Source organism: Rhynchophorus ferrugineus, unplaced genomic scaffold (assembly GCF_030347505.1).
Source record: "Rhynchophorus ferrugineus isolate W39M unplaced genomic scaffold, kcgeb_rfMv2 rfM5, whole genome shotgun sequence".
In the NCBI taxonomy this organism is placed as follows: Eukaryota; Metazoa; Arthropoda; class Insecta; order Coleoptera; family Curculionidae; genus Rhynchophorus; species Rhynchophorus ferrugineus.
In genome coordinates, this window is record NW_027472584.1 from 6377133 (window position 1) to 7212500 (window position 835368).

General features: G+C 30.1%; 2 protein-coding genes and 1 non-coding gene across 5 annotated transcripts in view; 1 reads left to right on the forward strand and 2 right to left on the reverse strand.

The window, feature by feature from the left end:
- Positions 1 to 30368: 30368 nt before the first annotated feature.
- LOC143197617 (zwei Ig domain protein zig-8) lies at positions 30369 to 684234 on the reverse strand. Its single transcript, XM_076406184.1, has 5 exons — positions 684185 to 684234; positions 217241 to 217395; positions 146714 to 146924; positions 72015 to 72126; positions 30369 to 30726 (listed from the first exon to the last, which is right to left on the reverse strand). Exons 1-5 carry the CDS (start codon positions 684231 to 684233, stop codon positions 30450 to 30452), a joined length of 804 nt encoding a protein of 267 aa, XP_076262299.1. The 5' UTR covers position 684234; the 3' UTR covers positions 30369 to 30449.
- On the forward strand, positions 574523 to 574629 carry LOC143197827 (U6 spliceosomal RNA). Its single transcript, XR_013006079.1, has one exon. It is a non-coding gene; the product is annotated as a U6 spliceosomal RNA (small nuclear RNA).
- Positions 684235 to 799228: 114994 nt separating the features above from the next.
- puc (dual specificity phosphatase puckered) overlaps positions 799229 to 835368 on the reverse strand; it is a 48840-nt gene continuing 12700 nt past the window's right edge. For 2 of the 3 annotated variants that reach the window (XM_076406180.1, XM_076406181.1), the window contains exons 3-5: positions 807779 to 807948; positions 807492 to 807666; positions 800306 to 800733 (exon numbers count right to left, since the gene is read on the reverse strand). In XM_076406180.1, the coding sequence (XP_076262295.1) occupies positions 800444 to 800733; positions 807492 to 807666; positions 807779 to 807948 (635 nt within the window). In that variant the 3' untranslated portion in view covers positions 800306 to 800443. Of the gene's footprint in view, positions 800170 to 800305; positions 800734 to 807491; positions 807667 to 807778; positions 807949 to 835368 lie in introns of those variants that run through there. The other variant, XM_076406182.1, reaches the window with a different exon arrangement.

Sequence of the window (835368 nt, forward strand, 5' to 3'; positions counted from 1 at the left end):
TCTAATAACCGAAAAAATATTACAGTAACTACCAAAGAAGGGGGTAAAAATATTAACATTTATATTCAATGCTATATTATGAATTAATTATTTTCCTAGCATCTAGAAAGTAGCTTAAATAATAATGATTCTCAAACCAGGGAAAACTATACATAAAGAGGCTCAATTGTATAATAGAAGAAAAAATCATTCCTGAAGACCAATTTGGGTTTCGCAATAAGCATGGAACAATAGAACAGGTGCATAGACTTGACCATCTTGCAAATTATAGGGTATGCCTAGTCCCTAAAGCGTTGCAACAGAAACTTTATCCAGCACTGAGAGAAAAAAGAAACTTACAGCCACCAAGACAGCCTATACCATTTAGCTCGCCTAATGTACCAATACAACATTCTCTTATATCATATTCAAACGCAGTAACCAATAGCCAGATCCAACCTAATACGCAGAGAATGCCAATCACCACTGAACCTATAAGTACTCTTAGTAAATTAGAGGAAATGATGGGTAAACTTATGAAGCAAATGAGTACAATGGTGAATTTACTCACCGTCGTCGTTACCAAGCTAGCCTAATGACTGATAGCCTTTACAGTAAATATAAAATACCCATCTGGAATGCTAATGCACTCCAGCAACATGCCAGGGAGCTTAAAATGTTCTTATATGAACAAAATATTGATGTCATGATGGTATCCGAAATATATTTCACAGATAAAAATTATTTACGGATTCTGAAAATACCCAGATGATAAAGCCCATGAAGCAACAGCCCATGAAGCAACAGCTATAATAATTCGGGAAACCATAAAACACAATGAAAGAGAGAAATTCAACGAGGAATATTTACAAGCCACCAGTGTAACCATTGAAGAAGTGCACGGGCCATTAATAATGACTACTATCTATTGTCCACCTAAACACAACAACAAGGCAGAACAATACCACGGTTTTTTTAACGCGCTAGCTCATATATTTATTGCCGGAGGAGACTATAATGGGAAACATGTAATGTGGGGTTCTAGATTAATAACAGCAAAAGGCAGAGAATTGGTCAAAGCAATGAAGGCACATAATTTACAACATATCTCTACTGGTGAGCTAACATATTGGCCGTCAGATAGAAATAAAATTCCCGAGATCATTGACTTTGTGTTACAAAAAATATTGACCAAAACGTGCAAATGCTTTGATCAATCATCTGATCACTCACCAGTTATTATAAGAGTCAACTCAAATATTATCAATAAAACAAAACCACCTTCTTTGCATAACACCAAAACTAACTGGCCATTATTTAGAGAGAAATTAAACAGTTTAATATCTCCAAATTTACCTCTCAAAACAGAAAGAGATACAGAAATAGCAGCAAAAAATATAACAAATACTATATAAGAGGCTGCATGGCAGGTCCGTGTGGTACAATGGACTGCATGTTAAATTGAAAAAGCTTTTGCCCCATGCGCACTTTCAACTGATGAAAACATACCTCACAGACAGACATTTTATTGTTAAATAGGGTGACGAATACACTGACCTTCACCCAATATGTTCGGGTGTTCCGCAGGGCAGTGTTCTTGGCCCATTGTTATACCGATTGTATACTCCTGACCTACCGACCTCAAGAAACACTACTGTTGCAACATATGCTGACGATACGGCGATTTTATCATCACACGAGGATCCAATATCAGCTACAAGAAACCACCAACTTCATCTTAACAAAGTCGAATTGTGGTTGAAAACGTGGCGTATCAAAACAAACGAGACAAAATCTACCCATGTTACATTCATCCTTTATAGAAAAACATGTCCCTCAAGCAGACAATGTTAAATATCTAGAAATGCGTTTTGATGGACGTTTGACTTGGAAAAAACATATAGCGACAAAACGCAAACAGCTTGGGCTTAAACTAAACCTAAACTATGTATTGATTGATAGGGCGTAAATCTAAATTATCATTGGATAACAAGGTTTTGCTGCATAAGTTAATACTTAGGCCCATTAGGACCTATAGTATTGAACTGTGGGGTATAACTAGCAAATATAACATAGCTATCCTCCAGAGGTTCCAGAATAAAGTATTGCGTCGATGCCCCATATTACCGTCTCCAACAAACTGATTCAGCGCAATATCCCCTTAGAACCCGTAACAAGTGTGATTTGAAGTGTTAGTGCGAAGTACTCTGAAAGGCTATTAGTGTATCTCAACGCACTTTCCAAAAAGTTAAATGTGAGCTATGACAGTGTAGTGCACAGGCTCAAACGCACAATATGAAGTGATTAATAGACACATAGAGTGATATTTAATAATCTCCAGAATAAGTTAAAATAGTCTTTGGAATAAGTTAGGATAGGCTTTAAAATAAGTTAGAATAGTATCTAGAATAAGATTTATATTATAAGTTGTACATCAGATCACTTAATGAAGTGATCTTCTACATGTCAGGATAGTTATATTATATAACGGCAATCATATAATAATACTTGTTGCCCATTGCTAGATTGTTGAAATTCTAACGTGGTAGGTTGACCCACTCATCAAGGAGGAAATTACGAAATTGAGACACATTTGGGTGTGTTATCCATTCTTGTTGAAAGCATTCAACGAACCAGAAGCAGAAAGGATATTTGTGCCAATCTATTAAACTATCATCAGGAACCTGAGGGAGAACTGTTTGATCTTTCAGAAGTTATTTAACGTTTTACGGGTGATACTATACATGGTAATGACGGGATACACAAAACATGGTAAAACATTATCGGCGAATAGGAATAGTCATAAGGATTGTGGCTAGACGGCCTAAAAGTAATGCGGCAACAGAATGATAACAGTATTCAACACTTACTTAGTGTTTTGACAAAAACAGTACAGTGGGAACTCCACAAAGATAACATTAATGGAAGGGTTGCAGTTGCGAAGCCCTTTTTAAACGAAGCCAATGTTAAGTTGTAAAACAAGTGGTGCAACGATTATAAAACTTGATGATTGGAAGAATGTGGTATAGTCCGATAAATCATCGTTTATAGTGTTTCCTATAAATGGTCGGGTTTATGTATAGAAAATCCCAAAATAAGACTGCAATCCGAATTGTTTGCTCCCTAGAGTCAGGCATGGGGAAGATTACGTTATGATTTGAGCGGCAATATCGTGGTATTCAACTGATCCTCTCCAGCCAGCACAATTGTCAGGCGTCAACATAATTGAACCGTTATGGAGGGTTTTGGAGGTGAGAGTGAGGAGTAGATTTTCATCTCGGAGAGCAAAATATCACGGAAGCAATTTCCGGGTATTTTGGTACAACAATGAGACAACATTCGTTTAGAAACTATTCAGTTACTATTTCGTGAAGAATTGCTACTATTTTAAAAGCAAATAGTGGCTTAAAACCTTTTTTATAAATAAATATTGTGTATATGTAACGAGGTCTTATTATTTTATCTATCTCCAGTATATCGGTAATTCAGTATCTATCAGTTCTATTCAGTAATTGTTTTTAGTTATATTCTCTGTTGTTAATCCTATAAAATTAAAAATTCCTTTTAATACATATCTTACATATTTGATAAATTTAATTAAAATCAATAAATTCAGTTCAGTTAGCGTGAAATATTATCGAAAAATTAGTTTATATATTTTCAGTAATTTTTACGGATTGGTTCAATTCGTAAATCTCTCAGTTCTGAGATTTTTTGCGTTCATTTTGTTAAAGCCGTTGAGATTTTTGGGATGTATTTTTTGCTGCGAATAATACTGGCTACATATAATCCAAAACTGTTCGATTGGGTGGGCTTGTGACAAATTGAGGGTATTTTTTATTTTGGGGACGAATCCTAATAAATACTAGTTGTGTGGGTCTGTTTTATACTCTTCAATATATCGGGATGTTATAATGTCAGCTTGGTTACATATACTTTCCATATTTCTCTTGATTGTTATATATAGCACAATATATAATATCTGTATATTATTATTATTTAATTTTCTGTTTTATAAAAAAGAACAGTTTTCTGTGTATTGGTGTGGCCATGGAAAGTGGATCTACTGCGACGCTCTCAATCAAATGTCATGGGTTGGTCCAGGAGAGCCATCTATAATGGCAGATGCAATAAGAGTTTCTCAGGATGTTTGTTTTCCTCATTTTTCTTTCTCGCTGTCAAAACAAGGTTCTTCGATTGATTACCAATACCTATCGCTATGTAAATAACGAAGAACTGCACGATGACCTGGAAATCTAATGGATTTACGAAGTTATCCAAGATTTCGCCTTGAAACACGAAAGAAGATTACTAAATCATACTAAGGTGAAAATTGTCCTGATGGAGTGTTGTCAGTCTGAGTCATCTTCTGCAGTAGTGATCATTTGTTTTATTAATTATTAGAGCTAGATCAATTAGAAGTATCTTGAATTGAATTTAATATTGCGCATACGTCTAACACATTCTTAACACACCTTTCCGTTAATTTTAGAAGTCTCATTAATATATCAACTCCCTATACAACAAATCATTTGATCACAGGTTCTCATATTCTAAAGACTGGAACAAAATTTCAAAGTTCAAGAAGGAGGCATATAAAACATAATTATTATATTATATATAATCTATATGACTAGTACTGCACTGAATAAGGACTGCACTGTAATCTGTTAAGAATGGTGTTATATGTAAGATATCTAAAAATAGACGCTGGGATGATTTTCACCTGTTTTTACCTTTAGTGTCATTTTGTATTTCCGTTCAACAAGTCGTCCTTTCTTTTAAATAAAATAGTTCTTCTGAACTGAAGTTTCTATGAATTAAAATAGTCTACTGACATTTGGACAGAAGTTAGCAGTTCAGGATGAAGTGCCACCACAGGGGATTGCAGTAGCTTAGTTTTTTAGCCGTAGACTATTAGAGTCCGGAGTCACTAAAACTTGGAAAACCATTCCATAGAGGGAAACCATGGAAATTTGAGTAGAAAAAATGCTATTTCGAAGATCTTCAGAAGCAAACTGGTGGGTGAATGTATTATTAGATCTATTCAGACGGGACAACGGCCACATCTATCGTTGTAGTCTTTTCTTTAGGACGGAGGTGTAATATCATACCACTAGTACTGCAGTGTTACGAGTGTAATATCTAAAAATAGACGTTGTGATGATTTTTACCTGATTTTATACTGAGTGTTATTTTGTATCGACAAGTCGTTCAACAAGTCGAATTTTCTTTTTTTTAAATAAAATATTACTCACGGGGCCTAGACTTCGTGCTTGGGTTCGGGGAGTGGCGCCCCCGGGGCCCGAGTCTTCCACAAGGGGTTGTGTTTGCAGAGTGTAGGCTATGGTCTATATTCTTCCACAGTATAGGTGTGACAACCCGTATGTTCCGTGAAAACATTTTTTAATATGAAAAGATACCATAAAGAGAATTATGTTACGGTGCAGGGATTCGGAACCCCAGTGCCGGTCGAGAACGCAGGTGACCGCGCAGGCACCGCTCGAGCGTCTGTGCAGCACTTCCGGCAGGTGACCAGGCCGGAGTGGAGGAAACAATTACTAGCACCCCAAATGTTGGCCTGAAAAGACCCAGGATTGCATATATGCCATTAATCACATATAGCACCATCGAATATTATAAATACTTTTTAATCGTAACAAAAGATGTTTTGTTAGCAAAACTGTTACCTTTTGTTATACTTAAATTTTTGGTTGCGTCTGTTAGTGAACTTAAATCAATTAAAAAATTGAGGAATGGTTCGTTACTAGCTATCACCGCCAATTACAAATAATCGGAAAGGGTTATGAAAATAACCAAATTTCACAATAGCGAAATAAAGGTATCCCCTCACCCATCATTGAACTCTTGCAAAGAAGTGATATCCAGTAATGATTTGCTGGTTTGTACAGAGGAGGAAAGCATAGATAATCATAAAGCGCAAGGAGTAATCTCAGTGAAACGCATCACTTCTAAGAATAATGGAGTTAAAGCCGTCACAAACAGCCTCAGTAGCAAAAGACATTCCCTAAAATTTGTCTTCGAGAAGGAGTCCGAGCGAGTTTAAGAGTTAGGCAGTATATATTCAAGCATTCCCTTTACGATAATGTCAGCGCCAGAGATTTGGACATATCTCGCAAAAATGCGCTTTTGTGGAAAAGACATTCATAGTGAAACCGAATGTATATCACCATCAATTGGTATTAATGGTGGCCTACTCCTAGATATAGAGGATGTCCGGTACATAAGGAAGAGTTCCTAGTTCAAAAGCTGAGAATAACCGAAAAGATATCACACTTTGCAGCAAAATATAAGATTAAGAACCAAATAAGAAACACCCAATTTAATTATGCAAAAGCAACAAAAATAAATAAAACTTATTCTACATCAGCAACACACTATGAAGAAACACACCTCAAGGTACCAAAAACCAATAACGCAGAACAAAACCTCTTATTTAACATTTAAACCCCCTATAACTAAAGAGGGCATTTGGCTACAACCCCCAACCTCATCACAAAAATCAGGGGTCCTATCCTACCTGTCCAAAATCCAATCACCCTCCAAACCCAGACCTTAACTAGAGGTGCGAATCATCAAACTATCCCCATCACTTCCCGGCCATCCCACACCTCATCCTCCAACAAAAAGGATGATTCCTACACTAGAGACAAAGGCAGCGGCAGCTCAAGTTATAAAGACAAAGGTAGCGGTGACTTGACTGCTAGCTCCTCTCGTACTTCTTCGCTTCTCCTCCTCTACAGGTGACATGGACTGAAATCTATAAATAAGATTAAGATACCATATCTACTGAAACAATAACAAATAAAATTATACAATTGAATTAGACTTGCTTCAAAGCCAGAAATAGTGAACTGCAGCTTATAGTGGGATTCTACAGGCCCTCTGTTTTGATCTTTCAGGAAATCATTCTAAAGAACGCAGATTCTCTCTTAATCAAAGGCTTCCGATCTATTAGAAAGGAAATAATTGATAATAGAAGATCATCGGAAGGAGTAGCCATCTATGTCAGTAATGATATGGCCTATGAGGAAGTTGACTTGAGTAGAAACCTTCAAACGGTAGCCATCAAAATAAATTTTGCAGGCAGATTTATTACTATCTGCAATTTGTATTTATCTGCATCGATAATTGTCACCCGAATATATATGGATAGGCTAATATTAGAATTGCCTGATCGAATAATAATCATGGGAGACCTCAATCCCACTCCAGAGTGGGGTTCGCCATCCTATAATCAAAGGTGTCATATCATAGTAGAAATGATGTAAGATAATGGACTTCACATACTTCACGATAACTCGTCTACATTTATTTCCTCTTTAATCGGAAACCGCTCCTACCTTGATTTGGGATTATGCTCCACATCTCTACTAAGCCAACTACAATGGTCGACCATACAAGACCTACATGTTAGCGACCGCTATCCAACGATAGGTGAATTGGAATATCTCACCTACACATCACAAAAAACATTTACAAACAACATACAAAAATAGATTGGAATATGTATAGAGAATCCATCTTACTGCCTTCTCCCACATTGAATATAGATACATTGGTTGAAAAATGTACGGAGGCTATTATTAAACGAGTTGGGTTGAGAACTGTAGGAGAGCCATCAAGGATATGAAACGGGTACTTGATAGGTCCAAAAGCCACCTAACAACTCAACATTTTGTGGAAATAACATTTAATGCATATTGCTAGGAAATCGATAAGGCACTCTAAAACCAGGTCATGGATGGAGTTTACCAGCAACCTAAATCCACAAACCACATCCCAAACTATATAGAGAAATATCCGGAAGCTGAAGGGTGCCCCACCATCAAACATAACAACAAATGTTAATAATTCAGATAACATATGCGACCCTTTAAAAATATCGGAATCTTTTGGTAATCATTTGCATTTAATGTATTCCAAAAATCAAGATGATAATATTGCTGAAAATATACCAGAAGTGGAGAGAGACGATGCTACCCTGGACTGTCCCATTACCTTCGAATAACTTTCAGATGTTATATCGAAAAACAAGGACTCTTCCAGCGACCCTGACGGTATAGGACAATCTATATTAAATAACTAAGTATAAACCAACACTTATATTTAATAAACATTTATTACTTAATATGGAATAAGGGACAGATGCTATTATTGTGGAAACATTCCATACTAGTTTCGATTCATAAATCTGGAAAATCAAGACTCTCTCTCAATGGGTATAGGCCGATATCTCTAACCAGTCATCTATGCAAAATACTGAAAAGAATTGTTAATAATAGACTAATGTATATTATACAGAAATACGGACTGCTATTAGTTAGGGGCTTCTCTATGTTGGACTACCTGATGGACTTTGAGAATAATATTGTGGTTAGATTTAATGACAAACAAACAATTTAATGAATGGAAAATAGGAGGCAACATATACCGCTTAAAACTATCCTTTTTAAGTACCGACCCTTCAGGATCAGATTTAATGGTGCGCTGTCATCCTCATATCCTCAACTTAATGGAGTACCGCAAGGATCAAGCATAAGACCAATCTTGTTCCTTATAGTTTTTAGCTCGATCAACATGATGGTACTAACACAAATCAAGGTCGGACTTTTTCCGGATGATATTGTCATTTACCATATGAATCGGGATCACAAACTAAGTCAAAGCCTATTGTAGAAATGCATTGACTTCTTTCCTTTATGGGCAAAAACAAATGGATTATCGTTATCTCCCGACAAATCTAAAAGCGAAAAATAGTTGTCCTAGAGTGACCACGTTATCGATTGATGGAAGTAACATAATTAATAACACTGAACACAAATTCTTGGGGCTCATATTTGACTCTCGCCTCAGTTGGTTCCCACATTTTAATTATATTAAAATTAAATGCTTAGCAGATATCAGCCTGCTTCGAACATTAGCCAACTATAATTAGGGTGTTCATAGGATCACAATATTAAATATCTATAAAGCCTTAATAAAGCTTTGAGCAAATTAGAATACGACAGTCAACGCTTTATTTCTGCCGCCCCTTCATACATAAATAAACTGAATACAATTCACAATACAGCACTGATAATCGCCTTGGGGGCTTTCCACACCAGCCCAATTGACAGCTTGTATTGCAAAGATCCCCTCCCGTGAATCTAGACGCGATTTTTTTTGTTATATTTTAGAGTCTCCTTTTTACCAACGAGGGTTTATCTGGATTGGACCTACAATGTAACGTGGGCTCCGAAGCACGGTCCTCGGCATTAAGCCCACTGACTGGCGAGTGACCAACTTGGAGATCATCCCAGGAGACATCCGGTTTTACCCAACCTAGTTAATGGCGTGACTGGCATTATTTTTCTTGTCGAATTTTGCACTCTTGCCTAAGGACAATCACAAACATAAATTTACGACCATGCCACTACTATGCTCTTTAGACAATTAGACCGGCTCAAATGGGGCCTGATGGAGTGCCAGGGCCTTAACATTGTTGATATTAGTAGACGCAAACTGTGTATATTTTCGCGACTTCGAATAGGCCACTGCAGATTGACACATTAATTTCTCCTTACGGGAGATAATACACCGTTATGTAAAGAGTGCGGATCGTCGCGGACTGTTATGTCTTTATATTTCTTTATTATATACGTTTACACTATTTTTATATCTGAAATGTTATAATTTTTCATACATTTGTTCATTATGGACTTATATTTTTGATGTTTTTATAATTTCATCATTTATATTCTTGTATTTCTATATTTTTATGTAACTTTATATATGTAGTGATATAATTTTATATTTGAACTTAATATTTACTTTTTGATATTCATTTACTCATTGAAAAAAAAATTTTTATTCAAAATATGTTTATATTTCAGAAACTGTTCAGTTATTTGTTTATTTTTTTTCGATTTCTTAAAAGAAGCTGGAAAGGGCACAAAATCAATCTATAAAACTTTGTTGGGGTGTGGAAATGGTCTTGACATTCAACAGGGTGAAAATATATTTTTTAAAGGAAAACTCTGGGAACCAAAACCTCTGGATAACTAATAGTCCTGTTTTTTATCAGCGGCATTGCTTTCAGATTATTAAAAAGATATTCGTGACCTAAGAAACAGATAAGCAATTAATGGAAATAAGCTGAATTTTGTTTATTATTTTTAGAAAATAATGTATCGTGTTTTATTATTATTATTAAGTTTAACTGATTTGGCAGCACGGTTTTTTCTTATTCTGCTAGGTTCGCGGGTTCGAATTCCACTTAGGAGTTGTTATAACGGAGATTCAAGTATATATCTTTATATACAATTCTTCTGTTCGTGTGTATGTAATTGAACACCTCTTAAATGGTTGGACCGATTCTGATGGACGTTTTCGAGAATCTACACATCAAGAGACTCAAAGTAATTACATAAGAAAGAAATATTATTGTACAGCATTAATTTGATTTCCGTAACAAACACGGAATAATAGAACAATTTCCCAGACAAGCCAATCAAACTTAAAAAACTTAAAGGAAAAAAAAATGCCCATCTGCATTCCTCGATATATGTCGTTTTTGATAAGGTGTGGATTTCACATTTATTTAAACTGAAAAATCTTTCGCTCCATTCACACTACTACTGACTAAAGTCATATCTCACAGATAGACATTTTATTATGAAATAGAGTGACGAATACCTTCAGTGTATTCAATATCCTGTATCTTTTGAATACAGCTGATGTATCGACCTCAAACACCACTACTGTGGCAACATATGCTGACGATACGGCGATTTTATCATCTCACGAGGATCTAATATCAGTTACAAGGAACCTCCAACTTTATCTCAACTAAATCCATTTGTGGTTGAAAACATGGCGTGTCGAGGCAAATGAGGCAAAATCTACTCCCGGTTCACCCTGTGTAGTAAATCTTAATAACCATGAACTGCCGCAAGCAGATAATGTTAAATATCTGGGAAGGCATCTAGACCAACGCTTAAATTGAAAGAAACATATACTAATAAAGCGTAAGCAATTTGACGTTAAACTGAATCAGATATATTGGCTCGTAGGGCGTAAATCCGAATTATCTTTATAGTATATTGCTTTATAAGTCAGTTATTAGGCCCATATGGACGTATGGCATCGAATTGTGGGGACATCCAGACATCCAATCCAATATAGACCTAAAGGAGGTCAAATAAGATTTCAAAATAAAGTACTAAGTGCCATCTTTGACGTCCCATATTATGCCAGTAATAACCTAATTCAGCACCATACCCTCCTGGAAAGTATAATGAATGTGATTCAAAGTGCCAGTGTAAAGTATTCTGAAAGAGTGTCAGTGCATCTGAATGCAGTTACCAAACAATTAAATGTGCGTGATGTCAGTGAAGTGCGTAGGTTAAAGCGTTTACTACCATCCCATCTGATTAATACACATGAAATAGTTTTTATAATAACATAGAATAGTAGTTAAATTAATTATAATACTAGTTTATATTAATTATATACGAGTTTGTACACAAGATCATCTACTGAACCGACCTTCTGTATGTTATTGTATAACATAAATTTTATCAAATACTCATTGCCCATTGGGCAGACTGAGGAATATTAAGAGAATAATAATAAAAAAAATTGTGATCATCTTACAGAACTTGCTTTATTGGCGAAATAAATGATTTCAACCAAACAAAAATGTATAATTAGAAAAAAATGGTGTTATAATATTTTTACATCGTGTTGCCTCCTTGAGGTTAAACAAATGTTTGTTTTGGAATTTTAGAGAATTCCCATGGAAATAATAGGAATACTTTTTTTTGTATTTAAATTTGAATAGTAATTTGGTTTTGGTAAAATTTACCATTGGGGAATATTTTTAATTCGTTTTCGATTAATCCCTCTCAAACAAGTTCGAGCCTAAAATTTCTTGAATGATTTTTAAAACTCGACCCAATCAATTAGCAATTATGTTTAAAGGCTATAATTCAATGTCCCTTGGAGAAAAAACGGATAAATCTCCGGATTTACGGTTAACACATTTCAGATCGATAAATTCTGGGGAAGCGCAAAGTTATCGAGAATTTAAATCCAGAAATTATTTTATTACATTTCACGGTCTCCAACAAGAAAACATTCCAAATAATCGAGTGGATCTTTTCATTCTTGAAAAACGATTATTGGATACCTTTGGCTTCCGTTTATAGTTTGATTTTTCTCACTAGATAAATTTTACGGTTGAATTTTATTGAAGGCGATATTTTTTTATCAGCGTTTCTGTGTATTTTATCACTAGCGGTGGAATGGATTGGTAATAATAGTTAACCAGGTTCTTTGTCTGTATCATATATTAATTTATAGCATTGATTTTGTTATATTGTTAACAACGATGTTTTATGATTGATTTCATTTTTATTTGCATATATGTATAAAACAATGACACGATGAGCATCTCGAATGATGGAGGGAACTTGATGCAGCTCTACATTCATGACCCATCTTAGGGCTAAGCAACTCTGCCAGTAATTGACATTCCAGAAACTTTATTTTAAGACTTCATAATAAGACCACTGGAGTTAACCAAGCAACGACAGAAATTATTAAGACCGGACAGGAAACATTATTTTAATGACACCATGGAAGAAAGTTCTGTTTCTAATTGAATAAAGGTGATAGTAAACATTGTAAAGATTATCGAGGTATCATATCAGTTGCCAAGTGTCATTTAATAATTGTAATGTGGCTCATTTTGGACAGCTTTGGAAGCTGAATAAGTTGCCTTATAATTATTAAACTTTTTCAGACACCTTAGGAAGGTTCCATGGGAAAGCACACAGCTGCGAGTGCGATATGATTTCTTAAATCAATATGAGATTCGAACCGGTGTTCTCTAAGGAAATATCGTCTCTCCATTCTGCGGCTTTTCAACATAGTAGTGGATGAAAATATGCGTTTTTACAGTATTTAAAAAGATACATGGAGTTCAATATACTACAAACTTCTTAACCAATCTGATGGTTGCAGAAGATAGAGCTATATTCGCTGTTATAGATATAGAGGCTCTCAATAACTACTGACTTATTCATGATATAATTCGCATTGCAGAGGTATACGGCTTGAAAATGAATGATCAATATATTGACAACTAACGAATTGCCTGCTAATATGAATCTCAATGGGATCTAGTTAGGACAAGTGCATGATGTAAGTACTTGTGTTCAGTAATATAGAAGAAAGTTGAATCTACTGCCGATGTAATAAGCTGAATCGGCTTAGCTGCAAGAGCTTTTTCTTCTCTAAGATCGAGTTTGTAATACTAAAATACGCCTCTACGTAAGTTCTACATGTTTTTCTTCGTATTAGAAATGAAGTTATTTGTTTAAGATTCGAAGGGCAGTGGATATTTGAGCAACAACTTCAGAGACTTTATGATTACAATAGCTTGGACATATCTGTCGAGTGAAAAGTGAACGAATTTCTCAGACCTCTGTAGTGGAAACCTTCTTTTGGGTGGAAGATGTAGTGAACATAGAAAGCGATTCTGTTTCATCAACAGCATCATATTGGTTGAGTAGACATTCTCCTCAAGCGCTGGCTATGGATTGATGGTGATCACGATGATGAAGTGATACGTGCTAAAGATAGATTAAAGCCAATAATCTTCGTTAATGAAAATATTTGAATTTTTACAAGCTATTTAAAGTTGGTGAGTTAGTGCCTTTATTTAACCATTTTTGTAACTAATTAAATTCTTCTTAAGAAAAGGACTAAAGGTTATGGCAATTCATATTGAAATGATAACGTGTTATTTAGTTAACAATTATTTGCTATAAGTGAGCTGTTTCGTTGACAAATCTTGAAGATAATTTACGTGTAGGATACCCAAAAACTGCAACATCAGAAATCATCTCAAAAATTCAGGATATGGATTTGGAAAATGGTCGACCATATGAATGTTGAATCATGAGGGTGATATGAGCACCATATTTTATGGAGTGCAGAGACAGCTTTAGACCTTTATGTGTAAAACTATGACTAAATGTTTACTACCATTTGATCTAATTAATGTATACATATAGACTTGAAGACATATAGATACTGAAGTGGTATTCTTCATGTGTATTCTATTGTTTATTGATCAGATTGGGCAATCTAGTACATTAACACTAATAAGCCATTTCTTCTTCTCTTAATTTACTACGATTTTATAAAAATTTTACTACGTACTTTAACTTCACAAAGTAGTTATTCTATGATAGACACTTTGGGATTAATATCTATGTCACTAGTTTTAATATGCACTCAGTTTTACAAATAACTTTAGTGAATTAGATCAAATAGTTTCATTCTCTTTGATCTTCTGACTAAGCCATCGTTATCTAGGAGCTGCTCGCTGCTGATGAACCCTCTGTTCATGTATTTGGGCATAGTCCTTGATAATGTTATAGACAGTTTCTACCTTCAGATCCTTATGCAGGTTGTTATTACGAATGTACCATGAATCATCAACAATATCTCCCAGTACTTTGTTTACGAGTCTTAATTAGAAAAAATAAAATTTTTAAATAATTAAATTTGATAAAACTATATTTAAAACTAAATTTACGGTTTTCATAATAAATACTGTAATTTTTACAGTACATGAAATACAATTTTCGGATTATATGCTTTCTTATAGTCCTTAACAATGACTCTTAGCTGACAAGGTAATGAGTTGGTATTGATTAATTAATTATATCACAACTAATGTTATGTTAAAACACATTCTACAACCACTAAACTTTTAAATTATTTTAATAGATTAATAATCGGTCGGAATACGTTATATACTGATGTAGACATGGATTATTTTATTTCCATTTTAGATTAAACTGTGGACATTTTAAACAAGGACCTCAGCCTGACCCTAGCTGAATTAATATTTGAAATATGGAAATCACGAAATATACATTTATTGTTCCTTTCTCGATCACGTACCACTGTGGCTTTGCAGTTTTATGCATTTCCGACAGAATATTCCTTCACCTGCTCCATGTAGATACTTTTATGTCTGATTCTTTTACAGAAACCGTTTGCAGATTAACTTGAAATAAAAATTGCACACTTTGGTAGCCCTTTCTATAATTTGCTTCGTAATATTGGATTTCAATTAGTTTATTTTTATTTTATGGACATTTTGAGGATGGACAAAATAATATGAACACCTGATATGATATAATATTTATTTGTTAATAAGGTGTTGAACTAAGATTTGCTTTCTTCTTCGCGAAATAGATTCATAGAGCATCCGAATATATAATGGAATGTTGTCCCATTATTGCACGAATTGCAATTGCTTCAATGATATTGGAGATGGAAATCTACTCCTCACTGTCTCGTTCTAAAACTCACTATAACTCACTGTTCAATTATGTCGAGGTCTGGCGATTGTGCTGGTTAGGGAAGATGTTTGATGATATTCTGATGCTCTTCATACCAAGACTTAACGTTTTGGGCTGTGTTTATGGGCGCATAAACTATGTGGTAGAAATATGCTAGTAATAGTAAGAACTTCATCTTAGAGGGTGTCGAGATATTCATTCGCAGTATTCTGGCTAGTGATGTGAATGAAAAGAACACCTATTTTGTCTGTCTCCTATATTTATGACGAATTTTTACATATTTAAGCTGTATAGTTGTTGTTTATTAAAAAAATATTTAATGAAAACAAGAAATACAAAATAATATTGAGTAATTAATTAAAAATTAAACAAAACTCAATTACAATTTTATTTATTGTGGATGTATTCCTACTTGAATTGATTAGTAAACTTCTCATTTCTATTAATAGCAACTAACACAGGTATATCCCACGGGATTGTGGTAAAACACCACGTGTTTCCGAACTAGAAAAACTTTGGCATTTGTTAAGAAAATCGATTCATTCATTATATGGCGCAATCTTTGACAGTTTCTTCCTGTTGTTATATTAAGGGAGATAATAAAAATAAAAAGAGACACATCCGTTTCCTTTTTCCTCTCGAATAATATCACACTCGCGATTACACCAAGTTTAAAATGAAAACTCGTCGGATGTTTATGAGGTAACAATTAATTTTTAAAGCAACCGCAGGCAAATTGAAAATTTTCGTTCAGATTTTTTTTGTCGTTATTGTTGATCTCAAATTAAGCATTATCAAGGATGATAAATGGATAATATAAAATCTGGACATTTTTTTGTGTACAAAGTGAAAAATTCGATACATTGATTATTGTTGTGTTAAGTGATAAATTATATAGCCCTTCAAGCTCTTATTTTGTATATTTATTTAAACCACTAAAATTTATAATAGGTTTGGAAAAGAATAATTTCTCTTTTTCTTAATACTTATTTATTGAAGCCATGTTACACCGCGATTGAAAGGTAACAGTCCATAGAGCATTCTAGATATTAAGATAATTATATTCGTGTACTCGATCAAAAGTTATTGCGCTTTGAAAATGTAGATTCCGTATGGTTATTTTCTTCATGTTTTTATTTTTTTACAGCTGAAATGGCAAAAGGTGAGTGTAGGTTCATAGAAAACTGTGCGGTGTTTTTAGCGGTTAGTAATGTTAAAACTAAATATCGATAATAAAACCAGCGTTGCCAAGCTGGGGGGAATTTCCCAATCTGCGGAGAATCTCATGTTGTTTGAGGGTTTATTGGGGATTGGCATTATGCGGAGAAAATATGGGGATTTTGACAACTCATCGTTAATATAACATTGGGTCGAAATATTTCTACAAGAATTCCAAATACTCTATATTTCAATTGTCTTTATTGTTCAAAACCATATTTGAATTCTATAAAATATTATTGTTCATTTTTCCATGATTTTCAACACCTTGTTTTAATCAGAAACATCCTTTCTTTACAAATTCAAACCGACAGAGGTAGAAAATCTTTTGAAACCCTGTCTGCAGTGTTAACATTTTAAACGCTGATTTCAGCAAATCAACACATTTTCTAGTTTATACGAAATATTCGTTAGATTAAAAGCTGGAATATGGAAAATAAAAAAAAAATGAAATTGTACCTCGTATTGTTATTGGAAATTTGTATAGAATACGCCAAGAATTTTAATGACGTGAATTGACGTGAGACATTACTAAGCGATTTAATTTCAGTTCAGATCCTTTATTTTCTTTTATATCTGCTGTAAATCTATTAGAAGCTCAACAGCTACAAATTAAATCAGTGGTGCCAGTGCTGAAGTGATTTACAGTACTTCATAAATCTGTGACAGCACAAAAATTGATGGCTAGTGGCGAGCTTTTACTATGCTGGATTTTAATCAATATGGGCTTGAACTTCATGAAGATAACATTGAGGGTGAATGTAACTGGGGTAAAGTGATTCGTTTTAAAAACACTGCGGGAGAATACTTATTCCCAAACATAAAAATTGTGATTTCGGACAGCAAATTTTTATCCCCAATTTGGGGAATTACACTTGGATTATTGAGGAATGTCATAAATTCCCTTGGCAACCCAGCATATAAAAGTTTTGAATCATTTGTAATAGATTTGATAGAAAAATAAGCTTGATACTTGGGTTCCACATTAATTAGCAGTGGAACATTTGATTGACATAGTTTCCATTGATGAATCGTTACTGAATCAAGTCGTGATTGAGCCATTCTTGAAGCGATCGATTACTGACTATGGGAACTGGAATTGTATATATGAAAGGAATTGTTTAGTGACTCGTCAAAACGTGAAAAAGTGAATGAGAATGTGAGCTTGATGCGTGAATGATGCGTCCACCATATAGACCGGACTTTGTCCCATCCGACAACTATTTTTGCAAAATTATTTGCTGTGAAAATGACTTGATTCAGTTTTTAGCTTAAAATTTGTTTATAACTGAAATAAGATTTTGAACGTAAGCGTTTTATCAGGTAAGTGACAAAAGGGCATATACCAAAAAGATAACACATATGTCATTATTGATTACTGTTTGATATGTATAGGAATACATTCGCATTGAAAAAAAAACATGTATTTTAATTTACTAATTTAGGTTTTATATAGACAGTGCGTATAAAATTTTAAATGCAGGTTTTCTCCTTATGGCAGCAGAAAAGTTACTCGAAGGACCATGTGCTCCTTTCTAAAAAAAAGTTTGTTCTTGCAATTTGTTTCTAGTGGATGTAGATTGATTCATAATCGAGCTTTTTTCGAGCCTTTTCTCGACCCTTATTCTTTCATCATTTTAAACATATTAAAGGTTTCGTTGTTATACATGTATATATCAATTTCTTGACAGTTTTTTAATAACTATTTTCTTTAAATTAAATAGAAATATTTAAACTTCAACAAAATTTATTTGTTTTTTATTTTATTAATATTTTTAACTAACTTTCTAATTTGAAGATGTCGAATTACTAATCAATAAACTATCATTTTCAGAAGATGTTACCGTTTCTGCTTAATTCGGGGAAATGTTTTGCTAAAAGTTATAAAATATTGTAGGAAAGGTACAGTAAACATAGTCGCTCGTTATATATGGTGAAACGTCACTGCCGGACTGAGCGTTTATCATATTTACCATATTCGTTAAGCCATATCTCATTCGCTCTATCGACCGGACATTGCCCTGGTTGATTATCACTTGTTCCTATTAATGTTATATAGTTTATATAACCAGTCTTTCATAAAACATCCAAAAATCAAAAACTAGTTGAAATTGAACTTAAATATAGTCATTACTATTTTGAAATATTTGTAATTTTTCACTTGAAAATTAATATCCAGATAAAATTGAATATTGCCAAACCTTTTTTTCATTAATTATCGCATTGCATTCGGCAATTAATCAAGTGATAATCATTTTGGACATTTTTCAACAGTCGGATACTCAAAAATGTATCGATGTATGTATTTTTTTTGGAACCGAATCGCAATAATATTGTTACAGGTTCAGTTAGGTCCGCAAATATTCATTTAAACATATACATTCAACTTTTAAATACGAATAATTTTAACGCTTTTGTCTTGTTGATGTTACCGTTAACTGTGGCAATAAACGTATAATAAAAAAGTTTATGTCTCCCACTAACAATTCCCGCAGTTAAACGTATAAAGTTCACGTTAAGCAACACGAAGTCATCAAAAGCTTGAACATTTTGATATTTGATGTTTATTTGGTAAATTCTCGCATAGCTAATTCAAAATTAAAGTGAATATTTAGATATTTTATGGTTAGTATGTGTCGTCGGCCATTTAGTCTTAAAATCACAGGATAAAATAATATATCTAAATTAAATTATTTACATCTGTTTTTATAATTATTTATTTTTTATATGTTTAATACAAATATATTTTATGACAAAAAATGTTCTGAAAAACGATATTTATTGGAAAAATATGAAACCCATGTGACAGGTTTCGTACCACGGATCTTGGGGACGATTGATTAGATTAGCTATTTGGTATTTATATGTATGTAGTTTCGTCACCTATTACATTTTTTACTACCAAAAAGATACACCAGATAGGCCGTATCATGGTCCGTTTGATTACCATTTGGTTGTACCATCATAAACGGCTCTAACGATTTCAGCGAAATCTAGATTAGAAGATTTAAGGGACTAGAAATCGATTTGTCATGGTTTTATTTTCGAATAAATTAATTTTAAATGGATATCTTAATGTGTAGTATTGTTTTTTCTATGGCTCCATCTTTTGGCTACTAAATATCAGTACTAGTAAAGTACATATAGTATATTCAAAGAGGTTTTGTACATACGTCATAAAGATGTTTATGTTTGCCTGTCGCAATTTGTAAATTCGTTTTGGAATCAGACAATGTTTTCCTTCCCATCTTATTCTAGTTAAAAAGAGACACAATGTTCTGTGATAAGTTCGAACGTGTAACCGAACTAGCCTGTCAAAGTCGTCTGGTTGTCGAACGTTTTTCTTCCAAACAAGTGTGATAAGAGGTTGTAAACCGGTAAATGTTTTTTAATGCTTTGCTTGTTTTGATACATTTCAAATCGCTGCCTATTATTACTCTGATTGAACTTTCCCAAGCCAGACAGAACAGATTGCGTCTCTAATCAGTTACTTTGAATAGGAACAAGATAATGGAGGCCCCCTCTTGCCAGTAAAATTCGTTAGAGAGGTAAGCATTAAATATTAATTTGCTGCGAATTTTATTGAATATATTTTTTAGCATGTTGCAGTTTCACTGGATATTAGTATGGACACTTAAAACGTATCAGGAGAGAAAGAATAGTAACTGTTTTGCAGATATGGCAAATGCATTAAGGAGAATGTAGCGATTAAATCTAGTTTTATCAAGAAAGATATATACATGTATTAACAGAACAAACTAAGGAGAAACACAGTAATATCAAAATGTCTTTATAAGAAAACACTGTACCGACGGACACAAGAACTAAGCGTAAAAGGTAAATATGCTCTCTATTGAAAGTAAAATATATTACAATTGTTAATTAGGTGAATTAGGACATACAGCTACAAACGCGCCTAGAACTCTACCTCATTGCCACCAATGAGAAAAGAGGTCAATATAAATATAATTAAGCAACCCACAATCTAATATAACTGTGTACTTAATTGTAGTTTTAAGTCCTTCGATAATATAAGCATTAGATTGACTATAATGTTAAAATAATTTATATTTGATATCGTTTTGATTTCATTAGTTTATTTAGATTAGAAATTTGTTGTATTTGACATACACACACACAAGAGACTGACTGTTGTGTGTATAACAGCCAAACTGAACTAAAACTGAGAGTTGATACGGCAACACTGCGACGTTTTGGCACCACAAATTTAGATGACGTATGTACAAAACTTTTTTGGATATATTATATAGTCGTTCTAATAAAATAGGCAATGCATGTCATAAATGATGTCGAATATATTGACAAATGAAATTTGTAAAAATGTAAAATTCGTTTAAAATTTGGCACGGATTTTTCTTTCTCACTTTACATTAGTTAAAAAGAGATAGAATGCTGTCTGATGCTTCGAAACATGTAACTGAATCAGTCTAAATAAAATAAGTTGACAATATCGTCAAATGTCTATAAAATTCTTCAAAACATTAGTGATAATAATTAGAGGTTATGTATCGATAAACGTTGTAAACTAAATGAACAATATGATGTGGCAACATTGTGACGTGCTGATATTATAAAATTTGACGACGTGTATTAGCTGTTTTATTGGATAGACTATAAGTAAAGTTATTGGTACTTATATAGTTAAATTTTATTTCCATAATTTTCCATAAACTTTCTTTATATATGTATTAAACAATTAAATATTTTGTTTATTAGTCATTTTTTTGTTTATTAAACTTATGGTAATTAAGTCTCATATTTGTTGGGGAAGAGGAAAAGTGGATGAAATAAAACACTGTCATGCCTATTATTTTTTAATACAGTATGATACATTTATAAACAATGTTCTACACAAGTATCTATAGATAATTGAAGGTATTTACAATAAGTAAGTCCATTTTCTTTGTTAAACATCACATCGAAATAATAGTAATACATCTCATTGGGTGTATTTGATTTATATCTATCGGTTAAGCACTAGACTAAATTAAAAAAAAATGCTTATTCTAGAAGGGGTCGCTATTTTAAATAGTTTTAATGCGAATATGATTTTGTCCCGGCAAAAATGTTATTATGCGTTTACCGTTATTCTTGAAACAAGCATATGTTACCTAGAAACTAATTTAATAAATATTTTATTTATATACTAGTGTTTATTTAAGAAGCATTTTTTTGGAATGATTAAAAATGTTTTATATGTTAATATATTAATGATATGATATAAAACAGATTTTCGATTATTACTTGGGATAGTATAGATGCATTTAGACCAATTTTGTCGTTTCCATGATAAAATGCGGTGATAGTTTTCCACACATCTATTGCTATCCTCTTAAATGATAAATGATACATTAGTAGAAAGATCTTATTTTGTACATCTCTTTCAATATGTGCGAATACATCATTAGAATAATTGTGAAACGTATTTTGCTCCAATATATTTACATTAATGGTAATAATAATTGAATTATTATATAAGGGGTTTTAAATATAGCTAAATGTACAACTTGGATTTTTTTTGACACCAGCAATGGGATTTTTAATTTTTTTTTGATGGCCGTTAAAGTCATAATTCGTGAGTTATTTAGCGTGTGTGATTTGCATCCAAACTGTACATTGCTGATCTATACTAGATCTATTTCCATATTAAGCTGTGTGTTTTTATAATAGAAAGAAAGGAAAATTGACGTTATATAATGATTTCTTTAAAATTTAATCTTTAAATATTGTCTTGTTTCAAATAGAAACTGCAGTCGGTGTTGTAACATCTACAATGCTTAGTTCTATGGTATGTGTTTAGTAAAACATGGTTGTTGCTATCATGGGCGCCACCAGGATTATTAAATGGAGTAAAAGTTCAAAAAATTTGCGAAAAACTGGATGTTGAATTAAAGGGTCCTCGAGTAGAGACAAAATTAATTTACAGATCTAATCAACCACCTGAAAATGTGGAAGATGTTTTCAAAATATCTGTATTTATCCAATACTGAGATTCTACTGTTGTCTTCAATACACAGAATAGCATTTACGCACATACAGCGTAACTCAGAAATTATGAGAAAATTGGACAAATCGGCATTTTTAGCGATAGTAGAAGATATAAAGAATCTCTGGGGGTCTGGTACGACATGATGAAGATAATTAAGCGAATAATGCTGTTTTAAATGAATATGTTGTTGAATATGCAGATTCAATTCTTCAAATCAATTTTACCAAGCGGTATGTGGGGCAATAAAAATTGGTTGAATAATTCCAGCGGCAACATGTAGTATTGAATGTATGTTTAACACGTTAAGACGACGTGTACATTAAGTATATCAACATATGAAACCGCTCAATTATGGGAGATTTGAGGTTAAGCGGCATGTACATGTTCAAAAGAAACGTTCACAAAAGATTAGTTTACTTTTATCCGTTTGTTTATTGAAATATTACGGATATTGCAAATTTTGTTTTATTATTTGAATATATTAAAACATTGCTGTTTTATGGTTATTTATTGAATTTAATTTGTTGTTTTTGTGTATGATTTATGTAGCGAAAACCACTAATTATATAGCTAAGCATTTCTCTAGAGTAAAATAATATATCTCATTACTATTGATATATTTTTGCATAAAAAAGTTTTCCTTCTCTTGAGATTATATTAAAATAAAAATAAATCTATATGAACGAATTCAAAAAATTATATATGCTCGAAAGCCGAAATATATTAAAAGTGGAATTCACAAGCAACAATATAGGGGGATTTTTTTATCAAAGGTTTTTATACATTTGTGATACTCTTCTGATATCAGGCGAAAAATTCGGAGGGAATTTTTTTAATTAAATTAAAATCCATTTCTGTAGTTCGCGAGAGGGATTTGATTTATATTGTCATTCAAAAGTTTTATCCTCAATTATTCTGTTGATGAATTAAAAATACTGTTATCATAGCAAGTCGGTTTGCGAACCAGACATCGGAGGGGTATCGTGTTTTGATACTGAAACTGTTTGTTTTCAGATTTTACTCGGATCCTGCATTATTTACGTTTCAATTGTGTTTTAATCCGGTTGACCTGTGGAAAGTTTGATTCTCAACTATCGGAAAAGTAAGTTTAAAGGTTCACTTAAATTTAAACAACGGGACGCCAGTGGAATAAAATATGGCCCGATGGTGATTAGGTCCGGAATAACTGACTCGAACCAGGAGTTGCAAACAAAAATGGAGCCTCTGCGCTCTGGCACAGGTCTTTACTACGTTCGATTCTCTAGCGATTTAACTTTTAAATTGACAAAAGACAAAACTATCCGAAAGGTGAGGCTTTAGTAAACCCTTTAAATGTTACACTGTATAGTGCTTTCTATTATTTGCGATTAGAAGAAAATACTATCTTAGTGAACACGCCGACAATGTATTGTTGATGAACTAAATGCTTAAATTCTTAAATAAACATACAGCAATTGACCAGTTGCATAGAACCACAAACTTACGAACAGAAAAAAGTTTGATAAAGGTGGCATAAAAGGCTCATGTATAAACTCAAAAATTAGTATTTTAAGGCTATCTTGTCTACTGAGCAAGAGATGTGTGATGCTATAAACAATGACAGTGCAATAATGACTTTCTTCTTAAAAAAGTTGACCAATAAATGTTTAGTTGAAGACAGAAATTTTGTTTTTAATTCTAACAAATATATTACTTGTATAAAATATAAATATTAACACTATTGTTATAATTCCAATTGGAAGTTGATTTGCGTTTTATATTCAATTCGTTAATAACTTAATCTTATCCTGTCTTTCACCCCTGACGGCTGACATCTACTCTACGGCACTGATGAGATGATTAAATGATTAAATAAAGCAGTCATATCTTTTTATTAAATATTTTTCCAAAAAAAATTGATATGATTTGCATAATAAAAATTTATAGTGTATTATTGCTTAAATAAAAATAAATAAAAACATTTAAAATGCAATAAAGAACATAATAAAAATCTTGACGCTTTATTTTTGTGTCATTTAGCTGGATCAAAACAAAAACAGGATAATCGAGACTATATAAAATTATTTTTTATTGTTTCTATTTATCTGACTGATTTTATTATAATCGTTTTTATTAGTATAATAAATAATAAATTAAATCAGAAGTGAGTGAAATCAACAATATATAATTATAAATTATATGCGATGTATTTGGTATATTCGCTATTTAGAAAATATTGTATTATTTACGATGGGAATGGAGTTAACGTTATTTTATGATTCACTTGCTGTGCAGCGTTGAAGCTAATAATTTTGTAAAATTAAACGTTATGCGTTCGTAAATTAATTGCTAATTTATAATAAAACATGCCAAGTCTTCTGTGTATACAATATAAGCTTTGCATATATAATTAAAATTAAAACTAGAATAAAATATGATTCAGACACGGCGAAGAAATGTTAAACTTGCTCTAATTACTTAATTCAAAATTAATATTATGTGCCTTTTATTAATTTAATTAGTGGTTCTTTATTAATTAATCTTTCCCTTATAGTTATGATTTCGAACTAGTCTCATTGTAATTAAAAACAAAACAATTCAAAATAAATAATCGATTGCTATATTTCGTAAAAGTTTCAAAATTAAACAAAAAATAATTTATAGAACATATATGTTCTCATGTAAATAAATAATGTAAAAGTTCAAAAACTGTTTAGAGCTTTTCGTATTCCTCTTATAGTCGATTTTTATTTATATCGTACTTTTCAGAAAGTTTCATTGGATTGTGTTTTAAACAAAAAAAAACATTTAACTTAGAAATGCTGTTTTCGGAACAAAAATAACGTTAAAAAGCATACCGCTTACAGCTTATTATGTAGAGAGGAAAACGTACAAAATTTGTTAAAAAACTTTTTCAACTTTCATATTTAATTCCGGGAAATTATTATAAGATTATATAAAAAAATTGTTTTTTTTCTCCGGACAAGTTTGCCTTCATCGCTTCTGAAACAATATCTTCTTCATCATAACTTCCACGTCACATGTGTAATTAATAGTAATATGTTTTTGGAGTGTTTTGAATATAATGTTTTGTTCGAAATGAATGATCAAGAACTAATGCTAATTAATCTTTGGTTTAGATATGTGGACGATACTTTTGTCATCATAGAATAGGCCATCAGTTAATTCTGTGTTAATTTAAATTAATTCTCAACAATCAAGCATCTTATTCACCATGAAAGCTGAGAGAAGCAAAAAATTTCGAGATTCTTTTTGACGAAAGGGCAATGGACAACTAAGATACCAGGTCTACAGGAAACCATCACATTACCTATGCAAAAAAATAACCCTTCTGAATTTACAGGACCTTTGATCATTGCCCTGAAGAATATGGAAAACTTAGCTCACGGGATATGGATAAAAACTGACATAATATAAAAATTTCCAAAAAATCCCAGATACTACAGAATGAGAAACAGAAGAAGACATAGGAAGATGTTCCAAACTAGAAAGATACTAGAAAAAATTAGAAGAAACTAGATGACATGGATGATGCTGAAAGTTTAAAATAATTTAATTAAAATAATTTTGTTTATAATTTTAGTTTGTTTAAATTAAAATAAGATGGCTATATTTGTAAATATAAACCTGCTTATGTGGAAAACTTCATTTATATATAATGAGATAGTAACAATTGTCAATTTAGAGACCCGGCCAGAAATTATATAGTGGTAAATAATTTAGAGGGTTTTAAACAAGACAATAAAATCTTAGATTAGGTTAGGCTTATCCTTGAGGAAAAACATTTACAGCTTTGTCATGGTCATGGTCTTCCTTTTGTTTTAATTTAATTAAAATTAGTCTAAAATACATTGTTGTGTAACATGGGCTATTTTATGTTCAAACTAGCAGTTAGGATCTTAGTAAAACAAGTATTAATCTTAACTTAACTGTTGTAATATACAAGATGTTATGTATTAAGTAATATTTTTATAATAGTAAGCATGTAATAAATGCTATTAATATTTATATTTATTTAGGCGATTGTTTAAATCTAAAATAAGATAATTATGAATTATTTTAGTCAGTATCTTGATCTATAACATTTCTTCTTTATATTTGGCGATAAAAAAATATTTAGCATTCATTGATTTGGAAAAAACATTTGACAGTGTAAGAAGTTATATAATATAGGTTATATTAGAGCAAAGAGGTGTAAGTGATAACATTGTAATAATAATTCAAGAAATATACAAGAAAAATACCAATGCCGTCATAGCAGACAACATGAAATCAAAAAAGTTAAAAAAAACCCATCTAGATTTAGATAAGGTGGAAGTTTAAGTCCAACCCTGTTGATAATAGTAATGGTTGAAATAATAAAGAAATAGGAAACATATTTTATATTCTTATATAAGATATAAGGATACAGAAAAATATACATGTTGGTAATAACTTTTACAAATGACGGAATAATTAAACTTAGGCCAGAACATTTCAAGCAGATGGATTGTGACACTAAGATAATACAGAATGATGATTGGAAAAATGAGAAAGTGGTGATGGAAGAGTTAGAAGTAATAAATATACAAATTGAAAGTGTAAAAATAGAGCAAGTAAATTCATTTAAATATCTAGGTATAGAAATCGAAAGTAATTGAATCAGAATTGGAAAAGTCATTAATTTGTACTTCGCTAGAAGTAACAAATTCAGAAAGGACATATAGTTGGTTAAAAAAATATTGGATAAAATAAAATAATACAACAAAACTAAAGAATTTACGAAATAAATATAGTGATGAAATAATCATTTACCGGATTCCTTTTTTCAGGATATACCAAGTTCTCTAGTGGCAACTGTTCCCCATTTATAGCTTACATTAAGCTTTAAAGGATTTCAGGTATTGACTCGGTTAAACTTCGGTTTCGTTTAAACTGTGTTAAAAAAAAGCCTAGAATAGTTTTCGTTTCTCTTACTGATGCAATGCCCATTTGAAGTTTAGCCTTTGTGTATTGGTTCTTTTTGGTGCAACACAGCAAAGTTCTGATAATTAAAGAGTCATTATGTCTTTTATCTTATATAAAACAATATATAAAATGGTGGGAATTGTTATGTTTTCTAAATTTATTGGAATATTAAACTTATATTAATTTCATAGTAACAATATTTTCGTATTAACTTCTTGTAGAACAATTTCGTGGTTTATGATTAAAATGACACACATATCTTTGTAATTTATAGTATCTAATAATTCTCGAAGATGTTCGAAAACTTTTCCAGTCTAATTAATATTAATAATGCAGCACAAATTAAAGTGTAAAATCAAGTTTTACGTTAGAAAATTGTAAAATAAGCTTCGGGAACTTGTATGGAAACTTGCACCTTGTGAAATCAGATACCCATCTAGCGACAAACTTGTTAAATATCTCATGAACTTAGTTTATACTATATCCTCGAATATCGCAGGGATCCGAAACTTTGTCATATTACATATTTTTGTTGAGAATTTATCCCACAAACCTTCCAAACTGTCGAAAAAATCCGCGAGGGCATAAGTAAAAATACAAAAACCTTCTAAATGGATGATGTTTATTTTAGTTTAAGTATATTTGTTTTGTATGGCATTTATTGTATGCTTTCCTATATTCGATAATGTTGATTACTGGAAAATATGTATATATATATATATATATATCATTAGTATAAAAATTAAGAAAAAAGACAAATTCTATTACACCGAATCATATAAATAAATAATTAACTATAAATTTGACGCAATTATTAACGTTGTAATTGTAATTGGATATACTAACAAAAACAACATTCGTACACCATATACCCTCACATCTGTGTTAGTTTTCGGCAATTGACAGGTTATTGTTAATTATGACAAGTTTTACACTTACTAAGCAAAATTTACAATTTCTATTTTGGATTCAATATACTTGAGACCAAATATAAATAAAATAATAAAAACATTTAAACTAACTTAATTTTTTTGTAAGAATTTATATAACTTAAATTTAATAATTATCTCAAACCTATAGTTTATTTATTATTTGTATGATTCGATGTAATGGAATTTGTCTTTTTCTTCCAAAGAAAACAGGTGTTTTTCAGGCACGTATTTTATGATCTTATGCCAATGCGAGAAAAAGAATCAGTTGCACATAACAGCAAAAACATAATTCTTATTGACCAGTGTAATTATATATGAATTCGAATTAAGGGGAGATGTATTCATATTTGAAGATCATGACCAATATTCATACTTTGAGCAAAATGAGCTCTAAATTTTAAACTACAACATTAAGAAGCATTTATATATATTACCATTACTGAGCATTATTTAAATGTAATTGCTTTAATTTGTTTGTTGTTTGAGGGTGTGAGTGGGACAATATTTAAGATTAAAATGAGCTCGAATGGGGAGCTCAGAAAATAGCATTTTGCTTTTCGCTACCACAAATTAGAAGCCAATAAATATTTATTGTCAATGACAGTTTAAAATGGAGGGATGTTGAGTATTATCATGCAATAAAATAATTTGTCACAGTGTTATTTTAAGATTACGAATAATTCGAGTATATTTTTTGAAGATATATATAATACACATTTATTATTAATGTATCTTAAAAAACACTAATTGTTTAAAAGGTAGTAAAAGCTGGTATGTACATCTAACGATTAAGACAAAGACGTTATTGCTTATACCTCTACAAGACTTAGAACTATAAGCACAGTCTGTCCTTAATGCATCTAACATTATTTATTATTAATGCTCACAAGATGTGCATGGAAATCTATAATAACATATTAAGTTTTGCAGGGTTTCTTATAGACTAAACACTGATAAATATTACCTTAACACTGTCTGATTTTAATGTTATATTATCTTACTATGATTACCTCCTTAATTAATATTGGTTCAATCATAAGTAATCATCAAGTGCTTCTCATTTTATTTAATATATAAGAATTACATTCTAAGACATAAAAACATCATTTACTATATACACGTCAAATTTCTCATTACCATTAAAGAAATGTTGCATAAATATAATCGTTCAGATCAAGAAGAGTTTATCGATTTTCTTTTTTTTGCCAAAGCATACTTAAAATATTTATATCACATACATTTCGCTTTCATTCAAGTAAATTTGAAAAATTTACACCCCATCATATGTAAAAAGTCTTTTACGTTACATTCCAAAATAAACAGAGATAAACGAATAGTTTTATATATTATCCAGCTCGTATTTCTTGGTTTGTTTTTTAAGTTTGTTACATGAAATTAATCATTTTGTACCCTGTATCAACAACAATTTTTATTATTGACTTAATCATTGTAAGTCATAATTAATTTTTTCATTATAAGAGATATATTAACAACATGTATTTTTTCAATTCAATTAAAAACCATGTTGTTTAATATTTCACTCATGTTAAAACATCATGATGGGCGATGTATCTTCATGGTAAACTGGAAAATAACAAACCAAGATATACATCGAAATAGTGCATTTCCCAAGTGAGTGTCATATTTCCACATAAGAAGTTATAATATCCCCTAATAATTATTTGAAAAGAAAAAATTATCATAAATTCGCTTGTTATCTACCATTTAAAAAAAAGCTCGATAAATTATGGTTAGAATATATTTTTTAGAGATGTTAATTCTTTAGGCCGGTTGTATTAGCATTAACTGATTTTAACTGTTCTCAGTCTTTTCAGCAATTAATTCTGTGTTAAAAGGGAAAAAATTAAGTTAGCAATTTTATCATAAATACCGGTCTAAAGTTTTTTATTTTTTGAATTTGAGTCACTTGCCTTTATACGAGCAATCATCATTGTTTTATAATGGAAATGGGAAGATTCACCTGACCAATACGAAGCATAGTAGTAATATCAGTAGAGCGAGATCCATGGTCAGGCATATGGAGATGCTATGTTGCATAGCTGCTGGTATTTCGCCTTGGAGCACGTGGACTAGGACACTGGCAGCGTCGGAAGAGCTTGGTGAACAGGTGTAGTTTCCACTATCTTCGGGAGTAGCACGAGAAATCAATAAACGACTTGTTCGGGTCTGTTTTTCGGTTACCACGTTGATGCCACCACGTTGAGAATAATTGATCACGTTCCCTCCTCGATACCTGGAACAAAAATACAAATATTTTATTATCCATCAATTAAAATTATAATTACAGCACTTTATTTGTTAAAAACAAATTGGAATATAATGAATTAGGTGCAACACTGCTGTTTGGTTGTTCTGTTGTTGAACTAATTACTATGTTATTTTGTCTGCAGAATCCGAAAATAATAATAGAGTAGCAGGCAAGACAAAACTTAAAAATTATAAATTAAAAATGGTGTAATAATACATAATGGAAATACTTATGCTTCATTACCTGTTGCTCATTCAGTCCATATTCAATTCATATTTCAGACAAAACTCATCATTGTTTTATGCTTCTTGATAAACAACATTTATTTATAAAGATTATATGTTTTATATGTTGATGGAACAGTGGGACAAAGATTATTGACACAAAACACAAAACGAAGGGCTTGATGATGGTAAATTGATGTTCTATTCTAACTTCAAAGTAGATTTGTATATGATTTAAAGAAGTTTTTGAGCAATGTAAAAGTCATAACTATACATTTTTGGTAGTTATTATAATAAACGAATTTAAAACCTTTGGTTGTTTGATAAGTCCTAAAATCCAATTTTTGTACAACCATTTTAACTTTTTTCATGAAAACTTAATATGAGTGAAGAGCAAGGGATGGAGAAATGAAACTATAGACGATGAAATTATCATGTTGATGATGGGTAATGACTCTTGGGTGCTTGATAGAAAACAAGAAAAAACATTATATCGGAGAAAAAGCTATGCAAGAAACTTTACAGAGAACGAGAAAAGAAAATATTAAAAATAAGCACCTAATATTTGCGTTTTATAAATTTAACATTATTCTGAGTAAAAAATGGAAAATTAATGATTTTTAAATATCGGGTTTTTCTTTTTTTGATATATAATTGACAGAATTGTGGGTAATTAATAAGAACTAACCAATTGACCAAGTAAGGTTTTAGCATCCAAACACTTATGTTTTAGGTAAATTGGTTTAAAAAGTTTTTTTGTTGGCTGTGTAACTAATGAAATATATTTGTACTTACTTAACGTATAGTATTTAATTATGTGGTCATTAGTTTTATATTAATTATTGGTTGTTTTTTTATGTCATTGAACAACAGAGAAATCAATTTAGAATCCAAATGATAAATTGTTATTAAATTGTTTAATTAAAATAATTAAATTTATTTTAATTTTAACATTTTTATAAAGCAATTCGAAATTTTATTCGAAAATTGAGTATAGCATCCATTATGACTAAATAATCATATTTATAATAGTGTTAAACAGGATATGCATATCATTATTTGTTTTTCTATCGAGAAGCATTTTTCGATGAATTAAATAGATTGGAGATTAATCAAATTGGAGAGATAATAATGCACAAGAGGTACATCAGTTAAAAGGTCACTGTTTGCTGATCATCAGTGACTAATTTTAGAATGATTGGGTCTCGTACTTCTTTCAATAATAATATATCTATTTTTATGGCATAAATTGGAAGTCCAACAGCTTTTGAAGAAAAAGCCTAGGGAAGAGCAGGGTTAAAAGTTTGCAGGGTAAGTTGTTGCGATTGACATAACTCTCTGATAAAAAGAGATAAATACATAAAAATTGAAGTTGAACATAGTCAGGATCAGTGATTTATATATGTTTATAATATATCATAAAATTTGTTTTTTAAAGAGATGTGTTATTGGTGCTAGATATTCTGCCATTAGAATAATTTTCACCAAATTATCTCTAACGGTATACAATAAACAATAAAAAACAATGAGAATCGCCGATGAAAAATAAATCTGGATGAACCAGAGCTATCAAGGATGCCTTAGCATATACTGGTGTTATGTAAAAATTACTTGGAAAATCGACTGAAGCAATACCCTTTTTCTTAAGGCAACACCAAACAATATAGGGAGCAAGAGACGTCTTAGAATGCCCGATGTGATAAGTTCAGACATTCTGAGAAACAAGCACTAGCAGAAGAGCAAAAGTAAGCATCTACAATGAAGAAGTAATAAGAAATAAAGGAAAAGGTTAGAACAAGTTTGTTCGATGGCTCGCAGGGCTAAAATTAGATTTTTATTAATTGTAAAATAAAATAATGATGAAATAAAATTTATAGATGCTGCCATGAAAGAATCTTATAACTGCTGAATGAAAAAAATCGATTATATTCACTACAACCATAAACCTAATGCATCCAACCTTATAAAATTATTATTAAAAAGTTTAATATCACCGATAATCAAATGGAATGAACTGGATTTCCCTTTAAGTAGTGTTGTTTTTAATGTTTCGTTGAAAACATAATTTTACTAGATCTGATTTAATTAAATAAGACGTATTACGGAGAGTTTATAATATTTTTGTATCACGCTATCAATTTGTTTTCTAAATTACTTCATAACTCACTGCTCTGGCATATATTTATACGAATATCAATTTTACCGGAATATTTAATCAATATATAAGTCATTTGATGGTTGACATTTGATTTTTTGTGAGTTTATATTTAAATAATAATAAAAAAAAAATAATATTAATACATTTTATTTTCAGAATATTTTTAAAATTTATTTATTTATGAAGAGGAAATGCGTTTGATTCGTTTTATTCCTAAACTAACTTAAACTAATAGATTTGTATGCAGTCTATGCAGATTTATGGTTCAAATTTCACGTTCAGAGTTCTGAAATTTGTCAAAATTGAGGATTAGAACTTCAATCATGGAGCATGACCTTATTTTGCACTCATATAATTCTGATTTGCAAACGAAGGATTTGATTATCATTATTTCATTAATATATTATTTTATAGATTAAGCTAAATAATACTTTTCATTTTTTTTATTTGCCATTGCGTTTTTTGCTTTTTATTTCTTGTTGTAAACTTTTACGAGAAATATAATTTTATCTAATTTTTAAAAAATCTTAAATCTAATACATTGATCCTCTTTTAATCTATACTATGTACAATTCAAAATTTAAAAAATATCATCCCAATCCCTGTATCCCTGAAACGTATAAATGTGTAGTACTGTTGTATCCCAAGAAAATGTATAGTGCAATTTTCAGCAAACTTGTCTTTTTCTTGTGTTATTTATGTTGAAGTATTTTATGGGATTTTATCGTATTTTTAAGTGTTTGATCTAATTATTATTAGTTTTTTACTGAATTTTAGGTAGGCAGAATTCTTTCATCTGTGCCATGTATAAGATAACTAAAAAAACATTTATTTTCTAGAAATATTGTTATTCTGCTTCTTTTTTCCTTTTATTTTTTTTTTGTAAAACGGATGTTTGTTTTTTCTAAATTCTATTCGCAAGATAAATCAATCTTCATTAGTAAATTCCTTTTTCATTCATATGTCAATTCATATATATATATATATATATATATATATATATATATATATATATATATTTATATATATGTTTTATTGCGACATCCTTAACAGAGCAAAACGTGAAAAGTCGATATAAAGCTCATTGGAATGCATAAAACGTAGCTTGCTTCTTACATTTAACTTGTCTTTTCTTTGATTAGCATTAACTTTGGCGTCTACTAAATTACAACTCTTCGAAAGAGATTTACCAGGAGTATATAATCAACTAGATATTGTATACAGAATAGGAAGCTAAATAATGCATTTTTATGAGGAACAATATAGTATATAATATAGAAATAAAGCTTAATTGAGTATAAAAATAATACTTATTGTATAAAATGTGCATATTGTTTTGAGCCACGTCAACTTTCTGGATTTTTAGTGACTGGACCTACAGCTTAACGTGGGCTCCGAACCACGGTCCTCGGCATTAAGCCTACCGACTGGCGAGTGACCAACTTTAGAAATCATTCCAGAAGACAGCAGGATTCGAACCCGCGGCTATCGAAACAGTAGGAGGACCGTAATGTCGCCCTTACCACTACGCCACCAAGCCGCCTTATTGTATAGAAATTCGAATCGAATATGATAAAGTGATTCATTTCGATTTAGTGAATTATTTATAACATTTTCTCAGACTACTTAATATTAACAAAATCAATTAGTTATTGTTTAACGTTTAATTGATATTGTTTAACTTTATTTATTATTTAAAGCTGAGTCTCCCCTTGCCATATTTAGATAAATCAGGCTGTAATTCTATTCTGTCAATATACAGCAATTTTACTTCTTATCTACAGCTATTTTTATACTGGGATGTAATTTTATGCATCAAAGGTATATACTGATTTGTTTTGTCATCTTATGTGATAATTTTCATTCAGATGCAGAAACAACAACATATTTTAGATGATTTTTGTTAGCAACACAGCGCAAATAGTATCCTTATGCTCAAATCTTCTGAGTATGTTATTGTCATACTCACTATTAACCTTAGAACAATGATAGGCACACATTTTCTTTAGCACAATCCCGAAATATAAAAGACAACAAAAAGTACCCTTTCCTCGATTAAATTAATTTAAAGTTTTGTGAGTTATTCCTCTGTTTGTTATATACTTTATATATACGAAAATAGAACTATATAAAATAGAGCTCAAAATAAGATATTATATATTATATCCTATATTACATTATATAAAATAAAATATTATATATTATAAGTATATTATATATATTTTTGTGGAATTTTGAATGAAAATAAAAAACAATAACGATAAAGATGACGTTAAATTTATGATGGATATTTCATCTATAATAAAACGTTTAATTGTTACTAGGAGCGTATACCGAAATTTGGAAAATGAGCATGGCAAATAACCACGATATTCATTTACAAGAGTGGTATTTATGTTAGAGTTTCTAAACCGTTCAGCTCTTCATGCTTGGCGGCTTTTATGGCACTAAAATATCTTGTTCGACTATTTAGGTTCACTGAAAAATAATAGTCGTTTTGTTTCACTCACAGACATGATCAATAATTTGGATGATTTCAACTTTCAGAGTTATTAGCATCATTATTTAGACTTCATGGAACACAACTGTAATAAACATAAGTGCAATATAGTATAATTGATAACGATATGACAAGTATGTATGGACATATCTCGAAAATATAAATATTAAAGTGTAATAGACGTTAACTTATATTATAATTAGGATTAGAATGATTAGAATCTTTATTTAAAAAAAATTTTAGATATTATTGCTCTTCGCTAGATATCACTTTTAGGATATTTTAGCTAAAGGACTAATACTACGTCAGACGGAGCAATATCTGGGGAATATGGCGGATGTAATAGAACTTTTGAATATTTTGAAATAATTTTAGACTTACCTTGATACTGTATTCGTTTTTTTTTTCAATGCAAAGGTTAAACACATCAATTGAAATAGTAATAACTAATTATGGTTTCATTTAGTTTTAGCAGATCCATAGATCCTATCAAACACATAGACTGTGTGTTTAGGTGTTCGGATACTCTTAATAAGATAACTGTTGAATGAATCTTTATTAAGGGATTTAAGGTGTTAACTCAATTAAACTTCGGTCTTGTTTAAATTGTGTTAAAAAGAGGCCTAGAGTAGTTTTCGTTTTTCTCACTGATGCAATGTCCATTTCAAATTTAGATTTCGTGTATTGGTTCTTTTTGGTGCATCACAACAACGTTATGATAATTAAAAGAGTCACTATGCCTTTTTTATTATATAAAACAATATATAAAATGGCGTTAATTGTTGTTTTTTAAATTTGAGATTTATTAGAATATTAAACTTATATTATAATTTCATAGTAACAATATTTTCGTATTTACTTCTTGTACAACAATTTCGTGGTTTATGATTAAAATGACACACATATCTTTGTAATTTATAGTATCTAATAATTCTCGAAGATGTTCGAAAAATTTTCCAGTCTAATTAATATTAATAATGCAGCACAAATTAAAGTGTAAAATCAAGTTTTATGTTAGAAAATTGTAAAATAAGCTTCGGGAACTTGTATGGAAACTTGCACCTTGTGAAATCAGATACCCATCTAGCGACAAACTTGTTAAATATCTCATGAACTTAGTTTGTGCTATATCCTCGAATATCGCAGGGATACGGAACTTTGTTATATTACATATTTTTGTTGAGAATTTACCCTACAAACATTCCAAACTGTCGAAAAAATCCGCTAGGGCAATAGGTAAAAATATAAAAACCTTTTAGTTGAATGATATTTATTTTATTTGTAAGTATATTTGTTTTTTATTACATTCATGGTATGCTTTCCTATATTCGATAATGTTAATTACGGGAAAAATAAATAATTATTAATTAAATTATTTCTAAGCAGAAATTAGATATTTTTTGCCATTATATATTTTCAGCATCTCTTGTAGTATAAATATTAAGAAAAAAGTCGTATTTGTGTTTGTGTTATTACATCGAATCATATAAATAAGTAATAAACTATAAATTTTACACAATTATTAACGATATATGATAACAGGTATTGTAATTAGATATACTAACAAAAATAACACTAGTACACGATATACCATCATATCTGTGTATTGACAGATATGTAAAGACATATCTCGAAATTATAAATATTAAAGTGTAATAGACGTTAAAATATATTATTATTAGGATTATATTGATTAGAATTATTAAAATTTTTTAAATAAGAAACAATAATTTATTTTAAAACATATTAAAAGTATTGCTCTCCCCTATATATCACTTTTCGGACATTTCAGCTAAAGGTCGAATACTCTGTCAGACGGGACAATATCTGGGGAATATGGCTGGTGGAGTGGGAATTACTATTTGAGAATTACATTTTGAAATAGTTTAGGCTTGTTTTGATACTGTGTTCATTTTTTCTTCAATCGAAAGTTCAAACGCATCAGTTGAAGCCGGTAGTAATAACTAATTATGGTTTCATTTGGTTTCAGCAGATCATAGATCCTACCAAACACATAGACAGTGTGTTAAGATATTTGGATACCGTACCGATAAGGTAAGTCTTGAATGAATCTTCATAAATAAATTCCTACACATTTTTACTCGTTTTCAAAAATTTTAAAGTAACAGCTCCAATAGGCTATTTCTTATCGATTTAGTGCTACCAGATTATTTTAATGTTATTAAGTTATCAGTTTGAGGTGAATACTAAGTAGGATTTTAGTTTTTTAAAATTTAAAATAAATCATACATATATATTAGGCTATTATCAGTAAGAGTGTTGATATAAATATTGTTAGGTTTATTGTTACTGATGACATTTGACTGCCAACTTAATTAAATTTCTACAATAATGAAAGATACCTTAATTTTTTTCGGATTACATAAAGAAATCTCAATCGCTATAGAAATAATTAATGGAGATTTATTTTTGTAACGGCATATAATTATCAAGATCACTGGTTGAATTTGAAAGTTCAAATAATAAAAAACTACAATAATGGATTAGCTAAATAAAGAATGTGCTAAATGCAGATACTAATAAGTGTCCTTTGGAATTTAAAGAAAAAATGAGAATAGAATTATTTAATAAAAAACACGAAAAGAAAAAAAATTGCTCACGTAGATTTATTAACATCTGTCAAAGTTTGGATAAGGTTTGGCATGAAGAACTCGCATTCTTTGAAGGACTTTGACACTAAGTAATTCACAAAAGTGTCATCAATTAAATAAATTAATGCAGATGTCCAACAAAACAGTGTATTGGGGGCAATTCTTCACCTACTCTACAGATGTGATTTAACACCACGGCTACATTTGTTGATGACGCTGCGATATATATGTTCAATAACGGGACTCATACTTAGATTTTATGTATTTAATAATAAATAATTAAATAAAAATAAAAAAGTTAAAGTGTTGGAATCACTGCATATAGGTATATTGGATATTATAATTTTTAACATTAGAAAATTATTTTAATATTACCTAAATATAATAATGTTATGGTTATTTAGAACTTAAGATGTTAATAATTTTCTTAATTAGTATACTGTTATGCAATGGTAACGTGGTCTATGTCTTGATATAAATAAATTATTAGTGGAATTTACATTGATATGGAAATTCAAATTTGGAATATAATGGAACGAGGAAACAGCTGTAAATAATTTAATACAAGTTAGAAGCTTCAAGCTCAAATTTTATACCATCCACAAGGACGGGGTTAAAATTATGACGAACAATTTGGCTATAATAAAGTAGTTTTAATTAATATTAACAACGTATACCTACGTTTCGAAAATAAGCACTGCAAATAACCGCCATATACATTTACTAGAGTAATATTTAAGCAGGTACTTCTAGAACATTGAACCTATACTAGATATGTTTAATAATACTAAAACATCTTGTCTATGGTTGTTTCATTTAATATCGGAAAGTATAACGGAAACCGTTTATTCTTTTCGTACAGGTTTATATCAACCATTTAAATCTTGAATTTTAAATATACTATATAACATAAAAAAAAGATAATTTAGCTTCAAATTAGGTGATTATATTTGAGCTTACTGAATGTATATTCATTTTTAATTTGTTCATCAATCGTCAAACATACTTCATAAAAACTCTATTGCTGTTTTGTTCGACGTTTGTTTCGAGATGAAAAATCAGTATTAACTCAGATACAGTAACTGTGCTTACATCTTTTAGATGATCTTGGTTGGTAATACAGTCAGCAAGAAGTAGTGTGTTTGTGTTGAGTGTCAACTTTGGAATAGTAGTATAAATGAAAGAAAAGTTAACACTATCTTTAGTTAATCCCGAAATATAAAAGATACATTCATTGAAATTTTTAGTTAGTTATATTATATTGCTAGACTATCTATTATTAACTATTGGACATATTCTTGTATAATTTAAAATGATTTCTGAGAATACTATGTTATTTATGTTAATACTATGAACAAATGAATAAATGTTTTCGAAATTTTACAACAATCAAAGTCATTTCATTTGTTGCAACCAGTACTAAGTAATCAGTAACTTTAAAGTTTTTTGTCCTTTTTTATTTCGAGCTCAAAAACACATTTCTTTACCAAATATGCCATTGTTGATGACAAATCATGTCGATCATGAACTAAAAATCTCTTTTTTATAATATTAATTTTTATCTTGAAGAATTTCTCTTTTGGAAGCAATTTGTTAAATGTCGTTACTTAATTTCTACGTTTATGACTGTATATCATATTGTCTATTAAGTCTATTGCAGAATTTTTGAATTGAGTGTTGAGGTGAAAATCGTTAATATCAAAATAATATTCTGGATATATCTTAGTACTAATGTAAAGTTTACCATCTAGGGCATTATTTTGTTATCAAAACATGGTATCAGAATATAATGTCACAGTGACTGAGGAAGAAAAAACGAGTTAACTTTTGCTCTTGTTATCATTTCAAACCATAAAATAATCAACTGTGCCAATCAACAAAAGGCAAATTGTTCAATATCAAAATGTTTCATCAACCAATCGTTCCAAATTAATATATTTTATTATAGCATATTCCTCACACTCATTATAGTTATTAACTTTAAATAATTAACTGAAACTAAGTAACGGTTGTTTATTTCTGTGCGAATACTTCAATATTCCTGAAGAAGTTCATTCCACTTTAAAAGTATTACTTTGCGTTAACAATCCAAGAGTAAATACAAATATTTTTGTGACGAGATCCTTCCTAAATTTTTGAAATTAATTATACTACATAGGAAGTTAAGCTTAGACCCGCATTTCCCCAGAACAATTAGCGCGATTATAATGTAAACATCAAAAACTGAATAATTACACTAAATTTCTAAAGGTTAACGTGAAGGTAAGAGAAAATGTTTTCCTAAAAGGGACGCGTTCGGAGGAAGTTTCCGAAACTTTTTCTTCTAGGCGATTCGAACTTTGAAATTACATCGTTTGTTTTAAAAATTCTTCGTCGTTCATGTCAATTGGTGTAAAAGTTTTAAGCATTTTTGTCTGTAAACTTAATATCTATTGTAACAAGTTACTTTTATGAATTTTCTTATATCTAGGAAACCAATTCATTATAATATTTAATATAGAATTCGGTTAGCTCGATTCGTCATATTAGAGAGATATTGTAAAACTTTATGTAAAGAAAATATTATGAATTTAAGAATAAATTTTATCAGAGCATTCTGCGAGTCGTATATTTTATACAAACTTATTTAGTACAAATATAAAAAGTAATAAACATTGTTAATTAAATAATTCAATATAATATTTGATATTATTTTGATTTAGGTTATATTAGAGAGGTACCGTACTGTAAAGTTTTATGTAAAATATATTAATTTAAAGCTCCAAATTATTAACGAAGAAAATAATAAACCTAATTATATTTTAACATTATGTAATCAATATTTCATCAGAGTAACTTCTATTTGCTTGTTGTTAATGAGTTATGGTATAAACTCTCTTGCCAATATGTTAAAATAAACTTTAGTTACAGTTTTCATAATATACTAACTATAATATATTTTAATGATATTCCCTGTTATTATTTGAAGTTTATTTTAATGCAAGTTGGCTTTCATTCTTCGCCATTAAGGCTGCATGCATTATCGTAATTTGTATTATCGCTATTCATAAAATTTAACGACTATTTTACAATTATGTGCTATCAACTGATATCATTTCTATTAAATCAAAACGCAAATAATGTTGAGATAATAGCTACAACCAAGAATATTATATATTATATTTATTAACTGGTTTATATGTTTACTGATTCTTATTAATAATAAAGGTTTTATGTGTAAAATGACATTTTCATTTAAATATGAATGCAATCGCTGGGAACTATTTATTCTTATTTTTCTGATAATATTTCTTTGGTGGGTTCTCAGTAGATTTTTGTAAAAGATGTAAAAGATATGTAAAAGTGATTATCGATGAGATTAATGTCTGGTAAATGCAGCGGGAATAAACGGTTGTGTGTTCAAACATTATTGTCTTACTGTTCCATTTTTATTCTGTGTTTGTTTATATAACATAACGACCACTTTTTCAATTCTTCGTTTAAACGAGATAATTGTTGTTTATAAATCTTCTAATCTTTAAAACGTCGAAACTAATTCCTCACACTTTTTTTAATGTAATATGGTACGTAATAATAAAGCTTTGACATGCATATTGCTATAGAATTTAAGAATATATTTATGGTATCCGATGTGATATACATATGAGGGTAGATCGATATGAAAAATATTTATGTATATTTATTGCCTACTACTATTCCAGAAATTGAATTCAACAATTGCTTTAAAGTCTGGAAATAATGTTGCTATTAAAGTGAGTGAAATAAACTTGGGAAAATAAATAACCTTTTTTAATTCTATTTCGAAATTTTGAATCATCAGCCATGTACTGCAATCTCAAATTGATTTTCCTTGAAGACCTGGAAGGTAATGCGTTGTCATTCAGTTATAGACGGTATATACAAAATATCAGCGTCAGATTGATCTCCAGTGGGAAATATTTTTTAAAATGTTTTAAATAAGTATGTTCTTAAGATGATGACATTTTATGAATAAGAACCTAATTTTTTTGAGAATATATAGTTATTTTGCAGTATGAGGGTCCATTCGGTCAATGAGGAATTCGTTCAGCTTTTTTTGAACAATATTTCAACAGAATTATGGATCAGATTCAATGCAAATATAGCATTTGAAATACTTCAAGCTTGTAGAGAGTCAGATAATTTCTAAGTCTCGGAAGAAATTTGATGAAGCCTTTATAAAGAAACAAGATATTTATAGCACCATCCTTCAAATTTTCTACGAACTTATTATATTGTAATTGTAAAGAGATGTTGTCAATTCAATTCAATTCATAATATTGTAAATGGTTATTAATGATTACATAAAATGTTCGATTAAATAAAATAATAAATTTTATTGAGATCGTTTGTTATATAAAAGCATATTTTTTAGTTGTTATATCTGTAGAGCCTCATAATGCGAATTTAAACAACAAACTTATTAATGCCAACAAAAGGCGGCTTTCCCAGCCTTGAAATATATTCCCTCACTACCCAAAGCTAGTGTAGGCTGGAATATAATAGTTAATCTTCCACTTCCATGGGTGAAATCAGATAACTGATAATAAACGTTCCTCCTTAAATGTACACAGATAATTTGCTCCTAAATATAACGGTTTTCAACAATAGGAGTGTTAAAATAAGTGGAGTATTGATGATATATTCAATACAATATCGCAAAATACTAGAATATAAAAATATATTTTACATAGGAATAGAAGAAAAGTAGCACAGTTCCTATTGATCTGCGTGGTGGGAAAAGAAAAATATCTTTTTAAAATGGTCTTATTTTCTCCTGATTTTAGATGAAAAAAAAGTCGGCCATTCTTTCCGATTTCGTTTTTTTCCTCTGTTTTCTTGTAACCTCATTTTCCGACATAAAAATTCAGCGAGGAAATTGACAAAGCCTAAAACGCCTGATTTGTGTAATATTAAAGAGTAATTTGGTAGATACTAAATTGTGAAAATCGATAAGAAAGCCTTATACAGTTTTTTTTTCATATCTGCTTTTAACAGCTTTTCACATTTCCGAGCAAAAATTTTATTAAAAAGTTATTTCTTTTTACAACTTAACTTGGACGCTTTATGAAATGTAACGATAGTATAAAATTTAAATGTTACAAAGTTCATAAATAAAGGTTTATCCAAATTAAGAGTCATAACTTTGAACAGATGGCGCCATAAAACGGTTTGAAACTTAGTCTTAATTTCTGTTAGACTTCTTTGAACCCCATACAGGGCACGAAATGAAGGAAAAAATAGATGGAAAGAGTCCCTTTGTGTATTTTAATTATGTTGCACAAAATTAAACGTTCTATAAGTATTATAACGACTGTAAATTAATTTTAAGTATTTTCTTTTTCTATTACATTTTAGAAATTTGTGTTCATTATTATTTTTAAAAATATAGTCCATAGTTAGCAACTATTTTAGTAAGAATTTTCTTAACAATTTATTGATATCATGCATTCAATGTACCTAAAGTTCGTTGATAAATCTAAAACTTTTTAATTTTTGTAAATTGATGGTGTACTAACTGCTGATGGTAAAATTAAAATAAAATTTATTATAATTACCAAAATTAAAATCTAAGTTACAAGAATTCAATCTCAATGGACTGGTGGAAAAAATAATGATGTTCTTTCACGATCATCTTCACTGCTGTAATATTTTCGGTATTAACAAAGACTAAACTTTAGCAATGCTTCTTTTTTTTTGTATAAGTGAGATATATAATCTTTACATTTTTTAATTTTATGATATCATATTAAATCATTATCCAAATTTTTTGCCATGACAACTACATTTTCTCAGTGATTGACGAATGTTTAAGACTCACTGAGTGTTCTATCCAGAATTTCATAAAATAAATTGTCATGGATATATAGAAGATACCATAAATATATAAACAACCCGATCTGATACCTGTATAGCAATACATTTGTAATTGAGCTGTTGCTACCATTTCTTCATATCTCTATCACTTTTCATACATTTTTGCTGATATTGCTCTTTAAAGGTCAAGTTTATTACTAATAAAACTGTTTCTATTTTAAAATTTATTCTAAATTTAATAATTACCATGTTTGCTTTGCACTGTTACGTTATGATCAGTAATGGAGGAAATAAGTTAAGGAGTATTTAGTTGATATTTAAATTATCAGAAATATCTTTAATCTTTTAAGGCTTGTGGATCCTCCAGCAAAACATCTTATAGCTTCTTCATATACTAGTTCCTGAGGTTGCTGGCCTACCGTTGTGATAAGAGATAGTAAAATTTCTTATATAAAACTAGTTTTTCTAAATAGTTATTTTAAAAATATTTTTTGAATTGTTTTATATGTTTTTAAAATGGCCACAAAACAATGCCACTGAAGTGGTATTTTGAGTTTAGAGAATAAGAGAAGTTTGATAAAGCTAATTCAGGCGAATAGGGTAATTGAGGAATGGCATGAGTTGAGCGAAAAACTGAATGCTTGATAGAAGAGGCATTGTTATGATGAGTATACACATATAATACTCAAATAATATTTTTCGAATTTTTGTAATTTAATGCACCTAACTGGTAACTAAAATACAGTTCGAAATAATCAGATTCTTTTCAACAGCTTATGGGTCAGTATTTAAAATACATTTTAACTAAGCTAAGGTGATTTTAATATAAACGTCCCTGCTTTTTGTGTAAATAAAAGTATAAGAATATTCTACACGTACTAGCGCCTGCTTGAAAACTGAATATCTGAAAGAGTTCAGAATTTAATTTAATAGAAAACCGCTCGTGTGTGCCAGGAGACAATGCATTTAAAATTACTCGGTCATCTACAGGGTGTTCAAAATTAAAATTTAATAATAATAAATGTTATAAAATACATTTTTAAAGATTTTTTTTTATATTAGACAGTAGGCACTTGTCTATTGTTGATAGCTTAATTATTGGTGGCTTAGATAGATTTCATTTGTCAGAAACTACTGACTCATTCCATCATCTAATAATTAGAAAGGGAACAACATTCGTTCATTAAATTCATGGAAAAACTCATTAACTTAAAAATGTCGACCAAAAATTATATTTTTTAACTGTATAATAAACCAATTCAGATATTTTGGATGTACTTTATATGTATTCTTTTTTATTCATATCCCTGTTTCTATTTTTGATGTCTGATGGCAATGATACACTCGCAGATAAAAAAACAACTCCAAAGAGTTTATAGCCAAAACATCTAATGTTTTATTCACGATAAAGTTGAAAGATTCATTCTGTGCGTGTATATATATATATATATATATATATATATATATATATATATATATATATATATATTTGAACCGATGTTTTCTCTATACTCTAGAAAGTAATAGTCCATGAAATATTCAGACGGTTTTAATTTAAATTATATTAAAATAATTCAACCTATATAGAGCTCAGTACGAATATATATCTCCACTTTCTCAACTGACGTAATACAGCTGTTGTATTAGTTCTTTGCATATTAATTTGATACAGATAATGATTTCAAAATCTGTTTTTGTCTGCTGTAATATTAACATTTCAACGTTAAAATATATTAAGCAGTATACTTCATTCTATTTACTACATATTTACAACTTCCTACTACACCAAATTCAAGAGTTACGTAGAGTTGGACGTAGAAAATAAAGAAAGCGTGAAAGACCAAGAACTTTGTAAAGCTTGATCAGTATCCCATGACCCTAATTTTGAATGAATATGAATGATGAATGATTTCATTCGAGAAATTTATTTGTCACAGTAAAAAATAGATCTTGTAGAGTTGTTTTGTTTTGAGAGAAAAACTAATGGTCTGGTGGAAAGTTTGAATTTAAATAAATAGTCTAACTGGGTGGCTATTCAAAGTTATGTTGAAAGCTGCCTTACAATAGCAATCGTTTTATCTCTATTCATATCGGTAAAGCAGTTCAAAAGAGTGAGGCTTATATAATCATATCAACTCTCTTCGACATAATCAAATATATCGAATAGAAGTGGAAACACATGAAAGAAAAGTTTCCTACATCATGTTGTTATTAGGCTAAAAATACGTCAGATTGTATATTGCATTCGATTTAGGTTTGGAGACAAAAGAAATGGAAACTTGGGTGGTTCTTAACAACATGGATTTTTAATAAACAGAAAGATTATAACTATGATTAAATCACAGAACACATTATTATTTATGTTGGTCAGAGAAGGAAGAGGATGAATTAAAAAACCCATGGCAGTATATTCATTCGAAAAATGAATAGTGAAGAAGACAAGTATACAAAAGATGAGGGTAAAAGGGGAAAGTCAACTAAATAGTGAGAGAGTCCAAATGAATTGTATTTTAATGTTACAAAGAGTGTAAAATAGAAACCCAAATATTGAAGAAGCAGATAAGAGAAACTCAAACTAGAAGATGTGCTCATTGCTATTATTGAATATTTTAAAGGAAGTATAGTAAGAATTCAAGGAAATAAGGGAGGAATCAAAATAATATAGAGAGGAGCTGAACGAGGTAAGATAAGAAAACAAAAAATAAAAATTAAACGAACTGAATGAAAGGTATAATTCATAATGGTAAATGGATGATGGAATGAGTGATAATTGAATAAATAGTTATGCAGGGTTACGCCATATAAAAATAAATTGAGAATGAATTGAAGAATGACAATAGTTAATAACAGATGGGCGGATGATGATGCAGTGGAACACGGATTAATTAAAAAACATGATGTTAAATACACAATACAGGGATATTAGATATAAAAATACCGAAATAATAGAAATGTCTGTAGGAACTTTTGCAAATTATGTAAAAATAGCTGATAGACCTGATAGAACATCTACAGAAAATCCTAAACAGATGGAATATAATACTAAGATAATGTGGAATGCTAATGAATAAAAGCAAAACGAAAGAGGGAACTGGTTATGGGAGAGTAATAAATATCCAAATTGGGGTGGTAAAAATAAAACAAGTAAATCCGTATAAGTATCTGGGTATAGAAACCGAAAGCAATGGTAGCCTAGAGATGGAAATGAATGTCACAACTGAAAAAAACAGAAATTGGAAAAAATATAAGTAAAAGCTAAACATCAAGAAAAACTGAAATAAAAGTGTACAAAGCAATTTACAAGAGACCAGGATAGATAGATGGGAAGTAAAAAATGAGAAAATACCTTAATATTGAATCACGCAATTAGAACACATAGAAGAAATGATAAAAATCATGTTTTTGATCCAAAATTGGTAAGAATTAGCGCAGCAAGCGAAGGAATCATTCAGTTTTTTTTGTTGGACAGTGTTCAGTAAATAATTTGTATAAAATGAAGTCAATTCTAGAATGTATTTATACAGCTTAAGTAACAGTTTATCGAGTACTATAAAATTAATAAATAGCACTGAATAGCTTCCGAATTTTATATCGATCTAATACCAAAATGCTTTTTTTGTGAATCGGTAGAAACAAAAATTGTTCAGGCGTATCCTGCATCAAAAGCAGAACGAAAAAGCGAACGAACGATGAAAGTTGGGATTCGAAAAATTAGATTCGGTGGCAAAAGCTTAAAGCTCAACCGTAATTACACACCCTCAAAGTTTGAGTTTTGAATAATTTTTTGCTCTCGGTTAAGGTTTAATTTTAGCGGAAAAAAATCTTCGGCATGCGCAATTTTGGCTTTAACATATCAGTTATATCAAGATATTTTTTGTTAATTTATGGAACAAAACATCAAATTTGTTTTACCTATTTCAGTTGTCGGACTTTTGTTAATTATATACATCATGCATCTTGCGAGATTGAGTTCATCAAAAATGATTTGTTTGGTATTTTTACAATATTCCAGTTTTATGATTTCAGGTTTCTTAACACGACGATTCTGTAAATATTTCCTGAAACTGAAATATCGGAAATGTTTTGAACTTGACAGGAGTGATATAGCCGCTGTGCTGCTCATACAGCATAGAAATAGGAAAATTATGGATTATATTTTTTCACAGAATTTAAGTGATTCGACTATGGTAAATTTGTTTTGATTTTGTTATTCTTAATAAAAAAATGATTCTTTGATAATAAATATGTTTAATAATGGTATTATATAGGGGCTGAACAAAATAATATGAACATATGACATATATACAATATTTAATTATTAATAAGGTGTTAAACCATCCTTTGGCGATAGAAATCTACTCATCATTCTCTGTTCTAAAATCCCATATAACCTTTCAATTATGTCGAGGTCTGGCGATTGTTCTGATTAGGGAAGGTTTTTGATGATATTCTGATGCTCCGCAAAACAACATTGACCATTTTTGATTGTGTGTCTGGCCGTATTATCATCTTGGACCATCGTAGTGCTTGGCAGCCATATTTTAGTCATAGTAAAAACTTTATCAATAAGAACGTCGAGATATTGATTCGTAGTGAGTGATGTGAATGAGAGTACCAGTTGAATACCATAATATTGCTGCTCAAATCATAACAGAATCGATCCCATGCTTGATTGTAGGCAGACAGTCTAGATCGTAGGCTTTTTTTGGGGTTCTCCATACATAATAACGGCCATTTATAGGAAACAATGTAAACAATCATTTATCGGACTATACCATATCCTTCTAGTAATCAACTGTCCAGGTTTTATGATCGTTGAGGTTTGGTCTACATATTGCTTTGACAGCATTTTGTTTCGTTTATATATCAAGTCCTGGTGTATTACGCGTAGGAAAACTGCAGAGCATATTTGTTTTTTTTTTCCAAGAACGCTCAAACATATTCTATTAACCTGGTCGATTGTTGAATTTTTTTTGACGGAATATAAACTGGTCCGGAATTAGGTTGCTATGTTTTATTATTGGACACAATTGTTAGTAGAAAAATAGGTCTATACGATTTGACTTCATTAGGTTGTTTACCAGGCTTTACCAGCAAGTTGTTCACTTCCGCCACTTTCCAATATGCAGGCGCATATTTCAGTCTAAAAGCTGCGTTAAAGATATTAGTAAGCGGTACTATGGCTTTGGTTTTACTTTGTTTTACAACTTCTGCAGTGATTAAATCGAATCCCTGTGACTTGTTTGGGTATAGGTTTATTCCTATCTCATTTGTTAGTTCTCTCGGGGTTACTGTTGTGATAATTTGTGATTTTAAGTTATCAGTACTAGTTATGACCCGGTTCGTGTGTTCTCGATTGGGATTGTTGACTTCAGTTAGATGTTCAGCAAAGAGCTTTCCTTTTTGTTTAGTTTGTTGTATCTTATAGGTGGTATAGATGTGATATGTCTCTTAGTCTTCTTGATTGCTTCTCAAAGTGAGTCCTTCCATGAATGGTAGTTTTGGGGAGCTCTCCCCATACTATTTTCGTCGACACAGTAGTATTACTCAAGTGAGTGTTGAAAAAATCCCTTTTACTGTTCCTCGGTCTCTGTCAGTTAACTTAGGGTTTCCTAAGTATAATTCGTCTTTGTCGACGATGTTTTCCCATGTTTTGTGTATGCTGCCATTGCCGTGGATACTGTAGCTTGTAAAACATTAAACAATCATTCAGATATTACACATCGATCACCGATTCACCGAGCGCTACGATACGCTAAATATAACCTACAAGATTATATATATATATATATATATATATATATATATATATATATATAATGTTATACCTTGGGGAAAGTTTTAAACTCAATTGGTATTCTTCGGACTTAGGTCTCTTATGGTCAGTTTTCGTCTCATATATTTTCACCTAAAAATATTTATTTCGGGATTTCAGAAATACGGACTGCGAGAGGATGAAGCCGAGGGGTCTTCTGTCAAAACATTTAAAGAGGCAGTTTTTTTTCTCGGCCAGGTGGGAATATATATTTCCCTTTCGGACAATTTGATCCATTTTTGCCTAAGTTTAAGATCTTTCACAACAAACTTTTGATATTTGGAAAAACATATTATGATTAATGTATAAAAACTAAAGGTTTATATATGGAGGTCATATATATAAATAGGGGTGAAATGAATGGATTAAGATAAAGGAGATTATGAATGAGAATAATAATATTATAGATAGCCTTTTTAAATTTAAATGTCCATAATGTTATTAAAATTCAGGTATAAGATCTCAAACATTAACTAGCTCTTCTAGTTCAAAAGATTTTTGTCTTTTCAAGCATCGAATAAGTTCACTGTCGTCGAGTAATTAAAACACTTCGACGTTCTTCTTCCTCTCGATTAAAATATGCCATGGAGCGTTGATAATACTTTGAAGGATTTTGTCTTATATTTATCTATGCAATAGTGTACAATTAAATTTTTATTATTTGAAAGATTTAAGTATGATGCAATGATGCATCAGCAAAAGAGAAATCTGCATGTCCAATTAAGTATAAATCTAAAATGAGTATAAATTATATGTCAAAACATTGAGAATTGTTCTAGATAATCATATTGGATTACTCTGTGTATTTATAATAGTTCGTTTGAATGAAATTCTTTTGCAACCTATTTTTTAACCATTAGTAGTGTTAATTCCCTTTGTCAGGGGTATCAAGTATATTATTTTGACACTGCACTTCTATTAGAACATCTGGACAAGATTCGCTTTTTATTTCACGCTATTTTTTTATCTAGATTAGGGTGTTGTGGTCATGCTCATGGTAAAACAGATGTAATCTATCTAAAACAACAATGAACTCACGTCATCATGATGTCGAATGTATTGCCTATAGCTATTTATGATATTTTATGATATGTTACTACTCATTTTATTCTAGTTAAAAAGAGATAGAATGCTGTTTAGTACGTCTGAAAATGTAAGCGAATCAGCCAATAAAATTCGTTTGGTTGTTAAATATCTGCAAAATTCTTCTAACTAGTAGTGATGATTATCAGAGGTTATAAATAATACAATTATTTTAATACAATACAATATATAATTTAATACAATTATTTAAGATGAAAACGGTTAGTAGTCTTAAAAGTATTCACAGAAAACTTGTAAGTGATCCCTTAATACACTGTTAGTGAACATAGTATTTAAATGGTGTAAATAGAGATAACTCACTCAAGATGTCTAATAGAACCAGACTGCTTTTAAAAGCAAATAATAAAATCAAGGAAGATTTTTTATTTCAATTTGTGTATCTAGATGATACCTAGATATTTAAAAAAGGAGCATTGGCCACTCTTGCAGGTGAGAAGGACATGCAGGTGAAAACTGACTCAGAACATGACAGTGATTCGACCCCCGACAATTACCAAGACCAGGCGATGAGAGTGAAAACAAGTAAACGCGTGTATATAATTAATAGAGGTTAACTGTAAAAAATCGTATTGTGGAGTGTGAAAGATTTCTGTGTATAGATATGCGTGTAATTGGTTAGAATTAAACATGAGCATTAGGTTAGATAGTATGAGAGGATGAGTACTAACTGTTTTGCAGATATGACAAATGCATTAAGGAAAATGCAGTGATTAAATCTAATTTTATCATGAAAAATCTACATAAGTAGTAACAGAAGAAACTAAGGAGAAATATGGTGATATAAATAAATATCTTGATTAGGAAATACATTAATGAAGGAACTAAATGCTAAATATGAAACTAAAGTACATTAGTTAGAAATATAATTGTTAATTGGGCGGATAAGGTCTTCAAGGGATACTATTGCATAAAAAATGCGCCTATAACTCTACCTCATAGGTGGTGTGGAAAAGAGTTCAATGTAAAAGTAATAAAACAACTCTAAACTATGAACTATTGTGTCTGTATAATTAACTGTAGTTTAAGTCCTTATTTATTGATACCCATGTCTACGTAATTTCTCATATTAGTTTAAAAGAATATTTAATTAAAATTAGGTTACTTACATTACATTTGACTTTCACAAAGGTAATAGAGGCTGTAAAGTTTCATTTACGGTTTATTGAATGTATAGTTCATAACTATCGATGGTAATAAAACTGCGAGCGACCTCTCTGCGTCGCAAAGCAAAAGATATAAATTGGAATTGGGCAATTTTTCTGACAGTGGTCGTTCGTAATAGAACTACTATTGAATTTAAAAAGTGACTGTAAATTGCCTCCTTTAAAACGATGGAATAGAAGAAAATTTTATTTCTAAAATGGAATTTACGTAACGTTGTTTAAAGTGGTATTTTGGTTCTCCGATCTCATGGTCCTTGATCAAAATACGTAACATATACACTCTCTGTGGGAAGTTTTCAATTTTATTGGCCGAAATATAACGCTTTTAAGGAGTAGAAATCTTAAAATATAGTATCAAATGGAAAACATTATTCATCATCTTTATATATATAATTCTTCTATCAGTGTCTATGTCATTGAATTTATCTTAAACGGTTGAAGCGATTTTAATTAATTTGTGTTAATCAATTAATTTTAATTAATTAATTTGTTATGTGGATTCGAGAATCTTTTATAGTCACATTTATACACGGTAAGTGGGTGAGATAAGGTTTCAGAAATTTTTAAAAATATTTTTGATTTCTCCTGGTTTATATCTGTCACAGTGACATTTTCATGATAACCACCGCAATAATGGCGATTGCTATGTGTAGAATAAATTAAATATTATATCTGGATACATCAAGCTAAACTAAACTTAATTCCTATAAAGCTCATGGGATATAGTTTTTGAAAAAGTGTCATTGTCTCTTTTATTCCCAAAATATTTATTTATATTGGCAAAATTTTGTCTACCACATATTCTTAATAATTTTTACTTTTTTTGTCGCTTTGGCGGATGTCATCATTTTGCGACTATACAACAGTACTGTGTTGATATAAAGGGGATAGGGACAGATATAATGTGTATATATAAAATAATAAATTAAAAAATTGATAACACAAACAGCAGGGGCTAAAATTTTAAATAGTGTATATACAATTTAAAAATGGACACAAATAAAAAAAGACTACAAAAACACAACCATAACGAACTAGAGGCTTTATCCTACAGTACATATTAGCACCTATACAGAGGTAGTAATGGTTATCTGGTCAGTGACACTTAACTTAGCATAGGCTAGATTCTACGGAGAAATCCGAGGAGTATGTCTGTATTTTCTCCTGTTAAGACATTTCTAAAATTTTGCAACCCATACATAGCTCTAGTATAGACGAGACGTGGACAGTCCTTCAGTATGTGGTAGAATGAAATAAGGGTATGATGATAATACTCATTCTCAGAAGGCGGGCTCGAAGTCATCAAGTAACCGTTCAAGAAACGACAGTGGCCCAATCGCAGTCTATTCAGAGCTACGGTATGATGACGAAGGGAAGGAACGTGAAGAAAGGAGAAAAAATCAGCTTTAATCTCAAAGAGCCTGTTGTGGTTGGCCTCCTGGGCCCAACGACGCTGTACCTCGTTCTTGGTGAAACAAGAAACGAATGGTATAAGGTCAGTATAGATACAAATATTTGTAATGGGGAGTGGAGAGGAGGCTGCCGATTTAGCCGCATTATCCGTACACCCCTTCAGATAGAGGGTACGGATGATTGATAGTGAGTCGGTGACCAGGGGATGATTGAACTTCTGTTCCAGCAAACATTTGAGAGCATTTCGGTAATCGGTAAGGATTAGAAATTCTTTGAAGGATTGTGTTGTGATGTAGGATAAAGCTTTGAATATCACGAAGAGTTCAGATGTCAATACTGAACCCTGTTCAGAGAGTTTGAAACGGAATACCCGGTTGCCCACCAGAAATTCACATATGAATATACAAAAATAGACAACATAAATACACAAATGAGTCATCGGTACATATGTGCTTGCGGCCAGATTAAGAGTGGAGAAGTTGACATAACTTGGACCGAATGAGGTAAGGAAAATGTTTTCTTTTTTAAAATTGATATAAAGATGTGTTTATGAAGGGGGTAGTGAAAGTCCAAGGGGGAAAATTGGGGTAGTGGATAAGGAGTGAATGCAACAAGCTAACTCCAGCCCTAAAAAGAAGATCAGCAATTATATGAGAGGTACGAGTGGAGTAGTTAGGGATAAGACAGTCCAGAACTGGCGGATGACTCCAAATGGAGGTCAGATTTAAGGAAGATGGTGGAGCAAGCGATCTCATAGTGAACTTCAGTGAAAGAAAATCCCTGGGATAAGAAAGAGGCGGAGTGGATGTAAGACTGTACAAGTTAATTGCAGGGGAGGATCGAAAGGCATTCAGCGATATTCTAACTGTAGTATAAGCGAATAGCAGGAAGTTATAGCTTAGGAAGGAGTATGGAGGAATATATTTTAAGTATGGTTTCCTGGTCTGCACCTGTGCGTTGGCTAGATAGCCACCGCAGCTTTTACATGTCTCTGGAACATCGAGTTTGAAGTTCTTTGATGTGATGCTTCCAGGACAGCCGGCGGTTGGGATTGGAGTATTATTAAGGGAGAAGGAATGGAGAAGTACAGTTACTATAGAAGTGTACTACAGAGGACTTTGAAGGAGAGATAAGGAAACCTAATCATTTATTTTCCCAATTTCATTTATTTCATCCGTCTATAGTAAAAAATATAAATTGAAATAGGACCGATATTATATCATCTTCGTTAACACTAAAACTGAATATGTACATTAATATAAATGGTATATTTGTATAAGGTAAAATAATGTTGTTTACTAATACAAAATGTATAAACAATTGTTTTTTTATGTTACCTCAAAATGTAAATATTTATCGGTAACATCATACTATATAAATAAAGAAAAATAAATAAAAAATGAGACCCTTATTTGGAATAAGCTCATAAATATTTGTTCTTGATATAGTAAACGTACAGATATGTATGATAATATAAATTATAGCCATTACGCCGCTAGTATAATATCTTTTCTATCTATATATTTTTTTTGTACGAAAACATTATTGTTCCTAACTTTTATTCCCTTTAGAATTTTAGCCTGCCACATTCTTACGTGCTTGGAAAGTATATAAATGTAAAAGAGGGTGATAGCAAAATAGACGATGATACATGCATTAAGGGTCATATCTCGATTTAATTATATAGAATATTATTGGTGGCGTATGGTGATTATTATCGATGAAAATTACTGTATGATACGCGATATGTTTCAAACTGTAAAAATCTACATACAAACGTTGACGTGGAAAGTTCTATAACAATCGTCATATTCAGCATATATTGCTCGTTCATATTATCAGTTTTTTCAACCGAGGCTAATCGATCATTTGTATAACCTATAATAAATATTAATGTAATTTAATTAAATTTTAAATCGTAATTACTAGAATACAGCTTTAAATTTATTTATAAAATTCCGCAAATTAATATAATCCTTTAAATACTGTAAACTGTAACTGTGACTGTAAATACTGAGTGCAACTAAAATTATATTTTTGCATCATTTCATCACTATGATTGATGATATGAGGATGAGACTTGGGTTTACCATCATGAGTCTGAAACAAAACAAGAAATTGATGGGTGGTGCGCATCCCCTTCTTTGGCGTCGAATATTTATTCTGAAATCGGCTAAGAAAGTGTGAGCGTTAGTTTTTTGGTATGCAAGAGGAAGATTAAAAAATAAACTATAAAAATAATAAAATCTTCTTAGCAGAATCATTTGGAAGCAAAAGTTCGTGAAAAAAGACCCTTCACAGCTTCAAAGTTTCACTATCCAGCTTATTCAGATCTCTCCAACTTTTAATTGCTCTCAAACCTCAAAATCTCTTTTACGAAGAACAATTCTCATAAGAAAATATTTGTAACACTACTACAGTGATGAATATGTTTGGAATTACAAGTTTGGATCGCTGGAATGAGTATTGGAGTTTAGAGAAATTATATTGGAAAATAAAGTAATTTAATCACACTATGTTATATTTCTATGTTGTGTTACATTGGCATTGAAGAATAACATTGTTATTGACATAAGCACTCTTTTTATGTTACATCAGAAATATTTTATAACAGGAAAATACATGAAGATTAACCCCACTTGTTAAAGTTATTGACAAAAATTCAGCTAATCATCAACCTTCCCGTCTGAAATGTCTGTAGATGAAGAAAGTAATATTATCAACTTCCCAAAATCCCCAAAAGCGTATAAAAAAATTAAGGAAAATTCATTATTTTTAAGTCATTCATTATTCATTAAGTTTGTGTATCTAGATTAAATATGGATATTCCAAAATGGAATATTGGGTCACTAATAGCAAGACGCTCATAAAAAAGTGTAATGACAACACAAGTTGATGGAAAGCGATAGAGATTAGAATAACATTTGACTATGTTTTGTTAGACATAATATTGTAAATAATTCATAGCAGATACATTGTTCGTTATGTTGGAAACAGGAGTTGTTTCATTCCTGGAACAGAGTTAGCATTTTCCTCCAAGTCCAGAAGTTTCACTAACATGTTTTTGCTCTGGTTTTAAAATAAACATTTTAAGAACTTGGAAAAACTACGAGTTATTTTTATCGACAATGCACAATATCATAGCACAGTGGTGGAAAAGATCCCAACAAATGGATCGACAAGTAATTAAGGAAAGGCTTATAAAACTTATATGTAGAGTCAAAATAAACCAAAAGTTAATTTTGATGCAGCAATACTGCGACGTGCTGACATCACAAATTTGCCGTGCATTGGCTATTTTATTGGACGGGCAATAGCCAACATTTAACGGTTTCAAAATAAAGTGTTGCGTGTTATGGTGGATATCTTCGAAAGCCTGTCAGTGCACGCAATGGACTTGACAGTTAGAGAAATATTAGCGATAACAGTGAAGCGCGTATATTAAGACTTTTACTGTCATCCAATCTCATTAATAGACATCAGTGATCTTATATATGCCATGTATATAATAATTATAATAAGAAAATACATAATCAGTTCATAATAAGTTACTGTATTCAAGCAAGTATATAAACATATATGGACATATATAATTGTGAGGATGTTCCGCTAAATAAATGTACTATAAATACAAGTTTCCCTGAATAAAGTTCTGAGTATTGTTGAGTGTTGAGTCTAAAGTATTGTTGGTGCACCCAAATACTATAGAACTGATTACTTACATCGAGATCTTCAATATTTTATTCGAGATGATCAAGATAATGGCAAGAAGACATGACGAAAGACTCCATTCTCATGTTTATATCGAAGTAATACACTCTTGGATGACACCAGAACAGGACATAAATTTAAAAGAATCAAACCATTTGATCTTGTGTAGTGTAGTGAGGTGCATTTAATATTAATAATAATATTATTAATAATAACTTTAAACAGCAAATTTAATATATAAACATTATTAGAGAATAAGATGTATACCTAGATTTAAGTTATTGTAAAGATAAATTGTAGGTTAGTCGACAACGACTAGAAGCAAAGTAATAAATAAATTTAAAAAAAGTACTTATTGCCCATTGGGCAGACTGTTGGACCACTAAGGGTAATAAGAAACAATTCGAGCAGTAGTAGTTGGATCGTTGTGGAACAACCTGTGTAAATTAATTGTACACTGTATTATTATAATTAAATTTAAAGCAATTACTGTTAATGTTATTGCGATATTTTATGACTTATACATGTATAAGCTTAACTTCTGATGATGCAATTGTTATTAGTTTGTGAACTAAATAATTAATAGTTTACTATCTAAAGCTCAGTTATATAAACAAACACTGAATTCATAAGCCGTTGTGTATTTGACATTAGCGGTAATACTGTAGCAATTCCGATTATTTTGTATGCATTATAGAGGCCCTAGACTATCGTTGGCCACGTCATTGGCCAGTAACGCCTGAAGTAATGAAATTTAACTGCAACTGCATCCTGTCCATAAAACAGGAATATTTCCCCCATGAAATTTCCGATGGTTATTAAAAAGATAAGGGGGATGGCTAGTGAAAAATACCGGCAACAAGAAAGCGGGTTAATTTTAGAAGCGTCTTAAACGGTATCGATTTCGACGATCAGAAGATTACCGTGGAAGAGAATTCCTAATGAATACTAATGATAGTTGGGTTAGTTTACGACGTTGTGGAGCTTGGCTATAAGTTTATGCTGGAACTCCATAAAATATAACTCTTTATAGCTAGTCTGTCTTTTCAAATTGTTCGGTTCCGTTCATACTTTAGTTTTACGCAAGAAAATAAATACAAACTACAAGCAATTTTCTGGTTAAACGCGTTATTCTAAAACACCTTTTTAAGTGGTACAAATACAGCTGAATATAAAAGGAATATAACCTGCAGAATATCTTTGAAATATTTTCAGCTATCATTCTATATCCCAAATAAGCAAGGGTTTATAAATAATTTACATTATCTGTAATTTATACTTTGAATCTGTATATTTCTTACACGTTATAATGGGGTGACTAAGCCCATGCTAATGGATGCTAAGTTCTATAGTTTTTGTGAATCTTGTATATTACTTGAAGATCTGTTTGCTAATGATAAAGAAATGTATTTTATCTCTTCATAATATGTAATAGTTAATATGATGCCTTTTGAATGTAGCAAATTCTGCTTCAGAGATAAATAACTAGATATGGTTTCTCTTATTTGATTACAGCAAAGGAGTACGTGAATACTGAAACTGAAAATATATTGATAGTTTTGGCCCACTGTTTTCATGGTACTTGATTAAAATATGTAATATATAACAGGTCAATTGAAAATTCCTCAGCCTGACACACAGATGGCGCTACTAGAATTAAATCCGTATGTTTTTTAGTTAGTCCTAAGCCTCAAAAGATGCGTGTAAATAGCTGTTGGATCATTGGCTTGTGAATTATAGCATTTTGAGCGAAGCAACTTTTATTATTGTTAAAAAATGCATAAAAAAGAATTTCGTGTGTTGATTAAATATCGTTTTTTGAAGGGAAAACATACAGTTGAAGCAAAAACTTGGATGATGCCGAGTTTGCGGACACTGCCCCAGGAAAATCAATGTGATTTCGAACCAACAAAATGAGTTTGAATGACTGTAAATTGAAATTGAATGAAACAGCAGACACTCTAAAGATATCAATTCAACGTGTACATCAGATAATTTACGAATGTTTGGGTATGAGAAAGCTGTGTGCAAAGTGGGTGCCGCGCGAGCTCACTTTTGACCAAAAACAACGACGAGTTGGTGATCCGGAGCAGTGTTTGAAGATGATCAAGCGTAATAAATTCGAGTTTTTGCATCGATATATGACAATGGATAAAACATAGCTCCATTATTTCACTCCGACATCCAATTGACAGTCATCCGAGTGGACTGCACACGATGAACCCGCTCCAAAGCGTGGGAAAACGTAACAGTCGGCTGACAAGTTTATGGCGTCTGTATTTTGGGATGCGCATGGAATAATTTTCATGGACTATCTTGGAAAAGGAAGGACTATTAACAGTGACTATTACATAGCGTTATTGGACCGTTTGAAGGACGAAATCGCCGAAAAAACGGCCGCATTTGAAGAAAAAGAAAGTGCTGCTTCACCAAAACAATGCACTGTGTCACAAGTCAGTGAAAACGATGGCAATAATCCATGAATTGGGCTTCGAATTGCTTCCTCTTCCACCGTATTCTCCAGATTTGGTCCCAGCGACTATTCCTGTTCTGAAGTCTCAAAAGAATGCTCGCAGGGAAGAAATTTTCGTCGAATGAAGACGTGATTGCCGAAACTGAGGCCTATTTTGAAGCAAAGGACAAATCGTACTACAAAAATGGCATCGAAAAGTTAGAGGGTCGCTATAATCAGTGTATCACACTTGAAGGGAATTATCTTGAAGAAAAAATATAATTTTGCCAAAACAAGTATTTTTATTGGTCGAAATATAACGCTTTTCGCGAGTAGACATCTTAGAAAATTAGTATGTTGTTCTGATATGTTCTTATAAACGAAAAATATTTAAAACATAAAAAAATCCTGGAACTTTATCGCAGCTCCACCGGGTCCGGTTCTGAATCTATAAAATTCCACATAAATAAAACGAATCCACATAAATGCACACAAGAAATCCAACTGTTTCTACAACACGTTCTAGACAGGATTCAAACCTGCGACTATCACAATTGTAGTGGTTATTACTATTACACCTACTATTGTCCTGGCGCCTTAACCACTGCATCAACCAAGCCGAATATTTAAATGAACTGATCTTAAAGAATTAAAAAATCTACACAATTCGAGTGTAATAAGTACGAGTTTTCGAGTAATTGGTTTTCCTAATTTATAAAATCCTCTAATAGAGACTATAAGTTGATCAGTAAGTTTGCGGGAAGAAAATGGCAATTTTCGGGCTTTATAATTGTAAAATAATTATTTCTCAGTTTAGTTTTACTCTATATATTCTGTATGTTATAAATATTGCAAAATACCTCGCCACACATTTTGTTTGATGAAAAAAGGGTGAGGGGAGTTAAAAGTCCAGAGGGTGTTGGGTTGGAACATACATGGATTGTTAAGTCTTCTCCTGATGAATTGATGATGTTATTGTTCATGAATTAGTTACAAAAAATGATACCATGAGTACTAAAAAAATATAATAATAATATATATGAACCAACCAACATATGATTTAATTTTTATATAAAAAGATGTAAGAAGCTTTTGGAGGACGATGGTATTTACGAAATAGCAGAATAACAAAATTCAAAAAAATGGATAGGAGTAACGACGTTAGGTGAATTTACTTTTTTCCTTCTTTAGCTGGGCGAAAAAGTTTCGTATTTGAAAACAGATTTGCAAATCGAGCATCGAAAATATACTTATTTGAAAAGCGGCCGATAAACAAAAAGCCAAGAAATCCTTTCGGAAAATATTAGTCTTGGTTTCCCATACGCGGTTTTTACCTTTTATCCCTAATCGAATTTTTATTTCTTGTTTTCGACACAAATAGATTTGGTGGATAATAAAAACGTTCATATTTTACTGCAAATTTTAAATTTTTTATAATGAACATTTTTGTTTTTTTTCCTTCAATAATATAATATTGGAAATATGTTCAAAATAATTTTTGCAATTACTATTATTTCTTTGAGTTAAATCTATTACCTTAAGCTACTTCTTGGAATATATGAATAAATGGTAATAGCAAGTGGTGTCAATTATGATGAATTTCTAACATCCAGTCTACTCAATAAAGGGTATAAAGAAAAATAAATTTTCATACCAACTAGCAAAGAAAGAGTTCCAATAAACAGAAAAAAGGTGGATGAAGCATGGCAGATATACAAGAATTATTTGAAAAACTATATTCAATAACTTCCGTTAAGTAACAGAACATTGAATTAGAATTAGTCTTTTTATTATGCAATATGTAAGGCTGAGAACTATTGCACATTCCTTAGTCTATCCACAACTAAATTTCCACTGGGCACACTCCTCCACATTCACGCCAGCACAATATATAGAAGCAAAAATTAACATCATGGAGGCAAAACAAATGTGTAGAAAATATAGATACATAGTTAAAACGCAGTTACATAGCGTGATTGTATAAATGATAATCTCATATTAATAACTCGATGATATAATATCGAGTAATACGTTGGAGAATATAAGAAACTACAAAGTTTGAAATCGAAATGGAAAAAAGTGTCGAGATACAAATCTGAGTGATATCTGAAATATTTGGAAATTTCGTTTTCGAAAGATAATGTTAACTTATAATATAAAATTATTTATTACATTATGAAAAGAATAATGTAATGTGTACATAAAAATTTATATATAAAAGTCTATTGAACGAAAGCAAATTTAACGGTAAAAACGCAACAATTACTCACTAAAATAAATAACTTCAAAGCTTGAACATTTTCTAATCGATTACAAAGAGTCGTAAATCTATAGCAATATTAAAATTAATAAAAACCTGTCATGTAAATTGGTGTATTCCGCGTAGGTATAAAAACGATTTACAGTATGTACATAAAAGGTATGTATCAGATATCTATAAACATCGCGTTATATAATAAATATTGCTGCTACTTGCGATAACGTTGAAATAAATCCGAACGTATAAATTTTCCGTCATTCTCAATAACTTTTCTTACGTATGGTACAAGCTGGCATATCCTCTATAGCGATTTATTGTAACAAAGAATCAAAACTTTAAAGCCATTTTATATATCGCGTGTTTAAGAAAATATTAACTTTCGACGGTTAAATACAATGCAGAAAAACAATAATTAATGTTTTTTAAAGCAAAAAAACACGTATTTAAAAATGCTGTAACAATGGATTGTAAAGTTCCAGAAAATAACGACTACTCGATCCGTTACTTAATGAACTGATAGCACTTTTAGCTTCTGGTTTTGATTCAGAGTCATAGTGGTAGACCCAAATCTCATTTTCCAATTCGATTGTTAGCGATTCTTTTTTATAAGTATTTAACCAAAATGTCAAAAAGGTCTGGATTGGAAACAAACAAAATATAATATATGATAGGCTTCAGCACATACGCACTTAAATAAAGTGAATTCAATTTCATTTTAGTTTGGTTATATATGATTTAGTTTTTATGTTTTTTTTTATTTTATTAAGGCCAATATTTGGTTGATAATGAAATTTAGTTAACAATGTTGTTTATATTATTATTTAAGCGGTTTCTCTTTGAATAAAAATTCATTCCAACGTGACTATAAGTTGAAAAATTTAAAATAAATTAAATAAAGCCGGCTTGGTTGGCGTAGTGGTAATCTTGCTGGGGAACGGTCGTAAATGTATGTTTGTGATTGTTTTGATATTGGTGATGGTCCTAGGCAAGAGTGTAACATCCGACAAGCAAAATGATCTCAGTCATGCCAGTAACCAGGCTGGGTAAGACCGGATGTCTTCTGGGATGGTCTCTAAGTTGGTCACTGGCCAGTCGGTAGGCTTAATGCCGAGGACCGTGGCTCGGAGCCCACGTTAAACTGTAAGTCCAGTTCAGATAAACCCTCGTTGGTAAAAAAGGAGACCTTTACCACTGCACCAAGCCGGCTAATATTAATATTAATATATACAAATTTAACATACCCTACCAAAATAATGTCACATAACTATTTATTTACATTTTACATTCTCATATTTATTCTTTTATTTTGTCAGTTTTTAAAATTATAATTTTTATTGATATTTTAATATAAATTATGCTTTTCAATTTGTACTAGTAATATGTAGTATATTAATATATACTTACTGGGATTAATATATACTTAATTTTATCTCTACTCTCGTGGTCTCAGCTTTGCTATATATTTTGTATTTCCTCGATTATCTATAAAAGCTAGTATTTTTTATGAATTTCATCAAATTTTAAAAATCCTATAACAAATTAATAAGCAAGCAAAACACAACCACAGATTTAGTAAATAATAAACATAACCAGATGCTTGTCATATACTACACTTTGTTGGTTTCCCTGTAGTTTAGCTGACTCAAGTAAGAGTTAATTAGGTTATGTTTTATTGTACTTGTATGTTATGTTGAAAAGAATAATCTTAAAACAGTTTTCTTATCAGGATACAGTAACTCCATAACGACATGATTAAAAAAATCTACTTAGACATTGTTCGGTTTTCGATAAAATATTGTGGTTTAACATATTTTGAATAAGGAAGCGATAATGCTGTTTTAATCGATATACAACACTTGATGTTTATTATCAAGACTACGACTTTTCTTCCGTCATATCGAATTTTGCACCCTCGCATCAGATTAAATTCTATTACGCCTTTAATTATAAAGGGAAAATAAAATAAACATAATCAAAATGAAGAATATAATGGAAGCGTTAATGGTCTAAGCCAGGGAAAAGCTTCTTATTTTATTTTAAGGCTAAGCAACGTAAATAATTTCCCTTTTAAAATTATGGATTTCTTTGCATTCCTGATTTTTCAAGATTTTTAAAAACGGTAAATATTTTCTGTAAAAAAGTATTTTTTAAAACCATACTCTCTAGTTGCAAAGGTAATCACAGTGAGTTATCTTCGCTCACACGATTAATTCTCTTTTATTTTATTTACAACGGTTACCTTTTATATTTCGGGTTTTTATATCAAAAACATATACTGATTGTTTATTAACGCTAATTTGTTATTTTTATGTAAATGTATCAATTTGGTTGTTCCATTTCGAATGAAATAATTCTGAAGGCAATAACCTCTTGAGATATCGAATTTTTTTTTATAACATCTTTATTAGATACGCTTAGTAAAATCGTAATTTACAATTAATTTATTACTACTTTTCCTATGTACTTGGATTAATTAACAAGTAAGACGAGTGCGAGAAAATGCATCAGTATGTATTCCTCAATTATAAAATTATAATTATTTATAAATTATTAACTTATAGCTATAGTTTACACTAAATGTACACACTTTATATAAGTTCGTATGGTTTTGTTCGTTTCAATCTCCTGACACCTGCGCGCTGTCCAGCAGTTGTGTCTTCTTTCGTGTTTCAAGGCGAAATCTTGGATAACTACGCAAATCCATTTGATTTCCAGGTCATCGTGCAGTTCTTCATTAGTTACATAGCGATATGCATTGGTAATCAATCGAAGAATCTTGTTTTGACAGCGTTGTATGACTAGTTGATTTGAATTTTTAGTGCAACCCCATATTTGTACCCCATAGGTCCAAGGTGGCTTTATAATTGTATAGTAGATCAACCTCTTTGATTTTAGATCAAGTTGAGAGTATCTTCTGACTAACCAGTATAGTTGTTTTATTTTGGTTCTAATGTGTTTTGCTTTTTGTCTAACGTGATGCTAGTATATCGAAATTTGGCTCTAAAGATTTATTTTGTATGTGCAGGAATAAAGAGATGACATTCGGGATTTGTTGTGTTGTAATGAAGAATGATTTGTTTTTAACGCTGAAATATTTTTTTATATTTTTACGACACGTCATGTTATGATATTGTAGCATTACTATATGACACTAATCTTTAACAGAATTACAAAAGGATTTGTAGGACTCTAATGAAGAAACCTTAGCGAATTACGAATATATTGGCAAATCATTGATGAGCATTAGTTATTGATAGTAGTTGGTAAGAAATTCACTTTGATTTCCATGTTATTATTGTTGGCTTACTTCTATTCGAAGCATAGCTTCGTATTTCACTTCTAGTTAAGTTCTAGTTAAGATCAATATTCTTAACATATCCTTATATTAATAGGTAAGATTAATAGCTGCTAAAGTTTTATTCATTCATACATTTCGATAAAGTATTTTTATGTCTGCAGAAAGATTGTTCAATACAAGCATTCCGGAGGAAGCCCAGCCAAATACCTATAAATAAATAAATATATAAATCAGATGTGGCAGTAATTCCTTTTCATTTTTCTTCGTTAAAGAATATATGTTAATTACAATGGGTAGTTAAAATATCTTTATTCATTATGTTGACTATCTGATTCTATACATGTTGACCATCTCTCAGACAATTTATGGATACCATTAGAAATGAACAGTTTCTCCTTTGAACTAAACGAATCTCGAAGCTGCCCTACAAGCGTGTGTCCCATCGATCTCAGAGCTAAAACCTCTCATCCAAGTAGTTTTAACACTTCTTTGACTGGTTTTGTTGTATGAGGTAGTTGTGATGCTGCAAAATCGCCTTACTATGTCTTTTAGCGAATCCTGGATGGTTTTCAATCAATGCACAGTTCAAATTAATCATTTGATGTCTTAGCAATCACTATGAACTAATTATTCAGGTTTCAACAGTTCATAATATACGACATCCACCTGGTCCAACTAGACACAGAACATAGTCTTGCAAACAAAATGATTTGACCATCTTTCCATTTTTACCCATTTTCTACTTCTCTGCTAATTGTTTTTGAGTTTGTATAGGGTCTTCATCTTCGGTCTGCAATTTGGCATCTTCCATCGTTTTCGGCCTACCAGGACATTCGTTGTTTTGAACGTTGAATGTCGAAAAAATATATTATATTTAAGCTAATGTTGTTATTTTGACGGAACGTAGTTTGAGGTTAATGTCAATAAAATGACCGACATTATATATTTAAGCTCTGATTTTTTTGAACTATGAATTTATAACATTATATTTTAAGAATATATAGTTAATGAAACTATTATGACTTTTAATAATGATAACAAACCTATCTAAGACAATATCTACGTATTTTAGTATTTTATGATTTGTAAAATCCGTGATTATTGTTGTTCCCTCGTTCAACTCGGAATTATCGAAGTTGTTATTATCTTAAACACGCGAGATATAAAATGGATTAAAAGTTTCGATTCTTTGTTACAATAAATCGCTCTAGAGAATATGCCAGCTTGTACCATACGTAAGAAAAGTTATCGAGATTGACTGGAAATTTATATATTTAGATTTATTTTAACCTTATCGTTAGTAGCAGTAATATTTGTCATATAACGTGACGTTTATGAATATAATATACTTATATCCACCTTTGGTATATAAAGTTGGTCATTTATATGTTACTACTTTTAGTTTTACTGTTAATGGTTTGTGTTAAATATAAAATACTTGATATGGCTTTGTAATAACGATTTATAAACAATTGGTATATGAAATATTAAGGGCTTATACTAGTTTCAATTTTAATATTTTTTGTGTTTAAAGATTATTTTGGGGAAACATTGACAAAACAATCATAGTCTAATAATAAATCTGTAACAAGCAGTATCATGTGCTACTCCAAGTTATGCTCTCATCTGCTTTAACTTAAAACTTCTTATGTAGTTTCCTCTACTAAAGTGAGCAAGGGAGTGTATAATTAGAAAATAGGAAGAATCTATTCTTGGAATTCTAGCAAAAAAGGGATAGTTCCTATATTCATTTTTAGACAGATATTCTATTCTGTTCAACAAACTTATGAAGGTGACAGGAATACATCTTCTCTCCCATTGCTTGGGAATTTGAATGCCCTTAACTTTATAATAATATTATAGAATGATGGATATTGTCGAGTGTTAGATATTATAAGCAGCAATTCAAAATTAACTTATAAGTAAATTCATTTATAGATATTCAGAAGATAAATTATTAAGAAACCTGGGCACCTTTACGGAAAAAGTAATGAAAAAATAAAAAATGTGACTTTATGTATAAAAATATTTGTTCCAATTATTTAGCTCCATGCCATTTTGTATTTGAAATGTGTGTAAAAAATGTTGTATGCAATCCCAAAGGCAAATATTGACGCCTTATTGAAATCTATTCACTATAAAAAAATCTCAAAAAGATTTTTCAGGCCATGGTTTAACTTCTTAAGAGGATAAGCTGTTTTTCTTGAACTATTTAAACATATTTTCGGGTGTAGTTTCTAACGATTGTAATCGAATCGAATATCTCGATTGTTCGTGAAAATATGATTAATAAATTTTATTAAGTAATTTAGATATTTTGGTAAGTTTTGAATTGTATTTGTTGGCTTATCGAAATTGTTTATTTTATAGCCTATTTAATTAGCTATATACAGCTGAAAATAAATTTAACGTTAAAAAATATTTACTTTTAATTTAGGGACTGTTGCTTGCTATAATTTTTTTCAATTTTCTTCTTTCAGTTTCTTTCTTCAAACTTGTAAATTTTGATTAAAAAGTAGATGTGTTACCCCGCAGCGTTGGCCCTTCAGAGTTTCAAGACGTCGACATTAGAAAGATCAAAAAGATTTTCTCGGTCCATGGGGAGAAAGCCATTCGTTTCTTTTTTAGGACGTGAGATTTCAAATGTGTTCTGGAAAACTTAATTTTAAAGCGATGCATCGTAAAAATTCTTCATTTTTATTTCTTTGCTTTCTAATTAATATTACTGAAAACACTTATTAATGTGAACTATTTCAAACCAAGTGTAGTTCGCATTATAGAAATGTTTACATTAACGAACGTGATTTGAGTGATTTCAATAATAATACGTTATATTAAAAGAAACGATTAATACATACTAGCAATCTAAGAACAGAATATATTTTGGAATTAATTCCGATAATAAAGTAAAGGCAATAATTAAACAAATATTTATTAAGATAAGTAAGATTACTTTCAGGACTGTTACATACTTCAGAGCATCAAATATAAGTAAATACGATTTTTATTTATTTTTCCGTTATAAACATAAACATTGAATATTAAATGAAGTAATACATATTTGTATATTAATTAAACCAACAATGAACACAATTAGACATTTTACTTTTTACGATGCGATTACGATTTTGCGAAGCATTGTATATATAATCATTAAATGAACTATTGACTTCTCAGAACTTAGGCCCATAAAGTAAATAACTAAAATAATTGATAATAGGTTCAAATAATAAATTGGTAGATAATTACATATGTTAATGTATTAATCGTTAAATATTTTAATCACAAGTAATTTAATTTTAAAGTTAATTTTTTATCAGCGGTTTAAAATAATTACCAAATTACTGTTAATTCATAATTTCTTCTTCGTATATATAATCATTAAATGAACTATTGACTTCTCAAAACTTAGGTCCATAAAGTAAATAACTAAAATAATTGATAATAGGTTCAAATAATAAATTGCTATATAATTACATATGTTATTGCATTAATCGTTAAGTATTTTAATCATAAGTAATTTAATTTTAAAGTTAATTTTTTATCAGCGGTTTAAAATAATTACCAAATTACTGTTAATTCATAATTTCTTCTTCGTATATATAATCATTAAATGAACTATTGACTTCTCAAAACTTAGGTCCATAAAGTAAATAACTAAAATAATTGATAATAGGTTCAAATAATAAATTGCTATATAATTACATATGTTATTGCATTAATCGTTAAGTATTTTAATCATAAGTAATTTAATTTTAAAGTTAATTTTTTATCAGCGGTTTAAAATAATTACCAAATTACTGCTAATTCATAATTTCTTCTTCGTATATATAATCATTAAATGAACTATTGACTTCTCAAAACTTAGGTCCATAAAGTAAATAACTAAAATAATTGATAATAGGTTCAAATAATAAATTGCTAAATAATTACATATGTTATTGCATTTATCGTTAAATATTTTAATCATAAGTAATTTAATTTTAAAGCTAATTTTTTATCAGCGGTTTAAAATAATTACCAAATTACTGTTAATTCATAATTTCTTCTTCGTATATATAATCATTAAATGAACTATTGACTTCTCAAAACTTAGGTCCATAAAGTAAATAACTAAAATAATTGATAATAGGTTCAAATAATAAATTGCTATATAATTACATATGTTATTGCATTAATCGTTAAGTATTTTAATCATAAGTAATTTAATTTTAAAGTTAATTTTTTATCAGCGGTTTAAAATATTTACCAAATTACTGTTAATTCATAATTTTTTCTATTTGTTCTATGTGTTCCATCTAGGCAAACTATATGGTTCATTTTATCTACGAATTTTCATTACTTTATTTATGTGTTAATATAATTTTTATCTTTGGTATATATTTTTCATCTAAAATATATATTAAAAAACAATAAATTGAATAAAAAACCAGGCTTTACTGATAAAAGAAAAAATGAAATAAAAGAAAAGAAATTGTTCCTACCTTTAAAAATGTGTCCGATGTACTAGCTTAAATTCAAAAATCAAATATACTTAAACCCAAGTAGATATACTAATACCATCATGAGTTACATAATTAATTTTTAGTTTAGCGTTTATTTTCAATTTAAGAGCTGTAACTTTGTTGTGAAAATGTATTTCATTCAATTTTTTCTCCACGTCGTCTTTCTGTTAAACCTGTAAATTTTGATTAAAAACTAGATACGTTACTTCGCAACGTTGGACCTACAGAGTTTTAAGGCGTCGGCATTAGAAAGATCAAAAAGGCATTCCCGGTCCAGGGAGAAATCCGTTCGCTTCTTCTTTTTTAGAAATCCAGATTCCAAATGTGCTTTGGAAAACTCAATTTACAGAAGAGATGTATTGTATCAAAACATTTTGAATCTGTAAGTACTTTGTTTTACTTTTTTTGATTCGCATTAGTTGTCCTAATTCAAATAATAAATGTTAAAAAGTTTTAATTAAATATGGATAACGTAAAAATTTTCAGCGTATTCAAATTTTAAACACCTTACAAAGAAAAAAATATTCCCAGTCTACAGAAGGCACAAAATTCGATTTTCTTTTAGTAAAGTATGAGATTTCAAATATATTCTGGAAACTAAATGTGATGGAATAGTATATAAAACTCCGCTTCTCGTTTTAAATTAAAGCAGTTTCGTGCTCTATTATTAATTTTTAGTTCAATATCACCTTAGTTCTACTTCTATTAAGGTACGTTTAAAGTTTTTGTTTTCTTGGTGTAAATTATAACTGAGAAAATTTTTTATGTTTTAAATACAAACATTTGATGTTGATTTGAAGATACATATTTTTATATATTTCCTAATTTTCAAGTAGTTTTCTCTTTAATTTATTATACAATTACTTCAGTTTCAAAGCATATTGCTACATTCTGATAAAGATTAACATTCATCACACTAGTAAGGCCAGTAAAGTTAGTAGTTTATCGTTTTTTGGGTATATAGATCTCTTAGAGTTTTAGAGTTTTTCTAATAGAAATCTAATGTTTTCGTCCATATACAACTATATAAACCTGACCTGAAATTTATTTAAAAAACTTTGAAAACTTTATTTAAAACCTGAAGGAGTAAATAGAAGTACAAGTCAATTCTTTATAATGCTTCAAATTCTTTTAAATAATAATTTATCATGGGTGTTGAACATAGGACATTTATATATTTTTTTCATAACGAACGGTTACTATTGCAACTTAACTATGACAAATTTTATGGTCAAACTGAAGTGCGTGGAATTTTACGTTACTCCGGAAGAAGGTATATAGAAACAAGATATAGATAAAATTCAATATTGTGTTAAAAGTTTTAAGTCAATCTATTAATTATTATTCTAGTTTTATGAACACGTTTTTACACACATATAAATTATTAAATAAACAACAGGTGGAAGCATATTATTAAAAGAATTATACATCAATATTCATCTTTCTCATCATTACTATCTTTAACTTTGAAATCTTTATTTTTGAAGCATTTTGAAAAATACATTTATCTGTTATCTCAAGCCGAAACCAAATTGATATGATATATATGTTTACACTTTGAGGACATAATAATAAATACTGTTGCTTGTAATATTGAAAGCAGTAGAATATTATGCAATGTCTTATTTAAAAGAAGGAATAATATGAAATTTTAAAAAATGTATAAAAATTAACATAAAATATATGCGGGAATTTTAAAGAAGTAATTAAAGATCATGATTGCTGACAATATAAATCTGTTAGTAAGAGGATGATTGTTGTTAGTGCCATGGTTTAATAAATACTTGCCAACACAACATCCATTTTACTATTTTTAGCTTCGAGAATTTCATTTTGTTACTAAATTAAAATAAAATTATATCTAATCATCATTCTCTGCTGTAAGAAACAGCTGCATAATAAAAACCAAAATTTAATGAAGTAAAAAAAATAAATTAATATAAAACAGATTGAATGATTCAATAATCCATTAATGTTCAGACCCCTATATGTTTATTAATTTATAATTACTAATGTTTAATTAGGATACGACCTACTTAGGGTTCTATCTTTGGTAAATATCAATTAATATATTAATAAGGAATCGATATCACGGAATGAGTAGAAGAAAAAGGCAGGGAACATATTTTCCGAGGCTGTAAAATAATGGTTTTACTGTTGGGCGTGTGTGAATTGTGTCCAAAATTTCGTCGTTTTTTCGTGAGAAACAGTAATTAATCTTACCAGTATATGAAGCTAGGGGGATCTGGTGTCTGTAGTACTTCACATGTTAGGTTTATGTCACTTCCACTCTTGATATGTAGCTCAGGATTACCGATTATCTTTGCCTTGGATACTGAAACAATTAGGAAAATTTTGTTAAACAAATATCATCACCTAAGTATAATGGTACTATGAATGCCTTAAATTTTCATATGAATCATAGCTTGACAATGATTTATTATGTGAATATTATTTTTAGTGCAATTAAATAATCTTAATATTATACTTTACAGGCATTAAAAGGTAGTCATTTATACTGTATATATTATTATATTTTAAATTAATATGGACCTATAGTGGCAGCAAAACAGAACTATAGTTTCTAATTATGTGAGCGTCAGGGGAATTGTATTCTGGTGTACCAGAAATCTATTTATCAGTGAGTTACACAAGAAATTGGAAATAAACAGCCAGGAAGACAACCAGTAAATTCCAGATCTAGCCATCCAGTCCTTCGACAAGATAAAAAGACCCAAGGGTATAAAATATAAAATATAAATATAAAAATTAAATAATAAACGTATTTTCGATAGTTATTGATATTTTAAATTAATTTTTACGATATTTGCCGGCTTGGCTCCTACTGTTGCGATAGCCATGGGTTCGAATCCTTCTGGGGCATGGTCGTAAATTTATGTTTGTGATTGTTTAAAATTTGTGAATGTTCTAGGCAAGAGTGTAAAATCCGACAAGGAAAATGATCCCAGTCACGCCAGTAACCAGGCTGGGTAAGACCGGATGTCTAGTTGGTCACTCGCCAGTCGGTAGGCTTAATGCTGAGGAGAGGGGTTAGGAGCCCACGTTAAAACTTTAGGCCCAGTCCAGATAAACCCACAGTGGGTAAAAGCAGACTTTAAAATATATAAAAAAAAAATTATGATATAATTATTCGATAGCCCCACAGAGTAAAAGATAAGATCGAGAAACACCTCTGTAAGTGGCAATAAAATCTGCAACGATAATTGCATGTGGCAGTAAATAATGAAATAACTAGCGTTTCTTTAGATTGCGCTAAAAGCCCATGTTAAGTGTAAAAGTAGGAAACTATGTATTAGGTAGTGCAAATTTATTAATGTTCTTTGACAGCAACTGTACATTTAGCTCACGAAAGGCAAAGCGCCAGAGAAAATAAACCTAACGTGGAACTGAAAACAATTATTACTAACAATGCCACGCAGTCATTTATCATAACACTTTGGCAGAGACATAGCATTTTTTTATTGCTAACGATAAATTAAACTACAATCATGGACAGTTGGTAATCAAGCCATTTTTCAATGCCAATGTTCATAAAATGTGAAATAATAATACATTGATGCTCACACCTTTCATTTACGAGGGTTCAATAGAAAGGTATTTTGTTACAGTTTATTTAACTTAGCTCTAGGTTTAGTTTAACCTTAACAGTCAAAAACAAATATTTTCTTTGTTAATCCATAAAATCAATGCAAATGTTTAGTAAATTGTATTATTTTTTTAAATATACATTACCATTAAAATGTTTGGAAACAATAAGGTAATTAATAAAGAAACAACAATTAAACATATAAGTTATGATTTATTACACTCTTAATAAAGCGTTAGACTAACAATTTGTTGAAGTTAAATATAATTGAAAACTGAATACATTTTTCTTTAAATGTTGGCCCCGTCAAATAGTCTAATAATTTAATCTCTAATAATTTTTACCAATTTTTACCATTTAGTTACCAAATAGTAGGGAAAATATATTTAATCTAATGTGATTGTTTTAGTCGTACAAGTGTGCATGAAGTCGGTATATATCTCTATAAGATTCGAATGCCAACCAGACAGAAGAAAATAAAGGCTTCTAACTAAACTCACTGAATATTCACTGCTGTTCACTAGTGAACGACTATATATATTTTTAAAGAGTCAATATCAAGTATCTGGTCTCTTGTACATGAAGTAATTCGATGGTCTATACTTCATCAGGTTAAGGGTAATTAATACATGTTTGATTGAACAATGTGATTTTATCAAGTTTTTACAGCCTAGTATGTGTGTGTTATGAGAAAAAGCAGTTTCATATATTTCATGTCTAATGTTGTCACTGAAGTTAAGTAAAGTAAAAGAAACTAAGCACAGATCTAGTTTAAGAATTCATACGAGAACTTAGAAGATGTTAAAGCATGTCCGACACAGATTTTGTAAATTACTTAATGAAGTATTGTAGTTACATATGCTTATAAGTTTGTAAGGATATTATTAAAAGAAACTTCAAAAATAAAACTTGTGCATTTTATTCACATAAATAATTGTACAATAGTGGATACACTTTTTCGTTCTACAGAGCTGCTAACAGTTTAAAAAAATCAAAAATCTATCATGAAATATATTATTTAAACCTTATTTGTATTGTAGTTACTATGAACTATGTAAAATTAATATTAAATACATTTGTACTTGAATCTTCAAATTACCATCATAAAGTTTTCTAGTAAGTTTGCTATCGATACAATTTTGATTTGTCTTAGCAAACATAGAGCACTTGATTTCAGTAATACTATTCTCACAGTTCCCAAATAGCGATTGTGCTATTATTGCTTACCCTTTCGAGTTATTACCTGCACTTAACAATTTTCTTGCCAGGTGTTATAGTGATAGAATTTTTGCTTAATGTTCGTCAATATTCTATCACATTTCATGGTTAGTGTATTTTCAATACTCACTCATTTCAATTCTATAAAATTTATAGTATTCTTTTTAAAATTATTATTTCAGTTACTGTAACACCGTAACATAATCACTACCGACGAATAGATTATGGGCAAATTTAGATTGTTTTTCGTTTATCTTTTCTTTCCGTTAGTAGTACAAAACCAATTTTTTAATTGTAAAATAGAAGATAGGTAATTCAAGTAGAAATGAAGTGCACTAAAATCTTCGAATGTTGGAATGCGGAAATGATGGTTAGGAAATTGTAAGTGACGTCAATATTTTGTAGCTCTTCGTATTGGCACTTGACGTAACATGCCGAACTTTGAAATGTCGTGTTTTATTTCCGGTAAAATCTTGGTAATCCCACTTTTAATTCTAATATAAATGTGTTTTTTTATATATATATTTTAAGTCTACTTTTATCAACTATGGTTTTATCTGGTCCGGGCCTAACGTTTAACGTGGGCTCCGAATCACGGTCCTCAGCATTAATTAAGCCTACCGACTGGCGAGCGACCAACTTTAGAAATCATCCCAGAAGACTTCTTACTTCTTCTTATAGGTCTTACCCAGCCTGGTTATTGGCGTGACTGGGATCATTTTCCTTGTCGGATTTTACACTCTTGCCGAGAACATTCACAATTTTTAAACAATAACAAACATCAATTTACGACCATGCCTCAGCAGGATTCGAACCCGCGGCTACCACAACAGTAGGAGAACCGTCCCATCGCCTTTACCACTGCGCCACCAAGCCGGCTAAATGTGTTTTTGATAATTTATTGGCGGCGTAGTAACTATTGTGTTTATAAAACACGTACGTCGGTTTTTTAAAGTTGGGTTCGAATCCCGCAGGGCATAGATGTAATTTATATAAATGTCAATGTCCTTAGGCAAATATATTCTATATTTATAGTGAAAATAGAATAACGTAAAAATAAACAATTAAAATTCAATAATTATAAAAATAATTATCTATCCACATATATTTATATAATTAATTCAATAATACGGAAACAGATATATATAAACAGAAACAGATTTATAAACATAAAATATTATCTATTTTTAATAAAATTTAATACGAAATTATATTTCCCTATCATGACAACAATATGGAATTAATCATTGTATTAAAATTAATTCTCAATTAATATTTTGATCTCCAAAAATGTTTTATATTAATTTCAAATAGTATGCAATAATATAAAATTCAATCCTTTCGAACGAATCGAACACAAAAAAGGCCATGGAATACTGGCCGGATTTATCGGAATAAAGCACACCCACATTAATGTTTTGTTGGTCGCAAAAAATGAACATAATCAGCTTTGATATAATGCGGTGGCCATCTTATACTCCGATTACCCACTTCCAAAAATGATGCCCTTTTTTCCTTTCCGTACAAGACACGCAGCCTCTGAACAAAAAAATGGTGTACAAACCAGATAACGTAGAAATGATTACAGAACAGTTTCAAAACGAAAATACAAGTTAGATTAATTCGTATTTTTTAGTATATGTCTTTAATCATAAATAAATATATAGATTTCTTTTGATATAGAAAAAAAGTATTGCGATTTTGTGGTAGTAAATTTACCCAAATATTTTTTTAAATTTGATTGATGGGTGATTGGGTTTGGGTCTCCTTGTTTCTACAAGAAACTATTACTAAGGATGTTGATCTCGGAGAAAAATATCGACATTTCGGTAATTTAAAAAATATTATGTCAAAATATATGAACGATAACGTCGATGTTACTTTTGCCATTATCGATATTTGTTCACTCCGACCCCATTTTTCCACGCAAAATAAACTTGATGACAGAGAGCGGAGAAATCTCAACACAAAAGTTCGATATGCTCATTCTAAAGCACTAGGTTATCGTATCTAGCTTTTTGAGCTTCAGTTCTACTTTTCACAAAACTTTTTTTGATGACTAAGGGGGAAAAATCTCAAAAAAAGTTCGATACTGTCTTTGAAAAACCATATCAATGTTTTAATTTACAATTCAAAAGTTCGATACTGTCCTTTACAGCTATCGATACTTTCTTGAAACAAATATCGATAAAATCGATATATCGGCAAAAAAATATCGCCGAAAAATATCGAAAGTTAATACTGTGACTGGATATCTTTGTTTAATGTTTAAATGGATATTGCAAAGTATCGTAAGAATGATAATTATTTTGGATCATGTGCACCGTGTTATCTCTGAGTTTTATACGAATATATCGATATTTAAATGGGCTGCCAGCTATAACAAATTTAACTTCATTAACAGTTGGTTCTGATGGTATATTCAACAATGAAAGTGAATCTTATCCTGATGCGAAGCAAAAACTATGTAGTTAAATGCATGACAATGTGCATTTCTTTCATATTGCCGATGACAACTGACAAAAAATCCTGGAATCTTATAGCTACCTCGTATACTACCATTTTCTAGAATTAAAAAGCAACAGTTTTAAAGTAGAAATAAAAATCGCTTCGTTAAAATATTTAAATAAATCTTTAACATTTTCATCAAGCTAGTAACATAGTCATTGAGACCTTTTCGCATAAATTTATTACAAAACTACAATACATGCACTGTTACCGTTTAAATGCTAATTTAACATTGAACGCGTTGTGGTCTCTACAATTCTCGATACGGTTGCTGGTTACCTTATTCCATTCTCCCTAGCAATGAACTATTTGCAGATTTCATATTATTCTCTATAATATTAAACAGGCTTTTTGTTTCGAGTCTTCAATAAATGTGCAATAATAGTATGGATATAGATCGAGATGATAGTCTCCTTATGATTGCTGACTATTAGACATTATTACACATATTTTCTGGGTGTAAATAAAACTTATAAATTAAAATATTTTTAGATTGATGAAATGATGTTCGTTTTTATCCATGGAATACTAATCTAAATATCTAACCATCGTATTAGAAATTAGAGTTGAAACATCATTTAATAATTATTCAAGTTCTTAGCTTAAATATATACCCGGCGGTTTACACTTTAACAAAAATAACAATTGTTTATAGTTTCTTATTACAACTTGCTTCTGAAGATTCACAATCTAGTTTATGGTTTAAGTTCTGAAACCTTGGTTTCTATTAGACTATGTTTCTTTATAAATAAGTACCGAAAATTGGACATACAAACTTATGTTTGGTTAAATACCTAAATTAAAACTATTTAAAAATAAACCAACAAACCAATCAACATTTTGTAAAATCTGAACTGAATGAATTTTGATGCCATTTAAGCATCCCACAATAATGCGAATATTACACTAAAAGAACGTTATATCTTTCAAGAAAATCCAGTAACATATTTGGGACAAAACGCTGACATCTATGACCCTTTTTAACAGGACAGATACATAAAAAATATAAAATATCTAAAATATTCATAACAGTTACCATTGATGTATTAAAAAGTCACGAACAGTCAGAAAAATTAATTTATATTCAGTCAAGTTAGTTGCTCACTGTGAATTTTTTGTTATTTTTCTGGAAAAAAATAGTTCGATCTAAATTTTGAGCTACTTTTTCGGTTCTTTGATAAGACTATAAGTACTATGGTGATAGTCAAGTGAACTGATGGTAAATAAAGCAGATGAGGTAGGACATCTCAGTGTAGCGCTTCCAGTACATCATTACTCTAGTACTTACTCTTACTACCTCAATATTTGACCTAAATATATTAGCATATTTTTTGGTATAAGCAAAGATAAGTTTTAAGTTTTTCGTAATAAGTTTGAAGTTTCAGACATACGGTATTTAATTCCTCAAGTATAAACCATCTTTAGCTAAGGCTTCTCCATAACTGTCAAACATGATAGGGATTCCTTGATTCCTGAATTTCTTCTTGTCATTGAAGGCGATCTAAGAATCGAGATACCTTAATAATGCTGCTGCGTCATATCAAAATGTTTATTTCAGTTCTAACGATTTTAAAGTGGTGATTTTGATGTTAATGACAAAGAATAGGCCGGAGGAACAAACATTTCGAAGACAGTCAATTGCAAGACTTATTAAATGAAATCCTATCTCCAACTCTCAAAAAACTTTCAGACAACCTAACAGTTGATGTTTACATGCAGCACGAATTGACTGGAAATGCCAGTTCGAACCGTTTTAATATCACGGTTTCGTTGCTTGGCAGGCAAAAAAAGAAATGTTTTCTGTGAAGAAGATGGGAATTATTTTGACTGATATATATTGTATCACTTTCTTCCAGTAAATGCTACTTAAAGTGAAAAATGATTATAGTACATGTAAGCGTCATATATTTGAATACTCAGTACTTATATATCTATAAATATATAAAAGCAAAAGAGAGAAACAATTTATTGCTAGTTGAAATTTTAATTCAAACAAAGGCCCACATATAGGGAAAGTTTAGTATTCGTAAGGCGAGGGAAATGATATAACACGTGCACCAAAACCCTTCAGAATAAACTTGTCACAAAAGTACATAAACAAACAATAAATTCTCGGTTGCCGCATAAATGCTAATTTAACGTTGAATGGATTGCGCCTCTTTTGAGTTCTCGATACGGTTGCTACTTACCTTATTCCATTTCTACTAATCAAGTATTTGCAGTTTCAATATTACGGGCTGGCAGAAGTGAATAGACAATTGTTTACTCCCGCTATAATTGTATTTACTGAAAATCATTGTGTAAGGTTTGAAGAAAAAGACCCCATCCTGTGTGCTGATTCGAAATTTAACACTTGAGTAAGATTGTTATTTGAGAACAGTGAGAATGTGTATTCGGTGTTAATGAATGTGGATGGTTTTACTGATATCATCCAGGATGATTATGTATTTAAATGATGAATTAATTACGTATTTTAATTCGATTATGTTAGTTCGTTGCTTCAGAATTTTGGTACGATATTTTAGAACATTTGGTACAATTATTTGATTATTTCGTTTGGTATATTCACAATAAAACTTTATTTCTTTTCGTGGAATAGTGGTTTAATGGTTGTAGATTGCTTCGTGGTTAGCAGATTTGGTTCCAAATAGTTTTCCGTGGGTTTGTTGAGTTTACTGCAGTTTTAGCCTTTCAAGGACTAGCTTTTCAATTTTTTAGTTATACCAACTATTTATGTTGACCTGGAATATTTTTACGCCATTTCTAAAACTATAATAAATCTTTGAAAGATCAATTACCGATATCATTAACTTGATGAAATGAAAGTTCATAGCCACTTGATTGATTCGTTTAGGTATGCTTAAGTTGCTGTGTTGTCATTGCTTTGCATTGCTTTATATTCTCGATCTGTTCACTGCTGTTTTACTCAAGATGGGTGGCGCTATATGAATGATATTAATCTATGATATATAGGGTCTATATATCCATCCTAATCATGTTATATTTTTTTCCCATGAAGATAGTTATTACAGAATAGCGCAGACACGCTTTCTTGGTATACTTTGCTTTACTTGGTAGTCCTTGATTTATATTTTGATTGACAAATTCAGCTACACGATTGATTTCCAATATACTTTAATTAATACAGCAATGGCTCGTTTCTAGTGTTTAAAATCTACTTGCTGTTCACAGCCTGTTTATTATATAACTTCCACGAATCCTCTTCCTCATCCTTATTCCATCGTTATCGCTAGATAAAAAAACTTAAAAGAAAAACCGACAGACTAGACTTTAGTAGGGTGCTGAGGAAATATAATATTAAAGTAATCTTGTATTACTACATAGGAAGATGTTTCAAGTATTCTCAAACCCTAAACTAACAGGATTCCATTACACATAAAATAGAACTTTCCACAATCGCTTTCCACAATCTCCTGAAATTGAGAAAAAGGAAAATCCGAGAGACTGATAAGTAGATAAATCAAGAAACACCAATGGTAACACTGGGTGACAGCATTTAGTTCAACAAGGTCGAGCTCCTGGCTACCCCACAAAATTTTGAAAGAAAAGTCTTGTACCTGCTTAAATAGAATAGTGCCCTTATCAGAGTTCTTGCTTTGAGAATGTAATTATTGCCAACTATCAGTAAATGAAAAAATTCGACTTCAAAACATAATACATACAGGGGATGTATAAAATTATATGAACACCTGATATATACAATATATTTATTTATTACTAAGGTTTTGAGCCACCAATTGCTTCTAAAGCAGCTACAATTTTTCGCGGAATAGATTCGTAGAGTCTCTGAATACGAATATTTTTCGATTATTGTACCAAAACATCATCAAATTGCCTTAGTGATGTTGGAGATGGAAATCTATTCACTCTCTGCTCTACAATTCACGTTTCAATTATGATGATGTGAACTTGGTTTTTAAGCTCTAAAGTACTCTTGTTCAAAACTCGACAGTATTAGCCCAGTTCTTTGGGATGAAAAAATTATTTTCTTCGTGGATACCTGTAAATAGTTAAAAGAATAAACGAATATAATCTTTGGAACCATTTGGATGCAAAAATTCGTTTAGAACCACCCTACTTACAAAATAAAAAACATTATTAATTTTAAATTAATTTAATAACATTTTTCAGTCATTTTTATAATTATACATTAGTTTCATTTCTATGAATTTACTGAAAAACATAAGTAATCTGAGTTATTTTTCTTGTATGTGTGTACTGGTTTATTCGATTAAAAATTGGTTAAAAAAAGCTGATACGGCACTGGATAAAACAAGCAAAATTTCGCAATGGCAAAACGGTTTTTGTTAGCTTACGACAAACCGTGACCGACAATGAATTGTCTGATTATTATTGTAACTCCACTGTCAGTCAGGTGGCATACTAAAGCCCCTTGAACAGTGACATAAAACAGTATTTTCTCTGCTACGATGTTACAGCCAGTCAAAACAGTTATTAAGGGTGATTTGTAGATAGGGAATTGATAAAGTGACCATGCTAATGATAAATGGTCTGACCGCAGTGTAACACTAATTGATATGCCTAGTACGCCTACAGTATTTCCACCTTTTCACTTTGGGTTATTGAATTTGTAATTTTGCAGGCACGAAACATAGGCCTTCACGATCAGAACGAGAAAATCCTTATATATTATCCTGCCTGGCGAATAATTGCCTTCTGTCTAATCGATTTTTGCATTAATATTAACCAATATTCTTATATTTAACATAATTTGTTATAAATATAGAGCATGAAATTGGCAACGAAACTATGATGTCACTTTATATTTTAAAATGTTAGGGTTGTGAGTTCATTCTGAGGGTATTAAACATTTTTTTAGCAACGTTAATGTCGAAGTTTGTTTTTTTATCACACGTTGACGTACCGCAAATTGAAAATGTTACTACAGCTATATTTGCTGATGATACTACGATAGTTCCTGTTGAAGACTATAGCGATCAAGTATTCAGAAAAATGCAACGCGTAAATAATAAATAAGTGGAGCCAGATAGTTGAGGATAACATTTATTCTGTTCATATACCACTAAATATAAATATAAACTAAATATAAATAATACTATTACCTTATGCAGTAACAATGAATATGAATGAATTGGTATGAATCTCGATGCAAAACTTCGTTGGAAGGAGCACATCAAAAAGTCAAGAAAATCCATTCCCATGTAAAAACCAAAGTGTTGAAACTCTTGGACAACACTGAACTAGGATTCAAACTCAAGATAACTAAACCGTATGATCGTATCTAGTTATGTAGTAAAGTAATTTAAATGGCAAAAACTCTGTGAAAAGTGCTATTAACCTTTATTTTATTAGAGACTAAGTGAGGACGATTGGACCTTCCTAGATAAGTACCTAGTTTTAAGTTACTGTAGAAAAAAAGTTAGTCGGTAATGACTAGTAGCAACATACTAATAAATCAAAATAAAAAACAAAACAATCATCAAGTCATCTAGTACTGGATGACAATTGAAATTTATATAGCCCATTATGTCAGTATAGGTTTAAATGTATTTGAAGTGATGACTTCAATAGAGTTCACAAAGAACATAAACTTATAACTTAGATTTAAATAAGAAGTTCTAACTGGTATTACTCCTTCTGATTATCCCTAATTCAGATTGATGTCTGAGTAACTCAAAATTTTTACGAAGACTTGAAAATCCAGTCTGCTGTCTTAAATATAGCAAATTCAACAATTCTATTGATAGTAATATAATATAATATAATTCTATTGATCTCCTTTTAGGTAGGTTTATGAATATTTCTTGTACTGGTTTATCAAGTTTTTTAAAATAAAATTCCTGGCACTCATATAATCGAAATTATCGCAAAACGTTCATATTGTTCAATACTTTTGTGAAACTCCATCTAGCTGTAAACAGTAGAACTTGGTTGGCGCAGTGCTAAAGGCAATAGGGCGGTCCACCTAGTGTTGCGATAGTAGCGGATTCAAATGCTGCATAATGTATGTTTATGATTGTTTAATATTTGTGATTGTCCTAGGCAAGAGTGTAAAATCCGATAAGTAACCCGATGAATGTTTTTTGGGATGATTTTTAAGTTGATCACTCGCCAATCGGTAGGTTAAATGTCGAGGACCGTGGTTCGGAGCTCACGTTAAAGAGTAGGTCTAGTCTAGATAAACCCTCGTTGGTAAAAAGGAGACTTTAAAAAATATATAAAAAAAGTAGAACATGAAAGTCGAAACGATTTTAATATTTCATATTTTAGAGAGTGTTCACAATGGGTAACTTTAAAAATTAATTTTTTACCTTTTGTTATCAGTATAGGTGAAACTTATTCTAACTCAAAACAAGAGACTGGCTGTGGTAAGAATGGCGTAAACTTGCTATTATGGCGTCGAAGTGAGTTTGCGTAGAGGAGCAGACCACGAAAATGTCATCTTAAGTTTTTATGATTTAAAAAGTTTTTTTTGTGAATTACCTCCAAACTGCTAAAATAACAAACTCTGGATGTTACTGTAATTTTTTAGATCAATCATATCAAACATTCACGAAAAAAGAACTAGTTTACAGAACATAACCATTGTAAAATGAATGAATTAAAATACGAATTGTTTCAACATCCAACTTATTCGCCAGATCTAGCTTACCTAATATCTGGATTTTCTCAGATTTCAAGAGGAACGAGGAGATAATAATTGCTGTAGAGGGATATTTTACAGGCCATGGAGAACAGTTGCAATAAGTGTTGAATTTGGGGGAAAGTTTGATGAAAACTAAAGTCATTTTTAGAAAAATAATAAACTTTTTATAACATATGTCATACATATGAGAAATTATAATAGAGCAGCTAAAAATATTAGTAATGCGAGGGTAGTTTGATAACTCATTTCTCGTTAACAAAAAAGCGTTTTATTTCTCAACGTAGTCTCTGTTTAACTCAAAAAATAAAGTTAAGAAATTGAGAAACGTTACTCCCAATTTTTTCCAATTTTATTATTTCTTCCAAATAATAGGTTTCCTCAAAATTCTCAAAAGAGGACTTTTGTATCAGTGACGACCTCTTTATTCGACCCAAATCTCTTACCATCCAGCTATTTTCTCAAGTATGTAAACAAGAAATAATCTCAGGGGTGCTTTTTCGGATAGCTTTTTCATATCCAAATATTACTGTAAAATGTGTTAGAACCTCTCAGTTCAGATGCCTATAACATCGCCTCATGTATATTCATTCTCCGATCTTCTATATCAGTCCATAGATTTTATTGACGATTATTGGTGTTATGACCCCATTTAGTCGACCTGGTCACTTTTTCAGTAAATCATTTCTAAACTATTGAAATGTATGGTGCAGAGTCCCCATAGTACCTGTCAAGCCTCTCCTTCGTTCTATAATGCCTTTTGTACTAAAAAATAATGCCAAATCAGCAAACTAAAAACACTTTTTTCCATTTATGTTAAAATTGGAAAGATTGTCTATTGTCAATAGCTGTCAAATACAATTTAAATGATGCAGCTTGTTCATAATCTCACATTAGGCTATTAATAGAGGGAATTTGAGGGTGGCAATGATTCATTTAATGTTACTGCGCGGGAAATTAAAAAAGTCAGTGACTTATCAAACTGTCCTCGTATAGTAATCTATTATAATAGATTGAGTGATAATAGAGAGAATAATTTTAGCAAATGTGGTTAAGAATAATTAATAATAAATTAGTTAAATATAAAAATAGAGTTTGTAATTGTTCAGTACATCAGAAAATAATAAACAAAACGGTTAATGTAATGTCACGGACGTTCTACTGGGAGACCTTGAATAGTGACAGAAAATTGCATTTTCTCCAAAATATCGATAAAATAATCAAAGCAGTTAGTTAATAAACATGATTTGTAGATGTAGTACTGGTAAACTGGCCAAACTAATGATAAATGGTTTAGCTGTAATGTAACGCTAATTGATATTTCTAGTATGCCACCTGAATTTTCCACCTTTTCGCCTTTCCATGTTGAATTTGTAATATCGCTCAATGAATATTCTATGATCGAAAATATTTTCAGGCGACTCCGATAGTCGATTTACGATAATTAGGTCGTTTAAATTTAAACAACATCACTGGGTTTGAAGTGAGAAAATAGTATTCTTAAAATAGATTTGACAAAATATACGTTCTTGTCCGGATAGGAATAGAATTTTTATTAGAAATTGTTTAAAACATTTATATTTTTGTTACATTTTTATAGATTTTCACCTAGTAACCGTACAGCTTTGTTCTGTATCCGTTACATAACAGTTTCAGAACCCATGGCTTGTCAGGGTTTACTACAAGAAAACCAAAGTACAGCAAATTCAAATCTTTGAGTACGCATTAGAAAGGTAACAAAAACACCCTGAATTGATTTTACAACGCTGCCTCTACATTTTCACATGTCTCTAATGATGTTTAATGCAAGGTTCTCAGCTGACAGCCGTTATAAGAGGGTACCAAACTCAAAAATTAGAACCAATATTGACATACGGATTAAATAACGTCAAAATACAATACATTTAGATGTGTTGTGACATCACTATCATGATATACCGGATTTCCGAATATGATGTGTGAAAATGAATGTTCGATGTCATGAGGAGAGGGTCACCTGGCTTAAAAAACAACTTAATTCGATATATGTTGTTTTCGATATATCGATAATATGTGTACTTCTTTCATATCTAATTTTGATATTTGATTGATAAAGCAAATAATTAGTGCTGTATTCATCCTTTTTTTTACTCTTTACTTTGTATCAACTTTCTGCTCTCTTTTTGTGTAAAATATGAATTCCCTATTGTATAACACTTGAACTAATTTATATATTTTTCCTGTATTCAAATTTTTTAAAATATTGATAGAGTTGTAATGATAACAGGGTAATTGAAAAGTCCCCGGCCTGATACATAGATGGCGCTACTAAAATTAAATCCATAGTTTTTAGTTAGCCCTAACCCTCAAAAGATGCGTGTATAAATTTGACAGCTGTCGGATCATTAGTTTGTGAATTATAGCATTTTGAGTGGAGTAACATATTATTATTATTTTGAAGAAAATGGATTAAAAGGAATTTCGCGTGTTGATAAAATGTTGCTTTTTGAAGGAGAAATACAGTTGAAGCAAAAACTTGGATTGATGCCGAGTTTCTGGACACTGTCTCAGGAAAATCAACCATCAAGTATTGGTATGCTAAGTTGAGACATGGTGAAATAAGCACCGAACTGTGAACGCAGTGGACGCCCAAAAGAGGTTGTTACCGACGAAAACATTTAAAAAATCCACAAAATGATTTTGAATGGTCGTAAATTCAAATTGAATGAAATAGCAGACACTCTAAAGATATCAACTGAACGTGTACATCATATTATTCACGAATATTTGGGCATGAGAAAGCTCTGTGCAAAGTGGGTGCCGCGCGAGCTCACTTTTGACCACAAACAACGACGAGTTGATGATTCGGAGCAGTGTTTGAAGATGATCAAGCATAATAAACCCAAGTTTTTGCGGTATCATTTCACTACAAGTCCAATCGACAGTCATCCGAGTGGACTGCACACGATGAACCCGCTCCAAAGTGTGGGAACAGTCGCAACAGTCGGCTGGCAAGGTTATGACGTCTATATTTTAGGATGCGCATGGAACAATTTTCATTGATTACCTTGAAAAATGAAGGACAATCAACAGCGACTACTACATAGCATTATTGGGCCGTTTGAAGGACGAAATCGCCGAAAAACGGCCGCATTTGAAGAAAAAGAAAGTGATGCTTCATCAAAACAATGCACCGTGTCACAAGTCACTGAAAACGATGGCAAAAATCCATCCATCCACCGTATTATCCAAATCTGGCCCCCATAGACTATTTGATGTTCTCGGATCTCAAAAGAATACTCGCTGGGAAGAAATTTTCGTCGAATGAAGAGGTGCTCCGAAATGGAGGCCTATTTGGAAGCAAAGGACAAATGGTACTACAAAAATAGTATCGAAAAGTTGGAGGGTCGCTATAATCAGTGTATCGCCCTCGAAGGGAATTATGTTGAATAGAAAAAACTAATTTTGTCAAAAATATGTGTTTTACTATGGTAGGCCGGAGACTTTTCAATTGATGTGTTGTATATTCCCGGAATATATGGACTCAAAATTTTGACATATTCCTTTTTAAATTTTTTAAATTATTTTTTAACTCCATAACCCATAAGAAGAACCCATTTTAATCACTATGGTTATTAGAATCTGAACGCTGGTGTATGTATAGATTTAAAGTGTTATTCTATGTAACTTGTTTTAGTTCAACTACCTGGAGGCGTTTATTCAGACGATTTCAGTTTAATAACTCTGTCATTTCTTTACTAACCTGCTTATTTTTTAGACCAGTGTTGGCCTACGGGTGTATTTCCATATTATATTCCGTCTGTGAAATGATTTGCGGTGATAAGAGCACCTTAAATAATGTAATGTCAATCACTGAATTATGCATTTATATGATATACTATAGTAATTCTATTAAAAAGACGTTAATTTAAACATTTGTTGGATTGGAGGATTGATTCATCGCTCGACTATGTGTATATGTGTGTATTAAAGAACATTCGTTGGATGGGCTACTATGTTAATTTTTTGATAAACTTATTCGCCAAATATATATGTATATATACCATTAGCATTTGTTCTATCATATATTAAGGCATTATAGCATAAAATATGTATGTATGTTTCTTATTTCTGTTGAGAAATAGTTCAGATAAATGATGGCAAATTAAAAATAAGCGTTACTAGGGAACATTCCATCCCTGTCATCATTGGTCATTCCGTTTGTCCCAAATAAATCTACAAGAACTTGGAATTAGCTTCTCGAAAATTAAAATATGAATACTATGGTTGGCAGGCGTGCGACGATTTTACAATTCAGTGCATGTTGCTCGGATAACAAGCCGGATTCCCTTGTTTTTTATGCCTATGGGATAGCAGAGACCGAGCTAATCACTGGACCAAAAAGAGTTGGCCACTAATGGTGTTTAAAGTTGCTGAAAATAGTGTTTTCCAAGAAACATTGGTACCTCCACAAGTTCTTTTACCACTGCTACATATTGGGATTGATGAAGCAATTTATAAAATAGTTTTAGGTCTCTCAGAAGCAAAGATGAAGGAATGTGTTTTCGTCGGAGCAGATATTACACAGCTTATGTGTGACCCACAATTTATAATCACTATGGATTGATTTTACCGAGGTCATAGAAACATTTTTAGGTAATCATAAAGATCCTAACTGTAAATAAATCGTCAAAATAATGTTAAAACAACTTCAACCTTTAAGTTGCCTAATGAGTCTAATAGTACATATTCTTCATTTTCATCTCGACTACTTTTCGGAAAATTTGGGAAATGAGTGAAAAGCAAGGCGAACGATTTCACCAGGACATTAAAGGTACGAAGGTAAGATACTAACGAAAATGAAGCGTCTCAGTGATATCAAACTACTGAGAGACGTTGCAGAAAGACATTCCGGATTCCAAAGACGAGCCTCACTGAGAAAAAGGAAAAATTTTAGTGTAAGCTAGTGAACGTACATTAGATAAAATGTATGTATCTTTATTGGTTTGTTAATAAAATAGTATTTTTCAAGGCTATTTTCTCTTTTTTAAAGCAATAACTAATTTTAACATAATTACCGACAAAGTCAAGAAACGTATCGTTCTATAACGTAAACGAAGTCATTTTCGGACTCAGTACACTTAAAAACATAAAAATTATAAAACCTAAAAAGTTTTTAGATTTTTTTTACTGACCTGTGTAATTTACCTATAGGCACTTATATACATCTAATAAGCACTTTTAATCCGTAATAAGCACAAAAATTCGTTTAAAAATTACTTTTACACTTGATTTTTATATCGAATTTTTTACCACTTATTCCTGAACAGCAAAAATAACGAAAACGAATGATGTCATTTTAATCAATAAGTGTTGTAAATCGTTCATAAATGACCTGTGACACTTGTTTAAAATATTTATTTTTAATTCCGTGCACTTTTATTCTCTATTATTCCATCTAGTTGTGAAAAAAATTATGCTGTTTCCGATATTAAATTTTTAATTGTTTTTAAACTATTATAGAAAACGAACAGTACAATCCTTTTAGACAACAATATTTATTTTTATTGCGAAATATTTTTACGTGGATATTTTGTCAAAATCATATAATAATTAATAAAGACTAATAACAATTTAAAAAAACATCATTAAAATTAAGCGATGGTTACGTTCAAAACAAAATTATAGTGTTTATCAAATCACATCATAGATAAAATCATTGAACCTTTGCACAAAATATTTTCTGATCTCTTGAGTGTGAAAAAAATGTTATATATAAGATAACATTGATTTTTTAATGATTTTTTTAATATGTGGATTAACGAGATAATTTTAAAACACTTCCTGTATTAAAGCTTACAAGTAAAAGGGGCAAAATATTGTTAAGACATATTTTTAAATGATTAATGAAAGTGTGAAAGTTAAATGCTTATGGTGTGTTTATTTTAAGGAAATTAATTATAGGATGATATGTTTTTCGTATAGAGAAATGACCAAGAAATACTGATGTATATATATACAAATGCAGATGAATATAGTGTAATAGAACGGCTTGCTTTGTAATAAATGACGTGGTATTTAAACATATCACTGGGGTAGATGACACACTTATTAGTCAAGACATATAACAGTAAAGGAATCCTAGACATTACGACATGAAATTATGTTTAATTAAGTACAAAATAGAGCAAGTGGAATTTAAATTATTTATTTGGTAATTGCTGGTTTTATTTGATGGGAAGGATTTATAATATGAAGGTAATGTTGATATAGGTTGATTATTAATTATCTTTCTCCTAACATAGGTACATACCATTTTAATAATTTTGTTTTATTGATCTTTACGCATTGTCTTAAATAAATTAGACCCGTTAAGAGGGTTTTATTTAACCTTTTGTACACATATTATTTATATCTAAATCGTTACCAGATGTTAGTAGAGGCTAAAATTAATTAATTATTAGGTTGGGGAAAAAGTAATTTCGTTTCTTTTTCATTACATTAAATTTTCAAAATAATTTTTTTTCATATATATTTTAAACAGTTACCCATTATATATGTACCTCTTTTGTTACTTTTTTGGTGAAGCCATAATTCCTGGTCAAGTGATTTTTATTATTTGCAAGCCCTGACTTTTTTGAGAAGCAAATTTGGCTGACAATATTGTTTCTCTAAATCATCAATCATCTATCAGACCAACGCTTCAGACCAAACATTTTTCTAAGAAAATGCATTTGAGACTTTCATACAACCTAGTGTAGCTGTCTACAGGAATAACTGTCTACAAAATACCCAGAAATATAATCCCGGATGATGCAAAGTGGCGAAGTGCTAGCAGCGCCAATTACGAAACGATAACGATTATCTGGCCATTCTGAGACGTTTATCTGGGATGCTATTGAAGGGTACTTTAAAAGATTCAGTTTTTTTTTGTTCTGGCCTAAAAACCAGGCGGTGGAATGCATGACGCATACCTGGTCGCGGAGACTTGCCCTGGAGTGACAAGTTGGACTGGGTTATGTGGGGCTGCCTCTGGGCTTACCAATACACTAAACCGAAACCGCCTGCCTTTACGACTGGAGAGTGATGCCCTGATCTTGACCTGGAAAGATCTGTTCGAGAGATAGGACTTGATGAGAGCGGTTAGGTCTTCTGGGAGGCCTAGCCGCACGCACTTTGCGAACAATCCGTCGTGTCAGACCTTGTCGAAGGCTTTGGTTAGATCCAGAAGAACTGCTCCAAGCTTTTTACGTTGGTCAAGAGCATGATGCATGTGTGCAGCCAGACGGGAAGCTTGATGGACGGATGAGTGGTGAGCGCGAAAGCCGAATTGTTCATCTGGAATTATGTTGTTTTCCTTTGTGAAAGAGTTGAGAGCGTAGAGTATTGCCCTCTCGGCAAGCTTCGAAATGGCGCTGAGAAGGCTGATAGGCCTGTAATCAGATGGAGATGATTTTGCTCCTTTCTTGGGTATAACCGCTATATGTGCGTGTTTCCAAGACGCCGGGAAGTGTTGCAGTCTCATGATGGAGTTAATGATGTTTGCCAGTTCTGCGAGCTGCTTATGCGGGAGCTTTTTTAACTGGATAATCGATATTCCATCGAAACCTGGAGATTTTTTGGTTTGAAGTTTGCCGATCATAGTCTGTAGAGACTTTGGAGACACAAAATGGTTGAGAAGAAAGGCGGGGGTTACTGGTTTTTTGACGGAGTTGGATTCGTTGATGACAGTGTCAATGTCTTTAGTTTTAGTGTTCGTAGTAGTAGCGGGTGGGAGGCATTTCATTTGAGCTTCGTAGGTCTCTGCAAGGAGCTCGACTTTTTCTTGGTCAGTGACTGCGAAATTTCCTGTAACCGCTGACTTCAGGGGAGGGATGACATTGTGCGCCTTCCCGACGAGGCATTTGGAGACACGCCAGAAGGAAGGGGGGCCATCCAGCCTTTGGTCCGCGAGAAATGAGTTCCATTTCATTGCTCGCCATGTCGAGACGGCCGCCCTTACCCTCTTGCATTAAAAGATTCAGTAACCGACCATAGGTTGGTTTAGACGTGCCAGCATCGACTGCTCAATCCAGCGCCGATACCTTCATTCCTTCATTTATTTGTATTTCCTTAATATTTTATATCGTCAATAAATAACGGTCACATCTTGTAAACACCACTATTTCATTTCGTTTTACCTCCATTCACTGAGAAATATCATTTACCCTAAACTGGCAATTTTTGGCGCCACTTTTACAGCATATAGAGAGTTTTGCATATGCAGAAACAAATGTTATGAAATTTATGTTTATAAGGTAAATTGGGGATTGAAATCAACTCAGCAGCCCGTTTTTTTGAAATTGGTTCTAATTTTCGAAATATTCAATAAATCTTGAATCAAATAGCTTAGTTTACTTTGTAAAATTAAAGGCTTTTATTACATAAGGAAATCGGTTTCATTGATCGCCACTGATGAATACAAAATTGTTAAGCTATTTCTTGCACATGTACCTGGATAAATTGGCAACACATCACTGTTCGTTTATGGATCAGGCTTCGACACAGATTCGTCAGAATATTTATACTGTGCTATTTTTTGCATTTACACCGACGTCAGTGATCGGGTAAAAGTAGCAATCATCTACATGGTTTTTCTGTTCTCTCCATAACGTTGGTACAGAAAATGAAAAGTACACATTTTCACCAAGTGACCACCTGTACAGCTTTAAGCACTACAGCAAAACCAAAGTACTGCAAGTACGCATCTTTGAGTGCATCATTTTTGTCATTTTTCCATGTTTACCGAGCAACAACAACAAAACATCCTCAAAAGTAACAAAAATGCTTTGAATCGACTTTGTAACGTTGTATTTGCAATTTCACATGTCCTGCAGCACAACCACAGTATAAAGTTTAATGCAATGTGGTCAGCTGACAGCCACAACCGTTATAAGAACGCAGTATTGCCACCATGCGCGAACTAAAACATTAGAACCAATCTTGACATACAGATCGAAGATCTGAGTTCATGACATCAAATAACGTAAGAATCGTTTTCATCTGTTCGGGTCCAAAAGTTGATCCGAATTTGTAAACGTGTAATTATCGATATTTTGAACATAAAAACATTTACTCTATCGTTTATTTAATTAGTCATACAATTTTTAATTAAAATCTTATGTTTCGTATGAAAATTAATTCTTGTATATATTTGAGAACACCTGATATGTATTCCAGAATTGACTAGTGGTTTCGTTGTGAATTAAGTTGGATCAAATAACATTATGTGGTTAGTTGAAATGCAGTAATTTATTCGTTTGTGGCACAATAATGGCTAAGTAATAATTTGCAAAATTACGTGAAATCCTACAGGCATTCTCCAAATCTAAATCGGAATACTAAAACATAACAAGTGCGAGAGCCGGTAAAACTGACACAAAATTAATGAAGGGTAACTGTCAGCTAAAATAATGACACATTGTTTATCTTACGCTAAGACTACTACCTATCCCGAATTAATCCTATGCGTTTTAGTTTCCGACTTTACAATATTAGTTTGAACAGAATTGCCGTCAACATTTTTCGGTTTGTGTTCCTATATCTCGCACCATTAATATCTCGCATGATTTAATATATTAGGTGCTTGTATGTATTCTGATAATATTATCGCTTTAAAAAGGCTTTAGTTGAAAAAACTGAATAATATTTTTATACAGTTTATTGTCTCATCTTTCTTTTTTTGAAAAAAAGATGTTGGTTTACCAGCGATCCAATCATCGATCCATTTTAGTTCCCTTACAACATTTCGAAACTGTGTGCTAGCCATACCACACTGCATCGATCTGAAGAAGTGGTAATAAGAAGGTGCTCTGTCTGATCAGAACGGTGAGTGTGGAAGAACTTGAGCTGCTACAGAATCTTACTCAAAACTTGTGTACGTAAAAACGTGTAGCCAAACGTTGCCATGCAAGAGAATTATTTTGCGTCTGTTACTCGCTATTGTTGGTCTATTTTACAACAATACGTCGTGCAGTTTATTCATTTAGCATCGTTAGACATCTACAGTAATAACCCTGCTGATAATTTCATGATATCCACAGCAGGCTTTATGGAAATGAATATTATTCTGCTTCTGCTGTACCTATGACTTTTTCTCTTAGCGCTTTTGTAGTAGATTTCACTTTTCATTGCCAGTCACACCACGCTATAGAAAACTCTTTTTTCTGCCTGGAAGGCAATGAAACTGCGATGTTGAAGCGATTTTAAATGACATTTTCAGTTAATTAGTGTGAAAGCCATTTTTATTCTCATTTTGGATCTTTCCCAATATATGTAAGCGTCTATAGTTGATATAATAGTTAATTTACCAATTGCTAGGTTGTTTGAAAATTCTCAAATATATTTTTGGCCTGGACTCGAAAATTTTTGGCCTGGATCGTTTGTTGCCATTGATATCAATGTTACAACATTTGAATATACTGACAGATGTTTGATGCTTTAGAGAAACAATACTCTTAGCTAAATTTACTTTTCAACGAAATAAGGGCATGCATATAACAAAAATGTCATAAATAACCAAACTAAATTGATATATTTTTTGTTTTATTGAAATGCAACTGCGTTTAACTAGCAGCATCAATGCAAATAATAGATAACGTCAAATATACTGCCAAATGCTGCTTGTAAACCGTTTGTTTATATTTGCATTGGTATTGATTAACCCTGTTGTCAAATTTCTACAAACTTCATTAAAAAGCTAGTGATAATAATTAGAGGTTATAAACCGGTAAAAGTTGTAAAACAAAAGTCCAATTTGATATGGCAACATTGCGACGTGCCGACATCATAAATTTTAAGGACGTGCATTGGCTGTTTCAAAGGATATACTATATATCTTGTTCGTTTCCGAGTAGTTCCATATTTTATGACGATAAATGTCAAAACCATTAAATTAACAATTAGGTTATGCTGTTAATAGTTATTTAAAACGATAATTCGCATTTTCACCGATATAAACCGCCGATCAAAATACATACAAACACTTCTATTCTGAATTCTTTATTTAGTTGTAACAATGATATTAGATTTAAAAATATACCAAGCATAAAATCTATATTTTACCCATTCCTGGTTTGTTCTTGCATCAACATTTTCTGTTTATACCTTGGAAGTAAGAATGAGACAGTAAAGAGAAGTTATTTCGTTAATAATTTTACCGGAAATAAAAATATTTTTTAAAGTGATGGGAGAATTTGGCTTATTGATCCCAACTGAGTCGAGAATTCTTCCGAGAATATTAGGTTGCTTTTACAATGATGAATCGATTCACTGGGAATAGGAAACGCTATTGTCTAGCGAGCATCCTTCGCAATACATGAAGTAATACAGTATCAAATTTTTATTTGCCTAGCGCAAAATCGTTGATATAATATTTTGATTTTAAACGTAAATGTTCTTTCGTAAATCAACTGGATACGTAAATAATACGAAATATTTTCAGCAGTTAAATATTTGATGAAGTTAAATAATCCAGGAAATAATGATACGTCAAAAATCACTAATTCTTATCTAATACTTGTAATAAAATTAAAAATTAATAAACATTTTAAAATCATACATTTTCATCGTTAAACTTTGTTTTTTCATATTTTAATAAAAGCCAAGGAGAAATCACAAGGTTGATGAAAAAGTAAATTTGGGTTTGGTAATAGATGGATTTATAGTCGCATATCTTTAGTAATATTTACTCAATGAAGCCATACTATAAAGCGATTTAAAGGTAACAGTCCATAAATATTCTACCATTTAGAAATAAAATTTCCAGAAGGTTATTTCCATCATATTTTGTTTATTAATTTCCTAAAACGGAAAATACAATACATGGTCATTAAAACTGTTGTGGAGGTTATACTGATAAGTAGTGATTGCTAATATCAGAATTGGTTTGCTCTTTGGCGCAAACATTTTGAAGTTAAAGGTGAATCTCTGACCTGACCAGTCAGTCATTCATCATAGAAAAAGTTGATGAAATTATTAAGTATATCCAGGTACATCGAGATATTTTATCTTGAGTCAATGCTATATATCTAAACATCGACTATAAAATAGTTTTGAACCTTTTAAATACGATATATCAAAAGTAACTCCATACTTGTTTTCAACACAAATTAACACTCAAAAGTTTAACGAAAATTAGCTACTTTTAATAGTAATGCACCAAAAAATATTTGGCCGAAGCCCAAAGTTAAGAAGCTAGGTATTTAATGAAATTATAAGGAATTGATTTGAAAATACGAAAAAACCGAAATTACCTTTTCCTCAAGCCAATGTTTCTAAAAACTTCTTTCTTCTGTTTCTTCTTCCTCTTCTTTCTTCTAAAACTCATTTTTAAATAAATTATTTTTATATGTTCTTGAATGTTTATTAATATGTCGAATTATATTATATTATATACCACTTGCAAGAAGAAATATGCTGTTGAATCCGTCAATAAAAACCTGTACGTACTAAAAACGGCACCACAAGCGTCAAAAGAAAGTTTAAATACGAGAAACTAGAACCTAAAAGTGAATGAGATTATGTACACCATTTGAACCTTGAAAAATATGGTCGTTATATCGTTAATCAGTGAGAATCTGTATGGTTACCCTTAAATAGGTAACCCTCCTGCTTATTTCTTATTCTGATCGATGATTGCATTATTTTTATGAAGATGTAGGAAAATTAGTAGTTATATCTAGATATATTATAATGTAGAAATGATGAAAGATGAGGTATACATATTTTTACAATAAAGTTTCGAACCGAATAGTTTCCCAAAATGAATTTCCAACTCTTACAGAACGCTTGGTCATAAGAAGGTATTTTGTTACTTTTTCTTAAAATGAATAATTTTATGTTCAAATTTTCAGACATTTTCAGACAATATAAAATAGAACATTTTATATGTATACCATGGTAAATAACTTGTATTGTTGAATCGCTATACTGATTTTATTATTGCTGATTTCTAAACAATGTATAATATAATAAATAGTGTAGTTATTTTAAGGCATATTACAAGCTTTTATAATAATTACGATTAAATTTTAAGATAAATTTGGAATTTCATAAAGCTACGAAACTAAACATTTTTACTTAGAAAACAAACGTTATTTTACCAAACAATTTGTAAACAATCCAATATAAACTAGTTCACGATGGTAACAGGGTCAAAATTGTTCTATAACAAAAACTTTATGCTAATCGATCGAAGTTTTAGGCTCTACCATATTGTCGTGTTTCTTCGGAGGCAAGGAAACATCTCCCGAGAATATGGTTATAAAGGAAGAATAATAACTAATCCTAGGTTAGAACACTAGCAAACTTCAAGCTGAGTAGCGTGGTAAGTAATTATTACGTTTTCTTTACACTAGGAGTGTGCCCAAAGGCAGTTATGTGTTCATTAGGGCTCTGTTAAAAGTATATAGAATAAACAAATAAAAGGAAAGCCGGCGTTAAAAGAGAGCGTATTTCTTGTTTCAATATTTCGAGACATATATTTGAATTAAAAAAAAAAACGATTAAAATTAATGATGCGCGTTTTTTAGAGGTTCAGGACTTTAATTTTTTATCATTTATACTATAATTTTTTAATTAGTATATTAGGTATTTATATTCTTATTTAGTTTAGAGTGTTTAGTGATACTTGAACAACATTTGAAAGTTGTATAGGTTTATTTTACATTGTTTACATTTTGATGGTTAACATAAACGACCATCAGAGCATTTAAACATACTCAGAAATGTCGTACCGGGTAAAACGAATGAAATATCAGAAACGATGAAAAAAATTGGCCAGAAATTTACTGAATTATTAGTAGAAACTTACAAAAGAGTATAAAAAGAGAAAAAATTGCCAAGTAAAAAACGAGATAAAAGAGACTGTAATAATTATAGGAGATTGTATATATGAACATCGTCTAATATCAGTAGTAAATAAGTCGCTAAAAGAATCGCACAGTGGTTTCCGAAAAGGAAGAATTATATAAATATATTTGGTATAAGACAAATTGTGCGAAAACCCCTCCAAAAAAATAGAGTAAGAAGATAAACACTATGGGTTATATTAGAACAAATAAGTAATAAAACTATAAGTAAGAATAATTCAAGAAATATACAGGATAAACAATATGAAATCAAGAACCTTTAAAACTGAAGAGGACTAAGACAAAGCGGAAATTTCAGTACAACATTGTAATATTAATAGATGATATAATAATAATTTTAAGATACATATTATTGATTATGTTTCGATTAATTCAGTAGCACTTGTCTTTTCTAGCTTCTATAACACTGTTAAAGAAATGTGCCTAAAAATGTGTTATGTCTCTTCTGAGTCTTCTGTTTCAGTTTATTTTATCTTGTGTTTTGTTTCACTTTTCTTGAAGTATTTCTTTGATACATTCATTTTAAATTCGCTTAAGCCGCCCCGGATTTTTTTCCTTCCGTCGTTGTTTTCCAACTGTCCACATCAACTGAATTGTCTCCTTTTTATATACTCCACAGATTCAATACTGAGATATTTTCTTAATTCTTTATTACTTTTATAACTCTGAGGTATTTTATTTATGCTACTTGTATCTTATTTTAATCTCTCACATTTTTAGGGACAGAGAACATTTTTAGACACAGATTACATCTCATGAACCTAAAAAATTTTAAATGAATTTTTTAGCAGTGTTGTGGAAGCTCAAAAAGACAAGTGCTACTGAATTTATCGAAATATAATCAACAATATGTATTTTGAAATTATTTAAACATTTCAACTAATTGCAATATAGTTACATTTCAATTAGTACACAATACCGATGAGGGGTTATAGTCATTTACCATACCTTTTCGTTAATTGTTAAGCTATATGAAGAGTACGAGAAGTCGTAACAATGTAATTTTAAAATGTTCGTAGCTCATATTTATTTAGACCGAAAGTCGTCTATTAATTAAGAGACTTAAAATTAATTACTACAGGGCTTCGAAATTAAAATAGTGGGTATAAATTTAGGGTTCCAGAGTACATAAAAGGAATTAATAGACCGAAGAAGTAATTTACTTAACGTGCTCTTTCTGACAAAAGAAATTAAGTCTTAAGGGTAAACAGATTTTGATTGGGAAAACCGGTGCTTGAAGTATTAAGGTCTTACGAAACCTGTAAGGACCTTTTATTTAATGCATCCTAAAGAGACAAATTTATAATTAGTTGCGTGAAACAGGACAGTTTAGATTTAAATTAATTTTCTTTCATTTTAATAACTTTATATACCTCAAAAATTTAGATACTAGAAATTTAGATTTTAGAAAAATAACAAAGAATATTAATAATATATATATTTTTACTTTTCTTGCATTGTACTTGTACTGATGTAGCATTGTAAAGTTACGGGGATAGACAAAATAATATGAACACCATGCAATATATAATATTTTGTTGCATGTTGGCAGTATGTATTGCTCAGTTTATATACCAAGTCTTGTAGATTGCATTTCAGTATATTATGCCCTGTATATTGTTCTAATATGTTTAAAATAATCGTTTGGTGAAATGTGTATGGTTTTGACTTTGGTGCCGCTGTGATTTGTGCGGAAATATGGTGGTATTCGGCTGGTCTTCTTACTCATATCACTGGCCGGATTGCTGGTAATTAATATCTCGACATCCTCAATCACTACCATATTTCAAGATGATAATGCGCCCGTACACACCTCTAAAAAAGTTCAATCTTGGTTTGCTGAGCATCACAATATCATCAAACATGTTCCTTGGCGAGCACAATCGTTTAGAGCGGAGATTGGGCAGTAGATTTGATTTATTAGGTTTTATCCATGTTTTGGTACAAGAATGGGACAAACGTTGGAAACTGTTCCGGCACTCTACGAATCTATTCCGCGAAGAATTATAGCTGTTTTAAAAGCAAATGGTGCTTCAGGAGTTTTTAATAAATGAATCAATATGGTATGTATGTCAGATAATCATTTTATTTTGTCGATCCTCTGTATGTATGGTAAAAGTGGCGGTCAATATTTATCTTGGCATTTAAAAAATATTTTGTGATTAAATAATGATCGACACTAAGACAACTATTTTATGTGATTGAGAAAGTAACTAACGTTAATATTTAAAAGATGTCAGTTCAATTTGAAACGAAAATAGGAAAAAAATTAGTAGTAAACGCGACCTGCGTCAAATAATATAAGAAGAGTACGACAGGAGAGAAATCAGGGATCCACTTTAAATTATTGACGCTTCGAAGATAGCGATGACAACTTTTCAAACTATAAGCTGCATTTTAAAGATTTCTCTAATGGTGTTTTAAAAAGTGTCTCTTCCATAAAACATGGCCTCGAAATTTTATTACCACAGAATGCAATTCGAACAATCGATCGATAAATCTGCTTAAGTTTGGTAGCAAATAAAAACGTTTATTATCGAATTTAATTGTTATTATCTATTGTATTGTTCGTATTACAATGTTTTTAAAGGTGACTAAGATATAAATTATAATACATACACTGAACAATAGAATTATTTTAAATCTTGCAAAAATATTTCGCTTATTAATCTAAAAATACTGTTTGATAATAGTTTCATATCATTTATTTCATTCATTAAAATTATCTTTTCATCTCTTGTTCTGTTGGGATTAAATTTCGTGTTATTTACTAGTTTTGAAAGATTTCTAATAAGTAATAACTAAATAATATCAAATATTTGAAAATAACAACAGAACAGTTGAAAATTGAAAATTACATTGTTCTGCTGCATTATTCTATATATCCTAAATATTTAATAAAACATTATTGAACCTTAAACTGTACTTTTATGTAAATACTAAACAAAATAAAGTGGCGAATACACTGAACTATATGTATTATATACAGGAGATCTACAGAATATCGTCCTTGGTTTAATATTCTATATATTGCATATAACTAATCTATATATAGGGCACAATAATTTATGCAGTTTCGATATACACTAATGGCAAGACATTGTTGAACCTCAAACTATACTTCTGGACCAAAAAATCCAATTTTGGCCGATTATTTAAAAACAAAATTAGTAATCAATTTATTTTGTTCTTTCATGTGAATAAATTTGCTGCCAACGCCCAATTTGCCAAGGTGATGCTACTCTGTCATATCCCAATTGTTGATTTTGGTTTCGACAAATTAAAAGCTCTGTTTTGATGCGAATGATTAAGAACGACTAGGAGGACCTATATAAAAATTTCGAATATAGTGAATTGCAAGTTTTATTTGATGCAAATTGAGCTCAAACTCTCAAAGAACTTTCACGAAGGATAGTGGTTGTTGAAAATAGATGCTTACATGCGATGAAAAAGATGCAAAAGAAGGGAAAATGCTATTTAAAACTGTTTTAACATCGTGGTTGCTTGACAGTCAAGTGTTATGAAGGATACTTTATTGTAGCTACAATGGGGCGTTATGCCACACTCAGCGTAGTCATCAGAAATAGCGTTTTCTACAGCACTCTCACCAGACATAGCGCCTCCTACATAATTCTCACCAGATATAGCTTTTGACACAGTATGGCTTGTCTAATATACTATTTCAAAATCAACGAATTTCGAAAATAAGTCGATGAATGAATCGTTGTCAAACCAACATAGCTCTTTCCTCACGGTTTCGCCGTATTCTCAGATAGATGATGAACATAAAAAGTATATTGATTGATATATATTGTCCCATTTTTTTCAATAAATTCTCTTTTTAAATTGAAAAAATTACCAGAATATATGCAAGGACCTAACAGATCAGGAATCTTTAGATAATTCAAATTATTTTTGCATCATTTATGTTTTGTTTAATTTTATCAATTATTGAAGTAATTACATATTAAATCGTATTTTCGAAAATTAAAATAGAAATGAAAACGTCAAAAGTCCTGCAATTATTCCAGTTATGTTTTTTTTATTTCGATTCATCGATGAACTGAAATATTTTCAGCTGCCCAAGCGGTGTTATTTATAGGAAATTGAAAAGGAAAGTAGCAAATCGAATTTTAACGGATTGCCGGTCATCGAATATTGCATCGATACATGAAGGAGATATGACTAAATATGTTTTCAGTTCTCTTTAAATTTCGATGACGGATTTTCGCTAGCTCGGTAGTTTTGCTGCGAAAATATAAACACTCGTTTCGTAACACGGAATGCTTTCTCCCTTGAGCCATATTACTTTGGGAAAAATATATATTAAAATTTTATAGTTTTTCTATAAAATAAATCTACCTAAATATATAAGTATGTAATTCCTATTTGTGCATTCAGAATATATTGGTAATATTAAACTTGTAGAGAGAATCACAAAATGTTAGCATAAACAATTTATTTTTAACTACGAACTAATGATTCAATTTGCATGCTATTAATTGTACGTGATTATTCTGTTTTTTCTTTTATGCTCCATATTGATTTTTTGCTCCACTCTTGTTTCGACTTTGTTGGTAATCAATTCTTTGTTCTATTGTTTTACTTTTTTTTAATTTAATTCTTGTGTTTTGTCTTGGTTTTCTTTAAAAATCTCTAGTGTTATATGTTTTTGTCCTATATCTTATATCTTTTTTGTTAGTTTATTTTTTGTTTTCCTCAATTTTCCGCTTTTTCTTTCTCATTAACATTTTGAATTTTCATCCTTCATTATGTATAATCAATTCCATGCCACCATTACTACTCGATTTCAATAGTTATTTTCATAGTTTTAGTAATTTTCTGTGGCTCTAGTTTTGATTATCTAGATATTACTGGGTTTTTCTTTCTGGGTTCCTTCTAAATTTTAGTCGTTATTTAGTATTGATTTTTATCTTTTTTGTTTTTGTCAGTGCTAAAACTGTTAAAGAGATTGTAGTCTATTGCGTTTGTGTTGTTTTTCTATGCTATTTAGTTCTATGTTATGTTTAACCCTATTTGTGTTATGACTTCCACAATTTTGTGTTCTCCGTCTCTTGTTTCCATATTCCAAGTAATATCGGAGTTTTTATTTTTGCTTTTCTCTTTAGTTTATTATTATTTCCTCTTGTCTTTGTATTGCTTGGTTCTTTTTTTTGTGTGTGTTTTTTTTTGCTTGATTTGATATCTTTTATTCTACGAAATTCTTCTGCTACCATTCTACTGACTTTTTTCCTTTTAGCTTCTCGTAAAGCAGATTAGGATTATTAAATTGTATATATTCTATTTCTAAGGTTTATAAAGAAAAAAAAATAATTCAAATAATAAATAAAAAACTTTAGGTCGAACCCGAGTGAACCTCTTTCAAAAAATGTTTCGATTATAACAACATAAAACAACAAAATAACTAATTGGACATTGTGATTATCTTATATTATTTGTTTTATTTTCGAAATAAGTTATACCATCCAAACAAAAAGCTTATATTCGAACAATCCTACATCTGTTGGGCCCACTAGTTTATTTATAATTCTTATAACAAGTAATAAATATAAACAGAAATAGCTAATATTAGATCATCCTAAAATCATACATAATAAAACAATTTTAAAATAACTTTATTATAGAAAATAACTTTTTTATATAATATTTTAAGGCAAAATATAAGATCACACATTACTTTCTTTTAATTTTTAATAGAGCATCTATCAACACCTCTGTCATATTTTTTTAGATATACTTCATAGCTGCTTTGGTAACAATTTTTTTCAATTGCTTTTAGAGAATTTATGGTCCCTTCCTTATTAAAAATTAACGGTTGAATTACGTTTAATATGACCGTTCGCAGAAGTTTTTGGTCAATTAAATCAGATCAAATATAAAGATTTTTTAAAGGATGGTAAACTTTTAACGAGAAATGATATCAAAATAAGTTAAATCAAATCATATTCATATGAAGGGGAAAAAGTACTAAGTTTTCTTTAGAAAATAAGGGCTATATTGATCTATATATAGAAAAGTGATATCGTTTCTTCCTAAAGTTCCGCGTTAATTAATTGTAATTATTTACATCGTTAGGAGTTGTACCATAGATTAACGATTTGGCAATTTAGTAGCGCGATGCTGTTTGATTTATTAGTCCCTTGTTTCAGCTACACTACCGAGTCCAATGACGAACTTTTTGTGACCGACAGTTTCAAATAGGTATTTGAAGGTGCTTTAATATGTAGCTTAATTTAGTTTTAAAAGTTGTCACCTGCAAGACCAAAGCGTAGAGTATGTAATTAAAAAAATGGTCATACCCCGTCGTTTCGTAGTTTTAATACTGTTTGTCACAGCAGTCCACTTGACTCATAGATAATCCCGCTATTCTATCATTTTCAAATTAGCAAATAGCCTTTAGGTATAATTCGTATAAAATTGTTTTATAGTTTTCCTGTTTATTTTATGAATATATGTTACGTAATATATGACTTGATCACTTCTGACGTATTTTTATATCATGTTCATGCATATATTTTGATCAGTAATATCTATTCATGAAAATGAGAATTATCAATGTAGATAACTGTTAAACGACCTAATTTAACCGATAAATTTCATAATTTTGATATTTATCTACATAAAATAACAGCTGTCTATGTTTTCACTTATTGTATATAAACGCTAAATATTGAAAGATCAAAATTGTAATTTTGGTTCTGAAGAAGTCTGCTGTCGAATCAATCACATTTAAAAATTTAGAAGTCGTTATTTTCATATCAATGATAAACAACGAGCCTGGAAGTTCAACAAAGTTAAAAAACTCTCATAGAACTTTCAGATATCTTAGAACTTAATTGTTAAACTATTTCCAGAGGTTTACATGTGATGGAGAATATCCAAAAGTGAGGAAAAATGGATGGGTTAGTACAGGAAAAGCATCCACATCAACACCAAAGCGAAATATTCTTGGTCATAAACTTGTGCAAATGGTGAGATATGCAAAGAGTATTGTTTTAGAGAATAATGAAAAATGTTTTTATTAAGGCCTATAAGTTAATTTTAAAGGATTTACAACAGATAGTATTATTGTGTATTAAATCATATCAGCTATAATTGTACAACTTGTGAAAGCCTCACAGGTAGGGTTCACTTTTCAATATGTGTCATTTTCATCAAATGTTATCTGCCATGTATTATGCCATTATGTGTTACCTTTTTACTTCAATTTGGAAAAAAAGGAGACTGAAGGCGATTGAAGGCTATGTAAACCTTATGGCAAGCATGCTCCATAAATTTCAACATGTAAATACTAGTTTCGACGTTTCAAAAGAGGTGATTTTGAGAGCGAAGACAAAGATAGTTCTGAACAGGCAAAACAATTTGAGGACAAGCATTTGAATGTATTACGTGATGATGATGATCCATGTAAAACGCAAGAAGGATAGGCAAAATTGTTGGAAGTAAAATAAGAAACCATTTCCAATCGCTCGAAGAACACGGGAATGATCAAAAAGTTTGTATATTTTGTACCGTTAAAGCAAAGAGACATAGAAAGGTGTTTGGCCATGTGTGAAATGCTGCAAAATTTGAAAGCATAACTCGATGAAACCATCAATGGGGATCGCTATCGTCTACAGTTGGGGAACGTGGGGAATACGAGTAAAGATACAACAATGTTATTCTTCAGCATGACAACGCTAGAGTATATGTTGCAAGACCAGTGAAATCATACATGGAAACATTAAAATTAATTGACAGTGCTACTCCACCCACCGTATCTTCCAGACGGTGTTCTTTCTGATTACTACTTGTTCCGATATATGAGTCATAACCTATTTGAGCAGTATATCAAACAAATGGATCGATTCGTTGATAGCCTCGGAGGATGAATCGTTCTTTCGAGATGGAATTCGTAAATTACATGAAAGATGAGAAAAAGTAGCTGCTATCAATGAACAATACCTTGACTAAAATATATTATACCAAGTTTTCATAATAAAGCTTCAAATAAAAAACATCTTTCAAAACTAATGTATAAGCTGATGTATTTCTCCAAAAAAGATTATAATTATTTTAAAGTTTCACATTATGTATTATATTAAACTCGTATATATCTAAAAGCATATTTTCTAAAATACGTGACAGTTGTGAGATGCCAAATTGGAATTCAGCAACAGTACTGATAATTAAACTAAGCTGATTAATTTTTCATGGTTTTTTAATTAGCTTCACTTTTATTATGCATGTTACCCAAACGTTTGAAACTGTTGTATTTGTGCTTTTGTGCGTTGTATGACACGTTGGTACAGAGCTATATAATTAAAAAAAAATTCTAAAAATATACAGAATATTTGAAATAATTATTATTTGTTTTAATTTATCAATAAAATTGATATTGTATTAATACTTGTATATACTATTATTAATATTGTATTGTATTAATTTGTTAAATTTAATTTAATATACACTTTCTTTAACTTAAGTGATTTTATTTTGTAAAAATATTTTAAAATTTTGAGAATTCTCAAAGATTTATGTGACAAGGTAACTGTTAGTTAACCGAAAAAGTTCAAATATTAGGAATAGGAAGCTAAAATCAAATAAAAGCATCATCAAGGGTCAAGAAGAAAGTTATAAAGTTAGCGAAACAACGTGGAAATGTATATAAAGGAAATTTTTTTGTTATATTTTAAAGCAAACTTTAAGCTTTATACCAACCAGAGTTTATATGGACTGGATCTACTGCTTAACGTGGAGTCCGAATTATAGTCCTCGCCATTAAACCTACGGACTGGCAAGTGACCGAACTTGGAGATCATCCCAGAAGACATCTGGTCTTACCCAGCCTAGTTACTGGGGTTACTAATACCATTTTCCTTGCCGAATTTTGCTCTTTTTTCTTTTGGACGCCCACAGCTATGAACAATCACAAACATACATTTATAACCATGCCCCAGGAGGTGTATTCGAATACGCGACTATCGCAACAGTAAGATGACCATCTTGTCGTCTTAACCACTACGCTAACTAAGCTGGCACATTATTTGATTGAACAGCACCTTAATCTTTTTGAAGATATTCGAAAATGATTTTTCTTTGAAATGATGCAAGAAAGATGGGAAAAATTATATTTTGAAAGGCAACACATTGAAAATAATAACGTATCATTATAATGCTTAGAAATTGTAAAAAATGTATTTGTCATTTGAAAGAAATTGTAATTTTTCATAGCAGGAGAAATTTTCTAGAACAATTAAATGATTTTACGATAACGCCTGTTGAGTTGCTGCAGAACTTGTGAAAATATCTAAATGATGCGTCTCAGACAGCCTGATGTTTTCGCCGGACATTGCTCTTTCTGATTAATTGTAATTGTACTTCCACTATAAGTACTAAATCCTATTTTTATTCAAAATTTTCTATTTAACTATCAAATCGTAATCTTTTTGTAGTTGAGTGTTAAAATTAATAACTTTTTTAATAATAATATAATAATTCGAGCCTGTGTATTTTTTCAGTTTTTAACTGATTATTCCCTTGTTTCAACTGAATTCGCTAGTTCAGTGATGGACTTTGGAAAGAGTATGTTTTTTTTTTCGTTGTGGCAGTTTTAAAAACGCTGTTAAAGGTACTTTAAATTGTAGCTTAATTTAGTTTTGAAAGTTGTCACCTGCAACGTCGAAGCGTAGAATGGGTAATTTCAAAGGATCCTCGTTTGCCTCCGTTTCGTAGTTTTATACTGTTAATCACAACTCTCGACTTTATAGCTAATTTCCGCTCTTCTATCACTTTCAAATTGGCTAGTTGTTTCGGAATATCAACTGAATAATTTAAATCAAACAATGGTGCACCATTGTCTAGTTATCAAATATTTATTAGCTCTCATGAACAGTTCATATCGTAGAGTTAGTTGTATTTTGGTAGTAATCTATGAGAAGGTAAAATTTAATACAGGGGGGTATTTTTGTGTGTATAGTTGTGTATAATAAAGTGTATAATTTAATTTTTATAGATTTTTAAAATATACCTCATGCCTTTAGTGTCCTTTAGATGTACATTTTTCGGGCAATGGGAATTCGTACAGAATTCAAACCTAACATTTACGTAAGAGTTGCGATTGCGAACTTCTTTATAATGAAAGCCAACGCTTAGCTGCGAAAGAGGTGGTGCAAGGGTCATATAAGTTGATCACTTGATGATTGGAAGAATACCATATTCTTCCGATGAATCATCATTTACTTCTAGTGATTACAGTTTCCTACAGTGAAACATGGGGGAGAATCTGTTATTATTTAATCTGCAATATAGTTCAGCTGGTTCTGTCCTTCACATTACTTCCTGATTACTGTGAATTAATATCTTGACATTCTTAATAACGAAGTTTTTACTATAACTGGTGTATTTCTGTCAAACACTGCGATATTACATGATAATGTGTCATTACACACAGTCACAGAGGTTCACTCTTAGTTTGAGGAGCATCAGAATATCATTAAGTATGTTCTTTGATCAGTACAATCTTCAGACCTCAACAAAACTGAACCATTATGGAGAGTTTTACCGCAGTGAGTAAAGAGTAAATTTCTATTTCCAACATGATTGAAGCAACTGGTTAATATTTTGATCAAATCAGATTCAAAACGTATTTTTTGAACACCCGTCATCTCGCTTTGACATCTAATTACTTCTTTCAATGAGGTTGTGATATTCAATATGCATGTTTTCGAGGCTCCTGTCTCTATCTAATTATCTATTATGTGATGTAATAAGTCTATAAATTAATGTTAAAGTATTTATAAGAGATGGTGTTACTGTGTATTAAATCGCATCGGGTACTTCCGTAACCAACCTCATATTAAAGCTTTATTGTTAAGGCTTCACTTTTCAGTATGTCATATCGTCGAAGTGTGAATAAATATTTATTTCAGTGCACTGAAAATGCCCCAATTGCCGAGTAAGTCGTATTTGCATGAAGTTTTACTTTTTTACTTTAATCTAAAGAAAGGGGCGGCTGAAGGTCAACGAATTGAAGCTGTTGAAGCTTATGGAAACCATGCTCCATCGATTTCAGAATATTAATACTAGTTTCGACGTTTTAAAGGTGGTTATTTTGACACCGAAGGCAAAGAGCGTTCTGTACAGTCAAGTAAAAATTGAAAACGAGGATTTGAAGATATTACTCTATAGAACCATTAATGGGGATCCCTATCGGCTATATTTAATGTGTATGAGCTGAGCACTGCGCGAAAACGACCGGAATACAAGCGAAGATATAACAATGTTATTCTTCAGCATGACAATGCTAGACCATATATTGCGAAATCGGCCAAAACATACTTGGAAACATTAATATTAACATTATATTGTTTTCTAACCTTAATAATACTCTTTGAATATAGAATATATCTCGTACTCCCATGTGTTCTGTATTCAATTTTAGATTAACTAAACTGATACTTTTAAAGCATTTAACTAAGGTATAATATTAGTAGCAACAATTTGATACAATATAGGAATCCATATATATATATATATATATATATATATATATATATATATATATATATATATATATATTATGTTGATAGTTCTTAAGTATTCTGAAGAGTTTACTATTAATAATGTTGTCATAAATAATTATGATAATAATGATTAATGCTATTAGTTAGAGTAAATTTTGTTAATTCATTAATAAAAGTTAAATATTGGACTAGAATTAATTCTAGAATGACTAGAATGGAATTAAAACTAGAATAGTTGATAAAATCACCAAACGATTTCCCATGAAATAAATGCTAAAATTAATTTACTAGTTAATATTACAGCCATGGAGCATGGAAGTTGTTTCTAAATATAGTTATTTGATTTTGAAACTCGTCATCTGCAACTCTCTAAAGCACTATATGCATGGAATAGGTAATTTGAAAGGGTATCCATTTGCTCTTGTTTCCTAGTTTTATACTATTTATAGATAGCAGTAATTTTATGTACTGGACAAGTATGAATGGTTAATATCAATTAATTTTAGAATATTATAGTGAATTAAATATAGTGAAATATTATATTTATGATACCACAAATTACTGAAATGAATAATCCAGATCCTTTAGATTCTATTTTTTATTTTAAATAACTTTTAAACTATATAACAGTTGTTTCAAGATAGTTTTACGTCGATCCAAAACATATTATATAAATTAATTAGTTATAAAGTATAATTTATATTCAATTTGATTTTTATATTAATTTTACCGAATTTAAAACTTCCTGGTTAAGAAGAGGTTACCTCAAAAATAGTATATATATATTTTAAAGAAATTCTAACTATAATACTGGTTATCGACTTGTTGAATAGGTAATATCAAAAAGCGGGGCTTAGAATTTTATGTTACTACACCTTCCAATTTTATAGCTCACGTTGTTTTCTCCAATTACTAGTTGAATTCGAGTTTCCTCCATAATATATAACAGTTGGTATATAGGTTTATTTTATTGTATATTACGTTCATTAAATCGAAAAATTATTAAATTATATTAATTACTATAACAAAATCATCTATTTTTAAAGTTATTTTATCATATATTTTCTTTTATGATATATCTTTCGCATTTACGGGATATTAGTAGATAATATAAAGCGAAGCTCAATCTCAATGGTCTGGTAGTTTTATACTGTCTCATCCTCATAAGTAATTTCCGTTATTTCATCACTATCATATTAGGTAGACGATTTCTAATATGACATTACCAATTTCGAACGTAATATCCGTTTTTGTTGTTGCAAATTCCAGAGATATTATTGTCTGTTTGTAAGGAGTGTTGCCTGTATAATTTTAAATTAGTTTTATATCAGTTTTATTTTGAAAATCTCGTTAAATTGTGATAACTAACTAAATCTTTTTTCAATTAAAAACAAAGCTTTTCTTATTCGACGTGAAAAACTCAAACTATTCCTCTTTTAGTCATAGAAAAACTGTTAATTAAAATTATAAAGTGTTAGTTAAAGTTTCAGATCAAAGCATAAATATTTTTACAAAAAATAAATTTCCTCGGCAAAATGTAAGATTATTAATCATGGCTGAGTTTTTAGTTTACCTTCTAGTTTATTAATTAGTGTCATAATTAGTACAGTGTAATTTACGGTTTAATCCTGGATTTTTCTGGGATCATGGTACGGAGATCTGATTGAATTATTAATTAGTTTGTATCGATGCCTCCTGTAATTCGGTAACTAATTGTCGATACCGCAATTGAATTGCAGTTACACGTTCAATTTCTAGCGATATTTGTATATGTTTAATTTACATTAGCACATACTTGATTGTTCACCAAAATGATATATTGTAATATGGTATATCAACTACACACTAATATAATACGGTTCAAATATTAATATATTATTAATTAATTGGTCCATAACAATTTGTTGATTATAATTGATTAAATAGGTAAGATTTTGTTTGTTAATACTGTGTTAATAGTAAGTTATGTTTATGCAATTTTAAATCATTTCAGATCATTTTTCAAGCCCGTTCGAAACATTTAATGTATTACATTATAAGTATCCGGTCTAATCAATGTCAAGAGTGGTATATTTATTTTATCGCTCTTCTAATATTTTGGTGCCTTTTCGTGATCCTCTTGATTCATGTGTGCAGTAGTGCATCTATATTTCATCTGTTGTCACTAAAATTATTGTAACTTGTAACCTAATAGCTGGAATGATATGCAATTCAGAGACCTCTATGGTCTGTCAAAAATATTGGCATCTCTGGTTCAGACAAAAGATTTACTGAGTGATGCGTATTGTGATTCAATCTTTATGGACAACTAAAGTGGTTAAATTTAATTGATTCTAACAATAAAAAAAGTAAGAACCTAGTACTGGAAATATAGGCATGATTTCATATTAGATACATTATATAATTATAGGTCTAATTGTATCATTAGATATAAATTATCAATGGCGAATAGTTAATAATAACTGAAAATCAAGTGACAAGTATATTACAACGTCACTTTTCAAGTATATGTAAATTTTGTTTATATATATACATATATTTAATATAATATGTTTTTAAATCGATTTTATATAAGCGATTTGGTTGAGAGAGTATAATATTGACTCTATTGTAAGTAGCATCCCGTCAAAATGTAGCAACATATCGATTACCAAGATGCAGTCCTTGGCCAAACCACGAAGATCATGTCAGGTTTAATTGAAAAGCTTCCTTTCGAAATGTAGTTTCCTCGTAGATGCCCATAGGTTTGTACGGATTAATAAGATTTTCTGTCGAGCAGAGATCTAATAAAAGCACCCTGCAGAGCTTTAGATTGTCAATAATTATGTAACATTTACTTTATTCGTCGTCTAATTGTTTGAAAATATCGCATCAAAATTATTTAATTTTAAATTAAAGCAAACCTCAAGGTCATACAACAAAGTATAAACGATTTATTTTTTTACCCATACAATACATAGAAATATGACTAATGCAAGAACTCGATAAATTGCAAGGTGATTTTGTATGTCCGAAATTCTGCTTCAGCATTAGCAGAAGAAGACGATTTTGCATCTTGTTGTTAGTAGACACGAGAAGATGATAAACTGCGTTAATCTATAATGAGATGATCCAAAAGTTGTATGTTGAGCCGGGCATATAGGCAATATTCTATTGTGTTATATTATGAGCTGTTATTTATGAATTTGATACCTTTCTAGACATAAAAATGTATAGCGACTTTGAGATTACCGCTTGAACGTTAAGAAAAAGTTTTAGTCTCTGTTAGACAGTCACAACAATCCGTATTTTCAACAACAAAAAAAAATATCGAAAATAAATTTATCTTTTTCAATAATAATACTTTGACATCAACGATCTGTAATTTTTTAACACAATTAAATATAATAGAAATAAGGTTTGATTAAAAAGAGTTAAAACATAGTCTTTCTTGCTGAACAAACTGATTCTGTTAAGGATTGATGTTGAATATTTAAAGAGGTTTTAAATCGCAAAGCCGCTTATTTGAAAGTTATACAAAGGCAAAAGAAAAAAAAATAGCCCGAAACAATTACTTTCAACTTGTTGATCCGAAAACAAACTTATTTAGATTTAAATTCAAAAGTTCATTAGAAACTTTTAACTAGGTAGTGGTGTTTAAAGCACATTTAAACAAACTTACGTTTAATAGTGTTTATTTTTGGTATTTTATGTTGAGGGTTATTTGTGTTTAAACTTTCCCGTTTTAATTGTGAACAATCTAGTTATTTATTTATGGTGTCTAACCGATCTGAGGTTTTTGAAATATTAATTATAATTATATGTGTTAATTATATATTTATGATATGAAAAAAGTAAATAAGTATTCTATAAGTCTGGAGAGAAGTATTTTCGGTTTTTCTTCATTGATGGCTTATTTAATAGCACTAACTTAATAAAGCCATACTGTAGTGTGTTCATAAGATAAAATAGAAAGTTGTAGATTTAGGAAAGCGATAGAAGACAAGAAAATAAAAATGAGGTACCTGCAAGGGCGAGATTCCAAAATACTACATAAAATAATAGCTTGAAATAAATAAATTTATTATCGGGAAAAATATAATAAAATATGGCAGCTACTGTTTTAAAGGTCAAAGAGTGAAACAAATAGATAAATATTAATGCAATTTTATTTAAAAATGTAGGTAAATAAATTATTCTCTTATCAACTAAACCTGGTGTATTTATTGTTTTTTAATAACATATATGTTTTAGGTGAAAAATGTGTATTAAGCGATTATATATAATACATGAATGAAGTAATGGAAATATAGAGAAAAATAATACTAACTACATAATTTGCATAAATGGAGCAGATAAGACAAATAAAAACATTTATTAATTATCTATGTTACGAAATACGCCCAAATCAAGGAATAACCAGGAATGGCCGTTCGATCGGTGACACAAAATATCTATCTAAACAAATATTTTAGGCTCTGATCGACGCGCTGCCAGTTCCAACTCTTACATACGTAAATCAACTACGGATACGTAATTTGGCAACACTGTACCGAAAATGCTGGCTGGCAAGTTTGAATCAAGACAAATCCTTGATTTTTTACATTTCAATCGATAGTGGAACGTAAAGTGAGTGTGTTAAAAAATTAGTACACGAAGTTATTTAATTTTAAGCAGTGTTATGTAAGATTTTGTATTGTTTCCGTATTGTTGGAACTATTCAAGACTAATGGCAAGTTTGGATGACACGTTGGTATGACCACGTAAGATTATATTATACAATTAATGTAGAGAGAACAAATTAATATGTCCACTTTATCGGAAGGTATATGCAACAGTGAACGAAAAACCGGATATATGCGAAAATATCATCGCAACATAGATTAACAAAATTCGAGAATAACAAGAATCGTCTGTCCTCTTTGTTTACAAGAATTTCGAAATCAGCTTTTGATTTAGTTTGATGTCTGGTGAATAGGGAACAGCTAAGAAATATTAGCTCCTATATGGGATATAAGATTAAGTAGAAAACAGTAGATAAACACAAGAAGTCAAATTAAAGATTAGCCATCTGCTAGAGTGATATTGAAGAGTGGAAGATATAAGTAAAGAATGATGTAATTTTATTTGAAAATTTAGATAAAGAAATTGCTCTTTTAAAACGCCTGGTTATTTATTGTTTTTGCAATATATATTTTAGGTGAGAAATATGGATACAAGATTATTTAAATACATAAATGAAGTAATGAAAATATGCAGCAGTTAAAATGAAACTAAGTATATAATTTGCATAGATGGAACGGAACACAAATAACAAATAGAAGAAATTATGAATTATTAACAGTAAATTTGTAAACATTTTAAAGCAATAATAAATATTAAGGTGTTAAACGATCAACGTAATAAGATAGGTGACTATGAAATTTTATTCTTTGAACTTTGTATCAATTCTTTTTATTATTGACTTTATATATCTAAGCATTGAAAAATGAATAGTTAATAGGTTTATTGCCAAGGACCGTGGTTCGGAGCCCACTTTAAATTGTAGGTCCCGTTCAAAAAATTGCTTTATTGATATATTCTCTGTAATATATAAACAAACATATATTACTTCATTTATTATTCAATATTTATGTTTATAACATAAAAGAAATATATATATATATATATATATATATATATATATATATATATATATATGTATGTATACTGTTTATGTTTTAATATACAGACATTTATTATTTTAATTAATGTTGTATATAAAATACATTACTGATCTTATATTAAAAATACTGTGAGAACAGTTTTAGTAACATATTATTTTTATATTATTCCCTTTACTCTGTTGTGGTCTTTACTAAAATTGTGGTCTAATTTCAACTACAGGATGATGACTAGTTGACAATAATTTGGTAAATACTTTAAATCGTTTATAAATGTTAAGGTGTTTTAACAGTTAATACAATAAAACAAGTAACTATATCACATTTTATTCTTTGGGAGTTGTATCATTTATTTGCTTTATAGACCTAAGTTGTGAAATTCTTGAAAGCTTCAATAGTTTATTTAATGATTGTAAATATATTCACCTCCTTTGATCTAATTTTCTAGTCTGTGAGAACAGTGCATATTTTATCGTTATTTTAATTTGTTATTATGTTTTAACATAAAAACATATTTATGACTAATTAATATTAATTACGATATATATTTTTGATCTTATATTGAAGTATTGTCAAAACAAATTTTAGAATTTAAATTATTCTCTGTGTACATATTGGAACACCCTGTATAAGAACTAAATTGTTATTTCCAATGCTAGCTTTTTACCCATCCATCTGGAAAACGACATCTCCTTTCTATCAGTTATTTATTTAGAAATTAGATTAGATAGGTACTACCTAATGTTATATAATATTGCATCATATAGACGAAACAATTGAAACTCATTTGACTCAAGCGTCTAGTTCAACGTTCGAGTCACGTTCGACGCATCGTGTAGCGTCGGCTTAAGTTACGCCATCTATTGTAAATCCGCTAAAATTAATTCACGATCCTAGTAGTTTAGAAAATATCTAGTATCAAATTGTCATTTATAGATTATATACAATTTTGAATGGAGACCTCCGAATTATACCGTCATCATAGAAAATTAAATAAACTTTAAAAGGGTGGCGACCTTTGAATTCGTCATTTCAACAAAAAACAAAGACGTCATAATGGTTTTTATCTAGTTTCTATTTGTCACGTCCGAGTTTTGTCGAAAATATATTTTAGAGGCCTAACTTGTCAACATGATAAACTAGTCTGAAAGAAAATATATAAAAGATATGCAAAAACACAGTCGCTTTTACCAGACTGTGAAAATAACGCTTAAGCTGATACCCCTTTTTGTATTTTTTCTACGCAAGGGGTTAACGTTATAATATGAACGATATTATATGATAAAAAACATATATATTTTTGATAAAATCGTCTAGAATAGTACGTTGTTTGTATGCTCTACACCTGGCTATTGTTATTAATATCTCGTATAAACCACCAGAATTTAAATTACAATTTAAATTCAGGTGGTAGTTTACACAAAAACAAATTAACATTCTGTTAAAAAGCCGTTCTTGGAAAAAGTGTTTAATGTCACCTCCAGGATCGTTGGAGCACTCCGCATGTCGCCAGTGTATAGGCCATGTTTGAATTTTGACGTAAATAAAAAAAACACACACCCTAATTAACTTTTTGTATGAACGCATCCCCAACAATAGCGCAAAGTCGTGATTTCCATTCTTAATTGTTCTGCTTTACCTGTTCTACCTCAAGTTAGATAACACGTAGTTTTCTCTCCCTCTCTTTTTTTCTCTCTCGTTGGATCCTGAAACTATTAGTTTTCTTGTGAGTTTCTCACCTTTTTGTGTCTGGTTTTGTTGCAGACACGATATCTGCTCTGTATTTATTTCTCTCGTTATTTCAGTATTAATTGAGGCTTAAGGTACATTAATATATTCTTTTTTCTTCTAAAGTTGCAATTTAAATTTCATATAATTAAGATATTATAATCATTGTTATTATTATACTCCTCCAATATTTGTTATTTAAAATATATTTTAAAGTTTTTATTCAGCATTCTCCAGAGACCAGCACAAAGGCTCATACCACAAATTCCATGCTATCTGTAATCCCCTATCTTTGTAGTTTCAACCTGTCTATATTAACGGTGATATATCACCTCTCTGGCAACTATCACTCGTAATTGTTGACCTCTCAATTAGGAATCTTCAATAGAGAAACTATAACATTTCCATTTTCAATACCATTGAAGTAATTGATGCATGTTTTCGTAAAAGAATGGGACAAAGTTCCGTTTAGACACTCTACGAATCTATTCGGTGAAAAATTACAGATGTTGTGAAAGCAAATTGTGGTTGAACTAGGGATGTTGACCGTGGAGAAAAATAACGATTTATTGATATATCGATATTTATAAAAATATCAGAAAACACGAAATTCTATATTTTTTAAAAAAGTTTATATTTTTAACAAACCTTTAAAATCAAATACCAATACAGCCCCGATTATATTTTTGTATATTTTATTATTTATATTGTATTTTTGAAGAAATATAGAAAAATATCAGTTAAAAATATGGATATATCATTATTTTTCTACTAGGCTGGAGAGACGCTGGCTAGGACTGCACATGCGCACTTGTTCTAATCTAACCTGACAGTTTTCACAACTCGCGTCCTTTTCTACCACGGTCTCCGTACCACCTCTCTGGCAACTATCACTCGTAATTGTTGACCTCTCAATTAGGAATCTTCAATAGAGAAACTATAACTCGCACTCGATTATGTGAGCGCTGCTTTGACTTTATCGGAAAAGCACGTCGATATATCTGGCATATTAACAGCCAAACTGCTATCCATCTACAAGGCTTTAAAGTTTGTACAGAATATACAAAAATCTTATAGTGACTGCTTCTGACTCGATGAGCTCCCTGGAAGCTTGAATTCGGTGCAACTCTATTACCCGTTGGGACCACTGATCAGCGAATTGAGTGGCTTTCCTCTCACACTAGAATCGAGGGCAATGAGAGAGCAGATTATTTAGCGGAGATAGAAGGGATATCCTTATGGGAAAACTTCCTTTTCTGGGACAGATATTTTAAATCATTTGCTGATCTGTTCTTAAGGCAACTGACCGACATCAAATAAATTTTATATTTGATATAATTGTTCACTTATATTTCATTTGAATGTTATACTATTCTGTAAAATTGGGAATAGATCCTAAATAGTCCAAGAGGCTGATAGGTCATTAATAAATAAATAAATCTTTTTGACCAACTAGGGTTTATCGGTATTGGACCTACTGCTTAACGTGGGCTTCCAACTACGGTCCTCGGCATTAAGCCTACCGATTGGCGAATAATTAACTTTAGAGACCACACCAGAAGATGTGTAATGTTATGCAGCTTGGTTACTGGCGTGAATGTGATGATTTTCCTTGTTGGATTTTACACTATTGTCTTAAGAAAAAATACAAATAGATATAATCGCAAACAAATATATACAACCATGCCCAAGCAGGATTCGTAACCATGAGTATTGCGATAGCAGGTTGACCAACCAGGCCAGCTATTATTTATTTGAAATAAAAAGTGAAATGCTTTTCCATTTAGTATTATTGAGTTATTCGGTGCATAACATTGCTTATCATCGAAGCTCAATATTTTATCTTCAACATTCATTATTTTTGTTTGGCTGCTACCGGAAGCCATCAGATGCCTGTAGAAAAGTATAGTGACTCCGCCATATTCCAATACAAGCAGCATATTGGTTCGGAAGTAGATATGTTTTGATGAAGATGATGATAAATAAGAGTTAGGGTTAGATACATATATATTGTACAATATATATGTATAATTAAATTAAAATAATAATTAAATAATGATTTGAATTATAGCCAGCACTAACGCTATGCCCAGTTCCAATTGTGTTTAGTATACATTTTTATGAAATAATGCTTCCAATATTGCAGCTTCAACTTTCTTCTATGAATGTTGGCAACATTGTTTCCGTTTAAATAATGTGAGGTGTATGTATTATTCAGATTACATGCCAAGTCTTGTTCATTTCAGCGTACTATGCTCAGTGTATATGCAGTGTATGGGTCATTATATAATGGAAGTACTAAATTCTTTGTAATGGAAGCCAATGCTAAGTTGCGAAAGATGAGATTCAACAATCCTAAAACTTGGATACTTCATGATTGGAAGAATGTGGTATGTCCGCGTAGGCATGAGGAACCATCGTTTATATTGTTTCCTACAAACGGCCTTATCTATGTATGGATAACTCCTAAAGAAGCCTACGATCCGCACTGCCCTTTTCTAATAGTCAAATATGGGAGAGGTTCCATTATGATTTGGGTGGCAATATGACAATGGTAATCAGCTGGTTCATTCTTTAACGTCACCGTCCTAATTACTGCGAATGAATATCTTGGCTCCTATATTATAGGTTTGAGGAGTATCCGAATGCCATGAAACATCTTCCTGGCCATCATAATCGCCAGAGCCCAACATAATTGATTTTTGTTTGGAGTTTTAGAGCAGCGAGCGAAGAGTAGATTTCCATTTTCAATACCATTGAAGTAATTGATGCATGTTTTCGTAAAAGAATGGGACAAAGTTCCGTTTAGACACTCTACGAATCTATTCGGTGAAAAATTACAGATGTTGTGAAAGCAAATTGTGGTTGAACTAGGGATGTTGACCGTGGAGAAAAATAACGATTTATTGATATATCGATATTTATAAAAATATCAGAAAACACGAAATTCTATATTTTTTAAAAAAGTTTATATTTTTAACAAACCTTTAAAATCAAATACCAATACAGCCCCGATTATATTTTTGTATATTTTATTATTTATATTGTATTTTTGAAGAAATATAGAAAAATATCAGTTAAAAATATGGATATATCATTATTTTTCTACTAGGTTGGAGAGACGACAGTAAAAGATCTCGCCATCCATGACTATACGAGTATCTATTGGCTAGGACTGCACATGCGCACTTGTTCTAATCTAACCTGACAGTTTTCACAACTCGCGTCCTTTTCTACCATGGTCTCCGTACCACAGTCTTAGTTGTGGTTAGATGTCATTTTTAGGTTAATTTTGTATTTACATTTTGTTCAGGTAATATAATTATTTCATAGGCAAAATTAACACCAGATAATGCGAAAATAAGTGTATAAGGTATGAATTATTAATAAAATATTATTATTTTATAACATTAATTTTGTAGATTGTTATGGAACAAAGGATATGTTAAATAATATGGACACAGAACTTATTTGAAGATTATTGTAATGATATCTTCTGAAATCTGTGAAAAATATTATTATTAAAAAACTGAAATCTGGTGTAACAACAGATAGAATTTTGTCAGACGTACGACAAATGATATTCCACAAATGCAAACCAAAAATATCATTAATAAAGATGAGCTATCCTATTTAATAAAAAACACAACATTAATTCAGTTAGAAGTCCTAATGAAATGATCGATGTTGATTTAAAAATTAAAGGAATGGAATGCAAATGGGAAAAATTTTACATTCTTTTATAAACGAGAAGGTAGTATTAATATACATTTGTCTTATAATTGAGCTTTATGTGAGTATGGTTTTTGTTATAGGTGAAATGCAGTATTCTAAGATTTTACTGTTTGTTTTATGAATAGAGTAATGGAAGAAAAATTGAAATGCATAGGTATCTCTGTAGCTGTCCAATAAGTCCATAAAGAATATTCTGTGCAAGCATGTGCATTTGGTACGTATGTATGAGGAAAAAATGGACACTAATTATTTATAATGTAGCATATATTTATAATGTAAATATATAGTGTAGCAAGTGCTCTAGGAGAACAGTCTGTGATTAAATTGCAGGACAAAGAAGAAACTATCAAGAATCTTGAAAGAGAAATATATACAGGGAGAAGTGGAAGAACCAATGACAGAAAATGACTTTGACAACAGAGTTTTCAGTATAATTAACACTTTGAAATCAATCGATCAACAATCACAAAGCCATATACTTAAGAACATAGAGGTTATGCTTCAGAGATTTCAACAAAAAGTGATTTAAAAGGAAAACGAAAGATGGATACACAGCAATAATTTCCAGCACCCAAACGTAGTAAAGTAAATATGTTTTACTAAAAGTGCAATGTATTATTTCATTGTTTTTCTTACTTTTAGCAGTAAATACCAGTAAGGAATATTAATGAATCCTTAGGAAAGGTGGATTAGGCCTATTGGGGACACCAACACAAAATAAAAAAACGCGCCTGGAATTCTACCTCATAGGTGGTGTGGAGAAGAGTTCAATCTAAATATAATAATGAAGTATACAACCGAATAACCTGCTGTCTTTTTTGTTATGGTTCCTTTATTATATATTCTTCGTTTTTAATATTTCGTCATTATTTATCTGCTTCGAGGAGTTATATAAACCGAAAGAAATAATAAACCAAAAAGCTTCAAATACTATGTTATCCATTTATTCCAACCACTTTCTATTCGTATTTTTCTTTATTTCGTATTTTTCCTTCTTTTGAAATATATGTAAAATCAGAAATATATAAGTATAATAACAAATAGACAGAAAACGTCTACACACATGACCATTTCTCATTCTTACTTTTACTATAATCTTCAACTAAGTTCTGTTTCCATATTATTTAACATAAAAATATATCCTTTGTTCCATAACAATCTACCAAATGAATGTTATAAAATGATAATATTTTATTAATAATTCATACCTTATACACTTATTTTCTGCTAATTTTGCCTATGAAATAATTATATTACCTCAACAAAATGTAAATACAACATTAACCTAAAAACGACATCTAACCACAACTAAGACTGTAGCTGACGGAAGGCGTGGTAGAAAAGGACGCGAGTTGTTAAAACTGTCAGGCTAGATTATATTAAGTGCGCATGTGCGGTCCTAGCCAATAGAAACTTGTGTAGACATGGACGGCGAGGGATTTTATTGTCGTGTAGGCTGGACTATCCTTAGACTGAACACCTTATTAATGAATAAATATTGTATATATGTCAAATGTTCATATTATTTTGTCCAACCACTGCATATTTGCTACGTGACAGAATTCATTTTAAAAAAAGACAGAAACAATTTTGTTAAATAATATTATGTAATATAAATATGTTTAATAATAGATAAATGTTGCATTAGCAATTCGAATAATTTGAATCATCGATCTGGATACTTGACCCGAATGCCATAAAACTTTCTGGAAAACTAACTTTATACTTTGAATGCAGTTTAAAAGTGTTGGTTATTAACCATCAAGAACTTTCGAAAAATTCCAAACCCGAAGCGGCATAAAACGTAGAAAACCGACCAAAAAGGTTAAATGCATCGACAATCATACACGTCGTTGCGCATGCAAGCACCTGAAAACTTTTAAAAATACCTACTGGGTGCATTTTTCTAAACATCATGCAAATATTATGACTATATTTTCCCATTATTTAAAATAGCTTATATATTTTTGTTGTTGTTTATTCAGATAGGGATAGAACTCTCTGTTTTAATGTTTCCAAATATATGTTGATCGATGGTTTATAATCGTTAGTTGGTAGCGATACCCAGTTTTAATAGTTTATGACACCATTCTTACCCGTCGAAATATACATATATAAACAAAAAAACATCACGATATTGCCATCCAAATCATAGCGGAACCTCCCCAGTGCTTGTAGAAAATGATGTAAACGATGATTCATCGGATAAGGGGAGCAATACGTACGCGTAAAATACTTATTTTACTGCCATGTCAATTATTTATAAGGCTTTTGAGTTACAAGTTAGGTAATTACCAATGTTAGTTATTTGGTTATTTAAGTATTTAACACAAGTTTTTACTGCGATTCCTCTTCATATTTTGTCCGTTACTGAACCCTTGTTCGGTGCCTCGATAGTTGCTTCTCTTTTGAATGAAAATAACCACTTTCCAAACATGCAGACCACAGATCCAAGCTAACGCAAAATTATAATTAAAACTGAATCACTGTTGGTAACATATTTTTCCATATTAATGTAATAGTCATCAATTCATAGCCAATCCAATGCTCTGATATGCCGCAGTACTTCCAAAATGTCGAGTTTGCTTGTAAGGTTTATGACAAATTCTTTCACTTTTCATTTGACAGATGTATCCTAACTATTGTAGTTTGTGTCTCTGACTTTGTTCCTCGCCTTTCTAATACGATCTTTGAGAAAAACATATAGAATTTACCTTAAGCATTGCATTTAAAAAGAGCTTAAGATTACAGATGTCAGACTCGTAACAGTGTCTCGGAGTCATACATAAAGATTTTCTAGATTACAAGAATTCCTCTCTTCCACATGCACCAACTTATAGAAAACAACATATAGAAACAAGAACTATTGAAGCTTAGCCGATCGCGCTTCTTATTTCATTGATAGATACCACTTGCTTCTCCTGTATTACTAATCCCAAATACTTTCTTTAACTGGATCCCGTTGATATTTATAATAGCAGAAAGATTCGTTAGTTGTCAATATTTTGGTTTTTTCTTCGATGACTCGATAATGCCCAATAGTTTCACGACATCTTTAGAAGATGGTAGTAGTTGAAGTGGAAACACTGGGTACCACTGCATTGAATTAATTAAAATTAAACAAGTTAATCGTATTATTTAACTTTTTGAATTGTAAAAATAGTTGGGATATTAATAAAAAGTTATTCCCCTCATTCGTTTAATTCACCAGATGTACACTATCAAAAGATCTCTATGATATCTATCAAAAGAAGTTAATTGCTACACAAGAGGAATATGTATATTGCCTGAGAGATTGTATCAAATTGCATCTGAAATTTCAGCTGAAATATATGATTTTATAATATTTTCTTCAGTCGCAGATATAATTCAATTTTAATCTATAATATATAAGATATTGGTAGAAAAACATATAATTATTCATCAAAATAAAGGCCAAGTATTATTAATATTATCTTAAAATGGGAATTATATTAGATACAATACGAATACTAAAAAATAATTAGACCCTGCAAATGCGATGTTTTTTGTCGCTTGGACGTACAAAGATTCATTAAAACACCTTTGGATAGCTATAAGTCAATTTAATTGATATATATTGCCCAATAGACAATATAGACAGTGCTATTTACGGAAGTCTCATTTAACCAAGCGGTGATTGATGGACAAATGCACCACAACACAAATACAAAATGAACCTTTTTAGCCTGGACAAAATTTGTCACATTCAAACTATCATGTTGAACATTTACATAAAAGTACAATGCACATTTACATTGTTATTAATTACTATGGGATTTTTATATGCCATGTACATATATTTGTGACTTTTTTTCGTGACTATTATGTATTAGTATATATATATATATATATATATATATATATATATATATATATATATATATATATATATATATATATATACTAATACATAATAATGCTACGTATATTTTCATGATAATTCAAGCTCTATTTTTGATGTTGATTTAGAAATATTCAATATTGCTACGCTATTTTTATATTATTATATATCACAGGTAGCTTATATTTGATACGGGATATTTCGTACGGGCATTGATGTAGTATTAAAATGTACATTTAAATAGCTAAATATTATAAAATATATTCCTTTGTTCGGTATTAACATTTGGTTAATATTAGGGCTATTTGATGTCATGAAGAATTAATATTAAATTATTCTATACGTTTAAACAAAGTATTAATTGCAATTTGATGCATTTAGATTAAAAATTACAGTTATTGAAGTAGCACAATTTACCAGATAATAATGCAGTATTAATATAGATATTGATATATTTGTTTGCTGAAAAAACATTTGATCGAGACTTTAAAAATTGTTGAAGAATTTTGTTCATCAATACCTTAACATGGATGATGATAGAGATACGATCTGTCTAACACCAGGATCTCGAATTAAAATAACAGACTGCGTGAACACAATTATGGATCCTAAAAATGCTTTGATCATGAACCTACCGCAAACAATTTTTGCACCAACTAGATATACAAAATTTCGAGAAAACCAATTAATTGTTACAAAATGCATCCCACTAGCTAGATTTAGTTCCGTTTGCAACTATGAAACTTGAAATATTTCACTGCTTAATAGATTTTATAAATAGAATAAACTAATAATTTAGAATATATAATATATGAAATGTTCTTCAGTATATAAACTTATTCTTATCTAAATTATTTATTATTAACATTGCTATTAGCAGTGAATTAAACTACAAATAAAGGAATAACATGGTCGTGTTCTTTGACGTTTCTATTGGCATGTTACGTTCCCAAATCACTCAACCTATTCACGTTTCATATCAAAGCAAGTACAGAAATTACCTGCGCTTGAGTATATAATATTCGTGCGCAAATGGCGTACAGTTAATCAAAAAGATCAAAGGCTCCAGCGACGCTAAAACACCTTTATTGTCTTCAATTTGAAGCAATACTACTAAAGCAATCGATAACAGCGTTATCAGGCACTTTGATCTAACCACATTCATTTACAAAATATAAATAATTCACCAGAGTTATTTGTCTGTGAAATTTTATTTTAACGTCTTAATTTTATGGAATAACATTACATGTTTTTCTTAAAAGAATATTAGTGATTTCGAGAAGTCACATTAAATATTTAAAATAATCAAGGAACTCGGATGAAGAGCAAACAACGACGTAGTTTTATAATTCGTCCTAATAGAAAATGCTGAAATGTATTTATAATTTATGTTTAAGGCATGTATGATATAAGCATAAGGAAGTTTTCAAAACCTTGTCGTATTTTATGGTAGATATATTCTAACAAAAATGTAATAAACGAATAAAGCGATAGTAATATTTTAATATTACATTTTTAGTTGAAACCACTATATACTATATATAACATTAAAACTTATAAAAATTGTGAAGTAAAAAAGTGAACTTCCTTCAGTTATTTTTTAATTTTTTTAAATAAATATTTAATTATATTTTAATATAAAAATTAGTGTACTTTCTCCCACGTTTTTGATAACATTTGAAGCGTTTTGATTTAGAGTAGCAGTAATAGAGTGTTTAATATATAGGAAAATGCATTGATTAATTGGAAGAAAATTATCAGTACATAATACATTGCTATTATAAAAGTATTGAAACCTACATGGACATACATAATTCATTTATGGGGATGTCCCGCGAAAAGTAATTTAAATATAATAGAAGTTTTCCAGAACAAAGTCCTGAGAAGTATTGTAGGTGCAACCCGGATACCACAAGACTGATTACTTATACTGAGACCTTTAGATACCAACTGTCATACAGGAAATTAAGAGAATCCCTGAGAGACCTGAGTAGAGACTCCATTCTCATGTCAGCATCGAAGTGTTACAACTCTTGGATAACACCAGAACAGGACACAGACTCAAAAAAATCAAACCATTTGATCTTGTGTACTATAGCGTGCTGTGGTGTATTTAATAGAAAAACAGAAGTGTTACTACATAATCATTATTACACCAGAGACTAAGATAGGGCCGATGGGTATCGCTTTATACATAGATTTAAGTTATTGTAAAGACAAATTGTAGGTTAGTTGGCATCGACTAGCAATAATGTAATAAATAAATTTAAGAAACTAATAGAGTTTAGGAAGGTAGAGTAGGTAGGTATTCACGATATAAATTGAAAGAAATAATCAAGACTGTTTCTTTGTTATTCAGACTAATTTCTTATTAGCGAATTAAACTATAGTTCTCTGTAAATTGTTTTTTTTTTAATAAAATATCTATATTGTCAGTTTTGGTCTTAATGATTTAAAAGTGGTGATTTTGATGTCACTGACAAATAACTGCTTAAGTTTGAATACAACGAATTGAAGGACTCGTTGGATGAAATTAGCTGTTAGAAGTTGACATTATCAACTATTTCCAGATTTTTACACATGCGAATGGAAAGATTAGAAAGGAAAGAAAAATTCATCATCACGATATTGTTTGACAGGCAATAGAGAATAGTTTCCTATGCCGTATTATGACTGGTAATAAAAAAATAATCTACTACCGTAATCCCAAGTATAAAATATTATAGGTTAGTCCAGCAGAGCTATCCATATTAACACTGAAGCAGAACATTCATAGCTATAAAGTTTTGCTGTACATGTGGTGAAATATATATATATATATATATATATATATATATATATATATATATATATATATATATATATATATATATATATATATATCAGCATATGTAGACAATATTTGCTTATTGATAAAAGTATTACAAAAAGAGCCACTATTTGCTTTTCTTCTGAGGCTAAATAGTTTCAACAGAATATTGTCATTTTCGTAACAAAACATCCGCTAATTGCTTCAATGATGGTGGATATGGAAATCTACTCCTCACTCTGTAGATCTGGCGATTGTGCTGACCAGGGAATATGTTTTAAGGTATTCTGATGCTCCTTAAACCAAAATTGAACATTTTTAGCTGTGTCTATGGGGCACTATGATCGCGGAATATGCAACAATATGGTAGTCATAGTAAAAGCTTCATCATAGAGGATGTCGAGATATTAATTCGCAGTAATTTCGCCAGTGATCTGAATGAGAAGACCAGCTGTATACCACGATATTGCCATCTAAATCATAGTGGAACCACCCCAGTGCTTGTAGTGTTGAAATGATGTAAACGATGATTCATCGAACAAGGGGAGGAATACACACGCGTCGCGTCATTTACACTGAAGCAATGTTGCCAACGTGCAACAAGATGCATATTGCAGAGTACTCATATTGTCATATTTTGTCATCTCCTGTAAATAAGATGATAATTATTAAGAAGGCATATTTTTAAAGTTTATAATAATTTTACTATGAACCTCGAAAATTAATGTGAAACGCAAAAATTGTTATGTCATTTCTCATTTCAAAATGATGTTAGTTTTAAAATATTAAAATTGTTAGTTTTTCAATATTGAAAATTGTAAACAAATTACCTTCGTATATACAAACAAATACATTTCATACATTTCTTCTCTATTGCTCAAGATTTATTTATTAAAATCAAATTCATATTTTTTGTAAAAATTAATTAAGAAAATTTTAACATATCACAAATCAAATATGGATCATTATCCTTACTTTAGTTTATATAATAGAAGAAAGTTTTTCGAAAATTTGCTGAAAACTTCCAGTGACAGAAAACTTTTCCAATAACGTAAATAAGGCTCCAGGAAAACTCAATTTTCTTATGAAAAAAATCCTGCATTTCAAATGAAAAATGTATCTATATAAAGCTACAAATAAATTGGTATTTTTATCAAAGTATATGCTTCTTTGATGTGAATTTTGCGTATATTTAATATATAATCGAAATAAAAATTATTCCGTGGTAATGTATAATTTCGGGAAGATAATTCAAAACAACGAAAATTACAAAACAATGTGAACTATGTCAAAATATTTCAAAGGGAACTCTCCGTCCTACCGCCAAACATTGGCTAACCTGAGTCAACACTTACCACGACCCTTGGTTTGTGTTTTACGTTTCACACTGTCCTGAAAAAGACATCCGGTTTTATATAGGCTCTACCACTAACCAACGTAAAAAGAACCGCAATGTAAACGGAATACAAATGTTAAAATATCTCAATACCAAAAAAAAAACAAATTTAATCCAAAATTGTTATGCCTCCCTAAGAACTAAACTGCTTTCCAGAAAGGGAGACTTCATGGACCGTAACAAATGGTAAATAGCAAGAATGGTGTAGAATTTTCTCATTTATATCTTTTGAGATTTATTTTAAATACCACAAGATTTAAATTAAATCTGCTTAAATTTTCATATGTTTTTATATAGATTATGTTTTATTGTCAAATTGTATATATCACGTTAAAAAGGTATTTATTAGTCAAAATTGCTTGCATAATTTTCCTCATGAAAATATGGAAACACCATGTCGAAAATGTGATGCTACATCACTATAAGCAAGTAATAATCAGAAGACGCTATGTTTGGTGAGTAAGCTGGAAGTACATAATCGAGTTGCAACAGTGTATCCTTCACAACTCTCGCAATAAGTGGCGGAGTTGTGGCAGCAATACATCGTTCAATGTGTTCAATTGGCGTCAGTAGATATCTACAGTAATAGTTTCATTCGATTTTATCACCTTACAATACCCCACACCTTGCTGATTCCACCATATGTACAGCAAAACTTTATAGCTATGAATGTTCTGCTTCAGTGTTGATTTGGATCGCTCTGCTGGACTAACCTATAACATTTTATACTTGAGATTACCATAGTAGATTATTTTTTTATTACCAGTCATAATGCGGCATAGGAAACTATTCTCTATTGCCTGTCAAACAATATCGTGATGTTGAATTTTTCTTTCCTTTCTAATCTTTCCATTCGCATGTGTAAAAATCTGGAAATAGTTGATAATGTCAACTTCTAACAGCTAATTTCATCCAACGAGTCCTTCAATTCGTTGTATTCAAACTTAAGCAGTTATTTGTCAGTGACATCAAAATCACCACTTTTAAATCATTAAGACCAAAACTGACAATATAGATATTTTATTAAAAAAAAAACAATTTACAGAGAACTATAGTTTAATTCGCTAATAAGAAATTAGTCTGAATAACAAAGAAACAGTCTTGATTATTTCTTTCAATTTATATCGTGAATACCTACCTACTCTACCTTCCTATACTCTATTAGTTTTTTAAATTTATTTATTACATTATTGCTAGTCGATGCCAACTAACCTAAAATTTGTCTTTACGATAACTTAAATCTATGTATAAAGCGATACCCATCGGCCCTATCTTAGTCTTTGGTGTAATAATGATTATGTAGTAACACTTCTGTTTTTCTATTAAATACACCACAGCATACTATAGTACACAAGATCAAATGGTTTGATTTTTTTGAGTCTGTGTCCTGTTCTGGTGTTATCCAAGAGTTGTAACACTTCGATGTTGACATGAGAATGGAGTCTCTACTCAGGTCTCTCAGGGATTTTCTTGATTTCCTGTATGACAGTCGGTATCTAAAGGTCTCAGTATAAGTAATCAGTCTTGTGGTATCCGGGTGCACCTACAATACTTCTCAGGACTTTGTTCTGGAAAACTTCTATTATATTTAAATTACTTTTCGCGGGACATCCCCATAAATGAACTATATATGTCCATGTAGGTTTCAATACTTTTATAATAGCAATGTATTATGTACTGATAATTTTCTTCCAATTAATCAATACATTTTCCTATATATTAAACACTCTTTTACTACTACTCTAAATCGAAACGCTTCAAAAGTTATCAAAAACGTGGGAGATAGTACACTAATTTTTATATTAAAATATTATTAAATATTTATTTAATAAAATTAAAAAATTATTGAAGGAAGTTCACTTTTTTACTTCACAATTTTTATAAATTTTAATGTTATATATAGTATATAGTTGTTTCAACTAAAAATGTAATATTAAAATATTACTATCGCTTTATTCGTTTATTACATTTTTGTTAGAATATATCTACCATAAAATACGACAAGGTTTTGAAAACTTCCTTATAAATTATAAAAATTTTAAAATTATAAAAAATATCATACATGCCTTAAACATAAATTATAAATACATTTCAGCATTTTCTATTAGGATGAATTATAAAACTACGTCTTTGTTTGTCTATGACTACCATATTGTTGCATATTCCGCGATCATAGTGCCCCATAGACACAGCTAAAAATGTTCAATTTTGGTTTGAGGAGCATCAGAATGCCTTAAAACATATTCCCTGGTCAGCACAATCGCCAGATCTACAGAGTGAGGAGTAGATTTTCATATCCAACATCATTGAAGCAATTTGGCGGATGTTTTGTTACGAAAATGAAAATATTCTGTTGAAACTATTTAGCCTCAGAAGACTCAGAAAAGCAAATGGTGGCTCTTTTTGTAATACTTTTTTCAATAAGCAAATATTGTCTACATATGCTGATATATACATATATATATATATATATATATATATATATATATATATATATATATATATATATATATATATATATATATATATATATATCACCACATGTACAGCATTATTATTACCCTTTTAAAAAATAATATAATTCAGTGCCGTGTTAGTTCAAAAATAGTTTTTTTTTCGTATTAGTTCAGTATAAATAACTTATAATTGGTCATTAACATTACATAATTTCACTTTGGTTTCAATATTTTCTTTATTAATATTAATTTTTAAAGATTTATTTCACATATTTTAGTATTTAATCGACTATATTGTTATGCATTGTTAAAGCATCATGTTTTTCAGTATAACATCAGGAAATCATGACTTTTAGCTATTATTATATTCAACATGAAGTTATCTATTATTATATATCTTCGTGGAAACTCAATCATGAAGGTTAAGGAATTTATGCATTAAATTTATAAATTAAAATGTTTTAATACAGCAGGGATCAAAGAACTGAAGAATCATAGTTTTCTCAAACCAGAGAGAGAGAGAGAGAGAGGCTGTTTTCAATAGAGTTTTCTTTAGATATAGGTATTTTCTTTCAAATAAGAAGCAGGTCATATTAACTTTAGTATGTGCTGAGTAGTTTAATCGATATCGACATAAAAAAATTTAATTTTCCACAACTTACGAAACACCAAACGAAATATCAAATAAAGCCGTCTTGAGACCTGCACAGAAATAAACATATTTTGTGAGACGTAAGAATTTGAACAAGATTCGTTTTATACTTGTACGGTGTCGTATTGAATAGCAATATGAAAAAAATCTGCTTATATAGCTCTGACAATTTCAAGTTATGCTCGCATAAACCGCTATGTCACATATTTCCCTTCTTGTCGACTATAGCTGTGTTAGAATTATGAAATACGGTCGAGGTAGGAATATTTATTAATTATTGATTCAAAATATCCCAAATCGATTTGTCAAAATTATATAATAAATATACAAAATATGGTGACAGTAAAATATTTAAATATTTAAAATAATAATCAGTAAATGTCAATAAATTTCAATAAGTGGGTTTTTCTGTTATTAAGGGACATATATTACAACTAGTTTTTAACTACAAGTATCTATTATAGTAATTTGTCTTTCATATAGTCCAGATCTAAGACCTAAATTTAATTAGCATTTGATGGACGTACTCTACATATTTTTAGAATACGGCATAGTTTTCACAAATAACTATATTCGTTCAAAAGTTTTTGGTCTCTTCAAATTATAGATCCCAAGTCCACTGCTGTTGAGCAGTTGCAGTACCTCGAAGTTTTTTTTGATCAAACATCTTTCTTGAGGTTTTTTCGCAAACTTTTTAATTACTTCGATAAGCCTTGCCTTAGTTCATTGTCTTTATTTCTAATGTACCATGGGGCGTTAACAATGATGTGATAAACTTCGTTTTGGTAAGTTTTAATCATGTAAACAGTTTTTCATGTAATCCCATGATTTCACGTCATAGGTCAATATTTGCTCGTATAATAAAAGGTTATTGTAGACTGTTAATTCGCATTTCTAGGAGCTTCACACAAAGTTCTGCTAATTTCTTTTTAATATACACTTCCTATTCGAGATTGGCGTTTTATATAACAAGTGAAACTAAGACTACGGCTGAAAATAAGACTGGTCAAGAAATAATTGTTACTGGTGATTGATATCACATCAGAATAACTGAGTTTCTTCTACCAAAATTGGAGGATTTCGATATGGACCATATATGATGAAACATACCATATAAGTCAAAAGCCAACAAGCAGAAAATAAGATTTAACCGTTCTTTACACTGATGATTTGCATTTTTACCAGTAGGTAAATATCTGATCAAAAGACGTGAAATGGCATAATATTAGAATTATTAGAATTGGTTCAAATACATCTAGCTATTAAGATGAATTACACATGCATATTTATGAGATAGTTCAGTTCCAACCTTCGTAGGGTGAAGACGTATTTTCAATACGGTCCAAGCTATAAAAAGATACCTTTCTTTAAAAAAACCCAGTATTTTATTACGGTTATTTAATTGAGTGTTAAAAACGCATAACAGACGCGGCTATCCGTCTCTCAGTGGACCTAAAGTGTAGTGAATACGTGTTTACGTGACCAGACAAAAGGACTGCATGTCATTTTTATTAGTGTTTAAAATTATTTCTTCTTATTTTACAACAGTCCTTTTGAAATTCATTTATAGTATTTATAGTAAAAAACTAGTGCTAAAATAACGTAAGTGAAAAATGAAGTGCGTGAAATAAACAATGTATTTATTTTATTTTTTTTTATCCTCTGGAAGTAAATTAAATAAAATATTAAAAATTAAAAAATGGCAAACCATAGCGATTCAACCAAATCACCTGCACACTTTGATATAAGATTAGAACAAACAGCAATAACGCAAACTCCACCATCAGAATGGACTACAGTCATTAATAAAAAACGATTGAGAAGTCCAGAAGAAGAAATCGCGAGGAAACAAACAAGAATCAGTGACTATTGGTTGCAGAAACCGATAGAGACAAAAAACAGTTTTAGCAACCTGTCGGAAGAAATTGAAGAGAACATACAACCAAGCCCTGAAAAAGTTGTTCCCAAACCACCACCAATAACAGTCTATAAGGTAGGAATAATAAAAAACATCCATGACTTATTGAAAACCATTACTATGAATTACACAATTAAAACAGTGAGCTATGAAACAATTAAAATCCAATTGTTCGAAGCGGATCACTTTAAAGTTCTTATAAAAGAATTAGATGAAAGAAACACCCAATACCATACATTCAGGCCAAAATCCGAGAGAACATTTAAATTCGTATTAAAAGGATTACATCACGGGACGGACTTTAACACCATCAAGGTAGCACTAGCTGAAAAAGGCCACGAGGTCGTAAATATTCACAATATACGACATCACACGACAAAAAAACCTCTGCCTATGTTTTATATAGACATAAAACCTAATGGAAATAATAAGGCGGTGTATGAAATCACCAAATTGGAAAATAATATTATTAAATGCGAACCACCACATATAAAGAGAATTATACCACAATGCACAAGGTGTCAAGCGCACGGGCACACAAAGACTTACTGTCGCAAATCATATAGATGCGTAAAATGTGCAGGAGAACATAAGACAGGAGATTGTACTCGTAAAGTTCGCGATGAAAAAGTGAAATGTGTTAACTGTAATGGAAATCATCCAGCGAACTACAAGGGTTGCGCAGTTCACAAGCAACTACAGCAGAAACTCTATCCTGCCTTAAGGGAAAAAAGGCATCAACAAAAACAATCCACTACTACCAATCTACCACTACCCACCAGAACAAGTCAACCAGACATAACTTATGCCCAAATAGTTGAAAATGGTTCAGCACAAAAACGAGAGACAATATCTCAACCTACTGAAACTAGCAACATCTCAAGATTAGAAAATATGATGGCCAAACTAATGGATCAAATGAGTACGATGCTTGGTCTACTCACAACCGTCGTAAGCAAACTTGCCTAATGCCTGAAACCAATAGCTACAAAATCGCCGTCTGGAATGCCAATGGGCTCCAACAACACGCCAGGGAACTAAAAACGTTCGTAAATGAACAAAATATTGACGTTATGATGGTTTCCGAAACACACTTTACGGACAAGAATTATCTGAAAGTTCCTAAATATAAGCTTTATCATACAAATCACCCTGATGATAAAGCACATGGAGGTACAGCCATAATAATTCGAGATGATATAAAGCATTTCGAAAAAGAAAAATTCCGCAAAGACTACCTGCAAGCCACCAGTATAACCATAGAGGAAGCCCATGGACCATTAACAATTTCTGCGATTTATTGCCCACCCAAACATAACAACAAGGCAGAACAATTTCAAGAATTCTTCAGTACGCTAGGTAATAGATTTATAGCAGGAGGAGATTATAATGCAAAACATTTAATGTGGGGTTCAAGAATAATAACCTCAAAAGGTAGAGAACTGCTCAAAGCCATAAGGAAAGATAACTTACAACATATCTCTACTGGTGAACCAACATATTGGCCTTCAGACAGAAATAAAAAACCAGATACAATAGATTTCTGTATTACAAAAAATATTGATCCAAAAAAGTGTCAGGCAGAATCATGCTTCGACCTGTCTTCTGATCATTCACCAATAATAGTAACAATTTCTTCAAAAATTACCATCAAAGATAAACCCCCTTCTCTGTGCAATAATAGAAGTAACTGGCCCTCATTTAGAGAAAACTTAGACCAAAATATCTCTCTAAATTTACCGTTACAAACTGAAATGGATATAGAAATAGCAGCAATAAATCTTACAAAAAATATACAGGAGGCAGCATATTCCGCGACTCCCAACAGTGAAACATTTCCAAGAAAAAATACACATATATCATGTACAATACAGAAAAAGATAGCAGAAAAAAGAAAGTTACGACGAAATTGGCAACAGCAAAGGACTGAAGAGAATAAAAGAAAATTTAATAGGGCCATAAAAGAGCTGAGAGATCTAATCCAAATCGAACAGAACCAAGGCATTCAAGAATACCTAGAAAACTTGACATCAACTGAGGCTACAGACTATTCGTTGTGGAAAGCAACAAAAAAGCTTAGGAGATCCCAGCAGCATAATCCACCTATTAAAACAAGCGAAAATAATTGGGCGAGAAGCAATAAAGAGAAGGCCGACATTTTCTCAAAACACCTAAAAAATGTTTTTAAACCTTTCCAGTCTCAGCTACATAAGGATGACGAAAATAAAATTACTAGCTTTCTAGATTCGCCATTTCAAATGGATTTACCGCATGAGAAATTAACGGTCAAAAAAGTTAAACATACAATAATGAGAGAGATTAATATTAAAAAAGCTCCTGGTTATGACTTAATTACTGGCAAAATTTTAAACGAACTATCAGAAAAGGCTATAAAACTATTAACATATATATTCAATGCTATGCTACGAATTAATTACTTCCCTAGTATCTGGAAAGTAGCTAAAATATTAATGATACTTAAACCAGGAAAAATACCAGAAGATGTGACCTCCTACCGACCTATAAGTTTATTACCAATAATCTCGAAAGTTTTCGAGAAATTATACATAAAAAAACTAAACTATATAATAGAAAAAAGAAAAATTATTCCAGAACATCAGTTTGGCTTTCGCAATAAGCATGGGACTATAGAACAAGTGCATAGACTTGTAAACCAAATAAACGCTGACCTAAATGCCAAAAGATATTGTTCGGCTGCTTTCCTAGACATATCTCAGGCTTTTGACAAAGTATGGCATACGGGCTTGCAGGTTAAACTAAAGAAACTTCTCCCTCATCCGGACTATCAGCTACTAAAATCGTATCTCACTGACAGATATTTTATTGTAAATCAAGGCGATGAACATACCGAATTAAATCCCATATATTCAGGAGTTCCGCAAGGTAGTGTACTGGGTCCAGTACTGTATCTTCTGTATACGGCTGATCTGCCCACCACAAAAATAACTACTGTGGCAACATATGCAGACGATACAGCGATCTTAGCATCCCATGAAGATCCAGTCACAGCATCAATAAACCTACAAACCCACCTGGAGCAAATACAATTATGGTTGAAGACATGGCGCATTAAAGCCAATGAATCAAAATCCACGCATATAACGTTTACCCTGCGTAGAAGAACATGTCCACCAGTAAATATCAATCATCGTCAACTCCCCCAAGCAGAGCATGTTAAATATCTTGGTATGCATTTAGATCGACGCCTAACCTGGAAGAAGCACATACTCTCTAAACGGAAACAACTAGGACTAAAATTATATCAAATGTATTGGCTCATTGGGCGCAAATCCAAGTTATCATTAGATAACAAGGTATTGCTGTATGAGTCTATACTCAAGCCCATTTGGACATATGGAATTCAACTATGGGGTACCGCTAGCAAATCTAATATATCCATTATTCAACGGTTCCAAAATAAGGTGTTGCGTGCCATTGTTGATGCTCCGTACTATATTTCAAATAAAGTGATACAACGCGATATTCCTCTAGAACCTATAACGAGTGTAATTCAACGTGTTTGTGTGAAGTACTTCGAAAGAGTGTCAGTGCATCCCAATGTTCTCGCTAATCAGCTAAATATGCGACGTGATAGTGAAGTGCGTAGACTAAAACGTTTAACACCACCTGATCTGATTACTGGACATATGTAGAGTTTAGAATAAGCATTAGAATAAGACTAATTAATTAAGATAATATTTTATACAGAAGATTGCTTAATGAAGTGATTTTCTACATGCCATGTATATATAATATAGACATAAGAAATACTTATTGCCAATAGGGCAGATTGTGGACTCACGAAGAGTAATAAAAAAAAAAAAATATTTATGAGATAAATAAGTAAAAAGAAGAATAACTCTTTAGTGTTCAATTCAAATGAGACCAGAGTGATTTAGAATTGATTATTAATTGCATATATATATATATATATATATATATATATATATATATATAATGTATATAGGATGGATGTACGAAATTATTTATTCCACTTTATTGGCCTTCATTAGCAAGTTAATGGAATAAGGAAACAATGAGCGAGTCTATATATTGAAAATAAATTCCAAAATTATTTTTATCCATTTTTGAATATATATTCATGTTGCATAATAACGGCTTTGTAATGAAACATCTTTATCATTTGCCCTGGCTGCAATATCCAGATTAAAACGCTTAGGCGGGTAGTTAAATTTGTTTCATCTTTTTCCTTTTCTCTCTAGCGCTGTTATAAAAGCGTTTGTGTACGTTTTTTTTCTATTAAGTAATTCTTTATCGCAACTGTTCATATTCTGCCGTAGAAATTACTTTTTCTGTCCTAGTTGTTCGGGCATTATGTTAAAATTTAGTTCCCTTCCTTATCATAGAGCATAATAAGAACCAGAAAATTTACTAGAAAAAAGATAGGTTAATAGTATTAGGTGTTTGCACGTATTCTGTTAATTTTCTTCCTTAGGAGGGCGTATATATATATATATATATATATATATATATATATATATATATATATATATATATATATTACAATTTTCTATTAACATTTTGACAATATGGTGTCACAATATCGAAACAATCAATTTTCAGTAACAACCGATAATCAAAAGTCACTATGTCTGGTAGTACGTTGGCTAGGGCAGAACTCCTCATTCAAGTTGCAACAGTGAAACAACTCTGGAAACCTGTGGCAGAGCGTTGTCATGCAAATAGATGTTTATCCGAATTTATTCAATTGATATAGGTCTGCAGTAACACTGTCATTCAGTTTTATCAACCCGTAAGATACTACACCTTGTTGATCCATGATTACTGTTTGTACACATTGAATATCTCATCAGTATTAAATAGAAAAGAGAACTGTTACTTTATGTAAATAAATATCAAAACCATCTAATATAACACTTAGGTTAAGTTGCTTAATAGTTGTTTACATCAGTATTTCGCATTTTCACTAATAGGTATCGAGATCAAAATATATTAAAACAAGCAATTAATATATGATTGTATTATATCCCATTAAAAACTTTTGCATTTATTAATCTAAATTATGCTTTGGATATTTAATGAAGCATTATTTTAATACGAAATTCGGAGCATTCACTGAAAATTATTCGAGTTTAAAATAACAAATATATTAAGGATGGTTGAGTAGAAAAAGGGAGGAAATAAAGACATAAGTTTGGACATGTTTGGAATCTACCATGTGCAATATATTTAATCGTTTTAGAAATTTGGCATATACAGTTAAATGGATTTAATCGTATCTGCTAAGAAAGCGTAAAACACAGATTTTCTAAATGATCAAATGAGTGGAAGCTTTTCTTCCACTTGAACTCTTTAGGTTATCATTATATGCAACTTTTATTTTTGAACTTTAAAAAAAGAATGAAAAAAAGAAAACATATTTTTGGCACTAAAAATGTTACGGTTGATTTTTATTCGAAAAACTATAGACTATATACATTCTAGTTAAAGTACCTACATCTAATTAAACTTGTTGCAATATAATATTTTACCAAAATTATATTTTGATTACGTATTTTTAGACTTGGTTCTTCATTGTTTTTAACATAGTAGAGAATGCAAATTTTTTTAACATAAAGCATGGCGTCAGATATGATTATACTTACTTCTCAAACTATTTAATAGTCACCATGTTAAGATAATAAGACTACGAGCTTTCTTTACATACTAGCTGTATAATATATCTAAAAAATGAAGACAATAATAACTAGAGAGAGTTCACCAACAATTAAAAGTTAAAGGTTCAAAAAAGTTCATTGCTCCTGGGCCTCCTTGTATATTATAGTGATTTTCCAAACAAGTATACAAATAGCGATAAAAATAGGCTTATTTATCAATCAATCCGAAGCAGTGTTGATTTGGTAATGCAGTGGTTAAGGCCACGGGATGGTCCTTAACTGGTAAATTGTGTAGCGAATTTTAATTCCATTCAGGACTATAGGTGCTTTTAAATTTACATTTTGATTGTTGATTTTGGTTTAAGATGCATGATGATTCATAATTCATGAAACTATGAAACCCATAAATTAATTATTGCCATAAATTACCTATTACCAAACAAGTATACAAATAGAGTTTTGATCATTAAAAAAGGCATGGATCAGGATTTTACTGAGTAATTAGTGAATTAAATATAATGCTTGTAATGAATGAATAAATGTGTAATGAAATGAAAAGGTATATATTGATGTTGACTATCGACTATGTCAAACTTTCGGTGTAAGCTGGTCTAACACTACGTATTTGATAAAAGTACGCAATCCTAACAGTTGGCTGATACCAAAAAAAAAAAAAAAACTACAATAGCACAGAAATGTCATAAGTTTATACATTTTCGCCTACTTTTTTGGAAATACTTTCGCTATAAAATATATTTTCGGTCTAAAAGAAACTAAACTAAGCATCACAGCTAAAGTAATTCCGGTAGATGCCATTAGATGGAGCTTCAAGTCGTTGGTTAGGTTATCGTAAATGTATGCAAAAGTGCGCCTTTCTTAGTTTGTGTGCTCACTGGAGCTCTACTATGACCTCCTGACTTTGACGAGCAAATTTACTAGTTAATGACCCAACACAAAACTTTCAATACGATAAAAACTCTAGATCTTTCATGGTCGAAGTTATTGGTGTCGATAATAAGGATTGGACAATATCTAATATCATCTTATTATAATCTAGAGCAACTACAGGTCGGTAAATTGAAGGGGATTGAAAAATCCACTCAGAAACTCAGAATTGTACAATGAGTACACTTCATTTAAAGACACAATATATTGAGAGAAAAGAAGCATGTACACCACTTTTCTTTATTAAAAACAAAGGAACTAAGTAGTCTTTCGAGACTGAATCTTCTTTCGGAAATGTATCTCCGCTATCACAAGTTGAAGTGCTTTCAAGCTTTAACTATAAAAGCTGAAGCTTAATAGAGAAGAAACCAAATATAATTCTAAAGGTATGTCAAAAAGGTCTAGAAGCTCTTTTCCAAAGTTTCGAAAGAGGGCATCAAAACAGAAAAAGTGAACATATCTACCATGTGATAGAGGAATAGACATCACCCCTGAAACTTGTAGGTCTGTGAAGGTAAAATAATTTTAAGACAAATTTTCCTGAAAATATTACTTTTGCTATTTTCTGAAGAGACAGCATATCTTTGTTATTTTATGATTTAAAGGGTTTTTAAACTTAAGTTCGTAGTGATACGCTATACTGGTTGATGAAATTTGTAGTGCCCCCTTTTTTAATTTGTGACAAAGCGAGTTAAAATATATTAAACTCCAACTTATTATATCACTTTTCTTATAACATCTTTGTTTTTTGTAATTTAGTTTTTTAGTATTTTAAGTATCACGATCAAGACGTTTGCTTATTAAGTTGTTGTTGGGTAATACGAGTCCGTTTGGACTCGAAACATTTCTGTGAAAAAATTAAACACTTCCTTTATATCCCCGAAAAAATCCACACAATAATAAATCATTTTGCGGTTGTTTTTGGAATAAAATTTATGCTTCGGAAAATATATTATGGTGTGGCCCGTGAGGTTGACAGAATGAATGATAATGAGAACCGAACGGAAGAAAATTTGTTTAGCTAAGGAATTTACACATTACGAATACTTGATTCGATAGGCTTGATGGCGGGGTGCGGTAGTGGTTTTCTTTCATCTTCGTTTAAGATCGTTTGATTCTCGCTCCCTTTTATTACAACAACACTGATTTTTATGTCTTATAACAATCATTTTCTTTAGTTATCTTTTATAACATTATACTTTGGCTACAATGAGGATTGTTTTTGAATAATTTTATTACAAATATATACAGCTCAATGTTATTGATGTGTTTTTTTTAAGTTTTTGTGACAGAAATATGGTAAATTTATTTTATTTTACTATGAACATAGGTCCTTATATTGCATCTGTAACTTTATTATCCCTGTCATTATGTTAACGGATATCAAATAATATGAAATACTAAAATATATGTTGCGTGTTATTATGTCTTGAATTATTGCTAAGAACCAACCCTTAATATGTTTCATTTTTCAGTAGGTCATTTAAGGTTTCGAAGTCTGAACAATACATTTTTCAGTGCGTTGAAAATGTCTGAATTTATACCGACTAAACCGCATTTGCCAGAAGTTTTACTAGTTGTTTACTAGTTTTACTTTTGTACTTCAATTTGGAGGAAAAGACGTCTGATGATCATCGACTGCTGTGGGAAACTTGTGGCGAGTATGCTCCATTGATTTTAACATGCGAATACTGGTTTCCACGTTTTAAAAATTGAAAAGTTCCGGCCGTAACAAAGAAAACGATTTTTTTGTTCAAAATTGGTTTTATTCATCAACGTAATCTCCATCAAGAGCCATACAAGTATTCTATCGCTGCTCCAATATTTCAATCCCACTTTTGTAGAACAATTTATCTTTTTCCTCAAAATAGGCTTGTCACCAGTTGCTGTCCACTCAGATAACATTGTTGTTTGATTCCGAAGTGAACTAATAGATCCATTGTGACATATCAACGCAAAAAATCCGGTTTGTTACTTTTAAACATGGCCAGACATTGCTCAGAATGATCAACGCGTTCTTGTTTTTGGTCAATAGTGCGGAAACGCGGAACCCACTTAGAACAGAATTTTCTCATATTCAAATGTTCAAGTAATAGAAAACCCGTTCTTTTGCTATCTTTACGATGTTAGTTAACTCACGCAACTTCGCATTTCGATCATTAAAAATTTTGATTCAAGATTTTGTGGATTTTTTATGTTTTCTGTTGTTACTACTTCATTTGGACGTCCAATGCGTTCTGCATTATCAGTATCTCTACGATTTCTGATGGAGTGGAGTCCTTATAAAACTTTTGAAGCATTTTACCCTTCAAAGAAGAAGTGTAAAATTAACCCGAGATTGTTTTTGATCCACTGTTTTGGAAATAATAACAGTAGTGTCACTCTTAGCACAATAACTCATGAGTAGAATATCATGAAATTTTAACAGCTTTCTTTTGAAGATTAGTACTAGGTAAAAAAGGCCCATGTGTTATAATTGATGCCGTTGAGCCGAGAAAATGAGTCGATGCGTGTATAGCCTCAAAAGATTCATCGTTCTTTCGAGATGGAATCCGTAAATTGCCGGGAAGATGGGTTAAAGGAACGGCTATCGATGGGCAATACTTTGAATAAAATACATTGTGCTTATTTTTCACAATAGAGCTGCAAATTCCTTAAAAAACCCTTTAAAACTAATTGACAGGTCTAATTCAAAACATCAAAAACGTTAAAATTGGAATAATATCGAACATTCTGCACCATTATGTATATTCATCTTTCCAGAATACATACATGTATGAGGATATAGATGTGTTTTGCAGCACACATGGTCAAAAATAATACGAAAACAGTTTGGAATGTCGAATAATTGCTCGTTTTTTAAGTTTATTACTAGCGAAAATTTTATTATGTAAGGAATTTATAGTCGTGAAATGTTACGTCAGTTTATTTTTAGATGAAATGGGGGTGGTATATGGAGAACGGCGCAATTAAGCCTATAGTTAAAGGAGTATCATTTCATTTCTCTACGAATATTATAGATTTTCATAACCTGATTTTATGGTACACAGAAAAATAGGCTTATATATCAATCGATTCGTAGCAGTGTTGATTTGGTAGATAGTGGAGTGGTTAAGGCCACGGGATGGTCCTTCACTGGTAAATTATGTAGCGAATTTCAATTCCATTCAGGGCTATAGATACTTTTGAATTTACACTTTGATTGTTGATTTTGGTTTAAGATTTATGATGATTCATAATTCATGAAACTATGATACCCCCAAATTAATTATTACCATAAATTACCTATTACCAATAATAAATTTAATATCAAACTTTTAATGAAAATGATTACTAGTAGTTTTATTTTAGTGTTTAAAACGCACTACCTTCCCAGATTCTCAAAAAATATATCCGGACGACTGTGGAGGAAGTGCAACTTTCTGTTCATATTTGTTGCTAAAGTTTTGAATCTAGAAAGTTTTCTACTACCAACACTAAACCTATGCAAGTCTCTGCAAGAGGTTGATGAAAGTCTAAATTGGGATCCATCAAATACTTCAGCTCTTAACTTTTCTATACCCAGCTTTAATTTATTATTAACATCCCCCCTCCTTCTCCAATGCTTTGTCGTATTGCTCAGCACACCTAACTTGATATGTAGTGGAGGAAGCGTGATTATTTCTTTACTTGCTGTTTTAAATGCCTCATTAATTATTAATTAATCATTAATTATTCTATAACAAACAAATCTGTAATATATTATTCATATACTACTCTAAAATCCTGGTTAGGGTTTATTTTTACATTCTTCTAAAAATAATGTGTGCTAGTTAGGATTTTTGTTAAATAAAATCCAATGTATCCTAGATCTTTCCCATAACGTTAGTATTTTACTATGTAAGGATGTGACATTGAATTTTCAAGTTTATTTAGCGTGTTTAAAATTTATCCTAGGCCATGTTTTCTTCGAATTAAATTACCAGAACTATTTTTACTGCTTCCCATTTAATCTGCTCCTGGTCACAGATCGTGCTTCCTCCTTTAAATTGGCTCATATACCACCGACTTAGCCTCGGCATATCAGGTTAGACTAAAGCCTTGTACACAATAAATAATATTAGGAGCTTTAGCAATAATACACATACAAATAGAGATATGGTAAAATATGGCACCTTGATATATTATTTACAACATGGATTTAAGTATGTTGTTAAGTACATGTTGTAAATATAAGCTTGTTAATGATAAATGTGTTAAAAATGGAGTTTATAGCAAGTTTTTTCGATTAAATAAAATTATATAATTTTACATTTATATAAAGTGAACCATATAAGAATATGATAATATTTATAGCGTGAATTGAGATTTTGAGTGTCGTTTCATGGAGGATTTATCTTTTTGTGCCGAATAACAAAAATATTATATCAGATTCCCTTTTTTTCAAGACTGGCATCTTTGTTATTTCCCTTAGCAATTTTGGGCCAATATTCCGTATTGTTTTTGTCCTTCTTGTTATTATCTCGTTTATTGTCTGTGGGATAAATTACTAATAAAATCCATTCACCAAAATGAATAACCCTCTAATTAATTTTCGTTCCTTCTTTTCGGAACAGACCTCATTAGTATTAGACACATAAGAATGGTATATATACAGGTTAGCTCTATATATTATGTTTTTTACGCTGGTATGCTATTTTATACCTGGTGCGTTTTGGGGAAGGATACGTTATTAAGTTTGAAAAATGTACTGATAATTTCGAACTGTCAAACTTTTATTCACTTGGGTAATTTATTATTAAATTTAGTATTAAGCTGTTTTGGAATTTTGTATTCTCATTTTTCTTCAAAGCCCCCCTGTTAAAAAGAAAAGGGAAAAGTTCTAAATATAATTTCAGAAAACAGTCTGGCTTTTCAGTGACTCAAAAATATATATATCTATATCTATCTATATATATATATATATTTTTTTTTTTTTTCTTTTTCTTTTAGAGTTATAGAACTCTTAATAGTGATAACTGTTAACTAACATATAAATGTATGTAAATATTTGAACGTAGTCAGTTTATAAAGATTAGTTATTATGAAAATATTGATATAATATTTTGTTTTGGAATTTTTAAGTTGATCACCAGCAACCTCAAGACAACAACAACAAGGTATATTAAGGCATAAAAATATAAAAAAATATGTAACATAATTTATATGTAGAGTCATTATTGGCCCCTATGTAATTAATATAGAGATAAAATTAGATTTCTCAGACCTGACACATGTGTTTTCTAAAAATTACAATACATCTTGCAGAAGCAGTACTTTTGGATTATTCTTTTTCTTGATCAAAATATATTTAAAACATTTCTTACAACTTATTAGAATAATAGAGCTGTTGTTTGATAATTTTTACTTTTAAGTGTAACTTGGTTCATTAGAGAAATGTTGTATTTATCAGAATTGATACAATTTATTAAAATTAATTTATTCATAACTAAGAGGATGTGAATCTAGATTTACCTCAGCATACACTGATTTTGTAAGAATATTGAAAAGTCTGAAGCATTATTTTGGCTGAAATAAAATTTTCACATTTTAGATTATATTAGCGGATAAAAATATACAATTTTAATATTTCTGTTATCTTTATTTATTCTTTAAAACTCCTTGATGATTGATAATATAAACGATTGTATAAAAGATTGTCTAATTGAATACTTAGTTCATTTAGTATTAATAAATTGGAATTATCATTAAGTTATTAATTAATTTTGCATTTTAATATCATATTAGTTACTTAGTTGAATAAAGAAAAGTTGAATATTTTACGCTTATTGATATCTTGGTATTCGTGTATCTTTTCTAATACTATAAAATATTTCAAATATTTCTTATAAATATTTTGACTTTTAATAGTGCTAAAAATAAACAGTAAATCAAAGTATATCATTCAGGGACTTCCTAAAACCTGTTGAATCTTCTGGGAAAATAAAGTTAACTGAGGAAGACGTCAATATCAATATTGGTCCCTGCATTTTTCATGCCAATTATCCAATTCAGCTTTAGTCGATCAAACTGTTCCTGTGTATCTAAGCTTTTCCCCTATTTACTTTTATATTAATGTTTCGACACAAAGAAGAACATAAAATGTGGCAATATTGACGTTTTTATGTCGTTATTTTTAGTGTATAAAACTTTTGCTGATATGCGAAAATTCGAGAGAGGCCTATAAAAATATCTTTTCTGACAAACTCGGACCTAAAACTGTAACGGTTAGAGACTGTTAAGTTGTAATAGTAAAAATTGATTTATTGATATTACATAATTTTCTACTCTACCACAAAAAAATAATTCGTTGTTTTTTAAGATTAGCCAAAAATAGCAGGCGACTTGAATTCTAGACAACACTTTAATGACAATAAGATAACAGGTCATTTTAGTTTATTTCAATGTACTTTTAAGTGGGATGTTTCCTTAATTCATTGATAAAGTGTAAAATTTGCGTTGATTAAAAATATCTATCGTGGTGTGAAGTATAGTATCGTTGATATCGTTACGAGAGAAAAAATCAGTCTAATGACGATATTTTATAGCTCTATAATTATAGTCATAATTATAATTATAGTCTATAATTATATCATTTTGTGTAGCGTGTAAGATATTTTTAGAAATATATGGCTCTAAGAATTAGTGACAAAAAACATCCAGTTCTTCTATTTATTACTTAAGTAACTTATTTGTTGCTGCACTTACCTACAACATTGAGTTTAAAAGCTTGGCTGATTTTGGGTTCAGTGCTAACTTGACACTCGTAAATGCCAGAATCTCTGGTTTGCGGTGAAGTCACTTTCAACGTCCATTCATCCGATCCATCGGTATGGAGAGACTGAAAACGCTGATCGTTGGTATAAGTCAATATACCCACGGTCAGTATATGTAAGTCTCTCTTGCGTATCCAGGAAACCTGAAACAGACGAATATCATGAGCACTAAAACGTGCGATATTAAATTCTGATCTCGTTCGAACAAAAGTTTATAGACTTTTAAAAATGGTAATGCGGATTACGTTGAGAAGTTTGAGAGACATTTAAAATTTCTATAAAGTTTAACAGAAATGTTGAGACTAACCGTTAATGCGTTAGAGTACAAAAAGGTTTATTAAAATTCAAATCAAGAAAATATTTTTTAAAACTTCTTATTATTATATTAAGATTTTTACCATATTTATTAGAATATTAAGAAAAATCGTTATTAGCGTTAAATAGTTTAATACACACTTAGAGTTATTTGGTTCTTAGACACATACAACTTAATAGAAATAGAAAAATTAAAATAAATTATAGTATATATTAGGTATATTTTATATATTAATGATAAGTTTGGTGAATATAGGCGATGAAAAGTTTACCTGCCTGTTATAACCTATAATACAATCTATCAATAAGTCTCATATCCAAATAAGAAAATGTGTCAAGAGTGATGCTTTCATTCCAATGCGTTGCCTTTCTTTTTAATACTTTTTCGTTAAAAGTCTTGATTTTGCTCTCATAATAGATCTTAGTACGATAACTGTATCTTTATTTGGATCAAATTTATTTCTAGAGTATCTATTTGAGGTTTTCGAGCTTAAGAATTGATAATTAATTTAGTTCATAAATCGTTCTCATTAACCAATCAGTTACTAGAGTAACTGTTAAAGAATTTATAAATCAATTTAGAACTGTAAATAATATATGTAACAATAATTATCTTTAATAAATAAGAATGAAATACCTTGGCTGTTGTCTTATGAAGATTGAAGCCTAGGAATTAAGTGATTGATATTTAACAAAAAATATCTACTGTCAATTTACAACAGTAACAAAAAACCTGGAGATGTCATTAAAGATTCAAGGTTAGCTCATCGTCCTATAGAAAATGTTTGATAAATGTTTGATCAAAATCTACAGTTAGTTCCTTTTTATTTTTGAAAAAAGTTTCAAGTATTTTTGTAGGACGAAAATACGTTTTCGGATAATTAGGGGATTCTTTAGAAAAAGTTGCCGTATCACACGCTTATATTGAGCAGGCCATTTTTCAAACAAAATCTTGGAATAAAGGAAAATGTAAAGGAAAGATAAAAATGCCTACGTCAACCCTTATAAAATAAAATATGGGGTAAACAACGGGTTGTGTATTCCCAGTTTCATCTTTTTTCGTCAATAAATGTAGTCAGTCCCCAAAAATAGTTTACAGAATATTAGATTCTTTTGGGAAGCTCTAAATAGGAAAACTATTAACTATTCTAATTCAAAACACATATAATTAATGCAAATATGTTATTAATTTTAAGACAAATTTTATGTATGCATTATAAGTCAAATATGATTCTTCAATCTATGGAGTGTTGTCATTGAAAATATGAAATCTTTATTAGATACGCTTAGTACAATATTAATTTACAATTAATTTATTACTACTTTTCCTATGTACTTGGATTAATTTACAAGCAAGACGAGTGCGAGAAAATACATCAAAATGTATTCCTCAATTATAAAATTATAATAACTTATAGCTATGGTTTACACTAAAGGTATACACTTTATATAAGTTCGTATGGTTTTGTTCGCTTCAATCTCCTGACAAAATATGAAAATGTTGAGTACTGTTAAGTAGCAAGCTTAGAATCATGATTCGTTTTCATAGGCCATAACACTTATCAAGATCAAATCAGTTTTTATCAAATGTTCTTTAAACGTCTAAACCTCATATAGATTTTTATTTCATTTCATTTCGCGGGTTAGATTCCCGGCGGGGGCAATGACTTTTTGTTGTTGTTCTGGTTTGGTTAGAGCATTTGTCAAATCACTAGTCTACGTAGCGGTCCCCGGGGCCTGAAGAGTTCCTTATTTTCAACCAATGTTTCTTTATTCCTATTTTTCTACTTGGCTTATCCATTGTAATACTTAATAAAATAATTGCGTAACTTAATTTATTGAGTAAATATCTAACACCAAAAGGAGAAAAATAAGATATTTCAAACAAAATTGAACCGACTTAAAAAAACAAATAAGGAACTCATTAAAGAGTAAAAAATAATCATACTAATCATACATAATCGTTGTAATAATTAAATAAAATTAAACAAAACCTTATTTAAACTATCTACTACATGTATTTTATATTCTACTATATACACACAATTTAGCTTATTACCTATCTAAACCTATTTATTTATTTAGAATATTATTTTAACTACTAACCTAACTATGATTAACTGACATTTTTGAAAAATATTAGATTAATCGACATATTATATTTTTTCAATATAAATAAAAATTAATAAATACCAATTTTGTCTCAAATTACTATCGTGCTTTTGAAAAAATTGGATATATTACTGTCAGGTATTTTCAATTGTGGAAGTATCGCATTGATGGATTGCATTTTAAAAAGAATATAACTGATATTATGCCGCTGCAAATGTTTTGCGCTAGATCTGACACATAAATATAATATAAAAGTTGCTCTCGACCATTTTCTTAACTGTCTTGCGCTACGAAAATAATAAATCACTTTGGCAACACGAAGATTTAAGGAAAATAAATTAGATATGATGCTTGTTTTAAAGAAATAAATTTTCAAACTTGCTAAATCGTTCTGCTGGAAGAGCGACATTTGTTTTTGAAACTATAAGCCAACTATCATAGAAGTCTAATTTATATTTAAAAATTAAATGCTTCATCAATTAAACTCAAAGTAATTATTTATACTGTAAAATTAACATAATAAATTTATTCATTATGGACCAATTGTCCAATATGTATAATACTAATCAGAGAAATTGTATAGCAGTGCTGTAAAACTAGCGAATCTTTATATAAAGAATATTTCAATCAAGTTTAAAATTGAATGATAAATTCGTGTGTTAAAATTAGTGTCTGTAGTAAATTGAGGATAAATTGGTGAGAGTGTGGCATAGTGAATCAAAATAATCAAGACTCCGTATTAATTTTGAGGTTTTATTTAATATTAATTAAGGAGTTAACAAATTAACCTCTCTATGTGTGGTGATGTGACGGGTAGTATAAAAGTTCCCATTTAAGGTTTTAATGTATTTTTCTTGTAAAGCGATAGTTTTTCTTTCAATGCTTACTTCAAGTCCTGCGATTGATTTATTGAGTACATTCTTTATGATATTTTTATTTAGTTTGAATTTCGAGTTGCTTCTTTTTGACTTTTCTCGTATTTTGTGATTTGTTTGAAAAATTATTCATTATCTTTCCTAAATGAAATTGTAAACTAATATAAGGTAAATCGGATATGATAAAAAACCATGCCATGTTGTAAATACCCCAAAATTAATCATATTTCTATTATCTGGGATACCCAAAAAAGCCTAAAATTATTATGAATGAAATATTGTTTCAAAGCTGAATTAAATGCGGAAACATAATCGCTTAATTAAGCTTATGAAAGTATCTAATAATTGGATGTCTAGAATTTAATAACAAATTGATGTTTTATTAAATTGGCATCAGAAAAAGGATTCGTGTAAAAAATAGGTCAATTTGCACAAAAACTATAGTTCGGTAAAACAAAACGCACGAAAGCTTAGGGTTGCTTTATAAATATTTTCAGCTACCAACTACCTTTTGAATATTCAGCGTGGTTCGCAGTGAATGAAAGAAATGTGGAAAAATCGTTAGGAATGCTTGCGTTTTTCGGTTTCTACGTTATATTGATAGTTGGTAGTTCGAATTAGGAAAAATATACTTTTATTTTACGCGATTTTAGTTTCCCTCGCAATTTGTAGAATTCCTAAATTTCCATAGCCATATTTTAGAAATAGAGCCACAATTAATAAAGCTATTAATTTTATTTTATAGCTATTATTTATATAATTTTATAAGTTTAAAATATAAATATAAATTTATAAAAAGAAATAACATAGTATATACAGAAAATAATGCTATAGAATACTTTTAATGTTTGTTCACGCACAAACCAATGCTGAACAACTATATATTAAGGGGCTTAGCGAAAATTTTGCCTCCCTTTTTGAATAAAACGGTTGCACCTGGAGGCGTGAAATTTGGCACGGTTAAAGCTTATATTGAGGAAGAATTTTTAGCTCAATATATTTGTCTACTATGCGCTACAAATAAATATATTACAAAAAAAAAGAAAAAAGCCTAAATCAAGAAACCAATGATAGCCGTCAGATCAGTGACACAAAATATATAAACAAACTTAGCGGGTAGCACTGCGGGCTACTATTTTGGCTCGCTAACGATAACGTATTAGGATTGACTCTCGCTGGAGCAAAAGCTTTTTTTTAAGTTTATACAATAAAATAAAGTATAGTGTTCGTTAATCTTTAACTTTTGACACTTTAACACTTTGACACTTTTGACTTAACTAACAGCTTTTGGTGTAGTTTGATGTCTGGTAAAGAAAAAGAAAAATTATTCTTGCTTAAGGGCTGTTATTAATAGATATTGTTCTGGAGACATATTATATCATTATACTAGAAGTAGTTCTAACGAGTGTTATGTTTCTGTAAATTTTAGTGGTATTCACTTTTGATCAATTTGAGGTTTCATTAGTAAATATATTTCTTAACAAAACATAAACTGAACATTGCAAGTAATAAACACGTTAATTTGTGCATCAAGAGTTAAAATGAATGTTTCATAGAATATTAACAGTTATAAAATAGTTTCATAAAATTTTCATTCCTTATTTGTTGGTGAGTTGAAAGGAAAGCCATAGAAAACAAACTAAAGATGAGTTATTTACAAAGGCGGTATAGAAGAGTGAAATAAATAAGCAAGGAATAATGCAATTTTAATCAGCTTGGTGTATTTTATTGTTTTTATAATATATATTTTAGGTGAGTAATATGAATAAAAGATAAGGATTATATGAATAGATAAATGAAGTAATAAATATATGCAGGAGTTAAAATCAAACTAACAACATAATTTGCGCAGATGTAAAGGAACACAAATAACAAATAGAAAAAATTATGAATTGTTAACAGTATATTTATAGACATTTCAAGGCATTTACTAAGGTGTTTAATGATTAAAGTAATAAGATATGTGACTATATGATATTTTATTTTTGAACCTTGTATTAATACTTCTATTTATATACTTCTATTTCATGCTCTGAAGATGTTACAATTGGGAAAATAATTCTACTCGTGATACTTTGTTATAATGTTCGGAGGTGTAATAATTTAGACTTATCAGTACTTTAATGTTTATTGAAATTATATGTAAATCAGATTAATTTAATTAAATGCTGTTTAAAAAAGGTTAGTTAGTGTTAGTTTTTGAATTACTTTTGATATTCATCATAATATGTTTTAATATATAGACATTTTTATTTTAATTAATGTTATATATCATACATAATACATTTCTGATCTTATATTGAGAACACTGTGAGAACAAGTTTTAGTAACATTTAATTTTTAAATTATCCCTTTTTTATTTGTTATGTTGTTTTTAAACGCATTAAATTTGTATGCCATACATACATTGTTTTATTGTTTTCGCGATCGAAGAAAAGAAACGGAATATCTTTTTGATTCTATATTTATTTTTCATATGTAAACATGAAATTTCGGGCAATCAAAAGCCAATTCCAAAACACACAATATATTTCATCTTTGAGTCCTATTTGGGAGGCAACCAGGCCGAACACATTATAAGCGAGGTACACAAAACACATAAGGAATTGATAAAGTTCGAAAATCAGTGAGGAAACATAAAAGGCCGGTCCGCAGATAATACGAGGAACAAAAAGCAAAGCACTTGACCATAAAGATGGCATCTATAGGAGCTAACGGAATACAAATGACGTAATAGGAGTAGGCGGGATAAACTCTCCAAGCGATATATTTTAGTACAGTGTATTGTTAATTTATTCATTCATCATTTCTTTTCTTTTGGGCTATCATTTTAATGTTTACTTCATATATTGTATTATTAATAAATATAAAAGTAGCTTAAACGTTATTTTTCTATATGTAACACGTTGTATTGTTACGAATAGTTAATGCTTTTAATATGTTTATAAATATGAAGAAATTGGCCATTCTTTTTTCCTTTCAAAAATCTCCAATATAAGGGAGCTAGAAAGTCTGCTCTTTTGTACTGTATACAAATTAACAATATGGACATTATAGTTGCTGAATAAATCTGAATCTGTTAGAAATATTTAAGAAAATCACATAGTGGTTAAATATATAGGTCACAGTAATTAATACAGATTTGGGTAATAGTTTTTAAAAATTGGTTTTCAAAATTAATTTATTAAAATTAATTCAAAACAGTAGTCAATGATTTATATGCTATTATAATCGTTACACATATTACACAGGTCTGCAACAAAAAATTTTTTGAGTGACAAGGTAGGTAATCATAAAGACCCTAACTATAAACAAATTGTCCAAAGAATGCTAAAACTATTATGTTGCCTAATGTGTCTAAAAGTATATTTTCTCATTCTTGCCTCGACTAATTTCCAGAAAATCTGCGAGGTGTAAGAGAAGACCAAGGTGAACGATTTCACCAGGATATTAAAAAGGAGAACATGAAGCGTCTCAATGATATCAGACTATTCTTGGACGCTCCAGAAAGACCTTCCAGATTCTTTCCACGAGTGAAAATGTACAAAGGTGATATTTATTTGGAAAAAGGAAAGGTTTTAGTGTAGGTTTGTAGATGAAATAATATTATTCATGTATATTCTCTTTTATTTTAATGTAATAACCTTTTAAAATATTTCCAAAATGACAAGAAACATATTGTTCTATGGCAAAAATAAAGTCATTTTCGGATTAAGCGCACCCGTATACATATAGATTCTGTCATAAAATGTAAATAGGTGTTCAAAAGTTTTTTTGCAGACCAGTGTCTTCTTTTGTCACTTCTCTGGTAAAACCATAATACAGTTACTGTAAGAGATCTGAGATTCCTAGGACAAGAATCAAATCAATTACATCATTTTATGGATGCATCAAACTTTTAATTTTTACTGAATCACTAAAAATGTGTGTAGTGGAAGATAACGTCTTTCCTATAGATCAATTCTGGGAGTTTTGTATATAATACTCACTTAGGCCAGGTTCATCAATTCCATGATCAACAATTCCTTTCTTATTTTATTTTATTCACTTTTTATTGTTCGAAAAAAAAAGATATAATACTGAATATTTTGTATGTTCTTATGTTACACACATCTTAGTTTAGTGAAATTTATATTTATAATATAAAAAACATTAATCATCACTGTACATATTATCTAGAGGAACCCAAGCTAACCTACATCATTTCTACAACTATTTACAGAATTATCTATATGGGATAGGTAGAAACTTGGTTTTGCTACCTAATATATCAAAGTTGTGGAGACGTTTTAATTTATTTTATCCAGTATAATCGTTTAATGTGTGTTGAGAATAGGTTTTACGCAAAAATTAACAACATTATTAAAGTCGTTTTATATTCCAAATCAGATAAGGATGATTAATGGTCTATATGATACACGCTGATGCGCTTATATCGCTAGAGGGTTTTATTTTATATATATATTTTTTATCAAGCTGCAATATCGTAATTATCTCCAGTAATAACCCACTATAAAATACCAGCTCAATTTTATAAAGCAATCTAAATTATGGTTAGATTTTTAATGACATTCTAATATATTTGCTTTTTATTAAATTTATGTCGTTTTTTGAATTTAGATGAAATACATTAATATAATTTTGAAGATTCCTTTTGATATGAACTAATTTATGCTACAAAAATAAATTAAAAGGTTTAAGTAGCATTTCTTTGAAGGGCATCAAATAACACAGTTTTAATTAAAGCTGTAAATAATTTTGGGTAAGCAAAAATGAAATGTAAGCACGTGGACCCTTTCCTGTAATCGGATACATTTTTTCTTAAAACGCATTTAGACGTATTTTTTCTTTTTTTTCTCTGTTGTATCAGTAGCTTTTCTTCGATTTTGAAGGTTCTGATTTCGACTAAAAACTTTTGATATTTAAAATTTAAAATTTATTTTATGCCCTTTTTTTGCATATTAATACAAATTAGTGATCGCCCTGTGTTCGAAATTCGACCACAATTTATTAAGTTAATCATGTTTATCTTATAATATAGTGAAGGGAATATATTTAAAAATCAACTATAATTATTACTCTACTGAACATTATAACAAAGTACCATAAGTAAGTTCGTATTCAGAGCTTGAAAAATTTCAGTTATAAGCATACATGATCTTTCTTTACTTTTATTTTATATACATATAAAAATGGAATAATAAGTTAAGTAATACGTCTATATTAAAACAGATAATATATGAATAAAACAATTTTGAAATTGATATTTGACTTTAATATGTATATTAAAACAATAACGAGCACAATTATATAATTTATGTTTTACAATTTAGAAATATATATTAAAGGAATATGTTTGCAACCATTAAATTAACTGTTGATATTTAAAAACTTGGATCTACAAAGTAAATAATCAAAAAAATTAAAAGTTTAAACATTAAAATGCCATATAATCACATATCTTATAACCTTAATCGTTAAACACTCTATTTTTACAATTTTACTGTTAAAAATGTATAATTTCTTCCATTTGTCTTACGTGTTCCATCTATGCAAATTATGTAGTGGTTTTATTTTAACTGCTTCTTATTACTTACTTATATTCTCGCTATCTTCATTACTTTGTTTATGTATTCATATAGTCTTTTATGTTATACTCCATATACCTTACCTAAAATATATACCCCACAAACAATAAATATACTAGGCTGATTAAAATAATAATTTCTTTACCTAAATTTTTCAATAAAATTTCATCGTTTCTTGCTTTTTTATTCCACTCTTCGATCTCACTCTTGCAGATACCTAATCTTTAATTTGCATTCTATGGCTTTCGTTTATCTACAACTTCCTATTTTCTCTTATCTATCTCTATTACATGGGACGTGGAAATAAACAACTCACCCACAAATGAAAAATTAAAACTCTATGAAGCTATTTTATAATTGTTAATATGCCTTGTAGCATTAATGCTAACTGTTGATGCACAAATTGACGTATATTCACGTTTTGTTAAGAAATGGATTTATTAAAGAAAACTGAAATGAATCAGAAGTTAATACCATTAACATTTAGAGAAAAATCTTAATAAACTTTAGATGTACCTCTAGTATAAGGGTATACTATTTGTCCAGAACCATATCATTTACTATAAGTCCTTAACCAGGAACAATTTTTCTTAGTTGTTCTCCATTCAAGATACATTAAATTAAATCAAAAGCTGACTTCGAAATTCTAAATATCTTTCAAATAAACAGGACAGATACAAATTTTGTTCTCTCTACAGAAAATGTAAAATATAATTTTAAGTGATCATATTTTATACTATTCTTAATCGTTTTGTATCCGAACTTCCCATATATCTTTAATAGTTCCAACAATACGGGAATAACCTAAAGTAACAGAGAATGTTAAATAACACCGCTGAAAATTAAATAACTTCGTTAAGTAATGTTTTAACAAACTTATTTTCCGTCTTAATATCATTTCAAAAATAAATTTAGGGATTTCTCTTCCGATAAAAATAGCCATATAATAAAATTGCCTGCCGGCATTTTGTGGTAGAGCTCTGCTAGATTTTGATTTTAAAAATTAAGCATCCATAGTTGATTTACGTACAATAGAAAGGACGAATTATGTACCGTATAAGAATTGGAGCTAGCAGAGCATCGGTCAGAGCATAACTTATTTATTTTATATATTTTGTGTGTCATTTCTGGTTGCTTTTTTTGGGCGTAGTTCGTTTTATTGGAATTTATTTATTTGTAGCACTAATATTTTAGGTCTAAAAATCTCCCTCGATATAAGCTTTAACTGTGTCAAATTTCGCGCCTCCAGGTTTCCTATTTTCCTCAAAAAGGGAGGAAAAAATTTCGCTAAGCCGATTAATATCTAGATAGATTCCCTCAGGATTTCCTTTTTTCTAACTATAACACACGATATATTGGTTAATGATATTGAAAAACTATACTAATTATTAAGAATACAAAACTAAAGAGTCTTGTTAAGTTCTATGGAATGAAATGAAAATTTGTATAGATATTTAATATTTAAATTTATTGTGATTTAAAATAAATTCTTATGAAATACCCTTTCAGATAATATTTTCCAAAAGATCATGTCTTGTAATATCACATATGCCTATATATTTATCACCAAATTATAATTAGGCATAAATATAGTTCGGTCTTATCAAAAATGTAATTCACATTTCCAATCAAATGGCGTATTATGCAACCTGTATTATACAACAAATATTTTTACTAAACATTGGAAATTTTAGCTAACCTAAATTCATAACGTCACCTTATCTAGTGATTATAAAAATCCATTAAATTAAAAATAAATTATTATAAGTTAAGCATTTAGAATATCTAGAACCTACTAGTCTAGTATTCCTGTATTTAGGTTAAGAATAAATTGATATCAATTTAACAACAACAATGAAGAGTAGTTGAACATATTTTTGGTTCCCACCAAAAAAAAAAACGATATCGATCGTACTTACCGAGTGAAATTATATCCAGCATTTTTATAAATCTTTATGTAGAGGAAAATAAATACTTAAAATATAATACGTTTCGGCGAATTCTTATAGTGACAAGTACAACGAATTTTCGGCTATATATTGGTCACGAGAAATACCAAGGCCCTATGAATCAAACTATTTTGATAAATGTACCACTGAATAACCTGCACAACATTTCAGATTTTCTCTATTTTCTTTCACATTTTATCTCGAAGTTATATTTAAAATGAATGCCATTGTTATATTTCACATTTTGGATATGACGACTTGAGAATATGAGGTAGAAAAATATTAATATACAGAAATTGTCGACATGGAAATCTATGTAAAAAATATATCGCTATTTTATCAGTCAGATTAACTAGAGTTTTGTGTATTAAATACTTTGAAATATTTATTATCATTTATTATATCATATTATATTTCAAACTAAACAATCTAGAGGCTATCCGAAAGTTCGCAAGATTGTTCCAATTTTTGAAATAGGTAATTTTAGTATGGCTGCATGTTGTCATTTTCCTTTACGGCCGTTGTAGAATGAAGTGTAACAAATTAAATTTTAAATATTTACAGGACCTGTGAATTAATTCTGATGTATTTTTAATATGAGATCACTTATTTATATGTGTATTATGTATGTATTATGTGCCACTTTGCTTTCTTAGCTGTTAATATATATTAAGTATGATAAACGTCAAAGAAATGTGTTGCTAAAAATCATTGACTTCTTTTGGTATATTAATGGATATATAGTGAATCAAAATGTTTGACCATTACTAGTTATGTTTCAAAACCTCAAATTTTTAATTACTTGTTAAAGAACTGTGTGATTGATTAAAATGATTAAAAATTGAGGAACCGGAAGCTCGAATGGAGAAAAATTATAATGGAAGATCGCTATTAATATTGGAAGAAAACCACATGGTAAATTTTTATATTGATAAAAAGAACTCATGGATTTTGTTTGAAAAAGTAAATATTATTGTAGGATTATTATGCTTTAATGTGTTACTTAATGCTAATGTTGAATTTCAATCTAAAATGACGAATGCAATAGTTTTGCCTTATTTATGACCTGATTATACATTATAGATAATTAGAGAACTCAGTAGTTGCAAAATATAAAATATGATGATGATGTAAAATATACTAATGATCTATAAAAATTCATGGATCTTTATAGAACAATGAATTTACTTACAATTTTATTTTCGATTTTACGATCTTCTCGTATAGAGTGGTAGTATGCATTTTGAATAGAAATTGGCCATAGTTAGTGACGTGAATATGGCCATCTATAACTAAGTTTCATGCTGTTATTATAATAGAAATTAGACTGGTGCAAACTATTGGATTTTCGTAAAATTACAGGGGATATATCAAATTGGTTTTGAATTATCCTGAGCATGTTTATACCTCAAAATTTCCTATTCGTGTTCATGCAACCATCTATTTTCGCAAATAACTTTATTTCGAATGGCAAAATCTCCATGTTATAAGAAAAACAGTGATTAAATTGTATAGTATTTTATTTGTGTTTCAGTATATACTTAGGGATAGGTACAGGGAAAGTAAAATATAAAGTTTAGCTTTAGTAAAGAGAGTTTTTTTTTAATATAAGAATATTTTTATCAATTGGTATATTTAATTGCTATGTTAAATATTACAAATTAAACAATTTTTCTAAGCCTTGCCACAATTTGATATTATATGATACACGTTTTATTATACCAATTTTTTTTTAAATTTACTTTGACTCAGTAATTTATTTATTCCCGCCAGAATTAAACAACTTATTTGTTAGTAATAAATAAAGTGTCTGTTAAAATAATTGTTAGTAATAAATAAATATATATCTGCTCATAGCTTAGACAATGGTGCCAATTTAAAAAATACGTATGAGTACGAATAAAAATAAGAATTTTCCTTTTATAATTTTTCTCTTAGCCACTTTCAGATTTCTTCTTTAATTTTAAATAATTCTTTGACGCAGTTCTATATATATATTTTTTAAATTTGTTAAATCAATATTTAGCAAAAAATTAATACTTTTGCATCGACCAAAAAAAACATGGTTTTATAATATTGCCTAGCAAACAGAAATATTAATCAACACCTAATAAAAGAAAACCTGTTAAAATAAGCTGCTAAGCAAATAGTTGCTATGGCTACGTCGTTTGCTTTATTTTTACTTTATAAAAGATTGTACAAATTCCAGGTCACGTCTAAATCTGGTAGGAATTTGATTTAAAAGTTTTATTCGGTTTTAACTTATACAATACGGCGGGAATCTGAATTTATCAGTGGTGATGTTAAATCTAATTTTTCTCATACAAACCAGATTTATCTAAAGTAATTACTAGCTATTATTAATTGTCCTCGAGAGGAAATATTTAATAGGTTGTGAAATGTTAAATTAGAATAGTAAAATATGAAAAATAACTTTAGAAGCTGTACTAGCTCTAATGGAGCGAAATTTATTTTAAAAAGTTTTGGTATATAATTTTCAAAAATATATTTACTCAATACTATAAAAACTTACTAACCAATAAAGAACAATAATAATAACGTCCATATTTCTTATAATATATCCTTGAATTGCTATAATTATTATTAAATTATACATTTTATTAAGTTAATCGAATCTAAGAGATTCAGCAGCTAATTATTACTATAAATGACAAGCAGACTTAAGGAAAAATCTTAAAAATTCAAATAATTTAAGGAAATAAAGCGGATTCATAATTTTTATTGTATCGTCCGTCAAAATATCCAGACTACTTAATCGTTGGAAATCAATTAGGCTTGATATAAAGCAGGCCATCAATTTAATAAATGACCTTTGAGATATTTGGGTTTATATTTTCATACACTAAATAGTAATAATAGCGATAATAATAAATATAAAATAGAGTTATAAATATAAAGCTAAAGGTCAGTAATGAGTTAAGGAAGATCAAGAGTTCCAACTATTGATAGTCTCAAGTGAATTCCAATAACCAAAACAAGATTAATAAGATAGCAAATGAAATACACTTTAATGATTGAATAAATCTGCAATCATAAAATGGAAATTATAATTTTAACACAGAAATATTAGATTACGAAAAAATACATACGAACATTTTAAATTAAAGATAATGAGCAGTTGACTAATATCATCAGAACTGAACTCCTCTAACGTTTCTAAATATCAAAGATAAATAAGCGTTTCATTAAGGGTTAAATAATTATTTTGAGTATATACTTGCTTTAAAAAACCATGAAAATACAATGTTTTCAAATTCAATAATAAAATTCCAAATTATCGTGTTGGAACATCAAATAAAATGGTACTGCACCCACTTAATATGGTTTATAAAGTGCCCGAGAGACTAGATGAAATTTCAGGTCATTTGTTTTTATGACACAACATTTTTGTAACACATAAAATGATATCGATTTTTTTCAACAAGATTAAATGAAACGGTTCTCTGCCATTGATCCTAACAACAAACACAATTTTAAAAATTAGACCCATGTTCGAAAATACTGTGTTAACCAATTGTTTTTACTACATATAGGGTTCGACAAAAAGTTCTTAGCGTTTTTTAAAATTTATTATAATGTTTTTTTTTATATGTAGGTATTCTTATAATGCGACAGTTAATGTATATGAATTAGATATCCTCTGTTTTTGTTGGAAATGTTTTCACAGCTTAATTTTATTGACAGGTTTCTGCAGAGATTTGGCTCAAGTGATAGTTAAATGGTTCTATGTCTCAGCTATACCGTGGATGCCTGACACTTACTTATTGAGTGCAGTGTATAATATCATATAGATTTCATCCGAACAATGACATTTAAGAATATTGTTACCAAAGTTTATGTTACTGTTTGCTTTTAGATATATGCTGATATATGCACTTAGATAAATGTTTTATTTCATTCCAAATCACTGCTATGCTGATATTTTTATTGTATATTATACATAAAATATGCTAGTCATTTGAAATTTCATTAGTTACTTCAGCGACTGGACAACCAAAACGTGACTCATTTTTTTGTATAAAAATTAATAAATAGACCACTATCATTTTAACTCAGTATTAGTAGTAATTTTAATTAGATTAGTAATTTTGACAAAGCGTATTCATTATACCCATTTCATAACCCTGTATTCCAACCTATGTTGTAACAATATGGCAAACTATAGAGCAATTTTTCGTTGCTTTTCTCGATTTTCAAACGCAAATAAATTTCCAAGCACTGCCCCAATTTCACTGTTTATACACTCAAAGTAACGCTCGATGTGTCACATTTCCAACGAGCAATTTACAGTCGATGCCATCTATCGCAAAAAAACGCAACGAACCTTTTCCAACCCCAATATTAAGTCCATATATAATTTTGATAATAAAAAAAACAAATATTTGAGTAAGTAATTTAAAACTTAGAATGAAAATAATAAGAGAATATCTATTATTTCAGAAGTGCACTATTAAAAGATCGTTTTGCTAATAAAGACCATATTTAACAGCTTTATCAGATCACATAATTACAGTGGGATAAAATATAAATTTATCATGATGAAGGAAAAAGCCTAACGTGTAGACGAAGCTTCATTTTTTTCTACGTTCTCTATGGTGGTGTGGATATCAGCAAAAGGAATATTTATAGGTCGTAGAAAGATTATCCTCAGTGATAAAACGTAGCAATTTAGCGGCATTTTAGCAATTTGAGCTGGGGACATTCGTGATTTGTGACATTTCCTTGTAGTAACAGCAGTGAATGCACAGTTCGATAAAATCGCACTATGTCGGCCCATAATTTATTTCATAAATTATATTTATTACATGTTCCGTTGCTTGGCCTAGCCAATCATAATAAAGGACTGTATAATGCATTTTGCATCCATATATCTACTTATTTTCGTATTGTTAAAAGAGAAATATATTATTTGATAGAGTTGATAACAAAAATAAGTTCCATATTTTTCGCAAATGAAGAAGGATTCAATTCTTTTTTAAGTACCTATTATTTGTAGGAATTACTATTAAATATATTAATTGATACAGTTCATAATGCAGATCTTTTATAAATGGAAACTAATTCAATTGATTTGAGTACAGTTTATTCGGTAGTGTAATATGATAGAACAATTAAATGTTGGGTGGTCTATATACCAGAACGCATGATCATTTATTTTTATAATTTAAGGGTATGCGATGTTGCCAGATTGCTCAGATATTATTTGTACAGCTGCATGTCTATTAATTTTGTCAGTTTTAATACATGTTAACGAAACTAGTTATAGGCTATATTTTTTCAGGTAGATCGCAAATTTCTTTCAAATTTGGAATATGATTTTGTCGGAATAAGAAAATTTAGTTGGTCATATATCGTTTCTTGTCATTTCAAGTTCAATAATAAACTGAAAATAGTCATAGCCATTACTACAAACTTTAAAAAAGAATAAGAAGGGAATGCCTGGCGGAGAAGCCCATAAATTTTCGAAGTTTTAAAATAGAGGAAGTTTTGGTTCCCGTACCTGGAAAGTTAAATAGACCAAATTGTCGTCACAATATTGGAAATTAGTTTACTATAAATTCTCCTCCATTAACTTAATATTTCAATATGTTCCCTGTCGAAAGCTTCGAACAAAATTATCATATTGATTTGATTGCTTACTACAAATTTCCATTTAACAGTCTAAAATTGTTTTTATTGCTTTATATTAAAGGTCATCAACATATCGCCATTTTTATTTAGTATATAAATTAAATTTTAATGGAAGAATGAGTAATGAATTTGTCTCTAGCGTTAATCAAAACAATAAATAATATTTTGATAAAGATATCTGTTTATATTGTTTGTGAAATAGAATCCCTTATTCATTGTAAACGATATACAATATTGTAATTGACATCTAAGATTATAGTCTATGGGCAAACATAAACCCTAATCATTTTAATCGTATTGTTTTACCAATGGGAAACATCGTTGGGATACTTCCAGTTAAATTGGATTTATTTATCTGTACAGAAATATCAGCTAGTTCTCCATATTTTGTACTGTATCGTATATTACTATAGATACAATTTAAAATAAAACAGATTAGATATTTTCTTTCAAATAAATGATTAATAGTTTAAAATTTTAATTATTTTGAATGTTTTTGTTATTTAAATTTCTCATAAAATAATGATATTAATATATAGAAAAAATTGTTAGAATTTCATTATATTTTTTTGTAGTTCAACTCTTATTATATTCAACAATATTCTAGTGATATGTCTAATTTTGGAGAAAAAGAATATGGCGAAACATTTGACCTCAGAAGGCCTACCCATCAAGATACCGACTAATTGAAAAATATGTATAACATTTTGTACCCTAAATAATAATTTTTGCAAAATTACATTAAAACTGTTTGGTCTGTTTTTTAGAATTAAATGTTTTAAGGTTAATTTTTGTGTTCGATTATAATAAAGAAGAAAGTTTTGCGATTTACAATATACGGTGCAATTTTTATAATATGTAGGTTGAATGACATAACTATATGATTTTCCGTTTTTTTTTTCATGTTAGTTTGCTGAAGTGTTAGAAGTAGAGAGGTTTATATAGTTGGCAAAGATGCTCTGGTCAACTGGAAAGAGTTCGAACATGAGGAATTTAAACCTCAATCTAAATCAAACTATCTGATGATTCTTCTTGAGTGTAATTGATGCTCTTGAGTTGGGTATTGAGAAAAAGCCGTTATAAAAGTAGAAATTTTATAGTGTGATTCTGAATCATAACTAGCCTAGCGAGAAAGGTAACGGAAACGCTTAAGTGGGAAGTTGATTGGTTGGTTTTTATTAATTAACGAGCGTTTACGTTAATATTCATTGAAAATATATAACAATAAAAAATAATATACAGATAACAGTATTATGTATAACGAAGAAACAATTAAACGTAAAATGTAACATCTTATACTGTAAGAGTATCAAGAATTATTCCATGCTTTTTTTATTAGGGCACCTTAGAACTAGTACTGATCCCTGCCATTTGTCTGTAATGGTCTTCTATATTCGACTAGGACATATTCACAGTGAGGGGGGGGTTCACAACTTCACGTCAATAGAAATTGTATTGTATAGACTATCTACTATATCAAATTGTAGTAGATGAATTCTTAGATGGATATAGATGGGCACATTTTTCTTGAGATACTAGGCACATCTGGATGTATATAAAATCCTATTTTGATTGTACAATCATACCTAAATGATATTGGTCTTTTTTAAAAAGAGAGATATTTAGTTATAATTAATTCAAGAGGGTGATAAAAGTCTTACCCTAATCAACAAATATCAGGTGAATTAACTGATAATCAATCATAGTATCACTTAGACATTTTTAATTTTTACCAAGAAATATGTCAAACAAGATCCAAAAAAATATATTTGAGAACTTGAAGATGCCTCGGCATGGAATTTAATTACTAGGCATTAGAGAGAGAAGATTTCTTGAAAATAATAATATACATAATTCCTTCATAATAAATTCTTGTATTTACAAAATCTTCAATATCAATTAACAATATTTATATAATTATTACATTAAAAAACTCCAATGTCGGAATAAAAATAAACTCTAGTTCATAATAACACGCAAAAAAGTTTATTAACTAAGAAAACCAACATCCACTTCTTATGTCTAGGCAAAGCTAATTTATCTTTGATTTTATCCATGGCAAAAAGAAAATACCTTTATAGAGACTCTGTCAGACGCAAGTAAGATAAGTTGGAAAGTGCTGCAATTTAGAAGTCTGTACTTTTAATCAAGGTGGGAGATTTTCTTAATCTTGTCGCTTTCGGAATTATAAAATTTCATTTTTTTTCCCTGGAATTTGCAATTAAGCAATCAAGTAAAGACAGTTCATGATATTTTGTTGATAACCTCGAAAGTGACAACGATTTTTTTCTTTTCAGATACTCGGCTGAAGTGTCTTCTTTTTCGAAGATTCGTTTTAAAGGGATTTTGGCAGATGCTCTTTTTGGTTCTTAAAGCAGAAAATATTTGTTGAATTATTCGTCTTTATGAGGATTTAAATCTGCAATTTATTTATTGGTTGACCAAAGCACTACTTATCAACTACATCAAAATGTACATGTCATAATGCAATTATAATTGAATTATGTACTAAGTTTAAGAAAGATATAACGTTACTATAGTATAGGGTCCAATTCAAATCTATTAGGCCATTAAGTGTTATAATATTATATGCAGTGAATAATATGTATTACATGGGAAAATAATTATGACTTGAGACAATATAAGATATCGTATTGTATCTAATGTCTGATAAGGCCCGGCAATAGCAGAAAATGTACCGCGGGGCATGGGATAACAGACCACATGGTTAGCAAAATGCATATCGCATTGGTTCGTTGTCGAGTGCACCGGATGATGGAGCTGCAAGTATCCGAGATAAATGAAGAGTTTAAGAAATTGGACCTTATTGAAGGAAGATTTCTTCTTGTGGCTATATCCATAAAAATCAAGGAGGCACGAGAGTATTTCTAAAAATCCGTAACTCACGCGTTTTATCCGCGTGAGAAGGTCGTGGACTTTCGAGAAGGTAGAAGAGTTTCTTTCTTCGAAAATATGAATGAATCGGGATACAGAAAAATATTTTTTTAACCAGCCTTCTCAGCCACCGTCAAGAAACCTTCAAGAAGCTTCCGCAAAAAGACACGATGTATGCACAATGTTCACGGTGTGTGAATTAGAATTAAGAACAGAAAGGAACAGTCAGAACAAAAATTAATCAAAATCATAAATACAACAGTCAAGTGTCAAGAAACGGCAGTTAGAATCAAGAATCAGTCAGCAATAAATCAAGAAGACGGACGATTTTCGTCAAAGACCAACTTGCAAAAGCAGAATCCCCGTTCAACGAAAAAATTTACAGAACAAGCTCATATAAAACAGAACAGTAGAGTTCTTATCAATCGCTTTCTATAATTAACATTTAGGTCTGATGATGGAATCGACATTAACAAAACCAGACAGCAACAAATTAGCCAATCATTTTCAACTAATTTCATATTTCTCTTCACCACCTCCACCATTCTTTTACTTTATATATTTGTCACATTATTCGTTTAAATAAATAAATTCGTCTTTGGGTATTAATTAACGCAAAGAAAGAGAGAAAATAAGTGAACATTGTTTTCTCTCCTTACACTTAACAACAGTTCCAAAACATTGAAATAAATGCAGAACCTCAAAGCTTTAACACGCAGAGTAATAGAAGGCTCTGATGCGACTCAAATAATATTAACTAATTAATTCAAAAGTTTTTAGAGAGCAAAATTTAGCTTAGAAAGAGTTACAAGAAGCTTCAAATAATAGAACTATTAAAACTAATTAACCCAAAAAAAAACTTTTAGGCAATTTTGAATTTAATTCTGTTCCTTTAAATTGTCAGACAAAATATTCTGAAGTCAGTTACAACAATAACAATAAAAGTAACGTAGTATCATCATTTGTAGCCTAAATATAATCGATAAACTAATATTATCTGTATCGAAAAATCATTTGTGTTGACGCTAACGAAGAAAATAACGTATAATGTTTACAAATAATTAAATATCAACGATTTCTCGTAATCTTCAAGAAAAATGCCAGCTATTTCTATTTAATGTTGCTTATATAACGTTATTTTACCTGATATATATACTTGAAATTATGTAAGGATGATCGAAATATTCCCGATGCTTATACAATATTTTATTTTTGCGATTAAATTCTTTTGGTTTACTAAGGTGTATATATAGCTCTATAATTAGAAAATGTATATTAAAGGAAATCCTGTATATATAAAGAGGTGTGGAATTTCATAACTTCATGAAGTTATTTTTGTTATGTTATATGGGTTTTTCAATAAGAAATAATAAGGTAGGTTTGTTATAAACATTATGTTTATATTTACACGGAACTTCCTGAACAAATATATGACTTAGGTAACTTGAGTTTTGAGAGTCTTCATTATAAAATTTTGGTTTTTACTCGAAAATATTTATTACCCCCCTTTCGGTTTCATAATTAAAGATTTAATTAAGGAGGGTTGTTTGACCTCAAAAATGAAAACAGAATGCTTGAGGAAGCCTTTCGCGATAAATAAATAAATATACCAGTTGGATTGAATCCTTGGCTCGACATTTCGGATTTTCCTGTTCGGTATAATAAGTTGATGATGGTTTTATTAATTTTACATCAGTCAGAACGAAAATTTACAATACACGTTTTTATTTTTGATAAATAGTTATGTAAATTAATAATTGGTATGATTGTGACTCCATTTCATGCTAGAATACACCGCATATAAATATAAAAACTAATGATGAAACGTATCATGACGCCAAGTGGGGTGAATATGTTACATATTTGAGAACTTTTCATTCAACTTATAATACTATTGTGTTTGATTAGCTTTGTCATGCTATTCATGCTTTGCATTATGGTTGGCTTTTAATTATATGGATTTTAATTTGTTTTATGAACTCTGTTGAGAGTTGCTTTAGGTTGTCTGTATAAGATGTTGAAATATAATGTATCGAATCCCCATATGCTTAAAATTTCGAATTTATGAAGATTATAAGCAAGTGAAAGAGGAAGATGAAACAAAAAATATCTTTATATAAGCATAAATTCGGCAAAGTGGTTACGTGCAGAAAATTTATTAGGAAACTCTAAAATTATAAAAACAAGTGGAAAACAATACACTATGTTCAAGATCAAGAAATTAAGGAAAAGGGTTGAATATTGTCGAACAAGTTGTGATAAAAATAACAAAATTATTTTTATCGCATCAAATTTTAAATAAGTCTTTCAGATATCTAATATTTTAAGTGAAATGTGATATATTGACTTATTTTCCCAATATTGGATATAATTTTCATTAGTTTCATTGAATATTTTGGTTGATATATTAGAAATCATCAATAAATCAGAAAAGAGTTACAGGATCAAAACTTATCACTCAATCAACTGGCTTTCATGATTTCTGTCACAAAACTTGGATGAAATGTCAGTTAAGGAAGATATTAAAAGTTGTTTCCACTAGTTTTATATAATGTACAGAAATACTTTTAAACGATTTTTGTTTTTAAAATTCATTTAAAATGCTTTCTGTTGGATTTTAACTAGACGAAGACCTAATTTTCTTTATTAATATACCGACAGACACAAATAAGTTAGAAACTGTCACAATTTCCTTAAATACTATTTTTAATGAGGTAAGAAATTTTTAATACAGTTACCTTTAAAATTACATAATTCCATTAATTTTTCCGTGCTTTTAATTTGCAATTAAGGCGCGAAAACGCAGCTCAGGTTATCCTGTTGATAAGACCGAAAGTGACAAGGATTTTTTAAAGATTTTTACCTCGCACGTCTTTCGTAATTTCGTTATGAAAGTTTTGTTTTTAAGGGTCTCTCGCCTTTTTTTCTCTCTTCTCAGAGCACCAGAAAATATTTCTTCCTTGATTTAACTTTATATTCGCCGTAAAAGTTGTATTAACAAGAAGAAATATTAGCTTTCTCTAGTACGTTTTCATACACTTTACACACCTTTTCATTCGGTTTAATATAGAGATGTGTTTTTTTTGTATAACTAGAAATAATTTCCCTTGGTGTCTGTGTTTATTTATTTATTTATATTATCTCGCTTAAATTTGGGCTTCATTATGTGATATATCATATTTAATTATAAATAATTTCTAATATGACGTTTGACAAGATTGTTTCGTTTACCGTTATAATTCATAAATAGTAGATAAATATTTATTGCGGGAAGATATGGCTGAAAACTAGCTGAAAATTATGGCTTTCTTATTGAATTTGGTTTTAGAAGAAGTAACATCCATTCAGTATTTCACCCAAAAAGGACGATTTTTTCACAGAAGCCTCTGAGGAATTCTTTCATAAGACATGTCCAAACTATTGTAATCTGCGTCTCTGGAGATTTCAACCGTCACATCTTAAACGAATGACTTCATTTCTAATTAGGTTCCTGAGATAAACATGGAACATTTCCATTAAGCATTGCATTTGAAATAATTCAAACTTACATATGTTAGACTGTAATGAAGTCCAACTCACGGAGAAATACAAAAAGGTGGTAAGATAAACATTGGAAAGGAGTGAATTTTCGTTTTGATTGTAGTAATTCCTCTTTTCCGACCTAGAGAAGCAGAAGCTCCTGAAGTTTGACCGACTCCAAAGTTCGACCTATTACTTCAGTGGTAGATGCCACTTTCTACTCCAGTATTACTGATCCCAAGTACTTGAGCTCTTGAATTTACTTTAACTGGATTCTTTTCAGATTTACAACAGCAGGTGATCCGTGAGTGGTCATTAATTCATTAATTCGGAAACCATATGTTTCACGTCGGCTCTCATCAGAGCGCCCATATAATATTAAATAGCATATCTGTGTTTAAAAACTTTATGCATAATTCCAGTCCGTGTTATGTAGTGAAAGATTATTGAGAGATATTTTTGTCATTTAAATTATGCTAAAAATGAACCATTTATAATATTTTATATTTGAATCATTTATTTTATGATATTTAGAGTGTTGGAGTGAACTTGGAAGACACCAATACGAAAAATATTTTTTTACTTATTCTTCTACTTATTAATAATAGTTTTACCCAAACTACTATATTCATCTTATATAGGTCCTTTCAATTATAATTTGTTTTTATTAAAATATTCAAAAAGCTTGAATATATAATTTTTTTTAAACGTATTATTTATAATGTGAGTCGAAAAAAGCAGTGTATAGTGATTATACTTTGACAATGATGTTAATGATATTTCCCATTATTCTTTAATTCCTGAACATTAATTTATAGTCTCTCATTAACAGTTATTTCTTTGCAACTGGTCTGATGATTATTGTTGGAAAAAATTTGAACATCTCAATATCTTAAACGAGAAAATAATGAGTGATAAAGAAAATGCTTGGGTAAATAAATGATGAAATTTAAATTGAAAAATGGTAAAATTAATATAGTTATCGTTATAATTTGATTTGCAAGTTTCAAAAATTCAGTTAAATCTCCTAGACATCATAATCTCCAAAAGTTCTAAACGTTTTAGACAATAGCACTTCATTTTTGAATTGAGTGTTAACTTTATTAAGTAGAGCTGTTCAGAACTAAAATTGAGAGGAGACTTTTTCCGTTCTAAAATTATAAATTAAAGTATCGTTGATGTCATAAAAAAACTTAAAACTTCAATATAAATTTAAAATTAATATGTTTTTGATATGAAATTGAAGATATATCTAAGGTGATTCTGAGTTTTGAGGGATTAGATTGATATTGAAGTAATCAGACTTTACTTTTGGTTTTATGTTATTTTTCTAAAGTATGGCTATTTTATAAAGTATGGTATATCCCAAGTATGATATCAAGCTACGAGTAAATAAAATATCATCTATTGCTGATAAATCGTTGTGTTGTTGAAAATTTATGGTGGACATGCTTCAAGTATAAAATGAAGTCTTAAAAGTAGTGAATTTCAAGAAAAAGGGTTTGAATATGAATATTTAGATGAAAGTATTATAATAGATTGCTCTCAGTTATAATTGATGTGATTAAAATATATACGAGAGGAAACTGTAATACTATCAGAAGGAATACTATAAATTAGAGGTAGTTTTATCTTGAATTTACTATAGATATATATTTCTTGCTTTTTAATTGTCAAAAATGAAACAATAAAAGTAATATACTTCTCGAACCTACTTCCTGATATTGCTAATAAAGATCCTCAAAAAGGCTTTTACTAAATGTTGTCGGTAGAATGAGCACTGTTTTATATATTTTTTAAAAGTTAAGCACAAAATGTGGCACCTCTCAATTGTAGTAAACAGTAGCGTAGCTACCTGAATTAGTTATTAGAATAATAAACAAAATGGAAGTATACATTTCACACATTTTTCCATTAATTATTCCAATTTTTTTAAAGTATTGCAAGATGTAATATCATAAAATTTGTACTTAAGCATTATTATTATTATTAGGCATATATTAAGTTTTAATTTCATAAATTATTTAAATAAATAAACCAATACAGCTGACCGAATTTCAGATTTGTTTTCAAATTGAAAACGAACATTAATATGATATTTTTTTTATTCAAGCAGTTTATAAGACATTGAAAATGCCTTAGCATTACTCGTAATATTTACAAAGCCATTATTGTACAATATTTAATGCAATAATTACGAACAACAACAATCATTATACTCAAGTACTAACTTTAGTTAATTCATTATTAACGGTGTTTAATTACCAGGTAAAGATGCGTAATATAAAGGAAAAATATCTTAATTAAATTAATTGCTGCTAAAAGATTTAGCTCCAGAAGTTAATAATCTTTATGGCCGGATATAAAAATTCCTTTAATTTACTTAATGGGTGGCTTGATACTTACACAGCACAGGTATAAAAGGCCCAACATAATTCATTTTCACATTTGAAAAGAGACTTATAACATATGCTTTAGCAGGTTTAACATTTAATGTGAAAACACTGGTTTATAAGTTTATGGAAATATAAATTATGAAAATGTACACATCACTTTCGCGGAACTGGGGAATTAATGACCATTATCAAATAAATGAAGGTTGCCTTTTATATTTTGGGATTATGTTAATTTAGACGTGTTCAAGTTTGACCTATTTTATTGTGTGCATATACCTTTATTGTAACTTAAAAAGAATAATAATATTCAGAATGAAATTAAGACAAACGAAAAGTGGATTGATTAACTTAATAATTTAACTTCAACAATTGATATGGGTACACAAATTTTACAAGTTAAGTTTTTGATATTAAATCTTGTTATATAAAAGTCAACCCGGTAGCTGTTGGATTAAATTAATTTTAAAAGAACTGTTTTTTTAATATGCATTTAAAAAAGTAGATGTGTAGATTAAACAAACAATGGGAAAAAACTAACACTGTTAGGGCATTTTTTTTCTATTTTACACTAAATTTGCTGACCAGTGAGATAATTAAAAGTTAGGAAAATAGCAATTTTTCGTTGCAAATGGAATAAAAGAAATTTCCTTTAGCCAATATTAGGCTTCATTCAAAAGTCTACTTTCATTATAAAAATATTACTTATATAACTGAATATAAGTTTTTTGTCGTACTTTATTATTGTAGTGTTTAGTTATTTATTCAGTAAATTAAAGTTAAAAATATCACAACACCATATAGAATTATAAAAAACGCTCAATAAAAAAATCATTACTCAAATAAATATAATATAATTGTAACGTTAAATAAAACAGATAACTTGAATTATTTGTAATTTAAAAAAACTGATTTTTTACTGATATAAAAATAAACAGTCCTCTTTGGTAACGCACTGAAACAAATATCCTGTTGAAGGAAAACATCGTAAAATATTGCTTTGCCAGCGACCCGTATTTTTTATGCTAAACCAATATCATTTGTAAGATTGGAAGAGAATATCCGATAATAGCATTAGTATAAAGTGACTCGTTTTGATTGATATAAGAAGTAATAGGAAAAGTTTATATATATATATATATATATATATATATATATATATATATATATATATATATATAAATTCTGTAGCTTAATAAAGATAATCCATTCAGGTTCTGGTTATGCAAGGTAAATTATATAGTCCATCTAGAGGATTTGATGAGATCTGGATTGTTATGTCCTGGGATTAAGGGTATATTTCAATTTATAAAAACCTAAGTGTTGATGTTGAGTATTTTGAAAAATTTCAGATATAATGAGTTTATAATACTGAGGATATTCAGTTAAAATTAAGCGATTAATAAAGTAGAGTGTATACAAATGTACAAAGAATATTTTATTTCTCGATTTATTATTGAACTTATTATTATATTGAACTAGAATTGCCGAATAACGAAAGGCATTAAATCGAAAAAATGCGAAATTATTTCACAGGTCTAGTAACTCTATTTATGCTCTTAGTATGCATATTGCGGTCTATATACGTAAATAACAGTGGAAAATATTTTGTATTTATTTGTTTATTTATATTTCTCGTAATCAAACTGAGTTGAATTTAATCAAATATAATACGCGTATAATAATATTCTATTGTATTTCCATATATACTGTTGTCAATACTGTTGCGTATGTCCTACAGTCTATATATTAAAAAATATCCAATCCAATTTTTTTAGCACCTGTATTTTGTTAAATATTCTTAAAAAAGGACCGAGTATTAGGCAATAATATTCATTATTTGTTAAAATTTATTGTATGTTCTTCAAAGTAGATCCATTCCGAAATATTAACTTTACTCCAACGAATAACTCAACTGTCAGAAAAAGGAATTTATAACGGAAGTGAATCTAATCTTATTTTTAGAAAGAGAAAAAAAGCGGAGTTAGATCAGATGAATACGGCCTCGCCGGATGGTATTCGTTGAGTTTTCGACTATATATTTGTTCTCAATCATGTGAGACCTTGTGAGATGGTGCTTTATTGTGTTGAAAACCAAGAGTTTCTTGGTTCTTTCTTAAAAATCTATTCTTTTTTGATCAATTTCATTACCTTTCGTTTTTCACTTTTAATTTCTTTTACTTCAGATATTTTAACATGACTCGAAGACGTTCATTGACTGTACCATTGATATTCACGTGTCTTTTTATAATATTAATATACGCCTCCTGCAAAATTTTCAGACTCTATGTACGAAACTCCATTTGTAATGCAATATTGAAGATAAATATTTTGTTCTATGTATTTATACATAATAGGAGCACAAGAACTTCAGACTAGCTGATAAAATTGAGTGCTGCAAATAAGCCAAATGACAGATAACGTTTAAACTTTATATGGGCGTGTTAACTTAGTACCCAATAGGCATATTAACCATAATACTGAATTAAAAAAAAATAGATTTATAATAATAATATAGGATAGACGGTTCTAAAACAAATATATTTTGAAATTACAAGTGTGAATACTAAGATTTTAGCATAACCAAAAGCAAAAATTAAAAAATTCGCTATATTAAGTCAAACACCAATCAGAAACGTTACGAAATACTGACGTCACTACATGTTTTCTAATCATTACAAACTTGTAACAGCATATGCAATTGCACTATTTCATGAAGTATTGTACAAAATCGGTTCTAACAAGACTATATCTCTGTTTAGTTTTTTTGCCTCACTTGACTCTATTGACAATATTTGGGAACACAAATTGTGTATATTTGTTTTTATCACATCTTTATTAGATGCGCTTAGTACAATCTTAATTTAAAATTAATTTATTACTACTTTTTCTATGTACTTGGATTAATTAACAAGCAAGACGAGTGCGAGTATAGCTATAGTTTACACTAAATGTATATACTTTATATAAGTTCGTATGGTTTTGTTCGCTTCAATCTACTGACATCCTGCGCGCTGTCCAGCAGTTGTATTGCTTCCACGTTAGTATGATTTAGTAATCTTCTTTCGTGTTTCAAGGCGAAATCTTGGATAACTTCGCAAATTCATTTGATTTCCAGGTCATCGTGCAGTTCTTCATTGGTTACATAGCGATAGCGATAGGCATTGGTAATCAGCCGAAGAACCTTGTTTTGACGGCGTTGTATGACTAGTGGATTTGAATTTTTAGTGCAACCCCATATTTGCACCCCATAGGTCCAAATTGGCGTTATAATTGTATTGTAGATCAATCTCTTTGATTTTAGATCAAGTTGAGAGTATCTTCCGACTAACCAGTATAGTTGTTTTATTTTGCTTCTAATGTGTTTTGCTTTTTGTCTAACGTGATGCTTCCAATTTAATCCACCGTCAAGATGGATTCCAAGGTATTTGGCTGATTCTGCTTGAGGAATCGGGAATCCATTGAGTGACATAATTAAGTTTTGATTATTTCGCCTCAATGTAAAATTAACGTGGACAGATTTGGAGCTATTAAGTTGAATTTTCCAATCTTTCGTCCATTTGTAGATTTTGTTGACTGCCACTTGCACTTATTCTATTGCCCTAGAGATATATCTTTTGCCATAATAATTGTGTCGTCAGCAAAGGTTCCAAGAAGTGTTTTTTTTGTTGTTGGAATGTTAGCAGTGTAGAGCAGATAGAGGAGGGGTCCTAAGACGCTACCTTGTGGAACTCCCACCTGGATATTTTTAAACGTTTTTAAATGTAATGCCATTTCGTACGATACTCTACATTTTCTTCCGAATAAATATGACTCCAGCAATTGACAATAGTTACGCGTTTGTTCATCTTACAGATTAATTCCAAATGCCAAACCCGATCAAAAGCTTGTGAGACATCCAAGAATATTGTAGGGCAGTATTTCTTTTCCTCGCACGCTCTTTCAATAGCCGCTGTTGCTCTGTGCACTTGATCTATTGTTGAATGGTGATTTCGAAAACCAAACTGGAAATCTGGTATGGTTACCAAATTTTTAACACGTTTAAATATCAGTTTCTCAAATAGCTTTGATATTGCAGGTAGTAGCGAAATAGGCCTGCAAGATTCGACATGTTCTGCAGATTTGTCAGGTTTAATTGTGTATATGTAAGTATGTTTCAAAATGTTTGTTCAGTGCGACCGAAACAACTACGGCGTGACTAGTACAGTTAAAATTACTATTTAAAACTTTTTTTTTGTAGAAATAACTTCTTATTATATATTCCGGGTAAAATAAATATGGAAAATTACAAAAAATTTTTTTTCAAAATTAGTCGTCATGACCACTTCCTCAAGTAAGAATTTTAAATGATTAATTCCCAGATTTTTTTAAGATAATAGATATTCTTACTTTTCGGTACTTGTTAAAACTTTGTTAATTATATGATCTATATGAGTTATGAAAGAAGTGAAAAAAATGCCATATTTATTTATATTTTCTCTAGCTCTATGAGAAAAAATATATACAAGATAAATTTCTTTACTAAGTCGAAAGAGCGAAAAAAAGCATCAAATGATAAGTCTGTTTCCGTTAACTACAGCCGGCATTTTATATTTACTGTATATCCATCAACTGGAAAGAGCTTGGAAATTAGAATTCCATATGTATTAAATTCTCGTGTCGAGGGTCTTGTGAAACTAGAACAATTTTCTTTGAAACAACTTGAGTTAAACCTCAACATTTTACACCCCAGCTGCGTAATTAATATTTATATTTAGGGGAAAAATACTTTGCAAAGCCTTGTGGTTTTCGTTTTCTTTTAATGTTTGCATGGCAAATGCCAAGAATATAACATCATATCTATATCTCAATTAGTAATAATAACTTATGGCATAAATTAACCAAAACAGATTTTCTGTTCCTGTTCGTCTTTTATTCTGATTTAGCGATAAAGTTGTTACAGTGTTATTTTTAGATTAAGAAAGACCTATTTATCACCTTCTGAATACACAAACCTTCATTAACATTATTTTTTGTCCATCTGAAATATGTTCAATTGAAGTTTTGTTCATTTTGTGTTCGAAATATCCACTGAAACCAGAGCTTTCCTTCTCATTCCTAAAATTCTTCAATACATTAGTGATAATAATTAAAGGATATAGACTGGCAAACGTTGTTTTGGCGCTTTGCACCTTTCGACCAATGTGAAATTGCCGCTTTATATTTGCGATTACTTCACTTAATACAATTACTTCAGAGGAAACTGTTATTCTGAGAAGTATTCTGAGAAAATTCGAGAATATGCAGTTCTTTGAGGGAGAATTATTTCAAATTGTTACTCAAAACAACACCAAACTTCAAACTGTTTTAGCTGCATAATTAACTGTAGTTTAGGTAATTCGATGATATATGCATTAGATGTACTATGAAGTTAATATGAATTATATTTGATAACATTATTTTTATTTTATAAATAAACTAAAAGTTTAAGTTGATATTAACTACTTATTACCATTTCTTAGCTTTTTAATTATCAGGGCTATGCATACAATTTCAGTTTACTGATGTAAATTAACGGTTTGTTAAAAAACATCACTATTTTCTTCTATATCTTTGACAAAATGTGGGATCTACGTCGGAAAAATTACTCTTTGAGAATCGACCAATTCCTGGATATTTTCAGAAAAGATGCGCATGGGAATGCAGCTGGTAGGGTAAGTTCTATGACGAAGAATTTTAGTTTTTTTTGGAACATTTTTTTTGAAACTGCTTTATCTAATGGTCGTAATTTTTTAATATTTTCTTTAAAATCTTCGATTTAGTTTTTATATGGCTTCAGAAATCAAAGATTTTAAATAATGAACTTATTACAGGCATTCTATATTTCAATATTAAACTTTATGGGCTATAAGCCTTAGAAAGATTTACATGTGTTTCAGATATATATTTGCTATGCTCAAGTTTGCTTATATTATGAGTTACATATGCGAAATTAAATAACGCGCATACAAATGTAGAAACACCATATGTTGGAAATCAATGTAAACTTGTTTCTAGTCTTAATACCTAGACAGTAGTTCATATTTAAAATATATGAAGGCTTGTGTAAATATTTAGTAAAAATGTCTTATCCTGTCTGATCGCTGGTATGACTGAGGTAGTTTGCCTATAGGTCATCATAAGTAAGAAATATTAAGTAAAACAAAAATGCACTAGTAAGATTTTAACCCCTAAAAATTTCATCAGCCCGTCAGCAAGATCATTCCGTTGACTTGACTGGCTCTGCTACAAAGCTCTCGCTACAGAAAGGCTGATAAATGAAAATGTAATAGAATCCAATTAATAATGATGACATTTAGGTTAAAAGACAAAAATCTAACGTCAGTTTTCCACATATTTAGGACAACATGTACAAAGAACAAACATCATAAGTGTGCAAGTCTTATTTGTGGTAACTACAACAAATATTCATTTGAATATACATCAACTGAAAAGAGCTCGAAATGTGTGTATAAAATTTTCGCGTCGAAAGTCTTGTGAAACTAAAACAATTCTCTGCGGAACAACTCTTGTTTAACCTCAATATTTTCCACCCTAGTTGTATAATTAATATGTAATAATAAAAGCATAATATTTCAAGCGACCTACATTTTTTACTTTATTAAATAATTTGCGAAACGTAGAGTGTGTCGCATATTTATTAGATTTATTAGAATTTTGTAATACCCTCCTTTAATTATGAAACATTTATCCCGGAGCTTCTTTAACCTGTCTTTGCTTTGGAAAAAAGCTTTAATTTCGGACATAACTTTTTCATTTGAGTAAAATTTTGACATCATTCTGTTGTTAAGAAATAGCGAGTAGTCACGGCGCACCAGATCTGGGATGTACGGATAACTGAGGCGTAATTAAAACTGCAATTTTTTCAATTTAACTATTGTTTCCTCCTACTTATGATACTGCATAATGTACTTCTCATGGATGGCACTTTGATAAGCTTGTATAATAATACCTATTGGCAGTTTTACAGTCAGTATTTATGTGTAAGACAATATTTCTGCTATAAAATTTAACTTTACCTGTTTATTATACCGAATAGGAGCATGATTCCGTTTATTAAGTGCATATCGAACTATTTACAAAAGATTCGAGTCTCGTTTTTAAAATTTTTCCGTTTTGTCGATAAAATTGTATATTTAAGTTAGATATTTCCATCCCAAGGCGATTTTTACAATAATATGTTTCCTATTTAAATCTTAAAAAGCATGGAATTTAGTTTGTTTTATATAAATTAAAACTTGCTGTCATAATTGGTTTATGCATACACTTATTTTATATTTTTTTTATATTGAATTAAAATTCACTTACTGATATAATTAAAGTTCTATATTCAACCTTTTGTTGCTACTAATAGTGTATTATTTAGGCCTATTATTATCACGTTACTATTGAGCTATTATTTTTTCAAATATAGTTTATCTCCAAACAATATATTTCCATCTTTTTGACATCATAATGAATTTTGAATTTCATTTTCATAAATATTACTTTATAAATTGTTGATTTGCCGAGGGAAGTTGGAACCTAGAAGGTCTCTCTGAAGTGTCCGAAAGTAGTCTGATATCATTGAGACTCTCCATTTTTCTTGGCATCTTTTTTTCCATGTCTTTAATATCCTGGTAAAATGGTTCACCTTGCTCTCCACTTATATTTTCTAAATATTCCGGAAAGTAGTCGACGTGGGAAACGTAATCCTCTACTCATTATTTTTGAGGATATATCATAATCGTGATGAAATGTGGGTCACTGATAGTGTAATGTTTGGTCCAACGAAAACAGCTTGCTTCAGTTTCCGAGAGGCTCAGAAACTGTGTGTTTGAAGCAATCTCCATTTTTGATAAGTGACTTTATAAATCGGTTAATCAATTCCAATTTTGTATGCACGTTGGAGAATGTTCACGTTATTGTGCACGTTGGATTCATGTTTTAGTTAGATCTTATTGGTCTAATGATTTTTTTCAGCCTTTATTATCCCGTAGACACAAAAAGTAAGGAAACTTTTAAATCCAGTTTCTTGTCTGCGAAATATACAAAATGTTAAAATTATCTTCTTGTTCTTGTAAGTTTCTATGAGGTGTGCGAAATGGCCTGCAGGAATGGCAATATAAATATTCTGATGAATCTTTTGATGAAAAGACGCCGTTTTGCTATATCGTATTGGATCATAGCTAATGATTGTGACGTCCTGGAATTTTATCCATATTATTTTTGTTTTCAGCATACCAAAATTACTATGTAGTTGAAAAGGATAATATCCGGTTAGTAAGGTGAAGAAAAATGTAAAATAAATGTTTTCATGTAAGCTTTCATATAGTATAAGTTAGTTTATCTGTGTAAATCCCTCAAAATTAAATAACAATTCTAGTATATACCTGAAATAGTTAAGTTCGTGGATCTTACACGTGGATTTACTCTCCCTCAATTTCAGCTTAACATCGATCGCTAAATGAAAAGAAAGCGTTTTGTCAAAATAAGTTCGGTAATTTTTCAAAATTGAATTAAAAAGTTGAGGCAGAATGATGTGGTCATATTTTAAGTCAGATTTTCGATGAGGCAAGGGCGTGAGCCGATCTAAAACCGGTAGAAGAATATCCATTTCAATCAAGCAGTCGATCGCAACTTTCACCTACGACAAAATTTAATTTGAAGATAGCTTCCATGAAAGCTCGCCAGAATTTAAATCTCCCCCTTCGTATTCTAAATTTAGACACAGATAAATAATGCCATTATTTTATTAGAGCCACATTTCCTTGCCATCATCATTAATATAATGAATTAGTCTTGCGATTGATCGAATAATATTTTATTAAAATTGTTTAAATGTCTTGAGACTTCCTCCTTTTATGTTGTTTAATTTAATTAGCGATAATGTTATAAGAAATAAGTTAAAAAATTAATAAGAATAGATAATGTAGAAGGGAAAATAGACGCCAGAGAGTTGACAAATGTTTGTTCATTGATACAGAAATAAAAAATGCGTTGTGATGTTGACAATATTGGGGGATCCTTTAAACTAAGTCCACGATATTGAAAAATACTATTCTACTACTCTATCGACAAGCCATTGTCGTATATTGACGGAGTGTTGAAGTTTCAATGGACTCACGTTTTCTTTTTGGATATACTGGAATAGATTTCAAGCTTTATAGGTTGAAAGATAAAACGTAGAACCGTTAAAATGCAGGAGCAAAACAGATAACAAAAAAAAAAGCAAATTGGCATATGCCATATAGTAATGGTTTAAACGTCACCTTAATAATAATATATTGCAGATAAGGAAAGCGAATTTATTTGATGTTTTGATAAAAAAAGTTTCCAAGGAAGCTGGAAGAATCCCCCCCCTTGGTATTGTAATGTAAATTTAGACATAGATAAACAATGTTATTATTTTATTAGATAAAGATTTCTTTGAAATCATCATTAATATAATGAATTACTGTTGCAATGGATCGAATAATATTTTATTAGAATTGTTTAAATGATTTGAGATTCTTTTTTTATTACTTAATTTAATTCAAGACAATGGTATAAGGAACAATTTAAAAAATTTAAGAAAAAGGATAGTTATTTTGGAAAGAAAAATATACGCCATATAGCTGGCAAACGTTTCTTTAATGATATATAAATGAAAAATGAGTTGCAATGTTGACAATATTGGCAGCTCATTTAAACTGAATGCACGATATAGAAAAATACACGACTAAATATAGTAAAAATGAGCCGAAAATCCAGTATTATATAGAAAATTCAGTATAAAGCCATTTTTGTTTCAAATATTATATCGATAAACCATCGTCGTATAGTGACGGAGTATTGAAGTTTCAATGGACTGACGCTTTTTCGATATATTGGGATAGATTTCAAGCTTTATAGGTCAAAAGATAAAACGTTGAACCGCTAAAATGCAGAAACAAAATAGATACAGAAGAAAAACAAAATTGGCATATGCCATATAGTAATGGTGAAAACGTCGCTTTAGTAATGATATATTGCAGATAAGGAAAGCGAATTTATTTTTTTTTCTCTCTGGATATAAGTAGTGTCGCGCATACATCCCTTTTTAATGGCTAAATGAAGGGACCTTCTATTCGTTGAATTTTACCAGAGTCGCTCTTTCTTTATAAAATGAAATATGGATCGACACATGTATACATCAAACGTTAAACTGATAAGGCTGTAGATAATATAAAAGATTGGTTTATTTTTTCGCCAGTCGTTTCTAAATTTTCTGAAGCTACGTGAAAAATATTGCTTTAGATATTCAAAGATAAAATATGTAAGGATTCGTTTCGCATGATATACTTTTGTAAAATGTTTTACTTATGCATAGCATAAATATGTTTGATGATATTGCTCCATATATTTCAGAATATTTCAACAGAGTTTTTCTAGTTGTTAATTTTATTTTTTGTATATATGATTAATAAATTAGTTTTAAAGGATTTGCTTCAAATTTCATTGTAAAAAATCGGTATAATGTATATTATTCAAAGATTTGTTCTTCGATACCCGCTATATTTTAGCTAGCATTACATGTTCGAATGATATATCTTTTCAGGCTATCCACAAATCGACGATTTTTTGTATCTTCATAAGAAGTGAAGCACTGCTCAAACAGGTTACGACTCATGTCGATACTTATTCCGACGAATAAGTAGTAATCAGGCGAAGTAAGGTCTGGAGAATATAGAAGGTAGAGCGGCATTTCCCATTTTAATGTTTCCAACTATGTTTTCACAGCTTTTGCAACATGCGACCAGGCGTTTTTACGCTGAAGAATAACATTTTTGTGTGCCTGTTCGTTGTCCGACAGTTTCTCGCGCAGTGCGCGGCTCAAATACATCAATTGTGACCAATAGTGATCCCTATTGATGGTTTAATCGAGTAATGCCTTCAAATCCTTATCTTTTTTTGGTGTTTCAGAACATTATCTTTGGTGTCAAAACCGTCGCTTTTAAAACATCTAAAGGTTGCTATAAGTTGCACACAGCATACTATGAGCTTTAGGCGTCTTTTTCTTCAAATTGAAGTAAAAAATAAAACTTTCAGAAAATACGATTTACTCGGTACAAATACAGACTTTTTAAATGCACTGAAAAAATTCTTGTTCATACTTTGACGAAATGACATTTAATCTGATGTATCACATGTGATCTAATATACAGTAGCACTATCTGTTGTAAATACTTTAAAATTTATTTAGAGGCCGTATTACTAAAAATACTCTTATATTGTATATAATATCACCATTCATAGCTTTATTATTTGTTAAACGGTACGGAATAAATTGAATCTTAATAAATTAATTTATAAGCCTGATTGCTATTTTAATCATTATACAGTAAGTTAGAGTATTTTTAACACAACGACTTTATATATAGTATACAAATACGGTTTGAGGGACTATTCTTTCGTTTCGTTAATAATCGTGATGTAATTGAAATTTAATTCGTACATTTTTGCGATACTTTCTAAAAAAATCTACAATTGAGTAGTATGTTGAGTTTAAGTGTGGTTATATGAACATTTATTTCATTATGATTAATTTTTTACTTTGTACGAAGTTTTTTGAAAACATAGTGCAAATCAAAATAACAAAAAATGACTGATATAATAAATACAGTTAAGGAACATATTCACAGTTTATCAACAGTTAATTTATTTGGCGTAATAATAATATTTATTGTGGGTGTATTGATTATTTCTAAAGTAATAATTTTATAATTGAAAATATTAAATATTCTATGTTTAAAAATTCTCTCGATTAGACTTATTTAAGACAAATTTTTAAACAAATTCAGGTATAAATTCAAAAAATTTCAAAGCAAATATGATTTTATTTCGTAAAACACATATAGATGAAACACCTCGACACAGTGACCGAGTTTAAATGGACCAACGGTGTTAAAGCCGAGTTTTTCGATAAATTGAGATAGATTTTTCGGCTTTTATAGGCCGAATGATAAAACTTTTGCCATGAAAACGTAAAAGAAGAATAACACAGAAAATAGCAAATTGCCATGTGTAATACAAAAGTACTATTGAGCGTGTTAGTATGATATATTATTAGAGAAAAAAATAATATATTTTCCCACTCAAAATATTTTCGTTATAATAAAATATTTTTTTAGTGTACGAATATATTTTCTATTTTTTGTTCCTATGTTTGTTGTATTATTTTAATTTAAAATTAAAATACATATTTATTACCTATATGGAATATAACATAATATACATAAAACCATTTAGGCAAGTCAGTTATGTCACATTGGTGGCTTTACGTTACTTAATGCCTTTACCGAGTAAAATTCCAACTTTTGCTTCACTAGTCGTTAAGGATTTGGAGACATTTTAAATTCTGACGGATAACTAAGATATACGTGTTAACTGCTTCCAGAAAGTGCTAATGGTTATTTGAATATGCACATTTAATCATGAAATAACATGTTGGAAGCTGATCAGTAGTTGATTATGAAGACTAATGCTTTGGTGATTATTAAGAGGCTACAAAGTGCAAATAACTGATATTAGAGTTCCCCAAGAGTTCTAATTGAGCTCTCCAAGAAAAAATACACAGTTGAACTGAAAAAGATGTAAACTATAATAATAACATATATTACTGAGTGTATAAGCTCTAACTCAAAAAAGATAATAGTTAGAAGAATATAATTTTAAAAAGCGTAATAAATATAAATGACAAATGGAAAAAGTAATTCTCTATAACAAATAAAAGTAAAAAAGTGTTAGTTGAAAGTGTTAATAATAATTATCAAATAAAATATAATATAACTTTATTTATATAAAAGAGGTAGAGGATACTTCTCTACCTCTTTTTTTTTTAAATAAACGTTATGATATTTTAGTTAAAATTCTAATGCAAACGATTCTGATAATAGTAAAGCATTTTTATACATACTCATGTTTTATTTAGTCTTTTGAATTTTGAAACTTGAAGATGTTTATGATTGAGTGTTCAGCCAAGAAATTTGCAAGCAAATACCAAAAAAAAAACAAGATTCTTGTTTCATACATTTAAAAAAAATATTAGAAAATATGTTATAGCAATGAAAGAACCTGGTATATTGTAATATGTTCTTGGGGGGTAGATTCTAACAGCAGGTTTCAACTACTGAACTGAAATAATGAGTTAGAACCTTTGTATATTATATTATTAGGGAAAATATGTTAAATATAATTTTATGTCATTAGAAATTTAATATAATGTTTTTATTAAAACGATATTCTATTAAAAATCACTATATTTCGATAAACAGTGATTCTTTATTCGTGAAATTTATTAGAGCATAGATTGGAATTTTAATGTTGGTTAAAAAAACTTGAAATATGAATATATTCAATTTTCATTTTATGAAAAATGGACGCAAATATCTGACTAATTTGTCTCCTTAAGTTAATAGGTTTGAAAATATTCTAGATAAGTGAGGCAGTTAAAATAAGTGATTCTCATTTTTCCTATTTCTTGGGTGTATTAAAATTTGAGTGAAATATATTACGGTTGAGCGGTAACTTTAATAGGGTCTTTATCATTTTAAGTTTTAGGTTTCTCAAGAGGCTTTGGCGTGTTTTAATGCAGTTTGCTAAAGTATTTTGTGCTCAATCATAATCTGTTAACGCTTTTCAGCTAAAGAGACAGACTGAAGCTTCTGCTATCTGACCTAAGCGTAAGACTATTAAATTTAGTTTGCACTGGAGCTTGACAGTGTGACAACAATTAACAGGTGATTTCCCTTTAGACGTATAAAACCGCGATTGCTAAATGCGACAAGAGCCTTGCTGGGAAATTACTTGAATTAAATCTATTTGAGCCATTACAAATAGTTCCTGTAAGCAAATCATTATTACGCCGCGTATTAAGACTTAGATTGCCTACCAAGTCAACTCCATTACGTTTTTACATTAGTGTTCATAAAGCATTCCGTTAATAATTAGTATTGTAAATATTTGCTTAAAATGTTTCTCAACAGTTTAATATTTCATAAGAACATAGCTAAAATTTAAGTTTTAATCCATAATTTCCTGCCGTAATATGAATCAACTCCTCCAATAACAATATTTTTGAACTAGACTGATTCGTCTAAAAGTAGTGAAGACTATCCATAACTACCTCAAATCATGTGCTAATATTTTAAACTTTGACTTCATTCATTTTCTAGGTTTAGACGAAATATATATTGGATTAAAAGCTGGAGAAAGTATGGAGTATTTGAAAAAAGCGTACCTCATGCTGCTATGCAGATTTTTATAGAACACTAGTACTTTATACTACATTGACGTCAGATATTACTAAGCGATTTGATTTCAGCTCAGATCCTTTATTTTCCTTTAAATCTACTGTAAATCAGTCAGAACAGCTTCAAAAATCTGTGACGGGACAAACATTAGGTTATTCTGGATTTTGATGAACTTGGGTTTCAACTTCATGACGATGACATTTATGGTGAATTCTATTAGTGATGGTGGATCTATATGCCATTTCCGATATTATATTTATTAACTGATTTTTTGATATATTTTAATGTCCGTTTTACCAACTAGGGTTTATCTGGACTGAACCTACTGTTTAACGTGTGCTCCGAACTACGGTTCTCGGCATTAAGCCTACTGACTGGCAAGTAATCACCTTCAAAAATCATCCCAGAAGATATCCGGCCTTAACCAGGCTGGTTACTGACGCAACTGGGTTCATTTTCCTTGTGGGATGTTGCACTCTTGCCTAAGAACCCCAATGTGACACAACCATAAATTTTTGATTTTCGACCTGCTGGGGCAGGATTCGAACCCGCGACTATAGCAACAGCAGGAGGACCGTCATGTCGCCACTGTTTTAACTAAGTCGGATGATATTATTTTTATATTAATTCTTGAATGAAGGTGTTGAAATACTTGCTTAAGAATAATTGTGGAAAATCAAGCATCATTAACTACTGAAGTGCGTTGCTTAGATGGAGATAGGCATAGTTGTTCTATAAAATAACAAAATAGTAAATTGAGTAATTTAATAATTAACAGTTTGTTGTTATTCAATATTTTAGATACGGCTAAAAGTGATGAGTATAATTTTAATTCCTTAGAAACGTTAAAAATTAGTTTTCGCATCTAAGAACCATTAGTTGGTATGTTTCAATGAACTTTCGAAAACTAAAAATTGATGCATCGACATAAGTCTAATACATCAACTAGTATTTTGTCGTATGTTTTTCACTTATTAATACATAAATAGCTAACAACTTTGTAAGTTTTCGATATCTATCAATAAATGGAATTGCGTTCGGTTTTGTTTTTAGAAAAATAAAACTGTCAAATTAAAAAGCGATATTTTACCGAGAACATTCTGCTTATGTAAAAACGACAATTCAAAAAGAAATATTGTGAATAAATCTTGATAATTTATATGGAACAATATATTTTCTTTGCGAACATAAATTTGTAGTGAATGAAATTCTTTTATACTAGCTCCATTAAAAAACACATTGCTTTTAACTTATACTCTGTTATACTTCTAATTTTAAAAAACTGTCCAGATAAAATATATGACGTAATAGAGCCATTTAATGTGGTACTTTAAATTATATTGATTTAGTAACGAACGAACTACTTTAAACACGTAATAAGTGGTTCATTAAGTTTTGTGGTATAATAATAGAAGGTGCTATTAGGTACTTGGTTTCTTTTTTCTAAAGTGCAAAGCTTTATGCTTTTTGTTTTTTTTAATTTGTCTGCGCATTTGGATACAAAATAGGTAGAAAAAACTTTGTTTACAAAACAAAATAACGCACACTCTCACTGGACACACTAAACAATCGCAAAAATTGGGGAATTAGTACTAACGGTTACAAGCTGTACTCATATCTTAAGAATCTAAAAATATTATAGATTCTCTTAAATCATTATTCAACTTCAACTTCATGCAGATAGGAACCAGACAGTACGACACCAAAAAGACTAAGAAGTAAGTCTTTATATAGTAACATTGCAAGGAAAAATTATTAGATATTTTTATATTATTTCTGTTATTGTTATTAGGTTGTGTTATCCAAATATTATATAAAATTGTGCCGTAGACTTACAAATATTACTAACTGTAATGAAATATTTAATTTTTGTTATTCAATTAAATAAGTATTTTTAATTTATAATTGATCTCACGAAATGTTTGACATAATCGAGTTTCTTTTAAATAAAAAACAAAAAGATTTTGTATTTTTTGTTGTGCCTTTTCTAAACTTTGCACTTGTTTTGATTTAATTTTTCGCATTGTATTTTGCTCATGTCTTTCGAAAGACAACATATTTAATAAATAATGATTTTAGACAAGGACAACCAGCGGCATTATCTTACAAGATAATTTGAGTCAGTTTGGCTAGACGTCGAAAAAATTTCATTATAAATATGAATCGGTTTATTTTTGTTATTTTATTATGGCTTAACTTATTTTTAAGCATTGACAATCTAACAACGATCTCGAAATGAGTAACCCCCTTGATTACAATCACCGACACCTTCGATCTTTTTAATAGTGTTTTTTTTAGTTTTCATTTTTGATATATTATAGATATAAAATATAGTATAATAAAAATGGGTAATTCAAATTAAAAATCTCTAATAAAACATCCAAATAATATTAAGAAACACCAGATTTTCGGAGACTCAAAATATCATAATTTTTTGATCATTAAATTTTAATGTATGGTGGTTTTACTATCGATTGTTCGTGTGCCTACATTTTTGTATTTGTTATTATTATTTGGAATGTTTTTATTAATTATTATTTAAAATGTGGAAGAAAACGATAAATAGTTTGTATTTCTATTACACATAACTATATTAGTGAATTCTATAATGCTTTTAAATATTTTTAGCTAAACTAATCTATTGTATAATATTACTTTGGAAGTATGCATAAATTCTTGCTGTTTGACAGACGAGTCCACTTGTAACAAATTTTTTAGAGTGAAAAATCGATCAATTTCAAGCTTTCAGACTTGCAGAATCAATAAATGTTCAATAAATCAATAAATTCAATCAATAAATGTTCATCATTCAATAATTCTTACATACATTGAAGTATCGAAAATACTGAAACTCTTGCATGAAAATTTTTAGTAGTGATTATTTTTAGTTTTAGTTCTTGATAAATTATTTAATTTCACACAAATTTTATATGAATAAAACTATGGAATGTATTGAAACGAATTCAAGGAGATAATAATAAAAAGATATGAAATGAAAATTCATACACATTTAGTTCGAATATATTCCCGTTGAATAATAAAAAAGTCATAAGGTTGAATATCCATCGAACTCAAACGTCTAGATATTTTCGTACTCCAAAGGGTATTTCAACCGATAGAAAACTAGGAAAAAATTAAGTGTTAGTAGATCTATATATTCTTCTCTATGGTATAATACAGTATGACCAGTGGGAGAGTTCAAACTTTAAAATGTTATGTATAAAAATTATTGTAGAAAATTTATATATATATAACAAAATATTTCTTTCTTTTTCATTTAATTTCATAGTTTAATAACTATTATGATAAATGTAATATACAATTATTAAATGATTCAACAAAGCTCTCTCATTAGGCTTGACCTTTTATTATTTATTTTTAGCTCTAAAGACGAAAACAAAGAAAACAAAATATTATTGCATATATTAAATTGTCTAAATTAGAGGAATGTATCAAACCCAGATACAGAAAAAGGTCAGAAAATGGTATAATACAGTATGACCAGTGGGAAAGTTCAAACTTTAAAATGTTATGTATAAAAATTATTGTAGAAAATTTATATATATATATATATATATATATATATATATATAACAAAATATTTCTTTCTTTTTCATTTAATTTCATAGTTTATTAACTATTATGATAAATGTAATAAACAATTATTAAATGATTCAACAAAGCTCTCTCATTAGGCTTGACTTTTTATTATTTATTTTTAGCTCTAAAGACGAAAACAAAGAAAACAAAATATTATTGCATATGTTAAATTGTCTAAATTAGAGGAATGTATCAAACCCAGATACAGAAAAAGGTCAGAAAAATGAAAAATAAGTGACGAAAAATAATATAAACAAATTTTTCAATAAAGTTTTGAATTTATTAAAAAAGCTATGAAAATTTATTACTAATTAAGTTACAAGAACTTGGATACCATTAATTTTGATTTTTGTTAAGTAACTAACACGTATGGCTACATTGTAGTCAATAAAGAAAGTTCCTTCCAAATATTAGTTTCGAACAATGTTAATTGTGAAATATGCTTTGGAATCCTGCGTATCGGTAGCACTTGTTCACCAGGCGAGAGTTTTGCTAACAATGTGTCTACAAAAAACATATTTATTTGAATTTGCCTTCACGATATAGCTTGAATGATTATTAAGATTTATTACAAAAGTCATTATTTAGAAATATAGCTTAAACACTGGTGTTACATAAATATCAGAATAATTTGAATTTATTTCAGTCCCATATCATAAAATACGAAAAATATATTAAATTCGGCAAAATGTACGTTAAAGCTCAACGATTTATATGATATTTTTATACTGTGTTTATACCAAGTTATTTTTATACTGTGTTATAAACTTTTTAGAGAATTGTACATAAAAGAAGTTCTACGGAGACGAAGATTATATATCTAACAGTCTAGCGCTTTGTCGTTTTGAAACAATTTAACAAAACTTCAAAATATGCATTTGTTTTCACTATTATTTCTACTATTCATCCGATCTTCTACTCTGGTGTTACCTTTGAAAACCTCAAACAATTATGGTCAATTGGGGTTAGGTCAAGGTAGTTTGATGAAAATCGAGTTTTCTGTTATCAGTAAACAACTTAAAGTTAGAAAAAATATGATGATGAATCGAAATTAAATAATCGAAAAGCGAAATGGGATTGATCATACTGACTCAAAAACCATGTCTATTGCATGGCAATTGCATGAATTGTTAGCTGCCATAACAGGACCACTTGAATAACTCTGATTTACGTCCAACAAATTTCTTTAAGTACTCTATAATCCACTAATAAGATAACATTGGGACTACTGAAGCTGAATATTCAGCAGAAGAGAAATTAAATTCGTTCCAAGAGAAACGAAAGGAAAGTTTTTCTTACGAAAGCTTTTCAGAATTTTTGCTCAGGATGCCTTTTTGATGGATTGATTTTCAAAAAATATCATCAATAAATAAACTTGTAATTAAAAGTGCCTGTATAGTTTACGGGTTTGGTAAAATATTGATTACAAAAAAAGTAAATAGTTCAATTATTAGAAATAACGATATATTCAATAGAAATTTATATCTTAATATATTAAAATAGTTAATGTATAAATCAATGATTAGTCACCAAACATATTAGTTTTTACAAACATACAATGTATATATTTCTAAATTTTAATATAAAAAAACAATTATCAGACCCAAATACTTCAACATTATCTCTCTTATTTACGCACGCTTTATTGTACCCTTCAAACTTATTATCATTTGACAGAACTAGCTCTGTCGTGGATATAAACTTTTACGATATTATTCTTGCTACTTTATTAAAGTGGGAGATTCTACATATTTTATATGAAGGTCGTTGTTGACCATTCTTGAAACCGTGCCCTGGTAAAACTTTTAACGAGGCGACATGTTTTAATATATTAAATATGCGGCTCAATGCAGCAACTTCACCACGCAATGACACATATATATTTTTGAATGGAGGGTACGTGCAACATGGTGTATTTTACGTGGCCGTTATATTTTTTGTTTCAACATTTTCAATATTCTCAAAACTATTCTTCTTCGATTTTACTTTTGTTCGTTCAGCATTGCATTCATTCAAACATTTGTTCCTCATTAAATTTTATTTTAGTGCTGGACCTTAAATTTCATTTTAATATTTCCATTTCATGTTTTTTAAAAGTTTTTGTTCAAATTTTATTTCTTTCACAATATTTTGAACTCTTAGAGATATTAAAATCACTATTTAATCATTAGCGTCTCGACTAAACATTTCTTTCGGCACTATGTTTAAATCATAATGTCTTATTTCGCTTGCCGTCTCCGTCATATTGGCACACATTTTGATTTGAAAGGCTTTGGGCAGCTTCGGTCGGATACCGTTATTTGTTTTTTCTCAATTACCGTAACGTATGTGACTACAGATTAGTCACAGAGCAGCTCCAGAAGCTAGTCATGTCTTCACCGAGGTACCAGAATTGCCAACGTCTCGTCGTCGAAGAAAATAAGCTACCACGTCGTCGAACAAGCGCACCTCCCTCAGCGTCGATTACGGGAGCCCTGTCCGAAAAATAGCCAGTTTTCAACGTCGTCGATAGACCACATTCAAGTGCCAGATAGCAACCGTACCAACCACAACCGTTTTGATTTATCATAGGTTTTAAAGCCCTTTTCACGCAACACAATTTGTTTGGCATATCAGTATATTGTATTTGATTGGTTTTTACATACATGTTTGTATTTTTATTTGTTTAAAATAATTGTATGCAAAATTCTGACAGGGGAGTATTGTAGCGACCTTGAGGCTTGTCGAATTTTACATAGCGGAATAACGGTCTACAAAATACCCAGACATATAATCCCAGATGTTGAACACGGACGGGGTGCCAACAGCGCTAACTAGAACACGATAACGAATAGCTGGTAACTCGGAGACGTTTATCTGGGATGCTGTTGAAGGTTATTTCCAATCATTCAGTAACCGACCATGGTTTGGTTTAGACGTGCCACCATCGACTGCCCAAGCCTCGTCACCAGGTAACACCGCTGCCATCCGTTTTATCTAATTTGTATTTTCCACATTTTTGTATTACTTCAATAATCACATATAGTCACAACTCAATTACCTTTTACATTAAATAATATTTTTAGTATGTGCTATGAACTTACATTAGTCTCAAATTATTTTGATGTAACCATTTCGAGTTTTAGGGTAATATGATTCATGAATATACATAGTTTTTAACCTGGTGATGAAGTGTTGTACTTGATGATTTATTTGGTGAAATATTGAGTATTTCTCGGTATATTTCCCACATTCATGTGAGCCAGATGAGTCAAATAATAAATGAAGTAAAAAAATATAACCACCATTTGTTAATTAAAATGGCATTCAGATCAATAGGTTATTTGGTTATATAAGCTTTGTTAACTCAAATACAATCAATGAATAGATTCAAGTATGACAATCATATGCTCACAGAATAAAGAAAGAAAAGGCATAGATTAAGATCACATGAACTCTGTGAACATTTTTGGGACCAATCTTCTGCAGTGATACCGAGTAAATAATTCTAGAATTCATGATGCACCAGTGAGAGTTTAATATATATATATATATATATATATATATATATATATATATATATATATATATATAATTTGCACATAATTGAATTAGATATGATAACCATGCTATATGATATGATAGCCTTATTATTAAAATTAATAATTCATGATAAACTTACATCGGTCTCAAATTATTTTAATGCAGTTATTTTAGATTTTAACAAAATATGCGTTATATATATATATATATATATATATATATATATATATATATATATATTGAGATTCTCATAAATAATATATTCGATTACATACATTGAAATATATTGAAAAACATTTATTAGGAAACTGTTCGCATTGAAGATGAGGCTGAGAATAGAGGAAGAGACAAAACGGTCGTTAATAATTGTAAATCAAACAAGGCAAGTACGAGTGTTCAAATATTTAGGATCAATAATATAGAACAGTTAACCAAACCAACCCACGGGAATATTTGTTTCTGTAGAAGAGTGCACGTGTAAGAAGAAGTTGAAGGAGACTCTGTGTGTGTCTGTATCTCGTAGAGACTATTATATACATGAAGCTACTTGTTTAAGATACATTATTTCAAATATAATTAATGAATAGATCTAAGAATTCAGATACAATGCCAGCTTTATGAGGTACCAATGTCGATTAAACATTGTTGACATATCATAATGATATGAAATATAATGGCAATTTTATATCCTTAATATTCAAAATAATAATTTATGAAATAACAATATCGCTAATATTTTGAAACGAAAATATATAATTATGAAATTGTTTTTGCATTAAAAACTAAAATAGTTGAAAGGTTTTTTATTGGGTGTCCGGTATTGTTCCTCTCTCTCTCTCTCTCTCCCTGTCATTCTCTCGCACTTTCTTTTTCATTTATTCTACCAACCACAAAACACAATTAATAAACGTTCGTGATAAAAAAGTTTTCGTTTTAATAAAAAAGTTGTTTCTCTGCGAAATGGAATTTTTAATATAATGACATAAAACAAAATTGTCATTCTTGAGAAGCAAAATATCCGAAATGTTTTGGTTGATCATTTTTTCTAAAAATAACGTTCGACGTTCAATTAGTTGACGTATTAAACAGGTAATAAGGAACAAAGTATATTACTTTATGATTTATTATAACAGATTATTATTTTTATTTATAAAACAAGTATTTAATTAAAAATCTTTCTTTCAACTTTCTCTCAATGAACTTTACTTTGGTAACTAGTCCCATTATGTGTTAAAATGTTATACAACAATCTTCTTAAATTGTTTCTTTGCTTACTTATAGTACTTTGTTCTCTGCCATATAACATGCTCATTTACATTTCGAAACTTTCACTGTAACTTAACGATTTCGTGCTACCTTGAGCTTTTGTACGAGCAGGGTGTAAGGGTTTTCATGTTTTAGTTATGTGGCCAATGCTATAATACATACAGCCACTATAATGCCAATATGATACATAATAGATGGAACTTGATAGGGTTATTAAATACAATGGGCTTGGATATATTACGAAAAGTAAATGAAATGTAAACGATGGGACGTACCTAACTCCATATTCTATATTAATGGATGTAAATTTAATTATATTAGCGAATTTTAGATACGGAATAATTTAATTAGATTTAAAATCTATTTTCGCTTAGGTTTAACCACATTTGAAAGCTGTAATTTATGATATAAACATGAAGTCACATAGCGAATTTACTAAATATTTTTCAACATCCAGTTTGTTCGCCAAATTTAGTTATAAATGAAATGTTTGTGTTTTAGGTAATTTACATTTTTTGTTTTAGGTTTGTTAACCTAAAAAAGTACATAGTAGATCTATGTGATCAGAAGAATATGGTCAAACAGTATTACGCCTTCCTCCCTATCATTGCATATTTAATTGTATCGAATCAATATGGAGGGTGGCAAAGAATTATTATAATAAATATGCTGGTCGAGAGAGATATACAATGAAGAATTCTTTGGACTTGTGGAATGAAGAATTTTCTACTACAATACCTTGGACAGACAAATAAAAATTCAAAGAGAATTCTGAAACTTTCATTGAGAAGAGAATGGATGCCAGCTTTTTGCATATTATATGGTAAATGCATTAGGGGGGATGCAGTGATTAAACTAGAAGATATAGAGGAAATCGGTATAATTTTACAAGAAAAATGTACACAGGTAGTAACAGAAGAAAATAAAGAAAAATATATTCATCTCAAAATGACTTGACAAGGAAATGTGAGATGGAAACAAAGGAACGAAGGAAGCAAGAACTAAATGTACAAAGCTAATTATGCTCTACAATGAAAATAAAATAAATTATTTGTTATAAAATTGCTAACTAGATTGATTAGGCCTCCAGGAGATACCACTACAAACAATGGGCTTAGAACACTATATAACTAGAACACTTCATAGTTGTTGCGAATGTAAATATAATAAAACTACCCTAACCTATAAACTATTGTGGCTGTATAATTAACTGTAGTTTAAGTCTTAATATATGCATTAAATATAGTATTAGGTTAAAATAAATTATATTTGTTAACACCATTTTGTTTCATTATTTAATTTTAATTAGATTTTTATTATATGTGAAAGTAGCAATATAAAATGTGACAATATTGCGTCGTTGCGATGTCATAAATTTTGATGATATATTGTATTATTTGGATTATTTAATTATATCATAAAATATAATTTTTTAGGTGGATTGATGATTGTATGGAGATTTTTTAGAATTAATATAAATTTTTAAAAATAAAATGCATAAACTTGATATACTATTTGTTATCTAAAATCCAATAAATTAAATATATTCGTTGTTTATTTTTTTAGTTCTAATATTTACATTACTTGTTGAAAACATTTAATCCCTGAGTCTACGGTTTTCTTTACTAATTAGACTAATTACAGCTTATAATCTCACCAATCTATCTTTCTTTCATCCCCTCGATAGGCGTAGATATTCGTTGATTTATAAATTATTATGGTAGCTGCAAATCATCACTGTCAATTTCTTCGTTCGCTTTCTAACATTTTGTTCCTATATATGTAGCTATTTGTTTTAAAATGCTGATGTTAATTATTTAATTTGAAAATAATGAATAACGACAAAATTGATTTTTTCAGCCACATCGGCGTTCAAACAATTAATTAAACCGAGAAAAAACCTCCTGGTAATAACAGTGTACAAAAAAAAAGTTGTTTTCTCGCAAATGGCATTTTTAATATTAGCTAACAGCGAAAAAAAACTGCCTATAGATTATTGAAAAGGAAAAATTTCGAATAATTTGATTGATAGTTCGGTTTGTGAAAATTAAATTATCAGTACCCAGTTGCAAAAAATTATTTTTGGTTTCCAAAAATAGACTAGACCGTAAACAAATTTCGGGTTCGAGTTTTAGGTCGATTATCGTCCTAAGATTTTAAAATGTAAAATGTCGGTGGAATATAATGTCCGTATATATTCGGTTAGAAAAAAAAGTCTGGGAATATAAAAAACGGATAATATTTTTCCATATTACATAATACATTTATTAACTATCTTATTTCTTAGATGGTTTTCTTATATTTCTATATCTACATAAAATATAAGAACGTTAAAACAACTATTAAGCCAAGAGGATAAAGAATTCATAAACGATGATAACAAACGTAAGTAAGAGATCAAACACGAAGGAAATAACTGTGAAAAGAACAAGAGGAATAATATCAAAATAAGCACGTGGGATGTAAGAAGGATATCTCAAGGGATACAAACGATAGAATCAGAATAGCATTTAAAATAGATATGTGGATATAAGTCTGAAAGGAAGAGGATATAAAGGTAGAAAGAGTTTAAATAATATAAGCAGTAGTAGATAAACAAGATAAATATTAAATTATATGGCTTTATAATATCAATATCAGTCAGAGAAAACAATATCTAAATAAGAGTAACTGATAAAAAAATTATATACATCAGAATTGAAGAGATACTAAAAATATGTCGATAATTAATATACATTCAACCATGCTGGCGGATTACCTGATTAACAATATATGCATTTTAGGATGTAAGTAACGAAAATCCATATTGAATTGCTCTACAACATTTTAAATTTTAAATACATTACAATCCGAAATCTCACTAGTTTTCTAAATATGCTTTTCATTATAGGTTCTTAAAATATTTAGGGTCCTATTATATTGTACTAAAATTTAATTCAATGTGAAATGCTTTATAATGCCTCTACTTTTCATCAACCTTTAATTATTTGAATAAAAATTACAATAAAAAACGTATTATGTATTCAAAATCACCAACATTTCTTAATTTTGTATTGTATTTGTATTTTGGGATAAAATAACCAAATAATAAAATCTATGCTATAATTGCTTTAAAATTCATAATATTTAAGATATCTCATATGAGCAGAAATCCACTCATTTTTGAAAATACACTTCCCATTAATTATTTGACAACTTAAAAACTGAATTTTAGTGAATTTTAGTTTTGAATATAGTACTTCCTGTTTTCTATACGAATCATCTTAGAGAACCAAAAGCTACTGCAGCTTGGTCAATTCGGCTTACTACTTCGGCGGTAGATTCCACTTTTTCTGTATAATTAATACCAGGTATTTAAACTCCTGCATTTAGTCCAACTGGATTCCGTTGAGATTTACAGTAGCCGGCAATTCGCCAGTTTAGATCTTTTCTTCATTAATTATTAAGCCAATTGATTCTGCGTTGCGAACTATATCATGAACAATACTAGAAGCTTCAATATCCTTATCAACTCATTCCATCATCAGCGAACATCAATATGATTGGGGGTTTGTAACTTTTCGCATTATTGCATCCACTACTATTTTGAAAAGCAGTTAATAGATGACATCTTTCAAAGTAAAATAAACTTATAATAAATATTTTTATAATACATTTGAGTAATTTTTAACTAAATTATCATATTTTAGGCTCAGGAATAATCAAATTTGAAGCATTTCACCTACTTCCATAAATTAATATTAATTATTAATTAGGTAATTGGGAATTTACTTACCCGTAAAGTTCGCCATTTTACAAATAGAAGTTTTGTTAGCCAAATAAAAATATTATGAAGCTTCCATTTGGCAATAAATCCTTATATGAAAGCATTCGAAATGATTTATTAATTACCACGTGAATACGTCGTTTCCTTTAGTTTCAAACTTTGTAAAATTTAATCTGAGCCATTGTTTGTCCGGACGAAAAAAACCCATCGCTCGCTAATTTATATTTTAAGCCTAAATGAAAATTTAATGAGCCCCATTTTGTCAAGTTAAAATATTTGTTGAGCATGCCTTTCTACGGGGCAAGGTATATCAAATTTGGCTACAGTAGAAAATGGCGATAATTGAATATTATCCACGTAGCTTCCATTTACTTTTACATTTTAATTATTACTTTGTTTCATAATTATGAGCTATATCTGGAAAATTAATTTAATGTAAGTGTTTGAAAACATTTGATATTACATGACAGATATCGTTATTTAATCGAATCTCTGGTAGCTTTATTAGATTGTAACCATCATGAAGTAGTAATGAATCAGGTAAATAAGCTGGAATTGTTTGGTAGTAGTTCAATCGCATTTTGAGAAATTAAAATGGTTTTAAAATTCCCATCAAACGTGTTGATCCTTATTCACCATATTTAGGTATCAAACGCTAAAGGTTGACCAATTATTTTGGGTGAAATAATAAATAAAAATGTTAGTGTAAATTACCTGATTGCTATTCAAAATATTTTTCTTCAAGATCTAGACGCTTTTATAGATTAGCCAGTCATTTTTGGAAACAGTATTTCCTTTTGCTTGAGATATCTCCAAAATATTGTTTTTAACGCATCAACAATTTTTTCATAGGTTAAGTTTCTTTTGTGATTATTTGTTTGTGTATCAATATTTTATAATCTTTTAAATTTATTTTTCAATTATGTGGGATCCAGTGAGAACAAATCTTTTTCAGAGCTAGCTAAGCATTAATATTTTTTAATAGTTCAGATGAATTAACAGTTAAAGTTACATTAATCTGACAATATGTCATATTATATATGTGCATTATCAGTTTTTGGACGGCATCATTGATTTGTCACTATAACTAATTTTGGACGACTGCCATTCTTAATATATCAGCAATTTTTTATCTTTAGATTTTGAAAATCTTTGTTTAAAGTCATCGAATATTTGCACAAATTTAATTTTCGTTGAGACAATTTCTGTACCACTAATTATCTGACAATAAAAAGCAAATAACAGGAGTATCTGTTTTAAATGATAAAATGACCAAAAAAGCGATTGAAAACATATATTTATATTAGTTTTTTGTAATCTGAACATGTAATGTGGTATTCAAATCTTGAAGAGAATGACTGACTTAATTGACATCCACTACAAGAAATTAAATATAATTTTCTACATTATGTAGTAAGTGGATCTGTGATTGCAATAAGAAAACGAATGAAATATAACCTCCTTTTTATCAACCTCAAATTTTATCAACAATATTATTAATTTCAATATTATGTTTATAAGAGGACGTTAAACATAATGATTCTAGTAAATAGCGACAACCTTAAAATTAAAACTAAAACTAAACTAAACTTAAATAAAATGTTTTAAAAAAACGGAACGTTAAGATATAGGTGGTGGTTTTTACTTCGTTAACGTCAACAAGTTCGTTATAATACTTCGTTATTGATAACAACAATATTTTTTATTACAAACAAAATATATATTAGACCTATTAGTTAAACCGCGAGTTTGCAGTGTAAACTAATTTAAATGGTTGGATGAAATATTCTTTCTAAACTGGTTTCATAAAATTTAGTCGCTCGTAGACAGTCGGGCACATTTATATACTAGTGTGTTTTTAAAAAAGTTGTATCACCATTTATTACCTGGCCTACATCTGCTAACATATATTCGTTCCTTGTCTCGTGCACTCTTTTTAGTGTGTTTTATTTTTCTCCAACAAGAAATATTATTAAGAGGGTACACGCCCCAAATGGATATACATTAAAGTACTCAATTTTAGATATAATAAAGTAACAATGCATGTAACGAAAGACTAACATTTTTTCATAGCAATTTCATTAAAAAATAGTATACATATTTATACATTTGTTTTCTATAAAGACAAAATAATACATAGCGATAAGTTCGTTAAAATAAAGTTGGTTCAAACAACACGCACAGTGTTGAAGATATAAATAATTTGCAAGTTATTTTTTACTGTAGATAGTGAAACCATACATTAACATTCAACTTAAAATATATTTAATTGATTTATCTAATATTATTACTTGTAAAATTTAAATTATAATTTTGTTATTGTGATTAAATCATGTATATATTTGCAATATGCATTTAGGATCTTAGTAAATCAGTCAAGCTAAATCTTTTTGCACATTTACGATACAAAAACTTTTTATAACTATAGGTATAACGCTAATAGACAATCATCAGACAAGTAGTATTCATTTAAGTGTAATGAAAAAATAATTTTTATTGGATATATTTTATTTTTCATCTATGAATGAATGTCATACGTAGACAGCTTTAAGAACTTATATATAGAATATAACAGTATATAAATAAAATTGTATTAAAATAAACAACCACTGACATATAAAATTTGGAAGCAGTTGTTCTGTAAAGAACCAGCAAAATATGAGTAGAAGGACTAAAACAGGCGTAAAAAATAGCTAAAAGAAGCTTAAATGATTCGTGAGCATTAAGAATCTGAAGACGCAAAAATGTGGATATGATAGCAATGTTCTGTAATCGGAGACATCCCCCGAATTTCTCTAGTAAGGCCCAGCAAATGTCAGTGAGATCGGCATTTATAGCAGACAGTCAGGATATGCCTTATTGTTAGGGGGGAGTTAAAATCTGAACATATTGGGTCTTGCCTTATTTGTCGTTTAGTAAATTTCATTATAATTGCATTAAGTTAATTATATTTCCGTTACTTACGAGAAAGGTAATCCCATAATAAATAGTCCTGGGATATTAAGATAGATTGTTTAATGTTAGTAGTGCAAATAAGAATATATCAATTAGTTAATACACATACATTCTACCAAAAAAATTGTAATTTGTCTTCAGTTGAAGTATAAAATCGCGGCAGTTAAGGAAATCATGACTAGAACGAAAATTCATAGAAAAATGTGAGATTGCATTCCAAGAAATGAGGCCAAAATATCAACAAACCCTATCCAACAACCGCCGTATTGACCCCATGTAGCTCCAAATGAACTCTTTTGATAAAGTGTACTACAAGGGATAGAGAAAACAATATGAACACCATGGTCTATAGTACATTTTGATGCATGTTGGCAACACTTCTTTCGTGTAAATAATATGATGCACAGGTATTTCTCAGTTACTTTCAGATATTACTTTTCATGAGCAACAGTGCCTACGGTATTGGAAGCATACACAAAACATGCTAGAACATCATCGACGAAGAGTAATAGTGGGTTAAAGTTAACTGAACAGAAACTGCCGAACATTAAAAATGATTGAGGCTAAGCAACATAAAACTATCTAGGCAAAAATTGACAGCAGGACTCAATACTCATTTGAGTAATAATGTTTCGATAAAAACAGTACGGCGGGAGCTCCACACAACCAACATTTATGGAAGGGCTGCGATTGCGAAATGATCTTTATAATGGAAGCCAAAGCAGAGCTACAAACAAAGTGGTACAATGATCATAAAACCTGGAAACTGGATAATTGAAACAATGAAGTATGGTCCGATGAATCATTTTTTACATTGTTTCCAAAGACTGCCAGCTTCCAACAATCCAGCATGGGGGAGATTCCGTTATGATTTGACCAGCAATATGGCCGTATTCAGTTGGTTCTCTTAGTTACATCACTGGTTAGATTATTGCAAATAAATATCTCGACATCCTCAATCATGCCGTTCTTACTATGACTAGCATATTGCTGCCAAGCACTGCCATATTCCAAGATGATTATGCTTCTATACACACAGCGAAAGAGGTAATCCAGTCTTGGTTTGGGGAGCATCAAGATCGCCAGACCTCAACATAGTTATGGGAATCACTATGGGAAGTTTTAAAGCAAATAGTGAGGAGTAGATTTCCATATACGACATCACAGAAAAAATTGGAAGATGTTCCACGAAGAATTGCAGCTGTTTTAAAATATTAATAAATAAATATTGTGTATATATCAAGTGTTCATATTATTTTGTATATTTCCTGTATATACTAATAAACAGATATAATATATAATAATTTTTTCTTCGGCCATTATGTAACTAAAAATGACAGGAATAGGAAAAAGGTTATTAATGGTCCCATTATTTAAAAAATAACTAAATTATTCAAACGATCATAGCAAAACGAACCATAATGTTCAATCAATATCGATAACATTACATGAAAATGTTAATGAAACAATGTAAACGTGTAAAAAATAGACAGTCAATCCTCCAATTCATTCCTGAAATTGTCCCCGTAGTTGGATAACCCGGAAATATTTTAAACTTAAGCATGAACTAAATGATTTGCACGTGATAGATTCAAGAGCTACACGTGTGCTATATAGTTGGCAAAGAAACATCTGGTTTCTAGCGAAAGTTCAAACGATCGTCGGAAGTTAGTAGGCTTTGTATAGAGTCTGAAACTTTCTGAGAACTGAATAAGTAGCGTCATTCACAAAAGATCGTGGTCGGATTTCCTCACTATGCTCCACTTATAAAACCACCCCTCGATAGAATAAAACACAATGTACACCTATGAAGATAAAATGTTCCTTTCTAGCCGGTTTAGATTAAAAATCTATCCGAAATATACCGTGAATGAAAATGTAATAAATGGATAAGCCCGTTTAGAATAAATGGCAGAAGTTTGCCTTAAAACTTTTAAAGGAAATGGGAAAACTTTTTTGCACATTCTTAAAAATATCTCCTCAAAATTTGTCGTTTAATAACTTATTGTTTATTACCACTTACTTTCAGCGTCGTTGACAGCAATTTATTTTCATTTTCCTCTTTCTACCTAAACACATAAAATATGATCTTCGTAATTCTATTTTAATTAAATTTTTTTAAATTTATATATATATATATATATATATATATAAATATATAAATATACATATATAATATATATGTTGACATTTAAATTCCAGATACGGTCCTGTGCAACACTCAGAGGCTAAGTCGTCAGTAGAAATGAGTGATGTTAGCACCACGGAATGGTTCCAGAACCTTCTCCCTTGGTTATGGATTGGCATTGACACATTGATTTTGCTTACCTGTTGGATGAATAAACCAGTATATTTTTCGAATAAAGGGCATTTATTTAAACAAATGGATAGCGGACTAGAAAGCTATATGTGAAGATGGTAGTTAATTGTTATGAACAGATCTGGTCGACCATAATGGAAGATGTTTATATTCTTGCATATGACGCGGACTACTAGTATATTATGATGGAAGTATATTTACGCTTCCGATATTGTCGATATCAGCTGCTGAATCTACGTTAGTGATGACAGTATCAGGCAAATTCCTGTAGTCCTCAAAACGATGCTTCGCTTAATTAAATTTCATGTATCGTAATCGCTCACTTTCCTATTTCCTATTTCTTTTTTTTATTTTCTTTATATTTTAAAATCTATTTTTTACGAACTGCTTATCTGGACTGAACTTACAGATTAACGTGAGCTCCGAACCATGCTCCTCGGTATTAAGCCTACCGACTGGCCAGTGACCAACTTAGATACCATCCCAGAAGACATCTGATGTTACCCAACCTGGTTATAGGTTATTCTTTGTCGGTTTTTCTACTGTTTCCTATAAATACTTTTACAATTACAATCATAAGCATAAAATACATCCGTGCCCCAGAAGAATTCGAACCCGCGACTATCGCAACAGTAGAAGGATCATCCTGTAGCCTTGACCACTGCGCCAAAGAAATTGGCCTTCAATTTATTACTTCAATTTAACTCATTTCATTCATTCGCGAGGATGTTATTATCTTGATTGGTATTGATCATCAATTTATATGCGTAGAATCTCATCACACTAACTGTATTATTAATTTCTGCGCCTGAACAAGATAAATAAGGTACAAGGAAATTACTTATATAAAGGAAAGTTAAATAAAGTACATGTTGTACCTGTCACTGGATTTCTTGGTTTAATAGTAAATAATATCCATCCTCTCCTTCCCAAATTATCAATAAATATTCCAAGGTATCTTAAGAACGATGGCTCTCTTGAATCCTCTGCATGGTGTCATTTCTGCTTTGTATATGTATATCTCAATGTTTAAATGGCTGAAGAGTCATAACAATTGCAACTTCATTAATAGTTGGTGCATAATAATCTCGCTCTGTTAAAGGTCGTTTAAAAAAGTTTATATTAGGCTCTGTCCGTCGCGCTGCGGGCTACAACTCTTATATGGTAGATTATTCGTCTTATATATATATATATATATATATATATATATATATAATAAATGAGTGGTGTCAACACCACGGAATGATTCCAGAACAGTTTTCCTTGGTTATGGATTGGCATTGACACATTGTCTTTGCTTACCTGTTGGACGAATAAATAAGTATATTTTTCGAACAGTGACCAACTTAGATACCATCCCAGAAGACATCTGATCTTACCCAACCTGATTACTGGCTATTCATTGTTGGATTTTCTACTGTTGCCTATAAAGACCTTTACAATTACAATCATAAGCATAAAATACATCTGTGCCCCAGAAGAATTCGAACCCGCGACTCTCGCAAGAGTAGAAGGATCGTCCTGTAGCCTTGACCACTGCGCCAAAGAAATTGGCTTTCAATTTCTTACCTCAATTTAATTTATTTCATTCATTCGCGTGGATATTATTATCTTGATTGGCATGAATCATCAATTTATATGCGTAAAATCTTATCACACTAACTGTATTATTAATTTCTGCACCTGAACAAGATAAGTAAGATACAAGGAAATTACTTATATAAAAGAAAGTTAAATAAAGTACATGTTGTACGTGTCACTGGATTTCTTTGTTCGATAGTTAATAATATCCATTCTCTCCTTCCCAAAATATCAATAAATATTTCAAGGTATCTTAAGAACGACGGCTCTCTTGAATCATCTGCATGGTGTCATTTCTGCTTTGTATATGTATATCTCGAGGTTTAAATGCCTGAAAAGTCATAACAATTACATCTTCATTAACAGTTGGTGCATAACAATCTCGCTCTGCTAAAGGTCGTTTAAAAAAGTTTATACTAGGCTCTGCCCGTCGCGCTGCCGCCTACAACTCCTATACGGTAGATTATTCGTCCTGTATGTTGTACGGAAATCAACTACGGACGCATAACTTTTAAAATCAAAATCTGCCACCAATGTGCCGCAAAATTTTGAATCGAAAAAAAAACCTAAAATTTACATTTTAAATAAAACGGAAAGTAAATGTGTAAAAAATATTATTAAACGAAGTTACTTAGTTTTAAGCTGTATCATTTTCGGTTATTCCCGTATCGATGGAATTATTAATACGTTGACAGCCAGGACTTCAAGGACACCAAAAATCATCTGTCCTTTTTGTTCACAAGATATTTACAATTTCGAAATCAGCATTTGATTTAATTTGAGTCTCGGAAGAAAGGTTCTTGCTTAAGGACTGTTATTAATTGATATGGTTCTAGAGACACTATATCATTGTACTACAGGTAATTCTAAAGGTTAATAATATTTTTCTGTAGATTTTAATGGTATTAACTTCTGACTAACTTCAGGTTTCTTTAATAAACGCATTTCTTAACAAAGCACTAACCGAATATTGTGGGTAAAAAATATGTTAATTTGTGTATCAAGAGTTAAAGTGAATGTTGCATATAATATTAACAATCATAAAATAGTTTAATTTGTTGGTAAGATATTAGTTTTCGCGTGGGACATAAGAGAAACCAGAAAGTAGTGGATAAACAAGAGCCACAAGCTCAAGGGTGAGACCGAAGAGTGGAATAAATAAGCAAAGAATATGCATCGCTCGCAATTTTATTTGAAAATTTAGGTTAAGAAATTATTATTAATTAAATTATTATTTAATCAGCCTGGTGTATTTATTGTTTTTGAAATATATATTTTAGATGAGAAATATGGATAAAAGATAAAGACTATATGAATACATAAATGACGTAAAGAAAATATGCAGCAGTTACATTGAAAGTAACTACATTATTTGCATAGATGGAGAAACGTAGGACAAATAGAAGAAAATATGAATTATTAACAGTAAATTTGTAAACATTTTAAAGCTTTGATAAATAGTAACATGTTTAATAATAAATGGAAATCCATGAGAAATGAATATATGACATTTTATTGTTTGAACTTTGTATCAATTATTTTGATTATTTACTTCATGGACCTAAATTTTGAAAAACTAATAGTTCATTTAACGTAAATACTGTAATCTTAAATTATAAAAAATAAGTTACCTAATTGTGTTCGATATTGTTCTGTTATAGAGGCTATACTCAAATATTAATGTTAATATAGTTTCATTCATATATTCCCTATTTTCATATACACACATATATTACTTATTATTCCATATGTATGTTCATAACACAAAAGTAAAGAAAGATGATGTATACTTATGTTTGATGCTTATTTTGAAGTTGTTTCAGTTCTGAAAATAATTTTACAAGATGTTCAGTGGTGTACTAATTTAGACTTATCAATACTTTGTTATTTATTGAAACTTAATGGAAAGTAGATTGAATTACATGATAGTTACATTTACATACAGACATTTATTATTTTAATTAATGTAATATATTAAATATATTTCCGATGTTGAAAATATTGTGGAAACATTTAATGACAAAGACAAAGAAACATGAATAATTTAACAAGTTGTGGTTAAATTTCGACCATAGGGTGGTCAGTAGTATTACTTATATTACTATAGTAATGACAATTATTGCGGTGGTTACTATGAAAATGACAATCTAAGGATAATAAAGATATACGACAGTTGAAATCAAAAATATTTTCAAAACTTGTCAGAGCCACCTAGGTCTAATTGTAACTTTGAATGAAATTAAATTGATCTGAAAATTAATTTACTGTTCGTAGATCATAATAGTATCAAGAAAGAAAGACCGAGGCTTACTACATGGTTACCAAAGGTATTTGTATTTTGCTCCTCAAAGCATCTCTACAGTGAACTGTTAAAAATCACTGCATAGTCTACATAAATGCTTGATAAAAACTAATCTCTGTTTTTCACATTTCTTAAAGAGAATTCCTTCATATAAATTTCATAAAGCATTCAGTGATGCCATTTTCATAACCTTTGGAGATTTATGAACGAAGACCTTTTTGCACAAATCCCTTTTAAGGGTAGATTTACATCATTAAGAGAGTTTTACACATACGAAAACAAATGGCAGTCGGACTGACCGTTGTGGGTTTAGTGTTTATCTGTTAGAAGGCAACATGTTTGGTCAGTAGGTCAGTAGTGGACAGTAGAGAGTTGAATTAATGGTTTGTCCAGTTTCGATCAGCTCATTATGCACCTTAAATACTTAAACCTATTCCAGGATTCGATAAGAATTCCTTTTGTATACTATTGTCGTATATGCTATACTTTTCTTCTTCCTTAATTATTTGTTTTAGCGATGACTCGATATCGTTTTGTTTCAGAAGGGATTGCAATAGAAACTCAAATTATCGAGCCTTTCCTGCTATTCAGTCTTATGATGACTTAAAAACTCCTTTATAGTGTATACTTGCAATTGTTGCCATACCTCGATGTGATAAGAGTTTCGCCAACTTTATTAACAACGGGACGGTCAGAGCGAGGTTTATCTTTAACATCGAAATTTCAAGAACGAAAAAGATACATATAACAATATTTATAGCAATTTCAGCGATAATACGCAGTGAAATTATAACTAATTTAAGTTATTTCATAATTGCGGCTGTCGTAAACACAAATGTGGCCACAATTTACCAATTTCTGGATGAGTTTAAACTGTAACAGTTGCCCAGAGGCTCCACGCAATGTTTTCCAAGTCTCTAAAAGGAAATGAGAAATTAGAAAAGAAGATTTGATATTTTTACGAAATCATTTTAATATCCAAGGAAACGTTAGACAAAATTAAATTAAAAAAAAAATGGAAGTAATTTTGCTTTATCTGCCCGCTATAATATTCAATAAAACACAAACATAACTTTTTATTTTTTATATAAGTTACATAGTTGATTAATTTCAAATAGAATTGGATTGTGTGATATGGAGAGGAATCTTGAATAGAAATACGTACTGTTGTTATTTATTACTGTCTGGATGGTATATATGTAGCTTGAAGTTTTGTCGTTATATTTTATAACTTCTTAAAAGCATCTGGGATATATAAAAACCGCATTTACCGTTCGATGTTTGGAAAAAGGGCCCATTTCACGAAATGAGTAGATCATTTCCAGACTTGTGGGCAGAAGCACGAGCACTATTATTAACTTACAGAACCAGGGACTGTTATACTTTTAAAAATTGTTATTTTGTCACTTTTCCTTTCAAAGAAATATATTTTTAATCAATATTTCACTTAAATAAGTCGTTCATTTAAAATAAATCAATGTTAGAAAATAGAAATAAATTAAATACCTAGTTTGAATATGTTATTTTAGGGAATGAATAAACTGTTTTTTTTGTAAATTCGAGGTTTTATAATAAAATAATATAATAATTTTTGCACATTAAATTACAAGTTTTATTTTTAATATGATATATTTTTAATATAACTATTTTTGTGAGACAACATCACAGAAGGATACATTTACATAGTTTAGTGCATGTTGTTGTTTGAGTGTTTGTGTATATTATTTCTAATATTTTTGCGGGTGAGCGTGTGAGTATATTTATGTTATTGTTCACCCACATTGAGTTTTTATAGGAGCCTTCAATGTCTTGACAGAATCTCATCTGCCATATTCAGGTCTTTTTTTTTCTGGTCCTGCTTCTCGTTGTAGATGCACCACTCGCGTGAATATTACATTGTCCTTGGTTTATTTTTTCATCTCTTTTATGTTTTGACGAAATCCTTCCCCTTGCCTTTCGCACGCATGGCTTAAGTTTTAAGGAACAAATCCAAAATGGTTATGCAATAAGATGATTTCCTTTAATAATGACATTGACGATGACGAAAGTTTATCAGCCAACCAATAGCCTTGAACTTGCCCATTATATTAGTTAGGGAGTTTATAATTAGAAGCTTTTATATAGCTTACCAAGAACAAGTCACACATTTTAGAAATTATATTCAATTCTCCTTTTCTTGTACTCATGGGATCATATCAAGCCTATACAATAATATTAAAGAATTTATAAGAGATGCTGTTATATTAAATCGCATCGGGGATATTTGTAACTAATTTCATGTTGAAGCCACTCTGACAGGTTTCACTTTTTAGTACGTGTCATTTCGTAGAAGTGTGGAAACATTTTTTTGGGTGCGTTGAAAATTTACAAATTTGTACCAGAGTAAATCGAATTAGCGGGAAGTTTAACTTTTTTACTCTAGTTTGAATAAAAGGCAGCTGAAGGTTATTGAATCCTTTGCGGAGCTTATGGTAATCATGGTCCATCGACTTCAACATATGAACACTGGTTTCGACCGGATTATAAGAGCGATTATTTCTATACCGAAGAAAAAGAGCGTTCTGGACAGGCAAAAAAATAAGATGAGAAGCATTACTCAATGAAATCATCAATAGGAATCGCTCTTGATTAGAAGTAATGCATCTGAGCTGAGCACTGCACAAAAAAACGAACAGAATACGAGCAAAGGCACAAAAAACAGTGTAATTCTTCAGCATGACAACGCTCGACTACATGTTGCAAAACCAGTTAAACCTTGAAACATTAAAATGGAAAGTGCTACCCCATTCGCTGTATTTTACAAATCTTACTTCTTCTGGTTACTTCTTGTTCGAATATTTGAGTCGTGGCTTGTCTGAGCAGCACTTTAGTTCTTATGAAGAAATCAAAAAATGGGACTATGGTGGATAACCTCAAACACCCTTCTTTCGATATCGAATCTGTAAGTTGCCTGAAAGCTGATAAGTTCCAGCTATCGATGGAAAGTATTTTGAATAAAATAAAGTGTACCGATTTTTTACAATATAGCTTCAAATTAAAAAAAAAACTTCTAAAACAAATTTATATGCCTGATTAACATCAACTTATGAATATCAAGCCATTGTTGACCAAGATGTATGGAAACAACTTGTTAATATTACCACATCACGATTCATCATTCATTCGATTCATTCGACATCATCGACGACGTGAATTTCCTTAATATGGACTGAATGAAGAATAGGAAATTAATGATAAGTATTTTCATTAAGTAATAATATACATTTTAATTTGTTTTTAATATTTAAATATTAAAATATGAGAAAGAGGTGGATGATGAGATTTTTTATTGCTATTTTCGAAAATACCACACGAAGTAACTAGGTGATTAATTAATATGATATTTTCCTTATAGCTCAACCGAAATAAGCTTATTGTAATTCTCGTTAAACACAATCGCCTTTATTTTAAGTCCTAATATAATTTGATTTCTGAATGAGAAGGCCCATAAAAAATCTCCTGAATTGAACGTCTTTTCCAATGAGCTTCTTTCATTGATTAATTTCCTTATACAGAGGCTTGCGTCAATGTTTGAACTGGTGATTAATTTGAATCCAGGAAATACGAATAAGAAAATTAAGTTTAAAGCATGAAAAATCTGAAATTTCATACCTCCAATCCCCGGCAGTGGGAAAGTATTATACATTTTTCGGACATGTTTGTTGAAGAAATTATATTGGGATTTTTGTATGGTTAATTAATGAAGAATTTACGGATAGATAGCTTGATGCTGAAAGGCCAGGTAAGCGCATTTCAAAATCAAACTGCCATTTTCACGCTGAAATACTGTAACTGTATATAACATTTAATTGATGTTAATAAATGGTGAAAATTACGCTTAAACTGTTTATACTAATTCTCACTGAACATTTATTATGAAATAAATCATTATTTCTAGTTCTATTTTGCGTGATATATACGCTCAACAAATTCGTTCGTATTTAGAAGGTTAATTAAACAATTTAACGGTTAAATAGTTAATTTACATGTAGAAAAATCATCACGATTGTAATTGATATTAATTCATTTACAAGTTTATTTTGCTTAAAATATTTATAAATATGTTCAGGAAATATTAATCAAGAGATCGATATTTTATGATTCTCAATGAAATTTTAAATATAATATTTATACTCTACTGTTTTATTAAACCGGTTATTTTTTAAAAAACATTTTAAATGTAAAGTTGGGGAAAAAGTAATCAACATATTAAATATCCGAAGTTATAATAGACTGTTTTTATAATAGAATAAATAGTGCGTAAAATTTGTATCAAAATCCTAAATTCATTTTTCCAAACCTAAATTAATAATTTTGAAAGAATTTTAGTTATAGTAGTTTCTTCCAATGCTAAATATATAAAGTACTTTCATAACGTGTTTAATTCGAAATCAACTAAGATAATGCTACATTCTTGAAGTTTATGATATGTTGTACAGAAATTTTTTAGATCATAACAATTGAGTCCAATAATAAAATAATTTTATATGAATTTATAACTAGGGAGACTAATATTGAGAATTCCCAAAATAATTTAATATACTAATAATTGGTTTTGTAACTTTTATTACTTGTTACTTCTCCTCAATATTTTTGAAGTACCGATTGAAATAATTTTATTAATAAATAGGGCTGCGTTTTTCTGATTTATCCTGCCCTAATTTATCCATTAGAATTATATTTGGACATTGTGGTGACCATTCCAATATGAAAAGTTTCTTAGAATATCTTGATCCTATATCATGGTAAAATAAGTTTTTCTAATTTTTTCTAAATTAAAACTATTGCATTTTCATTATTTACAATAGCAACAATAGCGAAGAAGAGATATTTTGCTTGATATTTTCTGATCAGTTTATTAGTGGATGGCGTTATTTTGATAGTGCAGCTAAATATTATTGATGTAATAATGGTAATATTGTAATAGGCAAAAATATTTTTGGACTTATTACCGATGCATCATATTTTTATGAATTATGAAAAACACAAAATACTACCGATATATATATAAAATAATATTAATGAATAATCACATAAAAACAACGTTTTACGCGACACTGAATAAAATTAACATATAGCTCGAAAAATTTTAATCAGGGACAAAACTTGTGTAATACGAAAATATTAACACTGTTTCTATTTTGAAATTACGTTGAAAGTCGGATATTGTTTCCCATATATGGAATACAGTCTCTGAGAATATTTTTTCCAACATTGCGTAAGAATGTTATTGTTCCCAGTTAGTAAATGTAATAAAAGTTATTAAAATTATTTTATGTGGTTAATATGATATCATGATATATACAAAATACATTTTTGTATATAATAAGGTTGCAGTAAATATTTTGGTAGGCATTATTGTTGATAGACTTTAGTTTTTATTACATGGAATTTTGGTATAGTTCGATATATTGTTTTTATCTTAGTTAAGATAATGTTGAGTTATATTAATAAAAAAAACATCAGTTGTGTGATATTCTATTTTTTCAATTTAATCAAAGGATTTACTGTTAAAAATCATCCAATAAATATATTATGTGAGCAATAATGCTTTAGAAATAACGTAATTTTGATTTATCTAACTAAAACAATATTCTGGAGTGCCACACAAGCTCTAAGGTAAAGACTTGGACGCGCAAAATGAAAGAAAATCATAAGAAATCATTCGAGCGCATACAATTATAAATCTAGATCATATATAACAAAATTTCTACAAAACAAAATAACAAAATTTACCAGACATTTCTTGTTCCGATTATTACTCGTTCAGATAGAGCTGTTTCAATAAAGATGAAACGAAATAGTGATTTGTGATGAACAATAATTATTGAGCCTTATATTAAAAAAATATCGGTACTAGTATACCTTTAAAATTTAAAGGTTTAGGATGGTTAATATTAGAAAACAACTGACTGTTAAAAGCATCAATATTAATGACACAATGGAGGGAAGCAAGTAAATGTGAAATAAAAGTTTAAAGCCGCTGTAAATGTAATGAAAATATTGAGCGAACATTTTTAATCAGTGACAAAAGTCCGTGTATAATACGTAAATATTAACAGTGTTTCTGTGGGGAAAATTTCGAAATTACAAAGTTGGATATAGGTTGAAATTTTAGGTTGAACTTTCGAGGTGTTTTTGGTAAATGTTAAAATAACGAAGAATTTATTTACCTGAAATAATATTAAAATTCTGCTTTATGTCACAAAATGATATATTATGATATGTAATGACAATGAATCACGCTAAGTGAAATAAAGTTTTATAGATTTAGTTATTAATTTTTGCACCTTCTTTTGCATATTTTGAATTATTAATTGGTTAATTACAACCAGCTACGAAATAACAATTAATAATTGGACGTGACAAAAATCAGATATTGTTTTATTATTTAATTAATACATTGTTATTGGTCGTTTCTGTCTAACCTACAATTTGTCTTTATGATAACTTAAATCTAGTTATATAACTAGGAGGACCCATCGGCCCTATCTTGCTGATTTTTTTAATATATTCACCTCACTATACAACACCACACAAGATCAGATGGTTTGATTCTTTTGAGTCTGTGTCCTGTTCTGCTGGTATCCAAAATTTGCAATATTTCAATATTCGTGTGAGAATGGAGTCTTTCCTCATGCCCCCTTGCAGTTCTCTTGATTTCTTGACTGACCGTGGGTATCTGAAGGTCTCGATGTAGGTAATCAGTCCTGTAGTATTTGGATGCAATCACAATACTTCTCAGGATTTTGTTCTGAAAAATTTGTATTTTATTTATGTTACTCTTTGCAGAACATCCCCATAATTGAACTCCGTATGTCCATATAGGTTTCAGGATTTGCTTATATAATAGCAATGTATTATGTACTGATAATTGTGATTTTATTTCAATTAGCCAATACATTTCCTTATATTTCAATTCCAGTTCTTTTCTTTTCTTCTTTATATGTTCCTTCCAGCGAAGTTTTGCATCGAGATTCATTCCGAGATATTTAGCGTTGATGCTATATGGAATGATAGTGTTATTTAATGTTATTGGTGCTTGTACGGCCTGTTCATAGGTGAACTGCACATGTAAATATTTACTTTCATTAATTCTTATTTTCCAAGCTTGTGTCCAATTATTTATATTGTCACTTGCCTGCTGTAATTTTCGTGAGGCTTCTTCACTAATGTCTCCGACAGCTATAATCGCAGTATCATCAGCAAATGTAGCCATCGTAATACTTTCCATTTGTGGTATATCATAAGTGTAGAGTAGATAAAGCATTGGTCCTAGTACACTTCCTTGTGGTACACCTCCTTTAGCTTCTTTTATTGTAGAGTAAGCTTCTTCTTGTTTGACTCTAAACATTCTGGTTGTAATGTATGATTTTAGTAGTTCGGTGTGTTGTTTTGGTAACATTTTCTGTAGTTTATGAACAACGCCTTCATGCCAAACCTTATCGAAGGATTGTGTTACATTGAAGAATACAGCTGAAAAAATCAGATTTAATCAGACAAAAATTATCATAGATGGTGTTATCCAAAGTGGTAGACGAATACAAAAGGATATAAGATCAGGAATTGAACTTGAAGAATTTGGGCTTTGGACATAATTTCTTTTCCATCTTCCAGGTTTATCTTCCTCTAGGGTTGTGAAAGATTACCTACTCGCTACTCCAGTAAAAATAAATAATATTAAATAATTTAAGTAATAGGAATATTGAAAAAATGTTTTTTTTTGCTTTTTTCCTTCTTTGTTCTGCGTCATGCGTGCGTCTATCTATCTAAGAACAATACACCACTGTGTTGTTCTTCTTCTAGGCTGTTTATTATTGTATTTTTTTTTAATGAGAAAGCTTCGATCTATGGGCCCAGTTCCCGTCCTTCTTCATGAATCTGGGGCTGGGCTGAGACTGGGCATGTCGCATATCTTGAGCATTAATTACTGTTGTCATCCTATTCCTCACATTTCACTCAACGTCAATACCAGCGCGTGTATATGTTGCGCAAGTCCCATTTAATACTTTATGATATAATGTTTTGAATTATTTCGTGCTTTACTATTTGTATAGCGAGATCTATATACATATACTTGTTGCTCATACTTTGAGGAATATTGAGCAGATTCCTTAAAGCCTTGCTCTCAAATCTCCCTAATATTTCTATATTGCTGTTGCTTGCTGTACCCCATAATTCAATGCTGTATGTCTAGATTAACTTTCATAGCTCAAATGGGAGCGACGACCTTCTAACTAATTTACACTACGGAGCCTGCCGTTAAATTGTTTATGCTTTGTCCAGATGTGCTTCTGTTTAGTTAATGTAGGATGCAAGATTTCATTGTATAATTTTACCGACGGAGAGATGTCTCTTCTCATAGTGTAACATGAGCAGGCTTGATTTGTTTTGCCTTTATACTCTATTGGTTAAACCATTTCTCTATTTTATTCAGATTACATTGGAGTTGGAACGAAGCAGCTTTCGGGCCGAATGTACTGAGAGGAAGACAGTGTCGTCAGCGTAAATCTCAGTCATTGTGTTCTAACTAGTTGGAAAGTCGGTAGTGTAAATCAGATACAACACCAGTCCCAGTCTGCCGCCCTGTGGGACACCATATCAAAGCAGAATATTTATCATTACACTTTGTCATGAAACTTCTTAGATTGCGGTAGGATGGGAGTTTATGATAATATAAATGTAGAAACGTCTTTGTTTCTACATTTCTATACCAGTCCATCATACCAGATATTGCCAAAGGCGTGACTTGACGTCCAAAAAGGCAGCAGAGCAGTACAGTCCTCTTTCCAGGCATCTACTGATGACATTTACAGAGTGATGTACTTGTTCAATTGTTACATAATCCTGTTAGAATCCAAATTGGTGACTTGGAATTATATTGTTTAGGTATCAATTTTGTGTTACTGATACAAAATTAATTGATGTTGAAAATATTATGGTGAATCCTATAGGGAACAGCGTGTGATGAACAATATATAGAAAATTGCTTGGAATAATATTTCTTGTGCAAAATATTTTTAATCAGTGAGAAAAGATTGTGTAAAATGGGAAAATATTAACAGGGTTCCTGGAGGGCAAATGTTGAAATTACAGAGTCGGATATTGTAGGCCGCAAATGGAAACACATTTCTGACAATATTTTCCAAAATAATGCGCATGAGTGTTGCTGAATTGCAAAATGTAATAGCGTCGAAAAATGTCAAAAGTTTCTATCCTGCAAATGAACGAAAGTGGCATGTAAAATAATGAAGTTGTTCGTTACAATTTCGTAATTTAAATTGTTATTTTATGATAAAAGTGGATGGTAACAAGGCGACGGTTTCTTCAATTTGCCGGGAAAAAGTGATAGAAGCGGAAGGGGTGAAATATTATGATTATATTTTACAACCCGTCCTCCTGCGCCCAAAACAAAACAAAGAGCTTAATAACGCAGACAAAATAAAATAAAGGAGGAAAGGGCGAGGAAATATTCCAGTGACGGTAATCCCTTTCTGTTGTAAATAGAGTAAAACTTACCGCTCTGTCTCCAAGATTCCTGACCCGGCAATGCAAATGGGCCGTTTGTCCGACGGTAGTGGTGTATTCTCTTCTCGTTGTATTATCAAAATATGGCTGCGAGAACGGTTGGTCCCAGTACGGAATGACGTGTTCCGAAACGCCTTCCGCTCGATCTGCAACAAAAAAAACGGACATTTATACTTCCGAATGCACAGCGCTGGCTTGTCCACTGCATAGTAAATCTGCTGCTAAACATCCTCCTCCGCAAAAAAAACTCGGTTTCGGTTAAAAATGGCGTTGCTGCTGTCTGGTGCATATATAACAGATTTTTACTGTGGTGGGAGGTAGGTGAAGATCGCACAATTTAGCCAAACATCTCTCTTTTAATTAAAACACTCACTTCCCAAGTAGTAATTTTCCTGCAGTCAGTTTAATTTCAACTAAACACTATCGAGAATATCTAGCAGGAACTTTTATGTATTTATTAATTAAGTAGTTAATTTCGTAATTGCTTTAATATTTTATAATTATTTTAATATCCTGATTTAGTCTAATGGATTTTGACATATTTTTTTAAAGGAGACAGCAAACAACTATTTTCTAACTAACAATATAGCTTCTGCATTTCTGTCTAGAGATATTTATGTAGGCTTGGGAGCAAAGACAAAGACAAAATATCCAAACTAAGGTGAGATTGTTAAATATACATGGAGAGACCACAGAACATATTACTCAAAAGGCTTATAACTGGATTGAGAGCAGATAAACCAACCAGAAATAACTTAATAATTAGTAGAAAACACTGACATCAGAACAAGTAATAAGAACCATGTGGATGGAAAAACTACCTGAATTTGTAAGAAACATATCGAATATTTATGATGAATGGTTTTCGCTGATATAATTATTCAAACGAATCCAAGATACAAAATGTATACTAGTTATACTAGAAAAACTATTTTATTGATCTGCAAGCTCAAATAAAATAATTGCAACAAACCTTTGGCTGTAGAGGAGGATGACAGTTACAATATAAAACCGAAGGAGATTTACAGTTGTTGTTACCATTTCATATTTTTTCTCAATTACCGTAATAGAGCACACCAAAAAGAAAAGAAAATTACTCGAATTAGAATTGAAAAAAAAATACTGGCTACTGGGAAGGAGATGTAAATTATCTGTACATAATAAGTTGCTATGTACAAGCAGATACTAAAACCTAAATGGATCTACGAAATTCAGTTATGGGGATGTTCTGCGAGAATTAATATCAACATGATACAAGTATTCCAGAATAAAGTGCTGAGAAGTATTGTGGATGCACCCAAATACTACAGGAACAGTTACTTACACAGAGACGTTCGGATTACAAATGTTAGAGAGGAAATTAAGAGATTCGTAACAAGACATTAGGAATGAAGTTTTTCCTGCGTAAACACCGAAGTATGTGTAACTCTCGAACAATAGTGAATTAGGACGTAAACTCAGGAGTAAATGTATTTATCTTTATTTTATTTTATTAGAGATTAAGTAAGGATCAATGGATCTTTCTAGATAAGTACCTAGGTTTAAGTTACTAATCTCTGCGATTGTAAGTTATTCGGCATCGACTAGTAATAATATATTAATAGAAATTGCAGTAATGTCAAATCCATTGTCGTTAACTTGTAGTCTATTGATATTGGTAATCGTCTTTTTCTAATGTAATACTAGCTTTTCTAACTATTGCTTTTTACCTTTTAGTTATTAAATGCATATTAAAGTTGTCGAAGTAATCACAATGTCAGAAATCGTACAGGCCCATCTCTTTACCAACACACATATTGAAAATATTAACCTAATCCTGCTAACTGTAAACACTCGACAATATATCAGGCCCATAGAGTGACACCTATGATCGAACCTTCTTTAGATGACGAACAAATAGACTTTGCAGTTTTCTTACATTCAGAATCACTGTTTCACAAAGTTTGGTACCCAGACTTGATACATACAGATAGACAACACATACTTCAGACTAATGCTTATGTAATCGCGGGTATGTGATTAGGTTCAGACGAACTATAGTGAATGAGAACCCCTTAAATATTGTTAGAAACAAAGTAATGGGTAACACCAGAAATATGGTTATTCAAGTTAATTTAACAAGTTATCTCAACACTTTTTGAATACTATTTAATCGCTTTTTCCTAAAACTGTATGAATAGACGACTTCACTGTAATCTGGAGGCAGTGTGGCCATATCCGTATGATGACTGAGATGGGTTTGCTCTATTTTCTATTAGATAGAAACTCTCCATCTCGTTTTGTATTACCGTTCAACAATTCGCCCCACATCTTTCCATAAAATAAAATAATAATTTAAAGTAAACTAATAGTTTGACTGATGTGCACTAATTAGCTATTTATGTTTACCCTTTTTATCAAATTTGCTACGGTTTTAAAATTACAAGATACTTATTCTACGATAGACACTTTAGACTCAACATCTATGTCCCTGATTGTAATGTTTTTTACTAATAACTTCACTGAACTAGATAAAATTATTTTACGCTCTTTAATCTTCAGACTAGCCCATCATTATCTAAAAACTGGAGAGCTTCAACATTAATGTGCTGATGGATCACGTCTTTGGACCTACTTCTTGATAACAGCTTCTACCTTCAGGATCTTATGCAGATTGTCATTAGGGATATACCGTGAAGCGTTAACGATACTTCGCAGTACCTTTTTGGAATCTTTCTATAATATTCCGATTGCTTGGTCTGGTACAACCACATAGTTGAACACTATAAGTCAACACTGGTTTCAACACTTGTTGGTAAAGTAAAAGCCTATTATATACTAACAAGCCTGAATATCTACCTAATATCCAATAAATTTGTTGTACTTCAGCTTGAGTTCTTCACATTTTTTCTTAACTTGTGGCTTCCTTCAAATTGGGTTTTACATCAAGGAAAATGTGAAATGACTTTATTTCCATACGGGACTACGTATTGATTTTTAAATGCTGGCTTATGGTATGTGTAGATAATAAACAAATATGGTAAACTTTGCATCGACTGTTTAAATGCTTCCAAAACATTTTTTCTATTTGCAACTATTTTAATCAACAAGTCAATTAAATATAAATGACAGTATTTTAAACAAACCTGGCTATATGAAACGATCTTTCGATCGATTTCGAAAACGACGATGTATTTTGATGAAGATCCCACGGGTATGAGAAGAAACAACCGTCAACCACGGTAGTGTTCCCTTACCCTTGCAACCCCAAGTACTGTGCAAGTTCGGGCGGTATAGGCCTCGTTCAAGGCAGCTTGGCTTAAGGGAAAACTCGGGCCCGGGGGGGCATAACTCTTCGCATTCAGATAGAAAATCTTAGCCTCATGAAGGGTAATTAACTTTAAATTATGACATGTTCTATTTAATAAACAAAGTTTTGTAGTAAAAAACCGATAAATCTATTCCTCCGACACATACATAAGTAGTGTTACAGATCCGCAAATTTTATTGGAATGAAATGCTTTCTGGATTGTGGTAACCCACAATTTAATTGAAGAAAGAAGAAGAGATTTTGTCTTTATGCTGATCAGCTTTATCGATATCACCAGAGCTTTGATGAAAGCTGAGCTGAAATACAGTTAAAAAATTACCCAATACGAGATATCAATTAAATATTCTAATTAATATAAATTAGTTAAGATTAATTAGCAGTTCTAGTAATATATTATGAATATATATATATATATATATATATATATATATATATATATATATATATATATATATATATATATACATATCATAAAACAGGAGATATTTAAAAAGCATATACGAGAAAATTAAATAAATTCCAATTAAGTTTCAATATAAAAAGACTACATAAATTATTATTTATTATGCATTACTGGGGCCGATAATTGTTGCTTTTTTCATCATTACTACCTCGTGAATTTTTATCAAAAATTCAACTCTTATTTGGTTTCATAAGTATAGGATACACCAGATTTACTTCCGTTAGACTTGATGTTCCATAAAAGTTTAAAAAAAACTGTTTTTCTTGGTTTTTGTGTCTGTGGAAAAGCAGAGACCAAAGGAGCTTTGGGTTGCTGTAAAGAATATCTCCAAGAAATATTTCTACCTGCACATAATCCATTCTATTACCACAGCTGCACATAAAGTTGGTGTTGATGATGAAATTTATAAAATAACTTGACAAAGATAGAGATTGCTTCAAATATTGGTCTCTTCTTTTGAGGTCTCTCAGAAGCAAAGGTCAGGGAAGGTGCTTTCATCAGATCTGAATTAGGGTCTTTTCACTGATCCACAAGTTATAGCTGATACTCAAAAAGATGGATGGATTGATTTTAAGGACGCCATATAGAAATGTTTAGGCAATCAACGGCACTGACGATAAACAAATCGTCAAAAGAATGCTAAAGGCATTTCAATTTTAGGTTGACTAATAATACACTTTATTTATTCCCACCTAGACTACTTTCCAAAAAATTTGGGAGATGCGAGTAAAGAGGATATTAAAGATATGGATATTAAAGGTATGGAGAAAATATACTAAGGAAAATGGAGTGTCCCAATGATATTAGGCCACTGTTGTATGCTTCAGAGAGACCTTCCAGATTCTTCCCACAAGCGAAAATATACAAAGAAGAGCATTACTGGGAAAAAAATGGTTTTAGAGTGAGAACAGTGTGATAAAGAATGCCTTCCAAGAAACATTGGTACCTCCACATAAATTTCGTTTAGTACCATTTTCAAAGTTTCCAGGCCTCTAAGAAGCAAATGTGAAGGAATTCATAACGACTATAACGGATCTTCAAAGGGAAGGGTGGATTTCTTTTAAGAGACATATTCAAGCAATCATGAATACTCTAACTATAAACAAATTGTCAAAATAATACTTCACTCATTCCCAGCTTGACTACTTTTTGGGAAATTTTGAACAAGTGATTGAAGATCAAGGTACACGAATTCATCAGAACATGAAAGAGATGGAAAAAAGATGTCAAGAAAAATGGAACGCCTAAATGATATTATGCTACTGTTGGATGCTTCAGAGAAACCTTCCAGATTATTTCCACAAGCGAAAATGTACAAAGAGGGACCTCACTAGAAAAAAGGTTTTAGTTTGTGCTACTGAACGTGTATTAGATAAAAAAGATGCATCGTTAATGATTTGTAAATATGATAATATTTTTCAACTATATTTATTTTAATGTAAGAACTCGTTTAACACATTTACCGAAATTGTCAAGAAACGTGTCATTCTATGTTAAAAAAGTCATTTATGGATTCAACATACTCAAAACCATTGAAATTGCATAACAAAATCTGAACAGCTACATTACAATATACAGTACATTTATTAATATACATTATATTTCTATAATATATCGTGGTTATATTTTTTATATTATTTTTTTTTATTATAGAGATTTATCAGAATTAAAATACGAGTTTTTTGCGACAAGAGATATAGACTAACTATTATATATTATTTGATACTAAAGTATATGATTGAAAAATAGACAGTAATTATTTTAAACTTAATAAACTTAATATATATATATATATATATATATATATATATATATATATATATATATATATATATATATATATATATAATAATCAATTATAAGTATAAAAAGCAAATTATTATTGAGTCCTAAGATTTTATTAATAATATTCTATTTTTGAAAAACTTTTGGTAATGTTTCTAGGCATTTTGTAGTATATAACGTGTTTAATATAAGCTTGAGAAATATCGTTTTTGCCAAATTAACGTTATTTATTATTCTTGCTCTGAAATAAATTAGATTAATCCGTTTGAGTTTAGATAGTTTCAAATACACAACACTGGCTTGTCCACTGCATAGTAAAATCTGGCGTTCACCATTCTGGCTTGAAAAAAGTTCGGTTAAAAATGGCACTGGCGATGTCTGGTGCATATATAACGTTTTTTTTTACAGGAGCGGTGGTAGCTGAAGGTCGCACAAGCAAACAATTTCGTTCTATTTAAAGAAAATGTCCACGTTTCGACTTCTATTTAGTTTTTCTTAAGGCTATCACATACGCAGTACCCACAGATAAACGTATTCAGATAAAACAACTTGTTAGAACAGAACTCATCGGAAAAACTCCTTCGATATACTGCTCGAGATAAGAACGATTGATAGGCACAATACTATCTTTTGAAACTTTTCTTCATCATTTGTTTATAAATGTTTCCACTATTCATGTGCACTATAGCTTTAGTTAGCCATTTTCTTTCAAATTACGTCATGATATAATACATTTTGAAAATTCAGTCTTAAAATCTAATTTTGATATTGACACTGAAGGTTTCTTCAATTTAATTATTAAGTTGATAAATAAATTCGCGGAAATGACAAAATGTTAAATTATATCTACTTTATTTTTCCGTATATTTTTCCTAAACCTTAATGTACTTATTTGAATGACCTGACATTCCTTAAGGTCTGCAAAGTACCCTTTACCTTCTACCACTACTCGTTGTCACAGTCTGATGTCACTCGTTTTCTACGACAGAATTTTTGAAGGCATGAAAATTCCACCTTCTAGCAGCATATGGTGGAACATTATTTTAGTAAACTATGACTTAAACTAAACCAGATCATAATGTTGTCGTTTATAATTCACCTTTCATCTTCCTTAATTATTCTTTGACTCAATATCGATTTTCAGTACTTACCATCACATTACCTGGAGTTAATGAGCTTTTAGTGTTTCGGTCAATGGAGATAAGACGAAATGAAACAGTGGTGTTTACATTATGTGACCGTTATTTATCGAAGTAACATAAAAATGTGGAAAATACAAAATAGATAAAACGGATGGCAGCGGTGTTACCTGGAGACGAGGCTTGGGCAGTCGATGGTAGCACGTCTAAACCAAACTATGGTCGGTTACTGAATCATCGAAATACCCTACAATAACATCCCAAATAAACGTTTCGGGGTTGCCAGTTATCCGTTATCGTGTTCTAGTTGTCTCTGCTGGCACCCCAACCGTGTTCAACATCTGGGATTATATGTATGGGTAACTTGTTTACCGTTATTCCATGATGTAAAATTCGACATGCCTCAAGGTCGATGGAAGCTTTTCAATCGCTTTTGAAGCTTTTTTCTTTTTTGTGATAAAGTTTCCATCATTCGCTTCAAAAATTGATCGCTTTTTTCAATCTTTCGATATCCAGTTTTATGTAAAACGTTCAAAACTATCTTATGGTTGATGTTAGGTTCCATTGTGGAGAGAGATGAAATATGTCAGACTACCTCGATGTGTCAAAGAATATTATCGATTTTTTGACGAAATCTTTAAAATAAACTAATCAAAATTTGCGAACCGATTCTGATTAAAGTCAGTTAAAAGTCAAATTGGACTCTTCATTTCTAAAACGCAAATGTGGCTTCATAGAATAAGTATTACTAGAGACATGCTCCTTTAAAGCTATCTAGTAAGATCTGATATGATCGAAACTTACCTTTATTACGACCTAATATTAGTACTTTTTATTATTATAATATGATTACTAAATATACACATAAACTACTCTTTCTTAAATTATCTTATGGTATCTGACAATTTTTTGGTTTAATTTAGTTTCATTACAATTTACATTGAACGTTTGGTACAACAGACAAATAATATGTGGAAAATAAAGATGATAATTATGACGATATCGTTTGTCAAAATATTAGTGAGGATTATCTCTTGAACCTTGAACAATCCACTAACCTTATCTCGAAAAATAACGAGACACTCTTGACAAAATAGAGTTTTCTTTATTTCAGTTTCCAGATATCTATCATATTTTATATCGATTTTGTGCCCTTTATAAACTATTCATAAATGAAAAAATCTATTAAATTATATAAAAATATATCCTGATTTTCCAGATTCAATGGTAGTGCCTCTAATTACATTTCGATGTCTGTTTTATAAATGGCTTTATCATAATTAATTTTATTGGTTTATGTACGCTCCTCTAATTTCTTGTATCATTTAAATTCCTTTGAATAAAGGCATTTTTATGCTGCTATTGTTTCGCGTTGGCATAAAATTTTAATGAAATCTTGGCTTTTTCGTGACTTTCATTTATACAACTCATCGGTTAGAAATTAATTTGTTGGCAAAAAAAGATCTAATTTAAATTTGTAATAATCATTTCGGGTTGTCTCTTAAAATTTTTCTTATATTACTCAATGGCGAAGAAATATCTGAAGTTTTTCATGCCATATATAAACAAGAAATGTTCTCGATGTTTTTTTTGCTAACGATAATGTCTGCGACTGTGGGCTTTTTCTAATTCGTTGATTTAGGAATCATATCATTATATAGTTCATTTGTAGAAAATTATCATATATTTAATTGGAATAAAGTTTGGTTATTTTGTATTATTAAAACAAATATTAAATAAAATGATTTATAATCAATTAATTAATTAATTAATTAATTAATATCATCAAAAAATTCTTTGGGAATTAATAAATTAGGATTAAAAAGTCATTACAAAATAATCATTTAAATGTCAAATATATATTTTAATAGAATGACCTAAATTTAGTTTAAATCAAACTAATAAAAACAAATTAAATTACAGGCATGCGTCTTCCATATAGACATAGATAAAACAAGTTTGTGTAGCAATATGAAGATTTCTGTCATAAAATTTATAAAATCTTAAGTTAAAATAAAATTAGTGAGAACTCCTATTCTACCTGCTATATTCACCAGATTCTGCTCTTTCTGATCAATGTGGAAATACCTGGTTAAACACTTCTTTCAATCCTATGAATATATAGAGAAATTAATATATTACTTTTACAAATATTGCTGTTAAAAATAAATTATATTTAATTTAATAATAGAATATTATTTCCAACAATTATAAGCGCAACACTAGCAATATTATGAAACTAATTTTAAAATTGTTAACTTATTTATGCATTTTTATTGATATATCATGTATTGCTAATGGAATATTTTCATAGTAGGGACGACTTTTTAGAAATAGTAAATTGCTTCAAAGGTAATCTCTCTTCTATTGAAAATGTCAGTCATCTGACAAGTTGGATCTATAACGAATAAAATTTTAATTTCGCTTTTATCGGATTCTTTCTATGACCTGAATTTTTATTAGTTTCATCCCAGAACTAAATCTTCCGTTTCCTTTTCGAAATACTAAATTTAAACGTAAATTAATTGAATGATTCACACCAAATCAAACACTATCAGGTTTCGAATTAATCTTTCTTGTCGAACAATGGTTATTTGCTGTTTATTTTTATTCAATTTTGGCAATATATTTTATTGGATTGCCTTCAAAACCTACATGAAAAGCCATATTGATAACCATATAACATTTAACAGCCACCGTATTCTCCAGATATTGTCTATGGGATAACCGAGAAAAAATATAAATATTGTAAGTTTCCTTGTCAATATAATTGGATAAGTCTTGAAATTGTTTATTTTCTACCTCCAGGATATTTTAATGACGCTGTAACGATTTTAATATTTCGAACTTTTATTCAATATTTTTAACAAGTTGTTTCAACAGCAAACACCTTTTGAAAACCATTGAGCGTTAATAAATATAATCTGGAATTTTGTATAAAAAAAACTCGTACTATTCTATTATTTGGAAGGTAATAATTTAGGATATATAAGAATTATTAACGGTTTGAATATCAATAGAAAGTAGTTTAGAAGAACGTAATAACTATAAAACATTTTCTGATGATCTCTCTCGATAGTTGTTTAATAAAAATTAAAGGAGAATTTTATGATTAACGTATTTTTCATAGTTAAATGAAAGATAATGCAGAAAAATAATTGGTTTTTATTGATAGTAGGATATCTCTTATTTCCGGAAAACCTGCGATTAATTACTTTAAAATAAAATAAATAGGAATACAAAATTATGAAGCTATTGCTCATTGTGAATTATTTAAAACTATAGTTTGTTTTTTATTTAGTTTTATAGTTTTGTTAAAAGATTTATGTGCTGCAACTTTGACTATAAAATTAAATATAAATATATGCAAATTACATGCTTATAAAATGTAAGAAACTATAATAACTCAACTTTGATTTATCATAAAAAAATTATATCAATATAAATAAATCAAACTCATTAAGTTTTAGCAGATGATACTTTTTGTTGAATATATGTATTTGCATATTAGAAATAATAAATATAGTGTGGTGTAGTAGTGAATAAATTAATTTAATATATAATAAAACATAAACAATTTAAGTCTTGTCAGTTCACGAGAAAAAACATTTTTTTGTTAAGGTTTTGTGAATCGTGGATGTAAAAATAAGACAGTTCGTTACATCGTTGAAATAATAAACGTAGCGTGGTGTATTAGTGAAAAAAAAAGGCTAAATCGTAAAAAAGGCAATAGAACTTATACGAGGTATTTCCAATAGCCTATTTGGAATCTGTCAAGTTTTTCAATGAATCTCCTGGAATCCAACTCATATCCCAAAAGATTCGTGACTGAAAACTAAACTACATCAAATGCTGGCGACCATTAGGGAATTATTCTCAGCACGACCTATCCATTTCATCGAATATTGTTTATATTTCTTTTAGCCCCTTATGTTATTTAAACAAAAGATGGAAATTCGTTTATTACTGCCTCTCGATTTTCTCGAGATTTATATAAAAATTGAGCGAGGATTGATTTCGATTCGCAACACATCAATTTAACGGAAATAATAACCAATTAAAATAAAATGCCGTAATCTCTTAGCATCACCAACAGCTGCGAGGGCTTCAGACTTTTGGACATAAACTTAATTACTTCACTACCTGTGTGGCAGAATATTTACTGTCTCGCGTTACATCAAGGTATTATTAATCGTCTGAACTCACAGGTGATTAGGGTATCGATAGTAATTTAAAAAAATATATTTTCCGAGCTAAAATAAACCTGATAAAGATTTGCTGTATTAATCGCTTAATCATTTAAAGAAATTATATGTTCAAGGTTAGATATAAAATATTACTAACGCATAGAAGTACTACCGTGTTTGATTCATATGTCGAAATAAGTAATAAAAAGCAGGGTCTTGAGAGAATGGCGGGTGGGGTAACACTTCCCATATTAATGTTTCGAAGTATATTTTCGCCGGTTTTACAACACCATGGTTAAGTCTAACATTGTTGTGCCCTTTCGCGTAGTTCTTGGCTCAAACGTGTAATTTGTAGTTGTTAGCGATCTCCGTTGGTTCTTTTATTAGGGTTAAGTAGCTCTTAGAATATCACACAAACTGAACTCACCAAATACAGATCATTAGCTTGGAGCTATGGATATTCAGCTTTGTCGTTGATGTTGACTCATGACCAGGTCCCATGCATGTTTTTGTTGTGGATTATCAAAATGGACCTACTTTTTATCACCAGTAACAATGCGATTCAAAACACCCTTTTGCCGTTGAAGTTTTACACATGATCAAATGCATTTCAATGTCCCTTGGCTTCGATTTATATGGCACAATATATCCAATCTTTTGTATCACTCCCATGTTGTTCAAAACGAGCGAATGGGAAATGATTTATTGTGTTACTCCCAACAACTCTGCGTATACATCTTGCGTTTTATATTGATCATAATTGTAATGCCTTGAAATCCTCTTCTTAATTTTCGTTTTGATCATCGAAAACCCTCTTTATCGTTGGTGTCAAAATAACCAATTTTAAAACATTGAGACCTGTACTTACGTCTTGAAATCGATGGCGTATGGTTTCCATAAGCTTTACGCGGAATTCTATAACGGCTGCTAATGGCCTTTTTCTTCAAATTGAAGCAAAAAAATAAAAAATTTCCTGTACTTGTTAAAAACTCAGATATTTTCAACGCACTCAAAAGTTTGTTTTTTCACACTTCAACAACATGACATATATTGAAAAGTGAAGTCTGCCAGTGAGCCTTCAACATGAAGTTGGTTACAAATGTACCAACAATATTTGAAAAATGATAACTGGTAGTTTATCTAATTGGAGATACAAATAATTATACCCATAAATCTACCAAACCAATTTACGCCATGTTCTGAAAGTATTTAGGGGCGTAAAGTATATTTAATCGGTATTACTCATTATCCACAATTTTCATACAATGTCATGTATATAACGTCAATTATATATCTGAAATAATGGGAAAAAATATTGTATATAAAGAATGTAATATCATAGGTTTTTAAATTATGTTTAAATTTTTACTTTACGATAATTTCACATTATTAAAATATGAAGATTAGGTACTTATTCGTTTGTAATTTCTTTACATTTTCTCTGTAAAGTTCGTCGCATAGCTTTTTCTCAAATACGATGCATTTTATTGTTATCTGTGAAGCGACTGATAGTGATCATCCATCATGTTATTACCGGTATCGTTTCCTTATCTCTTTTATGTTTTGATAAAACCATTACTATTCATACGTTTTCAAAGAGAAAGATAATATGGCTGTACAAGAACTTGACTTTAAGGCATCCAGTAGCAAAATAGAAATATGAGTGAGTTAAATTTATAATCAGGTGTTAATTGCTAAACATTGGTTTTGAAATGCAATATTTATGAATGAGTGTGACTTAACATCTAATTTTCAGATGTAAGATGTAATATTCTGGAAGAAGAAGGGCGTGGCTATGTGAGTGATAATACGTGAAATTGGAGCCATACCAATGAGCCTATGGAAATAATTGACACAAATTATGTAACAAGGTAATAATTACGTAATAATAATATAAATATAATATTTTAGCCATACATCGCCACATTATCCAATAGTGTATATAAGAATAGATATTTATTGATTCAAGGATATGATTGGACACATGATTAATATTCATCAGAAAAATTCAATAAAATAATTCAGACTATTAAAACAAATAAAGATAAATTAAATTACTAATTACGGGTTTATGCGATTCTTCATCTTGAGTTTGAAGATATGGTGATCAATTCCAATAATATTGCCGAAATAATGAAACAAGAACACTTTTGAATGTATGATTAAAAATATAATGGTTATAACAGATTGAAAAACCGCATCAACATTAAAGTAAACGAGCAATTCTAGTCATTATTAAATATATATTATATCTATATACTACAAATGTTTATAATTTGTATCCATAAATAAAATAAATTTACTACAAAAGACTATAATATACGTTGAATTAAAGAAAAACAAATCAAGGCTAGTCAACCTAGGATTGTATTGAAAACCATACATCAATCCCATCAATTAATTTATTCTCAAAACAGAAAAAAAAAACACTGAAATTAAACATTCATTCTACCATTCAGATTGTTTGTAGAATGTATATGTAAATTTGTTTTTCCTTTTGGGGTGTTGAAATTGTAATTAGCCGAAAACAATGCAAAAAAAACATATCAAAGACAAATTAGGCATGTTTAAAATGGGACAAAAAGAATGAGGGGAATTTAATTTCCGTTATCTCGTGTGTATGTTTGCGTTTTTGTTTATGTATCTGCAAGTTTACCAGCAAGAAATATTAGTAGTGCCGGTTTTTGCGTTAGGCTCACATATATATCTAGAAAACATATATAAACAAACGGATTTGTGGAATATACAACTGTCTGTATGTGTGAAATATTAATAAAATTTGAGCTGGAATTTAATGTAACGTGGTATTTGTCTTAGTTCGGTTTAAATCTTATTTATATGTGAGTGGATCTAAATTCACCATGTTCTCTTGAGTTTATTCTATTTTTTACATTATTGTTTTAGCTCTACCTGCTTTAAAGTAATTTTATTAGAAGATAAAGTTGTTTGATTAAGATATTGTGTACGTAAAGAAGTAATTCAGTTTTTTAAATCATACTATAGTATTTTGTTTTTAGACATAATTTAAAAATGAAAACTATCATACTTTTCTAAATATGATTATATTTTATGCATTCTAGTTAAATAATACTTATAAAATGAAAATAATAGATACCAGTATTATTATTTGATTAACTAATTATTAGTTATCTTAATTTTTCATAGATTAGATGTTTGACCACTCTGGTCCTTCTTTTTCACTTTACACAGGCCTTTATTAAAAAAATTTGGTAAATCCATAATATTAAATGGAAAATATTTTTCATCATTTACTGTAATTTAGTTAGCCATATATCTGGCCATATAGCGATACCATGTCGAAAGGATTCTGTTGGTTTGGCAACGATCGAATAATTGATACATTTTTATTATGGCGATGCTGTCTGATGGTTGAGTTGGGTGTTGCAGAACTTTTAATTCTGGTAACAGTGTATCTTCAACTCTTGCAGCGTCCTGGCCTAGTATTGTCATTCAAGAGGCTGATTTTGAGTCTGTTGCTTGATATTGCTGTTTTTTTTGCAACAACACTTCATCGATTTGTTGATTGTTAAGTTTATTCAGCAACTGCTAAACTGTTTGAAATTTCCAGACCGTGTATTTTCAATGAAATCATAATCATATCTATTTTAAATTGTTGAAAAGACCAAAACTAAAACGGCCTTGGAGCGCAGTTGCCTTCAAATTGAACAACAAATGAAATGAACGTTGACATTTTTTTTGTTCCATGTTTAAATTATACCCTGAATAACCCAATAATATTTAATGGAAAACTGTTAATTTATATAGAGAAATAGGTAGTCTAACAGTTTATTGAAAAACATTTATTTATTATGACAAAACCTGTTGAACCAAAATGATAGCTGAATTCAAGTGGTCCGTATATCATTATTGCGTAGCAAGTTAACATTAACAATATCCAATTGTCCAATCAGTCGTAAATTTATTTTCCAATTAAATCGCATGATCTGTTTCCAGGTAGGAAAAATAATCATATTAAAAAACAATCTTTCAGATCCGGCTTGTCCATCCTGTCATTCTGCGTCTTTAATCTGTTCTGATTAGGAATTTATCCTAGCGGAATTAAAATCCCATATCGTTTAAGATTTAATCCCGGGATATAATTTTTCTGGAAGTGACACAGAACGGATTTGGCCATGCGTAAGACACAATCAATAAATTTAATTATAGGTCAACGGCGTCAGGTGATATTTTGTAATTTCAACGGTTTTGATTGAGGGATTTTAGATATTTGTTGTTGAGCACTAGCCCGATACGACATTAATTAAGCGACATAATTATTGAATTATGTGTTTTTTTTTCGTTATGAAACGTTCATTGCTTATGTTCGCATTTCCCCACTTTCAATAGGTATAAAATATATACATATATACATATATATATATATATATATATATGTATATATATATATATTTATATATATATATATATATATATATACATATATATATATATTTTTTTGTTTTTTTGAAAAATGTTACATTGTATTTTTTAAGTCCTTTACTGAGTATTAGATTCATTAACTTTTATCAATACAGGTAGAGATCAATGCTTCTTGTTGGGAGAAAGCGGCTTTTGATTAATCACATACTAGTGTAGCCAAAAAAAAACCAATACAATCTCTCAGAACTTCATTTATGTATATTATCTCTAGTAGACTAAGCTGTTAATAATAATTCCAATTCAATGTTATACGTCGCTTTTCTTAAAGCTATTGGTTTTAAGAAGCCGCAATTATGGAACAATAACTATTGTTTTGTTTAGACAACAATGTGCCAAAATCCCCTACCCCTACAAGAACTTCGTTTTGAATAGAATCAATATATCGAAACCAAATCCAAGAAGATAATTCATTAATTCAACAGTTGTTTCAATTAATGGACTTTTTCATAAGTGAAAAAATTCATAACCTCAAAACTTTTCATTTCAAAAGTATTAATTTCTTAATGTTTATAAGATATTGCAAAACTTCTAATTTATAGTTATAAGGAGATGGAGAATATTATTCATTCAAATTATATAGAATATTAGACATTTATTATACAGAAATTCAAATTTTATTTGTGTATGTTAATAGATTGTACATTTTAAATAGTGTTTTGATTTTTGTTATTATATCTGTTATCTGTAAAAAAATAATATATTTCTTTAAAATTTTAGTAAAAATGTAAAAGATTCTGCTACAGGGATCATAATAGATTCGTATTAACAAGCCATTAATGGTATAATAAGATACTGTTGATCGCCATGTAGTCGAAATTTGACCAAAATGTATTAATTTAATGATACTTCTCTCATAATTGACTAAAGCAAATCACTAATCATATGTTGAAATTACTAAAATTTGTTTTGTCAATATTTTCAATATAATATCAGATACATATTTGATATATAACATTAATTACATTAACAAAGGTCTGCATATTAAAATATATACAAATTATCTCAAGAACTAATCTTTTTAAATGGAACTTAATTAAATATAATTTCCATTAAGTCTTAATAACCAACAAATTCTTAATAAGTTTAAATTACAAGATCACTGGACCTTATAACAAAAGTATAATAAAGTAATCAAATAATTTATGTTATAATCATGAATATAGAATATTAAATGAAGCTAAACATATTTGCATATTAATTAAAACAATAACACAATTAAGCATTTTATTTTTTACAATATAAAGATTATATTTAAGTATGACGCAATTAAGTAATTAATGTATTTATAGTCTATAAATTAACTATTAACTTCTCAAAACTTAGGCCTATAAAGTAAATAACTAAAATAATTGAAAAAAAAGTTCAAAGAATAAATTGTTATATAGTTACATATCTTATTGCACTAAACACACAAGTTAAACATCTTATTATATATAAACGGTTTAAAATATTTACCAATTAGTGTTAATAATTCATAATTCTTTCATTTGTCCCTAGTGTTACTCAAATTGTGTAGTTTGTTACACTTTATCTGCATATTTCCAATAATTAATTTATGTATTAATACAATTTTAATTTTTTATACATAATTTTCACCTACAATATGTATTGAAAAATAATACATTTAATAGAAAACTGGGCTTATTTGATGAAAGAATAATTTCTAATGACTAATGAAACCTGAAATGGATTATAAGGTAATGCCAATAAAATTTACAGAAAAATCTTATTAAAATTTATAATTACCTCTAATATAATGATATGCTGTGTCTCCAGAAGCTTATCAATTAGTACCATTTCTTAAGTTTATCTGATATAACTTGATATTATAATTCTAAAATTGAAAATGGCTTGATTGATGCTTGCATTATGAATCTGGCAAAGCAACTTACAACGTAACCAAAGCACGATTCTTGTTGTTCTGGAATTTTGTTAATCTACATTAGGATGAAATTTTCGGTTATATGATGTTTTTCTTCCACAGTTGAATATATCTTCCAATAAAACGGACCCATTAATTTGTTGTCCCAAACAATAATGCAAAATGTAATTTCATAAGATTATACTTTTCTTAATTGTTAAGTCTATATGGAAATAACTACAAGTAATACAATATAATTAATACACGATATACTCTGGTCGACCAGGTAGAATGAAAATATAGCTCAAAATATTTGTTTATATATCATGTGTCACCGATGTAGCGTTTTATTGAAAATTAACTTATTAGTAAGGCATATTATAGAAAAATTTTAAACCTAAAAATTATTTTTCAATATATGCTTTAACGGTGCCAAATTACAAACATCTCGGTGCTCCCGTTTTCCTCAAAAAGGGAGGCAAAATTTTCGCTAAGCCGATTAATATATAGATATGTGGGGATTATTTCATATGAACTAAATATATACATATAACCCTTATTACTAACGTAGTATAAAATAAAGTGCAAAATTTATAAACAAAAATTATTCAAAAAATATTTTATTAATCTTTCTGTTTACACAAAATTAAATACCCAAAGAAATGTATTCTTTTCTGTGCTGCATGCTTCGAAACGTTTTATTATTCTTTCTTTAGCAAAACATGCTTCATAATATATAGTTATAATTCTATATATACTATATGTAACTATATATATATATGTATATATATATATATATATATATATATATATATATATATATATATATATAGAATATATATAATTATATTTAGAATTTGTAGTGACCAATAATTAGGAGCTCAATCTATTATTATCTAATATCTTGTCTGTTTTTTAGTGATAGAATTTTCCACGAATTAAACATAATTTATTAAACCATGAAGGCATTTTGTTTTAAAATACATTTTGGCAAATTATCATTAGAAACATTAACGCTACAATAGCCTTTATGGGATGTGGATATGTATTGTTTGAACAACTTAGTGTTCTAGTATATTACTACCAATATATTGTTCTAATTTTTACAGTATTTAGAAAAAATACAATGAGAAACAGTATGTATAAGGAAGTATGACATTTCCATTTTATAATATTTTGATTTTAAATTAACTAGATATTTTGGACACCGAAATATTATATCAAAATACAATAAATTAATTTATTGAGGAGAAACGAAACAAAACAATAGAAGACAGGAAAGAAGCCAGACTAAAATAGTTTGATCATATTCAGAGTGAAGATATATGAGAAATAACGCATTAAATCTACAAGAAAAGAGAAAATCCGATTTGATGAAGACAGGGATAGAAAAAGTGAACAAAGAGAATAGAGTGAGAACGAGAATGGAATCAGATGAATGGGAAATGATGAAAGAATGGAGAAAGGAAGAAGGCGTGAAGAAAAGTGGTAATGCGGTATTCATTCATTTAATGCTCAATTTCATTCCATGGTGCTTTATGCTGAGATGGATTTTTATTAATTTTAATGAGGACTTTGCTTGATCTTTAGAATAATTTACTTATAGTTTTTTTGTCAAAAATTAATGAAAATTTAATAATGTAAGCAAGGTTAGCATTTCTCATTGAAAAGTATATAGTAAATAAATATTGTGAATATTAGAAGGGTAGGCGAAATGGGTTTAATTCATGCTAGGTTTGATATACATTATACATAATAATCGTGGTTGGATAATAGTTTGATAATATAATGTACAAATATAAAAAAACTAATTTCAGTTATTAATACGTATGAAAAACGATGCATTATGCCTGATGGTGCGTAAGACACAATCAATAAATTTAATTATAGGCCATCGGTGTTAGGTGATGGTTTGCAATTTCAACGGTTTTGATCTGGGATTTTGACCGCTTGTTAATGGTAACTGGACAATTGGCCCATGTAAAATTAATTAAGGGACCAAACTGCGCCCGCATAACCACTCCCCATCAGGTTTTTTTGTGTGTTATTTTACGCATTCTTATTAAACGACTCGAATAAATAACACTTAAAGGTGTGGCCTTCTAATGCCGCAATACTGCTTTGATTAAGCGTTCGCCTTTTTCGCAGGACTATAGCATTTTTTGTTACCTTTTCACCTTTTAACCCATTTACTGTCCTACGGTTGCGAATTTACATTTACAAATCCAACTGTGGAATTGTCATTTTTCTACGGTATATATTAAGATAACGGTATAAACTATAATTGGAACCAATATCTGAGAATACATGTATTTCAAATTCATTTATATTTACAGCATCTTGTTTTTTTTTGGTGAAAATACTATAGAACATGATTTATATTCTTTGTTCAATAATTAACTTATGTGTTGGCCAACAGAATACTATTTTTTGAAATTTTTATTTTACTGTTATATTTAAAGAATTACTTTAAACAAGGTCATTAATTTTTATTGAAAACTTACGACAGATATGGGCATTAGTTGAAATCTGATTTTGAAAAATTGAAGAATTAGAAGCTAAGAGTGATCAGAATTACCATGGGAGGATATTGAAATTCTATAAGAGTTACTATAAGAGTACTGAAAGAATTATAATGGTTGCACGAATAAAAAAAACGATAAACATGTAACATGATAAAGCTCAATTATTCCGATTTTCATTTGTTGTAATCAATATAAACTGATCAAATTTTGGGCGAATCCAATTCCTAAACATCTCCCTAATGTAACTATTTTCCAAATCCACTTCAGTTCTTACTACTAATTCTGTTTTACGTTTTCAATTGACTGAAAATGGATATCTCAAAAGAGAAATAGAGGATGAAACTCATCGCAGCCCTATTATATTATTACAAGGGTTGGTCGTTTTTATTTTTTTTGTTAATATGTCAATTTTTTCAACAAGTTTTATGACATGGTGCATTATTATCACGTGGAGTATTTTTCTCAGGTTAGCGGCTAAATCTCTCACGGCTAAATAAGAATTTTCAGCCAATATTTTTTTATACTTTAGAGTTGTTAACATAATTTGAAGACATTTACAAATGCTTTGTTAGATATTTTAGATATCACATTCACAATTAAAGAACATTATGAGATTCAAGTACTCTTACAAAAAAATCAGAAAAGATCAGACGCAAAATAAAAGAATGTGGTGGTTAGTCGGAAGACATTCCCAACTTGATCTAAAATGAAAGAGATGGGTTCATCAATCAATTATAAAGCCTATTTGGACTTATAGGGTGCGAATAAGAGGTTGTACTAAAATATGAAAAGTATACTAGAAATCCAACGTTGTCGAAACAAAGCTTTTCCATTAATTATCAATACTTATGCGGTAAATATATAGTGATTACGTACTCGTTTTGCTTATGTATTGAAGCAAGTAGAACAGAACAACAGTAATTAATTAATCTGTAAATTAAGATTGTACTAAATATATTTATTGTAAGATGTAATACAAATAATTAATATATAGCATAGTTGTATCAACTTAGGGGAAAACAGAATTTTAACAATCCGTTTAAGCGAGCCTTTCAAATGAGCAATGATCCTGGTAATTTTTAAAGAAATGTATATGTGGAATTAATACTTTAACATGTTATTGGGAATTATAGTTTGCGAAATTATTCACTTTCAGCAAATTGTTACAAAAAAATAAAATACAGAAATTTGTTAAAAATAAATTTATTATATATAAAATAGTGAACATATAAAAAACATTAAATGGCGAAAACATCAATAATGTTTTTCTGGCTCGCAGAATTCAGCTATTCGGAGCGTGAATAAAAAGTTTATATAGACAAGATCTGATCGCATGCTCTACAAGCGCAGTGGAATATGAAAGATGGAATAAAAAAATATGTTAACTCTTCCCAACGCTTATCAGCCACATTTCACATTCCCGTTCACGTTCTTTTACATTTTATTGACGAATGCACAAACATTTGAAATCCTACTATCTCTCTCTCGATTTCTCACTTTTTCTTTCTCGCATAAGGCAATTATATTGATACATCCGTTAGCTTTTAAAATACTGTTTTTATAGCTAATGTTTATATAAATAATATATTATATTAATAATAATTTTAGTACAAAGAAAAATTGCCATTGGCTGGCATAGTGGTCAAGGTGACAGAACCGACTTGCTTCTGTTGCGATAGACGCGGGTTCGTATCCTGCTAGGTAACGACTGTAAATTTATATTTGGGATTGTTCATAAGACAAGAGTGTAAAATATGACAACGAAAACCCTCCCAGTTACGCCAGTAACCAGGCTAGGTAGGACCGGTTTCTGGGATGATGTATAAGATCACTTATCAGTCGATAGGCTTAATGCCGAGGGCCGTGGTTTGGAGCCCATGTTAAGCAGTGGGTATAGTGCAGATAAATCCTAGTTGGTAAAATGAAGATTAACATATTTACAAAAAGTGATTATGTTCGATAAAAACTTCAAAAACATTAACATGTAATTAGAAAGATAAAAAATATCAATAAACCATTTCGATTAAACCTTATTAAATCTAGTAAAAGAATCTATATGAGGGGATTACTTCATGCAATGCAAACACTGAATGCAATACATAATTCACTTGACTGAAACTAATTCCAGTTTTACTGTTTAAGAGAAAAAAACAACAATAACGAATTTAAAATATTAGGTCGTTCGCTAACGCTATAATTACTGTCGCATATGTGTTTCCAGTGAGATATATTTTGGAAAATTAATTTTTTTTTCGATGGGTAGGATTTAAAAGAACGAATTGACCGGAATTTTATTTGGTAATTTTAATCCTGCAGTAAAATATTCCAAGGCAATCAGCTATATTTCGAATAGCGTGTTATATGTATATATAGCATTCTATAGATCCACTCTCTATAGTATATACAGATCAATCATCTTTAATTTTCCGAGATTATTCTTCGAAATATATCAAGTTTTTATTTAGTTTTTATTTGAGATACATTGAGTAAACTGTTTTGATGAAATTTTATACTTACTAATGCGCAATTTCTCTTATTTGAAATATATTAGCAGGACAAATACAAATATAATGATGGCTCACTTGTTTTTTTTTTTAATAATAATTCTACTAAAATTAGGTTTTCAACCATTTCTAAGTGAGTGTTACTTCATTACAATGACTAACTAGAGCTAACTGACTCACTTGCATTTCTCAGTGTGACAACTTAGCATTCTAAAAAAACAAAGTACCACTTCTCTTTCTAAGCACTATTTGGATTAACATTACTTATATTAATATACGAGATATATAAGGAAGTTTTATATTTCAAGGTTTCGTGGCTTGTGGTTAAAGAAAAACTACACATAAAGCATATACAACTTCCGATTATTTATATAAAACAATTTCTGTTAAATGGATGCTGATTATGCAGAACATTATTGAGTGCTTATGGGTTAGTTTTAAAGTAAAGGTTGATTTACTACTAAAACACACATATCTGCCTTTTGGAAGCAAAACTGGTTTAAATCACGACCTCTTATGATTATCTTATATATTTTTTCATAATTCTCTGCAAGAATCGCTGGATAATAAATGGGTTTCAAATAAATAAACTCCGTCTTCATACCTTCGTCTCTTTTTGATCATTTTTATTGATTTTTTTAATTTTCTAGTACTTGTCGACTAACCTACAATTTATTTTTGAAATGATTTAAAAATTAGGTATATATTTAGGAATCCATTTGTCTTTATTTAGTTTATAGTCATATTCAAGTACTCATTAACATTGCTGTGATTTTTTGTTGGATATACTTTACAGCTTTATACAAGGGTAAATGGCTTGAACGTTTTGACTCCCACACTGACTTGAATGACTAGTTCCTCCTCATGTCTTCTCCTGATTTCATGAGAGACAATCGATATCTAAAGGTTTTGGTGTAAGTAGTCATTCTTATACCATTTGAATGCAACTACTATATCTCTTAGGACTTTGTTTTATAAGTTTGTATTTTATTTATATCACTTTTTACTAAATATTACTGTTGAGTTGTTAAGGGGAGAAAACAAGGTGGTACATTAGATACAATTTATTTTCTCTCTTCTTTGTGTAAATTAAGGCACAAGGACGAATTTATTTCTTTAAATTAATAATATAAAAATATATACATTTAAAGGCAATTAAAACGTTTAAAGTAAAATCAGTAAGGAATGGTGAAAATAATTATGAATTAGATGAAAATGATTTACTAAATTGTATGTCTGGTTTTGGATAATATTAATTCCTCGGGCCCAACTGATTATTATAGATACGATAAGAGTTCTACTGTTCTTCCTTCGATCTGATTCTGATAATTCTTTGGATAATTCTGTTGTTCACTTGTCAATTTTTATTGTCAAATCTGATTCTTGTTGTCGATATACACTGTTTTATTGCTCCTCCTTCAGGTTCTTGATGGTGGTTGAGAAGGCTGGTTTAAGAAACCATTTTCTGTACTCCGATTAATTCAAAATATCGGGAAAGACTCTACCAGCTAGGAACCTCTCACGCCGATAGAAAGAATTTTCGAAAATTCCACAATCTCGGGCCTTCTTGATGTTTATGGTTATTGCCACCATGAGGAGTCCTCTATTAGGTCTAATTTCTGATATGCTTCGTCTAGCCTCGGTACTTGAACCCCTACTAACCAAAACATTCGACAACGAGCCAATGAGATATCCTTTTTGCTATCCATCTATTTACTCGGTGCCTTTCGTGATTGTGCTAGTTTCACCAGACCTTTGATATAATGCGATATTTTATGTAATTTTTTTTCCCATATCACAAATATTAAAAAACCAGTAAAATAGTTAAATAATAGTAGTAAGTAATAGTAAATAGGTAAATAATACTACAAAAATTAGACCCCTAAACTATACAAAAGAAAAAATATTACAATTTTTGTAAACTTAACTTTAAACAATTTCCTTAAATACAAATAACTATAACTACGTCTTGTTTTGTTATTTTTTATAAGAGAACTTCCATCTTATACTGCGAATATCACATTTCTTCAGTTTCGCGTACCTCCCAATTTACTTAATGTTAGTGTCAGCTTGTTTGCGCATGTCTCCTGTGATATTTTATGCTTCATTAGTCTCATATTAAGATTAAGATCTATGTATTTAGATCAAGAATCTCATGCTTTGGGAAATATTGAGCATGTTTCTTAGAATTTTCTCTGGAATCTTTCTAATATATCAATATTACTTATACAGATTGGCTTGATGATGGCCTTGTATACCATTATTTTGCCCTCAATGCTTAAGTAGCGCCAATAAAATATCAATTTTAGTGCCCATTCCAAACAAACCTTTTTTATTTCAAAAATATTTTCAACTGTATTAAATCTATTCTCATAACTTTCTCATTTCTGTATATCTAAAATAATAATTAAGCTTCATTCATTCTTTGGACTCTCGGTGTTATTTGTATTCCTTCTTCATTTTTAAGCGTGTTAATTCTTTATCTCATTCCTGTTTTATTGCGATAAATATTAATTTCTGTTTTATTTAATCAGTTTTTATTCAGTCAAGTCAGAGTATATTTTAGCTGTTAAGCAATGTTTCTATTTAAATGCAATCATATTAGTTTAAACATTTTGGTTTTTTAGATCTGCACTCAGAAACGTTTAAATTATTGTTACACGTGCGTTCTGACTGATATTTATAGAAAATATATTTTTTTCTGAAGGGATTTAAGGATTTAATAGAACGAATTGACCGGAGTTTTATTTGGTAATTTTAATCCCACCGCAAAATATTCGTCGACTGATTCGTAAGTAATTTACGGCTGGCAAAAAATCTACCCGAATTTTAAGATAGATCACGAACGAATTGATATATTTATGGGCAAAGATAAATTTTGCCAAAGCACCAAATACCAACAATCGATTAATCATAGTCATGAACTCGCAACGGAATATAAGTCATTCTGGCGACCATTTGTGTGCATTGATAAGGATTTTTATTTTATACCGTCGAGTATACACACATCCGAGTTTGTTTTTACTTCGATTTTAGTCTTATAATACCCCCTCAGTGCTCTATTTTCCTTTCGGCCTTATCTAAACCTCGCTTTCTACTCGTTAGCATATATATGCAACATGTATACTTACTACTTTATGATTTCTTTTAGATATTATTATAGATCGGTGAATCAGCGATATCTATTGGTTAATATGCGAAGTATACAAATAACAAATAAACTAACCTAACTGTTAAATTGGATAGTTTTTATACGTCCCTACATAAAATAATGAAATTTAGTATTATTGAGTTATTCGTAGTATACAGACGCTAATTATAGAACACTCAAGATTTAATTTTCGACATTAATTACTTTTGGTATTTGATTTGAAGGAAATTTCTGCCAAAACACGTCAAACAGCATTATAAACTGATTATCATGCTTTCGATGATTTGGTATCAATGATTTAAAAGTGATCATTTTAATGTTAATGATAATAAACTGCAGGACTTATTCGACGAAACTCCAGCTTAAACTCTTAAAGAGCTTTCAGTCAGCTCAGCAGATGATGCTTGCTAGGAAAAACAAGAATATTGTTTGAATATAAGAATATAAAAGTATTATGCGGTGTACTAAAATGAGAAACTGGTAACAAAAATTGATACTAATGCGGAATATTCTTGTTCATAAAGTCTTGCAGTGCAAATTGTGGGACCGGTAAGGTGTAGTGTATTAAAATTGCTACAGGTATCTACCGGTATTAATAAATCAAATTGAGCCGCATATTGTTGCAGGAAAAACCAGCAATAGTGAATAACAGACGCAAAGTTTTTCTCTTGCATGACTACGCTCGGAAACACGTTGCAAGAGTTGCGAAGGATACACAGCTGCAGTTCAGATGGGAAGTTCTGCTTCATCGAGAGTATTCAGCAGATATGGCAAATTTAGACTGAATATCATTTGCTTAGACTGATGCAGCATAGTTTGGCTGGCACACTGAAGGAGAATGCAAACGGATAAATGATTGGATTGGATCAAGGTTACTTTAAATTAAAAATGTTTCAATATTCTTGAATTTTTAACAATGTAAGTGAAGTTTCAAAAGTTTAGTTTAAGTATATTTGATCAAAATGAAAAAGGATTCTGTTAAACTGTTACTCAAGACAAAAAAATAGTTAATGTAGGCAATAATTTGGATTCATCCATGATATACACATCATGACCCACTCTCACGATTTAGCTCAAAATAAATAAAGTACCAATACCCAATTTATATTTATACTTATACCCAATTTGGGTAACCAGTAGAGATAAACCTGAAGTAAGCGAAGTTATTAGAACTTTATTATATTTGTTTAATTTTTTTTTAATAACGTTAATATCTGATCAGTATTTTTATACATTCTCCATTTTGAAGAATAACCTACAACACATTTTTTTATATTGGTTAAAATTATATATTTTATACTACATCTGTGGCAGACACTTCTGTTCTTTCCATACATTAAAAAATATATTCTGGGGCTATCTAAACTATTAAGCTACATCTAAGATTTAAAAAAAATAATATAATCTTTCTTTGAAATAATGGACGGATGTTAAATTGCTTCTTGTTTTATTTTTTATTTTGAGGCAAAAACTTTTACGTAAAATTTATTGGTTGAAATGTTTTCCGAACTACCAAATCATGTCGAGCTTTGAAATTGCTTTGTGTGAAATAAAGTTATTACGTACCTATATCTTTACGTGTATAAAATTACCAACATTAAAATTGCGGTAATGTTATCGCCAAGTAAAGTGTTGTTAGGTAGAATTTTATTATTTTACGTACTTGAGTTATTACGCCGTTGAGATTAATTTCGATTTTTGCACAAAATGACGTCGTATTCATATTGTAACTATTAAATTCAATTACTACACATTCAATTACTGACAATATTAACAGCAGCATCATTTTAAAAATATGTATAAATTTTCTGACAACTTATACTTTCCGCATTTCCTTATTTGACATACTGCGTACTTTTTTCCCTGCACTCCTATTCTTGGCTCTTTCTTCTTTCAAATCCTATTTTTTATATTGATATTTTGTCATTTTCCTTGGGTAAGCCGTCATTGTTCATCGATCTCTTGTTCCATTGGTTTTACTATTAACTCACTTGGTCGCTCACAGTGCTGCTTACTTTGTATATTTTGTTTTTTAATTTTCACTTTTTTTTCTGTTGTTTATTTGTTTCTTTCCTTTAAAATACATTATGTTTTTGTTGATACTAATGTCTTTTATTTTCATGTTTGTTGATTTAGTTTTTTCATCTTCTTCTTTATTCTTCCCTCCTTATTATTCTTTCTTCTTCCTTAACTTTCCTCTCTTTCTTCTTCTGTAGCTTTTCTCATTCTCATCTTCTCTTCTCCAATTATGATTATTTTCCTGTCTACAAATATTGTCCAATTTCCTTGCCATTTAGCTTCTATTTGACGTGATTTTAGTAATTTTCTGAAATACCTATTTTATTTATCTACATTTTCTAGAGATCTTGTTCTCATTTCTACTAAATTTTTATTACTCTTTATATATTTTTATCAATATCTTGATTGGTATCTCATTTCTTCTCGGCGAATTCTTTATTCCTCTTAATTATGTAAGTATGTAATTCCTCGGAAATACAATGAGCCGGATTTATTGTCAGAGTGGTCAATGTAACAGTATGGTCCTCCTCTTCGATAGTCGTGGTTTCGATTCTTGCTGAGGCATGATTGTAACGAGAATGCGAGAGGGGAAATTATTTCCATCATGCCAGTAACCAGGCTATGTAAGCCCAGATGTCTTATGGAATGGTCTCTAATTTTCTTCTCACCGGTCAGTAATTTTAATTCTGAAGGTCGTAATTCGGAGCACACGTTAAGCAGTAAATCCAGTCCAGGTATTCCTAGTAGGTAAATTAGAGACTAAAATATATAAAAAAAAAGAATATCACTCTTGTGCTATTGTGCAATGCTGTTATTCTTTGAGTCAATATGTCGCCAAGTTCTGTTTCTCTGTCTATTTATCTAAATTTACAAGTTTTATATTTTCTGTATGAAAAGAACTGTTATACTGCCCATAACAGACAATACTTTGGTTATCTTCAGGAAAGACGTGTTATGTTATGCGAAAACTAATGACTATTCATTCTTATGTGTACACGTTAAATATTTATTTCTATACTGCTTTTTCTTCTAATAAACTTTTAAAGACGACAGTAAGAGGACCCTAGCATGCGTGTTCATTGACCAGATCTGCTCATGCGCATTTATTCTAAACTATTTATTATTCTATTTCACAGTCACGCGTTGTTGTTTACAAGAGTTGTGGTTAGGAAGTAATTTTTAGGTCAATTTTTTTACAAATATTTGTTAAAGTCATATAATTGTTTATTATTTAATACAGAAAATAAAAACAAATTTAATACAAACAATGCGAAAATAAATGTATAAGGTATTAGTAAAATGTTACGTTTTAATTAAATTGTAGTCTAAGCTAGATAAAAGTTATTGGAACCAGGTCACAAAGGCTCTTATGTTCATGTTATATTATAAAGAATATTCAAGGTATAAGGAAAATAAAAAATCTGGAACTTAGAGCGCCAATGAAAAAAGAAATGAGAAAAATTATTAATGAAACAAACGAAACCAATTTTATGTGTGATCATTGCTTCCTAAAAAATGCTAAAGTAAACACAAATATGGCAATAGAATTTTGAACATTATCTTAAAAACAAATACCCTAAAAAGAAATGCTAGGGAGACTGTTACGGAGAGTTGGAAAACTGTTGGATTCATTAGATGCTCTGATTGTTGTGAAGGTATGGAAATAATTTTGGATATTTAATAACAAAATGCTAATAACTATCAAAATAGAATAATTGTCAGAGCCCATACGAATTCATACATTTATATAGCATTCAAATTCAAAGTTGAAGTAAAATATCAGGACAAAACGTTAAAAAATGTGTTAAAATAAATATTTTATTTATTTTGTTTTTGTGTGTATATCTTACATAGATTACTTTTTGTTTGTTTTGTTCCATTTATTACGATACAACTTGTTACACGATATATCACTTCAATTTTTCTGTACTATTTATTTTCTCCGGAAAGTTAAATAAACCGAAATAAATAATAAATCATTAAATTTCAAATCTCATATTATTAATTTTTTTCAAACTGTCTATTAACTGCATATTATATTTACACGTTTCTAAAAATGCATGATATTTCATTTAAGCATCTATTTTTGTTAATCTTTTGAAATATCTGCAAAATTAGAAATTTATAGGTATAAAGTATGCAAATGTTACCATTTTTAAATCTTATCTTTACCATATTCTTTAAACAAATTCTGTTTTCATAATATTTAACATACATATCCCTATGGTTCATAGCAATCTACGATATTATAACATTTTACAAAAAATTCATACCTTATACACTTATTTTCGCATTGTCTGGCTAATTTTCTCTATTAAATAATAAATAATTATATTATTTCAACAAAAAAAATTTAAATATAAAACTAACTTAAAAATTACTTTCTAACCACAACTCTCATAAATAACAATGTGTGGCTATGAAATATGTCAAGCTAGTTTAGAGTAAATGCGTATGAGCAGTTCTGATCAATTAACGCGCAAGCTCAGGTCATTTTACTATCGGCTAACTTTTAGTCGAAGGAAAAGTGTCCTTTCATCCTTATACATATTAAAGCCCATGTAATAACTTAGTTGTAAGATTATTTTTTTCTGGAAATAAGATATCTAAAATTCATGTAATGCGGGAGAGATTTAGAATATCCATCAATCGCCTAAAATATTATTTACGAGGCGTAAAGAAATGTTTTTTACAAACTCGTTAGTAATTTGATAGTCTGCGCAAGGAGTAAAACATTTCCATAATTATCAAAAGTAAAATTTGAATACCCACAATCGATATTATTGCTCAGGACGAAACGAAAAATATACAGTGCTTCGAATGCAAATTGTCCCTACACCCGGATACCTTAATTAGATTAAAAACTTTTTGTTTCGGAAATGAATCATCACTCGCGGCTTAATTTACAAAAATCTCTAATTTGTAATTTTATTTTCCAAATAACGAAGATTTCTGTGCATCGAATCGCCTTTGTGGTCATTCCAAACCAAAAAAAGGAAATATAATCATTCCAAAATAGCACTGGACTGACGTCAGGAAGATTTATAATGTATTGCTTGTTGTAATTTGTAAATTCATTTTAATATCTGACAATATTTTCCTTCTCATTTTATTCTAATGAAAAAGAGATACAATGCGGACTGATGCGTCCGAACATGTAACAGGTCAATTGAATAGTTTCCGACTTGACATATAGATGGCGCTAATATGATTAAATCCATATGTTATTCAGTTAGACCTAATCCACAAAAGATGCCTGTATAAATTTGACAGCTATCGGATCATTAGTTTGGAATTATAGCATTTTGAGTGAAGCAACTTTTGCTATTGTGAAAAAAAATGGACAAAAAGGAATTTCGCGTGTTGATAAAATATTGCTTTTTAAAGGGAAAAAATACAGTTGAAGCAGAAAGTTGGCTTGATGCCGAGTTTTCGGATGCTGTCCCAGGAAAATCAACCATCAAGAATTGGTATGCTAAGTTTAGACGAGGTGAAATGAGCATCGAAGACGGTGAACGCAGTGGACGCTCAAAAGAGGTTGTTACCGACGAAAACATTAGAATTAACAATATAATTTTTAATGACCGTAAATTGACACTGAATGAAATAGCAGGCAATCTAAGGATATCAACTGAACGTGTACATCATATCATTCACGAATATTTGGGTATGAGAAAGCTCTGTATAAAGCCGCGCGAGTTCACTTTTGACCAAAAATAACGACGAGTTGATGATTCAGAGCAGTGTTTGAAGATAATCAAGCCTAATAAACCCGAGATTTTGCATCGATATATGACAATGAATGAAACATGGCTCCATTATTTCTACTCCGAAGTCCAATCGACAGTCATCCGAGTGGATTTCACACGCTCCAAAGCGTTTGAAAACGCAACAGTCGGCTGGCAAGGTTATGGCGTCTGTACTTTGGAATGCGCATGGAATAATTATCATTGACTACCTTGTAAAAGGCAGGGCTATCAACCACGTTTGGGTCGTCGAATGAAATCGCCGAAAAACGACCGCATTTGAAGAAAAAGAAAATGCTGCTTCATCAAGACAATGCACCGTGTCAAAAATCCATGAATTTGGCTTTGAATTGCTTCATCATCCACCATACTCTTCAGACCCTGCGTCTGGCTCCCAGCGACTATTTCCTGTTCTCAGGTCTCAAAAGAATGCTCGCTGGGAAGAAATGTTCGTCGAATGAAGAGGTAATCACCGAAACTGAGACCTATTTTGAGGCAAAGGACAAATAGTACTACAAAAGTGCTATTAAAAAGTTGGAGGGACGCTATAATCAGTGTATCACCCTTGAAGGGAATTATGTTGAACATTAAAAATTAATTTGGCAACAAAAAGTGTTCTACTACGCTAGGCTGGGGACTTTTCAAATGACCTGTTAACTGAATCAACATATAAATTTTGTCTAGTTGTCAAAGGTGTGCAAAATTCTTCAAAAAGTTAGTGATATACAACATAAAACTTTATAACGTAAACTTTAAATTTAACCCGTAAACGTTGTTTTGCAGCTTTTCTTGTTTTGATAAATTTCAAATCGCTGTTTAATATTTGTGATACTCTGATTGAAAATGCCGAAGCCAATAAATAATTAGTCATAAACAGATTACTCAATAATTTACCAGTAAAGTGCATTAGGGAGGTAAGCATTGATAATATTAAATATTAAGTTTCTGAGATCTTTATTGGAGATATTTTTATTTTGTTGCAGCTTAATTGAATATCTGTCAAAGAAAGAAAAACAATATAATATTGGATTGTTATTTCTATTCGAGATAAAATTTATGAAATGTAAAAAGAGATAGTGAGTAATTTTTTCAATATAAACTTAATTTAATACAATTATTTGAGAGATAAATGTTGGTACAGAACGTATTCATAGAAATCTTCGGGATATGCAGCTCTTTGAGCGGTGTAAATCATCCCTTCATATAGTGTTAGGAAACGGGATTTAAACAATGTAAAGATTACTCACGAAGAGGCCTAATAGAACTTTCAGATATTGCTTTCAAAATAATAAAATTTTTAAAAGCATATAATGAAATTAAAAAAGATTTATTATTTTAATTTGTGTATAGATTTAGATATTTCAATATGGAATATTACACCACCCTTGGCAAAGACACTAATAAAAATAGTGTAACGACAACAATAGTTGATTGAAATTGGTAAAATTTGTATTAACATTTGATTACCTTTTGTTAATCTTAATGTTTTTCTTATAATTTATTGCAGATATATTGTTCTTCATACTAGAAACAGGAATGGTTTTATTCCTTGAGCAGAGTTACCGTTTTTATCCTAGTCCAAGAGCGACTACCACGGAGAAATGAACCATAAGTTTTTTCTCTAGTTTAAAAATCATCTATTAAAAAACTGGGAGGGACCATCAGTTATTGTTATGGACAATGAACAATATCATAGCACACTAGTAGAAAAGATCTCAACAAGTGGACCGGCAAAGACTGTAATTAAAGAATGGTTTTTTAAAAAATTAATTATTTCAAATTATTACTTAATAAATACAAATAATATGTTTAGTTGTGTTCTATATTTTTACTTTTTCAGAAATAAAAAGATACACTGTAGTTCAGATTGCTGAATATGGACACAGAGTGTAACGTTTTATTCCCTATCATTGCATATTCAATCAAATGGAATTGTAATGGGAGGTGGTAAAGATTTACTACAATAGACATCTAGGTAGAGATAGATATACAAGCTGGCATAGTGTTTTGGATATGTAGAAAGGATTGTCTACAATAACACACTTCGGTCGAATTGTAATTGGCAAATGGTGGAATTTTGAACTAGTGTTGTTATCATATTGTTCAGAGTATACATGAGCATTTGATTAAAATAACTGATGAACTGTTTTACAGATATGGCAAATGAATTAGGGAGAATGCTGTGATTAAATATAATTCTCTCAAGAAAAATGTACATATGTACTAATAGAAGAGGCCAAGGAATAATATAGTATTATGAAAATGATCTGACAATGAAGCACGGAACAAAGGAAACAAGAACTAAACATAAAAAGATTAGGCCTCCAGGGAATACTATAGGTGGATCTAAACCAAGAGTTCAATGTAAATATAATACAACAACTCTAACGTACAAACTATTGTGGCTGTATAATAATAGTAGTTTTAGTTTATCGATAATATATGCATTAGTATTATAATATTAAAACAAATTATACTTTATAACATCTTTGTTTCATTATTATATTTACATTAAAAGTCAAAGTCAAATGCGGCAATATTGCGACGTTTTGACGTCATACATTAGAATCACGCGAGTTCACCATTTTATTAGATAAACTAATATAACCAGTATCAGATAACACGAATTGATCTGGCTCTCAAATAAACAAATAAACTGGAATGATTAACAAAATATTTTACTGTAATAAATAATTTAAATTTAATTAAACTTAATGTAACACTCACCCATGAATTTGTTTTGGTTGACATTGCGTTAAAACGTGAATTATGTTATTCAACATTTATATAAACTCATTTTATTTCATCAAACAAACCACGATAGGTAGTTTACATTATATAGTATAACATTTAATTACGCAGGCCAAAAAAATGTTTGTAAAAACATTTGAAACCAATTTGGATAAACCTTTTAAATTATAAGATAAACGTGCATTTTTTATCATCCATAATTCTCCCCTATATCAAATCAATTATATATTAGGAAAAAAGAAGCATTTAATATAAAAAAGTGAAAAATTCATAGTTTTTTATTGAATCTTAAAATTATTAAAATGTTATCAAATTATTAAGAGCTTATTTTAATTTCATCACACCAAGGTCGGTTTAAATTATATAGTAATATTTAATTATCCAGAGAAAAACATGTTTGGAAAATATTTTAGATCAATATTGATATGAAAACTTAAAAAGTCATGGTTCTTTTTTAAATAATCACAATATAGATATTAAGAAGTTCTAATATATTTGCTTTGCCTTTTTTCTGCAAAGTGTCTTAGCTTAACTTAACTTTTTCTCCAATGGGATGGTATTTTGTTGTTCTCTGTCAAGTGATCATCTATTATGTTAATATTACATGGTCCCTAGTATCGTTGTGTTGATGCAACTCTTCGGCTTGCTCTTTACTATGTAGGAATGTTCGTCGGGTCGGTCGGTCGGTCGAAATGTGTGGCTGCCGCTGCGATCATTTATCAGAACACTCACTACTATCTTTGGAAGGAATTTGCACGGGAACTAAAAACACTGATTGAATCAAAGTTGTTTATTTTAACTTATTATAATATTAATATTATAATAATATTATAATATTAATATTATATATAAACTTATAATATTAGGTTAAGGTGAAGGAAGTACGGTAGCGCTGTGGAAGTGGTACTGTTACAGGGGGACGGGGATAAGAAAAGAGAGCGAGACGTCGTCGTGATGGCCTTTTATACTCCAGAACTGCATGGTACCAATCCACCGGCGTTGCCAACCTTTGTAGTTGTTGATGGTGAATTGGTGGTGGCCTAAAGGGTCGTGGCGGTCGCCACAACTAATATCAGCTAAGTTTTCACGAAAAGTCAAGATGATTCTGTAAGAAGCGGATTTGAGAAAGTTTCAAGTTTACCAGAAAATCGAGAGTTAAAGAGCATTCACATTATTTAACTTCCTTAAAGGGTAACCAAGCCTCTTTTTATTTTTTACACTTTTATGAATCTTTTGGAGGTCTACCAATGTTTTATGTAAAATGTTCTTCCTGTTGGAAGTTTTTCTTAGAGTTTTAATGACCAATGTTGATGTTGATCTCTTTCTTCGAGGTTTCTCTCACAATAAAACATGAAAACTTTTTTGTAAATCCTTTTTGTTAACCAAGGGTCATGGACAACTTTTAAATCTCCACATAGAATTCAATTATGAGCTGTATAGTTAAGTTTCCGTATTAGTTTATTTCATGAATTTAATAAACAGTAACAATGAATGTATTATGTAATAATACTTATTTTGAAATTATTTTTGATATTGAAATAATAAAATGCGGCATATTGTCCGAAAGTGAATTATTGAAAATGTTTTTATTGTTGGCAGCTGTGTAAAAATCTTATAAAATATTGCACTCGATTACTAATTGTGATTATATGATAATAAATTTATTCATATATATCAATTAACGTGTAGCATACTTCAGGAAAATAAATTGTCTTATTGAACAGACTGAACGAGTAAAGGAAATTTTCTCTCGAGAGAGATCAATTGATATTTACTGGAGTTCCATTAGTTCATACAAAATTGACCCGTGATTTTCTTCTAAAGGGTGTTCCTACTTTGTAGATAAAAAATAAGAAATAAGAGTTAATATGGAGATTAGTTACAAAAACTGGATTAATTGCGAATGTAGGGAATTATTTCATTCACTCATAATGTGTCTTCAGAAGTTCGAGAAATGATTAGAAACTTAAGATTCTCTGCAAGTAAAATAGCTTCTTCTGCAGAATTAAATTTCTCGTTTAAAAAAGTTAATTTGTCAACGGTATCTTAATTATTTGATCATTCTTTTTTTTTTAATTTTGGTTCTTATTTCTTTCTACGCACTTAGTTAAATGGTCTGGCAATAAATTTATTTTAATTATAAACCCTTTCTTATTATTTTAAGACAGAAGTAATTAAAAATGGCCACGTTTAAAATGTAAAGTACGATTTAATTGCCGCTTTACTTTTAGGAAAATAATGAAATATTTATCTTTCTTCTATGCTATATAAATATGCAGTTAGATTATACCATTATACATTATCTATATAAGGACATGGCCAACTAGTGAAGCAGATTCTACGGCAAACCATACCAAAATAAATATTAAAGCTTATGATTCTAACATAATAGTTTACAAATATTATATGTATATGTTATACTTCATATTCACTCATCCTATATGGATTCCGTGCTACATTTTCATTGAAAGTATTCTAATATACTGAATGTGAAATAATTGCGACGTCTAAATAAAATATTACTTTCCAAACTGTGTGATTTAATTTTATTTACACGAAGCGCATTTGCCAATTTATAATTTTCTCAGTATTTCATTATCTGTCTTTTTTCTCGGTTTTGATTTCGACTCCTCCTTTCCACGCACTTTAGAAAATGACGACGCCATTAATTTATTTTAATTATAAACTCTTTCTTGTTATTTTAAAACAAGGCAATTAAATGAACGATGCCCTGAATGAGGCTGTGCGGTTGAAAAGAAAAAATTTAGATTTATAAAGCGTAAAAAGGCAATATTTCATCGAGGACCTTTTCAACGTTTGGTATTTATGCTTATATAAACAAGACAAAATGCGTTGTTATCGTATAATAAATATTATTTCGACAATTAGTTGCTTGTTCTGTATGTCGTTCTTACTTTCTTTTCAGTGTAAGTTGTGTCGTTTTTCTCTACATATTTTTTAATTAAATTTTTCTAATTTGATCTAATAATTAATCTTATTTAGCACTGCCTGTTGCTGAGTAAATAATCTTTAACATGATACTTTTCTTCATTATCTTCAATATGAATCTATTAATATTTGTTAATATTAATCTTCTTAATATCTTGAGCTTTAAATCCAAGATAATCATTGGCGGATTTTATCAACAGTTTTTAACAGGCCAGTATTTTTCCGCAATTAAATCAGATGGGAATAATCAAAACTGCGAATTAGTTTTAAAGGTTTTTTTTTGTAGATTTAGGACATTATTTTATAATTTCGATAGAATAATTGCATTTGAGGTTGTCCAAAATATATTCTTTTTGGTATTTCTATTAGACTGTTCATTGGCTAGACCATCTGAAAGTGATTTAAATGAAATATTATGTCAAGAAATTTTCAAAACTCTATATATAGGGCAAGTATAACTTTTTGTGACCTAATTTTAGGTTGCTATAGTTTCTAGCTGATATAATCCTTATACAGATGTTAGAAATTGATTCAAAGTTATATGTTTTATTATTTGTTTAATCTTGTCTCGGTTTAGACAATCTCTATTTATTTTGTGTTAATTAATTAAAAAATATAGACTATTACAGTTAACAGTTTTGAATCAGAGAATATGTAGCGTAATAAGCATATGAGACAGACTTCGCTGAATGGATTTTCAAACTTCAACAAATGGTTGATGAATTTTCTAGAAAAAATATCCTAAACAATGAATCTTTAGTTTAGGATGATTTTGATATATATCATTTAATTTTTTAAAGAAAAATTGCACAAAGAACATGTAACTGTTTAGGTAGTGGACATCATTGCATCTTGCATCTTCGAAAATGAAGTTAAAACACTGACTGTTTCAATGTTATCTTTACAAAATAAAATATTTGAACTATTTATAAATATCCATTATATAAGTGCGTGTTGAATTATTTCCGTTCCTAATTCTGTTTCTTTCTTCCCAAGCATTTAGCGAAATTGCCCGACGATACATTTATTTTAATTATTTAACTCTTTTCTGTTATATTAAAACAGTGGCAATTTAAAAAAACGACGCTCCAAATGAGGACATAAAATGTGGTTGGGAATAAAAAAAATTTAAATTTATAAAGCGTAAAAAGGTTGTATTTCATCGAGAACCTTTTCACAGTCTGATATTTACGCTAATATTAAGCATCATAAAATACGTTTAGGTTTGCATATCTTCTGTTGTATCCTCACTCTGTTGCCTAATACTGACATTTATTTGTAACGTGCACAATACATCTAACTGTGACAATAAAACAAATTTTAGTTGCGGAAGTATAGCTCAGTGTGTTACTATAGAAATATTATTTTCTTTATAGTATTTAAATAGCATTTTTCTTTTATTTTGTAACTTACATTGAAAAAAATACCTCCTAATAATTGTAAAATAAAGTAAATATTAATTAGATTGGAGATAATAGTTTCTCTATAAAATAATTAAACTGCAATAAATTGTATCTATTACTGTATTTTAAAGCCAAATAGCGTTTAATGACGGCGTGTTTCATGTATCCGAATAAGTGAATATAAAATGGAGCAATATCTGCTTGATACTGCAGGTGGGATAAAATATTTTATTTCAGAGTTCATTCATTTGTTTTCCTTTAATGCACTGCTCAACTACATGAATTGTGATTGGTGTAATTTATCCGTGATGGTTCCATTATATTAAAGTAGTTCCATATAACACCAACGTTAATCGAACGTAATTGATTCTCTTGGTCTAAGATTATTCGAACATATTTACTGTTCTTTACCAGTGACAATATGATAAGAAAAATATATTCTGTCTTATCTTTGAAGCAGAACAAAGAAGCATATCAAAATATTGGTCATCCAATTTTGTGGCTTAAACAATTTAAAGTATCTGCTAAGATAGGAAAGCTATTATTCGCTAATAAATGCTATATCTACCCTGAGTTTTTCCTCAGGTTTCATCAAATTTAATTTAATTCAAAATAAATAATAAAATAAACACTTAATTCTTTTAAGTCTGTGTCCTTTTCTGGTGTTATCCAAGAGTTGTATTATTTCGATATTGACATGATAATGGAGTATGCCCTCATGTCTCCTTGCTATTCTCTCGATTTCCTGAGTCACAGTCTGTATCTGAAGGTGTAAATAATCAGTTCTGTAGGATCTGCGGGTACCTACAATACTTCTGATGACTTTCTTCTGGAAAACTTGTATCTACTTTTCGTGTAACATCCCCAGAATTGAATTCCGTATGTCCATATAGGTTTAAATACTTGCTTGTAGAACAGCAATTTATTATGTACTGATAATTGTGGGTTTCTTCCAATTAACCAATACATTTTCCTATATTTTAATTCCAGTTTTTTCCTTTTTTTACATGTTCCTTCCAGCGAAGTATTGAAGTCAATATTTATTCCAAGATCCTTAGCGTTGTTGTTATATGGAATGATAGTATTATTTATTGTTATTGCTGCTCGTGAGGTCTGATTATACGTAAAGTGCACACGCCCAGAGTTACTTTCGTTAATTTTTATTTGCCAGGTTTGGGTTTAGTTATTTATATTGTTACTTGCTTGTTGTTGTAATTCTCGTGAGGTCTGATTATACGTAAAGTGCACACGCCCAGAGTTACTTTCGTTAATTTTTATTTGCCAGGTTTGGGTTTAGTTATTTATATTGTTACTTGCTTGTTGTTGTAATTCTCGTGTGGCTTCCTCGCTATGTCTCTGACAGCAAGTCGGTGCAGTGTCATCAGCAAATACAGCCATCGTGATATTTTCCATTTGTGGTATATCACATGTATCACATGTAGTTGGTAAAGAATTGATCCCAATACATTTTCTTGTATTACCCCTGATTTAGCTTCTTTTATTGTAGAGTAGGTTTCCTCTTGTTTGACTCTGACATTGAGCATTTTGACTGTAACGTAAGGTTTTAATAGTTTAGTGTGTGGTTTCGGTCACATTTTTCGTAGATTATGAACAAGGCCGTCATAACATACCTTTTCGAATCTTGTGCTTTATCGAATAATATAGTTAAGCATACCTTTTTACCTTCATAGGCAGCCAAAAAATGGTGATGTAATGGTCCGTTTTCCAAGTATGAATGTATTAAGGTTATTAGTATCAAGACTATCAACAAGCAAGTTACTAAATGGCAGATCATTTGGAATGGAAGATCTCCTAACATACAGTGTCAGATTATTGGTGCAACTGACATAATGGCAGTCTTATCTACCGATACTTACAATTAAAAACTTACATCCACATTCATCTGATTAAAAAAATCTTGCTTAAATGCTGTTAATGTTCATGCTGTTGTGTTTTTTTTAAAACAATGATTTTTTTTAAATAATAGTCGTTTCTTTAATTGATATCATTCTAGAATTTCCATATAATAAAAAATTGAATCTGGAACATGAAATGTTTTCGTCTTTTTACATTAATTTTATATAAAAACGCTTGGGACAAGTGAAATTTATTTCTAAAAGGGGACACGTAAATTGACTATTTCTGCTCACCTAATTCCAACCCCAAAATAGGGAGGATTTACCGTAAAAAATTTAAATGAGATGAGCCTGTCACAAGACACACCATTTCAAAATACAATTAGGTGGATTTATAGTAGTTTTATAAAATATAACATGGAAAATAGATTCATTTAATTTAATTTTTTGATACATCTCCATAATATGTGTTAATCAAGATTATTATTTCTCTCCACAACGAAAAAACGTATGATTATTAAATCCGTAACTGTGTTATATATCTGGATATTTACAGTTGCATTTTTAAGTTTTGGAACAAGCAAATATCAATAGCCCTATTGGTATTAAATTTATTTTTCAATTATCTTCTTTGTCGTTTTTATTAAAAAGTTAAAAGAATAAATGGAATTTATTTGGAAAAGGGAGGAAGGTATTGACTATTTCTGCTCAGCTAATTTCAATCTCAAAATAGGGAGGGCTTTAGAGTAAAAAAAAAATTAAACGGCAACAGTCTGTCACGAGACATGCCATTTCAAAATAAAATTAAGCCAAATTTATTGGATATATGTTAAAACATAGTAAAATTAAATTCAAATTTGATCGAATTGATTTTTTTGTAGATATTAAGGTCTGTTATTGTTTATTCATTTAAAATTTGACTCAGGACAATTATTTTTATACTTCAGAGGTGTATAAGTGATTTTCATAGATGTTGAATTAAAATAAACATGAATAATGAGAAGTGGGACAAATAACATTTGTAATTCTAAAATCACTGGTTCAAAAATTATTTTTCTTTAGTTAAGTATTATTTTTTGAAGTTTAAAAACATTGTTGACACCAAACATGTATTTTGTAAGAATTATGGATATTCTAAAGCAAGTAAATCAACTACTAGTTTCTTGTATAATGCATCATTGATTAATGAACACATGACTATTTCTGTTTTAGCATTTGCTCATTCAAAAATTTGGTTTGCACAGTTGTTTACGAGAGTTTAAATTCGTTGTTGAAACAGGTTGTTACAGCATGAAACTGAAACAACCTGTTACTGAAATGATAGTTAAAAATTTTTCTTCTGTTTTTGACGTTATTGTTGTCAAGACATCTCTCCTCTCTTTTTCTGTATATGTTTTGTCCTATACAAATTAACGTAAAATGTATATTTATTTCTATTGCACAACGAAAAAACATAAACAAATATTCTAAAAGACAGTCTTGATAAAGAAATATGGAAAAACTGGACTCAGTAACCAATTAACGATTGATTGTTACGCTGAATTTAAATGTAGTCGTACCAAAATCGATGAAGATGAAGGACCTGACCAGTTAAAATCATGACATAGCTAATACCTTAAAAAGACCGAAGATAATGTATACACAAAAATTAGAACGTTGTAGGTGGATGCTCAAACCAAATTTTTTTATAAAATTTATTTATAACATTTTTGCTAACCTATAATTTAGCTTTATAATAACTTATATACAGGTATATATTTAGGAGGACCAATTAGCCCTATCTTAGGCTCTAATATTGTTTATGTATTAATACTACTACTTTTCTATTAAATATACCTCAATACACTACACTAGATCAAATGGCTCGTTTCTCTTGAATCTGTGTCCTATTCTGGATCCAAGAGTTGTATTACTCACTCTTTGTGATTTTCTTTTGATTTTCTGAGTGACAGTCGGTATCTAAAGGTATCGGTGTAAGTAATTAGTCCTGAGGTATCTGGGTGCACCTACAGTACTCCTCAGGACGTTCTTCTAGACTTATATTGTATTTATATTACTTTTCGTGGAACATTCCCATAATGAATTCCGTATGCCCATATAGATTTCAATAATTGCTTGTATAATAACAATTATGTACTGATAACTATGATTTTCCTTCAACTAACAAATACATTCTCCTATATTTTAACTCTAGTTCTTTCTTTTTCTTTTTTACATGTTCCTTCAAGTGAAGTTTTGCATCAATATTCATTCGGAGATTATATATAAACTGTACACGCACAGATTTATTTTCGTTAACTTTTATTTTACAGGTTTGTGTCCGATTATTTATATTGCCACTTGTCTGTTGTAATTTTCACGTGGCTTCATTGCTAATATCTCCGACAGCAAGAATAGCAGTATTATTAGCAAATGTAGCCATCGTAATATTTTCAATTTGTGGATACATCACATTTCTATGTAAGACTGTAATAATAATGTAAAGTAATGTAAGACTTTAATAGTTCAGTTGGTAGTTTCAGTAACATTTTCTGTAGCTTATAAACGAGGCCGTTGTGCCATATCTTATCAAAGGCTTGTGCTACATCTAATAATATTACTACATTTGAACTTACTTTTTTATCTTCATTGGATTTTTTAATTACATGATATACTATGAACCTGGTCAATTGTTGAATGTTTATTAATAAAGCAAAACTTGTTTAGGTATTAGGTTTTTTCTCTCTAAAACCACATCATAAACAAACTGTTGGGGGTTTAGAGCTCTGCTTTGAACTATTCAATTTTAAGAAGAATGATTTCTTATATAAGTATGTGATAAAACATGATATACCTCTGCACACATGGGTTAAAAAAATCGCCAGTAGAGTGTATATAAGCTGGTGAAAGCTAGCCCAAGCAACTAAAAACAAATTATTCTACAACGGTGGATTTGTCAATACATTAAACATTTTATGATGAAATATATTTCTGTTAGATAGACTGGAAATTAACAGAATGATATGTTATTTTGCACTATAAACTCTGATCTATATTTTTTAAAACAACGACTTTTATTTTTGTTTTTGTTCCAGATCAAATAAAATAAATCCAAATAAAAACACTTTTTTTATCTATTATTAGAATTTAATTTGTTATTAATAATTAATTGTAGTGGCCATTAAAAAATACGTTCTTTAAATGTCAAACGTATTTTTTGAAAACGGTTTTTATTAGTTAGCTAATGATAGCTATAAATACAATTTTCGACTGGGAACTTTCGGTTCTTTATTTATTCCGTCCTAATTTACTTAAATTGTTTTCGCATTTAACGAGTATGCTAATTGAATGGTCATTTCGTGAAGGCTCGCACAACCAAAAACATTTCCAATCTATTTTTTTTGGAAGGGTTTAATTAGCGCAATGAGAATTTACATTTTAATCATTGGACACTTATCACGATGTGTGCCTATATATGTTTTTCGACTGTTCTGTACTAGCTTTTTATCACTTTAATGCAAAAAATGTTTTTTCGATACAGTGATAGTAGCTACAATTAACAATTTAATTTGTGGGTGTTAAAAAAAGTTTAAAAGATTCTGATAATATTAATGATATATTAGAATATTTATTTAAGCTTCATTCTTCATTTATATTGTTGTGTTACTTGTTATATACTCTTGACGGTGTAATCAATTAATCTTTGTTAATGTTCGAAGAGTAATTTGATATTTATATTTCTAAGCTGTATAGAAATAATTTTGCTAGATAGTAAATACGAGGGTTGTCTTTTATATTTCGGAATTTGTATTAAAATAGTTTTCTATTTCTGCAAAGAACATTTTTTCATCAATACAAATTTATCTAAACCTCAATTTTAACTGATATATTGAGAATTAATGAACTATTTAAAATGCAAATTAATTGTAACTGGTTATTAAAATAATTACATGAAATAGAAAATTGTGTAAAAATGTGCGAGTAAATTGGCTAATACTGTTTTTGTTACTAACTAGATAATATATGTGACAAGTACACGTCTGTTACATTAACCGATTGAAAATTCGTTCTTCTGTGTCAGCTATTACATTATTTGTCCGATAATAATTATCAGTGCGATTTCAGGTTGAAAACCTTCAGCTCATTATTCATTAGTACTAATTTGCTAAATTGTTTCCACATCTAACGAGAGTGCTCTAATTGAATCACCATCATTTCACTATGTCCTCTATAATCAGTTAAAGTATTTTCAGGTGCGTTTCATTTGTACAACGAACCACACATATTTGTTTCGATATGGATTCTCAATATAATTCAGGTTATAGTTTATTTTCTATACTTGGCTGTTCAATAAATTCGTGATGTAAAATAATGTGTTTTATTTGTGGGTTCGTTCCAAACATATCAAAACTAATTTTGGTGCGAAGCTTGTAACGCTCTAGAACTATCAGTTCTAGAATTTTATGATGATCCATGGTTGAAAGTAGAAAATATGAAGCATTAAAAAAAACTAAAAAGTTTAATTGTAAGCAATTATATGCCTTTAAATATGGTAGTTAATTCTTTTCAATTTTCAAAAATTAATTTATTTCTTGGCTACCGTGTATGATTCGATATTCAAACATTATAATTATATGTGATTAGCGTTCCATTATAAGAAAAACCTATAAATTTAACAGCTTCTTTTATTTCAGTTTCCAAAAATTTATTTAGTTTTTGACCACCCTGTATATTTTCAAACCTTAAATATATTTTTTATATATTTTAAACACTCTTTTTACCAACGAGGGTTTATCTGCACTACCTACAGTTTAACGTGGGTTCCGAACCACAACCCTCGGCTTAAACCTACCGACTGGCGAAGTGACCAATTTATTAGAAATTATCCCAGAAGACACTTAGGTCTTACTCAGCTTGGTTACTGGCGTGACTGGGATTACTTTCCTTGTCGGATTTTGCATTCTTGCCTAAGGACAATCACAAATATTGAACAATCACAAACATAAATTTACGACCATGCCCCAGCAGGATTCGAACCCGTGACTATGCAACAGTAGGAGGACCGTTCTGTCGCCTTTACCACTGAGCCAACTAAGCCAACCCTTAAATATTTACTAGGAGGATATGCCCAGTAGTAGTAATAGTTTACAAATAAATTGGTATTTCTGTGGTGGTATTTTAATTAAGAGAATCTAGGCAATTCAACTGGATATTGCGTTATTATAGTTATCTTTTATATTTTGGGATTTGCGAAAAAATATTTGCGTGAGGGACCACCAAGTTGACAAATTCTTTTATTAGGAACAAAACTATTAAAAGAGAGATCTGTGCACAGAATAAAACATGGGTAAAGTGTTACACAAATATAAAAATGTATTAAATCACCAGCTCTAAAAGATAATGGTTTTAGATACAAAATTGTATCTAAGAAATATCGATGGTAAGTATGTAAATGTCAATTCTAAATGCTTACAAAAATGTTATCTGCCACAATTGTCCGAAACAATAATTCAACAGCGATTATTTTGCGTGGGTCGAACCATTTCGGGTTGAAATTTTTTTCTCTATTGATTTAATTTTAACAACGAGAATCATGTATTAATTTAGATTAGAGCTTGGTCACTCGTTACATTGCGTGTTTATTTTTCTAATCGCTATTATATCCCCTAGATAAATTTTCCTGTCAGCTTAGCTTTTAAATACTAAAACTGTGGAAAATTTCCTAGGGTAACTCATAACTCTCCGATCGGGTTGATAGGTTATAAGGCATTATATTATTTTTCTTTCGGGTCTTTTGATCTTTCCAAGATTTATAGTCTCAATTAAATGGCATATAAAGCCCTGTCATACGGTTATAAAGGGGCGCAGCGTCCTTTTAAAGCTGGGATTTGTTATTAGAAATACTCATGTATTTTTCTTGTTATTAAGTAATAGACATTGTTAAGTTTCGAAAAAAAAATTGTTTTACATGTGGTCACAATCTTGAACAGTACTTCAAAAATTTGGAGTCTATAAAAATTATATTAACAATAGATGTATCCACCAGAAATAGTTACACGGTAACAGTGCTTATCTTCTTTAAATAATATATAAAAAGTGTAAGTTTATAAAATAAGTTGTTAATATAAACAAGAGTTTATTAGAGTTAGAGTTTTTCTTCTATTGTCATTAATCTGCAATATCTTAATGTCAACACAAATAATATGGTCCATTAAAATATAAACAAAAAGTATCTAACACACCTGAAAACCCAGAAAATGATGCACCTATTAAATTCTATTATCAGAGTAATATTTTATATTTTGGAGTTTAAGCTCTAAAATAACTGAGATTGCGCTTTATATTATCTTGAATTCTATTATACATTTCAGTATTTAGGATTCAAAACATCTGAAAATGAAAATGGAGCTGCTAACTACACTATTGAAATGTTTAGGTATCAAAACTATAATGAGCTAATCACAGCTATAATGAGGATAATCCAAATCTAGTTCTAAGATTTTTGGGCATCTAAATATCTCTATATTCGACAATATAAGGCAATCCTGTAGTAGTCCTTTTGAATGATTTTCACGAAATGCATCCAACAGGTCAATTAAAAAGTCCCCGGCATACCATAGTAAAACATATTTTTTTGGGCAATTAGTTTTTTTAATCAACATAATTCCCTTCAAGGGTAATACACTGATCACTGACCTCCAACTTCTCGATGCCATTTTTGTAATACGATTTGTCATTTGCTTTAAAATAGGCCTCAGTTTCGCCGATCACCTCTTCATTCGACGAAAATTTTTTCCCAGCGAGCATTCTTTTGAGATCTGAGAACAGGAAATAGTCGCTGGGTGTCAGATCTGGAGCATGGATTTTTGCTATCGTTTTCACTGACTTGTGACACTGTGCATTGTCTTGGTGAAGCAATACTTTCTTTTTCTTCAAATGCGGCCGTTTTTCGGCGATTTCCTTTCCTTTTTCAAGGTAGTCATTAAAAATGATTCCATACACATCCCAAAATACAGACGTCATAAACTTGCCAGCCAACTGTTGCGTTTTCCCACGCTTTGGAGCGGGTTCATCGTGTGCAGACTACTCGGATGACTGTCGGTTGAACTTCAGAGTGAAATGATGGAGCCATGTTTCATCCATTGTAACATATCGACGCAAAAACTCGGGTTTATAACGCTTGTTCATCTTCAAAAACTGCTCGGAATCATCAACTTGTCATTGTTTTGGTTAAAAGTGAGCTCGCGCGGCACCCACTTTGCACAGAGCTTTCTCATACCTAAATATTCGTGAATGAATTGATGCACACGTTCAATTGATATCTTTAGAGTGTCTGCTATTTCATTAAATTTCAATTTACGGCCATTGAAAATCATTTTGTAGATTTTTTAGAATATTTTCTTCGATAACAACCTTTTTTGGGCGTCCACTGCGTTCACCGTCTTCGGTGATCATTTCACCACGTTTAGACGTAGCATGCGAATCCTTGATGGTGAATGGATTTTCTTGGGGCAGTGCCCGGTAACTCGGCATCAAGCCAAGTTTTTGCTTCCACTGTATTTTTTTCCTTCAAAAAGCAATATTTTATCAATACGCCGAATTTCTTTTTATCCATCTTTTTCACAATAACAAAAGTTGCTTCACTCAAAATGTTATAATTCACAAACTAATGATCCGACAGCTGTCAAATTTATACGTGCATCTTTTGAGGGTTAGGGTTAACTATGGATTAAAAACATATGGATTTAATTCCAGTAGCGCCATCTATGGTCAGGCTGGTGAATTTTCAATTGACCTGTTAAGGTTTAATTATTGATTTTTGCATCATCACCAAAAACCTAATTAAGTTCGTTGATGCACTATAGTTGAGTTACCTTACATTAATAGTAATAGTTAAATGTTCTGCGTATGTAAACAATGAGAAACATAACAGTGTACAATAAAAATGTCGCCAGGTATATGGCAATAGTAGTTGAGCTAAATCCCGAAATATAAAAGACAACCCTCGAATGGAAAAACAAATTTTATTGACCGATTAAGACTTGAATTTATATATAAAGAAAAGCTTAACGACCAATCGAATTACGAAGCTGTTAAATAGGATTCTCTAAATCAGTTAAGTGATATTTTCTCGGCTATCGGATACCTAGAGAAGGAAAAATCATTGAGTTTTATAGCACAATTCCGGAACATTTATTGACCTCAGCTGAGCCAAACAAACCCAACTATCCATCTAACTTAGTTAAGAACCCTTCAAAATACTAATTAGTATAAAAAGTGATTGATTTGAAAGCCCTCTGGATACCTGTTAGTCCTTTTACTAGTTTCGCTAGTTGGGTTTAATTTTAATTATCTACTCTGCCCTTTGCACTTTACTGGAGAATAATGGGCTTATAAGTTTTGAATAAACTTCACGTGTATCAGTTCAAGTCTACTATATAGGTGTTGCTTAACATTTCCTTTTTAGTTATTTACAGTTGTAACGTTTAAGACCGAAGTTGATTATAAAAAAAGGAAATAAACCAAAGGTTTTTTTTTAATTTTTGCAGTTGTATTGCGTACACAATTACACACACATATATATATATATATATATATATATATATATATATATATATATATACCAATCTGGTTGAATTTTTTCTACTATTTTCCATCTATTTTTAAAATCCATTTTATCTTAAAAATTTTAATCTTGTTGAACAAGTGAGGAGGTTTTCCCTTTCTTCTGAACATTATTTTTTTCTTCTAAGCAATGATTGCAGTTATCAAATAAGATATTTTAGATTTGATGGCTTGTTAATTCAATTTTCAAGGTTGATAGGACTGAACTGATTATTCTATCTGTACTAAAGCTTGCTTCTGTTTTGTATCTTATAGAGAGTATTTTGCTAAAATGGAACGCTTTTCTTTAAGCTTTATTTGGAGAAACTCTTTTGTAGCTATTTGATTTGCTTAGTAGTTCATGTTATCTTTCAAGAACATCTGTTTGCCTTCCTGATTTAGCAATTGTAAAGCATTTCAAGCTCAAGCTCTTTCATAACTGCTGGAATTTAAATTGTGAAATTTTTATATATATATATATATATATATATATATATATATATATATATATATATATATATATATATATATATATATACGATTATCATTTTTGCAAAATTGTTATTTGAAAAAATATTCAGAACCCCTGATCTCTACACCAACCAACCCTTGTCCCAAATAGCAATTTTGAGGAATAAATTTAATTAATTTATTTCCAGCCCAATTATGCATATTACCTCTAGACAGTCAATTTACGAAATAATTATTTCGTTAATAAGAAAGTGCTGTCGATATTTCGTTTCAAAATAATTAGAAACAGAGGGTAATTTTGCTATAACAAAACATGGAATTGTTTTATGGTTTGGGTCTGTAAATTTCACAGTCAAAATATTAAAATTTGCCGGCCATTTTACAAAGTGGTAAAAAATATTAGGTTTAATATATCGAATAGATTATCCATAAACATGAACCGAATTCTCCTTCTTCAAAATCATTTAACAAACTATATAACAAAACTTAACAAACTTAACTAACAAAAATTAACATTAAACATTTAATACTGCAATGAATGGTCATTGTACTCAGGGATACGCAGATATCTGTAACATAGATGAGCTCTAAGACAAATTTAAACTTAGAAAATAATTTAAATAAGGGGATATTTGTTATAATTTATTAGGAAAGGATTAAAGAAATTCATTTAACTATGAAGTTGAATTGGTTTCTTGATAAGCATTATACAAATACAGTTAACGAGGAAGGCTTTGATAGGCCTAAAATCGCTAGCTGACTAGGAAAGCGCGAAAAACTCACTCACCAAAACTGTTAAATATTTGACGCTATTTTCACATAGTTAATTGTAATTCTTTGTTAGTAAAGATGATTGAAATATATTGAATTTAGTTTTATTCATTCATCGCTTGGTCCAGCATATTACTTTTTCGCTAGCTGCTTGAAGCCTCTTTATAGATAGTTATTGGTTCTTGTGTACTGCTTAAGACTCTGTATCATGCACTAATAAAGGCTCTCGTAATTTCCTCTAATTTAGATGTATCACTAGATTAGATTAACCCTGCTTATATTTCTTTTAAAGAATATAAATATACCTGGTTAATTTTGAAGACGAACATCATGTTACTATCTCTAAATATCATTTTGGAATAATATTGTTTAGTTGATAAATTAAGCTTTAAAGTCAAAGTTTGTAGAAATAGAAACTACAGTTCATATATCTGTCATTATATTGGCTTGAATGATTATTTAGTGGTTTTATCTGAAACCAAGCTGTTACTTATCAATATTAATGTCATACTTTCTAGGTTCTTATATATTTGTTTTTGGAAATTAGGCTTCATTACCACAATATATAAACAACACGGTATATTGCTAATTTATGAGAAAAACATACGTACGACATCTGAATTTTAACATCTGGAATACGAACATGTCCGGAATTAAAACCATTATGAGAGGATTTTTAGCAGAATTACCTAAGAAACATTTTAGACATTGTAGATATAGTTATTGAGTGATGCCCGTCTATGTATCCTCATGGCTAGTGAATAAAAAAACTAAGAAAACCTTTGAATGCCCCTCCAAATCAATGTGTATCTTCGTCTTTGGTGGGTTTCAAATTGCTATTTCAGAAACATTCATTGAACAGGATTGAACAGTAAAATATTAGGAACTCGCAAAGATAGCATGTTGCTAACAAGAGCATTGCCACGATACATTTTATTTTGTTAGATTGATCAGTTAAACGCTCAATAAATGGTATTTAAAAGCTATTGCTTCTATTTGCCGTGAGTTTCTTTGGAAAACAATATCTATGATCTCTTGACACAGTTCGTTTTTGGCATCTATATTTATGAATGCAAGCAATTTCAAAGGTTATTTAGGAAGAAACTTACACTAAACATCTTTACGATACTTGATATAGCGGCCTATCACTGACAAATTTATACCAGACGTCCACTCTGAATAATATAATTAACGCTTAAAACTTAACAAACTTAACTAACAAAAATTAACATTAAACATTTAATACTGCAATGAATGGTCATTGTACTCAGGGATACGCAGATATCTGTAACATAGATGAGCTCTAAGACAAATTTAAACTTAGAAAATAATTTAAATAAGGGGATATTTGTTATAATTTATTAGGAAAGGATTAAAGAAATTTATTTAACTATGAAGTTGAATTGGTTTCTTGATAAGCATTATACAAATACAGTTAATGAGGAAGGCTTTGATAGGCCGAAAATCGCTAGTTGACTAGGAAAGCGCGAAAAATTCACTCACCAAAGCTGTTTTAGACAATCATGTGCAATTGCATAAGATATTTCACGATTTTAAAAGCACATATGATGTATTCAAAATGTATTATAAATATCTAAAAATTGGAAGCATATTTATAGTGCTTCCAATTTTAAGCGAAATTTAGATTTGGAATGCTGTTTACAGTTATTCAAGTGAAATAAAAAGAATATCTTATCTCAATGTTTGAGAATGGATGACATATCAGACGACCACCACACACATCAGAATAAAAATGTCTTAACTTGATTAGGTAAAAGCTGATAAAAGTTACCTAAGTAAAAAAGCGAAGGCAGCGTTAGAATATATCAGTTTTGGAGTAGTTCCTGTTACCGTAAGGCCGTATTGATTGCATATTGAAGCCTTTTATTCGAGTCTCAATCGTCTGGATTTAATAAAGTATCAATATTTTTATTTGAAATGTTGTTACATACTAAAATACGACTAAAGAGGGGATGTTAAATTTGAGACTTCCTGACCATATTCCGAAGCACTTCAAAACCACTAGAGGGCCGAAAGTATAAAAGCCAAAAAAACTGACTGATCAATTGATTTTGGTTTTATGATTTTCGAAAACCGAAAATTATAACATGTGGTTCTTCAGAGATTTTTTTGGAAGAGACGAAGATGGGCAGAACAACCTCAGGCAGATGGGAGCCAAGCGGTATATTTCCACAAAGACCAATAATTAAGTGTATAAGTTGTAATAATAATTAAGTGATTTATATTTAATCAAGGGAATATGATTTACATATGTTGTATTTGATGTTTTAAAGAATAAACGTTTCTATATATACCCTTTTAAAATTATTTTATTGAGCTGATAAGAAAATCATATTTGTCTAAACATCACAAATGTCAGATCAGGGTTTTTTGAACCAATTTATTACACAAATGTTGCAAACTAGCTATAAAGATTGAAAGGTTATAGGATCGCTGGATTGACCGCGTCATGCATGATGAATGTGTTGATGTTGATGAGTAAAATCCAGATTCTAAAAAAATTGTACCTTAAAAGCTCTTTATTACAATATTAATTGTCTAAAATTAACATGGAAGTTATATGGAAATTGTTATATTTAAGACCGGATAAATTCAGTCCAATTATGCACATTGCCCCTGGCTGAATATTTTCCGGAAATAATTATTGCACTAAGAACTAACCGTTTTCGATATTCCGTTTTACGAGAAGATAATTAGAAAGTAGGGTTATACAACTATATATTAATTTGATTAAATTTTACACCGAACCTGTTTTACCATCAAAGCGTTAAATTTTACAATCCATTTGAGCCATTACAAAAAAAAACGAACATAGTTTATAAGATGAAATTAAAGTTATATTGCCGTAGGAAAAACTTTTTACTAGCTAGCTGAACTTAAAATTTTAATGAGGTAGTGCTTTTTAATTGCATACTTCATTGATATGTTGCAATATATCAAACACATTTTTAAAATATACGAGCATTAAAAACTTGCATTAAAAACTAATTTAAAAACCATTTTAAAATTCCCATGTTTAGTTTATACTGATTACAGTATAAACTTAAAAAATATATTTACAATGTGAATGTAGTTCCAAATTGAAGCAAATGCAAATTTTTATAAAATCAAGAAGTTGAAAGAAAAGTATAGAAACACCCTATTTTTGGTCGCCTATATCTATTTCTTTGTGTTTTTTTTATTTGTACTTTACATTTACTGAACTTCATTTAACAAATCAAAATCACTAGTTTACAACACTCAAAACAAAAAAAACATCTAAATCTTATACATTTAATTAGACATTTTAATAAAATTATTATATAAGTATATATATTGGTTATTTTGAACTAATTCCAACGCTTAACATACTAGTAAATATATATAAATGTGCAAGTCAGCAAGTGTCAATCAGTTCTCCGATGTTTAAAGCACTTGTTTTGGTATTGGATATTTCAAATTTTATCTGAAATCTTGTCAGAAATAGAGAGGAAATAAATCGTTAATGTTTCAGAAAAAAAAAGCGGGAATTTAATCAAGCTCCCCATACTGCCTGCTGTTTGTTATTATGTTAAGAACAACTTTGTCGATTTGAAGATTGAGGCCTGTAGGATACTGAATACTTAATATAGCAGCTAATATTTAAGCAGACAAGTTTCTGTAAAGTAGACCGAGATTTTATAAGCTCTTTGTGAAAACTTATATCAAGTTTATGCATTTTAATGTTAGTTTCGTTATTAGATTAATTTTGAATCACAATATTATGTTAACCAAGTAACATTGTTGCTTATACTAATATCATTCATCATTGAAAACTAAAAATATTTCAAAAGTAATAAACTATATAAGGAACAAAAATCCGTTAAGACAATTTATGATAACTAAAGAAACATTAAAAATGTGTGCATATATAACATATGAAACTAACTATTTTATATTAACGTTTATAAACGGAAAGAACCTTAATATATCTCTCCAGTTCTCTCTATTTCTCTTTCGTGAATGTTATTGAATCCAGTGCAGAGTAAATTCAGGTCGTTTAAACGCATTGCCTCGAGAAGTCATTTACTGATTACGGAAATAACTATGCAGCTAATAAGGAACAGTTTTCGAAATTTCACTTCAGCAAATTAGAAAAGTCATTTAAATTTACTATTAGCTCATCAAGGTTATTGAGAATTCGGGTGATCCCTTTTACAATATTATTTGCTTTTGAAGTTAGCCCTGACAAAAACAAGTACATTCAGAATTTAATTTCATTAAATTATTTCGCTGTTTACAGGAAACATACACGTTTATAATTATATCTACATATACCTTTACATATACCATTAATTTATTGTTAATAATAAATTTAGTTACCCTGTAATGTACCCCAGTACTGTATACAATGATGAGCTATAGTTCTGGGTTCTCAAATTTATTCTATTTCATTATTATGCCTGATGTCACCCCATGATTGTATACTATATAGCCATATTGGTCTTGGAACTTTATTTTGTAGCGACCGCTACAACTCTTTAGGCTACAACGCATTCACCTACATCAAAGTCTAAGGTTGGCAACGCTGGTGGATTGGCACCATGTGGTTCCCGGCTATAAAAGACCACCACGACGACGTCTCGCTCTCTTTTCGTTTCTTTACCCCCTTGAAATAGAACCACTTCCACAGCGCCACCGTACTTCCTTTACCTAATCTAATATCCTGTCAATTCTCCCATCGACCACATGTATCAATTTAAATTGAAATAAACAAGTATTTCTTCAACCAGTGTTTTTAGTTCTCTCTTTGGGGAATGCGTGGTGGCCCAAAGGGTTGTGGCAGTCGCTAAAATTTTACAAATTAAAATCTTATTATGTATTGGTATGTTGGATTCTCTTCCGATAAGCCATTTTGGAACCCATTTGGATACCACTTTTAAATTTCAACTCTCCAAATTTTTTCAAACATCTCACTTTGATATATAATGTCATATGTAAATATTTGACGCTATTTTCACATAGTTAATTGTAATTCTTTGTTAGTAAAGATGATTGAAATATATTGAATTTAGTTTTATTCATTCATCGCTTGGTCCAGCATATTACTTTTTCGCTAGCTGCTTGAAGCCTCTTTATAGATAGTTATTGGTTCTTGTGTACTGTTTAAGATTCTGTATCATGCACTAATAAAGGCTCTCGTAATTTCCTCTAATTTAGATGTATCACTAGATTAGATTAACCCTGCTTATATTTCTTTTAAAGAATATAAATATACCTGGTTAATTTTGAAGACGAACATCATGTTACTATCTCTAAATATCATTTTGGAATAATATTGTTTACTTTATAAATTAAGCTTTAAAGTTAAAGTTTGTAAAAATAGAAACTGCAGTTCATATATCTGTCATTATATTGGCTTCAATGATTATTTAGTGGTTTTATCTGAAACCAAGCTGTTACTTATCAATATTAATGTCATACTTTCTAGGTTCTTATATATTTGTTTTTGGAAATTAGGCTTCATTACCACAATATATAAACAACACGGTATATTTCTAATTTATGAGAAAAACATACGTAGGACATCTGAATTTTAACATCTGGAATACGAACATGTCCGGAATTAAAACCACTATGAGAGGATTTTTAGCAGAATTACCTAAGAAACATTTTAGACATTGTAGATATAGTTATTGAGTGATGCCCGTCTATGTATCCTCATGGCTAGTGAATAAAAAAACTAAGAAAACCTTTGAATGCCCCTCCAGATCAATGTGTATCTTCGTCTTTGGTGGGTTTCAAATTGCTATTTCAGAAACATTCATTGAACAGGATTGAACAGTAAAATATTAGGAACTCGCAAAGATAGCATGTTGCTAACAAGAGCATTGCCACGATACATTTTATTTTGTTAGATTGATCAGTTAGGCGCTCAATAAATGGTATTTAAAAGCTATTGCTTCTATTTGCCGTGAGTTTCTTTGGAAAACAATATGTATGATCTCTTGACACAGTTCGTTTTTGGCACCTATATTTATGAATGCAAGCAATTTCAAAGGTTATTTAGGAAGAAACTTACACTAAACATCTTTACGATACTTGATATAGCGGCCTATACACTGACAAATTTATACCAGACCTCCACTCTGAATAATATAATTAACGCTTCAGCATATATATGCTACATTGGCATTTGATAATATTTCTATATATAGCGTTATTAGCATTATTAACTACGAAACGTAATTAATAAAAATAATAACAGGTCAATTGAAAAGTCCACGGCCTGACACATAGATGGCGCTACTAGGATTAAATCCATATGTTTTTTAGTTAGCCCTAACCTTCAAAAGAAGCGCATTTAAATTTGACATGTGAATTATGAATTATAGAATTTTAAGTGAAGCAATGCTACAACGTTATAGTGAAAAAAAATGGATAAAAAGGAGTTTCACGTGATAAAATATTGCTTTTTGAAGGGAAAAAAACACATTTGAAGCATAAACTTGGCTTGATGGCGAGTTTCCGGATACTGCCCCAGGAAAGTCCACCATCAAGGATTGGTATATTAAGTTTAGATGTGGTGAAATGAGCACCGAAGACGGTGAACGCAGTGGACGCCCAAAAGAGGTTGTTAATGACGAAAACATAAAGAAAATCCACAAAACGGTTTTGAATGACCGTAAATTGATTCTGAATGAAATAGCAGACACTCTAAAGATATCAAATGAACGTGTACATCATATTATTCACGAATATTTGGGTATGAGAAAGCTGTGTACAAAGCGGGTGCCGCGCGAGCTCATCTGTTATAAAAACAACGACGAGTTGATAATTCGCGGCAGTGTTTGAAGATGATGAGGCGTAATAAACCCGAGTTTTTGCATCGATATGTGCAAATGAATGAAACATGGCTCCATAATTTCAGTCCGAAGTCCAATCGACAGCCATCCGAGTGGACTGCACACGATGAACCCACTCTAAAGCGTGGGAAAACGCAACAGTAGGCTGGCAAGAATATGGCATTTGTATTTTGGGATGCGCATGGAATAATTTTTATTGGCTACCTTGAAAAAGGTAGGTTGACCATCAACAGCGACTATTACAAAGAGTTATTGGACCGTTTGAAGGACGACATCGACGAAAAACGGCCGCATTTGAAGAAAAAGAAAGTGCTGCTTCACCAAGACAATGCACCGGGGACTTTTCAATTGACCTATTATAATATCCAGTATATATTCATAATAATAATTAGGTAACATCCTGTTATTCAAACTTCTATTTTTATGGAAATTATTGAAAGCGCAGTGCATTCATCTCAATTATATGTTAGTTTCAAGACTGTAAGCTTGTGTTACATTTGTCGACATTTTGCTTTAAAATTGAAAAACTGAGAAGATAGAAAGTAAAGATGCCTTTAATGATAATAAAAATCTACATACTTGAAATATTCTAAGATTTCGAATCTTTGTCTTTATTATCGTGTATTTCATAAAAAATGTACCTCGAAAAAAGTTTCTTTCTTTTTTGTTGATGAGAAACCATCAAAAAGAACTGCTGATTGATGTCTTTTTGACATTAATTGTAGCCGTACTTCCCCAAACCATTCTATAGATATGCAAGATTTAATAGGTATATAGAACTCTATTTCACTAAACTTAAAGATAATTACAAAGTAGAAAACACAACTGAAACTATATGTTCTTATAATAATTAAAAATAAACTTTTTCAATATGAAAAAACACATACGGTATATAACCAAAGCTAGTTTGATTTAGCTATGACTCTCGCCATAAGAATCAGGACATACCATGACAAGATGTTCCAAACAAAACTATTATTGTGCAGATGATAGATATGTACATTTTGGCACACTAAACGTCACCTAAAAATAACTATGAAAAATTATATTAATTTGACGAAATGATATTTTTAAATAGAATAAAACTATTTGATAAAATATGTAAAAGCGAATTATTTTTTAATATAATGTTTTAAATACCTCTATAAAAAAACGAACAAAAAGGAAACACTTGTGGTTCGAGGAGTTGGATATCCCAGAATCGACCGTTAGAAAGTTTACGTTAACAGTAAAACATCGAACATATTTTAAGGGTAATTTGATATCTTATTGCTGCGTTTATGTTTCAGGGAAAATTGAGATAACGATAAAGAAACTAAAAGATCGAGGTTGTCACTTCTGCTTGATTGGGATCTGCCACCCTTGCAGACACCCAGCACCAAGAACAATTTCCATAATTGGCAAAATGTTTAGCTCCCTCCTCGAACTGCAGTTGCCAAATGTGATAACTTAACATGCCCAAGGGCCTTTTGCGCTCTTTGGAAGTTCATTTATGCAGCCGCGACCGTCAAAATAACTATGTTTTTCATTCTTGTCTATACAATGTTTTATGCTGCACAACCCGAGTTCTTCAAAACTGTGAGTTTGTCACAGAGTATTCCAGTTTTCTTTTATTTTAATTCTATTCATTTACTTATTTATTTATCTATTCGTTTATCTAATAATTTAACTATTTATTTATCTATTCATTTCACTATTCATTTATCTATTCAGTTATCTATTCATTTATCTACTAAGTTATCTATTCAGTTATCTATTCATTTATCTATTCGTTTATCTATTCAGTGATCAATTTATTCTGAACATTCTCCGATATTTATTTATTAAATTATTATAACTCATAATCACTATAAATAAAAGATAATAGTTTTATGGTTGCAAATGTAAATACAAATTGTAGCTATTTTATAAACCAGAGGCTAATGCCATAGTGGCCAAAGTTTCTGATGTATAGTTATGATCTATGGATAATTTGAAGCATACATAAACGCCACCGAAAGTGGTTTACTGGTACTGGCTTTTAATGGCAGCGTATCTAGCGTGTGGCTTTTAACTTTCTCCCTTCTACGCATTGCACGTCCATAATAGCTGGAGCTGGAGAAGTGAGTGCACTAGTAACAGTACTGTTCATTTGTTAATTCGTTTATTTATATTAAAAATTCAGCTTAATCCTAGCGAGGCCTAGAAACTTTAGTGACACTAGATCTCGCGCGTTATCCCTTGATCTCATTGCACGTCATTATTGTTAGTGTTGGGATATAAGCTGGTACGTCGCGTGCCATCCCTTCGTACCGTATGCACATGTTATACTTCATCCAAGCACAGTTGCCCAGGTACTTTTTTTTATCTATTTCAGAACTGTCGGCCGACTATTTCCTCAATCGACGTTTTCCTGTTTAATTTTAGTTTGATCGATTTGTTGTTGTTTGTAAGTACTTTATATGATGTTTGTTTTATTGTGTATATATTTTTTGTAATTAGTATAAACATATATCCTTTAAAAATATATTTTTTTTATTTACGCGCACATAGTAAAATTCGTTCTACAAATATTGTTTCTGTTACTAAATCCCGAAATATAAAAAACAATATAATAGTGAAAATAGAAAAAGTACATTTTAATATTATAATGTATTAAAATGGACATAAAATACTCTATATAATTACGGTAATAAATTTATAATTATTTCGACACATATATTAAAGTATTCGCACTATACGTACAATATAAATGAAAATAAATTAACGTTAATACACACCATATGGTTAAAAATGCTTTATTATTTTACGGATAATAACACGTTTTCACGTGTCGCTTTAATTGTGCAGTTTATTAATCAGGTAGGGATATAAATCATGTTACTGCAAAGCCAGTAAATTTGTTTAGATTTTTGTCGCTGGTTCAGAGCCTTAAGGTTTAACAAAACATTCATGTACCCTGTTGGTTAAGAAAACAAAGCCGGTTTGTTTTATAGCGACACCGAAATGCCTCTAATGGTTTAATTTGTGCAAATTCATGTGTAAACAGCTAATTATGAAAAGGTAAACCGAAAGCTTCCTATGCGCTATTATTGTTGTTAAATTCATCACAACGACATGACAAAATGGAGATAATCGTTTTGCTGTTTGTTAAACGTATTCGGTAACAAGATTTTGTCATCCTGAATACATAGCAATATTTCTTTCTATTGTAATTGACAAATGTAGCAGGATATTACGATTTAACTATGTAAAATTTTTTGAATGAATGGATGTGTCAATATTGACTAGAAAAATATGTAATAAATAATCAAAAATATACATAATAATAAAACGTAACATGCCTATTTTTCACACTAATCGATATTGAAGTGAAATAGAAAGAGCAAAATTATATTTAACATCACCGTATATAAGATATAAAATAAAACATAAGTAACATATGAATATAAGTTTATTTTAAGACTCATGTTGATGTGTCAGTGTAATTATAATACAAATTATTTTTAAAAGGTATAAAAAACTAATTTAGTATAGATAATTTGTTTTAAGAAGGCCTAATCTTAAATACAGCCAAAATTCCTCTAATTGTCATTTCTAATTACCTCATTTTGGCTTGTTTTATAACATAGAGTGGCAGTTCTAATATAATTTACCTGATACATCTGACGCAAGTGAGATATTTTTAACTTTAAATGTGGTATTTAAGGAGGGAATTTACTAAAGTAAGACTAATATTTTAATTTAATTAGAACTCTTTTTTCGTATATTTTAGTTACAATTTTAGGAAAACTTTTATTTTAAAATATTACTTGACTAACTATTTCTCAAAACTAACGAATATAAAGCTTTATTATAAAATTTCATTTAATATGTTGATTGGTTTAATTGTTGGTGCATTAATCACAATCTAAAGAAAATAAATTGATTAAGATGAAGACAGTAGGTTTTCGGATGTTTTTTTTATTAATGTTAAATATGAGGTTACTTTTTTAAGTCTTCCTACTACTTTTTTCCACTTTCTTAAAAATTACCGCTATTGGAACACCTGAGCCACTTTCGACATATTTGCTCAGATGATAATTGATTCAGATAACATTTAACAGCAATTTTTTCATGTTAAATTTTTTTTATATTATTTAATTATTACATTGTTACTAGTCGTTTCCGACTAACCTACAGTTTGTCTTTATGATAACTTAAATCTAGGTATATAACTAGGAGGACCCTATCTCAGTCTCTTGTGAAATAATATTTAAACATGTCACTGCTGTATTTTTTATTATATGCACCTCACTACACAACACTACGGAAGATCAGATGGTCCGATTCTGTTTCCTGCTCTGGTGGTATCCAAAAGTTGCAATACTTCAACATTCTCATGAGAATAGAGTCTTTCCTTATGCCCCCTTGCAATTCTCTAAATTTCTTGGCTGACTGTGGGTATTTAAGGGTTTTGATGTAGGTTTTGATGTAGGTAATCAGTCCTGTAGTATTTGGGTGCGCCCACAATGCCTCTCAGGACATTGTTCTGAAAAATTTGTATTTTATTTATGTTACTCTTTGCAGAACATCGCCATAATTGAACTCCGTATGTCCATATAAGCTTCAGTATTTGCTTATATAATAGTAATTTATTATGTAGTGATAATTTTGATTTTCTTCCAGTTAGCCAATACATTTTCCCATATTTTAAATGTTAAAATAATGATTCGCCATAAAAATAATTTATTCGACATCAAAAGCATCAAAATATATTTGAAAAATATAATTCATTGCTTTTCTCTTATTACTTGACTCTTAATAGGCGAATTTAATAAGCAATATTTCATTTAAACAAAAAAAAAATATCTATATTAATGACACTTTGGAGAAATACCGTTACTCAATAAATAAAAAGTGATTGATCTTATGTTCTACAACGTCGTATTAATTAAGAGGCCGTATATGTATCTATATTACAAGATCACGAACCCATAATTAACCTGTACCTTAATCTACACTCTAGTGTTAAGTGCAAAATGTAATAATGTCGTTAATCAGGTTAAATATTTGCTTTAAGTTGTTAGTTGAAATATTGATGTTAAATTAATTTTTAATTCATAATTAGAATTATGGAATATATATATATATATATATATATATATATATTTATTTATTTATGTATTATTAATATATATATATATATATATATATATATATATATATATATATATATATATATATATATATATATATACAGATATTGTATACATGATCGTGGAGTAAGGTTTTGTTATAATTTTGTTGTAACGTTCATGTAAGTTGTATTACAAAACCTGTCATAATGATGACAGGATTCTCCTTTCTTCTTTGATTTCATTTTTTACTATTTGGCATTATATTTTACTACTCTTCTGTTTGTCAATTTATTATTGGATATGTAGTTGTATATATACTATTAGAATTTCGTAATAATTGAAGCTGATGGTTCTGTGAGGCCTGCAGTAACATTATTGGCAGGCTGTTAAAGGACAATTAATTTGATTGTCATTTTATATTAAAAACAGTGTTATAATAATGTATTAGTGTTGTCATTACAACCAAAGTATCGAAAAATACTTTTACTTTTTTCGAATATAATCGTTTATATATCATCATTAAAAATGCCAGAGTTAAAAACTAAAAATAAACAAAATTGAAAATAAACTTCTATATTTATTATAGTGCTACATTTTGTCGTATAATATATTGTGAATATATGCTAAAAAATAGTATATTTAAAACAATACACAATTTAAATATTATATAAAAATTTAAAGAAATTTTAATACAATCTGTTATTTAATTAGTGTGTTCTATTTTCTTCTAACTAGAGTGTCGCATATAAAACAATTTACCGGCTTTGCAGATGTAATAACATTTTTATATATATAGTAGTAATTTGCCATTCGCAGTCTCGAAGCAGGAAATTCATTATAATCTAGGCTTTTGTAGTAAAGCCAATTATATTGCTTATTTTACAAAACTTTTGTTTTAACTAGAGCTCAGATATCTTGCTTATTTTAGTTTGAAAATTATAAACAAATTTAATTTCGTTTAGTTTTCCATCAGAAACAGTTTTCTTGTTAGTAACACAAAAGCCTTTATATCTAAATAAACTCAACTCGAATGTATATCATCATTTAATAATTCAACTATAAAAATAGAAATATAAAATAGAAAATAATACAAAAATATATATATTAGTGATATAGTCGAACAAGTAAATTGGCGTCATTTTTAAAAAAATTCTAATTTCGTCAATTTATTTTGTTTTATTACGCTGAGTGACACAAATAATGCAATTTACCTGACTTTGCAGACGCAACATTTTTAATTTACGGTTTGTGGTTGCGAAGCAGGAAAGATTTGCCACAATCTAGGCTTTTGTAGTAAAACCAATTAGATTTCTCATTTTACAAACCTTTCGTTTCCATTGCGTCTAGGAAATTTTGATTATTTTTGTTCGAATGCTTTAAAATTAGAATATGGTAAATTAGGCATTTTAGAAAACCGTTTCCGGTAAATTATTTATCGGATAGAGGTGATAATTAACCAAGGAAACCTGAAAAATATTATACAAGAACTGATATAAAATATATTATATGATCATTTCAATTACAAATATTGGTTTCGTATTTGTTCTTATACTTTGAGCGCATTTGAAATAAAATATTTGAAATTTAGAGATATGTTATCGCATATACTAGATCGCATTTGTTTTCTAGACCTTGCATCTTTTTGAGACTATCACCAGTTTCATTTTAGAATAACTACTAATCGAACTCAACCGTATTAAATTTAACATATTCAGCAAGATATGATTATATGATTACTAATAATAATTGCAAAAAAAACTCCTAATTTGAGTGTTGTAGCTTTATTAACATACCTACTTGACGCTTTCAAAACGGCTTAATTTTCTCAAGACGTTATATTGACATTCTTATAATGTTTTGAGTTATCTTTATTTTATAATAGAATATTTATAAAACTTAACTACGGTTATAATAATGGTTTATTATCACCAGTTTCATTTTAGAATAACTACTAATTGAACTCTACCGTATTAAATTTAACATATTCAGCAAGATACGATTATATGATTACTAATAATAATTGCAAAAAAAACTCCTAATTTGAGTGTTGTAGCTTTATTAACATACCCACTTGGCGCTTTCAAAACGGCTTAATTTTCTCAAGACGTTATATTGACATTCTTATAATGTTTTGAGTTATATTTTTTTTATAATAGAATATTTATAACACTTAACTACGGTTATAATAATGGTTTATTATCACCAATTTCATTTTAGAATAACTACTAATCGAACTCAACCGTATTAAATTTAACATATTCAGCAAGATATGATTATATGATTACTAATAATAATTGCAAAAAAAAAACTCCTAATTTGAGTGTTGTAGCTTTATTAACATACCTACTTAACGCTTTCAAAACGGCTTAATTTTCTCAAGACGTTATATTGACATTCTTATAATGTTTTGAGTTATCTTTATTTTATAATAGAATATTTATAACACTTAACTACGGTTATAATAATGGTTTATTATCACCAGTTTCATTTTAGAATAACTACTAATCGAACTCAACCGTATTAAATTTAACATATTCAGCAAGATATGATTATATGATTACTAATAATAATTGCAAAAAAAAACTCCTAATTTGAGTGCTGTAGCTTTATTAACATACCCACTTGGCGCTTCCAAAACGGCTTAATTTTCTCAAGACGTTATATTGACATTCTTATAATGTTTTGAGTTATCTTTATTTTATAATAAAATATTTATAACACTTAACTACGGTTATAATAATGGTTTTCTATTTATTATTAATCTGTGTTTGTCATCTTTTTGTCAATATGCTACCGAAGTCCGTCAATTTTTGGTGATGCTGGCTTGCCATATCCTAATTGTCGATTTTGGTTACAACAATTTAAAAGACGCGATATTGATATCAATGACGACCTGGAGGTCCAAAGAAGCTCGAAGGCAATGAAGTGCAAGACTTATTGGGCGAAAACTCAGCTTAAACTCTGAAAGAACTTGCAGACAGCTTAGAAATTGAAGAACCAGTTGTTTGCAGACTGAATATAGCAAGCATATATAGCTTGGGACTTTTTAACAAATCTTCGAGTCTCATATATATCAAGCCTAAAGACACCTATTGATGTGGAAATGCGCCCACGTAATATGATATGCTCTTAAGGCAGATGAACCATATAAGATTATATGGGAGACATTCAGGTTTGAGGGGTCGAATTAGAAAGACCTAAGTTAAAGCTCACTTCATTGTAAATAGCGTTATCAATAAATTAAGTAAATAATTGCGATTGTTCCATTAATTTACAACTATATCTAATAGAAGTAGTCCGTTGTGAGCAACTAAGATCTGAAGTGAATAAGGTGTTATTAATACACATAAATGGATTCTAAAGGCAGAAGTTGAATCAGTTGAAAAACTGATCAGAATACATGCAAGCATCTAATATTTTATACACTAATATAATCATGAATATATCTTGGTACTTTATGTCATCTATAGGCTAGATCAGATACTTTTCAAAAGACGCCTTAAATACATTAACATTTTCGCAATATCACCAAAAATTTACTTTGACAACCTCATAACTAACTGTGGTAATTAAAAATTTCTTAGTTCATCTAAAACTTTCCAACTGTCTCCTACTCCTTCCAACTCTTTTTGTGACAGAATTTATGAGGATATTCCCGGTGAAAAAAAAACCTCGGTTATTATAAATATAAAAATACCGAAATTCCGTGAGAGACTTTTTCTTGATAAGATGCCCCGTCAAAGCTACCTTTAGGGGTACAAAAATTGTTCAAAAAAAGATGATTTATTGACACTCTGGAGAATTGAAGTTTGACTTATTATACTCCGGGTCAAGTTCAAACGTATTTTTACAGGGAAAAATTTTGTGACTCGAAAATTGTTTTACATTTTTATGAATGGCAAATTATTGAATAGAAGACGGGGAAAAATATATTGAGGCAGGCTAAAAATAACCAGATTGCTAATTAGAATTAGTAAGAAAGATTACTTTTAAGTGTTAAATAAATGTACCATTTTCTGAACCTGGTTTATCAGTAATATAATGGTTGAAAACTCTAAGAACTAAAATATATTATTTATTAACGACAACTTCAAAAGCTATTGATATATATATATATATATATATATATATATATATATAATATTGATATAAAAGCTATTGATATAGACATGACAGGCGTCCTATTTTAAGGTTATTTTTTATACAGAGTAATATGTAATCAAGTTTATCAACGAATTTATTTTTTGTGTTGTGATATAATCGCGGTGAATTAACACGTGTTGGATATGGAAAGGCATCGACGCTATGTCGCGATTATGTTTAAAACTCTATTAAACGATTGTTGGCTCTTAAGATGCGCTAACAAAATGCTGCCTACGTCGCCTGGCAGTGAATGTGTTAATGTATAATGTGGAAACAAAAAAAATTGATTCCATTCCAATTTGGATTGCACGTAAATGTGATGAAGTCATGCCTTCTTCAATTTATTCTTGTATATGATGCAGACTACTAGTATATGATCATGGAAGAATATATGCGGTAACGATGTTGTCGATATCAGATGCTGCATCTACGTTACTGATGAGAACATCAGGAAAATGTATGTAGATCTCAGGACAAAATTTCGCTTGATTAAGTTTAATGTATCCTAATTGCTCATTTTCTGTTTTTGCATACATATCAACAATGAAATAGTTTTATTTATTGTTTTTGTGATCTAGTTCTGGAGAATCCCCGCATACGTACAATCGAATCGAGTCCGCCCGGAAGGTTTTCTTTCCTCAACCTACCCGCTCTCGACTGGAGACTCTCAAGATTCATTTCAAAGTCCTACTTTATTTGCAACTGCCCAAGATTCTGTAACTAGATTCCTCGACCCAAGGCTCACCTACCGAATTTTTTCGGATGATACACTTATTTATTGCTCGGTCAAGTCTTCGTCCTCCGGAGAAAGGCTCCTTCAAGGAGCATTAAACCGTCTTTCTTCCTGGGCCTTCTCCACCGGATTCCTTATCTCTCCTACGAAGTCCTCTTTAATTCAATTATGTCGGAGGCGTAACACTACCCGCGCTCATTCCTTCTCTCTTAATAATATTCCAATCCAAATTGTTGATCGTAAAAGGTTCCTCGTAGTCATTCTCGACTGTCGACTGTGCTGGAAGCATCACATCAACAAACTTAAAACTCGCTGTTCCAGAGATATGCAAATGTTGCGTTGGCAATCTAACCGGCGCACAGGTACAGACCAGGAAACTATACCTAAAATATATTTCTCCCTAATCCTTCCTAAGCTAGACTTTGGCATTCTCCTCTTCGCCGCTGCTGCTCCAACTTACCTCAAATCTCTTGATGCTATTCAAAATACTGCACATAAAATATTGTTGGGTGCCTTCCTTCCGAAGTTCACGGAGAAATCGTTTGCTCTACCATTGCCGATATTCTTTCCAGGGTTGCAATTGTCTTGATGTATATCCTCCTTATCCACTACCCCAATTTCCCCCTTAGACCTTCACTACCCCCTTCATAAACACACCCTTATGTCAATTTTATAAAAAAAGATCATTGTCCTTACCTTATTCGGTCCAAGTTCTGTGAATTTCTCCACTCCACTTACACTGGCCGCAAGCACATATATACCGATGGCTCTAAATTTCGCAGAGGGCTTGGCAGTGTATTTGTGGTGGGCAACCGGGCATTTCGTTTCAAGCTCCCTGAACAGGCTTCAGTATTAACTGCTGAACGATATTCAAAGCCTTACCCTACATCACAATACAATTCTTCAAAGAATGGCTAATCCTTACCGATACCCAAAGGCTCTCGAATATTTTTTGGAACAGAAGTTCAACCATCCTCTGGTCACCGACTCACTGTCAATCAACCGTACCCTCTATCGGAATGGTTTGAGGACAAGTTTACCTTTTGCATACCTTCTCATATTGGTATACCAGGAAATGAGCGCGCGATTAGTGAGGCTAAATAGGCAGCCTCCTCTCCCCTCCCTATCACAAATATTTGTATCCATACTGACTTTATCCCATTTGCTTCTTGTTTCACAAATAATGAGGTACAACGGCACAGAAGGCCAACCACAACAAGCTCCTTGAAGTTAAAGCTCTAAATCGACTGAGGTTGGGTCACTGCCATTTCTCGCACGATCACTTGATGACTTCGAGCTCGCCTGCTCACTGTCGGTTTTGTCACCATACCCTTATTTTAGTCTACCAGCTACTGAACGACTGACGACGGTTCTCCCAAATTAGAGCTATGTATCGGCTGCAAATTTTAGAAATGCCTTAACAGGAGAAAATAGAGACAGACTTATATCCTTTATATCAACATCGTACGGTTGTACAGTCGCGAAATGACGACACGCGTCAAAGCGAAAAGAGAATGAAATAATTGATGGTATCAGAGAATGTCATTATCTTGATTAGCATATATCATCAATATATAAATACAATACAGCCAGCATGGTAGCGCAGTAGTAAAGGCGATAGGACGGTCCTCCTACTGTTGCGATAGCCGCGGCTTAGAATCCTGCTGGGGCATGGTCGTAAATTTATGTTTGTGATTGTTTAAAATTTGTGAATGTTCTAGGCAAGAGTGTAAAATCCGACAAGGAATATGAAACCAGTCACGCCAGTAACTAGGCTGGGTAAGACCGGATGTCTTCTAGGATGATTTCTAAAGTTGGTAACTCACCAGTCGGTAGGCTTAATGCCGAGGATCGTGGTTCGGAGCCCACGTTAAACTGTAGGTCCAGTCCAGATAAACCCATAGTTGGTAAAAGGAAACTTTAAAATATATATAACATTTAAAAAAATTATATAAATATACACGTAGAAGTTTATCACGCTAACATTTTTATTAATTTCTGCGCCCGAACAATAAAAAGATAAATAAGATACAAAGAAATTATTTATACAAAAAAAAAAAAATCTTGTACCTGTGTGTCTGCGTGGTACAAGTATATTTCGACCTTTCAATGGGTCGCCAGCCATAACATTTTCGAATGTAGTAACAGTTGCTATATTGTGTTTTCCTAAGTGCTCCCCATATACTTTTTTTTTCAATTTAGTGATAATCACCTAGATATCATTTTATAATTTATTAGAAACTGTCACCAAAAATTTCTCTCTCCTTGATCGTCTCGATGTGGTTGTATAAACAGTCTGTGTTAATTTTTGCTTTTCGACATCCGTAAAACAGATTAGCCAAATATTTTGGATCGGCATGAACACTTAGCCCTGAATCTTGAAGTTAATTACTTTTCGGTCCGACTTAATATATAATATATCAACACCGGATACTTTTCATATATTAGGGATTGGATATAAATATATATATATATATATATATATATATATATATATATATATATATATATATATATATATATATATATTAGGGGACACAAAGTAGGTATTGTTGACAAACAAAAAAATAGTAAATTTATAGGGACAGTATTCCTACAATATGATTTTAAACTTTCAGACATCAATTTTCTATATAAGGAAAAAAGTTTTCTGCCTTCGTCAGGCCGCACAAATAATAAATATATCAAAAATGAATAATACACTGTCAAAATCAATCTTAGTATTAAATCAGAAAAGTTTTATCAAGCTGAGACGGAGAACTGTTTTCACAGAAATATCTCATTGTATATATAGACACACGTATCCAAAGATAAAGGAAAATTTATTTGCCAGAGTGCATATACGGGCAAAAGTTCGTCAAACCGAATACCAAATAAACGTAATATTTTATTTATTTTTGCATTCCGAGGTGCAGAAAAATAAAGCGAATTAGATTTTGTCAACTACGGAGCTTTATATTTTTGATGATAGCTGTACGTTTCACCGCCAGATTGTATAAGCCAGTGTAACCTCTATAAAATCAGTTTCATTGGTTAAACCGAAAATATATATAAACAGCAATCAATATATGGAAGAAAAATAATATCGAGAATAAATATTTGATTGAAAAGAACTTGAAATTGATAAAGTCCTGAAAACTAGAGCTACTGAAAGTTTAATTTTGATACTTTTCATACATTTATGTAATGTTGTGATATCTCTTTCATTCAACAAACAACCAATAGCAATCAATACCTTTGAATAACAAGTAAAAATTAATTTTATAAAAAACGCGTTTTTTTTTGAAAATAATAGAATACCCCACCATCAGAAAGCACCAAATACATCTCAATGACCAAGAAGTTCAAAATGTTAGAGTTATTCAATAATAATTGTAATGTAATATAAACCGGTCCTCATGCAGCAAAGATTTCTCTTTGATTAAAGATTTGCTGTTATTTTTAACTCTTTAGATATCATAGGATTGTTATTATTTATAAGTTGAATGCAGATTGATAATATTCTTATCTTTCGTGATTTGAAAGATAGTTCTGATGAGTAGTGGCTAATTTTGCAGAATCATATAAGCATTCGATAAAATTCCGTAGTTGTTATATAAAAATAACAAAAACGTATATAAATATAAGTTAAAATCTCAGTTTCTGGATACCAACTCCACTTTAAAGTAAGAAGACTATATTAATCATAATGAATGTGGGACAATATGAAAAATTAAAAGAATATAGCCATGATTTTGATTTGTGTAGATTCTACACCCGGAGTTAATGCATGGGCATGGATTTGAATAGCATTCCTTGTTTGTATTGAATGAATTGAGAGAAGAAGGATTTCCATAATGTTTTTGCATATCGAACAGATTGATGACGAGGAAACAATGAAGGTATTTTTAGTATTGTGAAAGATATCTTATCTGTAGCTGTAACGGTGTCTAAATCTGGGAGCCATAGAGGAGGATTATAAATATAAGCAAAAACCCCTACAGCTGGGTCGATACATCTTGTTACTTCAGTGGTAGATACCACATTGTTTTCCTGCATTGCTGATCCGAAATAATTGAAAACCTGCACTTGCTCTAGGTCCCGTTAAGATTTACAATAGCAAGTGATCAAAATACACACTTATAATAGTCAGGACACACCCTCTTGTCAAGGTCATTACCAGTGAAATTAAAACACTAGACAAGACGATCACCTTAATGTGACTGCCATCTCATAAGGCATTGAGGATAGAATGCAAAACTCAATAATAGAGAATATGATTCTCTAGCATAAAGATTTCCACTGTCATACTCTAAAACTATATAAAAAACTAGACCATCTATGAGGTGACCTGTTGGATGAAAATAAAAATAAACTATTTTCAGTGCCTACAGTTAAGGCATATAGCAAAGAAAAACGGTTTATATGCACCCGGTTGAAAATACAGGTGTGATATTAGATATTAACTTGCTAGTTTCCCTTGAAGAATGAAAGTCCCCAGTATGAATCGACTCTCTATGTTCTCGCAACCCAACTCTCATAGTTAGCACATATTGGCTGTAAGCAGGAGATATACTCAACAATGACTGATATATGGGGTTGGGGGCACCATAAAGGAGTGCCTAGACACGAGAAAACTGGATGGTTTGGTGTCTTTCCTAAGGGACACTGATCTTTATAAAGGTATATAATCACAACAGCTTAGCGTATTACTGATAATAAACAAACTTTATATTAGGCTTAAGTTTATGCGCCATATTTTATAAAGTAATTCCAAACTTAACACATTCATCCTAATTGCTTCTAATATTTACACTACCAATTTGCACTACCATAGCACATAATACTAATAAATGCATTATATGTTTGTAAAAATGTATGTACACTAGTTAATTATATACATTATTCCATTTTATATCCACCAAATTTATTTTAAACTACTCTACATCACTGTTTGTTGTTATCACGATGTAATTTGATTGTACTGCAAATTTTAATATTTTATCACCTGTATTTGCCATCCATACAATATATGCAATGTAACACTATACAGTCACTTGTCAATACTTTGGTCTTTTCTTCATTAATTCTCAATCGTCTTATCGCACAGAATGATGGAAGCTTCAACATGTATACTGACGAATATAGCGCTATCATTAGCCAACATAAAATCAGTCAAGGAGTTTGTAGTGTCATATTGAAGAAACATATTTCAAATACTACCAAAAATAGTGGTTAGTGAGAGAAAAATAAAAAGATACGCAATTTTTCAAGAACAAACTCTTGAAATTGGAATAAAATCCCTCAAAAATAATTTACAGTCCTTACATAAATTATATTCTGCTTGTTGATATTAATTATTTTGAAAGTTTAACGAGCAATGAGATTACTTAGCTATAAAAAGCAGGTCTATTCATAAAGAGGAGCTTGTCAATCTTCTGGTAACTTTATTTAGAAATTATTAATTTTATTCTGCGGCCCAAAAGGATTTTTCTGAAAATTTATTGTTTACAGAGCTCAAGTTTGAAAGTACTAAATGGTTTGCAACTGCCATATATTTTTGTAATGCGTCCGAAAGCTTTTAAAGCACATTTAATTCTTAAAACAACTTTAAAAAGACTTTAGATTTTACCCAAAATATAGCGGTGAAAAATCTTGAATAAAATGTATACAATATACTTAGAAACATAGATATACCATTATAGTATATTATATATTTTATATCTTAATATGAGGGGTCTGTTGCACACACTACAAAAAAAATATATAAATAGACATCAATTTTGCATAAAATAAAGCAGGAATATATACTAATTAATCTCTTATTTATAACAGTCAGTTTATTTTTAAAATAATCTAATCTTGGAAACAGAAATCATCAGGAAACAGGATACATTAGACATTAACCAAATCAAATTTTGATAAACTTCGATCAAACAAATTTTCTGGAAGTGTATATTATACTATATTTGTTGAAATTGTATATCTAAGCTTTGATTCTAATTACTGATTCTGAAGTATTCTTGAAAGTAAGCGTTGAAAAACAATTTACTTATATTTAATAAACTAAATTGTCACAATGTGTAAATTAAGTATTTTGTCTTATTTTTGTTAACTTAATCCCCCTTATTACTTTTTTATACAACAATTTACTTAATTAGGTAATTTTTTGATACACAGTCAAGAAACTTTCTTAATCCCTAACGTGCTATTATCCTTAGACCTTTTATACATATAATTGTAACTTATATAAAGATGTTTATTACAGTTAAAAGAGAAATTAAACGAAATACCTCCGCTCGTTAATTACAAGCCTAACTTAATATGTTATGATGCTTCTCAAGATGTACATAACTAAAAAAGCCTACAAAAATATATTTCAAATCTGACAAAAATACGGTAGAACCAGACAATGAAAAAATGTTCCGTTTTAATTCCCAACTAAGGATTTAAAATATTTATATAATGCTGCTGGTTTTTTTTTCAACTGTGTCGCTGATAAGTTTTATGTCCATCAAACTATAAAATACTGGCAAAAGTGTAGCTCTTAGTTTCTGTTCGTGTTTTAACATTCTGGTCGATACCTATTGAAAAAATAATGTTTCTTTCCAATCCCACTATCTTGGGAGACATATCTCACACATTAATCGCCTAAGGATTATTGAGACTTATTGGAAAGAAGTTTCAGAAGTGGAAATCAGTGAAGGTCAGTTTCAGCATTTTTGAAATTGTCGCAGAGAAAAGTTATAATATATATATATATATATATATATATATATATATATATATATATATATATAAATATATATATATATATATATATAAATATATATATATATATATATATATATATATATATATATATATACATAAATATATATATATATATATATATATATATATATATATATATATATATATATATATATATATATATATATATATATATAAATATATATATATATATATATATATATATACATATATAAATATGCGATTTTTGCCATATTCAAGTTTTTCATGTTGATTATAAATTAAAGTTGTTAGTTCCTTTGTGAGTACAAATAAAAGTTCTTGAAAATTGTTTTTTGAAAAATAAAAGTTAAGTCAAATCAAAAGGATGTTTTATTTCCGTTAGATTCTTATGAACTAAATATTAAGCGGAGGGGGGAGGGGCTGGCCTATTAGTGCTTTTTCTGCATAGGAGGAAGGAGTAAAAAACTGTAAAAAATCGTCTTACGTAATAAATGAATAGTACCACTAGATTCAGTAAAGTACCAAGAAAAGTAATGAATGAATAGAAACAATACGACAATCCTTCTAACTCACCAGATTTGGTAATGTGTATATTTTTTGGACTATCGTTCAAATATATTGTTGTACATTACTTACTATTTCTAACATTCTTAATATTTTTACGCTATTCTAACATGACGTAAAAATATATTTTATATATGCCATAACAATATTATGCTGTGTCGAAATAATTCGAAATTTACCTAGTGAACTTGAGAAAGTGTATTTTAACACTATGGGTAAATATTATGGCTAATTCAAAATCTAATCTGTTTTCAGGTAATTAAGATAATATTGTGCGCTGAGCTATAAGATATAAATCTAAATTGAGAGACTTATTGGATTAAATAACCCTCCAGGCTTTAAGACTTATTAATTCAATATATTTTAATAGAAGGTTGGAAATGACAGAACAATTGACATCGCTTCTAGGAGTTATACTCATAAATCTAATAATATTATACCATCAATGAAAATTAACAAAATACAAACTCAATAAACAGTGCTTCGCTCATTTTAATAATAGTAGTTAATGTAAAATATCCTATCGATTGTTTGTTTATTTAGTAATTCTATGAAATAGTTTCAATGACGCATTTTTTTTTCATTTTATTGGCCCAACAAGTTTATTCAAGATTGTCTATTTTAAGCAAAATATTAATAATAAACACAATCAATACACAAACGGTAATTTTTTTGTTCTGTTTATTAAATTATTTGTGGTATATTTAGAAACTTTTAATATAAGTGTGGAACAAAAAGCATAGCAAAAAGCATTAAATGTTGATTATAAAGTGATTTATTTCTGACATTAATCATTTTTGTTGAAATAGTAATAGGACATTTTGGTGGTGTATCAGGGGCATGTTGGTGAAGGTACAACAGTTTAAAAATATCATATTTATATTAAAAATACTAATAATTAATTGAGTTGTAGTATTTGAGTTGAGTAGTTGAAAAATTCACCTAGGAAGTTGAAGTCCTGAACAAAAAAAAACGTATTAGGCGCTTGCATATACTATGATAAGTGATATTTGTTTTAGAAAATGTGAAATATCATTGTAAACAACCGTTAAACAGCTAATATAGCTATTAAATATGAAGGTTTTGTATCAAAACAGTTTGAATACAATGAATTTCAAAATGTATTGGATGGAAGCGCACTTCAAGTTACCAAAAGACTTTCAAAATGAATCAACTATTTACTACACTATATGTGATGGGAAATATCCTAAAAGAGATCGACATGAATTGACTGAAAATGCCATTTCGAATTGATCCATTATTGCGGTTTCTGTGGCGTATTGCGGCCGGAGAAGTTTTGCTGTGAATATGTTGGGTTCAGCAAGGTATAGTGTGTGATAAACTGCTAAAACTGAATGAAGCTATTACTGTAGATGTCTATCGAAGACAATTGAATAATTTTTTGGATTAAAATGTATAGTAACATGGATTTGGCTTGGTTTTCTTTAGGGATTTTTCATTATTTTGAGATTAATATAAGTAGCTTCATTAAAACTAATCTAACTTTTAAGTTAATAGTTAGCTTCCAACTATCAATTGGAAGTTAGGAAGTTTTGTTAGCTATCCAGAAATTATACGAGTGGTGATATCTATATATCAGAGCGAAGATTTATTTAATAATATGTTGGTATTTAGTTATTTGTTTTGCATATTAATAAAAATAACTATTAACATCGATCTAGTATATAAGGTTAACTACATTTGATAACAAAATATTGCATTATTATGATAAAAATCAAGGGCACTATTTTATTTGTTTTTATTTCGTTGTTTTGTTTACGGATATATATCCTATGTCACATAAAGAATTGCCATCATTTCGTATCTTGAAGAGTTTCTCTTTTAAATTACTTTTACTCATATTTTAAATTAAAGGTCAACAAAAATAATAAATCGCCCTAAATTCAGAAAAGTATTTTTGTGTTTTTTTTTTCGCCAAGCTTTATATATCTGTCGCTGGTTTCGTTTTCAGTTTGACACAGTCCGCTTTGGGAGACGACGTTGCAATAAAATTATGCGAAATCTGCCGAATGACTTTCTCATTTGTAAACAACAACATTTAGATTAGACGTAACTTTGAACAAGTTTAAGGAAGGTACTTTAAATATTTGGAATTACTTTTCTAACGTTGAAGAAATAAGTAAATTGGGTTAAATATTAATCATTTAGTCAAATGGTGTCATTCATGAAATTTAATATAGATATACATAATGTGAAAGTTTTGAGATAAAACAAATTGACTGGAAAAATAATTGGGATTACATGATATATTTTAAACATCTGTCATGAAGATTGGCAAAACTTTTCAGGTGACTGGGAGGAAAGGGAGCTTCAAGATGGTGTTAGACTTTGATATGATTAACCAGATTACGTCATAAAAACAAAAAAATAAAGCAAATGATTGGTTCTTTGAGTGCATGTGATTATCGATAATATATAATTTCTTATATCTGCCTTAGGTTATATGTTGAACCACTTGCTGCTTAATTTTACTGATTGCTGCTGAACTCTATATGGTAAAAGACGTAATTTTAATAAATACCAGCTAATGAAATAGCCGAGAGAATTTTTTTTATTATTTAATTAATACATTGTTACTAGTCGTTTCTGTCTAACCTACAATTTGTCTTTAAGCTAACTTAAATCTAGGTATATAACTAGGAGGACCCACCGGCCCTAATTCAGTCTCTGGTGAAATAATGTTTATATATGTCACTGCTGAATTTTTAATATATGCACCTCACTACACAACACTACACAAGATCAGATGGTTTGATTCTTTTGAGTCTGTGTCCTGTTCTGGTGGTATCCAAAACTTGCAATATTTTAATGTTAGTATGAGAATGGAGTCTTTCCTCATACCCCCTTGCAATTCTCTTGATTTCTTGACTGACTGTGGGTATCTGAAGGTCTCGATGTAGGTAATCAGTCCTATAGTATTTGGGTGCACCCACAATACCTCTCAGGACTTTGTTCTAAAAAATTTGTATTTTATTAATGTTACTCTTTGCAGAACATCCCCATAATTGAACTCCGTATGTCCATATAGGTTTCAATATTTGCTTATATAATCGCAATTTAATATGTACTGATAATTGTGATTTTCTTCCAATTAACCAGTACATTTTCCTAAATTTCAATTCCAGTTCTTTTCTTTTCTTCTTTATATATTCCTTCCAGCGAAGTTTTGCATCGAGATTCATTCCGAGATATTTAGCGTTGTTACTATATGGAATGATAGTGTTATTTAATGTTATTGATGCTTGTACGGTCTGTTTATAGGTGAACTGCACATGTACAGATTTACTTTCATTAATTCTTATTTTCCAAGCTTGTGTCCTATTATTTATATTATCACTTGCCTGTTGTAATTTTCGTGAGGCTTCTTCACTATTGTCTCCGACAGCTGATACTGCGATTATAGCAGTGTCATCAGCAAATGTAGCCATCGTGATATTTTCCATTTGTGGTATATCACAAGTGTAAAGTAGATAAAGCATTGGTCCCAGTACGCTTCCTTGTGGTACACCTGCTTTAGCTTCTTTTATTGTAGAGTAAGCTTCTTCTTGCTTGACTCTAAACATTCTGTTTGTAATGTATGATTTTAATAGTTCAGTGTGTTGTTTTGATGGCATTTTCTGTAGTTTATGAACAAGGCCTTCATGCCAAACGTTATCGAAGGCTTGTGCTACATCTAAGAATATAGCTGAGCATACTTTTTGACTTTCGTAGGCTTTTTCAATAACATCAGTTATTCTGTGGACCTGGTCAATTGTTGAGTGCTTGTTAATAAACCCAAACTGGTGTGTTGGTATGAGGTTTTTTCTCTCTATGATCGGTTTTATACTTTTCAACAGGAGTTTTTATAAGGATCATTATAATTTCCGCCATCTTCCAAATGTTCCAAATGTGTGGGACATGTTTTAATCCAAATGCTGTATTGATCAAGTTGGTGAGTTTTATAATTCCCTTTCTTGGTAGTTTTTGCAGTATTTCTCCTGTTATTAAATCGTAGCCTGGTGATTTCCTAGGAGCCGAGAAAATAAAACCTGAATATAATTTGACATTGAAAATAATTTGCAAACAATAAATTATAAAAGTATTTTGAACCAACATAAAGGGTCGATGTATACGATCACTATATGGGTAGCTGCACTGTTGCAGATAAATTTACAGGTTTTGGGAGTATCCAAAAAGCATGTATGTATGTACTTTTTCATCTCCATTTTTAATATTAATATTTTGACAATCTCAGTTACAATTTAAATATATTTTTACTAAGCTGTTATGTAAATAAGTTATTTTAGAAGGAACATGCACCAAAATCAACGTAATCTAGTAGATATTCATTGATACAAATTTTATTTTATTTAATATATTAAATATATATATATATATATATATATATATATATATATATATACCATATTTCGTTTATCTTGTGATTTTTTATTTGAACCAGGAATATTATTTGAAGCTAACCTTGTTCAAGCACAATCTGTGGTTTTCAGAATGCTATAGTGATTATATCAATACAAACCTTAGTATTAATGTTAAATATTTAGTAATCACATCAACGATAATAGTCGTAAATAAAATTCAGCCCCCCATTTTCCTAAATATTCATTATAGTAAACGTCTATTCATTATTACGTCCTATTTTTAACATACCTTAAAAGCTCTTAATATGGATATTGACTTTCAAAGCAATCTATTGATAGTATCCGATTAAAAACATAATAAAGCTATTAAAGTTTACTCCAAAAGCAATTTATTTTTTATGAGTTTCCTGTTCCTTGAACACCACTCTGCCATGTAATAACCTTGATTTTATAATTTGCTTTTAATTCCTCGCTAAAACAACCAAAAATAATCTTCTTGAAGTAAATTATATACGGCGATTTTCATTAGAAAAAACCCGAACGTCGCAGTTTTATTGTTGAAGCCACATGTTTTTAAAATTTATATAACTGTATATTGGGAAACTTATTGGAATGAATACTATTCTAAAATTATTTGTATCGCCTCTGTTTTCATCTGCCAATTTGCCAAATTGCCCAAATTTCTATATTATATCCTATATGGAATAGTATTACAAGCTTTTGTGATTCTAAATTGTAGTAGCCTACGGCTAAGCAACTGAGCTACTAGAATCCGAAGTATTTGTTGGCCATAAACGCTAAACTGCAAACCTTCTGTCCAAATTCTAGAAGACTATTTGTAAAAGCGAATTACTTTTAATATAATTTTTTAAATTCATCTCTAAAAAAAAAGAAACGAAAAAGAAACACTTGTGGTTCGAGGAGTTGGAAATCTCAGAATCGACCGTTAGAAAGTTCACGTTAATGGTAAAACATCGGCCATATTTTAAGGTTAATTTGATATTTTATTGGTGTGTTTTATGTTTCTGGGAAAATTGAGATATCGGTAAATAAACTAAAGAGTGAGGTAGTCACCTCTGCTCGATTGGCATAATTGGCAATATGTTTAGCCCCTTCCTCGAATTGCAGTTACCAAATGTGATAACTTAAAATGCCCAAGGCTTTTCAAGCTCTATGAAAGTTCATTTATGCAGCCGCGACCGTCAGAGTAACTACCTTTTTCAATCATATCGATTATACAGTGTTTTATGCTGCACAGCCCGAGTTTTCAGAATGGTGAGTTTTTCACAGAGTATTCCAGTTTTCCTTTTATTTTAATTCTATTCATTTAACTATTCATTTATCTATTCAGTTATCTACTCATTTATCTATTCAGTTATCAATTTATTCTGAAGATTCTCCAATATTTATTTATTTAATTATTATAACTCATAATCACTATGAATCAAAAGTAATAGTTTTATGGTTGCAACTGTAAATTTAAATTGTAGCTATTTTATAACCAGAGGCTGAGGCCATAGCGGCCAAAGTTTCTGATGTATAGTTATGATCTATGGATAATTTAAAGCATACATAAACGCCACCGAAAGTGGTTTCTACTGGCTCTTGATGGCAGCATATCTAGCGTGTGTGGCTTTTAGCTTTCTTCCTTCTTTAAAACAATTTATATTTTTTATTTACGCCCACATAGTAAAGTTCGTTCTACACTATGTTGATTCACAGCAACTTCAGTTCGGTTTTGGTACCTTTACACCTTGAACTGTGTCTCATAATTGCAATAGTTTATGACTGGGAACCTGCGAACACCTTCAGTCCACTTCTTGTGGCCTTACAGCTTCAGTTGTGATACTTTGGCCTGAACCATACCAAGCTATCTTGTTTTCTGGATAACCTGCTCTATTACTTTATAAAGAAGTTGTTTTCGGTTAAATGAACGAATTAAAAAAATAAAACAATCTTATGATCTCCCCAGAATTCTACCAACTGCACCCTTTAAAAAATATGTAGGGTTAAAAAACCAAATATTTCATACTTTAAAACTACTTTACTTCACGAAATGAAGTGACTAGTTATTGGAATTTACTCTAACATAAACATAATATCTTCCTTTCTGAACAACTAGGCATAGCAACAACAACAACAACAACTAGGATGATATATCAGTTTTTCTATTGGTTGTTACAGCTTTATATTCAATATAAATTATGAAACTGTAGATTCATCAATATTCTAAAATTTGATAATTATATTTTGCAAGTTCAGGATCAACACTTTTGAAGGAATTTCTCGATGATGACTTATGAAAGTCGACTAAGGCAGGCGTTTTTTAATAATAGCCAAACACCTACAAGCATTAGGATTTAGTAACAGGGAAGAAAATTGGCTTTCTTACGAAATGAAATCCAAGAATATTGAGAGAATTTCTGATTTGGTGCTTGACCAACATAAAGCTTGATGTGCTTGAATTGTATGCTGAAGAAATACTCTGAAAGACAAGAGACGATTTTCAGCACAATCCACATGTATCAAGGCTACTCAAAAGTATTTAGAAACATTCAAATGGGAAATAGCTTACGGCACTTTGATCTACATTGAATTAAAAGAAACATGAAAAACGTGCTGTGGAGTTTTCCATTTAATATTATTTAAAGATAAAAGAACCATGTAAACGTTGCTTTGTAACAGTACTGACGAAAATATATAGATTTCGATGTGCCGCCGAGAGAATTCTAAACAGAACAAAAACATTAATATCAACCTGGGCATCATTAAAATTGATTGCAACGACGATTATCTGTTAGTGCCTTCGAGAGTAAACTTAAAATAAATCAAAGATTAGAGAATGGAAGAACCGAATGAACCATTAGTCAAAACACGCACCAAATTGCAAATGTGACGATTAATTTTATTTAGAAGTCGCCCCCACAATAATAAAGCGTTGAACAGTTTAGAAACGTCTTTCGTATTCCTTGTCGAATTTAAATATCACATAGCATTTTTTTTGATATCGGAAAAATATTTGACACTAACACTTCATATGTACATTATTCACAAAAACCTAACATTATAATTCTAACTAACCACTGATAGTGTCATCTATTATAAATTAATATTTTTGTATTTGTATTTGTAAATATTGTATTGAGAAATTACTGAAATAGCAATATTTTAAAAATGGTGAATCACGGATTACAAACCTATACGTGAACGATTTAATGTTAAATTCTGTTCTCCCATTTTTGTACACATACTATTGTTGTTAGAGGTCAGAGAGACGTACTATTTTGATATTGTACATTTTAAATTTTAAACACACTTTTAAAGTAGACTTTAATATAAATAATTTTAAGAAACTATTTTACTGAACAGCGTTTAGAAAAGAAACCTGTAAAAACAAAAGAAACCAAATCATTTCATTTGAATTAATTTAATACGATGGAAGTAATTTATTGAAATTGTATTATTAAGCGTAAAATTATATATGCTGATAATATTGTACTAATTTGAACAATTAATACTCTTTTTGTTAGCAAAGCATATAGTATGAAACGAATAAATCTATATTGACCATTTTAGGATCAAATATACGCTTAATCCCCATAAATAATAGATATTATTTACACACATCCTCTATGACCTAAATGTACCGTTATAAACGATGGAAATAATTTAATATACCATCGATTTTGAATTGAATTTTTGAAATCTGCTATTGCCAACTTTTATTTATTTAATTAAATATTTAATTCAATGGGGGTTTTGCGTGATTTGATCTGGTATTAGGATTTCACTGCTATTCATAGATGTCTTCACCTGAGCAGTTTTTGAAGCTGAGAAACATTTTTTAAAACGACGCCAATTGCATCTCTACCTCCATTAAGTTTCATTATAGAACTGGATTCAATTATGCGAAAAATATGTAACAACATATTTGGCATATATTTCTTTTCCTAGCCCATGTACATTATCACATAATTTACAGTCAATTCCAAATAATATTATAATTTATTGGTGGGTTCTTTTCCAGTTTTAGTAGATACATTTTAATGAAATTGAGCCGTATTAAAATCACAAATTAGCGACTAAACCTAATGAACATAAATTTCATATTGTTTTATTTTAGTAGTTCTTGTAGCGTTATCCGCCATTACATAGACAGAAACGAAATTTAATCAAGTGCTAATGATGTTAACTTGAATGGTGAAACGTGCATCGAAAGGCTGATGACAAATAAACGGTTGCTTAGCGAGAAATCCTTTTGAATTACTAGAGTATAAAAAGAAACAGAATCACGCAGATGCTATTGTTAAGCGACAATAAAGATATCCTATTACGCGATGTCAGAATTGAAATATTTTGATGGATGTTGTATAGAATCATTTGCGGCTACATAATATTTTCCGGTTATATTTTTATATTCGAAAATATGTTTCTTGCTCATTAGAATTAATTAGATTATTACATAATTAAAACATCATCACAAAATAAATGAGTTATAAAATTACTTTATACAGTCTTGTAGTAAAAAAATAATAAATTGTTTTTCCATTATAATAACATAAATTAATTAATCGCATTATTTAATTGCATAATACCTAATATACGGCACTATAGTTGGAATTAGAATATTAGGTATTAATGAACACAAGCATTGTGAACTTTATTACATTTGTTACTGAATTAATCCTTGATTGATCCTCCTAACCATATAAATTATGAAAATAAATAAATTTTTATTACATCAAAAATACCCAATGAAAATTCCGCAATACAGCATTTGATAAAAGGAAAAGCCCACCTATCCATTCAATCTGTTAATTCCATAAGGCAAAAGAGAAGTAAATGTACAGTTGGGGCAATCAAAACGAATCATAGACGAAACAAAAATATTGGACAGGACTAAGAAAGATTCAAAATAACAAGTCAATTGAAAAGTGCCCGGCCTAACATAGTAAAACACATTTTTTTGGCAAAATTAGTTTTTTTTTATTCAACATAATTCCACTGATACACTGATTATAGCGACCTTCCAACTTTTCAATACATTTTGTAGTACGATTTGTCCTTTGCTTCAAAATAGGTCTCAGTTTCGTCTATACCTCTTCATTCGACGAAATTTTTTCACAGCGAGCATTATATTGAGATCTGAGAACAGGAAATAGTCGCTGAGGGCCAGATCTGGAGAATACAGTGGATGAGGAAGCAATTCAAAGCCCAATTCATGGATATTTGCCATCGTTTTCACTGACTTGTGAAACGATGCATTGTCATGGTGAAGCAGTACTATCTTTTTCTTCAAATGCGACCGTTTTTCGGCGCTTTCGTCTATCAAATGGTCCAATAACTCTATATGATAGTCGCTGTTAATGGTCCTTCCTTTTTCAAGGTAGTCAATGAAAATTATTCCATGCGCATCCCAAAATACAGACGCCATAAGCTTGTCAGCCGACTGTTGCGTTTTCCCACGCTTTGAAGCGCATTCATTGTGTGCAGTTCACTCGGATGACTGTCTGAAATGATGGAGCCATGTTTCCTCCTTTGTCATATATTGTCGGGTTCATTACGCTTGATCATCTTCTAACACTGCTCCGAATCATCAACTCGTAGTTGTTTTTGGTCAAAAGTGAGCTCGCGCGGCACTCACTTTGCACAGAGCTTTCTCATACCGAAATATTCGTGAATGATATGATGTACACGTTCAGTTGATATCTTTAGAGTGTCTGCTACTTCATTCAATTTCATTTTACGATCATTGAAAATCATCTTGTGGATTTTTTAAATGTTTTCGTCGGTAACAACCTCTTTTGGGCGTCCACTGCGTTGACTGTCTTCGGTGCTCATTTCACTACGTCTAAACTTAGCATACCAATCCTTGATGATTGGTCTTCCTGGGGCAGTGTCCGGAAACTCAGCATCAAGTTAAGTTTTTGCTTCACCTGTATTTTTTCCCTTCAAAAAGCAATAATTTATCAACACGCGAAATTCCTTTTTATCCATTTTTTCACAATAACAAAAGTTGCTTCACTCAAAATGCTATAATTCACAAATTAATGATCCGACAGCTGTCAAATTTATACACGCATCTTTTGAGGGTTAGGGCTAACTAAAAAACATATGGATTTAATTCTAGTAGCGCTACCTATGTGTCAGGCCGGCGACTTTTCAATTACCCTGTTAGATGGTAAAAAGTAAGATATATCATCAAGCAAGCATGAATGTTACACTAATGTTAACACATCAGCTGCGTCTGTTGGTTTATGTTTATTAACCTTCACGCACATTCAGGTTAAGCCTTCACCTCAATCCTCTTACAATATACCCACTGTAGCGCTAGAAAAATACTAGAACGTATAAAGGTAAGGCGGTGTAGGCGTTCTTAGCACCACAGTAAATACTTGGCGGGCGTCAGACGCATCGAATGTCTTAATGAACACAGTTATAGAGTTAATCTACAAGGATTTCCAAAGCTAACTGTGGCCGGAAGTAAATATATATCTATTTAAAATAATAGTGAAATCACGTCATCATGATGTCGAATGTATCGCCTATAGTAATTTGTAATTTTTTTTAACTCAGACAGTCTTTTTACTATCAGTCTATAAAATTCGCATGGTTCTCAAATATCTGCAAAATTCTTCTAGATATTTGTGATAGTTATCAGAGCTTATAAATCCGCGTTGTTTTTCCGCTTTGATGGTTTTGATAAATTTCAAATCAGTTCTTAATATTTGTGATTGCTCTGATTGAAAATGCCGAAGCCAATAAATATTCAGTCAGAAACAAAGAGCAGAGGTAAATATTGATACTATTAAATATTAACTTACAGGAGTTTAGCGGAGTTTTGTTCGAAGTACTTTTAGCGTGTTGAATGTTGAATGGCCACCGTGGCTAAAAACTCTCAAAAATGCAAAACATATATGAAACGGTCGACGACTCAAGATCACCTTGATCTTAGTTCTATTCGAGATCAAATTTATGAAATGTATAAAAACAGTGAGTACACAAAGGGTTTTTTCATTATAAACATAATTTTATACGATTAAGTCATAGGCGAGTGTCAGTCTGATAAGTATCCATAGATAACTTAGGGATGTGCAGCTTTTTGAGAAATGTAAAGATAACCTACAAAGCATATAATAAAATCAAGGAAAATTTTTATTTCAATTTATGTATCTTGTCGATACTTAGACATTTCAAAAAGGTAACATTGGGACACTCTTGGAAATACACTAATAAAAAGAACGAAAAAAGATACACAATGGATCAGATGTCTATATAATCTAAGACACATCAGAATAATATGGTAACTAAGTATTACGTCTTCCTCCTTATCACTGCAAATTCAATTCAATCAAATTGAGATGGAGTGTGGTAACGATTACAATGGACATTCAGGTGAGAGGTGATTCAGAAAGTGACGGTGACTGAATGCCCATTTCGGGATATGTGATTATGATCCAATGCTAGCAGTTACTAGGACAAGGTGATGAGAGTGGGAACAACTATTCGTATTGTTGTATGTGTGAAAGATTTGTGTGCATTGATAGGTGTATTGATGTTCATAATTATACACGAAATATAGGTTAGAATATTTGTTAGAATGAATACTAACTATTTTGCAGATATCGAGATTGAATTAGGAATAATGCAGTGATAAATTTTATAATAAATTTTAATCACGAAAGATCTACACAAATAGCAACAGAAGAAACTAACGAGGAATAGAGTAATATAAAAATGACTTGACAAGGAAAAACAGCAACGAAGGAAACGATAACTAAATGTAAAAAGGTAAACAAGTGCCCTAATGAAGGTGAAATAAATTACTTGTATACACAATTGTTAATTAGGAGGATTAGGTCTCGAGGGCATTATCACTGCAAAAAAAATGCGCCTGCAACCCTGTCCCATAGGTGGTGTGGAAAAGAATTCAATATAAATATAATAAAAGGACTCAAACTTAAAAACTATTGCAGCTGTATAATTCATTGTAGTTTAAGTTATTTTGTAATATATGCATAAGGTGTACTATAATGTTAAAATAGATTATATTTGATAACATTATTTTTGTTTCATTATGTTATTTACATTAGAATTTTGTTACAGGTCAAAGCCAAAATAAACTAAAACTCAAAGTTGATGCTAGAAATTTTATGATATTATACTACCATATATTTGGATGACATGATTTGTTGGATACTCTATATGCTTATTTGTTTTTATGTTTATTTATCATTTATCTTTAGATTTATGTTTTTAGATTAGGTAATCAATGAATAATCATTGTGAACTTGGGTGTTAAATAAGTGTTCATCATGTACATATAAATTATGAAAAAAAATTAATACATCAAATATTTTAAAGTTTAAGTGATAAAAAATTGTATTAAATAAGTGCATACATAAGAGACCAAATATAATAACCTACAGATTTCAAACCAGAAGATAAGAGAGTATCTAAGAGAAAATAGAACAGAGACAGCTAATTGCTTACTAAACATTTCTACAGTAAATTGTGACCGGTAACGATATATGAAATTATTTTCATAAATTCTTAATTACTATCTGAAGAGATATACATTCATCAGATATATACTACAGTCAATACCAAACGTTAACAAACATCAATCGAGACTCTACAAATACATGTTTTAATGTCACAGCAACTTCATTATTCACGCTTAGTGGTATTACAAAATCTACTAGAAAAAATATAGATATGAACTATCATCAGTAATAAATCACTATAATTAAAATAAAATGTAAATATTTTATAAATGCAATTTGATAAAATTATGGAAATAATTGATTATATATTTTTTTTTTACTATGGTTATATAAAAGTCCTGATAAAATATACATGTAAAGTTGTTTTTATAATGCTTACATAATATCAGCTAAAAGCTTTGAACTTTCAAAGTGAAACTAAATTTTATTGTTATTAGTCTGGGTTCTTGTGATCCCATGTGGATTTTAACCGCCCGTATCTATCAGACTTGCCCTTCTACTGTAACGATTGGCATCAATAATTGGACGTCTAACAAAAATATCAAACTAACTTAAACTTGGGTTTTCCACTTTCACTCCCTTATTGATGCCCACTTTAGGTTTTTTTAGGGTCGAAGTAAGGTTTGATAATAATGGCAACCCCTTGAGATTTGATTTTTGCTTCACAAACGATGACTCCAATATGCAGTAAGACTTTTTTCGGGGTACGAATGCATTAGAAATAACGAGGTCGAACAATTTTCTTTCTTACAAGGTAGATAAGAAACTACGATCTCAATTTTTTTAAATTTCTTTTTATTAATTCATTCTCAATTTATTTATTGGAAACGAAAATCCTTACTAAATTGTTGTTTCTTCAGATTTGTAGAGTTTTAGTTTTCCAAATGTATTCCATCCCCTTTAAAGTAATTCCTGACATTGGCTTGGTTATGATTATGAACAGAAAAGAAACAAGTGTTATCGACCATAATTTAGGCCTTTTGATACGATACGTTTTGTCCTCACAATAATAGTTTGTTATAGCATTTATTTTAACTATATATATAGTGAATAAAGAAATGTTTTAACGAATCCCTCTATAACTGCGCAACTCAATTTACGTGATGCATCTGTATATAAAAAAATAATTCCCTTGAGTCCTAATTAAGTTTTAAAATAACTTTTTCGAGCTCCATCCTTTACTCTACTCTACCCTATCACTAATCCTTTATTTAACATTCCATGAAGTCAGAACTTTCCAATGAAATGCAACTTTTTTGCATTAAAAATCGGGAGCATTTTTTTATAAGGGAGCCGATAAAGTCTGTCAAGTGACTTATTAAGTTTAATGGAAATATATACGTAAGTTTCCACTTATTACCTTAAAATAATATCATGGTATTTGCCTGTCATATACCGTGATTTATTGCTCATAATAAAACTAGAAATATTTTGAAACCAATTTATTTTAGCAGACCGCAAAATCCAAAGGGGAACGAGTTTCAATATCGAGCAAGTTCATTGAGAAAATATTCCATAAATTAACTGATACGTTCTAGTAGTTTCAGAATTTTATTAATTAAATTTTATGATTTCACAATTCAGTTCCCTAGATATTACTATGGTATAAATTACTACAATGTATATCTAATTATTTCAGTATATAGGGTGACCTGTCTCTAAGATCAATATCTAGCTCAATATGTATTTTATATAAATGACGACTGTATATCAACATCAGGTATATTAATATCAGGTGCGTTGTGTTATTATGACTTTGTAGTGCACATTATTTTGTAAACATTTTTAATTCAATTAATATCCCAAACAGGAGAATATTTAGATTTGTTCTGTGACCTAAATTAAATGCCAGTGGAAAACTAAGATTCGTTTGTAGAGAATAGAGATCTAAATCAATAGTTTGACCGTGAGGTAGCATTCCATAATGGACAATTCCATTCTAATCTCCCAGATACTAAGTATCACCTTATTTAACGTCAATGCGGGTTTTGCCATCGGGTGTGACCGTACACATTATTTCGATCGTATTCTATATATATGAACAACATTTTCACAGCCTAGTAGCTTCACTCCTTGTCTTATTATTATTTATAAAACAATTCTCATAAAAATACGCGTTGTCATATTGGTTGGTATTATAAATATATGATATCGTAAGAATGAGTATATAGAATAAAATATTTAGTACTATTCGATCTAATTAACGGAGAGATATAGATTTTAGATTAAGATTTAGAATACTGCTGAAGATATTTTCTAAATGTCATTTATATAATAATTTTCATAATACCTATTGACCGCTAGACATATTGTTGGACTATTAAATATAATAAACAATATACTTTTACTAGATTTACTTTCGTTCAGAACAACCATTTTCCTTGGTAGAAATGCAATCAAGTGATATTCCAATATGGTGTTGAGTAACATTTAACCAGTAGGTGGTAGGTTCTGTGAAATGTCAATGCGTTCTATATGTCAATGTGTGAATGGGACCTACCCGCTATATTCGCCGGATATTGTTCCTTCCGAACATATTATTTTCAGTGAAAACATTATCTGATATTATATCAAGATAGCAAAAACTAGAGGCAAAGAAAATACAAAATATTTTCTGAACTATTATTTTTGTAGTACAAATCTCATTATTATTGATTGTAAATTTATAAAAATTGAATCAACCTCTGTTAAGTTTAAAAAAATGTATGTTGCGTTGTGTTATAATAAAAATATAATTGAATAACTTAACAATATTTTGCACTAAAACATATAAGATATGGTCTACCCAGAGATTAGCTAATTCCAGTTTCAATGGTAATAAAAGGCAATTTACATTAGATTGCTCTAAGTAATTACAAAACTGTTAGGTTCTATGTAACAAACTAAATTGTAGCTGAAGCTATTTAGGGTCAAGTAATGTAAACGTTTGAAATTGCCATTGTTTAGGGTATTGTAAGGAAATTTATAAAGTTACATGTACAATACATTGCCACCTAGGAAGATCTATTACACCGTACTTATATACCATTAAATCTTTAAAGATAAAAGCCATAAAATCCCTACAAGCCATATTGATCCATAGGGAAATTTTAAATATTCGACTACTACATCTATTGTAATTGTTTTCAACTTTTTTGCGTTTCATTATAGTAACTATTGTAAGTATTTTCCCTTCGTAAATTAAAATATATAACAAAACAATATTTTAAAAGGATTTTTTGTAGTTCATTAACTTAATGGTATCGACGTTTAAAAAATTCTTGTCGAAGTTTACATAAAAACTAGTTCTTTGTTGCTTTGTTCATATGTTAGGGAGCAAAAAGTTTCAGGGGATTTTTTTAACAAAACCTAAACTTCAGCTTTAGACAAAAGAATAGATATTAATCAGTAAAGCACTTTGTCTGTGTTGAGCTTTTTGAAAACACGTCTGACAGCTGTAGTATGTAGAGATGAATGATTAACCTATTTTTCTATATTGTAGAAATCGTCCACCATATAGCAACATTGCGAAATTTAACTGTATAACTAGCGTAAATAGAATAGCAACTATAACAAAGCATAACCTTTAAAAGTCCACAAATAAATAATTGTTTGCAAAAGGTCAATGTTTACGGGGAACACTGTAACGTAAAACCAAAATTCTCGTTATATTTACCTACTGACTATCAAACAATTTCTGTTTCCTAAATAAACATGGACGTAACCTCAGATATTATCTAATAGTATTAAAAAAATAATCCCATTAGTCTAATGAAGTAAAAAAATAATTTTTAGAGAAATTTAATGTTGTTTCTGTTTATTTTAATATATACAAGGGGGAGCTTTAAGATGTTTCGCAAATTAGCAGATAAATTTGAAAAAATTCTTAACTAAAAGGAACATTTTTCCTTACATTAATAATAATTTTATGGCAATATAGGTTCTTGATACGATCGACAAATGGCATCCTTAATTGAAATATACATTATAATTTACCAACTTACAGGCAATGTCCAGTTTTAAAGACTCCACTTTAGACATTTCTAAAATAATTATTTGTTCATGCTGTATTCGCCAGATTTTGTTCACAATATCTATTCTTCTGTGATTAGTGGTTTTTTAAACAGTCAAATAATGTCTCTACAGGGATAAGTATGGCTTATATGAGAAAGAGAAAGAATAAATTAAATATTTAGATGCATACTGTAGACTGGACTATCATTGCTAACAAGATTGCTTTGAAGTAAAATAGTGGATGCCAATGAATTAGTTAATTGAGATTCCCAGTATCAGAATACAATATAGTATAATTTAGTTTTACACTCAATGTTTTTGATTTATGATAAATTATAGATAAATAAGCTAAGAATGAAATTACTCACTAAACTAATTTTTGGTGTAACAATAACCACTTAAAGGTATGTTAATACAAATGACATAAACTATCTTATATGTGCATATATACATAACATACATATTTATATATATATATATATATATATATATATATATATATATATATATATATATATATATATATATATATATATACATAACAAATTGTAAAAACTATCAGATCAAAAACACCACTTCAAAATATCAAAATTTATTTTAACTCTGAACGATAATAAATAGATAAAAGGGAAATGTTCGAATACCATTGGCCTGGTTTTAAAATTGAATTGGCACTGAATTCTTAGGTAAATTTATAGTTACATGACGGCACCTTAAGATTAAATTGTACCCAGAGAGACGCTCTAAAACATTTTCTATTGGTATCAGTAAAACTTTCTTCCCATCTAGGTATAATGTTAACCCTACCAAAACTTTCTAAATTGCTTTTAAATACTACGAGAGACATTTATTAAAATCGAATGCAATTGAGAATAGAATTAATTATAATAAGAGCTTTGTAATTTATGATAGAATAATAAAAATTATTTTAATAATAAGCGGTTTACTCTGATATAATATATAATAAGAGTGGAACATCAAAATAAGAAGTGATATTCCCTAAACAATTACATTTATTAAAGTTTTATAATATGTTGATCACCCGATATTCAATTATAGTGATGATATAATATTTCTAAGAGATATTGTTAAAATATTGCCCTGGTAGTATTTAATTTAGTCTTTGCTTTAGAAAAGCTTCAATACATTCTCAAAATGATTTTAAACAGTAGCAAATCGAAACTGTAAGGGATATATTATAAATACTAAAAGAATATGTATTTTATATGTGTTGTTCATCATATTTCTCGCTGTGGCACACAATAGTACAGGAGCCGCACAAAAAATACAGGCAAGTGACAATATAAATAATTGGAGCCGCATCGGAAAACTAAAAATTAACGAAAGTAAATCTGTGCATATGCAGCTTACTCATAATCAGACTGCACAGACAATAATTACAATAAATAATACTACTATTCCATATAGCAACAAGAATGTCGGAATCAATTTTAATACAAAACTTCACTGGAAGGAACATGTAAAAAGGCAAGGAAAGAACTGGAGAAATATAGGAAAATGTATTGGTAAATTCGAAGAAAACCACATTTATGAGTACATAATAAATTGCTTTTATAGGAGTAAGTATTGAAATCTATATGGACACGTGGAATTCAATTATGGAGAAGTTCCGCAATAACTAATATAAATGCATTATAAAAGTTTTCCAGAACAAGTCCTGACAAGTATTGTAGGTGCACCCAGATACTACAAGACTGACTACCGATACTTTCAGATACCGAATGTCATTCAATATATCAAGGTAATTGCAACGAGACATGAGGACAGACTTAATTCTCATGTCATTATCGAGTAACACCAGAACAGAACACGGACTCGAAAGAATTAAACCATTTGATCTTGTGTAGTGTAGGACAGTGAGGTGCATTTAGGAGAAAAACAGCAGTTTTAACAAATAAATATTATTACACTAGACGGGTCCTCCTTGATATATACCTAGATTTAAGTTATTGTGAAGACAAATTGTAGGTTAGTTGGCAAAGACTAGTAACAATGTAATAAATAAATCTTTAAAAAATCGTACTTTTCAAGATTGTAAATGTATGTTCTAAATTTTAAAATGGGCTGTTATTCCAGGAAATATAAAAATACCACAAATAACAATCAATAAAAAAAACAATGAAGTTACTACTTAGAAGGCCAAGTAAGCGAAATAAAAACGATTTCTTAGTCTCAATCAAAAAATAGCCAAAACGATTGAAATAAAGTCAAAATCGAAAAATTATATGAAGTATGGAAGGAATAAATCTCTTTTGAAAGACAGTATGTTACGAATAAAGTCGAATTTAAAGAAAAAAGGTTTTTTATTCTGTCTAGACCGGATACTTACTGTATGTTATATACTAATAATACGCATTACTGCATAAAGTAGATTTTATCAAAAACATCGTTCAGCCAGTTAAACAACAATTAATATTAAAATTAAAAAGCCACACCATACACATAAAAACTAATTAATTTTTAATGACCAAATAATTATTTGATTTTGGCAAAAAAAAGAACACCGCTATAATATAAAAATGGAAGGCTGTATATTTTTCAGAAAATTTATTTATTATTCACGACATTTTACCTTGCAAATTTCACGCATATTCTAATAATACAGCAGGGTCGCTAAGACCTGCTTTGAAAATCAGGATTAGAACGCTAATAAATAAATAAAAGCGAAAGGTTCAAATACCATGGCCGGGTTTTAAAACGAGACCCTGAATTCACAGGGAAATTTGTATAATTTATAGTCACATGAAGTAAACTTAAGGCTAAACCGAAAATTATTATCCAAACTATAATATAGCGGTAATATTGTTCAAATTTCATTATTAGTTTCGGTAAAACATTAAAAAATTATCCTAATGGCAATTTTTAATTTATTATTACAATATTCAGCAGGTTTACAATTCAGTTCCCATATTATGTCAAGTATCGAGACAAAATTGTAATAGTGATTAAAAATCTGCAATTAAATCAGTCAATAGCTAATTATAATTTTTTGGTTGATTCAATGTTATTATCTCTAATGGTTAGTATTGTAGTATCATCTGCAAATGTTGGAACAACATTTTCATTAAAGGTAGAAAAGTCTCGAGTCTAAAGTAAATAAAGGATTGGTTCCGGTACACTTCTCCGTTACTTGCATTTTCCTCAAGTTACAATAGACATAATATTATTTGACTCTGAAGTATCAGTCAGTTTTCTATGACTCTAAATTCTTGTTGAAAATTAAATTTTCATGTCTTTCTATCCAATTACGCAGGGTAATGATTTAACGTCATCCACTATACGAAAATGAAACATCACCTTCAAGTGGTCTGCAAGTCTTGTAGCTTTCTCCTGATTATCTTTGGCCCAGCTTCCATCCTCATTTTTATCTGGCGCGTTTGCATTATAGGTCCTTTTTTATTTCCGGTAGCACTTTACAGTGAATATTCAGCAATAATATTATTACCAAGTCCACGCAGAAATTCAGTCTTGGTGTCATTTTTTAATTCAATTTTAATTTCATGCCTCAGTTGGGATGTAAGATTATTCAACTTAGTTTTATTTTGCTGAGCTCAAGAACAATACCTTCTCTTCTTGGCTCAATGTTTAATTTACTGGTTATTGGGTGACAATCTCCATAATCTATAGAAAGAAACTACAGAGAATAAAACCATTTGACCTCGTTCCATCAAGTTATTGGTAAAACTCAGTGCAAATTAAAAACAATGGAATAGATGTTATGTCGAAAATGTCTGTCGTAGAATAAGTATTTTGTAATGTGAAAAACCGTAGCAAATTAGGAGAAAAACAAATAGCTATTGGTATTAATTTACTAGTTCGCTATAAGTAACAGTCTCTCGTATCATATAGTTTTTGTATAGCTCATATATTTATATAAGCATTGAACTAGTTATACAGCTGAGGCACTCCAGAGTTCTTAGTGAATATTGCAATAAAATAGACAAAAACTAGTTAGAAATCGTGTGAAACTAAAGTGACTTTTAAATTTCTTCTCCAGCAACTATAACCTTGGAACTTTGGAGTGGTAATACCTTATAATTTCTTGTCAACCTTTTACATGGCCATGTTTATGTATGTTTATGTTTTGTTGTTTATGCTATTTATGTTTATTAATTTTTTATCTATAGCAGTCTTGGTCTTTTTTTAAATATTTCTTAATATGCCTTAAAATTAACATATAAATTCTTGTGATTTATATTTATTCTCATTTCTATTCCCATTTTGGAACTGATGAGTTTACAATTCCACTCTATCTTTCTTACATGGCCTTATAAAACGTATCATGTAACAATATTATTTTAATATAATCTCTATGCCCATCGTAAAACCATCAATTATAACAAAAATTCAGCGAGGACTTATTCAAGGTTCTAAAATGGATTACACAAAATCAAATAAATTAAAGCTGTACTCTTCTCTACTCTGCTTACACGAGAATGTTCGAAAGTTTAACGATATAATCACAGGAAATGTAATTAACATAATTTAATAATAATATCATAATTATGAAAAAATTTCGGATAAAATAAAAATAAGGCATCAATTTGTCACCTTTGTGTTAACGATTAATTTTCGAACTGTCAAATATCAATGCGAGCAGCTGTCGAGAAAACATATTTCTGGGCTTTCAGTTACGCCCCAGTTATTTTTAAATTTATGGTTAAGTTGACGATAATTTAGAAAAATGACAGTAAAACAGTCGCTTTGATATTAAGCTCGACGATAGAATTTAATATTTTAGTTTCTCGTGATTAAACGCAAATGTAATAAGACTTACTCGCACACTTGTAAATATTTAGTATTATTTACTGTTCGATATTAGATCAGGTACTTATAACGAAACAGTCATCAATACAGAATTGTCCCAGATATTTGGAAGATGGCGGAAATTATAATGATCCCAAAACCTGGGAAGTCATCAAACGAAATAAAAGCCTATAGACTATTATATAACGTCATCCACTATACGAATATGAAACATCACCTTCAAGTGGTCTACAAGTCTTGTAGCTTTCTCCTGATTATGAGATAGAAAATCACTGCTGCCAGTAATATCTAAGGTTTTTGAAAAACTCCTGTTGAAAAGAATAAAACCGATCATCATAGAGAGAAAAAATCTAATACTAACACACCAGTTTGGGTTTATTAATAAATACTCAACAATTGACCAGGTCCACAGAATAACAGATGTTATTGAAAAAGCCTACGAAAGTCAAAAAGTATGCTCAGCTATATTCTTAGATGTAGCACAAGACTTCGATAAGGTTTGACATGAAGGCCTTATTCATAAACTACAGAAAATGCTACCAAAACAACACACCGAATTATTAAAATCATACATTACAACCAGAATGTTTAGAGTCAAACAAGAATAAGCTTACTCTACAATAAAAGAAGCTAAAGCAGGTGTAACACAAGGAAGCGCACTGGGACCAATGCTTTATCTACTTTACACTTGCGATATACCACAAATGGAAAATATCACGATGGCTACATTTGCTGATGATACTGCTACAATCGCAGTATCAGCTGTCGGAGACAATAGTGAAGAAGCCTCACGAAAATTACAACAGGCAAGTGATAATATAAATAATTAGACACAAGCTTGGAAAATAAGAATTAATGAAAGTAAATCTGTACATGTGCAGTTCACCTATAAACAGACCGTACAAGCACCAATAACATTAAATAACACTATCATTCCATATAGCTACAACGCTAAATATCTCGGAATGAATCTCGATGCAAAAGTTTGCTGGAAGTAACATATAAAGAAGAAAAGAAAAGAACTGGAATTGAATTATAAGAAAATATACTAGTTAATTGGAAGAAAATCACAATTATTAGTACATAGTAAATTGCTATTATATAAGCAAATATTGAAAACTATATGGACAAACGGAGTTCAATTATGAGGATGTTCTGCAAAGAAAAACATAAATAAAATACAAATTTTTCAGAAGAAAGTCCTGAGAGGTATTGTGGGTGCACCTAAATACTATAGGACTGATTACCTACATCGAGACCTTTAGATACCCACAGTCAGTCAAGAAATCAAGAGAATTGCAAGGGGGCATGAGGAAAGACTCCATTCTCATACGAATATTGAAATGTTGCAACTTTTGGATACCACCGGAACAGGACACAGACTCAAAAGAATCAAACCATCTGATCTTGTGTAGTGTTGTGTAGTGAGGTGCGTATATTAAAAAATTCAGCAGTGATATGTATAAACATTATTTCACCAGAGACTGAGTTAGGGCCTGTGTTCCTCCTAGTTATATACCTAATTTAAGTTAGCATAAAGGCAAATTGTAGGTTAGGCGAAAACGACTAGTAACAATGTAATATAAAAAATAATACAAAATTACTTGTATAATTTTCTATAATATCGTACCCCCACAGAGCTTAATACGATTTTCAATGAGTTTTTATAAAAACGCTTATTTATTAAAAACAGTACTGGAAATTACTGTCCATCGTTAGGTGTTTTTTCTTACCTTATTATTTTGTTATCATTGTACCTAAGTATGATGTAGACACTTTTCCTGTTCCATTTTTGAACAAAGAGAAGAAGACATTTTTGAAGGAACTACTCGAATCCCAACCGAAGCGTTTCAATTTGTACTTTTACATTCTAGTGTTTTCATGTTTCACAATTATTGTGTGTAATGAATTATTGTGTGTAATGAACTTTCAATGACTTAAACTTAATTCTTCTTACTCTAAATTCTTCTTAATGTTAATATAAATAACTTAAATTTTAATATGAAGATTCGTCATAAAATATGTTACTAATGCTTATGCTAAATATTATATATTATATGTTATATCAATACGCTGAAATAATTATTTTTAAATCACCTAAAAATCCCTCTTCACCATGTTAATAATTAATTATTTAGTTTAATTAAATAATTATTTATATACTATACAAAAAGGACTATATAAAACTACACTAAAAAATAAGTTGAGAAAACGAGAGATATTGTTTACTTGTATTAATGGCTCATAGATATCATACCAGCTCAAAGAAAAGGTACAAAGAAATTAATCCAATTACGCAAGATACATGAAATATTTGGATCAGGGTATTTAATAGATGACTTTTATTGTAAATGTTCGTTAATAATTCGAGTAAATAAATAAATAGTACAAATATTTGATAGCTCCATTTACTGAAAAATACTGAGCACTTTGGATTCATAAAAGTATCCTTTTTGAGCAAATATAATTTTTCTTATTATTGTCACAATTAAGATAGATATAATTTGTTTACTGCTATTATATTTTTATAGAATAATCCATAGTGCAATAAGGAAGACTTTTTCCTTTAGAAAGGTGTAATTTTCATCTGAGGCCTGTAAATACCTAATAATGGGTAGATACTTTTGGTCTAGTTAGTAGTTTTTGATACCACATGCTGATGTATCAATTATGGATTAGTGTTTTGTCTAATACTAGAAAATCATGAGTAATATACTTAAATTCTAGTCATTACTTCAGTAAAACCTATGTAAACTAGTCTTAAAACATTTTATCTAGTGATATTGATATAAAGTGGAGGATAACGTTATACAATAATATATGTTCGTCATAAAAACCATTATGAAGATTATGAAGATTAGCGATTTATGGCATTATTGGTGTAAAAAAAAAATTCCGTTCAATATCGATTTTTGTTTTAATTAGTAATTGTTGATACCAGATGCTGTGTTAAACAAAAACTTAATTATCAAATATCAATCATGAATTAATGTTTTATTTAATACGGTAAAATCGTGAGTAATTTTATGTTTTGGTCATTCCATACATGCACTAGTAAAAACTATGTCAATGCAATTAGTAGCATAATTTAAACGACATTAAAACTAGATCCATTCATGATGCATTTTTTACGAGGTTAGAGTTTCAGGATATATAGACATCGATAACGCTCGAATTATTTTCAAATTTGACGGCTTTTTAATATTGACGAAACGACGGTGGAGGAACAATGGAGGTTTAAAAAAGTAGCGCTAATTCGGAATATGCTTGTACCGATCCACTAGCTACAAAATACAATGACGAACCAACGAAAATTTGCTTTATTACATTATAATGTGTCTGGTATCGATTCTGGCCAAGCTTAACCAGCCGGATATGAAAGCAAAAGAAACCGTTCGGTAAATTCATAAAGCGGCTTTAGATAAAGAAAATTCTATATGAATCTCCATTCATACCAATTACATACATGCCTTACTATGGATTAGGTTATAATTATACTATTCTCTTGGACAATGAGAAGATATAAAAATATATGAGTAAGTTTTGAAGGACTAACTTTGTTGATAACGTACAGTATGTCGTCTCGGATACTTCTTTAATTATGTTGATTCAAAGCTTCTGCACGTAAAATAAAATGAATTGTGAGATATTTTTGTGTGCCGATTTCAACATAATTGACTTTAAATTAGTTAATTATAAAATATACGAGAATAAAAAATGTCAATAATATATTTCACTGAAATAAACTTCTGATTTGCGTTTATTGAACTAATTGCTATATTTATTCGTGTATACGTAAACATTTTATTCATAAACATTATTTTTATTTAAAAGAAAAGTTACCATATCAATTTAGAAATGTAGTGCAAATAGTTTTTTGCAAATAGCAATTTGTTTGCAATAAGCAACCTTTAACTAATTTATCAAATTCTCTCTTGGCCTCCTTGAATCTTGGATTGGATCTCTCCCTCTCTTTTTCTATATTTTAATTGTATTTAATTTAATATTTAAATCTATTTTTAATTAATCCCTAATTGACTAAGTTCTTTTTTACCAAGAACAATGTATGCCAACTTTCTAGAAACACATTTCCACCTGATTTCTGATTCACATAGCGATTGTCTGAAGCGGAAGTGAAAATATAATAAAAAGAACACCTTTACTAGCCAAAATATTGATTGCAAATGCTCTCGAATTGTCTTTCAGTGTAACATCAACTTGAAAGCCTGTCTCAAAACGACTAAGCAACTAGAAGAACAAGTTTAAAACTTCGCAAGGCTAATCCAAAGAACAGCATAGGAAAACGCGAACTAACCAAAAAAAGTAAAAGAAAGTGACAGCAGACTAGAGGTCCTACCAAACCAAACAATTGCGAATAATATTAAACTGGATGCTTCAGTCACATACTGTATATAAATAAGAAAGGCAAATATATCAATTTTTCTAGATATAATTTAGAAAAGTCATTATGTTTACAGTCTCTTAGCACCGTTTAGTTTTGTAACACTTTCGTAGTTCATACACTGTAGGGGGTGCTGTAACAGTTGTATAGTTTAGCATAATCAGCCCTTAACTCCACGTATTATGTACGTGGAAATATATAGGTCAACAGAAATTACGATGTTGTCTATAAAAAATCCAATATAATGGTATTAAAACGGAAGCTATCTGATGTTTAATACAAGTAATAAATATATGGCTATTAAATTTAAATAATAAAAGTACCCTCCACGAAATGAAAAAAGGGAGAACACATGATCGATAAAACAAGAAACTCACAAACCCGGAAATAAGAGTGGAGCCAATAATGAAATTTATTACATTCGCGAAGAATGAACTCAACAGACAACCGAAACAAATTTGGATAGAGTAATAGCAAGAAAATTGAAAATGCTATAATATTATATTAGATTCCAGAACAAGTATTTGATTTCAAATAAATAAAATACCAAAAGTCATCGAATAAATAATTAACATTAATCAATTGTATTGAGAGAAAATCTATTTAGAGTTATAGTAGAATATAGAGTTAAGATATTAGGTGATTGCATGTATTCTGCCAATTTCTTCATTTTTAACGTTATTATAAAATAATATATAATATGTAAAAAATAACATGTATAAAACATTTATTGAAAAAAATTGATGTTAGTTAAAACTTTTTCATCAATTTGTGTCGGTAGAGCTCTGCAGTGGCGGTTTCATCTGGTTTTAACAGCTCGTAATACATATCTTGTCTACCCTTTATTGATTCAACCATTTACAGAGGAAGAATTTCTAGCTATACATATTTTGTTTCCGTGTGATATGGATGGCTCTCCTGGACTAACAGATAACGTTTTCCAATTGATGTTATTATAATATCCTAATATCATAAAAGTCACTTTAATTACCATTTTTATGCTCGACAATCATGGAAATTGTGGTGCTGAAATGGTGAGGAATGCAATTTTAAATCAATGTGTGTGGTAGCTATTTTCCTCCCCTCTTGAATATTTTCCATCGTATGTAAATATTCGGAGTTTGAGCTCCAACAAGTATTGTTTCAAAGTTTTTTGGTTCTCCAGGTCGTTTATTGTCATTAACACCAAAACGACCAAGCAGCATCACCAACATTTCATAAATTGTTTGGCTGGGCTTTGACTGCAGATTTCTTCAAATCAAACAACACAAGCAATTAATGTCGAAAATGCAATTTTGATCGTTCCATGACTAGAGTCTGTATGCACTGAATTTGATACATTTAAAGCATTTAATTTTGAATGTATGAAAATACATGCATGTACGTAGTAAATACATGAAAGATAAAAACTTAATAATCATGTAATGGTGTTAATTCTCTGCCAATGTATTAAAATTTAATCTCTCATAAAAAAAACTGATTATAACCTACTCCCAAATAACAACGAACAAAAAACATCAACAACAACAACAACAAATATTAATCCTTTTAAAAAATACTGTTCTGTTTGGTCATGTTTGAAAATTATTTCGAATCTAATAGACCCAATGCACTAAGCTTGTCCTAATCGTACTAACAGCCCCATTTTGAACACATATATTTTGCTATATTTTAAGCTGATTTAAAATATACGTCTAGCATAAGTTTAAACTAAAAAGGCGGGTTTAATAGTTTACTCTGGCAGCCCCAACAATTTTAAGTACTTTAGATGTATTATGGGGTTTATTATGAGTCTATTTATGAAATATCAAATTTTATATCAAAAATAATTTTCATCAAATGTTTCCGAATAAAGTTAATATAAATGAACTCAAATCACAACTTATTAGGCAAATATATTAATTTTAAGGGATTTTTTTGTGAGAAATCGGTACAAAGTATTTTATTCAAAATATTGTCCATCAATAGCCGCTAAATTTTCCCATCTTTCAGAAAACCTACGGCTTCCAACTCGAAAGAACGATGTACCTTTTGAGGCTATCCACGAATCGACACATTTTTAGTTTCTTCAGAAGATGTGAAGTGCTGGTGAGACAGACATATGTCGGAACAAGTAGTAACAAGGAGGAAGAGGAAGTAAGTTCTAGAAAATACAGCGGGTAGGGTAGCACTTTCCATTTTAATGTTTTCAAGTATGGTTCCACCGGTTTTGTAACATTCAGTTGATCACTGTATTCTGAAAAATAACATTGTTGTGTCCTTGCTCGTATTGCGACCGTTTCTCGTACAGTGCTGGGCCCATACGCATTAAACGTAGGCCATAGCGATACTCATTGATAATTCACCGATTAATACGCTCAAGTTCTCGCCTTTAATTTTTTTTGGCTGTGCTGTTTTTTGGACCCTTTTTGTTTTCGGCGTCAAAATCACCACTTTTAAAACATCGAAAGCATGGATCATGGTTGGTTGCCATAATCTTCACAGAGCATTTGACGATATTTACTCGTATAAATTTAGATATTTTCAACGCACTGAAAAGTGAAGCCTGTCATGTGATGCTTCACCATGAAGTTGGTTACAAATGTACCCGACGCATTTTAATACACAATAATACCACCTTGTAAATCCTTTAAAATATATTAATAGACCTGATAACGAAATTGTGATTTTAAGGGATTAATTTTGTTTATATAACTTACATTATGTTATAGCATAGGTTATTTTTACAACCATATTTGTGTCAAAATTTTGTTGTCACTACACATTGTTATTTGGTATAGAACTTTATATGTATAGCCTCTTGAATAGTCTCAAATGATGTTCCATTTTGAATTTCAACAACCTCAGTGGGATTAAAGAGAATAACAGCTGATGAGAGTATTAAAAAAAGAGTACAATTATTTTTTCGCCATAAATTATAAAATTTTCAAAATAGACAGGCGTTAGAAGCTATACGAAGCTACGGAATCTCGAGGATTTCTATATTAACACTGAGCCATTTTATCATTTCACACTATATGAGCATTTTAGAACTGCTAAGCCATACTGAATCGCTCATTTGTATTAATACTTTTTTACCAAATATGCCGCTGATCAAAATACATACAAACATCTAATATATTATTAATTAGAAACACAATAATATTTAACATTAATTTATAAAATTTATATAAAATAATTCAAATCATAAAAAAGCGTCAGTGTAATTATCAATAGTTAAATTTCTATTTACAGCTAGGACGACATGAAATATTTGGATATTGGGATATTGACATATTTCAAGGAATATTTAAATATATAGAATGTTGTTTTCTTATTTAACTCAAGCGAAGGTTCCTTGGCTGTTGGTATTACTAATTCTAAGGTTGAAGAGGAAAATCTATAAAATATTTATTTTGTTTCTTATGCTTATTAATAATTTCTTTAAAGTATACGTGTTTTCGCATTGACAACTGAAGCAAAACAAAATTCAAAGTACTTTGATCAGTTTCTAAATAAAAATTTTTAATAACATTTTTTTATTATTTTTCATGGTTTGGCTTCATTTAATCTCTGATAACTAGTACAACAGTTATTTATAATTCATAATGTAATACAATACGAAAACTCCTTAAGACAATGGGAAAATCCACAGATCATAGGATCACAATCATAAATATATAGCTATGAAATAAAAACGATCGTTAATAACATTTTTTATAAGCTATTTAATTGAATTTATTATATTAATTGAATGAATGATGAATTGATTGAATTTATTTGGAAAAAAGCATAAATATATCTGATACAAAGTTTGATTAAAAAATATAAGAAGATAATATAAAAACTAATGTAGATTTTTAACAACTATTTATATTTTGTTTTAAGTTTTTTAATAAACTAAGAGCGAAAAGGTATTTAAAATATTATCTAAATTTAATTTAATTATATCTTAAATACAGTACTATGTAGTAGAAAATCTATTCAAAATTAAATATTGTAAGGAACTAAGGAGATTTGAGATGTTAATTCAACTTGAAACAATATTACAGTAACATTGTTAGTTTTAAGCCTTTTATTTCATGTTAACGCAAATAAGCTAAGATAAATAATATTTAAAAGCATCAGCACAGCACTGACGAATTATCGTTAATGCCTCAGAATTGTTTCCTAACTTTCAAAGTATTTAGTACTGCTACATTTTTCTATCGGTTTATTGTTTAGTGAGGTACTAATTAATGGCAAAATAAAAAAAAATCAATTTATCAACGAAGATATTTGATAATACAGTACTATGTAGTACAAAATCTAATCAAAATTCAATATTGTAAGGAACTAAAGACATCTGAGATGTTAATTCAAACCTAATGATGACATCCTATCAAAATTATTAATTTTTCTTTGGTTAAGTGCATATAAATATTAATTGAACGTTTTTTTTATTATTTAATTAATATATTGTTACTAGTCGTTTCCGTCTAATCTACAATTTGTCTTTATAATAACTTAAATCTAGGTATATAACTAGGAGGACCCATGGGCCCTATCTCAGTCTCTGGTGAAATAATGTTTATACATGTCACTGCTGAATTTTTTAATATATGCACCTCACTATACAATACTACACAAGATCAGATGGTTTGATTCTTTTGAGTCTGTGTCCTGTTCTGCGGTATCCAGTAGTTGTAATATTTCATTATTCGTATGAGAATGGAGTATTTCCTCATTCCCCCTTGCAATTCTCTTGATTTCTTGACTGACTGTGGGTATCTGAAAGTCTCGATGTAGGTAATCAGTAATCAGTAATCAGTCCTATAGTATTTGGGTGCACCCACAATATCTCTCAGGACTTTGTTCTGAAAAATTTGTATTTGATTTATGTTACTCTTTGCAGAACATCCCCATAATTGAACTCCGTATGACCATATAGGTTTTAGTATTTGTTTATATAATAGCAATTTATTATGTACTGTTAATTGTGATTTTCTTCCAATTAGCCAGTACATTTTCCTATATTTTAAATCCAGTTCTTTTCTTTTCTTCTTTATATGTCCCTTCCAGCGAAGTTTTGCATCGATATTCATTCCAAGATATTTAGCGTTGTTGATATATTGAATGAAAGTATCATTTGATGTTGTTGGTGCTTGTACGGTCTGTTTGTAGGTGAACTGCACATGTACAGATTTACTGTCATTATTAATTGAACGTAATGATTCAAATTAAAAAATGGAAAATAAATAAATAACCTAGTTATTGTATATAATTACTGAAGCAATAATGAAAACTCGTTTTGAGGAAGGTGCCCTTAATTAACGAAATCAAAAAATACAGCCTGATGTTCGATATTAAACCAGAAGGCGTACAATAGGGTTAAAATTGCTAATAAAATTCAAATTAATTTGAAGCAGGCGTGCGTATTTGGCCAACAAAAAAATATTAACAGAGAGGTTGTCGAAGAGTTGGAACAAATAACGATGTAGTTTATAGCTGGGGTAAGTTAGTAGATTAAGACCTAAATTGTGGTAATTGGCGATCGCTTTAACGTTCCAAATGCCTGAGTATTTTAAAAGAAACTTTTTCCATTTTCCGGCGTCCGTAAAGGAAATGTAGGGAAAATATTTATGAGTCGACTGGAAAAGTTTTTAGAATTGCTCAAATCGGCCTGGCCAAATATTTCGGATTAGGTTGCATTTTGCTGAAACGGCTTTATACATTATGTCAATATTTATACCATAAGATTTTATTATTATTATTATTTCGCCAGAAGATTCTCTCACTCTTTATTTTTTTACTCCCCAACAATTACTTATCCTGAATATTAGATTCTGGATAAAAAATATTTGATGCTGACGATATTCTTCTGATAATGGCGGTGTATTGACGATATTCTTCTGATAATGGCGGTGTATTTCCTCCTATACTTGCTGAAGCTTCTAGCATTCTCCTGGACACAGTTAATGTATAAATTACACAAGTTCACAAATTCGGATCAACTTTTTTTCTTCTATATTTTAGAGTCCCCTTTTACCAATTATGGGTTTATCTAGACTGGACCTACAGTTTAACGTGGGCTCGGAACCACGGTCCGCGGCATTAAGCCTACCGACTGGCCTGGTACTGGTTACTAGGATCATTTTCCTTGTCGGATGTTGCACTCTTGCCTAGGACAATCACAAACATAATTTTACAACCATGCGCTAGCAGGATTCGAACCCGCGACTGTCACAACAGTAGATGGACTGTCCTGTCGCCTTTACCACTGCACCAACCAAGCCCGCGGGTTAAATTTTATTTGATTTCCTAAAGTCAGTTCTTCAATCGGCGTGTCAAGCTTAGTTCTAGTGCTCGAGTTCGCGCATGGTGGCAGCATTGCACTCTTTAACGGGTGTTAGCTAAGGATATTGCCTTAAACATCATTTGGAACTTGATTTTGTACTGTCATTGTGCTTCAGAGAGCGCAAAGTTGATTGAAATGTTTTTGTTATGCTTGGGGATGTCATATGCTTGATAAGCGTGAGGAAATAATTACAAATGCACTCGAAGATGCATATTTGTAGTATTTTGGTTTTGATATAGTTAACAAAAACAAGCCATGTGTACCAAAATTGTTTTGTAACGTTTGTAGAACAAAACTGTATAAGTGGTTACTTCGTGAAAATATATAGTTTTAATTTTCTGTGACAACATTATGGAGAGAACAGAAAAATCATGTAGATAGTTGCTACATTTATTTGATGAATATCAAATTGGTATAAAGGCTAAAAATTAGTACAGCCTAAATATCCTGACGCATCATCAGTATCGAATTCATTGTCAATTTGTTCAGGTACAAGTACAAAAGATGTATTAAGACGTCGTCTTCTTCACCAGAGAGCAATAAAAACGATTTAATTAAGGAAGAAGAACATTTAATTTTGCAAAGTAGAAAGTAATGTGATATTTTACCACAAATACGGTATGCTATGTACAATCTGATCAATTGTGTGTTGATAGTTTTGATAGAACGTGTATTTTAAAGACATGCTAGTATTTATAATAATCAAACGAGCTACATTAACGTCTACGTTAGCGATTAATTGAGCTTGTATTAAGAATACACCTTTATCAAAAACAATATACTTCAAAAATCTGAGAATTGTATTTATGATTATATTAGTGTTCACACACACACACACACACACACACACACACATATATATATATATATATATATATATATATATATATATATATATATATATATATATATATATATATATATATATATATATATATGTATATATATATATATATATATATATATATATATATATTTATAAGACATATAGTATTAGTGAAGGATATACGAGTATGCGTGTTGTACAGTGCTACGAATTTATTGAATTTAACTATAATCAATGGAAAATGCGCTCTATCTGAGTATATCCCCTATGCGAATATTTCAAGGCATACTCGGATGCAATTAGAACCTGTGCCTGCATTAATAGAAGATCATGAATGTCTTCGGGATAATTCTCAACCTAAAATGCAATAGCATAATTAAATCGTTTTTCTTCAAGTCGTTTCGTTTGCATTTTAAAACAATGTTAGAGTGGGGATTATTTAATTTCGTTAAAATTAATTTAACTCACCAGAGCCCTGTTAAAATTCGAAGAAATTAAATTTCTTTAAAAATTAAATTACAGTTCAATATTTTATTTATTTTTGTAGTAAAGTCAAATTTACTAGATTTACTAATTACTAATTAAAAAATAGTGTTAATTTGGTATAAATACATCTAAATTAATAAAATAAAACACATAGAAAGGCACCCACATATACCAATACGAGTACCTATCTATATCCGTTTTACCGATACAATCGTATCACCAGGCAATTCTGCCAGCTTTACCTTTTATACGATAGATTCACCATTTTTGTCAGGAGTATATCAAGTCTCCTGTTGCCTAGACTGTTAGGTAGGCTTGCCAAGACAAAAGACTAATAACAATAAAAATTAACAATTTTTCACAGTTTTAGTTGCTGTTGTTTTTTTTTTAATTTTAATATTTTCTTATTATAGTACTATATCCATAGTGATAATATTTATTTCATTACTGCGCCATCGAAGTTCGACCATCTTAGCTGCAGAAGTTATATTGACTGTTTAAAACATAACCTTAGTTAGATGGGATTACAAATATTAATATTTTAAAAATGCATTTCCAATTCTCCATAAAATATTGTGTTAAAATTTTGTTTAAAAATAGTATATATGTCTGCTTTTTATTACAATTATGGCATTCATTCATTCATAATCAAACATGACCGGAAATAATTAGGCGAGACTAAAATCAATTGAAGTTCCAATTTGTCTTAGAGCAAACGAGACAGCCGTATAGAGTAGAGCGGAATGCGAAAGAATTCGAAATCTTAAGGGATAACTTAAATTGGTTTTAGTCTGGCCTAATGATTTCTAGTCATATATGATTTGAAACAGCAATTAAGGACCAAGAGCTTTGCTTTAAGGACCTTTGGTTTTTGGTGATTTATATTTGTAATTCAATTATTATGTCAAAAACGTTAGGAATTAATTTTTTAAAAACTCTTGAATGCATGGTCAAATTTAATTATTTTGAGGTAGGAACCAATTTTAGAATATTTAGACTAGAATAGTACGATAGCTGATTCCAATTTATTATGATTACGTATGAATATATTCATTCAAAAGTTGGAAGAGATTTAAAATATATTGGAGTATTTCATTTAACATTAATTATAATGCCATTAAGTAATATTCTCATTTGAAGATTGACGCAAAGATTTTGCGTTTATCATTTTTAAACAGTTATTTAACGGAAGAAGTGTCTAATAAATTAAAAATTAATTTTCATACCAATGTTATCTCTATTTCCACCCTCTTTTAAAAAACTTGCCCCAGCCCTCACACTCGCTTTTAATGATCAAATTTATTTAATTTCCTAACGTGCAACATTTCGGTGATATATAGTTGATAGATAAAGCTACGTAATTATCCCAGTTAATACCCATAAAACATATAAGAATCCCATTAGGATAATTAATAAACCTATTAGAGAAACATGTTAAAAGATATTTAAATGGATTTACGTGATATATGTCTATGAACGTCAAAAAAGCTTATCCAAATTAAGTGTTAAATATTAAATATTAGGTGTGTAGGTAAAATTATTCTGTTTTCTCACGTACAGGGTTTCAGCGGTAACATTTTGACTGTGCTCATCATTATTTGTGTTATTTTTAATATATAAATCAAATATTCTTAAGATCTTAGCTGTAACATACAGTAGTATTAATTTACGGCATTGCAAAGGCGACCATTTTAATACTATTTTGAGTGTATTTGAATTGGTGTAGTGGTTGGAATGCTGTTTACGTTTGAATATACAGAAAAGTAATTGTTGACGGATTTATTGTAAAAAAGTATCAATTGCTTGAGAAACTGCTGCACGAAGATGGTTCAGTTGTTCTCGTTCTGATTATTTTGATACAAAAAACGAGCTACGTTCTGGTTGTTTAATCAATGACAAAACTACCAAAAATCCCCGAAAAAAATCAATAGGTTATGCATTCTGGAGTGAATATCAATATAGAAATTAATCAAAAATCTCCTTTGAACTATTTGTACAAAAATTATCTGTTGAATTATCTAATCTGTTGTGCACGGCTATGAAGATATACGGGCAAATTATAGAAATCACTAATAGAAAAGTCATTAAAAGAATTGGCAGAAATTAAATTAATTTAAAATTAATAGAAAAAAATCGGATTTAATAGAAAACGCTAGCCAAACCAAAAACAAATATACCTGGCATTTATTGATTATAGAAAAGTATTTGACAGAGTAAAAAGAGATAGACGATGGGTTACATTAGAACAAAGAGGTGTAAGTAATAAAATTGTATGAAAAATTCAAGAAGTATATAAGATAAATACTAATGGCGTCATTGCAGACAACGTGAAATTTTGTGAAGAACATTGAAAGACAGCTGGAAACCAAGTAAGAGTAAGACAAGGTGAAAGTTTAGATACAACTCTGTTATAATAATAATGGATAAATAATAAACAAAAGTTAAATAGATAAGACAGGGCCTCATATATGGTATAAAATATAGAAAAAGTAGAAATACCGTTAGAAACTCTTGTAGATGATGTAATAACAACTGATATGCCAAAACACCTATAGAATATCTTACACATAGGGAATATAGATACCAAGAGAATATGAAATGTTAGTGAATAAAAACAAAAGCTATGGTGATGGAAAAACTAGAAGTAATAAATATCCAAATTGATGATATAAAAATATAAGAAGTAAATGCATTAAATATAAAATATAAATAGCAAATTCATTAATAAAATGGAAGAATTAATCGAAACTAAAATGGAAGTGTACAAAGCAATTTGCACTTTACCAACAATAATTTTCAGTTACAAGATGTGGGTAATGTCAAGGAAAGATAAAATTATGACACAGAATAGGGGTGTAAATAAGATGGGCAGTGTGAGTAGTAAAGATATATTAAATCAGTGGAAGAGTATTTAGAAAAGACACAACTCAGTTGGTGGAGACACTTACATCGCTTAGAATACAGAAGACATGCACACATAAGGCAATCTAAGCGAACCTGATGTAAATGTGTTAGAGAAATACTTCGGAAGATAAGAATAACTCCGGCCAAAGCAAAAAGACTGATCAGAGATAGAAGAAATGGAAATAATGTATACATGGAGCAAGAAAGAATAGACTATGTAGTATAAAATACAAAAGTGGCGAAAAGGAAGCTTGATGAAGTCCTCACGAATGAGAAATACCATGAAAGGCTGAAATTAATGTATGAGATGCGCTGCTGAAATAAAATAGAATGGAGACCTGGAACGCAATTTCCAGTTGGAGAGATAATCAACACTACTGCGGACAACTGGAGATATTATGCCAGGCAATTAGACCCTAATTGAGTAACAGGAAAATTATTATTCAAATCATATTTACTCAAAAAATGACGAAACATTCTTGATAGTTCAGTGCTAGCTTCCGAAGAGAACGGTCGTGTCCGGTCCTCCGAGCCTACCTACTCTTCCGAGAATTACCTTCTGAGAAATAGAACTCATTTCTAGCGGACCAAACGCTGGATGGCCCCGTAACTTTCTGACGACTCTCTAAAAGCCTCGTCGGGAAGGCGCAAAACGTCATACTCCCCCTAAAGTCAGCGGAGACAAGAACTTTCGCAGTCACCGACCACGAAAGGGCCGAGCCCCTCGCCTTAAAACCTATGAGGCCCAAATGTAACGCCTCCCTCCTGCTACAAATATAAATGCTGCTGAGAACGACGAAATCATTAGGAATACCAACTCCGTTCGTCTTCAAGTGCCTGCGATTTATCTTTTAAACCATCTAGTCACTCCTAAAATACTCACGCTAATGCCCAATAGCTCAACTCAAAAATCTTCCATACAAGCAGCTCGCCGAACTAGGTAATATTATCAACGCCATTCTGAGGCTGCAACACTTTCCATCCACATTGAAACATGCATTCATCGCAGTTATCCCCAAAAAAGGAGCTAAGTCATCACCTTCTGACTACAGACCTATCAGCCTACTAAGTTCCATTTCCAAACTTGCTGAAAGAGCAATTCTTTATGCTCTTAATGACTTTACAAAGACAAACAATATCATTCCAGATGACCAATTCGGGTTCCGCGCCAAACACTCAGCCGTTCATCATTCCCATCGCCTGGCCGCAAAAATCAACAGTGCTTTTAACCGTCGTGAAAGACTTGGAGCGGTCTTCTTGAACCTAACCAAAGCCTTTGACAAGGTTTGGCACGAAGGCTTAGTGGCGAAATGCATCCGATTAAGTCTACCTGATGACCTAACAGCTCTTATTAAATCATTTCTGTCAGGACGATCGTTCCAGGTGAAGATTAAAGATATTCTCTCTAGCCGAAAAACCATCGACGCAAGGAGTTCCACAAGGCTCCCCCCTGGCACCCACTCTATTTAATATTTTTCTTTCAGATATCCCTAGGAGACCACAAGTTGAGGCAGCTTTTTACGCAGACGACACTGCTTACTTTACACCGTAGAGTAGCACCGCACATCCGGAGCAGACTCCAAAAACAACTCGATGAGACGGTCCAGTGGTTACATTTCTGGAGGTTGCAGGTCAACCCATAGAAAGCCCAGGCCATCTTCTTCTACAAGAAGCGTTTTGCACCGAGCATTTCGCGTCTTAAAATCGAGAACGCCGAAATCCCATGGTCAGAAGAAGCCACCTATCTCGGTCTTGTCTTCGATCGCAAATTTAGGTGGAATTCCCACATTCAAAAGTCCCTCCATAAAGGTCAAGGTATTGTTAATTTGCTGTTCCCGCTTATCAACCGGGCCAGCAGGCTTCCTCTCTCTATAAATTATCTCCTGTACAAGATGCTGGTTCGATCAGTCGTTCTATACGGCTCCAGTGTCTATTTAAAATACGTCTCACCCAGCCAGGTGGAACGTCTCCAAGTCTTTCAAAACAAAATTCTCAGGAGAATAATCAATGCCCCCTGATTCGTCAGGAACAATCAAATTCATAGAGAAACAGACGTCCCCAAAGTTCAGGATTTTATATCAGAGGTTTACTCGAGAAATTTCTCCACTCTTCGTCTCCCGGACAATATATGCATATATATATATATATATAACATTGTTGATAATAATGAAACGTATTTGGTTTAAGTTACCGAATATGTCAAGTTCAGTTGCATTTTACTCTCACAATAGTATTTATTTTTCGTTTTGTGCTAGTTTAATATTACAAGAATGTGTTTGATGCCACTCAAGAGACAAAGGCACCAATACAGAACCGTAATGAATATCTTAGGGATATTTACAATCCGAAAAGTATTTGCAATTATTACATTCTTTCCTTGTCGATATTCTTTCCGCTCTGGGAAAGCAGGGTCCAGGGTCACAATTATTTTTCTGTGCTTTTGAGAGAACTTACAGATTATACGAATAGCACATTTGCATTACCATTGAAAGGAAAAACCTCTAATAAATTTTAAATTTATTGGATCTCTGATGTAATCTATAAGAGGCTTCCCCTTCCGCATCGTTTTATTTTTAAATATATTACTAAGAAGAATTTGTAAAAAACATTATTTGATCACATTTATATTAGATTTGCGGTACTAATAATATGTATTAAATTATATTGAATAATTTTTTTTAATCATCAAAAATAATTTACATTCTAGGGTTCACATTCTGGAAAACTCATTACATTTTAGGTATTATTACGTAAACATCATATATTGTGTCATTACAATTCTTAGGAAACATTTCTAAGGGTCCACGTAATTAAAATACCAGTTAAAATTAATTTTTGTTAAATTAAATGGAGAGTTTAAAGTTAAAAGACATAAACTGAATAAGGAATAGCTTAAAACTGGAAACAATATTACCGTAACATTGTTAGTTTTAAGCCTTTTATTTCATGCTAACACGAATAAGCCAAGATAAATAGTATCTGGCATTTAAAAGCATCAGCACAGCACTGACGAATTATCGTTAATGCCTCAGAATTGTAGTACTGCTACATTTTTCTATCGGTTTATTGTTTAGTGGGGTACTAATTAATAGTAAAATAAAAAAAAATCAATTTATCAACGAAGATATTTGATAATCAGTTTATTTGTTAAAACCCTATTTTCGATGTAAGAAAATGTGATTTTTACTATTAAATTAAGAAACTTGTCTTGGTTTCGATATTTTTGTGGTATACATTTTAACAATCATCACAAAAAGTTTGTTTGGGAAAAGAAAGTTTAAATTGAATGAATAGATGTTTGGACCTAATGGCTTTTAGCTCGGTGGGGGTCTAAGCTTAAGTAAAGTGCAAAATATTCATCGATTCTAGAAGAAAACACTAAATTGTTTCGTTGATAACAACAATTAAAATATTTTGGACACATACATTATCGTAATTAGCTCTAATTTTAATTATACAAGGACACTTTTTATTTTTTTATTCTACATTTTCAAATTGTGGAAAATTCGTTTTTCTACACTAGTAGAAATTACTAAAAATAAAAGTAAATATTAGTAGTACTATTATTGATAAGGATAAAGCAAGGATAAATATCATAGTATTTTTCTTGTAATGGCCGCATAATATCTTGTTTTGAAATGTTGCAAAAATACATTAACATATCTATGAAATTTGTGAAGAGTAACTATTGGCAATATTTTGATACGAAGGTAAAGGCATAGTAGGTTCCATATATATTGCTGCAATGAGTTACTATTCTACACAAAATTAACGAGTTGACAGTAGAAAATGAAGACAGTCCGTACATAAATTTAGCCAATAAGAACAGAATGGGGAGTTGGAGCTTTTAGAGTCTAGTTCCCGGCAATGCAATCGTTACAGACCGATTTTAGAGTCTTTTACAGGATAAAAACCAAAAGACAACGATTTCGTAAACTACCGATTTACTATTTGTAGATTCAAGTAATAGGTAGGCATTTTTCAATAAGTTAGAATGTAAAAGTCATTAAAAAAATTAACACTTTATATACAACAGTTAAATTGTTCATATAAATAGCTAACAATTGTTTTATACTAATTGTTCTAAACCCAAAATTACTATGAACTGACTCAAGAGGCGCAAAAAAGATTAAATTTTTTTTCCTTTGGACAGTGCTGCCTTTATTGAGACCTTAAAATGAATACTGTGGAAGAGATCATCGTAAAATTAGCAGATAATCAAATCGCGTTATAAATGGCCACATAAAAACCATAAAAATCTACATGGTGAAGATAATATGAGAAATTTCTCTACAACTGTCCTATTCATTAAATATTACCTTTCGAGATTAACACTTATTTCGACACGTGCAACATGGTGCTCTGTAACTATCACTCCCATATTTATGAAGATACCCGAAAAATATCCGATTCTTTTACAGCCTCAAATGTTTGTCAGATTTTCGTGTCGAATTTCTTACGTGGATTTTAAATATTGTTCAAATATAGGAAGAAATTTCAGCTATCCATAGACAATTTTGGAAAAATTACATTCTACCCAGTGATGCTTTGGATTTATTAAAAAATCATTTAAAATTCATGCACCTACCTTATATATTGATCAAAAAAATATAGACAATAAAAAGCTAAATATCTGTATCGATTTAGTGACTGTCTATCCACTTTCTGAGAACCGATTTATTAAATTTCGAGGAAGAAAATGACATCAAGTCGAAAAATAAGATAGGGAAGGTAATTTCAAAACATTTCTTTATCCGAGTTATATGGGACATGAAGTCTGTTGGAAATGAATTGTAATCTGTAGCAATTTATATTAAAATGCTAATCCTTTCATTTGATCCAAACGAGAATAGTCAGAGAAATAGTTTATCGCAATTAGAAATTCCTACAGCATTAATATAAAATTGTCGCGAATAATCTAAAGATATTTGAGATTCGCGAAAGTATCTACGATTATTACATTCCTTGTTTGTTAATATTCGTTTTTATCTTAAGGCATATTACCACAATATTTAGTTATAAAATTCCATTGATTGGTGGTCCATCATACAAACAGCTGAAGTAGACTTTGAAACAGTAAACAGTTAAACTACCCAATGATTTTCAATTACATTAAATTGGGATCTAGAATGGCGACAGCAAAAGGTAATGAACTTCAATATAACAGCTGCTGAACTATGATGTAATTGTATATCACCGGAAAATAGCATTAAGTTATAGGGAAGTTGAAGAATAGCTTGATCCAAGCTCAGATAAACACAAGTTATTTTGACACTATGTGTAAAAATTTAACCAAAAAGCACAAAACTTAAAGTGCAAAATCCATTACAAAAATAAGCCAATAGACTGGAAATGATTTGAAGAAGAACTGAATAAATCGCATTAAGCCAAATGTCCCCTAACTCTGACGCTATTATATGATTTTAATAATAAGTATCTATATAATTTGGTAAAGAGTAAATTTCAAAAGGTACATATACAGTGGTAAATAGCAATAAACAAAATAAATGGAACCTAACCTCAAATTAAATTGACAGTGGAATATTAATTTGAATATTATAATTACTAGACACATTAATATACTATAAAGACGGTAAATAAAGTATAGGGTGGGGCCAAAGACCCGCTACCATTTTGATCTCGCGCCATCTTGGTTATGTGATGTTTAGCTCAGTTTCGCTTTAACCATTGTGTTGTGTAGACATCCAAATTTTATTATAGATACATATGCGCCACAAGAACGAGCAGAAATAGTGACAATATTTATTGAAAATAATCGTTCCATTATTGCCACTCAGCGGAACTTGCGTCAATGGTAGAGGGACTCTTGCCCCACGTTGTACATATTTATATGAAAATGATCTTAAAAGAAATAAGTTACTCTATCTGAAAATATTCTGAAATAATTGCTGGTCTTCGCTTTGCAGGATTGCAGAATTCTAACTTTTTTCTTCATTAGAACGTTAATAGAGAACTAATTAGGAGTTTTTATCGATGTATTATCGTATTGAAGAACACATATAGAAGTTATTATTATTCCACCATTTAGGATAGGGAAAAAGATACTATTAAAAGGTTAATTTTTGCTTCAAGGATTTTATTCTTTTCAGAGGAATAAAAATCTATTTAAAATAAAGCATAAAACAATGCAGAATAGTTTTTAATACACTTTATGCTCTTCTATGTCTGTTCTTAAGTATAAAATAGAGAATTATTTTTAGCGTGGCTTTTAGCTAGCTGAAATAAGCAGCAATTATTATATATATATATATATATATATATATATATATATATATATATATATATTATAAATATATATATATATATATATATATATATATATATATATATTATAAATATATATATATATATATATATATATATATATATATATATATATATATATATATATATATATATATATATATTATAAATATATATATATATATATATATATATATATATATATATATATATATATATTTATATATATAATGAATGGGGTCAAACGTTTGATAAACAGTACTTAATAAATTAAGGATTTTCTTTGAAGTAAAATATAAGTGTACTAATATATACAGAGTACAGATGACGGAACTACCTGCAAATATTTATGTTGAATTAAACAAATTACATTTCCTGTATTAAAAATCTATTGTTAAAGTGAAGAGAAGCCGTTTTCTTTTAATAACAGCTTCGCGATATTATTCAGGGGGCCTACGATACGCACTTGTAAACTTGAAAGAGGTAAGAAGTTACACGAGTTAAAAGCAAAACACTGAAAAGACGAGAATGTATACAACAAAAACAAACAGATACTTCCCTTTCGGGACAAAGTAGGACTTACGCAATTTTGTTTTTAATTCCTTAATTAACATTGTGTAAACATTTTATGAATTAGAAATTAATTTGGGGGTTTTCGACACAAGAAAAAACAATTAAAGTCAAATTCTTGGACTAACAAAATTTATTAGAATTAAAATTTATTTACATTAAATAAATTAATTTGAAAGTTATTGTATCAGAATAAGATGGCATATAAAAAGCGAAACTATATTTTTAATATATAAATAACTTTTGGTGAAGGTATTTTCAATAATAAAAATTTATTAACTATAAAATTGTTAAGCTAAGAAAAGTTTGATTAACATGTAACATAATTTTAGAGATGCTCTATTAAAATAGAATGAGGTTCACAGTAATAAAAATATTTTTAATGTATGTGTTAAAAGCAAAGTGCTTGGACTATCAAAAGTTGGAATAGAATTTTAGAGTTTTCACATGAATTTAGTTCACATCACCTGACTAAAATAATAGATGGAATAACATTCTTTTAATATTAAATTAACTAGGACCGTGAATTAAGTTTAAGATTTATTTTCACAGCCAACAAAACACCATTTTGAAAAGTTTTTCTTATCATGTTTCAAGTTTGGAGGAATAGTCTAAAGATTTTTTGCTTCTATTGATTATTTAAATAAAATGTTTATTTTTATACAACACAAATATCACAATATGGTTTTGCAACATGATCGCTCATCAACACGTTTACAATCCACCAAAAATTACATATAAATCTTTAAATAAGGGGATATCCTACCTATGGGACTGTTGAATTCTTACCCTTCTATTTTTACGCCTTCCTGTTGAGATTTCGTTGTCTGATTGAGAAAAATATGCAGATTCTTGCATAGTTTCAAAATATTTGTCATTTTTTCCAGATAAAATTCACTTAAACTTGGTTTCTGGCATGACTGGACTACTTGCTCCTTACAGGATTTTATAGTTTGCCTAACAACTATGCTATGTTAAAAACACCTATGCCTTGAGCAGGACTCAAACCAGGACGAGTATGACGGCCAAATCAATAGAAGTAAGCTAAAACAATTTGATCTTGAGCTTAGTAGCACCTGTTATTTACGATGTAAACAATAATATTAAGATGTTAATGAATTTCTCGGAATAAATACAATTTATACGATTTATTTATCTTAATTATATAATAAGAACAATTAAAAAATGACCCCATCTTGGAAATAATATAAGTTAATTTGTTGATGCTCCCGAGTTATACAGACCATAAACTTTGTCAAAAATGACTCGTAATTTCAAACAATTTATTCTAAAACCATTTTCATTAAGGGAATATTTTGAACAATAGTAATTAGAAGCCCCAACGGCATCAATATTAAATTATCATGCCTTCCGTGAGGATATTTGCAAGTCTTGAAAAGCATTTGTAATCATTTCATTCTTTCTTTGCTGATATTCGTTACGCCGTGAAAATGAGGGTCTCAGGTCACAATTATTTTCCTGCGTTGCCGAGAGGACTTACAGATTTTTCGGTATCGCATTTGCATTTGGATTTCGCGGAAAGCCTTTTATACATTTTAAATTAATAGTTGGACAAGTGTTATCTATATTACAATCTCAAAATAATCTTGCTGGTAGTTTTACTATCTAATTCAAGTAAATATACTATTACGTGCTTGGATACATTTTGATCAGCGACATCTGTTGGTGGCAATACGAAGTATCAACTTGTAAACAACTGTTTAACAAGATAACCCAATTATTAAATTCGATGGTTTTGACCTTTCTCTACATAAAATAATGTTATACTTCTGCTAATGCTGGTTTGAAGAAATCTGTTGTGTTCTAAATGCGTTATATTGTTAAAAAGATGGGAAAAGCTGTAGGAAATAATTAAAAATATTTTGATTAATATTTATTCTACACATTTCTCTCAACAAATGTTTTTTAGTGTGAAAAAAATGTTTATAACACATGCAAGCAGCTAATATCTTCTTTTAATTTTCTTTTAACAATAATAATCGTACGATAGCCCATCTAGTAAAACAGTTAATGCATGCCATCAAAATTTATGACATCAGCACATCACAATGTTGCTATATCAAACATGACTTTTGGTTTACAACGTTTGCCGGTTTATAATCTCTATTTATTATCACTAACAATTTGAAGAATTTTGTAGACATTTGGCGACTTTGCCCACCAGTACCAACTCAAATTAAACTTTATAGACTGACTTGGTTACATATTTCTACGCATCAGACAGCACTTTATCTCTATTTAACTAGGATAAAATGAGAAAGAAAAAATCTCTCCGAGTTTAATTGAATATTATATTTTTACAAACTGAAATTGATATTATAATCTTATCCAATATAGCAGTGCACTCACGTTAACAAGTTGTATAATGTATTACCTATTGCAATTTGTAAATTTGTTTTAATATGAAACAATATTTTCCTTTGCATTTTATTCTGCTTAAAAAGAGACACAATGCAGTCTGATGCGTCCGAACATGTAACCGAATATATTCCTATAAAACTCGTCTAGTTGTCAAATGTATGAAAAATTCTTCAAAACGTTAGTGATATGAAACATAAAAGGTTACAAACCGGCAAATATTGCTTCGATAAATATCAACTCGCTACTGTTTTTGTGATTACTCTGATTGAAAATGCGAAGCCAATAAATAGTCAATCAGAAACAGATTACGTATCTAATTAATAACTTCTAATAAGAACAAGGTAATAGGGGCACCTTCTTAACAGTAAAATGCGTTAGAAATGTTAGTATTGATACTATTGTTAACTGTATTCGATATTAAATTTATGAAATGTATAAAAAAACAGTGAGTCGGTTTTCAATGTAAACATAATTTAGTATAATTATTTCAGAAACAATTGTTAGTGTAAAAAGTGTTGGTAGAAAACTTAGGATTATATAGCTTATTATATAGCTCTTTGAGGGATGTAAGTCATCCCTTCATACACTATTCGGAAACATAGGATTTAAATAGTGTAAAGATAATCCACAAAGAGATATAACGGAACTTCCATTGAACTTTTGCATCGGCAAAATTTGTAATATGTATAAAATTTTAAAAATACCATGTAAAAGATTGAAGTATTTCAAATTGTTACTTGGAAAATATAAGTGAAATAGTTAACTGCACTTTATGAAATAGAATTTCTTAGTAATAGGCCTGAATATACATGGATCATAGATCAAATGAATGAACAATATGTCCATACAGTGTAACGTCTTGCGCCCTATTACTGCACATTCAATCAAATCGAATTGTTATGAGGTGTGGCAAATAATTACTACAATAACATTTCAGATTGAGAAAGATTTACAAGCAAGAACTTTTTAGATATGCGGAAAGAAGTATTGTCTGCAATAAATTAACTGGATATTGACAATTAGTGCAATTCTGAACTAGTCTTAGTTTGGAAAATAATAGCTTATATATTGACTTGAATAGCGCTTCAGAAAGTGACAGTGAATGAAACTTTCGGGATGTAGGTTTGTGGACAATTATCAAGTCAGGCTGATGACAGTGGAAACAACTAAGGTGAGTGTATAATTAATAGGATTAGGATAATTGTAGAAAATCGTATGGTAGAGTCTGACCGATTTATGTGCATAGATAGGTGTGCATTTGTTTAGAATATACATGAGAATTCGGTTAAAATGATTGAGGCAAAAATTAATTCGAACTGTTTTGTAGATATAACAAATAAATTAGGGAAAACGCAGTGATTAAATCTAATTTATCAAGAAAAATGTACAGAGGAAGTAACGGAAGAAACTAAAGAGACATACAGTGATATAAGAATGACTTGACAAGGAAAGGCAGCAACGAAGGAAAGAGGACAGAATGTATTCGACATATATGACGTGCATTGGTGGTTTTATTGGACGGGCCTTAAACAACATTGTTAAAAAATGTATTTAAAAAAAAGACAACTCTTAGAGTTTATTAGTTAAACAAACTCGTACGATATTTTAACATTTATAGGTATTGGAAGGCATTTGTGAAATGAGTGATCCCTTGGTAAATTTTGTAATCGATTAACGATTCAACATAAGCATAAATTTGTATTTGAAACATTGTAATTATCGAACTTACCAAACTATAAGTATTTAGGTCACTTTTTAATCGAACATTTATCATTAGTTGAAGCTTATATGATTTTACCTGAAAATAAATAAAAAAATAAGTCTAAAATTTTAGTCGATGGCATTTATGTTAGATAGATATAGTTAGATATATTTCCATCGCATTTTATCTATATATCTCGTTTCTATATTATGAAATTAACTAAGCAATATAGCATTCAAAAAGATACTTTCAAAACAATATATATATATATATATATATATATATATATATATATATATATATATATATATATATATATATATATATACATACATACGTTTAAGTCGAATATTTGAGCCCGATGTTTTAAAACTTACTGGAGCAAAGCATCAAAGACGCGAATATATACAGCAAAAATAAACACACACGTCCTTTTTAAGGTAAGACTCGTTTGTTTCTAAAATCTTTGAAGTTGTTGATATTTTTGTTGTATAAAACTTTGTTTTTTGTTATTTAAAATACATTTTGTTACATATAAGGTATGTTCCTTAATTTTAGAGTATTTACTGTAATATATGGATACTTTTGTAAATATATTATTCTAGCATTCTCAGATGTAAATAACATATTTTTCTTTCAGTTTCTAAGATACGAACTTCAAAGTTTTGAGAATCATTGTTGTTTTTTATTTCTAAATAATACAGCACCTATATTACAACTGGTTATTCATTTTATAGTAACATTTCCTTAAAATTGTTCTTATCCAGATCTATATCTGATATTTCAGGGCCATTGGTGCACTCTGTAAATCTTTAAAACACGTCATATACTTGATTAATAGTCGAGTGTTTATTTGTAAATCCAAATTGGTGAGCCAAGAGCTTGGTGCTAGTGGTGTAGTGCTATTAATCGATATGATGTATTATCATTGGGCGATTTACCTAGTTAAGGGATCACAATAATTTCCGCAATATTCCACTGCATAGAGACATATTGCAATCGCAGTCAAGCATTGAATAGCATTGAATGTGCAAATTTTATTATACCCATTCTAACCCTGGAATATTTTTGATCTCGAATTTTTTATGAATTCCGTCGAGAATTTCCTTTAGCGTTGTCACTTTGGAATGTTGTTAAAAAGGCGAGGTCAGAATGAGGTTATTTCAATAAAAAGGATGTGAGCAGTTCTAATACCACATGGTCCAATAGATTTAATGGCATTTTCATAAAAATGTTGTAAATATGTCATTTATAAAAATCTACCCTTAACATTTATAAGTACGTAATCAATGAATAATTAAAAATGTACAAGATCAACTGGTACTAACAACGCACTCAATCTCTAGAGTAAGAAGAATTTATCGATGCCTTTAATATATTATAAATGACAGTATATTAACTATACAGTTGTAAGTGACAAATATTGCAGGGAAGGTTAGCTGACGAAACTCCATCACAGCTTAAAAATTTATATAATAGACATCTGATCACGTTTAACTACAATAAAAATGTTTTTATAGCATCTCAAATGATTTTAAATGGTGAAATGTCGAATTTATTAATCGATATATTATATGACGTATTTAACATACAAAATTAGTTATAAATATAATAAATAATCGATTCAAATATGAAAAACTTAGAGTAGAAAATTCCAGCTCTCCTATAATAACAAAAGAGCTTTTATCCTGCGAATATATTATATCTATAGGCTACCCATTCAATTAATATTAGAATATGAGTGTTGTTCTTATCCCATCTGTTATATGGAATGTCTAAATATGAAAAACCCACCAGTCGATAATCAACTAGAATATAGCACAACGGAAATATTGTATTTTATCCGGGCAATGTCTTGTTTATATCTAATGTATCATACTTATGTTGTCATCTTGTTGATATTTGTCGAGAAAGGTATTAATAATAAATGGGAATAGCAAATTAACACAGAAAAACATTTTAGTATAAGAGTATAAAGTATAAATTAGAGATCAGTTTGTTTGGTAAAAACTATTCAATATACTATCGAACACCAAATCTTCTCCATCCCTAATATCATGATCAGAATTTATGATAATAAAAGTATTCTTATTAATTTTAACAAAAATGAATAATGAATAATATTACAGCGCAGTATATTACGAATATACGATATATTACGACATCAATCATCAGCAATAGTTTTGTCAAACCTAGCTTACTCACCAGACATAGCACCTCTTAATAGTTATACAAATTTTATTATACCCATTCTAACACTATAATATTTTTGACCTCGAATTTTTTAGAATTCCGTCGAGAATTTCCTTTGGCGCTGTTGCTTTGGAATGTTGTTAAAAAGGCGAGCTCAGAATGAGGTTATTTCAATAAAATGGATGTGAGCAGTTCTGATGTCACCTGGTCCAATAGATTTCATGGTCTTTTCATAAAAATGTTGTAAATATCTCATTTAAAAAAAATCTACCCTTAACATTTATAAGTACGTAATTAATAAATAATTAAAAAGGTACAAGATCAACTGGTACTAACAACGCACTCATTCTCTAGAGTAAGAAGAATTTATCGATGCCTTTAATATATTATAAATGACAGTATATATTGAGAATACAGCTGTAAGTGAAAAATATTGCAGAGAAGGTTAGCTGACGAAACTCCATCACAGCTTAACAATTTATATAATAGACATTTGATCACATTTAACTACAATAAAAATGTTTTTCTAGCATCTAAAATGATTTTAAATGGTGAAATGTCGAATTTATTAATCGATATATTATATGACGTATTTAACATAAAAAATTAGTTATAACTATAATAAACAATCGTTTCAAATTTGAAAAACTTGGAGTAGAAAATGCCAGCGCTCCTATAATAACAAAGGAGCCTTTATCCTGCGAAAATATTATATCTATAGGCTACCCATTCAATTAATATTCTAATGTGAGTGTTGTTCTTATCCCATCTGTTATATGGAATGTCTGAATATGAAAAACCCACCAGTCGATAATCAACTAGAATATAGCATAACGGAAATATTGTATTTTATCCGGGCAATGTCTTGTTTATATCTAATGTATCATACTTATGTTGTCATCTTGTTGATATTTGTCGAGAAAGGTATTAATAATAAATGGGAATAGCAAATTAACACAGAAAAACATTTTCCAGAGTATAAATTAGAGATCAGTTTGTTTGGTAAAAACTATTCAATATACTATCGAACATCAAATCTTCTTCATCCCTAATATCATGATCAGAATTTATGATAATAAAAGTATTCTTATTAATTTTAACAAAAGTGAATAATGAATAATATTACAGCGTAGCATTACTACGACATCATATTACGACATCAATCATCAGCAATAGTCAAACCTAGCTTACTCACCAGACATAGTTGCAGACATAGCACCAGACCTTATGATTATCAATTGTACAGATTAGATATTCTTTGGTATGTCTCTCAAAATTAATTCACGCTACTAATAACTCCAAACTAATTATCAAAAGTTTCCGGGAAATTTATAATATATTTATTAGTATTTAAAATAATAATAAAAACTGTAAGGAAATACTAGAACATTTATATCATAGCTATAGTTGCTCAAAACACTTCTGATTACATTCACATCACCGTCATTCTTGCTCAATAGATTCTAGGTTGATTTTAAAGTTCCATTTTTTTTGTTTTACTTCGCGTTAGACCTACATGATTGGTTCAGAAATTCGATCGGACACGTCAATAGAGTAATAGGAGGGTTGATTTTATACACCATGCCTAACCCAATTCGATGCATAAAATCACAACTTTCAGAATTTTTTGACGTATTTGGCTCCATTCGATAAAAAATCCTGTTCCACACAAGCGTGTAATACAAGTTCTCTCCCTAAGAAATGGAATTTCTGATTCGAACCGATTATATATATGTATTTCAGTTTTTTGTTTGTAGTCGGGAGATATGAGTATTCAGCTGTTTTATTGAGTTCATAGAGGGTTATGTTACAATTTTATTGCTACCGTGATAAGTAAAATATTAAATTTTATTTGGAATTAATGGATAACTAAATACTGAAGATCAAAATTATAATATATGGTGAATAATTTGAGGACATTTATAAAAAAAATTAATCAATATTTTTTCTCACTGAACATGATAAAATATTATCAGCAAAGAGTAATGTGAAATATCATGAAAAATTATGTGAAATGTGAAGGTTATTATGTTAAGGGTTGATTTTTTCAAATTAAGCAAAGGTGAAATCCAAAGTTAGCTGACAGATACATAATAATAATGATAAAGTTGCGAAATAAGTAGTCCAACGATCATAAAACCTGGGCACCAATCATTATTTATAATATTTCCTAAAAACGGTCATGTTCATGCTACATTCAAGCACGGAGAGCGCAATATTGTGATATTCAGCTTACTCTTCACTTGGTCTTCTCGTTAAAATCACTGGCCGGATTACTGAAGATAAATATCTCGACATCCACAATAATATAATTCTTCCTATTACTAGTATATTCCTACTAAATACTGCCATATTTCAAGATGATAATGCGCCCATACACACAGCTAGAAAGGTTGTCTTGGTTTGAGAAGCATCAGAATATCATTAAACAGCTTTCCTGGTCAGCACAATAGCCAGACCTGAACATAAATGGACAGTTATGGTGATTTTTAGAGCAGGGGAGCGAAGAGTATATTTCCATCACTGAAGCAAATGGCGGATATTTAGGTACGAGAATAATCCCGTTTTAAGTTTTCACATAGACAAAAATTGAAGCGCTTAAAACGAATATAGGGAACAACAAAGTTTCATCACTCAATGCGCTTAAAAAAGAACGAAAATCAATATAAAAAGCAAAAAATGATGAGAATGGGAAAGTTGTTTGAAAATTATATTTCGAACAACAAATATTTTAATAAAATTTAAAAATTTCGAGCTGAATTGTCGACATCCTAGATTGATACTGTACACTTCATATCTACGAAATATTACACGTTGAATTAGTTTTGCTACAGATATGATGTTTTTAATTAATATTTTAAAACTTATTTTTTGGCATACTCTCAATAATATTTTAAAAGTATTTTTGATATATTATCTATTTGTACGTCGTTGATTTATTGCGTAAAATTCTGAATATGCTGTGTTGAATATTGTTTATTGAACATATATATTTTATTGAACTATGTTTATTCAGCAAATTACTGATATTTCGATATCGAAAATTAAAAACTTAATATAGCCTTTTCTGTTACATTGTTATAATATTTTAATCGTTTGTTTTAATATTATTTGATGAAACATTATTTTTGGAGAAATGATCATTTTTACGAAAATAATTGGACCACCATACATTCTTATAATATTATATGCAATTTTATTCTCCCTTAATTGGTGTTTATCATTTACGAAGAACTAAGCTATCTGTGTATGATACCCCTTTTCTTTCAGTCCAATCTAAAGCTTGGCTAAACATATGAATAGCTTGTAGAGTCAGTACTTTTCTAACTTCATTGGGAACATCCGCATCGTCTTCGCTGTCCATATCTTCTACCTTATTATCATTCTTCTGCTCATTTTCGTTCTATAAATCATCAGCTGAAGTACAACAATGTTGGAATTCAACATTTTTAATAGCTGTTCCATAATTACACTTAAAGGAACATCGTCTTCTTCATCATCGGTACATAAGAGATTGTTCCAATATTTCTGAATAGTTTCCTAACTAAGAACAATCCAGGCTATATGAAAATTTAAAACATTGCATAGTTTCACCTGGTCAAAGTATCATATATGTTTTCAGAATTCTTTGATAGGACAGCTTAAATTTGAAATTTTCTGTAGATATAGTACTATATATTTTTGGTATAGTTTTATCATGGACTGGTCAATTGGTTCGACTAATCGAGTTACTCTCGGTGTCACATGATAAAAATTGAGCCATTCTTACCCTTCAGTTATTCTTCTAGAGGATGATTAGGTGCGTTATCTAACAGTAACAATACATTTATTGGAAGGTGTTCTGTTCTGTTCTATTAGAATTTTTTTTACCTACTAATTAAATAATTATGTATCTTTAAAATATAAATAAAACATTGATAACATAAAACATACCTGAGGAACAAAATGCCTGTGAAGTCACTTCAGGAATGTACTGTTTGTATCCAAGCGGTTTTTTAACAATAAATCAACAGGGATATTAAAGTATTAGTGAGCGGGGATTTTTTTTCTTTTCCTATCATCATTGGATTTATGTTTTGTGCATCATTAAGATTAGTATTAGGCCTAAAAATTAGCTTTAAAGAATGTTTTTAAATTTGAAGCTTTATTGTGGATGGATTGCTTTAATATATATTATTCAACGTATAGTCCATCGACAGCTGTTACTTTTTCCTCATCTTTCAGGCAATTTACGGATTCCATCTAAGAAGAACGATGTATCATTTGAGGCTATCCACGAATCGATTCACATTTTGGTATCTTCATAAGAAGTGAAACGTTGCTCAGGAAGATCACTACTCATATGCCGGAAAAAGTGGTAATCAGAGGGAGCAAGGTCTGGAGAATACGGCGGGTGGTATAACAAATCCCATTTCAATAATTCCTGGTATGTTTTTACCGGTTTTGCAACATGTGGTCGAGCGTAGTCATGATCAAGCATAACATTCTTGGGTTCATCGAGTAATGCGTTCAAATCGTTGTTCAAACTCTTTTGGCTGCCAAGAACAATCTTTGACTTCCATAAGCTTCAAATTGAGATAAACAAGTAAGTCTTCTCGCAAATGCTATTTAATTGGTATAAATTCAGACATTTTCAAAGTACTAAAAATATTCTGTTTAAAATGACACGTACTGAAAAGTGAAGCCTGCAAATGAGACTTCAACATGAAGTTGTTTAGAAATGTACCCGATGCGATTGAATGCACAGTAACACCACCTGTTTTAAATCCTTTGAAATTATTTTATAGGCGTAATACCAACTCGGAACCTTATTTATATTTTTATAATTTTAAATAATAAAGTTGAATTTTCAAAAAAAAAAAAACGTTCACAGCCCTTTAGTAATTATTTAGAATAATTATATTATTAGAATATATGTCATTTTCAATGAAGTTAACACTATTAGGAATGAAGAAGACATAGTCAAACGCTCTATTCATAGATTTATAGGCCTCCAACCTCATGTTGGGAGTCCCGTTCTCAATTATCCCTAGGAAAGACGAAATTATTGAGGCTGATGTAGGTGACATAATCGGTACTACTACTTAAGGATCGTCTCGTTATTGCGACACTTCGTGTAGAAACATATTTTAAGGTTAATAGCGTACGGTCTTAAAGGTAAATTTCAGCTTGGGGTGGAGCAATTTTATACCAAATATGATTATCTTGAGGGGAATATGTTTCGATGTATACATCAGTCTTGTCAAAGAACACTTTCATTAGCTTGGAATTTCATTAGACACATCGAGATCAAATGGTCGATGACAAAATTTAACCCGATATATTATATTAGGTTGCCTTTTTCTGTGAAATCAACCTAAAACTGCTTTTTTGTGCAAGATATTTAATGCAAATATGCTTATAAGTTATAATTTTTCACTAATATTGTTCACAAGTAATATACGAGGACGGTACAATAAGTACTTAGCTTCACCACCTGATGGCGCCGCTATCGCAAGAGATGTAGGAATGTTTGTCCGGTCGGTCGGTCGAAATGTGTGGCTGTCGATGCGATTGTTTTTCCGAACACTCGCTACTATTTTTAGAAAGAAATTTGCACGAGAACCGAAAACACTAGATGAAGAAATACTTGTTTATTTCGTTTATAATTGATACATGTGGTCGACGGGAGAATTGACAGGATTTTAGGTTAAGGTGAAGAAAGTACGGTAGCGCTGTGAAAGTGATACTGTTACAAGGGGGGTGGAGAAAAGGAAAGAGAGCGAGACGTCATCGTGATGGTTTTTTATAGCCTGGAATTGCATGGTACCATTCCACGGGCATTGCCAAACTTTGAACTTGTTGTAGGTGAATGCGTGGTGGCCTAAAGGGTCGTGGCGGTTGCCACAAAGAAATTTACTATCGTGTATTTACTATTAGTACAAACTCGTAGACGGTTACTGTCAATTTTACTGAAATTTGAGCCGAATGGAACTTGTTTCCTTTAAACCCCATATAGACGTGAGAATGTCTGCGAATTTAAAAAAATATGGAAAAAGAGTAAAGTCGGTCGGTCCTGTCTTCCTTCGGTTCCCTTCTTTGGAACAGAAATAGCGCAACGAAATCAAAGAGCGCTTGGATGCTGTGTATAGCGACTTCGATTCTCCTTCGATGGCAATCGTCAAAAATTGGTTTAACGAGCTTCAACGTGGTCGCACGTCGGTTTTTGATTAGCTACGTCGAGGCGTCCCGAAAACGGCTACCACGGAGGATAATATAACAAAATCCAAGACCTCGTACTGGTAACTGTCGATTGAAGGTGCGCCAAATAGCTGAGACAGTAGACATCTCAAAATACTGCGTATATCATATCCTGCATGAATTTTAGGGCATGAGAAAGCTGTCCGCGCGATGGGAGCCGCGTTTGCTCACTCTGGATTACAAGCGTAACCGTGAGACCACTTCAGAGCAGTGTTTGACTTTATTTAAGCACAATCCGTAGGAGCTTCTACATCGTTTCTTGATCGTCAACAAAACATGGATCCACTGGTACACACCAGAGACCAAGGAACAGTAGAAAAACCTAAAAGATAAGTGACAGTTGAATTAATTGGCAACTTTTTCTTATTATTCTGGCTTAATTAAAACTCCACGATGAGTAATCTTTATGTCTTAAATACCATGTAATCAAATCAAGCGGTGTTAATGGTAATCAAATGATCAAATAACTGTCGAATATAGTAGCTAAAGCAGGCATTCCTATCAAAGATTTTCCAACTAGATTTTCACCAGTTCTATAACATATGGTAGTTGTTAGAACGTAAAATAAATAATAAATTCATGCGTCCCACATACCAACGTCGTTAATAAGATTCATCCAATCAAAATCATAATCCAATTTATTGAAAAAGATGCATACATTTCTAGAAAATAACTAATATTGTATTTAAAACTTATTTCTTGTGATAATATATTTGTGGTTCACCTGTATTTTAATTAATTATATCTACTGGTGAAAATGTGAAGTATCACTGTACAAAATTATTATAGAACAACCTAATGTACAATGATTTTGACATTTTCCTACATAAAGTAGAAATTTTCCATTTAGTATTTAGTATTATTATGTTGATGGAATGCGCAAAATTATATTCTTGATATTTATTACTTTTGTTGTTTGATTTGAAGAAATTTGCTGCATTTTTAGTAATGGTGATACTACTTCGTCATATTTCAATTGTTGCTTTAAATGATTTAAAGTTAACTGTTTCACATTTCTGAATATAATGGAAAAGATCCAAAAAGAGGAAACGTGGCTACCACACGAACTGAAACCGTTTTAGTTTTACGCAATAAAATCGTTTTCAGTGACGTTTAATAACTGAAGATGAAAACTGTATCTACTACAATATCAAGCTTAGTACTCAAGGCTTAGATAAAAAGAGCCATCCATTTCGGAATATTCTTGAAAGTAAACTGACCATTCAAGTCTTAATAACTGATTGTACGACATATGTTATATTGTTACCATACCATTATTAATTAATTACTTATGAATATAAATAACTAAACTAAAAATTCATAAAATTGAATACATCTACAATAACATATATATATATATATAATTAAATACATATATATATAGTTATATATATATATATATATATAGATATATGTATATAATAAAAGGTAGAAATAAAATGGAAATATAATTAATTGTTCATTAATTGCTTTGTGCCTTCTAACTTTTCATTATTTTTACCGGTCCTATGCAAAAATACCCTCGCATATATTATAACTTGAAAGGAAAAACGAATACCTATATAACTAAACAATATTTTGGGTTACCCTCCAAATTCCGTGGCCGCTTTTAGAAGATAATAGAATCTGACGAAAAATAGCTTGTTAAGCTGCGTTTATAAAAGTTGGACCCCCTCGTGTCGGCATTTTTAATAATAAAAGGTTTAGGTTAGGTTAGTCAATGTTGAAAAGACCTCGACGCAAAATGATAAGGCCTCCTTTTCAATATTCGGACGAATTTTGAAGCCTACGTAAAAAATAAGGATAATAATGGGACTGAATTTCGATATACTATACACATTCTATTCGAGAGAGTATAAAAGTGGTAAACAGAAACAAAAGAGGATACATAACATAAGTAAAGAATATATATAAAAAAATCTAGGCCAATATAACATTTCTATTCATGAGGGAAAAAAATACCTTTCCTTCATTATTATATAATAAAAGATTTTTATTATAGATAATTCTGGTTAGATTATATTTTCCTTTTTATAATTTTTGTGAATTAAGATATTCTTTTCTAATTTTTTTTTATATTGTATTCTCTATATAATCATATTTTAATACAATTATTTCAGAGGAACCTGTAAATCTGGGTAGTATTTTCAGAAAACTCGAGAACATTCAGGTCTTTGAGAGTGAACTATTTCAAATTGTCATTTAATAAATATAAATTAAATTATAGCGACCTTGAGCCATGTCGAATTTTGCATCGTGGAATAACGGTCTACAAAATATCCAGAAATATAATCCCAGATACGGGCGGGGTGCCAGCAGCGCCAACTAGAACCCGATAACGAATAGCTGGCAACACCGACATGTTTATCTGGGATGTTATTGAAGGGTATTCCCATTAATTCAGTACTCGACTATCGTTTGGTTTAGACGTGCCACCATCGACTGTCCAAGCCTCGTCAGCAGGTAACACCGCTGCCATCCGTTTTATCATTTGTATTTTTATATTTTTTATATTACTTGAATAAATAACGGTCACATAATGTAGTCACCACTGTTTCATTTCGTTTTACCTCCATTCACCGAGCCATCTCAATTTACCCTGAAGTGGTGAATTCCAAATAAAGTCCAAATTTTGTTTCTTCCACATTCTTTTGAACTCTTAGAGATTTTTAAATTCACTGTTTAATCATCAGCGGCTCGGCTAAACATTTCTGTCGCCGCTATGTTTAAATTATAACGTCTTCCTTCGTTCGCCGTCTCCGTCATATTGGCAGACATTTTGATTTAAAAGGCTTTGGGCAGCTTCGGTAGGGTTACGTCGTTATTTGTTTTTTTCTGACTTACCGTAACGTATGTGACTACGGATTAGTCACAGAGCAGCTCCAGAAGCTAGGTACCGATTGCAGTCACCGTAGACTCGTCATGTCTTTGCCGAGGTACCAGAGTTGCCAACGTCTCGTCGTCGAAGAAAATAAGGTACCACGTCGTCGAACAATCGATCCTCCCACAGCGTCGATTACGGGAGTCCTGTCCGAAAAATAGCTTGTTTTCAGCGTCTTCGATGGACCACATTCAAGTGCCAAAGCGACGATGAAGCAACGGTATCTGTAGGACCGGAACATATCAACAGCCGTACCAGATCGCAACCGTACCAACCACAACGGTTTCGATTTATCATATTTTTCAAAGCCCTTTTCATGCAGAACATTTTGTTTGGTATATCAGTGTTTTGTATTTGATTTTTTTATACATTTTTATATTTTTATTTGCTTAAAATAATTGTATGTAAAATTCTGGCAGGGGAGTATTGTAGCGATCTTGAGGCATGTCGAATTTTACATCATGGAATAACGGTCTACAAAAAATACCCAGAAATATAATCTCAGATGTTGAACACGGGCGGGGTGCCAGCAGCGCCAACCAGAACCCGATAACGAATAGCTGACAACCCCGAAACCTTTATCTGGGATGTTATTGAATGGTATTTCCATTCATTCCGTACTCGACTATCGTTTGGTTTAGACGTGCCACCATCGACTGCCCAAGCCTCGTCAACAGGTAACACCGCTGCCATCCGTTTTATCATTTGTATTTTTATATTTTTATATTACTTCAATAAATAACGGTCACATAATGTAAACACCACTGTTTCATTTCATTTTACCTCCATTCACTGAGCCATCTCAATTTACCCTAAAAAATGTTTGTGTTTCATGTAATTTACTTTTTTAGAAACAAGCCTGAAAAAAGATACATGTTAGATGAGATAGCCGAAAAACATGGTCACATAGTACTACGCCTATCTCCCTATGATTGCATGTGGAAAGAAGCATTATCTATAATAACACCTTCGATTTGGATAAACATCATCATACACACAGAAAACATTGACAAATGGTGGAATCATGAATAAGTGTTTTATAGATTAGAAATGAACAACTCTATAATTAGCTTGAGCTGTTAATGGTAGGACTGGTAATGAAAAGGACAATGAGTGTAAGGTTCGTGTGTATAGATATGTGTGTAATTGTTCAGAATATATGTAAGCATTTAGTTGGATTATATGAGGAAATAATTGATACTAACTCTTTTACAGATATGGTAAATGCATTAAGGGGAATACAATGATTAAAAGAAAAATTTACATAGGTAATAATAGAAGAAAATAAGGAGAAATATACCCAAATCAAAATGACTTGACAAGGAAGCATGAAATAGAAACACACCAACGAAGAAAGTAAGAATTAAACATAAAGAGGTAAATATGCTCTTAAATGATAATAAAATACTTGGTTATAAAATTGGTAATTAGGCAAATTAGGCCTTTTGAAAATACCACTACATAAAAAAAACGCGCCTACAAATATAATTGATAGGTGGTGTGGAAATGAGCTCAATCTAATTATAATAAAATAACCTTAACCCATCAATTTATACGGACTAAAAAGTTTTTAATAATATTATGTGTTCAACGCGATACAGTAAAAGTTATTCAATGTATTGTAACTTCCTGAAAATTAATAAATAGTTTAAAATTACCTACTAAGTTTAAATTGCACAAATATAATTAACATACTAGACTTTTGTAACCTATAGCCCATTTTAATTACTTTTCTACCACTTTTTGACAATACATTTATTTCAAAAATGATTATATGGCCGGCTTGGTGGCGCAGTGGTAAAGGCGATAGGACGGTCCTCCCACAGTTCCAATAGTCGTGGGTTCGAATCCTGCTCGGGCATGGTCGTAAATTAATGTTTGTGATCGTTTAAAATTTGTGATTGTTCTAGGCAAGAGTGTAAAATACGACGAGGAAAATAATCCCAGTCACGCCAGTAACCAGGCTGGGTTAGACTGGATGTCTTCTGGGATAATTTCTAAAGTTGGTTACTCGCCAGTCGGTGGGCTTAATGCTTGGGACCGTGGTTCGGACCACGGAAACCCATACTTGGTAAAAGGAGACTTAAAATATATATATATATATATATATATATATATATATATATATATATATATATATATATATATATATATATATATATATATATATAAATTATTATATAATGAAATTAAACGTTAAACAACGTAATAAGAAATAATATTTTAATGTATTAAATTATTTTTTACTCAAGAAAATTCTGGAGAAAAAAACGGACATAATATATAAAACCAAAATCCAATTAAAAGTATACAATATTATTTGACTATATTAATAAATGCATCGGAGTTGGACCCCTTTTCAAGGAGAAAAATATAAATCCCCGCTGAACATCTAATTCCTGTTTCGGTTTTATATTTGAATAAAACCAGAACCTTTCCGAAAGCTGGAAAAGTATTAAACAAAACTGCCAATTACTTGTCAAAATGGGTTTTGCGCTGTTTATTTTCTGATGTTTTTAAGCTGCCTTATGCAGAAATCCACCTCACACGCGTCCGATTCTCTACCGAAGAAAAAAAATAACCCCGATATTTACGAGAAGCAGGTATTTCTTTGTTTCGTTGCCTATCTTCTGTTAAAAGTTAGATATAGGTAATAGGATTTGACGAGAAATAGCTTCTTAACCTACATTTGTTAAAGTCAGGCTCGTGTACCCTATTCTAAATATTCCAAAGTCTTAAACAGTATTGAATAAAGCCAACTGAAACTTCAATAAAATAGTAAGTAGAACAATATATGAAATATATTTTTTTAATTAAGATTGCCATAGAGGTTTTTAATAATATTAAATATTGATATTAAACATGATAATTATAAATTAAGTATAATATTAAGTATGCTATTTGAGATCGTATTAAATGATCTCTCTATTTCTCTATATTGATGTTGTTTTGGTCGCACTGGACGGTGTGTATACAGGTATAGGTAAACAGTGTATATGGTAAAGGTCTTATTTATACATTATTTTAATATTTTTGTGTTAACATTAGACATTCCATTATCTATCGATGGTGTCAGATCCCCTAATACATCGCTACAAACCTCAAACAAGTTGTATATTTTCGTCTCAAGGCTGAAAATGTTGTTAAGCGGAAAACGGTCAGTATAGTTTGAACATCGGTAATTTATTCACAGCAACAAGACAATGTAATTATTTACTATTTTAATTACCTTTAATTAGGTCTAATGTGTGATTAACGTAATATCGAGGTAAATAACACTGTTGATAAAATTTGAGGTAAGGCCTCGTTTGTTTTGTTTATTGTGTATATGAGTCCCTGATAATTTTGTTCTTTTTTCAGTTGCCAAATAATATAGAAAATTATATTTAATACAATGTGACTGGTTAAGTCGTACAAGTGTGCATAAAGTTAGTATTGGTTTCTACAAGTTTCGAATGACAACTAGATAGAGGAAAATAGGTCTCTAGCTGAACTTAAGAATATATTCTCAAAATACAAAAAAATGTTGACTAAATTCAAGCCTTCAACAAGTGTGAATCAAATTCCATCATGGTTAGATTACGAAAAGATACGATTTCTTGTATATCAAAGAGTTCAATAGGCTATACTTCACTAGATTAAGGACAAGTAACATATATTTGATTGAACAATGTGATTAGAGCCTGGTATGTGTATTATGGCAATCAGAAACTTGAAATATTTCCAACAATACTTACCTATAGACAATTTATGAAATAAAAGTTGTCATTGTGTTGGAAAACCCCAGCCGAAGCAAGAGGACGAAGAATTAAAAAAAATATATACATGGAGCAAGACAGAATAGACATGAATCATAACACCACTGTTTGGTACAAAATGTGTATTTTGACGCAACATTTAAAAACTACTGTTTTCGAAACTGTGCAAAGACATTGCCTGAAAAAATACAGGAATGTATTAATGAAACACAGAAAAACAATATAATATTACATCTATAAAACTACTAATGCCAATGAAAGAGTAATAGAATACTCAGTAATTTACATAACAACAATTCACATAATTAAATGAGACATGAAGATATTGGGCAGCGTTTTTGAATTAAATAGAAAAAAAACTTTAAAATATTTTTTTTTGTTTCCTCGATGCCTAATAAATTAGGCGTCATTTTTATTTCGATAAATTATTCGGCAAATAACATCAAATAGAACGTAAGGCTTCATAACAGAAATTTGTCATAAATACAATTATAGACATTCAATCTGATATAGCTAGTAAGTCTTGTATTGCAAATACTTCAAAATTAATTCACACTCTTAATGTACTTAATGTACTCTTTTTTATGAAACTACAAAATATCATGCAAATTTATAGTTATGAAGAAGATAATGTTCATGTTCAATATAATCCAATAAAAGGTTCAGTTAAAAGATGAGTACCAATATGAACTGAACATTTATTACAATTTAGTTCCAGTTTATATAAATATTTTTCAATAAAGGTGAGTAAAAACTTTTATTGGCAAAAATACATATGCTGATTTATAATGGTTCAACTCCTTGATTAAACATATATTTCTCTCGGTGTTTGTAATGGTGATCAAACGTGCTTGAGGACTCACATGGGGTCTATTTTAACGTCATTTTCAACTTAGAAAATATACAAGATCTCACGTAGTTATGTATGGTGAGTAAGGAGCCTGACAAACTACATATTGGATTTGAAAGACAAAGTCAAATATGCCGCAAGATTTCCTGCGCGTTATCTAGTACCTATACAGCTTCCATGTTGTTGTGATATAGTAACCTTATTTCTTGTTTTAATGCGAACTCTCGAAGAATCTTGTAAATCCATTTGATTTCCTGGTCATCATGGTGTTCTTCGATGGTTACGTAGCGATAAGCTTTAGCAATTACTTGAGCAAAGTTGGATTAGTAGTCGGTTTGGTGGTTTAGTGCTGTGGCTGGGTTTTGCAGTCCAAATTGGCTGAATAATTCATTGATAAACCAATATCATTGACCTTAGATCAAGTTGAGAGTATCTTTTTACTTAGCAGTATGGTTCTGTGATTTTGAATTTGATCTGTTCCGATTTTTGCCTAGATATGCCCATTGTTATAGATGACAAGTTATTTCGTATAAAATAAAATGCTGCTCTATTAACGTATTCTCACAGATGTTGACATATGGAAAATAATTATGGGTGTGTACTGATGTACTGAAGTACTGATCTCACACTGACTGAATCGGAATTAAATATGGTGTAAAAAATAGTTCCCCAAATAAAAAAAATGTATACTAATTCTAAAAATATTTTCGATTAATTACCAAATTCGATAACATATTTTATAAAGTAACAGGACATGACGAAAAAAACCTGTTAAACTCGAGAGTTAAGAGTTGAACCCCCTCGTGTCGGCATCTTTTTAATACTAAAAATGTTTAAGGTTAGGTTAGTCAATGTTAAAAACGACGCGGCGCAAAATGATAAGGCCCTATTTTCAATATTGTGAAGAACATCGGAGCGTGCATAAAAAAATAAGTATAATAACGGTACCGAAATCCTTCTGTATTATACATTTTCTACAGCAGAAAATATAATAATGGTAAACATAAAGGGAAACAGGAAACAAAACAAAAGTGAATGATATTCAAGTCTGATAGCTTTCGGATAGGATGATGAGATTTAATAACATGATAATATGTTGCTAAATAATCTGTTACTTATCGCACACTGTCAAAAACGGGTGAACGTGTGCGTATTATATTTAAATATATTTTGTTTGGTGTCGCCAATTTTAAATCTAAAATATACTTTATGATATGAATTAATTCAATCAGATTTCAAAGTGTCCATCAGACAGTACATGTGTGGTGATTTGAGAGATGTCATCAAAATTGATTTTTGCTTTACAAAAATTTGTAACCTCAAGTTATTATCTGTAATGTTTTGAAGAATTTTGTAACAGTACAAAAACAGTACTAACCTAAATTTAACTTTATAATCTTGTTCGATTACATATGTTCTTCTCAGTTAAAATGAAATAGATTTTAAGTAGAATAAAAATTTGTCACCACTTCTTGGTTTTATATATTATTTTATCATTTATTATATTTATTATTTTATTTATTTACTTATTTTTTACTACTAGGCTAACAGTAGAATAAAAATTAGCTGGATAAAGCTGCTTAAAATTTGTAGGATGAAGTTGCTTGAGAATTTGTCAAAATAATGGATATGGATAAAAAATAATATTAATATAATGGAGATTAAAATAGTAACACAAAAATTTTTAATTATCACAAATATCCAAGAAAGTCACCATTAAACTATTAGAAAATCACTATGATTATTGTTGTAGCCTTTTGAATCAATTGGATGTGAAAAAATTTCAGACCTGATTTATAGAAGAAAATTTCATTTTCCACAGATAGCTAAAAGGTGTGAATCATGTTGATGTGAAGCGTGGAAAAATTTTATTAATTAATGCAAAACCGAGGTTAATTACCAGATTTAACTCTCAGTGACAATAAGCGTAGAAGAAATAGCTGCTGTAGAAGGGTATATTAAAAATTGGAGAACCATTGGTATATATGCGTTGAAGCTTAGACTATTAATAAGGAACAATAGATGATTTCAATACATTTTTTAATTTCCGTTTCTGGAAATTCCTACTCATTTTGGTGAACTTACTGAATAACGTTACATAAATAAACTCAAACAATTTTATATAAATATATCTTCTTTTATCCATTTGAAGAATAAAAAAATTGTTTTAAAATATATTAATTTAATATATTAACTTTTAAAAGTTGTTGTTCAGGGACGACAGCTCATCAACATATAAAATTTACCGCAAAAAGCATTTAAAACATCTGTCTTACACGAATGGCTGTTGCAGATTTTTTAAAATAAAAATGTAGTACGTAGCAGCTGAAAATATTTAATGTGAATGTTATAAATACGTATAAGATCGTTTAGTTGCCGTAGTGGTCAAGACCACAGGATAGTCCTTCTACTGTTCGGTTTCGAATCCGGCTGGAGCATGTTTGTATATTTATGTTTGAGACTGTTTATAACTGTGTATGGCCATCAAGCAAAAGTGCAATATTTGATAAGAAAATAATACCAGTCATGCCAGTAACTAGACCGGGTAAGACCGGAAGTCATTTAGAATGATATTTAAGTTGTCACTCGATTATCGATAGGTTTAATGCCGAGGACAGAGGTTCGGCGCCCATGTTAAGTAGTAGGCTCATAAAGAACTTCGTTATACCAAAAGGAATGTATAATATAAACTGTATTGAAAATATAATTATTATTATTTTGTTTAAAGCAAACCAGAAAGAAAATTTACGGTTTTCTTTGCAAAATCTAGAGTTGCAGCTGGTATTTAATACCTAAAGACAATAACATAAATTTGACAATTTTAAACCAATGTCTATTTTGAGTACAAAATGTACTCTTATTTTGTTTGTAGCCTTTCAGTTTATTATTAACAATATATTTATTGATATAATGAGAAATTATTCTTTAAATTGAAAAAAAAAATTCAATATATAATGGAGGAAAATTATTTGACTTTCTCTGGGAGTTGATCGGTCAATATAAGGCCGCTAAGCCATGAGAATCAACTGAATCAGAAAAGAACTTTTCACCCAATGACTTACTTATTGCAAACGATATTTTCTATTGGTCTTCCATCTCTATGATCGCTTTTACTGGATAATGGGATTTGACGAAAAATAGCTTGTTAACCTGCGTTTATAAAGGTTGGACCTCCCATTTTTAATAACAATAGGTTTCGGTTACAGTCACCGTTGAAAGAACCCGACGAACAATGATAAAGGCTCCTATTCAATACCGAAACGAATTTTCTGACGTGTACGAAAAAAATATGAAGACAATAATGGGCTTGGAGTCCTGGAAATTGTACAGTTTCTGCACGAGCTAATATAATATTGGTAAACAGAAATGGAAGAGGAAAAAATCGAACGCTATTCTGAACCAATAGGTCATTTTTATACTTAAGGTTGAGATTTAATAAAAAGATAATCCCCTATTATTTATCAGCCACTGGCGCCGATAAATAAAATGTGAAAAATATATTTCTCCAGGTTTTTTCTCCTTCTACTTAGCTAGAAAACGTACGGGGGAACGTAAGTATTTAGAAAATAAAAAGGTGCAGAGTTGGTAGCAATAGTTCTCTATAGAACATTTATTTTAATGGCTAATTGTTTCATATTTTTACTTAATAAATGTATTTGGAATCAAGTTATACTTTTACTTTTACTTAATGTTAGTTTGAATAGGGATGCATATATATATATATATATATATATATATACATATATATATATATATATATATATATATATATATATATATATATATATATATATATATATATATATATATTATGGTACAAAAAACTTATCAAAGCAGAGGCCTTAATAAATATAGAAAATTAATGTTTAGTCAAAAAAATTTCTCATTACAAATTATATAGGGAGCATTTCAAACGATGTAAGGAATGATGAGTGAACATTCAATATTCAAGATTCATTCAACAGTGCCTGTCTTTGTAATACAAGGCGATTTTCATTTTTGTTGGACTATGTACATCCGATATCTGATCTTGGGTTGTAATTCCCGTTTTTTTAACGAACGTTAAAAGCCTTAGAAACCTGTATTTTATTGATTACTTTTAAATAGCGAGATAGGGTTCTTTAACTCTTGACTGAAATACAGTTAGAATCTCGCTTAAATTTTATGCCAAAAGTTATCTTTGTTTTCTTCTACTAGATATATTCACAACTAATTGACCACCAACGATTAATTTATTTTACTGCATAAACAATACATTGTATTGTTTTCTAAGCCTCACTAATTATATATAAATTAAAATTATATATTGCTATGATATATATTCGAAATATGTTATTTATATTTTATGTAATTTTAATTTTAATTATAATTTTTATCTATATATTTATGCATCCCTGTTCAAACTAACTATGATAATAAACCGTCAACAATCTAGTTTTTAAAAGAATATATAATGAATTAAAGGTTGAAACTTTAAAAACTACTAACATACTTTAAAAATGAAGAAGCCGTATTAAAAACAAGAGGCTATTTTAAGAACATAGATGCATCGTTCCATCGATCATCGTTAAAAGGTACAAAAAGCTTATCAAAGCAGAGGCCTTAATAAATATAGAAAATTAATGTTTAGTCAAAAAAATGTCTCATTACAAATTATATAGGGAGCATTTCAAACGATGTAAGGAATGATGAGTGAACATTCAATATTCAAGATTCATTCAACAGTGTCTGTCTTTGTAATACAAGGCGATTTTCACTTTTGTTAGACTATGTACATCCGATATCTGATCTTGGGTTGTAATTCCCGTTTTTTTAACGAACGTTAAAATCGTTAGAGACCTGTATTTTGTTGATTACTTTTAAATAGCGAGATATGGTTCTTTAACTCTTGACTGAAATACAGTTAGAATCTCGCTTAAATTTTACATAAACAATACATTGTACTATTTTAAGAACATAGATGCATCGTTCCATCGATCATCGTTAAAAGGTACAAAAAACTTATCAAAGCAGAGGCTTTAATAAATATAGAAAATTAATGTTTGTCAAAAAAATGTCTCGTTACAAATTATATAGGGAGCATTTCAAACGATGTAAGGAATGATGAGTGAACATTCAATATTCAAGATTCATTCAACAGTGTCGTTAACAACGAACGTTAAAAGCGTTAGAAACCTGTATTTTGTTGATTACTTTTAAATAGCGAGATAGGGTTCTTTAACTCTTGACTGAAATACAGTTAGAATCTTGCTTAAATTTTATGCCAAAAGTTATCTTTGTTTTCTTCTACTAGATATATTTACAATTAATTGAGCACCAACGATAAATTTATTTTACTGCATAAACAATACATTGTATTGTTTTTTAAGTCTCGCTAATTATATTATAAATTAAAATTATTTATTACCATAATATATTAGTCATATGTAGTATACGAAATACATTATTTATATTTTATCGGTTTCAAGGTTCAAAAGTTTTCTTTATACTTGATATTATACTTTAACTTATAAGCCATAATCGACTAAATATACTGTAACGCTTTATTACTAAATACATCATATTTTATATTATATATTAATGTTAATGAATCAATTAAGAATTAATTGCTTTTGTTTACAACAAATAAGTATATATATATATATATATATATATATATATATATATATATAATTTCATTTCCTGATTATATTTTACTATTTCTTAATTACATTAACATGCTATCTATTGTATAACATAACATAATAAACGAAATAAATCAACTTCAGCTTCAATATATTGAGCAATTACGGTAAAATCTGCACGGTTGTTTTTAATAAATATTACATTTTCGAGTTAATGTATTCTAAAAATAACGAGTTAAATAACCTTCTGGGAGCGTTTTCACTAAGAGCATGTAATTAAAATCCACTTTTATCACGCTCGTTTTCATTCAGGTTTAGCGTACATTTAGCCGGACTATTAATTGCAAGAGCGTATTGGAATAAATATTTCTTAAAATAAAAACAAACAGAACCGAGCTTTTACGTTAAACAAGGATTTCTTTAGAGATGTTCGTTGAAGATAGTCGGGTGTGATTTTCATCCGTTTTCATTCATTTCGTTTCATTTAAAAACAGAAAATATATGTAAACGAAAAGTTTTAGTTAGAGGAAGAGTTAGGCTATTTACTATTTAGAGAACTTAGTAATGCAGTAATTTGCATAATTACAGGGAAAAAATAGTGACAAATATAATTAAAATGATAGGTTATTCAGTTTAAAATTCAGAACTCTATTAAACTCAAGAAATGACTTACTAAATTAATGATGTCTCATGATAAACAATTAATTTCTATTGAAGTAACGTTAATTATTAATTTGAGATAACTTAAAAGGGAAACAAGAGGTGGTCTAAAAATAACACAGGTCTGCAAAAAGCGGATTAGTATTTTTTTTGGTATGCGGATAACTTGGAGAGAGTAGGCCATGGTTGGCAGGTGCGGTGATTTTAAAATTTTGTTGTTCAGACACTAAGCTTGCATTTTGTGTCTAGGAGATAGCAGATACCAAGCAAATCATTAAGCGAAAAAGAGTTCGTAGCAATAACAAATACCCTAAGCGTAAACAAATCGTGAAAATAATGCTGAAAATATTTCAAGCTTTAAATTACCTAATAAACGTATATTTTCTACATTCCCACCTCGACAATTTTCCGGAAAATCTGGGAGTGATGATCAAGGTGAAGATGGAGGAAAGATGCCAAGGAAAATGGAGCGTTTAAATTATATAAGACTATTGTTGGACACTTCCAGATTCTTTCCACAAGCGAAAATGTACAACGAGGGGCCTCACTGGAAAACATTTTTAGCGTATACTTGTGAACGTATATAAAATAAAAGATAATTTATTTTAATGTAATATCTGGTTTAACATATTTAAACAAATTGTCAAGAAACCATAGAGATACATCACAAAATTTAAAGAGCTCTTAGGCTTTGTTTGTAGATGTGTAATTAATGACTCGTCTAATTTTTGACTACTTAGGATAGGTAAATATATCGATATTTGTAAATAGATTTGTTATAAATTGTGATACTGGCCTTATAATAAACTTGAAATTAAAATTTAAACAGATTAAATATCCTAAATTAAAAGATAGAGGAAAACGTAATTTTCGGTTTCATCTAATATATGATTTTAAAGTCACATAGTATTGCGCATTAGAGTAAAGCCATGCTATAGTGAGTTTGAAATATAATAGCCTATAAAATATTCTAGATAAAAATGTAGAAGTTACTCATTTCATGAGTTCACTTTCACCTTATTTGGCTTTTTTAGTTCCGAAATTTTAGGCACGAAATTTATATGATGTCTTTAAAAGTTGCAAAGCCCACATTAACACCAAGGAAGGTGATGCTACGTCAAAAACTAAAACAATTGAAACAGGGAATCAAAAACAAAAACGACCAGAATTAATCAATAGTAAATAATAACGGCCCACACATATTTTCTGCCTGATTGACAGTTTTGATGTATCTACTAGATAGGCCTGACCTTGCACCACTTGTTCTATAAACAAAGATTTGGTTTCAAAAGGAAATTTGTAAAAATTACTTCATCTTTTCATCCAGCAATTTCTGGAATTCTATTAAGATTCAAATTAAAATATTAATTATTTATTTTTATGGAATACATTGCAGCGACCCCTACAACCCTTTTAGGCCACCACGCATTCACCTACATCAAAGTTTAAGGTTGGCAACGCTGGTTGATTGCTACCATGTGGATCCCGACTATAAAAGAACACCACGACGACGTCTCGTTCTCTTTTCTTTTCTCTCCTCTTTTTCGTCGTTCTCTTTTCTAGTAACAGTACCACTTCCACAGCGCTACCATACATACGTTTTATTCAACCAGTATTTTCAGTTCTCTTGCGAACTCCTTCCACAAAATAGTAGTGAGTGTTCGGACAAACAATCGCATCGACAGCCACACATTCCGACCGACCAGACGAACATAGCCTCATGCCTGAGGTGTTTTTGAACTGAAAGCTTTTGTTGACAACATTGCAACATATATTTGAGATCTGGGTCCTAGAAAGAATTATTTAGGGAATCCAGCTAGAAATGTTTAAGAATAACTACCAATTAATAACATTGCTTAGTTCAAACAAATATTAGGATCTTTGAAAAAACTTATTTATTTTTGAGTATCGAATGTACCTCGGTTCGTCAGTTTGCCTTGAAGATCTTTGACATAGCACTCGTTCCACACAAAATTCCTTGGTGTCCCTCTATGGAATGGCTTTCTAAGTTTTGGTGACTCCAGATTCCAATAGTCTACGGCTAAGAAGCTGTTCAGCCTGAACTACAAGCTTCTGTTCAAATTGCAGTAAGGTAAGTTAATTCACAGCAACTTCAGTCGCGTAATAGCGTCAACCTGTCTTCTTTTCTTGATACTTAATTTAAATCCCATTGATTGAATACCTTCAAAAGAGAACTTCCTCGGAAGTGTAAGTTATTAATTAGGATATATATATATATATATATATACATATATATATATATATATATATATATATATATATATATATATATATAAATATATCCCAATTAATAGTTTTTTAGAGTGTCTACTGTACTTGAAGTGATATAATAAAATGAGTTGGCGTTGTTCCTGTCAGATTGTTATTGATAACATAAATCCTCGACTTAACGGCATATATAGAAATGTTACACTGCTGTAAAATGAAAGGTAATAAAGTGAAAAGCCGAAACATTTGTTATAGATGACGCTATGTGTCAGAAGACACTTCTTTATATAAATGAAATAAATGACTATCGGAATATAGACATTTTTGGAGTAAGGGTCAGGCAATAGTTAGGACTAAGAAATAGGAAAAGGTATATTTGAATCCATATCGGAATTTCCCGTCTTCCTCGTAAACCTTTTTTCGACCCGATTCGGCCAGACTAAGTGTGAAAAATCTCTCCGTAAGAAAGATTTTATATGGATTTTATTTGATGCTGCGGTTTATTTCATATCTAAACAGTCATTATAGTAGACAGGGGTATAAAATATGGCAGAATATCCGTTTTGAATCACCCCTACCCCAGAGGAATAACGCCCTTTATACTTATCGTTCCAAATATCGCTTTTTCGTGACATTAAGTTTGATCTGGTCTATTTCGAGTTGGAATACTAATCTTTCTAACAATGACTTTATATCTTTCTCGCTATTTTCTCCCCACACGTATTTAGCTCATTGGCTATTACCAAATCGACAAGAGTTTATTTTTATCAACTTGTTCAACGGAATTATGGTCTAAGGAATACTTGTGCATCCTCAATTTTTTAGTAACGTATTGATAAATTCCATAATAGATCACAAACAATACTTGGAATATTTTATTATCATTATTCAGCTTCATTTCTTTCGCTGAATGTATGATCCTTATTTTAGTATAATCTAATTAATATTTATTTTTCATCAATACATTTTAAATTCATTTTTAATATTCAGTTTTCTTTAAATATTTTAAATATTCCTTTTTACCAACCAAAGATTATCTGGACAGGACCTGCTGACTAACGTGTCCAGTTACTAAGACCAGCCTGGTTACTGGCGTCACTGGGATGCTTATTCATTTTTGAATTTTACACTATTGCAACAGTAGGAGGACCCTCCCTGTCACATTAAGAAGTGTGCCATCAAGGCGGTAATATATAGTTTTGGTTCATTGTTTAAGGGCTTTTATTGGTTTATAATTAATAGTTTCTTATACTATTAAAATTTATATTAACTTTTTTGAAATTTTTAATCACTTGATATCTATTGATATAATTGATATCTAGACTATTCAAGAATGACTTTCAAGAGCTATTTTAGAAAATAAAAAACAAAATAACTATTACAGTTTATTTTTCAAGACATCTTTGAGTAGTACAGATCTGTTGGTAGTTTTGTTGGTATAAATTGGTTTTAGAGCCGTAGTAGTTGATCGATAGAAAATATACACACAACAAATAGTACCACAAAATAGTATAACAAATAGTATTATATTAAGTTCATCAGTTTAAATTCAGTATATTTTAAATAATTATTTGCATTAAATTACATTTGCAAAAAATTTAAATAAAATGCCAAAAACATTACTATGTGAGAGAACTCTTGGTACTCTTGGCAAAATCGAAATCTTGGCGTACTGTTAAAATCCAGTTATTTCTATACAGAATTAATAGGGTAAAATAATCCTTTCTTGCAATCTCAGCCAGAATAACAAAAGCCGAAATGTTAGCAACCGCCAATTGCTTAGCATTGTACAATAAGAATAGCACTTTAAAGTTATCTCGTTCAGTCAAGAGGATCTAGAGGAAAATACGTATTTCGAAGAACATTATGTAGTATGTAGACCCTCAATTGACATTTTCGCTGTAGATTATCAAATAGAATGACAGATGAGGTTCTACCGACTAAAAGCCAACCGCGGATAGATAGAAGCCAAGAATTATATTATTTTAGTTTATAAGAAAAAAAATCATCCAAGTGATATAACGCCTATTATCTATATGAATTGAAGATGTTAATCCCTTACAATCGTCTTGTAAAAATTAATAAAAATCATTAGACCAAAAGAAAATGCATTTATTATCACACAATGCTACCCTCTTAAATTAGAGTTTTCAAGTCTCCAGTCCTATTTCCTGTATTTTAATAGTTAAATGAATAACTTTTATAATCCGCATTAGATGCGATTCCACTGATGATACCTAGGGCCTCTAAACGTGCACATTTTATTTGATAGGGGACGAATAATCCGATAGTCTGCACCAATAATGTTTCAGAATATAGAGATAGGGTGCTTAGGACGAAATCCAGTACAGTAAACTGTTGCCACGTCAACCGGGGATATAAAGACTTTGAAGGAAATGAGAAATTATGAAGATTTAAAAATATGTCCCTTAAATATGTTTTATAGTACCATATACCGCATATTTATATGTAAGTTATTATATGTTGTCTCCAAGCAATTAATAAATTGACTACAATTTACTAAAATTGCGATATAAGGAGACGTTACTTGATTATAACATAAAATATAGAAATAAAAAACTGTGAATTAATTTTTAAGGATTTTAAAAATACATTAAAGATTTGTTACGATTCATTTTAATCAAAATGACGACTAAACTGAACAAATTGCGCTTAGAATTTATTTTAGTAACCTTTGTTAACCCTCATGTAGATCAAATCTGCCCCCCGTGACTATTGATTTTTTTGAAGACCTCAAAGATACATCTTAGTTACAAAATATAATTTAAATCATTATCAAAATATATTATGTTGAATATAATGACATCAACTTAATTTTACAGGTGCTAAATAAGATCAACCATATGTTATATCATTTCGAAATCCTTCATAATTTTCAATATAAAATTCAATTTCACATAACTGTATTTTTAACAGTATTATTTTGTAAACACTATATTGTAATATATCAAGTAATTAGTACTGAAGCTCGAAAATTTCATTGATTTAAATTTCAATTTGGAACTCTAACACTACTTGATTAAATGCGTGTTATATTATCTATATCCATTGTTTATTAAAATTTTCCGTTCTTTATTTTAATATTATTTAAAATGTAATTACGCCAGTTCAAATTTATTATCATTATCATATAATATCATTATTGATAATATAGTTAAAGAAAACAAAATCTCATTGATCTTTTATATTTTATATTTAATTTGTGGTGATAAAACGTATTTGTCGCGAAACACTGTGAAAGGAATTTGAAAAAAACCACCATGATTACAACTCTTTTAATTGCCATCAAATCTGAAATTGTTGTTGCATTGAAGAAGATAAACAACTTAGTCGCACCAAGAAACTTTAAATACGTTGAATACGTATATAATATGAATTTTCTAGTATTTAGCTGAAAACGATGTTACATTTATAGAAAATCCCTCTTATTCGCCAGATTGGGTAATATTTGAATGTTTTTTTCGGGTGTATAAAGTATATTCCCTCAGAGATATAGACGTATAGAAAGAATCGTAACACGTCTCCACACATCCACACTCCACAACATCTCCGGATTTGGCGCATGCGCATATTGGCACTATTTAATTTTAAAACAGGGAATTATTCGAGTTTTATTTACTTATTTTTTTTATTGTGAATATTAGATTTAATGTCGAATATATAAAGCAGGTAAATAGGTTCAGGAGGTGAATAAAAATGGTAAAATTTTGGGAATTACCAATTTTATTTAAAAAAGTATTGAATAAAACGAAATAATAAAAATATAATTAATATATGTCCAGCTATTCTATTTTTATAAAGACATCGTATTACATATCATCAATATTTTTTATAAATAAAAATACGCAAATTTGATAAATAATTGATTTAATGTTGAAATTATATATAAGAAGGGGAAATAGGCATTGAATTTTTTTTGAAATAACACATTTTATTTAAAAAATTATTGAATAAAATGAGATAATAAAAATAATTTCTATGTGACTTTCTATTTTTATAAAAATCGCCATATTTAAATAAATTTACATATTTGAACAATTAACAAGAACTCTACGAACCATTTAAATAAACATTACCATAAAAAAGACACATTCTTCGACATTTATTCTCAACAAATTGTAGCTACATCTTAGTTATAAAATAAAATTTAAATCATTACTAAAATATATTATGTTTAAAATAAATGTTTGATTATTACCAGTTACCACAGTGTTTGCTACTATTCTTGATCGACAAACCTCATTAATGACTTGACTACTTCCAACACAACAAGAATCATTTTCTTCTCTGTTCTTGTTATCATTAAATGTTGGCATATGTTAATATCTATACAGGTCATTGAAAATGATGTGTTATAAATTTGCCAGCTAAAATTCCCACTATAAATAAAATTTATGCTGTTTATATTATTTTATAACTTTTAAAAGTTTAACCTTACATTTTGCACTTACCCTTTTCTTCCATATTTTAAAACCAATGTATATTAGACCCCTTTAACACAATAATTCAATTATTATCACTATAGAATTATTAATGTAACACAAAATCTAAATATTCTAAATTTTGTTGTTGTTTCGATCTGACCGAAACACGAAAAGAATGGACCGCCATTAGAAAAGGAAGACAATATAGTTTATTCCTTTCTATGGTATATTCTAGGCAGGAGAGTGCGCATGCGCTAAATCCGGAGATGTTGTGGAGTAATGTATTTTCGATAGCAGATGAGTAACAATATAAGTAATTGGACCAAGACTTGGTGAATAAAACTTAACCAAAGCAAATCCATACATATTGAATTTAATTATAATTAAACTGGACATGCAACAATAACACTGTCATCCTATATAGCAACAGCGCTAAGTACCGTTGGGCACAATTCGATATAAAACATGGTTCCATGAAGCACATTAAAAAAATGAAAGAACTCGATGGGAAATATAGGCATACCAATGATCAAACCATTTGATCTAGTGTTGTAATTAAGTTTATTTAACTGAAAAAATATAAGCGTTGATATCTGAACATTATTACTATAGAAACTAATTGAGGACTGATGGATTCTCCTAGATATATGTTTAGTTTTGACTAATTTAAAAAATTGATAGTCTTTCTATAGCCAGAGGGCTGAAATGATTTTAAATTAAAGATGCATTAAGAAATATTTAAGATATTCGGAACCAATCCTGATAAACAAAAACTGTAAGTCGTTAATGTAATACAGTCGTTTTTGGTAGTTCTGAAATTAAAAGAAAACTAACTGTAAATTAGTTTAGTACGGATTATACGTATACATAGAACATGGTTATGTCACATATTCCAATTAAATTTAATTGTTACAATCTTAGGTTGTTGTTAACTCCACTTCAATAAGCCAAAGCTAAATGACTAACCAATCATTGTAAGTTGTAAATGTGCAGGGTGAATATGTTTCTCCCCTTTATCAACATAGTTAGTAGACTATTCTCGTATGTTCGCTTGTTTTAGGTTAAATCTGATGTTGAGATCTTGGGAGTTCCGAGTCTATCAGCTAAATTCCAGTTCGCAAACGAGATTATTTGAATGCCGAATTCCTCTAAGTATTTTTCTTGAGAGATAAGACTCTCGGCCCGCTTTTTATTCGAAAGTTTTAGTTAAAACGGAGTTTTCGAAATCGTCTTTCATATTTTAACGAGAGCGATTTTATCGAATAGTTTGACACTTGGGATAGATCAAATTAAAGGAATCGATTGTTCTAACGAAATAGTGCATTATCCGAAGCGAATTTGTAATGATAATCTTTGAATTATTCGAATATTTCACAAAATTCAATCTCCAAAGTTGAACCACTTTTATAGTTACAATAATTGCTGAACTTTTGTCGTGGAAACATTACAAAATATGTATTTTTTCAGACAAGAGAATATCTTGGGGAAAAATAATGAACATCTGGTATATGGTGTATCGGTTATTTATTTTCCGGTTTTTGTAACAGCCATAAGTATATATTTTTATGATGAGATACATACGCTATTTTATTGTACTCAAAACATATATTTAAAATTTTTGGAAAATATCCAGTTTAATGCCTGAAAACCAGCATTTGCATTTTTCCCTTCTTGCATCAAACGATAAAAGCTACTGAAAGTCATCCTTTGCTGGTATAGACGTACAGAGAGCATGCTCCAACCATAAGAACTTTTAAAACGTAGTTTCGGTAATTCAAATGTGGTGTTCAAGGGAAAGAACCACCTGGTAAGCCGAAAACGTTTGAGGATGCGGAATTATTGCTCCAAAGGTATAATAGGAGGTCATTATTGCATCGAAATAATTTAATTGGAAAGTTCTATTGCACCTAGCGTCCATATTATCCAGATCTGACTCCATCCGATTACTATCTTTTCGCATCGATGGGGTACGCGTTTTCAGAGTAGTACTTAGCCAAAAACCCCAAAAAGAATTACCTTTTCTTCTTTGTTAATTAGTTTTTCCAAGCAATTTAGACAAAATATGTCCACTATAAGCTTCAATAAATAATTGATAACTTGCAGATGCTTTTTGTTTTTAATTAAGGTCATTAATCGCAATTTCAATCATTTCAGTCATTATATGAAATGAAATTATTAAAATAAAAATTTAATATTATAATAAACTTGAATTACAATTATTCCATTGATCAATATTAATTATATCGAAATATAAAACTGCAAATAATGATGTTTCAATTCAATAAAATTAGAAAATACTAAAAGAGTCTGCAAATGACTTAGAGAAGAACAAGAAAGTATATTATTAACCGAATTTCACGAGTTGATTCTCAAAAATAACATGGCCACGACAATCGTCTATATACTCTTAAAAAATTCCAAACAGGTTAAAATAATCCCCGGATGTTCTAAAACTTAAAACGAAGTGATTATGGTATGCGGAAAATTCGAGCAACTTTTCTCTCGACAAGAATTAGGGACCGCTAAACGTTCTTCGTTTTTTTTTTGTATTTATCTGAAGCAGATCTTAAAGTTTTTAAATTATGAGACATAAGGATCCCGCACCTAGAGAATGAAGTTTGATAAATGAATAATAATAATTTCATGTCAGAGGCAAACTCTTATTATATTTTAAATGAAACAAAAAACAAATTTAACTTTAATAAATCAATCATCGGTATTAATAATTGTTGGAACTTTGTATTTATAACATTTTTTTTGTGAATAAAAATTTAGAGTTTCGAGTTTTGATTGATAAATTTTAGATTCTGTTGTTTTATTAGAATTGGCGAAGCTATTTCTTCATAATTAGTCAATAACATGGATGGATAAAGAATATAATTTGATTTTAACTGGTTAATTAGTCATGTGTTACGTTGTTGGTACGCTGATGGTATTTAAATTTTATTTTCTTGACTGATGTTAATTTAGCTTTAAAACGATAAAGCTCTTAAGCTTCTCAATGATTGTTACTTGTGGTAAACAAGTGGGGTGAATATGTATCCTGCCTTTATATAGTAGATGCCTCTTACGTTTGCTTGTTTAGTATTAAACCTAATGGTAAGGTTTCAGGATTTAAACCCTATAAGACATATTCCTGTTAGTAACACAGACTCAGTATTAACGAATATATTACTCGAATAATTAAATGCACTTTTTTTAAATTTGAATGTAATTGGCTTATAATTTCAGTTAAATTAGTACACTTATAAGATAATTGTTGTACATTAATTTTGTCCAGTCTTATAATTATTTACACGATTATATTTTCTTAATTTTACATTATTCATCAAAATAGAAATTATTTTCAAGCATTTAGGGTTTTTTGCAGTTATCGTTAAGTGCTGAATCACTTATATTCAATGTTCAGCTTAGTTACATTAATGGCTAGTGATAACGATATGAACGTTTTCTTTCTAGTCATATCAAAACACAAAATTAAGAATCAAAAGCAATACTCTCCTTTTAATAATTTGTAGCGACCGCTACCACCCTTTAGGCCACCAAGCATTCACCTACAGCAAGTTCAAAGGTTGGCAACGCTTGTGGATTAGTACCATGGGGTTCCCGGCTATAAAAGATCACCACGACGACATCTCGCTCTCTTTTCTTTTCTCTACTCCCTTGTAACCGTACCACTTCCACAGCGCTACCGTACTTCCTTTATCTAACCTTATATCCTGTCCACTCTCCGGTCGACCACATGTATCAATGTAAATCGAAATAAACAAGTATTTCTTCAACTAGTGTTTTTAGTTCTCGTGCAAATTCCTTTCCTCCAAGCAATCGCATCGACAGCTGCACATTCCGACCGATCGACCAGACGAACAATTCCTACAGTTGGTGACCCCGACGCGATCAAAGTGCCTAACAGGTAAACCTGCTCCACATAAGCCACTCGACAGGTGCTTGACACGTGCATGGAAGGATAGCACGAGGAATGGAACTAATTAACATCACATGGTCGACGATATCCCACGAGATTAGCCTGATGGACGAAAGCCACAGAAGCCCATCATGCATGACATCAACACATGATACCCTTGCATCACGAAACGGAACACGTAAGACACCACACTTATAGGTAACCTCAAACAAATCGGAACGCCCCAAGACGAACGACGTCCTGCTACAACTTCGATGGCAGCTGATTCCGTAAAACTCCTCGCTCAGGTTGGGATCCCCATATCATAAGCAGTCCCTAGGCGATTCATTGGTATAATTGCGGGTGTACTCTGGAACCTGCACCACATATATGTACGTACCACGGCAGCTCCACTAGGAGGGAAGTGATGTAGCACCGCTACCACCCTTTAGGCCACCACGCATTCAGCAAGTTCAAAGGTTGGCAACGCCGGTGGATTGGTACCATGCGGTTCCCGGCTATAAAAGACCACGACAACGTCTCGCTCTCTTTTCTTTTCTCTACCTCCTTGTAACAGTTCCACAGTTCCAACACTTCCACAGCGCTCCCGTACTTCCTTGACCTTAACCTCATATCCTGTCCATTCTCCCGTCGACCACATGTATCATTGAATAACAAAATTAACAAGTATTTCTTCAATCAGTGTTTTTATTCCTCGAGCTAATTTCTTACACAAAAATAGTAGTGAGTGTTCGGACAAACAACAGCATCGACAGCCACATCGACCGACCGACCGACCGACCAGACGAACATTCCTACATATTCAATTTAGTAAGTCAAGGTATAATCACGTAATGTAATGATTCTTTGAACAACGTATAATTCCATGAAGGCGCCTTTATAATTTATATACGCATTTGCGATAATTTAGCACGTCACTATCTACTTAGTCTACAATTTTATATTATTCCATATTTCCTACATCTAAGATTTTATTCCAGTAAACACTTTGTTAGCACTACATTCGGCAATTGTACTCTAGGCTTCACTATTTCGGGTTTTTTTATGATATTGGTGTTATCAAATCCTCAATGATTATGATTTTCTTGCTAATTTGGTGATGATCTCTTCTACAGTGTACATTTTTAGGTATTGATTAATGTTACTGCTACTAAAATACCAAGTAATGCCAACGATATATTTTAGTATTTTATGCTTGAAATTCTGAATAGTTTGCACCTTCCTTTTGCTTCCACAATATGACAGTTTAATGTTATAAATCCTTGGTTTAAGAGTAGACAGTAAGTTTTCTTGTATTTGATATAAAGCTCCATTTAACATTACTTTTCTGGTGATAACTTTAACATAGATTCTCCAAAAGAGTCTTGCAGTTAGATAATTACTCATGTATTTAGCTCATTTTGAAAATGATAGTTGATTATTGTTTATTTAATAATTATTATATGATGATTGTTTGTATTTGTAATTTTGTGTGAAATCAAAAACATTCAAAACCAATGAATGATTAACACTGAGATCTCCTTTAATTATCTCTTCTGGAATTAGTATGGGCAAATATTTTTCAAACATCGCTATGACCTCATAAAAGGTAGAATTTCATCGAGTTGAAGTAACTCGTAAGAGTTTTAGGTCTGTTCTACAATGATCAAGGTTATTTCCCTTGAACTGACTTACTACGACTTCAATTTTATTTTATGTGAATGTAAACATATTAGAACTTGAAGTCAGAGCACTTGTTGGTATTAAATTTAATAAATATGTAAAGCACCCAAAATGTATCAAACAAGTTCTACCAAAAGCAACTTTGTTTGTTATTGGATGACTACTAATATCGCTCATCTCTAAGACTGGTTGATAGATCAACAGTATTGTGACTAGTTCAAACATGTTGTAAATGACGTCAGACTTCAACTTTATTAGCCTTTTAGCTAATTATGAGACTAGAGATTTAGTAACCTAGTTTTAGGGGTGCATGTTTTAAAAACAAAAGTAACTGATAATATGAAAGAACATCAGGAGATAAATTCTTATTGACACCGTCTCTATTTATGTACGTGTTCAATCAGAACTGTAGATATACCAGAATTCTCCCAGCTATACCATATAGTAACTAAAATATTAATAGAGCACTTCTCCCTGAGATTATTATTACTGTACGAGTTGTAGCCTCCGGGGAAAATCCATTATTTCAATTACATAAACTCTTAGATTGATAAAAGGAAATAATAGTCGGCTAGTAGAACAAAAAAGCGCAATAATTTATCTTGAAAAAGGAGTTAGGGGGTGACGATTATTTTACGGTTGAAGTAATATCGATTCGTCACTAACTAGGCTATATTGTTCGTAGAATTTCGGCCGTTCAAATTCGTAAATATAAATCAATCAGTTCACCAATGTCAATTCGTGTGATGTTTAATTGGCCATATCATTTAAAAGAAGAATTTAAAACGAAAACATACATAGGCATATCTAAATCTATTTGATTTATTCGAATGGTTGATTTAAAATACGTACTCAGCTATAACTAGTCTATGTGAACTCAATAGTACTTTTATATGGAGTAAATATCAATAAAAATATCGGTTCTACAGCAATTTTACACTTATCATCAACTGGTATGTCCAGTTTAAAGATGCCGAGTAAACATATATGTTCTTCAGAAAATATTTGCTTAAAATGAATACAAACACCTTAAATTTTAGGAAAAAGATGTGTGACAATACGTGCTGGATAAACTATTTACTCGATATTATTAATATTATACTTAAAACAGAACAAAAATAACTAGCTTTTGTTCTAATACAGGACGCAACGAGTTAATGAGATAATCACTCTCCAATCTTCGTATTTGCCGAATATGGCGCTGTGTAACTTTTCTCTACTACTACAAATAAAAAAGCCTTCAGGGATTATTCTTTAGTAAACATATATGGCATTAAAATGTATAGATAAAGACCTCAAGGATATCCCAAAGAACAAGTTTCATAACTTGAAAAAAGAAAAAAATTGGTGATAAGGTTTTTGAAGGCACTTTGTATTATGGATGGATAAACCAACCAGTAAAACTGTGTTATAAATAATTCATATACAGTAATAATTCATAATTTCTTTTGTCATGGCTAAATATAAATATTTGTTTAATAACCGAGGGTCTTTAACTTATTTGTATTTGAAAACTATTGTAAGCATTTCACGCACCATAAAAAATAATAAAAAGGTGATAAAGGAAAAAAGTTAATTTTACAGTAAAACTATTATTGTTTCAACGAACTGCATAATTTATAGCAATATCATTCACATGTCATTATAAATTTTTTTATATAAAAACTGGAAATGTAAAACGGTTGATTACAACTATCACCGTGTGAGATACCAACGCTGAAAATATCGCTTTGAATGGCGTGTTCAGCTTGAAATTATTCCATGCACACTAGAACGTTCTATGAGGTATTAAATGATAACTGATATGTCACAAAGATAATCATAGACTGACTTTAATTACTTACTATTTGATCCCTACGTTTATATAGTTACTTGGTTAAAAACTGTATAATCGGCATTAAATATCAGTATAATTAAATAATCCTATACACATTTAAGTAGTATTTAATTTTAAAACGGTATTTAAATATTTACTTATAAGATTTTCGTTTTTGTTTTGATCGTAATATGAAGTCATAATATTCGTACATTTTATGAATGTAGCATATTTATGTTATTCGAAATTTTTATTTTCAATTTATTTTGTCAATTTTTCATGTTCAATGCAATGTACACTTTTTATTATGGATTTTTTTAAAATTTTCTTGTCTATTTCCTATCACTACGTTCTCCATACATCTTTCTACGTTACTATTTTGGTCTTTTTGGATTATTTTTATAAAAAGAGAATTATAAAAATAAATAACAATTGAAAGGAACAGTGTCTTGCGAATTTGGCAGAGGGAATTCTTAGTTTAGTTCGTCCCTATAAATAAGACTAAATACTATTTGAAGTAAGAACGTAAGGAAGAAAGAAGTTTGAAGAAGACTTATTTAGTAATTCAAAAATTACAATTTCTGAAGATCTAAATCTATTACTTTCATACTTATATTCACATAGCAACTGATGCATAGAATGGCCAAAATAAACAAGAATGGAGGAAGATAACAAGAAATATTGAATAAAGGAATGTTAGTAATAATATTTCTAACAGAAAGCATAGAAAAATATTAAGAACAAGCTTAAAATACAAATAGATTAGGAAAAGAAAGAACTAACTAAATTGAATAAAAAGGCAAGAATTTCATACATAAAGAAAAATGAGGAAGGATTAAAAAAAGAAGTAAAATTAAAATTAAAATGTGCATTGTACAAATGATGTTGAAAACTAGAGATATACAAAATAGCCATACAAAATAGTGTCAAAGAGTGTGTCAATAAGCAAAATTAAAGCCATATAAAGATATTTATTTCCTCTAAAAGATTTTTTTTTGAATTAAACAAACAAAATAAATGTTCTCACGAGAGGTGCCTTATTATTAGACTAATTAAATATCTTATCGCATCTATCAGAAAAGTACGGATATGATGTAGCATAGAAGTGACACTACATATTACAAATCCTTTAAAATTAGTTCACAACGCTAATATTTAAAGTCGATAATATTCGAAAAGTTTTAAATATTTATATTGATATGTGACGTATGTTAATTTATTATGATTTTAAGTTTCCAAACCAATTAGACACAAAATAAAACTTTCCGATTAAAAAAAATCTAAATCAAATACGGAAAAAAAAGTTAGTTGATGAAAGCGCATTGTGTATTTATTAAATTTCGACATTTGCCTAATTGGATTCGAAGAAAAAAAAAGGAGAAATAAAATTTTTTATTATTAAACGAATTTGAACATCGCAAGGTCGAGCAAGAAATAATAATAAAAAAAAGTTCGAAGGCAATTTTTTCATAAATAAAGAATTAATATTGGGGTTCCAAATCGCAAAGGAAATTTGAAAAGCAAAACGGGGTAGCTTTGCATATAATGCAAAATCAATGAAATGTAAATGGAAAATTCTTTATGTACATTCACTCTTGTATAACTTTAGAAAACCCATATATATCCTCAGCTCGATAAATTTTACAATATTCGATTGATATTATTCTTTCACAATTCTAATGATATCAATTTTGGTTGGTTGAGATTTCGAAAACACATTATATTGCCATAGAAAATGAAATACACGTGTTTGGTAACTGCCAAAAATATCCTAACAATTTTAACATAAACAACATAAATAAAATTAATATCAGGAATTATTATGATGTTTTTTTGTTGCTTTCGAATCGAAAATAGAAATCGTCATTTCGCGTCTCGATACCGGTGCTAGTTGATGTATTTTTTATGCAGGTACGTATACATAGAAAGCAATATGTAGCAGCCAAGTAAACATGTTAAATATATTTTTAATAAATTAGATTATTAAAACAGCAAATCATACGGTTATAAACATGGGTAGGTAAACAGACTTGAGAATGAGTGGTAGCACTTGGTGCTTTTATTAAGTCAACGTTGTTGAAGGTTAATACCGCGCAGTAGTGGCTAAGAGACATTGGAAGAAGGATGAACAAGTCAGTATTTTTGCGGTTGAACTTTTTCCCATATATGTAGAGTAAATATGTGAGCTTATATATTTCTTTCGATTTTGAATCCTCTCTACATTCGTGTTACCAACTTATCTACTACTGATTTTAGTCAATTATTGTTATTATATAATTATTACAGTCTATTATATCTCAATTTTATGTATTGAAACAATAATGACTCCTAGTTATATCATTGATAAATATTTTGAAATTATTTAGCCAGAATATATTTTCATGAAATCATAACGAAGGTGATTAAATGTAGGTTAAAATTAAATTCCGAGCATTCTGAATGATATCTAAGAAGTATATTAGATACTATAGTTTTAACATGTAAGCATTTTCCGTAACAAAAAAGCGCATTTTGAATTTAAAATTAATAAACATGACGAAAGAAAAATATTTGGTCAATAAATTAGTTTTTAAGTTTTTTTTTAAATTTGAAGCTTTATTGTGTAAAACGTAACAATATATTTTATCCAATATATTGTCCTTCGATACCTACTACTATTTCCCACTTTTCAGGCAATTTGCGGCTTCCATCTCGAAAGAACGATGTATCTTCTGAATTTAGTTGATTATCCATGAATCGACCCATTTTTGGTATCTTCATAAGAAGTGAATCGTTGCTCAGACAGGCCATGACTCATATGTCGAAAAAATAGTAATAATAAGGAGAAAGGTCTGGAGAATACGGCAGGTGGGATAGCATTTTCCATTTTAATTTTACCAAGTATGTTTTCACCGGCTTTCCAATATGAGGTCGACTGTTAACATGCTGAAGAGTAATTTTAATCGATTTCCGGCCGTCTTTCGTGTAGTATTCGACACAAATGTATCAATTGTAATCGATAGCAATCTCCATTGACTGTTTCATTAGGTTTTAGCAGCTTATAGTATACCACAACAAGCACATCCCACGAAATAGAGAGCAATAGTTTGGGAGACATGGATATTCCACTTTATCGTTGATGTTGATGCGTGACCAGGCGGTCCCCATGATTTTTTTCATTTTCGATTATCGTAATGGGTCCATTTTTATGACCAGTAACACTACGATGCGAAAAACCTTTTCTAATTAACAGTTTAAGTCGCATTTCACACATGATCAAACTCCCTTGGCTTGAATTTATACGGCACATAATATCTAAGTATTTGGATCATTCCCATATTACTCGTAATAATTCTGCATAATCCTTGCTTGTATTTACAAATGCCTTCAAATCCTGGAAAATCAATTTTTGGCTTCCCAGAACCCTTTTTGTCTTCGGTATCAAAATCACGAATTTCAAAACGCCGAAAGCAGTATTCACGTAAAGAAATCAGTGGAGCATTGTTGCCATAAGTGTTACACAATATTCGACAACCTTTAGCCACCTTTTTTTTCATTTTGCAGTAAAAAAGTAAAACTTCCCACAAATACGATTTATTCAGTACAAATTTAGACATTTTTAACGCACTGAAAATATATTTCATGCACACTTCCACGAAATGATACATATTGAAAAGTGAAGACTGTCAGTGAGGCTTCAACATGAAGTTAATTACAAATGTACTCATTGCGATTTAATACACACTAACACTAAATATTTTAAATTCTTTAAAATTAATTTATAGGCCTAATATTAAGAACAATAATAAAAAAGTAAAACAGACTACTGCAAATTTATTATACGAATTGTAAAGCTTCTGATGAAGAATTATCGATCAAGCTTTCATAAAAGTAATTCATGGAGAATAGTAGTACCACTATAATTAATATATCGTATCATATTATTTGTTACGGAAAGGAAAGCAGTAGAAAAGTAAGTAGCAGTGATATATTTATGTTACCGATATTTCGATGACCTAACATGTCATTTCGATGACCATCGTTAAAGTCTTCATTATCTAGTATTTAATCATAGTTTATATAATGATTTAAAATGAATTAAACTATAGAAATATATATGTTAGGTATCCCGCATGGCGACTCATATTGGATGAATCGATTTTTGATTAATATAAACCTCAAATATCAATAAATATAAAATATATAGAACTATAGACAGAGGACATTCAATGGTGTGTGGGAGACAGAACTCCTCGAGTATTAGATGGAAGTATAAATCGTTTGTCTATGAGAATTCTCTATATGCTCGCGACTGATATTTGTAAAGAAATAATATATCAAGGGAAAATATCTTTATGTGCACTGTACAAAGAAGATTACTGGTGTAATCGACAAAAATGGGGCCCCTATATACAATTCAAGAAAACTGATATCGATGTTTATTTAGTAAAAATATCAATGATCAAATATCATATCCATAATAATAGTAAAATAAGTTACTTAAGTTGTATTATGTTTTGTTATTTGATTATGGAGCTTTGGCGTTTAATGAGGTCATTGTAACTAGTATTGATTAAAAGTTTGGATATCTTTTTAAGCACGTTCTGTGCATATGGTATGAAATTTGCAATTTATTTGAAATAACGCCCTCGCCATTTTCCTAACGTACTAATAATATGTGTGTCATGTTAATTATTGTTTTATTAACACGTCATCAAAATTTGACTGTGTTGGTTGCAAAAGTTATATTAATACTTCTAAATTAAATCATCAGACGTAGGGATAGATTGACAGAAGGACATATAGAAATATCGATATTTTTTTCGGTGGCAACATCCCTAGTCAGACGAACCTATAAGTATTAATATATTTAACATGCATAAAATACATATTAAATATACTGTTCAAAACATTTTTGATAGTGTTTGTCTTCGTGTCCTTTTCAATTTTGCGATATTGCAACATTCTCTAAGAGAGTTCATTAAGATCAGATCATTTTTATACGACATCTATTCATTTTGAAACATTTTTCTACTGCGAAAACTTTTTTTAAATATTTTGAAAATTAATATTTTATGCATTATAGAAATCTTGATATCCAAATGACTTTAACATTTCTGTCAAAATAAAAAGTGAATAGGTAAGACAAGGCAATATATTGATGAAATAATCTAATTAGAACATGGTTTTTATTAATACTGAGAAATTTTCTAAAATATCATTGATAGTTCAACATTCCATGTCAAAATAATCATGGAAAAAAAACCGAATGCAGCATTTTATTGCTTAATTTAAAAAGTTTATGCTAATATTAGTATTAGATAAGTTTGCGAATTGATCAAAAACCACACGTGTACCAATTACTGCGGTTCCTTAATGTTTATGCATTGCTTTGGAAAGAAAACCTTCATTAATATTAATTTGAATGGTCTCTGAAAGACCGGACTGTCGCTGGCAAGGGTGTAAAATCTGAGAAGGAATTATTCTTGGGTCACATCAGTAACGAGGCTTGTTAAGACTCTATAATTTCTAAAGGATTTTATGGGTTACTAAGTTAGTTCATGATTGGATTTCAATGTACGATACCCCTTCAAAATCAGAGTTTGGTAACTTATTAATGATGTTTGAATTATAAAGATTTAAATTTATTTTTACATACAGATATAGTTTTTTTTCTTATACCGATACAGTATCATGTGAGCAATGTTTATATGGTTGGTTTCATATAAGCTGATCTTTTAATTGTTCGGTATTGATGTTGATTTCAATAACTCCTTTATTATAAATATGTTCCAAATCACCAAACGTTTATTTATACGTTTGCCGCTTCGGTAATAAATGATTAATTGGCTTAAAGCCTATTGGCCACTTCTGAATTTTTGGATCATTTGCCTCCAGTTTTTATTTTACTTTTCTCCACGTTCTTCTGTTTTATTTCTATTTTTTCTTATTTCATTTTCTCCCATATTTAATTTTGTGGAACACTAGCTTTTCTTTGATGATACTTCTTCTTTTATTATGTTAATATATTTTTGGTCATTCAAAACAGATTTTAGTAATTTCTCTCTCTGATTTTTTACTACATCTTTTTCTATTTATTTACAAAATCCATAACACATTATTATTCTTACTCATTTTCCTCTATTTTTGTTAGTCCTTGTATGGTTCCCAATATTGTCTCTCTTCTTAGTTTTGTTAGAATATTATATATTATTACCTTTTATTTTGGTAGATATTTCCTTCCCAAAAATATTGTGCTTACTCGTGCTTAACTTGCATTAAGTTTCCACAAAGTTTTCTTCGCAGGTTGCTTTATTGGAATGCAAGTGAGCACTTTTAACATAGCATTATATACTTTCAAATGACCAATTACAGTGCATTAAAATGGTTACTTAATTTAATAAAATAAGTAACAGTTTTTAAGCGAAAATATGTAAAACCCGAATTTTAAACTGATGCATAAATTAAGTCTTAAGTCACATAGGAGGTGTGTTCAAAGAATGTTTTTTCAAGACTTGTGCCAGTACTTCTTCTAATGATCAAAAGCTCCAAGAACCCTTCTATTGTCTCTTTTACACTCTCTCTTTCTTGTAATATTGTCTACACCTGTAAAACGACGGCTGATGAAGTTTTTTTTTTAATTTTTGAGCATAAAAATGTAATGTAAAGTGAATATGTGCCTTATTAAATTGATTATTATTAATATTGATTAATCGATTTGGTGATCATTCATAAAGAGTCCTTTTTAAAATGAACCTTCCACGTGGCATCTTTAATACCTTCACAGGTACTTGAAATTATTGGTAAACTCTTTTTATTTATAGTAGAATCACTCAAAGATATATCTAACTTTCTTAAAACATTATTGCACTTTGTATCATTTTTACAGCAAAATTAAATCCAATTTTTATATCACTATTTTAAAAGAGTACAAACTTGTCAACAGCACCAAAATATTATTATTTCAACAACTGACAACAACCATTACTGAAAATTGATACCTACTTATCATAACAAAAAACGTACCACTCTAAATAAACCTCGAATATAAAATCGGGTATACTTAAAATAGCGAAGTAAGAAGTGGCACTGATTTCAGTTTGCTTATATTCACGTTATAATCCTATTAGTTTCTGAAAGACATGGCAAGCATAAGTGATCAATGAAGGTTATAAAATCTGCTTTAGAAATTATGTTCCAGCTCAATTATAGTAAACCAGTTAAGGCAATTTCTGAAATATTTTCTATATAAAGCCTCTTGTAGCATCTTTAAAGCGTTTTAATAATTGATATTAGTTTTTGTATTAATGGATTATTAACAATTTGACACCTATCTAATATAAACCAATTACTTCTCGGTTAACCCCATAAATTTTCACAACATTTCCTAGTGCTAAATTTGATTCAACACGGGCGGTATTACGAGAAGAGAATTCTAATCTGGTTAATAATACCTACTTTACCTGTAAGGTGTATTTTGCATTTACGTCTTTACGTGATAGTTTCTACACGAGCAAAACTAATTTTACATCACCCTTTATTTGACTAGTGCTTAGCCTCAATCCCTGTATTCATCGATTCCTTTAGAATTATTTAGTAGTTTAAGTGTCTTACAATGGAACACATACCGCATGAAATTCAGGTCAATTTTATGCCAAGCAAATAACGAGAAAATGGAATTTATCGTTAAATTTTATGCCATAACAGCGAGCCTAGCCACCATAAAAAATAATTTCTTTAATATTACAGACAAATGGCCATATATTGGCTCGGCGATTTCATAAATACACTACCATATAATTAAAACGCATATTTCTTGGAGATAGCTAAATATTCACATACCATGAATATAAAAATGATTATGTATTCCATAAAAATACGATATTCTTTACGGGTCTAATATAAGATGATTTCATTAAAAATATCTGATTCTCAAGAACTTAACAGACGATTAAGAGTCGAAACATTTTATTTGAAAGGCGGTTGTATAATTAAAATGACCAAAATATCAAAACTCCCTAAAGATCCGTAAAGAACATGGATAGTGGGCAAAAAAGCGAGAGGGTGGAATTATTTGCTCAGTACTTAGCAAATTCCTTTCAACCTCACCCTGATGGCGGATGTGATACGGAAGCCCAATAACTTCAAAGGAAATCGCCAACGAACTTGAAAAAAAAATCAATATTAAAAGAGCTCTAGGATATGGTTTAATAAATGGCCAAGTACTATGTACATATGCTTATTGAGTGGAAGATTGCGGATATTATTATGATACCAAAATCTAGTGAATCAACCAATGACAAAATCTCGTATCGATTGATATCAGTGTATCTTTGAACCAATATTGTATTTACTTTACACTAATAATGCCCTTAAATTGGAAGGAGTAACAATGGCCACATTTGCTGATAATAATGCGCTACTCGCTACAAGTTCCAATATTGAGTCTACTGTAAATCGAGTTGTTCATACATTACTGAGTGGACTAAGAAATGACGAATAAAATTGGATTTATCGAAATCTACACATGTGGATTTCATGTACAAAAAATAGATTACCTGCGAGTTATACAAAACCCTTGAGTAATTCCATATGCAAACACGAGTAAATACTAGGGCATGACATTGAAACCAGTGTAGACTAAGTTCTCCAGATTTTGTCCCTCTAACATCTGAACAAATATTCTTTCGTAGAAAATTGTTTTCGTGTATAATACTGAAGAAAATAATAGTTTTCCATAATGATAATGTACCTTCTCACAAAATTAAAAACCTGTCGGAAAATCAGTTAATTAAAATACGAATTGTTTTACCATTCAGCTTATTCGCCTTAGCTCCTGCTGACTTCTGGCTTCCTTCACATCTCAATTACCAATTTCAATCTGTTGTGGAAAACCAATCAAGGTGACTTCTGCAAAAACCACATTTTGTTTAGAATTCTAGGGCTCTGATAATCCTTAAACAACCCTCTAAAATCCAAGGCTGTATAGGAAACCGATATTCTTACACGAATTCAACAAGTAGATCCTATACTAGCTTGGTTAACAAGCTTGCAAAGAGTGGGCTACAATATAACTAAACATTTCTCAACGTAACAACTATCTTTTCATGTTTAAAGTACGAATTATTTCAACACTCATCTTACTTCCCAGATTTAGGAAGATTCCTTGCTGTCGAATTTGAGACACGAACTATACCGTAAGCTCGTGGTTGTCTTAGTCAATTCACGTGAGTCGTAAATTCACGTACGTAGTGACACGCTACATATGTTACAGTGGAAATTAATCGTCTGTGACTAATTGTAAATTAATGATTCGATCGGTCGAGTAATCGAGTTATAATAAAATAAAGAAGAAGGAAATGAGTAGATGAGAAGTTCTGTGGTTGATATATATTGGAAATATTTTTCTTTTTGATTTATAGCAATAGATGTGAAAGAATATAACTCCAATGCCATTTTGCTATCTTCGAGGAGTATTCGATACTCATTTGTGGTTTTAAAAATATGACAGAAATAATTTCCCTTCATGCAGTTGAAGAAAAAGTTTTTGAGAAGAAGAAATTAAGGAATAAGTTGTAACTCTAAGGATTGTAAAACTGGATGTGATACACTATTCAAAAATTTAATTGCTATATTTCAAACAATCTTGGTACATTACTCATTCTGTATCTTGTTGTATACATTGTTTACTAAGAGGTCCATTCCATGCACTAGGAACTATAAATCTGTCTATATATCTATACTATAGAACTATAGAACTATAGAATATAGAACTTTATAAGAATAATTATAGAGAGAACGAGATTCTCTGTTCTATAGTTAATTATTTTTATAAAGATACTCGAATATTAGCCTAAACTTTGTATAGCTGTTACAAAATTGAATTCAAATGGGCGAAGATCTACAGTCGAAGATTAAGGTATGTTGTTAGCAATTCTTGGTGTATTTGGAATAAATATTTCTAAAACCTAAAAGCGATGATGATTACACAGAATATCAGATGATTAACTGGGAATTATAAGGAAACCCATTACGTTAATGATAAAGAGACCCAAATTCATAAAAAGCTAATTGAATTTCTGCTGCCTTACCTAATTTATATTGCTTAGGTCGGTCCAAATAATGATTCCTGGATAATAAACCTGGTTTGAATCATTTTCAATAGTTACTAGAATCGTTTACTTAATATTAGTTAGAACTTGAAACTTGTGAGGTGATCTTCAATAGCAATGTAGAATTTTAGGACGAATTTATCAAAAAATGTAGGAGCTAGTACATGTTTTAAGATTGGAAATTGGTGTACAGTGACTGCATCCATTATTGCATCTACAAAAGAGAATGACTTTTGAGAATACAGTAGACCAGTATTAATGTTCAATACAATAAAACTGTCGAAAAAGCTGTTAAAAGAGTACGTAATTTCAAGTGACATGAATAACCTAAAAGGATATATTAAAAGATAAAATGCCAATAAGCGAACACACTAACCAGAATTTTAAAACTCCAAACCATTATACACTATATATAAAGACTTAGAATGCTAAATATGGTCTAATTAACGTCAGTATAAATCTAAACGTAATTATAACAGCAGAACGGTAGACCATTTATCGGACAGTTCGCAGACTGTTGATTAAAACGAAATTATTTTTTGCAAGATTTAATATGATCCCCCTAAAAAATAAATGAGATTCAACCTACAATATGGCGAATTGGTTTTGCGTAACAGTAAGGGAAAAAATACATTATCATTATTAACATTTAAGTAAGAGATTGCTGCTCAAAAAAAAACTGCGCCCAAAAGAGATTAGCTAAAATTTATTTTACGATTTGGCCTAAACATAATTAACAGTGAGATAAGAAAATTTGTTTTTCATCAGTGTATTATGTCATTAAGTATTATATTTAAGATTTTTCTGTGTTATTTTTTGTACAACGCCCTTATTATAATTGACTGAAATATATTTACAGCTACACAGATGTAGGGGAATATTAAGCATACCCTACCTTACTACTATAGGAAACAAATAGAAAAAAAAAGTGTTAGATAATATTATTAACTCGAAAAAATATTGAAATTAAGAAAAAATTGTAGGAAGAAAACGCGTCCAATATATTCTATATGTATTGGGAATGATATTGTCTTGAAATAATTGTGATAGACTGATTGAGATTGGCAATAATAAAGATTGTGAATTCATTTTTGTTGATTTTTTTCTGTATTCAAGGCTATATTGAAAAAAAATTATTAAATTATTAAATCATTATTATAGCTATAAACTTCTTCATTTCGATGCCAGATAAGATATTTTATAAATATTTTCATAAAAATGGGGAAACTCAGGAACCATCTATAGGAACAACTGATAACTAGAAGAGAAAATCAGAATACAAGCAGAAAAGCAGAGAAGAAGAGAAAATACAACAAATAGCACAGCACAAATATCTTTTTACTGAAGTTGTAATGCAAATGACTTGTTAGCTTACTACTTTGAGAGAATATTTTTGAGATTTTTGCGATATTTTAAAGATTTTTCCTATATTTGCCAAAAAAACCTAAGTAAAACTTAATGAAATAGCATCAATGTATTTATAGAAGTGTTCTTATACCAATATGCAAAACATGTTTATTATATAACATATATCATAAATATAAGTAATGAGATAAAATATCCTTTGTATAACAAGAACAAAAAAAGGCGCATAATTTATCAACTCAGTTCCAAACTCATTAAAATAAATCCGTAAAAATAACATATAAAATATTTGTAAAAAATTAAGACCATAGCCAGGAAAGATACAGTAGGAATTGGGGTTATTTAAAAAGTTTCGCGACAATAAAAGTTATTAATGTTATGGGACCAGATTTTACAAGGAAAAAAGTAAGTTGGCCTGCTTTTTAAAATTCGAAATTGCCCCAAGGAAGGAAAAAATTCCAAATGTTTTATCCTTGCCATTTCACGGTTCCCTTTTTATGCGAATTAAAAATTAAACGCCTACGAGATACCACTCATGGCAAAAAAAACCACAGAAACAATATATTTTGAAGTAAATGGTTTCAAAATATGATACTTTCAAATTATGCCTTATATGAAGTAATTTTGAATGAAGCTTGGGACTAAAAAACCAGAGCTTACATGGATGTATAATAAATATTAATATATACGGAGGGCGTTATTTTTAAAACGGCGATGCGAATAAAGGTAAAAATAGCATTAAATATTGAAATAATACTTTATTTTCGACCTGGGTTTATTCTTAGATCAGATTGCGTAGCATTTTATTTTTATGGCGTGATAACTAGAACATTCATGCCAAATAAATTACTACTGAGACTGTAATCATTTCGTTATCAGCTTATAATTTAGACTAATACAACAAACTTAATTTAAAACGTTATAAAATACTATTTAAAACCCTGATCTTTTCATATGTTTGATTTAATCTTCTGTGATATGTTAACTTTAATTACAAACATAACTTGAAATATAATTTTCATTGTTTTTAGTCAGTTTAACTATTACTTCATTAATTTTTATATGCTAAGACTGTGCATCTAGAAAGTTTAAACATAGAGTAACTAGTAAAATAAAAAAGATTACTGTTACTATCTTCAAGTCGAAACTTTGCCTTCTTAACTACTGAGTGTATGCCATTTGCTTGAAATGCAGATAACATATTTCCCTCATTGACTTCAAATGGGCATTATTACTAACCAATATATAAAATATCAATATCATTGAATATTGCATTAGCAACCTCTCCAATTAAATTCAAAGGAAAATTCTAATATACATAGTATGTTACATTACCATAAATTAAAGTTTAGTTTTAAATATGGTGATTTATGTTATATGGCAATGGTGAAAAGTAATAACTAGTGTCTAAATTATATTTTGTTCACAATGAAGCTGCGATTTTGCAGACATGACTAGACTACTTTATTATATTTAAACCAACAGATCTTATAACTGAAAAAAATGGGATACCCTGTAGGATCTAAAGCCTATTTCATTATTATTATTATTATATTATAAATGGTTTATTGAAAATATCAGTATGATTATATCACTAAGTGAGCGTTAATTATCACTGAACATCAAACAAAGGGTGTGTGAACTTTTTAACGAATTTTAAGGCACTTACAAAGTAATTTTTAATATTATTTTAACACAGTATTCGATGTCGGAAATAATTCACAGCCTTTTATTAATAAAAACGCATGAAATATATATGAAGTTAAATGCGAAGAAAAAATATTACTAAAAATATTGTCCATCATTAATTATTTCAATAAGTGTCAAGCAAACTCCTGGTCTCTAGGTAACATATGCATATTTTTTCATGAGAAGTGAATTACTGTATCGATCAGAACAAGTGGTGGTCAGAAACAGAGCTTAAAAATATTTTGAGGAGAATACATTAACACATACTTAACAAATGTTTCCGTATTTGGCGCATGCGCACTATCCTACATAGAAAATAATAAACTCTATATGTTGTCGTTCTTTTCTAATGGCGGGACATTCTTTTCGAGTGGATTCATACAGTCGATCAAGTGAAAAACACAAAAGAAAACTCTAAAATATTTAGATCTTGCGTTGCATTGATATTTCTATAGGAATAATAATTAAATATTTGTCTTATTCTTGGTGGTTTAACTTACATTGCTTTTAAAATTTGGAAGAACAAGGGCTAAGTGCAGAATGTAAGGTTGTAATTTTTTGAAATTATAAAATCCAAAGAGTATACATTTTATTTATAGTAGGAAAGTTAGCTGCCAAATTTATAACACAGCATTTTCTTAGAAAATGATTCTTGTTGTAATGAAATTAACATCAATGAGGTTTGTCCACCAAGAAGAGTACCAAAAATTGTAGTAACTGATACCAATTAGACATTTATTTTTTAAACATGATATATTTTAGTAAAGATTTAATTTTTATTTTATAGGTGAGATGTAGCTAGAATTTTTTGAGAGTGAAAGTCGAAGAGGGTAAAATTCAGAGAAGAAAACATTAGAGAGGATTTTGCTAGAATGCAGAAACAATGGAGAGTGGTACTGTGAAATAATTAAATTTGCTAATAAAAGTAGACCTGGATCAAATAAACAAAATATAAAATTATCAACGACATCCTAATGATCTAATGACAAACAAGGGGAAGAGAACACACAGATTATAAATGAGTATAAGTAAAGAAATTAATGTTTTGTAAAAATAATGATATATTGACTGGAGATACCTTTCAGATTAAAAGTATGATCATTCAATCGTTTTAGGCTAGTAAATGTACAATATGTTAATCGAAATCACGAGGTAGTCAATTTATTAATGGGACTTCTGGATCAATAATAGTAGCAAAAATTGCAGAGGGATCATAGTAGATCATGTTAGGAGATTTTTAGGACAATTTCACTGCTCTCATATAAAATGATGGCTTCTTCCTTTGGTATATATATGTTGGCTGGATTTGATCTAAACGATTCTGGTTTTGTTTATGGTAATGTTTATGTAAATGATTCTTGAAGTTCATGTTAATTGTTCAAATATGTACATTAACTTAAATATGGTGTTTTATAAATGTAAAAAGGCTGGACATATAGTAATTCTATTTTTATTATTTCATTTTATTCAATAAATTTTTAAATAAAATGTGTTATTTCAAAAATATTTCCGTGATTATTTCCTTCTTTATATATAGTTTCAGTTGTAAATAAACCATTAATGAAATTTGTGTATATTTATTTATAAAAAATAATATATGTATAAAAAAAGGAGTAAGTAAATGAAGCTGTATATATATGCATGTGGCAAACTTGAATTATTTTCATGTGTCTCACTCAAATGTTCCAAAAATAAGTTGAGCCCAATATGCGCATGCGCCAAATCCGGCGATATTTGTTAAATAATGTAATGTAAATAATGTTAAATATTTTGATGCGCTTGGAAAACATACGACTCCTCGTCATCAGTGGCGATATTTAGCAGTATACTAGTTAAAAATGAAATATGATCTGCGCTAGCGCCGGTTAAGAATGATCAATAAACCTTTTCAACTCAAATTGATAGCTATTAGTCGGTAGTACTTTGTATGTTGAAACACGAATTCCATGTTTCTCATTATTTCTGTCTTTTGATGTCACAACAACAAAGAAAACCTCCTAAAAAACATTTCTTTCGTTGTTAGGTTTCGTTATATTTAAAAAAGTAGAAATTATATAAAAGTACATAGAAAAAAGGCAATTCAGTTGATGTACTTACAGCGCATGAATGACATAAGACAGTTAAGGAGACTATGGGAAGCAAGGACGGAGAGGAGAAAAATTAGACGGCGAAGCAGGAAGACTGAGAAGAGAGAGCAAAAATGGAAGAAATGTATACATGGAAAAGGAAACAAAGAACAATAAACATAACACACCTACACCACTATGTACAACAGGTAATTTTACAAGGTGCTACACAAGTTCAACTGCTAACGAGGTCTAAAGAACCAGGAAGCAAGGTCTGAAGATGTAAGATGAGATTCTGCCGAAACGCCATCAAGACACTAAATTTTTTCTAATACTACACGCAGACAGAAGCCCGGAATCTGCTGAAACATGTAATACTCGTAGAAGCATTCTAAATAATATAAAATGTATATATTATCAACCGCTACGAACTAATTCTAATACATAATACAAAAAGCAAATATCAATTATCTATACATAATCTATAATTTAATAGACAAATATACCGAATAAAACATTCCGAATTATAAGATCATAATTTTGAAATCTTTAACATATTACAATAAAAGTTACCTTAAAACAGAAACAGCTTTCCATAAATTATTAATCCTAATGAAGTATAACTTTTAATCGTAAAATAGCTATTCTACATCCTTGCAGATTATTTTAAAACCATTTATAAAATACACCAGAAAATATGAGAGCACATAATTAATGCCTTCATTATGTTCAAATTATAAATGGATAAAAGAAAGTAATTGAAATGTTTAAACTCAAAGCTCAATGATGTTTAAAATGTTTTGGCGATTTTAAATATACTCATTAAGACGGAAAATTAAATTTAATTAATATTCCCTTCGTTATTTTCTATTTGAATTGGCATTTGCCTTATAATTTTATGACGATTATGACAAAGAAGGAAGCAGTGTACTTTATGAAAGGTTCAGATTAACATAACTTCTTGTCCCTGAACTGGTTAATATGGTAAGTATAATTTTAAGGATAAACTTTATGGTATAAAAATGTACAGCAATACCCTTAGTACATTAGATAAAAAACCAATCCGAAATATATTACATTTTTTAGTTTACTCTAACACATGCGAATGAATGAATGAATATAATGAATATGTTGATAATTGGCTTGTGTATCTTAAGAAACCTATTCACTTCAATCAGATATTCACCGCCAATGAGAAATATGCTACCATTTTCTGGTAGAGACATGCGGTGAGCATGCTCCAATCATAAGAACATGCAAATTGTAATGCAAATGATTTCCACAATTGAAATATGGTGATTTGAATGTTCAAGACAAATGAAGTCCTGGTAAGCCGAAAGTGTTTGAAGATGAGGAATTGTAGGAGTTATTGAATGAAAAACCAACACAAACATAAAACCAGTTGGAATAAAATTTTAATGTGAACCGAGTCGCAATTTGTGAACAATTACAAGTAATGGGAAATATCCAAAATATCGGAAGAATTGAATAACACACATGCCACATGAATTGAATAACAAGAAATTATGTTAGAAAATCAAAAAATCGTCAGCGAAATGCTGCTTCAATCGTATGAAAGTCATTTATGCATCGAATAGTAACAGATGATAAAAAATGGATTTTGAAAATCTTAAACGAAAAGATGATTACTGGCAAGCCACTTTAATCGCAAGACCGGGCTCTCTGTCTGCTGTGATCAGGTTGGTTATTATCAGGATAAATTATATTATGAACTGTTGAAACCTGCAGGAACAGTTAAAACTGATCGCCACCTACAAAAATAATTAATTTGGACTGGGAGTTGATTGAAAAACGCCCACAATACGCTCAAAGATATAGTAACGCGATTTGGCAGCAAAATCAATCAAAGAGGTGTTGAAATCACTTGGATGGGAAGTTTTATCGTACCCGCCGTACCTTACAGACCTGGCCCCATCCGACCACCTTTTCGAATCGACGGGATTCACGTTTCCAGGGCAGTACTTCAAAAAAGCACTTCTGGTTTCAAAGCAGTAAAAATGGTTCTATGAATTGTTTAGCTCATAGAAGAATGTGTTTTTTTTTTGGAATAGCACTCATAAATTGAATGAGGGATGGGCAAAATGTATAGAACCAAATAGCTAATAGCTTGAACAAATACTTTTAAACTATTCGTTGTAAATAACTTGTTTTCTTAGCGAAATAAACGGAAAATAATTGCCTGGTATATCCTTCATTGAATAAATATTACAAGATATTAGCCTTATTTTCTATACTATATATTAGTTTAGTTTCTATCAACTTTTATAGTTTTAATCTTTTGGCAAATTTAGGTGTATAAATTATCAAAGTATAAATTAGAAAATGTATAAATTATCTAATGAACATTACCTAATGAACATAAAGGGATAGTGTATTATTAAAATCTGGAGACTGATTGGCTTGTCCATTCGAAATTGGAGTCCGATACGTAGATTCATATTTCGGTGTCAGTTACGGTATATGCTAATATATTTAATGAACCATAAAACGTTTTGTAGTCAATAATTAAGGAATCAGTATTTGTATGTGTGCTAATTCGGTTTGTGGCCGTTTTGGAGTGATAGATTTTCAAGCCGCCATTGTTGAGTTGCCGTAAAATCCGTTTTAACATTTCTGTTACAGAAACGATAACGATAACAAGTTGACAGATTCATATTTTGAATATTCATTTTACCTTGTTATGACAATCCAGTAGTAGTAGAATGACATGTTTTGAGTGGATTTTGACTCATTACGATCAATATGCATCTATTTATTAATCTCCATAAATTCTATTTCATGTGCCTGGTCTTTATTTAGAAGTCATAAATATTTATTGGTGTTAAAAAGATTCCCCTAGTGAAGACGTTTTAATTGTAACGAATTATTTTATTTTTGTTTTCAAAATTATATTTTACATGGAATACTTTACAACATAAACAACTTATTAATAATTACAATTTCACTTGTTTAAAGTAGGAATCTGTCAAACTGTAGGACTCTTCACTTTTCTAAGATGAAGACGATGTAGAGACATATTACAATTAATACTAAATCCAGGCTATAATGAACGCATCTTTTTAATAGCTGGATCTTGCTATAATCAGAGCTTGAAGCTTGAAGTGCGGTGTTTAAGTCAAATTCAACACATTCCCTCCTTCCGAAGATCTTATTGAAAATGAAAATTTTCTATTAAGATGAACATACTTAATTAACATTTGGGTGAAAGAGCCTAAAAAGATTTGGACTAACATCATAGAGAGTCATGCTGTACTGGCATTACATATAGTCGATTAAACATTGTCGATTGGCATAACACAAAAGTAATATTTGTTGGGATTTTTATAACACTACTTGAGTACACCAACACAATGTAAGTCCACTAACATTTCAGAAATGAGTTCTTCAAATTAGAGTAGTCAAATTGTGAGGTTATTTATACGAATGTTTCTTTGTCCTCTATAGGAGCAGGTACTGTAATATATCATATATATCATAATAGACTTTTCAGACTGCCCCTTATTTCCAGTCTTCTTACTGCTTCATAACAAAAGAGAGCCTAACCTTATAAACTCTCTTAATAGCATTTTAGTCACATATGTTAGTGGTGCAAATTCTTAAATAATACAGTCTGGCTATCTGTCGACAAAACACCATCATGTCCGTTTGGATCCCCAGACACAAGGGCATATCTGTGAATGAATTGGCAGATAACTTCGCCAAAGATGCCATTGAAAATGGTCAATAAATTATAAATACATTTGTGACAAAGATTTTTTCCCTCTAATGTTGGTCTAATAGGTTAAACTGAGAGACTTGTCCCATTAGTAGCTAGACTTCTGTGTACCTTGTATATAGCTTCACTCTTCACTCAAGATCACTTTTATCAATTTTGTTTTATTTAGAATTTTATTTATTTATTTATGATATATTTGTCTAGATTTGAATTCCGTTTTATTTTTCCTGCCTTATTATTATAGTTTGTATTTCCTAGTTTGTATGGATGGTCTCCAAAAAATGTTAATGTGTTGGGAAGATCAATTAATCAAACTGCTTGATCTACATAGTTTTTATTGATATATGAACCAACTATTTGACACTAAATGTAGGAAGTTATTAGAAGATGATCTCACAGTTGTTATAAGGTGCCTGAAAGTACCAGAAATTTTCGAAACGAAGACAGATACAGATCAAATTCCTTCAAATACTTGGAAACATTTCAATGAGGAGTCCTACTCAATTCATCATATTCATCAAGAACCTATCTATGTGAACCAACAAGTGATAGCAGAACGAAGAATACCAAACGATCATTTCCAAGGACTAGATCCCTATAGGAAATAGGGACACGGTTGGGCCCAAATAAATGCGCAAAATAGCATAAAGATTTGCAGAACATCTAGATAATATTTTCCGATCAAACAATGGAGAAGATCCTCAAAACAGGAATGAACTTGATCAAGCAGATGTCGTCAGACCTACTTCGTCAAAAAAATCGTATATGAAATTAGAATAAATATTAGCATGAAAAAAGCTCCTAGCTATGATCTGATTACTGGATTACTGGAAGTTTTAAAGCAACTTCCAAGAAAAGTTATAGAAAACTTACTAATCTTATTAACGCATCCTTCAGATTTAAGAGGATGAAGTTAGTGCAAAGCAAACTATTTCCCAGTTGTGCTAGATCTTAATTTTAGTGGAGCATTAGTTTAAATTAAGTTGGAACAAAATTGCTTATTGATCTGTAAAGCTCAAATGTAATGGAATTAAGACGTACAATGATTGATTAAAGATAATCAATAAATAAAAATCTACCTAGAATTGTTCCCTTATCTGGATGTTAAAATAATACTTTCAAGATTTAATCAATTCTAGAACATTGATATTAAAGAAACAACATCGAAATTATACAGAAACCCGCTACTTATTTTCTAAAATCAAATCATTTTGCATTGTTAATGACGAAGGACCAGTCGTTTCCATCTGTTAGATTAAATGCGTAACCCTTATCTGCAATTTATTCTTAAATATATAAATATTTAAATTAGGAATTACTAATATTAATAACTAACTCTCTAAATAAATGGAGATAAGTATATTTTATTTTTCATGATGTCATGCGATTCGAGTTTTAAATATATACGCATTTTTAAAATTTATTTAGGATCAGGTATGATATAGAAGTTAGAAGACTGTACAGAAACCAAAAAAAAAAACTTTTAAGATTGTATAAAATTACATCTTATCTAAGCTCGACAACAACAACGTAATTCTGTCTCCAGCAATTTTAAAAAAGTCCTTTAAGAAAATTGTTTAGACAACGGGAAGAAGAAACGGGACGTTTAATATGTAATAAAATTTTAAAGCATTTTTAGGATCTTATATTGTCTGCTTACTTCAGTTTCTCACAAGGTTACAATAATGTCGCAGGAAGTTTACGTTTAAGTATTACAAAGTGATAACACTTTGTATTACTAATTAGAGAATTTATAGATTGTAAATTTAAATGAAATGATATTTTTGGTTAACATAAAATTGGACACAACATATAACGTAAATATTTATATATCTCAAAAAAGTACAGTTAAATCTATACGAATTCGACAATCAACTTATTTGCCATATTTAGCTCCACTTGATTTCTGACCCATGTTGTACCTCAAAAAAATTTCACTGAGTATTTTATTCAAACGAATGGGTAAAAGCAGCCGTAAAGGTGTTATTTTGCAGTAGTTGGCTAAAAATTGAGAAGAGAAATGGGACGTTTATTATGTAATAAATTTTTAAAGCATTTTTCGGATCTTACATGAAATGATATTTTTGGTTAATACAAAATTGGATAGAAAATATAACATATATGTTCACAGAGCTCAAAAAACTATGTCAATTTGTGAATTAAAATACGAGGTCAACAACCAGCTTGTTTGCTGTATTCACTTGACTCCTTCTGAAATGAAGTGGTAAAAGCAACCGTAGAGTAGGCATTTGGCACTAGTTGTTTAGAAAACGATATGTAATAATATTATAAAGCATTTTTAGGATCTATATTGTCTATTTACTTCAGTTTCATATAAGATTACAATAATGTCAAACAAAGTTTACGTTTAAGTATTATAAAGTGTTAACATTTTGTATTACTAATTGGAGAATTTATAGATGTAAACTTAAATGAAATGATATTTTTGGTTAAAATAAAATTATATATTAAATATAACGAATAGGTTCATATAGAGCAGAAAAACTAGAACGAATTCAGGAACCAGCTTATTCGCCAGACTCAGTTCCGCTTGAAAAAAAATCCATGGGTATTTGAAACAAACGAAGAGGATATAGCTATCGTAGAGAGATTCATTTAGCAGGCATCCTGAAAATTACTAATGAGTTTCATAAACACGTAGAACATTATAATTTCCGAGAATTTAGTAACAAGCTGTAGAATAATAACAAATTATTCATCATCCTCATCAATCTATAGTCAGTTCTAGAGGAGAGTGTCTGCTTCTCAACCTGTTGTAACCAGCTGTTGATGCCGCAGGACTTCCAATATTGTTCAGTGTCAGTACAGTTGGCGATTAGCGTCAGCTGTCCTAGCACCAAACAATGTCAGTCTCCTATTTTCTAGTTCAGTTTCTATGTTCTTAATCCATGCCTTTTTAGGATATTTCATTCCCACGTCTACTGCTGTTAGTGATCTCATACTTACAAATGTCAGACTGTAACAGAGTTCAAGATTCTAAGCCACACATCACTATTGGCTAGAGATCGAAAGAGACAGTATTTAAGTACAGATTGTAATATTTGCTCTTTTATACGCGCCACCTTAGCGAAGCAAACTATCTTTGCAGCTTGGCCGATTTGGGTAATTATTTCAGTAGTAGATACCACTTTCCTCTTTTGTATTACTGATCTGAAGTATTTAAATTGCTGCATTTGCTCTTACTAGATCCCGTTAAGACTGACAACAGTAGGCAATCCGCCAGTTTTCAATACTTTTCTCTTTTCAGCATTAATTCTCAAGCCTGCAGTGAATCAGATTGTTCAAGATATTTGTAGCATCATAATGAACGTCATGTCCGTTTTTAATCACTTTTCTATTAAATTTTTTTTAGAATATTATTAGCAATTTTAATAATTTTTTACATTTATTAGCAATTTTAATAATTTTTTAATTTTATTAAATTAATTAGAAAATTTGAAAACTTATAAATACAATGTATTATATAACAAACAATATTAAAATAAGTTATGAAATAAATAAAATATAGATACGAAAAAAAGTTATACTCAAATTCTTGCGATGTTTTTTTCTCCTCAAATACTAAAAGCCGTTATATAGGTGGAGACCCTTTTATTTTAGAAATGGTTTCAATTGTTTCAATGCGTTAACACAGGAATAAAAATTTGCGGATTTTTATGGAACGTTTATTTCTCTCCAGTTTTGTTGTTGCTTCCTGATCTTTTTTATATGTTTTATAAGTTTTACCACAATTTCTGATAATTCCGTTATTATGTTACGAACGAAATTACTAGGTGTGTCAGTTACTCACTTCCATTTTTTTTAAGAAAGCACGTTTGATTCTATACAGTTGCGCATTTCTCAGGAAATGTATGATGCCTCTCCTATGGAGAGGAATCATGGAGCTTTTTAAAAAATTTTTCGAAATTTACGAAGTATTTCTCTGTAAGCTAGTATCTCTTCGATGCAAAAAGGTGATAATCGGGTGGAGCTAGGTCTGGAGAGTATGACGAAACTTCTCGTCCAAGATATTTCAACATTTGTAATGCTACAAAATCATGTGTTTCTTCTTTTCACATGAGATTACCTAAATATATACATATTTCTTCACTTTAAATGACTTCATGTATGACTTCATGAAATGACATATGTATCAAATCAGAACATTACACACTTATGGCTAATGAAATCTGATATAAAAAGCGGAAATTAATTACTGAACACTTATTAAAAGTGTTATGTTTAAAAGTTATAAGCATGCTTGCTATTTCAGAACAAGACTGCAACCATATAGTAGCAATAAAACTTTTAAAGCTTTCATGCTACTAGTCTTTAGGCATAATTCAAAAGCAATTTCAGAGTCTACGAAAAAGGGAATTAAGTTCATATTAAAGATCGAGCCACATATTCTTGCGTCAATAAATAAAATATCAGTTTAGAATTGTTAAAAAATATAGGCAACATTTAATACCTTCTAGACCTTCTTCGAAATTGAAAGTAAAAAACAGAAATTGTCCTATATATACCAATATAAAACACAATATCTCATTTATTATATGAATATATAAATTAAGTATATTTGAGTTAAATGAAATATAACCCAAACAATACTAAAATAAATGGAGCTAATTTTACTGCAACTCAAAAGGTTAGGACATATTTAACCCGGTACATCACATTTGTTTAATGAAACTTCATTAATCATTTATATTCCAGAACAATTATTTGATGTACTAATTAATATATCGTTTAATAAATTATATTTTGGCCGTATGTTAATGTAATCTCCAATAAACAAAATTATAGATTTAACAGAATCCGAAGGTATTTGAGGCAAATATATAACATAGATATCCATATCAAAGCATATATTTAAATCCAGTAAATTTATTACAAACACTAACAACACATAATCGTCATTAGTTTTATGGTTGTAAGCGTATAATAATATTAATTACAAAGAGATTATCTGAACTGTACAGATTATTTATATTGTTATATGTAAAATAGTTGTGACAATAATCACTTGAAGTAAAATCTCTATATATATCTAATAAACTTATAGTTTTCTTGTGACATTTTTTATTTAACTTTAATAAATTGGATCTTTTGCTTTTTTTGAAGTCTGTTCAATATTTTATTTTTCTCTTTTTAGTGTTATATATTTACTCAATAAATTACGTTATTTTATTAAGTATTACAATCGGTAGAATAAAGAAACAATAACTGAAAATAGATTTGAGAAATGCTTTAACCAAGCTGGAACAACAACAAAATGTTGTTATCCCCGTCAGGAATTGAACCCGCGACCTCCGCGTATGAACTGAATATTCCATCCGTTAAACCGTAGAAGCAGTTGCCTACAATATTTCTAGTGCTATATAGTTATATGGTATTATTAGTGCTTAAAAAGGAAACAATGGCTTTTGCAATGAATGACTTCAGATTTTCCATTACATCAGTTTAGGAATTATCAAAATACACGCTACGACCTAATAAATATAAAAACAAACATTAATAATTTAAAAAACGTTAAAATATCTTTTTACAGTATGATCACTCATCAAACTACAAGAAGATAGAATGGAATGAATGAAAATAAAATATATCACTCTATATATAACTAATATCTGATAGCAACACGGATACAGTAAATCTGTTGAAAATGTAAATTACTTGTTTTACTTGTTCAATCGATTTTGTTAAAGATAATTTATATCTGGACGCACGACAATAATATTATACGTTATTAAACATCAACATATTGCATAATAAATTGTATTATTACGATACATTAATGTAACATACGATAACAAAATTATGGTTTTAAACATAATGTGAAACTACGCCAGGTAAATATATAGTTATGGATACGATGGTAAATAGTTAAAGCCGCAGAATGTATTAGATATAATAGTTTTTCAATTAAAACATATTCATTTGGCATATATCTTACTTTTCATAACAGAAAATGTAGCCTGGCATACATAAATTACAGACAATAAAAGTCTATATATAATTTTTAGGAGGATACACGTTATACGAAACTAGAGGATACTTGATTAAAAAGCCAAATTGGTTTGATCAAAACAAGAGATAAAAATCGTAAATTAAAAGAAATGTGTTTTAACTATTGCCATTGCATGTATAATATATCTGATGCTTTATATACGAAAATAGTTAAATTGTCTTATTCTGAAATAACATGCATATTAATTAAATATGCTATTTTAAAGTTTTAGATGATTTTCAAATATATATTACTGTTTAATATGATAAAAATATGTATGAAAAATATTTTAAAATAGAAGATTTTTGTGCAAAATGCCTTGAATGTCGTTATATTTACCCCTGGAGGTGCCAAATCATTCCTTCGGCAAATTTTGCAATGGATACTTATAGGTTGTTATTGTACCTGAAACAAATAAAAATTATTAGTATTAATCAAATTATTGACAATAATTAATCTTAACCGATTTCCATGGAAACTCAACGAAAATTTTGCCGATGAGAAGTAATGGAAAATGTTATAGGTAAATATTATGATATAAATATATTGATGTTGAATTTGGACATTTACTCTTCTCTCTCTGCTCTAAAACTCCCAATAGCAGTCCAATTTTGTCCAGGTCTAGCGATTGTGTTGGCCAAAGAACATGTTTAATGATATGTTGATGCTCCCCAGAATCAGCCTCAAAATTGAACCTATCTGGCGGTACTTATGCATGCATTATCACCTTAGATTATGGCAATGTTTCGCAGTAATGTGCAAGTCAAATGAAATCATTGAGGGTATCAAGATATACATTCGCAGTAATCCAGTTAGTGATGCGAATAAGAACAGCAGCTAAATGTCACGCCAATTGCCACCTAAAACAAAACGGAACCGTCCCCATGCTTGATTGTAGGAAGCAAGCGGTCCGAATCGCAGGTTCTTTTGGTGTTCTCCGTACATAAACCCGGTCGTTTATGGAAAACAATATATATGATGTTTCATCGGCCCATACTACATTATTTCAATCATAAAGTGTGCCTGATTTATGATCGTTGTCCCACTTCTTACACATTTTAACAGTATATTCCAAATTATAAACATAGGATTCTTAACTCTAATAATGATTTTTATCGTAATAATATTGATACAAGAGTAAGATTGTAAGATTTATATATGTTAACAAATTAGTTAATTAAACAATAAGAGTAGTTATATTGTCTATGTTACTATTGTTTTCCCCGAAGACCTTGAAACACTAATTTTGTTGTAACGCTCATTAGGTAAATGGTATTTTTCAACTCAAAATCCTTTTTTACCGCTAAATGAAAATCAGGTATAAAGACGTTGTTTTGATTCAAATTATACGCTATTAAGCCTCCAGAGTAAAAAGCGCTGACATATTAAAAGAGCTAATTATTACCGTACCAACCTAGTGCTGAAAAGATCATTGTTAATATAAAATAGATGTCTATGCCTTTTAAAAACATTAAAGTTTTTGTAGGACCATTTCGACTTATCTTTACACTATATTTTTTAATATTTTTGGATGATATTTATATATATTTAAAAATAAAGTAGTGTTTATATATAAAATAATTAATTATAAACGATTTCTAATAGATACTAATACTTTTTTTAATCGTCATTAACCGTAAATAATACCTAATGAATGTTTTTTTCCAGTGTCTAATGAAAGCATGTTCCAGAAGAATTACTTATATACCTAAATAATTATAAGAGTAATTAAAAAAAACATGAAAATTGATATTAAATAATCTCATGAAAATAATTAATGAACATTTAATGTACATAAAAAAGAACATTTTTAGGTATTTAATATGTATGAGTGTCAGTCAATATCAATATGACAAATAATGCACTATGTTTCAGTTTTGGATAGAAGTATATTGTTGTATTTTCAGAGGTGTACTGTAATAATTTTTTGTATAATACAACAAAGCATACGAATCAGTATTCGAAATACATAAGACAGTCAGTTGCTAAATTATATAAATAGAATATAACTATTCCAGCCCAGCCTATTAATCAGTAAATGAAAAATATTGTTTCATTAACACTATATTTGTATGTACTATCAGACAAACATACTTTTGTTGGGGAATGGACAAAACCTGCTAAAGAAAACAAACTTTCTACAGGTCCTACACGCGTACAAACTTGTGTTATATTGTATGGACACATTTTTTATATTTGGTTAATGGTCAACTATGGTAAGCTTTTTGCTATTATCGTTAGTGCATTTTTGATGTCTGTGGTTGATCGCTGTCCCTATTCACAAAAACAGTAAAATCAACATCGTCTTTACTAGTATAGTACTTGTTACTCCCAAGCATTAGTTCATGATTTTAATATTTTTCCTCTAAGACATAAATTGCAAGATTTTGAATCATCTACCTCTCATATATTATGATGCTGTCTAACAACCAACGCATTTGGTGTAGTAAAATAATAGTAAAATGTCTCAAATTTCAATCCTATAACCGAGCTAATCTGGTTCTTTTAAGTATTAAAAAATACAGAAGTTTGATATAATAACAATTGTTGCCCTAACTAGTAACAACATTGGTACTAATAAACTTAATTGACACACAACAGGGTTGCCAACTTTAAAAATTGACACATTTATCGGTCGTCATTTTACTTACGAAAGCTATCTAGCGTTATTTTCTGTAGAACGCACCCATTGATAAGTTCGCTAAATGTATTTTGAAGCCATAAGTATTTGAAATACTAACTACAAAATACCTAGTCATTAGGTATTTGGAATACCAATTACAAATTCCACTTTTAAGAAATAATTGATTTACAAATCCTAAATATGTATTTTTATCTCAATTATGTAGTTTAATTACAAGGAATTCAGCCCTGAATACAATATTTATCGTTTAGGGTAAATGATATGGCTCAGTGAATGGAGGTAAAACGAAATGAAACAGTCGTATTTACATGTTGTGACCGTTATCTATTAATATAGTATAAAATGTGGGAAATACGGAAGTAAAAAAAGAAAGCGGCGCTAGGTTTACTTGTAGACGAGGCTTGGGCAGTAGATGGTAACACATCTGAACCATAGAGAAATAGAGATTTAGCTTACAGTAAATTTTGGGTAAATGTTCCGCGACGTCCAACATGTAGATGTCGCTACTGTTGCTTTGTTTCTATGGTACGTTTGTTATTTATTTATTTTGAGAGCCATACTGAAGGCTGACATAAGGAATAGTACGTTTAGAGATTAAATTATTAACTCATTAGTATATATAAGTCGGTGGTACAAAGAGTAAAGCTAATTATCGATCTAGGAAGTGTTGTGTACCCCGATGCACAGATTGTAAAGAAATGCACAAACATCAAATATTAATTTTTTCAATTTTAGAAATTAATCCCCTTCCGAAAGAAGCTATGTGAATCTATTAAGAGAAGATTAACCGATATTCAATGCACGAGGAATTTTGGTGTAAAACTTATTGCCCAAGTAAGAACAAATTTGTTAAAGTGTCATCAATTTATTAACTACCTTGAGGGGTTCTTTTCATTAAAGTATAGGCAAAAGGCTATTTAACCAAGACAGTTTTTTTTGATCTAGCTAATGGATTCAGGAATATACATCCCTGGCCAGTATGTTTTAGTCAATTTTTTTCATGTCATTGGCCTTTAGAAAATTGTGAAGAGGATGAACATGAGGGCTCTTTAACTAATTTACAATCTATACTAGCGGGGGATGACTCTACAACTTTAATCCCAGATGTTCCTATATGAATAAACGAGTCAACACAATATCTTATGCCCCAGAAAATTGTTTTATTATAATTTTAGTAGGGCTTTTTTAACCTATTCTTGTAATTTTATACTTTTAATTTATCCCGCGATATTGCCACGTCGATAATATAACATATTTTTAAGTATTTTAAAGTATCTTTAAAAAATGTAAACTCAAAAAATTTTAATTGTACACCACATAATGATTTTCCAGATAGAATATTACAAATAATAAGGTGTGCTATATACTTTTGGGTAAACCCATAATAGATATACAATACATTAAATTAATGGCACTAAACAAATATGAAAAAGTAAAAAGAGGGAAGAGATAGTTTCGATTTGTAATGCACCATTGTTTTTTGCTTATGATTTTATATATATGTATATAATATTTATATCTTACAGATATATTTATTTTTATATTATATTTATATTTTATAGATAAATTTACATTATATATTTAATGTTATCGATTATATTTATATTTATTTATTTTTACATATTATATTTATATTTAATTGAATATTATTTAATAAATAAATTTCAGAAAAAAATGGTTTTAATTAATTTTCATTGGTCGTCAAGGCTGTCCCACGCCAAGCATTACTAATGAGGCAATCAAATGTCTTCACAGTAAAATTTTTCTTACAGGTGCCTTAATAGAGATTTAGATTGACCAATTAAACTATTTGAGTGGCCAAATATAAGCCCTCTAAATGCTGGGCAAAGCAAAACTTTACGCCAGAGTTCCCTATTGAGTTGCATCTCTATTAGTCTATGGTCTGAACTCAACGCTGGTCAGATACTGAATGATCGAAAATACCCTTCAATAACGTCCCAGATAAACGTCTCTGGGTTGCCAGATTATTTCGTAGACAGTTCCACGATATCAAATTCATGCCTCAAGGTCGCTACAATCGAAAATGATTCGTTGATATGTTAAAATAATGTTTAAAGAATGTTGAATCAGTATTTTGTCATACAAATAATAGAAAGCAAAACAAAAGTAATAGTGACTTATGGCCGATACTTCGAGTAAAATAATGTATGTTTTCTGATATCAAACAGTAACATTTCTAAAAAAATCTTTTAAAATTTCATAAGAAAGGAAACGTCTAAGCTAGAGATAAACTTCGAAATATATGTTCCGGTAGATTGATCAATATATGATACAGAGTATATGGCGTGGTTTTGTTAATACTTGCTTCCTGTTCAGTGTTACCTACATTACGCTTTAATATTCTGTTTTTCGTTCAAGTTTATTTCCCATAAGACCAACAGGATTCCCCTACTTCAGGATTTGCAAGCCATATTTTTTCTTTCTCCTGGAACGATATTATATCACTGACTTCACGATTAATATATTATTAACACATTTCGCTTTTATCATGACTTAAAACAAAATGTTATATTGAAAGAATTTATGTCACAAAAACAATTTTAAATTTCAATTGATTCCAACTTAATTATACTACAGTTTGATTTATTTGAACAATATAAAAAACTATAAATAAATATTTATATTTTTATAACAAAAATACCACAGTTAATAATTAGAAAAATCAAGAAAGTAGCTTTTACAATGGACAGGGAACTCAAAAATCAACAATTCATTGATCTGATACGTTTCATCAATATTTACTGCGTTTATTTCTAATCTTTAGCAATTTGTGTTTAATTAGCACTTTCAGTTTTATATATGTTAATACGGAAATCATCTTATTTCAAGATAGATATATATTAACGATAAAAAAACTGGAGATACGTAGAAAGTCGAATACAGTTTCCGCGTCAGATCAATGCACCTTCAAAACATATCAATCCTCAAAAGGGATGCAGTTCATCTTATATATATATATATATATATATATTACCAGACAGACACATGGTTAATCATATCGACGATATTTGACATCCAAATGTTTACTTAAATAAGTCTAATATGCTAATCGCTAACATACAGGTGTAAATATTTTAAAGGGATTTTTTTTAAACAGCTGTCATGCCTAACTTTGCATTATAGAAGAGACTTGTCTCTGACCTCAATTTAGTAGAACAGAGGATTTGTGTTATAGCTCAGTGGTTAAGTTCTCTAATTTTTCTTGAATCGCCGGAAACCAGTTAATCTGCTTAAAATAATTCTGCATTTTTTCTTTAATTCAAACATTTCAATTTCTTCAATTAAAAAATTAAAAAATTTTTAACCTAAAATATATGTAGCTTGAGGTGAAAGAAACGAAAATTCTTGTTAAACTGCTTGAGAATTTATATTTTTAAAAGTATATAACATAAAAATTAATCTACTGATAATTTGAAACTACACTTTTCATTGTATAATTTAAGAATTTAAAACCACTATTTTACTCAGCGTAAAATTTCTTACAAACTTGCAAAAAATTTGTATTTTATATTATCTCGATCTATATGTTTTATCTATACAAGTGTTATCCTCAAGATAAAGATAAAAGCCTCAAAATCTATATATTTTAGGATAAAAGAAACGAAAATGCGTTTTAAATTGCTTTGGAATGCATAGTTGTTAAGATATGTGACAACATTTTTATGTGACTAATTATTTAGCTCTATTTTGGGACTTCAATTTGGTCATATATATCAAATAAGAATTAGTGAACAAATGGTGATTGTTATTTTACAGATTTTAATGTTATTCGATTTCAATGTGTTGTTATTTTTACGTTAAAATATTAAAATATTCCCAAAAATTCTTTGGAAAAATTTGAAATGGGCAAATCAGATTTGCGTAATTAACAAAATATTTCGAACAAAGGAACGTTTATGTCCCCTGTTTGTGTTGAATAATAACGGTTGACTTGCTTGTTTATTTAAAACGATATGAACGATTATGGAAAACATCTGAAGCCGACCTTTATAAAACAAAAATATAACGACAGCCAATGAACCGAATACAATCTGCATTGCGTTGGTTGTTTTTCATGTGTGGGTGTGTATGTATATATATATATATATATATATATATATATATATATATATATATATATATAGATGTTGTTCTATCAGTAACAATGCAAAAATCTACGTTTTGTTTTACAAACTAAATGTTTCGTATACATTCATTTGACACGTCAGTATATCAAAGAACAATAACAAACATGAGTTACGGAAGTTGTAATCTTTTTTGATATAAATATTATTAATATTGTAGTGTTATATTTAAACCCAGAGCGAATAATAAAAATTATATCTAATAAAACAATATAAATTAATCTTAAATCATCTTAAATAAATAAAAACAGAGATCAAAATAAATGATAAACGAACTACTGATTTAAAATGAATAAACCACTACTTCTATTTCGAGGTAATATTGAAATATAACGGCAATGGCAGTTAAAATACTGGCTGCTAAATGTACGGGTAATTAATTATGTTGACGGATCATAATACTGATAAATAATGGTATCGATAAATAAATGTATGGACAAATACTGATAATGGATGGTATTGATAATGTCAATAAAAGACGATTACAACGGTAGGCAATAAGAATCATGGAACAACCAGTATGGTTAATAATAATCTTGGTCCATAGTAGTCAATAACATTGACGGACAATCATTATAAATCAGACAATAACAATAGTTATGATGAAGTACGACATGTGCACACGGGACGAAAGGAAAGTAACGCACGACGAACAAGCTTATACCCTAGCTTAACACTAACGCGCGCAATCAGATCAAGGGAAGTAAAGCGCGAGATCCTGCTACTAAGGTTAACTAATTAAGGCCTGGCTAGGATTAAGCAAAAGTCTCAAATAAATAAACAGTACTGTTGTTATTGTGCACTCACTTCTCTAGCTCCAGCTACCATAAATGTGCAATGCGTACAAGGAAAAAAGCCTAGATGTGCTGCCACCAAGTGCCAACAGAAACCATTTTCGGTGGCGTTTGTGTATGCTTCAAATTATCCATAGATCATAACCACATATCAGTAACCCTGGCCACTTTGGCGTTAGTTCCTGGTTTATAAAATAGTTATAATTTATATTTACATTTGCAGCCATAAAACTACTATCTTTGATTTGCCATAATTTAAGAATTATAGGGAACATAGAGAAAATAGAGAAGGATAAAATAGATAAAAATGATAAGTGGATAAAGAAATTGTAGCGACCGCTACAACCCTTTAGGCCACCACTATTACATCTACACTAAATTCAAAGATTGGTAACACTGGTGGATTGCGGCTATAAAAAAACCATCACGACGACGTCTCTCATTTCCTTTTCTCTAACTCCTTGTAACAGTACCACTTCCATAGTGCTTCCGTACTTCCTTTACCTAGCCCAATACCTGTCCATTCTATCGTCCACCACATGTATCATTTAACATCGAAATAAACAAGTTTTTATTGAACCAATGTTTTCAGTTCCCGTGCAAATTCCTTCCACAAAATAGCAGTGAGTGTACGGACAAACAATAGCATCGACAACCACACATCTGACCAACCAAACGAACATTCCTACAAAATAAATAAGTAGAGGATAATGAATAGAGAATAATAAATATAAAATAATAAATAGGGAATACTAAATGGAATATAATAAATAGAATATAATAGATGAAAACTGGAATACCGTATGAATTGACTCACCATTTGATGAAACTCAGCTTGGGCGGCACAAAACGTAATAAAATAAAGTGAATGAGGAAAAGTTAGTGACTGAAGTCGCGTCTTCAGAAATGAACCCTTATGAACTCTTAACGTGTTAATATATCATATCTGGTAAATACAACCCCTGAGGAAACATCAACAATGTTACCATTCATGGTAATTGCTAAGTATTCGCAAAGGCGATAAATTTTAGAATTAAAAGGAAACGACAAAAAACATAAACGACTCATAATTAAAAGATCTAAAATATGGAACTACCAGATAGAATTCCAAGTACCATAGATATTCGGAACGATTTATGATTTCCTTGAATGATACATAAATAAAAAACTCGCTTTTGCAATATAAGTAAAAATAAAACATTATTTTGATTTTATTCTATTTCAGTGATAACACTGCTTCTGTTAACAAAAAATAACTTTTCTGAAAAGGTTTTCGAATTCAAAAAGAATCATGTGGTATCTTACTATAAATAAAATATATTTTTTATTATTTTTGATAACAATAGAATAATTTAACATTGAAAAGCTATTTGTTTTCATTCCTGTTAGTGTTCAGTTAGCGTATTTTTAATGTGAACTTAGTTTTACTTATAACTTCTCTGAACTATACCAAATGGTATTACCCGTTTTAATCTTCTGACTAAACCATCATTATCTAGGAGCTTGAAAAACTTAATATTGATGTGCTGATGGAGCCTTTGCATGGGCATAGAATTTGATAATATTATCGACAGTTTATACCTTAAGGTCCCTAAGGAGATTGTCGTTAGAAATGTACCATGAATCAACAAAAATACTTTATAGTAACTTGTTTTGGGATCTTTGTAAAATATTTCCATTGTTTTGACTGGTACAACCCCAGAGTTGAACGTCATAAGTCCACACTGGTTACAAGATGTTGGTAAAGTGGAAGTTTAACAAGTCAATTGAAAAGTCCCCGGCCTACCATAGTAAAACACATTTTTATGGCAAAATTATTTTTTTTATTCAACATAATTCCCTTCAAGAGTAGTACACTGATTATAGCGAATTTCCAACTTTTCGATACCATTTTTGTAGTACGATTTGTCCTTTGATTCAAATAGGCCTCAGTTACGGGGATCACCTTTTCATTCGACGAACATTTCTTACCAGCGAGCAGGCCAGATCAGGAGAATACGGTAGATGAGGAAGCAATTCGAAGCCCAATTCATGGATTTTTGTCATCGTTTTCACTGACTTTTGACACGTTGCATTGTCTTGGTGAAGCAGCACTTTCTTTTTCTTCAAATGCGGCCGTTTTTTGGCGATTTCGTTCTTCAAACGGTCCAATAACCCTTTGTAATAGTCGCTGTTGATAGTCCTTCATTTTTCAAGGTAGTCAATGAAAATTGTTCAATGCGCATCCCAAAATGCAGACGCCATAACCTTGCCAGCAGACTGTCGCGTTTTCCCACGCATTGGAGCGGGTTCATCGTGTGTAGTCCACCCGGATGACTGTCGATTGGACTTCGGAGTGAAATGATGGATCCATGTTTCATCCATTGTCACATATCGACGCAAAACTCGGGTTTATTACGCTTAATCATCTTCAAACACTGCTTCGAATCATCAACTCAACATTGTCAACAAACATTGTTTTTGGTCAAAAGTGGGCTCGCGCGGCAGTCACTTTGCATAGAGCTTTATCATACCCAAATATTCGTGAATGATATGATGTACACGTTCAGTTGATATCTTTAAGAGTGTGTTATTTCCTTCAATTTACGGTCATTAAAAATCCTTTTGTGGATTTTTTTTATGTTTTCATCGGTAATAACCTCTTTTGGGCGTCCACTGCGTTCACAGTCTTCGGTGCTCATTTCAACACGTCTAAACTTAGTATACCAATCCTTGATGGTTGATTTTCCTGGGGCAGTGTCCGGAAACTTGACGTCAAGCCAAGTTTTTGCTTCAACTGTATTTTTCCCTTCAAATAGCAATATTTTATGAACACGCGAAATTCCTTTTTATACATTTTTTTTTAAAATAACAAAATTTGCTTCACTCAATATGCTATATTTCGCAGTGATCAGTGATCGCAGAACTAGTGATCCAACAGCTGTCAAATTTATACACGTATCTTTTGAGGGTTAGGGCTCACTAAAAAATATATGGATTTATTTCTAGTAGCGCCATCAATGTGTCAGGTCGAGGATTTTTGAATTGACCTGTTATTATATTCGGACAAGACTGGATACCTACCAAATAACCAGTATATTTTATTTGTACTTCAGCTTGAGTTCTTCACATTTTTTCTTAACACGTGCCTTCAATCTGAGTTTAACATCAACGGCTATACGAAGATGTTTGGTAGTATTTCCATTCAGAAATACTTGTTAATTTCTATATATTGGCTTGTGCTCAATATATTTGTCGGTGAAATCAATATGCACGGATTTATTTTGATATATGATACATCATTTTTCTATGCAGCATTGTATTTCAGCAATAGCTATTTATAAATTTCCGGTTGGATCAGTGGTGTTATCTCTAATGACTAGAATAGCAATAGCATTTGAATTTCACTACAATAATATCAACTGATGCATCTTATAGGCATTTTTAACTTTAAGGTATATTTAACATTGTACAAAAAGGTATAACTGCACACAAAATTTCAATGGAAAACCGTATGCTGGCTCATAAACAGGAGCTAATTAGTAGTTAGGTACTCGAGACGTTTTAATTCTTTTGAATTTCTGTTAATGTTAAATCAATATTTACTTTTATTATAAACAAAAAATACAATTTATATAAATTTAGATATTCGGAGAAGAGACACTAATTGAACACTATTAATAACTACAATATTGATGTCACCTGAAATCATGAGTAATATATATATATATTAGTCTAATTTACTGGAAGATTACAACTCAAATACATTTCGAGGCTATACAAGCAATTCAAATCAACACGAAGCATTAAAACCGTTAATTCTAGCTGCATTACGGATACAGGCAGAGATGTGTTGTTAATCTGCTTGGATTTATATAAGTACCGATAAATTTTACTGATAAATATTTTAACACCACTAGAACTTTATAAAAGATACATGTAAGGAACGGCAATTCGCTTTTTAAGGTTTACAATACTATATATTGAATGCTATCGTTGAGAAATAATTCCCTCTCTGATCTTTTTGACAGATTACAATATGTTACGTCATGACACTGTTAAATTCTGCCGATTCGACAAATTCAGCGTATTTGAATCCCTCGTTTAAAAGGTGATGACTAAAATGTTTACATTATAAGCTTTCTGCGCTAAGTTAGATTGAAACTGTGGCGACAGTATCGATTTTTCTAAAGCTTATCTAAAAAGTCCTCAGTTTTTTTTAATAGGAATCGTGTATTTAAACTAAATGGTCGTTTATTGATTTGATATAGAAAAGACATCATTAGAAAAGTATGTAACATAAGAAATAAAATAAATATTAATACCAAATCTTTGAAAAACCATTAAGCCTTTCTATGTCCTGCGAGAAGTAATATCCATATAATACACGAAATTAAGAGATTCGCAACAAGACAGTCGGAAAGCTTCCTTAACTTCTGCAACTCTTGGGCAACACTGAACTAGGACGCAGACTTAAGAGAACCAAACCTTGTGATCTTGTATAGTTGTGTAGTGAAGTACACTAAATGAAAAAAGCACTGAGAAGTGCTACGAACTTTTAATTTATTTTATTATATTAGAAACTAAGTAAGTGCTAATGTGTCTTCCTATATAAGTATCTAGTTTTAAGTCACTGTAGAGACAAATTGACGTCAATGAAATCTGCAACAATTAGTAATAATATATTAATAAATTTTAAAAAAATTATTAGACCTCAACATTTAAGTGTTTGAAAAAGTTATATTATACGGTATAACTTTGGTTTTGTTTCAGGTCTTCAGATGGTATTCGAACTCGCAACTCTCATCAGAAAGATGATGACATTGGAATAATCTACTATTTCTCTTTCATACATAATTTTCAAACCCTTGTTCTACACGAAATCACAGTTGCCATACAAGCTAAATTTATTTTACGTGTCGTCTCTTTTTGACACTTTTATTTCATTATATCGAAAAATATATTTAAAAAATGTGGAAAGCTTGTCAGCACTTAATATAAAATAAATACCTTTCAAGAAGATAATATAATAATCTATCAAAGCGTTCGGTAATTTTATTTTGATCAAATAAATTGGTTTCCGTTGTTGGAAGTTCATCGACCTGTTTAGAAAAAAACGTTTCATTTCCAATAGAATAACCCACCAAGAAACGTTTTTTTTGCTAATGCTAAATTACCTCCGATATTTCGTTGGGTTATTTTAATACAAGGAAATCAAGTAGAATTTTCCGCTTTTATTAATTTATAAAATACTGCAATGAATAACGGTTTCATAAATAAGAACAAGGGTTATTAATTAATTGGGCTAACAATAATTAATTTTGAATTGTAACAATAGTAAATGTTTTTGCATTTCAGTATACGTTTTTGTTAATTATTTGGCCTACTGTTTGTATTAGTAGTATAGTAGAGCTGCCGAGAAAAATATTAATAAATTAATATACCAATATATCGGATAACAAAAAATATCGATACTTTTTTTTACCAATATCGATATTTCTTCATTTCAGTCATAATTGTTCTCGCTAAATTAATTTGATGACCGGGGAAGGAATCTGATATAAAAAGTTCGTTACTCTCTTTTACAACTATTTCACAAAAATATCGACAACACAATATTGAAATTTTTTGAAAAAAATGAAACTGAAAAACAAACTGAAATATGAAATAAAACCCTTGACAAATGAAAGAACTTATTCATTGAACGACACATTAATTTTAACACAATTGCAAAAAATGGGGAGTTAAATCCAGAATATAACCAACACTAAGGATTTGGATTTATCATGTCACTTATTAAATAGCTCAAACAAATACATATGTTTCATCTCCATCTGGTGTAAGACAATTTTTTTCTGTTAATTCACAGTAAGAATATCAACAATATCAAATCATCACTTACCATGCATTTTGAATCCATTCTAATATTTGATTGATAGAAACATCTTTATTTAAAATAAAATAAATAAATGTTTCGTTGAAAATATTGGTGGCACAATAGCTTGAAGTTCTTCTCCATCTATTATCGTTTTTATCGAATCTTTTTTTTTCAGAAATCGTGATCGAACAGAGCAATATCTGGTGAATTCCGCCGCTTGTTATCCAAGGTCATAGTTTCGTGTTAGCATTTCCAAATATTTTGACCAATTTTGAGATTTGGTGAAGGCTTTCATTTGGTTTTTATAGACCATTATTTATTACCTAATTTTGGTACTGGCAAATATATAGCCAATATATAGGAAATAAATCAATTTTCCAACACCGGTTACTATTATATACAGAATAAACTTCATTTCATACCCTTGAAGCAGCCCTTATTTCAACTTTTTTCGATTTTCTAATTGCCTGTCATTCAGTTCATATGGTACCTATGTTCATATCTTTTGGATCTTTTACTACCCTCGCTTGTAATCATTTACAAATTACGATTGGGCTCCCATTCATCATTTCTGCTAATTATTTTGTTTTTGTGTTGGGTCTTCAACCCATAACTCCTTCATTTGCGCATCTTTAAATGTTTTCTGCCAGGACATTCTGTGACTTGAATGTTGAAATCACCACATTTGAGTAGTCGAAACCACGTTTTACACGTTCCTATTGAGCATGGTGTCTGTAAGTCTCTATCAAGAAACAATAACTTTCTGCAGCCTTTTGCTTCTGATGAAATAAGGAAAGTAAATCAAATGAAAGTTTTCAGGCACAAAACTCGATATTTTCAAAAATATTAGAATATATATAAAACGCTGTTATTTTGGTTGAACGTAGCATATGTGACATATGTATCACATCATAACAATGCATACATATAGCTAACGAAATCTATTCCAAAAACCGGTGAGTAATTACCGACACGTCTGCTAAAACTGTAGGTAGAGCAGGTTTCCCAAATACAAGCTAAAATTCGATTAAATCTTTTTTAAAATTTTATATTGACAGTTGAATTTCGTGGAGTAGATTTTTATAGCCAACAACTAAATTGTGTATTACACCATATTTGAAATGTTTATGATCATTTCCATTACCACCTAACTTTAACGATTATTTTAATTATAATATTAATGAAACTGAATTAAAATTATAAACTATATATTTGGGACATTAAAACTGAAAAAATGTCAAGCTATATATGTACCATATGTACTAAAGTTACATCTGATTGAACAGACATACATATAAAATAATTGGTTGTAAAATGAATATTCAAAATGGAACTTCGCATACGTCGTTGATTTAACGTATGCAGTTTTATCGTTTGTTTTGCGCTACATTTAAACAAACGACTCCAAAAGTTTCCATCTAGAAAGTTATTGCTTTATTTTGAAGCCAAAAACTTACTACATGATCGTAAAACGTTATGGCTTGATCTTCTGAAAGCATATACAAATACCACTTTCCAACAAAATAAAATAATCGTTCGGAAAAGATCGAATAGGTAGCGGGATACAGTGTACTACTTCCTATTTACATAAAAGTACAATAGCATCTCTGGTAAACCAAATGCAGTGTTTCCATTGGTACATTGTCATATGGCCACATTATATGGTTAATTAGTGATTGTTGGTTTAGATATTTTTGTTTGGTTTGACTTAACTTTTGCTATTAATAAAACTAGACTTCTCAATGGGCAATAACCTTTTCAAGCTTAATAAATAAACTAACAATAAACATATAGGTGTTGACTGAAGTATAGGCTGATCTTGAGTGCACCACTACTGATAATATACGATTTAACAGAAAACAAGAACTTTCAGTAGCTTTTTCCTTCTGATGAAATAAGGAAAGTAAATGAAAGTTTTCAGGTATAAAACTCGATATTTTCAAAAATATTATAAATATAAAACGCTGTTATTTTTGTTGAACGTAGCATATGTGACATATATATCACATATTAAAAATGCATACATATAGCTAGCGAAATATGTTACAAAACCGGTAAGTAATTACCGACACGTCTGCTAAAACTGTAGGTAGAGCAGGCTTCCCAAATACAAGCACTAAAATTCGAGTAAATCTTTTTTTTTAATTTTATAGACAGTCGAATTTCGTGGAGTATATTTTTATAGTCAACAAACAAATTCTGTATTACATCATATTGGAAATGTTTATGATCATTTCCATTACCACCTAACATTAACGATTATTTTCATTATAATATTAATGAAACTGAATTAAAATTATAACCTATATATTTGACTTAACTTTTGCAAGTAATAAAAGTAGACTTCTCAAAGGGCAATAACCTTTAATACGAATTGACTGAAATACAGGCTGATCTTGAGGGCACCATTACTAATAGGCCTATATGATTTGACCATATATGCTAATTCATATCATTTTAACTATTCGTTTAGAAATTAGACCGATTTTAAGGAAACAGTTTTGGTCTACTCGTTCAAAAAATATTGTTTTATTTAGCTAAACTGGAGACTTAATGAGTTATATGTTACACACACTGTTATTTCAACATAGTGAAATGTTCAATGTTTAAAATAAAAATGAGCTATAAGTAGTTTATATAAGGAGAAGAACAAAGTTTTGAATTATTGGGTTTTTTTGTCTTTGGCATATAAAGCAAATTTAAACATTTATTATAAAAAACACGCACATCTATTTTTTCACCTGAGCCGCTAATGACTACGCCTTAAAATTAGCATAACATTTTTTTAGCGCTCGCATTCGCTAATCTACATATTTCTCTATTATATTAGATAATGCATTAATATAATTATAAGTACAACTTATTATCGCGCATATAATGGCAGCACATAGCTGACTAAATCCGAAATTTAACCAGAATTAACGGTTTGAGCGTTTCACGTTCATTTAGGTTGCGTGGATAAACTCATATATTTTCCAGTGTGTCAGCGTTGCAAATATATCATTTTATTTTATTAATTCAATTTAAATAATTAGGAACATTCTCAACTCTGATTTCTCCCATATATGTTATGAATCCCATCCTATATATGCATATAGAAACAATATGATTTGATTTCATTATAAAAGATTTAATGCATTTTATAAAATATATTATAAATAATTTCGACCAAGGTCTCATAGTTTATTAAATTTTGCCAATTTAGTATTTTTATTAAGCCAAATCTTAAAATTGCAAAATTAATTGTTTAGTTTTAGTGCAATTGTTACCATTTTGATTGGTATTCTGAATCAGATATGATCTGGTGGTTAATAAATAGCTGCTTATTATAATAACCTATCAAAAATATAAACGACCTTTAGGATAATACAGTTTTACAGATTAGTATTGTAGAACGAATTTTACTATGTGGGCGTAAATAAAAAATATAAATTATTTTTAAAGGATATTTGTTTATTTAGTTACAAGAAAATATATACACAATAAAAACAAACATCATATAAAGTACATACAAACAACAATACATCGATTAAACTAAAAGTAAACAGGTAAACGTCCATTGAGAAATAGTCGGGCGACAGTTCTGAAATAGATAAAATAAACTACCTGAGCAACCAATTTTCGAGAATAAAAGTAAGATATAAATAACTTTAAATCAGCCGTATCATTATTAAAGGAATTATCGGCCAGGTTGATTAACAATGGTGATGATACTGATAATTAAGGTCAGTTGACTGGTAATTGAATTGGTGCGTCGGTCTGTGGAGTTTTCAATGCTGATAGTGATAACAATGACTAAACATGTCATTAGAGAATAATGATGAAAGACAATAGCGATATCTGATAGCAATGATAAACTATACTTGGATGAAGTATGACATGAGCACACGGTACGAAGGAATAGCACGCGACGTACCAGCTTATATCCCAACAATAACAAAAATGACGTGCAATGAGATCAAGGGATAACGCGCGAGATCTACTGTCACTAAAGTTTCTAGGCCTCGCTAGGATTAAGCTGAATTTTTAAAATAAATAAACAAATCAACAAATGAACAGTACTGTTAGTAGCGCACTCACTTCCCCAGCTCCAGGTATGATGGACGTGCAATGCGTACAAGGAGAAAGCTAAAAGCCACACGCTAAATACGCTGCCATCAAGAGTCAGTAGAAACCACTTTCGATGGCGTTTATGTATGCTTCAAATTATACATAGATCATAACTACATCAGAAACTTATGGCCACTATGTCATTAGCCTCTGGTTTATAAGGTAGCTACAATTTATATTTACAGCTGAAACCATAAAACAATTATCTTTGTTTTATAGTTATTATGAGTTATAATAATTAAATAAATAAATATCGGAGAATGTTCAGAATAAGTTGATCAATGAATAGATAAATGAATAGATAACTGAATAGATAAATGAATAGATAACTGAATAGATAACTGAATAGACAAATGAATAAATAAATAAATATTTAAATGAATAGAATTAAAATGAAGAGAAAACTGGAATACTCTGTGAAAAACTCACAGTTTTGAAAACTCGGGTTGTGCAGCATAAAACATATAATCGACATAATATAATCGACATAATATAATCGACATATAATCGTGTATAATCGACACGATTGAAAATCGTAGTTACTTTGACAGTCACGGCTGCATAAATGAACTTTCATAGAGCAGGAAAAGCCCTTGGGTATGTTAAGTTATCACATTTGGCAACTGCAGTTCCAGGAGGGGTCTAAACATGTTGCCAATTATGGCAATTATTTTTGGTGCCTGCAAGGGTGGCAGATCTCAATTGAGCAGAGATGACAACCTCGCTCTTCTAGTTTCTTTACCGGTATCTCAAGTTTCCCACAAACATAAACGCACTAATAAAATATCAAATTACCCTTAAAATATGTTCGATGTTTTATCGTTAACGTAAAGTTTCTAACGGTAGATTCTGGGATTTCCAACTCCTCGAACCGCAAGTGTTTCTTTTTTGTTAGTTTTTTATAGGTGAATTTAAAAAATTATATAAGCAATAATTCGGTTTTACAGTATTCATCTTATTAGTCAAAAATATCATACTGTTGATTTTTTAGCACCAACTTTTCATCACAGTAAACAATTGTGGTTAACTTTACCTTATTTTGAATTTTGAGCTGCGTAACTACTGTGACATAGTAGAGTTTTAAATGTTAACATTTTTATATCAAATATTATAATTATAAAGCAAATCTATTAACCGTCATTTTAATGAATAAAAAATATCTTATATACTAATAATATGCTGGGCATTTTTCATATTTTTGACTTAATTATAAATTTCTACAGCCTGTTCAGTATTGTTATTATTTACTCCCCAATATTATAAAATAATAAAATCTGCGCAAAACTTTTAAATTCTTACAAACATTTTCCGAAATACTTCTGTACTCGTACTTAATTTACTCAAGATAACACCAAATTTGTCAAAAAACTTTCCATTTCGTCTGTTATTTAAAGCTTATTAAAACTTTGCACTGTTCTTTGTCTAAAGTTAAATATTATCTAATTAGTTCTCTTCAGGCCGTCAGAATTTTCGTATTTCGTTTATTTTGAAACAGCTCACAAACAGTTTTAATTATATCTAATATCGAGGTTTGTCTGACGTATTTCGACGAATGATGTAAAAACGTCTTTGTCTCATATAATTTGAGCTGTTCATTTCTGTAATATTAACAATAATGCTTTTGTTTTGATTGTGGTAATAATTTAAGAAAAGTAACAATACGAATTTTACAGTAATCATTGAAATTTATTTTCAGATATTGATTGATTTTAACATTGAAATTAATTAAAAATCGGATTTTACTCTGTGCACAAAGGATGTTGATTTTGTATGTGATAGTCTGAAGTGATACAAATAGCAAAAATAATAACCAAACTAAGAGACAAAACAATTAATAATAATAAATTGAAATGGCATATCATAAAAGAAAAACAGAATGAATTTTTTTATTCAGAAATTATAAAATAGGTAACATATTATCATTTTAAATACTCTTTTGCTTATTACAAACCTAAACCTAAAAATAACCTTTGTCAACGTAAACTGGAATGATTAAAACCATATTCTGAATAGTATAATACAACCAGAACATTTTGATATACATTAATCTTTTCCGAAAAGCAAAAATTAAACCCTTTTTTAAAATAGGACTTTTCTGCTGAGAATTTCTAGATATAAACTTGACAAGGCATTAAAACGAGCTGTCATTTCATAAAAAATATTAGGAGTTAAATTTAAAACAGCGAAGTTGGAAGCATAAACGCTACCCTCTTCGAGGCAAAAAAAAACTTTTCAGATTATGTTTAATTTTATGCGATAAAAGTGAAAAAGATTTTTGTTCCGGTAATGCGATTTAGCACTCAATGTAAATCAATGAAGTTTAAAATGGTGTTCCTTTCTGCGAAAATATTGTTAAAGTCCCTTTAAATATATTTTATAACCAAAATCTTAAGAAGCTTCAAAGGTTAATTTGGTTTATTTTTTCATTGAATTATAATCAACAACGTTGACTATCTTTAAGGTGATTTTTAAAACAGCAGAAAAATGGGAATAGGGGAGACTAATATCTAGAGCATAAAGATAAATATTTTATTATATTTATAAGAAACTATTTCCTACTATCGAGTGTATTTCTTTCATATAACATATATTTATTTATTTGTTACATAAGCAATTTTAACATCATGCTATTTAGAAATTTAACAGTGTGGTTTAAAATTCAATATTGTAAAATCATGTTGAATTCCCTTGTACGTTTTCTCCGGTAGATCACACAAGATATAAGATGTTTATATTATGGCAATTATATTCAGTTATTATCACTGGATCAATATTAAGTTACACCTAGTATAGTTTGTATTAAACCTACAATACTGCTATAATAGGCTTCAGTTTGTGAGACGAAACAATCCCAATTAACTCGCATGAGGATTAGATGTAGTCAGTTCTTCAGTGCACATTTTACATCGAGAAACATCACCTGGTTACATTAGTTAAGGAACAAATTATATCGCTGTTGCCCTATAGATTAAGCACGTTTTAAAACAAGTTCTGTTATTGATAACCGAATTGCTTGATAAGTTAGTTTCATTAATTAATTATTCAGAGAAATCTTGACATATAAATGTAAGATAATAACTCAAAATTGCATACTGCAACAAACAAATATTTTAATTAAAATTTTCTCTCGTTTGTCTAAAGTTCTCTCTGATTTAAGATCGTGTTTTGTACTTGAGTTACATTGGTTTCAATTTTAGTAGTATCTTTGTAACTAATCCCTTTGTAGCGAAGTTTTGGTCGAATAGACTCAAACCAAAACTGACGAAAACACATCATTTTAAAGCTACTCTGAGAATATGCTTACTTTGCATCCATTCTGAAATTGTGTATGTATGAAACTGTACGTAAATTTTTTGTTAATATATATTCGAACTAGGGAACTAAATTAATTTAGATCAATATTTTATTATAATGCATTGTAGTTTATATATATATATATATATATATATATATATATATATATATATATATATATATATATATATCAAACACTTTTTGAAGGCCTAAATATTAGTAATTAAATTAATGTATAATATTTACCCATATTTGTTATACCAATACTGTCAATCAATTACAACATCACGTGTATATATCCTATATTTCTATGTGATATAATTTTCACATTGGACGTCTACAATAAACATTAAATAAAAATTTGCTTGTGTGTATTTCGCCTTCTAATGCGTTGTTTTCGTGTCTTGCGTAGGACCATATATATTTTCTTCTCTTTTTTCTTTCGCCCATTATTTTTACTACATTATTAAGTGCTATGTACATTAATACAACAACTAACAATGAACCAGTGGCTGGTAATTAGAAAATACAAAAACACAAATATTACACGTTCGACATGGGAATCTAGCAAATTAGCATTCAGGTCCAACTGATGAATGGGCGATTAAAAATGAATTTGGACAAATAAAAGAAATTAAATATCGATTTTTTTCCTCACTTTGTAATATTTTATATTGATAGAAAATGTTAAGTCTTCCTTAGTAATGGTAAATGTACAACGTAGTTCAGTTCGCTATATTGTAGTTAAAATATGGATTTATTTCAGGAGGAATTTCAGGAATAACAATACACAAAAGACATTTTTGAATCATTTCTTTATTCAGTAGAATAAATTATACCATACATCAGATTTAATAATATTACTTTAACATATTACATGAGTAAACAAATCTAAAATTAAGTTTAATTTTTATTAAATATTGTCAATACAGCCTCATCAAAAGAAGTTATGTGGGAGCTTTATGATAATGTTTATCTTTTATTAACCATATCCCACGAGGTTTGACTTCTCGATCGACAACTTTATGAATTATGATGTCACTTTAATAAAATTGAAAGTATTTCGACAGTTTGAACTAGATTTTCGTACATTAATGCTAGAGTCATCGCTTTCGAACTTTTTAATCATCCAGGACATTTTTTGTCATCAATATTAAAATCTCAATGTTCACCAGATTCACCAGCAGATGTTTTCAAATTAACGCACTAGAGACAAATAATGTTGAATCGAGTCGAATTAATTGAGCATTCAATAATAAAGGTCTATGTATACTCAATAAATCAATAATACTAATTAGAACACTGATACTTTATGTAGATAAATATTAAAATCATCCAATGTAATAGTTTAGGTTGCTTAACAGTTGCTTATTGATACTTCGCATCTTAAATAAAACAATGAAATGAAAATAACGTTATAACTTATTTTAACATTATAGTACATCTAATACATATTTATTGAAGGATTTAAACGACAGTTAATTAAATAGCCACAACAGTTTGTAGGTTAGAGTTGTTTTATTATATTTACATTGACTTATAACAATAGTGCCGACCAGAACTAATACAAATAAAATTTTATTTACCGATCTGATTGCATGTTCGGACGCAGCAGACTTCATTCTATCTCTTTTTAACTAGAGTAATGATAATTAATAAAATAATAAAGAAAAATGTTCCGAGTTTAAAAGGGATTTTAAGTTTTTATAAACTGAATTTGGCAAGTGCTGAGGACGTGCATTGGCTGTTTTAGTGGAAGGACTACAGATATATATTATCAAAATACATACAAGAACCTAACAGAATCTGGTATTGAACATTCCCTCTTTTGTCTATTAACAAATAATATTTTTAATTGAGCTTTGTAGGCTCCCGCTCGATAGCAACAGCAAAATACATTTATCAGTCGTTATTAGAATATTTCTGTAAAACTTTTGAAACCTATGTTTTACTTTGATCGCCTATGTGTTTATAATAATATACGAGAGCTGCTATTTCTATTTAGAGTCTAATAATGAAAAGATACTAATTAATTAACGAAAATGGTTTTATTGTCTTTCGAGGTAGTCTCCACGATGATCAATATTTTTCTGCATACCCTTGAACCTATCTTCGTAACACTTTTTTCACTCTGATTGCGGAACAAATGATTTTTGAAGGCATCAACAGCTACTTTAGGTATCGAAAAACGTTGGCCATTCAATTTATTTTTGATATGCGGGAAAAAGTCGCTAGGTGTCAAATCAGAGCTGTACGTCTGACCCATCAATTCGACATTTTGGTCAGTTAAAAGAGGGTTTTTGTTTGAGCCGATGTGTCAGAGTTTACATTAATGATCCTATTTCTTTTTCCACGAAGCAATTTTGGTAAACAAATCGTTGTGTAGAATTCCGGAATTCACCGCAAATTCTTCACATACGAATAAAACTTATCGAATTTAATTCGTCTTGAAAAACCCATACTTGTTTTATTTAAGGTTCATACACATAAATCTAAGATTCGTCATCTGTGTAGATATTATATATAGTTTTTATGGACCGTGATTGTATTTCTTGACTATTTTCTTGAACCAATTGGCGCGAGCATCTATTTGAAATCTTATCAAGTTATGCGGGATCCAACGTGAACAAACATTCTTCGCAGCTAAATTTTCATGTACTTTGTCATACCAAGAGTGCTAGTTATGCTAAAATGACGCTCTAAATATTACTATAAAGGTTAAACTACCAATTTAACGTGTCAGATAGAGCCTGACAACTGTTAGTATTTCTAAGGCTCAAAATATAACTAGCAACCCTCGTCATAATAAAATAACATGTTCATAAACATGGATAGAAAAACAGAAAACATCTTCACGTGATTTTATATCAATGGTAAAAGTTATTCACGTTGTAGCAGGAGAGAAATATTTTAACCTAAGCAGCTTTCTATAGCGCTAATTTTTCCGACTGCTTATTCTTTTATGAAGCACATTGCTCGGATAAGTTTTAAAAATTCAAAGAACTTTTCACGGTTCTATATGACTTTTGAAATCAGTTTAGAAAGTTATGCCTTCATTTAGTATATTTTATAAATCACCGCTAGACTTTGGCTTTGAATAAGGATTCATTCCAACATTTTTTCTTGTAGTTCCCTTTAGGAAGAATACGATATTGGTATATCATACCAGAAATGCAAAGGCAATTCAACTTAATTATACAGTATAGTGTATGTAAATAATAATTTAAATATATTTATTTTTTCTGATAAATTAATGTAATGATAATAAAGTAGAAGAATTATACTTAACGTGTAAACTATATCACGCAAATATGTCATTTTATAGTTGCTTTAATACTATAATTACTCAATCAATATGTTTGACACGTGAAAAGAAATTGTTATACAAATACAGGCTACACAATATCAATAATTTTAGGTTTTAGTTTGTTCTTGTTTTATTTTAAAGTTTCTCTTTTACTAACTAGGCTTTACCTACTGCTACCGCTTGACCAACTTAAAGATTGAGTCTCATTCAGCTTGTTTAGAGTAGGGATTAATTCAGAGTAAGATTTAGCAAAACTTCATCCAGGTATTTATTCTACTATTTCCTTTAATTTTGCAAATTAAGTAAAATATAGTAATTTCAATATATTTGACACAAAATTTAGCCTGTGAAACTAAGAGATCAAGAAATATCACTGAATGTTCTTTGTGTGAATGAGAAAGTTGAACAAGAAACATTGATATTTTACTCGACTGGATACTTCGAAAATGTTAAGGAAGTTTTTAAAATTATTTTAGTGCTTCCTTTTTACCAAAGAGGTTTTATCTAGGCTGGACCCACAGTTTAACGTGGGCTCCGAATCACGGCCCTAGGCATTAAGCCTATCGACTGGCCAGTGACCAACTGAAAGACCAACCCAAAAGACATCCGGTCTTACCCACCCTGGTTACTATCGTGACTGGGATGGTTATTTCTTATCGGATATTCCATTGTTGCTTATAAATATATTTACAATTACAATCACAAAGATAAACTAAATCGATGGATTCATATTAATACGGTAGGACGACCGTCCTGTCGCTTTGACCACTGCACCAACGAAGCTGGCTCAAGAAAATTTAATACTAAAAGAACAAGGTTACGGATAGTCCTCAATAATATCTCATATATATATATATATATATATATATATATATATATATATATATATATATATATATATATACATACAAAATGTGTAAAATAGTTTTAATGAACCAGCTAACTTAAATTAGCGCCTTTTGATTGTTTACTTCGATTCTGAATGTTTTTTATATTTTATTGGCGGAACAATAATAATTATCGAAAAGTAGATGATTATAATTTTCGTAATTATTATTCAGCCTTTTATAAAAGTTATTATAAAATGATAACCCTATAAAAGTACCATATGTGTAAAATATGTTTAAAGAACCAGCTAACTTAAATTAGCGCCTTTTCTTTTTTTTATTTAAAAATAACATCCATGAGAGGTGGGCCTGCCATTTGTATATTGAAGAAGAAATCACACATAAAATAATAACATCAGAGAATTGTTGAAACATAAGTCCACTTAGTCGTTATCTAGTATTAAGACGATAAAATGTTTTCAACAAAAACAGATAATTAATTAGCTATTAGTTTTTAGAATATTTAAATATACTGTACTACTATATGTACTACAGAATCAGATTAGCTCACATGAAAATATACCAAATTATATAAAATTGTATTAAGAGTTTTACTGACAATATATTTCCTTTCAGATCAACAGAGTGTAGTAGAATAATTATTGTGAGATAAATAACAAATATATTTTTGAAAATAATTTTATATTCTTATTTTCTAATACTTTGGTTTTAATAATATTTATTTTGTTATCTCCTATATATTAATCCGCTTAACGAAATTGTTGAGTCCCTTTTTGATGCAAGAAATTTAGCATGGTTAAAGCTTATATCGAGGAAGAATTTTCAAGCCTAATATTTTTGTGTAATATGCGCTACAAATAAATAAATTCCAATAAAATGAAATACGTGCAAATCAAACCACCAGGAATAACCGTCAGATCGAGGAGACAAAATATATAGACATATTTTAAGCTCTGGTCGACACGCTGCCAGCTCGAACTTTTATGCGGTAGCTTTACTCGTCGTTTCTGTTGAACATAAACCAACCGCGGACGCGTAATTTTTAAATCTGGCAAAATCTGGCAGCATTGTACTGTAAAATTCCGGTAGGCTATTTTGATGATTTTGAATGAGATTTTACATTTGAAACGACATTGAAACGAAAAATAAATATGTTGAAACATTATTAAATTAAGTTACTTAATTTTAATTAGTGTTATATAAGATATTGAGTTACATTCGATTATTCCCGTATTGTTGTAAGTATTAAAGAGTTATGGCTGTTTTGTAAGTTTGGATAAAAATCGATTTTAGAATAGTACGGTCACATACAGTTATATTTTACATTGTTTGTAGATATAACAAATTAATGTGTTCACTTTATCGGAAAATATATACATCTGTGTAAGCAAAACCCGACATGTGATAAAATTTCATCCCAAGTTTAGATTAACAAAATTCGAGAATAACAAGAATCGTCTGTTCTCTTTGCTTGCAAGATATTTAGTTTCTCGAAATCGGCCAATTAAAGTAATAAGTAATTAAAATTTTTCTGTGAATTTTAGTTGTATTAACTTTTGATTCATTTCCGGTGTCATTAGTATATACAATTTCTTATCAAAGCAATAACTGAATAGTGCAAGTAATAAATATGTTAATTCGTGCATCAAGAGTTAAAATGAATGTTTCAAGAAATATTAAGTTAGAAAATAATTTCATAGAATTTTAATTCTTGGTTTGTTTGTGAGTTGTTAGTTCCCACGTGGGACATAAGGCAAAGTAGAAATCATTAGATAAATGAAAGCCATAGAAGACAAACATGAACTATCTGAAAAGGCGAGATCAAAAAGTGGAATAAGTAACCAAAATATGACGCAAATTAATTTTGTATTTATAGTGTATTTATTGTTACGGCCATGAATATATAAATGAAGTAATTTACATAGATAGAACACATAGAAAAAATAGAAGAAATTACGAGTTAGAAATGAAAATTTTTAAAACATTTTAAAGCATTGATAAATATTAAAATGCTTAACGATTAATGTCACTCAATGATATTTTATTCTTTGAACATTGTATCAATTATTTTGACTATTTACTTTGCAAACCTTTTCAAAACTTAAAAATATATTGTTAATTTAATGAATGTAAATAAATTCCTTCAATATACATTTTCAAAATTTAAAAAATAAATTAACTAATTGTCTTCGTTATTGTTTTAATGTATATTCAAAAGTCAAATATCGATAACAAAATGGTTTTATTCATATATTCTCTGTTTTAATATACAGACATGTATTACTTCATTTATTATTCATTTATTATTATTCATTCATTACTTTATTTATCATACTTATGTTAATAATATAAAAATCAAGAAAGATCATGTACACTTATTTTTGATGTTCTGAAGTGATTACAGTTCTTACTTAACTTGTTTTGTTAACTTACTTTGCTATAATGTTCATTGGTGTTATGTTATAATGTCAGTTCCCATATGTTTTAATATATAATTTAATACTTTAATTAATGTTGCATATCAAATAGATTTCTATTCTTATATTTAAAATACTGTGAAAAGAAGTTTTGGAATCATATAATTTTTAAATTAGTCCCTCTACTCTGTTACGAAAGAAACATGACTAACTTCTTAAAAATTGAGGTCGGATTTCGACCACACGGCAATCACCAGTATACGTAATAGTACTCAACTAAATATATCAATATCAATACTACTAAAATTTGGACCTGTAAAAATTAGTTTTCGTTATTAGTTGTTATTTTAAATGCTAAAATTTTCCCATATATGACAGCTATTATATTTCAATATCGTTAATGCTAAATTCATTGTTTCGATAGTATCTTAACACTAAACATTAAGAGCAGTTTAAATAGGAAAACTAGAGTACCCACTTTAGTTTATCAGAAATCTTATTCGATATGGTCATATATTTTTGGTCATGTTTGAGATACATGACCGATACAAGACACGTATGCAATTTTCTTAAAAACCTGTTATTTTCTATGTAAAGTAGACTTAATAAAGCTATCAACTTAGTTCAGGGTAAAATTGCTAAGTTCATAAATATAACAGGATTAACGAATTTTGTTCCGCGAATATCAGGGCGCATAAAATATTTTAATGGCTTACTAAAGTATGGTTTTGTTTTATTAAAATTTAGTTTTACAATATAACGCCACTGCCAAGAAGTAATAATGAGTTTTACTTTGATGAATGTTGCTTGAAAATGAAACGATTTTGTGCCTCTCTTGTGAAACTATATAGTATCACTAATATATATATCATTACACACCTCACAATGATTACTGTTTTTATTATTTTGATTACTGGTTTTCCATATCGTATGGAAATTCTATCTCAGAAAATTTAAGTACTAAAGCTTAGTTAAGTAGTAGCGGTACTTAGCCTTACTATAAATATAGTAAGTTTCTGATGAGATTTTATTATAAACTAACTAAATGGGCACTAGGTTACAAATGAAATCAATAAATTAATGCAATAAAATATTATAATGGTAACCCAAATAAGGGATAAATAAGGACACTGAACACGGACTCGTTACAATAATAAGCAAAATGTTATACGTCCCTATATTATAAAGGATGAATTATATATTGAGCACTATACATCATAAAATATACATAAAACTGAAATATAATTGTTAGGAGATGGTGAAAGCCAAATTCACCAAATATCATTAATCAGTTCGTAGAAAAAATCGTTATCTGTATGTTTATTCCTAAACTAAAAAAATTATTTGAAAAGAAAGTCGATCAATCAGGTGAATACCATGGTTGTTCGATAGCAGTAGTTTTTGGTCAAAAATTCGTTCACACTAATACGCGTGTAAAATGGGGCGTTGTTGTGACGCTAAATCCAAACATTATTTTGATAAATATGTTACATTTAAACGAATTTTCTCTGTTCCAGTTTTCCAGACATGTTGAAGAAGTGGAAAATCTTTTGTCACATCTCGATCGCTTTAGGATATGCTTTGCCACTCATTTGTAGGTAATATTGATTGATTTTGAAGTCGATTCATAGTTAGTCCTCTACAATATCTTCAGAAACTCAGTGTTTGTAATTCCATTTATGACAAGTAAAAACTGACAAAATCGAAACCAAATGACATACGACAAAAATTGAGTCAACTTTGTGACAACGAGCACATCAAAAATAAAAGAACGCATATTTAAATTCAAAGAAATGCATAGTTTGCTTGGAAGAAAACCTAAATTATCCATACATAATAAGTTGCTACCATACAGCTAGAATACTAATAGCTAGATACTTAAAGCCATATGGACCTACCGAATTCAGAAGTAATATCAATTAACACTGAGGTTCTGCAACTATTGGACAACACTGAACTAGGACGCAGACTCAAGTAAATCAAATCATGTAACTTTGTGTAGGGTGTACTGCAGTTCACTAAATAACAAAAACACTGAAATTTATTACTAAAATTAATTTTATTTCATTTTATTAATTAAAGAACAATGATTTTCCTAGATAAGTGCTTAATTTTAAGTTACTGCAGAGGGACAGTCGGCAACGACTACTAACAATATATTAATAAATTTAAGAAACTTTGTGACAAAAATAATTTTAATAATTTTCTTATAAGGCCTCTTCAAAATATAACAAGAAAATATTTCTATTTCATCAAAGTAATTGTTAAAATATCATAAAATAAATATCTGTTACGATTATTATTAGTATATAGTTATTTAATAAGAATATAATATAAGTATAGTATAAGTATACATATTGGCAAAAACCTTCTTTTAACATATTGCGATATACTCTTTAGGCTAAAATTTACGAAAAAAATATGCTAACCAGAAATTTGAACAGATTATTGAATAACAGAGACACTAAATTATTATTTTAGATGTAAACAAGATATATGAACACCGTAACCAAGGCACTAGTTCCAGATTTCGTCTTCCTTTATCGAATGAAATATTCAAAATACCTCCATAAATATCTAAGCCTTCATATTCCCTTGCGTATTTTTAAAATCTTATTTCTTATGCGACGTATAACAACATTTCCTATAAAATTGAGAATTGATACTCGAATAGAAAAACGCCACTCGATAATATTGATATTTCATTTGGAAATTTGAAAGCATATGCATCTGCTTGGGAGCTAGGTTTTAGTAAGAATATTTTCTGGATGACTATACTCTACTTCTTTATATTTTTATTATATTACATCCACCATACACTACACTATATATGTATATTATACATTTTGTGTAGAATGGAACTGTAAAATAACATATAAAAAATTTACTAATTAAATATCTTTGAAAACAAAAAAATCCCATTAAAAGTATATTATTAAAGGGTTAAGCTTTGAAAAAAAACGCCCTTAATAATTTCTAGGACAACATTTTCAGCGTCTAATGCTGCTCAAACTGAAGGCCAGTGTATTCTATTATTTTTCTGTTACTGCCAAATGATGGTACTCCAAACTTACTGAAACACCTAGTATACAAAATAATATAATATAAACATTATACTCTAAATAGAAATGTACTAAAACAAGCCCAAACAGTTCAACCTTACATATAGATAGTTTTATAGTACTGCAAATAAAAAGAACATTCATCCTATTGGAGTTCATTGTAACTATACACTACTAAATTAACTAAGCAGTTTTCTTGGAACATTTATCCAGCCCTAATAAGCTAGAGAAAAGAATTACACAATTTTGTCTTTTCCCTTTAATTAAGAACAGGCAAAGATTTCCTCGGGTAAATAAGATCGATCTACTAACTAGCCTCAATAATTTTCTTTCAGACAAAATCAATAGTCCCCACTATTGTTTTGTCCAACGAAACTTTTCTAATTCTCTATCGAATAACTAAATCACTGATTTACTTAAATTTGAGAATCAAAACATTTCGTTTTTCCTTTTCTATATTTCTTTCTTAATATAACATGAGACAGGGAGTTATTTGATGTTATTTTATATATATATATATATATATATATATATATATATATATATATATATATATATATATATATATAAACAGGTCGAAGTAAATGTAAGAGTTTCTATATGGATGGTAACTCAAAGAGAATATTCTTCGTCAATTTTTTGTATATGTTTATAGGTACATGTAAAACAGTGATATATAAAAATGTATTGTACAAGAAAAATATCCTATAGCAAACGTGTCTTTTATTCTTTCTGTTTGTTTAATATATTTATCAGATTAATGCTGACACAGTTATTTTATATCATAATAAATTGAGTTTAACCAATTAAATATAAATGTTATCTTATAATATTATTTTCTTATTCCTTTTCTTTAAACTAGATGATTTAAATAAATTAAATACAATATCGAGTCTACAGGGCCTTTTTAAAAAGTTTAGAAAAAATTTCAGGTAATTTTTATCGATTAAGGTTGAAGCATGTAAAATTCCTCATTTTGCCTCCTCCAGATGGTATCCTTTCAGGCTGTGCTTGATGCAGAAGAATATGAAAAATAAGATTGGGTGAAATCGAAACTATAAGGTAGATAAAGAAGAGTTGCCACGTTTTTCTTATTATAGAGCCAGTTTTTTAGTTTGGCGTAAATTTTAATTATGATGCTGTTAAAAATAGGCAGCTATGCTCTCCTGCCTACCGATTTTTAAGCCCTTTACCTCTTCTAATGCAATAAAACAAATCATTCTGAAAGCTTTTGGAGGTAGAGCGTATGTTTTCTATTTAATAGTCTTTTTTTACAAATTTCAATTTCCCCAATCCTACTCATATTAGAGTATGATATTTGTTTAATTTAATTAAAAATCTGATTCAAGCATTAGACCGTACAAACACATATCAAGAGATACATGAGCTTACCCTTTCTAGAGGTCTTGCTACAAAGGATAATTATTTTGTTATTCACTCTCACCTGAGGACTCAAAAATACAGGCAAAGGATCTATAAAATAATGTCTGCAATTAAATTATATTCATAATAGATATAGATCCACTGTATTTTTTTATTTATATTATATTTAAATCTATGAATAACAACAAAGATATAATCTAAACAACAAAATATGTATATCTATACAAAGCAACTGAAGAATACATCTTAATTCGAAGCCTAATGTGATTATTAAACGATAACAATCTTGAATACCGTGCTCTTATAGCTAGATTATTTTAGATTACCTATTATGACTCAATTTTTTATGATTCAGGATAATAGCTTTGTTGATTAAAAGTTATTGTATATAATATATGTCTATTTACATACATGCGACAAAATAAAAAGTAAAATACCATTACGCATAACAATCTAATTTAGTATTATATTGAACTATCAATTAATTTTAGATGATTTACAACAGATGGTGTTACCGTATATTCGCATCACTAACAGGTTTCGCTATATGTGAATAGTAGTTCTGATGTTTTAAAAGTGACACCGACAATTTTGACAGCCAAAAGACGGCCTGAATACAGCCAAAGACACAACAATGTTGTTCTTCAGCATGGCAACGATCAACCACATGTTGCAAAACCGGTGAAAACATTCATCCCCATTCGCCGTATTCTCTAAAAGATACAAAACAAATGAGTCGATTTTTGGATAGTCTCAAAAGACACACCGTTCTTTCGAGATGGAATCCGTAAATTGCCTGAAAGATAAGAAAAGGTAGCGACTATCCATGAGCAATAATTCAAATAAAAAAATCCTTTACTAATAATTTATATGCTATTAATAATTAATTCAGTTTAATATTTTTTGTTGTTAGTAAAGTAAGAATGGATTTTTAATATAATTTTAATGAAAGAAAAATAAACATGTATCAATTAAAATATTATATGTAATAGTAAGCCCTTAGCCTAATAATTAGAAATTTATATTAATAGGTTATTCACAATTATTCTACATATAGTCATCCTGTCAGAGAACAGTAGTTCATTGTTCTAATATTTTTTTTATGAATCAGTGTGACAAATAAGCCAGATATATGTATCAACAGAACAGCTGATGCTATTGCGTCAGTCAATGATACAACTAAGTGCTTAAGGACTGCTACAAGGAATGACATTGAAGCAACTAGAAATAGCTATCACCTACGTTACTAGTACCAAAAAAAGTGCAAAATACTCTCATGTAAATTTAATTTACAAAAATTTCATTTTCATTTCAGTTTCATTTGTACTAAATAGGTAATAATAAGATATATAGGTAAAAAATTAAAAAAAATTACGAAAATTTAATTTTCTTATTGAACACCCTGTATGTATTTTTGCTATATATTTTAACTTAATTGGTCCGTTACAGTATATTGCATGCAATGAAAGAAAGAAAATATATACTAGAAAACATTATTAGCTTAGTGATCTTGATTTTGATAATTAAGGTTTCCCTTGTACTTATGTCAAGTGATGACCTAAGCTAGAACATTTCTAACAATATCGATTCAAATTTTTACATCGTTCGTGTGGCGTATTAGCCGTATGTGAATGTAACACGTAAAAACAATATAGTATCGTTAAAAATAAAACAAAATACACCCCTCTTGTTTCCTAGAAGCTTTATTTATTGCCTGACTTCCTATTTTAGTTTTAACGGCGTATACTCTCCCTAACGTTCCCCCACCCCCGAAACCATATTTACGAAACGTAGTCATCTGCTTTCTATAAAGTTCGGTAAATACTAGCAACTTTCCAAACTTTGGACTCGGGGCGTTATTTTCATTTTAATACGCTTAATTAAATCACGATCGCATATCGAATGTATATTAAATTGAAGTTTGCCAAACGATATGGACAGCATCGAAGGGCAAAGACTGTTACGTAATAGTTGAATAACGGTAACGAAAGAAAGCAAATAAAGCTGAAAAATGAGATTTTGCCACAGATCAATCATGTAAATAGGGCCTAAGATAAATATGGCAACAAAGAGTGGGAAACTAATATCTGCGAGCAGAACGCACGAAAAAATGAAAAATGAACAATATCCAACTTTGGTTATAAAGGAAATTGATCCAATTCGCCGCCATGTTATATAAGAAAACAAAAAGGATTTATTTTTTTTACATGCATCATCACGTTTGATAGATGCCAATGTCGAACTGCCATAACAAGTACATAAAGAATTGTCAAAATTCATTGACTGAAAATGGCCACGTATTATTAAATGTTTCAGATAATAACCAATAATATTATGAAGCAATTATATCACAATGACAAGTAGATTACTCACATTTTTTAATGTATTATAGCAATATAATATGCGTGTCTACTCTAATTTCCTACTATTTTAAAATTACGAAGTAGTTATTTGCTGTTACTACTTTTAATGTGTACTGAGTAACCTCACTGAACTAGATGAAATGGTGGAGAACTTCAACATTGATGTGCTGGTGGAGCCTCTGTTCATGTCTATGGGATAGTCCTTAATAACGTTATCACCAATTTCTACCTCCAGGTCCTTATGCTTATTGTTATTACGAATATACAACAGTTAAAAATACATCGCAACACTTTATTTTGGAATCTTTATATATTACTAGCTGACCGTTAATTAAACGTTATTTTGCTATGTGAATAATTTCTAGAGAATTTCTAGTGTAGAAAAAATACTAACTTATTAGAAGTGTGTAAGGATGTGGTATATGAGTGAAAAAGGTATGGAGCGCTGTTAATGATGGGGGAATATAAAAATAACAAAACACCAAACATTTTTTTTTTAATTCATTATAATTTATTTTAAGTAATAATTATTTATATCATTAATTAATGAGATAATATTAATCTCTTAATTCTACAGCGTGAACAATATTTTAGTAGTTTATTTAGCCCATCTTTGTTTCGTTCTTGTTGCAATTGCTTCCTGAACTCTTTTATTTCGAATGCTTCTAGATTTATTTGTATCACGGCTCAAATTGGCCCCTCTGCGTTTTGTTGGCGTTGTTCGCTGTACAATGCAAAACACACATAAATAGAACTGATTGAATTATTTAATGATGAAAATTATTATATTGAAAATTTATTTTATCTTTGATTACATTAAATATACATGTAAATATTAGATAGTTTCACGAAAGCGAAAAATTGTATTTTTCTTAATTATATTGAAAATACATATTGTTAGAAATAGTAAAAAAAAATTCTGTAGAAGAAATTTCCCAAATCTAACAAAAAACTCATCAACTCTCAACCTAACTTTCATCGAATTCGTTTTTGACTATAATTTTTGACTAATATTTGAAGAAGGGTAACACAATAATGAACGAAATAGATCTGCTAGAAATAATACCGCTTTGCACTAATTATAAAAATAAAAAGAACAGGTGTACGAAATATAAAAATATAATTAACTCAAATACGAACTTAATAATATACAGATAAAGAAATTAGATAAAGAGAACAAGATATTGAAGAAATCGAATAACAAAAAAAAGATTAGAGAAAGAAACGGAAAACTAAAAAGAAACTAGTGACTAGCTATAGCATACAGTATTAACATTCAAAAACGAGGAGAAACAGGTTCCCTCTCATAGGGGAATTCCCGGTAACGAAAGAGCCGACTATCTGGCAAGCAAAAAGGAAGAGTCAATCAAAGTGAGCGTTCTATTCAGTAAGGAAGACGCTAAAACACATATAAAAACTCTATACAAAAAATTGAATCAATTGAATCAACTAAATTGGGATCTCCTTATGGAAAATAACAAATTGTGGGAAATCAAGGGGGTTTTTCACCAATCTCCTAATATTAACAATCTCAACAGGTTCCAATTGAGCATCCTTGCTCGGCTGCGAACAGGGCCGCAGCAGACTAACGCGTGAGCATCTGTTAAAAGGAAGAGATCCTCCACAATGTGACGAATGCCAAACACAACAGAGCGTCAAGCACATCTTTCTGGAGTGTGAAAAGTTTAAGGTACTAAGACAGCAGCTCGGAATGCCAAGGTCATTAAAACAACTGGGCCAACCCAAGCATTTGGATATGCTTTTAAACTATTTAACGGCCGCTGGATTAATACACCTTTTGTAATTCTTCTCAATTGTAATTTGTATAGTATATTATTTTCGAATGTCATTTATGTATACTTTATTTAAAAATACATTGTAACTCGACCCAAAATAGAGGCTGATGGCCCAAGAGGCTGATGTGCTTTTAAAATAATAAATAAATAAAACAAATAAAGAGGAGAAACAGTTAATAAAAGAAATATCTAAACCAACAGTATTAATAAGGATTTAATACTAAGAGCTGATAATAAAAACACCACAATAATATTACGTCTTACTAATTATTATAGTTAAACTATGGAATATTAGTGACAAAGTTATAAAAATATTTGAAATGTCAGCAACATATAATTTATTATATATTATAATAAAAATATATATTTTATAAAAAATATATATAAATAAATACCATTCATTATTTTTATTTACTAAAAATATAATACATAAACCTGAATAGATGTTATATTTTCAATATCTTCAAGTGTCCAGCTAGAGCAGATAATGATGAAATATTTTAAAGGGCGTTATATCAATAGAGCATTGTAGTATAATAATTGAATTAACAACACAACACTCGTTTGTATGGCGGGAAATGTGCCAATTGTACACAATTTTCTGACCGGTTCAATCCACTCGCAAAATTGATACAATAATATTCTCTTGAAAATTAACTCATAAAGCTATCGGTAAAATCTTTTAAAAAACTGGTAAAAGTACTTATTGTAGCAATGGTAATAATGACACTTATATACATATATATATTTATATATTTTAAAGTCTCCATTTTGCCAACGAGGGTTTATCTCGAATGGACCTACTGTTTAATTTTTTGACCTACTGGCTTCGAACCAAGATCTTCGAACTTATAAATCACCCCAGAAGACACCCGGTCTTACCCAGCCTATTTTACACTCTTGCCTAAGACCATCACAAACATAAATTTACCCTTAAACAGCCCAGCAGGATTCGGACCCGCGACTATCGCGACAGTAGGTGGACCGTCCTGTCATCTTTACCACTCCGTCAATCAAGCCGGCAGTTTAATTTTTGACATGATAATTCTCGCTGACATTATTTTCAATCTTATATGGGAATAGTCGATAATTGTATTGTTATTTTAGGTAGTAAAATTAATTATAAATAGGTGATGTAAGGTACTATATAAAAAAATTATAAAAAATACCAAGTATCAAAGCGTAAAGGAGCTAATGCTCAACAGTTTTTGAAATCAATAGGATAACGAATATTTATGATGTTTTGAGCCAATATAAAGAAACTTTGAAAAAAGGCACATCTCTGAAATAGAACTTTCAGTCTCCATGGAGGCAACCGTTCGATACTCAGCTGAAATTCTGATCACGACGACACTATTTTTCGTATAAATCTAAATAAGATTTTATTAAGTGTTAAAATATATTATGCATAAATCACTATAACTAAACGCATTTTTATACGACGTTGTATTAAGTATATAATAAACAAATAGATCTACATACATTATATAAAACGAGTTTTTAATTAACTTACTCACACGTTGATTAAAATAGATACACAATATATAAGATTTCATTTCGTATATCCATTATATTACAAAACTATATTAATCAATTTAAGTGTTTCCAAGAGATCGAACTGTAGATAGTATTTGATTTAGGACCTGCAAAAAATAGCTTATAGGCGATTTGTTTAAAATTTATGCATCCTTTAGGTAACTTTCCTTATTTATATTCTTCGCATGATTTGAGAAATTACTTATAAAAAATTAAGTTTCGAACAAATGGGTTCTATCGACCCTATCGCTGATTCAAATTTTATTAAAAATACATAATATAAATCGCAATAAGTTATAATTAAATATACATGTTTTGTTATATTCTACATTTGGTAGTGGTAATCTAAAGAACCTAAATAGTTAATTGTTAATGTATGAGGCTTAATTAAAGCAGAATTTTATATAGTACTTTAAATGCTTCTAAAACTATTATAATTTGAAATATAAATATAATATTTGCAACAATAGAAACTAATATTTATTAGAGAAAGAACTTTATTAAAAATACATAATATAAATCATAATACATTAAAATTAAATATGAATATTTTCTTATATTCTACCATTAAGTTTTTCGCTATAGCAACACGGGTTGGTTTTGAGGCAATCAAACATGTAAAGAACCTAAATAGTTAATTAATACTATATTGAGGCTTAATTAAAGTAGAATTTTATATGATATTTTAAATGTGTCTAAATCTATTATAATTTGAAATATAAATCTAATATTTGCTACAATAGAAATTAATATTTATTAGACGAAATTGTTGGTGAAAAATACATAATATAAATCAAAATAAGTTATAATTCAGTATAAATATCTTGTTATATTCTACCACTAAGTATTTCGCTATAGCAATACGAATAGATTTTGAAACAACCAAAAATCTAAAACACCTGAATACTTAATTGGTAGTGTACTGAAGCTTAATTAAAACAGAATTATATATGGTATTTTAATTGTGTTTAAAACTATTATAATTTGAAATACAAATCTAATATTTGCAACAACGGAAATGCAATATTTATTAGAGAAAAAAATATATTTTGGTTTAAATTAATTCGATAAATTAATTCATTACCGTTTTGCGGTTATCAATATCAGATTTAAACGCGTATTTATAAAACCGCACCTCTATAAATAATAAAATACGACAATTATAGTTTAAGGTATTAAATATATGTATCATTCAGTCAAAGCAAAGTTGTATACTATCATATTCTATGTAAAAAGATTCTTTCTTAATTTAGCTGATGTACCCTTTAAATAATTTAGTGTAATTACTATCGCTGTTACATACACGATTCTGAAATAAATTCAGATGATATCTACATCATGAATAACTTCTTAGGTTTGCTAGCGAGAATAAATTGTTATACATTCCCTTTTTCTGCATTAAAACAATCACGTTAATATACATGGTCTATCGCATAATGTTAACAATCCACGTAAAAAAAGTCTCTGTAGTTAGATCTAGCTTAAAGAGGCTTACTTTATTTTTGTTAATTAATATTTATACAGTTTAAATAAATAATGTACTACTCCAGCACTATTCTCTATCCATAATTGATTATTTCAATCCTATAATATAGACATTGGTTTTAACAAAATACCTCATGCATCCCTCATATTCAAGATATATTATTGTCTGCTGAGTAGTGTTTTTATACATATACACATATATCTAAAGTGTTACCATAATTGCGAAAGCTATTCATATTTCAACTAATGGAATTATAGATACAAATATTTCCTTAACTAAATGTTTTTTTTCGGAATGTTTTAGCCAATTGATACAATGCATACATATTTTGCTATATTTTAATTTATACTATTTGGTAGAGATACGTCTATCAATTACGGTGGATATTTATATTCAATTTGCCTCAATATCTAATACATTTGTGGATCTTAAATCTGTTAAATGCCACTCGTGCAGTTTCTGTAGTCCTAGGCTTAAGGAAATGTCTTTTGACATAATGACTATTTCAATAGCAAATGCTCCACGTACATTTTTGTTGTTGTGATACCAATTTAAATTAATTCCATAAATTAATTCATTACCGATTTGCGGTTATCAATATCAGATTTAAACGCGTATTTATAAAACCGCCCCTCTATAGATAATAAAATACGACAATTATAGTTTAAAACATTGAATATTTGTATCATTCAGTCAAAGCAAAGTTGTATTCTATCGTATTCCATGTAAAAAAGATTATTTCTTAATTTAGCTGATGTACCCTTTAAATAATTTAGTGTAATTACTGTCGCTGTTACATACACGATTCTGAAATAAATTCAGATGATATCTACATCATGAATAACTTCTTAGGTTTGCTAGCGAGAATAACTTGTTATACATTCCCTTTTTCTGCATTAAAACAATCACGTTAATATACATGGTCCATCGCATAATGTTAACAATCCACGTAAAAAAAGTCTCTTTAGTTAGATCCAGCTTAAAAACGCTTACTTTATTTTTGTTAATTAATATTTATACAGTTTAAATAAATAATATACTACTCCAGCACTATTCTGTATTTATAATTGATTATTTCAATCCTATAAACTAGATGTTGGTTTTAACAAAATCAAGATACATTATTGTTTACTGAGTAGTGTTTTTATACATATACGCTTTATACTATTTGGTAGAGATACGTTTATCAATTACGCTGGATATTTGCATTCAATTTGCCTCAATATCTAATACATTTGTGGATCTTAAATCTGTTAAATGCCACTTGTGCATTTTATGTAGTACCACGTACTTTTTTGTTGTTGTGATATCAACAGTACAGAACAGATACAGGAGAGGTCCCAAGATACTATCCTGTGGGACTTCAGAAGAGATAGGCTTAAATATTCAGAAGATACCTTTAAACGAAACTCTAAATTTTATTTCGAAATGATACGACTTCAGCAAATGACAATTTTCCCATCTTGTGGATTAGTCCCATATGTCAATACCAGTCAAATACTTGTGGAATGTCAAAGAATATTGCATGGCAGTTTTTATTTTCGTCAAATGCCTTTTCAATAACAGTTACTCTATGCACTGGGTGGATTATTGAATAGTGATTTCGAAATTCAAACTGGAAATCTGGTAAATTGAAAAGTTAGCAGCGGGATTGGCCTGAAAAATTAAATTGGTTCTGCAGGTTTGTCAAGTTTTTATGTCACCATTTAACAATATTATTGGGTGAGATTATATTTTAAAAAATACATACTTTTATTCAGCAGCGGTCACAAGACTTATTATCTCCATTCTAATTAATATGGCCAAGGATTAAATAAGATGTCTGTCATCGTGGTTCCACCTAAACAACTTTGGTCTTTCGAACTGTAATATTTTTATCCATAATATTGGCTTTGGAATGATTCTAGTTTTAGCTTGTTACGAGTAATATCAATTCGTCTTAGGCAGTCGTAGACCTTTTATTATGATGCGTTATCCCAATATTAGGCTTCTCCAGGTGAAGACTTGGATAACCTCGGAGTAATTAGCGATTCAAGTAGCTATTAAGTTATTTTTTATGAATAAATTTTTGTTCTCCGGTTACATATAATTCAAATTTTAAAATACACTAGTCCTATACATTTCATCAGAATAATTTGATCTATTAGCCAGTTTTGACAGGTATATGAATATTTGTTATGTATAAGAATGAAAAAGCAGCTGTCTTTTAGCTTAGAAAAAAGACTGATTAGACTGATATTATAAATGTTCAAGTAGCAGGAAATATAGAAAAACTGATGGATATTATATATTGTTAATTATTTGTTAATCATAAGTGATACACGAAGCTGACAGTGTTATATAAATGAAAACGAATCGACTCTATGTAAAGTTATCGATATAAATAGCAATAAACTATCTATTACCACGTCTCTTGCATTAAACACATTGTAGTTATACATTTTAGATGCGCTATAAATCGAGCGCTACTATATAAAGACGAATTTTTAACCATGTTTGGTTCAACGTTTAAGCCTCAACGCGAAAACTAAATTGTAACTCAAATCTCGTTAACCTATGTTAGAGCCCCGCATTTGGCGATAAAAGCTGTAACCGTTCAATTACTGTTAAAGAAAATGCTCATTCTAAAACGGTCGACAAAACGCTTAATCTATACACCTTGTTCATCAATAAATTTCCTCTCTTTTCTAGTAAATTCCTCTTTAGTAGACGATAAATATTCTACGATAAAAATTTAATACATAGACTTAAGTATGGTTGAAATATAGCTGCATATAATATACAGTCTGTTCCAAAATTCACGTATCCATTGTATTATACATTTGTACTAAAGTGCTACCAGCGGCAAAAATATGCATAAAAGTATTGTAGCGATCTTGGGGCATGTTGAATTTTACTTAGTGGAATAAGGGTCTACAAAATACCCAGAAATATAAACCCAGATGTTGAACACGGGCGGGGTGCCAGCAGCGCCAACTAGAACCCGAAAACGAATAGCTGGCAACCCCGGGACGTTTATCTGTTGTATTATTGAAGGGTATTTCCAATCATTCAGTAACAGACCATTGTTTGGTTTAGACGTGCCACTATCGACTGCCCACGGCTCGTCTCCAGGTGACCGCTGCCACCCGTTTTATCTATTTTGTATTTTCCACATTTTTATATTACTTCAATAAATAATGGTCACATAATGTACACACCACTATTTCATTCCGTTTTACCTCCATTCACGAGCCATCTAGGTTACCCTAAAGTGGTGACCCCGACGTGTTCTTTCTCAAAATTAGGTTTGAACTCGTGAATGGAGGGTCCGTGCAACATGGTCTATTTTATGTGGCCGTTATATTTTTTGTTTCACAGTTTTCAATATTTTTAAAACTATTGTTCTTCTATTTTACTTTTGCTAGTTCAGCATTACATTCATTCAAACATTTGTTCCTCATTAACTTTTATTTTAGTGCTGGAACAATGAAACTTAAATTTCATTTAATTATTTCCATTTCATTTTTTTAAAATTTTTTGTCCAAATCTTATTTCTTTCGCAATTTTTTGAACTTTTAAAAATATTATTAACATCACTAGTTAATCATTAGCGCCTCGACTCAGCATTTCTTTCGGCACTATGTTTAAATCATAATGTCTTCCCTCGCTCGCCGTCTCCGTCATATTGGTAGACATTTTGATTTGAAAGACTTTAGGCAGCTTCGGTCGGATACCGTCGTTATTTATTTTTTCTGAATTACCGTAACATATGTGACTACGGATTAGTCACAGAGCAGCTCCAGAAGCTAGGTATCGATTGGAGTCACCGTAGACTCGTCATGTCTTCGCTGAGGTACCAGAATTGCCAACGTGTCGTCGTCGAAGAAAATAAGCTACCACTTCGTCGAACAATCGATCCTCTCACAGCGTCGATTACGGGAGCCCTGTCCGAAAAATAGCTTGTTTTCAAAGTCGTCGATGAATCACATTCAAGTGTTAAGGCGACGATGAAGCAACGGTATCTATAGGACCGAAAGATATCAACAGCCGTACCAGATAGCAACCGTACTAACTACAACCGTTTTGATTTATCATATGTTTCAAATCCATATTTATATTTTCATGCAGCACATTTTGTTTGGTATAAATTTTTCTAATTTTTCTATTAATACTAAAACAAAAAATGACCAATGTCGTTGCCTTAATAATAATGGCAGTAATGCACTGCCAGATCAAGATAGTGTCTACAAAATAATATATTTATAAGTAAAAAAGCATTGCTGAGAATCTGCATTTACTTGCACGAGCCACATTGAAATCCTCCAGAGACACGTAGATTACTAATTTGAATCAATTAAATATTAAGATATTAATTTAAAAGACAAGAAAATGTAAAACTTTTCTTCTGTCATGCATGACACTTACATAATTCAACTAACTCCAGAATGGAAGCGTACTGATCTTACACCAGCCGGGTACTTATATATTATAAGTTAATAACCATTCGCAATATTAACATCGCAACCTAGCTAATATGAATCTAATAAAACAATATAAAAGTAATATGAAAGCACTCTTGAGGTCTTGCGTTTAGTGGTACAGGCCATCATAATACCAGAAACTTGCCCTTATATTTATTCTCTAGTACTCTGCATAGGTTTATAAATGACTACTTGGAAAACAATAATCGTTTTCTTGAGAAGTAGAAACGTGTCAGCGTATGTGTTGCCTAACATCTGATGCTATTTGAATGACTGTAGAAATAACTAAATTGAAGGGTGATTATATAGCAGCAGCTAAAGCAGCACTAGTGGGCGAAATAAATAGTAATTCACAGAATATCGAAAGAGGCTTTAAAACGTGTAGAAAAACAATTGGTAATCAAATACTTTGGAGTGCTACTTGAAAAGGGGACCAAATTGCAGGAATATGTAAAGCTCAACAACTAATAAGTATTTTTGAAAGATTACGTTCATTAAAAATTCAAAAAATGTAGCTTTAATTAACTATTATGTTTTTATAAATAGTAATTACTAAAGCTATAATAGTATATATGTATATATATATATATATATATATATATATATATATATATATATATATACATACATATATATATTTAGCCACCATTTAGCTGTATCAGCTTTTCTAATAGAAGGGGAACAAGTTGCATATATACCTTTAAGCGAAGCGATTGGGGAAATTCTCAAGTACTGTCTATACATTAACATATGTACTGTGTGGATCTTAGCCTATATATAACCCTCCCAATTTAGAAGCAAATATCTCAGTAAACAGGTTTTTTCCCAATGTTGAAGTAAGTAAAAATTTCCCGCTTGTTTTACAAGATACGTAACAACCCCCTGTGAGACCCAGGGAAAAGTAAACGTATGGAGGGTATTTGCAATTTTATGCCAATTAGATAGATGCGCTGACTGGAGAGAAACAGCTTTATTTTTCCATGTCAGCTTTTACAAATTCATTTACTTCTTTTAACAAGGGCATATAATAGATTCCTATTCCCGACCTAAAGTTTCTTTCCCGTCTTTCTTTTTTTCACCTACAATTGAAATATATACTGTATTACTAAAAAAGCTATTTATATTCTTAAAATAGATTTTTTTTTCTCTTAAAATAATGTTCGTGCATACACGTGCACCACAACTTTATCCTAGTAATAAACTATATTCAATCTGAAAAACGAAAATATTATTTTTAAAAAACTGATACTTTTGACATATAGTATGATTTATTTTTATTTATTTATATTTTGGAGTCCCTTGCTTGACATTTAGGGGTTATTGAGATTGCGTTTTTTTTATATGCCTCTTAACATACACATTATTACATTATTTGTCAATTTAATTCAATTGTTTCAAATGAATATTTTTAGAAAAGTTGAACTAAAAATGCAACATAATAAGTACAGCAACAGTTTTTATACTGTATAATATTGTATTTTAATTAAACTTAAAATATGAGTGTAATTTGTTTAAATTCATAAAATGACACCTCGCCTAATCACTTTTTGTGTCACTGCATTTTTATCATTCATTTTATCAAAATATATTGTTAGAGATCCATAACTGGACCACTCTTATAATAATGACAAACTTCTTCATATTTACGTGTTTATTGTATTATTCTTTGTTTAACTTAATATATATCATTATCCGTATAATATACGTGTTAAACCCGCTCGAGAATTTTATTTTCCGATCTAAATATCTAATAATATTAATTTATTGAAAAAAGTAAAAGCAGAAATATAAAATAGTGTCCACTATTGTCTGATATTAAAAATATCGCTCAAAATATTTACAAATTTGAATTACGATGTAATTTGATTTTTAATCTTTCCAGGCACAAGTTTTATTAAATTTCTCTCTTTGATTTCAACATCCAATAAAATTGTAAGTATAATTTGAATTTGAATATTGTATAAAAATATTTTTATGTTGTTTATAATATTACTGAATAATAAATTATGGTAATTAATACGAACGGTTTCTCCTGTTATCCTTAACTCTAATACAAATCAAATATTGACGGACGATCAGATTTAGAGAATGGAAACAGAATTAGAGAGAACCTTTGGTAACAACGGATATTAGATAATTATGTTCTTACATGCGGCCAACATTTCAAGAAAAGAAGTGGTTTAACAAAATTGTACGACGTGTTAAATGGCTTAACATAAAGATTATTTTATTTATTTACCATTAAATATTAACAACAAGAAAACCTTAACTTTTATCTTATATATTATATCAAAAATTTAAGTTATAAATCTTGTGTGAGTTTTGACTTATCGATATTTAGTAAACTGCATCTCTATAAATATATTCTGGTATCTGCAATGGTATTTCTTGAGAAGGTAACACAACATCCAATGTCAAGATTGTTCAAATGTAGCAGAACAAAATAAACATGGCAACAAAGATATCGATGGCAAACTGAAAATGTTTATAGTTGAAAAAAAAAATTAAAAAAGGAACTAGAAATATAAGAGTTATATCTAGGTTTTTTTGTCTTGGATTGTTTTGGATACCGGCCTTGGTCCAGGATACATCGTGGTATAGGGGTTATATTATCATAAATTAAACACTAAGTTGAAGTCAGGATAATTTTTTAGATTTAATTTAGTTTTCTTGAGTTTATGATTCTATTTATTACCGATCGTATATTAAACAATATATTTGAACGTTTTGTATATATTGAATAAGTGGAGTAGAGTTAACTATCAATTGGCAGAAGGGAGAAACCATCTTGTCTTAATATTCCCACTCATTAATTATTGCCAGAAAAATATTTATAAATTGTGAAAATATATTCCTAACATCAGTGGTCTTCTATTCTTCAAACTTGTAGTTCTTAGCAAAACTCGAACTTCGTTTTTTTTTGGCTATTTTGAACAGTTCGGATAAACAAGCAGAATTGTCGGATTTGGAATGTTAACAATAGCAAAAACATTCATCGGATATTACTGCATCTTCAAAAATGCATTGTATAGTATAGTTTTAGGTTGGACGTAGTTTAAATTAATTATTTATAAACATGAGCTCTTATTTCTTAGTATAGTCTAAAACAGGGTAATTTTTGTTGCAGATGCCATATATTTGAAATATAAATATGGAATATTAATTTGTAATTTAATAAATAATCTCTTCAAACTTAAATTAAACTTGTGTCAACCAAATTCAATTTCTGTAACGGATAAAAACAAATAACAAATATTAAGCAGCAATAAAATGAATATTAAAGAATTGGGTTTGGCCTAATTGTAAGGGATTCATTAAAAATGCAACATCAAGATAAGAAAATAAACTAGATCGAACGGTGCTTAAGGATATCCGGAGTAATAGGCAGATAACCAAAAATGTAAATTTGCCCATAAAATTAAGACAATTTAAGACTTTATAATAGACAATAAAGGTTATTCTGAGACGATATAAGCGATACAGCCCGTATAATTAATATCGAAGCATAAAATATTCATCGTATTAAAATTTCAAATTTTGTTAACTGCTGCATTAGGCGAACCTAATTCAATAAACTAAGAAAATTGGCATTTTATTAAATTTTATTACGGGGAAAATGTTCAGGACTGATATATTGTGTTTGAAAATGCTAATACCATATCCTACACATATTGATTTATTTGCATATGTTCGTTGCTTTAAGCACATAAAATAGTGATAATAATCCTACGGTTGTAAATTTACACACCTTGTTATCCCCAATCTTTATTTTATATGTGTTCCTTCACTAGTCATTTGTTAAAAACGGATTTATATTTAAATTAAGGATTAAAATAAATCAATAGAATAAGTAAAGTAAACAACTTACTACTATTATATAAATTATGCTTAAATACTATTTAAATACAAATTGAAAACTCGAAAAAATATCTGTTTTAAGTGTCGGACTAAAAGACTGTCTTGGACATCAGTTAATATCCGATCCTGTCCGACAAGATGCAATTCTACTTACAATTCAATACTGCAGCTTTTGAGAGGTAAATCAAAATTTAATTACTTATTTGATAAGCTGGGTAAGGCTAATACTTTCTAGATTTTACTGTTATTAAATCGCAACTACAAGAGTGCTTAGAAAGAAGATTTGATAAGTGTTTAAATTGTCACCTGAAATAGAGTCATATTGGCGTTATGGTATCACCCTAGTTACAAAATTCGTTGTTTACCTAAAAGCATTACAAGAAATGAAAAGCAAACATTTCAAAATCTTGCGATGCATGACTTAGAGACAAGATAACAAAAATGCTGAAATAATGCCTGGAAGAAACAGGTGTAGCAGTACTAATAAAGAAAATGACTATTTGATCAGTGATCAACCATAGACATCAAAAATGGATAGAGTTGATTAAAAATGTAATGTTTATGAAAGGACATTCTTTTAATAATGATTAATAGGCTGGGCTAGATTAGTTTTATTCTATTTACATAACCTAATACCTGAATCTGCTATTTTAAATAAAAATAGTTAAAATATTGTATTTTGTATTTCGTATTTTAAATATATACAAGATAGAATTTTGTTATTTGCATATTAAAGTCTTTTTCCCAACTCTAATCTTGGAATGGAATTAATTTATTTTTCATCTCCAGTAACTATGAAATGCAAAAACCCCTTTATTTTCTGCCATTGGAGCAGTTTCTTTATTTCCGAACCATTCCCTAGGTTAAAATGAAATGAAAATAGCTTTTTGGATAACCTCTAATGAGTAAACAAGTTCTTGCTAAGCTTAGAAATGATCTTCGTCCAACAGCTCCTCCAATATCATATATTCTGGCTTCCTTACTTCTTCGGGATTCTCTTTGTCTTCAACGCGGAGATCACCTAATTTGAACCTCCGGAACTACTCCAGGTACGTTACTTTACTAACCCATTCGTCACTATATATTTCTATTATCATTCTACATGCTTCAGCTGCATTTTTTTTACTTAAAAGCAAAAATCATCAGTTTACATAAATGCCACTTGCTTTAGGTTCACTCATTTAGAGTTCTGGCTGCTTACAATCCATTCAAAGTTGGCGTGTCAATACATTTTTAAGAATGAAGGAAATTAACATCGTAAAGTAATTGAATTCCTTGTTAAAAAGGATTTTCTTTTAAACTTATAAATAAATTTAATTTAAATGTTAGATTTTACATGTTGATATATGTAGATAAACCTCATCCTCCAAAAACAATGGTTTGTAAGTAAATTATCTACACATAAAAGATGTTTAAAAACTGTAATATCAACAATTATTAACAACATGAAAACGCCGTATTGGTTCGTTAATATACCAAAAAATATTTATGACTTGAGTGTTAGAGTCAATTTTTTCGGATACAAAATACATTTTGTTTACATATTGGTTCTAATTAGATGCAACATTGTTAAAACAAACTGGGTTGCAATATTCAGTTTATATGCCAGATTTAGCTCCCTCTGATTTATGTCTATTTTCCCACCTCAAACAGTTCTGTCGTCGAAACATATTTATGGAGTATCCAGTAGGAGACTTTCCTGGAAAGTATAAACATTCGAGGGCTAAATACACTGCCGGATAGGCGGAAATTAAAATTTCAGTTTTATTTCCGCAAACGTATTAGACAATCGGCTGGACGAAAAAAATAACTATATCTGTGAGCAAATAATCAGGCCGTATTCTTAATAGACTCGACCCTTACCAAAAATCTCTGCAGTTGAGATTTTGTGGTGTACGACCTCGACTAATGCAGTTGAAACTTTAATGAATATAAAACTATCCGCCGAAACTTTGTTCTGTCACCTCGTAAAAAAGGAAAGATATTTGAAAGGGTAATTTTTATTCCACCCACTTCGTTCACCACAAAACTCCCATGAACTTTTATGGACGTGAAGAAAGTTGAAAAAAAAAAATAAAAAAAATTAAAGAAGATTTTTAAAATTCTTAATTAGTTTTCCTCGAGGAGAATTTATTAAAGTATGATTAATGATGTGCTCGTTTCAGGGCCTGGCAATTTCAAATAAATTTCTGATTTGGGCTCAAAATGTACAACGCCATTTATAACTATTGATTTGTTGTTAATCGACAATATATATATATATATATATATATATATATATATATATATATATATATATATATATATATATATATATATATATATATATATATATATATATATATAATAGATAGATGATATAATGATGATATGTGATAATTGTTTAGAAATATGGGTTTTTTGTATATTAGTGTAGGATTGACTTTCCCCTGATTCGCCAAAAGTTGTTTTTAAATCCTAACGATTCATAATTTATTAACTCCATTATTTTTTTTAAATTTAGCTAACAATTTTCCGATAATTTAAAATCATTGATATAAATCCAAATGAAATAAAAGCCCGAAATGAAATTAAATGAAATATGTACCTATCACAGCTACTAGTAATATCCAAGATACTCGAGAAACTCCTGTTTAAAAGAATAAAACCGATTATAGAAGGAAAATCCTAATACTTACATATCGGTGTGGGTTTGTTAACATTCGACAATTGACCCAAGTGTATTGAGTAACAGATGTAACAGATGTAACTGAAAAAGCCTATGAAGGCAACAAGGCATGTTCAGCTATATTCTTAAACGTAGCACAAGCCTTTGATAAGGTATGGCATGACGGCCTTGTTCAAAATCTTCATAAAATGTTACCGAAACAACACACTGAACTACTGAAATCTTACATTACCACCATCTTACTTATCTTACACACTACACAATGTTTAGAGTCAAACACGAGGAAGCTTACTCTACACATCTGATATATCACAAATGGAAAATCTCACGATGGCTACATTTGCTGATGTCACTGCGATTCTTGCTGTCGGGGTTAACACAAACAAATAGAAATTTGGAAAATAAAAATTAACGAAAGTAAATCTGTGCATGTGCAGTTCACGTATAGTAAGACCGCGCAAGCACCAATAGCAATAAATAATACTGTCATTCCATATAGCAAAAACGCTAAGTATTTCGGAATGAATCTTGATGTAAAACTTCACCGGAAGGAGCATGTAAAAAAGACAAAGAAAAAACTGGTTTTTAAATATAGGAAAATTTATTGGCTAATTAGAAGCAGAATTTATTGTACACAATAAATTGCTATTAAGCAAGCAAGTAGCGAAACCTATACAGAATTCAGTTATGGGGATGTTCCTCGAAAACTAATGTAAATGCAATACAAGTTTTCGAGAATAAAGTTCTGAGAAAATAGTAAAAATAAACAAATCAGTCAGACATAGACAACATATGGTGTAGCGTGTAGCGGAGCGTTCTTTTAAAACTGTTTATTATTTCAAGAAGGTATTAACTAATTGAAATGAGTTGTCACTAAAATTATAAGTTCAATAGATATGTTTTTAAGAGAAATACCTACCTGAGAGATATCCAAATGAATTATGCCATAGAGGCAAATTATTTTTAACATACTAAGAAAGCTTAGTAGATCATCACTCTGCCTATCACAAGGCAGATGCCCGTAATATTTAAAGTGCCTTACCACTAACTTAACGAAGTTTAAAATTTATCTATGAAAATTCTAGTTGCAATAAATTATTTAATCGGCCTATAATAAACAATTAGTTGTAATTAGATTAGGTAATTAGGGTAAAAAATTCAAATTTTCTGGGAGAATTCGTCTAGCGAAATAAAAGATTTGAGTATCATTTCGAGAAACTTTTCTTATAAGATGTGACCTTCTCTCTCAGCATGAATAATATATCTATCTAATCCTCAATGATGAAGACTCGTTATGCATTCTATAATATATACTATTTTGAGCAGCTGTCAGCTTCCGAACAGGTTATTAATGTTGTGCATAATTATTACACTTCTACAGTCATTTTACAAAAGTATTTGTTTGTTAAATTTATTTGAAATCCAAACTGACCTCTCCACTATATTTCAACATACGTGGAAGAAATTATGCGAAAAGTCTTAGAGCAAGTACAGGCTTAAGTACTTGGGATGTTTGGTTAGGATGTAACAGTAACAGTGCACCGTCAAACAAATCAAGGACCGCAGATTATAATCATTTAAATATGTCTGTCGAATTAAAGGTGAAAAAATTCTTCACAGACTTCTGTAACGACATCAACCCTTTGGATGGAAAACGCAGCGAGCAGCTACGAAAAATACATAAATCAAGATCATAGAAAACGAACGAAGTAGTAGGAGACTACCATTATCCGAAGCTAGAACGGTTGGGCCAATCGCCAACTGTTATGAGATTTGGTGAAGTATATTAGAAGTACTGCCACACCAACAGGTGCGTGTTTTTTGAAAAGAAGGCACTTTGTACGAATGGAAACTATGGACTGAATATGATGAATCCTCCATGATATTTCCAGGTCTAAAAGAATCATAACAATCATCAAATCTCACAATGATTCTCACGAAAGACAAGGTTTTATTAATGTATTGGTCAGACCGAAGACTATTCAGTAAATGTGTTACTAAATTGCATTTTATATATTTAGTAAATAAACCAAAAATATACCACAATAAATACGTATTAAGAGGTGTTTATTAAGTGTAATTTTTTATCACCTAAGTAATTACGAGGGAATAATAATAATTGCTGATTTAGTATAACGCATTATACAAAGTTGTATAATACAATTTTAATTGTATATTTTTTCTCTGCCGATAATTACTATTTCTTTTGAAAAACAAAGGAGATATTTTTAAGCGGATTAATAAAATAACCAAACTGGCAATTTTCCGAACAAATAAATTCGAAAAGGCGAAAAAGTTTTCCTTGTTATTTTTCCGTTGCGTTTCCTTCGAACCTGTATGCTTTCTGCATAGAAATCACGTTCTCTGTCATGTGAATTTTCGCTGGTCCTTATAGTAATGCTTCCAATTATTTTACGTTCATTCTTTGTAGTACAGTCTAGGAAAAATATATAAAATATTTCTGAACTTCTTGAGGTTTAGTTAAAATATTGTAAAGGTTATTTAATTAAAATATTAATAATAAAATAATAATAAAATTAGTTATGACTGTATAATACTAAGATTTATATTACTTTAAACTAAGTTGATATCAGCATTATATAATTGATATAGAAATTCCTAGTCTTACCTATAAATGCCAAATATCGATAGTGTATAATTCAGATCATAGCTGAATTTTAATGTGACTGTATAAACACAAAAGATACTCATTGCTCTAGGCAGTCAGTTGAACTATTTAGTTCAGGAAAGATAAAACATTCACAATATATGTTTGAGAACTACTAAATTAAAGTTGCATAGGAGAGCTAACATTATGAAGACACTACAGAAATGTGTTATATCTTATGATTACTATTTGCTAGTAGGCCTGAAATGTACAAATGAATAAGCCAAAATGGAAACAAAGTCATATATTAATTTTAACAACATTTTGACATCTTTTTGCAATCACTGACGCATTTTCGCACCTCTTTAGCAGTATTTAGGAACCGCGTGCCAGCCAAGCTAAGCTTCATCAACCTGAACAAGTAATAATCATAAGGCGTTATATCTGGTGAATCTGCAGAGGCAGTAGAAGAGTAAAAGGACATTGGCTTGCGTGTAGATTATCCAGAACTGCTCATGTGCATTTACTTTAACTACCTTGAGAGATTTCACAGCCATGCCGTGTTGTTTACGATTGTTGAGTTAGAAGTGATTTTTAGGAAGTACTTACTATTTAATAGAAAAAAATAGCAGCAGACAGTACGAAAATAAGTGTATAAACTATTAGTAACATGTTATGTTTCAGTTAAATTGTAGTCTAAGGTAAATAAAAATTATGTGAACAAAACCACAACGGATATTCTATTCATGGCATGTTATAAAGAATATTTAAGGTAAAAGGAAAATACAAAATATGGAACTAAAAGCATAAACGAAAGAAGAAATGAGCGAAATATTTATTGAAACAGACAAGACAAAATTTATGCAGCTGGTGGATGTGAACATCATAAAATTAGAAGAGCTGACGAATTGACATTGAATTTTCAAATTAATTGTATGTATCTGTTACTATTACTCTATGAACAATTACTTTATGGTTATATTATTTTTGCAGGTATTCCTTATAAGATAAAGACAATAAAAATATGAGCTCATTTCGTCTGAAAAAACGCTGGAATCAACACAAATATTGCAAAAGAGGACTGCTAGGGTAACAGTTGGAAAACTATTAGATACATTAGATGATCTGCTTGATTTGAATGTATGGAAAATGATTTAGGATATTGAAAGACCTAATGCTAATGGCTATCAATATAAAATAATCAGGGCCAATAAGAAAGAAGAACTCACAAAAGATAAGTACATAATGTATACAATTTTACAGGATTCTAGCAAATTTGAAGTAAAATATCAAGGTAATAAATGTGTTAGAGTATACTGTGCTTGTGTTTATTTTATTTCATTTATTGCAATAAGATGTTTTACACGATATATTATTTCAATGTTTCTGCACTATTTATCTGCTCCGGAGAGTGGTATAAACTGAAACAAATAATAAATCTCAAAGCTTCAAATCTTATGTAACCAATTTATTTCACACTGTCTATTAAATACATCTTATATCTATATTATCATAAAAATTCATAACATTACATTTAAACATCTACTTTTTGTTAATATTTTGAAATATCTGCAAAATCAGAGAGTTATAGGTATAAAGTATACAAATATGGTCATTTGTAGTTCTTACCTTTGCTATAATCTTCAAACAAGTTCTGTTTTCATATTATTTGACATAAATATACCGCTGTTTCATAGCAATCTAGAATATTATAATATTTTACTGATAATTCATACCTTATACATTTTCGCATTGTCTCCTGTTAATTTTCTCTATTAAATAATTGATAATTATATTACCTCAACAAACCTTTATAAACAAAAATTAACCTAAAAGTTATTTCTAACCACAACCCTAGTAAACAGTACCGAGTAGATATGCAATATGTCAGGCTGGTCTATAATTAATGCGCATGAGCAGTTCTGGTCAATCCGTAGACACGACAATATCCCTTCAAGACATCCCATTCAAGCTACAACAGTATCTACTCATTTATCGTGTCAAGCAAGAAGACTACTTCTAAATAATACTCAATAGAAAACTGTTATTTTATATAGAGAAATGTCAAAATCATCGAATTTAAGTCTTTTTTTATGCTATAATCAATTATTATCATAAACAGGACAGTAATTTTATAATAATATTTCAAACTATTCTAAACTTCTATATTTTCCAGCAAGTTTTGATTAAAATTTCATATCACGAAAACAAAGAAGATAATTTAAAATTCAAATTTAAAGATGGACAGTAAATCAGAAAAGATGAAGAAAAAAAAACTAAAATGACTTTACCGTCTAGACCAAAATTCGGTTAACTTACTCCTTTTTTTCTTGTTTAGTGTATTTATAATTCTCCTCCGGTATCTAAAATTAAAGTTTTTTTATGCAAAACTGGAAATAATTTCATTACAGTTATCAAAGAAATTGAAAAGAAAATTTAAATTCCATTTTACAGATAAACATTATACATATTAATGAACAGACGTAAAGTTTTATATAAATATTGTTCAGGAAAATGACAAAAGTTGAGAAAATATAATTATCTAGTGAAAATATTCCACAACAATGAACTATTAATAAATTTATTTAAGTATATTATTATATCAGTCAGAACACATTTAAAATTAACACAACCATATATAGTTCTTCATGTGGTCATTGAAATAAAATGCATACATCCAATATATTTTGTGTTTAGTTAGTTGATTTAAAAATTATTTCTATCCTCGGCGGTTAATAATTATTAATCAAAATATGTCTCCATTATAAATGCATTGAGTACTCACAAATAAAAGTTGACATAAAGCATAAATCATGTATAATTAAATAATATTTCACAACCTACTAAAATGATCTATAAATATTTACACATATTTGATTTAAAAGGTCATATTTTCGCACTATGTAGTTTATAAATAATGTAACAGCGTAATATACAACCTAGGCACGTAGATTGGTAAAAATTGCAATATCAAAACTGAAATATAAAAAGGCTGTAACATAAAATCAAATGTTTAAAGTTATAAAACGTGGTAATTAATAAACTTATTAAATTAGCCTTTTTATAATACGTTGTTGATGTACACAAGAACCAAATATTTCATATAATAACTCAAACTAAGTAGGTTAATTTTGTTTAGAATATCAACAGAAACATATTCCGAATAATTATTTAAATAAATCAAATTTACACCAAGCTATTTTAGTAATTTATCAAATATGCTTTCGAAAATTATTTCTAACTATACGACAGTAAACTATCTAGACAATTTAAATTAATAATCGATAATTATGATATGAAATTTGGTGAAAAACAGGTGAATAGAAATAGGATTTTTTTCTATTTCAAACACGCACAAAGCAAAAATGATTATCTAAAATGCTTGTACACGAATGAGACAGGATAAGTGATAAATACTATACGATAGAGTGAACACATCGTGCTTTAGTAGGTGTGTGATTATAACGAATCTACGTAGGAAATCTCGGCTATAAATGGAATAAATGTTCTGTAAAGGCCATTGTACAGGAAAACTTCGCAATGAAAAGGAATATCAACTAACGAAATGCAGTTAGTATGCGTGGAGAAATCACAAAGAGATACAAAGGAACCAAAGAAACACTTACCTTGGTTTTAGAATATGTTTTATAATAGACTACTGTAATCCGTGTAAAGTTAAATAACTTTAAACTAACACGGAGTTAGAAGAATGAGTTTCACTGGAAAAGATAAAGGTTTAATTTTATTGTAAGGTTTATAGCTACTGGGGATTTTGTGATGATTGGATTGGATTATCTTAATCTCTCGCTTTTATACTCAAATTGGTTCAATAAAAATTGAACTATTTTTACCGTATTAATTTTCGTATATTTGCACAAAAAATATTGAAACTAAATAGCTGAATTTAGTAGGAATAGTGACAAAATATATTAGGGACATTTGCATTAAAAATAATGTAATTTCTGTTTGTTTCTTTTTACACTCAATCAAATTTAAATGCTCCAAAATGAAATATAAATTCGCATTATTCGGAATATAAATCTTGAAGTATTAATCCCATCATTTATTTGGAAAAACAAAACAAGAGTACACATCAAGATGGAATAATAAAGGTGGGTGGTGAAATTAAATGCCCCATTATCATGTTTAAAGTAAACAAAACACCTTTTTTTATAAAAATAGGCTCTGGATTTAAATTAAAATGAAAACATCAAAAATGATTAATGGGATATTTTAATGTACACTAATTCATTATATTCTAATTACTTAAAAAATACAATCACAAAAAACAGTGTATTCATAGACTTGGAGTTTAAGGCACAGAAGAGATGATAGAGCAAGAAGAGGAATATTATGTGTTATATTGGATCAAAGAGTAAGTGACAAAGTGATAAAAGTAATTAAAAAATATATAGGTAGAATGCTGTCACAAAGAAGAAGCTACACATAATATGTCAATATAATATGTATATATCAATATAATATGTAGATATCAATATAAAAAAATTTAAATGTCAAAAGGTGCTTACTCATGATAGCAACATATTGCGGTGCTAAGGGAAACTGAACAATAACTATTTTTCAAGAAAACTGAATAAAGGCAACATAAAAGTTATGGTTACGTAAAGTTAGAACAAATGAATTTTCAATATGAAAAGGTAAAAATAGAATAAATAAACAACTTAGAACAAAAATCCAAGCAAGGGAAAAGAAATAACTTAGAAGAATTAAATTAAAATTATAAATTATATATATATATATATATATATATATATATATATATATATATATATAGCGACTAGAAATAGATCCATTAGTAATAAAAACTAAAATAGATTTTCAAGATTCATCAAAGAATCTATATAAAAACAAATTGCAATATAAAAGAACATAAACATAACGATAAAAGAAAATTCATGTTTACTCAAATGTAAATCTGATTCCGAGCTTCCGTTGATCTTAAAAAAAAGACGAAAAAAAACCTATAAATTAAGCATAAAAGAAGGCTACATAATATAAACTCATATTCCATCATTTATTTAAATGTTGTATTTATACGCAAAAAGCATAATTTAAATGATAATATTGAAATATTACGCTGATAATAGATCTGTAAAATGTCCCTCTTTTTTTTTGGTTAAATATTTAGACAAGATTTTTTGAAAGGAAGATTTGACTGCCGGAATGATGGGAGTCCCAAAAATAATTTAATTCAAATAAGTAAGTATATTTTCCGTCCTGTCACCTTAACCGCTACGCGAACAAATTAAAATTAACGTATAAAGAATTTAATTAAATTAGTTGATGGTTATTAGTAACAACACAGAAGTTTGAAGAAAAAAATTTGAGGACGAAATGGTTCAAAAAGAAGGGAACCCTTTTCTACCCTTGGAGCAGTTGCTGATGTGTGGAAAACACAATTCTACGTCTCTAAACTACAATCCATATTTACCAATTTTAATTTAATTCGTATGTTATACAGCAAGCCACAAACATATTCTATGACTTAAATATTTGAATGATACTTTCATGATATAGGCACATGAAGAAGCTTTGCAGGCAGTATTAAAAACATTAATTACAGAGTTGGCATGAATCAGATGAAATAATAAAGAAGACGGAACAACAGAGAAAATACCACTTCAGAATGGTTATTCATAGACACAAGATAAAAGAGCATAAAGGCCATACCCGACAAAAATATCGATATTTCGATATATTGATATATCAGCGAATAAAAAATGTCGATACCAATGTCGATGTCCGATACCCTATATACCAAAGGGAGAAATTTCAAACCAAAAGTTTAATATATCTATCGAACTTTTCATCACTCCAGTCCTACTTTTCCACGCAAAATTCACTTAATAACTAGGGGATGGGGGAAATTTCAAAATTAAAATACATATTGCCGTATTGGTTGGCGGAGTGGTAAAGGCGACAGGACAACTATTGTATTGTTGCGACAGTCGCGGGTTCGAATCCTGCTGGGACATAGTCGTAAATGTTTGTGGTCGTTGTTCGTGTTTTGTGATTTTTTGAGCCAGGTTACTGGCGTGACTGGGACCATTTTCCTAGGCAAGAGTGCAAAATCCGACAATGAAAATGGTCCCAGTCACGCCAGTAATCAGGCTGGATAAGAACAGATGTCTTCTGGGATGATTTTTAACAGTTCAATTTAAAAGTCCCCGGCCTACCATAGTAAAACACAATTTTTTGCCAAAATTAGTTTTTTTTTATTCAACATAATTCCCTTCAAGGTTGATAAACTGATTATAGCGACACTTCAACTTTACTATTTTTACGATATCATTATTGTAGTACGATTTGTCCTTTGCATCAAAATAGGCCTCAGTTTCGGTGATCACCTCTTCATTCGACGAAAACGAAAAAAAAATTCTACCCAGGGAGCATTCTTTTGAGATCTAAGAACAGGAAACAGCTGCTGGAGGCCAGATCTGGAGAATACGAAGCATGAGGAAGCAATTCGAAACCCAATTCATGCATCTTTGCCATCGTTTTCACTGACTTGTAACACGGTGCATTCTCTTGGTGACGCAGCACTTTCTTTTCTTCAAATGCGGCCGTTTTTCGGCGATTTCATCCTTCAAAAGGCCCACTAACGCTATGCAATAGTCGCTGTTGATAGTCCTTCCTTTTTCAAGATAGTCAAAAATTACTCCATGCGCATCCCAAAATACAGACTCTTTGGAGCGGGTTCGTCGTGTGGAGTCCACTCGGATGACTGTCAATTCGACTTCAGAGTGAAATGATGGTGTTTTCATCCATTGTCACATATCGACGCAAAAACTCGGGTTCATTACGCTTGATCATCTTCAAACACTGCTCCCAATTATCAACTTGCCGTTGTTTTTGGTCAAAAGTGAGCTCGCGCGGCACCCACTTTGCACAGAACTTTCTCATACCCAATTATTTGTGAATGATATGATGCACATGTTCAGTTGATATCTTTAAAGTTACTGCTATTTCATTCAATTTCAATTTACGGTTATTCAAAATCATTTTGTGGATTTTTATAACGTTTTCGTCGGTAACAACCTCTTTTGGCATCCAATGCGTTCACCGTCTTCGGTGCTCATTTCACCACGTCTAAATTTAGCATACCAAACCTGGATAGTTGATTTTCCTGTGGCAGTGTCCGGAAACTCGGCATCAAGCCAAGTTTCTGCTCCAACTGTACGTTTCCCTTCAAAAAGTAATATTTTATCAACACGCGAAATTCTTTTTTCACAATAACAAAAGTTGCTTCACTCAAAATGCTATAATCCACAAACTAATGATACGACGGTTGTCAAATTTATACACGCATCTTTTGAGGGTTAGGGCTAACTAAAAACATATGGATTTAATTCTAGTAGCCTCATTTATGTGTCAGGCCGGGGACTTTTCAATTTACCTGTTAAGTTGGTCACTCGCCAGTCGGTAGGCTTAATGCCGAGGACCGTGCTTCGGAGCCCACGTTAAACTGTAGGTCCAGTCCAGATAAGCCCTGGTTGGTAAAAAGGAGACTTATTATATTGGAAAAATATTTTAAAAATTTAATTTCTTCCTTACTTCTCTTAGTTTCATTAAATAAAATAAAATATTTAATAAAATATAAGAGTCGTGAAATATATGTCTTTGTATGTTAAAGATATATTAGGTTGAACGATGGGCTTATTTTATTGGATTCTTCGAAAACATTTCATACAATTGATTGGAATGTGCTCTTAACAAAATTGAAATTTTACGACTTGAAAAACGCCCCAGAACTTTTTTATTCCTAACTGAAGTAATCTTATACAAACGACTTCCGCGTGTGACATTTTAAAAGGCCATTGAAAATGGAACAACAATTTAATATATATATATACGTAAAGGTAATTTTTTGCGCTTTTATATATATAGAGTATATGATTGATGAATAATTTATATATTATTATATGATATTTATGCCAGAGAGATGCGTACTAGTTTCATTAACGTTGTGCATGTGACAGGCATGGTGAACGAATAAAAAAGGAACAGCAAGCCATTATAAAATACTTTGTCTTGAAAAGCTTAGGATTCGCTTCGCGTTTGAAAGGATCTGCCCTATTATTTTCTATTGTAGAGAGTGGTTTGTACGGGAAAGGAGAAGAAAAAAACTATTAACACCTAGAGAACTACTAAGCAAACAAAATCGTTTGGCATTAGGGCGTTTTTAAGACAATGTCGAGGTTAAATGATGATTTTCGAGTAGTTATTTCCACAAAAAAATTATTTTAAAATGTGTTCAGTATTATTTATTGTACACTAGTAGTCTTACTCTCTCAATAACTTTAATAATTATATCTATTAGGCGCTTACATGTATTCTGATCAGTTTTTGTTTTAAAATGACTTTATTGAAAAAAGATGGTAAAATATATGTTAATCAAAATTATTTATTATCTATTTATATTCATTTTTTAAAAATGTTTCTCATTTCTCTGACAACATGAATTTATTGGGTGGAAAATAAGGGTGTTGGTTTGAAATGGTAATTAGAAGGCGCTATGTTTGGATAACAAGCTATGGCAGAATGTTCTATTAGAACAGCAACAGTGCAACTCTTACAGTGTATGACCGAGAAGGATTACTTTGAATCTCTTAGTCGCTATTGCTGGTTTGTTTTTATAATAATACGTTGTTGAATTTGTGCAATTGGTGTCGGTAAAGGTTGTGCATTAAAATACTTTAAATGTAGAAAATTTGTCTTCCATAACGACGTGGATGGCTCTCCTAGACCAACCTGTTACTTCGTTTGAGAGTTTTCACCGCCAGATACAACACGTCTTAGATATTTGTTCTTCTTTTATCTAACAGGCAATAAAACCGATTGAAACGGTTCGAAGTGACAATTTTCAGTAAATTTGTGTGTCTGTATATGTTTGGAATAAATTGATTTACCATTTTCTGAACTATATGAAAGCTCTTTGAGACTGTAAATCGGGTTTTCGTCCAGTAACTCTTGCACACTTCACAGTCTTTTTAGAACTTTATTGGTTCTCAAAATCGTTCTTTGCCATTGATGTCCATATCACCACTTTTAAATTATTGATACCAAAACCGACATTTAGCATATGTATACATTGAATAATACTAAACGGAAAACGGTTAGTTTAAACAGAGACAAGACAAAATCATCGAATTGGAAAGATAGGTTAGATTGTTTAACAGTTACTTCTCATTTTCAATAATAGATATCACTAATAACAAGAAAATTAACAAAAAACAGGGCATGAATTTACTACTTATTTATTTAAATCTTTGTTAAGTTAAACGTGTCAAGGTACCCTCGTACGTCATGGTAACAATCCTCACGCACTCATAGATGCATAGGTCGCTATACATTTTATACCTAATATATTTCATTATCTTAATGATTTACCACTTGAAAATCACTAATATTTACAATTTTATTATCAAAAGTACTGGTTTCGTTAACTTTAACAGCTCTTGAGTTGTTGGTTTATTAAGATTATATAATGAACTCTCAAAATATTTATAACAATTTCTCTTAGGAATAGTGGAGAAACTTTTTTAAAAATCAGACTTATACATTAACTTTAAAGGATTTACAACATATAGTGTTCATTTCATCGGGTATGTTTGCAACCAACTTTATGATGAAGCCACATTAACACGCTTCACTTCATCGAAGTGTAGAACAAACATTTTTTTCAGTGCTTTTTTCCGAAAATATTTGAATATGTGCCGAATAAATCGCATTTGGGAGAAGTCTTACTTTTTAACTTCAATTTGAAGAAAACGAACCAACCGTGTTGAATCGATTTCAATATGTGAATACTGCTTACGACGTTTTAAATGTGGTAATTTTGACACCGAAGACAATGAGCGTTCTAGACAGTAAGATTAGAAAGAAAGAAAGAAAACACGAATATTTGAATGGAAAATTGAATTAAATGAATGGGGATCTCTGTCTACTACATTGATATGTCTAACCTGAGCGCCGCGCAAAAAACAGTCGGTATACGAGCAAAACATACTTGGAAACATTTAAATGGGAAGTGCTGCCCCCACTACCCTATTCTTCAAATCTTGTTCCGTTTGATTATTACTTATTCCGATATATATGTCGCGACCTGCCTGAGCAAAGCTTAATTTCATATGGAGATACCAAAAAAATGGGTCGATTTGTGAATAGAATTTGAGATGCTTGCGATACGGAATCCGTAAATTACCTGAAAGCTGGGAGAAAATACTGGCTATCGACTGATCATACTTTTAATAAAATACATGATACTGATTTTGCATAATAAAGCTTCATATTAAAAAACTCCTTTAAAAATAATCTATAAAGCCAATAATAACTGGCATAATTATATAACGGAAGCCTACATTCATTAAAGGGCTGCGATTCCAAAACACAACTCGGGATCCCATAACTGATGGGATTATTGAGAATGAATATCTCGACACTACTCTAACTATAATTTTGGTGCTAAACGCTGTTATATTCCAAGATGATAATGGGCCCATACACACAGAAAAATAGGTTAAGTTTTGATTTGAGGATCACCTGAATATCACCAAACATTTTCTCTGGTCAACACGATTGAACCGTTGTTGAACCGATGTTCTAACCTCAAAATCATTGGAGCAATTAGCGGATTTTGGTACAAAAGTAGGACAATATTATTCCGTAGGAAACTGTTCAGACACAATGAATCTGTTCTGCAATGATTTGCAGCTTTTTTAGAATCAAATGTTGGCTCAAGGCTTTACTAATATTTTGTAGGTCAGGTGTTCATATTATTTTGCCCATTCTCTGTATAATATTAGTCCAATATTTCAATGTATTGTAGTTTATATGCTCAAACTCAACTGTCCTAATTTTATTAAAAAACACACAAAAAATAAAAGACGTAGATTGAGGATTGGTCCTGATAATTCACTTTATCGATTTGGAAAGAATTTAGAATAAAAAGAAGGCCTTCTTCTCTACTAATAAGGTTATTTAACCCCCGTGACACGCCCTATATTCATAGCTCTGCTACTCGCAGTCCTGATGAATCCTGCTATCTTTTCGTATTTAAATACCTGTTAATTATATGCGACAGGGTAATTCGTACACATTCCAGCTGGTCCGTAATTTCCGGCCAGTAACATCACCCATTCGCGTCAACCGTTTATATTTATTGTCTTTGCAACGGACAAAGATACCATACCGCAGATATTTTAAACCTTTATTTTGTGTGTTAAATCAAAGCTACATAACGTAATCCGTTAAGAATCTTTGTATAACATAAATTATTCTTCATTTAAAAATATATATTTCAACTATAAAGTAGAACTGTTTAAATGAAATTTAAACACTCACTTGATATTTTATGTCGATTATAAAAAATGTTTTATAAAAGGTCTATCAAGCGTTTTTTAGCCTACTATATGAATGCCACCCCAAGGGCGTGGAGGGTATGTCAATCGGTAACCTAGCTCTTGGGATTTCAGTCGCTATGGAGAGACTAGGGAGTCAATCACGTGTTGTATATTCGACAGTTTCATAAAAACGTTCATTAAGGAACTGATTCCTAGTTAAAACACAATATTTGGACGACCAAACGGGATAGATCATCATTAAATCGAAATTTATACAGACACTTGAAGCAAAATTAAATTAGTATCAAAATACCAGTCAGATGTTAAGAATTCATAAATCAGACAATGGGGCGCCTTTCAGCCTTTACCAACATCTTATTTTTACATTCAAATTAACAGTAACCTCACGTCATCAAGATATCTAATGTATTGCCTGTCGCATTTCCTAAATTCGTTTTAGAATCAGAAAATATTTTCCTGCTCATTTTATTCGAGTTAAAAATAGATGCGATACTATCTGATACGTGCGAATGTGTAACCGAATCAGCTTACAAAAGTCGTCCGATTGTTAAACATCTGCAAAATTTTTCAAAACGTTAGTTCGTAGGAATGTTCGTCGGGTCGGTCGGTCGGTTGAAATGTGTGGCTGTAGATGCGATTACTTGTCCGAACACTCAGTACTATTTTTGAAAGGAATTTGCGCGAGAACTAAAAACATCGTCATGATGGCCTTTTAAAGCATGGAACTGTATGGTACCAATCCACCGGCGTTGCCAACCTTTGAACTTGTTGTAGCTGAATGCGTGGTAGCCTAGAGGGTCGCGGTCGCCACAAATTATAATCTGTGGTTATAATAACTACAGGTTATAAACCAACGTTTTTACATTGCTTTAACGTTTTGATTGTATTGGTAAATTTCAAATCTCTGCTTATTATTACTCTGGTTGAAGATGCCGAAACCAGGCAGAACAGACTGCATCTCTAATTAGTTACTTCGAACAAGAACGAGATAATGGGGCTCTCCCCTCATGCCACTAAAGTGCGTTGCCGAGGTGTATTTTTACCGTTAAATATTAAGTAGCTGCAGTTTTTTTTTGAAAATATTTTAGCGTGTTGCAGCTGCACTAAATAATAGTATGGACACAGACCCTAAAATATCTGAAAGGGTTAAAAATATAATCTTGGATTCACCTAAAAGAAACCGCCCTCATTACGAAGCGGGCTACGAATCAAGAGCAGGTTGATGCTCTATCAGAGATCAAATACACGAAATGTATAAAAACAGTAAGTAGTTTTTTCAATATAAACTTAATTTAATACAATTTCAGAGGAAAGTGTTAGTCTGAAAAGTATCCATAGAAAGCGTAGAGATATGCAGCTCTTTGAGAAATATAGAACATTCCTTTATACACTGTTGGGTAATACAGGATTTAAAAGGTGTAAAGATAAACCCCGAAGAGGTATATAAAACTTTCAGACATAAAAAAACTATTTTTAGAAGCATATAATAAAATCAAGGGAGACTTATTAGTTATATGTTATGATATATATAAACCTAAGATAACGAAATATTTGGATATATATACCTGGGCAGATAACTTTCTATAGCTATAGAAAACTTATATTGAAAATATCATATAGAATATAAGGAGCATGTAAAGTAATTGGTGTTCTTTGCTAGACAAGCAACAACTATAGCAACCGATATAATTCAGTGATAAAGAACTAGAGGAAATTCGCTATGAAAACTCATGTTCACTTCCAAAATTATCTGAATGATGGAGAGTTAATTTAACATATAAATAGCAGATAAACGGCTAAAAGCCTCTTCAATCATGCACGAGGAACAAAATTGGATCCTTTACGGTTTGAAACCCGCTCAGAATTCATCTTTGTCCCAAATTAATAAGCAATTAGTGATTAACAATATTTTAAAACAACATTTTGAATAAACTGATACTGTAATCAATAAGCAATTCATAAAGCGTAAATATATACACAGAGTAAGAATGGAAAATACAAAAGCGAAGGAAGAAGTGAGAGAAGAAAAGATAGAAAGGTCTATATTCAATTTAAAATATCAATTCGAAACGGTTGCTCCCTTATTTTAGTAAAAACGTGTTTTTCGCATATATTATATTAAATGAAATTTTTACTTTACCGAATTCAAAATAAGATGGAAGGAGTCTTAAATTCTTATTCAATCTTTGTTATCCCGGTGAAATTTATTTGTTTGAATGCGGACTTCTCCCAGAAAACACATTTTCTAATAAAAAGCATCCTAATTCGATGAGAGATATCTTACGTTGGCTCGAACGATACGTAATTCTACTTTAAAAGAGACGTATCAGTTGGAACGGTTATTCTAAAATGTGCATAGAACTGGAAAGTTTTCCTATACTATAAATAGAGCCAAGTGTTTTACATTGAGCATTTTAGTATTATTGTAATAGTTCAGCTCTTTAATATTATTAAGTATAGCAAATCATATTTAAGCAGTTTCATAGAGCTTTCCTCTTTAATATGATTAGCTTTTAAATATTTAGATTTCATTTGGAATACGCAAGAGGCTAATGAGGAATATTATCTGAACGTATATCACAATTATTAATGATATTTAAATCGAGTAAGCAACAAATATCAACGATAATTTACGAACTTATCCAGATATTGCACCGTGTGATGTTAGCATATTCTACTAGGTCCAGTAACTAAAAAATCAATAAGATCTAAGGAGGTCTAATATGACAAAGTTCGAACAAGATACGATGAATGAGATATCTAGATATATGACTTATTATAGTCACTTCAACACTGTTGTGTTATTTGGTGACTTAAACATATAGTTATTTTATTAGGACTGTGATATATATTATTAAGTATACCTAGTTGATAAAATCAAAACAGTATATATATGTATAAAATACATATACGATACAAACACAAATTGTATAAATAAAATAATAATGAATCAATATATAAAACGAGATAAAACATAATTAAATATTATACATTTAATATATATCAATATAATAAGTAGGATATGTAACACAGCGGATAAATATAAAAATATAGATAAAATAAATAAAAATAAAAATAAATAAATAAATAAAATTAACTTAAAAGCACATATAAAACAATAAGAGTATAAAAAATTATAATTCATAATATATAATATATTAATATATTGAGACCAAAGTAGTAGATAAAATATAACGTAAAGGTTATAGATAATAGTTTGGTTTCTCCAAAATAAAATTAAATATGAAATAAGAAATTAAATAGAATATTGTAAATGAGTTTCATGTAAATAATCAAATATTTTATCGATGTGGTTTGAAGTGAAAAGAGTTCAGATTTCTAGGTATGTTATGTCTATTTTGAATAGACCGTAGAGCCTCACATGATTGTAAAACATGTCGAACTGTTTTTAAAAGTCCACAATAATCACACAACGGAGAAACATCGCCAGTCATAAGATATGAATGTGAGAACTGAAAATGCCCGATGATTAGCCTATTTAACAGGACCTGCTTATACCTATTAGTAGATATATATTATTTTAAGTTTTGGTTTAAACGTTATCTTTTGAATTCATTCAATTAATCAGAACTGCTCGAAAAGTGAATTAAAAATTAAGAATTAATTAAGAAAAGAATACAGGTTAACTTTGGATTGGCAACCATTCCACAATTACTCACGCCATTCCTTGGTCACAAAAGATGGATTAACAGGGCTTAAAGACCCATAGCCATTTGTATTTATATTAGAGTGAAAGATGTGATGAGTGAGATATTTTTTATTGAATTGATGAATTTACTAAAGAAAACGTTTTCTAAAAAAATCCTAATAATCTATTAAAATTTCAAAATTTTTTATGCTGTTTATAACAAAAATTAAAAATAGTTTCTCCCTTTATGTTAACATAAAATAATCATCGAGTTTTATATGCCCAGCTTCTATATACAGGACATACATACAAGAAACGATAGTTATAACAATAAAATTTGTCATTTTATATTTCAATTTATTTTAGCTGTTAGATTTAGTTTAGTCGATAAATGTTAACAACAGAAGTAAAATAAAAATATAATCGTATATTTTAATCATGCATTGAAACGACATGTTTCAATATAAAACCTAAATAATGATTTAGCGGTCCAACTTGTTTCACAGGCTGGCAACACATTTATCGTAGATAATCGATTTCACATCCTAAGCCATGCACACTTTCAACCTGAAATCGCTATGAGACCCCAAAATACGACTACTTCAACTAGCGCTGAACCAATAAATATCGAAATTTTATTGTTCCTCTGCTAATAATGCTTGATTAATATTCCAGCTTACTACACCTTCCACAAATAGATCAATTCCTGCTTCCGGAATATTATTCATTTTCACTTCGAACACAGATAAACACTACGTTTTGTTTGTTTTTCGAAAGAGAAACTTTTTGTTTGGCGAAACAATCGATTCATTTTAAAATTCTATCGAAATAGTACCATAAATGGTTTAATTTAATCCCAGAGTCATATGGTCAACTCTATAAAAATCTATTAAAAATACTGGATCGATAATAAATATATACTTATTATTTATTATTTTAGTTGGGTGAAAAGCTACTTGATATATAGTATGAATTACCTCAAAATATATGAAATAATTCTATGAATATTCTGTCAAAGGGCATTTTTTTAAGCTGCATTGAGAGAGGCAAATGCTAGTCAAATGGAGAGAATTGGGTGCCAAATGTGCCTCCGAATTTGCACAAGAACTTTCCACCTCAAATTCAAGAAGAAATATGAAATTTTTTGATACCAGATGCACGGGAATTCATCATTTTAAGTGAAGCTCCTGCTTTGGCGTCAAGGTACTAAGTTGATCAAAATTTACCAACAACTGTTAACATTCTTGCTCGTAAAAAAAAATTAGACTTCATTAGCCATCAAAATCAAAAAAAGCCATTCAAATGTTAAACAATGCTATTGTAAATTCACAATGATTACTCTTCATTAAAACTAAGTCGTAAATACTAAAATAAAGTCTATATCAAGAACTGGAAATTATGGGTCTTATTGAGCAAGCCAGAAAGGTGTTCATGAAATGAAAAACATTGTTAGGTGATAAAATTGAACAGTTGATAGCTACGATTATACCCTCCTAAAGTATAAGTCGTAAATGACATGCAGACTGACCAAGAACTGCCGAAAGTAGTCATTGAAAGAAAATTTAGATACCTAGCATATGTCTGCGAATCGCCTCAGAAGAAAAAACAATTTGACATACAGAAAACATTAAGATATATAACATTAAGAATATGCTTAACCTAACAGCACAAATTCTATTACAATGCAAGACAGGGAGATACAAACAGATAGTTGAAAAAGCATTATAACAGGAGAAGAAGACCCTAAATCAATAAAAATGTCTAAAAATTGATATATGATTCAACATAGTTGACAAATAAAGCCTTAAAATCAACTAAAAAAGTATATCAATGTGCAACATAATTTCAAAATAAGGCGCTGAGTTGAAAAATTAATTCAGAAGCCCTTGTAGTAAAAACGATTATTTAAATACCATTTATTGCGTACATAAAAGGAACAATAAACAAAACATACACAATTATTATCCTTAGACATAAATTACTAGTTTTGTAAAAATCAAAACTTACAAAAACATAGAACAAACTTTAATTTGAAATCTTGACCGACACTGAAGACCTCTCAAGTACAACAATTCTTGTAATGGAAAACGGTTTAATTTGATTTTTATCCGGCCGGGAAGAAAAGCTTCTCGTACTTTTTAGAACAAAAGATAAATAACAATTGCTTGAATTACATTGTTTGTTCTAAAATGTCGCTGCAAACTTTCTGAACCATATCTGCCGAGCTAAACGCACAAATGAAATTCAACGCAAAAAATTCAGTTAAATAATGATATAGTATTCTTAAATGCTGAATAAAACTTGCAGACTCCTAATAATAGGAAATTTAATAGTTTTTTTCTGCATTTAGAGAAGAAATTTGAAAGAGTATTGAGAAACTATTACAAAAAGCAATCCAAAGCAAAACAGCTTCTCTAAATCCAAAATATTAAAGCAATAAATTAATAAATCATTATTCTCCTACTAATAGTGCTTGATTGATAGTATATTCAATATCAGCAAAAAGTCACTATTATTCTTCAATTTTATTTAAAGAAGCTAAAAGTGCGAAATTAAAACTTCAAGCTTTGTTACCTCGACGACATCTATTAAAATGAACAAGCGTATTCTACAGAACAAAAACTGTACCCTGAAAAACATTATATATAACTATAAAATTTAGATTTAAGGATATATATCTCTACAGAATAGCAATTTTTATAGTTCTATTGGGCGTTTGTATGTACTCGGATCATTTTTCTACACTATAAAAAGGCTTTTATTAAGAAATATGGATGCAATAAAAATTAATCAAAATATTTTCGTAAAATATATATCGATTTAAAAAAAAGTGAATGTTTCTACCTTAAATAAAACGTTGTTAAATTGGCAGTCAATAATTATTACACTATACAGACTTGAAACAAAACACGTCGATTAGGGAACATATAAAATAATTGCAGTACAACGAGTTAGTAATGCCAATGAATTTACCAACAGAAGAGGCTTTTATAGAAAACAATCGACTTTCACATTTCATTGATAATCCTACATAGTCAATCAAAATCTTTACAATCTATAAAGGCCCTATTAAAATAATAATAATCCCTTATTATTAACAGTCCTGATTGCAATATTAAGAAAAATATATTCAAATATCAATTATGTATAAAAATAAGTTATATAAATGTGCAATATATCTAGGAAATAATTTTGACCCTCACACAAAAATCTATAAATACTTTATTATATTTTAGCAACAATATAAGTGTTTTGTTTGGAAGCCTATATTTAAATATCCGGTTTCATTGAAATTTTACTGGTAATAATTCTAACGATTGCACTCATTTTTTTAACTGTCTCTCGCTAAAATTAACGGTATTTTCAAATTTACTGTAATATAAAGTTTTATTGAAACGTTAAATTTATTATTATATTTTTTAGTGACTGCTTTATATTGTTTAAATCACCTATAAAACAGAAGACAGAAACGTTACCAGAAAACTGATGTCTTAAAAGCTAAACGAATTGTTATTTAAACTTATTAATGTAACAAATAATTAAAACAAAAGTCACTCGCATATACCATTCGTTGCAAATATATTTTTAAGAATACATTTAAAAAAATTTGTAAGACAAATACGTTGTTCTATTTCAGAGGAAAAAAAAACATGAAAAATAATTTTCACTGATGAAAACATGTTCATTATTTATGATTGCATCGCTCTAAATTTCCATGTTTTCAAGTATTCAAGATGGCAGACATGGATTTTTGTACGCATAGATGAACTACGGTCCCATATGGTGCTTTTTTATATTCAGCTAAATGTAAATATCTGTATGCAATATATCAAAGTATTTAGAAAACATATGGACTAACGTTAATAATTTATATTTAGTCTTTATGTTGTCTGATATATATTCGAGTCCTGAATTATTAAAATAAAAATTCAATTTTAGATATGTTACTTAATTATAAAGGATGTAATCGATAGAGTTTTGGTGAATATAGACCAAATTACATTACGCACAAGTGAAGTAAGAATAGATAGAATAGATATTTAAATACATTCTAAAAAAGAACATTTATATAATTCCTTAGTTTATATCTCAAACATACTAATGTATGAACAATTGTCGATTTCGATATCCAAACCCTGAATTTCGATTTATAGAACCGGGTACTTTAAGTCAAAACTTAAATTAACTCAAAAGAGTAACATATAAAAGATTTTAGTTGAAATATTGCAACTAATTATTTAAGAGTCAAGCAAATGAAAAAAAATCGAATTTCACCCAAATTCAAATTAAAACAATTAAGAATATTTTTATATATAATTTTTAATTATTTTCACAAATAAATCATTAATGAATTGTTAATTATTAAATAATTGAGACTTTTAATTTACGCTTGCTATAAATGATAGTTCAATATTAAGGGTTCAAAAACAAACAAAACTAAATATAAAATATTTATTAAAATTTTAAAATACATATAATATAGATGATGTATAATTACGGGCTAGTTCATTTTGTGGTAATTTTAAATAAAAAAATAATATTGGAAAACATATAAATGTTCGTAAATTTCACCAAACACTACTAACACCATTGATAGAATATACGATTTTAATGGAAAATTAATTTCTATGCCACAGTACTAAGTAATAATTTAAAATGTGTTTTGTTTCATTTTGGCAAAATTGTTATTGAAATATTGCCGTTCTATTCCATGATTAAATATCATAATGTTGAATTATTTCGAAAACCGCACATTAAATATATTATTTATCAAAAAATATATTGTTTAGAGTTTAATGTATAGTGTTGAATTAGATTCTAGAAGTAATATTTTAGTTATTATTCCCGTATTCGGTAAAATTAAATGTTAGGTGATACTTCACAAAAATAAAAATATATAGATTAAAATATTTCCATCATTTTCTACAACTTTCTCCGATCGTTGATCGATTTTCGCACTTCTACACCATTCTATTATAATTAAAATTAAAATTGCCACTTTTATATCATTGAAACCAAAACCGACAATTGGGATACGAAGGAGTAGTATCACAATCAGTTTCTAAAAGTCTTTATAAGCTTTAAATTAAACAACAAAAGTGATCTCGACAAACAATTATAAGCGTTCCATGATTAGCGTCTGTATAAGTCAACAATTCTAAATAGAAAACTGTTATTTCATGTAGAGAAAGATCAAAACTAATGTTGGGAACAATCTACTGAAAACAACTATCGCCTGTTTAAGTAATTGACTACTTTCTGCTGTCGACTGTTTCAGTCGCTATTTTTGGATCAACTGATTTTACTACTTTTTACCAGTGATTATTTCATTCGACTGTTTTCAGTCGTTTTTTTCGGTCCGACTGATTTTGTTACTATTTACTATCGACTGTTTCAGTCGTGTACTTTTAGTTACTATTTTTGGTTTTACTAGTTTCATTCGACTGATTTTTAACGTTCAGGCTCTGTCGTCCTAGCCGCGACCTTGACAAAAGTGTACCCAACCCAATTTATGCTTACATAAATTTATATGTAATATATATATAGTTTTATGATTTTTTTGGTAGTTTGCTTGTAAATAACAATATATTGTATATTAATATAGCAACATTTTGGAACGACATATTTCAATGTAATACGGTAAAAAGATAAAAATTGTGAATGATAAATAGTAAAATACTTTTGACTGTTTTTATGGCAATAATAGGTAATATTTCGATTACTCTCTTGATTTTTGTTAAAACATATTTCCGTTCATAAATAAAGTATTTACTTTATTTTAAAAAGCTCTAGTAGTTATTTTTAATTATGTCATGGATTAGTTTCTGTGGTTAGGTATATGTTTAATTTTTATTTAGAAATAAAATTTTTTATTAATAATTAATTAATTTTAATTAATTTTCTTATTTATGGTTATTGTATATCTTTAGTTTTTAGGTTTTGTTTAAATTCTATTGTATTGACTACATTTATTAGTATATTATTTAAAAATAGCAATTAACATATTAAAATATGACAATACATTTGTGAGGTATTATTTCATTCCAAAAATTCCATTCCTTTTTACAGATTCACAGAACATTCAAATATAAAATTCAAATAAAAATATTCAAATAAAAAATTCAAAATTCAATATAAATATAATATTCTAGTTCGCTTAAAATGAAATTATTAATTGAATGTTAATAGTATTCAGTAATTTTTTTCCTTTTCTTTTTTAAAGATAGTATGCGAAGGAATATGTACATCTCCGTCTCGCTTATACTACCGTTGGAAAATATATAACACATATAAAATTAACTGCTCCAAGCAATTATCTCCGTCCTTTCCTCTGTCGCAATTTATACAGGAAAAGGTTCGTACATTTTCGTCTGACATCACGAATTGGAAAAAAAAACAGTTAAAACGTGCATTTGACTGAAAATGTCAGTTTTTTACTATCGACTGTTTTCAGCCGATAGATCCCAACGCTAATCAAAACCATTGAATTTAACAGTTATGTTAAGTACTTGGTGTTTTCACCAATAGACGTTGCTGTTCAAAGTACATGCAAGAACCTAATAGATACGATATAAAACACAGTGTTTATAAAATAAGATAATAAAACGCTATGACTTAATATGTAATAATATGTGAGAAATAGTATGAAAATATATTTACATAAACGTAAAACATACCTGAATTTGATGCAGAATACTCATGAACAATACAACCTTCTTCTAAAATAATCACAAGCATACTGAGGATAATACGATTAAAATAAAATATTTGTCAGAAAAACGAAAGCACCGACCCTTTTTTACTCCAGAAAGAATTTAGCGTGGACGTGTGTGTGTATGTGTATGTATTCGGCTGAAATATTTTATAGTTTTGGAAATGTTAAGCCGCCTAGTACGGTATCATAAATAATCAAAATATTTGTCTGTGCTATATTTAGATATTTAATGTATCACAAAAAAAACTTTTTCTGAGGTTTTGTTTTGGTTTATGCAGCTGTACCTTAAAATATATATAATACTTATGTGCAATATAATACGAAAACTCTACTTTTCCGAAAAAAATTAAAAGAATAACAACCAGTGAGGTTTCCAGCAAATCAAAATCAAAAATCTGTTTGAACTTTATGCTACGTACTTCGACTGAAAATTTAATTAAACAGGACAATGAAAAACTAAATTAAAATAAATTCAGTTGAGTAAATTTGGATCAGTTTTTGTTATATGGGAGCAAAAAGCAAATACTGTTTTAGATGAAGCTCATTGATAGCGTGTATTAATCAGTAATGATGTTACTGTTGAGTAACAAAATATCAAAGCTCCTCATTATATATTAAAATTTAAGGGTGAATACTGACTATAGCTGGTCGAGATTATAATCTTTGTGATCTAATATCATCCATGAAAATTATTACTATATTATTTGTAAATATTTTTTTTGTTATTCTGAAAACTCATATTATCATCAAATTTTTGTATTGAATCATCACTATTTTTCAGTTTTCTTTCTCTTCCTCATTTTTTATTGTTATCTTTAAGGGTCTTTTTACCAACTAGGGTTGCTACCTACTAATTAAGGTAGGTTCCGAACCACGATCCTCGGCATTAAGCCTACCAACTGGAGAGTAACAAACGTGAACATCATTCTAGAAGACATCCGACCTTACCCAGCCTGATTACTGGCACGACTGGCGGATCATTTTCCTTATCGGATTTTGCATTCCTGTCTTACGGAAAATCACAGTTATAAACAATAACAAACATAAAATTAGGACCATATCCCAACAGGATTCGAACCTGAAACTATCTCAATAGTAGAAGGACCGTCCTGCGCCAACCAAGCGGGCTGATCAGTTTTAGACTAAAGTTCAACGAACTCCAGTTATAGACCTATTGGAGTTGTGACATATTACCCATCTTGTTGGACCTCATTTCTTTGATTGAAAAAGGAGAATTTCTGTAACAATATTGCAAAATAAGTTCGTAGCATCGCAAAATGTTGCTCGGTACAGTAACAGGATAGCTTCTTCGATTTTATACAATTTTTATATGTTATCCAAGTATTGTATTAATTCGATATTGACATGAGAATGGAGTCTGTACTCATATTTCCTTGCAATTCTCTTGATTTTCTGAGTGACAGTCGCTATGTGAGGGTCTCGGTGTAAGTAAACAGTCCTATAGTACCTCGGTGCTTCTAAAATATTTCTCAGGAAAACTAGTATTGTATTTATATTACTTTTCACGTAATAATTCAACATTTGTACCATCATTTTGACTATCAAAACGTTGATCATCACAAGAGATCAGACTACTGCAGATCTACTATCCAATATCCATCATGCTAATTGAATATGCATTACCCATAATTGAATTCCATATGTCCGTATAGGATTCAATAATTGCTCGTTTAATAGAAATTTATTATTACAGATAATTGTGATTTTCTTCCAATTAACTAATACATTTTCCTATATTTTAACTCCAGTTCTTGTGGTATACCTGCTTTAGCTTCTTATATTGTAGGGTAGGTTTCCTTTTGTTTGATTCTAAACATTATGGCTGTAACGTAAGATTTTAATAGTTCAATGTATTGTTTTGGTAACATTGTCTGCAGCTTATGAACAAATTTGTTATGCCATACCTTATCGACGGCCTATTTGCTAGCATGATTGATAGTGGATAGTACCATATACGTCAACCTCTGTCTGATCTCTTGTGATGATCAATGTTTTGATAGTTAAAATTATGGTAAAAATGTTAACACGAATTACTTTAACAATAATTGAAATGTTTTGATAGGAAATGAGAGAAGATCAATGAGGATCAGGGGAGGAGAATGTCAATCAAGATCTTAATGATAGTCACTATATGATCTTTGAGCAAGAAAATTTTGATATCATTAAGGTAATTCTCGTTTGTCGATACTAAGGGAAATAGAACATTCATAGTCATTTTCTTTTTTAAAACAATCCTATCAACTAAAAATAACTATTCCTGATAGAATAAAGTAATTAAAAGTTTGGAAAGCTAAAATCCATTTATCAAACAACATATTTTGCCCTCAATTTAAAGACCGCCAATATATTTTTATTATTGAAAGAAACCAAGAGAATTTTATTAGGTAGTTAAGGTCCATTTTCATCAGAGTAGTAGTTTAACAATAAGGAATAAGGACTCAATATTGAGATAGTAATATTTTATTTCTCAGTACAAAATGTCAACTTTACTTACAGCCTCACATTAGGAAATAAATCAGAAAATATGATCTTTCCTTACGAACCATCCAATATTGTCAAAGTATTTTCGTATGACAGAATTAGAAGATCGTTAGGGTAGATCTGAGACAGGCCAAAACGAAAACAAATATTTCAAAACTACAAACGCTGTTGGACATCCACTAAATCGTTACACGTGAACTTTCACGAAACTTTCCACTAAAGTAACTTTACGCGATTTGTTTTTGGTTTTTCCATTCCATGAAATAGAGGATTTTTTCCATCTTGCTGATCAGTCATATTTTAAATTCCCAGTCTCGTTCGTTTTAGTTTTTTTTCGATCACCATTTTAAATTCAATGATTTATTGCCAACTTCGAAAACCTTATATATCGTTGCTTATTAAGGAGGAAGTTTGATCAATTCTCATGTTTAGTAATAAAAATATACTTGAATTATTAAGTAGATCTCAAAAATGTAATCTATTTTATGTTTTTATTTCAACTTAATTAATAAAGTTTATGGAACCATTAATTTATTCAATTTGTTAGGTTATAAATAGGCGTTAATAATATATCCAATTATAGGTATACAGTTATGTCCTTTAGTGACTGAGGCATGAGAAAACTACTCAATGTTACTGATACTACTCATAATTTTAGACAGTTAAATTACAAGGTAATGAAGTAACAAATGACATTTTTAGTAACATATATTAAATTTGATTAAAAGTAAACAATAGAATAACAATAGCTTCTGGTATGTGTAATAAAAACTCCCAAGTTATTTATTAACGTTTCAATAGAACAATTTTTTTAAAACTTGTAAAATCAGATCCAGTAGTTTATCTTTATATTTCGGTGAAGACCATTTTGATGTTTGAATCATTTATATTATTTATTTGTTTTATAATGTTTTAATTTTCATTTATTTTATTTACTATTTTCTTCACTCTTTCTGTATATACGAGTACCTAAGAGCTCTATTCTTGTCCAAGCTATCCATTCAGATGAACTAAAATATTCAATGTCATATAGTGAATTCAGTTTCTCTTGTCCATTCAATGTTAAGAGTTTATATATAATCGCTTGATAAAGATCAAATATCAAATGTTGTAGAAATGTGAAGTCTACATTATGTCTTAATTGATATAGTCAGCAGTTGCATTAAGATTTGAGAGTATCAAAATCAGTTCGGCTGCGCAAATGTCTTGGTTTGATGATAAAAAACCATCCCAACATCAGCAAGTCGATTCTTGGCATATCTGAGCAAATTGCTTTGACGAATCCTTCTTTACTAGAATTAAAATATATTTTCCGTAGTTTTGGAATAAAAAAATTGATTTTATAATTAGGAAATATTAGATAAATGATACAAACAGTACCGAAACGATGATAAAGGCAGCAGGGTGGCCCTCCTACTGTTGCGGTAGCTACAGTTTCGAATACTGCTGGGGCCTGATTGTAAGCTTATGTTTGTAATTGTCCATCAAGCAAGAATATCAAATCCGACAAGGAAAATCATGCCAGTCACGCCAGAAACCAGGCTGGGTAAGACCGGATATCTTCTGGGATGATCTCTGGATTGGTTATTCGTCAGACGGTAACAGTACGTTAAGCAGTAGGTCCAATGGAGATAAACTATAGTTTATAAAACAAAGTATAATATATAATAGAAAAAATTTATCGAAACGAGAAAAACCAGCCAACAAGGAAGAATGATATAAAAAATACCTGAATGATATCTATACTTTTACTAAATATGAAGGAAGTTTTGTCTTTTTATTTTTCCTAAAATAAATTACTTGTAATCTGAAAACATGTGTCCTATATAATTATCATAGACCATAATTCTCTATTAGTCTACTCTTATAATGAAATGACTTTTAATTAAAATTATAATAATTATATTTTTAAAATAACATCAGCAGCTTGGAGACCTTGCTTTCGAACCTACAGTTAGGATGATTTTAACTTCGATGTTTGAACCTCGTCTCAAAGAAAAGACATACGGATCTACCCAGTCTGATTAATGGCGTGGGAAAAATGATTATTTTTGCCAACTATAGTTTTATGTAGAAAATATCAAAATTATTTATTATCTATCATTCAATCGTCAAATATTATTTCCAATTAAAATTCGAACCCGTTGTTAAGCTTATTTTAGTTCTTGGAAGGTTGATTTTGGATTAATTATTAAATAATTTTTTTAGATAATTGATTTTAGTGTTATTTTTAGTAGGATTTTTATTTTTAGTTATTTTTCTCATTATACGAGCATTCAGGGTGGATATAATCTGTCTTAAAACCAGATTATTTTTGCAATGCTTTCATAATTTGTAAATATATTAACCTAAATCTATGAAAGAGGTTCGGGAAAAATAATCCGAATAATGATTTTTTTTCTGGCGTGAAAAAAAAACCTTTCCAAGCCCGACGGCTCTCTTGTTTAAGCTACGAAACTGCTAATCGGACATTAATCGTCCAGAGAAAAGCAAAAAAACCGAAAGGAAAAACGGAAATTATTGACATTTGTAAAAGTTTTCGAATAGTTCCTCTTTCAATCAGAACAAATTAGGTTTCAATATGTTTCCATTTTTAGCTTCCGATGTTACGAAATTAATTTAGTTTCTTTCGAGTTGATTGAAAAGATATTTAATTATTTTGCTTGTGCATTTTTTAACACTATAATTTTAATTATATATGTCTTAATTTTTTTTGTAATTACGGAAGTTGATTTTGAAGAATTTCCGGTTCTATGGGGTAGATTTTGCTAAAATGTATCAAAGATATACAGAAAATTGATTATTTGAAAATTGTATTCGCAACGTAAGTTCGCACAACTGTCTTCTATCCTATCAGAGTCTTAATATCATCTGCTATTTAGTCAGTTCATCTAAAGTGCATTTTGTAATTTTTTCAACGGATAAAACTTCAAGCAATTATTGGATTTAAAGTTTGCACTACAAATTGAGTAAACGTGCTAAAAATGCTGTATATAGCTTACAGTGAATCGATATTTTGAAAGATACATTAATATAAGTGACGCAGCGTATCCAAAATAGTAAATCAAGTTTTACCTTGCTTTGGTCTACCATTAATGTTATAAATTGAAAATGATATCACCAAGATAAAGGAAATAGTGACTGATAAGCAAATTATTGAAAAAGATCGGATTTTTGAGAGAAGTCTTCATAACAAATCAACACGATATATTGGTGTCAATACGCTATCATCGTGAACGAATTTCTAGTCAATAACTCAACCAACAACATAGAACAATTTCCACATTCATCTTCCAGTTGAAATCCAACTGACAATACAATGCACAAGTGAATTATTTTAAAAAGGATATATTATATTAGAATAAATATTATAATAAATATTTTGTGTCTTTTTATATCTCATTGAACAATTTCGAGCTATATTTACGATAAAACCCTATCATTAAATTTTAATTTTGATTATAAATGTTATTCTAAATAAAGTCATTCTCTGGCATGACAATGCTTGGCTACATATGGCAAGAGTTGTGAACGATACAGGATTGAAGCTGGAAAGGTAAGTTCTGCCGCACTCAGCGTACTCACCAGACATAGCGTCTTCTGACTACCATTTGCTCCAGTGGATGCGTTGGCTTGTAAATGGCTTAGAAATGCTGAAGAAGTGCAAATATTGACCCATGATTGGATCGCTGCTAAATTAAAAGCATTCGATACGGTATTGCCATGTAGCCAAAAAAAAATGTTAAAAAGTTGGAAAAATGATGAAAAATATTTAAATTAATGTAGATTGTGCCAATTTTTCTCAATAAATACTTTTTAATATAAAAAATAACAAGCATCTAATATTTTTTTAAATTAGTTTTTCACCTTTTTGTTATGTATCTTTTTAATAGTTTACAAACGTTGAATAAACGTATACGTATTTACAAAGTATTCGATATCCTATAATAAATTAGATATGTTAGTGAATTTCTGTTTAAATTGATGTTGAGCTATTTCGTATTGAGTTTATGGAATTTGGCATATCTTTGTAGTTACCTTTCAACTAATACCGAATATATGCCTATAACTTACGTATACGTTATTGTGTAGACGTATGTACTTCCATATAAGTAAGTTATAATATACAATCATTATAAATTAAATAATTATTAATAGCTATTCCAAAAAAGCATTATTTATTACGATTCGTTAAGTTTAAAATGTCTCCCAGACGTTTATATAACTTCTCTAGCCACTTGTTGCATTAAAGATAACATGCCTCTATTTCTACTGGTCGTTACTCCAAGTTTGGCAAACAGGGATATCAATATTTCATAAAATATTTGAATAAATAGCGAGAACGGTACTAACTGGCTAAGAGTTATAGCCCCTATTACGTCAAATAACCAACTACAAAGTATTCCATTTTAACTAGCCTATATTTCTTTAAAAAATATTGCTTTTTTCTATATTCTTCCCCAGGAAACCTAGGAAACCCAGCAGATATTTTTCCTAATTTTTTCAGCGATGGAGCGGACAGAATAGTTTATAATTGTATTTTTACTTTGTATTTGTAACATTAGATTTAACATTGTTGTATAGTTTTATAGAGATACATTTAGCTTTTAAAAATACATTTATAGAATGTAATTCTAATAGAATGTATATTATTGCGCCTTTGATAGTTTCACAAGTGTGCATGAAGTCAGTATATATTCCTAGAATATTCGAAAGCGGAGAATACAAGCCTAACCCTACTTAACGACTATAAATTCTCAAAACACAAAGAAAATTATTTAATATAATTAAATCATATAAGCCTTAAACAAGTGTCAATCAAATTCTATTACGTTTATTTTACAAAAGCTAATACCAAATATTTGATTCCTTTGTGATCAATAGTAAATAACTATAGTTCTCTAGGCTAAGGGTACCTGATACATATTTGATTAAACAAAGTGATTGATATTATATTTTTACATCTTGGTATGTGTGTAATATCAGATAGAAGTTTCAAATATTTCGCACATTACTTACGTATAGATAATGTACGAATCCAAATGTTGTTACTGAAGTCAAGTAAAATATAAAAAAATGAAAAAACATACTTACTTACCCTAATGTTATAAGGTACTTTCGCACAATACGGTATATACTTTTTCGATCCACAGAGCTGCTAACAATTTTAAAAAATCAAACATCCATCACCAAATGAATATAACTTAAACGTTTTCGGGCAATAGTTACTATCAACTATGTAAAATTAATATTTGGTGGTCCTGTCAAATATATTTGCATCTGTATCTTATAAATTACCAACACAAAATGTTTGAGTACATTTGCCATCAATACAATTTTGATATATCTTAGCAAATGTAGGACAATTGTTTCCAATAATACTATTTTCACAATTACCAATTAGCGATTGTGTACTCTTCAGAGTTATTATCTGCGTTATTAATTTTCTTAGTAAGTACTATACTGACAATATTTTTTACTTAATTTTCTTCAATATATTACCACATATCATGATTAGAGTGTCCTAAAAACTTTCTTTAATTCTACAAGAGTGCAAATATTCTTTTTTAAATTATAATTTCACCCACAGTCATAAAAATTATTTGTTTAGCTTTTCTTGCGCTTATAAAGTTAAAAAGGTATATTCAGCTATATTATCTGAAGTACCACAAACTTTTGAAAAGGCCCTTGTTCATAATTCACACAAAATGAATATTTATAGTTAAACAAGAAGAAGCCTACTCTACAATAAAAGAAGTTAAAGCAGGTGTACCACAGTGAAGTGTATTGAGGCCAATTCTTTACCTACTCTACTGTAATATACCACATACGAAAAATAACACGATGGTTACATTTCCTGACGACACTACAATTCTTGCTGTAGGAGACAATAGAGAAGAAGTCACACGAAAAATATAACAACAGGCAAGTAACAATATGAATATTTGGACACAAACCTATAATATAAAAATTAACGAAAGTAAATTTATACGTGTGCAATTCACGTGTAGTTAGACCGCACTAGCACCAATAATAATAAATGATACTATACCATGTAGCAACAACAGTGAATTTTGAAAATAAAAGAAAAGAAGCGTTATTCATAATTATCAGTACATAATAAATTGTTATTATACAAACAAGTGTTGATAGCTGTATGAACATATAGAATTCAATTATGTATATGTTCCACGAGAAATAATATAAATAGGATACACATTTTCCAGCGAAGTCCTGAGGAGTATTGTAGGTGCATTAAGATACTACAGTACTGATTACTTACACCGAGACTTTCATACACCAACTGTCAGTCAGGAAATCAAGAGAATTGCAAAGGGAAATGAGAACAGGCTCCATTTTTATGCCAATATTGAAGTAATTCAACTATCTCATAACACTAGAACATGACACAGATTCAAAAAAATCAAACTATTGATCTTGTATAGTATAGTGAGGTGTATCTAATAGAAAAACAGTAGTGTTAATATGTTAACATGATTACATCAGAGATTAAGATATGTTTAAATTATTGTAAAGACAAACTGTAGGCTAGTCAGCTAGTAACGACTAGTAACAATGTAATAAATATATGAAAAAAGAAAACTTTTCTTCCCATTAGTAGCACAAAGCAATCTGAATAAACCAAAGCAAAAATGTACAGACGTTGTAATGAGGAAATTATCGTTAATAAACGTTAAGTGGGGCCATTGTTTCGTAACATTTCTGATTGGCGTTCGACTTAATATAGAGTATTTTGAAATTTTCTTAGTAATTAGAAAATAAATATTTTTCTAAAATCTGTCTATTCTATATTGTTATTATAAATCAATATTTACTCCAATAAGTAATACTCCAATATTAAAGTATAATGAAATAAATTAATAAAATTATTATCAATTTCTGTATCGTAATTAGATTTATAAAGGTGTTATTTCGTTTATTGCATCCACTAGTAAATGTAGAAGCATTTAGAAAATAACGTTGATTAATATTATCTAAGTGAATCACTTTCTGAACCCGCATTTAGCAACGCTTAGACTGGACCTTAAATTCCACATCTGGGTCGGCGAGGCAGGTGACGAATTGCTCTTATAATACAACTAATTAACAAAAAACCCAGATCCCAGACATATACGAAAGACACTATCTGTTTTCCTAAATTGGTCTTGTTTTTTTCCAGTTGCGCTTTTTCATCGGCACTGGTCGTTATATTGACCAAATGAAAATTTAAAAATACATTCAACCTTCCTTTCTATGTTCGCTTTAATTCGATTTGCATAAAGGAATAACATTAATTTAATTATAAATTAACAGAAAGTTGCCACGTGCAGAAAAATATAGACAAGGCCGAGTTACTTTCTCCTGGGATCAGTTTGTTCTAGAGATGCCGAAATATATCAATATATCGATATTTTTCTCCACGGCCGACATCCCTACTTTATAATATTGAGGGAGTTCCAGTGACTATTTTTTTTGAAATCGTTCAGACTGTAAATGTTTTGCATATATATGAGGTCAATTGAAAAGTCCCCGGCCGGACATATAGATGCAGCTACTAGAATAAATCCATATGTCTTTTAGTTAGCCCTAACTCCCAAAAGATGCGTGTATAAATTTGGTAGCTGTCGGATCATTAGTTTGCGAATTATAGCATTTTGAGTAAAGCAACTTTTGTTATTGTGAAAAAAGATGGATAAAAAGGAATTTCGCATGTTGATAAAATATTGCTTTTTTGAAGGGAAACAATACAGTTGAAGCAAAAACTTGGCGTGATGCCGAGTTTCCGGATACTGCCCCAGGAAAATCAACCATCATGGATTGGTATGCTAAGTTTAGACGTGGAGAAATGAGCACCGAAGACGGTGAACGCAGTGGACGCCCAAAAAAGGTTGTTACCGACGAAAATATTAAAAAATCCACACAATAATTTTGAACGACGGTAAAAAGAAGTTGAATGAAATAGCAGACACTCTAAAGATATAAACTAAATGTGTACATCATACCATTAATGAATATTTGGGTATGAAAAAGCTCCGTCCAAAGTGGGTGCGACTTTTGACCAAAAACAACGACGAGTTCATGATTCGGTGCAGTGTTTGAAAATGATCAGGCGTAATAAGCCCGAGTTTTGCGTCGATATATGAGAATGAATGAAATTTCTCTCGGAAGTCCAATCGACAGTCATCTGAATGGACTACGCACGATGAATCCACTCCAAAGCGTGGAAAAACGCAACAGTTGGCTGGCAAGGTTATGGCGCCTGTCTGCATTATTCACATTATCTGTGATAGATGTAGATCCCCGCTGAGCATCAAACACATCCTGGTTAAATGCCAAGGGCACGCCCTCCAAAGACGACTCTCTGGCTTGAAGGGATCCATGAAACAACATTTACAATTGGAGAACCTTGAAGAACTGATAAACTATTTGGCCTCCGTCGGACTACTCCAAAATATAAAATAGATTATAAATACTATTGCACTTAACTTACAACTTTTAAACCTTTCACTCCATATTATTCTCATACTTATGTTAAATTAAAAACTAAGTTTTCTGTTTTGTTCTTTATATTGTTTGTTCTGTAATATTAATAATAAATAAATATAATCTAAACTAAAAAAAATATTTTAAAATTTTTCTCATATACAAGCTATTCAAACCCAAGTCAGGCGCTCCCAAGACTAACCTTGAATATTTCCATCATAATCAAAATAACCTAAATAAACCTAGTGAATAACACATATACTATGTTTTGTTTCAAATATAGCGATATTTTCGGACTAGTCACATTTTAACAAATGAAATGACTTATACATATGTAATACCAAAATAAAGTACCTTTTGTTAATTATTCTTAATAACCCTTTATTACTGAACAATAATATTATATCAGATACATAGAGGACCATAAATGTATTTAATTATTTTATTGGAGTCAGATAAAATCATAGCATAAGGTGTAAAAATGGTGTTAATTAATGTTATCTTACCCCGCATTAAGTAAAATCCCAAGCTAGATGTTAAAATCCACATCTGAGTCGACAATCCAGGTGACGAATTGCTCTTATAATATATCTAATTAACAAAAAGGTCCAAATCTCAGACATATACGAAAGACACTATAACTTCTCTTAAATGGATCTTTTTTTCTCTCCATCTACAATTCCTCCATTATTATTTAGAAAATATTAAGATGTCATATCAACTAATCTAACTATAATAAAACTAACTAACTATATCAACTAATACATATTATTGAATTACTGAGGATTATTGTTAAATTTTAATAATCTTTTAAATTTTAAAATTATAAACTCGTCATGTGTCACTACTCAATTATAAATTTTATTGCACATATAAAAAACATACTAGAACTTGGCATTTATATGATAAAGGATTCTGCTTTTGGAATATATCCTTGGAGAACATGAATCAGAAAAAGGGAAATTGAATTTAGTAAGACCGAAGTTAATGTTACAAAGTGTATTCAAGGTGGATTTTGTCCGAATACTTTGATTATGAAAACTGATTGATTAAATATGTGACTCCATCAAGAAATATTCAAGTCTTGTATTGCATTCTACCTAACATATTTGATAAAAGCACTTTCATTTGTACTTTGTAATTGATAATAATCAATAAATGTATTAATGGTACATTAGTAATTAATTTCTATGTGTTATAAAATAAAACTAATAAGTAAAAAAGATAATAAGTATTACCGATAATATCAAATAGGCAAACTAGGCAATATTTAATATCTATTAATGAAATGAAAAACGAAATAGGCATAAACACAAAATATATACTTATTCTGTAATAACTAAATGTTTTTAGATTACCATCTCTATATATCTTGTATTCTAATAATCATAATGGCTTTCCGTATAAATTTCATTTTAGTTAATACAACGTATACTACTAAAGATATTTAGTAATAATATTAAATTAAAAAGCTTCCTAATTTTTGTCATTTGCTAGTTTATTTATTAATTCTATTCAATATTAATCTATGTTAGTTTACCTATGTCATACATTATGGGGTTACTGGCAATGCGAATTAGTTTTGAGCTTATAATATACCATATCAGACTCTTTAGTGACTAGATTCAGGTCAAAGTTCCATAAAACACAGTGTATTATGGAAAATCAGGAAAACCCTACATATCAATTGTTGTGCAAATAACACTTAAATACAATAATAAATAGAGTACATTTTTCCCTAGCGAAATTCAAAAGCTACGAAATAAATGGTCAACATGGTATTAATGTAATTAATACAAAATAAAGTGTTTTTGCGAACAATTTTACTTTATTACTTAACATGTAAAATATGTCATTAATTATGTTTTAGTGGAGACAAAAATGTACCCTAAAGTATTTTGCTTGTAATAAAAGTGGTAAATATAATTTTGTGGTTCATTTTTAGATTGATTCATATCATTGAAACCATAGGCGATTTATCAATAGAATCAACACAAATCTGTTTTATGCCGGAGACCAATCCAGTTAAGGAACCTAAGGATACGGTCTAGGTTGGAAGGTACCAACATCTTTTCTAAATAAAAATGGGCAAGTAGAGAAGATATAGGAAACGAATATGGAGTCTCTATAGTGATAAAACAACTGCGACATAATAATGTCTAAAGTGGTAGTGTCTAATTAATACTCTGTTTAATTTTATTTCTCCAAGTCTGTCAACAGTAGGCAGCTAGTGAAAGTATTTGGGAATGATAAATATAAATATACTAGCGACCCGCCCCGGCTTCGCACGGGTGCAATGCTGATACTAAATTAAATACACTACAAAAAAAAATATGAACGTTGTATATAAAAACATAGCGGCCCGCTCCGACTTTGCACGAGCATAAAATATATATGCCTATGTCACTCAATGAAAACATGATTAAAATCGATCCAGTATTTTTGGTTCATTCATTACTGCCCTTGGCCTGCACGCATTAAATTTGGAGTAAAACAATTCCTCTTCCCCTATACTTACTATGAAGATTTCCGGCTATCTTTGGAATATCTAAATTCATACAATTTTTATTACATTACACATTTTTATACACAAATTTTAAATTTGTAATATCTCCGAAAATATTTGTTTAATTTACATGCTGTAAGGAACCATATTGATCCATATTAATTGCACACTGTATTTAAGGTACTTAATTCGATAAGGATTAATGCCGTATTGCTTAAAATAGCTTCGTAAATAAGCCATTTTCTCACGTAAAAAGTAAACAATAAAAATGGTTAATGTGGGTTATCCCTAAAAGATAAACATATACCATCGCGGACTTTTTTGTAGACCTTTTTATGGTGTACAATACTGTAGTACATTAATTTGATCTAACTCGTAGGGTTAGGCAGCGTTTTTGCTAATTGCTAAATAAGCCTAAAAAATAGGTTAATTTACGACATCACGTTAGAAACCTCTAAAATTAGCAATGTTGCATTAGTATATTATGCATGTATTATACATATAAACCTTCCTCTTGAATCACTATTGTATCTATTGTAAAACCGCATCAAAATCCGTTGCGTAGTTTTAAAGATTTAAGCGCACATAGGGATATAGGGACAGAAAATGCGACTTTGTTTTATACTATGTAGTGATACAGAACAAAATAAAACTTGATGAAACGATGACTGATCCACACTAATTACAATTTATACAGTTGTATATATATATATATATATATATATATATATATATATATATATATATATATATATACCACAAGAAAAACGGCCGAAATAAGGCAAAAATACGACCAAACAGTGAAAATATTATAAAATACTCTACTACTATAAAATAAAATAAAAGTCTACTACACCCATTATATTACCCAAATATTGCTCCATTTAACAACTACTTAATCCAATTAATGGTATGACCTGTTAAAAAAATGGTTGATTTGTCGTTTAAATCTAAAACAAAGAATTTTTCTGATACAGCATTCCTGTTGGCTAAAAGATGAGAAAATGTATAGCAGTCGACAGTAATACTATATGTGATATATTCTTTAAATATATTCTGTCATTCTCGTTTTAAAAAAACTTATTTTTATTAAAAAGAGTAACGCTACGAATGTATTCCAATGCTTAATAATAATAAATAAGTGAAAAGTTGCTTCACATAATACAACTTTAACAGAAGCAAAATTGAACAAAAAGTATATCGATTTAAACATAAAATTCGAAATCAGACGGAGTTTTGGAACGAATATAAAAGCAAACGACCCAAAATCGAAGGTGGTATTTTCCCCATTAGGGGAGAGTAAAACTGAATAACGACCCTACGAATTGTCTATCTCCTCTTTAACTAATCTATCAGCTAATCTTTCGGAACCCATTAGTCACCGATTCTGTGCAAGGGATCTAGACGAGGCAGGTATTGAACGAATTCCTAAAAGTGATTTTTTAATGGACGAAAATTTATTATCGAAATGCTAAAACTTACTTTAGTGGTTTCGCCAAATCTCCTTAGGATTTGCCTGTCAATTTTAATTGCAAATTTATTTCTTAAATTTTAAAAAATACATATTTTTAATTTCCCGAAAGACACAAGTACTAGAGATAAATAACAAACATAAAAGACCACTAAATGGCTTAAAATTATAAAGCAATAAACAAAATAATGAACAAATGAGTGAACATAACAAATAACGAAATAGATATGGCAAAGAAATGAAAAATAGCAACATCTGACAGAACTATAAACGAAGAGCAATGATAGTACCTACAGACATAACAATAATTTAAATATTAAGATACAAAAAAATTCTAAGAACTGAGAATATCAAGGAACAACAAAAATTATAATATCTAAAAGAAGAAGACAAAAGCTAGAAGATACAAAAATCGAGCAAACATATAGAATAAAGATAGAAACTAGAGGTATTAGAGAGAAAAAGAAGGAAACTGACGAAGAGGATGTCCTTCTACAAAATCAATACACAAATCAATATACAAATAAAAATCTAGTCTAAATACAAAAAGAAGAAAATAAAAGAGAAATAACAGAATGAAAATAGAAGACAGAAAAAAATGCCAACTAAGAAAACATGGAAGAATAACTTTTGAACAAAGAATTGATAAACGATGGCGGCAAACGCGAAACAAAGAATGAGAGAATAACTGAAAAAGAAAAAGATAAAACTGAATAAGCACGTGAAATATGAGAATATATGATAGGACAGACACTCACCTAAAACAAAAAGCATTTAGAAAGGTTATTTAGAAGCGATGATAGCCTTTTCATTAAGGTGTTTAACTAGATAATAATTAATCATTAGTTTATTCAGATTCAGAATAATTTATTTTTATGACTCTTTAAAGTTACTATTTCTGATATTTTTTAATTATTTTTATTCCTAATTGATTTAAACGTTATATGTGTCCAGTATATATATATATATATATATATATATATATATATATATATATTTATTTTTTTTTTTTTTTCGTAGTAATCGAGTTTTCAAGCATTTCCTGCAATTTCATGTCGCATGTCTGTCACTGTATACCAACAACATTTGTGCTATTGTTTCCCACTCTATTTTCCCTAAATATTTTAGACTGTTGGTTGATTAAATATTCCATGCACTTCAATATATTATATAGAGAGCTGCTGATATTTTCTAAAGATATAAATATACTCTAGGATGAGTGGTACGATTAAACTAGATTTTACATTACAAATGTATAAAAAGCTATTTTTCCAAGTAGATTCAAAATTTTAACATTCATCCATTTTCAGTATTCATTTTCTAGCAAATTCGCATGTCTGTCTGTATAAAATTAACATGATAATCTTTTAATGACATAATGTATTATCATTCGAGATAATGTATAAAATCAACTTGAAAAAATACCGATTATCCTCATCATAAATCATAAAGGATGAAACACGATTCCAATTTCAAAAGCAATTTTTATAATTGCTGGCGATGGAACGAAATACATTCGCATTGTTCGATAAAAAAACACATCCTCACAGTAATAAAAAAACACCGTCTGATGCTCTCCACTTAATCATTAAATTGAAATTGAAAATCGGAAATAATATTTGTCGCAGACGTATGTCATCCTATCTGCTTCAAGTTAAATACTGCTGAGCGATATGCTTCGGTATAGTTTAAACCCTAATTCAATCTGACCCTTTAAATAAATTCATTGCAATTTATAAAGCATATCCTCGCTTTCAGTTTGGTCGTTTAGTTCCCTTGTTATAGTTACGTGTTTACTGAGAAACTCTTAATGATTTCGAATTTAACCTGCTTATTTTGCTTAAGGCTAAAAGGTAATTGGAGTTTTAATTTAGACCCCCTTAGTTAATCGTAAGTATCTTTGGTTTAATCTGGATTCATATGTACAACGTATTGCACTAGAGTGAATTTAAGTTATGTTAAATTAAATATAGACTTTTTAAATAACATGTCATTGAATAAGTCTCACGCGTGACATACACAGGGGATGAACACCATGCAATATACTACATCTTGTTGCATGTTGGCAACACTGCTTTCGCGTGAATAATGCGACGCGTATATATTACTCAGTTAACATTCCAAATATTGCATGTTATATTTCAGTATATTATAGGCTTTGTTCTGCAACGTTTAAAACAAGCGACCAGTGATAGGTCTGATGTCAAATGGTCTGGGTTCCACCATATACTGTTAGATATGGCCTCCAGTGACTACTTCAGTGACTTTGTAGATTTCAAAAGATTGCTCTAGAGATAGTAATTTGACTAAAATGAAAAAGGAAAGCTGATGAGCATTACATATGTTTTAATCTCTTGATAAATATTCAACGTTAAGAAAATTTTTGACAAAATTCAAGCAGCAATTCTGAATCATAATAATTTTATTTCCTGTATTTTTTCCACTAATGTACTGTAGCAACCTTGAGGCATGACAAATTTTACATAGTGGAATCACAGTCAACAAAGTACCCAGAAATATAATCCCAGATGTTGAATACGGGAGGCGTGCCAGCAGCGACAACTAGAACACGATAACGAATAGCTGGCAATCCCGAGACGTTTATATGGGATGTTATTGAAGGGTATTTCGATCATTCAGTAACCCACCATCGTTTGGTTTAGACGTGCCACCATCGACTGTCCAAGCGTCGTTTCCAGGTAAGACCGCTGCCATCCGTTTTATCTATTTTGTATTTTCTACATTTTTTATATTGCCAATAAATAATCACATAATGTAAACACCACTGTTTCATTTTGTTTTACCTCCATTATCCTCTGAGCCATATCATTTACCCTAAAGTACTATCATTTATATTGTATTACAAAAAGATCCATGTTATCTTAAGTAAGAAATTTAAAACACAAAACTAAAATAATAAATTACACAAATAGAAAAAATATACATTTCTGTATATTACAAGTACTATTTCACTCCCCCAAGAATCGGTAACTAAAATCGGTCTACTTGCCGTAAAAATCAATAACATAATGATAGAAAGTAACAACTAATATGTTACATAATATGAGCTATGAAAATTTAATAATCATCTTCATGGGTAATATATTTATATTTTTGTTATTAAATAATTTATTCTCCCAATAAACATGTGTTTACTGATTATATTACTATTATATAATAATTATAAATATGCAAGACCTATACATTAATTTTTAAGGAGTTACAATAGATGGTGCTAGTGTGTATTAATTCGCATCAGGTACATTTCTAACCAGCTTCATGTTGAAGCCTCACAGGCAGACTTGGCTTTCTAGTATGTGTCATTTCGTCGAAATGTGAAACAAATATGTTTTTCAGTGCATTCAAAATGTCTGATTTTGTACCGAGTAAATCGCATTTGCGACTCCTTTTACCTCAATTTAAAGAAAAATACGACTGAAGGTCATCGAATGCTGTGTGAAGCTTATCACAACCATGGTCCATCGATTTGATCTAAATATTGGTTTCGACGTATTAAAAGTGGTGCTTTTGACACCGAAGACTAAAAGCGTTCTGGACAGCAAAACAAATTTTGAAAGAATTAAGAAATTTGGGGACGCGGATTTGAAGGCATTACTTGACGATGATCCGCGTCAAATCCAAGAAGAATCTGCGGAATCGTTGGATGTAACGCTTTTAATTTTTAATCGCTCGAAAAACATGGGAATGGTCCACAATCTTGGATATTTTGTAGCGTATGAATTGATGCCAAGAGACGTTGTCAGGTGTTGAACCATGCTTGAAATGCTGCTTCCACAGCAAAAAGGAAAGGTTTTTTGCATTCTATTGTTACTGGTGATAAAAAGTGAATCCCTTATAATAATACAAGGTGAAAAAAATCATGGGACCACCTGGTCGTGCATTAATATCAACGACAAAACCGAAAAATCATGGCGGCAAGCCAAAGCCTTTTATTTGGGGGAATCAGCTTGATATGGTGATTCAGCATTTATGAAATCATGAATCTATCAATGAGGATCGCTATCGGTTACAATTAATGGGTTTAAGCCACAATAATGTTATTCTTCAGCACGACAATGCTCGACCACATGTTGCAAAACTGGAGAAAATATAACAGTTGGAAACATTAAAATAGGAAGTGATACCACATCTGCCGTATTCTCCAGAACTTGATCCTTCTACTGATTACTACTTGTTCTGAGCTATAAGTAATGACCTCTCTAAAATTGGAGGAATACCTACGTAGATTAGCTCCAAGTGAGTAAAACAATAAGCTCATGACTGGTGAAAAAGAAACCCTTAGAAAGAAATCCGAAATGCAAAAGCACTTGCCCTCACATCTGAAAGAAATTACCAATATGAATGAAAGCGCGAATTATTTCAATATCTACCTTATTTATTCGTCAAATATTGCTCCCTGTGATTTCTTAGTTTTCTCACACGTCAAAAAATTAATTCATGGAAAACGATTTTTATCAAAAGAATAGGTCAAACTGTCATATACAGATATTTTGGAGGAATTTAGGAAAACCACTAGGATTATGTCATCCATAAATTAGTTTCAACAAATTATTATAAATAAATTATTATATATATACTTAATAATACTTTATGAATAAAAATTCTTTCTAACTTTAACATATTAACATATCCAATCGATACGAGCGGATTAATAAGCTTATATTTCAGGAAAAAGCTAATATTATGCGACATTACGTCACATACACACACATACAAACACGAAAATGGGCCAAGCGATATGTTATTCTGCAAATAATCTACATTGTTCGAAAGTTTCTGAGTTAGGCTCATCGGAGCAAGGAAAATAACGAATTTTATCCCTAAAACTAAACTCCAATCACGCGCCGAAAGAGTGCCTTAATGGTTTCCACTTATCCACATATCAGGAAACCGACTATAATGTGAAATTTTATTTAAATTAGAAAATCAACCAACATTGGGACCGTGAGCTGTATGCTTGAATTAAACAAGCAATTATTGAGGAATATACAGTTTCATTTGCAGAACTAACAAGCCACGTCAGTTTTTTACATCTCTATTTTGAATAACTCAAACTTCAGGATGGTGTATATTGAGCCAAAACTTTGTTTGTTTAGAATTGTTAGTTATATATCTGGGTGGATAATGGATTTAATATGGAATAAGAAACTTTTCCATACACTAATTTAACTGTTATTGTAATAACAAAATTTGTAAGAATTTTGGAATAAAATGCAAATAGGTTATTTAATTTTCTAAGTGTATCACTTAGTGTTCAACGTAAGCTCTCTTCCATAGAATGTATTTGCGCCAATATTTTATCGGTCTTAGAAACAGAAATCCGACGGTGCTAAATCAGCAAGATAAAGCGCTTGTGAAACTATGTAGGTTAGGTTTTTAATGGAGAAGTGCTTCGATGTCGATGTGAATAGTTCTCCTGGGCTAATATCTGACCTTTTACGCTTGTGATTGTCACAGTGGATTCCTCGTTAGTGAAAATTTTCCTGGCAAGCAATGAAACTGCAATGTTGAAAGGGTTCGAAGTGTGGTAGCCATTTTCTTTTAGGTCTTTCCTATTACATGTAAATGGGTCAAAGCAGTAGCTTCTCAGAGCTTTGATAAAATGAGCTAATTTTTCATCAAACAAGTCTTGAATTTAATTACCTTCCTACATTTTTGGTCCTCCAAGCCATTCTTTGTAGTTGACATCAAAATCAGAATTTTTAAACCATTGGAACCAAAAAAAAAACCGTTGGAATATGACGGAGTTTCATTACCAAAAGTATCTAAAAGTATTTGAAGGGCTTAGGCACCAGATTCGGAGATTGTTTAACAATTGTTTGTATTGACATTCCGCATTTTCATCAATAGACATCGCTGATCAAAATACATGCAACCACCTAATATGTGGTACCTAATATATTAAAACTAACGTAGGGAACTATCGACTGAAAACAGTCGAAACAGTCGATAGTCGCCAAACAGTTGAAACAGTCGATAGTCAAAAAATAGCGACTGAAAATAGTAATTACTATTTTCAGTCAAATGCACGGTTCGACTATTTTTTTCAATTCGTGATGTCAGACGAAGGTGTACGAATTCTTATCTGTATAAAATGTGAGATAGGAAAGGACGGAAGTAAATGCTTGGAGCAGTTAATTTTAAATGTCTATATATTTTCCAATGCTAGTATAAGCGAGACAGGGATGTTTATATATATATATATATATATATATATATATATATATATACATTCACGTGATATAAATTCATATAATAAATGGAATTTTCAAATACTGCTAAATCTGTAAAGTTGCTGCAGTACTTGGAGTAATTACTTCTTTAATTCTAGCCATTTTTTATCAAAATATCTCCAGATGTCAACACATCCTTGGTCAGTAGTTTTGTCTTGAATTTCGAATTGTGGAACTATGTTTGTATTTTTGAAGTTAGAATGGAAGATACCTCTTTTGTGACAACTTTTTGCATCGCCTCAGCATTACTTGCAATACCAAATCCTGCTTTTTTAAACCTAGGATCCAAAAATGTGGATTTCCCGCATATCGTATTTATTTCTAAAATTGACAGTTTTTTATTGATGGCATCTAATAGACAATTTTGTCATTTTTCCCCATTCACTTGTAAAATCCTGGATTTGATGGAATGTTGCAGTCTTCTTATTAACCGTATAATTAAATACATCATTGGAATATCTTTCACCAGATAACTCGGTGATCATTATTTCAATGGGTTTTAAAAGTTGAACACATTCTGTTAAGATAGTCCATTCGTTAACGAATAAAAAATGTGGTGCTCTTCTTAATAGCAAACAAAATATGAAAGTAGAGTTTTCCTATCAGAAAATGTATTAATTACAAATATTTAATATACTTTATTCACCTCTTTATCGTTAATATTTTTAAAAGAAATTTTAAAAAGAAACAACTGCTACTGTAAAAAACTCTTCAAATCTTTTGGATCTATTCAATTTCTGAAACCCTTGGAACCTAATTTTAGTTTTCAAGATTTTAGGAAAAAAGTTTCGACAAACAAGAGGCTTGGATAAAAATCATGAAAGTTTATCAAAAAGTATTACCTATTATACCAGTCCAAAGTATTACCTATTATGTCAGTCAAAAGTATCTTACTATTTATCATTTACAATTTAATTTTTTGGCCTCGAAAACTAGCGTTCCAAAATGCTGCTATATTAATTTACAATATATAGTTATTCACAAGCAAACTACAAAAAAAAACATAAAAGCACATATACTACATATAAATCTATATAAGCATAAATTCAGCGCATTACTTTCAAGGTCGCGGCTAGGACAGAAGGCCAGAACGTTAAAAATCAGTCAAATGAACTAGTATAACCGAAAATAGTAACTATTAGTAAACGACTGAAACAGTCGATAGTAAATACTAATAAAATCAGTCGAACCGAAAATAGCGACTGAAAACAGTTACTGGTAAAAACAGTCGAACCAACAATAGCGACTGAAATAGTCGATAGTAAAAAGTAGACAATTATTGAAAAGTTGTTAGTCGATTTCAGCCAATTGTTCCCAACACTAATTAAAACATTTCCAGTGTTATTTACATGTACTAAAATAAAGTACTGAAACTATGTTTTAATTTCCATCAAATTAACACCTAAACTAAAGTACGAACAGTATTATCGATTTTGAGTTATCCAAAAAAAATCATGTTAAAAAATAATCGTATATAGTTTTTTTAAAATGTTTTACCCTAACAGGTTTTTAAAAGTTTCATGTAGGTCGCATCTAAACGATTTTGCTAAAATGTTATCGCATATTTCATATTGATTTAAAAAAAGCTTTTAACGCTGAGGTGGTGGTTATTCAGTCATAAAAATTTGCTCGTGTAAATAAAAAAAAAAATTACCCAAAACTAATATGTCCTTTTATTGGTGTCATCAGCTGGTACACTTTTTATCAGATAGCTTTTTGCTGTTTATTTGACGGCCTTAAAAAAACAAAATCGTTAAAATCTTTTAAAATAAAATAAACGTATTCAAAGAGTTAAATGTGACTTGTATCGTGACCTATTAACTTTCTCAGAAATAATTTTAATAATAATAATAATAATAATAAAAATAATTAAAAGATCAATGCTTAATTTGCTATTTTATAAGTAAGTGTTTACTAAATTATTATTAACTCATAGTCCTCTGGAGCTTTTATAGATTTGTTATATAGAATGTTTAAATATTGGATTCTATCTATTGGATCTTATCCTATATTGGATAGATGAAGTGAGATAAAATTTAAAGTTGAATATTGAATTAGAACTAGTTTACATAGCTGCAAGAATAGAAGTTGCAAGGCTTTAAATATTCAAACATAGATATGTAATATAGAACGTAGATATAGAGTCTAGATACACAAAATTGACCTGATTGAACATTGATCTAGAATATAAATATATAATTAATATATAAATCTCCAGAAATCCAGAAAAAAATTATTAATCCAACATATAGATAGATAGATATAGCATATAGAGGTATTGCTGTGATATAAACTATTTGCAGGTGACCATGTTTGACGAGCATAATAATATCTATTCAGTACTCGACCATCGTTGGGTTTAGACGTGCCACCATCGACTGTCCAAACCTCGTCTCCAGGTAACACCGCTGCCATCCGTTTTATCTATTTTGTATATTCCACATTTTTATATTACTTCAATAAATAACGGTCACATAATGTAAACACCACTGTTTCATTTTGTTTTACCTCCTTTCACCGAGCCATATAAATTACCCCAAATTGGTGACCCCGACGTGATCTCTCGCAAAATTGGGTTTGGATTCGTGAATGGAGGGTACTTGCAACATAGTGTATTTTACGTGGCCACGGATTAGTCACAGGGCAGCTCCAGAAGCTAGGTACCAATTGCAGTCACCGTAGACTCGTCATGTCTTCGGCGAGGTACCAGAATTGCCAAGGTCTTGTCGTCGAAGAAAATAACCTACCACATCGTCGAACAATCGATCCTCCCACAGCGTCGATTACGGGAGTCCTGTCCAAAAAATAGCTTGTGTTCAACATCGTCACATTCCAACAACCACATTCAAAGGCCAAAGCGCCGATGAAGCAACGGTATCTGTACGACCGAAAGATCAACAGCCGTACCAGATCGCAACCGTACCAACCACAACCGTTTTGATTTATCATAGGTTTTAAAGCACTTTTTGTTTAGCATATCAGTATTTTGTATTTGATTTTTTTCTGCATACATTTTTGTATTTTTATTTGTTTAGAATAATTGTATGTAAAATTCTGGCAGGGGAGTATTTTAGCGACCTTGAGGCATGTTGAATTTTACATAGTTGAATAACGGTCTACAAAATACCCAGAAATATAATCCCAGCTGTTGAACACGAGCAGCCAGAACACGGGGTGCCAGCAGCGCCAACTAGAACACGATAACGAATAGCTGGCAACCCCGAGACGTTTATCTGGGATGTTATTGAAGGCTATTTCCAATCATTCAGTAACCGATCATCGTTTGAATTACCGTTTGACCACGTTTAGACGTGCCACCATCGACTGTCCAACCCTCGCCTCCAGGTAACACCGCTGCCATCCGTCTTATCTATTTCGTATTTTCCACATTTTTATATTACTTCAATAGATAACGGTCACATAATGTAAACACCACTGTTTCATTTCGTTTTACCTCCATTCACCGAGCCATATAAATTACCCCAAAAGATCAATAGGTTTTCAGTTAAAATGAAATTTTTCGATAAAGGAGATCTTCGAGAAATTGATCTTAATGAAAGGTATAAAGAACATTGGTCTATCCATTCTGACAATGAGGAAGAAATGTATGAGATGATGTCCAATCAGTAATATATATGGTTTATATAAGTATTGTATCATTGAATTGAAAGATCGTAATATTACTACGTAAATAAGGATACGGATATTCATTCACCGTATTTTTCTTTTAAAACACGTTTTTAATTCGAAGGGTAAATAGATTTTCTATGTAACGGTCCGTGTATTACAAAATATTTAGATTTACCTCGTAGCTTCACGTTAAATATTTGATCATAACGATCCTGTACGGTCCATTCCTCTCGAAGCGAAAAGTTGAAATGATGCGCGTTTTACTTCGGTATTTGCAGATTGATGATGTTGCAATTCCAACCGACGCTGGGTGCAATTTATAATTTTATGTTTACATATGGCCCGAGTTTTCAATGGGAACAGCTAGTGATTTATCATTCGGCAAATAACTTAAATCTATCTGTGTTAAAGAAGTGTTGGTAGTGATTGTTGGTTTCTTTCGGTTCTCTTTCATTCTTTATTAACTCTAATTATAGAAGAAATGCCCTGTAAATATCAATGCGTTTTAGGTATAAAGTTATAAAACATTCAAATCTAATGATATACTTATCATAACAATCTAACAAAAAATACTAATAACCAATTAAAGAATTTATGTAGATAATTAAGAAATGTATGGTAAAGAAAAATAAAAAGTATTTAAAAAATTTGATAAAAATCAAGTTATCAATTAAGATAGAAATGAAGCGAATGCCAAATATAATCGTTATTATGGATAGAGAAAAACGAAATGCAATGTGGTTGAATAGGGAGTGACTATAAAAACCATAAATTGAGAATGAATTAAAAAATGATAGACAGACATTCATAAAACGCAACTTGGACATAGGAGTACCATTAAAATTGTCGGGATATTGGAAGAAAACACTTATCTAATAAAATTACAATGATGGTGAGTAGAAAATAATAATGATAGAGAACTGATCATGAAAAATAAAAATAAAGGATTAAAATAAAATTAAGATAAAAATAAAAAATTAAGACAGAAAATATATTAAAGATAGGTCTATAGATAGAACAGTAATAAAGCGAGAAAAGACAACGATATCAGAAATTATTAATAGATGCAAAGATGTGACTATGCAACACGGTAAGAGAAGGATCGGAAAGAGAAGATAAAAGAACAGGACATGGCACAAAACATAAAGATTTGACGAACGAATGGGACGAATAGCACCACGTATTGTGAATTTACAATTATCTGAAATATTCTTTATTTCAATATATTTTTATAGAATCGATAAAAGTCTCATTGTGCAAAGCCAGTCAAATAAAGCCGATGAACTAATATTGAGATGTTATATTGTCTGCCTTGAGATTTCACAATAGATAATATAGTGTGATGTATCATTCTTGGATATCATCTTCAGACTGTTAAAATTAATATAGAATTACTATTAATTATGTGTCTTATACATTCCTTGTCAACACTGGAACTGGAAGGCTGGTACAACCTGAAAGAAAGCACCTGATAAACTTAGTGAAGACTTCAGAGATGATTGAGGTCATATAAGCATCATTGATTAAATTGAGAAACTTATAAGACCCATATTTTGTCTATTAACACACTTTATCAAAACCAAGTCACCATAGTTCAAAACAACTTCCAAATAAATTTTACTATAACTCCTATTTTATTTAGTATACAGATATATTATATGAGCTTTTACCTTTTTATTTCTAGAATTGTTTGTTTATAATCCTATATGTCCTTCTGTCTTTGCTTGAGCAACGCTGGGATGTTCAAGACATGTATCTTGAGAAGTCTTGGTAGATAATATCTTACGGTACACTTTTAATGTATAATTTTTGGCCTGTTAAAATTAATATGATATATTTGTCTCATTCTTTTTAGTCAATCCTCCTACTTCTAACAATCGCTGATGATTACATTTCACACCATTTCAACATTATTTACAATTTTTGTTTGGTATATAGGGACTTAATCATAAAGGGTTGTCGTAGGTAGCCTGATATTCAAATATTCTCAGTTATATTGGAAATGTTTAAATCATTCGTCACTAAAACTAAAATGCAATCGTGACTCTTTTAGGTTTTGTATGAAACTTTGGCAAAATGTGTTTCTTTATCAAGATTTAGGTTTGTTTATTGGCTAAAATCGCCTGTTTTGGATAAACAAAGATCATAGCATAATAGAATTATTTTTATTAATTTCCTGTCTCGTGTTGTCAGCTTTTCGTTTATTATTTTTATTAGTTATTAATTATTTTATCATACGAAGAAAATATAATCTTAATCAATTAAAAGGTATAATGTATTTATTATATTAAAATGAAAACCATGTAGATATTCATATATTCCATGCGAATTATAACATTATCAAATAGATAAATGGCCAATATTAAATCAACTAATTTATAAATGTCGCACGATATAGTCCATATGTAAATTTTTGTTCCTCTTTTATTATAGTGGAAACTACTATTCGCCATGACTTAAACGAGATCATATAAAACCTTTTTACACACTCACAGTGAAACGTCCATATTTATGCTAGACATAATATTAAACCAGAACTAAAAACAGTTCGCTACTGTCCATATGTTCATTTCATGTCTTCCACCACAAAGCTATATGGAGATTAAAATTATCGATTGACACTTCCTGAAATGTTCATAGTGGAAGAAACAGTTGAATGACAATCAACCTGACAGTACTTTACATTATATCTAGTAAAATAATCGTGAAAGGGCTATTTTTACAGGTAAAAATACACCATTTGTTATTCATGCTGCCCACCATCCTTGTTCATAAATATTTTTCTTGTATACAAAATTCAGTACAACGACAACCCGAATGTATTTTTGTGTCGGCCATTTTATTTGTCAACTATTTTTAAGCAATTAAAAGATAGCGGAGCCATAAATAACCCTATTTTAAGCGAGATTATCTTCCCCCTATACCAGCGGCATACTATATAATGTTTTGTAGCTTATCAGTTTAATTAGTTATTGCCTGAAGACAAGTGAATAACGCTAAGTTCACACTAAATATACCAAAAAGTTAATTTCTCTTTGTTGTCGAATCGGTTCGTCTTTTTGAAGTAGAATTACCTGTTAATAGTTTGTCTAAGCCTCGTTCAAATATTATGGTTAATAATTAATTTTGATGTCGTAAACAATATAAATATTAAGACACTTAGCAAAGGGTAGCATTAATAAAAAAACGCTGTGAATATTTCCGAATAATTATATAACTGCTATAAATTTTTATATATAATTTATAATTTATAAATTCATTTTAAAATTAGACAATATTTCCCTTTTCACTTTATTCTAGTTAAAATGTGATACTATAGTATCTGATAAATTTGAACATGTAAACGAATCAACCGAATCTGCTATTATTAGTATTATAAATCGCTGTTTATTATTACCCTAATTAAAAATATTTCGAACAGGAACGAGATAATGGAGGCCCCCTCTTGCCAGTAAAATGCGCTATAGAGGTAAGCATTGATACTGTTAAATACTAAGTTCCTGGGGTTTTTATTTTAAATATTTTGTGTGTTGCAACTACACTGATTATTAGTATGGACACAGTTACTAAGATATATCAAAAAATTAAAAACAATTTAATCTTGGATTCACCGAAAAGAAACCGTCCTCATACGAAGCGAATGACGTTTCAAGATCACCTTTATGTTAACTGTATCGGAGTTTAAATATATGAAATGTATAAAAAAACTGAGTAGTTTTTCAATATAAATATAATTTAATGCAATCTTTTCGGAAGAAACTGCTAGTCTGGAAAGTGTTTATAGAAAACTGAGATATGCAGCTCTTTGAAGGATGTAGAATACCAATACACTGTTGAGAAATATAGGATTTAAATGTCGTAAAGATAACGCATGAAGACGTCCAGAGGGACTTCCATACATAAAAGAATATAATTATAATAATTAAAAGCATATAATAAAATCAAGGAAGACTTATCATTTCAATTTGTGTCATTAGATCAGACATGACTATTATTTCCGAATGGGATATTGGGACACTCATCATAACACTCATTAAAATAGCGTAAAGACAACAAAAGTTAATGAGAACAATTAATAACTAATTGGAGTAACTAATGATTAGGTTTTGTTAGTTATTACATTTATTAATAATTTATTGCAGATATATTATTCCACATACTGAAAAGAAGAACGGTTTTATTTCTGGCACAGAGCTGGTGTTTTCCAAGTACAAGAGCGACTGCCATAGAGAAATGAACCATATTTTTTTGTTTGCTTGAAAATCAGCTCTTAAGGAGCTTCGAGGAATCATCAGTAATTGTTATGGAAAATGCATCATACCACAGTACACTGATGGGAAAGATTCCAACAAGGGCATTGACAAAGGCGTTAAGGAATTAAGGAATGACAATGCAATACAAATTTTAAATTCTAAAGAAACCATGCTAAAGAGTGACCTATTTCAAATTGTTAATATAAATATAAATGATATGTTTAATAGCATTCTATGTAATATACCGTTTTAAAAATGGTCTTGAAAAAAGATAGACGGTAGACCAGATGGCTGAACAATATTGCCATAGAGCATTTTTACCTCGACCTGCATGTCACCGCATATTCAATTCAATCGAATTGATATGGAGTATGACAGAGAGAAAAAAAGTAAAGAGGGTGACGATTGGATACTTTGATCGGTATGTTTTCCTTATCGATAAAACTGAGAAACCTATATGTCTCTATTCGGAAGAGTATCTTATTATCAGCCATGAAAACATATAACTTGTCTGACTCACTAAAAGTACTTCCGTCACAATTTGTTTGATATACTCAAAGAAATCAATTTTTCAAATCTTAAATTATTTTACTTCCTCTGAGGTTTTTTTATTCTTATTATTACTATAAACTTCCAAACTCAGCATTGGACACTATTTATACATTAAACATCGCACGAGCAATTGAAGTAACATCCTAAGACATATTGAAAAACCCACAAAACGAATTTGAGTAGCCATAAATTGATCGCAAAAGTATTAGAGACGTTACTACTATAGGTTAGACTTATTTATGAGTTAATTTAGAGGCTCTATAAGTATACCGCCTCTGGTGACAGTTCAATTAATTAAATATGTCTTTGGCGAGTTTCTTTTGGTTCCAATAATACCAGCTACAAAACAATCGGCCTTTAACACAAATAGCCCACTAGCGGTCAAATTAATATCAACAAGATTAAAAACAAGTCATCAGTTGTTTTGTAATTAGCTAGTATCTATTGGCTGCATTTGAATGTTGTTGGATATATTTTTAAATGTCCATTAGTCCCTTAACTGAAGGAAAATATTTATCGAGCTGAAATAAGCGAATATCAAGAGTATATATTTCTCAAATCTACTGTCAGTTTAAGATTGCTATGTGGTACCATAGCAAACAAATAAGCATCAACAGAATGTCTCATACAAAGCAAGAAAATGTGATGATGAGCTGAAAAATTTAAAATATTTTTTATAACATCTTTATTAGATATGCTTAGTATAGTCTTAATTTACAATTAATTTATTACTACTTCTCCTATGTACTTGGATTAATTAACAAGAAAGACGAGTGCGAGAAAATACATCATTATGCATTCCACAATTATAAAATTTTTATTATTTAATAATTATTAATTTATGGTTTTGTTCGTTTCAATCTCCTGACATCCTGCGCGCTGTCCAGCAGTTGTATTGCTTCCACGTTAGTATGATTTAGTAATCTTCTTTCATGTTTCAAGGCGATATCTTGGATAACTTCGCATATCCATTTGATTTCCAGGTCATCGTACAGTTCTTCATTAGTTACATAACTACAGGCATTGGTAATCAATCGAAGAACCTTGTTTTGACCGCGTTGTAGTTGATTTGAATTTTTAGTGTAACCCCATATTTGCACCCCATAGGTCCAAATTGGCTTTATAATTGTATTATAGATCAACCTCTTTAATTTTAGATCAAGTTGAGAGTATCTTCCGACTAACCAGTATAGTTGTTTTATTTTGGTTCTAATGTGTTTTGCTTTTTGTCTAACGTAATGCTTCCAATTTAATCTACCGTCAAGATGGATTCCAAGGTATTTAGTTGATTCTGCTTGAGGAATCGGACATCCATTGAGTGATATAATTAAGTTTTGATTATTTCGCCTCAATGCAAAATTAACCTGGAAATTTTAAAATATGTTGAAGAAATATTTTTAATTGAACAGATGACCTTACACATGTCAATTAAATATAGCAGTATATAAAAATCAACATATAACTAAACGCGATGTTAAACACGTGGATGAAAAGTAATTGTTCCCGGAAAAAATAGAATAAATTACAAGTATAAACTGACGTAATTGGCGAAACGAACGGCTCCAATTACGGGGTCGAAAATTACCCATAATTTTTTTGTTCAAATTCCATCGGCGAATTTCTATTTAAAAGAATATTTCCACCAGTCAAACCGATGCAAAAATTTGGCTCGGAAAAATTTAAAAAAAGCTTAATTTTTGATTTTCGAAGTGAAAAATCCGCGCCCGTCTATTTTGAAAACAACTTTTATTAAACAACACATCACCAACAATAATAATAACAAAAATTCAAAATATACGGCGAACAATTAAATTCCCTAGTTGGGATATTTTTTTTTGATAGCTATAACTCCAGTTAAAAGGAAGAAAATTTGGTACTTATGAAGATTTAATTATCAAAAATTAATCCCAACCATATTCGCATAATCGTTCTAGAACACTGAAAATGGCAATACCTTTTATTTATTTGTCCTAGTTTCTGTAACGGTTATTGAATTCAATTTCTAGGCCTGCATACTATTTTTCTGGTTATTTTTTCAAGACGATGTCGTCGAAGCAGCTTTTAAGAATGGGTAGAAGTCCTGTGGAGCTAAATCAGACTAGCAGAACAATATAACTAGCATAGGTATCTCCCATCAATATTTGTTGATCATATCACTTAAGTATAGATTCTAAAACACTGAAGATTGATCACCGGACGACTGATATCTTCAATATTAAATAACGCTTCCCACAATGTCAAATCATTCAAATACATTATTTGTAAATCTAATGAACATCTCAGATTATGAATATTTCTATAACAAACGATGATAAAATTAACCATATCTTAAGAATTCAATGAACATCAACAGTATAATAGACGAATGAAGCTAGATACATTACTCATGAACTAGATTTGCTCAATAGAGCATACCAAGAACTACTTCGAAGGAAACCGGCATCATACAAATGAAGAAAGATAATGAACAATAATATTTATTAATTAAAATATTATGAAAAATGAAGGATATGATGCTACGATTGTACTGAGATTATAACTGAATAAATCATAAGTACTATTGATATAATGTGGGCATTTTTTTTGTTGTCCTGGGATAATACTCCGAAATATGGAAATACCAAAATTCATTTCACACAAAGACTTCCAACTTTTACTCTTCAGGGGACTGATGCAACCTCCTAAATTGAGACCACTTTGGTATAAATACTCGATTTATCAACCTTTCACAAATATCAATTTGACCGCTCCCTTTTTACAAACTATAACAATAAATTGTAATAATTTTCGTTTCCTATAATTTCATCCAATTTGAATAAATTCCATTTCAATCACTTTGGCGTCATGCGTCAAACTAACGAAAAATTTAATCGATTTAATAAAAAAGCAATGAAAATATTTAAGCTGAAATTGCTTGAATATTTAAGCTTGCAATTGAATGACCAACAAATAATATATTAGAGGAATGGAATTCAAAATATATTGAATAACAATATTTTTAACTTGAATTATTCCGATATTTTATAGAATTAAATCTCAATATGATGTTAAATTTCTGTACTCAGAGATATTGTAAAATTATGTTTAAAGTTTCACTCAAAGTGAAAAATTGTGTCCAATGAATGTACGGATTTTCTACCTTAAGGAAAATCGTGCCCATGATATAACATATAAAATTTAAATTAAGTTCAGTTAAACTATTAGTTAAATAAAATTGGTAATTAATATTGTTTGTTATTTCATACTTATTGAGAATATATATCTGTATGAGGTAAAGTTAATAGCATAACTTATGTCCAATGAATGTACGGATTTTCAATGTTAAGGAAAATCTTGCCTATGATATAACATATAAAATTTAAATTATGTTCAGTTAAACTATTAGTTAAATAAAATTAGTAATTATTATTATTTGTTATTTCATACTTATTGAGAATATATTACAGTTATATAATATAATAAGGTAAAATTAATAACATAACTTATGTCCAATGAATGTACGGATTTTCTATGTCTCGAACATGCCAAAGATTATAGCGTAAAATATGATAACGTAAAATAAGATTATTAATTGTCTTTAAGATACAAATGAAAGTATAGTTCAAATATTTTTTAACTATATTTTTGACTACAATTACATTATATTAATTATATTTTAAATCAAGCTAAAGCAAATATAATACATAGAAGTGTATAGGGACCAATTATTTACCTACTCTACACATATGATATACCAAAAATGGAAAATATTTCTATGGTTACATTTGCTGATGACACTATAATTCTTGCTGTTGGAAACAATAGCGAAGAAACCATACGAAATCTCGGAAAGAACAAGAGTTAGAATACAGAAAAATATATTGATTAATTGGAAGAAAGTCACAATTATCAGTATATAATAAATTGGTCTTACACAAGCAAGAAAACTATATGACATACACAATTAAATTCAATGTGAGATATGAGGACAGACTCATTATTCCTATATCAACATCGGCGTAATACAACTCTCAGATAACACTAGAATAGGACACAGACTCAAAAGAATCAGACAATTTGATCATGTGTAGTGTAGTATAGTGAGGTGCAGCAATTGCCTATCGTGGAAAAAAAATTTATTTCACCCTTCACCACCACCGTATTTAGCGTCAATTGAACCAAAATTATGAAGAAATGTCTGATAATTACCGAAAATCACAATTTTTTCTACGATATATTTCTTAACAAATATCTCCGGATTTGGTACATGCTCACTATCTTACATAGAAAATCATAGAAAAGAATAAATCATATTGCCTTCGTTTTTTAATGGCGGTATATTATTTCGAGTCGAACGGTACAGTCGATCAAGTAAAAAAAGAATATTTAGATTTTATATTACACTCTTAATAATTCTATAGTAATAATAAATAAACTGTTGTGTAATTCTTGGTGGTTTAACATTATACAATAGTTTTAAAATATGGAAGAACATTGCTAAATGCTGAATGTAATATTAAATTTTTAAAAGTTATAAAATCCTAACAGCATCCTAATCCTAATTTTATTTATAGTGGGAATGTTAACTGCAAAATTTATAACATATCATTTTCGACGATATCGAATAGATATCAACATATGCCAAAATGTAATAATAACAGAACGAAATATGATTTTTGTTGTGTTGGAAGTAGTTAAGTCATTAATAAGGTTTGTCCATAAAGAATAGTAGTAAAATTATAGTAACTGATAATAATTAGACACTTATTTTAAACATAATATATTTTAGTAATGATTTAAATTTTATTTTATAGGTAAGATATAACCATTTTGTTGAATTTGTTGAGAGAGAAAAGAAAAGTGAAGATTGAATGTGAAATTCAGAAAAGCAGAGAAGAAGAAATTAGATAGCATTTTGTTAAGAATAGTGTACAGTGATACTATGAAATAATTAAATTTGCTAACAAAAGTAGACCTGAATCAAATAAGCTAAATATAAAACTATCAACGACACCCTAATGATCTAATGACAAAGAAAAGGAAAATTCAATGCATTAATATATAAGAGTTTAGGTAAATAAATTATTGTTTTGTAAAAATAATGATATATTCACTAAGATTTCTTTCAGCTTAAAACTACGATAATCCATTCGTTTTAGGCTAGTAAATATACAATATGTTAATCGCAAGCTCAAGGCAGTCAATTCATTAATGGGGTTTTGGATCAAGAATAGTAGCAAAAATTGAAGTAGCGATCATTGTTGATCATATTTGGAGATTTTTTACTGCTTCCATAGATGAAGCGGTGGCTTTTTCGTTTGGTTTTAACTATAATGGCTGGATTTGATGTAAACTTTTAATTCAAAAAGTTGAATCCAATATGTTGGTGTTAAATACTCCAAAAGAACGTTAGTGTACCCCAATAGACCTGTTAATCAGCTAAATGTGAGTAAGAGTGTAGAACCAAACCTTTACTATCATCTGAACTGAAATAATATTAATAATTATTATGATTGTTTTTTATAATGTTAATGAACATATGTATCTACACATAAGGTAAAATTAATAGCATAACTAATCTAAGTAAATGCTGTTATCCAGTGATATTCCTCTGGTACATGCCAAAAAAGCCATATATCAATATAATGTCAGTGCATCTCAATGTGTTAAGCCAAACTGTTAAATGTGCCCGATAACGCAAATGATACAAATGGTACGTTTTAGATCAATTTATTACTACAGGCATATCGATTCGAGTTAGGAGTTAGCGTCGATAACAGGAAAATGAATCGAAGCACAAAGAAAGTCATGTTTTAGGAGGATAATATTTACAAATATACATTATCCTGAAAATATTTTGTGTTTAAATTGTAGCATAATAGCATATCAAAAGTCTATTCAAAAAATTACCATACATAGTGAAATACATACATACATACATACATGTGATCAATGTGATAATTTGATAATTTAAATTAATTAGTGAGTAATTATCAATAATATTTCCATCTTTTAGTATCCCATATATGTTCAATTTAACAATTTTACTAATTTAGTGTACCATATTTCTGCTGATATCAAACAGGATTATAATGATCTTTTAAAGCTTCATGTCTGCTTTTACTAAAAATTACGATTTAATCGTTGTTCTAAAAGAAAATAATTTAATAACTAGTAGTCATTAACGTACAAGTATCCAGTGAACGTACAAGATATTGAATAATCCAATGTTTTGTACCCAGAACTAAACAATTTTGTAGAAAGTTTTTTTGATATTTTAAAATCTTCTTTATACCAACTAGGGTTTATCTGAACCGGTGCTACTTTTTAACATGGACTCCCAGCGATGGTCTACAGTATTAAGACTATCAACTAGTGAGTGATCAACAAGGATATCATTTTAGAATACCTCCGTTCTTGCCCAGCCTGGTTACTGAGGTGACTAAATGAATATATATATGAAAAATATGAGAAAATATAATTAATCTTAGATTGAACTGAAACTTTCTCATTTTGTCAATAAGGAAGCGTAAGAAACGATAAATGTATAAGTTTTTATATATTATTAATTTGCTTTAAGATACAAGTGAAAATGTATTTTTAATATTTTATTTTATTTTATAAATGTAATTTAATATTTTTTTGACGACAAAATATAATTTCACTATCTTATTTAATATCAATTTTTATATAGGACTTAATATTTTCAGTAATACGTCTGCTGTTAAAATAGGCTTACGGAGAAAAGTCTGAAAGTAGACAGAAATAACAATTTTTCCTGAGTATATATATATAGAAAATATGCGAAAAACTATATGGTCTTATATAACACTCTCTCACTTTGTCAATAAAATAGAGTAGAAATAATAAATATATCAATTTGTATATATTACTAATTGTCTTTAAGATACAAATAAACTATAATTTAGATTTTTTAATAAAATCACATTAACTATAATCACATTGTATTAATTATCTTTTAAACTATTTCCTATCATAAATAAACAATTCCAACATTTTATTTAACGTAAGTATTTACATAAGACGCCAGTAAAAGTTTCCAGTAAAATAGCTGATGTTGAACCGAACTTACGAAGAAAAGGCCGAAAATGGCCAAATATCAAATTTTTTCCTAAATATAACGATATATAAGTTATATAAGAAGAACTATAACCTCATAATCAAATGGATTTACGAAATTATCCAAGTTTTCGCACTACAACATGAATTGAAGTGAACTAAACTACACGAAATTGTATAATGTACCAGTATTATTCTTAACTATAGATTAAATAGTTTAATTCAATTTTAATTTGGAAAATACATACTGATGTATTTATACCGCACTCATCTTGCTTGTGTATGTCTACGTACCTTGCAAGTACAATAGAACAATAATAATACATTAATGTGTAAATTAAGATTTTAAGCATATCTAATGTATTATTATTTATATCCCATTTGATTAGATGTAATAAAGAGCATATTAAAAAAGAACATTTCTAAGTAAATGACGTTTATTCTTCAAAAAATATTTTTAAAAAATTTTAAATTTTTAGATGATGGCGTCCTATTTTGCCGAGCGTAAGAGACTTATTTGTATACTTAATAATAGAGCCCTGTCAAAATAACAGAAACATTTCCAAAGTGTTATATTTCTAATAAAATGATAATAACAAAATTGTTTTCATATTTCCACCTAATTATATATTCTTCTACATTATAATACCCTGCACCAAATTTTGCAAACTATTTGTACTTAAATTCAATTATTACATACCTAATAAATTGAGGTCGAAATCTAATCAAAGCAACAATCTGTACAATATCAAATTCGTTAATATTCAAACTATTTCGCTTGTAGAACAAAATTACTTACAGTTAGGTACTTTATCGATGAGATAGGGAGCAATTTAGCGCCGTTTTCTTTGTTTATTAAAACGAAACCCATGAAAAAAGGGCTATTTTTAGGAACACTGCCTGTAATGTGATCGAAATCAATTTACTACCTATGTAGAAAACATAAGTCAATATAAAAATGATATACTATGAGGACTATAAATGTTCGGAAGGATATGGTCTAGGGCAATTTCCAGCAAAGCAAAATAAATTTAAAACGTTTTGATGTCATATCTACATGCTCGTCATATATATATTATTCCTGCTGGTGGTCTCTTGTATGCGTTTGACAGCAGTCGGAATGACATTGCTTTTCGCAAAACGGAAGCATTGCTAATATTCATTTTTCCTTTGTATAATGCCTTGTGTCGTGTTCGATTTACATGTACATTTTGTTAAAGGGATGATGTTTTATCGAATACAAAACAGAAAACAGCATATTATTTTAAACCGTGAACATCACCTTAATATTCAGAAAGATAAATAATTATATAGACAATTTTTCGATTCAAAACGACATGGTAATTACATATGTTTTTAATTTAAAGTTGACAATTTTAATAGCAACAACTTGAAACATTTCCAGCATTAACAATTAACACATTTCAAACCGCAGAATTCAATTATGTAAAGTGAGGGCCTAAAGTCTTTTGACCTGGCTTGAAAAAGCTTTTTAATAGACATAAACATGTTTACTTATACCTGTTGGCATTCTAAACAACCAGCCGATGTAATTGATGCCTGAAATAACTTTACTTGAGTTGTAATACCTTTGACAAAGATAAAATATACAGTAAAAGCTAACTTTTATTTATTATTCTACGCTTTGTGGAATCGAGTCTAGAATGGAATTTCGATGGATAGATAGTTTTTCAACCCTTTTAAAATGGTACAAGTTAGTGAAGGCACTGAATAGATAACCCGGTAATTCAACAATTAAATTAATTTCTTTAATTAATTTTATCGAACTAATATATTAGCTCATATAAAAATAATATTACATTAGCGGCTAATAATTAGTTCATTCGTTTTTTATAAGATAAATAAACAAAAACATAAATAAATAAAACTCTGAATAATATAATTACTAGAATATTAAGGGTACAAACTGAAATTCTCCGATTTACAAAAGATTTTGCCAGTCGAAAACAGGGTGATATAGATAACATATCAGGGCAAAACATTTGCAAATTGAAGGGCGTAGAATGATAATATAGAGATATGGTGCTGAATATATTACTGAAAAAGGTGCTGGGAATACTTCCACAAGTTCGGACTCGGTGATTTCCACGTGAAAGTCACAGAACGTGAAGAGAAAGAGAAGTAATTTTGAAGGCGCAGTATTGGAAGATCTACTGCCCATTTATTATAGGTTAATCAACTATTAAATACCATTTCAAAGTATTGGGAATAGCTAAAAAAAAGGAAAGGGCAGTGGATAGAGTAGGGGGTATTTCTATAAATAAATGTGCAATAAATCTTTAAAATTGTAGAAATAACGACGGTTTTCAATTTGTGCTCTTAATTAAAAAATGTATATTTTAAATAATAACCCAGATTTTTGCATATTAGATAGAAGGGTGAATTAGGTAGAATATAGATACCAGGAACAGTTACTATGATCCTCCAATTATTTGTTTTAATTATTTAATAACATTCTAAACCAATGCCTACATGTTTTTTCAATCTCAATCTCAAGTCTCAATAAAGATTTACTAAATATTATTTTATATGCCTTTATTTAATGCTAGAAAATAACCATGACACAGTTATATGAATGAAACTTACAATATAAAGACAACTTATTCAAGGTCCTACCGAAAATATTTATTAAAAATAACCATACGTAACTTAATTTGGATCTGAATGCCTTAAATGCTAAAATTAATAATATTGTCCTAATTAATTCGAGGGTTTGCATTATGTACTCAATCAAATTAAAGTGCATCAACGTGTAAAACCTTCAACTGTTAATACCCATTTGGAAGGACTTCCGCGTATAGACTACAAATATATAAAATTAAATAATCAAAATAACGATTTGTATCCTTTAATTATTAGCGGTTGTTTTATATATCGCATGATCATGTACTATAAAATTACAGAAAAGTATGAAATTGTGTATTAATATCCACAACAATCATCACATAATAAAATAAGAATTATATTTACATATAGAAACACACAAGGCGAGACTAAAACTTTAAAGAAACAATCAATAAAATCAGTGAATTTATATGGAAATTGTGTCAAAATTTAGGTTTTTCATAAAATTAAGACATACAATGATAATAATTCGACTAGAAATAATAAAGAACTGTCTCTAATCATTTAAAAAATGTATTCAAATCTACGATAAATTACCGACTCTATAAATTCACGATTTCAAATAGATCTGAGCCATGAACAACTGAGAAAGAAGTTAAACAAACAATAATGAGATAAATTAAGCGCAAAAAGGATTTGGTTTATCTGAAGTAAATATCTACAATAACTACCAGAGGAGTGCATAATAATATATTGGGTTGTCGCAAAGTTATCCTAGAGTTAGATTCAGAGTTTAATTCAAAGTGTTGGTGTTAAATACTTCAAAAGCATGTTAGTGTACATCAGTAGACCTGTCAATCAACTAAATGTGAGTAAGAGTGTAGATCCAAACCATTACTATCATCTAAACTGATTAATGTACATATATAGGCTTTACAGTAATATATAAAATAACAAATTTTTAATTTATTGAAATGATCTTCTACATATCATGTATATAATAACTATCATAAGAACTTATAGCCCATTGGGTAGATTTTTGAACCACTAAGGGTAATAAAAAAGATCGTTAGTTAAGTTTTACTAGTAAGTCTAGAACTTCAAGATTGATAGCTAAATATTTACTTTAATTTATCCAATAATAGTATAAAATCGTATATGTATATTTACAAGTAGTAAAAAAAACACATGGCCGGATATTCTGGGTGGTATTACATAATACCTCCCTCGTAAAGAAACGCCCACAGGGATGTACGATGTCGTTACTCCATCTGGAGCGCTATTGTAAAATTATGTTTGAGTATCGCCTATACCTTCGTTCCAGTTCCAGCCAGTTTGACTTTGAAGATCTTCGAAATGGTACTGTTTCTAGCCAAATTTCCATGGTACCCCTTTACAGAATGGTTTTCCAAATTTTGGTGACTCCAAATTCCATTAGTTTTGCGGCTAAGAAACTGACATTTCAGTGAATTGTTCACCATGAATTGCAAGTTCTTGGCCAAATTCCGTCAGAATATGTTAATTCACAGCAAATTTAGTCCGCGTTTGGTGGTCTTACACCATCAACTCTGCTGCATATGCCGAGAATCCACGGACTAGGGATCGTTGAGTTCCCTCCAACCACCTTTCGTGACCTTAGAGTTTCAGTTGCGATACTTTTGACCCCCTCCCCTAACTAAACAAGAAGTGCTTCGAGTAACTACAACCGTCTGACTCGTTTACCTCAGGCAGTGAAAAAAAAATAGATGGCCCGATAGTCTGGGCCGTATTGCATAACATATATATACATTCAATAATATAGTCGGTTAGTTTATAACAAAAATACAGAAATACTTTAATTGTGAACAGTATATTGACATTATACTGAATTTACCTTTGAACTACCTCGCTATAAATCTCAATCACAGTGAGCCGTGTGACAAATAGATACTATTAGGTAATCAATATAATAATTTTCATGATGTGCCAGGCTGTCTACAAACCATTAGCAAGAAACACCTTTGACACAGCTCGGTTCCAATAAAATAATGACTATGTCAACAATATATTAATTTATTGAATATTCGATAGAGACAATTTGTTAAAACATCGTTAATATAATTTATTAGCCGTAGTCTTTGTTTCATTATCTGCTCAGTCTCTCCAGAGAATGTGTCTGGCAATACGTACAGGCCCGCTAATTATGGTTTATAAGTTAAATGAAATTATTTAATCCTTTTAAAATAACCCCTTTAATTATCTAGATGTTCCTATTTTTGTTCATTGTTTCGATATACAACAACATCTGCAGAACACCCAGTAAACCAATTATAATAAACATATTATTATTAACGTTATTATACGATGACGATTACGTCAACCATGACAAATTTGTTTATTGGCAGTTGATTGAAGGATAAGTAATTGAAGAAACAATTTTCTTTTTTTTTTTATTTAAAACGAGAGCATCCTCATTATATAAAATGGCATCTTATTAAAATTTGAAAAGGATTAAATATAAGTTTGTTCCTAAAGTAAAATACTTCCATAATTTATTTGCCAACCAACAAATTGAAAAAGTTTTGAATATATATAGAAAAAATAATATTGAAAATAGTTGAAATCATTATAATATTTCCGTTTTTTTAATTACTTTTTTGTCATTCTAATATGTACAGGGGTAACATATTTTATTACAGGATTGTGCTAATAAGTTTATCTGTAAATATTTAAGGGCCTGTATTATATAGAGAATTTTAATTGATATTAATTAATATAGAAGTAAGGCACATTAGTAAATTAATGTTATTAATTTAGAACTCTAAAATAGACGAAGCACTACTTATATAGAAACATGGAAAATTGAAAAATAACAACGCATATATTAGTGTAATAGAAAAATAGTAAAAGAATGACTATAGTACAAAAATGCACTTTCATACGAGATAATCAATATTGGCCAATTTCTAACCAGGCCACTGTAGTTTTAAAATACTCGTGATATGTCGAAGTTAAGTCCTGCCACAGCCAGAGTGGAACTCGATGTTTTCTATATAGTAGCAATACTCATTTTCCAGAAATTTCTCCCTATCAGTTTTCAAAATTTACCTTTTAAGAGGAATGAATAATAAATTTTCAAAATATGCATGAGTTGTGCTATATATACAAAAAAGAAAGATCTACATAAACTGAAATATTCTATTTAATGGAAGCTTTCCACCATTTTTCTGAAATACATATTTTTCTATCTATGTTTTTCTATATTCTCTATATTTTTACTTCATGTTCAAGCATTACTGACCGACTTGACTTGTCAGTATGTATCATTTAGTCGAACTATGAACATTTTTTTCAATATATTGATATGTCTTTATTTGTAACGAGAAAATCACATTTGAGGGAAATTTTAATTTTTAATTCAAATTGCAGGTGTGAAGGCTAAAAGTCATCAAGTGCTGTGTGAAGACCATGGAAGCCATGCTCCATCGATTTCAAAATGTAGATACTGGTTTTGACTTTTTTTGTTACAAAGTGGTTATTTTGATACTGAAAATAAAGACCGTTCTGGATAGCCAAAAAATTATGACGGCGATTTAAGGGAATTACTCGATAAAATAATCATTGGCAGTCGCTAACAACTATAATGGATATGTTTGAGCGGAACACTGCGCAAAAAACTGACGGAATACGAACAAAGACACAACAATTTTATTCTTCAGCATTATAACGCTCGACCAGACGTCGCACAATCGGTAAAAAAATACTTGAAACAATAAAATGGGAAGTGTTGCCTCACCTATAAGTTGTAGCGAGTTCAATTAGTGGATAACCTCAAAAGATACATAGATCATTCAAGATGAAATCCGAAAATTGTCTAAAAGATGGGAAAAGTATAGGCAATCGAGGGACAATACTTTGAATAAAATACATTTTTCCGATTATCACAATAAGCTTTAACAAAATATTTTAAAACTAATTTAAGGGCCATTATATTCATGATCATATTCTTGGCAAAGTATCTCATTACAAGAAAATGTGTTTTTATTAGATATAACATATGAATATGACCAAAGCATTGTTTACCTAAAATCATTATTAAAATTATATATACCTAATTAATATCAAGAAATAATGAATATTAACAAAAACTTCTACATTTAAGAAGATTCAAAATATTGTCCAAGATATTAACATTAGTTTTTTTTTTATTTAAAAGGAATTTTATCTCCGATTTACGTCCAAATGGGCAATACAATATGTTCATAGTATTGCGATAATATTTTGGGCAACTAGACGAATATCAGTGAGTTAATATACGAATTGTTGCAACATCGACCATAGGTTTAGGTTTATTACCAGGTTTAGGTACTTCTAATTTCTGGTAATATTTATACCTCAAGGAAATAATGTATAGAACTTCACTGTCATCAATAAATAAGTAATAGAAACCGGGGGAGTGTATCTGGATAGTCTTCCAGATTCTTGGTTCAGATAATCCGATCAAGTACATTAAAGTCCAGGGAGAATATTAAATAATATAATATATTTCTACATATTAAATAAATATCAATAAAACCTATAGAAATTATAGTATAATTGAAATATTTTCATAAAATATTAAATAGTAAATTAATATCCTTACAAATAGAACTTTCTTTTCAATTTACTCAATTCCAGTGCAATTCCAATTACATTGTACGGATAAATTAAAACAAATATTCGTTTAATATCAATTTTTCGATGGAATTTGAATATGCACGCCCGTTATTATTTTGATAACCTGTTTTCAAACGACATTACAATGAGCGTGACAATTACAGGATTTAGCGAAAAAAAAACTACACGGATAGCTAAAAAGCGTCGAAAGAATTTCGAGATGCACCAAGATAATTCTCTCCGGCCATCTCCGTAGTAGAAGTGAACAGTAAAAGTTACCCAATTATTTTCAAACTTAATAACATGGATTCTCCTCACTTCTTGTAAAAGTGTCACATTTGAGTAAATAAATCTTCTTTAGTAATTATCTTATCTCCAAGTAGAGTTGGGATGAGGACGAAAATCCGCGTTCAGGCTCTTATAAAATTTATTCTACCTCAAATGCTAAGTTCACTGGACTATTAGGTATCTGAGAAGTTATAAATCCCCAAGGAAATTTAATTTGAAGACATTTCAAAGAGTTTAAGGAGCCCATTGATCACAACTCCCGGTGAAGCGTCGAAAGATCTCAGACCCTACTTTTACACTAAGATAGTTTAGACTAGATTTTAAAATTAATTAGACACCCTCAAAAGTTAAGCAATCCAGCTGCATACTTTCCATATATGTCACATTCTCTTTAATTATACAAATTTACGAAAGGCAAATCATTTAATCACTTTATTTTAATTAATTGTATTATTTTATAACTTATAAGCATTAAATCTACGGCTTCTTAAAATATAGCCATACTATGGAACCGCATACTTCTTATATGTGTCACATTCTCTTTAATTACAAGAATATACCAAAATGTATCACTTAATACGTTTATTTTGATTATTTGAATTATCTTAAAATAAGTTAATAACAAATTTACAATAAATTCTAAAATATGACTATATGATAGCTAAATACTTTTTAAATAACTTTAATTATAAAAAATTAATAAAAACTATCATTTAATCACTTTATTATAATTATTTAAAGTATTTTGTAATTAATAAGTATGAAATTTACAACAAATCCTAAAATATAACAATATGGAAACACTTTCTCTTTGTCATTTTTATTGAAATATCTTCTTATTTTCGAATTAATTTAGAAATAACAATTATTTTTTTTATAAATATTTATAAACAATATCATTATAATAACACAACGAAAAATATTATTAAATATAAGTAACGATAGAAAGAGCTAACTGGAATGACTTCATGTTGTACTTGTAGAATATTATAGAGTATATTTGAGATTAAAAGTGTTTAATGTTATATTTTTGGAGGAAAACATGTTAAATATTTATAGAGTTATCAGATATAGTCCAGAGAACAACAAAAATTCAAAACATAAAGCCATTATCAACAAAGCACCTACATTCTGAGCTATAAGTTACTGAGATATTAATCCATATTGTTGCTGGCTGTACCATTTTCATTTATAGAATCATGTATAAAGTGGACATCATTTTTGGCACCTACTCCAAACTTTTCATCGAAAAAATTGACAAAGACAGAACTGGAGATACCTTTCTGACACAACATCAGCTGAGTATCCTCGAAAACATTAGCAAATTGAAGAAAATCATTCTTTTGGTGAGGCCGTATTTACATAAAAGTCTCTAAATTAAAAAGTTATTAATCGATTTGGCAGAATATTTGGGAGATTTTCATCTATTGAAAAAATAAAAATAAAGCTTTAACGATTTGATGAAAATAAATTGCTATTTTTGAGGCGAATATTGTCAAAAACATAGCTCAAAATATTATTGCTGTACCCTTCCCCTGTATATGTTAGATATTATTAATTTTTGTTTGCTTTTCAGATTACTAGAAGATAGAATTACAGCAAATGCTGCACTGTTTACTACATGCTGGGAAGATACATTATCTCATCTCTATACACATACATTCCAGCTATTAGTTTACAAATTATACCGGTTTTACTGTCAAAAAAAGCAAATTGTTCTACAAAAAATCCAATTCTAAAAGGAAATTTTGCCGGCTTAATTGGCGAGGTGGTAAAGGCCACAGGACGGTCCTTCTGCTGTTCCGATAGCCGCGGGTTCGCGGGTATATTTGTGATTGTTTAATATTTGGGATCCCAGTCACGCCAGTAACCAGGCTGGGTAAGACGGGATGACGTCTGGGATGATTTCTAAGTTGGTGGCTCAAAGGAAATTTTATTAATAGTAATATTCGAAATTCTCTTAATATTAATACACTAAGATAAAATGTTATTTATTTTAAAAGATCAAATTTATATACACCTAGAATAAGGCTACCATTTTTATTTAATCATTACAAGTAGTTTTTATTTCAACGACTCTATTATCTTCAAATATTAAAATTGTTAGGAAGTATATTAAGTATCCACTTACCCTAACTGAAACTATTCAAACCTACATTCATAATTTCATTTTCAATTCGAAACCAAATTACTTGAATAGAAAATGTCGAGATATCTTTTGCTTTCATTAAAATGTTATCCATATTAAAACTATATTAATAAAAGTATAAAAGGCACACACGAGACGGATCTTTCGAAATAAAATTCATATTACTCACGAGCAATGTTAGACTAACAAACTTTTAATAGAAGAAAAATATTTTAGGTTAATGGGAGAGTTCGAGCAACTTCCATGAATATCTCAGTTCTTAGTATGGAATATTCATGATAGCAGAATGGTATAAAACGTATCTATTTACCCATAATTACGAGTCATATAAATAAAATGTAAATGTAGAAGTGAAGAGGCTCAAATGAGTCAAATAAATAATTTTTTTAAAACTTAATTGCTGTTCATTAATTAATTACTTGAATACTGTAAATAAAATACCTATGTACCACTTAACTAACAGTGAAGATAATAAACAAAAAGTAAAAGCTTGAGATTTGCAGATAGGTCAAAAGTTAAAAGTAGAGGTAAAACTTTTTTCTCGTAACGGTAGGATTATTGAAAAAATTGAGTAAATTAATCGAAAGGTAGGAAAGATTTGCAAAGGTTCTTTGCATTGAAAAACAGATCAGTTTATTTTATTATCTAGAAAAAAATAGTGTTGTAAAAGAATAAATTTTTAAAAATTTTTCTGATTTTTTTGTTTGACTATCAGTAGAAGATATAATCATAGGTAAAGAATTTGAACCACTAGCGGATGGAAGAAGTAAACATTACTAATAATCTGTTTCAAAATTCAGAATGATTATTGTGGGACATCATGTGATTTAAGATCTTCTTTATGACTATGACCTTAGCGAAGAAGAAAATAAAACAAAGGGCAGTCTGAGGAAACTTTTATGGAAAACTATTGTAAATTCCTCCAATAATGTAGAGGTTTTGAAGCCAAAAAATGACTTCATTATTTGACTGTTCCGATAGAATCTGAAGTAATATCTTCTGACGTGATAGAGATCCCATATTTTATTTATTATGAGAGGTTAGCTCAATTTATTCTAAGAGTCTAAGTCTTTATTCTAAGGTCCAAAGAGACTCAAAGGTGAAACAAATTGAACTGAGATTAACAAAAAGAATGGTTTTGCCATTTTTTAGCAAGTTTCAGTCATTAAATGTTGAAAGAAATTAGAGTTTTTAAGAGAGAAGTTAAAGTCTGTATTATAAGTAGAAAATGAAGTATTGATATAGGTGTGCTGTTTATGTTATGCATTTGCTATTGGGACAAAATAAAGCCTCAATAAATAAAAAAGGGATATAAATGAATTACAAAAAGAAGTCGGTGAGTTTTAAAATATTTACTATAAACTTGTTTCACACAGTTTTTTCACAAATTACTTTTCTACCAAATAAGGTGTAAAAATAGCTGTCTGCATCTTTAATATCTGACATCTTCTGATACTACAAATAATTTGGAACATCAGAACTTCTGAAACCTATAATACTCAACCAATAAAACAATAAAACAGCGTTTTGATTATTGTTTATATTTAATAGTATAACCCATCAGCTAAGAGAGAGCTAAGGTAGAATTATTACAGAAAAATAATTTTCGAAAAATCTTGATTATATCTTATCTGAAACTATTATCTTGAAAGTTTCTTTATATTATTCAAAATTAAAAAAAAATATAGGTAAAACTTTTCTAACATCAACAATTCACTGTTTGTTTTCCATTGCATTGAAATGTATATGGCATCTTTACTATATACCATAATACATATGTATCAATGTACTTACCAAACTACACTTCATAACATTATCAACAAATGATAGACACATTTTTGGGTTTATGTATGGAATTTTTTCCCATTACCCTCAAGAACAATTGATGGAAACATCGATGTCTTCCATCATTTAACAAGAATACGAGGCCTGTTTATATTCTCCCGTATAACTGTGCAGAAGTTGTACCTGAAAAAGAAAGAAAACATTGTTAGAGTTAAAAATGAACATTTCAAAATTTTGATCAACCACAAACTCTGTTTTAAAACCTCTTTTTAAACGGCAATACCACAGTGTATTTATTTTGCATCCGAAACTCAGGATAAATTCAACTTCATGCGCTAAAACAAATTTTGGAAATGAATAACGTTATAGTCGAATATTCGAGGGTATGCAAACTAACTTCATTACAGATAATTTCGAAGGATTTTCTACAAAAGAGTAATTATGAAACTTAATATTTATTAGACTGGAACTTGTGTTAAGCACGTAGCACAATTAAAACTAACTATGCACTGTGTTTGAAAAGCTGCATGCTGATATATTGTGTAATTAGTCTTTATTGGAATCCAGCCTAATGAAACATCGACTATTGTTGCATATTGTCTTGATTTATTGTACAGTTTAAATATACTTTTTCCTAGTTATATATATTACTTTATTAAGTGTATATAAATAATCTCAAGGTATTAAGATATTATAAATTAATATTTAAAAAACAATTGTTTTTCAGGAACGTGAATTAATTATCAAGGATTGTTTAAAAACTCAAGATTCAAATGTTGCGAACGCTTTTTTTCATTCAATGTCGGCATTAGCGCAACCAAAGCTGACCAATGTCAGCAAAGGTAGTAATTTTGACCAGAGACATCTCAATATGTGATCGAACGTGATTCAATTCATTGTTCATACTGCCACTCTTTATAGAAACTTAGGTAAAACGAGTCGATAAAGTCCATCAAATATTTTTAGAAACTTATGGTAATGCTCTCGTATTATATTTCAATTGTTAGTTTTAGTTTTGCAGCGATTAAAAAGTGATGTCAATGAAAAGTCATGTCAGTCATAAGAATAAAAAAACAATGAATTAGGGGACAATCGAACTCAAACATTAAAATAGCACTCAAATAACTTAGAAGTTGAGAAGTTGACGAATCAACTATTTCCAGATGTTTACATATAGTGGGAAAGGTTCTTGAAAAAGAAAATGGTTATCACAGGAACTGAGTGAAAATGGGACTTCAAACCATTTCATCAAAAACTAGTATGACAATAACAAGCGCAAAAACTCATTGATTAGCTTAGAACCATCCACATTAAAATCGAAATGAAATATTTATGTCCATAAAGTCTTTCTGTGTAAATAGTGATCCCATAAAATAAAATAATAATAAAAATGTGTAGAAAATAGTATGGAAATAAATATATTAATACATATTGTACCAATTTTTGTGAAGAAATGCATTTTTAAAGTGAAACAATGATCGGAATACCTAATACACTACGAGTTATCGAAACAAATACTTCGGACTATTGGTATATCAAAATGTCATCACATACAAAACCTCAAGGATCCCTACTGTCAGCAAAACGATTGAACGGAACAAATATTGAAGATTTTAACAGGAGACTTATTCAGAATTGAAAGATTTTTTAACTAAGTGTAAATAAAACCTGTAAAAACAGTGTTAAAGTCTTGGAAATAAAGTGCGTCATTGCTAGTAGATCCATTCAGTTCTAACTTGTTTAAATTTGAGATTGACTTATTAAGTACCTGCAAGTTTCCAAAAATACTGGATAAGTTTTTAAACAACAAATTCTTTGTAACCTCCTCACTATAGATACAGACTCAGTAGTTTTAATAGTGCAAACTATTATTAAATAATAGTTAATAATATTAAACTACATAATTAATAATAAATTCATAATATCCAAACATGAACGGTTTTCACCCAGTAAGAAATCTTTTCGAGTAGGGCACATTTTAACGTAAAATTGTATCTTATCTCTATCATAAAATTTAATTATGCTCGGAAACATTTTCACACATGACAAGGGCAAAATCTTCAAATATAATGTCTTGCCTTTTAGCCCGAAGCTCCCTTAGAACTTGTTACCTAAAATAATGCACCGAAATTTACCCAACTCGAAGACAAACTTGCTATAATTATTAAGAGCCTCCCTTTTAACTAATAGTTTAATGAATATGAATCTCGTAACACTTGATTATAATTTACAATATATGAACTATATGTAGTCGTGTAGTCGTTATATAACTTTAATATCAATCGGTCGACAACAAATATATTATGTTTATGTTGATATTTGTTTAATTAATTAATTATTAATTAGTATATTTTGAAAGTTTCAAAACAGTCTTACAGCAAATAGACACAATAATCAAACGTGTAAAATTTATATAAAAATACATTTACATAAGATGAAAATTTTGGCTTTTTGAAAAGTTTTATGATTAATAATAATAATTTAATTTTAAAGGATTTACAATAGATTATGTGTAGTAAATCGCATCGGGTACATTTGTAACCAAATTCACGTTAAAGCCTCACTGATAGGCTTCACATTTCAGTATATATCATTTCGTCAAAATGTGAACAAAACATTTCTTCGGTGCACTGAAAATATCGCAATTTCTCCCGACTAAAAGTTTTAGTTTTTACTTCAATTTGAAGAAAAAGACGCCTGAAGCGCATAGAATGCTTATGGCAACTCTGATCAATCGATTTCAACATGTGAATACTGATTTCGACGTTTTTAAAGTGGTGATTTTGACACTAAAGACAAATAGCGTTCCGGGCAGATAAAAAATTTTAAAGATGAAGATTTGAAGGTGTTACTCGATAATGATCCATGTAAAACGAAGAATATGCAAGTAGACAGTATCAGATGAAATCATTTCCAATTACTTGAAGAACATGAGAATCATCCAGGAGCTTAGATATTTTGTGCCATGTTAATTAAAGCCAAGAGTCATTGAAAGGCATTTGGTTGTGTATAAACTTCTACTTCAACACAAAATTGGAAAGATTTTTTGCATCGTGTCATGGGGACCACCGGATCATGCATCAACATCAACGGCAAAACCGAATATCCATAACTCCAAGTTAATGCTCTGTACTTAGTGGGATTAACTTGGTGTGGTATACTATGGACTGCTAAAACATACTAAAACTATCAATGAGGACCGCTATTGGCTACAATTGTTACGTTTGAGCACTGCGCGAAAAACAACCCGAATACGAGCAAAGACACAAAAACATTATTCTTCAGCATGACAAAGCTCCATCACATATTGCAAAATCGGTGAAAACATCTAGTCTAGTAAAAATGTGTCCGTTCGTAGATAACCTCAGAAGATACAAAAGATGGAATTTGTTAATTACCTGAATGATCGGAAAAAGTAGCAGCTATTGATGGGTAATAATATGAATAAAATATGTTGTACCGATTTAATTCATTGTATAAAGGAAGCTTGACATTAAAAAAATCTTTAAAACTAATTTATATACCTAATACAACCTTGCAATATTAATTACTAAACAATTTTGTTGAATTTTTAGCCGTTTATATTGTCAATAAAATCGATATCTTATTTTTTGAGAAATTATAGCCTACCGTTTGAAAAGTAACACTTTTAGGAAACAATGATTACAGATTAACGAGGGGAATTTTCAAAGCCTTCCTTTCTTAGAAATTTATTCCAGTTCACTTGAAACTTTAAGAAATAATCCAGACATAATAACTTATTAGGTAAAAATTGATATTTTGAATCTATTAAAACTCTGTAGCCTTATTATACTAAAGTAAAATAAGTGTTTTCAAATTTCATCATTCAAATAGATCTGCCACACCAATAATTTACTGTCTAGGGAAATAAATCAAACAATAAAGAATAAAATGAATGCTAAGAAATATCCAGGATTTGATCTTGTACTGGAAGAATCTTACTCCCAGCGGAGTTTTTGAAGTTAATAAAATATAAGTTTAAAGTCATGCTACGTCTAAACTACTTATCTAGCAATTGAAAAGTAATCCAAACATTATAATTCTCAAACCAGGGAAAAAATTCAAAAGACGTCTTCTCCTACAGTCTGCTATCTGTAATATAAACGGTTCTCGAAAAACCATATATCAAGATACTCAAAATAACCATAGAAGAATTAAATATTATTCCAGAGTACCAATTTGGTTTCAGTAACAAACACGGAACGATAGAGCAGGTTCATAGATTAGTCAATCAAATAATTTTTTTTATAACATCTTTATTAGATACGCTTAGTAAAATCTTAATTTACAATAAATTTATTACTAATTTTCCGTTGTACTTCGATTAATTAACAAGCAAGACGAGTGCGAGAAAATACATCAATATGTATTCCTCAATTATAAAACTATAATTATTTATTAATTATTAACTTATAGCTATAGTTTACACTAAATGTATACACTTTATATAAGTTCGTATGGTTTTGTTCGCTTCAATCTCCTAATATCCTGCGCGTTGTCCAGCAGTTGTATTGCTTCCACGTTAGTATGATTTAGTAATCTTCTTTCGTGTGTCAAGGCGAAATCTTGGATAACTTCGCAAATCTATTTGATTTCCATGTCATAGGTAATCATAGGTAGGCATAGGTAATCAATCGAAGAACCTTGTTTTGATAGCGTTGTATGACTAGTTGATTTGAATTTTTAGTGCAACCCCATATTTGCACCCCATAGGTCCAAATTGGCTTTAAAATTGTATTATAGATCAACCTCTTTGATTTTAGATCAAGTTAAGAGTATCTTCCGACTAACCAGTATAGTTGTTTTATTTTGGTTCTAATGTGTTTTGCTTTTTGTCTAACGTGATGTTAATCAAATAAATAAAATCTTAAATAATTAAAAGCACTGCTCAGCTGCATTTCTTGATATATTCCAAGCTTTTGATTTGGTACACTAGACCTTAAGTTTGAAAAAGCTAAGGCCATCGACACCAGCTACTAAAGTCATACCCCACAGATAGACATTTTGTTGTGAAACAGGGTAAGGAATACACTGAACAACATCGAATATATTCAGGTCTCCCGTGGCGCAATACCCTTGGCCCATTGCTATCTCCTGTATATAGTTGACGTACCGAACTCTAACACTGCTACCGTGGCAACAGGTCCTGATAATACGGCGATTTTATCATCTCACAATACAACACCTGCCACAAGAAACCTGAAACTACATTTCAAGAAAATCTATTTGTGGTTGAAAATATGGCGTATCAAGGCGAACGAGATAATATCTACTCATGTGACGTCGGCCTTGTCCTTTGGTAAATATTAATAATCAAAAACTCCCACAAGCAAATAATGTTAAATATCTGGGGATGCATCTGGATCGACGCTTAACTTGGAAGAAACAACTTGGGCTTAAACTGAACCAGATGTATTTCCCCATTGGGCGTAATCTAAATTATCCTTAGATAACAAGGTATTGCTGTATAAGACAATTCTTAGGCCTATATGGTCGTGTGATATCGAACTGTGCGTACCATCGTTGACGCCTCATATTACGCCAGTAACAAACTAATTCAACGCGATATCCCCCTGGAACCCATAACGAGTGTGATTGAAAGTGTCAGCATAAAGTACTCTGAACGAGTGTGCCCGATGTCAGTGAAGTGAGTAGGTTAAAATGTTTACTACCATCCGATACCATCAAATACTTATTGCCTATTGGACAGATTGTGAAATGCTAAGGGAATAATAATAATAAAATTATTTCACATATTTTATAGTCCATTTGCAACTGATGTTAATCTCCGATGGAGGTTTCTTATCTTATAATAATATCTTTCCACTAATGTTGTCCACTTTCCAGATTCAAGACCTAAAGAAATAATTAACTAATTACTTGCAGCTTCTATAGAGAAATCACAAATAAGCATGTTAAAATAAGAATATAGCTATTGAAATATAAATATAAAGGTTGTTAATAACAGATTTTTAATAATTCATTTGAATCAGAAAAAAGTATGACTACATTAACAAATTCTGAAACCACTACACATATACTGGTTTCAAGTTTTAGACAATAATAATGAAAAACAGTAGTATTTTCGTATGGAACTAGATGTAATGGCAGTCAAAGGAGAGACCAAGCTAGGAACCATCTTCTGTATTTAAGGGATGGTCGTTATTAAATAAAACAATTTTACCAATTTTTGACCATTACTAGCATTATTCTTACATCTCACGTAACATCAAGTATCTATCTATGAAATATTTTTATAACATTGTGATCAATCTAGAGGATCAAAAATTATTCAATAAATCGATTAGCCAATGGAACATATCTATATGTGGGCCACTATATACCCTTGTACCATAACACCATAACCATAACACCTTGGTCTCATCTTGAATATAAACTAAAAATATCTTTTTCAATTAACATTAAATGGTTGTTATTATTATTCTCCAGCTTTTTGAAAGAGAAAATAAACATGTTTAAACCTGCTCCCACCTCAAATCGTCTAAAGTAATAAATGAACAGTCGTACATAAAATATAACATAAAAACTAGCGTTGGGAACTATCGACTGAAAACAGTCGCAACAGTCGATAGTGGCAAAACAGTCGAAACAGCCGATAGTCAAAAAAATAGCGACTGAAAATAGTAATTACTATTTTCAGTCAAATGCACGGTTCGACTTTTTTTTCCATTCGTGATGTCAGACGAAGATGTACGTATTCTTGTCTGTACAAAATGTGAGATAGGAAAGGACGGGGATAAATGCTTGGAGCAGTTAATTTTAAATGTCTTTATATTCTCCAATGGTAGTATAAGCGAGACAGAGATGTATGTATTCATTCGCGTGATAACTTAAAATTGATAAACTGATAAATTACTAATTTCTATTATCATGTAATAAATAATATAATTTTAAAGGAAGTAGGTTTACATTTACACTGAATATTTTGTGGATGTGTAAAAAAGAATGGAATAATAATACCCCAAATGCTTTATGGCGTTTTAATATATTAATTGCTATTTTTAAATAACATAGCTTAATAAATATAAATAGTATAATACAACTTAAATAAAACCTAAAAACTAAAGATTTTCAATAACTAAAATAACTACTAAATAAAATGTAAACGTATACCTAATCGTTTAAAAATCGAATCTATGATGAACCTAAAAATGATCGTACAATAACTACCAAACCCTTTTTAAATAAAAGTTTTATTTATTTTGAACGAAAATATTTTTAAATTACTGTAAATATTATCATGTTCAAATTTTCTCCCGTGAGGCGATTTCTTCGATCGATAATTATTATCCCAGATTTTGAAAAAACTCGATCCCAGGGGACAAATGTTGCGAGTATAGAGCAATATTTTACGTGTAACTGATATAATTCAGATAGTTTCATTTTATGGGTTTGCCAAAAATCCAATGGGTTTCTTAAAAAAATTTTAGGAAAAAATTTTCGACAAACAAGACGCTTGGACAAAAATCGTTAAAGTTTATCAAAAAAGTATTACCTGTTATACCAGTTCAAACTATTACCTATTATGCCAGTCAAAAGTATGTTACTATTTATCATTTACAATTTAATTTTTTTCCCTCGAAAACTAGCGTTCCATAATAATGCTATATTAATATACAATATATAGTTATTCACAAGCAAACTACAAAAAAAACTTAAAACCACATATATTACATATAAGTCTATGTAAGCATAAATTTGGCGCATTACTTTCATGTTAAAAAAATCAGTCGAATAAACTAGTAAAACCCAAAATAGTAACTAAAAGTAAACGACTGAAACAGTCGATAGTAAATAGTAATAAAATCAGTCGGGCCGAAAATAGCGACGGAAAACAGTCGACTAAAAACAGTTACTAGTAAAAACAGTCGAACCAAAAATAGCGACTGAAATAGTCGATAGTAAAAAGTAGTCAATTCCGGAACAGTCGATAGTCGATTTCAGTCGATTGTTCCCAACACTAATAAAAACCAAAACTCAACTATTAACATTTACAGCAGCAAAAAAAAACTGAATAAGATAAATTACTCAATATGTAACAGTAAATAAACATGCATAAATCTACTTTATAATATATTAAATCGAAATATATTCACAATGGTGTTTAAATGAAGAAACGAAAACAAAATCCGGTAAAATGTTACTCCCACAAGGTACAATTTATAAAAATAGACATGTTTAAATGACTGGCAAAGTCAATATTAGACCTCTTTAGGATTTTAATCATTCAAAGTGTTTGAATATTTGATCAGTATATTAAAATTTACTTTTCAACGAACTTCATTTCTATTTACGCAGATTTTTCTTTGGAAAAAATACACGAAAATTTTGCAGGAAATTAATTTTAATAAAAACTGCAATCCAGAAACATTCCTCCAAGCTCAGATAGTGAGAGTTCTTTTATTTAATATAAATATTTGTCGGGAAAAAGAATTTTTCATTTTAAAATAACCGTTTTAATATTATGCGATGGTTATATATAATCTAAGAAAAATAAATTCTTCTAATGTTTCTCGAGCCCTAGTGAAACGTTATTTATTTATTTATTAGGTTTTATGGCATTTTACACACCAAAATTTTACTTAGTCAACGCAGATTACGTGCTTTGGCTTAAAAAGCCGGTATAAATTAGCTTCATTAGAAAATCACCAGTGATTTTAAAACCTCGCACCTAATCGATTTTCAATGTTTTTTCAGATAGGCGCCAACTTAGATTAGAGGCTAGGAAACATCATGCAATGTTATCAGGACAGTAAAAGGATTGAATTGGATAAGAGTAGGTTATAGAACGAAAGAATATGATAAAAACCGTAAACAAAGTTGCTTCTAAATAATTTCAGATAAAATATTTACGTCATATGAATGAAAATGTTTGGTAATTTTCAATAATGATCTTCAAAAATATGATAATATATTAAAAATTGCGAACTAATGCTGAGGTCTTTTTTATAAATTCACTGATCTATTTTGAAATATGTAAATCTCTTAAAATATCTGAATTTAAAATGACTCACAATCGCTATACTTTTTTACGGTTGTCAAATGTTGTATTAAGTACAAAACTTCAGAAAGGCCCCAGTTAACGAATCATCCCTGTTAAAATAAGTTCTCTCTTAAAAAAAACACTCTTCAAATATGCTTTAACTGGTTGGGGATTTCACTACTAAACATAACCATTAGGCGCCTCGATCAAGTTTTCTCCGAATTGCTTATTCGTGATATAATGACAGATTTGTTTGTTTGAATACTGTTAGTTGTATTTCAGAAAAACTCACTAAGCATTAAGTTATGAAATTTCACAATAGATACCAATTATATATTAAATGTTAAATTTAGAAAAAGATAGTTAATATACTTTCACAGCTTTCGAGCAAATCTTAAGTAACATCGCAATAATGTTAGTTTTAATGATAAATGTAAATATTATGCGAAAATAATTATAGTCTAGCAGATTAAGAAAATACATTTGGTTCAAATGTATGAGGATTATTGAATGTCTTAGACAAAAATGCAGTTATTAATTATAAAATAAAAGAGAAATTTTTGATATTCTCCAAGGAAAAATATACCAAATTAGTTCTATAAGAAATTAATGGGAAAGAAGCACAGAAATTGAGAAGATAGTTTGGATTAATTATTTGAAAGGATTAAAATCTCAGGTCTCAATAGACGAAATATTACAATACTTACTTACCGCTTTAAATCTCTTTCAAACGCTTATTTTGTCAATCCTTCTATATGGCTCCGAGACTTGGACAGTGTTCTAAAATCTGTAACTTTGGGGGCATTCAAATGTTATGCCTAAAGCAAATTCTACATGATTATGTCCGAGATTGTATTAAGATAATTAAGATGCTACAGTGAGCGGACATTTGACGAACAAATCCAGATACTCAGATTGCGAATCAGACTTATGTGGTGAAATGCGCATAGAATTATGCTATATATAATTATCTTTAGCACCCTTCAAAAAATAGACCTCCAACTTATAATTTATAATGAAGTGAAATTCACATATAAAGGCCCAGAAACTTGCGACTTTGATTGTCCGCAAGTCAGCTTAGTTTCAAACATATTTGTAAACAGAGTAATCTGAAAGTATTAGTCAGTCTGAAAAACAAGCAAGATTTTGTTTTGGCACCTAACGCGATATGTTTGGAGATAAGAAAAATATATTGTTTACACTTAAAAAAATAATAATAATAAAAACGAAAGCATAATAAGAGTTATGGATATAGTTGCAATATATATTTAAATTCGTCAAAATTAATTCACAGTCCTAATATAAACCCTTCATACCAAAAACAAACAAGGAACAGATTGTCCCTGTCCATTAGAACTATTCCTATAAGAACGGGAAGTAAGAAAAACTTTAAATATAAGGTAGTAGTTCCACATAGCTCTAAAAAATTTAATTTAAAATGTATATCGCTGTACTTTCCTTCCTGTGCATAATATCCTTGTAAATTAAAATTTAAAATAAGCCTCTGCTTGTTCTTTAAATGCTTTTACTTAGGAAGTTTGACAGAGCTCCGTTGTATTGCCACCGTAGTTCCTAATTGAAAAATTGAAAGTTAAGTTCGGGAAAATAGCATTTTTTCCATTTCTCTTTTAACTTTGGGCGTCTAATAAACTTGTTTCAGTTGCAGCAATAGTTCTAAAACTTTATTACTTCGATATATCCTAAACTTGTTTGGAACAAATATTAACTAATGTACTCTATTTACAAATTCATTTTTCATATTTTCAAAATTAACAAATATATTATGTTGTGTTATTTTATCTTTTTCTATATATTAAAGGGCTTAACGAAAATTGTAAATGCCATTTTGACGAAAACAGGGAAACCTGGAGGCCTACAATTTGGCATGGTTAAAGCTTATATAGAAGAAGAACTTTTAGGATCAAAATATTTATGTAATATGCCCAACAAATAAATAAATTCCAATAAAACGAAATACACCCAAATCAAGCAATCACTAACACTCGTCAGATCGATGAGACAAAATTTATAAACAAATATTTTAGACTATATTTTCATAGGACCAGGCCGACGTGCTGCCAGCTCCAACTCTTTTACTGTAGATTATTCGCCGTTTCTGTTGTACATACATCAACTACGGAGTTGTAATTATTAGAATAAAAATCTGACAACGTTATACCGCAAATTACCGTCAGGCAATTTTCAATCAGAAAACAAATCCCAAAATTTTATTCCCATTTTATTGGAACTATTAAAGAGTTACGGCAAGTATGGATAAAAACAATTAAGAATAGTATGATCACATAATATACACTTTTTGTAGAAATTTACACTTTTTGTAGAAAGAACAAATTAATGTATCCACTATATCGGGAGGTATATTCAGTTGTGAAAGAAAAACCCGAGATATGCGACAATTTAATCCCAACATAGATTGATGAAATTCGAGAATAACAAGAATAGTATGTCCTCTTTGTTTATCATATATTTAGAATTTCAAAATCAGTTGTTGATTTAACTTCATGTCTGGTAAACATCGAACAGCTAAGAGAAATATCCTCTTGCTGGAGGAGAGATAGTATCATTATACTAGAGGTAACTCCAAAGTAACTTTTCAGTAAATTTTAATGGTATTAACTTCTGATTCATTTCAGGTTTGTTTAGTAAATGGATTTCTTAACAAAGCATTAAATGAATATTCCAGGTAATAAATACGTTAAATTGAGCACCAAGAGTTAAAATGAATGTTAAATATTAATAATTAGAAAATAGCTTCATAGAATTTTAATTCCTCATTTGTTGGTGTGTCCTTTGTTGAGTTGTAGACAAGTTGTTGTAATTTGAAGACAGTAGATAAACGAAAGCGATAGAAGGCAAATTAAAGATGAGCTAACTGCAATGATAACATCGAAAAGTGAAATAAATAACGATGCAATCTTGTTTAAAAATATAGGTAAATAAATTATTCTTATAATCAGCCTGATGTATTTATTATTTTTGCAATATATATTTTAGATGAGAACTATGGATAAATAATAAGGGATATATGAATACATAAATGAAGTAACGAAAGTATGCAGTATTGATAATGAAAGCAACTACATAATATAGAATGAAATACGTAGGACAAATACAAGAAATTATGAATTATTAACAGTAAATGTATAAACATTTTAGAGCATTGTTAAATATTAAGGTGCTTAACGATTAATGTTATAAGATATGTGATTATAACATTTTATTGTTTGAACTTTGTATCAATTATATTGATTATTTACTTTATAGATCTAATTTTTGAAAAGGTAGTAGTTAATTTAATTAACGACTATTTAGTAGTCTCTGGTTAACGCGATAGATAAATATAAAATACGATAAATGAACGTGCACTATTTGTCCTGTCTTTTCTTATTATCTTATAGCCTCGCACTTGAAATGAGTCTGTAGGTGATAAGTTAGTTTCCTGTAGAAGCATAATCGATGGCTTATAAAGTCCCATGATAAGATGCAGCTCTTCCTATTTTCTTTTAAGGCCATTAATATTCCATTGCACTAAGTTCATATTTATTATAATAACATTAAAGTAAAGAAAGATTTTGTATAATTATTTTCGATGCTCTGAAGTTGTTACAGTTCTGAAAATAATATTACTTCTGATACTTTGGTTATAATGTGCGGTGGTTTAGTAATTCAAACTTATCAATACTTATTAGGATTATTGAAACTTAATACAAATAATATAAAATATAATTAAATGATAATTATATTAACATAGAAATTTATTACTTTAATAGTGTTTTATCAAATACAATTCTGATTTTATATTGAAAATACTGTGAAAACAAGTTTTAGTAAGATCCCGCAGAGCGATTACTCGCCATTATATTGATTACTCATCAAATTATATGTTATGTCATGCAATCAATATGGTTTTGATTGTTAAAAAACGGTATATACAGTATTTTTTATTTTAAGTAGCTGACGCTTTAGACAAGTCTCTTCAGGAAAAATAAGACTAAAGTTGGAAAGAACCTAGTTTACTGGAATAAAATATAAATTAAAAGTTTCAGACCCTATACGTTTCATGAATTATATATAGTAATATTAAAGACTTGTGGATAGTCAAAAAGTGAGGTCTGCAGAAAACATTCCTGCAAGGAAAAAACATTTACTAGATAACTTTAGACAGTTAACTCTACCTCACTGTATCTAAAAACCTGATTAATCGTGGATCTTAACTTAGTGAATCCTACTGAACGACTTCTGAGATAGTGACAATGATTGTTTTTTATTAAAAATTAAAAACAACATCTACGCATTGAAAGATAGAGCAACAATCACATGAGACCTATTTCTTTCATAATTTTTCAGGATTATTGAAAGAAACATTAAATATATTTAGCTGATCTTAGCTAATGAAGCATGGTCTAGCCCGTCCAATAGAACATCCAATGCACGTCACAACGTTGCAGCATAAAATTTGACTTTTGGTTTACCACGTTTGCCGATTTATAACCTCAAATTTTCATATGACATGTCCAGTCAGTACTAATCCAAATCGATTTTATGACTGATGCGAGTATGTAAGAAGGAAAAATCTGCTCCGAATTTAAAACAAACATTCTTACAAACTGCAACAATTTGAAGTCATCTATGACGTGCATTCGCTGTTTTATTCGATAGGGTATCTATCTATATATTTTCGCACTTCTTCCGAAACTTAATTTCAAATATACATTTTTGAAAAAGTATGAAATTGTCGGAGAAATATTTCCATATTTCATAATATTTTGACAGAGTGACTATATGTTCGTTTTCAATTTCTTTCATCACTTGTTATAAACAATTTATTAAGAAAGCCATAATAAGAGCCTTGAAAATACTTCCTCTAAAAATATGGAAGCATATTGTTGGGAATCAAATTAAGGACTATTTCTTAGGTAATAGTGCATTAAGTAATTATGTTCAAAGGAAAGTTTGAATGTTGGGAAACGGTTGGGAAAATGACCTGTGTTGTAAGCGTTCGCATCCGCAAGGATAAGTGGGAATGAGAGAGATCTCAGACACGGAAGGGGAAACAGAATAAAGACAGGGGGAATTTAATGTATAAACGTAGTAAATTTTCAGATACGTAATGTAAGGTTGGAAACACGGCTGTTAAACAAACAGCTAAAATTCCGTATATGTACATGCATAGACTCGCTCATTTTCTCGACTGAAGAAAATCATAGCTTAATTTCAAGACAAACACTGTCATTGCTTTATTTGCGACAATAACCTGGAAAGTAAATATTCAGACACATTTTCAGCACATTTTCCATTCCATTGACATACTATTTGTTTTGGTTAATAATTAATCCTAAATAATATGAGTTTATTTTCTATTATTCTGTAAACTGGATTAAAGACTATATGTCAGAAACAAATATACATTTACAATAAGTAGTAATAGTTATATAGGTTCTTAATCATATTAAGCTTATATTTGTAGGTTGTATATATTAAGCATAATATTACGTAGATTAGTTGTGGATATTAATAATAATATATTCTCTACATTTTTGACCCCGGTCAGACAAAAATGCATTATCGTTCGTGGATTATATGCGTGGATTCTCGTGCTAAGTATGAATATGGAATAAATGCATCCATAAATGACATCCAGCATTGTCTAGTCAATGTTCAAACTAGACTAACCAAAACAGTCGAGAACACCTAGATCCAGAGATCCATAGAAGATATTAACAATACCGCATGGTCACTCATAAGCTTTCGGTCACTTAGAGTAAGCCCATAACCTCGCAGGTATCCAACCGACATAACACTTCCTGCAAATTTGAAGAAGATGGATCTTCAAATACTACTAAATCAAGACAAATCCACACATTGCAAACGTTCCACGATAGCTTCACTTGGAGGGAAGTATAATAGCGAATTCACCAGCGAAGAACCAGAGCAATATTGGTGCCAAGTAGAACGACAAGACCAGAACAACCACGTCTATTTCCCCATATTCCAGGAACACTATAATCTTAACCCTAAACTATAATCCTATTATTTATCCCGTTAATGTAATATCAAATAAGCAATTAACAAAACATACAAACTCCAGCAATAACAATAAAAGCAGCTAAATAAGAATACAATACTGACACCAAATATTGGGGATAACGCTACAAATTCTGTCCCAAGGCCAATATGTTTAAATCTCCTTTTATATTAACCAGAGTTAACAGAAACTAACTCAATATTAAGAGAAACTTCAAAATATGGATAAATTAATGAACGATTTTTGTTAACATTGCGTATATGACTATTTCAATATTTTGTTATTTACATCTAATCCAACAATTCGAAAAAAAGACACAGTGAATTCCTTATGATAAATTATTCATATCAATAGTTGATATATATATTACGAAGCTAATATTTTATGATTTTTATATTCGGTAGTATAGACCATTTCCAAAATATATTCATAGAATGGATAAAAAAACTGAACATCTAAAAAAACGCGAACCATATTCAGATATGTCTATGTTTTTTTATAATTAGGTAATAAATTATGTAGAGAGGGCCACGTATATTTTGCGATAAAAAATATACAGGAATAAAATATCTTATTACAGATATTGATATGTCATAATGGTAACATTGGAATCATATATTATTAAATTATGCCATTGATATTTACATAAATAAAATAGAACTCTCTCCAAAGTCAAAGCTACATCTCTCTGTTAATAGTAGCTTGATTGCATTTCATCAAATATCGCCACCATCATCAATGGATGGCTTGCATTTACATTTGAGAATCCATGTGTTTTTGGGAATACTCATTGTCTTGAATGAAGACACCCAAAAATTCGATTTTACCATAGATGATATCCAACTATTAAAATCTGTCACTCGGGTATTTATCGATGATGTCAATGATTACGATGACCGCAATCTTAGTCGAATAACTTCATTATACGATTTTGGGCAAAAACATGTATAATTTTCCCTTCAGAATCGCTATACTATATATAGTGGGGTCCAAATAATGGAGCCATTCAGAAGAATTGGCAAAATGAAACATACATCAAATATGATGCTAAATATACGGAAATGAGATACTGCCAATGAGTAAAACTATTGACTAATATACTTATAATAAACACTGCAGAACACCTAAAAATATTTTTTTACAGCAATAGTTCAGAAGTTACAATACATATGAGAGCGTTGGGAACTATCGACTGAAAACGACTAAGTAATTGACTACTTTTTACTATCGACTGCTTCCATCAACTACTCTCAGTCGCTATTTTCGACCTACTAGTTTAATTCGACTGATTTTTAACATTGTAACTTTGCCATCCTAGCCGCAACCTTGAAAATAATGTTCAGAATTTATGCTTACATAATTTTATATGTAATATATATGGTTTTATGTTTTGTTTGTAGTATGATTGTAAATAATAATATATGGTACCTACTTTTCAAGATTATTATATTTTAATTAATAAATAGAAACATATTTTAACTGCATTTATATTAATTTGACCACTATTCGTTCTCTTTGTTTGAATGTTTCGATTTTCTAAGTCTCTCTATCTCTATTTGTTTAAGTCATTTGAATGTTAAAACTTCTATCACTTAAGTTTCAACAAATAATAATCTTAAAATATTCCTTATTAATGATAAATAGAATCAATTAAAATCAATCAATCAATCATTTAAAAAGGGTGCGATGGTTAAATAGTTTGATTAGAAAATAAGATTGATTGAGAAAATACGATAATAATATTTAGTGGTGATTACTCTATTTCTCTTTGCAATCACGTCTAATATATAAAATGTAAAAATAATTTTAGACCATTCAAAATGAAAGTATGATTTTGACGCTAACAAATTACAGGAATTACATCTTTCCTTTTCTTTCCCGAAGAAAATTCGAAAATTCTTTTTTCACACTGTCACTTGCCAATTTAAAATTACTTAAAATCACTGATTTACACAGCATTATTATTACAGCACAGAGAATCAAACACTTATCTCTCGACCTTTTCTCTCTCAATATTAGTACAGGAACGAATTCGTACACCTCCGTCTGTTATCACGTATAGAAAAACAGACGAAGCCTCTATTTGACCGAAATAGTAATTATTATTTTCAGTCCGAATTTTTTTTTATTATCGACTAGCTCGGCACAAAACACTATCGACTCTTTCGACTATTTTCAGTCGATAGTTCCCAGCCCTAATATATACGTTTCATGAATGATATTTAGTTAAAATAAATAATTTTTGCTATCTTTAATGGTGTTTACGAGAAAGCCTAAAATCAGTCTTTCAGCTATAAATTTCTAATTTCAGGCATCTACAACGACAAACTATAAACTTACAATATACTAAATTACAAACATATAAATTTTAGGAACTTTATTTAGCCGAAGTAGTTCATAATTGTTTCTTAGAAATAACAATAACTGATACTAAATTTTAAAGAGTTTATCAGTCATATTAAATGAACGTTCTTATACCGTCCACAGCGCTGGGAAAATGTACTTGGTAATGTTATTGGATCAAAACTGTGTTTTCGGTAACAAAATCAATTTTTTTAAATAAATTACCCACTCAGGCTTCGATAAATAAAATAAATCTATCTAGGTTTCGGGCCTGCATTGAAAAAACCGTCACGAATATGATGGCATGAAATAGGACAATCGATACTGTAAAAATAATACGACCATGCTTCAGCAAACACATGCTAAACACATTAAAAATAAGAATACACAACAGTTTCATAAAAATGAAAATACGAGCCATCGTATATAAAAGTGTGTACACTCGACACAACTAGGTGACACATAATTTATTTTATTATATTTTTTTCTAGGACGATCACATTTTTATTCCTTATAACATTTATCATTTATCAGTTATTAATCAAATTATATATATAAACCAGAAAATATCAAAAAAAAACCAAATTTTCAAAATATATGTATTTTGCGGTGAAATAAATAAAAAATTTTGCTTTAGAACGTGTACTTTCTAAGATATATGACAAACAGAAATTCACACATTTTTTAGAAATACAGGTTTGGTTGTATAACTTCAAAAGTAAAAGTTATATTATACTATTAATGATACTATTCTACTATCATTTGATTTAACGCAAAATTGTTTATAAATCCTATAATTTTCATAAATATGCGACTACTAATACTATTTAATGCAGATGAGCTCCAACAGCAACATATTTTTCTAAGACTAAGCACAAGATTTACAATATATAGCTTAACTTATGTTGTATGAACATATGTAGCTACATTCATGTTAAAGCTCTTTATTTTCTTTAAAATGTTAAATTGAAGTCCAAACGGCATATTTTCTCATAGTTCCAAAGAACTACGAGGCAATAAAACTCATTGTCATATGATCTTATCTTATTTATAGGATCATTTTAGTTTATTTTTCCTTATTCTTACTTGTTCTATCCAGAGAAATTTCAGTATAGAGAACCTCTTCATACACTTTTGGACTTTCACTACGTTCCTTTATCTTCAATGTTAAGTACACTATTAAGCTTTTTCAAATACTTCGGAAAACTTATTTTACTTAAGTGCTTCACGTAATCATTCATGATGATAATACATAACTCATGAGAACATTTTACGCAGTATATATATATATATATATATATATATATATATATATATATATATATATATATATAAATCTTATCTTAGAAAGAATTGTATTCAGTAGCTTCTGAAAATCTTTTGATATACTTAATATGAATCTTATATCTTATACGTTTGTAAAGTTACACGTACATTTTATTTTGTTTTTGGTAGTTTAACAGACGCTGTTTCCCACCACTTGGCATTTTTAAGCATAATTCAAGAGAAATCGTGCTATTTCCAAGTTCGTATTCAGTTTGTTTAAAAAGTGCAATAAAAGTTCCTAGTTTACGCAACTTTTCAAATAACCAACAAACCATTTTAAGGAAGTTTATCGTTACTTGAACTAAATAATGGCTGTCTCTAGCACTAAATATACCTTACTTCAGTTAAACTCAGTTAGAAATATTATATAAACATTTTTTCTCCTACCATATTCTAACAAATTCAGAGATGGTAATTTGACATAACTATTGGTTCAATCAGGTAAGAAAGAAATAGTGAGAAATGTATAAGCCAAGAGGTGGTAATGAGTACCAGAATTGGAAAAACCATGAATTTGTACTTCGCTATAAATAGCAATTTCATTAATAAAAAGAAAACATTTAAATAATAAATATAATAAATAATACAAATATATATATATATATATATATATATATATATATATATATATATATATATATATATATATATATTATATATATATATATATATATATATATATATATATATGTATACATATACATATATATAAAAAGAAAAACTAAAATGGAGGTGTGTAAAGCAATTTAGAGACCAATAACATCCGGTTGCAAGACTTGGGTTTTTGCGAAACGAAATATAAATAAGACACAAAAAGCAGAAACGAAATGTCTTAGGAGTTTCATGGGTGTAATAAAAATGGACAGGATAAGAGAAAAATAATAAAGACCCCAATATTCAATCAGTGGAATAGTACATGAATGGGAGATAACTCAGTTGGAGAGGATATATCTTGGAAGATGCAAAACAGGACGAGAATATGGTAAGCAAGCATAGAGGGCAGAAATATCAAAGGGGGATCTAAGCAAGCCTGGAGTGAATGTTACATAGAATTACTTCAGAAGAAAGGAAAACCCCAGTCGAAGCAAGAAGAGTGATGATTAAGAAGAATGATAGAGGTAGAAAAAAAGTGAAATTTATACATGGCGCCAAAGAGCAAGAGAGAATAGACATATTCAAAGTAATTAATAACTCTGTCAAAAGAGAATTAATTACGCTTCTTTCATTAACTAAAGAAGTTAGTTCGATTTTACCATGAATAGTCCAATAATATACAAAATATTACAAGAAAGATTCAGATATATAATACTTTAAAAACTTCATACAATGACCTAATCCAAATCCCCTATAAAACTTGAAAATTTTTAGCTGTTTGGGATCGTTAATTTTTTCCTTCAATACGTGTTACTTTCAGAAAAATAAAAAACCGTCCAATTTTCTGCCGTTCATATCGACCATAAATTGTGCAAAAGTTCAATTTTTTTAATAAATATATTGGCTGCTTGATTTAAAAATATCCAACAAAATAAAATTGTTTGATGACTTCTTTTGACAAGAATTTACAAGCGATTTAACAAGCGAAGAAAAGTGAAACTTTCTACTTTATTAAGCATAAGAATTTTACTGAATAATCAATAACCGAATGTTCTTCGCGAATTAATATAACAAAGAAAAAACAAAGAGAACTGTTTGTACTATCAAATCATTCCAATATATTTTTACCCGAATTATAAAAATGAACTTCCGGGAAATTGGCGTATTTATTTTGTATGTATTCTTAACGAGAATCATTAGTTATACAAAGTTTACAATTAAAGAGCGAACAATATCCAATCTTATAAATATTTATAATTATTTGTACTAATTGGAAGATATAATGTGCTTCATAAATTAAGAAATAACTGCATAATTAATCCCGCAGAATTATCTGAACATCTATTTATAATAAACTAACAATATGTGAAGGATGCATTTTATATTTCGAGATTGCGCTAAATTATGCTGCAATAACATGAAACAAAAATGTATGGCGGTTAAAAATAGAATTAAAACGTAAACATTGTCGAACGATTATTTCGAGATGGATTAACTCAACAAAAATCCGTCCAATATGTACTTAATTAGACTTTTATGATGAAGCACCATCAAAGAATGCGGTTTATTTTAAATCGTCTATTTTATTATGAGTTTCATGAAATCCCTCCAAAAGTGGCTATTATTCTCGCAAATATTGACACTATGCGTGAATATTTACTGAAAAATAATCATGTGATCTATCGTGAGATTAGGGCTTTCTTGGAGACTAGTGGACCAAACATATATTGAATATTATATGAAAAAATCTGATTTTTCTACATCTCATGTAATAATATTTTGAACACTAAAAACATTCATTTCATATCATGACCCATATATCAACACCGAAATAAAGAATCATTTTACGTTATCCATACACCCTAATATATTTTTTGAATTTTTCCAATATTCTAGAATTCCTTAGTTTGCCAAGTTTAATCAACACAACATCAGTGTAATAGAACAACCTCTTTATTCATCAATTCATCGTGACTCTTTTATTTCGTTGGACTTGCCGATTTAATAAGGTTTCATTACTAGTTATTAATGTTCTAGTAAAAAATTAGGTAATATAGCTTTCAATGCTAAAATAAGAGATTCTTCTGTCTTACTGTATATCCGAAGCCCAAACCAAGAAGAGCCCCTAAGATCCTTTAAACTTTTACTTGAAGAAGCTCTGAATAGGAAAGTTTGCTCAGCTATATTCTTGGAGCTTTCTTCTTGGAGGAGCTATATTCTTGGAGATTCTTCGATAAAGTAAAGTATAGCATAATAAAAGATATATATATATATATATATATATATATATATATATATATATATATATATTAGTACAGCATAACGAAATCATGTATAAACTCCATAAAATGTTACCGAAACAATACATTGAATTTTAAACTGATACAGTCAGGATGTTAGGAATTAAAGAAGAAGAAACGTACTCAACTATGAAATAGCACTATTGTGCCATAGAGTAACAATTCTAAGTAACTTGGAATGAATCTTGATGCAAAACTACGTTGGAAAAAACTCGAACTAAAATTCAAAAGAAAGTATTAGTTATTTTGAAGAAAATATAAATTATCAGTATCATTAGTAAGTTGCTGTTGTACAAGAATTTGAATTCAGTTTGTGGTTGAAATTTGAGTTAAATTCAGTTATGGGGGTGTTCTAGCCCAAATACTGCGGAAACAATAACTTGTCAGATATCTTCGGATTCCAAATGTCATAGAGAAAATTAAAGAGATTGGTAACAAGACATGAAGAAAGTCTCCATTCCCATGTTGCTCCATAAAACATTGAAAAGTTCTACTTTAATTTTATAAAGTAAAGGGCAATAGGTCTTCCTAGATAAGTACCTAGTTTTAAATCAGAGTAGACACATTTTAAGTTAGTCGGCAACAATTAGTAATGATATATTAATAAATAAATTATTTTCGTTACATATTTTAGTTCCTGAAAACTAAATATTTTTTTGAACTGAAATATAAAAAGCAGGGTTTCAACCCTTCCAAAAATGGACTGTATATAATAGTATTACTAATATTATTCACAACAATAATTTCATATTGTTTTCTCCGAATTTCCTACGAATTGCCTGGATAATATAATATTTAAACAAATATAATACAAACTTAATAGAGTTTATTTACTGTTATATTAAGACACCCCATATATTTTGATGGATTTATTGAAAATTATTCGATTAAATTTAAGCTGTAATTTATCTATAAGACATCAGAGATACCATAATAAAAATGGGACATACAAATTGAATATTTTAGGGAATATTGGATTAAATTTGAAGTAGAATACAAGATAAATGATTATCGCATTATCTGGTGTAAGAGTATACACGAAAACACATCGTCGCTTCAAAGAGTTTCGTTATTTTGACAGGTATTATGTTTCCAACGTGTCATTAACATGCTAAATTGTATTTAGCTAGCTGAAAATTGTCTTTTGTAAGCTATTCTATAAAATTTATGCGTATTATAAGGACGGAAGAATGCCCATTATTGTTAGGGATGACAGATTCTGTGGGGTTATTATTATTGTCCTCGAGCTCACAAGAGCACAATTTTATCTCGAATAGTTTCGAAATTATGGGGAACTAGAAACATTAGCTTAGCCTTTAATATCGTCCGTATCGATCCATAATTGGATTGAATAATGCTTTTGTATCGAAATTACGGACTGCTTAGATTCGACTCATTAAACCATATCAATTCGCAAATGAGCAGAACTCTGCTTAATAAACTACTATCGAGCCAACTTTCGAAACTTTTGCCCAGTTTCTATGACACTTTAGATAACATTCCATATTCTAAAGAACATTAATTGCTTTCAGAATTAACCCAACTATTTATAGCAAAATATTGGGATCCATTTGCGAAATGTTCCATTATCGAGAATTTTTTACTGTTACTTCGTTATTTCTTTATATTTGAATATACTATTTCTGATAAAAAAAATTATCGATAAATTTATAAGATTTGAAATCTCTAACAACTTGTATACACACTTATACAATTTTATTGGCAAAAAAAGTAATATATTTAATAAAAAAATTATAATATATTTTGAACCGCCATATACACTGGTAAAAATCCGAAGTATTATTGTAAATAACGGTTAAATAACTTAACCTAACCAATAAATTAGATGGTTTACACATTTGTCTACATAAAATAACAGTTTTCTATTTAGTATTACTGATTATAGTGTGTACATTTCATTTTCGACATTTGCTACTTTTATTGCTTGATTCGAAGAATTGAGCTGCTGTAACCCATCACTCATCATACCCAAACATCACTGCAGAAACACTTAATTGCCAGACTTTAGCCAACTCAGAAATTTCAAACCTTTTAAATCAAACGCTCAAGGAACTGTCAGACAGCTTAGCAATTGATGAATAATATGTTTCCACGCTAAAATACTATGGGAAAGACTCAAAAGGGGAGAATTGTTTCAAAACCGCAGTTATATTGCTTTCCACATAAAAAAGAAATATTTCTACTAATGTTGTAAGTAGCATTCAAAAATTGATCTGCTAAAACAATACTAAACGCAAGAAGTCCTGGATTGGTCCAAGAGAGCCATCAACATCAGCACCAAAGCGAAATATCAATTACCACAAAGTTTTGTTGTACATATGGTGGGATCACAATAAGGTGTAGTGTATTAGGAGCTACTAAAACCGACTGAAATTGTTACTACAGATGTATTCTAAAAATCTAACCCGGTATTCTTGACAACGCTTGGCCATATGTTGCAACAGTTTTGAAGGGTTTACTGTGGAAGCTCGAATATGAAGTTCTGCCTTACCCTGCGTATTCATCTGACATAGCACTTTTTATTGCCACTTGTTGCAGAGGAGCTTAAACAAATGGAATTATCAGTACAAGTTTAAAGGAAACTAACAGTTGTTTTATTGGTTTCTTTTTTATACATAAATGTTACCCAAGTAAATGTCTAAATTAAACCTAGAGTAGAATAATGCTTACAACAAAATAAAAAATGAACAGATGACTAACTAAAGATGAGAAATAAGATATAATAAGGTAAGATAAGAGAAACTAACAGATGTCTTATCTAGTTTTTTTATAGCTATAGACCAATGTTACCCAAATAAATGAGGCTATGAAGCTCAGAAGGAAGCTTACGACAAAACAAAGAAGTCGAGGAAGCGAATGTAACATAACTAAAGTGATCACTAATCGGTACAGTATGATTTGCTTGGTACACGATTTCTAAGTGCTGAAGAAAATGGAAAAATCTGAAACCAAATCAAAATTGTTTTTTCAATAGTAGTCTTTTCAGAATTAAATATTTTTTATTAGTATTTCTAATCTTACGATTTCTCTCTACAGTGGCTTAAAAGTACTCACCTAGGAAGACTTAGATCTAGTCTCTCATAAAATAATAGTTAGTAGTACTTCTTAGTGTTTTTATCATTTAGCATACTTCACTACACAACTCCACAAGGTCATACGTTTGATTCCCCTGGATCTGGGCCCTAGTTCAGTAATTCCCAAATGTTGTAGCATTTTGATAATGTGAAATAATGATCAGAACACACGCAAGTACTTAATATTTTATTTTCTTTTAACACTATTTCAGCACATTTGTTATATGATGTTACTCATAGCAGCCACTAAATGTTAACAAGCTATTCTAAAGGAAAATGCATTGAAATTATTTATATGTGGGAGTACAAAGAGTTTTCTCCCTTAAATATCAGAACTTATCTTAAAAATATTTAAAAATATCAGAAAATAAATCATAACTTCTATAAAAAATATAAAATACTTAACTTAAAATATACTGTATATGCCTGCGTTATCATAACTTTCCTAAAAAATATATTATACCAAATATAGTGAATTCTTTCTTTAACACCAAGTAATAAAAATGGTTGAACGTAATTTCTTCTCGGTATTCAATGGACTTGAGCAGTAGCAATTAAAACGAAAGTGCTAATGAATATTCCACCCTTCACTTATCTGCAATTTCATTAAGCTCGGAAAAATCAGATATATATTTTTCTTTTCACACCACCCCTTTCTTTCCTTTCATCCGGGTTTGTATCACTTTTTTTTAACTTTTACTGCAGTAGAGGGCTGAGTTGATCAATAAAACATAATATATCTTCAGTCAATGTGGAGAATCACCATTAGAAGTGTTAATTGGTAATTAGTTTGCTTTTAACACGAACTGATATTTCAGATAAAAACTTTTAAGGTAAAAAGGATGGATTTTTTTAATATAAACATTAAAAATATAGAAAGTCTAAGAACCATATATGTCAATAGATAATAACATTTTGATCATTACATATTGAGTTATTGTGGTTTTGTTGAAATTATTTTCAATATAAATAAGACAAGAGGAATTTTGCTTGATAGTTTTGTTGAATAGTTAGAAAAAATACTGCATACTTCAAGCGAAACAAATGTTCTCTGCATAAAATGCTAGTTTCTATGCAAAATTTCCCAAATGGGAGTATAAATCATCTGCACATCCACCGTAATCCAAGAAACGTACAGTATAAGTTGGAGTGAACATTCCTATATATATTACTCATTCCAAATATTCACAATAAGATAACCAACTAAGAAGTTGCCGTATAGTATAAAAGGGTAAAATTGTAGGTTAAAACCAATACAAAATCAAACAGCGAATAAGAGTAAATTAAATTTTAAAATAAGACCAATTTTTTTGAGGCAATCAGGTAATTTAGGTAGACTTTGAAGTAAGAAAATATTTTCCAGTAAGGCAGGCAAGAGAATATATGGTTCTCCAATGTAGCCAACAAATTAAGTAAAATATGAAAGACGGTCGGCAAGAAGTTATGACTTAACTGCCAATGTCCAAACTAGCAAATGTATCTATTTTCTGGAGAAATAGCATTAGAGAATAAGTTTTTCTTAATAAGTCACAGTCTGTTGTTGTTTGAAGGTTTTTGTTGGACAGATTATATAGACTAGGAATTGGAAATGCTATCCAGCCGCTGTGAAGAAAATTAATTAATCATAGCTTGTGAAAGAATATTAGCCAGATTCTAGAATAGCTATTGGGGAAGATAATAGGTCTGCTTTATTGAGAACATATCAGTAGGGAGAATAATAGAACCACAGCCCCTCGCACCATTTTCAATGAAAAGTTTTGAATTGTTCGTATATTTTGCAGAAAATTTCGTTCATTATTAGTAATATTAAGACGTTGAATTCAATTAATGAATACACTATACACAGGATATAAACAGATTGATTTACTAAGCAAAAACCGTACCCAAAGTGAAGCAGTCATGTATCTGATGAACCACTAATCTAAATATATATTTAGATTAGTGAATTATTTTTAATTTAAAAACATTAATGGCATTTAACTTTATTTAATAAATAATCACTTTTCTAACAGATAATAATCTTATATAAAAATAAACTAGTCTATTCTTATCTATTCAAAAATGTCACGATTGTTTATAGACAATACTGAATACTGCATATAAAATAAAATAAGAACAATACAACATCCCAAAACGACTAGGATGCTTTCAGTTTGTCTGCTCCCTAAGACATAAGAGCAAAAATTCATTAAACGAGGAACTGGAAAATGCGAGTAAAATGAAGCAAGTAATCTTGGAAAGCTTATTTTTATCCGGACATTTTGTTTGGAGTCCTCGATGACAGTCACTCGATATAGCGCTAAAATAACCGAAATAAAGAAAATCACATACATATATGTCATAGGGGAACATCTTAAAGATAAATTTATAGCCTTCTATAATACTAGTCCCCTCCAAATTATTTAACTAGATATATTTATACGAGTTTCAGCAAAAAGAAGCAGAATTAGTTAGAAAATATGGTCGAATGAACTATTAATGAACTTGTATTACATAATTTATAAAGACTATGAATTACTATCGAGTTTTATTTGCAAATTCAATGATTTATTGTAAATAAATATATATATTAATATTTTTCAATGTATTTTCCATCATTGTAATTCATGGAACAAGATGCCCTTTGAGCTTATTTGAAAGAGAGATATTTCATTAAAAATAAAGTGATTTTTATGAATTAACGATCGAACATAAATTGAACTGATTTACTACTTTATTTAATATGACATTATGTAATATAAAAATTTAATTTAATTTTTAGCGTTTAATATTGAATATAGTAAATGTTTATGAATATATAATTTGTACCAAATCTCTTTCGTTTAAGCTAATTTTGATACATGTAGTTGATAAGTACTGAAAATACCGATGTCCATGTAACAAAAACTTTAGTTCAAGTAATTTGGGATTACAAACCATGATATATGATCATAAAGTATGTTGTCCTGGTAAAGAACTTTTTATGTCATATGCCCTTACAAGACCATTTTGTAGAAGATTTCTAAAATAATTACTTCAACAGGCCATCTGAAGTGACCCGTGTAAATATTTAAATATAGTAATAGATTTAATTATTGATTTTCCTAGGAAAGAAGCACCATAATATGTTTTCGCACTAAAAAAATAATGATTCAGTCTACAAAAACTAAGACCAATCTGGAAGAGACAACAGAAACGACAAAAAAAGTGTAGAACAACAACACAAGCAAAATATTTCCATTCGCATGACAAGAAACAAATCTAAGAAAATCTGAAACTTGAAGATAATACACCTACATTGACATAGCTCTAAAAATAATTGCGAAAACACTCAATTAAAATACGAGTTATTTCAACATACAACTTATTGGCCTGATTTAGTTACCCTTGAGTTTTGTCTCTTGATATGCCTGAACAATTATTTCACAGAAAACTATTTACATCAAACCAAAAGTCTATAGCTACTGTATAGGGTTATTTAGTACACCTACTGGAAAACCACTAGAATAATTGGAGAAGAAAATAGAGGATGGTTGGATAATAGGAATAAAGTTATTTTTATAATTAAAAATCTGTTTCATTCTTTAGTATTCACTATTTAAAAACTTAAAATAATTTTGATACAATATTTGAAATCACGCACCTAGATATAGTGAATTTCGAAGCAGTTTAATAAATTTAGCTGAAAAATTGCAGTTTTGAAGTGTTGCATTTAACAACGGCGCTGTCGCTGACGAAAGCATTGTGTACTTTACGAAAATATAGCCGACAACAACAAACGCCGCAAATTAAAAGTGATTTATTTTTAAATAAATCCCTTCTATATTATTTCCTTTATTACATCTCGGACTGGAAAGGCCATTTTCTTTTAATTTTTACACCAGATTTTCTTCTATATTAATGTGCCTGGATAGCAACTATTACAAAAGAGGTCGTTAGCTTTTTACGGGCGTATAGGCAAGAAAAAAAATGTTACAACACGCTTCAAGCATCTGTTTTATTAAATTCCTGATGATACATCTTAATGACATAATAAACTTACATCCTGTCACGGCGAGGAATCGTTTAACCGTGGCATAAAGGAAAAAAATGGAACAAATTACTGTTTCAATATAAATATTAACGCATTTGGTTTATATGTGAGTTGCCAATAAAACAGTATATTTCTAATTTGTACGTTACTGTCAACATTTTATGGATCTTGAACTGAAGTTTTTTTTTGGGAACCTTTTTCTCACGCTCTCTTCTCTTTCAATAAATAGGATACCACTAAAATAACATCATAATAATTTATAGATACTCAACATAATGTGGTCTAACATAGCTCAGTTGTTTGTTCAGCTGTAGGCTAATGCAATTTCAAAATACCAAATTTTAGAAAATATTCCATAGCTGAATGATATGGAAATATGTTGAAAAAGATAATCAAAGTTAGCTTTTAATAAGGCCAACATAGTACAATAGCTACTTTTCCTCTGACTTCTGATACTGTCATAATGGTTATATATGAGGGGGGGAAATGAAGGTATTAATAATACTAATAAAAAAGTGTTTATTTTCAAACCACGACAACCATTTTTATTATAAGCTTTCTATCAAACTTAAATATTTTTCGTGTCTCAGTTTATCCAAAAGTAATTCTTATCCCTGAATTAATTCATTCATTCATCTGCTATAATTTTGTAAAACCCAAATTTACCAACTGAATTCACCAGTTCAGTCTCTATGAAGAGATCGCTCATGGAAGATGCAAGAACTATAAAGACAGATATACAAAAACCATAAATAGCATATTTTGTACCTTTATATAATTCGTATTGTCTTGGTTCAATTATAAAATATATAACTATTCACTAAATCATATCACTTTAAAATTTAAAGAAAAATTTGATCTAATAGATTCTATACAAAGTTTCTATTTAAGTTCGTGACTGAAAACAATGAACAGTAATTTTTAATGAATATGTCGAGGAATAAAAGTGAAACCTAAAAATAGAATTACACAAACTATAATTACATGAACATAAACCTTTCATTATACTTTTAATGTGTCGAAAGCCAATAAAGTATTAATGTGTGATTAATGTGTTTTATTGGTCGTCATTAAAAAGCCACCAGAAATGTTCATTAGGTCTTACCCCAGCTTCAGGTTTCGAATAATGTCTTAAAGAATTTCCAATATCTTTCTAATTGTGAGTATAATACTTTCCCGAACGATGAACAACAGCCAACATAATTTAACGATTTCATTTTAAATTTTCGAAACTAATTTCAACGTTCCTTGAGATAATATTTTACATAAAATGCCCATTATCCATTATTTCCCACACCGTTACGTTCTCAAGACATTCCGCAAATTTATTTACTGAATAAGTAATATACCACAAAGTTGGTAGGAAATATACGACCTATAAAATACTCTTTTCACTTCTGCATTCTATATTCTATCACAGTTGCGGTAATGTCGAAGAAAAATCGAACTATATAAGAAAAATATTGACATTGTAGCAGCAGCATTTATTTACTTTTAGACTAAATGATGGACAGCGTCGATATTTCATTCAAAACAACCGTGAAGTTATCCAAAAATAGACCTTAAAATGGTAAATTTAATTCTTGATTGCACACTATAATTTCAGGTAGGCAACACACCTACACTAAAGAAAAAGTATTACCAAGTAAACCGTAACTCCCACATGAGAGCTGAAAACAGTCCTACGCGTTTCCAATATTAATCTAAATCAACCAAATAAATAAATAACGTAACATGCTTAATGCCCTACTATTTAAAAAAAAATCATAAAAATAGTGTTGCAATTAATTAAAATTAGTTTTAAAACTAATTTATTAATTAAAACATGAAGAACAATCATTCAAATAAAGATTATCATTTAATTTTAATCATTCAATAATTGATACTTCTATAATGTTAATCTAAAGATTAATAGCACAAAGAACTGTAAAGTTTAAAGCTTATTTGAAATGACTACGTACGACATTAATGGACTGATATAAAGCTTGTTCCATTATCTGGTATTTGAGGATTACAACAAATTTCAGCCAAGGCATTGATAATTCTCAAATGTAAATTCGTCTCTATTATTGATCCCTCAAGCTCTTTCATGTCTCCCGGAAATAATGATTTAGTAAAGTTAGTAGGTGGGATATGTTAAATTAACGTGATTGAACTAGTACCTTGCTGAGACAGAAATACAAATAATTTCACTAATTTATTTTTGTATCCGTATTTTATTGGCATCTAATTTTAAAGTGTATAATACTCTTTTTTTATGTTAAGTAAATAAAATATATTTCATAAAAGTTGTTTCAAAATAAAAACGAATATCTTGGAAAACACGTTCTTATTTATACATATGGTACTAGTCTTAACAGACGTTCTGTCCGAACTATGGCTTTTTGTTTCGATAATTTTTTTTCGACGATAAAATAACCAGTATCAGATGATCACAATAACGTTCAATAATACTGCAGCCCCATGTATCAGGCCAATTTGTAAATTTAAACCATTCTCAAATCTACAAAAACCAATCCAATCGTTTAGGTTTTACGTTACATATACACGAATATTCAGATCGGATCAGCTATAACAAGTTCAGCTCATGTAAAGAGAAGTAGAATAAAATTAAAGATATGAATATATATCTGAATACCTACAGAAGCATACAAAATAATATATGTAGTTCTATAAATATATAGATATATAGATTATTTTAAAGTTCGACAAGAATATTGTAGATTGTCTATAGATTAGATTAGATTTTATTTATTAAAAGCTCATCAGCCTCGAGAGCTGTTTAGGACCTATGCACTATATATAGCTATTTTAATATTACAGAACAAACAATATAAAGAACAAAACAAAAAAGCTTATAGTTAATTTAACATAAGTATGAGAATATGGAGTGAACAGTTTAAAAGTCGTTAACAGTAGTAGTATTTATAATCTATTATATATTTGGGAGTATTCTAGTGGTAGCCAACTAGTTCATCAATGTTCTCAATTTCAGAAGTTATTTCATGGATCCCTTCAGGTCAGAGATTCGTCTTTGGAGGCCATGTCCTTGGCACTTAACCAGGACATGTTCCATGCTCAGCGAGGATCTACATCTATCACAGATGGGCGAACTTTCTGCTTTGAGTAGAAACGCATGAGTCAGCAGGCAATGGCCTATTCTGAGTCAGGAAAAAATACCCAATGTATGCCTGCTAAAGTTGAGACCTTGGTAAATTTCCTCTTTTACCACGCACAATTTGTCCTTGATCATTATGTCCCAGTTTAGTTGATCCAGTTTTTTAAAAAGTGCGGTATAATATGTATTCAGATCCCTTCTCCAGTATAGATGGTTTTCCGAAAGTGATCCTTCCCTTTTCCCCGTAAGATGGTCGGCTCTTTCGATACCTTCCATTCCCATGTGGAACACACATGTAGGTAATATTCTTGGCGCTATTACGAACGGCAGTGTTTAATTCTCGAATGTGCATTGTTAGTGAATGATGATGATTGGCACAGGCACAGCCAATTTTAATCTCTCAAGAGAACTTATAGAGTTAGTGATGATTACCGCCGAAATCCATCCGGACTGTCTTGAACGCATTTAAGAGCCTTGTATATGGAGAGGGCAATTTGTAATGTTCTTCCTTCAATGTTGATGTATATGCAGCTCCTGTATATTCATTGTTTTTAGACCCGTCCATGTAAAACTGATAATGATTAACGTATTTTTCAAAGATCAATTGTTTGAAAAGCGTGCACTAAAACAGTTAAGAGCATCCTTAGGAAGAATTCTCATTGAGAGATTAATGGCAATAGGTGCGTTCTGCCAGAGAGGTATTTTATTCATGAATTTAAAAATATTAGGTATCTCCAATGACAGGCGATTGCAGATTTATCCTGCAGTAGTGCACACTATTAGATTTATCAGGTGAGAATCGAAAGCCATTAGTTTTTGCCTAAGAAGAGAAAGTATCGAGGCATTTTTGCAGAATTTCCTAAGAAAGTCTACTATTAATTATGCGTTCCATTATCTTACACAGGTAACTGGTTAGCGCTATTGGCCTGTACCACATCCACCGAATGTCTGGGTTTACCCGATTTGTGTATCGGGGCCAATACATATATAATATACAATCCATATGGTAGGTAGCTGTCCATTGTTCTATAGGATGTTGTATATATTCAACACATACAGCTTTTAAGTTTCACTAAACATTTTAACGTATATTGACATAATACCATCTAGACCAGGAGTGTCTTTAGCTTTATATACTGCGTGAGAGAGTCCATCGTATGTTATAGGATCATCCAAGCAGTCACAAATGTTACTAGTTTTCAGGGTGTTCCATAATTTTATCATCGTGATGTCCAGTACTAGAAATTCCGTCAATATTTTAACTCTTAAATTCACACAAAACCTCATAGTTATCACTTCATCAATATATGGGTAACCAATCTCATAATCAATTTCTGACGATGACCTCACCAGTCGTTTCTCAATGAGCTTGGTCACTTCACATTACTAATTTGTCCGACAATTTATCTCCCATGTTGGCTATATTTGTTATTACTAAGAAATTCGAAACAAAATCAACAGATGGACAACGTAGACTCGGAAACACTCTCCAATCAAAAACGACGTATCATCAAGTGTATTGGCTACGAAGTAATAATAAAATAAGGTCAAGACCCTCACTATCAATACAGGGAAAGCTATTGTTTAAATACTTGTAAACACTCCACTATTAACTATTATTTCAGAACAGCTGCAACAGCAATTTCTTCAGAACAACATTTATACACTTCATACCTCATGAAAATGTTAATAGTTTCTCTCCCACTATTTTAAATTAACAGATATTTTAATTAATGACATTTTTAAGTGATAATAAGAAACAAAATGAAAAACGTCTTGAGAGCTGAAGAGCAACTGGATGAAATTTATGATCAAACGTAATTTTGAAAGAATTCCACAACATTATAATAAAGTTTTTAAATATTGATGTTTATTTAATATTAAACATTGGTTAAGTGTTAACGCAATCTACAGAAATAATAAATTCAATTGGAGATATGATCACCTAATTTCAATGTCTATTAAATAATTTTCATATCGATATAATGTTACATTCACTATATACTAAAATCATTTTTCAGCATTTATAATTATATTGTATTATACAAATATAAATTTTACAATTTCAGAATAAGTGTAAAAAAATTATAAGAAAAATATGTCAAATAATGTCCAATTGACCACTGAAAATAACAATAAAATATTGATATACAAAATTCTACAAAACAGATAACAACATTAGGTGTCCGAAAATATAATACAGAAAGTTATATCGAGAAATATTAACTTCAAGAGTGGACCTAGAGACTATTATAACAAAAAAAATAATTGAATAAATGTAAAAGTTTCATTGGTGACGCTGCTCTATAAAATACTCGAAAAAAACATTAGATAATAGAAGCTATTGTCTCTAAAAATCCATAACCCCAAAACTTATTTACAATCGAGCAAAACTGGGGGAACTTTCTTTTAGGCAACACTCTCAAACTTTACCACATTTCTCTGAAGTGTGGTCATTATTCATCATGTACAATTTTTATGCAAACCATACGGGGATGTTTTTATGAACATTCAAACTTTTCTAATTTTTCTTTCTCAGCAATAACCTGTTAGATACAAACAGGAATATATTGCAGTTTCAACTCAATAAATGTCTTAAATTTGATATAACATATTCTAGAAATAACAATATGTGAATATCATAAAAATATTTTTCTACTATAAATATGCTTATTTTATATTAAAACTGTTTGTTTTAAATTTAACCGAAATTTCACGACATAATAAGCAATAATTTATATAATTAATATTAATAACATTAATTATGATATAAAACAAGAACAATTTTAAACATTGCATAAAATAAATTGATTATACTTACTTTGATGGATGTATTTAATACTCTAACATACCTGAAACAAAAGGTAGCATTTAGAAAATTAGTAATATATATATATATATATATATATATATATATATATATATATATATATATATAGAGTAACTTCATTCTGATTTATTTTTAAAGTATTTAAAACAGTGTGATAGTATTTTTGTGTGCACCACATTGAATATTCCTAAATTTACATTCTAATATTAATCTCTTCTTAATCTTTTCTCATATTCACCAAAAATTGCTCCTTCCGATTATCATTTGTTTCAAAAGCATGATGATGCCTATTAAGAATTAATTGAAATAAAAGCTGGAATGGATAGATTACAGGCAGACAAACAAGAAGTAGTATATTAGTATATTGGAGACAAACAACAAACAACGTTTTTGACGACAAATTGAGATCATGAATATTAAAAGAAAGAAGAAATTGAAATTCTGTATAACAATAATAGTTTAGCCAATATTACCAGCCAATATGTATTACTAGTTCAACATTAATTGAAGAGTTTGACTAAAATTAAAATATGGAGTATTCTAGATGATCAGTGACATAAAATTTCAGAGCTGACAAATAATAGATAATGTAGAACGTAAATAGTTATTTAAAATTGTTTGGTTTGGTTTGTTCATAAAATTGTTTATGTCAATATTAGTGTATTATATGTGGAATAAAAATTTGAAGATGGGACTAGTAATGGATAAAAAGAAACAAATAATATAATCTATTTATCATAATAATGCGTTGAAATCGGAAAATCCTAGAATATATACCATAACTTTTAAAAAAATATCTAAATCCGTAATAAAACACAAAAACAAAAATTATAATCTACCTTACAACCCTTGTGTTTTTTTTACATCAGTTATAATTAAAAAGACAAAAATAACTTAAACCTGACTAGAAATGATAATCCCAAAATCGATATGATCCCATTCTAAAAAAGCATTGATATTGTTGTGGCTTTGTTTTTGATATCAGTTTTCTTTAAAATGAATTTAGTTCCAGATCACGTAATCCAATGGGCGGGCCCAGAAAATATTGGAGAAGGGGATGATAAAAACTATAAACAACGAGTTCCCCCTCCCCCCTTCTCACTCTCACTCCGTCTTTCTCTCTCTCCCTCCTTCAAGAAAATACTTGTAGCGAAGAAAGTTATTTTAGTAAACGGGTTAGAGTATTAGGTCAAGCTATTTTAGCTTTTATGGGCAAATACTTAATGGAATTTAAGATCAGATAAATTAAATGTAAATTAGGCGTCTATGCCAAAAATATAATTTATGTTCACATATATTTGAACACAATTACCAGAACAGTAATAATTTATCAAATTCAAGTTCATAGTTATTTTACACTATATAGAAAATTAAATTATAAAACGTACATATAACATAACCCAAGCAGGACTAAGACATGGCCCACAACATTATTTATAATATTAATGAATGAAATAATAAAGAAATATCAAATAGAAAAAAAAAAAGATAGGATTACAGATAGGGTAATAAAATATGGAAAAATTGCAAATGTTGGTAGGAGCTTTTGCGAATGATGTACTAATAATAATTCATAGGTCAGGACATATCTACAAAGTATTAAATAGATGGAAAATGATACTAAAAGAATATGGCATGACAATGAATAAAAGCAAAATGAAAGTTATAATGATGGGAAAGCTAGAAATAATAAATATCCAAATTGAGTGTGTAAGTACAGAAGAAATAAATGTATTTAAGTATCTAGGTATAGAATATATTTTTGACAAAAATATTAACCGACTTCAAATAATAAATAAGGAATTCACTAAAAATTAAAAAACAATAAAACTTAGATTTTTAACACAAAAAAAAACATGTTAAAATAATATATGTACATAATAATCGTAGTAATAACTAAATAAAAATAATCAAAAACCTTATTTAACCTATCTACTATATTTTTTTATTCTACTATATACACACAATTTCGCTTAATATCTGCCTAAACCAATTTATCTATTTACAGTATTGTTTTCACTACTGTCGGCGCCAAACCCAAATAGTTATATTAATTTAGATTTGTTTTGTTGTCAAAAAAAATTATAAAACGAATATTACATAAATATTTTATTTTAATTTTTTTATGTGTTAAAAATCTTTGATTTTTTTGATGAAAAAAAAAGTTTGATTTTTTTTTAATTTTCACCGAGTTCCTTGTTTATTTTTTGAAATCGGTTCAATTTTTTTGTTAAAAATATTTTATTTTTCTCTTTTTAGTATTAGATATCCTCAAAAAACTACTACGTACTCAAAAAAATACGCAGTTAAAATGGGTAGGCCAAGGTGTAAAGGTATAAAGGTATGAGGAAAAAAGAGGAATAAAGAAACAATGATTGAAAATAAGGAACCCTTCAGCCCCCGGAGTCCGCTACCTAACCTTGGTGATTTGAACATGTTATAACTGAACAACAACAAAAATGTATTGTTCCCGCCGGGTATCACACTTTAATCATTACACCATAGAAGGAGTTGTTTACAATATTTCTACGAGGTCTTATATGCTATAGTTGTGCTTACAGTGCTTGAAGGACCAAAATATGTTAGAAAACAAGGACAGTGTGGAAAGAAATCACATGTTTATGGTATTAATAAATCTTTTAGAATTGAAAATTATGTTAAAAAAAATACAAATGATATTACAATATACCTCTCTATCCAAAAACAATTTAATTTAAAGACAAATTATATAACATCACTATGCATTACTAAAAAAATATAAACCATCTAAACTTTTTAAAATGCTCATAGAAATTGTAAAAAAGATTTCCTAATAACATTCGATTAAGTTATTTCTAAGCCATAAAGTTTGGAACTTTTTTAACCAGTAACCATTTATACAAACCTAAATCTTTTGCTAATAGCTAATACACTCCACCATCTGCATCTAATTGCTGGCCACTTATTAGACCTAATTGGACTATCAACTGGACGATCTTCATTTTCTGCCATATATTTTATGCCTCAGGGATTATTTGGCAAAATTCGAGAATATTCGTGGTTAGAACAATTGCTTTTAACTATTTTAATACATTTCATACACTTTATGTGATATCGTATAATGATAAAATAGTCACGTCTATTATTATAATATTCCATTATGGTTATAACCTTATATTAGATATAATGATGAATAATTGTTAATTTTCTTGAATTTTATGCTATGGTATAGTTTCTCGAAATGTTATTGCTGCAGCTACAGTTCACCTGACATTTTTTAATGTTAGTTACGGTTTGAGCAAATACTTTTTAATTTGTGGAACATCCGAATATCACCAAAGATATTTCCTGATCAATACAACCGCCAGACCTAACATAATCGAACCATTATGGGCAGATTCAGAGCAGAGGGTGTATAATTCAATATACATCCTCCTCATAGAATATATTTCAATCATTGAAACTATTGGCGGAGGTTTAGGTACAAAAATGGGACATTCCATTGGAAAATATTCACAAACTCAGATTGCAGTTATTAAAAAAACAAATAGTGGCCCAAAGACTTATTAATAAATAAATATTGTGTACTTGTCAGGTTTGCATATTATTTTGCCCTTCCCCTGTATGTCTAAAACCTCTCCTATAATATAGAAATAAATGTTATGCAAATATATAGTACTAACATTTCAGTAAATCTATGGAAATTTAAACAACATTAATACCTCTTATAATATTAATTTATGTTAATATAATAAATAAAATTTACACAGTTACAATAAAATAGTACAAACTAGAGGCAACATGATTAAGGACTTTAACTGAAGCAAGCTACAAATCCTCAAAATATCCGTTCAAATTTCTGGAGCCGTTGGAATACAAAATTCGTCAAGTTTAAGTATGACCGACTCAATTTTAATGTGACAGTTTCCAGCTTGTCAACAAAATTCCTGAGAGTATTTCTAGATGTAAATTATTAACAGTTAAGCTTGTCAGAATTATAATATCTGCGACTCTTATACCACGAAAATGTTAAATGTTGCCGAAGGAAAGCTTTTTCAGATTTAAATTTGTTTTGTCATGTAAATACGTTGTGGCGTTTGAACAAATAATGGCATTATTAATGGTTGTGTTTCAGACGGCCTTAACCAACAAAGTTTTGTTTTAAAACAGGGTTTCTGTTTTCGTAAATAATATAAAGCCTTTTAGGTGATGTACAGTCGATATGGCTTTAATTATCGACTGATCGAATGTCATGTGCATTAATCAACGTTGTTCGATACATCATTGCAAAAACAACACAAAAACTTTTCATATCGAAGCCCTATTATATTTTTTGTCACACTTTAGTCTCCTAAAACTAATTTAGATTCCATTCTGCAATTTTTATGATAAAACGTATATGTTAAAAAGTCAAAACGAAACAATAAAATGGTGAAGGTTCTTATAATTGTTTCAAAACTTTAATTTATATTCAATTTAACACAAAAAAAATCGATCTAATTCAAAAATAATAAAATATTTTGTGTACAAAGTCGACGTTTGACTTTCCCAGAGTAAAGCCGTGCCCAGAGAGAAGGTCAGTGAAACTAAACAAAAGTGCACGCAAATGAGGCGTTAAAAAAAGTCTAACAATAACATTTTAAAGACTGGTGAAAAAGTGAAATTGCGATCGGAAAAAAAGTCAGTACAGTAGAAAATAAATGCAAAATGCCATAAAACGTTAAGGGTGGACAAATCAATATCTGGAACACAAATGCAGCGTAGGATAATTTAAAACATAAAAATAACAGTATTATTTCAACAATACACAAAAAAATATGGAGAAGACCACTGCACAAAAAAAAAAGATTAAATGGGAATATAGACATCAGGTGTATCACATATTGCAGTTTGAACAGAACAGAACGAACAGGCCTCAAGAGGACTTCCACCAACAGCTAAAAGTGAAAAATTATCCCAGAACTAAACCAAAATGGGCTTAAATTCTTAAATGCGACAACTATTTAAAAAAATAAAAGACTAAAAATAACAAAGGAGAAATTTTAGTCCACAAGAAGACATTACCTCTAGTAATGTTAGCCTTTGAACATGATACGGACACAAAAACCATTTTTGGTATTAGAAGAATTTTAGGGGGCGAAATAAAAATCGAACCTCTAAAGAATTCGAACTTAATACCGCAATGCAAAAGATGCCAATTGTATGGACACACACACAGAAATTCTGCAGAAGAGAACCTAAATGTGTAAAATGTTCAGGTAAACATATCACCACAGAGTGGAGAAAATCCAAAGAAGCTAAGCCGAAATGTGCAAACTGCAATGAAGCGTATCTGGAAAGTTACAGAGGATGCGTAGTTGCTAAAACACTACAAGAGAGGAGAAATAGAGCAGCACAAGTTAAACCTCAAGAAACAATGAGCGAAAAGAAACCACCGAAAAAATATAAATTAATGGTGAAATGACTTATGCCCAAAGTATCAGTCAAAATAACCAAAGAGACACAAAGGAAGATAAAGCAACCACCAACGAATTGCTACTTAAATTAATAGGAAAGCTGGACAGACAAGAAAAAATTATCGAATATTTTTCAGAAAGGATTGAAAAACTAGAAATGAAAAACATTCCCACTATCAAGAACCCGGGTTCAGTACAGCAGAAAATCAGATAAGAGCAGTAACTATTAAATTAAGTAGATACAAGGTTACAATAGCCGCAATTTATTGTCCTCCAAGATACAATCAAAAAAAGGAAAATTATTTGAATGTCCTAAGCAACCTGGGGGAAAATTTTGTAATTGGAGGTGATTTTAATGCAAAAAATAAAGATGGGGATCCAGAATGACAACAAATAAAGGCAATGAACTGCATAAAGCAGCTGCTGAACTAAGATGTAGTTACATGTCAACTGGAAAACCAACTTTATAACAATATAGACAAAATATAACTCAAAGACTGAAAAGAGAAATACTGGAAACTAAAAACAAAATCATAAATGACTATCTGAGAATTTTAAGACATGATAAAGAAACTGATTACTCACTCTGGAAAGCCACAAAATATCTAAAGGGCTCATGTCTACACATTCCAACTATAAGAGACCTGTGGTAATTGGGCACGTGACAATCACCAAAAAGCTTAAGCATTTGCTGAATATCTAGAAAAAAACTTTCAAATCAAACGAAACTAATATTGAACATAATTTGCCGGACATAGAAGAAAATTCGATGACTGAACTAGTCACGCCGAAAGAGTTAACCAAAGTTATTAAAACTGACATTAACCCCAGGAAATCACCAGGCTACGATTTTATAACAGGAGAATTACTGCAAAAACTACCAAGAAAGGGAATTATAAAACTCACCAACTTGATCAATACAGCATTTAGATTAAAACATGTCCCAGACATTTGTAAGGTGGCGGAAATTATAATGGTCCCAAAACCTGGGAAGTCAGCAAACGAAATAAAAGCCTATAGATCTATATCACTATTGCCAGTAATATCTAAGGTTTTTGAAAAACTCCTGTTGAAAAGAATATAATCGATCATAGAGAGAAGAAACCTAATACCAACACACCAGTTTGGGTTTATTAACAAGCACTCAACAATTGACCAGGTCCACAGAATATCAGATGTTAATGAAAAAGCCTACGAAAGTAAGAAAGTATGCTCAGCTATATTCTTACATGTAGCACAAGCCTTCGATAAGATTTGGCATGAAGGTCTTGTTCATAAACTACAGAAAATGCTACCAAAACAAGACACCGAACTATTAAAATAATACATATTATTACATATACCAGAATATTTAGAGTCAAACAGGAAGAAGCTTACTCTACAATAAAAGAAGCTAAAGCAGGTGTAGCACAAGGAAGTGTACTGGGACCAATGCTTTATCTGCTCTACATCTTATCTATATCTTGTGATATACTACAAATGGAAAATATTACGGTGGCTACATTTGCTGATGATATTGCGATTATAGCTGTCGGAGGCAATAGTGTAGAAGCCTCAAGAAAATTACAACAAGCAAGTGACAATATAAATAATTGGATACAAGCTTGGAAAATAAGAATTAATGAAAGTAAATCTGTACATGTTCAGTTCACCTATAAAGAGACCGTACAAGCACCAATAACATTATATAATACTATCATTCCATATAGCAACAACGCTAAATATCTCGGAATGAATCTCGATGCTATACTTCGCTGAAAGGAACATATAAAGAAGAAAAGAAAAGAAATGGAATTGAAATATAGGAAAATGTATAGGCTAATTGGAAGAAAATCACAATTATCAGTACATAACAAATTGCTATTATATATGCAAATACTGAAACCTATATAGACATACGGAGTTCAATTATGGAGATGTTCTGCAAAGAGTAACATAAATAAAATACAAATTTTTCAGAACAAAGTCCTGAGAGGTATTGTGGGTGCACTGAAATATTATAGGACTGATTACCTACATCGAAACCTTCAGATACCCACAGTCAGTCAAGAAATCAAGAGAATTGCAAGGGGGCATGAGGAAAGACTCCATTTTCATACGAATATTGAAATATTGCAACTTTTGGGTACCACCACAATAGGACACAAACTCAAAAGAATCAAACCGTCTGATCTTGTGCAGTATTGTGTAGTGAGGTGCATATATTAAAAAATCAGCAGTGATATGTATAAATATTATTTCACTAGAGACTGAGATAGAGCCGTTGGATCTTCCTAGTTATATACCTAGATTTAAGTTATCATAAAGACAAATTGTAGGGTAGACGGAAACGAGTATTATTTCATCACGAATTACTTCAGTAGGGAAAACATGCTTCGGAAGAAATCCATAATTCAGTTAGACCTATTACTTAAAATCCCATGATTTAACAACCAAAAAAAGGTAATTTATCCAAATGTATTCGAATTTACTTTGAAAAACTTGATAATCATTACATATTTGATGTTATTAAGGACAACTAGCGAAAATTATCGTAGAACCAAGTATAACTAACAACAACGTTAGAATCTGAAATTCATCAAGGCAGCTTCCATAAAAATAATTTCTACGCCAATAGATATTCATCAAAATGTACTATGTAGGATCAGTTTTTGGTTAATATCATCGTATATCTTGCTGTGTCTGATTCGCAAATGTAGTCGTGTAGAATTTTGGACAGATGTTTTCTCTTGACGTACCAAATTCCCATTTACGATTTTAGGCCCCGTTTTTCAAGACAACAGTGAAAGACCTTGCCATACAAGCCTATACAAGTTTCTATTGGCTAGGACTGCACATGCGCACGTGCTCTAATCTAACCTGACAGTTTTCACAATGGGCGTCCTTTTCTACCACGCCTGTCGTACCACAGTCTTAGTTGTCCTTAGATGTCATTTTTAGGTTAATTTTGTATTTACATTTTGTGGAGGTAATATAATTATTTCATAGGCAAAATTAGTACTAGATAACCCGAAAATACGGGTATAAGGTATGAATTATTAGTAAAATATTATCATTTTATAACACTATAATTTTGTAGATTGTTATGGAACAGAGGATATTTATGGTCATTATTAGTTTAATTTTGTATTTATATTTTTGTTGGGGTCAAATAATTATTTCATACACAAAATTAGCGGCAGGTAATGCGAAAATATTGGTATAAGGAATTAATTATTAGTAAAATATCATTTTTGAATGTTATTTAGTTGTTATTTGGTTAAGATTATTTTCAAGGTATCTCCTGAAAGCTGAGAAAAATATTATTATTGAAAAATTGAAATGCAGAAGATAAATATCATTAATGAAGATGATTTATCCTATTTAATAAAAAAAACACAACATCTATTCAATTAGAAGTCCTAATGAAATGATCCCTGTTGATTTAAAAATAAAAGAAGCATTCAAATGGGAAAAATTTTGTATTCTTTTATAAATGAGAAGGTAATATCAAAATATATTTGCCTTATAATTGTGCTTTATGAGAGTATGGTTTTTATTATAGGTGAAATGCATAGTATTCTAAAAAAAGAAGATTTTACTGTGGGTTTTTTGAATAGAATAATAGAAAAAAAACTGAAATGCATAGGTATGTCTATACCTGTCCAGAGTATATGATAAACAATACCCTATGCAAGCATGTGCATTTGGTACGTCCGTATGAGGAGAAAATGGACATTAATTATTTTGCAGATAATGTAGCAAGTGCTCTAGGAGAGCGGCCAGTGATTAAATCGCAGGACAAAGAAGAATCTAGAAGAATCTTGCAAGAAAAATATATACAGGGAGAAGCGGAAGAACCAATGACAGAAAATTACTTTGACAACAGAGTTTTCAGTATAATTAACACTTTGAAATCAATCGATCAACAATCACAAAGCCAAATACTTAAGCTCATTAGAGGCTTTGCTTCAGAGATTTCAACAAAAAGGTGATGTATAAGGAAAACGAACACAGCAATACTTTCCAGCACCCAAACGTAAAAAAGTAAATGTGTTTTACTAAAAGTGCAATGTGTTCTTTCATTTTGTTTTTCTTACTTTTAGCAGTAAATATCAGTCAGGAATATTTATGAATACTTAGGAAAGGTGGATTAGGCCTACCTACAGGGGATACCACAACAAAATAAAAAAGAATGCGCCTGGAATTCTACCTCATGGGTGGTGTGGAGAAGAGTTCAATCTAAATATAATAAAGAAGTATACAAACGAGTAACCTGCTGTCTTTTATGTTATGGTTCCTTTAATATATAATCTTCTTTTTGTAATATTTCGTCATTATTTATCTGCTCCGAGGAGTTATATAAACCGAAAGAAATAATAAACCAAAAAGCTTCAAATACTATGTTATCAATTTATTCCAACCACATTCTTTTAAATACACCTTATATTTACACTACGCTGAAAATGCATGGTACTTCATTAGCTTTTAGCTTCGTTATAGCTTTTTTCTTCCTTTGAAATATCCGTAAAATCAGAAAGATATAAGTATAATAACAAATAGACAGAAAACGTATACAAACATGACCATATTTCATTCTTACCTTTATTATAATCTTTAAATAAGTTTTGTTTCCATATTATTTAAGATATCCTTTGTTCCATAACAATCTACAAAAATTATAGTGTTATAAAATGATAATGTTTTACTAATAATTCATACCTTATACACTTATTTTCGCACTATATGCTGTTAATTTTGCCTGTGAAATAGCTATATTACCTCAACAAAATGTAAATACAAAATTAACCTAAAAATGACATCTAACCACAACTAAGACTGTGGTATGAAATACGTGGTAGAAAAGGACGCGAGTTGTGAAAACTGTCAGGTTAGATTAGAACACATGCGCATGTGCAGTCCTAGCCAATAGAAACTTGATTAGGCTTGGATGGCGAGGTCTTTTACTGTCGTCTCGTTTTTGACTAGAGCTATCTTTGTAAAACAGCGAGTTTCAACTTGTACCTCTAGTAAAATGAAAACTATCAGCAGAAAATGATGATGATAAAAAATGCATAAATCGAGAAAAAATAAAGAAAGGTATATATCAATTTTTGTTATATTTTGAATGCAAATTTTATGAATATCAGAAAATATTTGTTATCAATAAAAATATTCTGAAACTAAAAAATACAAAAATTTCAATAATAATATAACTTTTATGAACGCCTCAAATAGGGAGTTATAGATTTATTCGGTCCATTTTCTAATATATAAAGAAATTTAATCTTTGAAGACTTTTCTACTAGAGCACATAACCCTAAACTTTTATTAAATTTATAGTTGTCCCATTCCAATTTATACCAAAATATTCAAGCAAAACACATAAGTTTTATGGTTTTACTACGGTTCTTTCAAAGTATCCATCATAAATGTTTCTAGAGTTTTATTCAATTAAAGATAATAAAAAAATGTGTTATACGCCAAATTTAATTCCAACGACAATATCATATTGTACATGTCCGCCTACTGGACGCTATTGAAAAGAATTATGCTTCTAACGCGAACAAAAGACCTTTCTCTACAACATTTTATCTAAATAAGATTTTTTGATTTAATTAAAACAAACTAATTATAAATCTTTTTTACGTACCTAGTTTATTACGTAACATTACGCAGAAAATGTTATTAACTCCGTAATGCAGTTTGTACATTTCATTTACGTGCTCGTAAATGAACTTTGTAAATGAAATAAAATTATTGCAAAAATATTTATTTTATTTCAAAGCAAGTTACAAGTATATTTTATTAATTAAATATGATTAGTCTGATCACTCTCAGAGTCGGGAACGGAAAAAACCTCGAGGCGTCGCGTCATCCCCTAGCTTCACCACCCGAGGTTGCCACGTCGTACCCTCTGTCAGTACCACTTGTTGCCACCTCGCCGTGGGTGCTAACTTCAGGTATGTGCAATGCCTCGTGTAGATCTGTGGGCTGCTGAGAATTGCTTGAAAATTCGAAACATCTGAAGGTCACTACATATTTATCAAATATTTTACTTTCAGCTCACAATTTGTGTGTTAGATATACTGGGCATGCTGTTCGTTGTAAACCATAAATGAATTTGTACTTTTCAAATAAACATTTTTGTATCTAATAATATAATGCCTATAGTATATTCCTAGTTATAATAATTCTTAATTATAATCATTAATAATTACTACAATTATATAATTATTATAATTATAATTATTTTTAATTCTAATTAACCTTGATAGTACCAGAAAGTAATGTTTTACACGTGAAACTCTGTTATAAATCGAATTTGATTATTTTTTAATCAATTCATTCAAAGTCAATTTCAGATAAATCTATCATGCTATATGTTGCTTAAGCCATCTCGTGAGCATATATAAAAGCACAGTCTGATTAATAATCTGATATTACACTAATGTTGGGTGGTATTCGAACATCTACGCCCAATTAACTCGTCCAGTTCTAAGTTGTGTTACAAAAATATTTTTTACCATGATAAACTACTTATATTTATCTATATATATGTATATAATTCCAAATTGTTAAATCCAATCCAATGCAACCGTCAAAATGGAACATTTTGTAATTTAAAATATTTATGATAATTTTTTTTTAAATTTATGATGATTTATATTATAAATACAGATGTTGGACATAATCTTGTTTAACAAAACTAAATTTCCACCTTTGAATTAATGATCTGAAAAAGTGTCGAAATATAATCTACCTCCGAAAGAAAAGAGAAATAAATCTGATAAATAGGGTGTATATTGCAATAATAAGTGTTCTAATTGACTGATTTTCACGATAATGTTTTAAGCTGTGTGCAAAGATACTATGTCTTGGTAAAAATACTGTCAACCAGATAATTTCTCAGTAATTTTTAGGTGCAGTTGATCCGGTATATTGAAATAATAATTTGGGGTTGATGTTTCCTTAGTTTAGGTGTAATCTACGGAAAAAAAATCATTTTTGGATAATTTTTTAAAAGTAATTGATCTACCCAGAGCTTTATAAAAATATACTTTACTGAAGATAAAATGTATCGAACAATCTATTATTTACGTAATAGAATAAAGAAACAGTTAAATACTAATATAAAAATGGTAATATTTATGTTCATTTACAGCAAATTCTAATAAACATAATATGGAACACACACACATATATATATATATATATATATATACATATATATATATATATATATATATATATATATCGCTTTGTTACAGATATTAAAAATATATTTAAACTGGAAATAATTGCATCATTGATGCAGTGCACAATAAAAACTTTTTTATAGTAACAAGATATCGAAGCCTTTTAATACCACCACAGCAGTTGTAAAAATAAATAAAATGAATGTAGAAATATATTGATACGCTACAAAGTGTCAGACGCACTACATGCTTAATTTTTTTATAACAAAACCAATTTCTTTGATAAAAACCATTCTAAATATAGATTTAGCCTTTTTCTTCGTTTCATTCTAAAAAGAATAAAGTTTCAGTTTATTTTATACAAGACAAAGATCATCTTTAAAAACTCTCCCCCTAAGTCAAACAAAACCTTTCTACCTTTCTGATTTATGTTGAGCTTTGCAAAATATTACTTAGTTCGACCATTAAATTTTTTAATATTTCCACAACGAAAAGAAGAAACTGCTGAAAATTAAATGTCGAGATAAAGAAGTGTAATATTTATTTAAATGTTAGTAGAAAATTCTTAAGCATTCCAAACGAAAAACAATAGTGAATAAATCAATATGTTTAGATTTAATACGTGTGTTTGACGTCTGTCACTAAAATGAAAATGAACTGAGGGTCGACGAGAGTAAGGGAGGTGGAAACAATTGGAATGGGGGTAAAAGGGAATCAAAAAATACCTGACTTGAAAGAACGGTATAGGCGGGGATGTGGAAAAAGAACGACAATGATGAAAATGCAAAAAACCAGCATGGAATCGAAGAATAGTATGCAACCCTACCCAACACCCGCCACCCTCAGGGTCTCATAAAGTAAATTAATTGTTTTAATAGGCACTCTGTTCTTTTTTTGTATCCTAGTTTTAAACGTGGTCTATTTTTAAAATTGCTCTGGATAATAAATTATAATGAAAATGCTCTAAAACTGTTTTTGTTCAAAATGGGTAACCTAATTTAATATATTTAATTACTATCACTTTAATTACGGTACTATATTTAAACGATTAATATATTTTTAGGAATAATAAGCCAAAGGTTTTATAATTTTCATACATGCCTTCAAAATACATTTACCTTAACAAGCAGAATATACCGTAATATTTCTTGAAGATATTAAGCAATGTATTCTTAAATATTGATATTCTTAAATCATTATAGACGTCTGCGATTTCTCTGGGTAATGTTCTTGAACATTTCAGATTTATACAGCCATAGAGCTTTATCACATTTCTTTCAGATCAACCAGTACTACTAAGTGGACTATAATCTATATGGCTGAATTATCTACTGATCAAATGTTATTTGCATTAATGAACGATGCTCGATACATTATATCATAAGCAACGCAAAATATTTTTTGTTACATTTTAGTTTCCTCTTACCAAATTTTGTTTCCTAGAACTACTTTAGATCCAATCCGCAAGTTTTGTGATACAATGTATATGTTAAAATATTCCATAATATGCTGAACGTTTATATCCAGTATAACACAAACAAAATAAAATTTGGAGTCTAACTAAAAAAGAACAAAAATCTTTGTGTACAAAATAATACATTTATTATTTCATTATGAATTACTTCAGCATATCAGTATATCATAATTATGTGCCTCTGATATTTATCTGGATAAAATTATTGTACATTTTCAAATATATACAATCATAAGACTTCATCATATTTCCTTCAGATCAGCCAGTACATTAAATTAGGAGGTTCGAGGTTATATTATATATACATGACATGTAGAAAATCACTTCATGAAACAATCTTCTGGATAAAATATTATCTTAATTAATTAGTCTTGTTCTAAAGCTTATTCTAAAGTCTACATATGTCCAGTAATCAGATCAAGTGGTTGTAGTAGTTGTAGTCTACGCACATCACTATCATATCGCATATTTAGCTGATTAGCGAGTACATTGGAATGCACTGACACTCTTTCCAAGAACTTCACACAAACACGTTGATTTACACTCGTTATAGGTTCTAGAGGAATATCGCGTTGTATCACTTTATTTGAAATATAGTACGGAGCATCAACAATGGCACGCAACACCTTATTTTGGAACCATTGAATGATGGATATATTAGATTTGCTAGCAGTATCCCATAGTTGGATTCCATATGACCAAATGGGCTTGAGTATAGACTTATATAGCAATACTTGTTATCTAATGATAAACTTGGATTTGAGTCCGATGAGCCAATACATTTGATACAATTTAAGTCCAAGTTGTTTCCATTTAAAGAGTATGTGCTTCTCCCAGGTTAGGCGTCGATCTAAGTGCATACCAAGATATTTAACATGCTCTACTTGGGGTAGTTGACGATGATTGATGTTCACTGGTGGACATGTTCTTCTACGCAGGGTAAAGGTTACATGCGTGGATTTTATTTCATTGACTTTAATGCGCCATGTCTTCAACCATAATTGTATTTACTCCAGGTGGGTTTGTAGGTTTATTGATGCTGTGACTGGATCTTCATGGAATGCTAAGATTGCTGCGTCGTCTGCATATGTGGCCACAGTAGTTATTTTTGTGGTGGGCAGATCGGCCGTATACAGAAGATACAGTACTGGACCCAGTGCACTACCTTGCGGAACTCCTGAATATATGTAATTTAATTCAGTATGCTCATCGCCTTGATTTACAATAAAATTTCTATCAGTGAGATACGATTTTAGAAACAGATAGTTCGGATGAGGGAGAAGATTCTTTAGTTTAAACTGCAAGCCCCTATGCCATACTTTGTCAAAAACCTGAGATATATCTAGAAAAGTAGCCGAACAATATCTTTTGGCCTTTAGGCCAGTGTTTATTTTGTTTACAAGTCTATGCACTTGTTCTATAGTCCCATGCTTATGCAGTCAACCTACCCAAAATTATAAAAATGTTCTACATAGCTGAAAATAACCTAGGCATTTGTTAACCGAAAGTACTACAGCTTACATATTCCTTTCGAAAATGTATAGCTACCAATATTACACATAATCTCTTCTCTATATGTTAATCGGCTTAGCGAAAATTTTACCTCCCTATTTGAGGAAAACGGGAACACCTGGAAGCGTGAAATTTGGCACAGTTAAAGCTTATATCGAGAAAGAATGTTTAGGCCTAAAATGTTCGTGTAATATGCGCTGCTACAAATAAATAAATTCCAATAAAACGCAATACGCCCAAATCAAGCAATCAGAAAAAGCCGTCAGATCACAAAACACAAAATGTATAAACAAATATTTTAGACTCTGGTCGACGCGCTGCCAGCTACAGCTCTTATACGGTAGATTATTCGTCGTTTCTGTTGTACATATATCAACCACGGACGCGTAATTTTTAAAATCAAATTCTAGCAAAGTTGTACCGCAAAATGCCAGCTGCCACTTTCGAATCGGAAGGCAAATCCCTAAATTTTACATTTGAAACGATATTAAAACGGAATGCGAGTGTGCTAAAACGTTATTAAACGGAGTTATTTAATTTTAATCTGCTCTATACTGCTGATATTCCAACAACAAAAGAAACACTTCTTGGAATATTTGTTGACGACACAATTAATATAGCAAAAGATATATCTCTGTCTATGGCAATAGAAAAAGTGCAAGTGGCAGTCAAGAAAATCTACAAATGGACGAAATATTGGAAAATTCAACTTAATAGCTCCAAACCTGTCCACGTTAATTTTTCATTGAGGCGAAATATTCCTCAAGCAGAATCCACAAAATACCTTGGAATCCATCTTGACGGTAGATTAAATTGGAAGCATCACGTTAGACAAAAACCAAAATACATTAGAACCAAAATAAAACAACTATACTGGTTAGTCGGAAGATACTCTCAACTTGATCTAAAATCAAGGAGGTTGATCTATAATACAATTATAAAGCCAATTTGGACCTATGCGGTGCAAATATGGGGTTGCATTAAAAATTCAAATCAACTAGTCATACAACGCTGTCAAAACAAGGTTCTTCGATTGATTACCAATGCCTGTCGCTATGTAACTAGTGAAGAACTGCACGATGACCTGGAAATCCAATGGATATGCGAAATTATCCAAGATTTCGTCTTGAGACACGAAAGAAGATTACTAAATCATACTAAAGTGGAAGCAATACAACTGCTGGACAGCGCGCAGGATGTCAGGAGATTGAAGCGAATAAAACCATAAGTTAATAATTAATAAATAATTATAAATTTATAATTGAAGAATACATACTGATGTATTTTGTCGCACTCGTCTTGCTTGTTAATTAATCCAAGTACATAGGAAAAATAATAATAAATTAATTGTAAATTAAGATTGTACTAAGCGTATCTAATAAAAATTTTATAAAAAAATTTTTAATTTTAAGCATTGTCCCGTATTGGTCTCGTATTGTTGGAACTAATAAAGAGCTATGGCAAGTTAAGATACAAAACGATCAAGAATAGTATTATCAAGTAAAATTATATTTAACATTTTTTTGTAGCGAGAACAAATTAATATATCCGCCTTATCGGAAGGTATATACAGCCGTGAAAGGAAAACCTGACATATGCGAAAATATAGAATAACAAAATTCGAGAATGTACTCGCTTCGGCGGTACAAGTACTAAAATAGGAACAATAAAGAGAAGATTGGCATGGTTCCTGCGCAAGGATTTCTCGCAAAATCGTGAACCATTCCTCATTTTTTTATTCACAGATGAGCATCCTAGATTCGGGCTCCGCTATACATATAGCCCTTTCCTCAGCTTTCAATTCTCTATTGATTTAACCCTATGTTCGTCCTCTTTACTTCCTAGAGTATTGTGGACTTGTGCTGTTGATTTATATGGAAGTGATCATTTTCCGATAATAATCCAATCACATTCAAGATATAGCTATTCTTTTGATTCAACTATTACTCAAGATACACCTAAATTTCCTTATTCCGGAGCTGAGTGCCACCGATATGAATCTTCCTTCATTTATTGAAGGCAATGCTAATGGAAAACTAGATCGGTTTTGGCATAGCTATTGCATCTGCAGCAGAAGAATCAATCCCAATCAGTTCTTCAAATTGTCATTCACCTCCCGTACCATGGTGGACAAGAAAATACAAAGCGATAATTACGAAGCGTAAACGGGCTCTGAAAAGGTTCCGAGTAAATCCTACGCAGATACATTTATTAGCCTATATACACGCAAGAGCTATTGCCAAAAGAACGATTAAAGAAGCCAAAAGAACTTCATGGTATACCTTTATAAATAACCTCTCATATAACTCCTCTGCCGACAATTTTTGGAAGGGTATCAAGCGACGGAAAGGTATTTCCAGTTCACAAATTTAGGAAATTGCCTCAGATAATAAATAGATGGGTGACGAATATCGATGACATTTCCTCTTAACTGTCCCTACATTTCTCTAATTCAACCGATGACTGCCCTCTTAATGAGGATTTTATGGGAGCTTCACTGTCCAATAACTTTTAACGAGTTCGAAGGCTTACTTATCAACAAACGATTTAGTTTATTTGAATTGAAGAGATCGCTCTCCAAATGTCGCTCAATTGCTCCCGGTCAGATGGTATACCCATTCCTCTTTTAAAAAATCTTCCTGCCCCTGTCATTCAACACTTGCTCAAGATTTATAACGACATGTGGGTTAAATATTCTTTTCCTTCTAGATGGGAACAAAGCATTATTATTCCAATTTATAAAAACCAGAAACTTCACAAGAGCCTCTCTAGCTACAGACAAATCTCCCTTACCTGTTTAAAATTTTAGAACGGATGATTAGCGAAAGACAGAATTGGCTTTTACACTCTAAAGGTTTTATTTCGGTCCATCAGTATGGCTTTTCAACTGGCAGATCAACAACTGAACCTTTAATAGAATTGGAAACTGTTATTACCGATGACAGCAAAGTTAAACATACGATCGTGGCCTTTTTGGACATTAACAAGGCCTTTGACCTTGTCTGGAGACAATTAACTGTTAAACACTACACGCTACATTCTTAGGACATGCGGGGGCAATATATAGTTCTATATCTCCAATTCCTCACATGATCGCAAATTTCGTTTACGAATACAGCGGCATTATTCAGCTGTTTATCCTCTTAAGAATGGAGTTCCTCAAGGTTCTGTTCTTAGTCCTATACTGTTTAACATAGCAATAAATTCTATATCTGATATTCCCAATTCCAATAAACATTTGAGGCTACTCGCAGATGACATCATGGCATTCTGCTCTTCTTAGAATCCCAGGGAAGCTTCTGAGATAACGCAAAGTTATTTCAATATATTTGCTCAGTGTGCTCGAGCAAATGGATTCACAATATCCCCTACAAAGTCTTCAATAGTGCATTTTTGCAGAAAATGGCATTGTACTAGGCTTCATTCCCTGACTCTGAATAAACAACGAATTCCTGTTAAACAGAGTGCAAAGTTTCTTGGTGTTTACTTCGACCAAATACTTACTTGGAAGGAGCATATATACAATTTGAGACAGAGAACCAATAGGGGCTTAAATATAATTAAATTTATTGATAATCGCCAAAGGACTGGCTGTTGGAGCATATAAATCTAGCTATGTTGTCTATAATGTCTTGCTGGCATTGAACTGCTTAAATATAGACGATTCAAGCTAATTCTTAGAGTAGCCTACATATTTTGTTCCATACCAATAATCAACAAAATAATAAATCTGTCTACTAGAAAACGTCATGTAGGCTACGATCTTTCAAAGGCCAGTTCTTTAGAGTTATAGACATGATCAGCCTTAATATAGATAAACTGAACATCTCCAGCTTCACAATTCTCCCACCATGGATGTTTCCATCATTGCCCACAAATAGATCTCTAACGATCCACAACAAGGATAATTTTGGTCCTAAAATCTTCAACGGCCTATTTGACTATCTTCTATCGCTATATCCAAGCTATAAAATTTTGTACACGGATGGTTCCAAGTCCTCCGAGGGGGTAGGCGCAGCTGTTTATGGATCCTCTAGAATAGAAATTTACAAACTTCATAAACATTCAACCATACTATCGGCATAATTAACAGCTATCCGGAAGGCTCTACAGATTGTAATGGAGATTGAGTCCGGCGATTGGTTGATTTGTACTGGCAACTGAAAATGCAACTTTTGTTTGGGTCCCCAGTCATGTAGGCATAGCGACATAGAGGTTAATGATCGAGCAGACAAAGCGGCTACAGAAGCCACTCTATATGATAGATATATTCCCAGCTTTCCATATTATAAGGATCTATATCCCATTATTACGACTAAAATAGATAAATTTGTTGAACTGGAATGGGACTTGCTGGAGGGCGATAATAAATTGTGGTTTATAAAGCAAGACTATTTTCTTCTATAACATTAACCAATAGGTATAAGCAGGTCCTGTTAAATAGGCTAATGATCGGTCATCGTCAGTTCTCACATTCATGTCTTATGACTGGCGATGTTCCTCCGTTGTGTGATTATTGTGGACTAGTAAATACAGTCCGACTTGTTTTACAATCATGTGTGGCTCTACGGTCTATTCGAGATAGACATAACATACCTAGAAATCTGAAAATCCTGAAAACTTCAAACCACATTGATAAAATATTTGATTATTTACATAAAATTCATTTATAATATTCTATTTAATTTCTTATATCATATTTAATTTTATTTTGGAGAAACCAAAGTATTTTATATTTATAACATTTACGTTATATTTTATCTACTGCTTTGGTCTCAATATATTATTATATTATGTATTATGAATTATAATTTTTGTATACTATTATTGTTTTATATGTGCTTTCAAGTTAATTTTATTTATTTATGTATTTTTATATTTTATCTATATTTTTATATTTATCCGCTGTATTATATATTCTACTTATTATATTGATATATTTTAAATGTGTAATATTTATTTATGTTTTATCTCGTTTTATATACTGACTGATTATTATTTTATTTATAGAATTTGTATTTGTATCGTTTATGTATTTTATACATGTTTATTATGTTTTGATTTTGTTAACTAGGCATACTTAATAATATATATTGCAGTCCTAATAAAATTAATATACGTTTAAGTCACCAAATAACAACAATGTTGAAGTGACTATAATTTAAACAAAAATTCGAGAATAACAAAATATTTAGAATTTCTAAATCAGCTTTTTATTTAACTTGATGGGAACCTGGCGAACCGAGAACAGCTAAGCGATATGGTTCTGGAGACATGGTATGGCATTGTACTAGAGGCCATTTTAAAGGTTATTAAGAGTTTTCTGTAAATTTTAGTGATATAAATTATGATTAATTTTAGATTTCTTTCGTAAATGAATTTCTTGACAAAACACTAACCGAATATTCCAGGTAATACATACGTTAATTTGTGCATCAACAGTTAAAATGAATGCTTCAAAGAATATTAACCATTATAAAATAGCTTCATAGAATTTGACATCATTTGTTAACTTAATGGAAATTATATTTAATTAAATGCCATTTAATTAAATAGTTTTGTTGCTAAGTTTAGTGAGTGTTGAGAGTTCTTGAGATAATTTGCATATATTTTAATATGTTTTAATTTACAGACATCTCTTATTTTAAATAATGTTATATATCAAATATATTTCTGGTCTTATATTGAAAATACCGTGAAAACAAGATTTAGTAACAAATCAATTTTAAATTATTCCCTTTACTTCGTTATGAGAGAAACATGAGTAACTTAATAAATTGTGATCAAATTTCGACCACAGGGCATATATGAATTAATATATCAATATTGTTAATACAAGTTTAATAATATCATGAATTAAAATATGATAGATGATGATAATGTTTTATGATTCATTCAAATGTAAATATATACGAATATACTGACATAAGAAAAGGTAGCGTTTCTTTTAGGCAGGTCATAAAAAATAAACTCGTCCCGGCACTTAACTTTCTCTCCCCGTTTTAATTTATTGAATAACGTTCCAGAATTTTTGGTTTGATTGTGAACAGATCCAAACGGGGAAAATTGATACAGTAAAATGCAAATATTTTATCCAGCATTTTCCTTTGTTTCATTCTTTAATCCGACAAATCTTGGCCAATATTTGCACATTTTCCTCCTTTATTCAGTTTATAACAAAAAAAAAGGGAAAAAAGAACAAACGAAGTTTTGCCACATATAAATATAAAACTTCGAAACTGTATTCCCAAAGTACTTCAATATTTATCTTGCTACGGATTTTTGTTGTATCTCGACCAGCTCGAACTTTTAATTTTGCTTTTATTGTATTCAAATGATGAGTCTTTTTAATATAAATAAAATATTCCCGTGGCTACAGTTATTCCGATATTTTCGAACTATTTATTTTACTACAGTATTTTTTTGTATTGGAAAATATATAATCCATATTTTTTCACTGCAGAATATTAAAATAAAAATCGATATGTAAATATCTAAATACGAGACACAAAAACAAAGTTCTGTCCTATTTAAAGTAAATATTCCTAACGCCGTTAATATTTTATAGATTATAATATTTTGTAGATTTAGCAAACAATACTTGCTTTAACCAGTAGTAAGTATGATTTTAGCAGCTTAATAATGCTACGGTTTATTCTATATTTTCTATGACTTAAAAAAAATGAAAGATTTAGAAAAATAATCCAGAGAATATATATATATATATATATATATATATATATATATATATATATATATATATATATATATATATATATATTGATATTGATATTCTCTAATGGATTCTAAATTTTTTAAGTCTTAGAAAATATAGAATATATTTTTGAGGTACATTGTAAGGATAAACCGTAGCATTATTAAGCTGCTAAAATCATACTTACTACTGGTTAAAGCAAGTATTGTTTCAATCAACTGTATTTTTCACTACAAAATTCACTGACACACACTTCAAATTTTACATTGACCTGTTATGTTTATTACATATTCCAAAGAAGAACATAAAAGAACACAAAAGGGGTTGTCACCGACGAAAACACTTAAAAATCGACAAAATTATTTTGAATGACCGTAAATTGAAATTTAATAAAATAGCAGACACTATAGAGATATCAACTGAACGTGTACATCAAATCATTCACGAATATTTGGCTATGAGAAAGCTCTGTGTAAAGTAGGTGCCTCGCGCGAGCTCACTTTTGAACAAAAACAACGAGTTGATGATTCGGAGCAGTGTTTGAAGATGATCAAGCGTAATACAGGAGTTCTTGCGTCGATATGTGATAATGGATGAAACGTGGCTCCATAATTTCACTCCGAAGTCCAATCGACAGTCATCTGAGTGGACTTCACATGATGAACCCGTTCCAAAGCGTAGGAAAACGCAACAGTCGGCTGGTAAGGTTATGGCATCTGCATTTTGGGATGTTCATGGAATAATTTTCATTGACTACCTTGAAAAAGGAAGGACCATCAACAACGACTATTACATAGCGTTATTGGATCTTTTGAAGGACGAAATCGCCTAAAAAGGCTGCATTTGAAGATAAAGAAAGTGCTACTTCACCGAGACAATGCACCGTGTCAGAAGTCAGTGAAAACGATGGCAAAAATCCATGAATTGGGCTTCGAATTGCTCCCCTATCCACCGTATTTTCCAGATCTGGCCACCAGCGACGATTTCCTGTCTCAGATCTCAAAAGAATGCTCGTTGGGAAGAATTTTTCGTCGAATGAAGAGGTGATCGTAGAAACTGAGGACTATTTTGAAGCAAAGGACAAATCGTACTACATAAATGGTATCGAAAAGTTAGAGGGTCGCTATAATCAGCGTATCACCCTTGAAGGGAATTATGTTGAATAAAAAAACTAATTTTGCCAAAAAAATGTGTTTTACTATGGTTGGCCGGGGACATTCCAATTGACCTGTTATATTGTAGAAACTACCAGAATATTCATAAAAATCCTTGGATATTAGCGGCGCAGGTGGTCAATCCTTCACTAGAACCACATAACCCATAAAAATGACAGAATTATTGCAACTTCAATAGAACTTCAACTTCAGCACTTCAATGGTTATAATTAAAAAAGCGCTTATTTACCCAAAAAGTACAGAATTACATTTCCACATTTAATGAATAAATTAATTTGAATTATTGAACAATTAGATATAAATACAAACTATATATAGAATAGAAAATACATGCCGTAATAAATAGATTAATTAATTCGAACGCCTTTATCTGTTCGTTTATAAAACGATTTCGTAAATTTTAACAATGTATTGAAGCATACCTAAGTAATCAATCATTTTAAGTGATACAATGAGTGTGAAAGACAAAAATAAAATAATGTAGGCAACTAGGATATGAGAAATAACAAACATTATGGTATTGAACGTAAACTCTATAATGGATTGATTTCTTGACAGCTAACTAAAAATAAATAACTATTAAATAAACTTTAATATACTAGAGTTCTCCATTAACAATCATCCTCCGAAATGAATTAAATTACTGTTGTTGTATTACTGTAATATGTTGTTGTAATCACTAATTTACTAAAAAAATATCAACAAATATTTAAAATACATAACCAAAATGTTATAAAAACCGTTTTATTCTTGTTAAAAAAAATTAAATGTCTCAATTGAGTTAATACTGCAGGTTGAACAAAAAAGGGCATCGCTGAAGAAATAAAATGAGGTGTATAAACTGGAAGCTGTAAAGCGTCCCTGGGTAACAATAAAACTTTGATATCAAAACACTTAAGAACTACCATATCAGTTGCTAATGTTGTGTGAAATGCGTGGAAAAAAGCTACGAATGATGTTAACATAAAACAGTCCTTTTAAGTTCACTGTCTGTGCTATTATTTTTAACTGTTTTACCTGTATATTTAAGATACGTAAAAGTTTTATTTTATTTTTCACATCCCCTAAGCAAGGGGATAAGATTAAAGTGACCTAAAGCTCTCGAAAAGAGACATAAAAGAACAAATTGTGTTTTATTTCCTACATACAGTCGATGAGATAATAAAGTTAATTTCAAACATTTTCAATTGTATTGCTTTAAAAACTATATAAACAGAATTACTTAATTTAAGAATATTTTTAGTAATTAATTAAGAATAATTACATTAGTACCTATTTTATATTATATTAGGCCTATAAATTACTTTATTGTGGAAAACCGATACAATGTATTTTATTCCAAAGTATTGTCCATCGGCAGCCGCTACTTTTTCAATTTTTCAGGCAATTTACCGATTCCATCTCGAAAGAATGATGTATCTTTTGAGGCTATCCACGAATCGACCCATTTTTTTGGTAATGCGCTGCTCAGGCAGGGTCATATGTTGGAATAAGTAGTAATTAGAAGGAGCAAGGTCTGGAGAATAAGGCGGGTGGGGAGCATATCCCATTTTAATGTTTGTAAGTATGGTTTCACTGATTTTGCAACATGTAGTCGAGCATTGTCATACTGAAGAATTATATTGTTGTGTTTTTGCTGGAATTCCTATCATTTTTGCATATTACTCGGCCGTGATGCAACTTCCCTCAAATTTATTCGGTATAAATTCCGATATTGTCTTCACACGTCGACGACACGACATACTGAAAAATGTGGCTTCAATATAAAGTTGGTTGCAAATGTAGCCGATGCCATTTAATACATAGTAAAACAATTAGTTGTAAATCCCTTAAAATTAATTTAAAGGCCTTAATTTTAATAATTTTTCTTGTAAAACAATTGTAAAAAGGAAATGAGGCTTAATAACCCTATGACTAACCAGCATAAATGATTTGGCACTTACTATAATATCAGCTTTTAAGCATATGCACTAAATGCGGTTAAACCAAATAGTAATAAAAACAATCGTTATTTGGTTGGGCATCAATAACACTTTATTTTCTTAAATAGCCGTGATATTTTAGTCCACAAAAAGCACATAAAACTTTATGCTGTTAAACTATGCGATAAAGCCGAACAAGCTTTTATAGCATAGATAAAGGAACATTGCTATAAAATATTTTGTATATAGATATTGATAATAATAAACTATACGGGTTTATTTCTCTAACTAACAATGTTGCAATAAATGTCAAGGTGTTAAAAAACAAATGTGATCACATCATTAATTTAGTGTTGTTTTTCACATGATTTATAACAATACTCATGGAAAAAAATAGATATTCAATAAATGTTTCGTTATATTGAAGAAGTGCGGTCATTGTGAGGAAGTGTGGAAGACATTGGAAGTGGGTATTAAAGAAGTAACAAATTGCTCTTACTTAGTAAATTTTATTTTACTAAAAGTTGCGTCACAAGTTAGACGGGCAATTTATTGTGTATTTATATTAGTTAATTGTATAATAAAATTGTTTGTCGTTACTTATAATAAATATGTTTTACACATATTCATAAAAACATTAATTGCAATTCATAATTATCAGTCATATGAGACCACAATTATATTTACTCATAAATAATTACAAAATTGTTAAAATTGGGCTCATTTATTTGTAAAAATGTATGTAAATGTTTGTAAAAAACAAATAAATAAATATCTAAATACCAGACATAAAAATAAAATTCTGTCCTATTTAAAGCAAATATTCCTAACGCCGTTAATATTTTATAGATTATAATATTTTGTAGATTTAGCAAACAATACTTGCTTTAACCAGTAGTAAGCGTGATTTTACTAGCTTAATAATGTTACGGTTTATTCTGACAAAATATAATTTGAAAATTGTTTTTTTTTGCAAGAAAATGTGCCTCAAAAATATATTCCTTATTCTCTATGATTTAGAGTAAAAATAATCCATTAGAGAAAACTTTCAAAGAATGGCAACTTATTGTGTGTTTATATTAGTTAATAGTATAATAAAATTGTTTATCGTTAACTATAATTAAAATGTTTTACACATATTCATAAAAGCATTAATTGCAATTCATTCACCAAACAATATTTGCTTTAACCAGTAGTAAGCGTGATTTTAGCAGCTTAATAATGTTACGGTTTATTCTTGCAAAATATAATTTGAAAATTGTTTTTTTACAAGAAAATGCGCCTCAAAAATATATTCCTTATTCTCTATGATTTGGAGTAAAAATAATCAATTAGAGAAAACTTTCAAAGAATGGTAACTTATTGTGTGTTTATATTAGTTAATAGTATAATAAAATTGTTTATCGTTAACTATAATTAAAATGTTTTACACATATTCATAAAAGCATTAATTGCAATTCATTCACCAAACAATATTTGCTTTAACCAGTAGTAAGCGTGATTTTTAGCAGCTTAATAATGTTACGGTTTATTCTTGCAAAATATAATTTGAAAATTGTTTTTTTACAAGAAAATGCGCCTCAAAAATATATTCCTTATTCTCTATGATTTGGAGTAAAAATAATCAATTAGAGAAAACTTTCAAAGAATGGCAACTTATTGTGTGTTTATATTAGTTAATAGTATAATAAAATTGTTTATCGTTAACTATAATTAAAATGTTTTACACATATTCATAAAAGCATTAATTGCAATTCATTCACCAAACAATACATGCTTTAACCAGTAGTAAGCGTGATTTTAGCAGCTTAATAATGTTACGGTTTATTCTTGCAAAATATAATTTGAAAATTGTTTTTTATAAGAAAATGTGCCTCACAAATATATTCCTTATTCTCTATGATTTAGTGTATAAATAATCCATTAGAGAAAACTTTCAAAGAACGGCAATTTATTGTATGCTTATATTAGTTAATAGTATACTAAAATTGTTTATCGTTACCTATAATTAAAATGTTGTACACATATTCATACAAATATTAATTGCAATTCATAATTATATTTTCTCAAAAAGGATTACAAGATTGTTAAAATTGGGTTCATTTCTTTGTAAAATATGACGTTGATAAATCTGGTACTTTCCGAATTTTATGGACACAAATATATGAAAGTCGAATTTTTATGTTTAAAAATTGGTTAGACAAAGCGAACATCATGATTATTATTTTCTGATCATGATATATATAAATAAACCCATGTATGGTTTCAGCTACCTAAATGTTGATGGATATTTTTTAGCCGCGCCTAAAAAAAGGCCCCCTAAAAAAGTTAATTGGAACATTTTATTTTTGAATCAATCTTGAAACATACGAATATTTCGTCGCAATTTAATCTCGAAACGGAAAGTTTCCTCTCATTTACCTTAAAATTCGTTGAACCGAACTACTTTCGGCTATATGTAAGCGGTATTATACGCAGCAAAAAATAGAGACCCGAAAATCTCAACGGCTTTAAAAGGATATCGAAAAAAATTCTCAGAAAGTTGTAAAAGAACATGAACGTGACCTAATGGCACATGGAACGAAAATGCTACTTAAAACGTCTAGAGCAGGCGTTGATATGTTATTCAGTTTAGGTAATTATGTCTATTTTCCAATTTTTCTTTTCTTATCTAAATGATCCAGTGTAGCTTAATATATATAGCCCATTCAATAAAACACTGAACTCACGTCATCAAAATTTATAACGTCAAAATGTCGCAATGTTGCCACATGAAGTTGAGTTTTTGGCTCTGAAACTCTAATCTAAATTAAATAATGAAACAAAAATAATGTTATGAAAAATAATTTATTTTTATATCTATATCTAATGCATATATTATCGAAGGACTTAAACTACAGTTAATTATATAGCTACGTTAGTTTGTAGGTTAGGGTTGCACTGAAATCTTTTCGATACCACCTATCATGTAGAATTCTAGGATCGTTTTTTAATGTAGTAATATTCCCTGGAGGCCTAAATCACCTAATTAACCATTGTATATCCAAGCAATGTATTTTACTTTCCTTAGAGATAATATGTATCTTTTACAGTTAGTTCTTGTTTCCTCCGTTGCATTATCTCCATATCAAGTCATTTTGATGTCACTGTATGTCTCCTTAGTTTCTTCTGTTAGTACCAGTGTATATCTTTATCGACAAAACTAGATTTTATGTCTGCATTTTCTCTAAAACATTTGCCACATCTGAAAAATATTACTTATCTAATCATATATTTTAACCAATTGCTCATGTATTTCCGGAACAATTACATACATATCTCTACTACACTAATAACTGTGTGTAGTAGTGCCTGTGTACAGTTTTCCTATATAATAATATATAGTTACTTATACTTGTTACCACACTCATCATCCCATCTTAGTAATTGTCAGCATTAGGTCAGAATCTCACATCCTGAAAGTTTCATTTGGTTCCTGTCACTTTCAGAGCCGCTATTCAAATCAATCACTAAGTTGTTAATTTCAAATTTATCTAACACTTGTCCAATTTGTGCAACGCGATTCCACCATTAGTCAATTTCGTCATCAGTATGTCTGATGGACTTCATCCAAGCCAAAGTTGTTATTGAAGATAATGCTTCTTTCCACATATCCAGACAGTTCTTGCTTGTATATCATTCTTGACCTGTATGTTTATTGTAATAATTCTTTTCCACGCCCCATATTATTTCAATTGGATTGAATATGTAGTAATATGGAGAAAGACATAATAATTACATAAAAAAGTAAAATACATAAAATGCAATTAAAGATTTCATTTATATTCACCGATTAACAATTTGAAATAGTTCTCTCTTTAGCATGGTTTATCAAAAGCTAATTTATATATTGCAAGTTATTCCTTAATTGCAGCCCTTTTCAATCCACCTGTTAGGATATTTTCCACCGGTATACTATGGTATAGTGCATTGTCCATAATAGAAATCGATGATTCCTCCTAATTCTTTAAGAGCTATGACTACCTCACGGTAGTCAATCTTGGACTAACAGGAAAACACTAAATCTGTACCAGGAATAAAACAATTCCTGTTCCCAGTATGAAGAACAATATGTATGCAATGGACTCGTTACAGTTCAAAATAACTGATTAGAAACGCGCAAACCCTTTCTGAGTGTAAGTACCTAATGGCTACGGTATTTTTAGTCAGAGAAGTAATCAGCAGTGATTTGAAATTTATCAAAACAAGCAAAGCGCCAAAACAACGTTTGCCGATTCATAACCTTTAATTATTGTCACTAATGAAAACAGGACGAATTTGGTATTCTAATTCGATTACATCTTCGAACGCATCAGACAGCATTAGATCTCTTTTTAACTAGAATAAAATGAGAAGAAAAATATTGTCTGTAATACATTAAACATTTTGATGACGTGAGTTCACTGTTATTTTGCATAAATTATATAAATTATTTTATTTATAATATATAAATGTATTTGATTTATTTGTGATTAATGTTAAAAATAAAAGCAAATAACTGAGAAAAAAACACGAAAAAATAGCTTTTCTTACTAACCCATTTTATTTAGATCTTGTGGGTTAATTAACTGTTTTATTTTTTATTATTTCTCGAAATGCCACAAAGTATTGTTAATGGTTGAGTTAATAAAGATTAAAGATCTTGATGATATTTAAGACAACGAAATAATTAAAACATTACAAACAGTAAATTAAATTGAATTGGTCCAATTACACCAACAAGACGAGCAATTATCCACACCCCCACGCTACTTCACTCTAATCAATTTACTAGTAATACATCATGTTAACACTACTAGAAATATATTTTTCTATCAATTTCAGCAATTAGATGGAACACCAGAGCACTTAAAGGGGAATTTGTATGGGTCTTTCCCTGTGGGAATTCTACCCTTGCACCACTTCACGGCCATTACAGCGGGGATTTCTAAAACGCCCTTTGGCTGGTTGACATCAATAAGTTGATGTGTAAAATGCATATCACACGCCTTTAAAGTATATTTTTTATATTCCACTAGCTCATGTATATTTCATTTATATATATATATATATATATATATATATATATATATATATAATGTGTACTGTATTTATTGGATTTTGTACTAAAAATAGTTGATTAAATGCAATAATATTGTTATAAGAAAAACAATAAATGGAGAAAAATAATGAATAATATAAGAATTCGTCCATTTTACTTATCATAGGCTTTGAACCACGGACCTAACAGCGGACCATGGAAAATATTATTTTTCAGCCAATGACTGCTGATTGTAAAGTACTCAGTATGGACATTAATATTTTATAATTTTACTTAAACATTTACAATCCATGAATGGTCCAAGCCCAAATTGAGATTCGAACCTACGACGTTCTTGAGCAATAATATCGGTATTATAGAATAAATATCACACTTTATAGGTAGATAAAAGTCATAAACTAATTAAATAAAATATCTTCCTTTTTCTTTTTTACCTTTCTACTATAAGCAAGATAAAATAGCATCCTGCCAACAAATAGTTTCTAATAAGATTAATTGAATAGTGCAAATTTTAGTTACAGGACATAACTAGGCAATTCCGTTTAGCAGTCACTATATCTGGGTTTTGTTGAAAAATAAATTATATTATTTAATATATAAAAGAAATTAAAGTATAAAATTATGTATTCTGTACGTACAAATAGTAACAATTGCATTAACAGTAATAAAAGTCTTAATTGTTTAAAAATATTGTATCTTTCTATTTTACCTAGTTTCCATCACACCTATATACAACTTTCTATTTTATTGACACAATTTTATAAACAAAAAACTAAGACAATGTTCATTGTGTTAACTTTTTTTAACATAATAATATAGGTATAATACTACCAGGCTCGGTCGGCGCAGAGATAAAAGCGACAGGACGGTCTTCCGGCTGTTGCGATAGTCGCGAATTCCAATCCTGCTGGAGCATGATCATAAATTTATGTTTGTGATTGTTTAACAATTGTGTAGGCAAGAGTGCAAAATCCGAGAAGAAAAATGATCTCAGTCACGCCAGTAACTAGGCTGGGTAAGACCGGATGTCTTCTGGGATGATCTCCAAGTCGGACACTCGCCCACTGATAGGATTAATGCCGAGGACCGTGGTTCGAAGCCTACGTTAAGCAATAGGACCAGTCCAGATTAACCCTAGTTGTTATAATGGAGATGGGAATATTTTTTTAATAACCAGCTTAGACAAGACGATCCTCTATTGATTCGATAGTCGTTGGTTTGAAACCCATTCAGAGCAGTTTCCGGGATGGTTTGTAAGTTTAAGCAGTAATTCTAATAGAAACCCGAAAGACTACGCCAGCATATAAGTAACACCCGTGGCAGCATCAAAGATAATATATTTAGAGTTTGATATATTGCTCAGAATTAAATTTATTATTAGTTACATTTATTTATAAAGGCGATAATAAACAAAAATCAAATGATTTCTGATCATTTAGCAATAGCCTTAAATTAGCACGCCATTTTTAAAGCTATATAATACAGCGCGTCGTATATTTATTACATTGACGCAATACCATCGATCAATTTTTCATTTTAAACGTATAACCATGTTTACTGTTCTTTTTCAATCAAAAATGTTTTGATTTATTGCATTTATCAAAAGTGTATTGACGTTTATTAAATATTAATGATATTTAACTTATTGATTCTATTTACTTTAATATTTTTATTATTAATATTGATATTCGAACTCTATTCTCTCTAAACTTTAAAATTGATATTTTATATCAATTCTAAACTGGACATATTTTTTTGTACATCATTCGTATTATATTGGTGATATATGAAGTTTGAAAAAATGTTTTTCAGTATGAAATGTTAAACAAAATGCTTCAAAATGAATTTTCCAACTTAATGAATTTTATATTTTACATTAATTAAATATTATATTTTAGAAGGATGTTTGTATAAAATCCTTGTAAAGTTTCCACCTAATATAATATTAAAATAACGGAAAAGTTTCATGAAGAGTAATTTCCTCTCTTAGATGATTAATTCTGTACTTTTTCAGTTGTTTTTCTAAGTAAATGTAAATATTATTCAGCTTTTTTCCCATCGTAAACAACTAATTGAATCGGTATTTGTTTTGTATGTTTTGTCAAAAGAAAACTGTCAGATAACAAGCTTAAAAAATAAACCCGCAACTGATTTCTGTAGATCCTTTCATTAGAATCGTTCAAAAATCCTTAAACCCGGTAATGGATCAACAAATATTTCAGTTCCTTAATCAAAAATGAGAAACTGTTTATAGCAATCTTTTACTTTACTGAAACTCGGAACTTTTCGTAAAGTTAATGTTAACTTTATCTGGGAGTTTTAATTAAATGAATCACCTAATATATATTACGTACGTTTTAACGTAAACAAAACTTTTTGAAAACAGCACATTCTAATGGCGTAATCTATGTAGGTAAACAAAGGTATTAAGTATAAGGATGGTTGTGAAGGTATCACCAATATGTTCAATCGAAAGTGGTATTAAAATTTCGAATCATGCATGTCAAAATAAATTAAAATCTTCATTTAATTAACATCAACTAAACATCAACTTATTCTGTGTTGAGCAAATCTTAGCGCAAGGAGATTTAGTAGAAACCTTATCAGCGACTGTGAGCAATATCTTGGCAGAAGTATTAGATTAGAAAGGCTAAAAGTTTAAGCTAAGGCTCTCCTCATCACTAAGGCTAGAATTTAGAACTACCTCTATAATTCCACATCAAAGAGGAACATGAACCCAACAAGACAGCTCGAAGCAAGTTCGTATAACTCATATAATTATTGTAAACTGTTAATTGAATGTAAAAATTCCGGTGAGAATCTAGTGTTCAGAAGAAAAAGAGCATTTTTTTATCAATACATTTATCGCAATATTTACTCTATTCTCCAGATTTAGTTCTGTTTCTTGTCTATTTCATATATCCATATAGATCTTCATCAGAGTAAAATAACTGTCATAGTATAGTAATTCGACAGATTTTCAGATTTAAACAGTTTACTATATATTCATTTTTTATATTCTATACTCATTTTGTGAATATTATACGTGATATATAATTTTTGACTATTATATCCAATTGCAAAAACAACCGAGTAAAGTACTCTTTTGGTATACATGTCATAACAACTTTGGCTATAATCACGAAAAGTTAGAGAAAGAAATAAGATTTCATTGATACATTAAATAACTTTCTCAATGGGATAAAATACACAGTAGAATATAACAAACTCAATATTGACTTATATATGAAAATTACATATTAATAATATATTTAATATTCGATATATTTAATCTGGTATTTATAAATCTTTAAAAGTTGGTTGAATAGTAGGAAAACCATATTGATCTACTACAATTATTTGGTTTTTGAAATATATTTGACAAACAATAAATTTAGTTTTATTATTTATAGATTTAAATGAGTATTCCAATGTAATATTTATAAAAATTGACCTGATACAATATTGTATCATAGAAAACAATATAAAATAAACATGAAAATGTATACACATGAAAATGCAAAAAATGCATAAGTTCGACGTTTTATATTTGGGAAAAGAAAAAAAGCTATTCAAACAGCTTGTTTGAATTCATTAGGTTTAGTCCTTGTTGTTTTAGGATAGAAAATATATTAAGTGCTAGCTTTCCAAGCAAACGATAGGCTGAATGAAGGGCAGAATATTAAACTAGATTCCCGAAAACTATAGCGAACAAATAAGTTCGATTATACATAAAAAGAAAATAAATCTATTTGCTGATACATTTTCTTATGGAAGGATAAGAAATCCATATCTTACATATTGTAAAACATAATAACATATCAAGTGAAAAGTACCCATCCCTAAGAATAAATATTAATATACTTATAAACATATTTTCTAAAAATATTAGCACTATTGTTTTTAAACGTTTCTCTACCAGTTTTATATAACAATGAATGATCTTTTTCAAAATGGTTTCTATAAAATAATTCTTATCATTTCTGTTTGTGAGCAAATGTAAGCTAGTAGTATTAATTTATGCATTTTTTTAAAGAAAACTTCTTGTTCACATAAAGATTTATGCTGTTAATTTTAGCAAATTATCAAAAGTCCTCTGAATGATAATTTTCCTCTTTGTAACTCGTACTACACCGTTTTATTTATAGCTTTTTTAAGTTATCATATTTTTCTCTTTATATCTTGGAGATTGTTTAACAAAATGCTCCACAGCCATTTCCCATAAATGGTTGTAGCTTGAAAGTTGTCTTTTCTCTCTAAATTATTCTGTTCCTGTTACTTTATAATTCTCATTACCTGTTAGAATGCTCAAAAATGCATCATTTCTTTTTTGTTTCTTGGAAAGAATCTATTTGTTGTAACGAGATGTTAATATTAGTTTGCATATAAGAAAATATTTATTTTCTGTTACTTTTGTAATTTTTTTGTTTAAATAATTTTGCTCATTTTTGGGAATGTATACACCAGAATAAATTTAAATTACAGCATTACTTTGTACTATAGAAGGTTATACAGAGAAGTTTCGCACCAAATTTCAATTAAATACGTTCAGTAGAACTTGAGATATCATATCAACCGTCTCGAAAAAATTACTGTCGATAAAAACGCAGTTAAAGTTTCGTATTTAGATGCCCCCTCACTATAACAAATTTATATCATCGAAAATAATTTAATTTTTAAAAAATCCTAAAAAAACATATTCTTAAAGGGTTAAGCCTTGAGAGGTTTGAGTATCCTAGATTATAATACCTCCTTTAATAAATACGGACATTATGATTCTTATATTCTTTAAATTGTTTTTTTCTGTTCTGCAAATCGACTAAAAAAGGAATTCATATTTACGTCTTGGGATTAAAGCTGTAGTTTTTTTTATCCTGGGGATATGTCCGAAGCATTAGAAATAAAACGTAAGCGTGTGTTTTATTAAGTTATGAATGAACGATTTTTAAACCAATCGCTGGATTTAGAACGGTTCAAGTGGTAAATCAAAGTCGGCTATCGAGAAATACAACGAACAACCAGTGGGATCATACATAAAAAAAGAAATAAATCTATTTATTGCGAAATTTCCTTGGCAGGCATAAAAACTCCTATAAATATGTTATTTGCTTGAGGATGATATCTTGTATCTTGAATAAAATCTACCAATGGGTCCAAGAGCTCTTACATATGTGGTCGTCGGTCATATTAAGGAGAGAAAAGGTCAACTTCTAAGATTGCGGAACGTAACAATATACGGACCACAATATCATTTTAATCAAAACGAAAAATCTACTGGGAAATTTTCTTAAATTGTACGAGGGTGTATTTTTACATATAAATGTGATTCAGAAATAAAAATAAAATTGCATGACTCAAACTGTTGGTGTAATACAAAACGATTTTGATTAAAATTGACTTGTTTATGAATTGTATAATAATTAAGAACACTAAACCTGTTTGGGATCTTTATCTTACTGAAATTAATCAGCGGTTATTCGAAGTTCTGTGGAAATCTCTGGAAAATGTTTCTATTCATGAAGGAAGTTCAAATTCGTATCCCTTTAGGTTTTAGACCCGCTATTATTCGTTTCGAATATTCATCAGTTGCTCAGTGAGAAGAGAATCACATTCTGGCTAGTTAAAAGTTTAAATAATATCTTCTAGCTACTACAAATAAAAAATCGATCCCTCATATTTAATTCAGCTGTTCAAAAGAATATTTAATTTAGTTTGAAAGCAATTTAATCAAATTCTTTTTTGTTCAATTTTCAATTTAATTTAAGATCTAAAAATTTTAATTCGGTAGTTAATTTTAATTGAATTAACATTTAACTGGGTATTTTTTTACATATTCAATTATACGAATATTCAATTTCTTTCAATTCAATTCATCAATGTCTCAATAAGAAGAAAATCACATCCTAAATATTTAAAAGATTAAATAATATCTTTTAGCTACTACATATAAAAAACATCAATCCATTATATTAATACTGTTCAACGGAATACTTAATTTAATTTAACAGAAATTCAATCAAATTATTTTTTGTTGAATTATAATTTAATTTAAAGTCGAAGAAATTTAATTCAGAACTCAATTTTAATTTAATAAATATTTAACTGGGTATTTTAATTTTAATTTTAATAAAAGAATCATCGGCTTCTCAATAAAAATATTATAACATTTTTAATCGCTAAAAGTTTAAACAATATCTTCTAGCTACTACATATATAAAAAATCAGTCCCTGATATTTAATTCAGCAGTTCAACCGAGTATTTTATTTAATTTAAAAGAGAATTTATCAAATTATTTTTTGTTGAATTCTTGATTTAATTTAAAATCTATAATAACGAAATAAAATAAAAAATCAATAGATTTAAAAAATCAATAGTTCTTCTATCGAGATAACACTCATTGACTTTGGGCACCATTTTTCTTTGAACTATACAGCAAACTTTATAATAAATGATATTTTTGGTAACTATAACATAACTACACCATATTTATTGCAATTTCTTTAAAATTAATTAATATAATATTACTATAATTATTAATAATTACTATCTTGTGGAATTAAGTTTTTCTAATAAATATTAGGTATTGTGTTAGGATATTAATGTATTTTATGTAAATAAACATTCAACAATCATAATTACAAGATACCCTATTGTTATATGTAATGATCAGATTACATTACATTAGTTCCATTAGTTTCCATTAATTTATAATAAAGTTAATTGGGCTGACAGATTACAGAATATCTAGCTGCACATAATGAAAAAGCTCTATTGAGTGCGCCACTTCATTTATAGACCTAAGAGCACGTAAAGCAGGAAAATTACAAGCATATCTTGTTGATTAAATGGTATGCACAACACATATAACCAGACGAAACATGAAAAGCCACAGATATTAATAAATCTAACAATAAAGAAATTTTACTACTTTATAAATCAAGTAAGCTTTAAAATATCCGTATCATTTTTGTATGTGTATATGTACCATTACAAGCCTATAAAGTTTTATTGAAACATGGGCATTACATTTTGAACAATTACTAGCATGGCATAGTCGGTATTTTTCTCATTTTAATTGCTTGAATTTTATGGTATTAATAGTTTTTTAACAGCTTTTAAACTAAAATTATTTTAGCACTATTAAAATTAATATTGTTTCTTATATTAAACATTGATATTTATAATACATTTGTATTTATACGTTGAACATAATTTTAAATAAACATAATGTTGAAAATAATTCGATTAAAGAAAAAAGAACTTTTATTAACATCTAACAAAGTTACCAAACTTTATTGTTAATATTAAAACGGTAACTCTTCAGTTAAAACTACTTCAGGAATTTATATATCTACTTTGACCATAAATTCCATTTACAACATCGAATAGGAATCAATAATTTGATAAAGTTTATATTATGAGACATGTCCGTATGAATATTAAAATCTCGGAACTAAGTTATATTTAGAAACATTCGAGGCACCCCCACATCGAAATAACGCCATAATACCGATCTTGTCAAGGAAACAAACTATTTAGATCGTTGACCGTTCGTGATATTAGATTTTATCAACACACAAGTTATTTCCCGCCAAACCAAATTAAACTAACCCTTAACTTTTCATATCATTTCGACCTACCAGACAAAATTATTAAACGAAAACAATATATATATATATATATATATATATATATATATATATATATATATATATACATACAGGGTTTGAAATATATATAATAATAAAAACGAAATCTTATATTCTCATCACCTCTTGAACAAGGGAAATAGTAACATTAATATGTTTTCCAGACCGTTGGTTTCACACACACCTTCAAATCGATATAGCAATCACTGGCTTAGCTTGGCGAACATTTTGTTGTAATACAAATTGGTTAGTATATTATTGTTGAAAACTCCTCTACTACTACTTCAACAGAGTCGAGTAAAAATATATTTCAGGACATTTTTCCAGCTAATGTAAGATTTGAAATATATAGAAAAATATAACGACAAACGTTATTAAAATTCCTTCAAATCACGATGGTCAATCACCACTGTCATATTTTGGCGAACATTCTAACACTATTTAATTTCTAGATTATTGTTGAACACTCTATTATTGCATTTGGTAAAGTGGTAACCCTCAATGTCATACGATGTTAACGTCATTTTTCTAGCTAACACTCATAATTTAATCTCCATGAGCATTAGACGTGTCATAGCCATCGTCTTCTGTTCATCACCCTGAAACCAACTTCAACTCTCTTAATATTTGAATGTAACATTCGGAACTAACAGTCAGAGGTTGAGCTCTGGCAGGCATATGGCCTGATTAATAAACTAGAAGATATTAGACAAATTGTCACTTCTTGGCAATGAAATGGATTTCGAAATTGCAGTTTTGCTTATTAATAAAACAAATTAAATTATGTTGTCAATCTCTAAAAACTCCTGCACAGTGAACATACGTTATTCATCCATGAAATGTCCCATGGCTACTAAAATTTAATAAAATGGGTGGTCGAAAAGCACCTTCTTAACCTCTCCCCGCAAGTATTTTAACCTGCCTATATTATTTAAAAGAAGCATATATCGTAGACAGCATCGCTGGTTTAAGATATACCAGGTGCTGGTACATTGGATTTTTTCGAATAACTAATCGCACGATAGAACATATATATAATTGATGGTTTAAAACAACATTAAGCCCCAATAATCTACGCATATATAGCAGTATAAATAAATAAAAATTAGCTTTAGATATTTTTAAGAAAAGCACTCGAGTTTAAACTTTTAAAACCACACAATAAATAAATCTTCATTAATAATATACATTTTTGCAAGACGCTATGATATCAATAATTTTAAGTACACAATATTTTATACTTTCATTAATAACATAAGTTATCAGCATTTATGCAAATACTACGAAAAGAGTTTTTAACTTTTAACTTTTACTTTTAACACTTTTAAAAATGCATCAAATTTTTCATCAAAAAGAATTAAATAATTACTTTATATTTACAAACATATGCAATATCGGAAGCTTTGTTTACTTGCTTTCTGATCCAGAAATAAATCGTTGTCTTGTCAAATAACTTCAAGTATTCGTATGTCTTTGTTCGGCAAGGCTTTTGTGTTGATAGTACAATGAGGGACAATGTTTTACTTATATTAGTTAAATCACGCAACTATCCCACGCACAACTCGTAAACTTGCCCTCTTAGGAACAATGCCAAGCCGACGAACTACTTGTCAACTACAACGTCATCATATCCCCATATCGTTCAACTTCCATCACCCTACATCGGATTTTTTTCACTTACTTCATCCATATCTTCTAAAGATTCGTAGGAGTAGATGACACCTTCAAACAATATGAAAATATAAATATCAGAAAATTATTATTTGTCAGGTTTTCCTTATCACAGTTAATTCTATCTCAAAGAATGTTGCTTATGTTGGCTTTACGAATTAGTTCGTTCTACTTTCAATAGATGATTCAGGCTATTGTAAATGTTTCAGTCAATACATTTTTTACACCATTGAAAACTACTTTACAAAATGTTATGCTTTTTTTTAGACAGTTAAAATACGCGAACGTGAAACTTTATGAAACTATGAAATACTTTTATATACTATAATATATAATATATAATACTATATACTTTAATAATTTTATGAAAAACGTTTATGATACGTTTGCAGCACATGGTGACTTCAGTGTGGTTAGTGGTACGTGAACTTAGTAGCGCACCATAATTAGCTAAAGAAATTGTGCTTAACTAAAGCACTAGTGTAGTTTTCCGTAAAATTGGCCGGCTAACAGGCGCGGCCAAAATCGAGTGCATCGTCAAAATTGACAAAACCAACAAAAAATGCAGCCAAGATGTTCGAGCAACAAAAAGACGAGCACATCAGGCACTTGGTAGCACAAATTGCAATACTGCAAAATTAAGTGTCGCAATTAATCAATAACAGAATGACGACCGGCGAAACCGACAACGAACTGATTGACACCGGAGATCGGATACTGACGCAAGCTCTGACAGCGAAGGAGAATTTCAACCTGTCCGCCGAAAAAAAAGGATAGAGAAGGCTGATATCAACTAGAACAACCGACGAAGAATCGAACCAAAACAGCAGCATAAAGCAACAGGCAAAGAGACAAGCTGTGGACCAAAATAGGGTTGAATCTGCTCTTAATGCATTATATATTAGTAATATCGCAGTAGCTTCTACTTCCTCATCCGCTCTTCAGCAAACTAACGCAACGCGTATCACAGAACCGACGGATCACGCCACAACAAGCAATAACGAACAAACTCTTACAACTCATTCTAATGATATCCCCGTTCCAACTCCAGCTAGCACCAAAAATATCCGAGTCCTGCCGATTATCCTCCGCGATAAAAACGCGTACTCGGAACTGACTCGCATCCTGAATTTCCCAGGTATTCAGTTTGGGTCAGCACAAACTAGAGCCCAAAGGGGTAGCTTTCTTTCCCTCCACACCTGACGACCACAGGATGATGATCAACGTCCTTAAAGACCGCAAATATGGTTCTGCCCACCGGAGAAACGACATCTCCGGACGATTATCAAGGGCGTTCTTGAAAGCATATCAACTGACGAAGTCCGATCCGCGGTCATGAAGCTCGGATTCAATAAAATCCATGTAGAATGGTGGAAAACAAAGAGGGAAAACCAATTGCTATCGTGCAAGTGGTAGTTCCACGAGAAAAACGCCGTATCTTCGCGGTCGACCGCCTAATACATCAGGTGGTAAAAGTACAAGCCCAACGCAGTAATGGCAGGCGCGTCCAATGATTCAATGTCCCAAAAAAACCAAACCAAAAAGACCAATCTCTCCTCTCAATCATGTGTGGGGAACTCAGGATAATAGTCGTTTAGCTGGTCCTGTAATGCATTTTGCGTGCGTGGTAAGAAGGAGGAACTTATCACTGCACTATCGATACACAATGTCGACATATTGCTTCTCCAGGAAACGTTTCTGAAACCCTCCATCCGTTTTAAGATACCAAATTACGCAATTTATCGAAACGACAGAATAACAGGCCACGGCGTTGGCACAGCCATCGCCGTCAATAGATTCATTGAAGATGAATTTAAGTCATTATTTCAAGAAAATACCTCCAAATTCATCGGGGGTGATTTTAATACATACCATCCACATTGAAGCACAAGTAGACCAAACAATGCTGGTGCGGGCATCGCCAGGGCAATAGATGAGATAGAACTTGAGCTAATTGCTCTAAGCGAACCAACTCACTACTCCTCCAATCGACAAACAATAACTGACATTTTCATCTACCAAAATTCGAATCAAGCCTCTGACCTGCAAATACTCCAAGATCTCGATTCCGACCACAGGCCAGTCCTCCTCAGCATCAGCGACTTTCCCCTGAGTTCCGTTGTCCCTAAACCCATGAAATCCACCGACCGGAGTTTGTTTCAACTCGAGCTTCAACGGACGGGACCTATCCCAAGTATTAAATCTTCAGACGATCTAGAAAATTCAGTATCGAAACTCACTCTAGATATTCAGACAGCCGCAGACAAAGCTACTAAAACAAGTAGCCCTGAACCGTTTCAATTTAACCTCCCTAGAATATTAAAAGAACTAATCAGGCACAAGAACCGATTGCTCTAGACCCAGAGGATAAACGCACGGCGCAGCGCGCAATCGGAGAAGTCAGCGACAGGATTAGAGCCTGGAATGAGAAGAAATGGGAATCATTTCTTCAAAAACTGGGCAACCCCTTTTCCCCATATGACTTCTGGCGCGCCGCCAAAAGCGTAATGAGGAAAAATTCGAACGCAATCCTCCCTCTGAAGGCTGATTCCTCTAGGGATATCGCCTTCACAAATCCAAAAAAAGCCAAGCTTGTCGAAAACGCATTGGAGAATCAAATGAAATGCAATCGCTATCTGGGCCCACCGCAACAGACATTATCCATCATAAACGACACTATCCACTCTCTAAAGAGGAAAGACTTCCAGTCAGTTCATCTTCTAAAGAGCATAGTCTCTCCCAAAGACCTTCAGCTCTCCATAAAACGCCTGTCCTCCAAAAAAGCTCCAGGCCCAGATATTATAACAATAAACCATCTAAAAAACCTCACTAGCAAGAAACTATCTGAACTTGCTGACATTATCAACTCCATCCTGAGGTTAAAGCATTTCCCAAAGAACTGGACACATGCGATTGTCGTTGCCATTCCTAAAAAAATGCCCAAGTCTAACACATCTGACTACAGGTCTATCCGCCTGATTAGTTCACTTTCCAAACTTGCCGAAAAAGCGATATTAAACACATTAAACGATTTCACAGACGCACATCACACAATCCCGAACAATTCGATTTTCGTGCTGAACATTCATGCCTCCTCGGATGGTAGGTCCTTTCAGGTGAGGATCGGTGACGCAGTCTCCTCTCGCAAACAAATCTCCGCAGGAGTCCCGCAAGGTGCTCTATTAGCGCCAGCCCTACTCAACCTTTATATGGCTGATTTCCCGCTCTACAAACTTTCCCACACAGCATTTTATGCAGATGATACCGCTTTCTTCACAACCGATTACTGTCCCGACGCAATACGCAATAGACTCCAAGTACAACTGAACCAAGCGATAGCGTGGTATAAATTCTGGCGGCTACAGATAAACCCGATCAAAACTCAGGCTATTCTATTCCACCGCAAGAATGGGTTCCGCGCCTATCGCCTCCAAATCGATAAAGTTCCAGAAAGTTTCATACCTCGGTCTCCAGTTCGGCCGCAGATTTCAATGGTCTGCCCAAATTCAGCACGCCATTTGCAAAGGAAATGTCGTGTACAGCCTACTATTTCCTCTACTCTTGAGAAAAAGCAAACTCCCAGTGCCACAGAAAGCGACGCTGTATAAAATGCTACTCCGTCCAATCTGCTTCAACGTAGCACAGGTGTGATATAGGTATGTCTCGGAGAGACAACTTGAACAACTACAAGTGTTCCAATCCAAAAAAGTCCGTGCGTTACTCAGAGCCCCATGGCTTATGAGGAACGTCAATACACACCTCGAAGCAGGCATCCCGTTTGTGAAAAATTTCATAAACATGTTCAGTGTGAGGTTCTCCATAGAACCTTAGAACATGACAACATCTTAATAAAATCCCTAGCGGTCCACAATCCCGGTAGTAAACAAACTACGACAGTTCCAGTCGTAACCCAGGGTCTCTGTCGCCCGCAAAACAACCATACCCCGAACCTGAAGCGACATCAGCCGAAGACCATTTGGTTCTAGCTGGTCAATCTAGCAAACAAAAAAAAATATTATGTTGGTTTTGTCAAGTTATTGTGTTAATTAAACCGTACTTACGGCGGCCATAATTTTCTGTCTCACAAAATTGAGATATATCAAAAGGTCTTAATAAGAAAACAAAGGTAATAAGAACTAAACATAAAAAGGTAAATATGCTCTCTATTGGAATTAAAATACACTGCTTGGATATAAAATAATTAATTAGGCAGATTAGGCCTCCAGGTGATACCACTAGATAGAAAACGAGTCAAATGTAAATATAATAAAACAACTCTAAACTAAAAAGTATTGTGACTGTTTAAATAACTGCAGTTTAAGTCCATCCTTAATATATGTATTAGATGTACTACAGTGTTAAAATAAATTATATTTTACTAGCGACCCGCCCCCGCTTCGCACGGGTGCAATGCTGATACTAAATTAAATACACTACAGAAAAAATATGAACGTTGTATATAAAAACATAGCGGCCCGCTCCGACTTTGCACGGGCATAAAATATATATGCCTATGTCACTCAATGAAAACATGATTAAAATCGATCCAGTATTTTTGGTTCATTCATTACTGCCCTTGGCCTGCACGCATTAAATTTGGAGTAAAACAATTCCTCTTCCCCTATACTTACTATGAAGATTTCCTGCTATCTTTGGAATATCTAAATTCATACAATTTTTATTACATTACACATTTTTAAACGCAAATTATAAATTTGTAATATCTCCGAAAATATTTGTTTAATTTACATGCTGTAAGGAACCATATTGATCTATATTAATTGCACACTGTATTTAAGGTACTTAATTCGATAAGGATTAATGCCGTATTGCTTAAAATAGCTTCGTAAATAAGCCATTTTCTCATGTAAAAAGTAAACAATAAAAATGGTTAATGTGGGTTATCCCTAAAAGATAAACATATACCATCGCGGACTTTTTTGTAGACCTTTTCATGGTGTACAATACTGTAGTACATTAATTTGATCTAACTCGTAGGGTTAGGCAGCGTTTTTGCTAATTGCTAAATAAGCCTAAAAAAATAGGTTAATTTACGACATCACGTTAGAAACCTCTAAAATTAGCAATATTGCCTTAGTATATTATGCATGTATTATACATATAAACCTTCCTCTTGAATCACTCTATCTATTGAAAAAAAACCGCATCAAAATCCGTTGCGTAGTTTTAAAGATTTAAGCGCACATAGGGATATAGGGACAGAAAAGGCGACTTTGTTTTATACTATGTAGTGATAAGGTTATTTTTGTTTCATTATTTCATTTACATTTGTATTCTGCTATGTCGTCAAAATAAAGCAAAACTTGCATTTAACGTGGCACCGTTGCATTATAAATTTTGATAACTTGCATTGGCTGTTTTATTCGAAGGACTATGGGTATATAAATATCCCGAATTGTCCAATATATTCACTTAATTAATTAATTTTTTCTCCCGGTCATGTTATATAAAATATCGACCCACCCCCGTAATGTCCTTCGGAGCTATAAAAGAAATCTTTAGGAGGAAACGGGGACCCTGAACGTTGTCCAGTAAGAAGACACTCGTATTAAACGACAATTGCCTTGATTTATACCACAATAAAAGAAAATGAAAACGACCATACTGATTAATGAAACTAGATTCTACAAGTTCGCTGTCGACGAAAAAGTTGCAGCCATTTATCTATGTAATTTTTTTTTCGTCAGTTTTTATAAATCCCAGCATTAATCAGTATCATAGTTAATTATCGCAGTGAAAGTTGATTCTTCTCACGAAAATATGCTGCGGTATATTTTCTGCTTACAATTTATTTTGTGGCCTTCATTAAAACTGATATCGCAGGAACGAGTTAATAGATATTAATTGCCTTCTTTATATTTGATTTGATAAACTATCGAAGCCAAATTCATTTATGTCTTATTTTCTAATCGACAAATGAATAATTGTTAGAATTAATACATAGCGTTTTTTTTTATAAATATACAGTTTAAAATGGAATTTTTTTTATATATATTTTAAAGTCTCCTTTTACCAACTATGGGTTTATCTGGACCTACAGTTTAACGTGGGCTCCGAACCACGGTCCTTAGCGTTAAAGCCTACCGACTGGCGAGTGACCAATTTTAGAAATCATCCCAGAAGACATCCTGTCCTACCCAGCCTGGTTATTGGCGTGACTAGGATCATTTTCCTTGTCGGATTTTACACTCTTGCCTAGAATATTCACAAATTTTAAACAATCACAAACACAAATTTACGACCATGCCGCAGCAGGATTCTAACACGCGGCTATCGCAATAGTAGGACTGTCCTATCGCCTTTACCACTGCGCCACCAAGCCGGCTAAAATGGAATTTAAAAATATATTAAAAATTTAATTACTCGCATTCCGGTAAAACGGCCTTCTTCTGCTGTAGTTATAAGAAGTGAAGTCGAGTGGAGCAATATCCCGAGAATATAGTAAGTAGCGAATTAACATATTTTGCGATCAGTATTATTGTAAATGTGATTTTAGATTTGAAATTGACAATAATAAAAACAAAAGCTTATACTGTACACAAATGTCATCACCACTTGAACAATGAATGGATTGCGTTAAATTTACTTGCTTAATCTGATGCATACGATTCTAATAGTTTTATATATAAAATATGGGCTGTACATTTTTAAAATACAAATAAGCATTTATATATTTTTTAAATTATATTTTAAATATATTATATAAGATGCTTTAAAATAAGATACCACCTTCAAATCACTATGGAAATCACTACTATATTTTGACGAATACGCAAATTTAACTCTACTTGGTTTTTAGATTTTTGTTGAAGACTCTACTGCTATATTTAGTGCAGTAGTGACCACTCACTGTCATACGATTTTGACGTCACGCCTCCAAATATTATTCGCACTACAATCTTCATGATAGCATTAGACGTGTGACAGGTACCGCCTTTTCTTCGTCACCCCGAAACCACGTCATTGAATTGTACTAATTGAATGCTTAGAGCTGAGGATCTAAAAATTCTCTTAATAATTTGAAAGTAATATTCGGGATTGAATTTTGTACGAATGAGTGGTTAAATGTCATAACAATATTAGCCTTAAAATTACTAAATTCTGCAATTAATTTTTCTGTCCGTGGAATCTATGGAATAACTGGATTTTATAATAAATCTGGAACCACGGAAGACTTACGGATCTTCCGCGATACAAAATAATAATAAAAATCTATCGCGAAAAATGATTACAAAGTGAACACGAGTTATTCACCTATGAAGCGCCTCATGACTATTGTGGCATAAAAGGTTATAAAATACCTGGTTGAGCAACATCCTCTTACCATGCCAGTCTTTTTCTGTGCCTATATAATTCAAAAGAAAGCATATATCGTAAAAACTTCACACGACATACTTCAAACCGGGTACTGATACGCCCGTTTTTTTCGAATAAGTAATCGCACGATAGAATATATATATATAATTGATAGTTTAAAGCAACATTTTTGCCCTAATAATCTTCAAATATATAGAAGTACAAATGCATAAAAATCAGCTTTCGATATTTTTAAGTAGAGCACCCGAATTTTAACATTTTAAACTACACAATAACTAAATTTTCATTAATAAAATACATTTTTGGAAAACTTCACCAACGATATCAGCAATTTTAAGAACGCAATCATTTATATTTTCATTAACGCCATAAATTTTCACAAGACCAACCTAATTATTTTTAATAAAATATAATTATAAAAATAATTACTTTATTTTTACAAACTTATTCATCAATATTTTAATGGTTTATAGTAGATTGTAACCTTAGGATCAGACCAAATATACGACATGATGCTGCTCGATTATGAGTCATTGAGTGCATTTAGCAATAACACAAAAAATCTAAAATATTTAGCATTCGTCATTCTATAACAATAATAATTAAATGTTTGTGTTATTTTTGGTGTTGCAACATATATTGGTTTTAAAATATGAAAGAGCAAAGGCAAGTGCAGAATGTAAAGTTACAATATAAGGTTAAGGATTAAACGTTATTAAATTCAAACAGCATCTATTTAATTTATAGCCAAATTTATTTTAAAAAAATTCGAACTACATCAAATAGGGGTTAATATATTCCGCCAAACGCCAATTTTCACTGCGAAATAGTTGCAGATTTCAAAACGATAACAAGAAGCAGAAAAGAAAATTATTCTTGTTGTTCAAATAAAAAAATCTCCAAAAGGCTTGAGAGAGAAATAATACACGTACTTTTTATACACATTTTGTTGCAACTAACCGTCTATTCATTTTAGGTTATGTAAGTAAATGTACAATACGTCAACCAAAGCTGGAGATAATCAAGTCATTAATGGGGTTTGTACAACAAGAATAGTAGCAACTTGCAGTAACTGGTAATAATTAGACATTTAATTTAATTCTGATACATTTTAATAATTATATAATTTTTCTTTTATAGATGATGTGTTGATAGAATTTGTTTGAGGTGAAAGTCGAATAATAGTGGAAAACGATACTTCATAAAGACTAAATTTACTAACACGAGTTGACCAGAATCGAATAAATAAAACATAACATTAACCTTCAGTGCACCATAATGATCTTATGTCTATTTCTCTGAACGTGGAAGAGTGGAACCAACAAGAAAAAAAATGCATTTTATATAAGAACATATGCAAATAAACTATTATATTGTAAAAATAATAAAGTACTGACCTCGGATCTTGTGAATAATACTAAATAATATAGAGTCTTCATGTAAATATGGTACATGCACTTTTTGAAAATATGCTTCAATATGGTCTCTATATAAATATGATATTTTTATATAAATACAATAGTTTGTAAAACATGCCTTATTTGATTGCAGTTTTTTATCTGATACATCAAAATTCCATCTACTACCAAAAAAAAATAAGCTCAAATTTCCAATCAAATCAATTACAAAATAAAATGCATGCATAGAACTTTCAGAGGACTGCTACTACTAAGTGTAGTGTTTACTAGTATAAATAAATGATAATCACTTTTGATTTTCTATGCCTGAGACTGTTGTAAGATCTCCACTTCTCATTACTGGTGATAATCAGATAACAAACCTAACAAATTGTTCAATGTTTCAAACTTTCAGTTCTCAAACGAAGCCAACGTTCTCCCTTCCTTGTCATTTCGCAAGATATTAAGCATTTTCTAACGTCGGTAAACGAACTTTCAATCATTTTTGAAGTATTTAAAACACGTATTTACTGAGCAATTCCTCCAGTTCTTCACTACTTTCAGTAATTCACATATAAGCGACTATCTAGTGCATCTTCACTACAATGGCGAACAAAATACAAAAATAAGAGTTTTTTAAGGCAGAAAACTCTCCAAACAAAAAACAGATTTTTGATAAAATAAAAATGATTGTTATTAATTTTTTAACTAATTGAGGTATACTGAGATATTTAATAACAACTAATTTGTAATGCACACGCCATCTCTTGCCCTATTAATGCCATCTCTTGTAAGAGGCTACTAATGAATACCAACAACTAATATGATGATTAAAATAGGAAAATAAATATATAAAATGTACGTTTAAGCGGGTTAAATTAAGGCTCATAAAACTTGTGTGGTAGTGAATAGCATATGTTAACATATATCGAAATATACGACTACTTTCGGTTTTAAATAAATGTCTTATATAACATTAGGGCAACTTTATTGACAACGAAGGAGAAAAAAAGAATTATAATGTTATAAGGGCGCCAGGGAGGATGGGGTAAGGAAGCTGGGGTCCTAAGCGACATATTTACAAGGGGGTGCCAAATTTAATATATTTTATTACACACTGAAGGAAAAAGTTTCTATCAATTTCGACAAGATAACGGCCCAATTTATTCTTACAGTTTTAATACATGACAAAACTACATGAGAAACACGAGAAAGAAGCAGTATATCGGTGGGTGTGTCAATCGGTAACCTAACTCTAGGTGACTGTAGCGCGTAGAACATTTTACAATATTCAAGGATTTTCAGGATCACTACAACACTGAAAAAACCAAAACCTTAGTCAGCAAAATGGATACACAAAATACCTTTGCTTTATTTGACTATGGAATCGTAGAATAAAGAAAACAAGTAAATCTAATTAATGAATTATTATTAAGTGGAAATAAAATCATACTTCCACAACTACATACAATATATGATTATTCATGATTAGAGCTCATAAAACCGTTAGACAGTTTGGAGAATGCTTTAAATATATTTGTAACCTAACTACAAAAAAATTAAAAGCTGGAATATTAGATGGCCTTCAAATTCGTACATTGATGAAATATACAAACTATATAGGAGTTAGTCCTGATTCTGAAATAATTTTAGAAGCAAATATGATCATACTTACGCTTCCTCCAGGTTATTTGTACAGATTTTCTGAGAAAATGATATACTATAGTAGAGAACAGGGCAAGCGTTTTCACCAGGATCTAAGAGTGTTGGTAGAAATATAACAGGGTAGACAGGACCGCCATATAATGGTAAATTACTTCTACTATTTAAAAAGAGATCAGTTTCAAAAAAAAATTATAAAATGAGACCTTATAAAATGTGTTTGTAATCTTCTATGTAAAATAGTTAAACACTAAAAAAACTATTAGTAATAATTCAATTCATTCAATAAAGATTTGATATATAAGTTTATACTTTATCCCTTTTCTTTCTTATACTTTCCTTATTATAGTTCTCATTTTTAGTGCTTATTAATAGCATAATATACAAATGAAGATGGAAAAAAACTAGAGCCAATATTCCAATTATTTGTAGACTGTATCTGCAGACAAATGATATTTATTATAAAACTTATAGAGAATATTAATTAAAATCAAATTGAGACTTTCTTGTGTTTTACGAAGATTTATCAAAAAAAATCGGTATACGGATTACGCATTTGTATAACGTAAAAATGTTTTACAAAAAGGTCCATTTAATTCCAGCAATTAGTGAGGCGTTCTATTGTTAAAGTCGTAGAATAAAAGAAAACCGTAACAAAACTCATTTGCAAAAGGTTTCGAACCTAAACCAACAACAAACATGCTTCAACGTGCATGGACTTTTCAAAAGTAATGATGCGAACATTTGTGTGTTTACAGTAATATATTATTAAAGATAGGAACTGTCTGTAGCAGCAAAACTGAGCACGTCACAAAGATAAATGAAATAAAATGCGTTCTTCGACCAAGGTAAATACCTGAGCTTAAGCTAAGGGTTTTGTGTTATTTTTCCTCTTCCCTCCCTCTATCCCCGTCTTCAAAAACATTAAGGTCGCCCTTACATTAGTATCACGTCATCGCGTATTTGCCGATACCGTGATATAGATATACTAAATTAGGGTTGGTGGAAATTTAATTTAAAGATAAGAAATGGAGGGTGAAACCATATGAATTGCTTTCTTTACTGTCATAAATGCGTATATCCCCTTTCTATAAATCATAGCCTTGCCCTCTCACGTAGTTAGATACAAAGTTCGAATGCGATCCCATCATAAGTTTACAGATGTTAAAAACTTTGTTTCGATAGCCTAATTTTTTGTCCATTATGAGATAATTGATGGCTGTACGTCATTTTACAGATACTGAAAGGAAATTACCTCGATGCGGAGCTTAGAATAATTTAGAAACTTTCTTCATAACTAAATTACATCAGGTCCCTAAAGTGACAAAGTTTTGTTTTACACGTATGAAATATATTGTTCCAAATAAACTATGTAATATAAAGAATGGCGAATCTGCTCGTATATATTATTTTGACGGAAGTTCCGAAATCACCGCAAAAACTTTCTCTAAAATCAAAATAAATCAAGTTACATATTCCTTATAATAAGAAGACACCTACTGTTAGGCAATTTTTGAACATTTGATATTGTCAGCAGGCTACGACTTAATAACAGGAGAATTACTGCAAAAACTTCCAAGAAAAGGAATCAAGGAAAAATCACCAATTGATAAATACAGCACTTAGATTAATTAGAGATAGCATGTCCCAGACATTTGGAATATAGCGGAAATTATAATGATCCCAAAATACATCACTGCTACCAGTAATATCTAAGGTTTTTGAAAAACTTCTGTTGAAAAGAATTAAACCGATCATAGAGAGAAAAAACTAATACCAACACACCAGTTTGGGTTTATTAACAAGCACTCAACAATTGACCAGGTCCACAGAATAACAGATGTTATTGAAAAAGCCTACGAAAGTCAAAAATTATGCTCAGCTATATTCTTAGATGTAGCACAAGCCTTCGATAAGGTTTGGCATGGTAAGGCCTTGTTCATAAACTACAGAAAATGCTACCAAAACAACACACCGAACTATTAAAATCATACATTACACCAAGAATGTTTAGAATCAAACAAGAAGAAGCTTACTCTACAATAAAAGAAGCTAAAGTAGGTGTACCACAAGAAAGTGTACTGGGACCAATGTTTTATTTACTTTACTTGTGATATACCACAAATGGAAAATATCACGATGGCTACATTTGCTGATAATACTGCGATTATAGCTATCGGAGACAATAGTGAAGAAATCTCACGAAAATTACAACAGGCAAGTGACAATATAAATAATTGGACACAAGCTTGGAAAATAAGAATTAATGAAAGTAAATCTGTACAAGTGCAGTTCACCTATAAACAGATCGTAAAAGCACCAATAATATTAAATAACACTATCATTCCATATAGCAACAACGCTAAATATCTCGGAATGAATCTCGATGCAAAACTTCGCTGGAAGTAATATGTAAAGAAGAAAAGAAAATAACTGGAATTGAAATATAGAAGAATATACTTGCTAATTGGAAGAAAATCACAATTATCAGTACATAATAATTTGCTATTATATAAGCAAATATTGAAACCTATATGGACATACGGAGTTCAATTATGGGGATGTTCTGCAAAGAGTAACATAAATAAAATACAAATTTTTCAGAATAAAGTCCTGAGAGGTATTGTGGGTGCACCCAAATACTATAGGACTGATTACCTACATCGAGAACTTCAGATACCCACAGTCAGTCAATAAATCAAGAGAATTGCAAGAGGACATAAGGAAAGACTCCATTCTCATGAGAATATTGAAATATTGCAACTTTTGGATACCACCAGAATAGGATACAGACTCAAAAGAATCAAACCATCTGAGCGTGTGTAGTGTTGTGTAGTGAGGTGCATATATTAAAAAATTCAGCAGTGACATATATAAACATTATTTCACCAGAGACTGAGTTAGGGCCGATGGGTCCTCCTAGTTATATACTTAGATTTAAGTTAGCATAAAAACAAATTGTAGGTTAGACGGAAACGACTAGTAACAATGTATTAATTAAATAATAAAAAAAATTGATATTGCAAATACGTTCAAATTCAATTTGAAGCAACCCAATGAAATTATAAATTACCGGAGAGTCATTACCGGTTTTTTTTTTCGAAATAAAACTATATAATTTTCAATAAAATGAAAAAATACATTTATTCCAAATATTGGCCATTTGATTCTATATATCTTGCCTATCTTTCAGGCAATGTATGGATGCTATCCCAAAAAACCTCTTTGTTGTTTGTTTGTTGCAAAACCATTCATCGAGCCATTTTCTAACTTCTTCAAAATTAGCGATGTGCTGGTATGCAAGCGCGTGTTCAAATGATGCGAAAAGTTGATACTCGGGCGGAGCAAGGGTTGGAAAGTACAGCGGGTGCGATAATATGTCTCCACCAAATACTCTGAACGCTTCCTTGACCTTCCTTGGTTTTGCTTTATGAGACGACGCATTATCGTGCTGTAAAATCATGGTTCAATGCATGGTTCAATTGATCCTTTATTGTCGGCAGCAATTATTATTAACTGTTTTATCAGGTGTCAACAGTTCGTAATATACCACGCCACTCTAGTCCCACCAAACACAGAGCATTGTCTTGAGACGAAAACGATTTAGCCTTGGAGTCAATCCAAGTGAACCATGATTTCTTGCGCTTAGGATTTTCAAAATAAATCCACTTTTCACCGCCCGTCACTATTCGATGCAGAAATTACTACCGATTTACCTTTGAACCAGCATTTCACAGACGATTTTCCATTTGCCTGTCATTCAATTGATGTGGAATTCAGCTTACCACCTCACTCTCCATTGCCCGTAACCAGTCGTTAATCGTTTATTGAGCCACATTTGACGCTGCCAATTGTTTTTGAGTTTAGGTTGGGTCTTCATCCTATAACTCTTGCAGTTTCGCATCTTTAAACTTTTTCAGTCGACCAGAACGTTCTTTGTCTTGTACTTCCAAATCACCACTTTTAAGTTTTCGAAACCTCGCCTCACATGTTTTTAAAGTTAGATCACGCTCACCGCAAGTTTTAACTAGCAAAAGATAACTTTTAGTAGCTTTTTTCCTTTGATTAATTAATAGAATTAAGGTGTGCCACAAATTCAAGTTTTCAGACATGAAACTTGATATTTTCAAAGAGATACAAATTCATGACTTTCGCAAAATATAACATGTAAAGCTTTGAAGCTTGATATCAGTAGAATAAAATGTTATATGTGTCAAATCATAACATTGCATACTTAAGCCTTGTGACATCTGAAAAACCTGTACTGACTTTTCAGTACACCTTTTATGTGTATATCGAACTGTGACTGTGAATTAATTATTGATGTTGTGCAGAAATTTCAAAAAGATAAAGGTATTGTACCCTATGTTATTCGTAGTTCGAAAGTCAGTATAAATGTCAAATGGACCCAAATCGTACGCCAAGAGAAATAGGTATATATTTTTAACGTGCAAATTCAATTTGAAGAAAGCCAAACTTGAAATTACAATTTCGACAAATCCAAAATAGTACCAAAATTAATTTGGTATTTGAAATGCATGCAATACATACACATATATATATACTTTCAGTCTTCTTAAGTGTCTCAATCATATTCTTTGATGATAAAGAATTCTTAATTTTCGTGATAATATTTTAGTTGTTATTTCATATAACTTTACTATTATTATACTTTCTTTATTTATTATGCTGTTATGCGGATTCACTTTGCTTTTCGTTAATGTATTTCTAAATAATTTTATAATATTTTCTTATAAATAGGTCAGCCAAGAATGAATTCTGATATTAGTTTCAATTTGTTTTTAATTTTTAGAAAATCTATATTTAAATATATATTTATAAAATAACAGAAAATATGTTATTCTATTGATATTTACTCTACATGGGTAACATTTAAAAATACTCTTTTATAAAACAAACATAACTAACTCAATTAATTATGGTGAAATGTCGACCACTAGTATTAATAAATAAACAAAAAAGAACTGAAGTTCTTATAAGAAATCGAAAAATAAAAGTAATATGGAAAACTAAACTATAAAGACTGAGAATTAATTGACGATCTTATGGATTCAATAATTTATGGTGTGATACGCAATATGACGCAAAATGGCGCATAATAAAAAGCAAAGCGTCAGGCGCGATATAAAATAAATTACGCAATCTACGGTTAAATCCTCCAAAAATAACTCATAGTCCTAGTATTTGACAACAGCTTACGTTAAACAACTTTCAAGTTCAGTAACTGCGCGATAAATAACTCGGGGAAATAGGTATTAAACATAATTCCCATAGTTCCCAATGTGTCTGTATTAAACGTTATTTGTCAGTTTCTCGAACCCCAAAAAAAATTCTCTATTCTAAACTTGAAAACAGTAAATTTTCTATAAATGCGGGTTTGATCCAATATAAACCTTTAACCATGTCCACTATTAGAACCCTACCATATTTTATGTTGTAAATCAAAAAAACGATAATATATGGCCTGAAAACCTTCACCTATAAAAAACGAAGGAAAAAATATACTAAGCGTTTAAAGATATTGGTTAATATAAGATTGTCGAAAAACTAATTTATATAATTATATGAGAAGATATCAAATCAATATATAACAGATACAGACAACTTAAAATATAAGGTGAAATGTACATAATATTAAGTAATTACCATCAATTTCCACATTCTAATGGTTGAGGGATCATATTCTCGAAATAAAAGGGTGAAACATAAAAGAACTGTCTTATTACGAGGATATTTGCCGTCTTCAATATTTAAAAGAGAATCATAAGGCAATTATAAATTTTTAATGTGCTAAAATGGCATGCCGTACTTCAAAGCCAGAATTTTTCAAGAGCTAAAGTGGAAACATATTAAATATATAAACAGATTATGAAAGGTATGAGTATTTCGAAAAATTAATATTTATTAAAAAATGCAAAATCCATATACATTATAAGTTGGTAGAAAATATATCAGGTTTGTTGGTTTTCTGACAGTACTCCCTCTGAGATTTTACCAGTTATAATTACAATAGGTTACAATTAAACTGTTTGTAATTGTACCAATTCTCTTTGATATCAATATATCTTTGATTTTCATTAATATTTGTTTTCTTTGAGAGTTTGAGCTGAGTTCTAGTGCAATAAGTATTGCAATTCATCGTCTTCAAACTTTTCTGTCCCTCTAGACCGTTCTTTGTCATTAACCCCAAAATTACCACTTTTGAATCGTTAAAACCTAAACCGACAATAGGATTATGACGGAAAAGCATCACTATAAATTGCTAAAAGTACTTAATGGGTTTCAGCAGTAGATTTCTTCAAAATAAATGAGGAATATACGATTTTAAGTGGTGACTAATTTAACAGTCACTTTAATGTATCTGACAGTTATTTACATTGATATTTCACATTTTCATCAATAGAAGTCGATGATCAAAATACATGCAAGCACCTAATATGTATGCCATTCTACTCTCAATAAATCTTGAGGAATCAATGAAATAACGCACGAAATATTGCAGAATAAAAATAACCAGTTTAGCATACATTATTTATTGTTCTACTTTGACCATAATAGGTCAAAAGAATCAATATGATAATACTAACATTGCTGAACAACTAAAAGTTTATTAAATTATAGATTAAAAAGATTTCTAAGCATGAGTGTAAAAAAAGTGTCTTGTGAGTTAATCAATCTGAAGTAGAAAGATTTTCATTCATAAAGTTTGCACAGGTAAAAAAAAGTTTCAAGGAAGAAAAAAATTCGATGGAGATTCTAATAAATTTTTGTAAGATATCTATTTGATCCGAGATAACCTTTTAGTTGAAAACAAATGGCAGTTATACGAGTTCAAAAAGAAATCACAGGGCAAGTAATAAAGGATCTGATAATATCAGGGAATGCTTTTATTGGAGACGAACAAAGTGGAAACCAATGGACGGTTATACCGGTCTCCGGTCTCTTTATATTCCGCCTGTTTTTGGTTTACCGCAAACTGTGGCCATTGTTTGCGATTTCCGAACCTCGTAAAAAATACCTTCGGTTTCAATACCCCAATCTTGGACCACTAAATTGTAGATAAACCCCTTCTCTCCCCCCTTCCAATTTAAACCTCAACGATGCCCACTAATAGAACCCTACAATATTTTATCTTATAAATCGGATAGCGATAAATTATTGCCGGAAAACTTTCAGTTATGTCCACTCCAGCAACTTACTTATGTGACATTTAATATATCAATTATTAATGGATCCCTATACTGCCCATACAAAAGGTTTCTAAGAACATTTCTTTTATTATATTAGTCACTTAACTTTATATTGGACAGCAGATAGATACGAATGATATAGGCATGATAAGTTCAAAACATTCGAGTGTTTTTGCAAACAAAATTGGATGGGTCAAGTTGAAACAAGTTTCCAACTTGACCTATACATGAACGATCTAAGAGAGTCCTAATATTTGCCAAAATTTGGTAACATTTTCGAATATTAGACATGAAGTTATAGTGATTTTTTAAATTTAAAACGTATACTGCACATGTATGTTTACAGTGGATTGATGTCCTAATACTACATATGTTATTAATAATATCAAAGAATAGAATCTGATGTACGGGCTCGGCTGGTAATATGGAGAGCTGTACGCCAGGTTGGATATAATATTGAACAGCGTGAATGGCGTCAGATTCGGAAGAGCGGGAAAAAGAGGATACATTTCTCCACATCTCCGGTTTTGACGCATGCACATATTGGTTCCACTTAATTTTAACACAGAGAATACTCCGAATTTGGCGCATGCGTATATGCAGCTTTATTTAGTTTTTTTTACCGACTTGGAAAAAGGAGGAGGCTCTATGTTGCTGTATTTTTTATTGTAATTATTAGATTTACTGTCGAATATATTAAGCAGGTAAATAGGTTCAGGAGGTAAATAAAAATAGTAAAATTTTGAAAATAACACATTTTTTAAAAAATATTGAATAAAACAAAATAACAAAAATATAATTAATATATGTCCAGCTGTTCTGTTTTTATAAAACACATCATCATTATTTTTTATAAATAAAAAAATACACAAATATGATACATTATTGATTTAATGTTGAAACTATATATAAGGAGGGAAATAAACAACGACTTTAAAAAAAATTATTGAATATAATATTTGAATAATTAACAAGAACAACTATATATATATATATATATATATATATATATATATATATATATATATATATATATATATATATATATATATATAAACATTACCATAAAAAAGACCAAAATCGTTTAGATTAAACACAGCCAATATAGTTAAAACCAAACGAAAAAGCTACTATATACTATATATGAAAACAGTAAAACTTTCCTAAAAATCTCCAAATATTATCGCTATTATTCTTGATCTACAAACCCCATTAATGAATTGACTACCTCGAGTTTTCGATTAACATATTGTACATTAACTGGCCTAAATCGAATGGATGATTGTACTTGAAAGCTGAAAGAGATCTCAGTCAATACATCATTGTTTTTACAAAACAATAATTTATTTACCTATACTCTTAAATAATAATGATTTCTATTTTCCTTGTCATTAGATCATTAGGAATCGTTGATAGTTTTATATATCTTGTTTATTTGATCCAGGTCTACTTTTGTTAGCAAATTTAATTATTTCAATATAACACTGTAACTTTTACATCTTTTTACATCTAAGAGCCTTGAGGTTCTCCACTCAATATTAAGGTGTTGTTGGAGCCTGTATTCGTGTCTTTAGATATAGTCCTTGATAACGTTATCGATAGTTTCTACCTTGATGCAGATTGTCATTACGATCAACAATAGCATCACCAATATTTCGCAGTACCTTGTTTAGGAATATTAGTATGATATTCCTATTGCTTTGGCTTATACAACCCCAGAGTTGAACACCATAAGTTCACACTGGATTTAAGAGTTGTTGATAAAGCAAAAGCTTATTATATACTGACAGAGATGAGTATTTACCCAATAACTAGTACAGTTTAACATCACGGGCCATGCCAAAATATTTGGTTGTATTTCCATACAGGACTGCTTGCTGTTTTATATATACTGGGTTGTGTTTGATTCTTTTCTTAGTGAAGTCAATATGCTTATTTTGATGCACCATTTTTCTGTCTACATGTTGTATTTCGAAAATAGCTGTTTGAAACTTTTCGGTTGATTCATTGTTGGCTAATGGCCAGGTATTGTAGCAACAACATTTTCATTCAATGTAGGCAAGTTTTGAGTGTATAGCAGGTAAGCTGTTGCTCACCTGCTTGTATTTTCTTCAAATCAGAGTCAGAGTCTTCAGGCATCTTCTTGTTTGACTCTGAAATATCAGTCAATTATATATGACTCTGAAATGTTTGAATAATAGTCAGAGAGAAGCACTTTAACCATATGTATGAAATCCCCATTCCACACTTTATCGGAAATTTAATCAACGTCGTAAAATATTACAGAATAAACCTTATTTTCCTCTACTGATTTTTATAACACATTAGTGATACTATGAAGCTGAATTTAATGATCTGCATTAAGGTGCTTTTGCTAAATGGTTGGTTTTACCTTTTTCAATAAAAATGTTTCAAGTAATTTGGACATTGTCGAAAATAATGATATTGGACGGCATGACGTTCTTCCATGAGGAAGTTTTGCTAGTTTAGAAATCATAATTATTTCAGCCACCTTCCGCAGTTGTAATATATACTGTAGCATTTATTATATTGATGATCTTAATTAGTGTTTTTCTTAAATATAAAATTGTACACGGAATATTATTCATTATCCACTTTTAAAACAGAATAATTATTGCTTGAAAAATTAACAACAAAGATCGGCTCAAAATTAATAGAATTAATTTCCGATGATTTCGAAATCATTGAAAAATGGATATTGTCAAAATTTGGTTTCTCTAATTAAGTAAACTCATCTTTTTTTTTTCAAGGTTAGACATTTAAATTTTTTTTCTGAAAATGATCAAGAAGCAAACATTTTTTCATAGAGAGAAAAATCAAAATTGACAAACTACTATGAAATAACGCTATCATTTTGAAAGGATACATCTTAGTCAAAGAAAGAAATTCAATACAGAATAATAATTCCATTATATGAAAATGCTTATCCGAAAATAAGACGATAGCTTAACTTGCTTAGCCTTGGACGATGTTTAGCCACCAAAAGCTGAAAAAAATGCAGGAAGTAATTTGTATACACCACAATTAACAAAAACTTCGGAAATTAAGAAAATAAAAGATTTTTAAAGCAGCAATTTACTTATGTATCATTATAAATAAGTAAAAAATATTTGGAAGAATTAAATCATAATGGTATAGTCCTATTTGGTTTAAAATATATAATTAAGATGTACTATTTAAACAATTCATAAATAACATTCACCAACATTCCATAATAAAATTTAATTTCAGAATTTTAAAAATACGCAAGATAAACGTTTCTTCGAATGCGACTTTAAGAAGATTTAATAGATTTTTGTGCTTTAACGTTTTTGTTAACTTTTTGTTAACAGGCTTTTGTTAATTTAAGCCATGAGAGACTATATAAGTTAAGGAAAATAATTCTAAGCAGTTTGCAGTTGCACATTAAAGCATGAGGATGTCTACTCTGAATTGAAAAAAAAATAAACCAGGATACTTCAAGGACAGTGTATTGAGACCGGTACTTTACTTAATTTACCCCGGTGATGCTTCTGTGTTGAGAACAAATTGTACAAGAACTAATTTTACTGGCGACACTGCCATAATAGCTGTAGTTAAAGACCACGAGGAAACGGAGAATCAGTTTTAATATGACTAAATTTGTATACGGCAATTTTACAAATAAAAGAAATAAACACATATCTGATAAAATAAATAATATCCAAGTGCAATATGCTAATACAGTAAAATATTTAGAAATTACAATAGATTTGAAGCTACGCTGCGTTAACGTAAATTCTGCTCCGTTAACATACTTTAAGAGTTTCTTATACATTTAGGAGAGACCTGAAAAGACGGTCGGGCAGTCGATGATGGTACGAACTGAAGGATGTTCAGTGACTGAATGATCCAATGGACCCTTCAATGATATCCGAGATCAGCGTCTCGAGGTTGCCAGATCGTCGCTATCGTTTACTGAACGTCGCTGCTGGCACCCTGCACATATTCAACATGTGGTATAATATTTTCTGTGTATTTTGTAGGCCGCTATTCTAAGATTTAAAATTCGACATGCCTCAAGGTCGCGACAAAACTATAAGTACAGCTGTAACAGATCATTTGAAAAGTCCCATGTCTGACACACAGATGGCGCAACTAGAATTAAATTTATATGTTTTTTAGTTAGCCTTAAGCCTCAAAAGATGCCTGGAAAATTTGACAGCTGTCGGATCATTAGTTTGTGAATTATGACATTTTGAGTTAAGCAAGTTTTGTTTTTATGAAAAAATTTCACGTGTTGATAAAATATTGCTTTTTGAAGGGAAAAAATATAGTTGAAGCAAAAACATGGCTTGATGCAGAGTTTCCGGACCCTGCCCCAGGAAAATCAACCATCAAGGATTTGTATGCTAAGTTTAAACGTGGTGAAATGAGCACCGAAGACGTTGAACGCAGTAAATGCCCAAAAGAGGTTGTTAATGACAAAAACACTTAAAATATCCGAAAAATAATTTTGAATTACCGTAGATTGAAACTGAATGAAAGAGCACACACTCTAAAGATATCAACTGAATGTGTACATCATAGCATTCATGAATATTTGGGTATGAGAAAGCTCTGTGCAAAGTGAGTGCCGCGAGACCACACTTTTGACCAAAAACAACGACGAGTTGATGATTCGGAAAAGTGTTTGAAGATGATCAAGCGTAAAAAACCCGAGTTTTTGCGTCGATATGTGACAATGGATAAAGCATGGCTCCATTATTTCACTCCGAAGTCCAATCGACAGTTATCCGAGTGGACGGCACACAATAAAGCCGCTCCAAAGCGTGGGAAAACGCAACGGTCGGTTGGCAAGGTTATTGCGTCTGTATTTTGGGGTGCGCATGGAATAGTTTTCATTGACTACCTTGAAAAAAAAAGGACCATCAACAACGACTATCACGGAGCATTATTGGACAGTTTGAAGGACGAAATCGCCGAAAAAACGGCCGCATTTGAATAAAAATCGTGCTGCTTCACCAAGACAATGCACCGTATCAAAAATCCATGAATTCAGCTTCGAATTGCTTTCTCATTCACCGTATTCTCAAAATCTGGCTCCCGGCGGCTATTTCCTGTTCTCAGATCTGAAAAGAATGGTCACTGGGAAGAAATTTTATAAACTATATATATATAAGCAAAAATGGTATCGAAAAGTTGGAGGTTGTATAATCAGTGTATCAACCTTGAAGGGAATTATATTGAATAAAAAAAATAAATTCTTAAGCCCATATGGACCTATGAAATCCAGATATGGGATTGTGCCAATAGCAATCTGGACGTAATTCAGCTGATTCAGAACAAAGAGTCGATAAGTGCAAATAATGGCCCGTGGTTCTGCAGAAATAGCGATTTCCATATAGATTTAGAAATGAACACCATTACCCAGGCCATTAAATAATTTGCCCATCATAAACAAGTACTTCTTCACTATGTCGATGTCGACATAGTTCGGCTTCTTAATGGATGAAGACGAACCAGATAACAAGCACCTTCTGAGCTAGTGTAATAAGGTTTTTGAGGAGTGTACACAACCTGTGATATTTTAGTGGGAAAATTTTTGGACTGCATATTTTAATTTTTTTATTTTCACAGTCGATAATATTGAACAACGCGGGTAGCGTGGGATTCGGAAGAGCTAGAAAAAGAGTGTGGTTAATGCCAAGAGAGAGCGAATGGAGAGTTTATTTAAGTCAGATAAGAAGAACCTTTTGAATTAGTGTAATGAGGTTTTTGAGGAATGTACACAGCCTATGATATTTTAATGCAAAAGTCTTATTTTAGGACTGCATAATCTTAGTCAAGACATGTAGACAATTATATATTTTACAACTCTATATCTACTTTTTCATGGTTTTATTTTCATTTAACTTATTGAACAACCTAATAGATCGTAATAAAATAATAACACGTACCTTGCTAGAAAACGTGATTAAAATAACTTATAAAAATATTTAAAAGCTTGTTCGTGTTAAAAGGAGTAGATAAACTTATAAACGCATCATAGTCATATATATGTCTGAAAATTTCTTAACTGCTTCACATTAATTTGCTACATGAATAGCCACTAAAAGAACTCCGATTGCTATCATAAAATATTAGATGCATTTTTATAGCTCTTTCGTAAGTATAAATTTGAGTTTAATCTCTCCTTATCAGAAGCTAAAGACCATTGATAATGTAGTACTATTGTTTATTGCCAAAGTTAAAAAGTTAATTTCTAGTTTTAAACTACCTATTCCGGCCCTGTAAGAAAGTTTAGCCGATAAAACCGGAGAATGTTCAGATATGTGAAATAGCAATAGCCAGGGAATGCATATTCTGCACGAACTAGAAATTAACAAGCACTTTTATTCGAGTTACTGCATTTTAATCGAAGAGTCATTTATATTAACGCGACGACCATCAGTTATAAAATAACAACTTAATTTTTATAATAAGCTCCTTTTAAACAATATATACGAAAGTATAGGGGTTAATTTCAGCTAGTAAGTTGTTGGAAAATTGATGGATCATATTCAATATAACATATTAATCACTCCATATAAGTCACTCGTTAATATATTTGTGTTAGTATATCACTTAAAAAATAGCATTGAATTTCATGTTTGATACAAATTTTGTTTTAAACTGCAACTTGAAAGAATGAGTTGGCGAAAAAGTTACTTGAGTTTATTTTTATGAAATCTGCAGGGTTTTAAATAACAAAAACTATTGTTTTACTTTAAAAACTATTTTGTTTTATGAAAAGAGGAGAGATAAGGATATTGAAAATTTAAATCAATTCTATTATTAACCAAATCCCTATGTCTAGACGCCTCACTCATCAACATCATATAAAACATAAACACACAGACTTCGTAGCCAGGTCCGGATCACTCGCGCTATGTAACATGTATGCATAGTTTGAACCTAATAACTATTATAAGCCTCTTATGAGGCCGGCTTTACACCTTTAAGAAAGCTTTGCAGAGACTGCAACCAATAATAGATGAATGGGACAAGTCTATAAGTAGATTCAGTAAAATTTACTAACCAATGCTACTAAAATTTTGCCGAGTTACTACAAATGTTACTACAAAAAATGTATGGCTTAACGTTGCTGTGATCAATCCTGACCGTTTTTCATCTGGATTAAGCATCAAACATTTACCAGCACCTTTTTCATGTCAATGTGGACTTAGCAACTATTTGTGGACTTCCTCCGTTTTAATTTGTTTGTTCATAAGTTGAAACTCAGTCTATTCAATTTTTCATATCTGTTCTTGAGCTGCTTTTGATATTAAATCATATGTAAAGGGTTCCAACCTATTTTTGGTCGATATTTAGTTTCGCAACGATATCATGAAATATGTCGATCTACCTTGATATGATTAAGAAATTGGCAACTTTTTCAACGATTGGTTGATAACTGTGAGGGTGAGGTTTACCGTTAATATCAAAATTCCTGAAAAAAAATCGATTCTGACGCTAGCTTCTTAGAAGTAAAAAAGCAAACCATAATGAAAATAATCTTCGGAATTTCTATTTCCAAAAGTTATGACTACACTAAACGAGTGAAACTGTTTTATGTCGACATACACATACTCAATTAGAAAAAACCGAAATTATTTTTTTCTAATCCTACAATATTTATGGTGCTTAATTATAAAGGATGTTTTTTTCCCTTATAGCAACTTTACTATTGTGTAAACTTCTATAATAGTTTTATCAAATGACGTATTCCACGGTATAGTAATCAAATGTTCTAACAAATAAAACTTTTAACTAAGAAAAACTTTTATTTAAGAAAAACTTCTGATTATCAGGTTATAATAAACCATTTTAACATAACATGATAACTAAATTGTACCCATAAATCAAAATTGTAAAACAATAAACTTGAATAAAATCGATAATCTCAAACAATTTGGCTACTAAAGTATCATGAATCCATGTTTATTTTATAAAATAGTCCCCATATCCACTATATCATTCCCTAGAATCCAACTTAATCTAGCAGAGTGGCGAATGTTACCTTTTAACATCCGCGTATATCAATTTTTATTTCACACTTCCCCGTGTACGAGTATGCTTTATCCTTTTATTTTCCTGCGTACAAAGAAGTGCTTTTTTTACATGCGAGCAGGCGTACAGTTTATTTCTAATCTTTTAATATTATGGAAACAAGAGGATTTGAATTGATTCATATGTTTATGATAGTATCCATAATATAAAAATCTGTTAAACTTGAACAGTCATGGTTTTTTGTTTCGAGTAAAATTATAATTAATTAGAATATTAACAACTTGTTAATAAATATATTAATTCCTAATGAAAAATACCAGGAATTCTATATAAAATAGGTGTCAATTTTCGATAATTATTATGTCATGTCAATAATTATTATGGATACTAATTATGAGAAAAATGTTGTATTTATTATAGAGTATGCGGGCATTATATAAATCAAAAATAATTATTCATTCAATATCAATTTCGCAAATTTATTACTTTACTAATCATTTTTCATTTCGAACAATAAATAAACCCAGTGACAAGAAATAATATTGAAATATTACACATTATTGATACAATTATAAAATACGACCAATTTGTTTCAACATTAATATGTTATAGATATCGAAAAAAAAAACATATGTTGTAAACATCATGGGTAACTCAAAGACCTTATTATTATAAATTTAATAATAAAATAATTACGAGAAATAACTATTAAAAAACAAAACACATATATCACAGAATATCCAAATAATAAGAGACATGGTTATTTTATAATACAAAAATTAATTTATTATATTTCCTGCTCATTTGTACACTATATATATTTTATTTAATCTAGATATAGTGCTATACTGGTAAAACATATTATTAACAATATTAATTTAGTTAAATATGATGTAATATATTTATATTTAATATCGCTAATAGATACACACTATTTATAATCAATAATATTTAATTTTAAATAATTATTACATATATTTATTTTGTCTAAATGCGTGATAAACGATTATTAATAATATAGTATATAGTGGTCAATATTTTAAAATTATTCCCCTATTTTACCATATGCTATTTGGCTTTAGTTATTAAGATATTTAAAAATATATTACACTCTACTTTGCATATATTGTTTTATTGTGGAAAATTTCATGACAAAAGAACGAGACATTTTTGAGGCTATCCATGAATCAACCCATTTTTTGCTATCTTCATATGAAGTGGGACACTGCTCATACAAGTCACGACTTATTATATGTGGAAACACGAGATAATCACAAGGAGCAAGGTCTGGTTAATAGGACTTCCCATTTTAGTTTTTCCAAGTATGTTTTCACCGATTTTACAACGTATGGTGGACCGTTGTTATGCTGAAGAATATTGTTGTGTCATGTAAATTTATACTCAATTAGTTAAGAGAAACAAAAATATCTTAAAATATTATAGAATGATTTGATGTTATAGAACGACTTTGTTATAAGAATATAAAATTTTAATTATTTAGTATTAGGCACTTGTATATACTCTAATTATGTTTTCATATTAAAAATGCATTTATTGAGAAAAATTGGTATAATATTTATTAATCAATATATTTTTCATATTTCTTCCAATCTTTCTAGCAATATGACGACGTCATGTCGAATACATTTTTGCATTTCTTCAGCATCTTGAAACCGTGTGCCAGCCAAGGCATACTGCATCGATTTGAACAAGTGCTAGCCAGAAAGCGCTATGTCTGGTGAATACACTGGCTGCAGCAGAACTTCCCATTCAAGCTGAACCAGTGTCAAAATACGTCATTTATTTTGTTTAATTGATGTGGGTAGATAGCTGCCGTAACAGTTTAATTCGGTTTTAATAACTCATAATAAAATACACGTTGCCGATCCAATCATATGTATAGCAAAACTGTATCACCACGAATACTCCGCTTCGATGTCAATATTATTTGCCCTCTGTGTTGCAATTCTATTATATATTGTCTTCGGTTTTTTTTAATTATGGCCATTTTTTGTCATCAAAATCGCCACTTTTAAACTGTTGTAACCAAAATCGACAATTGAGATATGAAGAAGCAGCTTCACCATAAGATTATAAAGTCTTTGATGAGGTTTCGATAGCATATTTCTTCAAATCAAACAACTCAAGTAATGAACATCGAATAACTCAATAATACTAAGTGGAAAACTGTTATTATAAGCATAGAAATATACTATGCATAGCTATAGAATGTAACAGTTGTTTACATTGATACTTTTTTACATTTTTACCGATAGTCCTAATTAATAAATAATAAATTAATAAATAATGACTAATATATAATATATAATATATATATATATATATATATATATATATATATATATATAATATATATATATATATATATATATAATATATATATATATATAATATATATATATATATATAATATATATATATATATATATATATATATATATATATATATATATATATAAATAGAAAGTAAAATTAGTGAAAATTAATATTTCCTGGCAATAGATCGATAATTTTCGGTGAAAGTGACGTGATGAAGATAACAAAATTGATCTTTAATTAGTAAAATTCCCGTAACAAATTAATAAGTTCCCCATTTTGGTTGGGTCCGGGAGAAACCATGCTCTTATACTGCAGAGTTAATTATCAGTCGAGGACTGACAGAAACGTCCAGTCTATTAATATACAACACGATTACATCATAATTGTTTCTGGAATAATTGTGGTTATTAGTAAATTGTGCTTCGCGCTCGAATCCATCGAATGTGGCAAAATAACAATTTTAGTAATTCAACATCGGTTCCAACATTGTATATTCAAAACATGTTTATTTGATATCTCAATTTTCTGGCGAAGATATAAAAATAAATGCGTGAGTTGGTTTACAAGACCTTATATAAAAAGTCATTGGTGATGTTGATATGCGGCCAACTTTGCACGTACTCCAGAAGTTTCTTCTAGAATCACGCATGACTTATTTCTGTTCCTTATGAAATAAACAAATTCAAATCCCCCTGCCTTTTAAAACATCCCAAATATTCATTTCGAAATATGTCTATAACGTGACACTATATAAACGGTTCTAGATATGAGTCTTTTAATATTATATGCCAACCAAATCACTCAATTATAATTAAATGATATTTTATATAAATTTTTATTTTGAACTTTGATTTAGAAATTATTTTATTACTTTAGTTCTCACAATACACAATCAAGATGAGTGCAGGATAAATACATGAATATTTCCTCAATTAAAATGAAATTAGACTACTGCAGCTAAACTTAAGAGTAACACATATAAGCTACTACAAATTCGTGTGGTTTGGTTCGCTTGAATCTCCTGATTTCCTGCGTGTTATCCAGAAGTTCTATTTCTTCCACGTTACTGTGAATTAGTAAATTTATCTCGTATTTTACGATGATCCATTTGATTTCAAGGCCAACGTGTAGTTTTTCGTTGGTGACATAGCGATAAACATTGGCAATTAATCGAAGAATTCTTAGAAGGTTTGATATTTTAGTGCAATCTCATATTTGAACACCACAAGTCGAAATAGACTTTATAATTGACTAACAAACCAATATCTATAGTCTTCGATCAAACCAGCCTGGTTCTTTGATTTTGGGTCAGCTTTTTGACTAGCATGATGTACAACCAATTTAACCTACTCTCAAGATAGATGCTGAGGCATTTCGCTAATATTCCTTGAGGAATACGGTATACGAATAATAATATGATTAGGTTTTTGTAATTTCGACGCAACGCAAAATTGATATAAACTTATTCTGATATTTTAAGCTATTATTTCGAGTCTTTATCAAAATGACTGTATTATCGACAGATGTTCCAAATACTACTTTCCAGCTGCTGTTATTCCGACATTGTTGTATGGATTATATGTTTAATCTTAAATGGATACAAACTTTATTAATGAAAATTATATTAAAATAAAATTTTTCCTCGCATCATATAAGGTGTCCCAAAGTTTATGCAAGATTTCAGTTAAGTAGAAACACATTTTTTTTAATTGTATTTTTTCCATGACTTTTGTTGAAATTGTCACGTTAAATACTCTGGTAGTTTTGGTATTTTAGTATAACCCCATAAATAAAAATCGCCAGTTAAATCACACAATGTAGAAGTTGTCCATATCAGTATCATCCTATATAGACAGAAAAATTAATTATCATAGAAAATAACATAAATAAATATAGCAACCTTAAATGTTAAGTGAAACTCTGTTATTAATTATTTTCCAATTATAAACATTCCTGTATTTCACTAAATAATAATTATTCATTTTAAAAACTCCATTAGACTTTATTGTTTTATCGAACTAACTGATAATTGTTTCTTCTTCCCATATATTTCTAAGGAAGTTTTAATTAAAACGTTTAAGTCTCTTGAACTCCCATAACAGCGTATCCACAAGCTTTACTCATTTTCTCAATTTTATCCCAATATATGCTCATATAATTGAGGATCAGTTTCAGCGATGACAACGGTGATATCACGTTTCAGGTCGTCAATCTATACCGAATTAGCGGAGTCTACCTTTTCATTTTAAAAGACGCGTCCTTAAATATTTAATATTGAAATTTTATAAACAAAATCAAAATAGAACGTGTTTATTCTACCGCCCTTATTGTCTTAATATATTATTCACATCTGCTCTGTTGTAATTATTTAAAGAAGAGTGTTAATATATGTTTTAAACCCGCTCGAGGATTTTCTATTTTTCTTTATTTCTAACATCAGAAGTGGGATATGTGTTCACAATCACTGGCGCAGGAGGAATATGGATGTGCACATACCCAAGTAGTATTTCCTGGCTGAAGAAATATCTAAGCGTATTCAAATAATTTTAGTTTGTTCATCGAAAAACTGTAAGTACTATCTGTCCATTTATTAAAACCATCATTCACTATTTAGACATTGAATGTCACTCAGGATGTATAGAAAGTTTTGAAATTATTGTTATAATTCAATTTAATAAACAAAAATTAAATATAGCTCACATTCTCCTAAATATTTAAATCAAAGTCAAACTGCATTTCATTTACAGAATACGTTTTTAAAATTTTTATTATTGCCTTTTTAAAATTTATCTGAAATCAAGACTAAGACAACGTTAATATTAAATTAACAATTTAAGTTATAATATGTAGAGCGAAACAAACATAAAATTAAAGTTAAATAAGAAATTTGTTTGAATCGAGAAAAAGTTAATATCCTTACTGATCATAAATTATTTTTTTAAATTCAATTCACTATAGGAACACAATAAATGAGTTATATATTTAAATTACTGTATGTTATTGCCATGTCGCTTATAACTAGTGTTGGGAACAATCGACTGAAATCGACTATCGACTATTCAGTAACTGACTGAACTGTCGAAACTTTTTTCCTAACATCTTGAAAACTAAAATTAGGTTTCAAAGGTTTCAGAAATTTCATAGATACAAAAGATTTGAAGATTTTTTTACAGTAGCTGTTGTTAAATTTCTTTTAAAAATATTAACCGTAAAGAGGTGGATATAGTATATTAAATGTTTGTAACAAATACATTTTCTGATAGGAATACTCTACTTTAATATTCAACAATTTATCTTATTGGCTATTAAGAAGAGCACCACAGTTTTTATTTGTTAACGAATGGACTATCTTAACAGAATGTGTTCAAATTTTAAAGCCCATTGAAATAATGACCACCGAGTTATCTGGTGAAAGATAACCCAACGATGTCTTTAATTATATGGTTAGTAAGAGGACTGCAACATTCCATCAGATCTAGGATTTTAACAAGTGAATGGGGGAAAAATTACAAAATTGTCTATTAGATGTCATCAATAAAAGACTGGCAATTTTAGAAATGAATACGATATGCGGGAAATCCACATTTTTAGATCCTAGATTTAAAAAAGCAGGATTTGGTATTGTAAATAATGCTGAGGCGATACAAAAAGTTATCACAAAAGAGGTATCTTCCAATCTAACTTCAAAAATTATAAATATAGTTCCACAACTCTCGAAATTCAAGACAAAACTACTGACCAAGAATGTATTGACATCTGGAGATATTTTGATATAAAAATGGCTAGAATGAAAGAAGTAATTACTCCAAGTACAGCAGCAACTTTACAGATTTAACAGTATTTGGAAATTCCATTTATTGGGCGATTAGAAAATCCATTGAATTTTTGGCGAACCCATAAAATGAAACTCCCTGAATTATATCAGTTACACGTAAAATATTCCTCTATACCCGCAACATCTGTCCCCTGGGAACGAGTTTTTTCAAAATCTAAGCAAATAATTAACGATCGAAGAAATCGCCTCACGGGAGAAAAGTTGAACATGATAATATTCACAGTAATTTAAAAATATTTCCGTTCAAAAATAAATAAAACTTTTATTTAAAAAGGGTCTGGTAATTATTGTATGATCATTTTTAGGTTCATTATGGATTAGGTTTTTCAATGATTAGGTATATGTTTACATTTTATTTAGCAGTTATGGTTATTGAAAATCTTTAGTTTTTAGGTTTTGTTTAAGTTATATTGTACTATTTATATTTATTATGCCATGTTATTTAAAAATAGCAATTATTATATTAAAACAGGATAAAATATTTGTGGTGTTATTATTCTATTCCTTTTTACACATCCACAGAACATTCAGTATAAGTAATCCTACTACCTTTAAAATTATATTTATTACATGATAATAGAAAGTAGTGAATTTTTTTATAAGTTATCACGAGAATGAATATATATACATCTCTGTCTCGCTTATATTAAGTACCATTGGAGAATATAAAGACATTTAAAATTAACTACTCCAAGCATTTATCTCCGTACTTTCCTATATCATATTTTATACAGACAAGAATTCGTAGATCTTCATCTGACATCACGAATGGAAAAAAACAGTCGAACCGTGTATTTGACTGAAAATAGTAGTTCCTATTTTACGCTATTTTTTTGACTATCGACTATTTCGACTGTTTTGCGACTATCGACTATTTCGACTGTTTTCATTCGATAGTTCCCAATGCTACTTATAACATAACAAATCTCGTTGATACTGTTAGCGTTATCTTAGATTACTTGGTCGTAGACACATTAACGATAAAATACACAGCCCATTAAAATTTCCGTTATCAAAAGATAAATCATATGCCAATAAATATTTCTGAAAGTAATATTCATTTACAGGGAGAAACCCCATTAGTACTATATTTATATTACTTGCGGTTTATAATAAAAATCGAAGCGGCTATATGCTCTTAAGTACCTGAAGAGCATGAAGTACTTTACAAAAAAAGGTCTCAGGGATATTATCACTTCACGCCTTGTCGAGAGCCGTACTCCAGTTTCTAATGAAAAATCTAATAGACTCTTTGAATATTTTTGGGTCCCGAAATATTTTATTTGTTATTTAATTTTATTTATTTAATTGGTAAATAATAGAGCTGATTATGTTATGTGCACTGTTTAAATGATCCTTCTTGGAAATCGAAAAAATAATCATTTTATGATTTCGTAATGATCTCAATATATTCAATTAAAATTATAACTCCTTAATGTCTTAAATTTAGTTTTAATATACAATGGAGACATCGATATTTTGTACTTTCAGATATTATAATTTTGAAAGTTTGAATTCAAGAAGTTCCGATGCCACTCCCTGAGAATGTGATCTCAATATTGTAAAAGAAATCATATCACGTATTTTATAGATCTCGTAGGCTATGTGTTTTTCTTTCTCAATAAATTTCCACCTATAGGTTAAATGACAATTATAATTTACAATACAAATTATGTTGTTTTGGTCAATAATCCGTAAAATTATTTCTAATTAATAATTTGTATCAGAATAGCCGAACGAGTTTAATAAAATTCAACTGATTTAAAAAAAAAGATTATAATGAGAAATGAGAAATTTTCAGACTATACTTTATAAAAATCTTTATTAAAAAGATATAAAAAGTACCCTGATTTGATGATTTTTCCTAAGGAGGGAAATACTCACCCATTATGTTCTTCTCTCTCTAATAAACGACGTACGCTTCCAAAATCTGCGGAAATTTAAGATTTTTAAACGTACTGTATTTTATTGGAATTTTATTGCCGATAACAGTATTGACGTACTTCGTCTAACGCCAAACGCCTACAACCCCTATTGTCTTGAGGAGGTACCCGTTAGTCACCGGAAGTCTGTGTTTCTGTCGCCAGACTTTTCTATTCTAATTTTGTGCACACCCTTAGAGAATCAATATCTTCAACTGAAAACATGTGTTTGCAGTATTTTTGTTGATATATGTTATGATATATGTTATAAATAAACCTGAAATTCCAAGTGATCGACGACCTACCGAGTAGTTAGATTTTAAAAGCTACCTGATAACTTTCCTTATCTTGAGAGGCAGGAAGATTATACCCCAGAAATGCATTTTAGTTATCAACTATTACCTGCTAAAATTTGCTAATTAGAACTTCAAAATATGTTGATAGCTTAATAAATCAATATGAACACATTTATAAATCTATTAAAGCGTGAATTATGAATTGAAACTTAAACAAGCCGACTTAAATATAATAAGTAACTACCTGTAAAACGCGCGTTAGAGAGAACTTAAAAGTTATTGTTTCTGATTATTTGTTTATGAAATATTTTCATGCAGAAGTTTTATATATTGTTTGTATTTAGTGTTTATTGTTCACGCTATTTAAGTAAAAGTTATTCGTATCAATTATTTTGCAATTTAACGAATTGTTTTGTTTTTAAGTTGGTGTTGAACCTTAATTGTTTGTTATTATATGAATTTGCAGAGAATGGTTCGAATATTTGAAAATTCTGTAGCTTGAAACCGACTATTGTTTTTGTCTTTTTTTTTCTATTACTAGGTCAGAAATCTGTAGCTTTTTATCTGTCATTTTGTCATGGAGTTTAAAATGAAGATATCGCAAAATAAATAGAAGATAAGTAAGATGATGCTGCATTAACAGGAATAACATTGGTAAGATAAATGTCATTGATAGAAATAACTATAAGCAATAAATTAGATTAGCTTGCAGGTTTGAATTATGCTTTAAAGTAATTAATTACTAATAATAGTAATTTGACGCCTCTGAGCTCATAACATTCATAATAGTTATGCGAATATGCCATGTGAGGCCTCTGAACTATTATGCAAATATTATACTATCGAGTTATGCGTATACTTCTTGGGACGCCTCTGAACTCCAATACATAAGAGTTATGCGTATATGCCTTGTGATGCCACTGAACTTTTATGCAAATGTTATACTATCGAATTAGGCGTATACTTCTTGCATATGTGTATGCCTGGTGACGCCTCTGAACTCTTATGCAAATATTATACTATCGAGTTATGCGTATACTTCTTGGGACGCCTCTGAACTCCAATACATAAGAGTTATGCGTATATGCCTTGTGATGCCACTGAACTTTTATGCAAATGTTATACTATCGAATTAGGCGTATAGTTCTTGCATATGTGTATGCCTGGTGACGCCTCTGAACTCTTATGCAAATATTATACTATCGAGTTTTACGCATACGTCTTGCGACGCCTCTGAACTTCGAATTAGACATTACAATTGGGACACCTTAAATGATATATTTACATAATAGGCCATTGTGTACACAATCAAAAACTAAAAACGAAACATAAGTGACTAGTCACCGACTATTGACTGTTGATAAATTTGACAAACAAAAAATTTCCTCCTATCCCTACTCCAGTTATTGTTGCTTTATTGTTATTGTTATAATATTTATTAGGGCATTCGTAAATTTATTTTTCTTAGGATCTTGGGTCCGTCATACAACCATCTCTATGATTTATATCAGATAACGACTTTGCAGGAGAACATCAAATATTGGATTTTTATTTTATTTTGTTATTATTGTCGCAATATTACTTATAGGATTTGTAAATTTATTTTTATTAGGATCTTCGGTCCATCAGACGACCTGCTTTATAATTTATATCTGATAAAAAACTTTACAGGAAGACACAAGATTTAGAAATTTAATTTTATATTTTTCAGCTCATACATTTTCAAAAAAATCACAAAGAAGTATTGATAATTTAATTAGCTCTTGAGTAATTTGTTTTTATCCCCTATCTAGAAGATCGTATGTTCGTACCTGGGTAGCACCTGATACTTCGAGAGCGCAACATCTGTCAGTATGGCCGTGTTAGCGACCAATGATTGGTCCTATAAGTTTGGCCAAACTAGCTATCCTTTCCTCCCTTGGCGCCGATTACAATGGACTCGTTTGAAATGCCGAGGACACATTCCTCGATACCACATCGGACAGTTCTTACCTCTCTTCTAATAAACATATCTCTCTTAATATTTACGTTTTTATTGTACCGCCCTTATTGCCTTAATATATTATTTACATCTGCTCTGTTGTAATTAATTAAAGAAAAATGTTAATATATGTGTTAAACCCGCTCGAGTAGTTTCTTTTATTCTTCATTTCTAACAATATATACTTCAAACAATGTTCTTAACTTTCAATTCACAAAGGGAAAACTGAATAACATTTTCTATCAGTTCTTGTATGCATTAAAATCTAGAAAGCTTTGAACAACATCTCAGCTAATCAACAAAAAAAGGAATCCACTGCATTGTAGGGTATCGAAAAGCGGATATATTTTAATTTGTACTGAATGCTTGGAAGAAAATCGGAATATTTCCTTAAAAAGCACCAAATAATGCAACTAGAGAAAATTCGCTACACATATCAAAGCATTTCGATTTTAATCTATAAAAGCCCGTTTTCTATAAGGTCCAGTCAAAGAATTGTTGGATTTTTCTTTCTACTTGCTTTCTTTAAGGATTGAAATTATGAAAAATTCTGCATCGTATATTGATGATTGATAAAATAAAACTTTAAGTTAAACAAAAACTGAGTTTTAGTTGTAAAAATTGTATTATTTTTTTGGAATAATCCTTCTTCTTGAACACACTAATATATGGGTCCCTTAACTGACTGGTTTTCGAAAGGGCCACCACATCTTCGTTTGATGAAATTGATATGATGTTTGATATTTTTGTAATTGTGTGGCAGGTGGGTAGAAAATGACGTTTTTCTTCTTAATTTTTTCACAAATATTTTCATATAATGAAATGTATGTATAGTTTTGTTAGTATGGAAATAATCTCACTACTTTTTGTTACAAAACTTTTTTCGAACACGAAATCCCTTCAAAGACAAGGAAATCAAGTCACACCACTCCTTAGTCAATATATTTAATCACGACATTTTGATGTTATGTTTTTTTTAAACATTATAAATTAAAATTCTAATGCTAGGGAATAATGCTCCAAGAAATTATTGAACAATATTTTCGTACTAACCTTAAAACAAAATCTATATGTTTTTTAGAACATAGAAATCCAGAACAGCCAAAATATCCAGAAGCACAATATTTTCAGCTAACTTTTCTGTATATATATTATAATATATAAATGATTGTAAGTTCGGCTGAAATAAATTAATTTCCATTAGTACATGAAATATAATTCGTCAAAATTAAATTTTTAATGCAACGTATTCATTGTGCCAAAATATTTATCCGATTAATATTTAATTCAATTGTGAGCATGCATTTCTTTGTACAAGGTAATCATTTTATATAATGGAATAATATAATAAATAATCTAAATTAAAATTATATATGTGGGCTATTTCCTGTTGTCTGTGAGTAGCGACGGAACACGTGTCTTTGATATAGGAAAATAATGCATTTGAAAAATTAAAATTAATTATTATTAAAGTCTTCCATCTGTCAATTTTTAATGGTCCTTCCCTAAAACCGTGAAAGTTTGTCTTCAAACCTTACTAATAAAGTTCAAAAATATAGTGGTGACTTGGACGACAATGCGAAATATCTCGACATAACAAATGCTCTACAAGCGTGCGTCTAATTAAAAAAAGTCATTACTAATTTTGGTTAAATATCTTTAGTCTAGTCTGTTAGTCCCCAAAAATCTTGTTTATTTATTTATCACAAAATAACGACAATGGTAACTATAAGGAACTAAAAACTTCCTTACAGAACTTTTGAGCGAGTCTACGTTTAAAAAAAAAGATCAAAATCAAAATCATAGAATCATAGATCATAGAATAAGGTCATTATATAACATAATAAGTAGTGTAATCCTATATAATCATCCTTTCTCGTTTGGTCATAATAAAAAAAACATATTGTTTATTCAATACTATCAAAAGCCTGTTAAGTTTATATATTAATATATACGTTTGATGTCTGTTATTAATATACAAACGTATAGAAATAGAACCTATAGGGTAGCAGATAAAACTCAACCATTTAAAACACTATAACTTATCGGTGAGATCTTTTACATTATTTTAAAAAATATTACGTATAAAATAACATTTTGAAATTATACAATAATCTCATCTTTTCATTAAATTTAATAAAAAAATTTTGATATGTTTTAAATTTTATAAAAATAAATACATAGAAAACTAATTACAACCAGAAATTACATGAATGGCATTGAGCTATAACTTAATAGATATACTAATTACTGTTTGATATATTTTTCTATATGTAAAAAAAATTAAATACTGAACAATACAAACCAATTCAAATTTCAATTTTTTTGCCTATAATTTATTAATAATTTTAATTCAGCAATATAAATTAACTATTCTCCATTGAAACATGTAAATATAATTACTCAGGTTTAAATTTTCAAATTTCCATAATATGTTCTCGTTATGTGAAAAACTCCATCAGTATTAAATTATAGGCATTTTGGATTATCTATATCTATGATAGAATATTAGAGATGTAACATTATTATGAAACTTTTTCAAAATTCGTCATTTTACGAAACAATTATAGGACAGTGGGACCTTTTTTTTTTTCTTTATCATGAATATTATATCAAGGCATACCAGAAAATTGGCATCTAAATAACCACTAAGTAATCCTGTTTTAGGAGGCAGCCAAGAAAAATTGCTTGAATAAAAAGGGAGTTTTCACTGTCTACTTGAGAAAAATGGAAACCTAAAGACATACGAATACATACATTTATAAACTTTATGTTATTCGCATTTTTCTAAATAGAGAGCTTGTAAATGCAATTCGCAATAGCTCCAGTTCTCTTTCTAGTTTTATTAAGCGTCATATTATCTATTTTTCGCAGTAAAACAGATTTGAAATGCATTTAAATGATTATGCAGGATTGTTTTTATATTTTTCTTGCATATATTTTATTCATTTTTATTTAGAAAATAAAATATATTTAACATTAAATACAAATTTATTATTATATGATTCATTATTGATTTACTTCGAAAAGCCGAAATATTCTGTTCTGTGTTGGTCTAAAGTAATAGCAACAGTTTTATGAAACAGTAATTTAGAACTGATAAGAAGGGTAATTATAATAGCATTATTAAAATAGGAAGTATTGAACCACATATTGACATATGGAATTCAATTATGGGATGTTCCACAAAAAGTAATATAAATACAATACACATTTTCCAGAACAAAGTCCTAAGAAGTATTGTAGCTGCACCCAGGTACTAGGACTTACAGGATTGCTTACTTACACAGAGACCTTCAGATGCCGACTGTTACTCAGGAAAGGAGAAATACATGAGGGGAGACTCCATTCTCATGAGAATATCAAAATAATACAAATCTTGGATAACACCCGAATCGGACACAGACTCAAAAGAATCAAACAAATTATTTGTAGTGCAGTGAGGTGCATTTAATAGAAAAACAGCAGTATTAATACATAAACATTTTTACACCAGAGACTAAGATAGGGTTGATGGGCCCTCCTAGATATATATTCAGATTCAAGTTATTGTAAAAACAAATTGTAGGTTAGTGGGTAATTATTAGTAAACCTGTATTTACATCTGCTTCAAATCTGCTAATTTCTTGTGGAATTTATAAAGAGATGTATTTATTTACACGTACATTATCTAAAACTATGAATAAATATGACACATATATTGATTAGAATGTATAATCACAAATTTCCATTACAAATCTTAACAATATTATATATTGCCATCTATTGACCAATAGAGCATTGAGGCAAATTATCTTTCCTTCAACAACCCGTACCTCTTACCACATTTTCTCATCGAATCGATTCAAGATATTGGAATAGTATTCTCGGGTTACTATTTTACCCCCTCAATATAATCAATGAATAAAATCCCTTTTGCATCCCAAAAGACCAATGCCATAACCGTTCCTGCTGATAGAACCGACTTTTTTTTTATCAAGGATGAACAACCGACTTCTGTCCACTATTTAAATCAACGTGCAACTTTTTTTTATCGAGACCGATCCGTAGAGAATCAATCCTTAAACTTAGCTCCCTTAGTATAAAATTATTCAATATTCAGATCAATCCTTGTATACAATTTGTAAGAAAAAAAATAACCCGAACTAAAAAATAATAAAGTTCCCAATTTATTATTTTGAATAAGATATTTGAATGGACGGTATTTGAATTGAAAATTGGCTAGACATGTTTTTATTCATCAGATAAATCGGACACATAAACAACTATGAAACGTAGAAATATTAATGGAATAAAAGTCTTGAGTAATGCAAGCTTTTATTCTAAATATATTGATATATATGCCAAAATGAATAAATGTACATGGTTTGCTGAAGAGTCATGTAGTTATTGTTTTATGTAAATTTACATAATTTTATATATTGCATTGATAGTTTGTTAATTTTGTTAGTAAATAAGCATGTAAACTAATAATTCATATCAGATACTAAAATTAGATCAGATTTTTAACACCAAGGTTGCCAGTATCTCCAAATCCAATATTGAACTATTGCAAAGAAGTCGTGCCCATTTTCGATTTACTATTTTTTCGGAGAAAGAAATAATTTTAGAAAATTTCAAAGATTATGCTGTTGTTGGAGTTGTCAGAGATTTGGCCATACCGCTCAAAATTGCCTATTTACGCAGATGCCCTTCCTGCGGCAGAATTAGTAATGGTGATTCAGCTTACTCTCATTCTCCAAATTTGTGTGAATTGTAAAGGCGGGCACTTTCCCATACAAAAAGGTTGAAAATGTAACAGGTAAATTGAAAAATCCCCGGCCTGCCACATAGATGACGCTACTAGAAATAAATCCATATGTTTTTTAGTTAGTCCTAACCATCAAAAGATGCGTGTATAAATTTGACATCTCTCGGATCATTAGTTTGTGAATTATAACATTTTGAGTGAAGCAACTTTTGTTATTGTGAAAAAAATTGATAAAAAGGAATTTCGCGTGTTGATAAAATATTGCCTTTTGAAAGGAAAAAATACAGTTGAAGCAAAGCTTATCTTGATGCCGAGTTTCCGGGCACTGCCCCAGGAAAATCAACCACCAAGAATTGGTATGCTAAGTTTAGATGTAGTAAAATCAGCACCGAAGACGTTGAACGCAGTGGACACACAAAAGAGGTTGTTACCGACGAAAACACTTAAAAAATCCACAAAATGATTTTGAATGACCGTAAACAGAAATTGAATGAAATAGCAGACATTCTAAAAATATTAACTGAAGGTTTACATCATATCATTCACGAATATTTGTGTATGAGGAAACTCTGTGCTGCCGCGCGAGCTCACTTTTGAGCAAAAACAACGACGAGTTGATGATTCGGAAGATGATCAAGTGTAATAAACCCGATTTTTGCGTCGATATGTGACAATGGATCAAACATGGCTCCATCATTTCACTCCGAAGTACAATCGACAGTCATCCGAGAGGACTGCACACCCTGAACCGGCTCCAAAGCGTGGGAAAACGCAACGGTCGGCTGGCAAGGTTATGGCGTCTGTATTTTCGGATGCACACGGTATAATTTTTATTGATTACGTTGGAAATGGAAAGACCATAAACAGCGACTATTACATAGCGTTATTGGACCATTTGAAGAGCAAAATCGCCGAAAAACGGCCGCATTGGCAAAAAGACTGTACTGTTTCACTAAGACAATGCACCGTGTCACAAGTCAATGAAAACAATGGCAAAAATCATTGAATTGGGCTTCGAATTGCTCCCTCATCCACCGTATTCTCCAGATCTGGCCCCCAGCGACTATTTCATGTTCTCAGATCTCAAAAGAATGCTCGCTGGGAAGAAATACTCGTCGAATGAAGATGTGATCGCCGAAACTGAGGCCTATTTTGAAGCAAAGGACAAATTGCATTACAAAAATGGTATCTAAAAGTTGGAGCGTCGCTATAATCAATGTATCACCCTTGAAGGGAATTATGTTAAATGAAAAAAACTAATTTTGCCAAAAAAATATGTTTTACTATGGTAGGCCGCGAACTTTTCAGTTAACCTGTTATTGTGACTGTTTGTTTAACTAACTGTAGTAAGTCCTTCGAAAATATATACTATTATAGTTGATAACATTATATTTGATTAATATTTTTGTTTCATTGCTTTATTTACATTAGTATATTGTTGTCAGAATCAAAATAAATTAAAATTTACATTTTATGCGGCAACGTCGCATTATAAATTTTAATGACGTTCATTGGTTGTTTTATTGGAATGCCTGTAGTAAATCTTCTAGAGTAAATTCTTGGAACAAATTTTCACTGGTTATTCTATATCACTTCTTGTTTCAAGTGAAATGTCAGTGTATGTTTAAGCAAAAGCTATCAGTGCCATAGTTTATTCCTATATTCAATGAATGTATTCAAGCTTCCTGTATGATACATTATACAAAGTAAACTTAATTTTAGTATGAATTATTTACGAGCTAGATTAAATTTGAAAAACAAAAGCCAACTATAATTTTCCATCGTCTTCGACATTCTATTCAACTCAAACGGAACGAAACCCAACATTCCAAAATAATAATATTCATTCGTTTTCTCCCACAAAACCGACACTATCTAACATAATTTATATTCAACATTGCAGTTTTAACACGTAATTTAAATTTATATTCTTCCGCGCAATTTTCCGAGCTGTTTTTCACATTAGATTTAATTAGTACAATTGTGTAAAACTAACGCCATATGTACAAAGAAATAATTAAAATTCTTGATTTTCTTTGTCAGTTGCATCTCAAGGACGCGGTTGGAATTCTTAATTTTGAATTCAGGGTTCGCAAGTATCGTCGTGAAAATACGTATTATGTTGTAATAATACTAACTCCCTTTCTTTTTTTTTGCCATCAAAGAAGCTTCTCGTTTTCAAAAGCGAATACCTATTCTATTTTAATTATTTGGTTACTCTTTTGTATCACATTTTAATTGTTACATTTGCATTAAATTGACTGAATCAACCATATTTAGATTAAAAGCAGATTTAAATGTAACATAAACTTGGTTCTTATAAAAATATATTTCCTTCAATATATTTTCAAATACAGCTCAATATACTCAACTAATACATTATTTTTTCCACCCACAGCTACAAACTAGGCCAAGTTATAAAAGTTCAATGGATATTTATATACAACAAATTTCCGCTATAGATTTTTTCTAAATAATAAGATTATATGCTCTAACCCCTTTTTAAATGTTTTTCCCAACATATATATTAATTGTCTAATTCCATACAAAGTCGTATAAATTTTGTTCAACAGTCAACTCAAATGCATCATACAGACAATATATTTAATAACACCCATCAATAATAAGTTATAAAATATATAAAAAATATATTTTATATTATTCAAAAATATCTCTAAATTGGCTGTATTGCTTTGAAAGCAATAGTTTGCGCTTACAGACAGAAAACCTCAGAAAATGTGTTCACGAGCAGAAAAGAGGCACCTGGTGCTTGCATATAATCTGATCATTTTTTCATTTTAAATATCTTAAAATATTTTCCATCATTTTGTACAAAATGACTTCCCACTTTTCTAGCAACATGGCGATACCGTGTCGAAAGAACGATGTTGCTTTGGCAGCGATCCAATTATCGATCCATTTTCCTACTTCTTGAGCATTTCGAAACCGTATGAAAACCAAGCCATACTACACCAATCTAAATAATTTTTAATCAGAAGGCCCTATGTCTGATGAGCATGCTGGTTGCGACAAAACTTTTCATTCGAACTTCAACAATATACTGTGCAAAACTTTTGCAACGTGAGACTGAGCGTTGTCTTGCAAGAAGCTGACTTAATCTTATATCCGCGTATTCTTTTTGCAACAGTAGGTCGTTCAATTTGTTTAACTAACGCGGGTGAACATCTGCAGTAATAGCTTACTTCCGCTTTAATAGCTAATAATGCACTACAATTTCCTGATCCTACTAGATGTACAGCAAGACTTTATGTTGTCTTGTGGATGTGGATAAAAATGATGTCCAGTCTTTTTTAATATAGATCAAAACGAAACAGCCAGAACGTGTTAAATATCGTATACATTTCCAAATTTAAGGTATAAACATAGATCATTAGCTATAATATTATAAAATAAAATGTAAAAGTTCCAGATCCAGATGCACAGAACTTTATCACCTTTTTATTAAGATTAGTGATCGCTCTATGGTCGAAATTTGACCAAAATTTACCAAGTTAATCATGTTTCTCTCATAAAGGGAATAAAAATAAATAAAAGGAATAAAATCAAAGTAAAGGGAAGAATTTAAATATGATTTTACTAAAGCTTGCTTTCACAGTACATTCAATAGCAGATCAGACACATTTGATATATAACATTAATTAAAATAATAAATGTCTGTATATTAAAACATATTAAAATAACTTTTTTAAATAGAAGTTAACTAAATCTAATTGCCGTTAAGTTTTAATAATCAAAAATGTATCCATACATTTAAATTACTACAAGACTAAAAACTATAACAAAATATCCTAGGTGAGATTTTTTTCAGAACTGTAATAACTTCAGAGCATCAAATATAATATACGCGATCTTTCTTTATTATTACTTTTACTCTTATATTATAAACATAAATATGAAATAACAAATGAAATAAAACAGTTTTTAAATTGATATTTGACTTTAACATGTATATTAAAACAGTAACGAACACAATTAGACAATTTATTTTTTAAAATTAAAAAATGTATATTAGACGAATATATTTAAAATCATTAAATTAACCATTGATTTTTCAAAACATAGGTCTATAAAATAAATAATCGAGATAATTGATACAAAGTTCAAACAATAAAATGTTATAAACCCACATATCTTACAACATTAATCGTTAAACACATTAATGTATATCAATGCTTTAATGTTTCAATTCTGTTAATAATTCATAATTTCTTTTTCCTTTTCTTTTAAAGTTTTTAAACTTTTAACTTTTAACTACATATTTTCATTACATCATCATATATGTATTAATATAGTCTTTATCTTTTATTCATATTTCTCACCTCACCTAATATATATATATATATATATATATATATATATATATATATATATATATATATATATATAATCAGGCTGATTAAAAGAATAATTCCTTTACCTTTTTTTATATTTATATATATATATATATATATATATATATATATATATATATATATATATAAATATATAATCAGGCTGATTAAAAGAATAATTCCTTTACCTCAATTTTTAACTAAAATTGCATCGTTTTTTGTTTATTTATTCCACTCTTTGATCTCACCCTTGCAGATAGCTTATCTTTAATTTGCCTTCAATGAATTTTGTGTTTCTACTGCCTTCTGATTTGTCTTATGTCCCAGGTGGTAACTAAGAGCTAAGGAAATAAAATTCTATGAAGATATTTTATAATTGTTTACATTCTTTGCAACATCCATTTTAACTCTTAATATACAAATTAACTTATTTATTACCGTTAGTGCTTTGTTAGAAACCAGTAAAATTTACAAAAAAATCTAAATAACCTTTAGACTCACCTCTAGTACAACTATATACTGTGTCTCCAGAACTATATCAATTATTGTTAGTCTTTAAGCAAGAACAGCTGTTCTTCACCAGACATTAAATTAAATCAAAAACTGATTTAGAAATTTTAAATATCGTGCTTATAAAGAGGAGAGATAATCTTGCTATTCTCGAAATTTTGTTACTTTATATTGGGAAGAAATTTTCGCATAGGTCGGATTTTCCTTCCACAGCTTCCTTTCATACATTCTGATAAAGCGGATACATTAATTTGTTCTTTCCACAACAAATGTAATATATCCTTTTTACTTTTTCATACTGTTCCTTATCGTTTTTTATACAAACTTGTCATAATACGTGAATAACCAAAAGTAACACAAAATCTTAAATAGCCGACTTGATTGGCGACAGTGGTAAAGGCGACAGGAAGATAACAGAACGGCTCCTTGCGCTAGTCGCGGGTTCCAATCCTGCTGAGACATGGTCGTAAATTTATGTTTGTGATTGTTTAATATTTGTGAGTGTCTTAGGTAAGAGAAAATGATACCAGTCACGCTAGTAACCAGGCTGGGTAAGACCGGATATCTTCTGGAATGATTTCTAAGTTGGTCACTCGCCAGACGATAGGCTTAATGCCCAGGACCGTGGTTCGGAGCCCACGATAAACTATAGGTCCAGTCCAGATAAATCTAGAGTTGGTAAAAGGAGACTTTAAAATATGTAAAAAAAATCTAGCGTATAAGAGTTGGAACCAGTAGCGCGTTGGCGAGAGCCTAAAATACTTGTATATATATTCCTGGTTACTTGATATCGGCGTATTTTGTTTTATTGAAATTTATTTATTTGTAGCGCATATTACACAAAAATTTTAGGACTAAATATTCTTCCTCGATATAAGATTTAACCTAAAATTCTTAAATTTCACGCCTGTAAGTGCCCCCGCTTTCCTCAAAAAGAGAGGCAAAATTTTCGCTAAGCCGATTAATATATAGAAGATAATATATATTAATATATATAATATATATTCATTCGCACCCAATTTGTTTTAACTCTTTTATTTAAAATAAACTAGTTTTACAAAACTGAAACTATTATTTTAATAATATAAGGAAGATTTAAAAAATCTGAGGTATTTTCATCATTTTTCGCAATAACCATAAACATAAACCAATAGAAATGAAAAATTTCACCATAAGTTACAAAAACACTATTTTAATCCCCATATAAAAAATGCCTTTCCCCATAGGCAATTTGACAACGTAATATGCGAAATTGATGGTTTTTATCAGTAAGATATCCAAAACTAGAAATATTCATGAATACAGAAATCCGATTTATCCCCAGTTGTTATCCGCAAAATGAAATATATATCCGTGACTTTTCAATATACTCACGTGACTTTTTCAAGCTGAGTTTGACTGTGATGTACTGATAAGGGCAGCTGAATGTTTATTGACCTCTTATAGGATAGATAGGATGGGTGAGAATTCTAACATAATCTTGGTAGGGAAAAACAAAGGGTGTTTCCTCAGGCTAAAAAAAAGTTTCAAGGGCGAAAATAAATTTCCCAAGGCTTGATATGTGTTTTTTTTCTGTTATAAAAGCCTCTTTCACGATATTGTTTCTATGTTTACAAGTATAGAAAAAAACTAAATAAGCATTTTATATATTTTTGACCCTGACACCATCAAAACTGATAAAATGGACTTTGATTGTTTTATCAGCTCGGTTTTTTATTCAAGAATGCTGGTTTTTTTATTTTACGCAAACATTAATTAATCACAGTAAATTAAAGCTTAAAAACACCCCTAAAATTACAATTTGAGTGATTTTTAACAAGACAATTAAATTATAGCTTCAGACAAATTAAAATATATAAAAAAACATTACGTCAGGATTATATTATATAAGTTCAGAATTTTTAAGGAGCGATTTTTTTCATAAATATAATATTTCAGGAATGTTTGACCTATTAGATATATTAATTGGTCCTCATGTTCGATTTTCTGTTAACTATGGGCCATACGAACGAAAAAACGAAATGACAAACTTGCAAAACAGAATAAACTGGAAAGACGGCAAGCTGTTATAAGAATCACCATTCAATCACTACAACTCGGCAGAACTACAACAACGTTCAGATTTCAGGTATCCACAAACAAAATAACAATAGATGAAAATTGTTACCAACAATATCTTCAAAAAGAAACATGTTATACATGTACACATAGCTATAAGGCGACCGTGTCAACATTTCCAATAAAATGCGTTTTCTGAGTAATTTTGTTTTCGTATTCATATACTGGGTGGCTAAGTATAAAATTATATTTCGAAAAATTAAAAAATATATAGATATTGTCCATTGTTGATAATAATTTATCTAATTTATTTATTAATATATTTTTTATAATATTTATTAATATAAATAACTTATTTTGACAGTAAAACGAGTAATATGAGATCAACAAAAATACTACTTGTAATTCATAATGATGTCAATTAGTGATCTTTGGAATTACGAATTACGGAACTTTATCACAACGCCACTTATCTGGTTCAATTATGATCCAAACCCATCTCGGCCACCACTGAAATACACACAAAAATTTCATCAAAATCGGTGGAGCGTTTCAGAAGCTCAATGACTTAATCAAGGCAAAAAGGCATCTTTGATATATAGGCATAAATATTCTGAATATATTTTGCAACGTTATCAGATTATTTAAGCATACCTTACTTTTCAAATGTATTGATAAAAAATCTCTGCTGGACTTAACTCAGGGCTCTTCGAAAGCCAGGGTTTAAAATCTAATGCACTGCCCTGTCCTACTGAAACCAAGTAGTACTGTTGTAATCTTGTGAATATTGCAATTTTGAAGCCAAAAAATCAGTAGTAAATTTATCAAATGAATCTTTCTGGACCACCGTGTATATTTGAAACGTACCACATTTTAGTTTTAACATTTATGTTAACTTAATATATCAACACCCAAGTTTTTATTTATAAACCTGATTCCCAATTAAAAACAACTTAAAATATAAATAATTATACCTCCATTGAGCTATAGTCATAGAAAGAAACCATTTTAATTAAATTGTCGCCAATCTAGCTTGCTTACCTAAATAGCTAATCGATATGTTTAAAAGCATTTGAGAATAGGAAATTAGAATTTAATTATCTAATTTGATTAAAGGAACAGTTTCATTAATCCAGCCTAACGTATCTTAATTTGAATGGAAGGAAAGTCTCGCTCTATCAGAATTATCATCTTTTATCATATAAAATTAATTTCAACTTTTCATTAACTCCCATTAAATATAATTATAATTGTAAAAAAGATCGTTACATCATTAAAATTAAGAGCTTCTTATAATTATTTTTCAGCGAATCTAGTGAAGTACATATTAATAATAATTGCACTGTTTATTGCTTTATGAAAGTTAAGTTTTAATATATTTTATATCTCTACAGCTATTTTCCGTCAACTATTTGGTAACATATGTTTTACATTCAAGATTATTCTTACCCGCCTTTTTTTCTAGTATTGGCTCACTCCTTGGTTTAATGATTTAATTATGATTTAATATTTAATGCAACCCCATATATTCTATCTCATATGTCCAAACAGGCTTTAATAATAAATATTCGATCTTGGGCCAAATTAGGAGTATCTTCCGACTGATCAGTACAAGTGTTAAATTTTTAGCAAATGTTTGTCAGCTTTTGTTGTTGGGATATTGAAAACATAGAGTGGATATAGGTTATAAGACGCTATCTTGTAGAGCTCCAGCCAAAGTTGGATAGTTTTAAACATTGAGAATAAGCTGAGAATGAGACACTTTAAATTTTCTTTCGAAAAGATACAGCTTTAGCAATTCACAATAATTCTACAACAACAACTTGCTCATTTTGTAAATTAGCCCAAATGCCAAACTCTGTTAAACTCATGTGAGAGTTTTAGAAACAGTGCAGAGCCGCATTTATGTTCTTGAAAAGCCCTTTCACAAACCGCTGTTGCTATATGCACTTGATCTATTACTGAGTGGCGCTTTCGAAATCCAAATTATACATCTGGTGTACTTACAAGTGGTTTAACATGTTCTTACGGTACTTTCTCAATGAATTTGGATATGACATGTAATAAAGGGACACGCCTGTAAGATCGGCCTAATTCTGCCAGGACAACAACCCGGAACTGCAAATTTATTGAGCAATAAGTCTATTGAACTATGATGTTCTCATTAATTTACAATAGACTTTATCTTGAGCATTAAAGTCATTATTTTTGTAAAAAAATTACCAAAAACGAGAATTTAATCAACATCATAATTTTTACCATTTTAAACTTTTTAACTATACTCTTTAACTTGTAGCAAACAACTCGTTTAGATTATTCTAGGTTTATACTGATAAACATTAATAATGAATAAAAGCAGCTAATACAAAATGATTCAGTGCTGAGTATATCAACAATATTACAACAGTTGAGACTGTTAAATAGGGAGTGACAAATCAAAAATGTCCTGTTTAAATCTAATGAATGTTCAGATGATAAATATCAGAAAAAAAGTCCTAAAATGTTTTACATAAATATATGGAAGGTTTTGAACATTAAACCAAAATAAACAGATAAAAATATGTTTTGCCTTTTATGATTAATTGACGAATCATTCATGCCTAATTAGTTACTTATTTTGGTTTTCCCTTAATGAGAAATAAAATGTGTTTTGCGGGTGTATTTTCGTTAAAGCATTTGGATATAAATTCCCCTTATCAAAAGTGACTAATGAACCTAACAGAGCTGACATTACGTCGTACCGTCTTTCACACAAGAAATATGTTATGAATAATATCCTTTGTCTTAGTTGCCATCCTATGTTAATTACATATGTACCGAAGGATCCGGATAATGATAAAATATTTTTGATAATATGACTGAAAAAATCAGAATATCCAAATATCATTCTCAATTTATCTTGTAAATATTCAATGTAAAAGTACAGGGGATAGACAAAATAATATAGACACCCTGCAATATAATACGTCTTGTTACAGGTCATCATTGAAAGCTCCACAAAGCTAACATTCAAGAGCTGCAATTATGAAATCCTTTATAAATGAAGCCAACGCTAAGCTGCGAAATAAATGGTGCAATCATAAAACTTGATGACTGGAATAATGTGGTGTGGTCGATGAATCATCATTTGCAAAAATAGCCTACTATCCGAACTGCCTTCTTCCTACAGTCAAACTTGAAGGAGGTTGAGTAATGATACGCAACATCGTGGTATTCAGCTGATCCACTCATTCACATCACTATCCAGATAACCTCGAATGAATATTTTAAAATAATAAATGATGAGGTTTTCACTATTACTAGTATAGTGCTTCCAAACACCGCCATATTTCTAGATGATAATGCGCCAAGAAGGACCAATCTTGGTTTGAGGAGCATCGGAATATAATCACACATCTTCCCTGTCGATCATAATCATCAGGCAAAGGGTGAGGAATAGATTTCCATCTGTAACATCATTGAAGCAATTAGCGAATGGCACATTCAAATACTGTTGGAAACTATTCAAACACTATTCCGCGAAGAATTACAACTATACTATATTAAAAGTAAATGGTGGTTCAACACCTTATTAATAAGTATTAATATTCTATATAACAGGTGGTTTATGTCAGGTGTTCATATTATTCTGTCCATTCCCTGTATATACAGTACTTCAAATGTCTTATCGCCTAACTACAGCTAATTTCATCTATTCTTTTATCTTAACTTATTTAGTTCCTGGCCTTTGATTAAGAGCTTTTGTTTTATAAAATTAATGTTCTACTACACAATTCTCTTGTCTCTGTTAGTTCTTTTACGTATGTTTGCAAGTTAAATGATTAAGATAATCACGTTGATTCTTCATTCCGGTGTCTGTCCATCCCAATTTACGAAATACTTATCCAAAGTAACTCGAAAACAAAGAGGAATATTGTGTTCTCTTTATATACTTACTTCCCTTTTAAGATTCGCTCTAGTTATAAGCTCGCCCAGACAGTCTTTCTCCATATATTAATTAATATAATCACTAATTCAAGTTAATTACTTAATTTAATTTTTCTTTTTTGTAAAGGAAACTTTTTATTTAATGTATATTGTTTGTTAATTGTGTGATACAAGAATACGATAACCATGTATCATAAACAATAATAGTTATTAATATACTAAAGACAATATTAGATATTTTATATCTAACGAAATCAATAACATGAAATTGTTTTTTCATTACAAACGTAATTACTCATATCTAGTTATTATGTATAGCTATTTGATGGTATTTTACTGAGAAATGGAATAATTTCGTTCTATATTTCGTGTGTGTTGCTTTTTTGTGTTTCAATTTACCCATATCGGCCAATCACGATATGAATTTCCTCTTAAATTAAATGGTGAGTAATGGTTTTGATGAAGGTTACGTTGCATTTTCTATTTAATACTTCCAGAAATATTGGGTGTGATATATATTTTATTTAGTTTATTTTTGATTATATTATATCGAACTAATTTTTTTTATTACTCTTCGTGATTCCACAATCTGTCCTATTGGCAATGAGTATTTCTTATGTCTATATTATATGTACATGGCATGTAGAAAATCACTTCATTAAGCAATCTTCTGTATAAAATATTATCTTCATTAATTATTCAGTCAGTCTTATTCTAAAGCTTATTCTAAAGTCTACATATGTCCAGTAATCAGATCAGATGGTGTTAAACGTCTTAGTCTACGCACTTCACTATCACGTCGCATATTTAGCTGATTAGCGAGTACATTGGGATGCACTGACACTCTTTCGAAGTACTTCACACAAACATTTTGAATTACACTCGTTATAGGTTCTAGAGGAATATCGCGTTGTATCACTTTATTTGAAATATAGTACGAAGCATCAACAATGGCGCGCAAAACCCTATTTTGGAACCGTTGAATGATGGATATATTAGATTTGCTAGCGGTACCCCATAGTTGGATTCCATATGCTCAAATGGGCTTGAGTATTGACTCATACAGCAATACCTTGTTATCTAATGATAACATGTATTTTGCGCCCGATGAACCAATACATTTGATATAATTTGAGTCCAAGTTGTTTCCGTTTAGAGAGTATGTGCTTCTTCCAGGTTAGGCGTCGATCTAAGTGCATACCAAGATATTTAATATGCACTGCTTGGGGGAGTTGACGATGATTGATATTCACTGGTGGACATGTTCTTCTACGCAGGGTAAACGTTATATGCGTAGATTTTGTTTCATTGGCTTTATTGGGCCATGTCTTCAACCATAATTGTATTTGCTCCAGGTGGGTTTGTAGGCTTATTGATGCTGTGACTGGATCTTCATGGGATGCAAAGATAGCTGTGTCGTCTGCATATGTTGCCACAGTAGTTATTTTTGTAGTGGACAGATCAGCCGTATACAGTACTGGACCCAGTACACTAACTTGCGGAACTCCTGAATATATGGGATTTAATTCGGTATGTTCATCGACTTGATTTACAATAAAATGTCTATCAGTGAGATACGATTTTAGTAACTGACAGTCCGGAGGAGGGAGAAGTTTCTTCAGTTTAACCTGCAAGCCCGTATGCCATACCTTGTTAAAAGCCTGAGATATGTCTAGAAAAGCAGCCGAACAATATCTTTTGGCATTTAGGTCAGTGTTTATTTTGTTTACAAGTCTATGCACCTGTTCTATAGTCCCATGCCTATTGCGAAACCCAAACTGATGTTCTGGAATAATTTTTCTTTTTTTATTATATAGTTTAGCTTCTTTATGTATAATTTCTCGAAAACTTTCGAGATTATCGGTAACAAACTTATATGTCGGTAGGAGGTCACATCTTCTGGTATTTCTCCTGTTTTAAGAATCATTAATATTTTAGCTACTTTCCAGATACTAGTGAAGTAATTAATTCGTAGCATAGCATTAAATATAAATGTTAATAATTTTATACCCTTTTCTGATAGTTTTTTAAAAATTTTACCAGTAATTAAGTCATAACCTGGAGCTCATTATTGTTTGTTTAACTTTTTTGATCATTAATTTCTCGTGCGATAAATCCATTTGAAATGGCGAATCTAGAAAGCTAGTAATTGTATTTTCCTCATCTTTATATAGCTGAGACTGGAAAGGTTTAAAAACATTTTTTAAGTGTTTTGAAATGTCAGTCTTCTCTTTATTGCTTCTCGCCCAATTATTTTCGTTTGTTTTAATAAGTGGGTTATGCTGCTGGGATCTCCTAAGCTTTTTTTGTTGATTTCCACAACGAATAGTCTGTAGCCCCAGTTGATGTCAAGTTTTCTAGGTTTTCTTCAATGCCTTGGTTTTGTTCAATTTGGATTAGTTCTTTCCGCTCCTTTATTGCCCTATTAAATTTTTTTATTCTCTTCAGTCCTTTGCTGTTGCCAATTTCGTCGTAACTTTCTTGTTTCTGCTATCTTTTTCTGTATTGTACATGATATATGTGTATTTTTTCTTGGAAATGTTTCACTGTTAGGAATCGCAGAATATGATGCCTCCTGTATATTTTTTGTAAGGTTTATTGCTGCTATTTCTATATCCATTTCAGTTTGTAACGGTAAGTTTAGAGAGATGTTTCGGTCTAAGTTTTCTCTAAATGAGGGCGAGTTAGTTCTATTATTGGACAGAGAAGGGGGTTTATATTTGATGGTAATTTTTGAAGAAATGGTTAGTATTATTGGTGAATGATCAGAAGACAGGTCGAAACATGATTCTGCCTGACACTCTTTTGTATCAATATATTTTGTAATACAGAAATCTATTGTATCTGGTTTTTTATTTCTGTCTGAAGGCCAATATGTTGGTTCACCAGTAGAGATATGTTGTCAGTTATCTGTCTTTATTGCTTTTAGCAGTTCTCTACCTTTTGAGGTTATTATTCTTGAACCCCACATTAAATGTTTTGCATTATAATCTCCTCCGGATATAAATCTATTACCTAGCGTACTGAAGAATTTTTGAAATTGTTCTGCCTTGTTGTTATGTTTGGGTGGGCAATAAATCGCAGACATTGTTAATGGTCCATGGACTTCCTATATGGTTATACTGGTGGCTTGCAGGTAGTCTTTGCGGAATTTTTCTTTTTCGAAATGCTTTATATCATCTCGAATTATTATGGCTGTACCTCCATGTGCTTTATCATCAGGGTGATTTGAATGATAAAGTATATATTTAGGAATGTTCAAATAATATTTATCCGTAAAATGTGTTTCGGAAACCATCATAACGTCAATTGGAATTTTCTTCAGTTACAAACATTTTTAGTTCCCTGGCGTGTTGTTGGAGGCCATTGGCATTATGTTTTCTAATCTAGAAACGTTGCTAATTTCAGTGGGTTGAGATGTCGTTTCTCGATTTTATGCTGAACCATTTTCAACCATTTGGGCATAAGTTATGTCTGGTTCACTTGATCTGGTGGGTAGACTGGTAGGTGTGGATTGTTTTTGTTGCTGTTGATGCCTTTTTTCCCTTAAGGCAGGATAGAGTTTCTGCTGTACTTGCTTGTGAACTGCGCAACCCTTGTAGTTCGCTGGAGCATTTCCGTTACAGTTAACACATTTCTCTTTTTCATCGCGAAATCTACGAGTACAATCTCCTGTTTCCTGTTATGTTCTCCTGCATATTTTACGCATCTATGTGATTTGCGACAGTAAGTCTTTGTGGGCCCGTGCGCTTGACACCTCGTGCATTGTGATATAATTCTTTTTATATGTGGTGGTTCGCACTTAATTATATTATTTTCCAATTTGGTGATTTCATACACCGCGTTATTATTTCCATTAGGTTTTAAATCAATATAGAACATAGGCGGAGATTTTTTTGTCGTGCGATGTCGAATATTGTGAACATTTACGACCCGTGGCCTTTTTCAGCTAGTGCTACCTTGATGTTCGTGACGTTCCGTGATGTAATCCTGCTAACACGAATTTAAATGTTATCTCGGATTTTAGCCTGAAGGTACGGTATTAGGCGTTTCTTTCATCTAATTATTTTACTAGAACTTTAAAGTTTTCCGCTTCGGACAATTGGATTTTTATTGTTTCATAGCTCACTGTTTTGTGTAATTCGTAGTAATGGTTTTCAATAGGTCATGGATGTGTTTTATTACTCCTACCTTATAGACTGTTATTAGGGGTGGTTTGGGAACAACTTTTTCAGCGCTTGGTTGTATATTCTCTTCAATTTCTTCCGACAGGTTGCTAAAGTTTTTTTTTGTTTCTATTGGTTGCTGTAACCAATAGTCATTTATTCTTGTTTATTTCCTCCCGATTTCTTCTTCTGGGCTTCTCAATCGTTTTTTGTTAACGACTGTAGTCTATTCTGATGGTGAAGTTTGCGCTATTGCTGATTGTTCTAATCTTATATCAAAGTGTGCAGGTGAATTGGTTGAATCGCTGTGGTTTACCATTTTTAGATTCATAATATTTTATTTTATTTACTTCCACAGGATAAAAAAATAAAATAAATACATTGTTTATTTCACGCACTTCATTTTTCACTTACGTTATTTCTTGCACTAGTATATGACCAAAAATACTATAAATGAATTTCAAAAGGACTGTTGTAAAATAAGAAGAAATAATTTTAAAACACTAATAAAAATGAGATGCAGTCTTGTTGTCTAGTCACGTAAACACGTATTCACTACACTTTAGGTCCACTGAGAGACGGCAAATCTTGTCATGGCAAATTAATTTTAGAAGAGTCAAGAAAAAACAAAAAAAAATTAAACTGCAATAAAATTGGTTATTAATTAAGTGAGTTACATAATCGAAATATATCGATCATATTTAGACTATATAGCGACTGGTATATTACATATTCTTATCGTCGTATTCTTCCTGTTGTTTCTTTTATCCTTGGATTAATTAACCTGTTTTAATATAATTAACATTTTTAATCGTTTTACGATTTGATATTCTAACTAATGAGGTAAAATTCGAAGCTATCTATTGATTATATAAAAGGAAACATGACTTAGAATATTACCATTAAGTCTACCCAAATAAAAAAATCTATAGGGTGTATAAATAAGTTTTGGTATTAAAAGCCAAGTTGTACTCGGAAAAAGACAAGTATCTCTAGTACATTTAAGAATCTTTCATTTAAAAAGTAATTTTGGTAGATGTGAGTAAACGCTCTCATATTTATCTCCCTAACTAAGCTCTTCAATGAAACATGCTTCTAAAAATAATTAACGCATCATCTGTAGATTTTTTTCGAATTAACGATATAAAACAGAGATGGATAGCATGAGAGCAAAAGATATAAGAAGGTATATCAATATTTTCAGTGTATAGTGGGCATAAAATAGGTAAAAAGAGTCTGGGAAGGAAGAGCGAAGATAATAAATATCAGAGTGTGAACTCGGGATGACTGTAACAAGAAATGATGCTGAAGAGAGGCGAAACGCCGACAAAAAGCAAGAAGACTGAGGAGAGACAGAAAAAATGTACATAAATCAAAATAAAACAGACACACCTACAACACTTAGTGCCAACAAAGGTGGCTTTTTGATTATATTATATATTATTACTAGCTTTTGACAGCTAGTTTACAATTTGCCTCCAAAGTAACTTAAAACTAAGTACTTATCTAGGAAGACCCGTTGGTCCCTACTTAGTCTCTAATAAAATAAAATAAAATAAAATAAAAGTAATAAAACATTTCAGCGCTTTAGCCATTTAATATTATTCACTATATCACTACACAAAATCACCCGGTTTGGTTTTTTTCTTCATTCTTCTTCACGTCTTAATGTCTTCTTCCTATGTCTCATGTAACTATAGATCTGGGTGCTACGTCCAAGAATATAGTTGTGTAAACGTTTTTCTCTTCGTAGATTAATGAAAAAAATTAATAAGAAAAAATACTTAACATCAGCGCCTGGTATCAATAAAAATAGATAATATCGGTTAGCCTTCAAACAAAGATATATTTTCATTATTAGTTTAAAAATATTCTTGCTTGAATAAATATTTTGTTCTATAGATAAATTTTAAATTTAAATATCATCAAGATTCCTTTAATCTTACGTTATTTTCCAAAAAAAAAAAAATAGATACGAAAATGGGATATCAAAATCCCTGTGGCATTTAACATATCGATTGGAGAGTCAAATAAGGTCCGTCGAATTAGCAATGGCATATTTAAAATACGTTCTCTTTCTGGGCATTGATGAAAAGCGTAGTAGCGCAGTATTCAATTAGGTTTGTATTCTTCTCGATGCCGTTAATCTTTTTTCGGTGTAGTCTGTTTACAAATGAAAATGTAATCCTATTTACTCCCTTAGACAGGATTTTCACGCTATAAAGTAATAATGGTAGACCAACCGAACTAGATAAACAAGCTGTTCCATTTTAAATATGTATATTACCTTAAGTTACTTAGAAATTAATTTACATCCTTAATTCCCCGCGAAGTATCTCGAAAGCAAAAAAAATGTAAATATTTGTTCGAAATTATGATGAAAATAAAGTGCTACTAAATCAAAGTAAACTTTTTAATTGAAATGAATATTTTATATACCGTAAACGTAAAGTAAAACGATAACGGCTGTCAAAATTACTTAAAAAAACAAATCCAACATTTTACAAATTCAGATTCTTTATTACTATTATATATTTATCTAGAACGCTATTATTGTCTTATGGCTGCGATACTAGACATTAATTTACAGTCAACTTGAAAGGACTTGTTAAAAAAACTAACTAAAAATAAGCTCCATATTTAGTATTGAGTTATTGGATTGCATTACATTGCATTATATATACAACTTTAGGTTTTGGAATAAGTTAATTGACTGAATTCCAGTTGACTCAGTAAGCCACGCTTTGCCTCTAAACAGAAACCTGTGAACAAAATATATTCCATTACAATATTCACAACCATTATACTAGTCATCAGATGGAGTAAAAATATTATATCAGCACAACTATACATATTTTCCTGGCAGTTTTAGTTATCAGCAATTATTTTTTAATGAAAAAGCAAGAAAATTCCACATAAATTGAAGCTCAGAAACATTAAAAATGTAATTTAAAATATTCAAATTATTGCTTCAGAAAGATAATTTTAACATTTTATTGTTACAGCTGTAATGCAAGCCTTGCATACCAGATGAGAATTTATGATTGCTGCCAAGGCAATGATTTGGGAGTAAAATAGTTTGTTCGGAGTACAAAACCATGAGTTAAAAATACACAGTAAATTGAAAAGTCTCCGCCTGGACACATAGATGGCGCTACTAGAATTAAATCCATATGTTTTTTAGTTAGCCCTAACCCTCAAAAGATGCGTGTAAACATTTTGAGTGAAGCAACTTTTGTTATTGTGAAAAAAATGGATAAAAAGGAATTTCGCGTTTTGATAAAATATTGCTTTTTGAAGGGAAAAAATACAGTTGAAGCAAAAACTTGGCTTAATGCCGAGTTTCCGGACATTGTCCCAGGAAAATCAACCATCAAGGATTGGTATGGGAAGTTTAGACGTGGTGAAATGAGCACCGAAGACGGTGAACGCAGTGGGCGCCCAAAAGAGGTTGTTACAGGCGAAAACATTTTAAAAAATCCACAAAATGAGTTTGAATGGAACCATAAATTGAAATTGAGTGAAATAGCAGACACTCTAAAGATATCAACTGAACGTGTACATCATATCATTCACGAATATTTGGATATGAGGAAGCTCTGTGCAAAGAGGGTACCACTCGAGCTCACTTCTGAAGAAAAACAACGAGTTGATGATTCGGAGCAGTGTTTGAAGATGATCAAGCGCAACAAACCCGAGCTTTTGCGTCGATATAGGACAACGGATGAAACACGGCTCCATCATTTCTGTCCGAAGTCCAACAGACAGACTGCACACGATGAACCCGTTCCAAAGCGTGGTAAAACGCAACAGTCGGCTGGCAAGGTTATGGCGTCTGCATTTTAGGATGTGCATGGCATAATTTTCATTGATTACCTTGAAAAGGGAAGAATCATAAAGAGCGACTATTACATAGCGTTATTGGACCGTTTGAAGCATGAAATCGCCGAAACCGGCTGCATTTGAAGAAAAAGAAAGTGCTGCTTCATCAAGTCAATGCACCGTGTCACAAGTCCGTGAAAACGATGGCATAAATCCATGAATTGAGCTTCGAATTGCTTCCTCATCCACCGTATTCTCCGGATCTGGCCCCCAGAAACTTTCCTGTTCTCAGATCTCAAAAGAATGCTCGCTGGGAATAAATTTTCCTCGAATGAAGACGTGATCACCGAAACTGAGGCCTATCTTGAGGCAAAGGGCAAATCGTACTACAGAAATGGTTTCGAAAAGTTCGCGGGTCGCTATAATCAGTGTGTCACCCATCAAGGGAATTATGTTGAATAAATAAAACTAATTTTGCCAAAAAAAATGTGTTCTACTATGGTAGGCCGGGGACTTTTCAATTGACCTGCTATTATTTAAAACAACTCACTAAACTGCAGCATTATCACTTGATAATACTTTTGCAAAAAACTAAGATTCTATAACCTGATATCAGATATTAATATTCAATGTAATGTCGTACAATCTAAACCTCGAACCTTCTGACAACTAAAGTACACTGTTATCACCACAATATTGTTTTTATCTAGTATAGTGAATTATTGCCATTGTTTATGTATTAAATTAGCATATTTAGCTTCAGCATTAAAATAAATTTATTAAAATCCACCATAACAAATATAATTTTAATAATCGAAGTATCAGTCCATTATCGGTCACTATTATATATCCATAAAATAGACTGATTTTGTTTTACCATTTACCAAAGATACACAATATTCTGGATTAACAACATGTTACGAAAATTTTATTCGATAACATGGTGGCCAATATAAAGAGCTTTCATTTTGCAATGCTAATTACATCGATAACAGTCAGATTTCGTTATTGAAAAGTATCATCATTTCCATAATCAGCCTGTATAAACACATCAGTGGACAAATCTCCATAGGATTTTTCTTCGGTTGATGTTGTCATTAAAAAAATATTACTCGAGTAGAAACAATTAGTAAAAGTTAATTTAAATCTATTAATGTAATACAGAGTATTTATACAGGGTCTTTATCATACTTTTATATTATTTTGAGCTTTAATGTTAAATATATCGATTAGATATTTAGGTCAACAAGTTGTTAGATTAGTGACAGAATAATTAATATTCGTTCTTTCTAGGGCCGTTGCCCATGAAGCGAGTACAAAATTAAATTAAATTTCTATTATTTTCCCTGTTGTTAATGATTTTAAGTGTGACTAATAATCACTTATTTATGCCTTGATATTTGTTCACAACAACAATGATTTCGTGCTGTTTTGATACTTCACTATTTGTGTCATGGTTTAAAAAGCTAAATAACTATGATAATTAATTGATTTTAGATCATTTTTTTTAAGTAAAATTGTTATAGTTGTACAAACAATTTGATCTCATTTTTTTAAGAGAATCAATAAAATGAATTTTGAATATCGACCAAGCAGTTTTAATTGAAAAAATTGGTTTATCGAATGCTTATAGTCTCTTAAAGGGAACAATTAACTGCTCTAGTAAGTTTAAACATGGTCGAACACATATCAGTAATGACAAACTGCTGTTGAAACTCAACAAACAGAATTTTTCCAAAAAGAAACATGTTATGGTAGCTAAACATTTATGTTTAATGCATAATATTGTTTCTTAAGGATTAAAATTATACTTAACGCCAATTTCTAACCTCAAGTTGTATAATGATCTCAATAATGTATCATATAAGATATATGATTATTTAATAAACTTTAAAGCTATAACTCTCTTAAACAGAGAAATATTCCGCGAACAAAATAAAGGAAAACCTCCAAATTCTCAGTACCTAACTATGTGTTAAAAAAAACACATTAATATATTTAATACTTATCAATAAAAAATATTCAAAACCCTTTTCAATACTTCCCTTCATTTTGTCCCGTAATATAAATATACAAATATTTGTTCAACATTTTAAAGCAGTTAATTAGAATAAAATTGAAGGAACCTAATAAATATTAAATATCCAATCCGAAAGTAAAATAAGATGTTTTAATACAATATTTAGTCGCCAAAAGTTACGACAATGGAAAGTTTGTGTTTCCTATAATCCATACACAAAATTAAAACAACTATAGCAAACATAAAAGAAGTTCTAATACACCTATATCAATAACAACAATTCGATTTCAATTAATGAATATGTCGATGTTTTACCTTACTATTCAGTAGCAAAGCAAACAACTCGAAAACGAGCAACTGGAACACAGCAGTTGCAATCACAAGGAAAAGCAATAGCTTTGTCGCCCATCAGGAGCTTCCTGATCATCCATTAAGTCTCTGCGTTAAGTATAATTCCAAATATATTTCAAAGGAAACCGTAATGTTCTTAAGTTCTTTACTGTTAAATTAAACACCCACTAATTTGATGCCAAATGAATTTAAATATTCCACATTATTTCTACGCAACAAAAAAGCGCTGTAATTTATGATAACCTCCTCTAAACGATTTTACAATTACAAACATCTGTTACCAAAATAACAAAACTATGCAACTTTTTATGTTGAATATGTACGAAAAAGTGCATTAAATTGTTTAATTTTATGTTTTAATAAAGTTGATGTTGCTTGTGGATCAAAATAAAACAGAATTAGATAAAACTATTAACTAGTATTAAAGAATAATTAACTATATATATATATATATATATATATATATATATATATATATATATATATATATATATATATATATATATATATATATATATGTTTTAATAGCTTATATTCGTTTTTGGTTTCTTGTTTTATTATATAAGTAATATCAATAAAAAATATATTAGTAATAATCAAATAATAAATACCACCAAGATTCCACCAAATGTATTAGCAAGTATTATGATAATTTTTTCACATTAAAATTTCATTTATTGATAAAAGTTGGAACAATATATATTAATCAAAATATTATTCATATTCAAAACACGATCAAAAGAACGATGTTGGTGTGCGATCAAATCATCCGTGTGCTAACCAAGCCATGCTGTACCGATCTGAACAAGTGGAAATCAGAAGGCCCTGTGTCTGGTGAGTACGACAGGTGTGGCAGAACTTCCCATGCGAGATACAATTACAATCTGCACGACTATTGCAACACATTCAACATGAATATTCCGCTTCGGTGTCAATGTGGGTAGCTCTCCTGTATAAACTTACCACTTTTACGCTTGACATTATTATAGTATACACACTAAATGTTCACACAAGTTCGTATAGTTTTGTTCGTTTCAATCTCCTGACGTCCTGTGCGCTGTCCAGCAGTTGTATTGCTTCCACATTAGAATGATTTAGTAATCTTCTTTCGTGTTTCAAGGCGAAATCCTGCACAACTTCGCAAATCCATTTGATTTCCAGGTCATCATGCAGTTCTTCATTGGTTACATAGCGATAGGCATTGGTAATCAATCGAAGAATCTTGTTTTGACAGCGCTGTATGACTAACTGATTTGAATTTTTAGTGCAACCCCATATTTGCACCCCATAGGTCCAAATTGGCTTTATAATTGTATTATAGATCAACCTCTTTGATTTTAGATCAAGTTGAGAGTATCTTCCGACTAACCAGTACAGTTGTTTTATTTTGGTTCTAATGTGTTTTGCTTTTTGTCTAACGTGATGCTTCCAATTTAATCTACCTTCAAGATGGATTCCAAGGTATTTTGCTGATTCTGCTTGAGCAATCGGGCATCCATTGAGTGATATAATTAAGTTTTTATTATTTCGCCTTAATGCAAAATTAACGTGGACAGATTTGGAGTTATTAACTTGAATCTTCCAATCTTTTGTCCATTTGTAGATTTTGTTGACTGCCACTTGCACTTTTTCTATTGCCCTAGGCAGAGATATATCTTTTGCCATAATAACTGTGTCATCAGCAAAGGTTCCAAAAAGTGTTTCTTTGTTGTTGGAATGTCAGCAGTGTAGATCAGATACAGGAGAGGTCCTAAGACGCTACCTTGTGGAACTTCAGCCGAGATATTTTTAAATGTCGAGAACGTCATTTCGTGCGATACCCTAAATTTTCTTCCGAGTAAATATGACTTCAGCAATTGACAATAGTTACGCGGTAACAATTTGCTCATCTTACAGATTAATCCCAAATGCCAAACCCGATCAAAAGCTTGTGAGACATCCAGGAATATTGTAGGGCAGTATTTCTTTTCTTCAAACGCTCTTTCAATAGCCGCAGTTACTCTGTGCACTTGATCGATAGTTGAATGGTGATTTCGAAAACCAACCTGAAAATCTGGTATTGTTACCAAATGTTTAACACGTTTATATATCAGCTTCTCAAATAGCTTTGATATTGCAGGTAGTAGCGAAATAGGCCTGTAAGATTCGACTTGTTCTGCAGGTTTGTTAGGTTTTTTGAGCATAATTATTTGTGCAACTTTAAAGCATTCCGGAACATGCTTCAGCCTTAAATAGGCATTAAATATATATGTCAACATGATGATTGCTTTTCGTGGCAGTTCTTTCAATAATCCAGGTGAAATGTCATCTATACCAGGTGCCTTTTTGGATTGAGTTTATCAATTTCAGTGGCAACTTCCAGTGGTCAAATTAGATTTTGATCTACATCGGGTTGATAAATAGGAGATGTATCTATGGTAGATTCTATATCATTAGGCCGAAAACTGTTTGCTAAGTATTGTGCGAACAATTCAGCTTTTTCATTGTCGCGTCGAACCCATTCATTTCGATCATTTTTAATTGGCAAATCAATTTTAATTGTATTATTAGTGTAAACTATAGCTATAAGTTAATAATTAATAAATAATTATAATTTTATAATTAAGGAATACATACTGATCTATTTTCTCGCACTCGTTTTGCTGTTAATTAATCCAAGCACATAGGAAAAGTAGTAATAAATTAATTGTAATAATAATAATAATTAAGATTGTACTAAGCGTATCTAATAAAGATGTTATAAAAAAAAATTATTATAGTAGATCCACTTTTCTGAGCCAATCAGAGTATGTCACAGAAAACTCTTCTTTTTTGCATGGCAAGCGATAAAACCGCGATGTTGAAATGGTTCGAAATAGACCATTCCCTTCTTTAGGACCTTTCCTATCTCATGTAAACTAAAAATAATTTATTCATCAACTGCTTTCTCCGTGCAAATTCTATTCGAGGTACTAGAAAATGTTCTGATGACTCTCAGCGTCACAGTCCCAATTACAGTGTATAGTGGTCTAATTATGTGGTACCATGGTGTGGTAATAGACCAATATGTTAATTAGGGATCACTAATTACTTGAGATTCGAAAATGGGAAAGAGGGTTTACAAAAATCATGAAATATTACAAGAGGAAGGAATCCAGTGAAATATCACGTCTTAATATCAATTTTTAATAGAACTCTGGATAACCCGGAAGAGTTGAAGGAAGTCTCGCTAATATATATATTAACTATACTCATGTACTAGTACAATTATATATATTTTTGAAATGATTATTGACTTTAATTTATTATGTACGCCAGTTAGAAAAAAACCGCAATCCCAAAGTCTGCTTTGATATATTTAACACCATGTTCATGTTTAAAAAGTTATTAAAACATCTCACGGATAACCAGTGAATGAATATTTTCTGTTTAATTAAATTGGTATGCATCAAATACAACTAGAGATTAGGAATTGTAGTTGTTTGGAGCTTATTCTATGTTAAACCGAAGACCTATTGAAAGAGGTGTGACCCTTGTTTCAACGTGTTTGTTTCAGTAGGCATGATTTTATAAAATTGAAATATTTTCAGATAAGTATTGAATAATCTTTATATGGATTGTTAAGTTAAAATTGAAAATTTCGTTATTTTTAGACAACAATAAATACGAAATATTTTGTATGCCAATGTATATTTAATAAAGTAGCATAGGATAAAATGTAATATAATTTACGAAAACAATTTAACGCCGTGCAAAAATTTCAAATATAAATTTTGATATTTCATAATACATGTTTTTTCTGAAAATAAGGAAAAATCCGCGCTGTTTTGTTATTGGTTATGAAGTATATTATTTTGATTAAAAATATATAAAGCAAGCTTACTCAAATAAAATAAGACAGAAAAAAACGACCTTCTAATTTAAAACATATTTTTTGCGGATCAGTATTCACGAAGTAAGACCTAGTGCTTTTTCTTTGCGTCTATGTTTTCGGTGAGAGAAATTTATTTTTTAAATCAGTGAATCTTTTGCTTACTGTCTTTTATTGCGACAAACCCACCAGATGAGAAAAAAATTTCTAAAAAAAACGATCACGGTTTTGTTTTTCTTTGAAATCGTATGATTTTTATATCAGTTTTAATATGGAAAGTATCAAACAGGTTTTTTTAAGTTCACAAAAAATCACTATAAAATAGATAGACTGACGCATCATGAACAAGTATATTTATTATGAATAGTCATTAAGGGTGAAATAAATAACGTTAATTAGATATCGAAAAATGTGTCTGTCGGATGTTACAGGAAGAGGGGAATTATAACCTCATTTACTTGCTAAAACCTTGGATTGATATAGTGAATGAAGCAAGTAAGATACAAGGTGTCCATTAGGAAAGTTAATATTGTCAATTTGGATTGCGCGAAAAAGGTTCCTTGCTTTAGCCATAGTATTGGAAAAATATTAAAATGACCTCCAATAGAGACACTAATTACAATAGACATAACAAAAGCCACAACACAGCAATGTGACTGAAATAATTATGATTGCTAAACCAGGAAAGCCACCTCAAGAAGCAGCGTAACATCGGCCTGTATCACTATTGCTGACAATATCCGAATTATTACAAAAACTTCCATTCAAAGAATAAAATCACTAAGGAAATGCATCTTATTCCAGATCATCAATTTGGTTTCAGGAAACAACGATTGCACGATTGATGAGGTTCCCAAAATTCCTAATTTCATAGAAAAATAAACTAGAAGAAAATAAAATTTCTTCAGCAATATTTTTAAATGTTGATCAAGCTTTCGATAAAATTTGGTATGAGGATTTAAAATATACGATTAATAAGTAACCGATTCTTCAGACAAGAAGATACCTATTCTACCTTGAGGAAAATACAAGCAGGTGCATACATACAGGGAAATGTATTGGCACCAGTCCCTTATCTACTGTACGCTCGGGGCTTGCCTAAATTCAATAGAAATGTTGTTGCTGCATTTGCAGCTGACAGTGCAATCCTAATTATGGGAGATAACACTAAATCAAACGAAAAGTTAAACAGAACTATTGACGAAATACATTGCTGTATAGACCAATGCCGTATCGAAATGAATCAAAATAAATCAATGCATATTAATTTCACCAATAAAATAATTAATAACAAGTTAGTATATATAAATCAACAAGTATTGTGTCAAACCAGTGTGGACTTATGGTTTTCAACACTGGTGTTACACCAGCCAAAACAATAGACATATTATACAAAGACTCCAAAACAAGATAGTCTGAGGTATTGTTGATACGCACATGGTACATTCGTAATGACAATCCACTTAAGGACCTGAAGGTCGAAACTGTCGATAACGTTATCAAGGACTATGTCCGTAGACATGAACAGAGACTGCATCACCACATCATTGTTAACGTTCTCCAGCTGCTAGATAATGATGACTTAATCCGAAGATTAAAGAGAGTAAAACCATTTGATCTTGTTCAATGAAGTTATTAGTAAAACTCAGTGTACATTAAAAATAGTAACATAGATATATTTCTATTATAAATAATAATAAAAATTATATATCAAATTATTTTAAAAATTATAAGTAAGAAAACCCTCATTATATAAAAATCGTGAACTGAATATTTAAAAATCAAAATGTAAAGCTGTCTCTTCACCACATATTGATATGCGTGGTTTGATGTCAATTCATCCATGATCATTTCAACGTCATTAAAAACCTTACACGGCATGAAAACGTGATGGAAATGAGAACGAAAACTTGAATATAAAACAACATCTTGTTCCAACCCTCATAGACCCCCTCCCCTCCCGTTATATTTGGTATTTTTCTTCCCCTGCTAACCCTAGAGCCCATATTAGACTTTAGAAATATCAATATTGTCTTGAATGTATAGCGAGAAATACCAGAACTTCCATTTCGATAGAAATTTTGTTTGGGCTAGTGTTACATTGGAGAATGTCGTTGAGTTTCGAACCAGCATTATAAAAGCGGTCAGAGGACTATAAGGTTTTCTCTTATTTGTGGCTAGATAAGGCCAAAACGAAATTAGATTTTTATTTTAGATAAACGAAAAAATCCCCTCGACCAATTGGATAAAGGCTTTATTAACTTAAACTCCTTGAAATAACCAATTAAAATCCCGCTTTATTTTTATTCATTTATTATCGGTATTTATTTTTTTCTTCGAATTTGGAATGAAAATAGATTATAAAAAATATTGAAAGCATTCCTTAATTAAATTTATTGAACTATTGAAATAAATATCTGAACGTATTTTAATATAATATTACATTTCTAGCTTTATTTATAGCCCATTGGCCATTGTCTTTTATTGAGCTATTTATAAATCATTATAATCACAGACACACATTGTCTTTTAGATACTTTAATTAAATTTATATATTAAGCCAATTTCTAAACTGACATGAATTTACCTTCCAAATTTTCTAAGATTTCACTAACAATGCACAACTTCTCGATATGTTACATCAATCTGAGCATTATTTTCTTCCAAATAATTCTATAAAATATCTATAACTCAGGAAAGACGTAATAATTGTAAACATATACATTAGATTTAGGTAAAACTAATTTCTGGCTTCTTCTTAATACATAACTTTACAGTCGCAAATATCTTGTGATACTTATTCAATGAAGCCATACTATAAAAAATACTCTCGTCATTCGCTTACTTACGAGTTACGAGTTACTAGTCGTAGTTACGAGTCAAACATTATTGAGCTTTGAAAATAGAGGCTCCAGAGGGTCATTTTTGTTACAGTTTTTGTAATTTCTTGTGACATTAAAAAACGAAAAATAAAAAAAACTTAAATAACTTTTCCCCGGCTCATTCAATTAAGGTACCACTCATATATAGAGCAACTTTTAACATTCATTAAAATTAAAATAGAGAAATTTTTAAGCGGTAATATTCCCTCTAATAGATCCCACGATATCAATAAAGTCTATACGATATCAAAGTAGTATAAAGTTAAGGAAAAGAAAATGTTATTTCATAATGACACGTAAATAATCTAATTATTGTATTGAATTGCTTGGGAAATATATTGATAAAAGTCTGGTGAAGTAACTTTATCGAGCAACTAAAACAAATATTTAAGGACAAAATTAGATAATCAACAATCAAATCGAAAAAATGGGGATATTTGTACAAAAAATACAGTTCATTCAATAAACATAATCTTCAGCTACAGTACATATCACCTGAAAGACCTAACAATTATCTCATTTTAGCCAGAAGATATTGAAGATCGTTGATAACTTTTACATATTTGTCACATTTTACTAAAAGCCTAAATCTTGCGAATAGAAAACCAGAACAATGCATATATTTTTTTACAAAACAAACAACTTTTTACAAAATGTTTGTTCTATACTAATTTTATGACATATGAAAAATAGATTCTATTTGTTTTTAATCGAAAGTTATGAGAACAATAACATGTCTTCACAGTCATCATATAATATTAATAGTTTACTTTGTACCGTGGAAACATTAAATATATTTAGAAGGTTGAAGTTGCTATAAAGTTTATGTAAAAGCCAACAAACCTGGCAACTTTTGTTAAGACAGTCCCAAAAAAGTAAATAGTATATTTACTAAGTTTTCAATTATATTAGGTGTAAAAGTTTGATAACTCTCGAAAGCTACTGGTTATTGTTAGGTAATAACCTTATCTATAAAGTTGCACAAAAAAAATGACGACTAGTTATATCGTTTCAGTAAAATACGACTAAACTTGAAATAAAATTTTTATTACAGGCATAACAGCAGCTGCTATCCATGTAATAATATAAAAAATAATACGTTTATCTGCAGTAGTCTTCAAAGTATCAGGCCTCTATTCGTCCTGTGGGATTCCAAGGCAATGTCATCGAATTGCTTGTATTTCGTCGATAAGCCATACTGGAGCATTTTCACTTGAATCACTATTTTTTTGTCAGTCATAATATTCCACATTCTGATATATATTCTGAGGAATCGTATGTAATAATACGGAATTTTCGATGAAGTTTGAATATAAAAGGAACAACAAAAATTGCGTAGAAATATATATAAACATTCGAACAAAGTTAATTAGTAAATGCTTAATTAAGGGGTTATATTTTTTTCATTTATATTTCTTTTAATTACGTTACAACATCAAATCATGTGGATAGACATAACTCAGAAATGTCTGATTTACAATAGCAAAATCACAAATGTAAGAACATTTAACTTCTTCTCAAAATTGTTACTTTAAAGTTATTTTAATTCTAGCTATTTATACATTTTTTGGTTTCTTTTTGTACCATTAAGTGTTTTTCTCACATTTCGAGAGTGTAACCAGGCTGGGTAAGACCGGATGTCTTCTGGGATGATTTCTAAAATTGATCACTCGCTAGTCGGTAAGCTTAATGCTGAGGACCGTGGTTCGGAACCCACGTTAAACTTTAAGCCCAGTCCAGATAAACCCATAATTGGTAAAAGGAGACTTTAAAATATATATTAAAAAAAATCATCTTTTTTGTCAATTTATAATATATTGTGTTCTTGCCTTTTGTCGTCATTATTATCTCATTGTTAATTGTTATGTTTATATATATATAAACTGAAAAAAATATAAAAACTGAAAGTTTAAACAAAGCCAAAAAAAAATTCAAAAATAAAGCGTGTCCAAAAAATAAAGTTGTTTACGCCATTTTATATCAATACAAAATTGTTCTTATCTTTTTAATATTTTTACTTTCTTAAAACACTGTCATTAACATTATTTAAAAAAATATAACATTACTTCCAACAAATTATTTTTTAAAAATCAGTCCTCAGAACAGATATAACCCCTTAACGCAATATTTTTTTTATTATTCCTTTACAAAAATTAACATAAAGCAAATATAATTTGTATTTTATTATGGTGATTGGAAACATGATCTCAAATATCGAAAAGGCTTTTATTAACAGTGAAGGTATATGACATTAACTCAATACTAACTGTTGGTTTAGTCAGCTTTAGCAAATTTACATAACGTCATGAATATGGACAATAATTACACAGAATTCGAATGCATATCATTGTTGAGTATGTAACATCCAGTGCGTGATTTACAGGCATCAATTTTCACGACTGATGTACTTAGAATATAAAAAATAGATGCATACAGTGAATGACGGGCAACTATCGAAACACCACTGAATTTGACAGTTCAGTCAATACATATTCAATGTTAAATATGCATAGGGATACATTACTGTCATATTTTCTGTTCAGTTATTTTTATGACGATATCAATTAATGTATGTTCCTTATGATATATGCGGTTAAATCAAATATATAAAAAATTATTAAATAATAATTTCTTTGTGATTTCTTGCTACAAGGTATGTCATAAGAGAGTCTCGAGTCTAAATATTATATAACCGGTTGTGTAATAAAGTTTGTCATGAGGAAAATAAATAAAGTAATAAAATTCTTATTTTTGGAAGAAATATCACTCCAACAAATAGCCTGGTAGTTGGAAACAAAGTAAAAAGATGGGGGTTACTGAAGAATTTGTAAGAGGTCAGTATGTATATCTCAAATCAAAATAAAATTAAACTGCTAAAGCTAAAGTTAAGAGTAACACTGAAACACTATTCTCTATTCACTATATACAAATTCATGTGGTTTGGTTCGCTTCAATCTTCTGATTTCCTACGTACTGTCTAGTAGCTGTATTGCTTCCACGTTGCTGTGATTTGGTTACCTTATTTCATGTTTTAAAGCGAAATTTCGATGGTCATCCTGCAACTCTTCGTTGGTTATGTGATGATAAGTATTGGTAATTAATCATAGAACTTTGTTTTGGCAGCGTTGGGTTACTGGTTGGTTTGATGTTTGAATCCATATTTGCAGCCCATACGTAATAATTGGCTTTACAATTGATTGATAAACCAATCTCTTTGATTTTAGGTTGTGAGTATCTTCCGACTAACCAGTACAGTTGCTCGATTTCTAGTCTGATCTGCTCTGCTTTTTGTCTAACATGATATTTCCACTTTAACTCACCATCAAGATATATGCCGAGGTATTTAGCTAATTCTGCTTGAGGAATCGGGCATCCATCATGTGTAAAAGTAGTTTTTTTTTCAATTCGCCGCAGAGCAAAGCTAACATGGACTGATTTGGACTATTGAACTGTAATTTCCAGTCTCTAGGCCATAAACAGTAAACTGAGATTATTATCTAACCAGCTGGAAGTAAAACTCTATGAAAAAATCTAGTTTATAGAACAAAAAATCATTTGTAATCAAAACACCATCCTCTCCATTGAAACATCAATTATTACACTATCTACCTTATTAACCATATTTAGGTTCATCATAAATTCAATGATATAGTTAAGTTATTTTTAATGGCTATTATACTAGCCGCTACAGTTTTTATATATAGGATCTATTAATATTAAATATCTCATTTAGGTTTTTTAAACTTCACACAAAGAATAAATACTTTTTTATACAATAGCCTAGAATGTACCCATTTCGGAAATCCGAAACATTAACTGTCCCTTTGATAAAAAACGACGTAATTTAAAGAAACAAATCGCCTGTCAGCCTAGCACCTTCGATCCAAATTATCCTCAGCTTCCTCCACAGGTTTAAATGCACAACATTGTGGTCCTGTTAGGGGGACATTAAAATACATTGTGACATTAAAATAAAAGATTCTATTAGGTAACTAGTCGCTTCTAGTTTTTCGTCGTTGGATTTTGAATTCTAATAAAAATTTATAATTTATAGGACTTTATTTATAACACTCTATTGGAAAATTTGCACAATAGTTTGTAATGAAATTATCAGTAAAAAATATATTTTATCGTTCATTGCAAATTAATGTTGACGGACTCATTATATTTATATAAAATAAATATTTATTCTACAATTATATTTACATCATTCAAACATTTTTCTGATATCGATACAATTGATAAAGAGAAATCTGATCAAATGCCATGATGACTAATTTTTAAACATTATTCTAATGTGTCTGCTTTTTTCTTTCAATTCATGAATACTACAGGAAATGAAGATTTTTAGAGTAAAAGTGCTGTTTTCTCTTTTAATATTAAAATTCGCACTAAAACGGTCTCCAGCACCATATGTCCTCACTATATCGCACAGTTAGTAAACACCGAACGTTGGACTCGAGAGCAACAAAATATTTTTTGTATATTAATTATGATCTATAGAGTGGATAAATGGTACATCCTTAAGTTCCTTCAGAAACTGGAAAAAGAATGAAAAACTATATTTTAGGATAACAAACTGATATATCTTCCAGAACAAAGACCAAGATATAGATATATCGATTTTTATCCCCATTGGATATTCTTATTAGCATCTTTCACTAAACACTGATGCAATTCACTCTAATTTTTATTCAAATTATCATGGCGGATTGCTGTCTTATATGGTTATATTAAATATAAATAAATTATCAACTTCAATCTAAATATTAAAAAAAAGCTTTTATAGATTCATTAAACATATCTCATTTGATATATACAATTTTTGTGATTTTTTTTATCATCCCTAAAAATGAAGATGACGATTCCAATTCGTCTGAACAGAACTATTATGGAAAATCGATTGCAACTACTATATTTGGGTCAAAAATATTCAAAGTAACTTTGACACATGTTTAAAAAAATCCATCAAAATTTACAGAGAAAGGCTTAAATAGCAAGTTCTATGTCACTAATAATCACGCCATATGGACTAATATATTGGACAGCATTTCTGTCATATTCTTGGATAACCTCAAACAAAGCACTGACTCTAAATTCAAATGCTAATAAAATGAAATAACAGTAAGATAAGTTGTTGCAATGTAAAAATATTATTGAACACAATAATTGGACAATTTTACAATTATATGGTAGTATCTGTTATATTATAATTGATAAAAATAGCAAAAATTAATAGCAAAAATATTTTTAGGCTGTTGTATTGTTATAGCAATCTAGTAAATTAACAATAATAAGCCATTTATTTTTATCCTAATTTGCTACCGTTTTAAAATTACAAAGTACTTATTCTACGGTAGACACTTGGGCCTAACATCTACGTTCCCCATTTTTAATGCTCACTGAGTTTTACTTCTAATTTCATCAAATGGTTTTATACTCTTTAATATTCTGACTAAGCAACAATTAGGAGCTGGAGAACTTTGATATTGTTATTAAGAATGTACCCTGGAGCATCAACAATACCTCGTACTTACTTGTTTTGGAATTTTTGTATAATATTTCTATTGGTTTGGCTTGAACAACCCCAGAGTTGAACACCATAAGTCCACAGCGGACTCAAGACTTGTTGGTATAGTAAAAGCTTTGTATATCAGGGTATACAGGGATTAATATCTATCCAGTAAGAAGTACATTTTTTCTATTTTAGCTTGAGTTCTTCACTTTCTTTCTTAACATGAGACTTCCACCTGAGTTTGACATGAAGGGTCATGCCAAGGTATTTGGTTATATCTCCATACGGAACTACTTGTTTATTTATATAAACTGGCTAGTGCTTGACTTTCTTGCTGGTGAAATAAACTAATTTTTTTATTCATTTTGATAAGCCATTTTTCTGCCCAGCATTGTATTGCCGCAATAGCAATGTTTGTAGGTTCTCGGTCGATTTAGTGTTATTTAGTATTATCTGCAAATGTAGCAACAATATTTTCATTGAATGTGGGCAAATGCCCAGTGTGCAGCAGATAATGACTGACTCCAATACACTTGGAAACAGTCAACCAGTCACCACACCATGTGGCACACCTGCTTGAATTCTGCTCAAGTTATAAATGACTCTAAAATTTTGAAATATTAGAGAGGGAAAAGCATTAATGTTATGCTTTAAATCCTCTTGTCCTTTTTATTGAAAGCTTGAAAAATATTGCAGAATAAATTTTATTTTCTTCTAGTGATTTTTCTATGACATCGGTGATTCTGTGAACCTCATTCTAGTGACCCGAAATAAGATTGTTTTCCTCGATTATTTTTCTTTCTCCGTTTCAATAATACGTTATTCATGACGTGTCTTTCCTGGTTTAGGAATCATTGTTTCTTCAGACACCTTCCACAAACATATAGTAGTCTAAATGAACAAGTTAATGATTTTAATAGCAAAAATATAGCATAATTTATGTAGAAACATTTTGAATTTAATTATCATAATTATCTTAATCTACTATAATCTGATCTTCTCATATAAAGTAATATTATTAAAAAACAATTTCTATATATATATATATATATATATATACTTTTCAAATAATATAAAGGTCTAAAGGAAAATAATGTCCATCTATTAGAGAAAAATGTCCCAATTCAGCTAAAATAAAACTTAACCTCTGATACTCTTTATTTCTCTGGTCTTTTTTTTTACTTTCGCCAATAAAAGTAAAACTAAGCGACCCCCAGAGAATGAGGTAAAACATAAATTCAAAATAAAGCTCCCTCCCGAATAAAACTCAAGAACTTTCTATATTATCAAACGTTGTGTGTTTGTCCCATCAACTGCTTGAAGAAAAACATCATTAAAGTTATCGACCCCACCAATGTACTCCTTAAACTCCCAAATTGTTGGTTACTCTTTTGGTTCAAAATTATTTGCATAGCCGTTTGCCAAGCCAAAGGAAATCATTGAAGTCTCGGTGAAAACGTATTGATTTCGGTTTAAAGAAAAAGGGCCTCTAAGCTTTTTACCTTCGGAATATGTTTGTTTCTCTGAATATGTAAAAGATTTGGCTTAAAAGTAATAAAGCCCGTTAGTCAAACAGTTCACGGTTCGATTCACGTTTCGTATTAAATAAAACTCACTCTATACACAGTTCAGGATTCTTACAGACACAGGATTTTAACTATTCGGGCATTATATTAAATAAACAGGTTCTTTAACAATATTTTGGTGTAACATTATTGTTAAATGTTAAAATAAATTATCATTTACACCATTAATTAAAATAAAAATTCTCAGATAATAAAGAAAGTGAATACTTTATTGTAAAACAACAATTAGCGTAATTACATTTACAACTAGTTAATTACGTTTAATTCAAAATTGTGTAGCTTCAGTTAAAGCACCCTCAACTTTTATAGCTTTCCTTCTTTATTTTATTGCCTTCTTTTCTGCAGAAATAACCAAGCTACAGCAACATATGTTCAACCAATTTAGGACATGAACAAGAAATAATCCCCTAGCTAATGTTACAATCCATATTACTTTTCCTAAATTCACCGGATATGATACTTTTATTATTAACTGAATATAGAATAAAATATTTGGTAGCACCTACTAAATAGTTACACAATCTTTACATGTCCCTATATTTATTATTAATATTCGTTTTCAATAATGAGTTTTCGAAAATAATTTAGTTTTCTTAGCATATGCTCCATTATTATAAACTGAATCAATCAGCCTACTTTAATTACCAGTATTTTACAAATATCTAAAAAATCATACAGAGAACATCTGTCATATGCCTGTACGGTAAATGTAAATGTAAAAACGTAGCAACCAATACCTCGCAATCTTTAACAGTCATCGAAGAAGTGTGTACTCTAACATTTCCATGTCATGGTATCATCTGAGCAACTGAACTGAGTTCAGTATGGATTTATTCAAAACAGTTTTGTGGTGGCTATTTATTTTTGTAGGTTCTTCCTCTTTTCTGATTCTTCCCAGGTTTGGTTAGATCATCCTCTGGTCTTTCTCCTTTCCGTTCTTGCTTAGCAGAACTTCTTAACATGTCTTGTCTCTTCCATATGCTGTAGAAACCCCACCGACACCGAAATTATGTATTCTCTTTATAATATTTTCATATAATACTGAGATCTTTTCTAATTTCTACATTCCTTAACCTTTCTATCTTTGTTACTATTTTCACTTGAAATGTCTTGTTTAGACTATTTGAATATTGTTTTTATCTTTTTTATCTTTCAATCAAACATTGTAAAAAGAATTGGTTATATCGAAGGAAGCTACTAAATATTTTGTAAACATATTACAAAGAATGAGCAGGTTAACAAAGGTGGTCGGTGTAAAATACAATATACATAAAAGGAAAATGTTAAATAAATGTGACGTGACTGAAGTGGTTCCTAGTGAACCTATGTTCTAACCATCAATAAGATAATTAACTGTCCGTGAAATATTTTTACTTACGTCTATATTTCTTATTTTTATATAACTTATATAGAACCAATGAAAATGCAATATATTCCACCTAAAATTTGCAGAAAGAATTATCTCAACAATATATTTTAAAAAATCGTTTAAATTGCTTCCAAAATATAATTTCTGCCATAGATCAGACTTACGTTAAGTACAATTAAATATTAATATTTCTAAATATATTATAGAGATGCAAGATTTTGTTATAAAATTAGTCCATGGTCACAATTGGTCTATATATCATTTTGTATATTTACATTTTTCTTTTATAATATAATATAATATATATATATATATATATATATATATATATATATATATATATATATATATGTATGTATATATTAAATTAAATATGACACAGCAAGAAAATTTATTACACACCTTACAATCTATTTGCATTTTCACACCGTAGACGGAAAACTTAATTTTCATCCAGCCGTCTAAAAGAAATTAATTAAGATTTTTAATCGTAGAAGGTATTAAAAGCCTTCAACTGTCGCCAACTTAATAAAATTTAAAGAAGAGCCATAAAGTCACCAGCTTACTTAGGTTGGCTGTTGTCGGCTGTAATCTTTCGGATGTAGTTTCGCTTTAAAAAAAGCGAGCTAAATTCAGTAAAAGTACCTTTACTATGTTGTTACATGGCTAACGTCAAGGTAGTGTTGTTTTTTGCATTTTAATTTGACTTAATACGGCTTTATTCGACTATTCCGTTCTAAATCTATTTGTTTTCTCTATTTCTGTTTTGATTTATCTATCGCATTTGATTGTATTAGATGTTAATATTGAAAATAGTTTGTTTTATCGAACTACGTGAAGTTTTTATATATTACAACAGTTCTTCTCAAAGTAATTCAAGAAATTGATAAAATAAAATCAAAAACAATAACCGACGTACCACCTAGTAGTTCAGTTTCAGTTTCATCAGTTTTCTCTGTTCAAAAATACTACCAAACACCAAAATAAATTGAAGAAAAGGACACATAAGATCTCCTTTCAATTTCTGGATATAACATGCCCTCTTCCTATTCAAATTTTACGTGCTAAATATATTGTTTCTAATATGAAAATTTCACAATGATAAAATTAATACGATTTGTCAAATCAGTTTGAGGTCCGAGCTGGTGTGCACCAATAATATGCCTCTCCACATCCTTTCAACATAGTAGTGGATGCAATTATGTAAAAAGTTTTTAAAAAGCAATCTGAAGTTCGCTGATATAGACGTTCAGGTTTCTAGCATTCTTCAGCCCATAACTCGCAGCGCAGAACTATATGAACTATATGACTTGAGAATTAATTAAGAAGAGACCAAAGTCTTGCCAACTGACGTATCACCTGCTATTGCAAATCTCAAGGGGATAGATTTGAAGCAAGTACAGGAGTTCAAGTACTTCAGATTAGTAATAGAGGAGAAAAAGTGGCATCTATCACCGAAGTAGTAATTCGAATCGGCCAAGCTGCAATAGCTTTTGGTTCTCTAAAATGGTGCGTGTGGAAGAGGGGTATTACAATCAAGACATATTATAAAACACGCCTTTCTTTAGAACGCTTATCTGACCAATTCTTCTGTACGGTTACAAGACTTCGACTCTCAAATGCGATGTTTCAGAAAATTCCACATGTTTCTCTCAGAAATCATATTGAATAATAGAATAAATATTAAGACATATTCAACAGAGCCACTGTTGACATTAGATGACGGGTCTGCTTCCTACGATTATCAAATACAACACATATCAAATAAGTTTTTGATTATTTCCGTTTTCATAGTCAAAATATATTCTAAAAATAAAGATCATTTAAATAGATTGTTTTAGCTAGGAACCCTCGCTGGTACATGTGTACTACCCATCAGAGCTTCAGTACAATCGGATCAACAGTTTAAGCACTCATCGATGACAGACAAACAACAATTCATTCATTTTTATGTATTAGATTGGGCATCGTTGAACAAAATCTGAAGCCTGTATGAATATTTTCAGCCAAATACCATCAAAAATATAAATTATATAACACTAAAATTAATATATATATTAATAAAAGATAAATGTTGATACTAATTTATATACTTTCAAAAGAAAATGTAAATCATTTAATATAAAAACCGAGATATGTTGAATAAAATTTCAAGAAGTTTAACTTGTAAATAAAAATCTTAAAAGAAAATGAACTTGTATGAATGTATAATGTATAATGTTTCCTTTTTGCCGATAAATGGCAGGAAAAAGTACTTAATGGCTTTAAAAGCATCCGAAAATAAATTTCTTAGAAAGCCACAGTACAGCATAGACAGCCTAAAACCGCATGGAAAAAACTCGCTGAAAATATAAACGAACCATGAAAATGTAAGTCGATTTGCTAATTGTTTCTTTTTGTCGTACGTAAGTAGCATTTTATTAGCGTTTAAATGCTTTCAGATATTTTTTAACACATAATAATACCTATTTATATATTTCGGTTTCAAAATATTTAATAAATATATGTTTATTTCGCATAATATAGAATGCCCTTTCCTTACTTATTTAAGGAATTATTTAAATATTGAATACTAGTGGAAATTCGACCTCAATTTAATAAGTTAATCATGTTTCTCCCATAACTGATTAAAGAGTGTAATTTAAAAATATGTTACAAAAACCTATTCTGATAATATTTTTAATATAATATCATAACTATATTAATATTAATTAAAGTAATATATATTTGTATGTTAAAATATATTAAAATAATGAGGAAAATAGGAACTTTTTCATAGTTTAGAAACTAAAAATATTAAAGGAAGGAATTTATAATAATTAAATAAGCTAATAACTAATAGCTAATAAATTAATAATAATTAATTCATAATAAAAGAGAAAATTGGAATACATGAAATAGCATATTTCATTGTATTTATGATTATATTTAGTAAAGTTCTGTGAAGCAGGTCATCGTCTATAAGTAAATTATTTAATTATAACATGTGTATTAGAACAAAAACAAATACAATTAGGCATTTTATTATGTACAATTTAGAAATATATATTAAAGAAATGTATTTATAATAACTGTATTATTTAAAGCTTAAAGACGCACTTAAAAACATTTTTGTTCACACTTCGACCAAATGGCACACTGAAAAAATGAGTAAGGCTTCAACATGAAATTGGCCACAAATGTACCCGATACGATTTAAAAATATTAAGTAAAATTATTATAAAGTAAATATATACATTATAATTATTATTAATCGTTAAACCCCTTAAAATTTTTAACGTCTTAAAATATTTACCAAATTACTGTGAATAATAATAATTTCTTCTATTATCTTAGTTTTATCCAGTTTTCTTTAATTTCTGCTTTATGTATTTGTTTTTTATGCTAAAAAATTAACGGAAGCATAAAGAATGCTTATTTAGGTACGATATTCATGTAGCGGCTACAATACTTGCCAAATGATAAGAGAAAATTATATCAACTTAACCTGAATAGTAACAAAATTAAAAGTACTTTTTTTTAGGAATACTTAATATTTTCAAATAAAATTAAGGTAAAAAACGATTTATTTTAATTAATTGTTCAAAAGTAGTCCTATAATTTTGAAACAAATCCTAACTTTTAATTTTTAACAGCCATCTGCCACTTCAGCAAAACTCATTTCAACTTAATACAATCACACATTTCGTTAAATAATAGCGTGATACAATTACAGAGCTCTTTTCCTAATTGTTTTATTGACTGTAAAATGAAAATCATTCGTCGAAAGTTAGAAAAAAAATTGGGCCCCATTTTATGCAGACATAAAAATTTCATCGTTTTAAAAATTTAATATTAACCGTTATTTTTTTTGACTTTGGGCTTTGTTTGTTTCACGAGAACGGCGAAAAAGTTTCAAATTTAAATTTGCTCCAAATTGCCTTCGGTATACCTCCAGTTATTTCTTTGGAAACGCATTAAGATTATAGCCCGCTATATCTTTATACTTAATGTTACTTATTCGATGTTTGAAGATAAAATTGTTTCTTTAATGTTTTCACGGTTCATTTGGACTAAATATGTTACGTTTAAATTTACATTAAATTGGAAACGTGTACAAACAGCACGAACGAAAGCGAAACTCTTTAAATTCATCGCAAACGTCAGTAGATTAAACATTATTTTTACTATATAACAAACAAAATAATTCAAACATATTTGTTATGAAATATATTTATTTTATTATTTATCATAGTAATTTAGCAAATTGACACTAATAAGCTATGTGGTTTGATTCTAATTTGCTATTGTTTAAAATTACAAAATATTTATATTACTATAGACACATTGGGCTTAACATCTATGTCAGTGTTTTTATTATGCACTGAGTTTTGCTTATAACATCACTGAATAAGACCAAATGGTTCACTAAACCACCACCTTAACATTGATATGCTGACGGATCCTGTGTTGATGTCTTTAGACCTAGTTCTTGATAACGTTATCGACCGTTTCTACCTTCAGGTCCTTATACAGATTGTCAGAGAGTAGAGTGTACCATGGAACATCAACATTACGTCGCGATACCTTGTTTTGGAAACTTGAAATGATAGTTTCATTGCTTTGCCTGGTACAACTCCAGAGTTGAACACCATACCACACCGGTTTCAAGATTTGCTGGCAAGGCGAAAGCTTATTACTGACAGTGCTGTATATGTACCCAATAACCAATGCATTTTTTGTACTCCAGCTTTGGCTTGTCATGCCAAGATATATGGCTGTATTTCCATACGGACTGCTGATTTATATATACTTGTGCTTGACTATTTTGTTGGTGAAATCAGTATGCACTGATTTATTTTCATTCATTTTGATATGCCATTATTCTATACGGTATTGTATTTTAATGTTGTTATCTCCAATGGGTAGGATTGCAGTGTCATTTGTAAATGTAGCAATAACTTTTTTTTAATGTAGGCAAATTACGACTGTACATCAAATATAGGACTGGCCCCTCTGTGGCACACCTTCTTGAATTTTCCTCATTTTAGAATATGCATCTTATTGTTTGACTTTGTAATATCAGTCAGTTATGTTATATATGACTAAAATTTTTGAGTATTGCTTAGGGAGAACAATTTTGATCTTTTATTTTGAATCCTTATGCCAAACTTTATCGGAAGCTTTGGCAATATTGCAGAATAAACTCAAGGATAGTTGTATACTGAAACCAAATCGACGATAACTAATAAGATGATACTTCTCAATAATTGGTTTTATCCTTTTCAATAAAAATTTTTAAATAATTTGGACATTGTCGGCAATAGGAATAGTGGCCGTTAAAATGCTGTATCATGAGGTAAAAAGCTTTCCTGGTTTAGGAATCTTAATTACTTCAACCACCTTCCACAATTATGCTACATATTGTAGTCTGAATGAATCATTTATTATGTTGATGATCATAACTGCGTGGAAGATCCTTTAACAATTTCCCACTAATAAGAGCAAAACCAGGAATATTTTTTGCACTAATGCCCTTTTTTATTTCTTTTTTTACTTCGGTCAAAGTAACAAATGAATAAATTTTTATCTGTTCCTCTCCAATAGTACAGAACATTTTTTAAATATGTCCATACTTTCTCCAGCTATTAATCCAATATAAATGCAATCTAAACATAGGAAATGTATTTAATTACGGAAGTAAGTCTGATTAATTATCATAAAATTAGCAGACATCGTTTTTAAACGATTTTAGACCACTGGTTTCTATTTTAAAGAAAAGATGACAATAATACGTGAATTACAAATATACCACATTATTAAAATATGGAAGGTCGCTCGATATCTATAACTAACCTAAAAATGTTTTGAAATAATTATGTAGGAATTTGGAGTTCTTGTAAAAGTGCTCCAACCCGTACTATCGATGTTATGTTTACAATGAGCAGTCAAAATCCCTGCATTTTCTGACAATTGCAAATCCAAAATATTAAAATTAATTATTAACTACAACTATCTAGTAATTATTTATATTGTTCTTAAAGCCCAGATCAAATATTTAAGACCTAAACTTAACAAGCTATTTCAGACCTATACTTAACGTAGTTTTGAAACACGGTAGATATTTCTCAAATAATTCACTATTCGACCTGAAGATAAGTCCACAGTGGTCGAACAGCTGTAGTGTTTCGACGTTCTTATATTTATGCAATAGCAAGATATCGAGAATTGTTTTTTGTTTTGCATATTTTTCTCTCAATTTTAAGTGCGTAAATAAACCTATTCTGTAAAATGGAACAAGTCACCATCAATTAAATAATTTAAAAATATCTACGCCTACAAACTGTCATTATAGATGTAAAAAATCACACACAAAAAATGAAAAGCCTTCAAACATCAAACATTGCTCCTTGTGACTACCACTCGCTTCGGTTGATGATTCATGCTCTGAAGCTATTTTAGTTCTAATTTTCATAGCCAAAATTTAAATCCAAAATGGATTGATTATATATTATATATTACTCTTTTTTTCATTATTCCTCCATCCGGATCCCTCATATCTTGTTTCGCATTTTCCATCATCATCCATAATTATAATTTCTGGCTTTAAGTTAATTCTAATACATTTTCTTGGTTTTCTGTTAAAGCCTTTACTGTTTTTTGTGAACCGTGTTAGTGGAATCTGTAACCACTTTTATTCTCGTTGTTTTCTTATTTCATATTTTTATTTTCTTCGGTCTCCCTCTTTTCATTTTCTCATTGCTTTTCCCTATCTACCCTTACCCTGTCTTCAATTTTCCTCTTTTGATCTATCTCTAGATTTTTCACTATCATTTTAATTAATAATTAAAGTTTTATTCAAATTTATTACTCTGTTTCCTCATCCTCCTACTTACTATATAGTCTTAGTAGTTTTCTGGTCTCACTATTTTATTTTCCCTAAATATACCTAAATTCTTAGTCGAGTTCCTTTTAAATTATACTTGTTGTGTGATTATATTTCTTTTACTTTTATAATTAGTGTTAAGACTGCTCCATGCTTTTCCTTTATGACCTTTTCTATTATTTTTACCATATACATTTTGTTTTTTGTTGTGTCCATACCCATTTGTTTTGTAATATATATGCCTTTGACTCTTAATCTTAGTCGTTCTAGTTCTTGTATTCTTTTTTGTTATCTCTATATTACTTATTTCATGTATTTTATTTCATTGTCTCAATTTGTCAATAAAGAATTTATATTATATATGATTCATATAATATTCTATTAATTATATATCTCTATGTATCTGTATGATAGCTAGTTATTTAAAAGAACAGGAAGTTTTTATATGACAAGAGCAAGCCTAATTTGTTGACTGAAATGGAATAAAGTACGTCCTTAACTATTAAGGAAAAGATTTGAAAGCTTTTATTCCGTAGTTACTGTAAAAACTGATGGGGGATTGGTAATGGTATGGAGGTGCTTTACTAGTTTTCATGTAGGTAATTTTGAACGAATTATGGATCATTTCAAACGTTTGCCGCTCTATAGAAATAAAAAGCCGCCATTAAAAGGGGGGATTGCTACATCAGTAGAACGTATATTATCAAGCAAAATTTTAGTAGAACAATTATTAAAATTATGTGAAATAAAAACGGTTAATTAAAATCAAAAATATACGTGCTTGTATATGCTAAATGTATGGACATATTGAAAGATTCCAATCCGGACTAATCTAATTTGTTTCAAAGCAATAATTAAAGTTTTGCATCACCTAAATTATACATTGTTGCTAGTTATTGTGACAACTAAATTGGACGGAATTTAGTTTCTAAAGTTCACTGATAACTAGGCAATTTACTGGTTTGAAAGCAGGACATTTTCAAGTATTGTTATAAACAGTAATATAACTTTGTTGTTATAGTTTTAGAGGAATCGCAATTTTACTATCGATTTATAATAACACGATCTAAAAAAAGTAATCAGCGTTTCGCGATGTTTTTTAAACATATTAGATTTGCAAGGATTTTTATAGCTATATCTATTACAAATACGAAATATCAACGGAAATAACAGATATTGTGTATTATTGAGATATTCAGGGTTTACATACGCTTATTATGAAACTATTGTTGTTTGATTTCAATAAATCTGCTGCTGAAGCCAATGAAACACTTGTAGGGTTCCTTATATGGCTCGGTGAATGGAGGTAAATCGAAATGAAATGTTGGATGAAATGAATTTATTGGCAAGATAAAAAAAATATAGAAAATACAAGTTAGATAAAACGGATGGTAGCGGTGTTACCTGGTGACGAGGCTTGGACAGTCGATGGTGGCACGTCTGAACCAAACGATGGTCGGTTACTGAATGATGGAAATACCCTTCAATAAAATCCCAGATAAACGTCCAGCGGTTGCCAGCTATTCGTTATAGTATTCTAGTTGTCGCTGCTGGTACCCCACCCGTGTTCAACATTTGGGATTATATTTCTGGGTACTTTGTTGACCGTCAAATACGCTGAAAACAAGTTATTTTTCGGACAGGACTCCCGTAAACGACGCTGAGGGATTTGCGCTTGTTCGACGATGTGGTAGCTTATTTTCTTCGATGACGAGACGTTGGCAATTCTGGTACATCGGCGAAGACATGGCGTGTCTACGGTGACTGCAATCGGTACCTAGCTTCTGGAGCTGTTCTGTGACTATTCCGTAGTCAAATATGTTACGGTAATTGAGAAAAAACAAATAACGACGGTATCCGACCGAAGCTGCCCAAAACGTTTCAAATCAAAATGTCCGCCATTATGACGGAGGCGGCGAGCGAAGGAAGACATTATGATTTAAACATAGCGCCGAAAGAAATGTTTAGCCGAGACGCTGATGATTAAGCAGTGATGTAAAAATCTCTAAGAGTTCAAAAGATTGTGAAAGAAATAAAATTTGGACAAAAAATTATAAAAAAATTAAATGAAATTTAAGGTTAATTGTTTTAGCAATAAAATAAAATTTAATGAGGAACAAATGTTTGAATGAATGTAATGTTGAAGGAATAAAAGTAAAACAGAAAAAAAATCGAATTAAAATTATTGAAAATTATGTATAAAAAAAAATAACGGTCACGTAAAACACCATGTTCCACGTACCCTCCATTCACGAGTCCAAACCCAATTTTGCTAAAGATCACGTCGGGGTCACCAGTTTAGGGTAAATGATATGGCTCGGTGAATGGAGGTAAAACGAAATGAAACAGTGGTGTTTACATTATGTGACCGAGGTAAAAAAAATATTATTCCACGATGTAAAATTTGACATGCCTCAAGGTCGCTACACACTTTTAGAAAATTATGATAATGCTGCTCCGTCATATCTTAATTACTGATTTTGGATTGAAGGATTGGAAAGCGGTGATTTTGATGTCAATGACAAGGAACACCCTGCAGGATCGAAAAAGTTCGAAAATGTTTTTAGATGTTTATTTGCGATATGAAAGATCCAAAAGAAGGAAAACCGGAAAACATTGCGGTTTTATTGGTTGCCAGACAAAAAGACTGTGACTTTTCTGTGACGTATTGCGACTGACGAAAAGATACGCTACGACAATCCCAATCACAAAAAGTAGTTATAGGTTAGTCCAGTGGAGGCATCTATATCCACACCGAAGAGTGGAACACTCACGGCCATAAAGTTGCCAACCAAAAAATTGCAGAAAATTATGAAAGATATTTTTATTAATATAAATTGTACATTTTTCTCAATAAATGACTTATTTAAGCTGAAAAAAACTGAATACATGCCTAACCTAAGAACCTAATATAAATGGTCTACGTCAGAATTTTAACTGAAATAGATTGACCTAAATAAATAGGATATTATTGTTGCAATTAATATAGTGCCAGATAAAATAACAATATCAGGGATATGGGATACATAAAATAAACTTACCTTTAAGTCGGTTAGTGAAAAGCCACAGCAATATGATGCGGAAATTCATTATCCTGAAAACAAATATTAATTTTACTATTATGAAAATATGAAACTTTTATCTAAACATTCACAAAAAAAACTAATAACACCTTACATATACAAAATATTTATTTATTAATAGGATATTGAGCGATCATTAGTCGTTAGCTGCCAGCAATAAAATTATGTGTCTTTAATCCTATTAACAAATTAAAAAACCAATGAAGGATATTAATTCTCTCGTCTCATAATTCCAGAAAGGTAACTAGAATATATTCACAACACTAAAAATCCATTAAAATTAAATACACACACTTAATTAGACTTTATATTAAAAATAATATATCTATCAAATGTTTTATGATATATCTCGAAAACTTTTCATTGTTACAAGAGAGACAAGACCTTGTGCGATGGAAGGTTCATAAATTGAGACCATCGTCAATATCGGTTTTCGTCGATCGCCTCTTCATTCGAGGAAAATTTCTTCCCAGCGACCATTTTTTTGAGATCTGAGAACAGGAAATAGTCGCTGGGAGCCAGACCTGGAGAATACGGTGAATAAAGTAGCAAATCGAAGCCCATTTCATAGATTTTTGACACAGTGCATTGTCTTGGTGAAACAGCACTCAAATGCGGCCCTTTTTCGGCGATTTCGTCCTTCAAACAGTTTAATAACACTACGAAATAGTCGCTGTTGATAATCCTTCCTTTTTCAAGGTATTCAATGAAAATTATTCCATGCACACCCCAAAATACAGACGCCATAACGTTGCCAGCCGACTGTTATGTTTTCCCACGCTTTTGAGCGGGTTCATCGTGTGCAGTCCACTCGGATGAAAGTCGATTGGATTTCGGAGTAAAATGACTACTCCGAATGATCAACTCGTCGTTGTCTTTGGTCAAAAATGGTCGCGCGGTACCCACTTTGCACAGAGCTTTCTCATACCCAAATATTCGTGAATGATATGATGTACACGTTCAATTGATATCTTTAGAGCGTCTTCTATTTCATTGCAATTTACTGTCATTCAAAATCATTTTGAAAATATGAAACTTTTATCTAAACATTCACAAAAAAAATTAATAACACCTTACATATACAAAATATTTATTTATTAATAGGATATTGAGCAATCATTAGTCGTTAGCTGCCAGCAATAAAATTATGTGTCTTTAATCCTATTAACAAATTAAAAAACCAATGAAGGATATTAATTCTCTCGTCTCATAATTCCAGAAAGGTAACTAGAATATATTCACAACACTAAAAATCCATTAAAATTAAATACACACACTTAATTAGACTTTATATTAAAAATAATATATCTATCAAATGTTTTATGATATATCTCGAAAATTTTTCATTGTTACAAGAGAGACAAAACCTTGTGCGATGGAAGGTTCATAAATTGAGACCATCGTCAATATCGGTTTCAGTTACGTTTTGTATTTTGTACTGTCATTCTCTACTTTAAAACAACTTATCACATACCATCCTTAGACAAGCTCATTATTTTCTATTCCGCCATAAAGTGCTTTCCGTATTTCCATTCAACCGTAGGTTTAGTTTTTAAAGTGATTTTCTTCATATCCAATAAGAAAAAGAACAATAAAAAATGGAGACCTTGACGAAACCACGAGAAAATATTATTTGCGAGCTGCTCTTTTTATTTCTGCTTTCGACGTATTCTCTAACAATCAACAACCCAACAATTTGTAGACTTTTTTAAAATACAGTTCTATATTTTTATAAAGTCAATTTAGATTTACGATATCAAATATATAAAATGTTATATATCCTTAAAGATTAATAAACAGCAATGTGGTTATATTATTCGTTACGTCAAGATCTTGTAAATACAAGTTGACAAAGAATACTTAAGACAAATTTTACATAATAATTTTATAGTATGTACAATGGGTGTGTTACATATATTTTTTGTGATAATATAAGATTAAGAACATGCGATGAACAATAGTTTTTAACTTTGCATACAAATAAGCAGAAATGTTTACTTTAAAAGAGCTTTACCACAGAGAAATCAGAGACTATATGCCTTATTTAAACTGACCTCAACATCAATTCTTTATTACTAGGTCTATCGTTTTTCCTGTTTTTGTAAGAGATTTCACAGCCATAAGTACGAAAAGTCATGATTTAATGCATATGTCATTTTAGTCTATTGATATTAGCCTCAAAATTACATGACTTACGTTCCGCCAAAATAACAGTATTATAAATTTATAATTTTTAAAAATGTCGACTTTTGTGACAGAAAACGCGCATTTGCGGCATGCATTTTTTTCTTCTTTCACCAAAAGAAAAATGTCGCTAAAAATCATTCCTTGCTGATAGAAACTTACGATGAGGATGCCCTTACCATAAGAACATGTGAGACGTGGTTTCAACAATTAGACAACAAGCTATGAAAGAGCAACAAGAAGATTGTTGATAAGAAAATAATGTATATTGAAGAGAATAATAATTAAATATTTATACCTTCAAATAAAACCTTTAGGGATTAAAATTCTGATTTTGAAATTGCGAAAGTTGTAATAATAAGAGTGAAGTTATTAAAAGTCAACAAATTACCTATTGCTTGTCTAAAGACAATCTTTTTAAAAAAGAAATTAGAATTTTCATTAAAACTTTCGACAAGGTATGAGAGAAAAATTCGCTTATTATTCAACAAGTTTCATAAGATATCCGGTAGAAGTAGTACCATAATTAAAAAATAGTAATTTTAAATTTCGATCAAATATTATTCGACAGAAGTCTACTACCACTTTACATGTAAATTTAGAGAATATATTTTGGCATACAAAAATATCAATCAATAATAAATATAGGGTACACCATCCAGTAGATTATTTTCATAATTTGGCATTAAAACTGAACTTATAAATGTTTAAATATTATTGTTGTTTACTTAAGATGTGTCCCATTTCAAATGAGCTGCCTTATGGCAAAAATTGTTATAAGAGCAATTCAATAATTAATTACGATATATGATCTAATAACCGAAATAACATTAAGCGCAGTATCATAAATTAATTATTTTCCTAGCATTTAGAGCTAAAATATATTCAAACTATATATAAACTATATCTATATCAAGTATTATTGGCTTATCGGGCGCAAATCTAAATTATCATTAGATAACAAGATCCATACGATCTGTAGGAAACAATAATATATATAAAACCGAACAATGGGGTACTGCTAGCAAATTCAATGTAGCCATCATTCAACGATTACAAAATTAACATGCCATTGCTGGTATTTCGTACTGTGTATTTAGTAAAATATTACAGCGGATATCCCTTTAGAACAAATAAGAAGTGTAATTCAAAGCATTCTATCCAATCTAATTATTGGGTATATAAACTTAAGATTAAAATTTAGAAAAAACTATTTTACACAGGAAATCACTTAATGAAGGGATAAGAGAGATAGCGACATGAGAGTATATGATCATAAGATATTATTGTCCACTGGGCAGATAACTAAGGGTAACAAATAAAAAAAAGGAAATTCGTGATAATATAATGTTCATTCTTTTGATCATTTATGAAAAAGAACTGTAACTAGATTACCTATCGCTGTTGACTAAACACTAACTCATTGTCGTAAATCAATTTTGCAACATATAGTAAATTATTTAGAGCCATATTTCACAAAGACGTTAGACAATATATTTCTTGATTGAATCAACTGCCTGTAGATAATTAATGTAAAATTGCTTCTTAACATATTTCCATAAAATGAAAACCGAACTGCGAAAACCGGTCTAAAAAGGACACAAAAATTACTTTGCATATCGTAGAACACACTGTTTACTATGTGTACTTCTTCTGACGCCACATTTTGGTTTTCAAAACTTCAAATCTAGAAAAACACTCTGAATTTTCCTGAAGTGATTCAAAAGAAAAACAAATTATTTCCTACAGCTGAAGTGTGTTATTAATATGTACGTCAATATTAAGCTTTAGAATATTCTCAATATTAAAATATTAAGCGCTTTAAAAATAAACCAAAAGATACCCTATATAAATATCAGTTAAAAAAATAATGTTTTAAAATACACATTAAGGACTTTTACACAAATAATTAAATTAGAATAAACACGTATTACTTGTCAAATTATATGAATTATCTCTTATACAATTGCCATGAGTTACGTAAACAAATAATTAAAATTTTACCCAAACTTTCGAATAAAGCTAATTACAGATAATATTCGTAACTTTCCCATTTATTCCTAACTGCCACGATATATTTAGGTATTTTGAAGACTATAAACCGTAATTTATAACCACAATAAAAAGAATAATCGAAAACTTTTGTTATGAAATTTATTACATTTAAAAAGCGTAAAAAAATTGAGACAGTTTCTTCTTTAGACGTTTAATAAATATTTCGCTAACCAGTAATGAGTAATATTAGGCCTATAAATTAGTTTTAAAGGATTTTCACGGATTAAAGTATTGTCGATCGACAGTCGCTACTTTCTCTCAACTTTCAGGTAATTTACGGATTACGTCTCGAAATACCGATGTATTTCTTGAGGGTATCCCATAGGAATCGACCCATTTTTTGGTATATTCATAATAAGTAAGGCGCTGGTGAGACACGTTACGGATCATATGTAGGAAAGTAGTAATCAGACGGATTGAGGTCTGCAAAATACGCCGGCTGGGATAGCACTTACTATTTTATTGTTTTCAAGTATGTTTTTACAAGTTTTTCTAGATGGTTTCGAACGTTGTCATGCTTAAAAATAACACTGTTGTATCTTTTCTCATATTTCGGCCGTTTTTCACGCACTGGTGGGTTCATACAGTAATGCCTTCAAATAATCGTCTTTTCTTTATGGATGTCCAAAACACTTTTTATCTTCGGTATCAAAACTACCACTTTTAAAACGTCGAAACTAGTATTCCGATGTTGAAATCGATGGAGCATGATTGCCATAAGCTTCACACAGCATGCGGTGACATTCAACTACATTTTTCTTCAAATTAAACGTAAACAAGTAAAACTTCCCACAAACCCAATTTATTCGCTACAAATTCAAACATGTTTACCGCACTGTAAACATTTTTGTTCACACTTCAACAAAATTAAACTGAGGCTTCAACATGAAGTTGGTTACAAATGTCAGGTAACAGGTCAATTTAACAAGTACCCGGCCTGCCATAGCAAGTAATATTTTTTTTGAAAAATTAGTTTTTTTAGTCAACATAATTCCCTTCAAGGGTGATACACTGATTATAGCGACCCTCCAACTTTTCGATACCATTTTTGTAGTACGATTTGCCCTTTGCTTCAAAATAGGCCTCAGTTTCGTCGATCGCCTCTTCATTCGAGGAAAATTTCTTCCCAGTTACCATTTTTTTGAGATCTGAGAACAGGAAATAGTCGCTGGGATCCAGATCTGGAGAATACGGTGAATGAAGTAGCAATTCGAAGCCCAATTCATAGATTTTTGACACGGTGCATTGTCTTGGTGAAACAGCACTCAAATGCGGCCCTTTTTCGGCGATTTCGTCCTTCAAACAGCTCAATAACACTACGAAATAGTCGCTGTTGATGGTCCTTCCTTTTTCAAGGTAGTCAATGAAAATTATTCCATGCACATCCCAAAATACAGACGCCATAACCTTGCCAGCCGACTGTTGTGTTTTCCCATGCTTTTGAGCGGGTTCATCGTGTGCAGTCCACTCGGATGAAAGTCGATTGGACTTCGGAGTAAAATGACTACTCCGAATGATCAACTTGTCGTTGTCTTTGGTCAAAAGTGGTCGCGCGGTACCCACTTTGCACAGAGCTTTCTCATATCCAAATATTCGTGAATGATATGATGTACACGTTCAGTTGATATCTTTAGAGCGTCTTCTATTTCATTTCAATTTACGGTCATTCAAAATCATTTTGTGGATTTCTTAAATGTTTTCGTCGGTTTCGTCCAATGCGTTCACCGTCTTCGGTGTTCATTTCACCACATCCAAACTTAGCATACTAATCCTTTATGGTTGATTTTCCTGGGACAGTGTCCGGAAACTCGGCATCAAGCTAAGTTTTTGCTTCAACTGTATTTTGTCCCTTCAAAAAGCAATATTTTATCAACACGCGAAATTACGGTTTATCCATTTTTTTCACAATAACAAAGTTGATTCCCTCAAAATGCTATAATTCACAAACTAATGATCTACTGTCAAATTTATTATTTACATGTATCTTTTGAGGGTTAGGGCTAACTAAAAAACATATGGATTTAATTCTACTAGCGCCATCTATGTTTCAGACCGGGGACTTTTCAATTGACCTGTTACATGCGTTTTAATGCACAGTAACACCATCTGTTGTAAAACCCTTAAAATTAATGCATAGACCTGATACAATAAAATAAATGTAGTAAATTAAAAAAGCATTTTATAAGCAAGTACATATCTATTTTTAAATAAAGATTTACTTTCGCTGCAACAGCCGAAAAATACGTTTTACTCAATAGATTTTTTGGCCAATAAAAAACGACATTTATCTAGTAAAAGACCTCTTCCCTCAAAGGCATGGCCTATATTTGAGACCTTTGACCAAAAGGAATTTTTCCTTAAGCGTCTTGTTCTAAGACAAAGAAACGGCGAGTGCTTCAAAGAAATGAAAGTCACAAGTAAATCGCGATAAAAATATATTAAAGTTTTTTAGAAAACGTTTTAGTTTAGATTTGATAACCAGCATTTTCCCGTATTGAACTGTTATTATACAAATGGTTTTTTCTTGAATGAAAGAACCATTATTATTGAAACTGGCTTCCCAAACCAATTATTAATTTACAATTACCATTATAAATCCACACACTATAGGCTATCCAGCAACAATCTATAGTTCCCTTCTCGCACCTTACACCCCTTCACTCATGCAACATAACACAAGTTCCCAGGGTTTAGTCCACTTCAGTCTACAAACAGAGTATGGTACATGCAGTAGCTGACTATGCAAAAGCACCTCTGGGTTTTGATGGAGTTGCAGCCCAGCTTAGAAATTTCCAAGTCACGATGCAAATCTTCATTACGTACATACCAAGGCGCGTCCACTGCGTTACACAATACCTTATTCTGGAATACTTGAATCTTATTCACATTGATATCCCGTATTGAACCCCATAGCTCTATGCCACATAGACATAATGGTTTGAACACCCGATCGTAGATCTGAATCTTGTTGTGGATAGGCATTTTGGATTTTCTTCCAAGAAGCCAATACAGCTGTTTATATTTTAATTTCAGTTCAGCTAATTTCTTCTTGACATTCTCAATCCATTTTAATTTAACATCTAGTGTCATGCTTAGGTATTTAGCGCTATTTACATACAGTACTTTAACATTATTCAATTTTAATACTGATGGTTTGCTAAAGCTCTTGTTGGTAAAATTAATAGGAACAAACTTTAGCTCATTTGATTATATTCTCCGTTGTTTAGTCAAGTCTATTAGTTTATCGCTAGCTGCCTGTAGTCTCTTTATGGATGCTTCTTGGTTTTTCTAGGCAGTTGTTGTAGGATTTCTCCAGTGATAAATCGAATCTCGGTTACTTTATTTAGTTCAAGTTCATTATTATTTACTTAATTAATTTATTATTTTTATCTCATTGGTTAATTCTCTTGGAGTTACTGGTGTAATAAGTGGACTTTTTTCACATCGATTAAAAGAAAACGTTATATTTCAAACTACACAAAGAATACTGGTCAGTTAACACTACCATCGATTACATAATTATATGCATAAATATATAGAGCATTTTGATATAATGTATTCCGCAAAACTTCTAAAAGTATTGATTGATTACAAGCTACTTGACCACAGTTCACAACGAACATTTTTTTATGTTTATATTACAAAATTATATTCGTAATTCTTAATTATACCAAACACGTAAATATACGGAAAAAAAGTTGATTTTTTATTTATGATAAAATTATTTTGTTATGCTATCCTTAAGACAAAATAATAAGGCCCTTTTTATCCCGGATTTTATGGGAAAGTCCAAGCAGCTCAAAAGAAAAAAAAGAAACCTTAATAAAATCTTGTATATATAAATCCGCCAATGCGACCTCTACGTGTATCTTTGTTTTCTAAAGGTATAGGTCTAGTCTATTTATTCCCCAAGTAAACATAGTCATAAATCTTTAGTAACAAAGAAACGTTTTTTCCTCCTTACGGAATGAATCCATATATTTTATTTTCACTCAAATCAACACACAAACGGATAAGGCTTTTGTATGTTTAAACATGTTTTGCAACGTTTTGCATCTTTAATTAGAACGACTTTTAATATATTCTAATAATTAAGATATGCTCTATGACAAATTCAAAGCAAAACTGAAGTCACTGTCTTCTTAAGCAGATATATAACTTATAATATAAAAGCAGTATTAAAATTATTATAATATCGTTCGATTCAGCATAAAATTCCTGTGATTTTTATTACTGTACGGTTACTTGAATAAAAATGGTAGTAAAAAACTTGAAAATGACAAATTTCGCAAATTTTCAGGACTATATGTCGAAAGATACCAAAAATGTTTACCTCTCGGATAAAGATAAAACTTTCAAAATATGTGTGTTTTAGGGTGAAAGAAGCGAAAATCTATATTAAATTCGTAAAAGAGTCTGCATAAACACCTGGAGGTAGAAACTGCCCCTAAGTTTTGATATACACATACATTCTATATATATTCTAATTATACTATATATATTCTTGAAAATATATTAACTTTCCAGCAAATCCGGAAAGCAGCATAGCTTGTTTGCTTCAACTGTGAGGCAATGCCAAGGCAATCAATAATAATTGCCTTCAAATATACTAAAATTAAGTTTAAAATAATAGTAATAATGCCCCTAAGTTTTGAACCATTATAGCTACTGGCAAAAATGTTAAACTCAGTAATTAGTAAACTACAATAATTGATAAAAAAAACATTTTAATTTAAGTCATAACTAACATTAAATGGATAATCATTATAATTCAAATTAGAAAAATATCTTAACAACCCTGTAGTCACATTAAGAGAGTAAATTTATGCGTCGGTAATTAGCAGCTAATACCCTATTTAACTTATTATTTCTAGTCACAACAGCTTTACTGTTACTGCATATATTGATCCAACAAGCAAGCTCGTATTAATCATAATCCTAGCTGCCAAAGAAAGTTATAAATTGAAAGTCCCCCATAAATATCTGTTCCGTATTGTAAAGCAAATTAAATTTATTTTTAGACGGGTATAACACCTTCAGAAATCTTGATTCTTTATAAATTATTGTGCTACAAATACGATGTATATTTCCAGTGTTTCATGTTGGAAATCAAGTGTGGGTTTAAGAAAAACGAAAATAATACAAATAATATTTCATTTTGGTATGAATAAATAAAGGAAGAAATAGTCTAGCATACGTCAATAAGTCTAAAAAACATTGATACCTGCAAAGAATGTTCCTGGGGGACAGGGTTGGAGAATATGCGGGATACTAAAGCAATTCGAAATATAATGGATTCAATTTATCAATCATTTAAGTTGATTTATGATAAGTAGCATTTTTTATAAAAAATTGCACTTTTTATATTGGTATGATCCTTTGTTTCTACACTCAATCATTACACCAATACCATATCTAAGGGTAAAGTGAAAAGTTCTCGACCTGACAATAAGGGCAATTTTCAGTTAAAAAAAAATATTAATTTTTTCTACACTTCTTCTGTGCTGCACAAGCCTTCGATAAGGTTGGGGATGAAGGCCTTGTTCATAAACTACAGAAAATGCTACCAAAACAACACACTGTTAAACCCATACATTACAGCCAAAATGTTTAGAGTCAAACAAGATGAAGCTTACTCTACAATAAAAAAAAGCTAAAGCAGGTGTAACACAAGGAAGTGTACTGGGACCAATGCTTTATCTACTCTACACTTGTGATATACCACAAATGGAAAATATTACGATGGCTACATTTGCTGATGATACTGCGATTATAGCTGTCGGAGAAAATAGGGAAGAAGCCTCACGAAAATTACAACAGGCAAGTGATAATATAAATAATTGGACACGAGCTTGGAAAATAAGTATTAATGAAAGTAAATCTGTACATGTGCAGTTCACCTATAAACAGTCCGTACAAGCACCAATAACATTAAATAATACAACGCTAAATATCTCGAAATGAATCTAGATGAAAAACTTCGCTGAAAATAACATATAAAGAAGAAAAGAAAAGAACTTGAATTAAAATATAGGAAAATGTACTGGCTAATTGGAAGAAAATCGCAATTATCAGTATATAATAAATTGCTATTATATCAGCAAATACTGAAATCTATATGGCCATACGGAGTTCAATTATAGGGATGTTCTGCAAAGAGTAACATAAATAAAATACAAATTTTTCAGAACAAAGTCTTGAGAGGTAGTGTGGGCGTACTCAAATACTATAGTAGATTACCTACCTCGAGACCTTCACATACCCACAATCAGTCAAAAAATCAAGAGAATTGCAAGGGGGTATGAGGAAAGACTCCATTCTTATGAGAATATTGAAATATTGCAGCTTTTGGATACCAGCAGAACAGGGCACAGACTCAAAAGAATCAAACCATCTGATCTTGCCTAATGTTGTGTAGTGAGGTGCATATAATAAAAAATACAACAGTGGCATGTATAAAGATTATTTCACCAGAGACTGAGATAGGGCCGATGGGTCCTCCTAGTTATATACCTAGATTTAAGTTATCATAAACACAAATTGTAGGTTAGACGGAAACAACTAGTAACAATGTAATAATTAAATGATAATAAAAAAAGTTTCAATCCAAATCCTACCCTTAGAGTGTTTGAATAATATCCATTCAATTCAATTATTCTGCAATTTTTAAGGTTATTCAATGGTAAAAGCAAAAATAACCAACTCTATGTGAGTCCGAAGACTGTTCGTATGTTATATATTGATAGTTTTTAGATAGTGAATGATCAAAATGCTGATGCTGCATAACCAAATTCTTCCCAACAGAGACTTCACGGCGATTATTAAGCTATTATTTAAACTTCAACAGAATTTATCCCATCTAAATTATTTTCAAACAATTCAAAATTATTTTCAGCTGTTTTACTAAAAGCAATATAATATATTCCTTTATACTCCAGAGTGAAAACTAACTCAATGATAGTTTACATTATTAACATATAAAGAACTTGAAAATAAAATTTACGAAATATATGCAGCTGTAATGAATGATAAAGCCATGAAAAAGAAAACAGAATTGTAATTAACCTGTATAGATTTTCTATTAAGTTATAAATAAGAGTGCATCTATTACATTAATTTAAATGGATGTTAATAGTAATAATTACCTACACAAATGTTAAAAAAGGTATTACATTAATTTTATATATAAAATTAATGTATTTATTAAAGCCGTATTATTTATTTACACAAACGTTAAAAAAGGTATTACATCAATTTTATATATAAAATTAATGTATTTATTAAAGCCGTATTGTTTACTCTTATTAAACAAATATTTTCAATAAAGTTTTAACACCCAAATGCAAATGTATTAGTTCTGTATGAAAACAATGAATATTCCATATAACAAAAATGTCTTATATTAGGTTATTTTATTCTAAAAGCATGAATTAAACATGATGTCTATTGCAGCATATTTTTTTCAAACGTCAGTCTTGTGTATTATTTTAATTTTTTTTTCGTGAACCAACTGTCCATCCAACATATAAAAACGCCAAAGGGAGAGATTTTCTACAGTCACCATATGGAACAAGCTGACATGCTAAGAAAAGCAAAAATAAATCCGAATATAAAACCAAATTAGGTTAGGAAGTTATGGTTTTTGATGATTCGGTGCAAAAGGATTTCGGTGCCATTTGGCTTTTCAAACTTCGCCAAACTTGGAAACTTCGAACAATAACACAATACGCCACCCAAAGGCAAAGACACGATAGTCATTTATTTTTCAAGCATTGACTCTTATAATCAGGGAATAATTAAGAATTAAACTTTGACTAAATAACAGTAATCAAAGAGGGAAAAGGGGAAAAGGGATCTTAGAAAAGATGGAAAAAAGGAAAATGCCGCTTGAAGTTTTACACAAAAAAAGGGGAAGTTTTATTAATCAACTTTAGCGATTCCCATAATATACTACTTTATAAAATATATTGTATTAATTTAAAAGTAATTAGCTTAATTTTGGTATTAATTGTTTCGATAATTTCACATTTTTGGATTGATTATGCTGTTTTTGTACATTATAGTCTCTCACTTGAACCAACTTTGAAAACTGAACATGTTGTGTAAAAACTGTGAAACTTCTTAACGAAGCGATGGTTCCATTAGCTATGTACAAAATATTTCAAAAGTGCCATGACATCCAGTTGGATGCTACAGAATTGCTGAAACAGAGATTGAGGCTTCACATGGGTAGAGAATCACTGTAGAATGTAGAAATGTGGCTGTAGAATCACATGGCCAGAGAACAAATGAAGAAAGTGCCACAATATTAGCAACTGCTTTGCAACTACCTAGCAACTGCACCAGGAATTTGTATATCACAATGGTATCCAACTAAAGTAATTATAGGAGTTCAGGTACACGGGATCAGTAATACAGAAGTTCTTCTCCTCTATCCCCAGCTAAAGTGGTGGAAGAAGGTAAATATTGCAATCAACGCTAAAATCTGACCTTTTGACCCGAAAAAACTCAGCTAAATCATGTGAAACTCAGAACAAGTGACAATCCATATTTTGCAAAAGTATTGAATTAAAATGGAGGGTGGCAATTTAAGTGTTTCCATTAATATTTTCAAATATTTTCTGTATGGCCAGGATTCGGCATATTCTTTGTCAGAATTCTGGTTATAAATATAGCCTATATAATTATAAAGTATATAAAACACATGGTATTACTGTGTCTTATATCGGGTACATTTGTAACCAAATTCAGGCTGAAGCCTTATTTTTTTCAGTGCTTTGAAACTGTCTAAATTTGTACCGAATAAATCGCATTTGCGTGAGGTTTTACTTTTTTAATTCAATTTAAAGAAAAGGACGGCTGAAGGTCATCGAATGCTGCGTGAAGATTATGGTAACCATGCTTCATCTATTTCAACATGTGAACAGTCATGTCAACAGTAAAGTCGAATATCCATGGATCCAAGCTAATGCTGTATTTGTGTGGTATACTATAGCTGCTAAAATCTAATCTAATCTAATCTAACTATCAATGGGCACAACAATGTGATTCTTCAACAAAACAGTGTTCGACCACATGTTGCAAAATCGGTGCAAACATAGTTAGAAATATTAAATTGGAAAGTGCTACTTCACCCGCCGTATTCTCCAGACCTTGCTCTTTCTAATTACTACTTGCTCCGAAATATGAGTCATGGCCTCAAAAGATGTATCGTTCTTGCGAAATGGAATCCCTAAATTACCTGAAAGATGGGAAAAAGTAGCGACTATCGATGAAGAATACTTTGAAAAAAATACATTGTAGCGAGTTTAATTTAGCTTGAGATCACTGTTCCGCATTTTTGGTTTTCGATCTTCGAACATCTTCAGCTGGCCGATGAGCTTTTCCTCGCCTATATACACATAACACAAACAAATATAAAATCACTTGAAAAACATAATTAACCTGCCAGAGTGTATTCCAAGATATCCACTTTCTATATATTAATTTAAAATAAATACAATAGAAGTTGCAATGATCTTACAGTGTTTTTCTACCCATGGAGCCCAATTAAGAACAGAATACAGGGTGTATTCATTAGTACCAAAACACTCCTTTATTAGATGGACTCATTTTTTACTAATAAATTAATAACTAATAATTGTTTTTATAATAAATAAACAAATATGTATATATATATATATATATATATATATATATATATATATATATATATATATATATATATAGGTTTGTTCTTCTTGATGTTCTTTTCTTAGTTTTTTATACATATACTCTTACACGTTATGCAATGTGTATAAATCTTAAACATCACATGATCTTACTGTGTTTTAATCAAATATTTATCTACCTATATAAAACAACGTTTCTAGTGTGAATGTTTTATATTAATACAATTCCTTTATAACTTTTGTATATCTGTTAACTGAATATGAATTCATAATCCTCATGATTCACCCATTTACTTCTTTACGTGTTTTAAACAATCGAATACCATTTGAATAACGTCTACATAAAAGTAAAAGCAAAGAATACGTATTCGGACAAACACGTTATTTTGATTTTTCGAGAGTTTTTTTTTTATTTTCCCGATATTTCCATGTTTGAACAATTTTTACCTGATACTAACGACGTTGCGGCTAAGTGATCGCGTGTAGCAATTTTCTCTCGTTTTCAGTCGTTATTCATTAAATTTTTATGAATAATGCCTTAGAAAAAAGGGGCTGCGGACGCCTCTAATGATTGTAGATCATCAAGGAATTCCTTTTTTAATTTCGATATTAATTCGTTAATATCTTCGTTCCATTATTCGTGTTACATTTGCCAAAATTGACGTCAATAACTAAGGGACAATTTACAAATTATTTTATTATAAATTAATTGATGAAAATATTTTTTGAAATGTACTTTAAAATTGAATAGTTGTGAAAACTACTTCCTATTGGTAAAATTATAATTAATAAAATATATATCTGACACATTAAAAAATAAACACTAGTTGACTGCCATAGTTGACGAAATCACTGATCAAACATGGATGTTTAATACTGTACTAGTTGAATCTGTTGAAAAAAAGAAAATTCTATGTTAAATTGACCCAGAATTTCAATTTTATAAATATATAACATAAACACAAATCCATACATTTTTTGTAAATATGCTTTTCATGGTGTAACTTAAAAATTAAAGGTTGTATAAAAATTTGTATACTACCATTCAATTTAGCATAAAATTATTTCTAATCCCTATCATTTTTATTACCTTACGATTATTTGACCAAAAATGATATAGACAAAAAATATATATTCTCCTGGAAAAAGTGCAAAATTATTTTACCTCTCGGATAAAGCTAAAACTTCCAAAATATATGTATTCTGGGGAGAAAGAAACAAAAATCCATGTTAAATTGGCCTATAATTTATAATGTTCAAAATATGTGGCATAGACAGAAATACATTCATTTTTTGAAAATATACCTTTCATTGTATAATATAAAAATTAGATGGTTTATAAAATTATTATACTACCATTAGACTCAGCATAAGATTATTTATAATTCTTGTTATTTTTATTATCCTGCGATCATTCAAACGAAAATGAGAACAAGAAAACTAAAAATTACAAAAAATCGCAAATGTTCGCCACTATTGGAAGAAGGGCACTTTTCTTTACTTCTGGGATGAAGATAACATTCTCAAAATATATGTATTTTAGGGTGAAAGAAATAGAAACCGTTCGAGAATTTAAAATTGTTAAGATATGTGACAGACAAAAATCCACTCATTATTTTTAAATACCTTTTTCATTGTATAACGTAAAAATAAACACTGTACAAAAATTATTATACCACCAATAGATTCGGTGTAAAATTCTTTATAATCACTACTACTTAAATGATCTTAGAATTATTTGAACAAAAATGATGACAAAAAAATGACAAAAAATCGCAAAATTGCAGGAGTATATGTGGAAAAGATGCTAAATATATTCGACAGATTCAATAGATATTACCCTGTTAGACTAATGTATCAGTCGATGTTACATAATACGTCTTAACAACACCTCCAATTTTACAACGAAAATTACCTGTCACTTTGCTGCTATAAAAATTAAGTGCCCTAACAAGAATATAAATAGCTGATGTAAATATAATATTTGATATAATGAATAGTTTCTTTAAAAAATATTTTTTATTACTCTTCGTGAGTCCACAATCTGCCCTATTGGCAATAAGTATTTCTTATATCTATATTATATACACGTGGCATGTAGAAAATCACGTCATTAAGCAATCTTCTGTATAAAATATTATCTTAATTAATTAGCCTTATTCTAAAACTTATTCTAAAGTCTACATATGTCCAGTAATCAGATCAGGTGGTGTTAAACGTTTTAGTATATGCACTTCACTATCACGTCGCATATTTAGCTGATTAGCGAGTACATTGGGATGCACTGACACTCTTTCGAAGTACTTCACACAAACACGTTGAATTACAGTCGTTATAGGTTCTAGAGGAATATCGCATTGTATCACTTTATTTGAAATATAGTACGGAGCATCAACAATGGCACGCAACACCTTATTTTGGAACCGTTGAATGATGGATACATTAGATTTGCTAGCGGTACCCCATAGTTGGATTCCATATGACCAAATGGGCTTGAGTAATAACCAGGAGCTTTTTTAATATTAATCTCTCTCATTATTGTTTGTTTAACTTTTTTGACCGTTAATTTCTCGTGCGGTAAATCCATTTGAAATAGCGAATCTAGAAAGCTAGTAATTTTATTTTCCTCATCTTTATGTAGCTGAGACTGGAAAGGTTTAAAATAATAAAAAATTTAATTTTTTTTAAATAAAAGAATAATATTATACATTTGTAACGTAATTTTTCACAATAAACCATTCAATTTACACAAAAAAAAATCCCTTAAAATTAACTCACTGTTGTTAAAACTGCCTGCAATCAAACTGCAAATAATCTGTACAAGAAAACCTAAAAGAATCATTATCGTAAAAATCTTATTTAATCCATTGAAATAATTTATTTTATTTACTTCATTTATATGCATCGTGATAAAGAAACTCAATCCTTTTTCACTTCGAAAATGTAAAAGCGTTTAACAGTCCAATTCGTAAAATATTCAAACAATTCCTAAGTTAATTAAACCTAAAATTTCTTTCATTTGCCAGTCTCGCTCAATATATTTTAAATAGACTTCTTGTTCCTTAAATACATAAAGAAATAAGCTACAGTATCCGAAGCTTTAAGAAGGTTCAAGACATTTGAATACCACGAACAATTATTTGTGAGATTTTTTCTTAAAAAATAAGCTTCAACAGCAAAAAAATCAGTCGATGGAAAAAATCAACAAGGTGGAAAACGGAGCTCATTATTTTGTAGTTCTATATATAGATATTTTTGTCTTTTACCATAAAAATAAAAAATAGATCAGTTATAATAAATATTTCGTAATAAATTTTCTTTTTAACTAAATAACAGAGAACCGTAGAAATATATAAAGACAAGATGTTTTATATTTATTTATTTAAATTCTGGCTTATCTATTACCTTGTTTTATAAACCAGCTATCTAATTAATGATTCTAAACAGACAAATTTCGTCGTTACTTTGCTTTGACCGAAAAACGATTTTAATAAAACATAAATATTCTAAGGGCTTTTCCTTTTTAAGGTATCGCTTTCATTTCGCTAATTATTTGAAATTGCTAATTATTAAATTCCAGAAGAGTCGTTGATACTTTGAAAAGGTATTTTAGTTTCTTTATTTCCTTTTATTTGCTGCAACAGAACGAAAACGTTTAACAATCCAAATTCACAAAATAAACCAACCAAGTCGTAAATTAATAAGAACTCAGATTGTATTCAAACATTTTAACAGGCCTTTTTGCGTACAATTATATTATATAAGTTATAAAGCGACAATGACATTTACATAAATTAAACAATAAAAATAATATAATAATAAAAGAAATAATTGATATAATTAATAAAAACTTAAAAATATTATACAGGAAAATATACATACAGTTCATTATTTATACATATATATACACCAATATTTAGAAGAAAATTACATATATATCGAATTTTAAAATTCTTTCTATAAACTTTCTAGAACGTTCCATGCCCGAAATATTCTATAAATTAGTTTAGCAGTTGTATTTCTGTTTTCGAGTGTATATTTCCATGTAATAATAATCTATAAATCTAATATTAGTCTGAATAAAGAAAACATGAAAAATAATTAAATTGGGAGTTAATTAAATGGAATAAAGATAATCGGCAATGATAGATTAATCAATTCTAAGACGTCTCCTTGTTTTGTTTTTTATGCCTAAGAGTGTTGAATAAAGTACACAATAAATGGTATAATTCCCTACGGGGAAATTTTCATTATAAAGTTGCGAAAACGATTTTTGTGGAATTTAAAATTTTATGGGGCAATTCAACTAAGGAAATAAATACTCCAGAAAATACAACCTGCCTCTTTTATGTTGTTGCTTATATTTTGAATTAGCATTAATAGAAGTATGAAAAAAATTATTGTCGTGAAAATTTCTTATTTCGCTATATTTATTCTTTAATAATGTTCGTTTCTGAATATTCTTAAAACATGGAATTTTAAATTGAATATTTTATAATGTAACTATATAACCTTTAAGAGTTTTTAATGTTATGGAACTGACCAGGTCTTAATTTAATTTTTAAATTTTTTGAAGAAAAAGACGACTGAAGGTTATAAAATTTTGAGTGAAGATTGTGGTAACCATGGATCATCGATTTCAATATGTGAACAGTAGTTTCGACGTTATAAAAGTGATGATTATGGAACTGACCAGGTCTGATTTAATTTTTAAATGTTTTAATCCCATGTTCTTTTTTGTAATTAACATGCTCTAACATAGCTATAATATACTACAGTTCAACTTTTAAATAAGGTCTATAACAATTAACAAATGTATTGATTGTAATTTAATAGGTAGAGGTAGAGACACCACAGAAATCAGATTTTACATCTTCACTAATTTATCCTTTACCAAATTTACAAAAGAAATGGTCATCGTATATTGAAAAAATACGACTAAAAAATGTATTTTACAAATATGATAACATTTTAATTCAAACATATTCCTCCTTTTAACACTATATATTAGATTAGTAAATACATATAATGTAAATTATATAATACAATAAGCACTCATATATATTCGCTTATTATTTACTCCATCAATTTTTATTTACCCAATTTACAAATGAAATAGTCACCACACATCAAAAAATTATGATAAAAAAAACTAAAATGTATTTCGCAAATATTATGTTCTGTTTCATTCAAAAATAATCCGCCTTCTAATTGTAAATGTACTCTAAAGTTCTTTTCTGTATTGAAATTGCGATAACATAGTTCATATTTATGATACAAGACATCTCTACTAGGTAAAAATTTACAATTAAATTAAATTCCATATCTTCAAGTTTAGCAAGGAAAATGGTAAATAATAACCCCTTACAATTACTGAATCATTAAATCAAGAAATACATGAAATAATCCAGTGTTACATACACCTAATTATTTGTAGAAGCAAGATAATATGTGGATTTACAGGTATACTGTTTAAGATATATTAAGGAAACTGTTCTCACCACAATCTCGAAACTTTATGTTGAGATTGTAATTCGTAATATGTTACGAGATAAAGCAAATTTAAACAAAGCATAAACGGTAAGTTAGTTTAGTGTATTTATGACATTAATAGGTTCATTAGATGCTAAAGTAAGTCCAGGTTGGTTACACATGATGTGTGATAACATAGCGTCATATTAAATTGTACAATTCTATAGAGAAGAAATAAATACTTCCTAATACTAATAATTTTCACAGCCGGCTTGGTGGCGCAGTGGTAAAGACAACAGGACAATCCTCCTACTCTTGCGATAGCCGCGGGTTCGAATCCTGCTGGGGCATGGTCGTAAATTTATGTTTGTGATTGTCTAATATTTGTAATTGTCCTAGGCAAGAGTGTAAAATCCGACAAGATAAATGATCCCAGTCACGCCAGTAACCAGGCTGGGTAAGACCGGACGTCTCTGGGATAATTTCAAAGTTGGTCACTGGCCAGTCGGTAGGCTTAATGCCAAGGACCGCGGCTCGGAACCCACGTTAAATAGTAGGTTCAGTCCAGATAAATCCATCGTTGGTGAAAGGAAACTTTAAAATATGTAAAAAATAATAGTATTCACCATAATAAATTTATGATTTATTATAATAAACATTGATCTGAGAAAACAACATGAAAAAACAGAAGTCCTCTTGAAATCGACTTGTTATTGAGGAATTCTGTAAAAACAAGAACACGAAAAATTAAGGAAATACATGGTATCTTCGGGCGACAACATTAATTTAAAAAAAAATAAAACAACAAAACAATAAACAAGACATTTAAAATAAGCCGACTTCATTTTTTTAGTGAAAAACAAAGCCGTAAACAACATAATGTAGACAACAACCACAATTATAGCATTCTTATATTATAAGGAACAATTATATTTTTTAATCGAAAAACAACAGGAAGCATTCAGGGTCCGATTATATTTTAAACGTTATTCGTTAACTTTTTTATGAACTGCAGACAAAAAAGAAACGCCGATATTCCGAACATTTGCAAATACCAAAAAAAAAGGAAAATTGCCGCGTTGAAATTATTAATTAATTAATTTCTGGTTTTATTTTTGTATACTTTTTTTGTTGACACCATGTGTTGAACAAAATATTTTATAAATAAATTAATTACCCTCTCATTTTTAATATACACTAAGTCTTTTATTTTCATTAATATTTTAGGGTTTGTGATATCGCTCGGTGAATGGAGGAAAACGAATTAAAACAGTGGTTTTACATTATGTGACCGTTATTTATTGAAGTAATATAGAAATGTGAAAAATACAAAATAGATAAAACGGATGGCAGCGGTGTTACCTGGTGATTCCATTATGTAAAATTCGACATGCCTCAAGGTCGCTACAACATATAATATAGCAAAAGCAAAGTAGTAAACCCAACTAACGATGTCTATTCTATATAATATAGCAAAAGCAAACTAGAAAACCCAACTAACGGTGTCTGTTCTATAAGATTATCACAAGAATTTCCTTTTAGTGATTTTGTTGTGATATGTTCATATAATCAAAGAAATTTTCAAAGATAAAAAAATTATCGCAACTCCACCTACTGGGACTGTTTTAACTGTTAATCAACCAAAATATATAAAAAAAATTCCATCAAAATCGGCCCAACCGTTTAGAAGTTCAATTACATATACACGGACAGAAAAATTGTATATAAAAAGATTTGATATTTTCTGTTTAGTGAGGTAATATTCGGATTTACAGTGTTTAAGAAATACCAAGAAGACTGTTAATGCCACAATCACCAAACTTTAAAGTAGGATTAAAGCGGAAATAGACCAGAATATAAAGCGAATTTAAGTAATACCAGATAATTTATAGACGGGATATATTATGCATAATTATACGGTTAGGATATAAATAGTGATAAATGACATGGAACACAATTTACCGTAATTTTTAAAAAATGTATAGACATAATTTTCGAATAATAAATTCCATAATATAATTCTAAAAACATTGAATAATTTATTCTATAATCAATAGAGAACAACTGTGATCTATATGAAGGCTAATGATGTCTGCACACATTTAATGACTGTACATTATATTTTTTATGAATTATTGACCACAAAGTAACATCAATAACCCACATGTTTATAAATCTAAAACAATTATACCACCGAAAAATGGATACTCATTTATCAATCTGCATTTTCGGCGGATGTATATATAAATATAAGAATATTGGATTTTGCTATGACTGGGTATTACCAGAACAGATAAATCCATATTAATGGTATTATAAATTTTAATAAAGTTCTCTCCGTTATATTAACCATAATTATTTAGAAAAATAATATTTTAGAACTTAGTGCTACACTTCTGAGGGTAAATTTGTCGTTTTTTTTATAACACCACGTATATGCCATTCGTAAAGATCAGTTTCGTAGTTCTTGATACTTCTAAAGCGAATTTTGGTTCTTTCTTGCAATAAAAATATTTGATGGCACATATAAGAACTTTGTTCTGGAACTGCGTATTAACTATAATACTAGGAAAAACTTACTTCCCGAAAAAAGAAAAATCCCAAGTTCAGCAAAGTTTATTTTTTGGTTGTCTTTCGTTATATAATACCGTGGTATTTAAATGGCAATAAGGCAGTAAATGTATGATAAAAAAGGAGATTTTGGTAATAACTTATTTTAGATAATAAGAAAACGAACTTACTAATACCAAAATAAATGTAACAAGCATCCTCGGATTACGAAGATACGTCTTTAATACCTTATGAATGTTATCACATTCAAACATCTAGTTATAAATAAATCAACTGTAATAATTTATGGTATGTCTGTCATAGGGCCATTTTATTTCCAGTGGTTGCATCATATTAGGCAAAACGCCAACTTAAAATGTCTTCTAGAGTACATTTTCTCTATTATAAATCTCCTTTTTATCTTCCCATTGTTTTGATAAGTTTTCCATTAGATAACATCTTGGTCTCTTTAGAATAATACAACATCAGCTGATATTGCGCCACAAATTCTCTTATGTAGAACATAATTAATACTTTAAATTAAAGTTAGTAAATTAATTTGTAACAAATACAAAATAACAAATAAGAATTATATAATAGTTACTCCTAAAATGTTATTAGTAACTATTATATAAATGATATTTATGATTTTATTTTGCAAAATAATTACACTATACATATCATAATACATATAAATATTAAGTGTAATCATATCACTGAAAATTATGACCCACAAAATCATGTCAATTAAAGTATATTTTATTTTTTTCTCAATATAACACATTCTAACCAATAAATAAAACAAAAAAATTAAAAAATAAAAGCTCTAAAATTAAAATAAATATAATAATAAACTAACAACCACATTTATCACGGAATTATTATTTGTTAAATTTATAAAAGAAATGATCAACATATATTAAAGAATAATGACAAAAAAACTTAAAAATGTATTTTACAAACATCGCAACATCATTCAAATATATTTCATCATTCAACAATGTCTATCATACAAAGTAAATTATATATATATATATATATATATATATATATATATATATATATATATATATATATATATATATATATATATATATATAACCAGGGAAAAATCGACCAGACACAATTCTTGTTTTTCTAAATTTTTTTCTCAGAATTAAATGTATTCTAATTAGTAATATTTAATTACCAATTACTAAGATAACTAGTAGATTTTTTTTAACTGATTCCCTAGTTAGAACTACAGTCATGTTGATTTGGACAATAGCCAGTACAATTGATGTGGAGTGTTAGTAAAGAAACTTGGCCAAGTTACAACGGAAGCATTTACTTTGCTTTTCAGCAATGTATACTGAAAATTCATTGCTATTCAGAGTACGTAGCGTCACGTGTGGTTGCCTTTTGAAACCCTTGCCAACTTGAATTTCTTGGTGTATGATTTACAGCACCTCCGTAATAGTCACCTTTGTAATTGTTACATTTCAACCCCATATCCAAAACTTTTCATAATGTAAATTACATTACCTTATTACACTAAATCCAGATATGTTAACCGTTAGATTAAAAGTTTTAATTTTCTTATGTATTTCCTGTTATTCATTAATTTAAATATTCTACCTTAAAATAAATAATAAATATTAATAGTAATATATAAAATATATAATTAGATGCAATGAATAAAACATTTTCCGAATACCAAGATTGGTTATATCTCAAGTAAGATTCATGATTAATATTGTTGACCTATAAATCAATAACAAAATTACAATGCTATCGCATTGTAAGTAATTAATTCAAATAGTCTGATATTGTATCGTAAATAATTAATTTCAATGGTAGCAATTTACGGTTTTGGCATAATCTAAACTACGGATTCATGATATAAGCGAACCTCCAAAAGAAATCGAACGATAATTCCATAATGTGTGACCCTAATCCGATATATAAATCTGACAAGTTTTATCGCTAGCAATAAATCTGACAATATAACAGATACTGCACATGATCCTCAAGACAATTGCAATAACAAACACACCCAATCTGAAATAAATCATTATATGTTTCAATTAGAGCATATACTCTTTTTATTGTAAAATAATAACATTAAAGCTGAATTTGATATAACCCAAACGACGAACAAATTGATTTATGCTATAGTCCCTTTGCGACTTTAAAGGGTTAACGTTCATCCTTTTTAAAGACCTTATGGATTATTATTTCTAGCCACAAAAATAATTTCTCTGGAACAAGAATTCATCACTATGGGACAAAATCTAGCTGTCTGTATAAATTACCTTACAACAAAATTAATTACAATTTTTTATTTATAGTAAAGGATATTTTGTCTATATATAATGTTAAAACCCTTCGACATTTTAAACTAATATGAAACATTTATTTCCATCAAATTGTCTTAATTATCCTTAGGTTGTATTATAAAATAACTATTAATGTAATTGATCATACCTCCCAAAACCCACATAATTCAAAACCCAAAACAACAATCTATTTACAGGAAAGGGTAAACCTTCCGGTATTTTAAATAATACTACAAATTATATAAACGATCTCTCTTAATAAAGCCCCCAATATGTCTAGCTAATCATCATATATTAGTAACAAATAATTTTCGTTTGTTCGAATATAGCTACGTCGACAGTAAAGATATTAAGAAAATAATTTAACATTTTTAACCACTTGCTATACCGAAATAATTCCCACCAGGTGCGTATTCACCCCTTTGCTTTCAGACTGCAGAGGGAGAAGTTATAGACATAGTTCTTATAGCGCTTAAAGTAGAACAATCTAAAACGTGATTTTATAAATAATAAATGCCATTTGTCTGTATACGCTTCAGCGATTGGCATAAAATATATTTCGGTATAAAATATGTTTAAGATTTAATATTCATCAAATTGATAATATGTCAAATAAATGCTTACATATATTCATCCAATGAAAAATATTCTTTGAGCAACGTAACTTTTTAAAAATCGCAAATATAAAAAATGAGCGACTATCGTATATCTGAAAATTATTATTAATATCATTTTAATGTCTCTAAATAAATTTCAGAAAATATGAAATGAAATAACTATCGCTACATTTTAAAATCTTATTACTAAAATAATTTTTCAAGCAACGTAACGATTATAAATGATTTTTCTTCTAAATACAATGCAATTTTAGTCAAGTTAACTAAATTACCCGTAAAAATAAACAGTCAATAAAAATAAAAATAACACTAACAGTATTTTTTTAAATTTTTTTTTTTTTTTTTTTTTTTTTTATAATTATATACATTGTTACTAGTCGTTGCCGACTAACCTACAATTTGTCCTTATAATAGCTTAAATCTAGGTATATATCTAATAAGACTCATCAGTCCTACATAGTCTCTAACATAATAATAATTGTTTTAACACTTTGAGTTTTTTCTAATGCACCTCACTGCACTACACTACAACACACTACACAAGTTCAAATGGTTTGGTCCTTTTGAGTCTGCGTCCGGTTTTGGTGTTGTCCAAGAGTTGTAATACTTCGAAATTAACATGAGAGTGAAGTCTCTCCTCGTGTCTCTTTGCAATTCTTTTAATTTCTTGATTGACAGTCGGTATCTGAAGATCTCGATGTAAATAAATGGTCCGGTAATATCTGGGTGCACCTACGATGCTTCTTAGGACTTTGTTCTGGAAAACTTGTATTAGATTTATGTTGCTTTTTGCGGAACATCCCCATAATTGTATTCCGTATGTCCATATAGGTTTTAATATTTGTTTATATAGAAGTAATTTATTATGTATAGTTAATTGAGATTTTCTTCCAATTAGCCAATACATTTTTCTATATTTTAACTCAAGTTCTTTTCTTTTCTTTTTGACATGTTCCTTCCACCGTAGTTTTGCATCAAGTGTCATTCCGAGATACTTAGCATTATTGCTGTATGGTATGACAGTGTGGTTTATGGTCAATGGTGTAAGCGCGGCCTGTTTATAGGTGAATTGAACATGCACAGATTTGTTTTGGTTAATTTGTATTTTCCAGATTTGGGTCCATTTATTTATAGCGTCAGTAGCCTGTTGTAGTTTTCGGGTTGCTTCTTCGCTATTGTTTCCGACAGCAAGAATAGCAGTATCATCAGCAAATGTAGCCATTGTAATGTTTTCGATTTGTGGTATATCACATGTATAAAGTAGGTACAGAATTGGCCCCAGTACACTTCCTTGTGGTACACCTGCTTTAGCTTCTTTTATTGTAGAGTAAGCTTCCTCTTGTTTCACTCTAAACATTCTGGCTGTGATGTAAGATTTTAATAGTTCGGTGTGTTGCTTCGGTAATATTTTCTGTAGCTTATGGACGAGGCCTTTGTGCCATACCTTGTCGAAAGCTTGTGCTACATCTAAGAATACAGCTGAGCATACTTTATTATCTTCATAGGCTTTTTCAATAACATCTGTTATTCTATGCACTTGATCAATCGTTGAATGTTTGGTAATAAATCCAAACTGGTGTGTTGGTATTAGGTTTTTTCTCTCTATAATTGGTTTTAATCTTTTCAAGAGGAGCTTTTCAAATACCTTAGCTATCATCGGTAACAGTGAGATAGGTCGATAAGCTTTTATATCATTTGGTGATTTTCCAGGTTTTGGAACCATTATTATTTCAGCCATTTTCCAAACGTCTGGGACATATTTCAGTCGAAATGCTGCATTGATTAAGTTAGTGAGCTTTATAATACCCTTATTTTTTTAAATAAGATAAAAATCGGCCTTAATTAATAAAAACTATCAACAAAACAAAGTATCTAATATAATATAATAAAATATAATATAATACGAACATAAGTTATATCCCCATGAAGAAGAAGCATGAGCAATTGAGTTTCAAATGTAAAAAACAACTCTTAGACTTTTTGAACGCAATTCTATGTTAACAACACAAAACAAATTGTTACTTCATAAAAATTTTACAAAGTTCTGATAGATCTAAACTAAATGAAATATTCTAACTTAAATGGAGACATACACTGCAATCTAATTTTTAAAATGATGAGATTGAATAATTGAATCATACAGATAATTATGCCTCACACTATATTATAATTCTTACCACTAAGAAAATTTGTTGTTGTTTGATAAATAAAGAGAACTATATTCTAAAACAATAAACGAATTTTAACTTATACCCCGTCTACGCTATACAAAATAAATCTATTATATTAACATATATTCAGGTTTAGAGATTACTTGGCTATTCACGATATTGCATCGTTATACTTAATAGTTCCCATTAGTTTCGTAGTTATTAATCGATTTATATTATGGGGCCCATAAATAATAGTCCCTTACGTAACATTCAGTGGCTTGTCGCTCGTATGGACACTACATTTCTGAAATTTCAGAAAGATATTGTCTAGTTAAATTTAACATAAAATATATGAAAAGGTGTGCTAAATATATTTATATGGAAACTATCGACTCAAGCATAACATAACGAATGAAATGAAGTAACTAATGATTGCTTGCTTAATGCATGCTTTGTGTGCATATCGAAGTTTTAAGATGTTATCATCGAACCGTTAGACTTCAATAGGGGCAAATAAAAGAACCGTTCATCCATGAGCTTTGAAGATAATAATTCGGTTTATGCATACGTTTGTAAAAATACTTACTTCGCTATGAATAATCTGATATGTTTTTTTTAAACAAGTATACAAAACATGTGAGGAGTGTAATTTTGTTAGATTTACTTATATTATAATTTCAAGACTTCATTGTGAAAAGTATGCAGATTATCATTTTATGTATTATATGTTGCTAGTTATTACTTTCTACCGCTTGAATAGGATACCAAAAAGAGCAACAGATCTTATAAAGCTGTTCAACGGTCAGCGCGGTTAGTAGGTCAATAACAATAAGTACATCTTTATGCAATATGGAAACCAATATTTACAGTTTTTAGAGAATTAGAGAAAAAATTGTTTATATGCATAACATAGCGTAATATGATTCAAATGTATATGATTATGTATATATTCACAGTTTATAATGACCAAATATATCTTTGTTGAAAAGACATAGCACATGTTATGCCATCTATTTTCATTATAGCCCAAGACCCTGTGAACGTCAGTCGTGTCATGATGTGACTTTTCATTTCATTCAGAAGATACTGTGATAATTCATATATTCAACTGGCATCAACTTTGAATGGTGGCAAACTCCTATCAAATACTTTTAAAATATGTGAAGTGACATTTGTACTAAACAAAACTATGGCAGCAAACGTAATTTAACGTAATCTAAATGAATCTTAACCTAATTGTTTAATAAATATATAAATAGAATGAAACAAATAGCACAATCTATTTATCACACGGCGAAACGTTAATCCTAATTAAGTTGTTCCTGCATTTCCGATTTAAAATTGTAGCGATTTTCAGTTCCTCCTTAACAGCTTTTTCTTTAAATTTACAATGAACTGTGACATGTTAAACCCACACATAAAGTTTATTTCCTACTGTTCCCTTTTTACTTATTGCTGGTAGAACTTTCGTAATGTGGCTTTCTCTAAACGACTTAAACTTATACTGACTCTCGTTGTCTTTTATTGTACACATGTATTAAATAAAGATAATTGGACGTTGTAAGGTCGCTAAAGCATCCTACCTATATCATTTACCAATATATAGTAGTTATATCTAACTACTTCAGTGGTGATGTTTCTGAGAAAATTTGGACATTTAGTGATTATGTAACAACTTAGTCATCAGAAACAATCAGAAATAAATAGCAAAGAGAATCAGGTTAGAGAAGGGGATAAGTTAACGTATGAAATAAAACTAGTTGAATCAAAATCCTTTAAGGCTAATCAATAAAAATATAACATTAACTCTCCATGAATTGCAAAAAAAGAAAATGATATATAGGAAGAATGTTGAAGAACGGTACATATCTTCCTACATTCTACAGTAGAGCAAAAGGGAAATCTTCCAAAATAATGGTATGAAAGGAAAGGAGGTTCTTAAGTCACTGAGTATTCAAAGCCTTATTTACTTGATGTACTTAAAAAGTGTATTAATTGTCGAAGTATTTCAATGCTTTTAAAATGAAACTATCGAATATATCCCTGTCTATTTACTTTTCGGACAATGTTTTTCAAAAATGGAGAAAAACGAAACAACGTGTTAGTCAGTGATATTCAAAAATGGATAATTTGTTTCCTCACTATTGATCAATGATCTGCAATAATGTTCTCTACATATTTTATATGATAAAAAATAAAAATAAAGTGTTCTTATCCTTAAAATAGAAAATATCCCATACTTTTTGCTAATAAATTGCTTCTAATGAAAATAACGATACATACAAAAAATAATGAAGGAGAAAATAAAATCGACCTTTCCAAGTAGAGCAAATAATAAATAAACTTATAAAAATACATTTATGTAATGTCTTTTTCTCGCTCTATATTGTATCCTTAAATCCTTGTTAATACAACTTCCAAAGTAATGCGTCAATGTGTCAAATTAGTAAAAGATGTACGACATTATATCTCCTATATTGACACACTCCTATAAGTTTATTTTGGAGAATGCTTTCCCACAAAAAAACAGACAAATATTGAGACGGCATATATATAAAAAATAGCCCTCAATTTTGTTCTAAAATAAATATCAAAGATTGATTAAAGATCGGTTATATGTATAAAATTACTATGTCTACGATGTTATATTTTGTAATATTTATGAAAATCATCACACTTTATAAAAAATGTAATGGTTATTTATCCGCAGACAAAGTTAGTTACATAAAATATCATACATTTACAACATGAATATCATTATATAATCCTATTGATATTACGCCACATTCATTATCGTAAGATTTTGATAATTATTGTGTATCATCATCATCATCGTTATCAAAATCAATCGTTAGCCAGTGCTTGGTGAAAGTGCCCACTTCTTCACCAATATTCTGCTGTTGGTGCCGCAAGATTTCAATCATCAATTGGAAATCTAAAAATCTAGTCCAAATATAACCAGGGCTCAATTTATTCAACTTACTTATGCCCAGATTACGACTATGATTTACTAAACTAAAAACAATAACACAGAATCAGCAATGTCAGGTTAAATTCCACTTCATTTCATCAGAAGACCAGGGCTAGAAGTTCATCACTCGCACAGAAAATCATCTACTTCCAAAACGAGACATTCTAAAGAATCAAACATATATTGATATATTAACACTTATATTAGAAAAGTATATATTTAAAATAATAATATTAAAATTATATAAAATATAATGTCCATTCATAGCCATACTTTGAAGTCAATTGACAAACTTATTCAAGGAAAAGGTTTCTGATATATCGTTTGGTCCAAACAGTTTTTGTATTAAGAATTGCTTTACACAAAACTGAGCCAGAAAGGACGATCAAATAAGCGAAAAAGATTTTTTACCTATAAATATTTCCGCTAGATATACCAAATGTTTTCTCCGACAATAAAAAGCAAAAATGCTGCAATAAATGTACGCTCATGTTCTATGTCCCCATAGAAAATCACTTCTTCTCTCATTTTGCGGTTGGAAAGTAGTTCAAATTTATTTGTGTCGATATCCGACAGTAGAAATCTTGATTGGATTACAATATTCTATTATTCTTTAGTGGTAAAAGGAAAATTAGATCGCAACCGCTTGATTCAGAAGCATCGTTATGCAGCACGAACTTCTAATGCAATTTATTTCAATGTTGGCCGATTCCTATTTTGTTCTCTGCTTTTATATAGTATCATTATCCATTAGGATTGTGGATATTTGTTACTTTTGAACAACACAAAATAACCATATTTGTTCATGCTACTACTTGAAGGAAACAACTATGAAGTTCCTAAATACGTTGGCGTTAATCTATTAGATGCTTGCATGTATTTTAATCAGCGAGATCTATTAGTTAAATTGAATGGTTCTGACATTTCTCTACATAAAATGATTTTTTGAGTTTTGTATTTTGTTTTATTCAGTTATTCAGCGTAAAAAGACGCTTATATTGGAACTTTCAAAATTGCATGCATGCTCAATAATAATTATGTTTTTGATTTAAAATAATCTGCTGCCGAAGTACAATAATTTCTAAAAACTTAGGATAATGCTACAATGCCGTTACATCCCAATTATCGGTTTTAATGTCAACGATTTTAAAGTGGCGTTTATAATGTCAATGACAAAGAACTACCAGGAGGGGCAAAAAATTGTGAGTTGTATAAGGAAATCTCAGTTCAACCCTCTAACGAACTTTCAAACAGCTTAACAGTCACCGAAACCAAAGCGACATCAGCAAAAGACCATTTGGTTCTAGATGGTCAATCTGAAATAGGAAAAAAAGTCAGCTGAACGTTTACATGTCATGTAAATAATCAGTCAACGATTTCATTGCTTTACATGCAAAAAAAACAAGAATTCTCTATGACGCATTATGACTGGCGATGAAAATTGGGTCTCTTAAGACAACCTCAAGCGCAAAATGTTGGTTAGTCCAGAAGAGTCATCTATATCGAACATAATGTATCACGATCTGTTAAAATCTAATGAAACTCATACTACAAATAGGATTCAAATGGTTCTAATTCAAATTCAAATGACTACTAGAAAAAAGCTCTCTTCGTTCTAAAACAATTATTGCTTTACCAGCAAATCCTGAAACGTATTGAATAAAACCAGAAAATTTACATAATACGCTTAATGATCAATAAATATAAAACCACAATACAACGTAATAATACGTCACTTAATAATTTGGTACAAGGATTAAATAAAAAAACAAATGACCACAAATAAACGTCAAGCATTTGAAGGTCAAAATTGACGATAAACAGCTGTTGAGTTTGCCACTAAAGTATGTCCACCAATTCGATATGAAATACAGTCCTCAATATCTGATTAAAGCTTTGAGATGACAGAAGAACAAAAAGGGGCAAAACCCGTCGATTTCTAGAAATACCAAAGATTAAATCGAGATATTAAGCAAGAACAGAAGTCAGAAAGGGAAGTTTACTGGAATAGTATGGCTGCCGAGTTGAAAGTTGCTGTATCAAAGGGTGAATCATACAAAACAGTTAGAAGGGTTTAGCAACTCTGCAAAATAATTGATGTTCCAGAAACCATTTTTTGATGACGAGATAACAGTGGACGAACTAGGAACGTAAAAAATCTCTAAACCCTCAAGAATGTTCCAAGTAATGGTAGAAATAATAAAAGCCAATGAGGAAAAAATATTTCAACTGTTTAACATTCTTCTTACGCAAATTTGATAAGCGGAAAGAGTGCCGTTAGCATGGAAAAATAGATAATAATTACCGTCGGGGATAATACTTCTACTACCGTGAAAAGTGAGAATGGAATGATAAGTGGGAGACTTATTCTCCCATCAATTGTTGTAAAAGTGTCCATTTGAAGTCCTAACTGGTGTGCATCAACAATATATCGTTCCTCGGCCACTTTTTAATAAAGAACTGAATGCAATCATGTGAAAAGTATTTACAAAGAGAAATGACATGCAGTAGTATCATCATAGTTCTTGATCTGAGCTATACATAGTTCGCCCACAATAACGCTATTAAATATTCGAATATTCTTGCTAATATAGTTCAAACTATAAAATTATATGACCTGAAAATAAATTAAGCATTGAGAACTGATAGATCACCAGCTACTGTAATTCTAAGCGACATTTAATTAGAGCAGATGCAACAAGTACAACAAAAGGTTAAACCAAAACTGACCACCATCAAGAAAGAATATTGCACGCCACTGTTAGGACAGTCTACTTTTTGTTTTATTTTAATTTTACGTTTCTCGATACAATCGAAAATAAGTTTTAAACTATTCTGCGTTTAATTGGATTCAAATTCGTAACCAATGAATAAACCTTAAAGCATTTTCGTTCATAATTACTTTGAGATTTAAGTGAAGACTGTTTGAAATAGATATATTAATATTTGTTAAATTACGTTTAGCAGTAACACATAAATCTTAACGTTCAATTTACTAATTATATAATCTTCTAAATTAATAATTCTAATAAGTGAAGAAGCGTTTTATTTTTGGAGAAATCTGCAAACGACCGTAATAAATTATAATCTGGCTTTTCGTTTTCGAAATGGGTCAGATTGAGATGCGACTGATCAAGTTTGCCTCAATCAATTTATACGAGACCCAAATATTGAACCTAAAAAAAGGGATCCTGACTTTTGCAATTTTCTGGTCTGACTGGAAAGAATTTACATCATGTTTTTACGCTTTAATCTTGGATGGAATATTCAAGTAATATTTTAATACTCCTTATTTTAGTGCCTACAACAAATTAACATATTGTATTTTTCTTCGTGTTTTTCTATATTGACTACCACGGGCGTTGTATATTACGGCGCTTCTCCGTCAAGCAGGGGAAAAACTACAAAAAATTAAGAATATACGAATAAAGACAAACAAACTACACTGTAGTATAAAATTTCTGAAGCGCTATCGAGGTATAAAAATATCATAACGAATAGCATGAAGTTGACATTCCAGAAAATGTTTACCCAAACTAGAAACTCAAAAGGATAAGCTTAACACTAATAAAAAACGATACAAAGTATCCAAATAAATTTAAATAAAATTAACAACCAATTCATGAAAGTACGTCTGCAATTAAGTATCAACATTATGAATAATCCCAAGAGAAAAAGAAAAATAATTCAGTTAAAACCTAAAAAGCTCAGAAAAAGATCCACAATTTCTTAGAATATTCCATTGAATCAAGCTAACAGAACTAAGAGCGTATTGGTCAAAAAGTTAAGCTATGCATTAGTTTCTTCTATGATTCAGTAATTTCTGTTATAATGCTGCACGAGCACAATAAACAAGAGATTCTATAGTCCATCCAAAATAGCAGTGCACTCACATCATCAATATGTATAATGTATTGCCTATTGCAATTTGTACATTCGTTTTAATACCAGATAATATTATCTTTTTCATTTTATTCTAGTTAAAAAGAGATACTATTCTGTCTGATACGTTCGAATATGTAACCGAATCAGCCTATAAAAAAGTTCCTGCGATTTTACTGGAAATATTATTTAGCGTGTTGCTGCTGCGCTGAATATTGGTATGAGCACTGTGGCTAAAATTTTTAAAAACACGAAGAACAATATGTTTGATTCAACAAAGAGACTTCTCCAAATACGAGGTGGGTGATATCATATCATATCATATCATCTTGATATTAGCTCTACCTGTGATAAAATTTATGAAATGCATAAAACCAGTGATTACACAAACAGTTTTCCGATATAAACATAATTATATCAGAGGAAATCATTAGTCTGGAAATCATTCAAATAAAACTTAGATATATGCAACTCTTTGAGGGATGTAAGTCATCCTTTCAAACGCTGTTAGGGGACATAGGATGTAGTAAAGATAAATAAAATAAATCAAAGATTTGTTAGTTGAATTTCTGTATCTTGGAGAGACTTGGATATTTTAAAATTGTACATTGGGCCACTATTGGGAAGACTCCAATAAAAAGAGTGTAAAGACAATAAAATTTGATGGAAAGAGTTAAAAGTTAGAATAACATTTGATTAAGTCTTGTTAGTCGTAATACTTTTTAATAATTCATTGCAGATATATTGTTTTTCACGCTGGAAATAGAAATAGTCTTATTCCTGGAACAGAGTTAGTGTTTTTCTCTAACTGCAACTACCATGAAGAAAGGGAGAAACCCATAATATGTTTTTCCTCTAGTTTGAATATAAATTGTTAAGGAGCCTGGAGGAACCATCAGTTATTGTTATGGACAATGCACCATATCATAGCACGCACACTGGTGGAAAAGATCCCAAAAAGTGCATCAACAAAGCCTGCAACGAAGAAAAAGCTTGGAAAATATGAATTAAGTTTTGATGGGACTATGTTAAAAACTGAAATATTTAAAATTCTTACTGGATAAATATATTACGTCTTCCCCCTATCACTTCATATTCAATCCAATTGAACTTATATGAAAAGTTGCAAAGAATTATCACTATGGATATGTAGGTCGAGAAGGATAAACAAGCAAGAACTATTTTAATATGTGGAACGAAGCATTGTCTACAATAACACCTTCGGTTTGGATGAACTACACCAGATACACAAGAACAAGATTCAGATAGATTAAAAATTAACAGCTTAGTGATTGAGAACTCAGAAAGTGACTAAATAAAGCTTTCGGAATGTGTGATTATTATGCAATGCTGAGAATTATTAACACGGGGTGATGAAAGTGGAAAAAACTAAAGATGTGTATCTAACTAATAGAGGATAACTGTAGAAAATTGTATTGTAGGGTGTGAAAGATATATGTGTAATTGTTCAGAATTATATATAAGGATTAGGTTAGAATGTATGAAGAAAGGATGAATACTAAGTGTTTTGTAAATATGGTAAATACATTAGGGAGAATGCAGTAATTGTATCTAATTTTATCAAAAATACTGTACACAGGTAGTAACTAAAGAAATTAAAGAGAAATACAGTGATATCAAAATGACTTGACAAGGAAACACATCCAACATCGAAGGAAACAAAAACTAAACATAAAAAGGTAAATATGGTCTCTAATGAAAGTAAAATACATTACTTGTAAATAAACTTGTTAATTAGGTGAATTAGGGAACTCTCATTCATGGGTGGTGTGGAAAAGAGTTGAGTGTAAATATAATAATGAAACCACTCTAACTTACAAACTATTTTGGCTGTATAATTAATTCTAGTGTACTATAATCTTAAAATATATTTGAATTGAAATATATTAGATAACATTATTTTTGCTGCAGTATTTTTTTACATTAGAATTTTGTTATACATCAAAGCGAAAATAGACTAAAATTCTATATTAATGCGGCAACACTGCAACCTTTTTACGTCATACATTTGGATGACATGAGTTCACTGCTATTTTAGATAGACTATACGTCGTTATATGATAACAAATGAAACATGGATTCACTACTGCATCCTGAAATGTATATAGCATACACCAGCTACGAGGAAAAATCAAATATAAACGGTAATTTTACTATTTAGCTTAGCAGGTAATTCTGATCTAGAGGATTCTATGCCCGAGTGTTCTTTTGTTTATGACGAGGCGGAAAACCGGTGTAGGTAGCTGTGCTCGGTTCTGTCCGAAGTACAGCCATTACTGAACAGAAGATAGCCTTGAAAGAAGCACCGGGAGGCAAAAGCAATGAAGAAGTTGAGGAGTATACGCGCAATTGGCTCAACAACTCGCCCTCAAACTTTTTATGAAGAAGGAATATTCAAGTTAAATGTTTACATTGATCTACATTTATTTATTTTACAAAATTATCGTTTATATTTGATTCCCAATCGTACTTTAACTTTAAAGAATTACTTAGCAATACGCATATTGGACAATATTGCTGTAGCGACTAAACACATTGGTTTCTATGGTGAAAATTAAGGAAAATGAAAAACGAATTAAGTGAGCCATCATATTGGTCCATTTTGACAAGCAGTGATAAAGTAATTTTGCATTTAAAAATTCAGAAGCCAGACGATTGGACTCAAATAAATTTTGAAAAAAATGTTTTTGCAAATTTACAAACTAAAGGAGCTTTACTGAATGGATATACTACGTATCATTACTTAATGTAAATCACGTAATATACTTATCGAGCAGACTGGGCTAATAAGAAACTTTTTTTTTAATTACTTGCTGATATTGAATTAATTTTAAACTGTGTGTATCTTAGGGTGGACAAAATCTCAGGATCATATTTTAATGGTGCCGACATTAATATTTAATTACACACAATTAATCGACATTTTTGTACCTAAATATGGAAAACTAAAACAGATTAAAAAGCACGCCACTTCAACATTCTTAAATTTCAGGACGCATAAAGTGCAACACAGGGAAATTATATTAGAATGTTTTTATTCACAAAGTGGCATGAACTAGCCTTTATGGGTTAATAATAAATATTTCGCTTTGCTGTGGGCGAAATTCCTGATATGAACGTTTTTGCTGACCCAGTTACGTGAGAATATGCCCTAATCTTCTTTTCCTTGTTATTTTAAAAGGAAATTAAATCAGATCTTTCTGTATTTCGCTGATTTTTTTCTTTTATATCCAACCCAATGTTTAATATTACAAAGAAACAATTCAATAATCCTCATTAACTTTTTCCTAATTACATTTTATAATTTTTCAAAAAAAAATAGAATCTCACACACATATTTTAACATTGAGAAATGAATTTAACCTAAATTATATAAATAAATGTAAAGAATGTAAACACTCAGCAGGAAACGAAAGTGAGAATTATTTAGGGGTTGAAACATCAAGGGAGTGTGCACATAAGGCATAAAAAGGGGACGAGATAGGACGTAGCTAATTATCCCATTGGAGTGCAAATGTCTCGGTTGTAAGATTGGAACTCCAAAGAGAGAGAGACGGAATGCAGTGAAAGAAACATCAAAAATAAAATCTGAGCTACACAGCAATCAAATTTAGATCAATCAGGATAAATGACGCGGACTAGCCCAGCAGGATTTAGAATGTTTATTATAAGTTAGGTATGCAAAGAGCAACTCAATTAAATTACCGCTGGATTGTCTAGCATAAAAATATATTTAGCAGAAAATGAAGTTTGAGTTCTTCCAAAATATAACGTTTTCAAAAATCATCTAGTAAAATAATATATCAATAAATTTAAAAAGAATTTCAAATTGATCAAAGCAGAACAAATACAAATACAAATAAATCATATATAATTACTATCCGTATTTTGGCATCAACAAACAGAGATTCTCAATTCGGATTTTCAATTACAAAAAAATTGAGTGTATAGAGAAAATGTGTATCTAGAAAAGATGAAATTCCATAATATAATATATAACAATATAAAATCAGATTTAAAAAATACAATAATAATTGAAATGAAGTTACATAAACAAAAATTATGTAAAACTGTATAGATATTTAATAAAAAACAAGATAACAAAGAACTAAAGTAAAAAATAAATAACAAACGGTTGATTGATAAAGGTATTTATTAATGCAATTATAAAATTATTAGCCTATTTTATGGCTTTGTTAGATTTAAAAAACATATATCAACAATAGAATCAAATAATGTTCAAGAACAACACTGTTTATATTACATAATAACAAATAGGAACTAGAAATACATTTGTTGTCGTTATTATTAAGATAACAGAAGTAGTTAATAAACAAAAACAAGCCACAAAATTTAAAATAATCTAAAATATAATTTCAAAGAAGAAATAATAATAAATAAGCAAAAAAAATATAAAGAAATGATTAGATAATATTTTAGTCATCGTTTATTTGAATTAAAGGTTTCGGGAAAAAAATTTGAAAAACCTTGACTAGTTCAAAAATCTTTTGCATTATATTCTCCCAAAATAAATGAAATTATAATGGATCTAGATCATACATCACCATAATCATCGTTAATTTTATGACCCATATCTATTCAAATTTATTAAATATATTTATTTTTTTATAACTGAATTTTAAATATAATTAAAAAGAGAAATAATATTGTCATATCACCATAAAAGATTACGAAATAATTTAAAGGACTATGAACAAATTGATATATCCTCACTGTTGACGTAACTAGGCTCTTGAAGAAAACGATAAAAACAGCAATCTTAAAATGTAGAGATATTGGAAGTAATATACGAAATGAATTCAATTCAACAACAAAATAATATGAATCGTTTTAGTTACATACTAAATGATTTCAATATTTATATTATATAAAGATTTATTTAAAAGAGTATATTCTGCTGAGTTTAAAAATAACCATTAAATAATCTCCCATTTATATTTATAAATCTGAGTTATCAATAATTCGCATATCTCTATTTACCTCCATAGCGCTGCAGAATGTTTTAACAAATACGCAGCTTCAACGTAGAAAAACATTTTTATTCTACATTTTCATTTAAATTGTATTTGCTTACGCAGCATTATTTAAATATTGAGTATCTAATTAAAAACCAGCATATATCTATGTTTAAAATAGTATTCTTTTATTTAAAAATATCGAAAAATATTTATACACCACCCATTCTAAATTTACAAGAAAGTATCTAGTGGTTTCTTTAATACAACCAACAAATATATTAATTATACTTTATATGCATATATATATATATATATATATATATATATATATATGAAAATTGATTTCACGTATCGCTCTACCCTTCTTATTGACCGAATATTGCTCCTTGTGATTACCATACTCTTCAAACAAAAGAGCAAAACCTGTCCAAGCAGCGCATCATATCATATCAAAAGATAAAATACCACTTTTTTCAAAATACAATATACCATATTATTGTTAAAAAAATGAACCGGTGTTATTACTACGCCTATAAGTATTTGTATTTTCCAAAAAAAAGATGTTTTGATGTCTCCACGGGAAACTATATCATCACTGATTACCTAAAACCTAAATAATATCGTTTTCTGTAGTAAAACAAAAAAATTATTTTTTTACTATTTGGTATATTCTCTAAATTATAATTATTTCGATATATTACATCAATACTTTATACAATATTTTATAATCCATTAATTTCCATAAACTTTTAGACCGACCTGTTTTATTTTAATTTTTTAAAGTGTAACTCTATACAAAATATTCTTTTATTGTTCACGTTTTAATGGTTGCAGTTATACCTGAAAAGAATTAAACAATTGCGTTTTTCATTAATGGGTTCCCTCTTTTATTCGACCGATTATTGAAGTATTATATTACCCAGTATCCAAAGGCAGGAACGATTTCAAAAATAAATGAAGTTCTTTCGGGGAATTTTCATCAAGCTCTCGCTCATTTAGACAAAGCTTTTTTTGGGTTAGACGGGTTTCGGTTGTCCTATAGCAAAAATCTTTTAAATTTAAATGAACGTTTCCTTTGTCAGATTTCAAATCATCAATTGTTCTTGGAGACGTTTGATAATTGACACAATGTTTTTGTTTTCTTCAAGGTAACATCAAATTTAAATGTCAAATTTAACGAATCATATTCGGAAAAGATACAGATCCTTCCAAGAAACATCGAATAAAAACGACTATAGAATGTTTCATTCGTGACTACTGTATGATTACGTCGTTCTGCCTATGTTCATTTCGATAGTCTACATCTTATATATATTATTTTTAATTCATAGTTATGTATTTACTAACATATTAATTTGTTATATTTGGTTGTGAAAATTTTATGATACTAATAAAACATATTAAAACAGCAGATTCTATTTGTAATAGAGCGAATTAAAAAGATATAGTAAAGTTGACATGACAAATTGACAGTAAGTATCTGTTACTATATACTAACATGATACCAATACAATTGTCGCGACCTCGAGGCATGTTGAATTTTACATCGTAGAGTCACTGTATACAAAATACCCAGAAATATAATCCCAGATGTTGAATACGGGGTGCTAGCAGCGCCAACTATGAAACGATAACGATTATCTGGCAACCCCGAGACGTTTCTCTGGGATGTTATTGAAGAGTACTTTGATCATTCAGTATCTGACCAGCGTTCATTTTTAAGACGTGCCACCATCGACTGCCCAAACCTCGTCAACAGGTAAACCCAGCGCCGATCCTTTTTATCACTAGTATTTTCCACATTTTTATATTACGTTAATAAATAACGGCCACATAATGTAAACACCACTGTTTCATTTCGTGTTACCCCCATCCATCGAAACCCTAAACAATATTAATTGAGCCGGCTTGGTTGGTGCAGTGGTAAAGGCGACAGGGCAGTCCACCTACTGTTGCGATAGTCGCGGGTTCGAATCCTGCTGAGGCATGGTCGTAAATTTATTTTTGTGATTGTCCTAGGAGCGCAAAATTCGACAAGGAAGATGATCCTAATCACGCCAGTAACCAGGCTGGGCAAGACCGGATGTCTTCTGGGGATAATTTCTAAGTTGGTCACTCGTCAGTCGGTAGGCTTAATGCCGAGGAACGTGGTTCGGAGCCCACGTTGAACAGTAAGTCTAGTCCAGATAATAAAGAACCTAGCATTTATCTCTTTCCGTTTCTCTTACAAAATTGGTATGTGAAGGAATTCGTATAGTTTTAAGGAATTAACAGTTTAAAGGCCATATTTTATTAAAAAATTGCGATATTGCTTTTTATAGAAACGTTGTGTCAAACTGCAAATCAAAATTCAAAATAGTTTTTAATCAATAAAATATTTAAAAGGTCAGAATTAATATTCAATATTTTACAAAAATGATTCTATAAAAAAATAAATAATTAGGAATTGAAATTAACGGTTATTGATTTTTTATGGTAAACTGTGTTGTTTTTTTTCTCAAAGAATGTTCCTCACTTAATATAAATTAAAATATTCGATGAAATTAAAATATCATAATTACTTTTGACTTGATTTTGATGCAAAATTATTGACAAAATATGAATCTATAACAGCACATTAGAACTCAAAAATGGTTTTCCAAATATTCCAAAGTTAGTTTCTAGTAGAATTCAAAGAAAAACGATTTTATGATCTTCCGCATATTCGCAAGACTTAGCACCCATCGATTATTTCCTATTTCCAACCTATTATCTCTAATTGTTCAAATGAGCACTTGTGAGCTACAAAAGATAAAAATATAAAAGCATTTTCTTTCAAGACTAGTTAATTTTAATATATATTTTCTGTGATGTATTTTTAAAATTATATAACTCCATGAAACTAGCTACCCAATAATTTATCGATACCACATAACAAATTTAGTGACTAACTAAAATTCACGAAAAACGTATAACGAATCGTTAGTTCTGACTTGTGTAATAATTTTACCTATTAAACATGGATCTTCATCGAAAAATATCCGTTATAAATCATAGGAAATAAATATTCAATAGATTATAGAAGAAATATTATCTATTTAGTTTTATGCGTCTCTAATATCGTATTAGCTTTTCAATAATTTTAAATAAAATAGTAATAAAGAAAGTATTACATACACAAATTTATCAAATACTTGAATAGAGTTTGTATAGAACAAAGAGAACAAAAAGGAATAGTAACTGTTTAAAAAAAAACGAATTCAAGTTAAATATGCATACACATCTTAATTATATTTACATATACTTAAAATATTTGCACTAATATATTAAATTATTTAATCAACAACTATAACACCTCGTAATATATATTAAATAATTGCTTAAGATATGATGTATTGACTTTCATTAGTAGTATTAGTAAATATTAGACAAATTACTTTATTAAAAATTCAAAGGAAGGAAAATATTCCTGCCCCCAAATCCTGCACGGAATTACTATTACAGGAAATTACTCAGCACGTAAATAAATAAAGTCTGATTCACTTTTGTTCTATGTAGTACGTACAACACGAGTTGTCTATATTCTACCTACCTTACAGGACTCAAAATGTTAATATAACTGATTTATTTGTAAAATTAATTTCCTCAGTGAATCGCAAATCTCATGGCAAATTTTTATATATCAAAAAAGTTATATATGGAAAATATAAAATAATTTAATTACCAACTTTTAGATTTTTTACAAATTCAATTATATATTATTTTATACAAATCATATTCTTCACGTCTGTTACTTCATACATTTTAGCGTAAAAATTACTTTTACTATATTATGACTCACTTATTAAAAATCACTTGAAATTATTGAATCTAATCAAATCCAATTTCTCGACTTTATTTCTCCCAAATCTACGAAGGGAATACTAATGGTTCTGCGCGTAATATTTTTTCGGTCCTCTTAAAATAAGTTAAATTAAAAATGTTTGTTATGCAATTAGGGGTCTTCCACATCAAACACAAAAAGTGAATTAACCGTAGGGAAACTTTCAAGCGCAGGATTTCAAAATAATTCCCGGGATTTAAATTTAACTAAGTTGTGCTTTCTGTTGGGTGAAAATATCCTTATTTCTAAAAACTGTGCTATTTTGTGTATTTAGGTTTCGTTATTAACAAGCTTTTGTTCCGAATTGTTACGGTATTAACAAGATAAAAACCGCATTTCTTTATTGTAGGCCTCTATTTTACTGTTTGAATTAAAATTATAATTAAAATATACCTAAAATGTTACATAAACATCAATATTAACTAAGTTACTTATCATTTCCACTCAAATTTCATTAAAATAATAAAACAAATTTCAATTCCATTTAATTGTCATTTAATCATCTTTTCTATGTAAAAAAACTCTTACCACACTATGTAGAATTTAAGGGAACTATATCTACATAATTTATTTTATCTACATTAATTTATAATAACACATATAAATAACACTACATAAATTAAATAAATAAATAAATAAAAGGAAAATAAATTAAAGAATGCGAATTACGACAGAATTTATATAGAATAATAGACTAATGAACGAAATAAATAATTTTACAGTTTTGCGTTGTTCATAGCTAGAAATAGATTTTTTCTTATCTTATATTTCACGTGTAAAATGATTTTAACATCAAAATTAATATTCATTAACACAGTGATTATTTACTGTGAAATTTCGTTCAAATTCTAACAATATAGATACAATACTTCAAAGCTGATAATTAATAGATATTTTGATCCTCTTTACTATGGAAATAACTGTTCATCTACCAGTTAAAGCTGATTTACGTTTAATATATGCAAGAAAGTGATAACAGGAAAGAGTAGTTCAAGCAAGCAAATTACATTGCAACATTTTATATATCTAATCCTATTTGTACTAATAACATATCAAAGCACTTTTCATCGTTTTAACAAATGCTAGTAATTACTAATTTAAATAATCTTATTTTTCAAAGAAGCGTTTATATACAAGACGAGTATAATTTAATTAGTTATATTATACGGAAACATTGATTATATTACCAATAAATTAATATTCTGTCCTTATCATCCTCTAATTGCATTAATATTGATCTTAAATCCGCAATGTTGTATAAAATAAATATTCTAACTAATTATAAAACTAAAATAAAACAAGAAATTAAATATATAAGATAAGAGCGTACCTTAAATATTTTTATCGCTCTTATTTTCTGTAATGGAAAGAAAAAAAATTAACAGTCTTAAAATTATTTTCTAGAAAACCAAATTTCTTTGTCTTTAATACAGCTACGAGCAGGTAAACTGATTTTTGTTAAGTTCTAACTATTCTGGATATAATCTAGTTGGATAAATGGCATAAATGACATTGCAATATCAAACTTAATATGTTCAGTGTTACAAATATCTCCCCGAAAACAGAATTAATCTATGGAAACACAAAAACTAAATTAACCATGCCAAAAGTTACAAGTTCCGAATGAACGAAAATGATTTCTCGAATTTAAATTAAACATGGTCATGAAGTCCACTGGGTACGGTAGTTTCCAGTTATGATGTATTTTAATCCCGTAAAGCCACGCAAAAATGTTGACGTCGGATAAGGGAATTTATTTGGAAAAAAAATTCAAAATTTATTAATAGATTTATTGGGAGAACCAATTATCCCCGAGGAGAGTCTGAGTGAAAGGCAAATTTATTTAATTTTTTTAGATCACTAAATTCACTAAAGATGAACAGAAATTAATTAGATAAATGAAACTTCCTAGGGTTATTGATTGATTATCGTAAGCCAAATCAGCGCATTTCTGCTAATACCATTTTCTATTTCTTATCTTAAGTTTAAAGGAGAGTTAACTTTCATTTAATTATTATCTGACAGTAATAAATATATTTTTAAAAAACTTTAATATCCCATTACTTAATTCCATATTTCATAATAATATTAATTATATCATATAACTATTATAATTCTTGTTGAATGCTATTTATATAATTATAATTTCCCACCATTAAATGACAATATATTAATTCATAATAAGACAATTAAACAAATAATCAAACATGATATAAAATACGTACTTGTTCAGGTTGGCGGCTTTTATATGGAGAAAAACTTGAAGCACAAGAAAATTTTCAAACAACTGTCACAATATGAAACACGGATAACTTTTCAAAAACTTGCAAACCAACCGCACTTACGGTCACTTGACGTTAAACAACAAATAACACGAAATGTATGAACTGTACTGTCTAGCGAATAACCACCCGATGAAAATACAGGTCTGCAGTAAACACGCTGAATAATACTCGAAGCTCGGAAACGCAAGCTTAGACTTCACGGCCAGAGAGTTGTTCAAATACTAACTTTCATCCTATCGCGCTGAAACTCCCGTACTCCCTGAGTCGGGAATTCGCAGCTCCAGGTCCGTAAGCAGCCAATAGAGCAACTCTGTTCCGTGGTATGTAGGTGAACTATCGTCCAATAATACTGTTATGTTTTAATAAAACGGTGCAGAAAGTGATTTCTCTACGAAAATATACTTTAACACCAGATTTCTATTGGTTTTACAAATTAATTATATAATAATACGTGTATTAAATACCAAATATTATTTTTCTTGTCTTAAAAGGAAAAAAGTTTGAAACATATCTGATAATATTTTTTATTAAATAATGCATGTAAATATATTTATTCTAAAGAAATATAAATCCACAAATTAATATTAAATTTATAAATCTCTAATTTCACTATTTTTTTATTTTTCTCTAATTTTCATCTCATATTTAAACTAGAAATATGTCAATACTGGAGATATCCAAATTATTTTTCCAGTCTTATAGCTACGAAAAATTATTTTTATAATGTATCTAATGATTTTCATTATAAATAATATAAAATATTTTTGTTACAGAAATATATCTCAACAAATTAATATTACTTTTTAAACTTCGATTTTTCATGACTTTTTTTAAATTTATTATTATTAATCATATCAAATCTCTCACTTTGATTATATGTTTATATGCACATTGTAATTTAACAATATTGGAAATATAGAGTGATATAAATTTACAGTCAGTGCGCAGAACTCAAAACAAACAAAGTTACAAATTGATTTATCTGCGAAAATACTTTTAAAATATGTTTTTATTAGTTTTACAAACTAATTATTTAATACTACGTGTATTAAATACCAAATATTATTTTCTGGACTTAAACTGAAAAAAAATTTGAAATATATCTAGTAATATTTTTGATTAATTAAATAATACATATAAATATATTTATCCTAAAGAAAGAAAAGTCCACAAATTAATATTAAATTTATAAATCTCTAATTTCACTATTTTTTTATTTTTCTCTAATTTTCATCTCATATTTAAACTAGAAATATGTTAATACTGGAGATATCCAAATTATTTTTCCTGTCTTATAGCAACGAAAAATTATTTTTATAATGTATCTAATGATTTTCATTATAAATAATGTAAAATATTTTTGTTACAGAAATATATCTCAACAAATTAATATTATTTTTTAAACTTCGATTTTTCATGAATTTTTTAAAATGTATTATTATTAATCATATTCAAATCTCTTACTTTAATTATATGTTTATATGCACATTGTAATATAACAATATTGGAGATATAGAGTGATATAAATTTACAGTCAGTGCGCAGAACTCAAAACAAACAAAGTTACAAAGTGATTTATCTGCGAAAATACTTTTAAAATGGGTTTGTATTAGTTTTACAAATTAATTATTTAATACTACGTGTATTAAATACCAAATATTATTTTCTGGACTTAAACTGAAAAAAAAATTGAAATATATCTAGTAATATTTTTGATTAATTAAATAATACATATAAATATATTTATCCTAAAGAAAGAAAAGTCCACAAATTAATATTAAATTTATAAATCTCTAATTTCACTATTTTTTTATTTTTCTCTAATTTTCATCTCATATTTAAACTAGAAATATGTTAATACTGGAGATATCCAAATTATTTTTCCTGTCTTATAGCAACGAAAAATTATTTTTATAATGTATCTAATGATTTTCATTATAAATAATGTAAAATATTTTTGTTACAGAAATATATCTCAACAAATTAATATTATTTTTTAAACTTCGATTTTTCATGACTTTTTTAAAATGTATTATTATTAATCATATTCAAATCTCTTGCTTTAATTATATGTTTATATGCACATTGTAATATAACAATATTGGAGATATAGAGTGATATAAATTTACAGTCAGTACGCAGAACTCAAAACAAACAAAGTTACAAAGTGATTTATCTGCGAAAATACTTTTAAAATGGGTTTGTATTAGTTTTACAAATTAATTATTTAATACTACGTGTATTAAATACCAAATATTATTTTCTGGACTTAAACTGAAAAAAAATTTGAAATATATCTAGTAATATTTTTGATTAATTAAATAATACATATAAATATATTTATCCTAAAGAAAGAAAAGTCCACAAATTAATATTAAATTTATAAATCTCTAATTTCACTATTTTTTTATTTTTCTCTAATTTTCATCTCATATTTAATCTAGAAATATGTCAATACTGGAGATATCCAAATTATTTTTCCTGTCTTATAGCTACGAAAAACTATTTTTATAATGTATCTAATGATTTTCATTATAAATAATGTAAAATATTTTTGTTACAAAAATATATCTCAACAAATTAATATTACTTTTTAAACTTCGATTTTTCATGACTTTTTTTTAATTTATTATTATTAATCATATTCAAATCTCTCACTTTGATTATATGTTTATATACACATTGTAATTTAACAATATTGAAAATATAGAGTGATATAAATTTACAGTCAGTGCGCAGAACTCAAAACAAACAAAGTTACAATGTGATTTATCTGCGAAAATACTTTTAAAATATGTTTTTATTAGTTTTACAAATTAATTATTTAATACTACGTGTATTAAATATCAAATATTATTTTCTTGACTTAAACTGAAAAAAAAATTGAAATATATCTAGTAATATTGTTGATTAATTAAATAATGCATGTAAATATATTTATCCCAAAGAAATATAAATCCACAAATTAATATTAAATTTATAAATCTCCAATTTCACTATTTTTTTTATTTTTCTCTAATTTTCATCTCATATTTAAACTAGAAATATGTCAATACTGGAGATATACAAATAATTTTTCATGTCTTATTGCTAGGAAAAATTATTTTTATAACATATCTAATGATTCTCATTATAAACAATGTATGTAAAATATTTTTCTTGCAGAAATAAACAAAAAATCAACAAACTAATATAATTTTTTAAACTTCGATTTTTTCATGGCTTTTTTAAATTTATTATTACTAATCTTATTCAAATCTCTTACTTTGATATATGTTTATATATACAGTGTAATATAACAATATTGGAGGTATAAAGTATATATATAATAAATACATATATATATATATATATATATATATATATATATATATATAAATATATATATAATATATTTATAATATATATAATATAATATATATATATATATATATATATATATATATATATATATATATATATATATATATATATATATATAGCTAGTGCACAGAACTCGAAAAAAACAAAATTATATAGTGATTTATCTACGAAAATATACTTTTCACAAACTAATCATTAATAATACGTGTAGTAAATACCAAATATTATTTACGAAAGAAAGGTCTTTACAATATACCCAATGATTTTCAATACAAATAATGTATGTAAAATATTTCTCAAATAGAAATATATCTCAACAAATTAAAATTGTTTTTTAAACTCCAATTTCTCATGGCTTCAAATACTTTGATATATATTTTGTATACACAGTGTAATATAACAATAATGGAGGTATAAAGTGATAAAACTTTACATCTAGTGCATAGAACTCGAAAAAAACAAAATTACAAAGTGATTTATCTACGAAAATATACTTTTAAAATGGATTTCTATTAGGTTTACAAATTAATTATTTAATAATACGTGTAGTAAATAACAAATATTATTTTTCTTGTCTTATAGCTACAAAAAATATTTTTATAATAAGAAAATCATTTTCAGTGATTTTCAGTATAAATAATGTATGAAAGATATGTTTCCTATAGAAATATATCTCAACAAATTAAAATTGTTTCTTAATCTCCAATTTCTCTTTTTTTTTAACTTATTATTAATCAGATTCAAATCTCTCATTTTAAAATAACAATACTGGAGGTACATACTATTAAATCCTCAAAGGAAGATATTTGTTTAACAATATTGGAGATGCAAAATGACGTAAGATTAAAACTACTATATAAGTTATAAAGTGATGATGATGAGAAAATACTGACTATCACAAAAGAGAATAGAAGAGTATATACACAGAAGGCTGTAACTTTTTATTAAAAAATCATAAAAATTCAAGGTTTTGGTATGAAGAACATTTTCTAACTTACCACTAATGTTTAAATGCGTATCACGTAGTCAATACTCTTCACATATTGGTTCATGTTCCAGATTCGAACACGTGAAGGCTTTTTTGAAACACATACCTTCTGGACTCTAGTTTGAACAAACGATACTTGATGAATTAGGAATCTATATGATTCTCACGGCCATATCAAAAATTATTCTGAAGTGTTTATAAACACAATTTACATATTTTAATTGTATAAAAGATTACATAAAATTATAATACACTCGAAAGTATATACGTGTTAAGCGTAGCATATAAAACAATATGAAATATAGGAAATAAAAGTAAAAAAGTCTCATAGCATACTTTATTATATTCATCTTGATTTAGGTTGTTTGACTGGATATTTCTTTTGATGATGATTTCATATCTACTGCGATACAATTGTCAAGCTGAAAGATTGTATGCTAGGAGAATTACCTAGAACATTATTTTGTCGAAAGATATAATAGAAAATAATTAGAAAAAAACTATTAATTACAATAAGATTAATGGGACTGCACCAAAAAAAAATCAGACTGGGAAAGTAAATTAATAGGATTTAAAGGATTATTTCATTAATCACATATTTTTGTACATTGAAAAATAGCACTCTAGTAAACCAAAAATAATTGAGAATGAATAATTCAAAGTTCAATCAAAAATGAAAATAAAGCAGCAATTGAAAGATAAAATATTGTTATACAAACGAAAAAGCGACAAAGTGTTTCTGCAGCTTCACAAATAAAAGCAATAGTAATTTAAGTTATATTTGAAATGTTTATTTTTAGTAAGTGAAAATGACTGTGTAATAATTTTAAGTACTTATATCGTTATAAAATTGTCAAATCTTGTCAAAAAGCACCAAAAATATTTTTTCTTGTTTATTGTGCATACTTCGAAACAAAATCGATTCACGAGAGTTGGCAATAAATGGATATTTTGATCGGTTTTCTTCATTTATGCTTAACGGACGTCAAAACTTCTGAACTGTCACTAAAACCTAAATTTATACCCAGTTTATACGGAAATCGATAATGCGGAAGAAAATGTTTCAAGGAAAATCAAATTAATTGCAATATTTCAGAGCGGTGATTGTATTTAGAGCGACCATGAATTAATTAGTATAATTAAACTGAAAATTATTCATTTATCTTATTACAGATAATTTGATGTTCCATTTCTTTACTTTATTGTTCCTTATATCCCAAGATTAACTACAATAACAATTATTTAAATAATACAATGTATAACAATATTTATAATGAATTTAAATTAGTTAATATAAATTATAAATAGATCAATATATATAAATATATACAAATTTATAACGTGGGCTCCGAATCACGGTCCTCGGCATTAAGCCTATCCACTGACGAGTGACCAACTTTAGAGGCAATCCCAGAAGACATCCAGTCTTACACAGCCTGGTTACTGGTGTTACTGGGACGATTTTCCTTCTCGGATGTTGTACTCTTGTCTTAAGCACAAACACAATTAGAAACAATCACGAACATAAATTTACAATCAAGCCCCAGCAGGATAACAAATTGCGACTATCACAACAGTAGGAGTACCGTCCTGTCGCCTTGACAACTGCACCAACCTAGCCGGCCAATAGCATTAACTTTATAATTTCAAACTGGATTTATATAAAAATATATTTATTTCAGATTATCCGATAACAAATAGATTTAAAGTCGCACATTTCTGGTAATATTTATAAAATGAAGCCATACTATAGCGTGTTTGAATGGTATGATCCACCTTGGAGCCCATGTTAAACAGTAGTTCCAGTCCAGATAAACCTTCGATGATAGAAAGAAGACTTTAAAATATATAAAAAAAGAATAGGACAGGGCAGGAACAATGCAGAAACTGTAATAAAAAACTGTGAATAATTTTGTAATTGTATGATCATTTCTCATGCTTAAATAATAGTAAAAGAATAATTCGAAATACACTGAACCGTTTTCAATATTAAAAAATATAATCAAAATTAGTATTTATTGACATAAAAAAAAATACATCTAAATAATCAAACAAGAAATAAAGAAATTTCACATACCCGAAAATGCCGTTCACTATTTGTTTCTATTAGATTTTTTTTTCAATGTTAGAATCGATGAATAAGCCTTTGGATCAAAAAGGCTCTATTCAAATAACCCCCTTTCTTATAGGAAATGTAGGTCATATAAAATACTTTTGACTTTTATTGGAAATTAAAAGACAGGAAGTCGTTTATAACGCTTTTGAGTTATTAATTGCTTTTTTCTAACGTAGTTTAAATTGGATTATCTTCAAATAATGAACGTTGCGAATGATTTTTGATTAGATATTGCGATCGATGTTAAATTAGCTTATTTGTTGTGTGGCGGAAGACATTGTATTTCCTCAATGATTAAACTAAATATTTTTTAAAAAATTCTAACGTACAAACATAGTTGGCTAGAAATGTATTGCTAATAAATCTTACTAACACTTATAAACAATGTACCACTGTAATTAGAAAAATATCTAATCTATATAGTGTTCTTGCTCCGCGCAATGTTGTTAATAGGGGATATTATATAAGTGTTATATATCTCAAGAGGGTGACTCTGCATTACTTCGTTCTATAACCCCACTAATTTCCCGATTTAGCCTTGTCAGGAAGTCTGAACTATGTCCTAAACTCAAAAACCACTTCCGATAACATAGTTTTGAGTCAAGAGAACGGATAAAAACTGAATAAATTGTAAGACTGGTAAAAACGTTAAATAACGGCAACAGTTAAAAAGGGCATACATTTATTGCATTAACGGAATACTTTGAAGAATACGATATAAATTTTGAAAAATTAAGTGATTATTTATCATTCAAAAATTCTTACTGCTACTATTATGTTTCATTTCAAAAGTCTTAATATTTTTTGATAATAGCCATATTTCATCAAAGTACCAAATTTTAGTGAATTAACCATTAGATAATTAAAAACTCATTATTTTTTTTTTAAATAACTGTGTGCTTATTGAATTGGTTATTAACGGAAGACCAGATTAAGTTCTATTTTAAACAATTTTTTATTATATTCTAATTATATTCTATCATTTAGAGTTTTTATCATATGTAGAAATTAATTTAGATATTTTAAAAGTGGTGATTTTGGTCAGGAAGGTAGGTAATACTTTGGTGTATTCGCAATATTTGGTGGAAATAGAGGTTATTAAACCTTAGAGATGTTAATGATAACTTTTTAAAAATATAAAATTAAACTTACATCGACTCGATGTAGTTTTTAATGAACTACTTAAAATGAAGCATTTAATTCGACAGCTGTAAAGAACGACAACTGTTTGTTCAAGAAGAAGAGGTACTGCAGCATGACTATACTCGACCACATCGAAAAGCCCATAAAAATATATTTGAAAAAACTTAATTTGCTTAAGTAAGTATTATCACGAGGATTAAAACAATGACAAACAATCCAGAGAATAATTAGCAAAAATTAATTCTGATGGAATAATGTACTTCCAAAATATCAATTTATATCGTATATTCCCTATAAATACACTAATAGGGCGAAATAAAACCGACGTGAAAGGCGAATATCCAAGAGGCATGCAGAGACATTTTTCACAACACTTCTCTAAACCGAAAAAATATGTTCGATGTGCTTTTTAACCGGTGAACTTTGTGCATAGTTTCAAAAAGACTAATGTAAATAAATAAATCTTAGAACAATAGATATATTGCATACAACTCAAGAACTATATCAAAGTAATGATGAATTTAATTTATGCTAAAAGTGGTGTAGCGACCTTGAGGCCTGTCGAATTTTACATAGTGGAATAACGGTTTACAAAATACCCAGAAATATAATCCCAAATGTTGAACACGGGCGGGGTGCCAGCACCAACTAGAACCCGATAACGAATAGCTGGCAATCCCGAGAGGTTTATCTGGGATGTTATTGAAGGGTATTTCCGATCATTTAGTAACCGACCATCGTTTGGTTTAGACGTACCACCATCGACTGCCCAAGTCTCGTCTCCAGGTAATACCGCTGCCATCCATTTTATAAATAACGGCCACATAATGTAAACACCACTATTTCATTTAGTTTTATTTCCATTCACCGAGCCATATAAGATACCCTAAATTGGGTACAATAATAATATAAAAATAATTATGTTTATTATTCTAATTAAAAAAATAAAAATTCAATAATATCTCTCTAATGCCCAACATATAGCTGAATGTGATTAATGGTGGTAATGCAACTTTAGACAAATCGTATAAGCAATCTTGAAATGCATTATGCAAAAGGTAATCAGGAAAAAAATGATAAAGAATTATAAATGCTGAAGCAAGCATAATTCCTGTTGAAATTTACAATGACCGTCTGTTGTAGAAAACAATATGCAGACTTTGGTACAGAAGCATTAAAATAATTATTTTAATGTTTTGTACAAACAATAATACTCTGATAAGATAAGCTGAATGTAGCTTTTTAAATGTTACTCAATCCATTACCAACAAGAGTAAGTGCTATCAATCGCAATTGATATTTTCGAATTAAGCTTTAAAAGAAAATTAACCATTTTAGAAAAAAGGATTGTTTTTTTATTGTATATTAATTTAAACTATTCAGCTTTTAGAGCTTTTAAGACTATTTACTCGGTTAAGTTTGCATAATATATAATATTGTGATAAATGGACCCATTTTTTGGTAAAATTAAAGCGCTGTTCAGACTGGTCACCATCACCTGGTGGGGCAACATTTCTCGTTTTAATGTTTCCAAGTATATTGTCACTGGTTTTGCAACATGTGGCCGAGTATTATCATGCTGAAGAATAATATTGTTGTGTCTTTGCTCATATTCAAGCGCTTCAATTGTAGCCGATAGCCATCCCCATTAAAGGTTTGATTTGGTTTTGGTAGCTTATAGTATACTACATCAAGCTCATCCCACCAAATACAGAGTATTAGGTTCGAGTCATGGACTTTGCCGTTGATGTTGTTGCATATCCAATAAAAGACACAGAGTGGACAAAATCTCACAGCAGATGCCAGTTGATGGTATTTAAAGTTATTGCGTAGGAAATTCAAAGAATCACTGACTTATCAAGCTACCCTCGTATGTTATATGTAAATCTGAATCTTCCCTTGGGTTCTCGAGTTTGACAAGCCCTATGTTTCAGGCCCTACTCAAAAAGATTATCATCAAGCCTGATCGTGAAACGGTCAAATCTATACCTTCGAAACTCAGACCAAGAAGACTCATAAACACCCTTGAAGTTTAAGCTCTTGAGCATAGCCCCCAAAAAAGAGAGAAACAAGAAATGTAACATGACAACGGCAGAAATGGTCCAGCAACCAAACCTTGTCCAAGCCACTCATAAACTTTTCCCTCATAAGAAATATCCCCCAAGAAGAAATGTGTAACATAACAACGGTAGAAATGAAAAATCGAACCCTACACGCCATATTAACCGGACCTTATCCCTTCCATTCATCAACTTTTCCAAAGGATGCCACATCGTCTGACTGAGCAGGTCTTTTACGAAAAAAAAAAATAAATAAAAGAACAACGAAATTGATTGACGGTTTTACTATAATTGGACTCTATAATAATACAATTTTTTCAAAGAGAAAGAACTGAAATTAGATTGAAATTTATTTAAAATAACTTCGACCTACACACGATATGTTAACACATCCGCCACTAATTTGAATCGAGAGAACGCAGAGCGACGTATAACTAAGCAATTCCTGAAATTTAATTTATCCCTCATACGTAGAACATTAACGCTTCAAGTCATAAATTTAAAGGTACAGCTCGAGGCTATTTACAAATCGACCATTACGGGAAATTTTGATTCGTTTGATCAAATTTCTGGTAACAAAACGCTGTCCATTCTTAATTAAACTATTCTTGTGTTATTACCGGTTTCAACTCGGCAACTATGTTCAAACCTACTGAATAGTTCGACTTAAGTTTACGGAATGAGATGTAATGAACGAAGTTGTAATCATGCATGTATTCCGACTGGGAAATTGCCGAAAAAACTTTTGAGCTGTTCATAACACAGAGAACAATATCATCCAGCTTAATTCATAATACAGAACTTTTGATTAAAAATACTACAATGGTATAAAGTTGCAATAAGGTCTAGACTAATAAAGACTGTATAATATTATTTATATAAACCTGTGATTTTTCTTGTATAGTGGCTAAGGTTAATATAAAAAATACGAATAATAAAACATACCTGTTATGGCCCTGTGGTCGAAATTCGCCACAATTTATTAAGTTAGTCTTGTTTCTCTACTAACAGAGTAAAGGGAATAATTGAAAAATGATATGTTACTAAAAATTTATATCAAAAAATAATACTACCTTTGCAGATTGTTCATCTCTAACTTGCCCTCTATGGCTTTGATTTATCTACAGCTTTTTGCTATTTCTTATGTCCCACATGAGGACTGATGCACAATTTAACGCACCTCTTACCTGCAATATTCGGTGAATGCTTTGTTAAGAAAAACCACATGTATATACGGAAAAAAACCTGAAATGAAACAGAAGCTAATACCACTAGAATTTACAAAAAAATCATAATAACCCTTAGAATTACCTATAGTACAATGATATACTATGTCTCCAGAAATATATCAATTACTACTAGTCCTTAAGCAAGAATATTTTTCTTAGATAGTAATATTCATACACAAATCTATTCATCTTAGTGTTTGATTAAATCAAGAGCTGATTTCAAAATTCCAAATATCTTGTAAACAAATGTGTCAGATGATACTTGTTATTCTCGAATTTTGTTAATCTACGTTGGGATGAAATTTTCGCGTATGTCAGTCTTTTCATTCATAGCTCTTATAGAGATATGAATAAATAGATAAATAGATAAAATAAATAGATAGATAAAACATTGTTACGCAACACGTATTAACGTTTATTTTCTCTACAAATAATATAAAATATAATTTTATGTGATCATACTAACAATAATAGTTTTTTATTAAAAATGTAAAATTTAGATATTTTGTCTTGTGGTACTACGTTGCCAGATTTTGATTTTAAAAATTACGCCGTTGTTGTCCGTAGTTGATTTACGTACAACAGAAACGACGAATAATCTACCGTCTAACAGTTGAAGCTAGCATTGAGTCAGCCAGGCCCAATGAAAATAGAGCCAACAGTATTTGTTTATATATTTTGTGTCATTGATCTGACGACTATCTCTAGCTGCTTGATTTAGGCGTATTTCGTACTATTCGAATTTATTTATTTGTAGCGCAAATTACACAAAAACTTTAGGCCTAAAAATTCTTCCTCAATATAAGCTTTAACATTGTCAAATTTCAAACCTCCAGATGCTACCATTTTGATCACCTTTTAGCTCCATTGTGATCTGAATTATAATAACGTTTCAACACTCTGGTCTATATTTTTAATTAAGAATGTAAACTATCAATGTAAACAACTGTTAAATAGACTAACTTGATTGTTAAATTGGATGGTTTTGACATTTTTCTTCACGAGGTATATAGGCGCTTATCATGAAACGACATCAATTTATTTTGTTGTTTCATTTTAATAAATTTACTGTTGAAGCCCATGAAACTTAAATCGCGTCAATTGAACTAACTGAATAAAATGACGTATTGTTTCAAAAAAATATATCAGATCAGTAATAGCGAGTAACAGACACAAAGTCGTCCTCTTGCATAACAGTGGTCAGCCACACGTTGCAAGAGCTGTGCAGAGTAATGTTGCAACATGAATGGAAAGTAGTGCCGCAATCAGCGTACACGGTTTCGAAATGCAGAAATGCGGAAATGGATCGATAAATCGGCCGCTGACAAAGCAACGTCATTCTTACTATACGGTATCGCCATATTGCCAAAAAGTTGTAGAGAATGATGGAAAATATTTTGATTAAAACATATTGTAACAACTTTTTTCAATGAAGTCCTTTTTAAAAGTGGAATGTGAGAAAATGATCACAATACATACACCTAAGTTCTTTGAATAATCAGTCATTTATGATTCAATTCGGTTCATACTAAAACAAACACTCATCCGCATAAATGCGTTTGTGAAAAACTCTTTCTTAATATCATATTGACTCTTGCTGCAGTATTTAAAATAACATAACCAAATTCAAATTCGAAATTATTCCGGTATTGCGTTTTAGAATGCAACGTGTCTCTTATATCAGCACATCAGCATATATTATTTTCTTTTAACCCAATCCTGTGTATATGCACTGTATATTGTGCGTAGTCGCTCTGTATTCTGCATATGTGATTTATGGAAATTTCGCATATCCGATCTTTGAAATGGTCTAAATTCAGTTAACATTTTAGTTACTTATAAAGACCGAGCTTAAAATATAATCGAGAAAGAATTAGTAATTAGTTTTAATTATTATTAGTGTAATTCCGTATATATTAGGACCGTGATCTAATTATGATGAGTTTACATTAATTGACCATTGATCCGTACTTTTTTTCTCAAGAAGAAAATTCAAAGAAAAGTCATAGAGCTACTGAAATTTATTATGTATATCTATGCTATATCCGTAAAAAATAAGTGGAGTTCAATATTAAGCAATAGTTATCTCGATTTAGATGACAGTTTCCAGCATTCCTGGTCAGTGAAAGAGCAACCAGAAAGAGCAAGACCAAGAGCAAGACCAAGAGCAAGAACCAAGAGAAGAGCAAAATCGCAGTTATATATGAACCAAAATTTGAGAAAACAACTGTCATGCTACTAACAGAAAGAGACTAAATGTCGTTTTACTAATATTTTAACGTCTTTAACAGGAATCAAGACCTGAAGATGGCAAATGAGGTTCTTCCAAAACGTTGACAAAATTTCATCAACTCAACAATTTCAATTTTTACAAAAAAAGGTCTTTTCTGAACCAAACACTGGCAGAAACCCGGAAAAATACGGCAGCATATATATCAAAGGATGAAATTTCCGTCGAATGAAGAGGTGATCGCCGAAACTGAGGCCTATTTTGAAACAAAGGACAAATCGTACAACAAAAATGGTATCGAAAAGTTGGAAGGTCGCAATAATCAGTGTATCACCCTTGAAGGGAATTATGTTGAATAAAAAAACTAATTTTGCCAAGAAAGGGTTTTACTTATGTTTTATATATTCAGATATGAGAACAGGAAAAAGTCGCTGGAGGCTAAATCTGGAGAATACAGTGGATGAGGAAGCAACTCGAAGCCCAATTTATGGATTTTTGCCATCGTTTTCACTGACTTGTGACATGGTGCATTGTCTTGGTGAAGCAGCACTTTCTTTTTCTTCAAATGCGGCCATTATTCGGCGATTTCGTCCTTCAAACGGTCCAATAACGCTATATAATAGTCGCTGTTGATAGTCCTTCCTCTTCCATGCGCATCCTAAAATACAGACGCCATAACCTTGCCAGCCGACTTGCGGTTTCCCACGCCTTGGAGCTGGTTCATCGTATGCAGTCCACTCGGATGACTGTCGTTTAGACTTCGGAGTGAAATCAATATTTTATCAACACGCGAAATTCCTTTTTATCCTTTTTTTCACAATAACAAAAGTTGCTTAACTCAAAATGCTATAATTCACAAACTAATGATCCGACAGCTGTCAAATTCATACGCGCATTTTTGGGCTAACTAAAAAACATATGGATTTAAATCTAGTAGCGCCATCTGTGCCATGCGTCAGGCCGGGGACTTTTCAATTGACCTGTTATATATATATATATATATATATATATATATATATATATATACTGAGACCTTTTTTACTGTATACATTTTACTCCCTGTATTGTATTGGATTTTTCTATGTTCGGAGCTTTCCAATTCTTTTTTTTTTAACTGATAGGGGTCTAATGTAACTGACACCAGATAATTGTTGGGTTTGAGCTATTGGTTTTTTATAAGGGTTTGGTAAAACATTTAACGTACTGTCGTTGTCAACAAATGAATTTCCTTCATCAAAAGCCCAATGCCATATATCTATTGTGATTCAGCCTCATTAGATAGGTTAAAAAAAGTAATAGCGGTTTTTGTTCAGTCTTTGTTTTTTCTGTTCATAACAGTTATTGCGTATGTGGAGTTCTAATGTTAAGACTAATTATTTTTAGGGAAGAGTAATAATTGAAGTAATAATATTATACTTATTAAGATTTCTCTCGTATAAAAAAGTTAAAATAAAGGTAGTGATAATAAATTATATGGGCTAGTATTTCAGAATATTATTATACAATAGACTCATATGAATAAGTGTAAGTACATGTATATATATACATATATATATATATATATATATATATATATATATATATATATATATATATCAGAAAATCTACGATATCACACCCTTACTTTGGATAATAGGTAATAATATCATACTAACGAAACCTAAAATATCTAAAATATTGAGCCTCAGGATTACTATATCTTAGTATTAAATCGAATAACAGCTAAAGATCTTAATATAATAAAGTATAGAGATGAAATCCAAACATTAATCAATCTTGGATACCAAGGACCTAAAAATTTATAATCAGATTCAATCTATATTATTATAGAGGCTGCTTCTTATGTTATTCAGCAGCTACCACTTATTTACGAAGAATAGAAAACGCTGCTTTGAGAATGTCACTGGAAGCCTCTAAATTTAGACCGATAACCAGCATGGATTGCCTCGCTTTTATAGAATCATTTAAATTTCAAAGAATGAGCCTGACTTTCAAAGAAAATATAAGAATCATGGCCCAGACTGACGACAACTCTGAAGTCACAGACACTTATATAGTATATACCTGCAAAAAACGAAAATATTTCATCACAGAGCTATAAAAAGAATTGATTTACCCCCTATCATCCAGACGCCATGGACTTTGCTCAAAATCAAAATAAATTGGATATTAAGGGTTTATAGAAACCAAAATTTGATTTCACTAACATGTTGGAGATTATTCAACGGTCCTTCAAATGTAGCACCCGAATTGTGAAGTTGTTTATATGGATGGCTCTAAGTCCGCTATAGAAGTAGGCGCTACAATACAACATAGGTAGCAAAATAAACTGTTTGGTCTGCTTTCTATTTCGGCATATTTACAGCTAAAGCTTATAGTAACACTTTATAGCCATGAGAAAACCTGGCTTATATGCTCTGCCTCACGAAAGTCGTTTCAAACTATCGATGATATATTTTCATCACATCCGTTACTGTTGTAAAACCTTGAAATGCACGGTCTGATTAGATTCCCACCTATAACCTGAGAGCGAATTAGCTGATGATGATTGGCCACAGACGTGAGTGGTCATCAAATTATAAATAATTTATATTATAAAAATATTTCCCGTTGATAGATCATCGGATACATAACCTGGTGCAACTTGAGTGGGACCTTGAGTGGGAAGAGGAAAACAAGCTTTGGCCCATTAAAAAAAAACTTATTTTCGCCTGCTACCTCTTTAGAGAAGAGAGACTTAAGTAGAATTAAAGAGGCTGCTAATTGGTCACTGCCAATTTACCCATTTAATGGATCAAACTCAATTGTGAGGAACCAATGTCTTCGTTAATAATTCTTGATTTGTGAAGATCTCTTCTTGTTGAATCTCTAATAAATGTTAAAGCGGTGGGAATACTCTAATCCAATAATATCACTAATTAATTTTTGAAAAGGCGCTTTAAATTACCTCAAGCTGTTGAAAACTTCGAGTAATCAACAGAAATATGTGAATGACAAGAAATGACGCTTCGGTAAAGAAATTCAACTAGACCAAAATTCACTCAAATTGAAAGCACAGAAAATTGTGTTCCAAAAAATACATAGAAATAGTGAAATACTGAATAGTGAAATTGGAAATGTCCCCGTTTTATTATTAATAATATGCAATAAATCTGATTAAATTATGGATACCATCAAAACTATAGTTATAAAAATGATTTCAACAATTTTTCATCATAAAAATTCAATTCTAATAGGTATTATAAATATACACATTACTTGAAAACATGTGTTTATGCAGCTGTATGTTTTAAATTCTCTTTATGCAATGTAATTTGAAAGTAGTGTAAAAAATAAATAAACGCATAATAAGTGCATTAATTACAAACTCGGCTAGACTTTTATTAGCAGTCCATTAGCTCTACAATAATATATTCGGAAAGCCAGTAATCCAGAGACCAGAGACTTTTAAGACTGGCAACGTAATTGTTATGTTCGAGTCTCATTTTTAATGTAAAAAACCAGCGAAAATCAAGAAAAAAATGCTTATTAAATCACAATATATGTACCGACTATGTTTCTCATACATGACATATCGATTATATTTTTAAAAATAAATATATTTTTTTTATTTTTAAACACCGTCGTTATTTATAGAAAACAACAAAATACCGAAAGCTTTTTTACATCACATTTCTAGTATATTGATTCATATTTAACATTTCCATCGCTAATGACTGTTTAGCGTTAACATCAGCTATAATTCACAGGAACATGAGATATCTTATCGTAAGTGTGACCCTTTAAATTCATTTGTCATTTAACCAATTTTATATTGTCGGTTATGACCTTGTTTCACATTTACTAAAATTGATATTCCATTCCAAAATATATAAATATTAAATTACAATGTTCGTATTCAATTGACAATGAGTGCTATTTTGATTTAGAAAGTTCGAAACTACAAATTTGAAATATAAAGGGAATGAGCAAAATAATATGAACACCTGATATATACACAACATATATTTAATAATAAGGTGTTGAGCCACCATTGCTTTTAAAAGTGCTACAACTCTTAGCAAATAATGAATTTGTAAAGTATCTGAATAGTTTCCAACGGAATGTTGTCCGGAACAACGGAATTCGAACCCGAGACTCTCGCAAGAGGTGGACCGTCCTATCGTTTTTACCACTGCGCCAACAAATCCGGCAATGAACAATGTTGGAGATGGAAATCTACTACTCACTCTCTGCTCTAAAATTCCCCATAACGGTTCAATTATGTTGAGGTCTGAGAATTGTACTGGCCAGGAAAGATGTTTGATGATATTCTGATGCTCCTCAGACCAAGACTAAACCTTTCTGGCAGAAATATTCTAGTCACAGTAAGAACTTCGTCATTTAGTATATATATATATATATATATATATATATATATATATATATATAATTATAATTCATAATTAAAATAATAAAAATATAATAAAAAATAATCAATTCACAATCGTTGTATTTGTCTTATATTAGGTTATGATGCATTGCTAACATTTATATTGTGGCGATCGCCACGACCCTTTAGGCCACCACGAATACATCAACAAGTACAAAGTTTGGCAACGCCGGTGGATTGGTACCATGCAGTTCCAGGGTATAAAAGACCATCACGACGATGTCTCGCTCTCTTCTCTTTTCTCCATCCCTCTGTAATAGTAGCACTTCCACAGCGCTACCGTACTTCCTCTACCTAACCTAATATCCTGTCAATTCTCCCGTCGACCACATGTATCAATCAATATCGAAATAAACAAGTGATTATCAAACCAGTGTCTTTCAGTTCTCTTGCAAATTCCTTCCAAAAATAGTAGAAAGTGTTCTGACAAATAATCGCAGCGGCAGCCACACATTTCGACCGACTGACTGACCCGACGAACATTCCTACAATATTAAAATTAAAACCAGATAATCTTAACTAGATATAATCTAACTTATTATTAACTAGATAATCAAAACAAAGAAAAGGCTATTTTTATCCAGCTGTAAACAATTTAATTGTTATACAATCGCCGTTGCAAGTGGTATAAAAGGCATAAAACTTAAATAAATGTATGTTCGACGATTTCGAAAGAGGTTATTGCGACTATAGCGATAGAATTTCATTTGCATTAGCCTTTTCGACTGGGAAATGGACAATTTTCTTGTTTCAAATTGGTAACAAGCCAATATTTATTTGAAAATAATGCCAATCGAAGTACGCCAGCATATTTCATAATAGAATACATCTGAATAAATTTGTATTTTGATGAGGTGTGATATTAAAAATATATGCGCAAAGTAATTGAAATGAAAACTGATTTATTGGAAACTCGGCTATAAATTATGGTGTAGAAATTCTAGGAACTAAAACGGCACGATGGTAGTCATTATGAATTTCTTCCTTAAAAATTGTTCCGACAAAAACACTTTCACACCTCGAACTAATTTTGATACGTGATTTATTTCAACAACTATCCTCAGAGCCATTAATATATTTAATATAAGGTTGTATATTTGTTATGATACTATTATTATTTTATTTATTTTTTTAAACCCGTCAGCCTCTTCTATATAATTAAAGCTATCTAGGGTGAATTATAATACATTATATGAACATTAACAGCTTACAATACTACACAGTAGATTATAAACAGTAGAATATATAGAAATAGTAAATGTATGTTAGAAATGTTGAAGTAGGTCTATGGTCTTTACATAGTCAATCAGCAGATTCAGTGGCCCAGGTTGGACCAATTGTTCCAATGTTGTCGCCATCTTAAGTTGTCTCCTCAAATCATCATATTTTTGGCAGTCCAGTAGGATATGTCTGACGCTAAGTTAAATCTGGTACAAATCACATAAGGACGGGCTCTGTCCCATCAACAAATATTCATGTGTCACTCTACACTGTCCCATTCGCAGTCGTGTGAGAACGCTTGACTTGTGTCTACTGATGTTATTATGGTCTATAGATTGATAAAAGATCCTCTTGAGTTCCCATAATTTATTGCTTTTTATGGGAAGCTCACATTCTAATTGGGTCAATTGTCTATTTAGGCCCTACATAAAGATCTTAGCACCTTTTTCGCTGGACAGCTCGTTCAACTTGATCGACTCCTCCTCCCTACCCGCTAGATGGTCGTCTCTTTCATTTCCAGATATTCCTTTATGGAAGGGGACCCAGAGTTACGTTATTCTTATACCTCTAAATTGTAACTTTGTCTGTATCTCTCTGACATATGTGACCAAAGGGCGGACCGTCCTTGCCCATCTTAAACTTTCTAAAGAACTCACAGAATCCGACGCCACCAGCATGGATTCGCCAATCCGTGATTCTTCCAAGGCAGATAGAGCTATATATACAGCCAGCAACTCCGCGGTGAAAATGCTTGTTATGATACTAGTACTAGGTCACTAATTTGTCAGGTTTGTCGGTAACTTTCCGCTTTTTGTAACAGATTTCACTAACCATAAATATATAATGTTATGATTTGATATGTCATTTTATTCTACTGACCTTAACCTGAAAACTACACAAGTTGAGTTAGGCTAATATAACACCATTATTGATTTTTGATTGTTTGGAAATGTCAAGTTTTGTGCCTAAGAACATGCATTGCAACACTATTCAATTTTTGTAAAAAGAAAGGAGCCACTGAAAGTCATGTTTTGCGAATAGAGAATTACGGTGAGCATGCTCCAACCATAAGGACATGTGAAACGCTCAACGTTTAGAGCAAAGAATGTCCTGGTAGGAGGAGGTAGGTAGTAGGTGGCTCCTGGACAACACAAACTCACTCACAAATCGTTTGGCAGGAAAGTTGAATGTGAGCCGAATCGCAATTTGTGAACGATTACAAAAACGGGATGTGAAAGATCCAAAAGGCCCATTAGAAAATAATTCATCAGTTCAATGCTGTTTTAATGCTATGAAAGGAAATAATTTCTGTATCGAATAGTAAGGGGTGATAAAAATTAGATTTATTTCGAAAATTCCAAACGGAAAAAATCATGGTTATCGCTACCGACAACAAATGATCAATTTGAACTGTGCATTATCAAAAAGCACCCACAATACACAATGCAAAAAAACATAATGCAACGCGAAGCCTTATACAGCCAAAGAAATATTGAGATCACATAGGGATTAGAAGTTTTGTCTTACTCGCAGGACGCTCCAGACCTAGCTCCAACCGACCACCACCTTTTCGCATCAATGTGACACGAGTTTGATGTGACACACACACTAAGAGATGGGTAAAATATACAGAATCAAATAGCCAATGCTGAATAAATACATTTTAACTATCCATTGTAAATAAAGCGTTTAATATATAAAATAATAATTGTTTAATAATAATAAATAAAGTCTTACGTGCTAGTTCTCATTAAAAAATGAACATTAAGAATCTTAACTAATTCAATTTCAAAGATGTTAAAATAAAAAATAAAAAGAAAATTAATAAATTTATCATATTTAATAGAAATTTAAAAAATTCAGTAATAATTGTAGATAGTAAATTATGAATGCAAATCAGCAATCAAACGAGGAAAGGAGGAGAAAATGAAAAATAGAATGGAAGAAATAAGAACAAATAAAAATAAGAAAAAAGTAAAGAAGGAAAGATAATAAAAATAAAAGAAACATACACAAATAATAAAATACAAAGAGATGAAATAAACAAAGTGGACAACACAAAAGCATAAAAATATACAATATCAATATCTACATAAACCAATAAGATGGAAAAGTGATGAATAACAGACGGCAAATATAGGAAATAATATAAAAACCAGGGAGAAACGAATCAACTCTTATAACATAGAATGATAGGGTATTAAGCTATTCATGTATCGGCTACTCAAACGCAATTCTCAATCATCAATATACAAGGAATTGTTCATTTATAAAAAAATAGTATAAAAATATATCACATCCAAATTGTTGCGGAAATTAATTAGCTAAATTTGTTCAAAGCATTATGTTATTTAACTAACAGAAAATCAGAAATGAATTCCGCCATCATTACCTCAGAAGTCAATAATTAAAAATAATATCTGATATTTTGACCCCTGAAAATAATGAACTACTAAAACTCTATATATTATAATAAAACTGGCATTAAACAACAACAACCTTCTAATGCAAAATATATACTTCATATACAAGACAACTACAGTTTTAAGTTTTTTATAAATGGTTCCTAAAATATCTGCTACGTATATGTACTTATTTGCATTTCATAAGATTCTGCAGTACATTTAAAAATAAATGGAGTAGAATTAAAAGGCTTTTAAAATTTTTACCAACAAGCAGGCAGACATATAAATGTAACTCGAGCTTTTCCAGTCTGCCGATATGAAATGTACATACCGTAAAAACAAAAAAATCAGATAATCTTTTTAAGAGACGTTTAAATGGTTAAGAACTGCATGAAGTATGAATGTATACATGTAAAATTAACATTAATATTCAAATTCATTAAGAAAAACAATTTTTTTATGGTCAGTTATGACTTCATTCATTAGAATGTCTTTGTTTTCAATATTGACAATATCTTCTTAATTTTTGCCAAATACATTTCCCTAGACTATCTTCTTGATGTTTGCAAAAAGCAAATTGTCTCATAGGGTAGATTTGGACAGTACACGGATGAAAAGGGAACATTAAATCTTAACCTCAGTTTTCGTGGACTTGTAAAACAGTAAAGTGAAGGATTTTGTACGATAGGCCGGTGCCAAAGCGGAACCCACTTTTGAAACAACTTATATATGTTCAAATTTTCATATATTATTTTGTTTCTAACTCATTTATGTTTATAGACCTATTATATCTATAGACCACCATCGATTTTTGTAATTTTCAACTCTTATTAAACTTCAACTGTTAGGCTTCAATAGCATTTTGCACATCCAAAAAAAATTAACCAACTCGAAAGTCTTTTCATAAACACTAATGTGGTTTGTAAACTAATAGTTAGAATAACATGGAATAATTATACATCTAGAAATCAGCAACAACCATGAACCAGCGGTTGGCATTGCGCGAGAATGGGTAACATACTAACAGAGGGTGAGGGATAATTAGTGTCTAAACAACTAACTAATGATACATTCCCTACAGCCTAGAGACTTATTCTTGGCTTAGACTTATAACTCTATGTTGAAAAATAGACACATATTCTATTTAACCGAAGATGAATACAAAGAAGCAAAACTGATAAAATAAATTAATCAAACTACAAACTAAACTCGGAAAACCTAATGATCCTAAAATAATAGAGCTTCTATTATTTAGAGATTTTTCCAATAAAATGCAACCCTTATTTCCTACGAAAATACAGAAAGAAACTTTCATTGACGAAAATCTTTCTGTCGCCATTTCGAGCTAGCAATTTATGATTATTTATTTATTTAATTATATTAACAGATAATAATTTATTATAATTAAATGTATCTAGTTATTTAACATTTTTTCTACAATCAACAATCGAATTTGTTAAAGTAATAAACTTATATATTCCAGCGATAATAATACCATTATTGGTATTTTTGTAAACAACTAAACAGCATTTTAAAATTACAACAGGAATCCTAGAATAGTATATTAAAGACAAAATGTAATTTGTTCAAATTTAGCTACTTATCTTAAGTAAAACAAAAAAAGAATATTGAATAAAAGAAAAAATGTTAATATCTATATATGACGCTCAACTACAGGCAACAATTTACCCAAACGTCTAAGTGATATTCAGACAGAAAACATAGATACTTAAAAAAGCCTCTTTATCCACATTACTATCAGTACTGCTTGTATGCAATAGCAATAAGAATAGCTCATAAAGACCGATGTGATTTTACACCGTCCCGTTGAATTGAGTTTTTTAAATACAAAACGCTAATTTATTTAGATTATTCACATTAATATGTTTAAATACAACAAATATACCTACCATTTATTGATTTGGAACAGGTATTTGGCAAAACGAGAAGCACTGTGGGTTATATTAGAACAAAGAGATGTAAGTAATAAAATTGTAAGTTTAATTCATGATGGAAACAGGCATGACTTCTTATTCATGACTTATTACTGGTGCTGAGTTAGTATTTGGTCACTCGGTAAATATATATTAAATGTTTCTGTTTTATGTAATTTATTTTTTATTTTGAAACAACTGAAAATGAGAATATAAATAGGATAAATGTAGAAAATCGTATAGTAGAGTGTGAAAGATTTGTGTTCATAGATATGTATAACTGTTCAGAATATACATAAGCATTTGGTTAGAATTTATGAGAAGATAATACTAGCTGATTTGTAAATATGGCAAATGCATTAGAGAGAATACAGTTATTAAATCTAATTTTATGAGGAAGATGGACACAGGCAGGAATAGAAGAAACTAAGGAGAAATACAATGATGAGACACAATGACTTGACAAGGAAACACAGGAACGAAGGAAACAAGAACTAAATGTAAAAAGGTAAATATGCTCTCTAATGAAAGTGAAATACATTACTTTGATATACAACTGTTAATTAGGTGGATTAGGCATGCAGGGGATACCACTGCATAAAAGCGCCTAAAACTCTATCTCATAGATGGTATGGAAAGCAATTTAATGTAAATATAATAAAACAACTCTAACCTACAAACTATTGTGGCTGTTTAATTAACTGCAATTTAAGTCCGTCAATAATATATGCATTACATGTACTATAATCTTAAAATAAACTATATTTCATAACGTTATTCTTATTTTGATTAATTTATTTACTTTAGTATTTTCTATCAGTGTTAAAATAAACCAAATCTTAAATTTGATGAGGCAACGTTGCATTATAAATTTTGATGACGTGCATGACGTGTTTGTATATTAAAACGTTTAACACTGATAAGTACCTAAAATTCTATTAACATTTAAGGAAATATTATTGTTATATTGTTTTTCTAATAATGATTACTTATGAAATATATTAAAACAAGAAAAAAAGATATACTTTATCGATCTGCATTTTCCTGCTTATGAAATATTTACTTTAGACGATGAGGAAAAAAGCCTCCTTCCCAAACTGTATAATAATTGTTGGAGACGCAAGAGAAAACTCAGTCACGCTTTTCAACTAAAAATTCCGTTGAAATTCTTCGCCCGTCTTAGCGGGCTTTGCGGGGCTTGAGAGGAGATCTCATTACCTGGGCAGCATCATTAAGTAACGTCATCCAGCTATATATTTAGGAAAAAAAACTTTAATACGAGTTTATTCTGAAGTGGTGCCTTTTTAAATTAAATGGCGGCAATGACAATGAAACTTACGAGATTAAGCTATAAAATGCGGAGTGGAAAATATTCAATCTTAAAATAATATTCGGACAACTAATCCATTTTTAATATTTATGTATTTTGATCTTTCTTGTTATTTTCCTGAGAGAATATTCCGTTGCATCAGTTGGGTTCTATCTATCTCTTTTAATTGTTATTATTATTGTTATTATTCTCTTAGCATTCCATTATCTGTCCAATGAACATTAAGTATTTGATGATTTATGTTATACAGTGACATATAGAAGATAGCTTCAATAAGTGATCTGTACACCCTTATAAACTTGTATTATACTTAATTTAATTACTATTCTAAATGTCATTTAATGTGATTCTAAAAACTATTTCATATGTTTATTAATCAGGTCGGATGGTAATAAACGTTTTACTAGTGTTGGGAAATCGACGATAAACTGTTTAGTAATTGACTACTTTTTACTATCGACTGTTTCAGTCACTATTTTTGGTTCGATTGATTTTACTACTTTTTACCAGTGACTGTGTCAGTCGACTGTTTTCAGTCGCTATTTTCGGTCTGACTGATTTTGTTACTATTTACTATCAACAGTTTCAGTCGTGTACTTTTAGTTACTATTTTTGGTTCTACTAGTTTCATTCGACTAATTTTTAAAGTTCTGGCTCTGTCGTCTTAGTCGCGAAATGGAAAAAAATTCCCAATTTATGCTCACATAGATTTTTATATAATATATATAGTTTTATAATTTTTTTGGTAGTTAACTTGTAAATAACAATATATTTACTGTATTTAAAAAAGCTCTAGTAGTTATTGTGTAATAATTTTTAATTATGTCATGAATTAGTTAGTGCTTGAAGGAATATGTACATCTCCGTCTCGCTCATATTAATAGAGAGAATATAAGCACATATAAAATTAACTGATCCAAGCAATTATCTCCGTCCTTTCCTCTCTCATAATTTATACAGCAAAGGGTTCATACAATTTTGTCTGACATCACAAATTGAACGAAACAATCGAACCGTGCATTTTTTCTGTTTCGACTGTTTTGCGACTATCGAGTGTTTCGACTGTTTTCAATCAATAGTTCCTAATGCTAGTTTTAACCTACGCACTTCACTGACATCGGCCACATGAGTGAATTCGGGTGCACTGACACTCTTTCAGACTTGTTTACACTGGCCTTTCAGATCACACTCGTGATGGTCTCCAGAGGGATATCGCGCTGAATTAGGTTGTTACTGGCATAATATAGGGCCCCAATGATGACACGTAGCACATTGTTTTGAATGTTGAATTTGCTAGTAGTACTCCACAGTTCGATACCATACGTTAAACAATACTTAACTTATGCAGCAATATATTATTATCCAAAATTAATTTGAATTTACGCCCTATGAGCCAATACATCTGGTTCAGTTTAAGCCCAAGTTATTTACGCTTTATTAGTACATGTTTCTTCCAATTTATGCGTCGATCCAGAGGTATTCCCAGATATTTAACATCGGAAAAAGTCGGAAGACATTTTCTCCTATTGCCCTAAAAGCCTGTTACTTATGTTATCCAAGATATTCGAGAAACTATACATCAAGTGGTTCAAAGAAATCATAAAAGAATCATATTATAATAATCATATTATTCTAGAGCATCAATTTGGTTTCTGTAACAAAAGGCGGAACAATATGGGAAGTTCACCGATTTAGATCAACCAAATAAATAACCATTTAAACAAAAAATATATTGCTCGGCTGCATTCATTCCTCGATATATCTCAAACTTTTGATAAGATGTGGTGGACAGTGCACTTCTTCAAGTTAAATTGAAAAATCTTCTGCCCCATCCGCATTTTCAACTACTAAAGTCATATCGCACAGAAAGACATTCCATTATGAAACAGGCTGACGAATACACTGACCTAAATCCAATATCTTAAGGTCTTCTGCTGTACATGCCTTGACTACTGACGTACTAATCTCAAACAGCACTATTGTGGCAACATATACGGTTGTGGCAAATTAGGCTATTTCATCATCTCACAAGCATCCAGTATCAGCTCCAACTCTATCTCAATAAAATTCATTTGTGGCTGAAAACATGGCTTATCAAGGCAAATGAGACACTATCTACACACCTGACGATCGCCCTACGTAGAAGGAATGCATCTGGATCAATCCTTAAATTGGAAGAAACATGTACTAATGAGGTGGATACAATTTGAGCTTAAACTGAACCAGATGTATTGGCTCATTTAAAAGGGCGTAAATTTAAATTATCTTTGGATAATAAAATATTGTTGTATAAGTCAATTCTTACGCCCATATTAATATATGATATCGAACTGTTAGGTACTACTAGTATTATGTCAGTAACAACATAGTTCAGCGAGACATCCCATTAGAAACTATAACGAGTGTGCTCTGGCACTTCGGATGTGTAAAGTACTCTGAAAGAGTGTCAATGCACCCTAATGCCCTCGCCAAACAATTAAATGTGCACGATGTCGGTGTATTGCGTAGGTTAAAACGTTTATTATTAAACTCATCTACTTGTTCAATTCAGCATTTCATTAAAAACTTGCTCCAAACCTTTGGAAAGTGGTTAAAATTGTCATGATTTAGTAATCTGAAAATCACCAAATGAAATAAAGGTCGATAGACCCATCTCACTTTTAACAGCAATATCTAAGGTATTTAGAAAGCTCCTGTTCAAAAGAAGGAAACCAATTATAGAGAAAAAACCTAATGCCCACACCTCAGTTTGGGTTTATTAACAAATATTCAAAAAGGTGTGGCATGGCGACCTTGTTCATAAGCATCAGAATATGTTGCCGACGCAACACACTGAATTATTTAATTTTTCCATGCAGCCAGAATATTCAGAGTCAAACAAGAGGAAGTCTACTCTACAAAAAAAGCTAAAGCAAGTACCACGAGAAAGTGTATAGGGGCTAGTTATTTACCTACTTTACACATGTGATATATCACAAATGAAAAATATTACAATGGCTATATTTGCTAATGATACTGCGATTCTTGCTGTCAGAAATAATACCGAAGCTATATGAAAATTACAACAGGCTAGTAACAATATAAATAATTGGACCCTAACCTGAAAAATAAAAATTAAAGAAAGTAAATCTGTGCGTGCGGAGGTCACGTATAATCAGACCGCACACACATCAATAACAACCAAACGATGGTCGGTTACTGAATGATTGGAAATACCCTTCAATAACATCTCAGATAAACGTGTTGGGATTGCCAGCTAGTTGGCGCTGCTGGTACCCCGCCCGTGTTCAACATCTGGGATTATGTTTCTGGGTATTTTGTAGACCGTTATTCCTCTATGTAAAATTCGACATGCCTCAAGGTCACTACAATACTCCCCTGACAGTATTTTACATACAATTATTTTAAACTAATAAAAATACAAAAATGTATGAAAAAGTATCAAATACAAAATACTGATATACAAAAAAAAAATTCTGCATGAAAAGGGCTTTGAAACATATGATAATTCAAAACGGTTGTGATGGGTACGGTTGCGATCTGGAACGGTATCCGACCGAAGCTGTCCAAAGCCTTTCAAATCAAAATGTCTGCCAATATGACGGAGACTGCGAGCGAAGGAAGACATTATGATTTAAACATAGTGCCGAAAGAAATATTTAGTCGAAACGCTAATGATTAAATAGTGATGTTAATATCTCTAAGAGTTCAAAAGATTGTGAAAGAAATAAAATTTGGACAAAAAATGAAAAAAAAATGAAATGAAAATGTAAGGTCCATTGTTCCAGCACTAAAATAAAATTTAATGAGGAACAAATGTTTGAATAAATGTAATGCTGAACGAATAAAAGTAAAATCGAAGAAGAATGGTTTCAAAAATATTGAAAATGTCGAAACAAAATATATAACGGCCACGTAAAATACACACACCATGTTACACGTACCCTCCGTTCACTAGTCCAATGCCAATTTTGCGAAAAATCACGTCGGGGTCATCAATTTAGAGTTTGTGATATGGCTCGGTGATTGGAGGTAAAATGAAATAAACCAGTGGTGTTTACGTTATGTGACCGTTATTGACCGTAAACGGATAGCAGCGGTGTTACCTGGAGACGAGGCTTGGGCAGTGAAAGATGGCAGGTCTAAACCAAACGATGGTCGGTTACTGAATGATTGGAAATACCCTTCAATAACATCCCAGACAAACGTCTCGGTGTAGCCAGCTATTCATTATCGGGTTCTAGTTGGCGCTGCTGGCACTCCGCTCGTCTTCACCATCTAGGATTATGTTTCTGGGTATTTTGTTGACCGTTATTCCACTATGTAAAATTCGACATGCCTCAAGGTCACTACATATGCATGTCTCTATGATAATTGCTCTTCATGGCAGCTCTTTCAATAATACAGGTGAAATATCATCAATTCCAGGAGCCCATTTAGAATTGAGGTTGTTACCAATTTCCATGACAACTTCTATTGGAGAAATCATAATTACAGCTTCATCGGAGTGATAAACAAGATTTGTATCGATTTTAGATTACATATCAGCACTCTAATAATTCGTCTTTTAAAACTTCGAGTTGTTTTTCATAGTAAGTAATGTTTGTCTGCTTCTAAACCCTAATCAATTGTCGAGTGTTTATATACAAATCTAAAGTGATGAGCCAGAATAAATTGTTTTTCTTCAATAATTAATTTGAGACAATTCGAACAACTTCTCAAACAATTTAGATATGATAGGTAGCACAAACATTGGTTAATATATCTTTTTTTTTTAATATCGTCGGGTACCATATTAAAATAACTTAATTACCTAAGAATCAATTATCTCAATTTATAAACAATTATTAATGATATGTAAAATAATACTTGAAGAAAATAATAGCACGTAACAACTCTATTAAAATTTTCAACAAGAAACGCGATTGAGAATTCTTGATAAAATATAAATTTAGAAACCGGAAAAAGAACGGAACGCTTGAAAAATTTATTATATTGGAAGTCAAAGTTGTAGCGAAAATACTATTACGGTTTGATCTATAAAATAAATATAAAATCCTGTTGAATTTCGAAAGTCCTTTGGGTAATTTTTGCAGAAAACTTCACAAAGAGATGTATGGATTTGCAAAATGTGCCACTGATTGGTTTAGTGGTCTTGGAAATCTATAAAAGAGCGTCAAAAGAATTTCGCTATTGAGAACGATATAGACCGACTAAATCAGATACAAATGTCGATAATACGAGGGCAGATTGATATATGGCGACCTCAGATTGTTTCCAAACGAAGCTGTTTTATTACATCCCCACCAACCCCATAATAATCCTCGAAATGAGATTTGGAAATTTACGACTATGAAATGACGACTTGTTATTACGAATTGCTACTCTGGATATGCTACGCCATTCTTTATTGAAACATTATTGCATTATTTGCTATAGAAATCTATGATCGATTCATCGAATATACGATTCTTATGATTTTCTTCATTTTAATAACTATTTTTGTTTGAATAAAATATTATTTCTTTTGTTAACATTTATAGTTGTAAAATGAAAAGATTCTCCAATTATAATTATTTAAAATTGCGTTCTGCTATAAAGAAATATAAGTTTTAAAAAAGCCAGAACTTAGTGGAAACTAAATCTGGTGAATAAGTTTGATGTTGAATTTAGTCCAGATTTTATCATACTGATTTCTGAACTTGATTATTCACTGGTCCTGATACCAAGTAATTTTCCACTAACTTTTCTCATCCAATTGATCCAAAGAGTCAAAAATGTAATTTAGATGTAATTCTTTTTATGGATTCCATCTCTAAAAAAGCTGTCTTTTGAGACTATCCATGAATCGACTCGTTTTTTTCCGTATATTCATAAGAAGTGAAACGCTACTGAAACGGGTCACGAATCATATGTCGGAACAAGTAATAATCAGGAGGATCAAAGTCTGGAGAATACGGCACACTTTACACTTCCCATTTAATGTTTCCAAGTATGTTTTAGGTTTTGCAACATGTGCTCAAGTATTATCATACTAAAGAATAACATTTTTACACAGTGCTCGGCTCAAACGCATTAATTCTAGTCGATCCCATTGATGGTTCCATGGGGTAATACCTTTGAGGATTTATCAAATTCAATTTTTTTGGCAGTCCAAAACACTCTTTATCTTCGGTATCAAAATAGCCAGTTTTAAAAATTTAAAACCAGTATTTCGATGTTGAAATCGATGGAGCATAATTGTCATAAGTTGTCAGTGCGGCTTGGATACAAATCCGATTTAATATACAGTAACATCATCCGTTGCAAATCCTTTAAAATTAATGTATATATATACATATATATATATATATATATATATATATATATATATATATATATATATATTGTGCAAATTAGTTTCCTTGATATTTTTCGATGTCGTTTCTTTATTGAGAAGAACTTATTAAATAAAATTTATTCATGAATTCTGCATTTCTTAAGTGTGTGTTTTTGTCGGTTATAATTTTGAATAATGTATAATTCATCATATACCGACTAAATTTACTGAATAATAAATTGGGGCTAAAATATTACAGTTTATAAACCAGTTAAATAACAAAGCCGTTAGATTTTGAAGGATATTTTTTTTCTATATCGTGGGTTGTGGTGTTGCTGGAATAAAGTCATAGTTAATTATCTCAAAATGTTCAAAAGTTGTTTAAGTGCTCTGACTGAGAAACGATGAAAAAAACAATTACAAAAATATTTGTAAACGCTTTAAATCAGATCTTTGGATGATGGAACAGTATTTCAAAAATTTCTCTCACAATATCATTTGTCATTCCTCCATCTCTTTTTGTTATGATGAAACCGATCTTCTTGATTTCACATACATCGCCTAAATTTTCAGCAAAAAATTCAATATTATTATATAAAAAATCTATTAAAATATATATTGATGGTAGAAGAATATTTTTTTGGCCTATTAAAGTTTTATGCAAAATGATCTGACATTGGCAACGGCTCATATTTTAATTTCTCATATCATTTTCTCATATTAAAATTTATCCTTGAAATAATTTAAAACGCATTTTTCATACTCAGCAACAGATTTATTGAACTTAATATCACCATGAAACTAAAAAAATGTCATAGGAGGGGGCCTATGAGCTCAAACAGTATTCATTAGATAACTAATTATATATCTACTGCACCGATGATAAATAGGGAAACTTTCAAACAATATAAATATATATTACCAGTTTTGACCAGTTTTCCCTACACATCAATACAATTGTGTTGAACAATAACTAAGGCAAATACAGTCCGGAAATGTATTCAATTAATTTTGATATAAACATATTTAATAATGATGAAATATTCCTGTATTCGTATTCGTAATGAATAAATACAAAACCAAGAGACTATCAAACAAAAGCCACAATATTCCACAATCTTGAAAATATTCGAGTTTATCAACTAAAGATTCAGATGTTTACTTGCCCAGAAAAACTTCGTGCCTTTTCATCTAACTTGTTAATAATAATGTTTTCAAATGCGTAACATTGTTTGGTAGTAAAGAGACGATTGGTTATGCTTGGAAGGTATAATATAAGTATAGAGAAGTATATTAATTCAAAATACATGATTCTTTTATCCATTCCCATGACGCTGATAACTTATTATTATATAAATAAACATATTTTTATCATAATATATATATATATATATATATATATATATATATATTATTGTTTAAGCACAATAAATTAAAACTGTAGTACTGTAATTGAAGTAAAACTAAATTAAAAAGACAAGCAAGCTTAAAAAGAACTACAGATAGCACATGCTACTAAAGCACACTATAACCTATTTCATAATGAATTACAAAAGACACTTTGGAGGTGTTGAAGACACACCCCTCAATACTTCTCTTCATATTTCATCAATATTGTCCACATTTACTTATATAGTATTTACAGAAATATTTCAATATTTGAATCAAAACTCGATCAAGTATTATACATATTCCATTCTTATTTAAAAAAAAAGGAATCAATGCTTTAAAAGGTCACTGGAAGAACTCATCTTATTTTTCTTATCAAGTGATACAATTTACTAAACAATCTAGTATTAGTATACGTAACAATATATACCAAATACTTTGGTTAAAATTATTTTTTAAAACCTCGAGACTATATCCTCGATATAAAAGATAGTACTCTAAAAGGATTACTGTTGCAAAAAAAACTATATCAATCGCTAATCTATACATAAAATTATTTCGTTAATGAAAAGGACTCGTCGCCTTTAAAGCTCACTTTTATTTACTTATGTACCCGTTTACAAAGCTTTTACTAACTGGAAAAAAAGGGAGCATTATATAAACCACAGCTTCGAAACTGAGTCAAAAGTTTTCCAGGAAGAAGCAAATAAATTAGAGAATTGATTCGATCGGGAAGCACTAGACAAAAGGTATTTCCGAACCAGTAAACGGAGATCGAAACAAAATGGCGCGCCATTAAAAGGAACAAGCAAACCTAAAAATTCGAAAAGGAAACTCGCACCATCATTCAACAAGAGCGAAATATAATTTCGATTCTTTCTTTTGATAAAAATACTTTTTTGATATACACACACACGTATGTATTATGTATTATTAATAATTTTGGATGCAATCCAATCATGAAGAAAATGAATTTAAATAAAAGTAATATTTATGGACAGATATAGTTATTTCAACATTAAAATTCTTTAGCTTCTGTACTAAAACCTACAATATTTAAAACTAAACCATACCAAACCAAAACCTAAAGGATAGAGAAATATAAAATGGAAAACGTGGAAAAACTAATAAAAACATGTTTAGCAAAATCTATTAGTCTAATCTATTCTGCCTTTAATATCAAATTAAATTTCTGTAATAAATATATCAACCAAAATTATATTTCTTGGTTAACGTTCTTGTTGATAAGCTTGTAAAAAGATTCTCCAATTATATTTTTCTAAAGTAACCTTCTGCTATTTCAGAGCTAACAGGTTAATTGAAAAGTCCCCGGCCTACCACAGTTAAACAAATTTTTTTGGCAAAATTAGTTTTTTTATTCAATATAATTCCCTTCAAGGGTGATACACTGATTATAGCGACCCTTCAACTTTCGATACCATTTTTGTAGTACGATTTGACCTTTGCTTCAAAATAGGCTTCAGTTTCTCATTTCTCATCACCACTTTATTCGACGATAATGTCTTCCTAGCGTGCATTCTTTTGAGATCTGAGAACAGGAAATAGTCGCGGGGGGCCAGATCTGGAGAATACGGTGGATGAGGAAGCAATTCGAAGCCCAATTCATGGATTTTTGCCATCATTTTCACTGACTTGTGACACGGTGCATTGTCTGGGTGAAGTAGCACTTGCTTTTTCTTCAAATGCCGCCGTTTTTCGGCGATTTCGTCCTTCAAACGGTCCAATAACGCTTTGTAATAGCTGATGTCGCTGCTGATGGTACTTCCTTTTTCAAGGTAGTCAATGAAAATTATGCGCATTCCAAAAGAGAGAGGCCAAAACCTTGCCAGCCGACTGTTGCGTTTTCCCACGCTTTGCGGCGGGTTCATCGCTTCGTTCAAACACTGCTCCGAATCATAAACTCGTCGTTGTTTTTGGTCAAAAGTGAGCTCGCACAAGACCCACTTTGCCCAGAGCTTTCTCATACACAAATATTCGTGAATGATATGATGTACACGTTCAGTTGAAATCTTTAGAGTGTCTGCTATTTCCTTCAATTTCAATTTAAGGTCATTCAAAATCATTTTGTGGATTTTTTAAATGTTTTCGTCGGTAACAACCTCTTTTCGGGCGTCCAATGCGTTTACCATCTTCGGTGCTAATTTCACCACGTTTAAACTTAGCATACCAGTCCTTGATGGTTGATTTTCCTGGGGCGGTATCTAGAAACTCGGCATCAAGCCAAGTTTTTGCCTCAACTGTATTTTCCCTTAAAAAGCATTATTTTATCAACATGCGAAATTCCTTTTTATACATTCTTTTTATTATAACAAAAGTTGCTTCACTCAAAATGCTATAATTCACAAACTAACGATCCGACAAATCTGTTGTTGTTCTGTTATAAATATATACACCAAAATTATATTTCTTAGTTAATATTCTTGTTAATAAGCTTGGTTCCCATATGCCACGGAACACGTGAACAAAACATATTCCTTCTCATTTTATTCTAGTTATACAATACAATACAAGATACAATGCTATCTGATAAGTTCGAACCTGTAACCGAACAATCCTGCAAAAGTCGTCCGGTTACCAAACGTCATATTGAAAATATTTTTAGCGTATTTCAACTGCACTGAATTATAATATGGACACAGTTACTAAAATATCTTAAAAATCTGAAAAAAAAACTTAAAAACAAGATAATCTTGGATTCACCGAAAAGAAACCAACGTCATACGAAGCGGATGACGATCACCTTGATATTAGCTCTAACAGAGATCTAATATATGAAATGTGTAAAAACAGTGAGTAGTTTTTTCAATATCTTAATTTAATACAATTATTTCAGAGGAAACTGTTAACCTGGAAAGTGTCCATATAAAAGTTAGAGATATTCCTAGTATAGTTCCAGAGATTCCTTCCATACATTGTTAGATAATATAGGATTTAAGTGGTGTAAAGATAACCCAAGAAGACATCTAATGAAACTTCCAGAGATTGCTTTTAAAATGATGCAATTTTAAAAAACATATACTAGAATCAAGGAAGACTATTATTACTTCAATTTGTATATTTAGATAAAACATAGATATTTCAGAATTGGACATTCTGTCACTCATGGCAAGACGTTAATAAAAATAGTGTAAAGACAACAAAAGTTGATGGGAAAAGGTAAACGTTGGAATAATAAATGACTAGGTTTTGTTAATCACAACATTTAATAATAATTTATTGCATATATATTCTTCTTCACACTGGAAACAGGAGTGGTTTTATTTCTGGCGAAGAGTTAATGTTTTCCTCTAAGTCCAAGGCTGACTACCATGGAGAAATGAACCATAACATGTTTATGTTGTGGTTTAAAAAATTAGCTCTTAAAGAACTGAGAGGACATAAACTTAGACCATTAGTTGTTGTTATAGACAATGCACCATACTATAGTACACTGGTGAAGAATATCCCAACAACGGCATCATCGAAGGTTGCAATTAGGGAATGGAATTTTGAAAAACCACTCTAAAGACTGAACTATTTTAAATTATTACTCAGTAAATATAAATGAACGTTTAATTACTATGTACGTACTTTTTTGAAATAGGCCTGAAATAAGATACATGGTAGATCAGATGGCTGAATAATATGGCCACAGAGTATTACGTCTTCTTCACTATCACTGCATATTTAATCCAACAGAATTGATATGGGGTGTGGCAAAGAATTACTACAATAGATATGCATGTCGAGAAGGATATACAAGCAAGAACTGACTGGAGATCTGTAAAAAATCATTGTCTACAATAACACCTTCGGTTTGGGTGAACTATATCACACACACTGAAGAAGTGTTAGACAGACTGGAAATTAACAGCTGAGTTATTCACTTGACAATTATTGAATGAAACTTTCTGCATGAGGGATTATGAGTTATTGCTGACAATTAGTACAATTAATAGTATGAGAATGAAAAAAGAGTGTGAAAAATGTATGTGCCTAGATATGTGTGTAATAGGTTAAAATGTATAGGGAGAGAAAGAATACTAACTGTTTTGCAGAGATAGCAAATGCATTAGAGAGAACGCAGTGATTAAATCCAGTTTTATCAATAAATACATATTTATTGACTTATGACCTTACAAGTAGTAACAAAGCAAACTAAGGTGAAATAAAGTAATATGAAAATGACTTTACAAGGAAACACTGCACCAAAAGAAAAAAAAATTAAAGTAAAACGTACATATGCTGTCTAGTGAATCAAAAATTCATTACTTATATATACAATTGTTAATCAAGTGGATTATGCTTCCAAAGGATACCACTACATAAAAAACCTGATAGAACTCTACCTCATAGGTGATGTAAAAAATCCAATGTAAATATAATAAAACTAAATATTAATACTCTAACCTACAAAATATTGTAGCTGATTAATTAACTGTAGGTTAAGCCCTTCGATAATATTTGTATTAGATGTACTAACTGTACTGTATTAATGTTAAAATAAATTATATTTGATAATTGAAATTTTGTTCAATTGAAATAATATTATTATATTAAATCAATTGATTATTTTTGTTTTAATATTTCATTCATCTTGTAATTTTGTTATTTGTCAAAGCCAAAATGAATTAAAAGCCAGAGTTAATGCGGAAACATTGCATCGCTTTGACGTCATCAAATTAGATGACATGATTTCACTGTTTTATTGAACGGGGTTTAATATGACTTATTTACCACAATATTAGACACTTGGAACAAAATCTAAAATTTTTTCAACCAAACAATAGGATTTGTATAACCACAAGTAAAAAATTATTAGTAGCTTTTGGACAGAATAAATTTAGCGTAATAATTACATTACACTAATTATAACCTATAACATTTGAGAATCTCTAGATTTATAATGATATTGGTTAGTTTCCAGACAGATAGCTATGGTTGAATTTAAAAAACGAAGCGATAATTTAGAGTTTACAAAATTATAATCAACATTAACATATTTTAAATTAATCAGATAATTGATACAACACCATCGATATAATTTACACTGCACAGGACCATGTATTTTTATATTCGTCACAGGCCGAAATGCCAGGGAAAGAATCAAGTGGTCGTTGGAAATCGGATTTGGACGACAGCCCGACAGCTGTGACATGTGGGTGGAGTTATTTGTGGTTAAAAGTGATTTTCACATTGGACTACCTACTTTATTACCACATAATTAATTCTATGGCCATTTTAATTAGTGGTATTGTTATTTCAGAGATACTAAATACTTGATAACGAAGGCATGTGTTTTTTTTAATATAATAAAAAATATAATGAATGATCAATTTTAAATACAACAATAAAGCTACAGAAATGATAAATTTTGCTGTAATATGAATTCCTTTTAATACAATTGCAAATTTAATGATATTTAAAAATGCTATTGTACTAAAATTGTTTCAAACTTATATATAAATAAATAATACATTAATATATTACATTTTAAATAAATTATTATACATAAATTAAACAATTAACAACACAACAAAATAGTGCAATATATTCAAATATATCCAATCCAAGACGATAAGAAAATTCGACATAAAGTGATGGTAAATGGTTTAAAGTGAGTGAAATTACGTGAACGTAATGAAAACAGTCACGTGATATTGTTGGTAGCTATAACATTCTCAGCAATGTCTTTTTCTTTTTATTCGTAAAAAATATTTGACTTTCAAACTTTTTTCCTTTCATTTTTTTTTCAGCAAAAAAATTAATTATTACTATTAATATGAAATAATAATTAAAAAAATAATGTTTCATACTACAACAAATTTTTATTCACAAAAAAATATTAACAATTGGTACTGCAATATTTAATTAAACTTTTGTTCATTTTAATTAGTTACTTTTAAATTTTAGTAGGGTCCCTTCATCAACAGAAAGTTCAATATTTAACGATGTGGGGGAGATCTTATACAATAACTAAACATAGAAGATCAACTTGTGGCTATATTAAGATTTAGTCTTCCATGACTAGAACGATTCCACAGAATTGGGTAAGGATTTGAAATGAGTAAACAAAATAAGTAGATCCCCTCAGCTCGTGTCCCAAGTTGTATTAAGATAGTTAACCCAGTTTTCCCCAAAATATCCGGCAAATATCTAAATTCATCACGAAAAATATATTTAAAAACTATCTGATAATTATACGAAATCTCATATAAATAATGAAAACTAGTAAAAGTTCCATTATCAGAGAAATGTACAATAAATATAAAAATATGTTGATTCATAAGTTACACGAAATGCTAATTAAGTAATATGATAACATATTACCCAAATATATAAACATCAGTAAAATATAAACAAGAATAAAAAAACAAGAAACAAAAATCCATATTTCAATTCAAATCCAAAAATTTTAATTAAAACCAAAAGTAATTATTATGAGCTATATTATTAATAACACCACGCTTACCCATAAAAATAGAAATAATTGATTAAACTAAACACTTACATAAAATGAATAAGTATATAAATTATTAAAAAACAGCAAAAAATTAATATGACTTTTTAAATAATATGGTGAAGACGACAGTAATTATACAACCACAATAACTGAAAACATCTGATGTATACAAACGAATATTTCATCCATCTACAATAGCTGTAATATTAAGGCCGTAATACTCTTATAACGCAACTAAATATTAACTTTTATATTTAATGTTAATTGACATTACGTATACATACATATATTCCATACGATACATACGTCTTAAATTTAAAATAATAAATACGATTAGTACAAAAAATATTGTTATATATACTTAATAAATTAAAATTGTAATATAAGTTTAAAATCTTACCTTTCCTACAGAAACACAAAAGTTCATACTTAAAATTAAATTTTTAAAACCGATTAAAACTGTACAAAAATTAATTAAATTGATAAATAAATTTGATAACAAACGTGAAATGACCCGAACACTAGCCTACACTCATTCCGAATAGGACAATTATGTACTACAACTAACCAGTATTAATAATAAAAAATAATATCGTTCTATGCGTCTGCTGCATTGTTTATATATATTTTTTAGTTGTTTAACATTCGAATTTTGCATATGAAGTTTCGTTTACTGAAGTAGTTCGTAAAACGCCGACAGAGTTCGCATAGATCATACAAGGAATTGGATTTGAATTTGCGACGCTGCCAGTTCTTAGAAATTATACGTATATTTGAAGAATATAATATAAATAGAATAAATTATCTTGAATTCACAAATTAACCTAAAATTTCCCTAGAAACTTAAATTGAAATTTTTTAGTACAATTATCATCTCCTATAATATAAAAAATGTAATATGAAAAACATTTTTGTAAACATAATTAATCTTAAAATAATTTTAAATTAAAAAAAAAAGGAAATAAAACAATATGTAAGATAACAAATATAATTTATTTATCAATATATAAGCATCACAATAGTAAATGTACAATATGTAATAAAAATGTAAATGTGTAATTAAATCTTCGTTTTGGCCTCATTTCCCCATACTTCAACAATTGTAGCGCCAGCCTTATGCCTTGTACCTTACCGAAAATCTTTATGGGTCAATAAATCTGATCTTTCCAAATTGCCACTACCTAAATATCTTGGATGTCATCTAATAAACATTGATTGAATTTTTTAGCTGTTAGTTTGACTGGAACCATATTTCTATCTGATTTAAATAGAATTAAATTACACAAGTCATTGTTATGCCCTACATGTGTTTTAATGTATTGTATTTCACATTGCCTATCCTTTTGTGTCACTATTTTATATCAAATGGACAATGAGAATTTATTCTAACACTTCCCTGGAGTTTTGAATGCCTCTCACCCTTTGTTACTCTTATAATTAAAATTACTGATCGATTACTCGATTACAATTACTCGAATTTAGATGTGGTAAGATTTCTACCAAAATAGGAACACGCAATCTTAATAAATGAGGATTTAGCTGTTCTTTCAATATCATCTTTCCACACCTCAAAATCTTCAAGCGAGTCAAACTTATGAGTATACTCAAACTAGCATATAGAGCATCGAGCCTGAACAAGTCGTAATTAGAAGACACTATGCCTAGTAAGTACGCTAGATGTGGCAGAATTTCCCATTCACGCTGCAACAGCCTATCCTTAACAACTTTTAACAAAAGGATGACTTTTTGTCTGTTACTCACAATTGCATATCTTCCGTTTTGAAATAATACGTCGTTTAATATATTCACTGGGTGTTGGTAGATATCTGCAAGAACAGCTTTATTTCCTCTTATATTTTTTCTTCTATTATATCTTTCCCATCATATGTAAACATCTGAAAGCAGTTGATTCATCCGCTGATTAACTGTCTAAAAGTTCTTTGAAGATTTAATTTCGGTTTTCGTCAAATAAGTCCTACAATTAATTGACTTTTTGATCTTCCAAATCATTCTATACCATTAATATCAAAATCACCATTTTTAAATTGTTGAAATCGAAACCAATAATGGGTATATGGTGAAGAAGCACCACCATAAAGTACTCTAGTCTCACTAAGTTTTTCAAAGTACTCGTCACGATGATCAAAATACACTTTTGCATGCGCTTAAACTAATTTTCAAAGCATTTATTCCATTCCGCATGAGGTATCTTTAAAACATGATTTTTGAACGCTTCAATAGCTTCTTCGGGCGATGAAAATCGTTGACCACGCAGTTTATTCTTCACGTATGGGAACAAAAGGAGGTCATTAGGTGCCAAATCAGGGCTGTACGGCGGATGACCCATCAATTCGATGTTTTGATTGCTCAAAAAGTCTCTTGTCTAAGAGCTCGCATTGTCATAATGAAGAACAATCCGGCGTCTCTTGTTTGTTTGCTTTATTTCACCGAAGACTTCTGGACAACAAATGGTCAGATCAGAATTGACTGTTCTACGATACTCTAGAGGCACTGTTGCAATATGACCAATTTTCCGCAAGAAACAGGCCACCATTTTCTTTGAAGTGCTTCGTGTGCGAAAGACTTTTGTTGGATTTGGTTAATCTTGGAAGACCCATACAGTCGACTGCTGCTTACTTTCATACTGCTACATTGCTGCATTGCTGCTCATACGAATATATCCATGATTCATCACCTGTTACAATTTTATAAACGTCTTTCGAAACACCGCGATTGAATTTCTGAAGCATTTCTTTTCATCAATCGACACGAGCCTTTTTTGAGCGATTGTCAAATTGTGTGGGATCCAACGCTAACATAACTTCCGCACAGCTAAGTGTTCATGTAAAATCGCCTATATGCTGGTGGAACTAATGCTTAGGGATACCTCAATCTCATAATAGGTGACATGACGGTCTTGCTTAATCATTTCGCACACATCATCGATATTTTCCGGCACAACAGCCGATTTTGGACGACCTTCACGAAACTCCTCAGATATGGAACGACGACCATGATTGAATTCACTAAACCAGCGATAGACGGTGGTTGATGGAGCTTCATCGCCAAAAGTCAAATTAAGTTCATTGATGCACTTTTGTTGTGATCATCCACGTCGAAAATCGTAAAAAATCATCGCACGAAAATGTTTACGATGCAGTTCCATTTTTTTCCGAGACAAAACTTTCAACTAAATATAAAATAAACAAATAGCGTCCGTGCGACAAAGTGTTCTGAGCACGTATATCGTCAAAAATGTCAATCTTTACGATGGAACCATTAGATGGAGTTACATGACAACAGTGTTGCCAATTCCCGACACATAAATAGTCACCCTCGTACACTAAATAACTCAATAATACTAAATGGAAAACTGTTATTTTAGGTAGAAAAATGTCAAAACCTTCGAATTTAACAGTAATAGTGTAACTGACCTATTACATTATTACATCCCATATCGCTGATCCAAAAACATTCAAGCATTTAATAGTTACAGATGTATTGCAATGCAATTATAAGTTACCATATATATATTGTAAATTCATCAAAATAGATTCAGAACCATAGTAAATTATAAGAAAAAAGTAGTTAAACAGTTTAGTTTTATTACATATAGGTTTAACAGGTGCAAAATAGTAAAGTTATCCATTAAGAAGAGGTAATACTCCTTCCGAATAATGCTAAATGATTTCCAAATATTGCAGAATTACAGAGAACACCCCTCAACGATGGAAAATCGCAGCAATTAACTTTTTTGGGGAAAAGAGAAACATTAAAGATTCTCTAGGACAAAATTATATAAAAAGGCGGAGATTTTTTCTTAGCAATTTTATTTAAGCTAATTCGCCAAAAACATACTTCACGAGGACGATTTAAATATCCATTATAAATGTTATCCAAAACAGGCCATATTCCGCACACGGCATAAGAAAGAAATTTGTGGAAGTTAACGGCCAAAGTGTCCCAGATTTTTAATGCAGCAGATATTTAGAGGACTCTCCCTAAATATCTGCTCAGTTTACGGTGATATAGATGCAAAAAAAGTTTTATTATACTCCCGGGTTATTGTTAGGAGTTGGCAGGGAAAGAGATTTATAATACAGAGTGTCCGTTAAACCTTTGGAGTTAATTGTTTCTGTTATTTTATAAGGCCAGCCGTGACACCGTATTTGTTTATCATAACAAAAAGCGATTTATATCACGGGATGACCCAAACAATACCAACAGTGTGACGAATATTTTAAAATCATTTGTTAATCTTAAATAGTTCAACAACCTTAAAGAATATTTCCATTGCTGGGTAAGAAAATACGAAGTTAGAATTGTAAAACATTGAATGATGTAAAATTATTTTTATATATTAATGCTACACAAGGCGCAAATCCTTACAAAGAATGGAACAATGACCCTCAAATATTTTTATTTATATTATTATTTATTTGTATTATTATAATATATTTCTTTTTTTTAATTGCTCTTTTTTAGTCTTTCTGACAGCAGACAAAGGTTTTAGTATGAAAAAGTATACAAAAAGTAACAATGTCTAGTAAGTAAAGCAGATAAAATGGAAATGTCCATTTAGGCATTTCAACCAGACGTTGATTTTATAATATACAATCCTTCTCATGTTTTAGAATAACGATTATTTATTTTAATTACTTATATTAGACTATATTAATATATGGTTACTTCATATATACTGAAATATTTTTATATAAACTCATGTTAATGCTGCTCTGTCATATTCCAATTGTCCATATTGCACAAAAATCAAAAAATTTTAGGCCAAAAAAATCTTCCTCGACATAAGCTTTAAACGTATCAAATTTTACGCCTCTGAGGGTCCTCGTTTTCATCAAAATAGGAGGCAACATATTTGCTAAGCCGTGTATATATAGAAGATACTTTGAGAATTTTACGATAACTTAAGCATTAATTGTAATAGGAGTGCTATTACCCCATTTAATTATTTTTGAAGTAAATTCTTTACCGCCATTTACATCTACAGAACCATCAACCTTACGAAATATCCATAAACAAACACATAAACAACATTAGCATACAATCACCTTCTCTCCAAACAACACTATATTAAAGTGAAAGAAACGTATCATGATAAAAATAAAGCACCAAAAGGAAAGGGTAAAGGCACTAGAGAAGAGACACTAGGCACTGAGCATAAGAAAAAGTTTTAAAAATCACTACTTAAAGACTACATCCATCGGATGAATCAGTCAATACTCATAACTTGTTAGTACCTGCGATAGTTCTGAATCTGAAAAATCTAATGAGTTGTGCTGAATGTCCATGTGTGTTTCCGATTTCTATTCTAGGCAATAATTGTTTTTAAGTACATAAATTTAGTTGTGAGTTTTCATCTTCCTAAAGAGAAAGTTTTCATATGAAAATAAATTTAAGCAACTCATAGGAAAACTCTCATAAAAATATAATATTTTGTTACAAATTCTCATTCTGGTTACCACTACTCCAATGGATCTCATCCAATCCACTGGAGTAGTTCTCATTCTCAGCAACTCTAGCAATTCTCATTACCCCTGGTTCCTAAGAGCCAATAAATTAGTGTAATTATTTACACTTATTTGTAAATTTCTATGTTGATAAACCTGATTAATCATACTATAATAAAAATCAAAAACTACATTAAAAAGTAATTTCCAGACCATCAATTTGGATTCCGTAATGAACATGGAACAACAAAACCAATACATAGATTAGTCAACCAAATTAACAAAAACTTAAATGATAAAAAGATATAACTCCGCTGCATTTCTCGATATATCTCAAGCCTTCGACAAAGTATGGCATACTGGACTACGAGTAAATTGTACGTGTATTGTAAAAGTACGTAAATTGAAAAATATGTTGCCCCATACGCACCTTCAACTACTGAAATCATACCTCACAGACATACATTTTATTGCGAAACAGGATGACAAATAGACTGACCTACATCCAATATATACAGGTGTTCCGCAGGGCAGTGTTCTTGGTCCATTGTTATATCTATTGTATACAGCTGACCTGTTGCAGAATATGCTCAGCTACAAGAAACCTCCAAGTTCATCTAAATATAGCCGAATTATTGTTGAACACATGGCGTATCAAAACAAATGAGACAAAATCTACCCATGTGACATTCACTCTTTGTGAAAGAACTTGTCCATCAGTAAAATTGAATAATTATGAACTCCCGCAAGCAGACAATATCAAAGATCTGGTAATGCTTATGATCGACATTTAACATGGAAAAACATTCAGTGACGAAACTCAAACAGCTTGGGCTTAAACTAAACCAACAGTATTATCAGCCAATAAAGGCTGTATCAGCCAACAAGGGCGTAAATCTAAATCATTCTTAGATAACAAGGTTTTGCTGTATAAATCAATACTTACAATACAATACACTCGCCAAACAGTAAAATGTGCGCGATGACAGTGAAGTGCATAGGCTCAAACGCCAACTACCATACAAAGTGATTAAGAGACACATAGAGTTAGATATAATAATCTCTAGAATAATTTACGATAGACTTTAGAATTAGTTAGAATCGTATCTAGACTAGAACTTAAATTATAAGTTTGTACAGTAAATCACTTAATGAAGTAATCTTCTACATATCAGTATAATTATATTGTATAACGGAAATCACACAATAAGACTTATTGCCTACGGGCAGATCGTTCTAAGTTCTAAGAGATTAAAAAAAAGTAATTATTTCACCATACTTACCTAATACTATAACACAAGATATCCGTAAAATAATGAAAACGTCAGTACCATTTTATTGAATTCTAAACTGCATACTTTGTGCTCTAACTATATCAAATTCAAATCTAATAAAATTTCGCCAACAGAACAGAATATATTATACTCTTGTATAAAAATTTGAAGAAAAGTGCAGCTGATAGACATCAACTGCCGCGTAAAGCATATGGGGATCATGCGTCATCAATATAAACAAACATTAAAGAGCATTGGTTCCAGCGTTTTTGTGATGATTTTAATGCCTGTGATGAAATGAGGGCAATGGATTTTGAAGACGCTGAATTGGAGGCGTAATTGGACCAAAGCGCAGAATATAGTGGAGCGATTCCGACTTTTCATCAACTTCAACAGTCAAGTAAAATATTTATGGCAATGAACTAATGCTGTACACCCGGTGGAATGATCTTGGAATGGCCAACTGTAACTCCAGTGTGGCGAAACCATCATTAAGAAACGTTACCAGTAATAATTAATGCGATTGAATCCAGAAGCTGTTGTCAATAAAACTTTGGTGATTTTAATTTTTTAAGTAACTTAATGGGTCTTACCAGAAAGAAACTAAGAATTGGGCCCATTATTAGACTACCTTAAAAAAACGAGGTATCAACACATAATTTATGTATTTCCTCAAAAAATTACGAAAAGTTATAGCTAATATGAAAAAGCTTCAGACTTATTTGTGCACTCTATATATTTGCAAACTTAAAATTATTAAGTAATTATTTTAAAAAATCAAAAAGTTGATATTTTATTATATATAGATTTCAATAGAAAATAACTTGAATAGCATTCAAGTTTATAAACATAAATGAACAGAATTTAAAACTGCGTTTCTCCATACAAAAAAGCTTAGGTAACATTTAAGAAGCTTCTACACAACCTTATTGCAAAACAATTTCATGGAGATGAAGAAAGTATCGATTTTTTGACGTCTTGTAATTGTGCGTATCTCTAGAATACCAACTAGGGAAAACAAATAAAGAGCAGTGACGTATAGAATATTTTAATACAAATATAGGAAGATTCATTTAAGGAAATGAAATTCAAAATGAATATGATGAAATAAAAACGGATCACACTTCAACATTCTTTAGGAAGCTTAATTTTAATTAAAATGGTCTTATAGAAAAACTATAAAGTTATCTGGAATATAACTGAGCCAGCCCTTCATTTGCAAGTATAAAAATGTAATTACTTTCGGTACAACCCAGTATAATAAAGCAATTTACTTTTCATTATACATGGTCCTGAAATACTACCGTTTTCCAAAGGACTTGTTTTAATTAAACAGCTTAATTGTTCAAGATAAACATACAATAATAACAGAATTTAACTTCCAAAGAACCACAAAAACCTAAACAGTTACCCAAAAGCCTTCATAAACATGTCAAAACTAAATTTACATTTCTAATATTATGTGGGTATGTGAATGTGTGTGTGGAAACAGCGTTGTCGCTCTTGAAGTAGTTTGAAATTCTTGATTTTGTGGATTTGCTTGCTGAATATGGAGGTATTTATCATAATGTCTACCTAAAATTCATTATCATACTATATATTAATATTTTTTTCATATTTTTCTATGCCATTAATTTTTTTTTTCTTTTCCCATTTTTCCCAAGTTAAAAAGATTCCTAGTGGCATTTTAAGTCTCTTCGTGTGGTAGTCACTTTCCCTTCTTTGGATCTTTCTCATGAAATCATATAAACGCCTGGCAACAGTTTTTTTATTACTTATTTATTACATTATTACTAGCCGTTGCCGACTAACCTATAATTTGTGTTTACAATGACTTAAATCTAGGTATATATATAGAAATACCCATCGGCCTTATCTTAGTTTCGGGTGTAATAGTGTTTATGTATTTGTGTACATAGTATACACTATTGTTTTTCTATTAAATACATCTTACTACGCTACACTATACAAGATCAAATGGTTTAATCCTTTTCTGGTATTATCCAAGAGTTGTAGAATTCCGATATTGTCATGAGAATGGTGTTTCTCCTCATGTCTCCTTGCGATTCTCTTTTCTTTCCTGAGTAACAGCCGATATATGAAGTTTTCGGTGTAAGTATCAGTCTTGTAGTGTCTGCGTATACCTACAATATAACTTAGGACTTTGTTCTAGAAAACTTGTATTTATATTACTTTATATTTATAATAATTTCCTGTATAATAGCCTTTCTTATGTACTGATAATTGTGATTTTCTTACAATTAACCTATACATATTCTTATATTTGAAATCCAATTTTTTCCTTTTCTTTTTTACGTGTTCTTTCTAGCAAAGTTTAGTGTATCCAAGAGCAAGAATCGCAGTATGATCAGCAAATGTAGCAATCGTGATATATAATTTCAAACAACAAAACAACAGAAACGGGATACCGTTGGTACCAGTCTTACCAGTAAAATTCATTAGAGCGGTAAATATTGATACTATTAAATATTAAGCTGCTGGGGTTTTCATTAGAAATGTTTTTATTGTGTTGCAACTGCACTGAATATTATTATAGTAACTATAACGAAAATTTCCCAAATTATAGAAAAACAATATAATTTTGGAATCACCGAAAAGAAAGTATGTTACATACCTTGATGTTAGATCTATTCAAGATTAAATTTATGAAATGTCTAAAAACGGTGAGTAGTTTTTTTAACAGAAAAATAATTTAATACAATTAATTCAGAGATTACTGTTTGTATGAAAAGTATCCATAAAAAACTTATATATGCAGCTCTTTGATGGATATTAATCATCACTTGTGTACACATATAGGTATTTCAAAATGGAACATTATAAAATGGAACATCTTTGACAAGGCGCTATTAAAAAGAATGTAAAGAAAACAACAGTGATGGAAAAAGGTAATAGTTAGAATAACATTTGATATGGTTTTGTAAAGCATAATAAGAAACAATGAAATATTTCAAATTGTCACTTGGTATATATAAATGAAATGTTTAATTGTGTTTTGTGTAATTTACTTTTTTAGCAATAGACCTGAAGAACAATCAGTTGGCTGAATAATATAGCCACAGAATATAACGTCCTCCTCCCTGTCACTGCATATTGAACCAAATAGAGTTGTTATGGAATGTGGCAAAGAATTACTACAGTAGATATGCAGACCGAGAGGGATATACAGGCAAGAACTGTTTGGATATGTGGAAAGCAATACACTCTCTACAATAACACCCTTCGGATAGAATGAACCCTATCGGAAACACAGAAGAAGTTATTGACAAATGGTGGAATTGTGAACTAGTATTAGATTGGAAATTAACAGCTTAGTTATTGACTTGAATAGTGGCTCAGAATGTGATAATGAGTGAATGAAACGTTCTGGATGTGGATTTATTATTCTGACTGATTTTTTTATTGACTGACAATACGAAAAAGAGACCAATGAGAGTGGAAACAACTAAAGGTGAGTATATAATAAATATAGGATAACTGTAGATAATCGTATTGTAGCGTGTTAAAGATTTATGTGCATAGATATGTGTAATTGTTGATATGTGGATTATATATTGCAGTTATTATGTTTTGCAGATATGGCACCTGTATTAAAGAGAATGTAGTAATTAAATCTAATTTAATCAAGTACACAGGTAGTAACAAAAGAAACTAAGGAGAAATACAGTGACATTAGAATGATTAAACATAAAAATGTAAATATATTCTCTAATGAAAATAAAAAACATTACTTGGATGTACAATTATTCATTAGATGGATTAAGGGTCCAGGGAATACCATAGGTGGTTTAGAAAAGAGTTCAATGTAAATGGAATAAAATAACTCTAAGTCCTTTGATAACATATGCATTAGATATACTGAAATGTTAAAATAAATTAGGTTTTAAAACACTTTTGTTTCATTATTTTATTTATACTAGAATGTTGTTATATATAGAAGCTAAAATAAACTAAAATGAGTAAAATGTCAACGTTAAATGCGGAAACATTGCATCGTTTTGACGTTATAAATTGAGATGACGTTATTTTGCTGCTACTTTAGATGAACTATTTTTAAACGAAGTTATTTAAGTTAATTATTAAAAAACATAATGAATATTTATTTCGAGTATTTTATTGAAAAATTTTTTTATTGTAATATAACTCCTTAAGCTTTACTTGCTATTATGTACCTTTTGTCGATATATTTTGCTCTAGCTTAGCAATAACTAACGTCCCAAAACATATAAAAAACATCAGCCAAAATATACTTACTTTTATAATAAATTTTCTTGAAGAACTATGTTTACATACACATATTTCCTAACACAAATCATCTGTGATATGATATGAATAAATGTAGTCAAGAAACAAACCGAAAATGGTTCTATAGATACGTCTATTACCGAAACCAATTACAATAAACAATATGATAGAGTAACATTTTCTTACAACTGTGGTTTTCTGCTTTGAATCCTATTGTCCGCACACTCTTGGGCCTATTGATTAAATGCCAGATGGGTTAACCGACATTAGCCCTTACTGAAATTAGACCATTAAGTAATTCTTGGTTTATTTCATTTCCTTCGCTATGGGGATTAGCTGACATTTTTATTTATCCTCTACGCGTTTTCTTCACTCCTCTTGTTAACTTACGCTTTCGTTAAATTGAATTGAAAAACATAGTATTGTCTATAAACTTTGTTACTAGAAAAAAAATGTTAAAACAGTAATTTCTACTGTATCTAATGAAGACATTGTTCCTCATCATGCTGTTTAAAAGTATAATCTATTAGCATACATAAAAATAATATTTTCGACTTGTTTAGTAAATCACAGAAAAGGAGTTGGAGGAAATTAACTTGAATGAACATAAACACTTGTTCATCTCAACCTCAATAACATCGTTTACGTACGAGAAAATTAAAAATGTTCGAATGTCGTCGTAGTTCGAACCCGATATCAATAACACACTTAACTAGGTGGTCATATAAAGCTGTAAAAACGTCAATGGAGCTTTGTTTGAAGATCGTGAGAATTTTACAATTTTATTTACTAGCACACGTATCCATCTAAGAGAGAAAGCCCTATTTAGGTGTCCTTCCATCAGAAAAGGGTAATAGATCCAACCTTCGAAATCACGAGACCCAAGGTAAGACTAACAAGCCCTACAACTAGAATACATGAAAAAATTCATTGAAGTATTGAAATTAACTATGAAGCTTTCAGAGCAACACTTGTTACTAGTTATGCCAAACTTCTATCTACTTTAATGTCTGTATGAACCAGATCAGATGAACTCTATGTAAAATACCTCTATATTTGAGGTATTTTACTATTATTGCAACATAACTAAAAGGGAGCTTAGAAAGAAGATTTAAACTGTTACCTGTTTAAACTGTTTTTTACCCTGGTTACAAAATGCGTTGGTTGCCAAAGAACATCACAACAGATGGGAGACAAAGGATTAGAAATCTTGCAATTTATGCCTTAGAGGTAAATTGCAAACAACAAAAATGAAATAATATCTGAGAGTAACAGAAACAGCAGTACAATAAAGAAAGATGGTGGTTTTATTGTATTTGTTGGTAAGGACAGTGATCAACCACAGACATCAAAAATGAATTTAGTCTGCTTCCTGAACGATAAAAGCAAAATGCCTGAACGATAAAAAAAATAATTGCAAAATGCAAAAAATGCAGATATTATTAAATCCCCAACAAGAGGATATTTGTCCGATAGTACATTTAAAAATCTAGTGCGCATGAGAGAAAAATATCTTTTAACTGAGGTTGGATTAGTTCTATTCTATTTACATAACCTAACACCTGACTGTATATTGCGATTAAAATTTTAAATACAAAACATAAAAGTATTTTGTATTTCGTATCTTAAAAATATGCGAGATAGTATTTAATATTTTTATTTTAATTAACGCAAGACATAATAATGTTGAATAACTATTTTCTCTATGACAGAAAATTTAAAAAATCAACCACTGCGAATATGGGTAGGATGAAATGGGTTTTTCCTAAACCCGTCTATCTTTTATAAACACCAACAATGATGGCTTAATAATGTTCCATTAAAAGGATTTACTATCATTATCAATGTCTGAATTACCTATTTCATAACAGAATAATAAAACGAAAGTACCAGTTAAAATAGCGTAAAATGAAAATATTCAACATCAGCTTTTTTGTTGAAAAAAAAAGCATGCGAAGACTTTAGCTAATAAAGTTTTTTTTACTGTGTGCTCGAGCAAAATATCATTTTACATTTTTTTTACACGGAAACAAAACTAGACCTCGTTTGCCATTATTAAAAGATGATATACAATTTTCATCTTTTCGTAGGTTTCACAAAATTGATCCACGTTTCTGGCGTAACAAAAACAAAACGAAATCTCTAGTTTAACATTATTAAAACGGTGAAGTATAAATAGAAGGGAATTTATATTTTTTCTACAAGATGGGGATAGAGATAGAAATAGGTGAGATTTTTATATAAACTCATTATCATGTTTGTAATTTATTTTTGTAATAAGTAATTTAACAAGTTTTAGCGCTATTTCATTTTTATAATATTTTCACTATTTCATTATAAGATTCACTACCAATGGATGAAATCCCAATAGATGAGGCATGAATTTACCGGCAGCATTCTTAATCAACACGATATGATATAAACAAGAAGTGAATGTGAATCCAGTTCGGCAAATCCACCAAGAAAGTAATTTATCAATGTCTAATAGCAATAGTCTAGCAATAGTCATTACTATTTATATATATATATATATATATATATATATATATATATATATATATATATATATATATATATATATATATATATAATATGTAATTATACGGGGATGTACGTGGTCATTATTTCGTCCGGACAGCTAATGTATGTTCCATATATCCTTCTATGTAATAGTTTCTTTGCTTTTGTGACGCCAGAATCCAATAGCCTATGGCCAAAAAAACTGAGCAACTGCCATCCGCATTTGGTACCCGTTGACCTTGAACTGCAAGCTTCTGTTCGAATTCCAGTAAACTATATTAATTTACAACAAGTTCAGTCCATCTTTGCTGGCCTTACACCTTGAACTGTGATGCATGTGCCGGGAATCCATGGACTAAGGGTATTTTTCGAAGCTTGAATATTTCTTACTTTAAACAATTTATGGCTAGTTAATTTAAGTTGCGAGACGCGCAGTGCGTAACGCTTCTTGTGGAAAATGATGGCCTGTGTTTTCAGGGGGTTGATTTGCAACCTCCAGAATTTGAACCACTTGACCACATGATCGAGCTGCTTCTGTAAACGTTCATGAATTGTAACTTCGAACCTGGCGGCCTTGAAGAAAGCGGTGTCGTCAGCGTAAAAGGCGACGTCAATATGCTCTCTTCTCGGCATATCTGAAATAAAGAGGTTAAATAAGGCTGGGGCCAGCGGGGAACCTTGAGGTACGCCAGCATCGATTTGTTTACGACTGGAAAGTGATGCCCTGATCTTGACCTGGAAAGATCTGTCCGAGAGATAGGACTAGATGAGAGCGGTTAGGTCTTCTGGGAGGCCTAGCCGCACGCACTTTGCGAACAATCCGTCGTGCCAGACGTTGTCGAAGGCTTTGGTTAGGTCCAGAAGAACTGCTCCAAGCTTTTTACGTTGGTCAAGAGCATGATGGATGTGTGCAGCCAGACGGGAAGCTTGATGGACGGATGAGTGGTGAGCGCGAAAGCCGAATTGTTCATCTGGAATGATGTTGTTTTCCTTTGTGAAAGAGTTGAGAGCGTAGAGTATTACCCTCTCGGCAAGCTTCGAAATGGCGCTGAGAAGGGGTGATAGGCCTGTAATCAGATGGAGATGATTTTGTTCCTTTCTTGGGTATAACCGCTATATGTGCGTGTTTCCAAGACGCCGGGAAGTGTTGCAGTCTCATGATGGAGTTAATGATGTTTGCCAGTTCTGCGAGCTGCTTATGCGGGAGCTTTTTTAACTGGGTAATCGATATTCCATCGAAACTGGAGATTTTTTGGTTTGAAGTTTGCCGATCATAGTCTGTAGAGACTTTGGAGACACAAAATGGTTGAGAAGAAAGGCGGGGGTTACTGGTCTTTTGACGGAGTTGGATTCGTTGATGACAGTGTCAATGTCTTTAGTTTTAGTGTTCTGTGCGGGTGGGAGGCATTTCATTTGAGCTTCGTAGGTCTCTGCAAGGAGCTCGATGTTTTCTTGGTCAGTGACTACAAAATTTCCTGTAACCGCTGACTTCAGGGGAGGGATGACATTATGCGTCTTCCCCGCGAGGCATTTGGAGACACGCCAGAAGGAAGGGGGGCCATCCAGCCTTTGGTCCGCGAGAAATGAGTTCCATTTCATTGCTCGCCAAATCGAGACGGCCGCCCTTACCCTCTTGCATGCTCTGTTCGCCTCCCTTTTGTCTGCAGCATCAGGGATGAATCGAGCTAATCTGCATAAACCGTTTTTGATGCGAATTTCACGTTTAAGAGAAGCGGAAAGGTTGTTTTTCCACAGCTGGGGTTGTGATGAAATTTTGACTGTGGAAGATTCGTGAGCAGACTGAATATCGCGGGTTAGCTTGAGTACGGCTTCCTCGAGGTGTTCTGGTGTGTTAATTTTCGGAATTGGATCGGATTTCAGGAGAAGAGATTGGTAGTTTTTCCAGTCGGTTTTTTTCCTGAATCTTGTTAGTGGGACTTGAGTGGTGGCGCAGTTTCCGAGTTTGAGAAGGACCGGACGATGATCAGAGTCTAGTTCGTCAAGGACTCGAACTTCGGAATCGCGATTTACGTCTTGAAGAATAAAGAAATCAAGGATTCTTGCTGCGCCTTGAGAGACTGTACTAGGGTGATGGGTGGGTTCATCTGGCAAGGCAAGACCGTAGCCCAGATCTGCACTTAGAGCTACGATGGTGTTACCTGCGGGATTCGCTCTGGAACACCCCCAGGTGGGGTGGTGGGCGTTGAAGTCGCCACCTATTATTTTCGGAAATTTTCCTTCGACGAGTGATCGGTATTCGGCATAGTTGAATGCAGAAGATTTCCTGTACAGGGATGTAATCACGAAGGGACGTTCTTGGATATCGATTTTATATCGCACCGTTGGGGGGCTCGGCAATATGAGCTGGAGTGCCCGAAAAGCTGGCAGTTGAAGCACTGCACTGGCTGGCCGTTTCCCCTCTGGACCTCGACCTTCACTGTGATGACGCCGAGTTTGGTAATATATATGATCTGTCGCTGTTCGCGAGGGACAACTACCTGAACAGTTGGTAGTTCTATCCCGGATTTTAATTTCCATCTTTGCACAAATTTGGGATGGAAGCCTTGATCAAAGAGAAGTTCACATACTTCGTCAATACAGAGTAATTCTAGGATGTTTTTTATTATTACCCGGAATGCTCTCTCCTCCGGATGACAGAAGGAATGGTAAGGGTAATTCCTTTCCTCGAGCAGGGTAGTGAGTTTACGGTAATTATCGCTTGTGGCGACGAATAAGAAAATGCCCTCCTTTTTGTTTCGGGTTATAATGTCTATTGATTGTGCCTTAGTAATTCTAATGAGCTCCATGAACCTCTTCTTGTCACGGAGCACTATAGGCGGATTTTTTTCCTTTGGGGGACTTTGAGAAACAGTCGCCGAAACAGTTGGCACTGTTTTTGCTGTGGAGGTTAAGACTTGTTTAGTGGCCTGGCTACTTACCTGCGCAGGCTGGGTTGGTCTTGTGGTAACTTGTTTCGGTACTGGCTGTGGGACCGTCTTGGTGGTCGGCTTGTTTTGCACTGGTCTGGTGGCAAATTTTGTAATCGAAGGCTGTACGTTAGCCTTGGCTTTCGATTGGGTAGATTTAGTGGCTGGCTTGGCTACCGGATTGGGTTGTGATTTGGGAGCCTGTTTTCCCTTATTGCCGGCCTTCGGCAGCTGGCTTTCCTGAGGTGGAGTGATGGGCCCTCTTTTCCTTTTTCCCACCAAGGTGAAACCGTCGTCTGAGTCTTCAGTTTGGTCTAAGTCTTGTGCCGGTTTAGCTGGTGTCTGGGTCTGGATTTCTATGGCAGCGGGAATCTTTACTTCCATGGCATCTTTTTGATGCTTCATGAATTGTGTTATCGTAGCTGTGAGAGTTTTTATTTCTTCCTTGAGCTCTTCGGAAGCCTATTCGCTCTTTTCCAGCTTTTCCGTCTGTTTGTTCAGGGCGTCTGTTTGGGCTTTTGCGAACGTTTTAAGGTCAGCTATCTGCTTTCGCAAGTCTTCGTTCTGTTTTCTTAATTCTATTATGAGCACTTCTCGGCTGTCTTCTGAAGATGGTCCATTTGAATTTGGAACACTGGGATTATGCTCAGGAGGCGACGTCGGCTCTGACGTACATGACGCCATTGCCTTGTCTGTAAAAACGCCTTTTCGGCGCTTACAGACGCTTTTTTTTTGATGTGGGCACTGGTGAAACGTGATAACGGGTCGACCGTCTTAGGGAAAGTTTCGGGTAATTCTCGGAAGCGCAGGTAGGTTCGGCGGACCGGACACGACCGTTCTCTTCGAGAGCTAGCACGGAACTGTCTTGCATTCTTTTGGGGGTCTGAGCTGTTCGATGAGAACAATCTGTAACAATCACGAAAACCCAATCGTCTCGCTCCCTTTTCTTTTCTCTACCCCCTTGTAACAGTACCACTTCCACAGCGCTACCGTACTTCCTTTACCTAACCTAATATCCATTCTCCCGTCGATCACATGTATCATTTAAAATCGCAATAAATAAGTGTTTATTCAACCAGTGTTTTCAGTTCCCGTGCGAAATTCTTTTACAAAATAGTAGTAAGTGTTCGAACAAACAATCGCATCAACAGCCACACTTCCGACCGACCGAGCTACATGATAATCAAACGTTTCTTAATATATCTTTGCCGGCTTGGCGGCGCAGTGGTAAAGGCGATGGGACGGTTCTCCTACTGTTGCGATAGCCGCGGGTTCGAATCCTGCATAGTCGTAAATGTATGTTTGTGATTGTTTAAAATTTGTGAATGTTCTAGGCAAGAGTGTAAAATCCGACAAGGAAAATGATCCCAGTCACGCCAGTAACCAGGCCGTCGGTATGGACCGGATGTCTGTAGGCTTAATGCTGAGGACATGGGTTCGGAGCCCACGTTAGGCCCAATCCAGATAAACCCATAGTTGGTAAAACGAGACTATGTTTAATTTAAAAAATATATATATATATATATATATATATATATATATATATATATATCTTTATAATCAGAAAATAAATTTAATATCCATGAAAATATGATAACTTTCGACATCTTTCTAAAAACGGATGATAGGTTATGCTCTATTGCCTAAAAAATAAGAGTCATTTAAAAGACTATAACTATATCTAATGAATACGATGAATACACTAAGTTAGTTCGGCAAAAAAATTTCAGTGTGTCTTTATCCTTTATTTTCAAATAAAAATGTGACTTATTATTGTCGTTTATTAGATTATTTAAAGTAACATTTGACATATTCATGTCTTGTTGGTTACATCACCTATTTTAATGAAAACAATTGAGTTTGAGAATTTTACCAGATATTTATAAGTTTTTCCACATAAAATTTTGAAAATGTGCTTGTTTGACCACTTGAAAAGGCAACGAGAGTAAATCAATACATATTGAATTCATCTACAATCATACTGTCCATACACCAATAAATATGTAAAATGCTATTATCACAAACAGTAATAAACCTTGAGATGAACTATAATGCAAAACGAAATCAAACGAAAAGAATAGAATTCCAATAAAAATACAGAAAATATATTAGTTATTTGGAAGAAAATCTAAATTATGCGTGCATAATAAGTTGCTGTTAATACAAACAAATACTAAAACCCATATGGACCTATGGAATTCAGTTATGAGGATGTTCTAAGAGAAGTAATATTAACATAATACTAATACTTCAGAATAAAGTCCTGACAAGCATTGTAGATGAACCCAGTTGCCGACTAACCTACAATTTGTCTTTAAACTACTTATTTGTCTTTAGACTTATCAGCCCTATCTTGGTTTCTGTTACAATAAAGTTTATGTATTAACACTGTATTAACATGGTGGTATTATATCACATGTGTAGAGTAAGTAAAGAATTGGTATGCACTTCCTTGTGGTACACCAGCTTTAACTTCGTTTATTGTAGAGTAGGCTTCCTCTTATCTGAATCTTCGGTAACATTTTCTGTAGCTTATGAACAAGGACGTCATACCATACCGTATCGAAGTCTTGTGCTACATCTAAGAATACAGCTAAACATGCATGTTTAACTTCTCTTATTCTATACACCTGTTCAATTGTCGAATATCTGTTAACAATCCCAAACTGATATGTAGGTATTAAGTTTTTCACCATAATCGGTTTTATTATTTTCAACAGGAACTTTTCGAATACGTTAGATATTATTGGTAGCAGTGTTTTAATCCAAATGCTGCATTTACCAAGTTGGTGGGTTTTATAATTCCCTTTCTTGATAGTTCTTGCAGCAATGATCCCGTTATTAAGTCATAGCATTGTGATTTCTTTCGGCGTAACTAATTGAATCGTCGAATTTTCAACATTTTATGTCCGGCAAATTATACTCTATATCAGTTTCGTTTGGTTTGAAGGTTTTTTTTCTAGATGATCAGCAAATGCTTCCGCTCTTTCTTGATTGCTGCGTGCCTAATTGGTAAATCTCTTATAGGTGGGAATTCCATCTGTCCTTGATTAAATTAAGAGGTTCACAACAAGGCATAAGGAGAGAATCCACTACCATATTAACACCGAAATGCTGCAACCCCTAACACTGAACTAGGACGCAGACTTAAAAGAACCAAATCGTGTGATATTGTGTAGTTATGTAGTGAAGTGCAGTAAATGGTAAAAACACTGAAAAGTGCTACTAACTTTTATTTTATTAGAAACTAAGTAAGGGCCAATAGGTGTTTCTAGGTAATCACCTAGTTTTAAATCACTATGCACTTGTGTCTATGTGAGTCAGTAACGACTAGTAATAATATATCAACAAATCAAAAATACTTTCAACAAATGTAGTTTGATTTCTGTGATAATAAAATAACTTCCGAAGCCATTAATTTTTATAAAATCAATATAATAAATATCAGATTAGTCGAAGATCGCTAACAAAGCGTTTGTATTGTAAATATTTACAGTTGTTTGCAGACAGAGAACATGGACAAGGCTCGTTAAATATTATTAAGAGATGATATACGGCTTCCATTCTGCACAATCTTTTTTTCAGTTTCGGAAAACGTGTTCATTTTTTCTCGCTTTATCTGTTATCTTTCATAATTAATATTCATTTTCGCCCTGGATGACATTTTACAGGGATTTTTTTCACCGTTATACGTTATTTGTAGCTGCGAAGAAGATATTTCGCAACACAAAGTGGGACAATAATTTGATTTTCTTTAATTATAAGTAGTGTTGGGAACAATCGACTGAAATTGAGTATCGACTGTTCAGTAGTTGACTATTTTTTACTATAGACTATTTCAGTCGCTATTTTTGGTTCGACTGTTTTTACTAGTAACTGTTTTCAGTCGCTATTTTCAGTCCAACTGATTTTATTACTATTCACTATCGACTGTTTCAGTCGTTTACTTTTAGTTGCTATTTCCGGTTCTACTAGTTCATTCGACCCATTTTTAACGTGCTGGCCTTCCGTCTTAGCCGCGCCCTTGAAAGTAATGAGCTGAATTTATACTTAAATAGATTTATATGTGATATATGTGGTTTTATGTTTTTTTTTTGTAGTTTGCTTGTGAATAACTATATATTGTAAATTAATATAGCAGCATTTTGAAACGCTAGTTTTCGAGGGAAAAAAATAAAATTGTAAATGATAAATAGTCAGATACTTTTGACTGGCATAATAAGTAATACTTTGGACTGGTATAATAGGTAATACTTTTTTGATAAACGTTCACGATTTTTGTCCAAACCTCTTGTTTGTCGAAACTTTTTTCCTAAAATCTTCAAAACTAAAATTAGGTTCCAAAGGTTTCAGAAAATGCATAGATCCAAAAGATTTGAAAATTATTTTACAGTAGCAGTTGTTAAATTTCTTTTAAAAATATTAACCGTAAAGAGGTGAATAAAGTATATTAAATATTTGTAATAAATACATTTTCTGATAGAAAAACTCCACTTCAATATTCAACAATTTATTTTGTTGGCCATTAAGAAGAGCACCGCAGTTTTTATTTGTTAACGAATGAACTATCTTAACAGAAGGTATTCAACTTTAAAAGCCCATCGAAATAATGACCACCGAGTTATCTGGTGAAAGATATCCTAACGATGTCTTTAATTATACGGTAAATAAGAGGACTGCAACATTCCATCAAATCCAGGTTTTTAACAAGTGAATGGGGCAAAAATTACAAAATTGTCTATTAGATGTCATCAATAAAAGACTGGCAATTTTAGAAATAAATACTATATAGTTTTTACCACATATTTAGATCCTAGAATTAAAAAAAGCAGGATTTGGTATTGCAAATAATGCTAAGGCGATACAAAAAGTTATCACAAAAGAGGTATCTTCCATTCTAACTTCAAAAAATACAAATATATTTCCACAGCTCGAAATTCGAGACAAAACTACTGACCAAGAATGTATTGACATCTCGAGATATTTTGATAAAAAAATATCTAGAATGAAAGTACTGCAGCAACTTTACAGATTTAGCAGTATTTGGAAATTCCATTTATTGGGCGTTTAGTAAACCCATTGGATTTTTGAAAAACCCATAAAATGAAACTACCTGAATTATATCAGTCACACGTAAAATATTCCTCTACACCCGCAACATCTGTCCCCTGGGAACGAGTATTTTCAAAATCTGGGCAAATAATTAACGATCGAAGAAATCACCTCACGGGGAAAAAGTTGAACATGATAATATTCCTGAACAGTAATTTAAAAATATTTCCGTTCAAAAATATATAAAACTTTTATTTAAAAAGGGTCTGGTAGTTTCGTACGATCATTTTCAGGTTCATCATGGATTAGATTTTTCAATGATTTGGTATATGTTTCCATTTTATTTAGTAGTTATGGTTATTGAAAATCTTCAGTTTTTAGGTTTTATTTAGGTTGTATTCTACTATTTATATTTATTATGCCATGTTATTTAAAAATAGCAATTAATATATAGAATAGGATAAAACATTTGTGGTGTTATTATTCCATTAGTTTTTACACATTCACAGAACATTCAGTATAAAAGTAATCCTACTTCCTTTAAAAATATATTATTTATTACATGATAATAGAAATAGTATATAGTATTTTTTTTCCTTTTCTTTTTTAAAGTTATCAGGTGAATGAATATATATACATCTCTGTCTCGCTTATACTACCATTGGAGAATATAAAGACATTTAAAATTAACTGCTCCAAGCATTTATCTCCGTCCTTTCCTATCTCACATTTTATACAGACAAGAATTCGTATATCTTCGTCTGACATCAAGAATGGAAAAAAACAGTCGAACCGTGCATTTGGCTGAAAATAGTAATTACTATTTTCAGTCGCTAATTTTTTGACTATCGACTGTTTCGACTGTTTCGACTGTTTTGCGACTATCGACTGTTTCGAGTATTTTCAGTCGATAGTTCCCAACGCTAATTATAAGATTCAACTCACACAACAACTAGATTTATGCAATAGCATGGATTTTTTAATTCAGAAGTTAATTCGGTTCACGAAATAACATAAAATCCCGTGACTCTGAACGATGTTTTGTCTCATTCTGTTATCTAACTTAATTAATATTCATTTTGTCGTTACATGACAGGTTGCACGAATTTTACCATTATATAGCAAAACACTCAACATTATCTTCAGTACATCCCTGAAATTAAGCATGTTTAAGTGACTGCGTTAACTAATTGCTCTAAGCCTCAATTGTTGTATGTCTTTAATTGGACAGCGATGCTTGTTAATAATGGTAAACTTATCCAGAATATAAATTCTGGATTTTCTAATTACCAGGCCCAAGAATAATAAATTTCATCTTAATATGGGATAATATTTTTTTAAATATGCGTATGTTTATAAAAAAAATCATTAAAATGGCTAATAAGTTATACATATATATATATATATATATATATATATATATATATATATATATATATATATTATTATGCTTTAGGGTAAATAATGTGGCTCGGTGAAAGGAGGTAAAACAAAATGAAACAATGGTGTTTACATTATGTGACCGTTAATTATTGAAGTAAAATAATGATAAAAAAAGGCTGGCAGCGGTGTTACCCAATAACATCCCAGATAAACGTCTCGGGGTTGCCAGCAATTCGCTATCGGGTTCTAGTTGGCGCTGCTGGCACCCCGTCCGTATTCAACATCTGGGATTATATTTCTGGGTATTTTGTAGACCGTTATTCCACGATGTAAAATTCGACATGCCGCAAGGTCGCTACAATGCCAACTTTGTTTTGCGACAAGGCGACAGGACAGTCCTTCTACTATTGTGGTAGTCGCGAATTCAAATCCTACTAAGTTATGGTTGTAAATTTATATTTGAGATTTTCCAAAAGACAAGAGTGCAAAATGTGACAAGGAAATCATTCCAAACCGGACAGTAAACAGGCTGGGTAAAAACTGGATGATCTTTAAGTTGGTCACTTGCCAGTCGGTAGGCTTAAAACAAAACGACCGTGGAGCCCACACTATGCAGTAAGTTCAATCCACATAAACCCGAGTTGTTAAATTAAAGACTGTAAAATCAGTTACTGTGTTTAGTTCGGTTCCAACCTTCTTGGGACGAAGACATACTTTCAATACGCTCCAAGCTCTAGAAAGATACCCTTCTTTAAAAACAAACAGTGTTTTATTAGGGTTATTTAATTGAGTGTTGAAAACGCATAACAGATGCGGCTATCCGTCTCTCAACGGACCTAAAGTGTAAAGAATACATGTTTACGTGACCAGACAAAAAGACTGCATCTCATTTTAATTAGTGTTTTAAAATTATTTCCCCTAATTTTACAACAGTCCTTTTGAAATTCATTTATAGTATTTTTGTCAACTAGTGCAAGAAATAATACATAAGTGAAAAATGAAGTGAAATATAATAAAATATTAAAAATCTAGACATGGCAAACAACAGCGATTCAACCAAATCACCTGCACACTTTAATATAAAATTAGAACAATCAGCAATAACGCAAACTCCACTATCAGAATGGACTACAGTCATTAACAAAAAACGATTGAGAAGCTCAGAAAAAGAAATCGCGAGGAAACAAACAAGAATCAGTGACTATTGGTTACAGAAACCAATAGAAACAAAAAAACAGCTTTAGCAACCTGTCGGAAGAAATTGAAGAGAATATACAACCAAGCCCTGAAAAAGTTGTTCCCAAAACCACCACCAATAACAGTCTATAAGGTAGGAGTAATAAAACACATCCATGACCTATTGAAAACCATTACTACGAACTACATAATTAAAACAGTGAGCTATAAAACAATAAAAATCCAATTGTTCGAAGCAGAACACTTTAAAGTTCTAGTGAAAGAATTAGATGAAAGAAACACCCAATACCATACATTCAGGCCAAAATCCGAGTGAACATTTAAAGTCGTGTTAGAAGGATTACATCACGGAACGGACTTTAACATCATCAAGGTAGCCCTAGCTGAACAATGCCACGAGGTCGTAAATGTTCACAATATACGACATCACATGACAAAAAATCCTCTGCCTTTGTTCTATATTGATTTAAAACCTAATGGAAATCGCCAAATTGGGAAATAATATTATTAAATGTGAACCACCACATACAAAAAGAATTATACCACAATTCACGAGGTGTCAAGCGCACGTGCACACAAAGACTTACTCTCGCAAATTATATAGATGCGTAAAATGTACAGGAGAACACAAAATAGGAGATTGTACTCGTAAAGTTCGCGATAAAAAAGTGAAATGTGCTAACTGTAACGGAAATCATCCAACGAACTACAAGGGTTGCGCAGTTCACAAGCAACTACAGCAGCAACTCTATCCTGCCTTAAGGGAAAAAAGGCATCAACAGCAACAAAAACTATCAACACCTACCAGTCTACCCACCAGACCAAGTCAACCAGACATAACTTATGCCCAAATGGTTGAAAATGGTTCAGCACAAAATAGAGAAACCGCATCACAACCTACTGAAACTAGCAGCAACATTTCTAGATTAGAAAACATGATGGCCAAACTAATGAATCAAATGAGTACGATGCTTGGTCTACTCACAACCGTCGTTAAACTTGCCTAATGCCTGAAAACGTTATTAGCTACAAAATCACCGTCTGGAATGCCAATGGGCTCCAACAACACGCCAGGGACTAATAATGTTCGTAACTGAACAAAATATTGACGTTATGATGGTTTCCGACACACATTTTACGAACAAACATTATTTGAAAATTCCCAAATATCAACTTTATTATACAAATCACCCTGATGATAAAGCACATGGGGGTCCAGCCATTATCATTCGAGATGATATAAAATATTTCGAAAGAGAAAAATTCCGCAAAGACTACCTTCAGGCCACCAGTATAACCATAGTGGAAGTCCATGGACCATTAACAATGTCTACGGTTTATTGCCCAACCATCATAGCAACAAGGCAGAACACTTTCAAGAATTCTTCAGTACGCTAGGTAATAGACTTATAGCCGAAGGAGATTACAATGCAAAACATTTAATGTGGGGTTCAAGAATAATAACCTCAAAAGATAGAGAACTACTAAAAGCAATAAAGATAGATAATTTACAATCATATCTCTACTGGTGAACCAACATATTGGCCTTCAGATAGAAATAAAAAACCAGATACTATAGATTTCTGTATTTGAAAAAATATTGATATAAAAAAATGTCATGCAGAATCATATTTTAACCCGTCTGCTGATCATTTACCAATAATAGTAACACTTTTTTCAAAAATTACCATCAAAGATAAACCCCATTCTCTGTGCAATAATAGAACTAACTGGTCCTCATTTAGAGAAATCTTAGACCGAAACATCTCTCTGGACTTACCGTTACAAATTGAAATTAACATAAAAATGGCAGCAATAAACATTACAAAAAATATACAGGAGGCAGCTTATTCCGCGACTCCTAACGATGAAACATTTCCAAGAAAAAATACGCATATATCATGTACAATACAGAAAAAGATAGCAGAAAAAAGATAGCAGAAAAAAGATAGCAGAAAAAAGAAAGTTACGACGGAATTGGCAACAGCAAAAGACTAAAGAGAATGAAAGAAAATTTAATAGGGCAATAAAAGAGCTGAAAGAACTAATTCAAAATTAATAAAACCAAGGCATTCAAGAATTCCTAGAGGAATTTGACACCAACTGAGGCTACAGACTATTCGTTGTGGAAAGCAACAAGAAAGCTTAAGAGACCCCAGCATCATAACCTATTAAAACAAGCAAAGTAATTGGGCTAGAAGCAATAAAGAGACGGCCGACTTTTCTCAAAACACTTAAAAAATGTTTTTAAACCTTTTCAGTCTCAGTTACATAAAGATGACGAAAATAAAATTACTAGCTTTCTGGATTCGCCATATTAAATGGACTTGTCGCACGAGAAATTAACGGTCAAAAAAGTTAAACAAACAATAATGAGAGAAATTAATACTAAAAAAGCTCCTTGTTATGACTTAATTACCAGTAAGATTTTAAAAGAACTATCAGAAAAGGGTATGAAACTATTAGCATTTATATTTCATGCTATGCTACGAATTAATTATTTCTCTTATTTTACTAATGATTCTTAAACCAGGAAAAATACCAGAAGATGTGACCTCCTACCGGCCTATAAGTTTATTACCGATAATTTCGAAAGTTTTCGAGAAACTATACATCAAGAAGAAACTATATAATAGAAAAAAGAAAAATTATTGCAGAACATCAGTTTGGGTTTCGCAATAAGCATGGGACTATAGAACAAGTGCATAGACTTGTAAACCAAATAAACGCTGACCTAAATGCCAAAAGATATTGTTCGGCTGCTTTCCTAGACATATCTCAGGCTTTTGACAAAGTATAGCATACGGGCTTGCAGGTTAAACTAAAGAAACTTCTTCCTCGTCCGGACTATCAGTTACTAAAATCCTATCTCACTGATAGACATTTTATTGTAAATCAAGGCCATGAACATACCGAATTAAATCCCATATATTCAGGAGTTCCGCAAACTAGTGCACTGGGTCCAGTACTGTATCTTCTGTATACGGCCGATCTGACTACTGTGTGCAAAAATAACTACTGTGGCAACATACGCAGACGACACAGCAATCTTGGCATCCCATGAAGATCCAGTCACAGCATCAATAAACCTACAAACCCACCTGGATCAAATACAATTTAGGGTTGAAGACATGGCGCATTAAATTCAATGAGACAAAATCCACCCATGTAACGTTTACCCTGCGTAGAAAAACATGTCCACTAGTGAATATCAATCATCGTCAACTCCCCCAAGCAGAGCAAGTTAAATATCTTGGTATGCACATCGACGCCTAACCTGGAAGAAGCACATACCCTCTAAACGAAAACAACTTCGACTGAAATTATATCAAATGTATTGGCTCATCGGGCGCAAATCCAAGTTATCATTAGATAACAAGGTGTTGCTGTATGAGTCTATACTCAAGCGTATTTGGCCGTATGGAATCGAAGTGGCGTGCCATTGTTGATGCTCCGTACTATATTTCAAATAAAGTGATACAACGCGATATTCCTCTAGAACCTATAACAAGTGTAATTCAACGTGTTTGTGTGAAGTACTTCGAAAGAGTGTCACTGCATCCCAATGTACTCGCTAATCAGCTAAATATGCGACGTATTGTGAAGCGCGTAAACTAAAACGTTTAACACCACCTGATCTGAATACTGGATATATGTAGACTTTAGAATAAGCTTTAGAATAAGACTAAATAATTAAGATAATATTTTATACAGAAGATCGCTTAATGAAGTGATTTTCTGCATGCCATGTAAATATAATATAGACATCAGATACACTTATTGCCTATAGGGCAGATTGTGGAATCGCAAAGAGTAAAAAAAAAGGTACTGTATTTAACAATTTCTCTTTGGAAGCAACACACATCAGATGTCACTCAAATCAAATGTATATAGATCAGGGATGTCGGCCGGAGAGAAAACTATCGATATATCGATATTTCGAAAAAATTTCGATAAAGCTATTTTGATATTTTTTGAAAAATACAGAAAAATATCGGCTGACAAAAATTTTAATATAATTTGTAAATTAAACTTAATTACTTAAGTATTGTCTTTGTGAGTGTATATAAGATATTGTAAAATATCTGCTTGAATGTTGAGATGGCAAAAAATATCTAAAATAAACAATAAAAAAACTATGATAAAATGACTGATGTCTTACGATCAATCTAAAGATTATTTATAGCAGCAATATTTTGTTATACAAATAGGAGGACTACTGCTCATAGGCTCTGAGATTCTCTAGTGAGGTAATTTTAAAAACTTGTACAATAAGAATGAGTGAAGAAGAAAAAATTAGATATAACTTTTGTTGTTCCTTCCTATCATTGGTTGGAACCATATGAAGTATAAAATATGTTATGCCAATGAACTAAAGATAAACTGTCAATACCAGAATGTTCCATGTAATATTTGGTTCACTCCATGTTAAAGTATTTTATTAGATTCCATTCCTCTCTAAAGCAATGAACTGTAAACTAAATGCATAGTAGAAGAACCAGAGCAAGCCTTCCTTGATTGGTTTTGGGACGAAAGATTGACCACCACCTTTACTTAGTGAGAAGAAATCAGAACTGAATATTATTCCAGACCTAAAGCTGTTTACAAAGAAATAAAGTTTCTAGGATCCAGTCTATGGAGACAACATAACGAACTGACTAGTAAAAGATGGTGTTTTCATGACGAATATTGATACACAAGATTCCCTTCAAACTCGATGATAACTTTAATTCTTATTACTTGATTCTGTTCACACATGTAAATGCTAATACAATATTATTACCTATTTGTTGCAACGTTATCAAGGTACCTCAACAATTAACACATACCAATATTAATTCGAAGAAATGTTTAGTTAACAAACACGAACGTAAATGAAAAATGTGAATTGGAGATTGCAGAAAAAAATAGAGAAATATGTTGCAAAAGTATGTGACCAATGTTTTCCGGTCAGCAAAATATCGATATTTTCGATATATTAATATGCCAGGATATAAACTGAACTATCTGAGTAATCTGTAATAAAATATTTAGTTTATACTATATTATATCGTACACTTCTGTAAATATTATCCAGATAAAATTATATCATAAAAGTTTTTAGTTCTTTTTATGTCATTTTGCGGAACCAACTAGGCGAGATAAAATATTAAAAACTCTTTGGTTACTACTTGTTCTTATCGATACCAAATTTAATAAATATGTTTAATTTTTCAACAAAAAATTGTTTTTCGGGCAAGAAAAGAAATATATATATAAATACCCTAAAACATTTATTCTAAAATATATTCAAACGTCATCCATTTATTACTTAAATAAATAAACTGCCTATAAAATTATTTTAAAACAGTTTTGTAATAACCAATATTTGATATATATATATATATATATATATATATTTATCGAAGGAAACTTTCCAATAGAAACCAAAAATTAAAAGGAAAACGTTTTTGCTATACTCCGTTGAAAATACAAAATTAAAAGGTGCAAACTTTAAAGTACCTCGCTAAACTTTGCATTATTTGTCTTTGGAATAAACTGAGCGCAGACCTGAAGTTTAAACGAAGAGATCGTCTATCTCGAAAATATTTGAAACCTTATTTTAGCAAGCGAACAGGCATATTTTATTTTCGCTCTTTCAATGCAACGTATTCTTTTAGTAATCAAATAAAATCAAAAAGACTAATGTTGCGAAATTATATAAATTAATTATTATAATTGCAATATATAATAATTATTATATAATAATTATTATAATTGCAAAATCATAATTAGTTGTTTTTGGGGAAAATAATATGATATATAATAACAAATGAAACAAATACTACAATAATTGTAATAGAAAAATAGTTATTTTAAACAGATATAGAAATCACCCCCCACACAAAGAAACATCAGTTATCAAAAACTTTTCGTTTTCTAGATTGACCAGCTAGAACCAAATGGTCTTCAGCTTCAGGTTCGGGGTATGTTTCTTTTGCGGGCGACCCTGGGGTTACGACTGGGACTAACGTAGTTTGTTTACTACCGGGGTTTGTCGACGGGTAGGGATTTTATTAAGGTGTTATCGTGTGCTAAGGTTCCTATCGAGAACCTCACACTGAGCATGTTTATCAAATTTTTCACAAACGGGATGCCTGGTTCTAGGTGTGTGTCGACGTTCCTCATAAACCATAGGGCTCTGAGTAACGCACGGACTTTTTTGGATTGGAACACTTGGAGCAGTTTAAGTTGTCTCTCCGAGACATACCTGTACCACAACTGTGCTCCATTGAGGCAGATTGGACGAACTAGCATTTTATACAATGTCGCTTTCTGTAGGATTGGGGTAAAAACTTATGTTATACAAAATAATATATATTATTTCTGTATTAGGATAAACAAGTAACTGTAACAATCATGCGCTCTCTACAAGCAACCCAGAGTACTAAATCTCGTACAGAAAACTGTAATGATATTATGTAACAAATGTAAATTAAAGTTAGCTTTAATTAATAGATATTTACCGAATTTTTTATTCTAAATTAAATAAATAACACTTAGTATCTAATCAGTTAATATCACTTAAATACACATAAAAGCTAAATTCTTTGAAATAATAGTATGTCATAACAGAGGTATCAGGGTAAAATACATAAAATGCTTCGACGACACTAGATGGCGCCTAAAAAATAAAATAGTATTAAAATTAACATTAAAAATAATGTACATCAGAAATTCAATATTAATAAAATTTGTTAATAAGTAAAGAATCTTAATACGCATTTTAATTGTGTATCAACTGTATTTGTCGCCTTGTGCACTATAATTTATCATTTCTTTAACTAGAATAGACAGTTATCGTAGCATTACTGTAATAAATATGTGAGATAATTCTAAAAATAGTATATAACTAAAAAACATCCAGTTTAAAAACTGTTTCAAAAAATTCAAAATAGTTACCGCGGTGCCATCTACTGCTAAGCTACGCGACATTAATTATTATAACCGACGAGACTCTCATAATATATATTAAGTATTTCCTGTACAAATTTCCATGCCAAATGTTTTAAAGGGATAGGGATTAAGAAAAGTCACGTATAAGTTTATTAAATCTTATATTTAGATTCCTGTAATATAAGGTTACATACTATATCAGGTAACTAATGATACAAGTTGTTGTATACTTCGTTGCATATATATAGAGGCAGTTTTTGTCCTATATCACATAAAAATACATGCAAGTCTACTTTAACTAAAAAAAAACAATATGGGAAATAAAAAAACAAACACATTAAATAACATCTATTATTTAATTAAGATAAGTCTTCTTTTTCAATTCTGTATTACAGTCAGTTTGATTTTTATACAATTTTACAATATTTGTGAAGGCACATATTTATGCGACTATGTGTGATGGAGTATTACTGAATCATCTCTTAAATTCATTAAAATACTCCTTAACAGTGCAAGCTAAATACATTTCAACAGAAAATTAGTATGGCAGTTAGTGGAATCAACTTGCAACACATATTTATGTACCTTTTATAACCTGGTCTAATTATAACTTAAAAAAACTATTTATGATCACAAATTTATAAAAACCCTGATTAACTAATCCTACCATTTTGACTATATGTTTGAACAAATTAAGAATAATATATGGCATTTTCATACTCAATTACGTTTCCACATATTAATTACATTTTAAGTCTTTACTTCTCTACCTTTTGTTTTTGTCTAAAACAAAATTAAGGCGAAAGTCCCTAAAACTTATGTAAGGTGACGCCTGATATTATATCAATATTATATTTAGATATATGTTCAGTTTAATCATTCCTTATAATTTAGTAACTTGGACCTACTACTCACATATCAAGTTTTTAATAACCAATAAACCATCACTACCAATAAGGAAGTAGGAAAAGACTAAGTACAGTTTAATCAAAGGATTTCCTAATTGAAATAGTGAGTGTTTATAGATTAGCTGCATATTATTTACCAGCTTCATTTATGGAAACGTTTCTAATAAATAGGTGAGAGAATAAATAATTTAATTTTGAGTACTTAAATATTACAATTATCAAATACAGTAACAAATATTGTACATTACTGCCAAAAGAGAAATAGTTTACTGTCAGTTGCTGCATCCTACTTATTTTACATTTCCCAACCAACTTACAACATTTAGTAAACCATCTGGCATCTTCCATTCAAACAGCAAAGTAGTGATCACTAAAATGAATATATTAAAATCACTATAATGAACAAACTCCTTTAGTAGATACTGTTTTCGCGGGTACCAACGATGGTACTATTCCAGCTAAAACTACCACGCTGTCCAAATAATTGAATTAAAAAGATCGATACAGAAACATGAAATATCTCTAATGGTACACAGCCTTTTGTCCACAAGAATCGACTAGAATATATTATGGCTATTTGGGAGTTTATATACAATTCTCAAGTAGTTGCGTTATTTATTTTAGTTCGATTAGTTAGAGTTAACTCAAACACTACATCCTTGACTCACTTCATCTGTCGATTGCTGACTCCACCGGCACTGATGGTTATTATTACTATTATTGTCACTCCGTAAACTTTGTTCTAACTCTAATAGTTGACCCATGAAGTTTAAATTAGGTGATATGATCGGACGCGCTTCTTTCACTTTTTTGTAAGCTTCCACCATAGACATATGTTTATATTTCATGATATACGCTATGGCAATGGTCGCGCTTCTTGAAACGCCTGCTTGACAATGGATGAGTACTCTCAAACCATTTTTTCTAGCTTGTTCTGAAACAAAGAAAAAGAAAATCATAAGATATAAAATTCAATATTAATAATTGGAAAATGTAAATAATGTGGAGAAATTATTTTCATCGAGCCTTTTTAATTTGATTAGTAGAATAGAATGTCCATATTGTAAAAGAATTTATTTAAATGGCTAAAATACAAAGAGACCTGCATAACTTATTAGAATAAATCAATACTAGTCATTGGGTACGTATGCAAATTAAAATGCAAATAGGAATACATAAATAAAAGAAATCGTTTAACGATTAAGTTGCTGCTATTAGCAGTAGAGAGTGTGGTTAAACAATTTGCTTATTTTTATTGCCTATCCGACTTAATACCACGCAGTTAGTCCTCAATAAATATTTACTATGTTGTTACGTAAAGAAACAGACGTATTTTAAGTTGCCTAACAAGTGTCTAAAGATTACACGTTCATTTTCAACATCGCGACAACGTAGTAATACGTCCTAACGTTGAACATTTCTGGTAATATCATTCTACACAACAACAAAAAATTCGGCAACATTGTAACGGTTTAAACAGTTCAGATTGAATTCTAAAAATACCATTCTAATTGGGGTTGGCTTGACTGTAAAATTTCCGACACAGATGAGCAACAGGCCACTAGGGGGGAAGTATGACTCATGCCTAAACTAAATCTGTTTTCTCACAAGTTTATTTTAACACGAGACAGGCCCGCATTAGAGAAATTTGATGCGTTAAAATATTGAAACAATACAGGGAAATTTTATGACTTTCATTAACTCAAGTAAAATTAGAAAGTTCCTTTCTAAAATATCTGTTTTATTACATAGTAGTTCTGACGTTAAAATAGCGAGAATAATCATGTTATAAAAATAGTATAATAAAGTCCACATTTAGCGACACGAAACACTCTGTATATATATCTAATATTTATACTTCGATATCCAGCAGAAGAAAAAAAGAGACGGTGAACTAGCAAGGACGTTGAACAAGGTAGTGCTTACATACTTTCATAAATTTCTTAAATGAATATAAGTCATTTATAAAAAGTACGCAGGTGGAATGTAAAGGTGTGCCAGTAGGAAAGCTAACAAAAGTAACGTTGAAAACCTCTTTTAAAGCGTCTCTTGCGTTTTGGTTATAAAGATCAAGCAGATTCAATCTCTCCCGTTGTTTTACGTATGAAAGATTTGTTAAAAACAATCATTTTGCAACACGCTTTGGTTACATAATTCATTCCGATGACTCACCGTTAATCATTTGTTTACGTATAACGACAACCTTGCCTAGCTACAAAACATAGCCCAATTGCGCTATGATTTTTTTTGCATCAATGATTTTCCGTGGTTATGGATGATAATTAAAATGAACTTTTTGTGTTGTTTTTTTACTGTAGTATTGAAATTTCTCGTATTGTCTGGATGAACAATAATATAAACATCAAAAGTAAGTTATATACAAATAAACAGATAAGGCGTGTGGTATATGAAACATAAACCATGAAAAAGCAAACGTTGAGTCAAATTTTGATAATATAACATTGGTCCTTATTTGTTACTCATAGCGCCAAGATAAGATATAATGGTGAGTAAGGCATGCATTTAATAAATAAATAAATAATTAAATATATATAAATTAATATTCTTAAAAATTAAAATTATTTTACATATAAATTAGTATATCTATTTATAGTAGTTTTTTCAATAAAAAAATTCCCTTCGACAAATTAGATAGAGAACTATATGTAAATAATATATTTTAAAGTATTTTTATAGTGATTTGATAGGGTAACTCAATTTCATGGTAACGTTACAGTAAAAAATTATCTTTATGGACCAAATTACATAGAGGAACTTTCTGAATTTTCCTAATTAAGTTATTTAAATTATTTAACATAAAAACTAATGTATGTATTTTTTGTTCAATATGATTTTCAAAAGAACAACGGATAATTTCACAAATTAGGTTAAAAATGCGCTCTTCACCAAACTAGAGAAAGAGAACTTCCTGAATTTTCTAATTCAAATTCTTTTGCATGTAATTCAAAATATATATTTTTGAGTATATTATTTTTACCATTTTTTTCAAATAGGGTTATCTCCTAATTTCACAAATTACGATAACAAATTTTCTTAGTCAAATTAGAATTTCTAAATATTCTGTTTCCTTGACATTTTTGGTAAATCTTTTATGTAAAAGTATAATTGTTAAAAATAATATGAAACAAAATATGACTAATCAGCTGAATTATATATCTCAAATTGTAAATTTGGCTAATTTATGAGTTTTATGTCTATTCAGAGCTCATTAGGACTCAAAAACAAGAACAAAAAATAGTGACTACTTACTAGTGTCAATTTAGCAAGGAAAATAAAATCAGACCCGAGTTAACATGAACAAATAAACTACAAATTCAAGAAGAACATTAACAGGCTAGTCACGACATCATCAGTACATCATTACACAACAATTTCAATCATAACACAATCTGAATACTCTATGGATGAATGAATGACAAGGCAACCAGGAAATGTACACTTCCCAACATTATTCCACCACAACCAGAAGGATGAAATCAGAAGTTTTACGAGCAAATAATAGAGGATGTTGATTTAACAATGTTTATATTAATTGATAAATTTCATTATTTTTCTATAGTAACAGGAATTTGTTATAATATGTAAATCTAAATCAGCGTTATTTAAATATTGACGTAAAACGCGAAATTTAAAAAAAATTAATCTCAAATAACGGAAATGATTACTTAAACAAAAAAATCGAAATTACTTATTTCGAATTTTTCCGTTTTTAAATTGTTCTTATTGACGTACGATGAAAAAACCAAATCCGTGTAACCAGGATTCCACTATGTTTATATGTTCTTCTCATACACGATTCATCGAAAAGAAATAAAGTAAATGATTCAAACATGTGGCGCTTCAAAAAACACGCCAAGTACCGGACCATCAATTTTCGAGAAATTATTTGCATCATCGATTCTATGGAAAAATGAAGCAGTAAACATTAAGGAAATCCCACGTTTCTTCTCACTCTTTCTCGCTCTCGAATCCGAAGGTTTTTCTATTTAAATCCCAAACAAGCCAAAATCCACCCGTCTTGTGGTAAATGCTTTTTCACTGTGGTAAGAAACTATTTTTATATTATTCGATATTCAGGAAAATCGAATGGAAGGCGAAGCAGCTGTGATAAAAGAAATATTATAAAGTAAACACACGCGAAAGCGGTAATCCTGCTAATATTACCGAAAATTATGGTAAAACTGATGTCATTTATGTCAATATTAGTACATGACATACAGGCGCAATGATAATCGACGCATATGGCCCTGTTTGCTATGACTAAACCTGTACAATCCACCACAGGAGGGATTAAACCGGGCACTTAGCAAACAAAGGTCGACCTTACCCTATGCTCCCGATAAAAGCTATTAGTAGGGACTGATTCAATTCAGATTCGTGATTCATAACAATTAACTTGGTCATGACATAAAGGAAGTTATAACGGAAATATATGTATTAAAAAACTATACAAATATTTCGAAATATACCATGTATATATATGTATATGTATATATATATATATATATATATATATATATATATATATATATATATATATATATATAAATACATATCACAATTTTTTTATAAATATTTCGAAATTTACAATCTAGATAAGTATTAATATATATGCTGGATATATTAAGTAAAAATTGCTGAATCATAGAAAATATAGATTTGAAATTGTATTAATTGTTAAATATCAAAGAGTAAGTTTTATTTTCTAAATTTTTTATTTTTACATAAAAAATAATAAAGTTTCGAACAAGTCACTAGCGAAGAATATATATTAACACACAAAAAAATAAACAGAATTAAATAAAGTTTTGAATAAAATAACTGATGAATCTGTATGAATATTTTTTATAAATATTTAAAAATATACTATTAAATTAGTCCAAAATTGTAATAATTGTTAGTGAATAAAGTTTTTTTTATTTTTTATATTTATAGAAAAAATAATAAACAGAGTTTAATAAGGTTTCGAAAAAAATCACTGATGAAGTAATAGAAAAAAAATCAACATAAAAATTAACAATAAAAATTAAACACACGAAACTAAGATCTATAAAAAAAAGAGTCCGTTATGGTCAATGTGAGAATTCGGTGGCCAGTTTTAAGACACACAAAGTGCTTTTCAACAGTACCAATAAAAAGAAACAATAAAGAACCTTGTCAACAACCGTTTTCGACTTTTACCAGAACGGTTTAAGACAAAGAAGCGTGAACAGTGCCGAGGAAGACCCTTGAAATGTCGCATATACACATATGTCGGTCAGTCATCATCATAAATGCGAATTTGTTCTTATGAATGGTCTGGCGGCCAAGCTGGCTGGCGAGTTTAGGAGATGACCTTGCGCTTGAGTCAGCGCAGAACATTACTCATCGGTATCATTGTACAGTTGAGGGCTTTTGAACGTTCTGGTTGCACTTCAATAGATACTATGACTCATTGTATCGCTACGGGGTGTCACGCTTGTTTGCGGAGCACCTTTTAGTTTTTATTTGGGGTGGTAATAGGGTGTTGATTTCCTTCCTTCCGCAGCTTAACCGCTACGCTCTCAACGATTCTCGATTACGCCATGGAATGTTTCTTGTTAATTCGATTATAATTATCATCGATTTTCATTATTCAACTAGATGAAGTTGTTTACTGTGTGTTATTTTATTTAAATCTTTAATAATGATATTTAATAATTTACTAGCACACATAGTTTTTATCAATAAATCAACTTCACAAAAACTATTCTCGATTTCAGTTAAATTTAGGAAATACATCATTATTGTTTTATAAGCTATAAATATAACAGCACCCCATGCTACGATATTTAAATATAATTACACTGCTTTACATTCATTCAATAAATAAATCAAGTAGAGATATACTGTACGATTCACCAGTATACATATATAGTATAACTAAATGTGTAATAAGTCTCTTTTATTATATAAACATATTATTAAAGAACATAACTAAAAAAATAACTGTTTTAATTCAGTGAGAAGATAAAATAATCAATAATTATTGTTTCTTAATTTTAACTTGTTGCTTTATTGGGTTATTCTAGTCTAGAAATTTGAAAAAATCCAATTATTTTTTCACATTTTGAGGATTTTTATATATTTAAATTAGTTTCGAAGATCTATTTAGTGAAGCGGCATCTAAAAACGAAAAAAAAAATTGTTTTGACTTTTTTTACCTTGCACCATAGCAGCACAAATGATTTTTTTTAGACTCCACCTTTAGGCTGAAGAAGAGCCTGTAATTTTTGGGATTTTTGTTTTTTTACCTTTTAATTAATGTATTCTTTAAATATAAATAAATCTGTAGTAAAAAATAGATATGAATAAAATTTATATTCAATTCAAGCCACAATAATTTTTGGCATATATAATGACAGGTATTGTAGAATTCAGTTAAACTTAAACAATGATTATTCATGACACATTCATAAAATAAAAACTATATGTTATGCCATTTTTATATAATCAAATTGGTCGAGGCCATCTTAAATAAACAAGAATTGTTTTAATTTCATTTAAAAGACATTACAAAATTGTGATTACGCAAATATCGAATTAATCATATCAAAAAAAAATTGTGGTTATATTTTACAAACATTGTTTACTAAGGCGTGAGTGCGAACGTAAACTTAAATAATCGAATAGATCATCTTTATTTTAGAAGAAAAAAAATCCAAATCCCACTTCATTAAATATGAAAACAACTATGAGCGGCAACACAATCAAACTTTCACTTTAAACAATTTGGAACAAGTTGAATAACAATAAAGCACATTCTTTCATTATATCAAATAAAATGTTTGATTTGGAAATATAAAAATAATTGGACATAAAACAGGAATTATTAATTTCACCAAAACTAGCAAAAACATTACGTAATTTAAACACATAAAACTTGGTACCACTTTCACGGCACCTTCAGAAGATTGATAATACGCAGTTTATCATTTTGTGGTTATAATATCCTTCAACACAAGTTGAACTAAAAACAGGAAATAGTACTTTTGACTTCCTGGTGGAATTTGCTGGATATTTGCTTAATATTTGCTCTCAATCGATAAAGTTCTACAGAAATAAGCGATAGAATAATTTTTTATATTTATTTAAATAATTATCGATAAAAACAAAAATAGATGTACAAAAATAAACGCAATTCATTTCATTAAATATGTCAATTTTCATCGAAAAATTTAGATAATTCTGATAAAACTCAAAACAACAATCTTATCAAATGCCTACTAGCTCTTCAAAAGTGTGAAATTTTAATACCCCTGTAAATGATGAACGTACAATCGTATTCCTTGTATCAGCGAAAATACGATTTAAAAAAAAACAGAAAAAAACCAATATTTATATCGTGGTGATAGTAATATTAAAACTCAACAACACAACAATATAGAAAGGCATAAATAAATTGTTACGAAACTTGTACGTCAACCCGGTTCATTAATAAATGTTAAAGTTCAATAAATGTGAAACATCAATGATTTAATTTGACTTTGTTGAAACTCTGATATCAATAAAAGCTAGGACGGGGAGAGGAAAAAATGGCGATTATCTCGTATCGAGATTTAAATTTGACATATGTTGTCGTAGTATGTGCCAGATAAACGTTCTACATACTGATATTGTATAATTTGAGAGTTTTGATTAGCGAAATCTTACCGATAAATTCGAATGCCTCTTCAAAATATTGCTTTAAGTTCTGATGACCTGAGTCTGTCGCGGGTATTTGCTTGTATGTAATACCGCATTCCTCGTGGTACCCGGGCAGCTGTGACGTCACGTTTAACACGCAGGTGGTACCCAGTCCTTGCAGACAAGAAAGGTCAGCTGCATCCTGCACGAAAGAAGACAAAAAATTTATATATAGCGCGATTTATAACCATCGGCCTGATCGTTAATACAACATTGTGACATTATTAACAATCTGACGACATGACTTTAATCACCTTGCTGTTTCCAAGATAGAGGAAGGGTAAAACTTTTGATGCGGGATAAGAATCCACATCTGCTAACGCTGGACAAGAGGCTGAGGGTGAAAGGCCTCTCGAACTCAGTCCAGTCGCCAAGGTATCCTCACATAATTCTTTGTGTTTTCTGTGAAATTCCTTGTGTCCCCCTGTAATACAAAACAAAAATCGTATACAATCCAGACTGGAATACAGATCGCAGGGAAATCATTACAAAGTAAAATGGTCAGGTCCTAGTTTAAATATATCTGACTGAGAAAATGCAGGAAACAGAAATCTGACTTTTAAAAATACGTCTCCTATTTTGCATAACTGTCGCCAATAGAAATAAAAAATACAGTTCATAAATATTACATGAATGACAAAAATCGGTAGAGCATACATTTTCGAACGATTTACACAGATTAACTATTAAACCATCAGCATATATTATAAAATTCAGTACACGTGGGAAATCGGGTATATTAGGAAACCATTTAAACGATAAATAATACTACCGGAACAAATATCCAACAAAAACACAACTTTTACTTTAACACAAATAAAACAACGAACAATATGCCGTTACAATACCATTACACAACTTACATCATATGTGTTCATTTTATTATATATATTTCATAATTTAACGGGACAAAATCAACTCTACTAATTTTGCATCTCGCTTTATTTTTTTATAATCAGTTTTTGACATCAAAGTCTACGACTAAACTGGCGAATCTTTTAAATGGACAAAAACATTGAAAATCAACTAATTTTTTACGCTTAATTGTTTTTAATATCCAATTTTTTTGCATAAAAAATGACTTTAAAGTGTGGAAAACACAACCCACAACGAATGTCTATAATTAAATCGAATAAATTAAAGATTCTTCGATATTAAAGAAATGTAGAATATGACTGGATAAAAACTTTAAAAATCAACTCTTTTTATTATATGTTTATATCAATTTAAAATATCAAACCAAAGAACATCAAAATCCATGACAAATTACTGCAATTAAACTAATGAATATATTAACTGGCCAAAACTTTGGAAATTAATTATCATTTTTATCGCGCTTTTATTCTTTATTTGTTTCTAATGTAAAATTTTTAATATCAAACCAAAGGACATACATCAAATCAACCATAAATATATGTGGACTTTAAAAGGGCAAAAACTTTAAAATTAAATTCTACTAATTTTTCATATCATTTTAAATTTTTTTAATATCCAATTTTTGATATTAATCCAAAGGACATTAAAATCATGACCTTTTTCTACAACTAAATATCTGAATCTTTAATACATCAAGTGACTTCTACATATATACGTAACTGTGGAAATTGCTACTCTACAAAGAAGCAAAAAATCAACGTTTTTCAAAAAAATATTAATTAACATGGTTAATTAGAGGGAATGTGAGTCATTAGACGAAAACCGTATTGTACAGGTTGAGTCAACAATAAAAGAAACGAACGGATTACAGAGTAAATTAAGTTTATAATCATTTAACGAGAGGAATTATTCTTTAATTCGATTTAAACGGTTCTGTCATCAGCCGTGACAATACAAAGGAAACAAGGAAGAAAACATTATTGAATCGGTTAACAGTGCCGCGCTATGATTCACGTATGCACCCTGTATTATTAAAATTCCCATAAAAAAGCGATGCCTTTGAATAGGTCCAAACAGTAGTACGATATAGTGAATCATACACTAAATAGGGGTAAAATTTGAATGGTTCATATGAGTCACTCTTAGGATGAGGGTTAGATCATGATAATCTTGACAGTTAAACAAAGCCGGTATTACGTCATGGGCACAGTCATTTGTTTCAATCATTTTCAATAACAAGAAACAATCATCGACAACTGCCAAACTAGCGAAGCAATCTTTTTGTGGACGGACGTATAGCGATACGTAATTAAAACGGTAACGTGGCTATTTAGCATACAAAACGCGAATAAATGTTACGTTTAAACCGTTGATTCATACAGTCATTAACATAAATTGTGATTAGTGGATGTGTATGAGCTCGCAATAAGGGAAATTTCGAAAAAGCACAGCGCCATATCAGGACTACCGAGACATACATTATCATTGACACTTTGAATACAATTCAAAGTTGTTTTTAAATATTAAGCAGTTTTATTTTACTTTTAAATATATTGTTTTCAATTTTATGTGGAAACAGGATACATGAAATATTAATAGAGGTCAATAAAATATCTTTCAGAAGATAAAATCATAAAAAATATGAATAACCAACATATTTCATATTACATTCCTTAGAATTTAACTATGACTTATTATTTAATTGCCTTAAAATACCTTTTTGATAATAAAACGACAGAAACTAAAAATGACTGATGTAATTTTGATATATTCAAATTCAATAAAAATATAAAGACTCTAAGCTTTGAATTTGAATTACAGAGGCTAAATTTTATACTAATATACAAAAACATGTTATAAATTATTTAAAAATATATTTAAAAGATTAAACAAGGTCCAAATTTGGTTTGGTTTGGTACCACTAAAAGAGTATTAACAATTTTATAAAATATATAAACCTACTAACAATAGAAATAAACATGGAACATAAATACATGGAATTTCAATTATATTAAAAATATACAAGAATTACTGATAAAATAATTTCAAATTATAAAAATATAACTATGAATATATAAATTACAATTAGTGTAATAATAAATAAATAATTAAACATTTAGAAAAAAATATTTTCTATTCAAGTCAAGAATTAAAATAGAATTAATTAATTAAATTAATTCTATTTAAATTAATTCTATTTAAATTAATATAGGTCAAATTTTCGCCCTTATTTTACTATTTTGGAGAATTATGAAAATAATCCTCAATAATTCAATAAATCAAGGAATCTTGGCTTAAATTTTCTTTCTGATTACCAGTCTATATATCCTATTTTACTTCCAATTTTACCAGCTCACTATTAATGAAAAAATCTAATTAATACATAGATGTTACAGTTTGTTAATTACTCATCTGACAAAACCAGAAGCCTGAAATATACAATAAATTTGGATACTATTTAATTTTGATAATAAGTATAAATAAATTTGCGTTATTTTTTTAGTGTTTTCTCGTGAATGAACAATACAAATTAAAACTAATTGAAACAACGGAATGGAAAATTAGACAACACATGTGTCACATAACAAAAACAATGAATGAGTCAATATTTTTATTGTGTGAAAAATAGAAGGATACAATTTAGGTGCGTCATAAACCATGCTTGTGTGACATTGAAAAAATGCGTAATAGAATGATATCAAAGGCCAAGCTAGCCAAAGAATGTTTTCAATATTATTATAATGTAATGGGATTTTGTGTTTTCAGGAAAATCCTACCGGCTCTGGTTAGTTATAACGTATTTAATGATACAACTATTAGTCATTTCAGATCTACACAATAATTGCCACGCTCTAAAATGCCATTAAATTATTATCAAATTTAGTGCTAATAATTAGTGCTATCATGATTCACATCGATTAAACCTGAAAACAAACTACACGCTGGATTTTGTTGTTGATTCAAAATATTGTGTAAAGAAAAACATATGATTCACTAAATAAAGGATCTATGATTAGATATACCCCAGGATACCGTGTTTACCCCCTGATTTAAATATCGTGTCATGAATCATCCTGATAAAACAGATAACAAATCAAATAATAGTACATGTTTTAATATATAAATGTTTCTAGTTTCCAAAATGATCATGATCATCTAAATATTCAACTTAATGACGTCAGGATGGTTTTATGTTAATCATTATGCTAAAACATATTTCAACCATGCATAAAAAACAGCTTTTAAATTCTTTTTGATATACGTCACAGAATATTTAATATGGTATTTGTTTCTGTTCATATTTCTACTATCGGAATAAATACTATTTAAGGAAAATTTATAAAAAAAAAGACGTTTTTGTCCTTCATTGATAAAACAATTTGAATAAAATTTAATATATATTACAAAGTAACGCTGTTAAAATTTCGAGAAATATATAGGTTTTTATCGTGTAGAAGTATAATGTTTCAGAACTAAAATAATATCGTAATAACAAATTGCCACAGTTGAATGAACCAGAAAAATAAGCTAATATTCAGAACGTGCCTGAATATATAAACAAAACTAGAAAAATCGCTAATTAATTTGTTTCAGAGAATGTAAACAAACTTACTAGGCGGTATAGGTAGAAACCTCAACACCGGGTAAGAATTAGGCCTTTTAATCCTCATATTAGAGTTGTAATAATCCGTGACAATTCACTGAATATACACTACAAATGTTCACTAAATAATAACAGACACTAACCAATAACAGATCTCGAATAAGAAGAAACAACAGTAATCTATGCGCTCAGTCTGCCCATAGTATAGAGAGTAAATAATTATTTAAAAACACGCTGGATTAACACGGTCACTATAAGTGGCGGTGGGAGAGTGATTCATTCACTGGTCGCTTGTATTTATCATCGATGTTACGGTTGCACTGTTGCCGGTTCGTAGGATTTCGTGAATTCTCGTAGGAAAATAAAACAAAAACCATTTAAGTAATCTTCATTCATTCCGTTATCAGTACATGTTGTTATCTATGAAATAAAAGGCGACTTTTGAACGGGTTTAGTAATTAACATTTGACTCATGTAAGAAGTATTGTATATTGGATAATAACTTAAAAAATATATAATAATAAATATTTTTTTGTTTGTTAAAATAATGAAACTATTTGTTTTGATCCATATATAATCATTCAAGTATTTAAAAAAACCGTTCCAAATCTTGTTACAGATATAAATATTATGAATTTTCGGTTTCCTAGTGATTTAAAAAAAAAATACAAACAATTAACCCAAAAATCAGTAAATTGAATTGTTTAGAATAACTACATAAAACTTAAAAATATGCAAAAATATTACAAATTTCTAATTCTCAAAAAATTGTATATTTTAAATATTTTGATATAACTCTTTTAATACTTGAAGATTTTTTTGTAATTTTTTATTTCGTGAGCTTAAAATATTGCAAAACATCTCAGATTGATAACTAAAGTTCTTGTGTAATTATTTCTCAGAAATAACCTAATATTAATTTTCTGAGACTGATATTCACATGACTCTTCACACTAACTTGACATATGAAGTTCGGATTTCTTTCTTATTAGCTTAAATTATACCAAAATATCTCGGGTTCATAATCAATAACGACCTTGTCTAAATATTATATATTATATATTGTAAATATTATAATTATTTAATTATTATCTGTTACTAAATAATAGTATATATTGATTATGCTTAGAAAAAATTCAAAATAGCATTTTCAAAAATAAAAACGGTCTTGAAAGTGCAGGTAAGCCTGATTATAATATGGGGGATCCAAAATTTAAAAGAATCATTTAAAGCAGACATGTCGACTTGAAAATTTAACTGTAATTTTATTATTTGATTATCTACGACTGTAAAGTTGGATCAAAGAATTTATTTATACCAAAAATTTAAACCTAAAACAACTTTTAAGGCGATGCTTATTTTTATTATAAAATTATGTATACAAGTAAAATTCATATGGATTGTGATAAAAAAATTTGAAAATGTTTCTTACTCCTAAAAAAATTATGTACTTTTATTTGAAAATTAATTCACAAAAAAGTATTTAGGAAAATAAATATTTTATGCTACCAAACAGAAATAACACCTAACCATGGGGTGTTGGCCACCAAAAAAAATATCGATATATCGTTTTCGCTATTTTAAAAAAATATTGATATATGGGAGAAAAAAAATCGATATATTTTTTAAAAGTATAAAAAATATCGATATTTTACAAAAGATATATTGATATAGTTAAGAAAAAATAAAAATTATGAAATATTAGCTTAAAAATATATATATTTTTCCTAAATATTTTAAAGAGTAGTGATGGACCATTAAAATTAACAACCAAAATTCGCCAAACATTTAAAATAAAGTACCCATTTAAAAGTTTATTAAAAATTATATTTAATTTAATTTGAAAAAATATCGATATATCGGGCAAAAAATATCGATATGTTCTGAAAAAAAAATACCGAACGAAATAACGATATATCGATATTTTTTCTGCATCCCTAATACAGGCAATAAAAGTATCATTCAACACTAACTGAATATACCTGGACGTAAATACCTTTACTATTCATATAAAAGAGAATAGTTAGTAAGGTAACTAAAAAAATCAATTTATTACGCGATCCTTCAGTATTAAGATAGTTGTTATCTAAATTATTAATTGATAGTAATCAGTATAACACCAGAAGCTTAATTAAATAAACTATATTATTTATTTAAAGAGCCGTTTCAAAGTAACAAAAAACCAACTTAAAACAATAAAGAATTACGTTGATATCATATATCAATTAAGATAGCGATATTAGTGGAAACTGTTCTATTTTTCTTTGAACTGATACTATTTAAACAGACACACATCACACACACACGGAATATGAATAAACACATAGGTCGTGAATCATCATTGAAAACTGAAACTGTGAGAAAGGAATGTTTAAAGAACTTTGTTGTAACGACATCATCGAAATTAACAATATTGATACGTTTATTTCCAAGAATAAGTGATTAAATATCCTTATTATTAAAACAACGGTCATGCTTAGAAATATTTGTCGTATGTCAGTCATTTATCGTGAGTCACATCATTACCTGTGACTACAATATAGGGGTGTTGGCCACCAAAATCCGTAGTATAATACTCAAATACATCAAACTATTAAATTTATATACCCATTTTTCGTTTATTTATTTGAATAAAGTAATAAGAATTTATAATAATAGAAAAAAACACGCAAGTTATTAAAAAATATATATTTTGGAGTATTTTTTCAGTGTTCAAAGTACCCAACTAACGAGAGATCATCCCAAAAAGCATTCGGTCGTACCCAGTTTGGTTAGCCGCGAGACTAAAATGGTTATTCCACGTTGTATTATATATACTTGCCTCTAGACTATCAAAAACATATATTAAAAATATCCAAACCCGGAATGGTATTCGAACCCGCGACTATTTAATCAATAAGACGACCGTAGATGGTAATAAAACTGGGATATAAAAACAAGAAAAGAAGAGATAATAATAAAAATATGAAACATTATACATGCAAAATATTTTTTTTAATATCAGATAAACAGTATTGTAAAATAATATTAATAAAATATTGAATACCAAAATAAATGTTTCAACATTGGTAATTAAGATGGTATATTAATACAAAAATAAGAAAGGAAGATTTAATTATATAAAAAGAACTTGATAAAGCATGCAGAATAATAGTTTTTTTAATTATTAGTTAAAAAATATTATAAAATTAAATTCAAATATAAATATGTAAACATCATAGTGTCCTTAATATCAATATAAATACAAACAACAAAGATAAATAAATTAGTGAATATTATGCGATGACCAATTTTAAGTCATTTATAACCTAATTATGCAGAAGTGTTTGCTAAAAATATCAGGATTCCCTTGTGACTCATGCTGAAGTGGCTCTGACCTGCCACAGTGCTCAGACAAAATACCATTACTTAATTACGTAAACAAATTTAAAGAATCGTGATTTCAGCCAGCTAGGCATGCGATTGTACAAATAGCCAAATATCAATCATTTGCAAAAGATAGCATTATGAATCCATAAACAACAAAGGCAGTAAATATCTGAACATTTTATTTCCAGATTAATTCGTAGTATAAAATCATACAGGATATACGGAGGAACAGTAACTCTTAACACGATAAGCAATAGCAATGCTGCTTATTTTATATTATACACATTAAAAGATTAAAAAATAAATAACTTCCTTCAAAAAAAGTATTTATAAATAAATATTAAACAACAAAACTTTAGTTAGTAGCGTAGTTTTGAACAAAAGCAAAAAAGTAGACGTAAAACCATTATTTAAACTAAACAAGCTACATGGGGAACGTGTGTAGGTTAAAAGTTGAAATAAAAACCATAAAAAATATACTTGTTTACTCAAAAAGATGACAATCAATTTTATATGGCTAGTTATACAATCGAATAATAACTTATAGTATTGTAGTATTTTTGTCTTGACAAATGCGATTGTCTAATATGTTTTTATATGCTTCTTTTTAATATTACATTTCACTAGATCATATTTCAAATAACAAAGATTTCAACACATAGAACTCTGATTTTATTTAGGGCTTTTTAATAAGGACAAGTTGTGTGTGTGAGAGAGGTAATAAGAAGATTCTTTTTTTCTTTGATTCCTATTATTTATGAGATAAATTATTCAATTTTCAATGACTCCATGAATTTCAGCTACAATCTGGGTTTTGTGGACTTTAAGGGCATAAGTAACTTATTGTCGTAGACCTACCACTTGTGGAAACTCTACAAGGAAAGAAACTAAAAAGGAACACTCAAAATTTGCTGCTCACTCGTATTACTTGTCACAGACTGGTAATATCGACTCAACTTTATAGAAAAATCCTATACATTCCTTTCTCTTGTTGATCACTTAATCATTTACCGAGCAAAAACAAACAAATAATGAATAATCACGTTACTATGAATTTAAAATTGTGAATATAAGATTTTAGTTGTGTGGCCATTAATAACCAATTTTATTAGTGATAATACGGATGACATGTATTTATTATAATGTTATAATTATGAACGGCTATTTGTTTCGTTTAATATCAATGGTAACAGCTCATTAACATTTATTTGATAAAGTGTTAAAAGTCAACTATATCAGTGGCTTTGCTATATGATTAATAGCAGTATTTCTTTCTCGTAATCGCGACTTTCTTCTCAAAGACTTAACAATAGTTGAATGGACTGACAAATCATAACTACACCGGAAACTTGTAAATCACAGCTACAGGGTCTGTTATTCGCAGAAATGAAACATATGGAGACCATTCATAATAATATAGAGCCGACGACAAAAATATCCCTAAAAGTTCCAAGAATAAAGAAGCATACGGATAAAACAACATAATTTTCATGTCTTCCATTGTCTAAAAATATCTATTTATTTAAGAAACTATTCATTTGACAATAGTGTACTTATTAAAGCGCCAGATATATTATGACTCACTAAAAGGCATGTCTTTATCCCCAATTAGAAATCAATAATAATAGTGTTCACAAATCTTTTTATCAAATAGGAGAATGATGCATATAACATGTTTGAGTTAAATACCCGATAAGAAATAGATATATGTTATCAGTATAAAAAAATCAAATAATACTTCTTAGTAATAACCAAAGGTCTACATTGTTCTAACTTAAAATTGGATAAAACAAAGCATTAATAGAACATTTGATATTTCATTAATGAAGAATTATCTTCGTTTTAAGTCATCCATTTCATGTAGTTTAGTTAGGAGATCTATGGATTTTAGTAACCTAGGATTCTTTTTTTAATTTGAGGTCTAAGAAGACTGCCATATGAGATTATTGTTCTAGTTTATTTAGCCTAATATTGGGCTGATATTTAAAAAAATATCGATATATCGGAGAAAAAAATATCGAATATTTTTTTTGCAACTACTAGGAAAAATATCGACACTTTCAAGAAAAAATAAAAATATTTATATATCGACCCAAAAAATTATGGATATTCTCTAAATATATTAAAAAGTAGCAATATTTTTAACGGGCCTTTAAAACTAAGGACCAAAATATGCTAAACCTTTAAAATTGGGACCTATTTTTATTTATTAAATATAATTAAAAGGTTTTTTAAAATGGTTAAGAAATATCTTTGAAAAAACATCGAAAAATATCGGCTAACAAAGATATCGATATATCGGTAAAAAAATGTCAATATATATATATATATATATATATATATATATATATATATATATTTTTTTTTTTTTTTTTTTCGGCGTCCTTAGCCTGATAACCTTGTAGCTTATTGAATTTACGAGCGTTTGGCTCGAGATCCAAACTGCTCGTCTTGGATGATGCTTTTCGTTTTCCCAGGTTTAGTGTTTAGTCCCAGAATACTGATTGGGCGGTAGGTGGAGGGTGTTTTGATGACTGAATCTACTATATAACTATGCCTAGTCGTATGGGGTTATTAATCTTTGACAATTCCTAAACTTTATTAATTAAAGAGTGACCAAGATGACTCTTACCTATAAACAAAAGTTTACCAATCGCCCAAGAAACAAAAATCCAGTGTTCTTCCACTGGGTAAATAGAAAAATGTCGTAAATCCCAAGACAGGGTTTTTAAATTCGATCATGAAAAAGCCAACATGGAGAACTTAAACAAACTACCTGTATTATTAAAATATCAAAGATATTGATTTATCAGTTAATCATAAAGTCAATTTGGACCTACGGAGTATGGAGATATGGTGTTGCACTAAAACATCAAACCAATTGTAATCCAACGCAGCCCAAACAAAGTTCTACGGTTAATTAACAATGCTTATCTCTACGTAGCCAACGAAGAACTGCAAGATGAGCTCCAAATCAAATGCTACGAAGTTATCCAAGATTTAGCTTCAAAATATTACCAAATCACAGCAACGTGGAAGCAATACAGCTACTGGACAATACACAGGAAGTCAGAAGATGGGGAAAAAGTTCTATTTAGTTTCTATTTTTAAGTTAAAATATGTCTTTCTTAGTTAAAATATGGAAAAGCTATAGACATTTTAATACATAGAGAAAAAGGTGATAAAAGGTTTCTGTATTCTTATCCTATATTTATTGAGGCCGATAGAGTTTTTAAATGATAAAGGTTCAGTAACCTTCGATAAAAAAAAATAGATACGGGTTATATGGGTATATCTGCTTTCCATTTCAATGGATTCGGTATTAACATACTTGATAGTAATATGAGTCACCTAACCAGTTCAAAAAGGAATACCCTCATGAGGTTCTATTTAAAATTCTGGTCAAAATACAAATCCGTATTTGATGATTAATATCATTTTCACCGAACCACCATGCTGTATATACAACGAGCATGTGTAATTTCTGCTTATTTGTAAACAATTATGTTAAAACGATATATTCGCATTACTCAAAGCGGTATTTCTAAAGAAATTTGGCGAATTGATGTCAGATATTTGCGGTTTAATAATATACAACAACAATTATCAATTAAAATAACACCAGTATTATTGCAAGGTTATCTATATCTACATATCGTTTAAATCAGCAAATTTAATTAAGATCTGGCTGTAATACAGCATCACCGCTTGTCGTTTAATCCAGGCATTATATAGTTAAGCGCCATCAACCTGGGTAATCTCTGTTTCAATAACTCGAATGTGTTCTCGAACAAATATTTAAGTTCTAAGTCAACAACGTCACAATAAAACAATATTTGCAACGACAAATAACAATAGTAAGTCACGTAATCTCAGATGTTTCAAACAATAATGTAAGCAAATGATCTGAATAATCTTAACCAAAGAGAACGTCACAACCAGCGAAATAAATTTATCTTTTTTTCATAGTAACCGAATAGTACAATTTTTCAATGATAAGGTAGACAAGATAAACGCGAAATATAATGTGAAAGTCATTTAACACCTAAACTGTCTGAGAGTGTCTGCTATTTCGATCAAATTCAATTTACGGTCATTCAAAATCATTTTGTAGATTTTTTAATGTTTTCATCGGTAACAGCCTCTTTTGGGCGTCCACTGCTTTCACCGTCTTCGGTGCTCATTTCACCACGTCTAAACTTAGCATACCAATCCTTGATTTTCCTGGGGTAGTGTCCGAAAACTCGGCATCAAGCCAAGTTTTTGCCTCAACTGTATTTTTTCCCTTCAAAAAGCAATATTTTATCAACACGCGACCTGTTATCAATTGAATAAGTTCAATAAGTATCGCCCAATAAATATCGGGTCTAACATTTTTAAATATTCTCATTCAAACGTGATTCATTAAACATTTGTATGTGTTTGTCTCACATTTTTACGTAAAATTACACATATATTATCTTCGGATACCTTTAAAGTGTCACCATATTGCTATTCAAAACTATTGTGGTCTTTTTCATGTTTCCCGAACATTTGTCAATCAATGTTTAGAATCATCAGTGTTTATGAAACCACGTTTAAATTCAGTCCAACGCTTATCAAATCACGACTTCGACAGTATTATCACAATCAGAAAACAATGTTTAATCAACACGAGAAATTATTGTTTATCAATTATTGCTTTGAAATGAATAAAGGTTGTTTTTCCCTGAAATATTACTAGCACCTCTAAACTAATGAGAGTCTAAGTTGCAATGACATGACATTACTAACCTGAAATTATATAGGACAGTCACCAAGTCAATCTAACCTAAGTGTAAATAACAAAATAATTAAATCCCTACAAATCAAAAAGGCAGCAGATCCTGATGGAATTATTAATCTACCCAATAAACATCTAGCTCACAGAGCTATCAGATATAGTGAAAAATATCCTCAGGCTGCAAATCCATCCACACATAGGCTATAAGTTTATTAGTCTACAAGTTCCGTAGAAACTGCCGAAAGAACGATTCTCTAAGCGCACTATGTAAATAATATGGTTTTAAATCAAAATATTCGTCCCAGCACCAGATTCTGCATAAACCCAAGCAAGACTTTCCATCGCAGAAGGGATCAACAGGAAAATACAGTTTAATAAAAAATGGTACTTTGGAAAAACTCTACTGTTTTTATTCGCGATGCAAACTGCTTAGAGTGCTATATTATTAAGACATAACATTAAATTAATAGTGATGAGTAATCCTTTACTCATTATTATTACACAATACAGTGGTTTTCTGGAAAATGTATATTACCTATCAAACTTAACACTAGTTGGTACCAACGTAAACTGTTACAAGAAAACTGTAAAAATCGACCTAGTACTCCCTCACACTCGATGAGATTCATCCCTTTTTTTGAGTGACTTTAGCTTATCTGTGGATAGCGTAGTCTTAGCAACAAGTAAAAATAACGTTTTCGTGTCCTTAGGGCCTTGTTGTGACACAAAAGGTGAAATCTATGGGTTAAACCGGAAACGTATGAGTGACGTGTGGCTATATCAATGCGATGCATCAGCAAGACCGTGACAAAAAGACAGTTTCACTTAAAGACACTACCATGTTGGAAACAGAATTATGTAGCCGTAATAATTAAAATTAGCTAATATAAAATCACTGAAAATATTTTTAAAAACAGCGACATCTATGGAGATAATGAATAAAATGTCTACATAACTTACAAAAAAAAAAGTTTTCAATAAATTCTTCTTTAATAAATTAATTTAAAACCTGCCATAGTTGATTATTCAAATCTAAAAACATACTATAATAGTAACATGATAAAACCATAAAAACAATGAAAAAGTCCAAGTATTTTTATTTAATTACAAATTAAAGCAGTCCGTATTTTTAGATATTATTAGGTTCGTGCACAAATATATCCTATAGGATTTATTAAAATCTAAACCCTTGATATGAACGGTTTTCTTTTTCGTTATTTTATTAATAGACAGCTAGAAAATCATTATTTGGTGGCATACAAAATAGTGAATGACTCATCGTCCGTAAATACTCCCAACCTATTTAGTTATCGATTTTGAAACATTTAATGTTACGTAGTAATTTTGGAATATGATCGACAAATCATTGTTGATTTAGCTTGTTTCTGAAACTTTCATCATTAATGGTATGATATAGTAATAAGTTATAAATCATTTCGACATATTACTACGCTACCATTTAATAATTTTATAATTCAACAATAATATATTAACAAGTCTGGGATTAAAAGTAGTTTTATTTCATTAGTATTATATCAATTTAGTTGTAATATACAGTATCTTCATAACAGTGACCAATTTTAATGTAACTCAAACCCTGTCAACAAAAACGTAAGATAATATTACTAATCTGTTTATGATATATTATTGAATTTATAGCAAAAATATATTTTTTTATTTTAATACACTTTAACAAGATTATTCAAACGAATACAATACGTTTGATCAATTATCATTACATAATTTATAGTAAAACTGTTTCACATATAAATTAATTCAAATTATATATTAAGTTTGATTAAGTAATCTTTAACTATTTCTTCGTTGTTTATAACAGATCAATTGAAAAATCCCCGGTCTACCATAGTAAAATCCATTCTTTTGGCAAAATTAGTTAATTAGTTATTCAACATAATTCCCTTCAAGGGTGATACACTAATTATAGCGACCCTCCAACTTTTCGATACCATTTTTGTAGTACGATTTGTCCTTTGCTTCAAAATAGGCCTCGGTTTCTCATCTCTCATCACCTCTTCATTCGACGAAAATTGCTTCCCAGCGAGCATTCTTTTTAGATCTAAGAACAGGAAATAGTCGCTGGTGGCCAGATCTGGAGAATACGGTGGATGAGGAAGCTATTTGAAGCCCAATTAATGGATTTTTGCCATCGTTTTCACTGACTTGTGACCCGGTGCATTGTCTTGGTTAAGCAACACTTTCTTTTTCTTCAAATGCGGCCGTTTATTGGCGATTTCGTCCAAACGATCCCATAACACTATGTAATAGTCGCTGTTGATGGTCCTTCCTTTTTTAAGGTACTCAATGAAAATTATTCCATGTGCATCCCAAAATACAGACGCCATAACCTTCCCAGCGGACCGTTGCGTTTTGCCACGCTTTAGAGCAGGTTCATCGTGTGCAGTCCACCCGGATGACTGTCGATTGGACTTCGGAGTGAAAGAACGGAGCCATGTTTCATCCATTGTCACATACCGACGCAAAACCTCGAGTTTATTACGCTTGATCTTCAAACACTGCTCCGAATCATCAACTCGTCGTTGTTTTTGGTCAAAAATAAGCTCGCGCGGCACCCACTTTGCACAGAGCTTTCTCATACCCAAATATTCATGAATGATATGATGTACACGTTCAGTTGATATCTTTAGAGTATCTGCTATTTCATTCAATTTCAATTTTCGATCATTCAAAATCATTTTGTGGATTCTTTAATGTTTTCGTCGGTAACAACCTCTTTTGGAAGTCCACTGCGTTCACCGTCTTCGGTGCTCATTTGACCATGTCTAAACTTAGCATAACAATCCTTGATGGTTCATTTGTCCAATGGGCAGTGTCCGGAAACTCGGCATAAAGCCAAGTTTTTGCTTCAACTGTATTTTTCGCTTCAAAACGCAATATTTTATTAACACGCGATTTTTATCCATTTTTTTCATAATAATAAAAGTTATTTCACTCAAAATGCTATAATTCACAAACTAAAAAATCCAATGTCGATCTGAGATGGTAAATTCCATAGTTCGATCAAATCCAACACTCTTGTAAGTATATTATAACAATTTAGTCGTCTTTACTTTTTTATGGGGCACTATAATCTGTAGATAGTACAGGCTCAGTGTAGATGTAGAAACACTTAAAATGGACGTTTACTTGCCGTTATAATTTTTTTGAATAATTGTGTTAGCTATTGCACCAGTAGCAGCATCTAAAATCAAATTTGTTAAATGTAAAGATTGTAAGAGACAATTTATCTTCGTTTTGATCTCTGCTGAAAGAAGAACACTTTGTTAAGGTCCAGTTAAATTGTTTGGTCAAATTGCAGCAGCTAAATCTCATTAATGCCGCTCAATGTATGCTTCGAGAATCACCGTATATCTCGATTATATTATCTATATATCAGATATCTTATTTGGCGATTTTTTAAAAATTACATCTTACATTAGATATGTTTAGTTCATCAAATTTTCTGCATTTTATCCAGGAGCTGTATTGCTTCTACATTGCTATGATATATTAAGCTTATTTCATGTTTTGCGGTGAAATCTTGGATAACTTCGTAAATACATCTGTGTAGTTCTTCGTCGATCACATAGCAGTAAGATGTAGGTTGGTAATTAATTGAAGAATTTTGCTTTGCTCTCGTTTGATTACTAGTTGGTTTGATGTTTTAGTGCAACCCCATATTTGTAATCCAGTTGAGTCCAAATAGGCTTTATAATGACTGATCTCCTTGATTTTAGATTAAGTTGAGAGTATTTTCCGACACATTTTAATCAGTACAGTTTTTCGATTTTGATAAAAATGATAAAAATAAAATAAACCCCTTTAAAACAACATTTATTTCAATATCAAGCATATAGTATTAAAAAAATATGTTTGCTCTGTTCCGAAACTTGATGTAATCAATTATACATGTGGCAGTAATTTCGCGTCATGGATCGATCATTTTCTATGAATAAGTATTGCTTTTTATTCTGATTGCAATAGAGTTAAATTTGTAAGACTTTCCATTTTCCATAAATCATAGTGTTATGGAAGACGATGTAAGAAGAGAATTCTTATCCTGACATTGTGAAATGGGACAAAATCAAACAAACATAGTGCCTCATTCAATAGTCAACTTTAATTGAAGCAACGATTCTCTCTCTAGAAACCTTTGGATTTTCTAGAAAAACTTGCTCGCTAAGCTGTGATTTTAGTATGATCGAAGATTATATTTGACAGTTATATCGCTTCTTAAAAAAAGCGTATTCTTCGGTATTCGTTACTTGGTTGCAGCGTTTAGTTCAATTTCTAATTTTTTACGCATTACTCGAGCAAGAACTCGCGCAACTGTATCAAAATATGCGAATTTACATGTGAACTTTTTTAAGTGACTGATAATTATGATATAGCAAAAATGATATCTCCGACCGTCACATATCTTGATGTAACAAGTTAAATTAAACGACATAAAACGTACATAAACAATGCTATTTATTTCTCTCTTGATAAATGAACGATATATATAAATTGTACTATATCGGTTAAAATTATAAACAAAACATGTTAACAATAGTTGAAATAATTCGAAGCGAATACTCTTTTTGAAGACTAATTATATTTCTGTGTATTGTTAATATTAATACAAAATATATTTTTTTGTTATAGCGTCTCTGTTTATGAGTGGTGTAAGGTAATATTTAAAAAAAGTTTCTTATTATTTGATTTATTAATATTACTTATTAGAACAACTTTTAACATAATTTTTGGACAACATAATTTAACAATGGAAATGTATAAATGGCACATTTCTTCCACTTGGTTAAAAAAAGTTACATAAAATATTTCCCTGTACTCATAGCATTTTGGTACGATATTTTTAAAGATTGTTAATGTAATAGGTATTTTAATTTTTTTATTAAAATTGGGAATAGTAAAAATAAATAGTAAAATATTTTGACTGTATTTACGGCAATAACAGGTAATATTTCGATTACTCTCTCGATTTTTGTTAAAAAATATTTCCGTTTGATAATAAATAAAGCATTTATATAATTTCATTCAGATAATTTTTAATTATGTCATGGATTAGTTTTTTTTCTGGTGGTATATGGTATATGTTTAATTTTTATATAGTATTTATGGCTATTGTACATCTTTAGTTTTTAGGTTTTGTTTAAATTCTATTATTTTGTCTATATTTATTATAGTATATTATTTAAAAATAGCAATTAGCACATTAAAATACAATAAAACATTTGTGGGGTATTACTCCATTCCATAGAAAAATTCCATTCCTTTTTCAGATCCACAGAACATTCAAATATAAAAGTAATTCTACTTCGTTTAAAATTAAATTATAAATTGCATGTTATGTATTATTATTATAATTGTATTCAGTAATTATTTTTTTCCTTTTCTTTTTTAAAGTTAGTTCATGAAGGAATTTATACTCCGTCTCGCTTATACTACCGTTGAAAAATAACCACATATAAAATTAACTGCCCCAAGCAATTATCTCCGTCCTTTCCTCTCTCACAATTTATACAGGAAAGGATTCGTACATCTTCGTCTGATAACACGAATTGAAAAAAACAGTCGAACCATGCATTTGACTGAAAATAGTAATTACTATTTTCAGTCGCTAGTTTTTTGACTATGTACTGTTTCGACTGTTTTGCGACTATCGACTGTTTCGACTGTTTTCAGTCGATAGTTCCCGACGTTAGTTAAAACTATAAAGCTGGCTTCACAAAAGGGTTGCTGAAAATCAAATGGAAATTTTTCAGTAACACAATTATGATTTTACCAAAAAAGTGACAAAAAATCATCGATAAAAATCGCACTTATATCTTTAATTAGCCTTTGAAAAGTACATGACAATTCATTTTGAAAAACACGAAATAAACGAAAATACTATTTCCCCAACCCATTATTGATAAACTACTAATAATATTTAATTATATTAAATTAACCTCTGCAAAACTGAATTCACAGTATCACTACTACGTCAAATTAATACATTTTTAAGACCCCATCAAAAAATGACCTCTATGGAAAAATCCGTACAGTTTTCTTCTGGCAATGCTGAACAAGACTGTATTTGACGTCATATGTCTCTTGAATATGTATTCTCTGATAACAACGGTGGGTGATATCAGTAAAAATATACTTCTCTCAGCGCTATTTATATAAATGATGTAGCTTGATTATGATTAATTAGCTATAAAAAGTATAATAATTAGTTGAATAACAATCTTAACCAAAATATGAATACGTATCCGGTGAATAAATCTACAATATTAATATCTTTAGTTATTCCTTTAATTTAACATTAAATTTATGTTAATAGCAAAATGATTCAGTGCTATAGTTGTGAATAATTTTTCCTTCTATAAGGAACACTGTTCTCTTTTCAATTAATTCAACTCACTGGAATTTAGACGAAGAAGACTGAGCAAATACCTAAAACTTTAGCAAACAGTGTGGGTGAATTATATGTAATCTGATCATTTTCTCACTTTTAAAAAAGCTTTACAGCCAAAAATTTAGATAATATATATTAAATCAATAATTTTTCATGCTTTCGAAACCGTGTGGGAGTGAAATCATGCTCTATCAATCTGAACAAGTGATAACGAAAAGGCACTATGTCTGGATGCCGCAGAACTTCCCATTCGAGCTCTAATATTGTGTCCTTCTTTTTTTGAACCACCTTTTTGATCCTCCAGGTCGTTCTTTGTCATTGACATCGAAGTCACCACTTTGAATCGTTGTCACCAGAATGAACCACCAATTAAAATATCATGAGAAGCATCGCTATAAGTTTCTAAAAGTATTTTATGGGCTTCGGTAGCAGATTTCCTCAAATTAATCAACAAAATGAAAATGCAATTATGACCATTCCATGATTAGCCTTTAAATTTTAGGTACAACAGTTCAAATGGTGTATGGACATTGACAAGTTAATCATTCCCGACAAAAAAAAAACAAAGAAAAACAAGAAGTTGTGTTGCAAGTAAAAGCTGTCTAGACCAGACGCCAACGGCTAAAAACCCAGTAATCTTCAGAGGGGGCATAAACGACGCAACATTATTCCACATCATCCCTCAATCCTAAACTGCTAACGAAAATAAACATATACATTAAAAGATACAGTACTCGTAAAACGCTTAAAAAGTTTATGTTTCAATATAAAATAATTTTCTCCGTCTTTCAAATATAAAGAAATTAAATGTTAATACATCTAAAATACAAACATTTTGAAAATTTACGTGTAAATCATAAAACTGAACCAAAAAGTTATAAATCTTATAAAAATTTTACTACTACGATTTAAATGATAAAATATTAATAATATAAAATAAAAGAATAGACATAAACAGGAAAACACAATAAAAATAATCATTTTGATTGAATAAAAATTGTAACACGTAAAAGAATGAGTTTAAATTCAAATAATTTGAACAACTATTAAAAAAATTAAAGCAATGAAAAGCTTAAGTCATTTCTCTGTATCTTCTCCCAAAAGTTATAGATCTAATAGAAATAAAACAATAAGGCTTAATGAAAGAGATCAAATTAGAAAATGTATTACCAGGATTTAAATGATAAAACATAAATAGCATAAAATAAAAGGATACATATTAATATGAAAAAATAATAAAAAATAATGTCTATTGAATAAAAATAGTATCACGTAAAAGAATGGCTTTGAATTAAAATAGTTTGAACAACCGTAACAAAAAAAAATTAAAGCAGCGAAAAGGTTAATGAAACTGGACAAAAAAAAATCCAAGTTTCATAAACCCTTTTCCATTTTCGCTGAATCATCGTGCCATGGAAGACTATTTTTAACGTTTCCTGATTCGATCAAAAAAAAACAGCGAGAAACAAAAAGCATTTATTGAAATGGTCCTCAGTGCCAAAATAAAAAAAAATCTACGAAATCCGTCTGAGACCGCATCTATATTAAGTCGCATTTACAACGTATTAGTCACATCAAAAACGTAAACAAAAAATTTTGAGGCAACCTTTTTGGATGACTGCCAGCATTCGGCTTGTGGACAAACATTGTTATTTGACCATTTTTAGAGAATCCAACAGATGCTGCATCTGTGAGCGCTCGAAATAAAACGATTTATTTTATTAGTTCTTAGAAATATTTCCGGTTCAACATATGTTTCTATCTATTGCCTTGGAGGCGATATCAATACAATAACAATAAATTTATTGAAGACTGATTATTTCATGTATTCGTCTTATCTTTTACGATATTAATATGACTTTTGGACATTCATCAATTCTTAAATAAAAAAATAAAACGTTGACATATCATAAAACAGCATTGATTTCATTCATTTATTCATTCTGATATGAAATACAATTCTAAAAACATAATACGCAAAAAATAGTATATATTAAGCAATGTAGAAACAAAGGTTGGACTAAAATAATTATTAATTTCGTGAAAAATCCAGTTTTTTTTCTAAATGAATTTGTTACCAACAATTATATTTTTTTAGAAATGATTCGTCATATCATGTCTGCTCTACCAGTTTCAGTTATAATCAAAGTAAAATTAACAAGTTTTTAATTTTGTCTCAACTGCATTAAAACTAATAAAGAAAACTTGGAATCACGTGTTTGGTTATTTCTCAGATCGAAATTAAATGACAACCTTATGATAACCCTTCTTTAAACTATCATATAAAAAGCTATTTTTGCTGATTGTTGGTTAATCCCTTGTTGAATAATTGAAAAATAATATACAAGGAACGACCAAATTAATATGAACACCTGACATACACACAATATTTATTTATTAATAACATTTTGAGCCTCCATTCGCTTCGAAACCAGTTGTAATTCTTCGAAGAAAAGATTCGTAGAGTGTCTGAATAGTTCCCAACAGAATGTTGTCCTATTCTTGTTCCAAAACATTCGCCAATAATAATTCAATGATATTGGAGATGGATCCCCACTCTCTAAAATTCCCATAACTGTTCACTTATGTTGAGATATGGAGATTGTGCTGGACAGAGAAGATTTCTGATGCTATCTGATGCTCCTTAAACCAAGGGTGAACCTTCTGGGCAGTGTGTATGGGCGCATTATCATCTTGGAATATGACGGTGTTTGGCAGCAAAATGCTGGTCATAGTACGAACTTCAACATTGAGGACGTCGAGATGTCCATTCGCAGTAATCTGGCCAGTGATGTGAATGAGAGTACTAGCTGAATATCACGATATTGCCGCCCAAATCATAACAGAACCTCCACCCATGCTTGATTGAAGGAAGCAGTCGATCAAGACTATAGGTGTAGCGACCTTGAGACATGTCGAATTTTACATCGTGGAACAGCGGTCTGCAAAAATACCCAAAAATATAATCCCAGATGTGGAACACGCGCGGGGTGCCAGAAATGCCAACTAGCACACGATAACGAATATCTGGCAACCCCAAGACGTTTATCTGGGAGATTATTGAAGGGTATTTTCAATAATTCAGTGTCTGACTATCGTTCAGTTTAGATATGCCACCATCGACTGCCCAAGACTCGTCTACAGGTAAACCCAGCGCCGATCCTTTTTATCACTTGTATTTTCCACATTTTATATTGCCAATAAATAACGGTCACACAATGTAACCACCACTGTTTCTTTTCGTTTTACCTCCATTCACAGAGCCAAATATTTACCCTAAATAGGCTTCATTTGAGGTACTCCATATATAAATTTGAACTTTTATAGGAGAAAATAATAACGGTGATTCATTCATTGGGCCATACCACATTATTCCAACCATCAAGTGTCCAGGCTTTATGATCCGTGCACCACTTCTTCCATAGCGTAGCGTTGACTTCCTTTATAACGGGTTTAGCAATCGCAACCCTTCCATGAATGTTAGCTTTGTGGAGCTCCCGCCGTACCGTTTTTGCCTATTACTTTAACTATTACGCAAGTGAGTGTTGAGTTTTGTTTTAATTTTACCACAGTAGTTTTATGTTCTCTGACCACAACCCTTTTTAATGTTCGTCGGGATATTTCAGTTAACTTTGGGTTTCACCCACTATACCTCTTCGCCGATGATGTTTTACCATGTTTTATGAGCGCTATCATTACCGTGGATACTGTTACTAATGAAATGTTAAACATCACTTTGAGAACTGAGAGAGTTGAAAGCTCACAAATTTTACCGATCGCTTGTTTTAACCGTGAGAGAATAAGCGATAACCTACAAAACTTGACATGTAAACTGAGTAATAGATACGGGGCGCATTATTTACACCGAAACAGTATTGCCAACATGCAACAAGATGTACTATAATGCATGGTGTTCATATTATTTTGTCTATCCACTGTATTTCTTCAAAATAATGTTTTATTAATTTTATTACAAATTAATTGTATAACTAATATCAATGATTGTTTTATATCCAAAACTGATATTATTTTAAATCAAAATATTCTTATCATCCAAAAAGTAAACGTTTCAGAAAGTACCACACGTGACTTTTATGTTTAAATAACAAAACATTAATTTTACACAATAGTACGGTTCTTACTCCTTAAACTGATGCTGCCAAGATGTCTATCAAATAATATGTTGCAATAAAAAAAATAAATTATTACAATTAAAAGATAATGAGTATTCTACGTTTATAATAAAATAATTTAGAGTATTGATAGTGGAAAATGAGTAAGTAATATATAATGAGTTGGATAAAAAGTAATGTCGTTTTAATTTTCATGTTTTCAGGGCGATTTTCGATGCTTCTTCTGAAGCCAGCTTTAGACTATTTGTAGGTGTATGTGATCAAATATTCATCATCTGTAATAGGCATGTAGGCTAACCCTAAACCTTTAAAATTAAGTTCAAAAAACTTTTTTTAAATTTATTACTTATCATATATTTACATATTTTATTATTAAAATATCGGTTAAAATTAATTAGTCGGCCAGTAGTATCGACATTTTTTCGCCATCCCTAATCTGTAATAATTCGTTTTAAAATTGTCTCGATTTCGCTTCATTTCAATAATAATTCATACATGAAAACTAGATCCATTACATTTTTCGCTATTAACTCATATTGAACCTAAAAATCGACCTTCTTTGGGAATCTGGTTTCATGTAAATGACTCAAAACTATTTTATTTTATGGTTGATATTTAGTTACGTAGCGATGTCGTGAGGATTCCATTGACTTCTTCAACGGTTAACTTTAACGTCCAAATTTCCCGAGTTAAAATGAACAAACCAGGAGTCCCACTTAAGCACTCATCATTATAAATTCTTACAATTTTCAATGAGCCCACAATGAATATTCCCTTTTCGGAAGCAAAGAAGCTGAACATGATAAAAATTATTTTAATATCATCAATACCAAAGAATAATGACTCTACCTCTATACACTTGCAGAAAGTTTTATCTACTGTTACATTTCAAACGCCATATAGTATGGCTTGATTGAATATCATCACAAGAAATATGGAACTCGTCCGGCATCTGTCTGGAAAAACAGAAATTACTTTTCGAACTGACTTAATACATAAATATATATAGCGAATGATGATTAATGTAGTCTCAATGACGAGATACACATTTTTAATATTAATAATGACAAATAAAACAAACAACGAACACGCCTTCAAACATTGGCGATAATATAAATAAAATACTTAAAACAATGATTATCTCTTATATGATAAAAATGTATTGAACATCATTAGTTATGTGAGTCACATCACCATTAAGCAGTGTTCTTTGAATAATGCAAAGATATTTGCAATTTCTTAATAATAATTCCAACGATATGAGTAATTTTTCTATTATAGTGAAAAGAAACCGCCAGACCAATCACAAAAGTAGACGGGAAGGCTTTTCCTGCTGATACTTAACTATCCTATACACATTACAAACATTTTTCAACACTGAATGTGTGTTAGACGTAAAATAATTACCAATGCAATCAAGGAAGTATCTATTATCTGTTTATAAAATTTCAATATTAATTCAACAAATATATTTGGAATATAACGATGAGTAGGTTAAAAAATATGTAGCTAAAACAAAAACAAAATAATTTCAAAATAACAGGTCAATATACGAAATACCCGTCCAGCACTTAAAATATGATCTTTGTACAATGTGTAATGACGTCAAACATGTCTTCCAAACAAATGAATCACAAATAAGGGTTATTTGCATTTGTGAAGGCCATTTTTGGTAATTTAATCCATTTACGTATATAACATTTAATGGAATACTACTGACACCGTACATAGTCGTAGCAACAAATATATAAAGCACAATAACATATTGCTTACAAATAATAAATGTGACAGAATATTAATATGTTGGTATACATGAAATCAGACACAATTAAAAATCAGTTACACGATAAACACAGGTGTAAAAATTTAAATAATATTTCGTTAAAATATCTATTTTTGTTTCCCCTACTGCAAATAGAATTGATCAAATTTCAGCAGAAGTAAAATAAAATTAATTTGAGGAATATGACAAAAATGTCAATTTAAAATCGCAGAAAATTTGAGATGATTAATTGAACCAAAGCAACGTGGTCCAACACTATCAGTCATAGTCAACAGTCATCATTTTAGTGAGTCACTTTGAATATTTTTGTCTTTTGCATATATGTCCATTGATGCAACAGATATAAAGATATAAAAACAGATATAAATGCAACACAAATAATTTAGGTAGTACCATACTATTTTTGGATAACAATTTTTTAAATATCACAATAAAAATAAAAAAGGAGGGGGCAAATATCACCAACGCATCTCCAGGTACAACCTCCATGTTTGGTTAAAATAGCCCCATATCTAACATTTGAATGTAACATTTCAAAAACTAAAAGTGAACTTTATTACAATGAACTCTATATGTTTAAAAATAAAGATAATTAAAGTGTTCTGTTACAAAAAGAGCATACATCGTATATAAATTATGCAAAAACCTGCATCAACTTCAGTTATCAGCAGGACATGGATCTGAAAAACGCTAAGCCGTTGCACGACAGAAAAAAACCGTTGATTCTCACACAACAATAAAATTATGTGTTGCAACAGCATATTTGTAAGACGCAAATTGTGCACTTTACTTGCAGCTTAAGTCATGCACACTGATAAAAACAACAAGATCAGACCTTTGTTTTCACTTATCACAACGTTACGTTATGGGAAAAAATGCAATAATTCATTTTTCTACGTGTAAACACAAATATAATTCTAAAACAAAAGGAACATTCTCATAAATTCATCTTTTCTCCACTTTTAAAAGCCAAAAATTGGTGCGACATGTATGAATCAAAATATCATTTTCTATATATGTCTCATCATCATGGTGATATCATGTCGAAAGAACCCTGTTGGTTTGGCACAACCCATTTTCGCATTTCCTCAACATTTCAAAACTGTATGCCCGCCAAACCATGCTACATCAATCAGAAGGCGCAATGTCTGGCGAATACCTGGGTGTGGCAGAATACCTGGCAGTTCTCATTCGAGCAACGGTGTATCTTTATTTGATGATATATTTACAGGCGTAAAGCTAGTCTTAGTTTCAACAATACGTCATTCAATGTATTCCTTTGACGTTGGTAAATATCTGCAGTAATAGTTTCAATCGGTTTTAGCAAGTCGTCATATACTGCACCTTGTTAATCCCACCATTGGCGCAGCAAAACTTTATGGCTATGAATACACTAATTAGGTGTCGATGTGGATGACTTTCCTGGACTAACCCATGACTTTTTGCGCTGGGGATTGTCGTAGTAGATTCACTTATCATTACCAGTCACAAGCTACCAACAAGCTACAAAAAACGCTTCTTTTCTGACTGGCAAGCAAAGAAACCGCGATGTTGAAACGGTTCAAAATGGTATTTTCAATAAATCATAAAAAGAAAAGGTTACATTAAAAGGTATATAGGATCATACTGATAAGTACGAATAAATAAAAACGTTAACTTATTCTTTTTTATCAAAAGGGATATTATATCTATTTTAAAACCAGAGGAAAATTGTTATTTTTTAAAAATCACGCAAAACATATTAAACATTTAATATCATGTTATAACAAACGTTAACCAAGATGCTATATAATAAAAAAATAGTTTCAAATTTCGAAAAAATTCCAAGGAAGTGATTAAACAATGATAGACACATAGATAGATAAATATGATTTATGACTCATAAGCTTCGCAAGCTTTTCAGAGTCTATACGCGATATAATCGGTATTAAATCCAACGTGGGGGATAAATTACGAATGGTGTAAAAAAGAGTAACTAAAAACAAACAATAGTATATAATAAAACAAGAATATATCAAGTTATGGAACTTGTTGGTGATCTTTTACTAACTACCAAGAGCATTTTCCAACCTTTTAGAACATTAAAGTGAAACAAAACAAAAATAAATGATATCCACTTGTATAAAAATTGATTACTGCGATTGATTCGAATGTAATTTAATCTGATGATGGTACAAAAGCAAAAAGAAGTAGAGCTAGAAAGTAATTTATACAAATGTATTGTCTTTTTATATCTATATAAGATCAATATTGGGATCAACAAAAGTTGTTTTGCCTACATTAGAATTAGTAGAAAAAAAATAGTAGAAGTACAAATATTATTTTTAAATGAAGTAAATCGAGAGATTTGAACATTAAAAATTATAACATGTATTTCTTCGCAGATTCTTTTAAAACAGATACTGCCTATTTTAACATAAAAAAAACTTAAGAACTAAGTGTATATGTAGTAATAATAATTGTGTTGTTTCTTTTGGTAGAATTTATTTCATTAACGTTGATATGATTTACGTTATTTTAAATAATAATAAAAAGTTATAAAGTTTGTTTTAAAGTTATATTATTAGCCAAATGAACAAAAATTTGTACTGGTTTAATAATTAAACTTGTCGGATTAGATAAGATTATTTAAGTGTTTTGAATGAATTTTCGTTTCTATATAGTTAAATAGTATGTATATATTATTATAAATAAAAAAATATTATAATTAAAATCTTTTTTTTGTTTAACTAAAATTTGCTGTGATACAATATGTAGGACATGTTAGACAAATATCGATTGCAATATATTTTTAAAAATATATAGATTCCTTTTGCAATAATCAGGAAAAATATCGATATTATTAAGAAAAATAAATATATTGAAGTATGGTATCAAAAAAATTTCGATATTC

Bases quoted from the DNA above. Each gene is read 5' to 3' on its own strand.
- LOC143197617 (XM_076406184.1), bottom strand. From the start codon at position 684,233: ATGAATTTCCGCATCATATTGCTGTGGCTTTTCACTAACCGACTTAAA. The intron at 217,396-684,184 runs GTAAGTTTATTT...TTTTTGTTGCAG, and splicing joins TTTCACTAACCGACTTAAAG to ATCGAGCGGAAGGCGTTTCG. The intron at 30,727-72,014 runs GTAAGATTAATT...TTTTTGTTCCAG, and splicing joins CCCCCTAGCTTCATATACTG to GTATCGAGGAGGGAACGTGA.